General features: G+C 45.7%; 4 protein-coding genes and 1 long non-coding RNA gene across 9 annotated transcripts; 2 read left to right on the top strand and 3 right to left on the bottom strand.

The window, feature by feature from the left end:
- Positions 1 to 9,287: 9,287 nt before the first annotated feature.
- LOC138247371 (uncharacterized) lies at positions 9,288 to 44,998 on the top strand. Its single transcript, XM_069202030.1, has 2 exons — positions 9,288 to 9,420; positions 43,951 to 44,998. Exon 2 carries the CDS (start codon positions 43,985 to 43,987, stop codon positions 44,843 to 44,845), a length of 861 nt encoding a protein of 286 aa, XP_069058131.1. The 5' UTR covers positions 9,288 to 9,420; positions 43,951 to 43,984; the 3' UTR covers positions 44,846 to 44,998.
- Positions 44,999 to 66,102: 21,104 nt separating this feature from the next.
- On the bottom strand, positions 66,103 to 110,641 carry LOC138247370 (avidin-like). Its single transcript, XM_069202029.1, has 4 exons — positions 110,508 to 110,641; positions 97,804 to 98,014; positions 66,540 to 66,654; positions 66,103 to 66,233 (listed from the first exon to the last, which is right to left on the bottom strand). The coding sequence occupies exons 1-4, from the start codon at positions 110,568 to 110,570 to the stop codon at positions 66,161 to 66,163; spliced, it is 462 nt and encodes a 153-aa protein (XP_069058130.1). The 5' UTR covers positions 110,571 to 110,641; the 3' UTR covers positions 66,103 to 66,160.
- A 128,634-nt stretch (positions 110,642 to 239,275) lies between these two features.
- LLGL2 (LLGL scribble cell polarity complex component 2) lies at positions 239,276 to 864,100 on the bottom strand. 3 transcript variants are annotated; one of them, XM_069200160.1, is made up of 26 exons: positions 863,987 to 864,100; positions 769,525 to 769,633; positions 757,343 to 757,440; positions 734,516 to 734,597; positions 733,273 to 733,388; positions 731,807 to 731,965; positions 711,870 to 712,032; positions 711,080 to 711,212; positions 664,184 to 664,238; positions 662,806 to 662,960; positions 631,248 to 631,465; positions 629,830 to 629,897; positions 624,181 to 624,334; positions 623,977 to 624,081; positions 611,729 to 612,021; positions 586,043 to 586,184; positions 563,882 to 564,032; positions 518,950 to 519,066; positions 518,408 to 518,574; positions 465,813 to 466,077; positions 425,126 to 425,279; positions 375,769 to 375,815; positions 375,637 to 375,687; positions 324,956 to 324,998; positions 284,242 to 284,307; positions 239,276 to 239,950 (listed from the first exon to the last, which is right to left on the bottom strand). In XM_069200160.1, exons 2-26 carry the CDS (start codon positions 769,597 to 769,599, stop codon positions 239,947 to 239,949), a joined length of 3,081 nt encoding a protein of 1,026 aa, XP_069056261.1. In that variant the 5' UTR covers positions 769,600 to 769,633; positions 863,987 to 864,100; the 3' UTR covers positions 239,276 to 239,946. The 3 variants fall into 3 exon arrangements, with proteins under 3 accessions (XP_069056261.1, XP_069056259.1, XP_069056260.1); XM_069200158.1 differs by having other exon boundaries at positions 284,246 to 284,307; XM_069200159.1 differs by having other exon boundaries at positions 284,246 to 284,307; positions 863,739 to 864,062.
- Positions 547,687 to 578,153, top strand: LOC138246013 (uncharacterized). The gene is made up of 3 exons (XR_011194206.1): positions 547,687 to 547,802; positions 548,923 to 548,979; positions 577,941 to 578,153. It is a non-coding gene; the product is annotated as an uncharacterized lncRNA (long non-coding RNA).
- Positions 864,101 to 931,143: 67,043 nt separating the features above from the next.
- TSEN54 (tRNA splicing endonuclease subunit 54) lies at positions 931,144 to 1,133,800 on the bottom strand. 3 transcript variants are annotated; one of them, XM_069200156.1, is made up of 12 exons: positions 1,133,616 to 1,133,699; positions 1,132,115 to 1,132,225; positions 1,066,706 to 1,066,870; positions 1,066,552 to 1,066,615; positions 1,059,123 to 1,059,206; positions 1,058,462 to 1,058,560; positions 1,055,474 to 1,055,526; positions 985,668 to 985,766; positions 984,175 to 984,794; positions 959,817 to 959,877; positions 959,435 to 959,551; positions 931,492 to 934,540 (listed from the first exon to the last, which is right to left on the bottom strand). In XM_069200156.1, exons 2-12 carry the CDS (start codon positions 1,132,135 to 1,132,137, stop codon positions 934,390 to 934,392), a joined length of 1,536 nt encoding a protein of 511 aa, XP_069056257.1. In that variant the 5' UTR covers positions 1,132,138 to 1,132,225; positions 1,133,616 to 1,133,699; the 3' UTR covers positions 931,492 to 934,389. The 3 variants fall into 3 exon arrangements, with proteins under 3 accessions (XP_069056256.1, XP_069056257.1, XP_069056258.1); XM_069200155.1 differs by lacking the exons at positions 1,132,115 to 1,132,225; positions 1,133,616 to 1,133,699 and adding an exon at positions 1,091,332 to 1,091,530 and having other exon boundaries at positions 931,144 to 934,540; XM_069200157.1 differs by lacking the exon at positions 1,132,115 to 1,132,225 and having other exon boundaries at positions 1,133,616 to 1,133,800.
- Positions 1,133,801 to 1,153,433: the final 19,633 nt, after the last annotated feature.

The following is a 1,153,433-nucleotide window of genomic DNA, read 5'->3' as shown; positions in this document are numbered from 1 at the left end:
CTGATTTTCGCACTGCGGTTTTCAATTGCGGCACTTTTTTACTTAAATTGTTTGTCTCACCGCCTGCCCAATTTAAACTAGTACTCCCCGTTATTAGTGCGCTGCCCCTTTGCGCTCGGGTTTGTTTTACGCCATACTGTCCTCAACAGCATTATTGTGCGCGCCGGTTGACGGCCAATTCGCTCACTAAACACAAAGTCTTCCCTTTTCTCGGGATTACGCGTAGCTGACGACAAACCCCCCCCCCCTTTTTTTTAACGATTATTTCGCCTATTCTTTGGATACTGTTTAATATACTTTTCACAATCATGACGACTTTGCCACCATACTGGACCTCTCTTCATTTTAGTCTTCGTTATTTGCACGACCGTTCTTACAAGCTTTTTAGCGTGTTCTGCACACAGCAATTACCTCATGTGCAATTTTCCCTCTTTTTCTTGATAATAGCTCAATTTTCTTTTCCCTTTCCCTCATATCCAACACTTATTAGGTTCCGACCACAGGCTTACCAGGGTCTGCATTCATGTTCTCTCACTCAACCATATTCTCATTAGTTCCACTCTAAGAAGGTATGTATTTTTGCTCCTTTTTCTCTCTACTATCTCGTTACGTACTACGTATATACCTTTTCCCCAGACTTTCTGTTCCTCCTTTTTTTCTTCCTCTTTGTTTCAAATTTTTAGTTTTTGCTTTTTCTCTACTCTACTCTTGCTCACCTGATTACCGTTTTCTCCTTTCTCAGTCACCACTGACGTCCCTGAGCCCATTCAACTGATCACGCGGCTCCCCCATTACTTACCTTGGTTACGCACCTTCCTGGCCGGCTGGCCCAGGTATGAGCCACTCACGTGGTTCTTCCGTTTGACTTTTCAACCCCATTACTATATCTTTACTCTTCTACTTATCTGATCTCTTTGTCTCAGTCTTTCCCTTTACCTTACACTCGTTTCTCACTTATTCCAGTAACATAATGGTTTCTATCCACCTTATATTCTGTCCATATACCTTTGAACACATTATTTCTAGATTACATAACACGGTGATTCACACTTCTTCTCAAATCTTGCACTTCGGGTCCTTATCACTTATTATGTTTTCCAGACTTTCTAACCTCTCACCTATCCACCTTTCATTTTAATACCCACTTTGCCTCACACATAGCTCACTGGTCATTTTTACCATTTTTGGAGTCTCCTTCACGTGCTCTCCTACAAACACATTTTTGTGCCCATATACTTCTATATGCCGAAACTCTTGTTTTAATTATCATTTTGCAGCCTTGATAAAGTCACTGGTGTGACGAAACACGTGTTGGCTGTATCACGCTGATGACACAATGATTTCCAGTATCTACAAATAAAAGACACCCTCTACAAACAGTACTTGAGACTCCTTTCAACTTTGCTTCATAGCAACATAAGATAAGGGACACTCATCCCTGCCACACTATTGGACTATACTATCGGTGTGCTGTGGCCATTCTTGCCCAATTTTGTCTTCGGGTATCCCAATACCCTTTTTGGTGCCTACCGGGTAGTAAGGCACTGGGCCAGTTTGCACCTGATCTTGCGGTTACTTTGTTACTTGTGTAAAATTATTGTTTTACTGCCTAGATGTGCGGCGCCTTTCACCCTTACTACCCTATTGTGCTTTGCCTAAGGCGTCTCTTTTCTGTCTGGTTAGAATGTGTTAACAACAAATTACCGGGGAGGCAGCCCTTTCGTGCACAATATTCAAGCGAGAAGAAAGGGTCTTGCTGGGCATTCAATCGGAAGACATGTTCGCGCCCCGCTGGGTCTTGCAAATTCAGACACAACTGTTCCTTTTGCGGGCATCCCTCTCACCCAGAGTTTAAGTGCATCAAAAAGTCCAAAGAGAAGGGCAGAGATGGGAATAAGCCCAATAATTGAATCCCCTTTGCCATCCCCCATTAAGATTGACGCTCTGCTCCTGTGGTTACAGGCTTATCCTATGAAAGGGTCTTCAGAGTTACTAGCACATGGTTTTTCCTTTGGTTTTAGAATCCCAGCCACCAATGTACCTCCAGTTGACCATTGCAGGAATTCAGTATCAGCAGTTCGGAACCCTGGAGTGGTGGCAAGAAAGTTATCAAAAGAACGTACTTTGGGCAGATTGGCAGGCCCTTTCCCTTATCTGCCTTTAACCCCTTCAATGCAGGCGTCGGCCACTGGCCGACGCCCGCACTACCTTCCTGGTGCGGGTCACGACCAGTGGCCGACACCAGGGAGGGGGTTAATAAATCGAACCCGAGGATTTTTTAAAAAATTTTTTGCTCCCAGGCAGACACGGAAGCTCTTCCGTGTCTCCCCCCGACCCCCACCCGCCACTTTGTGACGTCAGCGCGCCACGAGGCGCGCTGATGTAACAAAGTTGATTTCCCCATCGGAGCAGGAAGCAGCCTTGCGGCCGCTTCCTGCTACGATGGGGAAAACGGCCTTCCTCACGTTCGGGAAGGCCTCGTAAGAAAGGGGAGAGTCTCCCCTTTCTTACGAGGCCTTCCTGAAAGTGTTTCCTGGCCGGGGCCAGGAAACACTTTCACGTTTCCAGGTTTCAGGAAGGCCTCGTAAGAAAGGGGAGAGTCTCCCCTTTCTTACGAGGCCTTCTGAAAGTGTTTCCTGGCCCCCGATCGCAGCACAGCGATCGGGGGCCAGGAAACACCACTAGATGCCAGGGATTTCACTTGGGGGGTCGGCCCCCTCAGGGCATATTTTTTTTTATAAAAAGGTAGGTGCCACCTGGGGGGGGCGCGATCAGCGGCAATTATTTTTTTTTTTTTAAATAAATAAAAAAAAAAAATGGACAGGGGGTCGCATGTGGGCAGGGCGACCCCCTGTGGGGGCAATATTTTTTTTAGTTGTTGTAGGGTTTCCCTGGGGGCCATTTTGGCCCCCAAGGAAACCATACAACAACTAAAAAAAATAGATCTATATATATAGATCTATATATATAGATATATCCATGTAGATATATCTATGTAAATGGATATATCTATATATATATATATAGATCTATCTATAGATATATCTATGTAGATAGATAGCTATATATAGAGATAGATCTATATATATATATATATATATATATATATAAATATATATCACTTTTGTCAATATGTGTGTGGTTTCCCTGGGGGCTGTGATCGGCCCCCAGGAAAACCAGACCCACATATAAAAGTGATATATATATATTTATATATATATATATATATATTTATATATAGATTTGCCACCAGTTGTCTTGCAGTTGCAGCTTGCGTCTTCAAAGCAATGCACATACTTCAACTGACGCTTTTCAACTGTAGCTTTTAGGCAGCAATAAAAAAGTCAAGTAAGTATTGTGATTATGTTTCTGCTACAAAAGGGTCAGACTTGTCTAGTGGCAGTTTTAGTGCCATAAAGAAGCGCAGAAGGTTTATATGCCTACTGCAAAGAGCAAATCTGTATTTTATGTAAATAGCTGAGTACATTAGTAAAGTCAGCCATAACCTGCGCTATAATACAAATGAAATGTATGTGCGGGGTGGAGGGCGGCTATGGAGAGATGAAGGGCACTTTTGCTGGGTGGTAATGAGGGAATCCGAGGAGGAGGGAGTGGGAGCACCAATAATGATTGTTGGACTGGGCGCAGGAGGTGCTAAAGACTGTGACGAATGGTATGTGACAAGGTGTTTTTTGAGTGTCTTGAAAGAACGTGCTGATTGAGGGAAGAAGCGCAGGTAAGGTGGCCTCTACTGTTGCACGTATCTCATACACACCATCGATTTTGTGACTGTCTACGAAGGCTAGTGTTTTAGAGCAACAGTTTAGCCAATAGCAGAGATGGCATCTTGATGGATGACTGCTGTCGGCACTTGGGTTATAGAGGACAGCTCTGACATAGGATCAGAGACTGAGACATCAGATACTGAGACTGCATCTGAGGGATAGGACAATGGCGCAGACTCTGGGAGTGATTTTTCAGTCGGAAGAGTCCCATTCGATAACTCCTCTTCCAGTACATTATGAGGGAGGTGATGAGGACAGTCCTGCTGTCCCTTCGCAAGCAGTCTGTGCAACTGGGTAATAGTGGGTTAGCCAAACCCAGAGAGCAGGTGAATGCGGCGGCAAGCAGAGAGAGAGAGAGAGTGCTCTCTTGTGAGCTCCCCAATTTAGTTCAGCCCCAAATTCCACCGCCCAAATCGTATTGTGGAGACATCAGAATTATCTATTGCAAAGCAAACTGGTTTTTGGTCCTGGGTTCGGCGGCCATATAGAGAAACACACTAAACCCAAACATTTCTGGAAACTAATCATTCGGGGGAGTCCACAGAGGTGTGACTTGTGTGGATTCCCCAAAGTTTTCTTACCCAGAATACCCTGCAAAGCTGAAATGTTGAATAAAAACTCTATTTGTCTCGCATTTCTGTCACACAAACTTCAGGAAAATGCTGGGATCCACAAAATTCCTACCACCCAGTGATTCCTCACCTGTCCTGATAAAAACACTACCCCACTTGAGTGCCTACACCTATTGCCTGCGTCAGGAATGGATCACCCCAGGGTCAACAGCTGCCTCATGTAAGGACCAACATTGACCGTTGTGTGATCTATTCCTGTCGCGGGCACCAGGCCTACCCACACAAGTGAGGTACCATTTTTATCAGGATACTTGGGGGGAATGCTGGGTGGAAGGAAATTTGTGGCTCCTCTCAGATTCCAGAACTTTCTGTCACCGAAATGAGAGGAAAAAGTGTTTTTTTGGCCAAATTTTTATGTTTGCAAAGGATTCTGGGTAACAGAACCTGGTCAGAGCCCCACAAGTCACCCCATCTTGGATTCCCCTGGGTTTCTAGTTTTCAAAAATGCGCTGGTTTGCTAGGTTTCCCCAGGTGCCGGCTGAGCTAGAGGCCAAAATCCACAGGTAGGCACTGTTTTCTATGAAAAAATTTGATGTGTCCACGTTGTGTTTTGGGACATTTCCTGTCGCGGGTGCTAGGCCTACCCACACAAGTGAGGCATCATTTTTATCGGGAGACTTGGGGGAACGCTGGGTGGAAGGAAATTTGTGGCTCCTCTTCGATTCCAGAACTTTCTGTCACCGAAATGTGAGGAAAATGTGTTTTTTTAGCCAAATTTTGAGGTTTGCAAAGAATTCTGGGTAACAGAACCTGGTCAGAGCCCCACAAGTCACCCCATCTTGGATTCCCCTAGGTCTCTAGTTTTCATAAATGAACAGGTTTGGTAGGTTTCCTTAGGTGCCGGCTGAGCTAGAGGCCAAAATCTACAGGTAGGCACTTTGCAAAAAACAGCTCTGTTTTCTGTCAAAAAATGGGATGTGTCCACGTTGTGTTTGGGGCATTTCATGTCGCGGGCGCTAGGCCTACCCACACAAGTGAGGTATCATTTTTATCGTGAGACTTGGGGGAATGCTGGGTGGAAGGAAATTTGTGGCTCTTCTCAGATTCCAGAACTTTCTGTCACTGAAATGTGAGGAAAACTTGTTTTTTTAGCCACATTTTGAGGTTTGCAAAGGATTCTGGGTAACAGAACCTGGTCAGAGCCCCACAAGTCACCCCATCTTGGATTCCCCTAGGTCTCTAGTTTTCAAAAATGCACAGGTTTGGTAGGTTTCCCTATGTGCCGGCTGAGCTAGAGGACAAAATCTACAGGTATGCACTTTGCAAAAAACAGCTCTGTTTTCTGTCAAAAAATGGGATGTGTCCACGTTGTGTTTTGGGGCATTTCCTGTCGCAGGCGCTAGGCCTACCCACACAAGTGAGGTGTCATTTTTATCGGGAGACTTGGGGGAATGCTGGGTGGAAGGAAATTTGTGGCTCCTCTCAGATTCCAGAACTTTCTGTCACTGAAATGTGAGGAAAATGTGTTTTTTTAGCCACGTTTTGAGGTTTGCAAAGGATTCTGGGTAACAGAACCTGGTCAGAGCCCCACAAGTCACCCCATCTTGGATTCCCCTAGGTCTCTAGTTTTCAAAAAGGCACAGGTTTGGTAGGTTTCCCTATGTGCCGGCTGAGCTAGAGGCCAAAATCTACAGGTAGGCACTTTGCAAAAAACAGCTCTGTTTTCTGTCAAAAAATGGGATGTGTCCACGTTGTGTTTTGGGGCATTTCCTGTCGCGGGCGCTAGGCCTACCCACACAAATGAGGTATCATTTTTATCGGGCGACTTGGGGGAACATAGGATAGCAAAACAAGTGTTATTGCCCCTTATCTTTCTCTACATTTTTTCCTTCCAAATATAAGAGAGTGTGTAAAAAAGACGTCTATTTGAGAAATGCCCTGCAATTCACATGCTAGTATGGGCACCCCAGAATTCAGAGATGTGCAAATAACCACTGCTCCTCAAAACCTTATCTTGAGCCCATTTTGGAAATGCAAAGGTTTTCTTGATACCTATTTTTCACTCTTCATATTTCAGCAAATGAATTGCTGCATACCCAGTATAGAATGAAAACCAACTGCAGGGTGCAGCTCATTTATTGGCTCTGGGTACCTAGGGTTCTTGATGAACCTACAAGCCCTTTATATCCCCGCAACCAGAAGAGTCCAGCAGATATAACGGTATATTACTTTAAAAAATCTGACATCGCAAGAAAAAGTTACAGAGTAAAACATAAAAAAAAATGGCTGTTGTTTTCAGCTCAATTTCAATATTATTTTTATTTCAGCTGTTATTTTCTGCAGGAAAACCTTGTAGGATCTACACAAATGACCCCTTGCTGAATTCAGAATTTTGTCTAGTTTTCAGAAATGTTTAGCTTTCCGGGATCCAGCATTGGTTTCACACCCATTCCTGTCACTAACTGGAAGGAGGCTGAAAGCACCAAAAATAGTTAAAATGGGGTATGTCCCGGTAAAATGACAAATTTGTCTTGAAAAATGTGGTTTTCTGATTCAAGTCGGCCCGTTCATGAAAGGTGGGAAGATGGTGATTTTAGCACCAGAAACCCTTTGTTGATGGCATTTTCAGGGGAAAAAAACCACAAGCCTTCTTCTGCAGCCCTTTTTTCCAATTTTTTTGGAAAAAACGAAATTTTCACTGTATTTTGGCTAATTTATTGGTCTCCTCCAGGGGAAACCATAAACTCTGGGTACCATTAGAATCCCTAAGATGTTGGAAAAAAAGGACGCAAATTTGGCGTGGATAGCTTATGGGGACAAAAAGTTATGAAGGCCTAAGCGCAAACCACCCCAAATAGCCAAAAAAGGGCTCAGCACTGTGGGGGGAAAAGGCCCAGCAGCTAAGAGGTTAAAAGGTTTTGTTTGTTCTCCTTTGGGGGTTGTGCCTAAGAAAGAACCTGGACAGTTCAAGCTAATTCATGATTTGTCTGCTCCTCGGGGAGCATCGGTGAATGAGGCTATCGATCCTCAGCTCCGCTCGGTCCGAGATGCGACTGTTGACCAGGCCTTGAAAAAATTGAGGGCCGACTCCCAACCCCCATAGAAATGACTCTTGTCTTAGCAAAGACAGGAGTCATGCCCCCTTGCCCAATGGCCATGCCCAGGGGACTTCTGTCCCCTGGGCATGGTAATTGGGCATAGTGGCATGTAGGGGGGCACAATTCAGGCCCCCCTATGCCACAAAAAATAATTTTAAAAAACACTTACCTGAACTTACCTTAATGTCCCTGGGATGGGTCCCTCCAGCCTTGGGTGTCCTCCTGGGGTGGGCATGGGTGACAGGGGGTGTCCCTGGGGGCACGGGAGGGCACCTCTGGGCTCCTTCCGAGCCCACAGGTCCCTTAACGCCTGCCTTTTACAGGCGCTAAAAAACGGCGCAAAAGCGGCCGTACGTCATTTTTTTTGACCCGCCCACTCCCGGGCGTGAATTTTGCCCAGGAGTGTAAATACGGCGCACATGCCGCGGAGTCAATTTTTTAGACGGGAACGCCTACCTTGCATATAATTAACGCAAAGTAGGTGTCCACGCTAAAAAATTATGCAAACTCCATGGACTTTGGCGCTAGACGCATCTAACGCCAAAGTATAAATATGGAGTTAGTTTTGCGTCGGAATTGCGTCAACAAAAACGACGCAATTCCGGCGCAAACTGAGTATAAATATGCCCCTAATTCTCTTATGTAATTGTGCCTGCGGCAGAGCTAGTCTCGTGTTTGCCATTCCTCTACCGCTTTTTGGTAGGTAAACTCGCAGCATTCGCAGTGTGACTCTTTGCGGAGGCTTGGAACTGTAGCCCATTAAGAAACAGTGAATATTTCTTCATCCAGCAAGTATGGCTGGGGCAGTCACCCAATGGTCAGAAGATACCCGCCCTACAGGTATTTCAGAGTCGAATGCTCGTCACATGACTGACTGCTCTAGAAAAAGCAGTCTTTCAGATCCGCAAGACTGACATCTCAGTAACACCCATTCTGCAGTGCTTAGTTTGTAAATTAGGAGGTGCCAGTGCTCAAAGCCCTTCTCTTAAACACGAGGCTGCTGTAATTAAATCTGCCAGCACGGAGTATTTAGGCAGCGTAATCCTGAAGCCATCTCGGGCCTCTTCAATCCATGTACGGCCACCCCTGCCCCTTCAGCTCATCCTGCAACATTCTACTTTATCCCTTTATGACGCTTTTTAGTTGTTCCTTCCTCCGTCTTTCACATATGTGTCTTTTGCTCGCAGCAAATGCTTGAGGCATAATAATAAGCCCCGGCCCTCACAAATAAGTGCCGTTGCTCCGCACCGGAAACAACAAGCACAGATTAAGCACTGCCATTCTGATTACCCCTGTCCCAGGCTTTCAGTCACCAGCCTGAACATGTGATATTTCACCTCAACCTACCCTCGTTTCTTTGTAGGCCGGCCTCTGATTGCACAATGCACATGGTATTAGTACCCCCAACTTTACTGATTACAGAGTAGTTGAGGGGAGAGGTAGGGGCTCTTGAATGTCTGGCATAAAGAATGGCGTGATCAGTGAAATGTCGAAATATATATATTATTTTTAATAAACCGCTTTTCACTTTAACAGACTGCCTTGAAATGTTGTCAGCTCGAGCCTAAAACAAGTGCGCAGTGCAGACCCCACCCACAATTTCGTTTTAATCTACCTCACCCGTCAGCAGGCAGTCCAGTGCCTACCTTAACTAATGGATCTAAGCCTGGGAGTCCATTGATAAACTAATCTCCCTCGCCCTGCCTTGAGCTCGCCTTTCCTCCAGATAAGGGGGAGGTCGCAAAAAACCATTGTCCGGCACAAGGACGGCCAATGGGGGGCTAATGGGACATCTTATGGTTCAAGCACCCTGGGGCCATGCCCAGGCTGATCACCGCAGAAGGCCTGCTACTATGAGGCGCAGTGCAGAGGAGCAGATACGGAGGCCGGACACGGGACAGCAGTTCCCTGGCGTAGGCGAGTTCGTGGCTCTCCACACCGTCCTGGGGGCAACAGCTCAGTCAGGTAAGGCCTGGTGTGAAAGTAGGGCCCGGCATCCTACAAAACCCGCGAAGCATCATCTTGTGAAGAAAAGAGTAACAAACAGCACCCATGGGTTCTACGGACGCTACAAGGTCTTCTTTTTGAGTGTTGGTGGGAAAGGGGGGTGGTTGGTAGTTCTTGCGAATTATGAAAGAAATTCGATGAATACTAAATTAAAGATAATTGTTTGTGGGGGGAAGGGGCACGATAAATACGACAGGCCTGGGCGAGAGTAACGACTTGCTCGTGATGCCTCAGTCCCCGGGGAGATCACGTGAGGAGTGTCATGACCTACCTCAGAGAACCGAACAATTACGGACACGCTTTTTAGCGATACATTGGGTGACGGCTGAGGTGGAGCATTAATATTTCAGGGGCTCTTTGTCCACTAATTGCCTGAAATCCAATGCGGGCAGGGAGGACAGGGACCCGTGCCTCGGGAAGGAAGGGTCCAGTAACAACTATCTGCACAAGGGAAGCGCCCTGAGCGGGTTATACCTGTTCACCCCCCCCCCCCCTCTCCTGAACCTCAACATCGTCTTCACGAACCTGCTGAAGCAGCCCTCGATCCGCACATTACCGGGTCCTGTCTCTGTTTTAAGCCTCTTCGACCAGTTGCTTCCCTCAGAGATGACCCCTCTTCCTCACGCTGCAACAGGCTGCCACCACCCAAGACCTCCCACTGACCCACACTGGAGGGAGCGTGTTCGTTACTCTGCAGAGGGCCATCGTCTAGCACGGTGCTCCTCCCCGCCCCGCTCTCTTCAGAACTAACTCTAGCCTTTTCCACGGGTCGGTTCAGACAGTACTTGGGCATGGCCAGCACCTCACTGGAGGAGTCTCTTGCAATTCCTCTCCGCGAAAGATGCAATCTCTCCCATACCGGAGAACTTGAGATGTGTAGGTGACGGACTGAATGTGCTTCAATTGACTATGCTGTAGCGACTCCCTACGCCCCCCCCCCCCCCCCCCCCCATCACATCCTACATTCCATACGTCTATATGGTGCTAAACTAGCGTAGGTGACTAGATTTAGCCTGGCAGCAACTTTGGGAACTTTCCATAAACACTACATAGAGAACGCTCCTAAGATTTAGAGAAAGCAATCAAGGCACTTGTCGCCATTATGTATATGTCCACAGTCTCCACATGCTATATTTAGAGTGTGTTGTGTCATACATGATCGGTAGCAGTGCGCGCTTAAGCACATTATAACCACGCTCGCGCGCACACACATACACCAAGTGCATTGGCACCAGTGCAATAACGTGGGCTGAGCGATAAGGATTCTACTGAGTAGCGTGCTACACTTTTGGGAAGCGCTTCGGCGCCTTGTCGAGGGTAGTAAGCTCTGCATAAGTACCAGTAACAATACAAGGGCGTAGGGAGAACAGTGGCAGCCATTAGGATGGGCACTGAATTATCAGACGGGAGGATGTGTCACACTGCAGCGGCCGTGCTTTAGATGTGTTGTTTTGTACGGGTGGTCGTTGGAGACACAACCAGAGTTTCTATGGCTGGTTTACACGAGTTTATTTTTGATGATGCAGTGATCTTGGTAAGTGTTGGGTCTTTAGTAGTGATCCTCAACGATTGTAAACCCCATAGAGGAATATACACCATTCTTCTAAAAACAGCATGCATGCAGCAGTGTTCTACAACAAAGCCCGTTTGTCATTATTGTACTGTACATGTCATATGTTCCACAGCTGCTCGCTCACATCTTCCCTCCCATGAGATGATAGTAGTGCCTGGCGCATTACACCAGAGCAAACTTTGACAAGGCCAGGTACAGAGAACATGTGTTATCTTCATTTTTCATTTACTAAGTACAGCATGGGCAGCAGCAGTAAAACTTCCCTAACGCAAAGAATAGTGCAATTACAGGTGGCACCCATAGCCGGACAAGGTGCCATTGCTCTCTCGCCCATAACAGGTACAATACGCACAGGCAGCAGCAGTACATGCTTCCTTGCACACACAACATGCACAGGAATCCAGTACAAGCTCCCCTCACATGCAAAGAAGCAATATAGCATAGAAAGTACAAGAAGGCCAGGACATAGACATGTTTTATGTCTGTTATGCAGCCGGCATCAGCGCTATACAAAACCTTGAACAAGCCCATTGGGAGAATTCTACAGGCCCTTATGCATAATTCTACATCATATGAGTAGAGGTCTACCAATCTAGGAGTAAACCTTGTCTGTCGTTTTCCTGACCATTGCAGCTAAAAGTATGCTTTCCAATGAAAAGGCAGGCGTAGGATGGATTTTCATCAACAAGAATAGGTCATTCCTAACACATTGTGGCATGTGAATGCTTAGGATCGCTCGACATAGGGCTCACGCATCTGGCATCATTTAGAGAAAGTCATGGTCCAGTTATGTAAATAAGATGTGGTCTCAAAGGACCCTGGCTTAAGGGAAATAAAGGCTGACCTGGGCAGAAAGCATATGATTGTTCCTCAAGTGTAAACTTTTAGGGCCTTCTAAGAGAGATCAAAAAATGACTAAAAGAGATGTAATGTAACTGCACTGCATGTCGGGGCGCTGGTGCTGACAGAAACATTGGGGAAAGTACGGAAGCGAGGGAACCGGAAAGGGAGGAGTCAAGGAAAACAGTGGCTAATTAGGAGCAGTGAAGGGTGGAGCTGACTGAGCTCTGGTATTTTGAAAGGCTAATGAAGTTAACTTTGACGCAATCCAGTGTCGTTCATCTTTGCTACAAGCACAACATTATAACTGGCTACAAGGTTAATGCGACTCCCTGCTAAAGCTTCAATGATTCATGCCAGAAAGCTTCTCGACAGAATCGTGACATCGGGAGTCCACCCAGCTCATGCCGAAGTAGACCAGCACAATGTGATATCGGGATCCCACCCCGCTCACATTATTGACATCCACTGTGATGCGCCATCAGGTACTCACCTTGGTTGAGCGTACTTACTGCAAGCCTGCTCACACCACTGAAGCAAGCACATGCAACTGCGGGAGCCCACTGAAGAGGACTAGTGCGATGCGCCATCGGGAGCCGCTCCCATGTTGGGCACATTACCTTCAAGACACAAACTTCCTGAAATGCACAGCACAATTGGCACCTGGGTAAGCTGGGCATTTTTGTTGCCATTTGCTCATCAAAATCTCCGGTGCTGACTGCCTGTACCACACAAGTTCCAGCAAGACTCTGGTTCCTCTCGGTGGACATCTTTAATCCAGGAGGCTCGCCCAATGAGTTTTGTCGAACTCGCGGTGATCATCTTAAAGTCAGGTGCCACTGTAAACTGATGTCTCTGCAAGCATTTGTGGCCACAAACACCGTAAACTCTTGCTCCATACCCAGAAACCAAGGAATATCTTCAAAATGATCACCTTATATTCTCAACACTACAAAACAACCGAGATAACATTCTCTATATTACACACCAAGGGTGGCTGCAATTGCTGTGCATACTGGCCGCGTGTCAGTGTGAAGGAGAATACTTTTATCTCTACTTTGCACATCTGCATGCACTCCTCAAGTGCCCATATTAGTTTAACATAATACTGGGCATACAAGGTTGCATCTGCTTCTCAATTCGTGAGGTGCACACCCACGCATTTGGCACTTAAGGAATACAACGGTGGCACTTGCTCCAGTCTAGTACATGTCGTCATCACTTGATTCAGTGCAAAACACCTTGCCAAGACCGGCTATGCTTGGTGAATTATTCTTAAGCCCTACAGAACTCTTGACTCATGTTTGACAGTGGCATGGGACCCCGCTGAAAAGAATGGCTCGATGACTTTGAAGTCTTCATTAAGGGGTCATAGGTCATTGACTCAAATCAACAACCCATTGCCCTGCACAATTTAATAGGTAAAGCTTTTTGACAAATCCTCAAAGAATTACTGACAGCTGCCATAACGTCCTATCAAGATGTGCGTGAGGCACTCAACAGGATGTTTCTCCACAAAAGAAACATTGGCTATAAAGGATACACTTTCAATCTAGCCTCCCAGGAAAATACAGCGAAGTACATCACATGTCTTAAACCCCTTGCGCGTTACTGTGCTTTTAACAACTTCACAACTGAGGATGCTCTCTGCATGCAAATCATAGAGGGGTTTCCAATCTGAGTCCCTACGTCAACATCTCCTTAAGGAAAGCTACTCTTTGGGGGAAATCAAAGTAATTACCAGAGTCAATGATCAAGCAGAAGAACATGCAATGAAAATGGAGGCAGGAAAGGTAGAAAAAACGAGAACAGGCATTTTAACTTCAAACTCGCCAGAGTCGCTGGATTGTCGCTGCAGTACTAAACACTGCAGAAACAGAAGAGAGCAATAGATGGAATGCTATCACTGGACAAAAATTATTTCCTGTAGGGTCATGTCCTGCCTTGGGTCAAAGATGTTGACATTGTGGAAAGGACAATCATTTTGAGAAAGTGTGTAGAACAGCTCAAAAGGATTTACAAAAAAATCTTTCAGGGAATCCAGGTCTCAACATCATGCGAAGGCAGTTTGGGACAGATGAGAACACTCCACCATCTCTTCATGATCAAGAATATGATTGGTTGTTATATATAGATCTCAACACTCTGTGTCTCGCAAGTCAATATCTTTCACTCCAAATCTCCCACAACAGTGACCAATATGTCTGCATGGTGGCTGACCCGCATAAACTAAAGAAATACCTGAGACTTCATATTCAAATGGGAAGCCACTTGGCAAAAATCTGTATTAGACAGTGGAGCATCACTCAACTACATCTCATCACAGAGTACAACAAAATGAATGCAAATTCCAGGTTGTTTAAAGCTGCTGTGCGGGTGTACACCTGGATGTTCAAAGAACCACTGCCCTGCGTGGAAAAATTTCGAACATCCCTCACATACAAGGACAGAACTGTGCAAGCTCAAATCATGTCTTTGGCAGACCTGAAGCAGCAGATTGTCTGCTCAGCTTATCCATTTCGGAACCCCTGAATTTAGTTGAAATATTATATTGGGTGGATGATGAACCAGACATTACAAGCAAGTTCCCAAAATTGTTCGTCGGACTCAAAAAAATGGCTCACTTTTAGGTTTGCGTACACATCGATGAACAAGTAATGTCTGTGGCTCAACAACACTGGAAAGTGTAATTTCACCTACAAAAGCCTGTGGAAGATGAATTACAGGACTTACTTGGGGCAGATATCATCAAGAGGTGGACTGGACCAACCCCTTGGGTGTCCCCATGGGTGGTAGTGCCCAAACGTGGATCAGATAGTAAGGTGCACCTATGTGTCGACAAGCGAGCACCACATACTGCAGTAAACGAGAAAGGCACCCTGGACCCAATATCAGTGACATGACCACGCTGCTAAAGGGGGTGAACATTTTCTCCAAATTAGACCTAAACAAGGGTTATCATCAGTTTGAATTCCACAAGAGTTCACATTACATTACTACATTCACAACTGATTGAGGACTCTTAAGATACAAATGTCTCAGTGTTGGAATTTCACTAGCAGCTGAAATCTTTCAAGAATCAGTGAGAAGAAACATTCAGCACATCCCTAACACACTTAACTACAATGACGACATCCTAGTGTTTGGTGCTACTATCAAGGACCACAACAAAGCACTGGATCAGGTGTACCAGGCACTTTTGGAAGCCAATTTGACTTTGTCTTTTAACAAAGACAAGTGTGAATTTCACAAACCCACGTTAAAATTCAACAGTCAAATTTTCTCAAGTTAAGGAATGAGGCCTGATCCTGAAAAGGTCACCACGCTAAATTACACGCCCTGCCGATGAGATGATGGCAATGTCCAGTCCTTCCTGGGAATGACTAGTTATTGTGCCTGGTATAGCAAGGATTATGCCACCATCAATTATCCTTTGCAGGAACTCACAAGCAAGGTCAAGTCTTCAAATTGTCTGCAAGATGTGATCAAGCGTTCAACAAACTCAAAGCTTCTGTAGGGTCAGCCATCAATCTAGTGTACTTTAAACCTCGCAGGAAGACAGAAATTACTGTGGATGCCAGTCCCATGGGACTTGGAGCTATTCTAACCCAGTATGACAAAGAATGTGGGCAACAACATAAAGGGCTTGATTTAAATATTGGCAGACGTGTTACTCCGTCACAACGGTGATGGATATTCCGTCCGCCGAAAACTAAATCCCATTATGTCTATCGTATTCAGATTTTGGCGGGCGGGCTATCCGTCACCATTGTGGCGGAGTAACCTGTCCTCCAATATTTAAATCAGACCCATAGTGGCCTCTGCTAGCCACAGCCTAACTGACACCAAAAGGGCATACTTGCAGCTAGAGAAGGAAAGCCTGGCGGTCGTCTGGGCCTGCAAGCACTTTCACATCTTCATCTATGGGAAACAATTCACACTCATTACAGATCATCAGGCTCTCACAACCATATTTGAAAACCCCCAAGCAAAAATGCAACCCAGGATTGAACGATGAGGAATTTGCATACACATACACATTTGTCCATAAACCAGGAAAAGCAGCAAATCCAGTTGACTACATGTTGAGGCATCCTCCAGGACAGTCTCTGGCTGAAGAACATATCCATTTCGTCATTGATCAGGCAAGACCGCTTGCTGTCTCACTGGAAGCTATCAGTGAGGCCACTGCAGAAGATGTCTTTTGTATCCCGGTTGTTTATGTAACTATGGTGATGGAATCTAGAAGGTTGGAAATAGATTGTTAGGATTTGAAGGAGGGCAGTTGCTGTCCTGGTGGCTACCCTGCTGGATGTATGTGCTTTACTGGAAATAAAACTGCTGATGAACTTACCTGGAGTGGAGACTCTTTGTATCAGGTGGCTACGAGCTTCGAACCACATTGTTTCCAGCAGGGTAGCGTCTTCGTCATTATACTATCCGGAGTGTCCAAGTGGGCGACAGCCTTTGTTTTCGCTCTGGAGTAGCGAGTGTGGGGCGGAGCTGTGATGAGGCTGGAGCAGCGTTCTTTGAGGGCTGAAAGCTGTTGCGGGCCTCTGAGGAGGCGACGAGAGACAGATTTGGGGCGGGAGTAGTGCACGCAACACATTTGCACATGGCGCATTGGAGCACGCGCTGGCGTGATTGTGGTTCCGTTGCCTGGACTACGTGTAACCACGACAACCAGGTCACACTTGCACGTGGCACATGGAGCACGCATTGATGTGAGCGTGGTTCTGTTGTTGGACTACACATATCCATGGCAACCACGCGTCACAGCTGTGCTATTGCCTGGATACTGTATCAACTTGGAGGTCAGCGTAAGGGTGCTGGTTTGTGTACTTTGACAATGTTTTTATCCACACTGTTGAGCATCAGGAATAGTGCAAATTACAGTGATTTGCACACTTTTATGGAGTTATTTGGAGTCATTGACGACAGCAGTGATTTGCACACCTGAGTGTAGATTACAGTGATTTGCACACTTTTTGGAACATATTGATTTGACAGTTGCGAACTACATTATCTTTCATATGACATTCATGCTTACACTGATTTTCACACTTAAGTGCAGATTACAGTGATTTGTATTTTTACTCAGGTTTCAAGGTTTTGCATATTTTTGCCATTTAGGAAAAGAAAGGAGAGTGCAACAAGAAGTCATTCTTCCAGTTCCATTTTTGTAATCTCCAGGTTTTCTTCCTGTAGAATAGGAACAATGGAAAGAGGGTTTTGAAGCATATTTGGATCCAATTGAAGGGGAAGTTTTCACACAGAAAAAATAATTGCTTTGTTGAAACATTCTTTAGGTATGGAGGGCAGGAAAATATTAAAACATTTACCAACTGTACCTGTGCTGGGAGAAGGTAATGAGATTGATGAGTATGAGGCAGCTATAAAAGCTTTAGATGCACGTTTTAAAAAGAAAAAGAATGTCATAATGGAACATCACAGATTTTATAGGAGGCTGCAGATGCCCAATGAATCCATTGAAAGTTTTGTCAGTGAACTGAGAGTATTAGCTTCGACTTGTGATTTTAAAGCGTTTGAAGAGGAAGTGATTCAAGACCAAGTGGTTGAAACATCGAATAATGTGAAAGTGCAAGAGAAGCTATTAACTATGGCGTTGGACAGAGCTGTAGAAGTAGCCAGCACTACTGAGTCTACGAAAAAGTTTATGGAGCAAATGAACATGAAGTGTGAGGTGCAAAGTGTACAATCACAACGCAGCATCAAACAGAGAGAGAAGAGTCGTACTGCACTCAGTGACAAGAGGAAGCCATTAGAATGTTATCGTTGTGGAAGTAGAAAGCATTTAGGAAATTCTCAGTTCTGTCCTGTGTTTGATAAATGGTGCAACAAATGCAAGAAAAAGGGGCATTTCATGAAAGTGTGTAAAGGAGAGTGGGTAAAAGATGTTAAGAATGTTAAATCAGTCAATGCGGTGGATTCTCATGCAGCAAATTTTGCAGAAAAAAACAGTGACAGTGACTCTAGTGATGAAAGTGTTGTACTTTTAGTGGAAGAAGAGTCAGCTTTCGAAGAAGATACAGCTGTAGTGACTCAAGCTTTGGCAAAGAAACCATTGTGTTCTGTTGAAATCAATGGGGTCGGCTACAGGATGATGGCAGATTCAGGTTCTTTGTTTACTCTGATCAACATTGATTAATGTAACAAATTACAGAGTGTTCATTTAAAGCAATCTAATGTGAAGCCAATAGCCTAAGGGGGGGAACCGATTGATGTGGTGGGTGAGTTTGATGCATCGCTGAATTTTAAGGGGAATCAAACTAAAACTACAGTCTATGTGGCACGCACAGGAGGAAACTCGTTGGGTTGGTTGGACCAAAAAAGGCTAGAAATTGTATTAGATCCGAATAGTGCGGAACAGGTAATGCTACGTAAGGAGGTAATAAGCTCAATTTCAACAGAAACTGGGAAAGGGCTGAAGTTTTTCAGAAGTATTCAACAACAAAGTGGGGAAAATAAAAGGGTTTACCCATCAAATACAATTGAAGGCCGGTACGGAGCCCATGGTTCACAAACCTAGGCATGTACCAATAGCCATGAGGGATGAGTTGACAAAGGAATTACAAAGGTTGTGTGATAATGAGGTAATTGAACCTATTGAATGTTCTTAATGGCTTTCTCCTATAGTTTTAGCAAAGAAATCCAATGGGGTTTAAGGATGTGCATTGATTTGAGAGACTTGAATGAAAGAATATGGAGTGATCGGCCTCCTTTACCTAATATTACAGAAATGTTGACAATGATTAAAGATGCTAGAGTTTTTGCGACTTTGGATTTATCATCAGCATACCATCAAGTTGTGTTGCATAAAAATTCACGGCATTTGACATCATTTATCACACCAAATGGGGCATATCGATTTAAACGTATGCCATTTGGCTTGGCTTCTGCTTCTTCAGTTTTTCAGAGAGTAATGGAAGCAATGTTTAAGGGTGTGGACGAAGTTAAATGTTTTCAAGATGACATTCTGATTTGCGGAGTAGACAAGAAGGAGCTAGATGAGACGTTAGGGGTTGTTTTGACAATTTTGAAAGAAAGAGGAGTCACTATGGAAATCAGCAAGTGCAAGTTTGGAGTGGAGAGTGTGGATTATTTGGGATACACTCCATCCGAGAAGGGGGGTGGAGCCTAAGGGGAGTTTAGTAAGGGCTATAAGTGAATTCCCAGCTCATTCGGACAAGGATCCACTAAGATCATTTTTGGAATGATGGAATTTTATGCACAATTTATTCCAAAGTGTGCTGAGAGAATGAAGGGAATGCAAGGGTTACTACAGAATAAGTCCAAATTTGAATGGACAAAGGATAAGGAGGAGAAATTCAATGAAATAAAACGTGAATTGGCTGCTACTATGCCGTTGAAACCGTTTGATACACGTGATCACAGTATTGTGGTGACACATGCTAGCCAGTATGGATTAGGAGCAGTTTTAATGCAGTCTAGGAATAGGAAGGATGGAGTGGTGGTGTTTGCTTCTCGTCCTCTGAGAGGAGCTGAAGGTACCTATTCGGTCATTGAGACGGAAGCTTTGGCATGTTGGTGGGGAGTAAATTATTTACGGATGTATTTGTGGGGAACGGAGTTCACTGTGAGGTCAGATCATAAGCTATTGGTCAATTTGTTTTAGACTAAGGGAGCTATCAGAGCGACGCCTAGGATTGCCAAGTGGCATTATAGACTGCAAGAATTTCAGTTCAGTTTGGAGTATATTGCTAGTGTTACAAATATTTTTGCAGATTGTCTATCGCGGCTTCTGGTGGATGCGGGGGAAGAAGAATATAGTAGTAATGACTTTCATGTGGTTGCGTGCACCATGTTGGATGAGAAAGGATGTATTAGTGAAGAAGAATGGAAAGAAGCAGTGAATCAGGATAAAGTGTTACAAGAATTGATTCGGAAGCTGTGTAGTGGATGGACTAAGGGTGAGGTGTGTGAAGAAATAAAAGTGTATAAAGAGATATTTCCGGAATTAAGCTGCTTTGATGGCATTGTGAGAAGAGCAAAGTTGTTGGTGGTGCCAAAAACTATGCGCAATAAGGTTTTGAGTTTGACACATGAGGGGCATGTGGGGATGAGCGCAATGAAAAGAAGAATGAGAGAAACATTTTGGTGGCCTGGTGTAGATAGACAAGTAGAACATTGGTTAAGGGAGTGTGTGGCATGTGCTTTAAGTGACAAGTTGCAAGTGACAGCACCTAGCCCAGTTGAGGCGGTAATCTTTCCAGAGAAACCCTGGCATAAATTGGGAATGGATATAATTGGTCCCGTGAAGGTGTTGGGGGATAATTACAGATTTGGTATAGTATTGGTCGATTATCATTCACGTTGGCCAGAGGTTAAATTAATCAGGATGTCAAGTACTAAAGAAGTGACTACATTTTTGAGGGAGTTATTCATGAGGGAAGGTGTTCCGTCTAAAATAGTTACCGACAATGGTGTGCAGTTTGTATCTCATGAATTTAAGGAATTCATGAAACACTGTTGTGTGAAGCACGTTATGACGTTCTTATATCATCCTAGGAGTAATGGTTTAGTGGAAAGATGTGATCGCATTGTGAAGGATAACAATGAATGGTTTAGAGTGGAAGAAAGAATTGGAGGGTTTAATATGGGCTTTACATACAACGCCCAATGCTGTTACAGAGGTGTCACTGTTTGCTCTACTCAAGGGTAGGGAAGTAGCAAACAAGTTAGTGCAACCATGGATGGACAATTTGGAGTCCTTGGAAAGCAAAAAAAAGAATGTGGCAAGGAGGCGTGAATGTGCACAAAGTAAATATGTGGATGTAAGGAAGAGAGTGGGAAAAGAGGTGAAGGTAGGAGATTGGGTTCGTATTAAATTGCCTGGGATAATTGTCAAAGGGAGTTCAAAATTTTCTGTTCCAAAAAAGGAGACACGTGTGAAGAGGTGTGTGGTCAAACTGGAGGATGGCAAGTGGTGGAATAAAGAAAGACTATCTATTCAAAAGAATGGGGGTATTATAGCAGTAACAGATTAAGGGGATTGTGGAGAGTGTGGAGTAGGAGTGGTATGCAGGAAGTCAAAAAGGGAGAAGAAGAAACCTGCATGGTTATAGGAGTACTTTGAGTAATCTTCTAGGTTCCATTGTTTCAAAATGCATTATTTTTGGTTATGTTTATTTATGTACAAGTTTCTTTAATTATGTTTTTTTTCATTTATATGTTGCACAGTTTTTTAGTCATAATACTTGTAGTGTGAGTAAAGAGTTTAAGTTAGCCATTGTGTCATTACTTTTCTGAAGAGGAAAGATGTGTTGTATCAAGGTTGTTTATGTAACTATGGGGATGGAATTTAGAAGGTTGGGGAATAGATTGTTAGGATTTGAAGGAGGGCAGTTGCTGTCCTGGTGGCTACCCTGCTGAATGTATGTGCTTTACTGGAAATAAAACTACTGATGAACTTACCTGGAGTGGAGACTCTTTGTATCAATGTCACTCTCTAAGATGTGGCACATCGCCTCCAAACTCGTTTAGACACTTGGAAGAACACCAGGGTGTCAAAATGAAAGACACCTAAGAACTGGCTTCCTTCTGGCATGTCACAGAAGAACTAACGATTACTGACAATGGCTTGTTAATCTGAGATAAAATGACTGTCATACCAAAAACACTGTGTCAAGGAGTGGTCAACCTCGCAAATGAGGGAAACTGGGGCATAGTGGTCTCGAAAAGTGCGCTACAGGAATGAGTCTAATTCCCCTCTCTTGACCTGACGGTTGAAGCCACACTCCAAGATTGCCATAAATGTCAGCTTGTTGGAGAAGAACCACCCTCACCATTACAAATGTCCCAACTGCTGGAAAGTGTATTGCAACATGTAGCAATTGACTTCTTTGGTCCTCTTCAGTCTGGCAAATACATCATCGTCATAATGGGTGAGCAGTGTTGTCTACTAAAGTGGCTATCATCATACCAGTGCTAGACAAAGTATTTGCAGCCTGTGGCATTCCCAAAATTGTCAACGGTCCTCCATTTAATGGAAATGAATTTGCTAAATTCGCCAAGCACCTTAACTTCAAACATAGGAAAATCACTCCCATGTGGCCTCAATCCAATGGGATAGTAGAGAGATTTATGGGCATGTTAAAAAAAAAACATGCAATCAGCCAAACTAAGAAAGCAAGATGTCCAGATGGCTCTGAATTAAGTGCTGCAAGCTTATCCGACCACACCTCATACCTCCACAGAAAAATGTCCGACCACCTTGATGTTGGGTCGCATTGTGAATATGAGAATCCCCACTTGGGAAAATCCAAAAGCCGTGCCCATCGGCCTCCTGTTCATGAAGAACTGGTGGGGTTAGACAGGAACAAGAAGACGAAAATGAAGGAATATGTGGATGCTCACCAGAAAGCAAGAATATCTACTGCTCAGGAAGGAGACAGTCAGACAAGAACAAAGGGAAAAGACAGACAGCCGGTACTATGAACATCCACTACAAGTGACTAACCTAAAAGGAACTATGGTCACAGCTGCCTCTGATGACAAGACAATAAGACAAAATATTCCTCACTTGAGAAATTGTGATTCTGAAACCAAAGAGTTGTTGGGGGTCTCGGAAAATGACACTCTCGAAGTGAGCCAGGAACCTGCCAGCAGTCATAAATAGCACGCCTCTCTGGCCTTGACAGAGATGATGGAGCCAAGCCTGTTACATCGGTCACAGCGAACATGTCGTAGGCCCACTCGTCTCATTGAAGAAATTTAAGACTTGCATCTTACCGAGAATATCCTCTGCAAGTGTGGGGCTATAATGTTGTAACTGCACTGTGTGTCAGGGCTGTAGGACCCTGGTATCGAGAGAAACTCTGGCGAAAGTAAAGTAGTGAGGGAACCAGAAGGGGAAAAGTCAGTGAAACAGTGAATAGTTAGGAGCAGTGAAGGTTGGAGTTGTCTGAGCTCCGGTATTTTGAAAGGCCAATAAAGTTAACTTCGATTACAATCCAGTGTCTGTCATCATTGCTACTTGCACGACATTACAAGAGCCAAGTAATACCACATTAAAAAGGCTGGCTGTTGGAGGTGATTACTAAGCATCGGAGACACCTCCATTGAAAGAAGGCAAGGGAGGCAAAATAAAGGGGTGATCTAAAAAGGGATGGCAGAGAGGCACACAATAGTAAAATAGTGCCACTATCCATTCACTTTTTGGAGCTAGTCATCACACAGGAAACCGTTTCTAAAATAATCAGAAACAGACAATCTAATGATTCAGAGGACTGCTTTTGACAGACATCAGACTTTGTGGGTGGTCATCCTGCATCACTTGTTAAACCACAAAATGTGTTTTTCACATTTAAATAGAGAAGGCATGGGCTTTCCTCGTAATGCTTGAAAAGCTTCAGACTTCAGCTGTATTTCACAAAATATGATCACAGAATTATTTACTTTCACTGACACATTTACATACTTTTTTTCTCTCTTGCTGTAGGGTAAAAATTCAAATATAAGAAGCGTAATTTAGATGTAGTAATACAGGCGTGAGAACTTTTTTTTTATATAAACGCATAACTGTCACCGCTTCGAGCATGAAAAATGCAGTTCAGCGTGGTCCCTGACAGAGGCCGAAGAGGGCGGGATTTTTTGGGAACGGAGGGGAGATGGGATGGTATGGATTTTGGAGCCCTCATGAGCTGATGACTGGTGTTAGGGGGGTTAGGCGTGCTCAACCCCAGCTTAACCTAAGACGAAGCTGGTGTAAAGGGTGGCGTGCAGGGCGTTGGGTGGGGCTATGGGGTGTCAGGTGTCCATTTTTTGCGGGGGGCGTGTAACTAGTAGGCAGAACTACTTCACAGTGCCCGACGGCCTCATACATTCATCTAGGATTGGGGGAGTTCGGCTGGGTAGTTGAAGTCCCTTATCAAGGAATTTGGAGTGGGGGGGGGGGCAGGAGTCCCGGTCAGAGTGTCACTGTATTCACTAGGATCAGTCAATCCTGTGAAAGTATTGTGTCCCAGTCCTGGACAATGGATGGAGCAACGACGTAAGCCCTCGGAAGGCCGTGACCTCAGCGCTCGCCCCACCGCACAGAGCCTGGAACCAGGCTTTGGCCATCGGGGGCACCCGCAGTATCTCCTTCGAAGCAATGGTCCTTTTGGCAATAAGGAGAGCGAGACCGAGGAAGCGCACTTGATCGTTTGACGAAGGGACCCGTATATATATTCCTCGGGCCATCGACTTCCAGCATCTCGTTCCTTCTATGTTTGCTACCCTCCACAGTTTGGCCAGTATATCGTCCCAGAAGGGGCCCAACCGGGGCAGTCCCACAATGTCTGTAGCATGTCAGCTGCAGAGGTACTGCATCTACTGCAGAAGCCTGGGGTGCCAGGTAATATCCATGCGATTCACCTTGTGGAGAGGTTATATAAGTTGAAGCCGGGTGTTTCGCGAGACTTTCCTAGGATATGCTATCACCTCGCCCCACTCGCTATCATGGGGGGGTCTGTTGAATTCTGTCTCACAAGTGTTCTTCAGGGGCCCCATCGTGGTGTGTGTCTGAGCCACTAGAGCGCTAGTGATCCTGTTGATCAGTCTGCGTCCACAGCCCAGAGTCTTAGTCTGCAGTGGTTGATAAGTGGTCAGCCCTCTATCATTGATGGCCCAGGTGTCTCTAAAGGCTCCTTTTAGGGAGGTGTTGAGGAGCAATTTCCCCTATGCAATCCATGTTGTTCCATCATGGATGGGAAAGTGTAGAGTTGACCATTTTGGAACAGATCTCCCAATGAGATAAACCCAGCCTGATCCCAGGCGTATAGTTCTTTATCTGAAGTGAGCCCCTGCCTTGACCGGTGACCCAGTAGCGCTATCGCAGATACACAGTAGAAATATCTTTCATGGCTTTCCAGGCTTTGGCGAGGCAGGCAAGGGCCACCCAAAGAAGGGGGTGACCGTGATTAGGACTGGTCACCAAAGCCGATAACAACAATAGTTCAGTGCGTGTGAGGAAGGGCCTGTTGTGCAGGTTTCCTCAAGGAAATGATCCACTAGCAGGTAAAGGAGCCATTGTACTTGCGCTACTATAGCATAATATTCAAAGTTGGGGGCCACAATGCCACTGTGGATCTGGGAGAGCAGTAATTTCGAGTGGGCCACTCTCCTCCGAGTTGTGCCAAATTACATCACGTAGGACCTTATGTAGTTCCCAAAAGAATTTCCGGGAAATATCGGTGTTAGACCTGAAAGCCTTAGGGTGGTCAACCCCAACTTTTTGCCTGCCTCCCTCCACTTTTTGACACTGTTTTTGCTGGTTTTAGGACTCTGCACACTTTACCACTGCTAACCAGTGCTAAAGTGCATATGCTTTCTCCCTTAAAACATGGTAACATTGGCTCATACCCATTTGGCATATTTAATTTACTTGTAAGCCCCTAGTAAAGTGCACTGCATGTGTCTAGGGCCTGTAAATTAAATGCTACTAGTGGGCCTGCAGCACTGATTGTGCCACTCACATAAGTAGCCCCTTAACCATGTCTCAGGCCTGCCATTGCAAGGCCTGGGTGTGCATTTTCACTGCCAATTCGACTTGGCATTTAAAAGTACTTGCCAAGCCTTAAACTCCCCTTTTTCTACATATAAGTCACCCCTAAGGGAGGCCCTAGGTAACCCACAGGGCAGGGTGCTATGTAGGTAAAGGGAGGACCTATACCTGGGTGTTTTATATGTCCTGGTAGTGAAAAACTCCTAAATACTTTCCCACTGCTTTGAGGCCTGCTCCTTTCATAGGCTAACATGAGGGCTACACTCATATACTGTTTGAGTGGTAGATTCTGATCAGAAAGGGGCAGACAGGTCATATTTAGTATGGCCAGAATGGTAATACAAAATCCTGCTTACTGGTGAGGTTGGATTTTATATTACTTTTATAGAAATGCCACTTTTAGAAAGTGAGCATTTCTCTGCACTTAAATCCTTCTGTGCCTTACAATCCACATCTGGGCTGGGTGACAGCTCCCTTGTGCATTTCACCCAAACAACCACAAACACAGGATGCTCAGTCACACCTGCACACATCTGCACACTGAATGGGTCTTCCTGGGCTGGAAGGGTGGAGGGCCTGACAATTACATTTCAAAGGACAGTGGCCTGCCCTCACAGGAAGAAAGGGCTGTACTGAAAAGTGACCTTGTGCACTTCAAAGCCACTTCTTGAAGTCTTCCCCACTTCAAATGCACTTTTGGGTATATAAGCTGGGTCTCTGACCCTACCCATTTTGACACTTCTGGACACTTCAAGATACTCCTTGGGACAAATACCCTGCCCCAGGACCTGCAACCTGCCAAGAGGAACTGCCTAGCTGCCCAAAGGACTCACCTGGACTGCTTTTATGAGAAGGACTGCTGCCTTGCTGTTGCCCTGCTGCCTTGCTGGCCTCTGGATCTGCTGAGAAGTGCTCTCCAAGGGCATTGATTGAACTTGCTTCCTGTTTCCTGAAGTCTCAGGGCCAAAAAGACTTAATCTCTGCAAATAACTCCTTCTGTGGTGGAAAATCGACGCACAGCCTGCCGGAAACGATGCACAGCCTGCTTAGCGGGGAAAGAACCGCCGCAACTCCGGATCAGAACAACGCAGGCCGGCTTCCCGAGTGGAGACCGACGCAGCGCCAGCGTTGCAACCGGAACTTCAACGCACTGACCACTGGATTGACGTATTGTTGAACCGGAGCGACGCTCCTTACTTTCTGTGTGAAAGCACCTGCTGTGCAACAAAAACTCTGACGCACCTCCCACCGGATCGACACAGCCCCTGTGACTTCATCCTGCGCACCCAGGATTTCTCTGCATCATCCTTGGGTGTCAAGAGACCCCGCAAAGAGGATTCAAGCCTGTGAGCCGGAATTCAACGCAAAGTCCTTGCCGTGTGGAAAAGAATTGACACATTGTCTGCGTGCGCCCGGAAATCTGAAGCACACCCTACGTTTTCCACACATCTCCTCCTCTGCGGTCTCCGTGCGTGTAATTTTGACACAAACAAGGTACTTTGTGCTTGCAAGAGACAATTGTTGGTTTTAAGAATTTAAGACTATGCTCATTGATATCAAAAGTGATATTTTCAACTTGAGATATTTAATCTTGCTTGTTTTTTCCCTTAAATTAATCACATAAATATCGTATATTTTTCTAAATCTGTGTGGTGTCTTTTTTGTGGTGTTTCCACTGTGTTATTCCATGATTTATTGCACAAGTACTTTACACATTGCCTTCTAAGGTAAGCCTGACTGCTCAGTGCCAAGCTACCAGAGGGTGGGCACAGGATAATTTGGATTGTGTGTGACTTACACTGACTAGAGTGAGGGTCCTTCCTTTGACAGGGGGTAACCTGACTGCCAACCAAAGACCCCATTTCTAACAATCGGCAATTGAGTGCCCAAGCTTTTTTTAATTTCATGAAAACAATTCCCATACTTTTTGTCAAAGAAGAATCGTTTCTGTAGGGTTGATAATGACCTTGTTTTGTCTCAGGTTGAAAGGAAAGAAGTGGGTCTCCTGCACTGTAAAGTTAGTTTAACTAGTTCTTATTAAAGATATGTGCATGGTATTTTATATACAGTTAAGCTGCTCTTTGTGAAGTTCAATATTACAGCTGCAGAGTATTTTATACTTTTTAATTATCTTCCTCCCCCCCCCACACTTACACAAACACTGACGCCACACGCATTGTGCTCTGGATCACAGTTTCCAAACTAATTTTATGCACTCTGACAACTGGAACTCCACAATATAGTGGTTGTCTCAAGAAGGATATAACACAGTTTTTGGAATGGAAATACAGAAGTGCATGTACTGACTATCCCATAGTATCTAATTGCTAATAAGAAGTGCTGGGGTACTCTTCCACTGCTGAGAAGTGCAGATACACCCCATCTCAGCTCAAAGCATGTTCTCATTACATGGAGTACCTGCCTATTTGAAGCACTGGAAATTAGGGATGCTTCGCCAGACTATTAGAAAGAAGCACTGCATTAGCCACATGATCTATTTGAGGTGTAGTGTCAGAGAGCACAAAAAGATCTTAAGACAGCTGATCATTTCACCAGGGAGGTGATTCGGCCTTGCAGAGTAGAGTGGACTGTCGTAATGTCATAGCATAAATTGAAGTAGATTGTTGTAGAGTAAAGTGGAGTACAGTGGCATACAGGAGTGTCAGAGTGGATTGAATTGGAGTGGCATAAAGTGTCAGTAGGAAAGTGCCCTTGTTGGCTTGGTTCCCTCACCACACTTTTTGCCTGATATTGATGTCAACTTTGACTGAAAGTGTGCAGGGATCTTGCTAACCAGTCCCCAGCACCAGTGTTCTTTCCCAAAATCTGTACCCTTGTTTCCACAATTGGCACACCCATGGGCCACAGTTAAGTCCCTTGCAGAGGTTACCCATGGAACCAAGGGCCCTGTGGCCAAGGAAGGTCCCCAAGGGCTGCAGCATGTATTATGCCACCCTGGGGGACCCCTCACTAAGCATATGCACACTGCCCTGGCAGCTTGTGTGTGCTGGTGGGGAGAAAAAGGCAAAGTCGACATGACACCCCTCTCAGGGTGCCATGCCCCCACAACCCACTGCCTGTGGCATAGGTAAGTCATCCCTCTAGCAGGCCTTACAACCCTAAGGCAGGGTGCACTATACCAAATGTGAAGACCATTCTTAGACATTGTAAGTGCAGTGTAGCCATATTGAGTATATGGTCTGGGAGTTTGTCATTACGAACTCCACAGCTCCATAATGGCTTCACTGAATACTGGGAAGTTTGGTATCAAACCTCTCAGCACAATAAACCCACACTGATGCCAGTGTGGGATTTATTAAAAAATTTACCCAGAGGGCATCTTAGAGATGCCCCTTGTATGGTAGCCAAACTGTTAGTGCAGGACTGACCAGTCTGTGGCAGCCTGCCACTTCCAGACAAATTTCAGACCACATAAGGCAGTGGTCTTCAAACTTTCTAATGCCGCGCCCCCCAGTTGAAAAATAAAAATCATTGGGCCCCCCTCAGAATTTTTCACTATTATTTTAGAAAGATGGCAGTGTTTAAATATGTCTAAACCTATTACATTACAGTTAAGTACTGTTACCGTTTTAAAATTGCAATAACATGCTTCTGCTTAAAACAAAGGCATGTTATCTGTATAATATTTCTTTTGGCCAGAGTTTGGCGCCCCCCCCAGGATCACTTGAGCCCCCCCCAAGGGGGGCCCGCCCCCCAGTTTGAAGACCTCTGACATAAGGTGAGAGCCTTTGTGCTCTCGGTGGCCAGAAACAAAGCCTGTCCTGGGTGGAAGTACTTCACACCTCCCCCCTGCAGGAACTGTAACACCTGGTGGTGAGCCTCCAAGGCTCAAGCCTCTGGTAACGGTGCCCCAGGGCACTCTAGCTAGTGGAGTTGCCCGCCCCTGGACAAAGCCCCACTTTTGACAGCAAGTCAGGCGGCAAAATTATGGAAAACGGAGGAGTGACCACCCCAGCTAGGACCACCCATAAGGTGTCCAGAGCTGAGGTGACCCCCTCCATGCAGAATCCTCTATCTTAGTTTGGAGGGCAGGGACCAATAGGGTTAGACTTGTGTCCCCCTCCCCAAAGGGAGGGGACACAGGAAGGGTGTAGCCACCCTCAGGGACAGTAGCCATTGGCTACTGCCTTCTGACCCCTGTAATGCCCCTAAATCCAGGATTTAAGGGCTTCCCTGAACCCAAGTCTTCAGATTCCTTGTGACCTAACAAGAAAGAAGGACTGCTAAGTTGACCCACAGCAGAGAAGAAGGAAGACGCAAACTGACTTTTCCCCAACCCTACCGGCCTGTCTCCTGCTTCAAAGAACCTGCAACAAGAAAGTGACGCATCCTGCGGGACCAGCGACCTCTGCCAAGCTCCAGAGGACTGTACTGCAACACAAAGAACCAAGAACCCCTGAGGACATCTCCTCTGACCAAGAAGAAACTACACCAAAGGACTCCAGAGCATCCCCAGAACCGCAAGTCCTGACTGCTTTCCACCCGATGCCCATGGCCCATGTCCAGGTGGCCCAACCTGCTAGAGAGGATCCCCAGGCGATTCCAAGCAAGTGCCCACCCTGGGTTGACCTCTCCTGCCCTCCACAACGACGCCTGCAGTGTGAATCCAGAGGACACCCCTGACTCCGAAAGCTCCGGATTAAGACATCTGATGCCTAAAGGTACACTGCATATGCAGCCCCATGCCTTGGAGAACCCGACCACCGGTGTAGCAATGTTCAGCAAGCAGCCCTCTTTCTTGTCCAGCCTGTGGTTTTCCCGAACCAACCCCGTGGACCCAGCCTGCAGCATCTAAGTGTCTCCTGGGGTTCCCTCCTAGGAAAGCAATGGGAGCCTAGTGCTCTGTTTGCACCCTTCATCCGGCCACCCCTGTGCCACTGAGGGTGTGTGTTTGGTGCCTACTTGTGCCCCCTCCCCACTGGTGCTCCTCAAAACCCCCCAGGTCTGCCCTCCAAAGATGTGGGTACTTACCTGCAAGCAGATCTGAAACCGAGTGCCCCCAGTTTCCATAGGAGCCCATGTTAAATTTGCCTCAGCTTTGACCTCTGCACCCCGCCGGCCCCGTGTTGCTGGTGGTGGGTGTTTGGGGTTAACTTAAACCCCAACCTGTAGACTTCCTAACATCCCGAGACTGGAACTGTAAGTCAAATACTTACTTGTAAATCTTACACATTTTTCTTCCCCCCAGGAACTGTTTCTGAAAATTGCAATATGTCAACTTTTAAAACAGATTATTGACATTTATTCTTAAACTGTGCAATTTACAGATTCAAAACCAAGTCATAATTATAAATGTACTTACCTGCAACTTGAATTTTGCGATTCTAGAAATAAATCTGAAAATATATTTTTGCTTTATAAAAACCATTGGTCTGGAGTGAAGTAATTGAGTGTGTGCTTTTTCTGTTGTCTGTGTGTGCACAACAAATGCTTTGCACTACCCTCTGGTAAGCCTAACTGCTCAACCACACTACCACAAAAGAAAGCATTAGTATTATTTACTTTAGCCTCTGGGGAACACTATACATCATTTGTATATAGTATATACAGAGCCAGCTTCCTACAGTGTCCTAGACTGCAATGGAGTAGAGTGTCAAAGGAGAGTGGCATATAGTGGAGTAAAGTAGAGGGTTGGAGAGTGGAGTCGTATAGAGTGGAGAATCATATTGTGTCGTAGAGTGGAGTATTGTAGAGTGGATTGGTGTAGAGTTGAGTAGAGTGGCATGGAGTGTTATAGAGTGTAGTGTCATAAAGTGCCATGGCGTAAAGTGCAGTAGAGTGTTGTAGAGTGGAAATGTGTGGAGTGGGGTAGAGTGGAGTGGCATAGAGTGGAGCAGAGTGCCAGAGTGGAGTGTCATGGAGTGGCAGAGTGGCGTGGAGTGGCGCACAGTAGAGTAGAGTGTCATAGACTGAGATGGAGTGCTATGTCATTGAGCAGAGTGTCGTACAGTGGAGTGGTGTAGCGTGAGTAGTGGCATGAAGTGGTGTTTAGTTTCGGAGCACCTAGTGGTGCAGACTGGAGTAGTGTCCTAGCGTTACGTAGAGTGTCATAGAGTGGAGTGTCGTAGGGTGGCACAGAGTGGAATATAGTGTTGTTGAGTAGAGTGGAGTGGAGTAGCACTTCAATGTCTCGTCAGGGGTAGTAAGCACTGCATAAATGCAATCATAGTATGATACAATATAGTGTCATAGAGTGAAGTGGTCTGTCGTGCAGTGAGTGGCATAGAGTGGAGTAAAGTAGAGTAGAGTAGCGTTGAATAGACTGTCATAGAGTGGAGTGTCGTAGAGTGGAGTGAAGTGGCATAGAATGGAGTGGCACGTGCTGTAGAGTGAAGTGGCACAGAGTGGAGTAATGTAGTGTGGAGTGGTGGAGAGTGTTGTACAGAGGTGTTATAGGGTGGAGTGGGCAAGAGTGAAGTTATGGTTTGTAAAGGACTGGAGTGGCATAGAGTGAAGTAGAGCAGTGTTTCGTAGAGTAGAGTGTCATCGAGTGTCGTGGAGTGTCACAGAGTAGAGTAAAATGACATGGAGTAGCATAGATTAGAGTGTCATAGAGTAGAGTGGAGTGATGTGTTATGGAGTAGAGTGTTGTGGAGTGGCATAGAATGGAGTAAAGTGTTGTGGAGTGGAATAGAGTTTCATAGAGTGAAGGAATGTCAGAGTAGAATGGCGTAGAATGGAGTAGAGTGTTGTGGAGTGGCGTAGAATAGAGAATAGTGGAGCAGAGTGGAGTAGAGTGTCTTTCAGTAGAATGGGGTATAGTGGAGTTGAGTGGAGTGTTGTAGAGTGGAGTGGTGTAGAGTGTGGTATGCATGGTTTAATAGCACACTGTCATTACATGCAACACATTTTCAATTGAAATTACCATTACATTTGCAGACATACAACTTTACTGAAAAAACTATACAGCGCACAATTGATAATGTGTTGAAATCACATCACCTAATGTATTAATTTGTTTTGAATGTATTAAAATACTTGTTTCCACCACACTTCAGGATTACGAAAAATGTGCTTCATTTGTGCTTTCTCAATTCCCAATTCCGATATATTCTGAAATATTTGTACAGGTGGTTAACTGGCATTTATATTTTGTTGTGTGCTACAAAAAAAAGAACATCCTACAGCCTTCCCCACACCCAGTACCCAGCAAGATTGTCACATAAATGCTCTCACTTTACAATCAGAGAAAGAAAAGTAAACCCCAACCCCCTTTAGAAGACAGAGCCTAACATTTGACCTCTGTGAATGCACAGCAAATGTGACAAGATAAAAAAAAAAATAAAGGCCCGTTTATTGCTCATTCACTTTTTTCCCCAAGAACATTTGTATTGTTTTTAAAGTAGTAGCTTATAAAACAGTTTCAAATAACATTCTGTACTGCCACACTAGAGAAATCTGATTCCTCCACCCCCCATGCCCCTCCACCCGATCCTACCTAATGGTACACAGCAGTCTCACTTCGGTACAGTTGGCCCACAAATCCTCCGTTAGTTTGCCAGCATCTCAGACTGGGGCCCTTTGTCCAGTTAAGAATGGGGCATCCCTCTGTGTTAACCATATGCTGTGTTATCTGAGTCTTGCCCTGTATCCCACCACCTCCCCCACTTTCTTTGTATTTATGTGTGTATCCCCGCCTCTTATACATGGCCTTCTCTCTTATTTTGCATTTGTCCACACCCACTATCCACTGTCGTAGCCGTGGGCAGAGATGTTGCCCAATATTTGGGCAGTTTCCCTCTTTGCAACTTTGTATCACAGATTATTTAACAGTTTGCTATAAGTTGTTGCCTTCAATTCTGTCCAAACGCCTAACAGTGCAAGTGTGTGTGTGTGGGGGGGGTGCTCTTAGATCTATTACGACCCGTGTCATTCAGAAGTCTGTGTGTCACGTCAATCCAAAACAAGGCAAATTTAGGACATTCATTCCCACAATATATTTATATAGAGGCTCCTCACTGTCCACAACCTCTAAGGCATAAGTCGTCTTGAGATCTACCGATTTTGTATTGAAGTGTTCAGGTATAGTAGATCCTATGCAGGATTTTATACTAGATAAGGCAAAAGCTAGCCTTTATAGTCCCTTTCAAGAAGAATTGTATGGCATTCCTCCTGTCATCATCAATCAACTTCCCCTCATTGTTGGGACTGTTTGCCCAATTAATTCATCATTAACATGGCATATGTAAGGGACATGGCTTTGGATGTCATATGCCCATGTAGGGGTCGGATTTCCAGGGAGGAATACTCCATTGTTTCTTTACCCCTGTGGGATTGTCGATCGTAGGGCGTGGTTTAGTTGCAAACATTTGAAAATATGCATTGGATATAGCACATATTCCATCTTCAAATATTCGAACGCCACCACTCCATTTGCAATCCACACATCATCTAACGTGGAGAGGTCAATTATGTCCCACTGTTTACAGCCTGGTAGTGCTGTCACCAGGCCTAGTCATGTCCTCCCCCACAGGGGGGTTATAAGAGTGAGTCTCTTTACCCCTCCCAATTAGCTATTTAATTTACTCCACGGGGATACCACCGTTGCACTGGCTTGGGGAGCAGTCATAGGTAGTTTTTTCCCAAAAGAGAGCAAATATCCCAGGTTTCTCTCTATCCACCTGGAATGCAGAATCATCTAGCGGGCAAATGCCCACTCACTCACAATCTGTGCCACCTCCAAGTGTTTGCGGACATCGGACAACACAATGCCACTCTCAAATACAGATCCCTGGTGAGTGGAGAGAGCTATACACTATGGGCCGTTTCCCAACAGCAGGGATCACAGCAATCTATTTAACTCTTGGAAAAAAGTGTCTGGGATCATGTATGGGCTGTTTTGTAAGGTGTAGGTAAATCTGGGGAGCGCAATCATTTTAAAGATTGCTGCCATTATCCCTTCTATGAATGGTGGCAATCACCAATGCTGTACCTCATTTTTGCAACCCCTTAAGAAGTGGGACCAGGTTATCTTCAGAATGCCTTAGTTCCTGTCTGGGTACTTTGGCCCATATTTATACTTTTTGACGCAAATCAGCGTTAGGGCAGATTTGCATAAAAAAGTTTACCTCCGGCTAACGCCATTTCAATGCGCCAGCCAAGTGCCTTATTTATGGAATGAGGGTAGCCGGCGCTGCGGCCTGGTTAGCGTCAAAATAAATGACAGTAACCGGGCAGCGGAGGCAAAGGGAAGACTGGGGGTTGTGCGCCAAAGAATGGTGCAAGTCAGGTTAGAGTCAAAAATATTGGCTCTAACCTGACTAGCACCATTTTGTGATGCACAACCCCCATGGAAATGACTCCTGTCTTAGCCAAGACAGGAGTCTTGCCCCCCTGCCCAATGGACATGCCCAGGGGACTTCTGTCCCCTGGGCATGTCCATTGGGCACAGTGACATGTACGGGGGCCTAAGTTAGGCCCCTCATGCCACTTAAAAAAAAAATTCTACTTACCCTCACTTACCGGCACTCATCATTGATGGGTTCCCCCATCCATGGGTGTCCTCCAGGGGTGGGCGAGGGTGGCAGGGGGTGTCCCTGGGTGCAGAGAAGGGCACCTGTGGACTGCTTCCATGGTCTCCCACCATGGAAATGAGCCCACAGGTCCCTTAACGTCTGCCCTGACCCAGGTGTTAAAAAACGGTGCAAATCCAGCTTGGTGCCATGTTTTAAGGCCCATCTCCTCCTGTGCGTCATTTTGATGCCGGAGGATAAATAAGGCGCACATGCCTTAGAGTAATTTTTTGCACGGGAACACCTACCTTGCATGTCAGTAGTGCAAGGTAGTTTTTCACGTACAAAAAAAGACTCAAACTCCATAACTTTGGCGCTAGACGGATCTAGCGCCAAAGTATAAATATGGAGTTAAGTTTGCACCGAATTTGCGTTAAAAAAATTACGCAAATCCGGCGCAAACACTATAAATATGGGCCTTAAAGTGATGTGAAGCCACATGCAGAGACAATGAAAGGACTCCCTCAATCCTCCAGGGCCAAATCAGCGATTTATCCTTATTAATTTCCAGGCCCGAGAAGTGCCCAAGGACTCGAAAGATGTCTGTAAGTTTTATCAGGGAAAACTTGGGTTCCGCAACATATAGTAAGATATCATATGTGTATAAGAATATCCGCTCTTCCATGACTCGCCCCATTTCCAGCCCTATACCTGAGAATCTACTCGGGTCCACTCAGAAAGTGCCTCTATCGCCAGGGCACAAAAAACTCCAGCGATAATGTTCACCCCTGACTTGTGCCTCTCTTTATGGGGAGTTCTTTAGATAGTATCTCATTTATTGGCCCTTGAATTAGTGTAGAGAAGTCAGATCCATATTTTGCTCAAAATGGCAAATAGGAAAGGTCACTCAATTGAATCAAAGGCTTGGTTTGCATCAAGCGATGCAATAGCTAGGGGAATTCCCAGTGTATCAGCCACTACAATATTGTTATAGAGACAGCATAGATTTAGTTTAGTAGATCGGTGAGGCATGAAACCATTCTGGTCTGGATGGACCAGCTCAGGGATCACATTTTTCAATCTCTTGGCTAATACTTTTGCTAATAGTTTTGTAAGTAGGAAGATTGGTATGTAAGAATCCCACCGTTGTGGGGGTTTCCTGGGTTTAAGGATAAGGGTAATCATCGCAGCGCAAAGATCTCTGGGGATCTCACCCCTACATTCTGGGGGTTTCCTGGGTTTAAGGATAAGGGTAATCATCGCAGCGCAAAGATCTCTGGGGATCTCACCCCTACAGGATGCCTCTGTGTATACATCATACAGCAGCGTTACAATCTTGTTGGTCAGTCTCTTAAAGAATTCCATTGGCAGCCTGTTCAGTCCTTACATTTTCCCTGACTGAAGATGCACGAATGCCAAGCATGTTTTTACTGTGGTCAAGGCTCCTTCCAGCCCCAGTATGTGCAATTTATGCAGGAGCCTTCTTGGGTAGCCTTGAGTAAAGTTCAATAGGTATTCCTATAAGGCCATAAAAGTCCCTCATCTAGTCAACTAGAACTTTTTCTGTCTTCTTACTGACCATAAGTAACCCGTCTAGGCCAACGATTTTCCCAATATGATGCCTGTCTCTGTCCCTGTTACTGAGCCAAACCAGGAGTTTCCTGGCTTTGTCTCCCACTTCAAATAATTGTCTTGGCCTACTAATGTATGTTAAGTGGACTTCACCCGTCACTAATGTTATATATTCCTCGTATAGTGTCTGACTGCGTTTGTATATAGCCTGCCACAAGTTCAAGGGGTTTCTATTTTAGTTCTCAACAGCTGTGGGATCTCTCTCTTTCTCACCTAGTTCACCTGCTATGATCAGCCCCGGTATGGTGGCCTTGTAGGCCTCTTATCTAGTTATTGCATCAGTTGCTTCATCAAGGCCCTCCAGCACTTTTTCATTTGTAAGTCACAGGTGGCTATTCTCCACTCCATTCTTCCTCGTTGCAAACATGCAGCTAGAGTAACATAGTGGTGAATGATCAGATACACCTTTAGCTATGAAGCTGGCCACAACAAACCTGTGCAGAGATGCCAATGGTGCAAAAAAGTGATCTATCCTATCTTAGAATACGAGTTGTGTGCCCCAGAGTAGAAGTAGTAATTTTTAAGTGTCTTATGTAGTGTCCGCTATACTATATTTATCCCTTAAGCCCATTGTAGTCGTGAAGCATCCCGGTTTCCCTATGTTCAGGCCATCCACATGACAGCAGAAGTTCTAACCATAATGGACCCATTATATTAAAGCCCCCTCCCTTTATCATTGCCAGGGGCAGCTGCAGCAGCAATTCACTCACTTGAGTCAGTGTTTCAGTCTGCAATCCCAGGGGTATCGGAACATTCACGAAGGCAATCATTTCCCCCTCCCATTTACCCAGGACTGCTGTGTGGCTTCTCATGTTATCGGGTATGATTTCCATCACATGCAGTGCAATTGATTTTTTGATCTTCCCTATTGCGACCCTTAGGAGCCAAAAGTGAACCTGGAGTGGCTAATCACTGTGTACCTCCTCATCCCCAGAAGACTACAGTTTAACCCTCTCAGGTGCATTTCCTTCAGAAACATGCCACTGCTGTGTAGCATGTGAGTGCTTTGTGTACCAATCCCAGTTTGATTTGGTTGCCAGTCCATTGACATTTCATTTCCGTGGTATCAATGAGAGTACCTTTTAGTCTTTATGGTCATCGGCGCTCATTACCATGATTTATCTGCCTTGAGTGGTGGGGTCTTTCTCTCTGATCTATGCTGACAGGTAACAATTCAAACTGAAAAAACTTCACTCCAATTCCCACTCACCCCACCTTACCATGTCGCAGCAATAGAAACCGGCCACCACCCCACTTCATGGTATGTCCGTCGCCCTAAATAATGAACAACTTTCTGGATTACCATTGAGAGTATTGGTAACAATAGTATATATATTCATCTGTCAAAGAGGGAGCTATGGTGTTGCTCACAAGCAGGATGCTAGTCGATGTCAGGCCATAAGCCTGGTAGACCCATCGAGGCAGGTCCGCATCTGCCCGGGGAGTTAGTCCGTGTAGTACAGTTTCCCAAGCAATCTCTTCCGATGTCATTGGCGTGGCCGTCAGCAGTACTGAGTTCAGCAGTACTGAGTTCTTCCCTTTGCTATCGTTGTTTGAGCCTATGTTCTGGGAGCTATCGGTTGCCATCCCTAAAGTTTCCCACTTGTTGGGGGACTTTCTGCCACAAGCGTGGCCCTTTCCAGTATCGCCTGGTCTTTTGTCTGTGCTGTGTGTGGACGTTGTCATATCTTGCAGCACTCTCTGCAATCCCACCTCCTCAGGAGCTGTGCCATCCTATCTTCATGTGTAAATTTCTATGTGCATCTCTCCAACCAACCCCAGATGTCTGAAGCAGCTTTAAAGAACTGTGTTTCTCCTCCATCTATGGCATGAAGAAGCGGCCATAATGGATCTCCAGCTTTTGCAGATGCTGCTTGACTTCCTGGAAGGCCTCTCGTTGGAGCTGTATGAGTGTTGTGTAGTCTGGATAGATGTTGATGGTTTCATCTTCTATTGTCCAGGGACCTTGCGACAGGAGTGCCTGTGGTATGGTATCTCTGCCCCAGAAATGTAGTAGTCTGGCTACCAAAGCTTGCAGGTGTGCTGGGGATCGGTGGTCTTCCTGGCATCCTGTGGGCATGTTACACTGTGAATCATTTTGATATTTTGTTTTCTAGGACCACTGTCGATAGCCACTCCTTTAAGAATAGTTCTGCGCTGGGGCCTTAAATCCTCTCCGTTAGTCCAGTAATCTGGATATTATTGCTGTGGGAGCAGCCCTCTGCATCTTCCACCCTGTCTGCCAGTGTGGCGAGTTTATTCTCTAGCACCTATATACGAGCAGTGGCGTCTGTCACCGTGGGTCTAAGCTGTACTCTGCATCCAAACTTTGTCTGTCAATTTTGTGTGATCAGCCCAGAGGAGGCTGACTTCCTGTTTCAATTGTAACTTCCAGGGCTATTTCAATATCTTTGGTTGCTGCTAGGATAGTGTCCATTTACGCCTCTAGGCTCTGATCCGCTACAGAGGGTGAGTGGGTCTTCTCCCACTGCACCATTTGATGGCATTCCCTTTCTGGAAGGGATTTGCCCCGTTTCAGTCAAACCATGGTCATTCCTTCACCACCCACCTTCACTGTGCCCTCCCTATTGTCCAGCTTCAGCAGGGCACCATAGTAAATCCGCCTTTCTAGAGGGACTGTATCACCCTACAACTTCACTGGAGTCCTATCAAGGGCTGCTTCTGGCTTGTATCTCCAGTCTTTGGGTGGGGAGATCGTCGTACCTGACGGTTTGGGTGTCTCACCCTAAAAGCCCCGGCCTCCTCGCCACTAGCTTTGCAGTCCTCCGGGGTTCAGCACTGACTTCCAAGATGGCAGACGCTGTACCTTTCTCTCCATGTGACCCACCACCAGCCTCAAAGCACCACATGGCTGCTGGAAGAGGGAGGTCGCTCTAGTTTTCTCCCCATTTGGGGAGGGAGGGGGATTCCCTGCCACCATGCCAGGTCTCGGCCCACACAGCTCTCCAGGGTTCACGGCACCTGTGCATGATGGCAGACGCAGTGCTTGTTGCCACCGATATGCTTGCGGTTCCAGGCTCTGACAGCCATATCTGCGGTCTTCTCAGCCAGCCTTCATTTCACCATGTCTCCCTCATCCCTGTCCCCCCACGCTATGGGTGTCTAGACCTCTGTGGGGAGGGGGGGATCAGGATATTGAACTTACAATGTTCAACACCAGAGCTTAGCACCCAAGTAGCCGTCTCCATGCCATGCTAGTCCACTCTCTCTCGCCATTTCCTTCTGAGCTCCAGCATGGTTATTTTGGGGGTGCTTCAGAACTTCCCACTTCCCTAGTTCCAGCACCTATGGCATGAAATCGAGGAAGAGGATTGTCTAAGGTATGCTAATATTGAAGAGTACTGAACAAAATAAACAAGCTCGTAGACAGAAAATTGTTCCTCACAGGCTTATGAGAATGATGATCAAAGTAGGACCAGTCAAGCAGAAAGATAGGAGGCAGGAAACCTCTTCAAAGAAATACTGCACATTGGGTGCCTCAAGAAAAAGAAAAAAAAAGTTCCCAGAAAGCAAGCACTCATAGAGGAATGCAAGGAGCCCATCAGGGAGGTGGTAAACAGGCTATGCTCCATGGGAGGGACAAAGACATGCTGCACAGCTTTAAAAAAAACAAAGCCAGCAAATATGAAGCAATCAAATGTGATTTACAAAAAACAAAGCCCATGGTAAGCAATGGGTAGAAAGCATTACCAGGGAAGCTGTCACAGGGGTATCGAATTTAATAAAATATCTACTTGTTGATGGGACAGGTTGCTTCATAAATCTACTTGTCCCTTTGGCGCCATGTAATGCAGAAGCAAATTATGGCAACAATCCCATTAAATATGTGCTCTGATAATAGCCCCGCTGATTATGCCAGGGTTAAGACTATAATAGGGTTTGAATACTAGCAATTTCCTTATTTTTCCACCTTTCTGCAGATCTACATACTGGGGATGGAGGTAGTGGTAAGCAATAGTTCCAGATTTGAAATGCCCTTTGGAGTCTGTGCAAACCTTGTAACTTGGATGTTTTAAGGGTTTTCACCAGCTCTTCGCTGATCATTTCCCATTCTGAGAAAGGTTGGAAATTTACTACAGACAAAGGTCAGAAGTAAATCTTCTTCCAAGGTTGGGAAAAAAGTGGTTGGAGGGAAAGTGAACTTGTAAACGCTCAATAGATTTTTCCGTGAGCATATCTACACATGCATATTTGCTCATGCTAAAACACAGTTAACAAATATTTTCTAGGAGTACGATTTCTGTAAATTCTTGTGAATTCGAATTCATGAAATATGTAAGTCTGCACTAAGTGAAAGACATATACCATGGGTGCACTTTTGTAAGAAGGAGGACCCTACTTAGGTCTGGCGTTTTTATTACAAATATGCATGTGTAGATTTACTCATGGGAAAATCTATTGAGCGTTTACAAGTTCACTTTCCCTTTTCATCCTTTTGTGTTGCTCATGTCAAATATAAAACCAGTACCCCAGTTGTTATTCTGCTCACCAATTCCTCCAATACTGCTGTTGGGTAAAGGTCTATCTACATTGCCGGTCTCCCTGCACATATAGGCCCATAATTATACTTTTAAAAAGTATAACACCTGCTTCCATCATTCCAGAGAGCCAGCTGGGCGCCCAATTTATGGAATCCCACAAGTCCGCACAAAGGGTGAGCTAGCGTCTGGGGAAAATGGCATTAGCCGGGTGGGGGTGGTGGTATGGGGGAAGGGGGTTTTGCACCAAAAAATTACGTTGGGCTGGTTAGAAGCAGAAAAAAATGCCTTTAACCAGCCTAGCATCATTTCCTGAAGAAAAACCATCCATACCACATGACTCCTGTCTTATAAAAGACAGAAGTCATGCCTACCACCCCAGTGGACAGAACAGGGGACAAGTGTCCCCTGGGCATGGCCATTGCCCAGTGCCATGTAGAGGGGCCTATTTCAGGGCCCCCAATGTCCCTTAAAAATGTTTTTAAAATACTTACCCTACTTACCTGGGATGGGGTTCCCCCATCCTCTTGTGTCCCTCTGGTGTGGGTGGGAGTGCTCCTGGGGCTTGGTGTGGGCACCTGTGGGCTCTTTATGGTGTAGGACCATGGAAATGGGTCCACAGGTCCCCTAACGCCTGCCCTGACCCAGGCGTTAAATAATGGCTCTAAGTAGGCTTAGCGCCATTATTCAGGCCCGCCTCCCCCCGTGCACCTTTTTTGCACGGGAGGATAAATAAGGTACTAGGGGCTTGGAGTCATTTTATGGATGGGAACGCCTACCTTGCGTCTCATTGACGCAAGGTGGTTTCACACATCCAAAAATTACTTTAACTCCAATATTTTGACGCTATTGGGGTCTAGCATCAAAATATAAATATGGAGTTAAGTTTGCGTTGAATTTGCGTAAAAAACGATGCTAATTCAGCGCAAGGTATAAATATGCCTTATAATGTATATAATACCATGCATTGGTCACAGACTCTAATTGACACATTCCTTTGCATGTATAAGTTCAACCTCAAAAGGCTCTAGTCCAGTGTACAGACTACTCACTGAGTGAAACGTCCACGGAGTAACTTGTCACAAAACAAAGCAAAACAATAAACTCAAATATAATTTATTTGTGATATACGAAAGAATTAAAGGGTGAAGCAACCCATTTCCGACTGTGATTGATAGCAACAGCCTTGAAGTAAAAGCATCAATGTTTCATTCTAATGTCTCCTGACTTCAAATTTGTAAAGCAAAACCGAGATCCACATCAGTATCCAAATACATGGTGGTAGTCGTTGCTCCATCAAATGTAATTACCTTTTCAGCTACCAACCTATTCCTTCATGATATGTTTGAAACTAAACAAAAATCAGTTTTTTACTAATGGCTTTTATGTCTTCTGGTGCAACAATCCCATCCATGAGCTGCGTTCGAGATAACGGAGACTTGGGGAGTATTTGAAACATCCATCCATATATTATGTCTAATTTTTCGACATCAAACCATAAACCAAGAGAGGATATAATTTGCTGACAATGCGTCTTAGGAGAAGTAGAAGCAGAGACACTTTCTTCTACACTGCCCTGCTCAGGACACCTCTTTCTCGCCGTTCTTCAAGGAAAGGGAAGTGTTATCTAGTAAAACGAAAAATGGGACACTATGCATCATTCTAATGAAGAATCACTGTAAGGAACAAAAAAATATATCTATACGTGTCACCAAGAGACAAGGACATTGAAAAATCCTGGAGGTAGCCGAGTCAAGGTGATAGAGGTGTAGAACACGTTCTGTGCGCCTCTATCCGGACCCGCCGAGGTGAAAAGACAGGGTGCTAAACAGAGACAGGTTGAGATCCAAGAGACCCCGCCCCCAGCGGGCCCTCCTACACTGACTAGAATGTGCCCAAAGCAAATACCGTCATGGTGGAGGCCCCAAAGCTTCCTTTCCCCAGGACAATACAGAGCTGCGCAATTGGAAACGATGCAACTGCAAGCCCCCTGATTTGAGGGGATGGCACTGGGAGAGTGCTTAATTTGTAAATAAAAACGTGCTAGCGCCCAAAGCACTCCTCTTGAACAGGCGACTGCTGCAATAAATGTGCGATCGCGGAATACTGAGATAGCGTAATCCTGAACCCATCTAGAATCTCTTCAATCTGTTTACAGCCATTCCCTGCCCTTTCAGTTCACTCTTGCAGCGTTCTGCTTTCTCCCATTGTGACGCTTTTTTGTTTTTCCCTTCCTCCGTCTTTCCCATTTGTGTCTTTTGCTCGCAGTAAAATAAGTGCCGGCCCTCAAAAATAAGTGCCCGTGCTCCTCGCCGGAAACAATAAGCACAAATTAAGCACTGCAGCTAGGACTAGAAATGTTGAGTTATCGGTGGGCGGCGTGCTTAAGTAAATTAAGAGCATAATGGGTCAGATTTAAACGGATGGGGCTCTAGGAGGTTCAGAGGCACGGTCAGCTCAAGAATTGGGCGGAACATTGTTAGTTTCATTGGTGAGGGAGTATTGTAAAGCAAGGAAGCCAAGTGTTAGTAGTGTTTGTGAGCTCTGAATAGCAAGTTGGAGCAGTGTTTTTTTTTTTTATGCACTACACGGGTATCCGTGGTTGATTACACTAACAACTTCATGTTTTCTTAGCTATAAATTAATGTGAGGCACTCGTTGGAGCCCCCAAATCACAGTCACTTGAGATCTAAGGGTGTACAGGCCACTCCTTTTGATCCCCCTTGCAAGGATGACTTCACAATGCCACATGTGAAGTCACTGGGGCCCTCACTTGCTGGGACCACATGCTATGGCAGCCCAATACCAGGAATCCCTTAAACTAAAACAGTATCAAGATTTCATGGCTGTGACATTTATAAAATACAGATATAGACTGATGAAATAGACCTTAAATGTGTTAAATCCATGTCTTAATAGAATTTTCTCTCATTTTTTCAATAGGAAGAGGCACACAGGTGTTGAAGCTGTGTTCCTGATGTGGGACGAGGCTAGGACCAGTGTGCGAGGACTGTGGAAACAGAGCTGCACTATTCAAGAGCGAGCTGGGCTCCAGACCCTTCTACAGCCTTTGAAAGGGCCATCAAATGTCAGGTCAGAAGAAGGGCCCAGAAGTCAGGAAGAGCCTCTTTGTAGAAGCCTCAGTGCTGCAAACCTGCAGCCTGGATCAATGGGTTGTGGGCGAAAGGAGAAGACCACCTGCCCACTAATGCCAGTGGGAAAGAGATCAGCAGAGCCACTTACACAAGGTACCCAGGGGTCCCAACTAGATGTCAGCAGGGTCCTTCGCCAAAGAGATCTGGGTGGCCAGGAGCATGAGGACATGCCCGTGGTTCACAATGTGCCAGAGTCTTTCATCCACATCTGCGCCACAGACCTACTCCTGGAAGCTCAACACCGGAAGAGGCCACGCCTGCTGCCTCCACACCAAAAAATGCATCTGGAGGTGCCTCATGGCACACCAAAGCCTCCATCAGCACTGTCAGAACAGCAGCAAAATAGGGCCCCTGAGTGCCAGATGCCTTTGGAATACAGACACCTGGTGGACACCATGTCCCTCATAAAGCCCACCGACATCTCACAGGTAGAGATGCTCTACCGCCAGTTCACACCCTGGCCACGTCAAGGCCTCCTGCCAACACGCAGCCAGGCCAGCGCTCCCACCTTCAGCACTTATGCCAGGGGGGGAGCAGTCAGTCAGCACCCGCTCAGAGTCTCATCAGAGTCCACGAGCAGACATTGTAGGACCCCAAAGAGTGCTCCAGAATCTCCACAGGGACACCTGCCACCCAAGAAACGATTCTCCCCCACACATCAAGGGCCTCAAGTCATCCTTTAATCCTCCCCCATTCCATCCTCTAGTTGCGTTTGTGGGAGACACTGGACTGTCATCGCCTCAGCAAAAGCGCCAGACTACATAAAAAAAAAAGTACACTCTATAACATAAATTTTAAAAAGCGTGTTAATAAAAGCAATTCATTTCATTTTGTAAGACAGCATTTATGTAAATTTTTTTGGGGGGAGGGGGTGGAGTGTTGTTGTGTGTTCTTACATTAGGCAGTGTCACAGAGACCAAGGGGGTCTCCCTTCCTCTTTAGGTCAGTCTGCCCTGAAACCTAAGAGTTCAGGTGCACCAGCCAGTGGTTGGCTGGCATATTATCAATTAGGGGGTACCCTAAGGATGGAGGGCTATGCCTGACTCCACCCTAGTTCTTCAAGTCGTTCAGAGGGGTGGTGTTGCGATGTTTATAAATGTCCATTATTATGCATTCGTCTACAAAAAAGGGGTTCTTTGCATACTTGTTTATAGTTGAGGAGGCTCACTGGCGCACTAGTGGCAGGAAAAATGGTCTGTGTAGTTGAAGGTGGGGGTTCAACAGGACAGGCGGTAGGTTAGGTTAGAGGGGCACAAAGTAATGGAAGGGCAGTCTTTGGTACAGGTTAGAGAGATGCACGCTCGGTCCAGAGGATCATTGCATTCTGTGGACTCGCTTTGATATGGGTGGGACCCGTTCCAGAGGTGAAGGGTTTGCACATAAACATTAGTTTCCTCTCCTTCCATACTTACTGTTGGTAAGGAAAAAATGGCTGTGTACAGTTGAACTCTAAGTGTAGTAACTGTGTAGCAAAATAAAAGCACCAAAAGCCCCCTTCTATCGAGTCTCACACTAAAGCCAGGAAAATGCACTTAATTCACAGACCTGGCTTTAAAAGCCCAATTTTCATGCATTTCACAATCACGTGTATTATTTAGTGTCTTCGGGGGTAGCATGTTAATAGGGTGCAAGGTTGGAAAGGTGTCTTTGTTTTGATCCTACATGGAAGTGCTTCCATGTCATGCATTATGCCACTGAGATGCAGTTACTGTGCTATCAGATGCAGCACTTAGCAGCGTGATGGGTGAAGTTTGAGAGGTAGGGGCACAGTTTATGGTTTTCAGTAAGCTGGCAGATTTGATGAGCTCCACAGGTCCCTTGATGATATTTCTTATGATTACAGTCCACTACACTTGTTACCGCTCTGAGGTTTGTCTATGGTCCTGATCAGGTATAGGCTGCTGGCATAGACAGTGGGGAGATCTGCAGGGCTGGGCTGTGTTACCATACACCCCTATATGAATGTCATTGTGAGATGCCAGGAAGCAGTCGTGCTATGTAGTGAGCTGGGACCGGCCAGGACAGAACCAGTGTTGCAGGGCCAGAGGTATGTGGTAGATCTCTACAGTCAGTCCAAGCCTATTCGAACGATGGGTGGTATGTTGTTGTGGACTGGTAGCCAGCCTCATCTATATGGCACAGCATGGGCAGTACATATAAAGAAAACGTGTCACACATGACGCACCTAAACCTCCCCTGTACGGCCAATACCCCCTGAGAAGGCCCACATACTCTGTACGTCCTGTTTCCTGTTTTCCTGCAAAAGGCTCCCCGTGTCTGTCCATAGAGAGGCCTTCCTGAATAGGCCAGAGCATAATAATGGCACCTAGAGCTTTAATCTTACTTCTCTCAGCCATCATATCCTACCTCTTTTTTATTTTATTTTATTTCGTTCATCCCCAATTTTTTTTCTTATTAGATATATATATGTAAAATTTCCCTTTCAACGGAAGGCCCTCCTCTAGGTACTTATAATCAAAGCAAACAACCCAAAGACCCCTGGTGTTGGTTGACTATCGAGTCTACGTTGACCCATTGGTGCTTTTCCTCTACAGTGGTGGCATGCATCACGTTAGCATCCATCCATTCCACTTCCAAAATTAAGGTATCTAAATTCCTTCTTATTTACTTTACCATTACCACCATTTATGTGCCGTACTAGCACCTTTTCCTGACCGCAAAAGGAGCTCACTCTTACTCGAGTCCCCATCCCTAGCAGACCCTTATCTCCTCAAACTAGCACAAACCAAGTCTCAGACCGTAAGCAGAGCTGCGTGTATGTAAGAATATAAGCATAAAACAATTGCATCTAGAATATTAACTACAAATGTTTTAAAGGTAAGGGTGTATTATATAGGAAAGTATAGATTTACTAGTCTTAACTCCTAAATTTCTTGAAGAGATGTATAGTGAAGGTATACGTAAGTATAGTAAAGCACACTATATATAAATAATTTCCCTTCATGAAATTTTAATAGTCAATATTCTTGATACGATATTTGAAACTAAATATTCTGGGAGTATACCAAGTTATCGGTTGTATATTATGGGAGAGCAAAGGAGGGCCTCTGAAGTTGCCAATCACAGCACAAGGAAGGGTGAAGGTTGCCTTTACAAATGTCTTCCATCAGAGCCTAACTCTGGCCTAAGGTAAGCCCAGTCTCCAAAATTGGATCCCACTCCTTCCCCCAAAGGCTGCTTTCAGCACGTGCACGGACCAACTCAAACTATTTTGTGCTCTACTGCTTTATCGCAGCATTTCAGCATTCTTAGCTTGTAAGAGCTCTGGTGCAGCCATGTTGGCACTATATAAAACACCTAGGAAAACCAGTATCACAGGCCTTTACTAAGTATTGTCTGGATTACATTTCGTTTCCTGCTTTAAGGACTCCACCCACTGAAATGCAAGATACTTTGATCCACTGCTCTACCTCTGTATTTACATGGCCACAAATGCATTCTTGACTAGTTATCCCCAAAACATGCCTGGGATTTCCCATTTCTTGCAACCCCCAGTTCAGCTCTATCTCACCTGTAATTAACCAAATAAGCCCTCTGGGTGAATGTTCCCAAATTAGCAAATAGTTTCAGTGAGAAAATCTGGGTTTACGCCTGGTGGTAATGGCACAGAGTCAGTGGCTTTTCTTAGAGAAATGCGAATAAAGATTCGAGCAGTTCCAAACTAACTATAAAAGCGAGATTCTAGTGCGTAAAACGGTCATACCAATTGTAGGAGGCTGGCCTGGTGTGTGGTAGAAACCTATGGTGTTTGCACCTTCTACAAGATTCAGGCAAACCCTATTAGTAAGTGTTAAAGTATCTACGAAGCCAAGGCTTTCTAGTGGTAGCAGTGGTCAGCAGCCAAGACATATCTAGGAGTGTAAATCACTAGCAATACCACAGTAGTCACACAGTAACTTATCACACATGAAAGGAACCACACAGTGTTGCAAAAATAAAGGTACCTTATTATAGTAACACTGAACTAGAATACTATAGGCAATCTCCCCTCTCTGGAGGTAAGTACACACAAAATACACAGGTATTAGGAATTAGCATAAAAACCATTAGCAATAGCAAGGGCCTTACGGGGAGCCAAACCATACACTAAAAAAGTCGAATGCGAGACTTAGTCCCCCACCAGAGGATATGGAGTAGTTAGGCAAGGGCTGGGAGAGTATGGAACCCCAGGAGGTGAGTATCTAGAAGACCCCCAGCGACCAGGAGAACAGAGGTAAGTTACCTGGTTATCCCATAGGCTAACATGGGGACTTGCAATTGGAACAATGCAAGAACAGGACCAGGCCAGTGGAACCAAACAGTGGATTCTGGATTCAGTAAACCTGTGGAAGAAGGGGACACAGTCCAGCCCATTGAGGAGTGTCCAGGCGGGGTAGGAGGCAATGCCCACCCTTCTGTGTATGAAGATCCAGGGCAACGTTGATGTATGAAGGCCTGCTGCAGAGAAACCCCTGAAGTTGCCTAGGAGCTGTCCCTCGCCGGTCGCCGGATTGCAGATGGGTCAGTGGTCAGGAAGACCACCAACAAGCACAAGCAAATGCAAGTTGGAGCTGAAGAAGATTTTCAGGGCAGGAGAGGACTAGCAAAGTCCTGGGGACACAACCCTTGGAGGGGAGTCTGGGCTGACCCTCAGAAGACTGGAGAACCAGCAGAAACAGTTAGAGCCCCCACGAGCAACCCACTGGCAGCAGGCACAGGAAGTTGCAGAGAGGCCCAGGCAGCACACCTGAAGAGGAGTCGCTGGAACAGCAGAGAGGATTCTGTCCTTGCAGAGGCAGAGTGCTGGGGGCCAGGGCTACTTGGAGCCTGAAGATCACTTAGAGGAGGAGTCAACAAGCCTTGGTTACTGCAACAGTCGCAGTGCACAGGGATTCCGTCTGGGAGGAAGAGACAAGCGCTCTCCATTTCCCAAGTTGGACAGAAGGCAAGAGGAACCAGGGGGCCCCTCAGAACTACCACCTGTGTTGGAGAATCTTTGCAGATCCAGAGGACAGTAGATCTCAGCAGCTGGACATTGTTGCCTTAGGTACCTGCAGATTCAAGGTAGTGACTCCTTCACTTCAAGGAAGATTCCTGCTTGCTTCTTTGGTGCAGCTGAAGTCTTACTGATCCCAGAAGATGCACAGCCATGGAAATGTTGCAAAGTGCTGACAGTAGCCACGGAAACAATGTTGCAGGGCAAGGTCATCTGTGTTGCAGTGTTGTTCAGTTCCTGTTAAGTACAGCAGCAGTTCCGGTGGCCAGGAGCAGAATGTCATTACAGGGGAGTCCTGGTGGAGTCTTACATGCCAAATTTGTGGATCCACACTCAAAGGAGTCCCTAAATAGCCCAAAAAGGCACTTGGGGCCAGATGTATTAAAAATCTGGATTGCGACTCGCAATTTGTGAGTCGCAATCCAGAATGTAGGATGGTGTCCCTGACATCATCTGCGACTTGCAAGGAGGTCGCAAAGGGCCACCTCGTTAATATTATTGAGGTGGGTCGCAATTTGCGACCCCCTTGCGAGTGGCGGCACTCACAGCGATGGTGGCCTGCTGGATACAGCAGACCACCATCTCTGTGACTGCTTTTAAATAAAGCAGGTTTTTTTTTTGTAATGCAGTCCGTTTTCCGTAAAGGAAAACTAGATGCATTACAAAACAAAAAAATTAAAAGTTTTCATTTCATTTTTTCAGAGCAGGCAGTGGTCCATAGGAAAAAATGTTTTTCAAGCCATTCCTTTTGCGAATGGGTTACCACCAGTGTGACACCGTTCACGGTCACAAAACAATACAGCATCGGGCTGCAACTCGCAATTAGGAAGGGGAACACATTTTCCTAATTGCGACTCGCAGTCCCGTTTTGCGAGTCGGTAACCAGGTTACCCGCTCGCAAAACGGGGATTGGGCATCGCGATGTGCATTTTGCACGTCGCAAACAGCGAAATTCGCTGTTTGGGACGTGCAAAATGTTTTGAACATCTGGCCCTTGATCACTTTGCAAGGTGACCACCTATCAGGGGTTGAGGGGTGGGTCATTGACATCACCTGCCTATCTTGACCACTCAGATGCTCCCAGGGGCCTCTGCCAATCTTGGTTTCAAGATAGCAGAATCAAGTGGCCAACTGTAAGAGCTCTGGGCACCACCCCAGGGGTGGTGCAGGACAGGGAAGTGGCCACTCCCCTTTCCTTTGTGTAGTTTCGCACCAGAGCAGAGACAGGGGGCCAATGGACTGGTGCAAACCATATTATGCAAGAAGTGCACAAAAAGTGCCCTTCAAAGCAAGCCAGTGGCGTAGGGAGTCTACCCCTCCCCAGCCCTGTAACACCTATTTCCAAGGAAGAGGAGGTTGCACCCCTCTCACAGGAAATCCTTTGTTCGGACTTCCCCTGCTTGAGCTGGTCATGCAGCAGTAGGGAAGAATCCTGTCTGACAGGCTGCAGCAGCGTGGGTTACTTTCAGACCCAGAAAGACTGGAAGGAGGAATACTGGGGGGTCCTCTAAGGAGCCCCTAGAGTGCATGGGACCATGCATGGGGTATGATTCTGACATGTTTAATACCAAGCATGCCTAGGTTCAGAGTTACCGTTATGTAGCAGAACCATAGGTGGTGACCTATGGCCAGTACATAGCTAAAATTGCTTCAGGCCTGCACAGTTTGCACAGGCTCCCATGGGTGGCATAATACATGCTGCAGCCCATGAACCAATACCCTGGGTACATAAGTACCATATACTAGGGACTTATAGGGGTATAACAGTATGCCAATTGTGTGGTGTACAAAGGTGCCAAGGCAACCAAATTTAGAAGAGAGAGCACAATCACTGGGGTCCTGATTAGCAGGATCCCAGTGAAAACAGTCTAAGCACACTGACAACAGGCAAAAGTGGGGGTAACCATGCCAAAAAGAGTGACTTTCCTGCACCAATTTAGAAGGAATAATTGAGAATTAAAACAAGAGAAAAATACAAAAAATTGGACAAGGCATTAGGGACAGCCAGGGCCATGAGACAAGCAGTGGCTACTGGGCCCACATGTCGGAGTTGAATCCATTTACTCCAGTTGTCTCGAGGCCATACCCGCTATGGATCCGGAGCAACTGGGCCAAGTACCCTATCAGCACTCAACTCAGGAATAGCATAGTCCACAGCTCCCTCAGGAGACAGTGGAAGATAGATACAGGGGGTGAACACAGGCTCATAACTTGCCATCTGCACAGCAGCAGCAATACATTATTGCCCAGCCACAAACTCACCATTATGAAAAACGTATTTTATTTTATTGTTGCAATACAACATTCACAAAAAACTTTCAGTCTCCTGAGGTCTGGGCACTAGTGTTTCGTAGGCAGTTTCCCATGTCCCACACCCTCCTCACTCTAACAATAGTATTTTTGTTCCCCCCATCTGCCAAAGATAACATCCAGAGTAAGCCTCACTAGCAGTCAGTGTCTCAAGAGTGCACTCCAACTCAATTGTAAAACCAGAAGCATGCCAAAGCACTAACAAGCAGGTTTCCCCATCCCCCATGGCCTCCAGGGCCCAAATTCAGTCTTATCTATGCCTGCAGGATCAAATGTCCAGAGTTCCTTAGCGCACCCCCCCTCTGGGGGCTCTGCAGCACCTGGTTCAGGCAAGTTCAATGCATGCAGCCCAGGCAGGCTGCACTCAACAAACCCAAAGGTCCTCACACATGGTCACACCTCTGGAGTAATTGGAGGCTTCTCCTTACAGGGCAAGTCATTGGGCCGTCCCATGTGGGGTGGAATATGATGTGAAGTTCCTGATGCAGATCCCTCATCCCAGTGTAGGTGCACAGTGGTTGTCACAAAGGCCTCACTCCTACAGTGGCATTTCAGGTCACTACAGTTCCAGGGCAACACTTCTTGGTAGTCCCGGGGCACCCCATCTAGTATACTAGGCCACTATAGCTCCACTGTAAACTGGCACCAACCCAATCGGCACATCAGCCACTCCTGGCATATAGGGTGCCAATCCTTCACTGTATACAAGCTCTGACCGAATCAGCATAGCACTGGTTACAGCTCCCATTCTGGTGGTCCCTCCTGGCATGGAGGGTTTGCAGAAACCTTACTGCACAAGGGCCCTAACTCAATCAGCACAGCAGCCCTTTCCAGGCATACAGGGGTAACAGCCTTTATCTTGCACACTGGCAACAACCTGATCAGTGCAGCAGCCATTTCCTCTCACTTTGTACAGGGAATTCATTCAATAGAATTCCCCAATGGCCCTTGCTCCCACCAACCCTCTCGTCTTTCTCGCAGGGCACACTGGTGTTCGCAAGGTGGTGGTAGTCCTTGATGCCCTGGGTGGTATCCCTCAAACAGCATGGAGGCTTGCAGGAACTGGTCCCAGTCCAGGTCACAGGCATAAATCTTGCAGAGCTTCTCTTGGCACTGCCAGACTGGTTTCTTGATAGAGGACAATTGTTGGGATCTCAAGCTCCCCTCCTTACATTCCTTTTCCATACACCATATGTGATTTAGGATCAGTCTTGGAAGTTTATGTTGGGGGCCTGTTAGTGCCCATTCCTCTGCCTTTTTCTTGAAAGCAGTCTGCCACAGGAGGAGCAACTCTAAAGCAGATGGCCCACCAACAGAGGTCATGGGCGTGACTAGATTTCACACCAGGAGGTCAGTCATAGTGACATGTATCTAAAGTTTAACCCAGAGCCTCAGCCCTGCTCTTTAGGAGGATTCTCTTATCAGCCCAATCCCCTTCTTCAGATGTGACCAGGCCCTTTCTTTGGGACCTCTCTGAATCAAGGACCACCATCTGAAGTGTACAGGGGCAGCCCGCCTCTACACTCAACAGTGTCCCACCCAGCTTGCAACAATGCACAAATCAGTCTGGGAATTTCCTCTGCCTCCTCTCCATGTTTCACCATGCAGCTCTGGGTCTCCTAAAATGGAAATCAGTTTACCATGTATTGTGCCATTCACAGGCACACACATACCCAGCACATACATTTAATTTACACACACTGCATAGCAGTGTATCCATTGTGTATTGTTCCACTTACAGGCACACATACACCCAACCAAATGAATTTAATATAAACATGCTGCGCAGTACTGCAATATCCCTGTATTGCACCCTTCCCAGGCACACATACACACAACACAGGTGCAGCACTTTACAACACCCCAACGTAGGCCAAAGGGTGAGCTGAGCACACAGCAGCAGGACTTTGAACAAGTGAGCCTGTACGCAACCCTGAAATGACAGGATAAAAAAAGCACTGTTCACTCCTAACAACAACACCGGATGCTGCTGCTGCTACCACTGCACTCATGCTACTTAACTCCTGGTAAAGTCAGTAGCCTTTCACCACTATGAAGGAAGCACTTGGAAGCCCCTCCCAGCCCAACAAGATCACAATCCGTAAGCCAGGTCTACATCATGGAACATGATCCCATTTTCCTACCAAGAACAAAAAAAACAACCCAAAAACAGCATTATGGATCCAGACAGCAGTATAGCTGGGCACTCAGGGCAGGGGTGTACATCTTACCATGCAAAGTACCTATGTCTCAAGATACCCTCCTTCCAGAGCAAACCATCCCAAACCAGGTTCTAGCCTGTCAAAGCTGGGTGATTACATCAGTAAAACCAGTGGGAAAGTCCATTAGCATTCCAGTGACTGAGTCCGGCTCCAGGATCCACTACGTCTAACCTTTGCACAGAAATAAACCATCTTAACTTGGGATTTTCTCCCTGCATAGCTAGCAACCATTTAGGTGGCTTATGATTCATTTGCACCACAGACTGTGTGCCAAACAAATAAGAGTAGAACTTGCACAAGGCCCAAACTATGGCAAAGCACACTTTCTCAATAGCCATGCACTTCTGCTCCGAGTATTAATCGCCACCTAAGAAAGGCTATTGAACTCCCTTTTACCTTGGTCCTTCAGTTGCACTAACACAGCTCTAACTCCTTTGTCAGAGGCATCAGTTGGCATAATGGTGTAGTACATAGTGCCTTCCTTACTTCCTCAAACACTTTGACACTCACTCCATATAACTTTCCTGGGCTGCTTGTTGGTGGTCAATGGGGAAACTATACTTCCCTAATTTGCTACAAAGGTCCTTTAATACCCAGCGAGTTCTAAAAAAAAAAGGCCCTCAGTTCAGTCTGGGTGGTAGGCACTTACTACTCCACAGACTGAATATTTGCATCCATGGGGCAAATATTCCTCTTTCCCAACTCATACCCAAAAGATAGACTAAAGACTGCCTCATCTGGATATCCTGTTGCCTTGGTCAGTTTTACCTAATGACCTGCCGAAATTATCCTGCAAGTAAGCCACGCAGAACTCTTCCACCCCTGCAAGAACATGGCACTGAACAGTAAAAGAAGCATTCTTCAGCCCAAAGGGTTGGAAGGGGCATCACATTGAACTGGCCCCTTTGGTGTAGAAATTGCGGTCTTCTTGGCATTTGGTGCTTAAGTGATCTGCCAATATGCACAGGTCAGATCCAAGGTGCTCAAGTACTTTGTAACACCTTACTGATCCACAAACTTATCTGCTCTTGGAATTGGATGGGCATCTGTTTTGGTTAACTCATTGAGGGCTTGGTAGTCCACATAGACCCTCGAGTCAATACACTTTAGGTACTAGAACTGCAGGACCAGACCACAGACTATGAGATCTCACAATGACCTCCATGTCCAACACTTTGGTAACTTCCACCTTAAAGCATCCCTGAAACCAGTCAGACTTTCTGTACATCCTACCCTTCACTAACAGACTGTCACCAGAGGGTCATGCACACAGACAGGTGTCGACCTTGGAGACTGGGGGAAGAGGTGGGCAAACAGTCTTAACAGCTCTACACATTGTATTTACTTGCCTAAATGTGCTTCAGGAAATCTGCTTGAACTCAAGTACTACAAAAAGTGACAGTGCAATTTTAAAAGAGCATTTACGTGACTTTTCTCTCTCTAATAGCAGAACTCTTGGATTTAAATTGTGTCATTCATGCCTGTGTTTTAGGTTTGAGGAATTTGCTTTTTGAAGGGTTTTTCACACACAGTGAAATCAAACCAAACTGTGCTACCCTAACTGTTTGAACCCAGAGTGGACATTAGTATTTCTTTGATTGTTTGTGTTCCTTTTAGTTTAACCCTATGCATGCAGGAAAGTTATATGTGATATAATTAATGCCCTTGTTTGTCTTTCTTGTGCATGATAAGTGCAACCACAGTTCTAATTGTAGTGTGTAACAGTGAATCTCTGTGAAACCAGACCCTGTGTCACAGTACTTATCGTTATGGTACTGAGTTTGGGTTTTTAGTTATGCAGTGTTAGTAATTGTGCCAACAGTTATCCAAGAAAAGTGCTGAAGCATCCCGGTGTTCTTCTACCGCTCCTGTGCCCATATCAGAACGAGAGATTCAGTTTCAAGGAAGTTGAGTGCACTAACTCTACTATCACTCTGTCAACAACAACCTGCCCCCCGAAGATACAGGGTGCCTGGCTGGACCGGCAAGACATGGCAGTGTTTTGTCTCTTTCTCTTCCACTCCCCCTTTCCTTTTGGGACACCTGCTGTGGTTTCTGTGTGCACCAGGAAGTGCCGAGAGGTGTTCCAGTAGGTCGGGTGCATACCATCGCCCCTGTAGACATCCTGCTTTTCAGGCAAGTGGCCCATCTCGACATAAATCCAAGCCACAACATACAGGGCTGCCTGGGCGATGGATTCCTCAATGGGTACTTTCAAAGTTTTAGCACAGGCTTTAACCAGCTGCTCAGGATGCTCCAGCTTTATTAGATTTAACTAGGGCCCTAGCAGGATTACAGAAGGAAATTATTTCCTTAAAGCAAGAGAATCTGGAGTTGCACACTGAACTACAGCGATATAAACCACAAGACCCCCCCTGGGGAGGAGTCAACTAAAACAAAGCTCCAGTACTACAGGGCCCTCGGTTTGACACATCTAATCATGTTCCTAGACCCAATTCAGGCCCAATGACTTCCACCACACAACCCATGCAGGTAATGGTCACAACACCAACCCCTGTACCCTTAGCTCCTCCAGAAAGGTTTTTTTGGAGCTAGAGCCAAGTTCAACATTTTTCTTAACCAGTGCCAGCTACAGTTTTTGTGTCGGGCAGCTGCATTCCCCAATGATGCTGCAAAGGTAGCTTTTATTAGCTCTTATTTGGGAGGCAATGTAGCTAATTGGTCTATTCTGCTGGTGGAGCGCAATGACCTTATACTGTATGATTTCAACCGGTTCAAGGAAGCCTTGCAGAAACTGTTTGCCAAACACCTCTTCGTGCAAGCCAGTGACAATGAGTTGCTGAATTTGCACCAGGGAAACAAGGATCTACTGTCCTATATCACCTCTTTCAATCGGTTGGTGGCAGAGACTGAGTGGCCTGAGGAGAAGAGGACCTCCCTCTTCTATCGTGGCCTTTGGGACGATCTCAAGGATGTTCTAGCCCAAATTGTGGAACCTCTCAGAGTTCATTGACCTGGTGGTAGGATTGGATCACCGCTTGAGTGAACGTAAGGGAGAAAAATTCTGGAGTGACACATGCTTAGTGGTGCTCAAAACTGAGAAAAAGGAGTCCACCATTCCCACTCATGATACACCGGAGCCCATGCAAACTGGCAGTGTGCGGGGTCCACTATCTAAGGAAGAGAAAGAACGTAGGAAAAAATTGAAACTGTGTTTATACTGCAGTAAGGCAGGGCATTTTGCTCGGGAATGTCCTAACAAGCCTACTGCTCCAAAGAAAGCCATCGGAGCGGTAACAGGGCCTGAATTCTCTCTTCCCGACCAGGCGAAAAACTAACTGGCTCGATAACTTCGGAGACCATTTTATCGAGCGCTTCTTTCAATTTGGTCTCACATCTTCTGGCTAATACCACCAGTCCAGTACCTCGACATCTAACTCTTATTGTGACATTAGTGTTATCCCCTCAGGTTCGTAAGGTCATTCCCATATTGGTTGACTTAGGTTTGGCTAAAACCCTAAATATTACGACTGTCAGAAAAGACGTGCGTGAACCAGTCAGAGCCATGGATGGCTCAGAATTGTCCTCCGGGCTTATCGTTTATCAAACAACACCCTTGTCCATGCTTTGTGCAAACAACCATACAGAACAAATTCAGTTTGACTGGATAGATACCCCAGTATTTGGAGCCATTTTGAGGATACCCTGGCTTCAGTTATACAATCCCAAAATTGACTGGGCAGCAAGGAAAGTGACATTAGACTCTAAACATTGCTGGCACTCTGGTTACCAAGACAAACCATTACTAGCAACACCCTTGCATTGTGGGTCCACACATAGTATGGCTATCAAGCCGGATGACAAACTCGCCATTCCTGCACCGTATAAAAACTTCCATGATGTCTTTAGTGAACAGAAGGCCACCCAGCTGCCGCCACATAGGTTGTACGATTGTTGTATAGGCCTGATTCCAGGGGCAATGCTACCATGTAGTAGGGTGTATGCTCTTTCTGAGCCTGAAAATAATACCTGAGAGACTACTTGGATGATCTATTGGCTAAGGGTTTAATTGGTCATTCAATGTCACCAGTGTCTTCGTTCTTTGTGCCCAAGAAGAATCGCGAGCTGCGCGCCTGTATAGATTATCGCACAGTGAACAAAGTGACCATTTAAAAAAAAAAAAAAAAAAAAACTGTATCCTCTTCCATTGATCCCGGTACTTTTAGATCAGGTACGTCAGTTGACCATTTGTACTAAGCTCTAACTCCGGGGTGCCTACCACTTGATCCAAGTGATGAAGGGGGATGAATGGAAGACTGCGTTCCGAACTAAATTCTGATTCAAGTACACAGTGATGCCCTTCGGGTTATGTAACGCTCCTTCAGCATTTCAATTCTTCATCAATGAAGTGCTGCAGGAGTTTCTGGATATCTGTGTAGTGGTATATATAGACGACATTTTGAGCTATTTGTCTTCCACTGAGGAACATATAGGGCATGTAAGAGCGGTTTTACAACAGCTTCGTGAGCATCATCTCTTCGCCAAGCTGGAAAAAGGTGTTTTTCACGCTACAACTGTAGAACTCCTGGGATACGTGATCATTCCCGATGGAATTTCCATGGATAGGTCCAAGGTACACACCATCCTGGATTGGGTAGCCCCCAAGATCCATCAAGGAAGTACAACAGCTTTTGGGCTCCGCAAATTTTTATCAGAGATTTATACCACACTTTTCTACCATGGTATCTCCCATAACTCGTCTCCTACGGAAGGGGGTTAAGTTCCTCTGGGAAGCAGAAGCTGAGAAAGCCTTCCAACATCTTAAAAACATTCACTGAAGCACCCATTCTCCAACATCCCAACCCGGCTCAGCCATTTTTTCGTGGAAGCAGACGCTTCCCAAATGGCAGTGGGTGGTGTCTTGTCCCAACGAGATCCTGTGTCTGGCCATTTCCATCCAGTACCTTACTTCGCAAAGAAATTGCTACCCGCAGAGCAAAATTACACAGTGGCGGAGCAGGAATTTCTAGCCATCAAGCTTGCCTTCCAGGAATGGCGTCACCACCTACTAGGAGCTAGACACATTGTAACTATTTACACAGATCACTGTAATTTACAGCTTTTTTAAGAGGCCAAGGCCCTGACACTTCATCAATTACGCTGGCTTCTATTCTTTAACGAGTTTGACTTCGTAACCACCTATAGGTCTGGTACTACACAACAAAAGGCAGACACATTGTCTAGGATGGGTTTCTCCTCTGTTGCGCTAGAACAGGTCAGAAGGATTATACCCACAGAAAAAAAAAAATCATGGCTGTGTGCACTTCCCAAGAGTTCCTTGATAAAATACAGGTAGCCCAACACAAGGTTCCCCGTTCAACTGATGTGTATGAAAAAGAGGGTTTACTATACCATGCAGATCAATTGTACATCCCTACCAAAGGATTACAGTGTTACATTGGGGACATGATTCTGTCATCGCAGGTCACCCGGGTGAGGAAAAAGAGGTTAGATCTCGGTCAAAGATGGTTTTGGTTGTCCAGACTTGTTCCACCTGTGTTCAGGCTAAAACCCCACATACTTCAGCCACAAGATTACTTCCCATGCCAATTCCGTGTGCCCCATGGCATCCCATAAGTATGGATTTTATTTCTGATCTCCCAGCTTCCAATGGACAGACTATCATATGTGTGGTTGTAGATTACCTAACTAAAATGCTCATTTTGGTCCATTAAAATGCCTCCCTACAGCTTCCAAGCTCTCCGATTTGTTTGTCCAACACATTGTATGGCTTCATGGGTTGCCCACCCCAATTGTTTCCAATCGTGGCCTCCAATTTATATCACAGTTTTGGCGTAGCTTCTGTTCCTCTGTCGGTATGGACGTCCACTTGTCCTCTGCATATCATCCACAAACGGGTGGGCAGACGGAAAGTGCCAACCAATCGCTGGAGCAAATCCTGAGATGTTACATTGACACATGGTCTACTGAGTGGGATAAGGCTTTACCTCTTGTTGAATTTGTATCTAATAACAGTGTCCACATGGCTACAGGAGTATCCGCATTTTACTGTTTGGTCTGCATTCAAGAATGCTACCTATAACTGGGTCCCAAACATCCACAAGAGTCCCATCAATACAGAAACACCATAAATAGTTACAGGAGATTCAAAAACCAGTACAACACCATTTAAAACTACCAAGCTCAAGTAAAAAAATAAAATTAAAAAAACAAGCAGACAAAAGAAGGAGACCTGCTCCCTCTTATCAGATAGGAGATCAGGCGTGGCTCATCAAAAAATCTCCATCTTGCAGGATCCAGAAAATTAAACCCCCAATTTTTAGGCCCCTTTCCTATTGCCAAAATCATCAATCCTGTGGTAGAACTGACACTGCCAGATTATTTCAAGGTACACCCCATGTTTCATGTGTCGTTACTCCGTCCCTATTCCCCTGATACCAGCGATGCCCCACCACCTCCCCCGGTAAAAGTACACGGGCAATGGGAATTTGAAGTGGCCAAAATTCTTGACTCCAGGTGCGTCCATGGTGTTCTACACTATTTATTGGCTTGGAAAGGCTATGGGCCTGAGGACAATTCCTGGGAACCCACGTCCACACTTAATGTGCCAAGTCTTCCACCAAAAAATAATAATACTCTCCTGCACCCTTCCAAGCCCCACCCTTTGAGAGGGTCCTTGGTGGGGAGGACTATCCGGAAACCCCCAAGGTGCCTCCTGTGTTATCTGTCAGCATTCCCAGGGATTAGGGTTAAATCGGATCTCTGTTCTTGGTTAAACCTTCATGTAAACAGTGTGCTGTGTTACACAATTGGTTTTACCAATGCTTGTTTGCTAATGTAGGCAGGTGTAGACATGGGCTTCTAATTGGTGTTGTGACTCATCCACATGTGGAAACTCAACTGCTTTCCTGACTGGCTATACATAGAGTGAAGCATGCCTCCCTGCTTGGCTTTGTTGTGTTTTGCTTCCTGATCTCAGCATCTGATTTGGCAGTCAAGCCCCTGCTGTCATCCTCGTATTCAGGACTTTTGAGGCAATTCTTTTCTTCGTTCCTGTACCAGCTGACATTAGGCATTCCAGAAAAGACTGCAGCTAAGTGACTAGTATTATCCCCGGAGTTTGTTCTTTGAGCGCCAAGCTTTCCAAGAACAGCTGGTGTATTTCAGACCTTGTATTTTGGCAGAGTGCTTATCTTGGAGACAAATGCATTTCTGAACATTCTAAATTATTATTGTAGTTACTTGCCTAAATGTGCTTCAGGAAATCTGCTTGAGCTCAAGTACTACAAAAAGTGATAGTGCAATTTTAAAAGAGCATTTACGTGACTTTTCTTTCTCGAATAGCATAACTCTTGGATTTAAATTGTGTCATTCATGCCTGTGTTTCAGGTTTGAGGAATTTGCTTCTTGAAGGGTTTTTCCTCAGACACAGAGACAGACACACAGAAATCAAACCAAACTGTGCCACCCTAACTGTTTGAACCCGGAGTGGACATTTGTATTTCTTGGTTTGTGTTCCTTTTAGTTTAACCCTATGAATGCAGGAAAGTTGTGATAATTAATGCCCTGGTTTGTCTTTCTTGTGCATGAAAAGTGCAACGCAGTTCCAATTGTAGTGCACAACAGTGAATCTCTGTGAAGGCAGCCCTAGTGTCACAGTACCTATTGTTATGGTACTCCGTTTGGGTTTTTATTTATGCAGTGTTAGTAATTGTGCCAACAGTTGTTATCCAAGAAAAGTGCTGGAGCATCCCGGTGTCCTACCGCACCCATATCAGAAAGATTCAGTTTCAAGGAATCTGAGTGCACCAACTCTATCACTGTCAACAATGACCTTCCCCCTGCCTTCCCCCCCCCCCCCCACCCCCCACCCCAAAGATACAGGGTGCCTGGCTGGACCAGCAAGACGTGGTAGTGTTTTGTCTCTCTCTTCCACTCACTCTTTCCTTTTGGGACACCTGCTGGGGTTTCTGTGTCCACCAGGAAGTACCACAAGGTGTTCCAGGAGGTCGGGGGGGGGGGGGGCGCATACCATCGCCCCTGCAGATGTGCTTTTCAGGTGAGTGGCCAGTCTCCACACTTACACAGCTTCCTTTGCCATAGCCATACCATGGCCATGACATTCACTCTGTAATCGCTGAAAGTAGGACTTCACCCTTTTCACATGAAACACCCTCTTGGGTTCCCTTGTGGCACCTATGCCCACAAACTAATTAGCCTCCGAAACCTTCTGAACCACCTTGTATGACCCACACCATTTCCCCCCCATAGCCCTGGGACAAAGGATTTAGCACCAACTCCTCCTGTCCTGCATGATACCTAGTCAGCATTGCTTTCTGGTCATAACATTCCTTCTTCGGCTCTTGGCTTGCCTGAAGGTTTTCCTTTACCCAACTCTTGTACTGCACCATCAACTTCCTGAGGCCAGTAACTGTCCATACTATACCGTTTGTTGAGACCGGGGTTTCTTCCCACCCTTCTGACCAAGACAAGTGGACACCACCTCAGGTGTCCATACAGATGCTCAGAGGGACTGACCCCCATAACCCCTTCTGCGGAATCTCTTGGTTGTCAAACAAACATGGCAGGAGAAGATCTCACTTCCTTCTGGAGGTTCTCTGGGAGAATTCAGGTCATGCTCTTCAGAGCTAAATTGTTCCAACAAACCATTGGTTTGTGGGTGATCTGCTGTGCAGTAGCAGTATGTCAAACCAGATTGCTCCCACATCTCTTATGTAAGAAGAGATGAAGTTGGTGCCCCAGTCAGAAATTACAGTCTTTGGAAATTGGACTAGAAAAATTCCCCAAGAGCTCTCACTACAGCTTGTGCAGTCCCATTCCTCGGAGGTACATCTTCAGGGTACCTGGTGGTATGATCCAGCACAACCAGGATATACTGGTTGCCTGACTAAAGGGGTGAGGGTTGAATGGATCAATGTCTACTCTAACCCACTCAGTGGAACACCTACAACTGGTAGAGGCACCAACTATGCCTTATTTCTCCCTCCGGTCTTACCACTCACCTGGCAACCAGGACAGCTACAGAGTCACACTGTCTCTGTGCATCTCTGTCCAATAGATCAGATGGTCCAACCCATACTGGGCTTTTCTAATCTCAGTTTCCTGCTAGAGCACTTCATGGCCCAGTAACAGCAGAAAATATCTATGCACTAATGGAACCACTAGCATATTGCTAATTCCTGGTTCAGGATTTAGTGGCTCCCTATGGGGTAGACCATCCTCCCAGCCAACCATGTTTCCCGACTACTCCTTTACCAGCCTCTTCTTGGCCTTTGTTCCCAAAACCCACAAGTGTAGACAGACTCCGGGTGAAAAAAGTTACAGTACTTTAGTCTAGACAGGACTAAGGCTACTGCATTCTATAGCCACAACAGTATGCAAAGAAATAGAAACTATTTTCCTTACCTTCCTGATAAGCCAGAAGCAAGTTGCTGCTGTATGATTCACCTGACTGCAGAAAGTTCAATGACCAGGGTAACCAAGGTTTTTGGCCTTCTCAACTGGAGTCAGAGGAGCACCTAGGGGGGGGATCTAGCCACCAGCTGCCACTCCAGTTTGAGGTTTGTGTGCCAAAAGCAGCACCTCTGTTTTTCCCCATTGAGCTTAAGGAAGTTATATTAGATCCAAGCAGCCGCAGCTGACATTCATTGGGAGAAATTATGTGCAGTATCACTCACATTCCTAGGAATAGATACAATTATTTTGGTATCATCTGCATATGATCTTTTCTCTAGCCTGAATGATGGCCACAAGGAGGGGACACATACAGATTTAAAAAGTGTTGGGCTCAAGGAGGAGCCTTGCGGCACCCAACAAGGTAGGAAAAAGACATCTGGGTGGAACTGGTTTAGCTGTACTTGAAGTACAGTAAGGAAGGAGGACAGCAAGACTGGCGGCTTTTCTGTAATATCAAACCTATGTTTGAGATGGTAACATAGGCCAGACAGGTCAAGAAGAACCAAAGCCACGCCTTGACCTTCATCTACTAGCCTTCTGATGTAGACAGTGGCAAACACAACCAGTTTAGATACCAGGATATTTACGGAACACAAACTGAATTCTGCAGCCACCCCTGCTCCTCCGCAACCCTCATCAGGTGGTAATTCCAATAGCTTACCCAGCAGTGGAAGTAGTGAAATCATAGGATAGATCACAAGGACTGTAAAAACTAAGTCAGGTTTCTTTAAAAAGAGGCCTAATAGCTACCTTCCAATATTGTAGAAAACAACCTTCCTTAACTTTGTTCATCAAGTTCATGGGAAGACCTGCTACAGTGCCCCGCCGGACCACATTAGTCCAGGGGTGAACCTGACTGAGTTGAGAATACATTGTTCCATTTTATCAATGTTAATTGGTGGTCATACAGCAAGTAACTTCATCTATGTCCACAACTCAAAGGCGCCAATAATTCCAGACGTTTAGTCCTATAAGGGCTAGGATTTTTTTTTTTTCCCCCCCCACACATTTAAGACTCCAATCCATCATAAATGTCAGTAATTTTACTCTGGAAAAAGGTAGTCTGTTAATCGCAGAAAACTTGCAAATCCTCTAATTCGCCAGCTGACGGCAGGGTAGAGTTGCTGCACCAGCTTAAAGAGCTCTCTATAGGATGCAGTAGCTTTTATCTTCTGAAAACAATACAGAAACTTCGCCTGATTAATAACTAGCTTAGATTCCCTTATTTGTCCTCTTAAATACCTGTTTTTGGCAATCTTCAAGGTTTTTTTTTCCCTCCAGATATGCTCTTGGGGCAGCAGGCCTCTAAGAGTTTTAAACAGTTCATTAAGCTAAGGCTATGGAGGGGGTAGACCTTCTCACTTTGGCTTCCCTGACAGGGGCAACCATATTAGCAGCCTCACCTAAACATGCTGCAAGTGACACTTCTCCCTGATCTACATCCTCCGAGAATTTAAGAGGCATACTTTCTAACATTTTGGTCAGAACTTTAAAAGATATTCTTCCAGTTTCTCCTCCCTAGTTTATTACTCGCTGGGTGACAGCTACTAGATAAAAAGGGTATACTAAAGTGAAAAACCTACGCGACATGAACAATATTCTAGGGGCATTAGACAATATTCCATCTAGCGTGTGACCATTCTCATGATGTGCAGCTTGTTCTGTGGTCAACATAGATCACTTTGTTCAAGCCATAAAGGCTTCTGGTACTAGCACCAAGCCTGGAGCAATCCAGCCATTGCCTAAGAAACCCAGCACCTTGCTTTACCCTTACCCCGACATTAGCAGAGGCAACCTTGCCAAAGAGTTCAACCTCAACCATGGTAAACGGATATTCTATGCCCTCTCCACTGGCTACTGAACCTGATCTTAATGGAAGTCTGCTGAGGGTTTGGACCCCTCATGTAATCTGCCTTAGATTTTTCCAGCTGACTTCCTTGGCTTCGGTCCTCTTGCATTAAGGCAGCAGTGTCAGAAAACCAGCCAGCCAGAAGATGAGATCAGCTGGGTACAAAAGTCAATTTTGGTTAGGAGGGTGCAGTCTAGGGAGAGTGCCAAGCGGAGTTAAATATGTTACTATAATACAGGGTAGAGAAGGAAGCCACGTTCAGACTTATTCAGAGAACGCTGCATTTAGGAGCCAGACAACAGTTGTAGAGCACAAATCTGATTGGGAGGCCCTTGGAACCAAAAACACATGAAAGCAATGTCAAAATAAAGACTAAACTGGAACCTCGCATCCCTCCACCAAAGCCACTGTGCCGAAACACACCACTTAGAAATCAAAGTAGCCTGTTGCTGTGATCAAGTACTGCTGAAATTCTTAAGACTCCTGATTTAAAGACTCCTCTCCAGAGGCTTTAGCCCAGGAGCCGACTCATTGGAAAGTTTGAGTGCTTCTTCAGAGCCATCTACTGCTACAGCTTATTGATGCGACAACTCATGTAATTGTAGGTTGGGGCTTGCCTGCAGGGACTGGTTTCTGGGCATCATGCTTATTAATACTTCGGTTCTGACCCGAGTGTCAGACTCCGGAGTATTATCTAGACTTTTCACATGCTTAAGGTATTGATACCTCTACATCAAAACATGAACCTCCTTTGGAATAGATGTGTGTAGCGCCTTATACCTCTACAATGGCATTGACCTAGTCATCCACACCCCCTGGGAAAGTAGTGCGTTGTGAAATCAGCCAAGGTACAGCAGAGGTGAATCAGTCCAAAGAATCGAGTTAATCATAGGCGGTAGTAGTTTGCTGCCAGAAGATCCTTAAATGAGACCCCTGGAGGTGATGGAGGGGACAGCCACGTGATTACATGAAGCAGTTAATACCTTTGTGGTGGCAGAAGCCTAGAACTGTAGATCAGGCATACGCCATACAATGCCGTGCATTGCAATTCCCATTTCAAAGCAGGCATGACTCTTCAGACCATGGCAAACTGACATTTATTAGCATTAATTTTATGTCGCCAAAAAAAAAAAAAAAAAAACAATTACATTTTCAAAAGGATTTATTGGTGTTCATCCAAATCGGAGTCACAGATCCAGCTTTTAGCTACGGGATGGAAGACGTCCTCTCCAACCCTGCAATTAAATAAAAAAAAATAAAAAAAAAGTAAGAGAATGTTTTGCAGAATGATGAGGGTGGTTTGAGCAGGTTGCCCAGCTTACACGTCCAACCCCACGAAGATAGAAGACAGGATGTGCACTGGAATTCTATGAATGTGTGGCTCAGAACCACCCCACCCCACCACCTTTTGTGCACATTGTGCAGAACGGACATGAGAAGCAAGGGGTGGTTTGGGGGCGGGGCGGCAGAATACAGGCAGACATAGCCTATGTGAGCCCAAGATGCAGACAGACGCACACAGAGGGAGGGTGGCATCTCACCGGGTGGACTTCCAGTGATCCTCTTCACTCATAGGGGACCTCAGGAGCCACATGGTCTTCAGAACTGGGGGGTCCGACTTGCAGAAGCACTGACCAGCCCAGGTAGTGACTGCACCTGAAAGCAAAAAGAAATCATGATCATAGGATGCATAACCAACAGCCCCTCTCAACCCACACAACTGCTGAAAGTGGCAAGATAAGCCCAAGCCACCTCCAAACTGCCCTCTACAGTTGTACAGAAAAGATACCTCTAAACTGCTGCCATGTTAGGCCTTGACCAAAATGCACCTTAGTTCGTTAGAGAGAGTTAGAGAGAAAAGGGCAGCAGAGAGAGAGAGAAAGAAAAGGGCAGCAGAGAGAGAGAAATAAAAGGGACAGGAAAAAGAAAAGGGGCAGCAGGGAGAGAGAAAGAAAAGGGGCAGCAGGAAGAGAGAAAGAAAAGGGGCAGCAGAAAAAAAAAAAAAAAAAAGAACAAAAAAAAAAATCTGCGCTGCACTGCTCCATCCATTTTGTCTTGCATTGCAGGTACAGGCTCCCGGCCTGCCCTGCTCTGAGCAGACTTAGAGCTGGTGCCTGCTCTCCCCAGCCCAGCAACACAGTGCCGGGCTGAGGCAGCACAGTGCAGATATGCATTTCGTCGGCCCAAGACGGGTGGCCAAACAAATGCGCACTGAGAGGGAGTGCAGTGCGCCCCTCCACCCCAGTCGTGCCTGTGGCCCCACCCCTTTTATAGTATTTAAAAAACCTCAGTTTATTGTTTACTGTAAAAGGGTTTTGCAGCTGCTGGCGGTGGAGGGAGGGTGCGACGCTCCACCACCATAGCGGAGGAGCCACCCTTGTGGACAAAAACACCCTTGAATAGCATTCTGAACAGGTTACGTATCACACTTGATGGCACCCAGATTGCAGGACCTTAGTGATGGTAAACGCACAGATTAAAGGAATGGGCAACTAGGTTCAATTTATAATACACTTAAAACCACCATGCTCAGTTTGTGGTCGATGTGCAGCTAAACTGTATGGCACAAGGGATGAAGTGTCACCTTCACTGTGGCAGTGGCTACCAGCTGAAGAATCTCCCTCCAAAAAGAACGTAGGACACGGCAAATTATTTTCTTACAGGTTCTGGGAAGATACCAAATGGTTCTCTCCTACAGAGGGCCTAGGCAGGACCGCCTTACCTTGTAGTATTTGCCCCCAACCTTCACATGAATCCTCTTCTCTGGGTTCTCAAAGTTCCTCCTACTCAGAGGCATAAGACCATCTTTACAGTTTCAACCAGACTTACCAAACCCTTCAAGGGGCTAGTAGGATGCTGCATTATCCTAGGGGCATATCGACCCATTCTATTCTCCACAGGGTTTCTGCGATTGTATTTTATTGCAACAGGCTTCCTCCTCGTCTCCCCAAACCCCTAAGGAATACGAGGCTATCAGAAGGTGGTTACTATTGTTTAACAAAACAAAATTAGATTAAGTGTCAAAGGTCAGAAGGCTCACCAACTTTACAAGAGTTCAGAAGCAGGACTAGAGTACACTCCATATGCAGGAAGCTGGAGTAGAGGCCATCTCCATTGTTCCACATCTTAGCCAGGACAAAAAGCTGGTATTCTGACCACACTTTAGGCCCGACACCAGAAGGAACATGCCTCTACATGGTGTTGCACATGGAAAAAAAAAAAAAAAAAGATGGGCTAGTGCCCTCGTCTTTTAAAAGCTCTCCACCCGTTTTTCAAATGAATCAACAAAATGTTTAGTATTGCAGTGTCAATGTAATGACTAATGGGCTCCTATAAGGAGGATAAATATTCGAACTAATGTTAACTGATGGACCTCACCACAAAGGTGGTGATATCATGGGGAAGGTTATTTAGGGCAGGGAGTAGGATTGTCCCACTTCAGGCAAGCTGGGTTCAAGCCAGTAGAAATATACCACCCAGAGGTGGCCTGGTGGTCATGGGTGTCGAGTCACCAAAGTCCCAGGGGCAGCAGAAGTGACACCATATAACCCAATGACTTTACAGAAAGAGGCTGCATATGACCTTTGACCCTGAGCAAGTAAACCAGACCTCTTCTAGGTTTCTTCCAGATTAAAAATAAAATAAATGGGGTGAAAGTGCATTTCAAACCACAAGTTTCACATATATTTGCTGAAGTCATAGGCACTGAAAGGGTACTCAATTTTTCAAATCTTTTCATGGCGTGCCAAACCCAAAGTTACCAAGGAGTTGACCCAGGTTTTTTTTTGGGGCAAAATGTGGTATTGGTGCCCAATAGGTCAAAAACTACCTCCAGTGTGCTAGCACCTGCATTGTGTGTGAGATATATATAAATAAATTCACACACTTGACAGTGTCAGAATTGAGTAATTTATGCCATTGATGTACCATAGATAACCTTTGTGTTAAAAATTACTTCAGCACGTCAGGACCAGTACTAGGGTCCTGGGTCCCAGACTCCTATATGCAAGGTTGTCCCCACCTTTATGCCAACAACTACCGACATTGTGCTATTAACAATATTTTGCCACTGGTGTCCACATGCCAAGAATTTCCTCAAAACATGCCAGTATTTTCCCCCACATGCACCCTATATGCCAATAATTAATAAGTATGCCAGCGCCAGTACTTTACCATTAGTGCCCTTTATGCCAAGAATTACCCCCAGTATGCCAGTACTTTGTCACAGGTGTCTCATGCCAAGAAGTGTTGCAAGTATGCCAGTACCAGTATTTTTTCCTTTGTCTCCAAGGCCATAATTACTTTCAGTATGTGAGGGACTATAGCAAGGCTCACATTCACTCACTCTGCCATACTCTTTCACACCTTACACTCATTCTTACTCACGTGCCATCAATGTTAATCTCACTCATTCATACTTCATGACACTCCAGCAAGGCATACTTCTGCTTTGTGGCAAGTTTGCATCAACTTGGCGCCAGTTAGTGTGGGATCAACTATCCAATGCAAATCAGTATGTGCCCTGGATAGTGTCCCAGAATAATGCAAAGTTGCACTATGCGCTGCTTGGTGTTACTTTTTGCCATAAGGGGGTGTTGCCTGGGCATTCTCACAATGCAGCCACCCATGGGCTTTGACATAAATCCCCATCTACAAATATTGGTAGGCAGGAATTGGTGCCAAAATTGTTCATCTCCAAGGCAGGTGTAAGGAGTAAAAATGTTTTAATTGTGCCTAGTTTTTCTAACTTTGCATGTGAGCTGCACTGTACAGCACATATACAAAGTGGGAAAAGCATAATAATTTTTGTACTGGATGGGGACCCCCTTCCAGAACAAAACCAGTGCTTCAAAGAATTCGCACCCTTGCACTATGGCAAGAGGGTGTGTACGTTGATACCAAAAGTGCACCAGCACACAGGGAGGGACAAAAATGCACCATATCTTAGATATGGCACCCCCCCCCCCCCCCCCCCCCAAAAGCAGCGCATCAACTTTGATGCAGGGCGGTGCTGCACCGAAGAATAGTAAACCTGGGCCTCAATTTCACATGATCTCGCGCACTACAAAATATTCTCTATTCGAATAGAAAGCAAAACATAAGTAATGGGGAGCCGCCCCCTTGTTTTTGGCACCGATTTCTCCGCCACTGAGGTGAAGGGTCGCAATGGCAGTGCCAGAGATTCAAGGGGCAAGCCAGGGGGACCCCAGCCCCAAATAAATGACATCCATAGTGGTGTTGTATTATTTTACATGTTCAGCATCCCCATTCATAATTATATTTCTAAGACACACAGTGCTTCAGTGGTGAGACCAAGGCTGCTGCAGTGCTGCCTACACCCCTACTTCCAGCTTCTACGGGTTGATTTATGCATGCTGTATTCTGCAACTGGATGATATAAGCGCTGCCGTCCTGCAATTCTGCCGCTTGAGGGGGAAGATACATGGTGAGGAGGAAGCTGGAAATCTACATATTGTGGGTGAAATCAACAATGAGCCCCTGTCTGAGCCTACTGTGGATAGAAACTGTGCCAAGGACTGCTGCCAGGGACATGGCCTGCACTTGGGGGTCTGGGGTCTGAAAACACTGACTGGGAAGCACTCTGCATACAGACCCCCCCCCCCCCCGTATTGAGATATAAACAGGCTGGAGCCTGACTCCATACACATCCTGCCCCCCTCCCCCACTCCACTACCCCAGCAGCTAAACTGCTTCTGAGCCACAGTCCAGGCACAAGTAAAGGCACTGAGGTGCAACGCAAACTCGCTGTGGGGTGGGTGCAGACAGCGGACTGTGTCCAGAGGCCCCGAGTGAGGCAGAAAGAAGGAGATCAAGAGGTGAGTGACTACTGATATACTTGTCACCCCCAGATAGCCAGTAGGCCAATAAATACACTGCCAGGAATGCTCTTTGTGGGGACACCCGAGCAGATATGGTGGAGACGAAGCAATCAGCAGCCACCCACAGTAACAAGATGGACAAATACCATCACCCAAACTGATCCTGGCAGTGGCAGGGCAGGAGTTGTACGGATGTAGCAGAGACCTCCCTCAGCACAATAATGACAGCCATCAGTGACCTAAAGAGCACAATTGACCCCAAAGCTGGATGCAGTGACTGTAGAGGTTACCACCTTAGGGCAGAAAAAAAAAAAAGTAACGAGGCCAGATCACATACATCTGCTACAATCCAAGTTCAAGAAACTGGAGGAACTGGTCCAACATGGCAGCCAGGCTGGACTACTAAGAAGGAAGGGCCTGCAGCAGCTTCAGGATGGTCGGGGTCAGAGGGGGCTAAAGCGCCCCGTGTTGACCTATTTCTTGAACATCTTCTACTCAATACCCTCCATCCCAAATGCCTATCTAAGTTCTTTTAAATTGAATAAGCCCATAGGGCACTTGTACCACCACCAAAACCAAGTCTCCCCGGCGACAATAAAAGCCACAATATTTAACTATCGAGACAGATGGCCATTCTGCAGGCAACCTACTCCCACAACGACCTGATGCTTGAACACCATCCGCTTCTTTCCAGATTTCACCCTACAGATACAGCACCAGCAACAGCTTTGAATTAGTCAGACCAGCACTACGCGCCAAAGAACTGAAAGACATGATGCTGTACCCAGGTAAGCTGCATGTTGTGGTGGAGGGCAAAACATGGCTCTTCCCTACTCCTGAAGAGACATAGGAATGGCTGGAGGGCTGGCACACTTCTGGCATTTGCATGCAAAAGAGGCAAAAAATGGTTGTCAACTAGAGTCACAACCAGAACACAGGGAGGAATGGGCAGTAGATTGGGCCCAGATTGAGCAAGAGTGATCGGATCCGTGGGGAAGATTGATGGTGCACAGCTAGACCACAAGGCTCGGAACCGTGAGACTATGGCAAGCAAATGGGACGTGACTGCAACCCAGAAAACCATCACTCTGGTGCTATGTGACCATTTATGGGAGCAGGATAACGTGACTCATGCAGGGGTTCCCCCAGCGTTCAATGAGTAAGAAAGACAATGACCATGCACCAAAAGGATGCAGCATCTAAGGTGTACTAGTTCAGTCTGTTCCGATGGTGCCAGCCAACCCTATTTAATACTAGGGCACAGTTAGCATGACAGGCACTCTGCAAGTTGGGGTGGTGTGCAGTTGAGCCTACAGAGCAGGGTGAGGGAGTGGAGATGGAAATTTCTCAGCACGCATGCACCTAAGGGCATCATAGACAGGGGGAAGGACAAGCTAGAGCAGGGGTGAAACAAATCATGTCTATCCTGTGTGTGTGTGTGTGTGTGTGTGTGTGTGTGTGTGTGGGGGGGGGGGGGGGGGGGGGGGGGGGGCGGGGGGTGGTAGCGGTAAGAAATGACACCTCTACTCACCAGATTATGAATGGTTGTTCCTGGGCAGTGAGAATCGACCACATGGTCACAGAACGTAAATGGCCTGGGAAGCAAAATCAAGTCCACACTAGTATTGCAATACCTGCACAGATTAGCCCATGACCTGGTATTGCTTCAAGAAACATCTCCATGGTAATTATTACTAGGCTCTCGACTGATTCAGTTACACACTAGTGGTGCACTCAGGATATACTACTGATACCCCGAGGTGCCGTTTTCCTCCTCAGGAAATCAGTACCATTTATCCTGCAACACATAGAGCCACATTGGGATCCCTCAGGGACATGCCATGTCAGGAACATGGGAACGCTTTATTCTAAGTATTTGATCAGTTTATATACTGCCGCGATTGCATACTACTACATTGCTGGACATTAGTGCTCTCATACTAGAGATGCCAACAGGGACTTTATAAAGGGAAGACACATGAATACTGATATGGAGCCACAGATGAGAATTAGTGGGGCTGTCACATGAGGGAAACGGAAGTGCTGCAGCCCTGTGGCAGCGCTGGGTCTGAGACATTTGGAGAGAACACAACCCACAGCAGAGAGTGCACATACTTCTTGGCCCCACATTTCTCCCACCTACACCATATTGTTATGCAGCAAATTCAGAGCGGCAATACTATGCAAGAGGCATTCTCCTCAGTCGAGGTCCTGCTGAATGGACCCGTCTGACTTTGTACTAGAAGACCTGACCCATGGTACCTCCAGGACAAGGGAATCAAGGGGAGGCTTAGGAAGGGCACAGAGACTTACTTTCAGGAAAATCAGGGGACAGTGGGATCTGCCTCCATGCTATAGGAGGTGTTCAAGGTTGTAGTGAGAAGACAGCCCCAGCCCCGATAGAGAGCAAGGGAGAAAGGAGGGGAAAAAAAACAAAAAAAACCAAAAAAAAAACCCCTGCCCCCCCCCCACACACACACCCCCCCCCCCCACACACACACACACACACCCCCCCCACACACACACCCCCCCCACACACACACACCCCCCCCACACACACCCCCCCCCACACACACACACCCCCCCCCCCACACACACACACACCCCCCCCCACACACACACACACCCCCCCCCCACACACACACACACCCCCCCCCCACACACACACACCCCCCCCCCCACACACACACACACCCCCCCCCCCCCCCACACACACACACCCCCCCCCCCCCCACACACACACACCCCCCCCCCCCCACACACACACCCCACACACCCCCCACACACACACACCCCACACACACACACACACGGATGAGACAATAAAGACATTGCAATTATGGAGGCCACAGTACGGACAGAGGACCACCGCGAGGATATTAGCTAACAGGGTTAGGAATGTAAAATCCCTCCCCAAATGGAGGGGCATAGGAAGGATGTAGCCACCCTCAGGGACAGTACCCATTGGCTACTGCCCTCAGTAATTCCCCTAAATCAAGAATTTAGAGCCACCCCTGTAACCTTGCTCTTCAGATTCCTGGCAACCTCAAAGGACTGAAGAGCTGCACCAGCACTGAAGACCAGTGGCAGCTCCTCCTCTATGGAGAAGGAGCGTCACACCACCACAACCATCCCCGCCCCCTAACCAGCAGCAACTGCTGCATATCATTTAACAATGAAAGGATAATAAATTAAGTTTATCCTCCTTGCATTGTTAAAGGGGCGAGGCATGGGGTGATGAGCAGTGAGGGGAGTGCACTGTGCACTCCCTTCAGCATGCATGTGTAATCAGCTGTCTCGGGCCGGCTAAACACACATGCTATGCTCTCCAGCCCGGCACTGTCCTGCCGGGCTGGAGAGAGCAGGCACAGGCTCCCAGTCTGCCTGGGAGAGCCCTTGCTGGGCACTCGCAGCCAATCCTAATGCTGATGTGTGCAGCATCCCGAGTGGCCGCAGGGTAGGCTGGGAGCCTATGCTGCCTGCTGCTGACAGAACCAGCGACTACATTTAAGTTTTTGTTTTTTTAATATTATTAATTTTCCTTAATTTCCACCCACCTTCCCCTCCCACTGTGTGCCACCCACCACTGGTAACCTCCACAAGCTGTAACTGGAGAAGACTCCAGATGACATCTGACTTGGCCCCAGCCCTACCGGCCTGTCTGCAGCTTCAAAACTCCTGCTACAAGGGGACGATTAGTCCTGCAGGACCAACGACCTTTACAAGCCCCCAGAGGACTGTGCCTACCCAAGGACCAAGATCTCCTTAAGACAGCGGACCTGTCCACAAAGAAGCCTCTAAGAAGGACTCCAGAACCACCTCAGATCTGTGAGCCCTGTCCACTCTGCACCAGAAACTCAGCCCATATCCAGGTGGCCCACTGGTCCAGAGTGTCACCAGGCGATTCCAACCTAGAGTCCACCCTGGGCTGACTCCTCCTGAACAACATGACAATGCCTGCAGCCTAAATCCAGAGGCCCCCCGCCTGCAACTAGATTTAGTAAAGATTTCCCAACACCTAAAGGTACCCCTGCAGCCCCCCGTCCCTGATGGGGGGGTGGGGGGGTAACGACACAGACAGTCCAGCAACATCCAGTGGGCTCTCTACTTACCTGTCCAGTTGTTGGTTCTCTTCAGCCAACTTCCTGCACCAAGCCTGCAGCATCTTCGTGACACCACCCCTTATTGAAGGATGAGGCACCTGACCCTGTGTGTGCACCCTGCACCCGGCTGACCCTGTGTGTGCACCCTGCACCCGGCTGACCCTGTGTGTGCACCCTGCACCCGGCTGACCCTGTGCTGCTGAGGATGTGTGTTTGCTGCCGACCTGTGCCCCCCCCCCCCCCAATGTTGCTCTGAATCCCTCTAGGTTTGTGCACTGAAATCACAGGTACTTACCAGCAAGCCATTTCTTTCTAAGCGCCCCCAGTCTCCATAGGATTCCATTGGGCACCCAACACCAATTTTGACCTCTGCAACCAGCCAGCCCAGTGTTGCACTCAATGTCTTCCTAAACTTTGCCCTGTGGACACCTTAACTCCTGACGGTTGGGATCGTAACTCAAGTACTTACCTGCAAATTGTTTTACTTTTCCTCCCCTCGGACTGCATTGCTTTCTATGAGAAATTGCACTGTACTTTTGAGATTGAAAAGTATTTACTTGTAAACTGTTTTACCTGTGAATTCTAAACAAAGTGCATTTGATACTTTAGTGATACATTCTTGAAACTGTACTTCCCTTCAAAGATACTTTTTGTTCTAGACCTAAAGTAACAAAGTATATTTTTTGATACATAAAACATTGTCTTGGAGTTAGTCATTGAGTGTGTGCCTCATTTGACTGTGTACAACAAATGCTTCGCACTACCCTCTGAGAAGCCTAACTGCTTAACCACAAAAAACAAAAACAAAGCACAAACAAAAACACAGCATTAGTATTATCTACTTTAGCCTCTGGAGATCCACAGGACCCTGTGCACACTATACCTTACTTTGGTATAGTACATTCAGAGCCAGCCTACTACAACATGGTTCTGGGATACAGAAGTAGCAAAACTGGGCCACACTTCACTACCTGCCTCTTGACCCCAATACATGGTTCCTGCACACCCACTAGTTGACAATGGGAAAGATTCCAACCCTTAAAGGGTAGAAAGAGCTCATACAAGGTATTTATCAATGGCCAGATTAAGTGCATCTAGGAGGCTCCACAACCTGTAAGCAGCTCTCTGGTTTGCAACCCAGTTTAATTTGGAGCTTTTGCTTGACTGAATTAATATTTAACTGACAAGTGCATTCCTGACAAACATGTATTTCAGATTTTACAAGCTAATATTTGGAACTAAATGGTTCAATTTCCAAATTTTATTTAAAGCAGTTATTTGAATGAAAAATGATGTTGATCAGGCTATTCATTACTAGATCTTTGTGCCAAGGGAGTTACAGCTGCTATGTATTACCCATGTAAAGGCATTCTAAAAGGGCAATACCTTTTTGAGATTACTGCTGGTAATTCTGCATATAGTGGCCACCAATGTAATCTTGTCTGAAATAACGATTGAGCTAGCTCAGGATGATTTTAATTGAACTCAATTAAATCTTATAGCAGAAAAGGTTGGAGACCCCCAATCTAGAACAAAGGGGATTTGGGGGACGAGTAAACATGAACTTCATGACTGTCAAGTTGACAGGCTGCATCCCACAGTGACCATCACAAAGGGAGGAGTTAAACCTTATGGTACACAAAATTCTCCTCCAGATTGGGGCTCTGGTTAGAAGACTGATCCAAAAATCCAGTAACTTCATTAACCCGGGAAATGAAAGGACTCAGCTGCCAAATAGAATTGGAAAGGGAATTGGCTAGAAAAGTCACTGTTGCACAAAAGAAACTTTATTAGGAGCCAACACATACAGTCCAACATCAGGACTATCAAGATTTGAACCTCACAAGTGCATAAGCAAGGTGTGATCACGTCTGTGTTGAGGCATATGTATGAAAGCATGTTGCTCATATGCTAGGATAACCTGAAGAAGAGACTATCAGGAAAATTGTAGGCTCTGAATTTTTTTTAAGTCTGGCTACAGCTAGCTTTAGCTGTGTTGCTAATGTGATGAGACAGTGCCACAGCATTTTATGGACTGTTACAGCGTCACCGACTTTACATTATAGCTTTTGTGATGTTGAAAATTAATTCCATACAGAGAGATGTGTCAGCAGCAGAGGCAGTTTGTGCAAAGGCCGCCCCCGCAGGGGGCATAAAGGGCTGGTGCCTTAACGCCTGCCTTGGCCCGGAAGGGACCGGTTTAACCGGTTGGGCTTAAAGCGCGTCACAGCGCGCCCCCACCCCAGGTACCAGCTTGGGGGGAGGGGGGGGGCATTATTCAAACCCCCCCCCAATCACGACGCGATGCCAACCCCAGGGGTGCAAGGTGAAGTGCCCTTAAGAAACCACCACCTCCTCTCCCCCCACAAACCAATCTTGTTACCATGGAGGAGGACCAGGTTGTTGAACAGCAGGACGATTTGGAATAAATGATTGTACACATGCGCACAGAAGCGCTGAAGCGCGGAAAGGACTGGCTGCGCACAAAAATGGGGGCCAGAGGTGAGGAACCTCGAGATCAGGAAGCCCCAGCAGCTGCAAAATCAACAGATGTGGCGCAGACAGAGCGGACCCCTCGCAGAAGGTACGCAAGCGGCAGAAGACCGAAGGAAAACCTGCAAGAAAAACGACCAAAAGGCCAAGGAGCCCAGTGCAGAGCACGGAGGAGACCACAGCGCCAAATCCGGGAGCCAGCATAGCAAGAGCGCCGGCAGAGGGTGAGCATATAAGCGCAATTATTAAAGAGTGCTTTAAATCGCTTGCGCCATTGCTAATGCGGACTAAGGGGGGGGGGGGGGTGCAGAAGAGAGCCCCCCGCAGACAGGCAGGCAAACATCCAGGCAGCAGCCAGGGAACACCATTCCACTGGGGACCCATCAGCAGCCTGGGGCGTGTGAACATCAGGAGCAGAGGCACCACGTAGCATGGGGAGCGCGCCTGAATCTTACGCAAGACCATCCCTGGGGGCCCCATCCATGACAACTAGGGCAGCAGGTCTGGCGACAGCCATCCCCCTGACGGTAAAGGAGCGCATTTGGATGAAAGAATTCATAGATATTTTCACACTATTAGAACTACAGCTAGAAGGCCTAGACCCGACCGTATGCAACAAAAAAAAAGATGACAGAAGGGAGAGGAAGAGAGCTAGGAAAGAGGAATTTTGAGAACTGGCTAGACGCTTTCAAAATCATGGCCTGTGTCAGTTGAGAAATTCCTGCGCAGCGCAGCTGACCTATGGTTGTACGAATCTAAAATACACGAAGCGCACCGCCAATTTTCAGGAGATGCCTGGCTAGAGTACGATAAGAGCTTTAGGCTGAAAATGCAGGCCCACCCAGAAATGGAGTGGAACCAGGAGGATGTCTCCAGCTACATACATAAAATGATGGTAGCTAGGGAAGCGAGCGCATGGGAAGGCAGAGGTGAACAGCCCTTTCGGAGCTGTCACAATAAAGGGAGGCATGACAAATTCAAAATGACAGACAAACCTTGGCACAGCAACAAAACCCAGGGGGACAAAGGGTCGAAAGCCATATGCTGGAAGTTTGAGTTAGACGAGTGCTCTTGGGGGCAGAGCTGCAAATTTAGACACTCTTGCTCTACATGCAGGGCGATCACCCGGCGTCCTCATGTAGGAAACAAGCACAAATCTGACAGAAAAGACAAAAAGAAAAAGCAATAGTTCTCCCCGCCCCACCGGGCCCAAAACGAACCAGCTGAAATGCAAACTAGCCAAGTCCCCAATCCATACACAAACCCTGAGAAAACTAGCAAACGAATATTACAAGAAAGAGGCAAGCTCATTAGTAAAAGGTTTGGAGGAAGGCTTCGTCATCCCAGTAAAAGGGGGCATAACAGGTGGCATCCCTAGAAATCTGAAGTCAGCTAGAGAACAACAGCAGGTTGTGTTACAAAAAAATTGAGAAAGAACTGAGGCTCGGACGCATAGAGGGTCCCCTCCAGCCCCCCCTACCCCCAGACTTAATCATATCACCACTGGGGGTGGTGCCCAAGAAGGAGCCTGGCCAATTTAGGCTAATACATCATCTATCTTTCCCGGAGGGCACGTCAGTTAATGACAGCATCCCAGAAGAAGCCTGCGCGGTGGGCTATGCCACCCTGGACGATGCAATCGACATAATTAAAACAGGCAAAGGCGCGCGGTTAGCAAAGGTGGACATTGAGTCGGCATTCAGATTACTTCCCGTACACCCAGACAGTTTCCACCTGATAGGTTTTCAACACGAAGGGCAGTTTTTCGTGGACAAAGCCATGCCCATGGGGTGCTCCATCGCATGCTCGTATTTCGAACAATTCAGTTCATTTTTGGAATGGGCCCTCCACAAGAGGCACCCGGCAGGAGGTAAAATGCATTATCTAGATGATTTCCTGTTCATAGGGGGAGCCAAGGACGGGTCTTGCGCCAGCCTATTACAATCCTTTCAGTCACTGGCAAGGGAATTGGGGGTCCCCTTAGCAGGCGACAAGACAGTGGGGCCCACCACATCATTGGTATTCCTAGGCATAGAGCTCGACACAGTAGCCGGAACCTCCAGCCTACCAGAGGAGAAAGTGACAGAATTGAGCAGACATTGACTCCCTGCTAAAGAAGCAGAAAGCGACCCTGGGGGAGCTACAGAGCATGGTGGGCAAACTCAACTTCGCAACCAGGGTGATCCCGGCTGGCAGAGTTTTCACCAGGCGACTCAGCAGACTGACAGCAGGGCTGCGGGTGAAACACCACCATGTGAGGCTAGGCAGGGGGGTCAAAAATGACCTCGTCATGTGGCATTCCTTTCTAGAAGACTTTAACGGTCAGCTCATCTGGAGAGAGGGCTGGATATCAGCCAGAGAGATGTCACTGTACACAGACGCCGCAGGGGGCTGTGGTTTTGGGGCCATCTTGGGTAAGGATTGGTGTGCAGGAAAATGGCCTCCCAGGTGGCACGAACTAAAGATCACCAGGAACATCACTTTTTGGAGCTATTTCCCATAGTAGTAGCCCTGACAATTTGGAAATCCTGCTTGCAGAACCTAAAAACGACATTATGGTCTGACAATCTAGGCATGGTAATGGCAATAAACAAAGGGTCCGCTTCCTGGCCCAACACACTGAGGCTTCTAAGGCGCCTGGTGTACATGCAGCTCAAAGGTAACCTGGACATAAGGGCCAGACACGTCCAGGGTATTAAGAACTCACAGGCGGATGCCCTTTCTCGTTTCCAGATGGACAAGTTCAGGAAGCTCGCCCCAGAAGCAAACACCAGTATGACCACTTTCCCACCAGGGCTGTGGGAGCTGGCAGAACAGACCTGTCCTTATTAGTCAACAGCGCTCTCACTCCTGAGACACAGCAGAGATACGCCAAATATGTCAAGTTATTCATGGATGTTGGGGGCCTAGAAACGTTAACCGACCCGACCGCAACTCGAGCGGCGGCAGAGCATTTCATCATGTGGTCATTCAAGCAAGGAAAAACGAAGTCCTGGGCTCAGGCTCACCTTGCGGGGGTGGCTTACCACACAAAGCTACATACAGGTGCAGATCCCACTGCATCACACTACATTAAAGCAGCAATGAAGGGCTGGAAGCGCCTTGAGGGGAGCAAACAAGACACCAGACATCCTAGCGACTAACAAATTGAGCCTCCTGATAGACCTACTGCAAGCTGTAGCAGAGAACCGGTATGAAGTCCTATTGTTCAGATCAGCATTCACCTTGTGCTTCTTTGGTGCCTTTAGAGTAGGCGAGCTGGTGGCATCAGCGAGAAGCTCAGGGGGCAATCATTGCTTGCAAGTAGGGGATTGCCATTTGGAGCCTGACAGGGTGCGCGTCACCCTGAGGCGATCCAAAACGGACCAGCTGGGCAGGGGAGCTGACATCATCCTGAATTGTATAGCCCAGACAAAATATTGCCCGGTTTGCAGCATGAAAGATTATTTAAGGATGCGCCCATCGGGACCAGGCCCTTTGTTCAAACACGCCAAAGACCTGAGCCGTTTTCAATTTACTGCGGTCATGCGAAAAACGCTCGAGAAGGGAGGGTTGCCTCCAGCAGCCTTTGGCTCTCATTCATTTCGCATTGGGGCAGCCACCACAGCCGCCAGCTGGGGCCTAGACACAAGCACAATACAAGGGGTTGGCAGATGGCAACCAAAAGCGTACAAGGGCTACATCCGCCCACACCTATCATGATGGTAATTTTTCATTACAGTAGCAGGTGCGCCCCCCAGACTCATCTGGGTGATGGGGCACTCATTCATATCCCACCTACAAGGCTGGATGAAGCAAGACAAGAAGTTAAACTTAGGACGAACCCCAGCAGATTCAATCAGATGGATGGGTTCGCCAGGCATGAAATGGGCACAGCTCCAGCCAACTCTGCATAAGACGCTAGAGTCCGGCCAGAAACACCCAGATATGCTAATTATCCACCTGGGGGGTAATGACCTGACATCCCTGGGAAGGAAAGTACTCCTTAACGATATCAGTGAGACCTTAAAGGATCTCACCAGGCTCCTAGACAACACCACCATCATCTGGTCCAAAATAATCCCTAGAATCAATTGGCAGGGAGCAACATCGGTCAAAGCAGTAGACAACTCCAGGAGAAAGCTCAACATAGTGGTCGCCAAACACCGCAAAATTAACGGGATGGAAAGTATCCGCCATGGGTTGATCCACCCCAGGCGTCCAGAACTGTATGGACCGGATGGCGTCCATTTATCACCAGTGGGGATGAAAATATTCCTGTCCAATCTAAAGACTGCAATGGAATAAAAAAATAAAAATAAAAAATAAAAAAATCGTGGGGGAGCTGCCAGGAGACGTAAGCCTCTCTGACAGCGTGGCAGAAAGGAAAAAGTTTTACCAAACACGTGCAAAAGACACACCCAGTAAGGGGGTGTGTCAACAAAGCCACACACCTGGGGATGCCTCACGGCAGGGTGTAAGATGGCCAAGCGTGGGGAGTAAGCAGAACATGGCACTCGCAGCCCAGACCCGCCAAATCGGATGGCAGGGCATAGGACACGCCAGGTAGCAAGTTGGGCCTAATACAAAGAACTTGAAGCTAAACCCTCAACAACATGGTAAAACAATAACTATTCGAGCGAGCCCCTCCAAATAAGGAAAGTTGGGACTGCCTAAACAGTAGAACAGCAAAAGAGGTGTGACAAACGGAGGCCAGGACTTGAGGGCCCACCAGTCACTCACTGCAATTGAAAAATAATTTTTAACGTAGATGTGTTAAAAAAAGATTAAGCTGAATGTGAAAGGCATGTTTACAAATGTTGATTGACCGTGATTTTCGTCTCATGCTCAAGACATGCTATCAGGGCAGTCACACGTTGTCCATGTTAATAAAGCGGCCAAGTAATATCCACTACTTCAGGCTTTGTCAAAATCTGTTGTGCATGTGAATACAGTATAACTAAACAGTCAATTACATGAGTATGTTAACCTGCAGTGTGCCATGTGCGGGAGTTATAGTCCTGTAGGCGCTTCCCACAAACGGCTTGCAATGTCACCAGTTTCTCTGCTAGTCCGATGTGTTGGCTTTTCGGAGAATTGTTTCAAACTGTACCCTACCATGTGTCACAGGAAAGATCGCAAATGATTAAATACCTAGTGACTAAAGAGACTCAAAGTAGTTAGGAACTTATTAAAACTTCGAGACCCCGCCGATGGCTGGAGATGGTCTGGAACCCACCTTCTGTGCTAAGTTTACATACTAAATCCATGCAAACCTTGACTCTGCAGTCCGTTGGCCCATCGCCGGCTACGAGGTGCTAGAGTCCCCTCCTCTGCAGAGGAACAGAAGTGTTCAGCGGAAGTTGGAACGTCCAGACCACAGGCAGTCGGTCACTAGGTGGTTGAGAGTTTGACAGAAGCCTATATTCGAGCCCATACCGTACAACAGTTCTTTCCATGTCTTTTTTCGTTTGAAGCTCCAAGAAGTGGGCGGAGATTTTTTTTTATTTTATAAAAATAAATAAAATAAAAAAAAATTCAATGTACACGCAGCACGGGAGTCTAACCGGGAGGTAATTTGTTGACTGGACTTCACTTTAGGAAGAGTCTCGGTAAAGTTACCCGCCGCTTGAATTACGTTTTGACGTTTCGTGCAGTCGCACAATAAAGGGTTCTGACGCCATTCGCCAAAGGAAGCTACTGGCTTGCTTAATAAATGTTTAAGTAGTGTTGATTTCACATATGCAGCAGACCGTGTGCCCGGGCGTAATTAGTGCAAGCTATTGTCCTTCGCACAGCGGGGACTTGCCCTTTTAGTAGGGCCTCCAATTACATCTTGCTGCAATATTTTCTGCAACCAACATTGAATCAGGCGCTGGCCTACGGCTGTGGCCGCGAGCTGTTGGCCTCGGGCTCAGCACTTCAACCAGGACTCTCCCAAAAAGACAGCCAATGGGCACATTCCCTATCCACTTCCGGGTTAATCACGAAGTGTCAAGCCAAGCAACTTTGGTCCTGGTCATATCTAACGTGCATACATGACACACGAAAATATGACCTGGTGCACGAACTGCAGGAAACACCGCAGGCTTTGCGGTCTACTGCGGATACCTTTAAAAGGGAAGACTCAAAGTTAAATACATGAGCTTTATTTAATCACTGCAAACGCAAAGCAACACATCTGTTCAGGATACGACTGCAGGGGCTGTATCTCACAAAGTGCTCAGATGCACAGTCCTGGTCTGTGCTGAGTGCGCTGAGTTAAGGGTGCCCAGGGCTGCATCAAACAGTTCCACTGGCTCAGAGCACAGCATGTGTACTTGGTAATAAAAGCACGCCAATAACTCAATTTCTTCAAGTAAATTGATTAACTTGAGATAGCAAAGCACGAAGTCAGAGGTAATCCCTTCATTGTTTCTGAATTGTGCCGTCTAAAGTTCTTGCATTGACTGAGAAAATTGAATTAAATGCGTACTTTAGATAGTTGAAAAGCATAACACAAGTGCTCAGCTCTGCACCAGTGTAACTTTCATAATATGCCCCCCCTCTCAAAAGGTATAGAAGGGGCTAGCTTCCTTAAGATCCTAAGTAATGAAGCACTGCATTTTTGCCAATCCACTATAGCAGGGCTGGACTGGGAATCCAAAGCAGCCCTGGCAAATTGTCAGACCAGGCCCCATTACGGTGCATAGCTATTGAGCCTGACAACTACAATGGGATTTTTGTATTTCATTTGTTTTATCGTGCCTCTTACCAGTATAGGGTGTTGGACCACTTTACATCACACACATACAAAGACAATGAATCATACATGTGTAAATCAGTGTGTAGAAAGTGTTGCACAAGGCAAAGGAGACTACAAGGTGTAGGATTCCCGTCAGCCATTTTTTTTTTTTAAACTGAGTGGTCTGGGGAAGCATACACTTAGGATACAGAATGTATCCATGGTTAGGGTTGACTTTACTAATAATTATATTTCTATCCAATCCAACCATTTTTGGCAAAAATAGGTTAATCAAAGACTGGGGGAAAAAGGCATTCCTTTGTAACCTGTACTATGCAGTTTGCATGCAGCTCTGATGGCATTTCATAGCTCACTGTGCTAGATTATTGTAACTTATGAACTGCACAGTAACAAAAGGATCGGACAAAACAGTATCCACTAAGCATTGCACATAAAATACGGTTCTGTGATCTGCATAGTACACGTTCTTTGCACTACCCTAGATGAGTCAAAACTGCCACTAAGCTCTCACCAGGAGGTACATTAATCTCCAGAGTTATCTTGCTACCGTTATTGTTGCCTGAAAACTGCTGGATATACAAGGAACTTTGCAGTGCTTTTAAAACTGCTGCAATGCAACAAAACTGCCCCCAGTAACAAAAGCAGCTCCCTCACTTTTCCAGCCTCTGGGGAGGGGGGAGGGGGGGGGGAAGGAGGATGAAGGGGGATCGCCCGATGCCCCGTACAGCCAGTCTGACCTTTCACTAGAGACAACAGGTGCAAAGAAAGATGGTCCACTTTCCCACACAGTTTCAAATCTGCATGGGCAAGTGCTTGCACCCCCACATTATGGCTTGTTCAATATTTGGGCACAATGCAAACACCCTGTGTCAGCCGGTCTTGAAGTCTGCATTGCTACCCATTTCCACCAGCCCTCCAAACAATTCCACCTTCCATTATGACTACACTTTTCCACTCTCCCTACCCCTCCGTACTAAAAAGTTATTACACAGCATCTCGTTTCTTCCCTCCATCCTACCCCCACAGATTTGTGTCAACATTTTCTGCAAATGCAGGTCTGCCCCTGATGTTTCTTGCTCCCGAAGAAGTCACCTTCAGTACACTATTTATAGTTAGGCAAGACCCTTGTGCCATTTCAGTTATATTCACCCTGGACAAACGCAGCGTCAAGTAACAAAAAAAAGCAAACCAAAAAAACTAAACTACCCAATGCCAGCTCACTCTTTAAAAGAAAGAAACAGTTTGCCAGAAAACTGTTCATGCCCTCATACACAATCAAATGGTGGCAATGCCCTACTCTATGGCTCCCCGGAATCCATACTAACACCCCTAAGGGAGATCCCGCACACTGCAGGAGGTAGCATCCAGAGCCTGAATAAATGTGATCAGATCCACCCACCCTGCTGGAACTCCATTGGTTTCCCCTTGCTTGCCAACAGCATCTTCAAAATTAGCTGCATCATTTACAGAGCCATCAAGCACACCCTCCTACCTTGCAGTCAAGCTCACCATTACTTGTGTTTCACAGCACGCCTGCAGCCAGGTAAGACTGCAGACTAAGAAGTTTAAAAAAAAAAAAAAATACATTTATGCCCCAAAAACTAACATGTCCGTATCCACAATGCTGCGCCAATTTAGGAAAGAATTGAAGACTCATTTTTAAAGAATACTACATCTCAATGCATTAATCATCCACAACCCAGCTTGCTCTCCTATTACTTGCCGACTTGTACAGTGGTCTACCTTTTGGCTAGATTAGAGTTGAAGGGGGTGCCAGAAAGACATGAAATGGCTTCACTTCGGAGGGGCTCGTCGCCAGAGGGCACCATTCTCCACAATCCTCAACTGTTAGTAGCAAAATGAAGCTTTTCACTAACCAAGTTGCAGCTGGGGGTTTTGTTTACAGAAAAGGCACTAAAGCTTTCAATCTGCCGTCCAAAATGTTATCACTTATGGACCAAGATTGCAGCTATTCCTTTCTGATGGAACCGGCTCTGTAGCTATCGCCAGTGAGTGCAACCCAGGGCCACGGTGTACCTCTTGCCTGAAGGGTAATATTCTCCGACAGGGGTTCTCAATGGTATACATTCTATAGTTCTAATGAGTGAACTCCCTGTATGCATTCAATGTTTATTATAACACAATATCAGACCCACACCCTCTACGATTAGGTAAAAACACAATCTACTTTTCAAAGTTAAAACAGAAACAAATAAAATATTTTGGCAGCTGTAGGATAAGGATACTTTACTATGATGGCATCAAAGCTCAGTAATGTCAACCTCAAAGACATCAAGTTCCCTTTCTTATGTAGATCAGGGTCCATCAAATTAGATGAGTTCACACGAGACTCCTGCATTTTCTCACCTTCCTTGCACAGTCTGATGAACACCCTCCACCCCCCTCCCTCCCTAAGCCCCCAATGGAGATCAGGGTTTTAAATGGCATGTCTCTAGATTTTATTTTTACCAAAAAGCTGACATTTCTATGCATCTAGCTCTAGCATTTCACAATTTCACTAGAGAGCAAGCCAACTAATGATGGGGTTGAAAACAACGCTGGTGGTTGAGTAATTTAGGTTTAATCCAAGCAGAACACAGCAATGGTACTCCTGAAACCAGTCAGCTCCTTAACTGAAACTGGAATCCGTGTGCACAAGTCATGGAACACAGAAGGTAGAACTATTCGGGGGCTTTATGACAAACAGGTTACAACACATTCACTCTACATTTTTGAAAAGACATTGGAAAGAAAACACCAGACAAGAAAACGAGATGCAGCATAACTGCAGAAAACACAATTGACTGACAGTCACATTCCGAAAATTCTGCAATAGGCCTCAATCTCAGGGTATGCCTTGGCAAACCCATCTACTTACCTTACATAACATTCTTACCTAGCCCCTTGCCTTCCACCACTGCTTCCATACCCAAAGTATTACGCCCACCTTGATTAATCACCTTACGCCTGCTCACATCACCCATCCTCACATCAGTCATGATCAGGGAACTGTCCTACACTATCAGAAAGCACACCTGCCGCTCTGGTACAGGGTCATACATGTCTAGTTCAATCATTGCCCATTCTGCAAGTCTACCTAATTTCCTTTCACCTTCTATACTCTGTAGGGGCCCTCAAATGTTGAAAAACTAGAAAGTGTCTGCCCAGTGGGACCCTGGCCCAACCGCTCATTGATCCATCTCTTCTATAGGGGCTTGCCTGATCTTTGCTCACCCTCACACCTCAATGCATTCTTTAACCTACACCAGGTCAGGTTTGGCACCTGGCTCTCTATCCCTCAGAAGAAAGAACTGCTGACCCGTAGGTGTTTTCAGAGGTCCTAAATGCCCACACCAGGTCTGCAACAGCACTTTTCACAGCCACTCTACTCTGGATACCAATTTCCAGAAGGCATCATATTGGCTCGCTCTACCATACCAGCTTCCCCTGGGGATTTATACAGTGTTCTTCATATGATTCACACTGTTGGACTCCAGAAAGTCTGTTGATGTGAGCTGAACCCAGTGGTCAGTCACTAAACACCATGGTAAACCTTTTCATTCAAATAGGTATCTTGAACCCTAATCATACTGCTTTAGTGATTTCCCTCATGAGCATAAGCCCTAGCCACTACTGAAAGTGCATCTACCAATACAGCAGTGTATTTCAAATGTTCATGCAATATACTGAACTGTCCGAGTCCCGGCACACCTTGTGACAAGTCTTATCTGGGCCATTAATAGTCTGGTCAGCAGCCCCTCCTACCGTCTGCATATTCTCACCTTCCTTGCATAGGCTGATGACCAGATTAGGAAGTGGGCTGGGGAGCGCAATGCAAGGCCACCAATACTTCTTATACATTAATTTATTTGTCAATGTTTGGCTTAAGTGGCTTTCATGTGCTAAACTTATCCTGGCACGCAGAAGCCAGTAAGGTGGGGTGGGGGAGAAAGAGGGGGACCTACCTACCTGCAATATCACAGCATCCTTATACAGACATTTCATTCAACCCTTTGGAAAAATTATCACATGAGGGAACTACACTTTTTTTTACAAAACCACTCTTAATCACCACATGTTTGTGTGGAAATAAGTCTTTCCCCATGCAGCTGCCAGCTTTCCTCTCTACAGCAAGTAGATCCTCAGATGTTTAGACAGCGAGAAGCAAGTCAACTTTATTCTTTTCTGCCAAAGGTCTGCATTAGTGCTCCAATGCAAATGGCACTCGCATTAACTATGACAAACATCTGACATAGATTTTGTATCCCCGCCTATCACACTGAAAATGCTTTCCCTTTCAACAGCCCCGCAAGATCCGGACAGCAAAGCCTGTAGAAGGCTAGCTTGGTGTGGAGGGTACCTATGGTACTTACACCTTTTACAAAGTCCAGTTATCCCTTATTAGTGTAGTCAGCATCTAGAAGCCAGGCTCTCTAGAGGTAGTTGTGGGTGAGCAGCCAAGGCTTATCTAGGAGACGTTCAAAGCTCATGCAATACCACTAGTCACAGTACTCGCACACAGGAAAGAAAACACTCAGTGTTACAAAAATAAAGGTACGTTATCTTGGAGACACAAATACCAAAAATACCATAGAGGCTATACTCCCGTAGGAGGTAATACACAAACTATATACACTAGTATGCAGAAATAGGCACAAAAACAGTTATAAAACAGTCCAACTAGTGAAAATCACAGTAGTTCGAATTGGTGGGGGTGGGAAGCACAAACCATGTAGTAAAGACAGTGGAATGCAAAAATCAGCCCCCCCCCCCCACTTAGGCAAGTGTAGTGTGTAGATAGGAGCTGAGAGTACTAGGAACACTTAAGATAAGTACCACAACCCACCCCAGCAACCAGGAAAACAGGGGTAAATCACAAAGTTTCCCAGAACACAGAAGAAAAGAACTATGCAAACACAGAAGAGACTGCAAGACACCAATAGTGGATTCCTGGACAAGAAGACATGTGGAAGAAGGGGACCAAGTCCAAGAAGCACAGAAGAGTCCAGGAAGAGCAGGAGCCCCTGCTAACCCAGATGAAGGCGCAAAAGGTGAACCACTGGTGAGAAAGACCCTACCCAAGGGAGGGGGGTAAGGGTGTCAGAGGGCCCTCAGCAACTCAGACCCCATGAAGACCAAGCAGCACACACACAGGAGTCCCACAGTACTGGGACTAGAAAGTTGCAGAAGAGGCCCACGCAGCACTACGACAGACTCCCACACTGCTGGAGAACCACTCAGGAAGCTGTGCATCGCAGGATAGTGCTGGGGGCTGGAGCTTCAAGATGCATGAAGATCTTCAAGGAAGGATGCCAACGAGCCTTTGCAACAGCAAAAGACCCGGCGCATGGGGAGGCAAGAAGGTTGGCATCTGGAAGAGGACCGTCAGGACCACTTCAGTCCACCACCTATGATGCAGGATCAACACAGCTCAGCAGGAGAGGGGAACCAAGCAGCCAGTCAGTCACAGTTGGTTCCTGCAGAAGCATGGGAGTGACTCCTTCACCCCAAGGGAGATTCCTACGCTCTTCTGATGCAAGCTGAAGATGAGCTGTCCTCAGAGGATGCACAACTGGGGAAAGGTTGCAGTTGCTAGACGGAGCTGGAGATACAATTAAGCAGGCGGCATCTTGCTTCTTTGTTGCAGCCTGTAAAGGCCTGAAGTCCAGATGCAGTTTCTTCGGTCAGACATCAAAGCGGAGGATGCAGAATATTCCTGCTGGAATCTTGCAATCTGAAGAACCACCAAAAGGAGACCCTAAATAGCCCTGAAAAGGGGGAGGGGCAGATTTGTCATCTAACCAGGTAAGCACGTATCAGAGGAGGGCTCAGACGTCACCTGATAGCACTGGCCACTCAGATGCGCCCAGAGTTCTCTGCCAACATTGAATCCAAGATGGCAAAATCCAGGGACCCTCTGGAGGAGCTCGGAGCATCACACCTGGAGTGGTGATGGACCGGGGAGTGGTCACTCCTTTCCTTTGTCCAGAGTCACGCCAGAGCAGGGACTGGGGTCTCTGAACCAGTGTAGACTGGTTTACTCAAGGAGGGCACCAAATGTGCTCTTCAAAGCCTTTCCAGTAGCTTGGGGAGGCTACCCCTCCCAAGCCTGTAACACTTCTTACCAAAGGGAGAGGGTGTAACACACCTTTCCCAAAGGAAATCCTTTGTTCTGCCTTCCTGGGCTCAAGTTGTTCAAGCAACAGGAGGGCAGAAACCTGCCTTTGAGGTGGCAGCAGCTCACGCCACCTGGAAACCCTCAGAAGGCTGTAATGGCAATACAGGTGGTCCTCTAAGGAGCCCCCAGAGTGCATGTAATCATACAACCAATGCTTGCCAAAGCATTGGGGTATGATTCTGACATGTTGGATACCAAACATGCCTATGTTCAGAGTTACAATTATGTAGCTGGGCATAGGTAGTGACCTATGACCAGTACACGCGTAAAGTGGCATACCACACTCATGAAGTCCAGGAAAATGAGCCTGGAGTTCATGAGGGCACCCTCTGCTGGTACAAGGGTGCCCTCACAGGTGCTTTGCACCCTGTCCTCTGGACTAGGACAGCCATAGTGCTGACTTAAGTGACCTGGTGTAGTGAAAAATGACAGTGAAAGGTGCTTGCACCTTTTCACGCAGACTACAATGGCAGTCCTGCTAAAGCCTTTGCATGGGCTCCCTCTAGGTGGCAAAATATATGCTGCAGCTCATAGGGATCCCCTGGAACCCTAATCCCCTGGGTACTTAGATACCATATACTAGGGACTTATAAGGGGGTGCCAGTGTGCCAATTGTGGGTGAAATACAGAGTTTTGGGAGAGCGCATAATCACTGGGTCCTGGTTAGCAGGATCCCAGTCAATTGTCAAGCACACTGACATCCGGCAGAAAAAGGGGGTAACCTGGCCAAGAAAGAGGGTACTTTCCTACAAAGCCCCTCACAAATTTGGCAGATTATTCAACTGAGCCCATCAAAGGTTAATTGTTCCTTGTTTTAGGACAGTTGCACCCCTTATGGCAGTCACTAAGTCGGTGGATTCACCCTGGCGGCTGAAATGGAGTATCCAAGTTATTCAACCACATAACAGCATTTTTATTTCCTTGAAGTCAAACTAGCACTTGAAAATTTGTTCCAACACTTGCCTTCATAGAATAGTGTGCTCTTCAATCATTTAAATAAATAAACTACCACAAACATCACAAACACCTGAAAAACACAACTCAGTCATTGCCCTCCAACACTTCAGTCATCATGCACTGAAACACTCACTGCAGAGGTAAGACCAAAGCGTAACTGAGTGGATTGATAAACACTTTTGGATGGAATTATTGAAGTAATTGCCTTAGACTTAAGGGGTACTTATCGAGTCAAGATGCACTCAGATTCTATTGTAGAGACTTACTTCCCACCATCCATCAACAAAATCAGTAAACAGTAGTAAAGGAAGTGGTCCATAATATTTCTGTTTAGGCAATTTAGGATGAGCCAGAACTGTCAACCCTTTGTTAGAACCAGTGACACCCACTGGACAGCCTAAATGGATTAAACATCTTCCTGACCATTTACTTCAGTATCTCCTTTACTTAGTCCGATGGCCACAGAATCCTGCTTGCTTTGTGCCGCTGAGTAATAATTTAATGCCCTTGATCACTGTGTCAAGGGCATCATCCCTAACCAATCTTTCTTGGAGAGCAAACTGCAAAGTTTTGATTATGGTTCTAACAATTTTAAAACCTATGGCAAACAACTAGGGAAACACTAAGTTAGTAACTTCCCACCCCCAGCAGCTTTAGACAATTATATATATATATATATATATATATATATATATATATATATATATCTCTATCGTGTGGTGGCTATCAACCAGTATGGACAAACACTGGGGGATCCACGCAAGTCACTTCCCTGGACTCCCTTGAGTGACTAGTTTTCAGAAATGTTTTGTAGGTTTCCCTATATGGCTGTTGAGCCCAGGACCAAAAACGCAGGTGCCCCCCGACCCGCCCAAAAAACAGCTAATTTTGTATTTGATCATTTTGATGTGTCCACGTTGTGTTTTGGGGCATTTCCTTTTGGGGGCACTAGGCCTACCCACACAAGTGAAGTACTATATATATATATATATTTTTTTTTTTAAAAATCAGAAGACTTGAAGGGGGGGGGGGGGGGGGGGGTTCGGGGACGCTGGGTGGAAGGAAATTTGTGACTCCTCTCAGATTCCAGAACTTTGTCACCGAAATGTGAGGAAAGTTTTTTTTGGACAAATTTGGAGGTTTGCAGAAGATTCTGGGTAACAGAACTTGGTGAGCGCCCCACAAGTCATCCCATCTTGGATTCCCCTAGGTGTCTAGTTTTAAAAAATGCACAGGTTTGGTAGGTTTCCGTAGGTGCCGGCTTTTAATCGGGAGACTTGGATGGGAACACAGAATAGCAGAACAAGTGTTATTGCCCCTTGTCTATCTCTACATTTTTTCTTTCCAAATGTAAGATAGTGTGAAAAAAAAACAAAAAAAAAAAACATCTATTAGAGAAAAGCCCTATAATTCACATGCTAGTATGGGGACCCTGGAATTCAGAGATGTGCAAATAACCACTGCTTCTCAACACCTTATCTTGTGCCCATTTTGGAAATAAAATAGGTATTAAGGCAACCTTTGTTTCACTCTTTATATTTCACCAAATGAATTGCTATATACAATGAAAACCCATTGCAAGGTCCAGCTCCTTTATTGATTCTGGGTACCTAGGGTTCTTGATGAGCCTACAAGCCCTATATAGTCTGCTGCAATTTTCACAAAAGGTGTTGATGGCGAATTGTGTTGGGCAGATCACCTGTGTCTAGTCTAATAGCCCCGACTGTGGTGCTTTGATGTTCATCATGGACGCGTCATGCCAACAGCCTGTCTTCAGCATGCTGCCTGGTCAGGTAGTGTTTGTAGTCATGTCTTTGTATGTTTTTCGGAGGTAGTCTAGGTTAATTGTGTAGCTACCTTTTTTCCTAGCGTGCGCAATTCGGACTCCAGGGAGGTCAATTACTGGTGTGACACACCAGACTCCGGTTGCTGAGAGGCAGTGGCCCCTCACCACTACTTTGGGCGGATCGCATTCTCTGGCACGAAGGATGTTGTGTTATTGTGGGCAATGGTTAGACAGGGTGCGGGACAAATATTCTGTTCTTACAACTATGTGAGCTAGGTGTACCGATCCTAAAACCATATCGAGCCCAGTATGTAAATTGTGGATTGGAGAATAAAAGGAGTATTCATGCTCTATGGGGTTTCCAAGCCCCCACAAATCAAGAGTCCTCTGTCAACCAAGAGCCAAACCCTTTTGCCGCTTTCCTACTTGGCGCTTCATGTAGTGGTGGGTGGGATCTATCCTTTTCTATTTCGGACACACAATTGAAGTGTAGCCATGTGCGTGTGACAACGCTTAGGATAACCATGGATCTGATAACACTTAGTGACATTGTAATGTGGCAGTGGTGTTACATAAGAATTGGATAGATGATATGACCATTTTGCATCCCATTAGCCCCCTGTGCCTGACCCACAGCCCCACATCACTGAGTTCCCCCTCCAGTACCCCAAGGCCCCCCCCACCCAGTTCTGCAAAGATAAACACTGCATAACTGGGGTGTTTGGCAAGAAGCTAGTTTGCCTACTGCCTAGAGGGTATTCACCACAAAGTAACAGAAACCCATATGGGGGTGGGGGGAGACTAGGAGGGGAGGTGGTTTAAACCTATCCATTCAAAGCTCTGGAGAGTGTGGTTTCGTGGAGGTATCTTACTTACCTCTTGGCTTTGGCCCATGGGATACAATACTGTACCATATCCAGTCCCCTTGTAGTTGAACTGTAGCTCCTGCTGATGTTGTGTTTTAGAGGAGTCAATAGGTCAGGAATGCTCTGCCTCAGTCCCCAATACTCTGGCAAGCCATACCATTATGCAGTGATTGAGTAAATTGTGCCTCAGATCAACTTGCGCCTCCTGGTACCCAGACCAGGGTGGACAGTGACTGTGGTTCAATCAGTAATTAGTGGGACAAAGGGCTCCTATTGTGTTTAAGGTCGCCAATTATAAAGATGAATTAGGGGCAGGAATTAATATAGTTCTCAGAGGTCATCGGCCATGCGTGGGGTAACCGTTGGCTCCCTTGTGGAATCTGCTGTGGAGCTACAGGAGTGCCCTGCCTCCTAGTCAGATTCTGATGGGTCTTTATCTTGTAGCACTGTAAAGGAGTTTGCAGTGTGTTGAGTGGTCTCTAGCAAGGCTTTAGCCTGGTCCTCTGCCACTTGCACCCTGGTTGCTTTTGCAACATTTGCGCCAGAGGAAGAAGTTCAGTCTTGGTGCATCGGATTCGGAGCTGTGATCAGGGACTGCTGGTCAGCCGAGCACGTTCTAGCTCTTGCAGATCTGTGAGTTTGCCTTCACTTAGTGCGGGGGAGGCGGGCTCCTGATTTCACCGTGCAAAACACACAGGCCTCCTGGAGATATGGAGATCAAGTGGGTTGAAGCTCCTGCAACAGCTCCAAAGCCTTTGTTTTACAGCACTTACTGTGAATGTTCAACAGTTAACAGCCATGCACAGTGCCAAGGCTGTTAACCATTGTGAAAGGAGGCTTAAGTCATGCCCTGGTTCTCCCTAGGCCCTGCTAAACTGCTTTTCCTGGTTCAGCTGTGCCAGGGAGACCCAGGAGCTGAGCAGAATTGCCCCCTGCCTTCTTCCAAGGCTCCAGGGACAGCTTTAGGGTAGTGGGGCAAGTGCAGCCGCACCTGGTGCTAAGTTCAGGTGGGGGTTGGGGTATTTAAACATAACTTACGGATTGAAAGGCACCTGCTGCACAGTTTGTGTCCAGCTGTTTTCAGGCAATATAAGTGTCAAGATAACTGCAGATTAATGTTCCTGGATAAAGTTTTGCCCAGTGGCAGTTTTGACTCTTCACAGCACTGTGGGTTACCATGCCGGCTGCAAAGAACATGTACCATGCAGATCACAGAACTATTTTATGTGGATAGCTCAGTTGGCTACTGCTTTTGTCCCAGATATCCTTTTGTTACTTGCAGTTCATAAATTACAATCCTAATACAGCACAGTGACCCATGAACTGTCAAAGAGCTGCATGCAAACTGCATGGTTACATTAGAATGTTATATTTCCCCCACCAGTTTTTCATTTCCTAATGTTGCTATAAAGGGTTTGTTTAGTTAGAAATACATTCTTATTAGTAAAGCCAGCCTCCAACCACTGGGTACAATTTAAATCTCGAGTTTGTGCTTCTCTAATCCAAACACTGCCTACAACAATGGATGACATGTGATTCCTACACGTTGTAATCCTCACTGATTTAGACTGCATCACACACGATTTGTTCTTTGTCTAGTGTGTGTGTTGTAAAGTGCTGCTACGCTACACTGGTATGAGTAGGGCTATAAAAAAAATGCCTGTAAGAGTGGCTGCAGAGATGAGGGGCACTGCTTGGAGGTAGTGAGGGAAATCTGTAGAGAAGGCAGTTCTGGGGATTAGGTGGGGTTTGGGTGAGGAAGAGAAAAAGGAGTGTCACACCGGGTGCCACCAGAGTTAGATAATTTTAATTGAGTTGTTGCTGAATATTTTTGTCAGAAGGGTATTCCTCTATTATCCACGATAACTGTTCAGTTTACTACATTTACCATAAAAAATGTAAAGGGATTGTGTTATTCAACACAAACTAAAATCATACCATCCACAGGCTAAAGGTATGGTAGAAAGAGTAATTCAACTTTTGACAGACTGCATACAATAGCCATTACCACAAAGGAAGATGTTACCAAAGCAATGAGATCTATGACTTAGCTCACAGGAACACACTACATTTTGTCACCAAAGAAACACCTTTTATATTTATTAGAGGTAGATAGTCCCACTCTGCATTATGTCCATCTTTGATACAAAAAGGTTAGCGAGCACCATTTTGGTAACAAATTAAGTAAGGATATCCAAAACAGAATCAACTTAATTCAGAACAAGTATAAAGTGTACCATGACAACTACATGAGAATTGCTGAAGTCAAAATCAGGCCAGGAGACAGTCAGAATTTTAATAACCCTAAAATACCAGATGAAAGGTTCTTCTAAGCTTTCCAATGTATCAAAGTCGGTTATGAATTCCAATGTATCAAAATCAGTAAACGTGCTGTTTGTATGAATGATACTAATGGTGGACTGTTAAGTACCCACCAACCAGTTGATCCATAGCATAGAAACTTAGTCTGAAAGTTTTGATTCCATGAATGATTTTAATCAAGATAAGGTGAGGAATTTGGGGGTGAGGGGAAATGGACACCACACCAAACATGTGCTAAAGGAAAGAATGTGAAAGGTTGTTCAAGGTGAAGAGTTCAGGCCCCAGGAAGACAGCAAAAATTTGTAGATTAGTGGTTGGCTTATTTTAGGCTAGCATGCTTACATTGTCACTTAAAGTTTCCAAGTCTCTATTAAACTTTATTTTGCGGTTCATCAACACTAAGCTTTCATTACTCTGGTTTTTACAAGTAAGCATTATGCTGTACCATAGATTGCTGGAATGTGCACCGCATGCTTTGGAACAATGGAAAGCGTTAGGCTACATCTTCACAAGTCATGTGCAGAATGTTAGTGGCAGTTTGTTTGCCCGTTGTTGACTGCTCCACTATGCCAAATACATTATCTTCATTACAGGTGGTGGGCGATCATTTCAAGAACCACGCAAAATACACAGCAAAATTTGCTACAGCTATTAAAGTCATGCATAAAAACAAGCTCCATCATAGAACTTTTACAGACTCAGGGTGTGATCCAGGATTCAATAATGGACATAAGGTATGAAATTCAATGTGCCAATAAAAGAATGGGATAGCAATGGAAATTGTGTCAAGAGTGACAAAGTTGTTTAATTCCTCCAGCATGCTATTTGTATATTGGACATTTACTAATGTAATAAGATCTGATGACCAAGCAGCGAACCCAGTATGTCAATCTGAAGGGGTGCCTACACCTTTAGCCAGCCCTGTGGAAGACTAGTGTACCGCTAAATATTTATAATGAATGAGTCATTGCAGGCCTCTTGTGGATTTACTTTGTTATAGCTTTAGCAAATGCTGGTACTACCCTACTATATACTTCAGTGCATAAGTTATGGAGCAATAACACACCAAGGTTCATGCCCAGTGGTAACTTGAAGGCACTAAAAGCCAGTGCCCACCATAGCAATGCAAGATTCTTTTATCTGCATTAGCCCAATCCCTGCTAGGTTTCCTCAACAAGCTCCTTTCACATCAATATGAGTACTAATGAGCACCTAGCAAGATCTCAATCTTGACATACAGCTTATTGAAATTACTTCATTTTCAACAGAATAGGACTAGTTTACCACAGTGTCACCCAACTCTCAGAGCCTCCCAAGTTAGCACAAGTCATTCAAAGGAAGTAATTAGACAAGTACTTAATGATTTACTGTAGTCCAAATAGACTAGGCTTGTTTGTTTAGGATGGACAACCCAGACTAAGTGCTTGTGTACCATGACTACCCCTTACGGTTAAAGGGGTTATGCACCTCAACACCCAATGTTGAAAGCATCCCACCATCAGAACCTCTTTAATTCCATTGTTTTTCCATACTCACCTTCCTTCCAGCAGGCAGAGAAGGCTACAGTTGGGTCTTCTCCAGTGTTACGGATTCCAGTCACTTTGCCCACCTTGCTTTTGCCTGCAGCCCCCTTGTGAAGCTCCACAGCTGTATGGAAGCACCCTTGAAGAGCGAGCCCATCCTCCGAGATCTGGAGGAGTGAGCCCAGACTGTTCCTCCATGAGCCAGTCACGTTACATTTTCTAGCCTGGGGAAGAAAAGCAGAATGTTCAACGATGTTCAATAAAGACTGTTCCACCCATGTATTAGCCTGATCTGCAGCAGCCAGTGCTGCCCTAATGCTGGCCCCTCAGCTCTGTCCAAGCTCCTAAACACCGGTTTGCAGCACACATCGTTCTTACTGTGGTGGATGCACAGCTTTGCAAATGCACCTCATTCTTTACCTGCTACAGTGCCACCTAACACAGTACAGGGATCCATGTTACTTGGCTAATGTAACTCGATCCTGACCTAGTGACCCAACAGAATACAGTATGGTGGACAAAGGATCCAAGAGCACAGAAATGGTCATGATATGTGCTGCCCTCTGCCCCCGAGAAAGTGCGCTAGGAGTAGGGCTTAGAGTTCCAGAAGTGGACAAAGGTCTATTTATTAAGACTCTCATTGGTCTTAGAATTAAGCCCCCTCCCTCCATGCGGGAGCCTACTATCTTAGTTCCTAGTAGAATTATAACAGTGCCGCTAGTAACACTCACTGAATGATTCAGATTACTGTTAAAGACCCAATCCAAGGCTTGCCTTGGAACACTACTGAAGCTAGACTTAACATTAGCTTTACAACCTGGCTCTCTCCAAGAACGCAATGCTCAGATCTTCCTATTAAGTTACTGCACTGTGGTAGTTGTAGGCTTGATGACAGTCACTGTGTCCAATGACCTCAAACAGGGATGTCAAACGTAATCTGGTAAAACTAGAACCCATGCCAGATTTAGGATGCGCTACATTTCCATAGAAGTACTGTAAAAACAAACCATTTACATAGTTATCTTTAAACGATGGCATTGATCCAACCATCCCTGGTCTAAACTTTGCGTGAGAATAAACTCACAAGTAAGTAGTATTCAGAGTATTTTTGGGGGGAATATAATGAGCAGGTTCATTGAACGGGATGGGAAAATTCAGTAGTTGATCGCCCCATTATACAATCCACCACTGAAGCTACAAGTGGTAGTGCACACACTGACTTTCTACAGGGGTCAGGTTACCATGTCTCCATGCCAGAGGCACCAATCTCCAGACCCTGGCTTTCCATTTACACATCCTAGTTTCAGCTCTCAGTGTAATGAATTCAGTTGACTTGAAGCAAGACCACAATCCCATAAAGTATTACTGGATTAAAGGAAAGCCAGGGATTGGAAATTGGCGACCAATGAGACGAGTCACCTGACAAACTTATACAGAATTATCCAGAGACTTACCCCTCACTTCAGTCACTTTGTTGTGCTGTACTTTGCATCAGTCGCAGCTTTGTCACTCATCGCTTGTTCTTATTCGATGTCATGCCTTCCTCTGGTTGCATTTATCCCTCTCCTAGAGTTTATCCTCTTTACCATCCTTTTGGGCATACTACTTATAGGTTTTCGCTGCTGATATTTAGGAACTGCTTTCTTTTAACACTTCATGAGACTGCAGGCCTTTTTAGCTGTGGTGCCCCCCACCCCCACCCACATACCTGCTCCCACACCGTGTTGCTCTCGCTCCCTTCAGGCCCCCTTGTTCCCCTCTCGTGGGCCGCTTCCCACATGTTCACACGCTCCATGTTGCCCACGCCCCACCCTGTCCAATGTTTCCATCTCCACAGCTTTCTTTTTAACAAATATATATATATATATATATATATCTCCCACCTACTCTTTCCTCAATGTCCCTCCGCACACCCAGACGCCCTTTCAAACTTTCAAAATAAGAAATGAATTTCCATTTTTATGGAAAGCACTGCAGCATCCATTTGCGGTTGTACTGCCCAGCTTTCAGCCAAGTACCTTTAATTTACCACCCCATGGAGTCTACCATCGTGAAACAGTAAATAAAAATGTAAACTGGTGCTCGCCGCGCCGGACAGGCATGAGCATGCACAGTGAAACATGCACACAACTACAAGATATCGCTGTAAACACTGATGCACACATTCACTTCCTCTAGCCATGAGCAAAAACCAGTCGCAGAGCCAATAGGTGTAAAAGGGAGAGACCTATTGCAAGCGCCTATTTTTTAGGTGCCAGCAACGGTGAATGTGTGAGCTGCTGAATACCAAGGCTGGCTAGTCTGGATTCTGATCTTGCCATTAGTGTCCTGTGGGGACGATTCAAAACCCTCCATGGGTCCAGAGCCTTCAACACAAGTCGGAAACCTACACTGTGTAGGTTTTCCAGCTCACCCTGTGTTAACGACGAGATACTGGGTCTTCGCTGGGTGATCTGGAAAGTTCCAATATTGTGTGATGCACGGTGGCACCGTGTGAAATAACAGGCCTGAACTTCCATCACCCTGATCATTTCCATCTCGCTCAGTTGCAGATTTTGATCTCCGTTTAGCTTTCCCTTGTCCCTTTTACATCCTCTCCCCACCCCCCCTGGAAGAGTCACCATCATTGGAAGTTAGGTACCGACTACAAGTTCAGATTGAAACCCAAGAACAGCAGCAATTTAATCTCCGGTCCACCCATTTCGCCCTTAAAGAGGGCTGCATTCAGTGAGGCAAGGATACTCTGCAGGTGCAGTGCAGGTTGAACCTATGCTTCATGGTAATGCAGAGTTTAATTCCCATTGGATATTTTTGCCCATCACCTGCTTGTAATCTCATGGCCTGAAATACAGGCCACTTCCGGAAAGAGGGTGGCTGTAGAAATTACACACAAGAGTAGAAACTGCTCAAAATGTGGTTATACTAGGGGTCCCTACTAGAGAATTGCTTCCCAAACTTGCATCATGCCAATGAACAGTGGTAAGATCGGAACGTTACAAAGTAATATAAATTTATGCTAATATTTGCAACAGTGCGAGAAGAAAAAAGGATGGAGTTTATACTGATAGCATGAGCTTATTTCGTGGATTTCTTCTGGTCAGCAAAGGGATCATGAAAGTCTTCATGATATGCTCAGATAGCAGCAAAACCACCTAATTGAAGAAGGAATGGTAAATGCATGAAAGGAATGAGCATGATTGTTCGGGTTAAATCAGAAATAGAATTTAAAAAAGCTTTGACTAACAAGAGTCAATGTGAGAAAAAGAGCAAGTAAGACATACTAGTGTCTAATGTCTTGCAGCAGGCATTAGATTAGATTGGTTTGCCCATCATAGTCAACCGAATAATTCACTATGACTTGATCTTCTTGGCAAGAAGCTGACATTCCAAGACTGTAAATACCAGTATTTAGTATTTTACATTTCAAGCACTGCCATTCCTGCTAACTGAACCATCTTTTCTTAACCCTTTAACTCCAGATTACAGAAGCGGTCTCTAACCTGATAATCCATCATCGGTTTTCTCCGTGCCTCCAACTTTTTCACCCACTTCAACTGTTGACAGTTTCCTCCCTCAAAGGGTCTCTATCAGGCCTCTCCAAGTACCTAATAAACAATGCGCCTTTACTTCTATCTCGCTGCTATCCCCCGATTTCACTCAGTAGCCCCCCCCTCCTACTCTTGTTTACTTGTACTTTCTCCACAACTATTGATCAGATGCCTCAAGCTAATTTCCCACAGTGATGTTGCATGGTCTGTTCAGAACTCAGGCACACGTTTACTGAAGCTTGCAATGGTGCCTCCACTAGAATTTAGCACTGTGAATACAGAACTTAAAAAGTTAATAGACGTTGGGAAAAGCGTTGTAGTTTCGAGGTTAAACACATCAACAAAAAGGTTTCTTCTGCATTCCTACCATCTAACTTTTCTCTTCCTTAGCTTTGTTTTCACTTTTCTTCTGCTTTTCTGAAGAGAAAGGTAGTCAAATAAGAAACTTTTTTTTTTTTTTTATTAGGTTCGAGTGGGATAGGGATCTGATGGTCAGGTCATAAGAGGCATGCATCGACCTATTCCTTGAATTGAGACTTCAAGGGTTGACGGAAAGAGGCCACGGTTTGAAATCTGTAGGTGTTGTCTTCATCTTGGAGCAAGGTGGATGGAGAGTCTCGCTCCTGAGGAGTTATTCCATTACCTTTGATTTTGAAACAAGTTGCTTCACAAATGGTGTGACAAAGCTTAATAATGGAAGCTTTGTAAGAAGGTGAAGCTGGTTTTCAGAACGCCATGAGGTACTTTGATGTTTCTTAGTATGTCATTCGGACAGAGAAAGCTGGTAGGAGTGGAGTCCCGTCACAGTGGATGTTAAATTTCTTCCACCAACATGGAAGCGCAGTAAATTTCGTTTCAATCTTCTGTAGAGTCTTAACCAAATTTTATGTGGTGAAAAGTAGGTCCACAGTCTGAGATTAGACTTTGGTGTTTAGTTGTTTTGTTTCCCCATCAATAGTGTTAATTAGGATTTGACAACTTGGGGCTACAGGATGGTTATTGTTGTAAAGGGCCCCTTTTTGGCTAGTCAGATGCTGTGTTTTTTGACCTGTTAATGTACTGAGGCCTACTAACAAGGCCTCAGAACCAATGCTCGTTCCCTTAAAATGGTATGTTGAATTGCATAGGCCAATTAACCAGCACTTTACCACCCTTGTAAGTCCCCAGTAAATGGTACCTATGGCAAGTTCAGTAAAGGGGGTACTAGGGTTGCATCACTGATCTGGTCACCCTGAGTACCCCCAAGTAAAAGACTGCAGAGCTGCCATATCAGCCTGCTACTCGAGTGAGACTGCCCACACCAGGTGCAGGCAGAGTCCCCGTTACTGCCCATAGACAGGTCAGTCACCCCTAAGGCAGGCTCCCTCTAGCCCAGGGAACAAGGTGCACCATGAGTGAGGACACATGTGCAGGAGCATATCTGCCCCCGTGCTGGGATTTAAACTGCAATGCTGGCCCGAGTAACTGGCGGTCCATTGGATAACATGGGCTGGCATCTGACCACTTCTCAAATGTCTAGCTCTGCAATGACCCAGCTAAATTCTGTCGTGTTTGGTATCAAACAATGGGCTTTTTAACCCTGAACATGACACCCATGTTTAGGATTAAAAAGCAAATGCCCAGGTGGCACCCTTAGAGGGTGCCCACCATGTTACCCAGTCCTATACTGTTTTGGCGGGTTCTCCCGAGCCACTGCCACCACAGAGAGAAGTGGGATCTCCTGCCGGTGGTGCTAGCACCTTGGCAGGATGTAAGACAAAGGGCCTGGGCAGGAAGGAGGTCACACCTCCTCCGTCCAAGGATGGCTAGTGAGAGTAGTATCAGGGCCCTGTGCCTCAAAGGCTTCAGGCAACTTTGATTTGCAAGTATTTGTCCCCTCAGTGGAGGGCAAAGGCTCCCTGCCTGGCAGGTGGGAAATTAGCTATGCAGGAGGCATGCACCTCCCTCAACCTAGCCACACCATTTGAGGGTGGGTTAGGAGGTCTGCACAAACAAGGAAGGGTATTGCCATCTTGGCAGACCTACATTAGTGGGTTGTGGGAAGAAAGTGACATACTTCCCCACATGAAATAGTGACTACAGGGGTAGACTAGCCGCAGGGACAGTAGTTCATTGGCCTTAATCCCTCAAATGCCCTCTAAACCAGGATTTAAGGAACTCCCCTGGCACCAGAACTTAGATCCTACCTGGAAATGAAGAGACGTCTGCACCAACAATAGGACCTGGGCCCCAGCCCAAAGAAGGGCACAGTAACCTCAGGGGACCAGTACTGGAACCAAGTGCCGAACATGTGCTGGAGGTGAAAACTCATTGAACTCCTGTGGACACAAACTCCAAGGAAGACTTCCTTGACTGGTGGCACCAGTCTCCTGCAAATTGCAGGGGTAAAGAAGTGCTGAGGACAAAGAACTGCGACCTGACGGCCTACGAGTGCCTGAGCACAAAGAAACTCTGTGTCCATTATCTAAGTAGTGGGATTGAGGCCCGTGCCAAGTTACAAGCCCCTATCCCCCCGCCAAACTACCTCCAGCTGCCAGAAAGCTTGTGGACCTCCACTCCCCTTGCAGCTACCAAGGCTTGTTTGTCTCCTACACAGAAACGGACAGCCACACAACATTCACGTACTCCAGGGAACTTTCCCACGGCACAGGGACAGATATCGCCAGCGACCCCCCCCCCCCCAGGTTTGCAGCCTGAAGGAAGTGACTTCAACTGGAGCAACAAAGCCACTTTGGCACGACCAGCCCCCAGTGATTGACAGCTAAGAGCTACCTCTGCACCCGGACGAGGTGGTGAAGATCCAAGCATTGAATCCTGGTCCTGCCCCCCTCACCCAACCCCGACCCCCTCCAAAGACCTCTACATCCGAAGGGTAGAGTGTGTTGCAAGGAGTGAAAAACAGCAGCCAGTGCGGATGGTTCATCACCATAGACAACCAAGTCACTTCTGCAGCAGACTCCCTGGGCAAGGTAACAAGTCTGACTGTTGAATCTTGGTCTAGGTCCCCACAGAACCTTAAATTCCCATGGGTTCGCTGGAACTCACCCTACAAGTGCACACTGCAAGTTTCAACATTAACTTCAATGGAAGCCCTTTAAATCTGCAAAGTACCATATTTTCCAAAGACTTAAAAATTCACTACTCCAGCTGTACAAAAGCTGAAAAGCTTGTTTGTGTCTAAATTAAGATTAAAATCAAATCAATTTTTCTGCATTGGTGTCAGATTTCTGTTGAGTCGTGTCATTTAATGATCGTCCATGTTGGTAATGTGACATGCTTTACACACGTTCCTCTAAGTAGCCTGACTGCTCTTTGCCACACTACCAGGACCGAACTAGGGTTTGCTGAGAGTGAATCTGAGGTCCACCACCAAGTATTGTTATGGTATTCCATGGTAAGACTACCTAGACATACCATATAATTCCTTTACCTTGCTACATTGGTGGCAGCTGCGGGATTCAAACCCACACCTCTGATAAGACTGGATTCTCAATCCAGCCCATCCTAAGGATCAATGATCTGAGGGCAATGTGCAAAGCTAGGGGCATCAGCTTTAGAGCTACTGCTGAGAGGAGAACTTGTAGAGGCCGTCACCTCTTTTGAAGAGGAAAGAAACAGAAGAGGCATCCTCCTCAGAACCAGACTCTGAAAGAGAGGATGAGGTCTTAGTCCAAGTAAGTGAAGGTGGAGAGGACCTGGACCTTCTGTCCTTCTCCAGACCTCCCTCTCCAGTAGGAAGTGTAAGTCACTCTAATAACCCCCCACAGATAGAAGGAGTAGGATCCTGGAGGACAACTTTCAGCAAATCTCCCTGGAGGAGAAGAGACTTGAAATTGAGGAAAGGAGACTAGCCTTAGAAGAGGGCTTGCTTGGGACTAGTTACCAGAGATTCTGGTAGCAAAGAGTAAGGAAAGTGAGGGTTATTGTAACCCTAAGGTCCTGAAAATGGATTGTTCCAGCATATAGTGCAGTTCATGACATTGACAAATGGTTCACAGCATTTGAGAGATGTTGCAGAATGAGGAAGGTTCGTCCACAGCACTGGGGCGCTCTACTTTGGGAGATATTCCCAGCTAAGGGCAGCGATAGAATTCTGACCAAACCTGAATAAGTAGCAGAATCTTATCCCTAAATGAAAGAGAACCTCATTGAAGGGTTTGGACTCACCACTGAGGAGTACAGAGTCACGTTTAGGGACATACAAAAAGGCCAAGACCAGACTTGGGTGGACTTTGTAGACTGCTTAGTCAAAGCACTAGAGGGATGGATAAAGGGCAATAAAGTGGACACTTATGAAGGGCTACATAATATTTTGATGAAAGAGCATATCTTGACTAATTGTTACACAGAGAGATTGTGACAGCATCTGGTACATTCTGAGTTGTCAGCTATCTTTACCAGCTCTCTGGGAGAAGACAAGTGGGTAACCCACACCAAGTCTCAAGGTGGAGGTGACTCCGAGAAAGGTGCACAAACTTCTCAGCAGGGAAAGGGAAAATAGCACCGACAAGGGTAAAGAGTCCTCACCAGGCCCTCAAAAGAACTCAGAGGGTGGGCTCAAAGACTCTTCCCAGACCAAAATAAAGGCATATCAAGGTAAGAATTGGGATACAAAGAAGGTTGGGACATACTTTGACTGTGGTCAGCCAGGGCATAAGAGGTGATTCAGTTTGCATCAAGAAGTCCCCCACTGAAGGGCAATCCAAGGGCATGGATAATGTTGGGTTGTGAGTAGCAGTGTGCTCTGGAGAGGCCAGAGATTGCACACTGAGGCTCATCTGGCTTCCCTGGGTGGGGTGGACATGAACCCTTGCCTGTCTTACCTTACAACTCGGAAACGTGTGAGCATGTGCCTCTCAGGGCAAAAATAAGGAACTGTAGCCTGAAACTATGTGTCAGCACCGTAAGGGACAGAGTAAGGACTGCTGAGCCAGTTTCTACTTCCACATAGGATCAGGAGAGAACTCTCCCAGAGTGAGGCCATGATTAGGGAAATGCAACTGAGAAAGCCTGGCAGAGCTATTCAGTGCAGGGGGACCCTCCAGGGAACAGCTTTGCAAGGAGCAATGAAGTTGCCCTACCCTTGAGAGCCTCGGGCAGCAAGCTGTCATGCAAGAACAAGGAGACACCAGTGGTACTCACCTAGTCTATTGGGAGGAAGGCCTACTGTTCACTGAGGCCAGGGACCCCATATCAGGGTTCCACCTTAAGTACCCCAAATAAAAGCCTGCAGAGCTGCTATGTCAGCCTGCACGAGCAACCTGCTGCTCGAGTGAGCCTCTGTCCACAACAGGTGCATGCAGAGTCCCTGTTACTGCCCATGGACAGGTCAGTCACCCCTAAGGCAGGCCCCCGCTAGCCTGGGGGCACTGTTCCATGAGGGAGGAGTAACCGGTACTCCATTGGATAACATGGGCTGGCATCTGTCCACTGCTCAGATGTCTAGCTCTGCAATGGCCCAGTCAAATTGTCGTGTTTGGTATCAAACACTGCTTTTTAACACAGAACATTATGTCCATGTTTAGGATTAAAAAACAGATGCCCAGGTGGCACCCTTAGAGAGTGCCCACCAAATTACCCAGTCCTGTACTTTTTGGTGTGCTCTCCTGAGCCACTGCCGCCACACACACACACGTTTGACCTCCTGCCGGTGGTGCTAGCACCTCGGCAGGATATAAAACAAAGGGCGTGGTTAGGAAGGAGATCACACCTTCTCCCTCCCAGGCTGGCTAGTGAAAAAAGCATCAGGGCGGTGAGCCTCAAAGGCTTCACCCACCTTTGATGTGCAAGTAGTTGTCCCCTCAGTGACTGACAAAGCCTTCCTGCAGGCAGGAAATTAGTTATGCAGGAGGCTTGCACCTCCCTCAAACTAGCCCCACCTTTGAGGTTTGGGCTAGGAGGTCTGTACGGCCAAGGAAGGTTTCTGCCATCTTAGCAGACCACTAGAATAGTGGGTTCTGGATAGAAAGGGATGTAGTCCCCATAGGAAGTAGTCACTGCAGGAGCAGACTAGCCGCAGGGCCAGTAGTCCTGCATTGGCCACCTTCCCTCACCCTTAAGTGCCCCCTAAACCAGGATTTAAGGGACTCCCCTGGCACCAGAACTTAGATATTACCTGGAAAAGGAGAGAAGCATGAAGAGACGTCTGCTCCAAATACAGGACCTGGACCCCAGTCCCAGAGCGAAGAGGACAGAGTGACCTACAGGGACTAGTACTGGAAGTGTGCTGGAGGTAAAAACTTTGGTTCAGACCATAAGGACCCCTGTGGACACCAAAACTAAGGAAGACTGGTGGTGCAAATTGCAGGAGTAAATAAGTGCTGAGAACGAAGAACCGACACCCGATGAGCTCAGAGTGCCTGAACCAAAAGAAACTAAGTGTCCAGCAGCTAAGGAGTTGGAGTGAGGCCCGTGTCAAGTTTCAAGCTTCTACTCCCCACCAAACAACCTCCAGCAAGCTTGTGGATCCACCTGACAGCTACCAAAGCTTGTTTGTCACCTGCATGGAATCCACTGGCCTCATGACGATCACCGACTCCAACGATCCCCCTGCCTTGGGTTTGCAGCCTGAAGGAAGTGACTTTGGGTGGGACAGAAAAGCAGCTTTGGCACTACCAGCCCTGTGATTGACAGCTAGGAGCTACCTCTGCACCTGGAGCCACCGGACGAGGTGGTGAAGATCCAAGCATCGAATCCTGGACCCGGCCCCCTCACAGACCTCCACATCTGAAGGGTGGAGGTGTGAGCCCACCCAAAATCCAGTTTTGCACAAAGTGCAAAACATACCAGCCACTGTAGACGGTTCAGCACCAAGGACAGCCAAGTCACCTCTGGAAACAGACTCTCCCCCCCACCCCACCTTGTTTCTGGAGGAAACGGGAAATAGAGTAAGCGACCGGCTGAGTTTTCACCACGATAACATGGAAATTCAGCCACTGGCTTCTTGCTGGGTATGGGGTTCCCTCCAGCTACTGGAAGACTTTCACTTCCTTCCAAACAAGACCCGAAGTTCCCAGTGGGAGTGAAGGGCACAACGAGTGCAGACAGGAACAAATGAACTATCAGTGCCACGGGCAAAAATATGCATTTTGCCTGACGAGCTTCTGACCCTCCCTCATAAGTGACATTTGTAACTTCTGGCCGAAATGTGGCACTTTATGCTGGCACATGCTGAAAGCGCAATAATGTGGCTGCGCCTCAGTTCTGTGCTTTTCAATAAAATACATTATACATCGATACAAATCCTTTAATTCGGATTATCACAGATACTTCACCGTACAGGACGGTGCATTATTATGGAAAAACTAAGACATTTATATAGTTTTGTAATGTCCTTAAAACACCTTATCTGGCTGTATTTCAATACTTTGGGTCTTATTTAGTTGGTGTGGCTCGACGCTTCCCCGGTCAACAGAGGGATGCCATTGGCTCCCCTGGAGAGGGAGCATCTGCTGTAGGTGGATATACCTGCCTGGCGGCAAACTGCTACGCAGCAATGGAGTTTGCACAGCACGTGCCTCGCTAGAAGTGAAAGCGCATTTTATCACAGACCACAAACTCTAAAAGCGGTAGTTTTTTTTCCTGAACAAGAAATAAGGAGACCCAATGCTCAGAAGCCTTTTCACTGTGAGTGAGGCCCATAAAAACATTTCCCCTGCCCAGGCCAGCCGGCAGAGGAGTGGCTGAAGCCTACCCTTAAAAGGAAAGCCTGACCATCACTGTGACGCAGCGGTCCTGGGGCACGCGACCCTCTGTCTACAGAGACCGTATGCGCCCCCGACTTCAACACAGAGCGGGAGAACCACGGGTTCCTCGACAGCCTTGTCTGTTCTGCAAAGTCCTAAATAAGAAAACCTTTAAGGCGCTGCAGTCCGCACATACCTTCACTTTTATTACCACCCTTGCTTCCCCACCCTCATTTAGAAAATAATGACTTCTGGTTTTATTTAGATCTTATATGAGAAGACTGTGCTTTACCCTAATTAGAAGCGTGAGTGCTGCACATTTTATCTAGCGCCTAAGGGTGAGACAGCAGTGTCTTCTGTGACTCAAACCGTGCCGACAAGCTGCACATAAAGGCCTGCAGAAGGTGCGGTACTGGTGCATATAGCCGCACCTATATATCCACGTAATGTTAACTACATTACTGAGAGAACAAACAGCCAATTGAATGCACGCTGCTGAAACATGCACGTTTCCGCATGTCACGCGCTTGAAGGCTGGCAAGGTAGACTCCACCTTTTAAGTGTACCCTTACATTGGATAATGGCAAAATGAGTTACAAAGAGCGCTTAGAAACTGCAGACGTATTATGAGGCACTACATAAAAAAAACGTATACAAAGGGCCATTTCAGCCATCCTAGCCCAATGGACGTTGTGGTTGCCCCCTTTGTATAGTCACGTTTCCAGCCCCGGCGTCTGAAACATTAAGTTTTGGGTTGCTTCCATTGAACTGATAGCTAAAGACAATGATTTTAATTAATAGATGTTGTCATGCAAACAGCCGCAGCATGGACACACCAACGTTTTGTATTTTTTTTTCCTCGAACTTTATGGCTCAACCCTGTTACAAAGCTAAGAAAAGAGATCTCGTTGAGTTCACTCATTGTTTAGGCGCTATTGATGGAGAAGTTCAGTTGGGGGGGGGGGGGGGGGTCCCTCTCTCAAGGTGTTGTATGAAAAGAAAAAAATAATATATATATTTATTTATGTATGAGTTTACTTCTTATTTCCAATTTCTAGAGCTCTCGGGGTTCCCAGGTCGACGCGTGACTAGCCCAGGTTTCGGTGTGGCATTTTAGGAATTGAAGTTTCAAGGATTATATTGTAACACCCAGGCCTACAAGTCCCAGAATGGACAATGAAACTCCGGACTGGATTGTTTCCTCAAGCTTGGACCTGGGAAACTCGAGAGCTCTGCATTTCTTTAAGAGCTATGACATCAACACGGCCATTGCCATCAAAATGGCAAAGGCTAGGGGTATGGAAGCTCCCTGTGAAATATTCCTCACCACTACGCCCCACACACCAAATACCCTCCAGTGCCAATAAAGCAGCTTCTTTGGAAAACATTATTCAAAGTTCTGTAACAAGCGACAAGCGACAATCGCCCTCCCCCCCCGCCCAAACCTCAGCCCTTGATGTTGCAAGGAAACGCAAGTCATTCACCTCAGATGTACACAGGATTAACTGGACCAGGAACACACTGAAGACCAACAACCGCGCCATCATTAAACGACAACACCCAGTAACCAGGCAGACTTTTATAGAGGCAACGCCGCTGATTGAGGAATTAGGCTTGAGCATTCTGATTGGTGAGTCTGCTTTGGAGCATCTAATCGACTAGTCAGCCTTCCCCTCCTTAAGACTTCACCTGGCCCTGTGCATCTGATTGGTGCATGCGGATTTGGTCGTTTAAAGTCCACTTGCCTCTGGGAATTTCACTGGTGAATCGGACCTCAGGCTTCTGATTAACGGAGTAAGCTCCATGCACGAGACGGGTGAGTTAGACATTAGTTGTTCGATTGGATAGATAAGCAGCCTTAACACTTCTCACTTGTGAGTTAAATCATAAGAATCCGATTTATTGGTCATGTTTGTTCCATAACTGCACAAGTGTTTCGGAATTCATGATTTGGTTGGCGAGGCAGGGCTAAATTTCCTGAATGGCTTCTTCAGGAAGCTGATTGGTGAAGCAGGCTGTGAGCACTTGATTGTGGCTAGATTCTGGCTATCTGATTGGTGCATTACATAGTGACCATGTGATTAATTCCTTTCAGGCCCCCATCCTTTTTGGTTGCTGAGTTAGACCCTAGCCTCCTGACTGATGAAAAATGCGTGAGACATTTGTTAAATGAGACAGGTGTTTTCTCAAGGTCCTTGGTTAAGCGCAGATTATTATGCAAGGTCTTTCTTTAAAAAGGAATGCTCACATTCCCTACCAGTAATCGTCATTAAATAGAGACCTGCTTTTCTTTGTCCCCCTTAGTGGTGACATCCCAAGCAGTGTGAAGCATAATGTAACACACAAATCAAGTTGTGTCGCAAAACACATACGTAATTTAGGGCCAGATGTCCGAACTTGAAGAATATGGATTTCCAAATTGCGTTTTTTTACTCACTATTTGCTAATTGCTATTTGTGTTTAATAAAATAAAAAGTATAACTTTCATGTTTTTAGGAGTAGTTAGTGACCAATAGTCACAAAGAGGAAGGTGACCCATATCGGTTGCAAAACGTTGTTACATACCACTATGATGTGGTATTTGGAAGAGACACCCTAAACGTGCCTCTTCCTAATAACAAACCGTACACCCAAATTGCAATTCTTGAGAATAACAGCTTGGTGCTTTTACATTTAAAAAAACATTTTTGCAGTTGCAAACTGCCTGATTCTGCAAATTGGGTCCTTCGAGACCTCAAAAATGCTTCCTACATCTGGCGCTAATTTGTAAATGAGTGAAAATGATAAAACATTGTGCATTTTATTGAGCTCAGAACAGCTGACCCAAATGCAACACCATTACTGAATACTTTCAGATTGTAGTGCTGGACAAAAGTATTGTGAGATGCCCAGGTCTCAGCTCAACACATATTAAGTATGGACATTTTCCAAGCAATTTCCCATGAAGCAGAGTTGCCTTGAGTGGAGTGCCCCAAAACAGGAGCTCAGAGAGGAACTCTCTCCAAAGCATTTGTCATTGAAATGGCTGTGTGAATCCATTGATTAAACGTCGCGAAAGAAGACCTTCCACCAAAGGTGACAAAAGGAGAATCCATATTACGTAAGCCTGCAGTACACTGGAAGTCAATTCTAACAGCTCTCACAAAATCCAAAGAATGTAAAGCACACTCATGAGCCTCTGAGGGAGGTGACTAATAAGGTAAGACCAGTGCTTAATTTGTAAAAGGGTGAGTGCTGGTTCCTAAGCGCTACGCAGAAACCAGCCACCAGTGCTAATAAATGTCACACACTTAACACTTAGGCTGCATAGTCTTAAATCCTCTTCATACACCTTTCACTCACCACCAGACTATCCCTGCCCCTTTATCTCACTTTTGCAGGTTCCTGCTTTCTCCCTTTGTTCCGGTTATTTTCTTCCTCCTCCTTCCTGCTTTGTGTGTTTCTCTCTCTTGGTTTTGGGAAATGTCTGATGTGAAAAAAGAGTGCCAGTCCCTAACAGTGAGTGACAGTGGTCCCCTTCAGCAACCATTGGCTCAAATTATGCACTGAGTAAAACAAATTCATGGTGAATATGAATATTAGAAGAAAACTTCTGAATGAAAATCAGAAGAGAGACGCCACACTAGGCCTTTTGGCCAGAGCAAAGAAAAGGTTCAGTAGACAAAGTGCCCAGACCTCATCCAATCTCCTAGCCAAGGTCATGGCTACTAGATATACCACCAATATAGAAAGGATTTTAAGTGAGACGTCACCCAAATGGTCCAAAAGTGGTAGCTAAAGAGTTCAGAACCAAAGGAAGTTTACAAGGCGGGATATGGAACCAAAACCTAGGTTTGACTAATTAAAAAATCCAAAGAAAAGAAGCAGCTAATTCGATCAAAGCTGATAGACTACACCAAGGGGAAGGAAAGCAAAAAAAGGAAGCTAAATGCAGGACGTGTAGCATGGTGATGTACTGCTGCAAGCAGTTGTGTAGGCATCTCAGGACCTGGTGCAGACACTTGGACTGGCTGAGCTGCAAAAAGCCCTGATGTAATACCACTGGTCGTCTGAAAAGAACCAGTTTCCAGGAAATGCAGTAACTCACTGTGCCGTGACAGCACCCCAGTGATGGGACACAACACTCTGAAAACAGGCCAGGTTGCTTTTATTTCAATTCAGAGTAGGACCATGACTGCCTTGTACATGGTTGATCTCTATCTAAAGTGGCACAGTGAACTAAAACATGATGGACTGGATTCCAGCCTACAGTAATTCTGAGTAGTTGGTGTTAATTCAAACATCCCACCCATCACTTGTTTGTATCATTCATTCAATGTGGTGCAGAATGAACCTTGACATAAGTAAGGATGGCATGGAAACATGTAGTGGGTTATGTGAGCTCTACGCTGTAGATATCGAGAGAGGCCTTCAGTACTATCTAGAAAAAACAAAAATAAGAAAGTCACTCTTTGCTAGCTCCACAGGTTTAGGTGCTTCTAAAAAATCCATAGACAGATGGGCAACATGATGCATTACGTCATAAAACTGGAAGGTCATCAGGCACCTTTTTTGTAGGCCTACTACCTATTCCACAACAGGAAAATCACTCAATGCTGCTCTTGAGGGGACATTTCCAATTATGAACGTTGTCTTACTGCACAATTCTGCCTCTACAAAAGATATGAGTGGGTTGGATTTTACATGTCTATTGTGCTGACTCCCATGAAACCTTGGTGCTTTGGACGCAGTCCTATATTCCAATATTAAGGAAGAATCTATGGTTAAGAAGGAACATTAAGGGCCAGATGTAGCAAAGGGATTTACCCATTCTGTGTCTATGGGAAAATGTGTTCTTACATATGGCCCTTAGTTACTTCTAATTCTAGGTCTCTATTGTGGGTAGTGCCGTCAGATTTATAAACAACAAATTTGCCTTGCAAGGGTGTGAAATTTATACTGTCCAGTGCCTTAGATACATTTGTGGGCAGGGGCAACATATCATCATGTCTGTTTTGTCTGCTGGACTAGTAAAAACGTTGGCACTTTCTTCCAAACGCTAATATAGCACAAATCCTTTGACTACTGGTTTACAGTGCCATGCGGCATGGCAATGTCAAGGAAGAACCCTGTATTGAAAAGGTAATATACATTGTATACATGTGTAAAGGAGTGCAAAATAATATTTTTACTTTTAGGGGAAGTGTGGTAAAAACAAAGTAAGCTCCACGCTCAACCTATATTTCACTATCATTCCAAATTACAAGTGTGAACATTTTGCAAAATGTGATCACATGTTTTTGTAGTTGCAGTTTTACATAGTTCAAGCTCAACTCAAAGGTATTGCAGCGCTTTAGATTAGCACAACGGCACATTTTTTTTTTTAGGGAGATTACCATTATTAAGGTTCCTGCAATACTCCTGTATTATACTACATTGAGTGCTTTTTGTAGGTCCAGGAGCAATTTCTCACCTCCCAATTTAGGCCCTAAAGAACAATTAATGTTCTTTCTATACTGAGAGATCTTTATTATTATTCCTAAACACTGAATATCTCAACCCATGTGTGTTTGTGATCTTGGAACAGTAATAGTGTCCATTTATGAAAACCTTCATTGTCTATGACACACAATATTCAATTTACATACTGATCCTTTTATAAAGGGATAATACAAGAACATATTTAAAGGAAAACATATTACAGATCAGGAATGGAGTAAAAATTAGAAAGCAAATACATTTGCAAAGGAGAAGGGGTCCTTAAGGGGCCCCTTCCCCTTTGAGAATGTAAAGAATATTACTTTTTAAGAGCAGGCAGTGGCCCCATGGACTACTGCCTACTGTTGAAAAATGAAACTTCAAGGTTTCTTTTTTTTCTTTTTAAATGCATCTCATTTTCCTTTAAGGAAAATGGGCTGCACTAAAATTGCTTTATTAAAAAGCAATCACAGACATGGTAGTTTGCCGACCTCAGCAGGCCCCCATCCCTGTGATGGCTACGATTCCTAATGGGTCACAAACTGCAACCTACCTCATTAATATTCATGAGGTAGGTGTTAGGCTCTACCTTTTCGCATAAGTGAAATCGGCATGATGAAGAGTCCCTGCTTCCCTGTGGGATAATGATCGGGCCTGACCTACTGGGACAAAGGAACGATAGCTGATAGACACCAGACTGACGCTTGCTTTCTTCTGAGCTTCCTTGTCTTTTCTCAGCCTCTTCAAGGTAAATGACAAGATTTAGAACTGTGTAATCTGTAACATGAATGACAAATGTAATACAATTGAGTCTTAGATTTACCTAAGATCCCTCCCTCCCTCTTGAAAAGTGTGATGCAGTACTCAGGTTCTGTTCACTGGATTTATAATCATAAAAATGTACAGTGTCAACTCCCCTAATAACAGATATGCACATAGGTATACACTTGTGAATATTGGTGTAGGATTGTTAGCATATACCTAAACATATTAGCAAAATGTGGAGAAACACTGATTCCATAGGTGTGCTAGTAATACTTAAACAAAATTAATCTCATTCAGAGCCCAGGAGAAAATAACATAAACAATGATTACTGATAAATGTTCCTTGAATGAACCTTAATGCTCAGGCTTCTTTAAATATTGTTCCAATATTTCCCAGTCCAATAATAGTTTTATTGTTTGGTCAGGGTTAAGTTTACCAACAATTTTCTCCCAATTCTGACCTTTTCCCTTTTGTATATTTTTAGGTAGTTGCAGAACCAAGAAAAATGTACCACACAGCAGTGTCAGCAATTTTCATTAGATAAGTATTAACAAATGTTCCAGGAGCGCTACAAGAGCGTTACCACCTCAAGAAGTATACAGCCTTTCCCAATGTGCTCCTTTTCTTGTTGTTTGCAGGGCGCGAAGAGTCCACAGCACGAAAAAAAGGAGCTGGGGAACACACCGTGACCAGGAGGTACCTGACACCAACACAGTCAGAAGTGAGGATGGCTGGGGCATCCAGGCGAGGCGCAGGACACGAAAGAACAAGAGTGCAAACCATGGAGACATGGACTGCTGAACAAGAAGGAGGGCCGGGGGGGACCGCCGAAGAATGAGGTCTCCCCCCCCCCCGGGAGGTTTGGGGAAGTGGTATAGCCCACAGGCACCGTTTGGGCGCTTTTGGGCTATAGGGGGAATTATAAATTCCAGCCATGTTAGGTGTCGCCACCATTTTGTCAATGCGACACCGTGGCCGGTAGTGTAGGGTGTTTTTGGCGTTCTTGTATGTGAGGCGAGTGTTAGGAGTTAGCGGAGGCAGCTTGGGCGAGGGGTGCAGATATTTGAGATACAGAATAGTTAGTGGTTCTTACTGAGGAGCTCGGTGGCTGTCGCGATGTCTGCTGATGATAAGGTGCAGGCAGTGCTCCAGCTGTTGTCGGATGCCGGCCGCCTTGATATCCTGAGGGATGGCGTGGTAGGCCCATTGAGTCCGGTGCAACGGGCCTCAAGCGGAGTGGCGGCGGCTGTCCTAGCCTGCTCTCCTCCGCGAGTGATCTCCACGAGGCAGCCGGTAAGTATGAGGGGTGGGGGAGTGGACGGGGAGGTGGCGGGGCGCGACTGATAAGGGGCGCAAGAGGGGCTTGCCGACCCGCAAGGACAGCCCCCTTGTAGCGGCGAAGACGCGCGGGGCTGGGCCGTGTCTAAGAGGGAGTGGCTCCGAGCCTATCAGCGCTCGGGGGACGGACAGCAGAAGTGCATTGGGCCCGGTCGCAGGCCATGCAGGGAGCGCACCGGGCCTATCAGCTGTTAAGCGGGCCATGGTACAGCACAGGAGGCGGGCCTTGCTGCAGCATCGGAAGGGAGCGGCACACGGGCGTCTGGGAGCCAGGGACTTTCTGACGGCATCGGAGGAGAATAAGTCAAGAGGGGCCCAGGGCCCCTGGCAGCGCAGGGCCCCAGCAGAACAGCCAGGTGAGGACCCACTGCCTAGTGGGCATAGCGGGTTGCAGGGAACTATGGGTAGGTTTCGAGATGAGGAGGAGGGGGGCCCCAGGGAGGGCAGAGGGCTCAGGCGAGGCACGGTCTCAGGAGGGGGTGTTTGGTTTGGATTGGAGCGAGGAGGAGGAGGGGAATGGGTGGGGGGGTTGAAGAGGACGGTATCGCTTTAAGGGTTCTCCTCCAGCCGCACTTACTCCAGGTTGGGGTATAGGGAGGGACCATAGGATGGAGGGACCTGCCCAGGTTTGGGAGAGGGTGGAGAGGAGGAATTTGAGGAAGCGGGGGGTAGGGGGTTAGGTGATTGGGAGTGCACTAGTGAGGATGGGGGAAATATGGACGTAGGCTTTACCGGCACTCCAGGCTTTTCCTGGCAGGATGGTGAGCGGTTGCGTCGGGACCTGGGTGGGTCTGGAGTGGCCCAAGGACCCCAGGAAGAAGTGATGGCGGGGCCCAGTGCGGCCGGTCAGACGACAAGGAGAGAGGTATCGGTGGGTGTGTCCACGGCTATGGTGGTTCCCGAGGTGATGCGAGGCGGAGTGGGTGTTGCGCCCTCCGTCGAGGCACACCGGCGGGAGCGACAACCTAGCACGGCACTTCAAGGATCTGCACATGGAGCAACGGGTGAGATGAAGGGGGGGCGCCTGCCTGGTGATTGGGTGACATGATGGCTGAGTTAGACTGTGATGAGGACAGTGAGGAGGAAGGGGAGCTCAGAGAGGATGTTGAGGATGACTGGTGGTGCGCCAGGGGGGTATCTAATCCTGTCCTTAAGTAGTTTCAGACTCCCGCGCAGGACAACAGGCAACAGGGGCAGGCTGGAGGAGGACACGGGAGCGGCCCCCGGTTTTGACGACAGGTAAGAAGTGCAGTGCTGTGCGCACTGGGGTAATTTCGGTGGCAGTGGAGGTGATGGTAGGTGCCACACAAGAACGGCTATATAACGGGGTTTACGTCACGGATGTGGGGGTTGGTACGGAAGTAGGGGAGGGAGGTTTGGGCAGTGTTGACAAGGCATCATCGCAGGAGGGTGGAGAGAAAAAAGGGGACATTGCGGCGGACTCAGGGACAGGAAAGATGACCTCGGGGCTGGACAAAGTAAAGAAATTACCGTATATGGGTAAAGCTAAACCTTTAGGGGGCTCACTTAATGTTGGCCACTAAAGAGAAAATATGGAAAGGGGAGTATGTGGAGATGCTTAAATTGTTGCATCAAGATATCAGGTCAAAAGAGGGGTCGAAGGAGGAAGAGTACGAGCTCGCTAAACGCCCGAAGGTGCCGGTTAATATAGAGAATTGTACGGCTGCATTTTTAATATACGCCAGCGTATACTGTGAGCGCTTTCCTGAAAGGGCAGTGCCGCTTTTAAAATATATGGACGTAATCAGAAAGGCATATTTGAATTACGGGGGTTAGGCCTGGGTGCAATTTGGTGAGGAGTTCCAGGCGAGATTGGCAGCGGATGAGGAAATAAAATGGGGTGAGATTGATGCGGATCTATGGCAGCACACTATGGGGCCAGCTAAATTCGGGAAGACCGTCTTCACGGCGAGTGGGTTGCCTATTACTTACCGGCCCTTTCCAGAGCGCCCCACTCAAGGTGGGGTGAACAATAATGGGACGGGAGCGTCGGGATCAGGGAGCGGTCTCGCCAAGACTGGGGCGTGCTGGGATTACAACAAGGGTTTGTGCACCCGGGAGTACTGTAAATTCGGCCACGAGTGCTCACGATGCGCATGACGACATGCACTTCTTCACTGTTATGCCCCTACAATACAAGGGGGCTCGGGATCAGGGCATGGGGAGCAGTCAGGGAGAGCCACCTCAGGGAGTCAGAATGCAGGACGCTATAAGAGCGGGCAGGGGCCGTTGGGAAAAAGCTCATACTCTGGTTAGGCTGGATAAGTTGGTCCCTTGGTTATCAGGTTACGATGACAGGCAGGCTGCGCAACTTTTGTTTAGTGGCTTTTCTGATGGGCTTTTCTTGGGCTATGAGTGCCCACGGGTGCGGCGTTGGGCGGACAATTTGAGATCTATTACGGGAAAGGAGGACAATGTGCAGCAGAAGTTAGACAAGGAGGTAGCTGAGGGACGTATGGAAGGTCCTTTCATGGATTGGCCAATAGAACATCTCATAGTATCACCTATTGGCGTAGTTCCCAAAAAAGAACCCAGTCAATTTAGACTCATTCATCATTTGTCTTGGCCGGAAGGGTCATCTGTTAATGATTTTATACCGGAGGAATTGACAAAGGTGTCATATGTGTCGGTGGATGTTGCTTTTGAATTGGTACAGACTTTTGGACAGGGGGCATTGATGGCCAAGACAGATATCAAGTCCGCCTTTCGGCTTTTGCCAGTGCATCCCAGTGACTTTCAGTTATTAGGCATTCAATTTCGAGGCCATTGGCATGTGGATAAAGCTCTCCCTATGGGCTGTCCCATATCATGCTCTTTATTTGAGTGTTTCAGTACCTTTTTGCAGTGGATTTTTTCAGCAGCCACAGGGCATGGAGCTGTAACACACTACTTGGATGATTTCTTTTTTGTGGCACCGCCGAGGTCAGACCATTGTGCGGTTGTCCTGAGGCAATTCCAAGACATTATGGGGGACTTGGGTGTGCCCTGGCTCCCGGAAAAACGGTTGGGCCCTGCACGGCCTTGACATTTCTAGGTATTGAATTGGATACTGACATGATAGTGGCACGTTTGCCCCAAGAAAAGAAGGAGGTCATGATGGGGACGCTTAAGGACCTTTTGAGGAGACATAAGGTGACAGTACAGGACATTCAGGTTCTACTGGGTCATCTTAATTTTGCGTGCCGAGTAGTGAGAGCAGGATGGACTTTTTGTAGGAGACTGGGGATGGCATTAGCAGAGCAACAGTTACCGCACCATCACGTGCGGCTCCGTGTGGGTATAAAAGCTGACTTGAGGAAGTGGGGTGTCTTTTTGGAACATTTCAAAGGGATTCCCCTGAGAACATGGCAGGTGGTCGACTGGGACGTGCAAATTTTCACGGATGCAGCTGGCAGGTCTGGGTTTGGAGTGTACCGGGACGGTAAGTATTGTGCCGAGACGTGGCTGGCGCCGTGGACCAAGGGCGGACGGAGCATTGCCTTTCTAGAGCTATTTCCCCTGATAGTTGCGGTATGCATCTGGGGACATTTATTGGAATACCACAAGGTATTGTTTAGAGTGGATAACTTAGCAGTTGTACAGGTAGTCAGTAGGCAATCCGCGAGGGAGGCGCAGGTGCTGCAGTTATTGCGAGTTTTTGTGCTTCATTGCTTGCGCCGCGATATTCACTTTACAGCCAGGCATGTGCCAGGAGTAAACAATGACATTGCGGATGCGTTGTCTCGTTCACAGTGGGAGGGATTCCATGGGCTGGTTGCAGGCGCAACCTTGTGCAGGACTCGGATGCCGGCGGCGTTGTGGTCCGTAGGAGAGAACAAATGCTATGACTGCTGTTGAACTCGTTGGCACCATCTACCCAGCAGGTGTATGTGCGGGCTTGGAGGGAATTTATACAGTCTGGGGCTTGTCACAGGGAGGATAAGCGGGATAGATTTGAGGATGTGGTACACTTTATCATGGAGTTGGTAGAGAGACGACAGTCAAGGATTACCATCTCCGGCACGTTAGCAGGCATCGCGTTCATCGGCAAATTGTTATGGGCGTACTCTCCATCTGCGGGGGAATTGGGTCAGTGTATTTTGGACGGTTTGTCAAAGGAAGACGGCAGAAGGGGATCGGGGAGGCAGCCGCTGACTTTGGCTGACTAATGACACTGGGAAGGTGGAAGTCGGACGCGTATAGACGTTATGTGAGGAAAGGGGGTTTTGGTTTGTCGAACTAGTAGAGTGACATGTCTTTTTCCTCTTACTACAGGTTCCGTACCGGGGCCGGAGGTGCAGTTCCTGTATATATGGGTCGTCGGACACTCCTTTATTAATTTGGCCTAGCGTCAAGCTCAGCGTACTGCAATTGTGGACAATTTAGGGATGGACCGGGACAGATATAGGGTGAGATGGTCAGGCAAAGAGGGGAATGAAGTGGCGACCATTTTTAGTGACGTTGAGAGATATGAAGGGACAGGGGTTTTGTCCAGACGTATTACTCATTCACTTAGGGGAGAATGACTTGGTGCAGCGGACTGGTTTAGATGTGCTTAAAGACATGAAGAAGGATTTACTGGAACTTAAACATCAGTGGCATAGCTGCCACTTAGTTTGGACAGTGTTTGTGCCTTGCAGAATTTGGAGAGGGGCTCGAAAGCCAGGGGCTATAAAGAAGGCGCAGAGGAAGATCAATAAGGAGATGAGGTTATTTTGCGGGCTGCAAGGTATCATGTGTCTGGAGCACAGCAACCTGCGATTTGAAAACCAGGAATTTTTTAGGGATGATGGTCTACACCTGTCCTTCATGGGCATGGAATTATACCTATTGCAAGTGAAGGAAACCTTAAAAGTTTTATTTCAAGAAGTTTAATGCAAGGCCAGGGAAGAGAAGGAGAATGGGGGGAGGGGGCAGGAAAAGGAAGATTTCCTTTTCTTGGTGGTGGGGATTTGGACAGTTCACAGGAATATGACAACAGGGAGAGATGGCAGAGCCGACAACATATTTTCAGGTGGAAAAGGGAGTGGACAACAGCAGGACAATTAGGACAGATAGTTGGACATTAGGAGACTATTAACGTGACTTTTGGACTATGAGAGAAAGCAGTACATTGGAAGTGTTAAAAGGACAAGGGGGTAAAAATGTGAGGGAGTGGGGAGAGAGAGAGAAAGTAGGAAAATTGATGTATAGTGAGGCTTTAGTTTTGTGAGGCAGAGGCCAAGGGTTTATAATGATTTGTGAGTGCACCGGTTTCCAATAAAGCACCCTTTTACACACAGTAAGGTCCTGTGAGGTGTCCTTCTTCCTCAAGACAGGATGCGGAACACAGGTAAGTGTAATGCCGGCAGGAAATTTCCAGAACAACGAGCAGTCGTTCAAGGTGCAACACACAGCTTTAAAGGCTACATGCTCCACCTTCTTGAAGGGGCTGCACAATCGGGACACTGCGCATGCAGCGTGCCCGGCAGTAGGTCGATTTGCGACCTACAGGGAATCCCTTTCTGAAACTCAATGAGTTTCATACATTAGGGATACCCATTTTCTAATTGCGATTCGGAGAAAATCGCAATTAGGTAATTGGTATTCCTAATTGTAACCGGGCGCCTCCGGACGCCGGTTCTTTGTCGGAGCGAACGACCGCCGGGGGATACCCCGGGGGCACCCGAGGGATTCCTGACGTGATGACGTCCAACGTCATCCGTCAGACAAAAACAGGAAGGACGGCCGACGGAGAAAAAGCGCCGCGCGACCGAGAGAGAGACGCCGACGTCAGGGAGAGCCGGAGAGACGAACGCCACGGACCGCCAAGAGAGAAGGGAAACCCCACCGTGGACGAGGAACAACGGACGGAGAGCGGAAACCCTTGGGCGCCTCCCGCCCCTGCCGAGACGAAGTCGGGAGATCCCCTACAAGCCGGCCGCGTCCCTGGAGGGGCGTGGCCAAGTCAGGTACGAGCGTACCGGGGCTGGGACTGGGGTTCTGGGTGGTTGGCTGGGTTTAAGGGGGCTAAGAAGGGAGGGCTGAGGTCGTGTAAAGAAGGGGAGCCAATTTGAACAGGACCACAGTTAACTGAAGAATAACCACACCAGGACCGTACCCAGACCAGTGAATAAAACTGTAAGGGGGTCACAGAAAGGGCACAACGAAAGGAAGTCACAAGAGAAAAGTAACCCCACATTCCTCCACCTCCACAGAACCCCCCCCTCTCACTCCTTACTAACCCCAATTAACCGTATATAAATAATTTTCCCCACTTACCTGTTCCTTTCTCCTTCTTTGTTTTGGGAAATCCTGGGCCATGAGAGCCGGGTGAACAAGACCTCTCCCTCCGAACCGGACCAGGCCGTCCCGGGAACACCAAGGAACCCTGAAAAGAAAAGGGATTTATATTAGTTTTGGACTTGGAATATAACAGTTTGGCGGAAAAGCTAGTGCTACAATCCCAAACGAACAAGAAAATAAACGTACTACACCCTTAAGTGCCGCGTCTGTCACCTTCTTCCAATATCCCCTCGACTCGGGATAAAGGACCCCGTCACAGTGGTGTCAGAAGTGGGATATTGGAATAGGCGACAGAGACTTCCCAACCATGGAGGAGAAGTGTACCATATCCGATATGATGCAACAGTTGGCCTCCGGACAAAGACACCTACAATTAGTGTGGGAAGAGCAACAAAAAGAGGCCAAATTGGAAAGAGAGGCACTACAAAATGCCCTTAAGAGTCAGGCCACCATAATGGCCAACAACCAGTTGGTTCATGAAACCGCCATTAAGAATCTCACAGATACCATCGCTGCTACCCGCGTACACCCGAATGTGCCCAGTTCGGTCTTACAACGATATCAAGAAGGTGAAGACCCCGATGCCTTTTTCACCAATTTTGAACGAGTTGCTACTTCCGCTACTTGGCCTCAGGAGCGATGGGGCCAGTATATCGCCCCCTTATTGACGGGGACTCTCCAAGCCGCCTATCAAGCGGTAAACCCCGGTGGAATAACCCCCTATAAGGATATTAAAAAGAGCATCTTAGAACGGGTGGGTTTTGATTCTGAACATTATCGCATCCGGTTTAGAAAAGCTAAGTGGGGGCCCAACGAAAATCCCCGGGCCCTATATTTTAGGATCAAAGATCTGGGTCTCAAATGGTTGGGTCCCATAGGGACAAATTGGGAAGACATTATTGAGATCGTGCTCTTAGAGCAATACCTGGACGCTCTGCCTCCGTCTACACGCAACTGGATCAAACAGCATCCAAACCCGGATACCAATACTACCATCGAGTTGGCCTGCGCCTTTCATCGCTCCCTTGAGTTCAAAGTAACCCCCCCCGATCAACACCTAGTCCCCTGCGTCTGGGTTCGGGAACATCCTCGACAGTGGGACGAAGAATCAATGAGGACATAGGGAAAACCCGGGGACTGGATAGGCCCTATATACAACAACCTCAGTGTTTCAGTTGCGGGGAATGGGGCCACATAGCTCGAGGTTGCCCCCTGAAAACCGAAAAACCGGAACCCATGGAAATAGGGGTCACTAGAGGAAGAGTCTTTTATACAGGGAGAAGAGACACCCCTTATAAAAAGAGACTGATTATCAATGGGAAAAGCACAGTGGCCCTCATCGATTCAGGGTGCAGCCAATCTGTGGTCAGGGCCGGGTTGTTCGACGCACATTACTACACTTCGGGACTCACGGTATCAATCTGTTGTATCCATGGAGAAACCAGAGAATATCCCCTAATCTGGACAACCCTCACCTGGGGAGGAAAAGAAATACCCATAAGAGTGGGTTTAGTAGAGCAACTGGTTGAAGAAGCTATTATAGAAACTGACTTTTCGGAATTCCCGCAACTCCTAGACAGCCTTAGACAGCTCGAAGAAACTAACAACTGGTGGAAGGACGCTCCTTTCTCCAATATGCCTCTATCACCTCCGAGGGTACGACCTAAACTCTCCCGGAAGGAGAAAAGAATAATTAAGAAAGCCTATACCCAAGACCACTCCAGCAGGCCCCGGGTAATTACAAAGGTCCTCGCCCTCACTGCTCTTCCCAGCTTCCGGACTTCTCAAAGAGAAGACCCCAGTTTAATTCATGCATGGAAAAGTGCACGGCCACGGAACCCCCAGGATAAGGGTCCCTCGTTCACCATAGTTAAGGACCTATTATACCGAGTCACTTACAAAGACCAAGACGAAAAGAAACAGTTGATAGTTCCAGAACCTTATAGACAACAAGTTCTACACTTAGCACACAGCCAGCCAGGGGGTGGACACTATGGGAGGGAGAAAACAGAGGAGTATTTGTTGAGGAAATTTTACTGGCCGGGGGTATTTTCCCAGATTAGGAAGTTCTGTCAACAATGTCCAAAATGCCAATTGATTGACCCAGGCTCACGGAGAAAGGCCCCTTTACAACCCCTCCCCATCATTGATGTCCCCTTCTCCAGAATAGGGATGGACCTCGTTGGCCCTCTTCTGCCCTCGTCGAGAGGCTATCGTTATACATTGGTATTAGTGGATTACGCCACGAGATACCCTGAGGCTATTCCCCTCTCTAGTATTAACACCAAGAGTGTTGCACACGCCATGATAGGGTTCTTTTCCCGAATTGGGTTTCCTCGAGAAATCCTAACGGACCAAGGTACCCAATTTATGTCCAACCTGATGACACAAATATGTCAGCTATTGGGGATTAAACAGTTACGGACGTCGGTCTATCATCCACAAACCGATGGTTTGGTGGAGAGATACAACCGTACCCTCAAAACACTACTAAAGAAAGCTATCTCGGAGACAGGTAAGGACTGGGATAGGAAACTCCCCTTAGTATTATACGCAATCAGGACACACGAACAAGCCTCTACGGGCCATAGTCCGTTTGAGCTGTTGTTTGGGCGACAACCACGGACCCTACTAGATATGGCCGCTGAGATGTGGGAAGAAGAAGACGGGGAAAAAAACATTCTAAAATACGCACGTGAGCTAAAAACCCACCTGCATACAGTATGGGAAAGCGTAAGGGAACACATGGAGAGGGCCCAAGACAAGCAGAAAAGGAATTATGATCGGAATACTCAATTGAAGTCCTTTTCCCTAGGAGATAAAGTGCTAGTTCTTCTTCCCAGTTCAGATAACAAATTGTTGGCCAAGTGGCAGGGACCCTACACCGTAACAGGACTAGTAACCCCCGTAACTTATAAAATTCAGCTTAACGATACTCCCCCTAGGTCACAGATCTTCCATGTTAACTTATTAAAAAGATGGGAAGAACCTCCGAACGACCCAAGGCACGGCTGCCTAATTAATACCGTTAAGGAACTAGAGATAGGGTGGTGCCCCACTGATCCCCCTGGCGAGAGGGAGGTTCCTATCATTAATACAGAGATCTCGATTCAACAAAATAGACAATTGAAGAATCTCTTTGATAAACACGTTCGGGTGTTCTCCTCGATACCCGGTAGGACACGATTGGTACATCATCAAATCCTCACACCACCTGGGAAGACCGTGCGACTAAAACCTTATTGTATCCCTGAAGCTAGGAAAACCCTCGTAGAAAACGAAATCGAGAAGATGTTAGATCTAGACATCATAGAACCTTCCCACAGCCCCTGGTGTTCGCCCGTGGTATTGGTGCCCAAACCTGATGGGTCTATACGTTTTTGTATTGACTTTAGACAGGTCAATTCCATATCACAATTTGACACATATCCCCTTCCAAGGATAGACGAGCTCTTAGAAAGATTGGGGAAAGCGAAATACATGTCTACCCTTGACTTGACCAAGGGATATTGGCAGATCCCGTTGGGTCCCGAAGACAAGGAAAAGACGGCTTTCGCTACTCCCTCCGGATTGTATCACTTTAAGGTTCTCCCTTTCGGGTTACATGGCGCCCCCGCCACCTTCCAACGTCTCATGGACACCATATTACGACCTCATACCAGATACGCGGCGGCCTATCTGGATGACATCGTTATTTTCAGTGAGACCTGGGAAGACCATGTGGCACACATAGACCACATCTTCTCGGCTTTAGGGAAGGCTGGACTGACAGCCAACCCCGCCAAGAGCCGACTGGCTTTTAGTGAGATCTCCTACCTGGGTTATCACATTGGCAACGGTATACTTCGACCCCAAAAGAATAAAATCGAAGCCATCCTACACACCAATGCTCCCACCACGAAGAAGGGAGTTCGTTCCTTTTTAGGTCTAGTGGGGTACTATCGAAGGTTCATTCCCCACTATTCCAGTTTGGCTGCCCCCCTAACCAATCTTTTAAGAAAAGGACAGCCCAACAACATCCCACAACTAGACCCGACTCAACTTCATAGTTATCATACCTTGCAAAGGTGTCTCACCACTCAACCGATATTGAAATGTCCTGAGTTTGACAAACCCTTTCATCTCCAAACGGATGCCTCCGATGTGGGGGTAGGGGCCGTTCTTTTTCAAAAGGATGAAGACGGAGTGAGCCATCCCGTCGTCTTTATTAGCCGTAAGCTATTTCCCAGGGAGCAAAGATACCCCATTATAGAGCGGGAATGTCTTGCCATTAAGTGGGCTATCGAAAGTCTCCAATACTATCTTTTGGGCAGACCTTTCCTACTGTATACGGACCATGCACCCCTTACGTGGCTCTCAAGATACAAGAATACCAACAATCGTATATTGAGATGGTTCATAGAACTCCAACCTTTCTCCTTCCAGGTTTGCCACCTCCCTGGTGACCTTATGGGTCAGGCTGACTATTTGTCCCGGTTTCCGGATCTGGTGGGGCTCGATCAGCCCCATTCATGTGAGGGGATGTGTAACCGGGCGCCTCCGGACGCCGGTTCTTTGTCGGAGCGAACGACCGCCGGGGGATACCCCGGGGGCACCCGAGGGATTCCTGACGTGATGACGTCCAACGTCATCCGTCAGACAAAAACAGGAAGGACGGCCGACGGAGAAAAAGCGCTGCGCGACCCAGAGAGAGACGCCGACGTCAGGGAGAGCCGGAGAGACGAACGCCACGGACCGCCAAGAGAGAAGGGAAACCCCACCGTGGACGAGGAACAACGGACGGAGAGCGGAAACCCTTGGGCGCCTCCCGCCCCTGCCGAGACAAAGTCGGGAGATCCCCTACAAGCCGGCCGCGTCCCTGGAGGGGCGTGGCCAAGTCAGGTACGAGCGTACCGGGGCTGGGACTGGGGTTCTGGGTGGTTGGCTGGGTTTAAGGGGGCTAAGAAGGGAGGGCTGAGGTCGTGTAAAGAAGGGGAGCCAATTTGAACAGGACCACAGTTAACTGAAGAATAACCACACCAGGACCGTACCCAGACCAGTGAATAAAACTGTAAGGGGGTCACAGAAAGGGCACAACGAAAGGAAGTCACAAGAGAAAAGTAACCCCACATTCCTCCACCTCCACAGAACCCCCCCCTCTCACTCCTTACTAACCCCAATTAACCGTATATAAATAATTTTCCCCACTTACCTGTTCCTTTCTCCTTCTTTGTTTTGGGAAATCCTGGGCCATGAGAGCCGGGTGAACAAGACCTCTCCCTCCGAACCGGACCAGGCCGTCCCGGGAACACCAAGGAACCCTGAAAAGAAAAGGGATTTATATTAGTTTTGGACTTGGAATATAAAAGTTTGGCGGAAAAGCTAGTGCTACAATCCCAAACGAACAAGAAAATAAACGTACTACACCCTTAAGTGCCGCGTCTGTCACCTTCTTCCAATATCCCCTCGACTCGGGATAAAGGACCCCGTCACACTAATGTTTGTACATCTGGCCCTTAATTTACTCCATCATGGAATTTTCACAAATATTCACAAACATTGAATGAAATAGCAAGTCAATTCCTTCAGACTAAAAGTGACCGGTGGTGTCCACAGAATGAAAATCCAGTGAATATGTCAGTAAAAAGCTGTAAAGTGCTGTACAGTTATAAGAGTGATAGCCAGAGAGAACAGTCTTGCAGTCAAGATCAAGAAACAATAAACCTACATTTGAATGAAACTGAGCTCAAGGTTAGAACTATTTTTACATAGTCTCTGCAAAATAACAACCGTTCCAGAGGTATTTTTGGTTAAATTTATCCAAGCTCTTGCCATCTGTAACAACAGCTTATACGTATAGTTAAATAACTACTGAAATAAGTTTTAATGTAAATGTGAATAAGGATGGCAGAAAATCTGATAACATGAGACAAAGAAGCTATATAAAAAGGATCTTTGCGCTTGATGGCAGATTTTGTGCTTAAAGCATGGTTGCTAGTATTTCCTTGTAAGAGAAAATGAAATTTGAGCTAAAGTATATATACTAAAGCCTACTGCCATATAATGAGAAATTACATGCATTTTATAAGGTACATCTCTGATGTTCCCAATTCCACAAATATTGTTGAGAGAACTGTATCATCCAATTCCGAAGCCTGATTCTCCAACCACACAAGACTTAGTGAATTTTCTTTGAGGAACTGACCTAGGACCTCCTTTCTGACTGAAATACCGGCTCTCTTAGAACCTTTTTTGGTGAATGGTTAAGTTACCATTTTGGGGAACTTCAATTTTCATTTTGAAGACAGTGTTAATAAAGATTCCATAGCTCTGAAAGAGACTCTAACCTGCATTGGGTTGCCACAGCTGGTCACAGTCTCTACCCACGCTGAAGGACATACATTAGAAAGTATTTTCTCCAATGACCCCAGGGTGTCATTCCAGCATGCACTTCGCCTAAGCTGGGCAGATCATGCATCAGTTCCTTTTACACTTATGTTGCCTTCTTCCCAGGGGAGGGACACTCTTTCCTACTGCAAGACATTGAGAAGGGACTGGAAGAAGTGAAAAGTGAACCTTTTGTTACTGCGTTAGGTAGCAGGCCCTCTGTTGCACAGGATGGCATGGATGAAGGGGTGGAGGATCTTTCAGCCTGGTTGGATGCGGTCACTGTGGAGAAAATTGCCTGCATCCCCCTGACTCGCAGATGGACTTAGTCTGCGGAGGTAGGCCTTTCGTTGCCAGGAACGTGCCTGGAGAAAAGACAATAAGGTGCAGGAAAGGTCTGCCTACAAGATAATGAGCAGAGAGTATAAGTTAACTCTGAAAAAAGAGAAAGCCATTTACTGTGCCCATAAAATCGAAACACAAAGTCTTCTAAAGAGCTCTTTAAATTAGTTAAGAAGTTGTCTACACCTCCAGCCACCCAGAAATTGAAGGCTCACAAAAACTTTGCATCTAGTTAGCCGAGTTCTTTCAATCTAAAATTGCCAACATTTATAGAGAACTAAAAGCGCCAAAACTACAAGATGAAAACCTCTGGTCTTTAAGCAGAGAGCTCCAGTTAGAATCTCCTGAGTCTTCTGAACCTAAGGAAACAACCACAATGTTGACCGCCTTTCCAACCTCAACCCAGAGATAGTTGAACAGCACCTTCTTATGACCAAATTGGGCTCCCCTTTTGAATCATGTGCACCTAAAGTTTTGCACTTGGTAGCCGGCCAGGTAGCACACTCATTTTCATTGATGATGAATAAAGCCATCTCTTCTGGGTGCTACCATCGGCTGTAGAAGGAAGCGGCAGTGAAGCCACTTCTTAAAAAGCTTGATCTGGATCCTAATGACCTCAAAAACTACCACCCGATCTCCCTACTCCCAGTCCCAGCTAAGATCCTGGAGAAACATCTCAAAAGCCACTTGATGGTGTCTATGGAAGAGCAGAGTTGGTTGGACGGATCACAGTTCGGGTTCCAGAAAAACCACAGAACGGAAACAGCATAGTGGATGCAGGGCAGGATGTGGTTCTGATCCTGCTGGATTTCTCCGCAGCCTTTGATACCATCTCCCCATCCCTGTTGATTGAAAGCCTATTGGAATTGGCATCACGGACATAGCCTTGAATCTACTGTCCTTCTTCGTTAAGGACAGATCCCTAAGGGTGGCAGTAAACCAATTCCAATCGGACCCATTCTCTCTGCCACTTGGGGCCCTACGCTTTTTAACCTTTACGTCTTCCTACTTGCCCGGATCATATTGTCCTATGGGCTTCAAACGGTTTCGTATGCCAACAACACCCAAACCATTGTGTTTTGGAGGATACAGCAGCTACCACAGATAATTTGAATTACTGTATGACAGCAGTTGCAGGGTGGGTGGAAAAAAATACCTGAAGCTCAATGGGGAAAAGATTGAGGTGTTGATGAAGGCAAACGCTGATAACACACACTAAATCGTCCTCACAGCAGCACTTTATGGCGATCAAACACTCTCTTCACATGTTCCTCCTGCATCACAGTAAAGGACAAGAGCTTTCCTCATGCACTTCATCTTTTTCATCACATTGGTACTACCTGACATACAAGCGCTCTACTCACGTGCTTCAGCTGCCATTGAGAGCCCCCTTCAAATCAATGATCACACTGCTTCTCTCACTGGGATACAAGAAGCATAGTGAAGTGAACAACTCCAGACTCCAATTGCCGCCAGCAGGGTGATACAGGTTGTTATGCTGAGTATATCACACTACAGTCAGGTGCCTGGTGGATTCCATCCCCGTTGCCAGAAAAAGTGCTGTTACTAACACTTCAACACTTTATTATTTTTTTTCTAGCTTAATGGCAGATACACAACCTGGGTCTATAAATCCAGACAACTCACAAATGCTGTTCACCAATTGTCACAGAATACCATGATGTCACCACCCAGGACCCATGCAGTGTCTTTTGTAGTAACTGAGATGAATCACAATAGAAATAAAATACGTTTATTGCTAAAACATGTGAGTCACTCGGTTGTGTTGAACGAAACATGCAGGACATCCTCCACATTCTGCTCCAAGTAATTTTTTCCCGTTTCATAACCCTCGTACCTAGAGAGTTCTAACTTAGAATCTTCAATCCACTTTGAACGCTGGACACACAAATAAACATAGGATACCAGTATAAATACAGTATTGCATATATTCTTTTTTCACAAAAAAAACATATATAACACAAGCCATAAAGAATAATAATAGCATTCATTGCCCCCCCAAAAAAGTAGAACTTACACAGCTGAGCAAAAGTTCTATCCAATTTTCATTGTCTGTATTATATTACACATCAGGTGTGTAACTATAGTTCTGGTACTTTTATGTATTCTGTAATCATCTTTGGATGAATCATCAGCAAACTGGTTAACATTTTTGTTTATATATCCCAGATCGACAGCTTTATTTTCACTATCAAATGATTGACGTGTACTTTTGTAACCCATTCCTTCAAAATACTAACTACCCCCATCATCATTCTCTGGCATTCTCTTTCCAACTTTAACTACCTTATCTAGATTCCACCAATAAAAATGGTTAACTTTAATGGCATTCCCACAAATAATTTTCACTCTGACTGGTTTGAATTTACTTTTTCCCATCTGTACATGCACAGACAGTTTTATGCAGACCAAGTCACCAATTTTGACTTGAATCAGAATGACACTTTGCCTTTTGTCATACAATATCTTTTGCTTATCTTGAAAGACTTCAACATTTTCTTTTATAATTTCCATCAATTGCTCGGCATTTGATTCACCTTTTTTTTCCATTTCAACATCCACGCAGGAAGGAACTTCGTATTAGGTTTTCTTCCCCTCAAAAGTTCAAATGGAGAGATTGTGGCGGTGGAGTGAGTTACAGTCCTATAAAACCATGTCATACTGCACACTGTTTTCATGACATCAACATTAGATTATTTTGCCCATCTGATACATTCCCCAACCGCTCTATTCATCCTCTCTACCAGCCCATTTGTTTGAGGGTGTTAAAGATGTTTTATCCCAGATTCTTGAAGGAAACTTTCCATTTCCTTACATACAAATTGTGTACCATTGTCAGAAACCATGTTTTCAGAAAAACCTTTCACTTGCAAATATTCCTCTAAGAAATGTTATAATGGTGTTGGCGTTAGGATCTCTGAACATCTTTAATTCTTGCCATTTCGAACGGTATCAATGAGAACCACTGTATCAATCTTGATCCACCTGGCAAAGAATCTTATGGCCCCATAATGTCTATGCCTAGTTTTACCCATGGACCACCAGGACATTTTATAGGCATTAGAGGAGGAATAGACACTTTCAGGCTTTTGTCTGCTGATTAACAAATTACACAACTGTCCAAAATGTCATCACCTTCAGTGTCCATTCGTGGCCACCAAAATGACCCGCAAATCCGTCTCCTAGTTAGAGATGCCCCCAAATGATCCTCATGAGCATTGGAAATAATGTTTCTTTTCAAAGTATTTGGAGGAATTAACTTATCTGATCTTAAAATCATAATATCCGCAACGGAGATCTCATCATTGACTTTACAATATGGTTGCACTAACGGTGACAGAACTTTCTCACTGGGCCAACCTCTTTTGACCAGGTCTATAATTTGCTGCATCACTTGATCTCCTGATATGGCTTGCCTCCAAGCCTTCTCCGAACACCTTAACCCAACTTAAGTTCAGGAATTTCGAGAGAAACAACCATGCAATCTTCAAAGTCCTCTAATAAATCAGCCAGTTTCACATCGCCTTCCTCTTTGTTTTTTACATGAAAAACAGGAAAGAAAATCTTCTCTACCATTCCCTCCACCCAGAATGTGTGTGATCTCAAAATTATATTGCATACGTTTAGAGGATAGCCTTAATATATGTGGAGAACAAACCTTGCTATCTCCACCACTCAAAATGTTCACCAAAGGTGTGTGATCTGTTTGCAATTTAAAATGCCTTCCCCACAAATAGGTGCAGAGTTTTCTCAATAGCCCAGCAACATGCAAGTAACTCTCTCTTGATCACAGAGTATTATAATTTTGCCCCCTTAAGCACCCTTGAAGCAAAGACCATAGTGAGTTCCTTGTTTCCATTAATTTGTGTAAGCGTAGCACCAAGACCCACCTGGCTGCCATCAACAATGATACAACAAGGAAACCTTGGGTTAAAGGTTTAAGCGCTTCACTTTGACTCCAATCCAAATTAATCAGCTGGAATGCCATATCACACTTGTCACACCAAACTAATTTTGTCCCTTTTTTTAGATCACCACTAATGGGTCTCACTTTCAAAGAAAATTGAAGGATAAAATGCAAATACAATTTGCACATTCCCAAAAATGATTTGATGCCTGCTTTGTCAGTGGGAGGCAGAGCTCCAACTATGGATTCAACTAAACCCTGTCTGGGACTCAGACCATCCTTAGAGATAACGTCCCAAATATTCCACCTACCAACAAAGAAATGTAATTTTTTCAGTTTTTTAACACTATTCCATGAATTTTAAAAAATGCACAACACATGTTCCAGAATAGTATTATGTTCTTCAACATTTTTAGCATATATTCACACATCTTCCTGGAAAGCCAGAACATCTTCAACATCCTTCAAGAAATTGTATATGACCCTCTGAGATACAGATGCCGCAAAGGTCAGTCCAACCGGCATCCTGCAATATTGGAAAATGCCAATATGGGAAATAAATGCCATCAAATGTGTGGAGGACTGCTGTAATTCTACTTGGTGGTACGTGCTAGAAAGGTCAAGTTTGGAAAAAATAGTGGCACCTGCAGTACATGCAAATAAATTGGAAATTTGGGGTAGCATATGGAAATCCACCCAAATTTGTTTGTTGAATGATCTGAGATCCACACAAACTCACAAGTGGCCATATCTTTTTCATGCCACAGCCAATGGAGAAAGCCAAAGAGAGGATTCAGCTGGGTCAATGATTCTGTTTTCACACAGACGTCTTAGTTATTTTTCAAGATCATTTCTAACACTGAAAGGGACACCCCTCAGTTTGTGTTTTATTGGAAAATATCCTTCCTTACTCTGATTTTGTGGTTGAATCCTTGAATTTGCCCTAGCTCTTCACCAAACATAGTAGGAAACCTTTTGGTCCAATCCCATTCCACATTCTCACAGTCAATCACCATAATTTGTTCTTTGGTCCCCGGTCTGAGGCTCATTCCAAACAATCCTTGATGGAACTAGCCTAGTATATTTAGACCTTTAACTGCCACATATATTTTCCCTTAATCCTCCTCCTTTCAAATTCCATAATCTCCTCAATATAACCTAACAACTCTATCCCTCATAAGAGACCGGAGAACGGTCAGGTAGAAGTAACGACCTGTCACCACACATTTTAGTGAAAAGAGAATGAGTGATCATAGTGATTCTGACTCCTGAATCAACCAGGAGTTTCAGTACTTTGCCCACCCCATATATATCAGTCACATGATCTACACACTTTGATGGATCACTCGATATAGGTTTTTTCTTTTGTCATCAATAGCTACGACTAAATCTTGCATTCCCAATCCATCGTCATCAGAGTCAGGATGAGAATCACCTACGCACGAAACTGACCTTTTATAGTTATTCCTCTTCAAACAAACTTTTGCAAAATGACCGTTTTTTCCACAAAAGTTACAGGTTACAGTTATGGCAGGACACCTACCACCCTTTATATGTGGAGGATTCCCACATTTAAAACAACATTTTTAATTCAACGGAAAAACAGTTTCAACTTTTATAATTTTTTAGGCATTACTCTTATTGGTACAATTCGTTTTCCATTGATATTTCAATACTTGTGCCTCTTTCACAATTTCGGTAGCCTTATCATCCAATTATTTAGGTGAAATTAGCGGTATCTCAATGCTTTTAGCTACTTTGATATTCTCATCAAGTGAGGGATTGCTTAAAGACAGAAGTTTTTGTCTAATTTGTTTGTCTTTACAATGACACACAAACTGACCCCTAATTAGCTGATCAGTGAAATTCTCAAATTGGCACTCTGCAATTAATCTGCGCAGTACAGAAATATATGTATCTACATCCTCTTCAGCCCCTTGTTTAGGTTTAAAACATTTGTGCCACAATACCATTAAATTAAGCTGCTTGTCTTTGGAAACTGATCCTGGTGAAAAACCTAAGGAATGTAATAAACATTTCTTCCTCTAAGCCCTAAACCTGGATGCTTCTATGGCAGCTAAGTAGGTCTCAAACGCATCAAACTACACCCCCCACTTAACTGGTGGGTCACCTGGTGCTTCTAAAAAAGAGGAAGGAGTAGTAATTGATTGCAATTTTAATAATTTTACACAAATGAGTACTGTGTTTGGAAAAAATCTATTAACACCAAACTGTATAAACCCCAGATGGACCACGCCTTGGAAACACTGTACCTTTTCACAATAAACACTTGAAATTAAAAAGGTACTGTAATAGTATTGCAAAAATCATGTACTAGCATTCAATGTAAAGAAGCAAATAACATATTTCAAATATTTCTCTTTATAAAGCCAATAAAGGTGATAGTCAATAAAGGTGTGCAAAGGTAATAGTCAATAAAGGTGTGCTTATCATTGATGTAAACAAAAAACACGATGTTATGGGACTCCTGTTTCGCTTGATATGTTGATATGGTGTGGGCATCACCAATGCGCAGCCAACCTGCCAACTCGTACGTAACCATGTGACTCACAATATTGGCTCCCCTCACATGGTCACCCAGTGAGGAGTCAATATCACAGGGTGGCAAGAAAAACAAGCTGAAAACTACTGTAACCACTGTGAACAATGGTTTTCAGGTCGTTTTAGAAGGTATAACTGCCGATGTAAACACACCCCAGGACATTTGCAGCAGCCTCAGCAAACTTTTTATTTTATTTTATTTTTTAAAGAGGGGGTTTGGGGTTGGGGTGGGGCAAAAGTGCTTCTGGCATGAGGCCAAGCCCCATCCACGACATCACCCCCTTCTCACACTGTGAGGTATCTGGTGAAGTTGGTGCAGTATCAATACTTCTCTGAACTGGGAAAACAATCCCAGCTATGTTCCACGCTATGTAATTGGCCGCTAAATGACTTCTTGCATAGATACTGGTTGATAAGCTACAGTACTGTGGAGCAAAACAACAACTTTTAAAGAAAAAACATTGTTTTACATAATGTAATACACTTGAATAAAGCAGGCGTGCTGTGAGTGAACAGACAAATTGGATCCAATATCAATAAGAGGTGTGCGTGCCACTGTATATACAGCCATGTATTGAGAAAATGTAAAAAGCTAAACTCCACTCCCTTTTGTAGTTGTTCAAAGTAGATCTCAAATTTACTATTAGTGACAAAACAACTTGTTTGTAGGAGCTGTGACCCACCACAAAAATATGCCGTATACCAAAAGGCTGGGACAGTAAAATTGCGAACAAGTTGTTTAAAATATGAGCAGTTTTAACACAGTTCCACACGATTGCGTACTTCTACCACATCATCATTTGACAGCCGCATATAGAAGTAAATTCCACACAAAGGCGCACATCAAAAGTACCTCTGCACCAGCAACTGCACTCACAAGCGGGACAGGAAATACTCTTGGGCCTCAAGTAAACAACAGGAGTGGATTTGATTTTGCAGAACACGAATGGGGAAAAATTGCAGTCATAAAAGTGCTCTCACACTTAAGATTGTAAAGCAGGTCGAAAAGAAGGTGTGCTGTGAGACAGTAGCAGATGGCCTCGACTGCAGTAGCTCAATTCGTCGCTAAATTCCTTTGTGGTAACCGAGACGAATCACAATCGAAATAAAGTAAGTTTATTTCTAAAACATTTGAGCCACTCAGTGTGTTGAATGAAACACGCAGGTCATCCTCCACATTCCTCTCCAAGTCTTTTTTTTTTCCGTTTAACAACCATTGTGTACCTACAGCATTCCAGCTTAGACTCTTCAATACGCTTTGAACACTGGACACATGAAACAAAGGACACCAGTATAAATATAGTATTAAATTATGGCAGATGTAAGATCCCACCAGTCCTCAAGATTCCACCAGTGCGGCATCCATTTTAGGACATTCCTCACCCCCTACTTCTCATCCCTGCTGCTCATCCATCATCCCTACTTCTCATCATCATACATCATCCCTACTTCTCATCCATCATCCCTGCTTCTCTTCCATCATCCCTACTCCTCATTCATAATATACCATCCCTACTTCTCATACATCATCCCTACTTCTCATCCATCATCCCTGCTTCTCATCCATCATCCCTACTTCTCACCCCTACTTCTCATCCATCATCCCTACTTCTCATCCATCATACATCATCCCTACTTCTCATCCATCATCTCTAGTTCTCTTCCATCATCCCTACTTCACATCTATGCGTCTCATCCCTGCTTCTGATCCATCATCCCTACTTCTCATCCATCATTCCTGCTTCTCTTCCATCATGCCTACTTCTCATCCCTCATTTCTGCTTCTCATCCCTACTTCTCTCCCATCATTCCTACTTCTCTTCCATCATCCCTGCTTCTCATACATCATCCCTACTTCTCATCCCTCATTTCTGCTACTCATCCCTACTTCTCATCCATTATCCCTGCTTCTCTTCCATCATCCCTGCTTCTCTTCCATCATCCCTGCTTCTCTTCCATCATCCCTACTTCTCATCCATCATCCCTACTTCTCATCCATCATCCCTGCTTCTCATCCATCATCCCTACTTCTCATCCATCATACCTAGTTCTCATCCATCATACATCATAACTAGTTCTCATCCATCATCTCTAGTTCTCTTCCATCATCCCTATTTCACATCTCTGCGTCTCATCCCTGCTTCTGATCCATCATCCCTACTTCTCATGTCTGCTTCTCATCCCTGCTTCTCATCCATCATCCCTAATTCTCATCCATCATTCCTGCTTCTCTTCCATCATCCCTACTTCTCATCCCTCATTTCTGCTTCTCATCCCTACTTCTCTTCCATCATTCCTACTTCTCACCCCTCATCCCTGCTTCTCATCCCTACTTCTCATACATCTTCCATCATTCCTACTTCTCATGCCTCAGCCATCATCCCTACTCCTCATGCATTATCCCTACTCCTCATTCCTCATCCCTCAGTCATACCAACACATTTTCAGTTTTGTGAAACACCTTCACACTGATTGGTTGGGAACAGCCAATCAGAGTTATGAGAGAGAGCTGGATTCTGTTTCACAGAAAAACAGCCTTCTCATTGTATCTGGGGGGTGAAGAGGGAGGGGAGGAAATACAACTGTGTGTTTGTTTCCAGTGAATTCAAGGCTGCACAATATTTCATTTTATTTAACTAAGTGTTTTTCTATTTACACAGGCCTCTGCAGAACCTGCTGGTTTGGGAAATACCAGGAACCCCAGCTTGGGCAATAAATCAGCTCTTGGAGAAAGGGTTATAGAGGTCATTCTCAGTTCAACCGAAAACCTTTCTAGTTTTAGTTTCATATGTAGAAAGAACATTTTTAAAATCAACTCTGGTGACAGTGTAATCCAACTAATGTATAATATAAGATTTATGAGAAGTAGGGATGAGAAGCAGGGATGAGGGGTGAGAAGTAGGAATGATGGAAGAGAAGTAGGGATGAGAAGCAGAAATGAGGGATGAGATGTAGGGATGATGGAAGAGAAGCAGGAATGATGGATGAGAAGTAGGGATGATGTATGATGGATGAGAAGTAGGGATGATGGAAGAGAAGCAGGGATGATGGATGAGAAGTAGGGATGATGTATGATGGATGAGAAGCAGGGAAGAAAGAAGAGAAGTAGGGATGATGGAAGAGGAGCAGGGATGATGGAGGAGAAGTAGGGATAATGTATGATGGATGAGAAGTAGGGATGATGGATGAGAAGTAGGGATGATGGATGAGAAGCAGGGATGATGTATGATGGATGAGAAGTAGGGATGATGGATGAGAAGGAGGGATGATGTATGATGGATGAGAAGTAGGGATGATGGATGAGAAGCAGAGATGAGAAGTAGGGATGATGGATCAGAAGCAAAGATGAGACGCAGAGATGAGAAGTAGGGATGATGGAAGAGAACTAGAGATGATGGATGAGAAGTAGGGATGAATGAGAAGTAGGGATGAGAAATAGGGATGATGGAAGAGAAGCAGGGATGATGGATGAGAAGTAGGGATGATGGATGAGAAGTAGAGATGATGTATGATGGAAGAGAAGCTGAGATGATGGATGAGAACTAGGAATGATGTATGATGGATGGGGAGTAGGGATGATGGCTGAAGCATGAGCAGTAGGAATTATGGAAGATGGATGAGAAGTAGGGATGAGAAGCAGGGATGAGAAGTAGGGATGATAGAAGAGAAGTGGGGATGATGGAAGAGAAGTACGGATGAGAAGCATGGATAAGGGATGAAGAGTATGGATGATGGAAGAGAAGCAGGGATGATGGGTGAGAAGCAGGGATGATAAGCAGGGATGACAGAAGAGAAGCAGGGATGATGGATGTGAAGTAAGGATGATGGATGAGAAGTAAGGATGATGGAAGAGAAGCAGGGATGATGTATAAGAAGTAGGGATGATGGATGAGAAGCAGGGATGATGGAAGAGAAGCAGGGATGATGGAAGAGAAGCAGGGATGATGTATGATGGATGAGAAGTAGGGATGATGAATGAGAAGCAGGGATGATGGATAAGAAGTAGGTATGATGTATGAGAAGTAGGGATGATGGAAGAGAAGCAGGGATGATGGATGAGAAGTAGCGATGATGTATTATGGATGAGAAGTAGGGATGATGTATTATGGATGAAATGCAGGGATGGTGGAGGAGAAGTAGGGATGTATGATGAATGAGAAGTGGGGATGATGGAAGAGAAGCAGGGATGAGATGCAGGGATGAGAAGTAGGGATGATGGAAGAGAAGCAGGGATGATGGATAAGAAGTAGGGATGATGGATGAGAAGTAGGGATGATGTATGATGGATGAGAAGTAGGGACGATGGAAGAGAAGCAGGGATGAGACGCAGGGATGAAAAGTAGGGATGATGAAAGAGAAGTAGGGATGATGGATGAGAAGTAGGGATGATGTATGATGGATGAGAAGTAGGGATGAGGAGTGAGGAATGAGGATGTATTATGGATGAGATGTAGGGATGATGGATGAGAAGCAGGGATGATGGATGAGAACTAGGGATGATTTTTGATGGATGAGAAGTAGGGATGAGGAGTGAGGAATGAGGATGTCCTAAAACGGATGCTGTACAACAGGCCTCATTCGGTAAGACCTCATTACAACAGTGAGTGGGAAGACGGGGAGGCTATAAAGAAAATATTTTTTATTATATTGTTTTTCTCCTTCTGGTAGCTGCATACAAAGTAATACACACACCTCAAACGGAAAGAAAAATGCAAGTTATACTAATCAAAGAGAAATTAACTCTTTTACGTTATGGAACCTCTGTTGGCTAATGCATTCACTTCAGGTGTCTGGGTGACCAGAGAATTGCAGAATTAAATCCTGATTGATGCAGTGAGTAATGGTGACTTGCATTTTTATAGTGCTACAAGGTCCCAGCCTCTGACAGAAAGCGCTCTAAATGGTATTATTTTAAAATTGTATTACACAGCATAAAGCAGTCTGCTGTAAAATAGAGTTTAAGCTAAAACTACCAGACACAGTATATTCTGAATTGGGTGAAGAATTGACTTTCATGGATTGATCTAAAAGTCTATGTTCCAGGGAATATCCAGGGTGCCTGAGGGGCCAGTTGAAGCTTCTGCTCTATATGGGCTTTTACCAGCCAGTTGTCCAGATACAGATACCCAAAGACGCCCTTTCATTTTAGAGTTGCTGCTACCATCAACATGCTCTTGGAGAACACCCGACATGCTGACTTGCGAGGCTATCTGGAATCTGAGAAATGTTCTCTTACCCTTGAATAGTGCAATGTAGAGTAGCATTATGTAGGTTTAGGGACTTGTGCTCTATGGTATAACGTTGCAGTCCTTATATAGCATGAAACGGCACTACGTTATCCTGTTACGTTTTACCATTATGCTCTGTGGAGTGGCTTGTGACTCACGATATCCTGTGCCACTAAGGCCTGTTGCTGGTGCACTGGTTGGTCCTGCTGATCCGATCATCACACAAATACATCCACCCAGTTGTATGATATGAGTCTATGGCCCTCATTACAACCCTGGCGGTCAAGACAGGCTGGCGGTGCAATCCATGGAATTACGTCCACGGCGGAAGAGCCGCAGTCACACCGCCGGTCCCGGCGGTTTACCACCACGTTGGTCCCGGCGGTTGTAATCCTCCAGGGCGGCGCTGCTTGCAGCGCTGCCCAGGGGATTACGAGTCCCCCTCCCGCCAGCCTTTTCATGGCGGTAGGAACCGCCATGAAAAGGCTGTCGGAAAGGGGAGCCGCGGGCCCCCTGCCACAGCCCCATGGAGCTTTTTGCTGTCTGCACAGCAGACAGTGAAAAGCGCGATGGGTGCAACTGCACCCGTCGCACCGCCGCAACACTGCTGGCTCCAGCGTGGATGTTGAAATGGCCACCGTGGAAGTGTGGCCGCGCAGCGGTTACAACTTCACCAAAGTTGTAATGAGGACCCATAACTGTAAAACAGTGACAATGTCAAGTTTGCGGGGAGGGAGCGATTGGGGTTGATCACTTATGTGCGAAATTGTATTATGATTACATTTGAATGTCCACGTGTGTGACATATTTGGGTACCTTCCCCATCTTTTATTATGTGTACTGTGCTTATCAATAACTCTTGTTTTCATTTTTCAGGGCCCTAGGATTGGTACATGTGCTGTGCTCTTTCTTGCCACACGGTGCCATGCGTCTATGTATGAAAACGCAATAAAGTTTGTGTTTAAAAAAGTAGGTTTATGGACCTAGCCTGGCAACTTGACCTCAACTGCCCCTAGCAGAGATTGATTTGCATGTGCTTGATGCCCGTCTACAATTATACAGATAAGCTAAAAACTACGGATTGGAATGAGGACGAGAGTAATTACCAGAAGCCGTAATTGTTTCATTCTATCCATCACTTTGTCATGTCTACGTGAGTCATTAGATCCCAGCCAGTCTCCTTGATGGAGGTGAGGAAAAGTTTAATTATTGGGTAGCATCCTGAATTATTACCTCTGTTGCATTTGTTGACCACCTCTAAGTGTAAAATGGGACAATAATGACCTTTTACTTTGCAAGAAAGTACCACACGATGATCCAGTATATTGCCACCTTCTGCGGTCTACACTACTCACACAAACCAGTCCAAATGTAGACGTTTTGACACCATGGGTGGAATGCACATTCTTGAAAATATTTAGGACCCAATTGTCTGTTGTCGGCCTATGCCACAAGGGTAAATGGTTGAAAATGCCACCCCATGCACCATAGCAGAACGTTAATAAGGGGTACTAGAGTGAGGGAATCATTGTTTTGAGGGTTGAACGGAATGCTGTTGGGAGCCTGTGCTTCTGTGGGCTTTCTGCCCACAGGTATTGACTTTCTAGACTCAACTGTTGCTCTTTGTGCTAAAGCTACAGTTGTCTCTTTCAAAAGAAAACAGGAGTGTGCTGTTCACTCCTCCTGTTTCCCTTAAACTGAATTTCGGAAATGTATTGCCTTTTTCAAAATCTACAGACCTGCCATTCGCATAGGTGCCAAAACTGGAAGAGCCTGGAGAGGCAGACTCTGAATCTTTTGATGGATTTAGGAGATAGAGAAGGCAGGTGACGTCATGAGGAGTGCCTCACAGATAGGCCATAAAGAACAAAAAAAAAGTGATAGATGGAATGCTTGAATTAATCTCAGTCACAATCACTCAAACCACATCCCATTCCTTCATTTTTCACCAACCATGCTTCCTCAGTGTGGACCCAGCCATATGCAAATCAGCCTTGACCCTGCTCCTCTTAGGAACAGTCTAGCCCTAACTGCCAGGCCAGGTCCTCCCTGAAGAATAAGTTGCTTACCTTCAGTAACAGCCTATCTGTAAGAGAATCTTTCTAGCTGCAGATTCCTTACCTTTTGAGTTATCTCCAGGTGTCAAAGTGGATCTGCAAATTCGGCTCAAGCAGTACCCCTGCACACCGATAGGTAGCATCGTTCGGCTCCACCTGGCATCGTAGGAGTTGTCTGCTCCGGAAGTAATGTGTGCAGTGGCTACATAGGCGCCACCACAGTGCGCTGATGTTAGTTTCTTTTTACAACTTTCCACACCAGGAGCGCAGAGGAAGAAGAATACTGACCACTGGTGTGGAAAACTAGGGCCCTGAAAGTGAAAACCCTTCCCCTAGAAATCAGTTCACAGAGCGGGGAGGATGGGTAGGTCGGTAAGGACTCTGCAGCTAGGTAGGGTCTCTACCAGATAAGGCGTTACCAAAGGGAAGTTAATTTTTCATCTCATAGAGACTTCTAGTTGCAGGTTCTTTACATTTTGAATAGATACCAAAGCAATACCTTCCCAGAGTTGGGTCTGCGGAGCAATTTTATATGAGGAAGTCCTGCGGGCCAACAGACCTGACTTTCCAGGCAGTAGTGTTTTGTAAACGAGTGCAAGGAAGCAAACGTTGCTGCCTAGCAGATATCCGGGACGAAACTCTGTGTGCTAATGCAGTGGTCGCAGCTTTAACTCTGGTGGAATGACCACACAAACCATCAGGTGGTTGCTTTTTGGCCAATGCGTAGCAGATCTGTACATAGAGCACAGTCCATTGGGAGATGGTCTGTTTCTGCACCGCCTGACCTTTCTCCGCTCTGACATACCCCACGATGAGTTAGTTGTCAACCTGGAACTCTTGTACGATCAAGGAAGAATGACAATGCCCTTTTTGGGAACAGACGGTGAAGCCGCTCCTCATCCTTGGAGAGATGTGGTGGAGTGTAAAAGTAGGCAAAGTGATGAATTGGCCGGCAGAAAAAGGGAGTGAAGTCTTTCGGTAGAAAAGAAGCTCTTGTACGAAGCACCAGTTGTTCAAGCACCAACAGATGTTCAGGTATGGAGGCTTGGATGACAAAGCCTGAAGCTCGCTGACCCTTCGGGCAGATATTATTGCCATGAGAAAGACCGTCTTGATGGTCAGGAGCTTGAGAGAATAATTGTGCAAAGGCTCAAAAGGTGCACATAGAAATAAAGTGAGGACAAGACTGAGGTCCCATTGAGGCATAACGAAAGGAGAAGGTGGGAACAGATGTTGAAAACCTTTCAAGAATCTATTTACAATAGGGGATTTGAAGAGGGATGGCTGGTCAGGCAACCGCAGAAAATCAGAAATAGCAAAAAAGATAGCCCTTGAGAGTGACAGAGCAGATCCTGCTGGGCAAGAGAAAAACAAAGAAAAGAACCTGAGAAGGGGGGCAGAAAGGGGATTGATCTGTCTTTCTGTACACCATGCCACAAACTTTCCACAGCGGCAGGCGTATACAGTCTATGTGGAGGAACACCTGGCTGCCAAGATTACATTTCAGACTTCGGGAGGAAGGTCAAACGCTGTCAACTGTCACTGCTCAATCTCCATGCAAGAAGAAGAGTTGACAGGTTCGGCTGAAGAACCATCCCCTGGTGCTGTGACAGAAGATTCTCCCTAAGGGGCAACCTAATCGAATAATTAATGGCCATGCTCAACAGCTCAGGATACCAAACTCTCCTTGCCCAGTATGGAGCCACAAAGATGACTTGAGCCCAGTCGTTCTTGATCTTCTTGAGAACTATGGGCAGGAGTGGTATGGGCAGAAAGGTGTACAAGAGGCCTGACCTCCATTCGAGGCGAAAAGCGTAACCAAGTGAGAGCTGCCTTGGAAACTCTAGCATGCATAAATGCTGACATTGCTCATTCTCATTGGTGGGATACAGATCTAACAAAGGCTAGCCCCACTGTTGAAAAAGACCTTGCACCAGCTCCAGGTGGAGACGCCATTCGTGATCTGCTAGGCAACTTTGGCTGAGTTTGTCCGCCCCGTCGTTCAGAGAGCCTGCCAGGTTTAGAACCACCGGGTATATACCCGATTTTCCAGCCATGTCCAGAGATGCAGGATCTCTTTACATAGAGCCCACAACCCCACCCGCCCTGTTTATTGCAACATCACATGGCGGTGGTGCTGTCCATGAACACTTGTATCAGCCTTAACTTGATGGAGGGTAGAAGGCTTTTAATGGCAGTCGGATCACACGTAGCTCCAACGGGCTGATGTGGAGTCCAGATTCTGCCAGAGACCAGATTCCTCTCATCTCTACCTCTCCCAGGTGGCTTCCCCAACCTAGGAGTGACACATTTGTCACCACTGTGAGATCTGGTTGGGGAGGAGAGAGGGGTTGCCCCTGACCCAATCGCGGTTTGTTAGAAACCACTGCAGAACCTTTGCAGTTCGACCATGTTGGAGAGATTCCCCTGATGCTGCTCCCACTGCAACTTCAGGTCCCACTGCAGAGCCATCATATGCCAGCTGGAATGTGTCACCAGCAGGAATCAAGAGACCATGACTCCCAGCAGCCCCAGAGTCACTTACACTGAAATCCAGGTTATATGCTGAAACGTTGGTATCATAGCGTAAATATCCTGGACTCGCCGTTCCAGAGGATACTCCCTCAACTGCAATGTGTCCAGAACAGCTTTGATGAAAGGGAGCATCTGAAAGGGAGTCAGGTGAGCCCTCTGCATGTTGATAGTGAACTCCAGCGAGTGCAGGAGGTCTGCATAGTCTGGAGGTGGGAGATGACTCACTGGGGCGACCCTGGCTTCTAACAGCCAATTGTTGAGATATGGGAAGACTGGCACCCCTGATCTCCGCAGATGAGCTGCAACCACTGCCATCATCTTAGTGAAAACCTGAGGGGTGCTGATAAGGGCAAAGAGGAGCACAGCAAATTGAAAGTGCTTGTTACCTACCGTGAACCGCAGGGAACGCTTGTGGACAGGCTGGACAAGGATGTGAAAGTATGCGTTATGCAAGTCCAACCTTACTATCCAGCCTCCTGGGTCCAGGGCAATTCGGACCCGAGTGAGCATGAGGATTTTTTATTTCTTCTTCTTGAGGAAGAAATTGAGATGGTGGAGGTTTAGGATAGGATGACGTCCTCATCATTTTGGGCACCAGGAAGTAGCGGGAATAGCAACCATAACCTACTTCTGCCCAATCTGTGGCTCCCTTGGCCAATATAGGCGTCGCTTCTAGGTGGAGAAGGGATAGGTGGTCCTCCATCAGCCTGTCATAAGAAGGTGGGGAGGGGAGGGAGTAGCTCCTTTGGACAAACTGCAAAACCCACCGGTCTTATAGACCATCAGTAGAGTAAGTGATGACAGATCCTTCACCCCACTGGGTGCTCATGACAGTAAGAGGGCAGACTATAAGGGTTTAGAGGCTGCTGCTGCTGGGGGGGGGGTGTGGACTGGCCCAACCTCTGGCTGCCCGACCCACTGGGTCTGTGGGTACTGCGTCCTCGGCCATGCAAAGACTGGGAAACTTGCACATCATGGCAGCGGCAAAGGAATAGGTGCGTCTGGAAGCCCCTTCCGTGGCCACAAAAGATGTGAAAGGTGGATTAGAGGTGACGAGGGGCCATGGAAAGGCCCAAGGACCGGCTGTAGCCCTGCAGTCCTTAAAGTGGATCAGCGCTCAATCTGCCTTGTCTCCAAAGAAATGGGAGCCATCAAAGGGCATGTCTGAAGGAAACTGGCTCAGTTTATAGTTTACATCTATGGAGTGGCACCCTTTACTGAGTCCAAGCAACCCTTAGTGATAGTGTTTAGGTGTCCAGATAGCAAAAGCTCTATAGGGGTAACTGTGATGAACAGCTAAAGCATATCCAGGGGGACTGTAAAGGACTTGCAATACCACAATAGTCAGTCAGTAACTGTTACACAAGAAAGAACCACAACAGGTGTTGCAGAAATCAAGTATTCTTTATTACAACGCTAAGGCTATATTAACAATAGTATATGTCCACTTGGAGATATATATACACAAAATATACACTTAGCAACAAGCAGCAAAAGCATAAAAATGTATGGAGCCCCGTTGGGGGCCAAACCATATACTAAGAAAGTGGTTCAAGAATGGAGGTGCTCAACCAAGGTAGGTGTGTTAAAATTCCAGGGGCTGGGGGAATAGGAAGTTACCAGAGGTAAGTTCTAGAAGCCTCACAGGCGCCTTGGTGCAGAGTTGTTATTGAGCCGCGTGTTCCATAGGCTAACACAAGACTGCTGCAGTTGGATTTTTATGGGTTCAGGACCCTTCCCAATAGACCCAGAGGGAACCAGTTGGCACCAAAAAGGTTGAAGAGTGTCCCCACCCATGGACACCCAGAAGAACAGAGTACAGACACCAGGGAGCCCAGGTGCATAAGGGTGAATTAAATGGACGCCTCTATTGTCCTGCTGCTGTTGAGACCCATCGACCAGGCCGGTGGAACCCATAGGTGAATTGGAACAATCCGAAAAAGAAGGGGATAGTGTCCAAACCACTCTGAGATTTCCAGGCTGTACAGGTAGGCAATGCTCACCCTCTTGGTTAGTGAAGTTCCTGCATGACAATGAAGGAAGAAGTCCAGCTGCAGAGTCCAGGGGGGATGCAGGAGATCCTTGAAGTCACCCACGAGCTGTCCCACTTCGGTCGCCAGATTGCAAGAGGGTCAGTGGCCAGCAGGACCACCAACAAGCCTTTACAAATGCAAATAGATGTTGGAAGGAAGATTGTAGGTTTTTGGGGACTCGCATTGTCCAGTGACTTAACCCTTGGAGGGGAGTCAGGGAAGGCCGTCAGCAGGAAGGAAAGCCACCACGAGTGACCCATTGGCATGAGGAAGACACAGAGAGGCCTCAGCAGCTCAACAGAACAGAAGTCCTAAGTTGCAAGAGCTGCAGAGTGGAAGCTGATCTTGGAGTCGCAGAGTGCTGGAGGCTGGGGCTTCTTAGAGCTTGAAGATATCTTGGAGGAAAAGCTAACAAGTCTTGGCAAGAGCAACAATCGCGGTACACAGCGGTTCCATTCCAGTGGCTTTAGCAAGGGTCCACTGTCTCCCAAGTTGGTCAGAAGACAAGTTGGATCTAGAAAGGAGCACAGAATTACCATCTGTGAGCAGAGCCTTTTCATTGTCAGTGGGACAGCATGATCCACCAGTCATTCTTCATCTTGAGGTGCCTGCAGATGCCATTCGTGACCTGCACCCCAAGGGAGATTCCTTCTTGCTTCTTGGACGCAGGCAGAGTCCTTGTGACCTTCAAGGATGCACAGCCACGGATGTTGCAGAAATCTTGCTGGAGCTGGAGAACCAATGTTGCATTGGGAGCGCTCCCAACTGGATACAGTCTTGTTTCAGTTCCAAAAGCAGACCAGCTGCGGTTCCGGAGCCCAGGAGCAGAAGATGTCTTCCAGAGAGTTCCTTGAAGAGCCTTGCTCAAGGAATCTGAGGACCCACCCTCGGGGGAGCCCTTAAGTAAACCTAAAAGGGGTTGGTCACTTTATGTAGTGACCCACCTATCAGGGGGGGTCAGGGGCGTCATCTACCTGGCCTAACCAGTCAGATGCTCCCAGGGGCCTCTGCCCACCTTGTTTCCAAGATGGCAGAATCAACCAACACCCTGGCAGAGCTCTGTGCACCTCCCTAGGGAAGGAGCTGGATAAGAGGTGGTCACTCCCCTGTCCTTTGTGTGAGTTCATGCCAGAGCGGGAACTGGAGTTTCCTGAACTGGTGCAAACTGGATTATGCAAGGAGGGCACCAAATGTGCCCTTCAAATGAGTCTGGTGGTACTCAGAGGCCACCCCACCCCAGCACAGAGACACCTATTTCAAATGGAGAGGTGTTCTCACCTCTCCCTTGCAGGAAATTCTTTGTTCTGCCTTCCTCTGCTTGAGCTAGGCTCATTAGGAGGAGGGCAGAACAGTGTCTGGGGTCGGCAGCAGCGTGGGCTGACAGCCAGGCCCCGTAAAGCTGCACAGGCAGAACAGCGGGATCCCTAAAGGAACACCCAGAGTACATGGGATCATGAAACTAGCACTGGAATTGGCGTGGTTGCATGATTCCAACATATTTGATACCAAACATGCCTAGGTTCGGAGAAGCCATTATGTAGTTGGAGCACTCGTATTGACCAGTGTCCACTACATACCTTAAGATGGCTTCCCCACACTTACAAAGCCCCACAAAATGGAGGCTGGGGTTTGTAGGGGTACCCAGCTCATGCAGTGGTACCCTCACACTTAGGGACATGCACCTTGCTCTTGGGCTGAAGGGCCTACCAGAGGGGTGTCTTACAGTGTCCAAGTGCAGTGACTGTGATATAAGGCAAACCTTATATCTGAAGTGAAAGGTGCATGCACCTTTCATGCAGGCTGCAATGGCAGGCCTGAAGACACAGTTTGCAAGGGCTCCCATTGGTGGCATAATACATGCCGGAGCCCATGGTAGACCCCTGGTGTACCAATGCCCTAGGTACCTAAGTACCATATACTGGGGACTTACATGGGTGCACCACTATGCCAATTGTGGGTGTAAAAGTTTACCAGCAACCTAATTTAGAGTAGAGAGCACAGACACTGGGATCCCAGTGTACTATAGACTAAACATACTGACACCAGGCAAAAAGTGGGGGTAACTATGTCAGAAAGATGCTATTTCCTACAATGTCCATAAGCAATGCTAGGACTGAATCGTGCAGGGGACCGATCTGGGTGCTTGCTTGCTTAGCTGCTCCGACGTGAGCGCTCCACCCCCATAATTCTATCTCTTCGGGGACCAACTGGCGATAGGATTTTAGGTCAAACTTGTGTGAATGCTCATTTACGGGAGCACCTTGAGGCCATCTACTCTTCTCCGCTGTGCAATGTGAGCTCTCTAACACAAGAGTACCTGGATGGCCTCCAGTTACCCAGACTCAGAGACGCTCAGGCGGCGGAGTTGGAGGCTGAATTGTCCCTGGAAGACCTTCAGGGAGCCCTAGGTGACATGGCCTCCAGGAAGGCGCCAGGTCCTGAAGGCCTCCCGGTCAAGTTTTATCATACTTACTCGCCCACGACACTGCTCCCAGACTTCTGGAAATACTTCAGGAGTCATGCAAAGTGGGCCTGTTGCCACAGCAGATGAGGGAGGCATTGATTGTGATGCTACCTAAAGCTGGGAGGGATCCTGCGGACCCGAGCTTATATAGGCCACTTTCTATGTTAAATGTGAATGTGAAACTCCTCGCCAAGGTCCTCACAATGTGATTGGGACGGGTGGTGACTTCATTAGTGGAGCAGGACCTGTGTGGGTTTATTCCTGGAAGAGGGACCCACATGAACCTGTGGAGACTATCACATGCACGAGACGCGTAGACTCTCTGACCATGCTGCACTGGTTGCCTTGGACATAGAAAAGGCTTTTGACACTCTGTCCTGGGAATACCTATGGGTTGTCCTGCATAGACTGGGCCTGGGACCTTCCTTCTTGTCATGGGTACATCTGCTCTACTCGTCCCAGCGGGCTTGGGTTCGCACTGGGGCTCTTGTGTCCGAGGCGTTTGCTATACAGCGGGGCACCTGACAAGGCTGCCCCTTATCTCCGCTACTGTTTTCTCTGGCCATGGAACCCCGAGCTATACAGTTGTGAAAACGCCTGCGGAATTGGGGCATACAGGTTGGGGCAACGACACACACTATATCACTACATGCTGATGATGCACTGGTGTATGTTACCGATCCAGAGAGCTCAGTCCCTCTCTTATTGCAGCTGATAGATGATTTCGGTAGGCTGTCGGGGCTCCGTATAAATCGACAGAAGACGGTATTGTTCCCTATGGTGGGTCTGTCATCCGTGGCTGTATCTGAGCTGCCACTGATGGATCTGGAGTGGGAGACGGAGTCGTTTCAGTATCTGGGTGTGCGGGTGACACACTCCCCTCACCTACAATATGCCTTAAATGTTGGTAGGGTGATAGATAGTCTCCGTGCCTCGGTCCACTTTTGGACCTCCCTTCCACTGTCAGTTGTGAGCAGAGTTGCGCTCCGCAAGATGATTCTTCTCCCGAGATGCCTATTCATGTTACAGAACTCTTTTTGTGAAATGCCAACCCCTCTTTTTAAGCAGCTTGATAAATTACTTCTGTCCCTGGTATGGGCGGGTAAGGGGCACAGAGTACGCATGGATGTGCTGAAGCTGGACCTGGTCGATGGTGGACTGGGCCTGCCCGATTTGTTCCTCTACTATGCGGCGTGCTGGCTGCAATATGCAGCTTTGTGGTGCGATGATGGCTCCAATTGGGAGAAAGCTGCTGGAAGGCTTTGTTTGCCTGTCGCGTTTACCGTGCTTGTTGATGGGTGGCTCTAGGTCACCACCGGGGACCCCCTTCCTAGTCGTGCAGGTTTCGTGAGTCTGGGAGCAGACCGTTGTGAGGGTGTTACATAGGGTGCTGTATGCGCGCTTACTTCCGATTTGGGTGCTGCACCCCTTCGCCTGTGTTGCAGAAACGCTAGACTTTGGAAAATGCTGAGATGGCGGCTGTAACAATGCTGGCGATCTTTACCAGAACAATGTGTTTATTACTCAGGAGGAGGCGCAGGCCCTCTTTGGCGTTGACCGGGACCAGTTTTTGCAATACGTGGGCCTCTCGCAGACGGCTCGTGAGGTTTGGACCTCTTTTCCTACAGAGCCGATTGCATCCCGCCTTGCAGCTACCCTTGTTGACCCTGTTGGTATCCGCATTCTCATCTCCCGGCTCTACAAGGCCCTAAAGCAGGACAGACAGATAAGCGTAGCAGGGGTTAGGGATAGTTGGGATGCTGTTCTGGATGGTCTGCTTACAGATGGTGAATGGTCTAGAACGTATTCCCTGGTACGGGATGCGATCAGCAATGCAAGATTTAAATTGATACACTTTTATTACGTCCACCGGGCTCACCTGACACCACACCGCCTACATAGGATATTCCCAGCACGCCCAGATAGATGTGCTCGCTATGGTGGGGCTTTTGCTAATTTAGACCATATGACATGGGTATGTAGTATGATTCAACCCTTTTGGACCCAAATAGTGAGAACACTGAAGGAAGTGTCGGTGATTGACGTCGGGGTGTCTAGGAAACACTGCCTTCTGGGTCTGATCCCTTGCCCTAAAAAAGGTTGTAAAATGACTTACAGATTTTCTCAGTTGGAACTCATCCTTGCCAAACGGCGCATTGCGATACAATGGACAAGCCCACCCCAACCTCCCCCCACATGACGCTTGGTTTGCTGATCTTGTTGAGTAGGCGACTGCGGAGGTGTGTCAGCTTTGTAGAGTGCGTATAGATGAGTTTGCTGAGCACGACCTGGAGAGATGAAGAGGTATGATTGATTCTCCATTAGAGAACTCTGATGAGTTAGCGGGGGACTCCTCGGAGAAGGCTTCTGTTTGTTGAGACTGGGTGATACCATTTATGACTGACATACTTTCGCATAGATTGTATGAATCCTCAGAGATATTTGGAGGTTGGGTCTGCCCTTGCCCCCCCACCCTCCTGCCCCCCTTCCTCCTTCTGCCACCCTCCTTCCCCCCCATTTCTCCACTGATGGGTTGTCGCTGGGGGGTGAATGCCCGTCCCTTCACCTTCCTGCATGGTAGCACCTGTATGAGATGCTCGGCGTTGTTGTGGGGCTGGATGGTTTCTCTGTGGTGTGTTTTCTAGGCGGAGTGGGTCTGGCCTAGATCTGTACATCCCCTTCTGACTTGAAAGTTCACACTACCTCAGCGACAGTATTGCACACTGGTTTGTCCCTGACGCGACGTCCAAGTTAAAGGGCATGTGGTGCTGGGTAAGATATAATTCTGTTGTCCAGGTGGTGCTTCTCTGGCTGCAATTGCTTTTGCAGGCACATCGATTAGTCTGATATATTGTCGTCTGCATGGGTATCACTTCAGGTACCACTACAGTTCTTGCTGGAGACGTGTTGCGGACATTATGATTGTCAATTTGGTCTGTAATGCTGTGATGCTGCTGTGTATCATATGAACAGTGCAGTTTCTGTGTTGTTATTATAAAAGCAATAAATAAAGTTAAAAAAAAGCAATGCTTGGACATCCTCAGAAAAGTCAACTGTCCTCAACCAGGCATAGCGCCGTAAGGACACTGTCAGCAAAACTGCTCTGCCCCGTGAGTCGGTGAAATCCAGTAGAACAAAGGAATCCTCCCCCGGACACGGAAAGGACTGACAGACGGATAGCTCTTTCTCGATTCAGTGGGTGGTGGTGCATGGCCGTTGTTAGTTTGTAGAGAAATGTGTCTAGTTAATTCAGATAACGAGCAAGACTCTTCCTTGCTAACTAGTTACGTGAACCGCAGTGGTCAGTGTTCAACTTCTTAGAGGGACAAGTGGCATTCAGCCACACAAGATTTAAATTCTAGTATTTGGCACCCCTTCTCCTGTTGATTCCATAGGACTTTGGACTTCTAAGCTGGGGCAAGCCCCCACCTCTTCAAATGTTGCCAGGAATCTGAGGCTGTTGCTTGATACAGCTTTATCTTTATCTTTTAAACCCCAAGTTCAGGCCATGGCTGCCACTTATTTAGGGCTTCTAAAACCATTGAAAACGTTCTTAAAATACCTTGCCACCTGGAAGTGAATTGTACATGCACTGATTGCTTCCATACTAGATTTCGCCAATGTTCTCTAGCTGGGAGTTTCTCAGGACCTGCTCACTCAACTTCAGCGTGTCCTGAATTCTGTAGCTCGGCTTGTACTGAAAATTCCAAAAAGACACTTTATTAGGCTAGGCCTAAAGCAACTTCATTAGATGTTGGTTAATTTCCAGAATTAAATTTAAAGCACTCTTGGTCACGACAGAGCATTTTATCAGAACAGCCCTATGTACATTGAAGTACTAGGCTAAAAAACAGTCTCTCTCTACACAGGCCCTTCGTTCAATAAACCATAATTTGCTGGATGTCCCTAAGGTATGAAAGCTAGATCTGGTGGCAGATTTTTTTATCTTCTACCCCCTAGTCTCTGGAATGCCTTACCACTGTATTTTCGAACTATCTCAAGTTATAGTTTGTTTAAGGATCAACTGAAAATCGTCTTGTTTCATGAACTGTAATTTCTGTCTTTACTTGCATCACCACCAGAACCCTTCTATTGAAGCAGCAGTTGCGTTTTATACATCTTTCTTCATTCTTATTCATCTGAATGTGAACTTCCCTGCAACAGCCAGCGAGAGTACAGCCAGGGCCTTCTCCTGAACCGTTGACAGCACCTACTCAAACGTATCCCACAGAGCGTGGGATTAGCGGCCTAAAAGGCATGCAGTGTTCACAGGCTGCAGTGCCAGTCAGGAGGAAACAAACTTCTTCCCTGAGATGTCCAGCCTCTTGGATTCCATATCCAGTCATGTGGTGGTGAATGAGTCAGGATTTACATGGGAAGTAGAGGCAAGGACCACCAAGCTCTCTGATGTAGGTGCTGTGTGAGGAAGTTGGGGTCCCCTGGGGTGAGGCAGTGGTGGCAGGCAATCATACTATTCACAGGGGCCCCTATGCTGGGCTTGGACCAGGTCCCAATCAGAGTATCAGTAAGGGCCTCCTTAAATGGGAAGAACAGTTCTAAGGGGTTTTCGTTGGCCAATGGACAAGGTGAAGTTGAAGACCTCTTTGACATCTTGCTCTTTTTCTTGCGTTGTGATTTACCAGAGTGACCTGACTTACAGTGTGACGAGGATCTTGGACTTTGGGACCGCTCCTGGGACCTTCCTCTTGACGAGGTAGTTGAACACTGCAGGGTCTCATGTCGAGCCGCCAGTAGCCTGAGGGCCTCAAGGCGTTCAGGTTCATGGTGTGGCCATCAGAGCAGGCCTTCGGATCGTGGTTGCGTTGAGGCACCAAAAGCATATAATATGTGAGTCCTTCACCGACATCAAGAGGTGGTGACAGGCGCCACAGGGCTAGAAGCCGCCCTTCTAAGGTGACATCCCTGACTACACCAGGAGAATATCTCAAAAATGTTTCAACACATTTTTTTTAAAAAAGTTTAGTTAAAAAGTGACTAAAGGATAGCAACACAGGACCGATATTGCCCTTATTATGGGCTCATCAGCCAGGTATATCTTGCTTCCAGTGGTATAGTGAGCATGTGACCCAAGTCTGGGCATACCCTTCACACTTACGGCATCAAAAACAAAGTGATGGATGGAATGCTTGATTTAATTTCAGCCACTGGCAATCGCTCAAGCTGCATCCCAATCCATCTTTTGGACCCTCAGTTTGGTCCCAGCCACATGCAAATCAGGCCAGGTTGTCCCTGAACCAGAATACAAGCAAACAAGGACCAGTTGGAGCAGGGTCAAGACTGATGAGGCATGGTGTGATAGATAACAACGGATTGGGAGGCGGCCCTGAGTAATTACTAGTGGCTGAGATTAATTCAAGCATTCCGCTCATCACCTTTTTGTATACTTTAGTGTGTTTCCCTAAGTGGGACAGGTATGCCCAGACTTGAGTCCCATGCACACTGTGTCACTGGAACCATGCTGTACCTAACTTATGAGCCCATAACTAGGTCAAAACCAATCCAGGGCTGCCTGTGTTCTGGTCCAGGAGGATCTGGCTTGGCTGTTTAGGCCAGAATGTTCTGACTGGAGCAGGGTCAAGACTGATTTGCATATAGCTGGGTCCAAACCGAGGTGACATGGATGGGATGCCGCCCAATCCACCACTGGTCCTAAGCATGATTGGCTGCCTTTTTTTACCACTTGCTGAGGGGACTTCTACTCAGCACCTTATCTGTACTGCATGACAGAAGTTATGCTGTCCAGGATTCTGGCTGTCAAATGCATACTGCCTAATTATGACCCCCCTCAGATCCAGCACAGTCAATCCTGTTTCCGTGCAGACATCATAAAAGCTCTTAGTGAATGGCCTATATCCAAGTGGCAGGCTACATTGGGATTTGATGATCTACTGCAAGATTTGTGGATTCTGGAGTATATAGAAGATACACCCAGGGTGTGGCCAGGTGCTTAGCTTTCCTCCCTGTTGATGAAATGTAACTTCTGCTTGGGCTGAGCTCTTCACCTGGGCTTCTGGCATGCCATTTGAAATTACCTTAAAGCCAGGCATCAAGAACATCTTCCCAGAGAATATTTGTTTGTGGCGCTCTTTGACATTTGTTTTCCAGCTTCACCTCAACCTCAAATACTTTCCTTTTATCCTTGGAATTATTCAACCCCTGATGGTGATAGTTAGGGACAGTTATATATTACTTGTTTGTATTGTTTGTATTGTGGGCCCATTACTGTTCCCTGCACCTAAATAGTGAGATACTGTCATGCCCTGAAAGTTGTGGAGTAACAACTGTTACTTGGGCCTCTGTTCTATTTCAGAATAATAACTCATTAAAAAAACTAAAGAAAAGTGCAAAGATAAAAAAGCGCTGACAGTTGCAATTAGTAGAAAATGTGTCTCTTAAGATATGGTGGTTTCAATGCATGGGTTGACAATGCGGTGCATGTGCCATGAATGATGTGCGTGCACCCTGAGTAATGTGGTGCTTTGAGCAGATGATATGCATGTACTGTGGGTGAAGTGAAGTGTAGCTAGTGAAGTGCCTGCCCATCATGTCTCATGTGGAGCTGAGAGAGAACAGGAATCAAGTAACCACGGGAGGGTTGCAATACAACCTCCCACAGGCAGACATCTGACACAAATTTTAGTGCAGTGAGCTGGAAAAGGTATACCTATTTACATCCATCACTAGAAACAAGATTCAAGGTAACTAGAAGGAATGATGTTTTTGCAAACTAGTGATGCTCTCTATAATCCTACTATTTCTTTCCTGTAACAAGAAGGTCAGATAGTGTCATTCCTTGTATTTCTTTAATTTGTATGTGCTCTTAATGACTGGCTCAGATGTTTGTCCCTTTGTCAAGCTGTACTGTAAATTGATTTTCGCCATGTGGCCTACCAGTACATTTCCTCCAGTTGCTCTGCACAGTCTTGTGCTGGCCTTTCTTTGTTGCTGGGGCATTTCATTGCTGTTTCATTGACTAGGGGTGTTGGGTTACAGTGGAATCAATAGCCGAGTCCTGCTTGCAAGCCCGCTGATTTGCTTGCCAGAGCCTAGGGATGTTGTGTAAATACCAGAGGGCCAGGGGCCGCTGGATTGAGAAGTCAGGAATGCAAGCGTCCAGTACAGGCTTTCTACCACCTGTTGCTCTGTTGGAAGAAGTCAGTGACCAAAATGTTACCTAAAACATTCTGATAATCTGACTCTGACATAGTTGAAAAGCATTGCTTTAAAGACAACAAGAAAGCAAGCCTTGCTTTCAATGTGCTAATTAGAACACATACCTTTTAAAAAATGAATATGCGCCTCCTCTTAACCTTTTTGACAATGCGCCCTACAGCTCCGTTTGGGTCCCACTATTTTGTCTCTCAGTCTCCGAGTCCCGAAAGAAACTTGCAAGCGCCACTAAACGCCAAGGTGGCCAGTTCATTTTCAAAGCAGTCTCTCCTAACGCACCAGAACTACAACTTAATCATGTTGTTCGAGTCGACCTGCGTGTGTCTCCTGAAGCAATCCAGATGCTGCTTCCTTGCTTTTTATGACATGGAAGCAGCAGCAGGATTGGCAGGAGCAGGCAAAGCCAGCGCTCCTCAGGAGACCAAGGAGTTACAGCTGCAACCCCCTCCGGCTCACTAACAATGCACTTAGGAAAAGCCTTCAGTGCGCATGTCAGGTTGGATGCAGAAAAGCACCCATCCAACCCGACAGACGCACTTTACTTAAAACCAAGGGGGTCATTACGACCCTGGCGGCCGGCGGTATGTTGGCAGTAACACCGCCAACAGGCTGGCGGTGTTCCACCAGCAATTATGACCGTGGCGGAATTGCCACGGCCATACTGCCGGCTCCTCAATTTTCCCACCAGGATTCCGCCTGGCGGTCATAATCCCCAGGGCAGCGGTGCAAGCACCGCTGCCCTGGGGATTATGAGTCCCCGACCGCCGGCCTGTCCATGGCGGTACACACCGCCATGGAAAGGCCGGCTGTAAGGGGACTTGGGGTGCCCCTGGGGGCCCCTGCACTGCCCATGCACTTGGCATGGGCAGTGCAGGGGCCCCGAGGCATAGCCCCGTTGCGCATTTCACTGCCCGAATTTCGGGCAGTGAAATGCGCGACGGGTGCTACTGCTGCACATCAGCATTGCCGCCGGCTCAATTACGAGCCGGCTGCAATGTTGATGTGACATTTCTGCTGGGCCAGCGGACGGTAACACTGTTACCGTCCGCTGGCCCAGCGGAAATGTCATAATAGGGAGACAGAAATACCGCCGGCAATGGCGGTATTCTGTCTCCCGCAGCCTCGGCGGTCTTTTGAAAAGACCGCCGAGGTCGTAATGACCCCCAAGTCTTTTGTGAAGCCCATCCATGTCTGCACTCCCTGCGCTCTCTCACTCATCCTGACTGACAATCACACCTGCCCTGACTGACAATCACACCTGCCCTGAAATGAAAATATCGTAGCCGCCCGGCTGGGAAAACAAAACAGCCTAAACTAAATCAATCTTAGATCAGTTTAGTAGTAGTAGAAATACTTTATTCGGTTGCTCATCAACAACCATAAAAGCACATAAAAATGGAATAATAAAGATAAACATTACTTATTTGACTTAAAATCGAAAATAATTTACATCAATTCATAACAATAGAAACACAAAAATATAATTTGTTATAAAACCTCGAGACATTTAAAGAGTTAAAAACATCAGTAAACTTAACTAAATCCTATTTCTGGCCTTCAGAACTGCGCATAGATAAACTGCGAGACCGTTGCACAATTTGAATGATGGAAGAGTTTGTAGGTATAAAAAGGCCGGGCGACACTGTCGTATTTGTAACGATTTTAAAAACGGTATTAAAAAATGTATTTCTCTGGTTAGTGTACAGTTTACAAAATAGGACTGTATGTATTGTACTTTGCTTTGAAACTGAATCACAAGGGCAGTTCTCCAATTCACTACTCCAATCATTCATTACAGGAAATCTAACTAATCAATGAAATGTCCATAATCTTAAGCGGTGAGAACAAAGCGATGCCCAGGGTTCAAAACATGTTGCAAATATGGTTCCTTGCCATCCGTCATCTGCATCAGTTGGTTCCTCATAACACTTGTTTTTTGTGCTTCTACAGCCCACTTTAAATCAGCCAGATGGGTGAGGCATTTCATTTTGAGTTCTTTCCTGGTCAGTGTTTCCATTATTTCTGGAGTAGCGTAATATTCTGGATAACCCAAGTCCATAAAACAGTTCCTCATATACTTCAACCAAGAGATTTGCAGTGAATAATATGAAGTTTGACAATCTTTTATGATCACCCTATTCAGACTTGCATGTTCTGAGGACCAGACTTTATGCCATAACAATACTGGTTGTATCCTTATTAAATCAGCAATATACGTAACCCCCAGTTCTGAATGGCACACAAATGATGAAGTAGATTTAGAAACATTCAAAACTGACTTTAAAAAATCGTTTTCTTCTGTCTGCAACACATTATACTCTCTATATCCCCATAGGCCTGCCTCATGCATTGCAACAGAAACATATTTGGCACAATAGATTGTCAGCATATCTTTTGGAGGAATCCTCCCTAATCTTTTAGATAAAATGTTTATGGCCGTATTAGTTTTGATAAATTGTAGTTTCCTAGAGTTAATGCATTGGGACTAAGTACCTTTATTATCAAACAGGATTCCTAGGTACGAGACTGTCGATGTAACATCTATTTTCTCTCCCTTTATTGTGATGAGGCAGTTTTTTGTAGAAATAAAGCCACACTTCACCACAAATGTTTTAGAGCGATTCACTCTAAGGCCTAGTTCTCCCATATAATTGACAAAAGTTGCCAAAAGACGTTGCAAAGCTAATGGGGTTCGTGCCATAAGAACGGCATCATCAGTGTACATAAGGGCTGGTATTGGTCGGTGTCCAATTTGTGGTAAATCCTTACATACATAAACTAACACTGACTCAAATTTATTTATTTATAGTGAGAAAAGGAAAGGCACGAATTCACAGCCTTGTCGTCCCCCCCTGATTTATAATAAATGAGCTGCTGCACTCCCCGTACACCCCAAACCGTACCTTTGATCTGCTTCCAGAGTATAGCTCCCTTATGAAGTGGACTATTGTTTCGTCTACCCCTAGTTGCAACAGGGTAGACCATAGTTTGCCGTGGATTACACAATCAAACGATGAGGTCAAATCTACGACAACCATATATGGGTTTCCTTTCTTAACCTTAGTATATTTGCCAATCAAAATGTCTAATTTTTAGCGCCTGTTCCACCATTCCATTCCTGCACGGAAGCCATGTTGCAAGTCTGTTAAGATGTTATTCGTTTCAGCCCACTCCTGTAGTATGTTCAAAATAATACGACCAACTATCTTTGCAAGAGTGTCAAGAAGATTGGTCTGTAACAGGCAGGATTATGAAGATCGCCTTTTGAAAATATTGGTACAATAATAGACTCTGCCCAGGCTGAGATAAAACCTGTGGAGCAACATGCTCTAAGAACCTGTGTCAATAGAGGACCCCAAAGAGCACTGTTGGACTTATATATGTCCACTGGGACTCCATCTGGACCTGGTCCTTTCCCACTCTTGCTTGCAATAATGGCTTCAATAACCTAATTTATACTAAACGGTGGAATAATAGTTGGTAAATCACCTCTATAGGCATCTAAATCTGAAGTTGTTATTTTTTAGCAGTATATTTCGGAGAAATAGGCTACCCATTCCTATTCCATAAAAGCTATTTCTAAGCTGGGAGATTCACATTCTCCCAGCAACGGGGAATTTACTACCTTCCAGAATATAACATTATTGTTTTGAACACTTGCTTCATACAGGGTATTCCAAGCCTCCTCTTTTATAAGTTTTTCCTATGTTTTACAGCCTTCTTATATTCCTGTCTATAGAGATCTTGCTCCTGCTTCTTTCAGGATTATGTAGGGCCTTCTTGAGGGTTTTATGAGCCCGTGTGCATTCAGAGTCGAACCAGCCCTTTTTTTCTGAGGAGCTGGCATTTTTGCGTTAACACTAAATCACTTTTTAATCCCACATGTGATTGCTGTAAAAGCCATAATACATTCTTGTGGGTTTATATTATCATTAAGGCAAATCTCAAAGTCATTAGCGTGATCACTAAGCAACTGTTTCATAAAGCCTATTGGTTCAATCTGGGACCAGCGTAGAAAATACCCATTTCTTGAGCCCATTTCTATATTACTAAGATTATCCACATTTCCCAAATACTGTTTTTTACCTGAAGGCAAAGCAAGATGTATACTTTGAGGATAGTGATCACTAAGTGCAATATCATGGATCTGATGATTAGATGCGCTATAAGAAAAATTATTAGATATTAAAATAAAATCTATTGTTGTGTTTGCAAGTCTGCCTTTAAAGGTAGGTTTAAATTGTGAATTACTGCAGTGAATTCTGTTTGTGAATGATAAATCAAACTTGAACATGGTATAGTTCAATATACTACAATAATAGTTATGGCTGACATGGATTTGGGCCTCATTAGCCTCTACATAGAGGCCACAAGCTTTCTTGTTCAAGTGTGTGCATAGGTGTGTATTAAAATCACCTCCCCATACAATCAAAGTCTCTCTCCCAGTGGAATTACACGCTAATCCCAAATCATCCTGCAGTTGTCTGATTATATTAGAGATTTTATCCAAAGGGGCGTTATTGTAAAAATGTATTTGAAATTTAGGTGCCAAGCCCCCCCCTTCAGTCTGACGTGTATGGAAGGAATAGCGGAAGTATGGAATATCCTATATCCATTTATATGTATGGGGTTTGTACACCAAGTCTCTTGGAGGCAAAAACAAGGAAATGATCTGATAAAGCAGAACCATTCAGTGTTATCGGTTTTACTACGGAGGCCTGCCACATTCCAAAACAGAAGGTCGAGGCCTGGTATTGTAGCCCCTGAATCATTTAGATCGGGGCGGCATGATCTGCCTCATTGCAAGGGCTGAGTAAGTGGGTAAATGAGTGAACAAAATCTCCTCCATCACACCCTCCAGGTCTGATGTTATACTGTTAATTGTTGGTTCCAGCAGGTACTTCCCCACTATTGCCTACCATACTATTATTATTTAGTGGATTAAATGGAGGTTCCTCGAAGGTAACCTCCCTACTACCGCCAGTCTGGTCATCCAGTAGTAAGTTCAAGTCTTCTAAAGGCGAAAGAGCTTGAAATGTATTACTAGTGGGGATAGCATTATTATGCTCTGTTCTCATCCATAGTGAGAGGGTCCCATCTCTAGGTTGATCCCAGCCTTTATCACCTTGACAAAAATAACCTAATGGGAGTAATGAGATAATGTCATTAGAGTCCCATCAAGGACTTATTTCTCGTATCATTCTTTCTACCAGTTTTGGAGATTTGAATTAATAATTTCTGGCTCCTACATACCCACTTAACTCTCCTATCTATTTTTATATCTTCGAATAATGTACCAATCATGCCAGGTTCCATTCAAGATCCTATCCAGTTTAAGGATTTGTTTCTTAACGCCGTCCATGTTTCACGGTTCTCGCCAGATATGGTGGGAACATTTGTAAGCACCACTACGTAGGGAGTTGCTGCAGGGGGTAGTTGTAAAGTATCACTAGGTAAAGGTGAGATATCCAAGGAAGGGTGGGATATATTACAGGTGTCACGGCCTCTTGTACTTGTCTGCACCATCATCATTTGGTGTGTACTATCAGTGTGACCTGCTTGTGTTACAGGGCTCTATGGGAAGCTGCTTAACTGAAGATGAAGTTTGCAACTCCATTACTGGATGTAGATTTAAATCGACTATACCATTTGGTTGAGGGGTTATAGAACTTAGATCAACCGGTCATGTCTTCACTAAATCAAGAATAGCCGCCATGTTACTTTTCACTTGGATTAAGTGATTTAGAAGAATATCAAGTGATGTTTAAAATGTGAGTTCTAAAGCTTTAATTGTATCTAATATGTTTACATGTGCTTTTACCGTAGTTTCAGTTATCTTCTGTGAGGGTTTCTTAGTGGCGATTTTAGTTTTCAACTGTCCAATCGGTTGAATACTTATAACATCCTTATTACAAGGTTCAGCTGTCGACGGGCTTTTAGAGCTCCCCCTTTCCAATACTCGAGGTTTCTGTATACGTTTGGGTGGTGAGGGGAGATCTTCAGCCTCTAATATGGACTCATTTAGATATTGAATACAGCCATTTTGGGCTTCATCCTGGTTCCTAATTTCTATTCCCTGCAACTGGTGTATGAAGTCAGGGTCTGAGATTAAGGGGTTATTATGGACGAGTAAGGCCTCTATAGGACTCCTTTGTAATAATAACCTTTCTTCTACATTTGTAATTTGCTTATCTGTAGCCCCCATTGCCCCTTAAATGTACTTTAATATTGATGTATGATCTTTAAAGGGGGTGTGTTTTTTGCATTTGATTGCTTCCTCTTACCCATATCTGGATTTTGAACCTGCGCTGGAATATCCAAAAATGCTTTTGCTAAACTTATTTCCATGCTAACTCTCTATTAGTGCACTGGGCCAAAAACCCAATAACATCAATATTAATCGTACTTAAATGCGTGTGTTAATAAAAACATTAATGTTACCTAATAAGAGAAACTGTAAAACTACACTTTCTAACATTAATGTTAGAGGGGTGGTCCAGCCCTCTGGGCCCGATCTTGGTCCGATCTTCGCCCGGGCGTGCTCGTGCGCGTCCTGCACAGTGGGTGAAAGATCCAGTGATAAGTGCCTCCGGGCGTGAAATGGCAGCAGGAGCGGCTTCCTGCCACTAAGGAAGTTGAGGAATGTAGTCAGCAGCCCCCAGGCCCCTCTCGAAGCGTCCCGCGCAACAGGTGAAAGATCAATTTAGTACTGGAGCAGAGGGGGCAACAAATGCAGGCTGCGACGCTCCAGCACCCTGATATGGCAGCCTTCCCTGGTATAAAAAAACACCATAAGAAACAGGTGCCCGTTAACCTTGATTTCAGTACTCCAAGATCAAGTACAACCATTTATACAAAACTGTGCTTATACACAGTGTGCCATTTTGTGAAACACTGAGAGGGAGACGATACAGTCTGTATGAGTACTATGTCATGGCTTTCAGGCTTGGTTACATTTTCGGAGGCATTCCAGTTGTTTTTATAAATGAAGTCCTTTAGGACTTTCTGGATGTATGTATGGTTGTCTTTTGTTAAAAATGGGGTCTCTGGTTGGTAGTCAGGTTGCGCTCTATCCAAGCAGGGACCCTTGCTCTAGTCAGGGTAAGGAAGATACACAGCTCAGATAACCTCTGTACACACCCTTGGTAGTTTGGCACAAACAGTCAGGCAATGTGTAAAGTATTTGTACAATCCCACAGAGTAACTCAGTGAAAACACCTCGAAAGCGATCTGCATCAGTTAAACAAAAATTGCCGATATTTATCAGAGTAAAACAAGACCAAAACAACAAAAATCCAACATACACAAGCAAAGTTATGAATTTTCAAAAGATTAAACTTCAATATAATGCTTAGAAACACAAATGCTTCAATTTTGTGTTATCACAGCATCATGAAGAGTCAGTCCCAACAATCAGATACCAATGGCGCTGGTTACAGAGTTGCACAGACCCCCACGTACAGTTCCTTTTGAAAGTGAGGAAACAAGCCGGTGCATGAAGTCAGGCAAGCAAGGCGTCGTGGGATCCGGTGCAGCGTCGGTTCCAGTGTTGCAGAGGCATCAGGGCGAAGCATCGGGCCCCTGCTGCGGAGAAGAGGCTGTGTCGGTTCCTTATGCTCCGGTGGGGTTGATGTCTGGTGGGTCAAGACGGGTGAGGTGACCTGACTGGGTTGCGGTCTTGCCACGGGGCTGCAGGCTCCGCGGCAGAGTCGCGGTGTCATGGACGTTGGTGCACAGCATTCGGGACTCACAAAGTCATAGGACGTCAGTGGGGCAGCGGCGGCATCAGACCTTCAGTGTGAGTCAGGGCCGGCGCACTCCAACATGGACCATGGCTTCAGTTGCAGGTGGCATCAGCAACAGCATCAGCCCAGGCATCAGTACACTTAGGCCCATATTTATACTTTTTTTGCATTGCATTTGCATCATTTTTTTATGCAAAAGCAGCACAAACTTACAACATATAATTGTATTTTCTAAGTTTGGGCTACTTTTGCATAAAAAAAGTGACGCAAAACCGGCTCAAAAAAATCGTAAATATGGGCCTTAGTTTTTCTTGGTTTTCAAGCAGCTTTCTCTTGCAAGGACCCATAAACTGGAATAGGCACCACCTGGCGAGTTAGGGTCTACTGCAAGGGAACCCAGAGGTAGGTGAAGTCCTTGCTGTCCCTGAGACTTCTTAACAGGAGGCAAGCTCAGCCCAAGCCCTTGGAGAAACTTCACAAGCAGGATTCACAGCAAAGTCCAGTCTTTGTCCTCTGTAAGGCAGAAGCAGCAACTGCAGGCCAACCCAGCAAAGCACACACAGCAAAGGGGCAGAACTCCTCCTCCAGCTCTTTAGCTCTTCTTGGCAGAGGTTCCTCTTGAACCAGAAGTGTTCTGAAAGTCTGGGGTTTTGGGTCCACTGTTTATACTCATTTCTGCCTTTGAAGTAGGCAAACTTCAAAGGTAAGTCTTTTTTGTTCACAAGATCCTGCCTTGCCCGGGCCTGGCCCCAGACACACACCAGGGGTTTTGAGACTGCATTGTGTGAGGACAGACACAGCCCTTTCAGGTGTAAGTGTCAGCTCCTCACTCCACACTGTAGCCCAGGAGACTCATTGGGATATGCAGTACACTCCTCAGCTCCCTTTGTATCACTGTCTAGAGGGAGTTCACAAACAGCCCAACTGTCAGTCTGACCCAGACGTGGATTCCACAGGCAGGCACAGGCACAGAATGGTTAAGCAAGAAAATTCCCACTTTCTGAAAGTAGCATTTTCAAACAGACAATCCAAAAACCAACTCTACCAAAAGGTATATTTTTAAATTGTGAGTTCAGAGACCCCAAACTCCATACACTATCTGCTCCCAATGGGAAACTGCACTTAAAAGATATTTAAAGGCTGTCCCTGTGTTAACCTATGGGAGAGATAGACCTTGCAATAGTGAAAATCGAATTTGGCAGTATCTCACTATCAGGACATGTGAAACACACCAGTACTTGTCCTACCTTTTAAATATACTGCACCCTTCCCATGGGGCTACCTAGGGCCTACCTTAGAGGTGACTTACATGTAGTAAAAGGGAAGGTTTCAGCCTGGAAAGTGGGTACACTTGCCTGGTCGAATTGGCAGTGCAAGACTGCACACACAGACATTCCAGGGGCAGGCCTGAGACATGTTTACAGGGCTACTCATGTGGGTGGCACAATCAGTGCTGCAGGCCCGCTAGTAACATTTGATTTCCAGGCCCTTGGCACTTATATTGCACTTTACTAGGAACTTACTAGTAAATCAAATATGGCAATATGGATACACCAATCACCAATCCAATTTATACAGACAGCATATGCACTTTAGCACTGGTTAGCAGTAATAAAGTGCCCAGAGTCTTAAAGCCAACAACAACTGGTCAGAAAAAATAGGAGGAAAGAGGCAAACATTTTGGGGATGACCCTACAACAAGGGCCAGGTCCAACATCTATATAGGCAATATTTTTATCTACTCCAATACTTAAGCTCCACAAGGGCTGTCCATCAATGTTTACTAAGCTTGAAAAAATTATATTTTTCAAACTATAAATGTTGAATTTCTAGGCTTCTCTATTACCCTAGCAGCAATACAAATGGACAAAAGAAAGGTCAAAGCCACATTCAACTAGCCTTCAACTTCTTGTGTCAAAGAATTTCAAAGCTTCCTAGGATTTACAATTTCCTACATGTGGTTTAGTGCTAACTCTTGTAATAGTGTTCTCCTTTAATCCGTCCCCCTGTGAAAAACAGATTTTTTTTCCAAGCACCCTGGAGCAGAAGCTGCCTTCCAAAGGTTAAAAGGTGGTTTTATCTTCACGCTCTTCCTCAGACCCTGCACTTCCCTATGTGGGTAAGGCTGATGCTTTTAAATTTACTATTTGAAGGAGTATTGTCCCAACGTGACCTTAAGAATGCGCAACTTCATTCTGTGGCATTTTTCTCCAAAAAGCTGTTCTGTCAAAACCAATGATACCATTGTGGGAAATTACCCATTAGCCGTCAACGCAGCATTCCAAGTATGGTGCCATCACCTCCTTGGGTCCACAATACCGTGACCATTTAATCAGACCACAAAAATCTGGAGTTTCACTTCTTAGAACGAGTATTGTCTCCTAGACAGTTGTGCTAGGTGTTTTTGTTCCTTGATCTTGGCGTCATAACAGTCAGGAACAAGAAACTGAAAAGCGGATGCTTTGTCTGGGCTTACGACCTCAGTTGATGAATCCACCCCCTTGACCATCCATCCTCCAGGAAAAAACTGTTATAGGCACAATAGACTCCAAAATATTCGGTAATGAAGTCTGCTCTGCTTCTGTTCTGTTAGATCCACCATTCAAAATAGTCTGTAGAACAAAGGGGCCTTGTATGTATTTACCCCAGGCTTGTGCTAGCAGGCATTTCCTCAACCCTATTTTGAACACCTGGCAGGAAATCAAGAAGAAACTAAAACTGAAATATCAGGGAGTGGGCGTCTGTCATATGTTCTTCTTCAAATCCCTCAGATCTACACACATGCGTAATCCATTACTGTCCTCCTTGTTTCCATCTCCTCAGTTACTCCTAATTTAACTAACCTTTTAGGTTCCAGCCTCAATCGTTCTCTCATTAAATTAATTACGTCTCTGAAATGAACTTGTTCTTCAAAAATATTTGAAGGTCATGATTCTTCAGCATACCTAACCTATACTCAGAGACTTCCAGAAACTATCTAAAACATCTTCTCCTTCTGTGGCCTGTAAAACCAACATCATATGTTCTGGGGGTACTGGGGATCCATGTTTATACCAAGATCTCCCTCACATCTCCAACCCAACAGGTTAAACCCCCCCCCCTCCCCTTTCAGCAACATAAACTTTATCCTCTGTGTTCCTATCCCTGAAAACAATTTGCATAAGTACTATACCATTTATGTTTATCTTCTTTTTCACCGCAGGCACCTGCATTAATATCCAATACCTCCAATTCCCTCTCTGTTACAAAAATCAGGCAAAAACCTGTCTGCGAACACCATCATACTATCCATATCTAATTACACCTGGCACTCCAATATGATAAAAACCCCTGTTCTTCACCCCTTCCACCCCCTTACAGAACTATAGTTTCCACTCTTCAGTTACATCCTGAACCATCTGAACCTCCTGCGCATGAGCATAATCCCCATGTTTGCATTCTCTGCATAACAACATGCACTATTTCACATGTGATGCCATACTTAAACCTCTTAAATGCCACTTTCCATAAAACACGTTTTCTTTATCACTTCTTTTCTTTTCTTCTAATGCACACACCCATTCTCAATCTGTGCCAGTCCTTGAGAATAACACGGTTTCAGAACTTTCAAAATACACTTGTGTGTATTACATTACCTTCCATGATCATAGGTGCTTCTTTCATGTAAAGATTTTTAGCTAACTGGTTTTCCTGTGTTTGATGCATCTCACAATTTGATCTCAATTTATGACTTAGTCATTTGCCAGTTCTAGACTAACCTCGGACGAACCTTGGAATTACCTCGCGATTCCCTAGTTTTTTATTCCTACAGAGGTCTTTCAAAACACTTAAGTCCAAATTTATGTGGGGACTAAAGTGTAATTCAAGCACCTTGATGGACATTTCATAAACATTGCTAGCATCACATTCACCATCCCCGTGAACTCAGGGATACTTTTATAGATACATCTTCCATCAATTCCCAAATAGTATAACCAGATATGGTTTCCGGAAGTGTGACAATGTTTCGGTTCCCATAGCAATTTGCTAACTGTCAAGAAGATTTTTCCACTACTGCCACAGGAGTGCAGGTTCCACCCCGGTATAACTAGGGGAAGTTATGCCATACTGGCTGCTGCGTTGACAGTTCACCCACATATGGGTAGTATAATAACCTTTTGAAAAATATACACCGATTATGTTGCCAACATAACACATTAACAAAATAAACCAACATAATCATCAAAAATAACATATTAACTAGTATAATACGGCTTCAGCAATTTCCAGTTGTCTCTAAGGTAAACCAAAATATTACTACAGTGTCACTTCAACAGCAATAAAAATGTTTTATTCCACCAGGGCATACTAAATTCTCAATCCATTCATTCACAGGCAATCCGAATTACTCACACCTGGGCCTCAGTTATGTATCAGTCTCATTGCCTCTGTTTGCAGCTGGGGGCACCCTTGACTTGCTGAGCCTGGCTACCCGAATAATGTGCTGAGGTAAATGCATTGAAGACAGAGTTGTAGTTTGAAACAAAAGTGCTGTCTTTCTGTGGAGGCAAAATAGCCTCTATTTAATGAGGAATGCATCCCTAGAATGTGGAACTCCAGCAGGTACCGGGAATGTTAGGGGGAGAAAGGAAACGATTGGTGAAAGAGTAAATTGGAGAAGACTAGCGAGGTGAGAAACTTTACTATAACTTCGTCTCATGAGCATGTCTTCCTTACACACTGGGGACGAGGAAGTTGCCTGCAGTGTGCCGACCCGAAACAATTCTTCCTGTACAGCAGGGCAGGAAGAATAACGGAAGAATCAGTGAGGAATCTTCATTTAATGTCTATTGTGCAGATCTGTCTCCATTGCGCCAGAGCTGTATTGTCGTTTTGGGAGCTGCAGTGTTTATTTAGTTTATTTTGCATGAAGTGTTGCAGACATGCACTCCGTTGCATGCTACTTAAACGGTGCCGTCCTGAGGAGAGCGCGCAATAGGCTGCTGCCATGCAATACATATGCTATACATATGCTGACGTAGTGCAACATGTATGCTGATGTGGTCACGTCAACATCAAGCTATTTTGGATCAAGCTTCCACAACGTCAACATGAGGCAATTTTAATGTTATGATTGATTCTACTGTGGGTTTTCCTTTTCATGAGAAAGTTTTCCTGAGAGAGGGAATACAAAAATCACTTTTAAGTGATAATGGCTCACAATACACAGTGGAAAAACTGGTGGAATTTTTGGTAAGGAATGGAGTGAACACTAAACATACATCGGTTAATTATCCGGAGGCAAATGGTATTGTTGAATGCTGCAACAGAGTATTGATTGGAAGTATTCAGGCAACCATTAATGCTGGAAAGGACTGTGGAAAGAACTACCCAAATTGATTTGGGCATACAGGATCACTCCAACTGTGAGAGGGCACAGCCCTTTTAACATTTTGAGGGGAAGGGAAGCTGTTACAAAAAACAACAGGGCTTGGACGAGTCAGGAGAAAATGGTCTCCAGAAGTTGTGGAAGCTAATATTATGGAAGCATGAAGACTCTATAAACACTAATATGACAAAAGACACAGTGTGAAAGATGTAACTCTGTAAAAGGGTGATTGGGAACGTGTGAAGCTACGAGTGAAACTTTAAAGGGATGTAGCAAATTCAATAAAGCTTTGCAAGTCAAAGATGTGTACTGAGCAACAGTAAAGTGTGGCATTTCAAGATACTGGCAAAATTTAACTGCCCGATGTCTTGGGACCCAATAGGGAGGAATATAGAGAGTGCACAAATTGGTTATGGGATGAAGAAGGCATTGCACCTGCTTCTAGTCGAAATGAGGATCTCACCAATGTGATGAGAGGGGACGGTACTTCTTACTGAACCAATTTAGAGGCAAGTTCAGTTGGTACGACATATATAAGCAGGAATGGACCTTCAAGTGAGGAAATTCCAAGTGAGGGATTCGATAAGGATACAGAGGAGGTGGCTTATTTGGCCCCTAAATCAAGAATCACTCAGTCAGGAAGGGTTATAAATCATCTAGGAAAACTCAAGGACTTTTGAATAAGATTAATTCACTGCAAGGACTTCCTTGTGGTGGAACTTAGTCTTGAAAGTAATATTTCTGTTGTAAACAGACTATTCTAATTATTGCATAGTTATAATTTGTTAGCTAATTTTGCTTACGTTATTTTTGTATGACAATGTCATTAATAGTCTTTGAGCACTATAGAGAGATTCTTGTTGTAAGAGGGGAAAAGTGTAGTGTAGGGGATCCATGGTTATGGAATGTGGAACTCCAGTATTTGTCTGGAATGTTGAGGGAGAAAAAGGAAACGGTTTGTGAAAGAGTCAGTTGGAGAAGACTACCAGGGTCAGAGGATGTATGCCTGCCCCTCTGAATAAACTTCACTATAACTATACCTCGAGAATGTGTGTTCCTTACAATACCAAAGTAATGTTATGTGTGTTTTATTGAATGCAATATTCACTCTTAGGGTATCTTGACATCACGAGAACCTCATCACAAGCAAGTCCCAGAAATAATAATCCTATAATGAAAAAAACACTATCCTACTAAGATAGCAGGTATCAACTACTGTAATTTCAGATCACTCAGATTTGTTTTTATTGCACACAGCCAAGTTTTTAAAAGTTTCCTAAATGTTAGCAAGTTATTTTCCAAATAAATCTTGGAGTAAAGGGACTTCCATTTTAAGGATGAAGCCACTTTTAGGAGTAATTTGAGAGGGAATATCCCTGTAAAAATTACAGCATAAAGGAGTGTCTCTGTTCATATAGTGCTTTGCATACAAGACCTTACCAGGCCTATTCACAATGGTTACTTACACATGTAACTTGCAAGTTACATGTGTTAGTGTATTCTTACACTTTTGAGTAACATTTATTACTTTTCATAAATCCAAGTGTAAACTTATTCAAAAGTCTAGATGCCCATGTTTCCACCCCTGAAACAGGTGGTGAAGGCAAATTTATGAGTATAGGTTACTACTGCCAAAAAGAAACAGTTGTAAGTCCAGTACCAAACATGGCCACTGTTGGTACTGTGACAGCAATATTATTAAAATAAATGATTTAAAAGAGCTAAAATATAAATACACTGTGAAGACTGTGCAGTCTTCCTATGGTAAAGTATGGGAAAAATAAAAATGGGAAAAATGTTTATTTAACTTAAAAAATAGTAAAAATATTAGGTTAAACATTAGTGTAAATTAATTGTGTATATGTATTTCAAACGTAAAACAAAATAAAACAAATTACAGCACTGTTAACTTAATTTTAATTAAATATCAAATTAGTATAAATTAAATATAAATATTTTCTTAAGTTAAAAATATATATATATATTTGTTAGCCATGTATTATTAATGATTAAAAGTGATGTATATCATTACAAGTAATTTAATTATATTGTAATACAAACTAAAGTTGCATTCATTTATAAATTCAGAAAAAGGTTGTTAAAACATTGTAAAAATAAATAGTGAATATGTTTTATGTTTAGATTTTTTAACAATACATTTAAAAATACGAGCTATTAAGTATTTTAAGTAATTTAACAATATTTCCTGTGTGTATTATTTTAAGTCCTTGCCTCCATTATTTTCTAAGGGAGGGGATATTGTATTACCAGTGGATGGCCATGTGTGGTGCTGGACTTACTCCAGCTCTGCACTTGAGTAATTTACTACTATTGTGGGTCTCTTTTTGGATGTAGTAACTTTAAAGTGCAGTTCATGAACAGCAATGGACTTACTCATTCGTGACTGTGTGCATGTCCCTCCCTAAACCCTTCTTCTTGTTACTCATCCCCAAACTCCTCCCATTTAGTAGTAAGTATGCCCCTTTTTCAGCCACGCCTCCAGTCCCACCCTCGTTTACTTCTAAGTAGTAAACATTTGTATGACGATGTCCCCTTAGGAAAGATAAGAGAGGGGGAGATTTACCCTTGTTGGTTTGTGAATACCATTTTGTAGTACTATTGTAGTAATTCATTTTGTGAATAGGCCCCAAAGATAAATTTGTTAATGAACATACAGACAATATAGTAATGATGAGGCAGGAGAAAGGTAATCATAACTTCTAAAGGCCAAAACAAGGCTCTCTGTTTCGTATTAGCTGTAGCTTTTGCATTGCATATTTGGAAACATCCAGCGTGTTTTACAGTAATTAATTTGAGCAGCGATTAATGCATGTATAATTTGCACATCATGCCAAAATGAGAAAATATGAAGAATTTGTTTCAGTATACACAAAAGACAAAACCATGGACTGACCTTGTTGTTAGTCTGGTTTGTCACAGTAGGTTTAGAATCAGATCACACACCAATATATTTTTTTATGCAGGAGCTGGCATTGGTTTATCCCCCATAGCTGCAGGCCAGAAAGAAAGTTCCCAGAAAGGGGTAAGTCTAAAAGATAAGAATTCTGACTCCAGTTGGTTGTAACACATTCAGTTTTCTACCACAGAAAGGCAGTAAAGTAGATTGGAGACACTAAGGTTTATTCTGCATGTGACTTTATAGTTGGGTGTCATCTGTGTAGTTGAAAAATGTAAAGCCAATAAATGTATTCAAGCATTGGCAATATCAAAATACCTGGCTTTAAAAGAATGCTGTATGGCAATGTGAAGCATTAGAAATAGACAGCATGGGAATGGATGTGTATTTGTATGTAAGCAAAGAACTGTAGAATAATATTGGTGTAGGTTAAAAGGTCAGGTGACAGTTGCACTGTCAAGCCAGACCTAAAGATCCATGTAGGTTAATGACTGTCCTTTTTTATCTGTGCTGCTGCTAGAGAAAAAAAAACAATAAATTATCTGGTTATTAAAGATACGTTAATAGTATTACAGTGTCTTGTGTCTGTTCCTGAAAGTTCCAGCTCAGGTGGCTCGATACACAAATGATCACAGCTGTGCGGAGGGTAAGTACTTTTTTGTGCACTCTGAATAAAGAAGGGAGGTGGCAGCAATGCAGTTTTAAAAAATATTGTCAGTTTACCACCAACTTAGACATTGTGGTCTGCTGACCCCAGCTGTCAGCTGTGATTTTTGCGATTCCCAATGGGTCATAAACTGAGACATACCTCATTAATATTCATAAGGTAGGTCTATTTGTAACCCACTAGAAACCGCAAAAAGTGTAAAACACACTTTAGTACATTTGTGCTTGCGATTACCAAATAGCGAATTGCAGAAATTCGCTATTTAGTAATTGCAACCACTGATATGGCCCCAAATTACTTTCCTTTGAAAACGCTTTTTCTGGTAAATACAGTTTCTACCTGCATATTCCTCACCTTTTGATAAACCATGGAACAGAAACTATTTAATAGCTCTCCCAACCTGATAGGGCGCCGGCTCTATCAAGGCTCTGCACGTGGCACCATCAGTGCTTAAGTTGTGCTTGTTGTTTCCAGTGCTGAGCACCAGCACTTATTTATGAGGGCCAGTACTTATTTTTCTCCCTCAAGCATTTACTGCAAGCAAAAGACACATATGGGAAAGATGGAGGAAGAGAAAAACGAAAAAGTGTCACAATGGGGGAAAGCAGAAAGATGCAAGAGTGAGCAGAAGGGGCAGGGAGTGGCTGTAAATGAATTTAAGAGGCCAAAGATGGCTTCAGGATTATGCTGCCTCAGTATTCTGTGTTTGCACATTTAATTGCAACATCTGCATGTTTAAGAGGAGGGCTTTGGGCACCAGCACGTTTTTATTTACAAATTAAGCACTGGGCACCATGTGACATCATTGGAACCATAAATCCCCCTCAGTTTCCAGGTATGTTTTTTACATGCCTTTGAGTCAAAAGGATGAAACTAACATCACAGTTGTAGGTGCAGTTTTTATTTAAATAATAGCCTTAAACATACATTTACTAAATATACATAAGCAGGTTCTTTTGGTATATAAAGTCATGCAACAGGAAGGAGGGTGGGTCAGTGAGGAATCCGCAGAGAGGTACTGTAAAAGTGTGAAAGAAGGTAAGTAACTTGTTTTTCTGATGGATACATCTCCTTGTGTTTTCCTCACCTTTTGAATAGACTCCCCAAGCAGCCCCTTATCTGGAGGTGGTGGCATGTCTGCTCTATACCAAAAAAGTCCTGAAAAACAGAATGAGCAAAGTGACAGTCCCTCCTCACTTCTGAATACAAACAATGTTTTGCAAGAGTATGAAAGAAGGCCCAAGTTGCTGCTTTAGAAATATCTGCTAGTTATGGCTGAGGTAGAAGATTTAGCCCTAGTAGAGGGAGCATAAACACCTTCAGGAAGCTCCTTGTGTGCCATGCCATAGCAGATTTTGACGCAGGTGATAATCTGTCTTGATAGAGTCCTATTGTGTAGTGCCCTTCCTTTCGTTTTCCCAATGCAGCCCACAAAGAGCTGGTCATCCAGTCTGAATTCATGTGTCCTATCCATGTAGAAACTGACAGCTCTTTTAAGGTCCAATTGATGAAGTCTTACCTCCTACTTGGCTGCAATGGGGATTCGGATAGAATGTGAAAAAGGTGATCAACTGACCCAAATTGAAGGGAGTGACACACTTTCGGTAGGAGGTCAGCCCTAGTTCTCGACACCAACCTGTCAGGAAAGAATGTGGTGAAGGGAGATACACTGAAGGCTTTCCGCTCCCTAACGTGCCCTACAGATATGATGGTGATAAGAAAATAAGTTTTAGATGTCAACAGCTGCAAAGTACAAATGTAAAGGGGTTCAAATGAGGAACACATCAGATATATAAGAACTAAATTAAGACGCCAGTGAGGCATAATGAAGGGAGTGGGAGGATATTTATTTGTAAACCTCTTAAAGAATCTCAAAACTATAGGAGATTTCCATAGGGAAGTTGATCTGGCAAACAGATAAAAATGAAAGATCTGATAAATAACCTTTAACTTTGGCAACTGTGCAACACTAATGAGCTAAAGAGAGGTCAAAACACAAAATATCCGATAAACTAGCCATTAAAAGATCTACTGAATTGTCATCACACTTAACAGACTTAGCCCGTCCATCAGCATAAACAGTTTTGGTGAACTGTCTTCTGGATGATAAAATAACATCCACCACTTCAGGGGGAAGTGAATAGGAACTCAGGTTGCCCTGTTCAGCCTCCAGGCATGTAGTGGAAGCTCTGGAGATATAGAACCATCAACTGCGAAAAGGAGGACTGCCCTGAGAGGTGAATGAGGTTTGCATACCCTTTGTGGGCAGTCTGGGGTAATCAAGATTACTCAGGCCTAGTCAAGGCAAATCTTCCTCAGCACCCGAGGAATTAAGGACATGGGATAAATGTGTAAAACAGCCTGAAACACCAGCTCAATTGAAATACATCCCCCAACGGACCCTGCATCGGATGCTGGAGGCTGCAGAACGACAGGCAATGCGTGTACTCTTGAGTGGCAAATAGGTCAGTCTGAGGAGTCCCCCACAGCTGGAAGATACTGAGACACTTCTCGTGATCAGCTAAATGACACTGACTGGGACTGCCTGCTCTACGTTGAGTACTCTGGCCATGAGATTGGCTACCACACAGATCGGATTATTAGGAGCCCAGGACCATAGTCGTCAAGCTTGTCTGCAAAGGAGAGACGAGCCAACTCCCTCTTGCATTTTGATCATGGTTGTCATTGTGGTCATGTTATCCGTCGAGACCTGGACTGACTGACTGCAAGGGGGAAGGGAGGAAGCCTTGCGAGCCAGACATATTGCCTGCAACTGTTCTTCTGGAGCCCAAAAGCCTCTGATGTCCAGGTTCTTCAGATCAGCTCCCCATCTTAGGGAGAAGGCATTCGTTATAACCTTGGTCACAGGAGGCGGAGGTGAAACAATTCCCCTTGAGAAAGGTTGTCAGTCATACTTCACCACAGTAGATCCATTCCACTCCACCTAAATGTCCTTTCCCCTGACCATCTTTGTTTCTTACAGGAAGTCAAATCTCTACTTTTAAAGGGTACAGTGGAGTTGGTTCTAGAGCAGGAATCGGGTCATGAATATTATTCACAATATTCCCTGAATCCCAAGGAGGACGGATGTTTATAGAGGAGCCAAAGATAGCCTGCAGAAAGGAAATTTAATTGGGGTGGAAAAGGTGGGGGGAAATTTTGAAAGGGTAGGACATACGCCTTTTCTACAAAACTTAACACCCAAAGGTCTGATGTTATGAACCTCCACTGAAGTAGACCTAAGGCACCCAACCCCCCACCAGCAAAACATGCTCTAAGATGGGAAAACAAGGCTGTTTTCCTGTGTTGTTAGCCAAGGGAGAAATGGATGTCAAGAGAAATGGAGGGAGGAGAATAGCCTACTATCTACCCTACCACACCCTCTGTAGCTCTTATAGAGGGGATTAATTGACTGTTGTTGTTGCAGACCATAGTCCACAAAATGAAAACTCTCTGGAGAAGCCCTTGTCTTTGACTGAAAGCCCCAGGAATGAGCTGTGGCTTAACTGTCTTTGAAACATTTCAAGGCACAATCAGCCTTAACTTCGAATAGATGAGAGCCATCAAAAGGCACATCCATAAGAGTGTTCTGCTTATCCTGTGAGAATACAGAACCCCTGAGCCATGCATGTATACAAACAGAAACTGAAGTGCCCATTGGCCGTGCTACAGAATCAGCCATATCCAATCTTGACTGTATACGCTGGTGGGCTGCAGCCTATCCATCACTGAGTAACTCTGAAAGCTGACTCTGCACTTACTCAGGCAACTTAGAAATAGCTGCCTGTGCTGTATCCAGAAGGGCATGAATGTATCTACCAAGTAAACATAAGAGCCATACTTTCAGGAGAGTAAATCTTCATGGACTGCTCTATTTTTCTTAGACTCCCTATCTGCAGGTGAGGTAGGAAATAAACATAGGTCAGCTCCGAAGAGCGTGATGCATGGACAACCAGACTTTCTGGTGTAGGATGAGATGATAAAAAGGTAGGATCACCAGGATCTGGTTTGTAACATCTGGCTGATGGCCTTGAAATGGCTCTGGCTGCCGTAGGGTTTTCCATACATGCACAATAGGCTTGGTCAATGCCTAATGGAAATGTAGGAAAGGCTCAAATGATGCTGAAGATCACCACAGTAAGTATATTAGACTTTAGCTCCTTAGTAGGGAGTGGAAGATCCAACATATCTTCGGCTTTTAGGATGACCAAATGATATGTGACTTCCAGAGGTGGAATACCTTTTGGAGACAGTAATTCCCACTCTGGGGATGTATCCAAACCACTAGCATATTTTAACCTTTCAAAGTTCAGGTCCACTGAAGGTGGATCAGCAGTATTTCCTTCTTCTTGGAAATGGTGATCACTAAAGAAATACTGTTCTTCCTCAACCAGTCTTGGAGCACACCTCCTGGACCTGTGTTTAGGTATTACAAAAAGGGATCCGGAGGAAGATAACCTGGAGAAGGTTGCAGTACCAATGTTGTCAGCACTGGAGTCTGTAACATCAGTAGCAGTGCCAGTCTTGTTGATAATGGCACCAGGGTCGAAGCATGAGATGTCGATGCAGGCATAGTTGCCTCCACAAAACCCGTGAGATAGGAATTAATAACAGAGATGGTGCCCTCCCCTGGGCAATGTTTTTGCATTTAGCAGAAACATTAATGCAATTGAAGAGGCTGAAAGGGCAGATGACCCTAATCTAGGTGTCGCAGCCTATCAGGCAAAAGCTGTTGAGTCACTGGTGGACATTGCAAGTACTGACAGGGTAGTTGAAGGGAAAGAAAGAGATGATAATACAGGCACTTAAAGTGCAACCAACAGCTTGGAGTTTGACAGCAAAATAGTGAATGTAGATGGGTGGTGGTCGGAATAATGTTTTTGTACATTACAGTGAAACTTATTTACTCTGCTGATTATCAATGAAGTCAGAACCTTTCAGCAAATACAGCAGAATCTAATAATGAGCATTATTTCATCCAGGACTAGTCCTGCCATGTCACTTCAGGCATTTAATCCCAAATACAGAACAAGTGGGACTACCCACCAAATGGTATCATTTCATCCCAGTTGTCAGAAAATAGGGACTTGTTTACTTTTTCTTGGATGTTGATTGAATGCATGTAAGTGGGATGTGTGTGTGATTCAAACTAATAATGAGACCACTAAATACAGCACCGGATGGTAGAACCCCTAAACTCTAGTGGGAATTCCAGGTCACAAGTGACAAATGTTTTCTGCTGGAGTATACACATATTTATTGATTCTGTTCATTAATTATTTCTACACATGAGGAAACCTTCGTCTCACTCCCCCTCTATTATCATTTCCTCATAGCACTGGCTTTTCAACATCTTTGTCAATCTAATGTGCACACATAAACAAGCATTGGCAGAGCCAACAGGTCTTGGCTATACGAGGCATTGACTTTTTCAATGTTTTTAGCCATGCATCCTCCGAGCAGAATGGCTGAAAGTTTAATTTTTAAAAAGTGCAATGACATGGCCATTGCTTCCCGCATCATAGTGCTTTTTTTAACAGTTGGTGGGAGGGCTTGTAACACAGGTGTGTGAAGAAAAAAGCTATAATTATGCATCCATAGTTATGGATTTACTGCATTTGCCACCTCATTTGCTACATAATTAGCAGATTTCACTACAAATGTTGTTTCTGTCTCAAATGGATGCAGATAATATGGTCATGTAATACCCTGCCTCATTGGAGAATCATCACCTTGAAGTGGTCGAAGGGCTTGCGTCTCTCAATGACTTGGAGAGCTTGGTTGGCTGGACTTTAGTGTCCTGGCAGGGTTGCTCAGGCCGGACAGATCAAAGAGCAGTGACCAGGCAAAGAATGATCCACTGGTCTTCCAAGTTGGGGATTGGGTACAAGGCTAACAACCTTGTCCTATAAAAAAGCATTTGTTACAGAAACAGCAGCAACAACCACAAAATCTTCTGAGCACAATGTACTTACAGAGTCTCTTCCGCAAGGAAACTACTAACAGGGCGGTGGAAGTTCTGAGTGCCAAGTCCAAGGCCAAAATCGGATTCTGGAACGTATGGACTATGTATGATACAGGAAAGCTGGCTCAAGTAACATCTGAGATAAGGCGCTCCAACCTACACATCGTGGGGTCAGTGAAAGTAGGTGGACCATATCTGGCAGAATAAAAACCACCACAGGAGGGATGGTACTGTACTTGGGAAGGGATGATGGCCAACAACTTGAAGGAGGAGTCATCATCCTTAGTAAGCAGGCAGAGAAATGCTGAATTAAGTAAACGCCAGTCAACACAAGATTCTTTACAGCCAGGGTAAAAGGTAGACACATTAACACCACCATTATCCAGTACATTGCTTCAACAATCGACACAAAGGAAAGAGTCAAGGATGTATTCTACCAACAGATGCTGACGTAAAGTCCCTAAGGTCCGACTCCATTGTGGTTAGGCCCTCCAGCCCATTTTGGACTACACTTCCTCCAAATTCTGTCATAGTTGCTGTAAACAATAATCCATCCTTATCATTTGTTGAACTGAGAAGAGGACAGAGAGTGTCAAGGCGGTCTGATAATGCTCTAGATATAACACCTGATGAGACACGCAGTTTGGAACAATTGTTCCTTTATCAATAAGTCAGTGCCATCAGGAAACATCCCTAGATAATTCATCCAAGAGGTGGATTTCAAATTGACATCTCCTTGTTTCTTATTTGCTTGAAGGTATGTCTAGGGTCCCTTCTCTGGTACCTATATATTCTATGCACCACATTCCTAAAATGATGTCAGAGGTTTTCACCCCAGACAAGTGGGCTTACATGGATAACCTTGTCAGCCAAGCAGAGGAGGCATCCAGTAGAGGATAACAAGGGAATGCCTTCAAGATCACGAAGATAGTCAGTGGTAAATCTCATGCAACATACAACACCCCTGTCGTGGTCAAGCAAGGCAGACTATTCACAACAGAGAAAGGCAGCATGCTGGGCTGAGCCCTACAAAGGAGTCTTGAACAGACCAGTACCAACAAGTGAAGCGGAATTCCAAGAAGCAGAGACAGACTTGGATGTAAATACTGCCCCACCATAGAAAGAAGAACTTGTTATTTCCATCTGATCTTTGAAGAACAGAAAAGCTCCTGGCCAAGACAACATGGATGCAGAAATGTTCAAGGCAGACCCTGAAACATCAGCCAAGATCCTCCAACCACTGCTTACATGGATGTGGGAGAGAATGTACCAGGTAACTGGAAGCAAAGCATAATTGCCAAGATTTCAAAGAGGGAAGTATTAACTAACTGTAACACCTAGGGTGGAATCACCCATCTGCCAATCACAAGTAAAATCCTGGCAAAAATCATTATACAGTGTATTTCAGTGACCAAGGACAACCAATTAAGATAAGAACAGGCTGGGTCCTCCAAGGGCAGAGGGGGTGCTAATCAGATGCTTGCCCTCTGAAACATCATAGAGCAGAAAGAACTATACATCAACGCAATTGATTTAGAGAAAGCCTTTGACTGTATCCTCCATGACAGCCTCTGGTGTATACTGAGAACCTATTGCATACAGTTCTCCTCATCAAGAGCTTCTGTGATAATTTTATCTTCAAGGTGGGAGATAGGGAGTATAGCTTCAAAGTCAAGACCAGTGTGAGACAGGGATGAGTGATGTCAGAATTGCTTTTCAACCTAGTCATCAACTGGGAGATTTAACACAGAGCTGAAGACCACGCAGAGGCATCAGATGGACCTTATTCTCAACACTGGATGTCCTTACCCTTGCTGATGACCTACCCCTGATCTCTCACACATACACCAGCATATGCAGGGAAAGACGCCTTTCCTCAATAGCACAGCAAGTGGGCCTGAAGATCAATATGAAAAAATCTGAAGTCATGCCACTCAGCATCCCAGACCCTTCACCAATCAACGTGGGTGGAGAGGACGTAGCCATGATTGAAGAGTTCAGCTACCTAGGCAGTAGTATTAGATGAGATGGAGTGGCAAGCAGTGACACCAGGAGCAGACTGAACAAGGCCAGGAATGCCTTCAGGATGCTGAACAATGTGTGGAGGTCATCTCAGCACAGCATGAACAACAAGCTGAGGCTTTACCAGAGCTGCATTCTGTCCACACTCTTGTATGGATCAGAGTGCTGAGGGATCACAAAGAGCGACATCACCAAACTGTCATCTTTACAAAACCAGTCACCTGAGAAGACTTTCGCTCATTTTCTATCTGCGAACCATTTCCAACCAGGAACTTATTATAAGACGCATGCAGGAAAGCACGGACACAATCATTAAGTGAAAAAGATGTAGATGGATAGGACGCACCATCAGAAGAGAACAAGACTCATTCACAAGACCAGCTCTCCACTGGATTCTAGAAGGCAAACAGAAGAACGTCAATCCAAGGAATACCTGGAGGCAAGCTGTGGAAATAGAAATGGAGACCCTGAACAACAGCTGGGGCCCTGTACAGAAACTTACCCACGACAGACAAGAGTGGAGGTCCTTCGATGCTGCCTTACGTGCAAGTCAGCAGAAGGACAGTAAGTAAGTAATCATTTAGATGACTTTGCTGCATAATTTGGCCCTCAATGCTCCATAATTCCAGGAGCCCTGATAATGACAAGGTTCTGCAGGATGGTTTGGGGATTGTCATTATGCTGGCAACCGTATAATATTTCCATATTTCACAGTTTCCTATGAAATATGGGTTTTTAAACTACTGCATTTTGTGCAATATATATATATATATATATATATTCACTGAAAAAGACCAAAGGTTACAGGGACGTTACAGTTAGGTGAAAGTTTTACCCACACAAAATCATAGAAATTCAGCAGTTATAGTTATACCTATGTTAAGAAACTTTAACTCATAGCCTAAAGTTACTTTCTGGCACGAGTCATATAGTTAGTTCAAATAAGTATAACTTTAACTGGTAAATTTCTATGGCTTTGTGTGGCTAAAACGTGCACATAACTAAAAAGTCTCAGTAACCTTTGTTTTTTCAGTGAATGTCTATATTTGTTTTTTTATCGTAAAGTAATATATGAAAACTGTACGTTAATGCAACCACCGCCATGCACGGTGGGGGTTGGTGCAGGGCCTGGCCTGTGGCCAACCCTCCCCCACAACCCTCACCTCCCACATGCACCCAATCCCACGCTGCGCACAGCCTTCGGACGTGCACAGCAGGGGTATGGTGTGTGATTTGTTTTCTTTCCTATTAGGCTTCGGATCCATGTCCCTAGATATACAAGTGTATATTTATTTGATAACTCCTATACTACTGAATAGATTTGCACTAAGTAACAAAAAGAGAACTTTCCGGACCAAGATTAGGCTTCCTGGCAAATTTGGTGTAGATTCATTCAGTAGTTCGAGCTGTAGTCTTGTTTATAAAATGCAAAATCCCCATAGACACTATATGGGGGAAAAGCCTTTTTGGACCCCCTCCCCTTTTTTCTTGGCCCTCGCTTGATGAATGACCCCAAAACCTTCCACACAGCTGCTAAAGTGAGGGGCAAACTAGTTTTGAAAAGCTCATGAAGATTCATCAAAGGGTGCCAAAGTTATTAGCAAAGCAAAAAAACGCTTCATCTAGGGTATAGAGAGAGAGAGAGAGACTCTGAACTGAGAGTGCCACCTGTGAAATAAGGAAAATATTTCATGTGTCTGTGAAATGTAAAAAACATTTGGCGGATCACTGTATAGTATCCATAATTAAAATTTCAATCCCAAACTACTCTGCAAAGCGTTACTGTTAGAAATGGGGGAGGGGGCAGGTCCAACAGTTACCATTATCCATTGCCTATCATCATTTGCACCCTGCAAAGAACAGCTTTAACAGCCTCTCCATTCGACATACAAAATGTGTTTTTAGCAAGTAATATTCTACATTCTTATCTAATGATTGAAGCCTTCCCTTTGCTAAGCTAACTGCCCCACAATAAACACGTCACATAAAAATGTAGAACAGGTAAAGTCAACCTAAATTTACAAAACGTAATTACGCTAGTGTAATTTGAATATTTTTTGTGAATTTTACATTACTTTTGTTATGCAAATTTCCCGAAAGCATGCCATTGGGCTACTCTGCATAATAATGCACCATTCACTGTAATAATTTACTCTAGATGGGCCATTAGCTGTAAACATTAACCACAAACGCTCAGAAACAACAGAACGTGAGCTGCTGTTGTTTGCTTTTTGCACTTTTTTTTAGAGAAAAAAATAATTTGCCATAAGGCTGCATTTTGTACTAAACTACAGATCTAAATGACGGATTAGCATTATGCATAACTTTGCAAAATTTGGCTGTAATTTGTCATAACTAAGCAAACACAAATTACATGAATTTGCATAAGCCTAGTACTAGTAAAACTATGAGAGTCTATGATATATTAAATTATATATGAAATGCACTAATAGAAGTTGTAATTTGAGAAATGTTTTGAAACCACAGGACTGCAAGAAATACTGAAAATCCCAAAATGATGATTTTTAAATTTGTGGTCGAGGGAGAGTCTAAAGTGGAGAAGTTAAATGGCTCCTCTGTGCACCCACTTGTTCGTGGAACTATCTTTGCCTGAGAGCGATGAGAACAGGGACACCTCCTCCGAGAGGGTGGAGAAGTGTTGACCCCGACAACAATGGCAGCTGAAAAACCTCTCAAAGAAAACAATAATAAACAGAGTTTATTATTGTTTTCTTTGAAAGGGGCGGGGCCACAGGGGTGACATGCACTGAGGGAGAGTGCACAGCACTCCCCCTCAGTGCGCATGTATGTTTGGCTGTCTGTCTTGGGCTGGCCAAACACACATGCGCACAGGGCTCTCTCCAGCCCAGCTACACGGTTGCTGGGCTGGAGAGAGCCTACACAGGCTCCCAGTTTGCCTGGGAGCGCCCTGCTTTGAGCAGCGTCAGGACTGGCCACAGGGCAGGCTGGGAGCCTGTGGCTGCACCAAGAAGACGGAGGAGCGGAGCGGCGCAACGGTGAAGAGGTAAGTGTTTATTTTTTTTCTTATTTCATTTCATTTTTATACCCCCTGCCCCCGTTCTGTGCCCCGCGAAACGCCACTGGCTGGGAATGCAAGACCGTACACTGTTAACACAAAGGAGACACACAGTGCTTCACAAAGCTCCATAATAAAAAAGCATTTGCAATGCAATGGGTCTCGAGTTAGAGCTATTAGCATTGTAAATTCCTAACTGGACTTTTCTTGCCACTTACATTTTGAAAAATGAAAAGTAAAACAGTTGACATAAGCAAGCCGAATTAAAGCGTCATGGCTGCAATGAGCGTGAAGGAGAGACACAAAAAGAAAAAGAGGTTCGCTCGCATTCAAACGTATCGGCAATCGTGCAATTATCCATGTAACGGGGCAGTCTACAAGACAGTAACAAAGGAAGGACAAATGTAAAGCATTTACCAATGATAACACAGGATTTCGAAAGGCAATTCCTCGAACGAGTGAAATATTATGAGCATCCGGTGGGAGTGGTTAAAAGTCAACAAGACTTATAACAGGTCAAAGCACTTGTGCGCTCGATCTAAAAAGGGGAGCCTCTTGCACCCTAATCACGAATTAAAACTGGTCTTCAGCAGTAGCTTAATGTTAAATGAGGGAGGGGGCTGCAAAATATGCAGAGGGGCACCCGAGCCTCCCATACCTCACAAATCCATTTGCCCTGGGCTGAATGAGGGCCCCTGAAACGTTTAGGCCCCCTTGTGTTACAGGGGCCAACACTTTACGCTTCTGGTCTTCATTTTTAGGTTCGCATTGTGTCCACGCTACCCTCTCTAGAAGTGTTTCTTTGGTACAGGTAATAGCCCTGTATTATATGTAGATCTTAAGTGTCTTGTTAGAGACCCTGTTAGATTTAATGTATTAGAATAAAACAAAAAACGTGCTTGGGATTTTTCAACACATCAAATGTTTCTCGGAATATCTGAGTTGAATGAATTAATCAATTTGTAAAAATAAATGGAGCAAAACATTTTCCTTGACCAGAGAGAATTCTGTTTTTGCTGCGCTCGGTTTACTTTTATAAACATAAGGATGTTTTTTTCATGCTGCAGACATGAGCTCTTCTCAGATCCATACATTTGAGAAAAAGGTGGCACCTCATTACTAGCAGTTTCATAGCTGAATACCGAAACCGAACCACCAAGAAGTAACCAGTTAACTTTTACAAAGCATCTACCAGCACTATGTCCACTACATGTACTGCTTTTTAATGCAACGTTTTATCCTTTAGGCCTTCAAAAACATTTAGTTGAAATCTACAAACTATGCAGCCGGTGGTGAGATGTGTGCCAAGTGCAGCAAGCCTAGGGCAAGCACTGCAGCTGCACAGTCACACAGTTCCAGTGACCGTGGTCATATCCCTTCCAGTCACAGAGATCCTGGCCGTAGTCAAACTGCACATGTTCAAAACTGCACGAATCAGGCATATTTCAGAAACATCTCCGAGTGAGGCCAAGAAAAATATCCAACATTGTTGTAGCCTTGTGGAAACCATTGACGTAAATGCAGAAAAGGTGTGAAACATCGCAACCTCTAGTTATTCTGCATTTAGGCCTTAATTCCATAAAGTGTAGTAATCCCAGTGGTCGAAGTCCATTAAAAAAAGTATGGGAACTGTGATGCTGCATGTAATGGGGGCAGGGGCAGTGAACGTGGGGGTGGAGTTAAATGTGTGGAAAATAAAATATTCTGGAAGGTTTTTTGGCCTTACATCTTCAGGTTGCTAAACATAAAATAATGCAGCTTAGATGAGAAACATAAAAACGTTACTCAGTGGCAAATATATTATAATACATTACGAAAGCTTTTTTAGTTATGGCCAAGTTGTGTCCCTCTGATCCCACCCAATTCCGCCTCCGGATAATCCAGGCCAGGAGAGAGTTATAGGGGGGCGAGGAGTAAGGGTCAAATTCAACTTTGCAGCAGAACTTGCTTGGAAGCAGTTCAGCAAACGCGGTGAGAAATCAGAGTGGCTGTGCTGCTTAGTAAGCTGGAACATGGTTTGACTAACACACAAATGACAGCCCATGTAAAATCATTTGATAAATGTTGCTTTCATGACACGTGGGAGGTAGAGGATATCGCCATAGACTGTTTACCACCCATCATGGCCATGTAATCAAGAAGCAGAAAAGAAAGTTAGGCCAAAGGATTACTTAGCAACCTTGGCCTGCAAAGTACAAGCCAATCTAGTCCTTGATAACAGCCTGCAAAGCATGACCTAGGAAAGAGACAGCACACCATGTGAAATCTACAATACCTACCTCCCCAGGGAGCTTGCAGGGAGAAGATTGTTCATCCATAACACTGAAAACAACCATAAGCCCTGGAGATAATAAGCCTGGCCAGGATAATGGCATCACATTAGTGTGTGGGGATTTCATCCACAGGCCTAGACAGTCGATAGGAGGACATTGCATGGGAACACCCAAAATCCAATATAAGGAGCAGAAAAAAATCCATCAAAGGGGCCCAATTCACACCAGTGATGACTGCAAACACGCAAAACACACACACAAAACACACACACAAAAACACACAAAAAATCACCCTGACTAGTTCAACGAAGAAGGCTAACACACACACATAGAGTCAAAAGTATGCCAGCACACAAGCACAGGAGAGAGGAAACAGGCCCTAAAAACCCTTAACCACAGTCCTATAAGACAGCGACTAGAAAGATATGACTCTTGCCCCTTTTATCGAAAAATGTCACAGCAGAAGTTCAAAGCCATCTGAGATGTGAAGGAGAGCAGGAGAAAGTCACGATCTTCCAGAACGTACAGAGCCAAATTACAGGAACCTTCACCAACACCAAGAACGATACTGCTGGCAAATACGAGCTCAGATCCCCTTGACTAGTTCAATAAAAGTTATACATTTAAATAAATAAATACATAAATAAAAAGGGCACTATTGGAAGCACTAAGAGGCTAACCCACAAGTATGAAGTGAGAAAGTCCTACAAGAAGATGATTTGGGGTAAATTGGGGGACAGTGATGAAAGCCATAAAGGATAAAGATGTCATATAGATGAATCTGCGAACTGGTGCCCGGGGGGAGAAAGGATCACACATCGTGCCTATATTTGAGTATAGGGGTGAGCCATTGGCTTAGCCACTTTTGACCCCTATATAGGAGCAATAGCCCAGATACTACCATGCCATTTAACAAATGCAGAGCACATTGCACAGTAGAAAGTTACTTTCTAGGAAGCCCCAAAGGAACAGGTATAAATGATTCAGAATCGAATTCCTGGGACCAAGGAGGTGGAGACGCAATCCTGAGCTACAAATAAAATAAGGCGCCAGAGTGCCTGCAAATGTCTACAAATCCTAGGTGCACTTATGGACACCAATAATGTATGCAGTTTATAACAGACGTTATGCCCGAAGCTAATGGAGATTGGCTATAGTTGTTCTGGTTCATAAGTAAGGTACCCATACACATCATGTCAACCAACATCCAATTTTACTGCACTATGAGGTGGGCACAGTTTGTGGGAAACTGCTTTTAGACCAACTCCAAACCTGGGCTGAAAGAGCTAACGTCCAGGCAGGAAGACAGAGCAGATTCAGAAAAGGGATGATGTACCTTAAGGTTGTACCATTAGTAGTTTGTAAGGTGTATTAAGTATATGCTGTACATGTGTGTGTCATATGCCATTTATTTTTACCTCACACTTAGGTTCCTTGCAACTGCGTTTCATGTTCTGCTCTATTGACTATGGGATATTCTTAACCAGTGTCCCCTGGGGCTGTTGGTGGAGAGCTGTCCTGGCGATGACCTCAGTATGTGGGCTACATCTGTGTCAAAATAATGGTCATCTTCAGGGCTATAAACCTTGTTCTCACCCTGACAACCATGAATTTGCATCTCAGCCTTCGGTCAGCCTGCTCCTTAAAGCTACTTTACTGGTTTTAAGCTTTCAATAGATGGGCATACTACAAGACTCTTTTTGACATGCAACAAGTTCATCTGGCTTTGAGTTCCACCGGTGCACGCATGCACTACAAAACATGACCCCCAAAACTGTTGGTCTGTTATAATATTTTGCACATAACATTTACCCCAAGAAAAGCGGGAACTCCTCCTCATATTTAAGAAGTTCAGCATCAGCTGTTGTAAAGATGCAAGAAATATTTGCTAGGTGACAGTTACAGAATGGCTACATACAAGGAACAAATCCAAATCTCATCAGTACTTACCTCGATAGCATCTTTAGCTTCTGAACTTGTTTTTATGCATTTCAAGTTTTTTTCATGTCAATTATGTTTTTCAGCCATTATTTTAACATTATTATTGCAGGTTTATTTAGTGCGGACATGGCCATTAGATTGATTTACATGAGCACAGTATTATATTAAACAAGGACAGATATTTTTTAAGGCCCAGGAAGATTGATTTGCTAAAAATCACAGGATGTTGAATCGACACGCTGTCTTGAACCTGGTTCCTCAGCCCCAAGGTCGTCAGCTTGTGTCATTAGGCCATATCTCATATATTAATCTCATTGACTTTGATATGGATCACGTTTTCAGAGCTTTGATATAACCGACCCCATGCCAATCGATAGGGGCTGCATATGTATACGAGTAAATAAGCTTATTTGTATTTAATAACAAGAAGTAGGAAGATACAGCTCGTACTTTGACTCCCGCAGTGCTTTGAGTTGGGAGCTACTGTCCGGTATCGAGGACCTGCATTTTTTTAATGTAAAAAAGAGAGTACCAGCAATTGTCAGCACAGCTGCAATACATTTAACTGAAGGGTACTGACACTTTTCGGGAGCAAACCGGTACTCTAAAGATTGAGTACCTGCACTTCTTTAATTCCATTTAAAGCACAGTAGCCCCCAACAGCCAAACCTCGCACACAGGTGCCACCAGGTATTAACCGGATGAGTTTGTGCGAGAAACAGTAACAGGTTTTTAGCTCGGAGGGAGTGGGTGGCATTGCCGCATTATTCCTCATTATTCCTCATTCCGTGGTACAAAACACGGAATGGTGAAGCGAAACTGCGTCTGCTAAAGCAGTAAAGGTACTTTCTGAGTTTCCACAATACCGAGGGACTCATAATTCAGTCTTTTAATTGTATGGCCAGATGACGACTGCGGTAATAACAGAGCGGCGTTAATTCCCCATCTATGAATGCGAACTTTAGTAGCCAGCCGGTTTTTCACACAACTCTATTTACGTAAGCAAAACAGAAGGAAAGTTAAAATAAGAAGAGGGTTCAGTTGTTGAGTGGGGAACTGAACCCAACCAACAGGGGATGTTTAAAACAGAGTGTAAACACAGTCACCTTCATCCAAGGGCTTCAGGCTCAGTCACGAAGTCCAGACCCTGTGGCGATGTGAACTTGTTCAGTCAAAACAATTCTTGACTAAAAGGGTATGAAAAACGAGTTAATTGTCATCTTTTGACAACAGCTGTAAAAAATAAAACTTTGCCATTTTGTTCGTCATGCTGCCCATGTTTTTTGCCAGTCACAAGCCTTCAGTTTGCGGGGCACTGGAAGTTAGAACAAAATAGTACCTCGATCACGTGAGGATGAGCAGCCGGGCACTAATTAAGTTGAAATCAATTACTGCTTGATCCCTGCTCCAAACAGGCATGAAAATGATGCCAGACATGCCTCCACTAATTACAAGGCTGTAAAGAGGAGTGCCACGCAAACCAACAAATGGCGAGTGACAGGCGGACTTCTAAGCCCTTTACTGAACATAAGAGTATCTCACATACAAGACCCATGCACTCGCAGGCTCAACCCTAATAAAGGGAATGGGTCTGTAATTATAAAGCACAGCATCTCCTGAGGACCCACGTGGATTACTTCCCTTCATCTGTAACACACCTTTCGTCGCCCGACCCTGCTCTGACTCCGCCTCTTGCATGCACTGCAAGAATGTGTATTACCGAGAACCTCTCGGCAATGTAATGTCCCAGTTTGCAGCATAAGTGCGCCTGCCTTTATGCACGTGGGTCTACCTGAACGGTATGTGTGATACTGAGAGGCGCCTAGAGGTGGTTCACTTTTTAATGGTAGTCTATGAAGCTCCTAAATAAATAGAGTTTTGCAAGACATGTCTGTATCAAAGTAACTATCCCATTAAAGTGAATATTTTAGGAGTGTTTACATGTTTTCGAATGAGCGTTAATTGTTACATGGACTCTTAACCGTAGTCTTATCACAGTTTACTTCAAAAACAGCACGTTAATGTGTTTTTATCAAACACAGAATGGACAAAGCTCAGATAGTTAAGAAATCACATACTAGTACACATTTAAGCTTCTTTCCACTTTGCCAGGAACAGAAAGGGCAAACTACAAATATGTAGTAACAATCATTGTCAAAGCCAACAAGTCTTGCCTATGCAAGAGCTATTGTCTATGTCAATTTATTGCACACCAGACTGGGTTGGATTGGGGTCACAATTAGGCCCAGGCAGCCAAAAAATGGCCCACATTCACAGATTGCAACCTTACGCAAAATGTTGTTTGGTTAGGATCATGGAGCTACTGTTGGTAAACATTTTCAGTAATAAAAGTATTTTAAAGCTGATAGGGCCGGTAACGTTTGTCAAGACTGGATACAAAATTATTCTACTGCAACAAATCTACATGTTTTCTGGTGATCATCTCCAGGGCTATAAATCTCGTACTCTCTCTGACAGCCATGAATTTGCATCTCAACCTTAGGTTACATAGCCTGTGCTCAGTCTTGGCTCCCTGAATGTAGTGTCTGCCACCAGTCTCTCAAGTTTGTGTTCATCCTTAAGGGACCTCACTTCCCATAGACCAGCAGGTCTCCAGAGGATCATACATACTCTTAGGTCTTGAGACTCCTATGCACCCTCAGGGACCACTGATCCCTGCTTGTACTAAATAAGCAGCAGGAGACCCTTATGGGTAGTGGGTGAAATATAAATGCTGGCACTCACTAACACTTTAAGGTTTTTATCAGTTAGTTTGCAAATAATGCAGTTACACTCAGAGCCCTTAACTTATTTCCACTGGTTAATCCAATTAGGCTCCTACTCACACTCTGATTTGTGAGGCTCCTTCCTACAGAGAATTCCTCAGAGGTTACTGCATTATCGGGCGCTCTTGGAATATTTCTCACTCTAAGGTCCCCTAATTGCCTTCTTCATCCTTAGGCATTTTACACTCACCCTGGGCTTTTTAGATATTCACAGTATTTGTAGAGTATTTAGAGAGGCCCTCCAGTGCTCAGAGACTGGTGAAAGGTACATTGTTATTTTTATTTTACGTACTGCTAGATTCACATGTAAGTTGCCACAAATGGAATGATTCTCTTGTGCAAAAGCAAAAAATCGTGTCACTTTCTTCAGTTTCTTGCAGTTTGATATAGCACAAACTTGGCCTAGAGGTGATAGAGCACTTCACATAAGCACCAGATAACATTACAAAAGGTCAGATTAATTTCTTTTTAAGCAGATTAAGTGATTTGCCCAGAGTCACAGGGCGTTTAGCTGACGCTCGGACTCGAACTTGGGGCCATATGTACGAACACATTTTCCCATAGACACAGAATGGGCAAAACTGCTTGCTACATCTGGCCCTTGGTTTCTTAGTTAAAAAGTCAGCTAAGACCCCAATCTCTCCATGTTGACTATAAGAGGTGATATCTGGCAGGCTAAGGAGAACAGCAAAGACTTGTTTGTCCCCCCCTTTCATGGAGGGGAGGGTGGCAAAAATAAACTGAGGAGTTCCATCCCTTCTTCTCACTAACCCCCCACCAATCATTCTCCAGTCCTCTCCCCTGCCCCATTACTCTGCAAAGCAAGTGCTAATAGATTTCCATTAGCAGCTATTTGAGGCCTCTTTTACACATAGAGGAAGCAGGAGGGGAGGAGGGAGATAGGCACAACAAACCTCATGCTGTGATAGCTCGAGCAGCCTATTGTTATTCTGCCTCTGTCAATTAGCCAGCTGGCCTGACTTCACATGCATCTGGTCAGGCTCAGTATATGTATGCAAAAGGCTGTAGCAACAGCCTTTCACATTGTGCACTTACGGGGCGTCAAAGACAGCCCAAGCAGGTTGGACTGCTTAATGGACCGAAAAGCTGGCCCACCAAGAGTGGCGTGTCAGAGTGTAGTAGAACATAGAGTGGAGTAGAGCTTTATAGAATGGAGTGCCATAGAGTCTTCTGGAGTAGACTGGCGTGTCAGAGTGGAGTAAAGCATAGCGTGTTGTAGAGTGGAGTGGAGTTGAGTGTCAGAGTGGCACATAGTGGAGGGATGTAGACTGGAGTAAAGCAGCATGGAGTGGAGTGGTGTAGAGTGCAGTAAAGTTTTGTAGTGTAGAGTGTTAAGGAGTGGTGTAGAGTGGAGTGGCCTGGAGTGGCACAGAGTGTATTAAAGTGGCATGGAGCGTTGTAGACTTGAGTGTATGAGTGGACTGGAGTGGAATGTCGTACAGTGGAGTGGTATAGAATGACGTAAAGTGGAGTAGAGTGTCATAGTGTAGAGTGTCATGGACTGTCGTAGAGTTGAGTGGAGTAGATGCATCTGCTACTATAATCTTTCTCAGAGTTTTCTTCTGAAAAGGAACCCACTTCAGGAGATTTTCCTATCTGCACCACCGTGCCAGTGATTTCGCGGCAGGTGTCTTTAGCTGGAGAGTGTCTTCCTCATTATCTGTTTTTTGGGACCATTCGTCTTCTAGACATGCTTTCAAGGATCTCATGAAAAGATGGGCATTTGAAACAAAGTAGATGCAGGATGCCATGAATCCTTGGAGGGAAGCAATTTGGTGATCTGACAGATCTTGGGTGTTTTTCACCAGGTGACAATCCTTTTGAATAGATGACACTCGTTAAAATAACACGCAGTTTTGTTCTGTTTTTAATTTGGCTCCTACAGATATTATACTTTGAACTAGTTGACTTTTTGAATTGTTCATATTGATTTGTAGTCCCAGTTTTTGTTTAAGGTTTACTGTAGTGAGACCCTCCTGGACCCACATTGGTTCTCGTTTTTAGCTTCATTTTATATTTTACTTGTTTTGGCTGCATTGTGCATTTACACACTTCTGCTTACATGATATTATTCTAGGAATATATTGTACGAGTTGCTTGTTTTAGTTAGCCTTTTCTCGACATACAATTAGTGCATTGCCTGTTCAGGAGACAGCTTCTAACATCTAGACATAGCATTGCATCGGAGCTGTGCTTCTAACACAGTGCGGTTTATTATATACATGGTGCACTGACCCAGAAGGGGCAGAGGAACACTCCGGCTGCGACTGTCCTGAGACGAATGCTGTATTTGACATGCAGCTCTGCTGGCACTAATCTTCCAGAAAGGAGTCCCATCCAAACTACCTGACCCCTGGTGCTGCTTCCAAGTATGGGGCTAAGGCTAAACCCTTAGGCCTTGCCAGGCAGAAGGGTACACCTGCTAAGCTCTCAGTATAATCTTAGGGTTAGGTACAAACCTCTAGAATTAATTTACCATGGTTAGATTGTTCATTGCCTTTACCATGATCATAACGCTGGTAGCTTTGCTTTGTTTCATCTGCCTAATTATTGCACCTCATTCTCCCTATGGAAGATTGCAACTGTTTCAATAAAAGTATTGAAAACATGTCTAGTATTTCTCTTGTGTTGCACATCAGCATGCACGAGTAATACTTCAAAAGGGTAAGATCTGATTCCACAACTTCCCTGAGGAGTCACTGTGCCATGTTTAGGTTGCCATAATCTCCTTCCACCCTAGTAGCCTTAGGGGTTCAGGTGAGGCACTGTGAGCTAGCCAGGAATTTGGCCAATAGCTCCTGATGGTTTGGACGGAATTAGTCCTCCACATTTTGAAGTTCTGTTGTCCTAATACGCACTCCTATTACCTTAGTAGGACCCATACAACATTACAGTCTCTTGGAAGTCGTCTTGCTTTCAGTTGAGTAAATGTATTTAAAAGCAAGTCTTCAAGCTAAGGGAAGACAATTATTTTTCTTCTCTGTAAACAAGCTGCAACTACTGTCATGTACTTGGAGAAGGTTTGTGGAACAGATTTTAGATCAAACGGAGGACAGTATTTTGGCAATGGTTTTCTCCCACTAAGACTCACAAACACTTTGGGCTGACAAGAGATTGCAATGCGGAAGTACTCGTCCTGCAGGTCTTTGGAGCGAAGACAATCTTCCTTTTTATATGAGGAAAATTTTGATGTAATGATAGCATTCTGATTTTTTCTTTGAGGACACATTTGTTCACCAACCTCAAGTCTAGGATAGGTCTGATTTGTTGAGCTTTGTTTTTGTTCAGAAAGGCAAAGAATCTTCAGTAAGCTCTCTCACCTTGTTGATGTTCTGGGACCTTTTCTATTGTGCGTTCTCATAGTAAGATACATGCTTCCTCCGTTAATAGCTACAGTTGGTGAGGTCCTGAAGGTTTTGGAAGGATATTAGGATGGCATGTATTGAAGCGTATTGAGCATTCTTTTGATACAATGTTAAAGACCCATTTGTCTGTCGTGATCAATTTCTACTCTTCCCGATGAGGCATCATTGCTCCTTCTACAGGAGTGGGTAACTGTAGGACGGGTGCTGCATTTTCATTGGCATTTTCTGGATTAATTTATTCCTCTGAAATGTATTGTTTTTGGAGGTATGGTTTTGGGTTTCTGATATGTTTTGTGGTATGACTCTCTTTAACCCCGTTTGTGGTAATGTTGGGATTGGTACAACCATCTCGGGGACTGAACACTCTGATGTAAGTAACGTCTTTCCCTGAGTCTGTTTTGTTGCTTAAAGAAATTCTTCTGTTCTTCCGAGCCGACAGCTTTAGATGGCTCTGCCTCATTTTTCATGCTCAGCATTTCTTGCTACGTAGGCCAAAAGGAATGGATCCAGAAAAGGGAAGATTTGCTATCTTCTGTTGCACATCTGGCTTTAAGGAAGACAGTTGCAGCCATTAGTTCCTTCCAATTGTGATCCCACAAAGGTATCCTCTAGTTACCAGCACTGCAGAGCCCACTGCTCTACTTATAACTTGGTATGAGAACAAGGAGCCTTCCTTTATCAATGTTCAATGTAATCTTGTTGCCAGTATTTGGGAAAATCTGATAGAAATAACTGCATGCCATTCCATATTTTGCGATAATATCTTCCAGATAGTGCAGATAAACTGACAGCATGGCAGGGTGTTTTCTCTGAACAGCTGTCATGATGACTGAATTATGTTTCAGGTCAGTCTTTAAGAATTCTGGGTCCCATTGTGCAGGCTTGTATTTTTTCATAAGGTGAGGTGTCGCTGCCTCTACGTAGCAGATGTTGAAAATTTCTCTTCCACTATTTAGAAACGCTATTTTGGCACAATAGCTAAGAGTGGTTTTGGTGCTGCTCTTGGTTGTAAAGTCTCAAGAATTATAGATACTGATGAAAGAGGGGACTCTATTTGAATGTCGAGTTTAGCAGCCCCTTTTACAAGTACTTTTAGAAATGTTAAAATGTTGTCCACAGCAGATGCTCTATTCAGAGACTGTGGCGGAGAGGTAGGTATATAAGTTGAGTGAGATACATCTGTATCAATGTCAGGGGATTAAGATCTGGTGTGGATCTCCTTCAGCTTCTAGCTGGAATGCTTGGAGGAGTTTTTGATTAGCTCCTTGGAGATTCTTGTGGAGGTTTCCATTTTCTTATGGTGACATGGATGTTGCTTTAGAAAATGTTCTTGCAGTGGAAAGTTGTAAAGGTGATAATGGACCTTCGACTGTGTTTTCTAATGCTATGGTTGGTTGAGGAAAGCAATAAAGTAGAGGAGTCATATCTGGAGTTGCATCCATTCTGGCAGTAATGACTGTCAAATAATGACCACTGCGGTGATCCCTCCCATAGACAGCCAATGTACCACACCAGCCACCAGCGTGGTACGAACACCGAACACGGCAGTAGCCACCTACAGGCAGGCGGAAGACAAGGATCCGCCCACCATATTATGACATAGCACACCACCACGATTTCCGGGGCTGTAGCAACGACACCAAAAGCCTGGCGGAAACACATCATATAAAAGGAGACACTCACCTCCAGGGACACACAGGAGTCAGCGCCCACCATGGAACCAGAACTGCAAGTCTTCCCAATGCTGTACCACGGCATGGCCGTCCTGCTGCACCAACACCGATGAAGACGATGACTGTGAGTACAGCTGCCTAGCACACAAGGGAGGGTGGGGGGGAGAGTGATACACACACGCACAACACACACCACACACCCAGAACCAGATGCACAGGAAAATAACAGTAACAGAACCCCGGAGTAATTAAACCCAGGACACATACACAGTTCCAACCACTGTATTCCAGTTGTATGAATATGTAAAATGCTAAAACATGCACAACCTAAGAAATAAATACATGCAGGCCCAAAGGCCAGTCCAAAGTCACAAATGTCCACAGGGCAAAGTCCAAGCCCCAACCTGGCTCCTGACAGCAACAGGACTCCACTGTTCTGGAGCATCATGTTGTAAATGGGCAGGCACCTCAGGGGGCAGGGGGTTGGGGAAGGGGGCACTCATTGGGAGTGGGGCTTCTTGCCCACAAGGTTGTAGAGGGGGCTTCCTGCCCACAAGGTTGTGGAGGGGGCTTCCTGCCCACAAGGTTGTGGAGGGGGCTTCCTGCCCACAAGGTTGTGGAGGGGGCTTCCTGCCCACAAGGTTGTGGAGGGGGCTGCCTGCCCACTGGTTCTGGAGGGGGCTGCCTGCCCATGGTTCTGGAGCGGGCTTCCTGCCCACTGGTTCTGGAGCGGGCTTCCTGCCCACTGGTTCTGGAGCGGGCTTCCTTCCCACAGGTGATTGATGGTGCTCCTTGGCCTCTGATTCGAGATGCTGCTCCATGGCCTCTTGTACCTGATGCTGCTCCTTGGCCTCTGTTTCGGGATGCTGTTCCAGAGCCTCTGGTTCCGAATGGGGCTCCTTGGGCACAGTTTTGAGTGGGTCCTCCTTGGCCATCGTTTTGAGTGCGGCCTCCACTAATTTGTGTGTCGCCTCCTTGACCAGGGATTTGGGTGTGGCCTCCTTGGCCTTGGAGTTTTGTGGGGCCTCCTTGGCCAGGGATTTTTGTGGGGCATCCTTGGCCTTGGATTTTGTTGGGGCATCCTTGGCCTTGGATTTTGTTGGGGCCTCCTTGTCCTGGGATTTGGGTGGGGCCTCCCTGGCCCTAGGTTTTGGAGGTGGCCCCATGGTCTTGCCAGTCTGTTTGAGAGGGGGCAGCACTTTAGCCCTCCGTTTTTGGGGGGAGGAGTGTCCTTGGTGTGGGGGGCCAGCATCGCACTCATGTGCCCCTTAGTGGAAGCTGGAGACTTTGGGGGTGGAGCTGTGTCAGACTGGGTGCTTGAGGTACTGGGCTGGAGTGGTGGGACCTTCCTCTTACGAGCAGGACGGGGGGGGGGGGAAGAGGTCAAGGCAGACAAGGACACGCTTCTTAGGGACAATTGGGTGGGATGTGGGAGGAGGGATGGAAGTGGAGGTAGAGGGAGTGGTTGTAGGAGGAGGAGGTGTGCTGGACTTGGGTGCAGGTGCGCATGGAGTGTGCGTGTGAGGTGGATAGCTGTTGGGGGTTTGAGTGCAAGCATGTGTGTGTCTCTGGAGGGGGCAGACAGGGTGGGGAGGACAAACAGGACGTGTGGATGGATGTTGTGGTGGTGTCTGCAAGTGAGGTGGGTGTGCTGCATGAGGAGGTGGTGGTGACTGCGCCTGTGATGTGTGGGGTGCATGTCTGCGGGTCTGCTGTTGTGGTGACTGTTGGCAAGGCTGTGCAGGTGGCAGGTTCTGGGATTGTTGATGCAGTGCATGCAGGTGTGAGTGAGGATGTGACTGTGAGGGAGGAAGAGGAGGGGGACACAGTGGAGGGAGTGGATGATGTGTGCGCATCTGTGTGTTGGCTGTGTGAGTGCTTGTGGACTGAAGTGTGCTGCCTGTGTTTGTCTGTGCGAGTCTTGTGAGTCTTGGGTGCATGCTTGTCAGAATGCTTGCATGGGATGGGTTGGTGGTGAGGAGACTGGGACTGGGTAGTGATACTTGGAGGGGGGACGGATGAAACAGGGACACTGGCTGCCCTCAGTGAAGAGGCCAGAGCCTAAAACGATCTCTGTAGGGCCGTCAAGCCACCGTGGATGCCCTCCAGGAAGGCATTGCATTACTTCATCTGGAATGCCTGCCACTGGATGGCATTCACTGTGGTTGACTGCCCTACAGAGATGGATCTCAGCAGGTCAATAGCCTCCTCACTAAGGGCAGTAGGGCTGGCTGGGCGTGAGGTGCCTGGGGCGAAGGAGATGCCCACCCTCCTGGGTGAGCAGGCACTGGCAACTCAGTGGGGGCTACTGGGAGGATGGTGCTGGTACGGAGGGTGGCGGTAGAACCTGTAGCTGGGTTGGTCCCAGAGGGGTCCACCACCAGAGGGCTCCCATTGGAGGACAAATCAGAGTCTGTGGTATCACCTCCTGTCCCCGCCGTGGTGCTCCCCTCACCCTCCATCCCACTGGTCCCCTGGGCGTCGGTGGACTCTGCCTCTTGGGTGGCCCTGCTCCTTCGCCAGATGATGTTAATGCACACATGGACAGAATGACAAAAGGAGAGGGAGAGAGAGAAAGAGAGCACAGGGTCAATCTCAGCACTAACAGCACAGATGGCAGACATCACTGTCACACACTGAGACTGAGACTGGGCAGTATGGACCACACTGGCATACCATTGGCTAAGTACCACAGCAGGTAGGAGCCAAACACTGCCAGCTACACACCAGCTGGGACCAGCTAAGCCCTGTCTGAGATGGGAAGCAACCTACCTACCTTTTCAATACATGCTTTCCACCCTATTAACCTGAGCTGGACCCATGCAGTGATGTCTGAACTGGCATATTGGGGCATCCACTGACTAGTACCCTGCACCGAAATCCTATGCCAGGCAACAGAGATGGTTGACAAACACACTGTACTCACCCCATTGTGGCGGCTGTGATGCCCTCAAGCGCCCATCCAGCTCTGGGTAGGCCAGTATGCATGCCATCAGGGGGGGGGTCAGGTTCTGACAGGAACCCCTGCCTCATTGGGAGGACATCCCAGGCTAGGCCTCTTCGGTCTTCCGGGCCCGGCATCTCGGGTCCTTCCACTGATTCCTGCAGTGGGTGCTCTGCCTGCTATAGACCCTCCGGGTCCGCACGCCCTTGGCAATGGCAAGCCACAACCCCTTCTTATGATGGGCGCTGACCTGCAGAGGAGACACAGAAGGTGGGACACCATGAACCGGACAATCCAGCCTACTATGGCCCACAAAAAGCATTATGCCCTCATCAGGCACACACGACCCAAACCCCTGCATTAGCGCTGCCAACAGCCATGCCCCCCACTTGACACACTGCCAGCACACACACATCTCCATGCAGTCATGTAACATGCAACATACCCATGGTGTACTCACCTGTTGGTCTGGAGGCCCATACAACTGCCCATACTGGGGTAGGACCCCATCCATAAGGCACTCCAACTCCTCCGAAGTGAAGGCTGGGGCCCATTCCCCTGTTGCACGAGCCATGGCAGGTTGCAGAAACAGGTCACAGCAGCACACGCAGTGGAGATGTCGTCCTGTGGAAAAGTCAGGAATCAAGTGAAGTGGTAGAAGGGAAATGGCGGTCACGTCTGCGGCAGTGAACACTGACACCGCTGGCGTTGATCATCATTGGTTCCCATTCTCCACAGAGGACCATGTTAGCCAATGAGAAATAGCACGACGGTGCAGACCCCTTCCTGCCATGACAAACGCCAGCGGAGTGAGGTCACTTCCACCTGTCCTTCAATATAGGACAGGCGGGTGCCACTTTATAATGCTGGTACAGATGTACAGATTGATAAGTGCATCATTGTAGTCGAATGTACTCACCTACACAATTCCAGTGCCCAACATACAAGCATGCTCTGTGTACACTGCTGTACTGTGTTGATGGTTCATGTTGTCACTCCTTTCTTACATTTGGGTCCCTTACGTACCAACCACTGTGGAGGAATAGGAGGAGGCACACACCCGTGTGCAGACCCCTTGTGGACCCGGCTGCACTGGAAGACCGGCACATCATACTCACCTATCGTCTGGACAGGGCCACAATCACAGAGCTGTATGAATAATTGGAGCCTGATCTGATACCTGCTATTCGTAGCACCACAGCTATTCCCCCTCTTGTGCAGGTACTCTCAGTGCTCCATTTCCTGGCAACTGGCTCCTTCCAGGTGACAGTGGGCTTGCCTGCAGGGATGTCACAGCCAATGTTCTCTATTGTGCTTGCAAGGGTTTTGTAAGCCTTGCTCAAACACATGTGCAGCTACATCTCATTCCCCCAGGTAGATGATTTACCCACTGTGAAGGCTGGAGTCTATGCAGTGGGACATATACCACAAGTTACTGGGGCCATCAAAGGAACCCATATTGCCTTAGTCCCCCCCCCCCCAGGGCCAATGAACAAGGGTACAGGAATCGGAAGAGTTTCCACTTAGTGTACATATGGTGTGCCTTGCTGACCAGAACATCTCCCACATCACTGCCAAGTATCCAGGGTCGGTGCATGATGCCTTTGTCCTGAGGAATAGCAGTGTCCCATAGCTGATGGTACAACTACATAGGCACAGCGTGTGGCTAATAGGTGAGCCTTAGTCCCCACCCAATGTATGTGAGTGTATGCCTTCAGGAGTTATAGCCCATGACATTGTGCAGGGCTAATGTGGGTCCCTTACTTCTTACAGTGATTCTGGCTACCCAAACCAGTCCTGGCTCATTACCCCTGTTAGGAATCCGAAAACAGGGGTTGAAAATAAGTACAATGATGCTCATGGGCGTACCAGGAGGATTGTAGAAAGGACCTTTGGGTTCCTGAAGGCTTGGTTCAGGTGCCTCCATCTGATAGGTGGATCCCGTTGCTACTCCCCAGAGAAGATCTGCAGAATCGTTGTTGTGTGCTGCATGGTGCACGATTTGGCCCTCAGATAGCATGTACCCTATCTGCAGGAGGAGGGGGGTGACAATCAGCTGTGGCAGCAGTAGACACTGAGGACAGTGAGGAGGAGGAGGATGTGGACAATAGGTCACATTTGATCCTGCAGTACTTCCAATAACACTCAGGTACAAAATGTTGAACTAAACATTTCTATATTTTAGTGTTGTACTGTGTGACTGCAGCATAATGCAAGTCATTCCCTTTGCATCCCACCTGACTGTCACCTATGCCTTCCCTTATTGCAGATGTTGGTGCTGTTCCAACAAGGTACTGCTGTGATGTTTACAGACTGCTGAGACACATTTGTTGGATGGATCAACATGTTACTGGACATTTACATAGGATCATGCAGTTCATTACAATTTAATACATTGTACATTACCTGTTGATAAAGCACTATTACTCAAGTTGTGTCCAAGGAAGTTTATTGAAAATTGGTATACAATGGGGAGTGCAATAGAGTGGGGTGATGGTTGGGAATAGTTCAGTGTAGTGGGCCAGTCTGTTTGTAGCACAGGTTCAGTGTCCAAGGGGCCATAGTAAGGGGAGCAATGGCAGTTCAAAGTGGACAAGGTGACACAGTGGAACACAAGGGAAACATTCAGCAGGGCCTCATTTCCTGGCAGTGGCCTTTGTCTTGGCAAGTGTATCTGGTGTCTGTCTGGGTCGCAGGAACCGTTTGTGGGTTGGTTCACCTTCTGCAGGGGGGAGGGGTGCTGGTGGCCTGTGGGTCCTGTGGCAGGGCCTCCTGTCCACTAGCGGCAGCAGATGTGGAGGGCAGGTCAGTAGACTGGCTAGTGGAAGGGGCCCGCCCGTGAGATGTGTAGTCCCTCATGATGTTGGCCATATCACCCAGCACCCCTGCAATGGAGACCATGGTGGTGTTCAGAGCCTGCAATTCTTTCTTGATCTCCTGGTGGTGTTCCTCCTGCAGCCGCTGGGTCTCCTGCATGATGGCTATCACCTGACCCATCTTGTCCTGGGACTGTTGGTAAGCCCCCAGGACATTAGTGAGTGCCTCCTGGGCAGTTGGTTCCCTGGGCCTGTCCTCCCTCTGGCGCACAGCTGTCCTCTGACTGTCCCTGGCCCCCTGTGCCTGTGTTCCCTGAACGGTGTGCCCACTGCCACTGACCCCAGGACCCTCATTGTCTTGCCTGTACAGGTGGGCACACCGCTGATTGACGTGTTGTGGTGGTGCACTGTGTGGGATGGAGTGGGGTGATGGGTGTCAGGATGAGGGGTGGGGGTATGGGGGGGGCTGATAGGTAGTAAATGTTGATTCACCAGCGTCCAGTCCTCCAGCAACTGCAGTGAGTCCCTCAGGATGCATTATTGTCAAGACTTGCTCCTCCCATGCTGTCAGCTGTGGGAGAGGAGGTGGGGGTCCCCCCCCAGTCCTCTGGAAAGCGAGCAGGTGCTTTGCTGCTATGGAACGCACCTTCCCCCGTAGGTCATTCCACCTCTTCCTGATGTCGTCCCTTGTTTGTGGATGCTGTCCCACTGCGTACACCCTGTCCACGATCCTCTGCATAGCTCCATCTTCCTGGCCATGGATATCTGCTGGATCTGTGCTCCAAACAGCTGTGTCTCAACCCTGACTATTTCCTCAACTATGACCCGCAACTCCTCATCAGTGAAATGGGGGTGCCTTTGTGGGGACATGGGTGTTGTGTGTTGTGCAGAGGGTGTTGAGTAATGTGGTGGTGTGTGGTGCGTGACCGATGAATGGGTGGTTGTGGTGTGTGTGTGTGAAGTTGTCTCTGTGATTTGCGTGGCTAGCTGTTGCAGTCTTTTCGTGTTAGCAAAGGTTTGTGGATAATGTGGGTGTGTGTTTTATAGTGCTGTTGGTGGGTGTGTGGGATGTACGTATTTGTGTCAGGTGTGGGTTTTTTATTCTGGCCAATGTTGTCTTGTTTTGTCTTTGTGTGGCCATATCCGCTGCAGCGGTGTTCACCGCCAAATGTTTACCGTCGTTGAATGTCCCCTGTGGTGATTAATGGGTCATTATTTGGACGGCGTTCTTTTGGTGGCATAACGGTATGGGTGGTAGTACTGACAGTTTATTACGTTTAGTGGGTATGGCGGATTTGTGGTTGTGGCGGTTTTCTGTCGGTTTTGTATGTAGGTGTCATAATGTGGCAGACAGCAGTCCGCCTCAACGGCAGTATGCTGGTGGCAGTCAGCACGGCGGTATTCGGTATTGACCGCCAAGGTCATAATGAGTGCCTTAGTTTCAGTATCAGTAGATGTGTTTTGCACCCTTGTTGGAAAAACGCCATAGCCAGGGATAAGTAGAAAAGTTATTTATTGAAGTTCTTTCCCTATAACTTAAGCTTAGCTATCCCTCAGCCAGTCAACCTCCAACAGACACCCTTGGAATGGTTGCTCACAGACTGGAACACAGCCACATTCCTAGTCTCAGATAAACTAACCATGAAAAAGCTTGTAACCTTATAACATATCCTCCTCATTTACAAACGCAAGACTGAGTGCAAAAAAAACTAACTAATACAGATATATAAACAAGTTACATGAGCATATTACAATACCCACACCAACCTATAAAAATAAAATAAGAAAATTCACATTTAAACGAACATAGTCTCCCAAATATACAGAAAGTCAGTGGTCTCTCCTACTTCTCATTCCCTCCACAGATTGGTTTGACTGATTAGATTTGAGAGTTTCCACCCTCACATCCCTTTTATCCTGGACAACTAAAACAATGTTCCCAGATGTTTGTGCGGATTGACATGATTCCTCATCTGACATCAGCATGAAAGCGCTGCTTCCATGCCTCATCTTGCTGACATCACATTGACCCCCTGTAAGGAAATGCCTCCTTGGCATGGTTACCCCCTAACTTTTTGCCTTTGCTGATGCTAAGTTTTGATTGAAAGTGTGCTGGGACCCTGCTAACCAGGCCCCAGCACCAGTGTTCTTTCCCTAAACTGTACCTTTGCTTCCACAATTGGCACAGCCCGGGCACTCAGATAAGTCCCTTGTAACTGGTACCCCTGGTAACAAAGGCCCTGATGCCACGGAAGGTCTCTAAGGGCTGCAGCATGTCTTATGCCACCCTGGGGACCCCTCACTCAGCACATGCACACTGCCTCACAGCTTGTGTGTGCTGGTGGGGAGAAAAAGACTAAGTCGACATGGCACTCCCCTCAGAGTGCCATGCCAACCTCACACTGCCTGTGGCAGGCCTTACAGCCCTAAGGCAGGGTGCACTATACCACAGGTGAGGGCATATGTGCAAGAGCACTATGCCCCTACAGTGTCTAAGCAAAACCTTAGACATTGTAAGTGCAGGGTAGCCATATGAGTATATGGTCTGGGCGTTTGTCAAACACAAACTCTACAGTTCCATAATGGCTACACTGAAATCTGGGAAGTTTGGTATCAAACTTCTCAGCACAATAAATGCACACTGCTGCCAGCTGATGCTTGCAGGGCCTTCAAAACCTTCTTCAGGTGGACCAGGTGATCCTGCCAGCTGGAGCTAAAGACAGCAATATCGTCAAGATAAGCTGCACTAAAGGACTCCAAGCCATCAAGGACTTGATTCACCAACCTTTGGAAGGTGGCAGGGGCATTCTTTAAACCAAAGGGCATCACAGTGAACTGATAGTGCCCATCAGGTGTGGAGAATGCTGTCTTTTCTTTTGCTCCTGGTGCCATTTTGATTTGCCAGTGCCCTGCTGTCAAGTCAAGGTACTTAAGTATTTGGCAGCACCTAGCTTATCGATCAATTCATCTGCCCTTGGAATGGGATGGGCATCTGTCTTGGTGACAGAATTAAGTCCTCTGTAGTCCACACAGAACCTCATCTCTCTCTTTCCATCTTTGGTGTGAGGTTTGGGGACTAAGACCACTGGGCTAGCCCAGGGGCTGTCAGAGTGCTCAATGACTCCCAATTCCAGCATCTTGTGGACTTCCACCTTGATGCTTTCCTTAACTTGGTCAGACTGTCTGAAAATTTTGTTTTTGACAGGCATGCTGTCTCCTGTGTCCACATCATGGGTACATAGGTGTGTCTGACCAGGGGTTAGGGAAAAGAGCTCAGCAAACTGTTGCAGGACCTTCCTACAGTCAGATTAATGTTGGCCAGAGAGGGTGTCTGAATAGATCACTCCGTCAACTGAGCCATCTTTTGGGTCTGTGGAGAGGAGATCAGGGAGAGGTTCACTCTCAGCTTCCTGGTCCTCATCTGTTACCATCAACAGATTCACATCTGCCCTGTCATGGAAGAGTTTGAGGCGGTTCACATGGATCACCCTTTTGGGGGTCCTGCTAGTGCCTAGGTCTACCAGGTAGGTGACCTGACTCTTCCTCTCTAGTACTGGGTAAGGGCCACTCCATCTGTCCTGAAGTGCCCTGGGAGCTACAGGCTCCAGAACCCAAACTTTCTGCCCTGGCTGAAACTCAACCATAGCAGCCTTTTGGTCATACCACATCTTCTGGAGTTGTTGGCTGGCCTCAAGGTTTTTACTTGCCTTTTCCATGTACTCTGCCATCCTTGAACGTAGGCCTAGTACATAGTCCACTATATCTTGTTTAGGCTCATGAAGAGGTCTCTCCCAGCCTTCTTTTACAAGAGATAGTGGTCCCCTTACAGGATGGCCAAACAGAAGTTCAAAGGAGGAAAACCCTACTCCCTTCTGAGGCATCTCTCTGTAGGCGAAAAGCAGACATGGCAAGAGGACATCCCATCTCCTTTTGAGTTTTTCAGGGAGCCCCATGATCATGCCTTTCAATGTCTTGTTAAATCTTTCTACAAGACCATTGGTTTGTGGATGGTATGGTGTGGTGAATTTGTAAGTCACCCCACACTCATTCCACATATGTTTCAGGTATGCTGACATGAAGTTGGTACCTCTGTCAGACACCACCTCCTTAGGAAATCCCACTCTGGTAAAAATACCAATGAGTGCTTTGGCTACTGCAGGGGCAGTAGTCGACCTAAGGGGAATTGCTTCAGGGTATCTAGTAGCATGATCCACTACCACTAGTATGTATTGGTTCCATGAGGCTGTGGGAGGTTCAAGTGGATCCACTATGTCCACACCCACTCTTTCAAAGGGGACCCCCAAAACTGGAAGTGGAATGAGGGGGGCCTTTGGGTGTCCACCTGTCTTACCACTGGCTTGACAGGTGGCACAGCAGACACAAAACTCCTTGACCTTCTGGGACATGTTGGGCCAATAGAAGTGGTTGACTAATCTCTCCCACGTCTTGGTCTGTCCCAAATGCCCAGCAAGAGGATTATCATGAGCTAAGGTCAGAATGAACTCCCTAAACTCCTGAGGCACTACCACTCTCCTAGTGGCACCAGGTTTGGGATCTCCTGCCTCAGTGTAAAGGAGTCCATCTTCCCAATAGACTCTATGTGTTCCTGTTATTTTTCCTTTGGACTCTTCAGCAGCTTGTTACCTAAGGCCTTCAAGAGAGGGACAGGTTTCTTGCCCCTTACACAACTGTTCCCTTGAGGGTCCCCCTGGGCCTAGGAGCTCAACCTGATAAGGTTCTAACTCCATGGGCTCGGTTCCCTCAGAGGGCAGAAATTCTTCCTGGGAAGAGAGGTTCTCTTTCTCTTGTTGTGTTGAAGCTGGTTCCCCAGTCTTCTTTGCTTTTCTCTCGGAGGGTTGGGCCCTTTTTCCAGGCTCCAACACCACCTTTTCACCCTGAGCCTTGAACTGTGCCCTTGTCTTGACACACACCAGTTCAGGGATACCCAGCATGGCTGCATGGGTTTTGAGTTCTACTTCAGCCCATGCTGAGGACTCCACGTCATTTCCAAGCAAACAGTCTACAGGGATATTTGAGGAGACCACCACCTGTTTCAGGCCATTGACCCCTCCCCACTCTAAAGTTACCATAGCCATGGGATGCACTTTAGTCTGATTGTCAGCGTTGGTGACTGGATACATTTGTCCAGCCAGGTATTGACCAGGGGAAACCAGTTTCTCTGTCACCATGGTGACACTGGCACCTGTATCCCTCAGGCCTTCTACACTTGTCCCATTAATTAAGAGTTGCTGCCTGTATTTTTGCATATTAGGGGGCCAGGCAGCCAGCGTGGCTAAATCCACCCCACCCTCAGAGACTAATGTAGCTTCAGTGTGAACCCTGATTTGCTCTGGGCACACTGTTGATCCCACTTGGAGACTGGCCATTCCAGTGTTAGCTGGAGTAGAGTTAGAAGTGGAACCTTTCTTGGGACAGGCCTTGTCTCCAGTTTGGTATCCTTGCTGATTACAGCTACGACACCAGGCCTTTTTGGGATCAACGTTTTTACCCTTGTACCCAAAATTGGATTGTGAAGAGGCTCTGGACCCACCCTCCTGAGCAGGTTTTTGGGGCCCTATAGAAGACTCTTTACTTTTTCCCTTGGATGTCTCAACACTCTTCCCGTGGGGAGTCTTTGTGACCCCTTCCTTTTGGTCACCCCCTGTGGAAGTCTTGGTCACCCTAGTCTTGACCCAATGGTTCCCAATTCTTGGGGAGAAATTGGTCCTAGGTCTACCAGATGCTGATGCAATTTATCATTGAAACAACTACTTAACAGGTGTTCTTTCACAAATAAATTGTACAGCCCATCATAATCATTTACACCACTGCCATGAATCCAACCATGCAGTGTTTTTACTGAGTAGTCTACAAAATCAATCCAGGTCTGGCTCGAGGATTTTTGAGCCCCCCTGAACCTAATTTTATACTCCTCAGTGGAGAATCCAAAGCCCTCAATCAGGGTAGCCTTCATGAGGTCATATGATTCTGCATCTTTTCCAGAGAGTGTGAGGAGTCTATCCCTACACTTTCCAGTGAACATTTCCCAAAGGAGAGCACCCTAGTGAGATCTGTTTACTTTTCTGGTTGCACAAGCCCTCTCAAAAGCTGTGAACCATTTGGTGATGTCATCACCATCTTCATATTTAGTTACAATCCCTTTACGGATTTTCAACATGTCGGGAGAATCTCTGACCCTATTTATGTTGCTGCCACCATTGATGGGACCTAGGCCCATCTCTTGTCTTTCCCTTTCTATGGCTAGGATCTGTCTTTCCAAAGCCAATCTTTTGACCATCCTGGCTAACTAGAGGTCATCTTCATTGAGGCTGCCCTCAATGCTTCCAGAGTTGCTGGACTCTCCTGTGAGAGAAGCAGCATCTCTGACTATCACTTTTGGAGACTGGGTTTGAGGGACCCTGTTCTCCCTAACTAGGAGTGGGGGTGGGAAATCCTCCACATCACTAGCTTCCCCCTCTGGGAAGGTATCCTCAGAGGGGTTGTTCTTAGCAAACTCTGCCAAAAGCTCCTGGAGCTGTACTTTGGTAGGGTTTGAACCAGTTTTAATCTTTTTGATTTTGCAGAGAGACCTTAACTCTGACATCCTAAGATGCAGGTAAGGGGTGAGGTTGAGTTCCATCACAATCTCTTCTGCAGCAGACATTATGTTTCTAAAAGTTGGAATACTTTTTAAGAATCTAAAACTATCTCTAGAACTTAATTCAAACTTTTACAAAACTTTTAAACTCTAAAAGAAATGCTAACAGGGACTAACACAAGGCCCTAGCAGGACTTTTAAAAATTTAGAAAAATAGCTCAAATTTCAAAAATCAGTTTCTAATGACAATTTTTGGAATTTAGTCGTGTGATCAGGTATTGGCTGAGTAGTCCAGCAAATGCAAAGTCTTGTACCCCACCGCTGATCCACCAATGTAGGAAGTTGGTTCTGTATGTACTATTTCAAAGTAAGAAATAGCATGCACAGAGTCCAAGGGTTCCCCTTAGAGGTAAGATAGTGGCAAAAAGAGATAATTCTAATGCTCTATTTTGTGGTAGTGTGGTCAAGAGGTAGGCTTATCGGAGGGTAGTGTTAGGCATTTGTTGTACACACACAGGCAATAAATGGGGAACACACACTCAAAGACAATTCCAGGCCAATAGGTTTTTATATAGAAAAATATATTTTCTTAGTTTATTTTAAGAACCACAGGTTCAAGATTTACAAACAATACTTTAAATGAAAGGTATTTCACTTAGGAACTTTGAATTAGCAAAATAGCATATACAGTTTTCACACAAATGTCAATAAGCTATTTTAAAACTGGACACGGTGCAATTTTCAACAGTTCCTGGGGGAGGTAAGTGTTTGTTAATTTTGCAGGTAAGTCAACCACCTACAGGGTTCAAAGTTGGGTCCAAGGTAGCCCACCGTTGGGGGTTCAGGGCAACCCCAAAGTTACCACACCAGCAGCTCAGGGCCGGTCAGGTGCAGAGGTCAAAGTGGTGCCCAAAACGCATAGGCTTCAATGGAGAAGGGGGTGCCCCGGTTCCAGTCTGCCAGCAGGTAAGTACCTGCGTCTTCAGAGGGCAGACCAGGGAGGTTTTGTAGGGCACCGGGGGGGACACAATTCAGCACAAAAAGTACGACCTCAGCGGCACGGGGGCGGCCGGGTGCAGTGTGCAAACAGGCGTCGGGTTTGCAATGTAGTTTAATGGGAGACCCAGGGGTCTCTTCAGCGATGCAGGCAGGCAAGGGGGGGGGGGGGGCGCTCCTCGGGGTAGCCACCACCCAGGCAAGGGAGAGGGCCACCTGGGGGTCGCTTCTGCACTGGAGGTCGGATCCTTCAGGTCCTGGGGGCTGTGGGTGCAGAGTCCTTACCAGGCATCGGGTTCTTTGAAGTAGGTAGTCGCGGTCAGGGGGAGCCTCAGGATTCCCTCTGCAGGCGTCGCTGTGGGGGGTCAGGGGGGTCAACTCTGGCTACTCACGGGCTCGCAGTCGCCAGGGAGTCCTCCCTGTAGTGTTGGTTCTCCACAAGTCGAGCCGGTGGCGTTGGGTGCAGAGTGCAAAGTCTCACGCTTCCGGCGGGAAACGTGTGTTCTTTCAAAGTTGCTTCTTTGTTGCAAAGATGTTTCTTCTTTGGAGCAGAGCCGCTGTCCTCGGGAGTTCTTGGTCCTTTTAGATGCAGGGCAGTCCTCTGAGGCTTCAGAGGTCGCTGGACCCTGTGGAATGCGTCGCTGTTGCAGTTCTCTTGAAGTGGGGAGACAGGCCGGTAGAGCTGGGGCCAAAGCAGTTGGTGTCTCAGTCTTCTCTGCAGGTTTTTCAGCTCAGCAGTCCTTCTTCGTCTTAGGTTGCAGGAATCTAGTTACCTAGGTTCTGGGAGCCCCTAAATACTCGATTTAGGGGTGTGTTTAGGTCTGGGGGTTAGTAGCCAATGGCTACTAGCCCTGAGGGTGGCTACATCCACTTTACGCCTCCTCCCAGAGGGGAGGGGGGCACATCCCTAATCCTATTGGGGGAATCCTCCACCTGCAAGATGGAGGATTTCTAAAAGTCAGAGTCACCTCAGCTCAGGACACCTTAGGGGCTGTCCTGACTGGCCAGTGACGACTCCTTGTTTTTCTCATTATCTCCTCTGGCCTTGACGCCAAAAGTGGGGCCGTGGCCGGAGGGGGCGGGCAACTCCACTAGCTGGAGTGCCCTGGGGTGCTGTAACAAAGGGGGTGAGCCTTTGAGGCTCACCGCCAGGTGTTACAGTTCCTGCAGGGGGAGGTGAGAAGCACCTCCACCCAGTACAGGCTTTGTTACTAGCCACAGAGTGACAAAGGCACTCTCCCCATGTGGCCAGCAACATGTCTGGTGTGTGGCAGGCTGCTAAAACTAGTCAGCCCACACTGGTAGTCCGGTATGGTTTCAGGGGGCATCTCTAAGATGCCCTCTGGGATGTATTTTACAACAAAATGTACACTGGCATCAGTGTGCATTTATTGTGCTGAGAAGTTGGATACCAAACTTCCCAGTTTTCAGTGTAGCCAGTATGGTGCTGTGGAGTTCGTGCATGACAGACTCCCAGACCATATACTCTTATGGCTACCCTGCACTTACAATGTCTAAGGTTTTGCTTAGACACTGTAGGGGCATAGTGCTCATGCACTTATGCCCTCACCTATGGTATAGTGCACCCTGCCTTAGGGCTGTAAGGCCTGCTAGAGGGGTGACTTATCTATACCTATAGGCAGTGTGAGGTTGGCATGGCACCCTGAGGGGAGTGCCATGTCGACTTAGTCATTTTCTCCCCACCAGCACACACAAGCTGGCAAGCAGTGTGTCTGTGCTGAGTGAGGGGTCTCCAGGGTGGCATAAGACATGCTGCAGCCCTTAGAGACCTTCCCTGGCATCAGGGCCCTTGATACCAGGGGTACCAGATACAAGGGACTTACCTGGATGCCAGGGTGTGCCAATTGTGGAAACAAAGGTACAGGTTAGGGAAAGAACACTGGTGCTGGGGCCTGGTTAGCAGGCCTCAGCACACTTTAAAATCATAACTTGACATCAGCAAAGGCAAAAAGTCAGGGGGTAACCATGCCAAGGAGGCATCTCCTTACAACTACCCTCTGATAAGCCTACTGCTCGACCACACTACCACAAAATAGAGCATTAGAATAATCTCTTTTTGCCACTATCTTACCTCTAAGGGGAACCCTTGGACTCTGTGCATCCTATTTCTTACTTTGAAATAGTACATACAGAGCCAACTTCCTTCAACATCTCTTTGTGGCATGTAGTTCTGCAGATTAACATGCTGTAAATTTATCGCCATCTTGGAGTGTTACAAGTTGTTTTTCTTCAAATAAGTCTTTTTTCGAGTCACGGGATCGAGTGATAGTGCGCATGGGCATCGACTCCTTTGTTAGATTGTTTTGCTGTAAGAGGGTGAAGTAAGGAGTGAAGAATTGTGCACGTAAAAATATAGATATAGAAAGTATAGAAGATGTCCATGCAATGCATATGTAAAATGTCACTTACCCAGTGTACATCTGTTCGTGGCATGTCCCGCTGCAGATTCACATTCTATGCATAGTCCTGCCATCTAGTGTTGGGCTCAGAGTGTTATAAGTTTTTTTTCTTCGAAGAAGTGTTTGAGTCACGAGATTGAGTGACTCCTCCTCTTCGGTTCAATTGCGCATGGGCATCGACTCCATTTTAGATTGTTTTCCCACAGAGGGTAAGGTAGGAGTGATAAGAGTATAAAGAAAAGAGATGTCCATGCAAATGGAATAAAGATATATTTACATATGTACAAATTAATGTTTTAACTTAAACGGCTACAGGCTCCCGGGAGGCGGGAGGGCGCATGTGAATCTGCAGCGGAACATGCCACGAACAGATGTACACTGGGTAAGTGACATTTTCCGTTCAATGGCATGTGTAGCTGCAGATACACATGCTATGCATAGATTACAAAGCAGTTTTGCCTCCCATAAGCGGTGGTCAGCCTGTAGGAGTTGAAGTTGTTTGAAATAGTGTTCTTAGTCCAGTCTGTCCTACTGTGGCCTGTTGTGTTGCTAACACATCTACACAGTAATGCTTGGTAAATGTACGTGGTGTTGACCAAGTGGCTGCTTTACAGATTTCTGTAATTTGTATATTTCCTAAAAAAAGCGATTGTTGCCCCTTTTTTCCTGGTGGAATGTGCTTTTGGTGTTACTAATAGCTGCCTTTTAGCTTTTAGGTAACATGTTTGGATGCATTTTATGGATAAAATCTGTTTATTGGGTTAAACATAGAAGCAAATAAATACAACACATCACAGCTTGACAGATAAAATATCCCGCCCCAGTAAAGAATCACCATAACGGCATGCCAAGGCCCTCCCAGGAATCCCTGAGCTCCGCCAAGAAGGACAGCGCTTATGGCCTCTTGCCTGCTATCCAATGAATAGTTGCCAGGCGGACAAAAATCTTTAAGCTGCGAAATCCATACATAACAATCCAAACATACAAATAACTAATAACACACCAACAGTGCTTCCCTTCCAGAGTCCATATCCTCCCTTCTTATCTCCAGTCCCCCACCCCGCCACTCTCATACAGCCCCGGTACTCCCGGAAATCTCTCCCAACAGGAGCCCTGTCCGATGTTTAAGTCAGCCCAAGAACTCTTAAATAAGTCGGACATGTCAGCTCTGCAAATTCTGTGGATAGGATCTGCAAGAACGGCCTCCACAACTTGCCCATCTCACCCACTCGCTGCTGAGAGGCCAGTGTAAGCTTTTCCATAGCCAAGATAAACCACAGCTTTTGCAACCATGACAGATGTGACGGAACCCTATCTGTGCCCCACAGTGCTAGGAGCAACTGCAGCGCCGCACTGAGAACTAGGGCCATCTGCCTCCCCTTCATCGATCGCAGGGGAAAGGTGAGGGCGTTGGGCAAGCCCAACAAGATATACGCTGGAAATCTAGGTATCTTAGTATGGAAGGCCATGTCGAGATCATCTATTATGCTCTCCCAGTATCGCTTAAGCTTGGGGCAATGCCAAAGTAAGTGCACAAGCGTACCCGTGCCACCACACCCCCTCCAACAGAGGCTCGACTTATTGAGGTCCCATGTGTGTATCCTTGCTGGGGTATAATACCAGTAGGAGGCCACCTTATAGGCCGTCTCCGTCCCTGCTACATTATAGGCCGTATGATGTATTCTATAAAATATACTATCCCACTCCTCATCCGCAAGTTCCCTCTCCAGCTCCCGCTCCCATCTCAGCTGCCCCTTGGACTTAGGCGGGCGCCCCTCCCCCTGCAAAAGCCGGTAAAGCTCTGAAATTACTTGTTTATCATTCTTCTTCAGCAGCAGCCACTTCTCAAACGGCGTAAGAGGCCTATCTATTAATACTCTATTAGCCGGCAACAGGGCCCAGTGCCGAATCTGATAGTACATCAGCTGATCCGCCTCTGTCAAACCATATGCCTCCCTCATCTGATCAAAGGACATCACCCCGTGCTCATCAAAGAGGCATCCTACCCTCTTGCACCCCCCCTCGTACCATCGTCTCAAACCGTCCACACAAAGCCCAGGTTTAAAGTCAGGATTCGCGCCTATGGGGGTCATCGGAGACGGAAAGGACGTGAGCCCTGACCTACAAGCCACTGCATCTCAAATGCGTAATGTTATGCCCGTGATCGGGGAAGAGTAGAGCCCCCCGACCCTGTGCCGACGCCAAAGCCAGGGCTCCTTCCATATATGGGAGCCTGCCACCATCTGATCCATGAAGCACCAATGTCTCTCCGTAAGTGGACGGCTCCACTCCAGCAAGAAACGCAACTGCGTCGCCTAAAAGTATCGCAAAAGGCAGGGAATCGCCAGCCCCCCTCCCCCTTAGGGCGATATAAAACCCGTCGTGGAAGACGCGCCGGCCGGCCCTCCCAAACAAATCTCAGAATCGCCGATTGCAGAGTTGCTATCGTCTGAGACGGCGGAGTCAAAGGAAGTGCCTGGAACACGTACAGTACACGCGGCAAGACTGCCATTTTCACCGCAGCCACCCTACCCAGCCAGGATAGTTTATGTCGCCCCCACGACTCCAGGTCTCGCTGCACATCACGAACTAACTTCGAGTAATTCAAACTCGCCATCTTTGCCGCAGTAGGCGCCAAGTCCACCCCCAGATAGGAAAGCCGTGAAGATGACCACAGAAAGGGGTGTCTAGCTCTCAAATCCTCCTCATGTTCCAAGCTTACAGACAAGCCAAGAACCTGGGACTTCTGCATATTCACCCGAAATCCAGAAGCCTGTCCAAACTCACCAAGTATCTCCATGAGCGCAGGCAGCGAAGTCGCGGGCTCTGCCACGGTAAGGATCACGTCATCCGCGTACAAGGTAATGAGATGTTGGTCCCCACCGAACTTCACACCAGAAACCCGAGGGCCATCCCGCAGACGCTGCGCCAGAGGTTCCATGTAGAGCGCAATCAATAGGGGGGAGAGCAGACAACCCTGCCGAGTACCCCGCCTGACAGGAAACGGCAAGGAAAGTGTACCATTAACCCGGACCGCCGCCCTAGGAGAACAATAGATACATCGGATCCAAGATCTAAAAACAGGGCCCAGTCTGAAAAGCTCCAGGACCCGGAAAAGATAAGGCCAATGAACCCTGTCGAAAGCCCTCTCCGCATCTATAGAGGAAAAGTGCCTCCCTGCGGGATCGATCTGTTTTGTCTAACAGATGTAGAAGCCGCTTCGTATTGTCACCGCATTGCCGGTGCGGGATAAAACCCGACTGGTCTGGATCGACGAGACCCGGCATATAAGGATTAAGCCGATGGGCAAGGATTCCGGTGAATAGTTTAGCGTCTATGTTCAGGAGCGAGATCGGCCTATATGAGGCGCACTCCTCCGGGTCCTTCCCCGGCTTATGAATAACAACAATGGTAGCGTCCGACATACTAGGCGTCAAGGTCCCCGAAGTCCGAAAGGAGTTGAAGAGCTGTACCAAGAGCGGCGCGAGTTCTACACAAAAGGTCTTATAAGAAAAAGTGCAGTGAAACCATCAGGACCAGGGGACTTCCCACCCTTAAGGCGAGTAATCGCTGATATGACCTCTTCCGATCTTATTGGTTGGTCCAGGAAAGACGCCTCCCTTTCCCCCAAAGGGGTGATAGCTATACCCTCCAGAAAAGAGTCCAGTGCCTCGCCATCCCGCTCATCGGCCGTGTATAGCCCCGATAAAACTTCGCTAACGCCTCTGCAATCTGATCACTCGTACACACCTCCCTTCTGGAAGGGGAACAAACCAATTTTATCATCGTCGCTGCGCTCGCAGCCGGTGCGCTAAAAGCTTCCCGCACCTATTGCTCCCAACGTAATATTTATGTCTGAGCCTCGCTGCCGCATATTCCGCCCTATCCCAGTCTAGCCGCTTCAACTGCTGTCTCACCTTCTCCAGTTCCCGCCAGATTTTAGGTGCACCGGTGGATTTATGGGAACGCTCCAATGCAGCAACCCTCTGCTCCAACTCTTCCCTTATCTCTCTCCTTGCCTTATTATCTTTAGAGGACAGCGCCATCACCTCGCCCCTCACCACCGCCTTCAGGGCCTCCCACACAGTCTCCAGACTAGTGCTCCCATCATCATTAAAACTGAGATAGTCCGTGATCGCACGCCGGATCGCCTCCACCCTTTGCCCCATTCTGAAGCAAGGAGTCCCTAAAATGCCAGCCTGGAGTACCCACCCGGCCCATATCCATGGAGAGTTCTACAGTAATGGGAGCATGGTCAGTCAAGGCTCAATCGAGGCCTCCCTCACCCGGGGAACAAACTCCTGCGAGGCCAGAAAAAAGTCAAGCCATGCGTACGTCTTGGTCGCCGCTAAATAAAAGGAGTAATCCCGGAGCGTGGGATGTGCCTTCCTCCATACATCCTCCAAGCCACATTCAGCCAGCCACTCCTGTAACAAACAGATATGGCTCCCAGACTTCTCAAGACCCGACAGGATCGGCAGCAGCTTGGTCGGGCTGTTGAGACCGCGGACATTCAAGCTTAGACACTTAACTGCCATACGTCACAGAAGAAGCACCACTCAGGCGGGGAGGAGCCCCACGGGGGGACCGGACCCCACACAGCGCCTCAGCCCCACGGAACCACAGGGCCGATCCGCCAATAACACTCATAAACCTGACTCCCAGGGAAGCACACCAACACACAACCATTGCGCACAACAGGTGCTCACAACAAAAAAGTCCTCTTGCACTCATCTCCAAAGAGGAAAAAGTCTCAACTGGGCCGTAAAACCCCCTCGAGTTCACCAACCAGGCCCATCCAACCCACCGCCCAGGCCCCTCTCAGACAGCCCATAGGCCTGCGAAAATGCGACCCGATGCTGACCAGCCGCCCTGGGGCGCCCCGCTCTTAAGTACTGGTCCCAGCTGCCACGTTGCTCACTGCCGACTGCCGTTCCGACAACCGCTCCGACGCGGTAGGCCGCTGCCGCTTCCTCCTTCTCTCCTTTCTCCTCCAGCACGGACGGTCCTCACCACCCGGGCCCAGCTTCGCACCCAGGTCCTGGCCACCCTCCACCAGGCCCAGGATCCGGTTCGCCTCCGATATTGACTTCACTTGGCAAAGCTGCGCCTCCCAGCGGAAGATAAGGCGGAACGGGTGACCCCAAGAGTATGACACATCATGTGCTCCCAAGTGTTCCGTAATGGGCTTAAATTCACGCCACCGCTGCAAAGTCCGTGCCGAGAGGTCCTGAAATAATTGAAGCTGGTGCCCTCTAAATTGGATCTGCGGCAGAACACGTGCCCGTTGCAATATACTGTCTTTGAGCCCGTAGTTATGGACACATGCCAGAATATCCGGCGGGCAATCCCCATCACCTCCAGCCCGGCCCACCCGATGCACTCTATCAAGCTTAATCTCTCAGGACTCCTCCAGGCCCAGAACTGAACGGAACAGGTCCACCACAAATTCTCCGATGTCCTCCTTCTCAGCCCCAGACGGCACCCCTCTAATGCGGATGTTATGCCTGCGTGACCGGTTCTCTAAGTCCTCCACCGCAAGCTGAAGGAGATCCTGTTGCTCCCGCAAGCTAATGCATTCTTGTTGGAGATCTGCCACCTCCTCCCCACGGGAGATCTCACCATCCTCAACCTGTGCCACTCGCTCGCCTAGGGAGGTGACCTCCGCTCGCAGCTCTTTTACCTCGTGAGAGATTTCCCTTCGTAGCTCTTGCAAATCACTCTGGAGCGAGTCGAACAGGGAGGTAAGGAAGCCCTTCGTAACCGGAGCCCCCTCATCCTCCTCCATCTCGCCCCTTGCCTCCGGAGACCTCGCAGCCGGCGGCCTCTCAGGAACCCCAGCCGGCACTGGGCGAGCCCCGGTAAGCATGTCTCTGACAGTCCAATCCCGCTTGGTTTTAGCGGCCGCCATCACTCCAGCTCTCCAACTGCACCGCACATCCAACATCAGACGGAGCCTCCTCACGTGTACGCCCAGGGGTTGCGCCTCCCGAGGCCCACCGATCTCACCAGCAGCCACTGACCTCTCCACTCACGGGCAGTGCACGTCACCTCTCCACCACTCCACGTGCCTCGTCTCCAACTAGGCCCACCGCGGGCCGCCTGCACCGCCGATCAGTGGTCACAGGGCCCCCACGTCTTCAAGGGCCACACCATGCCTGGGCCAGGCCGCCCAACAGCACACCGGCCCACTCGTCTCCCCGTCCAGGGGGCCCAAGCCTCAGCAGCTCTCAGGGCTCCGGCGCTTAGCTCCACACCGGGGCCACAGCGCAGCCTCCGCCGCACACCAGCAGCGCGGCACCCTCCTGGGTCGCCGCCGCACCACTGCTCGCGGCCGACAGGCCCAAGGCCCACCACGCGGCCCGAACCGCTGCAAGACGCGCCTGCCTGCTACAGGCGCCGGCACCAGTTGCTCGGCGCTGCCGCAGGTGTCCCGGGCTCCCTTGGGACACCCTGCAGTCCAAGGTGCCGGGCGCGATCGCAGGGCACCCCAGAAGCTCCCAAACTGGGGTCGCAAGGCGATATCGGAGGCCTAGGCGGCGGAGCACGGACCAACGCGTCCGCCGCCATCTTGGATGCATTTTACTATCCATCTAGCTAGTCCTTGCTTTGAGATGGGGTTACCAGTATGTGGTTTCCGGAATGCCACAAATAACTGTTTGGTTTTCCTAAATTATTTAGTTCTATCAATGTAATACATTATAGCTCTTTTAATGTCCAATGTATGCAGCGCTCTTTCTGCTACAGAGTCTGACTGTGGGAAAAAGACTGGGAGTTCCACTGTTTGTTTGATATGAAACGGTGAAATCACCTTTGGTAGAAATTTTGGGTTTGTTCGAAGTACCACTTTATGTTTGTGTACTTGTATGAACGGTTCTTGAATAGTGAAAGCTTGGATTTCACTAACTCTTCTTAATGAAGTAATTGCAACTAGGAATGCAACTTTCCATGTTAGGTATTGAATCTGACATGAATGCATAGGTTCAAATGGTGGACCCATGAGTCGTGTGAGTACAATATTGATATTCCACGAAGGCACTGGGGGTGTTCTTGGTGGTATGATGCGTTTTAGTCTTTCCATAAAGGCTTTGATAACGGGGACCTTAAATAGAGAGATGTGTTGTATATTTTGCAAATACGCTGAAATACCAGTGAGATGTATTTTGATGGACGAGAAGGCTAAATTTGCTTTTTGCAGATGAAGCAAGTAACCTACAATGTCTTGTATTGATACTGAATGCGGGGCAATCTGCTTAGATTGACAGTAAAACACGAACCCTTTCCATTTGTTAGCATAACACTGTCTGGTAGTGGGTTTTCTTGCTTGTTTAATTACTTCCATACATTCTTTTGGAAGATGTAGATATCCAAATTCTTAGACTTCAGGAGCCAAATCGCTAGATTGAGTATTTTGGGATCTGGATGCCTGATCAGTTGCTTGTTTTGCGTTAACAGATCTGGTCTGTTGGGGAGTTTGATGTGTGGTACCACTGACAGATCTAACAGTGTCACGTTGGTGCTATAAGTTTGAGTTTGTTTTGACGCAGTTTGTTGACTAAAAATGGAATGAGTGGGAGAGGGGGAAAAGCGTAAGCAAAATATCCCTGACCAGTTGATCCATAGAGCATTGCCCTTGGATAGAGGGTGTGGGAATCTGGATGCGAAGTTTCAGCATTTTGTGTTTTTGCTGGTGGCGAATAGGTCTATGTCTGGTGTTCCCCAGTGATGAAAGTATGTCTGAACCACTTGGGGATTAATTTCCCACTGGTGTGTTTGTTGATGATCTCGGCTGAGAACATCTACCAATCGGTTGTGTATCCCTGGAATGTATTGTGCTACCAGGTGAATGTTGTTGTGTATTGCCCAATGCCAAATCTTTTGTGCTAGAAGGGACAGTTGCGATGAGTGGGTCCCTCCTTGTTTGTTTAGGTAATACATTGTAGTCATGTTGTCTGTCTTGATAAGAATGTGTTTGTGAATGAGAAGAGGCTGAAAGGCTCTCAGTGCTAGGGATACGGCTAGCAATTCTAGGTGATTTGTGTGAAGTTGTTTGTGTTTGGTGTCCCATTGTCCTGGAATCTTATGATTGTTGAGGTGTGCTCCCCGCCCAATCATTGATGCATCTGTTCTAAGTATGGTCTGAGGCACAGGGTCTTGAAATGGCCGCCCTTTGTTTAGATTTGTGCAATTCCACCACTGAAGTGATATGCATGTTTGGTGGTCTATCAACACTAGATCTTGAAGTTGACCGTGCGCCTGCGGCCATTGTTTTGCAAGGCACTGTTGTAAAGGCTGCATGTTTAATCTTGCATTTGGGACAATGGCGATGCATGATGCCATCATGCCCAACAGTTTCATTACAAATGTGACTGTGTACTGTTGGTTTGATTGAATTTGTGCTAATACATTGTGGAATGCTTGCACTCTTTGTGGACTTGGGCTTGCAAGTGCTATTTGCGTATTTAGTGTGGCTCCTAAATACTGTTCAATTTGCACAAGTTGCAGGTGGGATTTTTGGTAGTTTATAGAGAACCCTAGAGTGTGTAGGGTTTGTATTACATAATGTGTATGGTTTTGACACTGTGTATGACTGTTGGATTTTATTAGCCAATCGTCCAGATATGGAAAGACATGAATGTGTTGCCTTCTTAGGTAGGCCACAACTACCGCCAGACATTTTGTAAATACTCTGGGAGCTGTTGTTATCCCGAAGGGTAACACTTTGAACTGGTAATGTTTTCCCTGTATTACAAACCTGAGATATTTTCTGTGCGCTGGATGGATGGGTATGTGAAAATACGCATCCTTGAGGTCTAATGTTGCCATGAAATCTTGCTGTTGTAGCAGTGGGACTACATCCTGTAGTGTTACCATGTGAAAGTTTTCTGATAGGATGTAAAGATTGAGAGTTCTGAGATCTAATATTGGTCTCAAGGTTCCATCTTTTTTGGGAATAAGGAAGTACAGGGAGTAAACCCCTGTTCCTATCTGATTTTGTGTTACAAGCTCTATGGCTTGTTTGAGTAATAGTGGTTGTACTTCTTCTTGCAACATGGAGATGTGCTGGGAGGAAAGTTTGTGTGGTTTTGGAGGTATATCTGGGGGAATTTGTGCCAATTCTATGCAATATCCATTGCGGATAATAGACAATACCCAGTTGTCTGTTGTAATGGGTATCCAATTGTTGTGGAACGTTTCCAGTCTTCCTCCCACAGGTGAGGTGTGATTTGGGAAGAGATGTAGAGAGTCCGTTTTGGATGTGAGGCTTGTTTTGTTGGCTGATATTTTCCCCTTCCTCTGGGGAATTGGCCTTTATAATTTCCTCTAAACCCACCTTGTTGGTATTGAGGCTGGTAAGATGATTTGGATTGTGAGGTGGATGCCTCAGGTGTTTGCACTCTAAAACCACCCCTGTATTGAGGTTTCTGAAATGAACCTCTGTATTGTGTGGTATACAGAGCACCCATGACTTTAGCGGTGTCTGAGTCTTTTTTCATCTTTTCAATGGCCGTATCAACTTCAGGGCCAAAAATCTGTTTTTGATTGAATGGCATATTAAGGACAGCCTGCTGAATTTCAGGCTTAAACCCTGACGACCGAAGCCACGCGTGTCTCCGAATAGTAACAGCAGTATTGATTGTCCTAGCTGCTGTCTCCTAAATCTAGGGCTGATCTAATTTGGTTGTTAGTAATAGCCTGCCCTTCCTCGACTATTTTCTGTGCCCTTTTTTGTTGGTCTTTGGGGAGATGCTGGATGATATCTTTCATCTCGTCCCAGTGGGCCCTATCATAACTAGCCAATAGCGCTTGGGAGTTGGCTACCCTCCATTGATTGGCTGCATGCGATGCTACTCTTTTGCCAGCAGCATCGAATTTCCTGTTCTCCTTTTCCGGTGGTGGTGCATCACCAGATGACTGAGAGTTGGCCCTTTTCCTAGCTGCACTTACAACTACAGAATCAGGAGGCAGTTGTTGAGTAATGAATGCTGGGTCAGAGGGAGGTGGTTTATATTTTTTCTCCACTCTGGAGTGATGATCCTGGCTTTGACTGGCTCTTGAAATATTTGATGTGCGTGCTTTAACATGCCTGGAAGCATGGGAAGGGACTGGTAGGTAATGTGTGTGGAGGATAATGTATGAAAAAGAAAATCATCCTCAAAGGGCTTGGTGTGCATGGCGACATTGTGGTATGATGCCGCCCTAGCAAGAACTTGAGTGTATCCAGTGCTATCTTCCGGTGGTGATGGTTTGGAAGGATAGCAGTCTGGGCTGTTATCCGGAATGGGATCTAGATCATAGAGATCCCACGGATCCACATTGTCCTGTTGTGAATCTACAGAATGTACAGGAGACTGTGTAGGAGTAGTAGGTGGAGAAACACGCAGGTGAGGAGAATGAGGAGGAGGCTGAGGAGGTAAAATTGTGGAGGTGGAGATCTTTGCTTAGGCCTTGGCACTTTAGCTGGTGGCTGATCAGTGTCCAATTGTTCTTGAAAGGCCAGCTTCTTCTTAGGCTTCAGAGGAGGTGCAGTTATGATCTTGCCAGTGTCTTTATGAATGTGAATTTTGGCCTGCCTTTTATCCATGTCCTTCATCTGTAGGAGTTCCTCCGAAAACTTATGGCTTTCTTTAAGTTGTTTCGAAAGTCCATGCTCCTCGGTGTAACTGGGTCTTTTTGGCTTTGAAGCCGGTTTTCTCGGGATCGAAAGGCCGGGAGTGGATGTTGGCCTTTGGCTCCAAAGCGATTTTCGAGGCTTCGACTCGAAGAGTCGGTGTTTGCCTGTTTCGGATCCAGTGCTTCGGCTTGAGTCCGAAGGCTTCAGTGGCGTGGCCTTTCTTGGTGCCGCAGTTGTTGCTTGGTCACCGGAGGCCTTTTTGCAGGTGGAGCCATGGCCTTCTGGCAGTGGTGTTCCCGAGGCCTTATGTTTGGGCTTGGATGGGACAGGGGCAGGCGTACTCACATGCTGTCCTGCCGTGACCGGTCTGTCCTCCCCGGTCTCCTGCTTGGAATCGGACCCTCGGACGGAGACTGCGGTGGTCATGATCTCCTCTTCGTCGAGACGTTCAGTGCTTTTCGACGCCATTTCCAACCTTCGTGCTCTTCTGTCTCGTACAGTCTTCTTCGAACGGAAGGATCTGCAGGCCTCACAAGTATCCTCTCGATGGTCTGGAGAGAGACAGAGATTACAGACGAGATGTTTGTCTGTATATGGAAACTTGGCGTGACACCGAGGACAGAAGCGAAATGGGATCCGGTCCATGAGGCTTCCACGCGGTCGGCCCGACCAGGCCTGAGTTGGACGCGGGTGCCCCCAAGGGCGAGTAAAGAAGTTGGATCCAACGGTACAGAAGTGTCGATGAAAGATGATACGCGGTACAATACCGAGGAATTAGAGAGTTTTTAGAACTTTTCTGACTCGAACTACCGGAGCGAAAAGAAACACATCCAAACCCGATGGCGGAAAGAAAACAATCTAACAGAGTCGATGCCCATGCGCAATGGAGCCAAAGAGGACTCACTCGATCCCATGACTCGAAAACACTTCTTCGAAGAAAAACAACTTGTAACACTCTGAGCCCAACACTAGATGGCAGGACTATGCATAGCATGTGTATCTGCAGCTACACATGCCATCGAACACATATTTACATGATTAAGTACTACAACGACTACAGGCTCCCGGGGAGGAGGGATGGCGCATGTGAATCTGCAACACTACATACTATGAACAGATGTACACTGGGTAAGTGACATTTTCTGTTCGAAGGCATGTGTAGCTGCAGCTACACATGCTGTGCATAGACTGAAAAGCAGTTCTCGTCCCAAGTAAGCGGCGGTTAGCCAGTAGGAGTTGAAGTAGTTTGAACTAATGCTTTTAGCACCGCTTGACTAACATTCGCTTGCTGTTGAGATAACACATCCACACAGCAGTGTTTAGTGAATGTGTGTGGTGTGGACCATGTGGCTGATTTGCATGTCTGCCATTGATCTATTCCCTAAGAATGCCATAGAGGCACCCTTTTTCCTAGTGGAATGTGCTTTTGGAGTTACTAATAGATGCCTTTTCGCCTTCAGACAGCAGGTTTGAATACACTTTACAATCCATCTAGCTAATCCTTGTTTTGAAATAGGATTACCTTTAGGAGGTTGTTGGAAAGCAACAAAAAGTTGTTTAGTTTTTCTAAAGTCTTTTGTTCTGTCTATGTAATACATTAGAGCTCTTTTGAGATCAAGAGCGCGGAAAGCTCTTTCAGCAGTAGAATCTGGCTGTGGGAAGAAGACTGGCAATTCAACTGACTGATTAATATGAAAGGATGAAACCACCTTAGGTAAAAAAAAAAAATAGGATTTTCCTAAGTACTACTTTGTGTTTGTGCACTTGGAAGAAAGGTTCTTCTAAAGTAAATGCTTGATTTTTCCTTACTGTTCTTAAGGAAGTAATTGCTACCAAGAAAGCAACCTTCCATGTGAGAAATTGAATAGCGCAAGAGTGTATGGGTTCAAATGGGGGACCCATGACTCTTGTGAGCACAATATTAAGATTCCATGCAGGAGCTGGTGGAACTCTATGTGGAATAATTCTTTTAATCCCTTCCATAAATGCTTTTATGACAGGAACTCTAAACAGAGAGGTATGTTGTCTGTTTTGTAGGTAGGCTGATATTGCGGTTAAATGAATTTTAATAGACGAATAGGGCAGATTTGCTTTTTGTAAATAAAGCAAATAACACACAACATCCTGTACTGATTTAAGTGGATCAATATATTTAGGTTGGCAATAATATACAGAACGTTTCCATTTATTTGCGCAGCACTGCCTTGTTGTCGGTTTATGTGCTTCTAATGGAAGCTGTAGATTTCCAAATTCTATGACCTCAAGAGCCAAAATGCCAAATTGAGCACACTGGGATTGGGATGCCTGATTTGACCCCTGTTTTGAGTTAACAGGTCTGGTCTGTTTGGAAGCTTGTGATGTGGTACTACTGACAGATCCAACAGTGTTGTGTACCAGTGTTGACGTGCCCATGTTAGAGCAATGAGTATCATACTGAGGGAAGTGTGATGCATCTTGTTGACCAGAAATGGAATTAACGGGACGGGGCAAAACTGTAAACAAATATCCTTAATCAGTTCATCCATAGAGAATTGCCCTTGAATTGAGGGTGTGGGTATCTGGATGCGAAGTTTTGGCATTTTGCGTTTTTGCTTGTTGCGAAAAGGTCTGTGTTTGGAGTTCCCCACATTTGAAAGTAATATTGAATTATTTGTGGGTGAATCTCCCATTCGTGTATTTGTTGCTGCGTCCTGCTTAGAAGGTCCGGTAGCTGGCTGTGTATTCCTGGGATGTATTCCGTTAGCAGGTGAATGTGATTGTGAATTACCCACTTCCATATTGTTTGTGCCAGAAGGGACAATTGGGGTGAGTGTGCCCCCCTGTTTTTTCAGATAATACATTGTTGTCATGTTGCCTGTCCTTATTAAGACTATTTTGTGTACGATCTATGGTTGAAATGCATTGATGGCTAAGAACACTGCTAGTAATTCCAAGTGGTTTATGTGGTAAGTTTGCTGTATTGAGTCCCATTCCCCTTATATTGTCAGATTGTTGAGATGAGCTCCCCAACCTGTCATTGAGGCATCTGTTGTGATTATGGTCTGTGGCACAGGGTCCTGAAATGGCTGCCCTTTTGCTAAGTTATTGTGATTCCACCACTGCAGAGATTTGTAAGTTTGCAGTCTAACAACACTAGATCCTGTAGCTGACCCTATGCTTGAGACCATTGTTGCGAGAGACACTGTTGCAGTGGTCTCATGTTTAGCCGTGCATTTGGCACTATTGCTATGCACGATGTAATAATTTCCGATAGTTTCATGACAAATCTTTCTGTGTATGTTTGATTGGCCTGCAATTGGGATATGAGGGAGTGAAACGCTGTTGTGGATTTGGGTAGACTAATGCTGACTGAGTATTCAGAATTGCTCCTAGATAAGGTTGAATTTGCGCTAGCTGAAGGTGAGATTTCTGGTAATTGATTGTGAACCCTAATTTGTGTACGATAGCTATTGTGTGTTATGTGTGTTGTTGGCAGTTTGGAATGGTGCTGGATTTTATTAACCAGTCGCCTAGATAAGGGAAGACATGTATGTGTTGCCTTCTGAGGTATGTTGCGACTACAGCTAAACATTTTGTGAACACTCTCAGTGCTGTTGTTACTCCAAAGGGTAGTACCTTGAATTGATATAAGGAAGTATAGGGAATATACTCCTGTTCCTTGCTCTGAGATGGGAACTATTTCTATTGCCTCCTTGAGTAGTAGAGATTGTACCTCTTGTTTTAGCAGAATAGTGTGTTCTGGAGAGAGTCTGTGAGTACGAGGTGGAATGTTTGGTGGAGCTCTAGGCAATAGCCACTGTGGATAACTTAGAGTACCCATTGATCTCTGGTGATTTTTTTGCCAGTGAGAATAGAATTGTTGCAGTCTTCCTCCCACAGGAGATGTATGGAATTGTGGATTGTTTGGGAAGTCACTGTTTTGTGGATGTGGAAGCACCCTTTGAGCTGGGAATTTACCTCTGGCCCTGAAATTTCCCCCCCTGTAAGAGCCTCTGAATGACCCCCTTGGGTAATACTGCTGGGCTTGCTTTGAATGGGAGGTGGAAGGCTCTGTAGTTTGGATTTTAAAACCTCCCCTAAATTGTGGTTTTCGAAAGGAATCCTGAAATGGTGCGGGATAAAGTGCTCCCATGGCTTTTGCTGTGTCAGAATCTTTTTTCAGTTTTTCTATGGTTGTGTCTATCTCTGGTCCAAAAAGCTGCTGTTTGTTAAACGGCATATTAAGGACTGCCTGCTGTATCTCTGGTTTGAAACCCGAGGACCTCAATCAGTCATCTAATAGTGATGCTGGTATTAATTCCTCTAGCTGCAGTGCCAGCTGCATCTAGAGCAGACCTAATTTGGTTATTTGTGATGGCCTGACCTTCTTCTAAAATTTGCTGCGCCCGCTTGTAATGTTCTTTGGGGAGGTACTGCAAGAATTCTTACATCTCATGCCAGTGTGCCCTGTCGTATCTTGCTAACAGGGCCTGGGAATTGGCAACATGCCATTGGTTGGCTGCTTGTGTTGCCACCCTTTTCCCCGCTGCATCAAATTTATGGCTTTCCTTGTGGGGGGGGGAGTGTCCCCAAAAGACTATTAGTGCGCTTCCTGGCTGCACTGACCACAACAGAATCTGGTGGTGTAGGAAAATGCCACTGTTGGCATGGTTTCCACCTAACTTTTTGCCTTTTGTTGATGCCAGCTTTGACTGAAAGTGTGCTGGGACCCTGCTAACCAGGCCCCAGCACCAGTTTTCTTTCCCTTAAACTGTACCTTTGTCTGCACAATTGGCACAGCGTTGGCACACAGATAAGTCCCTTGTTAAAGGTACCGCTGGTACAAAGGGCCCTGTGGCCAGGGAAGGTCTCTACATGCTGCAGCATGTACTGTATTACCCGGGGGACCCCTCACTCAGCACATGCACACTGCCTCACAACTTGTGTGTGCTGGTGAGCAGAAAAAGACTAAGTCGACATGGCACTCCCCTCAGAGTGCCATGCCCACAACCCACTGCCTGTGGCATAGGTAAGTCACCCCTTTAGCAGGCCTTACAGCCCTAAGGCAGGGTGCACTATACCACAGGTGAGGGCAAAGCTGCATGAGCACTATGCCCCTACAGTGTCTAAGTCAATTCTTAGACATTGTAAGTGCAGGGTAGCCATAACGAGTATATGGTCTGGGAGTTTGTCAAACACGAACTCCACAGTTCCATCATGGCTACACTGAATACTGGGAAGTTTGGTATCAAACTTCTCAGCACAATAAATCCACACTGATGCCAGTGTGAGATTTATTGAGAAATGCACTCAGAGGGCATCTTAGAGATGCCCCTGCATGCCAGCCCAACTGTTAGAGCTAGGCTGGCCGGTCTATGCCAGCCTGCCACTTCCAGACTAGTTTCTGGCCACATGGGGTGAGTGCCTTTGTGCACTCTGTGACCAGGAACAAAGCCTGTCCTGGGTGGAGGTGCTTCACACCTCCGCCTGCAGGAACTGTAACACTTGGCGGTGAGCCTCAAAGGCTCAAGCCTGGTGTTACAACGACCCAGGTCACTCCAGCTAGTGGAGATGCCCGCCCCCCGGACACAGCCCCCACTTTTGGCAGCAAGTCTGGAGGAGTTAATGAGAAAAACAAGGAGTCGTCATCCTCCAGCCCGGAGAGCCCCTAGGGTGTCCAGAGCTGAGGTGACCCTTTCCTCAGAAAATCCTCCATCTTGCTTTGGAGTGTTTAGCCCAATAAGATTAGGGATGTGCCCCCTCCCCGAAGGGAGGAGGCACAAGGAGGGTGTAGCCACCCTCAGGGACAGTAGCCACTGGCTACTGCCCTCCAGCCCTAAACACACCCCTAAATCTAGTATTTAGGGGCGACCCTGAACCCAGGAAATCAGGTTCCTGACGATCTACAAAGAAGGACTGCTGACCTGAAAACCCCGCAGAGAAGGAGACAACAACTGCTTTGGACCCAACCCTACTGGTCCTTCTCCAGATTCAAAGAACCTGTAACAGCGACGCATCCTGCGGGCCCAGCAACCTCTGCTGACTCAGAGGACTGCCCTGCAATGCCAAAGAACCAAGAAACTCACGTGGACAGCGGCTCTGTCCAAAGCAACAAGAAGAAACCATCTTTAAAGGGACTCTCACCTCACTCCTGAAGCATGAGTCCCCACCACTCTGCACCCGACGCCCCCGGCCCGTGTCCAGAGAAACCAACACCGCACAGAGGACCCCCAGGTGACTCCAACGATGTGTCCACCCTGAGTCGACCTCCCTGCACCCCCACAACGACACCTGCAAAGAGAATCCAGAGGATCCCCCTGACCACGAATGCCCGGTAACAAAGAACCCGACGCCTGGAAGAAGCATTGCACCCGCAGCCCCCAGGCCCGATAGGAATCAACTACCAGTGCAGGAGTGACCAGCAGGCAGCCCTCATCATTGCCCAGTCAGTGGCTGACCCGAGAAGCCCCCCTGTGCCCTGCCTGCATCGCCAGAATGACCCCCGGGTCCCTCCATTGATTCCAATACAAAACCTGACGCCTTGTTTGCATGCACACTGCACCCGGCCGCCCCAGTGCCGCTGGGGGTGTATTTCGTGTGCCTGTTTGGGACCCCCCCCCCCCAGTGCTCTACAAAACCCCCCTGGTCTGCCCCAGAGGACGTAGGTACTTACGTGCTAGCAGACTGGAACCGGAGCACCCCTAGTCTCCATAGGCGTCAATGTTATTTGGGCCCCTCTTTGACCTCTGCACCTGACCAGCCCTGTGTTGCTGGTTCTGGGTGTTTGGGGTTGATTTGAACCCACAATGGTGGGCTGCCTAAGCCCCGGAGACTGAACTTGTAAGTGCTTTACTTACCTGACAAAGTAACCTTTACTTACCTCCCGCAGGAACTGTTGAATTTTGCAGTGTCCACTTTTAAAATAGCTTATTGCCATTTTATGCTAAACAGTGTACATTACTGTTTTCATTCAAAGTTCTATATTTACCCATGCCAAGTACCTTACAATTTATATACTTACTTGAAATCTGAATCTTGTGGTTCTAAAATAAATCCTATTGGCCTGGAGTTAAGTCTTTAAGTGTGTGTTCCCATTTATTGCCTGTGTGTACAACAAATGCTTAAAACTACCCTCTGATAAGCCTAACTGCTCGACCACACTAACACAAATAGAGCATTAGTATTATCTAATATTGCCACTACCAACCTTTAAGGGGAACCCCTGGACTCTGTGCACACTATCTCTCACTTTGAGATAGTATATACAGAGCCAGCTTCCTACAGGTGGTAATTGCTGTGTGATGTAAATTGGGTCTGTTGGTACAGGCTTATATTTTTTGTCAATTCTTGGTGTTAGAACCCTAGCTTTAACTGGTTCTTTGAAAATATCGTCTGGATGTTTAAGCATACCAGGAAGCATTGGTAGACACTGGTATTGCTTATGAGTTGAGGACAGGGGATTGAAAAGAAAGTCCTCCTCTAAAGGTTCTGCATGCATTTGTACCTCATGGTATGCCGCTGCTCTGGATATAACTTGGTTGTATGCTGTACTATCTTTTGGTGGAGTTGGTCTGTTGGGATACAAATCCGGATCGTTCGATGGGATAGGATCTGAATCGTACATATCCCATGGATCTATGTTGCAACTAGAATCACCCCTTACATCTTCTTGTGAGTAAGTGTGAGAGTGTGATGGCGAAGGTGGTGGAGTCAAGAGGTTGTGATGAAAAGGAAAGTTGTGGTGAATGTGATGGAGAAAGCTCAAGAGTTTTCGGCTTTCGTTTTTGCTTGTATATTTTTGCTGGTGGTGGGTCAGTAGCCAGAATTTCGTGGAATGCTAACTTCCTTTTAGTCTGTTGCGGAGGAGAAGTAATCATTTTTCCAGTCTCTTTCTGGATTTGTATTCTCCTTTGTTTGCTGTCCATAACCTCCAAAATGGGTTCAATGTCTGATTCCTCCATTTGATGTTCTGAAGCATGTTTTGTGCTTTTTGAGGAATGTTTGGTAAATGTCTTGGGCACATGCCTCATTTGAGTCGAAAGCCCTCTCTCTTCTGTGTAAGATTTTTTTTTCGGCTCAGAAGTTGGACCGAGATGTTTCAGGTCCGAAGCTGTTAGCTGAGGTTTTGGCTCTGAAGCAGAGCGTACTTTTTTCGAATCCGATGATGTTGGTCGTCGACTCGGTTTGGAGGTGGATGCTTGTATCTTTCGGCTCGACCCTCACACCGAAACAGGCGTGGTAGCCTGTTGAGGGAATGCCCTGGCCTTTTTCGGCCCCGAACCCAAGAGTCAGTTGATGATTAATTTCTTCGGCTTAAAAGAAGTGGTGCACCCAGGGCCTTGCCTGATTTTTTAATTATTGGTGTTGGGGCAGGTGTACTCACGTACTGCGCTGCTGATATTGGCTGGCTGTTGTTCTCTGAATCCTGCTCAGAGTCGGAGTCTGGGATCGAAACTGATGTTTGTGCCTGCTCTTCGCCAAGGACGTTGGTGGTGGACTCAGTAAGTTTGGACGCCTTCTCCAACCTTCTTGCCTTTCGATCACGTAACGTTTTGTTTGATCGAAAAGACCGACACGCCTTACAGATTTTGTAGGAAGTTGGCTCTGTATGCACTATTTCAAAGTAAGGAATAGTATGCACAGAGTCCAAGGGTTCCCCTTAGAGGTAAGATAGTGGCAAAAAGAGATAATTCTAATGCTCTATTTTGTGGTAGTGTGGTCGAGCAGTAGGCTTATCAGAGGAGTAGTGTTAAGCATTTGTTGTACATACACAGGCAATAAATGAGGAACACACACTCAGAGACAATTCCAGGCCAATAGGTTTTTGTATTGAAAAATATATTTTCTTAGTTTATTTTAAGAACCACAGGTTCAAGATTTACAAGTAATACTTTAAATGAAAGGTGTTTCACTTAGGAACTTTAGGAAGTTTGAATTAGCAAAATAGCATATACAGTTTTCATACAAATGACATATAGCTATTTTAAAACTAGACAGTTCAATTTTCAACAGTTCCTGGGGGAGGTAAGTCTTTGTTAGTTTTTGCAGGTAAGTAAACCACCTACGGGGTTCAAGTTTGGGTCCAAGGTAGCCCACCGTTGGGGGTTCAGAGCAACCCCAAAGTTACCACACCAGCAGCTCAGGGCCGGTCAGGTGCAGAGGTCAAAGAGGTGCCCAAAACACATAGGCTTCAATGGAGAAGGGGGTGCCCCGGTTCCAGTCTGCCAGCAGGTAAGTACCCGCGTCTTCGGAGGGCAGACCAGGGGGGTTTTGTAGGGCACCGGGGGGGGGACACAAGTCCACACTAAAAGTACACCCTCAGCGGCACGGGTGCGGCCGGGTGCAGTGTGCAAACAAGCGTCGGGTTCGCAAAAGGAATCAATGGGAGACCAAGGGGTCTCTTCAGCGATGCAGGCAGGCAAGGGGGGGGCGCCTCGGGGTAGCCACCATCTGGGCAAGGGAGAGGGCCACCTGAGGGTCGCTCCTGCACTGGAGGTCGGATCCTTCAGGTCCTGGGGGCTGCGGATGCAGAGTCTTTACCAGGCGTCGGGTCTTTGAAGCAGGCAGTCGCAGTCAGGGGGAGCCTCGGGATTCCCTCTGCAGGCGTCGCTGTGGGGGCTCAGGGGGGTCAACTCTGGCTACTCACGGTCTCGTAGTCGCCGGGGAGTCCTCCCTGTGGTGTTTGTTCTCCACAAGTCGAGCCGGGGGCGTCGTGTGCAGAGTGCAAAGCCTCACGCTTCCGGCGGGAAACGTGTGTTGTTTCAAAGTTGCTTCTTTGTTGCAAAGTTGCAGTCTTTGGGGAACAGAGCCGCTGTCCTCAGGAGTTCTTGATCCTTCTAGATGCAGGGTAGTCCTCTGAGGCTTCAGAGGTTGCTGGACCCTGGGAACGCGTCGCTGGAGCAGTGTCTTTAGAAGGGGGGAGACAGGCCGGTAGAGCTGGGGCCAAAGCAGTTGGTGTCTCCGTCTTCTCTGCAGGTTTTTCAGTTCAGCAGTCCTCTTCTTCTTAGGTTGAAGGAATCTGAGTTCCTAGGTTCTGGGGAGCCCCTAAATACTGAATTTAGGGGTGTGTTTGGGTCTGGGGGGTTAGTAGCCAATGGCTACTAGCCCTGAGGGTGGCTACACCCTCTTTGTGCTTCCTCCCTGAGGGGAGGGGGCACATTCCTATCCCTATTGGGGGAATCCTCCATCTACAAGATGGAGGATTTCTAAAAGTCAGAGTCACCTCAGCTCAGGACACCTTAGGGGCTGTCCTGACTGGCCAGTGACTCCTCCTTGTTTTTCTCATTATCTCCTCCGGCCTTGCCGCCAAAAGTGGGGCCGTGGCCGGAGGGGGCGGGCAACTCCACTAGCTGGAGTGCCCTGGGGTGCTGTAACAAAGAGGGTGAGCCTTTGAGGCTCACCGCCAGGTGTTACAGTTCCTGCAGGGGGAGGTGAGAAGCACCTCCACCCAGTACAGGCTTTGTTACTAGCCACAGAGTGACAAAGGCACTCTCTCCATGTGGCCAGCAACATGTCTGGTGTGTGGCAGGCTGGCAAAAACTAGTCAGCCTACACGGATAGTCGGTTAAGGTTTCAGGGGGCACCTCTAAGGTGCCCTCTGGGGTGTATGTTACAATAAAATGCACACTGGCATCAGTGTGCATTTATTTTGCTGAGAAGTTTGATACCAAACTTCACAGTTTTCAGTGTAGCCATTATGGTACTGTGGAGTTCGTGCATGACAGACTCCCAGACCATATACTCTTATGGCTACCCTGCACTTACAATGTCTAAGATTTTGCTTAGACACTGTAGGGGCATAGTGCTCATGCACTTATGCCCTCACTTATGGTATAGTGCACCCTGCCTTAGGGCTGTAAGGCCTGCTAGAGGGGTGACTTATCAATACTTCATAGGCAGTGTGAGGTTGGCATGGCACCCTTAGGGGAGTGCCATGTCGACTTTGTCGTTTTATCCCCACTAGCACACACAAGCTGACAAGCAGTGTGTCTGTGCTGAGTGAGTGGTCCCCAGGGTGGCATAAGACATGCTGCAGCCCTTAGAGACCTTCCCTGGCATCAGGGCCCTTGGTACCAGGGGTACCAGTTACAAGGGACTTACCTGGATGCCAGGGTGTGCCAATTGTGGAAACAAAGGTACAGGTTAGGGAAAGAACACTGGTGCTGGGGCCTGGTTAGCAGGCCTCAGCACACTTTCAAATCATAACTTGGCATCAGCAAAGGCAAAAAGTCAGGGGGTAACCATGCCAAGGAGGCATTTCCTTACAGATTTCTTCTTGATGTTCTGGAGAAAGTCGGAGATTACACACCAAGTGCTGGTCTGTGTATGGAAACTTGGCGTGGCACCAACGACAGAATCGAAATGGAGTCCGATGCATCAGCCTATGACGCAGTAGGCCCGAACAGGCCCAAAGAGGACTTTTACTTGATCACAGCTGTACTATCGGATCGAGTGCAGAAGGAAACCGCGTTCAAAACAATACCGAAGGTATGAGAAAAGTTTGAAACATTTGAGAATTTCCGAATCGAAAATCCCGGAGTGGGAGGTAACACGTCTGAACCCGACGGCGACGAGTCGATGGCCATGCGCACTATCACCGAGAGGAGGAGTCACTCGATCCTGTGACAAAAAAAAAAAGACTTCTTCGAAGAAAAACAACTTGTAACACTCCAAGCCCAACACTAGATGGCGATATATGCACAGCATGTGTATCTGCAGCTACACGTGCCATCGAACATATACACCCCCCCACAAGCAATACGTGAACTGCATCCTGGACAAAAAGGGTCAGAAGGAGGGCTACAACATCCATGAAGAAGACGACGACGACGACTGTGGCACATGGCCAGACAAAAACCATGTGGCCCAGTGCTGAGCAGCAGTTCAGAAAAAAGCACAATAAGGGATAGATATCAGTGCACTATAAGGGCGACAGACTGTGCCCTTTGCATGGAAGAAAACAAATAAGGTTGTACATAACAAGGAAAGAAAGAGGGACACTTGGAATCGAAGATGTACCAAAAACCCTAAGGGGACCTAGAACATTAACTTGAAAGCAGAAACACCATTTCTCACTGCACTAGAAAGGGGATCCCTAAAACATAGCGTGTTTTCCCCCAAAAAATAGGGGGGGGGGACGAATGCACTGGTAGAGTCATCTTGTACAAGGAACTATATGGAACTACACCCAAAAGGAGCACCTAACAAGTGGCCAGAAGGGAATAGTTAAATATAGAAAGTATGGCTAAAAGTCTACACCAATTGCTCCGAAGAGCAGGGAACGGAAAATGACTTTCACATGAGGGAAAACCTCATAGAGAGCACAGTCTCTTAGGTGACGCACCCATTACCTGAGACAACAGAAAACCCCTGTTTAAGGGGTATCAGACCCACACAGGATCACAGAGAAATAATAGAACCTGTCCAAGACAGTGGAAAAAGAAATGCAACACCTGCAAGTGCGGGAACACCAGCTTGGGTGCCAGCCAGGGTATAGATAATAATAATAAAGCCAGCAGGAACACCACACCTGGTGTTATACTGGAAGAAAAGAAGCACTCTACCTCTAGAGGTGGAGAGAAAAGCAACAGGAGAATAAAAACTGCCCCATAACAGTGGAAGGTAACCAATACAGAGTGAGACCTCATACCACCAGGAGGCGTTAAGGCTGTACCACCATGAGCATCTCTAAACCGGTGTAAAGCCACGTCGGTATGCACACCAAACAAGGAAGTGCCATCAAAAGGCATGTCAAATAAAGTTGTCTGCACAGCCTCTGAAAATTTGAAGGGACGCAACCACATGAGCCGAAGCACAGACACTGAAGAGCGCATAACCCAACGGAATTCGTGGTATCCATACCACATCGGATACTAAGCTTGGCAGCATGCTGACCATCCTGTACTAAGGGAACAAGAAAATGTCAAGCCTTCTCATGGGTAGAAGGCAAAATGCGCTCCACTGAGTCCCACAAGACATAGGAAAAGTGAGCAAGGTAACAATAAATGTTGATAGAATGCTTTGGGGTTGGGAATCGACATCGGCCGACGTTGTGAGGGTGAGATATCGACGATGGAAGGTGCATTGATCCACTTTGGTGAGACTACCACCGAAGCGTTGAGCAGAGTCGATGGCACCACTACCACTGTTGTCAGCAAAGCAGAGCTCGATGCCAGCAGGGAAGAGTCAGGTGCAGGAGGTGGAAGCCGCAGAGAGCTGTGAACTGGTGCCCAAACTACTCCGGAGACAGAGTCAGGGGGCCTGGCGGGCACTGAGGGCAAACCCGCCAGAGAATATCCCGCCAGGGCATCCTCCACCTCCTTGGGGCCAGAAGACGCACCAGCGTAAGGGGTTAGGCCCAAAAATGGTATGCAGGGAAGAGTAATAGTTCCGCATTTGGACCAGAGTCACCACAGCGCCAGGAAAAACAGAAAGGTGCGGGCGGACTCTTCCTCAGAAGACCGTGAAGAGCCGCAAGGAGGCGGTGAAGTAGTTGGAAGGCGCGACTTCAACCGCGTATGATGCTTACCATGAGACAGAGACATATGTGAATGGCTCCTGGAGCATTCGCGCAGACGGACCTTGGATGGAAAAGACATCCAACTCCACAGGAATCCTTGACTGTGACAACTGCGCCGACAGGAGCTTCATCTGCTGCTCCGTCAACGCTTTCGGTTTGAGATGTTGACAGGCACGACAATCCTTGGAGTTATGGTGAAAGCCTAAACACCACATACAGACAGAATGGGGGTCAATGACTAACATTTGTCGAGCACAGGACCCACAAGGCTTAAAGCCAGAAGGCATAACACACTGTACCAACAGATGGAAAACTGTCGAAAAAAAGAAGAAACTGACGTCAGCGCGTCAGAGAAGGGATTATATGGACTCTGTGGCCATCATATCCAGTGGACGACGTCGATACAGAATTGCACAGCGCCCTCTACTGATGCGCAGAGGTACTTCTGAAAAGTTTTTCCGGATCTAGTCTGACGCCTGGGGAGAATTCTAAGGTAAGGAATCTGCGCATAGTTGTCTCTATCAGATGGACAAGCTTTCTGTTGTCGCTAGAGCTGGTGCCGCACCAATTCTGAGCCTATTTTATGGCATCTAATATGACACATAATGATGGAATGGGATTTAAGAAGACAGAAGAGAAGGACCATCAAGCTGTCTTTCAAGGACTCTTCTCAGCGCACTAGAAAGAGCTGGCACAGTGGCCCAAAAAGTGGCTGAGAACAGTTGGCATGTGAAAAACAAACAGGAAAAATGCACATACCTTCAAACAAGTTTCACAAAAATGAAAGAACCATTGCAAAATGTCCGTCTAAGGCTAAAACATCACCAGAAATGTAGTTTATAGGTAAAAATAGACTTCAAATGGCAGTAGAGCTTGGGAATTCTTCTTTGAGAACTAGAAAACAAATGAACTTTCTCAATGGCTCTGTACTGTGGGATGCAAAGGCTGTCAAGCCTTATGGAGTTGATAAAGCTGTCAGATCACTTAAGCACTGACAGCATCAGTGTGTGCGTAATACCAATATAGAGGCTATGTTTTCCCTTATTCTTTTGCTTTAACAAAGAGTAACAGCAGTAGAGTTTTCAGCCTAACGTACTGTTAGACTATTTGGGATATTTAGATTATTTTGTTTACATAAATAAAGAAGAAATGTTGTTTTCTTTCAATGTTTTGCTGTTTTATATGAAAAAATGCAATACTAAAAGTGATTAGGGAATCCAGCACATACGCAGACCTATTCTTCTGTTTATGGTACAAATGGGAATCACACTATAGAGAATTTTCAGTGCAAGTTACCTTTCTTTTCCCCTTGTGGAGACACACGGTTTACCCTTAAGCTGAAAGGGTAACTTCTTGCTAAGATAATAAATAGGGTTACACAGTGCATCCCAGAGCAAACGGTGTATTTTCTAAGAAAGCAGGGGCACACGTTGTACTCTGCATCTGAAGGAGGCAGTACTCTCGCTGAAAAAATAGCAGTACACAGTCTACTCACCCGAGAAGCTGGTTCTCTCGAATGAGCCAGCAGAGTACTGCCTACCATGAGTAAAAAAGCGCATGGGGATACACCCAGTTTATCCATAAGGAGCAGTTTCTCTCTGAGGTATTAAGGAAATTACACTGTACCGAGAGTTGAAAAGTAGCAGTTCCCCACTGAGCTGCAGTAACAAAAATAACCAATGAGGTTGCAGGTGCTAGATGCCATCTACCCTGAGACAATGTATTTTCCTTCACTGAGATTGCCGCTGCCACACTAGTATGCCCTGAGCTGTAGGAGCAGCAACCCTCACTGACATAGGTGCAAGAAGTCTACCATTAGCCAAAGGATCTGGAACATCACTGAGGAGCAGGCGATCTACACTGTCGACACGAAGCAGGAGCAGTCATCCTCACTGAGGTACCAAGTGGTACACAAAGTTGGCCCAGGAGCTGAAGGTGCAGTTTATATACCAGATGCGATGCATGCCTGCGCTGAACCCGCTGGTAAATTATTCCCCGCTCCCCACAGACTGGTACACCAGGAAGAGACCAGGAAAATATGAACCGTTAATTTATTAACAAAGAGCAAAGTAGTGTTGAACGCCATTTGGCCTTTCCTCCCGCTGACGGCAGTCTTACAAAAAATAGAGATTCTAGGCACACATGGAAACGCAGTGCAGGAAATGCACTGAACGGTTACAAACACAGAAAATAGATCTCCATCAAAAAGGACAGTTACAGCAGCCACCTGGATCTACAATCATCCCCAGAATATATATATATATTATTTCACTAAATTAAGATTCACTTTTTCTTTAAAAAAATACATTCTAAAAACGGGCTTCCTGTGAAAGAGAAACCCTAAAGGATTTTAAAAACCATTGTACAAAAAACACCTCCCACAAAAATCATTTTGTAGTCGTCAGTTGAGAGGTAAGTTGTTAAGATGTTGTGTCCCAGGGCAGCAAAGTGTACAACTAAAATTCCTCCTCCCCGGCTTTCCACATGCCCAACAACAATAAAACAAGAACTGTGCAAACGTAAAAGAAGAGGGAAGGCAATCCCACTCCCACCCTCCAGGGAGCGCCGGCCTCGGGCACGACGACGGGCGTATTGGTGCTCTGTGCAGAGTAGGTCTTCCTGGGTGGAGTGGGGTGGCCACTCTCCTGCCGATCGGACCTCAGTAGTGTTCTGGCACTGGACGGGAGGACGGTTCAGAAGTCACTCAGCTGCACGACAGACAAAAGAAAAAGAAAAAGATGCTTTATCAGTCTGAGTAGAGAATACAAAGAGCTCACCACCATATCCACCCAACAGCCTAGAACCGATGCACTTTGCAGTGTGGGGAGTAGAAGAAAATTAATTCAAAAAGTATTAGCCGACGGGATTTGCCAGCTCGGCTTCATATACCTGGTTGCCAGCCTCAACACTGCGTACTCTGCCTCTAAAACAAGCATCCTGGAAATATTTTACTGCTTAGTCTCCACCATTTCTGCGGTCAGAGAATGGGGGCACGTGAATGGTGTTACGAGAGGAATATTTGATGAATGTACCACAATTTCAATATACAATAAAAATTAATAATAACACTCCAGATATTCTCATATAGTCTCATAATGTGACCACTAAACTCTCCACTCTTGTCGAACAAGTTACTTACCTTCGATGCCTTATCTGGTAGAGACAATATTTATTTAGTGCAGATTCCTTACCTTTAAATTTACCCCAGGTGTCACACTGGATCTGGAGATTTTTCCAGTGCAGTACCCCTGCGTGCCGTTAGGTGGCGTTGATCGGATCTGCATCGGTCATCGTCCGTGCTGGATATGACGTTGCAGATCCTATATAGGTGCCATCCCAGCGCAATGACGTTAGTTTCTTTTCATGACTTTCCACGCCAGAAGTATAGAGCCATGAAGAACACTGACTACTGGTGCATCAAAACTAAGGCCCTGAAAGGGGAGTCCCTAGCCCCTAGAAATCAGTTCGTAGAGCAGGAAAGATGGGTGGGTTGGTAAGTAATCTGCAACTAGATATTCTTTCTACCAGATATGGTGTTACCGAAGCTAAGTAACTTGTTCATCTGATAGAGACTTCTCGGTGCAGATTTCTTACCTTTGAATAGATACCCAAGAAATACCATCTGGGTTGCATAATAGATGCTGTAGCCCATTGGGGACCAATAGTGTACCAAAGCCCTGGGTACCCAAGTACCATGTACTAGGGACCTACAGGGGGACATTAGTATGCTAATTGTGGAGTGTAAAAAATACTTACAAAGCAAATTTAGAGGAGAGAGAACCAACACAAGGGTCCTGGTTATCAGGATCCCAGTATCTCACAGTCCAAACACGCTGAACCATGCAAAATGTAGAGGGTAACAATGCCAGAAAGATCCTACTTTCCTGCACCAACCACAAAACACAAACAACTCCTCAGGGAGTTTGGCCTGTAGAGGGTCTGAATGATACACCCTACAACAGGCAATAAACATTTTGCAGCTTCCAGCACAGTTAAATTTCCTTTATGGGTGCCAGGCTGCAATAGCGACATCTACCACTTCAGATGACAAGTCGAAAGAATTCAGCTGAAGCCACTTAATTTCCACATGTGAAGGTATAGCCTGCAGAGACTCTGTGTAGGAGCCTCTCCTATTGCTGAGATAGGAAGTGGGTAGCAGGACCGAAGAGTAAATGCTTAGGCTCAAGATCTCTGGGCACCACTCTTTTGGACCGTCTGGGGCTATCAAGATGACATGGGCACAGTCTGCTTTGATTTACCTACGAACTCAACATAGAAGAGGCAGGAACGCGTATAGGAGACCTGTGTCTTGTCACAGATGGAAGTCATCTCCCAATGATCTTTTTAAAGAAAAATCCCCAGCACAGAGTTTTTAACAGTGCATGTTCCGGAGAGTGGCAAACAGATCTAGCCAGGTCTTACCTCTCTAATCAAAGATGTTCTGTGCCACCTCAGGAAGGAGATTCCCTGCTGATCCAGGTCGACAGCTCATCTGCTCTGGTATTCAAATATACCATTAGACAGTTGTCTAACAAAACAATTCTCTACTGGTTCAGCTACCCCAGACACATGGAGACTTATTGCACAGGATTCAGGACCCCACCCTGTCATACCTGTTGGAGTACCGCATGGCATTCATATTGCCCATTAGTACCTGTAGAAACCTTCCCTTGACAGATGGTAAGAGGCTTTCAGGGCCAGACGGATTGTCTGGAACTTTGGCTCTCCAGCAGAGACCAGAGGCCTCCAATCTCACCCTTCTTCGGATGGCCTCCCCAATCCAGTAATGACATATCCAGATGAGGAAGAGAGAGCAGCCTTCCACCTGTCAGGTTGGCACTAGTCTGCCACCACATGAGGCACTGAGACCCAGACAGAGTCAGAAAGGTAGCCACAGTCCTGGGCGCTTTAAACTTCTAGCTTCTATTTAAGGATCCACAAGTTTGATTTGGTGTATGGGACGAGGAGGATACATAAAGCCAGGAGCCCAAGAAGCCTCAGTAACATCCTCACTGAGACCCAGGACTAGGACCGAAACATCCAGCTAGCCTGCCACTTGCTGTGGCCTCCAGTTCCTGCTTGTTTCAGACTGGTCCATTGACACCGCTGCTACCCAGGTTTCCCTGTCTAGGTTTTTCCACTCATCATTCTCCCGGCCAACAAAAGTCCCACCCACCGCTGGGCCTACTTAATGCAGGCCGCAGCGTGACCATATCAGTAGGCACCTGGACACCTAGCCTGACACTTGCCTGCAGCCTCCAGTTCCAGCCTGATCCAGTGGCACTGCCGCTGCCTGGGTTTTCCCCCCCGGGAATTCCCACTTACAGTTCTTCCCGCCAACAGAAGCCCCACCCATCCCAGAACCTACTTAATGCAGACGGCTGTGTGACAGCAAAGCAGATGTGCCTCTGGTGTGTCATCAGTGTGCCAAAGGCAAGCCCGTTCACACCTGGACCGCACCCCAGCACACCCACCCTTAAACCCAGCCCCCCACCCACCCCTTCCTGAAAGATACATCATTGCCAAGGTCTACACTCTTGAACCTGGACGCAGCAACAAACACTGCCACTATGCCAACCCATGGTAGGATACCTCACCTGCACCCCACTGCCACTTCACCTGCCACAGCAGACAACAGCCCACTGACCAGCCCCACCCTGAACACATCACAGACACCATCTAAAACAAACACCAACTAGCATGCGCCCTTTCTTAACACACGGTCACTATGCAAAGACACCACCAAGTTTTGGGACCTCATCTCCACCCTCACACCCAACGTCCTCTTCCTCACTGAGACCTGGTTCAACCCTAATTCCGCGCCTGACATGGCCACCACAACACCTGAGGGATACAATATCACCCACTTGACCGCATCAACAAACCTGGTGAGGGATCGCCATTATACACAAAGAATCCATCCAATGCACTATCACAAATGACAACATCACACCAGCCATGGAACACCTCAACGTACCACTCACAACAGACAGCAAAACCGCCATCAGGGGCATTCTCACCTACCCTCCTCCGGGAACACGTCAAGCCTTTTGCAACATCCCCGCTGACTTCATCACAGTCCTTCCACAGACTCCAAAAACGACATTTTCCTTGGCAACCTCAACTTCCATCTCAGCAACCACAATGACAAACGCTATCAATCTCAACAGCATGCACAACATCAGAGTAGCCCAATTCATCGATGACCCCACGCACACTGCAGGCCAAATGCTCAACCCCATCTTCAACTCCAGTGACCACATCAGGTACAGCCTCACTACAGAGCTGACTTGGACTGACCATTCCATCGTCCACTTCAACGTCACCAGATCACAAACCTCAGCCCCCAGTCTGCTCAAATCCCCCTACCACAGATAGAGAAAAGTCTCAAAGGACAGATGGATGAACACCCTCAACACCACCCACCACATCTCCTCCAACAATCTAGACCAGAACATCAGAAACTTCAACAACTGGATCACCAACAGCATCGATTCTATGGGCAACAGCACCCACAAAAGGTCCACCAAGCAGGCTAGCTGGTACACTAATGGCCTCAGAACCGCTAAACAACACCGTAAACAACTGGAAAGGAAATAGCGCACCAGCAAGGACATGACCAACAAGACTGCCTTCAAGACAGCCCTCAACTTCTACCACAGACAGTTGAAAGAATTGAAGGAAAAGGCCTTAGCCTCACACATTGAATCAAGCTCGAATAACTGCAGAAAACTCTTCAGCATCGTCAAAGAATTCTCCAGCCCCACAGCTGCAACAAACAACAATACATCCTCACAGGAACTCTGCGACAACGCTGCAAACTTCTTCGACAACAAGACTGCCAACATCTACAGAAACTTCAAACCCCAGCTCAAGGCCACCAATTTCTTTAAGCAACACAATGACCCTGCTACCACCGCAGACATCAGACTAACCCAATGGAGCCAGCTCGCCCCACAGGACACCACCTTCATCATGAACTTTGTCAACTCGGGCGCCAAATGACCCACGCCCTCTACACATCTTCAACCTAGGTGAAGCCTGAATGAGCCACTTATTCCCCACCTTGTTTAATACCTCAACTGCCAAAGCCATTTTCCCAGAGGACTGGAAACATGCAAAAGTCAAAGCCCTACTAAAGAAACCATTGGCAGACCCCAGGGAACTCAACAACTACAGATTGATCTCTCTGCTTCCGTTCCCGGCCAAAGTATTAGAAAAAGCCATCAATCAACAACCCATCTCCTATCTGGAATAGAACCTCCTACTCGACTCCTCCCAATCCAGATTCTGCAGAAACCACAGAACAGAGACAGCCCTCCTCTACTCAGAAGAGCCTGTGGCTTTGATCCTCCTAGACCTTTCAGCAGCCTTCGATATGGTCTCCCACCACAAACATCACAAGGCTGCACAACGCAGACATCCATAGAGCTGCCTTCAGATGAACAACCTCTTTCCTCAAGAACGCATACAATTCACCCCCTTCCCCCCTTCATCTCCAAATCCAAGGAAATACTCTGTGGAATACACAAAGGCCTTTGACCAGCTACCCCTCTTCAACACCTATATGACCCTCTGACCAGCATTGCCCAAACCTATGGACTCAATCATATCCTATGCTGACGACACAAAACCAATCCTCTTCTTCTCTGAAGACATCACCAATACCAAGGCCAACGCCCACAACTGCCTGACACATCACCAACTGGATGAAGGACAACTAACCGAAGCTCAGCATGGACAAGACAGAGGTATTATTTTTTGGAAATAGCTCCCCATGGGATGCACCTTGGTGGCCTTTCGAACTCAGACCTACTCCTACCCTGACTGACCATGCTAGGAACCTAAGCATCATTCTAGACAACAAGCTACCCATGATGACAGGTCAACTCCATCTCCTCCTGCTTCACCATCCTCCGCATGCTTCTCAAGATATTCAAATGGCTACCCCAAAGCTCCAGACACACCATCATCCAGGCTGTCTTCTCCAGCTGACTGGACTAGAGCAACACTCTCTACACAAGGATCACAAGCTCACCTCCTCTGACAACTACAGACCACCAGAACGTTGCAGCCAGACTTGTCCTGGATCTCCCTACATGAACCCACATCACCCCCTACCTGAGGGAACTTCACTGGCTCCCTGTACAGAAAAGATGCCAGTTCAAGCTCCTGATCCATGCATACAAGGCTCTATACAACTGCTGACCCATCTATTTGAACCACCGCCAGAACTTCCATCAGCCTATCAGACACTTCAGCTCTGTGTCCCTTTCTCAAATCCCTACCCCGGCTTTTGACACAGCAGATGCGGAGGACACTCATTCTCCTACCTAGCAGCAAAGACATGGAATGAGCTACCCTTTCATCTATAGACCTCCCTATCTCTCCCAGAGTTCTGAAAAGTCCCTGAAGGCCTGGCTGTTCAGTTAATCAACTGGACCCTGCCAGTGCCTGGATACCCTTACGGGTGACAAGTAGTTTTCTACAAATTTACTCACTGATTGATTGGTCCAGATTATATCTTGACATCCCAGGCTCACTGCAGTGGTGGAAAGGCCTTGAATACTACCATGTTTAGGATATCCCCTCTGAATGGAATCCTTTGCCTAGGAAGGTGGTTCTGTGGCTTGTTGACAAAAACCAAATGAGATCATGAGCCCGGCCTCTGTCCAGAGGTATCTGATGAATGCAAAAAGCCTGTCTTCAGCAGCCAGTTGTTGAGGTACAGGAACACACGTATCCTTGAACTCCGAAGGAAAGCTGAGACCATCCTCATCACTTTCGTGAACAACAGAGGGACTGATGTAAGGCCAAAAGGATCACCACAAATTGAAAGTGTTTAGGCTCAGCTGTGAAATACAATTAGCAAAACTGTGGTACTTTAGGGCAGGTATATGAAAATACGCATCCTGCAAATCCAGGGCCACCATCAAGTCGCCTGACTGCAAAGCAGAGAGAACTTGGGCCATAGTAGTCTTTTAGAATTTTTCTTTTTCATAAAGACAGTCAATGGGCCCCTCCTCAGCCCAGTAGTTGCTCAACGATGCATCTGGCCAGAAGGAGATTGATGTTTTGCATCAAGACAGTGGTGGGGTCTACCAAAACCACTCTGGTGGGGAGGAAATAAAGGGTAGGAACAAATAAGACTGGGTGTAGCCCCTTTGAACCATTTGTAAAACCCATAGGTCTGATGTGATGGCTTTCCAGCTGGGGAGGAACTACAGTATCTTGACCCCATTGGCTGATCATGACCCTGAGAGGGAAAATCTAAGCAGCTTTGGAACAACTGCTGCAGTGGAGGAGAGACTAGCTGAAGAAAGATTTTCTTGCTAAAGTGAAATGTTTTGATTACCCGTCTGGGTGGTATGGGTTCTGAGAGGAGAGGAGGAGAGAGTTCAAAGGAATAGCTTTAGGACTGACCTGTGGACACCTGCACCACAAGGGCGTCAGGTGTGCAGTGTCAAACCATCAGGGTCGCCAGGGGCTGGTCTGTGCTGAATCACCACAGTTCTGCTATCTGGGGGCAGAGTATCGCTTAGACCAAGATGCCATTAAAGTGTCTGTATCAAGACAGTGGTGGGGTCTACCAAAACCACTCTGGTGGGGAGGAAATAAAGGGTAGGAACAAATAAGACAGGGTGTAGCCCCTTTGAACCATTTGTAAAACCCATAGGTCTGATGTGATGGCTTTCCAGCTGGGGAGGAACTACAGTATATTGACCCCATCAGCTGATCATGACCCTGAGAGGGAAAATCTAAGCAGCTTTGGAACAACTCCTGCAGTGGAGGAAGAGTTGAAGGATTACGGTCCCTGCTAGAGTGAACACCTTGGGCTGCCACGCCCTCAACTCGAAAAAGAATGAGTTTGCTGTTGCACTGGCTGGGAAGATTGACACTGCGGGCATGTAGACACCTGTAATATACCCTAAACATCCGAGGCTGCTGAAAGAAATGTGTGGTTGGGCACAATACCCCCAAGGGTCAAACTGGAGCACACCTATCTTTGAATCGCTGAGGTGCTGAGTTAGTTTTAGTTTATCTATAAACAGAATCAAGCCATCATAAAGCATGTTGATAAAGGACACTTGGATAGCTCCTGAAAACCTGACTGATCGCATACAGGCATAAGGTCAACAGTGGGGCCAACAGCGCATCATATGCAGTCAGTTGTGCCAAGGCATGCCTGCAGCAAATACTTTGCTGTGTCCTCTCGGTCTTGGATCATTTAGCCCAGGGAGTTCCAGAGGTCCTCTGGAACAGCAGCAAGATCTCAATGGCCATGTCCCATAAGGCACTGGTGTACCTGCCCAGGAGGCACACCGCATTAAAAAAGCATGACATCAGACTAGCTGAAGAAAGATTTTCTTGCTAAAGTGAAATGTTTTGATTACCCGTCTGGGTGGTATGGGTTCTGGGAGGAGAGGAGGAGAGAGTTCAAAGGAATAGCTTTAGGACTGACCTGTGGACACCTGCACCACAAGGGCGTCAGGTGTGCAGTGTCAAACCATCAGGGTCGCCAGGGGCTGGTCTGTGCTGAATCAACACAGTTCTGCTATCTGGGGGCAGAGTATCGCTTAGACCAAGATGCCATTAAAGTGTCTGTAAGAGCCTTGTTTAATGGTAACAGTGGCACCTATGAAGTTAGATCAGGTTAAAGACTTTCAGTCAATAAATTGGCTTTGGATTCCAGACTAGCCAATTGCAAGTCAAGCACTTCTGCTGTTCTTCAGATACCACAGAGAAAGAGGCACTTTATTTCATTTGGTGGACCAAGTGGTGAGTCCTACACTGTTTCTGGTGAGATATTTAACTCACTTGCATTTTGCAAGTCTAAGTACAGCCCGTCTTCAGAGTGATAAGTGCAGAGCAGATTGTCCACCTTCGCATAATCACCAGTGTTATGAGTGACATAAGGCATGCCCTGGAGTGCACTGGAATCGGAGCCAAAGAGAGCTCTTATCCTCTGATAGTATTGTCACCCAAGAAAAGGGCGAGCGTCTTTGACTGTTAAAGCACTGGCCTGGGCCAACATCTGTTCAGGGCCAGACACCGGCAAGCAATCAGGTCTGGTATGGATACTGGAAGAGTCAGCACCAGCACAGAACAAACTGGCAAAGACCGTAGGGCTGGAGAAGAAGCCTGGTTCAGCCCCAGTCCAATAACAAGAATAGGGCGTGGTAGCAATTAGCATGGGGGCTGGGGGACTGATTGAGGGAAGTCCAACAGGGAGTAACCGCGGCTCTGTGCGGTCTGAAGGTGCAACAGAAGACGTTAGCACCATCTAGAAAGTTTGCAGGACAGCCTCTGCTCTAGGGTTGACGGAAAGCTTTGAGCAGGGTTTCATGCAGGGCTCATCTTGTGACTTTGACTAAGAATGACCCTATGACTTTGAGCAGGACATGTGTTTCGAAAAGGACCACTTCTCATGCCCAGTGACAAACCTTAGCCTCTCACTCCCCAACTGCCATTGGGTGCTGAAGGCACACTTATTGACAATTTTGAGTCATGTCAGGAACCCAAGCACCGGAGGCAAATGCTTGTGGGTCTGTGACTGACATCTGTTAGCTGCAGTTGCGATATGGGTTGAATCCTGTTGATTTCAGAGGAGACATCATCCGTGGCACAGTGGTTTGTGAAGAATTTGAGTTTTCGTACAACAGACAAGTTAGGAGCAGAGCTCAGCATCCACATTGGAGGGTGTGGAAAGAAAGAAACTGACGTCAGCGTGCAGCAGTGGTGCTTATTTGTAGCTCTGCTCTGTTACTTCTTGGCTAGATTAAAGTTACTGTAGTGTAAATCTCCTGATCTAGTGTGTCGCCTGGGAAAATGTGTAATGAGAGGAATCTGCAGTTACAGGCATCCTTCAGAATAAAGAATAGTGGAGTTCTAATCTTATGATAATCTCTCAATTTAAAGCAAAACACTGACACATTGTGAATCTGGGACAAATGTTATAATAATTGATATATACAAGACAGGAGAAACAATGCTAAAAGCTGCAGATTCATCAGCCTGACAGAGTCTGAGAAAACGTTCACAAAAATTGTACTGGTAAATCTTTGAACTTTGCTAGAAGACCAGCTCACCCCCAGTGCAAAGGGGTTTCAGAGTCGGATTCTCAAATATTAACCATAGTCTTTGTCTTGCAAATGCTGGTTTTCAAGTTCTTGACAAAAAAGAAGATGCTCCTCTAGACTTTACTGCAAGTTTCAATCATGAAAAGAGAATTTGCCTATCTCAGTAAATGAGGAAAGAAGGCCTACAATAGCAACTGGTAAACGCAGTATGCATGATGTAGTCACTGAACAACTCAAGTAACAGGATCAACTAACCCACAAAGTCAAGTAGGACTGCCTTATAGTGCCCTTACACTATTCAGTCTCTACACCAATGATCTCCTGCAAGCTCTCCATTAAGTGATAGGTGTCATACTCATGAAACTGAGATCAATAAACAAACTGATGATCCTAATATAGGGTACTCAATGAGCATCATGCAAAAAAAAAAGTTATCTGTATACAGCAAACACCCATAAAGGCAGAGTTTTCCCCAACTGGCAACAATCTCCACTTTTTAACACTGACATTTGTCATTAGCAATATTCCTTTTAAGACAAAATGGTAATGTTTCCTCCCATCAATGAAATTTTTTTTTTACTGTTCTTGTCTCCTAGAATTGCCCTAGCAGGGCAGGGTCCTAGAGTACATACTGTCTTCAGGAACCGGGAAGGAAAGGAGAGGGCAGGCAGGTCTTCAGTCAGATCTCCCAGCTACTTTCTTAGTATCTCCTCCTTCAACCACCCTTCTCCGCTATCTCCTTTTTCCCTACTTGCCTGAAAGAACAGATTAAGTCATTCAGGTCTCCAGGCAGATAGCCCAGCTATGTTCCATTGGAGACCTGGAGTGTATGGTTCACACAGCCTAGCAACAGTAACCCTGCCACTGATCATCTGTTCGTGGCAGGTTCCGCTGCAGATTCACATGCTATGCATAGTCTGCCATCTAGTGTGGGGCTTGGAGTGTTACAAGTTGTTTTTCTTCGAAGAAGTGTTTACGAGTCATGGGATCGAGTGACTCCTCCTCTTCGGCTCCGATGGCATGGGCATCGACTCCATGTTAGATTGTTTTCCCGCAGAGGTAGGAGTGATAGAGTATAAAGAAAAGAGATGTCCATGCAAATGGAATATATATATATATATATATATATATATATATATATATATATATATATATATATATATATATATCAAACCAAGGCCCTTTCAGGGCAAAAGACTTTGACACTATCTAGCTCGGCGAGGATAGCACTATGTTAATCCTATGCTTAAAGACTTTGCTAGATAAGCAGACATTTGAGGTGAGCAAATCTAGAGTGTCGCTGGTGTTGCAGGGTGCTCCTTACTAGAGCAGCTCTCCACCTAAAATTGGGAACTTCCCAGAGTTCTCCTTTGTTTTTTGCATATATATGGAAAATGTCACTTGCCCAGCGTACATCTGTTCGTGGCATTAGTCGCTGCAGATTCACATGCTGTGCACATCCCGCCATCTGGTGTTGGGCTCGGAGTGTTACAAGTTGTTTTTCTTCGAAGAAGTCTTTTCGAGTCACGAGACCGAGGGTCTCCTCCCATTTCGACTCCATTGCGCATGGGCGTCGACTCCATCTTAGATTGTTTTCCCCGCAGAGGGTGAGGTAGGAGTTGTGTATGCTAGTAATAGTGCCCATGCAATGCAGTGAATGCGTATGTACATAATGAAGTTTCAAGTAATATATTTACAAATGTTTAAGATCTACTTCTAAACGGCTACAGGCTCCCGGGGAGGCGGGTGGGCGCATGTGAATCTGCAGCGACTAATGCCACGAACAGATGTACACTGGGTAAGTGACATTTTCCGTTCGATGGCACGTGTAGCTGCAGATACACATGCTGTGCATAGACTAATAAGCAGTTATCTCCCCAAAAAGCGGTGGTTCAGCCTGTAGGAGTTGAAGTAGTTTGAAATAATGTTCTTAGTACAGCTTGACCTACTGTTGCCTGTTGTGCAGTTAGGATAAGTTACTTACCTGTAAATCCTAGTTCTCTTCCAGGGGTATCCTCATCAAAGTCATAAACATTGAATATTCCCGCCCTTGTGCGGGGACCCCGGAGCATATATATAAAATACATACATATTATCATGTGTAAAACAGCAATGCAGGCTATAATCATAAATAGGCTAAAATGCTTTATTTCTATGCAAGTTTTTTTATTTTTTTATTTTTTTATATTATAAAATCACAATAGATCATAAATATCTACCTAAGCCCCCAAAAACTGGACTTAGGGAAGTAAACAGCAGTAAATAGCAGAGAAAAATAGAAAAAACTACATTGAAAAACAATGAAGCATTCTTAGCCAATAGGCTGCATGCAGGTTAACACAGGAGAACCATAAAAACTTTGGCACCATGCCTTTAAGACCCTGAGCACCTCCAGTATCCCACCATGCCTCAGGGGTGAAGGAAAGGTGACAGTTGGTTCACAGTTAGGTCAGTACTTTTTTACGGTGACAATCTGTGTAACTGATCAGAAAGATAATCTGTCCTGCACTTCCAGGAGACTTGAGTCCGGGGAGGAGGGTGGGTTGTTTATGACTTTGATGAGGATACCCCTGGAAGAGAACTAGGATTTACAGGTAAGTAACTTATCCTTCTCTTCCAGGGGATCCTCATCAATAGTCATAAACATTGAATAGATTAGCAAGCCCATCCCTAAACTCTGCGGACTGTCTGAAAGAAGTGCAGGAAAAGATATATATTCATGCAAATAGATTTCTAAGAGAGGCCTGCCCCACCTGGGCATCCACTCTTGCATCCGAGTCTAAACAGTAATGCTTAGTAAAGGTATGCACAGACTTCCATGTAGCAGCCTTACAAATCTCGGAAATTGGTACATTGTTAAGGAGGGCAGCAGTAGCCGCTTTTCCCCTTGTGGAATGCGCTTTTGGCCTAGCCAGTAATCTCTTATTAGCCAGTTGGTAAGAGTTAACAATACAAGACACAATCCATCTTGATATCGTTCGTTTAGACGCTGCCTCTCCTGTTCTTAAATGACCATAATTTAGAAACAAATGGTTAGAATGTCTAATCGGTTTTGTTTTGTCCAAATAGAATTTCAGCACTCTTTTCAAGTCTAAAGAGTGCAATGCTTTCTCAGCCGGAGTCTCCGGCTTGGGAAAGAAAGTCGGTAAAGATATAGTCTGATTGATATGGAATTCTGACACCACCTTCGGAAGGAAAGATGGGTGAGTTCGCAGAACCACTCTATTATCGTGAAAAACCGTGTACGGTTCTCTGCAAGACAGAGCCTGAATTTCGCTGACCCTCCTCGCTGAAGTAATGACCACCAAAAAAGCCGTCTTCCACGTAAGGTGCTGTAAAGAGGCCTTGTGGATAGGTTCAAAAGGAGGGCCCATAAGTTTTGACAGGACTACATTCAGTTCCCATGGAGGAGAAGGTCTCCGAATGGGAGGAAAAACCTTTTTCAAGCCTTCTAAAAAATCCTTGACTACAGGTATCGTAAAGAAGGATTCCTGAGAAGGCGACTTACGATACGCTGTAATTGCAGACAAATGAACCTTAATAGAAGATACCTGCAGACCAGACTTCGCCAGATGAAGTAAATAGGACAGTATGACGTCCTCCTGAGCTCGTATGGGATTTATACCTTGTTGAGAGCACCAGATGTAAAATCTCTTCCACTTAAAAGCGTAAGAACGCCGCGTGGAAGGTCGTTTTGACTCTTTCAAGATGCTCATGCACTCCTGTGAGAGCCCTAGGTGCCCATACTGTAGGAATTCAGGAGCCATGCTGTCAAGCTCAGAGAGGGAAGGTTGGGATGTAGGATTCTGCCTTCCATTCTGCTCAGGAGATCCGGTCTGCACGGCAACCTCCTGTGAGGTCTTTCCGATAAGTTGAGTAGGTCCGTGTACCAGAATTGGCGGGGCCATTGTGGCGCTATCAGAATCATTCTGGTTCTGGAGTTGTAAAATTTGTTGATTACTGCCGGTATGAGGGGAATCGGTGGAAAGGCGTAGAGAAATGTCCCTGACCAGTTGATCAACAGGGCATTCCCTTGAGATCCCGGACGGCAGAACCTGGATGCGAAGTCTGGGCATTTCTTGTTTGTTTCGTCTGCAAAGAGATCCAACTGGGGTCGACCCCATTGACCGAAGATGTCCTCGACGACTTCGTCGTGTAGCACCCAGTCGTGCGCGTCTTCCAGATGTCTGCTCAGGAAATCTGCCTCTACGTTTTGCTGACCTGGCAGGTGTACCGCTGTGATAGACATTCCCCTGGCCAGGAGCCAATGCCATATCGTTTGGGATTCTCGAGACAGAGGTAGTGATCTTGTTCCCCCCTGTTTGTTCAGGTAATACATTGTGGTTGTATTGTCTGTCTGAATTAGGATAGATTTCCCCTGAACCAATGGAGAGAAAGATTTGAGAGCCAGATGGACTGCTCTGAGTTCCAGTAGATTTATGTGATAGTTCTTTTCCTTGTCGGACCACAGACCCTGAGCTTGGAAGGAACCCAGATGAGCACCCCAACCCTGAAGAGACGCATCCGTTACCAGAGTGTCGACTGGAATTGTCTGGTGAAACGGAGAACCTATCGACAGGTGAGGTCTGTGCATCCACCATTGTAGTGATTGAAAAGCCACTGCTGGTAGTCGAACTCTGTCCTCCCAGTGACCAGTCTTTTGGCTCCAATTGTTCTCTAATGCCTCCTGAAGGGGCCTCATGCGTAGCCTGGCATTCGGGACAATGAAGATGCATGAAGCCATGGAGCCCAGAAGCGATGTCACCTGACGAGCTGTAGGTGCATCGGCTGTTAATAGTTGTTGACACTTCCTGTGGATTGATAAAAGTCGTTCCTCCGAAGGATACACTCTTTGGAGCTCTGTGTTTAGTATCGCTCCCAGGTAGTGGAGGTTTTGTGTTGGAATCAAGGTTGACTTGTCGTGGTTGATTTGAAGACCTAGAGACTCAAAAGTTCTTAGAACGATATCTCGATGTTTTCTCGCCTGATCCGGAGATGAGGCCTTCACTAGCCAGTCGTCCAGGTAGGGGTAGACGAATATTTTTTGTCTTCGAAGGTGTGCCGCTACCACTGCTACACATTTTGAAAAGACTCGGGGTGCAGACTTCAGGCCGAATGGAAGGACTCTGAATTGGTAGTGCTGTGACGCTATCTGGAAACGTAAAAATTTCCGATGTTTGGTTGCTATTGGGATGTGAAAATATGCATCCTGTAGGTCGATGGAGCACATCCAGTCTCCCTGATGCAGTTGCGGGACAATCTGGTGAAGGGCTAGCATCCTGAACTTTTGTTTTCTTATGTACTTGTTCAGGAGCCGTAAGTCCAGAATTGGCCTGAAGAGGCCCTGTTGACCTTTTTTCGCCACCAGAAAGTAACAGGAGTACACCCCTTTTCCTTTTTGTGCCGGAGGAACCTTTTCTACAGCTTTCTTTTGTAGGAGTGCGAGAACTTCCTTGCGTAGCAGGCTGAGATGAGAAGGAAAACACCTTGCTGGCGGCAAGTGTGGAGGAGGTTTTTTGAAAAGGAGAGAATAGCCATGTTCGACAATACTGAGCACCCATTTGTCTTTTGTGATGGAGTGCCACTCGCGAAGATGATGCGTAACACTTCCCCCCACCGGAGTGGTGCACAGTGCTGAGGGAAGCAATGCCTCATTGCTTTGATGGTGTCTTTGCTGTAGACTGTTGAGGTCTACTTGACCCTCGGTCTCTTGTGGGTCTACGTGCCTGAAACAGGGGACGTCCCTGTCGTTGTTGTGGCCTCTGAGACCAGTGAGGGGTTTGAACCCTCTGCTGGAATGGTCGTCTGTCATACGGCCTGTACCTCCGCCTGAAGTCTTTTTTACGTTCCAGGCCCACTGCCCTCATCGTGTCGACTTCCGTTTTCATTCGGGCCATCTCTTCATCCGCGTGGGTACCGAAGAACGAACTCCCGCTGAATGGGAGGTTCAAAATGCGCTGCTGTGCTTCCTGTTTCAGACCCGTGAGCCGTAGCCAGGAAGACCTCCTAGCGCAAATTCCGTGCGCATACCCATGCGCAGCCAAATCCGCCCCGTCCGCCGCCGCGCTGATGACCTGGTTAGATACTAGGCCCCCTTCCTGCAAGATTTCCTGGAAGTCCTGTCTATCTTCCCTGGGCAACTTTTCTGTAAATCTGTGGAGTGAGTCCCACAGAGAGCGGTCATATCTGCCCAGAAGTGCTGAGGCGCTGGAGACCTTCATAGCAGATGCCGCCGTACCGCACATCTTTCTCCCCAGAGAGTCTAGGTGTCTGCTCTCCTTATCCGGGGGGACTGTGGAAGATGATGCCACAGAGTGTGTTTTTCTGGCTGCGGCTAAGATCACAGAGTCCGGTGGCGGATCCTTCCGCAGGAATAAAGGATCTTGTTCCGGAGCTTTGTATTTCTTTTGAATCCTAGCCGGGGCAGACTTGAGAGTGGCTGGAGACAGAAAAGTGTCCATAGTCGGTTGCAGCAAACCCGGTACTAGTGGCAGCAGTTTTCTCGAGACTGATCTGTGTTGTAGGGTCTCAAAGATAACTGAGGATGAGGTGGCCGGCTCCGGTACCTCAATATTTAGCTTCTGCGCTCCCCTTAGAAGAACCTCATTAAAAGTGGTGATATCATCCACCGGGGAAATCCTAGCAGGTGGAGAATCTGTGAGTGTGGGGGAGTAGCGCCCAACAGACGATCCTGAAGAAGACCAAGAAGGTGATCTTCTGCGTGGTGTTCGTGACCTGGTTCTCCTTCGGGAACGGGACCTGCTCCGAGAGGCTGTAGCAGAGTGTGCAGGTCTTGTGGTCGGCTGACGAGAAGCAGAACGAGCCCGTCCTGCTCTAGCTGTAGGCGATGGCGTTCTCGGTAATGAGGCAGTAGGAGAATACATCCTAGAGTATTGTGAATCCGGGGATGCTGCCGGTCTATTCAGGCTCTCTAACCATCTGGGTGATAGAGTGATGGGAGAAACATGCCCCGATGCTCTGGAATGGGATGATGCACTCCTTATAGAGACCACCGGTGAGGGAGCTTTGTCCGCTGGCTCTACTGCCTGTGACACAGCTGAAGGTTGCGTCGACGTCGATTGCATCCTCGACGTCGAAGGTTGCGATGGCTGATCTGTTCTCGACGTCGAAGGTCTTGACGTCGGAGGTCTTGCCGTCGAGTGTCTTGACGCCGATCGCCTATCGCGGGACCTGGACCTACTCGCCGTCGTGTGTCTCGACGTTGAGTGGCGAGTGGTCGACGGCGGATGTTCATGCCGTCGAGGTGTTTTTGGTGTCGTGTCCTTCGACGCCAAGGGGGTCAAAAAAGACTTCCAAACTCAGACAAAAGATGTTATCTGTCGAGTAAATAGGAAAAACACTATTTTTAAGGATTTTTCTGAAGAAAAACTCAGAAAAACTGAGAGCTCAATGCTCCAGGATCCTCTCAGAAGAAGCCGGAAAAAAGAACTGACCTAACTGTGAACCAACTGTCACCTTTCCTTCACCCCTGAGGCATGGTGGGATACTGGAGGTGCTCAGGGTCTTAAAGGCACGGTGCCAAAGTTTTTATGGTTCTCCTGTGTTAACCTGCATGCAGCCTATTGGCTAAGAATGCTTCATTGTTTTTCAATGTAGTTTTTTCTATTTTTCTCTGCTATTTATTGCTGTTTACTTCCCTAAGTCCAGTTTTTGGGGGCTTAGGTAGATATTTATGATCTATTGTGATTTTATAATATAAAAAAAAAAAAAAAAAAAAAAACTTGCATAGAAATAAAGCATTTTAGCCTATTTATGATTATAGCCTGCATTGCTGTTTTACACATGATAATATGTATGTATTTTATATATATGCTCCGGGGTCCCCGCACAAGGGCGGGAATATTCAATGTTTATGACTATTGATGAGGATCCCCTGGAAGAGAAACACATCTACACAGTAGTGCTTGGTAAATGTATGAGGCGTAGACCATGTTGCTGCCTTACATATTTCGTTCATTGGAATATTTCCTAGAAAGGCCATGGTAGCACCTTTCTTTCTGGTCGAGTGTGCCTTTGGTATAATAGGCAGTTCTCTTTTAGCTTTAAGATAGCAGGTTTGAATGCACTTAACTATCCATCTAGCAATGCCTTGTTTTGAAATAGGATTTCCTGTATGAGGTTTTTGAAAGGCGATAAATAGTTGTTTTTGTCTTTCAAATTAGTTTTGTTCTGTCAATGTAGTACATTAGTGCTCTTTTGATGTCTAATGTATGTAGTGCTCTTTCAGCTACAGAATCTGGCTGTGGGAAGAACACTGGTAATTCTACCGTTTGATTCAAGTGGAACGGTGAGATTACTTTTGGTAAAAATTTGGGATTGGTCCGTAGAACAACTTTATTTTTGTGTATTTGAATAAATGGTTCTTGAATGGTAAATGCTTGAATCTCACTCACTCTTCTTAGAGATGTGATGGCAATTAGAAATGCAACTTTCCACGTTAAGTATTGCATTTCACAAGAGTGCATGGGCTCAAAAGGTGGACCCATGAGTCGTGTTAAGACAATGTTGAGGTTCCATGAAGGAACTGGTGGTGTTCTTGGTGGTATAATTCTCTTTAGGCCTTCCATAAACGCTTTTATGACTGGTATCCTAAATAATGAAGTTGAGTGCGTAATTTGCAGGTAAGCTGAAATTGGCGTAAGATGTATTTTAATGGAAGAGAAGAACGAGTTACTTACCTTCGGTAACGACTTTTCTGGTGGATACATTAGCTACCTGTGGATTCCTCACCTGATGAATACTCCCATGGCGCCAGCATTTGACGGAAATCTTCTTACTAGTCTCTGCACGTCGACGAGGACGTCACTTTAGCCCACGCGACGCCGTCTGACGTCATACAGGCAATAAGAAGTCCTCGCCGACGTGCCGATGACAGTACCAACATTTTTTACGTGCATGAGAATAATAATAATAACCCAATGCAATGAAAGAGCAAAGCAACATCTCTTAATATTGTAAATCACACAACATTGCAATAAAATAGCTATAGATTTAATATAACTTTTTTTTTTTTTTTTTTTTTAAACAAATAAATATATTTATACATACGAACCATGTATATACCCAATATATATATAGATTTATATATAAATATACACATATATACAAATATCATACATGCAAAATGTATTGCAACTTTGAATACCAAAAGGAGCACACTCAAGGATTGCTTGGAGAGACCAAAAAGGCAACGGGGAGGCGGGTGGGACCGTGAGGAATCCACAGGTAGCTAATGTATCCACCAGAAAAGTCGTTACCGAAGGTAAGTAACTCGTTCTTCTGATGGATACAACTACCTGTGGATTCCTCACCTGATGAATAGAGTCCCAAAGCAGTACCACGCCCGGCGGTGGGTGCCTAAATGGTCAAACCAAGAAATCCTGCAGCACTGACCGTGCAAAATGACCGTCCCTTCTGACCTCAGAGTCCAAACAGTAATGTTTCACAAAAGTGTGAAGGGACGACCAAGTTGCGGCCTTGCAGATGTCAACCACAGGAACACCCCTGGCCAAGGCCGAAGAGGCCGACTTAGCTCTGGTGGAGTGAGCTCTAATGCCCTCAGGCGGATCCTTCTTTGCCAAAGAGTAACAGATTTTAATGCAAAGAACAACCCACCTGGAGAGTGTTCTCTTGTGGACTGCCTTTCCTCTCCTCTTGCCCACGTATCCGACAAACAGCTGATCCTCCAGCCTGATATCCTTCATTCTGTCGATATAGAAGCTCAACGCCCTTTTTGGGTCCAGGCGATGTAGTCTTTCTTCCTCCTTTGAAGGATGAGGCGGAGGATAAAACGTGGACAAAGTGATTGTCTGAGCCAAATGGAAGGGTGAAACAACCTTCGGAAGGAAAGCAGCCTTGGTCCTCAACACCACCTTATCCCCATAAAACGTTATATAAGGGGGTTTAACCGATAAGGCCTGCAACTCACTCACTCTCCTTGCAGATGTTATAGCTACCAGGAATACTGTTTTAATAACCAAATACCTTAAGGGGCAAGAATGCATAGGCTCAAAAGGGGACCCCATAAGGAAAGTCAGGACCAAGGACAAATCCCATTGAGGCATAACGAATGGTTTTGGAGGATATTGATTCAGAAGACCTTTCAAGAATCTGAGAACAATAGGGGATTTAAATAACGATGGTTGGTCTGGAAGACAAATGAAGGCTGACAAGGCCGACAAATAACCCTTAATGGTAGCTACTGCACAACCTTTCTGCGCTAGAGACAGTGCAAAAGACAAAACATGTGACAGATGAGCATGTAAGGGATCCATCTGTCTCTCTCCACACCACATAACAAATTTAGACCACCTATTAGCGTAGATAGATTTAGTGGAGTGTCGCCTGGCCGCTAAGATAACATCCACTACATCAGGCGGGAGAGAGAAGGAACTCAGGTTGCCCCGTTCAATCTCCAAGCATGTAGGTGCAGACTCTGGAGGTTGGGGTGTAAAACCTGCCCCTGCGACTGCGAGAGGAGGTCTGCCCTGAGAGGGAGACGGAGCGGAGGGCACAGTGAGAGTTGGAGAAGGTCGGAGTACCATACCCTCCTTGGCCAATCCGGAGCTATTAAGATGACTTGGGCCCGGTCTTGGCGAATTTTCCTCAATACTCGAGGAATCAAGGGTATGGGGGGAAACGCGTAAAGCAACTGGTCGCACCAGGTTATCTGAAACGCGTCTCCCAACGCTCCCTGCATCGGATACTGGAGGCTGCAGAATAACGGGCAATGCGCGTTCTCCCGAGTGGCAAACAGATCTATCCGAGGAAACCCCCACATCTGGAAGATTAAACAGACTTGATCTGGATGGAGACGCCACTCGTGGTCTGCCGAGAATTGGCGACTGAGACTGTCCGCACGTACATTCAAGACCCCGGCCAGATGATTTGCCACCAAGCAAATCTGATGGTCCTTTGCCCAGGACCATAGCCGAAGAGCTTCTCTGCAGAGAAGGTACGACCCTACTCCTCCCTGTTTGTTTATGTACCACATCGTGGTAGTATTGTCCGTCAGGACCTGTACCGACTGACCACGAAGGGATGGGAGGAAGGCCTTGAGAGCCAAACGTACAGCCCGTAACTCCAACAGATTGATATGAAACACCTGTTCCTCTGGAGACCAAAGCCCTTTGATCTCCAGATCCCCCAGATGAGCTCCCCATCCTAGGGTGGAGGCATCCGTTATTACCGTGGCCACTGGTGGCGACTGCGCGAACGGCTTCCCCTGTGAAAGATTGTTGCCCGCAATCCACCACTTCAATTCCACAGCAGCATCTCTGGAGATCTTGACAGTACCTTCTAAATCTCCCTTGTGTTGAGACCACTGCCTTCGGAGGCACCACTGAAGAGCCCTCATGTGCCAGCGAGCATGCGTGACCAACAGAATGCAGGAGGCGAACAGACCGAGCAGACGAAGGACCTTGAGGACTGGAACTACCGCTCCATTTCGAAACATTGGAACCAATTCCTGAATATCTTGAATCCGCTGAGGCGGAGGAAAGGCTCGACTCAATGTTGTATCCAGTACTGCCCCTATGAACAGGAGGCGCTGAGAGGGCTCCAGGTGAGATTTGGGCACGTTCACCGAAAAGCCCAGGTCGAACAACAACTGGGTTGTTGACTGCAGATGATGCGACACAAGCTCCGGGGACTTGGCTTTGATCAACCAGTCGTCCAAGTAAGGGAATACTGCTATCCCCCTCCTTCTGAGCTCCGCCGCAACCACTGACATCACCTTTGTGAAGACTCGAGGTGCTGAAGTAAGACCAAACGGGAGGACCGCAAACTGATAATGCTGCGACCCTACCACAAACCGGAGATACTTCCTGTGCGACTTGAGTATCGGGATATGAAAGTAAGCATCCTGCAAGTCGACAGACACCATCCAATCTTCCTTGTTCAACGCCAAAAGCACCTGTGCTAGGGTCAGCATCTTGAACTTTTCCTGTTTGAGGAACCAATTCAAGATCCTCAGATCCAGGATTGGTCTCAACTGACCATCCTTTTTGGGAATCAGGAAGTATCTTGAGTAACAACCTCGACCCTTTTCCTGCTCTGGGACCAACTCTACCGCGCCCTTTGAAAGGAGGACTTGAACCTCCTGTTCTAGCAACAGGAGGTGTTCTTCTGAACAATAAGATGGGCGGGGCGGGATGAGGGGCGGGAACTCCCGAAAGGGAAGGGCGTAGCCTTTTCCCACAATGCCGAGAACCCAAGTGTCCGTTGTGATAGACTTCCACTTGTGGAGAAAACGCTGTAATCTTCCCCCTACAGGAGAGGAGTGAGTGGGAGACGGTGGAAGCCTAAGGCTGCTTCCCCTGCTGCACCCCTCCAGAGGACGAGGAAGAGGCAGAGTGCTGTTGAGAGGCTCCTCTGGTACGGACCCCACCCCTCCCCCTCCCTCTAAATGACCTATAGGGGAGGGAAGAGGCGGGTTGCTGGAACCTCCCCCGAAAGGAAGAGGAATAAGAGCCACGCCCAAATCCCCGAAACCTCCTGAAAACTCTAGAAGAGGCAGAGGAAGAAGGAGCTTGCAGTCCTAACGATTTGGCTGTGGCTCTGCTCTCCTTAAATCGTTCCAAGGCTGAATCTGCCTTGGCTCCAAACAGTCTGTCCCCATCAAACGGGAGGTCCAGCAGGGTCGACTGCACATCCGCAGAGAACCCTGAGTTTCGGAGCCAGGCCTGTCTTCTTGCCACCACAGCCGTGCCCATCGCCCTGGCCACCGAGTCGGTCGTGTCCAGCCCAGACTGGATAATCTGGGTCGCGGCAGCCTGGGCGTCCGAGACCACATCCAAAAGACCCTGGGGAAGCTCCGTGAATGAAGACGAAATATCATCCATCAGCGCATGGATGTACCTCCCCAGAATGCACGTGGCGTTGGTGGCCTTCAACGCCAAACTGCATGACGAAAATATTTTCTTGGACTGCGCATCCAGTTTCTTGGAGTCTCTGTCTCCAGGCACCGTCGGGAAGGAACCAGGCGCTGACTTTGAGGAACAGGAGGCTTGCACCACCAAGCTCTCCGGCGTAGGGTGTCTAGAGAGAAAGCCAGGGTCAGATGGTGCAGCTCGATACCTCCTGGCCACAGCCCTATGAACGGCCGAGGAAGACACCGGCTTCTTCCACACCTCCAACACCGGATCCAGCAAAGCCTCATTAAATGGCAAGAGAGGCTCAGCTGCAGCAGAGGCCGGATGCAATACCTCTGTCAGCAAATTCTGCTTTGCCTCTGCCACCGGCAAAGGCAGGTCCAAAAAGCTCGCTGCCTTCCTCACCACAGCATGAAAGGAAGCAGCCTCCTCCGTATATTCCCCTGGAGATGAAAGGTCCCACTCAGGGGAAGTGTCCAGCCCACTGGCTGTATCCAGACCATGCAGTCCGTCTCCAGAGTCCTCAATCTCTCCCTCCTCTAGGACTCGCTGGTACTCTTGCTCTTCTAAAAGACGGAGAGCACGCCTCCTCGAATGAAGTCTCTCCTCGATACGCGGAGTCGACATGGCCTCCGCCGACGTCGAAGAACGGCGCAGATCTCCAGAAGCATCTGACGCCGCGTCCGGCGCCACAGGCAGCTTCGGCGCCGAGGCAGGAGCCGATGGACCAACCGGAGTCACAGGGCAAAATCCTGACTTCGACGGAGGGGCAACCTCCGGGGCCGAAACATCCGAAGCCACCGGAGCGGCCACCGACGCCGGCACCGGCGCCGAGCCCACATTCCCAAAAGGGAGAAAGGGCATAAAGGGTGCCGGCCGAAGAGGCGCAGGATCACCCAACGAAAAGGCCAAGGGCCCCGAAGGACCAGCCGGAGCAGCTCCTGGAGCCATCTGCTGAAAGATGGTATACATCGCATTAAGAAACGCGGTACTATCGGCTCCAGGAGTGGGAAAAGCCGGATACTGGGGTGCCTGGATCGAGGGCGACCCCGACGCCGGCCTCGACGTCTGCGACGCCGGAGAAAACACAAGAGGCTGCACCACCTCAATCACTGACGCCTGACCAGGTGAAGTCGGTGACGCCGGAGAGGGCAACGGCGTCGATGGATGCGGCGTGACCGTGGGGCTGACCTCCCAAGTCCTCCGACGCCGAGCCGAAGGTGACCTCGAACGAGACTCCTTGCTGGAGTGGCGTCGTGAGTCTCTACGGCGCCGGGAGTCTCGATGACGCCGGTGAGACCTTGGCGAAGAAGACTTCTTATGATGTTTCTCCTTCTTCTTTGACTTTGCCATGAATAACTTGGCCTCGCGCTCTTTGAGGGCCTTCGGATTCATGTGTTGACATGAATCGCAAGTCGAGACGTCGTGGTCGGAGCTCAAACACCATAGACAGTCGGAGTGAGGATCTGTAACTGACATCTTGCCCCCACACTCTCGACAGGGCTTGAAACCCGACTTCCTCTGAGACATTGTTACCGCAGAGAAGACTACGCAGCAGACAATACACTGTAACCACGAAGGTAACAGTAACTCCCTCGAAGATAACCGTTTCGAATGCACGGAAAAAAGGGAACTGTCATCGGCACGTCGGCGAGGACTTCTTATTGCCTGTATGACGTCAGACGGCGTCGCGTGGGCTAAAGTGACGTCCTCGTCGACGTGCAGAGACTAGTAAGAAGATTTCCGTCAAATGCTGGCGCCATGGGAGTATTCATCAGGTGAGGAATCCACAGGTAGTTGTATCCATCAGAAAGCTAGTTTAGATTTCTGCAAATGTAGTAAGTATCCTATCTCTTTTGCAGATGCGTGTAAAGGTTGAATTTGATTATTATGGCAGTAATAAACAAATCTTTTCCACTTATTTGCATAACAGTGTCTAGTGGTAGGTTTTCTAGCCTGTTTTATGACCTCCATACATTCCTGTGTGAGGTCTAAGTGCCCGAATTCTAGGATTTCAGGAGCCAAATTGCTAGATTCAGCGATGCTGGATTTGGATGTCTGATCTGTTGTTTGTGTTGTGTTAACAGATCTGGTATGTTTGGCAGTTTGATATGAGGTACTACTGAAAGGTCTAGTAGTGTGTGTTGTGTACCAAGGTTGCCTTGCCCATGTTGGTGCTATTAGTATGAGTTTGAGTTTGTTTTGACTCAACTTGTTTACTAGATATGGAAGAAGTGGGAGAGGGGGAAAAGCGTAAGCAAATATCCCTGACCAGTTCATCCATAGTGCATTGCCCTGAGACTGATGTTGTGGGTACCTGGATGCGAAGTTTTGGCATTTTGAGTTTTCTTTTGTTGCAAATAGATCTATTTGTGGCGTTCCCCACATTTTGAAGTAAGTGTTCAGTATTTGGGGGTGAATTTCCCATTCGTGGATCTGTTGGTGATCCCGAGAGAGATTGTCTGCTAACTGATTCTGAATCCCTGGAATAAATTGTGCTATTAGGCGAATGTGGTTGTGAATCGCCCAATGCCATATTTTTTGTGTTAGGAGACACAACTGTGTTCCTCCCTGTTTGTTTAGGTAATACATTGTTGTCATGTTGTCTGTTTTGACAAGAGTGTATTTGTGGGTTATTATGGGTTGAAATGCTTTCAGAGCTAGAAACACCGCTAACAGTTCTAAGTGGTTTATATGAAACTGTTTTTGCTGAATGTCCCATTGTCCTTGGATGCTGTGCTGATTGAGGTGTGCTCCCCACCCTGTCATGGATGCATCTGTTGTTATTACGCATTGTGGCACTGGGTCTTGAAAAGGCCGCCCTTGGTTTAAATTTATACTGTTCCACCATTGAAGCAAGATGTATGTTTGGCGGTCTATCAACACCAGATCTAGAAGTTGACCCTGTGCTTGTGACCACTGTGATGCTAGGCACTGTTGTAAGGGCCGCATGTGCAACCTTGCGTTTGGGACAATGGCTATGCATGAGGACATCATGCCTAGGAGTTTCATGACTAATTTGACCTGTATCTTCTGGTTTGGATACATGGTTTGTATTACATTTTGGAATGTTTGGACTCTTTGTGGACTTGGAGTGGCAATCCCTTTTACTGTGTTGATTGTTGCTCCTAGGTATTGCTGTGTTTGACACGGCAGAAGGTGTGACTTTGAGTAATTGATTGAGAAACCTAGTTTGTGTAGGGTTTCTATGACGTAATTTGTGTGTTGTGAACACTGTTTTTGCGTTTTGGTTTTGATTAACCAATCGTCTAGGTACGGGAACACATGTATTTGCTGCCTTCTGATATGTGCAGCTACTACTGCTAGACATTTTGTAAAAACTCTTGGCGCAGTTGTTATTCCGAATGGCAACACTTTGAATTGGTAATGTATCCCTTGGAATACAAACCTTAGGTACTTCCTGTGTGAAGGATGTATTGGTATATGGAAATATGCATCCTTTAGATCCAATGTTGTCATTATAGTCTTGTTGTTTGAGCAGTGGGATTACTTCTTGTAATGTAACCATGTGAAAATGGTCTGATTTGATGTATGTATTTAATATTCTGAGATCTAGTATAGGTCTTAGAGTTTTGTCATTTTTGGGTATCAGAAAGTACAGTGAGTAATCTCCTGTGTTTAGTTCTTGTTTTGGTACTAATTCTATTGCTTCTTTTTGGAGCAATGCTTCAACTTCTAATCCTAGAAGATTTATATGTTGTTTCGACATACTGTGTGTTTTCGGTGGGACTGTTGGAGGGAATTCGCGAAATTCTATGCAATAACCATGCTGGATAATTGCTAGTACCCAAGTATCTGTTGTTATCTCCTTCCAATGTTTGTAAAATTGGCTTAATCTTCCCCCCACAGGTGTTATGTGATGGGGATGTGCGACTTGTGAGTCACTGCTTATTTTGAGGACTTTTGGGGCTTTGGAATTTTCCTCTACCTCTTTGGAATTGTCCCCCTCTATATTGCCCCCGAAAACTTCCCCGCTGATATTGGCTTTGGTAAGTGGGCCTTGTTTGTGATGTTGTGGTTTCTGTAGGTTGTCCTCGAAACCCTCCCCTAAAAGGTGTTTTGCGAAAGGTGCCTCTGCTCTGCGGGGAGTAGAGTGCGCCCCTGGCTTTTGCCGTATCAGTGTCCTTCTTGAGTTTCTCAATAGCAGTGTCGAATTCCGGCCCAAACAACTCCTGTTCATTAAATGGCATATTTAGCACGGCTTGTTGAATTTCTGGCTTGAAACCTGACGTGCGGAGCCATGCGTGCCTTCTTATTGTTATTGCAGTATTTACTGTCCTTGCAGCCGTATCTGCTGCATCCATTGAAGACCGTATCTGATTATTAGAGATACTTTGTCCTTCTTCCACCACTTGTTGTGCTCTTTTTTGGAACTCCTTGGGTAAGTGTTCTATCAAATGTTGTATCTCATCCCAGTGAGCTCTGTCATATCTTGCCAAAAGCGCTTGTGAATTGGCAATGCGCCATTGGTTTGCTGATTGTGCTGCAACCCTTTTGCCCGCAGCATCAAATTTGCGACTCTCTTTGTCTGGAGATGGTGCTTCTCCCGAGGTATGAGAGTTTGCTCTCTTACGAGCTGCCCGACAACTACTGAGTCTGGAGTTAACTGCGTTGTAATATAAACAGGATCTGTTGGCGGTGGCTTGTATTTTTTTTCCACTCTTGGAGTTATGGCTCGGCCTTTAACAGGATCTTGAAAGATTTGTTTTGAATGTTTTAGCATTCCTGGGAGCATAGGTAGTCTTTGGTACTGGCTATGAGTGGAGGTTAACGTGTTAAACAAGAAGTCATCCTCAATTGGTTCTGAATGCAAGGTGACGTTATGGAAAGCAGCTGCCCTTGCGATCACCTGTGTGTAAGATGTACTGTCCTCAGGAGGGGACAGTCTGGTAGGGTACGAGTCTGGGCTGTTGTCCGATACTGGAGCATCGTAAAGGTCCCATGCATCGGGATCATCTTGACTCATGGCAGTATGAGTCGGGGAGTGCATCAGTGGAGGAGTTGCTACTGGTGATGTGGGCACTGATGGTGGTGGAGAAGGTGGTGGAGTTGTTTTCTTTGCCACCTTTGCCTGTGGCTCCTTCTCCTTTTCGTGAAAGGCAAGTTTTCTTTTTATTTTAATTGGAGGAAGAGTGGTTATCTTCCCTGTGTCTTGATGAATGTGGAGCCTCCTTTGAGTATAGTCTGGCTCTACAGCTTGAAGTTCCTCTCCAAATCTATGTTTTTTCATTTGGGAGGCCAATCCTTGTTCCTCTGTATAGGAACCTGTTTTCGGCTCCGAGGCTGGATGTTTCGGAACCGAAACTTTTTCGGAGGTCATTTTAGGCTCCGAAGAAACCTGCGTAATTTTCGGCGTGGTGGTGTCTCGATGCCGAATTTTTTCGGTGCCGCTGTGACGGTGCCAAAATTTCTCAGAGCCCATGTCTCGGGTCCGAGATTGCTGTGTGGCGGTATCTCGACCGGAGTCGGATGACTTCGACACCAGCGTGCCCTTTTTCGGTGCCTTGGCTCGGTCACCGCTTGTTTGGGTTAAGCCATGGCCTATTGGCGGTGGCGTCCCCTGGGCTTTTGTTGACTTCTCGTGAGTCTTATGTTTCGACATCTTACTCACGGTTTTCGGCCTCGAGCTCTTCCGAGTCCGACACTTGGATAGAGAAAGTTTCCTCTTCCTCGAAACGCTCTTGTTCTGTCGGCGTCGACGCCATCTGCAGTCTTCTGGCTCTTCGGTCTCTTAACGTCTTTCTGGACCGAAACGCTCGACAGGCCTCACAAGTATCTTCCTTGTGCTCTGGGGACAAGCACAAGTTACAGACCAGATGCTGATCCGTATACGGATACTTGATATGGCATTTTGGACAGAAGCGGAATGGGGTCCGTTCCATCAGCCTTGAATTCACACGTGGCCGGGCCGACCAGGCCCCGACGGGGGATCGAAAAAACCCCGAAGGGCCACCGGAACTCTTCTAAATTCGGTGTCGATCTGTTGTAACTAACCCGATACCGAACGCAAACAATACCGACGTTTTTTTCCCGAGATTCTAACTAACTTTCCGACCCGAAACACAGAGCGAAAAGGAACACGTCCGAACCCGATGGCGGAAAAAAAACAATCTAAGATGGAGTCGACGCCCATGCGCAATGGAGTCGAAATGGGAGGAGTCCCTCGGTCTCGTGACTCGAAAAGACTTCTTCGAAGAAAAACAACTTGTAACACTCCAAGCCCAACACCAGATGGCGGGATGTGCACAGCATGTGTATCTGCAGCTACACATGCCATTGAACATATATATATGTATATATATATACACACACACATATGTACAAGTGAAAGTTGAACCTAAACGGCTACAGGCTCGCGGGGAGGGTACATGTGAATCTGCAGCGGAACATGCCACGAACAGATGTACACAGGGTAAGTGACATTTTCCGTTCGATGGCATGTGTAGCTGCAGATACACATGCTATGCATAGACAACAAAGCAGTTTTACCTCCCATAAAAGCGGTGGTTAGCCTGTAGGAGTGAAAGGTCTTTGAAATAATGTTCTTAGTACAGCTTGACCTACTGTGGCTTGCAGTTTTGCTAACACATCTACACAGTAATGCTTGGTAAATGTATGTGGTGTTGACCAAATAGCTGCTTTCCAAATTTCGGCCATTGGTATATTTCCTAAGTAAGCCATTGTAGCCCCTTTTTTCCGTGTGGAATGTACTTTAGGTGTAACTAAGAGCTGCCTTTTAGCTTTAAGGTAACATGGTTGGATGCATTTTACTATCCATCTTGCTAAACCTTGTTTTGAAATAGGGTTACCAGTATGTGGTTTTTGGAATGCCACAAATAACTGTTTCGTTTTCCTAAATGATTTTGTTCTATCTATGTAATACATTAAGGCTCTTAATATCTAATGTATGCAGGGCTCTTTCTGCTACAGAGTCTGGCTGTGGGAAAAAGACTGGTAGCTCCACTGTTTTATTGATATGAAACGGTGATATAACTTTTGGGAGAAGTTTAGGGTTAGTTCGAAGTACAATTTTATGTTTGTGTACTTTTATGAACGGTTCTTGAATTGTGAAAGCTTGGATTTCAATAACTCTTCTTAATGAAGTAATTGCGACTAGGAAGGCAACTTTCCGTGTTAGGTATTGAATCTGACATGAGTGCATAGGTTCAAATCGTGGACCCATAAGTCGTGTGAGCACTACATTTAGACTCCACGAAGGCACTGGAGGCGTTCTAGGTGGAATGATGCGTTTTAATCCTTCCATGAAGGCTTTGATAACAGGAACTCTAAATAATGAGCTGTGAATCAATCAATCAATCATAATATTTATAAAGCGCGCTACGTACTCGTTAGGGTTTCAAGGTGCTGGGGGGGGGGGGGGGGGGGGTACTGCTATTGGTTGAAGAGCCAGGTCTTGAGGAGTCTCCTGAAGGTGAGAAGGTCCTGGGTTTGGCGCAGGGGGGTTGGGAGGGAGTTCCAGGTCTTGGCGGCGAGGTAGGAGAAGGATCTGCCGCCGGAAGTCTTGCGTTGGAAGCGGGGAACGATGGCGAGGGAGAGGTTGGCAGAGCGGAGTTGGCGGGAGGGGACGTAAAAGTTAAGTCTGTTGTTCAGGTAGGCGGGTCCGGCGTTGTGGAGTGCCTTGTGAGCGTGGGTTAGTAGCTTAAAGTTGATCCTCTTGTCCACGGGGAGCCAGTGGAGGTCCTTCAGGTGGTGGGTGATGTGGCATCGGCGGGGTACGTCGAGGACCAGTCGGGCGGAGGCGTTTTGGATGCGTTGGAGTCGTTGGATGGATTTTGCTGGGATGCCTGTGTAGAGTGCGTTGCCGTAGTCAAGTCTGCTACTGACGAGGGCCTGGGTCGCCGTTTTTCTGGTTTCCGTTGGGATCCACTTGTAGATTCTACGGAGCATGCAGAGGGTGTTGTAGCAGGAGGAGGATACTGCGTTGACCTGTTTGGACATGGTGAGGGCGGAGTCGAGGACGAAGCCGAGGTTGCGTGCGTGGTTGGCTGGTGTTGGGGGGGGGTCCCAGCGCGGTGGGCCACCAGGAGTCGTCCCAGGCCGAGGGGGTGCGTCTGAGGATGAGGACCTCCGTCTTGTCGGAGTTCAATTTCAGGCGGCCATTTCTCATCCATTCGGCAATGGATTTCATTCCCTCATGGAGGTTGGCTTTGGCGGTATGTGGGTCTTTAGTGAGGGAGAAGATGAGCTGGGTGTCGTCGGCGTAGGAGAGAATGATGAGATTGTGCTGACGGGCCAGTTGTGCGAGGGGTACCATGTAGACGTTGAACAGAGTCAGGCTTAGCGAGGAGCCTTGGGGGACGCCGCAGATGAGGTTTGTGGCTTCGGAGCGGAAGGGTGAGAGTCGGACTCTCTGGGTTCTGCCGGTGAGGAATGAGGAGATCCAGTTGAGGGCTTTTTCTTGTATTCCGGCTTCGTGGAGGCGTGCTAGTAGGGTGCGGTGGCAGACCGTGTCGAAGGCAGCGGAAAGGTCCAGGAGGATGAGTGCAGATGTTTCGCCGTTGTCCATTTGTAGTCTGATGTCGTCTGTGGCGGCGAGGAGAGCAGTCTCGGTGCTGTGGTTGCGTCTGAAGCCGGACTGGGAGAGGTCCAGGATGGAGTTGTCCTCGAGGTAGTGGGTGAGCTGGGCGTTGACGATCTTCTCAATGACCTTCGCCAGGAAGGGGAGGAGGGAGATCGGGCGGAAGTTTTTGAGGTCGTTGGGGTCAGCCTTGGGTTTCTTGAGGAGGGCGTTGATATCGGCGTGCTTCCAGCTGTCCGGGAAAGTCGTGGTTTCGAAGGATAGGTTGATGATCTTTCGAAGTTGGGGGGCGATGGTGGAGTCGGCTTTGTTGTAGATGTGGTGTGGGCAAGGGTCTGAAGGGGATCCTGAGTGGATGGAGTTCATGGTCTTGCGAGTTTCGGTGTCGTCTACGTGGGTCCAGGTGGTGAGGCGGTAGGCGTAGGAGGAGTTGTCGGGGGTGGGGTCTGGCGGAGGTGTGGTGTTAAGGCTGTTGTGGATGACGGCGATCTTCTGATAGAAGAATGTGGACAGTGCGTCGCAGAGTTCCTGGGATGGTAGGACGTTGTTGACATTGGCGCTGGGGTTGGAGAGCTCCTTCACGATGCAGAAGAACTCCTTGCTGTCGTGTGCGTTGTTGTTTAGGCGTTCTGTGAAGTGGGAACATTTGGCGAGTCGGATTAGTTGGTGGTGCTTGCGGGTGGCTTCCTTGTGGGTTGTCAGGCTGTCAGGTGTGCGTTCGAGAAGCCATTTCTTCTTTAGTTTCTGGCAGGTGCGTTTGGAGGTGATGAGTTAGTCTGTGAACCAGGCTGCTTTTTTCTTTTCTTGGTTGACGGTGGGCCTCTTGAGTGGTGCGAGGGTCTTTGCACAGTCGAGGATCCACTATTGAAGGTTGCTGGCGGCAGTGTCCGGGTCGGTAGGGTCGGTAGGTGGGTTCTCGGCGAGGGTGCTGGTTAGTTGGTCTTCGGTGACTTTGCTCCAGCGGCGGTGAGGAGGTAGTGGGGTGCGGTGATGCTCGGTGTGTTTCTTGAATGTGAAGTGGACGCAGTGGTGGTCTGTCCAGTGGAGTTCGGTGGTGTGGCTGAAGGTGACGTGGATGCTTGCGGAGAAGACCGGATCGAGCGTGTGGCCGGCGATGTGGGTGGGTGTGTTGACCAGTTGTCTGAGTCCGAGGTTGGAGAGGTTGTCGGTCAGTGATGCGGTGTTGTCGTCGTTGTTCTCCAGGTGGAAATTGAGGTCTCCAAGGAGGATGTAGTCCGTAGAGGCGAGGGCGTGGGTGCCCGTGTCACTGAAGGGGGCTCGTGGTCCTGGTGGACGGTAGAGGAGAGTTCCTCTGAGGGTGGTGTTGGAGTCCGTGTGGATCCGGAAGTGAAGGTGTCCAGCTGTCTTGAGGGTGTCATCCGTGTGGGGGTGGATTTGTGGACGATGGCTATTCCTCCTCCGATTCCGTTGGTGCGATCTCTTCTGGTGATCTTGTAGCCGTCAGGGATGGCTATGGCGATGTCAGGGGCCGAGGAGTCGTTCCATCAAGTTTCGGTCAGGAAGGCTACGTCTGGGGCGGTGGTGTCGAGCAGGTCCCAGAGCTCAATGGCTTGCTTTCGTGCGGAGCGTGTGTTGAGGAGAATGCAGTGGAGGTAGTTGGTGTTGGTTGTTGCAGGCTTCCTTGTTCTGTTGCAGGTGCGGCAGGAGAAGGGTCCTTTGGTGTGGCCTGGAAGCAGGCTGTGGAGGAGCCGGGGTTGAGGGCGAGAAGTTCACTGGCCGAGTAGCGATGTCTGGTGGTGCAGGGGGCGTGCAGACCAGGGGGGGTGGCGCTGGGCGCGGTCCAGGCGCGGACGGGTGCAGACGGGCTTGCCTCTGGTGCGCCTCCGGCGCGCCCGCTGCGCGGAAGCGCAGCGCCAGCCATTAAGAAGGGAGGGGGAGGGAGGAGCAGCTGGGAGGCGGGAGTCGGGAGGGAGCGGCGAATGGGGGCGCGAGGTTGGCGTGGCAGCAGGGAGGCAGCAGCAGGGGAAAACGGCAAGGGAGGTGCTCCCAAGGGGAGAAAAAAGCGGAAAAAGGCACAAATGTGAAAAACAAGCACAAGGCAGAGAAAGGCAATCACAAAATACGGAATACAATCACAAATACGGTAAACGGCACAAGCACAAGCGGAGTACAGCGGCCAGGAAAAAGGCACAAATGGGGGCAAGAGCGCAAGGAGGCAGGCGCAGAAAAACAAAATGCACTTACAATACGGTAAACGGCACGATGCACAAGCAGAATAGAGCAATCAGAAAAGGGGCACAAAAGGGGGCAGGAGCGCAAGGCGGCAAGGTGCAGAAAAACAGAAAACACTCCCAGATACGGCGAAAGCGGCACAGTGCACACAGGTCTAGCGATGCTTACCAGAAGCCCACTAGACACCAGGGATGAGGCGCAGGAGGATGCCTGCGGGTGGAGGAGGGCCTCGAACACGCTAGCAACAGCGTGAGCGGGGGTCAGGGACACAAGACAGCAAGGTGGTGCTGTGGACGTGGGGGGCGAGCTCTAGACCAAAAACAGGTCAGAGGTCGCTCACCCTCGACGGGCAGCGCCAGCCATTAAGAAGGGAGGGAGGAGCAGCTGGGAGGCGGGAAGGAGCAGCGAATGGGGGCGGGGCCGCAGGGAGGCAGCGGCAAGGGGGAGCGCCCAAGGGGCGAAAAAAGCGGAAAAAGGCACAAATGTGAAAAACAAGCACAAGGCAGAGAAAGGCAATCACAAAATACGGAATACAATCACAAATACGGTAAACGGCACAAGCACAAGCGGAGTACAGCGGTCAGGAAAAAGGCACAAATGGGGGCAAGAGCGCAAGGAGGCAGGCGCAGAAAAACAAAAAAAATGCACTTATAATACGGTAAACGGCACGATGCACAAGCAGAATACAGCAAAAAAAAGGGGCACAAATGGGGGCAGGAGCGCAAGGCGGCAAGGCGCAGAAAACCAGAAAACACTCACAGATACGGCGAAAGCGGCACAGTGCACACGGGTCTAGCGACGCTTACCAGAAGCCCACTAGACACCAGGGATGAGGCGCAGGAGGATGCCTGCGGGTGGAGGAGGGCCTCGAACACGCTAGCAACAGCGTGGGCGGGGGTCAGGGACACGAGACAGCAAGGTGGTGCTGCGGACGTGGGGGGCGAGCTCTAGACCAAAAACAGGTCAGAGGTCGCTCTGTATTTTGCAAGTACGCAGAGATTGCAGTGAGATGTATTTTTATGGATGAAAAAGCTAAGTTTGCTTTTTGCAAATGAAGCAAATAATATACAATGACTTGTATTGATGCTGAAAGAGGGGTAATTTGTTTGGATTGACAGTAATACACAAATCTTTTTCCTTTGTTGGCATAGCACTGCCTAGTAGTGGGTTTTCTTACTTGTTTAATTACTTCCATACATTCAGTTGGTAGTTGTAGATACCCAAATTATATGACTTCAGGAGCCAAATTGCTAGATTGAGTATGTTGGGTTTTGTTTGCCTGATCTGTTGTTTGTTTCGTGTTAACAGATCTGGTCTGTTTGGGAGTTTGATATGTGGTACTACTGACAGGTCTAATAGTGTCGTGTACCAGGGTTGGCGTGCCCACGTTGGCACTATGAGTATGAGTTTTAGTTTGTTTTGACGTAGTTTGTTGACTAGAAATGGAATGAGCGGGAGAGGGGGAAAAGCATAAGCAAATATCCCTGACCAGTTCATCCATAGAGCATTGCCCTTGGATAGGGGAAGTGGGTATCTGGATTCGAAGTCTTGGCATTTTGCGTTTTCGCTGGTGGCGAATAGATCTAGGTCTGGTGTTCCCCAATGGTGAAAGTTTAGTTGACGCACTTGAGGGTGAATCTCCCACTTGTGTGTTTGTTGATTACCTCGGCTAAGAACATCTGCCAATTGGTTGTGTATCCCTGGAATGTATTGTGCTACCAGGTGAATCTTGTTGTGGATTGCCCATTGCCAAATTATTTGGGCTAGGAGGGAGAGTTGGGATGAATGGGTGCCTCCTTGTTTGTTTAGGTAATACATTGTTGTCATGTTGTCTTGTTTTGATAAGGATGTTCTTGTGAGTAAGAAGAGACTGAAAAGCTTTGAGTGCTAGGAATACAGCTAGCAATTCTAAGTGATTTATGTGTAACTGTTTGTGTTTGCCGTCCCATTGTCCCTGAATGTTGTGATTGTTGAGGTGCGCCCCCCAGCCAATCATTGATGCATCTGTTGTAAGTATGGTCTGAGGCACGGGGTCTTGAAATGGCCGCCCTTTGTTTAGGTTTGTGGAATTCCACCACTGAAGTGATATGCATGTTTGGCGGTCTATCAACACTAGATCGTGAAGTTGACCCTGTGCATGTGACCATTGCTGTGCGAGGCACTGTTGTAAAGGCCGCATGTTTAGTCTTGCATGTGGGACAATGGCGATACAGGATGCCATTGTGCCCAACAGTTTCATGACAAATTTGACAATGTGCTGGCTGTATTTGTGGCAATATATAATGAAATGCTTGTATTTTTTGTGGACTTGGGCTTGCAAGCGCTGCTTGCGTATTTAGTGTGGCTCCTAAATACTGTTGAATTTGCCCAGGTTGTAGGCGTGATTTTTAGTTGTTTATGGAGAACCCTAGGCTGTGTAGGGTTTGTATTACATAATGCGTATGGTTTTGACAATGTGTTGACTGTTGGATTTTATTAGCCAATCGTCGATATATGGGAAGACATGAATGTGTTGCCTTCTTAGGTAGGCTGCAACTACCACCAGGCATTTTGTGAATGCTCTGGGAGCTGTTGTTATTCCAAAGGGTAACACTTTGAACTGATGATGCTTTCCTTGAATCACAAACCTGAGATATTTTCTGTGCGCTGGATGGATTGGTATGTGAAAATACGCATCTTTGAGGTCTAATGTTGCCATGAAATTGTGCTGTTGAAGTAGTGGGACAACATCCTGTAGTGCTACCATGTGAAAATGTTCTGATAGGATGTAAAGATTGAGGGTTCTGAGATCTAATATTGGCCTTAAGGTTCGGTCTTTTTTGGGAATGAGGAAATACAGTGAGTAAACTCCTGTTCCTAGTTGATTTTGTGGCACTGGCTCTATTGCTTGTTTGAGTAATAGAGATTTTACTTCCTCTTGCAACAGGGCGATATATTGTGTGGAGAGGTTGTGTGGTTTTGGTAGAATATTTGGTGGAGTCTGTGCCAATTCTATGCAATAGCCATTGCGGATTATTTATAATACCCAGTTGTCTGTGGTGATGGGTAGCCAATTGTTGTGGAACCTTTGCAGTCTTCCCCCCACAGGTGAGGTGTGAATTGGGAAGGGATGGATCAAGTCACTGCTTTGGCTGTTGTGAGGCTTGTTTTGTTGACTGATAGTTTCCCCTCCCTCTGGGGTACTGGCCTCTGTAAGCGCTTTTGAATCCACCTCTTTGATATTGAGGTTGGTAGGCTGACTGTTTGTGAGGTGGATGCCTCAGGTGTTTGGGTTCTAAATCCACCTCTGTATTGGGTCTTACGAAAGGATCCCCTGTATTGTGTTGTATACAAAGCACCCATGGCTTTAGATGTGTCCGAATCTTTTTTCATTTTTAGGGTCGGGCCTGCGTTGCATGCGCTCGCGCATGCGTATCGCAGCGAGACTCTTTTGTATTTAGAAAAGGGCTCGGAGCCCTGTCAACTTCACGTCAGTGTTTTTTATTGGTTCGTGGGCTTCCCTAATAAAATCTGCTTGCTTTCATTAGTCGAAGGCACCCATATGTCATGCCTTTTCCGGTGGCAAGCCCTCCTCGAGCGCAGCGACCAAGTACTGAAAACATGCGAGGCTCGCTGTTTCCCATCGGACTCGTGGACTTTTTTTTCTCTAATTTACGAGTGCGATCTCGCTTGGCAGAAGTCGAGCGCTTTACATACTTGATTTCACTTTTTCGGGTTATGTACATAAATGCACTTTTGCCCGATAGGTGAAAAGTCGGGTTAAGAGTTTACAACGCGATCAGCTCTAACATGGGCAAACGTGAGACCTGTTGCATTGCAAATGCTTGTTTCAATAGCCGCGTCTACCTCCGGGCCAAAAAGCTATTTTTGTTTAAACAGCATATTGAGGACAGCCTGCTGTATTTCAGGCTTAAATCCTGAAGACCTAAGTCATGTGTGTCTTATAGTGACAGCAGTGTTGATTGTCCTAGCTGCTGTGTCTGTAGAGTCTAGGGCTATCCTGATCTGATTGTTTGTGACAGCTTGCCCTTCCTCAACTATTTGTTGCGCCCCTTTCTGTTGTTTTTTGGGGAGATGTTGTACTATGTCTTTCATCTCATCTGTAGGAAGTTGGCTCTGTATGTACTATTTCAAAGTAAGAAATAGCATGCACAGAGTCCAAGGGTTCCCCTTAGAGGTAAGATAGTGGCAAAAAGAGATAATTCTAATGCTCTATTTTGTGGTAGTGTGGTCGAGCAGTAGGCTTATCAGAGGGTAGTGTTAAGCATTTATTGTACACACACAGGCAATAAATGAGGAACACACACTCAAAGACAATTCCAGGCCAATAGGTTTTTATATAGAAAAATATATTTTCTTAGTTTATTTTAAGAACCACAGGTTCAAGATTTACAAACAATACTTGTGTCTGTGCTGGGTGATGGGTCCCCAGGGTGGCATAAGATATGCTGCAGCCCTTAGAGACCTTCCCTGGCATCAGGGCCCTTGGTACCAGGGGTACCAGTTACAAGGGACTTACCTGGATGCCAGGGTGTGCCAATTGTAGAAACAAAAGTACAGGTTAGGGAAAGAACACTGGTGCTGGGGCCTGGTTAGCAGGCCTCAGCACACTTTCAAATCATAACTTGGCATCAGCAAAGGCAAAAAGTCAGGGGGTAACCATGCCAAGGAGGCATTTCCTTACATCATCCCAGTGGGCTGCATCATATCTAGCCAACAATGCCTGGGAGTTGGCTATCCTCCACTGGTTGGCTGCCTGAGATGCCACCCTTTTGCCCGCAACATCAAACTTTCTGCTCTCCTTTTCTAGTGGGGGTGCATCCCCTGATGACTGCAAGTTTGCTATTTTTCTGTGTGCGCTTACCATTACAGAGTCCAGAGGCAATTGTTGGTGATAAAGGCAGGATCAGGGGGAGGTGGCTTATACTTCTTCCCCAAGCTAGGAGTAATTATTCTAGTCTTAACTGGCTCCTTGAATATTTGGTCTGCATGCTCTAACATGCCTGGGAGCATGTGAAGCGACTGATAGGTAGTATGTGTAGAGGAGAGTGTATTAAAAAGGAAGTCATCCTCTAACGGCTCAGTGTGCATGGTGACATTGTGATAGGATGCCGCCCTAGCTATGACCTGAGTGTAACATGTAACATCCTCTGGTGGTGATGGCTTAGAGGGATAGCAGTCTGGGTTGTTATCTGGAATGCGATCTGGATCATAAACATCCCATGGACCCACAGTGTCGTGCTGTGAATCAAATGAATGTACAGGAGACTGTACAGGTGTGGGACTATTAGGGGGAGAGATAAGCAAATGAGGAGAGTGAGGAGGAGACTGAGGAGGAGAAAACTGAGGAGGTGGAGGTTTCTCTTTGGTTTTTGACACTTTAGCTGGTGGCTGAGCAGTGTCCAATTCTTCTTGAAAGGCTAATTTCCTCTTAGGCTTTAGAAGAGGTGCTGTTATAATTCTGCCAGTGTCCTTGTGGATGTGAATCCTGGCTTGCCTTTTATCTATTGCCTCCATTTGTGAGTGTTACTCAGTTATTTTATGGCTTTCGACTCGAAGGATCAATGCTTGGTGGACTCGGAGACAGAGCCTTGGCTCGAGTCCGAAGGCTTGGATGGCATGGCCTTTTTCGGTGCCGAGGTTGTGGGTTGGTCACCGAAGGTCTTTTTACGGGTCGAGCCATGGCCTTCCGGCAGTGGCGTTCCCAAGGCCTTATTGTAAAGAAATGGCTCCCTGTTGCAGTTACCCCCCACTTTTTGCCTGATACTGATGCTGACTTGACTGAGAAGTGTGCTGGGACCCTGCTAACCAGGCCCCAGCACCAGTGTTCTTTCACCTAAAATGTACCATTGTCTCCACAATTGGCACAACCCTGGCACCCAGGTAAGTCCCTTGTAACTGGTACCCCTGGTACCAAGGGCCCTGATGCCAGGGAAGGTCTCTAAGGGCTGCAGCATGTCTTATGCCACCCTAGGGACCCCTCACTCAGCACAGACACACTGCTTGCCAGCTTATGTGTACTGGTGGGGAGAAAATGACTAAGTCGACATGACACTCCCCTCAGGGTGCCATGCCAACCTCACACTGCCCATGGCATAGATAAGTCACCCTTCTAGCAGGCCTTACAGCCCTAATGCAGGGTACACTATACCATAGGCGAGGGCATAGGTGCATGAGCACTATCCCCCTACAGTGTCTAAGCAAAACCTTAGACATTGTAAGTGCAGGGTAGCCATAAGAGTATATGGGCTGGGAGTCTGCCAAAAACGAACTCCACAGCTCCATAATGGCTACACTGAATACTGGGAAGTTTAGTATCAAACTTCTCAGAATAATAAACCCACACTGATGCCAGTGTTGGATTTATTAAAAAATGCACACAGAGGGCATCTTAGAGATGCCCCCTGTATTTTACCCAATTGTTCAGTGCAGGACTGACTGGTCTCTGCCAGCCTGCTGCTGAGAGACGAGTTTCTGACCCCATGCGGTGAGAGCCTTTGTGCTCTCTGAGGACAGAAACAAAGCCTGCTCTGGGTGGAGGTGCTTCACACCTCCCCCCTGCAGGAACTGTAACACCTAGCAGTGAGCTTCAAAGGCTCAAGCTTCGTGTTACAATGCCCCAGGGCACTCCAGCTAGTGGAGATGCCCACCTCCTGGACCCAGCCCCCACTTTTGGCGGCAAGTCCAGGAGAGATAATGAGAAAAACAAGGAGGAGTCACTGGCCAGTCAGGACACCCTCTAAGGTGTCCTGAGCTGAGGTGACTCTGACTTTTAGAAATCCTCCATCTTGTAGAAGGAGGATTCCCCCAATAGGGATAGGAATGTGACCCCCTCCCCTTGGGAGGAGGCACAAAGAGGGTGTTACCCACACTCAGGGCTAGTAGCCATTGGCTACTAACCCCCCAGACCTAAACACGCCCTTAAATTTAGTATTTAAGGGCTCCCCTGAACCTAAGAATTTAGATTCCTGCAACTACAAGAAGAAGAGGACTGCTGAGCTGAAAGACCCCTGCAGAAGAAGAAAAGAAGACACCAACTGCTTTGGCCCCAGTCCTACCGGCCTGTCTCCTGCCTTCTAAAGAACCCTGCTCCAGCGACGTTTTCCCCAGGACCAGCGACCTCTGAATCCTCAGAGGACTGCCCTGCTTCAAGAGAAACAAGAAACTCCTGAGGACAGCGGCCCTGTTCCAAAAAGACTGCAACTTTGTTTCAGAGGAGCAGATTTAAAGACCCCTGCAATCCCCGCAAGAAGCATGAGACTTGCAACACTGCACCCGGCGACCCAGACTCGACTGGTGGAGAAACACCACCTCAGGGAGGACCCTCCGGCGACTCCAAGACCGTGAGTAACCAAAGTTGTCCCCCCTGAGCCCCCACAGCGACGCCTGCAGAGGGAATCCCGAGGCTCCCCCTGACCGCGACTGCCTGACTCTAAAATCCCGACGGCTGGAAAAGACCCTGCACCCGCAGCCCCCAGCACCTGAAGGATCGGAACTTCAGTGCAGGAGTGACCCCCAGGAGGCCCTCTCCCTTGCCCAGGTGGTGGCTACCCTGAGGAGCCCCCCCCCCCTTGCCTGCCTGCACCGCTGAAGAGACCCCTTGGTCTCCCATTGATTTATATTGCGAACCCAACGCTTATTTGCACACTGCACCCAGCCGCCCCAGTGCCGCTGAGGGTGTACTTTTTGTGTGAGCTTGTGTCCCCCCCCGGTGCCCCACAAAACCCCCCTGGTCTGCCCCCCGAAGACGCGGGTACTTACCTGCTGGCAGACTGGAACCGGGGCACCCCCTTCTCTCCATTGAAGCCTATGCGTTTTGGGCACCACTTTGAACTCTGCACCTGACTGGCCCTGAGCTGCTGGTGTGGTGACTTTGGGGTTGCTCTGAACCCCCAACGGTGGGCTACCTTGGACCCCAATCTTAAACCCGTAGGTGGTTTACTTACCTGCAAGAACTAACAATACTTTACCTCCCCCAGGAACTGTGAAAATTGCACTAAGTGTCCACTTTTAAAACAGCTTATTGTGTTTTATGAAAAAAGTATATATGCTACTGTGATTATTCAAAGTTCCTAAAGTACGTACCTGCAATACCTTTCAAATGAGATATTACATGTAGAATTTGTACCTGTGGTTCTTAAAATAAACTAAGAAAATATATTTTTCTATAACAAAACCTATTGGCCTGGAATTGTCTCTGAGTGTGTGTTCCTCATTTATTGCCTGTGTGTATGTACAACAAATGCTTAACACTACTCTTTTGATAAGCCTACTGCTCGACCACACTACCACAAAATAGAGCATTAGTATTATCTCTTTTTGCCACTATCTTACCTCTAAGGGGAACCCTTGGACTCTGTGCATACTATTCCTTACTTTGAAATAGTGCATACAGAGCCAACTTCCTACACTTATGTTTGGGCTTGGCCGGGACAGAGGCAGGCGTACTCACGTGCTGTCCTGCCGTGACCAGTCTGTCCTCCTCGGACTCCTGCTCGGAGTCGGATCCTCGAAAGGAGACAGCGTGTGCATGATCTCCTCCTCTTCGACGTCCAGTGCTTTTGGATGCCATCTCGAGTCTCCGTGCTCTTCTGTCTCAGAGCGTTTTCTTTGAACGGAAGGATCTGCAGGCCTCGCAATTTTCTTACCGATGGTCTGGGGAAAGACAGAAGTTACAGACGAGATGATGGTCTGTGTAGGGAAATTTTGCGTGGCACTAAGGACAAAAGCGGAATGGGGTCCTGTCCATGAGGCTTCCACGCGGTCGGCCTGACCATGCCCGAGTTGAGCACGGGCCCAGCAAAGGGCAAGTAAAGATGTTTGACCCGACGGTACTGAAGAGTCGATAGAAGATGGTACGCGATCAAAACAATACCGATGAGAATTAGAGAGTTTTAAAAGTTTTTCAACTCGAACTATCGGAGCGAAAAGAAACACGCCCGAACCCGATGGCGGAAAGAAAACAATCTAACATGGAGTCGATGCCCACGCGCAATGGAGCCGAAGAGGAGTCACTCGATCCTGTGACTCGAAAACACTTCTTCGAAGAAAAATAACTTGTAACACTCAGCCCAACACTAGATGGCAGACTATGCATAGCATCTGTATCTGCAGCTACACATGCCATCGAACATACAGGGAGTGCAGAATTATTAGGCAAATTAGTATTTTGACCACATCATCCTCTTTATGCATGTTGTCTTACTCCAAGCTGTATAGGCTCGAAAGCCTACTACCAATTAAGCATATTAGGTGATGTGCATCTCTGTAATGAGAAGGGGTGTGGTCTAATGACATCAACACCCTATATCAGGTGTGCATAATTATTAGGCAACTTCCTTTCCTTTGGCAAAATGGGTCAAAAGAAGGACTTGACAGGCTCAGAAAAGTCAAAAATAGTGAGATATCTTGCAGAGGGATGCAGCACTCTTAAAATTGCAAAGCTTCTGAAGCGTGATCATCGAACAATCAAGCGTTTCATTCAAAATAGTCAACAGGGTCGCAAGAAGCGTGTGGAAAAACCAAGGCGCAAAATAACTGCCCATGAACTGAGAAAAGTCAAGCGTGCAGCTGCCACGATGCCACTTGCCACCAGTTTGGCCATATTTCAGAGCTGCAACATCACTGGAGTGCCCAAAAGCACAAGGTGTGCAATACTCAGAGACATGGCCAAGGTAAGAAAGGCTGAAAGACGACCACCACTGAACAAGACACACAAGCAGAAACGTCAAGACTGGGCCAAGAAATATCTCAAGACTGATTTTTCTAAGGTTTTATGGACTGATGAAATGAGAGTGAGTCTTGATGGGCCAGATGGATGGGCCCGTGGCTGGATTGGTAAAGGGCAGAGAGCTCCAGTCCGACTCAGACGCCAGCAAGGTGGAGGTGGAGTACTGGTTTGGGCTGGTATCATCAAAGATGAGCTTGTGGGGCCTTTTCGGGTTGAGGATGGAGTCAAGCTCAACTCCCAGTCCTACTGCCAGTTCCTGGAAGACACCTTCTTCAAGCAGTGGTACAGGAAGAAGTCTGCATCCTTCAAGAAAAACATGATTTTCATGCAGGACAATGCTCCATCACACGCGTCCAAGTACTCCACAGCGTGGCTGGCAAGAAAGGGTATAAAAGAAGGAAATCTAATGACATGGCCTCCTTGTTCACCTGATCTGAACCCCATTGAGAACCTGTGGTCCATCATCAAATGTGAGATTTACAAGGAGGGAAAACAGTACACCTCTCTGAACAGTGTCTGGGAGGCTGTGGTTGCTGCTGCACGCAATGTTGATGGTGAACAGATCAAAACACTGACAGAATCCATGGATGGCAGGCTTTTGAGTGTCCTTGCAAAGAAAGGTGGCTATATTGGTCACTGATTTGTTTTTGTTTTGTTTTTGAATGTCAGAAATGTATATTTGTGAATGTTGAGATGTTATATTGGTTTCACTGGTAATAATAAATAAGTGAAATGGGTATATATTTTTTTTTGTTAAGTTGCCTAATAATTATGCACAGTGATAGTCACCTGCACACACAGATATCCCCCTAACATAGCTAAAACTAAAAACAAACTAAAAACTACTTCCAAAAATATTCAGCTTTGATATTAATGAGTTTTTTGGGTTCATTGAGAACATGGTTGTTGTTCAATAATAAAATTAATCCTCAAAAATACAACTTGCCTAATAATTCTGCACTCCCTGTATATACATATATATATAATATACATATATATATATATATATAAATAAATACATTTTATATATTTTTTGACATATTCCATGAGGACAAGGCTGCTTGACAGCCGAAACACGTGAGTTGGTCATATTACTGGTGAATAAACAAGGCATTCACTGACATCCTGAGTGAGCATGTATTTTGAACATTTGTGTATTATATATAAAATATATTTTGCACCAAGACTAATTAAGTGATTTAGGGGAATTACGGAAACAAATGCATGGGCCTGTCATTTCTTCTGTAAAATGCTGATTTTTAAAACAGATTTTAAAGTGTCAAATTGATCACAAAACATACCTCAGTGACCTCCACACAATAAGGAAGGCTATACGCCTGACTCAGCTCTCTACCACAGTAACATGTGCCTATAAGAAACCTCACTTTTCTTCCTCATCCACCTATGCTCTCACCCACAGCAAATTCACATTATGTGCCAATGTGTACCGATCTCTGTGCCTCCTACTCCATTATCCACATTTAGCCTTGGTTCTCTGCTACACCAGAGACTACCCTCCACCACCCCGTACCCCATTCTTTACCAACCAGCTCCATTACTGAGTCGACTCCCTGCTAAGATCCTCCTGGAGTTTCGTTCTCCAAAGCTCCTGGAAAAGAAAAGGGAAGCTCTGTCACAGAATGGAAATGGACATTTCAATAAAATAGAATGTTAAACGATGAAATAAAAAAATAAAAATAATCAATCACAGAACATTCAGAGGAAGCTCTGTCACAGAATGGAAACAGACATTTCAATAAAATAGAATGTTAAACGATTAAATAAAAAAATAAAAAATCATCAATCACAGAACATCGCAGAACAAGAAAAAAATCGATTACAGAAAAAAAGCAAACCAAAAGGAAAGACTTTGACTATTCACCATAGTAAGTGCTGTACCATGGAATGTCCAGGCACTGGACACTACAAAGGTAGGTACATCCTAAAAAGTGATAGTTCCAAATGCCTCCAGGATCACCGAACCTCTCTCACCAAAGTGATAGTCATAGACGGCTCCAACGACTCACGCTGAGCTGGTCGACGCACGCGGATCCGAACGACGGGGTCCGACGGCGTCCGAGGGCGCGCGCGCAGGGTACTGCTCAGAAAAAACTCCGGATTCGAAGCTGACGCCAGGGAATTCTAAGGTAAGGAAGCTGCAGCTAGAAGTCTCTATCAGATACCAGGGATTTTGTTTACTTTGTGTAAACAAATAAGAGGAGCAGCCTATAATAATTAGGCCAAACAGCCTATAATAATTAGGCCAAACAGCCTATAATAATTAGGCCAAACTGCCCAAGAGGGGGCAGAAGCCACTAGACACCAGGGATTTTTTTTTTTACATTGGCATAAGGGGAGGGACCCCTTCGGCAAGGGTCGCTCCTCCAAGGGGGGGGGGGGGGGAGGGGGTCATTTTTTCTCCACCCAGGTGCAGATCGGCCTATATTAATTAGGCTGAACTACCCCCAGGGGGGACAGAAGCCATTAGACACCAGGGATGTTTTTTTGGTTTAAATTGATAAGGGGAGCAACCCATTTAGGCAAGGGTCGCTCCCCAGGGGGTAATTCTTTTGTTAGGCCATATGGACCTATATTCATTAGGCCAATCTGCCCCGAAGAGGGGCAGAAACCACCAGGCACCAGGGATTTATTTTTCTTTTTACAGATGGGGAGTGTCCCCTTAGGCAAGGGTCGCTCCCCTGGGGACCAAATTTATTTTAGGCCATTTCTTCCCCCACTTGGGGGCAGATCGGCCTATTTTTCTTATGGCAATCTGCCCCGAAGGGGGGCAGAAACCACTAGACACCAGGGATTTTTTTTTGCGCCAATTTCACACAAGGGGAGCAACCCCTTAGGAAAGGGTCACTCCACTGGTGGGGGGAGGGCGGAATTTATTTTAGGCCATTTCGCAGATCAGCCTATTTTTGTAAGTCCCATCTGCCCCGCCCCCCCATCCCCCCAAGGAGGGCAGAAAGCCCACCAGAGACCAGGGAAGAATTGTTTTAAAAAACAAAAAAAAAACAACAAAAAAAAGAGGGTGGGGGTATGGCCATACCCCCCACCCCAAATAAATGGGGATAAAGCTGTTCTGCCCACCAGCAGATGGGCTATTACCCCAGATCCACTCCCTGGGGGGCAGAAAGCCTACTAGATGCCAGGGAATTAAAAAAGAAAAAGGAATAGTGGGCTGGTGGCTACCAACCAGTACGGGCATGGTAACGCTCCCACCCCAACTGAAGGGGGTAACAGTCTTTCAGCTCTCCCCCCGCACACTAAAACATCTTATCCCACAGCAAGCAAAAGGACATTTGATTATTATGGGTTTTGGTTTTACATTTGGGCCATGAGAGCTTGTCTAACTCTCAAAATCGTCCCACTTGGAATGGCGAGGGCTGCAATTTTTGAACTTTGGGACGCTGCCATATAGAAAAATCTATGAGACCTAGACACATCTGAAAACTAAACATCTGGGTGAGTCCAGGGTGGTGTGCTTCACTTGCACCCCACACCATTTTCTTACCCAAAATGCCCTGCAAACCACTAACCTTGCTGGAAATCACACATTTTCCCCACATTTTTGTGATGGAACCTTCTGGAATCTGCAGGAATCCACAAAATTCCTACCACCCAGCATTGTTGCATCTATACCAATAAAAGTTCTGCCCTACTCGTCAGCCTAAAAACATTTTGTTTTTCAAACTGCCCTTTTGGACCCGCTTTGGCTCCCCCCTCATTGTCAACATGTTTTTGGTAGGTCACAGGCACTTGGCCCACCTACACAAGTGAGGTATCATTTTTACCGGGAGACTGAGGGGAACCCTAGGTGGTACGAAATTTGTGTCAGTGCAGTGATCCCATGCAGAAATGTGGGAAAAATGCAATTTTTTGCTAAATTTGAGGCTTGCTGAGGATTCTGGGTAAGAAAATACTAGGGGATCCACGCAAGTCACACTACCCTGGACTCCCTTGGGTGTCTAGTTTTCAGAAGTGTTTGGGTTTGGTAGGTTTCCCTATATGGCTGCTGAGCCCAGGACCAAAAACGCATGTGCCCGCCCACCCCCGCAAAAACAGGTACTTTTGTATTTGATAATTTTGATGTGTCCACATAGTGTTTTGGGGCATTTCCTGTCACTGGCATTAGGCCTACCAACAAAAGTGAGGTACCATTTTTATTGGGCGACCTGGGGGAAGTTTGTGGCTCCCCTTAGATTCCAGAACTTTGCGGCACCGAAATGTGAGGAAAAAGTGTATTTTTGTGCCAATTTCGGAGGTTTGCAGGGGGTTCTGGGTAACCCCACAAGTCACACCATCTTGGACTCCCCTTGGTGTCTAGTTTTAAAAAATGCACAGGTTTGGTAGGTTTGCCTAGGTGCAGCTGAGCTAGAGGCCAAAATCCACAGCTAGGCACTTTGCAAAAAACAGGTCTGTTTTCTTTCGGAAAATGTGATGTGTTCATGTTGTGTGTTGGGGCATTTCCTGTCGCGGGCACCAGGCCTACCCACACATGTGAGGTACCATTTTTATCGAGAGACTTGGGGGAACGCTGGGTAGGAAGAAATTTGTGGCTCCTCTCAGATTCCAGAACTTTCTAACACCGAAATCTGAGGACAAAGTGGGTTTTTTTGCCAAATTTTGAGGTTTGCAAAGGATTCTGGGTAACAGAACCTGGTGAGAGCCAAACAAGTCACCCCATCCTGGTGTCCCTAGGTGTCTAGTTTTAAAAAATGCACAGGGTTGTTAGGTTTCCCAATTTGCCAGCTGCAGTAGAGGCCAAAATTCATAGTTAGGCACTTTCCAAAAACCATTTCAGATTTCAATGTAAAAATGTGATGTGTCCATATTGTGTTTCCTGTCGCGGGCATTAGGGCTACCCACGCAAGTGAGTTATCATTTGTATCGGGAGACTTGAGGGAACACAGAATAGCAGAACAAGTTTTGCCCCCTGTCTTTCTCTACATTTTTTCCTTCCAAAGGTAAGACAGTGTGTAAAAAAGATGTCTATTTGAGAAATGCCCTGTAATTCACATGCTATTATGGGCACCCCAGGATTCAAAGATGTGCAAATAATCACTGCTTCTCAACACCTTATCTTGTGCCCATTTTGGAAATACAAAGGTTTCCTTGAGACCTATTTTTCACTCTTTATATTTCACCAAATGAATTGCTGTATACCCGGTATACAATGAAAACCCAATGCAAGGTGCAGCTCCTTTATTAGCTCTGGGTACCTAGGGTTCTTGATGATCCTACAAGCCCTATATATCCCTACATACAGAAGAGGCCAGCAGACGTAACGGTATATTACTTTTGAAAATCTGACATCGCAGGAAAAAGTTAGAGTAAAATGTGGTGAAAAAAATGGCTGTTTTTTTACCTCAATTTTAATATTTGTTTATTTCAGATGTAGGAAAACCTTGTAGGACCTACACAAATGACCCCTTGCTGAATTCAGAATGTTGTCTACTTTTCAGAAATGGTTAGCTGTCCGGGATCCAGCATTGGTTTCACACCCATTTCTGCCACTAACTGGAAGGAGGCTAAAATCACAAAAAATAGTAAAAATGGAGTATGTCCCTGAGAAATACCAAAATTGTGTTGAAAAATGTGGTTTTCTGATTCAAGTCTGCCTGTTCCTGAAAGCTGGGAAGATGGGGATTTTAGCACCACAAACACTTTGTTGATGCCATTTTCAGGGCAAAAAACACAAGCCTTCTTCTGCAGCCCTGTTTTTTTTTTTTAACGGAATTCTTGCTGTATATTGGCTAATTTCTTGGTCTCCTCCAGGGGAACCCACAAACTCTGGGTACCTCTAGAATCCCTAGGATGTTGGAAAAAAGGACACAAATGTGGTGTGGGTAGCATATGTGGACAAAAATTCAATGAGGGCCTAAGCGCAAACTGGCCCAAATAGCCAAAAAAAAAGGCCTGACACCTGAGGGGGAAAAGTCCTGGCAGCGAAGGGATTAATAATTTGTGAACACACTACAAAAGTAAACAGTAAGAAAAGAAAAATGTTACTTACTCTGTAAGCATCAGTTTGTGAAATGTTGTGATGTAGATTAATATACTGTGCATATTCCTGCCATCTAGTCTTAAATCCAGATGTGTGCAAGTTGTTTTTCTTCAAAAGTCTTTTGAGTCACGAGGTAAAGTGACTCCTGCTTCAGTGATAATGCGCATGGGCATCGACTCCATTGTTAGATTGTTTTTCCGCACAGTGGGTGAGGATGGTGTGTGAAGCAAAGTGGTCAGTAAAGAGATGTTCATGCGTAAGACAAAGAGAGACATAATAGGAGATTCTGAAATGGCCACATGCCTCCGGTGCATGTGAATCTATAGCACTACATGCCAAAAGCAGATGCTTAGAGGGTAATTAACATTTTCTGTTCAAGGCATGTGTGGCCATAGATACAAATGCTGTGGACACTTTGCAGTCCTCCCCAAAAGCGGTTGCTAGCCCGCGGGTCTCGCATTTGTTTGGAAAAGTGCATGTAATAGTGCCTGATCAACATTAGCTTGTTGGCGTGCTAGAACTTCCACACAATAGTGTTTAGTGAATGTATGTGGTATGGATAAGATAGCCGCTTTACATATGTCAGCTATTGGGATGTCCTCCAGGAAGGCCAAAGAAGCTCCCTTCTGTTGAGCAGTGTGCGCTCTAGATGGAGCAGGAAGAGCTTTTTCTTTTTAGCTTTAGCATAACATGTCTTAAGGCATTTAACTATCCAACTGGCAATGCCTGAATTGGATATAGTCTTTCGTGTATGAGGTTGAAAGAAAGCAACAAAAAGTTGCTGAGTCCTTCTAAACTTTTTTGTCCTATTAAAGTAGTACATGAGGGCTCTTTTGATATCTAAAATATGGAGAGCCTGTTACACAACAGAGTCTGGTTGTGGGAAAAAGACAGGTAGGTCAATTGATTGTTTGAGATGGAAATGAGACACTACTTTTGGGAAGAATTTGGGGTTGGTACTGTTCCTATGAGATTGGAAGAAGGGTTTTTCCAGGGTTAATGCTTGAAGCTCATTGACACACCTGAGTGGGGTAGGGATGGTATCAATTAAAAATGTCACCTCACAAGATAAATTGAAGGGGGCAAGTAAGTAAAGGCTCGAATGGAGGGCCCATGAGTCATGTGGTGGTACTAGTGATGGAATAACTCTCTGGAGACTTTCCATGAAGGCCTTAATTACTGGCATTTGGAAGTATTGCCTATTTTAAAGATAGGCCAGCTACTGCTGCAAGATGTATCCATATGGAGGTGAAGGCTAGGCAAAAAATTTGTAAGTGAAACGAGTAATAAAATGTGTTGTACTGTAGCTCGAAAAGGGTCAATCTGTTTGGAGTGACAACTTCAGACAAACCTCTTCCACTTGGTTACGTGGCATGCATAAGTGGCTGGCCTGCGGGCTTTCTTGAGAATGCTCATGCGCTTAGAGGGAAGATCAAGGTATCCAAATTCTAGACCTCAGGAGTCAAGTTGAGGGACCTGGCACCTGGGTGCCTGATTTCACTCTGGTTCTGCATGAGAAGGTCCAGCCTGTTGGGGCGCCTCTCGTGTGGGACCAAAGAGAGGTTGAGCAGAGTTGTGAACCATGGCTGGCGAGCCCATGTGGAATCTAAAAGGCGGAGCATGAGAGATGTTTGCTGAAGCCTCCAAACCACAAATGGAAGAAGAGGGAGAGGAGGAAAAACATGAGCAAATATCCTTGAACAATTCATCCATAGTGCATTCGTGCTGGACTGTGACTGTAGGAACCTAGAGGTGAAGTTTGGTCATTTGGCGCTGTCCACAGTTGTGAACAGATCTATTTGCGGGGAACCCCCATTCGCAAAAGTAACAGAAGAGGACTTCTGGATGGAGTTCCCACGTGTGGACTTGTTGGTGCATCCTCCTGAGGTCAGCAAAATCGCTGTCCCTCCCTGGAAGGTATTCCACTAACAGGTGAAAGTTGTAATGGAGACCCCATGCCAAATGGTTTGAGATAGCTGGGACAGTTTTAGAGAGTGTGTGTGCCCCTTCTGTATCTGAAGGTAGCACATGGCAGTCATATTGTCCATCCATGCAAAAACTACCTTGCATAGTAGGTGAGGCAGGAAGGCTTTCAACTCTAGGTGAACAGCTAGAAGCCTGAGGAAGTTGATATGGAGACCCAGGTATCTGGTCTCCCACAAGCCCTGTATGGTCAGAACCTGTAAGTGTGCACCCCACCCCATGAGTAGTGTGTCTGTTGTGACAATGGCCTGCATAACATGGTCGAGATAAGGCCAGCCCTGCAACAGGTTGTTGGTGTTCCACTGCCAAGAGTGATGACTGCAGAAACCGATCAACACTAGATCATTCCAATGACCTCTGTCTGAGAACACTGCTGCACTAGACATTCCTGGAACTGACACACCTGAAGCCTTACATGAGGCAGTATGGCTATGCAGGAGGCCATCATGTTTAGAAGACACTTGACCATCCTGACTGAGTTGCTGATCTGGCTGGAAAAAGGGTATCAGTGCTTGAAAAGACTGTATCCTTGTAGAATTGAGATAGGCTAAGCATACTTGTGTGTTTAGAATGGCTCCTAGATAAAGCTAGATCTGTAGGGGTTGGAGGTGGGATTTGGAGGTGTTGATGGTGAACCCTAAACAATGAAGCACATTTATTGTGATTTGTGTGTGGTTTTGGCACTGTTGATGATGGCAGCTTTGGTGATCCAAACATCCAGATATAGGAAGACATGGGCTGGAGGTGAGCGGCTACCACCTCTAGGCGCTTGGTAAGTACCAGTGGTGCAGTAGTGACCCCGAAGGGGAGTACAGTGAACTGGCAGTGCTTTCTGCTTGCCACAAAGCAGAGATATTGGCAATGTGCCAGGTGTATTAGAATGTGGAAATCGGCATGCTTTAAGTCTGGTGCAGCTATGAAGTCACCTAGCTGGAGAAGGGGGATAACATCCTGATGGGTTACCATAAGAAAGTGATGGAAAACAGCAACTACAACACGGTCTGAACCACGCAGGATTTTACAACAAATATACCTTTACCACATATGCCTTCACAACAAATTTTGTTGTAAAAGCATGAATTTTAAAGGCATATGCGTGGTACAGGTAAATTAAAGTATTTAGCAGCTAAGTAGTAAATGTTTATATGGAAAATGTCACTTACCCGGTGTACATCTGTTCGTGGCATGTAGTGCTGCAGATTCACATGTTGTGCATATGTCGCCATCTAGTGTTGGGCTTGGAGTGTTACAAGTTGTTTTTCTTCGAAGAAGTCTTTTTTTTTTTGAGTCACAGGATCGAGTGACTCCTCCTCTCCGTGGTAGTGTGCAAGGACATTGACTCTTTTGTTAGATTATTTTCCCGCAGAAAGGTTAAGTAAGGACTGAAGAATTGTGTAAATTGTGTATGTACATATATATATATATATATATATATATATATATATATATATATATATATATATATATATATATATATATATATAGTAAAGACGATGTCCATGCAATGTATATACATATTTACATGATTAAGTACTACTATGACTACGGACTTCCGGGGAGGAGGGAGGGCACATGTAAATCTGCAGCACTACATGCCACGAACAGATGTACACTGAGCAAGTGACATTTTATGTTTGATGGCATGTGTAGCTGCAGATACACATCCTGTGCATAGACTGAAAAGCAGTTCTCCTACCAAGTAAGCGGTGGTTAGCCTGTAGGAGTTGAAGTAGTTTGAAATAGTGTTTTTAGCACTGCTTGACCAACACTTGCTTGTTGTCAAGATAACACATCCACACAGTAGTGTTTAGTGAATGTGTGTGGTGTGGACCATGTGGCTGCTTTGCATATGTCCGCCATTGGTATATTTCATAAGAATGCCATTCAGGCAACTTTTTTCAAAGTGGAATGTGCTTTTGGAGTTACTAATAGATGCCTTTTCGCCTTCAGATAGCAGGTTTGAACACATTTTACAATCCATCTAGCTAATCCTTGTTATGAAATAGGATTACCTTTATGAGGTTGTTGGAAAGCAACAAAATGTTGTTTAGTTTTCCTAAAGTCTTTTGTTCTGCCTACGTAAAACATTGAAGCTCTTTTGAGATCAAGAGTGTGGGGAGCTCTTTCAGCAGTAGAATCAGGCTGTGGAAATAAGACTGGCAATTCAACTGACTGATTAATATGAAAAGGTGAAACCACTTTAGGTAAAACTTTTGGATTTATCCGAAGTACTACTTTGTGTCTGTGCACTTAGAAGAAGGGTTCTTCTAAAGAAAATGCTTGGTTTCAAATGGGGGACCCATAAGTCTTGTGAGCACAAGATTAAGATTCCATATTCTAACAGAGAGGTATGTTGTCTATTTTGTAGGTAGGCTGATATTGCTGTTAAGTGAATTTTAATAGACAAATAGGCAAGATTTGCTTTTTGTAAATAAGCAAATAGCACACAATATCCTGTACTGATGCTTTAAGTGGATCAATATTTTTAGGTTGGCAGTAATATACAAAACGTTTCCATTTATTAGCGTTGCACTGCCTGGTTGTAGGTGTATGTGCTTGTTTTAGAATGTCCATACATTTTAATGGAAGCTGTAGGTGTCCAAATTCTATGACCTAAGGAGCCAAATCGCCAAGTTGAGCACACTGGGTTTGGGATGCCTGATTTGACCTCTGTTCCGAGTTAATAGGTCTGGTCTGTTTGAAAGCTTGTGATGTAGTACTACTGACCAATTCAACAGTGTTGTGTACCAGTGTTGGCATGCCCACATGGGAGCTAGGAGTATCATAGTGAGGGAAGTGTGACGCATCTTGTTGACCAGAAATGGAATTAACGAGAGAGGCGGAAAAGCGTAAGCAAATATCCCTGACCAGTTGATCCATAGAGCATTGCCCTTGGATTGCGGGTGTAGGTATCTGGATGTAAAGTTTTGGCATTTTGCGTTTTCACTTGATGCGAAAAGGTCTACGTTTGGTGTTCCCCACATCTGAAAGCAATATTCAATCACTTGTAGGTGAGTCTCCCATTCGTGTATTTGTTGCTGTGTCCTGCTTAGAAGGTCCGATAGCTGGTTGTGTATTCCGGGGATGTATTCTGCTAACAGGTGAATGTGAATTACCCATTTCCATATTGTTTGTGCTAGAAGGGACAATTGGGATGAGTGTACCCCACCTCCCTGTTTTTTCAGATAATACATTGTTGTCATGTTGTCAGTCCTTATTAAGACTATTTTGTGTATGATCTGTGGTTGGAATGCTTCGATGGCTAAGAACACTGCAAGTAATTCCAAGTGGTTTGTGATAAGTCTGCTGGACTGAGTCCCATGCCCCCTGTATTGTTAGATTGTTGAGATGGGCTCCCCAACCTGTCACTGAGACATCTGTTGTGATTATGGTATGTGGCACAGGGTCCTGAATTGGTGCCCTTGTGATAGGTTGTTGTGGTTCCACTATTGCAGAGATTTGTAAGTTTGGCGATCTAACAGCACTAGATCTTGTAGTTTACCCTGTGCCTGAGACCATTGTTACGAGGGACACTGTTGCAGTGGTCTCATGCTTAGACATACATTTGGCACTATCATTATGCATGATTCCATCATTCCCAATAGCTTCATGACAAATCTTACTGTGCAAGTTTGATTGGGCAGTAATTGTGATATAAGGGAAAGAAACGCTTGTATCCGTTGTGGATTTAGGTAGGCTAATGCTGACTGAGTATTCAGAAATGCTTCAAGATAAGGTTGAATTTGAGCTGGCTGAAGGTGGGATTTCTGGTAATTGATTGTGAAACCTAATTTGTGTAGGGTATCTATTGTGTGTGTTGTTGGCAGTTAAGAATGGTGCTGGATTTTATTAATCAGTCGTTTAGATAAGGGAATACATGTATGTGTTGCTTTCTGAGGTATGCTGCCACTACAGCTAGACATTTTGCAAACACTGTTGGTGCTGCTGTTACCCCAAAGGTCAGTACCTTTAATTTATAGTGCTTGCCTGCTATTACGAACTTTAGATACTTGCATTGAGCTGGATGTATAGGAATGTGGAAGTAAGCTTCCTTTAGGTCTAACGCTGCGCTGTCATGTAGTATTGTTTTTGTAGCAAGGGAATGACATCCTGTAGAGTGACCATGTGAAAATGCTCTGACAGGATATACAGATTTAGAGGCCTAAGATCGAGATTGGGTTCGAGGGTGTCATCCTTTTTTGGTATAAGGAAAAAAACGGAATATACTCATGTTCCTTGCTGTGAGATGGGAACTATTTCTATTGCTTCCTTGAGTAGTAGAGATTGTACCTCTTGTTTTAGTAGAATAGTGTGTTCTCTAGAGAGTCTGTGAGAACGAATGTTTCGTGAAGTAGAGATGAGCTTTAGGCAATAACCATTGTGGATAATTGAGAGTACCCATATATCTGTAGTAATTTGTTGCCAGTGAGAATGGAATTGTTGCAGTCTTCCTCCCACAGGAGATTTATGGTGCTGGGGAATATTTGGGAAGTCATTGTTTTGTGGATGTTGAAGCACCCTTTGAGACTGGGAATTTATCTTTGGACCTGAAATATTGTCCTCTGTAAGAGCCTCTGAATGACCCCCTTGTGTAATACTGCTGGCCTTGCTTTGAATGGGAGGTGGAAGCCTCTGTAGTTTGGGTTTTAAATCCTCCCCTAAATTTTGGTTTTCGAAAGGAACCCCAAAATGGTGTGCTATAAAGAGCTCCCATGGCTTTTACTGTGTCAGAATCATTTTTTTTTAAAGTTTTTCTATGGTTGTATCCACCTCTGGTCCAAAAAGCTGTTGTTTATTAAATGGCATATTAAGGACCGCCTGCTATATCTCTGAAACCGGAGGACCTCAACCACACATGTCGCCTAATAGTAATGCTGGTATTAATTCCTCTAGCTGCAGTGTCAGCTGCATCTAGAGCAGACCTAATTTGATTATTTGTGATGGCTTGACCTTCCTCTACAATTTGCTACGCCCTTTTTTAGTGTTCTTTGGAGAGATATTGCAAAAATTCTTGCATCTCATCCCAATGTGCCCTGTCGTATCTTACTAACAGGGCCTGGGAATTGGCAATTCGCCATTGGTTAGCTGCTTGTGTTGCTATCCTTTTCCCCGCCGCATCAAATTTACAGCTTTCCTTTTCAGAGGGAGGGGTATCCCCAGAAGACTGACTATTGGCGTGCTTCTTGGCTGCACTGACCACAATAGAATCTGGTGGTAACTGCTGTGAGATGTAGATTGGGTCTGTTGGTGCTGTCTTATATTGTCAATCAATTCTTGGTGTTCGAACCCTAGCTTTAAATGGTTCTTTCAAAATATCGTCTGCATGTTTAAGCATACTAGGAAGCATTGGTAGGCACTAGTATTGCTTATGAGTTGAGGACAGGGTTTTATAAAGAAAGTCCTCCTCTAAATGTTCTGCATGCATTTGTACTCCATGGTATGCAGCTGCTCTAGAGATAACTTAGTAGTATGCTGTACTGTCCTCAGGTGGACATGGCCTGTTGGGATACAAATCCGGATCATTAGATGGGACTGGATCTGAATCGTACATATCCCATGAAACTATGGTGTAACTAGAATCACCCCTTTCTTCTTCTTGTGAGGAAGTATGAGAGTGTGATGGTAAAGGTGGTGGAGTCAGAGGTTGTGGTGAAAAGGAAAGTTGTGGTGAATGTGGTGGAGAAAGCTCAACAGGTTTTGGCTTTTCATTTTGTGTGTAGATTTTTGCCGGTGGTGGGGAAGTATCCAAAGTTTCCTGGAATGCCAAGTTCCTTTTAGTCTGTGGAGGTGGAGAAGTAATACTTTTTCCAGTCTCTTTCCGGATTTGAATTCTCCTTTGCTAACTGTCCATAACCTCCAGAATTGGTTGAATGTCTGATTCCGCCTTTTGATGTTCTAAAGCACGTTTTGTGCTTCTAGAGGAATGTTTGGTAAATGTCTTGGGCACATGCTTCATTCAAGTCGAAAGCCTGGTTTCTTCTGTGTAAGATGTTTTTTTTGGCTCAGAAGTTGGACTGGGATGTTTCGGGTTCAAAGCTGTTAGCCAAGGTTTTTGGATCCTATGGGGTTGGACGTCGACTCTGTTCGGAGGAGGCTTGCATTTTTCGTCTCAACACTGAAACAAGCATAGTAGACTGTTGAGGAGTGTCGTGCCCTATTTCGGCGCCAAACTTAAAGAGTCAGTCGACGATTCATTTTTTCCGTGTGGAACCATGGCTTAAAACTACAGATGCACCCAAGGCCTCCTTGCCTGATTTTTTAATTGTTGGTGTTGGGGAATGTGTACTCACGTACTGTGCTGCGTATATTGGCTGGCTGTCATCCTCTGAATCCTGCTCAGAGTTGGAGTCTGGGATCGAAATTGCAGTTTGTGCCTGTTCTTCACCAAGGACGTTGGTGGTGGGCTCTGAGAGTTTCAACGTCATTTCCAATCTTCTTGCCCTTCGATCGCGTAACGTTTTCTTCGATCGAAAAGACCGACGCGCCTCACAGCTTTCTTCTCGATGTTCTGGAGAAAGGGAGAGATTACACACCAAGTGCTGGTCGGTGTATGGAAACTTGGCGTGGCACCGAGGACAGAATTGGAATGTAGTCCGATCCATTAGCCTATGACGCAGTAGGCCCGAGCAGACCCTAATAGGGCGCAGGCACCCGAAAGGGCGTTTACTTGATCCCGACTGTACTATCGGATCAAGTGCAGAAGGAAACAGCGTTTGAAACAATACTGACGGTATGACAAAAAGTTTGAGAGATTAGAGAATGTCCGAACTGAAAATCCCAGAGCGAGAGGGAACACATCCGAACAAGACGGTGGAAACAAAGGAGTCGATGCCAATGCGCACCATCACCGAGAGGAGGAGTCACTCGATCCTGTGACTCAAAAAAAAAGACTTGTTTGAAGAAAAACAACTTGTAACACTCCGAGGCCAAACTAGATGGCGATATATGCACTGCATGTGTATCTGCAGCTACACATGCCATTGAATATCTATACACACACACATATGAGGGAAAGGTTGTTTTTAGGGTGGCAAAGGTATTAGGGTGGCTATGGATTTTGATTGGCAAGGACGGTTTTAGGGTGAGCATTGCGTGGAAAGGGTATTTTTAGGTTTTTGGGTGGGTATAGGTGTTTGGGTAGCAAGGGCATATTTTAGGTTTTAGGATGGGTATGGGTTCTTAGTTGCCAAGGGCATTTTTAGGGTTTAGGGTGGGTACAGGTTGTGGAGTGGCAAGGGTATTTTTAGGTTTCAGGGATGGTATGGGTTTTTTGGTGGCAAGTGCATATTTAGGTTTATGGGAGTATGGGCTTTTGGGTGGCAAGGGTATTTTTAGGTTTCGTTGTATGGTAAAGGAATATGCATGGTAAAGGTTTTTGATGTAAAACCATGCAGGGTAAAGATGCATGCGTTGAAATGACAGCATTGTAAGAGCATGTGTGGTAATGGCATGCGTGGTTCTGTCATGGAACCGTTCTGATGGGATATATTTGTTTAGAGGCCTGAGGTCCAGAATAGGCCTGAGAGACCCATCTTTTTTGGGTATGAGGAAGTATAGTAAGTACATTCTTGTACCCTGCTGATGGCAGGGGATGTGTTCTATACACCAATTAAGGAGTAGGGCTTTGACCTCCTCTTTGAGTAATGTTTGATAGTCTGAGTTTGTGAGGTAGAATAGTCGAAGGAATGGAAGTGAGCTCCAGAAAATAATCATGTTGGATAATATAATATGCAACACTCACTGGTCTGAGTTGACGGTTTGCCATGTGGGTAAGAAATCTTGTAGGTGTCACCGGACCAGTGCTGTGTGGTCGGGAGGAAGAAGAGGCAATTCAGGGTTTAGTGGCAGGTGTAGCTCCTTCTGCCCCTGTATGACCCACTGAACCCCAGGGAGAAAAGTGCTGGGATTGGGTGTGCTAATACGAGGTGGAGGTATCAGAAGAGGTGGTCTCTGAACCCCCACGGTAGGAGGGGAGGCAATAGGAGCTGCGGGGGGAGCTGGTGTTTGCAGTGCCCCCATTGCTTTTACCTTCTCAAAGTCCCTTTTTATTTTTTCTAATGTTTGGTCCACCTGGGAGCCAAAAAGGTGCTCTATATCAAACAGCATCTTCAGCAGATTCTGCTCAACCTCTGGCTTAAAGCCAGAGACACAAAGCCTTGCATGTCTTTGTTGGAAAACGCTCGTGTTTACCCCCTAGCAGCAGAGTCAGCTGAATCTAGGGTGCACCGAATGGATGTGTTTGAAATTAGCCTGCCCTCTGATACAATTTCCTGGCCCTATTTTCTGTGCTCCTCGGGGAGGTATTAGAGAAGGTCCTCCATCTCGTCCCAGGGGGTGTGGTCATACCTTGCATGGAGGTCCATAGAATTTGCAATACGCCATTGGTTGGCACTGCTACCCTTTTCCCTGCTGCATCCGTACATTTGCTCTCTTTATCTAGTGGCGGGGCTTCTCCACTGTCCTGGGAGTTAGTTTGTTTAAAGGCAGTGGTGGTGACTAGTGAGTATGGTGGAAGCTGATCCCGAATGTAAATAGGGTCAGATGGGCACCACCTTGGTGTGCGGTCGTCAGTTACTTTTTAATGACTTTACACGACAGGACAGCGGAGCAATGAAGTGCACTAACTGGTGTGCCCAGTCTAGGGCCCTGAAAGGGAGTATCCCTAAATCCTAGATAACTATCCACAAAGCGGGGAGGATGGCTGGGTTGGTAAGGAATCTAAGGTTAGATACTGTCTATACCAGATAAGACTTTCTGAAGCTAAGTAACTTGTTCATCTGATACAGACTTCTAGCTGAAGATTCCTTACTTCTGAATAGATATCCAAGCAATACCATCCCTAGTGGTGGGCTGCGGACAAGTTAGCTAAACTAGGAAGTCCTGCAGGAATGAATGCCCATCCCTGCGGACCTGACTGTCCAGGCAGTAATGTTTGGTTAACGTGTGCAGTGATCCCCACGTTGCTGGCTAGCAGATGTACAGGACTGGGACTCCACATGCTAACCCAGTGGTTTCTGCTCTTGTTGAAAGAGCCTGCAAGCCCTCAGAGAGTTGTTTCTTGGTCAATGCCTAGAAAACAACCCATCAGGAGATAGTTTGTTTCCGCATCGCCAAACCTTTCTTTGCAATAACATACCCCACGTACAGTTAGTCACCCACCTGGAACTCTTTTGTGCAGTTGAGATAGAACGACAATGCATTTTTTATTTGTCCAGACAGTGTAGTCGATCCTCTTCTTTGGAGGGATGTGGAGGAACGTAGAAAGTGGGCAAAGTGACAGATTGTCCCACATGAAGCTGTGTCACTGCTTTCAGGGGGAAAGATGCCTTAGTGCGAAACACCAGTTTGCCTGGGAACATAGTCAAGTATGGAGGCTTGGATGACAAAGCCTGCAGCTCATTCACCCTCCGGGCAGATGTTATTGCCAGGAAAAATGCTGTTTTGAGCGTGAGCAGCCAGAGGGTACAATTGTGTAGAGGCTTGAAAGGAGCACATATCAAAAGAGTAAGAACAAAACTAAGGTCCCAATGAGGTAAAATGAAAAGCGAAGGAGGGGAACATATGCACAAGACCTTGAAGGAATCTATTTACAATACGGGACTTAAATAAAGAGGGTTGGTAAGGAAGCCGAAAGTAGGCAGACAGAGCAGAAAGGTAACCCTTTAGAGTACCCAAAGCAGAGCCCTGCTGGGCAATGGTAAGAATAGAAAGGACATCAGATGAAGAACCAGAAAGTGGGGCCTATAAACTTCCCTGTACAATATATAACACATTTCTTCCATTGCCAGGAGTATACAGTCTTGGCTGCCAGAATGACATTACAGACTTCAGGAGGAAGGTCGGAAGCTGTCAACTGTCACCGCTCAATCTCCGTGCAAGAAGGCAGAGTTGACAGGTTCAGGTGGAGCACCCTCCCCTGCTGCTGCGGCAGAAGATCCTCCTGAAGGGGTAGCCTGATCGGAGAATCAATGCTCAAATGTAGAAGCTTGGAATACGGGACTCTCCATGCCCAATCCAGAGCCACTAGTTGTTCCTGATCTTCTTGAGAACTCTGGGCAGGAGTGGTATGGGCGGAAAGGCATACAGGAAGCCTGAGCTCCACTTGAGACAAAAAGCCTCTCAGAGTGATTCCCACCTTACAAACTACAGCTCGCAAAACTACTGACATTGCACGTTCCCTTTGGAGGGGAACAGGTATAACCAAAGCTCTCCCCACTGTTGAGAGAGACCTTGCTCCACCACTGGATGGAGATGCCACTCGCGATCGCTAGGTATTGACGTCTGAGTTTGTCTGCTCTGGCGTTCAGAGAACCTGCCAGGTGTTGAACCACCAGGGATTTGCCCTGCTGTTCCTCTTTGTTGCAGCACCACGATGGTGGTGTTGTCCGCGAGACCCTGCACTAGCCTTCCCTTGATGGAGGGTAGGAAGGTTTTCAATGCAGTCAGATCGCTCAGAGCTCCAGCAAGTTGATGTGGAGTCCAGATTCAGCCAGAAACAAGTCTTCTGATCTCCACCTCTCCCAGATAACCGACATCCCAGGAGTGAAGCATCTGTCACCACTGTGAGATCTAGTTGGGGAAGGGAGAAGAGTCTGCCTCTGACCCAGTTGCACTTTGTTAGCCATCACAGCAGGTCTTTTGCAGTTCCCTCCGATATCTGCAGCATGTCGGAGAGATTACCCTGATGGTGCGCCCACTGGAACTTCAGGCCCCATTACTACAAAGCCCGCATATACCATCTGGCATGTGTCACCAGCAAGCTGCAGGAGGCCATGAGGCCCAGCAGTCTCAGAGTCATTCTCACCGAAATCCAGAAAAGAGACTGAAACATTAGTATCATAGCCTGGATATCCTGGACTCGCTGCTTGGGAGGATATGCCCAAAATTGCACTGTCTAGAACAGCTCAGATGAAAGAGAGCATCTGAGAGGGAGTCAGGTTTGACTTTGGCAAGTTTATAATGAACCCCAGCAAATGCAGGCGGTCTGCTGAAGTCTAACGGTGGCAGGGCTCCTCTGCAAGCTTACTTGGCGACCTTGAGTGGGGAGGTTGAGTGATGCTTGCTTGCGCACACCCTAGGCGTCTTTTGTCCCATCGTCTCCACCCACCATGTGTCCTGTGTATAGATGTTTGTGGTTGGGGGCTTATGTGTGCACACTCTGCCTGTCTTTTGCTTCTCTCTTTCTTTGCTTTCTTCTGTTGTTAGCATTGGCTTCACAGTATTGTTCAAGGCCCTTCTCCTGGACTTTTGCGGGGACTGTACTTATCGAGAAGGCTGGCAGACTTTGCTGGCGCTGACAGTTTGTAACCGTGATGCCCTTATGCGGTGAGAATCTGGGCCTGCCAAATAGAATGGATTTGTGTTAGGAGAATAAAAAAATATTCACAAAAAAAAAGTGTGACAGTGGGAGACGACAGCCTGGGATGAGCCCGCCTTCAAAAGCTAGTCATCTAGATAGGGGAAGACTGGCACCCCTAATCTCCACAGATGAGCTGTGACCACTGCCATTACATTGGTGAACACCCAAGGGGCGCTGGTAAGGCCAAAGGGGGGCATGGTAATCTTAAAGTGCTCGTGACCTACCGTAATCCGCATGTAACATCTGAGGGCAGGCAGGATGGGAATATGAAAACATGTGCCCTACAAGTCCAAAGCTACAATCCAGTCTCAGTCTATGGCAGACAAGACCTGAGCCAAAGTGAGCATCCTGAATTTCTCCTTGTGGAAGAGATTGAGGGTTCACAGACCTAAGACAGGCCGAAGATCTTTGTTCTTTTCGGGTATCGGAAAGTAGCGGGGGAACAGCAACCACTGCCTACTTCTGACATCGGAATCCTCTCTATGGATCCCTTGGCCAAGAGAGCCGGGACTTCCTCGCTGAACAAGGACAAATCATTCTCCGTCAACCGATCATTAGTTGGAAGCATAGGGGTGAGGTGGATTGGAAGGGAAGGGGGTAGACCCTTGGTAGACACTCCGAATTATCTGTAAGCCCCCCTCCCCCCCAACCCCCCCTCCCACCTCCACTATTTGTCTTATGTTATGGACTGGCAGTGGTGGTGGTGATGGCAGATTCTGACACCGACTGGACATCCATGATCTTGTAGGGCAAGATTAGGAGGGTCTAGGGGATGTGGGGGTGGTGGTTGTAGCAGACCTCTAGCTACCTGACCTACGGGGGTCAGTATGAATCGTGCCCTCACCCACGCACAGCCTGGGAAGCTTGCACTTGACAGTGGCTGGAATAGGGTTGGCGCAGCTGCACGTCCCTTCCGTATTCACAATAGGGGCAAAAGGCAGACTTGGGGGACGCGTAGCAGCAGAGAGGCCCAAGGACTGCCCGTAGCCAGAGAGTCCTTAAACTGCTCCAGCACCAAATCTGCCTGGTTTTCAAAGAGATGATTGCCATCAAATGGCATGTCCATGAGGGAAGTCTGGGCATCCCCTGAAAAGCCAGAATTTCTCAGCCAGGCGTGGCACTTAAGTGCCACCATTGAGGAAACCGCTCTGCCCAGTGAGTATATAAACCACACTTAATGATGAACTTGGCTGCATCTCTTCCATCCTTGACCGCTTAGAAGAGAATGGGCCGGGCGTCCTCCAGGACTTGTGGCAGCACCCGTGTAACCGTATCCCACAAAGTGTGGGAATAGTGGCCCAATAAGCATGCAGTGTTCACTGACCACAATGCAAGGCTGATGAAAGAAAACATCAATCTTCCCAAGCTTAGGGATAGCCTCTTGAACACCCTTATGGGGATGCAGAAAGAATGTGCCATGGGAGGTTGAGGTTTGGACTGAAGGTTGGGTCCCGAGGTGCAGTGCGATGGCGGCAGGCAATTGTCCTGTTCACAGGAGCACCTGTGCTGGGCTTGTACCAGGTTCCCAGTAGGACAAAAATCAGTGCTTCATTAAAAGGGAGCAGGAGAAGGAGAAAGCTCCTGGTTGTAGCACTTCTGTCAGGATTTTCGTATTGAATGACAAAAATAGCTCAAGGTTCAGGACCTCAGCCACCCTCTTCACTACCATACCGTATGTTGCTGCGTCCTCTGTAGCCACAGTAGGGGGAGAAAGCATGCTGGCGTCTGTAGGGGTAACCAGTCCGCTGGCATCATACAGTTCCTTACACCAGTCCATGCTTTCCTGTCTTTCCAATTGGTATTCTAAAGGGTCCAGTGACACCTCCCATTCTTCCCCGAGGCCTAACCTTTCAAAATAGGGCTCAGTCACCCACCTAGGACACAAGGGTCTTGTTGGTGCTGGTATCGGTGCCAGTCAGCTCTGTTCTGGTTTTGTGTCGGCTTTGGCAATCCAAATGGGGCTGGTGACGCCGGGGGCTTTGGCAACGGGACCGTCATCGTGGAAGGTCATGGTGATACAACCAACGCTGTTCCGGATACGTCATCGGATCCATTGGGACCCATCGGAGCCCAGGCCGAAGCCGCTGGCGCGGAACCTGATGAGGCTCCCTCTGACCCTTCAGGGCCTGAAGGTGCTCTAGATGGGTTGGCCCGCTGAAATATGCAGCACTTGGCCTCATAAAAGTCTTTCACCTGAGCAAAGGTTGCTTTGGGAAAATCGGGGAGGCCCGAAGTCGAACCTGGCAATGGCTTCTCATAACCGTGCCTTTCTGTTCCTTCGCTGTGTCAGCCAATGGACGAGGAGAAGTCGAAGCATGCATCGACTTCTTGTGCTCCTTCTGCCTCTTTCCCAGATGACCTGATGATTTGGAGTGGGAAGAAGATGACTTCGGACTCCTGAAGTGGTCCTGCGACCTTCCACTCAATTGGGACCAAGATCTCCTAGAAGTCTTGTGACACAACGTCGCCTGCCAGGCCACTAGCAGCTTTAGAGACCGCTTCCTAAAAGCCTTTAGCGCCATGGCCCTACAGTCTGAGAATGACTTGGAGTCTTGGCCGTGCTTGAGACACCACAGACACACAAGGTGTGGGTCTGTTACCAACATGGCACGAAGACAGGTGCCACACAGTCTAAGCCCTGTCTTTCTTGAAGACATCCTCAACACCCCAGGAGGAGAATTCCTCAAAAATGAAGTTGACAAAATGTTGAAAAAAGTCGTTCATAAAATGACAGAGGGTTAGCTCTTCTCTGGATCGGCGCTAACTGGCACGGAAAGAAGTGAACTGATGTCAGCGCACCGAGGTGGCACCTATATAGGTGACCGCGACATCACTTCCGGTTCGGACACCACAAAGTGAAGCTGATCAACCCTACCTACCATCTCGCAGGGGTACTGCTCTAGGAAAACCTTCCAGCTCCAGTCTGACACCTGGAAAACCGAAAGATGAGGAATCTGCAGCTAGAAGTCTATCAGATGGAAAATGTTACAGACCCAGCAAGCATCTGACCGTGGCATTTCCCACATAGGTATCTATAGCCACATGGATTGAACATACAGTTCCAGACTTACAATATATAAAGTATAGTAAATGTCTGAGAGGAAAGTTTCTCAAAATAGTACTCTATTTATAGCGAGGGAATGAGGCAGGAGGCTGTGGCACAGATATTTAGGTAAACCTAAATGGTTAATGAGTTTCTTTTAAAGTAGGCTCTGTCTGAGAATCCTTCAAGCCTAGTACCCCTGACTGGAGGAATCAAAGTGTGTTGACTACCCTATTTGGAGCGCTTTATTGCTAGTTTCAAGGAGGAATGTACCATGTAATGCCTTAATAATAACTCCAGAGTTAAGAGACTGATATGGTACAGAGGCCAGACTTGATGAACAAGTTACTTATCTGGTAGAGACTATCTAGCTGCAAATTCCTTACTTTTGAATTCCCCGGTGTCAGCTTCCGAGACAGAATTTTTTGCTGAGCAATGCTCTGCGCGTGCCGTCAGGTGGGGTCCGGATCAGCGTGCGTCGTTTGGCTCCACGTGGCGTCGTCAGCGTCGCAGGAGCAGTCTGTGACTTCACCTATAAACGCACCATCCCTGAGCACATGCGTCAGCTCTTTTCATTCCGCACCGGTTATTTGCATGTCCGGGACAGAGCTACCATCTGCCTTTTTTGGCAGGTCTTTTTTTGACCCTTTTATCGAAGATTTTTCATCTGTGCCAGAATGTCATCAAGCCGTGTGGCGCCTGCCATTGTGTGTCGGTGATGGACCTCCAGCAGGTATGTTTCTATTGCCTCGACAGACAGAGACCACGACTCAAAGTCGTGCTCCGACTGCCGGTCCCGAAAGCTTTGAGAGAGCGGTCTCGGACTTGATATGAATTCTTTTGACATGAGGACTCAATAACCTAGACAGGGAAGACTTTTCTGAATTGAAGTCCGAAATCTTTCACACTGTCGAATGAGGCTGTGTGTTCCAATACTGATTTTCTATTATGGTCGCTGTGTGTGGGGGCTTCGCTCATCTTCACAGGACCTGACCTCACAAGGCCAGTATCTGGAGAAGTATCCAGGCTACAGGAATCTTGAAGTTCTCCACACTAGTTTTCCTCATCACATTGTGAGATACAATCATACCTTTCATTAATAAATGTCACTGTTCGAGTCAGTGAGGAAAGGAATCTGTAGAGCTAGGCCCTAGCGTGTAGTAAGGGCAAAGTGTTGGAATCAGAAGGACTGCCTTTTGGCTACACGTCGATGGGAGCCGGGCGTCGCCTTTGTTGAGGTTGTGGTGGATTCTTCTACGAGGTGCAAATCCTCCTCCAGCATGGTCACTGCAAAGGGATCCAGCGCAGTAGATAAGGCTGGAACTGAAGTTGCCCCCAGAGCCGAGGCTGAACCTGATGCAGATTCAAGGGTCACTGACGGAACTGAGTGCTGACCCAATGATGGAAATCCAACTGGAGCCCCTTGAGGAACCAGTATAGTCCCAAAAATGTGCAGCATGGGCTCTCTGAAGGCCTCTACTTGTTGTGACGTTGCCAATTGACCCAGGAACTCAGAGTGTGCTGGTACTATACTTTAAATCGCTCCGTGATGGCCATAACCAATTACTTTGCTGATAATGCTGGGACTGCTGCCGCCCCTCTGACTGAGTGAGATGCTTTTAGGGCAGTTATTAGGGGCCATCGCATTGCTGAAATAGTGGGAGGGAACCGCACATTAGTAGGTGATGCTGACAATAAGGAGCGCGTGTTGCGGGACCTTGAACAGCTGAGACCGGGAAATCCGGCACTTAAACACCCAATATTGGAGGCAAAGGAATAACTAACAGCATGAATTTATAAATTCTACTGCTGTGCTTACTAGGAGTACCTGACTTGTACCCCCACAGAGCATGACAAGGGAGGTACCCTATTAGAATAGCTCACTAATCTGAACACTCAGGGTTGCTTGATGTAAGAGGTCGGATTTGATACTGGGGAGCCTCTATATAGCCAGTTGCCATTAATGCTAGATTCCGGGATTACTACAATTCTCTTTATGCCCCATCACCCGGGATACAACCTCAGGCCCTTGAGGACTTTCTAGCCCCTGTGGTCCTCCTGGTGTTTGTGCACAAAGATGCGGATAAGCTGGGGGCGCCATCACTATTCAAGGAGTGAGGGTTAAATATACGGCACATGGTAAACTGCCTGGAGCTGACTGCCTACCATTGGAGGTTTGTCACATATAGGGACACTCTAGCACCATACCTAGTCGAACTCTACACTGCAAGCTAGTGACTCGGGCCACCTTCCAGTATCTACATGTGAGGCCCTGGTTATTCCAATTCTGAAACTGGGTTGCCCTCGAGCTGATGTCAGAGCTTACCGCCCTTTGTCCATGCTCAATGTGGACTAGAACATTCTTAGTAGAATATTAGCGACCCATCTCCTGCCTCACATTCCCACCTTGATTCATATTTACCAGGCGGGAGGGTCAACACAGCGCTCAATATTCGTAGGCTTTTCTCAATCATGAATGATGACGCAGTGGAAAAACGTACGGCAGCAGTCATGGCGATAGATAAAGAAAAAGCGTTGGGCAACCTGAGTTGGGACTTCCTATATCTGGTCATGGCACAGATGGGTTTGGACCCTCGGTTTATACAATGGACCAAACTCCTTTACTCGGGTGCCACAGTATGGGTCTGCACCAGTAGAGCAATATCTGACTCACACAAGGTGAGGGTTGGGACCAGGCAAGGGTGTCCGCCCCCGTTACCATTGTCTATTGCCTAGGAGCTGCTACCCTGCAGTCTGTGCACAGATATATATTATAGTGGGTGGGAGGTTCGAGGACACTCTCACTATGCGGAAATGTATCCTGATATGCTACTGTTCCTCCGAAACTTTGAGCTGGACTCACCAGGGGCAACAGAACTATTGGGGCGCGTTGGTACAGTACTGGGCCTGCACATTAATTGGCAGACATCCCATATATTTTAACTCTGTAGGGACACCACTTTACCCTTGAACCTATGCAGCCTGACCTGGAAAGCAGCCTGCTTTAAATATTTAAGAGTTAAAATATACCATAGCTACTGAGACCTTTTGGATGGTAATCCTGGGGAGGCTGTTGGAGCACTCTGATCCAGTGTAAACCTTTGGACGTTGTTACCATTCTCTGTCGCTGGTAGAATAGCAGTGGCTAAAATAGTGGTGCTCCTGATGCTGCTTAATTTTTTTTCCCACACTGCCCCTGCTTCTTCCTCGACAGCTGTTCTGGGACCTGGAATCCTTGCTACTGGACCTGATTTGGGGGACAGGCAGATGTAGAGTGGCAATGTCTAAATTGCAGCACCCTATAACAGAGGGAGGACTAGCAACGCCGGACATAGAAGCATATTATTTAGCAGCACAGCTGCAATGATTTCACCAATGGATGTACTGTAGGATGAACTCAGAAGAGGGAGCAGTTGGTTCGCTTCCTGACTTGAAGGACTAATCCCCAGTCCTCTTGGCTCGCCAGCGACTACTGCCTCTCAGGAACTCCGGGTGTTACAAAATAGTTGGCATTGCTGCCAACACAAACCCGCACTCGAGCACTAAATTGCCGGACCTGCTGCTGCGGTGGCTGAAGCTGGTGGCCCGTGAGGGAGCACTGGGAGGGATAGCAGAGTGGGACGCTTATGGGATAACAGGCTGGGAGACCTTTACCGGGGTGGAGAATTGCTCCTCTTTGAAGACTTGGCTGCAGAATAAGACATTCCTGATGGCCAATTCTTACTACGCCCGGCAACAGAAGCCACGATTAAGAACCATTGGGGAAATGTAAAATCCGAACTAGTGCTTTAATGCTGTCATCTGCTCTGTACTGCAATGGGTCACATTAAAAGGGGTCACATGCGGTATCGAGCCATACATACTAACATTCTTGCTACCCTAACAGAACTGAAGGTGAAATGGGAGACAGATTTTGAATTACAGCTTACTGATGCGGACTGGGAAAAGATCCTGGTGAACATACCTATCATATCTCATAACGCCAGGTTCAAATATTTTTTTTTTATTTCCTGCATATGGCTTACCTCACACGCAGTAAGATCAATAAGTTTTATGCAACAGCTGCAGCAACATGTCCTAGATGTGGGAAACCTGGAGCAGAAACGCTCCATATGGTGTGCGCCTGCACCTTCTTGGCAGGGTTTTGGGATGCAGTGATGGATTGTGTCAACAATGTTGCTCACCGGGCAATGCCATGCACACCTCTGGTTTGCCTCCTTGAAGGATACCCACACACAAATAAACGCAAAACCACTACTAGACTTACTGACCGGGTACTGATACTAGCGAAATGAGAGCCAACCATGCACCAGAAAGCTACTGTGGGACCAAGACTGATTAAATGGCAAGAAGAACTGGTTAAATGGGCAGGTCTTGGGGGTGCTGTGCTATTCTGGGAACTGAAAAGAGGGCGGGAACAACTGATGAAGCTACAGAATGGGAACACCTCTGGATATCCTAAATAGCACTAGTTCCCTTCTATCTGCGGAGGACTCAGGGAGTGAAATTGCCTGAGCATCCTCAAACGCAGAACGGGGCACCATGAGGGGATGTGGGAGCACACAAGGTGGTGTGCGTGGAGGGTTTGGTTATTGATAGCAGAGAAGGGCTTATACCTTGATGTAATATGCTGTGCACTTTGGCTTTGTAAGATGTTACAGTCAACCTATCTACTCTGTAGTAATGCAATGCATAAGGAATTGCACTGTGAAGTACGAAAACAAAAAATAACTTTGTTTAGAAAACAAAAATGTCCCTACCTTAGGAGTTCAGGGTCCAAGCCAACACATTTAGGGTAGGAATGCATGATGTAGGAGGCTGGCTCAGTATATGGTGTAACCCTATAGGTCCAGGCAACTCTAAGTAATATTGTAGGTGGTTCTAGATAACCAGAGGTCTCATAAGGGTAGCTGTTCAGAGCAGCTAAAGCTTATCCAAGATGGTGTAAAGCAGTTACAAATACCACACAGGCCTGTCAGTGATGTGCACACAGGAAAGAACCACACTAGAGTTAGAAAAAATAGTTATATATTTATTGTAACACACACACACACTAGAACTAACTTTGGTTTATCTCCTAACCGGAAATATGAACATACAAAAATACACTTAGCAACTGGTAAGTAAAGGCATAAAATAGCATGGGCCACATTACGAGGAGGGGGGCGGGGTGTGGATTGGTGTGGGGAGGGCGGTGCGAACCATATGCTAAAAAATGGAATATGAAAAACACTCCCAAACCCACACTACCACCCAAGGACCCTTAGGACTGGGGAAGTACTAAAACCCCAAAAGTAAGTAGGTGGGAGTCCCCAGTCGCCCGTGTGCAGAGTTGTAAACCAGGGTCAGTGTCCATAGAATAACATGGTGGAGTCATGGTTAGAGTTTTCAGGTTTTAGGACCCTTCTCAGAGGACTCCGAGGAACCCTGTTGGGACAAGTGAGGTTGGATAGTGCCCCCACCTGTGGATACCCAGAACAGTGGAGTACCTACACCAGGGAGCCACTGGGCATAGGGGTGAATTTGTGTCTGAACCTCCAGTTGAAGTCAATGGGACTTCGGTTATCCAGCTGTTGTCGTGACCCGTGGACAAGGTCAGTAGAACCGAGGCATGGATTCCTATAGAGGACGTCAGGAAAGAGGTGCCCAGGCGTTGCAGGACGGCAATGCCCACCCTTCTCGGGGATGCTTATCTGTAGGACGGTGGACGAAGGAGTGCAGCTCTGGAGTCCAGGCAATGCTGGAAGATCCCCTTGGCAAATCCAGGGAAGCGCTGCAAGGAGTTTGCAGTATTTGTTTTGGACCAGCAAAGGTCCAGGTGACACAACCTTGGCAGGCAAGTCAGGGCCAGCCCTCAACAAGCAGGAAAGCCAGCATAAATCGCAGGAGCTCCTAGCAGGACCCTCGCACAGCAGGCACAGGGAGTCACAGAGAGGCCTCAACAGCACAGCAAAGAGGGATGCCAAAGTTGCAGAGAGGATGTTGTTCTTAAAGCTGGAGAGTGCTGAACCTGCGAGGTCTTCAGACTGAAGAGCCAACAAGCCTTTGCAATAACAGACACGGTGCACAGGGGTTCCAGCTAAGCAGCTCCAGTGAGGGACCACAGACTTCCCAGTTGTAAGGAAGATAGGTCAGACCTCTGGAGAGCCACAGAACCACCACCTGTATTGTAGAGCCTCGAAAAGTCAGTGGGACAGCAGGATCCACAGCCGGTCATCGTTGTTTAGGTGCCTGCGGATGCAAGGGAGTGACTCCTTTACTCCAAGGAAGATCCCTTCTTGCTTTTCTAAGTGCAGGCAGAGTTCCTGTGACTCTTGAGGATGCACAGCTACGAGTTCTGCAGAACTTGGAAACACAATTGCAGTAGGAGCCCTCCTACTGGTTACACTCTTGCTCTTGGTTCCCGCGTCCAGCTTACAGAAGTGTCTTGCAGACGAATCTAGGGTCCTACCCTCAGGGGGCCCCTCAAGTAACCCAGGAAAGGGGTTGGACACTTACTGCAGTGACCCACATATCAGAGGGAGTCAGGGACATCACCCAAATGGACTAACCAGTCATATTTTCCCTGGGGGCCTCTGCTCATCTTATTTCCAAGATGGCAGAATCAAATGGCCATCTGGCAGAGCTCTGTGCACCTCCTAAGAGGAGGAGCTGGGCACGGGTGTGTGGTCACTCTCCTGTCCTTTGTGTGGTTTCGCGCCAGAGTGGGAACCGGGGAATCCTGCACTGGTGCAAACCGGCTTATGCAAGGACACCTTATGTGCCCTTCAAAGCAGTCTGGTGGTGCTCAGAGACATCCCCACCCCAGCCCAGTGACACCTATTTCTAAATAAGAGGTGGTCACACCTCTATCTTACAGGAAAGTTGTTGGTCTGCCTTCTCCTACCCGAGTTAGGCTCAGCAGCAGGAGGGCAGAATAGTGTCTGTGGTCGGCAGCAGCACGGTTTGGCATGCAGACCCTCCATGTCTGTACCGGCAGACTTTGGCGGACCCCCTTGGGAACCACAAGAGTATCTGGTATAATGCAAATAGCACTGTAATTGGTGTAGTTGCATGACGACTCCAACATGTTTGATATCAAACATGCCTATGTTTGGTGAAGCCATAATGTAATTGGAACAACTCAGGTTGACCAGTGTCCACTACATACCTTAAGATGCTTCCCCACACTTACAAAGCCCAGGAAATGGGGTCTGAGGTTTGTAGGGAAACCTCTGCTCATGCAGGGGTGCCCCAACACTTGGAACCAGGCACCCTGCCCTTGGGCTGAAGGGCCTACTTTAGGGGTGACTTACAGGGTCAGAGTGCAGTGACCATGATATAAGGTACACCTTATATCTGGAGTGAAAGGTGCATGCACCATTTCACACAGGCTGTAATGGCAGACAGGCCTGTAGTGTGTTTGCATGGGCCCCTATGGGTGGGCACAATACTGCAGCCCATGTGGGACACATGGTGTACCAATGCCCTGGGTACCTAAGTACCATATTCTAGGGACTTACATGGGTGCACCAGTATGCTAATTGTGGGGGGTAAAAGTTACCATACAATTAATTTAGGGGAGAGAACAATGCAACTGGGGTCCTAGTTAGCAGGATCCCAGTCTAAACATACTGACCAGGCAAAAAGTGGGGCAAATATTCCAGAAAGATGCTACTTTCCTACACATGGTTTGGCCCTTAAACGTGTGAAGGAGATCCAACCTATGCAGATGCCTTATATCAGTTAGCTTTGATAGGAAAAGATGGGTAAACGACCACTGACTTAACCACTCTGATGGTGTGCGGATCATCTTTGCTCAGGATTATGTTAGCTTAATGATCACTGATAGGAACACAGGTACTGAAGGAAATGTGTACAGAAAGCACTCTGACCAATTGGTCCTGGAGGTGAACTATGGGCATTTTTTTCCCAGCGTCTGTCAAAATATCTAGCTGGGGATACCCCTATGCTTTGAAGATGTCATGGAATACCTCTCTGTTTATACCACACTCATGACTCGTTTGAAAAATTCGAATTAGTCAACCTGCTTCTGCATTCTGAACACCTAGAGCATGCAATGCTGTTATCTGAAGGACTCTGGCCATCAGCCATTTTCAAACCATTTGTGCTTCGAAAGCTCTGGATCTTGTTCCTCTTTGCTTGTTCACATGAAACACTGTCTTTGTTTTCTCCTTCTGCCCAAACAAATAGTTTGTATTTATTGCTGGAAAAAAAGGCTTGGGAGACAAATGGACTGCTCTCAATTCCAGTAGGTTGATGTGGTACAATATTACTTTTTGAAATCATGTGCCTTGTATTTGGAAATGATCCATATGGGCTCCACAATCTATAAGAGATTCATCCAAAACATATTCAAATATCTTTGTGAAAAGGGACACATAGAAGATTCTCCATCTTGCACCACAACAGTAAAGACTGAACTGCAGCTGGAAGTAGAATGAGCTTGTGTTCCTAACTGACAAGGGTATGCACTGATCTTCCAGACACTGATGAAGAGGCTGCCAGTGGAGACGAGCACGATGCGCTAGGAAGATGCAGGCAGCAATGGATCCTAGTAAAGATGAGATCAGGTGTGCAGTGAGTTGTAATCTCAGAAGACTGTTTCCTTTCAGATGAATATTGATGATCTCTCCAAAGAAGGATGTACTTTTACCACTTGTGTGGCCAGCAGTGTTTCCAGCTAATAGACAGAATAAAGTTGATATTGCAGGAATGAGCAGCAAACACAGCTGTTTTAGAGTTGCAATAGTCTTCTTGAAATACAGCTTAACCTTTTGAGGCTTTTAGCAGTCAGCTGCCTAGGTAGGCACAGACTAATAGTCTTTGTCTTCTCAGTGTTCATACACTTAGAAAGGGTTCTTGATAATGATTTCTATAAAAATGGAAGGCCAATTACTGGGAATAGTTTTCCCGAAAGGGAAACCTCAGGAATTTCTGGTGGTCCTCCAATTCTGGTATATAAAAGTATGCATCCTTAAGGTCTACAATACAAATCCAATCCCCATGAAGGAGTGGAGTGTAAATTTGGTCGAGGGCTAACATCTAGAATTTCTCTTTTTATATTTGTATGCCAGTTTCAAGATAACAATGGACCTGTCTAGTCCTTTCTTTCAAGCTAGAAAGTAATGGGAATAAAGGCTGTTTCCCTTATGAGACTTAGGCAGGTATCCGTTCCATAGCTTGGTTCTACAGAAGGATGTTGGCTTCATGTTGAAGCTTGTCAAGTCCTCAATGGCAAAAAATGCTTTGGAGTAATGGAATAGAGAAGATTATGTGAATAAAGAGAAGAACAAGTTACTTATCATTTGTAAAACACTTTTTGATGGATACTCTATTTAACTGCAGATCCCCCACCCTTAGAATATCTTTAAGGCGTTAGGCTGGATCTGGATGTTTTAACAGCTAGGATGTGCTGAGTGGCTCCGCACTGGCCTCACTCTCCATGAGGTGATGGCAAGACATACAAGTGCAACCCCTGCTCGTTAACATCCATTTCATGTTCACCTCTTTCCATGCCCTCAAATGTTGAACACAAAACTATTTTCAATACCAGTGTTCAGATCTCTAATGTGGGGCATTTTTAGACAGAAAAAAGAAACCACTCCACAGAAAGGGCAAGTGGGTGTGCAGTGAGGAACCTACGGTTAGATACAGTGTCCACCTGAAACAGCAATACCGGAGTTAGGACTCTGCAGATTCCTCACATTTAGAATAGATACCAAAGCAGTACCTCCCAAAGTGCAGGGTTTGAGGAGCGGGTTCAGACCAAAAAGTCCTGCAGGACTGGAGGATTGAAATGTCCTTACTGTCAGACATGTGTGTTTAGACATTAGTAATTCATGAACATGTGCACTGACGCACACGTCACAGCCTGACAGATTTCAAGAACAGGAACTCCACTTGCCAAAGAAATGGGCACACTTGGCCATGGTGGAGTGAGTGCTCAGTCCTTCCAGCGACTGCCTCTTAGCAAATGCCTAGCAGATCTTAATGCAGAGGACTATCCACCTTGCCAAAGTCCTTTCTGCACTGCCTTACCTTTCTTTGTACCATAGAACCTGCAAAAACATGGTTACCCACCTGATGCTTTTTGATGCTATTTGTAGAACAGCTTGTGGCTCTTTTGTGGCCCAGCAGATGAAGTCTCTCTACCTCTTTCGATAGGTGAGAAGGAACAAAAGCAATTTGGAGGATGACAGACTGCCTAAAGTGAATAGGAGTTACAACTTTTGACAAAAAGGCTGCTCAGTTTGTAGAGAGGTGATGTAGAGCTACTGCACTGAGAGAATGGAGCTCACTCAGATGGCAGAAGCGCTGGAGGGTTGGAAAGAAACAGAAGGGCTTAGCCTTGCTAAACAATCCAGAGGACCCTCTGTCGGATTTGATGAATGTTATGTTATTTGCATTTGTAGAGTGTGACCTATCACCCAAAGGGTATCAAGGCACTGGAGTAAGTGTCTAGGTCATCGGCCAAGTGTTAGTTGAAAAGCCAGGTCTTCAGTTTCTTGTGGAATTCCAGAAGCGAGGAAGAGACCCTTTTGTGTAGAGTTCCAAATTTTGGCTATGATGAAGAGGAACGCTAAGCCTCCTGTTCTGCTTTGTGAATGTGAGGGGTGTCTGTGGGAGAGTGTGGAAGAGCATAGAAGTCAAGTGGGATGGTGAAAGTGGAGGCAGCAGTTGAGATAAGCCAGACCAATGCTGTGTGGTGCTTTCTATGCATGACTGAGGAGTTTAATTTGACTTGTTTATCAGCAGCTAGTGGAGTGCTCTAAGGTGTGGCGTGATGTGGGTGTGCCATGGGAGGATCAGGATCAGTCTAGCTGCAGTGTTCTGGATGGTCTGAGGGTGGTGAAGGAGGTGTTGGGGATACCTACAGTGTGTGTTGCCATTGTCTAGTCTACTGGGGACTAGGGTTTGAGTGATGGTATGCCTAGTGCTCATGGGGACCCATCTGAAGATTTTAGAGGATGTGTAGTATGTGGAAGTAGGAGGAGCTAACAAGTTCAACTGTGACACCATGTTGAGTTTACGGTCTAAGATGACAGCCAGGTTTTGTGCGTGGTTAGAGGGTGATGGTGCTGGACCAAGCTCTGATTGCCACCAGGTTGAGTCCCGGGGGAGTTCTTGTTTCCAAAGATCAGCACTTCTGTCTGGTCAGAGTTGAGTTTCAAGCAGCTGGGTTTCAGGAATTCTGTTATGCCGATCATGCATTTGGTGAAGTCAGATCAGGTCATGGGGGACTTGTCTGACATTTGGAGAATGAGCTGGGTGTCATTGGCATAGTAGATGATGGATATGCTGTGAGATCTTATGACTCTGGCAAGTGGCACCATGTAAATGTTGAACAGGGTGGGGCAGAGGGATTATTCTTGAGGGACGTCACAGATCAAGCTCTTAGGCTCTAATGTGTAGGGAGGTAGTCCGACTTGCTGTGTTCTCCCTGTGAGGAAGGAGCTTATCCATTCAAGGGTTGGACCTTGGATGCCTTTCCCTATAGTCTTTTGATGAGGCTGGAGTGTGACACAGTATTGAATACAGCTGAGAGGTCCAGCAGTAAGAAGGTGGCAGTTTCTCCTCAACCGAGTAGAGTGTGGATCTCATCTGTGGCGGTGATAGGTGATGTCTCCGTACTGTGGCTGATTTGATAGCCAGATTGGGAGTGGTCAAGAAAATTGTGAGAAGAACTGCCACCATGAGGGAAAATGTCAAATTCTGCAGTTTGAAGGCTGACGCCACAGGCGAGGAAGACTGGAAAGATTGGTGACCCTGGTAATTTGCACATTGTCTCCCAAGGCCTGAGGTGATTGCAATGTGGATGAAGGGGTGTGGTACGGTTAATTCACCAAACCTCTGAAGTAGTCTTGGTTGGTTGAAAACTGATGAAGAAACTGTCTGGCAGGGTTTGAAAGGCCCAAAGAGAGCACTCTGGCCCAGTTTTAACTGAAGTGCTTTTGGGTAGAATCAACTGTTTCGCCAAATACGTGGGATTTATCAAAAGGCACGTCCATGAGGAATGCATGTACATCTCCAAAGAAGCCTGTGGTTTTCATCCATGTATGGTGATGGAGCACGACACTAGTGCCAAATGTTTATCCTAAGCCATCAGTAGTATAGACCTGCATAAGTGACATACTTAGCTGCATACAGGCCATGCTGAGTAGTTTGACCCAAAGAGGCCCCAAATTCTGATAGCAAGAGCTCACTGACCACATCCCAGGCCAGTAGGCAACTGGCATTGGCCAACCTCAAGGCTAAGTTGTCCAAGAGAACAAGCACTTCCCAAATGATTCCATTTTTTCAACTCCATGTTGAGGGGGTTGTGGGAACAAATTAGGATTCAACTTGCTGGTGGAAGCTTGGACCACCAAATTCTCAGAAGCAGGATGTTGAGTAAGAAAATCAGGTTCACCAAGCACTGGTATTTGACACCTTGCGAACTACCTGTTCACTGGTGTAAAAGAACAAGGATTAGACCAGGTGCCCGTAAGAGTGTCAGTTAGAGGTTTACAGAATAGCAGAAAGGAGTCCGAATTAGTCGGCTCCTGACTAAGGAACACCAGTAAGCGTATTAGTTTTAGCTTCAACAGAAGGGACTTGTAAATCCAGGACCTAAGCAGCATATCTGATAACTCCCACCAAAGAAGCCCTTTCTTGGTGGCAGGGGATAAGAGTGGTTGGGATGTAAAAAAACTTGTGAACACTCAATATCTAAGACATGGATTTACAATGGACAGTAAACCAGCTCTCAATGTCATGTTTTCAATCAGAAAAGACACATTGAATGTAATTTTATTTACTTTTTACTAGACTAGGAGTACAGAACATATTCTTTGATCCAGCTATTGTCGAGCACATCACGTAAACTGTGTGCGAATTATAACAAGCAGAGTACTACAATTTCAGTCATTCTTCCAGTCACACCTTTATTCCCCTCCCTCCTCAGCATGAGAAAGATGACATCCTTTGACATATCAGGCTAACACACTTTGACCACGCCTGGACTACATTTTCCTCTGTGGATTCTTCCAGCCACCCTCCCTGATCCTATTCAAGAAAAAATTCCCAATGCCCTCCAGCGTGGGAGTAATAGGCACATGAGAGTCCCTTTTAAGAGATGCTAAAATACTGATCCCCACTGTCCTTTAAACAGGAGATTGGTACCCTCCATTTTGCTGAAAAGCTTCTCTATGACAAGAACGTTTCAGTTACTGGTACCACTGTTCAAACAAGGCAGGGCTCTTTATTTTCCAACTAAATGCAATAGCCAATTTGGCCTCCCCAGACACTGTAGTGCTGCATACCAATTTGCTATAGCAATACGTGTGTAGTTATCTGGGAGGAGTAAGCTCTTTTGATCAAATGGAACTGGGATACCAAGAGTGCTCTGAAAAGTATTTTGCTACACCTAGCAGAACGTTACAAGTATGGGGTTTTGCCAACATATATGAGGAGTATTTCCTATCATTTTGCATACCATCCAACAAGTTGTTGATGTGCTTGGGTGAATCCTATGTATTTTCATCAGAGTGTAATACTAATCATAAGTTGTATTGAACAAGTTACTTACTTTCGGTAACGCATTATCTGGTAGAGACTCCATGTAGCTGCAGATTCCTTACCTTTGATTGGACGATTAATGCTCATTTTCAGAAGCTCGGGATACCAAACTCTCCTTGTCCAATCCGGAGCCACTCTGATTACTTGGGCCAGGTCATTCTTGATCTTCTTGAAAACTCTGGGCAGAAGCGGTATGAATGGAAAGACGTACAGGAGGCCTGAATTCCACTCATGATAAAAAGCGTCGCTGAGTGACTGCTGCCTTGGAAACTCCAACACACAATATTGCTGTCATTACGCGTTCTCTGAGGAGGCGAACAGGTCTAACCAAGGCTCTCCCCACTGCTGAAAGAGTCCTTGCACCACCTCCATATGGGGATACCATTCGTTATCCGCTAGGCACCGACAGCTGAGTTTGTCCACCCTGGAGTTCAGAGAACCTGCCAGATGTTCTACTACCAGAGTTATGCCCTGCTGTTCCAGCCATGTGCAGAGACGCAGAGCCTCTTGACAAATGGTCCATGACCCCACACTGCCCTGCTTGTTGCAGGACCACATTGCGGTGGTGTTGTCCATGAACACCTGCACTATCTTCCCTTTCATAATAGGAAGAAATGCTTTCAATGCCAGTCTGATCGCCAGGAGCTCCAATAAGTTGATATGGAGTCCTGTTCTGCCAGAGACCAGAAGCCTCTGATCTCCGCCTCGCCCAGATGGCCTCCCCATCCAGGGAGTGAAACATCTGTCACTACTGTGATATCTGGTTGGGGAAGGGAGAGGAGTCTGGCTCTGTCCCAATCGCAGTTCACTAACCACCACTACAGGTCTTTTGCAGTTCCCTCCGAGATCTGAACTGTGTCAGTAAGGTTCCCCTGATGCTGCGCCCACTGGAACTTCAGGTCCCACTGCAGAGCCCTCATATGCCATCCGGCATGTTTTACTAATAGGATTCAGGAGGCCATGAGTCCCAACAGCCTCAAAGTCTGTCTCACCGAAATCCAGGATAGAGCCCAAAACATCGTTATCATAACCTGGACATCCTGAACTCGCTGCTCGGGAGGATAAGCCCGAAACTGCACTGTGTCCAGAATGGCTCTGATGAAAGGGAGCTTCTGAGAGGGGGTCAGGTGTGATTTTGGCACATTTATAGTGAACCCCTGCGAATGCAAGAGGTTCACCGTCATCTGAAGGTGGTTGGCAAGAGCCTGGGGTGTAGGAGCCTTCGAGAGCCAGTCGTCGATGTAGGGGAAGACTGAAACCCCTAACCTGCGCAGATGACCTGCTACCACTGCCATCACTTTGGTGAACACCTGAGGGGCACTGGTGAGACCAAAAGGAAGCACAGTAAATTGAAAGTGCTCATGGCCCACCTTAAACAGCAAATAGCACCTGTGGGCATGCAGGATGGGGATGTGAAAATAGGCAGCCTGCGAATCCAACGCTACCATCCAGTCTTCTTGGTCGAGGGCAGGCAAGACCTGAGCAAGAGTGAGCATCTTGAATTTCTCCTTTTTGAGGAAGAGATTGCCGTCCCTTAAATCCAAATTAGGGCAAAGACCCTTGCTCTTTTTAGGAATCAGAAACTAGCAGGAATAACAACCACTACCTACTTCTGACATCAGGACTCTTTCTATGCCCCCCTTGGCCAAGAGAGCTGTAACTTTCTTGTAGATCAAGATTAAATGATCCTCCATCAGCTGTTCATTTAATGGAGGCACAGAGGGAGGGAAAGACTGTAAGGGGAGGGAATAGCCCTTCTGTATAATCTGCAAGACCCATTTGTCCGATGTTATGGACAGCCAGTGAGGGAGATGAAATGTAATCCTCCCTCCAACTGGACGAGTGTGGAATTGCAGAATCATACTAGGAGGACTTGGGCGCTGTGGAAGGAGGGAGATGGGTGCTGGCAGACCTCTATCTAGCCCCTCTGGGTGTGAAGGTACCACAACCTCGTCCTTGCACTGGATGCTGTGAAGATGGAGGACGGTGGCTGACTTGTGGGTGGTGTGGTACCACCCCCCCCCCACCCCGCTTCCAAAGCCCTGAAATGGGTGAAAGGCAGACTGCTAGTGAGCAGGCACCGAGGGGCCCAAGGATCTGGCCGTAGCTTGAGAGTCCTAGAACTGCTCAAGCGCAGAGTCTGTCTTCTCTCCAAATATGCACGAGCCATCGAAGGGCATGTCCATAAGGTCTGCCTGGACATCCCTCGAAAAGTCAGATGTACGGAGCCAGGCGTGGCGTCGAAGGGCCACTGTCGATGAAATCGCCCTACTCAGCGAGTCGGTCTTGTCCAAACCACACTGTATCGTAAACTTGGCTGCATTTCTCCCATCTTTTACAGCTTGTGTGAGAGTGTTCCGCACGCCCTCTGGGACCCGGGGCAGCACATGTGTCACGCATCCCACAAAGTATGGGAAAAATGGCCCAATAGGCATGAAGTGTTTACGGACCTCAATGCCAGGCTGGAGAAAGAAAACATTTTCTTTCCAAGCTGATCCACCCTCTTGGATTCCCTATCCGGGGGAGTGGAAGGGAAGGCACCATGGGAAGTGGAGGCCTCGACTACCAACCTCTCCTTGGTGAGGGGTTGGGTGAGAAAACTAGGATCGTTTGGAGCTGGTCTATGGCAGTGGCTGATAATCCTATGAACAGGAGCCCCTGTACTAGGTTTGGACCAGGTCCCCAGGAAGACATCAGTGAGTGCTTCATAGAAGGGTAACATCGGCTCCGAAGTGGAAAACCCTGGCTGAAGGACCTCAGTCAGAAGGCTAGTCTGACTGGCATTGTAGGTAACTTTAGGTCCAAGATCTCAGCTGCCCTACGAACCACCATATAATATGATGCTCCCTCCTCCGTAGCCACAGTAGGCGGTGAGAGCATCTGAGAGAAGTATCCAGTCCACTGGCTTCCCCTAGTTCCTCATATCAGTCCATATGCTCTAATCCATACTCCAAAGGGTCATAGAACCCCTCCCATTCCTCCCCTGTATCTGGCTATTCCAAAAAAAAGGCTACAGTACTGATTTGGCACGTCAGAGCTGTTTAAGTTGGAATCAGCATTGTACGATGTCGTTCCAGCTCTGGATCATCTAGGATAAGGATGGGGCTCACTCCACCAGTGTGCGCCAGAAGAGGATATAGTGTTCCAAGAGCGGTCCCGTGACCTCCTCCTCGATCGGGACCGTGACTTCCTAGGAGTCGCACCAACCGACGTTGGCTGCCGGGCCGCCATGCGCTTCAGAGACCGCGCTCTCAAAGCTTTCGGGCTATGGCCTGGCAGTCGGAACACGACTTCAAGTCGTGGTCTCTGTCGAGGCACCAGAGACATGCCTGATGAGGGTCTGTCACCACACAGCTTGAACCCAGTCTTCCTCAATGTCATCCTGCACAGACTTCAAAAGACTCGACAAAAGGTCGGAAAAGACCTGCCAAAAAAGGCAGAGGGTAGCTCAAATCCAGACCGACGCTTAACCGGTGAGGAAGGAAAAAGAACTGACGTACGCGAGCCGGAGTGGTGCCTTTATAGGCGACCGTGACGTCACAGACGGCTCCAACTAAGCCACGCGGAGCCTAACGACGCAAGCGGATTCAAACGATGCCACCCAAAGGCATGCACAAGGAACTGCTTCGCAAAAAATACCTGATTCCAAGCTGACACCAGGAAAATCAAAGGTAAGGAATTTGCAGCTAGAAGTCTCTATCAGATATAGTGTATTTATCTTTGCTTCTGGCTAATAGAGCACTTCTCTATATCTCATTGGAGAAGCTCCCACTCTGCCTGTCTAATATGGGTATTCAGACTACTTGTCCCACTGTCCTCTGTATGCCTAAGTGTCTCTCCGAATTCCTCCCTCCAGTAGCTTGTAAATGTTACAAACTACCGCCTTTAAAGTGAGGGGTTTGTCTACTCTCTTCTCAAACATGGTTTTGCCTCTGACAGCAGCACCTTTTATCGGAGGTTGCAAAACCCAGTGACAGGGTTGTGCGTAATGTAGCCTCTATGTTCCCTTTAATATAAAGGTATGTTAATACTGATTGAAAAAACATATCTCACTCTGAAAAAGATCAGATATTGTCTGACAGTCACCCTTCTTCCAGTTCATAAATGTACCAGCCTTCAAGGTGGGAGTAAAGTTAGGATCCAAATGTACTGCTGTGTATGGGATGCAGAAGGTCGCAAGTTTAAGTGTCTCAGCTACTGTATCCCAAATAGAGTGCTATTTCTACCGGCATGGATAGAAACGCATTTTGTTGCCTATCCTCTTTCTGGAGTCATATGAAATCCATCTCCCAATTATGGTGTGGTCCATAAAGGCCCTTTTGGTACCCATTTCAGATTTAGACCATTCTTAATTAACCTAAACACGAGGCTCAGTGATACCTAACCATCCAGGAGAGCCATATCCCATACTATACTCTTGGGTGAATGTTTAATTGTGCCTATCCAGCCCATCAAAGGCAGCATTACATTCTGACACTTGAGGTAATTTTTAACCTCGAGAATCAGGTTGGGCTAATTGGCACATACAACTGGCCCTCACTAGTTGTAAGGGGTATCCTTAAGTACTTTACCGAAGCCCACCTGAAAGGGAATTTGTCCATGAGACATTGTACCTCTGGAGTTGGTAAAGTAAGAATCAAAACCTATGATAGTTGCAGCAATTCTAAACACCATAATGAATAGATGTTTAATGGTACTTAATTCAACAAGCACAGACAAATTCAAGGTCAATTTGGCGCTCCTGATTATCAAACATGTGGCCTACAGCTCATACCAGATGGCAGTAGAATATGTCTAACTTGCGGAACCATCTTGCTGGCTAGGTCTTCTTAAACTAAAAATGACGGGAAACAAAATCATGTATGATGTGACGCTCAATGGACATTTACAAATTAGATTGTAGTTTTTCAATAGCAAATATATTCTAAGTACAAACAAATCTCCTGGAAAAAAAGGTCAGTGCTCTAACACTGTCAACTTAACACTACAGAACATTTTAAAATGAAAGACAGATGCGAGCACAGCATTTTAAGGTACCTCCTAGGCTGAATGTTCCGTCCCAAAGGTGCTGAGACCCTGGGTGTTCGAGTATGAGTTGAATATATACTAAAAAAAATGTTTCTTTGTTTTTTAATACTGCTCAAAGTATGTTAGAATCCAAAGCCCAATATGTCACCAGAATAAATGATTTGTTTGATCCTCAAGTTTCATGTTCATGGCTGACACAAATACCTTTTTGGATATTATATTTTATATGTTCTGTTGTCTTCTTAAGAATTATAAATGTGGAGGTATGTGACCTATGCTCCAAAAACAATGTGCAGGGTGAAATCAAGGGCGTCTTAAAGCTAGTGATAAGAAGAGAAATTTGTAACAAAAAAGTAAAACAAAAGTCACAAAACAGTAAAACAGTCAGACTCAGGAAGCACAATGGAGTTGAAGCTCACTTTTCTCCATAAAAAGGAAAGGAAGCAATTTTCTCCATTTCCCCATACCCTCCATGAAGATTAAACACTATTTGATAGCTACATATAAATATTGATGTTATGATTTTCTACCAACTTTATAACATAGATCCCACAAAATAGGGGGAAGCCACCAAAGAGCAGTAAAATATTAATGAAACAGAAAAATAACTTCAAGACACTCAGTTGAGGGTTGAATGTGCATGCTTAGGATGGTCAGACAGTTGCAAGTACTACTATGATTGCAAACAGCATATAGGTTACTCCCCCTTTTTCAACCCCAGCCTCTTCAGTATACTGTTAGCACTTTATATATCTTGCAGACTTCCCCAACACACTACTCCCCACCCTCCCCATCACTTCTCCTCTCAAACTTACTATTACTCTACCTGTCGCTACCATATCTTCTTTCCCTCCACATAAGTACTTTTTCACCCCTTTTCCAGACCCTGTTTAATAAATGTTACTCTCTATTCTCCTCCCTCTAATTCCCTTAAATCACTGCTCTATCCCCAGTCCTTACCATCCTCTCTTTTTTCTCTCTACTGTCCCTTATGGCCAAACAACAGCCTCCCGCCTCTCAAAGTAATTCAAGGTCATAATATTTCTTCTCCATACACATTATTATATGTGGTGCCCCTCTCCCTACACATAATCCATTGTCTTCTGTGTCCCCTCTCTAACTTGACGTAATGTCTTTGTACACCCTTCTATCCTTGATTTACAACCTTAAGGCGACTTCACCCTTCATACTCTCCACGAAGCCGATATTCAGTTTCCACAATTCTGGAAAGTGTTCCTTTCTATAAGATGGTGAACAGTGCAGTTACTTACATTCTGTCACTTTCTAGGGTGCTCTGGATCTCTTTCAGAACTCCTAGGAAAGAGATCAAGACGAAATAAAATTAGCCAAGAAAGATACAGTGAGCTGTCTGACAAAAGGCTAGAACTAGTGACAATACTACTGACCTATTAAACTAGAAATGTTTCAGACACTGCTAGTGTATTAAGGAAGTTCTAGCCTCACTTGAGGTACAACCGACCTAATAAGAAGTAATATCCTATAACAAACACTGGCATCAATATGCTTACTACAGGTCTAGTAATGAAAGACAGAAGCCATTATCCACACTGATTGTCTGCTAACAAAACACATGTACCATCGCCGATAATGCTAGTGTAGTAGTAAATACCAAAGAGAGATGCCAGACCCAGTACATATACTGACAGACCATTGAGGAATGATAGCTCCAGAACATATACTGACAGGTCATAATTAAATACCAAAAAAGTTAGACGCTCTCAGCACATTCATAAAATACTAGCTGCAGTAGATAGGAACAAATTATTTACCTCTGGTAATGCTCTTTCTAGTACAGATGCCTCACCTTTTGAATGCTTCTCAGGGATCACACTGAATTCGGAAATATTTCACCAGTACCGTTGCACATCGGTAGGTGGCACTGTGAGGCTCTGCAATGACGCTGTTCTGCTCCAGAAATGGAAGTGCAAATAGAGACCAATCACAAAACGGGGAGGACCAGAGGGTCGGTGAGGAATCTTTGGCTAGACAATCTCGATCAAAAACAGTTACTGAAGGTAAGTAACTTGTTCTTCTGATAAGAGATGTCTATCCAGATACTCCTCACCATTTGAATGGAGATTATAAAATATTTTCTCTTTACATTTTTAATTTTAAAAAATTGCAACAAAAATATTCGGAGGTAGGTCAGTGGATAGACTCAAACTAGAAAGTGCTTCAGCACAGAACCGGCAAAGAGCCCTTCTCAATGAACTTGACTTTCTAGGCAATAGTGCTTCTAAACATAAGGAGGGAGAGCCATGTAGCCGCCTAGCAAATGTCTAGGACAGGTATCCCACCTGCCAACCAAGTGGGATCAGCTTTGGCCCTGGTACCATGTGCACACAGTTCTTCCAGGGGCTGCTTTTTAGCAAGTGGGTTGCAGATCTTAATGCAGAGCGCGATTCAGAGGGATAAGGTTCTCTTCTGCACAGTCTTCCCTTTCTTTGTGCTTCGGAGAACCCCAGAAGGAGCTGATCGTCCAACTAGTGGTCTTTGGTGTGTTCTTTGTAGAAGCTCAGTGTTCTCTTGGGCTACAAGCAGTGGACTCTCTCCTCCTTAGCCCAAGCCTGAGCATAGAATGCCGGCAGGGTGATGGTTTGACTGACGTGGAACTGTAGGAAACTGGACCTCCCTTCGCAAATGTTCCTCCACTTTTTGCCCCTAATGATCTGCTAGATGCTGTTTTTTTACTCTGACAGCGCATTGAAGCCTGCTAACCATGGTCCAGTGCCAGTGTTCTTTCCCCTAAAAAAGAAATACTCAATTGTAAAACAACAGGCCAGAACTTTAGCACCCCTCCAAGTCTCTAGAAAATCGCACCGCCTGGTACCTGCGGCATGGGTACTAAAGAGGGTCCCTAAGGGCAGCAGCATGTATTATGCCACCCTAAGGACCCCCATACAAATTAAATACAGATATGCCCCTGTGATATCTAGTTCTATTACTAGATAATGCAAGTCAACAGGGGAGCCATCTCACGGGATGTACTTGGCACTGGTCATTACGTGTTATTAAACTACATAACGGCTCACTGAAACCTATGGCGTATGGTATCAAACACCTCATCTTAATAAATCCATACTGATGCCAGTACTGCATTTATTATGACATGCACCCAGAGGGCACCTTAGAGGTGCCCCCTGAAACCTGCAAGTCCTCTAGTCTGCTGGCTGACTGGTAATGACCAACCTGCTACCACAGACATGTTTCTGACACCCTGGAGGTGACAGCCCACGTTTTCAGAGGCCAGAAACAATACCTGCTCCGGAGGAAGCAGTTATCATCACCTCCTCCAGCAGGATGGCTAGTAAATCTGCATACCAAGGCCAAGAACTTCAAAGTCCCTGCTGCCTTTGATATGCGACCCCGGCTTCCACCAGACCTGGTAGAAGCCATCACCTGCCCTGAGGACCAACTGACACCAGGACAGGTGAGAAATTAGCTATGCAAGTAGGCGTGTTGCACTACAAGACTAGTCACACCACTAAGGTCTCCACAAAATAAGGGTTCCACCATCTTGTTTTTGATGGAACTAGGAACTCTGAGACAGGGGTAAGTAGCCCATTAACTCCCCTAAACACCCCTAAATTGAATGGTGTCCCCTTGACACCGGAAACTTAGATTAGTCTGACTGAGGAAGAAGGAGGGCAAACAAGAGCCAACCAACGCAGGAACAGAGGACCAGCCTTGACTTTTGGGGCCAATCCCTGCCTACCAGCTGCTGTCTTGACAACCGCTCAGACCCAACTCGTCCTGCAGCTGTCTGTACATCTCTCAAAAGCCCCAGAGAGCTGCCAGCACTCCATAAACTAGCCCACATCTCCCTTGGAGTAGTGGAGTCACTTTCCTAGACCCTGCAGTCACCAACCACGATGTCTGGTCCACCAACTTGCTGACCACCAGGTCCACCAATGCAGCAGTCACCCAGGAGGAGGTCATCGTGCTTCAGGAGGACAGACCAGTCTCCCCACAGAGTTTGGAGATGCTAAGCCCACCAGGAGTGTGCCTGCACCAACACCCCAGGTACTGGAGCCATTGCATGCACGGAGGCTGGTTTGTGTCTGGCCCAGACACCACAGCCACAAAAAGACGACCGCACCCAACGGATGACGGAATCGACAAGGCTCCCCAGAAGTGTGGCACAACTGTCTGTTTTTCTTCCCCTCTGCAGGTCTACTCAATCACCACGAGTGCCTTCGACGCACAGGACCCACTTAACCCTCTGCACCTGAGCGCCCCAGGTTCAGGATCATCGACTGTGCTCCCCTGCTCCCAGGACCCTCATGAACTGAGCCACCCAGTTGGGAGCTCTGTAGCCTGTTTCTAGGTGGACACTCTTCGCCAACCGTGCAGTGCGTAAGACACCAGACTCAACCAGCATCTCAGTACTAGGACGACACAGGGCAGGTAAAACTGAGCTGCTAGTCTTTCTCGTGACCGTGCACCCCTAGCACCTAACGACCTAGAGGGGACCCCCAAGATCCTTCAGCAAATATCCCTATGTAGTTTATGTACTACACATTAAAAGGCATCACCATGTAAAAGAGGATTGATGTATTTACTTACTCCACTGTGAAGAATAACTCTGCAACAGTACTTAACTTGCTTTGAAGATTTTCTGGTTTCAAAACATAATATAAACGTATTTTACAATTTTCTAAAATTGGTTTCAAGTTCCTTCTTGAGTGTGTGCCACTTATTGCCTCTGTGTGTTCACCCACGCTACCACAAAAGGGACATTTGGGATTATTATTTTACCCCTTGAAACCAAAATAAAACTGCTAACACTGCACATTGTTTTTCATGGTTGCAATGTACTGAATCCAGCCACACAACTTCCAACTCCGTGCCAAGATGTAAAGATACCCCATGATTGTACACTAGTCACTGAAGAAACCACAAAGGGCAGAAGAGATCTTCTGGACACCCCTATGAAATAGAGAAATTTGGATTTATGGGTGGATGCATCAGGTTTTAAATTACCGGATGGGGCCACTACTGCCACATATGCTATTACACTTTGACAACTGCTGTAGAGATGTATAAAATACCAGAGAAATCTGCACAAATAGCTAAAATAACAGCCTTAACTAGGGAAAGTGAATTAAGTGCATGATTAAATGTAAATATGTATACAAATAGCCAGTACACCTTTGGAGTTGCCCACAACTTCGGGCTATAGTGAAAAGAAAGAGGTTTCCTTACATCCCAGGGAGAGAAAATAAAACATGATACTTTGACTGTCAAACTTTTGAATACACTGTCATTACCAAGAAAAGTGTTAAAAAAAAATTGTAGTGCGCATAAGAAAATTGCAGATGATATTGGTAAAAGAAATGCTTTCGCAGATGCTACTGCCAAGAACACAGCCCAACAGCCCACTACATTAATGTATATCTCATATCTCTTTAAGAATGTCCAAGGATATAACAATGCATGTCATGATTTAAAACAATTGCAGAATGAATCTACCATTACAGAAACGGAGAGATAGGACAGGAAGGGAAAGCTACTAGACGTAATCCAGAAGTATCCTGAAAGGAGGACAATGTTACCTAATTCCGCAGTTCCGCCCATGGCCAACACTATACATGGCCCAGCATACTTAGGAAGGGATGCCACATGCACAATATTCTCTAAATAACAGAACAACTGCATGGTTAGGAAAGCAGCTGAAAGGATTTGTAAAACATGTGTGACCTGTAGTCAACATAATGAAGGGAAAAGAACACTGACTCCCCGAGGACATTTTGCATGGCCCGAGGCATTGTTTGAACACTTGCAGCTTGATTTTATAGAAATGCCCCAACAAACAAGTATTGGTGTGCACTGGTGGTAGTCTGTATGTTTTCAGGCTGACGCAAAGCCTACGCGACCAAGAAGAATGATGCCCCAACAGTAGCCATGTATCTTTTAAAATAACTGCCTTTAAGCTTCGGCCTGCCCCATTTATTTTCTTCAGACAATGGTTCACATTTTTTAAAGAAAGTTATGGAACTGGTGGCCAAGGCATTGGCCATAAAACAATAATTTAATTGTATCTATAAACCAAAAGCAGCAGATGCTACTGAAGGAAATGTCATTTTAAAAACAAAAATTAGAAAGATGTGCATTGAAAGTACATTGACTTGGGCGGATGCTTTACCCCTCACTCTCATGAGAATGCGCAGCACCCTGACCACTATTGATCTAAGCCAAGCCCACTCAAAATTGTCACAGGAAGATTGATATGACTATGGGGGTGCCACGGTACACTGCCACACTGTATTTATCTGATGGCCTAATGAGAGACCATTGTATAAAGTTAATTGAAACAGGTGAAAAATGTGTTGTCTATACCTCAAGTCCTGTTGGTCACCAATACAGGATTAAAGTGCACCGGTTACAAGAACTCAACACATGCCTCCCATGTAAAATGGACACCATCAGCGACAAGTCTAAAACAGCCTAGTGAGTAAACAGATTAGCCACAAGCAGTGCATACTGATAACCCAAGGTACAATTTGTGACCAAGAGTGTCTTGTAAACCTAATCAACATTACCAAAGTACTGGGTTAGAGCCCCACATGTACTGGTGACCTCTGGGGACCTAGTGACAACGAAAATGATCTGCTACTATTTCCTGAGCATTCCGCTATCCATGGTGCAAAAAAATGTGTTCCTAAAGACTCATGAAAAATTCTTGGGAAAATGTGTTGTGTGTTACCCCACACGCATTCTACTGTGAACTGCCTATCCCAGTAACAACACACAACGGCCTCCATCACTAGCACCACCATCACACAATGGCCTCCTCTACCACACAATGGCCTCTTCCTCTACCTCCACCACCACATGATGGCCTCCACCATCAACTCCGCCAAATGATGGCCTCAACCTCCACCAACACAGAATGGCCTCTACCACCTCCACCACAACATGATGGCCTCCACCACCACATGATGGTCACCACACAATGGCTTCCACCACCACATGATGGCCTCCACCACCACATGATGGTCACCACACGATGGCCTCCACCACCGCCACTGCCACACGATGGCCACCACCTCCAATGGCCTCCACCACCACCATACGATGGCCTTCACCACCATCACCTTGACCCTCATACCATGGCCTCCAACCCCACATGATGGCCGCCACCACCACATAATGGCCACCACCACCACACAATGGCCACCACCACCACACAATGGCCTCCACCACCATCATCGCCACATGATGGCTACCACACAATGACCTTCACCACCATCACCCGCACACGATGGCCTCCGCCACCACACAATGGCCTCTACCAACAGCACCGCCACCTAATAGCCTCCACCACCACCACACAATGGCATCCGCCACACAATGGCCTCTACCACCACCATACAATGGCCTCCACCACCACAAGGTGGCCTCCACCACCACCACAAGATGGCCTCCACCACCACCACCACCACCACAAGATGGCCTCCACCACCACCACACGATGGCCTCCACCACCACCACACAAGGGCCTCCACCACCACCACACAAGGGCCTCCACCACCACCACACGATGGCCTCCACCACCACCACACGCTGGCCTCCACCACCACCACACGCTGGCCTCCACCACTACTACCACCACATGATGGCCACCACCACCACACGATGGCCTCCACCACTACTACCACCACATGATGGCCACCACCACCACACGATAGCCTCCACAAACTCTACATAGTGGCCTCCACCACCACATGATGGCTACCACCACATGACGGTCACCAACACTACATGATGGCTCCCACCACTGCCGCCACAAGATGGCCACCACCACCTCCATCACACTATGGCCACCACCACCTCCATCACACTACAGACATCAGCACCACCACACAATGGCCTCCATCACCACACAATGGCTGCCATTGCCTCAGCTACAACACAATGGCATCTACCACCACCATTGCCATATAATGGATTCCACCACATGATGGTCTCCACCACCAAACGATGTCCACCACACATTGGCCTTCACTACCACCATCACCACATGATGGCCTCCACCACCTCCACACAATGGCCTCCATTGCCACCTGATGGCCGCCGCCACTACATGATGGTCTCCACCACTGCCGCCACACAATGGCCGCCACCACTGCTGCCACACGAATGCCACCACCACCTCCATCACGCTATGGCCACCAGCACCACCACACAATGGCCTCCGCCACCACTCAACGGCCTCCATCGCCACACAATGTTTGCCATCACCTCAGCTACCACACAAATATCTCTGCCGCCAAACAATGGCCTCCACCACCACCAGGCTTAGAACACTGACAGATTTTGTGACAGGTTTACCGACTTGGAGGTGAGTAACTACTCAAATGGACACACCTTTGGGTATATACTGCCATCTATAATAATATGGGAGGGGTCAGAACTACATGCTGGAAAAAACCTAGAGAATACTTTGGGTGCAAGTTACAAATATTAGCAAAGGAAAACGTAAAGGCCTTAAAATATATCACTTGGGAATTAGAAAATATGAGTCTATTCTCAGAACAAAATAGGTATGATATCAACTTCATCTTAGCTTAGAAGAGTGGAGAATGTGCTATCACTGGAGAGCCCTATTTAGTAGGAATGAAGAGAACGGAAGGAAATATAACTTGCAGATATAACTGCCATTATGGATAATCTCAAAGATCTGGTGAATGGAAATTGGAATCCTAAATGGGGTAACAGGGGGGTGGCTTACCAAGGAGACAGTTAAAATAGGTGTGCTGATTGTAACTTTTTGAGTTCTTGTGAATTTGCTACCTGCATGTCTATCTATTTGTAAACCATGAGAAAGAGTAATGGTGTAGCTATCAGCACCAACAGGCCATAAGAACCAGAATTGGGAACTTGTATTGGAAGAAAGAGCAATGATGCAAACAGAGATATGAAATGATACTGATATTGAAAGAAACATGCAATTAGATGGAACAAATGTTGAACATCAGCTCAAAAGGGGGAAATGAGAAAGACTATTTTAGCTTGTTTTCTTTCTTATTTTGCTTCCATTATGCATTTTTATTTCATACATTTTAAATGTTGAGGCAAGTTTGAACATTGTGCTATGCTGTTGCATGCAAAGGGTATGGGTTTCTGAGAAATGCTTTGCATGCTAATTAGTTCTTGAGAAATGACTCATGTGTCTGAAAATATAGATGTTAGTCTTGCCCATGTGTTTGTTCCGCTAGACTTAGTACTGCACAAGGCCATCTTTTTTCAACCTGTATTCTTAGCAAATTGTTGTATGGGTTCTGGCAAATGCTCCACTCTCAGAGTAACTTGCCAGCTTATCGGAAAACTGAGCTAGTGTTGAATTCTTAGGAAAAGACTAATTATGTACTCACAGCCGGATCCAAATGGTGGTATCACTTGGCCCTATCTCCTGTAAACGGTCTTGAGCTTGCCACACAGATTCTGGTTTCAAAATAAGACATATACTTCAATCACAAGACTCTATATATAAGCTTGTGTGAAACATCAACTGTTAGAGTGCACTTGGAAACTGCCTGTTCCGAGTCCCTCAGCTTGAGGTAATAAACATCCACAACTGTACTTTGAACTTCAGTATGTTTTCTTTCTTTAGGAAATTAATTATTCTTTTACAAAACAAATGTTATAAGCCTTTTCATAAATCTTTTAACAGGACACTTGAACAAAGAGGGCCGATCCAGCTACCGCAAAAAAGCTGAAAGAGATGAAAGGTGCCCTTAAACTGTGCCCAGGGCAGCTTGGCCTGAATATGGTCTATCTGTCTAGAACTGCAACAAGCGAAAAATGTGTGCCATGTCTGGCTGCCAAGATGAAATCAACCACTACTGTCGCCACTTAATCTACATGCATGAAAGGTGGAGACTGTGAAGGCCTGGATGCATACCGTTGCCCTGTTGTTGCGACAGTAGGTCCTCTTAGAGGGGCAGCCTGATCGAAGGACAGACACTCAAGCCCAAGAGCTCTGGATACCATGGTCTCCAAGCCCAATACGGTGCCACTAGGATGACCTAGACCTTGTTGGTCCCGATCTTCCTGAGAACTCGGCCAGGAGTGGTGTAGGTGGAAAAGTATACACGAGTCTCAAGCTCCACTCGAGGCAGAATGCATCTCTGAACAAGAGACGCCTTGCAATCTCCAAAGTACAGAAGTGCCAACACTGAGTTCTCCGCAGTGCCAAACATATTGAATGAAAGTGCTCCCCATTCACAGAACACACCTTGTGCCAACTCTGGATGCAAATGCCACTTCTGATCCACTCATCCTGCTGAGGTCATCCGCCCTGGCATTCAATAATCCTGCCAGCTGGTTAACCACCAGAAAAATCTTGTGGAGGTTCAGCCACTTACCGAGGCACAAGGCTTCCTGGCACAGGCTCTGTGACTCCACCCTGACCTGTCTGTTGCAGTACCACATAGCAGTGGTGTTGTCCGTAAGCACCTGAATCAGACTCACCTTTATGGACAGTAGGAAGGAAGGCATTCAGCACAAAGCGGCGGGTCGTCAACTTCAAAAGGTGATATGGTGCCACTACTCTGCCGGAGATCAGAGACCTCTGATCTCTATCTCTCCCAGATGGCCGCCCAGTCCAGAAGAGTAGAGTCATCACCACCGTCAGGCCTGGGGAGAGAAGGTTGAGGGGTCTGCCACAGACCCAATCGTGGTCAAGCATCCACTAGTGCATTTGTAGTCTTCGACGACACCCGAACGTGGTCAGAGCGATCTCCTTGATGTTGGGCCCACTGAGACTTCAGACAGATCCACTACAGATCCTGGTGCCACCTGGCATGCGGGATGCAGGAGACAATCAGTCCCAGTAGCCTCAGTCAACTACACTGAAATCCAAGACAAAGGCTGAGAGACTGGGGTCATAGCCTCCATGTCCTGGATTCTCTTTTCCAGGGGAAGGGCATGAAAACGAACCGTGTACAGAATGGCTTTGATGAAGGAAAGCATCTGAGGAGTCAGGTGTGGCTTTGGCACGTTGATAGTGAAACCTGAAGATGACAGGTGGTTTGCTGGAGTCCGGGGTGATTGTCGACTGGGGCGAGCCCACCTTCAACTGCTAGTCGTAGTGGAAGAGGGACACCCCTGACTTCTGCAGATGTGCTGCTGCTGCCGCCATCACTTTAGTGAACACCTGAGGGGCACTAATGAGATGTAAGTGCAGCAGCACAAACGGAAAATGCTCCTGTCCCACCACGAAGCACTGGTAACATTGGTGGGCAAGCAGGACGGGTATATGGAAAAAGGTGTTGTGCAGGTCCAACACTGCCATCTAGGGCAGACAAGGCCTGGCCAATGTAAACATTCTGAATTATTCCTTCCAGAGCAAGGCGTTGAGAGAGCAGAAATCTAAAATAGGCCGGAGACATCTGTTCTTTTTTGGGACCAACAGGTAGTGGGAATAGCAACCACCTCCTACTCTGAAGCAGGCACCCTCTCAATAGCCCTTTTGGCAGAAGGGCCTGCACTTCCTGCCACAAAATGGAAAGATGGTCCTCCGTCAGTCATTGGGAAGACAGCTGAAGGCGCAGTGGTGTGGAAGGGGATGGCAAGCCGATCCAAACAATTTGCAGGACACAACTGTCTGATGTTATGGCCTGTCAACCCAGCAAGAACCATGAGTTCCTGCCTCCCAGTGGGCGGCCGTGCTCACTGGGAGGCAGGAACCCACGCAAAGGGGGTTTTCTGGGGGAGGGGATAGTGGGATTAGGGGATGGGAGGGGGCAAAGCACTGGGCGTCCCTGTTGAACGTGGCTGCGGGAGCAACAGGCATCAAGGACGAGACAGCAAACCTAGTGTGTGCCATGCTGGATTACGTACCTCAGCCAAAACCACAAAATCATGGGTGAGGCTGATGCGGCTACCAAGTCAGGAAAGATGAATCCAAGGAGCGAGACATATACATGCTCTCCTTGAAAACAGAGAGGGTCCCAATGAACACATATCCATGAGGGACATCTGGACAGCACTTGAAAAACTGGTGTACTGCACCCAGCCGGGATGGCAAAAGACAACACTGGTGCATATGGCCTGCCCAAAGAATCAGTGGTGTCCCAGGATTAAAAAATTGCAAAACGATCAGCATCCCAGCAATCCTGGATGGTCCGCAGTGGTGTGGAAGGGGATGGCAAGCCGATCCAAACAATTTGCAGGACACAACTGTCTGATGTTATGGCCTGTCGACCCAGCAAGAATCATGAGTTCCTGCCTCCCAGTGGGCGGCTGTGCTCACTGGGAGGCAGGAACTCACGCAAAGGGAGTTTTCTGGGGGAGGGGAGAGTGGGATTAGGGGTTGGGGGTTGGGAGGGGGCAAAGCACTGGGCGTCCTGTTGAACGTGGTTGCGGGAGCAACAGGCATCAAGGACGAGACAGCAAAGCTAGTGTGGGCCATGCTGGATTACCTACCTCAGCCAAAACCACAAAATCAGGGGTGAGGCTGATGCGGCTACCAAGTCAGGAAAGATTAATCCAAGGAGCGAGACATATACATGCTCTCCTTGAAAACAAGGAGGGTCCCAATGAACACATATCCATGAGGGACAACTGGACAGCACTTGAAAAACTGGTGTACTGCACCCAGCCGGGATGGCAAAAGACAACACTGGTGCATATGGCCTGCCCAAAGAATCAGTGGTGTCCCAGGATAAAAAAATTGCAAAATGATCAGCATCCCAGCAATCCTGGATGGCTAGAGCAAAGACAGGTGGGACACCTGGCTGAACTTGAACCACTGTGCCCCAAAGTGTGTAGGAATAGTGACCAGTGGACAGCTGGCAGTCACGGACCTGAGCAATAAGCTGGTAGATGAAAATACTTGTTTTCCAAAGGTTTCAACAAAATTAGACTCTCTGTCTAGGGGAGTAGTCGGACAAGTGTTGGGCTTGGTCTTACTTTTGGACCCATGCACCAACAAACTCTTCGGAGAGGGCTAAGATAGAAAACCAGGATCACCTGAAGCAGGGAGACAGCCTTGTACAATCTGGTGAATGACTGATGGGACAGAGCATGGTTTGGCCTTTGCCCCTAATAGGGTGTCTGTTGAAAAGGGAATGTATAGTGAGTTGTTGTTCATGTGAAGGCGGCAGAGCAAGTAGAGGAAGCAGTGCCTCAAATGCCATGGGGCGCTGTGTAAGGTAAGATCGGAGCGGTGCTCTTATCAGTTGGACAGGACTATTAGAAACTTTTCATCCGGCTTTAATGGATTCAGTGTCAGTGTTGAAGTCTCAGGAGCCAGCAGGGACTGTGGTGCCGGAGGTGGGGTCCAGACTGGGGCAGGAGGTGGGACGGACTCAGAGGATCGGGCTGGTGCAATGGGTGAACCCACCTGTGTTACTCCACATGGACGGCCTCTCTGCTCCTTGGAGCCCAAAGATGCGCCAGTGAGAGTCAGTAAGGAGCCAAAGGGCAGGAGTATGGCTGTGTAGAACTCTTCTATATGTTAGGGTGTGGCAGACAATGTTGTGCCAGTACCAGTTGTGGAATTGGCTCCGAATTCGTCAGACTCTGGGAGCGTAAGCTAAATCCATAGCACCATTCCCATGGCTTCTCAGGCAAATGTGAGCGGCTAGAAGACTGGCCTTGCGAGCAGAGAGCAGCTTCGGCGACTCCTGAAGCAGGCTTGGGACCAAATCATGGACTTACTGCGATTTGGAGCGGTCTTGATGATGAGCTTCCTTATGCTTAGCGATATATAGTATCACCTCCTGGTCTCAGATAGCCTTTGGATTCATCGAGTCAACCCCAAACACCACAGGCACGCCTGATGGGGATCTGTGACAGACATTTGTTTCCTACAGTTCCTACAGGGCGTGAAACCTGTTGTGTTAGATGAAAACATCCCTTGCACACTGTAGAATTTAGTAGAAAATAGTGAGGTGAAAAATCTCTTCAGAATCAACATGAACCTCTCCATCCATGTCAGGAGTTGCAGAAAGAAAGAAACTGACATTAGAGCACAGGAGTGGCACCTATATAGGCACCGCAAGTCATTTCTGAAGCGGAATGGCATCAGTATGAAGCTGCACGGCACCACCTTCCATAGGACAAAGGTACTGCTGAAGTTTCCAGATCCAGTCCGATGCCTAGAAATATTCTAAAGGTGAGTTAACTACAGCTAGAAGTTTCTATAAGAAAACGCTGTTTAATAGTTCACTGTGTATACCTAACAAAAAATCATTTTGAAGCTGGTCTCATATTTTATAGATTCAGGCAAGGCATTTGGCAGGAATCGTGCATCTTCATTTCAGGTATCCCAATTTGTCAATACAGCGCCTAATGCTAATTGCTCGAGGTCCTTGGTCTTGAAAGATTTGTTTATTCCAGACTATCCCCCTGGAGACCATATGTTAGGTGAAGAGCACAGGGAGGACAAATCAGAAGAGGCACCTTATCCTCACTGTCAAAAACTGCCTGCGCTTTGCAGCACTGGCAAAAGGCATAGAAGCATGGACCCTCTATTGAACAACATTTTAAGGTGCCATGTGCCGCAAATTGGGGACCACTGGTTTAGGAGATGCACTAAGAGAGGCAAATAAGACAAGGCTCTGTGTGCATTCTCAGGCATGAGGGTAGATGACCTGGGCATCAGATTAATATAAATTTTTTGAAGAACTGTTGAGGGTGTATTGCCTCTGCCCACTCCTGAATACCTATTACTTCACTGGGCACTACTTTCTTCTAGGTGTTTTGTCGCTGACCAAAAGTGCAACCTGCATTTCTTTGATAGAGTCTTCCAGTGCTGAAATGCGTTTTCTGATACTCTGTCCCTAACATTCCTAAGCTTCTGTCTTTACAAGGTCACATCTAATCTCAATTTTCCTACTTTCTTTTCCATAGTGGTGCGGGCAACTGGATAACCTGCTGGACAGCTTGCATGGACTCAAAGGGTTCTGTGCAGGAGCCCTCTTGTTCTTTGGGGTATTGCTTTGCTCAGACTGTGTTTGGGTTGTTCCATTCTGTTTAGTGAAGTTAGTCAAGCTTTCTATTATTGCGGAGAGGGGCAGATTTAGATTTGCCTGTGTTAACGTAAGGGATCTATGTTCAGAATTTGCAACGTTACGTACCTCGAGACAAGAACCAGTGTCTTAAATGGGTTGACTGACTGAACAAGACATGTGACCCATCACTCACTCTAAGCACTCTGCTGCATATACACAATGTTGCATCTCCTATTACTTATTCTTATTGAAGACACAACAGCTACATCAACTGTTAGCTGCCTTTACCCCAACACTTTCAAGTCCATAGATGGTCAGCCTGCTGAGGTTTCTGTGCCACAACTCTCGCACTGGGCAGTCTAGCTAAACGAAGGGTGGGGGGAATGGTGGCCTCAGAATTACCTCAGTCACTGACCTTCTGCAACTGACACTTGGCTGCACCTGTGGGCCAATGAAGCCCCAGTGGTGCTCATCTTAACCATTCGACTTCTCTTCTATTTCACCGTTGCACTGCCATAGGTTTAGAAGTACAAGCAGCCAGCTCAGACACCTCCCCCCAATCCACACCATTCAAGTGATAGCTGTGTCTAGAGGCTGGTTCCCTGTACTGTAGTCAGAGTCTCTTTGTCCAGATGACTGCCCCCTTCCATAGCCCCTGCATCCCCAATGGAGAGGTTGGTGGGAGGGTTAACTCTTTGTACTTGCATCCAACAGGTTTCTGCTGCCTGCAGGTATGCCTGCAACTCAGCCTCCTATACCCCAACAGAAGCAAGAGGGGGAAGAGGGCAGGTAGTGAAGGCACAAGCAGCCAGTCCAGATGTTAATCTTGCCCCCACCAGGCAAGGATATGATAAATTGTCAGGCACCATCTTTGTGGGTCAACTGCATCACTCTCATCGATTTTCCGCCCCTAACTTGGAGTCAAGTCTGTAATGATAAGTGTGGGCAGGAGTGGCATGCAAGTCGCTGCCAGATCTCTCTCAGCACAGGCCACCATTTTGTGACGCATGGCACCTTGCCACAAGACTTCATTCTCCAAGATGCTACGTTAGCACCCCAGTTTCAGAACCTCTCTCACTTAACTAAACCTTATCTTTCATTCTGTTGGCACCACCACCTTTCTCTCTGTTCTTTCTATACCTGGTACTAACTTTTATGTTTTCACGTTTTACCCTCCTTCTATTTCCTCTCCTCTACATTTTCCTGCTGAGACCTTCCCTCACAAAAGATTCCTTTTACAGTCTATTTTATTTTATCCTTTCTTCTACCCTTGGAGGCACTGCTGCCTCTCCTCCCTGATGCATTTTGTCTTTTTCCATTACCATCTCTTCCAGCTTTGAGCACTTCAAAGGGATGAGGCGGATAAGGAGAGAGCAGCACTTTTCCACTACTTTTGTTACTATAGATTAAAGCTTACTGCTGGAAAGTTTAAATATCATGGTGGAGGATGACGACAACATTCTTGTTAGAAGGCCAGATTTCAAAGGTTAAATGTGACTTATGAGCACCACCAGTGAATATGGCTTGAGGGATTCATTAGCCTTTTATCTGTTCATATCTTCTGACACTTCTACTATACCTTTAACTACAATACTATTCTTCCTATCTTTCAACCCCTCTTGCATTCTAGTTTTGTTTTAGAAAACTATTTCACTACGTCCTTACCTCTCTAAGCTTCTTTAGCTGGCGAGCTAACTTTCATTCTACCTCAACTCTAATTTTGCTCTATTTCAATATGGCCTCTGCTGCACTCAGTCCACTAAGACAGTTCTTCCTTCCGATATCAATTGTCTTCACCATGCACATCAAGCTTAATTATCTTGCACAAGATATATTTTCTACTACTGATATGTTTGATAATTTTATTCCTCCTCCTTTCTTCCATTGGAATAACCAGCAGTATTTTTTCAGGTCTTTCTATTATTCTGTCTGGCAGCTCTATTCAGTATCTTGGGGTTGCCATGACTGGGATTCACTTCTTCATATATTTATGGTTCCTGAAGCTCAGTCACCACCTCATTATTTTCTATCCAGATTACTCTTTTTGCTGGCACGTCTAAGCAGACAATGCTCAAATATTTGTCTCCTTCCTTTCCTGAGACAATGCCTTGTTCACCACTATTGTCAATTGTCTTTCCCTCGTGCAATCCTGGATGTCTTCTCATTCCTTTCACCACAACCCCACTAAAATAAAATCTTTTTCCCCAGCTTCCTCTTCTTATGCAAGGCGAGCTGTCTATTTAATTTCATTCACACTTCCTTCTTCTGTTCTCAAATCAAAATCTGGGTGAAATTTTATACTGTCTGTTCTGCTTTACTGCTCCCCCCAAACTTCTGCTGTCTTTAACAAATGTCAAATCCAGCTATATGTTACTCATTATTCCATTACTACTTTCATTGCCCCTCAGTTACATTTCTTTTCTTATTCTCCTTCCTGGTCGCTATGCTGGACTACTCTTTGGATTTTGTTGATATTAGCTCAGACCACTCTCTCCTGTGGCATAGTTCTCCATCTCATCTCTTTTTGTTTTCACGTTCCAGTTGAGTTTTCTCCTTCATTTTCTTTTTATTACTTCGAAAGGCATTCACTTCTTGCCACACCTTATGTATCCTTACCTTTTTTAGTTTCTATCCATAGCTGTAATTTCCAGTCTACCTTTCAAGTACAGTTTGTATCCCTTCATCCATCCAGTGCTCAGTCTCACATTCACTCCTTCTCTCTTCTCTTTCCTGAGCCCCAAGTGATAGAATTCAGCCCCCTTCCTCTGTTTGCTCGGCCACAACTTTACACTCCTTTCACTCTCTACTTAAGTTAAATATCCTGCCTATATATATATGGAAAAAGTCACTTACCCAGTGTACATCTGTTCGTGGCATTAGTCGCTGCAGATTCACATGCTGTGCACATCCCGCCATCTAGTGTTGGGCTCGGAGTGTTACAAGTTGTTTTTCTTCGAAGAAGTCTTTTCAAGTCACGAGACCGAGGGACTCCTCCCATTTCGACTCCATTGCGCATGGGCGTCGACTCCATCTTAGATTGTTTTCCCCGCAGAGGGTGAGGTAGGAGTTGTATATGCCCATGCAATGGAGTGAATACGTATGTACATAATGAAGTTTAAAGTAATATATTTACAAATTTACAAATGTTCAAGATCAACTTCTAAACGGCTACAGGCTCCCGGGGAGGCGGGTGGGCGCATGTGAATCTGCAGCGACTAATGCCACGAACAGATGTACACTGGGTAAGTGACATTTTCCGTTCGATGGCATGTGTAGCTGCAGATACACATGCTGTGCATAGACTAGTAAGCAGTTATCTCCCCAAAAGCGGTGGTTAGCCTGTAGGAGTTGAAGTTGTTTGAAATAATGTTCGTAGTACAGCTTGACCTACTGTGGCTTGTTGTGCAGTTAACACATCTACACAGTAGTGCTTGGTAAATGTATGAGGCGTAGACCATGTTGCTGCCTTACATATTTCGTTCATTGGAATATTTCCTAGAAAGGCCATGGTAGCACCTTTCTTTCTGGTTGAGTGTGCTTTGGTGTAATAGGCAGCTCTCTCTTTGCTTTAAGATAGCAGGTTTGAATACACTTAACTATCCATCTAGCAATGCCTTGTTTAGAAATTGGGATTCCCTGTATGAGGTTTTTGGAAAGCAATAAATAGTTGTTTTGTTTTTCGAATTAGTTTTGTTCTGTCAATGTAGTACATTAGCGCTCTTTTGATGTCTAATGTATGCAGTGCTCTTTCAGCTACAGAATCTGGCTGTGGGAAGAACACTGGTAATTCTACTGTTTGATTCAAGTGGAACGGTGAGATCACTTTTGGTAAAAATTTAGGATTTGTCCGTAGAACTACTTTATGCTTGTGTATTTGAATAAATGGTTCTTGTATGGTAAATGCTTGAATTTCACTCACTCTTCTTAGAGATGTGATGGCAATCAAAAATGCAACTTTCCATGTTAAGTATTGCATTTCACAAGAGTGCATGGGCTCAAAAGGTGGACCCATGAGTCGTGTTAAGACAATGTTGAGATTCCATGAAGGAACTGGTGGTGTTCTTGGTGGTATAATCCTCTTTAGGCCTTCCATAAATGCTTTTATGACTGGTATCCTAAATAATGAAGTTGAGTGCGTAATTTGCAGGTAAGCTGAAATTGCGGTAAGATGTATCTTTATTGAAGAGAAAGCTAGCTTTGACTTTTGCAATTGTAGTAAGTATCCTACTATATCTTTGGCAGATGCGTGTAAGGGTTGAATTTGATTATTATGGCAGTAATAAACAAATCTTTTCCACTTATTTGCATAGCAGTGTCTAGTGGTAGGTTTCCTAGCTTGTCTTATGACCTCCATACATTCTTGTGTGAGGTCTAAGTGTCCGAATTCTAGGATTTCAGGAGCCAAATTGCTATATTCAGCGATGCTGGATTTGGATGTCTGATCTGTTGTTTGTGTTGTGTTAACAGATCTGGTCTGTTTGGTAGTTTGACATGAGGTACTACTGAGAGGTCTAGTAGTGTTGTGTACCAAGGTTGTCTTGCCCATGTTTGTGCTATTAGTATGAGTTTGAGTTTGTTTTGACTCAATTTGTTTACTAGATATGGAAGGAGTGGGAGAGGGGGAAAAGCGTAAGCAAATATCCCGGACAAGCTCATCCATAACGCATTGCCCTGAGACTGATCTTGTGGGTACCTGGATGCGAAGTTTTGGCATTTTGAGTTTTCCTTTGTTGCAAATAGATCTATTTGTGGTGTTCCCCAATTCTGGAAGTAAGTGTTTAGTATTTGGGGGTGAATCTCCCATTCGTGGATCTGTTGGTGATCCCGAGAGAGATTGTCTGCTAACTGGTTCTGAATATCTGGAATAAATTGTGCTATTAGGCGAATGTGGTTGTGAATCGCCCAATGCCATATTTTCTGTGTTAGGAGACACAACTGTGTCGAGTGTGTCCCTCCCTGTTTGTTTAGGTAATACATTGTTGTCATGTTGTCTGTTTTGACAAGAATCTGTTTGTGGCTTATTATGGGTTGAAATGCTTTGAGCGCTAGAAATACAGCTAACAGTTCTAAGTGATTTATGTGAAACTGTTTTTGCTGTATGTCCCATTGTCCTTGGATGCTGTGTTGATTGAGGTGTGCTCCCCACCCTATCATGGAAGCATCTGTTGTTATTACGTATTGTGGCACTGGGTCTTGGAAAGGCTGCCCTTGGTTTAAATTTAAACTGTTCCACCATTGAAGCGAGATGTATGTTTGGCGGTCTATCAACACCAGATCTAGAAGCTGACCCTGTGCTTGTGACCATTGTGATGCTAGGCACTGTTGTAAGGGCCGCATGTGCAACCTTGCGTTTGGGACAATGGCTATGCATGAAGACATCATGCCTAGTAGTTTCATCAACAGTTTGACTTGTATCTTTTGTTTTGGATACATGGTCTGTATTACATTGTGAAATGTGTGAACTCTTTGTGGACTTGGAGTGGCAATCCCTTTTGCTGTGTTGATTGTCGCCCCTAAGTATTGCTGTGTTTGACACGGCAGAAGGTGTGACTTTGTGTAGTTGATTGAGAAACCTAGTTTGTGGAGGATTTCTATGACATATTTTGTGTGTTGTGAACACCGTCTTAGCGTGTTGGTTTTGATTAACCAATCGTCTAGGTACGGGAACACATGTATTTGCTGCCTTCTGATATGTGCAGCTACTACTGCTAGGCATTTTGTAAAAACTCTTGGTGCAGTTGTTATTCCGAATGGCAACACTTTGAATTGGTAATGTATCCCTTGGAATACAAACCTTAGGTACTTTCTGTGTGAAGGATGTATTGGTATATGGAAATATGCATCCTTTAGGTCTAGTGTTGTCATGTAGTCTTGTTGTTTGAGCAGTGGGATTACGTCTTGTAATGTAACCATGTGAAAGTGATCTGATTTGATGTAGGTATTTAATGTTCTGAGATCTAGTATAGGTCTCAGAGTCTTGTCTTTTTTGGGTATCAGAAAGTACAGGGAGTAAACTCCTGTGTTTATTTCTTGTTTTGGTACTAATTCTATTGCTTCTTTCTGTAGCAATGCCTGAACTTCTAGTCCTAGAAGATCTATATGTTGTTTTGACATATTGTGTGTTTTCGGTGGGATGTTTGGAGGGAATTTGAGAAATTCTATGCAATAACCATGCTGGATAATTGCTAAGACCCAAGTGTCTGTTGTTATTTCCTCCCAATGTTCGTAAAACTTGGTTAGTCTCCCCCCCACAGGTGTTATGTGTTGGGGATTTGTGACCTTGAAGTCACTGCTTTTTTCGGAGGGGTTTTGGGACTGGAATTTTCCTCTATTCCTTTGAAATTGTCCCCCTCTATATTGTCCCCGAAAACCTCCCCGCTGATACTGGCTCTGGTAAGTGGGCTTTGTTTGTGAGGTTGTAGCTTCTGTGGTTTGCCCTCGAAACCCCCCTCGAAATTGTGTCTTTCGAAATGTGCCTCTGCTTTGTGGGGAGTAGAGTGCGCCCATGGCTTTGGCCGTGTCAGTGGCTTTCTTAAGTTTTTCGATCGCAGTGTCCACCTCCGGCCCAAACAACTGCTGTCCGTTGAATGGCATATTCAGCACAGCTTGCTGTATCTCTGGTTTAAATCCTGATGTACGCAGCCATGCATGTCTCCTTATTGTTACTGCTGTGTTGACAGTTCTAGCAGCTGTGTCTGCAGCATCCATTGCTGACCGTATCTGATTATTGGAGATACTCTGTCCTTCTTCTACTACTTGCTGCGCTCTTTTTTGGAACTCCTTGGGTAAATGTTCAATAAAGTGTTGCATCTCATCCCAATGGGCTCTATCATATCTGGCTAACAAAGCTTGCGAATTTGCAATACGCCACTGGTTTGCTGCCTGTACAGCCACCCTTTTGCCTGCAGCATCGAATTTCCGACTTTCTTTATCTGGAGGTGGTGCATCTCCTGAAGTATGAGAGTTGGCTCTTTTGCGCGCTGCTCCCACTACAACAGAGTCTGGTGTTAGCTGTTGTGTAATGTACAGTGGATCTGTTGGTGGCGGTTTATATTTTTTATCTACTCTTGGAGTAATGGCTCTCCCTTTAACAGGCTCCTCAAACACTTGTTTGGAGTGTTTTAGCATTCCGGGTAGCATAGGAAGACTCTGATATTGGCTGTGTGTGGACGACAGTGTATTAAAAAGAAAGTCGTCTTCAATGGGCTCTGAATGAAGGCTGACATTATGAAACGCCGCTGCTCTTGACACCACCTGTGCGTAGCCTGTACTATCCTCTGGTGGCGATGGTCTAGCTGGATAGCATTCCGGACTATTATCGGACACCGGTGCGTCATAAAGGTCCCATGCGTCAGGGTCATCTTGACTCATTCCTGTATGAGTTGGGGATTGCATCATTGGTGGAGTGGCTACCGGTGATGGTTGCGGAGAGTGATGTGGGGATGGTGGCGGTGTTACTTGTTTAGCCACCTTTGCGTGTGGCTGTTTGTCCTTGTCTTGGAAGGCAAGCTTGCGTTTCATTTTGACTGGAGGAAGAGTGCTGATTTTCCCTGTATCTTTTTGAATAAAGAGCCGTCTTTGTGTGTGATCTGGCTCTATTGTCTCTAATTCCTGTCCAAATCTATGTGTCTTCATTTGTGTGGACAGTCCTTGTTCCTCAGTGTAGGAACTTGTTTTTGGTTCCGAGGCCGGCTGTTTCGGTACCGAAACCTTTTCGGCTGCTTTTTTCGGCTCCGACGAAACCTTCTTTACTTTCGGCGCCGTGCTCTCTCGGTGCCGACCCGTTTCGGTGGCGCTTTCTCAGTGCCGAATCTTCTCTGAGCCACTATCTCGGGCCCGAGATTGCTGTGTGCCGGTATCTCGACCGGAGTCGGATGACTTCGACACCAGCTCGCCCTTTTTCGGTGCCGATGAACGGTCACCTATTTTTCGGGTTAAGCCATGGCCTGTTGGCGGTGGCGTCCCCTGGGCTTTAGCGTTCTTCTCGTGAGTACTTTGTTTCGACGTCTTACTCGCGGTTTTCGGCGTTTCCTCAAGATCGATCTCCTCAGAGTCCGAATCCTGGGTGGAGAATGTTTCTTCCTCCTCCTCGAAACAGCCTTGTCCTGTCGGCGCCGACGCCATGTGTAGTCTTCTTGCTCTTCGGTCCCGGAGTGTCTTCCTGGACCGAAACGCTCGACAGGCCTCACAAGTATCCTCCTTGTGTTCTGGTGACAAACACAAGTTACAGACCAGATGTTGATCTGTATATAGATACTTGTTATGGCATTTTGGACAGAAGCAGAATGGGGTCCGTTCCATCAGCCTTGAAGAGACACGTGGCCGGGCCGACCAGGCCCTGACGGGGATCGAAAAAAAACCCGAAGGGCCCACCGGAGCTCTTCTTAATTCGGTGTCGATCTGTTGTAACTAACCCGATACCGAAAGCAAACAATACCGACGACTTTTCCGAGATTCTAACTAACTTTCCGACCCGAAACACGGAGCGAAAAGGAACACGTCCGAACCCGATGGCGGAAAAAAAACAATCTAAGATGGAGTCGACGCCCATGCGCAATGGAGTCGAAATGGGAGGAGTCCCTCGGTCTCGTGACTCGAAAAGACTTCTTCGAAGAAAAACAACTTGTAACACTCCGAGCCCAACACCAGATGGCGGGATGTGCACAGCATGTGTATCTGCAGCTACACATGCCATCGAACATATATATATATATATATGGAAAATGTCACTTACCCATTGTACATCTGTTCGTGGCATGTTCCGCTGCAGATTCACATGCTGTGCATTATACTTCTGTCTAAATAGTACATTAGAGCGCTTTTAATGTCTAATGTATGTAAAGCTCTTTCTGCCACAGAATCTGGCTGTGGGAAGAAGACTGGTAGTTCCACTGTTTGGTTTATATGAAAAGGCGAGACGATCTTTGGCAAAAAATTCGGGTTTGTTCTTAGTACCACTTTATGCTTGTGTACCTGTAAGAACGATTCTTCAATAGTGAAGGCTTGTATTTCGCTTACTCTTTGTAGAGGCGTAATTGCGACAAGGAAGGCAACCTTCCATGTTAAGAATTGCATTTGACAGGAGTGCGTGGGTTCAAATGGTGGGCCCATAAGTCATGTAAGCACTATGTTGAAATTCCAAGAGGGAACTGGAGGTATCCTGGGTGGAATGATGAGTTTTAAACCTTCCATGAAAGCTTTAATAACAGGAACTCTAAATAAAGTGCTGTGCTGTATATTTTGTAAATATGCTGAAATTGCAGTAAGATGTATTTTTATGGAAGAGAATGCTAAATTTGATTTTTGCAAATGAAGTAAATAGCATAAAGTATCTTGTATTGATGCAGTAAGAGGAGCAATCTGTTTAGATTGACAGTAATATACAAATATTTGCCATTTGTTAACATAGCATTGTTTAGTAGTGTTTTTTTGCTTGCTTAATAACCCCCATACATTCTGATGGGAGTTGTAAATATCCAAATTCTATGACCTCAGGAGCCAAATCGCTAGATTGACTGTTTTGGGATTTGGGTGCCTGATTTGTCCTTTGTTTTGTGTCAACAGATCTGGCCTGTCTGGGAGTTTGGAGTGTGGTACTACTGACAGGTCTAACAAGGATAAGTTACTTACTGTAAATCCTAGTTCTCTTCCAAGGGTATCCTCATCAAAGTCATAAACATTGAATATTCTCGCCCTCGTGCGGGGACCCCGGAGCATACATAAAATACACACATGTATAAGTATGAAATATGCACGAAAAGGAAAATGTCACTTACCCAGTGTACATCTGTTCGTGGCATTAGTCGCTGCAGATTCACATGCTGTGCACATCCCGCCATCTGGTGTTGGGCTCGGAGTGTTACAAGTTGTTTTTCTTCGAAGAAGTCTTTTCGAGTCACGAGACCGAGGGACTCCTCCCATTTCGGCTCCATTGCGCATGGGCGTCGACTCCATCTTAGATTGTTTTCCCCGTAGAGGGTGAGGTAGGAGTTGTGTATGCTAATAATAGTGCCCATGCAATGGAGTGAATACGTATGTACATAATGTAGTTTAAAGTAATATATTTACAAATTTACAAATGTTTAAGATCAACTTCTAAACGGCTACAGGCTCCCAGGGAGGCGGGTGGGCGCATGTGAATCTGCAGCGACTAATGCCACAACAGATGTACACTGGGTAAGTGACATTTTCCGTTCGATGGCATGTGTAGCTGCAGATACACATGCTGTGCATAGACTAGTAAGCAGTTATCTCCCCAAAAGCGGTGGTTCAGCCTGTAGGAGTTGAAGTTGTTTGAAACAATGTTCGTAGTACTGCTTGACCTACTGTGGCTTGTTGTGCCGTTAACACATCTACACAGTAGTGTTTGGTAAATGTATGAGGCATAGACCATGTAGCTGCCTTACATATTTCGGTCATTGGAATATTTCCTAGAAAGGCCATGGTAGCACCTTTCTTTCTAGTTGAGTGTGCCTTTGGTGTAATAGGCAGTTCTCTTTTTGCTATAAGATAGCAGGTTTGAATACACTTAACTATCCATCTAGCAATGCCTTGTTTCGAAATTGGATTTCCTGTATGAGGTTTTTGGAAAGCAATAAATAATTGTTTTGTTTTTCGAATTAGTTTTGTTCTGTCAATGTAGTACATTAACGCTCTTTTGATGTCTAATGTATGTAGTGCTCTTTCAGCTACAGAATCTGGCTGTGGAAAGAACACTGGTAATTCTACTGTTTGATTCAAGTGGAACGGTGATATAACTTTTGGTAAAAATTTAGGATTTGTCCGTAGAACTACTTTATGCTTGTGTATTTGAATAAATGGTTCTTGTATGGTAAATACTTGAATTTCACTCACTCTTCTTAGAGATGTGATGGCAATTAAAAATGCAACCTTCCATGTTAAGTATTGCATTTCACAAGAGTGCATGGGCTCAAAAGGTGGACCCATGAGTCGTGTTAAGACAATGTTGAGGTTCAATGAAGGAACTGGTGGTGTTCTTGGTGGTATAATTCTTTTTAGGCCTTCCATAAACGCTTTTATGACTGGTATCCTAAATAGTGAAGTTGAGTGTGTAATTTGCAGGTAAGCTGAAATTGCGGTAAGATGTATCTTTATGGAAGAGAAAGCTAGCTTTGACTTTTGCAAATGTAGTAAGTATCCTACGATGTCTTTGGCAGATGCGTGTAAGGGTTGAATTTGATTATTATGGCAGTAATAAACAAATCTTTTCCACTTATTTGCATAGCAATGTCTAGTGGTAGGTTTTCTAGCTTGTTTTATGACCTCCATACATTCCTGTGTAAGGTCTAAGTGTCTGAATTCTAGGACTTCAGGAGCCAAATTGCTAGATTCAGTGATGCTGGATTTGGATGTCTGATCTGTTGTTTGTGTTGTGTTAACATATCTAGTCTGTTTGGTAGTTTGACATGAGGCACTACTGAGCGGTCTAGTAGTGTTGTGTACCAAGGTTGTCTTGCCCATGTTGGCGCTATTAGTATGAGTCTGAGTTTCTTTTGACTCAATTTGTTTACCAGATATGGAAGGAGTGGGAGAGGGGGAAAAGCGTAAGCAAATATCCCTGACCAGCTCATCCATAACGCATTGCCCTGAGACTGATATTGTGGGTACCTGGATGCAAAGTTTCGGCATTTTGCGTTTTCCTTTGTTGCAAATAGATCTATTTGTGGTGTTCCCCAATTCTGGAAGTAAGTGTTTAGTATTTGGGGGTGAATCTCCCATTTGTGGATCTGTTGGTGATCCCGAGAGAGATTGTCTGCTAACTGATTCTAAATTCCTGGAATAAATTGTGCTATTAGGCGAATGTGGTTGTGAATCGCCCAATGCCATATTTTCTGTGCCAGGAGACACAACTGTGTTGAGTGTGTCCCTCCCTGTTTGTTTAGGTAATACATTGTTGTCATGTTGTCTGTTTTGACAAGAATGTGTTTGTGGCTTATTATGGGTTGAAATGCTTTCAGCGCTAGAAATACTGCCAATAGTTCTAAGTGATTTATGTGAAACTGTTTTTGCTGAGTGTCCCATTGTCCTTGGATGCTGTGTTGATTCAGGTGTGCTCCCCACCCTATCATGGAGGCATCTGTTGTTATAACATATTGTGGCACTGGGTCTTGGAAAGGCCGCCCTTGGTTTAAATTTATACTGTTCCACCATTGTAGAGAGGTGTATGTTTGGCGGTCTATCAACACCAGATCTAGAAGTTGACCCTGTGCTTGTGACCATTGTGATGCTAGGCACTGTTGTAAGGGCCGCATGTGCAACCTTGCGTTTGGGACAATGGCTATGCATGAGGACATCATGCCTAGTAGTTTCATCACCATTTTGACTTGTATCTTTTGTTTTGGATACATGGCCTGTATAACATTGTGAAATGCCTGAACCCATTGTGGGCTTGGAGTGGCAATCCCTTTTGCTGTGTTGATTGTCGCCCCTAAGTATTGCTGTGTTTGACACGGCAGAAGGTGTGACTTTGTGTAGTTGATTGAGAAACCTAGTTTGTGGAGGATTTCTATGACGTACTTTGTGTGCTGTGAACACCGTTCTAGCGTGTTGGTTTTGATTAACCAATCGTCTAGGTACGGGAACACATGTATTTGCTGCCTTCTGATATGTGCAGCTACTACTGCCAGGCATTTTGTAAAAACTCTTGGCGCAGTTGTTATTCCGAATGGCAACACCTTAAATTGGTAATGTACCCCTTGGAATACAAACCTTAGGTACTTTCTGTGTGAAGGATGTATCGGTATATGGAAATATGCATCCTTTAGGTCTAGTGTTGTCATGTAGTCTTGTTGTTTGAGCAGTGGGATTACGTCTTGTAATGTCACCATGTGAAAGTGATCTGATTTGATGTAGGTATTCAATGTTCTGAGATCTAGTATAGGTCTCAGACTTGTCTTTTTTGGGTCTGAGAAAGTACAGAGAGTAAACTCCTGTCCCTTTCTGTTGGTTTGGTACTAATTCTATTGCTTATTTCTGTAGCAATGCCTGAACTTCTAGTCCTAGAAGATCTATATGTTGTTTTGACATATTGTGTGTTTTCGGTGGGACGTTTGGAGGGAATTTGAGAAATTCTACGCAATAACCATGCTGGATAATTGCTAGGACCCAAGTGTCTGTTGTTATTTCCTCCCAATGTTTGTAAGACTTGGTTAGTCTCCCCCCCACAGGTGTTATGTGTTGGGGATTTGTGACTTGGAAGTCACTGTTTGTTTTGAGGAGTTTTGGGACTTTGGAACTTCCCTCTATTCTTTTGGAATTGTCCCCCTCTATATTGTCCCCGAAAACTTCCCCGCTGATACTGGCTCTGGTAAGTGGGTCTGGTTTGTGAGGTTGTAGGTTCTGTGCTTTGTCCTCGAAACCCCCCTCGAAACTGTGTCTTTCGAAATGTGCCTCTGCTCTGTGGGGAGTAGAGTGCACCCATGGCTTTGGCCGTGTCAGTGTCTTTCTTAAGTTTTTCGATCGCAGTGTCCACCTCCGGCCCAAACAACTGCTGTCCGTTGAATGGCATATTCAGCACAGCTTGCTGTATTTCTGGTTTAAATCCTGATGTGCGCAGCCATGCATGTCTCCTTATTGTTACTGCTGTGTTGACAGTTCTAGCAGCTGTGTCTGCAGCATCCATTGCTGACCGTATCTGATTGTTGGAGATACTCTGTCCTTCTTCTACTACTTGCTGCGCTCTCTTTTGGAACTCCTTGGGCAAATGTTCTATAAAGTGTTGCATTTCGTCCCAATGGGCCCTATCGTATCTGGCCAACAAAGCCTGTGAATTTGCAATACGCCACTGGTTTGTTGCCTGTGCCGCCACCCTTTTGCCTGCTGCGTCGAATTTTCGACTTTCTTTATCTGGAGGTGGTGCATCTCCTGAAGTATGTGAGTTCGCTCTCTTGCGCGCTGCCCCTACTACAACTGAGTCCGGTGTTAGCTGTTGTGTGATGTACACAGGGTCTGTTGGTGGCGGTTTATATTTTTTCTCCACTCTTGGAGTAATGGCCCTTCCTTTTACAGGCTCCTCAAACACTTGTTTGGTGTGTTTTAGCATTCCGGGTAGCATGGGAAGACTCTGATACTGGCTGTGTGTGGACGACAGTGTGTTAAAAAGAAAGTCGTCTTCAATGGGCTCTGCATGCTGGCTGACATGATGAAATGCCGCTGCTCTCGACACCACCTGTGCGTAGGCTGTACTATCCTCTGGTGGCGACGGTCTAGCTGGATAACATTTAGGACTATTATCTGACACTGGTGCGTCATAAAGGTCCCATGCGTCAGGGTCATCTTGACTCATTCCTGTATGAGTTGGGGATTGCATCATTGGTGGAGTGGCTACCGGTGATGGTTGCGGAGAGAGTTGTGGAGATGGTGGCGGGGTTACTTGTTTAGCCACCTTTGCCTGTGTCTGCCTGTCTTTTTCTTGGAAGGCAAGTTTGCGTTTCATTCTAATCGGAGGGAGAGTATTGATCTTCCCTGTTTCTTTTTGGATATGGAGCCTTCTTTGTGTGTAGCATGGCTCTATTGTCTCCAATTCCTGTCCAAATCTATGTGTCTTCATTTGTGTGGACAGTCCTTGTTTCTCAGTGTAGGAACTTGTTTTCGGTTCCGAGGCCGGATGTTTCGGTATCGAAACCTTTTCGGCTGCATTTTTCGGTTCCGACTAAACCTTCTTTACTTTCGGCGTCGTGGTCTCTCGGTGCCGACCCATTTTGGTGCCGCTGTCTCGGTGCCGAACCTGCTCGGAGCCACTATCTCGGGCCCGAGATTGCTGTGTGGCGGTATCTCGACCGGAGTCGGATGACTTCGACACCAGCGTGCCCTTTTTCGGTGCTGATGAACGTCACCTATTTTTCGGGTTAAGCCATGGTCTGTTGGCGGTGGCGTCCCATGGGCTTTAGTGGTCTTTTCGTGAGTTTTGTGTTTCGACGTCTTACTCACGGTTTTCGGCGTTTCCTCTGGATCGATCTCATCCGAGTCCGTTTCCTGGATGGAGAATGTTTCTTCATCCTCCTCGAAACGCCCTTGTCCTGTCGGCGCCGACGCCATTTGCAGTCTTCTTGCTCTTCGGTCTCTTAGGGCCTCATTCCGACCCGGACGGGCGGCGGACGCCACCCGCCGGGCGGAAACCGCCCAAACACCGCCCCGCGGTCAGAAGACCGCGGGGGCATTTCAACTTTCCCGCTGGGCCGGCGGGCGATCTGCAAAAGATCGCCGGCCGGCCCAGCGGGAAAGCGCCTTCCACGAGGATGCCGGCTCCGAATGGAGCCGGCGGAGTGGAAGGTGTGCGACGGGTGCTGTCCCGTCCCGTCGCGCTTTTCAGTGTCTGCTAAGCAGACACTGAAAAGCAATGTGGGGCCCTGTTAGGGGGCCCCTGCAGTGCCCATGCCATTGGCATGGGCACTGCAGGGGCCCCCAGGGGCCCCACGACACCCGTTCCCGCCAGCCAGGTTCTGGCGGTGTAAACCGCCAGAACCAGGCTGGCGGGAAGGGGGTCGGAATCCCCATGGCGGCGCAGCTTGCTGCGCCGCCATGGAGGATTCCCATGGGCAGCGGGAAACCGGCGGGAGACCGCTGGTTTCCCGTTTCTGACCGCGGCGTTACCGCCGCGGTCATAATGCCCATGAATGCACCGCCAGCCTGTTGGCGGTGCATTCGCTGCCCTCGGCCCTGGCGGATTCAATCCGCCAGGGTCAGAATGAGGGCCTTAGTGTCTTCCTGGACCGAAACGCTCAACAGGCTTCACAAGTATCTTCCTTGTGTTCTGGCAACAGACACAAGTTACAGACCAGATGTTGATCTGTATATGGATACTTGTTATGGCATTTTGGGCAGAAGCGGAATGGGGTCCGTTCCATCAGCCTTGAAGAGACACGTGGCCGGGCCGACCAGGCCCCGATGGGGGATCGAAAAAAAACCAAAGGGCCACCGGAGCTCTTCAAAAGTCGGTGTCGATCTGTTGTAACTAACCCGATACCGAACGCAAACAATACCGACGATTTTTCCGAGATTCTAACTAACTTTCCGACCCGAAACACGGAGCGAAAAGGAACACGTCCGAACCCGATGGCGGAAAAAAAACAATCTAAGATGGAGTCGACGCCCATGCGCAATGGAGCCGAAATGGGAGGAGTCCCTCGGTCTTGTGACTCGAAAAGACTTCTTAGAAGAAAACCAACTTGTAACACTCCGAGCCCAACACCAGATGGCGGGATGTGCACAGCATGTGCATCTGCAGCTACACATGCCATCGAACATATATATATAGCATTTTTAGTAGACAATTTTCATACCAAACTCATGTATACATGTGTACAACAGCAATGCAGACTATATTCATAAACAGGCTAAAATGCTTTATTTCTATGGAGTTTTTTTTTTTTCCTTTTTTTTTTTTTAAACAGTCCCTTTCAAAATTTCAAGAAGAGAAAAACTTTCCAAAGCCCCATAGCTGGGCCCAGGGAAAGAAGCAGTAGCAACATCAGTGAAAAAAGAGAAAAAACTACATTGAAAACAATGGAGCATTATTAGCCAATAGGCTGCATGCAGGTTAACACAGCAGAACCATAAAATTCTGGCACCATGCCTTTAAGACCCTGAGCACCTCCAGTATCCCACCATGCCTCAGGGGTGAAGGAGAGGTGACAGTTGGTTCACAGTTAGGTCAGTTCTTTTTACGTGACAACGTATCCAACAGATTAGAGACATGGTCTGTCCTGCACTTCTAGGAGACTTGCGTCTCGGGAGGAGGGTGGGTTGTTTATGACTTTGATGAGGATACCCCTGGAAGAGAACTAGGATTTACAGGTAAGTAACTTATCCTTCTCTTCCAGGGGATCCTCATCAATAGTCATAAACATTGAATAGATTAGCAAGCCCATCCCCTATCTCTGCGGACTGTCCAATAGACGTGCAGGAAAAGATATACACTATGCAAACAAATTTCTCAGAGACGCTTGCCCAACTTGAGCGTCCGCTCTCTGGCATCTGAGTCCAAACAGTAATGCCTAGTAAATGTATGTACAGACTTCCATGCAGCAGCCTTACAGATTTCAGAGATTGGAACATTATTAAGGGGGGCAGCAGTAGCCGCTTTTCCTCTTGTCGAATGAGCCTTAGGCCTAGCTAATAACTGTTTGTTAGCCAAATGATATGCAGTAACAATACATGAAACTATCCATCTAGATATTGTTTGTTTCGAGGCTGCATCGCCTGTTCTCATATGACCGTAATTTACAAATAGGTGGTGAGATCGTCTAATCAATTTGACCTTAGCCAAGTAAAATTTTAGCACTCTTTTCAAATCCAGAGAGTATAAAGCTTTCTCCGCCGGAGTATCTGGATTGGGGAAAAAAGTTGGTAGTGAAATAGTCTGATTAATGTGAAAATCTGAAGCCACCTTCGGTAAGAATGAAGGATGAGTTCGTAGAACCACTCTATTTTCATGGAAAACCGTGTACGGTTCCTTGGAGGACAAAGCCTGAATTTCACTGACCCTCCTTGCTGAAGTAATGGCTACGAGAAAAGCTGTCTTCCACGTAAGGTGTTGCAAAGAAGCTTTGTGGATAGGTTCGAAAGGAGGGCCCATGAGTCTAGATAATACTATGTTTAGTTCCCATGGAGGAGAGGGTTTCCGAATGGGTGGAAAAACCTTCTTCAAACCTTCTAAGAAATCCTTGACTACTGGTCTTGTTAAAAAGGATTCCTGAGAAGGTGAAATACGATAGGCTGTAATGGCAGATAAATGTACCTTAATAGATGACACTTGCAGACCCGATTTCGCCAGATGGAGCAGGTAAGACAGTATGATCTCCTCCTGAGCCAGTATAGGATTCTGACCTTGCTGACGACACCATATGTAGAACCTCTTCCACTTGAACGAGTAAGAACGCCGCATGGAAGGTCGTCTGGACTCCTTTAAGATGTTCATGCACTCCTGCGAGAGCCCTAGATGCCCATACTGCAGGAATTCAGGAGCCATGCCGTCAAGTTCAGAGAGGGAAGGTTGGGGTGAAGTATCCTGCCTCCCAGCCTGCAAAGGAGATCCGGTCTGCTCGGCAGCCCCCTGTGCAGTTGTTCTGATAGGTTGAGGCGATCGTGTACCAGAACTGATGAGGCCATTGCGGGGCTATGAGAATCATTCTGGTGCTGGATCTGTAGAGTTTGTTTATCACAGCTGGTATGAGGGGAATCGGTGGAAAAGCGTACAGAAATATCCCTGACCAGTCGATCAACAGGGCATTCCCTTGAGACCCCGGACGGTAGAACCTGGGCGTGAAGTCTGGGCATTTCTTGTTTACCTCGTCTGCGAAGAGATCTAACTGAGGCCGACCCCACTGAATGAAGATGTCTTCGACGACCTCGTCGTAAAGAACCCAATCGTGTGCATCCTCAAGGGTTCTGCTTAGGAAGTCCGCCTCCACGTTTTGCTGCCCTGGGAGGTGAATTGCTGTAAGAGACATTCCCCTCGCTAAGAGCCAATGCCAAATGGCCTGAGACTCCCAAGACAGGGGCAGGGATCTCCTTCCTCCTTGTTTGTCCAGATAATACATTGTTGTCGTATTGTCCGTTTGTACTAGGAGAGATTTCCCCTGAATCGATGAAGCAAAAGACTTGAGAGCCAGATGAACTGCTCTGAGCTCCAGCAGGTTGATGTGGTACGCTCTTTCTTTGCTGGACCACAGGCCCTGAGCTTGAAGGGAACCCAGATGAGCTCCCCAGCCCTGAAGAGACGCATCCGTTACCAGAGTGTCGGACGGGGTCGGCTGATGAAAAGGAACTCCTACTGACAGGTGATGTCTGTGCATCCACTATCGTAACGATTGTCGTGCTCCTATCTGAAGAAGCATTCTGTCCTCCCAGTGGCCTGTGTGCTGGTTCCAGTTGTTTTCCAGAGCCTCTTGAAGAGGCCTCATATGCAATCTGGCATTCGGGACAATGAAAATGCAAGAGGCCATGGAGCCCAACAGAGATGTCACCTGACGGGCCGTTAGGTGCGTGGGAACTCAGAAGGTCTTGACACTTCCTCCTTATTGATAAGTCGTTCCTCCGAAGGATACACTCTTTCGAGCTCTGTATTCAGTATTGCTTCCAGGTAGTGGAGGGTTTGTGTTGGGATGAGGGTGGACTTTTGGTAGTTGACTTGTAGACCTAGAGATCGGAAAACACTGAGCACAATGTCCAGATGGTTTTTCGCCTGCTCCGGAGATGAGGCTTTCAGTAGCCAGTCGTCTAGGTATGGATAAATTAAGATTTTCTGCTTCCTTATATGCGCCGCTACCGTTAATACACATTTGTAGAAAACGCGAGGGGCAGATTTTAGGCCGAAAGGAAGCACTTTGAACTGATAGTGTTGGGAGGCTATCAGAAATCGTAGGAATTTCCGATGTTTGGGAATGATCGGGATATGAAAATACGCATCTTGCATATCTATGGAGCACATCCTGTCTCCTCGATGCAGTTGAGGGAAGATCTGGTGGAGAGCCAGCATCCTGAACTTTTGCTTCTTTATGTACTTGTTCAGCAGCCTCAAGTCTAGAATCGGTCTGAAAACTCCTTCCCGTCCCTTCTTTGCTACTAGAAAATAGCAAGAGTACACCCCTTTCCCTCTGTGTGCGACTGGAACCTTTTCTATTGCTTTTTTCTGTAACAGAGCATGAGCCTCTTTGCGTAATAAGCTCATGTGAGCCGGACTGGATTTGGTTGGTGGCAAGTGAGGAGGAGGTTGCCGGAAAAGAAGAGAGTACCCATTCTCTACAATGTTCAGCACCCATTTGTCTTTTGTTATGCCACGCCACTCGTGAATGAACGCTGTGATACTTCCCCCAACCGGAGTGGTGCACGGTATTAAGGGAAGCAAATCCTCATTGTTTTGCAGGAGCATTGGGGGTAGACTGCTGAGGTCTGCTTGACCCTCGGTCTTTTGTGGCTTTACAAGACTGGAAGAGTGGACGCCCTTGTTTCTGTTGTGGCCTCTGGGACCAATGAGGGGTTTGAACCCTCTGTTGGAACGGGCGCCTGTCGTAAGGCCTATATCTTCGCCTGAAGTCTTTCCTTCTCTCGAGGTCCACTGCCCTCATGGTGTCCACCTCCGCCTTCATACAGGCCATCTCCTCATCTGTGTGGGTTCCAAATAGCAAGGTTCCGTTAAACGGAAGGTTTAGGATACGCTGCTGCGCTTCCTGCTTCAATCCTGTGAGTCTTAGCCAGGAAGACCTTCTCGCACACACCTCATGCACGTAACCATGTGCTGCTAAGTCTGCACCATCTGCTGCCGCACTGATGACCTGATTGGATACCAGACTTCCCTCCTGAAGGATCTCCTGAAAACCTGCCTGTCCTCTCTAGGCAGCTTTTCCGTAAAGCTGCTCAGTGAGTCCCAGAGTGACCGATCGTATCTGCCTAGGAGTGCGGAGGCGCTGAAGACCTTCATCATTGAAGCCGCCGTGCCACACATCTTCCTCCCCAGAGAGTCCAGGTGTCTACTCTCCTTGTCCGGTGGAACCGTGAAGGATGATGCCACTGAGTGTGTCTTCCGGGCTGCGGCCAATATGACTGAGTCTGGCGCTGGATCAGTCCTGAGAAACAAAGGATCTTGATCAGGTGTCTTGTATTTCTTTAAGATCCTAGCAGGAGCTGATCGGAGGTTGGCTGGTGCTAAAAAAGTGTCCATGGTTGGTTGTAGAAGCCCAGGCACCAGCGGTAACAATTTCTTTGAAACCGTCCTGTGTTGCAGGGTTTCAAAGATTACGGATGAGGAGGTTGAAGGCTCCGGGACCTCAATATTCAGCTTTTGTGCTCCCCTGAGAAGCACCTCATTAAAAGTTGTGATGTCATCCACCGGGTAAACTCTAGCTGGTGGAGAATCCGTTAGAGTCGGGGAGTACCCTCTTACTGAAGACCCCGACGATGTGGACCAAGAAGGAGACCTTCTGTGACGGCGTGATCTTGATCTGGATCTTCTCTGGGAGCGTGACCTGCTCAGAGATCTTGTTGCAGCGCGCCGAGGCCTAGTGGCAGACTGTTGAGATGCAGAACGAGCCCGTTCTGTCCGCGCTGTTGGCAATGGTGTCCTCGGGAGAGAAGCCGAAGGTGAGTACATTCTCAAGTATTGTGAGTCTGGAGAAGCAGTTGTTTTATTTAGACTCTCCAACCTCCTTGGCGATAGGTTGATGGACGAGATGTGCCCAGACGATGCGACTCTCGACCGCCCAGACGAACCACTCCTTATGGAGACCACTGGACTTGTTGGAGTGTTCTTATCAGCCGGCAGTAGCTGACGCTCTTCTCCTTGTGAGATAGGCAACACCTGTGTCGACGCCGAAAGATGCAACGACGTCGAAGGGAGTACCATGGACTGCTCTGGTCTCGACGTCGAGCGTCTTGACGGTGACCGGTGGTCCCTTGACCGCGACCTGCTCGACATTGTGTGCCTCGCAGTCGAGTGATGGGTCGCTGACGACGGATGTCTTTGCTCTCGCCGTTGAGGCGATCTTAACGTCGTCTTCCATGCCATCGAGGGATGCGAGGCCTTCGACGTCGAATGAGCACGGCGGTGCAGGCTCGACGTCGATCCGTGGGTTGCCATCGACGGATATCTGCCCTTATGATGGCTATGTACCTTCGACGTCGTATCCATTGACGTCGGTCGGGTCGCTGTTGACCGCGATCTATGACGATGTGACGTGGCAGCGATGACTTCACAATAAGAGAAGGCATTTTCCAGTCAGGAAAAAATCCCTTGACTCAGACAAAGGTGTGAAATGTCGAGTGAAGGTAGAAAAAACACTGTTTTAAATATTTTCCTGAGAAAAACTCAGAAAAACTGAGAGCTCAATGCTCCAGGATCCTCTCAGAAGAAGCCGGAAAAAAGAACTGACCTAACTGTGAACCAACTGTCACCTCTCCTTCACCCCTGAGGCATGGTGGGATGGTGGGATACTGGAGGTGCTCAGGGTCTTAAAGGCACGGTGGCAGAATTTTATGGTTCTGCTGTGTTAACCTGCATGCAGCCTATTGGCTAATAATGCTCCATTGTTTTCAATGTAGTTTTTTCTCTTTTTTCACTGATGTTGCTACTGCTTCTTTCCCTGGGCCCAGCTATGTGGCTTTGGAAAGTTTTTCTCTTCTTGACATTTTGAAAGGGACTGTTTAAAAAAAAAAAAAAACCTCCATAGAATTAAAGCATTTTAGCCTGTTTATTAATATAGTCTGCATTGCTGTTGTACACACGTATACATGAGTTTGGAATGAAAATTGTCTACTAAAAATGCTATATATATTTTTCGTGCATATTTCATACTTATACATGTGTGTATTTTATGTATGCTCAGGGGTCCCCGCACAAAGGGCGGGAATATTCAATGTTTATGACTATTGATGAGGATCCCCTGGAAGAGAATGTTGTGTACCACGGTTGTTGGGTCCACGTTGGTGCTATGAGTATAATATTGAGTGAGTTTTGACGCAACGTGTTGACTAGAAACGGAATGAGTGGGAGAGGGGGGAAAAGCGTAAGCAAATATCCCTGACCAATTGATCCATTGAGCATTTCCCTTGGATAGGGGATGTGGGTGTCTGGATGCGAAGTTTTGGCATTTTGGGTTTCGCTTGTGGCGAACAGATCTATTTTTGGTGTTCCCCATTGTTTAAAGTATTTCTGAAGTACTTGAGGGTGAATCTCCCATTCATGTGTTTGTTGGTGATTTCTGCTGAAAACATCTGCCAATTGGTTGTGTATCCCTGGAATGTATTGTGCTAACAGGTGAATTTGGTTGTGGATTGCCCATTTCCATTTTTTTGGGCTAGAAGGGAGAGTTGGGACGAATGTGTCCCTCCCTGTTTGTTTAGGTAATACATGGTTGTCATGTTGTCTGTTTTGATACGGACATTCTTCTTTGTGAGAAGAGGCTGGAAAGCTTTGAGTGCTAGGAAGACAGCTACACATAAATCACTTCGAGTTGTTAGCTGTTTGTGTTTGGCATCCCATTGTCCTTGAATGTTGTGATTTTTGAGGTGAGCTCCCCAACCAATCATTGATGCATCTGTTGTAATTATGGTCTGAGGCACAGGGTTTTGAAATGGCCGCCCTTTGTTTAGATTTGTGGAATTCCACAACTGAAGGGACATGCATGTTTGGCAGTCTATCAACACTAGATCTTGAAGTTGACCGTGTGCCTGTGACCATTGTTGTGCAAGGCACTGTTGTAAGGGCCGTATGTTTAGTCTTGCGTGTGGAACAATTGCAATACATAATGCCATCATCCCTAAAATCTTCATGACAAATCTGACAGTGTACCGTTGATTGGTCTGTATCTGTGTGATTATATTTTGGAATGCTTGTATTCTTTGCATATTTGGACATGCTAGCGCTTTTTGAGTATTTAGTATTGCACCCAGATACTGCTGTATTTGTGCAGGTTGTAGATGTGACTTTTGGTAATTTGAGAACCCTAGCGTGTGCAGGGTTTATATTACGTAATGCATATGGTTTTGACTCTGCGTATGACTGTTTGATTTTATTAGCCAATTGTCTAGATATGGAAAGACATGTATATGTTGTCTTCTTAGGTAGGCTGCGACTACCGCTAGACACTTTGTGAATACCCTTGGAGCTGTTGTTTTTCCAAAGGGTAACACTTTGAACTGATAGTGCTTTCCTTGAATGACAAACCTGAGATATTTTCTGTGCGCAGGATGGATGAGTATATGAAAATATGCATCCTTGAGGTCTAACGTTGCCATGAAATCGTTTTTTTGGAGTAGTGGGATAACATCTTGTACAGTTACCATGTGAAAATGTTCTGACAGGATGTAAAGATTGAGGGCTCTGAGATCTAATATTGGTCTGAGGGTGCCATCTTTTTTGGGAATGAGGAAATATAGCAAATAAACTCCTGTCCCTATTTGAGCTTGTGGTATAGATTCTATTGCTTGTTTGAGTAACAGAGATTGAACTTCTTCCTGTAACAGATTGGTGTGTTCTGTGGATAGTTTGTGTGACCTTGGTGGAATGTTTGGGGGAGTTTGTATCAATTCTAGGCAATAGCCATTGCGGATAATTGATAGTACCCAACTGTCTGTGGTAATGTTTTGCGTATTTGGACATGCTAGCGCTTTTTGAGTATTTAGTATTGCACCCAGATACTGTTGTATTTGTGCAGGTTGTAGATGTGACTTTTGGTAATTTATTGAGAACCCTAGCGTGTGCAGGGTTTATATTACGTAATGCGTATGGTTTTGACACTGCGTATGACTGTTTGATTTTATTAGCCAATTGTCTAGATATGGAAAGACATGTATATGTTGTCTTCTTAGGTAGGCTGCGACTACCGCTAGACACTTTGTGAATACCCTTGGAGCTGTTGTTTTTCCAAAGGGTAACACTTTGAACTGATAGTGCTTTCCTTTTTGGAATGGAAGGATCGACAGGCCTCACAATTTTCTTCCCTATGATCTGGGGAAAGGCAAAGATTACAGACGAGATGTTGGTCTGTACAAGGATATTTCGCGTGGCACTGAGGACAGAACCGGAATGGAGTCCGATCCATGAGGCTTCCACGCGGTCGGCCCGACTAGACCAGAGTTGGGCGTGCGCACCCCGAAGGGCGAGTTGAGTTGTCTTCTCCGACAGTACCGATGTGTCAATGGAAAATGTAAACCTGATCGATACAATACCGACGAAAATAAATCGTTTTCAAAATTTTCTGAATCTAACTTTCGGAGCGAAAGGAAACACGTTCGAACCCGACGGCGGAAAGAAAACAATCTAAGATGGAGTCGATGCCTATGCGCAATGGAACAGAAGAGGAAGAGTCACTCGATCTCGTTACTCGAAAACACTTCTTCGAAGAAAAACAATTTGTAACACTCCGAGCGCAACACTAGATGGCAGAAGTATAATGCACAGCATGTGTATCTGCAGCTACACATGCCACCGAACATATATATAAATATATATGGAAAATGTCACTTACCCAGTGTACATCTGTTCGTGGCATTAGTCGCTGCAGATTCACATGCCGTGCACATCCCGCCTTCTGGTGTTGGGCTTGGAGTGTTACAAGTTTTTTTTTATCGAAGAAGTCTTTTCGAGTCACGAGACCGAGGGACTCCTCCCATTTCGACTCCATTGCGCATGGGCGTTGACTCCATCTTAGATTGTTTTCCCCGCAGAGGGTGAGGTAGGAGTTGTGTATGCTAGTAATAGTGCCCATGCAATGGAGTGCAAGCGTATGTACATAATAAAGTTTCAAGTAATCTATTTACAAATGTACAAATGTTTAAGATCTACTTCTAAACGGCTACAGGCTCCCGGGGAGGCGGGTGGGCGCATGTGAATCTGCAGCGACTAATGCCACGAACAGATGTACACTGGGTTAGTGACATTTTCCGTTCAATGGCATGTGTAGCTGCAGATACACATGCTGTGCATAGACTAGTAAGCAGTTATCTCCCCAAAAGCGGTGGTTCAGCCTGTAGGAGTTGAAGTAGTTTGGAATAATGTTCTTAGTACAGCTTGACCTACTGTTGCTTGTTGTGCAGTTAGCACATCTACACAGTAGTGCTTGGTAAATGTATGAGGCGTAGACCATGTCGCTGCCTTACATATTTCATTCATTGGGATATTTCCTAGAAAGGCCATGGTAGCATCTTTCTTTCTGGTTGAGTGTGCCTTTGGTGTAATAGGCAGTTCTCTTTTTGCTTTAAGATAGCAGGTTTGAATGCACCTAACTATCCATCTAGCAATGCCTTGTTTTGAAATTGGATTTCCTGTATGAGGTTTTTGAAAGGCGATAAATAGTTGTTTTGTCTTTCGAATTAGTTTTGTTCTGTCAATGTAGTACATTAGTGCTCTTTTGATGTCTAATGTATGTAGTGCTCTTTCAGCTACAGAATCTGGCTGTGGGAAGAACACTGGTAATTCTACCGTTTGATTCAAGTGGAACGGTGAGATTACTTTTGGTAAAAAGTTGGGGTTTGTTCGTAGAACAACTTTATTTTTGTGTATTTGAATAAATGGTTCTTGAATGGTAAACGCTTGAATTTCACTCACTCTTCTTAGAGATGTGATGGCAATTAAAAATGCAACTTTCCACGTTAAGTATTGCATTTCACAAGAGTGCATGGGCTCAAAAGGTGGGCCCATGAGCCGTGTTAAGACAATGTTGAGGTTCCATGAAGGAACTGGTGGCGTTCTTGGTGGTATAATTCTCTTTAGGCCTTCCATAAACGCTTTTATGACTGGTATCCTAAATAATGAAGTTGAGTGCGTAATTTGCAGGTAAGCTGAAATTGCCGCAAGATGTATTTTTATGGAAGAGAAAGCTAGTTTTGCTTTTTGCAAATGTAGTAAGTATCCTACTATATCTTATGTAGATGCGTGTAATGGTTGAATTTGATTATTATGGCAGTAATAGACAAATCTTTTCCATTTGTTTGCACAGCAGTGTCTAGTGGTAGGTTTTCTAGCCTGTTTTAGGACCTCCATACATTCTTGTGTGAGGTCTAAGTGTCCGAATTCTAGGATTTCAGGAGCCAAATTGCTAGATTCAGCGATGCTGGATTTGGATGCCTGATCTGTTGTTTGTGTTGTGTTAACAGATCTGGTCTGTTTGGTAGTTTGACATGAGGTACTACTGACAGGTCTAGTAGTGTTGTGTACCAAGGTTGCCTTGCCCATGTTGGTGCTATTAGTATGAGTTTGAGTTTGTTTTGACTCAACTTGTTTACTAGATATGGAAGGAGTGGGAGAGGGGGAAAAGCGTAAGCAAATATCCCTGACCAGTTCATCCATAGCGCATTGCCCTGAGACTGATGTTGTGGGTACCTGGATGCGAAGTTTTGGCATTTTGAGTTTTCCTTGGTTGCAAATAGATCTATTTGTGGTGTTCCCCAAATTTGGAAGTAAGTGTTCAGTATTTGTGGGTGAATCTCCCATTCGTGGATCTGTTGGTGATCCCGTGAGAGATTGTCTGCTAACTGATTCTGAATTCCTGGAATAAATTGTGCTAGTAGGCGAATGTGGTTGTGAATCGCCCAATGCCATATTTTCAGTGTTAGGAGACACAACTGTGTTGAGTGTGTCCCTCCTTGTTTGTTTAGGTAGTACATTGTTGTCATGTTGTCTGTTTTGACAAGAATGTATTTGTGGGTTATCATGGGTTGAAATGCCTTCAGCGCTAGAAATACCGCTAACAGTTCTAGGTGATTTATGTGTAACTGTTTTTGCTGTATGTTCCATTGTCCTTGGATGCTGTGTTGATTGAGGTGTGCTCCCCACCCTGTCATGGAAGCATCTGTCGTTATCACGTATTGTGGCACTGGGTCTTGGAAAGGCCGCCCTTGGTTTAAATTTATACTGTTCCACCATTGAAGCGAGATGTATGTTTGGCGGTCTATCAACACCAGATCTAGAAGCTGACCCTGTGCTTGTGACCATTGTGATGCTAGGCACTGTTGTAAGGGCCGCATGTGTAACCTTGCATTTGGGACAATGGCTATGCATGAGGACATCATGCCTAGTAGTTTCAGTATTATTTTGACTTGTATTTTTTGTTTTGGATACAAGGTTTGTATTACATTGTGAAATGTTTGTACTCTTTGTGGACTTGGAGTAGCAATCCCTTTTGCTGTGTTGATTGTTGCTCATAAGTATTGCTGTGTTTGGCACGGCTGTAGGTGTGACTTTGCGTAGTTGATTGAGAAACCTAGTTTGTGTAGGGTTTCTATGACATATTTTGTGTGTTGTGAACATTGTTTTAGCGTATTGGTTTTGATTAACCAATCGTCTAGGTATGGGAACACATGTATTTGCTGCCTTCTGATATGTGCAGCTACTACTGCCAGGCATTTTGTAAAAACTCTTGGCGCAGTTGTTATTCCGAATGGCAACACTTTGAATTGGTAATGTATCCCTTGGAATACAACCTTAGGTACTTTCTGTGTGAAGGATGTATTGGTATATGGAAATATGCATCCTTTAGGTCTAGTGTTGTCATGTAGTCTTGTTGTTTGAGCAGTGGGATTACGTCTTGTAGAGTAACCATGTGAAAGTGGTCTGATTTGATGTAGGTATTTAATGTTCTGAGATCCAGTATCGGTCTCAGGCTCTTGTCTTTTTTGGGTATCAGGAAGTACAGTGAGTAAACTCCTGTGTTAAATTGTTCTTTTGGTACTAATTCTATTGCTTCTTTCTGTAGCAATGCCTGAACTTCTAGTCCTAGAAGATCTATATGTTGTTTTGATATATTGTGTGTTTTCGGTGGGACGTTTGGAGGGAATTTGAGAAATTCTATGCAATAACCATGCTGGATAATTGCTAAGACCCAAGTGTCTGTTGTTATTTCCTCCCAATGTGTGTAAAACTTGGTTAGTCTCCCCCCCACAGGTGTTATGTGTTGGGGATTTGTGACCTTGAAGTCACTGTTTGTTTTGAGGAGTTATGGGACTTTGGAACTTTCCTCTGTTTCTTTGAAACTGTCCTCCTCTATATTGTCCCCGAAAACTTCCCCGCTGATACTGGCTCTGGTAAGTGGGCTTTGTTTGTGAGGTTGTGGCTTCTGTGGTTTGCCCTCGAAACCCCCCTCGAAATTGTGTTTTTCGAAATGTGCCTCTGCTCTGCGGGGAGTAGAGCGCGCCCATGGCTTTGGCCGTGTCAGTGTCTTTTTTAAGTTTTTCAATTGCAGTGTCCACCTCCGGCCCAAACAACTGCTGTCCGTTGAATGGCATATTCAGCACAGCTTGCTGTATCTCTGGTTTAAATCCTGATGTACGCAGCCATGCATGCTTCCTTATCGTTACTGCTGTGTTGACAGTTCTAGCAGCTGTGTCTGCAGCATCCATTGCTGATCGAATTTGATTATTGGAGATATTTTGTCCCTCTTCGACCACTTGCTGCGCTCTTTTTTGAAACTCCTTTGGCAAGTGTTCAATAAGGTGTTGCATCTCGTCCCAATGGGCCCTATCATATCTGGCTAGAAAAGCTTGCGAATTTGCAATACGCCACTGGTTTGCTGCCTGTGCCGCCACCCTTTTGCCTGCCGCGTCGAATTTTCTACTCTCTTTATCTGGAGGTGGCGCGTCTCCTGAAGTATGAGAGTTGGCTCTTTTGCGCGCTGCCCCAACTACGACAGAGTCTGGTGATAGCTGTTGTGTGATGTACACTGGGTCTGTTGGTGGCGGTTTATATTTTTTATCTACTCTTGGAGTAATGGCTCTCCCTTTGACAGGCTCTTCAAACACTTGTTTGGAGTGTTTTAGCATTCCGGGCAACATTGGCAGACTTTGATATTGACTGTGCGTAGACGACAGTGTATTAAAAAGGAAGTCATCTTCAATAGGTTCTGAGTGAAGGCTGACATTGTGAAATGCTGCTGCCCTTGATACCACTTGAATGTAGCCTGTACTATCCTCAGGTGGCGAGGGTCTTGCTGGATAGCATTGAGGACTATTGTCTGACACTGGTGCGTCGTAAAGGTCCCATGTGTCAGGGTCATCTTGACTCATCCCCGTATGTGTTGGGGATTGCATCATTGGTGGAGTGGCTACCGGTGATAGTTGTGGAGAGTGATGTGGGGATGGTGGTGGTGTTATTTGTTTAGCCACTTTTGCTTGTGGCTGTTTGTCCTTGTCCTTGTCTTGGAAGGCAAGTTTTCGTTTCATTCTGATTGGGGGAAGAGTGCTGATCTTCCCTGTATCTTTTTGAATAAAGAGCCGCCTTGGCGTGTGATCTGGCTCTATTGTTTGTAATTCTTCTTCAAATCTGTGTGTCTTCATTTGAGAGGACAGTCCTTGTTCCTCTGAATAGGAACTAATTTTCGGTTCGGAGGCCGGGTGTTTCGGCTCCGAAACCTTTTCTGCTGCTTTTTTCGGCTCCGACAAAATCTTTTTGCTTTTCGGCGTTGTGCCCTCTCGGTGCCGACCAATTTCGGTGCCGCTGTCTCGGTGCCGAATCTTTTCGGAGCCACTCTCTCGGGCCCGAGATTGCTGCATGCCTGTATCTCGACCGGAGTCGGATGACTTCGACACCAGCTCGCCCTTTTTCGGTGCCGATGGACGGTCACCTACTTTTCGGGTTAAGCCATAGCCTGTTGGCGGTGGCGTCCCCTGGGCTTTGGCAGTCTTTTCGTGAGTTTTTTGTTTCGACGTCTTACTCACGGTTTTCGGCGTTTCTTCGGGATCGACCTCCTCCGAGTCCGAATCCTGGATGGAGAATGTTTCTTCCTCCTCCTCGAAACACCCTTGTCCTGTCGGCGCCGACGCCATTTGCAGTCTTCTTGCTCTTCGGTCCCTGAGTGTCTTCCTCGACCGAAACGCTCGACAGGCCTCACAAGTATCCTCCTTGTGTTCTGGTGACAAACACAAGTTCCAGACCAGGTGTTGATCTGTATATGGATACTTGCTATGGCATTTTGGACAGAAGCGGAATGGGGTCCGTTCCATCAGCCTTGAAGAGACACGTGGCCGGGCCGACCAGGCCCCGACGGGAATCGAAAACCCCGACGGGCCACCGGAGCTCTTCTCAATTCGGTGTCGATCTGTTGTAACTAACCCGATACCGAACGCAAACAATACTAATGATTTTTCGGCGATTCTAACTAACTTTCCGACCCGAAACACGGAGCGAAAAGGAACACGTCCGAACCCGATGGCAGAAAAAAACAATCTAAGATGGAGTCGACGCCCATGCGCAATGGAGTCGAAATGGGAGGAGTCCCTCGGTCTCGTGACTCGAAAAGACTTCTTAGAAGAAAAACAACTTGTAACACTCCGAGCCCAACACCAGATGGCGGGATGTGCACAGCATGTGTATCTGCAGCTACACATGCCATCGAACATATATATATATATATATATATCCAGAAAAATGGTGTATTTAAATCGCACACCAAGGGCTGCACATCATTCAATACCAGCTGGTAAAATACTCAAAAAACCACTTATCGATAAATTCATCGGCTGCTATTTATTGAAAAAAGATTAGATTGCAGGTAAATCACACCAGCAAAAGTTGGTACAAAAAGCACAAAAAAAAGATCGACAATGTGCCCACCATTCAAAAGACACACACGCTGTCCCAACCAAATGTCTACGCGTTTCGGCCGAAGCCTTCAACAGGACATTGGCAGACATTTTACACTCCACTATTTAAACCATATAGTCCTTCTTTGATGTTCATTGCATAGCTCAAGAGAAGTGCAAATGGAGCGGCCATTTTATAACGTCACAATTTTAACTTAAAAGTGAGAAACTCCTAATCCTGTGCATGTTTTGAAATAAACTATGAACTACAAATGTGACATTATATATTTCTCTCATATTATAATACATTATCACAAATATAGTCTGGTCACCTGTGAACACTAAAAAATTAATTAATTGTAATCACAGTCTACAATTCTTGAATCCAAAACAAATCCCATGTATGCTATTTTTTTCTCTCTTTCTCTTTTTCAATTTTCATTTTTCCTTTTACTCTTGATGTCCACATATTGCCCACTTATACCTAATAATTTTAATTTTGATTTTGATTTTAGTTTTAATTTTAAAAGCCTGATATATAAATGTAATTAATTAATAATATAAATATATAAATATATGTACTGCCAATTGATTGCAATACATCCACTTCATATACAGGCTATAAATAGATGACAAATGATGACAAATAAATAGAGTAAATTCAGTCAATTCTAAAAATACAAAATAAAATACAGGTAAAAGCGATTTCAACGTGGAATAAATAAATAAATGGATATTCATCATCATAATTCATTAAATTAGTCATAGTCCTATAAATTAATATATTCTAAAAGGAATCTGAAGAGATTAATTAATAGATCCATATCATAGGTCAAATTGTTATCGATTAGGAAATTGTAAATAAACCCCACAAATTCAGCAACAGGAGAATGTATATGTGCGCCGCTATCCTCCCCAAGGACCTATGCAACAGTATAGGAATAAAATAGATGAGTATAACACCCTAAAAGTGAATAAATTATTAATAAAAAATTATTACCAAAATACACTAAGTTTCAATCCGGCAACATGCTAATAATAATAATAATAACAATAATGATAAAATCAATCAGTAAGGATCCTAACAGAACACAATATTCTAAAAAAGTCATCAATTTCATTTCATGTTTTCTATTGGACAAAATCTATGTGTAAGAAAATGTAAAAAAATGTGTATATATCTGTATGGGAAAATCTAAAAACTTACAGATGTACATGAAGCTCTGCGTCCAAGTTGTGACCCCAAGGGTGTTCTGTACCTAAAAGTAAAATAGTTTTGGACTCCATTTGTCTCAAATGTGCAATTCTATTGCCTCCTCGGGGATGGGCCGCAATGGTTTTAACACCATAAAATGCTAGGGAACTACAGTTACCTTCATGTACATCCCAAAAGTGTTTAGCTAAAGGATAAGATGGATCATGATTCTTAATGGCTCTGAGATGTTGCAGGAACCTGACTTTCAGTTTATGAATGGTACTGCCCACATATTTTTTGCGACACCCACATTCAATGACATATACAACGTATTCAGTTTCGCATGTGATACGTTCAGTTATGTCACAAATTTTTCCTTCGAACGTGGTGTATGTCTGAGTATTCTGTGCATACAAACATGATTTACAATGTCCACATTTCCAAAAGCCCAAGCTTTTTTTAGCCAACCATGACATATTAGTTTTGGGACTCTGAAATAGGCTTCTGGTAAGATGGTTACCCAAAGATTGAGTTTTGCGATATGTGATACATGGATGTGGACCTATACTGTCCTTGATGGCAGAATCATGTCTCAAAACATGCCAATTTTTCTGTATGATATTATTTAAATGCGAATGTTGAGAATTAAACTCTAAGAACAGTCTAGGTGATGATACCTTATTGTGATCTTGATTATGAATATTATCAGGCTTGAAAAGCAATTTTTCTCGAGACATATTCAAGACCCTCAAGTGTGCATCTTTAAGGATCTTCAAAGGATATCCTCTCTCTAAAAATCTCTGTGTCATCGTCAGGAGTTCAGTCTTGAAGCAATCATCATTAGAACAGATTCTACGAGCCCGTAAAAATTGACTATATGGAATACTCCATTTCAAAGCTTTTGGATGACCACTATTGCCATGCAAGATTGAATTACAGGCTGTTGGTTTACGAAAAATGGTTGTCTGTAAGACATCTTTTTCAATAGAGATCTGGACATCAAGAAATTCTATAGTTTGTGCACTATATTTCAAGTCTAAGTGAATGTTCAGCTCATTGTTGTTAAAGATATCAACATATTGTTTGAGAGAAATCTCGTCACCATCCCTGATAAGAAAGAGATCATCAATAGATCTGACCCATAGTATCACTTGTTCCATGTATTTACCATTAGAGTCAAACCAAGCTATCTCCTTTTCCCACCAGCCCATGTAAAGGTTGGCGTACGTGGGAGCAAATGAAGCTCCCATTGCAGTCCCTTGTTTCTGCAAATAATGTTGATTGTCAAATAGAAAGGCGTTGTGGGTGAGGCAAAATCTTAACATGCTAATTAGCATGTTAGTATGTTGAAGAAATTCAATTTTACGAGTGCCCAAGAAGTGACAACATGCTTGAATGCCAAATTCATGCTTGATGGAAGTGTATAATGCAGTCACATCCATGGTTACCAATAGATAGTTGGGTTGCCATGGAACATTGTGAATCTTAGCAAGAAAGTCATTGGTGTCTCGAAGATAAGACGGCAATTCGGTGACAAAAGGACATAAGAAAAGGTCCAAGAAACGGGAGGTATTTTCTAATAGGGATGAGTTCATACTCACTATAGGTCGACCAGGAGGATGTTTTGTATTTTTATGAATCTTTGGTAGAAAGTAAATACAAGGGATTCTAGGAAACAAAACTTTGAGATAAAGATATTCATTTTGGTCAATTAGCCCTTTAGTGTGCCAGCTATCAAGCATCTCCCAGTAGATGGTTTGATATCCATTAGTGGGATTAGTAGTTAATTTTTGATAATGTTGTTTATTGGAAAGTTGATGATTAGCCTCCTTCATATAGCTATTAATATCCATAATAACAATATTCCCTCCTTTATCGGAGGGTTTGATGATAATTGTGTTATTGGATTTAAGCTCATTTAGATCTTTCCAATCTGAGGCTGAGAAATTCACTCTTTGGGCTTTTTTCATTTTAACCCTTTTCCAATCATTCCGAAACCGATCAACGTCATCAACTACCAATTCATAGAACAAATCAATCATATTACCAGTCGGTAATTGGGGATTAAATCTGCTGGAGGGCTTAAGCCTACTGGCAACGGTCTTATTAGTAACAAATCCCATATCAGTCAAAGTGTTATTGTCTTCACCTATATCATTGCTAACATCATCCAAACAACCCAACCTGCCAATTTCTACTAAATCAGGCGCTTCATTGACATGAAAACCAGATAAAGTGTCTACATTAATGTTGGAACAAGATGTAGTGGCCTGTGTTGTCTTGGAAAAATATTTCAACAGCCGCAACTTACGTGTATATTTATACAATTCTATTCTGGTGTCAACATAATCCCAATGATTATCAGGACAAAAACTTAATCCTAAATTTAGAATTCGCTCCTGATTAGAGGTGAGCTGTACTTTAGAGATATTTACAATGATATTGGAATTGTCAGATCGAAAGGTCCTCTCTAGTCTTGATATTTGTGATTTCTGCCTCTTCCCCCTCCGCGTCTTGAACCTCCTCGACTTCGTCCTCGACTTCTGTTTGATTGTGGCGTGATTGATCGTAGTAGTCTCATTTCCCCGTGAAAATCCAGTTTATTAGCAGAAGCTTCGTCAGCTGATGAGCTCAAATCCGAGCTGTCTTCTGCTGTATTAGTTGTTATATTGGGACTGTCCATCATCATAACTTTGTCTTGTGCTCTAAGTGTATTATATTTACGAGCAAATGTATAAATTCTACCTATTTCATAATCTTTCTTGTCTCTATTGAATTTAGAGGCCTTGCGGAGCTTGATTTCATCCTCTTTTTTAGTTATACGTTCTTCCATCTTCATTAACAATTGTTGTATTTCTGAGGAAGTACCCATTTTTTCTAGTTCTTTAGTAAGAAGTTCAATTTTATGGGTTTGTTCTTCCATACGACGTTTTGATTGAATAATCAAAGTGTCCATCAATTTAACTGAGCATTCAGATGTATGCGCTCTCCATTGTTCTAGAAGATCAGGATCTATATCACCCAGGGTAGGCAATATTAGAATTCTGAGACCTCGTGGCACACGACCATTTTGTATATATTTGGTCAATGAGGTCATTTCCCACCATTTTTTTAATTCTAAGATTCTTGCCTTTTCTAGTTCAGAAATAATGGTGGTTGCTGTGCGTGTAGATAAGTCCGAAGGCATTGAGGTTCCAGAAACATTATCAAATAGAGTGGTGGCAGCTTGTTCCCACAGGGCTTTCCGATTCGCCATGATGCATTAAACAATTCAAAAACTGATAAAATGAGTCCAAAAAATTGTACCAGGTTACCAGTGTGAAAATATGTGAAAAAACTGTCGTCTATTCAGAATCAGTCCCAATACAGAGTTCCAGATAGAAAAACGAAGAAGAAAGAAAAAATCAAACGCTTCATTCAAAAATTAGAATCCAAAACAAAAATAAATAGTTCAACCAAACTCAAATGCCGGACCGTTACTATAAGGACAGCGTGTGTGAAAAATTCAAAGAAACACAAAGCACGCCGATGTACGTTAGTGGTTCGTATTTCGCAGCGCTGGTTACACAGAAAAAATCTGTGCAATATGACATAGTTCAAATGAATGATTCGGATGTACGACTATACTAGTCTATCCGAGTCGAGCGTCGTAATACATCCAATGAATGAATCTCGGCTACCCCCGGCACCAATCCTCCTTACCTCCAAGGGGGAAAGATTTGCTACGATGGCAACAGCAATCTCTACGGGGGAGCTACAATGTATCCAAACGACGCGGTGCAGCGTGAAGAATCCTCCTTTGAAAGCAAGTCTTGTAACGTTGTATCACGCGCACTCCAAGCGGCGTGCTAGCCCTACCGCGAACCAGACATAACGCGGAACAAAAATATCCAGAAAAATGGTGTATTTATATGCAATCCTGATCAATGTTTACTTTTTTCTTAAATGCTTTTTTGTATTGTACTTTTATTTATTCAGCTTTTTGGAAAGGCCTCCATAAATTTGATGGTATGAATAAACACCTTTTGCTGGCTATGGCACTATGGGAATTCTGCTGTTATTAACAATGCTTTATGTATTCAGGGATCTCATCTGTCTAAGGGCAAAACAAATTCCTGGCATCAACTGGCAAATCGATTACTGTGCCCTGAAGCTCCCCAAGAAGGAATGATTTTGTTAGCTATGAGTGTCTAGAAATACAAACTAAGCCAATGATAACCCTAGCTTCTGTGCAAACAGGTTATTGATCTGTGGCTGTGGGAAAGCAGATTCTTTGCATTTCAAAGATTCAGAAGAGAACCTCGGGTGAAGGAAACCAAACAATTTGTCAATGCTGTTCCTGTTTAGAAGCTTATAGAGGGGACATAACTGGACAGTTTACTTGCCTATAAAGAGAAGTATTCTGGTAGTACTTCATACATTCGTTCTGCTCGAGCCTCTTTGCCAAAAAGAAGGCTGGAGAAGAAACCAGGCTGAGCCAGTATATTTTGCAAAACAATCAAAACCTACACTTATGATACAGAATGACATTTTGAGATTCCATCTGTAAAGTTGTAAAGCATTAGCAGTACAACAACTCTAGAACAGCCATCTATCATTTACAAATGGACCAAGGATACACAAATTAATGTATGAAGTGCCCTGGTATGACATGGTAATCAAACATTAGTTTCTTGCATGCATTCAGAAGATTCTTGTCTAAACAGACACTCTCATGCTCGGGAGAGGTCAAGGGTGTACTCACTTTCATCGTTCAGTAACGCGTGCTCCATCACTTTGCCTCTGGCTCTCCGTTCTGAAACGAAAACACACTTATAAGGCAACTGAACAGACTTGAAAGTCACAAGTCACAATGGGTTGCATGAGCTAAACTTACCCTCCTCATCCCCGGAGGCTGAATTCCTGGACCCTCTGTCTGAACTCCTGACAGAGAAGAGCACAAATAAAAGCAACATCAATACAGCTTAATTATTTATTTGTTGTATTAAGAAGCATAAAAAGCAAGTACATGTGCAGAAGAGAAAAATCATATCATAACACGTCAATAAGAATGTCCCTCAAAATGTAAATAAACAATTACTGGGAAAAGGGGGAGGGGCACAAAACACCCAGGAGGCTAAAGAAAAGAGCGGCTGGTGACTATCTGATAAAAGTGTAGACAGAACAGAAGAGGAATGTGTGTGTATTTGGGGAGGAGGAGTGAAAGGTGAGCAAAAGGCAACCAATGTGACAGTGAGGTTGGGAAATAGACTGCAAAGGTGGGCTGGACTCAATTTAAATGGGTGGAGGGTTCCTGAAGAGACTGAAAGACCTCAAGGGATGAATGTGGGCAAAGTAAGAGCTCCTGAAGACGGGTTACAGACTACCACTACAGAGTGAAAAATAAGTTACCTACCTGTGGGACAGGTTACTTACCTTTGGTAATGCTCTTTCTAGTGGATACTCCATTTAATCGTATACACCTCAACTGTGAATATTCCCCAGGCGTCAGTTTGGATCTGGAAAAACTCTGAAGCAGTACTCCTGTGTGTCAGTAGGTAGTGCAGTGCAGCTCTGCACTGACTTTGATATACTCCGAAAATGATGAACCAAGCCACAGAGAAGTATCACCCATGCACGTCTGTTTGTTTCTTTTGCAGGGTTGTCTGCACCCTCGGACACGGAGCCCAACAGCCGATTGGTATGACCATCCTACAGGTCTATAGTTTTGGGCCTTTTTCAGTGGAAAAAGTACATTCCACAAAACAAGGAGGTGAGAGGGAAGTGAGGAATCTGCAATTATATTATCCACCACAAAGAGTGTTATGTTACAGTAGGTAAATAACTTGTTCTTCTCCTTGATATTTTAACCACAGATTCTTCACCTTCTGAATAGACATCAAAGCTGTACCACCCAAGGTGGTGGGTGGATCTATGGAATGGTTTAGACTAAAAAGTCCTACAGGACCAAACAAGCAAAATGCCCATCCTTTCAGACCTGACAGTTATAGGAGGGTGGCTCAGTTATGGTGTACATCTACAGGTGAGGCACCCTGTACTAAGTCCAGGAAACCCTTAGTGATAGTGTAAAAGGTTGTAGATAACCAGAGCTCTCAAAGGGTAGCCGTGGAGAGCAGCTAAGGCTTATCCAGGAGGGTGTAAAGTGGTTTCAACCACCCCACAGGTCAGTCAGTGATGTGCACACAGGAAAGAACCACACCAGTGTTAAATAAATAATGTATTATTTATTAGAACACAAATACTAAACTAACTTTGGTATATCACCTAACCTGAGATATGAACATACAAAAATATACACAGAGAAAGGTAAGTAAAGCATAAAATAATGTGGACCTCTAAGGGGGGGCCAAGCCATAAACTAAAAAAATGGGATGCGAAGAATCACTACCAACCCAAACTACCACCCAAGGACCCTAAGGACTGCGGAAGCACTAAAACACCAAAGGTAAGTAGCTAGGAGTCCCCAGGTGCCCGTGTGCAGAGTTGTAACCCCAGGCCAGTGTCCATAGGATAACATGGGGAAGTCGCAGTTGGAGTTTGAGTTTTAGGATCCTTTCCTCTGTCCGTTAGGACAAGGGAGGTTCAAGAGTGCCCCCACCTGTAGATACCCAGAGTACCTACACCAGGGAGCCCAGGTGCATAGGGATTAAGTTGTGTCGGAACCTACAGTTGAAGTTAATGGGGACCTTGGTTCTCCAGCTGCTGTCGTGACCCGTGGATCAGGTTGGTGAAATCCAGGCATGGATTCCTGAAGAAGAGGACCTAAGTAAAGAGGGGACACAGTCCAGACCACTCAGGGGTGCCGTAACAGCACAGAAAAGAGGGATGCCCACATAGCAGGAGTTGCAGAGAGGATGACATTCTTGGAGCTGTGTAGTGCTGGAGGCTGGGGCTTTTTGGAGCTAGGAGGACTTTGGACTGAAGAGCCAACAAACCTTGGCAAAGACCAACAGGGGCTCCAGCCAGGGACCACAGACGTCTCAGTTGCAATGAAGACAGGTCAGATCTCTGGGGGGCCACAGAACCACCACCTGTGCTGTAGAGCCTTGGAGAGTCCGTGGGACAGCAGGATCCACAAACCAGTTGTCAACATTCAGGTGCCTGCGGATGCCGGGGAGGGACTACTTCACTCAAAGAGAGATTCCTTCTTGCTTTCCTAAGTACAGCAGAGTCCTTGTGACTCTGGAGGAACGCACAGCCAGAGATATTGCAGAGCCCGTGCAATGCACAAGGACAGATTTGCAGTAAGAGCCCTCCTACTAGGTGCTGTCTTGGGTGCCGGCGAAGTCCAACAGCGGTTCCAGTGTCCTGGTTGCAGAAGTGTCTTACAGAAGAGTCTTCAGACGAATCCAGAGACTAATCTAGGGTTCCACCCTCAGGGGAGCCCTTAAGTAATCCAGGAAGGGGGTTGGACACTTATTGCAGTGACCCACCTATCAGTGGGGTCCGGGACATCATCCAGCTGCACGAACCAGTCAGATGCTCCCAGGGGGCTTCTGCTCATCTAATTTCCAAGATGGCAGAATCAAGTGGCCACCTGGCAGAGCTCTGGGCACCTCCCTAGGGGAGGAGCTGGACAGGGGGTGGTTACTCCCTCGTCCTTTGTGTGGATTCACAACAGTGCTGGAGCGGGGGGGGGCTCCTGCACTGGAGTAAACCTGTTTACACAAGGAAGGTGTCAAATGTACCCTTCATAGACATTTGATGGTGCTCAGAGGCACCCCCACCCCAGGCCAGAGACACCCATTTCTAAAGGGGAGGTAAAAACACCTCTCCTCTACAGGAAATCCTTTGTTCTGCCTTCTGCTGCTCGAGTTAGGCTCAACAGCAGAGAGCAGAACAATGTCTGAGGTAGGCAGCAGCACGAGCTTGCATGCAGACCCTCCAATGCTGTACAGGCAGACATGAGGGATCCCCTAGGGAAACCCAGAGTACATGGTATCATGCAACTAGCAATGAAACCTTTGTAGTTGAAGGATTCCAACATGATCGATACCAAACAGGATTAGGTTTGGTGAAGCCATTATGTAGCTGGACATCTTGTGCTGACCAGTGTCCACTACATACCTTAAGATGGCTTCCCCACCCTTACAAAGCCCAGAAAATGGAGTCTGGAGTTTGTAGGGGCACCTCTGCGCATGCAAGGGTACCCTCACACTTCGGGACCCGCACCTTTCCCTTGGGCTGAAGGGCCTACCTTAGGGGTAACTTATAGGCTCAGAGTGCAGTGAGCGTGATATAAGGTAAACCTTGTATCTGGGGTGAAAGGTACATGCAGAATTTCACAAAGGCTGCAATAGCAGGCTTGTAGTCACAGTTTGCATGGGTTCCCAGGGGTGGCGCAATACATGCTGCATCTCACGGGGGACCCCTGGTGTACTAATGCCCTTAGTAGCTAAGTACCATATACTATTAACTTACATAAGTGCACCAGTATGCCAATTGGGAGGTGTAAAAGTTACTTTAGTGGAGAGAACACTGCCACTGGGGTCCTGGTTAGAAGGATCCCAGTGCATTTCAGTCTAAACATACTGACACCAGGCAAAAAAGTGGGGATAACTGAGTCAGAAAGGTGCCAAAATGGTCAAGACAGTAGCGCTTCATGAGCATGTGAAATGATGTTCACTTAGCAGTCTAAGAGATATACAAGGCAGGCACTCCACAGACCAATGCAGTAGGAGCAGCCTTATTCTGAGTGGAATGAGCCCGTAGCCCTTCAGGGGCTGCTCCTTAGGTAGTGCGAAGCAGATTTGTATGCAGAGCATTATTTACCTAGAGATGGCTCTTTTCTGCACTGCTTACCTTTCTTTGCCTCCAAGAAACCCGCAAAGAGCTGCTAATCCACTCAATGGTCTCTGGTGTGGTAAATGTAAAAACCAAGGACTGTTCTAGGGTCCAATCAATGCAGCAGCTCCTCCTCTTTCAAAGGATGAGGTGGGGCAATGAATGCTGGAAGTGTGATAGCTGCCAGAGATGGAAGGATGTTACTACTTTCAACAGTAATGTAGCTCGAGTTCTCAACATGTTTGTCAGGAAAAATGTGTGTGCAAGTGGGCTTGACAGAGTACTTGCAGCTCTATCGCATAACAAGCTGATGTTATCACCACCGGAAGTCAATTTTGAGGGTCAAGAGGCATAGTGGATAAATTGTCCCAAAAGGGGTCACATAAGAAAAGTCAGAACCAAATTCAAGTCCTACTGTGTTATCAGAGACACCCCCTGGTTTGGGCAGGAATGGACAAGTTACTCACCTTCGTTAATGTCTTATCTGGTAGAGACAATATCTAGTTTCAGATTCCTTACCGTAGATTTTCCCTAGGTGTCAGTCTAGATTTAGAGATTTTTCTCGAGCAGTACCCCTGCGCGCCGTTAGGGGTTGTTGATTGGCTTTGTGTCCGTCGTCGACGTCATCCACGCCGGAAATTATGTTGCAGATCCTATATAGGTGCCAAGCCGGTGCACTGATGTCAGTTTCTTTTCACGACTTTTCACGCCAGAAATGCAGAACCATGAAGAACACTGACCACTGGTGTGTCACAACTAGGGCCCGGAAAACCCTGTCTCTAGAAATCAGTTTGCAGAATGGGGAGTAAAGGTTGGTTGGTAAGGAACCCCCAACTGATTATTGTCTCTACCAGGTAAGGTGCTACCGAAGATAAGTAACTTGTCCATCTAATAGAGACATATAGTTGCAGATTTCTTACCTTCGAATGAATACCCAAGCAATACCATCCCCAGAGGTGGGTCTGCAAATTAATATCACACCAAAATGTCCTGCAGGACCAAATGGGTAAAGTGCCCATCCCTAAGGATGTGAATGTCCAGGCAGTAGTATTTGGTAAATTTGTGCAGAGAGCTATTGAGCACTGCTATTGATCCTCCGATCAGACTGGCCCTTCGGGAGAATCTTCTATCACAGCAGCCAGGGGAGGGTTCTCCAACCAAAGCTGTTTAGTCTCCTCCTTTTTGTGTGGAGCTTGAGCAGCGACAGTTGACAGCTTTCGACCTTCCGCCCCAAGTCTGTAATATAATCTTGGCATTCAGGCGTCCCTCCACCAAAACGGTATTAGCCTGTCATTGGAAGAAATTTGTGGTAGGGTACACACAGACAAGATAGTTGACCCCCTTTCTGCCCCTTCCTCTGACGTTCTTTTGTGTATACTTTTGTTGGTGCAGCAGGACTCTGCAATGGGCAGTCTAAAAGGTGTTTTGTCTCCAATCTCTGCTTTATTGGAATACTCATATGTTTCCTCCATCCCCTTTCATTATGCCCTAATGGGACTTGAATTTGGTTTTGACATTTCCGATTTGCCCTCCTTTTGAGCTTCTCCACAATTGACCTCTCAGACTTCTCGCCTCAAAAACAGCCTTCCTTGAGGCCATTATCTCTCCCCGCAGGGTAAGTGAGCTGCAGGCATTGTCATTTAAGCCGTCCTACCATTCCATCTATCCTGACAAAGTGGTGCTTCCCATAAGGGCTTCCTTTCTACCAAAACAGTTACACCCTTCCATGTTGGCCAGTCCATCACCTTGCCTACTTTTTGCATACCGCTGCATCCTTCTAAGGAAGAGGACAGACTCCAACACCTGGACCCAACATGTTGGCGTTCTACCTTAATCGTACCAAAGAGTTCCGGGTGGATGATCAGCTCTTCGTTGGTTACGTGGGTGCAAAGAAAGGTTGGGCAGTGTAAAAGAGAACCATGCCCAGATGAGTTGTACTCTGCATTAAAATGTGCTACGCTCTGGGTAAGAAGCAACCCCCTGAGGTTTTGCATGCTCATTCTACCAGAGCTAAAGCTGCAACAACTGCATTAGCATACGGAGTTCCAGTCCTGGACATCTGTCAGATGGCAATGTGGGCATTGGGATACCAGATCCTTTGTGACCAGCCCGGAGTCATAAGGATTACTTGGGACCAGTGTTCTTGATCTCTGAGAACTTTGGGCTGAAACAGTATGGCTGAAATGGCATACAGAAGGCCTGAGTTTCACTCGAGACCAAAAGCATTGCCAAGTGATTGCCACTTTGGAAACCTCAAAGCGTAATACTGATGACACTGAGCATTCTCTGCAGAGGTGAAAAGATCTAACCAAGGTTCCCCCCACTGCTGAAAGAGACCTTGCTCCATCTCCACCTGGAGACGCCATTTGTAACTGACTAACCATTTACGGCTGAGTTCAGCTGCTCTGAAGTTCAGAGAGCCTGTCAGATGTTGAACCACCAGGAAAATGCCCCCACCCTGCTTGTTGCGGTACCACATGGCAGTTGGGTTGTCGGTAAACACCTGCACTACCTTCCCCTTGAGAGAGGGAAAAAATGCTTTCAATGCTAGCCTGATCACCTGGAGTCCCGAGACCAGATGCCTCTGATCTCCGCCTTTTCTGATGGCTGGCCTTTTTCAGGAGTGAATGCATCTGTCACTACTGTGAGATCTGTTGGGAAACGGAGAGAGATCTGTTTCAGGGCCAATCACGGTTTGTTAACCACCACTACAGATCTCGTGCAGTTCCTGCCAACATCTGGACCCTGTCGGAGAGATTTCCTTGATGATGCGCCCACTGGAACTTCAGGGCCCACTGCAGAGCCTGCATATGCCATCTGGCATGTGTAATCAGCAGGAAGTCCAGCAGCCTCAGAGTCATTCTCATTGAAACCCAGAACAGAGGCTGAAACATTGGTATCATAGCCTGAATATTCTGGTCTCACAGCTTGGGATGATAAGTCCGAAACTGCCCTGTGTCCAGAACAGTCTGGTATGACTTCTGCATGTATATAGTGAACTCTAGTGAATGCAGGAGGTCTGCCATAGTCTGGCGGAGGGAGAGGACAGCCTGGGGTGAGCCAGCCTTCAACAGCCAGTAGTTGAGAAAGGGGAATATTGAAACCCCTGATCTGGGCAGATGAGCTACAACCACTGCCATCACCTTGGTGAACACCCGAGAGGCGCTTGTAAGGCCAAACAGAAGCATGGTGAACTGGAAGTGCTTGCGGCCTACCGTGAACAGCAAGTAACCTCTGTCGGCAGACACGAAGGGAATGAGGAAGTAAGCATCCTGCAAATCCAATGCTACGAGCCAGTCTCCTGGGTCCAGGGCAGATAGAACCTGACCCAGAGTGAGCATTCTGAACTTCTTTTTGAGGAAGAGATTGAACGACCGAAGGTCTAGGATAGGGTGGGGATAACAACCACGACCTACATTTGGCACAGGAACCCTCTCTATGGATCATTTGGCCAAGAGAGCCATAACCACCTTGCGGAGAACTGCCAATTGACCCCCAGTCATCTGATCATAGGTTGGTAGCATGGATGAAAGGGTAGTCTCTAAGGAGAAGGAGTAGCCCCGTTGGACTATCTGCAAAACCCACCTGTCTGACATGATGGACTGCTAGCAGAGCAGGTGATGGCGGATCCTGCCTTCGACTGGTTCCTGGTGGGGAAGAGTCAAACTAGAAAAGCTTGGCGACAACTGCAGAGTGGAGGAGGATGCGGACTGGCCAGACCACTGGTTACCTGTATGAAAGCATCTTTTTTGGCTTGGTTATCCCCACTTTTCGTCTGGTATCTGATGTAATTTCGACTGAAAGTGCACTGGGTTCCTGATTAACAGGTTACCAGTGCCAGATCTCTTTACCTTAAATCTGCACAGTTGCTTCCCCCAGTTGGCAAAAGCTTTAGTACCCTCTGCAAGTCGCTAGTAAATGGTACTCCTGGTACCTAGGGCACGGGGTACTAAACAGCTGCAGCACAAATTGTGCCACCCTAAGAGACTCCTCACCAAGCACATGGCAGGCTGCCTTGTCTTGGCGCAGACAAAAGTGAAAAATACAACATGGCCCATAACCTGTGTGCCACGCCCCTTAACACTGCATCAATATATGTAAGTCACCCCTCTGACAGGCCTTACAGCCCTAAGGCAGGGTGCATTATATTACATGAGAGGGCATACCTGCACAAGTAGATATGCTCCTGCTATGTCTTTGTCAATTATCCGACATAGTAAGTGACCAGGGAAGCCATTTCAAATACATGTGCTGGACACTGATCATTACAACTTCCCCAGGTACATGATGGCTTCACTGAAGATAAGGATGTTTGGTATCAAACATCTTGTATTGATAAACCCACACTGATGCCAGTGTTGGATTCACCAATACATGCAACCAGAGGGCACCTTAGAGGTGCCCCCTGAAAACCTACTAACTACTAGTGTGTTACCTGTCTGGTCCTGACCAGTTCAGCCACCTTGCCACGTTTCTGACCCCCTAAGGTGAAAGCCAGAGTCACGGAGTCCAGAGACAAAAGCTTGCACTTGGCGGGGGTGGTGACACCTCCACCAGGCAGGGTGGTAACTCCAGATTTGTAAGCTTCAAAGGCCTACCCGCCTTTGTAATGCGACCCAGGTCTCTCCAAATGGCAGAGACAACCAACCCTCCTGTCCTGACCCTACTTTTGGGGTCAAGACAAGCAGGAAAATTAGGCAGATTAAGGGGTGTGCTCACTTCATGCAAGTCCCACCCCTAAGGTGGACTTACTGAAGTGAACACCACTTTTTAAATTCCTCCATCTTGGTTTGGAAGGAATTAGACCACTAGGGCCAGGGTTATGCCTACTTCCCAAAGGAATTGTCATAGAAAGGGTTTAGTCACCTTAGAGGTGGGCAACCCATCTTCTTCTCAAGTGTGTCCAAACTCTTGGATTCCTTATCCGGGGGTGCAGAAGGGAACGCACCCTGGGAACTGGAGGCATGGGCTGTTGTGTTGGGAAACCTGGGTACCTCGGTGCAGGGCGACGGCGATGGGCAATAGTCCAGTTCACAGGAGCCCCTGTGCTGGGTTTGGACCAGGTACCCAGCAGAACATCAGTATGGGCTTAATTAAAGGTAAAAGGGGTTTAGAGGATGAAGCTCTGGACTGAAGCACCTTTGTCAGGAGGTTAGTCCCAACTGACACCAAAGATAGCTCGAGGCCCCGGGCCTCGGCTGCGCTCCACACCACTGAGTAGGACGCTCCCTCGTCCGTAGCCATGGTAGTGGGAGAAAGCATGCCAGTGTCTGGGGAAGTATCCAGACCACTGACTTCACCCAGGTCCATATGGCAGTCCATAGTGTCTTGGTGCTGGTATTTCAAAGGGTGCAGTGGCCCCTCCCATTCTTCACTGTACCCCAACCCAATCCGATATAGGAGGCAAGACCCCTGTCGGCGTCACGAATGTCAATCCGGCTCCCTGTCAAAGTCGGCAATGAGGATGAGGTTGAAGTTGATGCCCCCCCCGGGGGCACTGTCAGTGTCAGAACCAGCATTGGGGAAAGTCGAGGTGGTATGACCAATGCTGGTTCAGATCCAGGAACGGATTCATGGGTGCCCCCGGAGCTGAGGCCAAAGCTGCCGAAACCAAGGGGGCCCTTTCTGATCCTGCGGGGTACAAAGACACTCCAGCGGAGTTGGACTGCCCAAAAAAGGGGCGCATGGCACCATAAAACTCTCTGAGTTGGCCAGGGGTTGCTCCAGCTCCCAGAAGCTTGGGGAGGCACGGCGCCGACCCAGACGGAGGCTCCCCAGACAGAGGCCAAGAGTGACGATGCCCCTGCTCTCTTGTCTCGTCGGCTGAGAGAGGGTGAAGTACCGAAGAACAGTCGAACATCCTCGACGCACCAAGAGTGTAGACACTCAAATATCTTTGACAAAAAAAACTAAAAAGACCAGCCACAAAATGACTGAGGGGTTGCTCTTTCTTCAGATTGGTGCTGGCTGGCTCAGAAAGAAAACAATTGACACCAGTGTGCGAAGGTGGCGCTTATATAGGACCTGCAATGTAATTTCCAGCTTCAACACCGCAGGAGAGGTTTGACACCACATAACGGCATGTCTGGGTACTGCTCGAGAAAAATCTCCAGATCCAAACAGGCGCCTGGGAAACTTCTAAGGTAAGGATTCTGCAACTAGATGTCTCTTAGATATGTCACACGTGATTTGAACAAAAAAGGCTGATGAGGCAAAAGCAAATGAACCGAAAGAGCCGACAAGTAGCCTTTAACAGTGCCCAGTGCAAGTCCTCCCTTGGCCAATGATTAAACAAATGAAAAAACATCCAACAGTTTGGTTGGCTAGCCACACCAACCCACAAACTTGTCTCAGCACTTGACATACACAGACTTTGTGAAGGGGTGTCTAGCTACCAGGATAAGAAATGAGTTACTTATCTGTAAGCCCAGTTCTCCAACACTGGTATCGTTTATATATTCATATCTTTAAAACATTCCCGGTCAGCAAGCTGGGAATCCCTGGTACATTGAAATAGCAGTATACAGAGTAAAAATGTATACAACATACTGCATCTCAAGTAAAACGGTCATAGGCCATAGGCCTGCAACATAGACCTGCAACAACACAGCATCCTCAGTTACAAATCCACCTCATTTGAAAGAATCCAAACTTCAGCCATTGAGGAGGAAGCCCAAGAACTCCCATTCTCCCTAGAGGCCACTACTGGTCAGATTTCAAAGCACAAGTGTAAGAATGGAATACAATAAGACTCTGACCAAGGCAAGGAGAAGGGAGGGTAACGTGAATATATAAAAGATACCAATGTTGGAGAACTCGAGTTGCAAGTAACAAATTTCTTCTTCAACATTGGATCTTTTATATATTCACATGCTTCAGGATAGCAGGGAGTGCACATTATAAAGTGAAACAAAGCGGGAAACAGGCTCACTTTTAATGAAACAAGCTTCTCAGGGTAGCCTGTCCCATCGCTGTGTCAACTTCTGCATCCACATCTAGGCAGTACTGCTTTGTGAACATGTGCCTGCTCCTTCAGGTGGCTGCATGGCAGATGCTTTTTAAGGGCATCCCATCATGCTGTAGCTGAAGGCATGCCCCTGGTAGAATATGCCCTCACTCTTCCCTGGAGAGAGCACTTGGCTTTAGCATGACACAAATCAATACAGACTGAGAGCCAACAAGCTATCCCTTGTTTGGACAGGGTTTGAGCTTTTTGTAATTGAGAGCAATGACACAAAATGCTGTGGATATGGGCTTTGTTTTGTTTGTATAGAATTTGAGACATTTACGTATGCCCAAAGAATATAATGATCTTTCTGCTGGTGAGGATGGATTAGGAAGAAAGAATCTAAGAATGACAGGTTCATTCAAATGAAGTCAGTAGGCACCTTAGGAAAGAATTAAGGATTGGTTTTGAGTATCACTTTGTCCACAGCGAACTGGAGGCAAGGGTCTCCTATGGTGAATGCCTGAATCTCACGATTCTCCGAGCAGATGTCAGAGCCAGCAGTAGTGCTGTTTTCCATTAAACAAATGCTAAGTCTGCTCTATGCATCAGCTCAAAGGGAGGTAACATCAGCTGACTGAGGACTGCATTAAGCTCCCAGGCGGACCCTGACTGAAGAATATTTGAGCCACCTTTTGGCCAAACATAACAAATATGGCAGAATCTGAGAAGTGTTTAGTTTAAGCAGATGATGACCATTATTCCTACACCAGACACAGAAACTCTTCCACTTAGCATTTGAAGTCTTTTATGGTCACTGGAGCGTTTGCCTGCGCCAGGATCTGTTTACACTCTTGTGGGATATCCAGATGGCCAAATTCTAGGTGGTCAGGTACCATGCTGCCAAGTTCAGCGACTTGGGATCGCATTGAAGAATCTCTCCCTGATGTCTGGACAATATCCTGGGATGCACCTTCAAAGGAGTGGCTGGACAAGCCACCAAAATGCAGCAGCTCGCTGTACCAGTACTTTCATGGCCACATGGATATGAACATCCAGAAGGAATATCCCTTGGAGTGAAGGAGTCACTCCCCAGTACCCAAAGGCTCCTCGATGTCTACGACCGGCTTGTGGATCCTCCTGTCCCACAGACTCCTGAAGGCTCTGCAACACAGGTGGTGGTTCTGTGTTTCTACAGATGTCTGACTTGTCTCCTGCAACCCAGAGGACGGTGGTCCCTAGCTGGAGCCTAACAGATGGAACCCCTGTGCCCCGCGTCTGTTGTCATCACCAAGGCATGTTGGCTCTTCAGATCAAAGGCCTCCTAGCTCCAAGACGCCCCTACCTCAATCATCACACAGCTGCAAGACTGATGTGCTCTCTGCAACGCCTTGCAACGTTGGCATCTATCTCCGTTGTGCTGCTAAGGCCTCCTTGCGACTCCCTGTGCCTGCTGCCAGAGGGTCCTCCTGGGGTCTCCAACAATTCCTGCTCGCTCTTCTCTCTGTTCGGGGCTGGCCCTGACTTACCTGCAAAGGTTGACTCACTCAGACTTTGCTGGTCCCCATCACTGCAACTCTTTTTGCAACACTTCTCTTGCAATTGCCAAGGCCTATTGGTGGTCCTGCTGGCCACTGACCTCTCTGCAACTGACAACTGGCGTGGGACAGCTTGTGGACGATTCCTGGTATCACTCTGCATTGCCTGGATGCCGCAGCTGCATCTTCACGACAACCATCATCACAGAACAGTATCCACAAGAAGGGTGGGCATTGCCCTCCTGCACCGCCTGGGCATCTCAGGGTGGTCTGGACTCGGTCCCCTCTTTCTACACATGTTCCTTGTCCCAAATCCAAGCCTGGGTTCTACTGACCTGGCCCACAGGTCATTGTAGCAGCTGGACAGCCGAGGACCCCATTGACTTCAAAGTGAGGTTCCGACCAGACTTCACCCCTATGCTCCCGGGCTCCCTGGTGGAGGTACTCCACTTCTCTGGGTATCCACAGGTGTGGGCACTCTTGAACCTTCCTTGTTCCAACGGGTTTCATAAGGGTCCTCTGGGAAGAGCCGGTTCCAATCTTTTCTTAACTGTGACTTAACCAAAGTTATCCTATGGGCCACCACACACTAGGTAACACCTCTGCACATGGGCTCCTGGGGAATACCTGCTACTTACCTTTAGTGTTTTAGTACTTCCCCAGTCCTTGGGATAATTGTGTAACAGTCTTGGTTAGCTGTACCTTTACTTACATAGGGGCCCATGTTTATATACTTGTACCTACCAGCTCTGAAGTATATTTGTGTGAGCTTATCTATCTAGTTGAGAGTAATACCAAAGTTAGCTTAGTGCAACTGTGTGTGTGAATAAATATTTGGTGTTGTCCTTTCTTGTGTGTAAATCACTGACTGACTGTAGTTATTGCAATTGCTTTATACCCTCTCTGATAAGCCTTAGCTGCTCTCCATAGTAACCCATCTCAAGAGCTTTGGCTATTGGAAAGCCTCTAACACGATCACTAAGGGTTGCCTGGACTCAGTGCAAGGTGCCTCACCTATAGGTTCACACCATATATATCGAGCCAGCCTCCTACAGTCCTATGTTTTTTATTGACTGTGTGGTTCCCAACAATGATGTAGTTGAAGGTATGTTCATCGTCTTTGTCGACTGTATGGCCGCCGACGTCAATGGTATGGTCATCAATGGTATTGTCATCATCTCAAAGATATGGTTGTTGTCGAGGGTATGTTTGATGTTGACAAAATGCTTGTCCATGTCAGTTTCCTTGCTGTGAATGGCATGTTCGAGGGTGTTGTTGTCAATGGAATGCTCTACTTCCACTGTATCTTTGTGATTGACAATGGAGTCAAGGTATTTGACGTCAAAGGTCTCATTGTTGACGAGGTTTCCTTTGAAGACTTATTTTTTACCACAGTTGAGTCTCTGTAGCACTTTGACTCTGGTCAGCGGAGGAGATGGATCTAAGCACTGTACCAAGCAGATCATGTGCAGGCAACTGCAAAAGTCTCCTCTTGTGTGCTGCCTTCATGGAAGTGCTTGGGGTCACTTCTCAAAGATTCTTCCCCTGAACAGGGGGCATCTCCTGTTGAAGGAGGAAAAATATCTTTATTCATGACAAAGCTAACCTCCTTTTTCTGTCCTTAAGAGACTTAGTAGAGAAGGACTTACAGATCTTGCATTCTGCTGAATTATTCTTACGATGCAGACAATAAATACATTGAGAGTGTGGGTCATCAGTGTACATTTTCTTACAGCCACAAGATAAACAGGTTTTAAAAAGAGACCTCTTCTCATTGTCAGCCATGACAATACGAGACAGTTGTTTGTGAGATGGAAAGAAATTGTAAAAATCTTCCCTAAAAACAACTCAAAGTACAGTACTGCTAAAGGTAGGGCTGGTTCAAATTCAGGGCAAACCACAATGCGAACAATTTCAGGTTCACTGAATGGTTAGAACAGAGCTCTGACATGGGAGTCCCTCACACATGACGTGTGGTAGAAATCTGAGCTATGGTGGCCTCTAGGGGCAGTGGGAACACTTGAGCTTCCACCACAGGGGTGAAGTTTGGGTTCTTTCAAAAGAGGTGGATGCTGTGTTGCTGCAGGCCTATGGCCATATTTCATGATATACTGTATGTTATATATATATATTTTAGACTGTATACTGCTGTTTTAATGCACCAGAGATTCCCAGCCAGACGAAGGGAAATGATTCAAGCACGTGAATATATAAAAAATACCAGTATTGGAGAACATCAACAATCTGATGAGAGAGAACACGTGGAATCAACTGCCATCTTTCAATCTCCAGGCATGAAGGTGCAGATTGTGCAGTTGTGGGTGCAAGACCCTACCCTGCTGCTGTGATAGAAAAGACTCCTTAAGGGATAGTTTCACTGAAGGATAGATGCTCACGATTAAGAGTAATGGATACTAAATTATCCTAGCCCAATCTGGAACCCTTAAGATGACTTCGGCCTGGTTGTTTCTGATCTTCTTCAGAACTTGAGCAAGGAGAGACTGGGGTGGGAAGGCATACAGTAGTCCTGAGTTCCACTCTAGATGGAATGAATCTCTGAGAGAGAGCCTTCTTGAAAACTCCTGCATGCAAACGTTTTGACAAAGCGAGTCCTTGGTGGTGGCGAAGAGATTAGTCCAGAGTTCTCCCTTTTGCTGGAAGATGTCCTGCACCACTTCACAGTGTAACTGCCATTCATGACCCCTTAAGTGTCAGTGGCAGAGTTTGTCCGCCCTACCATTTCAAAATTCCACTGGGACGTTCATGACCTAAGAAATGCCTTGATAATTTGGCCATTTCCAGAGGCATAAAGCATCCTGAAACAGACCCAAAACCATATCCCGACTTTGCTTGTTGCAGTTCCACATGTCTATAGTGTTTTCTGTGAGAACCTCTACCAGCCTCTCTCTGATGGTCTGCAGGAAGGCCTTCCAAGTCAAGCAGATCACCCTCAACTCCAACAGATTGACATAGAGTCAGGTTTCGGCCAAAGGTGAGAATTCTCTGATCTCCACCTCTCCCAGATGGTGTCCGCCACCCAGCACCAATGCATCCGTCTTCACCGTCAGCTCTGGGTGGCTTAATAGGAAGGGTTTGCCACTGGCCCATTCATGGCCAAGTAGCTATCACTGCAGATATTTTGCAGTGTCCTGCATAACCTGGATGGAATCCAATATCTTTCCCTGGTGCTGCACCCATTGGGACTTCAGATCCCACTGGAGAGCTTGCATGTGCCAACTGCCATGATTGACCAGGAGGATGCAGGAGGTCAACCGTGCCAAAAGCCTCCGACTCATCCTCACTGAAATTCAGGACTAATGTTCCCTCTATTTATTTCCTCTGTGTACGGCAGTGTGAGGTCTCAGTGTTGCAGCCACGGCTATGTGCACAAAGAACCCAACCATGCATGCAAGTGCAGCAACAAATATCAGTGCAAATACCACTCCAAAAGTTTGCTAAAAAAGTGAAAAGACATTACGATCCCCAACTGAAAAGTAAACACAAGCAGAAAAGTTGTGATACAAATGAACACAGGCAGTCAAATGAATTTCTATTTGAGCACCCCGTCCAGGCCTTTGCAGGATTAAACGTGGCATGTTTCAAAATTGCAGAGACAAGCTTATCATGTGGGAACAGAAAGCAGACTGATCCTTCAAGATTGGTAGTCTTGTTTAATCCTATTATAAAATGTCAGGATTATTGTGCTTACATTGTCAAAAGGCATTAGACAGGGATCATAACAATGATGAACCCACCCAAACATAAGAATAAGTTTCAGCCACCTCGCCACTCTTTTAGTTGCAAAGTTGTACTGCTAAGGAAACTATTTCTTGCCCTTCTTTTCATCCTCTTCCATCCTCAGGGATGGACTTTGGTCCAAGCTTGATCGGAGGCTAGGATTTGCTGACTGATTGTAATCTGCTCCATTTTTTTCCTTCAATGATCTTTATGTTCATACTAAACCTCTAGTTACATATCATATGCGGAAACAGAAGACATTTAGTTCCAATACCAATAAACAAGATCATAACAATACATGGAACCCACCCCACCCCATCCCATACGTGTGCAATACTTGCCATTTTACAGTACTCAGAAATGTAAGCAGAATAGTATTGACAAACCTATTCTATTTTTTGGACAAGGACAGTAGTAGGTGACTGATTAGTAGGCTCTGCAGTGTGTGTCTATCGAAGGTCATCAATCATGGCTCTCCAAGACTGGATATCGTATTCTTGTTTAGCATCACTACGGACATGTTTCATGTGAACCTCCTCTGCCGTTGACCACTCCAGGAAGTTCCTGAGCCAATCTGCATATTCCCGGAGTTGTGTGGGTTTCTTTTTTTTGGGGGGGGGGGGGGGGGAAGGGGGGGGCAGGGGGGGGTGGCAGGGGGGATGGGTGTCGTATTAAGCCATTTTATGGCTATACAGCATTTTGCTCTTGTGATGCCCAGTAGGACAAATTTTCTGCTAAGGTTTTTACCTTTCGGGGGTGTTAGGAGTGGGAATCAGGCTCAATATCACTTGTAAAAATTTTCGTGGCACCCTCCACCCAGAGGCTCTATAGAGTATCGGCCGCCAATATGAGGAGAGAGTCGTACAATCCCAAACAATGTGTATGAAGTCTGCCACAGGGTTTTGACATGTGGGATTATATAACTTGCAGGGCTGTGGGCGATGGGTACGTTTGATGTATATAGTGTGAGCTTAAACCTAGCACTAGAGCTGGCTGTACGGAACCCCTTGTGGGTACTTAGCCAATCCATCTCTGACATTGGTTCTGGCAATATTCCCTCCCACTTAGTCCGGATGGGGAGGGGTTTCACCAGCAAGTCTTCCCACAACGGTGTATACATATGGGCTACCAAACTGCATCCCCCAGCCATCTCTAACAGCGTTGCAAGAGTGAAAGAGACAGGTGGGGCTTTGGGGAATGTGGGCCAGATTCCCCCCACTGTGACCGAGATTTTTTGATAGTGTAATAATTGACCTGTGCCCTAAAGGGCGGTTTCTACTGCATTAGGATACATAATAAAGCACCCCTCCGGGTATAAGTCCCCTAGAGTGGAACAACCTCCATCCCTCTATCGCTGGAGTGAAAGATTCTGCTATCTTGTGGAAGGTTTGTAGTATCCAGAGTGGCAGGACTGGCGAGTAGGGAGCTCATCATAGCACCCCCTTTACAGCTCCCTCCCATATTGTAGTCACTTGTCGAATTAGGTATGGGGGTCACAGGGGGAATCCGTGAACCCCTCATCAGTAGAGTCAGTAGAGCTCTAGCTACATGCGTGCCTCTCAGAAGGTTTTTTTTCCCCAAGAGTCCACTGTATCTAGCCAGGAAATGGCATGCTGTAAATGGGCTGCTAAATGACAAAGTTCAATGCAAGGGGCCTCAACACCCCCTTGTGACCATGGTCTCTGCAACGTGGATAAGCTCATTCGCCTGTACGCCCAGCAAGTTGACTAGTAGGCTATCGAGCGTTTTGAAACAATGGCATGGGATCATGAAGAAGGCTCCCTGGAGGACATACAGGCATCTAGGGAGGAGCAACATTTTTGCAATGGCTAGTTTTCCCATAAGGGAAAGAGGTAAGTTCTTCCAGAAGCGCATGGAGGCCCGAGGCTCTGGACCAGCCTCCCAATGTTAAGCTCCAGAAAGGCCTCCTCTGTGGGGAGCCAGACGGATTCCCAGATATCAGACATCTTGTAATTCCCAGGAGAACTCCACCGGGGGAAGAGTGTCAAGGGGGACTCCTGTCAAATAGCCCATAGGATGGAGTCGGGACTTAGAGGGGTTAACCCACTGCTCAGAGATTTCCTCCAAACTCCTGCATCACCTGCAGCAGTATGGGTACGAGCAGTATGGGTAATAGGTTGAGCGGTGAAGAAATATTAGGGTGTCATCTGCGTAAAAAGAGACCACGTGAGCTATATCTCCTACTGTGATGCCCTAGAGAGCCATTAGTTTACGCAGTCTTACTGACAGGGGCCCCATGGTGAGCGCAAACAGTAGCGGCAAAAGAGGGCAGCCCAGACTTGTACCCATGTACAGATTAAGCAGTCCATACACCTCCCCGCCGGACGGCACGCACGCTCGGGGGTTCGTATATAGGAGTTGGATCCACCATAGAAATCTGGGCCCCATCCCGACCTTTCTGAGAACCTGCCATAGATATGCCCAGTTCAGAGAGTCAAACGCTTGCTCAATAGCCAAGAGAGCCAGCACCAATTTGTCATTTCGAGTTTGTGAGGCATGATATACAAGGCCAAGTCGTCTCAGATTATGCAGTGTGCTCCTGCGGGGGATAAATCCCGACTGGTCCGAGATGTGGGAGAAGACAGGCCGCTAGAGTGTTGCTGAGTATCTTGACAACAATAATTTAACAGGGAAATGGGTCTATGTGCTGATGTCACAGTCGTGCCCTTACCAGGCTTGTGGATCATAACTCGGAGAGCCTCCCGGAGTGTAGGGGGAGAGTTCCCTCTTGGAGGGCTTCCTCGAAGACCTCCATAGTTTATCAGCCAGGACATCTATGTACCAGTGATAAAATCCCTGCAGGAAGCCCATCATTCCCTGGCATTTTGGCCATTTTCAATGTTCGCATGACTGCAGAAGGAAAATTTTACCAGTAGACATCTGTACGTGGCATGTAGTGCTGTAGATTCATATGCTGTGCATAAGCTCGCCATCTAGTTTTGGGTTCAGCGTAGTAAAACTTGTTTTTGTTCTAAGAGGGTTTTCGAGTCACGGGATCGAGTGACTCCTCCAATATTGCGCATGGGCATCGAGTCCTTTGTTAGATTGTTTGTCTGCAGGCGGGAGAGTGAAGTAGTGAAAAGAGTATAGTAGGATATAAAAGATGTCCAGGCAATGTGTATATATATATATATATATATATATATGGAAAATGTCACTTACCCAGTGTACATCTGTTCGTGGCATGAGACGCTGCAGATTCACATGCTTTGCACATCCCGCCATCTAGTGTTGGGCTCGGAGTGTTACAAGTTGTTTTTCTTCGAAGAAGTCTTTCGAGTCACGAGATTGAGGGACTCCTCCCCTTTCGGCTCCATTGCGCATGGGCGTCGACTCCATCTTAGATTGTTTTCCCCGCAGAGGGTGAGGTAGGAGTTGTGTATTATAGTAATAGTGCCCATGCAATGGAGTAAACATGTATGTACATAATGTAGTTTAAAGTGATATATTTACAAATTTACAAATGTTTACGATCAACTTCGAAACGGCTACAGGCTCCCGGGGAGGCGGGTGGGCGCATGTGAATCTGCAGCGTCTCATGCCACGAACAGATGTACACTGGGTAAGTGACATTTTCCGTTCGATGGCATGTGTAGCTGCAGATACACATGCTTTGCATAGACTAGTAAGCAGTTATCTCCCCAAACGCGGTGGTTCAGCCTGTAGGAGTTGAAGTTGTTTGAAACAAAATTCGTAGTACTGCTTGTCCTACTGTGGCTTGTTGTGCTGTTAACACATCCACGCAGTAGTGCTTGGTAAACGTATGAGGCTTAGACCATGTGGCTGCCTTACATATTTCAGTCATTGGAATGTTTCCTAGAAAGGCCATGGTAGCACCTTTCTTTCTAGTTGAGTGTGCCCTCGGTGTAATAGGCAGTTCTCTTTTTGCTTTGAGATAACAAGTTTGAATGCATTTAACTATCCATCTAGCAATGCCTTGTTATGAAATTGGATTACCTGTATGAGGTTTTTGGAAAGCAACAAATAATTGTTTTGTTTTCCGAATTTGTTTTGTTCTGTCAATATAGTACATTAACGCTCTTTTGATGTCTAATGTATGTAGTGCTCTCTCAGCTACAGAATCTGGCTGTGGGAAGAACACTGGTAGTTCTACTGTTTGATTCAAGTGGAACGGTGATATGACTTTTAGTAAAAAAAAATGGATTTGTCCGTAGAACTACTTTATGCTTGTGTATTTGAATAAATGGTTCTTGTATGGTAAATGCTTGGATTTCACGGACTCTTCTTAAAGATGTGATGGCAATTAGAAATGCAACTTTCCATGTTAAATATTGCATTTCACATGAGTGCATGGGTTCAAATGGTGGCCCCATGAGTCGTGTTAAGACAATGTTGAGGTTCCATGAAGGAACTGGTGGTGTTCTTGGTGGTATAATTCTTTTTAGGCCTTCCATAAAGGCTTTTATGACTGGTATCCTAAACAGTGAAGTTGAGTGGGTAATTTGCAGGTAAGCTGAAATTGCTGTAAGATGTATCTTAATGGATGAAAAAGCTAGTTTTGACTTTTGCAAATGTAGCAAATAGCTTACGATGTCTGTAGCAGATGCGTGTAAGGGTTGAATTTGATTATTATGGCAATAATAAACAAACCTTTTCCACTTATTTGCACAGCAATGTCTAGAGGTTGGTTTTCTAGCTTCTTTTAAGACTTCCATACATTCCTGTGTAAGTTTTAAGTGTCCGAACTCTGAGACTTCAGGAGCCAAATTGCTAGATTCAGCGATGCTGGATTGGGGTGTCTGATCTGTTGATTGTGTTGAGTTAACAGATCTGGTCTGTTTGGTAGTTTGATATGAGGCACTACTGAGAGGTCTAGTAGTGTTGTGTACCATGGTTGTCTTGCCCAAGTTGGTGCTATGAGTATGAGTTTGAGTTTGTTTTGACTCAACTTGTTTACTAGATATGGAAGGAGTGGGAGAGGGGGGAAAGCGTATGCAAATATCCCTGACCAACTCATCCATAACGCATTGCCCAGAGACTGATGTTGTGGGTACCTGGATGCGAAGTTTTGGTATTTTGCGTTTTCTTTTGTTGCAAACAGGTCTATTTGTGGTGTTCCCCAATTTTGGAAGTAAGTGTGTAGTACTTGGGGGTGAATCTCCCATTCGTGGATCTGTTGGTGATCCCGAGAGAGATTGTCTGCTAATTGATTCTGTATCCCTGGAATGAACTGTGCTATTAGGCGAATGTGGTTGTGTATCGCCCAATGCCATATTTTCTGTGTCAGGAGACACAACTGTGTTGAGTGTGTTCCTCCCTGTTTGTTTAGGTAATACATTGTTGTCATGTTGTCTGTTTTGACAAGAATGTGTTTGTGGCTTATTATTGGTTGAAATGCTTTTAACGCTAGAAATACTGCCAATAGTTCTAAGTGATTTATGTGAAACTGTTTTTGCCGAGAGTCCCATTGTCCCTGAATGCTGTGTTGATTGAGGTGTGCTCCCCACCCTATCATGGAGGCATCTGTAGTTATTACGTATTGAGGCACTGGGTCTTGAAAAGGCCGCCCTTGGTTTAAATTTATATTGTTCCACCATTGAAGCGAGGTGTATGTTTGGCGGTCTATCAACACTAGATCTAGAAGTTGACCCTGTGCCTGTGACCATTGTGATGCTAGGCACTGCTGTAAGGGCCGCATGTACAATCTGGCGTTTGGGACAATGGCTATGCATGAGGACATCATGCCTAGTAGTTTCATTACTATTTTGACTTGTATACTTTGGTTTGGATACATGACCTGTATTACATTGTGAAATGCTTGTACTCTTTGTGGACTTGGAGTGGCAATCGCTTTTACTGTGTCGATTGTTGCCCCTAAGTATTGCTGTATCTGACACGGCTGAAGGTGTGACTTTGTGTAGTTGATTGAGAAACCTAGTTTGTGTAGGGTTTTTATGACGTACTTTGTGTGTTGTAAACACCGTTCTAGTGTGTTGGTTTTGATTAACCAATTGTCTATGTACGGGTACACATGTATTTGCTGCCTTCTGATATGCGCAGCTACTACTGCCAGGCATTTTGTAAAAACTCTTGGCGCAGTTGTTATTCCGAATGGCAACACCTTGAATTGGTAATGTACCCCTTGGAATACAAATCATAGGTACTTTCTGTGTGAAGGATGTATCGGTATATGGAAATATGCATCCTTTAGGTCTAGTGTTGTCATGTAGTCTTGTTTGAGCAGTGGGATTACATCTTGTAATGTCACCATGTGAAAGTGGTCTGATTTGATGTAGGTATTTAATGTTCTGAGATCTAATATAGGTCTCAGTGTTTTGTCCTTTTTGGGTATGAGAAAGTACAGAGAGTAAACTCCTGTTCCTTTTTGTTGCATTTGTACTATTTCTATTGCTCCTTTTTGTAGCAATGCCTGGACCTCTAGTCCTAGAAGATCCATATGTTGTTTTGACATATTGTGTGTTTTCGGTGGAACGTTTGGAGGGAATCTGAGAAATTCTATGCAATAACCATGCTGGATAATTGCCAGTACCCAAGTGTCTGTTGTTATCTCCCACCAATGTTTGTAAAAATTGCTTAATCTCCCCCCCACAGGTGTTATGTGTTGGGGATTTGTGACTTGGAAGTCACTGCTTGTTTTGAGGAGCTTTGGGGCTTTGGAACTTCCCTCTATTTTTCTGGAATTGTCCCCCTCTATATTGTCCCCGAAAACTTCCCCGCTGATATTGACTTTGATAAGTGGGCCTTGTTTGTGAGGTTGTGGGTTCTGTAGCTTGTCCTCGAAACCCCCCTCTAAACTGTGTTCTGTGAAATGTGCCTCTGCTCTGTGGGGAGTAGAGTGCGCCCATGGCTTTGGCCGTATCAGTGTCTTTTTTAAGTTTTTCTATAGCAGTGTCCACCTCCGGCCCAAACAACTGCTGTCCATTAAAGGGCATATTCAGCACGGCTTGTTGTATTTCCGGCTTGAATCCTGATGTACGCAACCATGCGTGTCTCCTTATTGTTACTGCAGTATTTACTGTCTTTGCAGCTGTATCTGCTGCATCCATTGCTGACTGTATCTGATTATTTGAGATACTTTGTCCTTCCTCCACCACTTGTTGTGCCCTTTTCTGGAACTCTTTCGGTAAGTGTTCTATGAAATGCTGCATTTCGTCCCAATGAGCCCTATCATATCTTGGCAGAAGTGCTTGTGAGTTGGCAATGCGCCATTGGTTTGCTGCTTGTGCTGCAACCCTTTTTCCTGCAGCATCAAATTTGCGACTCTCCTTGTCTGGAGGTGGTGCTTCTCCCGAGGTGTGAGAGTTTGCTCTCTTGCGAGCTGCCCCTACTACCACAGAGTCTGGTGTTAATTGCTGCGTGATATACACAGGATCTGTAGGCGGTGGCTTGTACTTTTTCTCCACCCTTGGAGTTATGGCCCTGCCCTTCACAGGCTCCTGAAACACCTGTTTGGAGTGTTTTAGCATTCCCGGTAGCATAGGTAAGCTCTGGTATTGGCTATGAGTGGAGGATAGTGTATTAAACAAAAAGTCATCCTCAATCGGTTCTGCATGCAAGGTGACATTATGAAAAGCCGCTGCCCTTGAGACCACCTGCGTGTAGGATGTACTGTCCTCCGGTGGGGACGGTCTCGCTGGGTAACAGTCTGGGCTGTTATCCGATACTGGCGCATCATAAAGGTCCCATGCGTCGGGATCGTCTTGACTCATTGCAGTATGCGTTGGGGATTGCATCAGTGGTGGAGTGTCTACCGGTGATGTGTGCATTGATGGTGGTGGAGATGGTGGCGGAGTTGTCTGTCTTGCCACCTTTGCCTGTGGCTGCTTGTCCTTTTCCTGAAAGGAAAGTCTTCTTTTCATCTTAATTGGGGGAAGAGTGCTTATCTTCCCTGTGTCCTTTTGAATGTGGAGCCTCCTTTGAGTGTAGTCTGGCTCCATTGATTCTAGTTCTTGTCTGAACTTATGTCCTTGCATTTGGGAGGCCAATCCCTGTTCCTCTGTGTAGGAACCTGATTTTGGTTCCGAGGCTGGATGTTTCGGAATGGAAACCTTTTCTGTAGCCTTTTTCGGCTCCAACGACACTTTCTTTATTTTCGGTGTTGTGATCTCTTGGTGCCGACCCATTTCGGTGCCGCTGTCTCGGTGCCGAACTTGCTCGGAGCCGCCGTCTCGGGCTCGAGATTGCTGTGTGCCGGTATCTTGACCGGAGTCGGATGACTTCGACACAAGCGTGCCCTTTTTCGGTGCCGATGGTCAGTCACCTATTTTACGGGTTAAGCCATGGCCTGTTGGCGGTGGCGTCCCCTGGGCTTTTGTGGTCTTCTCGTGAGTTTTATGTTTCGACGTTTTACTCACGGTTTTAGGCGTTTCTTCGGGATCGAGCTCGTCCGAGTCCGACTCCTGGATGGAGAAGCTTTCCTCTTCCTCCTCCAAATGCCTTTGTCCTGTCAGCGCCGACGCCATTTGCACTCTTCTCGCTCTTCGGTCTCTTAATGTCTTCCTCGAGCGAAACGCTCGACAGGCTTTACACGTATCTTCTTTGTGTTCTGGAGACAAACACAAGTTACAGACCAGGTGCTGATCTGTATATGGATACTTGTTGTGACATTTTGGGCAGAAGCGGAATGGGGTCCGTTCCATCAGCCTTGAAGAGACACGTGGCCGGGCCGACCGACGGGGGATCGAAAAAACCCTGAAGGGCCACCGGAGCTCTTCAAAAATCGGTGTCGATCTGTAGTAACTAACCCGATACCGAACGCAAACAATACCGTCGAATTTTCCGAGATTCTAATTAACTTTCCGAACCGAAACACGGAGCGAAAAGGAACCCGTCCGAACCCGATGGCGGAAAAAAAACAATCTAAGATGGAGTCGACGCCCATGCGCAATGGAGCCGAAAGGGGACGAGTCCCTCGATCTCGTGACTCGAAAGACTTCTTCGAAGAAAAACAACTTGTAACACTCGGAGCCCAACACTAGATGGCGGGATGTGCAAAGCATGTGTATCTGCAGCTACACATGCCATCGAACATATATATATCTATATATATATATATATATCTATATGGAAAATGTCACTTACCCAGTGTACATCTGTTCGTGGCATTAGTCGCTGCAGATTCACATGCTGTGCACATCCCGCCATCTGGTGTTGGGCTCGGAGTGTTAAAAGTTGTTTTTCTTCGAAGAAGTCTTTTCGAGTCACGAGACCAAGGGACTTCTCCCATTTCGACTCCATTGCGCATGGGCGTCGACTCCATCTTAGATTGTTTTCCCCGCAGAGGGTGAGGTAGGAGTTGTGTATGCTAGTAATAGTGCCCATGCAATGGAGTGAATGCGTCTGTACATAATGAAGTTTAAAGTAATATATTTACAAATGTACAAATGTTTAAGATTTACTTCTGAACGGCTACAGGCTCCCGGGGAGGCGGGTGGGCGCATGTGAATCTGCAGCGACTAATGCCACGAACAGATGTACACTGGGTAAGTGACATTTTCCGTTCAATGGCATATGTAGCGGCAGATACACATGCTGTGCATAGACTAATAAGCAGTTATCTCCCCAAAAGCGGTGGTTCAGCCTGTAGGAGTTGAAGTAGTTTGAAATAATGTTCTTAGTACAGCTTTACCTACTGTTGCTTGTTGTGCAGTTAACACATCTACACAGTAGTGCTTGGTAAATGTATGAGGCGTAGACCATGTTGCTGCCTTACATATTTCGTTCATTGGAATATTTCCTAGAAAGGCCATGGTAGCACCTTTCTTTCTGGTTGAGTGTGCCTTTGGTGTAATAGGCAGTTCTCTTTTAGCTTTAAGATAGCATGTTTGAATGCACTTAACTATCCATCTAGCAATGCCTTGTTTTGAAATTGGATTTCCTGTATGAGGTTTTTGAAAGGCGATAAATAGTTGTTTTGTCTTTCGAATTAGTTTTGTTCTGTCAATGTAGTACATTAGTGCTCTTTTGATGTCTAATGTATGTAGTGCTCTTTCAGCTACAGAATCTGGCTGTGGGAAGAACACTGGTAATTTTACCGTCTGATTCAAGTGGAACGGTGAGATTACTTTTGGTAAAAATTTAGGATTGGTCCGTAGAACAACTTTATTTTTGTGTATTTGAATAAATGGTTCTTGAATGGTAAATGCTTGAATTTCACTCACTCTTCTTAGAGATGTGATGGCAATTAAAAATGCAACTTTCCACGTTAAGTATTGCATTTCACAAGAGTGCATGGGCTCAAAAGGTGGACCCATGAGTCGTGTTAAGACAATGTTGAGGTTCCATGAAGGAACCGGTGGTGTTCTTGGTGGTATAATTCTCTTTAGGCCTTCCATAAACGCTTTTATGACTGGTATCCTAAATAATGAAGTTGAGTGCGTAATTTGCAGGTAAGCTGAAATTGCCGTAAGATGTATTTTAATGGAAGAGAAAGCTAGTTTAGATTTCTGCAAATGTAGTAAGTATCCTACTATCTCTTTTGCAGATGCGTGTAAAGGTTGAATTTGATTATTATGGCAGTAATAAACAAATCTTTTCCACTTATTTGCATAACAGTGTCTAGTGGTAGGTTTTCTAGCCTGTTTTATGACATCCATACATTCCTGTGTGAGGTCTAAGTGCCCGAATTCTAGGATTTCAGGAGCCAAATTGCTAGATTCAGCGATGCTGGATTTGGATGTCTGATCTGTTGTTTGTGTTGTGTTAACAAATCTGGTCTGTTTGGCAGTTTGATATGAGGTACTACTGAAAGGTCTAGTAGTGTTGTGTACCAAGGTTGCCTTGCCCATGTTGGTGCTATTAGTATGAGTTTGAGTTTGTTTTGACTCAACTTGTTTACTAGATATGGAAGAAGTGGGAGAGGGGGAAAAGCGTACGCAAATATCCCTGACCAGTTCATCCATAGTGCATTGCCCTGAGACTGATGTTGTGGGTACCTGGATGCGAAGTTTTGGCATTTTGAGTTTTCTTTTGTTGCAAATAGATCTATTTGTGGCGTTCCCCACATTCTGAAGTAAGTGTTCAGTATTTGGGGGTGAATTTCCCATTCGTGGATCTGTTGGTGATCCCGAGAGAGATTGTCTGCTAACTGATTCTGAATCCCTGGAATAAATTGTACTATTAGGCGAATGTGGTTGTGAATCGCCCAATGCCATATTTTTTGTGTTAGGAGACACAACTGTGTCGAGTGTGTTCCTCCCTGTTTGTTTAGGTAATACATTGTTGTCATGTTGTCTGTTTTGACAAGAGTGTATTTGTGGGTTATTATGGGTTGAAATGCTTTCAGAGCTAGAAATACCGCTAACAGTTCTAAGTGGTTTATATGAAACTGTTTTTGCTGAATGTCCCATTGTCCTTGGATGCTGTGCTGATTGAGGTATGCTCCCCACCCTGTCATGGATGCATCTGTCGTTATTACGTATTGTGGCACTGGGTCTTGAAAAGGCCGCCCTTGGTTTAAATTTATACTGTTCCACCATTGAAGCGAGATGTATGTTTGGCGGTCTATCAACACCAGATCTAGAAGTTGACCCTGTGCCTGTGACCACTGTGATGCTAGGCACTGTTGTAAGGGCCGCATGTGCAACCTTGCGTTTGGGACAATGGCTATGCATGAGGACACCATGCCTAGGAGTTTCATTACTAATTTGACCTGTATCTTTTGGTTTGGATACATGGCTTGTATGACATTTTGGAATGTTTGGACTCTTTGTGGACTTGGAGTGGCAATTCCTTTTACTGTGTTGATTGTTGCTCCTAGGTATTGCTGTGTTTGACACGGCAGAAGGTGTGACTTTGAGTAATTGATTGAGAAACCTAGTTTGTGTAGGGTTTCTATGACGTAATTTGTGTGTTGTGAACACTGTTTTTGCGTGTTGGTTTTGATTAACCAATCGTCTAGGTACGGGAACACATGTATTTGCTGCCTTCTGATATGTGCAGCTACTACTGCTAGACATTTTGTAAAAACTCTTGGCGCAGTTGTTATTCCGAATGGCAACACTTTGAATTGGTAATGTATCCCTTGGAACACAAACCTTAGGTACTTCCTGTGTGAAGGATGTATTGGTATATGGAAATATGCATCCTTTAGATCCAGTGTTGTCATGTAGTCTTGTTGTTTGAGCAGTGGGATTACTTCTTGTAATGTAACCATGTGAAAATGGTCTGATTTGATGTATGTATTTAATATTCTGAGATCTTGTATAGGTCTTAGAGTTTTGTCATTTTTGGGTATCAGAAAGTACAGTGAGTAATCTCCTGTGTTTAGTTCTTGTTTTGGTACTAATTCTATTGCTTCTTTTTGGAGCAATGCTTGAACTTCTAATCCTAGAAGATTTATATGTTGTTTCGACATACTGTGTGTTTTCGGTGGGACTGTTGGAGGGAATTCGCGAAATTCTATGCAATAACCATGCTGGATAATTGCTAGTACCCAAGTATCTGTTGTTATCTCCTTCCAATGTTTGTAAAATTGGCTTAATCTTCCCCCCACAGGTGTTATGTGATGGGGACGTGCGACTTGTGAGTCACTGCTCATTTTGAGGACTTTTGGGGCTTTGGAATTTTCCTCTACTTCTTTGGAATTGTCCCCAAAAACTTCCCCGCTGATATTGGCTTTGGTAAGTGGGCCTTGTTTGTGATGTTGTGGTTTCTGTAGGTTGTCCTCGAAACCCTCCCCTAAAAGGTGTTTTGCGAAAGGTGCCTCTGCTCTGCGGGGAGTAGAGTGCGCCCATGGCTTTTGCCATATCAGTGTCTTTCCTGAGTTTCTCAATAGCAGTGTCGACTTCCGGCCCAAACAACTGCTGTTCATTAAATGGCATATTTAGCACGGCTTGTTGAATTTCCGGCTTGAAACCTGACGTGCGGAGCCATGCGTGCCTTCTTATTGTTATTACAGTATTTACTGTCCTTGCAGCCGTATCTGCTGCATCCATTGAAGACCGTATCTGATTATTAGAGATACTTTGTCCTTCTTCCACCACTTGTTGTGCTCTTTTTTGGAACTCCTTGGGTAAGTGTTCTATCAAATGTTGCATCTCATCCCAGTGAGCTCTGTCATATCTTGCCAAAAGCGCTTGTGAATTGGCAATGCACCATTGGTTTGCTGCTTGTGCTGCAACCCTTTTGCCCGCAGCATCAAATTTGCGACTCTCTTTGTCTGGAGGTGGTGCGTCTCCCGAGGTATGAGAGTTTGCTCTCTTACGAGCTGCCCCGACAACTACTGAGTCTGGAGTTAACTGCGTTGTAATATAAACAGGATCTGTTGGCGGTGGCTTGTACTTTTTCTCCACCCTTGGAGTTATGGCTCAGCCTTTAACAGGATCCTGAAAGATTTGTTTTGAATGTTTTAGCATTCCTGGGAGCCTAGGTAGTCTTTGGTACTGGCTATGAGTGGAGGTTAGCGTGTTAAACAAGAAGTCATCCTCAATTGGTTCTGAATGCAAGGTGACGTTATGGAAAGCAGCTGCCCTTGCGATCACCTGTGTGTAAGATGTACTGTCCTCAGGAGGGGACGGCCTGGTAGGGTACGAGACTGGGCTGTTGTCCGATACTGGAGCATCGTAAAGGTCCCATGCATCGGGATCATCTTGACTCATGGCAGTATGAGTCGGGGAGTGCATCAGTGGAGGAGTTGCTACTGGTGATGTGTGCACTGATGGTGGTGGAGAAGGTGGTGGAGTTGTTTTCTTTGCCACCTTTGCCTGTGGCTCCTTGTCCTTTTCGTGAAAGGCAAGTTTTCTTTTTGTTTTAATTGGAGGAAGAGTGGTTATCTTCCCTGTGTCTTGATGAATGTGGAGCCTCCTTTGAGTATAGTCTGGCTCTACAGCTTGAAGTTCCTCTCCAAATCTATGTTTTTTCATTTGTGAGGCTAATCCTTGTTCCTCTGTATAGGAACCTGTTCTCGGCTCCGAGGCTGGATGTTTCGGAACCAAAACTTTTTCGGAGGTCTTTTTAGGCTCCGAAGAAACCTTTGTAATTTTCGGCGTGGTGGTGTCTCGGTGCCGAATTTGTTCGGTGCCGCTGTCACGGTGCCGAAATTTCTCAGAGCCGATGTCTCGGGTCCGAGATTGCTGTGTGGCAGTATCTCGACCGGAGTCGGATGACTTCGACACCAGCGTGCCCTTTTTCGGTGCCTTGGCTCAGTCACCGTTTTTTTGGGTTAAGCCATGGCCTGTTGGCGGTGGCGTCCCCTGGGCTTTTGTTGACTTCTCGTGAGTCTTATGTTTCGACGTCTTACTCACGGTTTTCGGCGTTTCTTCGGCCTCGAGCTCTTCCGAGTCCGATTCATGGATAGAGAAAGCTTCCTCTTCTTCCTCGAAACGCTCTTGTTCTGTCGGCGTCGACTCCATCTGCAGTCTTCTGGCTTTTCGGTCTCTTAACGTCTTTCTGGACCGAAACGCTCGACAGGCCTCACAAGTATCTTCCTTGTGCTCTGGGGACAAGCACAAGTTACAGATCAGATGCTGATCCGTATACGGATACTTGTTATGGCATTTTGGACAGAAGCCGAATGGGGTCCGTTCCATCAGCCTTGAATTCACACGTGGCCGGGCCGACCAGGCCCCGACGGGGGATCGAAAAAACCCTGAAGGGCCACCGGAACTCTTCTAAATTCGGTGTCGATCTTTTGTAACTAACCCGATACCGAACGCAAACAATACCGACGTTTTTTCCGAGATTCTAACTAACTTTCCGACCCGAAACACGGAGCGAAAAGGAACACGTCCGAACCCGATGGCGGAAAAAAAACAATCTAAGATGGAGTCGACGCCCATGCGCAATGGAGTCGAAATGGGAGGAGTCCCTCGGTCTCGTGACTCGAAAAGACTTCTTCGAAGAAAAACAACTTGTAACACTCCGAGCCCAACACCAGATGGCGGGATGTGCACAGCATGTGTATCTGCAGCTACACATGCCATCGAACATATATATATATATATATATATATATATATATATAAATTAAGTTGCAATCTATACACACTTCCAGGGAGGAGGGAGGGCGCATGTGAATATACAGCACTACATGCCACGAACACATGTCTACTGGTAACATTTTCCATTCAATGGCATGTGTAGCTGTAGATACACATGCCTTGCACAGACTGTAAAGCAGTTCCTCCATAAAGCGGTGGCTAGTGTGTAGGAGTTGCAATTCTTTGAAAAAGTGTTTTAAGTATAGCTTGCCCAACATTTGCCTGTTGTCTGGCAAAGACGTCTATACAATAATGTTTAGTAAAGGTGTGGGGTGGAAACCATGTTGCTGCTTTACAAATGTATGCCCTAGGTATGTTACCTAGAAAGGTCATAGATGAACCTTTTTTTCCTAGTGGAATGTGCTCTAGGTGGTTCAGGTAATTGTCTCTTAGCTTTAGTATAGCAAGTTTGAATGCATTTAACTATCCATCTTGCTATAGTTGTTTTAGATACTGGGTCTCCTTTGTGTGGTAATGAGAAAGCCACAAAAAGTTGTATTGTATTCCTAAAATGTTTTGTCCTGTCTATATAGTACATAAGAGCAATCTTGACATTTAGAGTATGTAGAGCTCTTTCTGCCACTGATTCTGGTTTCGGGAAGAAAACTGGCTATTCTATTGTTTGAATAATATGAAGTTGTGAAATGACTTTTGGAAGAAATTTTGGATTTGTGCTTAATACAATATTTTCTTTATGAACCTGAAAGAAGGGTTCTTCTAAAGTAAGTGCCTGAAGTTCACTTACATGCCTGAGAGATGTGATAGCAATTAAGAATGCAACTTTCATGAAAGGCACTGTAATGGGCAGGTGTGTTGTGGCTCAAATGGTGGAGCCATGAGTCTTGTGAGTACAATGTTTAAGTTCCAGATGGAGCTGGAGGAATTCTTGGTGGAATTATTCTTTAGTCCTTCCATAAATGCTTTGATAACTGGAATTCTAAACAAGGAAATATGTTGTCTATTTTGCAGATATGCAGCTATCGCGGCTAAATGTAAACAAATAGATGTGTAGGCTAAATTTGTAATAAAAATGTCCTGTACTGTTAGTTGAAGAGGGTCAATGTCTTTTGTTTGAGAATAAAAAACAAAACGTTTCCATTTTGCTGCATAGCACTGTCTAGTGGTAGGTTTGCATGCTTGTTTTAGGATACCCATACATTCTTGAGGTAAATGTAGATATCCAAATTCTATGACTTCAGGTGCCATATCGCTAGGTTGAGTGATTTGGATGTCTTATCTGTCCCTGTTTTTGTGTCAGTAGATCTAGTCTGTTTGGAAGATTTTGATGAGGAACAACAGAGTTCCAGAAGAGGTGTGTACCATGGTTGACGTGCCCAAGTAGGGGCCACTAAGATCATGTTGAGGGAAGATTGTGTTATCTTCCGCACTAGAATGGTAAGAGTGGGAGAGGGGTAAAGCATAAGCAAATATCCCTGGCCAACTCATCCATAGAGCACTGCCCTTGGACTGAGGGTGTGGGCACCTGGAGGCAAAGTTTTGGCATTTTTTGTTTTTTTTTTGTTGCAAACAGATCTATTTGAGGTGTATTGTTAAAGGACTTGTGGGTGGAGTTCCCAATAGTGTGTTTGTTGATGCGTCCTGCTTAGCAGGTCTGCTAAATGGATGTCTGTGCCTGGCAAATATTGTGCCACTATGTGAATATGATGACGAATCACCCATTTCCACAGTGATTGTGCTCACTGGAACAGTAGTTGAAATTGTGCCCCCCCCCCCTGTTTCTGAGATAGTACATGGCAGTCATATTGTCTGTACGTATCAACACTGTTTTGTGTTGCAATTGTGGTAGGAATGCTTTAATTGCCAAGAATATTGCTTGCAGTTCGAGGTAATTGATATGAAGAGATCAGTTAGTGTTGTGCCACATACCCAGAACTGTTAGGTTGTGGAGACGAGCTCCCCCACCCATTGTTTGAGGCATCTGTTGTGAGAGTAATATGAGGACCAGGGTCTACAACGGGCTGCCCTTTTAAAAGGTTTGTGGTATTCCACCAATGTAGAGAGAGATAAGTTTGCCAGTCCAACAATACTAGATCTTCCATTTGACCCTGTGCCTGAGACCACTGACTAGAGACACCGTTGAAGAGGAGGCATATGAAGTCTGGAATGAGGCACTATGTCAATACAAGATTCCATCATTCCTAACAGTTTCATCACAGTTCTTACTGTGTAGGTTTGGTTCTGTTTTAATGTTGCAATTAATGTTTGAAAAGCTTAGATCCTGTTTTGTTGAGAAATGCTATTCGTAATTGTGTATTTAGGATAGCTCCTACGTATGTTTGTGTTTGCAGAGATTGATGGCGGGATTTGACATAGTTTATGGTGAATCCTAGAGAATGTAGGGGGCATATTGTAGTTTGAGTATGTTTTTGACACGGAGAGAATGAATTGGCTTTGAAGAGCCAATTGTCCAGATAAGGGAAAACATAAATTTGTTTTCTTCTGAGATATCCTGCCACCACTGTGAGGGATTTTGTGAATACTCTGGGAGCAGTTGTGACTCCGAAGGGTAACACTTTGAATTAGTAATGTTTTCCTGCTACAACAAATCTTAGGTTTTTCAGTGTGCAGGATGAATGGGAATGTGAAAGTAAGCGTCCTTTAAATCCAGGGCTGTCATGAAGTCTCCTATTTGTAATAGAGGAATAACATCCTGAAGAGTGACCATGTGAAAATGTTCTAATAGAATGTGGTGATTTAAGGGTCTGAAATCTAATATAGGTCGGAGAGACCCATCTTTTTGGGGAATTAGAAAATACAGGGAGTAAACTCATGTTCCTTGGTATTGTAATGGTACTGGTACTACAGCCCCTGTTAGAAGAAGGGAATTTACTTCCTCTTTGAGAAGAGTTAGATGACCTTGTGAGAGTTTGTGTGAATGAGGGGGTATATTTGGTGGAGTGGAAATGAGCTCCAGAAAATAACGATTTTGGATAATTTGAATTACCCATTGATCTGTAGTAATTTGAGTCCATTGGGGGTAAATGAGTTGTAATCTTCCCCCTACAAGAGTGATGTGGTTTAGTGTTGCATTTGTTGAGTCACTGTTTATAGACTGATGAGGAACCTCTAGATGAAGATGGTTTTCCTCTTCTTTATTAGTGTTTCCTCTATATGACCATCTGAAATAACCTCTGGTGTATTGAGAGGTGGGTTAGTTTGACTTGTGGTTTGTTCTAGGAATGATGACCTGAATCCTCTACTAAACCCTGCACAACGAAAATTACTTCTATGTGTGCAGACATGAAAAGCTCCCATGGCTCTGGCAGTTTGATTGTCCTTATTTAATTTTTCGAGTGTGGTATCAACTTGTGGACCAAATAAATGCTGCTTATCAAAGGGCATATTTAAAACTGCCTATTGTACTTCTTGTCTGAAGCCTGAACATCTAAGCCATGCATGACATCTTATGAGGACACTTGTATTAATACTACATGCTACTGTATCAGCAGCATCAAGTGCACATCTAATGGAGTTGCTGGATATTGTTTGTCCCTCATTTACAATCTCTATCCCTCTTTTACAATGTTTTTCTGGTAGGTAATGTAAAAGTTGCTCCATAGCATCCCAGTGAGTTTTGTCATATCTAGAAAGTAGAGCTTGAGCAGTGGCAATTCGCTAATGATTGGCTGCTTGAGCTGCTACTGTTTTCCCTGTGGCATCTAACTTTTTACTTTCTTTTTCATCGGGAGGAGGTGTGTCTCCTGTTGACTGGCTCTTATCTCTTTTCCTTGCAGTAGATGCCACAATAGAGTCTGGAGGAATTTGTGTTTTTATATATAGAGGGTCAGTGGGTGCAGCTTAATACTTTTTTATCAACTTTAGGAGTGATAATCCTTGCTCTAACAGGCTCTTTAAATATTTCTTCTGCATGTCTGATCATTCCTGGTAATATTGGAAGAAATTGGCTTTCTTTATGTGTTGCACCAAGGGTGTAAAATAAGAAATCTTCCTCTATGGAGTCAGTGTACATATTTACATTGTGATATGCTGCTACTCTTGCTATCACTTGTTGATGTGATGTAGAATCCTCAGGAGGTGAGGGTCTAGCTAGATAAAGATCCAGATCATTTGGTGAATGGAATCCGGATCGTACTCATCCCATGGGTCTTGCTCTTCCAATGTATCCCCTATATCTTGTGACCAACCAGGTGGTGAACTAGGTGTTGTGAACCCTAAATGAGTGGGAGATGTAGGTGGAGTATGCTGTGGAAAAGTAGGTAAAGGTGGAGAGGTAGAAGTATGAGAAGAAGTCTCTTCTTTAGCAGTCTTCTTCAGAGGTGCACAGAAATCAAGACTTTCTTCAAAAGTTAATTTCCTCTTTAAATGTGGCAGAGATGATGTTATAATTCCTTGCTGAATTTGAAGTCGGCGCTGTTTAGCATACATAACTTCCAAAACTGGTTCCACCTGTGGTGTAAGGGATGCTACAGAATGTCCAGAGTCACTGAGAGTCTTTCAAGTTGCCGTCGGACACCATATGTCCTCTGAAGGCAAAATCATCAAAGAACAGATTTCATTGCAACCCAGTCCATAGCCCGGCCGCCCAAGGTGCCCCAATTCTCCTGGAAATCGTGTGTTAATGTATCTGCAATACTGGCTGCAAAAAGGGGGTTCGCAAGCGCCTCTGCCTGGAGCCGCCAAAGCAGTTTCGCAGGTCTGCCAGTCATTTTCCCTAGTGTCATCAAAACTGGTGAGTGGTCTGACAGATACCTGGGTGGAAAAGAGATTCCGGAAATTAGGGGTGCCAAGGTATCAGCAACCAAGCAGTAATCTAACTGACTGTTGGTGCCTGTAGCTGGAGTGTAACAGGAAAATTGTGAAGTGTGTGTGTTCTGAACCCGTCAGTGAGATGGAGTGCACGTATTAGGTCAAGTAGTGCTACAGTCATTTGAGGATTGATGTGCTGTTGTGATGGCGAACAATCTAGGTTACCATCTAGGATACAGTTACAATCGCCGGCCAAGATAATGTCGGCTGCTAAAAATGGAGAGGCAGCCTGTGCCACACTGGGGAGAAAATCCACACAATCATTATTGGGGGCATAAATATTAATAGGGCAGATCTCACGGCCATCTAGGATGCCTTATAGAACTAGATGGCCTCCTTCTGAGTCTAGGATATGGTTGCAGTGGAGAAAGGGCACCCCCGGAGCCACCCAAACAATACTCCTCGGGCGAAACCACAGAAGGACATGGGTATATAACTGTCCCCTCCAGCACTTCCAAAGAGAAGGAATGCAACTACCCCAAATGTGGGTTTCTTGTAAAAATGCAATAGATATCCTATAATGTTTTAAATATGCATGGACCCACCAGCGTTTATCTAGTTGGGCAATACCGCAGACATTCTACGTCATAAATTTAGTAACAGTGTCTGCCATTCATAAGTAATGATACACCTCTCCGCCCACCAGGTATTAAAGCATACTGGGCCACATGTACGAAATTCAGGTTTTGCAACTCGCAAATTGCGAATCCCAAAACCTGATGTACGACAGTGTCAATGACACTGTTTGCGATTCCCAATGGGGTCGCAAATGACCTACCTCATGAATATTCATGAGTTAGGTCGCAATTTGCGACCCCATTAGGAATGGCCACCCTCACAGGGATGTTGGACTGCTGGAGACAGCAGACCAGCATGTCTGTGACTGCTTTTAAATAAAGCACTTTTTTTTAATTTATTAAAATGCAGCCCGTTTTCCTTAAAGGAAAACGAGATGCATTTAAAAATAAAAATAAAAAAAATAATAAAAAATCTTTTTTTCCAGAGCAGGCAGTGGTCCATCGGACCACTGCCTGCTCTGAAAAAACAGTTTAGCTGCCATTCACAAAGGGGAAGGGTCCCATGGGGACCCCTTTCCGTTTGTGAATGGGTTAGCACCAGTTTGAAACTAGTGCTAACTGCAATTGTTTTGCGACCACATTCACGGTCACAAAACAATCATATATACCATCTGGTTTCAGTATTAGGAAGGGATGCCCTTGTCACGCCCCTTCCTAATACCAAACCACAAAACCCAAACTGCGATTCGGTAACAAGTTACCGAATCGCAGTTTGGGCTTTGTACATAACAAATGGCATTTTTCAGCCAGATTTGCCGTTTGCGACTTGAAAAATGCTTTGTACATCTGGCCCACTGTCTTTTGTGTCCCAATGGGATAACATTTCTGAGGTAATGAATCTGTTTGTGGTGCACAAGAGTAAAATACAACATCCCAATTCAACAATCCCATTAATCTGTAGTGAACACCCAACTCCCTCCTCCCCATGGGCAACAGTGCCACATCCGCCCACCCAACATTGTGGGAATTGGAGGTTGGCAGCAGCCGCCCCATTACCCTAAACAGCAAAATGAAGTTAAGTTAAATTAGAAATAAGGCAACAGTGATGATAACAAATGCTCTGCTAGAGGTGTGGATACAAGAGGGTGCGACTTTCAGTGCAATCTAGCCCCCTTCACCGTATCGCACAGCTCTTTCGTAAAGCATCCCGTCAACTGAAAGCAGCAGTAGGATAGACTAACATTTTACAGTAATATCACCCATCTCAATCTACCCTACAAGTCCGGATTGAATGCTGGAATACCGGCTCAAAACAGCAAAAGGTTTCTGCGTTGGGACCGACCCCAACCATCCCAGGTACAGGAGCCCTGGTTACTATACCATAGGGATATAGTCATGAATCTGTGCCATACTCACTTCTCACAGGCCAATTTGTGCAGCTAGTCTTCACCTGTACTGTCACTAGCAGTGCCTGATGCACTGTATCCTTGCCAAAGAGGTTCCCACGAATCTGGGATCACATCTGTGGCTCTGAGTGTTCTATCTCGGCATAGCACAATCTTCCCAGACTGTCCGATGTCTGCTTGTTTTTCCCATTGTTTCCCTTTCTGTCAGAGGTGTGTGGATTGTTGCTGTGTTTCAGAAGATAGTCGACCCGCACCCGACCCGAGTTCTTCAGAAGAGTATCGAGCCAATAATTCGCCTCGGCAGGACTGAAGAACAGCACCGACCCTCAATGCTGGACCCTGAGTTTTACTGGGAAGAGGAGGCCATATTTCAAATTAAGAGCTTGCATTCTTTTCTTGACAACAGTGAACGTTTTTCTTTGTTCTTGCACACATTGAGTGTAATCTGGGAATATGGAGAAAGGTTTTCCCTGATATAGAGAAGGGTCCTGTATCCGGAAACACTGCAAGATAGCATCTCGATCCCGAAAGTTGATTAGGTGAGCAATAATAGGATGCTGGGGACTCCCAGCTTCAGCGGAGGGACCAAGAGCTCTATGGGCCCTCTCGATCGAGAAAAATTTAGACAGCCTTTTCGGCATTACGACTCTTGTAATCCGTCCCTCCCATAATAGTTTAGCAGATATGCCCTCCACTCTCAAACACCACAAAACAAAGGTTATTTCTTCTGCAACGGCCCTCGGAGTCCTCGATACGTTCATCTAAACGTGCTGTCATTTTTTGTAAATCTGAGACTTTAGTGCGTAGACAGCTGACCTCCGTCTTAAGGGCATCGATGTTCTGTTACATTGTGCCTAACTGGTCTGAAACCTTACGTAAGTCTGCTTCAAGCAAATGAACCTCCATTGGAACTGATTCGATATTGTAGATCAATTCAGCTTTGCATCCCTGGATCGCTGCCATAAAATACACCAGTGAGGGGATAGGATTCCCCATACTCTCTTCCGGTGCACCTGAGCTAGGGTCCCCTTCCATTTCCGCCTGAACAGGGGGTTGCACAGGGTGGGCATAATTAACAATATTGTTTGTTTGGATTGTCTTGGAGCCCTTGTCTTTAACCATGATGGCAGCAGAGCACCACAGTGGTGTTAAGCCAGATACAGCTGCACTCCAGGGCACCAGTACTGTAGGCACTTTATATGGACAGAGGTCCGAGGCGGGCGCGCCCCCACAACTATAGCGATACTGCTCAGCCACTCAGATCCACATATAGCTACTGTTTCTGGCAGTTAGTTAGGACTGATCACCTGAGAGGGTCTCACCTGCAGTTACATTCTGGCTACTTCTTTGGATATTGATTGTGGCCTGGGCCATTAGGTTGTCCATGCGTCTTATACCCGTCAATGGGCCCATGAGGCCCGCACTGAAGCAGATGCAAGCACGTTATTAGATAAATGGTCTCACTAGTCAGGCTTCACTGGTGCAGATATGCCCCTCAAGGGGACGCAGGTTCAGATTCAGAGGGATGGAAAGCATCTGTGGGGTAAGTTCATCTGGTGCAGGCTCTGAGGCTCCCCACCAGCTCCCACCTGCACAGGACAGGCAGGAGCAGGTCTCCAATGGCAAAGTAATCAGTGCCACAGATCCTCTGACTTGGGCCGTGGCAGATAGGAGAATCAAGTTCCCATGCAGGCCAGTCTGGGGAGCCGCTACCAGAGACCCCGCGTCTTCAATGCACAAGGCCGAAGCCCCAGAGGTTCCGGGCACTTCCTGGGGCACTCAGGCCTGGATGCGCCGTCTGCCGCAGGCCCCACCACCAGGCAGCAGCGCTCCACCCTCTCCACCTCCTCCAGACAAGGCTGCGTCCGGCAGGCCAACGCAGGCAACCGCCTCGTTAGCCCCACCACCACGTCCCTGGTCCCAGGGGCCCTCTAAGCAAGTACCATGTCGCTCACTTGGGGCATGTTGGTGGAGGGGCTCAGTCATTCGCCACAGTTCGTCAGGCCTCATGCTCCCAGTCGGAGCAGTCTCCCCAGTGGGGCCACCAACCGGGCTCAGGCCTCCCGGACTTAAGGGTCGCCACTCCAGACTGCAGGGGCCGCAATCCGTCGTAAATGGCTTCCCTCATTTAGTGCCTCCAATACAGGAGTGTTTGGTAGGGGTGGTTGGTGGAGGGGCCCAGTCATCCGCCCCACCACCACAGTTTGTCAGGCCTCAAACTCCCAATCTGAGCCATCGTCCCGGCGGGGCCACCAACTGGGCTCAGGCCTCCGGGCTGTCGGGTCGTCACTCAAGATTGCGGGGGCCACAATCCCTCGCAAATGGCTTCCCACATTTAGTGCCGCCAAAACAGGAGTGTTTGGGGGAAGCAGATGGCTAGGATAGAGTCAGGATACATTAGGATTATGAAAAATAGATGGGAGTTTATGGTGAAGCAAATATTCGGCCATCTTGGTTGGCCACGCCCCCCTAATCTGCTTCATTGATTAATGTCTCTGGCTTTTTGTACGCTGTCTATTCTAAACAGCAGCACAGCACATTATCAGAACACAGGTGTCACAAGGACCTTTTTTCTTTTTAACTTGATTTATGTTAGCATGGATTCTTATCTTGTGGGTAAGATTATTTTCTTCTGGCATGTGGTTAAGATCGATGTAAATCCACTTGTTCTTCACAGTTCCCCCCTGCCCCTCCCCCCCTCACCCCCAAACTCCTGATGATAATCCTGTGCATTCAGCTTTTGGGATCAAAACATCATAGACAAGTTGTACCTTAACTAATTTCAATACTTGTAAGTCGGTTCCTGTTATGAGTACTGGTACTATTTGGATTTGACACAAATCTTTGCATTACATTGTGTTATATGGTATTACCTGAGTTTTACTATCGATTATTGTAATACGCCTCAATCAATATTTATCACCTACCATTTGTAAGTCTAAACTTTCATACATATAATTATTGAACCAGAGACAATTTACTGTGTTTGGTTTTCACTATATCAGATATGCTGTAAGTTGCATACTTGATTTTATTCCCTGGTATGTATGTCCCCATTCCTACATTTTTCTAATGATTTGTTTATTGATAAATAATGTTTTACTTTGACAGCACACATAGACCTCATTGTATTTCTATGTGCAAACTGTTAATCATATTTTGTTGGTAAGGGACCTTCTTCCTTTTAATGGACTGGGAACCTAAAGCAGCCCTGGCAAATTTTGTCAGATCAGCCCCCATAGTGTGCATACCGAGTGAGCTGACCACTATAATGGGGCCAGAGCCGCCCCCCCCCAGGAAAATTTGTGGAAAAATAGCCAAAACGGCACATTCCAAAACACACTTTTGGTTATATACTCATATGTACTTGTTTATAAAGGATAGTAAAATATGCACTTACAGTGCATCAGGCTATGGCAAGCTTTATTGGGGTCCTTCAATGATTCCCTCACCATCAACCTCTATCAGTGTCTCTCATCTCTCCATAGCCCCTCTTTCACATGCCTTTCATTTGTTTTATAGCACCTCTCTTACCAGCGTAGTGTGTTGGAGCAACTTACATCACGCGCGCGCACACACACACACACAGACACTGAATCATATGTGTGTAAATCGGTGTACAGAAAATGTTATATACAACAACTGGTAGGCATGGTTTTTTTCAAGAGTGCTTAATTTGGGGAAGCATAAACTCAGGATTCTGAATGTAAAACAGTGATTAGGGTTGACTTTACTAATATCAATTCATTTCTACCCAAACAAACCCTTTTTAGCAAGATTAGCCTAATCAGAGACTGGGAAAAAAAACTTCCTAGTTCATAGCTCACTGTGCTAGATTATGATGGCAACTTATGGACTGCACAGTAGCAAAAGGAGCTCCGTGACAAAAGAAGTATCCCACTTCAGCTATGCACATACTGTCCTGTGATCTGCATAGTACATGTTCATTGCAGCAAGCATATTAATCCTCTGCGCTGAGTCAAAACTGCCACGAGACAAAACCCTGATCTCTCTCCAGCAGGTACATTATTCACCACAGTTTTTTTTTTTAAATTTAAATACCCCTTGGGAGACACGGAAGAGCTTCTGTGTCCCACCCGCCCCTTCGTGACGTCAGCGACCTGCAATGTGCGGTAATATCACAAACTGTTTTCCTCACAGGAGCAGGAAGCGAAGGTAGGGCCAATTCCTCCTCCGGTGGGGAAAACGGGTCCAAACAGGCCTTGCAATGTTCGGGAAGGCCTTCTTTGAAAGGGGAGATTCTCCCCTTTCAAACGAGGCCTTCCTGAAATGGTTTCTTGGTGCTGGATGGCAGCTTGGCTGCCATCCAGGGCCAGGAAACCCCACTAGACATCAGGGAATTCTCTTGGGGGGGAGGTGGAGGAGTTGGGGGGGGGGGGGGGGTTCGGCGATTGCGCACCCCCGGGGTTAAATATTGTTTTTTACAAATTAATACATTAAAAAAAAAAAAAACATGAAATTGACATGGGGGTCGCCCGTAAGCAGGGCTGACCCCCCTATGGGGACAATTTGTTTTAATAGTTGTATGGTTTCCCTGGGGGCCACTATGGCCCTCTTCCAGCGATTCTGAGGGAGGTGATAAGGACAGTCCTGCTGTCCCTTCGCAAGCACAGTCTGTGCAGCGGAACAATAGCGGGTTAGCTCAAACCAGAGAGCAGGTGCATGTGGCGGCAAGCACAGAAAAAGTGCTCTCTTGGGAGCTCCCCAATTTAGTTCAGCCCCAAATTCCACCGCCCAAATCGTATTGTGGAGACATTAAAACTATCTATCACAAAAAACCTGGTTTTGCAAGGCATGCACCTGCGTTTTTGGTCCCGGGCTCGGTAGCCATATAGGGAAATCTACCAAACCCAGTCATTTCTGGAAACTAGACCCCCACGGGAGTCCAGAGGTGTGGCTTGTGTGGATTCCCCAAAGTTTTCTTACTCAGAATACCCTGCAAAGGTGAAATGTTGAATAAAAACTATTTTTTTTGCATTTGGGATCCACAAAATTCCTACCACCCACTGTTTCCCCACCTGTCCTGATAAAAACGCTACCTCACTTGAGTGCCTGTATCTAGTGCCTGAGTCAGGAATAGATCACCCCAGGGTCAACAGTTGCCCTCATGTAAGGACTAGCACTGACCATTGTGTGACCCATTCCTGATACGGGCACTAGGCCTACCCACACAAGCGAGGTACCATTTTTATCAGGAGACTTGAGGGAATGCTGGGAGGAAGGAAATTAGTGTCTCCTCTCAGATTCCAGATCTTTCTGTCACCGAAATGTGAGAAACAAAAGTGTTTTTTTTGGCCAGATTTTGTGGTTTGCAAAGGATTCTGGGTAACAGAACCTGGTGAGAGAGCCACAAGTTACCCCATCCTAGGTGTCTACTTTTTAAAAATGCACAGTTTTGGTAGGTTTCCCTAGGTGGCGGCTGAGCTAGAGGCCAAAATCCACAGCTAGGCACTTTCCAAAAAACACGTCAGATTTCAATGTAAAAATATGATGCGTCCATGTTGCATTTCCTGTCGCGGGCACTAGGCCTACTCACACAAGTGAGGTACCATTTTTATCGGGAGACTTGAGGGAACACAGAATAGAAGAACAAGTATTATTGGCCCCTGTCTTTCTCTACATTTTTTCCTTCCAAATGTAAGACAGTGTGTAAAACAGAAGTCTATTGGAGAAATGCCCTGTAATTCACATGCTAGTATGGGGACCCCAGAATTCAGATGTGCAAATAACCATTGCTTCTCAACACCTTTATCTTGTGCCCATTTTTAAAATACAAAGGTTTCCATGATACCTATTTTTCACTTTCTATATTTCACCAAATGAATTACTGTATACCCGGTGTACAATGAAAACCCATTGCAAGGTGCAGCTCATTTATTGGCTCTGGGTACCTTCGGTTCTTGATGAACCTACAAGCCCTTTATATCCCTACCACCAGAAGAGTCCAGCAGACATAACGGTATATTGCTTTAAAAAATCTGCCATAGCTGAAAAATGGTATAGAAGAAAACGTGGCCAAAATGGCTTTTTTCCACCTCAATTTCAAAATATTTTTATTTTACCTGTTACTTTCTGTAGGAAAACCTTGACGGATCTACACAAATGACCCCTTGCTGAATTGAGAATTATGTCTACTTTTCAGGAATGTTTAGCTGTCCGAGATTCAGCATTTGTTTCACATCCAGTTCTGTCACTAACTGGAAGGAAGCTGAAAGCGCAAAAAATAGTAAAAATGGGGTATGTCCCAGTCAAATGACAAAATTGTGTTGAAAAATGTAGTTTTCTGATTCAAGTCTGCCTGTTCCTGAAAGCCGGGAATATGATTTTAGCACCAAAACCCAATTTTTCAACACAATTTTGGCATTTTACTGGGACATACCCTATTTTTACTCATTTCTGTGCTTTTCAGCCTCAGATATGTCTAGGTCTCGTAGATGTTTCTACATGGCAGCGAGTTTTGAGAGTTAGACAAGCTCTCATGGCCCAAATGTAAAACCAAAACCCAAAATAATTAAATGTCTTCTTGCGTGCTGTTGGGATAAGATCTTTTAGTGTGCAGGGGGGGGATCTGAAAGACTGTTACCCCCTTCAGTTGGGGGGGGGGGTGGCATAACCATGCCCAAACTGGTTGGCAGCCACCACCCCACTTTTTTTTTTTTTTTTATTCCCTGGCATTTAGTAGGCTTTCTGCCCCCCAGATGGAGAGGGAGTGGATTCGGGTATCTCCCCATCGGTGGGCAGAACAACTTTGTCCCTCTTTTTTGAAAAACATCCTTCCCTGGTGTCTGGTAGGCTTTCTGCCCCCCCTTGGGGGCAGATGGGCCTTACCAAAAATAGGCCGATCTACCCCCAAGGGGAGTAGAAATGGCCAACAGTAATGTGCCCCCATGGCGAGTGACCCCAAACAAAACACACACACCTATCCCCAAGTTGTTCCTGCCTCCCCCCCTCCCCCCCAACCCCCTTTGGGGGCAGATCGGCCTAATTAAAATAGGCCATCTGTCCCCAAGGTGGGCAGAAATGGCATAAACCCCCCCCCGCCCCAGGAAAGCGACCCATACCTAAGGTGTCGCTCCCCTTGCGTGAAATTGGCACAAAAAAAATCTCACCCTTTAATTAAAATAGGCAGATTTGCCCTTAAGGGGGTCAGAAATGGCCTAAAATAAATATGTCCCCCAGGGGAGCGACCCTTGTGTGTAACTGACATATAAAAAAAATCCCTGGTGTCTAGTGGTTTCTGCCTCCCTTGAGGGCAGATTGGCCTATTAAAAATAGGCCGATCTGCCCTCAAAGGGGGCAGAAATGGCCTAAAAACTATTTGCCCCTCCCAGGGGAGCGACCCATGCCTAAGGGGTCGCTCCCCGCGTGTAAACAATCAAAAACAATAAAAAATAAAATAAAAGATCCCTGGTGTCTAAAGGTTTCTGCCCCCTGTTATTGCCACAAGGAAGACAGCCTTCGGGCCAGCTAGGCATTGGTTCTAAAGGTGAACACGAGAAACGTTAAAACTAAGTTCAAGTCTCATTGGGGTATAGTGAAGGATGTAGGTTGAAACATTTGTTGCAAGCCTTTAAGGAATCTAGTCACAAGATCTGACTTAAATAGGGAAGGTTGATCCAGCAGCCATAGAAAAGCAGAAGAGGCAAGCAGATATTCTTTCCCTGTACCCAGAGCAAAGCCTAGCCGGTCTAGGGCTAAAACAAAGAGGAGGACTTCAAACAAAGGTACAGAGGGTCAAAGGATTCCGATGTGCACCACAACACAAACTTGTTCCATCTGCACAGTTGGTTTTGTTAGAAGAACGCCTGGCTTCCAGAATTACATCACATACTTTGGGAGGGAAATCAAACACCCTCAACTGTCACCGCTCAATCGCCATACATGAAGGTGGAGAGGGGACAGGTTGGGGTGCAGGAGCTTGCCATACTGCTGCGACAGAAGATCCACCCGAAGGGGTAGCCTTACTGGATGGAAGATGCTAATTAAAGGACTCAATTCAGTATCTGCTAGGCCTTGACAGCTGAGTTTGTCTCCTCTGACTTTCAGAGAGCCTGCCAGCTGTTGAACCACCAAGAATATGTCCTGACGCTTTAGCCATGTCCAGAGATGTGGAGCCTCTTGACTTAGGGTCCACAACCCCACACCACTCTGTTTGTTGCAATATCACATGGCAGTGGTGTTGTCTGGGAACACCTGAAATAGCCTTCCCTTGATGGAGGAAGAAAGGCTTTCCATGCAGGATGGATCTCTCTCAGTTCCAACAGACTGATGTGGAGCTGAGACTTCCTGAGATCAAAGTGCTCTGTTCTCCACCTCTCCAGGTGGCCGACCCAACCCGAAGTGACTCATCTGCCATTTCTGTGAGCTCCTGCTTGGGTAGAGAGAGAAGTCTGCCACTGACCCGATGGCAGTCCTTCATCCACCACTGCAGGTCTTTTGAAGTTCCCTCTGAAATCTGGACCAGGTTGAAGAGATTTCCCTGTTGTGCCAACTGGGTCTTCAAGTCCCACTGCAGAACACTCATGTGCCAACAGGAATGTTTTACCAACAGGATGAAGGAGGCGATGAGACCCAGCTGCCTCAGAGTCAGTCTCACCAAAATCTAGGATAGAGGCTGAAACATCAGAATCCTAGCCTGAATATCCTGGACTTGTGGTTCTGGAGGATAAGCCTGAAACTGCACTGTGTCCAGAAAAGCTCCAATGAAAGGAAGTGTTTGAGAAGGAGTCAGGTGTGACTTTGGCATGTTGATAGTGAACCCCAACAAATGTAGGAGGCTCGCCGTAGTCTGGAGGTAGGAAACAACTGCCTGGGGCGAGCTTGCCTTCATCAGTCAATCACTGCTGTACGGGAAGACTGAAAACCCTAACTTCCACAGATATGATGCAACCAGGCCATCATCTTGGTAAGCACCCCAGGGGCACTGGTAAGGCTGGAGTGGAGCACAGCAAACCGTGAACCGCAAGCAACGTCTGTGAGCAGGCAGGACAGGAATGTGAAAATAGTTGTCCTGCTTGTCCGATGCTACCATCCAGTCTCCCGGCTCAAGGGCAGATGAGAATTGAGCTAGGGTGAGCATCTTGAATTTTTCCTTTTTCAAGTAGATGCGAGGGCAACAGAAAGCAGTGGGAATAGCAACCACAACCTACTTCTGATGCTGGCACCCTCTCAGTGGCTCCTTGGGACAGAAGGGCCAGTGTTTCTTGTCACAAGATTGGAATATGCTCCTCTGTCAGATAATCAGGGGATAGAGGGAGTGGCGGCAGAGTTAGTTGACATAGGAGGGCATAATCCCGTTGGACAATCTGAAGCAACCATTTGTCTGATGTTATGTCCCTCTACTGGTGCAACTGGGAGCCCATGCTGGATTGAGGGCAAAGTAAAGGGGCTTTGACTGTGCGGCTAATGGGGGGACCAATCGTATCCCACACAGTATGGGAATAATGTTCTAAGAAGCATGCAGTGTTCACAGACACCAGTGCCAGGCTGGCGAAATAAAAAGTTCTCTTTCTGAAGGTGTCCAGCCTCTTGAATTCCCTATCCTCTGGAGCGGTAGGCAACACCCTGGAATTGATCGAAGAAGTAGAGGTCTGGACCACCATGCTCTCAGGAGTGGGGTGCTGGCAGAGTAAGGCTGGGTCCCTGGGAGAGGTGCAATTGCAGCAAGTGAGGGTCCTGTGCACAGGAATGTCTATACAGGGTTTGACCTATGCCCCAACCAGGACATCAGTGAGGGCTTCGTTGGAGGATAATAAGGGTTTTGATGGGGATGCCCCCAGTTGAAACACCTCTGTCAAAAAATTGTTTTGACTTGAACAATGGGCAGTTGTAGATTCAAGACCTCAGCCGCCATTATGACCAAACAAGCAAAGGAAGCCCATTCCTCTGTAGCCACTGTGGGAGGAGCGGGGAGGCCAGTATCTAGTGACGTATCCAGACCACTGGTGTCAGCCAGGTACCCACAGCAGTTGCCATTGGTCACTGACTCTCATAGGGGGTAAAAATAGGGTTTGGGATCCTCAGATTCCCTTCTTCTGTGTTCCTCAGTGAGTCCTTCAGTACAGTAGTGTTCTGTCTCCAATGCAGGACATGTGAGCCTGGTCAGCGCCGGAGCTGCTGTTGTGCGATGCCGGTCTGGCACCGTATCGGAGTCTGGAATCATGATGGGTTTGGCACCAAGAATAACACCCCTGGAACCTGCCGCTTGAGAGGTCCAGTGGCACAGAGCAAATACACCACCGGAGTTCAAGTCGAAGACTCTCCCAAACGCCTGGGACCTAAATGTGCTCCAGATGGGTTTCACCACCCAAAAATGAGGTCTTCGACTGAAGCTCATATGGCGGGTTCTCCCTCCACGCCAGTCAACCCCTCAAGATCTGTTCGCCCAATAAAATTCACAGAGTTGGGCGGGGATCGCTCTGGCTCGGGGTGGACCCTGTATCTGACACCGGCTGCACAGGAACCATTTGCGAGCAGGGTCTGGACTTGTGACATTATTTCCTTGTGTTGTCCAAAGAGTGGGAGTGACGCATGAAAGTCGAAGAACGCTTAAACATCTTGGACTTCTTTCTTGTGGGACTTACCAGAAGAAGTCCTGGAGCAGGAGAATTACTAACGTGAGCAAATCTGGAAGCGGTCCAGAGACCTCTCACACAAACTGGACCTGGCCAAAAGCTTTACAGCCCGCTCTCAGATGGCCCTCAGGTTCAAAGTTCTGCACACGACGCAGAGTTGTGGCACTTTTCAAGGGATCACAAGGAGACCAAGTGGGGGTCTGTCACAAACACCTGTCGACGACAGGCTCCACAAGGCTTAAATCTGGTGGGCTCTTTCAGAAACATTTTTGTTAAAAAAGCAAAATTGCACACCAGTCATGGACAAAAGGGTCAAAGCTAGTACTAAAAATTAACCCTGGGAGCTCAATCCGGATCAGTGCTGATGGTGCAGAAAACAAGAAACTGAGGTCGGCACACTGGGGTGGGGCCTATATAGGCACCGAGCAAGTCACTTCCACTGTAGATGATGCCAACTACAGTGCACAACAGGAACTGAGTCAGTCTAACGCCTGGGAATATTCTAAGGTAAGAAATCTGTGGCTGGAAGTCTCTATCAGATTAACATGTTATGTAAAAGCAAAGAGGTAAGAAATGCCCTGTTCTGTAAGGCAAAGTTTACACACAGTTTTAAGTTAATCACTTAAGTCTGAGAATAGTTTATGTAGCTTTCACATAAAATGAATCATAAAGGTGAATGGTGGCCATATCCTAGTAACTGGAATTTTGTACAATGAGATGTTTAGGCATTTTTATATTGGCTTGATAATATGACGGTGTTCTTTTTCAAAATTCATTCCTTAAAAACCTTTCTATGCTAAACTAAACATAAATGTAATGTCCAATGAATGATATTCAATTTACACACTGGAATGGCTTGGCTACCCTCCTATTGGCAGAAAAGGGATCTCTAAAGGCTTTGCTCCCCCATCACAGCACAGTGGGTCTCCTCCACACTCACCTAGATGCAGCTGAACTCCTTTCAGGGGTAGATCGACGCCGGGTGCGACGGTTACTGGTGGCTTCTGGCATTTCCACCAGACAGCGTGGCTCCACTAGCCACTTTGTGGAGAGAGAGAATCTTTCAAACTCCGAGGGCGAAATTAAATAAAAGCCTAACAAAATAAGAAAGAAAATGTAGAATGGCAATGAGGACAATGCACAGGCAACATAAGCTATAGAAAAGACTTAATTCTTCTTTTGAAGGCATAGTTTGTCAAAGCAGTCCCTGCAATAACTATATATATATATATATATATATATATATATATATATTCATATATTATACACACACATATATAATATATATAAACACACATATATATGTACACACGTATATATGTGTGTGTGTATATATATATATATATATACACATATATAAAAAATAAACACACACAAAGAAATGTTACTAAACCTAGTAGCATCTGTTTGTAACATGAAGTCCTATGTATTCACATGCTCTGCAAACTCCTGTCATCTAGTGTTGGACTCAGACATCTGCATGTTGTTTTTCTTCAGAGAAATCTTTTGATTCATCAAATGCAGTGTGACTCCTCCCTTTGTGGACAATGTATGTATGGGCTCTGACGCCATGTTAGATTGTTTTTCACACAACAACTGAGAGTATGTATGGAGCAGTGAGTGCACGCAGCATGGTGCACCCACCATGTAGTGTCCAACACATAAGAAAAAGGATCGCAACAAACACTGGGTTCTGGGGAAGAGGGTGGGTGCATGTAAGGCCACAACACGGTATGAACAGATATTTACAGGATAAGTAAAATTTTCTGTTTGTACCCTGTGTGGCTATAGGAACAAGTTACTTACCTTCGGTAGCGCTTTCACTGGTAGATACAGCATCTACCTGTGAATTCCTTACCTTTTGAATACTCCCAAAGCGCTAGCATTCAAAAGAAATGCTTTCTTTCTTACTCTCCAGGTCGACGAAGACGTCACAATAAAAAATGGTTCAGCACGCAACTCTAGCTGACGTCATCAAAGCTATAAGAAGTCCTCGCCGGCGTGCTGATGTCAGTTTCACCTACTTTTTTCCATGCCTTTACGGCAAAAGGGTTAACACCAACATCGCAAACACAGCAAGTGCAAACTCAACTCAATGATTTATATACATTTATACTTATAAACATACACTCTGTATATACCATTTGTAACATATATATCATATATTTATATACAAACACCTTCCTTCTTGGTACATCCAGACAGGCAACGGCGAGGCGGGTGGGTCAGTGAGGAATCTACAAGTAAATACTGTATCCACCAGAAAAAGCACTACCAAAGATAAGTAACTTGGTCTTCTGATGGATACATCTACCTGTGAATTCCTCAACCTTTAAATAGAGTCCCAAAGCAGTCCTGCACTCAGAGGTGGGTGCCCATGTGCCTATACAAAGATATCCAGTAGCACTTAACTGGCAAATTGTCCCTCCTCACTTCTGAGTCTAAGCAGTAATGTTCTGTGAAAGTGTCGAGGGAAGTCCAGGTTGCTGCCTTGCAAATGTCAACAACTGGTAAACCTCCAGCCAAAGCTGAAGTAGTAGACTTAGCTCTGGTCGAATGAGCTCTAATACCCTCAAGAGGTTCTTTGTTTGCCAATGCATAACATATTTTGATGCAAAGGATGACCCACCTTGACAACGTTCTTTTGTGGCCGGCTATGCCCTTCATCTTGCCTATGTAGCCAATGAAGAGCTGATCGTCTGTCCTAAAATCACTCATCCTGTCCATGTAGAAGCTCAAAGCTCTCTTTGGATACAGACGATGCAGCCCTTTCCTCCTCTTTAGAGGAATGGGGAGGAGTGTAAAAGGACGGATGGGTGATGGACTAGCCCAAATGAAAAGGAGTCACTACCTTTGGCAAGAAAGACGTCCTGGTTCTCAAAACCACCTTGTTGGTATTGAAAGTAGTAAATAGGGGTATTACATTCAGAGCTTGCAGCTCACTACCATGTCTATCCAACGTGATCGCTATGGAAAAAACTGTTTTTATTTTAAATGTAGGAAAGTCACTCTTTCTGGCATGGTTACCACCACTTTTTGCCTGTTATCAGTGTGGTTAGACTGTTTTCACTGGATCCTGCTAACCAGGATCCCACTGATTGTGCTCTCCTCTAAATTTGGTTGCCTTAGTACCCTCTACCCCAACAATTGGCATACTGGTGTACACCTGTAAGTCCCTAGTATATGGTACTTAGGTACCCAGGGCATTGGTACACCAGGGGTCATCCATGAGCTGCAGCATGTATTATGCCACCAATAGGAGCCCCCATGCACACTGTGTCTGCAGGTCTGCCATTTGCAGCCTGTGTGAAAAGATACATGCACCCTTTCACTGCATCGGGTCACTGTAAGTCCCCCCTTATGGTAGGCCCTTTCAGCCCAAATGGCAGGGTACAGGTTCCTGTGTGCGAGTGCATGAGCAGAGGTGCTCCTACAAACTCCAATTCATAATGCACTGGACTTCATAAGTGCGGGGAAGCCACTGCCTTTGGTCCAGCTACATAATGGTCAATCCAAACCTAGGCATGTTTGGTATCAAGCATGTCGGAATCATACTACAGTACTAATGTCAGTATTGGTGGCATGATTCCATGCACTCTGGGTGCTCCTTAGAGGACCCCCCAATATTGCTCCACCAGTCTACCAGCGTTTTCTAGCAGCCCATGCTGCTGTAGTCCTTCATACAGGTTTCTGCCCTCCTGCTGTTTGACCAGCTAACGCAGGGGAAGGCAGAACAAATGATTTCCTTTGAGAGAGGGGATGCAACACCATCTCTACTGGAAATAGGCGTTATTGGGCTGGGAAGAGGTAGCCTTCCCGCACCACCAGACTGCTTTGAAGTGCTAACTTGGTGCCCTCCTTGCATAACCTGGTTTGCACCAGTCCAAGGACCATGTTTATTAACATCTCAGGGGTGGCGCCCAGAGCTCCTCCAGGTGGCCACTTGATTCTGCCATCTCCGAATCAAGATGTGCGGAGGCCTCTGAAAGAACCTTGTTGGACAGGAAACTGATGTCAGCGATACCCTCTGATAGGTGGTCACTCGGCAGACTGACCAAGCTCTCTGTTAGGGCTATTTAGAGACTCCCTTGCGGGTGGGTCCCCTGATTCGGTATGCAAGACTCTACCAGGACTCCTCTGCATCAAACTCTTCTGCCCCACGGACTCCGGAACTGCTGCTGGACTTCTCAGGAACCTAACAAGCCTGCAAAAAGACTGTTTCCACAGTCCAGTCTAGGGATAATAAGAGCTTGGACAATAAGCTTTTTAGCTACAGGAGGAAGAATATGCAAAACCTTCCTCAAGAGTCTCAAGAGGCCAAAGCAAATACCAGATATATGCTTGGCATGGTGATCCACTGTAAGAGCTGGGTCCAACCATATCCCTAGGCTTTTGATATGTTCCCTTGGAGCCGGAAGCACTCCTCTGGAAACATCAATATCCAAAGTCTGGTTGGGGCCAGACTTATTACCCAGGATCATCAGCTGGGTTTTGTCGTTGTTTAATAGCATTCTGCTGTTCGTCATCCAACCTGCTACAGCTTGCAGGCAGGAGGATAGAGAGGACACGTCTTGCATAGAGTTGGAGTTGAACAAGACCACCAATTGCGTGTCATCAGCATAGGAGACTAGTGAAAACCCCAGGGATTCCACCAACTCTGCCAGGTGAGCCATGTATATATTAAAAAGTCTGAGTGATGAGCCTTGTGGTACCCCGCAGATGTTATAGAATTTGGCTGAGAGGTGGGATCTGTCTAAGACCTGAAAGGACCTATCTTTTAGAAAGGATAGAAGCCAAGCCAGGGCCGGCCCTTCTATTCCCAAATTTCTCATCCTCTGACCCAGCACCTCATGATCCATTGTGTCAAAAGCTGCGCTTAGATCTAAAAGTATGACCGCTGTGATCTTTCCTTGGTCCATGCTCTTCCTGGCTTCTTCCAGGACTGCAATGAGTGCAGTTTCCGTACTGTGCTGGGGTCTAAAACCTGTCTGGGTGGGGTGCAAGTAGTTATTCAATTCCGGAAAGGAGGACAACTGCTTGTTAATATGTTTATCTAGAATTTTTGCGGGGCTGGGTAAGAGGGAGATAGGTCTATAATTCTTTAAATCCGAGGCATCCAGCGTTGTTTTTTTTAGTAGGGGTTTCACTATGGTGTGCTGGGGACTTCACCCGTGGAGATGGACTTGTTCACCATATTTGTTATTGCCGGGACAATAACCATGGTGCCTTGTGCAAGTATTTGGGGGGGGGAGCTGGATCTACAGGAGAACCAGACTTGAGAGTAGTTAAATATGAGGAGACTTCCTCCAGAGAAATAGGGGTGAACTGTGAAAGGGTGGCCCTATCCTTAGTAGGAGGAGAGGCCTGTCCTTCTTGCCTGGGACTAGATTCGGGAAAATTGGAATAAATATCTACAAACTTTTGTTGGAAGAACCCCGCTAATTTGTTACTGTGCTCTACTGAGGCTAGCATGGGATTCTCCTCACAGGGTACCTGAATGATTTCTTTTAATATCTGAAATACTGCTTTAGGAGATCCAGCAGATCTCTCAATCCTTTCTGCGTAATAGGTTCTCTGTGCTAGTTTTATCTCCAGGTGATAAACTCTGAGCTCCTTTCTATAATCCTCCCTGTCCGCTGGTTCATAGGATTTTCTCCACCTTCTTTCTAATCTCTTACATTTTTTTTTCAAAAGGTAGAGGTGCGAGGAAAACCATGGGGAGCTGATGGTCTTATGTACCCCTGTTTTTACCTTACAGGGAAGCGTGAGATCCAGACTGTCACTAATCCAGTCATTACATTTCTCTGCCTCACAATTAGTTCCATTGAGGGAACTAGGTTTCCGAATCTCCAGTACCCTAATCCATTCTTTAGTGGAGAGCTTGTGCCAGTTCCTACCCCTCTGCCTAACCGGCTGTAGATGAGTTTCCTCAGCTTCATGGTAAGACTCAAAGGAACAGAGAAATGGTCTGTCCAAGGAAGGGGAAATGTGCATTTCAATGTAAGTGCTGTCAAATTACTGAACACCAAATCGATTGTGTGACCCCTTTCATGTGTGGGGCCCTTCACTAATTGTTCTAGCCCCAAAGCTACCAGTTCACCTAGGAGCTTTTTCGTAGCCGTCAGGTCCAAGATCTCGGCATGAATGTTAAAATCCCCTAATATGGTGAAATTCGGTCTCTTACAGATTAGGTCAACCATGAGATCAGGGAAGGAATTTAAGAAGTTTTCATATGGCCCCGGGGGGCGATACAGTAATGCTCCTGAAAGAGTGAAAAAAGAATCCAACACCAGAGAAAACATACCTTGCCCTTCTAAAAGCTGAAGAGGCTGGACGTCATCTTAAATGTATCTTTGTAAATTATAGCAGTACCCCTCACCCCCTCTAGAGGTAGGTCTGTCCACTCTAGCTATTAAATATCCTTGGGGTAGGGCTAAACTAATATCTGGACCTGAATCTTCGTGAAGCCAGGTTTCGGTGAGAAACAGTGCTGAAGGCGAGGTCTCACTTACAAAGAGATTTATGTCCAATTAATGACGTGCCATAGCGTGGCAGTTGATGAGAAAGAAAGAAAAATGCCTATTCAATACTGGTTGTGGCTTTACCTTAGTCTGGTGTTGGGCCCAGTGACAGGTGGGACATCTCCAATTACTGTCACCTAGGTCCAAGCTCCTTTCTGAGCAGGTAATCTGAGAGAAAGCAAATAGTCTCAAGAGTATGTAAGAGCCAAGGGAGTCAGCTCCAAAGTCATAGTTTGTCCAGGAGGACAGGCCCTAAGGCCCGGTCTGGCACGGACGGGCGCAGACGGGCTTGCCTTTGGCGTGCCAGCGGCGAGGCCACTGCGCACGTCTGCTGCGTTCTCGCCGCATCACGGCAGATATAGGTTTTGGGTAAGAAGTCTTAACGTGTAGACCGCTTCCTCCCAAGAAAAGGCGCCTCTAAGTGTGCTGACGCCGGAGAGTAAAAATGGCGGCCGACCTAAGTAGACACTCGGAAAACCGAGACAAGGGCAGAGGAGATAAAAAATAAGGTAAAAATGCCACCCACTCAGCTCACGGCCACTGAACACGGACTTGTGAACTCACACAATCATTCCACATAAAATATCCAATGTATCTTAAAACACTTTTAAAATGCGGCTAACAGATTCTAAATCATTAAAAAAAAAAACGGCTAAGATCAAGAGTTGCTAGAATGCTTAAACGCAGGAGACTCTCACCACCTGTGAGGCCTGAGTCCGCTGCGCGCTCGCCGCGTCGCGGCAGATATAGGTTTTGGGGAAGAAGTCTGAACGACTAGACCGCTTCCTCCCAAGAAAAGGCACCTCTAAGTGTGCTGACGCCGGAGAGTAAAAATGGCGGCCGACCTAAGTAGACACTCGGAAAACCGAGACAAGGGCAGAGGAGATAAAAAAATAAGGTAAAAATGCCACCCACTCAGCTCAAGCCCACTGAACATGGACCTGTGAACTCACACAATCATTCCACATAAAATATCCAATGTATCTTAAAACATTTTTAAAATGCGGCTAACAGATTCTAAATCTCTAAAAAAAAAGCCCAGGTAAGATCAAGAGTTGCTAGAGTGCTTAAAAATGCAGGAGACTCTCACCACCACCTGTGAGGCCCGAGTCCAGGATGTACTCTCCGCTGGAACTGCATTGATCCTCCAACACAGGTGGTGGTTCTCAGTGGTCCTCCTGGTCCTCTCTTCCTTCTGTCCAACTTGGGAGACAGAGATCCCTTGCCTCTCTCTGCAGGACAGAATCACAGTGCACCGCAATTCTTGCAGCATCCAAGGCATGATGACTCCTGCTCCGAGGGATCTTCAGGCTCCAAGTAGCCCCAGCCTCCAGCACTTCATCATTGCAAGGACAGCCTTCTCTCTGCTGCTCCAGTGACCTGGGACTCCTCTCCAGGTGTACTGACTGGACCTCACTGCAACTTACTGTGCCTGCTGCCAGTGAGTTGCCTGTGGGAGTTCCAGTTGCTTCTGCTTGCTCTCCTTACTGCTGAGGGTCAGCCTGAACTCCCATCCAAGGGTTGAGTCCCCTGGACCTTGCTGGTCCTCTTCAGCTCTGCACATCGTCTTCTGCTTGGATTTGCACTTGCCAAGGTTTGTTGGAGATCCTCCTGCCCGCTGACCTGTCTCCGACCCAGCGACCAGCGTGGGTCAACTTCTGCAATGACTTTAGGGACTCCTGGACCCCATGGCTGAACTTCATCTTCCACCGTTGACCCGGATCTTCTCCCACACAAGGGTGGGCAGTGGCTCCCGCCCCATCTGGACACTCCTGCTTGGACTGGACTTTGTCCCCTTCTTTTGCAGGTCCCCTTCATCTGTAATCCACCATTGGGTTCCACTGGACTGGTCTTGTTCTTGCAAACTTCCTTTTCCAAGACCCCTTGTTAGCTTATGGGAAGACCAGGTAAGTTATTGCTGCCCTCTCAGTTGCTGGGGATCATCTAGTTACTAACCTCTTAGGGGTCCAAATTCTCCCAGCTCCCTACTAACTACTCCACATCCTTGGGTGGGAGACCTAACTTTGCATTCCATTTTTTTAGTATATGCTTTGGCCCCACTAAGCCTAGATATTTTCTGCTATTTCTTACCAATGCCAGTTGCTTTCTATGCTAATTCCTAGTACTTACTGTGTATATATAGTGCATACTTATCTCCAGTTGGGGGTCTGCCTATAGTAATCTAGTTCAGCGTTACTGTAATGAAGAACCTTTATTTTTGCAACACTGTGTGGCTCCTTTCATGTGAGACAAGTTGCTGTGTGACTACTGTGGTATTGCAAGTGCTTTACACTCCTCCTCGATAAGTCTTGGCTGCTCATCACAGCTACCAAAGAGCCCTGGCTTCCTAGACACTGTTCACTAACTAATAAGGATTGCCTGGACCTGGTATAAGGTGTTAACCCCATAGGTGTCCACCACACACCTGGCCAGTCTTCTTACAGTAAGGAGCCTCAACGGGCATCTATGTAATGGCTTAAATGACGTACTCATCAAATTTAAATCCCACTGAGGCATAATAAACAGAGTGGGAGGAAACATATTAGTCAAACCTTTAAGAGACCTTAAAACTATAGGGGACTTAAACAGAGGGTTGACCAGGTAAACATATAAATGCTGACAGTGCAGACAGATAGCCCTCCACCGTTACAACTGCACTACCTTGTTGTGCCAAGTGAAGAGCACACTGCAAAACACTGGATAAGTGGGTCAACGTATCTGTCGTCACACTGTTTGACAAACTCGGCCCATCTACCAGCATAGGCAGTTTTGGTGGAGTGTTGCCTGGCCAATAAAATAACATCCACCACTTCAAGGGGAAGACAAAAGGGATTCAGGGGTTGCCCCATTCAATCTCCAGGCATGTAGGTGCAGGCTCTGGTGGTGGGGGTGTGGAACCTGCCCCTGCGACAGCGAGAGGGGGTCTGCCCTGTGAGAGAGACTGAGCATTGGGCACCGTGAGAGCTAAAGGAGGTCTGTGTACCACTCCCTTCTCGGCCAATCCGGAGCTATTAATATGACATGGGCCTAATTTTGGCGAATCTTCCTCAGATCTTGAGGAATCAAGGGTATGGGGGAAACAGGTAAAGCAGCTGGTTGCTCCAGCTGAAATGAAACGTGTCCCCAAAGGTTCCCTGCATTGGATACTGGAGGCTGCATAACAATGAAAGGCGTGTTCTTGAGAGTTGCAAAAAGGTCTATCTGAGGCATCCCCCACAACCTGAAGACGTGAAGAACCACCTCCGGATGAAGTCTCCACTCATGGTTGACTGAAAAGTGCGGGCTGAGACTGAATGAATGTGCGTTGAGAACTCCAGCCAAATGGTTTGCTACTATACAAATCCCATGGTCCTGGGCTAAGGACCAGAGTCCTAGAGCCTCTGCAGAGAAGATATGACCCTACTTCTCCCTGCTTGTTGATGTACCACATTGGGTTATTGTTGTTTGTCAAGACATGTATAGAGCAACCACAAATGGAATGGAGTGGAGAAAGGCCTTGCGAGCCAGACATATCGCCCGCAATTCCAACAGATTATTATGAGGCATCTCTTCTTCCGGAGACCAAAGACCCTTGATTGCCATATCCCCCAGATGTGATCACCACCCTAGAGTGGAAGCATCCGTAATGACTGTGGGCACCGGAGGTGGTAGGCAATACGACGTTCCTTATGTTAAGTTGCAGTTCACAGATCACCATTGAAGATCTGTCGCAGTGCTCCTGGAGACCCTTATTGACTCCTTGAGATCTCAGTTTTGTTGAAACCACTGCTTGCGGAGGCACCACTGAAGGGTCCTCATGTGCCAGAATGCATAGGTGACCAACAGAATGCAGGAAGCGAACAGACAGAGCAGAAATAAGACCTTCAGGACTGGAATGACTGCTCCATTCTGAAACACTGGAATCATAGCTCGAACGTCTTGAATCGTCTGTGGCGGTGGAAGGGCATGACTCTCTGTGGTGTCCAGTACCACCCCTATAAACAGGATGTGTTGAGAGAGCTCCAGGTGAGATCTGGGGACATTGATGGAAAACCCCAGGTTGAACAACAGGTGTTTTCTCAAATGCAAGTGATGCTGCACTAACTCTTGAGATCTGGATTTGAGCAACCAATCCTCCAGATAAGGGAATACTGGTATTCCCCACCTCCTGAGAGGTGCAGCTACCACTGCCACCACCTTTGTGAAGACTCGAGGTGCAGAAGTAAGACCAAATGGAAGGATTCGGTGACCTGAAGATATTTCCTGTGCGACTGGAGGATGGGAATGTGAAAATACACATCCTACAAGTCTATGGAAACCATCTAGTCTTCTTTGTCCAGCACAGGAAGCACCTCTGCTAGAGTCAGCATTTTCAATTTTTCCTGTTTGAGGAACCAATTCAAAATCCTCAGGTCTAGGATTGGCAGTAAATGACCATCCTTTATAGGGATCAGGAAATATGCTGAATAACAAGCCTGACCCCTTTCCTGCTCCAGACACCAACTCTACTGTGTCCTTTGAAAGCAGATTTTGTAACTTCAGCTGAAGCAGCAGCAGTTGCTCTTTTGAACAAAATCTTTGCTGGGGAGGGAAGGGAGGGGGAAATTCTCAGAAGAGAAGAGCATATCTATTTCCTACAATGCCTAACACCCAACTGTCCGTTCTTATGGCCTTCTACTCTTAAAGGAAATGAATCAATCCCCCCCCCAACCCACTGGTAACACATGCTCATGAAGGGTCGAAGAACTAGAATTGCTTTCCTGAAAGGTTAGCAGAGGAGGATGAACTAGAGGAGAAGGAAAGCTGGTGTACTGCACTAGGCTGTTTAGCTCTCCCACGACCTCTATAGGAACTGTAGAGAGGTTTGGCAGATTGCTGTTGTTGGAAGTGCTGCTTCGCACGAAAGGAGGAGCTCCGTCCAAACACCCTAAATCTACGCACAGGTCTGTAGGTCGTGGAGAGTATCTGAAGACCTAAGGACTTGGCAGTGGCCTTGCTCTCCTTAAATCGCTCTAAGGTCGAATCCACCATGGCCATAAACAACCTGGACCCACTGAAAGGAAGAGCCATTCACGTAGACTGCACATTGGGGGAGAAACCTAATCCTCTCTGCCATGCATGCCTTCTGTTGGCAATTGAAGTCCCCATGGTCCTGGCAATCAAATGCGCTGTATCCAGGCCTGATTGTATGACCTGTTTCACTGCCCTGACTGTCCCGCAATAGTTCCGCAAAATGACTGCACATCCTACGGCAGTTTGGGGATGATTTCTTTGGCCGAACCCATCAGCGTATGGATGTACCTGTCCAACAGGCAAGTGGCACTCACTGACTTCAAAACCATACTTCCTGATGAAAAGATCTTTTTTGCCAACTGTTCCATCCGCTTCTACTCCCTGTCAGCAGGAGTTGTGGTAAAGGAACCAGGTGCAGACCTCAAGGAATATAAAGCTTGTACCACTAGACGTTCAGGTGTTGGATGCTGGCTTGAAAGCTGAGGATGTCCTGGTGCTGCCCTATACCTCCTGGCAATAGATTTCAAAACCACAGGGGTGGAAACGGGCTTCTGCCACAGTTCAAAGACTAGCTCAGACAAAGCCTCATTGAATGCAGTAGGGGATCTGATGCCACAGAGGAAGAATGAAGAACCTCAGTTAAAATGTTTGAATTTAATAATGTAGTGGGCAGTGGTAAGTCTAGATCTTCTGCTGCCTTCCTAATTACCCCATGATATAAGGTAACCTCTGGAGGGGGTATGGCACTGGGGATAGCTCCCATTCAGGGGACATGTCCAGCCCACTCGCCACCTCAATGCCTTCAAACTCCTGAGAAGGCAGTAGAATCTCCCTTCTCTGAGGTCCTGATACTGCTCGTCCTCTAAAGACCTTCTTCAAGAGCCTCAAGACTTCCCTCTTGGATCTCAGCCTGGATTAAAGCTGCAGCCTTGAAAGAGAATGCGCCAGCATTGATGAAGCCTGTTGCGGCACCGGCAAAGCCAGAGCTGGCGCCAGGACCTTACTCTGGGTAGGGGTAAAATGACTCAACGCCGGACACAATCTATCGAACGTCAGAATTTACGCAGGTGGCACAGACTCCTGCGCATCCAATGATGATGGTGTTTTTCTCTGCGCCATTACAGGCCATGGATATGGAGCCATAGGCATGGAAGGCAGGAAAGGAGCCTGCCCATATGGCGCCGGGAAACCTCCCAGATAGAAGGCGAAGGGACCAGTGTGGCCAGCAGGTGCACCAAAGGGGGTCATTGCTCTATTAAAAATGCTAAACATAACATTTAGACTGGAAAGGCCAGGTATTCATCATCATCATCATCATAGAACTTTATTTTGGCCACAAGGGCCATAAAAGCACATAACAACGACGAAATAAATGCACAGTAAATATATAAAATATATACAGTACATATAAGAGAATAAAACCTAAGTGTTCTTCCAGAGCAATTTGATACATTATTACTAAAACCATCATGCAGATAAAACATTTTCTCCAAGAACCCAACTTGCCCCAAGGAACTGTGCAACAGCGATTACCAGAGTCGAATAAGTGTCTAATCTAAGCATTTGAAGGGCTGCATTGGATCTAAGAACTCCCAGCAATCTACAGACAGGGGCAAACCATTTCCTACAAGAGGCAGCATAGGCAGGGCACACAAATAAATCATGAGGGAGGTTTGCAAGCTGGATAGGTGATTGGCCCCTCAGGAGACAGGCGAAACTGGAAATACAATTTCCTTTCTCTAGGTACAGGGAATGTGTCCCAGAAAGACTTGTATTTGTAGATCTCTTTCAGATCAGAAAAGTCATATGACAGTGTAGAGTGAAGTGCTAGCCCCAGTTCCTCAGAGTCTACCATCTTCCAATACTGTTTTTTAGGTTGATTTTCAACGGGAAGGAGGCAATAGTTGGAGAGTCCCAGAGTTCAATAAGCCCAAGCGAATAAAGTAACTCTTTGATATGTCTGAGCCAGGGGATACTAACAGCGGTCAGTTTCTAAAATGACCTGCAGGACTGCAGTAAAAAAGGCAAGCTCTGGTGTAGTCCAGAGAATCCGCCCATACAAGAGGGGATGTAGGCGAGACTTGTAGCACATGTGCTTCATGCCTAGGTCCTTAAAAAGGGGAAACAGCGGAGTGCTTGATGGGAGAGACACAAGATTTATTAAAAAATTGTTTTCAGAAATTGATAGTTCTTGAACTTTGGTATAGCCCCAAAGTTTGGCCCTATAGAGAACCAAGCTCACAGTCTTAGCTTCGTAAATCTGGAGTGCAGGGCGTATTGGCTTAGTGTATGAAAGATTATTTTTTTTTATAAAAACCACAGTAGTTTGCTTTAGTTTTAACGCCTGCTTTGCAATACGTGGCTTCCGAGACATTTTCTCTGTTAATGTTAAGCCCAGGTAACTGAATGTGTTCACCTTTTTAAGTGGAGTACCTTCAAGCATAAACTTTCCTTCGAAGGATCTGTGAGGATTGAGCGTCATTAATCTAGTTTTGGAACCGTTGATTTCAAAACCCCGCACGGAAATAAATTCCCCAAAGCACGCAAGGAGTTTTCGTAATCCGCTTGGGGTTTTAGATATCAAAAGTGTTGCGTCTGCAAATAGTAGGACCGGAATTTTATGTGTGCCTAATGATGGTGTGTCAGCCTCCACTCTCAGTAAAGAGGAGACAATATCATTAATATATAAAGAAAACAAAGTGGGGTCAAGGACACACCCTTGGTATACTCCCCTTGACACCTAGATTCTGTCAGTGAGCTGCCCCTTGTCATCCAACCTAACACATAATAGTTGTCCTTGTGAAGCCGTATTAGTAATGCAAGACTATGCTCGGGGATTGCCATCAAAGAACTTCCCACTGCTTATTATGAGGCACTAGATCAAACACGGATTTCAAGTCCACAAAGGCAATATACAAATTCCCTTTGTTAATTAAAACTGTCTTCTAATATAAAAGCAGGAATCTGAAGGCTTGTTCAATAGTGGATATTTTCTTACGAAACCCAGCCTGTAGGACCAGGCGCCCTACTGCGCTTTAGATTACCCAATGAATATCCTATATCCACGTGGAACAATTGCATCAATTGGGGGGGGGGAATTGGGTTAATAGTTGAGCAAGAGACCTTATGCTCAGGAGCCGTGCTACGGTGATCAGAAGAGTACAATCTGCTGAAATAGTCTACCCAGTCCTTAGAAGCAATATTCATTGTAATATTCAATGCACTATTTTCAGGGCTGCGTGCCAACAGGGACCAGAATTCTCTACAATAACTCTCACATGAGGAGTCAATAAGTGCAGCCCACCACTTGTCGTCTTGCTCACGCTTGCCTTGGCAAACAGCTAATTTATAGAGCTTCCTAGCTACAACTACATCCTTAGATTTAATGGCCTGAATTAAACGCTAACTTAATGACCAACATTCTTTATTAAACCAGCGGTGTCTACCCTTGGTCCTCTTGCCACCAGAGACTATACCTCCTGTAAAATGGGCCGCAATGCCCTCAAAACATAAGGTGTGAGTTAAACTTGTTTGATAAAAGGGGATTGCGGATCCTGCCTCTAAACACCTAAGCAAGTTCTTCAAAACATCATTCGCAGCACTAATAATATCTGGTAGGGCCAGGACCTTATTCCAGTGCAGGTGACGTTTGTTATTAGTCAATCCAATTCCCTCGGGTGCTGTAGCTGGGGCATTAATCATAAACATATGGTTGCACAGAGCAGATGTATGAACTGAGAGTGGATTATGATCGCTCTCAGATCTCTCAATGACCATTATATCGACAAATAGGGGCCACAACCTTATGTCAACTAGACAATTATAAATTCTGCTAGTGTGGTTGACCTTGTTATAGGTATGGGAACCCTTTGTATCAGATTTGGTCCTGCCATTGAGTGCCCTGAGCCCCAATTCAACAGTCAAAGACTTTGCCTGAACAGCAACTTGCGACCACCTTTTGATGGGCAGAAAGTCCAAGGCGGAAATAGACCATGCCCGATCCTCCTCATGAGTAAACCCAAGGTCATCCCATTCAAGAGGTTCAAACATGACAATGAAATCACCTGTCACAATGATTTTATAATGCTGGGGACAATTCCGCTGAAAGGTTTCCAGGACACAAAGGGTTTCGGAATCCCGTCCCCCCCCACCGTTCTAACATAGATGTTAAAAATGATCACAACTGCATTTGCCCCGAATTACAGTTGAAGACCTAATTGCAATTGTATTTGTAATAGTATTTATATAGCGCTTACTAACACGGACGAGGCGTCGAAACGCTTTTCGGCGAGTAGCACGCTACTCCGGAACCCAACAAGAATTAGTGATGGATTAGTATCGGGAATTATGAGTACAGTTTTAGTATTATTATGAGTTCATTTGAGCCGCGGATATGAGAGTTTGTTAGTTAGATTGACTGGAGTAATGGAGGGGTGGAGGAGTAAAGAATCCGGAAGTGTTAATTGGGAGTATATGGTAATAGGATTTAGGCTTGGGATAAGAAAAGGAAGAGGGAAGAGTCCATGGGAGGGGTTAGGGAGATCATAGTAGCAGGGTGAGATAAATGAGGACGAATTTAGTTGGGTTGTTTGGGAGGTCATCGTAGTAAATTGAGGCTTGGTGAGTTAGATGTGGAAGCGGAGGGAAGAGCTTAGGCAGAGTTATTTAGGAGATGAAAGTAGTAGAATGGATTTGGGATGAGTCAGATTGGGAATGGAGGATAGATTGATAGAGACATGACATATGATGATGGGTAGATAAGTGTGATATAGGATGAGAGCAGGGATTCATACATATCTAGTATAACAACCCACCCAGGAGCCATGCAATGACCCACGAACATGCCAAGCACAGAACAACATACATATATATATATATATATATATACACACACACACACACACACACACACACACACACACACACACACATGAATACACACACATATGCACCATTGCCAATACTAGAATGGTTATATGTGTAACACTGAATCTGTTGTAGCCTATAGTTTGTTTGCTTGCTTTGATAGCTGAAAGATTTTTAAATGTTTTTTTTTTAGGCTCATAATGATGATTAGGCGGTATAACTGAGATAAATATCATATTGACCAGATGTATCAATCTTAAATAATTGCTATTTTGACAAATTATTTTGGACTAATGTGAACTACAACTCCCATAATGCTATAATATGAGCATAGTGTCTTCATTGCAATATTTAAGCTTCTTTTAGGGATTAAGCGCAAGCTCTAATAGCTTAGAATGGAACTTTTAAATATTTGCAATAAGGATACATAGTTTAAGTGGGTTTTGTTTAATTATCAGTTCAAATGGCATAAATTCGGAAGTATGAGCCTCTTACCGGAAGTGCCCGTGATCAAGGTCGGCAAGACCGAAACGCGTTGGGCGGGTAGCGTTTGTTTTGAAATTCGATGTGAAATGAGCCAATAAAAGATTATCAGCAATAAGAGACTTTGGAGTGCGGTCATTCCTGTTAGAATTTAAGGAATGGTTTTGGATTATTTACGGGTTGTTCCACCGTTAACCTGCACCGCCGCAAGAATGAAGAGCGCTAACACACACCAATGAGGGACAATCGTAGCGGCTTCTATATGCACACATATATGTACATACAATACATATTTAAAACCATGGGTAAATATACTTAGTTAAACAGGTTTAAAGAGTGTGTGTGTAGTTTATTGTTATGACATAGTAGTGATATATATTTTCTAAAGAACTATACATAACTAGAAATATACACAATCCGAAAAAATATTTATCAACACAGGCATATGCAGTCCATAGTTGTTTGAATATAGTGGTCATGAAGGAAAGAGACAACTTTTGAGTAGTTTTCTGAAGACAAGAAAGTTATCTGTGGCTCTTGTAGTTGGGGGTAATGAATTCCATAGTTTGGCTGCTTGAACGGAGAAGGATGTACCACCTATAGTCTTTTTCTTGTATGGTGGTGTTCTAAGGCGGGGTGCCAATCTTGAGCGGAGGTTTCTTTGTTGAAAGTGTTTGGTTATTTTGTTTCTGAGAAAAAGCGTTCCTGTTCCATGTATAGCTTGGTGGGTGATATAAAGCAGCTTGAAAGTGCAACTTCTGGCAACTGGTAACCAGTGTAGTGCTCTCAAGGCAGGGGAGATGTGGGCTTGTGGCTTTACATGCAATAGTAGCCCGGCTGTGGAGTTCTGAATATGTTGTAGTTTTTTCATAATAGATAGAGATGATCCATGGTAGAGGCCATTGGCATAATCCAGTTTGGATAGTACAAGCAAGATAGTAGCTTGCACCTTGTGTGGAAATCCGAGGTGGGGGAAGATGCGTCGTAGAGTCTTCAAGGTGATGAAGCTTGTTCGTGCTAATTTGTCCACTTGGGCATTCATAGTTAACTTGGAGTCCATGGTGATTCCAAGGTTTTTAACTTCCTTGGATAATTGAGGAGGTGGTCCGAGATCCTCAGGCCAGACGCACAGTGGGTCATAACTTTTCCAGTCACCACATATGAGTATTTCTGTTTTGGAGGTATTTAGTTTGAGATGGCTCCAGGTCATCCACTGATCAAAGGCTCTGAGGCAACTGAAGATTTGAGTTTTCAATGTTTTTGGAGCATTCTAATTTAAGTAGTATTTGTGTGTCATCTGCATAGTTGTAGCATGAGAGTTGAAAATCATTGATCAGTTCTGGTAATGATATCATGTAGATGTTGAAAAGCAAAGGCGAGATGATTGATCCTTGGGAGACCCCTGCTTTTGTGAGGAAGGGTTTGGACGAGAAGGGGGGCGAGTAGATGATATTAGATCTTTTTTGAAGATCGGAAGTAATCCAGTAGAGAGCAGTCCCTTGTATGCCGGCTTTGTGGAGTCTTTGAATTAGGGTGTCATGGTCAACCGTATCAAAAGGCAGCCGAGAGGTCCAAGGGAAGTAGTGCAGCAACACCATTGCGGTCGACTGTGTTTTTAAGATCATCCCAGATTGCTAAGAGTGCCGATTCAGTGCCTCTTCCTGGGTGGAATCCAGTTTGGAACTCTGAAAGTATAGAATTGTCTACAATGAATTGTGACATCTGGGCGAATGCTGCTCTTTCTATCAGTTTGCCCAGGAAAGGTCCATTTGTGATTGGGTTCTTGGGGGTCTAGGTTTGTTTTCTTTAATAACGGTCGTATGTATGCCTTTTTCAGGTCTACAGGAAAAGTTCCTGTAGTTAAAGAGTTGTTGATGACTCTTCTTACAGGTGTGGCAGCAGAAGTAGATAAAATAATTTTCTTGAAGATTTGTGGTGGACAACGGTCAGAAGGGCAACCTGAAGGTCTCCTTGCTTTGACCAAATCCATAAATTCACCTTGGGATATTTGTTTGAAGGACTGTAGAGGCTGGGTTGGTTTATTCTTAGAGAGTATTTTAGGAAAGGGGTTGGTGCTGATGGTTTTCTTCTGTTTTAAATAGGAGTTCAATGTGTCTGCCGTGGTTGTGTAATAAGTTGCCAGTTTGTTTGTGAAATCTTGAGTAGTGGGATGACTTCCTTCCATGCATGTAGGTTTTCAAAATTCCTTGAGAATTATATAAAATTCCTTGAGTTGTAGATTTAGCATTTTAAATTCTGTCTGAGTAGTACCTTTTTTTTTTGTTGCTTTTTTGATTGATGATTTGTATATTCTGTTAAGTTTGTGTAGGTGCAGTTTGTCTTGACTGTTGTTTGTTTTGAGCCAGGTCCGCCGCAACTTTCTGCTTTGTTGCTTTATCTTTTTAAGTTCTGTGTTTCTCCAAGGTTTTGGTTTTCTTTTGTCGTGTTTAGTTTTTCTGAGTGGTATTAGGATATCAAAAGCTTCCTGTAGCCACTCAAAGTTTTGGAACTGAATTAATTGTATCTAGATCTGTGTTGGCTGGTATTTGTGTTTCTAAGTCATCAAAATTGAGTTTGCTCCATGGTCGATAGGTGCATGTAAGTAAGTATTTGTGGGGTGTGTTGATTTGTGGAGTTTTATGTCAGAAAGTTATCAAATGGTGGTCTGACCGTGTGATTGGCATGATGCTATGAACGGTAACTAGTTCAGGCTTAGCAAAAATGACATCTAGGATTTGTCCAGCGATGTGTGTGGGATTGTGTACAATCTGATGTAGGTTCAAAACGAGTAGGCCAGTGGTGATAGCTTTTGGATGGGGCATATTGGGTTTGACAAAACCAAATGTTTAGATCCCCAAGAATGCATAGGTTGGAGTATAGTGTAATAAGGCTTGAGACTGTATCTAGAAAAGTGTCTGGGAATGTCGAGTTGTTAGGTGGAGGTCTGTAAAGGAGGAGAAAGTTACAGGAGGAAGTTGGAGTAGGGTGGCATCTGGTGAGGAGGGCTTCACAACCTTGTATGGAAATGTTGTCTGTTTTACTGCGGATTATTGCCTGTTTGAATATAATAGCTATTCCACCTCCTCTCTTGCCTATACGGTTTTGTGTGATGGTTTGATAGCCCGTAGGAAGGGCTTCGTGCAACACTGGGGCCATGTCATCTCCCAACCAAGATTCTGTTATGAATAGTAAGCCAGGTTGTGTGAGGTCGTAGATGTGGTGCTTGTTTTTTTAGAGTGATCGAGCATTTATGAGCTGGCAGTTTAGAAAAGGGGCGTTAGTGGTAGTGTTGTTTTGTTTAGGAGAAGGGTAAGCAGTACAATATGAGCTTGAAGCAGATGTGTTAGTTGTGATAACTGTGTGAGGCTCACAATAGTCTTGCTTTTCAATATAGTGTTCCTCTTCCAGGAGCTTAAGGAGGCATTTTGTTTGGTCTGTGTGTGTGGGTGGTGGACTTGGTGGCTGAGAGAGACATGAAGAGTGTACTGTTTTTTGTAGGGTAGTCTTATTATGTAATAGACAAGGGGATGTTTAGAGTGACGTTGTTTATTTTGTTTGCGTCTGTTTAGTGTGGGTGGAGTATGGGTTAGGGGTGGTGGAGGAGCATGTGGATCATGATGTAAGGCTCTAAATTGTGCAATGGAGGAGAAGTGAGTGAATGAAAGGTGCTGGGTTGGGGTGCTTGTGGTAGGTGTTTGTGAAGAGTGAGAAAGTAGGGGTAAAGATAGGACGGGACTTGTATTCTTTGTGTTGTCCTGAAGGTGGGAGTGGGTGTGACGATAAGTATAATGAAAGTTTGTGTTGATTTGATGTGCTGATGTGTGTGGTCTGGATTGTTTTTGTGGAATAGTGAGAGGGGATATTGATGTAGTTGTTTTTGGTGAGGGATTTGTATGTGAGTTAGTGCTGGTGAGTGGAATTATAGTGTTAGAGGGGGTATTGATGTGGTCAATAGGCTTTAGAGACACCAGGTGCTTGGGCCTGCAATATTGGACAAACCTTTTTCATACTGATGGTATAATTGGCACTTATACGCAGGCTAGTCGTCCACTCTTGCGGAAGATAAAGATAGCCAAACTCTAAAACCTCAAGTGCCAGATCACTGAGTTGAGCTTTCTGGGGTTCTGGTGTCTGATCTGGCATTGTGTCTGTGTGAGAAGGGCCGGCCTGTTCGAAAGCTTTTTGTGGAAGCTGACAGAAATCTCGCGGGGCGTTGGGTACCAAGGATTCCTGGCCTATGTGGGAGCCACGAGGATGAGTGTGAAGAATAAATGGAAGAGAAGGTGAAGTTAGCCATTTTGCATTTCAGGAGTGTTCTATTTATGGGGGCCCCAATGCTGGAAGTATGTGAGTAGGACTTGAAGGCGGAGTTCCCACTAATGCACTTATTGATGATTCCTACTGAGGAGGTCCACAAATTCCTTGTGTACTCCTGGATGGTATTCTGCCAGGGGGTTATGCGATACCCTGAAACAGGTTCCCAGGATCATTGTTTCTGGTCCAGGAAGGACCTGGCGTGGCAGTTCAGACTGGACTGCTCCCATGGGGAGCAGGGTTAAGACCGATTTGCGTAAGGCTGGGTCCAAACTGGGGTGGAATGGTGAGCAGCAAAAATGATGGATTAAACCCAGATCTATGACTGTGGGATGAATGTTTGATTTGTTCCACATTCCGTCCACAATCTATTTTTTTTGATCATGAAAGAAATCAGCACAAAAGTACTGGACATGTACTTATACTGGGAAAGACTTGAATGAAGATGTGCATATTGACTCAAAAGGTTAATTGACATTAAAATCAGAATGTATTGAAGATCTTCAGCAATGCTCAGTCAGGAAACAAGTATGACTTGTGGTTGTATAATTTGGGTTGCTACATTTCACTGCCAGTCAAACTGTTTAGTATGTTAAATAACTTTTTTGGTAGCTTGTATTTTACAGACCATCTTTTTGTTACTCTGTTTCTTTGAGTTTATTTCTTCCTCACACTGGATAACAAAAATATGTGCTTTCTCCAGGACTGATGGAGCATGTTAGCTTTTAAATGATGCAGACATGTGATTTGCATTGGTTCTAACCTTTAGTACTGCAGAAGCCTATTTAAACTCTGCATCAGAGCAGTATTAGGTGGGTGTTAGGAGGTCCCACAGGCAGACCTATGTTGATTGGAAAGACATCTCACCAGGAGTTGAACCTCCACCGGGTTGTCAACTCTCACTCAAGACGACATAAATCTGGGAATCCTGGGTGAACCCTTGGTGCAATGACCTAAAGAGAGACAAAGAGGTCACCTTAATGCACAAGAAACAGGACAGTGCCTGCCAGGAGGAACTGACCTGATGGCAGGAGGACCTACAGAAGGCTCAGCTTAGTGAATAATGTTGAGTGGAGGATATCTCAATGGACATACGAGCCACAATACTCTATCAACTCAGCTGGACACAACAAACTAGATCCTGCAGTTCTTTTTCAGAAGTGTGCTGGTATCATCTCCTTCCTAGATCTATAATGACCAGAAGGCAAGTTTGCTGCACACCCAACGCGGGGACCATTATGGCTGGCTGGAGAAGGTTGACTTAAGATCGGAACTGGCTCAATTATAATTCTGGTGCATAAGATTCTGGATGAATCATCATTTGAAGTTGTCAGCTTCCAGTTGGAAGTGGTGAAGCCACAAGTCTCAAACGATGCATGGTTCCTGTAGGTGTATGTGTCATGTTATTGTGGAATGTTGGAAACTCAACAGCTGATGCTTCTGCCAACTGAGTTATATATGTGTGGTGCCATGTTTGGACCATTACAAGATCTTGGTCATTAGGGGCCACATTTGTAGCACAAGTGCAAAATTGGTCAGTTATGATAAGCCCAGAGTCAGCGATTGCAGTCTCGGAAGCAATACATATAATAAATAAATATGACACTGAAACTATTATAGTGCTGTGACTACTGCCCACTAGAAGACATCACAAAATGGAGAAAATTGGAAATCATAGAACAGGAACTGATTGCCCTGTCATGTCACAGACTGCACAGTGGCCCTGAGCATTATATATATATATATATATATATGGAAAATGTCACTTACCCAGTGTACATCTGTTCGTGGCATTAGTCGCTGCAGATTCACATGCTGTGCACATCCCGCCATCTGGTGTTGGGCTCGGAGTGTTACAAGTTGTTTTTCTTCGAAGAAGTCTTTGAGTCACGAGACCGAGGGACTCCTCCCATTTCGACTCCATTGCTCCATCTTAGATTGTTTTCCCCGCAGAGGGTGAGGTAGGAGTTGTGTATGCTAGTAATAGTGCCCATGCAATGGAGTGAATGCGTCTGTACATAATGAAGTTTAAAGTAATATATTTACAAATGTACAAATGTTTAAGATCTACTTCTGAACGGCTACAGGCTCCCGGGGAGGCACATGTGAATCTGCAGCGACTAATGCCACGAACAGATGTACACTGGGTAAGTGACATTTTCCGTTCGATGGCATGTGTAGCTGCAGATACACATGCTGTGCATAGACTAATAAGCAGTTATCTCCCCAAAAGCGGTGGTTCAGCCTGTAGGAGTTGAAGTAGTTTGAAATAATGTTCTTAGTACAGCTTGACCTACTGTTGCTTGTTGTGCAGTTAACACATCTACACAGTAGTGCTTGGTAAATGTATGAGGCGTAGACCATGTTGCTGCCTTACATATTTCGTTCATTGGAATATTTCCTAGAAAGGCTATGGTAGCACCTTTCTTTCTGGTTGAGTGTGCCTTTGGTGTAATAGGCAGTTCTCTTTTAGCTTTACGATAGCATGTTTGAATGCACTTAACTATCCATCTAGCAATGCCTTGTTTTGAAATTGGATTTCCTGTATGAGGTTTTTGAAAGGCGATAAATAGTTGTTTTGTCTTTCGAATTAGTTTTGTTCTGTCAATGTAGTACATTAGTGCTCTTTTGATGTCTAATGTATGTAGTGCTCTTTCAGCTACAGAATCTGGCTGTGGGAAGAACACTGGTAATTCTACCGTTTGATTCAAGTGGAACAGTGAGATTACTTTTGGTAAAAATTTTGGATTGGTCCGTAGAACAACTTTATTTTTGTGTATTTGAATAAATGGTTCTTGAATGGTAAATGCTTGAATTTCACTCACTCTTCTTAGAGATGTGATGGCAATTAAAAATGCAACTTTCCATGTTAAGTATTGCATTTCACAAGAGTGCATGGGCTCAAAAGGTGGACCCATGAGTCGTGTTAAGACAATGTTGAGGTTCCATGAAGGAACCAGTGGTGTTCTTGGTGGTATAATTCTCTTTAGGCCTTCCGTAAACGCTTTTATGACTGGTATCCTAAATAATGAAGTTGAGTGCGTAATTTGCAGGTAAGCTGAAATTGCCGTAAGATGTATTTTAATGGAAGAGAAAGCTAGTTTAGATTTCTGCAAATGTAGTAAGTATCCTACTATCTCTTTTGCAGATGCGTGTGAAGGTTGAATTTGATTATTATGGCAGTAATAAACAAATCTTTTCCACTTATTTGCATAACAGTGTCTAGTGGTAGGTTTTCTAGCCTGTTTTATGACCTCCATACATTCCTGTGTGAGGTCTAAGTGCCCGAATTCTAGGATTTCAGGAGCCAAATTGCTAGATTCAGCGATGCTGGATTTGGATGTCTGATCTGTTGTTTGTGTTGTGTTAACAGATCTGGTCTGTTTGGCAGTTTGATATGAGGTACTACTGAAAGGTCTAGTAGTGTTGTGTACCAAGGTTGCCTTGCCCATGTTGGTGCTATTAGTATTAGTTTGAGTTTGTTTTGACTCAACTTGTTTACTAGATATGGAAGAAGTGGGAGAGGGGGAAAAGCGTACGCAAATATCCCTGACCAGTTCATCCATAGTGCATTGCCCTGAGACTGATGTTGTGGGTACCTGGATGCGAAGTTTTGGCATTTTGAGTTTTCTTTTGTTGCAAATAGATCTATTTGTGGCGTTCCCCACATTCTGAAGTAAGTGTTCAGTATTTGGGGGTGAATTTCCCATTCATGGATCTGTTGGTGATCCCGAGAGAGATTGTCTGCTAACTGATTCTGAATCCCTGGAATAAATTGTGCTATTAGGCGAATGTGGTTGTGAATCGCCCAATGCCATATTTTTTGTGTTACGAGACACAACTGTGTCGAGTGTGTTCCTCCCTGTTTGTTTAGGTAATACATTGTTGTCATGTTGTCTGTTTTGACAAGAGTGTATTTGTGGGTTATTATGAGTTGAAATGCTTTCAAAGCTAGAAATACCGCTAACAGTTCTAAGTGGTTTATATGAAACTGTTTTTGCTGAATGTCCCATTGTCCTTGGATGCTGTGCTGATTGAGGTGTGCTCCCCACCCTGTCATGGATGCATCTGTCGTTATTACGTATTGTGGCACTGGGTCTTGAAAAGGCCGCCCTTGGTTTACATTTATACTGTTCCACCATTGAGGCGAGATGTATGTTTGGCGGTCTATCAACACCAGATCTAGAAGTTGACCCTGTGCCTGTGACCACTGTGATGTTAGGCACTGTTGTAAGGGCCGCATGTGCAACCTTGCGTTTGGGACAATGGCTATGCATGAGGACATCATGCCTAGGAGTTTCATTACTAATTTGACCTGTATCTTTTGGTTTGGATACATGGCTTGTATGACATTTTAGAATGTTTGGACTCTTTGTGGACTTGGAGTGGCAATTCCTTTTACTGTGTTGATTGTTGCTCCTAGGTATTGCTGTGTTTGACACGGCAGAAGGTGTGACTTTGAGTAATTGATTGAGAAACCTAGTTTGTGTAGGGTTTCTATGACGTAATTTGTGTGTTGTGAACACTGTTTTTGCGTGTTGGTTTTGATTAACCAATCGTCTAGGTACGGGAACAAATGTATTTGCTGCCTTCTGATATGTGCAGCTACTACTGCTAGACATTTTGTAAAAACTCTTGGCGCAGTTGTTATTCCGAATGGCAACACTTTGAATTGGTAATGTATCCCTTGGAATACAAACCTTAGGTACTTCCTGTGTGAAGGATGTATTGGTATATGGAAATATGCATCCTTTAGATCCAGTGTTGTCATGTAGTCTTGTTGTTTGAGCAGTGGGATTACTTCTTGTAATGTAACCATGTGAAAATGGTCTGATTTGATGTATGTATTTAATATTCGGAGATCTAGTATAGGTCTTAGAGTTTTGTCTTTTTTGGGTATCAGAAAGTACAGTGAGTAAACTCCTGTGTTTAGTTCTTGTTTTGGTACTAATTCTATTGCTTCTTTTTGGAGCAATGCTTGAACTTCTAATCCTAGAAGATTTATATGTTGTTTCGACATACTGTGTGTTTTCGGTGGGACTGTTGGAGGGAATTCGCGAAATTCTATGCAATAACCATGCTGGATAATTGCTAGTACACAAGTATCTGTTGTTATCTCCTCCCAATGTTTGTAAAATTGGCTTAATCTTCCCCCCACAGGTGTTATGTGATGGGGATGTGTGACTTGTGAGTCACTGCTTATTTTGAGGACTTTTGGGGCTTTGGAATTTTCCTCTACTTCTTTGGAATTGTCCCCCTTTATATTGCCCCCGAAAACTTCCCCGCTGATATTGGCTTTGGTAAGTGGGCCTTGTTTGTGATGTTGTGGTTTCTGTAGGTTGTCCTCGAAACCCTCCCCTAAAAGGTGTTTTGCGAAAGGTGCCTCTGCTCTGCAGGGAGTAGAGTGCGCCCATGGCTTTTGCCGTATCAGTGTCTTTCTTGAGTTTCTCAATAGCAGTGTCGACTTCCGGCCCAAACAACTGCTGTTCATTAAATGGCATATTTAGCACGGCTTGTTGAATTTCCGGCTTGTAACCTGACGTGCGGAGCCATGCGTGCCTTCTTATTGTTATTGCAGTATTTACGGTCCTTGCAGCCATATCTGCTGCATCCATTGAAGACCGTATCTGATTATTAGAGATACTTTGTCCTTCTTCCACCACTTGTTGTGCTCTTTTTTGGAACTCCTTGGGTAAGTGTTCTATCAAATGTTGCATTTCGTCCCAATGAGCCCTATCATATCTTGGCAGAAGTGCTTGTGAGTTGGCAATGCGCCATTGGTTTGCTGCTTGTGCTGCAACCCTTTTGCCTGCAGCATCAATTTGCTACTCTCTTTGTCTGGAGGTGGTGCGTCTCCCGAGGTATGAGAGTTTGCTCTCTTACGAGCTGCCCCGACAACTACTGAGTCTGGAGTTAACTGCGTTGTAATATAAACAGGATCTGTTGGCGATGGCTTGTACTTTTTCTCCACCCTTGGAGTTATGGCTCGGCCTTTAACAGGATCCTGAAAGATTTGTTTTGAATGTTTTAGCATTCCTGGGAGCATAGGTTCTCGGCTCCGAGGCTGGATGTTTCGGAACCGAAACTTTTTCGGAGGTCTTTTTAGGCTCCGAAGAAACCTTTGTAATTTTCGGCGTGGTGGTGTCTCAGTGCCGAATTTGTTCGGTGCCGCTGTCACGGTGCCGAAATTTCTCAGAGCTGATGTCTCGGGTCCGAGATTGCTGTGTGGCGGTATCTCGACCGGAGTCGGATGACTTTGACACCAGCGTGCCCTTTTTCGGTGCCTTGGCTCGGTCACCGCTTTTTTGGGTTAAGCCATGGCCTGTTGGCGGTGGCATCCCCTGGGCTCTTGTTGACTTCTCGTGAGTCTTATGTTTCGACGTCTTACTCACGGTTTTCGGCGTTTCTTCGGCCTCGAGCTCTTCAGAGTCCGATTCGTGGATAGAGAAAGCTTCCTCTTCTTCCTCGAAACGCTCTTGTTCTGTCGGCGTCGACGCCATCTGCAGACTTCTGGCTCTTCGGTCTCTTAACGTCTTTCTGGACCGAAACGCTCGACAGGCCTCACAAGTATCTTCCTTGTGCTCTGGGGACAAGCACAAGTTACAGATCAGATGCTGATCCGTATACAGATACTTGTTATGGCATTTTGGACAGAAGCGGAATGGGGTCCATTCCATCAGCCTTGAATTCACACGTGGCCGGGCCGACCAGGCCCCGACGGGGGATCGAAAAAACCCCGAAGGGCCACCGGAACTCTTCTAAATTCGGTGTCGATCTGTTGTAACTAACCAGATACCGAACGCAAACAATACCGACGTTTTTTCCGAGATTCTAACTAACTTTCCGACCCGAAACACGGAGCGAAAAGGAACACGTCCGAACCCGATGGCGGAAAAAAAACAATCTAAGATGGAGTCGACGCCCATGCGCAATGGAGTCGAAATGGGAGGAGTCCCTCGGTCTCGTGACTCGAAAAGACTTCTTCTTAGAAAAACAACTTTTAACACTCCAAGCTCAACACCAGATGGCGGGATGTGCACAGCATGTGTATCTGCAGCTACACATGCCATCGAACATATATATATATATATGGAAAATGTCACTTACCCAGTGTGCATCTGTTGGTGGCATGTAGCGCTGCAGAGTAACATGCTGTGCATATTTCACCATCTAGTGTTGGGCTCGGAGTGTTACAAGTTCTTTTTCTTCAAAGAAGTATTTTCTCGAGTCACAGGATCAAGTGACTCCTCCTCTTCATGATAGTGCGCATGGGCATAGACTCCTTTGTTAGATTGTTCTCCAGCAGAAGGGTATAGGAAGGAGTGATAAAGTGAAAGAATGTAAACGTACAACTAAATGTAATAAGTAAATAAGATGTCCATGCAAATATAAATATATATATACATATATACAAATAAGTACTGCAACAACTACAAGATTCTGGGGAGGAGGGAGGGTGCATGTGAATCTGCAGCACTACATGCCACGAACAGATGTACACTGGGTAAGTGACATTTTCAGTTTGGTGGCATGTGTAGCTGAAGATATACATGCTGTGCGTAGACTAAAAAGCAGTCCTTCTCCCAATGAAGCGGTGGCTAGCCTATAAAGGTTGAAGTGGTTTGAAATAGTGTTTTTAGTACTGCTTGACCATCATTGGCCTGTTGCTTTGATAATACATCCACACAGTATTGTTTTGTGAATGTATGTGGCGTGGACCATGTGGCAGCTTTACATAGGTCTAGCATTAGTATGCTACCTAGAAAAGCCATGGAAGCATTTTTTTCCTAGTGGAAGGTGCTTCAGGTGTTATTAAAAGTTGACTTTTTGCTTTAATGAAACATGTTTCGATGCATTTTACAATCCATCTAGCTAATCCTTGTTTAGATAGGATTTCCTTTACGTGGTTGCTGAAAAGCAACAAAACGCTGTTTAGTTTTTCTAAACTCTTTTGTTCTATCAACATAGTACATTAGAGCTCTTTAAGGTCAAGAGTATGAAGAGCTCTTTCAGCAGTTGAGCCTGGCTGTGGGAAGAAGACCGGCAATTCCACTGTTTGGTTAATCTGAAAAGGAGAAGCTACTTTTGTCAAAAATTTTGGATTTGTCCTAAGTACTACTTTAGGTTTGTGTACTTGTAAAAACGGTTCCTCCAAAGTGAATGCTTGTATTTCACTAACTCTTTTTAATGAAGAAATTGCTACTAAGAAAGCAACTTTCCAAGTTAGAAATTGAATATCACATGAATGCATGGGCTCGAATGGTGGTCCCATTAATCTTGTTAATACAATATTCAGATTCCAAGAAGGAACTGGTGGAGTTCTTAGTGGAATAATACGCTTAAGTTCTTCCATAAAGGTTTTAATAACAGGAACTCTAAAGAGAGAAGTATGTAGTATAGTTTGTAAGTATGCTGATATAGCAGTAAGATGAATTTAAATAGAGGAAAAAGCTAAATTTGTTTTTTGTAAATGAAGCAGGTAGCATACAATATCTTGTATTGATGCTTTAAGTGGGTCTATATTTTTGAGCTGGCAGTAGTAAACAAAACGTTTCCACTTGTTAGCATAGCATTGCCTAGTTGTAGGTTTGCGTGCCTGTTTTAGAACTTCCATACATTCTAATGGAAGGTGTAAGTATCCAAACTCTATGACTTCAGGAGCCAAATCGCTAAGTTGAGAACACTGGGACTGGGATGTCTGATTTGACCTTTGTTCTGTGTTAACAAATCTGGTCTGTTTGGAAGTTTGCGATGAGGTACTACTGACAGATCTAGGAGTGTTGTGTACCAATGTTGCCATGCCCAAGTGGGGGCTATGAGTATCACGGTGAGAGAGGTGTGACGCAGTCTACAGACCAGAAATGGAATTAATGGGAGAGGGGGAAAGCGTAAGCAAATACCCCTGACCAGCTGATCCATAGAGCATTGCCCTTGGACAGAAAGTTTAGGTGTCTGGATGCGAAGTTTTGGCATTTTGTGTTTTCACTTGTTGCAAATAGGTCTATTTCTGGTGTTCCCCACATTTAAAAGTACTGTTGAAGTACCGGAGAGTGAATCACCCATTAGTGTATCTGTTGCTATGTCCTGCTTAGTAGGTCCGCTAGCTGATTGTGTATCCCTAGGATGTATTCCGCTAGCAAGTAAATGTGATTGTGAATTGCCCATTTCCAAATTGTTTGGGCTAGAAGGGACAGTTGAGATGAATGTGTTTCTCCTTGTTTCCTCAGATAATACATTGTTCTCATATTGTCTGTTTTTATCAAAACTGTTTTGAGCTTGAGAAGGGGTTGAAATGCTTTTAGGGCAAGAAACACAGCTAACAATTCTAAATGGTTTATGTGATAAGTTAACTATATTGAATTCCATTCCCCTTGTATGGTAAGGTTATAGAGGTGAGCTCCCCAACCTATCATTGATGCGTCTGTTGTTGTTTTGGTCTGAGGCACAGGGTCCTGAAATGACTGCCCTTTTATTAAATTGTTGTGATTCCACCATTGAAGAGATTTGTGCGTTTGGCGGTCTAACAACACGAGATCCTGCAATTGACCCTGTGCTTGAGACCATTGCTGTGAGAGGCACTGTTGTAGTGTTCTCATGTTTAATCTTGCATGCTGTACTATTGCGATGCATGATGCCATCATTCCCAATAGTTTCATGATAAACCTTACAGTGTAACGTTGATTGGGCTGCATCTGTGATATAAGATTTTGAAAAGCTTGTATTCTTTGTATATTTGGATAGGCTAAGGCTTTTTGGGTACTGAGAATAGCACCTAGGTAAGGTTGAACCTGAGCTGGCGGAAGATGAGATTTTTAGTAATTGATTGTGAACCCCAATGTGTGTAGGGTTTCTATTGTGTATTGAGTGTGTTCCTGGCATTGTATAATATTGATTGTTTTTTTTAGCCAGTCGTCTAGGTAAGGAAAGACATGTATGTGTTGACTTCTTAGTTAAGCTGCTACTACCTCTAGACATTTTGTGAAAACCCTTGGAGCTGTTGTTATGCCGAAGGGAAGAACCTTAATTGGTAGTGGTTTCCTGCTATTACAAATCTTAGGTATTTTCGATGAGCTGGATGTATCAGGATAAGAAAATAGGCATCTTTGAGATCTAATGCAGTCATGTAATCTTGTTTTTCAGCAGTGGAATGACATCCTACAGAGTTACCATGTGAAAATGTTCTGACAGGATATATAAATTTAGTGGTCTGAGATCCAGAATGGGTCTGAGAGTACCATCCTTTTTGCGTATGAGGAAATAATTGTGAATATACTACTGTTCCCTGATGAGATTTTGGAACCAATTCTATTGCTTCTTTTAGTAATAGCAATTGTACCTCTTGTTGTAACAGAACGTTGTGTTCGGGGGACAGCCTGTGATAGCGAGGGGGAATGTTTGGATGAACAGAAATGAGTTCTAGGCCGTAACCATTGCAGATAATTGAACGTACCCACTGGTCTGTCGTCATATTTTGCCATTGGGAATGGAACTGCTGCAGTCTGCCCCCCACAGGAGATGTGTGGGGCTGTGGTATACTGAGAAAGTCACTGTTTTGAGGGAGTGGTGACACTCTTTGAGGTTTGAAATTTGCCTCTGGCTCCGAAGTGTTGACCTCTGTAAGAGCCTCTAAATGCTCCTCTTTGGTATTGCTGCTGACCTTGTTTAGCTTGCGAGGTGGAAGCAGACTGGGGCTTTAAACCTCCTCTAAATTGCTGTTTTTTAGAAAGGAACCTCTAAAACGTGTAGTGTATAGAGCTCCCATAGCTTTTGCAGTTTGAGTCCTTCCTGAGCTTCTCAATAGTTGTGTCAACCTCAGGTCCAAATAGATGTTTTGTTTATCAAAGGGCATATTGAGCACTGCCTGTTGGATCTCTGGTTTGAACCCAGAAGATCTTAACCATGCCTGCCTACGGATGGTTGTGCTAGTGTTTATGCTTCTAGGTGCTGTATCGGCTGGGTCAAGAGCAGGTCTTATTTGGTTATTGCTAATTGCCTGACCATCTTCAACAATTTGTTGAGAACTTTTTTGATGTTCTTTTGGCAGGTATTGTACAAATTCCAGCTTTTCGTCCCAGTGTGCCCTGACATATCTCACTAGCAGGGCTTGTGAATTGGCAATGCGCCTTTAGTTAGCTGCTTGTGTAGCTACCCTCTTACCAGCGGCATCAAACTTTCTGCTTTCTTTGTCACGGGAGGGGTATCCCCTGAAGATTAGCTATTGGCCCTTTTTCTAGCAGCACTGACCTCAACAGAGTTTGGTGGTACCTGTTGTGTAATATACACCAGGTCTGTTGGTGCTGGTTTGTATTTTGTGTCTATTCTGGCCTTGACAGGTTCTTTAAATAGGTCGTCTACGTGTCTAAGCATAGCAGGCAACATCGGCAAGCACTGGTATTGTGAGTGGGTGGAGGACAATGTGTTGAAAAGAAAGGCTCAGCGTGCATTTGAACCCCATGGTATGCAGCTGCTCTTGAAATAACCTGTGTATAAACCGTGCTATCTTCTGGTGGCGAAGGTTTGGACGGATAGAGGTCTGGGTCATTCAGTGGTATGGGATCTGGATAATACAAGCCCCAGGGGTCAACTGTATCTCCATGCGAATATGTATGGGAATGTGTAGGTGAAGGCAATGGTGGTGGGGCAGTAGGTGATGGAGAGAAAGAAAGTTGTGGCGAATGTGGTGGAGAAATATGTAAAGGTAATGGTTTCTCCTTCTGTTTAAATATCTTTGCTGGTGGTGGAGCAGTGTCAAGAGTCTCTTGAAACGCCAGTTTTCGCTTGGTTTGCGGAGGAGGTGAAGCAATGATCTTCCCAGTCTCCTTTTGGATATGTATCCTCCTTTGTTTGGTGTCCCTGATTTCAAGGATTGGCTGAATATCTAAGTCTTCAGAAAGATATTCTGATGTTCTAGCTGTTTTAGAGGAATGATCATCAATTGTCTTTGAGCTGTGTTTTAACCGGCTCGAAAGGCCTTGTTCCTCTGTATAAAAAGATTTTTTTAGCTCCGAAGTGGATAACTTTTTCGGTCCCGAAGATACAGCCTGTGGTTTTGGCTCCGAAGCCAGATGTCTAATTTTCGACTCCGAAGAGTGTGGAAGTCGGCTCGACTCAGATGTGGAGCTTTTAATAGATTTGCTCGACTCCTGCATCGAAACAGGTGTGGCCTTTTTCGGCACCGAACCCGAAGGCGGTCACCGATGATTTTCTTTCAGGTAGAACCATGGCTCTCTGGCAGAGGTGCACCCAAGCCCTTAATAGGTCTCTTTGAAGTGGGCGTAGGGGCAACGGTACTCACATGCTGAGCTGCAGTGATCGGTTGGCTGTCTTCATTCGAATCTGCTTCGGAGTCGGTGTCCTGGATCGAAACAGCCATCTGGGCCTTCTTCTAAGGTGTCAGTGGACTCTGTATGCTTCAATGCCATTTCGAGTCTCCTAGCTCTCCAGTCACACAGTGTCTTTTTCAACAGGAACGACCAACAAGCTTCACAGCCTTCTTCTCAATGTTCGTGAGAGAGACATAGGTATATAACACATGTTGATCTGTGTAGGGGAATTTTGCATGGCATCGAGGACAGAATCGGAATCGAGTCCGATCCATCAGGCTCCGGCGTGGTAGGCCTGAACAGGCCTGAGTGGGGCGCAAGCGCCCAAAAGGGCGTTTTCTGGTTTCCGACGTTACTATCAGCTCGATTGCAGAGGGGAACCCGATCGAAACAATACCGACGGTAGAATAAAGTTATTATAAAGTTTCTGATTTGAAAGTCTCGGAGCGAGAGTAAACACGTCCGAACCTAGCAGCTGATAGTGCGCATGGGCATTGACTCCTTTGTTTGTTTTCTATCACAAAAGGAGGAGTCATTCGATTCCGTGACTCGAAAAAAGACTTCTTCGAAGAAAAACAACTTGTAACACTCCGAGCCCAACACTAGATGGCCGGACTTATGCAGCTACACATGCCATCGAACATATATATATTTTGAAGTACCCTTTCTGGAACAACTATACATTTATTACCATTTTTTGCCTCACTTATACCAATGTGATTCTAAGCATTACTGGATTAAATGTTACACCTTCAGAAACGGGTACACACAAAAAGAAAGCAGACAGCTCAAGCTGCCAGGTGTCTCCTAACAAGCTTTATTTATTGATTTATTTCCCCAAAAATTATGAGTGTTACCAACTGAAGGGAAATCTGTTTATTGGAATTCTACAACAATACAAACCAAAATAAAGCATAACAGGAACACAATGTCAATGATCATTGACATGTATATCAACAACTAATGTACATTATTACACAGTATGACTATATATGTAGAGTCTCCATGCATAGCAGGTGCTTTAGCTATCAGGGGATGTAACCCCGCTAATCTGCTTGCAACCTCCTATCTCCAAATAAGGTCATGATCATGCTGAATTGGTCTCTCCAATGACTTCATATATTTGCATGTTTGTTTCGATAACCTTTGGATTTATAAAGTGACTCTTCCGCAATAGAACAATAGTCCATCCCATGTAGCCACTGGCGGATGGCTGTGACCCCTCTAGATCCCCAGTGACTCGCTATGTCTAACTTTGCAGGCATGCACACAATATAGATCAATATCTTCTGTCCCCAGTTACCATCCCACCCCAGAAACACCCCCCAATATTGCATAATTGGGGTGTTGGTCTATGTGTATTCCAAACACGTATTCCAATATGTTAATTTCAGTACCCCTGTATCTATGGCATTTAGGGCCACCACCCCTTCCCATCTTCCACAGTCTGTAAGGGGTGTAACATATCTGGTAAAAGTATTTAAAATGAATAAGTCTCAACTGGGAAAGTATTACTAATTGTGTAGTTACTATCATGGCCTCAACTCAATCATCTTCTAGTTTTCCCAAGATCTGACTCCTGCTTCTTCCACAATTTCTGTAGGAGACTGGCTCAGTTTATACTGTACACCTATGGTGTGGCACCCTATACTGAGTCCAGGCAACCCTTAGTGATAGTTAATAGGTGTCCTGACAGCAGAAGCTCTCTAGGGGTAGCCGAGGTGAGTAGCGAAAGCTTATCCTGGAGGAATGCAAAGCACTTGTAATACCACAGTAGCTAGACAATAACTTAGTCACAAGAAAGAACCACGCAAGTGTTGGAAAAATAAAGGGTTCTTTATTACAGCAATACTACCAAACTACCATTGTTGTATCTCCCTTTGGAGACACTACATACAACTACATACATAAAATAACCAGCTGAAATAGCATAGAAATATACAGGGCCCTACAGGAGGGCCAAACCATATACTAAAAGTAGAATGTGAACGGGAGACTCCAGCCAAGGTAAGTGTAGTGGTTAACCAGGGGCTGGTGCCAGTTAGGAACACCAGAGGGAAGTACACTAAGTGACCCCAGCAACCAGGAGTAAGTCAGTTACCCACCCAGTTGTTTCATATGCTAACACAGAGTGCAGTGGTTGGAGTTTGTGAAATTCAGAACCCTTCCCAGTGGACCCCGAGGGAAACAGCAGGCAAGAGGATGGATGGAGAGTGCTCCTACCCCAGTATACCCAGAAGACACGAGTACCTACAGCAGGGGCTCAGATGTAGAGGGGAGAAGGGACTCTTTCTGAAGACTGTGGATGCCTCGAATTGTCCAGCTGCTGTCACGTCCCGTGGACGATTCTGGACGTGGAGGACCTGCAAAGGAAGGGGACCGAGACCAGCACCCAAAGAGGTGCCCAGTTGGTGCAGGTGAAAATGCTCACCCTCCTGAAGATTAAATTCCTGCAAGTTGGTGGAAGAAGAAGTACAGCTGCGGGGTCCAGGAGCTGTTGAACATCCCAGGAGTTGCCGACGAGCTGTCCCTCTATGCTCGCTAGATTGTAGGAGGGTCAGTGACCAGCCAGGACACCAAAAAGCACAGGCAAGTGCAAATAGGAGTTGCAGAAGGTTTTGCAAAGTTTGGTGACCAGCAAGATCTAGGGAACTCTACCCAGGAGGGGGAGTCAGAGCTGGCCCTCAGCACACAGGAAGGTCAACAGAAGTTGATGGACCCCCAAGAGTGACCCACAGGGGCCTGACAAAAGGAGGCCTTACCAGCCCAGCAAAACAGTCCCACGTTGCAGGACAGAAGCTGATTGTCGGTTTTCAGAGTGCTGGGGGCCAGGGCTTCTTGGAGGCAGAAGCTCTCTCGGAGGAACAACCAACAAGCCTTGGCAAATACAACAGTTGCAGTGCACAGGGGTGCACATCCAGTGGCAGGAGCAAGGGCCCACAGTCTCCCAACTTGGATAGAAGACAAGCAGGACCCAGAGGAGACTACATACTCACCACCTGTGAAGCAGGATCTTCGGAAGTCCAGGAAGAGCGGACCCCCACCAACTGGCTGACGATGCCTGAAAGTGCCTACAGTTGCAAGGGAGGGACTCCTTCACTCCAAGGGAGATTCCTTCGTGCTTGCTGGTGCAAACAGAGTCCTTGTGATCCTGGAGGATGCACAGCCTTTTGGATGTTTGCAGAATTCTTGCAGGATCCGGGGAAACAATGCTGCAGTGGGAGCCTTCCCACCAGAAGCAGACTTGTTTGGTTCCAGGCAAAGGCCAGCAGATGTTCCAGAGGCCAGGGGCAGAAGATGTCTTGCTAAGAGTTACTTGTAGAGTCTTGCGTGACAAATCTGAGACCCCACCTGCAAAGAGGCCCTCAAATAACTCTGAAATGGGGCTGGTCACTCTCTGCAGCGACCCACCTATCAGAGGGGGTCAGGGAGGTCTCCTACCAGGCCTAACCAACCAGATGCTCTCAGGGGCCTTTGCATATCTTATTTACAAGATGGCAGAATCAAGTGGCCACCTGGCAGAGCTCTGGACACCTCCCTAGGGAAGGAGCTGGAGAAGAGGGTGGTCACTCCCCTGTGCGTTTTGCAGTTTTGTGCCAGAACGAAACTGCACAAAGCACAGGGTTCCTGAACTGGTGCAAATCGGATTATGCAAGGAGGGCACCAATTGTGTCCCCTCAAAGCAGTCTGGTGGCGCTCAGAGGCCACACACCCCAGCCCTTAGACATCTAATGCACAGGGAGAGATGGTCACTCCTCTCCCTTGCAGGAAATCCTTTGTTCTGCTCCTCCCGCCTGAGTTTCGCTCATCAGCAGGAAGGCAGAACAGTGTCTGGGGTCAGCAGCAGCACGGCTGGCAGCTGTACCCTGTAAGTATGCACAGGCAGAACTGGGGGATCCCCCTAGGGAACCCCCACAGTACATGGTATCATGCAACTAATACTGGAATCTGTGTAATTGCATGATTCCAACATGTTTGATACCATACATGCCTAGGTTTCGAGTAGGTTTTGTAGTTGGACCACTTGTGTTAACCAATGTCCACTGCATACCTTAAGATGGCTTCCCAGCACTTACAGAGTCCAGGAATTGGCCTGGGGTCTGCAGAGGTGCCCGGCTCAGGCAGGGGTACCCTCACATGTAGAGACATGCACCCTTGGGCTGAAGGGCCAACCAGAGAGGTGACTTCTAATGTCTAAGTGCAGTGGTCAGGTGTGGCAGTGAAAGGGTGCATGCACCTTTCATGCAGGCTGCAATGGCAGGCCTGCAATCAGTTTGCATGGGCTCCCAGGAGTGACATAATACATACTGCAGCCCATGGGGCACCCTTGGAGTACCAATGCCCTGGGTACCTAGGTACCCACATGGGTGCACCAGTATGCCAATTGTGGATGTGAAAGGTAACCAACAACTAAATGTAGGGGCAAGAGCACTGTCACTGGGGGCCTGGTTAGCAGGATCCCAGTAAACAACAGTCCAAACACACTGACATCAGGCAAAACGTGGAGGTAACTATACCAGAATTATGGCACTTTCCTACAGTTTCTTTGAAGGATAACATCTGGTGCGCAGCCCAGAAGTTGCCCATCTTTGAGATTCCCAGCCTATACCAGCCCTTAAATCCCTGCAACCCAGATGTTTCCTTTAACAAGGACCACAACCATAGTGGTGTTTCTTTAGCAAATGTCTTATTCCACTTGTTGGAAATGAGGGTCTCTAGTTGGCAGAGGTTTGCACCTTGTCCACATAGGGGCCCTCAGTCTAGTCAAGGTAAGGGAGCCAGACAGCTAAAATAACCCCTGCTCACGCCCCTGGTAGCTTGGTTCAAACAGTCAGGCTTATCTCAGAGGCAACATGTAAAGTATTTGTACACACACAGTAACAGTGAAAACACCACACAAACACTCCACACCAGTTTAGAAAAATAGCTGATATTTATCAGAGTAAAACAAGCCCAAAACAAGAATCCAACATACACAAGTAAAGAAACAATTAAAAAAAAAAAAGAAAATCTTAGTATAGCGCTTAGAAACACAATAGCTCCAAGTGAGGCTATCAAGGCGTTTTGACAGAGTTTCTTCGAACAGTCCGACGCCACTTGTGAAGGACTGCAGGCAAGTCACGGAGTCGCACAGACCCCAGGTACAGTACCATGGAAAGAGATGAGGAAACAAAAACGCTGCACGGAGTCAGCGAGGTGAGGCTTCGCTGGAGCCGGTGCGGCATCAGTTCCTTACTGCTACCGGGGAGGTGAGGCGTTAGTTCCTTATTGCTGCACAGGGGAGGTGAGGCACTGGTTCCTTACGGTTGCAGGGGACGTGATGCAGCGTCAGTTCTTTACAACAAGGATGGGTCGATGAATCCAGCAGGTCAAGATGCAAGGCATCAACTTTGCGGTGTCAGGGTCACACCACGGGGCCACAGGTGCTGCGGCGGAGTCGTATCACAGATGGGACATCAAGGGTGTTGCAGCAGGATTGGGCATGTGTTGCGGTCACGGTCTTTCCACTCAGCAGGAATCAGACAGCAGTGCCAGTTCCAAAGTTGCTCTGAAGTTGATGTGCTTGGTTTCTTCTTGGTTGCACCAGAGCACACTTCCAAGGGCCCAGGAACTAGATTTGGCACCACCTGACAAGCCGGACTCTCAGCAGGAGAGCCCAGGTGCTGGCAGGTGAAGTCTTTGATGGCCCTGAGACTTCGTAACAGGAGACAAGCTCAGTTCAAGCCTTTGGAGAAACTTGGAAAGGGGGATGTAGATAGCCAAGTCAAGTCCTTTTACTCCAAGGACAGAAGCAGCAAGCAGCAGCCCAGCACAACAAAACAATAGGCAGAGTGGCAGTCCCTCCTACACCATCCAGTTCTTCTTCCTGACAAAATGTGTGCAGTCCAGAAGTGTTCGAACTATGTTGTGTCAGAGGTCCAGTACTTAGACCCATTTCTACCTTTGAAGTAGGCAAACTTCAAAAAGAAATCTTTGCAGCGCACAAGACCCCGTCTTCCCTGCCATGGCCCCAGACATACTCCAGGGGGTTGGAGACTGCTTTGTGTAGGATAGGCACAGCCCTATTTAGGTGTAAGTGTCAGTTCCTCCCACCACTCTAGCTCAGTAAGACCCATCAACTAACTTAGTAATGAGCCATCAGGATATGCAGGGCACACCTCAGCTCCCTTTGTATGACTGTCTAGAGTAAATGCACAAACTGCTTGTCATCCTGATCCAGAACTGTATTCCACAGACAGACCGAGGAACAGATTGGTATGTAAGAAAATGTCCACTTTCTAAAAATTCAAAAATCAACTTACCAAAAGATGTATTTTGAATTTGTGAGTTCAGAGACCCCAAACTCCATTTCTCTATAAGCTCCCAATGGGAAATTACACTTAAAAGATATTGCAAGGCAATACCCCACGTTACCCTATGGGAGAAATGGGCCTCGCTATAGTGAAAAACTGATTTAGTAGTATTTCAGTATCATAACATGTAAAAAAACACTAGTACAAGTCCTATCTTTTAAATACACTGCACCCCGCCCATGTGGCTGCCTTGGGCTGAACTTAGGGGTGATTTACATGCAGTAAAAGTAAAGTGGGTGCACGTGCAAGGTCAGCATGGCAGTTAAAAACTGCACACACAGGCACTGCAATGGCAGGCCTGAGACATCTTTACAGGGTTACTCATGTGGGTTGCACATTCAGTGCTGCAGGCCCACATGTGGCATTTCGTTTACAGGCCCCATGCACACATGGTGCACTATACTATGGACTTGCTAGTAAATCAAATATGTCAATCATGGATAAACCAATCACCAATACAATTTAAACAGGCAGCATATGCACTAGTTATCAGAGGTAGAGTGCACAGAGTGCTAAAGAATCATGCTCTATGCCAACATTATACTGTTAACATTGTTACAGAGTGCATCAGCATCAGCACCGAAATCTGGGCTCCATATAGCCAGGATCAAGGAGAAGCCCCCAAAATGACACTATTTCTAGTCACGTGGCAGGATCAACCACAGCACCAACACCTCCATCATATGGTGATTGTATGCATTGCTAGTGTGACACTCTCAGAGGAACCCCACACTGATACAACATTATTTACACATATCTGTAAGCTTGTAGTACCACTGAGGCTATTCTGTATGGGTATATTTAAAGAGCATAGAGCATCTGTGGTAAGGCCACCATTTTAGTTAATGCTATATGTCTCAACATGTTCAACAGTAGTGTTAACCAGCATGCCATGTGCCCCTAGCCTTCTATGTCACAGGTGCACTATTCCAACTCCAGCTGGTGTTGGAGTCCCTGGAAATGTACATGTTGAAGTACTTAAAGGGTCTCTTAATTCTTCTGATTGTAAGAACACTAGGGGTGATTGCGGAGGGATATCCACCAACAGGATACAGCTGATTTGTCCCAGTTCACGCGAAGGCCGTATACCTTGCCATAAATATTTTGAATCTGTATTAATCGAGTGAACAATGTGTCTGGCTGTTGAATAAATATTAAAAATATAATCTGTATATAGGGAAATATGGTACTGAATGCAGCCATCCCACTGCAAACCCCATACCTGCGCATCCCTCCTTATCCACTCAGCCAAACGCTCAATGGTAAGGGAAAAGAGAATCTTATATTTCCACACTCCATCGTAATTGAACTGGACTGTTGCCCATCTGGAACAATATAGCAGTTCTATGCATTTCCAGAAAAATGGCGCAAAAGAGCATATTACTTAACTTTGGTAACACTCTTTATGGTAGAGGCTCTACCTTGCAGCAGATTACTCACCTTATGAAAATTTACCAGGCACCAGGCTTGATCTGTTACTTTTTCAGCAGTACCTATGTGCGTTGATAGGTGGAGCCATGCGGCTCCGAAATGACACTGTTCTGCTCTGGAAATGATGTGTGGTGCCTATATAGGTACCGCTCCAGTACCCTGGCATTAGTTTCTTTTGAGACTCTCTGTACCCTTAGATGCAGAGCCCCAAAATCAAATTGGTGTGACCAGTTTCTTATGAGTTTCCACGTGTTATCAAGTGTTTATGCCTGTAGGTATAAAAGCACCCTTTAATCATAAGCTCAATTATCAGCCTGCTGCTTGTGTGATGATTTGGCTGTTACCTTGCCCATATCGGGTGAAAACACAGGAGGCGATGCCGCTGACATCTTCCTTTCGGATGCAGCCATAGCGCACCTGAGGCTTGAGGTGGGGCAACGAAACTATCTGAATGTCTCCCAGATTGGTCAGGATGGCTAGGTCATTCTCGCTGTAGTCATCGGTCTTGTGGCTCCCAAAACTGGCTACAGAAGCCTTACGCACCCGGGAGCCTTCCATGGCAGTCAGTTTCAGCTTCAACTTGGAGCTCACTTTAGGCAGCGTGAATACCTGCCAAAAGCAAGCAGAAAACATGAGAATCAATTTAACTTTGACAACAAGAACAATGTAGAAAACAAAAGTACATATGACCTGCCTATAACAATGGTTCTCCAGCATGACCAACCAACATGATTTATTTTGCTTGTTTGAAAAACCTCTGGTGTTGAAAAGGATCTTTGAACATTTTGTTTAGTCTATCAACTATTTAGGCACCCACTGAACACTACAATACTTAAGATATTAGCAACAAGTGCATTAAAGGTTGTCCTCCTGGCACAATTTTTGTTTACAAACTATTACCATGATGGCATAAACTTTATTCCAAAAAACAAGTTTTGGATGTTTGATGTGATACTACAAAGGGTATCCCAAGGGAAGCACAGTTGTTCTAAGGAAAAGAGAGAATCTCTTCTAGTCCAGCTTAAGATATTCTTTAGAGTCATACCTTGTATAAAATATATTTAATGGTAATGAGAAAGCACTAAGAATGAGTCTTCTTCTGGACAGGTTTCTGGGAACAGTACGCCTCACTTACAAATCCTCCTTTATCAGTGGTTATTATGGAATGTGCTTGCCTATGGACTCTTTATGTACTTTCCTAAGAACCACCACACAAGGCTCAGCCCTTTGACCTCATGGAGTCTTTGAATGTCTGTACATGAAGCTAGGGGCTAGTAGCCTACCTATACAAAGGTTCTAGAAATGCTGTGTGTGATTAATAAAGGGGCAAGGCCATGTAACGTCATAGTCCTCTTGCATGAATGTACCACAGCGGACATCTCTAAAAAATAACTCAGGTGGGCATGGGAAAAAACTGGGCTGGTCATTTGTCCCAATGACAATTCTCTGAATTTTACAATGAGAGCAGTCCAAATATAACAGAGGAGCTTGGCTAAACCCTGGCTGAAGTGAAAAGAGAAAGAACCGTTGTTCTGAGACATCAATGCCAAAAAACCCTGGTAGCCTAAGATGATCCTGGGCTGTTGTAATAGTTTGTGAACTGCAGAAGAAATAAAAATTAATTACCTGCAAACTGTGGTTCTCCAGTATTCTCCAGTATTGGATTCTCTTATAGATTGACAAGCTTGAATCATTCCTGGCCCGAGTCTCACAGTAATTTGTAATAAGCAATACAATGCTACAATGAGCTTTAAAAAGCTTAAAATAGCCACTTTGGTAACCTATTTAGATGTTTTAAAAAGAACTAAACTTCAGCCAATCAGGAGACTGACTAGTAAACACTACTCCCTTAGTATCATCATAACTCAGACTTCTTAGCGCAAGTGTGAATTTAGGTTATGTTTTAGGCGAGTCCGGATCGGGGAGAAGGATGAGTAGCATGTGAATCTATGAAATATAAAAAATACTGGTGAACCACAGTGTACAGTTAAGTAATTTGTTATCGCTCCAGTATTGGATCTGGCATAGATTCACATGCTTGAATCAGAATAACGAGCCGTAAATAAATACATATCTATTTTTCTATTTATCTATCAATCAAGAAATGTTTCTGTAAAGTAATACAGTTAGCTGATATAGCAAGCAGGTGAAATAATTAGGACATTCTACCTTACTGGAAGAAATATCAATGGCCTACTAGTCCTACAGATGCAACATTTACTGTTAAATCAAGACAATAGTGTCGAGTAAATGTGTGCTAGTTCTTCCATGTTGAATCCCTGCAGATATGCAACAAGGGCACTCCAACAAACAAGCAGTGGAAGTTACTATACTTCTTGTAAAGAGTGTCTTGAATTTCCCCCCATAGGGCCCTGAAGGGCCTATATCTGCGGCTAGATCCTGTCTCTACCAAATGATGCGTTACCGAAGGTAAATAACTTGTTCATCTGATAGAGACATCTAGCCACAGATTCCTTACTTTAGAATCAGATACCAAAGACATAGGGGGTTATTACAAATTTGGAGGAGGTGTTAATCCGTCCCAAAAGTGACGGATATACCACCAGCCGTATTACGAGTTCCATAGGATATAATGGACTCATAATACGGCTGGTGGTATATCCGTCACTTTACCGTCACTTTTGGGATGGATTAACACCTCCTCCAAAGTTGTAATAACCCCCATAGTATCCTGGAGGAGGGAATGTGAACCGAGACCTCCCAAAAAAGTCTCTAATTATCATAAAACTGGTTTAGAGCAAGAGAAAAAGACCAGAAAATCATAATAATTGAGGTGAGTAATAATATACTCTATGACATTAAAACCTGTGGAAGGAACCACAGGTAAATAAAACCTGAAAAACATGGGAATAAGCTAATCTATGTTAGTATGACAAATATGTGTCAGAAGCGATCCAACTATAATGAGAGTCTCTAACAAGAAGAAAACTGGACAAGTATAAGAGACATAGACATGCATTCATAAGAATATCTATGAGGAAACACATCCTCTTCACTAAAAGAACTGTGTAAAGGACCACAATAAAAAAATAAAAAATAAAAAAAAAATTATGAAAATGTTAAGAGCATGGAGATAGGTTCACCAGTGATCGAGACCATTAAAAATATGCCCTTCGAACAAAACTAGTCTGGAATAATTCAAAAAGACTGGGCATGCATATCCATGTAGGTGAGCCCTAACATGTTTCAAGACGGTAAACTTGTGAGAGGAACCACAGGATAAGGAGTCAAACATTCAAAAACATGTAATAAAGAAAACCCATGTTAATATGACCAATCGGTGTTAGAGGTGAACTAACAAACTAAATATAAAACTACTTTCTCCCTCAATGGGATCCGAACCCATGCATGAGCACCCCAAAAGTAATGTGGTAAGAACCACAGCAATTAAAGTCACATAGACAAAGAAACCATGGGTAAGAAACACTACCCATGACTATAGGACAGTATTGCCAAATGAGTTAGTGAAGATAAATCTATTTGTCCTTATATGTAGACCGAAACTGCATGGTCTACCCTGGTGAAACACATAGCAGCATAATATGCCATTTAGCAATACCCCTAACCAGACCTACACTATAAGACACATACAAATGTTCTTTAAAAAAAAAAAGTTGAAGACAACAATAGCAACCATTTGGCATGTAATGAAAATGTCACTTACCCAGTGTACATCTGTTCGTGGCATCAGTCGCTGAGATTCACATGGTATGCATGAGCTCGCCATCTGGTGTTGGGTCGGAGTGTTACAAGTTGTTTTTCTTCGAAGAAGTGTTTTCGAGTCACGGGACCGAGTGACTCCACCTTCTGTGCTCATTGCGCATGGGCGTCGACTCCATCTTCGATTGTTTTCCCCGCAGAGGGTGAGGTAGGAGTTGTACTATAGTAATAGTGCCCGCGCAATGAAAAATGTAAGTATGTACCTATTAAAGGATTAAGTAATATATATACAAATGTACAAAATTGAAGGTAACTTCTGAACTGCTACAGGCTTCCGGGGAGGTGGGTGGGTCCATGTGAATCTCAGCGACTGATGCCACGAACAGATGTACACTGGGTAAGTGACATTTTCAGTTCGATGGCATCTGTCGCTGTAGATACACATGGTATGCATAGACTAGTAAGCAGTTAGTTCCCCATAAGCGGTGGTTTAGCCTGTAGGAGTAGAAGTTGTCTGAAATAGAGTTCTTAATACAGCTTGACCTACTGTAGCTTGTTGTGCGGATAGCACATCTATACAGTAGTGTTTGGTGAATGTGTGAGGCGTAGACCAAGTGGCTGCCTTACATATTTCTTGCATTGGGATGTTTCCTAAAAAGGCCATTGAAGCACCTTTTTTCCTTGTTGAATGTGCCCTGGGAGTAATGGGCAGTTGTCTTTTTGCTTTAAGGTAGCAGATTTGGATGCATTTAACTATCCATCTGGCTATACCTTGTTTTGATATTGGGTTACCTGCATGAGGTTTTTGGAATGCAATAAATAGCTGTTTAGTTTTTCTGATGTTCTTCGTTCTGTCAATGTAGTACATTAATGCTCTTTTGACATCTAATGTATGTAGTGCTCTTTCAGCCACAGAATCTGGCTGTGGGAAGAATACTGGTAATTCTACCGTTTGATTTAGATGGAATGGAGAAATAACTTTTGGTAAAAATTTTGGATTAGGTCGTAGGACGACCTTATTTTTATGTATTTGTATAAAAGGCTCTTGTGTTGTGAACGCTTGAATTTCACTTACTCTTCTTAGAGATGTAATGGCGATGAGAAAGGCAACTTTCCAGGTGAGGAATTGTATTCCGCAAGAGTGCATGGGTTCGAAGGGTGGGCCCATGAGTCTTGTTAGAACCACGTTTAGGTTCCATGAAGGAACAGGTGGTGTTCTTGGTGGTATAATTCTTTTAAGCCCTTCTATGAATGCTTTGATAACTGGTATCCTATACAAGGAAGTTGAATATGTAGTTTGCAGGTATGCAGATATTGCTGCAAGGTGTATTTTAATAGAAGAGAAGGCTAGCTTTGCTTTTTGTAAATGGAGCAAGTAATCTACTATATGTTTTGGAGTTGCCTCTAGTGGTTGTATCTGATTATGATGGCAGTAACAAACAAATCTTTTCCACTTACTTGCGTAGCAGTGTCTAGTGGATGGCCTTCTGGCCTGCTTTATGACTTCCATACACTCTTGGCTAAGTTGTAAGTGTCCGAATTCTAGGATTTCAGGAGCCAGATTGCTAGATTCAGCGATGCTGGGTCCGGGTGTCTGATCTGTTGGTTGTGTTGCGTTAACAGATCTGGTTTGTTGGGCAGTTTGATGTGTGGTACTACAGACAGATCTAGCAGTGTTGTGTACCAGGGTTGTCTTGCCCACGTTGGTGCTATTAAAATGAGTTTGAGTTTGTTTTGACTCAATTTGTTTACTAGGTAAGGAAGGAGAGGGAGAGGAGGAAAAGCGTAAGCAAATATTCCTGACCAGTTCATCCATAGGGCATTGCCTTGGGATTGCTTGTGTGGGTATCTGGACGCGAAGTTTTGGCATTTTGCGTTCTCTTTTGTTGCAAATAAGTCTATTTGTGGTGTTCCCCAGAGTGTGAAGTAGGTGTTCAGAATTTGTGGGTGGATTTCCCATTCGTGGACTTGCTGGTGATCTCGAGAGAGATTGTCTGCCAGCTGATTCTGGATCCCCGGAATAAACTGTGCTATTAGACCAATTTGATGGTGGATTGCCCACTTCCATATTTTTTGAGCTAACAAGCTTAACTGCGTTGAATGTGTTCCTCCTTGTTTGTTTAGATAATACATCGTTGTCATGTTGTCTGTTTTGACAAGGATGTATTTGTGGGTTATGATTGGTTGGAAAGCTTTTAGTGCTTGAAAAACTGCTAATAATTCTAGATGATTTATATGCAGTTTTGTTTGATGTATGTTCCATTGTCCTCTTATGTTGTGTTGATTGAGATGTGCTCCCCACCCTGTCATGGAAGCATCTGTTGTTATTACGTACTGTGGCACTGGGTCTTGGAAAGGCCGCCCTATGTTTAAATTTATACTGTTCCACCATAGAAGCGATAGGTAAGTTTGGCGGTCTAGCAACACCAGATCTAGAAGGTGACCCTGTGCTTGAGACCACTGTGAGGCTAGGCACTGTTGTAAGGGCCTCATGTGCAGTCTTGCGTTTGGGACAATGGCTATGCATGAGGACATCATGCCTAGGAGCTGTAGTATTGTTCTTGCTTGTATTGTTTGGTTTGGAGACATGTGTTGAATGACCCTGTTGAAATTGTGGATCCTTTGTGGAGTTGGCGTTGCTACTCCTTTTGTCGTGTCTATTATGGCTCCTAGATATTGCTGTACTTTGCTTGGCAGAATGTTTGATTTTGCAAAGTTGACGGTGAACCCTAAATTGTAGAGGGTTTGTATGACTTGATTTGTGTGGTTTGAGCATTGTGTGAGCGAACTGGTTTTGATTAGCCAGTCGTCTAGATACGGGAACACATGTATTTGCTGCCTTCTGATGTGTGCAGCGACTACTGCTAGGCACTTTGTGAATACTCTTGGAGCGGTTGTTAAACCAAAAGGCAATACTTTGAATTGGTAATGTATTCCTTTGAATACAAACCTTAGATATTTCCTGTGTGATTGATGGATTGGTATATGGAAATATGCGTCCTTGAGGTCTAGGGTTGTCATGTAGTCGTGTTTTCTGAGCAATGGTAACACTTCTTGTAGTGTGACCATGTGAAAGTGGTCTGATTTGATGAATGTGTTTACTACCCTGAGGTCTAGAATTGGTCTCAGTGTTTCGTCCTTTTTTGGTATCAAGAAGTACAGTGAATAAACTCCTGTGTTTATTTGTGTGCTTGGTACTAATTCTATTGCATTTTTTTGCAGTAGTGCTTGAACTTCTATCTCTAGAAGTTGTGAATGGTATTTTGATAAATTTTGTGATTTTGGTGGTATGTCTGGAGGGAATTGCATGAATTCTATGCAATAACCATGTTGGATAATTGCTAGGACCCATGTATCTGTAGTTATTTTGTCCCATGCTTCGTAATATTGATGTATCCTCCCCCCCACTGGTGTTGTGTGGGAGGGGTGAGTGACGTGTGAGTCACTGCTTGTTGGTAGTGGTTTTGGGGCTTTGAAATCTTCCTCTATTCCTAGGAAATTGCCCCCCTCTATACTGGCCCCGAAAACCTCCTCTGTACTGTCCCTGGTAGGTGGGCGGTGCGGACTGTGAGGTGCTAGCTTGTGTGGCCTGACCCCGAAACCCTCCTCTAAAAGGTGTTTTGCGGAAGGTGTTATAAGATCCTCTGCTCTGCGGGGAGTAGAGTGCGCCCATGGCCTTGGCAGTGTCAGTGTCCTTCTTGAGCTTTTCTATAGCTGTGTCGACCTCCGGACCGAACAGAAGTTTCTCGTTTACTGGCATGTTAAGCACTGCCTGCTGAATTTCTGGCTTGAATCCAGACGTTCTGAGCCATGCGTGCCTACGGATGGTAACCGACGTATTAATGGTTCTTGCGGCCGTGTCTGCTGCATCCATGGAGGAGCGTATTTGATTGTTGGAAATGTTTTGACCCTCCTCAACAACCTGTTTTGCTCTTTTTTGCAGATCTTTTGGGAGATGTTCAATGAGATGCTGCATCTCATCCCAGTGGGCTCTGTCGTATCGCGCTAGCAGCGCTTGTGAATTTGCGATGCGCCACTGGTTTGCTGCTTGGACAGCAACCCTCTTCCCGGCTGCATCGAACTTCCTACTTTCTTTATCTGGGGGAGGTGCATCCCCAGAAGTGTGCGAGTTTGCCCGTTTTCTGGCAGCCCCTACCACCACAGAGTCTGGTGGCAGCTGAGAGGTGATGAAGACAGGGTCCGTAGGAGGCGCCTTATACTTTTTGTCCACCCTAGGCGTCACTGCCCTACTTTTAACTGGCTCCTTAAAAATGTCCTTTGCATGGCGTAGCATGCCTGGGAGCATCGGCAGGCTTTGGTAGGAGCTGTGGGTTGAGGAGAGGGTGTTAAATAAAAAATCATCCTCGACTTGTTCCGAGTGTAGTTCCACATTATGGAATAGAGCTGCTCTAGCCACCACTTGTGAGTAGGCTGTGCTGTCTTCCGGTGGTGATGGCCTAGTTGGGTATGTGTCTGGGCTGTTATCAGACACTGGTGCGTCGTACAAGTCCCACGCATCCTGATCTTGGTCGTCGTGGCTCATGGCGGTGTGAGCTGGCGAATGTGACGGGGTGTAAGTTGGCGAAGCCGGAGTTACAGGTGGAGGCGAGGGAGGAGGTGTTACCTTTTGTGTTGTTTGTTGCTGAGGAGTAAACTGAAGCGTTCTCTTTCGTTTGATAGGTGGAAGGGTACTGATCTTCCCAGTCCCCTGCTGAATAAAGATACGCTTTTGCGTGTGATCCACGTCAGTGGATTGCAGTTCTTGTTCAAATCTATGTTTCTTCATTTGAGAAGACATAGAATGCTCTTCGGTATAGGAGCCAGAAACAGGGTCTGATGTCGCTTTTTTCGGCTCCGAAAGCCCTGTCGATTGTTTTTTCGGCTCCGAGGTAACCTTCCTCTTTTTCTGTGCCGAAAATTCTTGGCCTCTATGGTCTTCGGCGCCACTGTCTCGGCGTCGATCGGTGTCGACACCGAACTCTCGGTGTCGATGCTTCTGTTTAGCACTCTCTCGGTCCCGAGGAGGCTGCGTGCCGGTGTCTCGACCGAAGTCGGACGATCTCGACACTGAATGGGCCTTTTTCGGTGCCGATTGTTGGTCACCGAGAATTTGGGTGGAGCCATGGCCGGTTGGCAGTGGCGTCCCCTGGGCCTTCTTTCCTTTTTTAGGGTTTGATCTCGACGTCTTACTCACAGTTCTTGTAGAGTGTAGCTCGTCGGAGTCTGAATCCTGGATGGAAAAGGATTCCTCCTGTTCTTCTTCTGTCTCGAACTGTCGACGCTCTTTTGGCGTGGACGCCATCTGCAGTCTTCTCGCTCGACGGTCGCGCAGAGTTTTTCGGGACCGGAACGCCCGACAGGCCTCGCAGGATTCTTCACTGTGCTCGGGTGACAGGCACAGATTACAGACCGAGTGCAGGTCCGTATAAGGATATTTGTTGTGGCATTCGGGGCAGAATCGAAACGGGGTCCGATCCATCGGCGTTGTCCTCCACGCGGTCGGGCCGACTAGGCCCCGACGGGGTGCCGAAATCTACCCCGAAGGGCACCGAAGCGCTTCGATGTTCAACGCGTCGTCGTATGTGTCTATCTGTAACCGGATCGCAACGATACCGTCGAGAATCTTCCGTCTTCAGCTATCTTTCCGTTCCGAAACTCGGAGCGACATGAACACGTCCGAACCCGATGGCGGAAAGAAAACAATCGAAGATGGAGTCGACGCCCATGCGCAATGAGCACAGAAGGTGGAGTCACTCGGTCCCGTGACTCGAAAACACTTCTTCGAAGAAAAACAACTTGTAACACTCCGACCCAACACCAGATGGCGAGCTCATGCATACCATGTGTATCTACAGCGACAGATGCCATCGAACATATACTTTTCTCCAGGAAAAGTTGCTAGAGATAATAAAGACATCTTCAAGCTACTCTCAATATATATATATCCCTATTGACATAGGAGTATAATAAACAACCGCCTAGGTAATAACCAACCAAATATTATATTTTTCAAAGAACCCCAAGAAACAGAGATCAAAGGAAAAATCATATTCAAAGACAAAACCTAGGAGGAGGAGAAGAGGAAATAGGAGGAAGAAGATACCAACTACAGGAACGTCAGAAGAAATAGTCCCAACAACAGAGAGCAATTATTTGATAGTAAACCTATCAAATTATGAGCTAACAATAGAGGAAAGGAATGTACTAAATAATGGTTTGTCCTTTTGTCCAGAAATACATTTTGACTACACAGAATTGAGAACCGATGTATACAAATTTGTTAGAAAACTAAATCTAAAATAATTTTTTGCGAATAAGGACATAAAAAATGACAATGAGGAACAGAGAAGAGTTAAGGGCACAAATATAAGTGTGACACAGATACAGGATTTAAAAACATGTTATGATCTGATGCATAACTTGGATGAAGAAGCATTCTTAGAAACTGAGATTTTTTAAATGCTGTAAGAACGGACCAACATCAATACAGTCCATTGAAAACACAATCAAAATTTTGTTCAATTTTAAGTCCTGGCAACAAAATTAACATTTTTCACAAATTAGTTGTACAAGATTTGGACAAATTGAAAAAGATACATCAAGAGAGAAGGAAGGAAAATCTAAATAAAAGTGAATAGAAAGCCCTTGAACCTCTAAAAATGATAACTATAATAGAAATAAAAACAGCTGACAAGGGAGGAAATATAGTCATTATGAATACACAAGACTATTAATTAGAAGCATACAAACAATTGAATGATACAAAAAACTATCAAAGACTGAAATAAAAATCCCATTAATGGGAGGCGTGGCCACAGGCGTCAAGACGGCGGTCGCACTCTAAGAGTGCTCTGGACCCCGCCGTCATCTGCCCGGAAGGCCAAGCCATACCGCACCCACAGCGACAATCCAAGAGACCCCCTGTGGGTCTGTGGATGCTGCGGGACCCGAGGCGGAAGAGCCGGAAGAAATCCGACATTGGGAAGTGCCCCGGAGAGGATTGGATCCAGTGGCGAGGGCGGAGCGCAGTCGGCTCGACTCGGAGCGGCCCAGCGGGGCAGGGTGCTGAGCTGCAACCGGGGCCCGGGACTGTCGGAGTCGGCCCCCCGTGAGGAGCTAAGGGCTGTGATCCGCCGTGACGCGCCCGGACCGGGGACTGGAGAGGCAGTGCCGAGCGCTTCCGGCTGCCAGCGGGTCGCGTCGGTGACTGGGCCCGGGGGAGCGGAGGACCGCTGGACCCGAGGTTGGGCCCCACGACTGGATCGAGCCCCCGGCGCTGGCTTGGGCCGCCGCCGGGGAAGACTTTGCGGGGCCGCGGACGAGGGAGGATCCCGGCCTCCCTGCCCTTGGGACTGGAGGTTGGTGAGTGGGCCTGCCGTGGGGGCCGCGGGCTGCTGCTGGGGCCTGAGCCCCCGCGAGCGACCCCTGAGCTGGGGGCCGGACCCGGATGGTGAGTGGCCGGTCCCCTTGAGACACTGAGGAGAGCCCGGCCCAACGGGGGAGAAACCTGGAAAAGGGAGGCCCGCCCGCACGGGTCATTTGAGGGTGAGGCCGGGGGCCCAGTGAATGAACTCCCTAACCCGTAGGGAGTGAATATTCAAAGAAGCTGTGTTGGGGCCGGGGTCCTGCTGAGACAAGCGTGAACCCTATTACATCTGCAGTGAGGGCAACGGGCAGGGGCCTCAACGCCGGCGCTGCGATCTAGCCGTCGCCGAGGCGAAGTGGGCCACGGACTGTGCGCGGAGGTGACACGTGCTGGGAGCAGACCGAGGCGGGGACCGTCTCTCCACCCGTCCTCCCTCTGCTGCGGAATCCCCAGTGCTCTTGTGAGACTTGTTCCTCGAATCGGAAGAGAGCCAGAGACAGAATGGGAAAAGACAGGGCCACCAGACAGCCCCCGGCCTCACAGCAGAAAATAGAACAATATACCGTCCCGGCTTCCCCCCATGGAGAAACCACGGCGCTATCAGGAACCTCCACACCAGACGGAGTAAACGCAATCCTAATGGCTATTCAGTCCTCACAGCTGGCAGTGGAGTCCAAGATAGGAGAGGTCCAGGTGGACATGGGCCTCATTAGGCAGGACCTCAGAAACGCAGTGGGCCGCATAACAGAGGTTGAAACTAGGGTCTCACAGAAGGAGGACGACCTTGCTGAGCTCAAAATCATAGTGGCCCAACTACAAACCCGAACTGGTGAACTCCATCGAAGAGCCGAAGAAGTGGAAAATCACTCCAGGAGGAACAACCTGCGCTTTGTGGGATTTCCGGAGGGAGTGGAAGAGAAAGCAGTCGAGTTCTTGGAGAGCTGGATCAAATCCTGGATGCCAGACCAGTCGCTGTTGCCGTGGTTCTCGATTGAAAGGGCGCACAGATAGCTGGCCACCCAGCCACCCCCCGGGGGCCCGCGCTGACCGATGATAGCTCGCTTTATTAACTTCAGAGACCGAAACAGAATTCTTGCAGAAGCCAGACACGCGGCTGAACTCCTATGGGACAATCACAAAATCCTGGTGTTCCCGGACTACACCTGCGAGGTACAGAACAGACGCCGGTCTTACGAGCGGGTCAAACTGAAGCTAAGAGCCATGCAGCTCTCCTACATGTTGTTGTTCCCTGCTCGCATGAAGGTCATCCTAAATAGGAAAGCCCACTTCTTCGACTCACCGGAGGAGGCATGGGCTTGGCTGACAGAGGAGGCGCCGAGGCCCGGCAGAGAGCCTAGGGAACGGACAGGGGCCTCGGCCGAGGACCGCTTGCTTCCCCGAAGGGAAAGGAAAAGAAGCTGAAGACGTGCCGGGACCGGAGGTCGAGGCGGAGCGGAACTTGTGGCCCAGATAAAAGGAGATCGAGAGGCCACACCGGAATCGAGCACAGAGGCAGAGACGGGAACCACGCCGGAAGGGAGAGACGCCAACCAAGGAACTAACGAGGGGGACCTGGGATAGTCCCAGGCGCTGGGCTGACGAAGCTGCTTGGCCGGAGCCGGACTGCGGAGCCCTGCTGATGGGGCACTTGATAGGGACACTCTGAGTATATACTGAATACTTGCTGTGAGACAAGGTTCTGAAGCCTGAAGGGGGCACTATCGCTAACCTTCTAAACAAACATTGCAAGAGATCCGTGTTTCAGGAGGGGTCCATCACTCCACACTAACGCCAGATTTAGTCAATGAAACTGGTTAGAATGGGTGTTAGGGCGACAGATGCTTCTTGGGTGGAAGTATGGGGTGGGGGGAGTTGGGAGGAATTATGTTCACACCGCAGTTACAAGTTAATGTATGCTTAGGTTTCCTAACCCACAAGGTTTCCTTTTTTTCCCTTTTCCTTTTTCTTTTCTTTCCTGTCTCACGTCGCGAAATACCTGGATGGGCGCCCCTGGGGTGCGGCCCAGTTTGCATACAATCTGCCCCGTTCACGCGCTGCACCCGATGATAAACATTTTGTCCTGGAATGTAAACGGCCTCCTGGACAAGATTAAAAGATCAGTGATATATAGTACCCTGCGCAGGCATGCTCCCGCTGCGATTATGTTACAAGAGACTCATCTTCTCGGGACCAGATGTCCCATGCTGGCCGGGGGGGGTGGGGGGGAGGTACGACAGAGTCCATCACGCGGGCTTCACTAGAGGCTCCAGGGGCTTGGCTATACTGCTTCACCGCTCACTGCCAATTACAATAACAGCCATGCACGCCGACCCACTGGGTAGATACATAGTGGTAGCTGGGCTGATACATGGGAGACCCATAAACCTAGTGAGTGTGTACGCCCCCCCTGGCGGGACTGGAGACCTTCCTGGCCTCCCTCAAACAGATCATAGCGGGCCTTCCCCAGGGTGCTACGTTAATAGGAGGGGACTTCAATGCAGTACTACACCCTGAGCTGGATGTATAAGGATGTATCAGGAAATAAAACGGCTGGCCGCTCGTCCAGAGCGTCGACACTCGGGGATTGGGCAGATAAGTCTCGGCTTGTGTGATATATGGAGAACCAGGCAATACACACACATATCAGCGGCACATGGGTCACACGCCAGAATAGACCTTCTATTCGCCCCAGCGCTAGACATAGGGGGTTATTCTAACTTTGGAGGAGTGTTAATCCGTCCCAAAAGTGACGGTAAAGTGACGGATATACCACCAGCCGTATTACGAGTTCCATAGGATATAATGGACTCGTAATACGGCTGGTGGTAAATCCGTCACTTTTCCGTCACTTTTGGGACGGATTAACACCTCCTCCAAAGTTAGAATAACCCCCATAGTTAATGTTACAGGAGTTGAGATCCTTCCACATGGAGTGTCCGACCACGCACCTATACAGGCGCGCCTGGGCAATGCCGACCCAACCAATAGACCAACTTGGAGGCTGAACGCCTGGTACCTACAAGAGGAGGATTACAGAGAGGCAGTGAGAACCTGATTGATGCAATACTTCAAGGACAATGTAGGCTCAGTGCAGTCGCCGGGCACGATCTGGGCAGCATGTAAGGCAACAATTAGAGGCCAAGCCAAACATCTCATCCGAGTGAGAGAACGTGCTCGTATCTCCCAAATAGCTGAGCTAGAATCGCGGACAACGCACCACGAACGCAGTCACCTGGCCTCTCCCTCGGCCCAGGGCCTTCGCCAGCTCCTGAATATGCGTGAAGAGGTCAAAGCCCTTACCCTAGAATCAGCCAAGCTTATGTGGAGGGCCTCCACCGCCCGAATATATGGATGGGGGGACAAACATGGGAAACTCCTGCACTGGCTGGCCACACGACCACTGGCCAACAGAATTATACCCGAGATCTCAGGTGGGTCCGGAGGTCTCTCTAAAACCCCTAGAGACATTGCACAAAGCTTCGCGGCTTATTACGCACACCTGTACAAAGAACACCCACAGGCCCAAGCGGAGAGGGTCTCCCCCACTCCTCAGTGAAATTACCCTTCCCAAGGTGTCACTCGCAGTTAAAGATGCACTCAATGAGCCACTAACCCTGAAGGAAGTGACTACCGCAATGGCTTCGGGTAAGACCCCCGGCCAAGACGGCTTACCAACAGAGTTATATAAAAGCTGCAGCGACGTAGTAGGGCAACACCTCCTTAACATGTATGAGGAGGCAGTGAGCAGGGGTCACTTTCCACTAGGTATTGACCAAGCCACAATTGCTGTGATCCCTAAAACCCAGCCACCATCGCGGAATTGTGCAGATTATCGTCCCATCTCCCTTTTAAATATCGAAGTTAAGATACTCTCTTCGATCCTTGCAGCAAGGCTAAAACCTGCCCTCTCATCACTGATCCACCCGGACCAGTGCAGGTTCATGCCAACCAGGAGCACCAGACACTGCATTAGACGCCTGCACCTGGCCTTGGCACACCGTGATGCCCTAGCCGACTCGTCAAAAGCTCTTCTCCTCCTTGATTTCGAGAAGGCGTTTGACACGGTGGATTGGTCATACCTACATCAGGTCCTGGAGGGCAACGGGATTGGCCCCAGATTTAGGAGACTCGTGAAACTTCTGTACTCACAGCCGACGGCCAGAGTACAAGTGAATGGAACCGTGTCGGACCCTTTTCACGTAGAGCGAGGCACACGCCAGGGTTGTCCCCTATCCCCACTCCTCTTCGCGCTAGTGATAGAACCGCTTGCCAAACTGCTCAGAGAGGACCCTCTGATTGAGGGATGGTCCTGGCCCTCTGGCTCAGAAGACGCGTGGCACTCTACGCAGACGATGTTCTCTTGTACATTGCGAACCCAGCCACGAGCGGCCCACGTATTCTACAGATACTTGATCTTTTCTCAGAAGCCTCTGGCCTCACACTGAACCACCGTAAGTCCCTACTTATCCCGTTGCACCCTGCGAGGGACTGCATTGATTGGCAGCAGACCATCCCCATTCGTCGAAACAGCTTTAAATATCTGGGAATCTCAGCCTCCCTTGTACCAGAGTTAGCGTGGGAACTCAATGTTGCACCACTCGTAACTAAAGCTAAAACCGACCTCCAGCGTTGGCAAACCATGCCCATTAATTTACTTGGGAAAGTCGCTCTCTTTAAAATGATGGTTCTCCCCAGATTTCTCTATCTACTGCAGAATTTCCCATTCCGAATCCCCAAAAAAAGGTTTAAAAACCTGGATTCAATGATCCGCCAATTTCTGTGGAGAGGTGCCCGCCCGCGACTGGCACTCGCTACCTGCCAACGTGGAATATGCGAGGGAGGTCTTGCGATGTCAAACTTATACTACTACCACCTTGCGACGCAACTTATCGTGTTGAACGACTGGGTTGGTGGGGGCTGGTCGGATCCGGCGTATAGACTGGAGCTGGGCACGCTGAAATACTCATGAGTATTTGACGCCCTCTATGGATGCCCAATTCCCAACTCCACCCCGGAGGTAACTAAGGTGACGCTCCTGGGATGGAAAGAAGCCCAGAGGATTACCGGTTGGTGGAAACGAATCACCGGACAGACCCCGTTGTGGCACGGTAATCTCCTGGCTGAGGTCAAGAAACTGCAGGGATTCCAGAAATGGGATGAAATCGGAATCTCCACACTTGGGGATGTCTGGGAGGGTTCACACATGAAGTCCTTTGAAGACATTCAGAGCGTCTTCTCCATGAACAAAACGCAGTTCTACAAGTACCTCCAGATCCATCATGCTCTAACGACACACATGCGGACCGACACGCCCATACCAGACCATTCCCCAATGGAGGCAAAGGTACTACTGAGACACCTGGGTAAGGGAGGAATCTCACAAATATATCGCTCACTGATTTCCAACACCCTTAGTCCACTGAACAGACTTAGCAACAAGTGGGAGGGGTGGGTGGGAAGAATTGAGGAGAGAAATTGGAACGAGGCCTTATCAGCACCTGGTACCCTGACTAAATCCTCCAGACTCAGTTTGGTGCAATCCTACTTTTTACACGTTGAATACATGACACCCAAGAGAATGTATGAGGCAGGCCTCCGCTCCACAACTGCCTGGCCAAGGTGCTCCCAGCCGGAAGCGGACTTCTATCACATGATAGGGTTATGCCCGATCATAGAGGACTACTGGAAAGCAGTTGCAGCACAGATCTCTGGGGCCCTACAGACTGATTTCATTCCCGAACCACTCCTGTTTCTACTGGGGGTGGCAGGAGACACAGACTTGGGAAGAATGAAGAGATCCTTTGTGGGAATAGCATGCCTGATTGTCATATATATATTATGACCAAATGGACGGCAGAGGGAGCTCCATCCCTAAATAAATGGAAACGGGGGATGGACTGGTGTGCACAACAGGAAAGAGTGGTGTATGAGGCCAGGGGGTGCCCAGGTAAATACGATAATATTTGGGGGGGGGGGTCGTGGGAGGCCTTAAGAGAAGACTAGATTACAAAAGATCCCAATTTATACTTGAAATGCCGATCCCACTTAAAGGCCCAAACCCTCGCTGACCTTGACCCTCTGTTCGATCACGTACTGGGTCCAGGGGAGCCCAACCCCACACAACTAAGAGGCATGGCTACCTTAAGGTAGGCCCGCGATCGAGACTGGTCCCTGGGCGTCAAAATGCCCCAAACATTTGCAACCCTCATCATGAAGCACCCGTGGACAGGAGACACACTTTTCCTTTTATTTAACTCTCACACCTTTTTTCTTTGTTTCGTTTCCTTGCATTGTTTCACCTCAACTCAAGCGATTCTACCAGATCCGAAATACGCTTCCTGCACATAGTAGGACGTTACGCAGTAATGTTTATCACTTGGTTGGAAAATGTTTATGTAAATCTTTATTTGCTGGAAAACAATAAAGCTTCTTTATAAAAAAAATAAAAATCCCATTAATGATCTCATAAAAAATTTGGGAGATATGTTAAAACAATGGCGAGATGAAACTCTGATTAATGAGTATGAGTATCAATACTTATGTAATAAATTCCCAGCTATACCAACAATTTATTTATTGCCTAAAATACATAAAACACTAAAAAATCCACCAGGAAGACCTATCATATCAAGCTGCGGTGAGCTATATGAGAATATGTCATCTTACATTGAATACTATTTGGTGCCCATGGTTCCAACACTAAGTTCCTATGTAAAGGACACGGGTGACTTTTTAAGAATGCTTACAGACATTGCATGGCAGGAGGAATATTTGTTGGTAATAGTAGATGTGGTATGTCCGTATATATCCATCAAGCATGAAGTGGGTCTCAAAGCTATGGAATATTTTTTTAGACAGCGTAATATTCAAGAATTACAACATTCAAAGATGTAACTAACAATGGTCGAGATGGGTCTCGCTAAAAATATTTTTATGTTTAATCATGAGTTATTTTTGCAAACACAAGGCACAGCTATGGGAGTTTCCTTTTCTCCAAGCTATGCCAACTACACCATGGGGTGGTGGGAGAGAGAAGTGGCTTGGAGAGAGAAAAACAACCAATGCATTGAAAAAATAAGACTCCGGCTGAGATTTATTGATGACTTGTTCATCATTTGGAAAGGAACGGATTTGGAATTTCAAGAATTTTTTTTATATTTAAATACCAATGAGATTGGTTTAAATTGTACATGCTAAACGCATAAAAGAGAAATACAATTTTTGGACATTAAGGTTTATGTCCAAAATCAAACTATGCATACAACCATGTATCAGAAACCTACCTCAACAAACAGCATCTTACATGGAAATAGTTTTCATCCACAAAGTTTACTTAAACGTATACCTTATGGGGAGTTCATAAGAGTCAGATGGAATTGCTCAGAAGACACTGAAATGTTAAAACAGTTTGAGGATGTGAAAAACAAATTCAAAATGAGAGGATATCCCGAACAACATATTAAAAGGGATATGGCAAAAGCATAAAAAACACGTAGAGAATAAACCTTCATAAAGGACAAAATAATATCAAGCCCAAAGAAGATTCAAGGAATAAGAATGATAATGACATATAATAAAGAACATAATGAAAGTTCGAAGATTTTAAAAAACATTGTAGTCTGCTACAAAATGATTCTGATATTGGACCTATGATAGGAACAGGACCAAACCTCACCTAGAGGAAAACACCATCCAAAGACCAACTTTTGAGAAGTCACTTTATTGGAGAAGTATCCCAAACATGGTTGAATAAAGATAGTGTTTGAAATGCAAGTTATGCCAAATTGGCGAAAATAGAAGAGAAGTAAAGGATACCATAGGGCACACCGTCAAGATGAATCAGAAAATAGCATGTGAAACAACTTATGTAGTATATGTATTAAAATGTGGATGTGGCATGAAATATGTAGGAAGTACAACCTGTAAATTAATAAAATGAATATTGGAACATATCAGAGCAGTGAACAATAAAGATCTGAGTTATGCAATGGTGAAACATCAAAATCAATGTCATGAAAACAACTGGCAGACTGCTATTTTGTAATAGCCCATGTCCCCCAAAATGAAAGAAGAGGCAATAGGACACTGAAGTTGCGTAGTTTGGAATCTAGGTATATAATCAAACTAAGAACTAAGATCCTGTTTGGCCTGAATGCCGAAGAACTGTTTGTATACTTATGAAGAAAGGAAATAGGTGAAAAAGAGAAAAGAAAAGAAAAAATAATCCTAAATTCTTTAATGACAAAACCATCTTAAACTTTACGTGAATTGATAGATGACAAAAAAAAGACTATGGGCTTTATATATTGCAGCCTATGAAAGAATCATTAATTTTAAACAACACTTTGGGTGATTGGGAGTAACACTGTTCCCTATTTCTGCAATTATTTTGTAAAAAACAAATTGCTAGAAAAAGTATAATTAGGAATTCCTCTCTCAAGTGAAGATGATTTAGAGATATTCTATCCTGAAATCCCTCTTCTCCCAGTAAACAAAGATATAAAGTGAGAATTGTATAATTGAAAAACTATGGATGTGAAGATATGATATCCAAGATATTAGGATGTGTATAGCTTTTCTGGGTATGGTTGGCAATTAGAATCGGCTTCAATATAGCTGCCTCTAAAGGTATTTGCCTTGAAATAGGAAAATGAATAATGTGATTAGAAATAGCAGAAAATGAAACTAATGTTTACATTTATGGTGAAAAATAGAACATATGAGCAAAGGTACATGCAAAGTGCTAAAAATGTAAGAAAAACACTATAAAACTACATGACCCAGAATGCTGTAGTAACGTATATACAAACATAAGACTAAATAAATTGTGGAGAAAAGGGACAATGGTTACCTGTGATCAAGACCTTTGTTGGTCGAAACGCGTCGGGTGGTGGAAGCACACACTTTTTTTCAAATAAATAACCTGATCAATGTACTTCCTGGAGTGCGATGTCCAATTTATATATATCTTTTTATGTATATATATATTTTTTTAACTGAATAAAACAGCAAGCATGAAAAAGGAGCATTGGTAGTGTGGCGGAAACCAAAGTGAGAACGGGACTGTTATAATAAGACTCATCTACAAATGAACTAGAAAAAGGGATAATTGACGCCAAACCAGAAAATTTACAGAATTTTAAAATAAAAGAATATGTCATATTTTTTATATTCTGTCTTATGACAACACTTCTACAAGTGTGAACCCAACCTACAAGAAGATTCAGGTAATGATGACAACTGTTGTACCTAGATGAGGTATTGTCATCTAACCTCATCATGCACAACAGATATAAGTATCTTCACAGAGAAGAAATAAATACCCCTGAAAAGGGTAAAACCCTTTTGAAACGAAGGAGGTCTTAAATGCAAACACAAAATTGCAAAACAACTCCTAAAAAGTCAAGAATATTAATTATTCTATACAAGAGACTGAACAAAATCCATAGAGAGATATGCCTCAACAGAGACCTATGATTAACTGACGTAAGTCAAGAAAAGAACAGAATAATGTGCAAAGAACATGTCAACATCACATAAACGACTTCACCAAAGTGTGGAAAATGCTCTTAATTGTGAAGGTCTTCTAATATAAAAACCTTTACGACCAAAACAAGGAACGTTTTAAAGTCCTCAAGATGATACTTTCTGGCTTCTAAAGTGTTTAATCTACCAAAAGCAGACAAAACTGAGACTACCATATCATAGGTAAAAGTAGAACACACTCCCCAATTAGTGTAGATCAACAGCTACCTTGTTTGAGAGTACAAGGAGTTAGTAAACAGACACCCTTAGTTCTGTAGAATCCTAATGAAGAAACCTCTTTGAACAATGATTAAACAGTATACTAACACTCCCAAGGAGCTGTTCTTATTACAAGTTCCCTATGAGGGATACACCTATAATTCCATAATCTCACAATTTAGAAAAAACAACTCTGCAGAGGATGTAATAGCCCACAAGTTAAGGAATCCCGACTGCGCACATATGTGAAAACGCACCGGCATTCAAGCAAATACTCCACTTAGAGTATTTTATATACCATGTAGGAAATAACTCTTAAGCACAAGCTCCTCTTCCAAGTGTAGTAAACAACATCACCTTTATATCAGGTGTATTAAAAAGTGATAACCCTCGAAGAGGCTGTCATTGACAGCTTGAAGGGGAAAGCCATCAAATAATGAAAGTAGCCTTGACGCATCAGGTGTGAAAAGCACCACTGGGCTCCAGGGCACTATACACCCCAATAACAATTTAAGGAAAAATAGCACCAGGTGAAAGCAGGAACACCCACCAGGTGCCACCATTAGGTGAAACAGACATAAAACTGACAAAGCCTTACAGCGCTGCCAAAGCATCCCTGAAATAAGAAAAGACAAATTTCCTCCTACCAGCCAGTACAGGAGTTATCAACTAGGCCAAAGGGTTGCGAGGAACCAAGTTAATTTGCTATTCCACCTTGTCACGAAAATGCCTTAAAGCTAAGTCTGTCAGTGCACCAAATAAATAGACTGGCTCTGAAAATCTGGGGGTACGCAACCAGGTACTGCGACGTAGCATAACTGAGGTAGCCATAGCTCAACCCAGTCAGTAGTATCCAAACCACAGCAAATGATTAGTTTAGCTGCTTGCTGGCTATCTTGAATGATAGGAGTAAGAGTGCTCCTGATATCTTCCAGTAGCCTAGGCAAGATGTTTGCCAAGGAGTCCCATGTTGAATGAGAGAACCGTCCAATAATACAAGATGTATTTACAAAGCGTAGAGCAGAACTTGTGGGAAAAAAAATATGCCTTCTGGAATCTCAAACAGATGGTACACGGGGGAAGAGACTCGATATCATGAGAAGCCGAAGCGGCCTGTACCATTGCATTTTTGATCAGTAAGATGTCTTAGGAGAGAAGCCAGATCACCAGGGGCAGGTCGGGGCCTGTGAGATATAGCCTGATCAACAGGGGCCCCTTTATCAGGCTTAGCCCAAGCCCCCAACAAAACGTCATGTAGGGCTTTGCTGTAAGGAAGCACTGGTTCAACCCCTGTTTAGCAACACAAACAGATGATGGACGGAGTGCTGAACAATGCAAACACACACCCCCAGTCACAGGTCTGGGTTTAATCCATTGTTCATTTGCTCACCATGCCACCCCAGTTTGGACCCAGCCATATGCAAATCAGTCTTGACCATGTTCCTCATGGGAACAGTCCAGCCCGAACTCCCATTGGGAGCACGGTTAAGACTGACTTGCATATAGATGGGTCCGAACTGGGGTGACGTGGCAAGCTAAATAACGATGGATTAAACCCAGATCGGTGACTGTGGTTGAGTTTTTGAAAAGTTTCAACACTCGGTCCAACATTTTATTTTGTGATATTGTCAACCCCTGTTTAACCTTGATGGAGGACATCAATTAGGGGATCCAAAGTTTATTCCACTGAAAGAAGTGTTAGATCTAAAACTACAGCAACTGTTCTCAGCATATCAGCAAGAGAGGAGCTCGCCTCTGTAGCAAATCAGGATGTGAGGGGGAGGGTGGAGAAGTAGGCTTAAGGTTGGGAAAGAATGAAAGCCACTCGCCGCAGCTAGTCAGCTGTTGATGAATATCCAACCCATCTACCACCTCTCTACCATATCCCTCAGAAGGAAAAACATGAGGGGACTCTCCTGAATGTGGAGGAAGATCAGGGATAACTAGCATGACTGGCGCTGTGAAGACGATTCTTCGACGCCGATTTCTACTTCAGACAGAAAGAGGGATTCGACTTCGATCAGCACAGCCAGTGGAGTCGCTAGAGTCAGCTGATCAAATAACAGCGCCGAAGGTGGAAACCCTAAAGGGCTGTGCACCTGTGCCTAACTGAAGCCGAGGACAAACCAGCCAGCGTGGACAAAGTCAAGGCAGTTTCCACCTCCTTGGGACCCACAGGCACTCGAGAGGAAAGTGATTCACCAAAGCCAGCGCAAAGGGAAACTTAATACTAGTTCACAGTCGCCGCAGCTCCTGGAAAGGGAGGGAGAGGTGGATAGACTGACTTCGACTCCTCAACCAAAAAATGGTGGGAGGCCGTATGCGGTGGTCACCAACTTCCATGAATTCGACCACTTGCATCGAGACTTACCTCTTAATGTCAACTGAGAATGGTGTCCATGAGAACGACTCCTTGAACGGGCCTGTGAACAGGCGTCAGTGCAAGAAGGAGACCTTGGTCAATGGGAAGTATGGGACGGCTCCGACATCTGCGGCGCCAGAAGCTTCATACGACGTTCCTGCAGAGCTTTTGGTTGAAGTTGACGACAGGAGTTGCATTCTTAGGCATCATGGTGCTCGCCTAGGGACCACATACAAATCAAGTGGGGGACCGTAGCTGTCGTTAGTCGTTCCACAGGACCCACAGGCTTTGAACTCCAAAGACATGGACAGGAAAAAGCATTCGGTTCCAACTATGAAAACGTCGAAGTAGGCCGAAAACGGCCTAACTGTTACCGGATCCGCATTGCAAGCGCAGAAAACAAGGAACTGATGTTGGTGCGTCAGCGAGGGGGGTTATATGGACGCTGCGGACGCCACATCCGGTGGACTACATCAATACAGATTAGCGAGATTCCCTTTTCCGACATGCAGACATGCTATAGGAAAAAAGTTTCCGGATCCATGCTTGCACCTGGGGAAGATTCTAAAGTAAAGAATCTGTGGCTAGATGTCTCAATCAGATAAAAGTACGCAAATATACCCTACCAATTCATCCGTAGTGCGTTGTCCATGGACTCTGGATGTGGGAACCTGGAGGTGAAGTTTGGGCATATTGAGTTTTTGGCAGAGACGAACAGGTCTACCTGTGGGGATTCCCAATGGTGGAAGTACAGCAGTAGAACCTCAGGGTGGACTATCCATTAATGTACTTGTTGAAGGGTCTGGTTGAGCAGGTCTTCTAAGTCGCTGTCCATCCTGGGAATGTACTGAATGAACAGATGTACCCTGTGATATACTGCTCTAAGCCAACTGCTCTGGGCTAAAGCAGACAATGGCATTGAATGCATGGCCCCAGTTTCTACAGGTAGAACATGGCAGTGATATTGTCTGTTTAGATTAAAACTACTTTCTACTGGATGAGGGGGAGGAACAACCCGAGGGTCAGGTGGATAGCTAACAGTTCTAGGTGATTGATGAGTATACCATGCTGGGCACGTGTCCACAGCCCTTGGATGGTGGGGTCCTGTAGATGTGCTCCCCATCCAATGAGTGAGGGGTCCATGGTTGATGGTTTCTTCCGAAACTGGGCCAGGAAAAGGCCATCCCTGCAACAGGTTGTTTGCATTCCACCATTGCAGACAGCAATAGGTATGGCCCTAGGTCAACACTAAATCCTCCCACTGAGCCTCTGCCTGAGACCACTGCACTGCTAGACATTTCTGTAAAAGACAAATGTGTAATAGGGCGTGAGGAACTATGGTGATGCAGGATGCCATCATGTCTAGTAAATGCATTTCAGTCCTTACCATCACCTGATTAGTTGGCTGAAAAAGGGGTAGCAGCATCTGAAATGCTTGCACCATTGCAAGGCTGGCATAAGCTTTCCCTACATGGGAGTTGAAATTTGCTCTGAGGAAGGGCTGCACTTTGGGGGGCTGGAAGTGGGATTTGGTTACACTGGCCGTGAAGCCTCAGTAGTAAAGAAGCTGCATGGTGGTCTACATATGCGCTAGGCATTGGTGCTGTGTAGCTCTCTTGATAAGTTAATTGTCCAGGTAAGGGAACACACAGATGTCTCTCTGTCTGAGGTGAGTATCTAGCATAGCTAGACAACTGGTAAACACCCCAGGGCTATGCTGACCCCAAAAGGAAGCAGTTTTACATGATAATGCTGAGCACTCACCATGAACCGTAGGTATCTTCAATGCGCAGGGTAGGCATCCTTGAGACAGAGTGCAGTCATGAGGTTGCCTAGCTGTAGAAAAGGGATGACATCCTTGAGTGTTAGCATGTGGAAGAGCTGCGACAGGATGTATTTGTTGAGAGGCCTGAGGTCAAGAAAGGGCCTGAGGGAGCCGTCCTTTTTGGGGATTAGTAAGTATAGGGAGTACACACCCCTTTGCTGCGGTAATTATGGCTCTATGGCCCCCTTGGCTAGAAGCATGTTCATCTCCTCATGGAGCGGATGCTGATGTTCCGGGGAAAGTCTGTGTTTGCAGGGAGGAATGTTTGGTTGTGTGTGTTCTAAACAGTACTCATTCTGTATCTATATATTGGCTACAATCCATTGGTCGGAAGTGGTTTCCATCCATCGATGGAGGAACCACTGTAACATTCCCTCCACAGGAGATGTATGGTCGAGAGTAAGGATAAGGGTTATTTTGGAGGGGCAGCCCTTTTGGGGGCTTATCCCTTTCCTCTGGCCCTGCCATTACTCCCTTTGTATTCTTCCCTGCAGTATCCCCATGAAAGACTCTGCTGCTGTTGTCCATGGGGAGTTGGTGGACGTCTCTGGTGTTGGGCACTTTGGCTACACCACAATACTGGAAGTGCCGAAAGGAGCGGCGGAAAGCTGGTGTTTGGGGGGCACCCATGGCTTTGGCTGTGTCTGTGTTCTTCTTCCTCTTTTCCAGCAGCTCACTGATTTGGGCCCAAAGAGATGCTTGCCAATGAAGGGCACATTCAGGAGATATTGTAGAATTTCTGGCTTAAAGATGGAGATGCACAAACATGCGTCGTGATGGAGAAGGAAACAGGCGTGCAAGCCGTGAGCCTGTGTCAACTAAGATGATCTTCCCTTCCTGCCTCTGTTTGTGATACTGTTCTGGTTGATGTTGGATGAGGTCCTCCCAACTGATCCCAGTGGGCCCGGTCATACCAGGAGAGAAGAACTATGGAATGGGTGGCAGACTGTGCCGCAACACGCTTGCCGCTGGCATCTATCTTTTCACTCTCCTCGTACCGGGAGGGGGCATTCCATCCTCCCTGGAAGTTTGCACTGCATGGTGTCTAGCCGTGTGTATGATTAAAGAATTGGGGGATGGGAGGGTACCTAGCCTCTGATGTAGGGTGGATTGGAGAGAGGGGACTTGAACTTTTTGTTCATTCGAGGCATGACTACTCACGTCTTCACTGGTTCTTTAAAGATGCCCCAGCTGGCTTAAGCATGCCATTTAGCATAAGGGGAAACTAAAGGGACTGTTGTGTGGAGGAGAGGGTAACCAGGAGGAAGTCGACTTCCTTGTGTTGCAGATTGTAAGGAAATGCCTCCTTGGCATGGTTACCCCCTGACTTTTTGCCTTTGCTGATCCTAAGTTATGATTTGAAAGTGTGCTGAGGCCTGCTACCCAGGCCCCAGCACCAGTGTTCTTTCCCTAACCTGTACTTTTGTTTCCACAATTGGCACGCCCTGGCATCCAGGTAAGTCCCTTGTAACTGGTACCCCTGGTACCAAGGGCCCTGATGCCAGGGAAGGTCTCTAAGGGCTGCAGCATGTCTTATGCCACCCTGGGGACCCCTCACTCAGCACAGACACACTGCTTGCCAGCTTGTGTGTGCTAGTGGGGATAAAAAGACTAAGTCGACATGGCACTCCCCTCAGGGTGCCATGCCAACCTCACACTGCCTACAGGTATAGATAAGTCACCCCTCTAGCAGGCCTTACAGCCCTAAGGCAGGGTGCACTATACCATAGGCGAGGGCATAAGTGCATGAGCACTATGCCTCTACAGTGTCTAAGCAAAACCTTACACATTGTAAGTGCAGGGTAGCCATAATAGTATATGGTCTGGGAGTCTGTCATGCACGAACTCCACAGCATGATAATGGCTACACTGAAAACTGTGAAGTTTGGTATCAAACTTCTCAGCACAACAAATGCACACTGATGCCAGTGTACATTTTATTGTAACATACACCCCAGAGGGCACCTTAGAGGTGCCCCCTGAAACCTTAACCGACTACCCGTGTAGGCTGACTGGTTTTAGCAGCCTGCCACACACCAAACATGTTGCTGGCCACATGGGGAGAGTGCCTTTGTCACTCTGTGGCTAGTAACAAAGCCTGTACTGGGTGGAGATGCTTATCACCTCCCCCTGCAGGAACTGTAACACCTGGTGGTGAGCCTCAAAGGCTCACCCCCTTTGTTACAGCACCCCAAGGCACTCCAGCTAGTGGAGTTGACCGCCCCCTCCGGCCACGGCCCCACTTTTGGCGGCAAGGCCGGAGGAGATAATGAGAAAAACAAGGAGGAATCACTGGCCAGTCAGGACAGCCCCTAAGGTGCCCTGAGCTGAAGTGACACTGACTTTTAGAAATCCTCCATCTTGCAGATGGAGGATTCCCCCAATAGGATTAGGGATGTGCCCCCCTCCCATCAGGGAGGAGGCACAAAGAGGGTGTAGCCACCCTCAGGGCTAGTAGCCATTGGCTACTAACCCCCCAGACCTAAACACACCCCTAAATCGAGTATTTAGGGGCTCCCAGAACCCAGCAAGATCGATTCCTGCAACCTAAGAGGAATGCTGAACTGAAAACCTGCAGAGAAGACGGAGACACCAACTGCTTTGGCCCCAGCTCTACCGGCCTGTCTCCCCACTTCTAAAGACACTGCTCCAGCGACGCGTTCCCAGGGTCCAGCAACCTCTGAAGCCTCAGAGGACTACCCTGCATCTAGAAGGACCAAGAACTCCCGAGGACAGCGGCTCTGTTCCACAAAGACTGCAACTTTGCAACAAAGAAGCAACTTTGAAACAACACATGTTTCTCGCCGGAAGCGTGAGACTTTGCACTCTGCACCCGACGCCCCCGGCTCGACTTGTGGAGAACAAACACCACAGGGAGGACTCCCCGGCGACTACGAGACCGTGAGTAGCCAGAGTTGACCCCCCTGAGCCCCCACAGTGACGCCTGCAGAGGGAATCTCGAGGCTCCCCCTGACCGCGACTGCCTGCTTCAAAGACCCGACACCTGGTAAAGACTCTGCATCCGCAGCCCCCAGGACCTGAAGGATCCGACCTCCAGTGCAGGAGCGACCCCCAGGTGGCCCTCTCCCTTGCCCAGGTGGTGGCTACTCCGAGGAGCCCCCCTTGCCTGCATCGCTGAAGAGACCCCTTGGTCTCCCATTGAATCCTATTGCGAACCCGACGCTTGTTTGCACACTGCACCCGGACGCCCCCGTGCCGCTGAGGGTGTACTTTCTGTGTGGACTTGTGTCTCCCCCGGTGCCCTACAAAACCCCCCTGGTCTGCCCTCCGAAGACACGGGTACTTACCTGCTGGCAGACTGGAACCGGGGAACCCCCTTCTCCATTGAAGCCTATGCGTTTTGGGCACCACTTTGACCTCTGCACCTGACTGGCCCTGAGCTGCTGGTGTGGTAACTTTGGGGTTGCCCTGAACCCCCAACGGTGGGCTACCCTGGACCCAACTTTGAACCCAGTAGGTGGTTTACTTACCTGCAAAACTAACAAACATTTACCTACCCCAGGAACTGTTGAAAATTGCACTGTCTAGTTTTAAAATAGCTATGTCATTTATGTGAAAACTGTATATGCTATTTTGCTAATTCAAAGTTCCTAAAGTTCCTAAGTGAAGTACCTTTCATTTAAAGTATTACTTGTAAATCTTGAACCTGTAGTTCTTAAAATAAACTAAGAAAAGATATCTTTCTATACAAAAACCTATTGGCCTGGAATTGTCTCTGAGTGTGTGTTCCTCATTTATTGCTTGTGTGTGTACAACAAATGCTTAACACTACCCTCTGATAAGCCTACTGCTCGACCACACTACCACAAAATAGAGCATTAGAATTATCTCTTTTTGCCACTATATTACCACTAAGGGGAACCCTTGGACTCTGTGCATACTATTCCTTACTTTGAAATAGTACATACAGAGCCAACTTCCTACACACATGAACTTCCACCTTATGTAAGGTAACCACTCTGTGTAAGACCTCGTTGTACACAGTAGTATTGTCCGTGGGCACAGAGGTGCACTTCAACTCACTAAATCACGGCTCCAAATGCCCTGGCCCCAAGTGTTTTGTGTCCATATGTTTCAGTTCCAAGGTTTTCGACTCCAAGTGTCTCAGCTCAGCCAGAGGCTGAGAGGGCATTTTTGCTTCCAGTGCTGAGGTAGCAGTTGATGTTGACAGAGGAGACTTAGAGGAGCACTTTGGCATCAAATGTGAGGAGAATACCAGGTCCGGCTCAGAATTTCAGTGCTGACCATGGCCATGAGGCAGTGGCAGACCAGAGGCCTCTGTTATGGCATGGGAACTCCAGCTTTGAGCACAGAAGCTCAAAGCTGGAGCCTCTCTGAGGTGGGTGGTACTCACTGTATCCTTCGGCAGTGGGCCCTGGTCCGGTGGGGCTCTTCTGCTTTGGCATCAGGTTCGGAGTCAACACTCTCCCAGGAGAATGCCTCCTTGTTCTCATCTCGGATTGTTAAAAGCTTACTGATCGCCACTTCTCACTGTGACCTCAATGAACTTTGTGAACCATCTTCTGAAACCTGTCCCAAACTCATAAAATCATCTATCCAAACTCTCTCAAACACAAATCTTTCAAAGGGGCCACACTGGATTTGATCATCACAGAAAAATACCTCATTTTCACTGTAGATTCAGTTGTAGTTGACTGGCTTTATCTACTCCAAACATCCTTTGAACTCTCCTTTTTCCACATCTAGGACTTGTGATCAACTCAAACAATGTAAAATCTGGATTAGAGATACTAGGAACATTAACTAAGATGCCATGGAAGCTTGCTTTAAAACCAAACTTCCCTACTCATTTGAATAACAGAACGTAAATACAGCAACTACTCACTGCCCTGGAAACTTGCTTAAAAGCCAAACTTCCCTACTCCTTAACAGGATGTAAATACTGGGACTACTCAATTAAGCAACCATTCCTTCTGGAGGCTGCTTCTTGGCCGGCGCATAGCAGATCCTAATGCAGAAGACTATCCATGTTGATAACGTCCTTTTTGCACTGCCTTGCTTTGTTCCCGAGAACACCACAAAAAGCTGATTCTCCACCTGATGATCTTTGGTGTGACTGATGTAAAAGTTCAATGTTCTCTTGGGGTCCAGCTGATGCAGTCTCTACTCTTTTGTCGCAAAAAAACTCCCTAGCCCTCAAAATTACTTTATCTGAGGAGAGAAGGTGATGTAAAGCGGCTGCACTGAGAGAACTTGGCGATCACTTACACAATGGAATATAGTCTCCAGGGTGAGGTTCTAAAGCGGTGCACTTGAGGAAAGTGATCAACAAACTGAGATCCCACTGTGGTATCACAAAGGGTTTGTGAGGAAATATCATTAAAAGGTAATGTGAACAGGGATGGTTGTCCAGCAAATGCAAAAAAAAAAAAAAAAGAAAAATCACAAAGGCCGACAACATTTAATGGTGTCCACTGAAAGTCCTTACTGGGCCAGGGATTAAAAACAAAAACAAAACTTTAAACATATGTATATATATATTTGCAGATAAGCAAAATGCCACTGTAAAAGGCACCAAACATGCACCCACTTTGATACAGACAGTCCCCTGCACCCAAATGTCTGACAACCAGTGAAAACTGCAAAAGCAAATAGACAACAGCATGGACCCACAGACAATTACCTCCTCTCTCAACAACTAGACATTTGACGGTTTAGCCTGTAATGGGCATGTACTGCAGAAGTCACCCCAGGCCTAGCACCTGCTGTAGACAGACTTTGTAGAGGGATGCCCGAGAGCAGGGAAAACAGCCACAACTCGGGAGGTAGACTGAATGCAGTTAACTGTGCTGCTCAATATCCATTAATGGAAGTGCAGACTGCACAGGTTCATGAAGAGGAGTCTGCACTGCTGCTGCAACACTGACCCCTGAAGTGACAGCTTGATCAAAGGACAGATGTTCATGCCCAGAAGTTCCGAGAACCACACAGTCCTGGCCCAATCCAGAGCCACTAGGGTGACTTGGGCTTGGTCTTTCCTTTTCTTCAGCACTCAGGGCAGGAGAAGCAGTGGCAGCAAGGCATACATTCTTCTCAAGGGTCAATGAAGAGAAGGTATTTGCATACACGATTAAGGTCAAATCAAGCTCAACCCTTGACCCATCCCCACTACATATTTGGGTCAGGGGACGCAACTGCTGCTCCCAACTTATGGAATTATTAAATCTCCCCCTCGATTTAGGGGTAGTTTCAAAGAAATTGAAGCATGCAGTGATTAGGTCCCTTTTGAAGAAACCCCATCTAGATCCTGCTAACTTGGGCAACTTTTGACCAATCTCTTTCCGGCTTGCTATGGGAAGCTGCTTGAGAAACATGTAAACCATCTAACTCTCTACAAACTTCCTTAAAGATAACCACTACCTTCACCTCACTCAAATGCACTTCAGTGCTCAACACAGTATGGAGTCAGCACTTCTAGTGGTGATGGAGAAACTTAAACACCAACTTGACCAGGGAGGTGTTGCCTCACTTATACTACTAGATTTAAGTACCGCCTTTGACACTGTAGACCACTAAATACTAATTGAGAGACTGAAGGAGGTTGGAGTGAAGATTAAGGCACTGGATTGTTTGATGTCTTTTATTAAGGAAAGAACCTTCCAAATTATAGAGGATTCCTGCTTATCAGACCCTCTGCCTGGTATGTGGAGGGAACCACAAGGCTCAGCTATCAGTCCCACACTTTTCATCATTTATTTGTGCCCTCTGGCAGACATCTTCTAGGAGTTTGGGTTATCTATAATATCCTACGCAGATGATACGCAACTTCTGGTCTTCCTCACTGACAGCCAGAAGCCAGATCCCATGCCTGGAAAAAGTGGCCAGCTGGATGCAACTGTTGCCTAAAATTAAATGGTGACAAAACGGAAGTAATGATTCTAGGGAACCATGCAGTTCAGTTTCGAAGGATTGGCTGGCCTGACTGCCTGGGGACTCCTCAGACCTCCAACGCTCCTGTCAAGAATTTGAGGATGTGGTTAGATAGAGCCATGGTCATGGATGCCCAAACGAAAAAGCTTGCTGCCACGTGTTTTGGATTATTAAGGGCCATTCATAAGATCTTAGATTTGATTTCAGAGGACTCCAGAAGAATTGTGATTCAATCTCTGGTGCTATCCCATCTGGACTACAGTAACTCCCTCTACCTCGGATCTCCAAAATATGTGACAAAAAACACGGCCACCAAAACTCTTCTTAACATTCTCAGACGTGAAACAGTGAAAGAAGCTACAAAAGCGTTACATGGGATTTAGGAAAGTGCCCTCCTCCTACGTTTTGCATGAGGTCTGATATCCACCTAACTCTCTGGTTTATGCCAGCCTGCCACAACCAGACAAGTTTTGGGAGTCTTGGGAGTCAGGAACAAAGCTTGCTCTGGGTGGAGGTGCTTCACACCTCCCCCCTGCAGGAACAGCAACACTTCAAAGTCTCCTGCCTTTTGTTATTCTGCCCCAGGGCACTCCAGCCAGTGGAGATGCCTGTCCTCCAGACGAACCTGACACTTTTGGAGGCAGGTTTGTGGGAAAATTAGTAAGCACAAGGAGGAGTGTCCACCCCAGCTGGGACCACCCCAGGGTTCCCAGAGGTGACGTGACCCCCTCCCACCCCCGAAAAATCCTCTATCTTGGTTTGGAGGGAGACGGCCAATAGGGTGAAGAATGTGCCCCCTCGCCAAAGGGAGTGGGAACAGCTAGGCTGTAGTCACCCTCAGGGTCAGTAGCCATTGACTACTACCCTCTGACCACGGTAGCACCCATACATCTAGTATTTAGAGGCACCCCTGTACCTTGCTCTTCAGATTGCTGGCGACCGAAAAGAAAAGGAAGGAAGGACTAAAGAGCAGCACCAGCAGTGAAGACTCCAGGCGACAACTGGCTTGGCCCCAGCCCTACGGGCCTGTCTGAGGCTTCGAGACTCCTGCTACAAAAAGACGGCTCATCCTGAAGGACCAGTGACCTCTACAAACCCCCAGAGGACTGCCTGCCTTCCGGATCCATGAGACTTGACGCCCACCGCCCGAGTCCAAGTGGCCCACTGGTCCAGAGAAAGTCGCCAGGCGATTGCGAACTGAAGACCACCATGGGTTGACCCCTCCTGACCAACAGGACAACGCCTGCAGCCTACATCCAGAGGCCCACCCCGACCATGACAGGTTCCAGTGAAGATTCCCCGACACCTACAAGTATTCCTGCACCCACAGCCCCCTAGTCTTGGGGAACCAAACCGAGGGTTCACTGACGTCCACTGGGATCTCTACTTACCTGCTGAGTCATTGGTCTGCTTCAGCCGACACCCTCGGCCAAGCCTGCAGCCTCTTTGTGAATCTGGAGTTCTTCACTGAAAAGCATTTGGCGTCTGACACCGTGTTGGTACCCTGCACCAGGCCACCCACACCGCTGAGGTTTTATGTTTGGTACTGACCTGTGGCCCCTCCGGTGCTGATCTAAACCCCCCAAGTCTGTGACCTGAAGTTGCAGGTACTTACCTGCAGTCTGTTTTCTTCTAAATGGCCGCAGCCTCCATTGGTTTTCACTGGGCACCCAACACCAACTTTAACCTCTGTACCTGGCCAGACCTGTTTTGTTGGTAGTGGACCCTTGGTGTCTTTCTGAACCTTGCCCTGTGGACACCCTAGCCCCCACAGACTGGAACCGTAAATCAAGTATTTAACTCTGGATTGTGTTGGTACTTTGCCTCCCCTAGGTCTGCATTGCCTTCAATGTTTTTTGCACTGTCTACTATGCCTATTTGTTACTGTAAAGTACTGCTTACATGAAAACTATCTGAACTGTGATTTACAAACAAAGTGCATTTGATACTTGAAAGTGATACGTTCTTGAAACTGTACCTACTTGCAACAAAGATCCTTTTGGTTCTAGAAATAAAATAACAAAGTATATTTTTTGATACATAAACATTGGGCTTGAGTTAGTCATTGAGTGTGTGTCTTATTTCTTGACTGTGTGTGCACTACAAATGCTTAGCAGTACCATCTTGTAGGAAACTGGCCCCTTGTTTGCAGTACCGAGCACCTTTTGACTGATACCTGATGCTAACATGACTGAGTGTGTGTGTTGGGATCCTGCTATCAGGCCCCAGCACATGTGTTCTTTCTCTTAAACTGTACCATTGTTTACACAATTGACACACCCCTGCTGCACAGTTAAGTCCCTTGTAAAACGGACCACTCAGGGGACCCCTCACCAAACACATGCACACTGCCATTGCAGCTTGTGCCTGTTGGTGGGGCGAAAAAGACAAAGTCAACATGGCTCCCCATGGGACCCCTCTCAGGAAGCCATGCCCACCAACCACTGTTTGTGGCATAGGTAACTCACCGCTCTAGCAGGCCTTACAGCCCTAAGACAGTGTGAACTATACCACAGGTGAGGGCACAGCTGCATGAGCAATATGCCCCTACGGTGTCCAAGTCCATTCTGAGACATTGTAAGTGCAGTATGGCCATATTGAGGGTATGGGCTGGGAGTTTGTCATTATGAGCTCCACAGCTCCATGATAGCACAATAAACCCACACTAATGGCAGTGTTGGATTTATTGAAAAATGCACCCAGAGGGCATCTTAAAGATGCCCCCTGTATTTTAACCTAACTTCTAGTGCAGGACTGACCAGTCTGTGCCAGCCTGCCACTTCCAGACAAGTTTCTGGGTACATGGTGCGAGAGCCTTTGTGCTTTCTGCAGTCAGAAACAAAGCCTGCACTGGGTGGAGATACTCCACACCTCCCCCCTGCAGAAATTGTAACACTTGGTGGTGAGCCTCAAAGGTTCAGGCCTCTCATTACAGAGTCCCAGGGCAGTCCAGCTAGTGGAGCCTGCCCCCCCCAGCACAAAGCCCCACTTTTGGTGGCAAGTCCAGTGAGAAAGTTAGGAAAAACAAGGAGGAGTGACCACTTCAGCTAGGACCACCCCTAAGGTATCCAGAGCTGAAGTGACCCCCTTCCTGCAGAATCCTCCATCTTGGTTTGGAGAACAGGAACCAATAGGGTTAGGTCTGTGCCACCCTCCCCAAAGGTGAGCCACTCTCAGGGACAGTAGCCATTGGCTACTGCCCTCTGACCCCTCTAACACCCTAAATCCAGGATTTAAGGGCTCCCCTGAATCCAGCTTGTTAGATTCCTAGTGACCACAAGAAGACGACAAGAAAAAAAAAAAAGGGCTGCTAAGCTGACCCCCAGCAAAGAAGACTGAAGATACCAACTGACTTGGCCCGGCCCCACAGGCCTGGCTCCAGCTTCTGAAGCCCTTTTATAAAAAGGCAACACATCCTGCAGGACCTGCTAAAAGCCTCAAGAGGACTGCCTGCACCCCAGAGGACTAATATCTCCCGAGGACAGTGGCCCTGTCCACAAAGAAGCTCCAGCAAAGGACTCAGGAACCGCCCGCATCCGCAAGTCCTGTCCTCTACGGAACGGACGCCCACGGCCAGTGTTCAGGTGGACCAATGGTCTACAGCAGGTCCCCAGGCAATTCCGCCTAGTATTCACCCTGGGTTGACCCCTCCTGACTAACACGACGCCGCCTGCAGACTAAACCCAGAGGACCTCCCTGCCCGTGAAGGATCCAGACGAAGTACCCTGCACCCACAGCCCCTTGACCTTGGGGAACCCAACATCTGGTGCAGCAACGTGCAGCAGGTGGCCCTCCTCTTCGTCCAGCCAGTGGTTTCCCTGAACCGACCTCCTGGAACCAGCCTGCAGCCTACTTGTGACCCCTGGGAACCCCCCTATTCAAAAGCACTGTGAGCCCGACGCCGAGTTTGCACCCTGCATCCGGCCACCCCTCTGAGGGTGTGTGTTTGGTGCTCATCTGTGGTTCTAGAAATAAAGTAACAAAATATATTTTTGCTATATAAAAACCATTGGCCTGAAGTTGGTCACTGAGTGTGCTTCCTATACTGCCTGTGTGTGTACAACAAAATGCTTTGCACTACCCTTTGATAAGCCTAACTGCAAATAAGAGATCATTAGTATTATCTACTTTAGTCTATGTTAAGCTTCTGGGGACCCCTGGACTTGGAGTCCATATATCACATTTTGATATAGTATATACAGAGCCAGCTTCCTACACATCTGATAAGTCTAACTGCTTGCCCACACTACCAGAAAAGAGAGCATTGGTATTAACTACTTTGACCTCTGTAAAGCCTGTGAGGATCCGCTGGACTCTGTACACAATATATCTTAGTTTGGTATAGTATATACAGAGCCAGCTTTCTACACTGGCTACCTCTAGAAGCCATAATTAAATGTAAACCCCTATGCCTAGCACATGGATCATTGAATGATAAGGGCCGTCTGAGGATCAGAGATCTTATTTACCACACTTTACAACCAGATCTCTGTGATCCTCTACAAGTTGTTTTCTGAACATTCCAGAGATTCAGAGAGCTAGATCGGGCGGAAGATCTTTTGTGTACCTAGTTTCCAAACTTTGGAATTCAATGTCCCTGGAGTAGTGGTTTCTGGATGAGGAACCAAGGGTCAGGAAATTAGCCAAAGCTTGGCTCTTCCCACAATTACCTCACTCTGCTCTGCTGTTTAACCTGCTCTCTCTCACCAAGCACTAGGAGGCCCCAAAGAAGCTGTGTGTTTTACAAATCTACTAACATAAGCATATAGGAGTTCGTGCCCCACTCTATCCAGAGGGTGTCTCACAGCACTAACCTTCGTGGAAACTCCAGCAAGCAAAAGTTTTGACACTGCACATTTTTCAACTGTGGCAAAAAGATCTAGCCAGGCTACTCACCATTGTTGGAAGATGTGCAGTGCATCCTTTGACCTTAACCACCATTCATGATCTCCCAGTCACTACTGGCTGAATTAATCTACCTAGACTTTCAAAGATCCCACCAGGAGTTTCACGATCAGGCAAATTCGCTGATGCTCCAGCCAGAGTGCCGCTTGGACTGTAGGAAGAATGACACTTTAGTGAACATACGGGGCAATGGTAAGGTCAAGGGCAGTACGACTAACTGAAAATGCTCCTGCTGCACCACCCTCAACTGCAAGTAGCGCATGTGGGCCTGCAGGGCAAGAACATAGAAATCGCAATCCTGCACACCTAATGCTACATCCAGTCTCCTGTATCCAGGGTAACTAGAACCTGGTCTAGCTTGACTTTGTCCTGTTTGTTTGTTTGAATTTGTCCATCTTCATAAAGAAATTGAGAGGTCGGAGATCTGAAATAGGATGAAAGGCCTCCACTTTTTTCTGCACTAGAACATCCAGTTCTATTTATGGCTCCTTCCACCAAGAGCCTGTACTTCCTGCCGCAAAAAGGACAAGTGTTCCTCCTAAAACTGTTCTCATGTGGATTAAAGATGTGGCTCCAACCGTCACTTTCAGATCGGAACGAGGTTGACGCGGAGCACACAGGGGCTATACTAAACAATCTTCCAAATCAATTCTCACAACTGAGGATATTCCAAAGGTGAGGAATCTGCAGTCAGAAGTATCCATCAGAAAGTACGTATCCTGTATGTCCAAGTCATGTAGCTCAAGAGCAGATAGAACCTGAGCCAAAGTGACTATCTTGTATTCGTCTTCCCAGAAGTAGGCAATCAGATGGCGGAGATGATCCTTTGGCCAGAGATAATAGCAGAGGTAACAGACAGTTCCTATTTCTGGGGATAAAACCCTCTCTATTTCTCCTCTGGCCAAACGAGCATGCACTTCTTGAAGCAAGCTGGATAGATGCTCTTCCGAAAAACAGTCTGATGTGGGCAGAAGATGTGGCTGGTCAAAAACGAATGGCAGGGCATAGTTTTGTTGAAAGATCTGGGGGACCGGCCTGTCAGATGTTTCTTCTTCAGCGTTTGGCCATCTCCTATCGTGCCCTGGGATCTGAGGTCAAACAATCTTGAGCTGCTTGTTGTACCCGGAATCAGGAGAGCTAGGAGCAGAGGTCGGTCTTTCATCTATCTTGCACCCAAGCTTTGGAACACTCTGCGTATAGCCCTTAGAATGGAGGGCAATCTCATGAATTTTAGAAAAAAATTAAAGACCTTTCTTTTAGCAAGTTTAACTCACTCACTTACTCCAACTAGTCCAAGTTATAAAATTGGAAAACAGGACAGGTTTTAAATGTCTGATCCTGACATGGGTAGTAGTGTGTCTCTAAGGGCAAATTAAAGCGGGACCTATTTAAGCTGGCTACTTCTTGAAGTGAGACCCAGGTTTAAATTTGCTTGCCTAGTCCACAAAAAGTATTCACTTTAGTCAATTATATTACCTTGTCAACACAATTAAATATTGTGGAGAACTGTGGCAGCTAAGAAGCACTAATTCACTATTATTGGAAATCTCAACATTTGGGGGGGGACCCTAAACCAGTTCTGCTGTGGATAGGCTTAACAATATGGAACTTTATTTCTGCAGAAATTCAGACAATGTTCTCCCTACCAGGATTTAAAAACACACAACTCAAAGTTTTCCTCATAAGCTCCTACCTAAAAAGACCAGATGGGTCAGTTATGTGGACTGATGCCTGCAATAAAGTGCAGTGTCCTGTGTGTTCTCATTCCCTGGATGTCTGAGTTGGTGTTTGGAATACTGAGAGGGAATAATGTAACAGAATGTCAGTGAGTGGTCTAGAGTGGAAGCTAGGGGGTTGAGACAGTTGGAGGAAGCAAGCAGTCATAACAGAACCCATTACTGTGGCTGTAACCTAATGGACTAAAATGTGAAAAAAAAGAATTTACTTCTTACCTGAACAGTTTCAAACTTTTTTATGAAGGTCCTGGCCATTAACTACAACATACAGTCTCCCAGTACATCAGAATGGAGCCATGGGGTTAGAATGACTTACTCAGGCCACAAGCTATTAGACCTTGGCTACTCCCAACGTCTTTCTTCCTCCACTTCACTGGATCTAAGTCATGATTTGCTTGTACATAGCTGGCTGGCTTGAAAGCATGCTTTTTAATACTCATATCGCAAATTGCTCCCAGTTCATTGGACTTGACCTGCCAGAGACTTTATGTGCTTTTATACTGCACACAAATGCTCTGAATCTGCACCTTTCTTCAGCTGCCTTCTGTACACGTGTTAAATAAAAGCACTCTCATCCTGTACGGCCTATTATGCGCTATATAAAAACATTAACTAAATAAAATGAAATGAATGACACGTTAAAAGAAATTTCCATCAAAAAAAGTGATGGTGGAAATGTGGATTAGGTCACTGATATGATCAGAACAACTTTATTTTCAAGATAAGATCCTTTTCCCTGTCAAACACAGACCCTTCCCGATAGTCCTGATGAAGCAAATGAGTTCTAGATGTTAGAAACACTGTAGGAGACCTAAAGACCCACCTTCTGTGCTGGCTACTTAGAAAAAAAACCTAGAAAAATCAAATTACTTGTGTGCTACAGCTATAAATAATCTTGTGCCTAAAAGGGTAAAAACTGGTACAAGCATAAGATGGTCCTCTGGAATACCATAACCTTTTAAATAAATGTAACAAGCAGTTTGATACTTAAGACCTCATTAGGAGTTAACCAGATTCTGATGGGGAGATACCATGGGGATAGAATGTACGTTAACGGCTGGTATCTCCACACCAAAGTTCGGCTAGTCTGTGAAATGGGTAATTGTTCGAACCCAGAGCTTCTGGATACTGGGCAGTTTTTCATGATTTTGGCACAAAATTTGTGAAAGAGTGCCAATGGGGGCTGGAGAGAATAGAGGAGAGGTGAAAGGCATGCTGGTGCCTGTTTGGAGGAGAACTACCAGTTCTATTGGTTCTCCCAGATAGCTGCAGTGGGTAGAGGCAGGAAATTATATTGTCTGCAGCCCCTGCACGGGCCGAATTGTGACAGGCCTGGTGTCTCAAGGCTCGGAATTATCAGACTTAGGATTTCAGACCAATTACTTCCGTGTCTGGACACAACTGGTATTAATTGTGACTTGAGGTACTTCTCCCAGAGTTACTGCTCTGAATAAGGTACTCCAACTAGTTATAACGACCTAAATGGTGCAAAAGGTTTTCTCCTTTTAGCTCTCAGAGAAAAGGTAAGATGAGGATCAGGAACTGAGTTTAAGAAAGCTATTAAGGTAAAAAAAGCCAATTCATGGAGTTCATGATTGCAGCAGCAATAATTAGAAAATATCTGATCTGATTTCAGCAGATAGCGGGGAAAAGAATGAACTTTGGGGTCTCAAGCTACATGTGGCATTCTAGATGAAGTAATAGCCAGTGAGTCTGCTGAAATAGGAGAGGGTATCAGAAAGATTGCAAAACCCAGTCCCCCCCTCAATGCTTTGTGTCTGTCCTTATTTTGGTAACCTGACTCTAATGCATCAGTCAACATGTAACAGAAAAAATTCTGTCTTTAATTTCCAAGAAGCAGGTCTTTAGGAAAATGAAGACATATTAAAAGACTGAATCCCAAGGATATGGACCATGATGATGAAATACCTGTTTGGTTTCTACAGGGAGACACCCCATTTTATTTTAATTCTACCATTAGGGGCTTTCCTTTCTAAAGAAAGGAAGGATCCCATCCACCAATAAGAATGCCATTGGTACTACACCTTCACAGAAACTTTGCCAGACTCTAAGGAAAACTTTAATTTTAGACCCACAGCAGGCATTCCCATATTTGGACATCACTGCAGCATTTGACATTGTAGAAGATAGTATTTTGCTCACCCGCCAACCTGAAATGGGCTGGGCAATCAACCTCCAACTTTCTTTGTTTCACTCATTCTATCAGAGCAGAGATTACAGTCCAACTGAGGAAGGACCACTATCGTCTATGTTCTTTCATATGAACATAAGACGCCTATTGACACTGATAAAGCAATGGGTGATACAGTATACATTTTATGCTTCCTGTACCATGCTGATTGGCTTCCACAGGAAAACCAATGACTATTATAAACTGCATGAATGTCTAGAGCAAAGTAGAATTGGATGACCTTCAGTTGGCGCCAACTGAATGTAATTAAGACTAAACATTTTTGGGGCAATGTCAAGATTGAGAGACCACAGAAGAATAGGCACTATCCCCAAACTGTACGGCAAGACACCCCAATCAACCAAGAAGTTAAGAATACAAGGTTAAACATCTAGGGACATACATGAATGCAGAGCCAACTATGAATCACTGGATAATAAAGTATTTAAGAGCATGTTTTCCATCAATCACAGTTGAAACGTGTTTTTTCATATTTCCCTATAAAGACCTGAGCTGTAGAGTTAAATCCCCTTTGGACTATGCAAACTGTTTATCAAGAAGTTGAACAAGGCACACTGTAATGGGACAACAGCTCTAGGTATCTGAAAAATGTAAAATATGCCAGAAGGGTAGAAACAAACCCAACTGTTTAGACTGGAGGATTGGATTTGCTTCAAAATCATCTGCTTTGTCCATTAGGTGCTATAAGGGATAGACCAAAATTATTAAGACACGATTTACATACTTCAAGCCACTTTGAATATTGCGATCTGCTGAAAAAAATAATATTTCCACAAGTAGATGGCAGGGTCAGAAAACTGAGCAAAGATGCTTTTCCACCTTGACCCCAAGGTTTTGGAATGCCTTCAATGACAAAATCAGACTGGAAAACCAATAGGCAAAATGTTGTACAATGGTTAAACTACTCCTTTTTAGGTTGAAGCCTACCACACAGACATCTTGGGGACATTCAGAAAGCTACCCTGGGAACGCATTCATACTGTTGCTTATCACTGGCTTTGTGGTTTGTAGTTCACATTTTCTGTTTTTCCATGTGCTGGGTTTATTTGTCTTTTGGATGTCCAGCGTCAGTTCATCCATCCCAAGGAACAAATCCTTCTCACATTACCTCTCCTTGTATTCTTCAATTAGTGTTCCTTCCTGTAAACACCTGTAAATTTTGTTCTCATCTTGACACATTGTGTATTCAAAGACAGAGGCCAAATGTTAGGCTCTGTCTTTAAAGGGAGCTTGGTGCTTACTTATGTTCTGACTTCAGAGGGAGAGGAGTTATGTGACAATTTTTCTGGATAGTTGGGTTAGGAGTGTTTTTCTATCACACAACAGCATTTAAACGAACAGTGCAAGCATTCAGAATATATCAGAATTATGAAAATACAAACGAAGCACATTTTTTGTAATTTTGAAGGGTATTGGAAACAAATATTTTAATATGATCAAAACAAACCAATACACTAGGTGATGCTATTTCCACACATTATCGGTTGTGCGCTGTATAATTTTATCAATAAAACTGTATGTCTGTGCAAATGTAATGGTCATTTAATTGACAATATGTTGTCTGTAACGGCAGTGTGCTACCTGTGAGAAAATAGCCTCTTTCTAGCATGGTTACCCCCATTTGTGGCCTGTTTGGCAGTGTGTTTTTACTGGGTCACTGGGATCCTGCTAGTCAGGACCCCAGTGCTCATAGGTTGTGGACTACTTGTCAGTCTGTTTCACTGTTTTTGTCAGTATGCTTAACTTTGTCACTGGAGTCCTGCTAACCAGAACTCTAGTGCTTATGCTCTCTCTGATTCCAAATGTGTACTTACATACTGGTAATCCAGTATTACACTCCAAATTGGTATACTGGACCACCCATATAAGTCACAAGTACATGGTACCTAGGTACCCAGGGCATTGGGATTCCAGGAGATCCTTATGGGCTGCAGAATTTCTTTTGCAACCCATAAGGAGCTCATACAAACACTTCTTCAGGACTGCCACTGCAGACTGGGTGAAATAGTGTAAGCACTATTTCGCTGACATTTTCACTGCACCAGGTCACTTATCAGTCACCTATATTCAGACCCTGAAGGTTAGGTGCATACTACCTGTGTGTGAGGGCACCCCTGCACTAGCAGAGGTGCGCCCATGTTGTCCAGGCCCATTTTACCGGACTTCATGAGTGCGGGGACCCCATTACAAGTGTGCATTACTTATAGGTCAACACATATATGTAGCTTCACAATGGTAACTCCAAATATGGCCATGTGAGTTGTCTAACAACTGGGAATTGTACCCCCATACTGATTATAGTATTGGGGGCCAATTCCATGCACCCTGGGGGCTCCACCATGGACCCCCGGGACTGCCATACCAATCTTCTGAGGTTTTCACTGCAGGCCCAGCTGCTGCCACCTCACAGACAGGCTTCTGCCCTCCTGGGGCTTGAGCAGCTCAATTTCAGGAAGGCAGAACAATGCATTTCCTTTAGGAGAGGAGTGTTACACCTTCTCTCTTTGGAAATAGGTGTTACAAGTATGGGCGGGGTATCCTCCCAGATCCTCTAGAAATGCTTTGAAGGGCACAGATGGTGCCCTCCTTGCATAATCCAGTCTACACCGGTACAGGGACCCCCAGTCCATGCTCTGGCACGAAACAAACTGGACAAAGGAAAGGGGAGTGACCACTCCCCAGTCCATCACCATCCCCGGGGTGGTACCCAGAGCTCCTCCAGAGTGTCACTGTGTTCTGCCATCTTGTTTTCAGGATAGTCAGGGAACTCTGGGAGCATCTGAGTGGCCAGTGCCAGCAGGTGACGTCAGAGACCCCTCCTGATAGGTCCATACCTGGTTAGGTAGCCAATCCCCCTCTGGGTGCTATTTAGGGTCTCTCCTCTGGGTGTTTCTTCAGATTCGGATTGCAAGACTCCAGCAGGAATCCTCTGCATCCTTTACTTCACCTTCTACCGACCGCCCAACCGCTGACTGCTCCAGGAACTCTACAAAACTGCAACAAAGAAGCAAAGACGACTTCTGCGGCCTTTTAACTTCAGCTCCTGCCAGCAACTGCAACAGTTTCCAGGTTGTGCATGCTCCGAGGACTGCCTGTCTTCATCCTGCACCAGAAGAACTGAAGGAATCTCCTGTGGAGTGACTGAGTCACTTCCCTGCTTCAGCAGCGACGACCGGTACACCGGGTCCCCTCTCCTGACGATGAGCTTGGATCCTTGAACACAGGTAGTGGACTAAAGTGACCCTGACTGTCCAAAGATCCAGCTGTCCAAATTTGGTGGAGGTAAGAGCTTGCCTCCCCGTGCTAGACAGTACTCCTGTGCACTGAGTTTTTTGCAACTCCTAGGGCTTCTGTGCACTTTTCCAAGAATTCCTTTGAGCACAGCCTAACCCAGGTCCCCTGCGTTCTATCCTGCGACGCTCCGCTCCCTGAGTTGTTCTACGGCAGCGTGGGATCCCTTTGTGTAGTGCTGTGATGACCGCCATTTGCAACTCCTTTGTCCCCGTGCTTTGGGACTCCTGTACATGCTGCCTGGTCTTCTGAGGGCTCTCTGAGTTCCTAAGAGCCCCCTCTGTTTTCCCCTTCTGAGCAGAGTCGACCTGGTCCTTCCTGGTCCCAGGCAGCACTATTTTCCACGAAACGTGAGTTTTGCATTTACCAAGGCTTGTTGGAGGAATCCAGCGACGCAAACCAGACTGCATTCATCCATCCGGCGTGGGACATCTTCTGCACCAACCAGAAACCCGCATCTATCTTCTTTAGTGCAATACTGACTTTGTCTTCTGTGGTTCTCCTTTTGCACCTTACGCCAGGTTAGCAGGGGCTCCTGTTCTCCCTGGACTCTTCAGTGCTTCTTGGACTTGGTCCCCTTCTTCCACAGGTCTTCAGGTCCAGGAATCCATCGTTGGTGTCTTGCAGTCTCTTCTATCACGACTTCTAGTGTGTTTTAGGAAACTTGCTGTGTTTTACTCCTGTATTCCTGGGCTCTGGGGTGGGGTATTTTACTTACCTTTGGTGTTTTCTTACACTCCCAGTGCCCCTCTACATACTACACTTGCCTAGGTGGGAAATTGAATTTTGCATTCCACTATTTTAGTATATGATTTGTGTTCCCCTTAGGCCCATTGCAACCTATGGTGATTTTCACTATTTGCACTATTTTCTGACTGTTTACTTACCTGTTTTTTGGTTACTAGTGTATATATTGTGTAATTTACTTACCTCCTAAGGGAGTATAGTCTCCAACATATTTTTGGCCTTGTGTCACTAAAATAAAGTACCTTTATTTTTGGCAACACTGAGTGAGGTCTTTCATGTGTGCGAGTACTGTGTGACTACAGTGGTATTACAAGAGCTTTGCATGTCTCCTAGTTCAGCCTTGGCTGCTCTGCTACAGCTACCTCTAGACAGCCTGGCTTCTAGACACTGACTAAATTTCACTAATAAGGGATAACTGTACCTGGTATAAGGTGTAATTACCTGTGGTACCCACTACAAACCAGGCCAGCCTCCTACACTACCACACCATGCATATGGCACTCCTCTCTCCTCTGCACCACTCCACGCCACCACACACTACTTTGCACCACTCCACTGCTCTCTATGCCACCTCCCTCTACTCTGCACCACTCAACTCTATGCCAATGCACTTTACACCACTACACTCTACACCACTCCACTCAGCACTGCACTCTACGCTACTGCAATCTATGCTACTCCACTCTACATCAAAGCACTCTACTCTGTACCACTCCACTTCACTGTATGCCACTCTAACCTACTCTGCACCAATGCACTCTACACCACAGCACTCCACCCTGCACCACTCCATGCCACTGCACTCTACAGGGAGTGCAGAATTATTAGGCAAATTAGTATTTTGACCACATCATCCTCTTTATGCATGTTGTCTTACTCCAAGCTGTATAGGCTCGAAAGCCTACTACCAATTAAGCATATTAGGTGATGTGCATCTCTGTAATGAGAAGGGGTGTGGTCTAATGACATCAACACCCTATATCAGGTGTGCATAATTATTAGGCAACTTCCTTTCCTTTGGCAAAATGGGTCAAAAGAAGGACTTGACAGGCTCAGAAAAGTCAAAAATAGTGAGATATCTTGCAGAGGGATGCAGCACTCTTAAAATTGCAAAGCTTCTGAAGCGTGATCATCGAACAATCAAGCGTTTCATTCAAAATAGTCAACAGGGTCGCAAGAAGCGTGTGGAAAAACCAAGGCGCAAAATAACTGCCCATGAACTGAGAAAAGTCAAGCGTGCAGCTGCCACGATGCCACTTGCCACCAGTTTGGCCATATTTCAGAAATGCAACATCACTGGAGTGCCCAAAAGCACAAGGTGTGCAATACTCAGAGACATGGCCAAGGTAAGAAAGGCTGAAAGACGACCACCACTGAACAAGACACACAAGCTGAAACGTCAAGACTGGGCCAAGAAATATCTCAAGACTGATTTTTCTAAGGTTTTATGAACTGATGAAATGAGAGTGAGTCTTGATGGGCCAGATGGATGGGCCCGTGGCTGGATTGGTAAAGGGCAGAGAGCTCCAGTCCGACTCAGACGCCAGCAAGGTGGAGGTGGAGTACTGGTTTGGGCTGGTATCATCAAAGATGAGCTTGTGGGGCCTTTTCGGGTTGAGGATGGGGTCAAGCTCAACTCCCAGTCCTACTGCCAGTTCCTGGAAGACACCTTCTTCAAGCAGTGGTACAGGAAGAAGTCTGCATCCTTCAAGAAAAACATGGTTTTCATGCAGGACAATGCTCCATCACACGCGTCCAAGAACTCCACAGCGTGGCTGGCAAGAAAGGGTATAAAAGAAGGAAATCTAATGACATGGCCTCCTTGTTCACCTGATCTGAACCCCATTGAGAACCTGTGGTCCATCATCAAATGTGAGATTTACAAGGAGGGAAAACAGTACACCTCTCTGAACAGTGTCTGGGAGGCTGTGGTTGCTGCTGCACGCAATGTTGATGGTGAACAGATCAAAACACTGACAGAATCCATGGATGGCAGGCTTTTGAGTGTCCTTGCAAAGAAAGGTGGCTATATTGGTCACTGATTTGTTTTTGTTTTGTTTTTGAATGTCAGAAATGTATATTTGTGAATGTTGAGATGTTATATTGGTTTCACTGGTAATTATAAATAATTGAAATGGGTATATATTTTTTTTTTGTTAAGTTGCCTAATAATTATGCACAGTAATAGTCACCTGCACACACAGATATCCCCCTAACATAGCTAAAACTAAAAACAAACTAAAAACTACTTCCAAAAATATTCAGCTTTGATATTAATGAGTTTTTTGGGTTCATTGAGAACATGGTTGTTGTTCAATAATAAAATTAATCCTCAAAAATACAACTTGCCTAATAATTCTGCACTCCCTGTATGCCATTCCACTCTGCACCAGCCTACGCCACTGTACTATCTGCCACTCTACTTGGCATGCCTACACTCCATACCACTGCACCCTACGCCGCTGCACTCTATGCCAATCTACCCTGCATCACTGCACTCTATGCACCACTCTAATCTACACCATTGCATGCTACAGTGCAGCACTGTACACCCCTGAATACTATACAACTGTACTATACACCACTGCACTCTGACACTATACTCTGCAACATTCTGTCAATGCGCTCCACACCAATCCACTCTAAGCAAATACACTCTGCCACTGCACTCTACTCTGCACCACTGTGCTCTACGCTGCCCCATTATACTCAACACTGCTGCAATCTACTTGACTCAAAAGCACTCTACTCAGCCACTGCACTCTATGCCACCCTACACCACTGTACTCTACACCACTCTACTCTGTAACACTGCACTCTACTCAGCACTACTAAATTATGTGCCAATGCACTCTATTCTGCATCATTCCACCCTACACCACTGCACTCTGCCGCACTCCATTCTACGCCACTGCACTTTACAGCACTATATTCTACACTGCACTCTACTCTGCACCATTGCAACCTATGGCACTGTACTCTACTATGCAAAACTCTAATCTACCCCAATGCATTCTACAATGTTACAATCTATGCCGCTGAATTCTATACTGCTGCCCTCGGCACCACTGCACTTTACGCCATTGCACTTTATGCCACTATACTCTGCAACACTCTACACAATGCACTCCACACCAATCCACTCTACTCTAAGCCACTCCACTGTACGCCACTCTATGTGACTCCACTCTATGCCTCTCCAATACACAACACTCTATGCCACTCCACTCTATTCCATTCTTCACCATTTAGTTCTACAACACTCCACACCACTAACTTTTAAGCATGCTGAACATCAGCCACACTGGCATAAAACGTAGATAAAACACATTGCCAAAGCAAATAGCTCTTGCATAGGTGAGACCTATTTGTTTTACCAATGCTTGTTTGTAATGCTTTTGTCTCGGTTGGTTTAATGAGACTGAAGGAAAGTCACTCTTTTTGGCATGGTCACCCCCACTTTTTGCGTGTTTATCAGTGTGCTTAGACTGTTTTCACTGGGATCCTGCTAACCAGGACCCCAGCGATGGTGCTCGCTCCTTTGGTTGCTATGGTACCCTTTACAATCCACAACTGCCATATCGGTCTACCCCTGTAAGACCCTAGTATATGGTACTTAGGGTCCCAGGACATTGGTACACCAGGGGTTCGAATTCAAACTGTGTCTGCAGGCCTGCCATTGCAGCCCAAGTGTAAAGGTGCATGCACCTTTTCACTCTCATCACTACATTAGGCCACTGTAAGTCACCCCTATGGTAGGCCCTTCCAGCCCAAAGGGCTGTGTGTTAGGGCACTCCTGCATGAGCAGAGGTGCCCCGGCGAACTCCAATTCCAATGCACTGGACTTCGTAAGTGCAGGGAAGCCTTTTTACCCATGTACTGATCACTACCTGTGGTCCAGCCACATAGTGGTAACTTCGAACCTTGCCATGTTTGGTACCAAACATGTCGAAATCATACCTCAATACTAATGCCAGTATTGGTGGCATAACTCAATGCACACTGGGGGTTCCTTAGAGGATCCCCCAGTATTGCTCCTACCAGTCTTTCAGGGTTTGCGAGCAGCCCACGCTGCTGCAGTCCCTCAGACATGGTTCTGCCATCCTGCTGCTTGACCAGCTCAAGCAGGAGAAAGCAGAACAAAGGATTTCCTGTGGGAAAGCGGATGCAACACCCTCTCCCTTGGAAATAGGTGTTACTGGGCTGGAGAGGGGTAGCGTTTGGTGCCCTCTTTGCATAATCTGGTTTGCACAAGTCCAAGGACCCCTGGTCGCTGCTCTGGCACAACACCACACAAAGAAAGGGGAGTGACCACTCCCCTGTTCATCACCACCCTACAGCTCCTCTTCTGCTCCTGGTCACCGGAACCGCTGCTGGACTTCAGAGGAACCAAACAAGCCTGCAATTCCCAAGACTACCTCAGCTTGCAACTTATTTCACCGGCTCCTTCCAGCAATTGCACCATTTCCACAGTTGTGCATCCTCTGGAGTCGGCAAGACTTCAGCTGTGCCAAAGAAGCATTTGGCACCCTCCTTGCATAAACCGGTATGAACAAGTCAAGGGATCCCCTGTCTCTGCTCTGGCGCAACATCACACAAAGAAACCACTCCCCTGTCCATCACCACTCTAGAGCTCCTCCAGGTGACCACTTGATTCTGCCATCTTGACAACAAGATAGGCAGAGGCCCCTGGGAGCATCCGGTTAGTCAGGATATGTGACTGATGTCAGTGACCCCCTCTGATAGGTGGTCACCCAGCAGAGTGACCAAGCCTCCTGGTAGGGCTATTTAGGGACTCCCTTGCAGATTTTCCCCAAGATTCGGTGTGCAAGACTCCACCAGGACTCCTCTGAATTGACCTCTTCTGCTCCTGGTCACCCGAACCATTGCTGGACTTCAGAGGAACCAAACAAGCCTGCAACTCTTGAGATGACCTCGCCTTGCAACTTGTTCCACCAGCTCCTTCCAGCAATTGCAACATTTCCATCGCTGTGCATCTTCTAGGGTGGGCAAGACTTTAGCTGCACCAAAAAAGAAAGAAGGAATCTCCTTTGGAGTGAAGAAGTCACTCCTCTGCATCGGCAGGCACCTAAAGCAACGACGTCTGGCTGTTATGATCGCTCTCCACAAGAACTGCATGGATCCTGCAACACAGGTGGAGGTGCTGAGTGGTCCTCTTCGTCCTCTCTGCCTTCTGTCACACTTGGGAGACGGTGAGCCCTTGCCTCTCCTTGTAGGACAGAACCCCTGTGCACCACGACTCTTGCAGCAACAAAGGCTTGTTGAATCCTGCTTTGAGGGATTTTCAGGCTCCAAGTAGCCTCGGCCTTCAGCACTTTATCCTTGCAAGGACAGTCTCTCCTCTGTTTCTCCAGCGATGTGGGACTCCTGTCCAGGTGTGCTGACTGGGCCTCACTGCAACTTACTGTGCCTGCTGCCAGTGGGTTGCCTGTGGGGGTTACGACTGCTTCCGTTGGCTCTCCCAACTGCTGAGGGTCAGTCGAACTCCCTTTGGAGGGCTGAGTCCCCTGGTCCTGGCTGGTAATCTACTCTGCAAATCCTCTTCTGCCCAGATTTGCTCTTGCCAAGGCTTGTTAGTGGTCCTCCTGACTACCGACCCATCTGTGTGGGACATCTGCTACATGACTTAAGGGACCTCTCTGAGACTCCTGGGCTCCACAGCTGATCTTCAACTTCCACTGTCGACCCGGATCTTCACCCACAGAAGGGATGGCAGCGGCTCCTAGCCCACCTGGACACTCCTGTGTGGACTCGGCTCTGTCTGCAGGTCCTCCTCTTCTGGAACCCACCTTTGGGTTCCACTGGACTGGTCCTGTTCTTGCAAAGTTCCTTTTTCAAGTCCACTTGTTAGTCTTTTGGATGACCATGTAACTTACCTTTGCTCTCCTGGTTGCTGAGGGTCATCTAGGTACTCACCTCTCGGGGTCCAGTGTTCTCCCAGCTCTCTTCGAACTATTCCACATCCTTGGAAGGGGCACCTAACTTGGCATTCCACTATTTTACTATACGGTTTGCCCCATAACACACCCTCATATGGGCCCTAGCTATTTTCTGCTATTTTTGCCAATGCTCGTTATTTCTCTATGCTAATTCCTAACACTTACCGTGTATTTTTAGTGTGTACTTACCTCCAGTTGGGGACAGCCTATAAATATTCTAGTACAGTGTTACTGTAATAAGGTACCTTTATTTTTGCAACATTATGTGGTTCCTTTCATGTGAGGTAAGTTACTGTGTGACTACTGTGATATTGCCCGTGCCTTTCACTCCTCCTAGATAAGTCTTGGCTGCTCCCCAGAGCTACCACTAAAGAGTCCTGGCTTCCTAGACACTGTTTAACTAAATAATCGGGGTGGCCTGGACCTGGTATAAGGTGCAAACACTATAGGTGTCCACCACACACCAGGCCAGCTTCCTACATAAATCACTATAATCCTGCCCCTTTTAACACCAGGATATTCCTAAGCAACATGGCACTTCAGTGTCAAGACGTTCTGCTTTTATTCAATCAATCAGAAGCTGAAGGTCTAATAGAGCCTGAAAAGACTATGGGGGTCATTACGACCCTGGCGGTCGGCAATAATATGGCGGTAAGTACTGCCAACAGCCTGGCGGTACTTACCGCCATATTATGACATTGGCTGGTTGGCTAAAGCCAACCCGCCCATGTCCCACTCCGACGGCCACAGCGGTAACAGCTGATGGGCTGAAGATATCTATGTCCAGCCCGGCGGCCGTCACTGTTCCACCTGCGGGATTATGACCCCGCCTACTGCCATGGTTTTTGTGGCTTTCTTAACACCACGTAAACAATGGCGATAGGCACTATCAGTGACAGGGAATTCCTTCCCTGTCACTGATAGGGGTCCCCCCGCCATTTAGCTTCCCCACCCCCTTTAGATTAGCACCACCCTTCACACACGCATTGACACACCCATTCCCACATGCATACATCCATTCACACACACACACATCCGCACACACTTTCATACATACACGCAGACAAGCATTCACATAACACAACATACACACACTCACACATCCATACATGCACACACGCATTCAACACGCAACACACACCAGCATCTACGCACACACAAACATTCACAACCCCCCGCAAACAAAAAACCCCATCCCCCTCCCCTGTCAGAGACCCGACTTACCTGTGTTCAGGGGGTCCTTCGGCAGCAGACGGGACGGGGCACTGCTGCCACCAGCAGCGATCGCCAGCAGAACACCGCCAGACCGTATTATGGGTCATAGTACGGCTGACGGCGGTCTACTGGTGTAGCGCTGCTGATGGCAGCAGCGCCACCTTACCACCACCCGCCGGCATGGCCACAGACAGATTTCTGCCATTCTTCTGGCGGAAATCCGGCTGTAGTCCTAATACGGCAGACGGCTGGTAGCTGCGGCAATGGTCTTTTGGCGGCCATCGCCGCAGCAGAAAAGACCGTTGCCGCAGCGGTACGCGGTTTTTACTGCCAATCTCAAAATGAGGGCTTATGTGCCTGGCCATGTCCGTTGTCTGTGACCTATCAAATGCATTGGAGGCTGCCGACGATTGTGTGGTTACTGGATATAGAGACTAAGCCCTAAAGCACACTCAAAGCGCACCTCTACTCATAGTCAAGGTTGGTTACCACCCCCTTACACCAAGTTAGATGTGTGTGTGTGTGACATGCACCTGATACTAGCTGTTTTTACTACATGAGCTCAGGACCTTTTTTTGCTCATCACCCATGGTTAGGAGGAGGACCGAAGACATGCAAGATGTGTTAATCTAATTCTTGTGCTGTTAAAGGATTAGAAATATTTGAAAGTGGTCAGATGTGTTCTCCTTGAAAGTGAGACTTATTTTTGTATCAAGGACATTAGAACAAACTAATTTTGGAGAACCTCACGATTCACATGAGCTGTTGGGGGCAAGAAAATATACTGCAGACAGACTGTCATTTCTATCTACTGTGTTAATGCTGCATCTGAAGATACCACAAAGTGTGACAGTTTTACAAACACCACCTTAACTGTCCAGGATTGCCATACACTAGGTGACTACTGCACTAGCTTGTACTCTGGCAATATTTTCAATCTGCTATCCATGTACCCTACAGTTCCGTTTCGTGAGCCACCTTACCTTCAGCTGCTCTTCAGAAATGACTAACACCTGGTGGCTGCCCTGCATATCTGGGCTCTTGGACAGATCATGTGCCACTTCCAGGGGCTCTGGAAGAGGCACGCTGTGTCCATCTAAAACGATAATCCCAACCACAGGCGCACGATGCATGAGCTGGATCTCCTTAGCTAAAGGCAGAAAGAAGTACTGTTAGACTAGAGTCCAAAAGAGATGTACATTCTATGAAGATTATAGGTCAAGAGTCTCAACATAATCTAAGTATGAACAGGGGAATATACAACAGGGTAAGAGTAAAATGACCCAGGGAATCTGAACAATAGACATGCAAAATTAACAGACTTAAGGAGCTAGAATGATGGCAGTATTTGGCCATGCAAAACCCAACGGTATTATGGAACAAAGCCTAAACTGGTCTATATATAGGCCATACAAAGCCTAATAAGAGAAGGGAACAATGTTTTGACAAGTTCAAAGTATTATCCATGCAAATTCCAACAGGGTTAGGTAAAAACACAAAATACAGAATGTGATCCAGTTATCACCTTGATTTGCAGACACTGCCTCGTCTGCCCTCCGCTCTGCTGGTGGGACCCGTAACGAAAAGGCATACACTGTGCCACCATTAGTACCTGCCCACAGCGAGGGACAGTGCCGAGAGCCTGCAGTGGGGAAACACAAAGTACATAAATCCTAATATAATATTAGCTTTCTTTTATACTGACTTCATATTGCACTTCTGCTGTTGGTGAGTGCTATGAATAACTGTTTTTTCTATAACCTAATGTAACGGAACTCAAGATGGAAGTTTAAGTAGGTCTTAAACTTCCATCTTGGTCATTCAAAATCACTATCTGCCACCCACAGTGATTGACATTTATCTTACTGAGCCATGCTGCTGGCATATACAGAAAGGCACAACTGGGAATTTGGATGCCAACAGCGCTGCCAGCAAACTGTGTTGATGTTAAAAGGAGATCATATGGAAATGCAAAGAGTCTGAAGAACAAGGAAGCAGAACAGTTCAACAAAGAGAAAAAATAGAGAGAGAAATGTTAATGAAGCTGAAGGTAGTAGGAGAAGAACAGAGGAAGCAACGAAGCATTGGTGTGCGTGTGTGTGTGTGTATATATATATATATATATATATATATATATATATATATATATATATATAAATAAATGTCATTGTGTCAACTTCAGCCTATGAGTCAAGATCTTGGCCCACCTGCTCTGCATTTTGCGTATTATTATATATGTTATATGTTATGATTTTAGGGAGTATATCACAGCATCCATGCCTTTATTCCCATCATATCAGTATCAAAGGACACTTTCTCATGCTCCCCATCCAAACAAAATCAGTGCCACTATCAGTTTTAAATATATTTTATACTGTAATGGCTGATAATAAAAGCCCCTAATTATAATAATTGTGATGTCTTGTTTGTGTGCTGATATGGGGAAAAGGTGAGGGGAACATATCTGTCTGTGGCAGGATGGTTTGCTGTCCCGAATATATATTTTTATTCACATAAACTATGGGAAAGAGACGGGTCCGATTTCTTTGCTCTGCACAGCAGACTACCTTTACTGCCTGGGGTCCAAGAGACATCTTGGGAATAAGACAGGAGATGTGTAAATAAATCTGTGTGCAAATGAGTATTTCATTTAGGAACTGCAGCATGAAAGATACAGGAGGTGACCATATAAAACCTGTACATGCAAGATGGACTTGCCCTGGTCTAAGGAAGAAGAGGAGGGGTAACATGGGAGGGAAGACGCCTGGCTAAAGGGCTAGAAGAGAAAAATGGGAGAGAAGGGGCCTGTGTTGGCTAATGAAAGTCATAAATATACGGCCACAGGCATGCATTTGATAGGTTTGCGTGCAGGAAATGAGAGACAAAGCAGCTTACCCTGCTGTCAGGTATAGGAAAGAAAGACTGCTGTGGGCAGGTAATAGAGGGTAATTAATTTGCATGCAAGGAAAAGAAACGCTTAGCTATATGAAAGGAATTGTGTAAAGCAGGCTAGCTGCAGGCTGAAACTGTAGTATCGTGGCTGTGGGCAAATATAGAAGGAAAGAGCCCAGACCACTTTAACTTTACACAGTTTAAAATTGTGGGTGTCCGTGTGGCATTATAAAAAGCAGATAATTACACCACATCCTATCTGAGGCTAAACTGTCGAAATTTTGTATGTGCTTAGGGCCCAACAAATTATAAACCTTACACAAAGCAAAATTCAGCATATCCCCAATGAGGAGGCCTGCAAAACTTGGAGAAAAAAACAAAACACAGAAAATGCAGCCAGACAGCAATGTAATGCGGATTGGCAACAGTACACTGCTCCTGTAAGAATCCAGCAGCTTCCTAATCCAGGCATGCTTTGTATCAAGAGTCGGTTCACAACATTACTTCTTACTGAAAGATTTAATGAAACGATATACAAGTGATAAGCACTCCTTCATGAACTGGATACCAGGATGGAAGGACGGTCATTTATGACTTCATTTAATATGGCTAGAATGTAGGCATTGGAACACAAGCAAGTTTTCTTTGTCTTTCGTAGGATCTTCAATGAAAAGCAGAATAGAAATGGATTGCATCTAAATGTAAAACGCAATCCATTAACAAAAAAATGTGCTTCAAAGCAGCTTGTCCTACTGCAGTATTTGCCCTGGCATTCAAGTCCAAACACTGTTTAGTAAACATATGGGCAGAACTGAAATTGGCAGCTTTACATATCCCTATTTAGCATAATGTTTCTCAACAATACCGTTATGGATGTTTTTCCCTTAGTCAAAAGTGCCCAAGTTGTCATGACAATGGTTTATTCTCTAGTTTGAGAAAGCGCCCTGGATCTAGCTGCACCCGTGTGTTCAAGTACTGCATTGTGCTTTTATATAGTCCATCTAAATTAGAACAGTTCAGTCATTTGGGGTGTGAGAAAAGCCTTTAGAGCTAGATATGCAGCACCAAACTTCAAGTAATTTCTATGATGGTGGGTCACATTTCCAATACATCTTGAACTTTCAGAATTCTGAAGAGTGTTCTGAAGCCCATCATACATGCATAGGTAAAGACTGGTTGGTTATGAAGATCCTTGTGAAACGAGGCCCCTTTCAACACATTTTCCTCTTTGCCCCACTAAGAAAGATAACGTTTTGCTTCTACTGTTAGATTTTATCTTCCGAACTGTCCTCATCTGCATATATGATTTTTCTAACCACTGCTACAAGGTTTCATATGTAATCTGGCATTGTAGACATTGAAAATGCAGGAGGCCATCAAATGCAGTAGGGATGGAACTTGAGCAGCTGTCAAGATTTGGTGACATTTCTGAAAAATAATGATACTCTCTTCACTGAAGGAATTATTTTTCCTTGGCTTGTATCCAGAGTCGCACCCAGATGAACAAGTTACTCACTTTTGGTAATGCCTTCTTTGGTAGACACTTCAGATTCCTCACCTTTTAAATGTTCCTCCAGGTGTCAGCCTGGATCCGGAAATTCTTCGGCAGTACCCCTCTTCGCCGTCACATGGCTCTGCAGCAACATCGTTCAGCTCTGGAAGAGTCGTACATCGACGTCACCCACATGCGTAGCCATCAGTTGTTTCCTGTGCTGTCTGCGCCTTTAGATGAAGAGCCAAATCCCAAACTGGCTTGGATCAGTAAGAGATTCTCTAAAGTTGGACCTTTTTTATGTAGAAGAGAACACAGTTCACAGAACAGGGAGGATGGGAGGGTTGGTGAAGAATCTGTGGTTAGTCTCCACAAAAAATTGCAATACCAAAGGTAAGCAACTTGTTTTTTCTGATAGAGACTTCTAACAGCAGATTCCTCAACATGTGAATAGATAACAAAGCAGTATCATTCAGCAGGTGGGTCAGTGAACTGGCTCAAACCAAAAAGTCCTGCAGGACCAAGCCAACAAAACACCCATCTCGACAGACCTGACTTTCTAAATAGAAATTCTTCATGAACATTTGGAGAGATGCCCACATAGCACACCACGTGCTAATGCAGTGGTAGCAGCCTTGGCTCTGATGGGATGAACATGTCCCTCTACAGAATACTTTTTAGCCAATGCACAGCAGGTTTTAATGCTGAGTTCATATCCAACGGAGCACAGTCCTCTCCTGCACTGCCTTGTCCTTCTTTGTTCTGGCAATTACAAAAACAAAAAGTGCTGATTGTCCACACTGTGTTCTCTAGCAGATCAATTAAGAGCTCTTTTCTGATTTAACTAATGGAGTCTCTCCTCTTTAGAGAGGTGAGAGGGAGCAAAGAATGTCGGTAGTGTGATGTTTTGCCTGATGTGAAAAGGAGTCACCACTTTGAGAAGGAAGGACGCTCAGGTTCTCAAAATCAGTTTCTGTGGGTAGCATACAGTGTATAGTGGGTTGGCAGAAATGACTTGCAACTTGCTCATATGCTTCACTGTTGTTATGGGGATGGGAAAAGTTGTCTTGTGGGTAAGGAGCCGTAGAGGACAGTTGTGCATATGTTCAAAGGAAGTACACATATGGAATGTAAGAACCAAATTTAGGGCATAATGAATGGAGAAGGAGGAAACTTATTGTTTGCTTTACAAAAAACCGCATCACAACAAGGTGATTGAAACAAAGGAGGCTGGTCCGACAACTTCAAAAAAGCTGAAGAAGCCAACAAGTACGCTTTAACTATGTCCAAGGAAAACCCTTGCTTGCTAGGGACAATGCGAAAAGCAATGACTCAGAAAGCTTGGCCTGAAGTGGTTCAAATCGGACGACCACACCAGGCCACAAACTTGTCCCAATAACAAGTGAACACATATTTAGTCAAAGGGATGCCTGGTTGCCCAGATAACATCAACAACTTCTAGAGAAAGGTCAAAGGCAGTCAACTACCACCACCAAAACTCCAAACATGGAGAAGCATGAGCTGGTTCTGGCCCTGCCTTACTGCTGACCCCCCCCACCCCCAAAAGGGGTAGACTAAAGAAAAGACAGATACATATGCCCAGGAATTCTGAAGGCCACACCCTCAATCTCCTTGCCCAATCTGGTGCCACTAGAAAGATTTGTGCCAGGTCAATCTTCACCTTCTTCAGAACTTGTGGCAGGAGAGGTATTGGCAGAAATTAATACAGGAGTCCTGAGGTCAACTCTAGGTGAAACGCATACCCGAGTTTGAGAAGCTTTGGAAACTCCAGATTGCAAAAATGCAGACATTGCTCGCTCTCCGCATTGGCAAAAAGATTGAGCCACAGTTCTTCCCATTCCTGGATGAGAACCTGCACCTTTTTTGGGTGTAACGACCACTTGTGATCCGCTAATCATCGATTCTGGTATTTAGAGAACCAGCCAGGTGATGCACTACCCAGAAAATAGCCTGGAGGAGCAAAGCCTGAAGCAGATTCCGTGATTCCCCGCCACCACTCTGCTTGTTGGAGTACCACATAGCAGTGGCACTGCCTGTGAGCACCAGTACCAAGTTCCCTTCAATGGATGGCAGAAAGCCTACAAAAGTTCAATCTACAACTCCAAAAGGTAGATGTGGAGTCTGGCCTCCGACGGAGATGGCATACCTCCAATATCGACCTCGTTCAAGTGGCCTCCCCAACCCAGAAGCGATGCACCGGTAACCCCTGTCAGCTCTTCATGGGGTAGGGCGAGGGAGTCTGTCACTGACTCAATAATGGTCCTGTTGCACCACTGCAGATCTTTTTTTGTCTCTCCGAAATCTGAACATGATATGGAGAGATCGCCCTGATGCTGTGCCCACTGGGGTTTCAAATCCCACTGCAGAGCGCCTGCATATGCTACCCGGCATGCTTCATGAGCAGGATGCAAGAGGCCATCAGTCCTAGCAGTTTCAGAGTCATCCCCACAGAAATCTAGGACAAAGACTGAAACTGCTACATCCCCATTACTTTTGTGAAAACCCAAAGGGCAAAGGTAAGGCCAAAGGGAAGCCCAGCTAACTGAAATAGCTCCTGGCCCATCATGAGCCATGAGTAACACACCTGTGGGCCTGCAGGAGGGGAGTGGGGAAATAAGCGTCCCGCAGGTCCAATGCTACCATTCAGTCTTCAGGGTAGAGGACAGACATGACTTGGGCCAAGGTAAGCATCTTAAATTTGTCCTTCCAGAGGAAAGCATTGAGAGGGCAAATATATAAAAAAAAGGGCAAAGGCCTGTGCACCAGAAAATAGGCAGAATAGTAACTATAACCTATTTCTGATTCCGGTAACCTTCCTATGGCCCTTGGAGCCAGCAGGGCCTGCACCTCCAGGTCAAAAGAGACAGATGGAGTCAGTCAGCTGTTTTCAGGATGGTGGAAGGTGGGGTGGGTGGCTAGAACTCAAAGGTATAGCCCCCTAGACAACTTACAGGACCCAATTGTCCAAAGAGACTGCTTGCCAACATTGCAGAAATTGTCAGAGCCTGCCTCCAACAGAGTGTCTGTGCATTAAGGACACTAATGCCAACTTTACTGGCGCAAGATATCCTAACCGTTAACCTGCCTGACACCAAGACCGAGCTTGACGCCGCTTGTTCGTATCACTAATACACGTACCCCTCTTGAGCAGAAAACAGTTTATCTACAACATTTTTGGTACAAACTCAGTTAACTGCACTTATGATGCTTGGGATAACTTCACTTTTGCATATCATGATGGGCATATCAAAACGATACTCAATCGGTTTAGACACCAGTTAGACCTGTAATCGTTAAGGTGGTCTTACTCCAGACTTTTTGCCTTTTACCTCCTGTTTCGTAGCTTTATCTTTTTTTTTTTCCTTAGGACTCTGAGCACTTTACCACTGCTAACCAATGCTAAAGTGTGTGTGCTTCTCCTCTAAATGTGGTAACATTGGTGTATCCACAATTGGCACATTTAATTTTCATGTAAGACCCTTCTATAGTGGTAGACCATATCCCCAGTGTTTGTAAATTAAATGTTACTAGTGGGTCTGCAGCACTGACTGTGCCACCCACTTAAGTAGTCCTGTAAACATGTCTCATTCCAAGAGTCGTTTTTCATTACTCTGAGGTCTGCTCCCCTCATAGGCCGGCATTGGGAGTTCCTTAAACTATTTTTAAGCTGTAATTCCTGATCAGAGAGGAGTAGCTGCATCATGTTTAGTATCAATGAAATGGTGATGATAAATCCTTTTCAGACGGATTTATTATTACTATTTCAGAAGTGCCATTTTTAGGAAGTGGGCATTTCTTTGTCCTCTCTGTCCTGTGTGCCTACAGCCTGTCTCCAATACACGTCTGGCCTAGGCTAGGTGACTTGTGCATTCCCTTCAGACCCCACAACACAGGATACTCAACTGTATCTGTATATTGATGAGTCTTTTTGGGGAGGAGGTTGGGAAGGGATCCCACTTACATTTCAAAGGGTAGTAGCCAGTGCCCACGCAAAGGAGCTGATTACCTACCACTGACAGTCTGGAGCTGAGGCTGAGCTGAAAGGGGGATCTGTGCACTTCACAGAAACCTTTTGAAGTCATCCCCCACACCAAAGACATTTTTGGCATAAGTACTGGGTCTCTGACACCCCCCCTTAAAGTCAATACACTCTAGACCTGGAAAAAAATACACTGGAGCAAAGGCTGCTGTGCTGAAGGACTGCCATCTTGCTGGGCTTGACTGTATCGAGGGACTGCTACTCTGCCTGAATGAGCTGCCCTGCTGCCTGCTGACTTCTGTCAAGTTGCAGGACCCAAGAACTAACTGCCAAAGTGTCTCCAGGGGCTTGCTGGGTTTCCCCATTTTCTCTGCGGTCTTAGGGACATGAAAGACCTCACAACTTCATCTCAGCGCTCCGTGTTGCTGGAGAATACCCGTTTTCTTACAAATCAATGAGCAAGTGTGGTGTCTGCTCGTAACTCCCTCACATTGCCCTACAAAAAGCAACTCCCTAGCACTTGTTCCTGAGGACAGCGCAGGGGGTCATCTCTGCACCCGCATCACTAACGGAAGTGATAGTGCCTGTTTTCCCTGGTTAAAAGTCCTTGCGCATCAGTGCTGCCTGACACAGATGCTGCTGAGAGCCCCAATCCAGGATTGATGCCCTCCTGGCTGTCCAGATACTCACAGTGAGTTGGGCATGCTCTTGCCAACCCAGACGGGATCAAGCAGTGGGTGCTGCATCTTTGCCGACGGAGCCACACCAGCGGCTGTATCCACCACAAGGTACTGCAAATGGGGAAGGGGACGTGCTGTTCTTCTGGCTGACCACACAATATTGCGGGTAGCTGCAAAGAAGGGTTTTGCAGCATTTTTGTCCCCGTATCGACTACATTGGGAAGTGAAGAGTCCTGTGCATGAACCCTGATACTGTTTCACTTAAAAGCAGAGGAATTACCGTAAAGATTCTAAAACGAGCCCCACCTAAAGCACTGCTTCAATATATTTGAAAATTGGTTATTTTATGATTCATTAAGGCACTTTAGGGACAAAAGAAGCCCTTGTACAAAGCACAACCTTGTCAGGGTGAACAGAGAGAAAAAGTGGCTTAGAAGAAAGAACCTGCAGCCCACTCACTCTGCAGGCAAAGATGATAGCGACAAGAAGGCTGTTTTCAGAGTTAGCAGGGGAAGTGGACAATTGTGAAGCAGCTCAATGAGAGCGCACACCAGGTATGTGAGAACTAAGTTCAAATACCACTGGGGCATTATGAACGGGGAAGGAGGAAAGCGATGGGTAAGAGCCTTAAGAAATTTTCCAACAATGGGAGATTTAAACAAGCAGGGTTGGTCAGGCAATCGGAGGAAAGTCGAGATGGCAGACAAATAGCCACTGAGGGTGCCCAGGGCGTAGCCTTGCTGGGCCAAAGAAAGAACAAACAGAAAAAAGAACAAACAGAAAAACCTCAGAAAGAAGGGCAGAGAAAGGGTAGACAGACTTGTCAATTCACCATACCAAACATCTGTGCCAACGACAGGCATATACCATTTTGGTGGAGGGGGGCCTAGATCCCAACATAACCTCATAGACCTCGGGCGGAATGTCAAAAGCTGTCAACTGCAGCCACTCAATCTCTACGCAAGAAGACGAAGACTGGACAGGTTCCGGTGGAGAACCATCCCCTGCTGCGACAGAAGATCCACCCAAAGGGGAAGTCTGAGCAGAGGATCGAAGCCCATGTTTAAGAGTTGAGGATACCAGATTCCTCTTGCCCAGTCCGGGGGCACAAGAATGACTTGGGCCCAGTCGTTCTTGATCTTCTTGAGAATTCTGGGCAGAAGTGGTAGTGCCAGAAAGGTGTAAAGGAGGTCTGAGTTCCACTCGACACGAAAAGCGTTGCCAAGAGAGTGCTGCCTTGGAAACTCTAAAGTGCAAAACAGCTGACATTTGCGCTCTCTGATGAGCCAACAGATCTAACCAAGGCTCTCCCCACTGCTGAAAGAGACCTTGTGTCACCTCTCAATGGAGATGCCATTCATGATTGGCCAGGCATCAGCGGCTGAGTTAGTCTGCTCTGACGTTCAGAGAGCCCGCTAGATGTTGAACCACCAGGGATATGCCCTGCTGTGCCAGCCATGTCCAGAGGCCGAGAACCTCCTGACAAGGAGTCCACAACCCCACTCTGCCCTCTATGTTGCAGTACCACATGTTGGTGGTGTTGTTCGTGAACACCTGCATCACTTGGCCTTTGAGAGAGGGAAGGAATACCTTCAATGCAAGTCGGAACGCCCTGAGTTCTGCCTCTCATGTGGCCACCTCATCCCAGGAGTGATGCATCTGTCACTACAGTGGGATTTGGTTGGGTAAGGGAGAAGGATTGGCCCTTGACCTAATCGCGGTTCAGAAGCCACCACTGCAGATCTTGCGCAGTACCCTCCAAGATCTGGACCATGTCAGAGATATTTCCCTGACGCTGCGCCCAATGGAACTTCAGGTCACACTGCTGAGTAGGCCAGCCAATACTTAAGGTATTGACTGAACTACTCAGCCATTACCTGATCACACGACTAAATTCCTAAATTGCCTTTAGTAACTGATTTCTTAATTTGGCAAATTTTTCAAAAATGTTTAAAAGTCCTTGTTTAAGTCTCCTTTAGCATTTCTTTTCTAGATTTATAAGTTACTCTAGTCACTAGCAAGATACAGGAGGCCATGAGACCCAGCAGCCTGAGAGTCAATCTCACCAAAATCCGGGACAGAGGCTCAAACATCAGTATCATAGCCTGAATATCCTGGACTCACCGCTTGGGTGGATAGGCCAAAACTGCATTGTGTCCTGAACAACTCTGATCAAAGCGAGCATCTGAGAGGGAGTCAGGTGTGAGTTTGGCATGTTTGTAGTGAACCCCAGTGAGTGTAGGAGGTTCGCCGTAGTCTAGAGGTGGGAGACAACAGACTGGGGCAAGCGCGCCTTCAACAGCCAGTAATCGAGGCTGGGGGAAGACTGAAACCCCTAACCTGCGCAGCTTATCTGCGACCACCGCTATCTCTCTGGTGAACACCCAAGGGACGCTGGTAAGGCCAAAGGGGAGCACGGTGAAGTGAAAATGCTTGTGACCTACCACAAACCTCAAGTAATGCCTGTGGGCAGGAATATGGAAATAAGCATCCTGTACATCCAACACTACCATCCAGTCTCCAGGGTGCAGGGCAGATAGGACCTGAGCCACAGTGAGCATTCTGAACTTCTCTTTCATGAGGAAGAGATTGAGGGAACGGAGGTCGAGGATAGGGCAGAGGCCATCATCCTTTCTGGGCACCAGAAAGTAGCAGAATATCAACCACAACCTACCTATGGCACAGGGACCCTCTTGATGGCTCAGTTGGCCAAGAGTTCAGTAACCTCCTCGCAGAGACGTGCCAGGTGATCCTCCGTCATTCAGTCGTAAGATGGTGGCATGGAGGGAGGGAAAGCCTCGAAGGGGAGGGAGGAGCCCCTTCGACTATTTGTAAAATACACCTGTCTGACATAATTGTGGTCCCGTAGGGCAGGTGATGGTGCATCCAGCTGCTGACTGGTCCCTGGTGGGGAAGCGCCAAATCAGGAAGGCTTGGAGGCTGCAGCAGAGGGGGGAGGAGGTGAACTGGCTAAACCACTGGCTCCCAGATCAACACGAACGCTGGATCCCACGTCCTCGGCGAAGTAGAGGCTGTGCAGCATGCCCTGCAATGTGGCTGGCTGGTAATGAATGTGGCTGGGCATCCCTTCCATAGCCACAAAAGGGGCAATAGCAGACTGAAAGAGGCGAGGGCCAACTGTGAGGCCAAGGGACCAATCCGTAGCCCGGGACACCTTAAAGTGCTCGAGTGCCAAGTCTGCTTTGTCCCCGAAGAGACGTGTGCCATTAAAGGGCATGTCCATCAGTGTGGATTGGACATCTCTGAAAAGCCAAATGTACGTATCCAGGCATGGTGTCTCATAGCCACCACCGATTAAACCAATCTGCCTAGAGAGTCGGACGTATCCACCACACATCTGATCTTTACTGCGTCTCTCCCATCAGCAACAGCTTGGGAGAGAATTACCCGGGCCTCCTCCGGGACCTGTGGCAGCAACTATGCAACCGTGTCCCATAAAGTATGGGTGTAGTAGCCCAAAAGGCATGTGGTGTTCATCGCCCGCAATGTCAGGCTGAAGGAAGAGAACAACTTCTTCTCAAGATGAATCAGCCTCTTTGATTTACTATCCGGGGAAGAGGAAGGCAATGCGCCTTGAGAGGTCGAGGCTTGGATGACCAAGCTCTCTGGGGTAGGGTGTGGGGTCAGGAAAGCCGGGTCGTTAGACGCAGACCTATGGCGGTGGACCACTATCCTATTAACAGGGGCCCCTATCCTGGGCTTGGACCATGTGCCCAGTAGAAAATCAGTGAGGGCTTTGTTAAAGGCCAAAAGTGGTTCAGATGTGAATGCCCCAGGTTGAAGCACCTCAGTCAGTAGGCTAGTCCTCATAGCCACCGAAGGCAGCTTGAGTCCCAAGACCTTGGCTGCTCTTCTCATCACCATTGAGTAAGAAGCTGCCTCCTCAGAAGCCACTGTGGGGGGAAAAAGCATACCAACGTCAGTTGAGGTATCTAACCCACTGGCTTTGCCCAGGTCCTGTGCCCAGTCCATAGGATATTCCAGCTGGTATTCTAATGGGTCCAGCGACCTCTATACACCCTTGCCGAATTCAGACCCATAAGAATAAAGGTCAAAATCCAATCTAGGGACCAAGGGCACTGCGATAGACAGAATCAGCGTCAAGTAATGTAGTTCCGGCTCTGTGTCGTAGTCCCCTTGGAACCGAGGCCGAAGCGGAATCCCAAGGGGATCCTGCCAACCCTGTGGAGCCCGAGTGCTCTCCAACAGGGCGGGCCAGCCCAAAAATGAGGCACATGGCCACATACAAATCTGAGTTGGGTAGGGGGTGGCTCCAGCACCCGGGAAGTCAGGGAGATGAAGAGCCGACTCAGTAGTAGACTCCAAGGACAGAAGCATAGAGCGACGACACTCCCTCGTCCAACCGATGGGGTGACGTCGAAGAGCGTTTGTGCTTCTTCGACTTCTTCTTACCTGAATGTCCTGAAGATTTAGAAAGGGACGAAGAAGAGTGGTGGTAGTGACTCTGAAAGTGGTCTTGGGACCTTCCTCTCAGAGATCGAGGCAGAGCCAGACGCTGGGCTGAGACCAGCTTCAGGGACCACTCCCTGGGGTTCATGGCCCAGCAGTCGAAACACGACTCCGTGTCATCATCTTGCTCCAAGCACAAGAAACACACCAGGTGCGGATCCGTCACTGTAATCATGAAGCGTTCAGGGAAGTTGCTCCTCCACTCCAAGGGAGATGCTGGCAAGGTTAGGAAGTGCTGGCAGCCCCTCAGGCTTTCAAGAAATGCATAGCTGCAGGACGAGTTGGGACAGGCTGGTTGTCGGGACAGAAGCAGGTAGGCAGGGTTCGGCATCAAAAGTCCAGACTGGTCCTCTGTTTCGGCATTGGCCGGCTGTAGGAAAGTGCCCCTTTTTGGTATAGTTACCACCCCCCCGCACCCACACACACACCTTTTGCCTGATACTGATGCGGACTTCAGAAACAGTGTGCTGGGATCCTGCTAACAAGGCAACAGCGTTCTTTCCCAAAAACTGTACCATTGTTCCCACAATTGGTACACCCCTGGCATACAGTTAAGTCCCTTGTAAAAGGTATCCATGGTACCAACGGCCCCGTGGCCAGGGAAGGTCCCCAAGGGTTGCAGTATGTATTATGTTACCCTTCTGGACCCCTCACCAAGCCCATGCACATTGCCATTACAGCGTGTGTGTGCTAGTGGGGAGAAAAAAGAAAGTCAACATGGCACCACTCTCAGGGTGCCATGCCCACAAACCAATGCCTGTGGCATATGTAAGTCAACCCTCTAGCAGGCCTTACAGCCCTAAGGCAGGGTGCACTATACCACAGGTGAGGGCATATCTGAATGAGCATTATGCCCCTACAGTGTCCAAGTCCATTCTTAGACATTTTAAGTGCAGTGTGACCATATAGAATACATGGGCTGGGAGTTTGTCAATACAAACTCCACAGCTACATGATGGCTCCACTGAAGTCAGGGAAGTTTGGTTCTCAGCACAATAAAACCCACACTGATGCCAGTGTTGGATTTATTGAAAAATACACCCAGAGGGCATCTTAGTGATGCCCTCTGTATTCTACCCAAACTTCTAGTGCAGGACTGACCAGTCTGTGCCAACCTACCACTTTCAGACAAGTTTCTGACCACAATGGGTGAGAGCCTTAGTGCTCTCTGTGGCCAGATGAATGCCTGCACTGGGTGGATGTGCTTCACACCTCGCCCCTGCAGGAACTTTAACAACTGGCGTTGAGACTCAAATGCTCAGGCTTCTTGTTACTGTGCCCCAGGGCACTCCAGCTAGGGGAGATGCCAGCACCTCTGGACAAAGCCCCACTTTTGACAAGTCAATGGAAAATGTGGGTAAACAAGGAGGAGTGACCACCAGTAAGGTGACCAGAGCTGAAGTGACCCCCTCCTTGCAAAATCCTTTATCTTGGTCTGGAGGACATGGACCAATAGAGTTATGTCTGTGTCCCCGTCCCCAAACAGAGTGGACACCGGAAGTCACCCTCAGGGACAGTAGCCATTGGCTACTGTCCTCTGACCCCTGTAATGCCCCTAAATCCAGGATTTAAGGGCTCCCCTGAACCTAGCTCGTCAGATTCCTGGCAACCTCAAGAAGAAAGAAGAAGGCCTGCTAAGCTGACCACCAGCAGAGAAGACTGAAGACATCAACTGACTTGGCCCAGCCCTACAGGCCTTCCTCTAGCTTCTGAAGCCCTGCTACAAGAAGACGACGCATCCTGCAGGTCCAGTGACCCCTTAAAAGTCTCAAGAAGACTGCCTGCACCCCAAAGGACAAAGATCTCCCGTGGACAGCAGCCCTGTCCAGAAAGAAACTCCAGCTAATTACTCCAGAACTGCCTTGGATCCATGAGTCCTGCCCACTCTGCTCCCGACGCCTACGGTCCGTGTGCAGGTGGCCCAACCGACTAGAGCCGGTCCTAGGCAATTCTGACCTAGTGCCCACCCTGGGTTTATGCCTCCTGCCCAACACAACGAGGACAGCAGCCTAAATAAGGAGAACCCTCCTGACCGTGAGAGAACTGAAGATTTCTGACACCCAAAGGTATCCCTGCACCCACAGCCCCCCGGCCTTAGAGAATCTGACCACCAGTCCATTGACATTCAGCAGGCGGCCTTTCTCCGTTTCCAGTCCATGGCTTTCCGGAACTGACCCTCTGAACCTAGCCTGCAGCATCTTTGTGATCCCAGGGGTCCTCCTATTGAAATGCATTGGGAGCCCGACGTGTTTGCGCACCCTGCACCCAGCCGCCCCTGTGCCGCTGAGGGTGTGTGTTTGGTGCCAACCTGTAGCCCCCCTGGTGCTCACCTAAACCCCCAGGTCTGCCCTCTGAGGACGCAGGTACTTACCTGCAAGCAGGCCTGACTTTGAGTGCACCCTGTCTCCATAGGACTCTATTTGAAATCCTGCATCATCTTTGACCTCTGCACCCGGATGGCCCCGTGTTGCTGGTGGTGGATGTTTGGGGTTAAACTGAACCCCACTGCACTTACTTCAAAACTGTACTAGCTTTTCTTCCCTCCAGAACTGTTTCTGAAAATTGCACTCTCAACTTTTAAAACAGATACTTGCTATTTTCTTGAAAACCATTTAACTTGCTAAATTGAAACAAAGTGGTGTTGATACATATGTTTGATATTTACAAATGTATTTACCTGCAAATTGAATCTTACGGTTCTAGAAATAAAGTAACAAAATATATTTTTGCTATATAAAAACAATTGGCCTGGAGTTAGTCATTGAGGGTGTGGTTCATTTATTGCCTGTTTGTATACAACAAATGCTTTGCACTACCCTTTGGTAAGTCTAACTGCACGACCACACTACCACAAAAGAGAACATTAGTATTATCTACTTAAGCCTCTGTTAAGCCTCTGGGGAACCCCTGGACTCCGTGAACACTATACCTCATTTTGATACAGTGTATGCAGAGCCATCTTCCTACATTTGTCAATCATCGTCGGGGTCTACGACTTTTCATTTTCTGGACTACTCAGCCAATACCTGATCACATGACTAAATTCCAAAATTGCCTTTAGTAACAGATTTTTGAATTTGGCAACATTTTCTACATGTTTTAAAAGTCCTGCTAAGGCCTTGTTTAAGTGTTCTTTAGCATTTCTTTTCTAGATTTAAAAGTTACTCTAGTTAGGAATAAGTAGTTGAAATACGTTTTAATTCCTAAAAGTAATCCCCAACTTTAGTAACATAGTAGGCATCTCTTAGTACGTGGTTGTGGAGCTCAACCTCAACCCTTACCTCCATCTAGGGATGGAAGAGTTAAGGTCCCTCTGCAGACTAAAAAAGATTAAAACGGGTCCAACCCAACCAAGGTCAAGCTCCAGGAGCTCTTGGCAGAGTATAAAAGGGACCACCCTGCTGAGGAGGGAGACCTCCCCTTAGGTAGGGAAGATATTAGACATGAGGAGGATGACACCCCCCCTGCCTCACCTAACTAGGGAGAACAGGGCCCCAGGTCCCATATCTCCAAGGATAGTGCTCAAAGGACCTGGATCTTCCACAGGGGGCATTGAGGGCAGCCTTAATGAAGAGGACCACCTTTTAGCAAGTATGGCCTAAAGATTAGCCTTGGATAGACAGCTCCTAGCTAGAGAGGGAGAGAGCAGAAATAGGCTTAGCACCCATTAAGGATGGCAGCAATCTAAATAAGGTCAGAGAGCATTCTGATGGCCTACAAATACCCAAAGGGAATGTCTCTAAATATGAAGAAGGTGATAACATCACCAAACGGTTCACAGCTTTTGAGAGAGCTTGTGCAACTAGAAAACAAAACAAATCTCACTGGAGAGCTCTCCTTTGAGAACTGTTTACTGGTGAGTGAAAGAATAGGCTCCTCACACTCACTGGTGCAGATGCTGAATCATATGACCACATGAAGGCTACCTTGATTGAGGGCTTTGGATTCACCACTGAGGAGTATAGAATTAGGTTCAGAGGGACTCACAAAACCTTGAGTCAGTCCTGGGTTGATTTTGTAGACTGCTCAGTGAAATCACTAGATGGTTGGATAACCGGCAGTGGAGTGTATGACTATGATGGGCTTTATTATTTGTTAATGAATGAACATCTTTAAGTAACTGCTTCAATGACAAGTTGCATCAATATCTGGTAGACCTAGGTCCAATTTCTCACGAAGAACTGGGAAAGAAGGCAGACCATTGGGTCAAGACTAAGGTGACCAAGACTTCCACTTGGGGTGACCAAATGAAAGGGGTTGCAAAGCCTCTCCAGGGGATGGCTGGTGAGAGAGCTAAGGATAAAAGTAAAGAGCCTTTTCAAGGGCCCCAAAGACCCGCACAGGAGCGGGGTCCGAGCCACTTCACAATCTTCACATGGGTAGAGGGGTAAAAACTTTGATCCCAAAAAGGCCTGGTGTTTTAACTGTAAACAGCATGGACACCAAACTGGAGACATGACCTGTCCCAGAAAGAATCCCCCTAGCACTGCTCCAGTTAGTACCAGTATAGCCAGTATACAGGTGAGATCATCAGTGTGCCCAGAGCAAATCAGGGTTCACACTGAAGATACTTTTGTCTCTGAGGGTGGGGTAGATTTTGCTGCTCTTGCTGTCTGCTCCCTAACATTCAAAAATAGAGACAGCAGCTCCTAATCAAAGGGATAAAAGTAGAAGCACTGAAGGATACAGGAGTGAGTGTCACCATGGTGACAGAAAAACTGTTTTCCCCAGGACAGTATTTGGATGGGCAAACGTATCCATTTACCAGTGCTGACAATATAACTAAGGTTCATCCCATGACTGGTGACCTTAGAATGGGGAGGGGGTTACTTGCCTGAAAAAGGTAGTGGTCTCTTCTGCAATCCCAGTGGAATGTTTGCTAGGGAATGGCCTGGAGTCCTCAGCTTGAGTGAGGAAGAACTCAAAACTGATGCAGCTATGCTGGGAATCCCTTAACTGGAGTGTGTGAAAACTAGAGCACAAAGTTGAGTACAGGGTGAAAAAGAAGTGCTGGAGCCTGGAATAATGGCCTAACCTTCCAAGAAAAAGGTCAGGATGACTAGGGGACCAGCTTCTGAGCAACAAAATAAACGAGACCTCTCTTCTCGGGAAGGAGTCTTACCCTCTGAGGGAACTGAGCCCATGGAGGTGGATCATTATCAGGTAGAGTTCTTAGGCTGAGGGGGACCCTCAAGGGAACAGCTGTGCCAGGGACAAAAGACTTGCCCCACTGTTGAAGGCCTGAGGAAGCAAGCAGCTGCACAGGAAAAGGGAGATGTCAGTGGTTCCCACTGGGTTTATTGGGAAGATGGACTCCTATACACTGAGGCCAGAGACCCCAAACCTGGTGCAACCAGGAGAGTCGTAGTGCCTCAGCAGTTTAGGGAATCTATCCTAACTTTGGCCCATGACATCCCCCTAGCTGGGCATCAGGGACAAACAAAACAAGGAATAGGCTTGACAGACATTTTTACTGGCCCAATATGTCTCAGAAGGTGAAGGGGTTTTGTAACTCCTGTGTCACCTGCCAAGCCAGTGGTACGGCAGGTGGCCACCCAAAGGCCCCCTCATTCCACTTCCTGTAGTGGGGGTTCCATTTGAAAGGGTTGGTGTGGACATTGTGGGTCCACCTGTGCCACCCGCAGCCTCAGGAAACCAATACATATTGATAGTACGGGATCATGCTACTAAGTATTGTGAAGCAAATCCCCTTAGGTCTACTACACCTCCTGCAGTAGCTAAGGTCCCGATTGGCATCTTTATCAGAGTGGGGTTTCTTAAGGAGGTGTAAACTTCAGGAGGAGTTTTCTGACCGAGGTAAAAACTTCATGTCAGCTTACCTAAAACACATGTGGAGTGAGTGTGCAGTGAGGTAGACATTTACTGCACCATACCATCCACAAACCAATGGACCTGTTGAAAGATTCAACAAGACATTGAAGGGCATGATCATGGGGCTCACTGAAAAACTCAAAAGGACATGGGATGACCTCTTGCCATGCTTGCTTTTCACCAGAGAGGGGCCTCAGAAGGGAGTAGGGTTTTCCTCACCTTTGAACTTCCGTTTGGCCACCCTGTTAGGGGACCACTTGCACTTGTGAAAGAAGGCTGGGAGAGACCCATCCATGAGCCTAAACAAGATGTGGTGGACTATGTACTTTACCTCCGCTCAAGGATGGCTGGGTACATGGAAAAGGCATCCAAAAACCATGAGGCCAGCCAACAGCTTCAGATGTTGTGGTATGACCAAAAGGCTGCACTGGTAGAATTTAAACCAAGGCAGAAGATATGGGTTCTAGAGCCTGTGGCTCACAGGGCACTCCAGAACAGATGGAGTGTCCCTTACCCTATCCTAGAAAAGAAGATTGAGTTCACCTACTTGGTAGACCTGCGCATTTACAGGACACCCAGAAGGGTGATCCATGTAACCGTCTAACCCTCTACTGTGACAGGGCAGATGTAACCATGCTGATGGTTACTGATGAGAAATAGGAAGCAGAGAGAACCTTTCCCTGACCCCCCCCCACATGACCCTAAAGATGGGTCAGTTGATGGAGTTGTCTATCCGGACACCTTCACTGCCCAAAAGCAGCTGACTGCAGGCAACGCCTGCAGCAGTTTGCTTGGCTCTTCTCTTTGACCCCCTGGACAGACCCACCTGTATACCCATGATATGGACCCATAGACAGTTTACCTGTCAAAACAAAAATCTACAGATAGTCTGACCAAGTCAAAGAGAGCATCAAAGTGGAAGTCCACAAGATGCTTTATTTAGGGGTTTCTGAACCCTCTGACAGTCCCTGGGCTAGCCCAGTGATCTTAGTCCCCAAACCTCATTCCAAGGATGGCAACAGAGAGATGATGTTTTGTGTAGATTACAGAGGTCTGAACTCTGTCACCATGACAGATGCTCACCCTACACCCAGAAGAGATGAGCTTATAGACCAATTGGATGCAGCTAAATTCCTCAGTACTTTTGAATTGACTGCAGGGTACTGGCAAATTAGAATGACACCTGCAGAAAAAGAAAATACAGCATTCTCTACACCTGATAGTCATTATCAGTTCACTGTTATGCCTTTTAGCTTAAAGAATGCCCCTGCCACCTTCCAAAGGTTGGTGAATCAAGTCCTTTCTGGTTCTGAGTCCTTTAGTGCAGCATATCTCAATGATATTGCTGTCTTTAACTCCTAATGGCAGGATAACCTGGTCCAACTGGAGACGGCTTTGTAGGTTCTGCAAACAATATGCCTCACTATTAAGGCATCAAAGTGCCAGACAGGGCAGGGCACTGTTATATACTTGGGTCACCTTGTCGGTGGAGACCAAGTGCAACCATTACAGCCCACGATGCAGACAATTCTGGACTGGGAAGATCCAACGACTCAGACTCAAGTCAGGGCATTCCTTGGCTTGACTGGTTCCTATAGGGGGTTTGTGAAGGGGTATGGATCCATTGTGACCATCCTCACAGAATTGACCTCAAAGAAAATACCCAAAGAAGTAAACTGGACTCTTGACTGTCAAAAGGCCTTTGACACCCTGAAGGAGGCAATCTCAACGCTCCAGATTATTCTAAGCAGTTCACTGTGCAGTCCTGTCCCAAACCAATGATGATGGCCATGATCAGCCTGTTGCTTTAATAAGCAGGCGGTTACTCCCCAGGGTGCAGCGTAGGAGTGCCATTGAGGAAAGCTTCTGCTGTGGTTTGGTCACTGAAAAAGCTGAGACCATACTATTTTGGCACTCACTTCACTGTTCAAACTGACCACAGATCTCTCACATGGCTGATGCAATTGAAAGGTGAGAACCCTAAACTTTTGAGGTGGTCCCTCTCCCTTCAAGGAATGGACTTTTCAGTGACTGCCCCTGCCAATGCAAATGGCCTCAAGAAGAAAGAAGGACTGCTAAGCTGACCTCCAGCAGAGAAGACTGAAGAAACCAACTAACTTGGCCCCAGCCCTACAGGTCTGTCTCCAGCTTCTGAAGCCCTGCTACAAGAAGGCAACGCATCGTGCAGGACCAGCGACCTCTTAAAATTCCCAAGAGGACTGCTTGCACCCCAGAAGACCAAGATCCCCGGTGGACAGCGGCCCTGTCCAGAAAGAAACTCCAGCAAGGGACTCCAGAACCACCCCACATCTGTGAGTCCTGCCCACTCTGCACCAGACGCCCATGGTTCGGGACCCGGTGGCCCAACCGACTAGAGCTGGTCCCCAGGCGATTCTGACCTAGTGTCCACCCGGAGTCGACCCTTCCTGTCCAACACGACAAGGCCTGCAGCCTAAATCCAGAGGACCCCACTGACCATGACAGAACTGGACAAAGATTCCCAATGCCCAAAGGTACACCCCTGCAGCTTCTGGCCTTGGGGAATCCAATCACCAATCCAGCGACATCCAGCAGGTGGCCCTCCTTGTCCAGCCTGTGGTTTTCCAGAACCGACCTCCTAAACCTAGCCTGCATCATCTATTGAAAGCACTGGGAGCCCAACTCTGTGTTTGCACCCTGCACCTGGCCGCCGCTGAAGGTGTGTTTGGTGCCGACCTGTGACCCCACCGGTGCTCACCTAAACTCCCAAGGTCTGCCCTCCAAAGACGCGGGTACTTACCTGCTACCAGGCCTGATTCCGAATGCCCCCCGTCTCCATAGGACTCTATTTTAAATCCTTTATTATCTTTGACCTCTGCACCTGGCCAGCCCCATGATGCTGTTGGTGGGTGTTTGGGGTTAACTTGAACCCCAACCTGTTAACATTCTAACCCCCGGAGACTGGAAGTGTAAGTCTTGTACTTACCTCAAAACTGTACTAACTATTCTCCTCCTTCCTCCCAACAGCCCTCCCCCAGAACAGTTTCTAAAAATTGCATAGTAAACTTTTAAAACAGAAATTGTATATTTTCTTGAAAACCATTTAACTTGCCAAATTGAAACAAAGTGGTGTTGACACATATGCTTGATACTTCCTTACTTCCAGACAAATCCGTTCTTCTAGTGGCAGGGAGCCACCTAAATATTCAATAAAAAAAGATGATGGAACCCTTCTTTCATGGATCACATCAGGCTGCCCACCCTAAGGGTGTGACTAGCCTGGCAGTGCAACACACCTACCTGCATAACTAATTTCCCACCTGTTCAGTTGTTAAATGGACCACAGGACAAGGGGTTGCCTCTCCCCGATCTGGGTGAAGCTGGAGTTGCATTTCAAAGACAACAGGGACTTCGAAGTTCCTACCCTTGGTATGCAGATTTATTAGCCCTCCTGCGTGAGGAGGTGATAACATCTTCCTCCAGAGTAGGCTTTGTTTCTGGCCTCTGAGAGCACAGGCTCTCACCTCTAGGGGGTCAGAAACACGTCTGTAGTGTCAGGCTGGTCGATACCATTCAGCCAACACACTAGAGGACTAGTAGACTTGTATTAGTCTGGGTTTGTTAAGACGAGGTGTTTGATATCAAACACTATAGGTTTCACTAAAACCATTATGTAGCTCGGTAAGTCGTAATACCAAATGCCCAGTACATACCTTAAGATAGCTTCCCTGTTCACTTCCATTATCTAGCATTTGAACTAGACATCATAGGGGCATATCTGCTCATTCAGATAGGCCCTCACATGTATTATAAAGCACCCTTCCTTAGGGCTCTTAAGGACTGCTGTAGGGGTGACTTACATACAATACATGCCGTGGCTTTGGCATGGCACACAATGAGTGTGCCATGTTGTGTTTTCACTTGTGGCTTGCACCATGACATACAGTCTGCGAAAGCAGGCTGTGTGCAATTTGTATGGGGTCCCTTAGGGTGGCACAATACATGCTACAGCCCCCAAGGATTCTCTTTAGTATCCATGCCCTAGGTACCAGAGGTACCATTTATGAAGGACTTACAAGGGTACTAAAGTCTTGGCAACTGTTCCCCAATTGAGTAGACTGTTGTTAGGGGGAAGAACACTGGCACTCAGAGTCGAAAACCAGCATCTAGCAGTTCAAATGGGGGCAAAAAGTGGGGGACAGCTGCAAAGAAGTCCAGTTCATACACTCATCTTGGCTTACGTCTTGTATGCCCATGATCTTGAAGTCTGGATGCTAGAAGTTGAACCTGCAGGACGCTTACTTTCATATTCCCATCCTGCAGTCTCTCAGGCATTACCTGCGGTTCACAGTGGGACCGAAGCATTTTCAGTCTCTGTGGTCCTGTTTGGCCTTACCAGTGCACTCCAGCTGTTCACGAAAGTGATGGCAGTGGTCTCAGCTCATCAGCAGAGGTTGGGAGTCCCGGTCTTCCCCTACCTCTAAGACTGGCTGCTAAAGACAGGCTCGTTCCCAGGTTCTTCTCATCCACTTCTAGACTACAGCAAACTTGTTCACATTGTTAGGGTTTACAGTAAATATGCCTAAGTCACACCTGGCTCCTTCACAGATGCTCTCTCATCAGAGACATTCTGGAAACTGTGCAGTTTCACTCAAATTCTTCAGGGCAGAGAGTCTGCTGGGGCCTCCTGTATCCTACCGGTAAGGCATGCTCAATGAGATCTCAGGTCCTAGTGGCAGCAATATCAAAAGGACCTCTCCCACATGTTCAGATTTCTGGGGAGACTGCACAGGACTTGCAGTGGTGGCTATGAGGCTGCGATTTGGTCAGGGGCAGACCCCTCTTCTTACTCCAGCCGGAGCAGACGGTTGGTGACAGATGCATCGCATCTGGGCTGTGGTGGCCATCTGGGAGAGGTGGATATCAGAGGACTCAGGTCTCCGGCAGAGGCTCACCTTGCATCTACCTACTGGAGTTACGAGTTGAAAGTCTTCCTGCCCTCCATTCAAGGAAGACTGGTTCAGGTATTCATAGATAACATTACTGATGTGACACTGCAGAAAGCAAGGGAGAGTGTGGACGAGGGTCCTATGCCTGGAGGCCCTACAACTGTGTGTGTGGCTGGAGCAACAGGGAATCTTCTGATGGTACAGCACTTGGCGGGATCTTTGAATGCCAGGGAGAATGAACTCAGCCACCATTGGCTAGTGGATCACAAATGGTGGTTGCATGCAGAGGTGTCGCAATGTCTTGTCTGTGAATTGGGAGAACTGGCTTTATCTGTTCACCACCACCTTGAAAACATGTCAGCGTTTTGGCTTCCAAAGTTTAGAGAGCAGCTCTGGCTCAAAGGCACACTCTGCATAAAGAAGAACTCATGACTCCTGTATGCCTTTCCTGCCCAGAATGCTGAAGAAGATCAAGAAAGTTGGGGTCCTAGTCATGATGGTGGCTCCAGATTGGTCAAGGAACATTTGGTATCCCAAACAACTGAGCATGAGTATCGGTCTTCCGATTATGCTGCCTCTTCAAGAGGACCTCCTGTCGCAACAGAATGGTATAGTTCTGCACCTGAGCCTCCACTCCCTCCACCTTCATTCTTGGATACTGAACACCAGCAGTTGAGCTCTCTTGGACTCCCTTCTGGAGTCATGGACATTATCTTGGTAGCCAGACAACCCACTACCAAATCTGTATAAGTCTACCAGTGGGACAAGTTTGTGCCTGGTGCATGACCAAACTGGACAGCCAAATTCAGTTCAAGTTGTCCGAGGTTTTATTGTTTTGCCTTTGGCCCAGCAAGGTCTTGCTGAAAGCGCAGTTCAGGTTTATCTGTAAGATAATTCAGCTTTTTTGCAATTACCAGATCAGCCTTCCTTGTTTAGGTCTCGAGTGGTGATGTGTTTTCTGCATGGGCTTCAACATTTGCCTCTTCCCTCGCCTTTGTCATACCCCAGAGGGACTTGAATTTAGTTTTTACTTGCCTTATGTATTTCCCATTTGAACCCAGGCACAGCTGTCCTCTGAGACTGCTTAACCTAAAAACGGTTTTCTTAGCGGCCATTTCATCAGATCAGACAATGAGTGAGCTTCATGCCCCCTCCATTACACCTCCTTATACTTCCTTTATACGGAAGATGGTTCACCGGACTTGTGCATCCTTCTTACGAAAGGTGGTGACGCATCTTACTGTTCTTCAAACTATCACCAAACCAACGTTCTTCGCTCCACATCATCACTCTAAGGAGGAGGAGTGTCTCCGATGCCTGGACCTCAAAAAGGTTCAGAGCTTCTATATTAATTGGACTGAATACCACAGAGTGGATGATTAGGTTATGTGGGGGTGACGAAAGGTAGAGCATTGTAGAAGAGGACCATCTCCCGCTAGATCGTGCTCTGCATTAAAATCGGCCACTCTTTGGCAAAGAAGTTGCCTCCTGAGGGCGTGTGGGCTCATTCGACCACAGCCAAGGCTGTAACTACTGCATTGGCATGCGGAGTGATTGTCCTAGACATTTGCCTGGCTGCGATGTGGGTGTTCCTCCATACATTCAATATGCACTACTGTCTGGGCAGCCAATTCTGGCATGACGGGCACTTTGATCATTTGGTCCTGCAGGACTTTTTGGCTTGAGCCAGTCCACAGACCCACCACCTGGAAAGTACGACAGTGGTATCTATTCAGAAGGTGAGGAATATGTGGCTAGAAGTCTTTCTCAGGAGAACAAGTTATTTGCCTTTGGGAACGTCTTTTCTGGTACAGACTAAAAAAAGAAAAGGTTCCACTTTAGGTACCCGCACACTGGGAAAGGCCAATCTGATTTTTGGCTCCACGACTGCAGGAGCGTATGCGTCACAAAAGTGCCTATATGGGCCAATGGATGAAGTCGTGTGGAGCAGATGGCACATCCTCCCAGTGCACAGTGTACTGTTTCAAAGATTTTCTGGATCCAGTCTGACTCTTGAGGCCCAGTGTGTGGTGGACACCTAATACGGGTTCCAGGCAATCCTCATTAGATAGTATTACATATAGTGTTACGGTATCTAGACAGCCAGGGCTCTCTAGGGTAGCTGTGGTGAGCAGCCAAGCCTTATCTAGAAGGCATGTGAAGCACTTGCAATACCATGGTGGTCACACACTAACTTACCACACATCAAAGGAACCACAGTGTTGCAAAAATAAAGATACTTTTTTTATAGGCACACCAAACTAGACTACCTCTATGGGTATGAACACACAGAATAGACACTAGTAAATACTCAGAATAAGCATAATTTAGCAAGGGCCCTACAGGAGGGGCCAAATCATATACTTAAAAAAAAATGAAATGCAAAAGGGTTTCCGCTACCAGAGTGTATGGAGTAGTTAGCCAAGGGCTGGGGAAGAGTGAAACCCCAAAGGGTAAGTACCTAGAAGATTCCCAACAGCCAGGTGCAGAGTGATAAGTTACCCGGCCGTCCCATAGGCTAACATGGAGATGTTGTGATTGGAGAAATGGAGACACAGGACCAGGCCGGCGGAACCCAAGGGTGGGTTCCGGGCGAGGGTGACCTGAAAAAGAAACACAGAGTCAGGTCCACGGAGTAGTGTCCAGGTGGGGCAGGGGGTAACGCCTCAGCCTTCTGAAGCTGAAGATCCGAGTCATCAGTGATGGATGGAGCCCAGCTGGGGGGTGGAGGGGTCCAGGAGCTGCAGAGGAGTCCCTAGAGTCACCTACAAACTGCCCCTCGATGGTTGCCGGTTTGTAGACGGGTCAGTGGTCACCAACAAGCACAGTCACATGCAAAGGAGCTGTTGGAGGTTTTGAAGAGCTGTTGGAAGGGTGTCTGGACTGACCATCAGGATGCAAAAGAGCCAGAAGAAGAAGTCCGAGCCGCCACAAACAATCCACTGGCAGCAGGCACAGTAAGTCGCAGTGAGGCCCAGTCAGCACACCTGAAGAGGAGTCCCACGTCTGTGGAGCTGCGGAGAGGGGACTATCCTAGCAGAATTAGAGTGCTGGGGCAGGGGCTACTTGGAGCCTGAAGATCCCTCGGAGCAGGCCTTAGTTGGCGCAACAGTTGCGGTGCACAGGGGTTCTTCCTATAAGCAAAGTCAAGGGCTCACCGTCTCCCATGTCGGACAGAAGGCAGAGAGGACCCAGGGGATCCTTCAGAACCACCACCTGTGTTGGAGAATCTTCGCAGATCCAAAGGACAGAAGATCCTACCAGCAGGACATCGTCAACGTGGGTGCCTGTGGATGCAGGGGAGTGACTCCATGGGAGATTCCTTCTTGCTTCTTGGTGCAGTCAAATTCTTGCCAATGACAGAGGATGCAGAGCCTTAAAGATGTTAGAAAATAATGGCAGGAGCCACAGAAACAATGTTGCCAAGAGAAGTCTGCAATCTTATCTGGTCCCTGTCTAGCCCAGCAGTGGTTCCAGAGGCCAGGGAGCTGAAGATGTCCTACAGAGAGTTCCTTGCAGTATCTTATAAGACGAATCTGGGGTCCCACCCTCAAAGGAATCCCTAAATAGCCCAAAAAGTGTGCTTGGTCACTCTCTGGGGTGACCACCTATCAGGAGGGGTCACTGATGTCAGCTATCTGGCCTACCAAGTCAGATGCTCCCAGAGGCCTCTGCACATCTTGGTTCCAAGATGGCAGAACTAACTGGACACCTAGAAGAGCTTTGGGCGCCACCCTATGGGTGAAGATGGACAGAGGAGTGGTCACTCCCCTTTCCTTTGTGTGTTTCGTGCCAGAGCAGGGACCAGAGGTCCCTGGACTGGTGCAAACCGGTTTATGCAAGCAGTCCGGTGGTGTGGGAAGCTACCCCTCCCCAGCACAGTAACACCTATTTCCAAAAGAGAAGAGGTTGCTTCCCTTTCCGACAGGAAATCCTTTGTTCTGCTGTGCCTTCCTCAAGATGGTCAAGTAGCAGGAGGCAGAATCGTGTCTGGAGGGCTGCAGCAGTGCGGGCTGCCTGCAGACCCTAAAAGGCTGGTAGGAGCACAACTGGGGAACCATCTAAGAAACTCGCCAAGGTGCATGGAATCATGCCACCAATATTGGAATCAGTATTGGGATATGATTCCGCCATGTTTGATATCAAACATGTCCAGGTTTGGAGTTACCATTATGTAGCTGAACCACAAGTAGTGACCAGTGGCGAGTATATAGATGAAATGGCTTACCCGCACTTATGAAGTCTAGGGAATTGGAATGGGAATTCACAGGGACACCTCTGCTCATGCAGGGGTGCCCACACACCCAGGGACCTGCACCCTGCCCTTTAGGCTAAAAGGGCCTACCATAGGGGTGACTAACAATGATCTGGTGTAGTGATCGGCAGTGAAAGGGTGCATGCACCTGTTCACACAGGCTGCAAATGGCAGGCCTGCAGACACAATTTGCAAGGACTCCCAAGGGTGGCATAATACATGCTGCATCCCATAGGGGACCTCTGGTGTACCAATGTCCTGGGTACCTAAGTACCATCTACCAGGAACTTACAGGGGTACACCAGTATGCTAATTGTGGGGTTTATTAAGTACAAAAACAACCAAATTTGAAGGAGAGAGCACAATCACTGGGGTCTTGATAAGCAGGAACCCAGTAAAAACAGTCTAAGCACACTGAAATCAGGCAAAAAGTGGGGGTAACCATGCCAAAAAGAAGGGACTTTCCAACATATGTGTCTTTATCGGAGTTAACGCCAAACACAGTATAGAAATGTATGGTGACATGCCCCTTGTACACTGGTAGGATAAGAATTTTTCTAAGAAAATTATTTTTTTTAAAGAAATACGGTCTCAAATAGATGAGATGAAGCTCCGGGGTGGGGGTCTGCAGGCACAAAAAGAAAAGAACTGACGGCAGCACGAATGAGTGGCGTCTACATATGACTTTCCACATCACTTTCGGAGTGGAACGATGTCACTGTGGAGATGCGTGATAACTCCTGCTGGCGTGCATTGGTACTGATGATTTTCTGGATCCCGTCTGATGTGTCAACCAGATGCACACCAGGGCTTTCTGGCCTTGGCACCTACAAGAATAGAAAAACTGTGGACAAAGAAAATGGAGGCATAATATGCCTTAGTGGTAAGTCAGAAGCTGCACTGGTCCAAAAGGAGGCTAAATTGAGTCCTCCAGTGAGTAATCAAGGCAGGACGAGGAACGGTATGAGTAGTTGTGCCAGAAATGTTGACAGAAACTAAAAGATGTAGAAAAGGTGATAAAAACAAGCTGTAAAGGTGTGGAAGTGTGGGATAGATTTTTCTATGGCGCTGGAGGTGGTGGTGTTTCAGGCTAAGGGCTGCCCCCTGAAACATCAAAAGATTTGGCAGAGATGGGCCGATTATCGCGGCTTGATCTTGGAGCTGGTCCATATACCTGAACTACTACTGGATACTGAGATTGGATACTATGGCCAGGGAGGACAGGGAGCCACTGAGTGATCTGGAACTACTATGGTATATGATATCTAATGCTGCATTGGGGTGGCAGGGAGGGAGCCAGGAGTTTTTGGTGCATTTGTTTGTATGTTATTGGGGTCTTATCCTTTAGAGTCCTCTACATATGCATGCCCCGTTTGTGTCTTTATTGCTCGTAAAAACCCTATAACATTTGTTATGAAAAACAAGCTGTGAACCAGAAAGGAGTAGTGCATAAAAAACGAGCGCTATAAAAAAAGAGAACACTTAGCTCGCCACAGAGAGAATGATCTTTTTATGGAAGTTACCACACATTTTTGAGGCTTTGGAGTTAGTGTGGCTGCATGTGTGCCCAGGATTCTATGTCAAGACCAGAGACGAGGATTATGCTGTGCCTTCCTTACGTTATCCACCAGCAGCCACTAAGGAACCACAATGGCCATAACAGCAAAATACTTCATTTCCCATGAGGCTTAGGGAAAGGAAGAAACAAAATCAACAACGGCCCATCCAGTCACGGTCCAGCATATTCCCTTCAGAACCCCTGTAGACCTTCTTTCCCCCATTTTTCTCTGCTGTTACAACAGTCGGCGGTTAAGTATTTTCCAATTTGCCTACTGTATTGACTTTGCCGTAGCTGCTGTATTTGTGTAAATGCCTTACTGCTATGCAGCAGTATGCGTAGCATGACTCCGTCGCTTACTCTGTGTAATTTTTTCCTCCCGTGTAGGGCAGCTGCAGGAACGCTCAGACGCTCCTTCGCGGCTGCAGCTCAGTTTCCTGGCGCTTGCTCAGGGATGGCGCATCTGTGAGGGGCACTCCGGCTCCTCTGCTGAACGGTCTTCCGACCGCGTGAAGGCACTGCGCTAATTAGCCTCACGCTCAGCGAGTCCTGTCTCCTGCTGTGGCCGGCATGCTCCGCTGTCATCCCAGCGAGAAGTTCGTCCGGCCATTATTTTCCCTGCGGGTGTACTCTGTTTTTGCCGCTTTTCCTTGGAGCTGCAGCCGGGAGCCAAAACGCACCTGTTGGGGTCCGTAATGACTTCCTCACCCCGCACAGCCCATATTAGCGGACGCCGTCCCGGGCGAGTTTCTCGATTCCCTTGTAGCTAGTGGGGTGTTTCTGGGTGTCCAGATCAAGATCTGAGTTTCCCTCACTACATATATCCATGGCCATAATATACCTGGGTTATACCCTCAACATGGAGGACAATGTAGCTTCCTATCTAAAGGAGGAAAGCAGAACTTACCGCCCCATAGATTACACATTTTGCGGAATAATGGATGCCACCATCCACAAAGCGGTATCGGTGCAGTAGTGCCTTACAGAAGAAACTCTTACGCATGGCGGCACCCTGCTAACAACCCCTCTCCATGAGGGAATCCCTACCTCTAGGGAAACCTACCCTACCACCCCTTGAGGGGAAAAGAAAACCTGCAGATAACCCTGGGGTTGATTTGGATGCCTTTGATAGACTATAAAGAGCTTATCACAGCCAATCTCAAGCTTGGCCCTGTATACCGAGGCAGCATCCTATGCCATGTGTCATTGGTTCTGGGAAATTAAATGACTCAGATCAAAGAGTCTGATGTACTTATTTTTATTTCTTCTTCAAAATCGTTAAGCTTGATATACTTACTGTATTTCTTCTTTAAAACAAAAGGATTACTAAAGACTTCTTTAGTTATTAATGTTTTGTTTCTTTCCTTTAGGACCTCTGGAACGACCCTGTTTCTTCCGTCGATGCCTTTGACAAAAAGAAACTCAAGGTAAGTTTCTGTGCTGGTTCTATTCCTTTTTTGGTGCTGTGGGTATGCTTCTGCTCAGTATGGATTCTTCTCAATTTTTAGGGTGGGGTTAATAGAAGAGTGCGAGTAAGAAAAGAATGGGAGAAGAGAAAAACAGGCATGCAAATAGCGAACACAGACAGAAAAAGTTCTCAGGGTATAGTAATTGTCTTTCTTTAAACCCACGTTCTTTTCCACATTCCACCCCATCCATACCTCTCGTCTTCCTCCCCGGTTTAGGAGTCTGGCACACACCCAGCTCAGCCACGCTCCTCCAGGAGAGTGGTGGGATATGAAGCTTTGTCAATGATAGGCGTCTTGGGACCTTTCCTCTGGGGATCCTCCTCTTTGGCTCTCTGGAGGTTTTCCACATCTCATCCAGGCTCTGCATATGTTTCCAACCTTCCAATTACTCTAGTCGACAACTCCTGCTCTTCTCCGTTTGTCCCTTGATCGTCCGAAACGCATCTTTCCTCCGTAATGTTTCGGGTTCCTTCTGTCTCCACTTATAACCCTGCCTTTTGTGTTTCATATCCACACAGTCCCACAAGTGTTTCTGCCCCATCCTGTCCTACCTGAGCTCTTATTTGTCAGCCCTGCAATATAATAAAGGTGTCATTTCCAGTCCCAGGGGAAATGAATTGATATGTTTAAGTCCCCGCTATCCTGACCACCCTGCCCTTCCTCTCCTCCAGATCCACTTGCAGACCACTACCCTAATTCTTCGAAGGAAGAAGGGGATCCTGACAGGCCTTGGCACTCCTACACCACTGCTGTCCCTAGTGAGAGCAATATCAAGGGGGGGGATGCAGTGCAGATCCTCAAGACGTCAGATCTGACCGATAGGACCCAAAGAACTCCTACATCTGCACTCAGTGGGCTTGAAACCTGCACCTAAAGTGGCCACCTACGTGGCTGGGGTCTTACGAAAACCAGTTGATAAAAAGGTTCGGGCGGAAATGCCCACGACCTTCCCTTGATGGCTAAGTAGCAACAAGGCCAGAAATTGACCCTCGGAAGGCCACCTTCTAAATAAGTACATCAGAGACCCTAAAAAAGGCAGAGACCACTGCAAGCGCTCATGCCAGGATACATTTCTGGATGTGGCCAGCGCCCTGTGCAAGATTTTGGAAATGGCTGAGGATGCCAAAGTGTCTGGCTCCGATTTCCCAGGAAGCCTTATCAGACTGGGCTCAGCAAGTTGTTATACTTTTGGGAGAAGCAAATTGCGCCATTTCCACTGAGTGTTGCTGCTCTCTTATAATTAGACCCCAAGTTGGGAGATCTGGTGACCTCAAAAGCCGGCCCCATCGCCAAAGGGAACCTTTTTGGGGACCCTTTTGTCACTGAGCTAGTGAAATCTGTAGCAACCTTTAACTCTCTCAAATCCAAGCATAGATCAAGAGAATTTTTAGCCCCTTTCCCTCCCCGCCACCCCCGTTCGGAGCTGGCCATGGCAGGGGGCATTTGGCTGGCTGCGCTTCATTACAAACCTCCCCTTAAGGTACCTCATGCCATGGACAATGGCAGGACTCCTCCTGATTCAGCTCCTTCTACCTTACCAGAGGCCAACCCCATCACCAGGGGTCCCGCAGAGCATCTAGGGGCAGGGGCTTTAATGCCTCTTATCAAGGTGAGTGAGCACACCCTGCAATAAGTACAATTAGGGGGCAGATTGAGAGAGTTTGTTTGCAGCTAGGAGGCACTTACTTTAGATGCATGAATCCTTCAATCTGTTCAAGGTTACCACATAGAGTTCTATGGTTCTCCTGGTCAGCCCCCCAAGACACACCCTCTCAGGCCACCCTTGTGGATTTGAAGGTGGATGACCTCCTCCTGGCGAAAGGCGTAATTGTTCCCACTCACATGCGTCCCACGGGATTCCCCAGAAACCTGTTCTTGGTCGACAAGAGGTACAAAGGCCAAGGCCTGTGATTACCCTTCAGGAATTCAATGACTAGCTTTTTTTGCCACTTCAAGATGGAGGAGATCCATTTTCTCCAGGACCTCTTGCAGATGATTGACTGGATGGTCCGCCTTGAACTGAAAGATGCTTATCTCACGGTCCTGATTTAACCTCCACATCACAGTTTTCTCCAGTTACTGTGGTGTCGTCAGAGGTCGAATTCACAATCCTCCCCTTTGGTTTCTCATTGGCTACATGGTGCTTCACAAAAATCTTGAAGCCTGTGATGGAACACTTTCAGGCCAGGTGTATCAGTCTCATTGTCTACCTTGACGACATCCCTCTGATGGGTCAATGTCCGTGAAAACTGACAGAACATCTGCAGATGATGGTAGACCTCCTGGAGTCTCTAGGCTTTGTCATCAACAAACACAAGTCAATACCATCAACAATCCACTCCCTAGTCTTCCTGGACTTCGTGGTGGATGCGGTCAACGCAACCCTCAGTTTTACCTCTCGAAAGCGGATGAAACACAAGTTCAGAAGGACATTGGACAATGTAGTAAACCTTACACATCACTGCGACACATCCTCCTCCATACAGGCTATATTCCAACGACCCTTGCAATTTCCAGGCTTTACAATGTCTGAAAGCCTTTCACCCCAGGAACAGTCTCACCTACACTTAGCAGGTTCCACTGTTGGAGGAGGTCAGGGAAGAACTGAGGTGGTGGATTTCGCACATGGAGGCCTGAAACGGCCAGGCCATCTTCGGATCTCAACCCGATCTAGTCGCTGATTCCAACGCCAGCGGCACTGGATGGGGAGCACGTTGTCAGGAGTTCTCATCTGGAGGAAAGTGCTCATTGGAGAAGAAGACGCTCCATATAAATTGCCTGGAGATTATGGCAGGGTCCTTCGCAATAAAATACTGGACCAAGGACCGGGATCCAATGCTGCATCCTTCTGAAAATGGACAATGTGGTGGCGTTCCGGTCTATCAGTCATCTCAGGGGGACGAGATCCAAAGCTCTCTCCGTCTTGGTCCAAACTTTTTGGCAATATTGCCTCGAGGATCAGATCTTGGTGATAGTGGAGCACCTCCACAGTCAGTCAGATCATGTAGCAGACTGGCAATCCCGCCATTGGTGAAACTTGAGTCTATGGAAATTGAATCCCCGGTGTAGGAGGCTGGCTCAGTATATGGTATATACCTATAGGTGAGGCACCCTGTACTGAGTCCAGGCAACCCTTAGTGATAGCGTAAGTGGTTCCAGATAACCAGAGCTCTCAAAGAGTAGCTGTGGAGAGCAGCTATGGCTTATCAGGGAGGGTGTAAAGCAATTGCAAATAACACATAGGTCAATCACAGATGTACACACAAGAATGAACCACACCAGTGTTAGAAAAATAATGTATGATTTATTACAACACAGGTACTAAACTAACTTTGGAATATCTCCTAAAAGGAGATTTCTACACACAAATATATATTCAGAAATACATAAGTAAAAGCATAAAATATCATGGGCCCCTATGGGGATGCCAAACCATATACAAAAAAAAAAGGGATGCAAAAGTCACAACTAACCAAGACTACCACCCAAGGACCTTAAGGTCTGGGGAAGCACTAAAACACCAAAGAGAAGTAGCTAGGATTCCCCAGGCGAGTTGTTACCCCGGGTCAGCTGTCTATAGGATAACATTGGGAAGTCACTGTAGAAAGCTGGCTCTGTAGGTACTATATCAAAATGAGATATAGTGTGCAGAGAGTCCAGGGGTTCCCCAAAGGCTTAACAGAGGCTAAGGTAGATAATACCAATGCTCTCTTTTGTGGTATGGTTGAGCAGTTAGGCTTATCAGAGAGTAGTGCAAACAAAGCATTTGTTGTATACACACAGTCATTTGAGTGTGTTTTGTTTATTGGCTAACTCCAGGCCAAGTGTCTTTATGTAGCAAAAATATATTTTGTTACTTTATTTCTAGAAATACAAGATTCAAGTTGCAGGTATGTACATTTCTAAGTAAGTATCCGACATATGTATCAATACCACATTGTTTCAGTTTGTCAAGTTAAATGGTTTTCAAGAAAATAGCAGATATATTTTTTTAAAGTCAACAGTGCAATTTTCAGAAACCGTTCTCAGTGGGGGGAGGAGGGGTTAGTACAGTTTTGAAATAAGTACAAGACTTACAGGTCCAGTGTCCAGGGGATAGAATGTCCACAGGTTGGGGCTCAAGTTAACCCCAAAAGCCCACAACCAGCAACACGGTGCCGGCCGGTTGCAGAGGTCAAAGTTGATGTAGATTTTAAAATGGGCTCCTATGGAGATTGGGGGCATTCGGAATCAGACCTGTTTGAAGGTAAGTACCCGTGTCTTCGGAGCGCAGAAGTGGGGGGTTTAAGTGATAACCAGCAGGGCCACAGGTCAGCACCAAATACACACCCTCAGCAGCACAGGGGTGGCCAGGTGCAGGGTGCAAAGACAGTGTTGGGCTCCCAATGTTTTTCAATAGGGGAACCCCCGGTGTCACAAAGATGCTACAGGCTAGGTTCAGGGGGTCGATTCCGGAAAACCACAGGCTGGACAAGGAGGAGGGCCACATGCTGAATGTTGCTGGACTGGTGGTTGGATCCCCCAAGGCCAGAGGGCTGTGGAGGCAGAGGTACCTTTGAGCCTCGGGTATCTTTGTATGGTTCTCTTGCAGTCTGGGGGGCCTCCGGATTTAGACTGCAGGCATCGTCATGTTGGACAGGAGGGGTCAACCCAGGTTGGACACTAGGTCAAAATTGCATGGGGTCCAGCTCTAGTCTGTTGCGCCACCTGGACATGGGCTGTGGGCATTGGGTGCAGAGTAGGCAGGACTAGCGGATCCGGGCGGTTCTGTTTCTTTCTGTTGTGGTGCCCTTCAAGGGAGATTCCTTCTTATTGTCCTAAGTGCAGGCAGAGTCCTTATGACTCTGGAGGATGCACTGCCACGGAAATTGCAGTCCTAGCTATGCACAGGGACGAAGTTTCAGTAGGAGCCCTCCTACTAGGTGCAGTCTTGTCTTGGTTCCCAGCAAAGTCTAGTAGTGATTCCAGTGTTCAGGTCACACAAGTTTCTTGCAGAAGAGTCTTCCAGTTGAATCTTGTAGAAGAATCTTCCAGACCACTCTTGTAGACGAATCTGGGGTCCCCCCCTCAGGGGAGCCCTTAAGTAACCCAGGAAGGGGGTTAGACAGCTTCTGCAGTGACCCACCTATCAGGGGAAGGTAAGGGAGGCTACTCATCTGGACTAACCAGTCAGATGCTCATCTTGTTTCTAAGCTGGCAGAATCAAGTGCCCACCTGGCAGAGCTCTGTGCATCTTCCTAGGGGAGGAGCTGGAATGTCACTCTCCTGTCCTTTGTGTGGTTCTGCACCAGAGCGGGAGCCAGTGGTTCCTGCACTGGAGTAAACTGGTTTATGCAAGGAGGACACAAAATGTGCCCTTCAAAGCAGTCTGGTGGCACTCAGGAGCACCCCCACCCTAGCATAGACACACCTATTTCTAAAGGAGAGGTGGTAACACCTCTCCTCTACTGGAAATTCTTTGTTTTGCCTTCCCCTGCCCGAGATAAGCTCAGCAGCAGGAGGGCGAAACAGTGTCTGGGGTCGGTGGCACCACTGGTGTGCACACAGATCCTGCAATACTGCACAGGCAAATTGAGTCTGGGGTTTGTAGTAGCATCGCTGCTAATGCAAGGCTGCCCTCACTCTTATAACCATGCACTCAGCCCTTGGGCTGAAGGGCCTACGTTAGGGGTGTCTTACAAGGTCACAGTGCATTGACCATGATATAAGGTGAACCTTGTATCTGGAGTGAAAGGTGTATGCACAATTACACCCAGGCTGCAAAGGCTGGCCTGTAATCACAGTTTGCATGGTCTCCCATGGGTGGCATAATACATGCTGCAGCCCATGAGGGACCAATGGTTTATCAATACCCCGGGTACCTAAGTACCATATACTAGTGACGTTCAGGGGCATACCAGTATGCCAATTGTGGGGAGTAAAAGTTGCTTACCAACTAAGTTTAGGGAAGAGAACACCAACACTGGGGTCTTGGTTAGCAGGATCCCAGCGTACTACAGTCAAAACACACTGAAATCAGGCACAAATTGAGGGTACTTATGTCAGAAAGATCCTACTTTCCTACACCGAGTGCTCTGAGGAATCCAGACTCTTTGGGATCTTTTCAGTGTGGACCTTTTCACCTCCTGCCTGGACCACCAGATGGCCAGATACTTCAGCTGGAGGCCGAGCCCCAATGCAGCAGTGACAAATGCATTCTTACAGAACTGGTGGAACGAGGAAGAACATGCGTTCTGCCCATTCACCATGACTCTCCACCAAAGTTCCACAACAGCAAGCAGACATGGTGGTGACTTCACCAAAATGGAGGTCTCAAGTATGGTTTCCAGTTCTGATGGAACTTTTCTGGGATTCTCCAGTCCATCTACCCCTATTTCCAATCCTCCTTAGGGACCCCCTGGACAACCCTCACAAGCTAGTGTTGGACGGTTTTCTGAATCTCATGGCGTGGAGGATTACAGGGAACGTTGGAAAGTCCCAGGGCTTTCAAGACAAGCTGCGGATTTGCTCTCCAAGGCATGGGCAGACAGAACCATCAAGTGGTACCGATCAGCTTGGACTGGATGGCTGGGTTGGTGCTGTCACCCACATCTGGGTCCTGTGAGGGCTGACATTCTCCATATCTTGAATTTTCTTGCCACTCCGGCAGAAGAGTTGGCCTAGAGGTCGATTAGTACTTTCCAGTCAGGGATTTCCACTGGTCATGTCCAGGTTGCTGATCATCCTGTGGGGCAGCATCCTTTGGTACGCAAACTCCTCTGGGGGATCTGGTAGCCCACTCCCTGGAACCTAGGTACTAAACTCTGTGGGATGTCAATGCATTTTTTATTTGTTCCCCTCTTGGCCTTCGAATAAGTATCCTCCCCGTAAACAAATGCCTGCAAAACTGGATACCTTGTTATGCCTCTGACCATGCAGAGGGGTTTCAGATGTCAGGCTCCTCAACATACCAGGTAGAGTATTCATCCATGATGGGGTTACCTCCCATATTTCAAGAAGAACTAAACGCAATTCTCAAGTGGTTTCATATCCTACCTTCCCGGAAGTTCCCAAGTTCTGTGTGGTGCGGGCCATTAAGATTTGTGAGTCCATGACCGAAGACATTTGCCCTTCAGGGGAAGGTCAACTCCTCATTGCCAATAAGGCTGTTTCTTCCCCCACCGCTGCTAGATGGGAAGATGGGTCATGCAGGAAGCAAGGTTGACACTTGCAGGTTTGGGGCAACCTCAGTGCGCAGGGCTATAGCCTCCAAAGCTTTTACACTGCAGCACGCCTGGAAGACATTTTTAATGAAGCAGTCTGGTCTTCTGGCTCCACCTATAAAAGGATTTATTTTAAACCAATCCCTAAGATTGTGTCACTGGTGGTGGAGAGGCTCTGAGCTAGTATAATCCTCGTTTCAGATCCCGACACAAAATGAAACATTTCCTAGATATCGTAAAAGAAGGTTTAATTTCTATTAAGGACACGGAAGCAAGGATTATCCCCACCCTAACCCGCCCAGTCTGGATAGCCTTGCTTGATTACCAGCTATGTTAGATGTAAGTAGAATCTCAGCTGTTTGTTACAATCGATTATGTTTTGTTTATGCTTGTGAAAGCTTGTATTTAAAGCAACCAAATGTTTCCCTTGTGCCAGATTGCAAGAATACAAAACAATGAATGTGTAGTTTGCATGGAGATGGGGTTGTACAGTGTACTTGTTCTAACCCCCCGTGGAGTTCACAAAATATTTATGGCACCCATTGTTATCCACTGGCCACAATAACCACCCACCAGGACGTGAAAGTGAAACACTAAACGTGCCATTTTGGACCCATTCATCAAGCTGATCTTTAGTTGCATTTATATATTTTGCCCTTTGTAAAACTTTGTAGGGGCAGGAATAGTGGGCGCATTCAAATCCTTAATTTTTGCTAAGCCTAAACAGCTTGTCTGCTGTACAGTTTCATGAAAAATATAATTTGAACAGGTATCAGGCATGCTCTAAACAAAGCTTCCTTTCCCCTTATTTGCCAATTTTTTGTTTCCCATACACTTTTTAAGTCAATCCACTTTAACCAATATTCGTAGCCTTCTGTAGCCAACCGGGAAACAAAGGAATCTGAATAAATGAATTTTGTATCTTTCAGCAATATGTGCACATTTTCCATTAATGGCAATTTGAAATGATATGACTCAGCATTTTTAACATTGTGCCCAGAAAAATCTGCACATTTTTCAGAATATGTTTTAGAACTTCCTTGTGGAAGAGTTGGACAATGTTCCCATTGTGTGTGATTAAAGATAGTTTTTGGGGTATTTGCTCTGTGAATGAAATGGTGTCCATAATAATTATAGCAAAACATTTCTCCATAATTTTCTTTGGATTGATAAACATCCTCCCTTTCAAATACAGTAAAATACTGCAACTCAGTCATCATAGAATCAATTGTTTTCACATCCCAGTCATCAGAAACAACTCTGGGTATTATTACATCATTCATAGAAAGTTTAAACAAGTATGGTATTTGAATGGCCTCCGTTGGGCTGTATATATCATATGTGACTTTATCCCAAACAATCCCATCAGGAATTGGTATAGCAGAAATGTTCACAAAGGACAAGTCTCTGCGGACTTAGTGAGAAGAAAAATGGAGTTTCAGGACCTCATCCACCAGTTCAACTGTTGATCGTTCAGGAAGGTAATAACCATGTATTAATAGAAAGAAAGTAACAACAAAGCCAATCCAAAGAAGGAAAGCTAATACAGTCAAGGAAAGCCATAGCTAGTTCCATGGGAAAATAAAATAATTTGTTTTAAGTCAATTTATCAGCTTATGTGTTCTTGGCAGTTCAAAATGAGTCAAAAAAGGTGTCAGTGATGTCAGCAATGTATCCAGAAGCAGTTCATGCAAAAAGTGGAGCCGTATTTGAAGAAGGACGACTGGTAGAAGTCTCTCACGGTGGTTCACAATAAATGACGCCAAAGTTTGTTTAGAAGTCGAGTCAAATCGATCAGCAATTTCTGTGTTGCTTGTTGAAATAGATGTTAGTGGAACTAATGCAAGATCACTTTCCACCCTCACAAGCTTGGAGAGGTGTCCGCGTTGCTGCTCATAACGTGTAGAGGGACATCCTGACCAGTAGTGAGAGGGATTCGGGTACTACTGGTTGTTCTTCTTGGTCTGCTGTGCAGGATTGGCCACATGGTGTAACTTGACATAATCGATGGAGACAAAACGGTTTTCTTTAAAACCAGGCAACGGTGGTAGAATAACAGTTCTGGTACTGTGTATCCCCAGTGCACGATAAGAAGGACATAACTCCTTTTTCACACCAACTTTTTCATGTACTAGATCCACAACCTTTGGAATCCAGCCTGTAGATGTTATTGGTACATCCTTAGTTCCTAAGGATGCAGCACTGCCAGAAGCGTTGTTACTGCAAGACATGGACATGTTCATTTATGTCAAAAGGAATTTCTGCAGCCCCCACGCCAGGACCATCAAGATCTGGAACATACATTTGAGTTCCAAACAGGCAGTCGTATGAAGTACGACCCCCAGGGAACTTCTAGGCAGATTATTAAGTGCTCTCTGGACTCCACACAGGTGATTAAGCCATCTATGGCCCGTACCTAGTACTCTGGCTGTTAAGGATTGCTTTAAATCTCAGTTTCATCACCCCACAACACTATTTCCCTTGGGATGAATTGGAGAAAAGTAATGGAGTTGGACCCTTAACGAACCCATGGTGTCCCTGAATGCCCTTGAGGCAAAAGCAGGGCCCTGTTCCAAGTGGAAAGCTGCAACTTCATTTATTCCGATAAAGACTTGCAAATCTTTAATAACAGGCCAAGCGTTGTGGCCACACCCATAGAAATGAGGAGCAGGAGCCCACAGCAACTAAGATGTATTTGTATGCACTGTCAGGAGTCAGGGGACCACAATGGTCCAACTACACACATTGTAATGGTTTGCTAGAAATTAGAAGGGGTGTCTGCGGTGGGCGTTTGATAGTGGAAACCTTAATTTGTTGGTAGATATCACAACAAAGGACATACTGCTTGGTCTGTTTGTAAAGACCTGGCCACCAATAACAAGCTTGCAGTAATTATATTGTAGTCGCCTCCCAGCATGGGCAGAACCAACTCCCTCATGCGCTGCTTTGATCAACTCTGGTCTTAGGCCTTTATTGGGAATTACTCAAACTCCCACGCCTAGTATTTTTACTTCTGTGTCCAGGAAGCCTCCCATCCGGTAGGAATATTTATTGGGATATCCTTTAGGTAAAGGTGTGCCTTCAGCCGAGGCTTGCCCAGCAGCCTGTATTTCATCGTCCGTTTAGTTCTAGAACGAGTTACTGCAGCAACAGAAGCTGTAGCTAGTGCTGATTTGGCTGCTTCATCAGCCAGTGTATTCCCAGCAACATATATTCCAACGCGCTGGTGTCCAAATGTATGTACAACATGGACATTTGGTAGTGTTTCCTTCAGATCTGCTATTTTCCCCCACAGAAGTCTGTGTTTGATGGTGTTACCTTTGGAATCTCTCTACCCATTCTGGTGCCAGTAATGCAGATATTCATTGAAGGACTGGACACAATAGTGGGAATCACAGACAATCGGCGTTAGCTGGTCAGGATCCATATGTTCCAGTGCCATCACCAGAGCTTTAAGCTCTGCTAGTTGTGCAGTGCACCCCCTAGGGTTTGCGTAAAGGTATGTTGTGTATAAAATGTACTACCCTCCATATAGCCGCTTACGACTGTACAAGGCGTGGAGTATTGATGATCCATGCCTATAGCAGCCGAGCTATCGGTGTACATGGCTCTTTGATATTGTTTAATAAGCAATGTATTTGCCGGAACTGGGTATTCTGGTTCATATTGCAAAAATTCTTGAGTTTGTAACTTTGGGTCAAAAATATAGTCAACATCAGTGGCTGTCAGAGACGTTGCCCATTGGATCCAACGTGGATTTAATGCTTTAGCGTTTGGAATGCTGGCTTTGGTAACAGCCTCTAGGGCTGGGATTGGAGATACCACGATAATGCGTTTCCCCTGGGCTAGTGGTCTTTCTTTTATGACAGCCATCTGAACAGCAGTGAGAATTTGCTGAGTGGGAGCAAAATGTTGTTCTGCTGTGGAGTACAAATGTGATTTGTATGCAATTGGGAATGTCTCATCCTCACTGAATGTTACATAGGTAAAAAAAAAAACGGCACCAGCAATTACTCTGATAACCAGATGTTTTTTATTGTCCCTTGTGTGTAGGTGTTGTGCTGCAAGCATCTCTTGTTGCAATGCTCTGAGAATGTGTGTGTGTTCGACTCTCCAGAATTTACTAGAAAAGTCTGGACGTATTAAGTCATGTAATGGTTTTATACGTGATGCGTGATCTGGAATGTGCGTTCTGCAAAAAATGTAGAAAACCCAATAGTGACTAGAGCTTTTTTTAATGGTATTTGGAGGTTGTAACTGTGCGCATTTTTCTAAGAATTGTGGTGCTAGGCTCTTTCCTTCACTTGATAATTCGTATGCCAGAAACAGGACATTAAGGAAGTCTATTTTTTGTTTTCTTGCAGTCTAATTTATAGCCGATTTCGGCAAATCCTACAACAATGCGGTCTACTTGTCTTAGATGTTGCAGTAATTCATCGTCTGTAAGGTAGATATCATCTACATAGAACAATGCTTCAGGGTCAATGTCGTGCGATATGGAACTTACACGAGCAGCGAACAGTCCTAGACTGTTCTTGTACCCCTGTGGTAAACAACTGAAGTTTTTTCTGGGAGCCTAGTGCGCTGAAACTTGATAGGTCTCTACTCTCAGGTGCTATATTTTGACAGAAGAAACCACTGGAGATGTCCAATGTTGTTTTGTATTTTTTGCGCACTATGTTATTCATAAGTGCCGTGCTATGAGAGTTTTGTATAAATAGTCATACACAGTGTGTGTGTATGACTATTTAAGTGTCTGTAATCTAACACTATTCTGTATGAATGGTCCGGTTTAGCTACAGGGAATAAAGGATTATTCATTGGTGAGACACAGGGTTCGATTACGCTCTGGTACTCTAGTTGTGTTAGGATTTCCTTCACGGGTTCTTTAGCATCATGTTTTATTGGGTACTGGGGTTGAGGTTGGGGTTGATTTTTAATTGAAATTACACGATGGGGGAATCTTTATCCCACCCTACGTGGCTACGATACAACGCGGGTGCCTGTGCCAATGCCCAATCAATGGCATAGGATTCTGCGAGCTCATCGGGAACAAGAGGCAAGAAAGAAGGTTTGATAATCAGTTCCCCATATGGGCAAGTATGGACAAATTTAGGTGGCCAATGCTTTTCGGCAAGTAAAATATCATAAATATTAACGCCCCTGTCCCAAAAGATTGCGTCTATTGTGCGTTTAATGTCTCCTAACTGTATTGTTACTTTGTACACCCTGTCAGGTGTGGAGACACACATGTCCGCAGTTTCAACTTGTAACAAGTCATCAGTTGCTTTCACTTCCAGATGCTCTAGAAGATTCTGGCAAACTATTGTGAGCTCTGTGGGGCTCTCTAGCAGAGCTTTTGCCCACGTCTTGTTCTTCAATAGAGCCCTCTTCTTGAGTGGCATGACAAATCGCAACTGCTGCCACTTTTTTCTTTTTAAATTGGGGTTTGTGTTGGGGAAGTTTCTCTTGGGGAAATACTGCTTCCAGTGCATTTATTTGCAGAAACTTCTGTAGAGTGTTGTGATTCCTGTCTCGGTTTCACATACTTAGCTCTTCGCTTTCACCGCCCACCTGTCACTGTGTTTTTCCGGTGAGTCCTGAAAGGAACGAGATTGGCGTGTGTCAGTATATTGATACCTGTCAGGAGTTTTTATATTATCTCTATTTCTGAGATAATATCTATTCTGAGGGGTCTCCGAATGCAGAGATTCTCCCTTTTCTTTTTCAGGTGTTTGTTGTTTTTTATCCCAGCGTTTTTTAGAACCCTCGGGTGCTTGCTTGGTAGAATCTTTATTTGATTTACCCTGAAACTGTGGTTTCATGAGTCTGGCCCCAAGACTATCTCGACCAATACTATAGTAAGTCTACGCAATAATCTTTGGCAGCTCACAATCTTGATTCTGTTCAGGAACATCCCGGAGCCGCATACGTACTGCTAGTTCAAATGCTTCCCTTTTAAGGTTACTCAATATAATGGAAGATACAGTGACAAAATTGCCCATAAGTTGCATCCCCAAGTCTTGGGCCGGGGCAGCCCCGTATTCATCTTGAATCTGTTTTAACAAAGTGTCGGTGTACAGAGTGCGGAAGTAGAGAGAATGGCAAATACCGTGCCCCAAGAATTGCAGTTATCTACTGTAGGAACCATCCCAAATGGCAAGGACATAGTTAATATTCTATGCTTATCCTGAGGTCCCGTATGGGGAAATACTGCTTCCAGTGCTTTTTTTGTTTGAGCTAACCAAAAAACAGAATCTCTTCCGTTTGCCAGGTACCTTACCCATGATCGAATGTACAGTCGCATGATTAATATCTGGCATTGTTGCATGTGGTTGCACGTAGGCAGCACATGCTGGGTTTGTATTTAATGTTTGCATTACAAACTGTACTAATAGTCTGTATATTGCCGTAAGCTCAGTATATAAGCTGCGGACCTCAGCTACCGTAAAGGTTGCTGCATAAGGGTGCGCTGTACATGTGGCCAATAGAGGCCAGGTAGGACCATCATTACTTAGAAGACCTAACCTAAAGTGTAGGACTGTATGTGGTAGGATGCCATCAAGACAGCTGTTGTGGTCTTGATAACACAGAGGTATTTCTAGTGAGACCGATACTCAGGAGGACCTGAAAATTAGTGCCTGACTAAACGTTGGCGGCGCCATGTAGCATAGGTTCTCATTATCCTAATGAGACTACTGGATTTGGGCGGCAGAATCACCTGTACTGCGGGGGACTGAGTCTGAACCCGCACCATGCGACACCTGTTGGCCTAATCCGGGTTTTGTTCCTGCTAACTAGTAGTGCTTCACCCCCACCCAAGAGCTGGGATGATTAGGCAACCGGGTGCATGACAAATGACTCCTCAGGGGAATCGTGGTCACTCAGATATCATCTGTTTCTCTCAGTTACATTAGTCTCACGTATGCAAGGACAATCATAGGCAGAGTAAAGTTCAACTGCATCTTAGATAATAAGGCATTTATTGCAATAACTAGGACGATGAAGCACAACAGATTAAAATTGTGACAAGGAAAGTAAAACACAAGAATAACGCTACCATATTATCACTAGAGTTTGGAAAGATAGTTCCTACCTAGGCTATGTGAGAGCACAGCATGTTAAGCTCTAATTTTGCCCTTCATGTTTCCCCTGGGAAGACATAATCCCTCATACCTGAGCAAGAGGCCGGCAGTCTACATAAGCAGCTGTACTGAAGAAATCAGCATACAGTCGTGGTCATCTGGCTGTAACCTCCCTCTAACGTACGGGGGTCAAAGGATTGTTTTTATAATAAAACATCTGATATTCCAAGAAAGGATCCCCACGTAAGAGTGTGTATGTTTCAGTGAACATTGGAGACAAAGCGTACCACTTTTGCCTGCAACCTATCTTACTGCAGCCTTGAGAAAAGCACAGAGTGAAATAAATGTCTTGCTTAAGAACATAGTGCTGACCTAGGCGAAGAACAACTAGATAGAGAAAATAAAACACATCCGCAAATGTGACTAATGTTAAAATAATATAACGAAGCTGAATAAAAACATATCTAGGGTAAAGCACACAGCGGCAGGCCTAATTTGCTAAAATAACACATATAAAACTATAGCTCATATGGCTACACAACAAACAAACATTGGCATTTATGATGTACTCACTGTCTCTCAGGTAGGTGTCGGCAAAGTACAATGTTCGCACAAATCCTGTGAAGGAATCTTCTGCTGAGCGTGCTTCAATTTTCCGCTGTACAGGAGCAAGTTCCATCTCTTGTAGTGCATCATGGTCAAACTTGGCATTAGCTTCTTGCACCTTCATTGAAAGAGTGGGAGGGAACAAGAGGAGATGAGGGATATGGTAGGAAAATAGTTCAGTAAAGAAGGAAGATGACGAGAGCATGGAATAAGTGAGGCGAGAGAAATACAGAGTGGAAAATATAGGAGGTATAAGGTGCAATGATGATGAGAGATGGATAACAACAGAGAACAAAATGAATAATACTCAGGGAAAGAAGTGTCTAAACTCTGCTGCTATAGTGTTAACTTTTAAACATCTATAAAATGCTTTTTAAATTTTACAAGCATGACTGGAGAAACCTTTTGGCATATCAAGAGTAAATGGAAGAGAATCCAAGTTTTAGCTCGCCTTTATTGATGTCAGTTCCCCTGGATACTGTGTACATATTCTACTGAAAGTACATGTGAGTCTCCTGCGAACACAGATAAATAAACTTCAGTCTTCACTTTTCAATTCGGGGAAAGCACAGAATCAGACTGACTTAATTTGCACCTCTTACTTAAGCTTATTTGCAACAAAAAGCTTCTCCTCCCACCTCAAGTGACTACGACCGATGCTATAATCGGTTCTTCCTCAGTTAAGCAACTGTTAGACAACTTATTCTCTTCGAATTTAGTACTAGAAACACCTACAAAGCTACAGTAACCACTTCTAACAGAACAATCTATGAATCTTGACAATCTGGGAAATTATTACACAGTTGATGGCCTTTAAATAGGTGTTATGTTTTGAATAACAAAATAATTTTCTTACAAATGCCATTCTGGCATTAGGCCCAGTCACAGCAGCAGGAGAGGGTTTTGATGATCTGCTTCCGCCTCAGATACAGGTGTATCCCAAAGATAATGCAGGACTTCTCAGCACTCCGATATTGGCAATCATTAACTGTTACTTGAGAAACATTTGTTTGGGCCTAAGGGAGGGACCTCAGCTCAAGGTATCAAATTAGATTACTTTACCTCCTCAACTCAGTCAGTAACCTTGTCAACATCCTTAGGGCTATAAGAAAAATGTTACTTAGCAGTTCTCCAGCTAAGGTATCTTTCATAGATTCACATGCTAGAATATTTCCATGTCATCAGGCTGAAAAACATCTTTACAATAATGCTTCTACTGCATCTACTAGGATTGAAGACTTTCATACACTATGTGTAGTTTACCCACTTCATTATGTGACCTGTACACTGGCCAATGAAATACAGAGACAGTGACTCTTATATTTTTCCTGAGACTTCAACTGCCAGATTTTCAAAACTCGCCATGTCTGAATCACAGGTAAGCTGCATTGTAGAGGTGGTGGATCGGTTGCAGATGAATCTATGAAAGACATCAAAGTTGGTAGAGGAAATTGTTTCTCACCCTGTAAGTATCAGTTTGTAGCTTGTGATACTGTAGCTTCACATTGCCCTGCATATTCCTGCCATCTAGTGTTGGGCTCAGACTTTTCCAAGTTGCTTTTCTTCAAAGAAGTCTTGCGAGTTACAAGATATGCTGTGACTCTTAGTGACCACGGCACAAGGGCATAGACTCCATCTAAGATTGTTTTTCAAACAGCAAGGTGAAAATATGTATGGAGAGTCAAATAAGCATAGCATAGTACACTATGCGTATTACAAACTTGTTAATAACAGAAGAGATCTGCAGTCAACAAAAGTGCCTGGAGAGGAAGCTGCTCACATATGAATCTACACGACTACACGCTACAAACAAATGCTTACAGAGTAACTAACATTTTCCCTTTGTAGCATGTGCATCTGTAAATACACAGTCTGCATAAAATATAAAGCAATGCCCTCATAAAGCGATGGCTAATCCATGTCTTGGACAGATGTCAGGAATACTCTGACATCATGACATTATGGAGATGTCAGTAACAAAATCCTTAAGACTGATTGACGGCAGGGCAGGATGTCCATATACCAGTGCTCGGTAAATGTGTGTGGGGTGGACCAGGTGGTTGTTTTGCAGATGTCAACTACTGGAATGTTACCCAACAAAGCTATGTTTGCCCCTTTTTCTTTTTTTACGGTTGGAGTGCTCCCTGAGTGGAACAGATACAACTATCTTAGGTTTGCTGTAGCAGGTTAGGATACACTTGGCTATACATCTTGCTATCTCAGCCTCAGAGATAGGATGGACTTTGTGAGGCTTCAGAAAGGTGACAAAGTGCTGCTCAGCCTTACGAAAAGGCTTGCTCCTGTTCAAGTGATAGATAGGAGCTCTTTTGATGTCTAAAATGTGTAAAATTTTATCCGCCACCAGTCTGACTGCTGGAAGAAGACTGTGATCTCTATAGTTTGGTAAATGTGGAATATCATCTTAGAGAAAAATGTAGGATTGGTTATAATAACTTCTCCATCTTTTATAAACCTGAATAAACAGTGAATGCTTGCAGTTCTCTAATGAGTCTGAGGACAGTAAAGAAGTTGCTGCATGCATTCAATACTTGTACACACATTTAGCCATACAAATATTCAAATCAAAATACTTTTAATGGATGTCTTGCCATTAGGATAATCATATTAATGACAAAGGTGTTATTCAGCCTCCAAAGAGAAAGTGCACCTTGTTAAAAGTGTAGAGAAAGAAACCACAGAATATAAAAAGTAAACAAAGTGTGCATAGGCTGTTTTTAAAAGACGTGCACAACCGCTATTCTATTTAGTTCTTCATGCTTAAATAGGTCCGCAATAAGATTCAATCCTCGTCATCACTGAGTTTGTGTTATTTTGTATTTATTTTTTTCCACAACGTTTCAACCTCTCTTGTAATATCAAGGTCTCACCATGACCAGATGTTCTAAAGGACAACTATATAAGATATGAACAGCTAGAAAAAATATCCTAGCAGTGATTGAGCTGCATGCGTATGGCAATAGGAGGAGGATTGGATGCTTGTGGCCACTTTCACACATCCATGGTCCAGGTTGTAACTTGTAAGGTGTTGTAATTACACCTGATTATTAGAGTATAAGGATAATAACCAAGGGGTAACGTGAGACTCACTTTTGTAATAAGTTTAGTGACACAAATGATGAATGGAAAATACAATTCTAATTACTGCCTGGTCTAGATAACCTAATGCAAATATGAAAAATGATCCGCAAGGTGATTCTGAGTATAAAGCAACGTAGGTATAATGCTTCAATAATCATAACTCACTGGAAAGTGTGGAAACTAGTGCCACCCAAGATGCAGTAGTCGCGAAGTTCACAAGACGTACGTTTGGCTCGTCCCACAACACAAAAATATCAGTGTTCAACAATAAGTGCCTCAACAATCTGAAGGGTTGCAAGCATGAAGAATTATAAATAAAACAAATTGCTACAAGGTGTGCTCACTAATAGCATGTCCATTGTATCTGATGTGGAATGGGAACCAACCGTGGGAACAATGCAACTGTCACTGTCCCAGGAAGCATGTATGCCAATTGCGGGCGCGTGATCCCAGAATAAAAATATGACTGCCTCCAAACACAAGGCTTGGTACGTGATATGCGTCCCAAGATGAGTACAGTTCTGCTGTCACTGTACCCAATTAAGGAGGTTCCATAAAGGAAATATAAAAGAATATTTCAACATTAAAAGACTACAGGGGGCCATTTGGTATTAGAAATTACACCAGTAAGTAAAAAAAAAAAAAAAAACAAGTGAGTGAATGAAGGTTGCTAGAGAGTGGAGCTGGGATAGTACCATAAACATATATCAAGGTTAATCACAATTGCAGAAGAAAAGCCCATGAAATCAACAGAAAGTACAACAATAGGAAGTTTGGGAGGAAAAGAAAATGTTACTTACCATGTAAACATATGTTCGTAACATGTAGTGCTGTAGATTCACATGCCTCTGTCTCAGCCTCGGGCGACTGTCTGCCCCTTGGGGGGCTCCTGCTTGGAAGGCGAGTGGTGTCAAGGGGGTAGGGAAGGAGAGACTGCATTCGCCACCAGGTGAGCAGTTGGGAGATATTCAATCTCCAGGTTGGAGCCAGAACTTGTGATGGGCGAGTAGGCCTTTTCTTCAGTGGTTCAGATGGATTTTCCCACTCAAGGTTCTCAGTACTTAAGAGGTGTTGGGTGTTGTCTCACCTTCTGTGCAACATATCCAAGCGCAGAGTCCGTCGGTCTTAAAGAGCCTATTATTTAGAACAGAAGGAGCAGCATGCTTCACAGGAAGGTTTGTTGTGTTCAGGCAAGAGGCAGAAGTTACAAACCCGATGGAGGTTGGCCCAGGGGTATTTAGAGTGACACCGAGGACAGCAGCGAATAGGTATATGTTCCATCACAGGCCAGACATGGTGATCATGAAACAAACATACCATGGAAGCCCTGAAGGGAGAGCCCTCTGGGAGAGGTGGTTGGGTCGGGGGTCAAAGTCAGGCTGATCCCCGCCACAAACAAAGCTACGCTTGTCAAGACTATGCGAGAAAAGCAGTCCACAATAGCAACCAATACCGACACAAGGGAGAGTTACTGAGCAGAACTTAAGAGATCACCTCAACAGCATCAATCTGGAGGTTGGCAACACATGTCTGAACCAGATGGCAGAAAGAAAACAATATAACAGTGGAGCAGATGCACATACGCATTACTAGTAAGCGGTGGAATTCCACTACCTTGTGACTCAAGAAGACTTCTTCAAAGAAAAACAACTTGCAAGCATCCAGGCCTAACACTAAACAGCAGGATTATGTACAGCATGTGTAGCTACATCAACACATGCTTTGAGCATAAAGTAACACAAGTATGGTTGAAACAGGAAATCTGGTCCAGCAGAAACACATTTTTTTAAGACAAAACGTTTCTTAAACAGTAGATTCAATAAACTACTTCTACATAATACAGATTAAATAATAAAAAATAAAAAAACATTAAAAATCTTGACATCGCCCAGGAAAAATTCATCAAGTGCATAGAAAATAAAAAAAATTACTGCTGACAATCTAGGTCAAAAAATATAAACATAAAACTTTGTTTTTTAAAAACCTGCATTGTAACACTAAAATATGTAGGCATTCTATAGCAATATGAACATAAGTGCAACATTTGTGAACCAGAATTACAGAATCCATCCAAATTTGAAAAGGCTTTTAATCCTTGCAGTTGCACATATAGGGGATGTAATCTCACCCTGAATTTTAAGATTGGACTGCACATTTGATGGCCTGGAAGGGTACAGGAATGTTTAATGATTCTCCCATGCCTCTCTCAAGTGAGTAGGTATGTTCTTTGCCATTAAATCAAGGCATCAAAACAGGTGATGGATGGAATGCTTGAATTAATCTCAGCCGCTAGCAAACACTCAGCCATTGTTTTTCGTTGCTTGTGTTCAGGTAGGGCCTGGCAGATCAGCTAAACTGTTTCCACTGGAGCAGGGTTGAGAGTGATTTCCATATGGCTTAGTCTAAACTGAGGTGAAATGGTGGGCAAAAGAACGATGGATTAGAATGTATTCCCTCTACCGCCTTTTATGTGTATGATAATAAATAATTTAAGTCACCTTTTCTGGAAGCCTCAAACCCCAAACCATCAGCACTTTAGTTATGAATTTAGGGCTGGTTCTGAGAAGCACTATGTCCTGGAAATAAGGTAAACATGCACCTTGCATGGCAAAAGCTTGAATTTCACTTTACACTTTTTGGCTGAAGTTATTGCTAATAGATAGTTTTCCATGAAAAATGCTGAATAGTTGATCTGTGCATTAGTTCAAATAGTTATTTTGTTAAGGCTGCAAAACAGTATACAGCTCTCACAACAGAGCTGGAGTCTTCACTACAGAAAAAGAACTAAACCACGTGCTTCATAAACTCTAATTCTTCTTGAGAACTATGAAGGTGTCATTGTCTTTCTCAAATATCTAGATTTTGTTGAAAGATGCACTTTGATTATTGGATATTCAAGGCCTGACTTAGCTAATAACAAATAAGATAAAAACTGATGGATGCCATTGACAATGGGTCCAGATTACTGGATTGAGCATAGTTATGAAGATGAGTCTATTTACATGCATACATCTAAAGAGTGGAAGAAACTCTCACTGTTGTACAAATGTCTCTACAGTTAACAGATTTTTGGGGCACTAAACTCTAAATCCTCAATAGTCAGGCTATCAGGTGGAGTGATTCTGGGACAAGGTAGAAAATCTGGCCTTGCCTCCAGGATATTCATTTTGGTTCTGTCTTGAACCGAAGCAGCCTGCTCACTGACCTCAGTTCCACAGGGCTGGATGCCAACACTGTTTTAGTAATGCTGGAGCTATCAAACAAGGTACTTACCTTCGGTAACGCATTATTTGGTAGGGACTCTAGCAGCAGATTCCTTACTTTAGAGTTTCCTGGCGTCAGATTGGAATCCGGAACTTTTGCTGAGCAATACCCTTGCGTGAGCCGTCGGGTGGTATTGTTTGGATCTGCGTTGTTGAAGATGTCTCTGACGCCAGAAGCGCAGAGCCATGAAAAGAACTAACAGTTTCTCTGTGCTAAAACTAAGGCCCTGAAAGGGACAATCCCTGACACTATTAGCTGTCCGCAGAGCGGGGAGGCATAGGTGGGTATAAGGAATCCGCAGCTAGACAGATTCTCTACCAGATAATGCGTTACCAAAGATAAATAACTTGTTCATCTGATAGAGACTTCTAGCTGCAGATTCCTTACCTTAGAATAGATACCAAAGCAATAACTTCCTGCCGGTGGGCTGCGGACAGATCTTCTGACAGTAGGTAGTTCTTTAGGGCCGAACAAGCAAAGTGCCCATCTCTACGGACCTGATTGTCCAGGTAGTGTCTAGGCAGTGTCTTGCGAACGTGTGCTAGGATGCTCACGTCGCTGCCCGACATATCGAGGACTGGTAGCAGCCTTGCTCCTAGTGGAATGAGCTCTCAAGACCTCAGGAGGCTGCTTCTTGACAAGTGCTTAGCAGATATTAATGCAGAGAACGACCCAGCGAGAAATGGTTTGCTTCTGCATTGCCAGATCTTTCTTTGCTCCCACGTACACCACAAAGAGTTGGTCATCCACCCGGAACTCTTTTGTGCAGTCAAGACAGAACAAAAACCCTCATTTTGGGTCGAGTAGGTAGAGTTGCTCCTCTTATTTTGAAGGATGCTGTGCAGCAAATAAAGTGGGCAGGGTGATGTTCCGATCCAGGTGACATGGGGTCACCACCTTAGGGAAGAAAGAGGCACGAGTTCTCAGTATCACTTTGTCTAAAAAAAAATGGTGAGATATGGCGGTTTAGATTAAAGAGCATGCATATCACTAACACTCTTAGCAGATTTTATTTTTTCTAAGAAGACTGTCTTGATGATAAGCAGCCGGGGGAGGGGGGCAATTATGCAATGGATCAAAGGGACCACACATAAGAAAAGTGAGAACCAGATTTAAGTCCCAATGAGGCATAACAAAGGGTGTAGGGGAAAACATATGTACAAGCCCTTTGAGAAATGTATGTACAATAGGTGATTTGAATAATGAAGGCTGATCAGGCAACCAAAGGAACGGCGATAAGGTGGAAAGATAGCCTTTGACAGTGCCCAAGGCAGAGCCCTGCTGGGCAAGGGATAAGGCAAAGAGAAGAATGTCAGAGAGAGAAGCAGAAAGAGGATCAATAGATCTTTCTGTACAATAATACACAAAACGTTTCCAATTGCAGGCTTCTACCGCCTTAGTGGAGGGACGCCTGGCTGCCAAAATAACTTTACAGACTTCGGGAGGAAGGTCAAAGGCTGTCAACTGTCACCGCTCAATCTCCATGCATGAAGGCGTAGAGTTCACAGGTTCGGGTGGAAAACCTTCCCCTGCTCCTGTGAAAGAAAATCTTCCCGAAGAGGCAGCCTGATCGGAGGATCGATGCTCATTTTCAGAAGCTCTGGATACCAGATCTTCGTGCCCAGTCCGGAGCACCAGGATTACTTGGGCCCGGTTGTTCTTGATCTTCTTGAGAACTCTGGGCAGAAGTGGTATGGGCAGAAAGCCATGCAGGAGGTCTGAGTTCCACTTGTGATGAAAAGCGTCACCGAGCAAGTTCCACCTTGGAAACTCCAATGCGTAACCCTGCTGACATTGCGCATTCTCTATGGAAGCAAACAGATCTAACTTAAGCTCTTTCCACTGGTGAAAAGAGTCCTTGTGCCTCTGGATGGAGACACCATTCGGGATTCGCTAGTCATCAACGGCTGAGTTAGTCTGCCCTGGCGTTTAGAAAACCTGCCAAGTGTTGAACTACCACGGTTATCCCCTGCTGCTCCAGCCTAATCCAGAGACGCAGGGTGTAGGAAAGTGCCCTTGTTGGCACTGTTTCCCCCACCTCCCCCAACACTTTCTGCCTGATTTTGACACCAATTTGACTGAGAGAGTGGTGGGATCCCGCTAACCAAGCCCCAGCACCAGTGTTCATTTCCAAAAACTGTCCCATTGTTTTCACAATTGGCACACCCCTACCACACACTTAAGTCACTTGTAAAAGGTACCCATGGAACCAAAGGCCTTGTGGCCAGGGAAGGTCCCCAAGGGCAGCAGTGGGTATTATGCCACACTGGGGGACCCCTCACCAAGCACTGCACCTCCCAGGGTGCCATGCCCACCAACCACTGCCTATGTAATAGGTAAGTCATCCCTCTATCAGGCCTTACAGCCCTAAAGCAGGGTGCATTATACCACAGACGAGGGCATATCCGCATGAGCAATATGCCCCTACAGTGTCTAAGTCCATTCTTAGACATTGTAAGTGCAGTGTGGTCATATTGAGTATATGGGCTGGGAGTTTGTCATTACGAACTCAACAGCTCCATAATGGCTTCACGGACTACTGAGAAGTTTGGTATCAAACTTCTCAGCACAATTAACCCACACCGATGCCAGTGTTGGATTTATTGCAAACTGCACCCAGGGGGCATCTTAGAGATGCTACCTGTATGTTAGCCAAACTGCTAGTACAGGACTGACCAGTCTGTGCCAGCCTGCCACTTTCAAACGAGTTTCTGACCACATGGGGCGAGTGCCTTTGTGCACTCTGTTTTCAGAAACAAAGCCTGTCCTGGGTGGAGGTGCTTCACACCTCCCCCTGCAGGAACTGTAACACCTGGCGGTGAGCCTCAAATGCTCTAGCCTCGGATTACAGTGCCCCAGGCCACTCAAGCTAGTGGAGATACCCCCACCCCCCACCACCCCCCAGACAAGGCCCCACTCTTGGCGGCAAGTCTGGGGGAAAAACTAGGGAAAACAGGGAGGAGTGACCACCCCAGCTAGGGCCACCCCTAAGGTGTCCAGAGCTGCAGAATCCTCCATCTTGGTTTGGGCAACAGGGACCAATAAGGATAGGAATCTGTCCCCCGTACTTACCTGCTGGATGACTGGATTCCGAGTCCCCTCTATCTCTATAGGAGCCCATGTTAACTTGGTTCCCCTTTGACCTCTGCACCCGACCGGCCCCGTGTTGCTGGGTGTTTGGGGTTAACTTGAACCCCCAACGAAGGACTACCTAAAACCCAAAGATAAGAACTGTATGTTGAATACTTAACTGTAAAACTGTACTATCTTTTCCTCCCCCAGGAACTGTTGAAAATTGAAGTCTACTGTTAAAATAGCCTTTTGCTATTTTAAAGAAAACTGTATACACTGTTGATTCCATTCAAAGTTTTGATTATATATAGGCCAAGTACCTTTCATTTTATGTACTTACCTGCAAACTGAATCTTGTGGTTCTAGAAATAAATTAACAAAACATATTTTTCTATATAAAATCCTATTGGTCTGGAGTTGTCATTGAGTGTGTGTTTCTTCTATTGTTTGTGTGTACAACAAATGCTTAACACTACCCTCTGATAAGCCTACCTGCTCAAACTACAACAAGTAGAGTATTAGTATTGTCTATTTTTGCCTCTGTCAAGCCTCTGGGGAATCCCTGGACTCTGTATACACTATGGGGTCATTACGACCCCGGCAGTCAGTGTAATTGTGGCGGTATTACCGCCAACAGGCCGCCACTATTATGACATTGGCGGTTTGGCCAAAGCCAAACCGCCAAGTTAACACACCGACCGCCACGGCGGTAATGAGGTTTCTGCACCGCCACGAAAACCATGGCAGTAGGCACTATCAGTGCAGGGAATTCCTTCCCTGGCACTTACAGGGGTCTCCCCCACCCTCACCCTCCCAACCCCGACATATACACACATACATGCACATACATACACACCCATACACACATACATTCCTACATTCACCCACGCACGCATACATTCATACACGCTCACAGCAACACTCACTAACATACATCCAGGCACACATGCAATCACCCGACACAATATGCATGTGTACACACACACACCCCCACACACCCCCACACACAAGACCCCTCCCTCTCCTGTGAGAGAACCCGATGGGTTCTCCGGCAGGAGACCGGATGTGGCGCTGCTGCCAGCAGCAGCATCCACCAGCAAAACACCGCCAGGCCGTATTATGGCTCATGATACGTTCTGCTGGCGTGGTGCTGCTGCTAGCGGTAATGGACCGCTGTTAGGTCCACAAGTGAAGATATATGAATTCAGGGAATGCCCGAAGAGACGTGAGCATATTTCATCCCATGGAGTCATGCCATCTGGACGCATGGTCTGGTGGGGCAACGTGGAAAGCACTGGAGTTTAGCTGGGTGCAGCTGATGCTTGAATCACCAAACTATAGGAAAGGATTTGCCAGTGAGGATTCGGATAGCGTGTGTACAGGGCACCAAGCTATCTGTCTGAATTGTCGTACATGAAAAGAGTGTTCCCCAGTCAGCTACTACTAGTTCCAGCTGTGGATGTTGACTTGGAGACTTCACTCCCCAATGGAAACTCAAGGTTCTATGCTGTATTAAAGACTAATGACATGAATCTAGGTAAAACCCCGGCATCTATGTGATAAAAAGAGAGGAAGCCGTAGGAAGCTGGCTCTGTATATACTATATCAAAATGAGCTATAGTGTGCACAGAGTCCATGGGTTCCCCAGAGACATGACAGAGGCTAAAGTAGATAATACTAATGCTCTATTTTGTAGTAGTGTGGGCGAGCAGTTAGGCTTATCAGAAGGTAGTGCAAAGCATTTGTTATACACACACAATGACAACTCCAGATCAATGGTTTTTATATAGCAAAAATATATTTTCTTAATTTATTTTTAGAACCACAAGATTCAAGTTGCAGGTAAGTACTTCAATAGATTTGTATTTCACACATATATCAACAGTACTTTGTTTAAAACTGATAAGTTATACAGTTTTTGAAATATTGGCAATAATCGGTTGTAAAAAATGGACGCTGCAATTTTCAGAACCAGTTCCTGGTGGGAAAAGAAAGTTGGATAATTTTACAGGTAAGTTCAACACTTACAGTTCCAGTCTCTGGAGGGTTAGGAAATCCACAGGTTGGGGTTCAAGTTAACTCCAACTTGAACTGGCCGGGGCTGGCCGGGTGCAGAGGTCAAAGTGTAGACAAAATTAACATGGGCTCCTATAGAGACTTGAGGCACTCGGTTTCAGATCTGCAGGCAGGTAAGTACCCCAGTCTTTGGAGGGCAGACCTGGGGGGTTTAGAGGAGCACTGGGGGCCACAAGTAGGCACCATACATACACCCTCAGTGGTGCTGGGGTGGCCGGGTGCAGGGTGCAAACAAGTGTCAGGTCTCCAATGATTCTCTATGAGGGGGTCCCGGGGGCCACTCAGAGGCTGCAGGCGAGGTCCAGTGGGTTGTCTCAGGCAAACCACAGGCTGGACAGGGAGGAGGGCAGTCAGATGAACACTGCTGAACTAGGTGTCGGTTTCTCCAAGGCCTAGGGGTTACGGGTGCAGTGGGTCTTTAGGCATCTCTATCCAGAGCTTAAGCGGTCAGGGGGGGGCCTCAGGATTCCCTATGCAGGCGTCACAGTGGAGGGGTGGAGAGGTCAACCCAGGGTGGGCATCTGCTCAGAACCGCCTGGGGATCCTCTCTAGCTGGTTGGCCCACCTGGACACGGGCCGTGGGCGTAGGCTGCAAAGTGATTAGGACTCATGCATTCAGAGTGAGGGGGGGAGTCCTCAGTCGTGGGTTTCTTCTTGGACAGGGCCGCTGTCCTCTGGACTTCTTGGTCCTTTTGGGAGCAGTGGAGTCCTCTGGAGCTTGGCAGAAGTTGCTGGTCCAGCTGGATGTGTCGCTATTTTCTTGCAGGTTCTTTGAAGAAGGAGACGGGCTGGTACGGCTGGGACCAAATCAGTTGTCTTCTTCCTTCTTCACTGCTGGGGTTTCAGCTTAGCAGTCCTTCTTCTTGTTAGGTCGCCAGGAATCTGACAACTTGGTTTCAGGGAGGCCCTTAAATCCTAGATTTAGGGGTGTTTTTAGGGGTCAGAGCTTTGGGTTGTGGTTGCGCTCCAGACCAGACATTGCCAGATAATAGGAACTGCAGGGCTTGAACTCAGTCTTCTTCAATGACATTACTGATGCACCAGGGTTTGAAACTTTGAGAAATCTTTGACAAAAAGTTTTTTTTTTTTTAAAAGGCCAGTCAAAAAATAGCTGAGGGGTAGCTCTCTTTGTATCGGCACTAGCTTGCATGTGTAGAAAAGAATTGACGTCTAGGAACCCAAATGTCATATTCAGCGCAGACGATACCTCGAATGCATGCGGAGCCTATCAACACCACCTAATGACACGCAGCGGTACTGCTCACAAAAATTATCCAGATCCAGTCGGACGCCTGGGTGTAATTCAAAGGTAAGGAATATGAAACTAGAAGTCTCTATCAGATACTACAGATGTCAACCTAGTAAAAATGGAGGGGTTGGTGCGTGAAAATATATTTGGATCCCTTGATGGCAAGTATTGTAAATATCTTGAACTTCTTGGCAGAACTGGTGTCATAAGTTTTGACATACAGATCCATAAACACCTTTCAGTCATGCATTTCCAAAGGGCAAAGTCCCATGGAGGGACACCCAGTGGGGAACCACTCCTTGATAAGGAAACTCTTGAGGGGTATCTGTCTTCCCTTCCCCCAGAACCCTGATATTTAGTACTATGGGACATCAACAAAATCCTAAATCTTAGCGAAGTAACAAGTATCTCGCTCACAAAGAACTAGCAGGGAAACTGGCAATGCTATTATGCCTAATTTCTTGCACAGGCGTCTTAGAAGTGAGAGACCTGCATTCACTAGGTAGGATTTTCACCCAGGAGGGGGTTACTTTTAATATCTCAAGACGAACAATGATTAACTCTAGGATGGTGTCAAATCCAGTTTTTCCTGATGTTTCTAAATTGGGTGTGGTAAGGTGTATTAAAGAATATGAATGTATGACACAGGATATTCACCCTCCTGGGGGAAGACAATTGTTGATTGAGCTAAGGAAGCCTCTACTAGCAGTGTCTTCTCCCACAATAGCCAGATGGGTTTTGCTGGATGCCAGTATTACCACAGATCTTTCAGGCACACTCGGCCAGAGGTGCTATGGCATCTAAGAGGTATTTGCTCTGGGTACCAGGCTAGAGGATATTCTTAATGCTGCTGACTGGTCCTCATATTTTACCTTTAAAAGGTTTTATTTCAAACCAGTTGCAGACATGGTGTCCGTGGTGGTAAGGAAGCTTTGAACCAGCTTAAACCTCGCCTCTGGTCCTGACACAGAATTAAAAAGTTCCTTTCAATCGTAATGGAAAGTTTAAAATCTATTAAGGACCCTAAGGTGAGGATACTCTTCCCTGCCAAAAGTAGGAACTGACAGCTAAACATTATCAGAGAATGCTTTTTCCATTGGGGTAGGTATTCCCTCTGTGGGTTAACACTGTTTTTGTTTGTACTGAGCATCTTTGATAATCTTGTTTGCAAAGTGTCTTGCAGGATTTTTGCAGGTATTGTTTATGTGATACTAAATGACTTAAAACAAAAAGGAAAATGTCAGTAAATCCTCTCTCTCTACTCAGGGAATGACAACTCCAAACAAGATGGAAGGATCATCTGGAGTAACTTCTATTGCACGAAGAAAGAGGGAGCATAACGGCAGACAGAGGAATTTGAGGCACAGCATGTGTTCTGAATGGCTGACATTTCTTTCACCATTTTCCAAGTGTTCATGGGAAAGGTAGTTTTCTTAAATGCTGTAAGGATGCTGGAGAAATAAAGTACTATACACTATACTACAGGATCTGTAAAGTGCATGGCAACTCGAAGGCATCCCAACGCTGATAAGGAGAGGATGCACCATACTAGATGAAGAGGGTGCCTAGGGGGCTAGATCTATCTGAATAGTAAGGTTTTAATAGCTTTTCTAAAGCATAACATTATCTATAGCTTTGGTGGTCAAGTGAAGAGTTCTAGAGCTAAGCTGCATTGAACCTAAATTCACAACTTCTAACTCTTTATTAGCAGGGACTGTTGCGAGATGATGGTTGGACAATCAAAGTGATCTATTACGTTTTGAAGGGGCAACCAACTGGCGTAGGACTGGCAGGAAGATACATAATGATTTGAATTCTATACTTTGGGCAGTGGGAAGCCAGTAAAAATCTCTTAGTCCCTGCCTGGCTGACAGACCTAGGAGTTCTAAGTAGCATGTGTGTGCCTGTATTTTATACAATTTTTAATTTCCAAATAAATCCTTTGGGGCACCCCAGTCTCATGATCTACTCGCCGCATACGGCTTCGGTCCACTGGGACTGAAGGATAACCTTGATTCTTATAGGTCCTGCTTTGACCAAGGTAAGGGCGGCTCTTTCAGGTAGCCACAGTGCTGGTGACAATGGTACATCTAAGGCAGTCCGTGCACTCCAGAAGGAGTCCCAGAGGAAAAACCCCATAGGGAAAAAACCTCTATGACAGGAACTCCTTGGAACAGAAGAAAAAACACAGGAAAAAATGTCAGACTTCCAAACAAGAAAAATAACTGGAAGGAAAATGGCACAAGCAGGGAAAAATGGCTGGAATCAGAAGAAAACAACCGGAGTGTGATCACCACCAATGTAACTGTTGCAGCGCAAGGAGATCAAGAATCCAAATCCTGAAATACCCCTAAACCGGAAATGACATGCAGGAAAAGCAAAGACACCATGTTGGACTGGGAAAGACTATAGAAGAAGATAGATGAGATGTCATTTTAGAAAGGGAACCGGACGCATGCAGGGAAGGATAAAAGAATGTGGCCCTAATAGGAAGAAAAAGAAGAAAGAAAAAGAAAGAGGAAAGGAGTCCAAAGAAAGGCCAGTCACCAGGTAAGTGAGGGGTGTCCACTCCCAAATCTGGGGGCGCACCGCGCCCCGAACTCGCCAAGGCTGAATGCCAATTTCTGGGCCTCAGGTGATGGCTAGCCTGAAAAAAGGGGCCACGGCCAGCCCCGCGGCCGGAAAGACGGACCGCGGCCACAACTGCGTCCCAAGTCTGCTTTCCTGCCCAGGCTGCGGTGGCCCACAGCACAACAGTAGGCCGTCCCCCGGAGCCCCGGATTTGTCTGGATTAAGACGGAAAAAATTACGGACTACAAAAGGAGCGTGAACCGAAGAGGCATCTTCCCAAGAACATTCTCTAAGAGGATAACCCTTCCAATGAATGAGATGTTAGAGACGGTTTCGGAATATTCGAGAATCACAGATTTCTTGAACCTCTTACTCGGGTACATCATCCACCAACAGAGGACGAGGATAGGTGAATTGTCTATGATAAGGATCAGGCCTATAAGGCTTCAGTTCTGAGACGTGGAATACAGGACGTATCTTCAAAGTTTGAGGCAAACGAAGACAAAAGGATACCGGACTGATTTTTTGAAGAATTAGGAAGGGTCCAAAACAGCGGGGTTTGAACTTGTTTTGTGACAGACGGAGGGGTGGAAGAAAGCCAGACTTTGTCTCTGACTTGATAAGATGGGGCATCACTTTTTCTCTTGTCAGCCATGCTTTTCATCTGTTGGTTAGTAAGTAAAAGATTGGAATGTATAATACGTTGAATTTTACATAGCCTCTGAGCAAATGAGGTGATTGCAGGAAGTGTTGGGGATTCTTTCGTAATAGTAGGAAAGGATTTGGGATGAAAACCACATGAGCAGAAAAAAGGAGTGACTTTTGAGGCACTATGTACTGTGTTGTTATATAAGAATTCAACAATGGGTAAATACATGGACCAATCACTCTGAGTAGTGTTACAAAAACAACGTAAATACTGTTTGAGTCCTTGGTTCAGGCACTCCGTTTGCCCATTTGTCTGTGGATGAAAACCAGATACGGCCACCTCAATGTGTAGGGTTACACATAAATATTTCCAAAAGCGTGAGATGTACTGAGGGCCACAGTTTGAAATAATGACTTGAGGGAGACCATGAAGATGAGAGATCTCTTATATAAAAATGTTACTTAATTCTTTTGCAGTGAGTAGTTTCTTTAGTGCAGTAAAATGAGCCATCTTAGTGAATGAATCTACGGTCACCATTATAAGTGCATTTACTGTTGAGGGAGGCAAGGAACACATGAAATCGGTTGATACTGTATGCCAAGGGGCTGGTGGAACAGGTAAAGGTTGAAGCAATCCTGCTGGCTTGGTACAGGCTATTTTAGTTTGAGCACAGATGGGACAAGAGGCTACATAACTCTTGGTGTCCTTCTTTAGTGTAGGCCATCAAAAGGAATGAAGGAGCAGTTCCTTTGTTGCTCTGATACCACGATGACCTGCTACAGGGGAGTCATGACACATTTGTTGTGCTTCCTTTGAATTGTCTTAGATGGATGGAACAATGTATCTTTATGGTAATAATACCCCTTAACCTTGTGTAAATTGGGACGTAGATCTTTCATTTCAAGTTCAGAGAGAGTTAAATACTCAGATCGTACTTTATCAAGAAAAGACTGTACTAGTCCAATAATTTTATGAGGTGTTGTGAAGGAGGATTGATACTCTCAGGATAGCGTTGTGACAAGGCATCTGCCAGAATATTTTGAGAACCCGGTATATATGTTATGTAGAAGTCCAATTGACTAAAGAAGAAAGCCCGACGGGCTTGGCGACTGTTCTGACATTGAAAGGTTCGTAAACACTGTAGATTTCGATGGTCTACTGGATCCAAAGCTGAATAATTACGCTCTGAATCAGATAACACATGGGACAGATAGAAAATCGGATGCTCTAATCCATCATCGTTTTGTCTTTGTAACAATGTGTCTCTTTCTGAAGCATCAGTGACTACTATAAATTGTTTGATGGTATCAGGATGCCGTAATGTAGAAGCGTGTGTGAAGGCACGTTTTAGGTTTTGAAATGCGATTTCAGCGACTTCCGTCCAGACAAAACCGTTCCGTAAATTCTCTTTTTTAAGAGTTTGTGTAATTTGGCTGGTTTGTTGAGCGAAATCTGCGATAAATTAGCAATAGAAATTGGCCAGTCCTTAAAAACACTGGGTTTCTTTGATAAAAGAGTGGGACAGCAGGTCTAGGATGGCATGAACCTTTTCTGGGTCCACTGAAATACCTATTTGATTAATATGATATCCTAAATATTTTACTTCAATTTTGTCAAATTCACATTTTTCAGGTTTACAGAAGAGTTGGTGTTGCCAGAGTCTATCTAGAACTTGCAGCACATGCATGGTGTGATGTTCTGGATGTCTAGAATATAATTAGGATGTCATCTCGGTATATAATTGTGGTTTGATTTTAAAGGTTGGGAAACCTGGAATCCATGAATTTCTGAAAAACAGAGGGAGCGTTGGTTAGACCAAATGGTATTACCCGATATTCGTAATGACTAAAAGGTGTGCGAAACACAGTTTTCCATTCATCACCTTCCTTTATTCTTAGAAGATGGTAGGCTCCCCTAAGATCTAACTTAGTAAATATTGGTGCTCCTCTGACTGCTTCCAAAATATCTCTTATATAAGAGGTAGCGGATACCGGTCCTTTATGGTAATTTTATTCAGTCCACGAAAGTCTATACAGGAGCAAAGATCCATCGTCTTTTTAGACAAAAAAAAAGAGGGAACCCCAGTGGGGGAAGAAGGAGCAATCAGGCCACTCTGTAAATTTTTTGTAGATATTCTTTGAGTATCTTTTTTTCTCGTTCAGTAAGAGTACATTCTACCAAAAGGTACAACAGTACCATGTTCCAAAGGAATGGCACAATCATATTCTCTATATGGAGGAAGTACTGGTTTCAGGGGTTTTTGAAGCACATCAGCATATTCCAGATAATGACTGGGTGCCCCTTGGATGGAGTTTATGGAATAACCTGCTTCTTGAGATGTTGACAGCATTTTCTTTGGTGACCAGTATGTCCCTGATGAATAGCAATGGTCTTGACAAAATTGGGAAGAGAGAGAACTGGTTCTGGTTTCCCAATTGATATAAGGATTATGCCGTGTAAACCAGGGTATTCCTAAAATGATTGTATGATTAGGTGAGGAAATCAGATCAAAAGAGGCATGTTTCTGATGCTTTCCAAAGCGTAGACATAAGATAGGAGTAGTATGGATGACAGGACCGGACGTTAGAAGAGATCCATCAACTATATGAACTTGTTCTGTAATGTCCTTAGATATTCGAGGAATCTTTTGTTCTATACCCCATGTCTCATCCAGATATATTCCACTGGCTCCACAGTCTAACAATGCCAATGCCCTTTCTTCTAGACAATCCGGTAACTGCAGTGTAACAGGTACAAGAAAAAAGGAATATTGCATCTTCTTTAGAACAACAAATAGAAAGTATCCCAGAGAATCCCGCCCCCTCCCTTCTCACAGAGAACAGGAACTGGCATTTGCCAGAGACTTCACAGGACATACTGAACAGGTACGAAGCAAAATGACCAGAAGCACCACAATAAAGAGACAATCCTTTTCTTCGTCTACTTTCACGCTCAATAGCAGTTAAGGGACCACGAGCTGTGTCTATATGCATAGGTTCCTCCTCAGCAGCTCCTCTCAATTCAGGTCAAGACTCTTGGGACTGAGGAATGATGATACGTGGGTTCCCCAAATGAGATGGTCTACGATTCTTCCTTCTTTCTCTTCTCCAACCTTTGTTCATTTAGACAGTACTCTATGGAGAGTGCTAAATCTATTAAGCCCTTTAAATCTTCCACTCTAGTTGAACATACTGGTTCATCCTTTTTTTCCTCTCGAAGACCTCTACGAAAGAGGGTTACAAGAGTAAGTTCTACCCAAGTAGTTTCTGCTGCCAACTATCTGAAATGTGTTCTATATCGTAGGACGTCCTGGGTGCCCTGCTGAACGTCACATAAAGCTTCTTCTGCAGAAGACTCATGTCCAGGACGTTCAAACATTTGCTTGAAGGCAGCAATAAAGGCTGAATAGTCAGACAACACAGAATCATTTGAGGCTACCAAAGGAGTTACCCAGGCTAAAGCAGGACCAGACAGGGCACTAATTAAGTATCCTACTTTGGTTTTATCTTGCACTAACTGTGAAGGTCGAAATGCGAAATAGACTGTCAGGGCATCAAGGAATTCAAGCAATTTGTTGGGATCCTCTGAAAAGCGTGGTGTGGTAGCAGAAACAGTGGGAACATCTGTTGTTCGGGAAACCAAGGCTTGTCGTAAAGCTGCATTTTCAGTTCGTAATTGTTGCAGTTCCTGCGCTTGTTGTTAGATGGTTTGGAGTAGCGACTGGTTTGTTCCTGCAGCAGCTGTCAGAGTGACAAGAACTGGTTCTCTTGGCGCTGCAATCTGTCACAATCTACTCGTCGCTTACGGCTTCGGTCTGCTTGGATTGAAGGATAACCTTGATTCTTGTAGGTCCTGCTCTAACCAAGGTAAGGGTGGACCTTTCTGGTAGCCACAGTGCTGCTGACAATGGTACGTCTAAGGCAGTCCGTGCCCTCCATAAGGAGTCCCGAGGAAAAACCCCAAAGGGAAAAAACCTCTATGACAGGAACTTCCTGGAACAAAAGAAAAAAAAAAAACAGGAAAAAATGCCAGACTTCCAAACAAGAAAAATAACTGAAAGGAAAATGGAACAAGCAGGGAAAAAAACGGCTGGAATCAGAGGAAAATAACTGGAGCGTGATCACCTCCAATGGAAGTGTTAAAGCACAAGCAGAACAAGAATCCAAATCCTTAAATACCCCTAAACAGGAAGTGACATACAGGAAAAGCAAAGACGCCATGTTGGATTGGGAAAGACTATAGAAGAAGATAGATGAGAATGCCATTTTAGAAAGGGAACCTGATGCATGCAGGGAAGGGGATAAGAAGAAAGGCGTGCTGGGATAAAAGAATATGGCCCCTAATAGGAAGAAAAAGAAGAAAAGAAAAAAGAAAGAGGAAAGGAGTCCAAAGAAAGGCCCGTCACCAGGTAAGTGAGGGGTGGGGGTGCCCACTCCCAAATCCAGGGGCGCACCGTGGCCCGAATTGGCCGAGGCCCAATGCCAATTTATGGGACTCGGGCGATGTTAGCCCAAAAAAAGGGCCTGCGGCGACCACCGTGGCCAGAAAGACGGACCACGGCCACAACAGCGTCCCGAGTTGGCTTTCCTGCCCGGGCAGCGGCGCAACACCAAGGTAAAGTGAGTTGCTGTAGAATATGAGAGCCTGAACCACCACCCATCTCAAGGGAGCATCCACAACAATCCAAAACAACTGGCTGAGATTTTAGTGGCCTGGGCTTCCACTGTCAAGGTTTCTTTGAGCCACATCCCCAGACTTTTTTTTAATGACAGTCTTAGGGGGAGGGCAGAGACCAGTGGGCCAGCACGGACCTTGTTGAACAAAGGGGTTGTTCCCCAGAATCATTACATCTGTTTTCACTCCATTGAGTTTGAGATAAGACTTATTCATCCAGATGACTACCTGCTCCAAACAAGGTACAAGGTTGGATGTTAGAGGATCGACATCTAGGGTGAGACAGAAAACCAGCTGGGTGTCATCCACATATGAAACTATAGCGATCCCAAAGGGAGCTATAATGTCTGCCAAAGGTTGCAAATATATATTAGAAAAGTGTGGGACTAAGTGAGGACCTTTGCTGGTCCCCAAAGGTTACAGACAAGTTTCCCTAAGTACAGTCTTTCTCAGGGACCTGAAAAGTTTGTTCCTCACTCTAATGTTTTCCATGTAACTCTGGACGTACCAACCCTATCTAAAAGTATAGAGTGGTTCATGGTATCAAAGGCCGAACTGAGCTCTAGGAGTACAATAGCCACAGTAACTCCCCGGTCCAGTCTCCTTTAAACTTCCTCCACCACTGCCAAGAGGGCAGTCTCTGTATTATTCCTAGGCTGGAAGCCTGTTTGCGTAGAATGCAGGACTGAATTAGCTTCCAGGAAATCTGGAAGATATCTGTTCACATATTTTTCTGCCACTTTGCTTAAGCCCGGGAGCAGGGAGATTGGGTGGAGGTTACCTAAACAAGCAGGTTCAAGGATAGGTTTCTTTAGGTCACCGCTGACCATCACATGTTTCCAGGATGGGGTAACCTTACCCGTCTCCAAGAAGAGGTTAGACATCTCTAATAAAATAGAGAATATGTTATCAGGTTCCAGAAAAAGAATTCTCAGAGGTGCCGGATCAAGGGGAGATCCAGATTTGATCCTCTAAAAAAGAGCACCTTGAATTCATCCAGAGCTAAGGGAGTAAATTGGGAGAGGATTCGTAAATATCGATCCCTACTATTATTTGACAAACTTTAATTAATATTCGCAGCGATCTCTTGAAATAATATATAGATGTCCAATTTTTTTTAGTTTAAGTAGGTGGCCAAAGCATTGTACCTGTCAGTCAAAGGTTCAGAAGCAGGGAAGTTAACAGCATCATTAATTCTAGTCTCAAAATAAGAGGCCCAAGCTCATCAAATTTCCATATGCTATAGCTTAACTTTTTCCAGATATGTTTTTTTATTTTCAGCACAATTCTTTCTCCATGCAATCTTGCAGTTTTTTTTTATTTAATTTTTTTTAGCAGGAGCGTAATCCGTGCCTCTGAGTTCTTAAAAAAGTGAACATTTCTGTTTCAGTTGCTAGGAAACTTTTCATTCTATTTGGAAACAGAGTTGGACATACTGCACAAGCTATGTCATTGTCTGAATAGTACATTTTACCTCCGCCATGTTGGCACCCCGGCGTTTGGACACCTGACTTCTCCGTATTCGCCGGAAAGACTGTCTCAGAGACTTCTTTAAAGATTTCACTCTAGATAGAGGTCCCTCAAGAGCCAGTTGATCACTTGGATGCAGTGTACATCTGCAAAGGAAGAGGACCATGGTCACCAAACATTTCAGTTGTGGCTGGATGTAAACAGCACCATTCCTTTTACCCTTAGTATGATAAGGGTATGCAAGCTAATCACCATCCATCTGTGAGCTATGTAGGGAAAAAAGCCAACAAGACCCAAATAATCTGACTACAAAAAGAAATCCCTGGATCCTTGGGACAAGCAACAAAGGCTTGCAGAGAAATGTAAGTTATGCATGTACAATTATTTCTTAACTGAGTTGTTGTTTCAAAATAAGTCCTTAAACGATCCAAACCAGGTTAGCTGAAGCAATGAGAATTTAAGCAACAGAAAATACACAAAACTTAAATAAACTGGATGTAAGGATCAATGGTTTTCGCAAAACACATTTTAATTACCAGTTAGTAAAGTGCAGCAGAATTAAAAAGTTCCTTTATCATGACAGTGGCAAGGCAGTAGCAGTAGCAGAGCAGCTGCTAAACATCCTCTAGGTTATGCTTGCCTTCAGCAGAATAATACAACAACAAAAAGGAGGACACTTAGGAGTGATTACCAATAATCAAGACTAGTTCTTCAGACCCAAGGCTAGGATTTCTAGCTTCACCAAGATTAATAACTTCTTTTGTTTTCTCCACGGAGCAGCACAAAGTAAACCCTTGAGCGCTCCATGTACCTGTTCCTCGAATACCACTAATTCCAGAATCAACCTGCTCACAGACAGGTGACATTATTAACTCGCGAGTCCCAGTGTGTATCTGTCCAATGCCTTATCTAGTTGTAGGTTTTTGCATAGAGGCTAGTGCCAAATATCTTTTGCTTTCTACGTTCAGAACAACATACTCATGGGGGTAATAATAAACCCTCTCTGACCGCAGAGATGGATTTATTAATAAATGCACACAGAGGATACCTTAGATGTGCCCCCCTGAAAACTTACCAGTTACTAATATGCTGACTGACTGGTCCTGACCAGTTCAGCCACCACAGATGCATTTCTGGTATTTCCCCCATGGGAGGGGGTGGGATTGGTGGAGGAAGGGGATGAACCAGTGCTCTCGAGGGATTGAGACAAAAGCCTGCAGTGGGTGGAGGTGTTACCAGCTCACCCAGGTAGGATGGACATTCCTGAGAAAGAAGCTTCAAAGACCTTGCCACCTTTGTAATGCGACCCAGGTCACTTCAAAAGACTGAGATGACCCCCCCCGTCCTGACCCCACTTTTGGCAGCAGCAGAGATGGGAAAATCAGTTAAATTACGAGAAGTGCCCACTTCATGCCAGTCCCACCACTAAGGTGGGAAAGCTAAAGTGGACACTACTTTTCAAATTCCTCCATCTTGCTTGGATGGAATTAGGCCATTAGGGTTATGCCCACTTCCCAGCAGATGTGGTCATAAGAAGGGTGTAGTCACCCTAAAGGTGTTCAGCCCATTGGCTACCCCCTGGCACTTCCTATTAACATCCATAAATAGAGTATTTAGGTGGCACCCTGAACCCTAGAACTCAGAGCCTGAACACCTACAAAGAAGAAGGACAAAGAAGAGTTGCCCATGCAGGAGAGGAAGAAGAAGAAACAGCTGACTGTGTACCAACCCTTCCGGCCTGCCTGCTGACCTCCCTGGACTCTGCACAAAAAGACTCATACTGCAGCTGCAGCTTCAAGAAACCCAGGAAGCCTGCCTGCCTTCTAAAGACTCTGACTCTCGTCAGCAGCAGACCTGCTCAGGAACAAATTATCCAACAAGGGCTTCTGCAGCCTGGAGACCCAACATCTGAAGTGACCTCTGCAACCGACGACCTCAACCCAGTGAGAAGCCCACCAATGGTGCCAACAGGGTTCCACAACTGTCCTGAGCCAAATTCTACCTGAGTGTCACCTCTCCTGGACGCATCCAAGTCGCCTGCAGCCTGATGGAAAGAGTAAATCTGACAGCTACAGCAACCACTGCACCCCTGGTGCCAACGACATCCCGAGCCCTTAAGAACTTGAGTTCACCCTGCGTCCACCCCTGCCCGACTCCCCCATAATTCCTGCAGCCCCAACATGCAGAACCCCCGCCCCACCTGCGAGTAATCTCGGATGGTGAAACCCGACGCCAAAGGACACCCCTGCATCTGTCGCCCCTGGGCTCAAGAGACAAGGACCAAGATGCACCTCAAGTCTTCGACCTACCTTATTCCTGACTGGCTTCCTATAGCCAGAGCCTGCATCCTTTCTTCGCGAGGACCAAACTCCCATAGGAGACCATTGGGCACCCCACACCTTACTGCGTCTCTGCACCCGGCCGCCCCATTGCAGCCCGGTGTGACCTGACCAGTGCCCAGTACTTACCTTAACTCCCCGAGACTGGCTTCGTAAGTCGTGTTAACCCAGCGTTCGTTGAACATTGTTTTTGCTCCACAGAATAACATGGATAGAACTCTAACAATTGCACTGCCTATTTTAAAAACTTCTAAGTATTTATGCTTAAAAGTCTACTTACCTGATTACAAAGTTCTTGGGTTAGAAACAACATATATAAAAAGAACTGTTATTTTTCTAAATTTGTCTCAGATTTATTCATTGTGTGTGTCATTTATTGCCTCTGTGAGTACAACAAATGCTTAGCACTACCCTCTGATAAGCCTAACTGCTCGCCCACACTACCACAAATAGAGCATTAGTCCCATCTACTTTTGCCTCTGCATTACCAATTGGGGATCCACTTGACTCTCTGCACAGTGCACTTCATTTTAGTGCACTATATAATGAGCCAGCTTCCTACTGCTACTTACCTGAGATGCCCTCACTTGAACCACCTCGGTGTCACACTTACCCCGTCCACTCTTGGACCACGTGCCAGTGCTCCTGAAATAATTTTTACCCCTAACTACCTTGCGGGCCTTCACTTAGCGATTAGCCCAAGAATGCTGTGTGACGCAGCCTTTAGAGACGGGGTCTGTGCTGCACTCACTACTTTGCCATCAATGTGAGATCTGTCTCCTCCTCGTTGACGCGGTGGGAGGCTTTTATAGTAGTCATCCAGGGTTATGCACTGCAAGGCAGGCATTCTTAAAGCAATCTGAGAGCAGCTAGCAAAAGTAGACGGAGACCGTAGAGCCATCGAACTGGACTACTTTGCCATTAAAAGTGCCTCTACTATGGCTAGAATCTGCAAAAAAACTCTTGGAATACAATGAAGGGGCCCTGATGCAATCTAACTATCTGAATCAGGAAGGAGCTGTGCCTCGCTAAGGCGAGGGGGACCATCCCGGGAAGGCCCTTGTTTATCTGCTCCACAGGCCACATGCCTCGGACTACGTAGTAGAATTATTTGGTGAACAGCATGAACAGCAGTCTACTCCTGTCAGCATAGTCTAGACTATGACCACCTTCTACACCAGACCCAACAGGTCTACCCTGGTGTCGTGTGGAAAGGACTTGACAGTCTGCTTTGACAGCATCCAGTAGCTCTGGCTTTACCAGGCCCACTGACTCTTCCTCAGCGCCCCCTTCACTGAGGAGGATGTGCTCCAGGTCATACAAAGCCTTCCTAGCTACAAAGCGCCACTTGGATGGTCAAACCATGTCCCTCTACAAGGAATGGGAAAGCCTTGTGATCACGCACCTCTAAGCGATGTATGAACACAATCTGTCAGGAGAGTTACTGTCATCTCTCCATGAAGTAGTAATTGTTACAATACTTAAACCTGACAAGCTGGCAAACCGGATGTGACTCGTATTAACCACTTTAACATGATTAACATGGACAATAAAATTTTCCCTATGTTATTGGCGAACTGCCTATCAATGCTGCCAGACATAATCCACCCAGATCAGTCGTGATTCGTAATGGGATGCTCTACAGTGCATAATCTACCCATAATGTTAGCCCTCATGCACTCTGTGGATCCCCCGCTGGCTCCGTTGGCCGCCCTTTTGGACACCACAAAGGCATTTGATTAACTGGAGTGGGCATTTCTATTTCCCTTCCTGGCCTGCCTCGGTCTCAGCCTGCGATTTGTGCACCTGATTTACCTTCTATTTACATCGCCGATGGCCAGATTGTAATTAAATGGAATGATTTCAGATCCGTTCCTAGTCACAAGCAATACCAGACGGGATGCCCTCTATCTCAACTCCTTTTCACAACCGCAATAGAGCTGTTGGCTGCCAGCCTGCGGCAACACCACACACACACTGGGTTGTGGCGTTGGGGGTATTAGCTTTACAGCTAGGATAATCCTAATATCCATGTACCCAGATGGCCCTAGATCCAGTCACTCCCAAGGTTCTTAGATTTGGTTGCTTCTCTGGTATCCACATAAACTGGGCCAAATCCATTCTACTACCCCTCACTGAGGGCACGCAGACATTACATTCAGAATACCCACTGTAATGGCCCTTGGAGCCGGTGGATATTTGGGCAGCTGAGACTGGCGTGCCAACTATAGTGGAGTCATGATGCAGCTTGAGAAGCGGATCCAGACTTGGAGTAGGATGCCGCTGTCCCTTACTGGCAGCAGTCTGATTACAAAAATGGATGCCTTACACAAATTCCTCTACCTGTTCTTCAATATCCCAATTCCACTCACTTGACAATTCCTCCAGGGCCTGCGCTCAAACTTGGTGTCCCTGGTCTGGGCTTGGAGACAGGCAAGGATTGCTTGGGAAAAGCTTACACTACCATTTCAGGTTGGCCTCAAGATACACCTGACATGTCACTCTACGCCCCTATGCACTCAGGCTCAGCTTCTCCACTTCTGGCTTTCTCCGTATGCGCTTCCATCCTCACACAGGAGTGGTGGCAGACCTGACAAGTCAGTTTCTGCTATGCACTGCGCTCTATTAGCCTTCCAGGCTGCCAAGAACAGAAATCAACACTGTGGAGTGAGTCAGAAGGGCTTGGAATGCCCTGTGCCACTGCGCCCACTCGCCACGCATCCATGCTCCTTCCATTCCTATTCCTGGAATGCCCCAGCTCCCAATGCTCTAAGACGACAGTGTGCATGCACACAGATGTAGCTTGCATATATTTGCCAACCTCTACCCAGATGGAAAATTTATACCCCCCTTCTCAGCGGCAGACCCCACTCCCATGTCGACTGCGTTGGACATGCTGTACCATCAGCTGCAAGCTACCTGCCGTGCAATGCACTCCAAGTTCCCAGCATCACTGCCCCTCCTCCACGCACTTGAACACCTGCTAATAAATGCCTTGTCCTGCAAATGGGTAACCCAACTGTACACAATAATGCAAGATGAGGCACCAGTGTGTACTCTGGCACCTCGTGCAGTCAGGGATCTTGACATTGAGCTCCCCCATTACAGATGCACAATGGCTATACTGCTGCCGTCAAACTGTGGCGGTGTCACTTAATTGTAGATTATGCCTTATCCATTTTAAATTCTTGCACAAGTTGTACCGCACCCCGCTCCAACTACTACGCATGGAACCGGTGGATAAAGTGCGCTGTTTAAGATGCTTGGCGTCAATGGTCTCATTCCTGAACCTTGCATGAGAATGTTTGCGGGTGGCGGGAAATTGGTCTGAGGGGTACTCCATTCTGTACCAGACTATAAGCCATCCACTCCCAAAAACCCTATTAGTTGGACTTTTGGGCTATGTCACGGATATCCCGTCTGGACTCAAGAGGCCACACAGCTATGCTTCTGCTTCTAGCAAAAAGATGTGTTGCTATGCACTGGGGCAGACAAACCATACTTAGGGCCGACATCTTGTTGCAAGATGGGGCCTATTGCAAAGAACACATATCCACATACTGGGATTTGCTCCCAACTAGTGGACATCTAGGAGCCACTACTTGCCTATCTCACAATTAGGGACACCCTGCACCCCCCCAACATGTGCTGGGGTATTCATCTAATATGGACCCTCTTGCGGGTTCAGGCGATGTGCTGGACATCCCACATGCCCCCTGAATGTCTGACACACCTCAAGAAGTGAGCATAACCTGCAAACTGTTACCATCTGCATTCAGACGCTCCCTGGGCGGAGTACCGCTGCATGACCTCCCCCATGATACACTCCTTTCTCTGTAGTCCTGGTTTTGAAGTGATACACTCTAGTTCTGGTATCAAGTCCTTGCTGTTGTAACTTTTGAGAAATTAAAACAGTTTTAAAACATTAAAAAAAACAGAAAGGACTATCACAAGCCTATTTATCTACATGCTTTACAGAAATGAGCTTCACATGTTAAAACACATGGTGATTGCCACTTTCCTTTTCTTCTTCACCAGAAGCGGAGTAGTCTCAGTGCTGTCCTCTCTGATGCAGACTGCCAGCTCATCTTTTTTGCAGCACAAGAGGTTAGAAAGCATCTTGCCTGACATAAGAAGCTGGCTCTCTATGTAGTGTGCTAAAATGAAGTACACTGAGCAGAAAGTCCAGTGGATCCCCAATTGGTTTTGCAGAGGCTAAAGTAGATAGGAAGAATGCTCTATTTTGTGGTAGTTTATAAATATATATATATATATATAAATATATGGAAAATGTCACTTACCCAGTGTATATCTGTTCGTGGCATGAGACGCTACAGATTCACATGCTGTGCACTGTTCCTGCCATCTAGTGTTGGGCTCTGAGTGTTACAAGTTGTTTTCTTCTAAGAAGTCTTTTCGAGTCACGGGACCGTGTGACTCCTCCCTTTCGGCTCCATTGCGCATAGGCGTCGACGCCATCTTAGATTGTTTTCCCCTCAAAGGGTGAGGTAGGAGTTGGTAAAGTGAGGATACTAGAGGTGCCCATGCAATTGAGTAGAAATGTATGTACATAGTGTGTAGTAAAAGAATATTTATTTACATATTTACAATTTTTATGCAACTAACAACGGCTACAGGCTCCCGGGGAGGTGGGAGGGCACATTTGAATCTGCAGCGTCTCATGCCACGAACAGATGTACACTGGGTAAGTGGCATTTTCCGTTCTATGGCATGTGTAGCTGCAGATACACATGCTGTGCATAGACTACAAAGCAGTAATCTCCCAAAAAGCGGTGGTCAGCCTGTAGGAGTTGAAGTTGTTTGAAATAATGTTCTTAATACAGCCTGTCCCACTGTGGCTTGTTGTGTTGCTAACACATCTACACAATAGTGTTTAGTAAATGTATGAGGCATAGACCAGGTGGCTGCCTTACAAATTTCTGTCATTGGTATATTACCAAGAAAAGCCATTGTGGCACCCTTTTTTCTAGTGGAGTGTGACCTCTGTGTAATGGGTAATTCTTTTTAGTCCTTCCATAAAGGCTTTAATAACTGGGATCTTAAAAAGCGATGCTGTATGTTTAATCTGCAGATAATGCAGTGAGATGGATTTTAATGGAAGAGAAAGCTAGATTAGACTTTTGTAAGTGTAGTAAATAACTTACAATGTTTTGTGTGGAGGCTTCTAGTGGTCTAATTTGATTAGCCCGACAGTAGCAAACAAATCTTTTCCATTTGTTTGCGTAACAATGTCTTGTTGTGTTTTTTTTTGCTTGTTTAGTGACCTCCATACACTCTTGTGAAAGGTTTAAATATCCGAATTCTAAGACTTCAGGAGCCAGATTGCTAGGTTGAGTGATGCTGGATTCGGGTGTCTGATCTGTTTGTGTTGTGTCAACAGATCTGGTCTGTTTGATGTGGGGTACTACTGATAAGTCCAACAGTGTTGTGTACCACGGTTGGCGAGCCCACATTGGTGCTGTAAGTATTAGTTTGAGTTTGTTTTGACTCCGTTTGTTGACCAGATAAGGAATGAGCGGGAGAGGGCGAAAAGCGTAAGCAAATATCCCTGACCAGCTGATCCATAGAGCATTGCCATTGGACTAAGGGTGTGGATACCTGGAAGCGAAGTTTTGGCATTTTGCGTTTTCTTTTGTTGCAAATAGATCTATGTTTGGTGTACCCCAGCGGTAGAAGTGATCCTGTAGGATCTGGGGATGTATTTCCCATTCGTGAGTTTGCTGTTGATCTTGCCTGAGATTGTCGGCTAACTGATTTTGAATGCCTGATATGTATTGTGATATCAGGCGAATGTTGTTGTGAATTGCCCAATGCCAAAGTCTTTGTGCTAAGAGACACAGCTGTGATGAGTGTGTGTCCCCCCTGTTTGTTTAAATAATACATTGTTGTCGTATTGTCTGTCTTGACAAGAATGTGTTTGTGGGCTATCAGTGGTTGAAACGCTTTTAATGCTAGAAATACCGCTAGCAGTTCCAAGTGATTTATGTGAAGTAGTTTTTGTTGATTGTCCCATTGACCTTGTATGCTGTGATTGTTGAGGTGTGCTCCCCACCCAACCATGGAAGCATCTGTTGTGATAATGGCGTGAGGCACTGGGTCTTGAAAAGGCCGCCCTTTGTTTAAATTTATAGGGTTCCACCATTGAAGCGAAGAGTGTGTTTGGCGGTCTACCAATATTAGATCTTGTAGTTGACCCTGTGCTTGCGTCCATTGTTTTGCAAGGCACTGTTGTAAGGGCCGCATGTGTAGTCTTGCGTTTGGGACAATAGCTATACATGAGGACATCATGCCTAGTAGTTTCATTACAAACCTTACCTTGTAGTGTTGGTTTGGTTGCATGCTTGATCTTACATTTTGGAACGATTTAACTCTTTGTGGACCTGGAGTGGCAATTGCTCTTTGTGTGTTGAGTGTTGCTCCCAAGTATTGTATTTGGGATGGTTGCAGATGTGATTTTTAGTAATTTATGGAAAACCCTAGTTTGTGAAGAGTTTCTATGACGTATTGCGTGTGAGATTGACATTGTTGTTGAGTGTTGGCTTTTATTAGCCAGTCGTCCAAACATGGGAATACCTGCATGTGTTGTCTCCTTATATGAGCTGCTACTACGGCTAGGCATTTTGTAAATACTCTACGGGCTGTTGTTATTCTGAACGGTAGCACTTTGAATTGATAATGTTTGTCTTGTATTACAAACCTTAGGTATTTTCTGTGAGATAGATGGATGGGTATGTGGAAATACGCATCCTTGAGATCCAGTGTTGTCATGTATTCCCCTTTTTTTTTAGTAAGGGAACTACGTCTTGAAGTGTTACCATGTGGAAACGATTTGATTTGATGAAGAGATTTAGTGTTCTGAGATCTAAGATAGGTCTTAATGTTTTGTCCTTTTTTGGGATAAGGAAAGTAAACCCCTGTTCCCTTTTGGTGATAGGGTACTAGCTCTATTGCTTGTTTTTGTAGCAGTGCTTGGACCTCTATATGTAATAGGTCTAAGTTTTGTGGAGACAATCTGTGCAGTCTTGGTGGAACATCTGGAGGGAATGATGTGAATTCTATGCAATAACCATGTTGGATAATTAATAGGACCCATGTGTCTGTGGTAATATGTGTCCAATTGTGGTAGTATTTGCTGAGTCTCCCCCCCCCCACTGGTGACAAGTGTTGGGGTGTTGTGAAATTGAAGCCACTGCTTGCTTGGGCTTGGTTTGGTGGGCTGGAATTTTCCTCTTCCTCTTGGGAATTGCCCTCTATAGGAACCCCGAACCTCCCCCCCTTTGGTATTGTGACTGATAGGTGGGTTTTGTTTGTGAGGTGGATGGTTCAGATGTTTGTTGGCGAAACCCCGCTCTAAATTGTGGTTTCCTAAAAGTGCCTCTGAATTGTGGGGAGTAGAGCTCGCCCATGGCTTTGGCCGTGTCTGTGTCTTTTTTCATTTTCTCGATCGCGGTATCGACTTCCGGCCCAAACAACTGATGTTGGTTAAACTGCATATTTAGTACCGCTTGTTGTATTTCTGGTTTGAATCCAGAACTTCTCAGCCATGCATGCCTTCGAATCGTTACAGCGGTGTTGACAGTCCGTGCTGCTGTATCTGCAGAGTCTAATGCAGACCTTACTTGATTGTTCGATATGGCCTGTCCCTCTTCAACTACTTGCTGGGCACGTTTTTGGTGTTCCTTGGGCAAGTGCTGGATGATGTCTTGCATCTCGTCCCAGTGTGCCCTGTCGTAGCGTGCAAGTAGGGCTTGCAAATTTGCAATTCGCCATTGATTGGCTGCTAGTGATGCCACTCGCTTGCCCGCTGCGTCGAATTTTCAACTTTGTCAGGTGGTGGAGCATCCCCTGACGATTGAGAGTTCGCCCTTTTCCTTGCTGCCCCTACAACCACCGAGTCCGGTGTGAGCTGTTGCGTTATAAACACTGGGTCTGTTGGAGGTGGTTTGTATTTCTTTTCGACCTTAGGCGTGATAGCTCTTCCCTTTACAGGCTCTTGGAAGACCTGTTGTGCATGCTTGAGCATGACTGGTAGCCTTGGCACCCTTTGATAGGATGCGTGGGTGGATGCCAGAGTGTTGAAAAGAAAGTCATCCTCCACTGGTTCAGAGTGCATCGTTACGTTGTGGAAGGTAGCTGCCCTATCTAGTACTTGCGTATATGCTGTACTGTCTTCTGGTGGTGACTGCTTGGTTGGATAACACTCTGGGCTGTTATCCGATATTGGTGGATCATATAAATCCCATGCATCAGCATCATCTTGGGTCACCCCAGTATGTGTGGGTGACTGCATTATTGGTGTTCCTACTAGTGACAAGTGTGGTGAGTGCAGTGGGGATGGTTGTGGTGAGACCTGTGGTGGTGGTGACTTGTCTCTAACCACTTTGGCCTTTGGTTGCATCTCTGTTTCTTGAAATGCAAGTTTTCTTTTAGATTTGAGTGGAGGTAAAGTCTGAATCTTGCCAGTATCCTTTTGGATATGTAAACTTTGTTGTCTTTGGTCAGGTTCCTCTATATCCAACTCTTGCTCAAATCTGTGCCTTTCCTTGAGTTGCATGGAAAGCCCTTGCTCCTCAGTGTATGAGGTTCATTTCGGCTCCGAGACCGCTTTTGCGGTACCAAAGTTCCTAATGTAATAGTTTTTTTTTTGGTTCCGAGGAGCTTTTACGGGGTTTGCTCGATTCGATCACTCGGGGTCGAAATTTTTTGGTGCCGGACTCTCGACTGGAGTCGGAAGTCTTCTGCAACTCTTTGGCCTTTTTCAGTGCCGATGTTATTTGGTCACCTACCCCTTTGTGGGTTGAGCCATGGCCTGCTGGCGGTGGCGTCCCCGTGGCCTTCAGTTTCTTGGTGTGACCCCGGCTTTGGGACGTGGCATTCTCGCGGTTTGTTGCACCGTCGAGGGTTGTTCACCTTCGGATTCATCTGAGTCCGTTTCTTGGATGGAGATTCTTTCCTCCTCTTCGACGTCAAGATCTTGTTTCGGCTTGACGCAATTTGTAGTCTTCTTGCGCGTCGATCTCTCAAGGTTTTCTTCGATCGAAATGCTCGGCAAGCTTCACAAGTATCCTCTCTGTGTTCGGGCGACAAACACAGGTTACAGACCCGGTGCTGGTCTGTATAAGGACAGAAACGGAAGTGGGTCCGGTCCATTAGTCTTGGACGAAGGGTGCGGTCGGGCCGACCAGGCCTCGATGAAGAGTGGAAGCCCCGAAGGGCCACCGAAGCGGTCTTGATGTCAGTGCCGATACACTAACACTAAACCGGTACCAAGCGAGAACAATACCGTCAAATTTTTCGATACTTAGCTAACTTTCCCGATTCGAAATACGGAGCGAAGAGGAACACGTCCGAACCCAATGGCGGAAAGAAAACAATCTAAGATGGAGTCGACGCCCATGCACAATGGAGCCGAAAGGGAGGAGTCACTCGGTCCTGTGACTCGAAAAGACACACTAGATGGCAGGAACAGTGCACAGCATGTGTATCTGCAGCGACACATGCCATAGAACATATATATATATATATATATATATATATATATATATATATAAAATATCACTTACACCCAGTGTACATCTGTTCAGGGCATGTGAAGCTGCAGATTCACATGCTATGCATAGCTCTCCGACATCTAGTGTTGGGCTCAGAGTGTTACAAGTTGTTTTTCTTCGAAGAAGTCTTTTCGGAGTCATGGGATTGAGTGACTCCTCCTCTCGGTTATAGTGCCCTTGGGCATCAACTCCATTGTTAGATTGTTTTCCCGCAAAGGGTGAAGGAAGGGGGGGGTAGAGTATAAGAATACAAAGAGATGTCCATGCAAGTGTAAATGTATATACATATGTACAAATGTTAAACAAACTACTACAGGCTTCCGGGGAGGAGGGAGAGTGCATGTGAATCTGCAGCACTACATGCCACGAACAGATGTACACTGGGTAAGTGGCATTTTCCGTTTGATAGCATGTAAAGCTGCAGATACACATGCTATGCATAGACTACAAAGCAGTTAGTGATTCCAATAAAAGCCATGGCTAGACTGTAGGAGTTGAAGTTGTTTGAAATAGTGTTCTTAAGACAGCTTGGCCTACAGTGGCTTGTTGCTGTGAAGAAAAAAAAACATCAACACAGTACTGTTTTGTAAATGTATGAGGAGTTAACCATGTGGCTGCTTTACATATATCAACCATTGGTATGTTTCCTAAAAATGCCATTGACGCACCTTTATTTCTTGTAGAATGTGCTCTAGGAGTGATCAAAAGTTGTCTTTTTGCTTTGATATAGCATGCTTGTATGCATCTAATAATCCATCTAGCTAAACCTTGTTTCGATATAAGATTGCCTTTATGTGGGTGTTGGAAAGCAACAAAAAGTTGCTTTGTTTTTCTAAAATCTTTGGTTCTGTTTATATAGTCCATAAGAGCTTTTTTGAGATCTAGGGTGTGAAGAGCTCTTTCTGCCACAGAGTCTGGCTGTGGAAAGAAGACTGGCAATTCCACTGTTTGGTTGATGTGAAAAGGAGATACTACTTTTGGTGGAAATTTTGGAGTTGTTCTAAGTACAACTTTATGTTTGTGCACTTGGAAGAAAGATTCTTCAAGAGTGAAGGCTTGTATTTCACTAACTCCTCTTAAAGAAGTAATAGCTACAAGGAAGGTGACCTTCCATGTTAAAAATTGAATTTGACGAGTGCATGGGTTTAAAAGGTGGTCCCATGAGTGTGGTAAGTACAATATTTAAATTCCACGATGGAACAGGTGGTGTTCTAGGTGGGATGATGCGTTTTAATCCTTCCATGAAGACTTTAATAACAGGAACTCTGAATACAGAAGTATGTTGAATATTCTGTAAGTATGCAGATATTGCAGTGAGATGTATCTTGATGGATGAGAAAGCCAAATGGGATTTTTGCAAATGAATTAAATAGCATACAATATCTTGTATGGATGCTGCAAGTGGATCAGTGTTTTTAGATTGACAGTAGTATACAAATCTTTTCCACTTGTTTGCGTAGCAGTGTCTAGTAGTAGGTTTACATGCTTGTTTAATTACTTCCATACATTCTGGTGTACGTTTTAGGTAACCAAATTCTATGACTTCAGGAGCCAAATCGCTAGATTGAGAGCATTGGGGTTTGGATGCCTGATTTGACCTTTGTTCTGTTTTAACAAATCTGGTCTGTTTGGGAGTTTGGAATGAGGTACTACAGACAGATCTAGGAGTGTTGTGTACCAATGCTGGCGTGCCCACGTTTGTGTTATTAGAATCATGGTGAGTGATGTTTGACGTATTTTGCTGACCAGAAAGGGAAGGAGTGGGAGAGGGGGAAAAAGCGTAAGCAAATATCCCTGACCAATTGATCCATAGAGCATTGCCCTTGGATAGAGGATGTGGGTGTCTGGATGCGAAGTTTAGGCATTTCGCGTTTTCGCTTGTTGCGAATAGATTTATCTCTGGCGTTCCCCACTTTTGAAAGTACTTTTGAAGTACTTGGGAGTGAATCTCCCATTCATGTGTTTGTTGGTGATTTCTGCTTAGGAGATCTGCCAGCTGATTGTCTATCCCTGGAATGTATTGTGCTAATAGATTAATGTGATTGTGAATTGCCCATTTCCATATTGTTTGGGCTAGTAGGGACAGTTGAGATGAGTGTGCCCCACCCTGTTTGTTGAGGTAATACATGGTTGTCTTGTTGTCTGTTTTTATGAGAACAGCCTTCTGTTTGAGAAGAGGTTGAAGCGCTTTTATGGCAAGAAATACAGCTAATAGTTCTAGGTGGTTTACGTGAAGCTGTTTCTGTTCAGCATCCCATTGCCCTTGGTCTGATTGTTGAGGTGAGCTCCCCAACTGATCATTGATGCGTCTGTTGTGATTACAGTCTGAGGCACAGGGTCTTGGAATGACCCCCCTTTGTTAGATTGCTGCGATTCCACCATTGAAGGGACATATGTATTTGGCGGTCCATCAACACTAGATCTTGAAGTTGACCGTGTGCCTGAGACCATTGTTGTGAGAGGCACTGTTGTAAGGGCCTCATGTTTAGTCTTGCGTGTGGAACTACGGCTATGCAGAATGCCATAATTCCTAGAAACTTCATGATCAATCTTACAGTATATTGTTGATTTGGCTGTATGTGTGGTATGAGATTTTAGAAAGCTTGTATCCTTTGTGTATTTGGATAAGCTAGGGCTTTTTGAGTATTTAGGGTAGCACCCAGGTAAGGTTGTACTTGTGCTGGATGAAGATGTGATAATTGAGAGTGAACCCTAGCGTATGCAAGGTTCTGATCACATATTGAGTGTGTTGTTGGCATTGTGTAAAAGTGCTTGATTTTATTAGCCAATCGTCTAGATATGGAAAGTCGTGGATGTGTTGTCTTCTTAAGTAGGCTGCTACTACTGCTAGACATTTTGTGAACACTCTTGGATTGCGGATAATTGAAAATACCCAATTGTCTGTGGTGATATTTTGCCAATGAGAGTGGAATAGCTGAAGTCTCCCCCCCCCCAGGAAAAGTGTGGAGAGGAAGGGTGGGAAGGAAGTCACTGCTTAGGTGGTGTAGTGGCTTGCTTTGAGGTTTGGAACTTGCATCTGTTCCTGACATATTGTCCTGTATAAGACCATTTAAACCCCCCCTCTTTGATATTGGGTTTGTTGTCCCTGCTTTGTCTGGAAGGTAGAGGCATCAGAGGACTGTGGCTTAAAGCCTCCTCTAAAATGGGGTCTGTGAAAGGAGACTATATATGGTGTGGTATATAAAGCCCCCATTGCTTTCGCAGTATCTGAGTCTTTCCTCAGTTTCTCAATAGTGGTGTACACTTCTGGGCTGAATAGATGTTTGTCAAAAGGCATATTAAGTATTGCCTGTTAAATTTCTGGTTTAAAACCAGAGGAGCGTAGCCATGCATGCCTTCTAATTGTAATGGTAGTATTGACACTCCTTGCGGCTGTATCAGCAGCATCGAGGGCAGACCTTATCTGGTTTTTGCTTATAGCCTGTCCCTCTTCCACAACCTGTTGTGCTCTCTTTTGATGCTCCTTTGAGAGGTGCTGTATAAAATCTTGCATCTCGTCCCAATGTGCCTTGTCATATCTGTCTAGAAGCGCCTGAGAATTGGCTATTCTCCATTGGTTAGCCGCTTGTGTGGTGACTCTTTTGGCAGCTGCGTCAAATTTCCTACTTTACTTATCAGGAGGAGGTGCGTCTCCTGGTGACTGGTTATTTGCTCTTTTCCTTGTCGCACTGACTACCAATGAGTCTGGAGGGACCTGATGTGTGATATAGTCTGGGTCCGTAGGGGCAGGCTTATATTTTTTGTCAATTCGAAGGGTGGTGACAATAGCTTTGACAGGCTCATTAAAAATTTGCTCAGCATGTTTAACCATTCCAGGCAACATCGGGACACACTGGTACCTGAAGTGAGTGGAAGACAGTGTGTTAAATAGAAAGTCTTCTTCCAGGGGTTCAGAATGCATAAGCACTCCATAAGCCGCTGCCCTAGAGATTACTTGAGTGTAGGCAGTGGTGTCTTCTGGAGGAGAAGGTTTAGATGGGTAGAGGTCTGGATCATTGTCCGGAATGGGATCAGGGTCATAGAGATCCCATGGATCTACTGTATCTCCATGTGAATATAATGAATGTGCTGGAGAAGGCAATGGTGGTGGACTATTGTGAGGTGAAAAAGAAAGCTGTGGAGAGTGGGGAGGAGAAGTAGGGAGAGGTGCTGGTTTCTCCTTTTGTTTCTGCACTTTTGCTGGTGGTTAAACAGAGTCTAACTCCTCTTGAAAATCCAGCTTTCTTTTAGTTTTTAAAGGACGTGCAGTGATGATTTATCCAGTCTCCTTATGTATATGGATTCTCGATTGTCCTTCATCCATAACCTCTAATATTGGCTCAATCTCAGTCTCTTCTTCAGAAGCTTTGTAATATGGGCTTTAAGATTTGCTTTAATTTTCTCTAAAGTCCCTGTTCCTCTGTATCAGGATTTTTTCGAGTTAGTTTGGATCTTTTTCGGTCCCGAAAAAGTAGTCAGTTGTTTCGGCTCTGAAACAGAGTGTCAAATTTTCGACTCCAAGGAATGAGGTCATTTAATGGAGTCTGAAGTGGAAGCTTTAACCGATTTACTGGACTCAGAGGGGGACAGAGGAGTGGCCTTTTTTGGCGCCGATCCCTAAGGTCGGTCGCCAACAGTCTTTTTTCGGGCCGAACCATGGCCTTCCGGCAGTGGTGTACCCAAGGCCTTAGGATGTTTTTTATGTAGGGGTGTAGGGGCAGACGTACTCACATGGTGGCCAGCTGTGATGGGTCTATCGTCTTCCGATTCTTGTTCGGAGTCAGTGTCTCGGATGAAGACTGCCATCTGTGTCTGCTCTTCCTCCAGTAGAGATGTTCGGTGCTTTTCGACGCCATTTCCAGTCTTCAGGCCCTGCGATCTCTCAAGGTCTTCTTTGATCGAAATGATCGACAGGCCTCGCAATCTTCCTCCCGATGGTCTGGAGAAAGGCTCAAATTACAAACCAGGTGTTGGTCTGTATAGGGGTACTTCGCGTGGCACAGAGGTCAGAATCGAAATGGAGTCTGATCCATCAGGCTTTCCACGCGGTAGGCCCAAACAGGCCCGAGTTGGGTGCGCGCGCCCCGAAGGGCAAAAGTGAAGGTTCCAACGGTACTACCGGTTTGATGCTAGATGGGAAACGCGATCTAAGCAATACTGATGAATAAGTAGCTTTTCTAAGGTTTTCCGATTCGAAATCTCGGAGCGAGAGGAAACACATTCGAACCCGAAAGGGGAAAGAAAACAATGTAACAATGGAGTTGATGCCCATGCGCACTGTAACCGAGAAGAGGTGTCACTCGATCCCGTGACTCCGAAAAGATTTCTTCGAAGAAAAACAACTTGTAACACTCCGAGCCCAACACTAGATGTCAGAAGAGCTATGCATAGCATGTATATCTGCAGCTACACATGCCATCAAAAATATATATGCTTCAAGCCCAAGAACTTTGTAATTAGGTAAGAAGACTTTTAATCATAAATACGTTGCAGGTTCAGAAAGCAATACTTAGTGCAGTTTTCTTTTAATGTTTTCCCATGGAGGAAAACAATGTTTAACAAACACAGGGTTAACAATGACTTACAAAGCCAATCTCAGGGAGTTAAGGTAAGTACGGGCACTGATCAGAACCACACCAACAGGTCACTCCGGTCAGCACTGGTGCAGCCAGGTGCAGAGGTGCCGTAAGGCGTCAGGTTACCAATGGTTTCCTAAGGGAGCTTGGCCCTCGTGAAGACAGGCTGTAGACTCTGGCTAGGAAGCCAGTCAGGGACAACAAGCAGGTAGGTACCAGATCCCCATTTGGTCCTCCTGTGCCCAGGGGCAAAGGATGCAGTGGTGTCTTTAGGTATCGGGTTTTCATGTCCGGGAACACTCGCAGTCAGGAGGGTCCTGTGTGTTAAGGCTGCAGGTGTCATCGGGGAGTCCGCCAGGGGAGGACCAAGGGAGGACTCAATCTCTTAGGAGCTGGGGACGTCGTTGGCATCAGTCACCCACCTCAGCAGGGGTCACGGGTGTAGGGGTTGCTGGAAATGTCAGATTTTCTCTCTGCACAAGACTGTGGGAGGGGGGGGCCTCTGTGCAGAGGCTGCCGGCATCTCAGGAGAGTCAAAGATGGTGAGACCACACTGGACTCTGTCTCTGGGCAGCTGGGGACCCACATGGGCACCGTTTGTTGGCTTCACCTCAGGTCATGGGCGTCAGGTGCAATGGTCACTTCTAGTGTCGGGTTTCCGGGGTCCAGCAGCTGCATAGTCTTTTCTTTGGAGTTTCTTCTTGCAGGGCATGTCCGTTGCCCACTGAAGACCTGAGTCTTTATTGAAGGCTGGAAAAGTTGGCTTTTGTGCATGATCCTTCATGGTCACCAGGAAGGCCTGTGGAGCTGGTTACAGAACAGATGCTTCTTCTTTTCCTCTTCTGCGGGTGCAACTCTTCTTGGTCCGAGTCTTCTTAGGTTGTCGAAATCTGAGTGATAGGGTTCAGGGGTGCCACACAGATGCTCAATTTAGGGGTGTTACAGGGAGTGCCAGGTGGTAGCCAATGGGCTGACCACCTTTAGGGTGACTACACCCTTCTTATGACCACTTCCACTGGAAAGTTGGCATAACCCTAACCCTAGTGGCCTAATTCCTTCCAAATCAGATTGAGGAATTTAAGAAGTAGTGTCCACTTCAGCCTGTCCACCTCAGGGGTGAAACTGGCATGAAGTGGACACACCACTTAATTCAACCTATTTTCCCCCTTGTGCTGCTGCCAAAAGGGGTCAGGACTGGGGGGTCGGTCATCTCCACCATCTGCAGAGACCTGGGTCTCATTACAAAGGTGTCTGGGCCTTTGAAGCTCCCGCCCTGGAATGTCCATCCTGCTTAGGGGAGGTGATAACACCCCTGCCCACTGCATGCTTTTGTCCCTGGCCCTCAAGAGCGCTGGTTCTCACCTTGGGTGGGAACGCCTCTGTGGTGGCTGAACTGGTCACGACCAGTCAGTCAACGCACTAGTAGCTGGTAGGTTTTCAGGAGGTACCTCTAATTTGCTCTCTGGGTGCAGTCACTAATAAATACCTCACGGGCATCAGTGAGGGTTTATTCATCCGAGATGTTTGATGCCAAACAGCCTTATATTCAGAGAAGCCATCGTGTAGCTGGGAAACTGGTAGTGACCAGTGTCCAGCACATGCATTTAAAATGGCTTCCCTGGTCACTTACTATGTCTGAGAATCCACAGAGACATAGCAGGGGCATATCTGCTTGTGCAGATATGCCTTGTAGTGACCAGTGTACAGCACATGCATTTAAAATGGCTTCCCTGGTCACTTACTATGTCTGAGAATCCACAGAGACATAGCAGGGGCATATCTGCTTGTGCAGATATGCCTTGTAGTGACCAGTGTCCAGCACATGCATTTAAAATGGCTTCCCTGGTCACTTACTATGTCTGAGAATCCACAAAGACATAGCAGGGGCATATCTGCTTGTTCAAGAAAATGCACCCTGCCTTATGGCTGTAAGGCCTGCTAGAGAGGTGACATACATAGATTGCATGCAGTGCTTAGGGGACATGGCACAGAGACTGTGTGCCATGTTGTGTTGCAATTTTGGGAGCACCTTGTCACGCAGCCTCCAATGGCAGTCTGCATAAGGTTGGTGCTGGGTCCCTCAGAGTGGCACAAAATGTGCTGCAGCTCTGAGGGGCCCTCTTCAGAACCCATGCCTTAGGTACCAGAGGTATCATTTACTAGGGACTTATAGGTAGCTGAAGGGCCTGGTGACTTGGGGATCAAGTGACCAGGTGTCTTACTTTGAGGAAGGGACACTGGCACTTGGGGCCTGTTTAGCAGAAACCCAGTGCACTTCAGTCAAAGATGCATCTAAAAACCAGACAGAAAGTGTGAGGAGGGGTACTGCAACCAGAATCCAGCTCCACCTGGATTCTGGTTGCAGTACCCCTGGTCTGCTCTCCTAGAATGCAGACTGCCTGCTCTTTTTACCCACCATCCGAAGATACAAAGCCCACTCCTCTCTCCCTTGGTACAAGTGCAGGATGCCTGCTTCTCTTCCTAATAGATGGAGTACAAGATTCCTGATTCTCCTTCTATTGGTCAAATGCAAACTACTTACTCGTCTATTACACTGTTTAAGGACAGACTGACTGCTCCTCTCTTCTACAAGCTGTGTGTAGGCTGTTGATTAACTATCATGCAGGCTTCCTACTCTTCTACTCCTAGGGTGCCTGCATGCCTTCTACTCCTTTCCACAATGCAGATTATAAATTGGCTGCCACTATCTCCTACTGATAGGATGCAGGCCTTCTGCCCAACGACCAAGTGCATGTCTTTTGCTATTCTACTAAGAGAAAGACTATAAGAAAAAGTTACTTACTTTCAGTAGAGCCTTATCTGGTATAGACCCCACTAGCCGCAGATTCCTTACCTTAGAATAATCCCCAGACATCAGACTGGATCCAAACGTTTTTGAGCAGTACCACTGTGCACCAGTAGGGGACGTCATTCAGCTCTGCATCGACAACACCGGAGGTGCTACACAAGCGAGTTGACGTCAGTTACTTTTGCAAATTTCCACGCCAGGGCATGGAGCCTTGGTGAGAACTGACTAGTATGAAAAAATAAGGCCCTGAGAAGTGTGTCCCTTACACTGCAATAGGCCAGCAGAGCAGGAGGATGGAATGGTCAATAAGGAATATGCAGCTACTCAGAGTCTCTACCATGTAATGCACTACAGAAGCTTGTTCATCTGATAGAGACTTCTAGCCTCAGACTCCTTACCTTGGAATAGCTACCTAAGAAATGCCTCACTGAAGGTAGGTCTGCGAAGCCAATTTTAAATCAGAACGTCCTGCAAGAACAAACAGGCAAAGTGTCCATCGCGACAGATCCGACTGTCCAGAAAGTACTGTTTGATAAACATGTGCAAAGATGCCCACATTGCTTCCTGATAGATATCCATGATTAGGCTCTGCGGGCTAATGCAGTGGTTGCAGCTTTAGCTCTGGTGGAATGAGCATGCAAACTTTCAGGGAGTTGCTTTTTGGCCAAGGTGTAGCAGATCCTAATGCAGAGCACTAGGTATATTGAGATGGTCTGTTTCTGCACAGACTTCCCTTTCTTAGTTCCTATGTAGCCCACGAAGAGTTGATCATCCAACCAGGACTGTTCTGTGCGATCAAGGTAGAACGAGAATGCTCTTTTTGGGTCCAGACGGTGGAGTCTCTTTTCTTTGGACGATGGAGGTGGGGCAAAGATGATAGCAGGGTGATGTTCTGACCTACACAGAAGGGATTCATAAGCTTCTGAAGGAAGGAGACACGTGTTCAGAGTCCCAGATTATCTGGGTAGAAGGTGGTGTAAGGAGGGTGTGCCAAGGATACTTGTAATTCGCTGACCCTCCTGGCCGATGTTATGGCCACTAGAAAGGCAGTTTGATGGTCAACAGCCTAAGGGGGCAATTGTGTGGATGCTTAAAGGATTCACACATCGAACAGATGAGAACAAGATTTAGATCCTAATTGGGCATGATGAATGAGGGTTTGGGAGGGGGGGGGGTACGTGCGGCAAATCTTCAAGAAATCTAGCCACAACAAGTGACTTAAATAAAGAACAATTATACAGAAACCACAAAAATGCCGAAATGGAAGACAAACAGAAGAACCTTAGAAAGAGGGTCCATGCTGTGAGAATCGCACCATGTTACAAACATATCCCAAAAGCAGGCGTATACTGATTTGGTAAAGGGACACTTGGTTGACAGAATAATATCACTGTTTTCAGAAGCAAGGTCGAAAACTGCCAACTGTTGCTGCTCAAACTCCACGCATGAAGGTGGAGGGGCTGGAAATCCTCCCAAAGAGGCAGCCTAATCAGACAATCAATGGTCATACTTAACATCTTGGGATACCAGATTCTAAGTGCTAAATCTGAAGCCACAAGAATAACTTGGGTCCAGTTGCTCATGATCTTCTTGAGAACTTTGGGCAAGAGGTGGTATGGGCATAAATGTCTACAGGAGGCTGGAGCTCCACCTGAGACCAAAAGCGTCTCAGAGCGAGAGTTACCTTAGAAACTCCAGTGGCAAACAGATCTAACCAAGTCTCTCCCCACTGTTGAAAGAGTCCTTGCACCACCTCGAGGTGGAAATGTCATTCACGATAAGGTAGGCAGCTGCAGCCGAGTTTGTCTGCCCTGGATTTCAGAGAGCCCGAAAGGTGTTGAACCACCAGAGAAATGTCCTGGTCTTCTAGCTAGGTCCAGACCCAATTGTGTATCGACTGCCACCACTACAGATCTTATCAGTTCCCTATGAGATCGGAACCATGTCAGAGAGATTCCCCTGATGCCTTGCCCACTAGGTTTTCAGGTTCTTCTGCAGAGACGCCTATGCCAACAGGCATGAATAACAAGCAGGATGCAGGAAGCCATGAGGCCCTACAGCCTCGGGGTCAGTCTCAACAAAATCCAGGATAGAGAATGAAACATAGGTCTAATAGCCTGAATACCCTGGACTCACCACACTGGATGATAGCCCAATACTGCAGGGTCTAGAACAGCTCTGATAAAAGGGAGCGTCTGAGAGGGAGTCAGGTGAAACTTTGGCAGGTTGATAGTGAACCTCAGTGAGTGCAGAAGATTCGCCATAGTTTGGTGGTGGGAGGCGACTGGGTGGGGCGAGCCTGCCTTCAAAAGCCAATCATAGTAGAGGGAAAGACCTCTGCAGATGAGCTGCAACCACTGTCCTCTCTTTCGTAAACATCCGAGAGCGCAGGTAAGGCCAAAGGGGAGCATGGCAAACAAAGTGCTCCTGGCTATCGTTGAACAGCAGGTAACGTCTGTGGGCAGGCAGGGCAGGGATGTAGAAATAAGTGTTCTGCAAGTTCACAGCTGCCATCCAGTCTCCTGGGTTCAGAGCAGAGAGAACTTACACAAGCAGCTTGAATTTGCTCTTGAGAATGATAATGCACAAGTCTATGATAAGACGAAGACCTCTGTCCTTCTTGGGTACCAGAAAGTAGCAGAACAACAACCACAACCTAATTCTGATGGCACCCTCTCTATGGCTCCCTTGGCCAAAAGAGCCAGGACTTCCTGACGGAGCAAGGAGAGGTGGTCCTCCATCAGCTGGTTGTATGTGGGTAGCATGTGTAATAGGGTAGTCACAAGGGGGAGAGAGTAACCCCTTTGGAGGATCTGCAAAACCAAACTGTTCAATGTGATTGTCCGCCAGTGGTACAGGTGATGCCCTACCCTGTCCACCACTGGATGCCCATGATGGTCAGAGGGCAAACTCCGAAGGGGCTTTGGAGGCTGCAGCTACCAAGGGGGAGACCGGTGGTGGTGGACTGGCATGACCTCTGGCTACCTGTCCCACGAGGTCTGTTGGACCTGCATTGTCAGCCACAAAAAGGTTGGGAAACCTATTGGTTGTGGTAGCTGAGAGGGTATGTACTTGGCTGGAGACCCCATCTGTGTCCATGAAAGGGTCGGAAAGTGGACTAGGGGTGACAAGGGGCCATAGACATGCCCAAGGACTTGGCCATAACTCTGCTGTCATTAAAAAGCTCCAGCGCAGAGTCAGTTTTCTCTCCAGAAATCCGAGAGCCATCAAAGGGAATGTCCATAAAGAAGGCTTGAACATACCTTGAAAAGTCAGTGGTTCTCAGCCAGGTGTGGCGCCACAAGGCCACCAACAAAGAAATCGCTCTGCCCAGTGAGTCAGTTGTCTCCAGCCCACATCATTGGTGAACTTTGCTGCTTCTCTCAAGTCTGCAATGGCCTGGGAGAGCAGGGCCTGGGCCTCCTCAGAGACCATAGGCAGCACTTGAGCAACCGAATCCCAGATCATATATGAATATTGGCCTGAAAGACAGGCGGTGAACACAGACTGCAGTGCTAGGTTGGTGGAAGAGAACATTCTCTTGCCAAAGGTGTTCAGCCTTTTGGATTCCCAATCCGGTGAAGTAGTAGGGAACCTGATGGATTGATTCTGGAAGGGGATGTTTGGACCACTGAGCTGTCCACGGTGGGATGCCGGATAAGAATACTGGGGTCCCCAGGAGCGGGACGATGTTGGCAGGCACTTGTTCTATGCACAAGCCCCTGTGAAGAGCCTGGACCAGGCCCAGAGTAGGATGCCAGTAAGGGTTTCATTAAATGGGAGTGAGGATTAAGAAGGAGCAACTCCTGGCTGAAGCACCTCAGTCAAGACGTTCTTCTTGACTGCCACTGTTACCAGCTGAAAGTCCAATACCTCAGCCTCCCTATGCACAACTATAGCAAAAGAGGCTCCCTCCTCCATAGCCACCGTAGGAGGAGAGACCAGGCCAGTGTCAGGTGAGAAGACTGACTGGCCTCCGCCAGTTGCTCATAACAATTGTCCTAATTCTCATCTAGGGGATGCTAGTATCCATAAGGGTCCACAAACCCCTCCCATATGTCTCCCTCTCCAGACAGGTGAAACATAAAAAGGCACTGGCTCCGATTCAGAAAGCATGGTCCCGGGTCAGTGCCGGACAAAGCCCATCTGGCTCCCTGCCAGCGTGAAAATGAGGATGGTGCCCCCGTGGGCATCGGAACTGGAGCAGGAGCTGAGGAAGTTCTTGGTCCTGCCAGTGGTTCCGCTCCAGATCCAACACAGAATCTATGGGGGCTGTATGGCGCTGAGGGCAAACCCAGGGGTCTCACCCCAAGACCGGTTTACCAAAATATGAGGTGTATAGCCTCATAAAATTCCTTAAGCTGGGCAGGGGTTGCTGCAGCTCCTGGAAAGTTAGGGAAGCCTGGAGCGGACCTGGACTCCAGTCCCGGTGAAGAGTGAGGCAGAAGACTTTGATGGGTGCAACAAAGTCAAAGACAGCTAGAACTTCTTGTACTTGTGAGACTTGCCTGACGACTTTGGGTGTGACAGCTATGGGCGAGTGCAGGCAGGACAGAGATCTTGAGCATAGCACAGTCTTTGGGTGGCGAGGAGCTTGGCGGAGCACTTCCTCAGTGCCTTCAGATGTGTGGCACTGCGGTCCTAGCAGGTCTTGGAGTAGTGGTGTCTCTCCTAGTACCATAAGCACACTAAGTAGGAGTATGTCACAAACACCTGCCTGTGACAGGCACCAATTGGTTTGAAACCAACCGGTTTCTTACTGGACATCTTGTCACACCAGTAGAGAAAATCTCTCCCAAAAAATGTCAACAATAAGTTGAGAAAAATATCAGTTAAAAAAACGACTCAGGGTAGCTCGGACTAGATTAGCGGTATCTGGTGTGGAAAAGAAAGAACTGACATCAGTGGACCAGGATAGCACTTAATAGGTACTGCGCATGTCTCTTCTGGCGCTCATGATGCTGAGCTGAACGCTGCCACTCATACTGCTCAAAAACATCTGGATCCAGTCTGCCGCCTGGGGATCATTCTAAGATGAGGAATCTGCGGCTAGAAGCCTCTATTAGATGCTGCCAGTTCCCCTTTTCTGTAGGCTGAGAAGAGGTAGACTGCTCCTCTCTTCTGCCAGTTCAGTGCATGTTACCTCTTCCTCTCTCCTGCAGGCCCTATACTGGGTCTTTCACTCTGGAGCAGGTGGAGTGAAGTATGTCTGCTCCTTGCTAGATTGTATACCTCATGCCACACCCCCTCATAAGCTGAGAGCATGCTGCACATTCCCCTGTCACACAAACTAAGAGCAGGTTCCCTGCTCCTTTCTCATTCAGAACAGGTATAAGAGCTCCACTTCTTCATTTTGCACACAGTTTTCCCCCCGATTTTCCTGACCTCACTTACTTCACAAAAACCTGGCGCTTCTGCTGGTGATCATACAGCCCAAAGCCATGGCTGGTCCCGAAGGCCACAAGCTTCCATTCTGAGTGCAAAGCTAGTGCAGTTACTACAGCAGGTGGCTGGCACTGCACCATGGCGAATGGCTGGAAACCAGGGGGAAAGCGCACAGACTCCTCACGGATCTTCAGCTTCTCGTGACCTTTCCACCGATATCCTTCTTGGTCCTGCAGAAGGTCAACCACTGTATGCTCCACTACATGCTGGGACTCATCGTCATTCAGCTCCATCACCAGAACCTGGAGAAAGGAAAAATTATTATTTATGAAGGGCTTTCTCAAGGATCTCATAGAAAAGATATAGTGAGAGAAAGATACAGGGATTGTGATTGTGATATCCTGCAGTTGAACCTATCTAGGTAAAGAACTAGTATTTCAGACTATTCCATGTTAACATAAAAGAAGGTTTAATCATTTGGGCATATGATTACTGACAGCCAATATCCTGCAAAGAAAAAAGTCACAGATTGAGACGGGATTTGTGAAAGGATTCTGTATCTGTATAGGGTGCAAAGTTTGTAACTGGGTCAAGAACAAATGTAAACAGATAAGTAACATCTATTGCAAAAAAGGTTTTGACCTTAGTAACATGATAAAACAGATAATTTCATACATGCTCTTACTTGTTCCTTTGAGTTGATGTATGTAATATATTGGGAACACCGTCAGTTTTATGGAAATAAATATTCTTGATCTTCTTCAGGCTATTGCTAATGTGGATGCCAATTATTCAGAAGCTCTAGAAATCGGTGAGAAGCTTTAGTGCTGAGGGTTCAAAGCTTCCAATCCAGTATTAAGAGTGCAAATGTCAACAAGGTAGGGATAGAGAACTCCATTTGATAAGGAGGAGTGCTTACATGTATTCCTAAGACACAGATTGTTAGGTACACTTGCTGTTTGTTATACTTGTATACAATAAACTACGGTGACGGGATGTATCCATTAGGGCATGAACTTATAGTCGGACATATTTGTGATGAAGCATCCATACGGTAACAAATGTTGTGAAACTTTGAATTACTTACATTGTGTTTTTAAAAAATATTTTTGTTTTCCTTTCTGTATTCTTTTGCTTTGGAGATAGACAAATTCCATGTAGTTTTTTTTTGGAATGTTTTCTTTAAGTTTTAATAATAAACATACATGAAATTTAACACAGTAGCCGTGCAACATCGTACAAATGTAATATGCATCTACGTAAAACCGTATGCAACAGAGTAGTCGAAGTTATAATCTTTGGAGGTATACAAAGTCCAATATTTCAGAGGCTCTGAGTAAAGGAATGCTGTTGTGTTGGATGAGTTATAGCAACCCATTACGATGGGTCAAAGTTTTGTATCAGATGCTGCAAACAAGTACAATTGTCGATAATGCAAATCTATAATTTAAAATAAAGAAAATCTTGTTTCTTCAGGTGGAACGCAGAATTTCGCACACTATTACCATGCATACCTTGTGTCATTAAAGGTGGGTAAAAGCCCACAGGCAGTCCTGAGCGGGGAAGGGGAATAAGAAAAGGTTGGGAGTGGCGAGGGATTAGCGGGCTATGCTGCAGACGGTTGTTGCCAGTGTGTTCATGTGGAAATGTGCAGGAACTAACTGGGTGGGGCTGGTCGGGCGGGCGAGTAGTGAAAAAGAGATATGAAATATTGCCGGTGCTTCTGTGGTGTCAGAGCCTTGGGGTTCCTAGGTAGCCAACAGAAAATAGACAGGTAGGGGGCCGGCATATGTCCTTTGGTCTGGAAGCTGGGGGATGGAGTGAGTGGTATTAGTGGTATTATAATATGCTAAGCTTTTAAACCAGGCCTGGGCCGTGGGTGTGCATCCTCTGCCCCAGTGCATTGCAATTTCATGTTTTGCCAAGAGGCGGGCTATGGCTGTGAAGTGTCTAACACTTTTTGGAAGGTCCTGTGTGGAGCCTAGTATTGCCAGGAGAGGGTGAGGATTGGGGGAAGGGGCTCTCATCTGAGCTAGTTGGGAAAAATTTCACTCTAGTAAAGAATAAGGGGTTGACATGTCCATGTCATATGAATAAAATCTGTTCGAGCGCTGTGGCATTTGGATGGTTTTGTGTGGTTGAACTTATGTTGGTTGACAAAGGCCCGTCTCAGAAATTTAAAATGAATGAGTTTATGGCAATGATTAGGCAGCACCAGTCGAGTTTGTCTCCGGACAAGCATTCAATATCTTATCTGTCAGGGGTCAACCCAAGTCCTTTTCCCATTGGTCATTAAGTTGCTCATCATGTGTAGGAAGCAAGGCCATACTGGTATAATACAGTCTTGACACCAATCAGGTGCTCTCACAGACACCAATCACTAGAGTTAAGGGGAGGAATTCATCCAGTGCAAGTGGGTATGTCGGAACAAGTGCTCGCAATGAACCGTGTATACAATGCATTATGAAGTTGTCCATGAGGGTGGCAGAGGTGCAGCGGGGGTTAGTGGAGTGCATAATGGCGTGGCCATCTAGGAGGATGCCCTCAAGAGTTTAGAGGTCACATTGCACCAGAGTGCACCTCACTAGGGCTTCACAGATAACACGGAACCACGGGTTGTCGGCCACTGGTATTGATGGGGAGTATAGGATGAATCCTCTTAGTTTAGATTGGAGTTTCTGCCACACCCAGCACGTTGTGGAAAGAGGTCGTATGTCTTGGGGATATAGCGGGATCCTCATGTGGAAGATGGAAGAAAGAGGTGTTGATGCAACAAAGTCCTTCTCAGATTTGGTGTAGGAAGTCTAGCATCTGGGTGAAACCGGTGGTTGGCATACTGACACTGTGCTGCCAGATAGTATAGAACTGGGTGTGGTACCTGGAATCTGCCTTTCTTGTAGGGGAGTATTAGTGTGTCCCAGCCTACCCGAGGACATTTGCCAGCCCAGATAAGCTAGAGGAGCAGGCCGGGTAATGTATTGAAAAATATACTGGTTAGTGGAATAGGCATGTTTAGGAAAAGATAGAGAAACTGAGGTAAGACCACCATTTTTTATAATCTCTATTTGTCCAGCCATCGACAAGGGCAAGCAAATCATCGATCATCTGAGCTGTTAAAGTTTGGATGGCAGAGCCATAATTCATCCTTGCCACCTTTTCCTTATCCAAATAAGACAATACCTAAATATTTATCGGCGCACCATTGCAGTAGATATTCGCACAGAAAAGGTACAGTGGCGTCCATAGGAGGGACAATTTCAGATTAGAGACCAATTGATTGGAGGGCCAGAATGGCACCCAAATTGAATCACCTATTAAAGCACGGGAGCTAGGTTATCTTGAGGGTGGTGTATGAACAGCAATATAGCATCTGTGCAGAGTGAGACAAGGAGAGGGCCTGTGCTAAACTGCAAGCCACAATGTATGTGGGGGCTTCTTGTAGGTGTCGGACCAAGGGGGTCCAAGGCTATTATAAAACTAGATAATGAGCATCCTTGTCTCGTGCCCTGCGCCACTCGGAATGGAGGGGATAGAGAGCTGTTGGCTGTAATACGCAATGTGGGGGTAGTGTATAAGAGCTTAATAGATGACAAAAAGCCAGATGGGATACCCAGTTTCCGCAGGGTAGCGTGGAGAAAAGACCATTATAAATAATCAAATGCCTTCTCTGCGTCCAATGAGGTGACAGCAGCTGGGGTGTTGGGGAGATCCTATTAAGAACAGAAAAAACAGTTTGTAGATTGAGGGAGGTGGAGTGGTGGGGTACAAACCCAGACTGGGCAGGGGAGATTATTTGTTCCATTAGGAGGGCAAGGGAGTGAGCACCTTAGCCAAGAGCTTATTGTCAAAATGTAGGAGAGATAAGGGTCTATAAGATCCATAGTGTCGCTGGTCTTTACCCGGTTTGAGGAGCAGGGTTATTAGGACTTCACGCAGAGATGGAGGTAGGATGTCGGTCTCGCGGGACTCAGCATACATGGCTAGTAGCTGTAGGGCGAGAAGGTGTTTGAAGTGCTTGTAAAGTTCACTGATGAATCTGTCCAGGCCAGGGGCCTTGGATCCCATTCTGAGCTTCAATAGCCTTTATGATATCCTCGCTCAAGACCGGTTTGCCTATGACCAGGCCATGAGCAGGGGGGAAGCCACACCATAGCTATCTCCTCCAGATATGTTGACAGAGCTTTCATGTCTCTGGAGAAGTGAGAGGTATATAGGTCTGTGTAATACTGAAAGAGAGTCTTCAGGATGGCCTCATTAGAAGTGACCATATGGCCACCAGCCTGGGATAATTCGGCAATGCAATCGGAGTTCCCTTGGGGTTGTAACAGGTTGGCCAAGGAGTGCCCCGGATGCTTGCTCTCTCCATAGTGGTGGGCCCTGCCATATTTACCCAAAAACAGGACCTCACAATCAGCTAGGTCACGGTATTCCTAGAGTAGCACAGTGCGCCTAAGGGTCTGGTGGGCGGTGTGTTTTTGTGCGTAAGCCAAGTCAATCTCAGCCAAGTCTTTCCCAATTCATGTCATCGATCTAAGCATGTCTCGCAGTACTCCTGAGTGTCTGAAGAAACAACTGCCTCTGATGTAGGCCTTAAATGCCTCCCAGAGGGTGTTTTGCATGGTAACTGAGCCCTCATTAAGCTGGTAGTAATCAACCACTGCCGAATGTAGTTCAGGGTGGAAGAGTGCATCTTGTAATGCCAGCGTGGGGAACGGCCATTGCTCCAAGGTGATCTTGATTGGAGCATGTAATGCAAGGAGGGTTGGGGCATGGTTTGAGAGGGTGCGAGCCAGGTGTCAGGCCTCTCTCAGGGACAGAGTGTCACGGACACCAACCAGTAATCAATACGTGACCACAGGGCAGAGTGATAGGTATATGCCAGCGTTGAATGGTCTTTTAAGCGCCAAGCATCTCTACGCTGGCAAGTTTCACAAATGCTGCACAGAACCCAGAGTGATTCTGGTTTGTCAGTTGGGGAAACTGCCGTGGGGGTCTAGGGCTGGGTCCATAAGTAAAATAAAGTTCCCTCGCATAAGCATGTGATTAACATCCATGCACTCAATCCGTGCATGTAATTCCTGGAAGAAGTCAGGCAAATCTATATTAGGTGTGTAAATGTTGGCTAATAGCCCCCTATGATCAGGATCAGGCGCTGTGCGTCTACAAAAGAGTCTGTGGGGTGGGAAAGTAGGCTCTTGTGAATCAAAGTGCATACTCATCTGGAGTATGTGGTTTAAAAGGAGTATTAGCGGTGAGGGCCGTATGTGGATGGAAATGTATGAGATCTGCTGGATGGGAGGTGTGTCTCTTGTAAAAAGGCTATTTGAGCACCATAGTGTGTTAGATAGTGCAATACTTGATTCTCTTTCCTCTGGTTATTAAGGCCTCTGATGTTCCAGGAAAAGTATGTGAGCTCTAGAGGTGTCAGCTCAGCAGGGCTTGGTGGTGCCATTGGGTAATATATTGAAATCAGCAGGGCATCGGAAGTGTGTGATGATAGCAAAAGTGAGCAGTGACAAAGAATCAACTATAATGAACAAATATAAACTGAACAAGCCCTATTCCTCCTTCCTCCACTCAAAACCAACTAAGGTCAGCCCGGTGAATCCCCAAGTACCAAATGCCCTCAACACAAAAATCAAAAACATATGACATAGCTGTGTATCACTGGGGTGTGGCAACGCCACAGGGAAAATCCCAGTCATGGTCAGATCTGCATTGGAGTGACAATATGATGGGTGAGAGTTAAAAAAAAAAAAAAAAAGAAGCAGCATCCAGTGTCTGAAGGTGCACAACAGGTACATTTTTCTTCCCTAAGATTCGAAGGGCCATGTTGTTTCTTCGCCTCTACATTGTAGAGCAAAAGGAACACAAGGGGGCAACACTGTCACTCTGCAGGGAAGATCCCATGCTGGCCCCTAAGTGAGTGATCGGGGCATCTGTCAGGACTAGTGTGCTGTGATGGGGTATGGTCGTTCGGATATTGTTGACATAGGTTTGCACCGCAGTCGAGGTGTTGAAATAGTGAGGCTTGCCATTCACATTCACCTGCAGGCACCCAGATACAATATGCCGTACCTTAGGCCCCTGTTGCCGCAGGGCCATTGAGGCGAGGTCAGCCTGCCTGCTATCTTATAGTGGTTGTCTGCAGCATATCTTGCCTCAAAGCAGCAGTCGTCTCATGGCACACCAGCTTCTGTGTTGGATCAATACCCCTGATGAAGGAGGATGTAAATTGGGGCCATTACATCAGATTTAGGGCAAACTCCGCTGAAGCTTCAATGCCATGTGGCCATCTTGTTTGCCGGCTAGGCCACATTCCCCCGAATTGTCCGTAACTCACATGTATCTATATCTTGATTAAGGTAAAATTTGAAAATATTGGGTAGAACACGGGTTAGCATAAAAGAAAAAATATCTAAGTGGAATCCAGGCTATGATTTAATTGTATCCTGTGTTCCAGAATGGGGTACTACAGTTGAGCAAAACAATGCCAATAGTTCTGGGTGATGAATGAACGTTTACGTCATTAGTGGGTTTAGGCACTCATTAAGTCAAACATCACTCATATTTGCACTCGTGCAGTACTTCCTCTATCCACTGGTTCATTCATAGATTCACCCACTGACACAACTACCGTAAAACACACACAAACTCAAAAAAATATGCAAGATCAATTAAAAAAATACAAGGAGACTAAAGAAAACATCTTGCAATATCGAAATTAAACATAGGAGCGGGTGCCAATCTTGTGGTATGTACATGGTCTATCACTGATTTAAAGTTGTGGCATTGTCGCCAGGTTTAGACCCAACAGGTTGCCGATCCTGGATTGGTAAAACACTGATCCGCCATGGTCAACAGTATTTCTTAATTGTAGACTTGTTTGGACGGATGGCCACAATGGAAGCAGCTCGATGAACATGAGCTAAGTGCCAAACAAGCAACCTGTTAGTACTGCGTGGGGAACTGTAGTATCCGCTTAAACAAAATGTAATATGAAAATAGAAGAATTAAAGAAATGAAAGGGGAACTATAAAAGGAGAAAAATTAAAACTAGAGAACTGGCTAACCAGCCCTGACGCTGAAGTGCACTTATTTTCAGGTATATGTGAATGTGATTAGAAAATACAGTCATGAATGATACCCACTTTGTTTCTGGAGTGGACCAGACAAGGTTGGTGAATGTCAAAGGGTGTGAGGTACCCTGTATCCAATCTACAACATAACTCTGAGCTGACATCAAGAAGTGCACCCTGGAGCTGTGATTACTTTATGGAATTAACTTATTTAGACAAGCGAATACCCTGCACGTTTTACCCATTGAGCCTTGATCACAAGTACTGGATGAACAACTGACTTTGCACTAAATAAACAACAGTAATAAACATAAAGGACGGTCAGCTGGACGTCAAGCCTATCAGTGCTGCACAATCAATACTGCATAGAATATGTAACCATTTCCAAAGTAATAATCCTACATATCAACAGATAACATGAGACATCACTAGACATAACCCTTTACAGTTCTATTCCTGTTTCCATATTAAGTTAGCAGTGGAATGCTCTGAACCTACAAAGTATACTCTGACATAATACCTTGTAAATGGGCTAACTCTTCTATAACCCAAGTCTGAACTTAAAATATTTAAAGAAAATATAGTGTCCGCACCCAAAATAAAACTAAACCCACTCATCAAATTTTTTTTAAATGAAGGAACGTGCCAAAACGCTCTGATATAGTTAACAATACTAACAATCCCCAACCAGTGAAGCAAAACAAAGAACTGATCTTACATATAGCTGTTGCAGCCTAGTGGGCTCTGACCTACCTGCTTCTTATTATGTTCTCTGTTCAGAAAGTTAAATTTATAGGGAGTGTAGGAAGCTGGCCTGGTGTGTGGTGGGCACCTATGGTATTATCACCTTATATCAGGTCCAGGTATCCCCTATTAGTGAGGTGTAGTCAGTGTCTAGAAGCCGGGCTCTCTAGAGGTAGCTGTGGATGAATACCACTGTAGTCACACAGCACTTACAGGAAAGAACCATGCAGTGTTACAAAAATAAAGGGACTATATTTTAGTGACATGAATACTAAAATACTATATAGGCAATACTCTATTAGTAGGGGAGTAAACACACTATTATATACACCATAGTTGTCATGAATGAGCATAGAAAACAGTGCAATAGCAAAAGACAATAGTGACCCTAGGGGGAGCTCAAACCATACGAGGGACCCCCACCCAGCTAAGTGGACTTTGTAGAGGGGAGCTGGAGGAACTAGGAACCTCTAAAGGTAAGTACCAGAGTGACCCCTAGCGACCAGGAGAGAAGAGGTAAGTACCTGGTTTTTCCCCAAGCTCACAGAGAAACTTTGCAAAAGGACTGTGCAAGACCCAAGCAGGACTGCAAGAAACAGAAGATGGATCCAGACAGAAGAGGACCTGCAAATGAAGGGGGCCAAGTCCAGATCCAGTTGGAGTGTCCGGTTGGGGCTGGAACCCCTACCCACCCTTCTAGAGTCGCTGGACCAGGTCGATGGTGAGGACCAAGAGTCGGCTATGCAGCACAGGATCAGAGGAAGAGTTCCAGAAGTGATGCAGTTGATGTCCCACGTTGGCAGAAGAGTTGCAGTCAGTCAGTGGTGTGGAAAAACCACCAACAAGCCTTGGGAAAGGCAAAAGTTGTAGCACAAGATTTGCAGAGCTGCCGGGGACCAGGAAAGTCAGAGGGGACTCAACCCACAGAGAGGAGTCCCAGGCGTGTCCCAAGCGTCCCCCAGGAGTCAGGAAAGCAAGAAGCCGTGGATGCAGCCCCCACAGACAACTCACAGGCAGCAGGTAGAAGAGTCGCAGTGAGGCCCACTCAGCACATCTAGAAAGGAGTCCCACGTAGCTGGAGCAGCAGGCAGGAGACCACGCGTTGCAGGGTAGAGTGCTGGAGGCCGGGGCTACACAGAGCCTCAAGATCCCTCAGAAGAAGGGCCAACAAGTCTTGGTAGCTGCAAGAGTCACAGTGCTTAGGGGTACTGTCCTGCAAGGAGAGGCAAAGACTCATCACCTCCAAAGTCTGACAGCTGGTAGAGGTGACCAAGGGGAACACTCAAGACCACCACCTGTGTTGCAGGATCCACAAGCAGACTTGCAGGAGAGAGGATCCACGCAGCCGGTCGTTGCAGTTGATGCCTGCGGATGCAGGGGAGTAACTCCTTCACTCCAAGGGAAATTCTTTCTTGCTTCTTGGTGCAGACTGAAGACTTGCCACCCTTAGAGGATGCACAGCCGGGGAAATGTTGCAGTTGCTGGAAGGAGCCAGAGAAACAATGTTGCAGGGCGAAGTTGTGGTTGGAGCTGCAGATTGTAGATTTTTGTGAAGTCCAGTTGTGGATCCAGTGGCCAGAACTCAAAGAAAATGTTGCAGAGGAGTCATGCTGGAATCTTGCACGTTGAATCTGAGGACCCACCCAAGAGGGAGAACCTAAATAGCCCTGGAAGGGGGATTGGTCACCTAGCAAGGTGACCACCTATCAGGAGGGGGCTGTGACGTGACCTGCCTGACCTGACCACTCAGAGGCTCCCAGAGGCTTCTGTCCACCTTGAATTCAAGATGGCAGAATCAAGGGGCCATCTGGAGGAGCTATGGGCACCACCTCTGGAGTGGTCATGGACAGGAGAGTGTTCACTCCCCTTTACATTGTCCTGTCTCGCACCTGAACAGGGACTGGAGGTCCACGAACAGGTGCAGACTGTTTTTTTTCAAGGCATACCAGTGGCTTGGGGAGGCTAACCCTCACAAGCCATAGCTGTTGACCTATTTCCAAAGGAAGAGGGTGTTACCCCCTCTCCCAAAGGAAATCCGTTGTTCTGCCTTCCTGGTCTTGGACTGGTCAAGCAGCAGGAGGGCAGAAACACGTCTGAGGGGTGGCAGCAGCATGGGCTGCCCAGGAAAACCCCAGAAAGCTGGTAGGAGCAATGCTGGGGGTCCTCTAAGGAGCCCTCAGAGTGCATGGAATCATACAACCAATACTGGCAACAGGCCCAGGTTTGGAGTTGCCATTATGTAGCTGGACATAAGTAGTGACCTATGCCGAGTACACATGTAAAAGGGCGTCCCCAGACTCACAAAGCCCAGGAAAATGGGGCTGAAGTTCATGGGGCCACCTCTGCTTATGCAGGGGTGCCCTCACACACACCTGCACCCTGCCCTCTGGGCTAGGAGGGCCTACCATAGGGGTGACTTATAGTGACCTGAAGTGAAAGGGTGCATGCACCTTTTCAAGCAGGCTGCAATTGCAGGCCTGCAGACACATTTTACGTGGGCTTCTATGGGTGGCATAATCCTGGGTTGGGCACCATATACTAGGGACTTATAAGACGGCACCAGTGTGCCAAATGTGGGGTGTGTGTGGTCCAAGCAACCAAGTTTAAAGGGAGAGAGCACAGTCACTGGAGTCCCAGTGCACAGTCAAACATACTGACAAGAGACAAAAAGTGGGGGGTAACCAAGCCAAAAAGTGGGGGTAACCATGCCAAAAAGAGGGCACTTTCCTAAAGGGAGGATGCCTGGTTAAACTTTAAAAGTTAAAACATTTCTCTTGCTCTCTCTTTAGTAGGTAGAGGAAAACAGAACAGTTAGATATTAGCAACGTGTAGCGGGTGGATTAGAGGGTGAAAAGACACACATTAGGCACCGATTTTAACATTTAAGGCTATAGTTTCTTTTTTCTAAGAACAGCATTAGGCCTCGCCTACTACAGACCTTCAGGTTTCACAAGAACTTGGAAATGAGGGAGAATACAGACATTACAGTACCTTTGACTCCCAAAAAACAGACTTGCCATATTACATTATGTACTTCATGCTGCTGACAGATTTTTCACTCAGACCATCATGCACTTTCATATTACTCATACTTTTGCATACCTACAATGTTGCATGAAGGAAGCATGATGTTCCATGCAAACAACATGTCTCATGTAGAGTCTTAAACTTTTAAACTCCATGATCTTTCTCCCAAAGGCTACCCCACACTATACACTGCAAAAGTAGAAAATCTCTTTATTACACATTTTAAAAGACTATGCTTCAAAGATCATTCTGCAGCAATGATACTAGTATTTGGAGCGTCCTGCCTCCTCAGATCAAGAATGCTGCTCCTGACAAATTTTTAAAGAACGTGCTCCTCAGAAAGGATTTGCACCTGGCTGCCTAATTTCATAAGTCCTGCACACATCTCACTTGCAGCTCTTTGCGCTACAACTCATGGGCTGGCCAAATCATCCGATTGCCTACGCTCTTTCCACAAACTTTCCCACTGTTCTTAATTTCTACTGTACATCTTCACTAGTATACCACCTTTCTGTCTATCTTATGTGTAGAGCCTATAGAATTCCTTTAACTACACATATGTACTAATTTATGTCTTTCTTAAGCCAGTGTCAGTGAATGCTTTTTTTCTGTTGTCAGATGCTTCACATCAGTACAGTTGGCATTTCAGCAATCAGTCAAAAACACTACAATTGTGCTTGGTACTTGCCTGGATTGTTCACCACAGTGTAACATGATGCTTTCACAATGACTGTGGGTCGAAATATTATTCTTCAGTGTCATTGTTTTCTAAACACATCCTTGTCTTTTTGATGTTCATGGATGTACAGTGCTTTCATACCAATCCCTCACACTGAAAATTTGACTACTTTATAACATTTTGTGTACTTAAATCATGTTTTACATACTACAGTTCTGTTGCTTCCACTTTGGATTGTACAGTGATGTGAAACATGGCTTTGCTGGAGCACCGTATGAAACATATAAATATATTAATAACTCGTCTTCCATTTACAGTTTATGCCTGCCACTATGCTCTTCAAACTCTTCAGACTGTCCAAGACCAGGAAGTGAATGGCATATTTCAGTTTAATCTTTGCAATCTCAGATCTTCTCCCTGCTACTCTAGGTCAAATCCCAATTCCTTCCTATTACTGCTCCTCAAGAACTAGAAGTATTAAGTTACGTTTCTGTAATCAAACCCATGTTGCACTTCTTAGGATATAACAAACTTATTTTCTGCAGTCTTCCCTAGCGCCTTGCTGTGCCTGATGAACATGTTACTTGCCTTCATCAATGCTCTTTCTGGTGGATACCTTTTCTAACCGCAAATTCTTCATCTTTAAAATGCTTCAGGCACCAGACTGGAATCTTTAGTTAAAAGTACCTATCAGACCCAAACCCTTTACTATTGTTCACTGCTCATACCTGTCCTGCTGTGCCAGCGATGGCTAGGTAGCCGCTGTATTTGCATAAATAAATCTTCTGGATTCCAAGTCGGGGATCATCGCTGTAGGGATCAAAGGATCCCACCTGTACGACAGAAAAATAGAAGCAAAACCAGAAGCATTAAAATACTGTAGGCCATCTCTCTTTATACTTTCGCCTTTCAAAGTTGGTGTAACTCCTCACCTTGCGCAAGGGGGGCCAATCCTCGCCATCCTGTTGGTTCAAGTTATCATTATGATCGGCATCTGTCAGGAACACATTCACGGTCTTCATCTTGTAAAGCAAGCGCAGGCAGACCCCAGAAGCATCCCAGAAGCGTACCGTTCCATCCTCATGCCTAGGGGAACAGTTACAGAATGTCAGAGTACTTATAATTAGTAGCTAAGATCCAGTATAACTAAGCATTGTGGATACCCGAGTTGGAGTTTATATGTTACAGTCTAATCCAGGTGTATACTTGGTAACTAGAAGCCTCGGAGTAAGCAAGCTTAGGAGAGGGGAGGGGTGAAAGGAGAGTAGGCTTACCCTAGGTGATATGAATGTTAGAGTTTGTGCACTGCATTTCATGCTTGTCATTCACAGCCCATCTTCAAGCCTTTCTGAATGGAAGGCATACTTGGATTCATGCAAAGGATAAGGGTGTTCAGTGTTACTTCACATGCTGTGATCAATTATGCCACCGCCTCAGGAAAGGGATTGTAATCTCTTTCCCTAAAAAAAATAGGAGCATGAATAAATCAAGTAGTCCAGTTAAATCAATATAACATTGATAGAAGTCCGTGCACAAAACCAGCCAAAATCTCAGTGGTTTGGGTGAACTGGCCGATAATTACCTATTCCTCAAGTTATTAATTTTTAGTGAACCTCAGGGTTCCACTTGTAAGCCCTGTTAACTTTATCCCCCTATAATTACTGGAACACCTCTATACTTAACTACAGGTGTGGGCTTAATGACATTTGGAGTGATCGAACTGGCTTGATGACCCATTTGAGAAGAAGGGATTGTACTTCTTGCTTGAGCAGAAGGTGTTCTTGAGTGAGCCTGTGAAAGTGAGGGGGAATGTTTGGAGGAGCGGTAATGAGCTCCAGACAGTAACCATGTTGGAGCTTCTCAAGGGTGGAGTCCACTTGCGGGTCCAAAACATGCTCCTTATCGAAGGGCATGTTTAGGACTGCTTGTTGCACTTCAGGTTTAAAGCCTGAGCCTCTAAGCCACGCATGTCTCCTTACAATGATATTAGTGTTGATGCCACATGCATCAGAGCCCGCAGCATCAAGGACACATCTAACAGAGTTGTTACTGATTGTCGGTCCTTCTGTGACAATCTGCTGTCCCCTTTTGCAGTGCTCATCTGGGAGATATTGGAGGAGCTTCTCCATCTCATCCCAGTGATGATCATATCTTGCACGTAGGGCTCGAACTTGGTGATGAGCCAGGGATCAGAAGCTTGCACAGCCATCATTTTACCTGTGGCATCTATCTTTTTACTCTCCTTGTCTTGGGAAGGACAGTCCCTTGTGGCATGACTACTGGTTCGCTTTTGTGTGGTAGTAGCCACCATGGAATCTGGCAGGACCTGGGAACATATGAATGGTGGATCAGAAGGAGCGGGTTTGTATGTTTCTTATCAACTCTAGGGGTGATAACCCTAGAGCAAACTTGTTCATTAAAGATTTCATCAGCCTGACGAAGCATGCTAGGGAGCATGGGGAGGAAGTGGATATGCTTATGTGTGGACATTAGGGTATCAAATAAAAAATCTTGCTCAAAGGGGTCCCTTAGAAGGTCGACAGTGTGAAAAGCATCTGCTCGGGCTAGGACCCGCTGGACGGTTGTTGCATCCTTTGGTGGTGAGGGTCATGCAGTGTATAGATCTGGGTCTGTGGATAACATGGGATCAGGGTCATATTTATCCCAAGAATCCGGGTCATGTTGTGCCCCACCTAAATCACCCCTGTGAATAGCGAAAAACCCTGTGGTGTGAAATCTCCCGCAGTAGGAAAGGCAGGTGAATGAGGAGGGGAAAGTGGGTGGAGGTAAAGCAGGTGGTGGTGAAGGTGGTGGTGGTGAAGGTGGAGGGGGAGGAGGAGGAGGAGGAGGAGGAGGAAGAGGCTTGTGTTTAATGATAGCCTTGTCGTTGGCCCTCTTTGGAGGAGGGGATGTGTCCAGGGCCTCCTGAAAAGTGAGTTTACGCTTGAAAGTAACGGGGAGAAGCAATGATGCGCCCTGTACCCTCCTGGATGTGGAGTCGGCACTGATGAGTGTCCATGGTCTCCAAAATAGGTTCCACAGGGGAAGGTGGGGCGAGGACTGTCCAGAGTCTTTCGGAGGTGGAGTCCTTGGATTCTGAGACCAAAGCTTTCGGTTGGTGCCCTTTTGTTGGTGACTAGGTGAGGGTGGAAGCTGGTGTCAAAGCTGAAGCTGTTGGTGCCGAGGTTCGGAGTGAACTGGCCATAATGTCTCGGACAGAAGAAAAGGAGGAGGTCAATACCAAAGACAGTGTCTTGGCCTTGGCAGGTTTTGGTGCCGAGACAGAGGGCGGGACATCCAGGCCTGGTTTTCGGAGCCAGCCGTGGCCTGGTGGTAGTGGCAGTCCGGTGATGTCAGTAGCAGGCTTTTTAGAAGTTTTGATGGGAGCAGGGGGGGCCACTGTACTTACAGGTTGCGCAGATGTCACCTCATATCTTTCAATGTCCGACTGAATGTCGGAGTCCTGGATGGAATAGCCTCCTCCTGTTCGAGTTCCTCCCTGAGGCTGCTCCTCCCCGAAGATGTACGGAGTGTCTTCTGGGGCCTTACTATCTCTAGTCAATGAGCGCTCTAGTCCTGAAGTGTCTTTTTCAACGGGAACGATCTGCAGGCGTTGCAGGAGGCTTCTTGATGGTCGAGGGAGAGGCACATGTTACACACCAGATGCTGGTCAGTGTGCAGGAATTTGTAGTGGTACTGAGGACAAAATCCAAACTGCGTTCATTCCAGCAGCACGGCAACGAGACCAGAAGACGCGGCAACCTTCTGTGCATAGGCCTGAAAGGCGCATATATCAGAAATTTTAAAATCAAGTGAAGGTTGCACTGAGGCATCAAAAATGGCTTTTGGACGGCACATGTTGTCAATTCCCATCACAATAGGTGATCTGAACAAGGACGGTTGGTCTATCAAACATAGAAAAGGGCCAACAAATAACCTTTTTCAGTACCCAGTGGAAGGCCTTGCTGGGCTTAATCAAAAACAAACAAAAGGATGCTTGACAAATTCAACTGTATGGGGTTAGTGCCAAAGCACCACACCAGGCTACAAATTTGTCCCAGCATTCAATAAAAATGGATTTTGTAGAGAGGCTTGTGGCAGCAAGTATTACATCTACCACATCAGGTGGTAGATCAAAAGCAGTTGCTTAAACTCCACGCATAGATGGGCAAGTTGATTAGATTTGGGAGGAGGTCGCTGCTGAGACAGAAGGCCTTCCAAAGTGAAATTCTGATCAAAGGACAGATGTTCATGTTCAGGAATTCCGGGTACCATTCTCTCCTGGTCCAATCCGGAGGCACCAAGATGACTTCAGCCCAGTCATTCTTGAGCTTTTTTAGAACTCAAGGCAGGAGAGGTAGTGGTGGGATGGTATGCAACAGTCCCATTCTTACTGCCAGTGGGAACACGTCTCCGAATGAGTGTTCTTGTAGAAACTCCAAATCGCAAAATTGATATTGCACTTTCTCAACAGAGGCAAAAACCTCTAGCCAGGTTTCACCCCACTTATGGAAGACATCCTTTTGCCACCTGGGGTTGTAGATGCCACTTTTGCTCTGCCAGACAACTTCTTACTAAGTTCATCCTCTCTCACACTCAGAGACCCTGCCAAGTGGTTGATGACCAGAAAGATGCCCTCAAGCTCTAGCCTACTTAAGAAGCTTATGGCACAGAACCCCACTTTGCTCTGCTTGTTACAGTACCACATGGCAGTGCTTTTGTACGTGAAGCTCTATACTAGCTCTTGATGGACAGAAGAAAGGCATCCAGGCCTGTAGCTCCAATATGGTGATGTGGAATTGTGTCTACTGGAGACACAAGAGACAAGAGCCACTTGATCTCCAACTCCACCATGTGCACACTCCCTCCTTCCCCAACCCAGGTCCATTACAACTGTCAGATAAGCATAAGGGAGGAAGGGTGGACTGCTACACTCACAAACTGTGATCAGTAGCCACCAGGCCAGATTTTGAGCTGCCTATTCTGAGAAATAGATAGTGTCAGCAAGGCATCCTTGATGCTGGGCCCACTGGGATTTGAGGTTCAACTGAGAGCTTGCATGTGGCAACTAGCATAGTTGGGAAGTATTATGCACAAGCTAAGAGGCAAAGAAGCCTCAGAGCGTCTCTCCTCTGGGTTCTGGATCAAACTAGAATCATAGCCAGAATATTCTGGATGTTTTTATGCGGAGGAAAAGAACTGAACTTCACCGTTTCCAGGATCACCTGAATGAAAGGAAGACTCTGGGAAGGAAATCGGGTGGAATTTTGGCTCATTTATGATGAAACCTGATGTTAAATGTTCAACCAAAGTCTGAAGGTGGTCCACGACTGACTTTAGTGAGCCCACCTTCAGCTGCCATTCATCAAGGTAAGGTAACACTGGAACTTCCAAACTCTGCCGATGTGCAGGAACCACCACCATCAATTTTGTGAACAATGAAAGGCGCTGCTGAGGATGAGTAGGAGCACGTCAAACTAAAAACGCTCCAGGCCCACCTTGACCTGTAGGTAGCACCTAGGGGACTGCAGGATTGGTACATATAAAATACGCATCTTACAAGTTTCAAGACACTATACAGTGTTCCTTGTTCACAGCAAATAGGAGCTAGGCCAAGGTGATCATTCTGAGTTTGTCTGCCCACAGGAAGGCAATCAGGATTCGATGGTCCAAGACAGGCCTGAAGCCCCTATCCTTTTTTCATGATGAGGAAATGGCTGGAATAACAACCCTGGAGCTGTGTCTGTGGCCCCAAAAAGACTGAACTGTCTGCTGCATCACCAGCAGGGAAGGCTGCCTCTGGCAATACGCAAAGCCTTTGAAAAAGCACCTGAACGTCAGGAACTGGTGCAGAAATTGTCTCCCAAAGAGAGTGCTGTAGTTTTGCTGTCTTCAAAACATTCCAAAGCAGAGTCTGCCTTCTCTCGAAGGCCTTGTCCAGTAGCGAAGCCTGTACATCACAGGAGAATCCTGTGGACCTGCCTTGGTATCCAAAATGGAACGGATGACATACTTGTCCATGTCCTGGCCATAAGGTAGCATCTGAGTCAAAGAGGCCTTAAGATTACAAAGTGGGGCAGTTGCATGAACGAACCCAGAGCTGGGACTGAGACCAAGCCCGCAACTTGGAGCAGATTTAGGTGACACTTAAATGCATCTCTGCTCCATCAGGTTTGGGTGTATGGATCCACAACAGAGCTGCCATATGCCACTCAGTAGCATGCAGGAGCACTGCTACAAAATTCTACAAATCCAGTCTGACACTTTTGGCATATTCTAAAGTGAGGCATCTGTAGTTAGAAGTATCCATCGGTGTGTTCTTTGGTTCTGACAGCCATAAATGTGTTTTTAATTTATGTGCTGTATGGAAAGGTTCCAACCCATAGCGTGAAGTCATTGTCCTACAAATTTTTTAAAGCAGTAACTGGAGATAGAAATAGGTGGTGAGAGCAAAGACACATTTGCATTTGTTTAAATGGCAGATCACTTAGCGAGACCACCTACATAGTTTTATGACCTAATGTACTCCGTCATGTCCAACTTCCTTCTCAACAGTTTATAAATTTCTTAGTCACACTTACCCTGTTAGCAGTAGGTCTCGCTGCGGCGGATCAGGACCCAAGACAATACCACCATCAATTGGCCATGGCTGAGAAAATAAAACAATCTCTCAGTGCATCAGCCAGCCTATGCAAACAGCAATAAAATGAAATGCTACATAAGTCAGACAAAATGCAAGCTACCCAAATAATGTCCCAAGAGCAAAGTAAGGGACCAGCACCCAGATGTTGTGGGATATTTCTTGCTCTCCTTGTAAAATGATTAGCTATAGATTTAAGGACTATGTATGAAGGCTCTTTTAGCCCAGCCTATGTACACTGCTGACAGTACTGCCCCTCCACCTGTTACGTCATTAAAATGCTATTTTAGATAAGTAGCTGCTACAGTAGGACTCTCCTACACTATGGAGAGCTGCTTCCCACCAGCACTCCACACCCCAATACAATGTTGAGGTTTTGGATAACAAGCTTTGTCCTGCACTGATAACCTACTCAAATAACATGCTGTGGTTGTGAGCCCTGTGTTTCAACCACCACTAATAATGTATGCCGTGATGTTCTGCAGTAGTGAACATTCTGCTTGTCCCTGCCGTGAGTAATACACTCTTATACTGCATAAAAGGGTGCTATAATTTGTCAATGTGCTGATGATCCCTGCCTATGCAGTTAATTGGGCTTTCATGCATGACCATCACCTCTGAACCATGCTGAAATAGTAAGTGTTCTTATTTTTTTACTCTATTTCTATTTTTTTGCCCTGCAAGGTTCTCAAACCACTGTAGAGTGTTTCAACTTTGCCGCCCACACCAGACTGGAGTAGTTGCAGAACCATTGTGCTCTCATTATCATACTTGAAAAAATTGAGTTTTGCTGCCTTTCGTGCCAGTAATTGGCACTCTGCTATGTCTTCAACTTACGGGAGAAGATGGCACCCTGCCCCATATCATAAAACTCCAAAACAAATGCATACCACCCTGAAATAGGCTATACTTGCCTGTACCATCTCAGGCTAAACTAGCGGGCGATCTGTTTGTACCCTTCACTCTTATCATGCTTTCTCTAATCTGCATACAACGATTTAGTACAAGGTGATCTCGTCCTCCTATTCTGTACACCATGCTGAAATAGTGAGTATTCTGCTTGCCACCCCACCCCAAATTATGTTGGTTAGTGCTCTGCCTACCATCATACCAACCCACACCATATCAACTAAAGAGTGGTCACAGTGCTTGCCCTATCGTTGCTATGCTAATATAGTAGATACTGTGGTTATCCAACTTTTCCTACACCTTGCTGTAGTAACAGGGCACCTTCCCTTGCTATACTGGACTAGTGCTCTGCTACCATCCCCCAGATTATGCTGCAGTAGTGGTGAGTGTTCTTTTTGCTCCCTCTCCCCCTCTCATACTTGAGTAACAAGTGGCCTGCTCCCACCATACCATGCTGGAGTACTGGGTGTTCTGCTTGGCCCCCGCACTTAAGGTCCGCTCCCAGAGTTTAAGTGGGATGTTGGAGATGTGATGTGAGCAAGTGATAGCAGAGCAATGGAGAGAAACGAGGTACGGAGACTGGATCACCGGCCAGCCGGCTGTCTTTAAGTCAATCACCACCAGTTCCTCTTCAGCCAACACTACAAGGGCAATGGGATCATCAAATTCTGCAGAAGGAAAAAGACCATGATAGATGAAGCCAAAGCTGTCTTGAAACGCAATACTGAATCTAAAGTCAGAGTTCAAGTTCCATACTAAGGTTTCATCATTAGGAGTTAAGAAGGGACCAAGGTCTAACATGGAAAATACAACTCATTAAGCATAACACACTTACTTTTTTGGTGTGCTTAAACAAAAAAGAAAAAAGTAGCACTTAAAAAGCAAGCAGTAGAAGTATGCAAGTAATGTGTCTATGCTCCAAGGAAACGGACAAGAGGCAAGAAAAAGACAGTAACAATTAAGACAACCAATGGTAAGCAATGGACTTGGGTCCAAGCCCACTCAAAGGTAACAAAACGTTGTGCAAGAGAGAGTGAATGCACTGTCTTAGGCAAGTCAAAAAACAAATGTGTGCACCTCCAGTTAAATAACTGTGCCTGTGTTAATAAGGTTGGGTCTCCACTGCATCAGTCACACCAACGCAGCACACCTCCAGTGGACTTACCTTGTGAATATTTCCAAGCATCAGACTGGATTGGGAAACCTTAAGCAGTGTTCGCAGGTAGTGCATGCTGCTCTGCACCATTTTGGTGCAGCACCGGAAATGACGAATGAAGCTGCATATAAACAATATCCATGCCCACTAACAGCAAGTTTATTTTTTTAATCAGGCCTGTAAACATCCTCACACACAGAGCTCATCAGCAAAATGGTATGGGCAGTGCACGGATCTCTAGATTGGGACCTTTTTAGATGGTAAAGACCCCATTTCACAGAAAGGGGAAGTGGGAGAGTTGAGAAGCATCTGCTATTATAGTATGTGATAGAAAGAGTATTACCAAAGGTAATTAACTTGTTCTTCTGATGGATACTTCTAACAGCAGTCTCCACACCTTGTGAATACAAAACAGTACCTCCAAGATGGTGAGTCTGTGGAATTGCTCAGACTAAAAAGTCCAGCAGGGCGAGCAGGCATAAGTCCATCTAGTTGGACCTGGTTGTCAAAGCAGTATTGCTTTCTGAATATGTGCACCGATGCCCACATCCCTGCCTAACATATCCAGGACAGTCAACTCGCGTGCCAATGAAGTAGTAGCAGCTTTAGCTCAAGTGGAATGAATTTGTAATCTTTCGAGAGGCTACTTAACTAGTGTGTATCAAATTTTTACATAGAGGACTATCCACTGACAGATGGTTCTTTTATACACTCCATTTCCTTTCTTCTGCCCCGAGAAGCTCACAAAGAGCTAGTCATCCCCTTGATGATGAGTGACAGCCTGATCGGAGGACAGGCGCACATGCCCAGAATTTCTGTGTGCCACACTCTCCTAGCTCAATCCGGAGGCACTAGGAATACTTGGATACAGTCACCCCTAATTTTCTTCAGAACTTAAGCCAGGAGACGCAGAGGCACAAAAGCATATCAGAGTCCAGAGCTCTTCTTTATGTGGAAGGTGCCCATGTGAGAAAAACTGCTTGTGCACTTCAATGCAAAACAGTGATGACATTGCGTGTTCTAAGCAGTGGCGAAGAATTCAAGCCAGGGTTCTTCCCAGCACTGGACAATGCTCTGTGCTATCTCAGGGTGTGCCTGGCTATGTGTGATCCTCTAAGCATTGATGGCTAAGTTTGTCCACCTTGACATTCAAGATCTCACCAGGAGGTTCATGCCCATAGTGAAGTCCTGACTACTCAGTCAATTCAACAGGCATGTACTCAATACAAACCTAGCTCTATTTGTTCCTGTACTACCTGGTGGTGAGGGTGTCAATGAGAACCTGCCCTTGATGGGTAGCCGGAAGGAGTCCTCTGACCCCACCTCTCCCAAATACGTTCTCCAGCACAGCAACAACATGTCAGTCAACACTGTCAGTTTTGGGTGGGGTAAGGAGAGGAGTCTGCCAATGGCCCAATCACAGTCGACCAGCCACTACAGTAGATCTTTTGCCATCTCCTCCAAAATCTGGATGGCATCAGTTAGGTTTCCCTGGTACAGGGCTCTGTGGGGCATTAGACACCACTGCAGAGTCTGTATGTGCCATCTTGAAAGTTCAGTCGGAAGGATACAAAAGGCCAGCAGTCCCAGCAACCTCAGAACCATCCTACCTGAGATTTAGGTCTGAAGCAGAAACATTGGGATCACAGCCCAAGTGTTCTTGGCTCTGTGCAGATAGGCACGATATTTCACTTCATCCAGGATATCCCAGATGAACATAAGAGTCTGGTGTGACTGACATGTTGATAGCGAATCCTAACGATGTTAAAAGGTTTGCAGTCGAATAAAAGTGGCCAACAGCCAGTCTTCAAGGTAGGGGAAGACTGGAACACTGAAACTCTAAAGGTGCATTGTGATAAACACTTTTGTGAACACACAAAGGGCACTGGGGAGGCAAAAAGGGATCATTGCAGCTGAAAGTGCTCCTAGCTTACTGTAAACTACAAAGAGCACCTTAGAGCGTAAACGATTGGGATATGGAAGTAAGGACCTGATTTAGACCCTGGCAGGGTATTACAATCTCCATAGCATATTATGTCATTGTAATACAGCGGCCGGGATATCCATCAAAACCTGGGCCAGCGTGAGTATCTTAAATGTATTCTTCCACACCACAGGAAGGTAATGAGGTCATCAAAATCTAAAATTGGCCTCTAACGTTTCTATGAAGAAGCCAGTGTAACACTTAGCTCCTGCTTCAGATACTGGAACCATCTCCAAGGCACCTTTAGTCAACAGGACCTACAATTCCTGCTGCAAAAGAGACATGTGGTCGTCCGCCATCCACCCTAATGGGGTGGAAAGTGTGGCATGGTAGAAAGAAAGGGGAGGGAGAAGCCTTGTTGGACAATTAGGAGGAACCATCTATCAGAGATTGTTTTGCCGTCCCTGAAGGAAATATCAGATCTTGCCTCCTAGAGGGTGACTGTGTGCCAGAAAGGACACACTAATATGGTTTTGAAGCTGTTGCTGGAGGGGCGGGGACTGAGTTGAGCGCTGTCCATGATATCCTAGATGTTGTCCTTGGGACTGGGAAGGGCTGTAAGGATTTCTTTGCTGGCAGTGGGATCTGGCATTGTTGACATGCCAAATCCCTGGTGTACCCACAAAATGGGCGAATTTGTTAGGAGAACTGACTGGAGGGCATAGAGGGACTCAATAAGCAACCTGTGGCACTGCTCTCATTGAATTGCTCTATAAGGCCGAATTGCTCTAGAAGGCCAATTTATACGTTGGCAGAGAGGAAACTCCATCACAAAAGCAGCGGAGTTCCCTCCCCACCAATACAGTAGTCCACCCACCCGATTTATAAGTAGCCAGACCACAGGTTTGGCTAGGGCAGTGACTATTAAGTCACCGTTGTAGCTAAACTTCTCAAACAGCCAAACGGAGTACAGGCCGTCGCAACTGCGGAAATATGTCCATCCGCCCAATCAGGATGGTGGGACATATATCCGTTTTTTTAACTGTCCACCACAGCAAGGCAAACCTTAGTGGGAAGGGACAGTAAAAAACAAAAGATTCTGCCGTCGCTATGGGAGATGTGTCTCATGGCAAGGGGGCATTATCTTTTTTATTTTCAAAAAGAGAATTCTGCTTCAGGATTTTCTTTTTCAAAATAAAAAATAAACCAGTTTCGTGCAAGGCTCCATCATCTTGACAGCCCTGTACCAAACTGCAAAAAAGCACCGTCAGGAAACGAGGTAACGGTGGTTCCTGGCAATGCTTTAGAAATTACTGACAGCTTGGCAGTCATTTCTAAATTCGGGGGCGGCATCTCCATCATGGCGACGGAGTACTTTAGTCCATCTCCCTGGCAGAGAACTGGGCCACCAGCGGAAATGTAAATCAGGCCCCAGGACTGAGTCTGCTTTCTCACCAAAAAGGTGAAAGCAATCAAATGGCATATTCATCAAGGGTGCATGGATATCCCCTGCAAAGCCTATCGACTTCATACAGGTGTGGAACCAAAGTGCAAGCCTCAAGTCGATTGGCCAACTCAAGAAATGGGTTGCGTCCAGTCAGGACCTGTTAATTTTTTATGCATCCCAGTTATCCTGAATAGATTGCGCTAAAGAAACCCCCCCCCCCCCACCGAGGTCATCTGAGACTGTAGGCAAGATCTGACTGACTAATCCCATACCGCATGGGTATAGTGACCAAAGAGGCAGCAGGCATTTACTGAACATAGGGATCTTCAGTCAGGAGCAGTCACAGAAAAGCATTAGGGTTGACCTTACTTGTGAAAGCCTTAACCACCAAACTCTCAGGCTTTGGATGCTGCATAAGAAAATCAGGGTAGTCTGGAGACAGCTTGAACCCTGAGGGCCCAAAAAGTTGTTTTTCCCAAATACCCAAGACCATATCTGTAAGGGCTTCATGAAATAGAAGAAGAGATTTGGTTAGTGCCTAGCCAAGCTGAAGGATCCTCAAACAGTATTTTTGGCCTTCTTAGTTAGGAGGTGCAGGTCAACGACCACTGCAGCCGTTTGGATCACTACTGAAAAACATGCACTCTCCTTCATGGCAGGACCAGGAGGGGAGATTAAATTGGTGTCTGGGGATGTGTCTAAACCTCTGACATCCTGAATGTCTTCCTACCAGTTTTCCTCATTATACTGTGGTGACAAATTTGCTCCTATCGCCAGTCTGGCTTTCGTCTGAGTCAAAAAGTTGGTGTTGTGTCTGGGCGCAATCAAGCAGTAAAGGCAACTAGTCAGAATTTGAAGGATTGTCAATGGGCTGTGTTCTGGAGGGTTTGGAGCACAGCTGAGGTCAAGACGTGCTCAGCTTGGAGCTGGAAACCACTATAGTTTGTGGATCCTCCTCTGGCGTATGCAACATGTCAAAGGAACCAGCGTGGATTGTGAAGCTGGAAGTGAAGTCAGCACCAAACCTCATGTGTGAATTGAAGTGTGACCGGAGGCCCACGTAGATCCTTGGGCCCAGATGGAACCAAAAGAGTGTTGAAAATGTGCAGCATGGCCTCTTTAAAGGCTTCGATTTGCTGTGTCAGCTCTGATGGACCTAGATAGTAGGGATAAATCAAGACGAGACTCAAAATCGGCTCCTAAGGAGCTTTGGAGCAAGAGTGGGTGGCACATTGAAGCCCTCCCTGCAGATTAAAAGGGGCAGGTAGGGCAGATTCCTACTTGGATTTCTAATGATTTTTCTTTGATTTATCTGAAGACTTCAATCATCATGCCTCAGGAAAGGGACCTTACTCTCGATTTAGTAATTTTGTGGTGTCTTGCAGCATACAGCTTCTCTTCATGATCTTATGTGGCCTTCAAGTTCAACTGGGCACAATCGTCACAGCCCCAGAAGTTGTGCTTCACCTTCACCTCCAAACACAAGAAGCTTTTTCTGCAGGAGTCCAACAGGGCACCTCAGTCAGCCCAACCCTGTTCAATGCATACATTGCATCTCTTGCCCATATCATTAGAACGCACAGCATTAACACTGTCTCCTACGCCAATGACACGCAGCTCATTCTTTCCCTCACCAACATGAACACCACCACCAGACCCAATTTCACCACCTGCTTGTCCAACATGGCCTACTGGATGGGAGAGAACTGCCTCAAACTCAACACTAACAAATTAGAAATCATAATCTTTGGTAGTAAGAGCTCCCCTCGGGATTCCGCCTGATGGTCACCCATCCCGTGGCCCACGTCCACCCCCACAGGACACGCCAAAAACCTCGCCATCAATCGTGATGACAAATTCTAGATGAACAAATGGGTCAATGCTGTGATCTCATTCTGCTGACGCATCCTTAGAATGCTTCACAAGATCTTCAAATGGCTCCCAACACACACAAGACATACGATCACCCAGTCCCTCATTATCAGCAGACTCGACTACAGCAACGCATTCTACGTCAGATTCTCCAACCAACTTGTGCAAAGACTCGAGACCATCTAAAACACAGCTACCAGACTCATCCTAGACATCCCCAGAAGCGCCAACATTACTACTTATCTAAATCAACTACACTGGCTACCCATCCAGAAATGTTGCAAATTAAAAATTTCTCAGCCACTACTAAAACCCCATCCACAACACAGGACCAGAGTACCTCAATGACAGACAAACTCTACCAACCCTAAAGGCAGCTACACTCCACCTCACTGTGCCCCACACAAATTTCCTGCATCGGTAGAAGGAAGAAAAAAGGGCAAGCTTTCTCCTTCATAGCCGCTAAAAGAACTGGAATTAACTTCCTCTACATGTCAGAACTGCCACTACACTCAACTTTCGCAAGAAACAAAAGACCTGGCTGTTCAACTAGGAGCACCGCCAGGGCTCCGCTCCTGCTTAGGCACCTGGATACTCTCACGTGATGAGCTGCGCTACACAAATCTACATAACATAACATAACATAACATAACCTAACCTAACCTAACCTGATTGGGATCTGCCACAGACATTTGATAGCGACATTCCCTACAAAGTCATTTTAAAATGGGACATTTTACTAGCATACTAGTAAAGATTTTCAGGAAAAGCAGGTGTTAGACCTGGCAGCCTTAAGGTGGTCACCCCTAACTTTTGCCTGCCTCCGTCCACTTTTTAGATACTGTTTTTGCTGGGTTTTAGACTGTGCACTTTACCACTGCTAACCAGAGCTAAAGTGCAACTGCTCTGTCCCTTTAAACATGGTAACATTGGATCCCCCCCCCCCAATTGGACTATTTAATTTACTTATAAGTCCCTAGTAGAGTGCACTATGTGTGCCCAAGGCCTGTAGATTAAATGCTACTAGTGGACCTAAAGCACTGATTGTGCCACCCACTTAAGTAGCCCCTTAACCTTGTCTCAGGCCTGCCATTGAAAGGCCTGTGTGTGCAGTTTCACTGCCAATTCGACTTGGCATTTAAAATTACTTGCCAAGCCTAAAACTCCCCTTTTTCTACATATAAGACACCCCTAAGGTATGCCCTAGGTAACCCACAGGGCAGGGTGGTGTGTAGGCAAAAGGCGGGACATGTACCTATGTAGTTTACATGTCCTGGTAGTGTAAAATTCCTAAATTCGCTTTTACACTGCTGTGAGGCCTGCTTCCTTCATAAGCTAACATTGGGGCTGCCCCCATACATTGCTTGAGTGGTAGCTGCTGATCTGAAAGGAGTAGGAAGGTCATATTTAGTATGGCCAGAATGGTGATACAAAATCCTGCTGACTGGTGAAGTTGGATTTAATATTACTATTTTAGAAATGCCACTTTTAGAAAGTGAGCATTTCTCTGCACTTAAATCTTTCTGTGCCTTACAATCCACATCTGGCTGGGTTTAGTTGAGAGCTTCTTGTGCATTCACTCAGACACACCCCAAACACAGGATACTCACTTGCATACATCTGCATTTTGAAAGGGTCTTCCTGGGCTGAGAGGGTGGAGGGCCTGCTCTCACACAAAGGACTGCCACACCACCTACTCGGACCCTGGCAGACAGGATTGAACGGAAAGAGGACCTGGAGCACTTCTAATCCACTCTTTGAAGTCTCCCCCACTTCAAAGGCACTTTTGGGTATATAAACAGGGCCTCTGTCCATACCAACTCTGGAGAAAAAACTTTTAACCAGAACACACATGCTGCCAAGAAGAACTGCCTGGCTGCCCAAAGGACTCACCTGACTGCTTTCTGTGAAGGACTACTGCCTTGCTGTTGCCCTGATGCCTTGCTACACTCTGGCTGAGGTGAAGAAGTGGTCTCCAAGGGCTTGGCTAGAGCTTGCTTTCTGTTCCCTGAAGTCTCAGGACCAAAAAGACTTCATCTCTTCAAGAAGGACTCCTTGTGCGGCCAAGTTCAACGAACAGCCTGCTAGAAACGACGCACAGCCTTCACCGCGGTGAAAATTTCACTGTATGCCGAACTGGAACAACGCAGCCCGTCTTTGCAACAAGAGGATCGACGCAGAGCGCCAGTGTAGCGACCGGAAATTCGATGCGTGGCCCACTGGATTGACACATAGCCGAGCTGGAACGACGTAGCCCTACTTCGAGAGGAATCGACGCAGCACCTGCCATGCGGTAGAAAATTCTCCTGTGACTTCATCTTGCCAGAGCAGGAAATCCACACAACGTCCCCGGGGCGTCTGAAAACCCTGCAACCTGAAGAGTATCCACGACCGAGCACCGGAAATCGACGCACAGCGGTCCCTGCGTGGAAACTAAACGATGTATCGCCATGCGCGGCCCGAGAAATCGACACACATCCCTTTGTTTCCACGCTTCTCCTCCTCTGTGGCCCTTTGCGGAGATTTTTCACGTGAACCAGGTACTTTGTGCTTGAAAGAGACTTTGGTTGCTTTTAAAAGACTTAAGACACTTTATATCACTTTTCAGTGATATCTCTACATTTACTTATTGCATCTTTGATCGTTTTGACCTGCATTTCCCAGATAAATATTATATATGTTTCTAAACACTGTGTGGGGTATTTTTGTGGTGCTATATGGTGGTATTGTATGACTCATTGCACAAATACTTTACACAGGGTGGGCACAGGATAATTTGGATTGTGTGTGACTTACCCAGATTAGAGTGAGGGTCCTTGCTTGGACCGGGGGTAATCTGACTGCCAACCGAAGACCCCATTTCTAAAAGCAGGTAACTATGTTTCCGGTTGATTCTTTATCTATATCCAGATCCCTCACTTGTAGAATAATCCCAGGCGTCAAATAGGATCTGGAAATCTCAAAGTTCTCACATCACTGGTAGGCAGCACTTGCTTCATACTGACGCAGGACGTGGCATCATGTGGCGTCTTAAGTTAAATACTGCCCACCCTTGTGCAATACTATCAGTTTCCATCCATTTCTTCCATGCATTTGAAGGGTGCAGATGTACGAACATTGACTCAGTACTGCAGCACACAATATATACACATCTGGGATCTTATCAACCTCCCCTATAACTATCAAAAGGGGAGGCGGACGGGTTGGTGGGAAATCTGCAGGCAGACAGGAGTATCTGCCAGAAGGACTATGTTACTTACCCTGTAAGTATCTGTTCATGGCATGGAGTGCTGTAGATCTTACTTACTCTGCATACTCTTGCCATCTAGTGTTGGGTCTGGAGTTGTTCAAGTTGTGTTTTTTTTTTTTTTTTTTTTTTTTTTTCGAAGAAATCTTTCAAGTCACAAGGTCAGGTGACTCCTCCTCTTGGTGATATTGTGCATGGGAATCAAATTCATTGTTAGACTGTTTTCCCACAGGCGGATGAGAAAAGAATGTAACATAAGAACTGTGATGACCATGCTAAATGCAAATGTGCAATTCAACGGGCACAATCACCCGGGGAGGACAGCGGGTGTGTGTGAATCTACCTCACTACATGCCACAAACAGATGCTTAGAGGGTAAGTAACATATTCCGTTAGATAGCAAATGTGACTGTAGATACACATGCTCTGCACAGACTGTAAAGCAGTCCCCTCTTAGAAGCGATAGCTAGCCTGTGGGTGCTGTCGTAGTTTGGAAAAGGGTAGGTATCACTGCCTGTCCTACACTGGCTTGTTGGCATGCTATGACACTCACACAATAGTATTTCCTGAAAGTGTGTGGTGTGGACCATACATCTGCCTTACAAGTGTCAACTATTGGAAAGTTTCCTAAAAAGGCCGTGGTTGATCCCTTTTTGCAATTGTCTTCTAGGAAAACGGGCAGAGGTCTTTTGGTCGTAAGGTAGCAGGTCTGAATACATTTGAATATCTGGCTATGCCTGATTTGGATATGGGGTTGCCTTTATGAGGGGGTCAAAAGGCGACAAAGAGTTGTTTAGATTTTCTGAAAGTTTTTGTTCTATCTATATAGAACAAGAGTGTTCTTTTGACATCTAGTGTATGAAGATCTCTTTCTGCAACAGAATCCGGTTGAGGGGAAAAAACTGGCAACTCAATAGATTGGTTGAAGTGAAATCGAGAGACTACCTTAGGTACAAATTTAGGGTTGGTGCTAAGAACCACTTTGTCTCTATGTATTTGGAAGAAGGATTCTTTTAAGGTTAAAGCCTGTAGCTCACTAACACACCTGAGTGAGGTAATAACAACTAGGAATGCCACTTTCCACAAAACAAATTGAAGGGGGCATGAGTGTAGAAGATCAAATGGGGGACCCAGGTGTCTAGTGAGAACGATGTTAAGGTTCCAGAAGGGTGCTGGGGGAATCCTTGATGGAATAACTCATTTGAGTCCTTCCATGAAGGCTTTGATAACTGGGATCTTAAAAAGTGAGAGATGCTGTATATTTTGGAGGTAGATATCCACTTCAACAAGGTGTAACCGTATGGAAGTGTAAGCTAAATTTGCCTTTTGTAAGTGAAGCAGGTACTAGACAATGTCGTGCAAGGTGGATTGACAACAGCAGACGTACCACTTCCATTTTCTGCATAACAGGCTCTAGTGGCTGGTCTGCGTGTTTCCTTGAGAATATCCATACATTCTGATGGTAAGTCAAGGTTGCCTAACTCTATGTCCTCAGGAGACAAATTGCTAGGTTGAGGGTTCCCGTGTCTGATTTGTCCTTTATTTTGAGCAAGAAGGTCCGTTCTGTTGAGAAGCTTCTCATGTGGAACAACAGAAATGTCTAAGAGTGTTGTGAACTAAGGCTGGAACACCCATATGGAAGCTACCTGGATCATTGTAAGCCTGAGCTTCCAAACCAGGGAGGGAAGAAGTGGGAGAGGCAGGAAAGCCTAAGCAAATATCCCGGACCAACTCATTCATAGTGCATTGCCCTTAGATAGGGGGTGTGGGTACCTGGAGGTGACGTTTAGGAGTTTGCCGTTTTCTGGTGTGACAAAAAGGGTGATCTGAAGGAACAAAACTTTTAGAAACATGGTAAGAGGATTATGGGTGGAGTTCCCATTTATGGACTTATTGCTGCATGCTGCTGAGCCGGTCTGCAAAGTTGTCTGTTTCCGGAAGGTATTCCGCCAAGAGGTGAACATTGTGGTGAAGAGGCCACATCTGTATGGCTTGATACAGGTGTGAGAGCTGTGAAGACTGCCCCCCCCTGTTTTGTAGGTAATACATAGCTTTACTGTTGTCCGACTAGACTAGGATAACCTTGTGAGACAGGTGAGGAAGGAATGCTTTCTGTGCTAGGTAGACCACCTGAAGCTCTAGGTAGTTGATGTGTAGAGACTGATGCCCATCATCCCAAAGACCTTGTACTGTTAGGTCTTGTAGGTGAGCACCCTGACCTGTCTGTGATGCACCCATGGTCAGAGTGTTGTGGGGAAACAGGGCCAACAAAAGACTGCCCTTTTAACAGTTTGTTGATGTTCCACAACTGCAGAGAACGGTGAGTGTGGTGGTCTATCAACCCTTCATCCACCAACTGACCCTGTGACTAAGACCACTAACTAGCAAGGCATTGTCGCATGAGACACGGTTGTAACCTTGCATAGGGAGCAATGCAGGATGCCATCATTCCTAGGAAGCACATAAACGTCCCCACTGTGAGATTCTGGTTTATTTGGAATTGGGGTAAGGCTGGCTGAAAGCTATGAATCCAAGCAGGATTTGGGTAACTGTGTGTTTAGGATTGATCCTAAGTAAGGTTAAACCCATAGAGTTTGGAGGTGAGACTTGGTGATGTTGACAGTAAACCCCAGTTCTGTGAAGAAGATCTATCGTCATCGGAGTGTGTCATTGACAATGTTGATGTGTACTGGCTTTGATAAGCCAATCATTTATGTAGGGGAATACGTGACCATTTTGTCTTTGCAGATGTGCTAAGACTGCCAGGCATTTTGTGAACACTCGAAGTGCAGTAGTCATCTCGAATGGAAGAACTTTTGACTGATAGTGTTTGCCTGCTATGAAAAACCTTAAGTATTTGAAGTGAGCAGGGTATATTGGTATGATAAAGCAAGCGTCCTTTAGGTCTAATGTTGCCATAAGGTCACCGCTAAAGAAGTGGAATGACGTCCTGTAAGGCGACCATATGGAAGTGTTCTGATCAAATGTACTTGTTTGGAGGTCCGAGATCTAACATTAGTCTTAGCGAACCATCCTTTTTAAGGATTAGAAAGTATAGAGAGTATACCCCTGAACCCTGTTGGTGAAGTGGGACAGGTTATATGGAAAAGGGTTTGGACTTCCTGCTTGAGTGGTGACTGATGTACCTGTGATAACCTGCGAGTGCGAGGTAGAATGATGGGCAGTGTGATAATGAGCTTCAGACAATAGCCATGTTGGATAATGGCTAGTACTCATTTTTTGTGGTGCCAGTGAAGTCTTCCCCTGACAGGTATTGTGTGGTCACAGTGGCAAGGGGGTTGGTTAGTCACTGATATGCAGTGGGTGTTTCCTCCACGCGCGGAGGGACCCTGGACTCTACCATTGTTATTTCCTCTTAAGGTGTTCTTTGTAGAAGGTTATATTTAGAACTGCCTACTGGACCTCCTGTTAAAATCCTGAGCACTGCAACCAGGCATGTCTCCTAAGAAGGATACTTGTGTTTATTCCTCTAGTTGCAGTATCTGCAGGGTTCAGGGCACAAAGAATGGAATTGTTGGTGATGGTCTGCCCCTCCATAACAATTTGATGGACTCTTTTTCTGTTCTTCTGGGAGGTACTGTAAAAGTTCCTCCATCTCGTCCCAGTGGGCTCTATCATAACAGCCTAATAGTGCATGAGAAATGCCTCTACCCCAATGGTTGGCTGCCTGGGCAGCAACCCTCTTCCCAGCTGCATCTATTCATTTACTTTCCTTTTCAGGGTTGGGGTGTCCATGGTAGTCTTACTGTTTGCCCTCTTATGTGCAGTGTTTGCAACAACTGAGTCAGATGGTACTTGACTCCGAATGAATAAGGGGTCTGATGGTGCCACTTTATTTCTTGTCCACCCTAGAGGTGATGACTAGTTCTGACAGGATCTTTGAAGATGTCCTCGACATGCCCCATCATACCAGGTATTTTGGGCAAAAACTGTGTGTCCCTGTGTGTAGAGGTTAGAGTGTTGAAAAGGAATGAAAATGTCACTTACCCAGTGTACATCTGTTCGTGGCATTGGTCGCTGCAGATTCACATGTTGTGCACAGTCCGCGGAGTGTTACAAGTTGTTTTTCTTCGAAGAAGTCTTTCGAGTCACGAGACCGAGGGACTCCTCCTCTTTGCTTCCATTGCGCATGGGCGTCGGCTCCATCTTAGATTGTTTTCCCCGCAGAGGGTGAGGTAGGAGCTGTGTGTGTTAGTAATAGTGCCCATGCAATGGAATGAATAAGTATGTACAAATTAAGGTTAAGTAATATATATATATACAAATGTACAAATGTTGAAGATAAATTCCAACGGCTACAGGCTCCCGGGGAGGCGGGTGGGCACATGTGAATCTGCAGCGACCAATGCCACGAACAGATGTACACTGGGTAAGTGACATTTTCAGTTCGATGGCATCTGTTGCCTCAGATACACATGTTGTGCATAGACTAGTAAGCAGTTATCTCCCCAAAAGCGGTGGCTCAGCCTGTAGGAGTGGAAGTAGTCTGAAACAAAGTTCTCAGTACGGCTTGACCTACTGTGGCTTGTTGTGCGGATAGCACGTCTACACAGTAGTGTTTAGTAAATGTGTGAGGCGTGGACCATGTGGCTGCCTTACATATTTCGTGCATTGGAATATTTCCTAGGAATGCCATGGTAGCGCCTTTTTTTCTGGTTGAGTGTGCCCTTGGTGTAATGGGCAGTTGTCTCTTTGCTTTAAGATAGCAGGTTTGGATGCACTTAACTATCCATCTGGCTATACCTTGTTTTGATATTGGGTTTCCTGTATGAGGTTTTTGAAATGCAATAAACAGTTGTTTTGTTTTCCTAACCTCCTTTGTTCTGTCGATGTAGTACATTAGTGCTCTTTTGACATCTAATGTATGTAGTGCCCTTTCAGCTACTGAGTCTGGCTGTGGGAAGAACACTGGTAACTCTACCGTTTGATTTAAGTGGAACGGTGAAATAACCTTTGGTAGGAATTTAGGATTGGTTCTTAGTACAACCTTATTTTTGTGTATTTGGATAAAAGGTTCTTGTATTGTAAACGCCTGAATTTCACTTACTCTTCTTAGAGATGTGATGGCAATGAGAAATGCAACTTTCCAGGTTAAGAATTGTATTTCGCAAGAATGCATGGGTTCAAAAGGTGGTCCCATGAGTCTTGTCAAGACGATGTTAAGGTTCCATGAAGGAACAGGTGGTGTTCTTGGTGGTATTATTCTTCTTAGGCCCTCCATAAATGCTTTAATGACGGGTATCCTAAACAGTGAAGTTGAATGGGTAATCTGCAGGTATGCAGATATTGCTGCAAGGTGTATTTTAATGGAAGAGAAGGCTAGATTTGACTTTTGTAAGTGTAGTAAGTATCCCACTACATCTTTTGGGGATGCGTGTAATGGATGAACTTGATTATTATGGCAGTAGCAAACAAACCTTTTCCATTTGCTTGCATAGCAGTGTCTAGTGGATGGTCTTCTAGCTTGTTTTATGACTTCCATACATTCTTGAGTGAGGTTTAAATGTCCGAATTCTAGGATTTCAGGAGCCAGATTGCTAGATTGAGCGATGCTGGGTTTGGATGCCTGATCTGCTGTTTGTGTTGTGTTAACAGATCTGGCCTGTTGGGTAACTTGACGTGTGGTACTACTGACAGGTCTAGTAGTGTTGTGTACCAAGGTTGTCTTGCCCATGTTGGTGCTATTAATATGAGTTTGAGTTTGTTTTGACTCAATTTGTTTACTAGATATGGAAGGAGAGGGAGAGGGGGAAAAGCGTATGCAAATTTCCCTGACCAGTTCATCCATAGGGCATTGCCTTGAGACTGTCTGTGTGGGTACCTGGATGCGAAGTTTTGGCATTTTGCGTTCTCTTTTGTTGCAAATAGGTCTATTTGCGGTGTACCCCAAAGTTTGAAGTAAGTGTTTAGGATTTGGGGGTGAATCTCCCATTCGTGGACCTGTTGGTGATCTCAAGAGAGATTGTCTGCTAGTTGATTTTGGATCCCTGGAATAAACTGTGCTATTAGGCGAATGTGGTTGTGAATTGCCCATTGCCATATCTTTTGTGCTAGGAGACATAGCTGTGTCGAGTGTGTTCCCCCTTGCTTGTTTAGGTAATACATTGTTGTCATGTTGTCGGTTTTGACAAGAACGTATTTGTGGGTTATGATGGGTTGAAATGCTTTTAGCGCCAGGAATACTGCTAGTAATTCGAGGTGATTTATATGCAGTTTTGTTTGATGTACGTCCCATTGTCCTTGGATGCTGTGGTGATCGAGGTGTGCTCCCCACCCTGTCATGGAAGCATCTGTTGTTATTACGTATTGTGGCACTGGGTCTTGGAACGGCCGCCCTTTGTTTAAATTTGTACTGTTCCACCATAGAAGCGAGATGTATGTTTGGCGGTCTATCAACACCAGATCTAGAAGGTGACCCTGTGCATGTGACCATTGTGATGCTAGGCACTGTTGTAAGGGCCTCATGTGCAGTCTTGCGTTTGGGACAATGGCTATGCATGAGGACATCATGCCTAGGAGTTTTAAAACCACTTTTGCCTGTATTTTTAGTGTTGGATACATGGCCTGTATGACCTTGTGAAAATTTTGAACCCTTTGTGGACTCGGAGTGGCTAATCCTTTTGTTGTGTTGATTATCGCTCCTAAGTAGTGCTGTATTTTGCACGGCACAATGAGGGAGAACCCGAGTTTGTAGAGGGTTTGTATGACATACTCTGTGTGTTGTGAACACTTTGTTAGCGAGTTGGTCTTGATTAGCCAATCGTCTAGATTCGGGAATACGTGTATTTGCTGCCTTCTGATGTGTGCGGCTACTACTGCTAGGCATTTGGTAAATACTCTTGGCGCGGTCATTATACCGAACGGTAAGACTTTGAATTGATAGTGTATTCCCTTGAATACAAACCTTAGGTATTTCCTGTGCGAAGGGTGTATCGGTAAGTGGAAATACGCGTCTTTGAGATCTAAGGTTGTCATGTAATCTTGTTGCTTTAGCAGTGGTAACACCTCCTGTAGCGTGACCATGTGAAAGTGGTCTGATTTGATGTAGGTGTTTAGTATTCTGAGACCTAAGATTGGCCTCAGTGTTTTGTCCTTTTTGGGTATTAGAAAGTACCATGAATAGACTCCTGTGTTTATTTCTGTACATGGTACCAGTTCTATTGCTTCTTTTTGCAGTAGTGCTTGAACTTCTATTTCTAGGAGGTCTAAATGCTGTTTTGACATTTTTTGTGTTTTTGGTGGGATATTTGGAGGGATCTGTAGAAATTCTATGCAATAACCATGTTGGATAATTGCTAAGACCCAAGTGTCTGTTGTTATATCCACCCACGATTGATAAAACTGACTTAGTCTTCCCCCCACTGGTGTTATGTGGAGGGGTTGAGTGACTTGTAAGTCACTGTTTGGTTGTTGGGGTTTTGGGGCTTTGAAATTTTCCCCGGTTTCTCAGGAATTGTCCCCCTCTGTACTGGCCCCGAAAACCTCCCCTTTGGTACTGTCCCTGGTAGGTAGACGGTGTTGATTGTGAGGTGCTGGCTTGTGTGGCCTGACCCCGAAACCCCCCTCTGAAGGTTGTTTTACGGAAGGTGCCGAAAGTGCCTCTGCTTTGCGGGGAGTAGAGCGCGCCCATGGCCTTGGCTGTGTCAGTGTCCTTTTTCAGCTTCTCAATCGCCGTGTCAACCTCTGGTCCGAACAATTGTTGTTCGTTGAACGGCATATTGAGTACTGCTTGCTGTATTTCTGGTTTAAAGCCAGACGTGCGTAACCATGCGTGCCTTCTGATGGTTACTGCAGTGTTTATTGTCCTTGCAGCTGTGTCCGCTGCATCCATAGAGGAGCGTATTTGGTTATTGGAGATGTTTTGTCCCTCCTCAACCACCTGTTTTGCCCACTTTTGAAATTCTTTGGGTAGATGCTCGATGAGATGCTGCATCTCGTCCCAATGGGCTCTGTCATAACGCGCTAGGAGCGCCTGAGAGTTTGCGATGCGCCACTGGCTTGCAGCTTGTACAGCGACTCTTTTCCCAGCTGCGTCGAATTTTCGGCTTTCCTTATCCGGGGGTGGTGCATCGCCCGATGTGTGTGAATTGGCTCTTTTGCAAGCTGCTCCTACCACGACTGAGTCTGGTGGCAGTTGAGAGGTGATAAAAGCAGGGTCTGTGGGAGGTGCTTTATATTTTTTCTCTACCCTCGGAGTGATCGCTCTACTCTTGACAGGGTCTTTGAAGATTTGCTTCGCATGCCTTAGCATTCCTGGAAGCATAGGCAGGCTTTGGTAGTTGCTATGGGTGGAGGAGAGGGTGTTAAAAAGGAAGTCATCCTCGACAGGTTCTGTGTGTAACGACACGTTGTGGAATTCTGCTGCCCTAGCTACCACCTGCGCATACGCTGTGCTGTCCTCAGGTGGTGAGGGCTTGGTAGGGTATGACTCTGGACTATTGTCTGACACTGGGGCGTCGTATAGGTCCCAAGCATCTTGGTCATCTTGGCTCATGGTGGTGTGAGCCGGTGAATGTGACGGAGTTTGTGCCGGTGATATCTGAGTTACAGGTGGAGGAGAGGGTGGCGGAGTTGCTTTCTTTGCCACCTTTGCTTGTGGTGTTAGTTGTTCAGTTTGGAACTCTAGTCTCCTTTTTCTCCTGATTGGTGGAAGAGTGCTAATCTTCCCTGTTCCACTCTGGATGAAGATCCTCTTTTGTGTATGGTCTACATCAGTAGTCTGTAACTCCTCTTCAAACCTGTGTTTACGCATTTGAGAGGACAATGATTGTTCCTCTGAATATGAGCCGGTAGTGGGTTCGGTTGCTGGTTGTTTTGGCACCGAAACTGTGTCTTTTTTTGTTTTCGGCTCCGAGGCGAATCTCTTCTTTTTCAGAGTCGAGCCTTCTCGGCGTCGATCATCCTCGGTGCCGCTGTCTCTGCGTCGAGCAGCGTCGGCTCCGCTTTCTCGGCGTCGATCTTTTTCGGCAACACTTTCTCGGTCCCGAGAATGTTGCGTGCCTGTGTCTCGACCCGAGTCGGACGTTCTGGGCACCAGTTCGGCCTTTTTCGGTGCCGATGGACGGTCACCTTTATGGGTTGAGCCATGGCCAGTTGGCAGTGGCGTCCCCTGGGCCTTGTCTGTTTTCTTGTGCTGTGTGCTTTTCGACGTCTTACTCACAGTTTCATCGACGTCGAATTCATCCGAGTCCGATTCATGGATGGAGAAGGCTTCCTCCTCTTCTCCTTGTTCCTCGAACTCTCGGTGTTCTGTCGGCGTGGACGCCATCTGTAATCTTCTGGCTCGACGGTCACGGAGCGTTTTTCGGGACCGGAACGCACGACAGGCCTCACAAGTTTCTTCTTTGTGCTCGGGTGACAGGCACAAGTTACAGACCAAATGTTGGTCCGTATATGGATATTTATTGTGGTATTTAGGACAGAATCGGAACGGGGTCCGTTCCATCGGTGTCGATGTTACACGCGGTCGGGCCGACCAGGCCCCGACGGGGGATCGAAATTACCCCGAAGGGCTACCGGAGCTCTTCACGATTCGGTGTGGATTCTAACTATCCCGATCCCGAGCGAAACAAAACCGGCGTAGTTTTTCGAAGTTTTGACTATCTTTCCGTCCCGAAACCCGGAGCAAAAAGGAACACGTCCGAACCTGAGGGCGGAAAAAAAAACAATCTAAGATGGAGCCGACGCCCATGCGCAATGGAAGCAAAGAGGAGGAGTCCCTCGGTCTCGTGACTCGAAAGACTTCTTCGAAGAAAAACAACTTGTAACACTCCGACCCAACACCAGATGGCGGACTGTGCACAACATGTGTATCTGCAGCAACAGATGCCATCGAACATACTATTCCAGGGATTCTTTGGGCAGCTCAGCATTATGGAAGGTTGCCGCCCTATCAATGACCTGTTGGAAGGAGGCTGCATTTTCACAAGGGGAGAGACAAGGTGGGTATAAATCTGGGTCGTTTGGCATGGTGGGATCAGTATCATATAAGTACCAAGGGTCAGGATCACCTGATGGCCGCCCTACCCCACCCTGGTGTCTGACTGGGGTGAACCCATGAGGGGAAGTATCCAGTGGGTCATGTGTAGGTGAGAATGGTGGAGGAGAATCAGGGGTGATGGAGGTGGTGTTGAAGGCGGTGTAGAGTACTCTTCTTCCTTGGAGGAAGGGGAAGGTTCAGTGCCTCCTCAAAAGTCAGCTTCCTCTCTGAAGGTAGAGAAGAGTAAGGGGTAGCAAGGAAGGGCTCGACATAGATGTAGAAGCCGAAGATGGTCTCAAGTCTTTTGGCTCTGAAGGTTTCAGTACTGAAAACGTCACCTTGGAAGGGCAAGGCTTTGTTGGCGCTGAGGGAGATGGAGTTGTCTGCCGGGTCAATGCCGAAACATGCCCTGGGTCCAAGGAGGTGGAGGTTGATGCTCAAAGCTTGGCCTTTGTTGTGATCTTCAGCCCTGGGCACGAGGGCAGGACGGCCGAACCAGTCTTTCCGAACTGACCATAGCAGTGGTGGTCTGGCAACCTTCAACAGTATGTGTCGGAAAGACACAGATTTCTTGGAGAGCTTGAGTTGTGGAGCTGGTGTCCCTGTACTCACGCGCTGGGCGGATGGAATATTCTGCATTTCCAAATTCACCTCTGCGTCGGAGCTGGAGCTACCTTCAATGGAGTAGGCCACCTCTTCCTCTGCGGTTGACTCCTCTTGTGCACCTTCCTCGTCAAAGAGGTCAGGAGTGTTGTCCAAGGACTTCTACGACATTTTGAGCCGATGAGCCCTGTGGTCCTAAAAGGTCTTCTTTGATCGGAATGACTTGCATGTGTCACAGTTGGTCTCTTTGGGGTCGGGTGAAAGACACAGATTGCCACAAGGTATTGAACAGAGTGCGAATATTTTGCGTGACAACGCGGGAAGAATCTGAAGGGTGTGCATTCCATCACAAGAAACACATTTTCGTTGGAACTGGTGACATGCGAAAAGGTAGGCCCGAACTGATGATTTTTTTGAGAAGCACAGAAGTGGAAAAGCACAATCAAAAACAATACATTTGAGTACAGTAAAGAACCGAAGACTCATACTGAATGGAGTAGAAACACAGAACAAAGGAACACACGTCCGAACCTGATGGCAGAGAGAAAACAATCGAACAATGAAGTCCATGCCCATGCGCAATATCACTGAGAGGAGGAGTCACTCGATTTTGTGACTTCTTTGAAGAAAAACAATTTGCACAACTCCGGACCCAACACTAGATGGCAAGAATATGCATAGCATGTCTATCTACAGCCATACATGCCATAAAACACATCGTTCCCACAGTTAAGTAACTTTTTAGTCTAATGGATACTTCTACCTGCAGATTCCTCCCCTGTAGAACAGGATTCCATCTAGGATGATGGTTGTTGGATCCTGCAAGATCAATCTGGAAAAATCTCTATGCACTTCGGAACCTAGGCAGTAATGTTTGCTGTATGTGTGCAGAGACGACCATGTAATTGCTTTGCATCTCTCTGTAACTGGAACTCCTCTTGTAAGCAAAGTAGTAGTGGCTTTGGCCCTGGTATAATGGGACCTGATCCCTTTTGGAGGTAGCGTCTTGGCCAGAGCATAGAAGATTTTAATGCAGAGAATGATCCACCAGAAAGGATCCTTATCTGCATTACTTGGCCTTTCTTGACACTATAATATCCCACTAAGAGCAGGTCATCTAGTTGTGTATCCTTCGGTCCAGATATTAGCTGCCTGCCCCGCTAGGACACAACCTGTGCCACTGCAACTCAGAATGGTGATCGACTGACTCAGATGGAAGGGATTAAACCAACTTAGACAGGAAAGCAGAAACTGGTACTCAATACCAACTTGTCAAGGTAAAAAGATATAAAAGGTGAGCGGGAACTAAGCCTGTAGCTCACTCACCCATCTGGCTGAAGTTATCACTACTAGAAATATTGTTTTCAAGGTCAACATCTTTAAGAGACAACTATACAGGGGCTCAAACGAAGCCCCCATCAGAAAAATTGAAATCAAATTGATGTCCCACTGGGGCACAAGCAAGGGGGTTGGTGGGTATAGATTTGTCAACTCCTTCAAAAAAAATGTATTACAATGGGAGATTTGAAGAGGGATGGTTGGCCTGGCAAACCGAGATATGCCAACAATTAGGTTAAATACCCACTTAGAGTCCCAGTCGCACAACCCCTCTGGGCAACGAAATGTAATTGCAGAACCTCTGGATAACTTGGCCTGCAAAGGGTTAATAATGCTGCCTGGGCACCATGCAACAAAAGTGCTCCATTTGCAAAGAGAAGTCGATTCCGTAGAGGGACAAAGTGCCAAAAGAATTACACCAAACATCTCCTATGGCAGCTGAGAGAAACTTTGATGTTCATGCTAAACCTCCAAACCTGTAGGTGGAAGCCTCAGAGATTATAATGCATCATTATTCCCCCCCCCCATCCCTCCCCCCCTTACCGACTGTGAAAGAAGGTCTGGTTTGCATGGCAACTTGACACGTGCCTCTGATCTCCAGATCCCCCCAAGGGAGCTTCCCAACCAGCGATAGAGGCATCTGTCACTATCGTAGCCACAGTCTCCCACCAAACCACTTCCACAACATCGCATGACTGCAGGTAGTTAATCACAGACTCTAGAGACACAGCCTTGATCCGCCAGTCATCCAGATATAAGAAAATCGAGATGCCTGATCATCTCAGGTGAGCCACAACCACCGCCATCACCTTGGTGAAGACTTGAGGCACGAATGTTAAGCCAAAGGGGAGTACTGTAAACTGGTAGTGCATAGAACCCATCATAAAGCACAAGTACTTCTAATGAGAAAGCAGGATTGGAATGTGGTAGGAAGCATCCTGCAGGTCAGGAGGAGAAGGTGTGCTGAAAGGATCCCCAGCCCTTACCCCACTTCCACCTTTGTAGTAACAAACCAATGGGTTTTGAGGCTGTTGAGTTTGTTGCTGAAGGGTTGTCTTTGCTGAAAGAAGAAGACACTTTAAAACCCCTGAAAGCAACAAAACTGCCTGTACTCTTTTTGGACCGACAGTTGTTGGAAACCAAGGGAGAGGGCTGTTGTTTTACTAGCCTTGAGCATTTCAAAGACGGCATCTGCGTTTATCCTGACAAGTCAGGTGCTGTTGAAGGGTAAGTCCAAGGGACTGGCCTGTATGCCACTACAGAAGCCCAAAGTTCTAAGCCAGGCATGGAGTCGGATGACAACGAAGGTGTCCATTGCTCTTCCCACCAAGTTTGCTGTATTAAGGGCTGACTTGATTATGTGCCTGGAAATATTTTGTACATCCTGCAACAATTATTGAAAATTGGCCTGCATTTCTTCTGGGCAAGCAATGCAATTAGATGTGCCATGTCGCTTAAGACAAGCTAATAAGCAATTAGCATTCAGTGACTTCAGGGCCATACTCCCAGCTGAGAAAATCTTCTTTCCCCAAGCCTCAAGTCTCTTGAATTCCCTATCCATGGAGAAATGTAGGGAACGGTCCATGTAACTGTACTGAAGAACACAATACTTGAATCACTTAGCTTTCAAGTGAAGGGTGCATTGAGAGATATGAGGGGTCACTAGGAGCAGAAAGGTAACGTCTAGCCACAAGCAGCAGAAAGGTAATGTCTAGCCACAAGGTGAGCGTCAACCAGCGCAGATGAGGGTTTTTCCTAAGCCGTTAGCACAGGCTCCACCGATGCCTTATTTAAAGGCAGTAGAGGTACTTGCATGGGGGTTTAGAATAGGAAAACCTTTGCAAAGACATTAGTCTTTGCACCTACTGAAGTAAGCTGCAGATCCAGGACTTCTTCCACTTTCTTGATCACTGTAAGAAGGGACATTGGGCCCAATTTATATCACAGCGGGCGGCCCACCGTTCCACCATGGGGGAAGGTGTAAATTATAGTCAGTTCATTCCTCTCCATCAAGCTGACCAACTTAGCTTGCATACCTTCAGCGAATGAATGCAGTACCTGGCACGTCAGGCCTCCCATGCTACTTTCGGATATTCAGTACTCTGCACGTCTGCTGACCCCCGCAGCAGGTGCAGTGACCTCTTTTGGTTGGACAGTGGGACAACCTTTTCCATGCTATTCTCCAGTACCTGAAAACAACCTTGTCCTTTCTCCCCAATTGGCAATCCATGTCACCTGACTGGGGAACTAGTGTCACAATACACAACGCAGCGCTCTTATAGGCTACACTTGTAGGGTCCTTAAGGCCTGAATCAGGTTGGGAGAACAGTACATCCTGCAGCGTGGAAAGTACATCATAGCAGCCTTTTCCTGAGGAATACCAACAGCTATGATGAGAATCCCAAACTCAGAAGAGACTTCTATTACAAAAGGAGTATGGCATGCAACACCAAGTGATCTATTAGGTTCACAGAAAAGGAGATAGATGTTGGGTCATGTCATTCCATCAGGGAGCAGCCCAGCTAGGATGTGGTGGGATGTACAGGCGAATCAGGACTCAAAACGTAACATCACCACCTTTTTAGGGTAGAGTGTGCAAGCGCTTTGGCCTGTTGTAATCCCTCTGTGGGCTTTTAACCTAGCCCACTACTGCTATTTGTTCTTTGTTGTCATCATCTTAAATACTTAATTTTTATTGGTGCATTTTGTGAAATGTTCCTCTTTTGTGTGCTGAGTTTCCTACCGTTGCCATTTCACGAAGTTAAGATTTGTGTTGGCCATCAAACTACGTCATGCTTTCTCCTGTTACAGCATGTGATGGCTCCTTCTCCGGTTTCAGATTGCCTTTCATCCCAGCCGCGATCCTCTCTAGGCACTCCTGCAGGGAGCCAATAACTCTCACAGTCACAGCGGCCGTGGTACTTTGAATTGACTTGCTTCTGTCAACTGTTACTTTTCATTTTCAATTTATGTGCAAGAAAAGTCCAGTTAGGAGTTTACAACACTAATAGCTCAAACTCGAGCAAACGGAGACCCATTGCATTGCAAATGCTTGTTAGGCAATGGGGATGTGGTCTTGAGTACTTTGGAGGAATGTGGTATGGAGGTGGAAAGACGGAGAGGTGGAAGGACAGTTAGAAATGTGCATGGGATCAGGATGCTAAACCTCACACTACCCTTTTCCAATACATAGTCGAGGAACACCTCAGGAGAAGCCCCAAATCCCTGTGCATCCCAGGAGTGACTACAGAAACCACAAAGCTAACTGGACTCAGTCAATCAATAAATCCTTTATTCCATTTTGGTTAAAATTCATAAAAGTACACATTGTAATCACATGCATCAAGTACATCATAAAAATCATTTAAAAAAATTAAACCAGTGATCCAGAACAAATCCATCAATACCAGAGCACTTGTATAATTAGGCCTGATTAGCAGTTACCTTAGTTAGCCAATGCCACCTAAGGAAAATATATAATAGATAAAAACACCCCATGAGCATCCAACACTAAAAACTATCAAGATTGAATCTATACCAATCTTAACATAGCACACTGACATATAGCCCACTGCATAAAGTTTGCCAGAGAGTTACATATTTTCGCTATGCATAGGCTTTGAAGAAATTCAAAGGCAGTCCTACACTGCCTTATCTTTGCCTGCTTCAAAAATGGTAAAATGTATGCTAACCTAAAAACAGTATAATATTTATAAAAAAGAATAAAGTGCATGGTACTTTGTACAGATATTCCATCACACAGACAGGCTGGTAGAGTAACATGAGAAATGCTCTTTTTAGCGGGTAGGCCACTAGAAAGTGGGTTGTATTAAGACGCAGTCTGACCAGCAGAAATCTATGTTGTGGGTTTTCATCCATAAGCGGTACAGCTCAATGTAGATACATGTTTTAATTTGAACAGGGGCTGTGACCTTCGCTAAACCAGACTTTTTTGCCAGTCTTTCCTCTGTGCACTTGTCTAAAAAAAAAGAAAAAACTGCAATAGTTGTTTCCAAAAGCTGGGGCTAACGGTGAAGGAATTCAAGAACAACTCGTCCAGGGCCAGCCACCTACAGGCCTTGAATATAAAGCCAAAATTGCACAATTTAATGTGGTCTCCTCCTTCGACCGGACCCTTGGCCATAAAAGAAGAGGCTGTAGTCTCACAAAATCACTTATGTACCCCTTGGCCAATTTCTGAATGACATACATAATTGCTGGTAGTTTTAGGTACAGCAAGCAGTTGTTTTAAAAAACCATTCCCCACTTTCCCCAGGTCCAGCTGGTCACAAATGCACCAGATGCCAGCACCATAAGTTGCCCGGGAGCAGCATTTGCTAGTTTGGTGCTAAACTTTCAGCAACTCTAACTGGTTTGCTACTTAATCTATTGGCAAATCACAACACTGATTCAGTGCTAATGTTGATGTCCAGGCCTCTTTAAGTTAACAGGACTCAATAGAACAGAAAGGGAATCTAAGAAGGTAGAGCTATTGTCCAAGCCTTAACACAGACCTTATGTTTACACACTTAAATTACTGTTCAAGCCTAACAATAAACAACAATAAACATTGTTCATGACCTTTTTCCATTTGTCATAGCCACTCTTACACCTACCACTGACAATAACAACCTACCTTAACCCATTCTCATCAGAGGTCGCCTCCGAAATCGGATGAGAAACACTTTCATTTATCTTCCGATCTGGGGGGTGGGGGAGATCGGAGAGGCATCAAAGGAAAGGAAAGGGTTTCCTTTCCTTTGATGTCTTTCTTAGCATTCCTGCAGCACGATCGCATTGCGATCGTGCTGCAGGAATACCCACTAGACACCATGGAGTTTTTAATTTTTTTATTTACATATGAGGGGAGCGACCCCTTAGGCAAGGGTCGCTCCCGAAGGGGGGCTTTTTTTTTTTTTAATGCCGATTCTGCCTCCCCGTTGGGGGTAGATCGGCCTATTTTAATTAGGACGATATGCTCCAAAGGAGAGGCAGAAACCACTAGACACCAGGTTTTTTATTCACACCAATTTCATGCACGTTGAGCGATCCCTTAGGCAAGGATTGACCCCCCCCCCCCAGGGGGCATTTTTTAAAGGCTTTTTCTGCCCCCTTGGTGGCAGATCGGCCTATTTTAATTAGCAGATCTGCCCCCAAGGAGGGGCAGAAACCACTAGGCATCAAAAAATTAAAAAATGTAAATGGGGAGCGACCCCTTAGGCAAGGGTCGCTCCCCTGGGGGCAATTTTATTTAAAGCCATTTCTGCCCACCTTGTGGGCAGATCGGCCTATTTTTATTAGGTCAATTTGCCCCAAAGATTTTTTTTTTTTTCTTTACTATTTTACGTAAAGGGGAGCAGCCCCTTGGTCAAGGGCCGTTTCCCATGGAGGCAAACTATTTTAGGTTATTTTTTTTGGGGGGGGGGGGGGGACATCCCCTTGGGGAAGGGTTGCTCCCCATGGCACATTACTGCTGGCCATTTCTGCCACCCCTCACCCCTATGGAGGCAGATCTGCCTATTTTTGTAATGCCCATCTCCCCCAAAGGGCAGAAAACCCACTAGACACCAGGGAAGATTAAAAAAAAAAAAAAAAAAAAAAGGAGGGTGGGGGTATGGCCATAACCCCCACGCCAAATAAATGGAATGGGGACAGAGTTGTTTGGGCATATGAAGCAATTACCCAAAAACATGTGGGGACCGGGGGGGGGGGGGGGGGGGGGGGGGGCAGAAAGCATACTAGATGCCAGGGAATTGAAAAAAAAAGTGGGGTGGGGTGGTGGCTACCAACCAGTATGGGCATGGTTATGACCCCACCCCAACTGAAGGGGAAACAGCCTTTTAGCTATCTCCTCTCCCCCCCCCCAAGCCCCCATGCACTAAGAGATCTTATTCCAACAGCATTTGGAGGACTTTTGGGTTTTGATTTTACATTTCGGCCATCAGAGCTCGGCTAACTCTCAAAATATTCCCACTTGGAATGGTGAGGGCAGCATTTTTTGGATGCTGCCATCTAGAAAAATCTATGGGACCTAGACACATCTGGATGAGTCCAGGGTGGTATGCTTTACATGCACCCTGCACCATTTTCCTACCCACAATGCCCTGAAAACCTCCAACTTTGCTTGAAATCACACATTTTCCCCACATTTTTTGTTGAACCCAGGATCAAAGACACAGGTGCCCCCTCACCAAAAAACAGGTAGTTTTGTAAATGATACTTTTGATGTGTCCACGTAGTATTTTGGGGCATTTCCTGTCGCGGGCACTAGGCCTACCCACACAAGTGAGGTACCAGTTTTATCGGGAGATGTGGGGGAAAGCTGGGTAGAAGGATGTTTGTTGCTCCCCTCAGATTCCAGAACTTTCTCATCACCGAAATATGAGGAAAAAGCGTTTTTGTTTGCCAAATGTTGAGGTTTGAAAAAGGATTCTGGGTAACAGAACCTGGTGAGAGCCCCACAAGCCACCAAATCCTGGATTGCCCTAGGTGTCTAGTTTTATAAAATTTGCAGGTTTGCTAGGTTTCCCTAAGTGCCGGCTGAGCATAGCCAAAATCCACAGCTACGCACTTTACAAAAAACACATCAGATTTCAATGTAAAATTGTGGTGTGTCCATGTTGCGTTTCCTGTCTTGGGCACTAGGCCTACCCACACAAGTGAGGTACCACTTTTATCTGGAGACTTGGGAGAACACAGACTAGAAGAACAAATGTTATTGCCACTTGTCTTTCTCTACATGTTTTCCTTCCAAATGTAAGCGTGTAAAAAAGACGTCTATTTGAGAAATGGCTTGTCATTCACATGCTAGTATGGGGACCCTGGAATTCAGAGATGTGCAAATAACCACTGCTTCTCAACACCTTATCTTGTGCCCATTTTGGAAATACAAAGGTTTCCTTGACACCTATTTTTCACTCTTTATATTTCACTAAATGAATTGCTGTATACCCGGTATACAATGAAAACCAATTGCAAGGTGCAGCTCATTTATTCTCGATGAACCTACAAGCACTACATATCTCCGCAACCATTATAGTCCAGCAGACATAACAGTGTATTGCTTTCAAAAATCTGCCATAGCTGGAAAAATTATGGAACAAAACGTGGACAGAAGTGGATTTTTTTCACCTCAATTTCAATATTTTTTATTTTAGCTGTTACTTTCTGTAGGAAACTCTTGAAGGATCTACACAAATACCACCTTGCTGAATTCAAAATTGTGTCTACTTTTCAGAAATGTTTAGCCATCTGGGATCCAGCATTGGTTTCACACCCATTTCTGTCACTAACTGGAAGGAGGCTGAAAGCACAAAAAAATAGTAAAAAAATGGAGTATGTCCCAGTAATATACCAAAATTATGTTGAAACATGGGGTTTTCGGATTCAAGTCTGCCTGTTCCTGAAAGCTGGGAAGATGGTGATTTTTAGCACCGCAAACCCTTTGTTGAAGCCATTTTCAGGGAAAAAGCCACATGCTTTCTTCTGCAGCACTTTTTCAACATTTTCTGAAAAAACAGGAAATTGTATCTGTATTTTGGCTAATTTCTTGGTCTCCTCCAGGGTAACCCACAAACTCTAGGTACCTTTAGAATCCCTAGAATGTTGGAAAAAAGGACACAAATTTGGCGTGGATAGCTTATGTGGACAAAACGTTATGAGGGCCTAAGTGCGAACTACCCCAAATAGCCAAAGAAAGGCTTGCCACCTGAGGGGGAAAAGGCCTGGCAGCGAAGGGGGTTAAACATTTCTCTAAAACTCTTCAGGATCATCACCAATGATCAGTCTGAAGAGATATCCAATAATGTGACGAGCACCCAACAAGAAACAAACAACTCTAAATTCATACCTGTGTGCCTAAACATCCTAGCACCAGCAGAACTACACAAATCCAAGCAAGGGATCAAAGCAATCCACAACTAGTTCAGTAGTTAACCTGGAACATATAAGAGCTATAAAGGGCGACTTTACCAAACACTTCAACAAATAAAACAAAGGAAATCTTCAACATTTATATTAAAATAAATCCAATCTTGATATCTTAAAATGCAATTCTGCATCAATATAACATTGTGAAAACCGAGTAGAATTTGTTGAATAAGTATTTACCAAATTAAGCAAGTCATTTACCAATATTCTTCATTTTTTTTCCTTTCTCTTACATTCACTATATGTATCTAGATATGTGGTATTTCTATAGTGCAGAGCTAGCCAAAGGCAGATAAACAGAGGATCCACTATAATACATCATCTCTGAATTCATACCTCTGAAGACCTCAGAGCTTATAAAACTGGACATCAAGTTAAGGAGTCTAAAGCACCCATTGTCCCTAGCTCAGCCACCTGGTTATTACAATCACAGAATGCACATAAAGAGGTGTGACACTACTGATGAGCAAAGTATTGCATATTTCAAGAACTAATTTTGTTTTCCTGGCTCACTTAGCTCATTTAATGTTGAGTGCATTCTTAACTGCTGAAGCAGTACTGGTACCACCCACAGAAATCAATCAATCAATGCTACTGACAGTAACTTTACTAAGTGCATATCCTTGCATAATTATATGGAGAACATGGCCTAAGGAACTTAAACAGATTAGTTATCAGCTTGAGGTAAGTTCATGGGAGGAAGAAGAAGCACATGCCACCCCTGGAGACGTATCATTAGGGCTAGTACCTACACACCCCTTAACATCCTTTGGTCTCTGCTTGTCACACCCCACATAAGCTCATGGAATAAAAAAAAAAAAAAACAAGCAGCTATTGTGGCTTTGACAGTGTTTATCCAGTTAAGATGATGTATGCTCCATGGTAGAGGATCACTGTCCAAAATAAGATCTACGTCCAAGGAGCTAATGGTGATTTGAGATGAAAGACTTAGTAGACACCAAGTACAAAAATGTGCTCCTCTTTGTCCACAGCTAATGATGCCAGATAGACAATGCTCAAATGTATTTTATTAATCCATTTCTCTTCAAATGCAGCAAAAATAAAAAACTACACGAGCTGCCCCTTACAGAGAGGTAGTCTTCAAACTCATCATTATGATAATGCCCTCAATTCATTGCCTCTGTTCTAGCTTGAGGTTCTACGAAGAACAGCCTTGAGCAGCTCTAAAATCTAATGCCTCAGACTGCTGATAATTGGACACATTTGATGGCAGAAAATGGATTTTGAAGAAGAGATTATATCACAAGTATCACAAGAGGTCTGGTTACACTCATCCCTTCTACTCAAAATCTATGGAGGTGGTTTTTGTACAGGATCCAACCACTAGATGAAAGGAGTATGGAAACGTGTAAATCTATAACAGATTTTTGTTGACAAATTTCTATTAACTCACATCAGACAATAGATCTTTGTATTCCTGTCATGAGAAGCTGAGTAGCACTTATTCCTCCATGCATCGATTTACTATGTACATCATTCCATGTCCTGTAACATATCCCTCTTTATAAGTCTACACCTAACAGAAGTGGTAAAGCTATGGGGGAAGGTCTGCAATTGTCTTCAAGAATTTAGGCATAATGCATCCTGCATTTCCCCACTGGAGACAAGTGACAAATACTATATTGTTTTGTGTGCTAAGAAAATAAAATATATGCATTTTGCATCTTTTGTAGATAAAACATACTAAGACAGTATATATACTCTGTCAAAACATTTTATACTGAGTAAACAATCCCTTTCTGATACAGAGAAATTAAGTTTCTGGTTAAAGGGTTTCACATGCTTTTCTTGACAACTGCCTCCAAAACCTACATTTGTTAGCCAAGGCAAAATTAAAATTGTCATAACTGTACCTTTTTGTGTCATTTTGAAATATTTGCAATGGAGGATGTGTCATTCCTACACATATTTGTTTAAAGTGTAAGTCTGTTTATGCAGCCTCAAAGTGGCTGAGTTCATCACTTACGCGTACACTATAAAATTAAGTTTGCTTTCTAACATTTCATTTCCTTAAGAGGGCACGCTGCTTGTAACCTCTCTCTACCTCCAAAAATTGCTCCACATCAAACCCATCTCCTGGTCTGATAATCACATGCCCTGTGGACCATGCCTCTGTTGTGCCTACTGGCAGTATATTGTTTTTGTTAAGGCAGTTCTTCATAATGTATCTGTTGAAACAACCTCCAAAGGCTGTCATTTTAAACCTGCTGCCATCATACTGCTTCTAGGTTGTAAAGCCTTTCCTTCCTAGACCCAAAAATAGCTATTGCATGGTGGAATCTTTCACTGTATCACCCTCTCCACCTGCCTGTTTTCTGCAGCAAGGTCATGTGAACTTACACACTTCAAACAGTGCTCTACGTAGTAATGTCAGGTTGTGTAATCACTATTCTTCCTGACCCCCCCTCCCCCACATTCACAGTGCTTCCAAGTCCTCTTCCTCTACGGGCAAACTCAGACCTGCAACATACCTGCCTCCAAGTCTGTATTGGAAATGACGAAGAAATCAATAACTCTGGAGGTGAAGTCAAAGGCTGTCTGCTGACTGCCATGGATGACAGAGATGCTGTGCCGGTCTCCATAGCTGGCCCGGGGCATTCCTCCCTGAAACACAATATATGGAGGCCTGGAAGAAACAGCAGTTAACAACTTAACTCTTCTCAACAGCTGAAGAAAATTTTTAAAATGTCAGTCATCAAAATCGTGCACACATGCACATACACACATGCTCTGCCCACGCACGTGTGTAGACTCACCTGCAGGCACATAGACATACACAAAAGTGTGCATTGACACAACAGAAAGACACAGAGAATATCACTGGGGATGGAGAAAAACTGCCAAATCCTCGACTGTGACCCCCACAACACCTACCTCATGATGATTTATACTGAAGGCCAATGACTAACTGGGCAGTGAGACTGAGAATTTGTCTAATCCTGCAGGTGATCTTTTCACAGAGGTCTGCAAATTAATGAGCACTGAAAATGTCCTTCTCCTAACAACAGGGCATCCCTCCTAGTACATAAAGCAACAAAATGTAATACACCTTTAGCTGATTAGAGCTCAACTGTCCTGCAGGCAGTTACGCCAGACAGAAAGCCAACCATCTAGAACAAACACTGCCAATACTTCACCAACTGTACTTAATAACAGAGGTAATAGGCCGCCACTTTTTGCACTTCAATAACTATTTAGGAAAAAACCTACCAAATGCATTTCAATTCCATTCCAAATGTTTAGCTTCTAAAGAGAACCATAGGCGTGGCAACTACTAATCATCCATTAAATCAATTCAAAATACTTTTTAAGGGGCCAGCCTGTGAAAGATGACACCACAGATCTTAATACCAAAGCAGATACCATGAAAGGAACATTCTGAAATGTTAATTCTTGGTGATGTTTACTGACGCAGGACCAAGTAAAGAGAACTAATTTGTATTTCTCTACACTGGGTGGTCACTTTTAATAAGTCTATTTACCATAGTGCTTGCGTGAATATTGTATTGCAACTAAAAAAAGAGAAAGTGGTGTACTTAGCAAATTGGAGCAGGCAGTCCGACTCAGAGCCACAGATAGGCCTACTAGTGCAGAGAACAAATTTAACATCCTTGCACCCTACAATAACCCTTGAAAATGTTATATGCTAAAATATGGCTAAGATTATTCTACAGTAAAAGATCATCACTAGCCTCTTCGCCCATAAACCTACAGGAATTAGGGACTGTGGGGTCAGTATATATCAGCTGACCAAGCATGTGCAACTTCCAAAGTACACACACACACACTGCTCTCAGCCTTCATACACAACCACCCAAAAGACAGAAGTGGACAATTTCCAACACCTACCCCTTCCTTGTGCTCTGCCAGCAGATTTTGGGGATGGCCTTGCATGGAAAAGGACCTACCAAGAGAAGATAGACATATTTACTGGTGGAAATGCACATATTTATCTTGGTGCAGTAAAACTAAAATAATATATTGAGAGAAACATACTAACAGTGCTTAAAAGTAAGCAAGTGCAGATGCCTACACTCTTGTATCATTTTACACCAGCGGAAGGCAAATAGGTAAGGCTACAATCTGCGTCTCCCTCCCCAGAAACAACTGCCCACACTTAATATTTGTTATAAAAAAAATCTCAGTCATCTCTCTGATTAGGTACCATAAACTTCCTGTAACCTCCAAGAGAATACATGAAAAATGTTAATAAAAAAGAACCAAAGAAGAAAAGTTCCCATCTTAGAATACTCACCATTGCTAGCTTCTGAAACAAAAGTGATAGCGTTTGTTTTGATGAAGGTTGGGTGTTCACACCCTCACTACTAGGTAAGACACAACACTACTGATCAAACCAGTTTCACTGGTTATAGAGTGCTGCACCTGAATATTAATTTCAACTAAGGCACACCCTGGGTAATGCTGGCAAGCGAGGGAAGGTCATTAAATCAGAAATAAGGGCCACGACATAGTCAGCCCAATAACGACCCTGATAACCCTACTGACCAGATGAAGCGTTTAAGTTTCACACTGAAAATAGAAGTGTCAGATTCTTCCTAGCATTTGGAAGCTTATCTACAATCTACATATTCCTGGTTTGTTGAACCTGTAGCACAGAAAAAAAACTCTGTTGTTCGAAACGGATTCACAAATACAACTAATACCAGCCAATATAAAATAGACTGAGGCGTTGATACATGCATGAAAGCACACAAAGAAATTAACAAGTCAAAATAATGTCTACACAATGCCATAAACATGGGGATAAAGTAGAGGTGAGATAGTACCAGACTCCCGTTTTGCTACTAAAATACATTCAGCGACCAATGACAGATCAACATTCCATCATTTGGGCTGTGTACATTAAGCACAGGGAACTGAACTTTATCTCAACTTTCACAGATTGTTATTTAAATGAGTGGCTGCCAAAGGCAATTGGGGCCCTTGTAAGAAAAATTTGATTCCTCATCATCCTTATTTGTGCAGTGTGCCACACTCTAAAATTGCTTTTCATGAAGTTACATTTCAGCTATCAAGGGGTAATATCTGGTAGACGGTGGCATCCCTTATAATTATTACAATATTCAGTATGGATTTCAGTACCTTTGTACATTGATGGGATCCGTTTTAGAAAATGAATCCAGTTTAGGATTCATAATTGCCAAGGACTGGAAAAGATCCAGGTTCAGAAGTGAAATCCAGGTTGGTCTTTGATAATGCCAGGATGCTTAATCTTTTCCAAGAATGAACACCAGGCAGCCTTATCCATGGTTATTTCCTGCATTGATGCTGACCACAGGATGGGAATGCTAAACTTCATATGTGAGAAGACACACTGTGCTTTGAGCTGGTTGCTGCTGTGCCTGCCCAATGCAGTGAGGAAAATAAACTGTAATTTCTTGTTTTTTATTACAGTTTAAACTAGATTTAGCCCCATCTCTCATGGCCTTTCCTGAGATAAGTGTTCTCTGGATGACATCCCAAAAGATCAACATACCATGTCTGCGACTCCCTGGCCTACCTGCCAATTCTTGGGATTTTGCCAGAACTCTAGGATGCAAACAATAATCTTTTGAGTGCCACAGATGAACTGCTCTACCTTCACAAAGTGGTGGACATGAACGGTTCACCCACCACTCTGCGGGAGAAAATCTTTTTGGTTTCTAAAAAAAATAACATTCAGAACATGAAGGGAAAACAGCTTCCCTTACACCCTGAACTGCTCTGTTTTTTGATTTCTGTGATGATCAGTGTGCACAGCAGCACCTCTCTGTTGATCGCTTTAGGCGTGAGATCACCAACCAGGGTTCCACCAACTAGAGCCAGGGACTCGTTGGGGGAGGCCCTTGACATGGGCAAGTGAACCCCACTTCAAAACAAAAGAAATAAACTGTGTTTCTGCACCCTTAGAGGAAAGTCCACTGGAAGCCAGGCAGTGAGAGGGAAGAGAGTGAGTGTGTGGAGGTGTGTACAAAATAAAGTGGCTGTGCATAAGGTTCGCACCTCCTATACAATACCTAAGTATATTGTAATAAGGAAAGCAATGTCCATATGTTACATAAAGTACTGTTGAGGATGAGTCCAGAGATGCAACATCCAACACGTGTTTCAGCAACAAGATTTTTTCAAGGCCCGAGACTAGGTATATCCCAATATCTCCATAGTTTCAAATGAAATCCGAACGGCTTATCACGGTCGTGTTTATTGGCTAAAGCATGTAATTGATTTATATGGATTTGACCATTCTATTTTTAAGATCTTTGTTCGCTCAGAAACTGGTGTACTCCATGTGAAATTATGGTGATATTGGGATAAACCTAGTCTCAGGCCTTGAAAAAGTCTTGTTCACGAAACACGTGTTGGCTGTTGTATCTCTGGACTCATGATGGCTGTTACCTCGGAGTTATTTTGATGAATAAAATCGGTACCTTATACTCATGTTGAATTGGAATTCTGACTGCTACAACAAGAAGGAATGGACTTTTTTGGTGTGCCTTGGTATAACAATATTGAGTGTGTGCAAGTATATTAATTGAAAAAAAAAAAAAAAACTTTTCAGGAAACAGAATTTAACAAACCTTAAAAATTCACTAAAAACAAAGGTTGCAGGGAGATTATAGTTTTCACACCAATAATTTTACTGCAGATGTCCCAGTGATATTATCAATGATGTCATAAAAGATGTCATGACTGATGTAATATGCGAAGGAATTAGCAGTGCATGGTGAGGGCACAAGTTATAGTCAATTAAGGCACAAATTAATTGTTTCTTGAGATTACTGTTGAATTTCTTGGTTTTATGTTGTAAAATCTCAACCTAACTATAACATTCCTATAACTTTTTTTCTTTTTTTTTTTCTTCAATTTGTAAGTTTTTTTTGTAATAATTTTTCCTAACTATAACATCCCTGTAACCTTTGTTTTTCTCATTAGCCATACTTATTCGTACTGGCGGTTGATCGCAGGGCCTGGCTTGTGGCCACCCCCAGCGCACTGACATCAGTCTCTCTTTGTGAATTTCCACACCAGAAGTCCGAAGCCACAAAGAATGCTGACATACTGGTGTCATATGCTAAGGCCCTCAGAAGGATGACCCTACTAAATCAATTTGCAGAGCAGGAACATGCCGCAGATTACTTACTTTAGAATACATACCCAAGCAATAGCTTTCCAAAGATGGGTCTGTGAAACGGATTAAAATAAGAAGTCCTGCAAGACCGAACAGGCAAAATGCATGTCTCCATGGACCTGGCCATCCACACAGTAATGTTTGGTGAATGTGTGCAAGGAAGCCCATGTTGGTGCCTGATAGATGTCCAGGAGCCTTGGCTATGGTAGAATGAGCACACAAGCACTGAGGGGATTACTTCTTTGCCAGTGCGCAGTAGAGCTTTATACAGAGTACAATCCATCGTGAGATGATCCTTTTCTACGGTTGGTCTGGTGACCCCAAAAAAAACAAAATGGTAGACCAGAAAAATAACCTTTGAAAGTGGCCAGAACAGAGCCCTGTTGGGTCAGAGAAAGAACAAACAATACTTGGGATAAGGGCACAGAAAGATGATCAATATCCTTGGATACACACCATGTCACAAACTTGTCCCAATGGCAAGCGTATACCATCTAGGCAGAGGGACACCTGGCTACCAGGCATACATCACAGTCTTCGGGACGAAGGTAGAAAGCTGTCAACTGTCACTGCTCAATCGCCAAGCACGAAGACAGAGAGCGCACAGGTTCAATTGCAAGACCCTGCCCTGCTGCTGCAAAAGAAGATTCTCCTGAAGAGGCAGCCTGAATGATGGACCGATGGTCATGCTCAGGAGCTTGGGATACCATACTCTCAGTGCCCAATCTGAAGCTACAAGAATGACTTAGGCCCGGATGTTTCTGATGTTCTTGAGAATTCTGGGCAGGAGTGGTATAGGCAGAAAGGTGTGCAGGAGGCCAGCGCTCCAATAAAGATGAAACAGGAGCCACCTTGGAGACTCCAGCACGCACTCTCAGCGGTGGAAAACCAATCTCACCAAGGCTCTCACCACTCTTGAAAGAGACCTTACACTACCTCCAGATGGAGAGGCTATTTGTGATCTATTAGGCATCGACTGCTGAGTTTGTCTGCACTGGATTTCAGAGAACCTGCCAGTTGTGCAACCACCAGGGAAAATACCCTGACCTTCCAGCCATGTCCCAAAATTGTACAGCCTCTTGACAAGCAGTTCCCGACCACACCACACCCAGTTTGTTGCAGTACCGCATGGCAGTGGTGTTGTCCATGAACACCTGTACCAGCCTTCCCTTGATCGAAGGAAGAAAGGCTTTCAATGCCAAACGGATCCTGTGGAGTTTCAACTGCTGAAGCCCGATCTCTGCCGGAGACCAGTGCGTTCTGATCCCCACTTTTCCCAGATGGCCGACTTAGCCCAGGAGGGTCACGTCTGTCAGATCTAATTGGGAAAGCGAAAGAGGTCTGCCCCTGACCCAATCATGGTTGTCAGCCACCAATGCAAGTCTTCTGCAGTTCCCTCCAAGATCTGGACCAGATTTGAGAGATTGCCCTGATGCTAAGCCCACTGAAACTTCTGGTCCCACTGCAGAGCCCTCAGATGGCAATGGGCATGAGTCACTAGAAGGATGTAGGAGGCCATAAAGCCCAACAGCCCCAGAGTCAGTTTCACTAAATGTCCAGGATAGAGACTAAAACATTGGTATCATAGCCTGATTATCCTGGACTTGCCATTCAGAAAAACAGGCCCTAAAGTGCTCTCTGTCCAAAACAACCCTGATGAAAGGGAGCATCTTAGAGTCAAGTGTGACTTCGTTATGTTGATAGTAAACCCCAGCAGATGCAGGCGGTCCGCCATAGTCTGGAGGAGGGAGATGACTGCCTGGGGCGAGCCCTCCTTCAACAGCCAGTCATCCAGGTAGGAGAAGACTGGAACCTCAACCTCTGCAGAGGTGTTGCAATCACCGCCAACACCTTGGAAAACACCTGAGGGGCACTGGGCAGGCCAAAGAGGACCATGGCAAACAAAGTCATCTTTGCCCACTGTGAACTGCTGACAGTGCCTGCAAGCAAGCAGGACTGGGATGTAGAAATCTTGCAAGTCTAATGCTCCAGGGTCCAGGGCAGACAGGGCCTGAGCTAAGGTGAGCTTTTTGAACTTCCTCAGGAATAAGATGAGAAGGCGCAGGTCTAGATTAGGACAGAGGCCTCCATCATTTCAGGGCACCAGAAAGTAGAGGAAATAGCAACCACAACTTACTTCTGATGTTGCCATCCTCTCTATGGCCCCTTTGGCCAAAAGGGTCGAAACTTCCTGGCAGAGCAAGGAGGGATGGTCCTCAGTCAGCTGGTGATAAGTGGGTGGCATGGCTGGGGGAATTTCCAGAAAGGAGATAGAGTAGCCCCGCTTACTATTTGTAAATCCCACTTGTCCAATGTTATGGACTGCCACTGGGGCAGATGATGACAGATCCTGCCTCCCATTGGGTGCCTGTGTTTTTTATGAGGGCAAAAAAGCTGAGAAGTTGCTGGCCTTGGTGGCTGTGCGGGAAGGGATGGGGTTGGTAGCCCCTACGGTATGTAGTGACGTTATGAGCAAAAACTGGACTGTGGTTGTTCTGGGCCCATGGATAGGCCCAATTACCTGGTTGCAGCTCTTCTGTCTTTAAAATACTCCAGCACCGAGTCACCTTCTCACCAAAGGAGGCAAGAGCTGTCAAAAGGTTAAGTCTATAAGCAGTGCTTGGACATCCCCTGAAATGTCATGGTTCTCAGTCAGAATGTGTTGCCACACACCCCAGGGGGCAGGTAGGGAAAAGCTTACTCCCACTCTGCCCCAAGGGTAGGGGGTGACCAGAAAGAAGAGATGGGTAGGAAACTCACCAGACAACAGTAAAAATATATATTAAAATTTTTCAAAAACTCGACAAGGCAGCCAGCACAGACATTGGCTGTGTCCCGACCACAGCAGTCTTTCTTTACCCAGAGAAAGCACAAAGCCCATTAGTCACCAGGGCCATTTTTTTTTAAACATAAAAGAAAGTGAGCTGTGGCGGCCAGCCCAGGCACTGGACATTGTCCCCACCCCATAACGGGAGGTTGGTGGGGTGGGAGTGTAAGTGGAGGGCAACAGGACAAAACCATACTGTATCCAGAATGGCTCAGATGAATGTAAGAGTTTGTGAAGGAGTTACAGGTGACCCTAGCAGGCATGTTCATAGTGCACTTCAAGCGTGTTGGGAAGTCTGCGCTGTCTGAAAATGGCTCAACAGTGCCTGGGGGCAAGCCCGCCATCAGCAGCCACTCATATGACTGGTAGGGCTGACCTCAGAAGGTGTACTACGACCACCACCATTATTTTTGTGATCGGTTAGGTACAGTTGTGAGGCCAAAATGGAGCACTGCGAACTGAATATACGCCAGGCCCACCGAATAATATAACAATGTGACAGATGGAATGCCTGAATTAATCTCAGTCACTGGTAATTACTGTTGCCATATCCCAGTCCATCATTATTTTGCACACCATACCACCTCAGTTTGGACCCATTCATATGCGAATCACTCTTGACCCTGCTCCAATGAGAAGAGTCCAGCCTGAACTGCCAAGCCAGGTTCCCCCTGAACTAGAACATAAGCAACCCAGGACTGGTTTCCCCTAGTTAGAGCTCGTGAGCCAGTATAGCTTAGTTCCAATGACACAGTAGGCATGGGATCCAATTCTGAGCATACCCATCTCACCCAGGATTACACACTACTGTATGCAAAAAAAATAGATAGATGGCCCACCGTGAGCAGCAGGTAGAGCCTGTGGGCCTGCAGGACGGGGATGGGGATGGGGATGTGGAAATAAGCATCCTGAAGGTTAAACGCGGCCCTTCCAGTCTCCAGAGACTAGAGCAGTAAGGACCTGAGTTTGAGGGGAGCATCCTGCATCTGTTCTTCTCCATGAAGGCGTTGAGAGGGTAAACATCTAGAATAGAACCTCCGTTTTTCTTCAGCACAAGGAAGTAGCGGGATTAACATCCCGTTTCTACTCCAGAGGCCAGAACCCTTGATTAAAAGAGCATGCACTTTCTGCCATAAGACAGACAGTTTGTCTTCCATCAGCATTCATGAAGGAAGCGGGTAGAAAGGAAATGAAGGACATAGCTCCAATGGGCAATTTGGAGGGCCCACTCGTCTGTCTCGACTGTCTGCCACCCATGGAGAAAATATTGGATTCTCCCTATAACAGGGTGGCTGTGTGCAGGTTAGCCACACTAAGGTAGTTTTGCACACTGGTGGGGCAAGAGACCGACCTGCATGGTGTCCATGCTGTTCTCATTGTCTAGGGGATCAGCGGCCTCTCCAATGAAAGCTCTGAAAAGCCAATTGGGTCAGAGGTGGAGTGTGATGCAGGTGAAATGGGAAGCCTCTACTGTAGACAAACAGAGGGCAAACTTGTGGAACCAGAAAGGTCCAAAGACTATGCCCATGCTGAGGTTCTGCCCTACTTGAAAAATTACAAAGCAGTCTCTGCTTTTTCACAAAAAGTCATGTACCGTCAAACAGCATATCCAATAAGCATGCCTGGACACACCCCTGTAGACCTCATCCATGCATGACATCGGACAGGGTCACTGATATTCATAGCTCATTACAAAATCAACTGTGTCCAATGCAAAGGTCGTCCAGAAAATCCAGTAAAATTTGTTAAACCCTGTCCCAAAGGGCATGGGGGTAGAGGCCAAGAATACAGCTGATATTTACAGACCTCCAAGCAAGGAAAAGATGCATTTTCCAAATTTGTATTTGTTTATTCTAAACCGCATTGTGCCAAAAGGCGTCAAAGCGCTGCTTGCAGAAACCAACAAGTAGTAAGAACATAAAACCCACATTATGAGAAAGAAATCAGCCACGTCTTAAGTTTCTTACGGAAGGTAATATGAGTGTTCAGTCCCGCTATGTGATATGGTATTGTGTTCCAGAGTTTGGCTGCCACTACGGATATACAGCGGCCGCCCCACCTGGACCTTCGAAACCTTGGCACAACAGCAGTTTTTCGACCAGAGGACCTTAACTGTCTATTTGGGCATTACCATTGAAAAGATGATCTCAGTCCCAATGATCCCTGCTGCTGCAAAAAATGCAGAGGGCTTTATACTAAATGCTTCTGGTTATGGAAACCAACGAAGGGCGTGCAGACCTGCAGTGACCAAGGGAAATTTAGGGATGTCCGATACCAGCCTAGCCACCAGGTTTTGAATTATCTGTAATTTCCTTGAAGATGATTTGTTTATGTTAAGGTATAGCGAACTGCAATAGTCAAGGAGAGAAGTAATCAATGTCATGACAACTGCTGTTCTAAATTCCAGAGGGGTGAACGGAATCATTTTTTTAAGGATCTGAATGATATAGAAACAGGAGCTGGTAATCGTATTCACCTTGTAGGCATGTTATCAAATATAATTCCTAAATTTGATGCCGGTTCTACTGGAGTAGGAAGGGGGCGCACATCTCCGGCCGGGACCTCAGTTTTGTCTGTATTCAACTTCAGACAATTATCCTTCATCCATACCCCAATATTTGTCATGCATTGTTTAGACCTCTCAGCTACAGCTGGTAGATCTTCAGAAGTAGATATCAAAATCTGAGTAACATCAGCATAGGACAATATTTGGACCAAAGCTGAGCAGATCAAGGTGGCAAGACGAGCAACATATATATTAAACAGTGTGGGACTGAGTGAGGACCCCTGTGGTACACCACAAGGGAGCTGAAACTGTGCAGATCTAACAGTATCACAGCTGATCGTCTGAGATCTACCTGATTAAAAGAATAGCTCAATAAAGGTCAGAGCCTTATCTCTAAATGCTTCTATTTGTTTCAGCTCATAACCGGGTGGACTGATAGGAAAAGCATCTGGATTCACCACAATACTCTCTGGCCTCGGGTGTTATGTGAGGTAGGCAGGCTCACCATATGCCTAAAAGAGTACCTGTAAGGGCTCCATTAAATGTATCAATGGCTCTGTGAGAGTACGAACATGCTGCAAGACTTCCAGTAGTATATTAAGTTCAACTTTAAGGCTTGATAGCTGCAAATCCCACACTTCAGCCTCGCTGTCGCATAACTACAGGGAACAAAGTACCTTCTGCTCCAGCATGATCCAGACGGGCAGAAACAAGACCAGTATTCAATGAGTTGTGCAGCCCAACGGCATCTTGAAGCTCTTCATACTAGTTTTCCTTGCTGTTTTGAGGATCCAACCCAATTACTCATAAATATGATTGTCCGAATTCATGGCAAAAAGATTGTGTACTGTTTGAGCCCTACCCTCCAGTAAGGGTAAAGTATTATGCTAAGGAGTTGCAGAGTGGATGTGTGCCAGTCAACTTTGGTCAGGTGGATTCAGTTAGGAATCAGAAAACCCTACGGGTTGTGCCTCTTCATCCGACATCGGCATCACTGTCAATGCAACTGGCATAGGAGATGGCGCTGGGACCAGAGTTTGTACCAAAGTCAGTGATGAACCAGATGCAGATCCAAGCGTTCACAGGTGGTGCTGAGGATGGACCAGTGGTGGAAGTCAGACTGGAGGAGACAGCAGATCACTGGGACTCGTTTCACGCCAGAGGGAACAGGTGAGGTGCAAATAATGTGCAGCATGCCCTCTCTGAAGGCCTTTACTTGATGCAACTATAACAGTGGACCTGGAAAGTTAGGGTGCGTTGGGACCAAACTCTGAATCAGCTCCAATGGAGATTCGGAGTAAGACCAGAAGACATGTCGATACCCTTGCACCCTCACTGGAGATCAAGAGTAGCAGGAAGGAGCCAGTTCCCACTTGGATTTTTTGTGCTTTTTGTTTTTTTACTAGCCCGAAGACTTCGACCGCAACAACGATCTGCTGTAGGAACACCTTTGACCGAGTTCAACCAGTCACTTCATGGATTCTTCTTGTGTCTGACATGACAGAGTTTGGCCTTACGGACTCCAATGGTCTTCGGATTTACATGGGTGTAGTCTCCACAAACCCTAGAGGCAAGACCCTATCCCAGGTGCTACAAACAGACTTTGTGTGGGTCTGTCACAAACATTTGCTAGTGATATTCCCTGTATGGTTTAAACCATGCTGTATTAGGACGAGGCATTTCCTTTGCACACTAGCAAAAATTAAAAGCCACTCCGGGCCGCAAAACCTGTTTGTCTGGGAAGAAGGTGGTGTAATCATGATGAAATGATAGAGCTTAAAGTACACTCATGCAACAAGCTCAGGTTAAAGCAATGAGGAAGACTGTTTTGCGAGTCAGAAGACGTAAAGGACCGTTGAGCATAGGCCAAGTGAGGTACATATAATTAATGGGAGAGCTGAATAAAGGTCCCCCAGTGACATCACAAAATGTTTTTGTGAACACAGATGAACTAGAACTTTTGGTTAGCCAAGCAAGCACAAAAAGGCCACAGAGGGTCAACAAATAGCCTTTAACAGTGCCCAAAGCAAATACTTGCTGGGCTAATGACAACACAAAAAGCAGAATATCTAACAACTTTGCTTGTAATTGGTCTGCATGATGGGAGCAACACCAGATTACAAACGTATCCCAGCATAAACCGATTTTGTAGATAGGTGCCTGAACACTAGAATGATATCCACAATTTCAGGGGGGAGGTCAGAAGCAGTTGCCACTCAATCTCCACGCATGGAGGTGTATATTGCACAGGCCTGGGTGCTGGATCCTACCCCGCTGCTGTGACAGAAGATCCTCAAGTGGCAGCCAGATCAAAAAACAGATTCTAATGCCCAGACTTTACTGACACCACACTCTCCTGTCCCAATCCGGAGTAACTAGGATGACTTGAGCCTGATTTTCTTCAGAACCCCAGTCAGGAGAGGCAAAGGTGGGAAGCTCCATTCTAAACAGAATACATCTCAGAGACAAAGACTTCTTGGGAACGGCATCGTAAAAGTGGTGACTTTATGCATTCTGACTGTGGCGGAGAGATAAGCTAGGGATTTCACACTTCTGGAAGACACCCCGCACCACCTGAGGTGTAACTGCAGTCGTGATCCGCTAGGCTTCGCCAGCAGAGTTCATCTTCGCTAGGAACCAAAGATTTCACCTGGTAGCTCACGACCAGTGAAATGTCTTGACAGTTCCGCCAGTTCCAGAGGAGCAGAGCCTCCTGACACAGGACTCCAACTCTGCTTGTTGTAATCCCATATGGCAGTAATATTGTCCATGCAAACTTGAACCAGCCTCCCTTTGGCCAGGAAGGCCTTCATCCCCAGGCTAATGGCCCGCAGCTACAGCGTGTTGATGTGCAGCTGTGTCTCCAGTGGAGACCAGAGTCCTCTGATCTCCACCTCTTCCTGGTGGCCTCCCTAATGCAGCAGTGATGAGTCTGGCACTGTCATTAGCTCTTGGTGGGGTAAAGATAGACGTTTGCCACCAGTCCAACTGAGGCTGAGCAGCCACTAATGCAGGCCATTTTTAGTCTCTTCTGAAACCTGGATAGAATCAAACACGTTCCCTCAGTGCTGAGCTCATTGAGACTTCAGACCCCTTTGCAAAGCCTGCATGTTCCATCCAGTGTAGTCCACCAGCAGAACGCAGGAGGCCAATTGGCCAGACGTCTCAAAGCCACTCTTGAGACCTAGGACTGAGGCTAAAACATCAGGATCTTCGCCTGAACATCCTAGACTCTTTGCATCACAGGGAAGGATCAAAACGGCACTGTATTCAGAACAGCTCAGATAACGGAGCCCATGCAAAGGAGTCAGATGTGACAATGGCACGTTGGTCAAGACTCAAAAGATGTAGGTCCATTGTCATCTGGGTGTGATTTATGACTGACAGTGTAGTGGGCATGCCTTCAACAGCCAGTTGTGGAGGTAGAGAAAGACTGATATACCTCAGAGTGTGTGCAGCAGCCACTGCCATCACTTTCCTGAACACCTGAGGAGCACTGATAAGGCCGAAGGGGAGCAAGGAAAACTGAAAATGTGCCTGGCCCACTTTGAACCAGAGGTAACGCCTGTGGGGCTGTATAAGTGCGACACGAAAACAGGCATCATGCAGGTCCAGTGCATCCATCCAATCTTCCAGATAGAAGGCAGATAGAACATGGGCCAACGTGAGCTCCTTGAATTTGTGGCTTTTGAGGATGAACTTGACAAGGCTAGGATTTAAATTAGGAGGAAGGCCTCAGTCTTTCTTCTGCACAAGCAATAACAGGAGTAACATCCTGTCCCTATTTCCAACGCCAGAACTCTCTCCATGGCTGCTTTATCCATAACAGCCTGGACTTCTTGCCACAGAATGAACAAATGTCCTCCAAAAGCCACTCTGATATGGGTGAGATGTGAAGAAGGTCAGACAAGAATGGCAGAGAGTATCCTTGTTGAATTACATGGAGCACCCATTTGCTGGATGTAATGCTCCATCACCCATCAAGGTAATAACTTACTCTGGCTCCAACAGTATGGCCAAGTGTCACTGGGGGAAAGCTAAAGCGAATATGAAGCTGAGGTGGGGGCAATGGACTGAGCAGCATGCCCTTAGGGTCCGGACGTTGTCAACTGGATCCCCAACCCCGCCTTGAAACAACTGGGGGAAAGAATGGGCCTGTTGTTGGGGTGGAGGGCCTTGGTTTTGTCTTTGTGACAAACTCCTACCAAACACTTGAAAGGGAAAGCTGATGGGAATGCATCCACAAAGATGCAGAAAGGCAGGGGGAGCGAACTCTGACCCAGCTCTCTTTGAAGCGATCCAGTGCCGAGCTGGCCTTGTGTCCGAAGATGTGTGTGCCATCAAATGGCATCCATTATTGACACTGGATGTCACCCGAAGAAACAGTGGATCTTATCCATGTGTGGCATCAAAACACCAAGCCGGCACCAACTGCCCTGCTTAAGCAGTCAGTAGTGTCCAGCCCAGAGCAGATGATATGTTTGGCTGTATCCTGGCCATCCTGAATCATCTGTGCTAAGTTAGAGCAAAACCATCAGGGTCTACTAGCAAGATTTTGCAGATCAGGTCCCACAGTGCATGTGAGTTTTGTTCAAGGAGGCAGCTGGCACTGACTACACGAAGGACCAGGAAGGCTGAGGAGAAGGACTATGTTACGTACCCTGTAAGCATCTGTTTGTGGGATGTAGTGCTGTAGATTTGCATGCTTTGCATACTCCTGCCATCTAGTGTTGGGTCTGGATGTATGCAAGTTGTTTTTCTTCAAAGAACTTTTTCGATTGACGAGTCTTAGTGATGCCTCCTCTCGGTGATAATGCCATTGGACATCGACTTAGATTGTTTTCCCGCAGGCAGGTGAGAATGGAGTGTAAAGTAAGTGTAAGTAAAGAGATGTCCATGCATATGAAAAAGGTAACAAACTGCAACAGTCACAGGTGTCCTGGAAGGAGGGTGGGCACGTGTGAATCCACAGCAAAACATGCCACAAACAAATGCTTACAGAGTAAGTAACATAATCCTTTCAAGGAATGAGTGGCTGTAGATACACATGCTTATCATAGACTGTAAAGCAGTGCCCCTCAAAAGTGGTGGCTAACCTGTGGGTGTTGCAGTTGTTTGAAAAAGTGTACGTAGTACTGCCTGCCCTAAATTAGCTTGGTGTGCTGGAACATCCACACAATAATGTTTAGTGAAGGTGTGTGGTGTAAACAATGTAGCTGAATTACATGTGTCAGCTAGTGGGATGTTGCATAGGAAGCCCACAGAAGCCCATATTTTTTGAGTAGTTGGTGCTCTATGGTGTGTAAGTAAAGGTATTTTGGCTTTAACGTAAAAATGTTCGGGTAGTGTGTGCTCTTAGCTTTAATGTAACATTTGAATACAATTAACTATCCATCTGGCAATGCAGGATTTGGATATAGGCTTTCCTTTATGATTTGGAAAAGAAACAAATAGTTGCTTTCGTTTTTTCAAAAAGTTGCGTTAAATCAATGTAGTACGCAAGGGCTCTTTTGACATATAATGTATGGACAGCCCTTTCCGCAACTGAGTCTGGTTGAGGACAAAATACTAGCAACTCATTTGCCTGATAAGCGGTGAAAGTGGAAGACAACCTTAGAAAGATATTTGGGGTTAGTACGAGAGACCACCCTGTGTCTGTGAAGGTGGAAACAGAGTTCTTTTAAAGTTAAGGCCTAAAGCTAACTAATACATTGAAGTGAGGTAATGGCAATTAAAAATGCCACCTTCTCAGAAAGAAATCAAAGGTGGCAATTATGTAGTGATTCGAATGAAGGACCCATCAGTCTTGTAAGAACAATGTTAAGATTCCAGGAAGGTACATGTGGAACCTGGGGTGGAATCACTCTTTTAAGTCCTTCCATGAAGGTTTTAACAATTGGTACTTTGAATAAAGGAGAGGTGTTGTTTATTCTGCGGATAGGTAGCTACTGCAGCAAGATTTAACTGTATGGGTGTGAATGTAAGCCCAAAGAGCTGTAAACACAGCAGGTTACAAACAATGTTTTGTACTGTGGAATTGAATAAATCAATTTGTTCAATTTGACAATAATAAACAAACCGTCTCCATTTAGTTGAGTAGCATGCTCTAGAGGTATGCCTACAAGCTTCTTTGAGAACGGTCATACATTCAAGTGAGAGATTGAGGTAGCCTAATTGTATGACCTTAGGAGCCGGATCACCAGGTTGAGAACCTTGGGATCTGGGTGCCTGATTTCTTCATGGTTTTGAGTAAGAAGGTCCAGCTTGATGGATAGTTTCTGGTGGGAACCAGAAAAGGAAAGCGAGAGAGGCAGAAATGCGTAAGCAAATAGCCCAGACCAATTCATCCATAAAGCATTGCCCTTAGATAGTGGGTGTGGGAACATGGAGGCAAAGTTTGGCCATTTGGCACTATCTGTGGTTGCAAACAGATCTATTTGAGGGAATCCCCACTTGTAGAAGTAAGGGAGGTGGACTTATGGGTGGAGTTCCCACTCATGGGCTTGTTGCTGCCTCCCGCTGAGGAGGTTAGTAAAACTGTTGTCTGCTCCGGGAAGGTGTTCCGCTAACAGAAAAATGCTGTGATAGAGTCCAGAGCCAGATGGTCTGGGATAGGCTTGGCAACTATGAAGTGTGTCCCCCATTCCCGTTTTCCTAGATAATATATGGTTGTTATATTGTCCAGGCTGGCTGGGATAACCCTACCAATCAGGTGAGTTAGGAATGCTTTCAATGCTAGGTGAACAGCTAGAAGCTCTAGGTAGATGATGCGGAGATTCTGGTGCTTTGAATCCCGGAAACCTTGTACTATGAAATCCTGTAAGTGCGCACCTCAGCCTGTAAGTGATGTGTCCGTTGACAGAGTGATATGGGCAACAGGGTCAAGGACAGGCCGCCCTTGTAACAGGTTGTGTTCCACCACTGCAAACAGAAATGAGTGCAGCTATCTATCAACAGTAGATCTTCCAAATGACCCAGAGGCTGAGACCACTGCTGCAATAGGCATTCCTGTAACAGACGCATGTGAAGTCATGCATGCAGTACTATGGCAATGCAAGAAACCATCATGTCTAGAAGCTGCATGACTGTTTTCACTGTAAGCTGTTAGTTAATTTGGGAAACAAAGATATCAACGTTTGAAAATGTAGGATTCTTGCAGTATTGGGATAGGCTAATCCTACTTGTGTGTTTAGAATAGTTCCTAGATACAGCTGAATGTGAGATTTGGTGATATTAATTGTGAAGTCTACGAGACGAGGCAGATCTATGGTAGCTTGAGTATGTTGCTGGCATTGATGAGTAGTACTGGCTTTGATAAGCCAGTTGTCCAGATAAGGGAATGTATGGACGATTTGTCTGTGCAGATGTGCTTTTACCACAGCTAGGCATTTGGTGAATACATGAGGTGCAATAGGGACCCAGAAAGGGAGGACTTTGAAATGATAGTGTTTGCCTGCTATCCCAAACCTCAAGTATTTGCACCTTTCTGGGTAAACTGGGGTGTGAAAACAGGCGTCCTTTAGACCTAGTGCTGTTAGAAAGTCACCTTGCTGGAGAAGTCGGATCACATCTTGGAAGATGACTATATGAAAGTGTTCGGACAAGATGTAGTGGTTTACGGGTGTTAGATCTATACCGGGCTGTAAAGATGCATCCTTTTTGGGGATGAACCCTGATTGAGGGATGGGTTCTATAGCTCCTTTGAGTGGAAGAGGCTGAACTATTGTTTGATCAGTGGGACGTTCTAGTGATAATCTGTGGGAGCGAGGTGGAAAGTTGGGAGGGATGGTATTGCGCTTCAGACAATAACCATGTTGGATAATGTCCAACGCCCACTGGTCTGATGTTATTGATCGCCACGTAGGTAGAAAATCCTGTAAGCAGCTCACAACAGGTGTTTTTATGGCCAGGGTGGAAGGAGAGGAAAGTCACTGTTTGCTGGTGGGTGTTCCACTGCTTGGGGAAGTACTCTTGCCTCTACCCTTGGCACTTTTGCCCTTGTATGAACCTCTAAAGTAACCTCTTGCAGAGGAGTGTTGGCTGTGACTATCTTGGTAAGAGGTGGTGGCATTAGAAGATGTGGTTTTTGAGCCTCTGCAAAAGTTGGAGCAGTGAAAGGAGGCACAGGAGTATAGATTTGAAGGACTTCCATTGATTTCACTGTCTCAGTATTTTGTAATCTTCTCTAGGGTCTGATAAACTTTAGGATCAAAGAGATGTTCCATGTCGAAGGATACATTAAGGAGATTCTGCTGTACCTCTGGTTTAAACCCAGAAATATGAAGCCATGCATGACATCTAAGCAAAATACTGGTGCTGATGCCTCAAGCTGCGGTATCAGCAGAATCTAGCACACAGCATATGGAGGTATTTGATATTAGCTTGCCTTCTGAGACAAGTTCTTGTCCTCTCTTTCTGTGTTCGTCTGGGAGATATTGGAGGAGGTCCTCCATTTCATCCCAGTAAGCACGATCATAACAAGCAAACAAACCCATTGTGTTGGCCGTATGCCAATGGTTGGCAGATTGTGTCAACCCTTTTATCAGTCGGTTTAATACGCTTGCTCTCCTTGTCCAGCAGCGGGAGCCTCTGCTAGCTTGTGAGTCAGCAGCTTCAAAGCAGCGGTAATTACTAACGAGTCTGGTGGTACTTGTCCTCTAATGTATATGGGATCTAATGGAGAGGCCTTATATTTTTTTTATCAAGTCTTTAAAAATGTCACATGCTTTTTAGTATGGGTAAATTCTGAGTGGCCCTATGGATAGATGAAAAGGACCCTAATACGAAATCCTCTTCTCCAGTTCCTTGTGGAGCTGTACATCATGAAAGGTAGCAGCACTACCTAGTAAGGATAAGTTACTTACCTGTAAATCCTAGTTCTCTTCCAGGGATATCCTCATCAAAGTCATAAACATTGAATATTCCCGCCCTTGTGCGGGGACCCCGGAGCATATATCAAATATACACATATTATACATGTGTAATAAATAATCATGCAGACTATCATGTTACAAACAGGCTAAAAATGCTTTATTTCTATGAAGTTTAAAAAAAAAAAAAAATGTTTTATATTAAATACTACAATAGAGCATAAATATGTGCCCAAGCTCCTAAAACTAGGATTAGTGAAGTGAGCAGTAGCAAACTCTAGAGAGAAAATAGAAAAAACTGCATTGAAAAACACTGAAGCATTCTTAGCCAATAGGCTGCATGCAGGTTAACACAGGAGAACCATAAAAACTTTGGCACCGTGCCTTTAAGACCCTGAGCACCTCCAGTATCCCACCATGCCTCAGGGGTGAAGGAAAGGTGACAGTTGGTTCACAGTTAGGTCAGTTCTTTTTAAGGTGACAATTTTCATAACTGATTCAAAACACAGTCTGTCCTGCACTTCTAGGAGACGTGCGTCCGGGGAGGAGGGTGGGTTGTTTATGACTTTGATGAGGATACCCCTGGAAGAGAACTAGGATTTACAGGTAAGTAACTTATCCTTCTCTTCCAGGGGATCCTCATCAATAGTCATAAACATTGAATAGATTAGCAAGCCCATCCCTAAACCCAGCGGACTGTCCGATAGAAGTGCAGGAATAGATAGGTATTACGCAAATAGATTTCTTAGAGAGGCCTGCCCCACTTGGGCATCCGCTCTTGCATCTGAGTCTAAACAATAATGTCTTGTAAACGTATGGACAGACTTCCATGTAGCAGCCTTACAAATCTCAGATATTGGAACATTGTTAAGGAGAGCAGCAGTAGCCGCTTTACCCCTTGTGGAATGCGCTTTAGGCCGCGCTAGCAATTGTCTATTGGCTAGCTGATAAGTATTAACAATGCAAGAAACTATCCATCTTGATATTGTACGTTTAGATGCTGCCTCTCCTGTCCTTAAATGACCATAGTTTACAAACAAACGGTTAGAGTGTCTAATCGACTTTGTCTTGTCCAGATAAAATTTTAGCACTCTTTTCAAGTCTAATGAGTGCAATGCTTTCTCTGCCGGAGTCTCCATTTGGGAAAGAACGTCGGTAAAGTAATGGTCTGATTAATATGGAATTCTGACACCACCTTCGGAAGGAAAGATGGGTGAGTTCGTAGAACCACTCTATTGTCATGAAAAACCGTGTACGGTTCTTTTGCCGACAAGGCCTGGATTTCACTGACCCTCCTCGCTGAAGTAATGGCCACTAGAAAAGCCGCCTTCCACGTAAGGTGTTGTAAAGAGGCCTTATGGATAGGCTCGAAAGGAGGGCCCATAAGTTTTGCCAGGACTATGTTCAGTTCCCACGGAGGAGAAGGCCTCCGAATTGGCGGAAAAACTTTCTTCAAACCTTCTAAGAAATCCTTGACTACAGGTTTTGTAAAGAAGGATTCCTGAGAAGGCGATTTGCGATAGGCAGTAATAGCAGACAAATGTACCTTAATAGTTGATACCTGCAGACCTGACTTCGCTAGATGAAGCAAATAGGATAGTATGACATCCTCCTGCGCCTGTATGGGATTATGACCTTGCTGACACCACCATATGTAGAATCTCTTCCACTTAAAAGCGTAGGAACGCCGCGTGGAAGGTCGTTTGGACTCTTTCAAGATGCTCATGCACTCCTGTGAGAGCCCTAGGTGCCCATACTGCAGGAATTCAGGAGCCATGCTGTTAAGCTCAGAGAGGGTAGGTTGGGATGTAGAATCCTGCCCTCCATTCTGCTCAGAAGATCCGGTCTGCACGGCAGCCTCCTGTGAGGTTCTTCCGACAGGTTGAGGAGATCCGTGTACCAGAATTGTCGGGGCCATTGCGGCGCTATAAGAATCATTCTGGTCCTGGATCTGTAAAGTTTGCTGATCACTGCCGGAATGAGGGGAATCGGCGGAAAAGCGTAAAGAAATATCCCTGACCAGTCGATCAACAGGGCATTCCCTCGAGATCCCGGACGGTAGAACCTGGATGCGAAGTCTGGGCATTTCTTGTTTACTTCGTCTGCGAAGAGGTCCAGTTGGGGCCGACCCCATTGCGCGAAGATGTATTCTGCGACTTCGCCGTGCAGGACCCAATCGTGAACATCCTCCAGGTGTCTGTTTAGAAAGTCTGCTTCCACGTTCTGCTGACCTGGCAGGTGAACTGCTGTAATTGACATTCCTCTGGCCAGGAGCCAATGCCATATCGCTTGGGACTCTCGCGATAGGGGTAGGGACCTCGTTCCCCCCGTTTGTTCAAGTAATACATCGTGGTTGTATTGTCCGTCTGTATCAAGAGAGTTTTCCCCTGAATTAGCGGTATGAAAGACTTGAGAGCGAGATGGACCGCTCTGAGTTCTAGCAGATTGATGTGGTACTGCTTTTCCTTGTCTGACCACAGACCCTGCGCTTGAAAAGGACCCAGATGAGCCCCCCATCCCTGAAGAGATGCATCCGTTACTAGGGTGTCGGATGGAAGCACCTGGTGAAACGGAGCACCCACTGACAGGTGAGGTCTGTGCATCCACCATCTCAATGACTGAAGTGCTACCTCCGGTAGCCGCACCGTGTCCTCCCAGCGACCTGTTCTTTGGCTCCAGTTGGTCTCCAATGCCTCTTGGAGGGGTCTCATGTGGAGTCTGGCATTTGGGACAATAAAAATGCACAATGCCATGGAGCCTAGTAGTGATGTCACCTGACGTGCCGTAGGTGCACTGGTTCTCAACAAGTCCTGGCACTTCTTGTTTATTGAGGATAGTCGTTCCTCCGAAGGATACACTTTTTGTATTTCTGTGTTTATGATAGCTCCTAGGTAGTGAAGATTCTGCGTTGGAGTCAATGTTGACTTCTGGTAATTGACCTGAAGACCTAGGGCTTCGCAAACTCTTAGTACAATGTCCCGATGGCTTCTCGCCTGCTCCGGAGAAGAAGCCTTTAGTAGCCAGTCGTCTAGGTATGGATATATGTATATCCTTTGTCTTCGGAGATGCGCCGCCACCACTGCCATACATTTCGAGAAAACTCTTGGGGCAGATTTCAGGCCAAAGGGTAGAACTCTGAACTGGTAATGCTGTAACGCTACTCGGAAGCGCAGGAATTTCCGATGCTTTGGAGCTATTGGGATGTGAAAGTACGCATCCTGCAGGTCGATGGAGCACATCCAGTCTCCCTGATGCAGTTGAGGGAAAATCTGGTGAAGCGCTAGCATTCTGAACCTCTGCTTCCTTATGTATTTGTTCAGCAGCCGCAGATCCAGAATTGGCCTGAAAACGCCCTCTCGACCCTTCTTTGCCACTAGAAAGTAACGGGAGTAGACCCCCTGTCCTCTTTGTGCAGGTGGAACCTTTTCTATGGCGTTCTTTCTCAGGAGGGCGAGAGCCTCCTTGCGTAGCAAGCTGAGGTGAGATGGATTGTCTCTGGTTGGTGGCAAGCGTGGTGGAGGCTGTTTGAAAAGAAGAGAATAGCCATGTTCGACAATATTGAGCACCCATTTGTCTCTTGTGATAAAGTGCCACTCGTGAAGATAAGCCGTAATACTTCCCCCCACCGGAGTGGTGTACAGTGTCGAGGGAAGCAAGATTTCATTGCTTGGTGGGTGCTTTCGGAGTGGACTGTTGAGGTCTGCTTGACCCTCGCTCCCTTGTGTTTCTTCGTTGAAAGAGAGATCGTCCCTGTCGCTGTTGTGACCTTTGCGACCAATGAGGGGTTTGAACCCTCTGCTGGAAAGGGCGCCTATCATACGGCCTGTACCTCCGCCTGAAATCTTTCTTTCTTTTGAGGCCCACCACCTTCAAGGTATCCACCTCGGTCTTCATGCGGGCCATCTCTTCGTCTGCATGGGCACCGAATAGAGAGCTCCCGGCAAATGGGAGATTCAGGATGCGTTGCTGTGCTTCCTGTTTCAAGCCAGTGAGCCTCAGCCAGGAAGATCTCCTCGCACAGATACCATGTGCATACCCATGAGCAGCCAAATCCGCCCCATCCGCTGCCGCGCTGATAACCTGGTTGGATACCAGGCATCCTTCTTGTAGTATCTCCTGGAAATCTTGCCTGTCTTCTCTGGGCAATTTTTCCGTAAATCTACTGAGGGAATCCCACAGAGAACGATCGTACCTGCCCAGGAGCGCAGACGCACTGGAGACCTTCATTGCTGAAGCCGCCGTCCCGCATATCTTTCTCCCTAGAGAGTCTAAATGCCTGCTCTCTTTATCCGGGGGTACCGTGGATGAAGAAGCCACCGAGTGGGTCTTTCGGGCGGCAGCTATGATCACCGAGTCCGGTGGCGGATCTTTTCTAAGGAATAAAGGGTCTTGTTCTGGAGCCTTGTATTTCTTGAGAATCCTAGCCGGTGCAGACTTAAGCGAGGCTGGGGCCAGAAAAGTGTCCATAGTTGGCTGCAGCAAGCCAGGCACCAGAGGCAGCAACTTTTTCAACGCTGATCTCTGTTGTAGAGTCTCAAAGAGAATCGATGAGGAGGTAGATGGTTCTGGAACCTCAATGTTGAGTTTCTGCGCTCCTCTTAGCAACACCTCGTTGAATGTGGTAATATCATCCACCGGTGAGACTCTAGCAGGTGGTGAATCTGTAAGGGTGGGTGAGTAACGCCCGACAGAAGAACCTGATGAAGACCAAGAGGGTGATCTTCTTCTTGACCGCGACCTGGATCTCCGTTGAAAGCGAGATCTGCTGCGAGACGCTGTAGCAGAGCGTCTAGGCCTCGCGGTCGGTTGGCGAGGAGCTGAACGAGCCCGTTCTGCCCTGGCTGTCGGTGATGGCGTTCTTGGCAGGGAGGCAGTAGGTGAATACATTCGTGAATACTGCGAATCTGGGGATGCGGCTGGTCTGTTGAGGCTCTCCAGCCATCTCGGAGATAGATTGATGGGCGAGACATGCCCAGATGATGCCGCTCTAGACCGAGAAGAGCCGCTCGGTATGGAGACCACTGGAGATGGTGCCTTGTCTGGCGTGGGGCGATGTTCTGCTCCCTGTGGGACATGTAAAACCTGCATCGACGTCGATGGCTGTTTCGACGTCGAGGGGCGCCCAGCCGTTTGTTCCTGTCTCGCCGTTGAGTGCCTCGACGTTGAATGTCTTGACGTCGAACGACGTTCCTTGGACCTCGACCTGCTCGCCGTCGTGTGCCTCGACGTGGAGCGATGGGAGGTTGACGGCGGATGTTTCTCGTGCCGTCGTGGTGATGACGACGCCGTGTGTCCTGATGTCGGGGGGCGCACAGCCTTTGGCGGCGACTGGGCACGCCGGCGATGGCTCGACGTCGATCGGCGGGCTGCCGTCGACGGAGACCTGCCCCTGCTCTGATGTCCCTTCGACGCCGTTCCCTTCGACGTCGGGTTTGTCGCCGTCGACGGCGATCTATGCCGGTGAGACGGTGGTAGCGACGACGTCGACGGTGAACAAACAGGTATTTTCCTACCTGTCGACGTCGACCGGGCCATTCTCTCCTGAGAATGGCCTTCTGGATGTCTGGGAAGTGAGGAGGACGATGTTCTTTTCCTCTCCTGAAGCCCATGAAGCCGGATCTTCTCTCTGTCTTTCAGAGTCCTCCTAGACATGTTCTTGCAGTACTTACAAGTGTCAGGGCAGTGACTCTGAGGCAGGCACACTATGCACAGAGAGTGGGGATCTGACTGGGCCTTCTTCTTCCCACAAGCAGGGCATTTGACAAAAAGAGAAGGCATTTTTCTGTCAGAAAAAACCTTCCTAGCTCAGACAAAGATGTTATTTGTCGAGTGAAAAATGAAAAACGCTTTTTTAAATAATTTTTCTGAGAAAAAACTCAGAAAAACTGAGAGCTCAATGCTCCAGGATCCTCTCAGAAGAAGCCGGAAAAAAGAACTGACCTAACTGTGAACCAACTGTCACCTTTCCTTCACCCCTGAGGCATGGTGGGATACTGGAGGTGCTCAGGGTCTTAAAGGCACGGTGCCAAAGTTTTTATGGTTCTCCTGTGTTAACCTGCATGCAGCCTATTGGCTAAGAATGCTTCAGTGTTTTTCAATGCAGTTTTTTCTATTTTCTCTCTAGAGTTTGCTACTGCTCACTTCACTAATCCTAGTTTTAGGAGCTTGGGCACATATTTATGCTCTATTGTAGTATTTAATATAAAAAAAAAATTAAAAAAACTTCATAGAAATAAAGCATTTTTAGCCTGTTTTTAACATGATAGTCTGCATGATTATTTATTACACATGTATAATATGTGTATATTTGATATATGCTCCGGGGTCCCCGCACAAGGGTGGGAATATTCAATGTTTATGACTATTGATGAGGATCCCCTGGAAGAGAACTCCTGTTACGCTGTTGAAGTGTCAGATTATAAATTTGGTTCAGTGTCCCCTGGGGGGTCAATGTCATAGGTGTCCCAGGGGTCGATGTGTTGTGGCGTCCCAAAGGTGTCATGTCCTGCACCATGCCCACCTCTATCAAATTGCGGGAACTCTGAGGTGAGATAGCTAGGGGATCTCTAACAGACTGTGGTGGAGGTGAGTCTGGTGGCGGAGGAAGTTGAGGTGGTGGTGGCAGAGGTGGCAAGAGGGTGGTGGAAGGGACAAAGAGTTAGTGGCTTTGTCCGATTTATTCCTTTGTTTTGCTAATGTTGATGAGTCAAGAGCCTCCTGGAAAGACGGATGTCTTTTTGATGGTGGAGGAATTGAAACCGAAGGCTTGGTAAGAATACGGCAGTATGAGGCTGGATATGAATCTGTTTCTCTCGAGCATCCAGCTTTTCTTGCAGTCTATGGAGGATAGGGTCCACTGGCTTACCAGAATCATGTTTCGGAGCTGGCTTTGAGGCTTTCTGAGCTGACCCATGTTTTTGTTTCAGTGCTGAAGTTCCACTCATGTGTCGAAATGGTGGGTACCAACAGACGGCTCGGCACCAAGGTGGCTGATGCCAAAACCTTTGGCTTAGGTTGGTGTTTTGGCGCAGAGCCTGAGGGTGGAGCATCCAAAGCAGTTTCTCAGTGCCGACCATGGCCAGAGGGCAGTGGTGGCCTAAGGGCCTCTTGATCAGAAGGAGACATGTGACTCTTAGAGCGTTCAACATGGTATTGAGCAACAGGGGGTATGGTACTCACAGACTGTTGAGCCGGTGTAATGTCCTGCAGCTCCAGGTTGACCTTGAGGTTGGATCCGGACTGCCCTCACCAGACCAGATGACTACAGAGAAAGAGGCATATTGTTTTGTTTAAGGGGCTGGAGGAAGGGGAACTCAAACCAGTGTCAGAGAAGGTGTCCATGTCACAGGCCTCTTGTAGGTTCATAAGAAGGTTATTATCATCATAGCGTGGGATGCACCATCCCAGTCATCTTCAGTGTCCTCACCAATACCATGCTCACTATGTTCTTAATCATAGCCCAAAAAGATTTCGGAGTGTTTGATGGAGATTCCTGGGTAAGATTTTAATCAGAATGAGGTTGGACCAACAATGTAAGAACATGTAGTAGCCGCAATTTAGGATTAAGTTGTGGAGCATTTTCGTAGGAGTTGGAGAAAACAATTGGGGCCTCCCCTGAGCTGGTTTGGCGAGGCAGGAACTGGTGTGGGCTTTGGTGCTAAGTTCAAAGTTGGAATGGGCATAGTTCCCAGAGTCTGGAAAGCCTCATAGTAGACGCATGAGGCACAGATGGCATCAAGGACAGATCTGCAATTGGTAATCTGACGGGAGGACTCCTTAGATCAGTGAGGCCCAAGGAATGCCAGAAAGTCAGAAAGGAGTTGAAAATACACAGCATGACTGAAGAAATCTTTTATCTGTTGGGGTGTCACCAACAATCCCAGAAAGGCTAAGTTACTTACCTGTAATCCTAGTTCTCTTCCAGGGGAATCCTTATCGAAGTCATAAGTCATAAGTACTGAATATTCATGCCCATGTGCAGGGACCCCGGAGCACATATTAAATATCATATATATATATATATATATATATATGGAAAATGTCACTTACCCAGTGTACATCTGTTCGTGGCATGAGACGCTGCAGATTCACATGCTTTGCACATCCTGCCATCTAGTGTTAGGCTCGGAGTGTTACAAGTTGTTTTACTTCGAAGAAGTCTTTTCGAGTCACGAGATCGAGGGACTCCTCCCCTTTCGGCTCCATTGCGCATGGGCATCGACTCCATCTTAGATTGTTTTCCCCGCAGAGGGTGAAGTAGAAGTTGTGTATTATAGTAATAGTGCCCATGCAATGGAGTAAATATGTATGTACATAATGTGGTCTAAAGTGATATATTTACAAAGTTACAAATGTTCAAGATCAACTTCGAAATGGCTACAGGCTCCCGGGGAGGCAGGTGGGCGCATGTGAATTTGCAGCGTCTCATGCCACGAACAGATGTACACTGGGTAAGTGACATTTTCCATTCGATTTCATGTGTAGCTGCAGATACACATGCTTTGCATAGACTAGTAAGCAGTTATCTCCCCAAAAGTGGTGGTTCAGCCTGTAGGAGTTGAAGTTGTTTGAAACAAAGTTCATAGTACTGCTTGGCCTACTGTGGCTTGTTGTGCTGTTAACACATCCTCGCAGTAGTGCTTGGTAAACATATGAGGCGTAGACCATGTGGCTGCCTTACATATTTCAGTCATTGGAATGTTTCCTAGAAAGGCCATAGTAGCACCTTTCTTTCTAGTTGAATGTGCCTTTGGTGTAATAGGAAGTTGTCTTTTTGCTTTGAGATAGCATGTTTGAATGCATTTAACTATCCATCTAGCAATGCCTTGTTTTGAAATTGGATTTCCTGCATGAGGTTTTTGGAAAGCAACAAATAATTGTTTTGTTTTCCGAATTTGTTTTGTTCTGTCAGTGTAGTACATTAACGCTCTTTTGATGTCTAAGGTATGTAGTGCTCTTTCTGCTACAGAATCTGGCTCTGGGAAGAACACTGGTAGTTCTACTGTTTGATTCAAGTGGAACGGTGATATGACTTTTGGTAAGAATTTAGGATTTGTTCTTAAAACTACTTTATGCTTGTGTATTTGAATAAATGGTTCTTGTATGGTAAATGCTTGTATCTCACTTACTCTTCTTAGAGATGTGATGGCAATTAGAAATGCAACTTTCCATGTTAAGTATTGCATTTCACATGAGTGAATGGGTTCAAAAGGTGGACCCATGAGTCATGTTAAGACAATGTTGAGGTTCCACGAAGGAACTGGTGGTGTCCTTGGTTGTAAAATTCTCTTTAGGCCTTCCATAAATGCTTTTATGACTGGTATCCTAAATAGTGAAGTTGAGTGCGTAATTTGCAGATAAGCTGAAATTGCGTTAAGATGTATCTTAATGGATGAAAAAGCTAGCTTTGACTTTTGCAAATGTAGTAAGTAGCTTACGATGTTTTTGGCAGATGCGTGTAAGGGTTGAATTTGATTATTATGGCAATAATAAACAAATCTTTTCCACTTATTTGCATAGCAATGCCTAGTGGTTGGTTTCCTAGCTTGCTTTATGACTTCCATACATTCTTGTGTAAGGTCTAAGTGTCCGAATTCTAAGTCTTCAGGAGCCAAATTGCTAGATTCAGCGATGCTGGATTTGGGTGTCTCCGTTTGTGTTGAGTTAACAGATCTGGTCTGTTTGGCAGTTTGACATGAGGCACTACTGAGAGGTCTAGTAGTGTTGTGTACCAAGGTTGTCTTGCCCAAGTTGGTGCTATTAGTATGAGTTTGAGTTTGTTTTGACTCAATTTGTTTACCAGATATGGAAGGAGTGGGAGAGGGGGAAAAGCGTATGCAAATATCCCTGACCAACTCATCCATAACGCATTGCCCTGAGATTGATCTTGTGGGTACCTGAATGCGAAGTTTTGGCATTTTGTGTTTTCTTTTGTTGCAAATAGGTCTATTTGTGGTGTTCCCCAACTTTGGAAGTAAGTGTTTAGTATTTGGGGGTGAATCTCCCATTTGTGGATTTGTTGGTGATCCCGAGAGAGATTGTCTGCTAACTGATTCTGAATCCCTGGAATAAACTGTGCTATTAGGCAAATGTGGTTGTGAATCGCCCAATGCCATATTCTCTGTGCCAGGAGACACAACTGTGCTGAGTGTGTTCCTCCCTGTTTGTTTAGGTAATACATCGTTGTCATGTTGTCTGTTTTGACAAGAATGTGTTTGTGGCTTATTATAGGTTGAAATGCCTTTAACGCTAGAAATACTGCCAGTAGTTCTAGGTGATTTATGTGAAACTGTCTTTGCTGATTGTCCCATTGTCCCTGGATGCTGTGTTGATTGAGGTGTGCCCCCCACCCTATCATGGAGGCATCTGTAGTTATTACGTATTGTGGCACTGGGTCTTGGAAAGGCCGCCCTTGGTTTAAATTTATATTGTTCCACCATTGAAGCGAGGTGTATGTTTGGCGGTCTATCAAAACTAGATCTAGAAGTTGACCCTGTGCCTGTGACCATTGTGATGCTAGGCACTGTTGTAAGGGCCGCATGTGCAACCTTGCGTTTGGGACAATGGCTATGCATGATGACATCACTATTTTGACTTGTATCTTTTGTTTTGGAGACATGGCCTGTATTACATTGTGAAATGCCTGTACCCTTTGTGGGCTTGGAGTGGCAATCCCTTTTGCTGTGTTGTTTGTGGCCCCTAAGTATTGCTGTGTTTGACACGGCTGAAGGTGTGATTTTGGGTAGTTGATTGAGAAACCTAGTTTGTGGAGGGTTTCTATGACATACTTTGTGTGTTGCGAACATCGTTCTTGTGTGTTGGTTTTGATTAACCAATCGTCTAGGTACGGGAGCACATGTATTTGTTGCCTTCTGATATGTGCGGCCACTACTGCCAGGTATTTTGTGAAAACTCTTGGCGCAGTTGTTATTCCGAATGGCAACACCTTGAATTGGTAATGTACTCCTTGGACTACAAACCGTAAGTACTTTCTGTGTGAAGGATGTATCGGTATATGGAAATATGCATCCTTTAGGTCTAGTGTTGTCATGTAGTCTTGTTGTTTGAGCAGTGGGATTACGTCCTGTAATGTCACCATGTGAGTGATCTGATTTGATGTATGTATTTAACGTTCTGAGATCTAATATAGGTCTTAGAGTCTTGTCCTTTTAGGGTATGAGAAAGTACAGAGAGTAAACTCCTGTTCCTTTCTGATGAATTGGTACTAATTCTATTGCTTCCTTTTGTAGCAACGCTTGGACCTCTAGTCCTAGAAGGTCCATGTGTTGTTTTGACATATTGTGTGTTTTCGGTGGGACGTTTGGAGGGAATTTGAGAAATTCTATACAATAACCATGCTGGATAATTGCTAGGACCCAAGTGTCTGTTGTTATTTCCTCCCAATGTTTGTAAAACTTGGTTAGTCTCCCCCCCCACAGGTGTTATGTGTTGGGGATTTGTGATGTGGAAGTCACTGCTTGTTTTGAGGAGTTTTGGGACTTTGGAACTTTCCTCTACTCTTTTGGAATTGTCCCCCTCTATATTGTCCCCGAAAACTTCCCCGCTGATATTAGCTCTGATAAGTGGGCCTTGTTTGTGAGGTTGTGGCTTCTGTAGTTTGTCCTCGAAACCCCCCTCTAAACTGTGTTTTGCGAAATGTGCCTCTGCTCTGTGGGGAGTAGAGTGCGCCCATGGCTTTGGCCGTATCAGTGTCCTTTTTACGTTTTTCGATAGCAGTGTCCTCTTCTGGCCCAAACAACTGCTGTCCGTTAAAAGGCATATTCAGGACGGCTTGTTGTATTTCCGGCTTGAATCCTGACGTATGCAGCCATGCGTGTCTCCTTATGGTTACTGCTGTATTTACTGTCCTAGCCGCCATATCTGCTGCATCCATTGCTGACCGTATCTGATTGTTTGAGATACTCTGTCCTTCTTCCACCACCTGTTGTGCCCTTTTCTGGAACTCCTTGGGTAAATGTTCAATGAAATGTTGCATTTTGTCCCAATGAGCCCTATCATATCTTGCCAGCAGTGCCTGTGAGTTGGCAATGCGCCATTGGTTGGCCGCCTGTGCTGCCACCCTTTTCCCCGCAGCGTCGAATTTGTGACTCTCCTTGTCTGGAGGTGGTGCGTCCCCTGAGGTGTGAGAGTTTGCTCTCTTGCGAGCTGCCCCTACTACCACAGAGTCTGGTGTTAATTGCTGCGTGATATATACCGGGTCTGTTGGTGGTGGCTTGTATTTTTTCTCCACCCTTGGAGTTATGGCCCTGCCCTTTACAGGCTCCTGAAACACTTGTTTTGAGTGTTTTAGCATTCCAGGTAGCATAGGGAGGCTTTGGTATTGGCTATGCGTGGAGGATAGTGTGTTAAACAAAAGGTCATCCTCAATAGGCTCTGCATGCAGGGTGACATGAAATGCCGCTGCTCTTGACACCACCTGCGTGTAGGCTGTACTGTCCTCAGGTGGTGACGGCCTCGCTGGATAAGTCTGGGCTGTTATCTGACACTGGCGCATCATAAAGATCCCATCCGTCGGGATCATCCTGACTCATTCCAGTATGAGTTGGGGATTGCATCAGTGGTGGAGTGGCTACCGGTGATGTGTGCGTTGAGCGTGGTGGAGATGGTGGCGCTGTTATTTGTCTTGCCACCTTTGCCTGTGGCTGCTTGTCTTTTTCTTGAAAGGCAAGTCTTCTTTTCATCCTAATTGGGGGAAGAGTACTTATCTTCCCTGTGTCCTTTTGGATGTGGAGCCTTCTCTGCGTGTAGTCCCGCTCCATTGACTCTAGTTCTTGTCCGAACTTATGTCCTTGCATTTGTGAGGACAGTCCCTGTTCTTCTGTATAGGAACCTGATTTCGGTTCCGAGGCCGGATGTTTCGGAATGGCAACTTTTTCGGCAGTCTTTTTCAGGTCCGACGATACTTTTTTTTATTTTTGGCGTACCGCTCTCTCGGTGCCGACCTGTTTCGGTGCCGCCCTCTCGGTGCCGAACTTGCTCGGACCCGCTGTCTCGGGTTCGAGTCTGCTGTGTGCCGGTATCTCGACCGGAGTCGGATGTCTTCGACACATGCGTGCCCTTTTTCGGTGCCGATGTTCGGTCACCTATTTTTCGGGTTAAGCCATGGCCTGCTGGCGGTGGCGTCCCCTGGGCTTTTGCGGTCTTCTCGTGAGTTTTATGTGTCGACGTCTTACTCACGGTTTTGGGCGTCTGTTCGGGATCGACCTCGTCCGAGTCAGACTCCTCGATGGAGAAGGTTTCTTCTTCCTCCTCCAAATGTCTTTGTCCTGGCGGCACCGACGCCATCTGCAGTCTTCTCGCTCTTCGGTCTCTTAATGTCTTCCTCGACCGAAACACTCGACAGGCTTCACAAGTCTCTTCTTTGTGTTCTGGAGACAAACACAAGTTACAGACCAGGTGCTGATCTGTATAAGGATACTTGTTGTGACATTTGGGGCAGAAGCGGAATGGGGTCCGTTCCATTAGCCTTGAAGAGACATGTGGTCGGGCCGACCAGGCCCCGACGGGGGGTCGAAAAACCCCAAAGGGCCACCGGAGCTATTCAAAAGTCAGTGTCGATCTGTTGTAACTAACCCGATACCGAACGCAAACAATACCGTTGAATTTTCCGAAATTCTAACTATCTTTCCGAACCGAAATGCGGAGCGAAAAGGAACATGTCCAAACCCGATGGCGGAAAGAAAACAATCTAAGATGGAGTCGACGCCCATGTGCAATGGAGCCGAAGGGGGAGGAGCATGGCGGGATGTGCAAAGCATGTGTATCTGCAGCTACACATGCTATCGAACATATACATACATATATATATATATATATATATATATATATATATATATGTGTATAGCCTATGTTAAAGGCTAAAAATGCCCAATTTGTATTGAGTATTGCCTTGATAAACCTCTTATCTGACTCCAGCGTTTCTGTAAATCAGAAAAAGAGCATACATTGCACACAAAAAAAAGAAAACAGTCTTGTTGGAGAGAAAACTGCAAGGGAATACAGGGGCATTGTTAGCCAGTAGGCTGCATTAAAAACAAAACAAGGTAATACTGAAACTGTGGCTCCGGGACCTCTTGTACCCCATCATGCCCCAGAGGTGACAGTTAGGTCAGTACTTTTTTACGGTGATATGAACAGCATAACACAGCCATTTATAAACTGCTGCATGCAAGATTCGTCCGGGAAGGTGGGCGAGTTGCTTATCACGGATGAGGATTCCCCTGGAAGTGAACTAGGATTACAGGTAAGTAACTTATCTTTCTCTTCCAGGGGATCCTCATTAATATTCACAAGCACTGAATAGAGTAGCAAGCCCGTCACACACATCTGGGGATCAAGTAGGAGCAAGCAGAAGCAACTATCATCATCATCTAAATAGGTTTCTTAAGGAGGCCTACCCTAGATAGTAATGCCTTGTAAAAGTATGCACCGATCTCCAAGTAGCAGATTTCAGAGATGGGAACATTTTTTTTCAGTAGTGCTGCTGTAGGAGGTAACTGTTTGTTGGCTAACTGCTAGGAGATCAAAATACAAGAAACTATCCATCAAGAAATGGTTTGTTTAGAGGAGGCTATGCTCGTCCTCATAGGGCCATAGCTCACAAACAGCGGGTCAGACTATCTGATGGCTTTGGTTGTGTCCAAATAAAATGTCTGCACTCTCTTAAGCTCAAGAGAATTTAACGCACTTTCTGCTGGTGTCGACAGATTACGAAAGAACGTAGGGTGTGATTAATGTGGAAATCAGACACTACCTTAGAAAGAAAATTTGGGTGAGTTCTCCTCGCTAACCTGTTATCCTGGAATACCGTGTAAGGTTCTTTGGCACAGAGAGACAGAATTTTGCTGACTCTGCATGCCGAAGTAATGGCAACAAGAAAAGCAGTTTTCCAGGTAAGGTGCTGTAAAGATGCCTTATGAATAGGTTTGAAAGGTGGAACCATAAGTTTCGCAAGTACCACATTCAACTTCCAGGGTGGAGAGGGGAAAACGCACAGATGGGAACACCTTTTTCAGTCCCTCTTAGAGATATCTAACTACAGGCATTTGGAAGAATGACATTTGAGTAGGTGATTTTGCTGAATGTAGGAGATAGGGTAAGATTACTTCCTCCTGCCCCAGAATTTGGTGGAATTGATTCTGAAGAACACACTACATGTAAAGCCTTTTCCACTTAAAAACATAAGAATGTCTGGATGATGGCCTTTTAGACTCCCTAAGAATGTGCATGAATTCCTGAGAAAGGTCTAAGTGTCCACACAGCAGGAATTCAGGAGCTATGCTGTCAAGCTCAGTGAGGGAAGGTTGGGGTGGAGAATCTTCCCTCCAAACTTGTAGAGAAGCTCTGATCTGCACAGCAGTCTCCTGTGTGGTCCTTCCGATAGGTGGTGGAGATCCGGGTATCACTTCTGTCAGGGCCATTCTGGGGCTATGAGGATCAATCTGGTCCTGGCTCTGTACAGTTTGTTGATGACTGATGGGATCAACAAAATGCGAGGAAAAGCATATAGAAATGTCCTGGGCCAGTCTATCAATAGAGCATTCCCCTTGGTTCCTGGTCGATAGAACCTGGATGCGAAGTCTGGACATCTTTTGTTCCATTCGTCTGCAAACAGGCCTATTTGCAGATGCCCCCACTCTCTGAAAATATCTCACACAGCGACATCGTGAAGAATCCAGTTGTGCGATTTGGCGAAGTTTCGGCTGAGAGAGTCTACTAGTGTGTTCTGGACTCCTGGGAGGTGAATCCCTGTGATTGACAACTTCCTGGCTAGTAGCCAGTTCCAAATGGCCTATGCTTCCTGAAACGGGACAAGATTGAGTGGCCCCTGCTTGTTTAGATTAGTGCATTGTGGCTGTGTTGTCCGTTTGGACCAAGAGAAAGCTGGTTTGAATTGATGGATAGACAGATTGCCTGCAGTTCCAGCATACTGATGTGGTATTGTTGCTCCTTGTCTGACCACAGGTCCTGTGTCTAACGGGGACCGGTTTGAGCACCCTATCCCTGGACGGATGCATCTGTTACAATTATTTATGCAAGAATGTCCTGGTGGAAAGGGACACCTACCTGGAGATTCCGGTGGTGAGACCACCATTGCAGTGAATGTTTTGCAGAGGGTGACAGGGTCAGCTTGTCGTCCCAGTGGTCTGAAAATTGATTCAACTGATCCTCCAGATTCTCTTGCAGTGGTCTTATGTGTAATCTGGCACTGGGACAATGGAAATACACAAGGCCATCAACCCCAGCATGGGGCACTACTTGTCTGGATGTGGAGAATGGAGGAGGAGGTTAGAACATTTTTGGGTTATTGAGTATAGTCTCTCCTCCAAAGGATACACTGTTGGGAGGTTTCTGTCTACGGTCACACCTAGATAGTGCAGCTTCTGGGTTGGAGTCTGAATCGATTTCACCACATTGATCTGGAGACAGATACTTCAGGGTCTTGAGACAGACGTAGTAGTGTTGTCTTGTTTGCATGTTTAAGTTGGGGAGGAGCTTTTCACCAGCAAGTCACTCAGGTATGGGTAGCCGAAAATGTTTCTCCTTCGTTAGGCTGCTGCTATTAATGCCATGCACTTCGAGAGGGTGCGAAGAGCTGACTTTTGTCTGAAAGGCAGCACTTTGTACTGGAAGTATTTGGATGCCATTGTGAAAGGTAGGAACCTCTGATGTTTCCTGGCTACTGGGATGTGGAAGCAGGCATCCTGTAAATCGATAGAACACATCCAGTCCCCCTGATGGAGCTGAGTATATATGGTGGAGAGCAAGAATCCTGAACTTCTCCTTGCATATGTATTTGTTTAGCAGATGTAAGTCTAGAAGGGTCTGAATTCCTCCTTTGGGCCTTCTTTCTTTACTAGACTAGAAAGTACTGTGAGTATACTCCTATTCTTCTTTGAGAGAATAGAACATCCTCTATTGCATCTTTGCATAGTAAGGTGGAGACTTTGTTTTGCAGCAGCTTCTGCTGGTGTTAAGAGGCTTTTGGCGCTGGAACAACCGGAGGAAGGGAATTGATGTGAAGTGAGTACCCATTCTCTACAATATTTAAGAGCCAGTTGTCGCTGGTGATTGTGCGCTACTCATTCAGATGAGTGGTGATATTTCACTACTCCCCCCACCACCACCACCACTAAAGTGGACATCAGCGACGGGGGAAGTGACAACTCATTGTTTGCCTGGTGTCTTGGAGGAAGCTGGTGGTTGACAATTAGCTCAATGTCCATGCAAAGATCTGCAAGGCTGGTACTGAGATCTGGCTTGTTGATGTTGCTGATGATGGGAAAACCACTGATGGGTTTGCACCCTCTGATGGTAGGGTCGCTTTTCATAAGGCCTGCACTTTCTGCGGACTTCTGTTCTTTAGTCCAACAGCTTAAGTGTGTCTAACTCGGTTTTCATCTTAGCCATTTTGTCATCCGTGTGTGACCCAAACAATGAGTTGCCAGCAAAAGGAAGGGTTAGGATGGCCTGCTGCACCTCTGGCTTTGTTGTGTAGCTATTTTAGCCGTGTTCTGAGCACGTTTTAGCTAACTAGGTCTGCAGCTGTGCACTTTAACCCGTTTACATTTTATTCAGCATTGCTTTATTTCTCTAGCAATAGCTTCATTTGCGGTGCTGTTTTATTTCTATCTATCTTATTGTTATGGCACCTAGGAAAGCATTGTGTTCTTAGTAGGACATATGTGCTTTCTTCAAGGATACAGTCAGATAGGGTTGCCGACAAACGTGGTATGCTGTATCTCCAGCATTCACAAAAAAGAGACACTCATACTTGGGGACCATTTCTCAGAATGTCAGCCATTTTATTATAAAACACCCCTTAGTCCCAAACACGTTAGAGTGAGATTCCATCCGGATGACCACAACTGTATGCTGATTGCAACAAGCTTCATTATAGCTACCTGCTTAGACGACCGAGCCCTGATCCAGATGGGGACGGTGTCTCTTTAGACTTCAGGCCCTTTCTTCAGGTATGAGGGATGATGTTCTCTCAGGGGGGAAACCCGAAGGGCAGATTAGGTTTAGTATGCTGTGCTCATACTTAGGGTAGGTGAGGGATTATAGATCCACTCCCGTTTAGACAGCATGGTAGGACTGTTCTTGTGTTTACATTTTTAGTCACATGCCTGCTCCTATTGTTTTTTATTATTCTCGTCATAGCTATGCATATGCTTTTATCTAAGATGCAGATATTTGAATAAATGCTTATTTAAATATATTCTGCCTCTGTTGTCTTTGCCTGAGTGAGATCTTAGTAACTGAGAAAACAGGATGCGATCTGATGTACCATGATTCCCTGGGGAGTCTTTCTTACCATGAGCCCGGTTGCCACAATCATCTCAGTCAGAGATAGGGTGCTGCTAGTTAGCCTGAAACCCCGGATTAGGCAGACAGGTGTCACCCGGTGTGGAATTGTACTCAGTACCAACAACCGAGGCGATCCTACTGCCCAAATACAGTAGCCTCATTACCCTAATGAGAACCTACGCGACAGCTTAAGACCTGTAAGACGAAGCTATGATGAACGTCTGACTGGCACATATACTCTATGAATATCCATGCACCACCATGGCAGCGCCATCTACCACCGCGCTAATTATTTGGTTAGCGACCAAACTAGCGACCTGTCTGTCTTCTCTGGGTAGTTTTTCTGCAAATCTGATCAGCGAGTTTCTAAGAGACCTACTGTATCACCCCAGTAATACAGCCACATTAGACACCTTCATAAACGAGGCCAAAGTGCCACACATTTTTCTGCCCAGGGAATCTATTTATTTACTTTCCTTGTCCAGCGGATGATGAAGCTGCAGTGGAGTGCATCTTCTTGATAGTGCTATAATGACCGAACCTGGTGGAGGGTCGGTTCTTAGAAATAAAGGATCTTGTTTCAGAACTCTCTATTTCTTTAGAATTGTTGTTGGAGCCACTCAAAGGGAGGCTGGAGTAAAACAAATGCCCATCACAGTTTCAAGAAGACCTGGGGCCGAAGGCAGCAATGTTCTTGAGGTAGACCTATGATGTAATGTCTTGAAAATTACCAATGGGGTTGCAGCGGGCACTGGAATATCAATGTTCAGCTTGTTAGCTCCTCTGACCTACACATTATTAAACGTATCCGTATAGAGTGTCCGCAAATGTTAGTGAGTAATCCTTCTTTGATGATCTTGTGGAAGTAGACCAAATAGGGGATCTACATGAGGGGTGGCGTGATCAAGACCTCTGAAATCTTTGGGCAGACTTAGCTCTGGCCCTACAACAAGATCTACTCCCCGTCCGCTACAGGGTTCTGAGCTGAGCCATCACAGTCAGTTTTGGAGAGGGTGTCCATGGGGAAGACCATGAATGAGAGTATGTTCTTAAGTACTGAGAATCCATACTCTGTGGGACATGCCAATCGCGACCACTTACTGGTGAATGTGGTACCTGTGGAGATTCTGACTGACAGAGAGGTCTTTGTCCTGCAGAAGAGTGTGGGGAAGCCCCTGAACATGCAGCTGAAAGTCATCTAGAAGAATGGTGTACCGTAGGCCTGTTCCTGGGCGAATGCTGCCTCGACATCAAGCGATGAGGAGCTGCTGTCGATGTTGGTCTTGTGGACGGTTCATGACGTTGGGGTGGTGAGAGCCTGATGATGAACGGACTCTCTATGCTGTTGGTGAAGACTGTCTAGTAGGCGTCTGCCTCGAAGTCGCTTAGCGCTTGATTGCAACTGGCAGAGAAGTGTATCTTAATGTCTAAGAGCGCCTGGTTGCCGTCAACAGAGATTGCCTCAGTGAGGTGTGGCTCGACGATGAGAGGTGATGAGACACCGTCGATGGAGTCTTGCCCGGCCTCAACTTAGACAGGTGAGGACCTGGCGCTGATGGAAACTTTTGTGTTGATGTAGAGTGACAATGAGAAGGACTGAACTTCCCTCGACGACAAGGGCTTTGACAGTATGCAAAAGAATAATGCTATCGATGGGGACCTTCTGAGTGAAGGCTCTCTCAACGTCGGTCGTCATTTGGAGGAAAAGGGTGCCTCGTGGTTGAGGGTAGATTTGATGTTGATCCCAAGGTCGACAGGGAACAAATAGGTATTTTCCTACCTCTGGATGTTGATCTTGTTCTCCTTTTGTCTTGCCTGTCAAGGGATTTGCCTCTGGGAAGAGCCTTTTGATGAGCAGTAATTTTCTTGGAGGAAGATGGAAGAGGTTCTCCTATTTCTCTCTCTTGAAGTCTGTGTAGACATATTTCCTCTCTATATTTAAAGTTCTTTTAGAGAGTTTTTGGTGATGGTGGCATGACTCAGGCAGATGAGTATCAGGTAGACATACTATGCATACTGAGTGGGGATAAGTCTGTGCCTTCTTTTTGCCACAGACAGGACACATGACGAAAAAAAAGGGGGGATTTTTTTTACCAGAATTTTTTTAAAATTACTGTCAGAAAATAATTGTTGACCACTCTAGATGGAAAAAGATGCTGAGTGAAGCAGAGAAAAAATATTTTTGGAAGCATTTTTTGACAGAAAGACAAAAACTTTAAGAACTCAGTGCTCCAGGATCCTCAGTGAAGGAGCCAGAAAAAAAAAAACTGACCTGGCATGATGGGATACAGGAGGTCCTGGAGGTCTTAAAGGCACTGTGCCAGTATTCTCTTGTTATGCTTTTAATACAGCCTATTGGGTAACAATGCCTTTGTATTCTGTTGCAGTTTTCTTTTCAATAAAGACTGTGGTTTGCAATGTATGCTCTCTTTTTCTGATTTACAGAAATGCTTGAGTCTAGTAGGAGGTTTATCAAAGGAAAACTCAACACATGGGGGGAAAGTTTCAGTGCTTATGACTATTGATGAGGATCCCCTGGAAGTGAACTCAGGTTACATCTGGGTCAGCTGTCCAAGCGGTTTCTCTGTAGGAGATCGGAACCGGGAACGGACAGCACTTTAATGTCTGCACAAATTTTCCAATTGAGACTGATGGGATGGCAAGAATCCCCATTCATCTTCTATTGTTTCTTCTCGGACCTTGAATTACCTGAGGATTCTAAAGGCGAGGAGTATCTTATACAGTAACAGCTTTGAGAGGAGGTGCAGGCCAGAGCCCTTGATCGAGAGCTGGTCTTACAAGCCTTTCTATGGTGTTTGGTGGCCGAATTTAGCTTTGTGCCCTCAAATCGCCTCGAGGTTCCTCCATCACAAAGCTAGGAGTCATATGATGACCCTAAGCACCAGAAATATATACCTTATGGGGGGTCTGTCATAGAATTCTGTTTGAGACAGTCCTTACAAGGCTTACACTTTTTAGTTTTTGGTGGGGAAATGTTCCTTGCACACACAAGAGATGAGGTAAAGGTTTTGGAGCAAGCTGTGGGGATCCGTGCCTCAAAGTGCATAAAGAAACTGACGTCAATGGGCAGGGGTGGTACTTGTATGCGACTCCGATGTCACTTCCAGGCAGGTCGAAGCCAATGTGGAGCCGTAAAACATAACCTGCTGGTGCGGGGAACCTACGCCAAGAAATACCTCCAGATCCACTCTGGCACCTTGAGGTATTCACAAGGAGAGGAATCTGCGTTTTGACGTGTCCATCAGAAGCAGACTGTTTCAGGGAGGCACGAAGGACTGTGGGGGCAGGTGCCATAGCCCTAAACCATTTATAACAGTTTGGATGGGGAGAGCAAGGATTGCCTAAATGTATTATTTATAACTGACATTAGCCGGTTCTGTGCCTTGGACTAGATGATCACGTCCACGGCTACAGTTCCCCTGTGCCCAAGGCGGGGATGGAAGGGGAAGACATTCCCCTTCCACCCCCGATCCCCCCCACCCCACCCCTGAGACGTTAGCACGCGAGCTCTGCTTCCAGCGCGATTGAAAGAGAAATGCAAAAGCAATCACTGGGGGAGGCCCGGAGGGGCTTCAAAGGGAAGGAAAAGTATTTCCTTCCCTTTGAAGTCTCTCCGAGGGTTTCAAAAGCCGGATTATTGCAATCTGGCTTTTGAAACCCCACTAGACACCAGGGATTTTTTTTTTTTTTTTTTACTGAAATTCATATAAGGGAGCGACCCCCTTGGGCAAGGGTCGCTCCCATGGGGGGCATATTTTCGGGAAGGCCTTTTCTGCCCCCCCCCTGGGGCATTATGTTTCATTTTATTTTTTTAGGTGGGGAGCGACCCCTTAGGCACGGGTCGCTCCCCTTGGGGGAAAAGTATATTTAGGCCATTTCTGCCCCCCTTCGGGGCAGATTGGCCTATTTTGATGAGGCCAATCTGCCCCCAAGGGGGGCAGAAACCACTAGACACCGGGGAGTTTTTTCTTTGCGTGAATTTCACGCAAGGGGAGCGACCCCTTAGGCAAGGGTCGTTCCCTGGGGTGCCAAATTTATTTTAGGCCATTTCTGCCCCCGGGGGGGGGGGGGGGGGGGGGGGGGCAGAAACCTCTAGGCGCCAGGGGAATTTTTTTGTTTGTTTTTTTAGAGATGGGGAGCGACCCATCAGACAAGGGTCGCTCCCCTGGGGGGCAAATTGTATTTAGGCCATTTCTGCCCCCCTTGGGGGCGGATTGGCCGATTTTAGGTCCGATAGGCACCGGGATTTGTTTTTTGGCGCCAATGTCACGCAGGGGGAGCGACCCCGTAGGCAAGGTCGCTCCCCCTCCCAAGGCAAGGGTCGCTCCCGGTGGGGAGGGCGGGGTGGGGGTTGGGGGGGCAAATTTATTTTAGGGCATTTCTGCCCCCCCCCCCCTGGGGCCGGCTGAGCTACAGGCCAAACTCCACAGGTAGGCACCTTGCAAAAAACACCTCTGTTTTCTGTGAAAAAATATGTTGTGTCCACGTTGTGTTTTGGGCCATTTCCTTTCGTGGGCGCTAGGCCTACCCACAGAAGTGAGGTACCATTTTTATCGAGACTTAGGGGAACGCTGGGTGGAAGGAAATTTGTGGCTCCTCTCAGATTCCAGAACTTTCTGTCACCGAAATGAGAGGAAAAAGTGTTTTTTGGGCCACATTTTGATGTTTGCAAAGGATTCTGGGTAACATAACCTGGTCAGAGCCCCGTAAGTCACCCCATCATGGATTCCCCTGGGTTTCTAGTTTTCAAAAATGCGCTGGTTTGCTAGGTTTCCCCAGGTGCCGGCTGAACTACAGGCCAAAATCCACAGGAAGGCACTGCTTTTTATAAAAAAATGTGATGTGTCCACGTTGTGTTTTGGGCCCTTTCCTTTCGTGGGCGCTAGTCCTACCCACACAGGTGAGGTATCATTTTTATCGGGAGACTTGGGGGAAAGCTAGGTGGAAGGAAATTTGTGGCTCCTCTCAGATTCCAGAACTTTCTGCCACAGAAATGTGAGGAACATGTGTTTTTTTTAGCCAAATTTTGAGGTTTGCAAAGGATTCTGGGTAACAGAACCTGGTCCGAGCCCCGCAAGTCACCCCATCTTGGATTCCCCTAGGTCTCTAGTTTTCGGAAATGCACAGGTTTGGTAGGTTTCCCTAGGTGCCGGCTGAGCTAGAGGCCAAAATCTACAGGTAGGCACTTCGCAAAAAACACCTCTGTTTTCTTCCAAAAATTTGGATGTGTCCACGTTGCGCTTTGGGGCGTTTCCTGTCGCGGGCGCTAAGGCCTACCCACACAAGTGAGGTATCATTTTTATCGGGAGACTTGGGGGAACGCTGGGTGGAAGGAAATTTGTGGCTCCTCTCAGATTCCAGAACTTTCTGCCACAGAAATGTGAGGAACATGTGTTTTTTTAGCCACATTTTGAGGTTTGCAAAGGATTCTGGGTAACAGAACCTGGTCCGAACCCAGCAAGTCACCCCATCTTGGATTCCCCTAGGTCTCTAGTTTTCAGAAATGCACAGGTTTGGTAGGTTTCCCTAGGTGCCGGCTGAGCTATAGGCCAAAATCTACAGGTAGGCACTTCGCAAAAAACACCTCTGTTTTCTTCCAAAAATTTGGATGTGTCCACGTTGCGCTTTGGGGTGTTTCCTGTCGCGGGCACTAGGCCTACCCACACAAGTGAGGTATAATTTTTATCGGGAGACTTGGGGGAACATAGATTAGCAAAACAAGTGTTATTGCCCCTTGTCTTTCTCTACATTTTTTCCTTCCAAATATAGGAGTGTGTGTAAAAAAAGACATCTATTTGAGAAATGCCCTGTAATTCACATGCTAGTATGGTCACCCCGGAATTCAGAGATGTGCAAATAACCACTGCTCCTCAACACCTTATCTTGTGCCCTTTTTGGAAATACAAAGGTTTTCTTGATAGCAATTTTTTACTCTTTATATTTCAGCAAATGAATTGCTGTATACCAGGTATAGAATGAAAACGCACTGCAGGGTGCAGCTCATTTATTGGCTCTGGGTACCTAGGGTTCTTGATGAACCTACAAGCCCTATATATCCCCGCAACCAGAGGAGTCCAGCATACGTAACGGTATATTGCTTTTGATAATCTGACATTGCAGGGAAAAGTTACAGAGTAAAATGTAGAGAAACATTTATGTTTTTTTCACCTCAATTTCAATATTTTTCTTTTTCAGTTGTTATTTTCTGTAGGAAACCCTTGTAGGATCTACACAAATGACCCCTTGCTGAATTCAGAATTTTGTCTACCTTTCAGAAATGTTTAGGTTTCTGGGATCCAGCATTGGTTTCATGCCCATTTCTGTCACTGACTGGAAGGAGGCTGAAAGCACCAAAAATTGCAAAAATGGGGTATGTCCCAGTAAAATGCCAAAATTGTGTTGAAAAATTGGGTTTTCTGATTCAAGTCTGCCTGTTCCTGAAAGCTGGGAAGCTGCTGAGTTTAGCACCGCAAACCCTTTGTTGATGCCATTTTCAGGGGAAAAACCACAAGCCTTCTTCTGCAACCACTTTTTCCAATTATTTGAAAAAAACGAAATTTTCCCTGTATTTTGGCCAATTTCTTGGCCTCCTTTAGGGGAACCCACAAAGTCTAGGTACCTCTAGAATCCCTAGGATGTTGGAAACAAAAGGACGCAAATTTGGCTTGGTTAGATTATGTGGACAAAAAGTTATGAGGGCCTAAGCGCGAACTGCCCCAAATAGGCAAAAAAAGGCCTGGCACAGGAGGGGGAAAAGGCCTGGCAGCGAAGGGGTTAACATAATTCTTAGTCCAGAGACTTCGCACACCCTACATTCTAAAAAAGAAAACAATACTGATTTCACAAGCCCGTTAAAGTTTTATGTAACACTGATGCCACTCCGTATAAAATAATGTCACTCAGTTCTATGAAAGCTAATAAAATGCACAGTCAACCATGCTGAGTTCCAAATCTGTCTTCTGAAGGTGAATCTCTGATATCAGCAGAATAAGCTCAGCCTTCAGATGCATCCTAATCAGAGTTGAGTCTTCTTTCCAAACTATCACCAATTGTGAACAAAGGACAAATGAGTTAAGCAGCTACTCCTAAGGCCTATATGCTACTTATAGGATCAGAGTAAATCAGGCAGTGCAGACTTGGTCTTTAATTCATGTTTAGGTGGATGAGACATGTACCGTTGAGAAAGGTAATAGAAACACCTATTAGTACCACTTTTATGGGATGGCACAATTACTCTTCAACCTCTCAATAAAAGGTTATTGTTTGCTTAGGTGTGCTCACAAGAAAAGTAAACAAAAGAATCTGCTTTCGTGTGGAATGCCAAGCAGAGTGAACATTTATATAAAGGTATCTGGTGTCATTCTCTTCAGTGCCGATATGTATGCTCTACGGAGTGTGTAGCTTTTTGTACAGTAAAAAACGGAGAGCATGAATTGTGTTTAAGAATTCAACAAATGCACATTATTCCACAACGAAAGATCATTGATGTGTCAATTGTAGCATTTTCAGAAGCAGAAAAGGTCAACATTGTATAATCTTTCTTTAAATCTCATGACCATGCCAGCATCAATCAATCAGAAATAACTTTATTGGCCGACGTTCAAGCCATAAAGCACAATTCATAAAATACAATAAAACATTTTTTAAATGAACATAAAAGTACAATATGCAGATATAAGAACACAAAACACCTTAGGAGGACCGACCCCCAGATTTAATAATTATTATGTGGCTTGTAACTAGTGCACATTTAGTGAAACTGATCACGCTATAACATGCCTGGGGGGATCCAGCATTTGCATCAGGGTGAGATCTATCCTGTCCTGCATGCAATTAGTAGCGAGGAGAACTGGATCAAAAAACATTTCCTGTCTGAAGAGTACAGGCTAGTTTTAATTCTGTCCTTTAAATAATTTGCACCAAGTTCCGGATGACAAGCAGTAGTAGAGAAGGACTGTGATACTGCCAGCAAATTACGCAATAATTTATTTTCAACTATCTGAAGGGAATCACCTTTTTTTGGAGCTCCACACTCCTGGTCCGTAGAACCCTATTACAACACATTTAGCATTAAAACCATAAAAAAGTTCCTTCACTGGTTTTTGCCCCAACAAACTTGCGAAATTCAGCATGGAATCAATCAATCTCTGGAAGTGAAGAGTGTGTAATCTAAATAAGAAGTTCAAACTCATCTTGGCATCTAACTCAATTCCCAAATAGCCAAAGTAAACAAATGTTACATATCTCAGTGCCACCTAGTTGGATTTTCATAGTTTTTGTTCTTTTACAACCCACAATCTGGTGTTAGGATTTTCTTACGTATCTGTGAAATGTTTAAACCCACCTAAGAGGGTTTGCAGCCCCATAGCTGTTCATGCAATCGGCACAGCATCGTCTGCATATAGCAGAACTTGAATTGACAGATCATTGATTTTGGGTATATCTTTCCCTACATGGTGAAGAAACTCCTCTAGACCAGAATATAAATTGCAAACAGCAGAGGGACCAACACACAACCTTGCTGCACACCCATCCTGGATCTAATTTCCGGAGAAAGTTCCTTGTCTATCCTGTATTGGATTTTCTCCCAAGTGTCCAATAGCATCATGTACAGCAAATTTATCAATGTCTTATCAAACCTTTGTTTGTCCATAATGATCCACAGAATAGGGTGGTTTACCATGTTAAGTGCGCTAGGGAAGTCCATAAACACCAGATGAACGGACCCCCTTACCTTGCACTGACATGTTCCCAAGATAAGCTGGATGTTAACTGATTGACAAAAAACCAACAGCTTTGGGGAACTCATATTGTGGCTTAGAAAGGAACTGCCTCTCCTCTAGCCAATACTTTAGTTTGGATGTAATAACCCTGCTCAAGATTTTACATGAGCAGCCCAGAAGGGAAACTGGTCAGTAACAACTAATCCCTTTTTTAAAAAAAATGGCACCACCACTGCCTCCTTCCACAATGGGCTTAAGTGACCTGGAACAGCAGCCCTAAAAACATTTGTTAAATGGGGTTCCCATCAAGTAAAATTGGATTTGAGCAGGTCTATAGGGACCCCATACGGGCCTGGCGCTTTCCTACATCAGTTCTGATTATATGCTGCTGCTACATCCTTGACCTGAATGTTCTAACCATGAGTGGACAGTGATGTTAGTACTGATGCTGGGTTTATTATATCCTGCGAAAAGGGGTTTATTCAGTCTTCCAAGAACTTAGGTGTCCCTTAAAATGGTTGCCTTCTCCAGATCCTCCCATGCTTCCCTTCTAATCTCAACTTTCCATTTCTCTAAAGCCTTCTTGTAGTCATTCCTAAAAAGCATAATTTCTCCCTGAGAGTAGGGCTTTTTCGCTAGAGGCAACGGGAGTCGCTAGTGAGCTAAGGTACAGGTATGGTTAAACCAGCCCTTCAGAGGTTTATTGCTCCTGACTTTATTAGTTAGCATCTTAAAAGAAATAGATGAACAAACATTGTCAAAAGCCTCCATAACTCTCATAGGTGGTTCTTCACAGGACATTATGACAAAAAAATATATTGATTTTCCTTAACAATTTCCTGCATAAATGTATCTTTGTCAGTGAATGCAAGTGTCTGCTTTTGTGTGGAATGATAAGCAGGGGACACATGTATACCAAGTTATCTGCTGTCACTCTGTTCAGTGCCGATACGTATGCTCTACGGAATGTGTAACTTTTTGTACAGTAAAAAAAAAATAACAATAATTAAAAAAAAAAAAGGCAGCATGAATGCTGTTGAATAATTCAACAAATGTGCACTATTCCACAACGAAAGAGTGACAAAAGTAGCATTCTCAGAGCACGAATGGTCAAACATTGTATAATCTTTCTTTGAATCTCATGACCATACCAACATCACCTGCAAATAGGAAGTAGGTTTTCAGTGGCTTTCACGTTATGAGTAATTCAGAAAGAGCTTGTCTCTTGAATCTTATGTAACACTATCTTAACGTTTTCAGATCAGGATGGTATTTCTTCAATTTGGGCACATATAAACACATCTAACAACAACCACGTACAAGTGTGCAGTTGTTTTAAATAAATAAGAAAAAAACACCAGTTGCCGTAACCTATTTTGCCGAAAAACTAAATAAACATAGATCAATACAGATAAAATGACTAAAAAAGAAATGAGTAAATACAGATGTAAAGGTGGTAAAAATACACGTCATATAACCAGAAGCCCTAATTATGAGCTGCAACTCAACTGTTGGCTTTTGGTACACAGTATTTTTAAACAACCAATAAACACTATATACTCCTATGTCAGAAGGGTCAGATGGATGAACAGTTTACTAGCTATGATAATCGGCTATCAAGGGTAAAAAAAAAAAAAAAAAGTTGCCACCTATTTTTAATTTTCCCTGCATATTTTCGGGGGTGGGAGCTTCAGCAGTTAAAGGGTTAAAGGACTTTCCTCTTCAAATTGTAATTTACTTTTTTCTTCAACACATTTCTTTTTACTATAGTCTTGCCTCTGGACCCTTAACTATTTTCTGCCTCAGTTGCTTTTTTGTGTCCATCAGAGCTGCAACATTAGTATACTCTTGATTTGCTCTACCTTTTAAAAACAGTTTGTGGTTATATTTTAATACCTCTTACATGCTACATTTAAATTTATCTCACTATTTCTAGTAAAAGTCCAAAAGAACTTCTGCCCTCCTTGTGTTTTTTAAAATTAAGTGTTGTACATCTTAGGAAAATTTAGACCAATCACTAGGTTTGTTACTCAAAAACAGGGAAACCTTGGATAATTTCATTTCTGGTTTTGTGAAGGGTTCATTACTGTCAATACTTCAAGATGGGACACTGCTGCTCTACAGATGACAACAGTCCAAGAAACTCCATACACATAGCACAGTGTCTATTAAGAAGAAAAGGTGCACGGTTTACACATTAAAGCCTTCAGCAACTGCTGATGGCTGGTATGAGCTGCAAATGAGTGCAGATTGTGTACCAGGAAGGTTCAAGCACATGACATTTAAGCATTTGAGAGAGGTTCATATACTATATATACTAAAATCCTTTGTACACTCACCATATGGCACTTTATTTTCCAGGGGCTCAGACTGTGTTGAATCTCCAGATACTGACCACTTGCTGTAACTCCCGTCATTATGACAGCTAATGATCTGTCGGCCATCCCGCTGCCAGAAAATGTTGTCCAGTTGCTTTGAAGAAAGAGACTCATTGAAAATTAGGCACAAGAAAAATAACTTTGCTCAACATTTATTAGATAAAGCAAAGATGAGCAAAACCAACATTACACCTGCCCAACAAGGAAGACAATTAAGTTCCCTTCTCAATTATTAGTACTTTCCCAGTTGGAATCCTCAAAAGCCAGAAAATGCTGCTCCATTCCGGCCTTCTCACAGGATGAAAATACCACAAGTCTGCACACTCAAAAAGTGGAAGCTGATAGCGAAATCTTCCCTCAACCTACGGAAATCCCTGTATTTTCGCACTCAGAGGTGCAAAAAACAAAACAAAACTAGATAAAATGGTATCCAACGGAACTACTCCAACTTTTCTCCAACTCAGAAAAAGTTGAAGATATGTCTTATTGAAGAAAACTGCATTACCATGCAGTAAAACTCCACTTTGGGTCTTAGAAACCAGCGACTCCTCCAATCACATGTTGACTACCTTTGCCCCCATCCAGCACTTCACAGACTTTCAGTTAGGTGGCCACTAGACCGATACAAACTACATACATGGTTACATTTTCACTCAGGAGCAAGCCCTGAGAAACTGCAAACACAATGAAATAATTTATCATACAGTGCAGCTAAAGTTTTACAATTCAATACAAATTTATTTTGCTGTACCTGAACACCAAGAAACTGCTGTATGATGCGGCTACTCGACAAGTCCCAAACAACCATTAGACCGCGACTGTATCCAATCAGGATCTGATCAGAATTCCTCGGATGCTCCTGAAGGCATTCCACTGACTCCAATGATCGTCTGTTGCGGTACTCATCTGGAAGACTGAGACAGAACACACAAGTTTGGACTGGGGTGGAAAGCACTGGACCAGTGGTTCCCAACCTTTTGACTTTTGTGGACTCCAACTTCATCAATACTGGAATCCGGGGACCCCACTGAATCATTACTGGAATCCGGGGACCCCGTCCTAAACACGGACGATGATTTGAAATGCAAAGCAATACACAAAGAACACAGGAACGGGCATTCGTCAAGCACATACACAAATGAGAACACATTATTTAATTTGCAAACAAAGATAAATAAACAACAACAAAAAATAATTTTAATAGAAAGGCTGGAGCTTTTCTTTAGTCAATTGAAGCCACACATCGTTCATACTCTATATTCTGTTTTATGAATATGCACTAGTCCTGCGAATCAGTCTGATGATACTATGTTTTTTAGCCTCCAATTTACATTTAGCCACTTTATTTATATACACTTTATTAATCTGGTACTATTGTTTAATTTTCTAAGCAGTCGAAGACCCCCTGAAGAGGCTTTGTGGACCACCACTGCATTAGACAAAGAATAAATAAACTCATCTGTATTTATCATTATAAAATACAACAAACGCAACATCAACTATTGGCTGGTGAAGCAAACAATGTCTACGTTTTACAAGAGTGAGGGCAATGACATAAGCAAGGTTGGTGTGTCATAGGTGATCTTCTACAGCTATCCAATCCCTGCTACAACTCTTAATTTCTTAACTAACAACGACCAGCAAGCCAGATATTTAACTGTGCAAGCACTCTGGGAAAGTGATTGTCACTGCAAGTGCAGATGTCCGGCCACATCACCATAACAAGTGATAATTCATGACACTTTGTAATGCTCAGTGCCTTCAGAATTATTTTTAAAACTGATAGTTTTGAAAAATGAATGTACAAACATTCATGCCTCCTCCCACTCATACAACAGAGCCAGTAGAGAACTAAAAGGCAAGTCATTTGTCACATGGAACCTCTGGATGGCCTGGGTTATTACACATGGACAACATCATTGTTTATTAAATTAAACACAAAGGAATGTTTTGTACAGTGTACATTTTGCTTACAAGTATTTAAAGGTGCTCTTACATGTCACAATAAAGAAAAAGGAGGCAAAATGAAATTAGACAATTTAATTGCCTAGGACTACACAGTTTGGTCAAGTGGCGAAGCCAGGATTGATAATGTTTTTTCTGGTTTCACGTTGTACAATTCTATTTCACTCCACTCAATAATCAAATTGCTACTTTTTTATGCTCGACTCTCTCAAGGTAACGACAGAAAGCAAAGAAGGCTTACTTGAATGGGTGGTAGAGGGACAGCGATTCACAGAAAGTATAACTCAGTACTGTCAAATCTATGACTTATTAGAGACTAGAGGGGACAGTATGGAATGCTACACTCAAAATAACTCCATGAGGTACTGTCCACACCATGTTTCGCTTGCCCTACAACCATGTAAACCCACCCCCCCCACAAAGCCCTACTCCCACCATGCTGGCATCAAAGGAGCTCTCGGGCACACCAGAGACCATACTTTCTGGCCCTTGGGAAAATGTTTCAGAGTGCCCATATTGTAGATGAATGGGAAAACGTTGCCTTCCAGATGCCACAGTTTCAAGCTTCTTGAATTTCTACAAAGCGCACATTACAGGATTGCAATTGGGGCCTCCTGCTACTTGGCACAGAGCATTTGACTATCAGACATTTAACAGAAATTCTAACAAATAGTACATTTTCGCTTCAATTTCCTGATTTACTATTTAGCTTCTTTGAGCTCAAACTAAATTTATTTAACTTATGCTGAATTGCTTGTTTTACATTCAAGAATGCGGTCTATTATGTGATACAATACAAAGCCTGAAAGGACATTGATGGATTCAACAGCAGCAGAGATGTTTAACTCTTGGCTTAGAGGGGAAAAAGTGTTTTCTGATTAGTAATAATCATGTCATGTATCCATCTGACTACTCCTTAAAGTGTTCTTTAAAAAGTATGCTTTACATAAACACCACCTTTCTCTGACCCCATATGCCACAAACACATTCTTCTGATGCCCCTAGCTGTTTTACAACTATTTGTTAATGCTGGTGCAAGACAGCTGTTTCTCCCTTATTTCAAGAGGTTTATCTCTACTGTTTCCCACTAGTGCGTTAAAAGCAACCAAAAAGGAGCACCCCTCTACATTTAAGTGTATTGAGTGTTAATATGTACTGGAGTGAGTTTAAATCCTAGTTCATGTATTAAATATACTTTAGGGAAGTGACATATTTAATACAAATCCAGTGATCTTCATTCTAGTTATGGCCCCGGAAAAACTTTAACTTGCATCTACCCATGCAAATACACTCAGGCTGGCTGGGTGCCATTCTCCAAAACATTCATTTACATTGGCACAACGAGGCAAAATGTTAAAAAAGATAAGCATGGCTCTCTGCAAAGCCAGGAACAGACATGTATTTAAAATGTATATACACTCATTGTCTTCCTCAGTTTATCAGCTCGGAAGGCTCGTATACCTTAGTGAGGTGAGATCCCACCAAAGGGCACCTAAACTCTCCATGATGGTAGTGTTGCTTCTCCACAAGTATCCGACATCTACTCTGGATCATGTTGCAGTAAACAGTGAAGCAACTGATAATGTGCATACAAGGGGATAATTTCCACCTAGTCCCTCTACTACAACTTAAGCTGGGAAGTACGAGGTGTCTGGTAATGTGTGAAGAACTATGTCCACAGATTGGAATCCAGGCAGCAAAACAAGCTCTTCCAGCAGCTTATTGTTAACTAGTTTGGTAGCCCGTAGTAGTGACATGCTGTTAGACATTCACTTACTGCCTACCATCAACTGCAGATTGGCATGAGGCAAGTCCTCCATCTTCAATGGAACAAATTCCGATCCATTGACACTCACTTAAAAAGTTAATGGCAACTTAGAGCCCTCTCATAGATTACATGGCTAGATTAGAATTCCTACGCTGCACCCCACCTTACCTATATGCCCTATAGCTTTTTGATTAACAGAGCACCACACCGTGGGCACCTTCTACGTTGGTGGTCCAGCTGCTACAAAAGAGAATGTCATTTGTCTGTCCCGATCATACTGGTGGAGTAGCCTCCCTCCTCTCCTCCACCCTACACACCCAAGCATCCTCTTTTTCTGTTTGAAGGGAATAGGTCGGGAAGGGATTGGCAAGGACTTTCTTGTTCTTCCTTGGTTTGGTATAGATCCTACTGCTTATGTTTCCTCTGAGGGAACACAGCATCTTTGCAGTATGCACCTGACGCTATACGTACAGGGTACATATGGGTTCACTCTCTTCATGAGTATCTGTCTCAGTATGTAAAGTATCAAGTGATGTTACACACTCCCATATACACTTATGATGCTTATGTTGCATCCTAACGCTACTTGTAACACTATTGTACCCCTTGTTAAAAATACAAATCAATGAACAGAATTGAGTAAATTATATTCACACCACATGTTCACTCAAAGGGGTTTTCTACCACAGTGGTTAGTGATGGAATGTTTTTGAGATTTCAACTGCTGTGCTAGGACACACAAACCTTTTGCCCGATTGTCCTTTTGACCTCGGCAGAACGCTCAGGCCAATCTAGGGCCTTCCTGTCTTCAATAGTATGTGCCAAATGAACAAGTTACTTACCTTCGGTAACGCTTTCTCTGGTGGATACAATAGCTGAAAATGGCCTTCCTTGAGAAAGGTTGCCGTCCACAGCCCACCATCGTAACGCTGCTGCAGCGTCTCTGGAGATCGTTATTGACTCCTCGAGATCACCTTTGTGCTGAAACCACTGACTGCGGAGGCACCATTGAAGAGCCCTCATGTGCCTACGTACATGAGTGACCAACAGAATGCAAGAAGTGAACAGACCGAGCAGGCGTAAGACCTTGAGGACTGGAACAACTGCTCCGTTTTGAAACATTGGAATCAACGCCTGAATGTCCTGAATCCGCTGAGGCAGAGGATAGGCCCGATTCAATGTTGTATCTAGTACTGCCCCTATGAACAGGAGGCATTGGAGAGGGCTCCGGGTGAGATTTGGGTACATTTATCGAAAAACCCAGACTGAACAACAACTGAGTTGTCATCTGCAAGTGACACAACACAAGCTCAGGAGACAAGGCTTTGATCAACCAATCATCCAGGTAAGGGAATACCGATATCTCCTTTCTTCTGAGACTTGCTGCCACCACTGCCATCACCTTCATGAAGACTTGAGGTGCTGAAGTAAGACCAAACGGAAGGACCGCAAAACTGGTAGTGTGGCGACCCCACCACAAACCAGAGATACTTCCTGTGCGACTTGAGTATAGGGATATGAAAGTAAGTGTCCTGCAAGTCGACAGACACCATCCAATCCTCTCTGTTCAATGCCAGAAGTACCTGTGCCAGAGTCAGCATCTTGAATTTTTCCTGTTTGAAGAACAAATTCAAAATCCTCAGGTCTAGAATGGGTCTCAAACAACTGTCCTTCTTGGGGATCAGGAAGTATCTTGAATAACAACCCTGACCCCTTTCCTGCTCTGAAACCAACTCCATCGCACCTTTTGACAATAGGATCTGAACCTCCTGCTGCAACAATAGGAGATGGTCTTCTGAGCAAAACGAGGGACGGGGAGGGATGGGAGGAGGAAACCCCTGAAAAGGGAGAGCATATCCTTTTCTCACAATGTTTAAAACCCATGAGCCCGATGTAACTAACTCCCAGTTGTGAGGAAAAAGACGCAATCTCCCCCCTACAAGAGAAGCATGGTTGATAAAGGGGAGAAAACTAGGGATGCTTCTCTTGCTGTTGTCCTCCAGAGGAAGAGGATGATGCATGCTGCTGGGTGGCCCCTCTTGTCCTAACCCTCCACCGCCCTCTAAAGGATCGATATGGGAGGCTGGTATGCTGCTGGACCGCGGACTGGGGTCTCCCACGGTAAACGGCTCCACGCCCAAACCTCCTGAACCTCCGAAAGGACCTGAAAGGGGTAACAGAAGAGGCTGGCAGACCCCAAGACTTCACTGTGGCCCGACTATCTTTAAAGTGTTCTAGGGTAGATTCCGCTTTATCACCAAACAGCTTTTCCCCATCAAAGGGAAAATCCAATAAAGTAGTATGTACATCCAAAGAAAACCCAGAGGACCTCAACCAAGCGTGCCTCCTGGTACTGATAGATGTACCCATTGCCCTGGCCACTGAGTCCGTGGAATCCAGACCAGACTGGATTATTTGTTTTGCCGCAGCCTGCGCATCAGATAGGAGTTCACCCAATGGTCTCTGTACATCCTGCGGCAGGTCAGGAACCATAGAAGTCACAGAGTCCATCAGGGCGTGGACGTATCTACCCAGCACACAGGTAGCATTCGCAGCCTTGAGAGCCATGCTGCAAGATGAAAGTCTTCTTAGCGGATTGCTCCATCCTTTTGGATTCCCTGTCTGATGGAATCACAGGGAAGGAGTCTGGACCAGACCGTGTAGAGCAAGAGGCCTGAACCACCAGACTCTCCGGGGTAGGATGTCTCGATAAAAACCCCGGATCACCAGAGGCCTCTTCGAGCTACAGATCTATTCACAGCAGGCGACGACACAGGCTTCCTCCAAAGCTCTAATATGGGCTCTCTAAGAGCATAGTTGAACGGAAGCAAAGGATCCGCAGAAGTCGAAGAAGGATGCAGGACCTCCATTAAAATGTTTGTCTTAACCTCTGCAGCAGGCAATGGAAGATCTAAAAAGTCCTTCGCCTTCCTAATTACTGTGTGAAAAGAGGCTGCCTCCTCCGTGAACTCCCTGGTGAAGACAAGACCCATTCCGGGGAAGTATCAAGCCCACTGGCCGAATCCAACCCTTGATACTCTCCCAAGGGCTCCACAATCTCCCCCTCCTCCAACAACTGCCTTTGGTACTCTTCCTCTTCTAAGAGTCTCAAGGCCTTTCTGCGTGACCTCAGTCTAGCCTCCAACCTCCACGTCGACACAGAATTGGCTGACGGTCGACTCCATCATTCGGATCCGGCGCCGGCACGGATCCCAATGGCGCTGAGGTCGCTTGCGGCTCCACCATCGGCGGTGGCTGACGGGGCAATGAAATCGGCACCATAGGCTTGGAAGGCAACGTCATGGGAACCACAGGGCCTAGGCGACGTCATTGGCGCCTTTCCGGCACACTTAGCCAGATATAATGGCATAAACGGCGCCGCCTTTTATAGAGCAGGGGAGCCCAACGAAAATGCCAAGGGACCAGCCGGTGCACCAGCAGGGGCCATCGCATTGAACATAGAGGACATGGCATTTAAAAATGCCGCCGGATCCGCTCCCGGAGCCGGGAAAGCAGGTTACCGCTGACCTCCCAGTTGCACCTGTGCTTGCTGAACATCGGACTCATGAGCAGCAGGTGAAAATCGAGGACTGTCCGGAGGTGCCACTACCTCGAAGACTGACGGCGCCGGAGAAGCCTCAAGGCTCTGAGGTTGTGGAGTCACCGTCAGACTCTCCTACCACATCGCACGACGCCAATGAGATGGAGACCTTGATCTTGATCGGCTCCGAGCCGAACGACGCCGAGAGTCATGACGACGCCGTTTCTTATGCTTCTTCTAAGAAGCATGGGAAGAGGATCTACGATGGCTCATGACCCTTCTTCGCCTTGGCCAAAAAGAGTTTGGCCTCTCTTTCCTTCAAAGCCTTTGGATTCATGCTTTGGCACGAAACACACTCCTCGACGTCATGCTCAGAACTCAGACACCAAAGACAATCGTCATGAGGGTCAGTAACTGATATGCGACCCCGTACTCTTGACATGGCTTTAAACCAGACTTCCTAGGAGGAGACATTGTTACCAAAAGTCAGATAGAAACTAGCAACAAGATGGATCTAACAGTAGTGAGAGCTAGAAGAAAACAGTTAGTGTCGAAGGCACGGAAAAAAGGGAACTGACGTCAGCACGCTGGAGAGGACCTCTTATTGGCACGGTGACGTCAGAGAGTCACGTGGAAGCGTGCAATTGTGACGTCCTCGATGTGTAGAGCTTGGAAGAAGATTTTCCGTCGGATGCTGGCGCAACGGTGAAGTCATAAGGTGAGGAAGGGGGTGGACCTAGCCTGCCGACAAGATGGCTGTCACTGTGTGAGGTTCTGCCGGACTTAGGGCTTTAAGTTTGCATTTCTCCTGACGTGGCGGCGCTGGGAGTGCCCCCCTGGACCGTGAGCCCTCCAGATTACAAGGGTGCTGTGGCCTGTCGCCGTTTTTTGGCTGCAGGTGAGCCTGTGTGAGAGCTGCGTGAGGCGGTCTCTCCCGGAGGCGGGCCTGTCTGTGGAGGCTCGTTTGGCCCCGTGGGCTGCCGCGCACTTTCGCAGGCACCCGGGAAAGGGCCTCGGAGTCCCGCCGGAGCGGGACGAGAGGTGAGTGCTGCCTGGGGGTGGACCTTTGGCGGTCTCTTCAGGCCACGGCCCCCTCACCCCCCCCCCGAGAGAGAGCGGTTACGCAGCCTGGGTGGTTGGGCCTGCCCCGCCCTGGGTGCGGTGCAGTTGGCGGCAGCGCTGTGCCTGCTTGGTGGAGTCTGGCAGGGGCCCCCTGGTTCAGCACTCTTATCAGGGTGCGGGGGCCCCTTTGAATCGAGGCTGAGGCTCTGTCCAGTGTGGCAGGAGACCGGGCCCCGGGATTAGACGGGCCTGCTCTGGGCCTTCTGGCGCCGGGCCTTGTTGGAAAGGCCAATAGTCAGTCGCCGGCCAGATCGGGCCGGGGGGGCGCAGCCTGCATTGCTTGGAGCTGCTTTGGCCCGTTTTGGGCCTTTTGAGGACTTTGGCCCCTATATTGGAATGCTGCCATTGCTGGTTGGGCTGCCGGAGGTGGCTGAGGACACGTTAGAGGAGATGGTGGTGTGAAGAAGATTCCGGCTTGCACTCGACGCTTCTGAGGTGGTCACTGATTGGCTTGGGGACCTCTGGTACTTACCTGTTTCTGGAAGAGCACTGCCCCCGGTTGGTGGGTGCCGCCTGGCTGGTGGGAGTTCTGCTGGGGGTCCCTGACTGAGCTCTGCACTGTCGGTTTGAATTGCCTGTTCATTGGAGCTGGGTGGTTCGTCTGTGGCTGGGCCCCTGGTGGAGAGCGCTATGGGCAAGGCGGAGCAGCGGCAGGCAAAGCTTTCTTTTGCTGGCGGTAGGCGGAAGGGGGGCTCCCCCGGGCCATAGACTGGAGAGGTGCAGATGGATGAAGGGGCCTCGGATGCTTCCGTTCGGTCCATGTTCTTGGACCTCAAGAGCAGTTTGGCGGGAATTGATGCCAAGCTGGACCATTTGACGGAGCAGATGGATCGAATCCGGGCCCGGGTGGACGAACATGATACCCGCTTTGAGCAACTTGAGTCGCGCACCTCGGAGATGGAAGACCAGAGACATGGTGAGAAAGAGTGCTTGCTGCAGATGGAACGGGTGCTGGGGGTTATCAGGAATAAAAATGAAGATTTGGAAGCGTGGTCCCGGCGCAATCATGTCAGGATGCCTGGTCTTCCTAAGTCCACGGACATGAGCAGAATGAAGGATTCCATGGAGAAGCTGCTTACTGACTTGTTCCCGGGCAAACTTTCTCGTATGCTGGTAGTGGAAAGGGCTCATCGATCGTTGGGACCTCAGCGCCCCCCCCCCCCAGGACCCCGCCGCGTCCTGTCATTTTCCGCATCTTAAACTATTGTGACCGTGATAGTGTGCTGCGACTGGCCCGGGAGCGTCACCCAGTGCTCTATGGGAACACAGAGTTACAATTTTTTCCTGATTATACTCTGACTGTGCAGGCGGCTCGTAAGGCGTTTTTGCTGATTAAGCGCTGTTTAATCCTGACTGCATTGAATGTGCGTGGCTTGAATGATCAGCGCAAGGTGCGGCTCATGCCTGCTTACCTTCAGCGTCATCATATAGATGTATGTATGCTCCAGGAGATGCATTTGGATGCTTCCATGGTACATCGGCTGAGGGCTGGGTGGATTGGTGAGTGTCATGGTGCGGGGTTCTCGCGATACGCCAGAGGAGTGGAGATCTTGTTACGTAAGGGGCTGCGGTGGCGAACTCATCGAGTGATAGTGGATCCAGATGGGCGCTATGTTTTGTTGAGTGGCACCCTGCTGGATTGGCCCTGTCGGCTGGTGTCGGTGTAAGGTCCGAACGTTGATGACCCTGGTTCTTTCTGTGAGGTGTGGCGTCTGATTGACACAATGCGAAGTCGGACTGTGATTTGGGGAGGCGATTTCAACGTTTTTTTGGATTCGGAGCAAGACCGGGAGAGTGCAACTAGGCCTCAACATTCTGCTGCTGCTGCTGCGGCGTTAAAGACTGCCATGAGTGATGGAGCCCTAACTGACCTATGGAGGGTGAAGCATGGGTATAAGAGAGAGGGCACGTGTGTTAACTATGTCCATAATAGCTGGTCTCGTTTAGACCGATGGCTGGGCACTCAGGATGTGGAGATGTGGACGCAATCGGTGGAGCATTTGGCTCGGACCCTCTCGGATCACTCCCCGGTCAAGTTGCAGCTTTCCATACCTGGGGCCCCAAGTACTGCATTTGCGTGGCGTCTGCCGCAGGGGGCACCTCGGGATGAGGTGTTTCGAGAAGAGATTTGTGAGGCCATCTTGCATTTCTTTGCTGAGAATCGCAGATCAGTTGATTCGGCGGGAACGCTTTGGGAGGCCTTCAAGGCGGTCATTCAGGGATAATGTCTTTCCAAGCAGTATGGAGTGCTTCGCGCATTACGTCAGGAGTTGGCTGAGCTGCAGTTGCAGATATCGGAGCTGGAAGCGAAATTTGGTGGCAGACTGGGCTGGTGAGACGGTGGCGGCTCTACGTGCGGCGATCTCTCGATATGAGGAGGCTGCTCACCGGGAAGTTTGTTTTTTGGGTAAATATGCCAGGGCCCGGCGCTATGGTGAGGGGGACAGAGCGGGTCGGACACTGGCGAATATGCTGCGTAAGCCTTGGGCGAGTGGTTACGTTACTGTAATAGATGGGCAGGGGGGTGAACGGGTGCTAGGTAAGGAGGGTGTCATGGCGGTCTTTACGAAATATTTTCTGGACTTATACTCTGCCCCCGCTGAGCAAAATCTTGATGCGGCGCAGGCTTATTTCTCAGAGATTAGTCTGCTTTGGTTTGATGAGGCTCATAGAGCTTACTTTGATGAACCCTTCTCGGTGGAAGAGATTAAGGCCGTTATTGGTGGGCTGCCTGGTGATAAGGCCCCGAGATTGGACGGCTTAACCCCTGCCTTTTATAAGGAGTATGTCAATATTCTGGCTCCGTATCTGCTGGAGGTATACGCCGAGGCTTTGGAGGCTGGGTCTCTTCCTGCATCCTTGAGGGAGGCGTTGATTGTTACGATCCTTAAGCCGGGTAAGGACCACAGCTGTGATTCGTATCGCCCGCTATCTATGATCAATGTGGACAATAAAATTCTGGCTAAGTTGTTAGCGCTGCGCTTACAGCCCCTGATGTCGTGCCTTGTGCTTCCGGACCAGTCTGGTTTCGTACCGGAGCGGTCAACGATGCATAATTTGCGTACCTTTTTTGCGGTGCTGGGTAGCCTTTCGGCAGACGACGAGGCTGCTGCTGTGTTTTTGGACGCGACTAAGGCGTTTGATTCCTTAGCCTGGCCATATTTATTTGCGCTGTTGGGCAGGGTGGGCATGAGTGCCCGATTTATCAAATTGATTTGCCTGTTGTATACGGATCCGGTTGCGAGGTTGAGGCTGAATGGCTTGGCTGGAAGATAGGCTCGAGGTGTGGCGTACGTTGCCGCTCTCGCCTATTGGGCTCATCGGCATTGCTAAGATGGTTGTGCTGCCCATGTTCCTGTATCTTTTTGTTAATCTTCCGTTGGTGCTCACTGTGAGTTTCCTTAGGAGGCTCATATCTGCTTTGGTGTGATTAGTGTGGGCAGCCTAGGATTGCCTGGGAGAAGCTGACGCTGCAGTTTGAAATGGGGGGCCTCGCTGCCCCAGACCTGGAGCTCTATTATTACTGTGCGTAGGCCCATTTCGTATATTTTTGGATTCGTCCTATAAGGTTTTTGCCTCATCTTGCACCTGAGAGCGATTCGGTGTGGCCGGATCGACTGACGAGAGTTCTTGGATGTATGTCTAGGACTCATGCTAGGGGGGGGGATACTGTGGCGTGCACTTTGGGGGCTTGGGCCGCTTTGGTGTGCCGGTCGGGGACGGGTGCGCCCTTTGCCCCCACGATGCCGGTGTTGGATGTGGCAGATGAGAGGATGTCTTGTGATGCTCACTGCGAGAGTTTCTTGCTGCCTTTGAGTTGTCATTGCTGGGGGACTGGTTTGTGAACGAGCGCCTGCTCTCGCCGGAGGAGGCGTTGCGGTCTGGAGCTGATAATGGGCTGCACAGGTTATATTTACTGCGTGTCTACGCGACGCTCCGTGTGCGGTTTCCTGGTCTCCCGGCCATGTCTGAGACCTGTCAGGCGCTAGAGTTGCTGTGGCGGGGGCAGTCGCCGCGAAGGCTTTTCACCAGATTATATGGGTACATGCAGGAGCAGCGGAAGGCGGTGGTTGTGGCTGCCAAGGCCAAATGGGAGCTGGATGTTGGGGAGGTGGTTACTGAGGAAATGTAGAGAAGCTGCTGTGTGCACATGCGAATGCTGTCGCCTAATTACAGACTGCGGCTCATACACTTTAAATTCCTTCACTGGTTATATTATACCCCTCGTGCCTTGTGTGATATGGGCCTGCGGGCTGATGCAAGCTGTGAACGCTGCCATGCGCTGGATGCTGATTTTCTGCATCTGGCGTGGAACTGTGCTGAGGTGCGTGCCTTTTGGTAAGAAGTGATGCATGCCATTGCTGGAATGACTGGCTTGGTTTTGTCTTTTTCTCCTATACCGGCGTTGCTTGGACAGCTGGATGGGGTGCCACTGGTATGGAGGCGTCTAGTGGGCATGTTGCTTTTACTGGTAAAGAGAAGAGTGGCGATGTGTTGGAGGCGGCGCAGGGCGCCATGAAGGGCTGACTGGCTGCGTGATGCTGTGTTTTGTCAGGAGCAACTGTCAATCTTTTGGGGAAGGCCCCAGCGGGCTCTCGCCCTAGAGATATCTGGGCACCTTTTCGCTCTTTCTTGGACTCTCATGGTTGAATTGTGAGGGCTTTGGCTCTATATGACAGGTCGCGCACTTGCATTGATTGGATCGGATGCTATTTCCTGCTAGTGCTGTATGTGCTGCTCGATGGTGGACCCTGCTGTTTGTGTCTGCTCCGCCGCCTTTACCTTTTTGTCGGTTGATGTTGGCTGTGTTTGTGCCCTGGAGAGCGCTGCGCGTGGTTTACCCTAGTGGTGTGCTTTTTGAGACTGTGTTCCTGGGTGGCTGGGAGGCTGCCGGGATCTGTTTATCTAGACATGTTGGGATCCTTGATTTATTGTATTTTACCTTTGGCGGTTCCTTGCGATATAATGTCTGCACTACTGTACTTCCTTTGTTCACTATCCAGCTCATGGGGCTGTTTTTGTTGTTGTATCGTAAATTTGTATAAATAAATAAAAAAATGAATTAAAAAAAGTCATAAGGTGAGGAATCCACAGGTAGTTGTAGCCATCAGAAGAGCAGGTAACCAAACAGGGTACTCTATGGACACCAATCATCAGGCAAACCCTCTACTGGTCTCAGGCAACAGCACAGGTACACCACACAAACAATATGGAAGACCAGAATTTCAATCACGGGGCATTGGCTCAGTATTGCAAAGGAACACCAGTCAAAACCTGACCTTCTCACAAAGGGTGCATGTAGAAAAGCTTGATACCCTACAGTTTTAGGCGGCTGACACCAATCTCCAGTCACCAACATAATCTTCTTTTAGCACAGTATGAGCATAACCCATTAGGAGTACAGTATTATTAGCTATACTGTTGAATGTCAAGCAAAATCATGGATCACCTCCTTTCGGGTGACAAAATGTCATGTTCACTTGGGGAAAAGAAGAAGCAGGGCTGAAACAAACAGAGCAAGTCTAAGTAAATATCTGAGGCACCTGAGTTGTGCAAATCCTACATGGTTTGTTGATTTGTTGCAGGGCAGGCAGTAGCTCTTCATGATTTGCCTTTGTCACCCCTTCCCCACAACCAGCCACCTCTGCTAAAGCTCCTGATAAGTCAATGTTGTGCTTAGGAAAAGTGGGTCCTTGTATCCCATTTCCAACATAACAGTCTCTCAGCATAAGCGGAGACGTGGCTGTAAAAATCTTTGCTATCATTATTTTGAACACAGCGTCATAGCCAGCGCCTGTGGCACCATAATTGTTATCATCAACACATCCAGTGGAGATGCTCTACAAAACGTCTGATCTCATAAGGATTATCCTAAGTGAAAAGTGTAAGATACCAATGCAACTGGTCAAAAGTCAGACAATTCCAGCACCCTATTCCCACTAGCTGTTACAGAGCAGAGGGGTCTGCTTCACCAACTAACTTTGTTACCTGAAAAAACATTTCCAGAACCTCTTAAAATTGGAGTGTTCAGACTGCCTTTGAAGATAACAGCAGACAGGTCAGCAGAACTATCAAACTCAAATCCACATAATGATCCAGAGAGGCAGTCACAGATTTCCATGAGGTAGGTCTCGAAGTCCAATATGGCTTTCCAATGACACAAATGGTGACATAATGACATTCTTAACTTCAGACAGGACCTGGTGTGGTTATGTTTTGGGGTCTGAAAATGGAAATCCCCATCACTCCCATGAAGGAATCAAGTCTACTCTGGGAAGGGCAAAGCTTGCACCTGTTGAAGGGTATGCTCAGTCCCTTTCAAATGAGTCGCAAGAATTAGTCTCTATGAATGCTAGCTGTAAAAGTTGTACAGAAAAATTTTAACAATAAAACCAATTAAGACAGGCTCACAAACACAACATATAGCTGTGGCTATGTGTAGGAGGCTGGCTCTTTCTACACTATACCAGAAATAGCTATACTGTGCAAAGAATCCAAGGGTTCCCTTACTAGTGGACAGAGGCATGCTCTAGTAATCCAAAGGTGCTCTCTTTAGGGGTTAGTGTGGTCGAGCAGCCTTAGGTTTATCAGAGAGGAGTGTTAGACATTTATCATAGGCACACAGTCAATTTACAAAAATAGCAAAATATGTTTAGGTACCAGAATCAATACGATCAGGTAGTTAGGTTTTGCAATAGAAATTATTATAGATTGGGAAAGTCGACACAGTGACATTTTCTGAAGCTGCAATATTATGCTATAGAGGAAAAACAACTATGGCAAACAGGTACTCAACAGTGATTTGCAGGGCCAACCTTCCAGTCTTAAGGTGAGTATGAGGCAGGGTCCTAGGCCACAGCAACAGGTCACCTTGGGTGGCACTGGGGCGGCCAGGTGCGGAGGCATAGTTCAGCATTGGGTACCCCATTAAAGTCAATGGGGATCATTCCGGTTAGAAAGGCACTGCAGGTCATTAGGGGTCCATTCGGGATGAACCAACCAGTGGGTTAAAATCTTGAGATGCTCAGGGACAGTACTCTTTCAGTCCTTTTCTCCTGGGGCCAGAACGACCAGTGCAGGGGTGTCTTATGGTGTTGGGTCTCTGTCACCAGAGCAATCGCAGTAAAGGGGGTCTGCAGAAAGAGGCTGCAGGTGTGGACTCAGGGCTGGGAGAGGTGAGCACACATTTGGTTCTCTTCTCCTCGGTCCTGGGTGGACAGGTGAAAGGATGTCCTGGGGACTGGCACAGGGGTGTCCTGAGGCATAAGATCTTCGTCTCTTGGTCACTCCCTGTAGAGGGGGCCATGCACAAAAAGACTGCAGGAATCATCTGGAAGGTCACAGTGCGGCGACCCAAGGTGGGCTTCATTTTTAAAGGGTCTGGTGACCATGCTAGCACAACTGGCTTACTTCGACTCAGACTAGAGGGGCACAGGTGCAGTGGTGCTGTCTGGTGTCACATTTTGGTGGTCCGGAGCCCTCTTCAGTGTTTCTTGGGTGCCTGAAAAGATGCAGGGAAGCAGCTCCGTAACCCAAACGGGAGTTCCTTTTGCTGGGGTGAAGGCTGGCAGCCTTCTTGGGCTTTTGGAAGTTTCAGCAGCTAGAGGATGAGGCGTCTTTCTCGCAACTGTCAAAGTCAGCAGGCAGGATTGGAGTCAGTCACCGGTCTTCAGTTCTTGCCTTTTGCATCTCTGGAGTGTCCTTCTTCTTCTTCAGGTCAGCAGGATCTGATTTCCTGGTGCCAGGATCTCTCCTGGATACTGAATTTAGGGGCATTTAGTGGAGTGTAGGGTAGTAGCCAATGGGCTATTTAACCCTGGAGTCACTACACCCCCATATAATCATGTCCTGTGGGAAACGAGCATAACCCTGTCCCAGAGTTCCTAAATCTGCCATCACCAAGATGGCAGGTTTCTAAATGTTGTGTCCACATTAGGTAGCTCACCTTAGAGGGGTGGACACACCTATTTGACTATTAGTTTTTCCAACTGTCCAGATAACAAATGGGACCTGGGGCAGGGGGGGGTTGGGATCTCCATTCTGAGGGAAGCTAGATCTGCATACCAAGGGCGGCAGGCGTCTTTGAAGCCCCCTGCATTGGAATGCAGATTTGCAAATCATCCTGTCGGGAGGGGTATGCTGACACCCCTGCGAAATCAGGCGTTGTTCCTATCTGCCTGAGAGCTAAGACTCTCACTCTCAGAAATCTGCTGTTGGTGCCAGGCCAGTTAAAACTAGGCAGCAAGCACACTGATAAATGGTAGGTGTTTCATGGGGCACCTCTAAGGTGCCCTCTGGGTGCATGTATTAATAAATCAATCACTGGCATCAGTGAGGGTTTAATAATAAGAGATGTTTCATACCAAACATCCCTATTTTCACTCAAAGCCATCATGTAGCTGGGGAACTCGTATTGATCAGTGTCCAACCCATGTACTTAAAATGGCTTCCCTGTTCACTCACTAGGTCTAAGAATCGACAAAGAAATAGCAGGGGCATAGCTCCTCTTGCACATAGGTTTCACATATATATATAATGCACCCATCGTAGGGCTGTAAGGCCTGCTGTAGGGGTGACTTGCATATACTGCCATGCAGCGTTAGGGGACATGACACACAGGCTGTGCCATGTTGTGTTTTCACTTTTAGCTGCACCAAGACACGCAGCCTGCACCAGCAGTCTGACTGTGCTAGGTGAGAGGTCCCGGAGGGTGACAAAATACAATGCTGTAGCCCATGGAGACCCTCTTTGGTACCCACACCGTAGGTACCAGGGTACCATTTACTAGGGGCTTACAGACGTGCCAAAGATGTTGCCAATTGGGGAACAATTGCACAGTTTTAGGGAAAGAGATCTGGCACTAGGGACCTGCACAGCAGGAACCCAGTGCACTTTCAGTCGAAATTAAATCAATTACCAGGCAAAAGTTAGAGGTGACCATGCTAAAAGGGGCACTTTCCTACATAATGGGAATCAATCACGTTCTATAGTGGACTACAATTATCTTTAGAGAAGGCCAATTATTTAGAAAAGGTCAAATTACTTACACCTACATATTCCTATCTTAGAAAATCATGGATTACTTGAGTCTCTACATCTGTGGTGCTGATGAAGGAACTTAGGCGAGAGGTGCTACAGCGATGTAAAAAATCATCCAAGCTAGTGTATGTGCAACATCTTTAAAGTTATAAGCTGCTATGCAAGAATATGAAAAATATTCAAGGATGAGCAGAGAAAACAGTATCCATCTGTATGTGCTTTCTATGATCTTTAACATTAATATTAAGACAAACATGCATGTAACACCAGGGGTGTGGAATTTATTAAAAAATCTACTTTTCCAGGGGACAGGTTGCTTCTCAAATCTACTTGTCCTGTAAAATGATCTACTTGTCCCTTTGGTGCCATGTAGTGTGGCGCCAAATTATGGCAGCAATCTCATTATGTAAGAGCTCTGATAATAACCTCTCTGATTATGCCAGGGCTACTACCATAGTAGGGCTTGAATACTTGCAGTTTCAATCCCTACTGTAGCAATTTCCTTATTTTGCCACCTTTCTGCAGATTTGCATACTGGGGCTGGAGGAAGCAGTAAGCAATAGTTCCAGGGCTGGAATGCCTTTGAGTCTGCAAGCCTACTAACCTGCATGTTTTAAAGATTTTCACCAGCTTCTCTCTAATATTTTCCCATAATAAGAAAGGTTGGACATTTACTCCTGACAATGGCAGAATTAGAACTTCTTCCAGGGTTGGGAAGAAAGTGGCTGGAGGGAAAATGAACTTGCAAATGCTCAACAGATTTTCACATGAGCAAATCTACACATGCGTATTACCCATGCTAAAATACAGTTCACAAATATTTTATAGGAATACGACATATACCATGGGTGCACTTTTGTGACTTTCTTTAAGAATCTGGGGCCACATGTAGGTAGGTTCAGATTTGCGACCCGCAAATTGTGAGTCAGAGCGAGTCGCAATTTGCGAGTCGCAAATCCGAATGTAGGATGGTGTCCCTGACACCATCCTACATTCGCAAGGGCTTCGCAAATGCCCACCTCATGAATAATCATGAGGTGGGTCGCAATTTGCGACCCCCTTGCGAACGGCGGCCCTCACAGGGATGGTGGCCTGCTGGAGACATCAGACAACCATGTCTGTGACTGCTTTTCAATAAAGCAGTTTTTTTTTTGTTTGTAATGCAGCCCGTTTTCCTTAAAGGAAAACTAGATGCATTACAAAAACGAAAAATGAAACGTTTTCGTTTCATTTTTTCAGAGCAGGCAGTGGTCCATAGGACCACTGCCTGCTCTGAAAAAATGTTTACAGTGACATTCACAATGGGGAAGGGGTCCCATGGGAACCCCTTCCCTTTTGCGAAAGTGTTAGCACCCATTTGAAATGGGTGCAAACTGCGATTGGTTTGTGCCCGCGTTCGCAGAACAATCCTACATTGCACTGCAAGTCGCAATTAGGAAGGGAACACCCCTTCCTAATTGCGAGTCGCAAACCCGTTTTGCGATTCGGTAACCAGGTTACCGAATCGCAAAACTGGGTTTGTGCATCACAATGTGCTTTTTGCACGTCGCACACAGCGAAAGTCGCTGTTTGCGACATGCAAAAAGCTACCTACATGTGGGTCTTGGTCCCTAATTAGGCCTGGTGTTAACAAAGACATTTTGTTTTGTATTAAACTTCTATTTCTCTCTCTTTTGGCTGGCTTTACTGTGAGTGATTGCATTCTGCTCTTCCACAAGGAGCATATTGGCACACAAAGTAGTTTTGTTCAGTGTCAGGAACTACAGTGGCAATCAGTGACGTAACAAAACTGGAGGGTGCCCCTTTGCAAAGAACATGGAGGAGCCCCCTATCCAGACTCACTCAGGGCAGGTGCTGTGCTGAAGGGGCCCCCTGGAGGGCGGCTGCGGGGCCTTTGTTATGCCACTGGTGGCAACGTGTGCTTTTAGAGTTCAAAAACGTTTTGGTTTTTTTTTGCCAGTGTTTGTTACAATGTTGAAGGCCTGGTAGCTCCCACAACAATAAAGTGTTACAAAAGCCATGTCAAAACAAGACACGCATTGATGAAACTAAAAGACTTATAAAAATATGTCAGATCAGTTGGCTTTGTCAGTGTTTGTTTATTTTCATGCTTCCCATAATCGTGTTGAAAATTGTTACACTGATTTTCCATTAGAAATATTTTTGGGAAATACTAGCATGCATCAAAAAATTTTACTAAATGACACTTCATTTGCATCTAATCAGAGAGCATTCTGGGAGCATTATACTTAGCCTCATAGCCTAAACTTTTCAAACATGTGTATACACGTTTTTTTTTTTTGTACTGGAACCAACGTCAGTAGTGAAGTGTGACCTTAAAACATTTATTTACAGCACTCACCCTAATAATGATAATAATGAAGGCTTTCAAATAATGAACCATAAATACAAGTTCGAACAGCATTATCTTTTGGAAACACATTACCTCAACTGCAGAGAGTTCCACTCTGTAAACGGGCAACCAAAGGGTTTGTGCTGCAGAGGGTTGGGCCTACTTGTCCCAAGGACAAAGTAAACATAAAAACTTGTTGCCCTTGACCCCAAACAAGATGTCCCGGGCGTCAGACAACATCAATTCTCATCTCTTGTGACTAACCTGAACATCTTTGATCATGTAACCCTCTCATGAAAGGGGGAGACGTTGGAGAGAACATGATGGGACAGAGTAGTGAATGGACTCTTCACAATTACTAATCATTGCTCATTCACACATAAGCTGCCTGAGAGTATGGAGTACCAGAATTCATATTACCCAAGGCATTGATATGGTTATTTAGGACATTGCCAAGTGTTACTCTTTGTAGGTATACTTCTGTCAGTAGCAGGGGTGCTTGGTATGGCGCATGGCAGATTTCTCCATCTCATATCTTGAAGGATTATGTCCATTGATCAGTGCACAAAAATCAGGTAACATCATCATTCAATACAATAAAAGTGCATCTAGTACTAATTGCTGAAAATCAGAGCTTTAGCAAAGCTCCCATCGCTCCTCTGTCATCTTTAGACACTGTTTTCCATTAAACACCTATGCAGGACTGGAGTGTAAACTTATTTTGAGTGCTTTTCCTTAACTTTTTTTGAACTACTGATTCCTATTCTTTTCCACAGTTTGCTTTAAGAACTGTGAACTACAAGTAGCATCTACCAAGGAGGAGTTAGGTAATTAAAAGAACAGCTTAATTCTAGAATACCACCAGAATAAAATGTTGCATGCTTTCTTGGGACCTCTTACCGCTGCTGTAATTTCTCTGGTGTGATTGTCCTTTCATCAAGCACACAGAAGGAAGGATGCGCCACCTGGTAAACACTGCCACTCTCAGTGCCCAGGCACAATAGCTCCCTGGAAGAATGTGCCAGAACAGCTGTGATCTGAGTAGCGCTCGGAGGAGTCCTGCAGAGATCAAAATAGCAAACTCATGAGCAACAGACTTACTCTTTGGAAATTCTGTGCATGTAAAGAAAGGGTCCAAAAAGATAGGCCGCTGGTTCAAATAAATGTTTTCCACAAATAATCCCCCGCCTTGCAATGTACGAAGACCCCATATATTACCCCTTACCAGAATCATGTATACTACAACAATTAACACAGAGCACCTTGTAAAAACAGTGGAGGCCCTGCCAAAAGGATATGGAACTACTGTAAAGGGGCGGAGAATGGTGACTCTAGAAAAGCTGTGGATATTAGTGGACCCTTGGCAATCACTTCTATGACAGTTGGAGTGCTCTCTTTTTGTCACAGGGAGCCATTTTAAAGACCGTGAAGTGATGGAGACAATAATATTCTACTTCATGTAACGGGTAATATCTTGAGCCACCACTGTGCCATGAGTGTGAAGAGACCTATACTGCTCTGTATAATATGTAACCTGTGTCGTTCCATTGGTATACATGTTCGGCTTTGTATAAGCAATGGCACGGATATATGTATATTTTCTGCACAAAGTACAGATTAACTTGTCTTTGCACAATCATATGTAGTCAGCCCTTTTAAGAGGGACAGAGGAATTGTAGGCATGTAAACACTGTAAAGGATAAAGGATGTGTGTTCTGTCCATTAACAGGCCACTCCTGAATGGAGGCATACCATTCACTAGATCACCTATATTTCTAAGTATTCTCATTTGTGGCACCTCCATTTTGACCTGCAGATACTAGCAAGTGCATATACACTAGAGCTGACCAAGCTGAAAAGTGCATGCCCTTTAGTATGCAAGTGTTTGTAAGGGAGGTTATGAACCAAATATGCATTAGTGGGGTAAATAGCTATATTGGGTAGTAAGGGTGAGAGATGGCCGCACTCAAAAGGATTCGTACATAAATGTTGTATAGTCTGATGAGCAGGAAATGGTGCACGTGATCATATGCCCTACTACCCTTAGGCAACAATAATGTGTAATAAAAATACACACATAGTATTATGCAAACAAAGATCACAGCACACAGTATGCAATGTAAGACAGATGAGAGTCAAATCAACATAGTCATTGAGGGATAGAAATGAATGAAACAATCGAGCACATCGGTGTTCATATCTTGTCTCCAAAGAAGAGTTCATTTATTCTGAACGAGCTGGTGTTCCATAGAACAGGGAACATTTTTTCCAAAGCAAAAAACATGCATTAGTGGGGATGCTCCTACTTCTTGAAGAATACAGCAATAAACGGAGAATGCATATAAAAGAAAGAGGCATTTTGTTACCCTGGGGGAGCTCGAAGAGTGAAGCGCTGCTCCTCGTGCAGCTCTGACACACCACTTTGCTGTTTCAGTGTCCACAGGTGAAGGCTATTATCATCCAGAAGCGTCACAAGCTGGCACTAACAAAGAAAGAAAATTAAATGAATGATCATTCAAAAACTCAATGGCACCAAGTAGGAAACCTCAGCTCTAGGTTTCCCTAGGCATAATTAAACTGGCAAGCATAGAAGATACACTATTGGATTCAGGATCTGACTAGCAAACTCTGAACACAATCCAGACTGAAAGGAATATAAGTGCAAAGATCAGGCCAAAAGTGAATCCTCAGCAAGGCAGTTGCACCAATGTTTTAAAAAAAGCCTGTTTACCAAGATGGTCGAGGGAGGCAAAGCAGCAAATGCTGGTGCATGGGAGAAATGAAAGACTACACAAACATTCAAGGGCATCATAAGGCTCCTTCATACTAGACAGACCATAAGTGTGACCATGCACAGAGGCAAAAACTCAACAACTCTGACCACTTGCATCAAGTTTGACCGTGTATAATGAGGAGGGTTCCTGGCAATGATGTTCTGTTTAGACTAACATGAGCACATAGCTAGGGAGTCCTCAATACTATCCATTCACAGTCGTGCATCAAGTAAGCCAGTGCCAAGTGAAGAGGGTTTCCACAGGAGTATCGATGTACAGCTGAGACCACCTGAATAGGCGGTGTTGCGTAAAGCAACCACCCCAAACTCCACTACCTTATCACCAAGAAAGCTTTATAACCTTTAGAGGAAGAATACAGGAAGGTAATTTGTTAGAATGGTAACTGGAAATTTGATCTTATAGACATGGGGTTGCTTAATAAAAAGCTAAGAGAGCAAGGATGATAGGTGGACACATTAAGTGAGAAGGGTATTGGTATTGTATGAGGTAATGGGTGGGATTGCAAAGGTAAGTGCTGACAGTAGGTTGGGCACGTGCTGAGGCTGGTAGGTGGGGGCACAATAATTGGACAGGGTAGATGAGATCAAAATACTTGCGGTTAGATGGGGCATGATAGGTAAGGTCAAGGAGATGATAGATGAGAAAGAATGTGGAGGCTCTAGACCTCGGTGGGGTAGATGAGCAATTGATGGATTTAAGGCTCTAGGTAGGGAAGGGAAATCACAACAGAGGAGCTAGGCGGGAATTAGCTGTGCCAAATTCACCCATGAAACTTGCTACCCAGCATGGTCTATACCTGAAGCCCCATTTTTACCTGATCCGGGATGAAGCAGATCTGCATCACAGCATTATTTTCCTCATGCAGGCCCATGAATTCCACCCCAGGAGTGCCATATCTGATATTGTGAGCTCAGGAAAGTATAGCAGAGACTGTGAGTAAAGAGTGCAAATACCAGCATGTTGCAGACTCCTCCTACTGGGATAATGGGTACAGAAAGCATACATATCACACACGTCCACGCATACACACAAGTACACAAGACAACACATACTAAAGAGAGAGGCACAGCATACATTAGGACAGCAGGTACGGTGCATCTTTATACAGCAGGTCCACAGAATGATGGAACAGTGGACACAGCACATACCAGGATAGCAGGCATAATTCAGAATGATGAATGTAGATTTAGTATGCACATCAACAGAAAGCAAACACAGATGGGGTGGGTATGCTATGCACATGCCTGGCCAGTACTTTACACATTTTAGGCCAGGAGCCAGGACCCAAAATTTAGGCCATTGGTACCACTTGGGGGGATGGATTCTAACATGATTATTTTGCAAGGTAAGGATACCTAGAGATGGAAAATGTGTGATAGCAAGTCATCACTCTTTGTCTTTTATCTGATATTACTGGATTAGCAACCATAGCCGACAAAATAATGGTTTTCATATTTTTTATAAATAGCATATAAATTCATCATAATATTTAGACAAATAAATCTAATTCCACCAGATTGGTTACATTCAATATAATTAAAAAATAATTGTGATAATAACAAAATAGTTCTTAAAGTAATAACCATAAAACTTCATTACATTCCTCACATACTGATATAGATTATATGCATAATTTTCACAGTTTCAATGTTCACCTATTTCATGCGCCTTCATTATGTCAGATACTATGGGCCTCATTACGAGTGAGGCGGTCTGAAACTCAATTTGTGACTTATCTAGGACTGCATGAGCAAGATCTGATCTGTTGTTACAAACCATTTCCCTTATCTTACCCAAAAAGGTGCTTCAGTGTTCAGTCGTCATAAAATATCTTTCCACAACCGCCTTGAGGTTGAACCTTGTTGTACCACCCAGAATCTGTGTGTCTTTGTTGACTATTACCTCTATCGCTTGGGCAAACAGAATTCATCCAAACAGATTAACATCAGACAGTTGAACAGAAAAGCATCCGTTGATGAAGTTGTTGTGTATCTCTGGATATTTCACTGCAAGTTTTGTCATTTCAGCATAGTATATAGGAAGGTATCCAGCGTAGTTTATACTGTCATACATAAACCACCACGTGATCATAGAGATCTGGCGGTAAGATTTAAACGTCAATGTCCTTCTCGAGCAGCACGCAGCAGAGCCATCAAGACACTTTCAACAATGTCCATGTATGACATCCAAAATGCAGAGAGATCTCCATTGTCATGACAAAGATGTTCCAGGAATACATCCCAAAGATGTTTTACTTCAGCAAAGGCAGCATTCTGCAAGAGGTCGTCTAATCCCTCTGGCATAGGTCTTTGCAAAGTCATTAACATCCTCAGTGAAGGAGTAGCCTACTTGAATGTTCTCTTCGTAATTCTTCTCCACTCAGGGGATAAATTCCAAACAAGCCATTCTCAACATAGCTTCAAACATGCCCTTGTGTACTCGAACTGCACAATTGTATATATGACCTTTTAGTACTGAGGATATTGATTCATCTGCTATCAGGTCTGCTTCAATGCAAAGGGTGCGAAGGCCAGCATCTTGAAAGCATTTTATAAGAATGGGCATAACATTGGGAATGGTGTGAAAGGTGCCCATTCGAAGAATTATTCTGTTGTACGTTACTTTAGGATTCCACACGATCTCAGTTGCTTTTGCATAGAGAGATTGATCCATGACCACTACAATTTTCGCCATATGCAGTGATTCTCTTATCAGCTATGTTTCAAAATTTCAGAAACAGCTGTCAGCTCAGTTGCAGAGGTATTAATGGTGAGCAAGTAGCCAATGGAATCCAGTGGTACACTAACTAGGCCTCTAGTACTGATGTTAAATCCTGTTCAACTTGTTATTATCTATGCGAGGTTCACTGCTTGTCTTGTAACAACCCAGATTATGTTCTTATTTTGTGCAAGCTTCAATTGGGCAACACATTCCGGCAAGACTTCGGTACTTGTCATCAATGGCTGAGGCCCAACTCATTCACCAGAAACATACATTAACAATTCTTCAGTATTTGTGATGGTCAATGTTCTTTGCTTTTATTTCTCAGTGCTGCTTGTGAGAGAAGCTTTTAAAGGTTGTGGTCATAACAACTTGGGCTGCACAGCTATACCGCTGACTCGATGAGTTGTACTCTTGTCAGTAAGAGCATCATCCAGCCTATCATTGTTATCCCATATGACGTTTAATGAAGACATGAGGCTGAATGTCGGCTGGAAGAACAATTTGCTCATTTGAGGTAGCAGCAAGTTTCTGAAGACACAAGGGGGTATCGTTTTCATCCAGTTGCGAGTACAAAATCCCATTACCAAGTCTGTTTAGACTGCAAATAATTTCAACATTGCCCGTCAGCGTTTTTAAGTTGCATGGGGGCAACTGCAGCTTGGGGGGTTTCTGCTGGCCATTTGTGACTACATATATAATTTTCTGACTGAATGATTGCATAAGTAAGGTGACCCTTTTGGGCAGCTTTGTATTTTCTGGATCTCTAGTCTGAAGTCCTAATAGTAACCGTTTAAGGTAATCAAGCACTGTAAATTATTCTTGATCAATGTCTGATGGATGATATGGCCATGGTGACATTAGCCATTTCACATGCACTCTATTTTAGCCTAGTCCTGTAGCTTGTGCCCTTTCACTACGAGGCATTTTTATTTTTCTATTATTTTAGCAATAGCTTTTTTATAGCGGAGATGTTTTTATTATTTTATCAGCTTGCCCTTTTGCAAAGACTTCTGCTATTCTTTTCTCTAACCAGCATTTTCATTTGGTGCTCTAGCCAAGGTTTATTGTGATAAGTTATGAATTATTGCCAGTACGAAGAGTTCATCAAGTCCCCAACTCTTATACACAGAAATGTATGCATTATCACGTCAGGGCAGTTATCTCAGAACACTAGATGTTTTATTAAAAAACTCCTCACTGCCCCCTACAAGATAGAGGGGAATTCCAACCAGTTGCCAAAGTTCACTCCACGTCGCCTTTGCAAATTTCTGCTGAGACCTGGCACAGTCTCTCCTTGTGGGAGAATTGGTGGTAGACCAACAGACCTCTTCTTTACCTAAAATTGCATGTAGGGGGCTCTCTAAGGGGACCTGTTGGGCAGATTAGAGCTTATACTGCCATTCTCTTGTACAGAATATTAGAAGTGCAGGTAGGGATTTTAGAACCATTGTTGTGACAGTATGGTAGGACTTTTCCTATGTTTCACTCTCCTTGGCATTGCCTTGCTTTTATTATGTTTTATCATCCTCATAATCGCAATACATGTCTTTTTACATAGAATGCAGTTGATTCAATAAACCCTATTGAACCTTGTTGTGCTTCTGTTTTGTCTTTGTATGTGTGAGACATATGTGACTGAGAGAAAGGGGTAAAATCTGTTACACCATGATTTCCCTGAAAAATCCAGATGACATGCTAAGGACTGCATGAATCACCTTTTACTCTTGGGTACTGGTGAGATGCTGCTAGTTGGCTGGAAGGTTTAATCTGACAGTTTGTCACACAGCGCAAGATCAGACTAAGTCCCCCGTATCCGGTGGTGCTGCTGCCCAAATCTAGCGGCCGCGATGGATGCCTGAAATGTAGGCTCCGTCCCGGGCCCACCAATAAATCCTAGTCGTCGCCCCTGGAAGCACTTTCCGAGGGCAGGCGCGGACTGCCTGAGCCCTAGGAGTGCTGGCTGGCGGTGTGGCGGAGAGGACTTGCGGCGAGGCGAGCGAGTCCCGGCTGCTCATGGGACGTGTGCGGCCTCTCTGGTAGCGGGATCCCGGACCTCGCGCCACGAGGCAGGCCGAGGGGCGGAGCCAGATGGTCGCAGCGCCCGGGCCGGTCGGGACCAGCGGACTGCAGCGGGGCGCGATGAGTGGACGGTGAGGGTTAGAGGGGTGGGTCGGCACAAGTCGAATGCCCCCCCCCCTCTATCTTTTCCCTCCCTCCTCATCCCCCTCATCGTCAATCGCCGCACGATGCTCCTGAAGGAGCCGGCCCATGAGAGCGGACCCACGGAGGCCCGTGCAAAATCAAACAAGAAGAAGAGAAACCTTGCCGCCTAGGGGATTGGGAAAGCAGCACCCATTGAAGACGCTGGGCAGTTGAATTTGGCGTCTCCTGGCATCTAGAACAAGCACACGTGGACCTTGATTGGGGGCGAGGTGTGGTGAAGGGGGGGTTCACCGGTGGAGAGGCTGATTAAATGGAGTGGGCCGCCTCCCTCCCCCATCTGCCCCCCCCTCCTTTTTTCTTTTTCTGAAGGGGCGAAACAGTGTCTGGCGTAATCCCATGGTGGCCCCACCAAGACGGGGGCAAAAACAAAAAACTAAAAAAAAAAAAAAAAAAAAGAGTCTGCGGAATGGAGGACTTTTTTCTTCCATACCCCTCATCCCTTGTTTGAAGAGGGGAGATTGCCGGAAACGCAAGTACTGAACCAGGGGCCCAGAGTTGAAGCGACGGGCTGCAGGATATAAACGGTGGGCCTTTATAGGTGCAGAACAGCGGGATTTGGTTTTTGTACTGGGACACTGCCCCCCTCAACGCCACGAACTAAATACACAAGTGAACAGACCAATGGTGATGTTGGCTTTCGAACTGGCCGCGGCTACTGCCTAGTGAGAACAGGGAGGGGAATGCACAGTTAAACAGGGGACCTGTTGAGGTAGGAAGCCCCTACAAATTGCAGAGGGCCCGCACAGGGAGTGCCTCCACGTCGGCCTGAAGGAACAGGCCTCCTAAGGAAATTAAGGTACACTACTCATATTGAAACGATAACCTAAATCAAGGCGGAGTGACACTGGAAGGTGGACATGGCAGGCAAATCCAAGACAGCCAAAGCTCAAGAGCGGTCAACGTCCGGGATAGTATCAGGTGAACAGCAAACAATGCCTAGTCTATTATTCCTGGAAAACACACTGCAAACCCATTCGTCTCAATTCGAGAAAATCCTACAAGCGATAATGGACACCAAATCCTCACTAGAAAATAGAATTGACACTGTGTCCCAAGACCTCAATCTGCTAAGGGTGGATCATCGCAATCTAACGGAAAGAGTTGGAACAGTGGAGGATACGCTAAGCGGGCTCAACCCATTAGTACTAGAGAACCAGAAACTAATAAGACGCTTGGATTCCGAGATTAAGGTCCTATGGCGACGGGCTGAGGAGGTGGAAGGCTGGTTCCCGGCGCAATAATGTCCGCTTTTTGGGGTTTCCCGAAAGATCGGAAGAACAAAACTCAGAATTATTTTTGGAACAATGGCTGATCAAAGACGTAATGCATGGTGCCCCATCAAAGTTTTTTTCTGTGGAAAGATCACACAGAGTCCCGGGGAGACAACCGGCTCCAGGGATGCAGCCTAGACCACTGATAGCAAGATTTGTAAATTATAGGGACAGAGACGCAATACTGCAACACTTCTACATCAAAGGTCCTATTCAATATGAGGGCTCATCTATTACTGCCTACCTGGACTTCACCCAAGATGTTCAGAGACAACGCAATTCCTATATGAAAATCAAACAACGACTTCGGGAGCATAGCATTAAGTATGCCCTGTTATTCCCTGCCAAATTGCGAGTGATCTCAGATGATAGAACACACATCTTCACCACTCCTGATGCGTAGACATGGCTGCATGCCAAAGGGCTGGCACAACCCCGGGAAGGCACAGGGGATAGTAGTGAGTGGATCACTTCACCAGCACGGAGGAGACCCAGGAAACGTTCTAAGTTACAACCCTCGGACCAACAAGCAGCGGCAGAGAGAGCAAAGGTACTGAAGGAGACGAACCTGCGCACACAAAACCCCTTCGGCGCACTGCGGACTAATGTAAATGAGCATACAGATTCGGACTCAGCCAGTTCCGATTCGACGATACTGGAGGCGCTAAGAGGTCCGAAGTTAACACCCAGATCAGCAGATGCATTGTGATGATAAGAGGAAGGAGTGGTAAAATGTTATTATCCTGCAACGGTCTCTGTGGCAAAACTATGGAACACTGGCACAGAGGGACCAGGCAGACCAAGTAGGACAAGGCCTAGTATTAGCTGGACAGCTCGCTCACTCTATACATTAGTAAGTTATAACCTTGAACTCATGGAGTGGGTGAAGCCAGGGCCCCGGGGGCGCCGACATACATAAATCTTTTTTGTTATAAGGGTCACCTCCTAATGTTATTATGCCTCCCCAGAAGGTATCCATATGGATACAGCTTTTCTTTATTAGAAGTGTGTCGTGTATTTTGCCTATAAAGATGGTGGCTAGAACTAAGCAAGTTCAGCATGGTTGTTGGGGATTAGCTGGGGTGGGTGGGAGTGTAGTTATCTATGTTTATTAGGTCTTTTCAAACAACAAGATATTCTGGCCCAGCTGTTAGTTCACACTGCAAGCAAGAAACTGAAAGAAATAGCTTGGGGCGGAGTGGTAGACCAGACCAGGGCACAAACACAAATACTCTACAACATATGGTGCAGATCTCAAAATACGTTATGTATGAATGCAATATAATTACGTGGAACGTACGGGGAATGGCGTCGCAGGGCAAAAGACACCGTATTCATGCCTGCCCTAAGCGTTAGGGGATACATATTGCCATACTACAAGAAACACACTTACTGGAGGCTGATCTGAAGGTGTTAAGTGGGCACTGGGGAGGACAGATCATGGGCACATCATACTCGGCCTATGCCAGGGGGGTATTGGTGTGGATAGCTCAGGGGGTACTGTATGTCCAGCACACACAGAATAGATCAAGGGGGCAGATATGTGGTAATAGAGGGGCAGCTAGATGGTAGACAACTTACGATAATAGGGATTTATGCCCCTAACAGTGCACTGCCTGAATTTTTGCGTACACTTACACCAGCCTTGTTAGTCAATCCCGAAGCATCAGCCGTGTGGGGAGGTGATTTTAATAGTACACCTGACATGGTGCTTGATCGATCAATCCTAACCCCGAGAGGGCTACCACACGGGAGTACTACTGGTCCATTATTGACATGGGCGGGAGACATGAGACTACACGATCTCTGGCGTATAAGTCACCCAATGCAACGAGAATACTCTTTCTATTCAGCACCCCACAAGGTACACACCAGGATAGACATTATGTGGGGATCCCCTGACATGTGTTGCCTGGCTAAGGACGCTGAATACCTGGCCAAAACACTATCTGATCACTCTCCGCTTAGGTCTAACGCTGCGATGGGGAAGGAGACGCTCCGCGATCCCCACCTGGCGCCTGCAGGGGGGAGGCCCTACTAGATCAGGCTTTTGGAGAGGAATTAAACACAACAATAAGACACTACTGGGAAATAAACAAGGGCTCCACAGATACAAGAGCGATGGAATGGGACGCACATAAAGTCTTGTCCGGGGACATTGTCTATCTGCCAGCTGCGGGGTGAGACGCTCGCTTCATGATGAGGTTGCCAAATTGGAAAAAGATGAGAAAGCTGGAAATTGCAGTGGTATGGAACGGGGCACCATACGAAGAACTAGGGAACATACGTACAAAATATAACGAGGCAGACTTAAGGCTTCGCCATCATGACTACAATTATTACTTAACGCGCCTACAAACAGAAGGAGACAGATCCGGGAGATTGCTGGCATGGCTACTTCATGAGGATCGCCAGCAAGCCCCTATAGGGACTATACCACTGACTGATGGAACTACGGCCACCAGTCAGGAAGCAATTAATAAAGCGTTTGGGGATTACTATACATGCTTATATAAGGGACAGGCAACGTGCACTACCCAACAATTGGAGACTGTTCTTGGAGGGCAGGCTTTAGCACAATTGTCACAAGCAGGTAGAGATACACTAGAGGCTCCTTTAACAATGTAAGAGCTGGAGGTGGCCATGGCACAGATTTCCAGGAATAAAGCGCTGGGAACAGATGGCTTGCCAATAGAATATTACACCACTTACTCAAAACACTTGAAATCACACTTGCTGGCGGTGTTTGAGGAGGCGTGGACCCGCAAATTACTCCCGCCCACACAACGGGAAGCATTGATGGTGGTTCTGCCCAAACAGGGTTGTGACCCTACAGATGTTAAGTCATACAGACCACTCTCGCTCCTAAACCTAGACTGCAAAATATTGGGCAAAATCCTGGCCAATAGGTTGGCTCCCATAATACACACCTTGGTACACGAAGACCAGAATGGCTTCATCCTAAAACGCAATACATTTCTGAATATTCGCAGGCTGCTGAGTATAATGGGGGGCACTCCGTCGGAGGCACACCATAATGTGGCAATATCATTGGACATCGAAAAAGCATTTGACACGCCGGGGTGGGACTACCTGTTTGTAACTATGCAGAGTATGGGGTTTGGCCCTAGTTACATACGCTGGGTGTAGACATTGTATGCCGAACTCAGGGCCAGAGTGAAGACAGGAGGCATTGTATCCAACAGCATCCCAATTGGAAGGGGTACCAGACAGGGGTGCCCATTATCTCCCTTATTGTTCGCCATCGCGATGGAACCATTGGCATCTACGCTACGGGCAGAGGGGGAGCAGTGGGGAGTGCTCAGAGAGGGAACCCGCCATATCCTCTCGCTATAACCGGACAATGCCCTGATATATATGAGCAGGGGGAGTGAAACCATGCCTTTGGTGATATCCCTATTGGAGGAGTATGGAAGGATATCGGGACTGATGGTGAACTGAGATAAGTCGTGTGTGTTCCCATTGACTGAATGGGCTACGGAGTATAGGGAGAATGTACCAGCGGGCGTTTGAAATGGTGCTTCGACATCTTCAAATACCTAGGAGTTCATATTTACTACAAGCCTGGTGACCTGAGGGACGGTAACTTGGGGCGCATGCTGAACTCTATGAAGGGGTCCTTGCGCTTCTGGTGCTCACTGCCACCGTCACCATTAGGTAGAGTGGCAATAGCAAACATGCTACTGCTTCCCAGACTTCTTTACTTTTTTGCGGCTTTGCCAATTGTAGTGCCTAAAAGCTTCTTCCGTGAATTAAACACAGTACTATTGGGACTTATATGAGTTGCTTTTGCCACCTTGCAGCGTCCATTAAACGAGGGAGGACTGGGCGCCCCAAACGTTGAACTGTACTTTGCTGCTGCACAATTGCAATGGATACTAAATTGGATACACAGACCCAAATCCACATGAATCAGGACACAGCTGCATGGCATGCCATTGATTACATGGCTGTCGAATACTTTAGCAAAAGGGACCTCCGGTAACCCATTAATGATAGCTGTGCACGTATGCTGGTCACGGTATATACAAAAGGGCTGATTGGGAATCCCATACTCCCCCCTTGTCCCAATAAGACAAATCCCAGGAAGGGGGAAAATAGCTGGTACGTATTCTACCACAGTTTGGGCAGAGGCGGGCATACTAACGGTAGGAGACTGCTTTGAGGAAGGAGTCATAATGTCCTTTGAATCCATAAAAGACCTCCCTGCGGTGGGGCCAGGACAATTCCTAGCATATTATTCTATATGCCACTTAATTAAGAAGGCAGGGTCATCAGGAGACCGGGAACCAGCTATCTCCCCTGCGCTGCACCATATGTTGTCATATGACAATCACACTAAAGTCATAACAAATTTATATGAAGTTTTAAACAGATTTCCCGAAAATGGATTAGAGAATGTTAGAATCCGATGGAATGCTGTTCTACCGAACCAGCTATCATCTGAAGAGTGGTCGCAGGACCTGTACCACACCCGTAGTGTGTCAAGAAATCCCAGATTTCGGTACACCCAATTTAATTACACACACCAGACATACCTCGTACCTGCGTGGCTGAAGCATATGTTTCCTGGGACGGACCCTCTTTGCCCTCGCTGCGGCTCCCCGTCAGCCCATTTCTATCATATGGTCTGGGAATGCGGTCCCTTGGGGTGGAATGGCGGGGAGTAGTGGCTGACATTTCAGAGATAAGAGACACTGTATTCACGCTAGATCCTGGCTCCTGTCTACTGGGAGTTAGGATCAGGGGAAAAAAAAGCACAGATATATTCACAGGTTTGCAGACCTGGCATTCATAGTGCACAAAAGGTTGATTGCTATGAACTGGAAAGCACCTAAAGCGCCAGATCTGAAAACATGGCACACCTTGACGCTGCACTGGGCACACACAGAGCACCAGGTACTACGTAAGTTATTAGACAAAGGTCAGACGCACACTGGGTGTGATGCCTGGGAAATGTTTGTCACCAAACTGGAGGTTAAAAATGATGAGAACCCACCATGAATCCTGGTAGCACCATGAGAAAGTAGACAGAGGATATCCCATACACAGTCCCGTACACCGGGAAATAGTCATATAGAATGCACCCATTGTGAATACACAAACGGACTGACACTGACTTAGAGGATAACAAGGGTGGTAAGAATAGAGTTAAGGAGGAAACACTGCTGGGCCCCTAAAAAAACAAGGAATCATATCATTGTTATAACTGAACCCAAAGGGGTACAGTACGGGCCATATGCGCTACACAAGTAAGCAACAAACATACAACTGGAGTATGCACTTTAACAGTTGCCATTGCATATCGCATCCCGACACACACACACGAAAGGTGTAATATAAACAACAGATTCCGTCAACTGCTAACTATAGATCTAGTTATAACTTGTGATTCAGCTGCGCACTGTAGAAGATGAATACTGTGGATTGTGATTGGACCTAAGTTGTTCACATTATAATTTGTCACAGATCAATTAAATTCTATTATGACAATGCTACAATTATTGTTAATCTGTGCAGTAAACAATAAAAAGATGTTAAAAAAACCTAGAACCTGCATACTGGTAACAACCCAACCAGTGCAGCAGCTGTCTCCTCTAATCTCCCTACAGCGATCCACTTCCCTGGATCCTCCCCAGACCTTGCTTCCTTCAGCGCTTTCCTCTTCCTCACAGGACTCACTGGTCTTGGCAAGCAGGCAGGCATTGGTGCTCCAGGTTCTGGGGGCAGGTGATCATGATGTCCCCCAATGATGTCCCCTCATCCAGCTAGACTGGCAGGCCTTGATCCCAGTACTGAACACAGGTAGAAGCCTTGCAGAGCTTCTCCTCCTCACACAGCCTGACTGGCTGTTTGAAAGTTTAAAAAAATTGGGGTCTTGAGCTATCCTTCTTATAGTCCAGTGGTTCCCAATCTTTTGACTTCCGTGGACCCCCACTGAATCATTACTGGAATCCGGGGACCCCTCACTGAGTCATTACTAATAATATTATTTCATTCTCTGAGCAGTCACGGAATCCCCCCCAAGTAGGCTTTGCGGACCCCCAGGGGACCTTGGACCACAGGTTGGGAACCACTGTTATAGTCCATTTCCAGACACAAAATGTGATTTAGGGTCTGAGTCTTTGAGGTTTGTGTTGGTGGTCTTTTCCGTTTGAAATGCCCTCTTCTCTGCTCTTCCCTTCCTCCAGAAAGCAGCCTGTCAAAACAGGAGCGACTCCAAATCTTGTAGCTCCTCAACACAGACCATGGGAGTGACTACAAGTTCACACCCTAATTTCAGCCACAACGGTGTGTGTATCGAAAAGATACCTCGGGCCCACAGCCCTACTCTTTATGATTCTCTTATCAGCCCCTTTCCAGTGTCCTCTCTCTGAATCAAAGAGCACCCTTTAAATTGTACTGGAGAGACTGGATCTTCCTCCTGCAATGTGTGTGCTCCACCCAGCTCAGAGGAATGCAGCAATTGACAAATCTGTCTGTGTTGGATACCCCTACCTTCTTATGCTCCTCCAGTCAGCCCAGTTCCCAAAATGGAACCCAGAATCTTCCATTTGGTGTAACAGTCACAGGCACACATACACTCTGCACTGCACTATATACTAAATTTAGGTCAAGGGTAAGTTAAGCACACAGTAGCAGAACTTTACATGAGTGAGCTGGTAGCTCTTATTCCAGGAACACAGATAACAAGGCTTGTTCACTGCTACTGATAATTACACATTATGAGTATGCTGCCACCACCACCCTAATGCTGCTTCACTCTTGGTAAAGGCAGTAGCCTTTCACCACTATAATCGTAGCGCGTTGGACACCCCTTCAGGTCGAACAAGACCGCAACCCATGAGGTAGGCCTATATCATGGCACACATGCATGAGCAGTGTTTGTCCATGACAACAAAAATCTGCACCAGGGATCCAGACATTATTGCAGCTGGGGCACTCAGGGCAAATGTACATGTCCGTCACAACGAGAAGCACTTTTCTGTCCCAACACTGACCCAGACCAAAAAGTCTTGAAGGGTGAATGAGCAAAATGTCCTTCCCTTTGGACCTGGCTGTCAAAGCAGTAATGGTTCATGAACAGAACCAGGGACACCAATAGCCAACAGCCTGACAGATGTCAAGATCAGGCACATCTTTTGCCAGCACATTGGTAGCAGACTTGGTGCTAATTAAATGAGCAGTCTGTCCTTCCAAAGTCTGCTTCTTGGCCAGTGCGAAGCAGTTCTTAATGCAGAGGTCTATCCACCTTGACAAAGCTCAAAGGGATTTGAATTTGGTTTTGACATTTTTGATATGCGCTCCTCTCCAAAATTGTCCTATAAGGATTCTCACTTTGAAAACAGTCTTCCTTGTGGCCATTACATCTGCCCACAGGAGTGAGCAACAGGCATTTTCATGTAAGATGTCCTATCTTTCCATCTATCCTGATAAAGTGCTGCTTCCCATTAGTGCTTCCTTTCTGCCAAAAGTAGTTATGCTCTTTCATGTAGGCCAATCCATCACCTTGCCTACTTTTTATGCACCCCCACATCGTCTAAGGAAGATGAGAGACTCCACCGCCTGGACCCAGAAAGAGCGCTGGCGTTTTACCTTGATCATAAACAAGAGTTCCAGACAGATGATCAACTTTTTGTCAGTTATATGGGTGCGAAGAAAGGTCAGGCAGTGTAAAGGTGTACTATATCCAGATGGGTCATACTCTGCAATAAGATCTGCTACACACTGGCCAAACAACCTGAGGGCTGGTATGCTCATTCTACTCGAGCTCCAACTGAGTTAGCACACGGAGTTCCAGGCCTTCATATCTGTCCGGCGACCATGTGGGCATCCTTGCACATGTTCAAACACTACTGCCTAGACAGTCAGGTCCGTAGGGATGGGTACTTTGCCTGTTCGGGTCTGCATGACTTTGTAGTACGATCCTGGTTCGTAGACCCACCTCTGCGGATGGTATTGCTTGGGTATCTTTTCAAAAGTAAGAAATCTGCAACTAGAAGTCTCTATCAGATGAACAAGTTACTTACCTTCGGTAGCACCTTATCTGGAAGAGACATAGGCCCTCATTATGAACATGGCGGTGGCGGGAAATCCCACCAGCCGGCATGGCGGCCCACACCGCCACATAATGAAGCCATGGAGGGCCGCCATAGGCGGCCCTTACTCACCGCCAGGCTGCCTCCGTCAGGTAGCCTGGCGCTGGACGGCATCATTATCCGACAGGGCAGCGCTGCTGACCCTCGGATAATGATCCCTTTGCCTCCAGCCTTTCCCTGGTGGGAAAGGCTGGCGGAAGTGGTGCACCAGGGCACCACTGGGGGCCCCTGCGCTGCCAACGCACTTGGCATGGGCAGTGCAGGGGCCCCTGTGCAGTGCCACATCGCGCAGGTCACTGCCTGATTTACGAGCAGTGATCTGCGCGACAGGTGCAGCTGCACCCGCCGCACAGAGACATTGATGGCCTGCTCCGGCCAGGCATTCCTCTGGGCCGGCAGGTGGAAACACTGTTTCCACCCGCCGGCCCAGAGGAATGTTCTTTATACAGCCAGCAGGGTTCCGGAGGAGCTGGCGGTCACTGGAAAGACCCCCAGCACGAACACGGCGGTGTAAACCGCCGTGTTCATACTGAGGGCCATAGTCTAGTTGCAGATTCCTTACCGACTCACCCATCCTCCCTGCTCTGCGAACTAATAACTAGGGACAGGAACTCCCCTTAAGGGCCTTTGTTTGGACGCACCAGTAGTCAATGTTCTTTATGTCTCTGCGTTTAAGGCATGGAAAGTCATGAAAAGAAACGGACGTCAGCACGACAGGGTGAAACCTATATAGGACTTGCGACATTATATGCGATGATCAACGCCACCTAATGACGCAAAGGGGTACTGCACAGAAAATTTTCTGGATCCAGTCTGATGCCTGGGGGAAATTCAAAGGTAAGGAATTTGCAAGTAGAAGTCTCTATCAGATCCACCAGACACCACTGGCTAAGCTTGTCCACCCTAGCATTTTAAGAAATGTGGTTCGGAATTAGGAAGATGTCTTGATGCTCTAGCCAACTCAAGAGAAGCAGCAGCTCTTAGGACAGGACTCAGTAACTCGCCCATCTTCCTTGCTGCTGCACCAGATGATAGTGGTGTTGTGTATGAGAACCTGGACTAGCCTTCCCTTGATGGACAGAAAGAAGGCCTTCAATGCCAGGCAAATGGCATGCAGCTCAAACATCCAGGCCAAGACAGATTTCTTCTACAGACCAAAGTGCTCTGATCTCCACCTCTCCCAGATGATCTCCCCAAATGCAGAAATGACGCATCCGCTACCATTGTCAGCTCTGGATGGGGAACAGATATGCCGTTGGTCACGTTGCTGGTGAGCGGCCACCTCTGCAGATCTTCTGAGACCTGTATTACGTCCTACAGATTTCCATGGCACTGCGCCCATTGAGGCTTCTTATACCCCACTGCAGAGCCTACATACAACAATTCTTGAAATGGACAAGCAGGATATATGAAGCCTCACAGCTGCTGTTCAAAGAGATTCAGGACTGAGGCTGGAACATCGGGATCATAGTCCAAATGTCCTAGCCCTGTTGCAGCAGAGGAAAGGCCCTGAACAGTTCCATGTTTAAGATAAATCCTATAAGGGGAAGTCTTTGCAAATAAGTGAGTTGTGCCTCTGGTTCATTGAATGAGAACCTCAATGATGTCAGAAGGTTCACTGCCATCTGCAGGTACAACTGACTGTAGCGAGTCTTCCTGCGACAGCTAGTAGTCTAGGCAGGGGAAAACGGTTATCCCTAAGCTCTGAAGATGTACAGCAATTACCACCATCACTTTTGTGAGCACCCAAGGAGGTTTGTAAAGGCTCCCTAAAGGCCTTGATCATAAACCTCCAACTTGAGAAAACAGTGACTTGATTCTACAGTGACTTGATTCTCTCTCATTGTAAAGACCTTGGTCTCCATCTGAATATTAATTATCCCTCTTATTAAGCTGGCCATTTACTAGATCCCATAAGGACACCATCCAATCCTATTTACTCTTCTTCAATTCCCCTACACTTTTAGACTGATGACTGCCAAACGCCTAACCACCTACAGGCTAAATATCCCTTCTATAATGACTCCTTTTCTAGGAAATTGCATAGCATTACTGACAATAACCTTGCTGCCTCTTTTTCCTCACCCCAACCTTACTTCACTGAAAGGAGCTATAATGAGTATATTAACAGGGTGCTTCCTATTGTGAATTGAATAGCACAACTAACTAAAAGCTAGCTGAAAGAAAAACACAAACATTGACCATGATTTTCAGAATCACTTATTAGACTTAAGCTGGAAGTGAGACAAGTAAAAGGTAATAGCATTTATATTATTCAAAATAAACTAGGATCATTATTAAGAACACACTATCAGTTTACTAAAAGGCAATCAATAATATACACAAACAATATTACTGTATGACTTCTGCCTGCAAATAACTCACAAAAACAGACCTTTACGATAATAATGAAGCTACGTCTAGTACTTTGATTATCACAGCAGCCATATAGCCACACAAAGCTTCTGCGATATAATTGTGTGCATTTTTAAAAAACATTTCCCAATATGCGAGATAATTATCTACAATATACCGGTTCCTCTGAACTGGTTGTTACCCAGCAATTGCAAGCCACTTAATTTGATAATCTTGACTCCGAGACCAATTCTCATTGCTCCTTGGAGAACGTCCTTATCCCACCTCCTTTTAAACTCCAAAGGTTCATAAGGAAATGAAAGGTTGTCTCGCCATGTGACTAAGACCTATGAAAATGCTCCAACAGAATGTACCTGAATGTAGTAGGCTTAGTCTTCAGATTCTCTCTCACTCTTACATCTTGTTCTGATCATGATGAACAAGTTACATACCTTTGGTAATGTATTATCTGCAGAATCCTTACCTTAGAATTTCCTGGTATCAGCTTGGAATCTGGAATTTGTGCTGAGCAGTACCCTGCGCGTGCATCGTCCAGATCCGTGTGGAGCTGACGGCATCACTGGAGCCGTCTGTGACGTCACAGTTACCTATAAAGGCACCACCCCCACGCGCATACGTCAGTTCTTTTTCCCACAAACTTCCACGCCAGTAGCGCAGAGCCATGGATAGAACGAACAGCTCATCTGTGCAAAAAAACTAGGGCCCTGAAAGGGACAATCCCTGACCCTGTTAGACATATCCGCAGAGTGGGGAGGCATGGGCGGGTGTAAGGATTCTGCAGCTAGTCTCTACCAGATAATGCATTAGCGAAGGTAAGTAACTTGTTCATCTGATAGAGACTTCTAGCTAGAGATTTCTTACCTCAGAATAGATACCCACGCCATAACCTCCTGGCGATAGGAGATAGTTCTTCTTACACTAGAGAGTTCTGTGGGACCGAACGGGCAAAGTGTCAGGCTCTCCGGACCTAATTGTCCAGGCAGTAGTGTTTTGCAAACGTGTGCAAGGATGTCCACATTGCTGCCTGACAGATATCTAGGACTTGAACAACCCGTGCTAGCACACTGGTAGCAGTTTTGCCCCTTGTAGAATGAGCCCTCAGGAGGCTGCTTCTTGGTCAGTGCATAGTAGATCTTAATGCAGAGAACGACCCAGTGCAAAATGGTTTGTTTCTGCACTGGCCGACCCTTCTTTGCTCCCACGTACCCCACAAAGAGTTAGTCATCCACCCAGAACTCTTTTGCGTGGTCAAGGTAGAACGACAACTCTCTTTTTGGGCCCAGTCAGTGGAGTCGCTCCTCTTCCTTACAGGGATGCAAGTGGAGCAAAGATGGGGGGCAGGATGATATTCTGACCCAGATGAAGTTGGATCACCACCTTGGGAAGGAAAGAGGCACGTGTTCTGAGATCCACCTTGTCTGTGAAGATGGTGAGATACGGTGGCTTAGATGAAAGAACTTGCATCTCACTCACCCTCCTGGCAGATATTATTGCCACTAGGAAGACTGCCTTGATGGTGAGCAGCCGGAGGGGACAGTTCTCTAAGGGCTCGAAAGGATCACACATGAGAAATGTGAGGAACAGATTTAAGTCCCATTGAGGCATAACAAAGGGCATAGAGGGAAACATATGTTCAAGCCATTTGGGAAATCTATGTACTGTAGGAGACTTGAAAAGTGAAGGCTGATCAGGTATCCGAAGGAACACCAATAGGACAAAAAGATAGCCTTTGAGAGTGCCCAAGGCAGAACCTTTCTGTGCAAGGGATAGTATGAAGAAAAGGATATCAGAAAGAGAAGCAGAAAATGGATCAATAGATCTTTTTCACAATAATATAGAAAGTGTTTCAACCGGCAAGCATTTACCGTTTTAGTGGCGGGACGCCTGGCTGCCAAAATAACTTTACAAACTTCGGGAGGAAGGTCAAAGGCCATCAACTGTCGTTAATCTCCACACATGGAAATGCAGAGTTGACAGGTTCAGGTGGAGAACCTTCCCCTTCTGTTATGACAGAAGATTTTTCTGAAGGGGCAGCCTGATCAGAGGATCAATGCTCATTTTCAGAAGTTCGGGATACCAGACTCTCCATGCCCAGTCCAGAGCCACTAGGATCACTTGGGCCCAGTCGTTCCTGATCTATTTCAGAACTCTGGGCAGACATGGTATGGGCGAAAAGGCATGCAGGAGCACTGAACTCCACTCACAACAAAAAGCGTTGCCAATCGATTGCCGCTTTGGAAACTCCAACATGCAGTACTGCTGACATTGCACGTTCTCTGCAGAGGCGAACAGATCTAACCACAGCTCTCCCTACTGCTGACAGAGTCCTTGTGCCATCTCCGGTTGGATACACCACTTCTGATCCGCTAGGCATTGACGGCTGACTTTGTCTTCCCTGGCGTTCACAGAATCTGCCAGGTGTTGAACCACCAGGGTTATGTCCTGCTGTTTCAGCCATGTTTAGAGACGCACAGCCTCTTGACAAAGGGTTCACGGCGCCATATCGCCTTGCTTGTTGCAGTACCCCCACATTGCAGCAGTTTTGTCCGTGAACACCTGCACTATCTTCCCTTTTATAACAGGAAGAAATGCTTTCATTGCCAGTCTGATCGCTCGGAGCTCCAGTAAATTGAGATGGAGTCCGGATTCCACCAGAGACCTCTGATCTCTACCTCTCCCAGATGGCCACCTCATTCCAGAAGTAACACATCTGTCACTACTGTGAGATCTGGCTGAGGAAGGGAGAGGAGTCTGCATCTGACCCAATGCAGTTCACTAACAACCACTGCAGGACTTTTGCTGTTCCTTCCAAGATCTAAACTGTCGGTGAGATTCCCCTGATGCTGTGCCCACTGGAACTTCAGGTCCCACTGCAGAGCCTAGATATCCCCTGAAAAGCCAGATGTACAAAGCCAGGTGTGAGATGAAGGGTCACCGTAGATGAAACTGCCCTATCCAGCGAGTCAGTTGTGTCCAAACCACACCTTGTTGTAAACTTTGCTGCATCTCTTCCATCTTTGACAGCTTGTGACAGAGTGTCCCGCATGCCCTCTGGGACCTGGGGCACCATCTGTGCCACTGTATTCCATAAAGTATGAGAAAAAAAATCCCATTAGGCATAAGGTGTTTACAGACCTCAATTCCAGGCTGGAGGAAGAAAACACTTTCTTCCCAAGATGATCCAGCCTCTTGGATTCACAATCCGGGCAGAGCAGAAGGGGAAGCACCATGGAAAGTGGAGGCCTGGACCACCAAGCTCTCCGGGATGGGGTGTTGGGTGAGGAAACTAGGATCATTTGGAACTGGGTGACGGCGGCGGCCAATTTTCCTATTTACAGGAGCCCCTGTGCTGGGTTTGGACCACGTCCCTAGCAGGACATCAATGAGGGCTTTGTTAAAGGTTAACATCGGTTACAATGTGGAAACCCCTGGCTGAAGCACCTAAGTCAGGAGGTTAGTCCTGACCGGCACCATAGGCAAATCCAGGTCCAAGACCTCAGCTGGCCTAAGCACCACCTTAGCATATGAAGCTCCCTCTTCCGTAGCCACAGTAGGAGGTGAGAGCATGCCAATATATTGAGAGGTGTCCAGTCCGCTGGCTTCTCCTAGTTCATCAAACCAGTCCATCTGCTCCAAACCATACTCTATAGGATCCTGAGACCCCTCCCATTCTTCACCTGTGCCTGGTTGATCATAGTAGGACTTAGGCAATGATCTGGCCCCTGTCAGCACTGTTGAAGTCGGAACCGGCATCAACGATGTCACTCAGGCTAATCAGGTACCAGAATGGGGCTTGCACCACCAGTGTGCGCCGGTGGCGCGAGGAGCGTAGACTTCGCGAACACCGCCAGAGAAGGCAGACTGTGTGCACTCGGCGTTGCTCCGGATCTGGTATTGGATCCAAGAGACCCCATTGGCGCTGAGGCCTAAGCTGCCGGCATGGACTCTGATTGCGTCCCTGCTGACCCCAACAGGGCCCGAAAGCAAGCCAGTGGGGGCAGCCCACTCAAATACAAGACACATGGCCTCATAAAAACTCCTTGAGTAGAGTGCGGGTCATTCCGGCTCCCAGAAAGGGGGGGAGGCCCGAAGTCGGCCCTGGCATCGGTTCCATGAAATCACCTCATTGGTCGACAGGCGGGCCGGAGTCCGCTTGAACTTCTTCTTGTGCCTCTTCTGAGTGCCTGGTGGACCTCAAGTGTGAAGAAGAGGACTTGGGGCTCCTAAAGCGGCCCGCGACCTCCTCCTCGATCGGGGCCATAACCTCCAAGTGACGTCGACTGCCGGGCCGCCATGAGCTTCAGAGATCACTCTCTCAAAGCTTTTGGGGACGTGGCCTGGCAGTCGGAACATGACTTCGAGTCATGTTCTCGGTCTAGGCACCAGAGATGTACCTGGTGGGGGTCTGACACTGGCATGGCGCGATGGCAGGCGCCACATGACTTGAACCATGTCTTCCTCCATGTCATCCTGCATAGACTTAAAAAAGGCAAAAAGGTCAGTAAAGGCCTGTCAAAAAAGACAGAGGGTAGTTTGATTCCAGATCTGCGCTTAACCGGCGGAAGGAAAAGAACTGACATACGTTCGCCAGAGTGGTGCCTTTATGGGCAACGTGACGTCATTGACTGCTCCAACAATACAGACGACGCCACGCGAATCCGAACGACACCACCCGACGGCCGCGCGCAGGGTACTGCTTAGCAAAAATTCTGGATTCCAAGCGGACGTCAGGAATTTCTAAGGTAAGGAATTTGCAGCTAGAAGTCTCTATCAGATTAACTGAATCATGGCATTTTTTTACTCCCCATGCTAAAGAAACCTAATCTTGAGCCACCAAATGTCAGAAACTAACGATCAATTACCTTACTTCTGACTTTACCAAAATTCTTGGAATTCATTATGGCTAAGAAAACTATAGGATTCCCAGATTGGCTTTAGATCAAATTACAGCAAAGAATACACTCTCTAGCAGTACTAGAAGACTTGAAAAGGGTAACAGATAAAAAATGTATGAGTGCCTTGATTTAGTTATATCTTTTGGCGATCTTTGATACTACGGACTCAGTATTTTAATTGCCACAGTGTCAAAGGACGCACCCTAAAATGGTTCAAGTCATTTCTCAATGGAAGATGCCAAAAAGTGCTGTTCAGCAACTTTGCTTCCTCAGCAGTCCTCATTTGCTCTGAACCCTCTTCTTTTTTACATCCATTTGCTCCAGCTGGCAACATTAAACAGGACATTTGGATTTTTTTTTTTTGCACTTAAACTGATGATGCTCAGCTGATTTTTCAACTCAATAATCCCATTTCCTAAATTGACAGTATTATAAATTCTCTTACTAATATCCAAAAAGGATGTATCAGGAATTGTTAGATATTAGTCTTAATAAAACTGAAGTTTTAATAGTTGTTAACAACACTCTAGGTTTTCATCTATTTGCCCTGACTCTCTTTGTCAGTTTCCCACTCACAAGACCACAGTAATCTCATTACCAGTAAAATTAGACAACCATCTGAAATTGATTGGAGATTTCGGGTGTAGCTCATGCCTATGACTTTTTTTCATATGAAACCCACTACTTTGAAACTCCTTCCAGAGGAAGGCAGATGGATTATAGTTATCTTGGGCTTTCCCAAGTATCAAATCCATAGGCTGCAAGTCATCCAGAACCAAGCCTGGAACCGTGATTACCCAAGCTCACCCCACTCATCAGCCAATTTTTGCGTTTTCCTGAAATTCTTCTTGCTACTCCACATTTCAAAAAGTCCTTGCAAGGAGGCAACTCTTTTGCTGCATTTGCTGCCTTTGGAACAATCTTCCTTCCTCACTTGTAGGAAAGGTCTGAAAGCCTACCATTTTTTTTTTACCTCATCAGGTCATGTCTTACTTCTTTGCTTAGCACTAAGGAACCCCAGGGTGGTTGTCGTGTTTTTAAGTGCAATTAGCATGACTCACCCTGTTACAGGATGCAGGTGCAAGCAAAGGTACAGAGGAAAAAGACAACCACCAAACTGGCACTAGTAGGGCAAAAGTGTACATGCACCCACAAGTAAAGCGCACAAAGCACAGGCAGATGTTTATCACCTGCATCTGCCTTTGCTTTCTGGTAATTCAGGCATAACTAACACTGGGCCATAAGACACATTCACAGAGGAAGAAAAAATACAAAGGCATGGGCATACACAGATTGAATACACACTCACAGAAAAACACACATATAAATCCATCAAAGGCATTAACACAGAATTTCACAAGTATGGATATACCTCCAGAAGATGCTACTCTTATACAACAGAGAAACAAGATAGGAATAGGTTACACTGATGCAGCATTCAAAAACGTGATGAGATAAAACAGAGGCTCCCAGCAACAAAGATAGAGAAGTTATTTTCAGTGGACAAATGGACAGAGGCACTGAAGGAAAATATATGATCAAGTACAGTGAGACATGTCCCATTAAACTTTAACTGCTACAGGCATAACCATGTTGGATTTAATGCACAGCAATTTAGGGGTTCCGATCTGGCATTCTGGAGCTGATGGATGACAACCAAATATATCACGTTTCCCCACCTCATGCCCCGGTTGGCCCAGGGACTACAATCAAACATATCACATGCTTACCCATCTCATGCATCGGTTGACCCCATTCTCTGTATCCCAAGAATTCTCTATCACACACAGAGAGGTAGGTGCTTTCTCCTGTAGTTAATGACTCTACTCTTCCCACCATGTCCCAATGTACTGCAAGTATCCAACAACCTGGCTTTAAGTATGGATCCAAGAGAGATTGTCAGCCAGACTGATGGCATTTCTATTCTAATAAAAGATAGCAATGTTGTTATTCAGAACTATTTTTCTCAGAACCCTCCCCCAAACCATTCCCCCATCCACATTCAATATAGGAAACACTGTAGAAAGGATACAGCTTGATGGCTCCTGAGCGAGTACCGATTGCCATAAGACGTAGAGAAGGGCTGAATCCCAAGGCGCTGGGTTGATGGGGAAACCCGTGCTCCACTGTCTGAAAGAAAAAATACATGAGAGAGTGAACCATGGAGAGAGCTAGGGTGAAAGGGGTCCCAAAAACCGAGCGATTAGAGTATCCATAATCAATAGCAGCAACTGAAAGATAGGGCTTTACGAAACACATGCATAGTTGTCTTCACTGTAGCTCTTCCACCAGCCTGTGACGAGCAGGGATGGCGAATAACGTGCACAGTAGTATGCCATCTATTCTTTACCAGAATGCCCCCTCCCAGGATGGGGAGAGTTGCTCTCAATCCAGGAAATCGAAGATATGTCTCCAGGGCGCAAAGGTCAGAGGAGCTACAGTGTTGTGCAATTCCTACTTTTGATAAGCACTACATTGCTGAGGAAATCCACATGGACCTTTCCTATGCTCCCCAGGTAGTGGCTGATGACCCCATGTTCTTGTTTAGGGCCCATTTCTACAAATTGACTGTGATGAAGCTAAGATGGAGGACCTTACTGACTTTTTCTTATTGTCTTTTTCTTATTGATCTAACACAGGAAGCTGTGCATCTGAGGGAGTGTTTTTGTATTTTCCTCTAAAGTAGCGCTGACATTTTGGACTCAAGCTTGCGCTTCTGCCTTTGAACACAGACTGCTCAGTGTTGAATCTTTCTCTTTGGAAAACAGAAAAGGAGTAGAATAAAAAAAAAAAGATGCTCCAAAGCCAATCGCAATCCTCTTTCGGAGTCGAGCTGGAGTCTAAACCTGTCCCAAACACTCTGCGCTTAGACCTGTGGGGTTCTTTGTCTTTCCATTTCCCTTCGACTGTTGAGAATCTCAACACCTAGTGTGCTTTTGAGGACATATAGTCTGAGAATTTGTATTCAATCCCACTGCAGTTCAGTAGTGTTACCTGCATTCACTTTTTACATTATGCTCCGTTCCGTCTCAGTCAACGACGTACTCCTTGCTCTCAGCTCGTCCCCATCAAGCTAACTTGGTTTCTTTGGGGTTTTCTTTATCACTCAATAGGCCCAGGTATTTAAGAGAGGGCTGCTTTTGGTGTGACTGCACCATGGCATACTGTGTTCACCTCTGCTTCTGACAACTGTGAGGGTCTTGGACAGAAACTCTGCACATACCTTACACTCCTCAAGTTTGTGGTCTTTGGGACAAACAGAGCTTACTGACCTTGTGGATGTCTTTCTGGGTGAACATACGGTGGCACTTCAAGCACAACCTTCTATCTTCTCAACAACTCTTCCCGGCCGCACATTGTCTGACTCATGTGGACAGAATTTCCAGGAAAATCCTGGATTTTTTTTTATTTCCCTTGCAGTTTTTTTCTTTCAAAGTTAACAATCAATCCGGTTTTTCTAGCCGTTTTCTTCATTGTTTTGGTGGGCACATATTTTTGGCTCCGCTGCAGCAGTCACAGAGCCTTGACATGGTTCAGCAGCAGAAAAGGGACTTCTTGAGGGTGTGGGTGTTACATTTGATGTCCCTGGGGGAAGAACACAGCACCAAATGATTGCTGAAGCCCCAAAGGAAAAGAAGAAAAAAGGAGGACTAAGAAAAAGACAATTCCAGACCCAACCACTAGATAGCGCAACAATGTACAGCATGCAAACCCAGAAAAGTTTCACATTACAAAACCTGGACGTAGTGCATTTTGGAAATTTGAAAGTAGCTGCCAGAAAAATCCTGGTTTAGGCTACCTGGCCTCTGGTCACACATCACCCTTCAGTTGTATGGAAAAACACCACAACCATATATTTGTATCATCTATACATCCTAAGGTTTCTGCATGCCAGATCTGTCTTATCTGCTTATGAGTTCAACGTGCCCACAGGCGATAAACTGAGTTTAGTATATTCTGCACATTTGAAAATTAGCTGCAAGCAAAATCGAGGCATACCACACCAGCCTTTTGTTCACAGATACCACCCCCTAGCTTACAGTAACAAAGGCTGACCAAATAACTTAAACATCTACATATCATAAGGTTTCTGTCGCTGGGTGCTAGACAGCACTTGCCCCTATTGGCTCGTTCGGATATCTTGCTGAAGAAGACATTTGTCAGATTTGACTTTTTCTTCCCACAAAACATTGTAGTTTCTTTTAATCTTTCTCACACACGCACATATCCGTCTTGAAGCTTGACTCAAATCTGTGATCCTCAAGGTCTTTTGAGTGAAGAGTTATCAAGCATGGATTGGTTATCTTTGGGTTTGAGCTACAATTGACAAATTAGACAAAAGAGAATGGTTTTGATTGGAGAAGATTCCATTGGGGAAGCCTGCAGTATTTCGGCATAGTTTTGGTCAGCTTGCAGGAGCCTACCAATCCTTTCGGGAAAACTAGAGACACTGAAGAATACACAGTGATGTGGGTAGCATACACATCAAACACAAAATGTGATGGAATTAACTGTTGCAAATAGTCTTATGATCGTTTTTTACCCACTGTGCCAATCCACACCGAGGCCCAACGTATCCAAATCAGTAGGGAAGCTGCTCCTTATGGGAGAAATACATCACAAACTGCAAGACGAAGAGCACTCCAATAAGAAACACAAACAACGCCAGACTAGTTTTGGACTTATCGGGGCTCATAACTAAAGGGGGGAGGGAATAGTCCTCCCACTTCAGCCATTGGCTAACTTTAGTGTGAGCAGCATCACTCTATATTTTCACATCCACAAACAAAGTAGTTCCCCTAAGTGCCAGGGACTAACACAGCAATGTGCGCTTTTAGAAACTTTTGTGTAATTGCCACATATCCACAGCTGCTTCAATTAACTAAAGATTTTGGACAGTGATTAGACTGGATTTCTCCTGGTTGATCAGGAAGAAAGACTACTTAAAAGCATCAAGAAACTTGGCTGGAGATCTTGCAGAGAGTTGGCTTTCAGGAAAAAATTATCCACATACGGGTAGATGTGGATGCACTAGCAAGGAATGTAAGCCGCCACCATTGTTTTGAAAACGGGTAAAGCTGGCCTGAATGGATTACCACAAATTAAAAGTGGAGGTCTTGTGTAACCCTTGCAGAGGATAACTTCAGTATGTGGAAACTGACGTTCTGCAGATTCAACCAGACTAGACATCTCAGGACTCAATGGCAGAAAGAAGGAAATTAAGTTGTACTTTTCCTTCTTCAGGACCTTGTCGAGAACTTTGAGATCTAGAAAGAACCTCCGATTTCTCAAAGTAAACAATCTTCTGCTTAGCTGGTCCAAGATCTTTAACTCCGTGACAGGAGAGACAGAGGGGTTGGTGGTGAATCTAAATGTAAAAGAGCAAGCCTACACCATTAAACTCTCTGAAGATGGTGGGAAGATAAATAAGGTGGACTGTAGGGGGCAAGCTGGAAAGATGTCTTCTGCAGGATGCACTCCTGGTAGGTTCTCTGCAGATGAGGTGGTCTGGGCCAACAGAGTACATGTGAACAGCAAAGTTCTCTACTGCTTTGTTTAACCTGTTGACTGAGGGCGTCAGCCACTAGCCAACGCCCGCACTACCTCCCTGGTGTGGGTCACGACCAGTGGCCGACACCAGGGAGGGAGTTAAAAAATCCTCAGGTGTGTCGCACCCGAGGATTTTTTTTTTCCCACTACCCAGGAGACACAGAAGCTTTTCCGTGTCTCCCCCGCCCCTTTGTGACATCAGCGCGCCGAGTTACATTGTTGTTTTCCCTATCGGAGCAGGAAGCGGCTGGAAAACGGCCCCAAACGGCCTTCCCCACGTTCTGGAAGCCTTGTATGAAAGGGGAGACTCTCCACTTTCATACAAGGCCTTCCTGTATGCGTTTCCTGGCCCTCGAGGGCCAGGAAACGCCACTAGACACAAGGGATTTCACTTGGCGGGGGTCGGCCCTTTGGAAAACTCCGCCCCGCCCCCCAACAACCGGGCATATTTTTTATTTTATTTTTATAACGATGTAGGTGGCCATTTTGGCCCCCAAGGAAATCATACAACTACTAAAAAAAATATATATATAGATATATACATCTATATATAGATATATCTATCTATGTAGATAGATATATCTATCTACATGGACTTATCTATAGATAGATCTATATATATGTGTGTGTGTGTGTGTATATATATATATACATACACACACACACATATATATATAGATCTATCTATAGATAAGTCCATGTAGATAGATATATCTATCTACATAGATAGATATATCTATATATAGATGGATGTGTATATATATATATATATATATATATATATATATATATATATATTGATCACTTTTTCCAATGCATGTGTGGTTTCCCTGAGGGTTGCGATCGACCCCCAGGAAAACCAGACCCACATATATATTTGCCACCAGTTGTCTTGTGGTTGCAGCTTGCATCTTCAAAGCAATGCACATACTTCATCTGACGCATTTCAACTGTAGCTTTTAGGCAGCAATAAAAAAAAGTCAATTAAGTCTTGTAATTATGTTTCTGCTACAAAAGGATCAGACTTTTGTCTTGTGGCAGTTTTAGTGCCATAAAGAAGCGCCGAAGGTTTATATGCCTACTGCAAAGAGCAAATCTGTATTTTATGTAAATAGTTGAGTACATTAGTAAAGTGAGCCATTTCCTGTGCTATAATACAAACGAAATGTATGTGCAGGATGGGTGGCGGCTATGGAGAGATGAAATGCACTTTTGCTGGATGGTAATGAGGGAATCCGAGGAGGAGGACATGTGAGTGGGAGCACCAATAATGATTGTTCGACTGGGCGCAGGAGGTGCTAAAAGACTGTGACAAATGGTATGTGACAAGGGTTTTTTTTTTAGTGTTTTGAAAGAACGTGCTGATTGAGGGACGAAGCGCTGGTAAGGTGGCCTCTACTGTTGCACGTATCACACACACACCAGCAATTTTGTGACTGTCTACATAGGCTAGTGTTTTATAGCAACAGTTTAGCTAATAGCAGAGATGGCATCTTGATGGATGACCGCAGCTGACGCCGTCACTTGTGTTATAGAGGACAGCTCTGACATAGGATCAGAGACTGAGACAGCAGATACTGAGACAGCATCTGAGGGATAGGACAATGGCGCAGACTCTAGGAGTGGTTCTTCAGTTGGAGAAGTCCCATTGTATAACACCTCTTCCAGTAAATTATGAGGGAGGCGATGAGGACAGTCCTGCTATCCCTTCACAAGCACAGTCTGTACAACGGGGCAAGCCCAACCCATAGAGCAGGTAAATGCAGCAGCAAGCAGAGAGAGAGAGAGTGCTCTCTTGGGAGCTCCCCAATTTAGTTCGGCCACAAATTCCACCGCCCAAATCGTATTATGGAGACATCAGAATTATCTATCACAAAACAAACTGGTTTTGTAAGGCAGGCACCTCTGTTTTTGGTCCTGGGTTCGGTGGCCATATAGGGAAATATACTAAACCAAAACATTTCTGGAAACTAGACATCCGGGGGAGTCCACAGAGGTGTGACTTTTGCGGATCCCCCAAAGTTTTCTTACCCAGAATACCCTGCAAAGCTGAAATGATTAATAAAAACTCATTTTTTCTCACATTTCTGTCACACAAACTACAGGAATATGCTGGGATCCACAAAATTCCTACCACCCAGTGATTCCTCACCTGTACTGATAAAAGCACTACCCCACTTGAGTGCCTATACCTAGGGCCTGCGTCAGGAATGGATCACCCCAGGGTCAACGGTTGCCTCATGTAAGGACCAACATTGACCGTTGTGTGATCTATTCCTGTCGCGGGCAGTAGGCCTACCCACACAAGTGAGGTACCATTTTTATCGGGAGACTTGAGGGAACACTGGGGGGAAGGAAATTTGTTGCTCCTCTCAGATTCCAGAACTTTCTGTCACCGTAATGCGAGGAAAAAGTGTTTTTTGGCCACATTTTGAGGTTTGCAAAAGATTCTGGGTAACAGAACCTGGTGAGAGCCCCACAAGTCAGCCCATCCTGGATTCCCCTAGGTGTCTAGTTTTCACAAATGCGCAGGTTTGGTAGGTTTCCCTAGGTGCCGGCTGAGCTAGAGGCCAAAATCTACAGCTAGGCACTTTGCAAAAAACACGTCAGATTTCAGTGTAAAACTGTGATATTGCCTTTCCTGTCCCGAGCATTAGGCCTACCCACGCAAGTGAGGTACCATTTGTATCGGGAGACTTAGGGGGAACACAGAACAGCACAACAAGTGTTCTTGCCCCTTGTCTTTCTCTACATTTTTCCCTTCCAAATGTAAGACAGTGTGTAAAAAAAGACATCTATTTGAGAAATGGCATGTAATGCACATGTTAGTATGGGCACCCCGGAATTCAGAGATGTGCAATAACCACTGCTAAAACGTGGAGAAAAATGGCTGGGTTTTTTTGCTCAATTTCAATATTTTTGATTTCAGCTTTTATTTTCTGTAGGAAAACCTTGTAGGATCTACACAAATGACCCCTTGCTGAATTCAGAATTTTGTCTACTTTTCAGAAATGCTTAGCTTTCCGGGATCCAGTATTCACACCCATTCCTGTCACTAACTGGAAGGAGGCTGAATCACCAAAAATAGTAAAAATTAAGTATATCCCAGTAAAATGCCAAAATTGTGTTGAAAAATGTGGTTTTCTGATTGAACTCTGCCTGTTCCTGAAAGCTGGGAAGATGGTGATTTTAGCACCGCAAACCCTTTGTTGGTGCCATTCAGAGAAAAAAAACACAAGCCTTCTTCGGCAGCCCTTTTTTCCCCCCATTTATTTTTTTTTTTTAAACGAAATTTTAGGTGTATGTTGGCTAATTTCTTAGTCTCCTCCAGGGGAACCCAGAAACTCTGGGTACCTTTAGAATCCCTAGGATGTTGGGGGGGGAAAAGGGATGCAAATTTGGCGTGGATAGCTTATGTGGACAAAAAGTTATGAAGGCCTAAGTGCGAATTACCCTAAACAGCTGAAAAAGGGCTCAGCACTGGGGGGGGGGGGGGGGGGGGGGGGGAGGCCCAGCAGCTAAGAGGTTAATTACAGTGGAAACTGAACTTTTTCCGTTGAGTCAGGCAGTCCCCTCCATGGCAGTACAATGGACTTCTGGGGACATGTCTAGGCAACTCAAGTCCTACAGATCGTACAGCCCCATTAACAGCTGTGATTTAGTATCCACAGGAGATACTAGTTTTGTGCAAGGCAGTATATGCTGAAGCAAGACAGTCTTCAGTAGAGGCAGAAGGACCGGCTTTGAAGGCAAAGCAGTCAAAGTGGGAGATGCTAGTGTAGCTCGGGGCCACAGTAACCATGCTGATCTGGAGTCGACAGAATCTGATGCACACGGCAATGTGATGACCAGAGCAGGAGTAATAGAGGGCCTTGACAAATATGGCTATGTGGCCTCTTGTGAACTGCTTGTAATGAAGAATGTTGAATATGTTGAGGCTACAGTACCAAAGGGGTTACGAAAAAGCAGCAGAGGAGGCGGAGAAGAGCAGATTCATTCTTCAGACATTTTCCTCTTCATTCACAGTGGAAATCTGTGTTAATTCTTATGCTTCTGAAAATGGCCTTGGGAGAGGAAGTGGGTCCTACTTCTGTAAGGGGATCTGATAAGCTTCATAGATGGCACCATTTAAGTTTGGCCTCTCTCTTAAGTGTGGTGTTTAGTTGCATGTGGGCACCAAGAGGACACTATGTCAGACTGTGTGAGGTTAAGAAACACCACAGACAATCCTTGTGATAATCTGTAATCGATAAAGGAGGTTACCAATTGAAGAAGTTACATACATTCGGTATTATCTGGTAGAGACTATCAAAATGTAGATTCCTGTGCGACTGCAAGATGAAACCAAACGATGCCACCTAGAGGCACGCAGGAGTGCTGCTCACAAAAAAAAAATCCGGATTCAGTCTGACGCCTAGGGATAATTTTAAGGTAAGGAATCTGCTGCTATCCGTCTATATCAGATATACAAGGTTTAAAACCCAAGAAGAAGACCTGCCCAACTCTCAAGCATAAAATGATGAGAGTTGAAAAACCATACCAGGTAAAAATCACAAGAGGCTTTGGATCCTGATTAAGGGAAGGCTTAGGAAAAAATGCACACAGATGTCACACCTACGCCAGAGTATTCCATACACATTTCTTCCAGCAGAGGTGTGCAATGCCACTCACAATGTCAATGGAAACAACCTAGTACCAGCGACTGAACATGGCTAAAAAAAAAAAGTCGGGATCCAGTAAGACACCTGGGAAAGTGTGTTATAAGGAATCTGCATGTGTCTATTAGAAGCATTTGTACTCTGATGTCCACAAGCCACTAACAGTTGTGGAAATGTAAAGGTATCATTGATACAGAGTATTTCCCTGAATAACCATCTATGCTAAACTATGAGCATGTGAAACCTCAAAGTCAGGGTAGGCATCAATCAAAGTTCATTTTCAGCCAGGTCTTTGTGTTGACGGTTTCAAAAGGACATTAAAAAAAAGACTAAAGTGCTGTCATTGCTGACTAACCTTTCAAAGTGAACACTACATTCACTTGATTTGCCCAGGATACTATCCATCAGCAAACTCTTAATTGCGGCACTGAGTGAACGATGCCCCAGTGGGTCAAAAAAGCTACATTTGACAATTTTTGCAATTCTTCATCATTGAGAAGTGAACGTTTCACGTGTTGCAACTTAAACTGGACAATACCTTTAATGCTGCCATTTTTAAATATAGGTTTTGAATGTTATGAGATGCATTTCACAACTAATTGGGCTTAAAACAAATAATGTGTCACAGAACTGTTTTCCAGCTCGAAATTGTAGCTAAGGGTGATGACGAGATAACTGAAATATGGACCAAGGGGGGGTTACGGTTAATTAAATTAGGATTCTGAAAATGTGAAAGAAATATGTCCATAGTAACTGACACGCTTACTTCTATTTCGGTCCGAACAAACATGACTGCATACATTTATAGTAGTGCATGGTATGAGGATAGCTTTGCACTGGAATTCCATTTTTGTCAGCTGATTTCTAATGGCTGCTGAATTTAGGGGCAAATGAAACCTTATTCTGAGTCATCAGCAGAGAGTAACTAAAAAAAAAAGCTCCCCACACCTGTTCAGTGTCGACAGCCCTCTCCGAGCCCTGCACTATCAGCGAGAGTACAACTCGAAAAACCTTAGCAACAAGCCCGGCAGCTTTCCCTGCCAGGTACCTGTCGGCTCGGCTTCGGGTGCCGGTCCGGACCTGCCCCGTGCTGGGAACAGGAAACAAACACAGCCTGCATACCAAAAAGGAAATAACGCCTTTCAGGTGAGCACAGCTCTTCAAACGGTGCGTGATTCAGGCAAAAGGCGCTATCTAGAAGCCATATACAAGATTATTGCCGAGAAATCGCAACAAAACTGAGCATCAGGCCCCTGTAGTGGGAACGAGCAAGAGGAGGTACGGGGTGGTAACAAGATATGCAAGTCTGGCGTCAGACTCTGGGAAGGTTTATTGAGAAACAGACTGCACATCACGTGATGCTGGTAACCCAGGCACGGCGCCAATGGGCGAAAGTATCCCAGGAGCACACAGCGTCTATGTGCCATTGAGAATGGGCAGAGCCCGCGAGAAAGGAGAGCGCTCAGGTTCCATCACAGAATGAAACTCACCGCCCCTAGAGAGCAACAGAAAGGGGGAAGTATAGCGTGGGGTGGAGAAGGAGGGATGGAGAGAGAGACAGATCACTAATCTGCTTTCTGTGCGCATCCCGTCCGGTCACCACCTGTGCTGATGTCTGTGGAGTCATGTTCTGCTGCTCAGGACGAAAAACTTAAACACAATGTCTCAGAATGGACAACCCTGTAAAGTAACAAGTTGAGTGAACTATGAACATAAAAAAATACCATAGAAGAGAGCTTCTTACCTGCTCAAAGCTTCCAGCTTACTGAAAATCTTACACTGCATGCCTAACTCTCACATTTTTCATCCATCACACTACTAGGCGCTGCGTCCCATAATACGATAACCACACCTTGGTGGCCCTCATGCAACACATGGAAACACTTCCTATGCTGGATCACAACAAAGACAACATACTGCCAAACCAACCACCTTGTATGGTAAAGCATGCTACCCACGGAGGCACGCTTCAGCGCCCAACAAAGGGTTAGTAAGTGCGATATTAATTTTGCAATGCAATACAACAACCAGCATCTTAATGTTAGTTTTCCATCAAAATAAACAAACACCTCTGTACACCTCCTCTGAAGCTCTTTCTCTCTGCTCTAAGTGGCCCACACTCTGGTACTTGAACCCGCCTCTGTATCCAGCAAGTTGGTCAAAGCTAGGAGGCCTCGTTTTGCTAACATGCACGTTTGGAGAACAGGTCCTTAGCTGAAGGACAGTGTTATTTCACTGCTAACATTTCGGTTTCTCAGGGAGAGGTGATCGAACGTGGCAAGATGCATTTTGTGGAAGGTATATGTATCTGTATTACAGGGAGTGAAGAATTATTAGGCAAATGAGTATTTTGACCACATCATCCTCTTTATGCATGTTGTCTTACTCCAAGCTGTATAGGCTCGAAAGCCTACTACCAATTAAGCATATTAGGTGATGTGCATCTCTGTAATGAGAAGGGGTGTGGTCTAATGACATCAACACCCTATATCAGGTGTGCATAATTATTAGGCAACTTCCTTTCCTTTGGCAAAATGGGTCAAAAGAAGGACTTGACAGGCTCAGAAAAGTCAAAAATAGTGAGATATCTTGCAGAGGGATGCAGCACTCTTAAAATTGCAAAGCTTCTGAAGCGTGATCATCGAACAATCAAGCGTTTCATTCAAAATAGTCAACAGGGTCGCAAGAAGCGTGTGGAAAAACCAAGGCGCAAAATAACTGCCCATGAACTGAGAAAAGTCAAGCGTGCAGCTGCCACGATGCCACTTGCCACCAGTTTGGCCATATTTCAGAGCTGCAACATCACTGGAGTGCCCAAAAGCACAAGGTGTGCAATACTCAGAGACATGGCCAAGGTAAGAAAGGCTGAAAGACGACCACCACTGAACAAGACACACAAGCTGAAACGTCAAGACTGGGCCAAGAAATATCTCAAGACTGATTTTTCTAAGGTTTTATGGACTGATGAAATGAGAGTGAGTCTTGATGGGCCAGATGGATGGGCCCGTGGCTGGATTGGTAAAGGGCAGAGAGCTCCAGTCCGACTCAGACGCCAGCAAGGTGGAGGTGGAGTACTGGTTTGGGCTGGTATCATCAAAGATGAGCTTGTGGGGCCTTTTCGGGTTGAGGATGGAGTCAAGCTCAACTCCCAGTCCTACTGCCAGTTCCTGGAAGACACCTTCTTCAAGCAGTGGTACAGGAAGAAGTCTGCATCCTTCAAGAAAAACATGGTTTTCATGCAGGACAATGCTCCATCACAGGCGTCCAAGTACTCCACAGCGTGGCTGGCAAGAAAGGGTATAAAAGAAGGAAATCTAATGACATGGCCTCCTTGTTCACCTGATCTGAACCCCATTGAGAACCTGTGGTCCATCATCAAATGTGAGATTTACAAGGAGGGAAAACAGTACACCTCTCTGAACAGTGTCTGGGAGGCTGTGGTTGCTGCTGCACGCAATGTTGATGGTGAACAGATCAAAACACTGACAGAATCCATGGATGGCAGGCTTTTGAGTGTTCCTTGCAAAGAAAGGTGGCTATATTGGTCACTGATTTGTTTTTGTTTTGTTTTTGAATGTCAGAAATGTATATTTGTGAATGTTGAGATGTTATATTGGTTTCACTGGTAATAATAAATAATTGAAATTGGTATATATTTTTTTTTGTTAAGTTGCCTAATAATTTGCACAGTAATAGTCACCTGCACACACAGATATCCCCCTAACATAGCTAAAACTAAAAACAAACTAAAAACTACTTCCAAAAATATTCAGCTTTGATATTAATGAGTTTTTTGGGTTCATTGAGAACATGGTTGTTGTTCAATAATAAAATTATTCCTCAAAAATACAACTTGCCTAATAATTCTGCACTCCCTGTATTGTCAGCCGGGGCACTGCAAGTACACTGACAATGTTTGTAACCTTCAGCATCCAAACGTGCATTCAGTTTTGGTGCAGAGCAACAGCTCGTCACCGAGGACAATGTATGCAGGTTCTCGGCTTACCTTGTTGAACTGGAAGAGGTCCCGCTTCAGACTCTCCCGCACTGGATCATGCCCGGGCCTCAGGAACCTGCGCATTTTGTCTTTCCCACTTAACCTTCTTCAACTGGATCTGGAGACAAAGCCAAGGAAGAGCTAAGTCAAGTGCTGGAGTAGGTACAGGGAAAATGCTCATTGGTTGTGTTACTCATTCATGTAATGGCCCACTGGTTTACGCGATAGACTCCTTACTCATCGCTACCCTGAAACCACCCTCCTCAAAGCTCCACTGGTCGATTCCCACTCCATTTCTTGTTTTATCAAAAGGCCTTACATAGTAGTCTCTAAATACGACACAGTTCACACCAATCAAAGGTAGATGTGCTTATAAAAGTCTTTTAAAAAATCATGTGAAATAAACTAATGATATTACAATATATTCTACATAGCTGCAGACGAACAGGATTTTTTTAGCTGCTTTGTTAAAGAGCTGAAAGGGGAGCTCACTCATTCTCAGCCAATCGGAGTCTGATCGCTCAATTTAATAAACTAGCTTTATAATTAGTCTGGTCCAAAATACTCTTTCATTGCAGAAAATTTGGAAAGAAGGATTTAAAAACTTGATGATGTAGGTCATAACAGTTTCCTCTGCCTCCATGTTATCGCTTGTTGCAGACTATTTTATAGCCAATATGGAGGAAGCTTATCTGCTAGGAAGCAGAAATCACATTACTGACTCACTCCATGGAGTGGAGACTGAAAGCATGGATCCTCTTCTAATTGGCGAGCTCTCATGAGTCCATTATTTACTGTTACCCACAGTTTTAGTACAGTAGAGTGTAACAAAGATGCACAGTAATAAATCCTGATTCTGCTATATCAACAGCTAGCAAAAGGATTCACAAGTCTGCTTCCAAGAACTTACATTATTACAACTGGGGTAAAAACGGCTGATGGCAGGTATTAAACAACCATTAATGTGCCCTAAATAATCATGACATAACTGATCACATTATGTAGAGAGAAGAATATGGACAAGCTGGCTGAGACAATTGCAAACCAAAATGTAGGGACCCCCAAAGCTTAACATTTCGTAAAGGATAGTAACAAGTATATTAGTGCAATTACAGTACAATACACATTACAACAGAACTGCAAGGAAGCTGAAATACCAGCCTTTTAAACTCTGAGATGCCCCGGGAGTAATGGAAGATTGGGGAATGAGCACCCAGAAAATAACAGGGACTAGGAAGGAAAAAAGTGCAATAATGCCAATTAGCTGACAAAAATGTACTCAATCGGACATCATCTGTGGGCCTTAAGGGAAACATGCATGGTGGTAAAACAATCTCTAACTCTCACTCACTGGAGCAACCCCTGGGGAGGGTAGCTGAAACTATCTGGCCATGCAGCAGCCATCTTTGCTGGTCGTCCTTACTGGGGTTGGGAGAAAAGTGTCTAGGCAAAGGGTGCACAGTTGTAGAGTACAGTGGACGACCTTTCATCTCCATCCCTTTCTACTCTATACTGCAGATGGACTGATGTTCTTCATTCAGGACAGAGGGCCTGTGACAGACACACATGGTCACTGGCGGTCTACGTTTTCTAAATACTTGTGAAGTTAGCTGCTCATAATAGAGACCACAGAAAGCTTTGAGAAAACGGTCCCTGGAATACTGTGTGGATAAAATAACTAAAGCCTGCATATGGTGGACTTCACACCCCCACAAGCTCAAGAGGCCATTAATACACCTTATGACCACCAGGAAGCGGGCCCGGAATGCCATTAATTTCAGCCACATGCTTACAAGTGCCCTCCTCTTGCCCTTCAGATTTAGAACTACTTTCACCTATATCCACTGTTATCGCCATTATCTTTAAGGTTACTATTACTGCTCTCCAATCCCAAGGAGGTCATTTATTCCGCCCCCTGCTTAACTTCACTCTGCTCTCTTGCAGGAAGATCGTAAATGTAATCGTTTCAGCCTCATATAGATCATTAGACAACCATTTTTAATTCTGAAGAGCCGTAAAGTCCTGGCCTTTCCACGAACCATGCTTTCAGCAACTTTAAGGCTATAAACCTTAAGCCTGGAGCTCCCTCTCTGGGTATCATGGGTGACACCGCTGCTCAGCACCAATCGATGAAGGCACTCTACTCGCAGACACGCACCTGGGGATCAAAACCAGTGACGCCTGTTCTGAAATTACATAGGAAAAGGTCATAGAAATGACGATGCATTTACTGCTCCCATGTCACAGGATTTCAATACGGCCGACTGCACGCAGAAACTTGAATCCGAGGAAAAATGAGCGCCACGTGACATTGCTTTAGACCGCCAAATAAAACCCTCGCGACCAGACGAGGAGCACACAACACTGTTCTTCCAGGGATGGCAGCGAGACCCTGCTCCTGATGAGAGCTAGGCTTCTGATGGAGGGAGGAGTGACGGAGGCTTGCACAGGTGGCGGTGGACAAAGCAGGTAAACACGCCAGCTAGGCACACTTGCACACGTACCCAAGACGGGGCTGCTTGGAGCGCAGATAGAGATGCGTTAATTGTTAACCAGCGTCGCTGGTGCCCCCCACCCACACTTCCGGCCAATTAGAGGCACTGAACAGCTGTGCCCCAAGACTGGCTGTGGCAGCGTGCAGGGCGTCCTGCCAACACCCAGCCGGGCCCGGGAGATTAGGCGACGCTCAGGTAGGCTGAAGGCTGTGCAGATCTGCAACAGCAGGCAGGGAGGGGCCAGGGCATCACAAGCAACATCAGGCGTACTTCCGTATTTTCACCTATATGATTTTACACTGTTTAACTCCGTTAGCCGAACAGTCAAGATTCGCGCTCTATTATGATATTGGAATAAAATACATAACCAGGAAAGGGTTTATATTAATTTAAATGATGCTGTCCATTCATCACGGGATCTTCCTGGTGTAATCCGCTGGGGCTTGTAGTTAGGTATCATGTATTTATACTTTCAGTCTTTAGATGGCATCATCTTTTCTCGTGTAAGTGTAATAAGTGTAAATAGCATATTTGTGTTGCCGTTTTTCTTTCTCTCCTCCCGTCCTGTTCTACCCCTTCCCCTCACCCACTGAAATGTTGAGTGAGGACAGATGCCAGCGACGTTTGACAGAGGTACTACGAGGTGGCTTGGAGAGACCGACACGATATAGGAAAATAAAGCTTTTCACCTCTTCTTAACATTTACTTCAGAGTGATTATGACATTACGTTCGGCGTTAGCAAGGGCACTTTGGTTTCACTAAAATTAAATGTATATATTTATATATAGGCCACTTCAGACAGCCATTGGCTAACTTCACTGTGAGTAATGGCATTCTGGCCTTTCACAATGAGCACATCCAAATACAAAACCGTTTCCTTCAGTGCCACCGACTACAATATAAATGTATGAGTTTTAAAAACATAAATAAATAAATACATAAGTAAATATTGCTTTCAGCACCATCCCTGGAAACTTCTCTTGCAATAAGGTTTTGTGTAAACCATTTCAAAACAAAACAAGCACTGACAAAGCTGAAAGGCTGGCAGCCAATGCCAGACCTATGAGCTTTGCAATGCTCGTCTATAATAAGAAAGGTTTGCAGTTATTTCTGAAAGTGAAGTACTTCGGGGGGGGGGGGGGGGGGGGGGGGGGGAGGGGGGACTCTCCTTCGCTATGCCCTAAATATAAACTAAAGCATAAAAGAGATGTCCACCTAATAATGACCCCACCCGACCCCAAGGGCTGCCAGGACCCAGCCACCATCATGGCTCCCAGTCACTGAAAAAAGCTACTCTTTAGTGACTTTTGTAATCTGAATCGTAGCTTCCCTTCTTTTACCATGATGGTGAATTTTGACCACCAAGGGATGTGACAAATTATTTTTGCAAAGTACAACATTATAAGAAAATGTAGCTCCCAGGACAGGCAAGGGTCGCCTGCCATGCCCATATCAAACATCCTGACATGCCCTCCAGCTTCTAGTACTGAAGATCTATTTTCTCTATGTATATTAAGGGTGCTGGTAAACAGAAAGTGGGGTTAACAACTAAGTCATCTGAATGTAAACCGATTAAGAACTAGGAGCGCAAGAATCACTAAGAAAACCTGCAGTGACTCACCCCCATTCCTCTTTCATCAGTTGATGAGATTATAAAGAATGGTAAAGTTAAATAGAGGAGGCAATGTCCAGATAAATACATGGGCTTATCCAAAAATATTTTTGAATATGGCTAGTCTGAACTTGCCTTACAGTGCTGAAGAGGAAAGTCAACACAATTGCTTACAGCAGGCATGTAAAGTAGTCTCTGTTTTTCTGGGGAATCCAGCTAATGGAAGTTACACTGGGAAGCAAGATACTGCACTCGCCATTAGGATCTTCTCTCATAATAGACTCAGAAGCTGATGTTTTAAAATCATACAGCACTCCATTATACTATTATTTTTAAGACTGCTTACTTGAAGGAAGTGACACTGTAGGTCCTCAACAATCCCTTAGAGAATCTACTTAAAAACGGAAGGCGCTCCTAGCTAAATATGTAGACTGAGGAACATTAACTAACTGTCCAAAAAGCAGCAGACGTGAACACATTCATAAATCAACTGAACCCCTACTATGGCTATGACTTCCGAATGGACTCAGAGTCTAGCTGACATTAATACTGTGACAACTATAGCGCCTCAGTTGTGATCCTCAGGCAGATAAGACTGATAGAATGTCATTAGCCCAGCTTGTCCTAAAACTACAGAAATGGGCAAAAGCCTTCCTTAGGCATTGCACACCTATCCTGCCAAGTGAAGCCAGCAGCGTCCGGATGGCAGACAGGTGTTATCAGAAATGAATTAGAACTTAGCCTATTGTATTGTACTGTATTATCATACAGTCCCGGGAGAGACTTGCATCAACTAACTGCCAAAAACGCAGTAGATGTGAACACTTTCATAAATCATCTGAACGCCCTACTATGGATATGCCTTCTAGTGGGACTCAGAGTTTAGCAGCTGAAGCTGACAGGGAACACCTTGCTCTAATGATGACACTTCCAACCAAAAACCAAAGTTACATTTTGTGTGATCTCTAGATCTGAATAATGAAAAGGTGTCTTGAAGGTGCATTTTTTTTTTTTTTTCAAAATAAGAGGTTGGGGCCAAAGTTGTTCTGCCCACCAGTGGGCAGATTGGGCAATTACCTCCGATCCACACCCCGGGGGGACAGAAAGTCTACTAGATGCCAGGGAATAAAAACAATAAAAGAAAATAGTGGGGTGGTGGCTACCAACCAGTATGGGCCTGGTTATGCCCCCACCCAAACTGAAGGGGCTAACAGTCATTCAGCTCTCCCCCGTACACTAAAACATCTTATCCCATGGCAAGCAAGAGGACATTTGATTATTTGGGGTTTTTGTTTTACATTTGGGCCATGAGAGCTTGGTAACTCTCAAAATAGTCCCAATTGGAATGGTGAGGGCTGCACTTTTTTTTTTTTTTACTTTGGGAAGCTGCCATGTAGAAAAATCCACAAGACCTAGACACATCTGAAAACTAAACATCTAGTTGATTCCAGGGTGGTGTGCTTCACATGCATCCCACACCATTTCATTACCCACAATGCCCTGCAAATCTGCAACTTTGCTGGAAAGCACACATTTTCCCCACATTTTTGTGATGGAACCTTCCGGAATCTGCAGGAATCCACAAAATTCCTACCACCCAGCATTGTCTCATCTATACTGATAAAATGTATGCGGCACTTGTCAGCCTAAAAATGTTTTTTTTTCAAACTGCCCTTTAGGACCCACTTTGGTTCCCCTCAATTTCGACGTGTTTTTGGCTCTTCCCTGTCACAAACACTTGGCCCACACACACAAGTGAGGTACCATTTTTATCAGGAGACTTGGGGGAACGCCGGGTGGATGGAAATTGGTGGCTCCTCTCGGATTCCAGAACTTTCTGTCACCAAAATGTGAGGAAAAAGTGTTTTTTTGGCCACATTTTGAGGTTTGCAAAGGATAACAGAACCTGGTGAGAGCCTGACAAGTCACCCCATCTTGGATTCCCCTAGATCTCTAGTTTTAAAAAATGCACAGGTTTAGTAGGTTTCCCTAGGTGGTGGCTGAGCTAGAGGCCAAAATCAACAGGTAGGCACTTTGCAAAAAACACCTGTTTTCTTTGAGAAAATGTTGTGTGTCCACTTTGTGTTTGGGGCATTTCCTGTTGCGGGCACCAGGCCTACCAACACAAGTGAGGTACCATTTTTTATCTGGAGACTTGGGGGAACGCTGGGTGGAAGGAAATTTGTGGCTCCTCTCAGATTCCAGAACTTTCTGTCACCGAAACGTGAGGAAAAAGTGTTTTTTTAGCCACATTTTGAGGTTTGCAAAGGATTTTGGGTAACAGAACCTGGTGAGAGCCCCACAAGTCACCCCATCTTGGATTCCCCTAGGTCTCTAGTTTTCAAAAATGTGCAGGTTTGGTAGGTTTCCCTAGGTGCCGGCTCTCAGGTAGGTACTTTGCAAAAAACACCTCTGTTTTCTTTGAGAAAATGGATGTCTCCACTTTGTGTTTTGGGGCATTTCCTGTCGCGGGCACTAGGCCTTCCCACACAAGTGAGGTACCATTTTTATCAGGAGACTTGGGGGACATAGAATGGCAAAACAAGTGTTATTGCCCCTTGTCTTTCTCTACATTGTTTCCTTCCAAATATAAGGCAGTGTGTAAAAAAAGACGTCTATTTGAGAAATGCCCTGTAATTCACATGCTAGTATGGGCACCCCAGAATTCGGAGATGTACAAATAACCACTGCTCCTCAACACCTTATCTTGTGCCCATTTTGGAAATACAAATGTTTTCTTGATACCTATTTTTGACTCTTTATATTTCAGCAAATTAATTGCTGTATACCCGGTATAGAATGAAAACCCACTGCAAGGTGCAGCTCATTTATTGGCTCTGGGTACCTAGGGTTCTTGATGAACCTACAAGCCCTATATATCCCTGCAACCAGAAGAGTCCAGCAGACGTAACAGTATATTGCTTTGAAAAATCTAATATTGCAGGAAAAAGTTACAGAGTAAAATATAGAGAAAAATTGCTGTTTTTTTCACCTCAATTTCAATATTTTTTTATTTCCGTTGTTATTTTCTGTAGGAAACCCTTGTAGGATCTACCCAATTGCTGAATTCAGAATGTTGTCTACTTTTCAGAAATGTTTAGGGGTCTGGGATCCAGCATTGGTTTCACACCCATTTCTGTCACTGACTGGAAGGAGGCTGAAAGCACAACAAATCGTAAAAATGGAGTATGTCCCAGTAAAATGCCAACATTGTGCTGAAAAATTGTGTTTTCTGATTCAAGTCTGCCTGTTCCTGAAAGCTGGGAAGCTGGTGATTTTAGCACTGCAAACCATATGTTGATGCCAATTTCAGGGGGAAAACCACAAGCCTTTTTCTGCAGCCCTGTTTTCCAATTTTATTTAAAAAAACGAAATGTTCACTGTAGTTTGGATAATTTCTTGGTCTCACTCAGGGGAACCCACAAAGTTTAGGTACCTCTAGAATCCCTAGGATGTTGGAAAAAAAGGACGCAAATTTGGCGTGGATAGCTTATGTGGACAAAAAGTTATGAGGGCCTAAGCGTGCCCTGCCCCAAATAGCCAAAAAAAAGGCCTGGCACCCGAGGGGGAAAAGGCCTGGCAGCGAAGGGGTTAAACCGTACAAAAGGTATTGCTACCTCCTCTGCCAGTATAAATATCCAGTGTGTCTCAAGAAAGGTGTCTGATCTTAGGAGTATGCAGCGAATGGTACAGTGAAGCTTATGTGAGAGACGACTGAATAAGGGACACATGTCTTTTAAGGACAGTCCTAGGATCACTAGTCTCAAAACTAGACCTGTCAGTGGGCGTTATCCAGCAGTTGTTTAGATTCTACGACTGGACACAGGTGAATACAGCTGCTGCCTCTACCACGAATTCTTCTAAGAATTACATGTTAACGCGGGAGGCAGGGGGAGGGTAAATGGAAAATATGGATTGTTTGATAAGGAGTTGGGATCTATCACTCTATATGTGATACATCAACCAGCACACATTCCCTATAATGTAACGAAAGTGAATACAGCTGTCTAGATTAAAATGAAAGGAGCGAGAGATAAGGAAGTTGCTCTACAAATCCCTCGAAACTAGCAGAAAAGCACTTCTAAATGCAAGACGGTATAGAGAGTTAAGGCTGGCAGCTGCATCTGTATGTGTCCTGTAGGGCGCCATGGTCAATCGTTTAGTTGATGGATTGATTATATTCAATTTGGTTAATAGCAACAGCTGTCTTGAAGAGGAGAGGAAACGTCAAATGGCAGCATTAGGCGATACATAAAACACACAAGGTCTTGATGTTATGATAACTTATCCCTATCGCCAAACTAAACTGTTGGTTTTTCAGAAATAATCTGAAGCCTAAGAGAAAGCTGCCTCAAGTAAGAAATTACCGAGGAGCCCACAAAGACCTGGATTAGATAAACGAAGGACACCTGCCGCCACACATTTGGGTACACTGACTCTTGTCAATTATCATATGATCACGCTTGGGCCTTTGACGTTTCGACTTCCGGCTCCCAAGCGACTATTCGCCCCCACCCTTGCACGTCTCTTCTCCCGGCTCTGCCTGTGCGCACGGTGCTTTACACCACCTGCTCCAGCCTTGTACTCTGACCTGGGAGGAGTCCAGCGCGCGCACATTGCCAAGGGCCAGGGAAGGGCTGAAAACAGGACGGCTGTAGTTAGGTAGGCTACCAGAGATTTGTGCGCAGAACTTCTCACGTGCGGAAAAGCCTCTGTCGCTCATCTAATCTACGCCAGTCTTTACTTGGTGTCGGCTGAAGGGCGGGTACCGTCACCACCGCTCCTTAAATAGACTGGAAGGAGGGCGCTTCTGCATCTCCAGCAAAACTTTGGAAGCATTTACCAAAGGGTTATCTGGCAGCTACCCAAAGGCAAGCGCAGCTTGTAATGCAGTAAGTGCTGTGCCTCTCAACCGCATCTTTTTAACGACCAAGAAGAACAGCTACCTGGTTGACAAGGGATATAAGGGATGCAGGGACAGAAGGTGCCCAGGATGTGTGAACATGGCACGGCCTCATACGCTACTTAACACTATTGTTTGTCCCTGTTCGACAGAATTCACCGCGTCGCTAGCAGTTCATATACCAAGCAAGATCTCATTACAACATTAATTACACACAGTAATATCAATAATAAAGGGGCCAATCTGATCCCCCACAGCGCCAAAACCTTTTAGTCCCTGCTCAGAGCCTAAAACTCTGCCATCTGAAACGAAAGTGATGCCTTTGAACATGCAAGATGTTTTACTGGAAGCTACTTTGAAAGGAGTTACTGCTGATTTTCTGCCTACGTCTGTTGAATCTACCAAATCTTTAGGAACCTTACTGGTCAGAAATTGTAATCTAAAAGCCATCATGCCTAAAGGGCAATTTTGCCAACTCAGATTACTTTGGAAAACTGCAACCCGTTCCTACACCGAATGACTTCGACTTGATTGGTCCCGAAACACCACTTCCGCAGTAAATGAAGATGGATGTTTCACTTTCTAACCAATTAAAAGCATACTTTGTACCCAGCCACTGTCAGCGGTATAACAAGGACAACAATAATGCTAAATGTGATGCCGCGCCAATACACTGAGTGACGCCTACTGGTACACAGTGTTTTCTAGTTTCCAAACCAAATGAGAAGGATGAAATTATACACTTTCCCAGCCATGAATCAAAACTGTAAGCTATAGGTTAAACACAATTTTCTGCAGCTAGCACTTTAACATTCGAGCTAATTTTGCAGCTGTTATTTCCTTCGTAATGGGCTTTCAAACACACGTGAAAAAGTTTTTCGCCTAAGAAGATCCAAGCTTACTGAACGCTAACCTTACCTTAACATCTAGAGACATAGGTTCACATCAGATGTCAGTAGGACCCAATAAGAAAGCGGTAGAAGGACAGAGGAAGACGTGCACAAAAAGCGTGGGCTCCTAGCTGCCAACCCATGCGCATAAATGTACACAGAACAGCATATCCTGGTGAAGGCATAAAACAACACAGCGTTGTGCAGAAATAGTAAATGTGGAAGACGACATCACAAGTCACAAAAAAATGCCTACCGTGACATCAGACATTCAGGCCTAAATTTTGGAACCGATTTTCTTGTGACAGTCCCCAGAATTCACAGTGCTTCGAAACGTTCGAATACATCCGTCGTTATCGAAAAAGAAAAAAAAAAAAGGAGCGAAAAAAACAAAAAAAAACAAAGGAGTACAACCACAAAACGTGTTTTGAGAGCTAGCACAACCACGTAAAGGAGCTGCTGCTGGAGACGTTCGAGCTCGGAGGAAACGGATGGTTGGGGCTGAGTCTGAAGCGGTTACATTGAGGGGCACATATAGGGCAGGCCTGCCTTTACCGGCGAAGTCTGCGCATGTGCCGCGCTTGCTGTACACGCAGCTCTGATGCAGTCGTCTGGTCTTCCTCGTATCTGCTCTAATGCTCTTTTGTCTTGTATAGCACAGCTCATGCTCCTCTAGATACAGGTTTGAGAGCACTGTACATACAGTCAAGGAGGGGAGTTACAATGGATCAGTAGCAAACAGGGGTACTGAGGTATAGTAGGGCCGAAGTATGCAAGCAAGACAGTTTCCAATACAAAAATGCATCAAAACGTGTAGTGGTGAGATTACGTCTCAATTCGTTAGGAAGTGCAACACTGAAATAGTGCCAAAGTAGAATATTAGGCCACAGCTTTCCGTTCGACAGGGACCAGAGTATTGAGAACAGATAGTGAAACATAACTGTTACCATCCTAACAGGTAAGTAAAAAGAAAAGACTTCAGCTATGCAACGCACTAAATACATGTACGTTATAATTACAAAGACCAACAACACATCTAAAACATTCAGTGGTCTGTATTTAATATGCCAATGCATGTAAACACAGGTGCTCAAGAATGCCATGTACATGCATAAAGCTGTTTATCGCATTAAGGCCTTAAGGCCTGCCATCGTTGGAAGGGGGGGAAAGGGAATAGCAAAAAAGGATTTCTTTCCGTACAGAATGAAAGTAGGAGATAAAACATGAATGTGAAAAATAGTGTAAGGAATAAATTTACTTTTCAGAGGTAAAATAATCCCTCGTGTATTACAGTGGAAGCACTTCCGGAAAGGTGGAATACAACAAAAAGCCAATAGTAGGCTGTGATAAAGTGATTTTCCTCCGGGTGGACCAAGGCTTACTGTGTATATGTGAAAGAATTGGTAGCAACACAGCAGCAGGCAGCTGGGCTGTCAAGCCAGACCTAAAGGGGCGAAGGAGTGTAGCATGTTAGGAGGGACTTGTGACAGTGTGTGAGAAAGGCTGGAGTGACTGCATCAGAAAGCAAAAAAATATGGTGACGAGAAGAGACACAGCATGGCTTGCAGCTCATTAAGTAGGAGATAGGCAATACAACTTTACAGACGGAGACAGATACTCTATGAGTTAAAGGGTTATGGGTTGAAAGGATGATAATAGGCGAGATATATCTAGAAGTAAGAGACCAGAGAAAAAAGTGAGCAGGATAAAGTACTTTTGTGGATGATAGCAACCATGCTCTACACTTTACCCAGACGATCGTGTCTGATGGTGGAGTAGTTGTGGAGGTGACAAGAATTCCTAGAGGGAACAGGGGGTTTGGTTTAGTCAAATCTGAGTTAGGAAGAGAATATCATGGTCCAGATCCTGCATAAGGACATCGATAACAGTGCAGTTAGAGGCTGTAGAGCTACAACTGAAGGAGGGTACAGCTTAGAGTACTAGGGTCAGGGAAAGTGCTCTTATGTGAGATATCAACCTTGCCAAGTTTGGAAGGACACGGCCTTCTATTGTTTTCCTGGGTACTGTTTCACAGGAATGATGTAGGTTTAAAGAAGGAGGAGTAGAGAAGGGAAGGTCAAAAAGGTGAGGGGAAGCAAAAGAGCCTTGCAGCCTCATGTGCACTGGCAGACATAGGCGCAGCCGAGGAGTTGTTAGTCTTCATGGGGAGAATAGAAGAGCATTAAGATGGAGTGAGCTTTCAAAAAAAGATTTTTTTATACCGAAGCCCATTTTGTCAACAAAATGTTCTGGGTTACTAGACAGATTAGGGAGAAAAAGGGGTTAAAACAGACGTTACCTGAAATGATTACCATTCGAGGAAACTTGCACTGGGCATGGGTCACAAAATAATTAGACGATGGGCGAGGGAGTGAACAACTGTAGAGCCGAGGTGTGGGGGTCGGATGGAATAGACAATGGAGAGAGGGAGAATGAAGGAGAAGAGCTGGAGGATTTGTTTCAGAGAGAAATTAAAGGGGGTAAACAGGAGGTGGAGAACTGCATAAATGGCAAGGCTGAGATAGGGAATGACTTTGCCATGGAAACAGAGAAGAGGATTCAGATATAAAAGAATAAGAACCATCTGTACGGTATGTAGATATCAGGTCAATATTAAACTGTTTGGGATGTCTGTGTAAAGTAATTTGAGGAAAGCTTTCGGTTAGGTTCAGCTGGAGACGATGCTAGCATCCATACTGCAAGGGGTAGATGAAGAAGAAGTTAAAATTTGGCATGCTTATAGAAGAAGGGACAGACGTAGGACAGAGCAATATTTTGCTGTTCACATAAAGTGTGAATAATCAATGTTGAACGTCTTCAGATTCCATCATTTTCCCATTGTTGCAGAGACTGACAAGTGCTTTATATTTCTGATTTTAGGAGCCTGAAACCACTTCTTTTCCAGCGTGGGTACTACAGTTCCTGCAGGTTTAGAAAACAGGACACCAGGGACTTTCTACCAAACAGTAGTGTAGTAATGGTAGAAGATGAGGTAAATTTTGAATTGTGCAGTGTACCGCTTTTAATGTTTATCTGCAACTTACCTGCGAGGACTAATGGATGGCTTTTAAGGTTTCTCTAGGGAGTCCAGGAGGGCGGAAAAAGAGGAAAATGTTACATCCTGTGTCTTTTGGTAAGAAGAATGTGGGTTATTAGTAAGAATTATCCAGGAAAGCAGCACAGGCCCATCACCCAAGAACTAGACTGCCAAGTGACTCTCCCATTCAAACTCCTACTCGCTCACACCCCTTCACTTTCCAGGCTGTCCTTTCACATTCCACCCTTGACGTTCTACTGTGCTATTCCAGAGTAACATTACACTCACATCTACAAGACACACACCACGGGTTATGAACAAGGGGAATATGTGCTTGTAAGTGCGGATGTTTACTTAGATTATAAGTCACTTAGTATAGAGGCCTCGGAAACAGGCGCGGATGGCTTATAAATGGTAAAGCAGGACTGAAATTTGGCCTTTTGGCCCTAAGCAAGCATCTGCAGTTGAGATTAATGCAAGTATTTCTTCATAGAACACCTGAAATTACAGTGGTGGAGAGTCACATGATCAATGTCCCTCTGGAAATCTTTGCTTAAAACGACAACAAATCTACATCATCTATTATGGTGACCACCAATAATACCAACACAAATAATTTTTAGTCATACTGCTCCTAAATGAGATACGTGGTAATTTCTCAAAATCAGATCTCAAACCAAATGCAGGAACAAACTTTTCACCCTAAAAAAGGCTGCTGAAGCTTCAAAGATAGTAGCTCCTGACTTCCATTCCAATATGGAATTGACAAACCTTTCTCTGTTGGCCAACCACCAACAACTTCATCTTGACCCTTCCCCACCTCTACCATGAACACCCTCTTCTGATACAACAACGCACCATAATCATTATCCACAAATGCCACCAAATAATTGTCACTCTCCATAGTCACTTTTTCTGCTTCACTGTCCGTAGGCTTTTCTAGACCTTCATCTTTTTGAGCATTCGTCACAAGGAATGTATTTAACCATGAAATGTAATTAAAATAACTTAATAGCTAGTCTACTAAAGAGATACTGGAACACCCCAAGTACACTCCATAAGAAAATCCACTAACTGCTTATGATCCTTACACAAACACATTTCTTTCCCCAAATGCATGGTTCAAACTTTTCCATCGCACACAGGTCATGTTTTTTATTTTATAACAGAACAGGACTGCTCAACTGACCATAAAGTGATGCAAAATCTAACTTCAACTCTTTACCATGGTCAGATTTAATTTTGATCACTGCTTCCATCCTAGAATTACTAGCACACACTATCACACAACAACATCACACAACAGCCTAAGTCATTGTCATAAGCCTGATGCTATGAAAGTCTAACCAGTTACCCACTCAAACCAACTGTGACACTGTTGTTCACCCAACTTTTCATCACAGTTCTCAAACTTTTCTTGCTAGCAAAATTTTCCCTAAATTTGTCAAACCTGCAAGAAACCACTCAATTAGGAGATGGAATGCTATCACTTCATCCAAACCAGTACGAATATTTACTCCCTCCTTCAACACTACAAGTCTCAAATACTCCGCTTTGGCAAAATGAACATTTGCCCGTCCTAAATGTTCCCTCTTTCACCCAAAATGGTTAGTCCTGCTACGTGTAATTCAACAACCTGTGTTACGGTTTTCCAAAACAATGTCATCCTCGATAGAGGGGAACATGACCCTCCACAGCTCAAAACAAATAAGACATTAAAAACTCTTGAGCATGTTAACTCAAAATTCATCAGACAAAATTGGGACCCTCCGTCCAACACCAAAAATGCCTTAAGATTCTGAGACTGACAGTGAAAAACACTCAGATGATATACTGAATGAAAACTTAGTTTAGAAAAACAGACATCCAATCCAGTATGGATAACAAATTATCACTATTGATAATGGGGTGGCTGGTCATCTATCTGGTACTGTTAAGACTCTAAAGCCCTCATTACAAGTTGCCAGGAACCTCCTTCTGGGAGGGATACCGCTCCGAGCATTTCAGAGTGCAAGTAGTTATTTCCGATTTCAGGAACTAAAACTTGTAATGCTGAGTGAGGAGTGGCTATACACGCTGGGATCGGAGACGCACCCAATTGGAAAACAGTGATCATGGCTTAAGTGTAAGCAAAAGTTCTCCTCTTCCTCCTGAATAATCTCTACAACTGAAAATCACACTGTACACGGCACCAGGTTAATACTACCAATGCACATTTTGTTTGGTAAAGCAAACTGAAAAGTTCAGCTCTTAAATTGAATGGTAAATTCCCCAAAATACTATAACAGTTCAACCTTTCATCATAATCAGGTTTAGATTCTTCTAATGTTCCCCATCATGTAAAAAAGACAGTGTCTCCACCATGCCCAACAACTTTATATCATGTTTTTAACAAACTTTCGCTCTTTTATAATTGAAAAACCCTGTACTTGAGTACATGGTTTTAGAACCAAATTAACTCACATTGGTGCTTCTAATTCTGATTATCCATTTTCTGGCTACATACACATTTACACTCACATCTTTATTGCCATAATCTAATTTGCCAACAAAACTATCCATCATATTGATTCTAGTACCAATATATCACCACAAACTGACATCGCTGGAAACTAGTCTGATCTTTCCAAATCTTCCAAAAAGTAGGCTCGAATAACACTGCAAACTGTAAGAATCCTTAGTATTGACCCATTACTCATCACCCGAGTGCAAATGTAATATCCTAACACTCTTCGTCAAAGCTATCTGCACCATGTAAAAACAAACTCAAAGCATTTCACCCTTCCTCCTTATAAATCCCTTTCTCATCACCTGTCACCACATTTACACTATTCTTTCTTCTACTCTTGCAAACGCATGCAATATGTCCTGCATGTCCACATCACTGACCTGCAACTTTTAAAACAGGACCATTTTTAGCATTTGTAAAATGAAACATGCTACCACACAAAACCTAGCACATCTTCTTGTATGCACCCATTTTCCACTGTCTTCTTCCACTCAGACTCTTCCCACTACCTTTACTCTGCACCAGCCTCCCAGAAGATCTCAACCTTTTCGTTTCCTAACAGAGTATTTCAATTTGGATTGTGCAATACTTTTTGGCTTATCAACGTCTTTCAAAAAAGGCATTTTATGCCAATAACTGCTACACTTTCTTGTTACAGCATCTCACAATTTGATCACTGAGTAGTAAAATATTTTCATTTCTAGGGTACTGATAACACAAGTGCTGCCTCACAGACATCCAGATTCTCTAAACGTTTGCCATCTTCCTAATAGTAATGTAAAGAAATGCCACTAAAACGAACTGCAATTGTAGGTAGGTATCTGAGCGTTTTCAAGCCTTCAACTCCCAACTGTTAAATTGATATGATTAAAATTCAGTTTAATATGCCTCATGACCCTCAAACAATTATAAAATGAAAATACATCATCATCAAAAGATATGACTTTGTAAAGCTGTTATGTAAAAATAGCACCAAAAAGCACTAAGTGCTTATGAAGGTCAATGGTTGTGGTAGATCACGACCTGGACTGCAATTTAAGGCTGACCACGGTAAAGACTGAGTTGGATACACTAAACAATTTCATCTTTTCAGTCCCAACCCACCACCGGAGTACACTTCTGAAGCCCCCAGGACCTTACTGGACAGGACGTCAGATGGAGGCCACCAGCAGGGTCCAGTCCACGTCCAGTTACCAGTGGTCAGAAACGTCCAGAAAAACACCTCTTACAGCTCGTCGTCTGCTTATAGCCACACAACAGGTCATTGAACTGACCGTTTGAGCCACTTCTTTTCCATAGGTACAGGAGGAAGCAGGTGCAGTCCTTCAGGGCTCCTCTTGGGACAGTCAGCTGGTTCAGTCCTCTTGATATTCCACAGGTTCAGAAAGTGTTCTGAAGTGGAGGCCTGGAGGTGCCACATTTATGACTGGCACCAGCTAGTGGTGGGGTGGCTTCTGGCACCCCTCCCTCTCCCTCCATCAATGGGATAACATTTCCCAGGGTAGGCTCGGGGTGGGGGGGTGGCTTGGGGGATGGAAGGTAGTGTGTGTGTGTTGTACTACAGTAAAACTAGTGACCCGCAACATCGAACAATTATACAGTTTGGAGCTGGTACTGCACCCAGACAGAGAAGTCTGGTAGAACAAAAGCAAGATACTTCAGCAACCAGCCACTGGATACACAAGGATTGTTTTGGCATCCTGTTTTTTCCCTTTCAAGTATATCCCAAATGTTATATGTGAACCCAGTAGGCTTGCTCAAGCAGGAGCCGACATTTTAGAAAGACTTGATACAGTAGTATAAAAAAGGATGCCCACAACCTCCCCCCCTGCGTATTCTACAGAGTTCAGAGGTGTCCTCACTGCCCGCTCAGGTCAGCCTATTGTTTGCTCCTGGGAGGAATTTCACGTCTATTCAAGGCTAATCACTGAATAGAGAAAGCTGGAGGAACATTACAAATCAGCCTCCAGGAAATTCAGGCAGGGAAAAGGAGATTCTCTAAAACTTACTATTCCTTAATATTTTTTTTTTAAACTTCACAATTGAATTGGATTTTTAATAATGATTAAACTATTTGTTTAATTATTTTTCTAACTGGCTTCAAGCCCGTGATACAGTATTAGTGTTTTATTATCCACTCTGGTTTTCTACAGAGGAGAGGAAGGCCAGTCACAGTGAAACTAGCCTTTTGAGCATTGTCACTGTAGGGGGCATGGTAATAGTTATTTTCTGTATGACCCACTTTTAAATACCATGCATCCTACCTTATGGGTTACACGGACTACACAACAGTGAATTATTAATATTTGAAAGGGGTTTTTCACATGACAAAAGGGGTTTATTTTCACAGGTCACAGTTCATGTTTTGCACTGTTACAGTCATTCTACAATGGGAAGCCAGAAGCCACATTTGCACTGCCACTATAGTAAATGTCTTCATAAGTGCTGCAGTTCAATAGTGGCATTTACATTCTAGGCTCTGGGTACATTTTGTAACATATACTAGTGATTTATAAGCAAGTTGAATATACCAATTAAGTGTATGCCAATTTGGTCATGTTAAAAAGGGGAGCACAGATGCTTTACCACTGGTTAGCAACGTTAGAGTGCACTCAGATCTAAGGCCAGCAAAAATACAGGGCCCAGCAAAAAGGGTTACCACACAGAAAAGGCAGATTTTCTATATAGCCATGTTGCCAAATCAATGGGTTTGCCCTTTCTTCAACATCACACCCAAGCACATCTTGAACAACAAACAATGCAGGATAGGATCTTGTGTAAATATCAATCAGATGAACATACTAGGGCCTTTGCTGGATAAATACAATAACTGACTGGATTTCTCACTACCCATAGCCATCAGGATAGCTATTTGGTTAGCACTAAAGGAATAAATATCAGACAAACGCCAGACTTCCTTTTCAATAACTGACACTGAACCACTGACACAGTTCTTGATCTTATATCACAAGAACAAACTGTCAAGTGCTTCTCTTTTTGGCTTCATGTGGCTTTTCCTGCTAAGATTATGCTTGCAGATGACAGCAAAGGACATTCAGTGATAGTTGATTGGATTCAAGTAAAACTTCAGCACCATAATTTCAGTATCAGTATTAAGAAAATTGAAACACAACTCAATATGAATTACCTCGAACATTGACTTTATTGTGATTTAAATCTCCCATTTTCATAATTTGGTCCCAAGTTAATCATAATTTAGTGTGGTTTAGAAATCCGCTGAAGTTTACCCATAAATAGCATGATAAATTGTTTTCTTTTTTTTCTTAAAGAACATTTATGGGTATCGATGAAAGGTCACCATACAGGCTACTAAACCTGTGTGAGTCACCTGTGGCACATTAACAGGCTAATCACAAAGGTAACTTACATGTGTAAGAAAGTCAGAGGTGCAAAGTTTACTCTTAAAGTTTTAAGAAACTTTACTACTTCTGGTTATTCATCATTTACGAGTCTAACGTTACTTAAAGAGCAAGTTACTTACCTTCGGTAACGCTTTTTCTGGTGGATACACTAGCTACCTGTGGATTCCTCATCTAATGAATTCTCCCTAATGCGCAGCATTCAACAGAAACTTCTTTCCAGCTCTGCACATCGGCGAGGACGTCACAATTGCCCAACTCCACGCGGCTCCGTCTGACGTCATTGTTGCAATAAGTGGTCCTCGCTGGCGTGCTGACATCAGTTTACACCATTTTTTACGTGCCTTTGAGGCGAATAGGTGAATACCGACATTCCATACTCATTTTGATTGTATCCATGAAAACTTTTATACAAAAAGGTGAACAATATCAATATATATATATATATATATACCAAAATGCATAGTCATAAATATCCACAAATACATACATATATATATTTATATATATATATACACACATACACCCACACACACACATATATATATATATATACACACACACACACACACACACACATCCTCTCATAAATAAGCAGCATACAAATATACATATATACACCCAAGGAAATCTCGGTATGACCAGACAGCCTACGTGGAGGCGGGTGGGACCATGAGGAATCCACAGGTAGCTAGTGTATCCACCAGAAAAAGTGTTACCGAAGGTAAGTAACTTGCTCTTCTGATGGATACAACTACCTGTGGATTCCTCACCTAATGAATAGAGTCCCAAAGCAGTACCGCCTCGGAGGTGGGTGTCTGACTGATCATACCAAGAAATCCCGCATGCACAGACCGCACAAAATGGCCCTCCCTCCTCACCTCCGGGTCCAAGCAATAATGCTTTACAAAGGTGTGGAGAGACGCCCAAGTCGCAGCCTTACAAATGTCTGCACCGGAACACCTCTAGCCAAGGCCGACGTGGCCGACTTAGCCCTGGTGGAATGGGCTCTTATACCATCAGGAGGAACTTTCTTTGCTAATGAATAACATATCTTAATGCAAAGAACGACCCACCTGGAGGGGTGTTAGTTGGTGAACGGCCTTCCCCTTCCTCTTCCCCATGTATCCGACAAAGAGTTGGTTGTCCAAGCAGAACTCTCTCGTCCTGTCTATGTAAAAACTCAAGGCCCTCCTTGGGTCCACTCGATGGAGCCTCTCCTCCTCCTTAGATGGATGTGGAGGAGGGTAGAATGACGAGAGAGTGAATGACTGCCCCAAATGAAAAGGAGTCACTACCTTCGGGAGGAAGGCCGCCCTGGTCCTCAGCACCACTTTGTCCGCATGAAAGGTCGTAAAATGGGGGTGAACACAAAGACCTTGAAGCTCACTTACACGCCTAGCAGACGTGATGGCTGTAAGAAAAACAGTCTTTAGGACTAAAAATCTCAAAGGGCAAGAATGTAGCAGCTCAAAAGGAGAACCCATCAAAAAGGTTCAAACCAGATTTAAACCCACTGGGGCATAAGAAACGGAGTGGGAGGAAACCTATTGGTAAGCACCTTCAAAAACCTCAAAACTAAAGGGGATTTGAACAAAGAGGGTTGATCAGGAAGGCATAAGAAGGCTGAGAGGGCCGAAAGATAGCCTTTGACAGTAGCAACAGCGCAGCCTTGCTGTGTCAAGGACAATGCAAACATCAATATATCTGACAAATGGGCACTTAAGGGATTAATTTGCCTCTCTCCACACCAAGCAACGAATTTAGCTCATCTGCTCACATAGACAGATTTGGTGGAGTGTCGCCTGGCCAATAAAGTAACATCCACCACATCCGGCAGGAGAGAAAAATAACTCAGATTGCCCCGTTCAATCTCCAGACATGAAGGTGCAGGCTCTGGAGGTGGGGGTGTAGAACCAGCCGCTGCGACTGCGAGAGGAGGTCTGCCCTGTAAGGGAGACGGAGCGGAGGGCACAGTGAGAGTTGGAGAAGGTCCATGTAACACACCCTTCTTGGCCAATCCGGAGCTATTAAGATGACTTGGGCCCGGTCTTGGCGAATCTTCTTCAGAACCCGAGGAATCAAACGTATGGGGGGGAAACGCGTAAAGCAACTGGCCATTCCAGGACATCTTAAACGCGTCCCCCAACGCTTCCTGCACCGGATACAGGAGGCTGCAGAACAATGGGCAGTGCGCGTTCACTCGAGTGGCAAATAAGTCTACCTGGGAAAATCCCTACATCCGAAAGATGTAAAGGATCAGATCTGGATGAAGACGCCACTCGTGATCGGCCGAGAGTAGCCGAGACTGAGACTGTCCGCACGCACATTTTGAACCCCGGCCAGATGGTTTGCTATTAAGCAAATCCGATGGTCCCATGCCCAGGACCAGAGCCGCACAGCCTCTCTGCAGAGAAGGTACGACGCTACTCCTCCCTGCTTGTTGATGTACCACATCGCGGTCGTGTTGTCAGTCAAGACTTGAACTGACTGACCGCAAAGGGAAGGGAGGAAGGCTTTGAGAGCCGAACGTATCACCCGCAATTCCAGCAGATTGATATGAAACATCTGCTTCACTGGAGACCAACAATCTTTGATCTCCAGGTCGCTCAAGTGAGCTCCATACCCCAGAGTGGAAGCATCCGTTATCACTGTGGCCACAGGAGGTGGTAGTGAAAAAGGCCTTCCTTGAGAAAGATTGCTGCCCACAGACCACCATCATAGATCCGCTGCAGTGTCTCTGGAGATCTTTATCGACTCAGTGAGATCTCCTCTGTGCTGAAACCACTGCCTGCGGAGGCACCACTGAAGAGCCCTCATGTGCCAGCGTGCATGAGTGACCAACAGAATGCAAGAAGCAAACAGAAGGACCTTGAGGACTGGAACAACCGCTCCCTCTCGAAACATTGGAATCAACGCCTGAATGTCCTGAATCCGTTGTGGCGGAGGAAAGGCTCGATTCAATGTTGTGTCCAGTACTGTCCCTATGAGGCGTTGAGAGGGCTCCAGGTGAGACTTGGGCACGTTTATCGAAAAGCCCAGACTGAACAACAACTGGGTTATCATCTGCAGGTGATGCAGCACAAGCTCCGGAAACTTGGCCTTGATCAACCAATCGTCCAGGTAAGGGAATACTGCTATTCCCTTCCTCCTGAGATTTGCTGCAACCACCGCCATCACCTTCGTGAAGACTCGAGACACGGAAGTAATACCAAAAGGAAGGACCGCAAACGGGTAGTGTTGCGACCCCACCACAAACTGGAGATACGTCCTGTGTGACTTGAGAATGGGAATATGGAAATAAGCATCCTGCAAGTTAACACACACCATCCAATCCTCCTTGTTCAATGCCACAAGTACCTGTGCTAGAGTCAACATTTTGAATTTCTCCTGTTTGAGCAACCAATTCAAAATCCTCAGGTCCAGGATAGCTCTCAAACCTCCATCCTTTTTGGGGATCTGAAAATACCTTGAGTAACATTCCCGACCCCTCTCCTGCTCGGGAACTAACTCCACTGCACCTTTTGACAAAAGGGATAGAACCTCCTGTTCTAACAACAGGAGATGGTCTTCTGAACAAAAGGAAAGGCGGGGAGGGAAGGGAGGAGGAATCTCCTGAAAGGGAAGGGCATAGCCTTTCCTCACCACACTGATGACCCAGGAGTCCGATGTGATCGACTCCCACATGGGACGAAAAAGAGCCAACCTTCCCCCTACTGGAGATACATGGGACGCAATGGTTGGAGGACTAGGGTTGCTTCCCCGTTGCACCCCCACTGAGGAAGAGGCAGGGTGCTGCTGTTGGGTGGCCCCTCTAGTGCAGACTCTACCCCGCCCCCTAAAAGATCTGTAAGGAAGACTTGAGGGCTGCTGGCCTGTCTGCTGCGATCTTCCACGAAAGGACGCCCCTCGTCCAAACACCCTAAGACGTCTAAACGCTCTAAAAGGGGTCGAAACAGCTTGCAGGCCTAAGGACTTCGCCGTCGCCCTACACTCTTTAAAGCGCTCCAATGCAGAGTCAGCCTTAGTGCCAAATAACTTATCGCCATCAAAGGGCAAGTCTAACAGAGTGGCTTGGACATCCGACGAGAACTCAGACGTATGTAACCAAGCATGACGTCCCATGGCTCTAGCAACCAAGTCCGTGGTGTCCAGTCCTGGTTGTATGACCTGCGTTGCCGCAGCCTGGGCATCCATAAGGAGTCCTTGCAAGTCTTGGGGCATATCAGGCAACGCCGCTTTAGCTGCATCCATAACTGCATGAATGTATGTACCCAGGATACACGTGGTATTTGCTGACTTAAGCGCTATGCTGCAGGACGAGAAAACCTTCTTTGCAGACTGCTCCATCCTTTTGGACTCCCTGTCGGATGACACACCAGGGAAGGAGCCAGGAGCAGACCGCAATGAACAAGACGCCTGTTCCACCAGACTCTCCAGAGACTGGTGTTTCGAAAGGAACTCAGGGTCCCCTGGAGCTGATCTATACCTTCTGGCCACCGACTTGTTCACCGCTGATGAAGAAACAGGCTTTTTCCAAACCTCGATGCTGGGATCCATAAGAGCTTCATTAAAAGGCAGCAATGGATCCGCAACAGCAGTGGCAGGATGTAGCACCTCAATCAGGATATTCGTCTTGACCTGGGCAACAGGAAGCAGGAGTTCTAAGAAATCAGCAGCCTTTCTTATGACAGAATGAAACGAGGATGCCTCCTCGGTACACTCCCCTGGTGAGGCTTAATCCCATTCAGGGGAAGTATCCAGCCCACTGGCAGTGTCTAACCCCTGAAAGTCACCCAGGGGCTCCACAATCTCCCCTTCCTCAAGGAGCTGTCTCTGGTACTCTCTTTCCTCCAGGAATCTCAGGGCCTTCCTTCGGGAATGCAACTTTGCCTCCAGCCCCGGCGTAGACAAAGAGTTGGCTGACGTTGAATAGCGGTGTCGAGAAGGTGTCACCACTCGATCTCCGGACCCATCTGACGCCGGAGATGGATCCATCGGCGCCGTGGACAGCTGATCTCCACTCATCGACGCCATCCGACCTCGGGACGCCTCCATCTGGATAGACAACGGCGTCGAAGGTCTTTCCACCGACGTCGACTAGTGTCGCCTACCGGACAGAATGGCATGAACGGCGTCGGTCTATAAGAAGCCAGAGCGCCTAAATTAAATGCCAAGGGACCAGTAGGGCCAGCTGGCGCACCACCTCCCGGCGCCATGCTCTGAAACATGGCAAATATGGCATTAAGGAATGCCGCTGGATCTGATCCCGGAGTAGGGAAGACAGGATACTCCTGTGGAGCCGGACCCGGACCCTGGACATCCGGATGCGCAGGAGAAGAGCGAGGACTCCGAGGCTCCACCACCTCAAAGACCGACAGCGCCGAAGAAGTCTGCGGAGTCGAAGGCTGAGGAGTCACCGTCGGACTGACCTCCCATGACTTATGGCGCCGAGCAGATGGAGACCTCGACCTGGAACAGCTCCCTCTGGAACGACGCCGGGAATCATGATGGTGCCGCTTACTATGACTCTTCGCCGACTTCCCCGAGGAAGATCTATGGTGACTCCTTTTCTCCTTTTTAGCCTTTGCTAAAAACAACTTAGCTTCATGCTCCTTCAGAGCCTTGGGATTCATTTTCTGGCACGAACCACACCCCTGAACGTCGTGGTCCGAGCTCAGACACCATAGACAGTCATTATGCGGGTCAGTGACTGATATACGACCTCCGCATTCTCTGCAAAGGCTTGAACCCCGACTTCTTCGGAGCAGACATTCCGAAAACACAAAGGGGGTCATTCTGACCCCGGCGGTCTCTGACCGCCGGGGCCAGGGTCGGCGGGAGCACCGCCGACAGACCGGCGGTGCCCCGCAGGGCATTCTGACCGCGGCGGTTCAGCCGCGGTCAGATGCGGGAAACCGGCGGTCTCCCGCCGGTTTCCCGCTGCCCTGCAGAATCCTCCATGGCGGCTGACACCCCCTCCCGCCATCCTGTTCCTGGCGGGTCTCCCGCCAGGAACAGGATGGCGGTAGGGGGTGCCGCGGGGCCCCTGGGGGCCCCTGCAGTGCCCATACCCATGGCATGGGCACTGCAGGGGCCCCCGTAAGAGGGCCCCACAAAGTATTTCAGTGTCTGCTACGCAGACACTGAAATACGCGACGGGTGCCACTGCACCCGTCGCACCTTCCCACTACGCCGGCTCCATTTGGAGCCGGCGTCCTCGTGGGAAGGTTGATTTGCCCTGGGCTGGCGGGCGGCCTTTTGGAGGCCGCCCGCCAGCCCAGGGCAAATCCCCAAATACCCTCAGCGGTCTTTCGACCGCGAAGCGGTATTTTGGTGGGGGAACTTCGGCGGGCGGCCTCCGCCGCTCGCCGAGATTAGAATCACCCCCAAAGTATCCCTTTCAACAGCAATCGACACAAGAGCTGGAGAAATAACCGTTATCGAAGGCACGGAAAAAAGGGAACTGACGTCAGCACGCCGGCGAGGACCTCTTATTGCCACAATGATGTCAGACGGAGCCGCATGGAGTCGGGCAATTGTGACATCCTCGCCGACGTGCAGAGCTGGAAAGAAGTTTCCGTTGAATGCTGCGCATTATGGAGAATTCATTAGGTGAGGAATCCACAGGTAGTTGTATCCATCAGAAAGTGTAGACTTACATGTCGCCACTCCCTGAAAAATTTACAAGTGCAAGTTATTACTGCTAAAAACAGCAGTAGTAAGTCCAGCATCACACATCGCCAACTACTTAAGCTGCAGCTCCCTCCCACAGAAAATAACGGAGGCAGGGACCTAGGGAACCTTATAGGAAATAATGCTAAATAATTTATTCAAATGTTATATTTTACCTACTGGAAGTTGCCAGTAGGTAGTTATAGTTAGGACCATTTTTTCCATAGACAGAGTGTTTGTTTTGCCAATAACTTTGGCGCTGCATGATGAATCTTCGCAAAACTTTCAAAACCTACACTTTAGTCGGTTCAGCTCCTGTGTTATAGGTTCTGAATTTACTTGCACAAAACCTTAGAAATTCAGCAGTTATAGAGTTATTCCAAGTAACTATAACTCACGGCCTAAGTTAACTATAATTAGCGCCCTCGCCATGCACTGCTAATTACCCCAGATATTACAGCGCTCATAGCAACTTTTATAACATCAATACAAATATCAATTAAACATTAACAGTTAAATTACTGAATAAAAAACTGTGCATGGTGAGGGTGCGAGTTATAGGGTTTGTGCGAGTAAATTCAGAACCTAACTATAACGTCCCTGCAACCTTTGTTTTTATTCAGTGAATAATTATATATATATATATATATATATATATATATATATATATATATATATACATATACACACATATATATATAGAAAGATAGACAGATAGATATAGATATATCATTCACAGTTACTCACATCCGCTAAAGGCTGCTGCTCCCTAATGAGGTGGCATGCATTAATCGGGAGCGAATCCAATTACAATCCAAAACTGTCAATCCAAACAACTCACATATGCTCAGGGCTGGGTTCAACAACTGTAATGCAAAAGTGCAACCAGCAAGATGCAATGTGTTTTGGCCACAATAGCCTTGATCACGCGTCAAGATAGTGAAATCACACACCGTAATAAATGCAAACCAGCATGGTTATAGAGGATGAACAAAACATGTTCAAAAGGATACATTATTACACTACTGTGGTAGCCATCTTGTAATATATACATCAAAGTTGATAAACATTGCATATCTTGGAATGAAAAAGAATTAAATGTCTTGTGAATGCACTCATTCAATAAATCTGTGGAGATCATATACAATAATAACTGAAAGATATCTCTAAATTCACATTATCAGTTGATATACTACAACATTCCTGGTCACTATATCTAGACTGCCCTGATATGTATAACATCTTGTTTAATTCATAAACTGCATATCGCTGTGACAAAACTCTTTCACACCCCAGAGGTTAAGTGACCTAATGATCAAAAGGAACTGACATATTGGCCAATGAGGTTATCAATGAAGCCCAAGAAGACACATTTTCAGAACAAACGGGCACATTCAGCATAATCCAAATGGGTATCAATTAAGCCCAAGTGGACAACAACATACGATTTAATATAAATTACCCAACAAACACCATTGTACAATAAGGTTCACACAACTAGGCATCACAGTTAACAGTATCCTTTTACAAGGTCTCATTCTGAAAATAGTGATAATGTGCCTCAACACTGAATATAACAAAAAGTGAAAGTGCCATCAAACCCTACGTAAGTTATTCACTGAGAAGAGTAGGGTAGGGTAGGGTGCCCACACCTGGACAGCCTCTCCACACCAAAGTGTGCCCAGTGTAGAGAGTCCCTTCCTCTCCTCCTACAATAGAAAAAATAAATAAAGATACCGCTAAAATCATAACTTAACAATTTAGTCTTGCTGAGCTTAAATGAGAGGGTAGCCATTGCCAGCTATGAAGAGTTTAAAACAAACTTTTTTAATCTGGCCTCTCTCTATCCTGTATCATGGCAAAAGAGTAAATGTCCCCAGGCCTCACCCACAAACTCTACTGATAACCTTCGATCCCACCAATTTCTCAAAACAGTGTCATGATACAAGTCTTTGGAAGTTCTCTATTTAAGCACGTATTGCAGGATGTTTTGGAGACTGGACTAACTGGATCAGTCACAGTACCAGCAGGACCTTTAGACATTGCACCAATTGGTGATATTTCTAGAAGTGAAGACGCAAATTAAACTCCAACTTCGGGTCTATGAAATATTCAAGGAAACCCAGAGGTTATCAATTTTCAGGATGCCTCTGAGAGATCTGCCCTATTTGACAAGTTGAGTAACTTTATAAAGCATGACAGGCCTGGTGTATTCCAAACAAGAGAGTTTACCCCAAAAATCAGCATATCAAATGCTCACCAAAAGTTCAAGAAACAGTTAAACAATTGCCCCTCTGTTGTGAACTTCAATGAAGGACACTTCAAAGCAAATGTTTGGCACACTGTACTTGTGCCTCACCACAATCCGTCCTGCTTGCTTGATCAATCCACTTCTATGTTCAATCCCCAAAGTGTTGTAGTATGATTCAAGAAAAAAATATTTGCTTCACAGCCAAAGAGGCATATCAATCTGCACAAGAGAGGGCTGCTGTTATCTTACTATGCGTTCAAAAGGGATAATAAAAAGGCAACCTGAAATTCAGAGGATTTTTCAATACTGCACTGCATAACGTTCCAGTGCTTGGATCGTCCTCAGAGATTCAGTAACTGGACCAGGGTCTTCATGGTTACCAGGAGGTAAAGTCGGCATGGTTACCACCTGGACAAGCAAAAGATCTACTTAAAACTCGCTCCGGACCAATCAGTTATACACACATCTCAAAAGCTTTGAAAGATAACCGATCCATGTTTGCTCATCAATTTGCAGGTTAGAAATTTGCACAATATTAGAAAAGCTAGAATCAATAATGAACTAGAAGGCATGTAAATTGTTTTGTTTTACTGCAACCTCCATCTTCTCGCACAGTTTCTTAGAACTCTTTTTATCTTTTTACTAATCATCCTTTTTTAATCTCATATCATTCTTATGTGAAGTTAATGCATCTCTCGTATATATTGGCTCCATGTATGAGGTAGAACAATCCTCAAACTAACATTTTACAATAGACAGGTTAAGTTTATTCAATATGTCAATGATCACAGTATCTCTTGAACACCACACAGGATTTTAGCCTGCAAATATAGGTGACAAGATTTTAAGCACTTGTCTCCTTGGTTCCAGTAAGTCGTTTAACTCCATTTCTGGAAAGCAGGCATTCCAGTCACCACCCACAATCATACACATAGTGGTGAATCGCATCTTCATCCCTTGCAACTCAATTTTAATATCTTCTAGTGTCACTGTGGAGATTTTATTATTCTTATGAAACAGAGGTAAATATTTACTACCCCAAAATCTTTTCTTCTCTCAGCTTCTACAGTAAAGGATCATACTGAAGCCCTGTTTCTTCTTCTTACTGAAATTTTGTTAAACAAAAATGTTACAAAAGCCTCAATAAGAATTGCACCCCACTGATCAGACGAGCACTTGTCCCTTTCCCTGCAACACAAACAAATGGCACATAACCAAAAAAGAATTGTAACAAAATTACCAACAGCCTCTGAATATTATATATCAAATGTTAAAGATAAGTCATAGTCAGGAAAACTTTACTACAAACATTAGTAATTCTAAAGTTATAGTTAAAACTTAAATTTCTAATTTATGCACCACATTCAATTTACTACAAGTGGCACACCTCAGTATATAGGCCCTCATTCCAACCCTGGCGGTCTATGACCGCCAGGGTGGAGGGACACGGAAGCACCGCCAACAGGCTGGCGGTGCTTCAGTGCCCATTCTGACCGCGGCGGTAAAGCCGCGGTCAGAAAAGGGGATCCGGCGGTTTCCTGCCGGATTACCCCTGGCTGGGCTGAATCTCCATGGCGGCGCTGCTTGAAGCGCCGCCATGGAGATTCTGACCCCCTTCCCGCCATCCTGTTTCTGGCGGTTTTTACCGCCAGGAACAGGATGGCGGGAACGGGTGTCGTGGGGCCCCTGGGGGCCCCTGCACTGCCCATGCCACTGGCATGGGCAGTGCAGGGGCCCCCTAACAGGGCCCCAGAAAGATTTTCACTGTCTGCTTAGCAGACAGTGAAAATCGCGACGGGTGCAACTGCACCTGTCGCACCCCTGCAACACCGCCGGCTCCATTCGGAGCCGGCTTCAATGTTGCAGGGCCTTTCCCGCTGGGCCGGTGGGCGCTCCTTTGGCGGGCGCCCGCCGAGCGGGAAAGCCAGAATGGCCTCCGCGGTCTTTTGACCGCGGAGCGGCCCAGTGGCGGTTCCCGTTTGGCTGGCGGCAACCGCTGCCAGCCAAAGTCAGAATGACCGCCATAGTCTTGTCACCTCACTTGCCGCATTATATTAAATAGAACTCACCACTTTTCCATGCACTGGTTATCCCCTTGCATAGCAGATGACTTATAGCAGGTGAAATTATAGCATTCATAACAGCACATATGACATTTGAAATGACTATTTCTGAGAACACACTGCATGGTAAAGTGGCAATTTATAGTTGATGTAGTATGGCAAATAAGGTGACAAGACTGTGTACTGAAGGTGGTAAATAAATTAGAAACGTAAGTTATTACTTTACTATATTAGAGTTTAACATGGGTGTGTATAGAAAGAATAAATTACGTTTTCCTAACTGGAACTTATCTTTAAGCTTTGTTTTTTTCATTGAATTAAACTTTTTTTTTTTTTTAATATAACAATGTGTTTCAAAATCGTAGTGTAGTGTCAGAGTATACCGAAGGACAGTGTTGTGTGGTCTAGTGTCACAGAATCTAGTGTTGTAGAGTGGAATAGAGCAGAGTGGAGTGGTACTGCATATAGTGGAGTAAAGTGTTATACAGTGGAGTGGTATGGTGTATAGTGGTGTGGAGAATCATAGTATGAGGTGGAGTGTAGTAAAGTGGCTGGTGTGTCATACAATACAGTGGAGTGTTGACTGCAATGTTGGGGAGTCAAGTGTCACAGAATGGCGTGTCATGAAGTAGAGCGTCATAAAGAACAGTGTTGCAAAGAACAATGAAGAGAGTTGTACAATTCAGTGGCACAGAGTGAAGTACAGATCACTGAAGTGTTGTACAGTTCAGTGTTGAGGAGTGTCGTCCAGTAGAGTGGCAGAGAGTATTGTACAGTGTAGTGCAGTGTACTATTGTATAGTGGTGTGTCGTACACTAGTACTGTGTCATACAGTGCAGGTGAGTGTTGTAGAGTGGAGTGGCATGTTATATAGCAGACTGGTGGGTCAGAGGTGTGGAGAGGCTTGTGCTATAGTGATATGCAGGGGAGTAGAGTGGATGGATACAGAGTGGAGTACAGTGTCATATAGTGACATAGAGTGTAGTTGAGTCTTGTAGTGTGGAGTTGTACTGAGTAAAGTAGGGTGTCCTACAGTGGACGGGCAAAGAGTGGAGTGTTGAACAGTGATGTAGAGTGGGCTAAAGCACAGTACAGTGGAAAAGAGTGGAGTTCAGTGGAGTCTCAGACAGAATAGAGTAAACTGTAATGCAGTAGAGTGTTGTGTTATGTTGTACAGTAGAGGTGTGTGGCATGGCGTAGAGTGGTTTACAGCATCATACACTGTAATAAACTATTATGGAGTGGAGTGCTGTGTGCTACAGTGGAGTGGAGTGGCGAGTCACAGAGTGTTGGAAAGTGTTGTACAGTGGAGTGGCAAAGAGTGAGTAGAGAGTTGTAGAGTGAAGAAGCATAGAGTACAGTGTGGTAGAGTGTAGTGGTATGGAGTTTTGGAGAATCAAGTGTCAGTTCATTAAAGTCGAGTATTGGAGAAGAGTAGAGAGGAGTAGTGTGTCAGACTACAGTGGAGTAAAGTGGGGTGAAGTGGCACAGAGGTAGTTCTGTAGGGTGTCAGAGTGGAGTGGAGCGCGTTGAGTAGAGTACTGTACAATGGTTTAGAGTTGAACAATGTTTTACAGTGAAGTGTAGGGAAATAGTGCAGTACAGTGGCACAGACTGTAGCAGAGTGTTACAGAGTTCACATTTATAGAGAAGAGTGTTGTAGTGTTGTGAGGTGTACACTGGAGTGGCATACAGTGGGAAAAGCTATTGTACAGTAGAGTTAAGTGGAATGGAGTGGTGCAGCATAGAGTGGATTAAAGTGTCAAAGTAGAATGATACCTCATATAATACAATGCTGTAGACTGGAGTACTTTGTAGTGGCACAATGTAAAGGGTTATAAAATGGGATGGCATGTCCTAGAGTGGAGTGGTATGCAGAGAGTAGTGTGTTATAGAAGAGAGTGAAGTAAACTCTTGTGGTATGGCGTAGAGGGAGTTATGTTGAGTGTTGTAAAGTACAATATGGTAGACCGGCATAGAGTTGACTACATTGTTCTATAGTGACAGACTGGAGCACAGTTTTGTACAGGGGAGTAGTATAGAGTGGAGTGAGTAGAGTTTAGTAGAGTGGAGGGGTATAGAGATGTCGTACAGTGGAGCAGAGGTTTTGTAGAGTGTAGTAGAGTTAAGTGCCATGCACTAGAGTGGCACAGAGCGCAGTGTCATACAGTATTGTGTCCCAGGGTGTCGTATCAAGGCGTAGAATAGCACAAAGTACAGTGGAGTGGTACACAAGAGAGTGGCATACCCTGTAATACTGTATAGTCGAGTTGCGTACAGCGGAGTGGCATACAGTGGAATAGCTTTAAGTGGAGTGGTGTGGCAGCCAATGGAATAGCGTACAGCGGAGTGGCGTAAACTGTAGTGGCATAGAGTGGAGTACCGTGTAGTTAAGTTGCATATAATGGAATAGCGTAGAGTGTATTGGCATACAGTGGAATAGCTCGAGTGGAGTAACATACAGGGAAGTAGAGTATAGGGGAACAATATAGAGTGGAGTGGCATATAGAAGAGTGTCCTTGACTTGAGTGATGTACAGTGGAGTGAGGTACAGTTGAACAGCATACAGTGGAGTGGGGTACAGTGGACTAGCATACAATGGAGTGCCATACGATGGAATAGCGTAGGGTTGACCAGAGTGCAGTGGCATAGTAAACATTTGAGTGCTTACAGTGCAGTGGCACAGAGTGGCGTAGTGTAGAGCGGCATACAGTGTAGTGGCAATTACTAGAGTGGCATACAGTAGAGTGGGGTGGAGTGAAATAGCAAAGTGGAGTGAAGTAGAATGGAGTTGTACACAGTGGAATAACATAATACACTAGCAGGGTTGAGTAGTGTACAGTGGGCTGGCGTAGACTGGAGTAGTGTAGAGTGGAACAACAGAGTGAAGTGTAGTACAGTAGTGTGGCACAGAATGGAGTAGCATGGAGAGATGTACAGTGGAGTTGCCAAGACTGGAGTGCCATGCAGTGTGGTGGGTTAAAGTGGAATAGTATATAGTGGAGTGTCGTAGAATGTAGTTGTATACAGTGGAATAGTACACAATGGAATGGGGATAGCACAATGGCGTAGAGTGGAGGGGTTACAGTGGAATGGTGTAAAGTGGTGTAGCTTAAAGAGAATAACATACAGTGAAGTGGTGTATAGTGGAGTGGCCTAGACTGGAATGTATACAGTGAAGTGTCATAGAGTGGCGTATCATACAGTGCAGTAGCATATGATGGAACAGTGTAGAGTGGAGTGGCGAAGAGTGGAGTGTGACAGACTGGCCTAGTTTGGAGTAGAGTGGAGTGCCGTGCACTGGAGCACCATAAAGTGGAGTGGTGAATAATGGAGTGGCGTAGACTGGAATTGTATACAGTGGAATAGCGCACAGTGTATAAGTGTACATTAGAGTGGCACACAAAGGAGTAGTGTGGAGTGGTGTAGAGTGTATTAGCATACAGTGGAGCGGCATATAGTGGAATACAGTGGGGTAGAGTGAAAAAGCATACAGTGGATTGGCGTACGGTGCAGCTGCATATAGTGGAATGGCAAAGTGGAGGATAGTGGAACAGAACAGAGTGGAGTTTGGTAGAATGGAGTGGCATATAGTGAAGTGGCGTACACTAGAAAGGCATACAATGGAATAACGTGGAGTGTTGTGGCATAGAATGGAGTGGCATTCAGTGGAATAGCGTAGAGTGGAGTTCACACACTGTAGCAGTGTCTTAGACTGGAGTAGCATACAGCGGAGTGACGTACAAATGTATATTAAATTTGTCACAAATGTACAATATGGTCTGCAGATTAACACAAAACAGTTTTGTTTTTCTACAGATTTACCAAGCAACATAGGGCCAAGTACGGTGGCTTTGTGTTGCTCTGAAAATGTGACTTAAGTATTACGTTGCCCATGTGAGACTATGCGTTACGCAAGGGTAAAACAAAACAATAATTAATCTGGTCCTTAGCTATTTATTGTGCCACAGTATAGCGCTGTATGTTTGCAGCATACCATGGTACAAACCAATGTTTAGACTCCAGCGAGAACAAGGAAATTCAATGCCTTAGCACAGGGTCTTCATCAGGACAGTAAAGTTCTCGCACAACCTATACAGAAATTTTCAGCAGTTAACACTGCGCCAAGTGTGAACATTTCATTAACATAAGCAATGTTCCCTAAAAACATTTTAGACGTACCTAGAGATTTAATCAATAGACCCTTAACTGAGTGTCAAACAAAATTTCCTATGGTAGACACAAAGGATGGATGGATCATATCCTAGATGGTAAAAAAAAAAATCAAAATAGCTCTGCAAATACAAATGACACTATATCCAAAAATAATTCTACTAGGCCATCATCCTCAGTGACCCAGTGTTAAACAAAAAAAAAATCACACACCCAGAAAAATCAAGGGTATAACATAAATCAATGTTCAACCCTTCACAATATAGGCTTAGCAGGCCTGTAACAGCAAAAATATATAGCTACTGTAAGCAGGCCATTCCCTAGATGGATGTACACAAAGGTCGAAATGAAACATGACAGCAGCGCGCAACACTTACCTCTTGTGTTCTGGGTTAGAGCCCCTATTACAGGTAAATAGTATGTTTCATTATTAGTCCCTACCTATTACTACTGTATTAAAGTGTTAATAGGTAGGGCAATTAATTTATATTTTTCTATATATTTTCAAAAAGGTTTAAGGAGTACCATGTTACCACCTAGGAAGGACCAAATGTACCTTTTTATTTTAATTGTTTTTAGGTTGTGCTGTAATTTCACAGTATTTTTGCGGTACTCCACACACTTTAATACAATATGTATAAAAATTAAAAATACACTATATTTGTGAAATGTGGTTTAGTACAGTGTTTTTTTTTTTTACATATACATTATTTATTTATTTGTAAGTATTGTGGTATCTCCTTGTTAGTAGCGCGGTACTATGAATTTGTTAAAAATATATAGACCTATACATAATTTTTCCCTACCTATTACCACGTTAATTAAGTGGTAAGAGGTAGGGGAAGAGTATAAAATCTGGTACTTACCTATACCTAAGCCCCTAACCTAGAACACAGGGAAAGTGGCCTTAAAAAATGGCTGCCATTAAATTTTATAAAGGAGGTCATTAGCCAATCACATAATGCCTTGTCACCCTACGTACTTCCTAGCTACACCACATAATCTACATTCCTAACAAATTTCATTTTAATCCATTCAACTGTTTTCGCAGTTCAAGTACAAAGTCTATGGAAATTGCACTGGTGCCAAAACGTGTTTTGGGAAACCCCTTTTTTCTTTCCTTGACAAATTTCTGCAAAACTTTGTATTGTCCACCAATGTAGAAAAAAGAATATGTCTCCAAAGATCCATGGAGATTTGTCAAACCAGCACAAAGTTCTTAGCTACCAAAAACCTGAGGAATTCCTATTGCTGGGAAGCCTAACTATAACTACAGAGTGGCTAATGCCACTCTGTAATATCCTCAACTTTATCCTCCATTTGATATAAGGCAAAAAAACACACTGGAAGGTTAACAGAAAGGCAGAACCAGGTGAAAGTATTACAGCAAAGACAAAAATTGAAATTACTCAAAGACAGAGGTGCACAGACGAAACTCAAGGCCACATTTGACCCAAATTCCTTTTCAATGTGTGCGCATTCACAGTGTACATATGCATAGAGCACCACACCGATTTACGCCCAAGATGGTGACATCTCATATCAAGTTTTGGAACTTGTTGCTGCTCATCAACACCAGGGACAAAACCAGTCCAGATCAACAAGAAAACACACTGTTAGTACTACTCTTTGTTTTGCCAAAGTCAAGGTGTATAGCAAACTGATCTTCTTTGCAGATGCCCTTGCAGATGCACCCCTCCTTTTGCCCCCATCTGAACAGCTAAATACTGTTTTTTGACCTGAAAGTGTACGGAGGTCTGTTAACCATACCCCAGTACCAGTGCTTTTTCCCTTAATTTGTAGTGACATTTTGCAAACCCAATTGGCAAGGACCTTATCACCCACCATGGTAAATGGTACCAGCAGTACCTAGGGCAGGGATGTTAAAGGGGTCACCATGTCAGCCTGCACAAGCAGCTTATCTGCTCGAGTACGACTCTGTCCACACCAAGTGCAGGCAGAGTCCTTTCACTTCCCACAGCATAGGTCAGTCACCCATACAGCAGGCCATAGGATACCATAGGCTGGCACTCAGGCAGCCCCCAGATGTCCAGCTCCACGATGGCCTGGGCAGATTTCCCCATATTTGGTATCAAACACCGTGCTCTTTAACCATGAACATGACTCTTGGGCCAAGGATTAGTCAACATGTACCATGGTAGTGTCCTTAATAGGATGCCCACCAAGATACCAGCTTTCCCCTGCCTTGGTGGGCTCTCCGGAGACATTTGCCACCAAGACAAGACTCTGCCCTCCTACTGGTCATGCTAACACTTCCCACAGGATGGAGACAAGGAACCTGGGCAGGAAGGAGGCCACAGCTCTTCCCACTCAGGAAGGCTAGTGTTTACAGTAATCAAGGTGGTGAGCCTCAAAGGCTTCCCCCCCCTTGATGTGTAATCTCTTGTCCCCTACTCAAGGAAAAAGCCCTTCCTGGCCTGACCAAGCTGGCAGGCGGGGAAATTAGCTATCCAGGAAGTGTACACCTCACCCTCTCAAGACTAGCTATACCTTTAGGTTAGGCTAGGGGGTCTGTACAGCCTTAAGGAAGGCTCTGCCGTGCCGGCAAATCTAAGAAATAGCGAGTTCTGGGTAAAAAAGTGACATACTCCCACAGGAAGTGGTCACTTCAGGGGTGGCTAGCCGCAAGGACCAAAATCCCATTGGCCACTGTCCCACACACCCTTAGCACCCTCTAAACCAGGCTTTAAGAGGCTCCCTGGCACCAAAACCTCAGTTCTGATTTTGAATCCAAGAAGAGGCACAAAGAAGCTGCAGAAGAACCATGGTGTTGTGCCCCAGAAGTGCAACCCGTTGGGCCTCTCTTGAGTGAGCCCAAAGAAAGTCAGTGACCTGCACCCCTGGAGTGGTAGTGAGGGTCTCACCAAGTTTGAGTCGCTACCCCCTTACTGATGATCTTCAGCCAACAAAGTAATCGTGGACTACATTTGCCACTGCCAAGGCTTGTCTGTCGCCAGCCCAGTAATCAATGGCTTCCAGGACATCACTGACTAATAATAATAATAATAATCCCCATAATAATGACCGATGTTGGCAGCAACCCCACTCCTGAGAATTTTCATCCTGAAGGAGGCGGATTTAAGAGGAGCAGCAAAGCATCTTTGGCATGACCAATCCCTGTGACTGACAGCTGCAAGGCCACCTCTACACCCAGAGCCACCGGACATGGTGGGAAAGCTCCAGCTGTGGAATCCGGGTCCTGGGACCCCGAAGGCCTCTACTTTCCATGGGTAGCATGTGAGTCCACCCCGAAGTGTGCTTTTGTCAAGTGAATTTTGACAGCACCCACGGATCCTATCAGCACCAAGGAGAGCCAGAGCACCTCTGCAGCCGACTCCCTGGAAAAGGCAACAAGAAACTGACTGTTGAGACTTGGTCTAGGAGCCCGCAAGACCTTAACTCTAAGTGGGTTCCCCGGAGCTCTCCCTACAAGGGACAATGCACACTGTGGTTATACCCATTGACTTCAATGGGAGTCGTTTGACCATTAAAATTACTTCGGTAACGCGTTAATTGGTAGAGACAAAGACTAGCCAAAGATTCCTTACTTTAGAATTCTCCCCAGGCACCAGACTGGATCTGGGATTTTTTTTTCAGCAGTACCTCTGCGCGTTGGTAGAGGGTGCCGTGCGTCTCCGTATTGTCGTCGTCCACCGGACAGGACGTTGACGGAATCCATATAATACCTCCTCCGAAGCGCTGTCGTCAGTTTCTTCTGTGACTAAAATCCATGGAACAATGCGGAGCCACCACAGAAACTGACAATGGAACAGCGTGCCAACAAGAGAGATAGCTGTAAAACTGAATAACAGCTACTAAATCGAAATGCATGGTAGGAAAATTAGAAGAAAGGGATACTGAGGTAAGATAAAATAGTTTGCAGAACGGGGAGGATGGGTGTGTTGGTAAGGAATCTGCGGCTAGTCTATGTCTCTAAAAGATAAGGCGTTACCGAAGGTAAGTAACTTGTTCCTCTGATAGAGACAACTAGCCACAGATTTCTTATCTTAGAATTTGATACCAAAGCAATATCAACCCAGGAGGGGAGTCTACAAATATATCCTACTCAAGTCTCACATATATGCAACCAGTCTAACTGACCGCAGAGATCAATCACGAGAGAAACAAAGGTGAGAAAGAACATTTATCTCAGCAGAAGAGCAGTGGAAAGGCCCACAGAACATGTTAAGAAGACATGGAACGCCACTGGGAGCAGAGTATATGGCAATGAAAAATGAATCGGTCGGTAGACAACACAATAGGAAAATAAACATGTATAGCCCTAAGGTAGGAGAGCTGTACCGATGAAGAGCTGAGTACAAAGGTGCGAGACCACCGCAACAGTCACTGAGATAATTGGGATTGAACACCTAACAAGGGGGATCCACAAAGGACATAAAAAGCGGAGGAGCGACGCACGCATGCTGCCTCAACCAGGATGCGTAGGCAAAACCAGCAACAAGCAGAAAACTCAACACTGATAGGAAGAGTAAATAGAAAAATAGTGCATACCTCCAGGAACACAAAAGGAGAACCTGTAGAGAGGTGTAACAGAACTGTAATACCCATAGAAAAGGCCGACAGGGGACAAAAAAGGCCTGCCATATGCATGACATGCGATGGAGAAATAAGAGATCTGAACAGATATATGGCGAAACACCCACACATATAGATGTAATGGCATGGATGTGTTTGTGAGGGCTGAGCAAACAGCAACACAGTATCAAAATAAAAAAGGGGAGAGAAAAAAAACAACAAAAAAAACACACCCCTCAAAGAAAAAAAAAAGCAGACCAAGTAGAAAAAACAATGCTAGTGGACCAAAAACTAAAAGAGGCTGGTAGAACAACCTGCTGGTAGGAAACAACAGAAACCTTGCAGTATATGAAGAAAGGTTAACACCAGGCAGACAATCGCCACAGGAGAAGGCGCCAACCATACAACGGCCAAGATAATGTCAATGATAAGTGAAGCAGACAGAAAAAAGTCGCTGAAAGAAAGGACCCAAGAAAAAAAGGGCAGAGTCCTGGAGCGACAAAACCTGCATAAAAGAAAGCAGTCCAATAAGTTGACCGAATAATAAAATCTTGAAGTGTAAGGTATAGTTGACGTCGACTCCCAGAAGGGGATTCGAACACTGGATCTGCAGGAGTCTGAAAGGCCAAATGTAAGTATCTATACCAGTGGGCTACAGCTCTAAGCGACAAAACAAAATGTGGTTAAAGAGGATTAAATGTCCCACAGAAGGAAGAGACATGACAACCATTGTGAAGCCGTCATAGAAAGAATTACGCAAGTGCTAGGACTCAAATCCTACACATTAAATGCCAAAACACAGCAGTCAAAAGATGACCAACGTTACACATAAGGGGAAAGAATCACAAGAAGGGAGAAACTCTAAAGGGGTAGAGACGGAAACAGCTAACCTGGGAGGGCAAGGCTATCATTTTTTAATAAAGACAGGATCCCATATGCAGATGGATGAAGCCCTGAACCTACACAGAGCAGGTCAGGGGTAAGAAAAAAGTAGGCATGCCGACACTGTGGAAAAACGGAAGCAGCACTTTAAAAACTAAAAGGTTAAAGGACGTTCTAGTTAGGCTCACATTTTAAATGTGCCAAACCATAGAAATTCACCAGTATAGTTGGAGCTATCCCAAGTACCTATAACTCGCGCCGCCACCATGGACAGTTTTTTCGTCAATAATTTTACTGCATATATTAGAATGATATCATCAATGATGTTATCAAAGATGTCATGAGTGCTGTAATTTGTGGGGTAATTAGCAGTGCGTGATGATGACGTATTAGTTACCTTAGGGCACGAGTTATAATTACTAGAGATAACTATAACTACAACTGGTGAAAATCTATGGTTTGGTACGTTTAAAATGTGAGCCTAACTATAAAGTCCCTTTAACATTTGTTTGTTTAAGTGAATTTCTATGTTTTTTTAATTCTATTTCCTAACTAGAACGTCCCTGTAAACTTTGTTTTTTCAGTGAAATATTATTATTTTTTAAATCATATAGTCATTTCCATTAGTACGCATTAATTCAACCACCACCAAGACGGCCTTCAGCTGGGCGCAGCGGCGATTGGCCACAGGGCCTGGCCTGCAACCCCCTATAAGCACTCAACCTTGCACTATGCACAGCCTTCACCCGTGAGTGGCAGGGGTTGCCCTCAAGGTCTGGCCTGCAGCCAGACCCTGCGGCCAACCCCCCTAACCACCCACTCCACACTGCGCATAGCCCTCTGGCCGCGTGCAGCGGGAGTTGACCGCAGCCTGTCTCTCTGGGTGTGAGAATAGGTGTAAGAGGGTGTATCTCGAGATGAGAGCAGTAGTGAGAGTCTCTGTTTGGGTGTGAGAGTGCATGAATGAGTATCTTGGAGAGGAGGTATGGCCCCCTGCTTTAATATTGCTTAAAGCCCCGGGGAGGTGGTGGTCCCCGGGGCTGTCGGGGAGGTCGACAATGATCCATGGGGAGGGGGTCCTTGGGGTGCGAGGAGGGGCCATGTGGCCCAATGCACATATTTACTGCATCGCCCCAGGGAGGTGGCAGTCTCGAGGCTGCGGAGGGCGCCAGGAGCCCCCCCATTAGAAATAAACAATGTCTCTGGAACTTGGCCCACCTGGGGCTTAAAAATATGGAGCAATTTGTTTTTGATTTTTTTAATTTACGGCAGATTCGCAGATCTTCTGCGACTCCTGCCATTAATTAGAGAAAAAAAAGCATTTAGCCTTTTTTTTGCGGGGGATCTGGGCGGGGTCCCTCTGGGACCACACCTCCATAGCCCCTGCCCCCTTTTGTTAATTTTTTTACATTTTTGGTGAGACTTGGCTGAAGCAGAGTCGCAACATGGCTTCATTAAAGAAGTGTTGTCAGCCAATCAGATCTCAGCACGAGATCGGGAGGGATCGCAAATTCTTCGCGTCTCTATATATGCAAATTCAATTTCCTTTAATTTATCTAAAACTACCAAATGGATTTACACCACATAACAAAAAGGTCTCTTTCTGGACCAAGGGCAACCTTTCTGCCAAATTTGGTTTAATTTCGTCCAGTGGTTTTGGAGCTATCGCTGATCAAAAACCTTATGGAAAAATGAATGGGGAAAACGTGTTTTGGGACCCCCCCCACTCTTTTTCTCAGCCCCCACTTGACGGATCACCTCGAAACTTTCCAGACAGCAACTAAAGTTACGTCCGTTGTTTTTTTACATTTTTTTTGGAAGATTCATCAAATGGCACCAAAGTTATTAGCAAAACAAAAACGCTTTATCTATAGGAGCTAGTTTCTAAAATATAACCATCTAGTGGCGGCCACTAAGAAGTGAAATGCATCCAGAATTGATCAGAAGGAGGACTACGATATCCATGAAGAAGAAAAAGACGACTGTGGCGCATGGCTAAACAAAAAGCATGTGGGCCAGCGCAAAAACAGGATATAGCAGTTCACAAGAAAAGCATAATACAGAATTGAAACCAGTGCACTATAAGGGCGAGAGAATGTGCCGCCTGCCTGTAGGAAAACAAGTAAGGTCGTACATAATAAAGAGAAAGAGGGGCGTTTCGAATCGAAGATGTACCAAAAAACCCTGGGGTTCTAGAACATGGATTTAAAAGCAGAAACACTGCTTCCTACTGCACCAGTGGGAAAGGACATCCCTAAAAACATAGGTTGCCACCCCCGAAAAATGGGGGGGAAACAAATGTACCGGTAGAGTCCTTACTTATAGAGGGAACTTCTAAAACAACTACTCCCAAAAGAAGCACCTAACAAGTTCCCAGTAGGGAACAGTTAAATGTAGAAGTATGGCTAAAAGCCTACACCAATTGCTTCCAAGAGCGGGGAGCTGAAAATGACTCTCACAAGAGGAAGAAGCCAGTAGAAAGCACAATCTCTTAAGCAACATATCCATTAGCAGACACAACAGAAACCCCCCTTTAAGAGGTATCAGACCCAAACAGGGTCACAAAGAAATAATGGAACCTGTCCACAACAGTGAAAAAGAAACGCAACACCTGCAAACGCAGAAACACCTCCTTGGGTGCTAGTCAGTGTGAACATAATAAGAAAAAGCACCTGCAGCGAGCAGAAACACCACACCGTGTATCGTACTGGAAGAAAATAGAGATGGAAATAAAAGCATCAGGGAAATAAAAACCTCCCATGAACAATGGAAGGAAACCATTACAGAGTGAGACCCTGTACCACCAGGAGGCATTAAGACTGTGTACCACAATAAGCATCTCTAAATCGGTGTAAAGCAGAGTCGGCATGTGAACCAAAAAGTGTGGTGCCATCAAAAGGCTTGTCAAGTAAAGTTGCCTGCACAGTCTACAAAAAATTGGAGGACCACAACAATGCAGCCGACGTAGATCCACTGAAAAGGCCATAACCCTTCCAACAGAATCAGTGGTATCCATACCACATCCTACTAAGCTTGGCAGCTTGCTGACCATCCCGTACTAAGGGAACCAGAATATTCTGAGCCTCCTCAGGGAGAGACGGCAAAATGCGCTCCACCGAGTCCCACAAGACATGGGAGAAGTGAGCAAGGACACAAGATGTGTTGATAGAATGCAGGGCAGAGCTAGATGAAGCAAAGATACGCTTACCAAAAATGTTAAGCTGCCAGGCCTCTCACTTTGGAGGGACATGAATAAGACTTTGTGCAGCTAAAGCAACTTGCACTACAAATCTCAGAGTAGTCGGATGCCGATGGAGGCAAGATGGATCCTCGGGGGCTGGTCTATGTGAAATGGAACGTTCCACAGGAGAGCCAGATTCCAGTTGGGACCAAACCCCCAAGAGGATATCATAAAGAGTCTCACAATAAGCAAGGACAGGCTCTACAGAAGACTGGTCAGGATGTAGGACATCAAGTTAAAGGTTTATTGACAACTGAACAGTAAGAAGTTGTAAATTCAACACTTCTGAAACATGCTTTAAAATATCTGCTAGAGCAGAACTTGCCTCTGTAGTCAACCCAGGGGGGGGGGGGGGGGTTGGAAGGAGGACAGGGAAGAGTCCAGGCCACTAGTGTTGCCCAATTCAAATAACCAATCCGATTGTGTATTTGGAATAGTGTTGGAAAGGTAAGGTCGATAATCCAAACCATGCTCCTCTGATTGGGGAGCTGGAGGATGGGCTCCAGAAGAAGACATAGGGCAAAAATATGAAATAGCCAACTCCATCGTTGCTGCTCCTGGCGTCTGGAATCGACGTGGACTGATGCTGTGAAGGTGAGACTTCGACGTCGGAAGGTGTGTCGGTCGACTTCGGTGAGACTACCTTCAAAGTCTACAGCACCACCACCTCCGGTAAAGAAGAACTCGATGCCGACAATGGAGCCAGCAGGGAAGAACCAGGCATGGGAGGTGGAAGCTGTAGAAGGCTTTGCACCGGCACCGAAACGACTCAGAAGACGGAGTCAGGGAGCTCAACTGGCACCGGGGTGAACCCACCGATTAAAATCCCGTCAGAGCACCCTCCACCTCCTTGGGGCGCAAAGGCACACAGGAATATGCAATAGTCCCGCATCTGGGCCAGAATCACGGCAGCACCATGATAAACAGGAACGGGCAAAGCTGACTCCTGCACGGGCTCTTCCGCAGAAGAACGAGAAGAGCCACGTGGTGACAGTGAAGTCAGACGATGGTGCGACTTTGACAGTGACAACGCTTACCTTGAGACGTTGATGGAGCCACATGCGAACGGCTCCTGGAGTGTTTGCACGGACAGACCCTGGACGGAGAAGGACTCAGATGCCAATAGTAGTCCTAGGAAGACTGCGACAACCGGGAGCTTTAGCTGCCACTCACTCAACACTTTTGGCTTCAGATATTTACAGGCCATCGCAATCCTTGGAGTTGTGGTGGGCATCTAAGCACCACATACAGACAGAATGGGGGTCCGTGACAGACATTTGTTGAGCACTGGACCCACAAGGCTTAAAGCCAGAAGGCATATTCACTGTTCCAACCAACAGAAAACCATCAAAAAAGGAGGTAAAAAAAATAGCCAGAGTAACTGCTTCTCCGGATCTGCGTTGCAGCGTGGAAATGAAAAAACGGACATCAGCGCATCCGAGAAGGAAATATATGGACTCCCTCAACGTCATATGCGGTGGATGATGTCGATACGGAGTCGCATGGCGCCCTCTACTGACATGCAGAGGTACTGCTGAAAAGTTTTTCACAGATCCAGTCTGGCGCCTGGGGAGAATTCTAAGGTAAGGAATCTGCGGCTATCAGTTTGTTTTGGTGTCTAAATTAAAATAAAAATCAGATTTATTCTTCTAACTTGGTGTTGGATTTCTTTCAAGTAGTGTAGTTTACTTATCATCCACTTGGGTGTTGTGAAATGCTTTACACATGTTCCTCTAAATAGCCTGACTGCTCTTTGCCACTCTACCAGGACTAAGCCAAGGCTTACTAGCGTGAGCCAGAGGTCCACTTCTGGATAACATGTTAGTATTACATGGTAAGACTCCCCAGTCGTACCACATAATACTACCACCTTGCTACAAGGTGTGCCTGCACAAAGCATACAACAACACCCACAGCCTTCTGACTTCATATAAAGGCACTTGGCAGCCTCAATATAGCGAAAGATGCAGAGATTTTCAGCCAGACAAGTTTTTGACAGGTGATGTGATGGTCAAGCTACTAGTCGCCAAAAGAATAACCACACAGACATTTGTAGCTAAGAGCTAGTATTTATTGTTTACTCATCGGTGCAGCCATCAGCCTACAGTAACAATTTAATTTACCACCATCAAGCATCTACATGGCAGCATAAGAAGATGAGCATGGGACAACATAAAATCAGATCACAAGTGGACACACAAATATGGAGGAAAATATTTTCATATCCTGGCAGTTGAGAAGAAATCGCAGGGAATCACTGTGGACTTTACCATTTGCCTGGACCAGTATGTTAATGCTCTTTTTTAGGTCTCGCCCACCAGACAGTGCAAACTGTCATTTGCAAAAAAGACCTATTGCCAGCTTATGGTGGGCTTACAGCCCACCCAACTGCTTACTAGTTATTGCCTGTATTGTCAACTCTCATTTACTTCCTTCTTATTCATTAGCTTGTATGAGCTTTCCTTCCTCTTTGTGTGTTTGTTCCAAACCCTCGAGCATGGCCTCAATACTGGTGTCCTTCCACTGCTTACTTTTCAGGCACTACTTTTTCCTGCTGGCTAAGCACTCCGTGATAATGCATGTTTTCCAGCTGTCTCCTTAATGTACTTCTTTCCCTGCCTCTGCTGTGTTCCGTGTACTACTCAGCCACCCATTTCGGTGATGCGCTTGCCCTCTTGTGCTTCACCCACATTGCCTTCTCTCCCATGGACTTCTACCCCAGCTCCAAGCAGCCTACTCTCAGTCATTTGTTTCCCCCCAGCCGTACCCTCAGTGTTGCTTCCACCCTCCATGTAACCTCCACCCCCCACCTGCTTCAAGGCACTGTTACAAAGGTTCTTGAAAAAGAAATCCATAAGACAGCGAGTGCTTCTTGCATAAATAAGTTCATTCCAGCCCACAACCAAAGCACCTTGCTCCTCGACCAGTCAGAGGGAACTGACATAACCAATACACCAACAACGGCAGAAAAGTCCTGCTCTCTTAAAATAACAAGTTTACAGAACACTACGCGTGCACTAGATAACATAATATGTAATGTAAACGCCAAGTCAGAATCCTACATTGACTAAACAGGCTCGAGAGGAGTGTGCACTAAAAGTGGTTCGCTCATGAAATTAAACACTAACTACTTACTGGTACAACAGAAACCTACAAAAAGACACAGTCATACATGTAATAGTTTTTTTTTTTTAGCAAAGCTTTTAGCCATGCTGCACAGGGGATGCTAAATAGCATCACTAAAAACCACTGGCAAAGCCAATAGGTCCCAAAGTCGAGACCTATTGGCTTTGCCATGCTTGTTTCAAATTTCCTTCCTTAAATACCTAGTGAAAGTTCACAGGAACCCGTACCAGCAATTTAATATTGATGAATTCTAACTGTTTCTCATGCTAAAGTACTAGTAAACGTCATCACCAACATCATTTAGTTCTAGACTGTGCTCTTCAAAATCTATATTTCGTTGTTATAAACTGTTATTTTGCAGCAACAGGATTTGCCCTCTTGAATACTGAATAGACTGGAGTGGTTGTCTAAAAGATGGCATCTGCAATCAGAACCATATGGCATGTATATGAATAAATTATCACATCTCTCAAGGTCCCACCGTCTAGATTTGGATCCAGTTAAAGTATGTGTGTGACATTTCCTGAGGCCATAATATTAAAAACCATACATCACTTTTTTGTCCTCTGTGCATTTGCACTAGAATGTATTATGACACTAGGATTCCCGACAGATTTGTTCATGCATTAACATCTCACTGCCAACTGTAGCGGCAGTATTAGTCCTCCGTTTTACTATAGCACATGCTACTGGCTAATCCCTATCATAAAAACAACAATCCAGTTATTAGAGGAACTCAAGACCGAGATACACACCACAGAAAGCTATTTAAAATCCTATCAATCAACCGCTAGTCTAAAGAATAGAGAAGTTGAATAGAAGGATGAGTGATTTTGAAACAACAGTCAAACGCTGAAGAATGCTACGAGCAGATTCTCACATGAACGTGTTAACCCGTATATAAAAGAGGACTATGTATGCACCAGGAGGAACTTGGGTCTGAACACAGACAGTGATTCAGCGGACACTAGATCTAACAGTTCCGACTCAAGCTCAGGCAACAGTGAGAATCAGTGGGGAGGAGGAGGTAACAGGAAGGGGACATGGTTTGCATACGGGCCAGGGAGAGGATGGGGCCCTTATAATGGCCCACCAATTAATGCATCCAGCACCAAACTACTATGGTCTATCACCACTCCCTCAGATGCACCCATCCCAGCCTCAACAATGGGATCTACCAAGTGGCCCATTTACAACGTACCAACAAAATCAGCAACTGTCTTTTTTTATGGGCAGGAGAGGGCCGCACAAGGGGCAGAATGAAGAGGAAGAATCAGGGCCAATGGGCCCCCACACAGGAACAAAGAGATGACAATCAGGAGCATGACAAAGGAGGTACAACCAGGCTCGAGGTACCAGCCAGCCTAGTTGGCAACCACACTAAGACATTTTCAGATCCACAAATGAGGGTGGTGGAGAAAGGGCTGGGTTTCGTACCAACGGCAACCCTTGACAAATTCAAACTTCATTGTGAAATCAACAAATACATTAGGAAAATTAAACTCATGGTCTTTTTCAAAGTAAAACCACAAAAGGATGAGACATGGGGTGACACAGGACTCAGGGTAAAATCCACCTCTACACCACTCTCTACTGCTGCCTCGGTAGAAGTACTTTCCTTTGAAAAGACAGTATTAAGGGACATAGGCAAGATTGACCCTAGACCTATTAAAACCTTCCATAATACCAACAAGGAGGATAAATCAGCCGTTAAAGAACCGACCAATGACAATAGCATAGTTATTAAGCCAACAGACGAGGGGAGAGCCATTGTTATTCAAGCAACAGAGGCATGTCACACAGAATGTCTCTGGCTCCTGATGGACAAAAGGAATTATGAATGTTTACAAGTTGATCCCACTGATTTCCTGGCGAATGAATGGACTTGTTGGTTCACATGTGCCCTCGGAAAACAACACGGGATACGAGACAGAGACAGGGGACAATGCCCTCGGCAGTCGGCCATTACCTGTGTGGGAATGTAATGTGAGTTACCCAACAAAGGAGACCAAATCTGTAACATTCAATAATAACACCAAATGGGAGCCAAGAAAACTGACGAACTGCAATACCCAGAGGGTAGTTTACCTGATCACCTGTCCCTGCTACCTACATTATGTAGAAATGACCACCTGTAAGGTCAAAATGATAATAGGGGAACATTGCAGTAATCTCGGGTGTGGTCATGCAATAAATAACCAAATTGTCAGTTCATTACATGGGAAAAAAAAGACACAGTTTCAGACTATCACTGGGTGGTCCTGGAGGACATTAACGACACAGCCGGTTGTAAAGCACAACTCTTCAAGAGAACTGCATTGGGTGTTTAGGCTCAATACCCATTATGAGGGCCTCAACGATAATATTCCCTCTGGCGATTTGCAGACCGGACATTTTCCAGATTTCCACCTGTTCTTTTGTGGGCTTAATGATTTTTTGGAAGCCCTCTGTTTCCATGAAAATATTTTTTCAAAATATTTTTGCTACATTTTGTGTAGGTTTTACAATGTCTTAACCACTTTTGGTCTATCATAAGTGAAAGCATGGTATAAATGACTATACATAATATGGACCATACGATGAGCCCTGCTTCACGTTATACTTTCAAGTGTCTAATACCAATGGTTGTCTCACTTTAGATCTATTTTTCTATATGTAGACCGTTAAGCTTTTGCAACATGTGCTGAACGGGCCACGCCATAGAGGTCCCATTTCAATCAGCACTTTGTTTTCCCAATAACGCTGCACAGTAGTGCATGCGTAAAATCAGGAAGTAGTTCCATGTCAGCTGCCATTCTGTATCGGAGTGAGCGGTTTATTTATGTCTGCCAGTGTTTTTTCTTTAATGAGCGCGACCACTGACCATTACTTCCGATTTTTTATATCAGCTTATTTTCAGACTACAGGCTCACCTTACCATCGGCAGGCTTACAAAGTAATAAAAATGTTGCTTTATTTATGTATGTCTATGTAGTGTAAATGTTTGTGGTTGTGTTTCAGTGTTTTACCTTACACGGAACACAATTTTACTAAACGTGCCCACCTCAACAAGCAATTAATTCTAGCCCTCATGGCCTTTCACTTAGAGGTTTTTCTTAATTACCACAAGTTAGGAGTGGGCGCTTTGCCATACAAAATCAGTATATGCATTCTGTTATTTTGTTTTCTGCAGAATCTGGCGAGCTCACCCTTTTATTATGCATTGCAGGTTATCAAGCAGTGATATCAAGTAGGTGCTGTCTTATCAGCATGCAGAGCACATGTAGTAATTTTGCATCAGCAGTTCTTTGGGAGTGGAATCAGAGCATTAGATCTTTGGTCCTGAAGAAAAGCCATGGGGATTGGCTTGAATGATGTAGACCCATAAATGGGAAGGGACATTATTACCCATACCTTCTACTCTCTTTCCCAATTTTCAATCATGCCACCCAGGGACTAGATTACAGCATTACTTACCTTCCAGAAGGTATCTTTAACCATTCATCACACAGAAATAATCTCCTCCTGCTCCTATTCATTTCCTCACATAGAGCATTCCTCTCAGTGCTCCCATGTAATTAGCAGGTTGTAGCACGCCCGTTCCGTAGTGGAATGGGAGGGACCCTTTTATGAAGCATGCCACCAAGGGGCAACCCTGGTAGGTGATGGTTATACATAAAATAAAGCCTTATGCTTTTTCTCCAACCTGCAGAGGATTAGCCCAATGTAGAACGGACTGGCTCCTTTTTTGAAGGTATATACAACTAGGAGGACCAATCCCCCAGGGATATTCTTTCTGTCTCCCTTTTTCTCTTGAAATTACATTTCCTGATGCCATAGTGTTAAAAACTCTATATCCCTTCTTTGTCCTCTGTGTATTTCTACTTCAGAATGCATTATGACACTTGGATTACCGACAGATTCGCTCATGCATTAACATCTCACTTCTAGCTGTAGCAGTATTAGCCCTCCTTTTCCCAAAGTGCTTATTTTCCTGCTCAGTAGGATACTGAATGCACGCCAGAGGGAAATGTGAGCCTAGCATAAGGCTTGCATATACATAGCCAAGGGCAAAACTTTAAGCGAACATCGATCAATTATATTACCTCATTTGTGATTCCAGTCGAATTCCACTTAACAAACCTACTTTATTAAAGTGGTTAGCTATACATGTCCCAAGCTAAAAGAGATCCCGGGTGACCAGTGGTGTATATCGACACACCTACTACATAAGTAGGCTGGGCCCGACAAATAATCGCCTACTACAAGAGCCTTTAGGATGGATCAATTAAGGTTATGTCCTTGATCATTTCATCTGTGTTCTATTTCCCTTAGCGGCCACGTTAAGTGCTGGAAATTATTTAATTGCTATGTGCCTGTAATTGGCCATTCAATTACACCACTTACTTACTGAGTGGTCATGCCCCAGGGCAAAACTATTCAATGAACTATGATACAGAGACTACACCACATCAAACTCTAACTAGAGCAGAGGTCTTCAAACTGGGGGGCGGGCGCCCCTAGAGGGGCCTCAAGTGATCCCAGGGGGGGGGCGCCAGACTCTGGCCAAAAGAAACATTATACAGATAACAGGCCTTTGTTTAAGCAGAAGCATGTTATTGCATTTTTAAAAAGGCAATAGTACTTAACTGTAATGTTTAAATAAGTCTAGAAATATTTAAACATTGCCATCTTTATAAAATAATTGTGAAATATTCTGAGGGGGGGGGCCATGATTTTTATTTCCAACTGGGGGGATGCAGCATTAAAAAGTTTGGAGACCACTGAACTAGAGCAATCATGTAATGTAGTTAAGGGAGAAGGATAATGTGCTCTGTAATCTGATACAATACATAATTTATACATATGATCACTATGGGTTTTAAAAATATAACATTTAACACTTGAAACAAGCTTCACAGTATTATGGGCATTTGAGGGTGCTTTCGACACTCCAAGATTATGTCTGGCCAGCATCCTCTTAAGAGCTTCCTCATACACAGAATTGGACGAATATTTTACAAAATTTTACCTATTCCATGTTATGCCTACATTTTTATGTCACCTCTTCACAAAATGCAGACAAAAGCGTCTTGTCACTCCTCTAACCATCCCACCACACTTCTACAGACCTTGAAAGCTGCATTCCCAACCACAGACACCGAATTTTAGATAGAGCTACACCTCATCTCCCTACGTTTGGATGGCTACTGCAGTCCAAACCTGGTCAGTAAGCGTAAGATGGATGGTCAGGCAAAATACACAAACCCTGGCAATGCCAACAGGTCCGGCTTTAAAGGATTTGTACAGTAATGTGAAGCATTACAAGTACAAAGCATGGGAAGGAACATGTATTTGTGTGGAAGCAAAACACTGTAGAATAATATTGGTGTAGGATAAAAGGACAAGTAACAGTTGCACTGACAAGCTAGACCTAAACATCCATGTAAGATAAGAACTGCCCTCTTCCTATCTGTGTTGCTGCAAGAGAAAACACCGTAAATTTCTAGTTATCGAAAACACTTTAATAGCATTACAGTGTCGTACATGTGCCCCTGAAAGTTCAATCTCAGAGAGCTGGATAAATAAATTATCACAGTTGTGAGGAGGGCAAGCACGTTTTGGTGGAAGCACACAATGCCTGCCCCAATCAAAACATGTACTCGTGGCTCCCAACAAGTGGGAAGGGCCAAAGCCTTTCTCCAGTGATGCTCACATAATTGTCTGCCAACAGCTGGCACACTTCAGTTGTATACGATCAATCATGCAGTAAACAGGACTGCTAATGCATAGTCATGAATAACAAATTTGTTAACAGGGCATTTGCCACCACGGTTCTGCAAATTCATAATCCTTTGAAAAACTACTGTAAATCAACAACACTAAATTTGTCAAAAATGACGAACAGTAGTGCCAGTATGAAAGAGATTATATATATATATATATATATATGATAAATATAAAATACAAAAACTCTACTAGAAAAAAATAACATTTGAGGCGAGCACGTTTAGAACTTATGCTGCAAAAATAAGAAACGTTTTGTAGCTTTTCTAGCGAGGCATGGATGGCACTGTGCTAACCCAATGCCCAAAGACCCTGCTAGAAAAACAGACATTTGACGTGTTAGTGGGTTTAGAGTGCCAGTGGTGTTGGACAGGGCACCATTTAAAGGAGCTGCCCTCCATCTAAAACTTGTGGACTACCTAAGAATCACCACTTTTTTGCATATAAACAAAAAATAACTGATAAAAACAAAGGTTAAAATGGTTAACTTTGTTATAACATTTTAACAGAGGTTTAAAAACCTCAGAAATGTAAGAAAAAACAACAGTTAGTGTAGCTATGGTTATGAATTAAAACTGAAAAACAACTGAAATTTGCTTGTTATGGTTAGGACCACAATTAATAATTTGCGTAACAGCCATGCAAACCATAACTTGCACACCAAATCCAATACTCAGGTTCCAAGACTTTACTTAGGGAATCCCCTCTTAACAGTCAAGATGCCTCTTCAATGAGATTTTATTTTACTTTAACCCCTTGCATATTCAGTTTTGATTAAATACCTTGTCATAAAACAAATACAACTGAAATAATGTCATGACAAACAAAATATGGAAATGCACAGAGCGCTAGTTATCACCATTGTTGGAAAGAGGGTAACATGACCCACTCATGGTTTTCGCTCGTGAGTCATGGTCCACTTACCCCACCCAACAATGGGAATAAATAGCGTATTAAGCTCTGCACATCTCTGTATATATTATATGAGCACTGAACCTCTAAGAAGGACGTTTGTCGCTTTAGAGATTTAATATTACATAGACATTGCAATCAATATCACATAGACAATCTCTGCAGATTCTGAGGCCTGAGGGCAAAGATAACCGATAGCTCATGTCCAGGGGAACACAAACAGATAAATGAGCAGAGGGAGAGTCAAATAAACCATTCTGTATATCCGAATCCACCTAAAATATCATATTGGTGTAGCCCTGGCATTATATATTGGCGCAACAGTGAAACATGCAAACTAGACCCCGTAACATGTTAAGCACTCACCAAGAGTGATCGTAGGATAGCACTGTGAAAAACAGTGACTGGAGCACATATTTAGGACTTGGCTTTACAGAACCTGATCTTGTTCCCTCAAGAGAAATTACAAATGTAGAATGGAACGCAACAAATATTTACAAGGAGAGCTACTTCGTAACAAGAGCACCCACCTGGTATTCACTGACAACATCTCCCTTCAGTGGGTCTGTCTCTAACAGCTACTGGGCGCCCATCCCATAGTTTGAAAATGTCTTCACAGAGTTCACTATCACCCCATTAAACTAATCCCCCTTTAAAAACTTTTCTTCACAGCCACAACTCAACGTGGAAGCCATTCAACTTCCAAGAGCTTCTTCTCTTCATTGCCAGTTCTTCCTGATGGGGTAATTCAAAGTGTCAAATATGTCCCAATTGGGCGGTTCGTGGCCCTGGAAGGAATTTAATTGCTGTAAGAACATAGTTCCATAACTACAGCAGTTCCCTTCCTATAAAAAAAAAATTCATTTTCCATAGACCATGTCCCTTACAATAGAAGCCAGTTGCTTTTTTAAGGACATATTTCCAGGCTCCAAGTGCGCTCAGCCCCAGGACAACAATCCCTCTCACCTGATAACAAACAAGTCTCCCCCAAGCTGGAATCTTGTCACTGAAGTAATTCATGTTGTAAAGACATCCTTTCCAATGATTTTGAAACAGAATTGACTTTCAAAAGGGAGGGAAAGTGCTGGGACTCTGTGGAATGTCGTTTTGGTTAACATTATTGACCTTTCCTTTCGAAAAACATACCACGAGCACATTCCTAAAGAGTAACATGCTCATATAGCAATATGTGTTGACATTTGTCAGCCAGTGTGTCTGCAAGCAGCTACTAATTACAGCACACTGGAACAGACATGAGGGGGCAGCAAGGCGAGTCAATGGAATTGTTGTATGTGAGTATCCATGCCCAGAATGTTCGGCTACAGTCTCCTACACGTTAGGTAAGGAGTGAGTTTGTAAAACAAGAATGCCTTTTGTGAGCTTGGACGTGCCAGGGCCTGCAATCAACGAAATTAATCACCTCGGCTTGGTGTGTCCACTGCAACATCAGGCAACCGCGTCACACACAGTGAAACTAGGAGTATCAGCTTCAAGCAGCCAACATGTGTCCTGTCTACTTAATCACAGGAAAACTACCGTAAAGGGGCGTACCTCTTACATACTGGGATCTGTGGGTGTGGCAGACGTGGAAGGGGAGGGTCAGGTGAAGGTGGTGGGGATGAATACAGGTTAAAATGAAAAGCGCGAATCAAAAGCAGATGCCGGTCGGAGAGATACGAGTGTGACATGATAGATTTAGGAAGGAGAAGGTGCAGGCTGGTCTGAAGAGGGTTGCTCATGGTGAGGCGTGAAACTGTGGGCGACAGACGAGGACAGGGCGACGGGGGGTCCGAACAGGTGAAGACGGGGGGGGGGGGGGGCGTACAAAGAGGTGAAGGCCTCGGTGTTGCTGGGGCAGCCGATGACAAGTTCTGGACAGTAGAAAACGGTAAGGGAAAACGGGTGTGAGGGCATGGGTTACAGCAGTGGTTCCCAACCTTTTGGCTTCTGTTGACTCCCACTCTATCAATACTGGAGCCTTGGGACCCCCACTGACTCATTATTAGAATTCTGTGATCCCCCTCCCCCCCCCCACTGAGTCATTACTGAAAGCTGGGGACCTAATCTGTTAATATTATATAATTTTCTAAGCAGTCACGGACCCCTTGAGGAGGCTTGGTGGACCGCAAGGGTCCCTGGACCACAGGTTGGGAACCAGTGCGTTAGTGCATGGGTACTTGCAACATTTCCCCAGGGGGCACAAACTATGGTCTGTGGTGTGCCCCAGGGCAGCACTAATGGCAGGAGGGTGGGAATGGGGCTTTGTGGGGGGAGGAGGAGGGGGGATGAGAGCAAATCACATACATGGTGTGGTCAGTGACTCGTGGAATTATTTTGAAGGTTTCTTTTCATACTGCCCTCTAAATTAAACTCCTAGTCTATGAAAGTCATACAAGAAGAAAAGAAGCTCTTGGAACTTGATTGAATTCCACATTGAATTGTGGCTGTGAAGAGACGTTTTTTAAACAGGGATTGTTTTAATAGGGTGACAGTGAAGTCAGAAGAAATTCTCACACTAGGGGATGGGTGCCCAGTAGCTGTTAGAGATTGGTCCACTGCAAAGAGGTGCTCTTACCAGATGGGTGCTCTTATTGCAGAACTAGCTCTCCTTATTATATTGTAAATTGAATTGCTATCCCCCTATATCTTCCCGTTTATTTAGTAAACAGCAGCCCAGTGCAGTGACTCAGCTGGGGGCCACATGTGAATGTCAGAAGGGCCAAATGCGCCCCCAGGCCATACTTTGAGTACCATAGCGTTAGAGCAACAGTATGAAGGAGCCAGTTGTAAAAAAAAAAAAAAAGGCAAGCACAGGATGAGAAAAAGACGAGTGCAGAGGGAAGGGTGCAAATAGGACAGGAAGGGAAACAGGTATGGCAAGTAAGAGGTCCTAATGGGACTGGCTGGAGACTTCAATGGGACAGGACAAGCAACTGTGTTTGGGACAGTCAAGGTCTTGGGTTGGGAGAGCAGGGTCCTCATCCAAATCAAGATACTGTTTTCATGGTGTTAAGCAGCATGAAAAAAAAAGTCTTGATTGGCTGGAGTGGGTCGCCTCCACGCTCCAAAAGGCACTGTGCCTGATCTCCAACCCAGCTGTCCAAGACAGCTGACTGGGGAGGTTTGAATTGCGCATGTTGGCTTGGGTGTACCAAGGAAGCCGGCCAAATCAACATGCGCACTTCATACTTAAGAGGCCACTCCTCACTGCTGCCACTGATTGGCAGCAGTGAGGCACTGGCCCCGTCCTGCCCTCACGCTCAGTTTGCTGGCAGAAAGTGTAAAAAATAGTTTTATTAGCATTTTATTTTTAACGCTTTCTGCACAGCAGTGTGGGGGGTGGGCGATGCTCCTCTACTCACACGGAGGAACCGTTGCTGAATGTATTATAAGAAAAAAACATTTTAAGGACACTGCAAGACACCAAAGTAGCCTTATAATATACAGTGGGTAGATGTATATTATAACCACTCCTTTCGGCAAAAGAATGTTGTGGTAATCCATCCGTTTGTATGATGGACACAAATTAACTTAAAGCCATGCTCAATCACTCTAAGTACATTGACAGTGTAAATTGGTGGCAACACTTTGCCCATTTAGGGTGACACGAGGCATAGGACAATTTATCACAGGTGACAATTTCTTAAGATTGGGATAATAATCTGTAATATACACTCTGCTGGCCCATTACCAACCTCCCTGATGTGTTCTGCACATCCGACGGAGTTCACAGACGCGAAAAAAGATTTTACAGGTTAACATTATGTAATACCATCTAATATTGCTACAGTGTAGCTAACATGGCACAATGAATGGGAACTAGTAATTCTCTGATGAGAAGCTTCCAAAAGAGACATTATTGATAGTGCAAGGAATGAAAGTGGCAGAAAAAAGAGCAAGAAATAGCAAGAGGGATCTTGCGAGGTTAGACATAAAAGGGAGATAGCAAGAAAGTGAGAGTATATGAGTAAGACTGACAGTTTTACTCAGGATTATGAAATTGTGCAACAGCATCTAAAACAAAACATTAGGGTAGGTGATTGAGAGAGAATACGCAAGTGAAAAAACTAAAGTGAATATTAGGTTTTGGGATTTAGTGTCTCCATGTTTATTTAAATGTGAGAGACTCTCAGAGATTGTGCCTGCATATAACGGGGGTGAGGTCAATTTTTTCAACTTCACCTAAGGGCGCGTCACGCAAGATTATACTTGATATGCCTCTAAACTAGGTCTCTTTCTAGATTAATGCCAACAAGGCAAAATGTTTTTTTTAAACATGCAGAAATACATTTCAGTGGAAGTTCGCACGCCATCTCTGAAAATAAATTCTAGTACTTTTTGCACAGCAATTCAAAGATTCAGTTACCTCATGTATTTGAGCAGTTAAAAACTTTACCTGAAAGAGTGGAGGACCAATGCTGGTGGCTGACGACGCGCAGCTCCACCTACCTGGAGCTCTTGGAACCCGGCACGCTGTGGGAGAGGGGAACACGCGGGAAGCCTTGGAGGAAGTATAGCACAAGCTGCGCCCCTTTTTCATTGTGGGTGCTATAGGTAGAGTGGCTGGAGACAGCTGAGTTTTTTTTTTAGTTTTTTATAGACAGCCCGCACACCTGACGAGTTCCTTAGGGCATTGAGGGACACCCGCTGCTGACTCCCCTAAGGTGGTTGTTTTGCACTGTGAACTTTTCCCTGCTCTACTTGCGGTTGGGCCCCCGGCCTGTGATGCGGGCTGACCGCCTACTGCCCCCCTCCTTCACAAGACCGGTGCTGGGGTGGGGGGCATGGGGAGGATGGGCATGCTGAGAGCACCCACTTTTATCAGCAGACCCTGGTGACTGGTGCTCGGGCCTATGAGGTCCGGTTGGTGCCCGGGTCAGCTCAGGGCCTGCTGAATGAGGCAAACCAGACCATCATCTTGATGGCCCTCCACCCTTCCAGCGGAAACAATGTGACAATGCCTGTGACCAGCTGGAGCCAGGGTTCAGCCCCCACCTGAGGAGCCCACCTCCTGAGGTTACATTGGAGGTGCTGATGTCCACTGGCTGGCCTTGGACCAATTGCCAAAACTGTGGACGCTGCCTTGCAGAGACAGATGTAGTGCTGGTGAAATGGGCTCCCCCTTGTGTCCTTGTCTACGGGGCCGTCAGCTGGCCTTGGGGGCCTTCTGCGGCAGGTCCCTGGAGGCACCAAGACAACATGACCTATTTTGAAGCTGATGGGACTGAGCGGCTGCCTGCCGTGACACCTCCCTCCCACCCAATTGCCCCAAGGGATCCTCTGGCAGTACCGCTGCAGCTGACTCCTGTTTGACCCACAGTTGCACCCCACATTTAAGAGGTACCCCCTGGGGCTCCAGGCCGAGGGGGACCTGTTGGCTGTCCTGATTGTCAGACAGGAGAGCTCTGGAGAGGCTTGGGGCCCTGGCCTACTGTCTGTCCCTACTACCACTCCACTGTTAAACCAATCCAGAACCCTTGGCACATCTTTGATCCCCTTGGTGATTGGCCACTCAACCGGCATATTGGCAAAATGGTCTCCTTTGGCCTACGGGTCCAATGACGCTCCTTCAAGATTTACAATCTCCGTGGTCGGGATGCCTTTGCCTCGTCAACTTGGCTGCTCGTGCTGCCACATAGCGTGGTTAGCAGGCCAACCCTTGGGCCCGACACAAACACTTAGCGACGCAGCCCAGACCCTGTGCGAGGCCTCTCGTTCCTCCAACGCTCAAATACGCATGGAACAGTTCACAACTGGATTGAATCCCGGCCCAGCCGGGGACCCTGGGGCGGGTAAAGTACACCCACATTCAGAGAACTCACCACAATCCTCCAGGCAATACTATACTCGCAGGCAGCAGTAGAATCAAAGAATGGTGAGGTCCGAGTGGACGTGGCACTACTGCACTAAGATCTTTTCAATGCCACGGCTCGAATCTCCGAAGCCGAAACAAGGCTGTCCACTGTAGAGGATGAGGTGAAGACTCTTAAATCCCAGGTGTCAACTCTTTACGCAAACCTCTGAACTCCACCGCCAAGCAGAGGATGTCATCCCCGAAAACACTGAGCCACAGTCCATGGTGGACTTCCTTGAAGAATGGATCAAGACCTGGATGCCCTCCACTCGTCTCTCATCCTGGTTCGCACTTGAACAGGAACATCAGGCCCTGACCCCTAGGCTGCTACCAGGATCTCCACCTAGACCAGTAATAGCCCAATTTCTCAATTTTCGTGATAAGAGATGCTGTCCTTCAGGAGGCCTGATCTCATGCGGACCACTGCTGCAGCAATGCCAAAGTTCTCCTTTTACCGGATTACACCAGAGAGGTTCAACAAATGTCGTTCACATTTAGATGTCAAACAGAAACTTAAAGCAATGGGGATACAATATCATCTCCTATTCCCTGCCAGGCTCTGGGTCATCCACGCAACAAGTCCCATTTTTTTTATACACCGGCGGTAGCCTGGACATGGCTCAAAGAGAAACATCCGCTCAATACGCCGTGGCAAAAATCTCCACATCAAGCCGGCCCAGCTGTCGAGGACCACCATGGGCCCAAACCCCAGTGGAAACGAACCCGTTCACAGAGACAGAAACATACTCAATGATCAGCTTCTCTTTCACCGTCGCACCCGCGACTGATCTCAACCTCTGGCAGCTACTGGACGGGTGGGAGGGGAGGAGGGAGAACATGCCTGGCCCCGCTCGGGGGACTGATCCGGACGGGGCCTTGCTTGGTCAGCTGGAGAGGCAAAGCAACACAGACCTCTCCCGGAGTCCCACTCTATGACACTCTTTTCATGTCCAGGCCCAAGAACCAGATGAGATGCAAAACTGAATATACTTACAATGCTCTGATAGCATCCTACTTTATGGAGGGGTCCACCATGATCCATTCTCTTTTGTCTTATGTTCCTTGGATTACATTTCCTTTATGAGGGTGACAGATGCGTCTGGGGGAGGAGTATGGGGAGGGAAGGGAGTTGAGGGGTTAGGTGGTTATACAGATTCCGAGTTAACAATATTCTGGATGTGGATATAGGCTTACTTTTTACTGATTTTTTTTGCAGGTACTGGCACTGGCCCCCATTAGGATACACATGACACATTTTTCACTACAGCATTTCCAGCTCTCACCAACTTGACACTGGACAGGGGACCCTCAGTGCGGGGTGTGTAGGGGGATTTTCCTTCTGACATACTGACCTATACTTGCCAATTCTTATGGTAGCATCTATACATACCCTGTCCTGAAATGTTAACAGGCTCTTTGACAGAATAAAGCGCACAGCAGTACCGACGTTTGCTCAATGATACCACTCAGACATTCTCTTACTTCAAGAGACCTATCCTTTGGGTGACTGTTGCCCCTTTCTTGCGCACAAAGGATACGACCGGGTTTATCGCGCAGGCTTTGCACAAGGATCTAGAGGGGTGTCTATACTCCTACGTCGCTCCTTCCCTCTGACAGTCAGCAGAGTGGTAAAAGATTAACAAGGTATATTCTTGGCTCTTAATGGCAAGCTTGAGGGGTGCACACTTAACTTATTGAGCATCTATGCTCCCCCAGCAGCCTTTCAGGCCTTTCTGGGAGATCTTTCCAAAATTATACTGGATCTTCCGCAAGGTATGACATTGACAGGGGGTTACCTCAATGCGGTCCGAGACCCTGAATCAGAAACATCTGACACCCCACTCCCCCCCATACCAAAGCTTGTCACCTATCTGACTGTCTTACCTCCCTGCGGCTTTGTGATGTGTGGCAGACTTGGCATCCAATGCTTCAGCAGTTCAAATATACTTCAGCAGCACACCACACATAGTCCTGCATAGATGATCTCTTTATACCCATCCTGGTCTGCTGTGAAACAACCCATATAGAGATCCTACCATGGGGCATTTCCGATCATGCTCCTCTTTTCCTTTGTGTCGACTTCCGTGGGGCAGGTATGCGGCCTATGTGGCGGCTAAAAGCGTGGTACCTGCAAGACAACGCCTGCACCCAGTTTTTGCATGTGAAATACCAGGAATAATTTGCCATTAACAAAGGCTCTGTCTCTTCGGCGGGCACCCTCTGGGCAGCCAGCAAAGCGGTGATGCGGGACCATGCTAAAAGGTAAGAAAGATCCCAGGAGCAAGCCTGATTGGAGCATGTTACTCAGCTTGAGGTTCAGCCTCTCCGCCTCGAAGACACTCTGGCACTCAGTCCAGGGAAAGCAGTTTCCCATCTGCTCTCAGTGATAAGGGAGGAAATATGCCTTCAATCCATGGGGGCGGCCAAACACTTACGGTGGGCCTCTAAGGCGCAAATATACAGCTGGGGAGACAAAAAGGGGAGGCTACTTTACTAGCTGACTTCACATCAATAAGCCTACAGAATTATCCAAGAGATTATCAGTGCGGATAGTGCAAGGCTGACCAAGCTCTTTGCAGTGGCTGGGGCCTTTGCCCACTACAACCAAACACTTTACGTGTTCTCTTTGACAGTCAAGCACACTTACTCCGCTCAATTTCTCGAAGATGTGCATCTCCCCGACTGTCCCCTACAGAGTTCTAGGTACTGGATGAACCAATCACACTAGAGGAAGTAGCGTCAGCTATCTCCGCCATGGCCGCCAGGAAGACTTCTGGCCCGGACGGCTTCCCGACCAAATACTATGTGACTTTTCAGAAGACGCTGACCCTCTATGGAGAGGCTGACTGCTTGGGCACCTTGCCGTCCGAAATGGATATGGTCACCATAGTGGTTATCCCTAAAACTCACCCGCTTCTTTGTCATGCTCCGACTAATGCCCAATAACTCTTATTAACTGAGATGTGTGCAACGATCTTGGCTGCCCGGCTCAAAAGGGTGCTTCATACCTTAATACATACCGACCAGTGCGGGTTTATGCCAAATGGTGGAGCGCTGCACTGTGTTTGCCGCCTCCATATGGCCCTAGCCCATCACCTGCCTTCCGAGCTAGCGTTGCTGTTCATCGATTTCGAGAAAGCATTCGACAGTGGACTGGGGCTATCTGCTGCTGGAGTTATGACCGGCAGGAATGGGGCCGCACTTCTGCAGGCTGGTCTATGCTCTATACCAACGGTACTCAAAGTACGGCCCGCGGGCCGCCAGCGGCCCCACGGACCTAGCTTGGCGGCCCGCGAGACGCACACCAAACGCCATATCATAATGGCAGCAGTATGTAAACATAGAAGAGGGCCGCGGGAGCATGCTCCCGCGGCCCTCCTCTATGTTTACATACGGCGGCCATTGTTTATGGCGTTGCCCTGACGATCCTGGAAGCCAAAGCCCCATAAAAGTCAGCGCTTGCAGCTAACTTTTATGGGGCTTTGGTCGTCTGCTTCCTGTCACCGGCTCCACGTCTGCTGCCCGCCTGCCTGCCTGCTGTTCCACATTTGTGGCATCTTTACAGTGCTTTGAGTCAGGTAAGGCTCTTTGGTTATTTATTTATTTGTTTTTAATGTAGTGTGTGTTACTGGGGTAGGCGTGAGAGCAGATTGCGCTGTGTGTGTGCGCTGTGTGTGTGTGTTACTGGGGTAGGGGTGAGAGCAGATGGCGATGTGTGTGTGCGCGCTGTGTGTGTTACTGGGGTAGGGGTGAGAGCAGATGGCGCTGTGTGTGTGTGCGCTGTGTGTGTTACTGGGGTAGGGGTGAGAGCAGATGGCGCTGTGTGTGTGCGCTGTGTGTGTGCGCTGTGTGTGTGTGTGTTACTGGGGTGGGGTGAGAGCAGATGGCGCTGTGTGCAGATGGCGCAGTGTGTGTTACTGGGGTAGGGGTGAGAGCAGATGGCGCTGTGTGTGTTACTGGGGTAGGGGTGAGAGCAGATGGCGCTGTGTGTGTGTGCGCGCTGTGTGTGTTACTGGGGTAGGGGTGAGAGCAGATGGCGCTGTGTGTGTGCGCGCTGTGTGTGTTACTGGGGTAGGGGTGAGAGCAGATGGCGCTGTGTGTGCGCGCTGTGTGTGTTACTGGGGTAGGGGTGAGAGCAGATGGCGCTGTGTGTGTGCGCGCTGTGTGTGTTACTGGGGTAGGGGTGAGAGCAGATGGCGCTGTGTGTGTGCGCGCTGTGTGTGTTACTGGGGTAGGGGTGAGAGCAGATGGCGCTGTATGTGTGCGCGCTGTGTGTGTTACTGGGGTAGGGGTGAGAGCAGATGGCGCTGTATGTGTGCGCGCTGTGTGTGTTACTGGGGTAGGGGTGAGAGCAGATGGCGCTGTGTGTGTGCGCGCTGTGTGTGTTACTGGGGTAGGGGTGAGAGCAGATGGCGATGTTTTGAAAAAGGGGGTGGGGTGGTTGTTCCCCCTCTAAGCCCCGCCCCCCGCTGTCACTTCAGTGCGGCCCTCGGCCGCAAACCATACTGCAATTTTGGCCCCCGAGAAAAAGTTTGTGAGTACCCATGCTCTATACAGATCAATGACACTGTCACATTCATTCACCATTTGCTGAGGTACCTGTCAGGGATACCCTCTGACCCCCCTTCTCTTTGCTTTGGCGATTGAGCCACTAGTGCAAGTGATTAGGCAAGATTCTCTCCTTTGCGGATGGAGATGGGACATGGGGCATGAAGATCACATAGCCCTTTATGCAGACAATGTCCTCCTCTATCTGGCAAACCAGGCTACCAATGGCCCCAGATGTCTTCATCTCCTCCACTGTTTCGAAGCCACTTCTGGCTTCCGTATGAACCCATCTAAGTTGATCTGCTTTGATTGGCAAGAGGAAGTGCCTATTTGTTGTTTAAGATTTAAATATCTGGGTGTCTCTCCTTCCTGATTTTACCTGGTCTTTGAATCTAAAGCCACTGACAAAGAAAGCTAATGCTGACCTGGTGGTGGCAGGCCCTCCCCCTAAATGTCTTGGGCCGTATAGGTTTATATAAAATGATGGTTCTACCGAGATTTTTGTACATGTTTCAGAATATCCCAATCCTTTTCCCGCACACCTGGTTCTTGACCATGGACAGAGCAGCGGCACGGGGCTCAGCACCTCATCGCGATCCGATACTGCCAACATTGCTCATAAGGCAGAGGATTAGGCATGCCCAACCTTTATTACCTGGACTCCCAACTCCTTGTAAAACATGATTGGTTCAACAGGGGGTGGTCAGACCCGGCCTACCAGCTTGAACTTACCCAACTTTCCTTTCCCTGAATTTTAGATCTGCTCTATGGCTCCTCGCTCTCTAATGACATGGCTTTGGTGATGAGGGTGGTCTGTCTGGAAAGCGGCCGTAAGACACACATGATGGGCTCACACACTTACACAGCATATGCCCCTTTGGCATGGCTCATGGTTACACCAAGTACTCACATTGCATGGGTTTGACAAATGGGACTTGGTGGGTATATTCCATCTTGGAGAGGAGTAGACTGGATCGCACATGCAGTCCTTTCAGGATCTCCATACAGATTATCACCTCTCACACACCCAGTTCTACAAATATCTTCAGCTCTATCATGCCCTCCACACACACACCTCCCACATGCAGATTCACTCCTGGAATACAGTCTGCTTGAAGCTAAGCTACTTATGAGGGCATTGGGGAAAGAAGGGTCATCCCAAATCCATAGAAAGCTGATAATTAATGCCCCTGGAGATCTGGCCCACAATAGAGGCCAATGGGAACAATGGGTAGGCCCCATCGATTACGCTGACTGGCACGATGCCTTGATGGCTCTCGAGACCATCACTATGTCCTCTCACTTATGACTAATACAAACGTACTACCTATATGGAGGCTATCTCTCATCGGCCAGGTTACACCATGCAGGGCTCCTCCCAGATCCTGCATGTCCTAGATGTGCAAGAACCCCTGCTGCCACCCTCTCGAAATGGCGTCAGAAATTGGACTGGTATGCGAGACAGGAATAGGTGGTGTATGAGGCCCGGGCCCCCCCCCCGTACCCATGGGCAACTGTGGGGGAAATGGAGGGAGAAATGCCTTGAACACTTTGGCGCCCTGAGTTCAGTGAAATACATAATTTGTTGTTATCTCATTGATATTTACTGGTGGCGTGTGTATTACGCTTGCTCAACTGTACTGTTGCATTGTTCCCTTGGGGTGTCTGTGCCACTGAGGCCCTTTTCAATAAAAAAACTCATTAAAATTTACCCCCAAAAAAAGAAGTTTAACTGTCACCCATAATCAATTTCTAGCATTTATATTGGACAACCAATGTATCTGCATTATTGCAGTTGCACAGGTACTATGTACTTTCAGTAAAGTACAAAAGAATACCATAGGAGGAAGATACAATTTAAAGTAATTGTAGTGACTGCTCTTTAGGATTCCATTTGCATAGGATTTCGTTTTACAGGCACCCTAGAGCTCGATTTTTAACCTTCTAGTCTGGGTGATTATTAGCAGTGGTAAAAAATTCATCAAAATGGTCAACGGTCTGGCTTTTGGTCCATAAACAGAAAGCATTTTACTCAAGCTGAGCAACGCACAACCAAACACCCAGCTAAAAAAAAAAAGGATACACCACCTTCGGAACACCCATCAATACATATAAGACGCAAAAATGTTTTTACAAGATTACGGTCCCTTTATTTTCACACGAACCGTCAAGACCTACTTCCAAACTAAATATTGAACAAACTCTCTGCTCTATTCACAAGAACAATATCAACAAACCACAATCAAAGGATGATATTCCCAGCTCTGCACCATACGATGCAATACAATTCTGTAATAACGGAAGTAAAAATCTCTTCAAATTCCAACAAAATAGCAATTATCCCGGTAAACTACGTTTTGTGTCAACAGCTATGTGGGGCTTGCTATGTTATTTTTGAAGAACCCTGGAGCTCGATTTTTACCGTACTATTCTTACCATGATTTTTGATGTGCCAATAATGCATCAAAATAATCCGTTATTAAACTAAATATCAGTTTTGGTCTGATGTAATGCAGTCAATGAAAAAGGCATACTTTATGCCTTACTATACAGTTTGGAAAAAATTATCAGAACCCATCCAATTAAATTGACTATACAATTAAAAACACATTCCGATCCGCTTCTGCTGTAATTTCTCACTTGCGCCATACTTCATATTATGTTCAAAACCTTGTGTGTCTAGCAACTGTGGCAAAGTCTTTAAGGTGCTTGGGCTACGTGATTATTTCCGAGTCATTCTTTTTGGGAGGCAGGTGCATGTGATGAGTCATCTTAAAAACAGGATGGCTCCCGCTCAGCTCACAGAGGCAGCTGGTTTCAGAAATCATGACTATTACTGGAAGTTACTTTCAGCTTCTGCCACACACATCCCTTATTTAAACCCCTCCGTTGTGATGGAAACAGGACGAAGTTGAACAATTTATGCATGTAATAAATCCAGAATCAGTAAAGCGCGGCAAATCACCTGTGAGGGTCTCAAAGCACTGAATTGCGGGCATGGGGAGATTAAGTGATTTCCCCAGAATCACAGGATGTTGAGCTGTCGTCGAGACTCTAACCTAGTTAACCCAGCTCGAAAGTCTGCAGCTCAGGCCGTTACGTCACATCCTCTCCCCGTGTTCACAATGCTTACCTGCAAGAGTATGGCGGACATAAAAGAAAACAGCCAAAAAAGCAAAAGCACTTTATGGTTTGGGCAGAAATCTGTGTGTAAGATTGTATGTGTTATCTTTCATTAAAGGATCTCCACGAACCTCGGTGTATATGTTTTTAGCGTCTAGTTATATTTTATGCGTTTCACGAAAAGTGGTCATGGTATATTGTTCCGTCGCCACTCACAATCCTCAAGCAAGATTGCTTCTAATGCTTTACATCACGGGAACAGTGCACGTTTTCTGGCCTCTGCCAGCGCGTAACTCCGTCTCTATTGTGCTGCCCAATATCAGAAAAAGAAAAGACCGGGAATCCTTTCATTTTTCTTTATAAGTTTTCCATACTTGCCAACACTCCTTCGGGCACTTGTCCATTGCCTCTGTTGCAAGTCTACCGTCTACACATTCAACTATGCTATCCTACCACAATTCATTAGACCAAAGACCTTGCACCACTCTGTAAACCTACAGATAAAAAAAACAAAAAACAAAGACAGAATCAAATGTGACTCCTACAAGAGCAAAGCTTAATGCCTTTTCAAAAGTTGCCTCAGGTGACTATTACACACCTTTATAAAAGAGAAGGCACAGACTTGACATGTTTTAAATCGTAACCACGTTACTATTGAACACTGCTGTTATACTTAATCACAGATCCCGTATTTTCATCTTTAAATCATATTTTGTATTTGGGGGGGGGGAAAAAAAAAAAGTAAAAGGGGAAGAAGATGGGTCCCAGACAGACTCATGGAAAATGGAAGTCCAGAGCGTTGACTGTAGATCTATTTGACTGTAGATCTATTTGACTGCCCCCACTTGCATGATGTGATAAGTGTTCCAGAGCTTGAATTTAGTCACTGCTGGTAGCAGGTGCTTTGAGCACGTTGGGTTGGATATTACTGAATCAGCACCACGAGGTCTGAATGAGGTGGTGGTCAAGGTGACCACTGACAATGACACAGATAATCTGAGATTGTGGTGTCAGCTCACACTCTCACCAAGGCCTGGGTACATTACAAGAGGTATAAGTTGTTACATCTAATCATGAAAGGTAGAGTAGGTGATAAAGATGACAGGATGGAATATTTCTTGACAGCCTTATGATGGCGGTGGCATAGCAGACTAAGGTTCTACAGCCCTGGGAAGCACCAGAAAGGGGCAGACAAGCAGATGGTTGTGAAGGATCTAAGAGGAATCCCAGTAGGAAGATGAAGACACATCGCAAATTCCTGTGAACAGGGTTCCTAGGGACATGATGTAAGCAGCTCTCCCAAAAGGCAGTGACATCTCAACAGCTCAACACACAATTATCCTAACCACCTCAGACCACAACAGTTTCCCCTCAGGCCTCAGACACCACACTCCTGCTTTTTTTAGTAGAGTGGAAAAACAAAGAAAGTCAGGCCTCCAAGAGAATGGAATATTTCATTAGGGCTAAATCCCACTTCTCAGGTGCAAAAGTTTGTGACAATTATAAGGTAAGCATTATGAGGAGTTACAGAGCCCGAAGGTCTTACTTAAAGCACTGCATAAGAAGATACTGACTAGACAATGCACAACAGAGTGAGTAAAGAGAAAGTAAACAAAAAAGGAACTAGACGAGGCAAGAAGTTCACCAAGATAAATTTTTCATCCTTTTATTGAGAAAGTGAAACGTTATGGTGAGTTTCATATAGTGTGGTCCTCCAAAAAGCAAATTGGAACAATGGACGTCTTCACAGTGGATCTGCAGATGGACTTCCATCCGTTGATGGAGGACTTTTTTCCTGTACAGGGGTCCCCAACCAAAGGGGAGGATGTCAGGCTGCCAAAAAGGTGTATTGAGTACTTTTAAGATCAAACACAGAAGACTGCAGAGTGATGGTTGTAATCATGGCAACTTTAGGAGACCCATCGAGACACCGTTCTCACAGAGCCTACTGATGGACCAGAAATTCTGGTCTTAGGCTTAGGTAGCAGGTCTGAGACAATGATAAAAAGAAGTAAAACCCAAGACTGCAGGACATTATGTACAAACTCCCAAATTCAATTAACTTTCACTGTGTGGCAACAGGATGAATAAAGAATAAAGTATAGGGGCAACATATTTAAGCCCAAAAATGTTGACCAGCCCAGAGAATTTTTAAGAGAATAACCAAGCTGAGGATTCATGCTTCACCCCATCCCCAGCTGCATCTTAGTAAAAGGGATGGATATAGAGACCCAGGCAACACGTTGTGGACATAAAATAAAATGCTCAGTGGACAGCAGCATCCACGGACATCAAAGGGCCTCTTCGAGAAGGGACTGTGTTTCTTCATTAACTTTAGTGCTTAATGATAAAAGTATGCACCCCTACATCTGCAACAGTATTTGTTCCTGAAGGTTTCGTGTTTTTCCCCTCAAAATAGGAGTTGATATTACTAAACAGAGTTACAAATTAAAAAAAAAAAAAAAAAAAAACTAGTTGTTATTTCACATAATTGTGTATTTGTCTGCACTTTGAATGTCCAGCGGGCTATATTTTAATTTTGGAATAAGCTTCTCCCATAGGAATGTCAGTGCTTTGTCCTAGGAAATTCAAAAGTTGTTCCATCAACAGATAGCAAATTGTCCTCAGAAGGCGTGGGTGCTACACTTAAGGAACATAGTAATGAAACATCTTTGACATACAATCAGAAGGGCATTATTTTTTAACCTAGTTATAATTAACTTTTTATCTTTTATCACCAATGTGGCAAATGCAACATAAGCCTCACAACTGTACCATTCTTATTTGTAGAGCAGACAAGTACACCATCTGTGGTACTGCAGCACTGTTACCTTCACAGATGGTTAGGCATGGTTGTGCTCGCATCGAGATGAAAAGGGTAAGGGAACTGTGTGTATTCTTTCTATAAAACATTAGTTGTTGCGCTTGAGTCAGAAAAGTGGTCCGATCGTGCCACAACAAACTTGTCACTGCAGACAAATCCGCTAGAAGACCACACGTTTTATTAGATAAGCGCAGGCGCACACATCATATCTTTAGTATCAAAAATAAATTGCAAGGTTTGCGATATAGTTTGGTAAAGAACATCCCAATTTAATGATCTACAATTCCTCTCAATTCAATTTTCGTGAAATACATCTATTTCATTCATGCACTTTTATGTTTGCCCATAAATCTTATAATAGATACATTTTCAGATTTCTTTTCCGTTGTCACACTCTGCTCTCAGGTCCCCTTATTTGGACAGCTTCTGAAGGTTTTCAACGACTGCTGCATAAGCCTCACATGCTGTGTGTGTAAGCAATGCCTCGCGTGTGTGAAGGGAAATTCCACTGTTCGTGCCTAAACTATGCTTGGTCTGGCTGGGAGGGAAGCTTGCATAGCTTCTGCCCATGTTTAATCCATTTACAATCACGTACAAAATCTGATGGTGCTCTAGCCATACCTTTCCTGATGCACACTGTATCTGATGTGGGGACACTACTGCTGTTACCTATTTGGAGGGTTGGGTGAAAAGAGCGTGTGGGGAGAGTTTAGTGCTATATGTGTGCAGAACATTGTATCCATTGCTAGTTGTGTTGTAACTCTCCCATCTGTAAGGTGCAGATGTACCACTAATGGCGTTGTACCAGTTCCATGTGCGAGGGAAACATGTATTGCTTCTTGCTAGATAGCACTTGTGAAAGTGGAATTGGAGATACTTTTGAAGGCCTTCTCACCATAGAAACGTCCAAATCATTGTCATTAATGGTACCAATAAGTGGGTCTCTCTCACTTCTGAGACTGAGTGATCAAGTCTGAGATCACTGTTTTGAACTGGGGTTCGGCTGATGGGACAGAATGTACATGACGGGTATATTCCGCACACACACACTGCAATTAAAATGAACCAGACCAGCAGAGCCCTATTTTTCTTTGAATCTGCCTTAGTTGCTCAGCTGAGCATTTAAAGCATGTGCTTTGGACTTTGTACTCAAGCTGCAATCATGAAGCCAACCACAGTATTTACAATCTACTTTCAGCAAACAATAACCTTGCTCCTGTAAATTGAGAGGGTCTCCAAATTATCCTTAGCCTAATCATTCTTGGGAGAAATTATCTTAACTATTATTTAGTGGTAACATTCATTATTCCGAGCCCGAAGGTTTCCCTTCACAGCCCTTAATAAATGAATTCAGGGACATGCAGAACTGACTGCCCGCATAATAATACGAAACAATTCTCCTCTAAGTCTAGACCGATAATCGACTTATTTTGTATTTTTCCAATGCTGGAGAGCTGGAGTTACAAGTTAATAATTTATTTCTGCTGCTGTCTCACTCGCCCTCAAGGACCTCAAGTGAGAATGGTTGGCAATAGTACTCGTAGTAATTAACATCACCAGTAATTGTCGCAATGTCACTTCATCTGCCTTTGCCATAGCAGTTCGTACTAAAGAAGGATACGGAAAACAACTGAAACAACCGACAAGACAACATCAAGAAGTGCAGCAACACTCAAATACATCTATATTAAGGTGTCTGAATAACATGAGATTGTAAAACATGATCAAACAAAGGATACTCCAAGTCCAGTGGTATGCTGAAACTGAAATGCGATAGCACAAATGAACAGAGATCTTCCTTCTAGTCTAAACATTAAAAAAAAAACAATAAATAAATAAATAATCCGCCCTCCGATGTCCTACCTGCATGAATGACATCCTCTAATATTAGCATGTAATCTGCCACTGCAATGTGACAATTATCTGAATTTCCTCTTCTTGAGCTCACCTTGCCACTTGCTAACTCCACTTTTTTAGGATTACTCACCTTTTATTAACCATCACACAGACTCAGCCTGTCATCCGGGGTATAGAAATCACCGCCCAATGCGGTGGTTGGAATCTACTGTTACAGTAAATCAGATAAGTAGGATACCCAGGTACAAGTCTCACTATTTTAGTCAAAAGGAACAACAAAATACATATTCCTCCAGAGTCAGCCTTGTTGCACTAGTTCAACACAACCAGGAGATTTTGAGGGGGGTGAGGGGAAGAGTTCACACTAACATCTGCAAGGTAACATGGAATATTGTTCATGCCACTGGAGAAACTTCGCAAAATATTCAGTGAATGCCCACAACATTCTATGTCAAGACCGAAGGCTTCAAATTATGCTTAAACTTTCTTCATTTATTTGGCTCAGCAGCCTAACCACATTATACACAACCATAACAACACGAGGGACTTCAAATCTCACGAGTCCAAGCAATTTGAAAGTCCACCAGTCAGGTACCTCAGGCACCCCCATAAACCTTTCTCAAGGAACAGCACTTCCTCTTCTCTAATGAACAGCCAGATAAGCGCTTTCCTTCAGAACATTTTATGGTGTGCTTTAATTAGGGATGTGAAACACTTTTATGCCGGTTTAATGCACATTGTGTTCCTATATTTTTAAGTTTCACCTGCACGCAAGCTAACGAAATCTTTTGTTGGTTTAAAAAAAAAAAAAAAAAAACCTTAAAAGGGGCTTGGTTCCAGCCCCTCACTTGCCTGACCTCACCACTAGCTTACTCCAACGTCGCTCTGATTTACCTGCTTTATATTAGTCAGCAGGTCGTCATCACGTCATTTCCTGCTGTTGTCTTCTTTGCCAAGCTTAGCGAGTTGCCTGTGGACCTTGTACTCCTTCCGTTCACTTCCTATTGGACACTGGCCAGTGTCCACCCCGCTGGCTGTGACGCTGAATGTATTTCTTTTTACTTCTTGCCTGCAGTCTTTTTTTTCTTCACTGCCATTTCCTTCTTCACTGCCATCTTCTGTGTCTTCTTTCTTCGTTGCTGTCCATCTTCTATTTTCTTTCTGCATAAAAGTCTTCTGTCTTCGCTGTCTTCTCTTGTCTGAACTCTTCTCACGTCTTCAGTCTTCCCTCTTTTTCTCTCTTCTGCCATCTTCTGTCTTCCTCTGTGTTCTGCCGTCTTCTGTCTTCCGCTGTGTTACGCCGTCTTCTTCTGTCTTTCCGGCATGCCTATACGTTTCGCCCTGGTCTTTTTTTACCTATGTAACTGGCTTACTAATATCGAAAAAATGTATAATGTTGGTTTTAATTTAACAGAACAAACATTGTTATAACATTTTCAAATATTTGTAAGCCAGTTACACAGAAAAAAAAGACAAAGGCGAAACCTATTGGCTTTGCCAATGCTTGTTTTTTACTGTTTCCCTTTCAGACGTTGAGGTTTTCCTCTTGGGCAGCCTCGACGAGGGGCTGACTTTGCTTCCTGTGTCCAGCTTAGACGCAGCTTGTGAGTAGGCAGGGATTCTCAGCGGGGTTCTCTCTGGAGATTTCACCAACTGCAGTACCAGGTGAAGGCTCAGTTCCATACCTCGGCAGGTCACGGTGCATGGTTGTGCTGAGTCGCAGACTCCTCTTGCACGATTACAGCAGCATGCAACTAAAAGGCATTGGAAATGCTCGTGCTACGTTCAAATCTCGATTTCCCCCTGGAAATGGTTGGGAATCAGATTGGCCCCAAGGCCACACAGGTTCTCCTGGGCATTTGGTGTTGCAGGACTCCACACTAGCACATACAGTCTCCCAGTAGGGGTTATTCTTAGCTATTCAGCCAGCCTAATCCCACTGTGTACACAGAGCAGGTAATTACCTTTACCTAGGAGGCCTTATTTCCCCTTGCCAAGCAGAATGTCTATGGATTTTGGCTTAAATAGCCATTTTTACCTTTCCAGTATAAACACTACCAGGTGGGCCCTTATCAGCAATGGCAGGTGCCAGGGAGGGGAGTCCCACAGGAACCCAAACTGCAGAGGGTTATGTCTCTTGCACTTGAGCAGACAGATTCTACTGATGGCTGCTAAGAGTAGCATGGAACCACTGATGGGGGAAGTTATAGTTCCCTGGAGACCATTAGAACCCCTGGAGGCTCTGAAGTCAAATGGCGCAGGTAAAGATAAACCTGGACTTACACCTATTGATTATCAAGGGCTCACGCTTGATGGAGGAAGAGATGGCAGGGAAGATTTAGGTGACCCGGACCAGCATGACGACTGACACCGAGCCTGGTCACAGCTGACCCTGGAGACCAGAAGGCAGTCTCAAGCATCCCAGGTTGGATAGTCATAATAATGGCATAGCTTCTGGGGGTCAGTGACACAGAAGGCATGTTAGACATGGACGATATTTACCACCTGCATTCGGCAGACTGGGTCCGAGGACCTAGACTGGCCCAGTATGTGGACAATCCAATCAGGAAGCCCTTAGATAGAGAAGACAGAGGTCCCCTCAGGGCGGAATGTTCACGTCCATGCCTGGACGGAAAAGTTGCTTTAGCACCAGAAATTGACACCAAAATGGTCACATTCATGACTAAATTTGTTAAGGACCATAAAAAGGGCACTGACCACTCCTAGAAGGCCTGCCAGGATATAGTACTGGACATTCTGGGCCTCTTGACTAACATGCTTAATACAGTATACAAACATTACAAAACAAACAGGTTTCCAAACTGTGCTTATTTGTTGTCATTTCCCCTTTTTGACATCCTCCAACAGTTCTACTGAATAATTTAGTTTTTTTCAAATTTATTATACAAGTAATATTCTCATCGGAACAAATTGTTTCACTGATATTCTCACCAACCTGTGGCAGTAGCCACAGAGGCGGTTTTGTTGGAGCTCTTAATGTCTCAAACGGGGCATCGGGTAAGAAGTAACTTTTTTAGCCCACCAAAAGTGGGATGTCATCTGTGACTGTTTCGTCACACTTGGAGAGAGGTGACAGGGAGTGGATGGGTCTTGCAAGCCATTTCTGGTTTCTGGATTGAATTCTATGGGACACCCACTCAGGTCAGAAAACCTCGCCCCATTCATCATTCCGCTGCAGACTAATTTACCAAGAGTTAAGTTCCCTCAAACAAAAGGAGCAATCGTTCCAGCGGTCTTATATCCGTAAGGTTTCCCCAGCAATTTGTTCTTGGTTGAAAAGAAAGAAAGGTATGCAGCCAGTGATAAATTAACTGGAGTTAAAAAAAAAAATGTTGTCTACCATCATTTCAAGATGGAGGGCCTCCATCTTCTGAGGAAAATTCTTAAACCAAACGACTGGATAGTGCTTCTGTTTCTCAAGAATGCATACTTTACCATCTGATTTTCTCCCACTCCCCGGGTTCCCACAGTTTATCTGGGACATTCAGGTTTATGAACAGGTGGCGCTGCCGTCCTAGCTCTCCTGCGCTTCTTGGTGTTTCACCAAAGTCATGACATCAGTGGAGGAACTTCTATGTTCCAGGGGCATCAGGCAGATCACTTTTTTAGACGATATTCTGATACTACATCAGGATCTGTCAGCCCTCCTCAAACATCTGGAGTAGCCCCAGCCTCTCCTCCAATCACTGGGTTTCATTATCAATGAATAGAAGTCTGGGTTTTCCTTTTCACAATGTGTTTTCTGGGCTTTGTCAGATTCAGTCCAACAGGCTCTGAATCTCCCTCACAAAAAAAACTGTTGCTGACAAGGAAGGAACTAAGGCGCACGATAACAAAGGATTTTGTCTTCGTTATCCCACTTGGATAGTCGGACAACTAGAGTCCTCTATCTAGGCAATCTTTCTGGGCCTGTAACATTACAGGGCACTTCAGTGGCTGAAAGCAGCTTACCTACAGAAAGGACTGTCTTTTTCCGCCCGAGTCCCGTTATCGGCAGAGGCCAAATCGGAAATGCAGTGGTGGCCCAACCACGTGATGGCCTGCAACAGCAGAGGCATTTCTGGGTCAGGTGCAGACGTGGTCTTCTCACGGGATGCCAGCCTCCTAGTTTGGGGTGCTCATTGCGTTGAGGTCACAACCGGTGGTCCGTGGTCGAAACAGGGATGAGGGTTGCATCAACTCCTTAGAATTCCTTGTAGGTTTGATCGCAGTGCAATCTCTCACAATATACAAGGCGCTGTGCTCCATCCTGGACAAGGTGGTCAAATCTGTCTGCAGTTCAATACATTAACCACCTCAGCGCAACGAGGTTGATGGTTCTAGCAGGGTTTGCAAAGGATTTATGGCACTTTTGTCTAGACACCTGAACTACAGTCAGAGCAGAGTAGATCACCAGAAAACAAAACCATTTTGCGGACTGGAACTCCAGGCAATTGAAGGACTTCAGTGCTTGGAAGTTGGTTTCAGCAATATTCAAAGTGATCACAGACAGGTGGGGCACATTCAACATAAACCTCTTTTTGTCTCTCTTGGATCTTCAGCTCCCTCGGTTTTTCAGCTGGAGGCTGCCCTCCTAGCTCTGGTGACGGATTCCTTCATGCAGGACTGGAGTCAGATTCAGAGCTTTTCGTTTACCCCACTTCCATGAACACCAGGTTACAGTGCAGGTCAGGCATCCTTGATATTTGAAACTCTCATCTGGAGATCTTTAGCATGGTTTCCAGCTCTCCTGGAAATTAGTATGGATTCTCCAATCCGACTTCCCCAAAGTCAGTCCATTCTGACAGATGCCCAAGGCAACTTAAACTTTCCGGTGCTGGTCGGGTTGCTCAGTCTCATGGCCTGGATGATTTTCAGATACGCTAGGGCATTTCAAAATATGCTTCTGACCTTATCGGGAGGTTATGGGCAGATTCCATTTTCAAAACGTATGACTCTGCCTGGCACAGATGGACCAGTTGGTGCTTGGGAGGGAAATTGGATACCATGGAGGTTTATTTAGTGCACTTGCCAAACGTTTTCATCCGAACTAGCAAAAAGTGGTTTGGTGGGTCATACAGTTAATACAATCAGGTCTGCAATCTCTGCTGATCACAAACCATGGCACGGCGTTCTGATGAGGGAACATCCCTTGGTGTATAAGTTGTTGAGAGGAGAGGGGCTCTCTAATACCCCGCAGTGTCCACACTCTCAATTATGGGATGCCAAGTTGGTATTACACCTATTGGAATTCTGGCAAGATAATGCATATGTATCCCGAAAGGAACGTACAGGTAAACTGGTGATGCTTTTATGTTTGATCTCCAGCAAACAAGTCTCTAATGGAGGGCGCTGGATGTAACAGTTAGGATTTTTACACTAGAGGGTGTTACTTTTACGGTGTCACAGAGAACCAAGATCAGCATTCGGACGGTTCACTATGCATCTTGGAAGTCAAGACTATCCGTCTGACCCCCAAGAGACACAGGCATAAGGGTGGGAAGGATGACTCCAATCTCCTGCTGAGTGGGATAATCTTTGCCTCCTTGTCCTTAAAAGAACTAAAACTTTTCTTCACACGTGCTAGGAAAAGTTTTATTGTGCTCTCATCACCCAAGTTGGACCTTGAGTTGTTGACCCTTATTTTTGCTGTACGAAAAACAAGAAAGCAGGTGTGTGGGCTAGGTTGCAAAGGAGGCGGACAAGTAGCTCTGGCACCTATGGCCCAGTAGATGGCACAATCCTACCAATCTCCGTGCCCCTTCAGGTGATATTGGGACAGTAGAGGTGACCTACGGTGGTGACTCCTCTCGCACAGGCAGCAGGTGGTTGGAGGCAGCACTGGAGAGGGACTGGGGCGGTTGGGTGGCACCTGAGGACAGACACCAATGAAGATGGTAGCTGTTGGATGATCAGAGTGTGGAGCTAGATGGCCAGAGCAGGATTGGGGCTGCATTGACAGAGGCCGGCTTCCTCGTGCAGTTCACAGACGGGAGGAGAGAGAAGACTGATGATGTGAGGGGGCACTTGTGACAAAGGTGCAGTGCCGGTGAACTCCCAGAGAAGAGGTGGCCCTGGGTCGACTTGTGAGTAACATCCAGAGACACCAGATCCTTGTGGTTTCGAGAGGAGGGGCCTGGCCCCCTAGACACATTATACACATGCCTGTGAAGATGGTGTGGCCCCGAGGAGAGATGTGTGCCCGTGAACATTTGGGCTGATTTGTGCCCCTTAAGGTGAAATAGGATTGTGGGGTAATGCAAAGACATCTACACATAGAGAAAGTCTGTGAAAGTGGTCTGGTGGCCTATGACAATATTGAGGTGCCCCTGTTACTGCCAGTGAGTGACAAGAAAGGAACAAGCAGATCTGCATCCCCAGTGCAGATGTGGGATGATGTAGTGCTGATTGAATAAGAATGAAGAACAGAATTTTGAAGGCGGGCCTGCAGCCTGGGAAGCCACTAATGACCCGATTTGAATAAAACCCTAATTGACGTGGTTGAGTAATTGGAGGGCCCCTAAGAAAGACATTTAAGCCCAAAAACCTATATTGAGGCCGAGATCCAACCAAGAGAACCAAGAGATCACAGTATCGACAGTGATTAAAGTAAGATTACCCCAGGACAGAATCACTGGCAGTCAGAAGACTTCCTGACAGATGAACAAAATTCAGCAATAGTGCTCTGACAACTATGTGGGCCCAGATTGAAATCCTTGACTGAGTTATGGCATGGTTTGCCCCAAGAATGCTAAACCACAGCAGAACAAAACTTTGTGAACCAAATGGATGTTAAAATAGGTCAGTAACACAAGAACACAGACATACATTTGAAAACCCAAACAGATAAGAGTCTTGCAGCTATACATGACACCAGGGCAGCATTAGAACTTAAAATCAATGCAGTGGCTATGGAAAGTGGTGTGCTCGGATTACATCATAAGATACTGTTGAAAAGGGTGGCAGAATCAGAATGGACATTGGTACAGGTGAGACCCACGGTGTTGGAAGTCTACACCCAAATAAGGCACTACAAAAAGTCATTGTCTGGACAGAAGAACTGAATGATGCAGAGGGACGATTCAACTCAACATGTGTGTTTGGTTGAAGTGCAACAGCAATCACAGTGCCAAAGCGTGGAACTCTTTGTAGAGGAGTTTCTTCTTCTGACGTTTTAGGAAGAAAAGCTTTGAAATTTAAAGGTGGAGTATGCTCAGAGTCTCTGCCAGACTCCCAGCTCCAGGGACGTCACAATCTATAGTGGCAAGACTGCCCAATTTTGGAAATAATACAATACTGCAAGTGCTGCAAGTCAGTGGCCCTTGGCAAACAGAAGGGGGCTCAGTGGGGCTCAGCAATGAAGAAACACTTGCAGCAACTAAACTTGAAATATGCTTTATTTCCCCAATTGAAGCTCAGGATATTTCACACACACCACATCAACGAAACTGCTGGAATTGTATGGCTATTCAATACCTACAGACTACAAACGCAACCATACCTCAGACTGACAGAAACAGAATCTTCAACGCATAACCATGCAAGGGCAGCCTCCACAAACGATCATTCAGGATCAGAAAAGGTGAAAGCGGTGGCAGAAATATATTGACTTCAATCTCTAGCTACAGCCAATAGATTGGCAGCCCTCTACAAGAAACTCAATGGGGCCTGGTGAAGATGCTGCTGGCCCTGGCGAGGATACAGAACAGCCTACCCTGCCAGTGGTCACAGCAATGACTTCAGATATCGTCTGATGTGTTAAAAAGATGCGAGAGTTGGTGGTTTGCTGGTTAGGGTGGAAGCAGGGGATGTGGATCGTGAGATGCAATTTATATCGATCTGGGGGGGCCGCAGCTGTAAGGAAATGCCTCCTTGGCTTGGTTACCCCCTGACGTTTTGCCTTTTGCTGATGCCAAGTTATGATTGAAAGTGTGCTGGGACCCTGCTAACCAGGCCCCAGCACCAGTGTTCTTTCCCTATACTGTACCTTTGCTTCCAAAATTGACACAGCCCTGGCACTCAGATAAGTCCCTTGTAAATGGTACCCATGGTACCAAGGGCCCTGATGCCAGGGAAGGTCTCTAAGGGCTGCAGCATGTCTTATGCCACTCTGGGGACCCCTCAATCAGCATATGCACACTGCCACACAGCTTGTGTGTGATGGTGGGGAGAAAATGACTAAGTCGACATGGCACTCCCCTCAGAGTGCCATGCCAACCTCACACTGCCTGTGGCAGGCCTTACAGCCCTAAGGCAGGGTGCACTATACCACAGGTGAGGGCATATGTGCCTGAGCACTATGCCCCTACAGTGTCTAAGCAACCCTTAGACATTGTGAGTGCAGGGTAGCCATAAGAGTACATGGTCTGGGAGTTTGTCAAACACGAACTCCACAGTTCCATAATGGCTACACTGGAATCTGTGAAGTTTGGTATCAAACTTCTCAGCACAATAAATGCACACTAATGCCAGTGTGGAATTTATTGTAAAATGCACCCAGAGGGCATCTTAGAGATGCCCCCTGAATACCAATCAGACTTCTAGTGTTGGGCTGACCAGTTTCTGCCAGCCTGCCACAACCAGAGGATTTGTTGGCCACATGGGGAGAGTGGGAGAGTGCATTTGTCACTCTGTGGCCAGGAACAAAGCTTATACTGGGTGGAGGTGCTTCTCACCTCCCCCTGCAGGAACTGTAACACCTGGCGGTGAGCCTCAAAGGCTCACCCCTTTTTTTACAGCGCCACAGGGCATCCCAGCTAGTGGAGATGCCCACCCCTCCAGCCACTGCCCCCACTTCTGGCAGCAAGGCTGGACGAGGTAGTGAGAAAAACAAGGAGTCACCCACCAGTCAGGACAGCCCCTAAGGTGTCCTGAGCCGAAGTGACCCCTGCCTTTAGAAATCCTACATCTTAAGTTTGGAGGATTCCCCCAATAGGATTAGGGATGTGCCCCCTCCCCTCAGGGAGGAGGCACAAAGAGGGTGTAGCCACCCTCCAGGACAGTAGCCATTGGCTACTGCCCTCGCAGACCTAAACACACCCCTAAATTTAGTATTTAGGGGCACCCAAGAAACCAGGAAATCAGATTCCTAAAACCTGAACTAAGAAGCAGGACTGCCTGCAGAGACAACGGAAGACAACAACTGCTTTGGCCCCAGCCCTGCCGGCCTGTCTCCTGACTCGAAAAACTGGAACTGCAAGGCATCCAACAGGGACCAACGACCTCTGAAGCATCAGAGGACTGCCCTGAACCCCAGGACTAAGAAACTTCTGTGAGCAGCGGCTCTGCTCAACAAGCAGCAACAAATTTGCAACTTTTCTGCAACTTTCAAAGACCTCACTCTTCCCCCGGGAAGCGTGAGACTCCCCCGCTCGAGATCCAGGGAACCAACACCACAGGGAGGACTCCCAGGTGATTGCGACCCCGTGAGTAGCCCGAGACGACCCCCCTGGGCCCCTACAGCGACGCCTGCAGAGAGAATCAACAGGCTCCCCCTGACCGCGACTGCCTGTAATAAGGGACCCGACGTCTGGACCAAACACTGCACCCGCAGCCCCCAGGACCAGAAGGAACCGAACCTCAGTGCAGGAGTGACCCTCAGGAGACCTCTGCCTAGCCCAGGTGGTGGGTGGCCCGAGAAGCCCCCGGGACCCCCGGGTCCCTCCATTGTTTCCCATACAAAACCTGACACCTGCTTTGCACACTGCACCCGGCCGCCCCTGTGCTGCTGAGGGTGTGTTTTGTGTGCCTACTTGTGCCCCCCTAGTGCTCTACAAAACCCTCCTGGTCTGCCCCTAGAGGACGCGGGTACTTGCCTGCTGGTAGACTGGAACCTGAGCACCCCTGTTCTCCATAGGCGCCTATGTGTTTTGGGCACCTCTTTGACCTCTGCACCTGACCGGCCCTGAGCTGCTGGTGTGGTAACTTTGGGGTTGCCTTGAACATCCAACGGTGGGCTGCCTATGCCCAGGAACTGAGACTAGTAAGTGTCTTACTTACCTCACAACCTAACCAATACTTACCTCCCCCAGGAACTGTTGATTTTTGCACTGTCTACTTTTAAAATAGCTTATTGCCATTTTAACAAAAACTGTATATGGTATTGCTCTAATTCAAAGTTCCTAACTTACCTGTGTGGAGTACCTTGCCTTTTATGTATTTACTTCAAATCTTGAACTTGTGGTTCTAAAAATAAATTAAGAAAAGATTGGTTTCTATATAAAAAAAAACTATTGGCCTGGAGTTAAGTATTTAAGTGTGTCCCCTCATTTATTGCCTGTGTGTGTACAACAAATGCTTTACACTACCTTCTGATAAGCCTACTGCTCGACCACACTACCACAAAATAGAGCATTAGAATGATCTAATTTTGCCACCATCTTACCTCTAAGGGGAACCCGTGGACTCTGTGCACACTATCTCTTACTTTGAGATAGTATTAACAGAGCCAACTTCCTACAGCAGCCTACTGGTAATATCACAGTGACAGTATCTTTTATTGTTTATTGATTCCAATGGTTATCATGGGAGGACAACAGACACTCCAAGTGGTGGGAGAGCAGGTAGTTGTAGATTTGCTGCACATGGTGGTAAGGGTGGGGGGGGGGGTGTATTTTGTTGTGGGGGTGACAGCTGAGACTTAGACATAGGTATCTAGAAACGTTCACCCGGTGCAGTCGAGATGGGGCTCCAATGGCAGCCACAATATGGTAGGAGGCATAAACCATAATGAGACAGGTGGCTTGATCCTCGAGATATTAACCTGGAATGTTAACGGATTGGAAATTTCACTTAAAAGAGAGTGATGATTAAATAATTAGTAGGGCTTCTGTTGCAGGAAACACATAACAGGGAACAATTGATGCTTCCTGGATCGGGGTAGATATAAAATGCCGGTACATGCAGGGTTTTCAGCAGGTTCTTAGAAGTTGGAATTTTGGTCCATATATTCCTTCCTTTCTAGGGTATCAATATATGGGTGGATTCGGCCGAATGCCCAGCGGAAGTAAGTGGGTGGTAGAATGGTAAGAACCTGGTGGTGGCGTCCAGGTACTTTCTTCCAGGCTTGCAGCTGAACAGGCTAAAAAAAACTGGGGAAAAAGCCTCTTAGGCCCTTTTGAGAGCGGAAGGTGATTTCAACCTAACACTGCAGGGAGATATGGAGAAAATGACTATGCCTGGACAGCAGCCCAGGGGGGATACTTGCCTGCACACACTTACAGAGACAGTGGGGTTGGTGGATCTTTGAAGGGCCACACACCAAGGGCTATGGCAATACTTCTACGTCTCTAACTTCATGAGGTCTGTGTTGGGATTGGACAATCTCTTGCTGCTACAGAGACTAAGAAGAAGCTACAAGTATATGAGATATCTGCAGAGAGACATCTTGGCTTATTCTCCCCTGGTTATTGGTTTACAGACACTAGTTGTTCAGACTCATTAAGGCAGGACCCATGGACATGATGGACTGGACTTTGAGAAGGACTATCCTAGAGGTGACACATTTCTATTTCATTTTCAATACTGGGATGGTGAACTCTTGGATAGACTTGGAGGAGGCATACAAAAGTATATTAAGAGGCCATCTGATGGACAGACCCGGCGTACCGACTGGAGCTCCAAACAATGGGTTACCCACGGATTTTGGACACCCTCTATGGAGGTCCGCTCTCTCGAGACGTCCTGGATGTGACCAGGGTGGTTCTACAGGGATGGCGGACGACTCAAAAGTCGACGGGGTGGTGGGGACGACTTACCCAACAGACCCCACTGTGGCATGGGAGGCAATTGGTGGAGGTGGCGGGCCTGGAGGGGTTTCAGAACTGGGACAACATAGGCATCTCCACACTAGGCGATGTCTGGAACGGGTCACACATACGGTCCTTTGAAGATCTCCAGAAAAACTTTTCATTAAACAAGACATAGTTCCACAGATACCTCCAGCTCCGACATGCCTTATCAGTACACATCCGAGAGGGAGAAAACATACCTGAATGCAGCCTCATGGAGGCCAAGGCATTGATGGGGAGCCTAGGTAGGGGAGGTGTTTCCCAGATATATCGCACCCTGGTCTCCGGCACCTCGGGCTCCCTGGGGGTACTTCGTCAGAGATGGGAGGGGTGGGTGGGCCCCATGGAAGAGATGGAATGGGGTGAGGCGCTAATGGCCCCACGGGCCCTGGCGATCGCCTCCCGTTTCAGACTGATACAAGCTTACTTTTTGCACACAGCATACCTCACACCCCACAAACTACACAGAGCGGGCCTCCGCCCCAACGCGGAGTGCCCCCGCTGCAGAAACCTTACAGCTGACTTCTTCCACATGGTGTGGACCTGCCCGGCCATGGTAGCCTATTGGGGAGCGGTCCTGTGGGAGATTTCTGAGGTGTTGCAGGAGAATATAGAGAGAGAGCCTCTACCCCTCCTCCTTGGGATCATAGGTGACATCGACCTAAGGAGACCAGATCGAATTTTCCTTGGGGTGGCGTGCTTAGTGGCTAAGAGGGATATAGTGGCAAACTGGAAGGCCAAGAATGCCCCATCAATGGCTAAATGGAGACAGGGAGTGGATTGGTGTGCGCAGAGTGAAAAACTTGTATATGAGGCTAGAGGATGTCCGAATAAATATAATAGGATATGGGGGAAATGGGAGGCCGCACTAGGCTCCTGAATACTATGTTATCTCTATTATTAGTGCTATCTGGGATCACAGGTTCGACCATTGTTGGATGCCCGTCGGCATCGTGTTATTACGTTTGTATCATGGTTTTTCTTTCTTTTGCAAAAATCAATAAAAAATTCTTTATAAAAAAAAAAAGAGGCCATCTGATTACACACATTATGGATAACAAGACAGAATGCGAAAGGGAATGTTGGGAGCTGGTAAGGTGTTTGGTGCAGATAATGGATACGATTATGGCCCCAGATCAATTAGGATTTATACCCTAAAGATCAAAGAGGCATAATTTCAGGTGGTTATTTAGCATGTAGAGAGACCGTGAGGCAGCTGGCAGTATTGCTAGCATTGGATACTGAAAAAGCATTTGATTCACTATAATAGCCCTATCTGATAGCAATCCTCAAGAAAATGGGCTTTGGTCCTCCTTCCTGGTATGGCTGATGCTACTGTGTAATCAGTCAACAGCCCGATTTAAGGTTAATTGTACCATGTAGAAGGAATTTAGGTTAAGCGGGGGGACATGGCAAGATTGTTCGCTATTGCCCCGCTATTTGCAGTGCCCTTGGAGCTGCTAGTGGCCTGAATACAAGGTAGCACCCTGTTCGTGGTCTGTGATGGCACCTGGATTGGTAGGACTTCTCTCTATGCAGGCGATATCCTGATATATTTAGCAGATTCAAAACAGTTGATGCTAAGGATCCTAGAAATCCTTACTATATTTGAATCACATACAAGGGTCCATATAAATTGCTCCAAACCAATAGCATATCCGCTGACAGATTTGAGACCTAGGGCTGAATGGGAGTGACCCTAAGGATGGGAAAACATGAGAAATGGGGAGTTTCATGTAACTGTGGATTTAGGCGACCACTGATCTAGTGTTGTTTCATAGACAAAATCTAGACAGAATACTTGAAGAATATAAGAGTGATGTAGGACATTGCAGCCGGCTGCCTCTGCGGTTACTGAGAAGGGTGGCCCTTTACAAAACGATCTTTCTGCCCAAATGTGTTTATATTTTCCAAAATACTCCTTTTTGAGGTCACTGGATTGTTTTTTCGAATGGTAGATGTAGCGATCAGATTGTTATTGTGGGGTGAAGGGACACACAGGATACTCCTGGCCATACTGACTAGGAAGTTCTCTGATGGGGTATTGCCCTTCCGAACCTACAACTTTATAAGTGGGCAACCCAACTATTGGTTGTTAATGAATGGGGATTTTCTGCTCAACAGAAGCCCTCATTCCTGGAAGATAGAAGAGTGATGGACCAAAAAGGATACGTTAGTCAGTTATATAGTAGAGGTCGGCTTATTGGGTGCCAAACTTCAACAGCTAAAGTGGATAGGACAACACAGGAATTGGGATGGAAGAATAAGTTGACACAAGAGATACCTTAGTGGGAGGGAGATGCCCTGAATGACCAGCCACAGGTGGAGGGCCACCTGAAATGGGACTTATTGGGTATATCCAAAGTGGGTGACATATGGAACGAAAATGGGAGAATACTCAACCCTAATTACAGGGAAAGTTTGAACTAATGAGGAATCAGTACTTGAGTAAGTGACCTATATCCTTCAATGTGACAAATACCAGCTGCAGAATATGGCAGAAGGCAGACAACTAGAAAACCGAATCTTAGGCGCACCCCTGAATAAACCAGCAATCTCGCTGATTTATACTATAATATTCAATACCAGTTTGCCTCTGTTGACCATGCAAGCCAGGAAGAAAAACCCATGGACACTAGAAGACGACAATTGGGGTGACATGTAGATACCCCTGAGAGGTAGCCATAAGAGTTGGGTTTCAGCTGGCCCAATTAAAATTACTATACAAGGCCAGGACTATAATTTTCAAGATGGGGAGGACATAAAATGATGCATGTCTGAGGTGTTGCAAACAGAAAGATATGCAACTTAATACCATTTGGAGTTGTGTATGGGCATAAGGATACTGTATGTGAAAAGAAGACTATATTTTGCTCTTGAGGACTCCTTAGAATTTACCCATTTAGTTACTTCCTTTGCTAATGTGGCTTCAACGGCGGCAAGGTAAGACCTAATTAGTTATGAAGGGGGAAGGGGGCGTACCAGTCTTGACTTTGGAAATGTGGAAGTCCAATATGGACTTGTATGCAAGCAGAGGAACTCATATATAAGGCGTGAAGATAACCCCCAAAATTTGCTCACGTATGGGCCCCCTGGAAAAGTGTAATAAGGGAGCTGGAGCAGGAACAAGGAATGAAGCTACGGTGCCCGGTCGTGGTATAGATTTGGAAGGATGTGTGTACAAGGCCATAAGTCATACTTGGGATGTTGAATATAAGTAATAAGAATGGGAGGGGGAATAGGGGAGCTGGGTCAGGGTTTCCATACACTATATTGACATGGATGATGGCCTGATCTGTAAGCCAAATAGGTTTCTATAAGTGATTGTGTTTCGATTAAATATTTTTAAAAACAAAAAGGTGGTATGCTCTTCTCGAAACAGCTGTGTACAGCACCTCATAGGCCAAGATAAAAGTGGGTTGGTACTGCACTCAGTGCTTGCAAATGTTTTGTAGCCCTTTTTGAAAACAAAACTACACTTTTATGTTTACTCCAATACCACTAACCTGGGAGAGTAAAGCACTGATGTGTGTGCATCCTACTAGATTAATGACACATTAGTTTTTTCCCCGGTGACTGCCGTAACATACTGCGAGTCCTAGGAATTCCTCCTAATTGTACAAAAATTAACTCAAACACAAAATAACCAATGGGATTCCATATTTAATCATTTAAGAGGGCTTCGTAGTCACACCTTTAGTGACAGATCAAAGCAAATTAAAAGCATGAGCCTTGAACATGCTTGTAACTTGAGATCAAATTAATTCTGCCCTTTGTTCTTTTTGATGTGGATTATTCCATTAGATTGATAGAACCCCACATGGATTCTCATTGAGTCGTTGCAAGTACCCAGCCAACACTGCCATTTTCTGCTTATCTTTGGATAAGACTATTTTATTCAGATGAGTTTTGCCTACATATTCACAGAATTGTCAAATGACTGCTGGTAGTATAGAACCGCACATTGCTAGGAAAGGCCTGTTCGCAGTTTGACAAAACTCACCAGTATCCCATCAAAATCACTTGCCTATGGCTTATGTACACAAGTATAGCCGCCTACAGCCTGCAAACTACTCCTTCATGACCTTTTACTGATGGAATTCCAGCCCATTAATTTAATGCTTCCTTAGAATTCCAAATAAACACCCACTTTCAGTTATGAATCTTATAACTGCAGTATTCAGAAATATTATACAAATGATTGCTGGAAAATTTTAAAAGGAAAAAAAAAAAAAAAAAACTTCAAAACTGCCATTAGCAATAGAGACAAGTTGGCACTGCATGTCTGGGTTACTACGGTCATCTTTGTTTTGGTTGGAAAGTTCTGAATGATTAAAGTATGGGAAAGGAGGAGAAATGCTAGTCTAGCATGGTCAGCCTGTACCTTGCACTTAATGTGTTGGGTGCAGCTTGATCCAATAACATACATTTATGTGGTAGAAAATACTACTCCTAAATACTTAAATGACTGCACTACTACATTGCGCCATGGTTAAAACGGAGCTCACAAGTATAGTTTCCAACATAGTGGCTAATGGGAACTACAGCTGAACAGAAAGCGGGTTTTGCTAGTCCAAAGACATTTTCGATCTATGGAATAACCAGAAAGAACACATAATTATCCATTGGATCTGTAGGAAAACACCCTTTTGGCATGGTTAGTCCCCCACTTTTTGCCTGGTACCTGAGGTAATTTCGACTGTTAGTGCACTGGGGCTGTGCTAACCAGGTCCCCAGTGCCAGAGCTCTTTCCCAAAACTGCACAGTTGGCACACTCTTTAGCACCCACTGTAGGTAGCATAGTAAAAGGTACCCCTGGTTCCTAGGGCCTGGGGTACTAAGGAAGGTCCCTGAGGACTGCAGCACCAGTTGTGCCAACCCCAGGGACCCCTCACCAAACCCATACAGTGTTGCTATTGCAGGCTGCATGCACTTGAGCAGGTAAAATTGAAAACACTCCCTGTCACACACCCCTGTGTGCCAGGTCCCCCATACCACTACATTTGCCCGGTGTAAGTCACCCCTGGGTGAGAGTGCATCAGGACACATGTGAGGGCATATATGCATGAGCAGATATGCCCCTGCTATGTCTCTGTCTATTCTTAGACATAGTAGGTAAAAAAAAGTGAAGCCATCTTAAATACACATATTGGACACAGGTCACTACGAGTTTCCCAGCTACATGATGGCTTCTCTGAACCCAGAGATGCTTGGTATGAAACATCTCAGATTAATAAATCCTTACTGATTCCAGTGAGGTATTTATTAATGACTGCACCCTGAGGGCACCTGAGAGCTACTAGTGTGTTGACTGACTGGTCCTGACCATTTCAGCCACCTTAGACACGTTTCTGGCATCATAAAGTGAGAGCTGGCGCCCTCGAAGGCCAGAGACAAAAGCCTGGTCTGGGCTGGCATGTTAGCATCTCAGGCAGGATAGCCATTCCAGAGTGGGAAGCTTCAAAAGGCATGGCCGGCTTTGAAATGCGACCCAGTTCTCTTCAAATGGAGGAGATGACTGACCCCCCACACCGCCCTGACCCCACTTTTGGTGGCAGAACAGGAGGGAAAATTACACAGATTAGGAGGTGTGCCTAATTCATGTCAGTCCCGCCCCTAAGAAGGACGAGCTGAAGTGGACACCACTTTTTAAATTCCTCCATCTTTGTTTGGAAGGAACTAGGGCCCTAGGGTTAAGGTTATGCCCACTTCCCAGCGGAAGTGGTCATAGAAAGTGTGTAGTTACCCTAAAGTTTGTCAGCCCATTGGCTACCACCTGTCCCTCCCTGTAACACCCCTAAATTGCATATTTAAGTGGCCAACTGAACCCTAGAACTCAAACACTGATGACCTACGAAGAAAAGGACACAGAGGAGTTGCACCAGCAGAAGAGGAAAAAAAAGAAGCAGCTGACCTGGTACCAAACTCACCGACCTACTTGCTGACCTCGATGGACTTTGCCCAAAAAGACGGCTCGTCCTGCCGGCCTTCAATAAAGACTCAAAACTGTGAGGAGTGGATCTGCTCTGCAACAAAGACTCAAGAAAGACTCTACAGCCTCCAGAACAGACCGACACCCATGATGACCACTGCACTCGACATCCTCGACTCGAGGTGTAGCCATCCAACGGTTCCAGCAAGGTTACCCAGCTGTCCAGAGTCAGAGTCCATTGTGGTCTCACCAATCGTGGACTCCCTCAAGTCGCCTGCAGAATTGCACGCAGGCTCCCTCTCTCGCAGGTTTGTGGTGAGAGAAAATTTGACATCTCCAGCAACCACTGCACCCGTAGTCACTGGTGCCAACGACGTCCCTCAGCTTCCCTGAGCTCAAGTCCACCCTGGTCTCACTCCTGCTGGACTTCCCGACGACACCTGCAGCCGCCACACACCGGAACCCTGTGCAAATGCTCCCGGACGGAGAAACACAATGCCTAAGGACACTTCTGCATCTGTCACCCAAACACCACACGTCTACAACAAACCTGTTTGTTGTCCCCGACTGGCTCCCTAGCCAGAGCCTGCAGCCTGTTTTCATGAGGACTGTTTCCCATTGAAAACCATTGGGCACCCAACACCTTACTGCACCTCTGCACCCGGCCGCCCCAGTGCTGCCTGGAGTAACCTGATGGTGTGGTTCAGAGCAGTGCCCAGTACTTACCTTAACTCTCCGAGATTGGCCTCGTAAGTCATTAACTGTGTGTTTGTGAACATTGTTTTCCTCCATAGGTTAACATTGAAGAACTCTGAAATTGCATGGTCTCTATTTTTTAAACTAAAAAATATTTATGCTTGAAAACGTACTCACCTTATGACGAAGTTCTTGGGTTCAATGTATACATAAGCAAAAGTATTATTTTTCTAAATTGGTCTTGTATTTATTATTTGAGTGTGTGTCTTGTTTACTGCCTCAGTGAGTACAACAAATGCATTGCACTACCCTCTGATAAGCCTAACTGCTTGTCTACACTACCACAAAATAGAGCATTATTCCTATCTACTTTTGCCTCTGCAACCCAACTGGGGTTCCAGTGGAGTCACTGCATGGTGTACTTCTTTTTAGTGCGCCATACAAAGAGCCGGCTTCCTACAGGATCTTATTTCATAAAATGATAAAACCCTAGTGGAATTGGTGTGGATTACAATAAAAGCCTCACATGAGGTTGGTTGGTCACAGGAGTGACATGACTGAATGGGTCTGGTCACAGCATTACTAAAGGACCTTCCTACCACTCTGTGGGCATCAATCCATATGTCAGGATAAGTACCAGATCATCAGCCAACCACCACAAAAAGTCATTTAGTGGTCAGGCAATCAGACCACCTATTACACAAAAAAGGTGTGGTAGTGAAGTTCAAAGTTTTCTTTCTCAGTCCTGGTGTGTGCATGTAGTCTACAAATGTCAGACCTTAAAGTTCCTATCATAAGGCACAGAGCTTCCTGTGAGTGGACACAGCTGATTGTGTCCTCTACTGTTCAAGGCTCTCTGCACTCCAGTATACTATCAATGAAAGCTTGTTTCCATTCACCAAGTTACAAGGAAAGTGAGGTTTAGATTTGTTTCTGCAACCTCTGTTCAGAGTTTGGAGAGCTATACAGCTGGGCAAACAAATATGTACCTGCAGACTTGAACAGGCCAATATTTTTACAATTCAGATACTGCCCCGATTGGGTTGACCTGGATGATGTAGCATGGCAGAGGTAGCCTGGATTCGGTCAAACTGCCATTTGCATAAAGAAGTTCCCTCCTAGAATCAGGCTCAGGAGACCAGACAGACCCTCTGTAGGGTCGGTCGGTCCACTCCTTCCCTCTCTCAGAGGGCAAGGACACCCCTAGGCAGTCAGACAGACTCTTGGCAAATCCAGCAGAAAGTGTAGACTTCCAGCTGATTGGCAATCATGCAATTATCCATGTAACAGGGTCGATGGCCAAGGCAGTAACAAAACTGCCCCAAGGAGAGACAAATTTAAAGCATTTACCGATAAGAAAGGATTTTTGAAAGGCGAGCCCATTAACGAGTGGTAGCGGTGGGCATGCGATGGATGTGGTTAAAAGCCCACAGGTAGATTACAACAAATCAGAGCATGTGCGCGCTCAACCTAAAAATAGAGAAGAAAAGAAGTGAAAGGGGACCGAGAAAATGGAAAACAAAAGGACCGGTCCACCAGCCCTGGACAGATGGGCTCCTTTTCAGGAAGATGTGCATGTGATGAGACAAATGTTGTCACTTACAGGGCAAGTGAGCCAGTGACTGAAGTGGACAGATTCACAGTCCCACACTGTATGCTGTCATGGATGGAAGCAGAATGTAAATAACACTCATACAAACCAATGGCAGAAGACCGCTAACCCAAAACCCTTCATTGTATGTGTATATATATTTACATGTATGAATGTATTCATGCATTTACATTGTTTTCATTACAGAATCTCAGCATACTATTAAATCTGTCAGGCCTTCATTATAGCAAGAATTATTACAGTGCAAGGCCACCCTATAGGGTTTTAAAGGCAGTAATCAACATCAAAATCCTTGCCTAAAAATGTCATCTGTAAAATGACACGTCACAGCGTACATGCCTACAGGCTTTAGCACAGTGAAATGACAATCCACTCTAAAAAAATCTATTGCCATTAACACATGATTTTCACAATATGTTAGGCCTCCAGATTATCAAAACTTTTCACAATATTATGGGTTCTGGCATAACTATTAATAAAGATCCACTAAGGCCTATAAACGTCACTACAGGTTTAACACCAAAGGCAGCACAGGCCTACATAGGTGCATATAACCTGATAACAATCATGTGTACAATTATAACATTACGGATCCACAAAATTATAGTTGACAAAACTATATGCAGCCCCTCAATCAAGGGCATAACAAGGATTATCATAGTGAAAATTTCGGTAATGGCCTGAAACACAGTATGATAACAATCCTCTTAAAATCCTAAAGACTTTATTTAACAAATGCCTTTCTCAATACTCAAGCCAGGCCTAAAGGATTTATCACAAATCTTCACCAAAACAGGGGTGTGGAATTTAATAAAATATCTACTTGTCCATGGGACAGGTTGTTTTTTTAAATCTACTTGTCCTGTGAAAAAGTGGACTTGTCCCTTTAGTGGCAAGTAATGCAGCAACAAATTATGACAGCAATATCATTATGCAAGAGCTCTGATAGCCTCTCTGATTATGCCAGGGCTACTACTATAGTAGGGTTTGAATACTTGCAATTTCAAACCCTACTATAGCAATTTCCTTATTTTGCCACCTTTCCGCAGATCTACATACTGGAGCTGGAGGAAGCAGCAGGCAATAGTTCCAGGGCTGGAATGCCTTTGAGTCTGCAAACCTACTAACTTGCAAGTTTTAGGGTTTTTAACAGGTCTTCTCTAATCTTTCCCCATAATGAGAAAGGTTGGAAATTTACTCCTGATAATGGCAGAAGTAGAAGTTCTTCCAGGGTTGGGAAAAAAGAGGTGGGAATGAAAGTGAACTTGTAAACACTGAATAGATTTTCATATGGGCAAATCTACACATGCATATTTGTTCGTGCTAAAATGCAGTTCACAAATATTTTCTAGGAGTAGGATTTCCTGGTCTTCTTCTGTACGTTCTTGTGAATTTATGAAAGCCACTGACTTAAAGACATATACCATTTGGTACACTTTTGTGACTTTCTTTAAGAATTGGGTCCCTAATTAGGTCTGGCATTAACAAAGACATTTTGTTTCTGTTAAACTTCTATTCCTCTATCTATCCGCTGGCTTTAATGTGAGTGATCGCATTCTGTTCTTCCACAAGTAGCATAATGGCACCCAAAGTAGTTTTGTTCAGTGCCAGGAATTACTGTGGCAATCAGTGGCATAACAAAACTGGAGGGGGCTTCCATGCAGAGAACATGGAGTCCCCTCACCCACCTCCAGACTCAGGGCAGGTCCTGTTCTGAGGGGGAACCCTGGACGGGGACTGCGGGGCCTTTGTTACACCACTGGTGGCAATGTGTGTTTTTTGAGACCAAAAACATTTTTTTCTTTTTGAAAGTGTTTGCTACAATGGTGAGGGCATGGCAGCTCCCACAAAAATAAAGTGGTACAAAATCCATGTCAAAACAAGGCACGCATTGACGAAAACAACTCACAAAAATTGTCGGATCAGTTGGTTTTGCCAGTGCTTGATTATTTTCATGCTTCCCATAATCTTGTTGAAATTGGTTACACTGATTCTCCACTAGGAATATTTTGGGGCAAACATCAGCAAGTATCAACCCATTTTACTAAATGACACTTCAAAGTAATAGCACCAGAAAATGTCATAATAGCAAAACATTTTTTTTCCTACTTGCATTTTTTTCTGAACATTTTATTTTGAAAGCAAAGAATCATCACTCTTGCTTACAAGCTTCTGCACACATTTGCATCTAACCAAAGAGCATTCTGGGAGCATTATAATTAGCCTCATATTGTTAAACTTCTCAAACGTGTGTACACATTTTCTTAACTGGAACCACTGTCAATATTGCAGTGTGACCTTAAAACGTTTACAGTGCTCACCCTAATAATTAAGGCTTTTCATTAATGAACCATAAATACAAGTTTGAACCGCATTAACATATGGACACACATTAGCTCAACTGCAGATAGTTCCCTTCTCTATAAACTGGCAGCCAGAGGGTTGGTGCTGCAGGGGATTGGGCCTACTTGTCGCAAGGACAAAATAAACATGACAACTTGTTGCCCTCAACCCCAAACAATATGTCCTGGGAGTCAGGCAATAGGAAATCCACATCCCTGTCAGTCATATGGCATCAGACATAACTTGTCATCATTTAACCAATCTGCCCTATGGCTTTTATCAATGACTAGCCATCATAACCAATTCAGACCTACTGTAGTGTGCGTATATTGTCCCACAAGGCAAACATCAGGCATGCAGTCATAAGATCATAAATGTGCACAAAATGACAGTTGACAAAACAAAATACTATTTCTCATAAGGATTATCACACTGCAAACCTTATTTCCCCAAGGTCTGCCAGAGGTGCTAACCAATAAAACAACAAACCACTATTGCCTATTATGATAACGTGTGAGTCCAAGTAACAAAAGACTTCACCGTAAGCTTTAACACAGAAGTAAAAGTCCACCTTTAAATGCATATTTACTTTAACATATCCTTTTCACAACGAATACATCAAGCCTCCTATCTTTAGCTATTTTTTGTAATACACAAATCAGGCCCATAGCATTGACTGTTGGCCTGTTGCCATAACCTGCACAGTTCTGCTGGTTGAGCATAAGCTTTCAAACAATCAAAAAGTGCAATACAAGCATTTTTAATTAAAGCAAACAAATAATGCCCAGTCGAATGTTAAACTCTGGAAGCATGTGGCGAGGCTCAGCACCTCCCCCTGTAGTATTTATGCAAACTATTTTTCTGTTGATCACATATAGTAACAAATACGCTGTCAGACTTAAAAAAAGAACTGTTGTCCGTCCACCTGTTATATTTTCCCCCGTCCTTTATCAATGGCAAGGTGGCTGGCATTCATATCAACTGTCCTATGGCTTATCTTCAATAAACTTTCCTTTCACCCACTGTACACATACCTCACCTGTCCAAAGTATCATCCGGTCACCTTTGACTGACCTGTACACCATGACTCTCCTACAAATAGTACGTTGTACGTCTCTCTTGGGAATTGCCTTTCCATCTCCAAACTCTGGATGGATGGCTGTCCTACTTACCTCTGGGCATCATCTGAAAATTATGTGGTGTGGAAAGAGTCTCCTTCAGCCTACTCATCCAAAAATAGCGAATCCAGCTTCTCCTGGGAACGATCTTCTACCCAGCTCCTGCGAATGGTTTCTCCCTTCCCTTTCTCGTGTGAAGGTCTGTTCGCCCCCTTTAAAAGTATTCGCCCTTCCCCCTGAACGCTCTCTGTCGCTACCCCTTTATACTGTCAAATAGCACTTCCAGGCACCCCTTCGCTTACCGCGCCCACGGCTCCTCGTTCCCGGGGGCACCCTGTCTCCTTTTCCTTGGGCTCTCCTGGGCCACGGCTCCTTCCCGATTCCTCATCCACCGGCGGCAGCTCGCTCAATATTCATGAGGGGGAGGGGCCAGGGTGTCCATTCAACAGCGCAAGGGAGGAGTCGTGACGACCACGGAATGAGAGACGACACAGACGAAGGGTATATTTGCTTCTTAAAAGTGCTGGTAGCCTATCCAGTCTGGTAATGTCCCCGTTCTCTGCTTAGTTTTGAAACTTCCGCAAACAAAGGGTACGCACGTTGAGACAGACTATTCGTGTTTTCTGTTTTTGTAACTTTAACTGTGAACCAGCCAAAGCAGTTTCTGGTCGTAAACCATCTGTTGATTCTGAATACAAAAGCTTCAGAACGACCTGTTCCACATTTAAATGAGGCGTGGTTTTAGCAACGTCCCTATGTAAAGCTGTGTTTTTTAGCGCAAACTCACGCTTTTAATCAAAGCTACGAACTCAAAAATGCACCGTACACTGCCTTGAAAAGATAGACCTGACCAGCATTATCAAACAAATTGTAGGAAGCGACCCTAATTGTACGTTAAAACATTTACGTGCAATACCGCCAAACGAGATCTGGCTACAAATAAAGGATAGGGCTAGAATATGGAGGAAAAAAAATATGAATTACACTGCCTACGCCGAAATCTGATGGCAGATGCGAAGGTATATAAGTTAGGAAGGTAACTGGTGCCAAAGGTGTGATGAGATTTTACGCGTGTCCTAAAGCGCACACGAAGCACATTTTAGCAAAGGATGGCACATTGAACAGCACCAACATCCTGACTTTCGACCTGATCCAAAATGGCTGCCACGCTTGACGTGAACTTTCAAAAGTCAACGATGTTTCGGCCACGCGCTTCGGTGTACTGAAAGGGTAGCGTCTCCCTCCAAGCTGGCCAATAAACAAGCGAGGGCGTGGTAGACGCCAATCTGTACGTCATGAATATGTATGAGCTGCTAGGCAGTTCGTCCGCCTGTGAAGCATCTGCACCTTGCGAGTGGGTTGAACACCTGACCGACCGCACCCAGTGTCCCTCCGCACAGGTTACTGAAAAATAGTTTCGGTCAAAGAAAAGTGAACTGGGATGTCACATAGCTCTACCTTGCAGGAACAAAGGCAGAAATAATCAATTTTACCTTAAGTCATACAAGGCCAAAAGACGATGTGGTGCGCTTCTGGCCAACAATAACTCCTCTGTTTATACCTGACATTCGTGTTTTCATATATGCCACAATTTCAAAACTGGAATGTCGGAAAATCGGAGTAATGCATTTTTCCCAGTTACATATATTGAAACTTATGCAATGTCAGGCGAAAAAATAAGTCATTTTGGCTATAAAAAAAAATTAGGAGTCTCCGACCTGAATTGGCAAGTATGCATGTTGCACAGCAGGACTGCTCCCAAACACAGACTGTGGCATGTTCACTTTGCAAAAACAAAAGGACTACACAGACTAATTTAAACCACACCCCTCATCAACACAGAAACACAACGAGGCACTAAGAGACTAAGGGCCAGATGTACCAAGAAGGCCTTTTGCGATTAGGTAATAGCGATTTCTTAAAAATCGCAAATGCTATTACCGAATCGCAAATTGCGATACCGGCCCCATTCGCACCTATGGGCCTGTAGGCCCATATTTGCAAATTTTTTGAATTTCCAAAATTGTGATTTCTTAACTGGAAATCGCAATTTTGGAAATGCAAAACCCCAGGATGCTGCTGCACCCCAAAACGTTTTTTAAGACATGTAAGGTGCACACATGCCAAAAGGGCATGTTTGCTTTACATGTACATTTTGAAAATGCATTTTTAAAATTTGCACATGGTTACCACCAAGTTCAACTTGGTGATAAATAGCGATTCCTTAATGCCCAATTCGCATTAAGGAATTGCTTCTTACATGTGCTTAGAAATCACAAATAAGGAATCCTTATTTGCGATTTCTTATTTAGAGGGTCGCAATTTTAAGGAATCGCTATTTTAGCGATTCCTTAAAATTGCTTTCAGAATGCCTTTAATACATTCTGAAATGGCTTTTTGCATTCCCAAATGGGCATTCGCACCGTTTGCGAATGCAAAAAGCTTTCATACACCTGGCCCTTAATTAAATACAAATGTTAAACCCAGTATACTGTGTGGTCCCGATATTGCTTTTTGACCAGTTGCTAACTAGTCAAGTGGCCGTACCCGGCATCGGGTTTCCCGGGAGAATGGAAAGAGGGTGGGAAGGAGCGCTTTTGTTACTGGGGACAGTTTTGTAGCAGTGCAGCAGTTGAAAGCACTGCAGAGTACCTTGCATATGAGGGGGTAGTAAGGGTAAAGGTAACCGCACTCCTAGGAAAGTAAACACAACTTGTCAAGTTATTGTACAGTAGAAAGTGGTGCAGGGGAACTGAATGCCCTACCACCCATGGGCATAAATCAAGTGTAAAACTTTTACACAAGTAATGATAAGCAAAAATAGACCACCGCACACAAACAACACTAGTATGACACAAGTCTTTAACATTGAGTAATGTCTAGTTTCTGTCGGATAGATGAGAAAAACATGTACGTCTGTGTTCACATCATTTCTTGAAATATGATGTCTTTATTGTAAATGGTGTTACATCCAGTGAACAAAGAACATCACTGCAAACACAACCAACACGTGTTTCTTCACGCTGGTGACTTTTTCAAGGCTCTTTGGGCGAGGTGATAACGCGGCAAAGTCAATAAATCAATCATAAAGTAATGTAAGTCTTTGCGTCTGAAAGTATGCTATCCAAAATCAATAATTCAGGCTGGAAAGAACGTCCAAGGTAAATGCAGGGTAGCCAATATGGTGGACCATGATAAGTCCAAGATCAAAATCGTAGTCCAGACAAGTGTCTGTAGCCCCGAGTGCTGTGGTCGTCCGACAAACAGTCCATATCCAACAGTTTTCAGACACCAATAAAAGTACAAAGATAAGTAGTGATTACTGCACCTGCTGGAGACAGATCGGAGATTTGACTAATGGCAGTTTTGACTCATAAGATAGCGTATAGGGTTCATATGCCTGCTGCAAAGAATGTGTACTATGGAGATCACAGAACAGTATTTTATGTGCAGTGCTCAGAGGGATACTGCTTTTGTCATAGAGATCATTTTGTTAATGTGCAGTTCGTGTATTACAATCTTAATCTAGTCAAGTAATCTATGAACTGCCATCAGTGACCTGTATGCAAACTGCACTGTAGAGGTTTGAAGGTTATGTTTTTTTCCCCCGTCTTTCATTACCCTAATTTTGCTAAAACAAATTTGTTTAGGTAGGAATAAGTTATTAGTAAATTTAACCCTAACCACTGTTACATTCTGAACCCTGAGTTTATGCTTCCCCATGACAAACACCCTTAAAAAAAATCCTACTAGTATGGATAACTTGTGAATCCTACACCTCGTAGTCCTTTTTGTCTTATCCAACATTTTCTAACCACTGATTTACGCAGGTATGATCCATCGTCGCTGTATGTGTGGGATTTAAAGTGTTTCAACACCCTACGCTGGTAAGAGAGGCACTATAAAACAAATAGAATACATGTGACAGAGGGGCTGTGGAGAGATGAGAGGCAGTGTTAGAGGGTGATGCTGAGGGAGTCATTGAAGAGCCCTATGCTTTAAATGCAAGTACAATTGAATATATAATGAAAAATGTGTTGTAGAATGCACAATTTTTGCCATTTTGTTCCACAAAATTTTGATTGAGGGGGTGCCACAAGCCTAAATTTAGTGATCAGGTTTGCTCGCTATGCACCCTATGGGGGTTTGTCTGACAAAATGTGCCAGGGCTGCTTTGGGTTCCCAGTCCAGCCATGTAACAAGTTCTCCTTTGATACACAAAAACGCCTGTAGGAAGCTGGCCTGATGTGTGGTGGGTACCTAAGGTACTTACACCTTATACCAGGTCCAGGTATCCCCTCTTAGTGAAGTGTAGGCAGTGCTTAGAGGCTAGGCTCTCTAGAGGTAGCTGTGGGTGAGCAACCAAGGCTTATCTAGAAAAAATGCAAAGCTCATGAGATACCACTGTAGTCACACAGCACTTATACACATGAAAGAGAACCCTCAGTTGTACACAAATAAAGATATTTTATTTTTGGAACACAATACCACAAAATACTAGAAGGGCAAGTCTCCAATAGGAGGTAAGTAATACACTAAATACATACACTAGCATTCAGAAATAGGCATAGAAAATGTTAGAAAATAGTACAAATAGCAATAACCAACAGTGACCCTAGGGGCAGCCCAAACCATATACTAAAAAAATGGAACGCGAACACAGCACTCCCACCTACGTAAGTGGAATGTGTAGCGGGGAGGTAGGAGTACTAGAAAACCAAAGAGGTAAGTAACACAGAGCCCTTCAGCGACCAGGAAAGCATGAGTAAATCACCATAATTTCCCAAACCACCCAAAAGGAAGGAAAAGAAGAAAAGAAGATACTCAGACAAGACTGCAAGTAACCAGCAGTGGATTCTTGAAGAGGAAGACCTGTGGAGAGAGGGGACCAGGTCCAAAAGTCACAATGGAGTCCAGGAGGAGTAGGAGCTTCTACCCACCCAGCTGTACTTGCAGGAGTTGGTCAACGGTGAGGAAGAACAGGTCAGCATTGCAGCCCTGGAGCCAGAGAACAGTTTCTGGTGGATACAGAAGATGTCCCATGCTGGAGTGAAAACTGCAGATGGGTGTCAGTGCAGGAATTCCACCAACAAGCCATGGCAAAGGCAAACTCGCAGAAAGTGCAAAAGTGATGCTGCCAGGGACCAGCAAGGCCCACGAGGACTCAGCCCAGGAGGGAAGTCAGTGGGAACCCTCAGTGGCGCAGAGAGTCCACAGGAGCAGGGGTTGCACCCACAGGAGTTCCACAGGACGGGGACCTAGAAGTTGCAGAAGGAACCCACGTAGCACTAGAGAAAAGGATCCCATGCCGCAGGAGAACGACGCAGAGGGCTGAGCATCGCAGGAAGTAGTGCTGGGGACTGGAGCTATATGTCACCTGAAGATCCCTTGGAGGAGATGCAAACACGCCTTGACAGCTGCAAGGGACGTGGTGCACAGGGTACTGTCCTGCGTGGGAAGTCAAGGGCATATCTCCACCAAAGTTGGACAGCTGGCAGAGAGGACCAAGAGAACTACTCCAGACTACCACCCGTGATGCAGGATCCCTGCAGTTCATGATAAGAGGAGATCCACGCAGCCGGTTGTCATTGCAGCAGGTGACTCCTTCACTCCAAGGGAGATTCCTTCTTCTTTTTGTGCTGGCTGAAGATTTTCTGTCTTCTGAGGATGCACAGCTGGGGAAATGTTGCAAAGCTGACAGGAGCTGCAGAAACAAAGTTGCAGAATAGTCTTCTTCATGGATTGCAGTGTTGTCGGTTCCTGGAATGTCCAGTCGCAGTTCCAGTGGCCCGAAGTTGAAGTGGAGGTTGCAGAGGAATCCTGCTGGAGTCTTGCAAGCCGAATCTGAGGACCCGCCCAAGAGACAGACCCTAAATAGCCCTGAAAGGGAGATTGGTCACCTAGCCAGGTAAGCACCTATCATGAGGGGGCTATGACGTCACCTGCTTGGCCTGACCATGCAGATGCACCCAGAGTTCCTTGCCAACCTTGAAAACAAGATGGCTGAACCCAGGGATCCTCTGGAGGAGCTCTGAGCACTACCCCTGGGGTGGTGTGCACCGGAGAGTTTTCACTCCCCTTTCCATTGTCCAGTTTTGCACCAGAGAAGGGACTGGGGGTTGGGGGGGGGGGGGTTCCCTGAACTGGTGTGGACTGGTTTATGCATGGAGGGCACCAAATGTGTCCTTCACATTACACCAGTGGCTTGGGGAGGCTACCCCTCCCAAGCCAGTCACACCTATTTCCAAAGGGAGAGGGTGTTACCTCCCTTTCCCAAAGGAAATCCTTTGTTCTGCCTTCCTAGGCTTGATCAGATCAAGCAGCAGGAGGGCATACACCTGTCTGAGGGGCGGCAGCAGCTTGGGCTGCCCGGAAAACCCTGTACTGCTGGTGGTAGCAATGCTGGGGTCCTTTAAGGAGCCCCTGGAGTGCATGGAACCATACATCCAATACTTGCAGCAGTATTGGGGTATGATTCTGACATGTTTGATACCGAACATGCCCAGGTTCAGAGTTACCATTATGTAGCTAGACATAGGTAGTGACCTATGTCTAGTACACACGTAAAATGGCATCCCCACACTCACCAAGTCCAGGAAAATGGAGCTAGAGTTTGTAGGGTACCTCTGCTAGTGCATAGGGGTGCTTATGGTGACCTGGGGCAATGACCTGTAGTGAAAATGAGTGCATGCACCCGTTACACACAGACTGCAATGGCAGGCCTGCAGAACCCTTTGCATGGGCTCCCTAGGGGTGGCAGAATAACTACCAGGATCCCCTGGTTCCCCAGTGCCCTGGTTACATAGGTACCATATACTAGGGACTTACATGGAGGGACCAGTATGCAAACTGTGGGAAGAAAAAGGTACAGTTACCAAGTTAGAAGGGAGAGAGCATAATCACTTGAGTCCTGGTTGGCAGGATCCCAGTAAACACAGTGAAACACATTGACAACAGGCATAGAATGGGGGTAACCATGCCAATAAATAGGGCACTTTCCTACACAACCCCCCCCAAAAGAAGAACAAAAAGATTAACCTTGCCCAGATGAATCTTCATTGTCTAAGTGGAAATATCTGGAGAGTCCATCTGCATTGGAGTGGTTACCCCCAGGTCTATTGTCCACTGTATAGTCCATGCCCTGTAGGGATTCGGACCACCTTAACAATTTGGGGATTTCTCCTTTCATCTGTTTGAGCCATAGAAGTGGTTTGTGGTCTGTTGAACAATGAAGTGAGAGCCAAACAGGTATGGCCTTAGCTTCTTCAAGGCCCAGACCACAGCAAAGGCCTCCTCTTCTTTAGCTGACCAACGCCTCTCTCAGAGGGTCATCCTTCTGCTTATGAAAGCAACTGGTTGGTCCTGGCCTTCAGTGTTAAGTTGTGAAAAAACTGCACCAACCCCTACCTCTGAAGCATCGGTCTGAACTATGAACGTCTTGGAGTAGTCAGGGTTTTTTAACACAGGTGCAGAGCTCATTGTCTGTATGAGGTCCCTAAAAGCTCTTTGGCAGCTAGCTGTCCATAAAACATTTTTGGTCATTCTTTTAGATGTGAGGTCATTAAGAGGGGCTACAGTGGAGCCATAATCCTAATGAACCTCCTCTATTACCCAGTGAGGCCTAAGAAGGCTCTTTCCTGGGTCTGTGTAGTAGGGGGAGTCCAATCTAAAATAGTTTAGATCTTCCCCTGTAGTGGTCGAATCTGGCCACCACCTACCAGGTGGCCCAGACACACAACTTTCTCCTGCCCTATCTGGCACTTAGAGGCTTTACTAGTGAGGCCTGATTTTTGCAGAGCCTCCAAAACATCCCAGAGGTGGACCAGGTGGTCATCCTAGGTGGAGCTAAAGACAGCTATGTCATGGAGATAGGCTGCACTATAGGTTTCCAAACCTTGGAGGACTGTATTCACAGGCCTCTGAAAAGTGGCAGGTGCTTCCTTCAAACAAAAGGGCATCACTGTGAAGTGAGCGTGCCCTCCAATGGTTGAGAATGCAGTTTTTGTTTTAGCATCCCTTGATAACTTGATCTGCCAATAGCCTGCAGTCAGATCAAAGGTGCTAAGATACTTGGCAGATGCTAGTGTATCTATGAGCTCATCTGCCCTAGGAATAGGGTAAGCATCAGTTTTTGTGACGGTGTTGAACCCTCTGTAATCAAGACAGAATGTCATCTCCCTTTTACCATTTTGGGAGAGAGCACCCCTGGCCTAGCCCAAGGGCTATCAGAGTGCTCAATGACTCCTAGGTCTAGCATCTTTTGCACGTCTGCTTTGATGCAGTCTCTGACATGGTCAGGTTGCTTGTAAAATTTACTTTTGATAGGCAAACTGTCCCTTATATCAGTGGCAAGTTCACACCTTGTTGTTGACCAGGTGGCAGAGAAAATAGTTCTGAAAACTGCCCTAGGAGGTTCCTGCAGTCCGCTTTCTGAAACTTTGAAAGACAGTCTGCTAAGACAACCCCATCCACTGAGCCATCAGCTGCAGTGGTGGAGAAGAGGTCAGGGAGAGGGTCACTCTCTTCTTCCTGTTCCTCATCAGTGGCCATGATCAGGGTCATATCAGCCCTGGGGCTTAAGGTGGTTCACGGAAAGCACCCTGAGGGGGCTTATGGGGTTGCCAAGGTCCACTTAGTATGTGACCTCACCCTTTTTCTCCACTATAGTGTGGGGACCACTCCACTTGTATTGAAGTGCCCTGGGAGCTACAGGCTCCAGGACCTACACTTTCTGCTGTGGCTGATATACAGTTAGGACAGCCTTCTGGTCATGCCACTGCTTCTGCAGTTCATGGCTGGCCTGAAGGTTTTAGTGTCCTTTTTCATGTACTCCGCCATTCTGGATCTGAGACCAAGTACATAATCTACAATGTCTTGTTTGGGGGCTTGAGAGGTTGTTCCCAGCCTTATCTTACAAGAGTAAGTGGACCCCTAACTGGGTGTCCAAACAGAAGCTCAAAGGGGCTGTAGCCCACTCCCTTCTGAGGAACCTCCCTGTAGGCAAAAAAGGAGACATGGCAGTAGGACATCCCTTCTCCTTCTGAGTTTTTTGGAGAGTCCCATGATCATGCCCTTGAGAGTTTTATTGAACCTGTCTACCAAACCATTGATTTTGGGTGGTGAACTTATAAGTTACACCACATTCCTTGCACATGGCCTTTAGATATGCAGACATAACGTTTGTACCTTTGTCTGATACCACCTCTTTTTGGGAAGCCCACCTTGGAGAAGATCCCTAGGAGGGCTTTTGCCTCTGGATACCTGGTGGCATGGTCCACCACCACCAGTACAAATCTGTTTCCAGAGGCAGTGGGTGGGTCTGGGGCACCAACAATATCCACCCCAACCCTCTCAAAGGGAACCCCAACCACTGGTAGTGGGATTAAGAGGGCCTTTGGGGGGCCACCTGTCTTGCCACTGGCTTAACAGGTGACACAGGAGTGACAAAACACCTTTGTATTTTCAGACATATGGGGCCAGTGAAAGCGTGGGACAAGTCTGTCCCAAGTCTTGCTTTGCCCCAGGGGATCTGCCAGGGGTATGTCATGGGCTAGGGTCAACAAAAATTCTCTTTACTTCAGAGGTACTACCAATCTCCTGGTGGCACCATGGTTGGGTTCCCTTGGCTCTGAGTATAAGAGGTTGTCTTCACAATACACCTTGTGGGTGCCACTAACATCCCCTGCTTCCTTAAGGTTAGCTTGTTGTCTTAACCCTCCCAGTGTGGGACAGGTTTTCTGTGCCATACTGAATTCTTCCCTGGCAGGCCCCCTTGTACGTAAGAGTTCAGCTTTGTCACCTTTCAACTCTTCAGGTGTAGGTTCTGTCAGGGGAGTGGATTCTTCCTTTTCAAAGGGGGAATCATCACTGGAGGGTGGGATAGGGGCAACCTTTCACCCTTTCTACCCTTCGCTTTGGGAGCCTCTTAGGCCATTATTTCAGGCTCCAAGTTTCCTTTTTCTTTTTGCTTTTTGGTCTGTGCCCTGGTCAAAGCAAAAATATGCTGCATGGGCTTCCAACTCCATTTCAGCCCAAGATGATGTCTCCAAGTCATTTCCCAATAGACACTATACAGATAGGTCTGTAGACACTACAACTATCTTTGGTCCAGTAACCCACCCCCCCAGCTGAAATTACCAACTGCCATGGGGTGGCACACAGTGTTGTTGTTCGCGCCAGTCACTTGGTACTGATGACCAAGTAGGTGTTGCTCAGGGGACACCAGTTTTTCAGTCACCATAGTGACACTGGCACCTGTGTCCCTGTAGGCTTCTTCCTGAACACCTCATATCAAGGGCAGCTGCCTGTACTTACCCATGTTAAGGGGATAAGCAGCAAGGGTGGCGAGATCAATGCCCCCATCTAAGACTAAAACAATCTCAGTAGTCTCCCTAACTAAGCCAGCCCCATCCACACTTCTTAAAGTGAGCTCAGTTACACCCTTGGATTGGCTATTGTTACCTGACCCACTACTACTGCTGTTACTAGGGGCACTAGTGGTAGAGGTGGGGGTTGTAGTGGTAGGTGGCTTGGTGTGTTGCCTAGAGCAGGAGCTGTCTCCTGGCCTATGGCCTTTGTTTCTACAGACATAGCACCAAGGTTTCTTGTTATGGGAAGAGGAGGAAGAGGTTTTGGACCCACCCCCCAGTGGAATTTGTGGACCTGGTGAAGACTCTTTAGATTTGTTTTTGTTCCCACCCCTGTCCTGATAATAACCTACGTCCTTTTTCTTGTCTTTGTCACCCCCTGTGTGAGCTTTTCTGCTCACCCTTGTTCTGACCCATTTGTCTGCCTTCTTTCCCAATTCTTGGGGAGAGGTCAGATCTGAGTCTACCAAGTGCTGGTGCAACAAATCAAACACACATTTGTTAAGTATATGCTCTCTCCGAATAAAATTGTATAAGGCCTCATAATCAGTAACCTTGCTACCATGTAACCAGCCTTCCAAAACCTTCACAGAGCAATCCACAAAATCAACCCAATCCTTGGAGGACTCTTTTTGTGGTCTCCCTGAACCTTTTCTTGTATTGTTCAGTGGCAAGACCAAACCATCTAACAAAGCAGACTTCAAAACTGTGTAATTATCAGCACCCTCCTCCCTGACAGTGAGGAGTCTATCCCTCCCTTTGCCAGAGAAGGAGAGCCAAAGGATAGCAGCCCACTGTCTCTGGGGCACCCTCTGTACTTTACAGGCTCTCTCCAGAGCAGAGAGCCACTTGTGAATGTCATCCCCCACCTTGTAGGGGAGTGGGACAACTTTGCTAAGGTTTCTGGAATCAAAACAGTCCTCCCTGGCCTTAGGCTTTGTGAAACCAAAGTTGCTGCTGCCACCATGGTGTACTAACCCTAACCCCTGCCTTTCTCTCTCTCTACTGCCAAGGCCTCTCTATCTAGGGCTAGCTGTTGCAGCCTCAGTTTCCTGAGCCCCCTGTCTAAGGGGTCTTCTTCTGGGGTTCAGCAGCATGTCCCCACATATACTGAGGTAACATGAGAGTGGCCAGAGGAGGATCTCTCCTTAGTTTTACTAACCCTCTGGACTAGTCCTCTGGGTACAAAGGGGGGGGGCTATTAACATGACTTCCCCTCACACTACCTGGTCTGCTTCCAGCTGTACTATGGGGTTTACTAGGGACCCTGTGATCCTCTGAGGGACCCTCCTGACCTTCTTCAATGTCCAGATCGTCTCAGTCTAACACTGGGCGGGCTAGAGTCTACATCCTCCTTCCCTCTCCTCCTGGCCACTAGCATGGTCCTGGTCATCCTGGAGGAGAAGGCCTAGGATCAGGCTCTTGTTAGGGTTCCTCCCTGTCTTCAGGTACCTATATTTGCACTTCTCCCTCAACCTCTTAAAGGTGAGGCTCTCATAAGGAGAGTCCATAGCCTGAGAGGTGCTCTGTCCTGAAGATATGTTTGTGTTAGAGTGGTGTAGGGTGTGCCTAACCTCCCTAGCCTCTAGTCTCCCTTAGAGAAGTTTGGAGCAAGGGCCATGCCTAGACCCCTCTCTTACTCAAACCCAAGAGACTGTTTCCTGAAACTAGGTATAAATGCAGATCCCTAGCTAGTAAGTGGTCTTTTCTATGGAAAGTACCAAGTGACAGAGAGTGTTAAGCCAATTGCCAGTGCTTATCCCACCACTGCACCACCAATGTAGGACACTGGCCTGGTATGTAGTGGGTACCCAAGGTACTTGCACCTTATACCAGGTCCAGGTATCCCCTCTTAGCGAAGTGTAGGCAGTGTCTAGAAGCCAGGCTCTCCAGAGGTAGCAGTGGATGAGCACCCTAAGCTTATATAGGAGATATGCAAAGCTCATGCAATGCCACTGTAGTCACACAAAACTTACACACATGAAAGAAAACACTAAATTGTACACAAATAAAGGTACTTTTTTTTGGAACACAATACCACACAATACTAGAAGGGCAACCCTCCAATAGAAGGTAAGTAATACACTAAATGTTTACACTAGCAATCAGAAGTAGGCATAGAAAACATTAGAAAACAGTGCAAATAGCAAGGTAAGTAGAATGTGTAGAGGGGAGCCGGGAGTACTAGAAAACCACAGAGATAAGTAACACAGTACCCCCCTAGCGACCAGGAAAGCAGGAGTAAATCACTGGAATTTCCCCAAACCACCCAAAAGGAAGGAAAAGAAGGTACCCAGACAAAACTGCAAGAAACCAGTGGTGCATTCCTGAAGAAGGAGACCTGTGGAGAGAGGGGACCAAGTCCAAAAGTTACAGTGGAGTTCAGGAGGTGTAGGAGCTACTATCCACCAAGCAGTACTTGCAGGAGCTGGTCAACGGTGAGGAAGAACAGGTCAGTACTGCAGCACTGGAGCCGAAGAAGAGTTCCTGATGGATGCAGAAGATGTCCCAACCTGAAGTGAAGTTTGCAGGCAGGTGTCGGTTCAGGAATTCCACCAACAAGCCTTGGCAATGGCAAACTCGCATTTTAGTGGAAAAGTGGTGCTGCCGGGGACCAGCAAGGCCCAGGAGGACTCAGCCCAGGAGGGGGAGTCAGAGTGGACCCTCAGCGTTGCAGAGAGTCCACAGGAGCAGAGGCAGCTCCCACAGGAGTAACACAGGACATGTACACAGAAGTCACAGAAGTAGCCCAATGCAGCACTACAGATAAAGATCCCACGCCACAGGAGAACCACGCAGAGGGCTGAGTGTTGCAGGAAGGAGTGCTGGGGACTGGAGGTACACGTTGCCTGAAGATCCCTTGGAGGAGATGCAAACAAGCCTTGGCAGCTGCAAGGGACGTGGTGCACAGGGGTACTGTCCTGTGTGGAAGTCACAGAAGTAGCCCAATGCAGCACTACAGATAAAGATCCCACGCCACAGGAGAACCACGCAGAGGGCTGAGTGTTGCAGGAAGGAGTGCTGGGGACTGGAGGTACACGTTGCCTGAAGATCCCTTGGAGGAGATGCAAACAAGCCTTGGCAGCTGCAAGGGACGTGGTGCACGGGGGTACTGTCCTGTGTGGAAGGCAAGGACTTACCTCCACCAAGGTTGGATAGCTGGTAGAGAGGACCAATGGGACCACTTCAGACCACCACCCATGATGCAGGATCCACGCAGCTCAGGATGAGAGGAGTTCCACATAGCCATTCGTCATTGCAGTTTGTGCCGGCAGATACAGGGAAGTGACTCCTTCACTCCAAGGGAGATTCCTTCTCGTGCAGACTGATGACTTGCCATCCTCAGAGGGGAAATGTTGCAGAAGCTGAAAAGAGCTGTGGAAACAATAGTGCAAGCAGAGTCTTTGTCATTAATGCAGATTGTCGGTGTAACCGGGCGCCTCCGGACGCCGGTTCTTTGTCGGAGCGAAAGACCGCCGGGGGATACCCCGGGGGCACCCGAGGGATTTCTGACGTGATGACGTCCAACGTCATCCGTCAGACAAAAACAGGAAGGACGACCGACGGAGGAGAAGCACCGCGCGACCCAGAGAGAGACGCCGACGTCAGGGAGAGCCGGAGAGACGAACGCCACGGACCGCCAAGAGAGAAGGGAAACCCCGCCGTGGACGAGGAACAACGGACGGAGAGCGGAAACCCTTGGGTGCCTCCTGCCCCTGCCGAGACGAAGTCGGGAGATCCCCTACAAGCCGGCCGCGTCCCTGGAGGGGCGTGGCCAAGTCAGGTACGAGCGTACCGGGGCTGGGACTGGGGTTCTGGGTGGTTGGCTGGTTTTAAGGGGGCTAAGAAGGGAGGGCTGAGGTCGTGTAGAGAAGGGGAACCAATTTGAACAGGACCACAGTTAACTGAAGAAGAATCACACCAGGACCGTACCCAGACCAGTGAATAAAACTGTAAGGGGGTCACAAAAAGGGCACAACGAAAGGAAGTCACAAGAGAAAAGTAACCCCGCATTCCTCCACCTCCACAGAATCCCCCCCCCCCTTTCACTCCTTACTAACCCCAATTAATCGTATATAGATAGTTTTCCCCACTTACCTGTTCCTTTCTCCTTCTTTGTTTTGGGAAATCTTGGGACCATGAGAGCCGGGTGAACAAGACCTCTCCCTCCGAACCGGACCAGGCCGTCCCGGGAATACCAAGGAACCCTGAAAAGAAAAGGGATTTATATTAGTTTTGGACTTGGAATATAACAGTTTGGCGGAAAAGCTAGTGCTACAATCCCAACGAACAAGAAAATAAACGTACTACACCCTTAAGTGCCGCGTCTGTCACCTTCTTCCAATATCCCCTCGACTCGGGATAAAAGACCCCGTCACAGTGGTGTCAGAAGTGGGATTATTGGATTAGGCGACAGAGACTTCCCAACCATGGAGGAGAAGTGTACCATATCCGATATGATGCAACAGTTGGCCTCCGGACAAAGACACCTACAATTAGTGTGGGAAGAGCAACAAAAAGAGGCCAAATTGGAAAGAGAGGCACTACAAAATGCCCTTAAGAGTCAGGCCACCATAATGGCCAACAACCAGTTGGTTCATGAAACCGCCATTAAGAATCTCACAGATACCATTGCTGCTACCCGCGTACACCCGAATGTGCCCAGTTCGGTCTTACAACGATATCAAGAAGGTGAAGACCCCGATGCCTTTTTCACCAATTTTGAATGAGTTGCTACTTCCGCTACTTGGCCTCAGGAGCGATGGGGCCAATATATCGCCCCCTTATTGACGGGGACTCTCCAAGCCGCCTATCAAGCGGTAAACCCCGGTGGAATAACCCCCTATAAGGATATTAAAAAGAGCATCTTAGAACGGGTGGGTTTTGATTCTGAACATTATCGCGTCCGGTTTAGAAAAGCTAAGTGGGGACCCAACGAAAATCCCCGGGCCCTATATTTTAGGATCAAAGATCTGGGTCTCAAATGGTTGGGTCCCATAGGGACAAATCGGGAAGACATTATTGAGATCGTGCTCTTAGAGCAATACCTAGACGCTCTGCCTCCGTCTACACGCAACTGGATCAAACAACATCCAAACCCGGATACCAATACTACCATCGAGTTGGCCTGCGCCTTTCATCGCTCCCTTGAGTTCAAAGTAACCCCCCCGATCAACACCTAGTCCCCTGCGTCTGGGTTCGGGAACATCCTCGACAGTGGGACGAAGAATCAATGAGGACATAGGGAAAACCCGGGGACTGGATAGGCCCTATATACAACAACCTCAGTGTTTCAGTTGCCGGGAATGGGGCCACATAGCTCGAGGTTGCCCCCTGAAAACAGAAAAACCGGAACCCATGGAAATAGGGGTCACTAGGGGAAGAGTCTTTTATACAGGGAGAAGAGACACCCCTTATAAAAAGAGACTGATTATCAATGGGAAAAGCACAGTGGCCCTCATCGATTCAGGGTGCAGCCAATCTGTGGTCAGGGCCGGGTTGTTCGAGGCACATTACTACCCTTCGGGACTCACGGTATCAATCTGTTGTATCCATGGAGAAACCAGAGAATATCCCCTAATCTGGACAACCCTCACCTGGGGAGGAAAAGAAATACCCATAAGAGTGGGTTTAGTAGAGCAACTGGTTGAAGAAGCTATTATAGGAACTGACTTTTCGGAATTCCCGCAACTCCTAGACAGCCTTAGACAGCTCGAAGAAACTAACAACTGGTGGAAGGACGCTCCTTTCTCCAATATGCCTCTATCACCTCCGAGGGTACGACCTAAACTCTCCCGGAAGGAGAAAAGAATAATTAAGAAAGCCTATACTCAAGACCACTCCAGCAGGCCCCGGGTAATTACAAAGGTCCTCGCCCTCACTGCTCTTCCCAGCTTCCGGACTTCTCAAAGAGAAGACCCCAGTTTAATTCATGCATGGAAAAGTGCACGGCCACGGAACCCCCAGGATAAGGGTCCCTCGTTCACCATAGTTAAGGACCTATTATACCGAGTCACTTACAAAGACCAAGACGAAAAGAAACAGTTGATAGTTCCAGAACCTTATAGACAACAAGTTCTACACTTAGCACACAGCCAGCCAGGGGGTGGACACTATGGGAGGGAGAAAACAGAGGAGTATTTGTTGAGGAAATTTTACTGGCCAGGGGTATTTTCCCAGATTAGGAAGTTCTGTCAACAATGTCCAAAATGCCAATTGATTGACCCAGGCTCACGGAGAAAGGCCCCTTTACAACCCCTCCCCATCATTGATGTCCCCTTCTCCAGAATAGGGATGGACCTCATTGGCCCTCTTCTGCCCTCGTCGAGAGGCTACCGTTATATATTGGTATTAGTGGATTACGCCACGAGATACCCTGCGGCTATTCCCCTCTCTAGTATTAACACCAAGAGTGTTGCACACGCCATGATAGGGTTCTTTTCCCGAATTGGGTTTCCTCGAGAAATCCTAACGGACCAAGGTACCCAATTTATGTCCAACCTGATGACACAAATATGTCAGCTATTGGGGATTAAACAGTTAAGGACGTCGGTCTATCATCCACAAACCGATGGTTTGGTGGAGAGATACAACCGTACCCTCAAAACACTACTAAAGAAAGCTATCTCGGAGACAGGTAAGGACTGGGATAGGAAACTCCCCTTAGTATTATACGCAATCAGGACACACGAACAAGCCTCTACGGGCCATAGTCCGTTTGAGCTGTTGTTTGGGCGACAACCACGGACCCTACTAGATATGGCCGCTGAGATGTGGGAAGAAGAAGACGGGGAAAAAAACATTCTAAAATACGCCCGTGAGTTAAAAACCCACCTGCATACAGTATGGGAAAGCGTAAGGGAACACATGGAGAGGGCCCAAGACAAGCAGAAAAGGAATTATGATCGGAATACCCAATTGAGGTCCTTTTCCCTAGGAGATAAAGTGCTAGTTCTCCTTCCCAGTTCAGACAACAAATTGTTGGCCAAGTGGCAGGGACCCTACACCGTAACAGGACTAGTAACCCCCGTGACTTATAAAATTCAGCTTAACGATACTCCCCCGAGGTCACAGATCTTCCATGTTAACTTATTAAAAAGATGGGAAGAACCTCCGAACGACCCAAGACATGGCTGCCTAGTTAATACCGTTAAGGAACTAGAGATAGGGTGGTGCCCCACTGATCCCCCTGGCGAGAGGGAGGTTACTATCATTAATACAGAGATCTCGATTCAGCAAAATAGACAATTGAAGAATCTCTTCGACAAACACGTTCGGGTGTTCTCCTCGATACCCGGTAGGACACGAGTGGTACATCATCAAATCCTCACACCACCTGGGAAGACCGTACGACTAAAACCTTATCGTATCCCTGAAGCTAGGGAAACCCTCGTAGAAAACGAAATCGAAAAGATGTTAGATCTAGACATCATAGAACCTTCCCACAGCCCCTGGTGTTCGCCCGTGGTATTGGTGCCCAAACCTGATGGGTCTATACGTTTTTGTATTGACTTTAGACAGGTCAATTCCATATCACAGTTTGACACATATCCCCTTCCAAGGATAGACGAGCTCTTAGAAAGATTGGGGAAAGCGAAATACATGTCTACCCTTGACTTGACCAAGGGATATTGGCAGATCCCGTTGGGTCCCGAAGACAAGGAAAAGACGGCTTTCGCTACTCCCTCCGGATTGTATCACTTTAAGGTTCTCCCTTTCGGGTTACATGGCGCCCCCGCCACCTTCCAACGTCTCATTGACACCATATTACGACCTCATACCAGATACGCGGCGGCCTATCTGGATGACATCGTTATTTTCAGTGAGACCTGGGAAGACCATGTGGTCCACATAGACCACATCTTCTCGGCTTTAGGGAAGGCTGGACTGACAGCCAACCCCGCCAAGAGCCGACTGGCTTTTAGTGAGATCTCCTACCTCGGTTATCACATTGGCAACGGTATACTTCGACCCCAAAAGAATAAAATCGAAGCCATCCTACACACCAATGCTCCCACCACGAAGAAGGGAGTTCGTTCCTTTTTAGGTCTAGTGGGGTACTATCGAAGGTTCATTCCCCACTATTCCAGTTTGGCTGCCCCCCTAACCAATCTTTTAAGAAAAGGACAGCCCAACAACATCCCACAACTAGACCCGACTCAACTTCATAGTTATCATACCTTGCAAAGGTGTCTCACCACTCAACCGATATTGAAATGTCCTGAGTTTGACAAACCCTTTCATCTCCAAACGGATGCCTCCGATGTGGGGGTAGGGGCCGTTCTTTTTCAAAAGGATGAAGACGGAGTGAGCCATCCCGTCGTCTTTATTAGCCGTAAACTATTTCCCAGGGAGCAAAGATACCCCATTATAGAGCGGGAATGTCTTGCCATTAAGTGGGCTATTGAAAGCCTCCAATACTATCTTTTGGGCAGACCTTTCCTACTGTATACGGACCATGCACCCCTTACGTGGCTCTCAAGATACAAGAATACCAACAATCGTATATTGAGATGGTTCATAGAACTCCAACCTTTCTCCTTCCAGGTTTGCCACCTCCCTGGTGACCTTATGGGTCAGGCTGACTATTTGTCCCGGTTTCCGGATCTGGTGGGGCTCGATCAGCCCCATTCATGTGAGGGGATGTGTAACCGGGCGCCTCCGGACGCCGGTTCTTTGTCGGAGCGAACGACCGCCGGGGGATACCCCGGGGGCACCCGAGGGATTTCTGACGTGATGACGTCCAACGTCATCCGTCAGACAAAAACAGGAAGGACGACCGACGGAGGAGAAGCACCGCGCGACCCAGAGAGAGACGCCGACGTCAGGGAGAGCCGGAGAGACGAACGCCACGGACCGCCAAGAGAGAAGGGAAACCCCGCCGTGGACGAGGAACAACGGACGGAGAGCGGAAACCCTTGGGCGCCTCCCGCCCCTGCCGAGACGAAGTCGGGAGATCCCCTACAAGCCGGCCGCGTCCCTGGAGGGGCGTGGCCAAGTCAGGTACGAGCGTACCGGGGCTGGGACTGGGGTTCTGGGTGGTTGGCTGGGTTTAAGGGGGCTAAGAAGGGAGGGCTGAGGTCGTGTAGGGAAGGGGAACCAATTTGAACAGGACCACAGTTAACTGAAGAAGAATCACACCAGGACCGTACCCAGACCAGTGAATAAAACTGTAAGGGGGTCACAAAAAGGGCACAACGAAAGGAAGTCACAAGAGAAAAGTAACCCCGCATTCCTCCACCTCCACAGAATCCCCCCCCCCTTTCACTCCTTACTAACCCCAATTAATCGTATATAGATAGTTTTCCCCACTTACCTGTTCCTTTCTCCTTCTTTGTTTTGGGAAATCCTGGGACCATGAGAGCCGGGTGAACAAGACCTCTCCCTCCGAACCGGACCAGGCCGTCCCGGGAACACCAAGGAACCCTGAAAAGAAAAGGGATTTATATTAGTTTTGGACTTGGAATATAACAGTTTGGCGGAAAAGCTAGTGCTACAATCCCAACGAACAAGAAAATAAACGTACTACACCCTTAAGTGCCGCGTCTGTCACCTTCTTCCAATATCCCCTCGACTCGGGATAAAAGACCCCGTCACAGTCGGTTCCTGGAGGGTCCAGTCGCAGTTCCGGTGGCCAAAAGATGAAGTAAATGGTGTAGAGGAGTCCTGCTGGAATCTTGCAAGCCAAATAAGAGGACCCACCCAAAAGGGAGACCCTAAGTAGCCCTTGAAGGGGGATTGGTCACCTAGTCAGGTGACCACCTATCAGGAGGGGGCTCCAATGTCACTTGCCTGACCTGGCCACTCAGATCCTCCCAGAGGTCTCTGCCCACGTTGGATTCAAGGTGGCAGAATCAAAGGGCCATCTGGAGGAGCCCTGGGCATCACCCCTGGGGTGGGAGTGGGGGCTCTCCTTTCCATTGTCCAGTTTCGCACCAAAGGAAATCCTTTGTTCTGCCTTCCTGGGCTTGAATTTATCAAGCAGCAGAAGGGCAGATCCCTGTCTGAGGCTTGGCAGCAGCTTGGGCTACCCAGAAAACCCCAGAAAGCTGGCAGGAGCAATGCTGGGGGTCCTCGAAGTAGCCCCAAGAGTGCATGGAATCATACTTCCAATACTGGCAACCATATTGGGGTGTGATTCCGACATGTTTGATACCAAACATGCCTAGGGTTGGAGTTACCATTGTGTTGCTGGACATGGGTAGTGACCTATGTCCAGTACACGTGTAAAATGTCGTCCCCCACTCACAAAGTCCATGGAAATGGAGCTGGAGTTCATGGGGGCACCTCTGCTCATGCAGGGTGTTCTCTAGTACAGGTACTTGCACCTTGCCCTCTGGGCCTACCATAGGGGTGACTTACAGTGGCCTGGTGCAGTGACCTGTAGTGAAAAGGGTGCATGCACACTTTCACGCAGGCTGGAATGGCAGGCCTGCAGATACACCTTGCATGGGCTCCCCATGGGTGGCATCATACATGCTGCAGCCCATTAGGAGCCCCTGGTGTCCCAATGCCCTGGGTACTTGGGTACCATATACTAGGGACTTACAAGGGGGCACCAGTATGCCAAATGTGGGGTGTGTGTGGTCCAAGCAACCAAACCTAAAGGGAGAGAGCACAGTCACTGGGGTCCTGGTTAGCAGGATCCCAGTGAACACAGTCAAACACACTGAAATTAGCATATTTGATTTACCAGTAAGTCCCTAGTATAGTGCACCAGGTGTGCCCAGGGCCTGTAAATCAAATGTCAGTAGTGGGCCTGCAGCACTGATTGTGCCACCCAGATGAGTAGCTCTGTAACTATGTCTCAGACCTGTCTCTGCAGGGTCTGTGTGGATAGTTTTAAACTGCCATTTCGACCTGGCAAGGCCCAAACCTTCCCTTTTAGTAATGCAAGGCACCCCTAAGGTACGCCCAAGATAGCCCAATGGGCACGGTGAGGTGTATTTAAAAGGTAGAACATGTACTGGTGTGTTTTATATGTCCTGGTAGTTAAATCCTGCTAAATTAATTTTTCACAATTGCAAGACCTATCTCTCTCATAAAGTAACATGGTGATTGCCTTGAAATATGTGTAATTTCCTATTGGGAATAGCTAGCTATGTAGAGTTTGGGGTCTCTGAACTCACAATTTAAAAATATAACTTTTGGTGAAGTTGGTTTTTGAATTGTAAGTTTGAAAATGCAACTTTTGGAAAGTGGGCATTTTCTTGTGTCACCACTCTCTGCCTCTGCCTATCTGTGGAATACGCATCTAGGTGAGGATGAAAGTTGTTCTGTTTGTGCATTCACTCTAGGTAGTCACACAAAGGGAGGTGAGGTGTGCCCTACATATCGTCACACAAAGGGAGGTGAGGTGTGCCCTACATATCCTTATGGCACATCACCATGCTGATGGGTTCCTGAGCTAGAGTGATGGGAAGGGCTGACACTTGCACCTGAATAGGGCTGTGCCTGTCGTCACACAAAGCAGTCTCTAACCCCCCAGAGTGTGTCTGGGGCCAGGGCAGGGAAAGGTAGGGTCTTGTGTACTACAAAGACTTCCATTTGAAGTTTGCCTAATTCAAAGACAGAAATGGGTATAAGTACTGGACCTCTGACACCACAGAGTTAGAACACCTCTGGACTGAGGACATTCTGCAAGGAAGAAAAGCTAGATGCCATAGGAAGGACTTCCATTCTGCCTGTTGCTCTATTGTGCTAGCCTGCTGCTTCTGTCCTGGGAGTGAAAGGACTGGACTTTGCTTTCCACATCAAGGTTCTCCCAGGGTTTGAACTGAGCTTGCCTCCTGTAAGGAAGACTCAGGGACATCAAATACTTTATCTGCCATTGCCTGGACTCTTCTGCTGAGAGTCCTGAATTGCCAAGTGGTGCCAACTTCAGTCCCTGGCCCTTGGAAGTGTAAGCTGGTGACCTGAAGGAGAAATTTCCATGCATCGATGCACTGCAGCAGAAAAATTGACATGCCATGGCATAAAAATCGACGCAGCGCCTGTCCTCCAGATGGAGAATTGCTGCAGTGCCCTTCTTGTGGCTGCAGAATCGACGCAGCACCTGCTTCACTGCGGCTCCATCAACACAGCACACCTGGATTTTTCACCCATTTTCTTTCCGGGGCGTCAATTTCTCATCGACCCCACAACGCAGTAAGGAACTGAGGCTGGGTGTCCAGAAATCAATGCATCGCTTTTCCTACAAGGAAAGAAACACATCACCTCCCCTGCACAGTGCTTTGCTTTTTGGCACCTCACATCCCCTGAGGCCTGCATAGTCTTTGTTTTTGATGCATCCAAAGTACGCTGTGATAAAAAGATACAATCATTGATTTCTATGGATAAAGACTCATTTCAACTTTTAAAAAGTGATATCCCTGCTTGTGTATGTTGGATTCTTGTCCTTTTGGTCTTGTTTTACCCAGATAAGTATTGACTATCATTTTAAACTGGTGTGGAGTACTTTTGGGGTGTTTTCACTGTGTTACTCTCACTCTCTCTTTCTCTGTATACAAATACTTTACACATTGCCTCTGAAATAAGCCTAACTGCTCATGCCAAGCTACCAGGGGGTGAGCAGGGGTTATCTTAGCTGTGTGGCTCCCTTACCCTGACTAAAGTGAGGGTCCCTACTTGGACAGGGTGCAAACCACTGCAAGCTAGAGACCCCATTTTTTAAAAATTTCAAAATGACTTTTATTGATTTTAGAACATAACAGTAATAGTACATAACTTAAAATAACTAAAAAGCAACCAGTACAAGAAAAATACAAGTTTCACTTGTCACATAGATTTAGTGTTTTGATATGAACAGTACAGATGTCGATCCAAGTATAGTATTGAAGAGGGTGAATAGTTTGGGTTTGATCTATAAAGAAAGAAAAGAGGAGGTATGGAAACAAATGAAGTAGTCTATCATGTTGCTGATTATTTCATATCCTACCTAGCGGGGTGAGTGAGAGACATCCATGTCAGTTTTTGGTAGGTGGGTTAAGGATTGAAGCTTATGGCTGTTTTTTGGAAGCGTAGTAGTTATCTAAAGTTTCCCACATGAATCTATGTTGTGGCTTCCAGGGGGTATGTTGGAGGGTGACATCATCAGCACCCTTAATGTGAGATACCCAATTTAGCCAGGTATGGAATGAAGCCTTATGTGTGTGCTTCCAGTTAGCGGTGATTGTTTTAACTGCTGTTATTAATAAGAGATCAAGTAGGAGGCAATCAGAGCAGCTCTTAATATTAGGGTCTAGGAGGCCTTTAATTAAGTATGAAAATTCTTTCTTGGGGTGTATGTTAAAAAGCTTTGAGATGAAGTCGAAAACGTCATCCCAGGTGTTTACTGATTTGCAGTGGAAAATTAAATGGGTTTTCTTTATTGCAGTTCCAGCAAGAGGGGCTTTCTAGAATCTTCAGAGTAGGTAAGCATGAGGGTGTCCGGTAGGCTTTGTGTAATAGCCAAAATTTGGTTTGGGAAAGTACTGGTGTTTATTTGTGTGTGGTGACTGATTTCCATATTGTCTTCCAGTCTGTGTCAGGTATGGGTTTAGAGGAGTGGGTGTCCCAATACTCTGTTATTTTGTAGTTTAGTTTTGTTGATTTAGGTTGTAGGAAGTGGTAAAGCAGGGCTCACAAAATCTACTTGACCACTCACTATGGTGAGTCATTTTTTTATGAGGTTGAGCTATGTTTAGGACCTACTCGCTCCTTCTGGTGAGTTGACAAAGAACAGATGTTCTGTTCAGTCAGAAAGTGAAAAAGATGCCTTTAAATCATGTTCTTATTACATTTGATTTGTGTTCAGGGACAGGGGTCAAAAGTCACAGTTTTTTTCTATTCTGATTGCAGAGTTCCATGATTGTCTAAGGTGACCTGTTTGACCTGCTGTAAAAACAGTGAAATAAAAGCATAGGTGGGTTTTTTCTAACACACAACATTTAAATAACTAAGTCAACTGTACAAATATTTCAAAATACATGTCAGTAGGTGTCAAAGACCATTTTTTGTTCTCAAGTATGATGAAAAATATTTTAATAGAATGAAAACAAATAAGAACACTTTACTTGGCGATGTGCAAATGATAAATATGTTTTCTGAAACCCAGTTTTCAAAGATTATTAATATACTATGTAGTTTTATCACTAAAGTTACAAGTTACCGGGAAGGCTTTTGGACATTTCATGGAAATTTACTATCTGTGATTGACAGTGTGCTACGACATCATGCTTTCATAAAATATTTTTTGAAAGTGAGCGTTTAAACATAAACTGGGAAATACTTCTGCCCTGAAGGCAACGCTATTATTAAACTAAGGCAAGTCACGGATCATGGATACCCTACATGTGGGCTAGATTCTTATTATACATGGAGCAAATGTTTAGGGCCAGATTTACAATGTTTTGGCGCAAGGAAGGGCCACAAGCCTTCTTGCTGTGCTGCCCTGCATCAAAAGAAAAGGGAGGAATGCACTGTATCTATGAGATACAACACATTCCTGTCTTTTTCCCTTGCGTTGGTGAAAAAACTGCTGCCGTGCACCAACGCAGGCACTCCTGCACCATGGTGCAAGAGTGCCTGCATTGCAGGGATGATTGTTTTTGTGCACAAAAACAACCCAAAGAGGAGTTTTCCTCTTTCTATGTGTGCTGCAAAACTCAGCATACATATAAGGAGGAAAGAATGGGGAGAAATAATGATATTTCTCCCTGCTGCATCACTTCTATGCCACCCCTGGAGTTGCATAATGTTTTGACACATTCCCAGGTTTACAAAACCTCGTAAATCTGGGACTGCGTCAAAATCCATAGGTGCTGCGTGGAAACACCCACATAACACAAACACCCACATAACATAACAGTTATGGAAAGCTTCACTGACACCAAGTAAGGCAACGCAGCGACTTGAGCTGCATTGTCTTACTCCAAATCTACAAGGCCATGTGAAGCCACGCAAAGTGGCTTTGTGCAGCCTTGTAGGTATGAGTTAGCAGCCTGCGCCACCAATGTGTCAAAAAAGTGATGCATCAGGAGTGCAGGCCACTTGTAAATCTGGGCCTTAATCTATTTAACTAAACAAAATAATCTTTTGCACAAGCAGAAATGCTGAACTCACATATTTGAAGGTGCACTCATATGTAAGAATAAAGAAAAAGGCGACTCTGTAAAATGTAATATTTGCCTAGGACCATACAATTTGAGACCCATTTATGGGTCAAATACATTATAGTTAGATTGAGTAGATTATTCAAGTTACTCGACCTGCAATGTTTTTTCGAGGCCTGTATAGTACTTGGATACTTGGTAACCTACTGAGTCAAACTCGTAGATGAGTGACGTAAGAAATACCTCTTTGTAGTGGTGGTTAGATTTGGTAATGGTCATCTTAATTTCTAAGAAGTTGTAGAATTCTTGATTTTCAAAATGGTATTGTGGTACTATAAATTCGAGAATGTTACGGGAGATGTTTTGGAGCCTAGTTGTTGTGGGGAAAAGATACCTTTATAGATCCATAACTCCCAATAGAAGGTACGTCTTTCATATGTGATATTCAGATTGTGCCAGACAGAGGCTAGGTTAGAAAGTTTCATTCAAGAAGGTATTTTTTTCTCAATAGTTAGTAGGGCATCCTTGGTGTTGTTAAATATGTATTTGGAGGTGGTGAGGTATTTGTCATTGATGGTAACCAGGGTTATGCTATTTAAGTTGTTCAACATGGCTCTCTCGTCTTCTTGCCAAGTGGGAGTATATTGATCAGGTGTGAGGAACCAGTATGATCCTTATTTGGCTAGAAAAGCTGTCTGGTAGTCCTTAATGTTGGCGAGATTAACTCCACCTAATGTGTTGGGTTTTAAATTATATTCTTGATTTTTTACCCTGCCAGATAAAATGTTTGATTAGTTTATCAAGATTGCGATGAAAATCATCATAGAGTAGTAGTTGTAGCATATTGATTAGGTAGTTTATTATTGGGGTGATCATCATTTCTTTCTCATTGTGTTTAATGGTGTCTATCAAGTCAGGTACGAACTCAATGCCTAGGTACCTGATGGAATGGGGTTGCCAAGACAGACCTGAGTCTCCTAATATGTCCTTGGATCCTTAGGAATTGAGGGATCTAACTTCCCACTTGTCTCTGTTAAGTTTGTAGCCAGAAACCTCTGACTATATTGCTCAATGGTCTCCATAAGAGCAGAGATAAAGGACTCAGATTTTTCAGTGAGAATTAGTATATGGTCCGCATATCCGGACAGTTTCATAATTTTTCCTTGTAAGTTAACTCCTGCTATAACTGGGTGTTTTTTATGGCTGTGAGTAATAGCTCAAGGGCCAGCAAAAAGAGGGATGGGGAGAGTGGACAACCCTGTCTGGTACCTTTACCGAACCTGAATGGTTGGGAAAGGGATCCATTGGTATAAATGCGAGTGCCTGGGTTACTGTCAAGGGCATAACCATTTTTAAATATATATTCCTTAAGGTAAATTTTTTAAGGGATTGTTCGAGAAAGGTCCACAATGCTCTCTCGAATGCATTCTCAGTGTCTAGCACTATCACTACAGACATCAAGGAAGATGTCTTTGCTTTATCCAGGAAATGACACAAAAGTCAGGTATTGTCATTGGACATGCGTTTTTTAAAGAACCCTACTTGTGTGTTGCTTATTAATTTTGGTAAAAAGGGTTTAAGACATTTGGCTAGCATTTTGGCGTATATTTTACAATCCAGATGTATTAATGAGATGGGTCTGTAGTTTTTATCGAGTTTCTTTGGGAATCATTACAATGTTGGCCTGTGCTGTGGTACAACTAATGGAGCCAGATGTTGCACAGTATTTAAAAAGATCTAACAAGGTCTTTTAGAGTGACTGAGCAAATGTTTTGTAAAATTTGGCTGTATAGCCGTCTGGGCCAGCGGCTTTGTTTTCTTTAAGGGAATTAATTGCATCAGCAATTTCCGTTAAGGTGATCGGTTTGGATAGAGAATTTTGTCTTTTTCGGATAAACAAGGTAGTTGTAATTTGTTTAAATAATCGATACCTTGATCAGGAGTGCACGTTTGTTCATCAGTGTACAGTTATTCGTAAAACTGCCTGAAAATGTCTAGGATAAGTTAGGAGTTAGTATGAGTTACGTTTTTATCATCTTGGATTGCGGTTATCCTTTTTTGTTTTTTTTTATGTTTGAGATATAAGGCTAACATTTTGTGGGCTTTGTCAGCTTCACATAGTTTAAGGCCTTTAAATTTGTTAATCCAAACAGTACCCTTTTCACTTACAATTTTGTTGCATTCTTATTTTTTATATGTGAGTTTGGAGAGAGTATTTCTATCTAGATTTTTGATGTGTGATGTCTCAAGTTGTTTAATTTCCTCTTCAAGTTGCAGTAGAAACTTATAATTTTTTTGTTGATTTTAGCTTTCATGTCTATGAGTGTTCCTCTTAGTACCGCTTTGAGAGCTTCACAAAGTGTATGTATGTTTATGTTAGGTGAAGAGTTATCAGTGATGTAATTTGACATAGTATCTTTGATTTTAATTATGTTGTCTGGATTGGTCAAAACGTCATTATTGAAATGCAAGATTTTAGTGGAGTCCTTGGGGTCTGTACCGGCTATCACTGTATTTATACAAGAGCGGTCAGAGAGTAGCCTCAGTGAAATATTTGTCTGATCTATCAAATGTGCATAGACACCGGAAATGAGTATGTAGTCAATTCTTGTGTATGAGTTATGTGGAGTAGAGTAGAAGGTATATTCTCTTGAGTCAGGGTGTTGCAGGCGCCAAGTGTCTTTGAGACTGTATTTAGAGCATATGTTTTTAAGGTTCTATGTGATTTGGGTTGGTGGTACTTACAAGTGGATTTGAGGTCTAGGGTTGTATCAAGCGGGAGGTTGAAGTCATTGCCTATAAAGACAAGTTTGTTGGGAGGCAAACAACCTATGTTATCTGATCGTTTGGTCCAAAAGGGCTTTATCTTTATTAGGGCTGTATACATTAATTACATGAAATACTGAATCCCCTCTGCATAGGGTAGTGATGATCCATCTGCCTTCCTCGTCTACATAGCAAGTTTTGAGTGTAATGTTAGAGAGTTTGGAGATTAAAGTGATAACTCTGTTTTTTTTTCTGTAGTGCAGGGTAGCAGTAAGCATCACTGATCCAATTACGTTTTAGAAAAGTAGCTGTTGTCTGTAATTTTAGTTTATTGAAGGAGGATGATGTCTCTATTTTACTTCTTTTAACAGGGTGGTTTAACCGTTTTACATTCATAGAAACAATGTTAAGGTTTTGTGTTGTGATCGGATCGGGCATTGCATTGGAGTAAATGATATTGAGATTGAGTGCTGAGTAGATGTATTTGAGGTGTCAGATATATGGTTTGAAGAGTGTTTATGTTGTGTAACATGGGTCCCATATTTGTTGATAAATCTGACAGGATGTAGGTTCCACCATTAGGGTTAAGTGCTTGTGTGCGTTTCACATGGGGTATAGATATCAAAGATGGTGGTGTCCCTCCCACCTTCCTCCCACCAACTATCGAACTCAGAGGAAGTGACCACGAAGAGCATCTGCCCTACAGTGGGGAACACTGGATTGTGCCAGAACTTGTAGAACATTACATTAGTTGAGTAGAGCACATGAACTCAGTGAACTAAGTAGATTCTGTGGTACTAGAGAAGCTTACCGGTTGTCATTGGTTAAGTGCTTTATAACTGTTTAGGTTATTTAACATAAAATACAAAAAGAACACCCCTGTGGCCTGACTAGCTTAAGTTGAGGAGGTTTGTTGTCTACCAGAGGTGATTTGAGATCAAATCGCAAAAACTATGATGTCAAAGAGTAACAAGAGATAATCAAATTGAGGTTGTGATAAGAAAGGCAACAGATTCATCTGTTGAGATAACAGGACAATAAAGACTAAACAGATGAAAATATTGTGTCTTGGTGTCATGGTGACGGGAGCAGTGTATAAGGTATAAAGATCCCATAACTTGTGCTGACAGCAATACCCGAACCAGACTGTGCTTATGAGGGGATCCATCGAGTAGAGTCAATAGTCATTTATGAAACAGGAGATGGAAAGTATGCTTATCTAACTTATCCAAGATATATTCAAGGATAGCTTGTGTGTATAAGACAGGAATGTAGACAATTTTAAAGTGGAGACAAGTCACTCATGATTTTCTTTTGTTGGATGCCGATCTGGAAGTTTCCATTTCTTGTTCCGCACTCTCGTCCAGGAGGTTCAACAGGTCTTCAGGTTCTTCAAAGATATGGAACTTGCCTTTTATCAGGATTTTGAATCTTGCAGGTCCTGCAAAGGAAAACTGAAGATTCATTTTTCTCTGTCTGTCATGTAAGGCCAAGAATCTTTTCCAGGTTTCCACTGTTGATTTGGCGCAATCTTGCGAGATGTGAATTTTGTGTCCATTCCAGGTGATGTGATTGTTCTTGAGCATGTAGTAAGATAGTATATATAGTTTCAGTATGTTGAAAGCGTATAGGCCTACAGGCGATCAGTCTTTTTATTTGATGGCTTGAAAGTTGGGACTCTGTGAGCTCTTTCAAGTTCAAACTCTTTGGTGAATTTACCACCAGTGGTTTGTGGAAGCCAGCACTCAAGGAAGGTAATGCAGGAATTAGCGGCCTCCTCTGACCCCTTGGGGATACCAAAGATTCTTAGGTTCCCCGTTCTGTTTCGATCTTAGAGTTTGGCAATATCTCTTTTCATAAGTCTCGTAGATAGGTGGGGTGATTGTAGAACTTTTGTTGTTTGGTGTATAGAATCTTCTACAGAACTGATCCTTTGCTCTGCATCTGTTATCTTGATGTTCAAGATATTCTTTGTCATCTTGGTTGTTTAAACAGATGAAAATATTGTGTCTTGGTGTCATGGTGACGGGAGCAGTGTATAAGGTATAAAGATCCCATAACTTGTGCTGACAGCAATACCCGAACCAGACTGTGCTTATGAGGGGATCCATCGAGTAGAGTCAATAGTCATTTATGAAACAGGAGATGGAAAGTATGCTTATCTAACTTATCCAAGATATATTCAAGGATAGCTTGTGTGTATAAGACAGGAATGTAGACAATTTTAAAGTGGAGACAAGTCACTCATGATTTTCTTTTGTTGGATGCCGATCTGGAAGTTTCCATTTCTTGTTCCGCACTCTCGTCCAGGAGGTTCAACATGTCTTCAGGTTCTTCAAAGATATGGAACTTGCCTTTTATCAGGATTTTGAATCTTGCAGGTCCTGCAAAGGAAAACTGAAGATTCATTTTTCTCTGTCTGTCATGTAAGGCCAAGAATCTTTTCCAGGTTTCCACTGTTGATTTGGCGCAATCTTGCGAGATGTGAATTTTGTGTCTATTCCAGGTGATGTGATTGTTCTTGAGCATGTAGTAAGATAGTATATATAGTTTCAGTATGTTGAAAGCGTAGAGGCCTACAGGCGATCAGTCTTTTTATTTGATGGCTTGAAAGTTGGGACTCTGTGAGCTCTTTCAAGTTCAAACTCTTTGGTGAATTTACCACCAGTGGTTTGTGGAAGCCAGCACTCAAGGAAGGTAATGCAGGAATTAGCGGCCTCTTCTGACCCCTTGGGGATACCAAAGATTCTTAGGTTCCCCGTTCTGTTTCGATCTTAGAGTTTGGCAATATCTCTTTTCATAAGTCTCGTAGATAGGTGGGGTGATTGTAGAACTTTTGTTGTTTGGTGTATAGAATCTTCTACAGAACTGATCCTTTGCTCTGCATCTGTTATCTTGATGTTCAAGATATTCTTTGTCATCTTGGTTGTTTGTTGGGCAGTTGTAGGTGTGATTCTTAACCGCAGGGTTTCATTGGTGAAGAGTTTATAAAGCAGTACTATAAGTTCGTGGCTGATTGGGAGCAACTTATATCACTCAAGATGTGATATGAGTAGGTTGTCAAGTAACTGAGAGAGTCAATCCGACAAACCAGTGGGATGAGTGATGATGAGTTAGCACAGACTGCAGCGTTCATTGAGCTTGTTGAACTATTGGACTGTTGAAATACTGTATTGAGCGCTGTATTGGGATTTCTATTGTTATTTGCTGTAACTTGCTGTGACTTCCTGTGTTGTACCTATCTGGCAATTGTGTAAAAGCAAAATTAAATTAAACATAAAAACGTGAACCATTGTCCAAGCATTCAGCAATTGCATGTAGAATCTTTTTCTAAGGATACTTTCTGCAACACAATTACATTCCTAAAATGACCACTTGAGATGAAACGTGAGGTTTTTCGTCTCCTGTTTTCTAATTATAAAGGCAGGTGCTGTGCAGGGACAGCCTTATCTCACCTTTGTGCAATCACAAATCATCAAATCGTTGAACCTGAGAGAAATAATTGGTTATTTCGTGAATAGAATTCCTCACAGAACGTTTGACTGTAAAATAATGCTTTTAGCTAAGGTAAAAGTAACGTATTTGAAAATGCATAGCTTTTTACACCACAAATGTGACCTTTAGGGAGGCAAGGTTGTTATGTATGACATGGAATTTGCCCCAAATAGGGGCCTTGAAACTGAGATAAGGGGCAAGCAAACACTCCCTTGAGTTGTCACTGTCATAAATTACTTTACTGATAAGCTTGTTTTTCTTTGAAAATGTAATTATTTTTCTGTCAATTATATGTCTTGCAGATGCTGGCAAATGATGAAATAGTGCTTGTAATGCAAACCAATAAGTGTTGAAACCTATAAAAGGTTTCTCCCAACTTGATAAGCTTGAAGTGCCTCGCAGTGCGTCACTGTGTGTGTGTCTTCCACCATGGGCTAAAGCAAATAAACTTTTGCTTCGATTTATCACCATGACTGTATATTGACTGTAGTAGGAGGCTGGCCTGGTGTATGGTGGGTACCTATTGTACTTACACCTTATACCAGGTCCAGGTATCCCTTATTAGTGTAGTGTAGGCAGTGTCTAGAAGCCAGGCTCTTTAGAAGTAGCTGTGGATGAGCAGCCAAGGCTTATCTAGGAGACATTTGAAACTCATGAAGTAGTAATCCCCTGTAGTCACACAGTACTTACACACTTGAAAGAAAACACCCATTGTTACAAAAATAAAGTTACTTTATTTTGGTGACACAAATACCAAAAATACCTTAGAGGCTATACTCCCTTAGGAGGTAAGTAATACACAAATTACATACACTAGTATGCCGAAATAGCCATTAAAAAACAGTGAGAAAACAGTGCAATATAGTGAAATCACCACAGAGAACAATGACCTGAGGGGGAGCACAAAAGATATACTAAAAAATGGAATTCGAGAGTCAGTCCCCCACCTAGGTATGTGGAGTGTATAGAGGGGAGCTGGGAGTACTAGGAAAACCCAAAGGTAAGTACCACAATACCCCCCAGAGACCAGGAAAGCAGTAGTAAATCATTGTAAATTCCCCAGAACACCCCCTTTTTTTCCACATACATTTTACTGTATTTTTGATAACCATAATAACAGCACTCCAAAATCATAGATAGCCCACTTATATAAGATATCAATGTTGTAGTAGTGCCTCAGTTTAGAGTCCATGATGATACATCAAATCCATGCATTCATATTAAAAATGCATTTATTGATGGCAGTTTGACTTAAGGATCTGTGAAAATCATGTTCAGTATTGAAATCTTGAAGATATGGAAGAAAACAGCCGACACATGTTTCGCCCTCTGATGGTAGGTTCACCTGGGTCTTTTTCAAGGCTGCAAATAATAAATAGTGGTTGAATCAAATAGTGAATCAATCAAGATGATGACGATGAGTGCAAAGTGAAGGGACTGACATAGAATAGCCCATTACTTCAGTGATAGAAGAGAAGAAGAAAAAAGGAAAAAGAAAAGACAATAGTCCCGCATTCCTTACCCAACAACAGCAAAATAACCTGTAGATGGATGTCCATAAAGAAAAGAAAGATACATGCTCATAGAATTGTGACGATTTAAAAAAAGTGAGACTGGTGCTAGCAAAGAGAAATTAGTGGTTTCAATCCCATTAGTATTTGTGTATTGATGGGAGATGATCAAAGGTATGTAGTGATCATTAAGGTGAAAAGGTATCATACCTAAAATGTGTTCATAATAAAGAATCCATTCTTAGATTATTGTGGTAGATCTGAATAAAACATTAAGTCATAAGTACATATTCTCCTCATTATTAATTGTTAACAAGTATAATACAATCTTATAATAAGATTTTTTTTTTCATACAAGTAATCAAATATTGCAGGAGTTATGTAATTTTCCCTGTTGAAACACATATAAAGACATAGAAGATGTTACAATCTATCTAAATCCTATATAAAAAAAATCAACAAATCAAAGAGAGGCTAGATTTAATCAGGTCAATTTAAACATCTATGTAGAAGTCTCATTATTGAATTCACGGGGTGAGCAAAATTAATATTATATTATGAGTCAATCAGATCCTACATCAGGAGCCTCAAGAGGAGGCTTATTGTGTCAGGTCGATTCAGATAGCTTCGTGAAAAACACATTTGTTTGTACATTCTCGAGATGACATTTCATGGGTCGATAGGAGGATGCTGGGGCTGGTACATAATTTGCTGAATGCTTAAGAGTGGAATATGCAAAGCATCGAACAGGTAAAGTGTATGTAATATTGTGGCGACTGTTCATATTTTGTGAACGAGCGTATAGCGATATACTAGAGGGAAATAATGTATTAGGTCATATGGATATCACAAGTACCATTATAGATAAGTTATTGAATATCCAAAAAGAAACACTCACCAATGTTGTGTATAAACAGAGTCTCTGGATTAATCCTGTGAAAACTAGTACGTGTCCTAGTCAGGCACCATATTGAATGAAAAGGTTTCAAAAAGTCCTTGTCCTATTTTTATTAAACAGTGGGGGAAAAAGTCCTACCACTATTTCAATGGCCCAAGTGGGGTCGGAAAGAGTGTGTGAGTACTGCATCGGCCATCTTGAATTAATCATATTTATCTATGGATTTATCCCCAAAACATTGTGTATGACCTCGTATTGTATGAGGACTACAAATTAGTTATTATGCTGGTGTGTATTATATCAGCCAGAGCTAAGTGTTCATATTAAAAAAAAATATTATTAATGAAGTAACATCGATCGTTTTTGTTTATTTATGAATTGATCTTGAAGGACTGATCCTGAATACTTTTTATTTAATGTCAACAAAGATGAAGAATCCGAACAGAGTCTAAAATCATGTCAAATAATTAGGATATAGTCTCATGGATCCCTAAGACATAAGGATTATGAATAGTTAAACTAGAAGAAACAATAAGTGATTTTCCATAGCCAAGTGGATCATGATATTTAACTAATCTTTTGGCATACTGTAGTGACTGAAAACGGTGTTATTAGAGCATAGGGTATTGCCCCGGTGAACTCCTTTAATTATGTCACACTAATGAATAATGTTAGGCCATAATTTATGGTTATGTATAAAAGAACATATGTAACATCCTATAAGTGAACAGTGTTTATGCTGGAAAGCTTTTAGGCTACTCAGAGAAAATGGATGTAGAACCGTTAAGATATGGCTATCATCACTAATTTGTACTAGTAAAGATCATCAGTGAAGCCAATTGTGCCATTCTGGATCCTTGTTTAGGCCTTGCCGGACAGTATCAAAGTGAATGATAAGTTTACTTTCATTTTGTCGCAGCTTGAGTTCAAGGTTGCCTCCCCGTGGATGTTGTCTGAGTTTAATTAAGCCACATAAAGTAAAGGAACGTGTATGTGGATGACATTTCACAAAGTGTTGAACTAGAGGGAATTTAAAGTCATCCTTCTGTATGTTACGATAATGTTCCTGAATACGTTTTTTAAGTACTGTAGTAGTACTGCCTATATAAACCATATAATTTAAGGGCAGATGATAAGGTACACTGTATTAGTACTCTCACATTTGATAAAAATCACGTATCTTGAATTGTTGAGCATTGATTGAGATACATTTGGAATTAGTCAGTCCAAGTTTACAGATAGAACAGTTTGTACAGGTATAAAAGCCAGATGGGGATCTCGTGTAGCATTTAGTGGGGGTTGTTTCTTGATAAAAGGAAGAGCATAGTTTATCACGAAGATTCAGAGCTCTTTTAAAGCCCATCTGTGGAACAAGAGGAATATGTTAAGTGATGGAGGGATTTTATCGAGTAAGTACCAATGTTTGTGAAGTATTTTTCAAATGTATTTATGTCCATTGTGAAAGCCTGTAATAAAGCGAATGGGGATAGTCTGAATTGTAGTTTTGTTTTTGTTAAGGATTGTTGTACGGTCTATTTTGGCAAATTGTTCCTTAGTATTTTTCAAACTAGAGGGTGTATATCCCCTTATAGAAGGTCGCTCAATTTCTACAATTGAGTCTAGCCCGTCTAAATTCTCCCGCAGGTATATTGTGAATTTTGCTGTGTGGATGAAAGCTTGATGCATGTAAGATGGAATTGGCTGCTGTTTTTTTTCAATGAAAGCGGGTATGTAGTGTGTTTTGATCATCAAGGTGAGGTCCAAATATTCAAGTGTTGTTTTAGAGAATTGATAGGTCACTTTAATGTTCCATTTATTAGATGTAAGAGAATCAAGAAAACGCTGAAGAAGAGACGCTTGGCCCTGCCAGATGAGAAAGATATCATCCATGTAGCGACCCCAGAAAATGATGTGTTATGAGAAATGTTTCAGGTCTTAGTTTCAAAGCCAGTAACGTTCTACTGCACCCATCAGGATGCAGGCATACAGTGGTGCGAAGTGAGCTCCCATCGCCGTACCGTGTAGTTGGAGAAAATATTCTCCTTTGAAAAGGAAAAAGTTGTTTTGGAGCCAAAAGGACAGCATATCATTGATCATTTAATTTCTTTCAAATAGATGTACTGATCGTGTTGATAGACACCTCCGAACAGCCTCAATCCCATCTTGATGTTTAATAGATGTGTACAGACTGACCACATCTATAGTTGCAAGTATGTAGTGAGGTTGTCAGTCAATATTTTGAAGTTTCTGTAGTATATCTTTGGTTTCTTTGATGAACGAAGGTAGATTCTTCATAAAAGGTTGTAGCTCAGAATCTATGATGATACCAAAGTTGGAGCAAATAGAATTAATGCCTGAAATGGTGCCCCCGGGTGGGTGCCCCCTTTGTGACTTTTAGGTAAAACATATAGAGTAGGAGTAGTTGGGTGTTCAATGAATAGGAAGTTCCTCTCTTCTGGGGTAAAAACTTATTTCGAGCACCAGTAGACCAACAATTCCTTGAGTCTGGTCTGTACCTCCTTTGTAGGATTGCTTGGGAGTCTTTTATAACAGGCTGTATCAATGATTTGTCGGTAGGCTTCTTGAAGATTGTCACTTTTATTTAGAAGGACGATGTTGCCTCCCTTGTCTGCTTCTTTTATGAGGATAGTATTATCTTTTTGTAGTTCTCAAATTGCCTTTCATTGTTTGGAGTTGGTATTGAGAGGAAGATATTTTTGTTTTTTGACATATTTACGATATTCTTGGTCAAGGTCCTCCATCATAGCTGTAAAAAACTAATCAATAGAATTGCCTGAGGATAATATAGGTGTAAAGGTTGATTTAATTGATAAGTTGGATTGTTTATGTAATAATGTGTCAATATTGAGTTCATTAGCTATTTCAGAAAGTGATTGTTGTTGCTCCTCAGTTCTTGAGAGATTACTTAATAGTTGTATAGTCTCCAAGTCCTGGACTGTAAAATCACTCGACATATGTTGGTGAAAAGATGAATTTTTTCTTAATTCTAATATAGAGAAGTAAGATTTAAGTTTTAATTTGTGTATAAATTTAAACAAGTCTATTTCAGATTGTACTAGGTCCCACCGGAGAGTAGGGCAAAATGAAAGGCCCTTGGCAAGGATATCAATTTGAGGTGTAGATAAAGTTCTATCGGAAAGGTTGACAATCATTTCCTTGTTTCTGGCTTCTTGCTGCGGGCTCGTGTCTGTATACCTAGTATATTTGGCTCTTATGTTGTGGAACCTGGTGGTTTTGTACGACTGTCTTGTGCCGTTCCCAGGTGATGTCTTCTGACCTCTTCGTAAAACTTTACTGTTGGTCTATTTGGTTGTCTTTTTTCAGTTTCTTCCCATGATTCTATCTCAGATGTAGGTAGTTCTGTGGTCGAATTTGATGAATTTATAATGTCATATTTCTTACCAAAGGTGTAGACTCTGCCGAGTTGGTAGTCAGTAAGGTCTTGTCTGAATTTCCTGTGTTTTCTTTGAATAATGTCCTCTTCATATTGATCAATGATATTATTGAAGATGCCGTAATTTTGAATGTGATGTCACCCTATTTAGCCTCATCAATTTGTTTATTGAGTGTATCCACTTCATTCCGATATTTTTCATATTCTTGTGCTATGTCAATTAGTTGTCGTATCATGTTGTTAGACGCTGTCTGCAAATTTGCTTCCCACTGTTGAAGTCTTTCTTGAGATGTGGTCTCAATAGAGAAAAAAAAATCAAAATTCTTACGCCTTGTGGTATAATATTGTGTTCAAGGTATTTTTTAAGTGAAGCAGCCTCCCACCATTTTGATGCCTCTTTTTTAACAGCTCGTTCCAATGGTTGAAAAGTGCTTTTAGCAGAAAATAAATTTGTAGTGTAGATCGATTCAAGCCAGTACCAAATGTATTAAATACTTGATCAAGTCTGCTGCTCCTTTGTTTGCGTCTAGTTTGGTAATTCGCCATATTTATTCAGACAATTATAACTAGATGATTTACCGTATACCAGGCGTAATGGGACGGAGACCTTATGTAGTTTAAATAACAGGGTTGAAAAGATCCATTTCTCTCGTCCTCGAAAATGCCCAGTTCTCAGCCAATTAAGTCAGTTGTCAATAGGGGTATGGACCAGTTTGCCATAATAACAGTACAGTAGTCCATAGTGATCTAATGTCATATGCAGTGCTCATAGCAAATACAAAGTTATGTATATCATACTCCATGAGCTCCTTTTTATCCTGGTGACAAACTGTCTGAAACTCCCACCCCCTCCCGCTAACCTCCCCAACAAGCAAGAGCGGTTCCCGGTCTCTTATAATTCTCTTTATTATCACTCTAGCAAATACCAGCACTTCTTCGGCGGTGTCTTGTAGGGGATCTAGGTCAATCACGGCTAGCCTGTGTTTTATAGTTCGTACTAGGTTATTTCATGTTGTCTTGTATGTGAATTATACTACAAACTTATGTAGCTTTAAGAGTATATGTCTGTGTCTCCCAGTGTCCGCGATCTAAATTCTTCTAAGAGCATATCCCACTCCAAGGAAATACAGGTTTTGCATAACCTCCAATATTCCTCTCTGCACAGTGCCTTGCTCTCAGTATAGTCCCATTCCATCACTTCCAAATTCCACTGTGCTCTCTGGAGGGGGGGGGGGGAACAGGTGACTTCCAGCGGTGTGTGATACCCATTGCGCCATTATGAGAGCCAAGTCAGCAATACGCATGGACACTCCAGTCTTTCGTGCTCTAGAGTATAAACTTAGGATACAAGTATCGGGTGTCGTCCAGCAATCATGTTTTGTTACCCCCTTGAGTATTTGTGCTATTTTCACCCAATATGTGTGTAACCGTGTGCAACTCCAAAGCCTGTGTAATAAATTTGCGTCCATTTGTTGGCAGCGGGACAACTCGCTCCTGTGTACCTGGGTATATTTTGTTGATATTATGTGGGGTAAGGTTTGCCCTGTGAAGTATAGAGAATTGTATAAATTTAAATCTGGCGTTTCTGGATATAAATTTAGGGGTTGTTAGCAGTCTCTTCCGTTCTGCGACCTTTAATATACGGTTGAGATCTGTGTCCCATCTTTGATGGGGTGTTTGTAATGATATTCCTAAGTGTGCTCTTAGGCCTCTATACAGCTATCGAATTAGGTGTGTACCTTGACCTACTGTATGCAAGGCACCGAGGAACTCAAATGTCGTAGGTTCAATACCATCAGGTGCCTAGTGTTGGCGGACATACTGAATTAAGCCTGCATGGACCAAGAACAGTGTGTCTGGTAAGCCATGTGTCTGTACAAAGTCCAAATGGGGCATCAGTGCTCTATCCGCGAATAGCTTGGAAACAGTCATAGTCTCTGATTGCTCCCAAGGCTGTAACCTCTGTGAGGATAAAGTTCTCATTGCCAGTGGAATCCCTCTTAATGGTATATGAAGAGCGTAAGGAATTGAAGTCTGTGTTTATTTTAGGGACATCTGCCAGTATGCCATGGCTACTCGCAACAGAATGGGGACCCTGCTCGGTATGGCTGTATTAGGGAATAACAGTTTATGTAATTGCCCATTTTGTATCTGTGCAGGTGTATAGCCTGTTTCGTGTAAATTGTAGCCTGCCAGCCAATACACTAACCACTACAATTGCGCTGCTATACAATGCACTTTGTGGTGTGGAGCGCTCATTCCCCCTTCCATCACCAGCAGCTGCAATTTTTTCAAACTTATTCTGTGACACCCGGACCCCCATACCGACCCAATCAATAAAGTATTCAAGGCGGTAAACACTGTGGACAGAACTACCACTGGTAGATTAGCAAAATAATAGAATAATCTCGGGAGGAGGACCATTTTTGCCAGTCTACCTGACTCCTCAAGGGGCAATGTAATCCAAAAGGCTGTTTGTGTCTTAATGGAATGAATCGCCCCTTGCAATTTACCATCTAAGGGATCTTGTAGCTCTCTCTCTCTATATTTATATACATTGATGCCCAAATAGCGAAACATCTTGGATCCGGTCGTCTCCTAGCGTTAGTGTCTACCTTTCCAAGAGAGGCTGAAATGCAAAAAGAACATGATTTTGCAGCATTTATTTTCCGATCCGAGAGTCTGCCGAAGGCAATCAGCATCTGCATAGAGACAAATAGCCTGCACTTTGCCTCTAAACTGGATGCCCTAGTCCGGTGCGCTCTGTTGCAGTAATTGTGCTAGGGGTTCAATTGCCATTACATATAACAAGGGCGACAAAGGAGAGCCCTGACACATGCCCCGGGAGATGTTATACAGTTCTGAGATGCATTTCCCTGTTTTTGCCCTTGCCGTAGGTAGCGAGTATAGTAGTTGCACCCGTTCTATGTAGGAGTTCGGCACCCCGTAGTGGGTTAAGTATGGATAACAGGATCTCCCTCTCAGCATGTCAAAGGCATGGTGTATATCTAAGGATAGGTGTGGGTGTTTTTTACGCAAACTATGCATGACATGGAATAAGGAGAGTATTTTGAGCGAAGTGTTATGGTTTGGTACAAATCCGTTTTGATCTGTATCCAGTATTTTTGGTAGGTGTGGAAGAATTCACTTTCTAGGACTTTGCTTAAAATTTTGTATTCTGTATTCAGAAGAGACAGAGTTCTGTACGAGGACAACTTCAGTGGTGGTTTATTTGGTTTCAGTAAAGATGTAACCACAGCTTGCCACGTTGTTGGGGACAATTGTCCTACCTGTAGAGAGCGAATATATAATTTCAACAGCTGTGGAGCTAGCTTGTCTATATAGATATTGTAAAATTCAATGGGCAATCCATCGGATCCTGGCGTCTTATCACGTGACATATCTCCTACTGCACCCTTGATTTCTTCCACTGTAAGGTCAGCTTCCATCTACTCACGAACATGTGGGTTTATTTGTTGTAGGCGAGCCTTAATTCAGGTATTCTATCAGGAGTGTGTCAGGAGGGGATGTGGGGGCTGTGTAAAGATCAACATAAAAGTCTTGAAACACCGTATTTATACCCAGTTGCGTGCTTACCACTCCTTGCATTTTGGAGTGAATGGAGAGAATTGGGGTTGGGGAGGAGTGGGGCGTATTGATCGCACCAGTAGTGCACTGGATTTGTCCGCTTCCATGTGCGTCCTTTGGATATATGCCTTGTAATCTATTAATCATAAGAAGTCTAGGTGCTCCGCATGTGCCATCCTAGTCTGCTGTAACGTCACCGGATCTGCCTCCCCCTTGGCATCCGCCTGCTCAGCACAAGCCATTGATGTTTTTACTTCTTTCAGGGCTCTCATTATTTTGTTACGCGCACCTACGAACTTGCCAATAGATGCCCCCCGAATCACCACTTTAAAAGCTTCCCACTCATGTATTAACGAGGTGGCCATTCCTGTAATTTCTAATCCAAATAGCAGCGCCTCCTGAGTATGACGTATTAAAAAACTGTCCCCTCCATCTCTTCTGTAAGCGAAGCACCTCTGATGCAAGCACATGTGTTTCTTGGAGGAATACTATCTGCGCCTGTCTTCTATGTAATTAGGCCTGTACTCTATGCCTCTTATGTAATGTGCCTAGGCCCCTGACATTCCAGGTCAGGATTGTATAAGAAGCCATTTCTGTCTGTGCCCTGTCGTGTGTGGCGATGTGATGTTGTAAAACAAATTATACAATAGTATTTGCTGTTATATTGTGACAAGGAAACCTGCTACTTGCTGTAAACTTTGAAAAACTAAATACTCGGTCAGCACCATGCAGTCATTCACCCAAACTTTTTAGGGAACAAAAAACATATGTACCACAAACCACGAGTGCCTACGCTTGTGTTTGGGACAGAAGCCATTATATATAGTTACCATTTATTTGCTGCGGAGAGCAACTTAGACCCGGCCTGATCCATCTTATATATATGCTGTGCTGAAGTGTGTTTTGGTAAATATACAAATATAATATATGAACAATGATCTACCCGCTGTGCATTGCCCTCTGCCCCAGCAGAGCCTCTTTTCAAGAGGTATGAGAGCCACTCCCGTTTTTAGTAAATCTGAGCAGTTTGGTCAAATAGGTATATGCAACTAAAGATCGTGTACCAACTGTGGAGTCACAGAAAAAAACAAGGCCATGCTTCCCCCTGAGTCAGAGTCAGAGCCACCTCCGGTGATGTATCCACACTGTCCTGAGCCACACCATCGCACAGCTGCGAAGCCGACCGAAGTGCCTTCAGGCAGCCCAGCAGAGCCTGCCGCGAGGAGGACAGAAGTCCGCCAGCCCTCTCGGGAGGTCTAGCTGGTCGGGGCCGCAATCAACGTCGCCTCCTCTATGGTCTCTGGCACTCCCAGGCCTCTCCAGTGGGTTTGTTGAAGTCAGGGAAGGTGGTATCAAGCCAGGCACGCACCATGTCTGGTGGGTCAAAAAATATTACTTTCTTGTCATGCTGAATGTGTAATAAGTAACTCCAAAAGCTCTCAAATCACTCTTGATGGCTTGGAAAGTGGCTTATCCTCTTTGTACTGCCGTTGTATAATTGGGAAATAATGAGATTTTTGCATTGTTGAACTGAATTGGCGCCTTTACTCGGGTGGCTCCGAGCAGCGCATCCCAGTTACGAAAATGTAAAACTTTTGCAACAATGGGTCGTGGCAGGGCGCCCGGAGCAGGTTTTTCCGTTGGTACTCGGTGGGCTCTTTCCACTACAAATATATGTGAGAGTCCTTTTGTGGCTATCACCATCCGGAGCCAGTTCTCAATGTACTGTGTTGGCGCTTGCCTTTCCGTTCCCTCCGGGAGCCCCAGGATGCGGACATTGTTCCGATGGGCATGGCCTTCAGCGTCCTCAGCCCTCTCCCGCAGGAACTCCAACTGTTGTGTTATCTTTTTGATCTGTGTCCTGGGACGCGTTGGCCAGCTCCAAGATGGCAAGTTTGACCTTGTTGCTTTTGACTCCGTCTACTAACATACAGTGTTCATCTTTAATGAAGGATACTTCTGTGGTAAGAGCTTCTATTTTCTGTTCAATGGCCAGTTCCAGAATCTCCAGAAGAATCAGGTCAAATTTGTCCTGGGGTGGCTCCTGTGCTGTGTGGGGGGGAGAGGGGTACAGGACAGGGAAATCTGAGTCATGGAATCACCAGAAATCGACGAACAGGAGGGCTCCCGGGAACTCTTGACATCAGGTTTCGCTTTAGACTTCCCCATCCCGCTACTGCCCAGATGGTATATGCTATATATTGGTTATAAGTGTCACCTCCAACAGTGGGCGCCGGTCACTACCTGCAGAAGACTGGTGGAATTGAGAAACCGGTGTGTAATTTCCTACTCGCCATAGGTGTTAACCACCGCACTAGTTCATGCGATTTCACAGGAAGTATCCGCTTCACCACTTGCGTCGTATTCTCTTCAGATATAATTACCAGCAGGGAGTATAGTGTTTGCCCTCAGCACATTTTCCTCTACCATCACACCACTCTGCATCTATCTCTGAGGAATACTGTCCAGATCGTTAGCGCCACCCTGCCTACCATGCTCTGAACTGCATGGGCCTTGGTGCTAAAACGATCAGGGAGCCTTAAATATTAAACTTCTTCTGCACCTGTGCCCTGTTCCCCTTAGCCGACAAAGCCGCTGGTCCCTTATCCCCAGTGGGCCCAAGCATGCCTCTCTTAGATATGATTAAATCCACAGGGCAGCTTTGCGGTTCACAGCCAGGGGCCTCACATGTCTCGTCAGAGGCGAGGAGCGGGCACTGGACTCCTCTGATAGTCCGCCTGCTCCCACTCACCTCCAATCCTCTAAAGGGGTGCTAGGCCCTGGCCCAATCCTGCAAGGGGTCCATCAGCAGCAGGCACCGCAGCAACCTAGAGTCCAGTACTCCGGTGGCCATATCTGCCCAGTCTGTGGCTGAGGGGCCTCCAGGCCGGCCCCAGCACCAAGGCAACCTTGCCACAGCAGGTGGGGGGGTGAGGAGCGTGTTCCGGGACCCAAGAAGGTCAGTGGCCCTCCCACTCACCCTCTTCCCGCCACGGGTCTGATGTTGCAGACGGTACCTTCACCCCCTACGCAACCAGGAGGCACCACTGATTACTCCGTGGCCTCTAGCTCTGGCAGTCCCCCTTACACAGAGGTGAGGAGCAGACCGGCGGCCACCACAAATCGAACGGCCCGTCCGCTCCCACTCACCTCCGCTCAATCATTAGGCTCCAGTCTCCCCCAGCATCAATCGCGTATGATCGGTTCACCACGGCTTATCGTAGGCAGCAGGGCAGTCGGACTCAGCAGCGAAGGGCCGCCCAATGCTATTTTTGCAGCATTCTCGGATCGATTTCTTCAGTTTATACGAACGGCATTTTACTGGCGCTGTAGGATTATTGCAGATTAACTGCGGCTGGTCCAGGAGCCCCTCTGCTACACATCCGCCATCTTGGGAAGATAGCCACACACCCCCACCAGAACACCCACTTAGGAGAGAAGAAGAAGAATGCAAAACCCAGAAGAGACTGCTAAACACCAACAATGGATTCTTGGAAAAGAAGACCTGTGGAAAAAGGGGACAAGTCCAAGAAGCATAGCAGAGTGCAGGAAGGGCAGGAGTCCCTACCCACTAGACTGAGGTTTGTAGGAAAGTGCCACTGTTGGCATGATTACCCCCCCCACTTTTTGCCTAGTGTTGATGCCAACTTTGATTGAAAGTGTGCTGGGACCTGTTAACCAGGCCCCAGCACCAGTGTTCTTTCCCTAAAACTGTACCTTTGTTTCCACAATTGGCACAGCCCTGGCACACTGTTAAGTCCCTTATACCAAGGGCACTGTGGCCAGGGAATGTCTCTACGGGCTGCAGCATGTATTATGCCACCCTAGGGGACCCTTCACTGAGCACATGCACATTGCCTTGCAGCTTGTGTGTGCTGGTGGGGAGAAAAAGACTAAGTCGACATGGCACTGTTGCGTAGGCTCTCATTATTCTAATGAGACTACTGGATTTTGAGCAGCAAGATCGTCCACGGTGTGGGAGACTGAGTCTGACCCACTGTGGGTGACACCTGTCACTCTAAATCAGGGTTTTGCTCCGGCTAACTACCAGTGCCTTGTCTCTCCTGAAAGGTAGAGATGATCGGGCAGCCGAGCGCATGACATATCATACTTCTAAGGGAAGTCGTGGTCACTCAGGTCGCATCCGGTTCTCTCATTCGCAATTCGGTCTCATATATAAATGACAATGAAAGCAGTATAGGTTTTAAAGACTGGTTTACTAAAACGACTGCATTTTAGATAGCAAAGCGTGAGCTGCAATAACCAGAACAACACAACATGACAATGTTAAAATGGTGACGATGAGAGTGAAGCATAAGAATAACACTATCATATTGCCACTAGAATCGATGGACTATTTTCCATCTGAACCATAATTTGAGCACAGCATGTTAAGCTCTAATCCTGCCTTTCAGGTTCACCCGGGAGGACATCGACCCTCATACCTGAGCAAAGGCCTGTAGTCTGCGTTAGCATCTGCAGCGAAGCATTCAGCAATCAGCATACAGTTGTGGCTCCCTGGCTGGAATCTCCCGCTTGACGTGTAATGGGACTAGGAAGTGTTTTTATAATAACACAGCTAATGTTCTAAGAAAATGTCCCTACATACGGATGTTTATTTTCTACGAATGTTGGAGACTAAACTTCTACCACGTTCACTGGCAATGTACCAAACTGTAGCCTTGACTGAAGCACAAAGTGATCAAGAATGTCTTGTTTGAGAACACAGTGCTGGGCTAAGCAAAACAGTTAGATAGAAGAAATTAAAACAAGACCGTAAAACTGGTTATTGTAAAAATAACAATGCGAAGCCGAATAAAATATATCTAGATCAAAGTGCACAGTAGCCTAGTGTATTAAACTAACGTGCATGGAGATATAACTAAAATGGCTACACAACAGCACCCCTCTCAGGGTGCCATGCCCACAAACCACTGCCTGTGGCATGGGTAAGTCACCCCTCTAGCAGGCCTTACAGCCCTAAGGGAGAGTGCACTATATCACAGGTGAGGGCATAGCTGCATGAGCAATATGCCTCTGCAGTGTCTAAGTCTATTCTTAGACATTTTAAGTGCAGTGTCGCTATATTGAGTATATGGTCTGGGAGTTTGTCATCATAAACTCCACAGCACCATAATGGCTTCACTTAATATTGGGAAGTTTGGTATCAAACTTCTCAATACAATAAACCCCACATTGATGCCAGTGTGGGATTCATTGACAAATGCACACAGAGGGCATCTTAGAGATGCCCCCTGTATGTTAGCTCAACTGCTAGTGTAGGACTGACCGGTCTGTGCCAGCCTGCCATTTTCAGACAAGTTTCTGACCACATGGGGTGAGGGCCTTTGTGCACTATGTGGTCAGAAACAAAGCCTGTCCTGTGTAGAGGTGCTTCACACCTCCCCCAGCAGTAACTGTAACATCTGATGGTGAGCATCAAAGGCTCAAGCCTCGGGTTACAGTGCCCAAGGGCACTCCAGCTAGTGGAGATACCCGACCCCACGGAAAAAGCCCCACTTTTGGCAGCAAGTCCGGTGGGAAAATTAGGGAAAACAGGGAGGAGTGACCACCCCAGCCAGGACCACCGCTAAGGTGCCCAGAGCTGGGGTGACCCCGTCTCTGCAGAATCCTCCGTCTTGGTTTGGAGGACATGGACCAATAGGGATAGGAATGTGCCCCCCTCCCCAAAGGGAGTGGGCACAAGACGGGTGTAGCCACCCTCAGGGACAGTAGCCATTGGCTACCGCCCTATGATTCCAAAAATGCCCCTAAATCTAGGATCCCTGAACCTTGCTCACCAGATTCCTGGTGACCTACAAGAAGAAGGACTGCTAAGCTAAAACCCCCAACAGAGAAGAAGGAAGACGACAACTGCTTTGGCCCCAGCCCTACCGGCCTGTCTCCTGCTTCAAAGAACCTGCACAAAGACCAGCGACGCATCCAGCGGGCCCAGCGACCTCTGCCAATTCCAGAGGACTGCTCTGCACCTAAAAGGACCTAGAACTCCTGAGGACAGCGGCTCTGTCTGAGGAAACCTACAACCAAGGACTCACACCTCACTCCGGATGCGCAAGTCTTGACTCCTGTGCACTCAACGCCCACGGGCCATGTACACCCAGCAAGAGAGAGTCCCCAGACGCACCCTGGGTTGACCTCTCCACCACTCCACGACAACGCCTGCAGAGGGAATCCCGAGGACCCCCCCCTGACCGTGAGGTCCATACGAAGATATCCGACTCCTAAAGAACACACTGCAGCCGCAGCCCCCAGGCCTTGGTGAAGCCGACCCCCAGTGCCTCATCTTTCAGCAGGTGGCCATCCTCCCTGTCATACCAGTGGTGTGCCCGAGACTCCCCCCGGACCTCGTCTGCAGCCCCTGAGTGACAGCCGGGGTCTCCTCATAGACCAACATTGGAAACCAGACGTCCTGTTTGCACACTGCACACGGCTGCCCCTGTGCCGCTGAGGGTGTGTGTTTGGTGCCTACTTGTGACCCCTTCGGTGCTCTTCAAATCCCCCCTGGTCTGCCCTTCGAGTCGCGGGTACTTACCTGCTGGCTGACTGGATTCCGAGTACCCCCTGCCTCCATAGGAGCCCACGTTAATTTTGTTCAACTTTGACCTCTGCACCTGGCCGGCCCGTGTTGCTGGTGGTGGGTGTTTGGGGTTAACTTGAACCCCAACTGGTGGACTTCCTAAAACCCAGAGACTGAGACTGTAAGTGTTGCGCTTACCTGTAAACAGCTCTAACTTTTCTTCCTCCCAGGAACTGTTTGAAAATTGTACTGTCCATTTTTAAAATAGCTTTTTGCCAATAATTCAAAAACTGTATTACTTACCCAATTCAAACAAAGTACTGTTGATACCTGTGTGAAATACGAAACATTTAAGGTACTTACCTGCAACTTGAATCTTGTGGTTCTAAAAATGAAGAAAATATATTTTTGCTGTATAAAAAACATTGGTCTGAAGTTAAGTCTTTGAGTGTGCGCTTCTTCTATTGTCTGTGTGTATACAACATATGCTTTGCACTACCCTCTGATAAGCCTAACCGCTAGACCACACTACCACAAAATAGAGCATTAGTATTATCTACTTTGGCCTCTGTTAAGCCTCTGGGGAACCCTTGGACTCTGTGCAAACTATATCTCACTTTGATATAGTATATACAGGTGCAAGAGATGAGTCGACGTTGATGAAGGAGAGTCAGCACTGCACCCTAGAAGACTGAGTCGAGTTCCTGGAAGATGCAGGTGATGTCCCACACAGGAAGAATGATTGCAGTCAGGTTTGCGTCTTCGGATTCCACCAACAAGCCTTGGCACACACAAAAGAAAATTAGTGTAACTTTAGGTCTCTAGTATTGGAATCTTTCATAGATTCACATGCTTGAATCATTCCCTGTCGTCGAGACGGGAGTCCCTGGTTCCTTTAATTAAGTAGTACTAACAGGTTTAAACCTAAAGGCCCTTAGTCCTCTCAGTTTCGCACTCTATCAGAGTCATTTTAAGAAAAAGGACCAAACTTAAGTGCCCACCAATCAGGTGACACCACCCTCTAGAACCTTCCTGAGAGAAGCTCCAGTTCCTCAGATTTTCTAAGCACAAGTGCATAGAGGATATAATAGAGATAAGACAGGTGAAGGTGAGCATCTCCGGGGAGGTGGGCGGGTGTAGCATATGAATCTATGAAAGATTCCACTACTGGAGAACTAAAGTTACAGTAAGTAGCTCATTTTCTTACTCCGGTATTAGAACGTTCATAGATTCATATGCTTGAATCTAAGTAGTAAGCAGTATTGATGCACATTGTATAACACGTATCTCTGTTCCACACATACATTCATCGCATGTCTAAATAAACATATACATAAGTTCTAAACATGAGATATTAGACTTTTATGAGAATTTACCATGCATTTCCAATCCCTTTTTTTAAATATTTAGGCAATGTGCATATCTGAACTTAAGATGGTGGGATGAGAGATATAGCTCACCTTTACTGGAAAAGATTTCTGAGGACTGCCTGGCCCACAGCTACTTCTCCTTGAGACAATGCATCCAAGCAGTAATGTCTGGTTAATGTATGGCAGCTTTTCCAAGTTGCTGCCCTACAAATGTCTTGGAGCGGTACACCTGCAAACAGTGCTGCTGAAGAGGATACTGCACGCATTGAATGTACACGAACAGAGGTTTGCAGTGGCTTGCCCGCTGCTTGATGGCAAAACCGGATTGCTGAAGAAATCCATCTTGCAATGCTCTGTTTGGATAGCGGTTGACCCCGTCTGGGTGAGCTGAAAGCCACAAATAGTTGGCTGGTTTTGTGAAATGCTTTTGTCCAGTCCAGATAGAATTTGATACATCTTTTAAAGTCTAAAGAGTGTAGAGCCTTCTCCGCTGGACTTGTAGGGTTTGGAAAGAATGTCTTCAATACTAAGGTCTCATTTAAATGGAAGTCCAAGGGGACTTTTGTATGAAGCACGGGTTTGTGCGTAAAATTAATCTAGCTTGTTTAATCTGTAAAAAGGGATCTTGTATAGACAGTGCTTGTAACGCACTGACTCACCTGGCTAATGTTAGAGCAATAAGGAGAGCTACTTTCCAGGAAAGGAATTTCGTAAAAGCTCTATGGATTGGTTCAAATGGTTGCTTCATGAGTTGCGTAAGAACAATGTTTAGATTCCAGGAGGGAGGAGGAGGTCTGAAGGGTGGAAAAATTCGGAAAAGCCCTTATAGAAATCGTTTAATTAAGCTGGAGGACCATAACGAAGGTGAAGCATCTGACCGTCTATAAGACGCAATCGCCGTCAGGTGAACCCTTATGGCAAGACCTGAGTGCTCCAAATATAGCAAATAAGGCAATATTTGTTCGGGAGATGCGGAAATAGAATCAATCTGTTGTTGTTGTTGGCACCACAAACAAAATCTCTTCCATTTGCATGAATAAGTTTTGTTGGCGCTAATTGCTCTGGCTTTTACCAGTATATCTCTGCACTCCTGCTACATGTTTAGGCGTGCGAACTCAAGATGCTCAGGAGCCATACTGACAACTGCATTGATTGAGGATTCGGATGCAAAACTTGCCCGTTGTTTATTGTTAGCAGATGCGGAGATATCCTCAGTGGAATGCGAGGCTTCATTGACAGGAGAAGCAACTCCGTGAGCCAATGCTGGTGAGGCCAGTATGGGGCTATTAGTATCAGCGTGCATGGTTACCTCTTCATTTTGGTTAGGACTCTCGGGATCAAGGGAATGGGCTGAAGAGCGTAGGCAAAGATTCCTGACCATGCTATGGAAAATGCATTCCCCTATGATCCCCGTTGGTGATGCCAGCTTGCGTAGTATTGGCATTTGGAATTTGACTGGCTGGCGAAGAGATCGAGGTTGGGTGATCCCCACAGGGAAAATATGTGTTTGACCGTGGACTGGTCCAGTTCCCATTCGTGACAGACTGACTTTAGTCTGCTGAGCGAGTCTGCTATCTTGTTCTAAATGCCTGGAAGGTGAACTGCTGTTAGGAGTATTCCGTGCTGTTCAGCCCAGTTCCATATCTACTGAGCTTCCTTGGAGAGAGGAAGGGATCTTGTGCCTCCCTGTTTGTTAGTGTAATGCATCATAGTGGTATTGTTTGTTCTCATCACCACCTCTGAATTGGCTATCTTTGGGAGGAAAGTCTGCAAGGCTAGGCGGACTCTAGCAGATTGATGTGCATTGTTTGAAACAATGGTGGCCATTTGCCACTTATCTGCAGGTCCTGCAAAACCGCTCCCCAACCCACTAGTGTGGCATCTGTGGTTATTATCCACAGGGCTGGGCGATGAAGAAAAGAGAGGCAGATGGAAAGATGATGTTTTTGAGACCACCATACCAGAGCCTTGGTGATGGCCGGAGTGATCTTGATGTGATCTCCGAAGCTTCCTGAGACCTGGAGCCATTGCAGACTGGGCTGTTCTGGGAGGGGACGCATTTTGAGTCTGCAAAAAGGAACTAGAGGTATGCATGAAGACATAATCCCCAATAATGATTTGTAAAGGCGTACTTAAATGGATTCTTTTCTTTGCACTGACTTCGCCAGAGATAGCAGTTTTTGTTGGTTTTCTACAGTGGGGCAGGCAATGCTGAATTGAGTGTCCAGGTTTTCCCCTAGAAAAGTTATTGTGCGTGATGGTTGTGACTTGGATTTCTCCCAGTTTATAGGTAGACATAAGCTATTGAGTAAGGCAAATCACTTTCCTGTTGACCTGCGTGCTGCTGAGAAGGTGTCTGCTTCTATTAGCCAGTCGTCTAAGTATGGGAATACTTCATGTTTTCTTCTCCTGTGAAAGGCTGAAACAGGAGCTAGGCACTTTGTGAATATCCTGGGAGCTGATTTTAGACCGAATGGAAGAACTCAAAATTGAAAATGGCTTCTGGCTACCATTAACCTTAGGTACTGTCTGTGGGCTGTGTGGATTGGGAGGTGGAAATATGCATCCTTCAGGTCTAGGGTAGACATAAATGCACTGATTTATACTTTTTGACGCAAACTTGCACTAAAGCAGGTTTGCGTCAAAAAGTATACCGCCAGCTACCGCCATTCCTAGATGCCAGCCGGGCATCATATTTAAGGAATGATGCTAGCCGGCGCTAAGTCCCGGTTAGCGTCAAAATAAATGAAGCTAACCCGGTAGGGGAGGCGTAGGGAAGACTGAAGGTTGTGCGTGAAAGAATGGCGCTAGTCAGGTTAGCGTAAAAAAAATGACTCTAACCTGACTAGCGTCATGTTTTGACACACAACCCCCATGGACTCTTAGCAGAGACAGGAGTCATGCCCCCCTGCCCAATGGCCATGCCCAGGGGACTTATGCCCCCTGGGCTTGGCCATTGGGAACAGTGCCATGTAGGGGGGCCCAAGTTAGGCCCCCCCTATGGCAATTAAAAAAAAAAAAAAAAAATGACCTGGACTTACCTGGGATGGGTCCCCCTATCCTTAGGTGTCCTCCAGGTGTGGGTGGGTGAGGGTGTCCCTGGGTGCTGGGAAGGGCACCTGTGGACTGCTTCCATGGTCTCTGACCATGGAAATGAGCCCACAGGTCCCCTAATGCCTGCCCTGACCCAGGCATTAAATAATGGCACTAAACAGGCATAGCGCCATTACTTAAGGCCCTCCTCCTCCCATGTGTGATTTTTGCATGGAAGGATAAATAAGGCGTTAAGGCCTTAGAGTAATTTTTTGCCCGGGAACGCCTACCTTGCATCTCATTGATGCAAGGTAGTTTTCCGCAAGCAAAAAATTACGCTAACTCCATAACTTTGAAGCTAGAAATTGTCATAGAAGGATTTTTTTTTATCTTCTCTGCGCTGCTTGTGTTACCGCCGAATTAGGGTGAGGGTGACCAGTCAAGCATGATGGGGCGTCCTCAGGTGCTTTATACTTTTTATCTAGGCGTGGAAGCACTGCAGTGACTGTCGCTGGGTTTTGCATGACTTTCAAACCTTCCTCCCATTTGTAACTGACTACTGGCATGGAGCGTACTGATTTTTTGATTGGCTCCTTAAAGTCATATAGAAAGCAATCAGTTTCCTTGGATGGCATGGGAAGTGCAAAATGTTTAGTAGCCCTTTCCATAAGATTGTGGAATCCCCTGATGCCCTCTGGAGGCAAATCTACCTTTGAAGGTGAAGGAGAAGGTGCAGCTGGAATAATATATTCGTCCCACTCCAAATGGTTGCGAAGGAGCTCACCTTCCTCTTGTTCTCCTTCCGATATGTCAGCCTCTTGTGGGAGGGTCATATCAGGTGTGGCCACATTCATCAGCGATAGAGTGGTCGGCCTCTGACGCGGGATGGCTACCCGCGAAACGAGATGGTGGTGGCTGTGGTTGCACCTTTTCTGTAGCAGGAAAACACCTACTACAGTCATCTAGCATCGCTCGCAAGTCAGATATTAAAGTATTCGTCATATAAAAACCCTCTTGATATGCTTGATCATCTGCGTAGTATTGTGGATCATAAGCTTTGCCATACTCATCATCGTCGTCCTGGTACTTTACATTCAACTGTGAGAGACTGTGCGCTGTTCCAAATGGACCTTCATCAGATTTGTCGTCACCCTTCAAGAGATGGACTGGTATTAAAGGGGATATCTTACTAGGAGACGTATGCTCTGGTGTAATTTTTGTAGTTTTGTGTAGCTTTTCCCTCATCAACAGTGTCGTAGACGCCTTCGTCTATGGTGTGACAGAAGCGCTCGTCGATGTTGGCTTCGATGTTGCAGATTTTGAGGATATCTTAACCATCGACGGTTTCGTGGTGGACGCTACCGTCGATGGGGTCATTGTCAATGAAGACGGTAATGTGGAAACCATGGTTACCGTCGTAGACAATGACGACGTAAAGGTCTTCGTCGATGATGTTGTCAACGTTGTCCTCATCGATGGTTGGTGACTAGTCGTTGTCAGAGGTTGACAGTATTAATACAGAATTAGTTGTGAGGAGTATAGCTTTCTGGGTATCCCAAAATTTGAGAAGAGCAGAGCTCTGAAGAGACTCCCAGACACGACGTGTGGTAGAACCAATCTGAGGAACTGAAGCTTCTCTCAGGAAGGTTCTAGAGGGTGGTGTCACCTGATTGGTGGGCCATTACGTTTGGTCCTTTTTCTTAAAATGTCTCTGATAGAGTGCTAAACTGAGAAGCCTAAGGACCTTTAGTTTTAAATCTATGTTAGTACTACTTAATTAAAGATACCGGGGACTCAAGTCCCAATGACGGGGAATGATTCAAGCATGTGAATCTATGAAAGTTCCACTACTGGAATAACTTGTGGTTAGCGGAAAGTGGTGCTGCCGGGAACCAGGAAGGACCAGGTGGACTCTACCTAGGAGGAGGATTCCAAGGGGGCTCTCACTGACACAGAGAGTCACAAAAGCACCGGCAGCACCCACAGGAGTCCCACAGGACAGGGACACAGAATTTGAAGAAGGAGCCCATGCAGCACTACGAAAGGAGTCTCACACCACAGGAGAACCACTCAGGAAGCTGTGCATCGCAGGATGCCGTGCTGGGGGCTGGAGCTTCAAGATGCCTGAAGATCCCTTGGAGAGGATGCCACAAGCCTTGGCAGCTGTATATGACGAAGTGCATGGGGGTACTGTCCTGCTTGGGAAGGCAAGGGCTTACCTCCACCCAAGTTGGACAGTTGGAAGAGAGGACCATCGGAACCACTTCAGTCCACCACCCGTGTTGCCGGATCCACACAGCTCAGCAGGAGAGGGGAGCCACGCAGCCAGTCGACGTTGCAGTTGGTGCCTGCAGATGTAGGGGAGTGACTCCTTCACCCCAAGGGTGATTCCTTCTTTCTTGTGCAGGCTAAAGACGGGCTGTCCTCAGAGGATTCACAACTGGGGAAATGCTGCAGTTGCTGGAAGGAGCCGTGGATACAATGTTGCAGGCAAAGTCTTGCTTCTTTGTTGCAGCTTGCCAGGTCCTGGAGCATCCAGATGCAGTTTCTTCAGTCAGAAGTCGAAGTGGAGGTTGCAGAGGAATCCTGCTGGAGTCTTGCAAGCCAAATCTGAGGAACCACCCAAAAGAGAAACGCTAACTAGTCCTGAAAGGGGGATTGGTCACCTAGCTGGGTGACCACCTAACAGGAGGGGGCTCGGATGTCACTTGCTTGCACTGGCCACTCAGATGCTCCCAGAGTTCCCTGCCAACCTTGAATCCAAGATGGCAAAAACCAGGGACCCTCTGGAGGAGCTCTGAGCACCACCCCTGGGGTGGTGATGGACAAGGGAGTAGTCCCTCCCCTTTCCTTTGTCCAGTTTCATGCCAGAGCAGGGACTGGGGGTCCCTGAACCGGCGTAGACTGGTTTGTGCAAGAAGGGCACCAAATGTGCCGTTCAAAGCATAGCCAGAGGCTTGGGGAGGCTACCCCTCCCAAGCCTGTAACACATATTTCCAAAGGGAGAATGTGTAACACCCCTCTCCCAAAGGAAATCCTTTGTTCTGCCTTCCTGGGCTTGAGCTGCTAGAGCAACAGGAGGGCAGAAACCGGTCTGTAAGGTGGCAGCAGCTTGTGCTGCCAGGAAAACCTCAGAAGGTTGTTATGGCAATACTGGGGGTCCTCTAAGGAGCCCCCAGAGTGCATGGAATCATACAAATGCATTGAGGTATGATTCCAACATGTTTGATACCAAACATGCCTATGTTCGGGGTTACCAATATGTATCTGAACATAGGTATTAACCTATGTCCAGTACACCTGTAAAATAGCGCTCTGCCCTCACGAAGTCCGGGAAAATAGGCCTGTAGTTTGTGGGGGCACCTCTGCTAGTGCAGGTGTGCCCTCACACACAGGTACTTTGCACTCTGCCCTCTGGGCTAGAAGGCCTGCCATCGGGGTGACTTTTAAGTGACTTGGTGCAGTGAAAAGTGGCAGTGAAAGGTTGCTTGCACCTTTTCACACAGTCTGCAATGTCAGTCCTGCAGAACCGTTTGCTTGGGCTCCATATGGGTGGCAAAATATATGCTGCTGCCCATAGGGATCCCCTGAAGCCCCAATGCCCTGGGTACCTAGGAACCATATACTAGGGGCTTATAATGGGGGCATCAGTGTGCCAATTGTGGGATGAAATACAGAGTTTCAGGAGAGCATAGTCACTGGAGTCCTGGTTAGCAGGATCCCAGTGAACACAAACACACTGACATCAGGCAAAAAATGGGGGTAACCATACCAAAAAGAGGGTATTTTCCTACAACTTCCCGACATATTTGGCTTGGACAATGGGCAGGCCTCTAGCGGAGAGTTTAGACTTGTTATTCCTCCAGTATTTGGTGTATTGATCTTACATTGGGATCATATGGCAAATGGCAATTGAGATAAGTTGAGAACAAATGTCAGTCTTAGGTCTGGAGGCGGTGTCGGTCAGTCACCATTCTGAGCCAGGCACTGCTGTAGGTGTTTCAAGGTGATTAGAGACATAGGCCCTCATAATGAACATGGCGGTCTGGCCCACCATGCCGGCAGTGGCGGTAATTGCCGCCAACGGCATGGCGGTCCAGACCGCCATATTACTAAAGTGGCTGAACCGCCACGGATAAAACGCCGCCACTGCCAGGCTCCCGCCACCAAGCAGCCTGGCGGTGGCGGCATTTCAGATCCAACAGGGCAGCGCATCCGGATAATAGGTCATATTCCACCAGCCTTAAACCGCCAGGGAAAAGCTGGAGCAATGAGTGACTCGGGCCCCTCCTGGAGGCCTCTGCACTACCCATGCACTTGGCATGGGCACTGCAGGGGCCCTCATGCACAGCCCCGTTGCGTATTTCATTGCCTGAATTACGGGCAATGAAATGCACAACGGGTACTGCTGCACCTGCCACATTGGCGTCCATGTTCAGGCCCTGTTTCCAGCTGGGCTTGCGGGCAGAAAAACTGTTTACGCCTGCCGGCCCAGCTGGATGTTCTTTATGTGGTCGGCAGGGGGTTCTTCGCGCTGGCGGTCTTATAACCTTGGGTAACAGAAGTCATGCAGCTCGCATAATCAATCACACAATTTGCAGAAGTTTAAGTCAGACTGCACCTTTGGTGCAGTCACCATTTTGTGGGTGCTGAGGTGTTTCAGAGCGAGAGGAGAAGGTTCAGAACAAGATTTTCGAATTGCCTTCTGAACAATCTTTGGTTAACTCAGGGTATCATTATGGCATTACAGTGCTTTCAGATGCAGGGGGTGCTTTTGTTTTGATGTGGGGTGGGCACGGTGGTTCAGGGGTCTCGATAACAATTTTGTAGTCTGTATCTTTTGGCCGCCATTTTAGGGTCAGGCAGTGCCAACATGCAGTTGGGTCAGGATGAAACGTCATTCACTAACATCATAGAATTGCTCATTAGGTGTGGCAGACAACACCTTCAGTTTTGTTGGTGCAGGGGCGTCTGGGAGGCAATTCCTTATTGAGCTTCTTGCGGGATACCAAGGGCGATATGCGGTATGGCAGCCACCATTTTCTAACTGCGGTGATAAAGCTGAATATTCAACCTCCAGTTTAAGGTCACAAGGAGGTTATCGGCGCATGTAAAAGTTCAATCCTTTGTCTGTTCACTTTCCAATGCCTAAAACTTCTCTGGGGCCGTTGAGAACATGTCCCGATGATGACGAAATTGCTGCATTTCGTTCCCCGCCAAGAGGAGAGACGGCGCTAGGCAGCCATGCGCTCCCATAGCCAAGCCACACACCACCCCCCATCTCCAACCCCGCTTTTATTTTATTCTTTAATCTAGGGATGGTGATTAAATAGATTCACATCTTCGGGATCGATTTCTAACAGTGAGGCACCGCTGGCTCACAGGGCTTGTAAATATGCCCCTTGATGCAACACTTCTAGCAGTCATTCACATCACAGGTGGACGTTTCTCAGCATCAAACTGAAGAGAAGGCCCCAAAGGGGTGTAGCCATGCACAAGATTAGATGTCTTGGTCATGGAACCAGACAGGGTGCCCCAATGGATAGAGACAAAAAGAAAATGCAACAATTATTTACACCAAAGAGTGTAGAGGATCCAAACAGGTCCGGTGACAACACGTAGACCACAGTGAAAACACATCTCAACCTAACGGCGGAAAAAAAAACAATCCAACAATGGAGCCGATGCGCATTACAAGGAATAGATGGAGCCACTACACCTCATAACCAGAGTATGCAAAGCATGTGTATCTACAGCTACCCATGCCATAAACATTTATTGTTTTTATTATTAACTCTTATAAAGTGCACCAGCAAGGGGAGTACAAGGCCTGGGATCTGTCCTGGTTCTTTTCTAGGCTTTCCAGAGGTCAGGGTCCCCTACCACCTTTGAAGACAGGGACACATATCATCCAGGACCAGCCTTTGTTTCCTAGTTGCAGAGCCATGGGCAGCAGAGGGTGATTAGTGTGGCAATGCCAACATGGCAGGCATGGCCATGCAGCAACATTGAGGTGGAAAACGAAGACCTCCAGTTTCAGGGGTATGGCTTGGTTGTTGATGCCAACTCCAGTCAAAGCTGCTGAGTTAGCAGGATGCAGAAGTATGCTCCCAAGGGTGGCAGGGGAGTAGCGCTGGGTGTGGCCTCCATGCCTGTTGTGAACCAGTAAAGTGAGGCTGAGGCCTGGCGGCTCACTCCTACGACATATCCCTGGTCGGGACTGGATCCTGAACCAGGAGTGAAGCAAGTCGACCCCCCCACTGATGCTGCTGAGTTTGTGGGGTGGAAGTATGCACTCCCCAGGCTGGTAGCGGAGCAGGATTGAGCCCAGCGTAAGGTGGTAATGAGTGGTTGAGGACTGGCAGTCTGCCTCTGATGGTGGATGATCCTTGATCAGCGTAGAAGCAGGCCCTGGTGAGTGCCCACAGTGGCAGTTGGCGGCATGGGACTGGGTCACGAAGCAGAGATCCCTAAAGTGTAATCCGACCCAACCTCCAAGGGTTTGGCAGGTCAGACTGGACCAAGGCTTTCGGGAAGGCCTGGCGGATGACAGAAGGTGCGTAGGTTAGAAAACATTACTACTGTGGCACTGGCCTCTTTGCTGGGTTCACAGAAAATTGGTCTGATCGTAATCCTGTGCAGAGTTTAACGCAGAGGTTTCCACCCCGAGGTGCTGGGGCAATAGGAGAACATGAACCATAGACCATTTAATGACTGAGTCCTAAAACCCTGTATAGTTCACTTGCCAGCACCATTATATCCTATCTATGATACACCTGCATGGTTGAAATAGGAGACTAACTGAACTCACATCTAGTTCGTTATTGGGGGGGCAGATGCTTCTGGAGTAGAAGTGTGGATGGAGGGTAATTGGTTAATTGTTTGCTTGGTTCTGAAGTAGCACAAGGTTGCACACTGCTTGTTTTCTTAGGCATACCATCTTTCACAAGATGACATTCACTATCCCCCAGCTTCCCACAACCGTGCCTCAGATGCCCTATATAGCAATATCGGCCACTGTACGATCACTGCGCTTAACACCTTGCAGGTATGCTTTTATACTAATGACATGACTCGCAGCAAACGAGGAACTGTCCTAGGATTTGCAAGACGTCATGCACTAGCTGTCTTGATGCTGTAAAAGACCCACCTTATGGGCACTAAGGGGCCATTTCTTGCTCGATATGGTTGTGACAGAACATACCACACCGGAAATGCCTAGGGGACCAGCAAAGTGGCGACCCCCTTCCATATGGAGTTATCCCTTGCTGTCTCCCGCATGAACCTGGATACTGTTTGGAGACTATGTCAGAACTGAAGGATCTCTTAAGGGTCACCATTATAACCTATTAAGTGTCTATGTTCTGCTGTACTTGCCATGTCCAATTCTGAGGTACTTAAGGGGTGTTGCAGCTGCCTCAGGGAATCACCATTATTGGAGAGTCCTAAATGACATCATGACCCCTGAAGTAGACTCTACTGGGCCCAAAGAGCCAGGAGGCTGGAAGTGAGGAGGGCTGAGGGGCTGGTTTGACACACTGGGCTCTGCAGTAGCTGGCGGGCATAGAACCCATCAAACGGTTTATGCTCCAACTTCTGTAGCACACAAGATGATGTGTTCATGTTTAATACTCCTACCTCTGCAGCACACAATACAATGTCTTGCATTGATGTTTTCTGCTCCCTGCCAATGAGCTCATCCACACAACTGGCTCACACATCCCATGCCGAGGGTATATCAGAATACACCTTTATGTTGCACTTCAGCTCCCACGGAGAGGGCCCCTGTCCTATCTGGCAACTCAATTCCTGGCACCTAGTAGACAAGCAATTTGGGAGCTGAAGACCTATCTTGATCTACATAAGGGACCAGTGGAGTCGCCTGGCACACTTTGGACAGATGGGAAGGCTACCCAACAGAGGATTGCCAGGTCATACCTGGGAGGTAAGCAGGTCGAGAAGTACCGTCAGGTTACTGAGTTCGAGACTAGTATTAAGGACCTACAATAGAAAATAAGAGGCAACAGACTGGACAGGTATGACATCTGGATAGAGAAAGGACCTCCCTTGGACAACTCTCCGTCAATGCTGGATGGCTCTAACAAGACTAGTATACAAATGGGGGACAAAGAGACAGTCAGCAGGGGCATCTGGAAAAGTTGGGATCAGCTGCTTCAGAATATGTTTAAGGCTACAATAGCTTAGCATATCTAGCATAGGGGAGGATATCGTAGCTATGAATTTCTGCAGTAGGATGAAATCGTGATTGGAAAATACGTCCCCCATTTATCAGAGCTGTATGCACGCAGTACCGGTAGCAGCGCGGAATTGCAGTCAATATGGCCACATAGATAATGGGCCAGAAACCGAAGTCTGTTTTCACTGAGCTCCGCCAGCCGAGTCTGCGCCCAGCCTGAAAACTCCACCATATATACCTTCCTGTCTGGGTGGAGTGATCTGCAGTAGAGTTTAACCTGGATTGGGGCTGGTCGATCAAGCCACAATCCAAATCCATATGTGGTGCCCATGGGATGTTATGAATCCAATGATGAGCAGCCTGGGCTAACAAACAGTAAAGCTCAAAATTCAGTGCTCTAAACCCTCCCTTTCCATAGAGCTTCTATAATTTAGACCAACTGACCTTGGCTGCTTTTCAGCCCAGGCCAGAGTTAGCCTGAGTCAGCACAATTGGTGGGGAAAAAAACTCTGTGGGGGGATAGGGAAGTTCTGAAATAAATACTGTAGTTTCGGCAGTACTACTAGTTTTATCAGGGCAATCCCGACAGCGACCAATAAAGGCATTTTTATTCACTCCTGAATCGAGTCAGTAATACCAGAAATACTGGTTCCACAGTTTGCTGCACGGTAGTATCCATATCCCTATGGTACATAGTACCTAAGCATCTGACTGACTCTGTCATTCAGCAGAATAAGAATTTAAGCTGCAGTCCTTGGTGGCAGCCGTGAGGGGGACTAACAATGACTTGTTACAGCTGATTTTGAGTCCTGACCATCACCCATATGCAATTATATCTTGAGTGACTGGGTGTAAGTTAAAGGCAGAGTATAGTGAGGAGAACATTATCCGCGTATATTGACAATAGAACATCCCGTCTGCCAAATGGGAGGCAGGCCAGTGGCTCCATGACAATGGCAGAGAGGAGGGGGCGACAGGGCACAAGTCCCATCCATCTGTCAATAGTAAATGGCAATGCAAGCAAGCCATTTTCCAGTATGCATGCCCTCTAGGAATTATAGAGGATTTTAAACCATTGTAAAAATACCCCGCCCACACCCTTCCTCTCCAGTACCGTAAACATAAATCTCCATTCAATTGAGCTGAACACCTTTTCAGCATCTAAAGAAGCTACCATCACCTCAAGTTTGGGATTTAATTGGTGTATAAGTGTAAAGAGGGTGAGCAAGTTGACTACTGTGGAGTCGCCAGGTATAAACCCCAACTCGTCCGGCCGGACAAGGGCAGGCATCAGCAGCAAAAGCCTATTGGCCAGAAGTTTAGTGAGTATTTTTGCATCCACTTTAATAAGGAACAAAGGTAGACTCTACATTTATCTGGAGAGTTGCCCGGTTTTAAGAGATTGATAACAACTGCCTGAGCCACTGAGTTTGGAGGCAGCTCATCTGGAAGGCTTCCTTGTCGACAGAATAGGATTGAGGCCAGATCATCGGAATACGCTTTGTAGAATTTGACAGGAGTCTGCCACTCCCGGGAGCACTGCCATTCTTTAATTGGGCAATAACCCCTTTAAGCTCCTCCTCCGTGATCTGCTGGCATAACCTCTCTTGTTGGATAGAGGAATAGTCATGCCAGACAGGCATCATCCAGAAACCCATGCATGTCATGTATGCAATCTACAGTCCAAGAGCTGCATAAGTGTTTGTAGAAGGTGGTGAAACAGTCCAGTATGTTTCTTGAGCTATGAGATACTCGCCCACCTTCATTGGAGAGTGCTATAATGTGTCTCACAGCACAATTTGGCCGTAGCAGTGATGCAAGAGTATGCTCTGGGTGGTTTCCCTCTCCATATATATGGACTGATTTATATTTGCCACTGAAATGGATCACCCTTTCAGATGCTTCTTTGTATCCCCGAATTTTAATTTGTAGAGGTTCTAATATGCCCCCCAGTTCATATTGCTCCTCTAGTGATATAATATCTCCCTCCAGCATTGATGCCTCACTCCTGAGGGACTTTAGAAATCCATTGCTTTTGTCAATGTAGCCCCGGATCACCACCTAATAGTCTCCCATAAGGTAGTAGCTATGTCAACAGAGCCCTTATCTGTGAAGTAGATTCTAGTAGCCTGGTGGATGCCTTCCCTAAACATCCCATCCAGCAAGTCCTTCGGACATAGGTGCCACAGTCTGATAGTATGGGCCTCAACAGAGAGCACTAGTTCCAGAACAAATGTGGAATGATATGATAGTGTACGCAGCATGCGTGAGCTGGAGTGTGTCCACCCCAGGTTATCTTTCATACCAAACCAGGCATCCAGCCTGAAGGAGGAGTCATGTACGGAAGAATGGAGTGTAGGCCCGGACCTGACTTGAGGGTACAGCGCTCTTGGCCATGTTGGTCCCTGCCTGTTTATGTGTGCGAGCCAAACCCTTGGTACAATCAAGAGATGGGTTTAAAACTGTGTTCCAGTCCCCTCCACATAACATATCTTGTGCATCCATATGTTGGATACACGCTATGTTTAAGAAAAATCCAGACTATCTGTGTTTGGGGTGTATGAATTAACCTGGTACAGAGCCAAACAGGCCCTGGACCAAGAGGTAGAACCCCCCCTCCAGGATTGGAGAGTGTGTAGAGACGGCAGAAATTAGTTGATCTGTGAATTAATATAGCCACCCCTCTGGAATATGTTGAGTAAAAGGCAAAATACTGATGGTCCCCTCAGGCCTTAGCTAGGAGTGGAGTCAATCCAGGAGCCAAATGCTTTTCTTGGAGAAAGGCCACGTTGACCTTATGGCGAGTCAAGTATGCAAAAATCTGGCAGGGCTTTTGTGGGTTGCCGAGATCCCTAATGTTCCAGGTAACACATTTTAGGGCCATGTACGGGACTGTGTGACAGGGCCTGTGCAAATCAGGGGTTCCATCTCAGAGGACTGTACAGGGTAAGCGGTCGGTCATAATTGGGTCATACCTTATGTCAGACGGTCCAGCATGATGAGAACCAGTAACATTCCCCAGCCCCCCACACTGGGGTCTCAATCACCCCTGGAATGCTCTCCAAATCCTTCCTCGAGGACAACATTTGTAAATACAGAAACAATTTAAACAACGTAGAGCAATGACATCTATTGGCACTTACCCTAGAAGGGCCAGAGAACCTAACACTAAATAGTTGAACCCTGTCCTCAGAGAGTTCTAGATCGGCCCAGCGACTGATGGTGTAAAAGGATATAGTGCAGTGGGCACCCAGCTCACATAGGGTCAAGATCGGGAGTTCTCGTCCTGTACATGAAGCGCACACTGCAGCCAGTGCACTTAAAAGTGACAGCACATATTGTATAATCTCTACAGATCATTCTATATCACTCAGGCACTGCTCTTGTTGGCTTGAACTGCCTAGAAGGGGCTGCAGGTAGCTATACTTTGCTTGTTGAGTAGCGAGGCTGCTTTCATGGGTTCTGTGAAGACCAATGTTTTACCTTTAAGTGAAAACTGAGGGTGCGCTGAGTATAACATGACGTACAGTATGTCCAATTTCTGCAGCTTCTTCTTGACTGGAGCAAATTTGCAGTGCGCTTCTTGCATGCGTATAGTAAGTGTAGGAAAAACAATGTCATGCCCTTGTAAGTAAGAGAATGCTTCTCTCTCGCAAGGCGTGGGATGGTATCCCAGTTCCTGTAGTTTAACTGTTTTGCAATGATGGGCTGTGGAGAAGCGCCCGGGACTGGTCTGGGGCCAGCGCATGGTGCATTCTCTCCACCACAAACATGCAGGAGAGGAAGTCTGATCCAAGTAAGTCCCTGAGTAGTTTCTCTATTGAATTATCCTTTCTACCCATCACCGTGGTCTCAGAAAATCCCAGGATTGCAATATTATTTCTGTGGGAGCGCACTTCTAAGTCTTGGATGTATGATTTTATCTTTTCCATCTCTGTTGTCATCTCTTTTAGAAGAGAGTTGCTCTAAGCCATATCTTCCTCTACATCTGATATTCGGTGCGCCGCCTGATCAATGCACACCTGCTGGTGATTCAGGTGCTCTTTCATATCATCCAAAAGGTGGGTGAGTCAATTTTTGAGTAGATGGTGGAGAGGCTAGCTTTCATCCCCCGCAGCAGAGAAACAACCACATGGGAGGCCGAAGACCTACTTCTGCTGCGCTTTGTTGCATGCATGGTGGCTTATTGCATCTAATGGGCGTTTTTGGCTTTTTCAGGTCTCAAAAGTAAGTCAGGGTTTTCTTTTGGGATCTCCATGATGGAAGAGGCATATTGTGCTGCAGTTTGAGTAGAGCTTCAGAGTAGCCACAACTCTCCTGACAGTCCAGCTGCCTGACGGCAGCTGTTCCTAGGGGGCCAGGGCACCATAAGGTATGGCTTGACAATTTGTGGCAGGATACCATCTCAAAGTGTATTGTTGGGCCTGCAGCTCATCACACGGCACCTTTTACTGCATGCTCTAACGAATCCTAGGGCTGCTCCATGAAAACCTTATCCCTTGAGCCCTGCTGGTGATCACAAGAGTAGCACTGCTTGCTTAGAGATCTACCCTGCAAAGGACTAGAAGATTACAGTTGAAACGCATTTCTGGAGGGCAGGTGGTTGAGACAGTCGGCGACCTTTGAGAGCTTTGGCAGTTGGGACACTGGCATATCAAAAGTGGGTGATATTTGGCAAGGAGTGCAAATGCGGTCCTGCCATGATCCACAACATGAATTACCCAAATCTGCTTTATTGTTACTTGCAAATGCGCTGTGCTCTCATGCTCCACCAGGAATCTCTTAAAGGAGTACCCAAATGCATATTATTCAAAGCGACCATCCTCATCAGCCCCATAGGGAAAGGGGGGGGGGGGGGGGGGGGGCACCTACATAGGACTTATTTCACACCCCTGAAGTTGTGGAGGGCAAGTCAGATACCTGAACCCACGTTTCAGCTGCCGAAAGGGGAATGGTGATTCTTTTCATTATGGTGTAGGGATGTCCTATTATTACATCGTATTGGCAGAGGATCTTTGACACCCTCTTGAGGGTTCTTGGGGTTGTGCTACAAACCTCTCCCCGTGTTTTGGGAGGAGGCTGTGGTGACTATACTGCAGTTGGAACCCGAACAATGCTTGCTTAAAGAGACACTGACAAACACTAGAACTCAGTGGTATACCCACCCCTGGTCAAATGGAGGGCAGGAATAGATAGGTCAAGAAGAGCAGCTATATGTATCCAAGGGTTGTCTTCAGAAATACAAGAATGTTTGGGGGAAGTGGTGGGCGTATTATGGTTAAGGATTGCTGAAGCAGATGGCTAAATTAGAAATTATTAATGTGTGTATTTTTAATAATATATTTTGTAGAAAATAACGTAGAGGAAAATAATGTGCACGTTTGAAAATGTGACCTCGAAGAATGGCCACCAGTGTTCACAAAATGTACTAATTTAGGATTAATATGTATGAAATACTGAAAATGTATTAGATTAATGTAGTAATATGTCATACTGAGAGTAATAAATTATGCATTAGCTTATTAATTGTCTGCCTTAACTTAGCGAGTGTCTTGGACTAGTTTTGCCAGGCCTCATGCAGAAGCTGTATTTCTTAGCGTTTAATGGAAAATGGTGACAGACTGAACTAACTGTGAAAAGCTCATCGTTAAATAAAATGCTTAGCAGAAGCTTACCATGAGAACCGACTAGCAGGAGACAGTCCTTAAAAGTGTAACAATCATGTGTAAGAAGTACTTTCCCAGGACGCGAACAATGAAGACACTGACTGGAGAAGAAGATGCAACAAAATTGATTCCTGACGAGCTGGATGATGAGAACATCATAAAGCGGACCAATCAACGACGTGTGGAGTGTGAAATATTAGAATTCATAGATATGGTATATGAAAATCATTGGACAGAGTATTAACATACGATTAATTGACCAATTGGAAATTGGGGGTTAGTTTGGGTGACTTTGAAATAACAACGTGACAGAGGGGAACTCCGAGAGATTAGACCTTATTCTGATTTGTGATGCAATATTTGTGAGAAGAAGAGACTCGAGAGTCTGTCATTGGGCTTATTCTCTCTGACTGAGAGCCTGATGTGTTGCTGATCAATTGACGACCTGAGGACGAAGACCGATTCTGATTGCTGAACCATAACGTGGATAGGTAGATATGACAATATAACTGAAATGTACTTTTGTGCCTTTTCTTTTTAGGTACCAACTGCGCTGTCTTATTAGTTTTATTTAGTTAGATGTTTTCTAAATTCATGTTCTAAATTGTTTTGTATGAAGCCCCACATGCTGATGCTAATCCGGGTTAGATGGGTTTTCTAATTGCCGACTGACAGAATTACAGAGACAAATGTTTGAGGACTGTTTTGCTGAACTTTATGGACAGCGTTGAAATGCTGAAGCCGACTTTATTATTAATCTGCACTAATGCTCTAGAATGTATTGTGATACAAGCCTTAATTAGATTGTGTTTCTGGCGTCTTTTGAATAATTAATACTGCCTTCATAGGCATTCTGAATTGAGATGAGTTTAATCTACATGATTCAGTATTGTAAACATAAGGGAAATAAAATAACTAAACTTTTACTTACGGTGTGGTTATTCATGGCTGAAAAGTCATGTGTGAGAATTACTGACTTCATGGATTATTGAATATTGATTTGACTAATAATTATTGATTATTGTGTATTGATTGTTGTTTCCTATACTGGAGCTATGGTAAAATCATCTTAAACGAGTCAAACGGTTGCTCAACCTATACGCGTCCCCTTGTAAGTATAGTTATTAAAGGCATGACGCGTTAACAGGATGATGCATAATTGAACTTTCGCCATGTGTTGGTCGATGTGGAAGTGCTCCTATTGTGATGGCAGTGTCTATTGATTTATCAGACTTAAAAACAAAAAAATCTGGCGATTTAAAAAAATGCACCAGCATACCACATACAGCAGGGTCCATTCCATGTGAAGATCGAGTGAGCTAGAGGAAATGTTTTCATGACACAGTGACAATGACTTCATATTAGCTAATATAATAGGTCTGCATCAGTAACTATTTTGCGGTTATGCGAAAAACTAATGAAAACAACACGGACAAGAGAAAAATGTTTTAGGTTATGATATTAAAATATATAAAAATTATTTTTTATAGCGTTTAAAAAAAAGTGTTTTAAAAGAAGGGATCTCCCAAATCAATGGCAATCTTTAATCTATGAACTGAAATAAGAAATCCATGATGTAGAGATGTTACGACATGGAATTACCTTTTCCTTTCTTTCTTCTGCACATCAACTTTCCTCTAATTAATTTTGTTTTATACTTCAGAACTGTCAAACTGAATTTCCCATTTGAAACACAAAACAATGCTATTAAACAAACACGACGCTGTTCTAAAAACGTCATCCTGGTTTGAAGCCCACCGAAGGGAAACTGGCCAGGACATACTCAATGGCCACCATTTCTGGGAGTAATTAAAACATCACATACCAACTCCTTCAACCCTTACCAAGGAAAACCAGTTCACAGTCAAAAGGACATCAGACAGGTTTTACTGATCTGTTTTTCCCCCCAAAAATATAAAATATTTGGAAAGACCATATTAAATGTTACAAATCATTTTTAAAAGAGGTTGTCTTTGAATACAAGTGAATAATTCACACGCGCACCACCACACACTCAGGGAGGAAAAATCAGGTGCCAAAAACGCACGCATTTAGAGGCCCTCAGTCAGACAAGACCCCATCTTACATGCCTCCTTTATCAAATATGACATACTTCAGTGAGTACAAATATTCATCTGTAAGTTGACAGGCACATTTACATAAGTGCAAACTGTTATCCTGATACATTTGGGCTCCTGATGGACTTTCTTTCCAAGACTGTTGCGCTGGTTGAAGGATAACCAACTTCACTAAAACCTCTCAAAATCAGGCCATGTTCGGCTCCAAAAAACAAGGTCTCCAAGCAATAATTTTGAATGCGGGTCCCGGCCCGCATTTAATTGTGTAGTAAACAACAGAAATCCAGTATAGGGTAGAAGATCTTTAAGTATGGATGTGGCAAAGTGCTCACACACTCAAGTTTGGTTAACGTTCGTAGTGAACACAACCTGCCAATCTACTAGCACTTTATGATGGTCACAACTTAAGAATGCAGAACACTACTAAAATGGCAGGTATACCCAGCTAAATCTATTTCTGCACTCTGCAACACCTCATGCTTATGCACAGCAATGTTCATCGCACTGTGTTCGAAGCACATCTTTGAAACTCGCACCCCTCACCCACCACCTTTCATATAGGCCAAACTACATTCAAAACCATATCAACAGTGGGCTTAGAACCAAATACAAATCACACTGCTTCCTCCGTGGTATGAAGTACTATATAAATGCGAAAACACAATATATCTTTAAAAATCCGAGCTCCTGTCCCAGTGGAGCCTTGGGTTTGATGGCAACTGCATCTCTACCTTGTACTGCTGTCTGTATGTGAACCTGTATAGCGTCTACGTCATGACACAGGGTGTGCTCTACACAAATACAAAAAATTTAAACGATGCAGAAGAGATCTGCCTGATGAAGGGGAAACCCTGGAGGATGGAGAATGCACAGAACCAAGACGCTGCACGGTGGGGTTGAGGCACAAAGTAGCAGCAGGAAAAGTGGACACTAGATAGCGATTAAGTCACATGAAGTAAAGGACCTTAAGGGCTGCCATGCGATTGACGGTAGACACAGGGTGCTTAGCTGGCAGCAGGATAACTGAATAAGCACCCATGGCATAGGTAAGTAGTAGTGAGCAGAGTACATCTTTCGCTCCCCTGCCTAGTAAGCAGTAAGGAGGTGGTGCAGGTTCAGAGTATATGTTTTAAGGTGTTCGAGGGGAGAACACTTCAGGTAAGTCCACTAAATGAAATGTTGCACATCAACAGTAGGTTGCTTGAAGTTTAGGGTTCTGTGGTAAAATGATGCTGCCTTTTAGCTGGAATGGCATGGTATCTCGTTGGGGCAGAACTCACAATATCCAGGTCTCCTTGTTGGAAGAGGTTACTCAAACACTTTCCACAAGCTTCTAACCTCCCTACTTAATCATTTACACCTATCTCACAATGCTGTAATTAGACTGGTAAAGTGGGATCACTTATTACCTCAAGGAAATCTCTTAACTGGATCTTATTTCCTGCAAGAAATACAATTAAGACGAAATATCGCTTAATTGTATTTAGGAGATTAGGTCTCTCACCTACAAGCTGAAACTATGCGGTAAAACTCAACACACTCCTGTTTGCACATCTGCTAATAAGAGACTATCCGAAATACCTACATTCAGATATCTCACAATGTGGCTTTAGCGAGCAGCCACACATGCTATGAAATAAATGTTGTTTATAGCAAGAATGGGAGTGGTCATTTGGAAAATTCTTTAAAAAAAAAAAACTGTTCGATAAGACCACTCTACTCCACTCTACTTTAATATTCAGTGGTTAATATTCCCCTCACTGCATAGTTACTTGCACCTCACAATTGTGAGATATGTAACACGCTTTTAAAATCTACTCATCCGTTCACTCGCTCTTATTTTACGAAAGTTAGGGTTCACAAATCCCTTCCAGATAAGTTGGGGACAGAGGGGCTACATCCAACCTCTCCAGGGAGGTTAGTGGTCCCAGGCAACCCATCAAGATCATGGACTGGAGACAGCCGGATGGAGACCATGTTTGTGTGCTGAACCTTTTTGCCCCCAAGAAGGGACTATAAAATACGTAACAAAACTTTGGGGACAGAACCCCAAAGTGTACTGTTTTTCACACAGATAGTTGTGGTCTGGCATAGTTGGATGCATGCCCGCACCTATCCCGTCAAGCAGCACTACTCTCTAACCACTACAGAGAAAGTTAAGGACCTTAGTATCTTAGGGAGTCCAGGGACACACATTCTATGGAGGAATGAGAAGTACGTGCATATCCCAAGGAGACTAACGGTCAAAAACACCGAGATAAACTGCTAGTCTCAAGCACATCCAAGGGTGATCAGGGTTCAAGAACATTCCAAACTCAGAAACTCCCTACCTGAGTTTAGCAAGTGCTCGCGCACACAGACACACGCACCCTAGCGACCACAGGAACACGTACTCACACATGTCACAGGGAAGACAAAAGTCATACATTTCCTTTCTTACACACATTCAAGGTATGTTGGTAGCCTTAATCATATACATACAGATACATATGTACGTTACAAAGACGTCAGGCCTAACAGACCTTAAAGTAGGTTAGAGGGTGTACACACTTATTACAAGGAGACAAGACCGCAAACAGGCTCAAACTAGAGTTGTCAGTGGACAGACATGCACATGTGCACACGCACACCAAGACTTCAGTAGGAATATGCATGTGCAAGCACACCCACACCACAAACACGGCACTATGTTTAGGGGTATACATCAACTGGGAGATTAAAGTCTTTGAAGGAGTAAAAAGCGATGTCTCCACTGTCCACAAGTGCAAAGACGACAGGCACATCCCCACTCCGCCGACAGAGCTGTTTCAGTGCCCGCAGATCTGGAACCTCTTCATCAAACCTGCAAAGGAGAAAAGGCGACCATTAGTGAAGAAGAGACAAAAAATAATAATCTGTGTGCTGTTGAGCACAAGCAAGGTATGAGCTCAGACTAATCTGTGCCCAGGATAAACCACAGCACAATTTAATACAACAAACACTTATGCTGTAAGCACTGAAATTGCCAGCAGGGCGAGATCAATGCAAGTTAGTAGGAGTACAACTTAGGGCCTCAATACTGGAATATCAAGAGGTGCTGAAGGACGGGAATACTTGGGGTACGCAGTGGATATTGGCAGCTAAACCATAGATAAGTGTCTGAAAGTGACGAGAAATTAGCGTACTCCAAATATGGTTTCTGCTCCCACCTGTATTACTTAATTCATTTTAATCCACTATAAAGAAAGATCAGAATAACGAAGAGAACTGGCAAGCAGCTAGCATCGCACTGAATTACTCTTTGTTTTGGCTGCCACTTCCAACTTGACCTACTTGCTCCTGTTTTACAAATATTTGGTGCCACAGTAATCACATATCAGATTAACTGAGAAAAATAATGCTGACAAAGTAAATGTTTTTATTACAGTCTACTGGTGATGTCAAATGATGGGCAACACTTTTACTGTGGCATATTTTTAGGTCCCGGCTACAGTGGTTGCGCTGTCTTTTCGAGACATACTGTATACATTTTGTGGGTTTCAGCCCGCTCATAGGCTTCTCATTTGCTAGCTCCATCATCACTCATGTTCTTCCTACCCATTTGTCCATGGCATGCATTTGTCATGGCTCTTGCTGTGTTTAGCCACCCGAAAGCTCTGACTAAGTACTATATCCATCCACTGGTCACTATTTTAGCATATGTTTCAGGGACTGCTTTTTCATTTTTTGAAAATCAAACAACACAATTGGTCCTGTTTTCACTCCCTCCAAGCTCCGCACTCTTTCTGCAAGCAGGCCTGTAAATCTTGATCTCATCTTATCACATTTGTTGTGCATTTAAAGACTGAGATCAAATGTCAGACGCGGTTTTCTTGAGGGTGGGTGGTTACTTAATATTGTGGTGTTTGTTTAGTTTGAGATCATTTGGTTCTATCTAACTATTCCTAAAGATCCCTAAACAATCATTTAACCAAAATGCAATGTTTAACCTAAACATTAAACATCTATTGGTCTATTTCCCATGCCTGTTTAGAAAGACATTTTAAAAATATTTCAACACTCGTGTTTTACAGGCATTTCATAGTGGCTGTTATTCAATCTTGCTCGCAGGGTTTGCCGCCGTCACTTTCTGCCTGATAACATCACATTCCAAGATGAGTATAGCACAATGTTCTCAGCCATACTCGTTTCTTTTTCGAGAGCTCAGTAGCTCCCCAGGCACTGGCCTCAGCCCCCACTGCGGCGTGTTTCCTAATGCATTCACAATAAATGGCTATTGGAGCTGTGCTAATCACATACATTTACATTCCCACCACAAATTCCAGTAGAAACTGCACACTTCTTCTTGTCTTGTTACTAAAACTTCTCTCCTCCTCTTGTTGCTAAGGTACTGCAGTGCTTGTCGCTTTCTGTAAAGCCTAATTTGCTGTGCATTTAAAGGCGGAGAGTTTTTTGTCTAGCACAGCAACATTTAAATGAACTGTGGGAACCATCCCCGCCATGGACAGCAAATACATGGCATGAGACAATATATAAACCATTCCATGCAACTGCATTCCACTCCATGCAACTGAACTCCACGCAACTGCCCTCCACTCAACGCCACTCCAGTCTACACACCACTCCACGCAACGGCACTTCACTCAATACCACGCCACTCCACTACACTATGCAATGCCAGTCCACACAATGCCACACCACTTTACTCTACGCAATGCCACTCCACACAACACCAATCCATTCTACGCAACACACTCCACTCTATGCCTTGCCAATCCAAGCAACTGCACTCTATGCCATGCCATACCACACATCGCCACTCCACGTAACACCACACCACTCTACGCAACAACACTCCACTCAGCTATATGCAACACTACTGTGCTCTACACAGTGCAACTGCACTCCACACAATGCCACGCAAAGCTACTCTACTTTACGCAATGCCACTCCAAGAAGCGACCATCCGCTCTACGCAACACAACTGCACTCCACTGTACGCCACGCTATGAAATGTCATTCCACTCTACGCAACGCAGCTCCACCCAAATGAACTTCACTCCACACAACTGAACTCCACTCAATGCCACTCTACGCAACACCATTTATCTTTACTCTATGCAACGCAACACCACGCTATGTATTGCCACTCCACACACCCGTCACCCCATGCAACTGCACTCCATTCTACACCACTCCACACAACATCACTCTATGCAACACCTCTCCACGCAATGCCACACCGCACATACTACACAATCCCACTCCACATCACTCTATGCAAGGTCACTCCATTCTATGTAATGCCACTGCGCTCCACACAATGCTACTCCACGTCACGTCCTGGCATGCAAAGCCACTCCACTCTACGCAACTCCACGTAACACTCAGCACTATGCAACGTGACTCTGCTCTACGCAATGCCACTTTGCTTGTCGCAACGCAACTCCACACAATTGCACTTCACTTTACGCCACTCCACGCAACGCAGTGCCATTTCACTACATTCAATGCCACTCCATGCAACACCACTCTACACAATGCCACTTCACGCAACTCCACTCGAAGCATGGCAAAAACACATTGGCAGAGCTGATAGGTCTTTGATAGGCCTACTGGCTTTGCCACACAACACACACATTAGAACAAAGGCACAAATGACACATCCACAACCTCACAAACATATGGCTAAAAAACATTTGCATTGACAAAGCCAAAACTCGGAGCTCAGCAGCTGCCAAGACCTATTGGCTCTGCCAATGCTTGTGAGCCGTGCATGCTTTCTCCCACACAGCCCCATATTTTTGTGTTCCACACCTATTATTCATATGAGTACGCAGTACTTCTGATCGTATGCATTTTTCCTCACAGAACAATGCCGTTTCTGGTTACTGCAGGCGATATTGAGGTATTAGGTTCCTTTTGACTAATCAGCAGAATGTAGGGTTTGCCTTCGGTTTAACTAATACACATGTTGTAAATGCACTTTTTGTCTAAGGTTTTAGGGGTGATGTGGAAGAGGGTGTGGGGGGGGGGCTGCCTTCCAAATCCCTGTTTTGAAGGGTTCTGCTTGTTTGATGAATCCTAGCTGTTTACAGACCCAAAATGGATGAAATGGTACTGCTGATGCAAAGGGGATACAAACATCTAACACTATTTTTGCAGCTTGTGACTACTCTAGACTTGCATTCCCTACATTACCGCACCATCTAGTCTTTGGGCATGCTAGGGGCAACTACAACAGGCAAGGTTACAATGACATACCTGATAAGCGCATGAGCCAACAAGGACAGAGGTAAATACTACACTAATTCTGGTGAGCCGTACTTCTCATAATATGGCTTTCAAGCAAACCTGGATTACATTAAAAACATGTAAAGTGATTTCAACCCATCAGATTATGTAGCGTGCTTCATCGCAGGGGTCCCATATACACTAAAAAGAAGAACTCCCTGAACCCAGGGAGACCATTCATCACTACAACATTTTCTTAATGAATAAGGCAATCCAATGATGAAGCATATTACCAATAGCGATGTAGTAAAGCTAATTAGGACCGGGGGCCGGTGTTGCTTGCTCCCCAAAGTAATCCCACTCAATGAGGCCTACACTGTGAAAAATCAGGTAATAACATTTTACTGGAAAGTGCCTCAGCGAGCCATGGCACCTACATATCTAGATCTTTGTCGCCCTTCTTTGTGAAGGAGGTGGCCACTAGTAAACTTAACCCCTCAAGCCTTATAACTACCAACAGTAATCTAGAAGCCGTCCAAATTATTAGGTTCCAGTGAAGGCGGCTAAATTACTGGACTCCTTCCTGAGCAGTTCAGTACTAATGGTCAAAGTGGATGACACAACACAAACTGTAACGCAAACAGCCATCTAAAGTGAAAGCATCAGAGTGCCACTAACATAGTAGTCTCATTAAAATGGAAGAGGTGAACTTAGCTATGATGGACACCCGTTTCCCCTCGCTCAGCATCAAACTCATTATCATCGGTCCCCTTAACAGTAATTTAAGTACCCCCCTGATTGCAACCCCAAGAAATACCCGAAACCCCTTCAACCCAACCAGTAATGAGAACCATGTGTAGGTCCCTAGACACAACAGCTGGGGCCATGAGGTCCCAGGCAGCCAAACTGGATGCTCAAATGATGGTCGTGCAAGAAACATCGACTGTGGTAGCGCTCTCATCGAAAAAAGAAAGGAGGTGATGGAGCGTACAGTTAGGGAATCATTGAACAAGCTCCCTGCTCCTAATGATCCCTGCAACTGCTCTGCAATCTTAGAGAAGATAGAAAACATTCCGGAAGTTATACAGTCCATACAGAGTGCAAGAGTGGCCTTTTATTAGAAAACTAGAACCACCATGAACTAGTGCCGCACATAATCACAAACAAGCGGTGTGCAGCAGTAACAACCTTAACCCTAACTATGAACTCGGGCAGCTGGAGGCACTCTCAGTAGAGGAAGTTTCCACCATAAACAGGGAATTTGCCCAGAAGCGCGTGAACTCCCCCAAAACACAAGACAACAAAGTCACAGAGGCTGTAAAAACGAGATCCACAAAATGACACTCCACATGAAAGCACCCACCTCACATAAATAAGGGGTCAAATTGGGTACTTGTCTACTAGTAGCTCCAGAAGACAAAAGATCTGCAAGCCTAATTTTCAGTCTACTTGTGACATGTGCAAAGATCCCCAAAAGGCCGAAGAGAACCTAGGAAGACTTTATGGGCAGCCCTATGTGGAAAACTAGTATATTAAGTTGAACAAACCAGCAGCCTATCAATACAGCCCCAAACAGAAGTAACCGCAGACTTAAGCACTATATAGATTGAGGCAAAACAGACAGATAAGTCTGAAAAGTCGATACGAACTGTAACGCAAAAATGGGTCCTTCCCATGTTCATCATCCCACACTACTGGATATTCAAGTTCCAGTACTCAAACCCAGGCTAATTTTACTAACATATCCTCCAAAATGTGCAAGAACATAAATTAACACACTCCCAATCTACCAATACAAGACTCCTACACCCAACATTGTGGAGGGTGGGAATGGCAAAACCACCAGATCCTCCTATAACCATTAGAAATAACTTAGAACACTACTGATTGGATTTACAAGAGTGGGGCATTGAGCAAACACACAAGTGATCTGAATCCCATAACAGAGAAATGGAACAACTTGTTGGCACAAACCCTACCTACTCCTAATGCTGGCAAAGACAATATAGGTTAGCACACAGGAAATGAATTTGCTTTAGCAGAAAACAAAATGGTTACATACCAGCAGAAGTAGTTTTGCAACTTGAAGAGCTTCTGGATTCACATGATGTGCATTATCTAGTGGTTGGGTGCAGAATACTGTCTTTTGTCCTTCTTTTATGACTTTTTTTTTTTTTAACGTCATCTATTTGGCTACAGGTCCTATATATTGACGACGAAAGACGCAGCTCCTAAAGTCCTCTGTACATGGTAGCCATCTTTAGATTCTTTTTTTCTTTCCCTTCCTCCCCTTGTTGCAAAGTCTCTTCCTGGGGAGGTGGGCGGGTCTCATGTGAATCAAGAAACTCTTAAAGCTGCAAACTACTCCTACTGCTAACCATTTATTTTTGCAGTGGGAATCCTTTCTGGATTCACATGCTGTTCATTGACATTTTAGCGTGTTTTTGCGATCCTAGGGAGGTTAGACTATGCTAAGCCTGTGTGCAAAAAGGTGTTTTAGAACTCTCTGTCCCCCCTGAGCTTTTTTGGCCTGAATGGTCATGCATTAATGCTTAGTTAATGTGCGTGTATATGACCCAAGTGGCTGCCTTCCACATGTCCTCGATGGAGACATTGGTGATGAACGTGAGTTGTCGAATGAGCTCCAGACCTTTCTTCTAGTACAACTACCGCTGCTGCATGGCATCTCTGTACTGTTTGTACTGTCCATTTTGCTATGGTTGTTTTGCTTACTGGCATCCCCTTGGAGAAGTGGTGGAAGACAAAGCATTGATTACTCTTTCCAATTGTTCTTGTTTCCTGGATGGCATACATCACTGCTCTTCAGATGTCTAGAATGTGTAAAGCTCTTTATGGTCAGGATTTTCACTTTTGGAAGAAAGTAGGTAGGTGTGTGCTTTGACTAACGTGAACGGCTGAAGCCACTTTTGTAGCAAATCAGGGTTTATTAGCATATCGCTACCTTGTCCTTGTGAATTTGGAGGTACGGTTTTTGCACTGAGTGTCTGCAATTCACTGACCCAGCACAGTGAGGAGATGGCCACTAAGAAGGCAATTTTTTGCGTTCGAAATTGGAGTTCCATGCTCTGTACTGGTTCAAAGGGAGGTTGCATGAACGGTGTGAGTGTAATGTTATGATTCAATGCAAGTGTTGGAGCTGATCTTGGTGGTGCTATTCCTTTTGCCTCTTCTAGGAATCTTTTGATGACCAGGGTTGGAAAGAAACTTCTGCCTATCACTTCCCTGGAGTGCGATACAGTGGCTACTATGTGTAGCTTGAGTGAGGCATATGATAATCCTTCATCGAGTAGATGGGTGAGGTATTCTAACACAGTTGCATCGTCTGTCCAGTTGCGATCAGGTGCCACTGTGATGTACCATAGTTTCTTAGTAGTTCTTGTGGCATTGGCAGAATCACCCTTGTGCCCTACGCCAGTTCTACTACATCTGAGTTCCAGGTCTGCCTTGCCCACTGCGGACAGATTATGATTAGTTTCATTGTTTATTTGTACTTCTCAATTACTAGTGGTATCAGAGGAATAGATGGAAAGGAGTATGCAAATATCCCTGACCAATCAATCAACAGGGCAGTCCCCTGCGCAAGCTTGTTTGGGAATCTGGCTGCAAAGTTTTGGCAATATGTGTTTTCCTGTGTTACAAAGATGTCTATTTTTGGTGCTCCCCACTTCTCAAATATCATGTCTGCCACTTCCTGCTTTAGCTCCCACTCGTATACGACGCTTGCCTGCCTCTGTGTTACATATTCCTGGAAAATGTACAGTGACTAGAGTGATGTCTCTGAATTGCCCATGTCTATATTACCTGTGCTAGAGTGGACAGTTCATGGGATCCTGTCCCTCGTTTGTTGAGGTACAACATGGTTGTTCGTTGTCTGTTTGCACCAGCACGGTCTTCCCCATGGTTTGTGTCTGGAAAGCATCAGTGCAAGAAAGACTGTTTTGAGTTTCATTTTGTGCTTCACCCAATTCTGTGGGCTTCATACAGCCCTGATCTTCAAACCCTTCAAGTGGGCTCCCCAGCTAGAATGTGAGGCATCAGTTGTTACTGTGACTGAGGGAGCTGGGTTCTAAAAACATCTGTGATTTTGGACGACTCCACCATTGTATTTTACTGTGTACTTTGTCTGTTGTAACCAAAAGATCCTTGCAACTCCCCATCGTTTGTGACCAAGTGTCTCCGTAGCCATTCTTGAATTGGTCTCATGTGAAGCCTTAAGTTTGGGATGAAGGGAATGCATGAAGACATCATGCCTAACAGTTTTCTCACTGTCCTCACTGTCAGAGCTTGTCCCTTTTGGTAAAGGCAAACCTGATCCGTCAGTGACGTTCCTCTTCTGAGTGGCAAAGCCCCTCGATTGTTTGGAGTCTAGTCGTGCACCTAGAAAAATCTTGTCCTTTTGTGGTGTTGATGCTGACATTTTTGATACATGAAGAACCCTAAATTATGTAGGGTTTGAATTGTGATCCCTGTGCTCTCCAGGCATTTCTCAAATGATCCTTCTTTTATTAGCCTGTCAGCCAGATAAGGCTACACGTGTAATACCTTCCTCCTTAGGAGTGCCGCCATGGTGGCTAGGCATTTTGTGAATACCCTTAGTGCTGATTTTATACCAAATGGCAGGTCTTTCAACTGGTAGTGTATTTGTTCGGCTACGAGCCTCAGGAACTGATGGTGTTTTTGGTTCATGGGGATGTGAAGGTATGCATCTTGGAGATCTATCGTTGCCATGTATTCTCCTTTCTTCAAGTGTGGTATGATCGCTTGGAAAGCGGACATCTTGAATTTCTGTGTCTTGATGTACCCGTTTAAGGCCCGGAGGTTTAGGGTGGGTTTTAGGATTTTGTCCGGTTTTGGTACCGGGAAACAGAGTAAACATTCTGTCCTCCCTCCACTGCTGGGACTCATTCTATTGCCTGTTTTTGCAATATGCCGTCAACGTCTTCTTTGAGGCATCTTTGTTCTTTGGGGTTGATTAATTTTTTCCTTGGTTTGATATTTGGAAGATGTTTAACAGTTCAATACAATATCCATGACAAATAATGTTTAAGATACATTTGTTGGAGGCGATGGAATTCCAGTGATGGAAGAATCCTACGATATGTCTCTCAGTGTTGTTTCATGTGGGTGGATTCTAAGTGCAGATTCACCTGCTTTGAGGGTCCTGTCCCTCATGGGGCTGTTCCTCTACCCCTTGCTCTTCCTCAAAAGGGCTGTCGCTGCATGCCCTAGTACTGCCATAGTGGTGTGGTCCCCTGCGTTGGGGGATGGGTGTTGGTGGGTCTTCTTATTGCTTGTGGCGTACCCCTGAAACCTCCTAAGAACTGTAGTGGTCCCACCACCTTTGCTGGCTTGTTATCTTTCTTCATGCCTTGCAGGGCCTCATCAACTGAAGTTCCAAATAGTGTGTCCCCGGTGAACAGCATGTTGATAATTGTCACTTGCACACCAAGTTTAAACCCAAGCACCCTCAACCATGCGTATCCTCTTAGGGTAATGTCCATTCCGAGCGGTCTGCTGGCAGTGTCGGCTACATCCTGGGCCTACATCAAGCAAGTGTTCACAATATTCTTGCAACTAGAATGGCCTTTTTTTCCACCTTCTTATACTGTTCTGACAGATGTAGCATCAGGCCTTCGATTTCATCCCATCGCTGGTGACAATATCTTTTAAGAAGTACATAGGAATTGGCTATGCGCCCTTGTGTTGCCGCCGAGCTCTATATCGTTCTTCACACCATCTCCAAGGGATTGCTTTCTATGTCTGGTGGAGGGCCCACAGTTTCCATTACGTTGGCTTTCCTTTGGCCTGTGGTGACTATGATGGAATCTTTTTGGACTGTGGTCCTGGTGTAAGCTGGGTCCTAGGTGAACTGTTTATATTTTTTCTCAACCCTGGGGGGTTACCACTTTGGCTGTTGGTGGCTCCCTTAATGCTTCCCTCCCTTGATAAATGATGCTTGTTAGCAGGGGAAAATACAGATTCTTCCTTTCTCTTAGTATTAGCATTTCCAGCGAAAATTAGGATTCACCTTGATCTTCTTTTAACTTGACCCCATATGTTTTTGCTGCTCTCTTGATGACAGCAGTGTAGTCAGCCATGTCTGGCTGGGATGGTCTTCAGGGGTATCTATCAATACCTTCTTCTGGGAGTCTTTCAATGTCTTGCCAGTCTTCATCCATTGAGCATTTGACACTGAACATTTTGGTGTTGTATTGTTCTTCGTCGTCCTCTGTATAGGCGGATATTTCTTCCTCTAGTTCCTCCACTGGTTCAGGGGTTTGTGGTTGGTCCAAGTATGTCAGGTCTGGCTCTGGTTTTGTTTGATTTTCCCCCCAAGTAGGGATTCTGTATCCTTTCAGAACCGCTCTGAATTCTTGCAAAGCAGTGCCTTCATCTCAGGCTTGAGTCCTCTTTTTTTCTCCCAGCGTCAAGAGTCTCTTGTTTGACATTAACGGCCATTTTCTGCTTTTTAGACGTTGAGGTCTCCAGTTGTTGAAGCACTTCTCTTGTGTGCTCACAATCACCTTTCGGCATTGAGGGCTTGCAGTTATCAGTGGCCTTTTGCTTGAATCGTTAGGCTGTTTTTCTTTTCTTTTTCCCTCGATTTGCCAATGTTTCCGCGTTGGGGTGGGCTTAGAGTGATTCAAATCCATTGTCTTTGTTTCGGCATCTTGAGCTTGTGTCTTCCTTGTGTTTGCCTTTGCCGCATCTTCGTTCTTTCTAGGTCCTCCTTGATGTCGGACGACTCACCTTGTGCCCACTCTGTGCACTTCGGGGCCTCCTCATCATTAGAGTGTTGCTTTACATGATCTGCCCTTTGAGACTGCACCATGGTGTGGTGTGCCCATCTCTGCTTTGGTCTTGACTTGAGGGTCTTTGGCTGAAATTCGGCACAGGCTCTGCATACCTCTGCTCACTGGTCTCTCGGCAGGCAGAAACTCCAGACATCGTGACTGTCCTCCTTTGTGATCTTGTAGTGGCACTTCGAGCAGATAGGGAAAGGGGTGTGTTCCATACTCACTTACATTCTATGGCCTACATAGTTTGTGTCCCATGTGTGTTCTCCTGTGGAAAAAACACCATCTGGTCTTTATTGGTGTCTTCCCTCAGTGTTGAATGCCACAGTTTTTCTTCTCTTTCTCTGTGTCTTATTTTTTATGCTTTCTCTAGTGAGAAAAAACCCTTCCTTTCGGCCCGGAAATCATGTCTATACATTTGGATCGAGAGGCGGAAAAAAATAATCTGTAAAATGGGTACCATGTACAGGGGATTCTAGGAGCTGCGTCAGACGTTATCAAGGTAGGACCAATGGCCAAATAGTTGACGTCGTTATTAATATAAAATAAAAAAAAGAAGGACAAAAGGCAGCATTCCAGACCCCATCACTACAAGGCGGGATAATGCATAGAATTAGAAATGATTCATGCTTCAAAACATAGAATTCTAGGAGCTGAGGCAATCTAACTTTATACTATTCGGTCCACAACTCCAGTCGAGGGAGAACCCCAAAACAAACTGAATAGGGAAAATATTCTCAAATTGATCAAATCACTACCAGGACTGGAACTTGTCACATCAAACGATCTAACATGGGTGAGATGGATGGATTAACAACCTTGATATCCACGAATCTTCCAGCCAGAATTGAATCTAATCCAAGAATCAATGGTAATATCTTAAGTTAATCTTAACAAACAATTTCTTCTTGCTAGACAACTTTAATGTCCCTCTCCTGCCCCCCTCCCCCAAGGGAAATGTAAAGATGCATTTTTAAATGAAAATGATTTGTATATAACAGCGGCTAGACAAGAGAATCGTGGAAACGAGTTGAAAGCCAACATGTCTCTCTAACTGCAAAACTATGCCTACCCTGGCCACAAACCAGTTCAGCCTGGTATCCGAAATTTAGGGCCAGATGTATCATGCATTTTTGCAACCACAAAAATGCATTTTGGTATGTATGAATTCCAATTTGTGATTTGGTAACTTGTTACTGAATTGCAATTTGGAATTGCGACGACATACCGATTTGGTATTAGGAAGGGGAGTGCCAAAGGCGTCCCTTCCTAATACCGAATCGCAGCAGTATGTAGGAATGTGTTGTGACCAAAATGCAGTAGCAAACATTCTCATTTTACCATCTACTTCAAGTAGGTGGTAACCCATTCGCAAATGGCAAGAGGACCCAAGGGACCCCTTCCCCTTTGTGAATGGTAGCAGAAACATTTTTTAAGAGCAGACTCTTAAAAACAAAAACAAAACTTTTCATTTTTCTTTTTTTAAACACATCCCGTTTTCCTTCAAGGAAAAAAGCAATCAAGACATGGTGGTCTGCTGAGCCCAGCAGGCCACCATCCCTGTGATTTTAGAGTTTCCTAATGGATCACAAATTGCGACCAACCTCATGAATATTATTGAGGCAGGTCGCCTTGCGACCATTAGGAAACGCAAAATGAAACTCCATGAGTTTCATACATTAGAATAGCGAATACCTAATTGCGATTTGCAGGCTGCAAACCAAAAGAATTTAGCCTACATGTGCCACAGACAAGGGCAATTAAATTATGAGGAGAAGCCAGTCTGGAAGCATAAATATAAAGAGCTTTCAAAAATGTAAGCAGAGTTAGGCAGAGAAGTTGTTACCATAAGCTCCGAAAATTATAGGAACAAGAGACCTTAATTTAATTCATCCTCGAAAATGCTAGAGTAGTTCGATGATGGATGCTTGTACTGCAAGAAGTAATTACTGATTGCCTTAAGAACTTGGCGCAGTCTTATGAGGGGAGATACTTCAACATACAAGCCAAGTTTGTGAGCAGCTAATTAGATTAAAAAATGTAAATTAAAAACAAAGCATAGGGGACACAGCTGGCAATTGAGGACAAAACCTCGAACAATTCTGGGACCTAAGTATATTAAGTTGTGAAGATGCAAAAACGAAATTGGAGACAGGAATTAACTTGGCAGAGCGGACACATTATTTCTCCTAAATGTGTCAAGAAAAACAAAACCACAAATTACTAAGGAAAGGCAGTCTGGAGAAAATGATAAATAACGATAACTCCACGCCACAACAAGATCCCAGGCAAAGTTCTGGCCTAAGATTTGATTTCTGAGGTCCAGTATGTCTTTAACCCAGAATCAATGGGGCTGAAGGAAGCAGTAAGCAATAGTTACAGGACTGTAATGCCTTTGAGCCTGTGCAAACCTACTAAAATGCATGTTTTAAGGATTTTCAGTACCTCTTCTCTAATCTGTTCCCATACAGAGAAAGCTTGGACATTTACTTCTGACACGGACAGAAGTAGAAGTTCTTCCAGGTTTGGGAAAAAAGTGGTTGGAGGGAAAGGGAACTGGTCCCTTAGAGCTCAATATATATTTCTACATGAGAAAGTCTACAAATCCATATTTGCTGGTGCTAAAATACGGTTCACAAATGTGCTCTAGGAGTACGATTTCCTAGTCTACTTCTGTAAATTCTTGTGAATTCATGAAAGCCACAAAGGCATATACCATGGGTGCACTTTCGTGACTTTCTTTAAGAAATGGGCCCCCAATTAGGTCTGGCATTAACCAAGACATTTTGTTTTTTTACAATTTTTATTTCTCTCACTAGCCATCCATCGGTTGGCTTTACTGTGATAGCATTCTTCTCTTGCACACAAAGTAGTTTTGCTCAGTGGCAGGAACTACTGCGGAAATTAGTTCTTTTTGAGACCCCCCTTTTTGTTTTGTTTTGCTTTTTGCCAATATTTATTAAGACGGTGAAGGCCTGGCAGCTCCCACAACTATAAAGTGTTATAAAAGCCATGTCAAAACAAGACCCACATTTACAAAAGCAAAAGACTGATCACAGATGTGGGATCGGTTGGCTTTGCCGATGCTTGTTTAATTTCACGTTTCCCATAATTTTACTGAAAATGGTTACACTGATTTTCCATTATTAATATTGTTTGGTAATACTATGATGCATCAACAGTTTACTAAACGATGCCTCAAAGAAATAGTACCTACAATTTCACAGTAAAAAGTTTTTATTTTACTACTTGCCTTTTTTTTCTGAACATTTCATTTTGAAAGCAAAGAATCTTCAATCTTGCTCACAAGCTTCTGTAAACATTTACATCTAACCAGAGAGCATTGTGGGAACATTATACATAGCCTCATATTGTTAAACTTTCCAAATGTGTGTTCACACATTCTTTTTCTGGAACCACTGTCAGTAGTGCAGTGTGACCCAATAACGTTTAGATTGCTCACCCTAATAATAAAGGCTTTGCATTAATGAACCTCAAATACAAGGTTGAACAGCAATAACATATGGACACAAATCTTATCTTAACTGCAGATCATTACCTCACCTGTTAACTGGCAGCCAAAGAGTTTGTGCTGCAGGGGGTTGGGCCTACTTGTCTTAAGGACTAAGTAAGCATGAAAACATGTTGTCCTTGACCCCAAACAATATGTTCTGGGTGTCTATGGGGATCCCACATCCATGTGTAAATACTCTTGAGACCATTCAGAGGAAGTGTGCCAAGGGCTCTTCTTGTTCTGAGCCGTAGCAAAGATATCCATGAATAAAATCTCAGTCCTGAAAAGATCATCCGTCACTTCCAAAGTGTAGCTCACACTTGTGGTCCTTCAGTGAGGGACGACATCCACTGTCACTTTAAGAAAGCCTACTAGGTAAGACATTATTGGAAAGATTCCCTATCTCTGAGCTCAGTTCCACTGGCAAAGCAGTTCCCATCATAGCATCCAAAGCGTCACACTTGTCTGTTAAGATAATGGATGCTAGTGGTGGTGTCTGACAGAAACTGGATCTTATTCCATGAGATTGGTGGACTGCTCAGCCTAGTGCGGAAACGTCTCTGGCCACAGTAACTTGAGCCTGCAAAGAGCGGAATTAGCAACCCCTTAGAAAGTTGGAGGGTCTATCCACCAGTGCAGATCCTGAAGCACCCGCTGGTAAGTCTACACCTTAGATGAGGACACAACCTGATTCAGGGACAGCGTCTTGAACTTGTCCTGTCAAATTAAAAGGATCAGAAGGCATGCCTCAGGTCTCTTTATTTCTTGTAGAATACCTTGTCGTTCTGTTTTGGAGGCATCACTTCTATGGCTTTTTTACCCCACAAAGCAGAACTTCCACCTCCAATGGATTGGGATGCGGTCCTGAGTGACTGCCAGTGGCAGAGATAAATTCAATCATTCCATCCATCTATCTATCTATCCATCACCTCATTGTTTTTGTGAGCATCCACATCTGTTATACAGTCCCTACTAAGATAATAGAAATGCATATTAGGACAACAAAATTTCAGAATGTGGGGACTAAGTCTGTCCACACCTTCAGAACCTATCAGCCCAGTTCCTGGCTAGCTCACAGTGCTTCATCAGAACCACTCACCTTACCGGTGTGGAAGGTGATTATGGCAACCTGAACATTACACTCTGACCCCCAAGGGAATCGTAAGAATAGATCTTACCCTTTCGTTGTCTTACTTATGCATGCCCAGGGAAGATACAAAACAAATACAAGATACGTTTTCAATACATTTATTGAAAAAATCATAGTCTTGCATAGAGTAAATGGGCTGCAATAATTAGGCAGATGATGCAAAGCAATGTTATCAGCATTACGAACATGGCAAAGAGAATAAATTCAACCATGCAAATGATTTCTGTGGATTCCTACTGATCACTAACCCTTTACGCAAAGTGAATGTACCTTCTTTTGCCCGATCTATTAGGCCCCATACCTGAAGAACTGAAACAGGAATCTGCCTGTAGTGTAGATGGCAATCCTTTCTGCAAACTGGAAGATCAGCGCCAGCAGCGCTACATGTTAAACACAGCATTCGTCCCAAGATAGTCACGGCTGGAGTGCCCCTCTGCCCCTTCTGGGTCAGTGCATCATTTATATAATAAAGCCATACTATGTTAGAGACACAGCTCTGATGCAATGATAAGTCTAGATGTTAGAAGCTGTCTTCGAACAGGAAACACAAGCACTAGGACATCTTGTACTGTATTCCTAGCCTTGAACAGAACGTACAGATTACAAGTTGAGAAAGGCTAACTCAATCTAGCATTTCGTGCAATATGTTCTCAGAATAACTTCATGCACGCCTAAGCATGTATAATGTCACTGCTAAAAGCGATGTGAGCTAAAACGTGTAAAGTGTAAAATATTTTTCGAAAATTGCTAAAATGGGGAACAAACCTAGGCCCAAAAGGGTCTCACTACACCTTCAGCTTACTCTGAAGGAAGTGGGGGTGATCTTGTGCTTGCCATCCACAAAATGTTACCCCATCCCTCCCATCCCCCTCTCCCCCTCCCACAGCACCACAAGGTGATTACGTGAGGGGGTGGCCCGGTTAGAGTGGTTTGGAGGAGACAGAGCCCACAAAAAGTCAGAGGGGACAAGATTTGTGGCTTCTAAGACCGCATCCTAGGCCCACCTCTGCCCCCAAAATGAGCAATACATTTGTTGCAGTGTTCGGAAGGAATGAGACTGCTGCCACTGTAGGGACTGCAAAGACTTGGAATAAACAAAGAACTTCCAATACTGTGGGTCAAACTGCCCCACATGGGAGGTCAGGCCTAAGGCACAAGCTGGAGCCCTCCAGTTCTTCCAATGTTCCAACGATGAAGCAACTTTCATCCCGAAAAGTCACTCACCATCAAAGAACACTGAAAATCCCCAAGGTGTGTGACATCCATATCCTTTATGTCCTCCCATCGATCACTGCAGTCTGATAGTTTAGATGTCCCCTTCTATGCAGAACCCAAAAATCCTGTCTATGACTCTAGGGCACACATTTTAAGCCTCTGGCATTTTACTCTTCATACAGCAAATGCCACCTAGGCATGTATGCCCACACATTATGGAAACTGGCAAAACGTACAGTAGACAGCATGCCAGAACGTATTAAGAAGCCATTCTCTGTCCTGGGGAGTGATGGGCTAGCTGCAGCAAAACAGATACTAAATCTGTTTTTGAATGCACAAACATTGCCCGATATAAGGGCATGAAATGGTTTTAACTGAGATGAGAGAGACTGAGAAATTGTGGTGAGAATGGGGCATGAATGAGTGAAATATATGAGTGGATCAAACGTTATGGTTTTATGTAAGTGGGTGGGGGGCTTTGAATAAATGTTTTTGATTATTATTTTATCAGCTTCAAATTATGTTGTATAATATAAATGATTCTTTCTCTTGAGAGAAAAGCAATTGTTGAAATAAAAAATGAGTTTGGATAATTTTTGGTTTCTGTACTAAAATATTTTTGTGGCTCAACATTTTTTTCGTTTTGATGCAATTTACTAGGGACTTATGAGCAATTTATATAATCTGTGGGGGGAGGTGGAGTGTAGTTTGTTCTGAAATGTTATTTTCTGTGTTCTTCCCACGAGGGAGCAGCAGATCCAGTTGAGGGCAGAGCCTGGGATGCCAGACTCATCAAGTCATTTGATCACGGTGGAGTGGGCGACCATGTCAAAAGCATCTGAAAGGTCGAGCAGGATGAGGGCCTCTGTTTTTTTTTTAGGTCAAGAAGCATTCTGATGTCATCTATGGCTACAATGAGTGCAGTTTCTGTGCTGTGGTTTGGTCTCAACCTGGATTGAAAGGTGTCCAGAAGTTGGTGTTTATCAAGGTGGTCGGTGCATTGTCTGTGTATGGCCTTCTCCTTGAACTTTGCTGGAAAAGGTAGCAGGGAGATCGGTCTACAGTTTGCTAGTTGAGTAGGGTCTGCCTAAGTTAGCATAAACAGAGCGCTTACTGCATCCAGTTTACAGATATCTGGAAAGGTTGTGGCGGAGATGGAGGTGTGGGTGAGTGCTGCACTGATAGTGCGGGCGACCATGTTGCGGATGTGGTAGAGGCATGAGTTTACAGGTGATATGAAGTGGATGATTCTTATGGTGCTTGTTGTTTCTTCCACAGTGATGGACTTCCAGGCGAACAGGGTGTTTCCGATGTGGTGGGTTAGTAGGCTGGCAGTGAGGGTCCAGTTGAGGGTCGAAGTTGTTGAAGATGGTTTGTAATTTGTCACTGACAGTCTTATAGTCTGTCACACAGGTCCTCCAAGGGGGTGATGTTTGAAGAGAAGGAGGGTGAGATGAGGTCATTGACAATCGTAAAAAATCTTGTTGCTGTTGGTGCTGTTCTCTACGCTTTCTCCTAGGACCCTCTTTTAGGACAGCTCTGAAGTTGTCCTTGTCGGTCTCTTTTCAGCTAGTTCTCCATTTCCTATCTAATTATTTGCAGTGCTGTTTGGAAGTTCTGCGTTCCTCTGAGTATCAGTAGGCCGGATTTCTGGCTCTTTTGTGGTGTTTGTGCTTGACAGGTGCCAGGGAGCTTGTGCAATTGAATAACCAATTGTTGAATCGGTCTGTTTTGACATTTATTTCTCCAGTGGGGATGGGTTAAGTCTGCCCAGGGCGTGAGCACAGTCTGCTTCTGAGCTGCTGTTTCAGGTGTGGCTAGTTTGGCTGGTGTTTGTGGATGTCTTGAGGCTGCAACTGAATATCTGGAAGTGGATGATGTAGTGGTCAATCCAAGTGAGGGGTGTTGTGGCGGTAAAGTTGCAGGGCGTGTCCGGCGGCACGGGTGAGTTCGGTTATGTGCCGAGTCTAAGGCTGCTGAGGCTCTCGATTGCTGTGGCTCTCTGGTCTTCCAGATGGAACTTGAGGTCTTCTAGGAGGACGTAAGCATCAGAGTCCAAGGTGAGGGGGGTGAAGAAGTCTGTGATGTCTTGAGTGAACCTACTTCTCAGCATCACATCATTCGATCTCTTACCCTGATTGTTTCCCACCCAGAAAGTACCTTGCATACTGGATGTCCACACCTTGGCTCAGGGATTATCTGACCATAACCAGCCAGAACTTGGTCTGAAACACAACAGTGAGGTATCTCGTGGTGTTTAGCTTATTAGCTAGTGGTTGGAGTCTTGTCTTAACATCACAAGGACAAAACAGGGCCCTAAATGAAATTGAATGCTGATACTGCCCAATTCAACTACATGCTTTGGAAGGCCTTTATGGCCAATATTTGAAGGAGAGAGATGACTATACTTGAGGTCAAATTAGATAACTAGAAAAAGATTGTGCATCCAAATGAGAAGACGATTTCAGGAACAGTGAGTCATTGGCAACTGGTGAAGATATAGAGTGTCGTGTGGCTGGACTCGCACAGTAGGATTTTGGAGCAAAACTGGAAGATTACTATACTATCGGGTCTCAAGAGACAACCCCACTAGGTTGGTTGCTGAGCTGAGTACAGATTCTGAGGAGAGGATCACTTGCCCGATGTCTATTTTTAATACTGTGGTGCAATACTATATGGGTGACTACATGCTATGCGAACTCCAAAGGTACCTGCAGCATGGGCAGAATTACAGTCCGATATCTTGACAACCCAAAGCAAGCAGATTCAGACTACACTCTGACAGCGGAGATGCTAGTGGAGGCACAGACAACAATAAAAGGTGAAAAGACAATGTAAATCAAACTAAATGGCCTCCCAACTGAGTTCACTTAGTGTTTATCAATCCAACAATATGATAAACATTGGGACCCTCCTGGATGATTTTCCCATGCCAACCACTGTAGTTGTGCCGAAACCTGGTGCAGAAACCAGGTCACCCACTGGATAAGTGTGGAATTTACCACACAATTTACCTTGCTAACATTGAAGCAAAGGTCTTTCATTAAGCCCTTGCAAACTGCCTCCTGAAGGCAATCCCAACATTGATCCATCCAGGCCACAACAGTTTGATTATGCTGCTGACAGCAACCAGACAATGTGCAAAGCTACATCCTGCACTATTGCACAAGCAACCGACTGGATGGATCCGCCCGCTAAAATATACTGGTCCAATTTGAGAAGACGTTTGATTCCTTGAACTGAGGCTAAGTTTTCTGCGGAACTGGAGAACAGACATATGTCAAAATCCTCTACACTAACCCAATGGCATGATATATTTAAATTAGGTATCATCTACCCTCTTACCAAATGTGGCACGTAACAAGGGTGTCCGAAGGGCCCATTTCATTTGGACTCGCCACTGAGCCACTAGTAACTTAGATCATAAAAAACTTGGGCATGGATAGCCAAGCTCAATTGGCAATAAATAACTAGCGAAATTATGTGTCTCTGGAAAAATATGTCACCAAGGAGCATCAGTGGGATTGGGAACTTGATATGGCACCCCTATTAATCTCCCTACATGACAACCTCCTCTAATGGAACTCACTCCGGAACTCTGTTGTGGGTAGAGTGTCCCTTTTAAAGATGGTCCCCCTACCACACATATTATATGTCCTGCAAAATCACCCCTTTGAAATCTCCCTGGTTTCTTCTACAATTTCTGTAAATATACCAGCCTTCCTCTTGACATGTAAGCTGCCCAAAGTGGCATACAATAAAGGAGTTCAATGCTGGTATAATGGAGAGCTCCCCATTGTGTATTCACGTCTTTTTTCATGGGTCACTCAGATGGCGTGCCCTCTTTACTTTAAATCTTTAATTTGATATACATTTACACTGAATCTACCACTAGTTTGGATTACCTTTAAAGAAGGACTATGCCAGTCCTAAATCGGATGTTTTTTTATTTTTATAGAAATACATCATTTAAAATATACGTATATGATTTTTGGGTAGTTTTTAGCGGTGGATAGTATTTTGGTATTATTTAGGAGTAGTAAGGCATTTTTAGGATTCAGGTATGAGTAGTGTTTGAGGATCATAAGGAGTTTTTGGGCTTCAATGGCCGGTAGAATATATGGGTAGTAAGGGATTTTTAGTGTTCAACGTTGGGTAGTTGCTGGACTTGGCCTTTTCTGCAGAGTCATACCTAAACGTATTGCCTTCGTCCTCCTGTTTTCTGAACCTGTTTTGTTGGCTTTTAGGATTCTGCCCACTTTATCACTGTTAACCAGTGCTAAAGTGCTTGTGCTTGTGCTTTTGGCTTAAAACATAACAAAATTGGCTTACACCCAATTGGCACATTTAATTTACTGAGAAGTCCATAGTGAATTGGTACATGTATCCCAAGCCTGCAAATGAAATGCTTTTGGTGGGCCTGCAGCACTTATTGTGCCACCCACATACGTAGCCTTTTAAACATTTCTTGCAGATTTAAACTACCATTTTAATCTGGCAACATAAACCTTTTGTCAGGACCAAACCTTCTTCTGTAATACCCCTAGGGTAGGCCTTAAACAGCCGATAAGGTAGGGTGCAGTTTATTTTTAAAAATAAATTGGACATGCACTTTTAACTTTTACGTCTCCCTGCAGTGAAAATCCCTTAAATTTGTTTTTCATTGCTCCTAGTCCTGCCTCTCCCGTAGGGTAACACTGGGTTACATTATTACATTTGATAAGTGCAAACTTTCAAATGGGAGCAGGTACAAATGCTGAGTTTGATGTATAAATAATTGTAATTAAAAGCCTTTTTGAAGGTAAAGTCAGATTTTAAGTCACAATTCTGAAAATACCACTTTTTTTGAAACTTGGCATTTTCTTGTCTTAACTATTTGGTGCCTGTAGCTTATATCCTGGGTCAAGTGACTAGGTGTAGCTGTCAGTTAGTCGTTGTGTACTGCTCCCTAACAGCGAGAAAACCCATTATGCCAACACCTATTCCTCCTTTGTCTCTGACTTCATGAGGGGAGGAACTGTCACCAATCACACTTGCACAGCACAAAGGCTCTAGGTCGAGGACAGGAAAGCAGGGCATTCCAAGCACCTCGGGGGAGGTGGGATGGGCAGTGTTAACCTCCAGAACCTTCACCTATTTCAAAGAGGGCACCAGGTATAAATAATGGACCCACAGGCTCAAATCTTCAGTACACTTCTGGACCTGTGGAAGGCTCAGAAAGACTACTATGCTGCTTTGCATGAAGGACCGCTACTATGTTGCCATGCTGTCCTGCTGCCAGAATGAGGACTGCACCTGCATATTGAACCCAGGAGCACGAGAGTGACTAGTTGGCTGGCCTCCTGCGAAAGGAGGAACTGCGGACAAACCCTCTAAACCTACGGAAAGGCCTGTAAGTTGAGGAAAGAGACTTGGCGATAGCCTTACTCTCCTTAACCCTCTCTAAACAATCTGGATCCATGATATGGAAGATCCATTAGAGTGGAGTGTACATCATGGGAGAACCCCGACCCTCTAAGCCATGCAAGTCTTCTGTTTGCAATTGAAGTCCCCATGGCTCTGGCAACAGAGTCTACAGTATCCAGGCCCAATTGAATAACCTGTTTTTACTGCTGCCATACTTCCTGACAAAAAAATATTTTTTGCCGACTGCTCCAGGAGTTGTGGGGAAGAAACCAGGTGGAGCTTTGGATGAATATGAAGCCTGCACAACCAGACTTTCAGGTGTTGAATGCTGACTCAGAAACTGAGGGTCACCTGGTGCAGCTCTATACCTCCTGGCAATAGACTTGGAAACTGGAGGAGTAGAAACAGGCTTCTGCCACAGATCCAAGGCTGTCTCTGACAAAGCCTCATTAAATGGCAGGAGAGGTTCTGATACTGCAGAAGAAGAGTGAAGCACTTCAGTCTGAATGTTCGATTTTAGTTCTGTAGTGGGCAAGTACTGCTGCTCCTCCAAGAGCCTCAAGGCTTCCCTCATCAACCTTAACCTAGAGTCAACCCCCGGAGTCGACAGTAAACGCACCGATATCGAGGAAGCCTATTGCGGCACCGGTGAAGCTGGGACCGGCACTGGTAGTCTGCTTCTGGCAGATGTAGATTGATCCAACGACAGACAAGATCTGTCCGACTTCAGTATTGGCGCCGATAACCCTGAAGGAGATGGTACCTTTCTTGGTGCCATCCCTGACTGTTGATAGGGAGTCGTAAGCAAAAAAGACATGAAGGGAGCCTGCTTATACCGCACCAGGATGCCTCTAAGGTTAAAGGCCAAAGGACCTGTGGGGCCAGCAGGTGCACCAAAGGGGGGCATCACGCTATTTAAAATGCTGTATCTAGCATTTAAGAAGTTGGATGGGTCATCCCCGAGGTCGGAAATATCGGATACTCCTGCTCCTGTTGTGGAAGCTGGGCCAGACCTGACATCTGTTCTTCCATCTCCTGAGATGATGGAGTTACAGGAGAAAACTGAGCTGCTGGACTCAATGGCGACGCCAAGATTTCCACCAAAGAAGGTGCAGGTGACATCTCTGGCAAATTCAGTTGAGGAGGCGATAGAGTGGGACTCACTTCCAACATCGATGAGACTATGAAGCTGGAGACAAAGACCGAGGGCTGGTATCTCGGGATGAGTGACGCCGTGAGCTGTGGCACTGCTGCTTCTTGTGCAACCTCGAAGACCTGTGGGACAATGACTCCTCTCAAGGCCTGGATCTTTGACGGCTCTGCTTCTCTGTTTTTTTTTTTTAATCTTTTGCTAGGAAAAACTTTGCCTATCCTTACTTAAGTGCCTTCGGGTTCATACTTTGGCATGAAGAACATCCACTGACGTCATTGTCAGAACCTAGGCACCAGAGAGTGTTTTAGTGAGGGTCAGTAAATGACATGTGACCCCCCCCTCCCCCAAACACAAAGCCCAACTCCTTTGGCAGAGACATTGTTGCATGAAGAAAAAACTTAACAAAGAAGCTCTTCGATGCAGTATAACCAGCTGGAGAAGTAGCAAAACTGTTAGTGTCGAAGGTGTGGAAAAAATGAAACGGACATCAGCATGCCCGCAAGGACTTGAAATGGCTCTGAGGACATCAGACTGAGTCACATACGGAGCCGTTCCATTGTGATGTTGATGTGGAGCACTAGAAAGAAAACATTGCTGACGCAATGAGAGTATTCAAAAGGTGAATCCAGACGTAGATGTATTCCTCAGAAAGATTTGCGTAAGTGAAGCTTGCCTGGGAGGTAAATGTGGACACATTGGAACAGAGTGATTGGCTTGAGGCAAAGATAGCAGCTAAGGAACTTACAATTTCTGCCTAGTTCCATGTAATTAAATTCAGATACCTACACAGAACAGCCTTTGTGTTAGAAAGCCTCTGGAAAATAAGAAAATGCCGTTCCTGAACTACCTGAGATGCCAAACTCAGATTGGGGACTTTGTTTAATGTGATATTCGGTTGTGAGGCGATCCATTACCACTTGATATCAATTGCCTGTACAGCATCTGCACTGTTCCTTTCACCCATTAAATTGTTTCTCAGGTAGACCCTGATGGGAATCATGGAGGAGATGGGATTTCCACGCAGTACCCATGTAGTTACTTGTATAAAGTAAGGTATTGCCAAGTACTAGTGGTCGACCTCTGACCACCCTTTCATGAATGGTTACAAGGGAATGGTGCTCAAAACCACGTAACAGAACTTATTCTGTTTTACATTTTTTTTTTTTTTTTTTTAAATATTCCTTAATATAATTTATTCTGCATTACAGGGTTTAGTCTGAGGAAGATGATTAACATCCAACTGTTGACATCCAATCATTAAGAGTTGTGTGGCATCTTTTCAGTACGCATGTGTGCATTAAAAGAAGAATATATTGTATACATTTGATTATCATCAGCATATTAAAATAATCACAATACCTGCTTCCTCCGCCAGGATGAAGTGGTTCTACATTCAGTTTGAACAGTCTGGGTGGTATTGACCCTTAAAGAATTTCCACATTTGACTGTGATATAGTTTGAGGAGGTACTACCCACATATTAATGGTTAGGAAGGAGGTAAACCAACTAAAAACCTAACTTTTAAAGCACATTCAGATTTGTAGCATTCGATGATCAATGGTGTCGAAGGCTACTGCTAAATCAAGAAGGACAAGATGGTAAGAGTTAGCTTAGTCCAGCATTTCATTGAAATGAAGTATTTTGTTCGTAGCAGTTTCAGTACTGAAGTTGTTGTGAAAGCCTGATTGTAGGATGGTACTGTATTGTCATTATAAATGTGTAAAGGACATTGGTCAGGTAGAAGTCTAAGTGAGCTACTCATGTAAGAGGGGTTGTGCCAAGTCTGCAGATGGTACATTGGTTGAGGTCAGACTGAAATACTATACCAAGGGCAGCATGTAATCTATTTGTAAGAGTATCAGTTTAGATGTGTTAGCTCAAATGTGCGTACAAAATTGAGCTGCAAGTCAAGACTGACTTGCAGTGACAGGTGAGTGGGGGTCCCAGTACTGAAACAAGAGGAGGTGAAAGCCAGAATGGTTGTACTCTGACGGAGGCCAGATAAGGACGTTGAGAACAAACAGGCATTATGCTGGTCAAAGTTGAGACCTGTAGGCAGAAATGAGCAGAAATATTATATTGTTGCCTTTGCTTGAATGGGTGACCCCAGAGGCAGATGATGGAATTGTTACTGCCTCTGTGTATGCATGATTTTGCAAACCTGCACAAGGTGAGAGTTTCCAGTAAAGGAGGACTAAGGCACTTCTATTCACGCGCCAGACATCTCAACTTACAAAAAAGGAGAAATTACATTGAAGCTCTTTTACCTACGAACACACATCCTGGCATAAGGTTTACCAGGACTGGATTTCTTAAATTCTGCTACAGCATCTGCTTGGTAGACATCAAAATCTATCTTGATCTCCTCAGCTTCATTTTGAATCCTGCAAAGCAAAGAGAAAACACATTTTAAGCAGATGGCTGCAGTGTAGACATGCTGCAAGAGCTTCGGACAGCAGTAGCTTCTCTAGTCCAGGATTGGAGCACCAGAGATTAGTCTAATACAGCTCCTGGAACATATGGAACCCTACTCACACCAGTTCTGCAGCCTCCGCTAAATCAATTCAGGCCAAATAATGCACTGTAGCAGTAAAGGCCCCAAAGAGGATAAGCAGAATGCTTGCTTTTGACCCTGCCCAAAACACTCACTCTGCTGTTCCATCCAGGATATGGGAAGTGTGCAGAATGCCGATCTGCTCCAGAAGGGAAACTGAAAAATAAACAGAAAAGGTTTCATGAAGAAGAATGCCTAAATTATACACTGTAATGTGCAAAACGTGGAACATTGTCAAGTTTTAACCTCAGTTCTTCACCATGGTATTCCCTTTGATATTCATAAAATGTTGAACATCTCCACATTGGGTGTGAGATCCTGTAAGTAGTGTATGTCCCACGTTGAAACAGCATGTGAATGCACATCAAGACTGAAGTTGCAACTCAATAAGATATCATGCCCTGATCATAGGGCTCTAGCTGCATTGAATAACATCCACTCACAGGACTCATCCAAGACAGTAAATCTTCTATCATAAGACCTTCTTGACAGAGAATATTCAAATCAAATGTTCAAGACAGTTGCAGGCTCACACAAATCAACAGTCCATCAAAATCAGGATACCTAGTTGGCAAAGCTGAGCTTCATTCACAACATGCAGATGAAATACCTTTGCTTAACTGCAGGAGGTGCTCAGCACACCACTAGTATAAATGTATGACAATCGACAGAGCATGTATATAATCAAAGGATTCATTCTATGCTGTCTCAGTCATAGAATTTGTTCAACACTATTTCCCTAATTGCAAGAATAATTTAACACATACTTAAGCTAGTCTAAGAGTTCAATGGATGCAGTATTGTTCTTATCACATGGCTTGCTCAACAGATCATTAATTTGATCTCAGATTAACACATTCCACAATCATAGTAGTCTCTCAAAACCACATAATTCCAATAGCACATCTAGGCCAAACCAGACCTGCGCCAGTCTAAGGACTGAATTGCAGTAGATATTCACCATTAATAAGACTTATCTGCATTAGCATATTCCCAATCATTCCAATCACTCAAGAGAATGTATTCCTTCAACTCTCAGCACTGAGTTAATTGACATAGTCCCAATAAGAAAGTGTTTTCTAGCTAGCATGAAGGAACGTTTCAATTCTATGAAGGACACAGCATGACGCTTAACTTTCTTTCCTGCACATCACAGAAGTCATAAATAGCAAACTATCACCAAAGAATAAGCTCTTCTGTAACACTGTTTCTGGTAAGGACTATCTAGATTACAATTTCTTGCCTTTTGACTAATACCCAGTGGATGGACTCAAACCAGAAAGTCCTCCAGGACCGAGCGGGCAAAACCTCTTGGTGAACCTGACTATCCAGACAATACTGCTTCCTGAATGTATGGAGGGACGCCCACATAGCCGCCTGGAAAATGTCTAGGCAAGTGCCAATGCAGTGGTAGCAGCTTTGGCCCTCCCAGAATGCCATAAGCGAGTCGATTCAAAGCACCACGGCCACCATGGGCGAGAAGGAGAGACAAAAGGAAAAAGATGTTTGCTTGCAGTCAAACATATCAGCAATAGTGCAATTATCCATGTAACAGGATCGATTTCCAAGGCGGTAACAAAACTGCCCAAGGAGGGAGAAACGTAAAGCATTTACCAATGATAACAAAGGATTTTTGAAAGGCAAACCCATGAACGAGTGATAGTGATGGGTGTGCTGTGGGTGTGGTTAAAAGCCCACAGAGAGACCAACATGTCAGGAAAGCAGCCCTTGCGCTCTTTTATGCTCAACCTAAAAAGTGATAGAAGGAATGCTTTACTTAATCGCAGCCACTGGTAATTACATGGGCCACATCCCACCCTTGGGAGCATGGCTAGCGGCTGATGCGGTGAGAAGTGTCTTCGCCGGCTCCCACCAGGTGATCCCCCATCCACGGCTATTCTGTGAATCTAGTGGCCCCACTGCTGTTCCAATGACTCTAGGATATCACCACTAGATAGTCACTGCCATCTGAGGCTTTCCGGCCTCTGAGAAGAGAGCAGCGGAGCTGTTTTCAGCGGGCAGGAGCAGAGTGCTGGTGAAGACTCAAGATGATGGCGCTTGGGACAGATGGCCGTGTATTGCCCTAGGGACACGCCTGCCTTAATAAGGGTCTTGCCAGATGGAGTGGTGAGTTGGGCGATGCGGATCCTGAGACTTGGACGGCCGAGGCGAGAGCAGGGGAGCAGTTTGGGTGGTTGGGAGCGGAGTGCTGTTGAAGGCCCAAGATGGCGGCTCCATTGTCACTCCAGGGACATGTCTGCCTTAGTTATGGCACTCATTAACTGGGAGACGAGTCGGTGCTCTTGGGAGATGCAGGCCCTGGGACCCTGATGATTAAGGTGCCACCAGCGGCCCTGCACTGTAGCAGAGCGTAAAACTGGGAGTGGCTCACGCGCATATCCATGCGACAACCCGGGGGCCTCATGGGGAGACACACCCACCCACAGTGCAGGCCCCAGAGCAAAAAGACTGGCAATTCTGCAGAATGATAGAGCGGCAGAGCTTTAAAACGATGGAGTGCATAGCTGCTCTCTGTGATGGGGAAAGGGGGCTGCAACCCACCGATTGGAATCTGCAACTGGAGGGAAGGAGGGCAAATCGAGCACTGCACAGAGGAGTGCCTTTCTGCTGGAAGCGGGGCAAAACTTGCCAATCTCACAGACACCAGCACGCCCCTCCCTCCTCCCCTCCGCCCCCCCCCCCCCACACACACAGGCAGCCAAGCTAGGAAAAGCACATAAGTAGCAGAGGAGGGCCAGTGCTGCCAGAAGGGACACACACAGGGGGGACAGACAGGCAGCTGAGTAGCAGGAGCGTGATTGAGGAGAGGAGCCAGAAACTGGAGGAGCAGGTGGGCAGTGGGGGCTGAAAGGGGGTGGGGGGTGGCAGCTCCCTCCTCCATGAAACTGTAGTTGTACTCACTGAAGAAGATGGACGCTAGAGCCCAACTGCTACTCCTCAGGGTTCAAGATGCAGCATAAATGAGTACTGCTGGGTCCAAGGGACATCGTAGAAAGGGCCCTATCTGATTGGCCCAAACTGTTGCACTGACCCTCTTGTATCGTCGTGTAACTAAAGACGAGGGCAGACGGAGACAGCGCTGCTGCTGGAAGTAGCGGAGGGAAGCCCTCAGAGAGTACATCAATGAAATAGTTCTGTAGGATGGAGGCCCCCCCCCAAGCTAGTGATTGCTGAACACTAAAGACCTGACTGCTCCCGAACTTTCACAGGTCTCAAGCTGCTTATCCACCCAGGGGCTGCCAGCGGGCCAGGAGAGGATGGCCCTCCGAACCAGTAGACAGAACCTCAGGGCTATCCAGTGTCACCAATGGGGAAGGCGAAGAAGAAAGGTGAACTAGATGCAAGCGCTCTGGCCCAGAGGGAGGGTGCTGTGGACATGCTGGCAACACCTGCAAGTCAGCCGGCCTCGGGACTCACCGTTCCAGGATATCCTTCAAGCTTTCAAGCTACCATAGAGGTACTAGAAACAAAAATAGGTACACCAGGAGCGGATCTAAGCCTCCTGAAGGATGATCACAGAAAGCTGACTTAGAGCATTATTACAACAGAGCACGCATTAGTTAGCCTCCACCCAGATGTCGCTGCAATCGACGATAGAATGGCTGCAATGGAACATAAGGGACGTGCAGACTAGCAGATAGTGAAAATAGATCACAAAGAAATAACAATTGAATAATTGGTCTCCCTGAGTGAGCGGAAGGAGGAACGCCTTGGCCTACTTTGAGAGCTGGCTGCGGGAGGAGGTGGCCCCGGAGGGCCTCTCCCCCTTCTAAGCATTGGAGCAAGCACACAGGGTCCCTACCAGGCCGCCACTTCCGGGGGCACCACCACATCCCCTGATGGATACAGTTCATTACCAGGGCCGCAACCATATACTGACGTGTGGCAGAACCAAAGGCGATATCCACAAACACAACCACAAAATCATGATCTTTCCAGACTTTACTAAAGCCACTCAAAAACGGCACGCGACTTTTGTAGATGCTGGAGAAAAAGAAAAAAAAAAGACTTCGACAACTGGTCCTGCAATACGCCATGCTGTTTCCGGTTCGATTCCGAGTGGTGATCCCAGAAGGGACACAATTCTTCCCCACACTCCAAGAAGTGTAGAACTGTCTGGACATGCAGGCGCAAACCGGGCCTAATAGGGAGCCCCTCTGGAGGAGCTAGACTGCAAGAGAGAAGGAAGAAGGGGTGCAAAAAAGACCCTGAAGGCCATATACCATTGGGCGCAGCAGCCCATAGAAATCAGGTAGGAGCAAGGGAGAGGGGAGCACACCTGCTTCGCTTTGACGAGAAAATGCAAGAGACTCTGCCACTTTCGGTAATGATTATTTGTCCGGACTGGCGGAGGATAAGCTCCCCAGGGTCACACCACGCACAGCAGATGATCTGTTTTAGAAAGGAAAAACTAGATGAAGAAAAGCCTGCTTAATGCTGTAATAGAGGGCGTGGACTCTTGTGCCTAATATACTATGGGCAGCGATAACTTTACCCTGACTGAACAAAGGAGGGGGCCTGGCATAACGATGGGGCTGCATACATAAAGATATATGTGCACTTTCCATCAATGCTGATGGTGGGTGGGGGAGGACTGACGGGACCTGCCTTGTTGGCCGCTGACCCTCCCGATTAAACACAAAGATGGTATTCCCACTACTATTTGCTTGAGACATGGCTGTTTGGATGAGGGGAGGATGTCCTGCTTGTCTTGGGGTTTGGGAGTTTAAGAGGTTATTGTTACTCACTATCATGTTGGAGCTACCCAGGTGTACTTGGAGGCTGCTCTGAACTGACATCAAGTGAAAAGTGGCAGGATCCGGAGAAGTGTTCTCCCCTGCTAGAGAGAAATGCACGTCACTATCACATCACAGCACCATGGCATCTCCCATGACATTTAAAATTATCACTTGGTACATCTGAGGGATGCATTCTATGACCAAGAGGGACAAAGTTCACTCATACCTACAGTGCAGGTTGATACAGATCGCCCTCCTTCAAGAACTGCGAAAGAAGGTTTGGCTCTACAGCGCAGGTGGAGGGGGACAGGTTTATTACACAACATATTCAGCCTACGCATGTGGGGCATTAATCTTGATTCCGGGTGGGAGTCACCTTTCAGCATATTGGCCATGTGGTTGATCCAGCCAGCCGTTATGTGATTGTAATGGAGAGGCTTGATGGCCACAATATTGTCCTGAGTGGCATATATGGCCCCAATGTGGATCAGACAAAGTTTTTTGTGGAACTATTTCAGAAACTAGTCCTACATTTAACAAGGTCGATCCTCTTGGGCGGGCTCTAACTGCGTAACAGACTTAGGGGGTCATTCCAACCCTGGCGGTCAATGACCGCCGGGTTGGAGGACCGCGGGAGCACCACCGACAGGCCGGCGGTGCTCCCAAGGGCATTCCGACCGCGGCGGTAAAGCCGCGGTCGGACCGGCAACACTGGCGGTCTCCCGCCAGTGTACCGCCGCCCTTTGGAATCCTCCAAGGCGGCGCAGCTAGCTGCGCCGCCGAGGGGATTCCGACCCCCCCTACCGCCATCCAGTTCCCGGCGGTCCGCCCGCCGGGAACCGGATGGCGGTAGGGGGGGTCGCGGGGCCCCTGGGGGCCCCTGCAGTGCCCATGCCACTGGCATGGGCACTGCAGGGGCCCCCGTAAGAGGGCCCCTACAAGTATTTCACTGTCTGCTTGGCAGACAGTGAAATACGCGACGGGTGCAACAGCACCCGTCGCACCTTCCCACTCCGCCGGCTCGATTACGAGCCGGCATCCTCGTGGGAAGGGAGTTTTTCCCTGGGCTGGCGGGCGGTCTTTTGGCGACCGCCCGCCAGCCCAGGGAAAAACTTAGAATACCCTCCGCGGTCTTTCGACCGCGGAGCGGTATTTCGGAGGGGGGAACTCTGGCGGGCGGCCTCCGCCGCCCGTCAGGGTCAGAATGACCCCCTTAGACTTGGACTGCTCTCATCCTACCCTCTGGGATGCACTGGCCACGGTCGTGGCTCAGGGCATTCACGAGCTGGAATAGGGGCTGGTCGACTCTTGAGGACTACAGCACACGCAAGTCTGCAAGTACTCCTTTTTCACAACCCTCCATGATTTCTATGTGTGATTGGACGCCCTTCTTTGTACACCGGATGTCCATACACTGCCTCACACCAACAAATATCCATTCCACACAATCTCCGATCATAATCCCCTCCTGATGAGATTAAAGTGGGAGAGGCGGCACCCCAGGATACCGACATGGAGACTGCACCCGGAGTCCTTGGAGGACCATCTTGAGGGACACAACTGAGAATGGTATTACTCAGTATTCTGAGAACAATACGAGGACTGCGAACTCCCCTTTGTCAGAAAGGGATGCATTTAAGGTAGTGCTCAGAGAGAGGTGCATCTCAGAGATGGTGAGAATCCGAGAAGCCCTGCTGCGGGAGACTTTAGCTGCTGAGGAAGCACTAAGGACATGTGAGAGGCAACAAACGGGCCACCCGGAATTGTATGCGGATATTCTTGATCGAAAGAAGAGGTGGCTGAAAAAGTTGAAAGACTGTGTTGCTTTGACTACCACAACTATATGGTGTGGGCTCATGTTGAGCGAAACCGCACTAGTCCCCTCCTAGCGTGGCTCGTGAACCCAGCCAAAAGAGGGTCGGTAATTATGGAATTGATAACAGATGATGACCGCAAGGTGTTCTGCCAGGAAGACATTAAAAATGACTGCCCAACTGTACAGCAGAAGTGCAGAACTCCCTGCGGAGTAGATAGCAGCATTTCTGGCCTCCCTGCACCTTGGGACACTTCCTCAAAAAAAAATTTGCAGAAGCCCTTGGAGTAGTAATTACCATACAGGGGGTTAGAGCTGCCATAAAATCCATGGCCCAGAACAAAACACTTGGGACTGACGATCTGCCCGCTGAGTTTTATGTCACATATGTGGAGGCGTTGCTACCAAAATTCTTAGATATGTATAACAACACTATAACTACAGGGTTCCTCCCACAGTCCACCCCTGAAGCTATGATCATACCCTTATTAAAGCCTGGGAAAGAACCACATGATAAACAAGCACACCGGCCATTATCAATGTTAAATATGGACTACAAAATATTGAGCAGAATCCTGGCCATACATCTCCTACCTCATTTGCCCAACCTTATACACAAGGATCAGGCAGACTCATAATATCCACCGATTATGCACTATACTGGGAGCCAGTTCCTATGACAGAACGAGGGAGATGATATTAGCGGTGGACATGGAGAAAGCCTTTTGGTAGTCTGCAGTGGAACTTCCTATATAATGTAATGGAACTGATGGGGTTGGGACGGGACTTCGTGTCCTGAACCTGGCTGCTCTACATGGCCACGATGGCTTGAGTCCACACTGGGCGATCACTCTCTGAGAGTTACAGAGTGGAGAGGAGAACCAGACAGGGTTGCCCATTCTCCCCTTTGTTATTCGCCCTAGCTATGGAGCCCTTACCGTTCAATGCCCAAACAGGGGTCATGTATTGCAGCCTTGAGGCAGGGGGACCAAATGCATTATATTGAGCTATGCATGGATACACAAATGACCTACTCCTTTTCCTCTGCAATGACCAGGATGATCTGAGGGGCACCCACCACATGCTGGACTGCTATGGGTCCCTATCTGGAATCAGGGTTAACTGGTGCAAATCTTGCCTGTTTCCTGTGCAAGTCCCCAGACACCCCCCGGAGGACTTAGGGACCCTGATATGGAAACCCAGCTCCTTTCAATATTTAGGGGTACACGTATACCATGACTCAGTGGGCCTACTGGAAGGAAATGTAGGCAGGGCTATTAGGGTCCTCAGAACCAGCAGCTCATTTTGGGAGATGTTGCCGCTTTTGGTAGCAGGCAGAGTGGCACTGTTAAAAATGGTGGCTCTGCCATGACTACTGTACTTTTTCACGATGTTCCCGCTCTGGATTACTGGCTCCTATTTTCCTGATATAGACAAGATGCAATGCCCAACGACGACTGAGGGGAGTCTGGCGTTCCCTGACTGAGACTTATTACTTAGTAGCTAAGATGCAATAGCTCACGTAATGGATAGCAAGTAGACTCACACTAGGGCGGGATATACCTCTCTTTACCTCAGGGATGACCAGGATGGCCAGGGCGCTGCTTAGACTCCTTGCCCCTGGTGCTGATGACACTGCTGAGTTTCATGTAATGCAGCATTGCTGGGCCCAAAGCCTCCGCAAGGCGCGTATTCGGTCCTCATCCTCCTCAGATTATACTGATAAGTTTTCTTTGGGAACTACCCCACAGTGGGACCTGGGGTGGGTTGGAAACTTGGGGGGAGCGACCACAGTAGGAGAACTTTTGAGGACAGAGCACTCCCATTTGAGGAGTTTCATCTTTTATATGGCCTACCCTGGGGTATCACCCGGGCGGCCACCTGCCTCTATAGACTGCTACGAGAAGATGTCATGGTCCCCCTGACTAAGCTGAAAGTCAGATGGGAGACAGACTTAGACATGGCCATAGGAGACCAGGATTGGGAAGATCTCTTATATAACACAACAAAAGCGACTAGGAATGCCAGGTTTACGCTTATTAACCTTTATGTCCTACACAGGGCATACCTCACTCCTCGAAAAATAAATAGGTACTACCCAAATGCCAAAAGATGCCAAAAGATCAAGGTATGGAGAGGCAGCAGTGGAGTTTTACCACATATTTTGAGGATGTCCGGAGCTAGCCACCTACAGATATACTGAGTACTATCATAAAACGGGAAGCTACATGCACAGCTAAGTACTGCCTCCTAAGCTGGTTTCCACACACAGTTAATAATAAGGTTACTAGTCGTTTTCAAGACCTGGCCTTTGCCCTCGGCAAGAGGGAGATGGCTCGAAACTTGAAGAACCCAAGAGGCCCCAGCACGAGTGCATGGAGAAGAGAATTGAACAAATGGCGAGCTAGGAGGCAGAGGTGCTGATTCGAGAAGTAAAGAGGGGGAGGAGCTCCATCGAGGTGGCTCGAGCTTGGGAAACACTAGTGGACTCCTTGAGGTATCCCGGAGGATCAGTCACTTGATGATACCCAAGATATCCCCCTCAATGACACTACTATTCCCGTTGCAGGGGGTTCACCTCTTGAAATCTAATACTTGATATACGGTGAGACTTCCTTTCAGTAGTCTACAACTAGGATCACTGACGTCAGAGTAGATCTACCACAAGACACACCATGGGGGGGGAGGGGGTTTCTGGGGAATGTGAGTTGTATGCTTGAGCAGGTCCGACAGGCAATATCTCTGTTTAAAATGACTAGCTAGCTGCATGACTTACCAAAGCTACTGAACTTGGGCTACTGAGGGCCCTGAAGAAGGAAGACTCATGTTACACATATCAATACTACTACTGCAAACAGCATGCAGAATCCAGACTGAAATGTGTGTTGGAGTTGGATGCTTAAAAATGTTTTTTTGTTTAAAAATACTTGCAATGTAAAAAAAAAATATTATGCCACCTCAGTTTGGACCCAGCTATCTGCAAATCAGTCTTGCCCCTGCTCAAATGGGAACAGTCCAGCATGAACTGCCAAGCCAGGTCTTCCCTGAATCGGAACACAAGCAACCGAAGACTGGGTTAACCCTTGTTGTGGGCTCATCAGCAGGTTATAGCTTGGTTCCAGTGAGACAAAGTGCATGGGACCCAAATCTGGGCATACCTGTTACACTTAGGGCACACATCAAAGCAAACAAAAAAGTGATGGATAGAATACTTGAATTAATCTCAGATACTGGTAATTACTCTGGACCACATCCCAATCCATTGTTATTTTGCACATCATGCTTTCTCAGTTTGGACTCAACTATATGAAAATCCGACTTGACCCTTAACCACTGGAACAGTCCAGCCCACAGCTAGTTACTCCCATGGCCTGTGATGTGAGACTAGCAATATCAGAGTCTCTCTGACTGTGACAGACTGTCTTTCAGGGAGAGAAGAAGGGTGTACTTCAAAAGAAGGAGAACCCCAACCTAAAACTTCAAAGGCCCAGACCTTAAATCACACTCCGTGTCTGGAAATAAGACCATAAAAAGGGGAGGTAGAGACATCAAAATTGTCATCTGCAAGTAGCCAGAAGGGCTGTGTGGGGAGGGAAAGCTATCCAAGACTTCTGCCTGTGGCTAAGACAGGGGCCAAAGCCTGCTACTCTCTCTGTTGGGTGAGGGGATATCAACAAGGGAAACCAATACCACTTGCTGTGGTGTCTGGAGCATCAGCACATGCTTCCTTGTCAAGACCATTGTGCCCTGTGAGGAAGAGGAGAGCGTTAGAGAGAGTAAGGTCCAGTGGGGAATCTATTGAGAGGACTCCCAGTGCAAGGTGTGTGGAAACTGCTGCTGCACTAACTGGGTTGTTACTCATGTGCACGACTGAGTCAGCAATCCCTGTATGCCAGGAGAGGGCTGCTCTGAAAAAGATTAACATGGGGTAAGGGTTGAAGCATGCCTGGTAATGTTGCAGCGACCCTGTATGCCAGGAGGTAAAAACTGCCATGTGATAAGGGCCAAAGGCTTGTATGGCAGCTGAGGGCAACCCAGTATGTCGGTAATACTTGTGCTATTTCGATCAGGCAGGAACCTGTAGTTTGAGAGCAGTGATAACCTATAGGTCACTGTGAGCAACAAGGTCTGCGACTGGTCTGACTGTCAAGCAAGTGAGAATGCAGTGACAGCTTCATCACCCAAGTTGGGGATCGAGGACCCAATAGCGTGCACGTGTGTGCATATATATTTTTTTAATTTAGTATAAAATATAACTTTCTTTTTGGGGGGAGAGGAACCCTCAAACCGCCCCTCCCAATTTTTTTTTTTACTTACTGCTAACCTGCCTTTACCACTATCCACTCCTAAATTTACCCTTACCTAGAATTACCACTAAACACCCCTAAACCTTAAAATTACCCTTGCCCCCCTTTACCACTACCCAGCCCTAAACTATGAATTTAGCCTTACCGTTCTTTGATATATATATATTTTCAATGGAAAAAAACAAATGTTACAAGGACGTTATATTTAGGTTTTGAATTGGCATGCACAGAACCATAGAACTTCAGCTGTTATAGAGTTATTTCAAGTAACTATAACTCAGGCACTCGCCATGCACAGTTTTCTCATCAATAATTTTATTGCAAATGTTGCAGTGATTATATCAATGATGGTATAGAATATGTGGGGTAATTAGCTGTGCATGGCGAGGGCGTGAGTTATAGTTACCTTAGGGCTTGAGTTATAGTTACACAGCCATGCACTGCAAGCCCACTCCTCCTCAGTACCCTGGATGGGTTCTGAGGTATAATTTCTGTGAAATGAACATCTGTGCCAGAACGCATCAGGACCAGCTTACTTATCCAAGAAGAGGCCACAGTTTTGTGCAAAATGTCTACCCAGGGGGGACGGAGCCAAGATGGCGCTGAGACGGATGCTCCTTGAGAGAGCACCGTACCGGCCTCTATTGAACTCCGGTCCGGGGCTGACAGAAATGCCTCCGGGTTGACTGGCCGGGGTGAGCCGCTGATTGTGGCTTGCGGAAGGGCCACAGGAGCAAAGGAGTGTTCCTGGGCGCCGCTAGGCCTGAGCAGATTCCCGGCCTCTGGCGCCCTCAGAGTCTGCCACGGCAGAGGAAATGATCTGGCCGGTCTGGTGGAGGCCTACAAACTGCAGGCAGCTTGGCTTGTGGAGGCAGCAGCCAAGAGTGTTCAGATAGAACTGAACCACCGGCAGGCAAAGGAAGATGCTTGGAATCTGAGCTCGGGGGAGCTGGTGTGAGCTTCTGAGGTACACTGTCATGACGTGGTGGTGAAACTTGAGGACGCTGAGAGCTGGGCTGGGGTCCCCCAGCTCAGAGGGATCGTGGGGGCCCTCTAACCCCTCTCTACCTCCCTGCCCCCAACTTTGCTGACTGGTCCCGAGGGTGGGTGCTGGAGGCTGCCTGGAGTCAACAGTGCTCTACACGAAGAGGGAGTGGAGCACGAATGATAAGGCCCCGGTTTTGCTGGTGGGATCGTGCCGGGGGAGGGAGGAAGGCTGAGGGGCTCGCTTAAGTAGAGGTGGTAACAGACCAGGGTCTTCAAAAAAAGATATCGTGTGGTGGCTGGAAGACGCGGAAAATCAGGCCCAAAGGAACAATCTGCGATTTGTAGGATTTGCCCAAGGAATCAAAGGGACAAACATGAACTGGTTTCTAGACACATGGCTCCGGAGAGATCTTCCGCCTAAGAAATTCTCTCCTTGTTTTGTGACTGAACGGGCCCATAGGTCCGTGGAGGGTAGGCCCCCTCCAGGGGCCCCCATAGAGCAGTGATTGCCTTCTTTCTAAACTTTAAGGACTGAGACACGATCCTGACAGAGGTATGCAAAATGGGGGAAATCCGGTATGAAAACTCCAAGATCCTAGTTTTTCTGAACTATACCAGAGAAGTTCAGAGACAGCGTTGCACCTTTGACTCTGTGAAAGCCAAGCACCGCAGTCTTCAGCTGAAGTATATGATCCTTTTTCCGGCTAAACTGAAGGTCCTGTTCCAGGGAAAAGCGTTCTTCTTTCAGTCCCCGGAGGAGGTCTGGATGTGGATGGAGGAGCGTCCCCAGCTCTCTGTTAGGGGGAGTCGGGAGGCTGACAATGGGCCCAGGGACAACGGGGGAGCAAGACCAAAGTAGTGGTCTCTCCCCAGGCGCACGAGCCAGAGAAGACAGAGTCTTGATAGTTGAGGGGGGGGGAGGAGGGTGTGGGTGGTAAGCTACAGACCTCTAGACTTCTGCTGAGTTGGTGTATGGGGGTTGGCACTCGCCGGGGCCGGTGGGGAGGGTGGTGGGATGGTGTTCTGTTCAGGGGGGCTCAGTTGTATTTTTGTTCATGGTTCACAAAGTTAACCCACAGCCAATAGGTCTATCCATTGTAAAGCTGGTTCCCAGGCTTCCCCTTCCTGTTCCTGGGTGCCTTGGATGAAGGGGAGCTCCTCCACTTTTGCCATTTCTTCCTTTTCACTCAAAATGACCCTTATGGGTGATGGAACAGGGCCTCCTTTGGTGGACACGCACGGCCTCAGGGTTCTATCTTGAAATGTGAATGGACTGGGTGATAAGGTCAAGCGCGGCTTGGTGTCCCAGTATATAAAGAGGCTGCGACCGGATGCCATACTCTTACAAGAGACGCACCTCAGGGGCACGAAGTGCACGTTTCTAGGCAGAGGGCCTTATGTCACGCTAGCACCTGCAGGCTTTACCTCTGGTTCCAGAGTGGTGGCAATCTTGATTTGTAGGTCCCCCCCTCTTCCGCATCACACTACAATGGATAGACCCAGATGGTAGATATGTGGGAGTGAAGGGGTACTGGGGGTGGAGAGAGGTCTTGTTGATGAGCCCGTATGCCCCACCCAGGCTCCAGGCCCCCCTGTTGGAGACACTGGGGAAGATCTTGCTAGAGGTTGATTCCCAGCTTCATGTCCTGGGAGAGACTTCAATGATGTGATTGTGTCGGACATAGACCGATCTGGGATGCTGGGACCGTCTTGCCCCTCTACCCTACTTCACGGGTTTGCTACAGCTTTGGGGTTGTCCGACCTGTGAGACATGCCCATCCCACTGACAGAAAATACTACTTCTCTGGGGCCCATGAGGTCTTTTCTAGATTGGATTATATCTTTACCCCCGCAGGAGAGGTGAGAACTATACATCAGGCGGAATACCTGGTGAAAGGTTTGTCTGACCGCTCCCCTCTGGTGGTGCATATAGAGAGTCAGGGGTTGGGGTTAGGTCAGGGTGGAGGTTGGGGGCCTGGGACCTACAGGTTCAAAAGGTGGCACATGGGCTCCGGGTGGACACTGAACTATATTTCCAAGAAAATGTGGGGTCTGTCGGGTCTGTAGTGGTGATATGGGAGGCATACAAGGCGGTGGTTTAGGATTGTGCCAGAATTTAGTAGCCCAGAAGCAAAGAAAGGTGAGGGAAACCTTGAGTAAGTTGGAACAACAGCTGCTGGCACTTGAGGAGGCCTTGGGACAGGAGCCATCCCTCCCAGCACTCCGCCAACTGCAGTTAGCGACGCCCGAGTATCGGTTAACTGCAGAGAGAGTTGTTAAAAGTCAGTTGCGTGCTACCCAGCATAGGGTCTATGAGGCGGGGAACAGGACTGGGAAACTCCTTGCTTGGTTTGGGAGAAGGGAAGACTGAAATGAGGTGGAAACAGGAAATAGTGACTCCGGAGGGGGTAAGAGTGTCCTCAGATAAAGACATTGTGGAGACCTTTGCCTGCTATTATAGTGACTTATACAAGTCAAGGCCACTGGAAGACGCTTGTCGGATTGCGGGATATTTGCAGAATATAGTTGTTCCTGTCCTGGATGCAAAGACCCAAGCAGATTTAGAAGGGGATATCACCTCTGAAGAGGTTACAGCTGCTTTGACACGACTTCACCCGAGCAAAGTCCCTGGACCCAACGGGTTCACCGCTGAACTATTTAAGAGCCTACGCAATATCCTAGCTCCCCATCTTCTAAATATGTTCCTGGAGGCCCGAGAGCTAGGAGTTCTCCCCCATGATTTGAGAAGGTCGGAGATAGTTGTTACTCAAAAGGAAGGGAGGCCCAAATTGTCTTTTACACCCTACAGACCAATCTCCTTAATGTAGAGGTGAAGGTTCTGGCCACGGTTCTAGCAACCCACCTTCATGGCGTTATTACCCCCCCCCAGTTCACAAGGACCAATCTGGCTTTTTGCCAGGATGCTCTACAAGGCACAATCTGAGGCGAGCGCACAACTGGCTAAATACCATACTGAACCACCCAGAGCCACACATATTTTTGGCCCCTGATGCTGAGAAAGCATTTGACACGGTACACTGGCCATTCTTGGAAGCCATACTGGAGTGATTCGGATTTGGCCCTCGATATAGGGAATGGGGGAGGCTGCTTTACTGTAATCCAGTAGCGCCAGAGAGAGTGAATGGAATCCTTTCCTCTGAATTCCCCATTGCAAAGAGTACTAGACTGTGATGTCCCCTGTCCCCGTTGTTGCTTGCTCTCACTATAGAGTCCTTAGCGTGTAGGATCCTTACACATCACAGGCTGCATGGCTTCAAGTTGAGCGAGGAGGAGGAGATTGATGAGGAGCGCATTTCACTGTATGCAGATGACATACTCATATGTTACGCGGCCCGAGATATCCCTACCGCTACTCTTCCACTTGTTTGAGGAATATGGGAGATACTCAGGGTATCAAACTAATAAGGACAAATCAATACCATATGCCCTGCAGAGAGACGTAGCGATTCATTCTCTTCCAGTTTACCTGAAAAGCTCAATTGAGGGATTCAAATTCCTCGGTATTTACATGACACATAGGGCAAACCTCTGTCAGACTAATAATTTGCGGAGGGTGATGAGAAAATGCCGAGCTGACCTGGAGCGCTGGAAAAGTCTCCTTCTCACGTTGATGGGGCGGTTGGCCATGTTTAAAATGATCCCTCTTACGAACCTCCTCTATGTTGTGTAAAACACATATTTCCAGATCCCTCTGGGATGCTTCACAATTCTAGAACAAGACATGCAGCTCTTGTGGGAGGGGAAACACCAGAGAATAGTCTTCAAAATGCTACAGAGCAATCAATATCTGGGGGCTTGTCTCTCCCAGACCTGGAGGGTCGGCATCACATGTGATTAACATAAATGACTGGGGACCATCCCACCTTCCACTTAGAGATTGCAGTGGGAAAGGAAATCCTGTATACACTACCTATATGGAGGAGGGGGGGGGGGGGGGGGAAACATCTTCTGCCAGCCACTCAAGTGTCCCTCAGGGCATGGACTAGGGCTACCATGGTACTGGGATGGCACCACCGTCCCATGAGGGAGACCCCTTCTGGGAGGGATGATGGCTACTGGAAATTGGTAGGTTGACAGGTTTTGAGAGCTGGGACCGCATTGGTATCTCCAAGGTGGGAGACATGATGGAAGGGGGTGACATCAGGCCTTTTGCATCTCTCCAGGCCTAGTATGAGCTTAGCAAGACACAATTACTCCGATATGTGTGCCTGCAACATGCATGGAAAGCAGAGGGCCTCCCGGGAGAGGGAATACCTGACTACACCCCACCAGAAGGTAGACTATTGATGGAAGGCCTAGACACAAAAGTGACATCTATGACGTATAAGACTATCAATAATAACATGCCAAACTCACTTCTAAAACTGCGTAGGCGGGCGAAATAGAGGACACAGACTGAGAGGCAGCGCTGACATTTCCAAAAAGTGGCTATCCGGTCGAGACTCGGATTAATCAAATTTAAAATCCTTTACAGGATATATTATGATAGACAACATTTACATATGATGGGAAGGGCGCAGCAACCAAATGGTCTTAGATGTCATGGGAATATTGGAACCTTCCTAAATACACTTTGGGGCTGCCATGTGATCCAGGAGTTTAGGACCAGGATTGTGAGGGAGTGTGGGGTGGTGGTTTTGGAGCAGATCCCTCTTGATCTCAAATTTATTCTATTGGGAATTCCCAACAACGTTGATCTGCCCTGAAGGAAGCTTTTATTTTGCGGCCTCGAGCTGGTGGTGGACAAGAGGGATATTGCCCGCCTCTGGGGCTCTGAGATGTGTCCCATTCTGGATGTGTGGAGAAGGGGAATGGATGGGTTTATGATGGGAGAGAAGGTGACCTTCACGAATAGAGGCTGCTTGTGGAAGCTCGGGGGGGGGGGGGGGGGGAAGACATGTGTGGGACTGGATGACATATTACTCCTTGGATGTATAAACGCCCGCCGAGTATTGAGCCGTTGGGCCACATTGAGGGCTATATGCTACCAAATACTGAATGGCCTCTAGATTATGATGTGGATAGGTAAGGAATGGGACTGATGATTGTTTGGATCAATTTGGGGCTCATGTGTCTGGGGGTGGTTGGGTCGGAGGAGGGAATTGTTTGTTATTTCTTTCTATTTCTGATGCCTTGACGACATACCACCATGTAAAGCTTATTTGGATATGCTATGCACCTGTTGAAAACCAAATAAAAAGATTAAGAAAAAAAAAGTCTACCCAATCGGAGTACTTTCTGGTGGCTAATTAGAAAGTGTTACCTCATTGGGTAAATGTAAAGTACATATTGCACACTACAGCTGCGTAAAGGACCCTGAGGTAATGTCTCCAGTGACCTTGTGTTTGTAATTTTGGCAAAGTGATTGTTCCTCAGGCGTATGCATACTGATAACATGAATCCTGTTGTGAAGATGACAAGACTACAAACAGTTGAATCTCCACCAAACAAGGGTACTTCCTCCTAATTAAATGTAGCAACTGCTTCTTTGTTTGGAGGAGATGTGCTCATACTCCTCTGCTTCAAGAACGCGCCTGTACAATCGGCAGGAAACATGCTCCGGGGGCTTTTTAGTAAGCTGTCTATCATCCAGGTAAAAGTCAGTAAGAGGTTGCAAACCACTAATATCTATGCAGTGGGGCCAAGGTCCTACAGCATTGCTCCCGCACACAGTGAGCATCTAAAAATGCTGCTCCCTGCGTGCAGGAGTAATCCTTTCATCTGTTTTCAGAAAACAGATGAAAAGTCCCCTTCCAGCAGGGGAGAGCAGTTTTCCTGCTCCTGTCAGCCGACTTACAGTTTACTCTCGCTAGGTGGAAGCTGTCAAAGTTCCCACCAAGCGAAAGCAAACTGCTATCACCCGAGGGTGGGCACCTCAGGAAATTTGCTCAAATAGGGGAGCTGGCAACAGGAAGGTGGTGGTCCCCGGGGATGTATATTGCCCAGGAGTGGAGAGCAGCCCCCTACCCCTTTATTTCTATTGGGGGCCCTAGGTGGGTGGTGGTACCCCGGTCCCTATAGAGTGAAGGGGGGTGGGGGGTGTCTGGGGGGTACCCCTTCAATGCATTAAGTATGCCCTGGGGAGGGGGTGGTTTCCAGGGCTATTCCGGGGGATAGGAGGGGGTCCACACGCCCCCCTCCATTTTTTCCAGAGAAGCCTAAGGAAGGTGGTGGTACCCGCGGCTCCAAACATGCTCCACCCTCCCCCCCTTTTTTTATACGAAGCATAACCCCGGGGACTCCTAAAAAAAAAATAAAAAAAAATAAAAGCTCTGTAAACCACCCCCCACGCAGATCCACAGTTGTTTCCACTGAAGAAAAAAAAATGCTTTTTGCCCTGGTGGGGTCCGATGTGTCGGATTCCCAAAACGTCTGCCAACACTTCCTGGTTTAAAAGTTGGCAGCCAATAAGATTTCAGCACCAGGACTGTCTGATTTGTCAAACGACACCAAAGTTATCGCCAAAACAAAAAACTTTTTTCCTGTGGAAACTAGGTCCTAACTATAACTACTTACTGGTGACTGTAAAATGTACATATGTTACCACCCATGATTTTACTTGCGCTAAAGGCGTCCTAGGTGGTTTCGATCATTCCCTTTAGTACAGGAAAAAACTGGATTGAACCCTCTGTCCTGGATAATGTCTTAACCAGTAAGTCATCGTTCTGTGGTGTCACATGCATGTCTACCTTATGTTAGGAAGCCGCATGCAGAATAACACTGTGGTATGATGCTATGGTGTGTGGACATGATCAAAGTCTGGGTCTCCCAGAGGTTCTACATCATAGTCCTTCCATGGGTCATCTGTGGGATGTGGACAGAAAGGGACTTCGAAGTTAGGGTTGTCCATGTCTGAAGGGACTGCAATGACCCCTTAGGAGAACCTAGGGGAGGTGAAGGTGGAGGTAGTGTAGGTGGAAGAAAAGGCAGAATTGATCTAGGAGGAGTTGGGGGGCTTGTAGCCTTATTTATGAGCATTTTAATGGGCACAGGATACAGAAGGGCATCGGGGTGTGGAGTTTCCTTGGAGGCAAGCCTCCTCTCCTTAGACAAAGTCTGTCCGGTGGTAGCAGAGATCTTGTTGGTGCAGGGTTGGATCATGAGCCGCCTTTGCCTTTGGTCGAGCTCTTGCTGAAGCTTCTCAAGAGCAGGCCTCTTGGAATGTTCGGAGCTGGTCGTGGACAGAGATGCCGAACCAGGTGCTGGTTTCAACGTCACTGGGGAGAAGGCACTAGTGGAGTCTTCAGCTTTGACAAGTGCTTGGGCATCTTGGTGCTCGGATGCCTCTTTGGTCTTCAGGAACAATGGGGGTTGAGACTCTTGGCTGGATCCAGTCTCAACCGAATGGAGCCAAAGTGTGGCAGCAAACCTGGAGGCTGCAGTAGTTTATACATATGGTTCAATGCCAGACGCCTTTGGGGCCAGTGCTTGGTCTCTGCATGCGGCCATTTGTGTGTCTTGAGAACATGCATTTTGACTGTACTCCAGCCTCTCGGCTTGGACTTGGTATGAGGAATGGTGTTGACTGAGGTGGAAGGACTGCTTTTGTCTGCTTTTTTTTCACTGCTCCTTCAGCTCAGAAGAGCCGGACCAGATAAACTCTGGGCTGGGCTGAAATGCCTGAGACTCCTTGTTCTCCTCCTCGCCGCCAAGTGGGTCCACTTCACTGATGTCTGGCATATGCTTAGACAATCAGAGAATCTTGGTGTGAGCCCAGCATCTGTCTCTCCATTAATGAAGAATCTTCTTGCACCTGATGTACAAACAGAAGGTGCTACGGGTGGTTTGAATTGGGGTTAGGCAGTTATTACAGACTCTGTGGAGGTCTACACAGGGATATTTTACATGGCATTGAGGGCATTTCTTGAAGGGTGTCCGTTAGATGCCGGTCTCCCGGGGGAGTGGAGAGAAAAGTTAAACACCGGAGCAACGAATGTTCAATGTTGAATGCATCGAGTCCTGGAGCAATGTTAATAAACTTCAGACCCCGATGGCGGAGATAAACAATTTAACGACGGAGTGGGTGCTCAAATGTATAACTAAGGGAGGAGTCACACCACATGACTTTTAAGACTTCTTAAAAAAAAAAAAAAAAAAAAAAAAAAAAAAAAACTTGCTAACGTCTAAGCTCAACACCAGCTTGAAGGAGTATACACAGCATGTGTATCAAAAGCCTCACATGCTACAAACATAATCTATGCTCTACTAGATACTGAATTTGTTAGCCCCAGGTAGCAGTCCTGAAAAAATCAGTGTCTCTGGTAGCCACTGACACAACTGAAGTAGAGGACAGAAGAAATAAGATTTAGTTCAAGTCCCGTACTGAGCGACAACCTCCAACTGAAAACAACTGAAAAAGGAAAGTTAAACCTTATAGCAAAAGGCACTTCTATCCGAACACCTGTAGGCTTTTGGTGTTTAAGATCTATAAACATCTACTTGAACAGCAGAACTTTCCAAAGAAAAGCTCATCATCCACAGAATATGAAATTGAGAGCTGGAGGACTATCTTACTAGTACTGAGGTAGTAGATCCCATCACAGCGGAAAACAAGTAAAAAGAGCAAAAAACACTGCCACTGTGCCCAAAAACCCAAAACTGGTTGAGACATTGAGGAGCCACTAAAATCATATGGTACCTTTTGGATATACCTTTCTTCTGCAGATCCTAGATGTAGCAAGGTGGCAGAATTATATGGTATGACTGGGGAGTCTTACCATGTAATACAAACACTTTACCCTGAAGCGGACCTCAGGTTCACACTAGTAAACCTTAGCTCAGTCCTGGTACAGTGACAAAGAGCAGTCAGACTACTTAGAAGAACATGTGGGAAGCAAACAACAACATGGATGTTAAGTAAATGACACGACTTGAAAGAAATCGGACACCAATTTAGTAACAATAAAGCATATTTTTATCTTACTCACAACTGAAGTTATGAATTTTTAAAGCGTTGAAAAATAGAGTACTTTTAATGGCCAAACAACCCCCATTGAAGTAAATGGGGAAAACCTTAGTGTGCACTTGGTCACTTTTAGGGTAAGCTCTGGGGAGCTCACTTAGAGTTAAAGTCCTGTGAGTTACTAGACCAAGACTCAACAGTCAGCTCCTAGGTACCTTGCCCAGGGAGTCCAGGTGCAGAGGTGCTTTTGTTATTCTTGGTGCTGACGGGATCCACAGGTGCTGTCAAAATGCAGCACCAGGCCAATGCACACTTCAGGGTGGACTCACGCTCTACCCTTGGGAAGTAGAGGCCTTTGGGTTCCCAGGACCTGGACTCACCAGCTGGAACTTTGCCACCACGTCCGCCGGCTCAGCGTGTAGAGGTGGCCTTGCAGCTGTCAATCACAGAAACTGGTCGTGCCAAAGATGCTTCTCTGCTCCTCTCGAAGACGCCTCCTTCAAGATGCAGATTCTCAGGAGTGGGGGTCATTGCTGATGTTGGTCACTATGCTGAGGAACTGCACTGGAGTCGGTGATATTTGAGAACCTGTTGGTTACCGGGCTGGCGACAAACAAGCCGTGGCAGCAGCAAAAGTAGTCCAGGGTTACTTTGTCAGCTGGAGGTAATCCGGAAGGGGATAGCAGTTTATAACTTGGTGAGAGCCTTACTACCACTCCTGGGGTGCAGGTCACAGTCTTTCTTTAGGCTCACTCACGAGGGGCCGGACGGGTTGCACTTATGGGGACGCAGCATGATGTTACTTCTGCAGGTGACTGGTGCCAAGTCAGGGGAGTCTGCTTTAGGTTTCTGGCATCCACTGGAGTCCCTCTTGCTGGGAGCAATGAGTTCTCACCACAGGCACACGTCGAACACACAGTTCTAGTATATGGTCTCCTCAGGGATCTTAAGTGTCCTCTCTTTGCCATGCAGTGGAGTCCAAAGTCCTGTTATTGGGGATGGTGTCTTCTTGATTTCAAAGTCAGAACTGAGGTTCTGGTGCCAGGAAAGCCCCTTAAATCCTGGTTTGGAGACGATAAGGATGTGGCGGTCGGTGACCAACGGGCTACTGCTCCCTGCGGCCAGCCCGCCCCTGAAGTGACATTTTCCTGTGGGAGTACTTCAAGTTTCTACCCAGAACCCACTATTTCTAGGGTTTTCGAACATGTCAGAACCCTTTTCTGGGTCTACAGACCCTCTAGCCCACCATAAAGGTGTGGCTAGTCTTTGAGGGGTTAGGCCTCCCGAACAGCTAATTTTCACAGTTGCCAGTGTGGTCTGGGCGGCTGGAAAAGCTTTGTCCTTGAGCGGGGGACAAAAGATTCCACATAAAGGGCAGGTAAGCCTTTGAGGTTCGCCGCCTTAATTACTGCAAACACTAGCCTTCCTGGGAGGGAAGAGGTGTCACCTCCTTCCTGCCCAGATCCTTTGTCGTCATCCAGGGGGAAGTGTTAGCACATCCAGCAAGAGGGCAGACTCTTTTCCTGGCAACAAATGGCAAGGGGAGCCCACCAAGGCAGGGGGAAAGCTGGTATCTTGGTAGGCATCCATCAGGGTACATGCTAGTTAATCCTGGGCACGGGAATCGTGCTCAGTGTTAAAAAGCACAGTGGTTGATATCTAACATGCGGGGAATTAGCCAGGCCATCATGGACCTGGAGATCTATGGACTGCCAGGGTGCCAGTCCATGTAATCCTATGGACAGCTGGTCATTTACAGTATCATTAGGCTTAAAATGCTGCCACAGGGCCATATGTGCTTGTGCATATGTGTCCACACTAATAACACAGTGCACCCTGCCTCCTGGGCTATAGGAGGCTTGCCTTAGGGGTGACTGACCTGTGCTAAGGCAGTGAATTGACTCAGCCTGCATGTGGTGTAGGCAGAGTCGAACTCGGGCAGGCAAGCTGCTCGTGCAGGTTGGCATGGAGCTCTGCAGGTTTACTTTTACTTGGGTCGGACAGGGTGGTTCAATCAGTGCTGCAGCCCTGGTGACCCCTTTATCATCTTTGACCTGGGTACCACTGGTACCATTTACCAGGGCTTACAGGGGTGGTAAAGTCCTTGCCAATTGGATTGGTAATCATCTCAATACAATTTTAAGGGAAACAATGATGGTACTGAGGTCTGGTTAGGAGGCCTCAGTACACTTACAGATCAAAAGCAACAGCATCAAGCAGCAAAATGTAGGGGATGACCAGCCAAAAAGGGGACTTTACAACACTAGAGAACCAAGGAGTGAGAGGGAAAATACACCTCTCCCACCACTGCAGGAGTTAGCATACCAAAGGGTGCCCTTAACTGTATCTATTCAGGATGAGTAGAGATGCATCCTCCTGTTGGTCTCCGGTGCAAATGCATCCACCAGTTGTATCCCCCAATATCAAAAGTAAGCGAGCCACACAAACCAGTGGAGGTCTTAGTATTGAAGAAAATAAGTTATACAAGCTTTTGCCCTATGCATGCAGGTTCTAGGCTCTCATGCAGGAGATGCATACCAAAGTATTTTTCCTTAAAAGTCTTTCCTATAGGTCCACCACCATGAGGATCAGCTAAGATGAGGGTGGGCCATCTTGCTTGTTAGCCCCGTCTCCAGAACAATTAGATTTTATCAGTGATTTACAAATTTTCCAGTGGCAGGCTGATGAGGACTTTCTGCACAATTTCAGGTACTGATAGACTTAAAAGCCACTTAAGAGTGCCATCTATTCAAAATATGCGGCTTCAGCACTTCAGAGCATACTATGGTAGGGTCAGCCTGCATGGACAACAAAAGGAAAATTCAATTGTAGAGTCGCCAGAGCAACTCAGGATAAACTATCAGAGAGGATGGAGGGAGGGGACCTTGTCCTCGCCAGACTGAAAAAACATTGTTTTGTGAAGTCCTGCATTAAACAGAGCCCAAAACACCGTACTATTTCATAATGTGAATATTTCGAGGTGGGCAAAAAATTCACACATGGGAAATTAGGGTGTCAGTGGCAATGTCATCAAAGCATGTGTCGGGTATAGTGGTATTCATGTATGAGATGCACAGAAGTAAACAGAATAACAAAAAGCACAGTATAACAGAAAGGAAAAACTAAAGACTTAGGTAAAAACATATCAGACTACTACTATTTTATGAGAATGGACTGGACAAGAATGCTGGCTAATACACATGTTGAGAGGGCTCCTTTTTCAATCTTAGGCAAACCACACTTTCATCCGCTGATCAGCTGTACACATAGATAGCCCAAAATACTAAAGTACTCTAGAGTTGATTCTGCCACAAGCAAATCAAAGAGTAACATGTGATTATGCCAAACTCGCTTACAATGCAGAGTATGCCCAGCCATAGCACTTACACAACATTCATACAAATAACTCACTTAAGAAGACACAAGAGCCTTCCAATGTTTAGTCTAACTCACCTATGAGCTCATGCCCTTAAACAATAGAAAAACACCCAAGCTATTATCCTCTAATCATCGGACATATGCCCTTGTTTAAAAAGCATGACCCTTGAAGGATCACTGAGCAACATGCAAAGGTCCCCAAACTAATTTAATATTCCCTCCAAAGCAGATCAAGAAATCAGAATTCACTGGAAAGGCAAGTTAAAATCCCTTCAGTGTAATTACCTGTTGATGTAGTCTGGTTGGGTTGTATCAGCGGTGTAACTGCTTGATTCCAAAGGTGGGGTGGCCGCTGTCTGGCTCCCTGCTGCGCCCTCCTTCTCAGAAGATCCTTGTATTCCCTCCAGCTACGACACTGTTTCACTTCCATGTCTGCATTGATGCTGTTCTTATAGCGGCTCTCCCACTCCAGCTGTTCCTGCTCTCTCCTGGATATCCTCTCTCTAGTTTGGTTTAGTCTACTGCGCCAAGAAGACATGTCCAATTCCCGCCCAATTATGTTTTCTGGCAGGAGAACCACATCAGGCGGAGGAAGGTGGTTATGCAAGCAGTCAGAGGCAAGATTGGGAAACATAATTTCTATAAAATCCCATCTGGATCTGCAGTTGAAGTTTCGACTCTCGGTGGAGGGTTCAGAAATGGGACAGGGACCATCATCTGAAATACACCTATTCGCTGTATTAGTGAGGTTTTGGATTGGTGATGTGCTATGGCTAGGCCAATGTTCATTAACGCTGCCTACGGCTGGCATTATTTGGTTGACAAGTGCACTTTCAGATGTCTTCTCTTTGGCCCTCTCTCCACAAGGCACATTTTCATCGGTTTTTCCTCTTTTGTCTTGAGATCTGCAACAATACCTTTTTCACTCTCAAACACTTATGAAGCAGATACAAATTACAGAAATAGGCACAGAAAGCTGTCAATGAAATACTTGGCTATGGGTACACAACTCTTCTCTTTTCTCAGCATACAATAAAACATGACTGTGGTAAGAAATGTTCTAGGCTTGTCATCTCAAGAGAAGGTTGGGGCTATACCCTTTCTCAATGTCTGCATTAGAAGTTCTATACTGTTTCTTTCTCACTCCACCCATAGGCAGCAAGAAATATATGCATTTATTATTATTGTCTTTGAAGTTACAAGTGGTTTGTAGCCAACCCTCCACCTCAAATTCAAAGAGAAGAAGCATTGTACCATGGGTTCGATGCGGCAGAACAAATGATTTGGCAGTGCAACCGACATTGTGATCCGGACGCTTGATCACTGACACAGGACCTTTAGAAAAGGCTCATTTCACCTTTCAATCCAATGAAAGATTTTGGAGATGCGATGTGTAGGATCAGTGCTTCGGAAATAAGCCTTGTGTTTACTTTCTAAGGCACATGTGCAAAAGGCAGGTTTTGATAAGTGCACAGGACGGGGAGAAAGAGGGAGCCTTTTTTGTCTCATAAACATCAACGCTACAGGTACACACAGAAGATTATGCACTGCCTTCTGATAATCAACTACCACCTAGTTCTAGCTATGAGAACTTGTACCCATGGTGTAAGGAGGAGCTGAGTGGGATGGACACGCACACACAGACAAACACAAACAAACACCATTCCTGTAGCATCACTCTAGTTTTGTGGTCCTGGAGTAGTGAGAAGGGTACATGATCATCTCTGTTTTCTAGAAGATTAAATTTCTCCTCAAGTATCCACTGTAGAATGTCACACCTGGGGCTGGGACTGCGTTTCCTTTTGCGGCGGTTTCCACTGGACTTGCGGTGGGTGCCCTCCATATTCATTTGTCTCTCATAGGAAGAAAGGACAGTGCTGCAAACATTGGGACAATAAGGCAGGAATTACATGGATGAAAGGAGACAATTACAAAAATACAAAGCACCAAAATCAGACAAAGACAGTGTGACAATATCATGAGAAAGCAGGGCGACAGTATCATGCAGATCAAAATAGACAAATGCAAGGTATCAATTTAAGGCCAACAAAATCATGTTTATACAGCCATAGCAGTCGTAAAATACCTCAGCAGAAGTTACAGTGATAATTTAAGGCAAACAAAGTAACAAAACACCACAAAGGGAAAATAAAGGGACATTTATTTCTTTGCACTTGAAACACTGGGGAATCTTGAAGCTACTTGGATGCACTGAGCATGAAAGGAGCACAGAGCTATTGCCAGTGCCAACATCTAGGTTTAGCCACACAAGCTCATGACAAAAGGCCAGGAAACAGCCAGGACAAGAGCTATTCCTCCGCGTTCTCACTATAAAACAGCTCCATCTTGGAGGCATCCATTTACACAGGGGTCATGCATACTCGGTTATTGTCTGTCTTGTTCTTTGTACATTATAATTAGTGGCTTTTTTCTTCTTCAGCAACTCCAATTCTCACATGCATGAACGTAAAGGACTGCAGGACAATATTGTCAGCAGACATTTGTAGGACAAGAAGCTATGAAGCAAGAGGTTGAAGTTAACATGCAGGAAGTTGTCACCTACGCAAATAGTAGCAGTCTCTGGAACTGCGCTGTGGACTCAGTCAAGATTATCAGTCTTATAGGAAGGCAGTGGTCTTTATTTGCTTGTTAACTCAATACCAAATCCCTTCTCAAATGACCTTGCCTTTAAAAGGTCATTGGACTAAACTAGCTGTTGTACGCAATTACACCAATAAGGTATTAATGATGTACATCATTGGTGTTGAGCGTTTCACTACTGGGAAGCCTTTACTACTGTAGGACACTGGCTCAGTATATGGTGTGCACCTATAGGTGAGGCACCCTGTACTGAGTCCAGGCAACCCTTAGTTATCATGTTAGTGGCTACAACTAACCAAAGCTCTAATTGGGTAGCTGTGGAGAGCAGCTAAGGCTTACAGGAGAGGGTGCAAAGCAATTTCAAATACCAGTGAATCAGTGAAGTTAACACAAGAAAGAACCACACTAGTGTTAGAAATATAATGTATTGTTTATTGAAACACAGACACTAAACTAACTTTGGTGTATCTCCTAACTGGAGATATATACACACAAAAATATACTTAGAAACAGGTAAGTCAAAGCATAAAATAGCATGAGCCCCAATGGAGGGGCCAAACCATTTACTAAAAAAATGGGATGAGAAAATCACAACTAACCAAGACTAACACCCAAGGATCTTCAGGGCCTGGGAAGTACTAAAACACCAGAGGTAAGTAACTAGGTTTCCCCAGGCGTCCAGGTGCAGAGACATTACCCCAGGTTATGTTTTCATAGGATAACATGGGGAAGTCGCAGTTAGAGTCTTCGTGTTTCAGGACCCTTCCCAGAGGACCCCAAGGAAAACCACTGGGAAAATGAAGTTTGGAGAGTGCTCCCACCCATGGATACCCAGAGAAGTGGAGTACCTACACCAGGGAGCCCAGGTGCATAAGGGTGAAGTTGTGTTGGAACCTCCCATTGAAGTGAATATGGACCTCGGCTGTCCAGCTGTTACAGTGACCCGTGAACCAGTTCAGTGGAACCCAGGCATGGATTCCAGACAAGGACTACCTGGGGAGAGAGGGGACACAATCCATGCCACCCTGAGTTGCCTGGGGGTGCAGGATGGTAATGCCCATCCTTCTCGTGGATACTTCACTGTAGGACCGAGGTCTTGAAGATGCTGCTTGCAGATGCAGATGGATTTCAGGAGTCATCCACAAGCTGTCCCACATCCGTTGTTGAATTGCAGAAGGGTCAGTGGCCAACAGAACCAGCAGCAAGCCTTGGAAAATGCAAAAGGCATGTTGCAAGAAGAGTAGTAAAAGTGGGGACTCAACTTTACAGGTATGTCAGAGCCAGCCCTCAGCAAGGAGAACCATTAGAAATCAATGGGGACCCCCAGGAGGACCCTCTGGCAGAAGACACAGGGAGTAGCGAGGAGGCCTCAGCAGCACAAAGATGGATGCCCATGTTGCAAGGAGGATGTCTGTCTTAGAGCTGTGCGATTCTTGAGGCTGGGGTTTCTTGGAGCTAGGAGGTCTTCGGAAAGCCAACAAGCCTTGGCAATGACAAACAGATGCGGTGCATAGGTGTTCCAATTAAGCCGCTCCAACGAGGGACCACAATCTTCACAGTTGCAAAGAAAACAGGTCAGACTTCTGGAGAGCCACAGAACTGTCATCTGTGTTGCAGAGCCTTGAAGGGTCTGTGGGACAGCAGGATCCACAAACTAGTCGTCTATGTTGAGGTGCCTGCGGGATGCAGGGGAGTGACGTCTTCACTCCAAGGGAGATTTCTTCATGCTGTCGTAAATGCAGGCAAAGTCCTTGTGACTCTCAAGGATGCCTGTCCACAGAAGTTGCAGAGTCCCTACAATCCTCAGGGACAAAGTTGCAGTAGGAGCCTTCCTACCAGTTGCAGTCTTGTCTTGGTTCCTGGTGAAGTCCAGCAGCAAAATCCAGTGTCCGGGTCGCAAAAGTGTCTTGAAGAAGAATCTTGCAGACAAATTTAGGGTTCCACCCTCAGGGGTGCCCTTAAGTAATTCAGGAAGGGGGTTGGACAACTTCTGCAGTTACCCACTTATCAGGGGGTCAGGGGCGCTACTCTGCTCAAATGCTCCCAGGGGGCCTCTGCTCATCTTATTTCCAGGATTGCAGAATCAAGTGGCTACCTGGCAGAGGTCTGGGCAACTCCATAGGGGAGGAGCTGGACAGGAGGGTTTTCTCTCCCCTGTCCTTTGTGTGGTTTTGTGCCAGAGCAGGAGTTGGGTGCTCCAGCAGTGGAGTAAATCAGTTTATGCAAGGAGGGCACCAAATGTGCCTTTCAAAGCAGTATGGTGGTGATTGGGAGCACCCCACCCTAGCCCAGAGACACCTATTTCTAAAGGAGAGGTGGTAACATCTCTTCTCTACAGGGAATCCTTTGTTCTTCCTTCCCCTGCTGAAGTTAAGCTCAGCAGCAGGAGGGCAGAACAGTGTCTGAGTCCGCAGCAGCACAGGCTTGCACGCAGACCCTGCAAGGCTGCACAGGTAGACATAGGGGGTCCTCTATGGAACCCCCAAAGTACAAGGTATCATGCAATTAACATTGGAACCGGTGTAGTTGCATGATTCCAACATGTTTGATACCAAACATGATTTGGATCAGTGAAGCCATTATGTAGTTGGACATCTCGTGTCCAGTACATACCTTAAAATGGCTTCCGGCACTTAAAAGATAAAAACTTATATCTGGGGTGTAAGGTGCATGCATTATTTCACACAGGCAGTAATGGCAGGCCTGCAGTTAGTTTGCATGGGCTCCCATAAGTGGCATAATGCATGCTGCAGCCAATGGGGCCCCCTTATGTACCAATGCCCTGGGTACTTGAGTAACATATACTAGGGACTTACAGGGGTACACCGGTATGCCAGTTGTGGGGTCTAAGAAGTACTTACGAACCAAATTTAGGGGTGAGAACACAGACACTGGGTTCTTAGTTAGCAGGAGCCCAATGTATTACAGTCAAAACACACTGACACCACTCAAAAAGTGGGGCAACCATATCAGAAAGATCCTACTTTCCTACAACAAATTAAGTGGTCTTAAGAGATTCAAGCGATCTTGAGAGGTGAAAAATTGTTGATATTTATTTAATGAAAACATTTTGGTGCGTTCCAAATGGTAATGGTGGGATGATGGCTGGTGTTAAGGTATCATAATGATTTCCATGATCTTGTTGATTTCCCCCCCTAAATAAGCTGTTGACCATATTAGTCTTTTCTGAGAAGTGTTGTCAGTGCAGTGCTTTATCTGTGAATCTGGTGTGTGGCAAACTCTGTGCTTGATGGTTCCCATTTGATAACTCATAGCCGGCTTGTGACTAGATCAGTTCTTAGTCTTCTGGAAGGCTGTTGGCTTTTTTCTACTCACTGGGGCTGGTTGGGAGCATTTCCGACCTGGGGCCATGCAATCCAAAGAAAGCAGCTCTAATGAATCTGTTGCTTCAACTTCAATTGACTTATTATGTTTGTTGGCCAACTGGAGATTTTCGGGTGGGGTTAGCCTTTACAGATTCTTTGGTTTGATGCGTCAGAGAAGGCCTTGTTTAATGTGCAAATACACTACAGTGAGTACTTTTAAGACAGATGTCATGTATTTACACTTCATAAAACACTATCTGGCTGCCCGATAATGCACTTGTCGCATTCGGTTAATTACTTCATACAGAGGCTGGAGTAATTTGTGTTACACTGGATGCCAGTCGAGTCCATCATAATGTTGGAGTTAAACATCTATTGATGCCTACAAGTTTGATTTTATTAGCACCTCTATAAAAATTCACAGCAAGACTGCGTCTACCTCATTCAACTCTACAACACTTTGATGGTGGCGAAAGAAAATGGGAAAGATGAAAGTTATTTCCCAGTTGAAGACCTGCCACAGAAAAGTTTCTATTGTAGAATTTTCTCTGGAATAATTTTTCTAATTGAGAGAACCACTGCCATATTTTCCTCCCATCTTTTGAGTGCTGCAAAATCTTGGGTCCTTCAACAGAAGATTCAGGGGGTCATTCCAATATTGGCGGGCGGCAGGCGCCGCCCGCCAAGCGGTAAACGCCAATTGGCCGCTCCGCGGTCAAAAGACAGCGGAGGCCATTCAGACTTTCCCGCTGGGCTGGCGGGCGCCCGCCAAGGGAAGGCCGCCGGCCCAGCGGGAAAGGCCCTGCAATACAGAAGCCGGCTCCGAATGGAGCCGGCGGTGTTGCAGGGGTGCGACGGGTGCAGTTGCACACGTCGTGATTTTCACTGTCTGCTATGCAGACAGTGAAAATCATGCTGGGGCCCTGTTAGGGGGACCCTGCACTGTCCATGCCAGTGGCATGGGCAGTGCAGGGGCCCCACGATACCCGTTCCCACCATCCTGTTTCTGGCAGTGAAAACCGCCAGAAACAGGCTGGCGGGAAGGGGGTCGGAATCCCCATGGCGGCGCTGCTTGCAGCGCCGCCATGGAGGATTCTCCCAGCCGGGGCTAATCCGGCGGGAAACCGCCGGACCCGGCTGGGCGACCGCGGCTGTCGGAATTCCACATGAAGCACCGTCAGCCTGTTGGCAGTGCTTCCGTGGACAGCCACCCTGGCGGTCTATGACCGCCAGGGTTGGTATGAGGCCCTCAATCTGTATTACTGAAGGTATTGGTAGAAAAGGGTCAAATCAAAGAACAATTCAAGATTGGCCTTAGATTTGTTATATTTTTTATTACAGACTAAAAAAGGTTGGATGAGGTCAATGTAAAGGAGATATAAAGGTGATGTTGCTGACACACTGAAACGCTAAAGATTAAAAAGCACTTTCTAAAAGAGGGAACAAAACACATTCCTGAAAAATAGTCTTTTTGTGCGGTCCTTCTAGATGTAGCCAACACAAGTGAGATAATCAAAGCCAGCAGTCTTGAAAAAGGAAAGAGTTGCAGAGGCATGCATGTGTTATGGTAATCTCTAATAAATCTGCACATTCAAGTATCTGTATTTTAAAAGGATAACACTCAAAACTAATGGAAGGCTACAAATTAGTCTAGCTGGAAATGGTGCTGGTGTATAGAAAATAGAAAAAGTATGATAAAATGTGTGCTTCAGTCATATTTTATTTAAGCAGGAAAAAAAATCAGCGTATGAATGTGTCTGTGTGCTTGCATGGAGAACTTGGCATTGTATAACCTTTCAGTGGCAGATTGGTGGAACTCGCTGTGTTGAGCATTTCACGCTATGGGGAATAAACATACTAAACATATTGGGCATGAGAAACAAAAACACACAAAAAAAGAAAAAATGAAATAATGCATATGGGCTGGTAGGTCAGCAGTGTGATTTGGTTTGTGTGGGGGATGTGGAGATGTGAGTAACAAACAAGTTACTTAACTTTGGTAACGCATTATTTGGTAGGGGCTATACCTAGCTGCAGATTCCATACCTTTGGATTTCCCAGGCGTCAGACTGGATCTGGAAACTCTTGCTTCAGCAATACCCCTGCACGTGCCATTGGGTGGCTCCGTTCAGTTCTGCATAGTGTCATCGACGTCGGATGTGACGTCGCAGTCACCTAGAAGGAAGCCACTCAGGTGTCTACGCGCAGAGCCATGAAATGAACTGACAAATGAGTGTCAAATCTAGGGCCCTGAAAGGGATCATCCTGACCCTAATAAATGAGTCTGCAGAGCGAGGAGCCATGGGTGGGTGTAAGGAATCTGTAGCTATAGTCTCTAACGGATAATGCATTACAGAAGGTAAGTAACTTGTTAATCTGAAAGAGATTTCTAGCTGCAGATTCCTTACCTTTGAATAGATACCCTAGCCATATCCTCCTAGCGGTGGGCGGCGGACACATTTTCTATACTATGAAGTCCTGAAGGACTGAGCGGGTGAAATACCCATCTCTGTGGACCTGTCTGTCTAGGCAGTAGTGTTTTGCAAATGTGTGCAGTGATACCCACGTTTGCTGTCTGACAAATATCTGGGACTGGAACACTGCATGCTAATGCCATAGTCACAGATTTGCCCCTGGGGGAATGGGCCCTTAAGCCCTCGGGAGGCTGCTTCTTGGCCAGTGCGTGGCAGATCTTTATACAGAGAACAACCCCGTGCGAAATAGTTTGTTTCTCTACTGCCCGACCTTTCTGTGTTCCAACATATCCCACAAAGAGTTGGTCGTCCACCTGGAACTCTTTTGTGTGGTCAAGGCAGAACAACAGCGCTCTTCTTGAGTCCAGCCGGTGGGATGCAGGGGAGCAAAGAAGGTGGGCAGGGTGACAGTCTGTCCCAAACAATATGGGGTCACCACCTTTGGGAGAAAAGATGCAATCCAAAGAAGCACCACTTTATCAGAAAACACTGTGAGATATGGAGGCTTGGATGTCAAGGCCTGCAGCTCACTCACCCTCCGAGCAGATGTTATGGCCACAAGAAAGGCTGTTTTGATGGTGAGCAGCTTGAGAGCACAGTAGTGAATTGGCTCAAACAGCGCACACATCAAAAATGTAAGAACCAAGTTCAGGTCCCAATGAGGCATAATGGAGGGCGAAGGGGGAAAAATATGCACAAGCCTTTTAAAAAACCTATCTACAATAGGGGACTTTACAATAGGGTTGATCAGACAGCCACAGAAAAGACAGATAGCCCTTAAGAGTGCCCAGAGCAGAGCCCTGCTGTTCAAGGGACAGAATCAAAAGAGCAATATCAGGTAGAGAATCAAAAAGAGGATCTAAAGGCTTCTCCGTACAATATTTTTCAAATCTTTGCCAATAGCATACGTATACAGTCTTTGTGGAGGAACACTAAAATTACATTACAGACTTCGGGAGGAAGGTTGAAGGCCATCAACTGTCGCCACTTGAAGGCGCATAGTTGACAGATTCAAGTTAAGAACCCTCCCCTGCTGCTGTAACAGAAGATTCTGCAGAAGGGGCAGCTTGATCGGAGGATCAATGCTCATTTTTAGAAGCTCAGGATACCAGACTCTCTGTGCGCAGTCCAGAGCCACAAGGATACTTGGGCCCAGTCATTCTCTATCTCTTGAGAACTCTGGGCAGAAGTGGTATGGGTGGAAAGACATACAGAAGGCCTGACCTCCACTTGCAACGAAAAGCTTTGGCAAGCGATTGCTGCCTTGGAAGCTCCAACGTGCAATACTGCGGACATTGCACGTTCTCTTCGGAGGCAAACATATCAAACCAAGGCTCTCCCCACTGCTGAAAGAGTCCTTGTGCCACCTCCGAATTGAGACACCACTTGTGATCCGCTAGGCATCAACAGCTAAGTTTGTCTGCCCTGGCGTTCAGAGAAGCTGCCAGGTGTTGAACCACCAGGGTTATGCGCCCTGCTGTTCCAGCAATATCTAGAGATGCAGGGCCTCTTGACAAAGGGTCCACAACCCCACCCCGCCTTGCTTGTTGCAGTACCACATGGAAGTGGTGTTGTCTGTGCACACTGCACTAACTTCCCCTTGACAGAGGGAAGAAATTCTTTCAGTGCTAGCTGGATCGCCCAGAGCTCCAGCAGACTGATGTGGAGTCCAGATGCCACCAGAGACCAGAGTCCTCTCATCTTCACCTCTCCCAGATGGCTGTCCCATCCCAGAAGGGCCCATCTGTCACTACTGAGGCCTGGTTGGGGAAAGGAGAGGAGTCTGCCCTTAACCCAATCACGGTTCGTAATCCACCACTGCAGGTCTTTTGCAGTTCCCTCCAAGAACAGAACCATGTTGGAGAGATTTCCCCGACGCTGCCCTCACTGAAACTTCAGGTCTCCCTGCAGGGCTGCGATGAAGGAGCATCTGAGAGGGAGTCATGTGTGACTTCAGCACGTTTATAGTGAAATCAAGAGAATGCAGGAGGTGTCCCGTACTCTGGAAGTGGGAGAAAACAGTCTGAGGCAAAGCTGCCTTCAACAGCCAGTTGTCGAGGTAGGGGGAAGACTGAAACCCCTAACCTGCACAGATGAGCTGCGACCACTGCCATCTCCTTAGTGAACACCGGAGGGGAGCTGGTGAGACCAAAAGGGTGCACCGCAAACTGAAAGTGGTCATGGCCTACTTTGAAATGCAGGTCATGCCTGTGAGCAGGCAGGATGGGAATGTGAAAATACGCATCCTGTAAGTCCAACGCTACCAACCAGTCTTCTTGGTCTAGTGCAGACAAGACCTGGCCATCGTGAGCATCCTGAACTTCTCCATTTTGAAGAAGAGATTGACGGTTAGTAGATCTAGAATAGGGAGAAGACCCTTGTTTTTTTGGGGAATCAGAAAGTAGCTGGATTAACAACCACTGCCGATATTGGGATCCTTTCTATAGATCCCTTTGCCAAGAGAGCTGTAACTTCCTCTTGGAGCAGAGACAAATGATCCTCCGCCAGCCGTTCGAATGTTGGCGATTTATTGGGGAGTGATGGGGGGCGTGGGGTGGGGTTCGGGAGGGGGACTTTGAAGGACTGAAAAGACTGGGCTTAGCCCTTCAGAATGATCTGCAGAACCCAAGCGTCCAATGCAATGGAGGAGATGATGTTGAATTCTCCCTCCAAATGGTCAAGCATGGTCTTGCAGAATCAAACTAGGAGGGCTTGGAGGCTGCAGCTGCCAGGAGTTGGGTAGTAGAAGACTTCTGAAATCCAAACCCTTTAGGTCTGAAGACACCACACCCACGTCCTCGCATAGCTCAGGTGGGGGGGGGGGGGAAGCTTACGCAGGATGGTGGCTAGCAATATGGGTGACGCGGTGGTATGCCCCTTACGTGGCCACGAATGGGTAAAGGAGGACAAGGGGTCGCCGAGTGGCCCAAGAGAGCTTAAAGCGTCTGCCTTCTTGCCAAACAAGCAAGTCCCATCGAAGGGCATGTCCATAAGGTTTGCCTGAATATCCCCTGAAAAGCCAGATGTTCTCAGTCCGGTATGGCGCCACAAGGCCACCGTCGACGAAACCGGTCTGCCCAGTGTGTCAGTCATATTCAGGCCACACCCAAAGGTGAACTTTGCCACATCTCTCCTGTCTTTCATTGCTTTGGAGTGAATGGCCCCGGCCGCCTTCTGGACCTGTGGCAGCACTTGTGCAATAGTATCCCATAAAGTGTGCAAGAAATGGCCCAATAAGCATGATGTGTTCACCGACCTCAATGCCAAGATGGTGGAAGAAAACGTCTTCTTCCCAAGCTAGTCCAGTCTCTTAGATTCCCAGTCCGGGGGAGCCGAAGGGAGCGCGCCCTGGAAAGTGGAGGCTTGGACTACCAAGCTCTCAGGGGTGGAGTGTTGGCTGACGGAACTAGGGTCGCCGGATGCAGGGCGATGGCTGAAGGCAATCGTCCTATTTACATGAACCGCTGTGCTGGGCTTGGACCAAGTTCCCGGCAGGATGTCAATAAGTACCTCATTAAAGGGCAGGAGCGGTTCGGAAGTAGAAGCCCAAGGCTGCAGCACTTCACTCAAGAGGTTAGTCTTGACAGCCAAAGAGGGCAGTTCAAGAACATCCGCCGCCCACTATCTACCATTGCATAAGAAGCTCCTTCTTCTATAGCTGCAGGGGTGGGAGAGCAGGCCAGTATCTGGAAAGGTGTCCAGTCCACTGGCCTCTCCTAGTCCTCATACCATCCCATAGATCTCTCTAACTGGTGTTCTAAAGGGTCCAGTGACCCCTCCCAATCTTCTTCCATGCATGGCTGTTGGAAATAATGCTCCAGCAACGACGTTGGTGTTGAGCGATGCTATTATGGCTCGTCTGGAATCTGAATGGGGCTCATACCGACAGCCGGCACCAGGAACATGTGCATTCTAACTGGTGCTGGAAATGGTTGCATGGGTATGACCGGCGCCGATCTGGATCCATGAAATCCCATCACATGAAGCCACCAGCGCAGAACCTGATGGGGCCTCCTCCTACACCGCGGGCCAAAAGGTGCTCCGGACGGGTCAGCCGGCTCTAAATATGCTGTGCGTGGCCTCATAAAAGTCTTATCTGAGTGGTGGTCGCTCCGGCTTCCAGAAATGGAGGGAGGCACGAATTTGGACCTGGCATCAATTCTTCAGAACCATGCCTGGAACGCTGATGTTCCAAATTTGTTGCGCTGGCCGGCAGATGAGGCAAAGTCAAAGTCTGCTTAGACTTCCTCTTTTTATGCCTCTTTCCTTGAGTGGGAAGAAGATGACTTGGGGCTCCTGGAGCAGTCCCGTGACCTTCCCCTCGGCCGGCACCATGATCTTCTATGAGTCCCGCCAAATGGCGTTGACTGCTGGCCCGCAAGCAGCTTCACGGACTGCTCCCTCAAAGCCTTTGGTGCCATGGCATGGCAGTCTGAACACAACTTGGAGTTGTGGTCACGCTCGAGACACCACAGGCAGACAAGGAGAGGGATTGTAACCGACATGGCACGGTGACAGCTACCACATGGCTTGAATCCTACATTTGTAGATGTCATCGTCAAAAATACTTGACAAAATGTTTAAAAAAAAAAAAAAAAAAAGCCTGTCAAAAAATGACAGTGGGGTAGCTCTCTCCGGATCTGCGCTAAGCGGCCTGGAAAGAAAATAACTGATGTCCGCGTGCCTGGTTGGCATCTAAATAGGTGACAGCATTGTCACATCCAGTGCCAATGATGCCACGCGGAACCGAAAGGAGCCACCCGACAGCGTGAGCAGGGGTATTGCTCAAGCAAAAGTTATCAGATCCAGTCTGACACCTGGAAAACTCAAAGGTAAGGAATCTGCAGCTAGATGTTTTTATCAGATAGGTTGAGTACTAGTAAAAGGAGAGTGAGTTTGTAGGAAAGTACCCTCTTTCTTGCCATGGTTACCCCCATTTTCTGCCTGTTGTCAGTGTGTTTGACTGTATTCACTGGGATCCTGCTAACCAGGACCCCAGTGATTATGCTCTCTCCCTTCTAACCTGGTAACTTGGTTACTTACACCCCACATTTGGCATATTGGTGCCCCCATGTGAGTCCCTAGTATATGGTTCCTAGGAATCCAGGGCATTGAGGTACCAGGGGATCCCCCATGGGCTGCAGCATGTATTATGCCACCCATGGGGAGCCCATGCAAAGTGTATCTACAGGCCTGCCATTGCAGCCTGCGTGAAATGGTGCATGCACCCTTTTCACTACAGGTCACTGCACCAGGTCACTTTAAGTCACTCCTATGGCACGCCTTCCTAACCCAGAGGACAGGGTGCAAGTACCTGTGTGTGAGGGAACCCCTGCACTAGCAGTGGTGCCCCCACGAACTCCAGTTCCATTTTCCTGGACTTCATGAGTGCAGGGACGACATTTTATGTGTGTACTGGACATAGGTCACTACCTATGTCTAGCTAAATAATGGTAACTCCGAACTTAGGTATGTTTGGTATCAAACATGTTGGAATCCTACCCCAATACTGTTGCCTGTGTTGAAAGTATGATTCCATGCACTCTGCTCCTACCAGCATTGCTCCTACCAGCCTTCTGGGGTTTTCCAGGCAGCCCAAGCTGCTGCCACCCCTCAGACAGGTTTCTGCCCTCCTGCTGCTTGAGCAGCTCCAGCCCAGGAAGGCAGAACAAACAATTTCCTTTGGGGGTAGGGGGTAACACCTTCTTCCCTTTGGAAATAGGTGTTACATGGCTTGGGAGGGGTAGCCTTCCCAAGCCACTGGTATGTTTTGATGGGCACATTTGGGGCCCTCTGTGCATAAACCAGTCTACACTGGTTGAGGGACCTCCAATTCCTGCTCTGGCACAAAACTGGACAATGCAAAGGTGAGTGGCCACTCCCCTGTCCATCACCACCCCAGGGGTGGTGCTCAGAGCTCCTCCAGGGGGTCGCTGGGTTTTGCATCTTGAATCCATGGTTGGCAGGGACCTCTGGGACCATCTGAGTACCCTGGTCAGGCAGGTAATGTCGGAGCCCCCTCCTGACAGGTGGTCACCTGGCTAGGTGGCCAATCCCCTTTCAGGGCTATTTAGGGTCTCTCTCTTGGGTGGGTCCTCAGATTCGGCTTGCAAGATTCCGGCTGGACTCCTCTGCACTATTTTGACCTCTAGCCACTGGAACTGTGACTGGAGGCTCCAGGAACCGACAATCTGCATCCACGACGAAGACTCTGCTTCCAACATTGTTTCCACTGGTCCTTACAGCTTCTGCAACATTTCCCTGGCTGTGCATCCTCTGAGGGCGGCAGGTCTTCAGTCTGCATGAGAAGGAAGAAGGAATCTCCCTTGGAGTGAAGGAGTCATTCCACTGCATCTGCAGGCACCAACTACGACGACCAGCTTCATGGATTTCCACTCATCCTGAGCTGCGTGGATCCTACATCACTGGTGGTGGTCTGGAGCGGTCCCCTTGGTCCTCTCTGCTAGCTGTCCAACTTTGGTGAAGGTAAGCCTTTGCCTTCCCACGTAGGATAGTACCCCCATGCAATGCGTCTCTTGCAGCTACCAAGGCTTGTTTGCATCTCCTCCAAGGTATCTTCAGGCTCAGTGTATCCCTAGCCCCCAGCAATCCTTCCTGCAACGCACAACCCCCTGCGTGCTTCTCCTGCCACGTGGAAGCCTTCTACAGTTGTGCTGCGTGGGCTTCTCTGCGACTCATGGTTCTTTGTCCAGTGGGTCTCCTGTGGGAGCTGCCTCTTCTTTTTTGGACTCCCTGCCTTGCTGAGGGTCCCCCTAGGACTCCCCCTATGGGTTGAGTCCTCCTAGACCTTGGTGGTCCCTGGCAGCTCCACTTTGTGCTTCACTGCGACTTCTGCTTTTGCCAAGGCTTGTAGGTGGCTTTTCCATGCTACTGACCGACTGCAATCTTCTATTGTGGTTCTAAAAATTCTGGACCCATGTAATTTACTTTGCCACAGCAGTACGATTTTAGTATCAAAAGACCGATAATGACTAGTACACTAAGCATGAGCATTTTCGCTCAATTCCAGCAGCGTTTTCACCTCGAAATCGCCATTTTCGTCCTGCACTCGTGGCTCCCATTTTATACACTGCAGCCATTTTTAAAAGTTGCCCTCACATAGGCTTATAATACAGTCAGATTTGATTCCAAGGACACGTACACCTTGATTGACTTTTCTCTGACCTGGGCAAGCTGGAACCATTGCCTCAGACCAAACCTGTTTGGTCAGTCCCTCTCCCAGTGGCCGAATCAGATAGCATCAAGGCACACCATGCCATAAAACCCTTATTATCGCTCACACACCCTGCCTAATCTTGCTCACACCTGCACCTGCTCTTTTCTTCTTACTTTACGAGGGGGAGGTGCCCGTTTTTATTGGTGGTCCACACTTATCTGATGTAAAATACTAGGCCTTGCTGGGTAATTTATTATGGGTTGGATGACATGAAATATGAGGTTTCATCATGACACTGTTTTTTCCTTTGTAGTGAAAACATGTGAATGACCAACCAAAATGTCAAGAATGTTTGCGCCTGAAGCTTAAAAAACTGTATATAAGGAAACCTGATTTTGCATTGACACACAGTCTCCTGAGAACATACAAACCGTGCTGTTGTACTTCTAGGACGCTTGTTACTTGGTTGCAGCCAATAAATTCGATCTTTGACTTCACCTAGAAGACTCTGAGTTTCTGTGGTCTGAATCAGGAAAGTACCCGAGGTCTTTGGGTGTACCCTGGCACCGCTGAGTTACCGGATCAGTACCGGTTCTGAAAAACCCAGTACCTCAGTTGGCGCCCAACGTGGGGCGATACCAGCGGTACCGGTCCAAGCCTGAGGTCCGTGAGGAGCTTCGTGTGAAAATTCTGGAGGAAGGCCGCCACTTCATCGACCCCTGCATGTCGAAGTGGTCCGAAAGTCTTTGCTGCGAGGTTCCCCGCTTCCCGACTGCTACGAAGGACTGCTGCACTGGCTATCGCCCTGATTTGGACCCTTGATGTTTGGTAGAGCGAAACGATAAGATGAGTCTTCTGGTGACGTCATCGATATTTTCAGTTAAGTATCAGTGGAGCGTCTCCCAGTCCTTAGTTGGACACTTGGTTTGGTCCTTAGTTGGACATTTGGTTTGGTATCCCTTTGGGATCACTTTGATTTGGAACTTGCAAGTACCAAAGCCGAAGGACTCATGTATTCACGAGACTATCGTAAACGATAATCCTTTGAAGTTTGAAGCTAGACTAGTGAGCGAAGATGCCTGGTCTTAGCAGACTTGAAAATTTGTTTTGTCTTGGTTGTAAAAGGGACTCCCGGTTGGAGGACTCATGTCCGGTTCCTCCGATTGGAACTCCAACCTATGAACTATATGTGAAGCACGGAGTAGGCCCCATCACATATAATGAAGTATGGATCCGTTACACCAGAAAAGATGGTGTTTTAAAATGGCCCCAAAATGGTAGCTTTGACACAGAAATCTTAGAGAACCTCGAAGTTAGACTTTTTAAGAAGAAAGCCCGGCCGGCAATGTTTGATTCTTTCCGCTTATGGCGTAAGGAAGCCAAGCAAAAGGAAATTAAATTAGCTAAGAAAAATAAGAGAGAAAAAGGTATTTCGATTATGCAAGCTGCTATACAGTTTAAAGATAACGAAGTAGAACAGTTGAATGAGCAGTTGCATAGGCGACATAAAATGACAGTAGATAAATGCTATCCAGTTTTGCCGCCTCTTCAGCAAGATGCAGCAAAAGACTCTGAAAAAGATCCCCTAATGTCGCATTTGCTAAGTTCGCCACCACCCTATGCGCAGAATGCAACGACACCTCCGCAACCTCTAGTTGCACAACCAGTGGTTGCATTGCCTCCTGCTCCTCCCCAGCACCCACCAGCTATTCTTCAGTTGTTTCCTATTCCTCCTGTGCAGCCTCCTCAAGGGCCACCGGCTTTGACATCTGCTCTGCCTTTACTACCTACAACTTTGACTACTATGGCGACTACCACTCCTGGTATTGTTTCTGACACTGCTTCTGTCTCTGCCTTGTCTCATTCTGTTTTTCCTCCTGTTCATTTGTCAACCTCTCCCTCTATCCGTCAGAGAATGACAAACACTGTGACTAGTCTTTTATCCCCTCTCTTTGGGTCATTAGCTACGACCCCAGTTTCAGAGCGTAAACAATTGCGTAGCCAATTGCCTGATGGTATGGAGAAAGAGACACTGAATTATTTGGCGCATAAATGGGTTACTGAACCAGCGAGATATGAACTAGAGTCTGTTATGGATGTCTTCCATCAGTGGGAAGAACCGAAACAGAGATACGTTTTTGAAAAAATTTGTACTTTTCTTTCTGAGGATTTAGAGGAAAATGGTTTGGAGCCCAATCCGCCTAAGTTGTGTCGTGTACGGTTCGATTTTGCGACAGGTTTGATTGTGGGTTCAGATGTCGAGAAAGCAGTTGCAATGTTATTGTCGTTTAGGACTGAAGGTGTTTCCAGGTTATTGTTTAAATATGATTCTTCTGCTAAAAAGAAAGGGAAACAGTACCCCATGAGAGAAGTTCCCCCACAGTGGAGGGAAGGGGACCCAAATGCTAATCCACCTGTCCTGCCTCATTTCCAGCGTGTATGGGTACACGTTCCATGGAAGCGAGCTGAAGTTTTAGCCCTTAAGCAGACATTGCCTGATCCCCGTAAGAATCCTACAGGGTATTACAAGGAATTGTCACAGACTGCGGGGTCTTGCATTATGAATTTAGCTGACATAGACATGTTGTTTGGGAATGTTGTTCCACAGCCTTTATGGGGAAAGATTCGCCATACAGACCATGCTCAAGAGTTAGGTGACACATGGGCTAATATTGCTGCTGCAGATGCCCGACAAATTGGTGGTGCTAAACCTGAGCCTTTAGTGACAGAGCTTCCTGGTAGGATTATTGATTACATGAAAACTATAATGCCTGCGATGCGTGTAAACTGGGATAAATTGTCTGCATGTAAGCAAAAGAAAGAAGAAACGGTATCAGATTTCTTCACCAGGTTTGAAGAAACGTTTGTGGACCACAGTGGTCAAGATATGAGCACGGAAGGTGGTCAACGTTTGTTCGTCGATAAATTTGTGCATAATCTGCTTCCTGAGTTGTGTAAAAAGTTAAAAGACTCAGAAAGTTCTTGGGCAGTTTCCTCTTCAGCACAGATATTGGCTACTGCACAGTACTACGAAAATAGAGATAAAGATGAGAGAGATAGAGTAGAGAAGAAAACAAAAGAATTGAAAACGAAGGTTCTGTTACAACAAGCGTACCCGCCACGTGGTGGTCAGAATAGTGGTGCACAGAACAACTATCAGAATAACTATCAGCCCCAACCGTTTCAGAGAAACTCGCAAAGAGCAGAGTATGCTCAACCACGTATCCCAGTAGGTCCCAATCAGTGTTCATATTGCAAGGAAGAGGGTCATTTCAAGTATAGTTGCCCTGCTTTGCTACAGCGCGCAAATGGTACTTCCGGTTTAAGAGGTCGAGGTGTTCCACAAGCACCTAGAGGAAGAGGACGTGGATATGTTCCCCAGAACGTGCGCCCATTCCTCCCTCAAAACTCAATGAACAGATTTGATCAACAGGTTAATGCATCTGGTAGGACGGCTCAGTACTATACTGATGATTACTATACAGAGGATGAGCATTTGGACAGTAATGATTGCTAGGACAGCCATAGACAAAGAAAGGGAGTTGTTTCAGTTCCAGTAGATCAGAGTGGGCCTTATGTTAAGGTGATTGCATCAGGTGTGTCAGAACCTTTTCTGTTGGATACTGGTGCTACCAAGAGTTCTATTATGCACTCAAAACTCCCTGGCGCACCTTTGTCTGGCGAAACAAATGTATCAGTAGGGTTTTCCGGCGCCCCAGTTAGAAATCCGATTTCTAACCCTATATCTCTTTCTGTTGGACCTTGTAAATTTGAAACACCCCTTATTTTGACGACAGGTTGTGGCGAGAACTTGTTAGGATTAGATCTGTTAAAGAGATTGTATGCGACATTGTATTGCTCTCCTTCTGGAGTGCAACTCACATTGGGTAAGAAAGTGGTTTCACCAATGTATTTGTCAAAGGACAGATTTCCACAGAATTTTCGTCTCTTCCTAATACTCTTTGGGCTACTGGACCTAATGATGTAGGTCTTTTGGAAATTCAGCCATATGTGATAACATTAAAAGCCAATGTTAAAATGCCACGTATTCCCCAATACAAGATCTCTAGTGAAGGGGAAAAAGCGTTGTTGGCAATTATTCGTGATCTGATTGAGAAGGATGTAATTGAAGAGACAAGAGGCAACGTTTGCAATAGTCCTGTTTTGCCTGTCTTGAAGCATACTGACCCTACTCAGCCACCTGTTTATAGGTTTGTAATTGATCTTAGAGAGGTGAACAAAATAGTTGTGCCACAGTTTCCAGTCGTCCCCGATATCACTGCATTGTTGACAATGATTCCAGCTTCAGCCACGTGGTTTTCAGTAATAGACCTGAAAAATGCTTTCTTCAGCATCCCTATTGCAGAAGAGAGCAGGGACATTTTTGGCTTCAATTTGGGAGGACGAAGCTTCAGATTTCCTCAAGGCTATTGTGAAAGTCCATCTATCTATAGTCAGGCTTTGAAAGCACAACTTGACACTCTTATGTTACCTGATGGCGCCACTCTCATTCAATACGTCGATGATTTGCTAGTTGCCGCAGATACTAAGGAGATCTGCAAAGAAGCAACATTGTCATTATTGCGTCATTTGTCTGATTTACACCACAAAGTGTCCCTTTCAAAGTTACAGTATTGTCAAAAAGAAGTGACCTATTTAGGTCATCTCTTTTCGAAGGAGGGAAGGCAACTGACCCCAGAGAGAATCAGGGCTGTTGCAGCAATGAGTGTTCCAAGAACACAAAGAGAAGTGCGTGCTTTCTTGGGTATTACATCATATTGCAGACAATGGATACCTAATTTTTCGTTAATAGCCAAACCCTTGGTGGCATTAACTTGTAAAGATATACCAAATCCCGTCCCATGGTCTGAAGATTGTCAGAAAAGTTTTGTCGAATTACGTGATGCATTATGTTCAGCTCCTGTGTTGGGTACCCCCAACTACAGCAAGCCTTTTACATTGTATATCCATGAGAAAGAAGGTTGTGCGTTAGCAGTTTTGACACAACAGTTTGGAGACAGGGAGCGTCCATGCGCCTATTTCTCCTCAACCTTAGACCCAGTAGCTAAGGCACTACCGAGCTGCTTAAGAGCGGCAGCTGCTGTTTCTATCCGACAGTCTGCTGGTTTAGTGATGAATAACACATTAATCGTAATGGTTCCACATGCAGTGGACACGTTGTTAAACAGAACCAAGACACAGCATTTAACTAGTGCTCGATTGTCAGGTTACGAGTTGACATTGTTAGCAAGCCATGTACATATAAAAAGATGCACTACACTTAACCCAGCTACGTTATTGCCAATTGTGACGGAGTTAGATACTTCTGAACAACAGGATTGTCTCCATAGGACAGAAGAAGAAACGAAAGGGAGAATAGACCTTCTGGACACTCCCATTGCAAAGAGTGATGGTACTTTGTGGGTGGATGGTTCATGCTTTAAGCTCCCGAATGGTGACACGACTGCGGCGTATGCTGTGACAACTTTGTGTACGATTGTTGAAGCTGCACGTATCCCACATAATTCAGCCCAAGCAGCTGAGTTAATAGCCCTAACAAGAGCATGTACAGTATCAAAAGGAATGAAAGTGACTATCTATACCGATAGCCAATATGAGTTTGGTGTGGCCCATAGTTTTGGGCGTTTGTGGAAGGAACGTGGGTTCCTGACCTCGCATGGAACTAAAATACAGCATGGTCAGTTGGTAAATGAGCTCCTTGATTCACTTACTTTACCGTTGCAAGTTGCGATTGTGAAGTGTAGCGCACATAAAAAGGTGACTGATGATGTTGGTCGTGGGAATGCATTTGCTGACGAGGTCGCAAAAGAAACGGCAAGGAATGTGATGAGCCGAATGTATGTCGCGGGCCCTGCAAGATGGATTGGTGATGTTGGAATGTGTGAAGACACGATAGAAAGCGTGAAATCGATTCAAGCTGAAGCCACAGAGAGAGAATTGAGTGTGTGGAGAGAAAGTACGGGTAAATTGGATGCGAATGGTTGTTGGGTCGAGTTGTCAGAACATCAAAGATGGTTGCTACCCGATGTGTATGTGCTTGCAGTAGTTACAATGGCTCATGGAATGGCTCACATCAGTGTGAAAGGGATTTGTAAGTTGTTGGCCCCAGTATGGCAAAATGCAGGAATTCCCAAGTGCGCAAAAAATGTGGTTAAAAATTGCATGGTATGCCTGAAACACAACCCTTGTAGAGGAACCCCAACTCCAGCTGGTCATTTTGCACCTCCTACGTATCCGTTTGAGGTTTTGCAGCTAGATTTCATCCACATGGAGAGGTGCAACAACTTAAAATACGTACTCGTTGTTGTTTGTGCCTTTTCAAGATGGGTGGAAGCCTATCCCCTAAAAGACAATACTGCGCTATCCACAGCCAAAGCCCTTGTGAAAGAGTTCTTCCCTAGATTCGGAATGCCGAGAATGATCTGGAGTGACAATGGAAGTGAATTTGTGGGTCAAGTGATGAAGAAAGTATGCGAAGGGCTAGGCATAAACCAAAAGTTTCACGCTGCAAATCACCCCCAATCAGCTGGATTAGTGGAGTGCTATAATGGCACTCTAAAGCTAAAATTGGCCAAGATACAAGCGAGCTCTGGTCTCAAATGGCCTGACGCTCTACCCTTAGCACTCCTATCAACCAGAATGACTGTGCATTCACGAGTGAAACTTAGTCCTTATGAAATAGTCTTCGCCCGCCCGGCCAATATATGGGGAGTGCCTAGGCCCAAGAAGTTTAGCGAGATAGTCAAGCAAAACAGGATGCTCTATCTGTATGAATTGACGGCTAAATTGCGTGTCTTACATCAACAGGTCCACGACACCCTGCCTCCGGTCTCTGAATCTCCAGGTCATCCCATTGAGCCTGGATCCTGGGTTTTAATAAAGAACTTTCAGCGAACCAAAAACGAGCAGCCCAGGTGGACCGGACCGCACCTCGTTCTTCTCTCCACAAGATCAGCTGTTCGAGTAGAAGGGAAGAAACACTGGATCCATGGGACCCATTGCAAAAGGGTACCCCTACCTCTGCCATATGACCGGTGGGTCCAGGAAGGTGTCGCCGACTCAGAGACTGAAACCGTGCCACGTTTTCTGCCTTTCAGCGATGCACGAATAAAAGGAACACTCACTGAGAAAGAAAGTGATGACATTTTACAATCAGCAGTATCACCGTCAGTTTGATTGGACACTACAGAACCTGAACTCCTTTTTCAGGACCACACGATACCTGGGACTAACCGTTATAATCTACGACCAAGAATAAAGGACAAATAAAACAGTTTACTTTTCTTCCCTTTAGCAAAGTTCTCCAATATGGAAAATTATTTTTGAATGACTTTTTGCTTTTTTTGTGTTTTTTGAACCTCCATCCGGGTTCAGCTGTAGGATCGTGGCTGAAAAGACTTAGGGGGGTAGCCTGTGGACACAAGGTCTACAGGTCTGGTTTGTTCTAGGGCAGCCTGGAACATTCAGAACACTCCTAAGTGAAGTAAACCAACCGCCACGAACAGCAACGGTTAGAGGATGGAATCCTTCCAAAATGGAGAACATGTTGAAAGACTGAGTTTCAAGAAGAGAATATGTGAAACGATAACCAGGAAACGTTTTTTGCTGCTGTGCATTTTTATATTATTTAGTATACTTATGTTTTTTATAGGATATATTTTATTCTGTTTTAACGTGATATTGGCACCCACTACCTCGTCTACACCTCCTCCTTCCACTGTTTCCCCACATTCTTTTCAACTCCTCCCTAAACATGAATCTGCTAGGAGACTAGAGTTCATTAATAACTCCTTCATCCAGCTTTTGCACCAACACCAATTAGTGATAAATACAACTAACTGTTGGGTGTGTGGCCTTATGCCTCACACAGCAGATAAAGGTATCCCTTATCTGATCCTGCCTTTCAGCCACAATGGTTCCGTGTGGGCATTCAGAACGATATTCATCTATGCACACTACCCCCTACGTTTTGCGGAAGACAACCCTAAGAAAAATGCTTTAGTTAAAGGTATCATAGACATGATGAAGGACAATATCTTCTACGAGACTATCCCCAGAGATGAGACAATGGCATATATAGGATGGAACATGACCGGATATGAAGCCACAATGAGTGAGAAACAGCAAGCTAAGATATCTTCCCTGATTTGGGTTGTACCCCATCAGGGTCACCTGTGTCTGCAAGGTACTGGCAAGAATCCCAGAGCTCAGCTAGGGGAAAGCGTCTGCACTGAGACATATGTCTTCGCATCTCAGACCTCCCCTCCGCTCTTGGCAGCTAAGGGTACCTATTTCATCTGCCATGATAGAGCCTTTACATGGTTGCCCCCTGACTTTTCGGGCACATGCTTCGTTTCGTTCCTGTTGCCCCCTACCTACACAGCAGCGGCAGATTACCACAAGACAAGGATAGTTAGAGGCGTCTTCAGTGAAGAAGACACTGCAGGACAAGAATTTGGGGACTTCGTAAAGGGTTTTCTGCCGTTCTGGGGACAAATAAGTAACAGCAGGAGCATAAGGCAATTGATAAGAGTGGTTGAATCCACCGTGGCTGAAACCGCTGGTGCCCTTGGTAACTTGACTGCTGAGCTCCAGTCGGATCGTCTTATGACCCTTCAGAACAGGGTTGCATTAGATGTCATACTTGAAGACCGGGGTGGAGTATGTACATTGATCCAATCGAGTTGCTGTGTTTTTGTCCCAGATAACACTCCAACAGCATACCAGGCCATCTCCAAACTGCATAGAATTTCCGAATCTATTCATTTAGATAAAGGAGATTGGTCATTAATGGGATGGTTCTGGGAACTGATATCAGCATGGGGATGGAAGATTCTGATGGTCATTGGGATGATCTTGGCCATTCTTTTCCTGTTCTGTCTATGTGGTTTCTGTGTTACATCCTGCATAAGGAAACCTGCACCAAGAGACGAGCTAAATACTAGGATGATGTTACAGCAACATCTCAACGACTTTAGAAACATAGACCTGGACTCAGATTAGCATGAGAATAGGTTTATTGCCTATGTAAGGGCAAAAGGAGGGTTTGTGGTTCTAAAAATTCTGGACCCATGTAATTTACTTTGCCACAGCAGTACGATTTTAGTATCAAAAGACCGATAATGACTAGTACACTAAGCATGAGCATTTTCGCTCAATTCCAGCAGCGTTTTCACCTCGAAATCGCCATTTTCGTCCTGCACTCGTGGCTCCCATTTTATACATGGCAGCCATTTTTAAAAGTTGCCCTCACATAGGCTTATAATACAGTCAGATTTGATTCCAAGGACACGTACACCTTGATTGACTTTTCTCTGACCTGGGAAAGCTGGAACCATTGCCTCAGGCCAAACCTGTTTGGTCAGTCCCTCTCCCAGTGGCCGAATCAGATAGCATCAAGGCACACCATGCCATAAAACCCTTATTATCGCTCACACACCCTGCCTAATCTTGCTCACACCTGCACCTGCTCTTTTCTTCTTCTTACTTTACGAGGGGGAGGTGCCCATTTTTATTGGGGGTCCACACTTATCTGATGTAAAATACTAGGCCTTGCCGGGTAATTTATTATGGGTTGGATGACATGAAATATGAGGTTTCATCATGACACAGTTTTTTCCTTTGTAGTGAAAACATGTGAATGACCAACCAAAATGTCAAGAATGTTTGCCTGAAGCTTAAAAAACTGTATATAAGGAAACCTGATTTTGCTTTGACACACAGTCTCCTGAGAACATACAAACCGTGCTGTTGTACTTCTAGGACGCTTGTTACTTGGTTGCAGCCAATAAATTCGATCTTTGACTTCACCTAGAAGACTCTGAGTTTCTGTGGTCTGAATCAGGAAAGTACCCGAGGTCTTTGGGTTTACCCTGGCACCGCTGGGTTACAGGATCAGTACCGGTTTTGAAAAACCCAGTACCTCACTATCCGGCGTGGGACGTCAACTGCATCCTCCAGGAACTCTTCACCTGCTCTAGGACTGCATTCCTGACCATCTTCGTCCTACCGTCGACCAACTCCTGCAACCACGGCTGGGTGGGTAGTAACTCCTACTCCCCCCGACTCTTCTGTGACTTCTGGACTTGGTCCTCTTCTTCCACAGGTCTTCCTCTTCAGGAATCCACTGCTAGTTTCTTGCAGTCTTGTCTGGGTGTTGCATTTTCTTTTTTTCCTTCCTTTTAGGCGGTTTGGGGAAAATTCAGTAACTTACTCTTTTCTTCTTGGGCGCTAGGGGGCACTGTGGTACTTACATTTGGGGTTTCCTAGTTCCCCCAGCTCCCCTCTACACATTCCACTTACCTAGGTGAGGGTTCTGCATTTGCATTCCATTTTTTTAGTACATGGTTTTGGCTCCCCTAGGGTCACAACTGTATTTGCATTTGCACTGTTTTCTATCACTTTTTATTTCTATTATTGATTACTAGTGTACATATCTAGTGTGTTAATTACCTCCTATTGGAGGGTTGCTTCTCTAATAATTTTTGGTAATTGTGTCACTAAAATAAAGAACCTTTATGTCTGTAACACTGAGTGTTTTCTTTCATGTATGTAAGTGCTGTGTGACTACAGTGGTATTGCATGGGCTTTGCATGACTCCTAAGTAAGCCTTGGTGGCTCACCCACAGCTACCTCTAGACAGCCTGGCTTCTAGACCCTGCCTACACTACACTAATAGGGAATACTTGGACCTGGTGTAAGCTGTAAGTACCTCAGGTACCCACCACACACCAGGCCAGAGTACACATCTCAGGCCATGTATTCTTCCTATGAGAACCTGACTTTCTAAGAATTGAGAGAGATGTGTGCTGAGAGAAAACTGAAGGCAGGGTGGAGAAAGTGAGGAACACACTGATCAACGCCAGGAGAAGATTCCCTAGACAGGGAGGTCAGGCAGCTGAGACTAGAGGAGGCGAAGCTGAGGCTGCAGCAACTAGCGCTAGACAGAGAGGAGAGAGAGAAGAGAAAGGAGAGAAGAGAGAGATGACAGATAGAGATGAGAGAGGAGAGGAGAGAGAGGAGAGGATGGAGAGGAGAGAGAAAGAAGAGACAGGGGAGAGAGAGAGGGGAGATGAGAGAGAGAGAGAAAGAGAGGAGAGAGGAGAGAGGAAAGAGAGAGAGGTTGTTCCCCCTTACAAGGTGGGGGATGACATACACAAGCGGTTCACTGCACTGGAGATGGCCTGTAAAGTACAAAGGATCCCTCAGAGACAGTGGGCTGCTATCATGTGGCTCTCCTTCTCTGACAAGGGGAGAGATAGACTTCTCACAGTCAGAGAGGAAGATACTGACAACTTTGCTTTTTTGAAATCTGCACCCTTAGATGGGTTTGGTCTCACCACTGAACAATATAGGATCAAGTTCAGGGAGACCAGAAAAGAGTCCTCCCAAGACTGTGTAGGCTTTGTGGACTGTTCTGTTAAAACTTTGGAAGCTGGTTACATGGCAGCAAATTGAGCGACTATCAAGGCTTATACAACCTTATCTTGAGAGAGCATATTTTGAACAACTGGGTGTCTGATTTGTTGCACCAATACTTGGTAGACTCAGATCTAAACTCTCCCCAAGAATTGGGAAAGAAGGCAGACAAATGGGTCAGAACTAGGGTGAATGGAAAAGCTCATACAGGGCGTGACAACAAGAAAAAGGAAGCAGGTAAGTCTCAGGACAAGGGTAAGGACAAAGATAAAAACAAGGAGTCTTCATCAGGCCACAAAACTCTTCTGGAGGTGGTCTAAAACCTCTTCCTTTTCCTCTTCCTCCCATGTTAAAAAGCCTTGGTGCTACGTATGTAAAAACAAAGGCCACGGGCCAGGAAACAGCTCCTGCCCGAAGAATGGCACCAAGCCACCCACCACTACAACCCCCACTTCTACTTCTAGTGCCCCTAGTAACAGCAGTAGTAGTGGGTCTGGTAGCAAAAACAAATCCAAGAGTATAGCTGGGCTTACTTTAGGAAGTGTAGTGGGGGCCGGTTTAGTTAGAGACAACAGAGGCTGTTTTAGTCTATGATGGAAGCATTTATCTTGCCACCCATGCTGCCTGTCCCCTTAGTATGGCTAAGTACAGGCAGCAGCCCTTGATAAATGGTGTTCAGGCAGAGACCTACAGGGACACAGGTGCCAGTGTCCGTATGGTGACTGAAAAACTGGTGTCCCCTGAGCAACACCTCCTTGGTCATCAGTAGCAAGTGACTGATGCTCATAACAACACTGTGTGCTACCCCCATGGCATTTGTTGATTTCATGTTGAGGGGCGTGGGGATTACTGGTCCAAAGAAAGTTGTTGTGTCCACAGACCTACCTGTAGAGTGTCTACTGGAGAACGACTCATAGACTTCAGCTTGGGCTGACGTGGAGTTGGAGGCCCATGCAGCAATGCTGGGCATCCCAGGGCATATTTTTGCCCTGACCAGAGCACAGGCCAAGAGGAAAAAAGATCAAGGGAACTAGGAGCCTGGAACAATGGCCCAAGAACTTCCAAAACACAAGGGTAGAAAGGGCAAAAAGGTGCCCCCTAACCCACCCTCCAGTGAAGATTCCCCCTTTGAGGAGAAATCTACTCCGCTGGCGGAACCTACACCTGAGGAGCTGAAAGCTGATACAGCTGAGCTCTTAGGTGCAGGGGGGCCTGCCAAAGAGGAATTCAGTATGGCTCAGAAGACTTGTCCCACACTGAAGGGCATGAAGCAGCAAGCTGTCCTTCAAGAATCAGGGGATGTCAGTGGCACCCATAAGGTGTACTGTGAAGACATCATCTTATATTCAGAACCAAAGGAACCCAAGCCTGGTGCCACCAGGAGATTGGTAGTATGTCTGCAATACACAGAATTTTTGTTGACCCTTGCACGATATTCCCCTGGCAGATCAATTGAGGCAAAGCAAGACTTGGGACAGACTTGTCTCTGACTTTCACTGGCCCCACATGTCAGAAGATACTAAGGAGTTCTGTCGCTCCTGTGTCACCTGTCAAGCCATTGGCAAGAGGGGTGGCACCCGAAAGGCTCCCTTAATCCACTTCCAGTGGTTAGGGTTCCCTTTGAGAGGGTTGGGGTGGATAAAGTTGCCCCCCTAGACCCACTCACAGCCTCTGGGAACAGATTTATTCTGGTGGTGGTGGACCACATCACCAGGTACCCAGAAGCTGCTCTTTTAAGGACCACTACAGCTCCTGCAGTGGCAAAATAAATCCCTCTAGGGAATTTTTTCAAGAGTGGGCTTTCCTAAAAAGGTGGTATCAAACAGAGGTACCAACTTCATGTCTGCATACCTAAAGGCTATGTGGAAGGAATGTGGTGTTACTTACAAGTTCACCACCCCCAAGCCAATGGTTTGGTAGAGAGATTTAACAAAACTCTCAAAGGCATGATCATGGGACTCTCCTAAAAACTCAGGAGGAGATGGGATGTTCTACTTCCATGCCCCCTTTCCGCCTACAGGGAGGTCCCTCAGAAGGGAGTGGGCTACAGCCCCTTTGAACTTCTTTTTTAGGCACCTTGTTAGGGGTCCTCTTGCTCCTGTAAGGGAGGGATGGGAGCAAAATTTCAGGCCCCCTAAACAAAACATAGTGGACTATGTGCTTGGCCTCAGATCCAGGATAGCAGAGTACATGAAAAAGGCCACTAAAACCCTTCAGGCCAGCCACGAACTGCAGAAACAGTGGCATGACCAGAAAGCTGTCCTGACAGTTTACTATCCAGGGCAGAAGGTGTAGGTCCTGGAGCCTGTGGCTCCCAGGGCACCCCAAGACAAGTGGAGTGGTCCCCACACAATAGTGGAAAAGAATGGTGAGGTCACCTACTTGGAACCACCTGAACCCCTACTATGACAGGGCTGACATGACCATTCTCATGGCCACTGATGAGGGACAGAAGGAAGAGAGTGACCCTCTCCCTCACCTCTTCTACAACACTGCAGCTGATTGCTCAGTTGATGGGGTAGTCCTTGCTGGCTACCTTTCTGAGTCTCAGAAAGAAGACTGCAGGAATCTCCTGGGTTAGTTCTCATAACTGTTCTCTCTAACACCTGGTCAGACAACATGGTGTGAGCACACCACTGATACAGGGCACAGTTTGCCCATAAAAGCAAAATCTATAGACAACCTGACCATGTTAGAGACTGCATCAAAGCAGAAGTGCAAAAGGTGCTGGACCTAGAAGTCATTGAGCACTCCGACAGCCCCTGGGCTAGCCCAGTGGTGTTGGTCCCAAAACCTCACTCAGAATGGGAAAAGAGAAATGAGGTTTAGGGTTGACTATAGAGATGCTCATCCTATCCCTAGGGCAGATGAGCTAATAGATACACTGGCATCTGCCAAGTATCTAAGCACATTTGATTTGACTGCAGGCTATAGGTAGATCAAATCATCAGATGATCCTAAATACAGCATGTTCGACCATTGGAGGGCATTATCACTTTAAAGTGATGCTCTTTGGTCTGGAAAATGCACCTGCCACATTTGAGAAGCTGGTGAATACAGTCCTCCAAGGATTGGAAGCCTATAGTGCAGCTTACCTAGATGGTATAGCTGTCTTCAGCTCTACCTGGGAGGATCACCTGGTCCACCCGTGGAATGTTTTGGAGGCCCTGCAGAAAGCAGGCCTCACTATCAAGGCCTGTAAGTGCTAAATAGGCCAGGGGAAGCTTGTACATTTGGGCCACCTGATAGGTGGAGGCCATATTCTACCACTGCAGGGGGAAATCCAAATCATCTTGGATTTGCCCCCCACCCCACTTCACAAACTCAGGTGTGAGCCTTTTGAGGCCCCACTGGTTACTACAGGAGGTTTTATTAAGAACTATGGCTCCACTGAAGCCCCCTTAATGACCTCACCTCAAACAGAATGCCCAAGGAAGACTTAGACAGCTAGCTGTCAAAAAGCTTTTTAGGATCTTAAACAGGTCATGTGCTCTGCACCTATTCTAAGAAACCCTGACTACTCCAAGCAGTTCAAAGTTCAGACAGATGCTTCTGAGGTAGGGGTTGGGGCAATGTCTCAACGTAAGGCTGAGGGCCAGGACCAACCTGTAGCTTTTATAAGCAGAAGGTTGAACCCCAGGGAAACGCTTTGGTCAGCCATAGAAAAGGGGGGCCTTTGCTGTTGTCTGGGCCTTGAAGAAGCTGAGGCCATACTTGTTTGGCACTCACTTCCTAGTTCACAAAGACCATAAGCGTCTTCTTTTGCTCAAACAGATGAAAGGTGAAAATCCCAAACTGGTAAGGTGGTCCATATCCCTACAGGGAATGGACTATACAGTGGCACATAGACCTGGCAGTAACCACTCCAATGCAGTTGGACTCTCCAGATATTTCCCCTTAGACAATGAAGACTCAACTGGACAAGGCTAGCCTTATCGTCCTTCATTTGGAGGGCGGGTGGGGGGTTTTGTAGGAAAGTACTCTCTTTCTTGGCATGGTTACTCCCATTTTCTTCCTGTTGTCAGTGTGTTTTACTGTGTCCACTGGGATCCTGCTAACCAGGACCCCAGTGATTATGCGCTCTCCCTTCTAACTTGGTAGCCTGGTTACTAACACCCCACATTTAGCATACTGGTGCCCCCATGTAAGTCTTTAGTATATGGTACCCAGGGCATTCAGGTAACAGGGGATCCCCATTGGCTGCAGCATGTATTATGCCACCCATGGGGAGCCCATGCAAAGTGTATCTGCAGGCCTGCAATTGCAGCCTGCGTGAAACGGTGCATGCACCCTTTTCACTACAGGTCACTGCACCAGATCACTTTAAGTCACCCCTATGGCAGGCCCTCCTAGCCCAGAGGGAAGGGTGCAAGTACCTGTGTGTGAGGGAACCCATGCCCTAGCAGTGATGCCCCCACAAACTCCAGTTCCATGTTCCTGGACTTTGTGAGTGAGGGGCGTCATTTTATGCATGTGCTGGACATAGATCATTACCTATGTCCAGCTCCATAATGGAAACTCCTAACCTAGGCATGTTTGGTATCAAACACGCCAGAACCATACCCCAATAGCGTTGCCAGAATTGGAAGTATGATTCCATGCACTCTGGGGGCTCCTATGAGGACCCCCAGCATTGCTGCTACCAGCCTTCTGCGTTTTTTGGGCAGTCCAAGCTCCTACCATCTCCCCAGACAGGTATCTGCCCTCCTGCTGTTTGAGCAGCTGAAGCCCAGGAAGGCAGAGCAAAAGATTTCCTTTGGGAGGGGGTCCTTTGGGAGAGGGGGTAACACCCTCTCCTTTTGGATATAGGTGTTACATGGCTGGGACGGGTAGCCTTCCCAAGCCACTGGTATGCTTTGAAGGGCACATTTGGTGCCCCCGTGCATAAACAAGTCTACACCGGTTCAGGGACGTCCAGTCCCTCCTCTGGCGCGAAACTTGACAATGGAAAGGGGAGTGACCACTCCCCTCTCCATCACCACCCCAGGGGTGGTGTTCAGAGCTCCTTCAGAGGGTCCCTGGGTTCTGCCATTATTAATCAAGAATCATCATGTGTATATCCCCTGCCAAGTAGGTGCTATCTTTGGCATGACTTATGGTTTCTGCAGGCAGGCAGTAATCAGTTGAAAGTCAATATCTTCTAGACCCAATAATGAAGTAAATTCATTGAATGTAGGGATACTAGTGTAAATTAAAGGGTCGGGCCAAGCAAAGGGAAAAAGCAGCTTAGCAGTCTGATGACCAGATGAAGGCCTGTACAAATAACCCAAAGGCAGAATGGCTATATGTTTATTTGGAAAGTTCCTGAGGGTGTGTTGGTATTGTGCAGGATCAGATGCCCGCTGATTTAGGATTCCTACTGTTAATTACCACACAGTTCCTACTGGAGTGCTTGGGTTGAGGATCAATCCACTCATTTCTCCAGACTATTAAAATATCTGCCTTGCAGAAAATGGCATTAATAGTTAGCCAGTGACAGATCTCATTTTTAAAAATCAATGTGGGTTTCGGTCTTGCCAATAGGCAAAAGTGGGACCTTAACTAAAACTGCTACATAAGTCATGTGGGATGTAAAGATGAGGGCAATAAACAGCATCCTCTTGCATATCCAGATCACCAGGACCTATCCCAGTTGCCAACCTCCCAGGTTTTATATACCCATGACGTAGATTACTATTGTCAGTAGGCGGAACCCTACCATCATGTATGGTGGAGGCAATAAAGTCACCAGATGGAGCAACCAATGGCATGCTGTCAGACAGACCAATGCATACCGGCCATGAGTGGTTCTATTGATTAAAGATCATGATCATCCTCCTCCAGGTCCCCGACCCTAGGAGATTTTTGCGACTGAGTGTCACAAATAGTACATTTCATAATTTCACTCTCCAAGCTTGCTATTTTCTCCACTAATGGGGCAACAAAGGCCTCAATCAAAGTCTTAAACGTCTCAAGCAGAGGAACCCAGATAGAATTTAAAATATCCCCACTGGGTGGCACAACTGTCATTTTCAAACTGCAAACGCCCATGATTTTATCTTTAGATGGGTTCTGAGCAATTTCTCCCTTTGCTACGACAAGGACCCTTGTTATTTTGCTTCCTCTTGACAGATGGACCCTACTCGCTGGCAGGGAATGTAGCCACATTAATACCTTCCCTCACCAAGGTCACTGCTATCCTAGAATCTTCTGCAGTCATCTGGACAACATCTGTATGGCTTATTGAGGCACCAATGTTTAATACATCATCAGCATTTAAAAGAGGTACAGTAGGTGGTGGAATGATTGAAAGGGCACCCTGCTCCACAGACAGTCGACTCTCAGCCCAATCAATTTATTTTGCAATAACCTCAACTGCTCTGACCAATGTGGAGTTTGTGAAAGCTACTGATGCTTTAGCCGTCCCCACTTCCCTGTAGCTTCCGCTTCCCCAAGGGCATGATGTATACAGCAGACAGCTAATTAGTAACTGATGGGAGCCAAATGATGCAGCAAGACAAATGATCGTTAAGAATAGTTCCAGACAGAGGAGCAGTGCATAGAGCAAATTACGTAACAATAGATCGCGACTCTTACAGCAGTACCTTTTGGGTGCAGCGAATGCTGCCCACAAGCCTTGGTAGAACTTAATCCTCTGGCCAACAGGGGTGTCCCAGCCAAGTCTCCTCCAGGCCAAGACAGGTGTAGACAGGCCCGCTCTTAGCCCGGCCTTCGCCTGGGCACGTCCTGGGAGTGACCCGCGCAGAGGGGAATCAACAACACGCTATAAAGCGCTCTAGGGCACTCCTCCTTCTGCAGTGTGGCTTTGTGGACTCTGAAGCCCCCTGACAGTACAGCAAAGCTTATCAGGTGACACCCCCAGGTACATAAGCAATGTCTCTTGTAAAGCTACGCTTCTTCACCCACACCCCTTTGAGAAACCCCCTACTATCTTTTCATCATACTTAAAGCACTGATGACGTATCAGTGCAAGATATCTACTGGAACTTTTTCTTTGTAAAAATCTGTTTGCAATCCCTTTTCGTGCCCGATTTTAATCTTCCTTTAAGATGTCCCCAGGATATTAGGACAAGGTCAACTTCCAAGGGGCTAGAAGGCATTCGGGACTCAACCTATGGGTTACCCTAGGGGTTTCCCTCTCTCACCCGTGAGTGAAGTTGCCTCAAGTGAACGTGGCAACAAGTAGCATCAAACATGAGAACTTCAAGAGCTATTAATCCTTGTGAGGCCAGCCCCAACCAGAGGCATGGGTGGAGGCTGCCCCACATACCGAAACACACCCAGATAGTTGACAGCCCATACGGTGGTCTGGAGATATGATCCAGTTTTTGCCTTTCTCCCCAGATCTGCACTCTGTACAGCTACCCTAGCCCAAAGTGGTTGAAAGTTAGGCTCTTCCTACAGCTCGTTTACAGTGGATAAGAGAAACCTACTGTTCACCTGTCAAGTAAGTCCATGTAGAAGATCACCCTGAAGCAGAAGTAGCTGCCTTTTGCTACTCCTTCCCAGTTTACTTCAGAAGTGTCTCTCGACTAAATCACCCACCTAAATCACCAATCCGAGTAGAATTTTCCGCTCTGCCTGTCACCTAAGACACCAACAGGAAACATGCACAGAAGGCGCACGCATCCTACAGAGGCAACCGGATTTGTCTGATGCCTATGTTGCAAAGTGGGTTCTGCCCATTTAGTCCTTCTGGATGTTTCGCTTTAGACTACTCGATTTTTTTTTTACTTTTACTATGAGCAAGTCTCACTTAGTAAATGGACAGAGTGCTAACTGCCAGTGTCTGCCACTGAGATAATGTCAATGCTGTACAGTTAGGCTAAGAGGCTTTGGGGTGCCAATACATGAGCAAAGGCGTGTGCGAGATTATAGTCTTGCCCACCCTCGTATCTGTGCACAGGTAGCCTGTCGCAGAGAGAGCCCATTAAGGATTGAAGGACCTGGGGTAGACCTTATAATGTGAGTGGGCATTAATAGTGTGGGTCTGCAGTGCTTACTGAAGATTTGTGGTGCTTAAACTGTATTACACATTCATGGCAAAATCTGCACTAAAGTACGGTTTTATGCTACTTAGGCATACACGGTCCTGTGAGGTATTAATGTAGGGGTAAACGTGTCCTGAGTGTAAATTTACAGTGCCAATCATCATATCTACACTCTTTATAGCACTTTAAGAATTGCTATATTTTCCTTGCTTAGCTAATAATGAAAATGTCACTTACCCAGTGTACATCTGTTCGTGGCATCAGTCGCAGTAGATTCGCATGTTTTGCAATAGCTCGCCATCTGGTGTTGGGCCGGAGTGTTACAAGTTGTTTTTCTTCGAAGAAGTCTTTCGAGTCATGGGACCGAGTGACTCCTCCTTTTGTCTCCATTGCGCATGGGCGTCGACTCCATCTTCGATTGTTTTTCCCCGCAGAGGGTGAGGTAGGAGTTGAATTGTAGTAATAGTGCCCATGCAATGGAGTGACTAAGTATGCACCTATTTAAGGTTGAGATGATACATATATAAAGAATTGAAGGTAACTTCCAAACTGCTACAGGCTCCCGGGGAGGCGGGTGGGCACATGCGAATCTACTGCGACTGATGCCACGAACAGATGTACACTGGGTAAGTGACATTTTCAGTTCGATGGCATCTGTCGCTGTAGATATGCATGTTTTGCATAGACTAGTAAGCAGTTATCTCCCCAAAAGTGGTGGATCAGCCTGTAGGAGTGGAAGTAGTCTGAAATAATGTTCTTAATACGGCTTGACCTACTGTGGCTTGTTGTGCGGATAACACGTCTACACAGTAGTGCTTGGTGAATGTGTGAGGCGTAGACCATGTGGCTGCCTTACATATTTCTTGCATTGGGATGTTTCCTAGAAAGGCCATGGTAGCACCTTTCTTTCTGGTTGAGTGTGCCCTTGGTGTAATGGGCAGCTGTCGTTTAGCTTTAAGGTAGCAGATTTGGATGCATTTAACTATCCATCTGGCTATACCTTGTTTTGATATTGGGTTTCCTGCATGAGGTTTTTGAAATGCAATAAATAGTTGTTTAGTCTTTCTGATGTTTTTTGTTCTGTCAATGTAATACATCAATGCTCTTTTGACATCTAATGTATGTAGTGCCCTTTCAGCTACGGTATCTGGCTGTGGAAAGAACACTGGAAGTTCCACTGTTTGATTTAGATGGAACGGTGAAATAACCTTTGGCAAAAATTTAGGATTGGTCCTTAGGACGACCTTATTCTTGTGTAGTTGTATAAAAGGTTCCTGTATTGTAAACGCCTGAATCTCGCTTACTCTTCTTAGGGAAGTAATGGCGATGAGAAATGCCACCTTCCAGGTTAGGAACTGTATGTCGCAGGAGTGCATGGGTTCAAAAGGTGGGCCCATAAGTCTAGTTAGGACAACATTTAGGTTCCATGAAGGAACAGGTGGTGTTCTTGGTGGTATAATTCTCCTAAGGCCCTCCATGAATGCTTTAATGACTGGTATCTTATATAGGGAAGTTGAATAGATAGTCTGCAGGTATGCAGATATTGCTGCAAGGTGTATTTTAATGGAAGAGAAAGCCAGGTTAGATTTTTGTAAGTGAAGCAAGTAACCCACTACATGTTCTGGAGTTGTGTGTAATGGTTGTATTTGATTAATATGGCAGTAGCAAACAAACCTCTTCCATTTACTTGCATAGCAGTGCCTGGTGGATGGCCTTCTGGCTTGTTTTATGACTTCCATACATTCTTGGGTAAGTTGTAAGTGCCCGAATTCTAGGATTTCAGGAGCCAGATTGCTAGATTCAGCGATGCTGGATCTGGGTGTCTGATCTTTTGGTTGTGCTGTGTCAACAGATCTGGCCTGTTGGGCAATTTGATGCAGGGTACTACTGATAGGTCTAGCAGCGTTGTGTACCAGGGTTGCCTTGCCCAAGTTGGTGCTATCAATATGAGTTTGAGTTTGCTTTGACTGAGTTTGTTTACCAGGTAAGGAAGGAGAGGGAGAGGAGGAAAAGCGTAAGCAAATATCCCTGACCAGTTTATCCATAGGGCATTGCCTTGGGATTGTTCGTGTGGGTATCTGGATGCGAAGTTTTGGCATTTTGCGTTCTCCCTTGTCGCAAACAAGTCTATCTGAGGTGTTCCCCAGAGTTTGAAATAAGTGTTCAGAATTTGGGGGTGAATTTCCCATTCGTGGACCTGTTGGTGATCTCGAGAGAGATTGTCTGCGAGTTGATTTTGGATCCCTGGTATAAATTGTGCTATTAGGCGAATTTGGTTGTGAATTGCCCAACGCCAAATCTTTTGTGCTAGCAGGCTTAACTGCGTGGAGTGCGTCCCCCCCTGCTTGTTTAGATAATACATTGTTGTCATGTTGTCTGTTTTGACGAGAATGTATTTGTGAACTATTATTGGTTGGAAAGCTTTTAGTGCTTGAAAAACTGCTAGCAGTTCTAGGTGATTTATATGCAGTTTTGTTTGATGTACGTTCCATTGTCCTTGTATGCTGTGTTGATCGAGGTGTGCTCCCCACCCTGTCATGGAAGCATCTGTTGTTATTACGTATTGTGGCACTGGGTCTTGGAAAGGCCGCCCTTTGTTTAAATTTATGTTGTTCCACCATAGAAGCGAGAGGTAAGTTTGGCGGTCTATTAACACCAGATCTAGAAGGTGACCCTGTGCTTGTGACCATTGTGATGCTAGGCACTGTTGTAAGGGCCTCATGTGCAGTCTTGCGTTTGGGACAATGGCTATGCATGAAGACATCATGCCTAGGAGTTGTAGTACCATCTTTGCGTGTATCCTTTGTGTTGGATACATGCGTTGTATGATGGTGTTGAAATTTCGAATTCTTTGTGGACTTGGAGTGGCTACTCCTTTTGATGTGTCTATTATGGCTCCCAGGTATTGTTGTACCTTGCGCGGCAGAATTTTGGATTTTGTGAAATTGACGGTGAACCCTAGTTTGAAGAGGGTTTGTATGATATGATTTGTGTGATTTGAGCACTGTATTAACGAATGGGCCTTGATTAGCCAGTCGTCTAGATATGGGAACACATGTATTTGCTGCCTTCTTATGTGTGCAGCGACTACCGCTAGGCATTTGGTAAAGACTCTTGGTGCGGTTGTTAATCCGAAAGGCAGTACCTTGAATTGGTAATGTATTCCTTTGAATACAAACCTTAGGTATTTCCTGTGCGATGGGTGTATTGGTATATGGAAATAAGCATCCTTGAGGTCTAAAGTTGCCATGTAGTCGTGTAGTTTTAGCAATGGCAATACTTCTTGTAGTGTGACCATGTGAAAGTGGTCTGATTTGATGAAAGTGTTCACTACTCTGAGGTCTAGGATTGGTCTCAGCGTTTTGTCCTTCTTTGGTATCAGAAAGTACAGTGAGTAAACTCCTGTTTATTTGTGTGTTTGGCACTAATTCGATTGCATTCTTTTGCAATAGTGCCTGCACTTCTATCTCCAGGAGATTGGAATGGTGTGTTGTCAAATTTTGTGCTTTTGGTGGTAAGTTTGCAGGGAATTGTAGAAATTCTATGCAATAACCATGTTGGATAATTGCTAGAACCCAAGTGTCTGTAGTGATTTCCTCCCATGCTTTGTAATAATGACTTATTCTTCCCCCCACTGGTGTTGTGTGGAGGGGGTGAGTGACATGTGAGTCACTGTTTAGTAGTAGGGGTTTTGGGGCTCTGAAATCTTCCTCTATTTCTAGGGAATTGCCCTCCTCTATATTGTCCCCGAAAACCTCCTCTATACTGTCCCTGGTAACTGGACGGTGTTGCTTGTGAGGTGCTGGCTTGTGTGCTCTGACCCCGAAACCCCCCTCGAAAGGGCGTTTTACGGAATGTGCTGTAATTCCCTCTGCTCTGCGGGGAGTAGAGTGCGCCCATGGCTTTGGCAGTGTCCGTATCTTTTTTGAGTTTCTCAATCGCTGTGTCCACTTCTGGACCGAACAGTTCTTTTTCATTAAAAGGCATATTGAGAACTGCTTGTTGAATCTCTGGTTTAAATCCAGACGTTCGGAGCCATGCATGCCTTCTGATAGTTACAGATGTATTAATTGTCCGTGCAGCTGTATCTGCAGCGTCCATGGAGGAGCGGATCTGGTTGTTGGAAATGGTCTGTCCCTCCTCAACCACTTGTTTTGCCCTATTTTGTAAGTCCTTGGGCAGATGTTCAATGAGATGTTGCATCTCGTCCCAGTGGGCTCTGTCATAGCGCGCAAGTAGTGCCTGGGAGTTCGCGATGCGCCACTGGTTTGCAGCTTGTGCTGCGACTCTTTTACCAGCTGCATCGAACTTGCGGCTTTCTTTATCTGGGGGTGGTGCATCTCCAGATGTGTGAGAGTTGGCCCTTTTCCTAGCTGCTCCTACAACGACAGAGTCTGGTGGCAGCTGTGTAGTGATGAAAACCGGGTCTGTAGGAGGCGCCTTATACTTTTTTTCCACCCTTGGTGTGATTGCCCTACTTTTGACCGGCTCCTTAAAGATTTATTTCGCGTGCCGGAGCATACCAGGGAGCATAGGCAGGCTTTGGTATGAGCTGTGGGTGGAGGAGAGTGTGTTGAATAAAAAATAATCCTCGACCTGTTCTGAGTGGAGGCTTACGTTGTGAAATTGTGCTGCTCTAGCCACCACTTGAGAATACGCGGTGCTGTCTTCTGGTGGAGATGGCTTCGTAGGGTATGCCTCCAGACTGTTATCTGACACTGGGGCGTCGTATAGGTCCCATGCGTCTTGATCTTGGTCACCCTGGCTTATGGTGGTGTGAGCTGGGGAGTGTGATGGAGTTCGTGCTGGTGAGACGTTAATCACGGGCGGAGGAGAGGGTGGTGGGGTAACTCTTTTCACCACTTTTGGTTGTGGTGTCTGTTCAGTCTGGAACTCCAACCTTCTCTTTCTCCTAATGGGGGGAAGGGTGCTTATTTTTCCTGTCCCCTGCCGTATGAAGATACGCTTTTGCGTATGTTCCACATCAGTTGCTTGTAGCTCTTCCTCAAACCTATGCTTTTGCATTTGGGAGGTTAGCGAGTGCTCTTCTGTATAAGAGCCTGAAGCTGGGTCGCTTGCAGTTTGTTTCGGCATCGAAACCCTGTCTGCGTGTTTTTTCGGCTCCGAGGTGACTTTTTTCTTTTTCGGGGCCGAAACCTCTCGGCGTCGATCTTCTTCGGTGCCGCTGTCTCGGCGTCGAGCCGTGTCCACACCGGCATCTCGGTGTCGAGGCTTGTCTCCAGCACTTTCTCGGTCCCGAGAAGGCTGCGTGCCGGTGTCTCGACCGGAGTCGGACGACCTCGGCACTGTTTGGGCCTTTTTCGGTGCCGACGGTCGGTCACCGAATTTATGGGTGGAGCCATGGCCGGATGGCAGTGGCGTCCCCTGGGCCTTGTAAATCTTTCTCTGTGTGGTTTTCGACGTCTTACTCACGGTTTGTGTATCGTCGAATCCTTCGGAGTCCGATTCTTGGATCGAGAAGGTACCTTCCTCTTCCTGCTCCTCGAACTCTCGGTGGGCTGTCGGCGCGGACGCCATCTGAAGTCTTCTGGCTCGACGGTCTCGGAGTGTCTTTCGGGACCGGAACGCACGACAGGCCTCACAGGTGTCTTCACTGTGCTCAGGTGACAGGCACAGGTTACAGACCAAGTGTTGGTCTGTATTGGGGTATTTATTGTGGCATTTGGGGCAGAAATGGAACGGGGTCCGTTCCATCGGCGTTCTTCAGCACGCGGTCGGGCCGACCAGGCCCCGACGGGGGATCGAAAAACTACCCCGAAGGGCACCGGAGCTCTTCGATGCGGTGTGGAATCTAAGTACGCCGATCCCAAACGCAACAATACCGACGAAAATCTTCCGAAATTAGCTAATTTTCCGTTCCGAAACTCGGAGCGACAGGCACACGTCCGAACCCGATGGCGGGAAAAAAAACAATAGAAGATGGAGTCGACGCCCATGCGCAATGGAGACAAAAGGAGGAGTCACTCGGTCCTGTGACTCGAAAGACTTCTTCGAAGAAAAACAACTTGTAACACTCCGGCCCAACACCAGATGGCGAGCTATTGCAAAACATGCGTATCTACAGCGACAGATGCCATCGAACTCAGATTTCAGGCCTTTGTCCCCTTACTAGGCCAAGTTAATTACTCTGCTCTCAGGCAGGAGGATCAAAGGCCTCCCCACACAACGCCATTAACAGTGCTTGACCCAGTTCCTGGGAGGAGGAAATCTGCATCTGGTAATTAAGTCGTTACACTGCACCTGAACCAGGACAAACCAGGCCAACAGAAACAAAGTCGGCGAGCCAAACCCCTACAGCCAAACACAAGAGGGTTTTACCTTGGAAGTTTTCGTTGGGAAGGGCTCAGGCAGCTGTGCCAGCTCAAGGAAGAGAGAAGGCTAGCAGGGAGGTTCTTTCCACAGACAACTTCAAGTCACCATATTGGAATGTCCTAGAATGCTCTACAAGAGGGTTGGGACAGGAGTGGAGTGATGATGTGACACCCTAAGATTGGCAAGTGATGCATGGCTTCTAGAACTTTCCAACCTAACTTAAAAAACCCTACACAAGGAAAAGACTGACAAGAAGACGCTGGACATGGGAGTGATGGCAGAGGAAGAAAACCCAGCTGGACAGATAAGCCACCTGATGCCCTTGCAAGGGTAGACTGAATTGCTTTACCTCTAGCTGGCCCCCAGGACTTGGATGGGTCTCTAATGGTTCCAGTGGCACTGGTCCCCCTTAAACTCCGCTGATAAACTGTTAGGAAAACTACCTGCTTGGGGACCCTGTAGAGATCCCTGGGACGTCTGTGGCAGTAATGCAGCTGGTTGACCCTCATCAGGTAAGTTGCCCCTGACTTTACTAACAACAGGGTGCCCTGCAAGATGGCCAAAGTCATGGGGCCTGAGGTGTGCAGGAAGGAGGGAATTCTGCTCGTTGGCTGTGGAGGGTCTGCATGGAACGTCAGAAGGTTGGAAAGAGCACTAGAAGTGAGGCAGAGAACAAGTCTGGTGCAGGAAGCCAAACAAAGCTTCCAAAAACAAGGCCCCTTTAGAAGTGAGGAGGCCTTATAAAATGCTACTACTGGCTGGGGCTGTCCGCTGGGAGTATAATGAGCACACATTATCTCTTCCCCCGTAGGGCTGATTTTGATTAATGTGATTTAAAGCTCTTGATTTAAAGCTCGGTCATAGAGGGGACCGGGCAGAGAATGAAGCACATGGGACTTTGACAATTTTTCCTGAAATTCCCAAGGGGAAGGATAAGCCCCCAGGGGTTGCTGCAACAATCATAATTTATTTGACCAGGGAGGGGGCATGAGTGGGACACCCATTTCACATTCACTCTTGGCCCTGGGGACACCATCCCCCAGGGTGCAGCACATTCAACATTGTCCCGTGGGACCCCATCACCCCTTGGTACCAAAGGCAAGTAGGCTGCCGGGGCAGACTTGAGCCCCAGGAGTGCAACTGGTGCTCTCTCTCCCCAATCCATCCTCCACTTCCCACCCTGTGCCCCTGTCTAGGGTTGAGGGATACATCTGTCAGCAGTTCTCTTCTGCATGGAAAGCAGGCTGGAGAAGAAAAAAAGCCACCTGCCTCACTGGCTTCCTCGAGGCAGTGTAGTGGTGAAGGGAACGACAGAGGACCCCTAGCCCCACCAGCCTCCAACTAAATGGCAGCACCTGGATGCCCAGCGGGCATAGGAAATCAGTTTGCAAAAAGGAAAAGTAGTGCAAGCCTACCAAAAAAAGCATGTCTATAAAGGTTGAAACTACTAACCTGATGTGAACCTCATGGGGCAGAGGACTGACCCATATGCCCCAACAAGTGGAAAGTATTTGATTTTCATTTTTCTCCTTTGTAGTGTCCTTTGAGGCTCACCGCCAGGTGTTACAGCTCCTGCCTGGGGGAGGTGATAGCATCTCCACCCAGTGCAGGCTTTGTTACTGGCCACAGAGTGACAAAGGCACTCTCCCCATGTGGCCAGCAACATGTCTCGAGTGTGGCAGGCTGCTAAAACCAGTCAGTCTACACGGGTAGTTGGTTAAGGTTTCAGGGGGCACCTCTAAGGTGCCCTCTGGGGTGTATTTCACAATAAAATGTACACTGGCATCAGTGTGCATTTATTGTGCTGAGAAGTTTGATACCAAACTTCCCAGTTTTCAGTGTAGCCATTATGGTACTGTGGAGTTCGTGTTTGACAGACTCCCAGACCATATACTCTTATGGCTACCCTGCACTTACAATGTCTAAGGTTTTGCTTAGACACTGTAGGGGCACAGTGCTCATGCACTGGTGCCCTCACCTATGGTATAGTGCACCCTGCCTTAGGGCTGTAAGGCCTACTAGAGGGGTGACTTATCTATACTGCATAGGCAGTGTGAGGTTGGCATGGCACCCTAAGGGGAGTGCCATGTCGACTTATTTGTTTTGTCCTCACCAGCACACACAAGCTGGCAAGCAGTGTGTCTGTGCTGAGTGAGGGGTCCCCAGGGTGGCATAAGATATGCTGCAGCCCTTAGAGACCTTCCCTGGCATCAGGGCCCTTGGCACCAGGGGTACCAGTTACAAGGGACTTACCTGGATGCCAGGGTGTGCCAATTGTGTAAAACAAAAGTACAGGTTAGGGAAAGAACACTGGTGCTGGGGCCTGGTTAGCAGGCCTCAGCACACTTTCAAATCAAAACATAGCATCAGCAAAGGCAAAAAGTCAGGGGGTAACCATGCCAATGAGGCATTTCCTTACACAACCCCCCACACCCCCCCCCCACCAAACGAAAGAGGATGAGACTAACCTTTCCCAAGAGAGTCTTCATTTTCTAAGTGGAAGAACCTGGAAAGGCCATCTGCATTGGCATGGGCCGTCCCAGGTCTGTGTTCCACTATAAAGTCCATTCCCTGTAGGGAGATGGACCACCTCAACAGTTTTGGATTTTCACCTTTCATTTGCATCAGCCATCTGAGAGGTCTGTGGTCAGTTTGAACTACAAAGTGAGCACCAAAGAGGTATGGTCTCAGCTTCTTCAGGGACCAAACCACAGCAAAGGCCTCCCTCTCAATGGCACTCCAACGCTGCTCCCTGGGGAGTAACCTCCTGCTAATGAAAGCAACAGGCTGGTGAAGGCCATCATCATTTGTTTGGGACAAAACTGCCCCTATCCCATGTTCAGAGGCATCTGTCTGCACAATGAACTGCTTGGAGTAATCTGGAGCTTTTAGAACTGGTGCTGTGCACATTGCTTGTTTCAGGGTGTCAAAGGCCTGTTGGCATTCTACAGTCCAGTTTACCTTCTTGGGCATTTTCTTGGAGGCGAGTTCTGTGAGGGCTGTCACTATGGATCCATATCCCTTCACAAACCTCCTATAGTACCCAGTCAAGCCAAGGAATGCCCTGACTTGAGTCTGGGTTTTTGGAGCTGCCCAGTCCAGAATAGTCTGGATCTTAGGCTGGAGCGGCTGAACTTGGCCTCCACCTACAAGGTGTCCCAAGTAAACCACAGTTCCCTGCCCTATCTGGCATTTGGATGCCTTGATAGAGAGGCCTGCTGATTGGAGAGCCTTCAAAACCTTCTTCAGGTGGACCAGGTGATCCTGCCAGCTGGAGCTAAAGACAGCAATATCATCAAGATAAGCTGCACTAAAGGACTCCAAACAGCAAGGACTTGATTCACCAACCTTTGGAAGGTGGCAGGGGCATTCTTTAAACCAAAGGGCATAACAGTAAACTGATAATGCCCATCAGGTGTGGAGAATGCTGTCTTTTCTTTTGTTCCAGGTGCCATTTTGATTTGCCAGTACCCTGCTGTTAAGTCAAAGGTACTTAAGAATTTGGCAGCACCTAATTTGTCTATCAGTTCATCAGCTCTAGGAATGGGATGGGCATCTGTCTTGGTGACAGAATTAAGTCCTCTGTAGTCCACACAAAACCTCATCTCTCTCTTTCCATCTTTGGTGTGAGGTTTGGGGACTAAGACCACTGGGCTAGCCCAGGGGCTGTCAGAGTGCTCAATTACTCCCAACTCCAGCATCTTGTGGACTTCCACCTTGATGCTTTCCTTAACTTGGTCAGACTGTCTGAAAATTTTGTTTTTGACAGGCATGCTGTCTCCTGTGTCCACATCATGGGTACACAGGTGTGTCTGACCAGGGGTTAGGGAAAAGAGCTCAGCAAACTGTTGCAGGACCTTCCTACAATCAGATTGCTGTTGGTCAGAGAGGGTGTCTGAATAGATCACTCCATCAACTGAGCCATCCTTAGGGTTTGATGAGAGAAGATCAGGGAGAGGTTCACTCTCAGCTTCCTGATCCTCATCTGTTACCATCAACAGATTCACATCAGCCCTGTCATGGAAGAGCTTAAGGCGGTTCACATGGATCACCATCTTGGGGCTCCTGCTAGTGCCCAGGTCCACCAGGTAGGTGACCTGACTCTTCTTCTCTAGCACTGGGTAAGGGCCACTCCATCTGTCCGGGAGTGCCCTGGGAGCCACAGGCTCCAGAACCCAGACTTTCTGCCCTGGTTGAAATTCAACCAGTGCAGCCTTTTGGTCATACCAAAACTTCTGGAGCTGTTGGCTGGCCTCAAGGTTTTTACTTGCCTTTTCCATGTACTCTGCCATCCTTGAGCGAAGGCCAAGTACATAGTCCACTATGTCTTGTTTAGGCTCATGAAGAGGTCTCTCCCAGCCTTCTTTTACAAGAGCTAGTGGTCCCCTTACAGGGTGGCCAAACAGAAGTTCAAAGGGTGAGAACCCTACTCCCTTCTGAGGCACCTCTCTTTAAGCAAAAAACAGCCATGGCAAGAGGACATCCCATCTCCTTTTGAGTTTTTCTGGGAGCCCCATGATCATGCCTTTTAATGTCTTGTTGAATCTCTCAACAAGGCCATTAATTTGTGGATGATAGGGTGTAGTGAATTTATAAGTCACTCCACACTCATTCCAGATGTGTTTCAGGTATGCTGACATGAAGTTGGTACCTCTGTCAGACACCACCTCCTTAGGGAAGCCCACTCTGGTAAAGATACCAATGAGGGCCTTGGCTACTGCAGGGGCAGTAGTCGACCTAAGGGGAATAGCTTCAGGATACCTAGTAGCATGATCCACTACTACTACTAGTATGTACATATTTCCTGTGGCTGTGGGAGGTTCAAGTGGACCCACTATGTCCACACCCACTCTTTCAAAGGGGACCCCCACCACTGGAAGTGGAATGAGGGGGGCCTTTGGATGTCCACCTGTCTTACCACTGGCTTGACAGGTGGTACAGGAGACACAAAACTCCTTAACTTTCTGGGACATGTTGGGCCAGTAGAAGTGGTTGACTAGTCTCTCCCACGTCTTGGTTTGTCCCAAATGCCCAGCAAGGGGAATATCATGGGCTAAGGTCAGTATGAACTCTCTGAACGCCTGAGGCACTACCACTCTCCTAGTGGCACCAGGTTTGGGATCTCTTGCCTCAGTGTACAGGAGCCCATCTTCCCAATAGACCCTATGTGTTCCAGTTTTCTTGCCATTGGACTCTTCAGCAGCTTGCTGCCTAAGGCCTTCAAGAGAGGGACAGGTTTCTTGCCCCTTACACAGCTGCTCCCTTGAGGGTCCCCCTGGGCCTAAAAGCTCAACCTGATAAGGTTCTAACTCCATAGGCTCAGTTCCCTCAGAGGGCAGAACTTCTTCCTGGTAAGAGAGGTTCTCTTTTTGTTGTTGTGTTGCAGCTGGTTTCCCAGCTGGCTTTCCTTTTCTCTTGGTAGGCTGGGCCCTTTTTCCAGGCTCCAGCTCTACTTTTTCACCCTGAGCCTTGCACTGTGCCCTTGTCTTGACACACACCAGTTCAGGGATACCCAGCATGGCTGAATGGGTTTTCAGTTCTACCTCAGCCCATGCTGAGGACTCCAGGTCATTTCCAAGCAAACAGTCTACTGGGATATTTGAGGAGACCACCACCTGTTTCAGGCCATTGACCCCTCCCCACTCTAAAGTTACCATAGCCATGGGATGTACTTTAGTCTGATTGTCAGCGTTGGTGACTGGATAAGTTTGTCCAGCCAGGTATTGACCAGGGGAAACCAGTTTCTCTGTCACCATAGTGACACTGGCACCTGTATCCCTCAGGCCTTCTACACTTGTCCCATTAATTAAGAGCTGCTGCCTGTATTTTTGCATGTTAGGAGGCCAGGCAGCCAGTGTGGCTAAATCCACCCCACCCTCAGAGACTAATGTAGCTTCAGTGTGACACCTGATTTGCTCTGGGCACACTGTTGATCCCACTTGGAGACTAGCCATTCCAGTGTTAGCTGGAGGGGAGTTAGAAGTGGTAGTTTTCTTGGGACAGGCCTTGTCTCCAGTTTGTTGCCAGGCTGATTACAGCTACGACACCAGGCCTTTTTGGGATCAAAGTTTTTACCCTTGTACCCAAAACTGTTTTGTGAAGAGGCTCTGGGCCCACCCTCCTGTGCAGGTTTTTGGGGGCCTTAAGAAGACTCTTTACTATTTTTGTTTTTGGATGTCTCAACACTCTTCCCCTGGGGAGGCTTTGTGACCCCTTTCTTTTGGTCACCCCCTGTGGAAGTCTTGGTCACCCTAGTCTTGACCCAATGGTCCGCCTTCTTTCCCAATTCTTGGGGAGAAATTGGTCCTAGGTCTACCAGATGCTGATGCAGTTTATCATTTGAACAATTACTTAACAGGTGTTCTTTCACAAATAAATTGTACAGGCCATCATAATTATTTACACCACTGCCTTGAATCCAACCATCCAGTGTTTTCACTGAGTAGTCTACAAAATCAACCCAGGTCTGGCTCGAGGATTTTTGAGCCCCCTGAATCTAATCCTATACTCCTCAGTGGAGAATCCAAAGCCCTCAATCAGGGTACCCTTCATGAGGTCATAAGATTCTGCATCTTTTCCAGAGAGTGTGAGGAGTCTATCCCTACACTTTCCAGTGAACATTTCCCAAAGGAGAGCACCCCAGTGAGATTTGTTCACTTTTCTGGTTACACAAGCCCTCTCAAAAGCTGTGAACCATTTGGTGATGTCATCACCATCTTCATAATTAGTTACAATCCCTTTAGGGATTTTCAACATGTCAGGAGAATCTCTGACCCTAGTTATGTTGCTGCCACCATTGATGGGTCCTAGGCCCATCTCTTGTCTTTCCCTTTCTATGGCTAGGATCTGTCTTTCCAAAGCCAATCTTTTGGCCATCCTGGCTAACTGGATGTCCTCTTCACTGGGATTATCCTCAGTGATTTCAGAGAGGTTGGTCCCTCCTGTGAGGGAACCAGCATCTCTGACTATTATGTTTGGAGACAGGGCTTGAGAGGCCCTGTTCTCCTTAGTTAGGACTGGTAGGTGGGAATTTTCCTCCAAGTCACTATCTTCATCCTCTGTGTTGCCATCCTCAGAGGGGTTGGCCTTTTCAAACTCTGCCAAAAGCTCCTGGAGCTGTAGTTTGGAAGGTCTGGGGCCCATTGTTATTTTCTTTATTTTACAGAGTGACCTTAGCTCCCTCATCTTAAGATGGAGGTAAGGGGTGATGTCGAGTTCCATCACATTCACATCTGTATAGACATTATGCTTCTAAAAGTTGGAATGCTTTTTAAGAATCTAAAACTAGTTCTAGGTTCTAATTCAAACTTTCACAAAACTTTTAAACTCTAAAAGAAATGCTAACAGGGACTAACACAAGGCCCTAGCAGGACTTTTAAGAATTTAGAAAAATAGCTCAAATTGCAAAAATCAATTTCTAATGACAATTTTTGGAATTTGTCGTGTGATCAGGTATTGGCTGAGTAGTCCAGCAAATGCAAAGTCTTGTACCCCACTGCTGATCCACCAATGTAGGAAGTTGGCTCTGTATGCACTATTTCAAAGTAAGGAATAGTATGCACAGAGTCCAAGGGTTCCCCTTAGAGGTAAGATAGTGGCAAAAAGAGATAATACTAATGCTCTATTTTGTGGTGGTGTGGTCGAGCAGTAGGCTTATCAAAAGGAGTAGTGTTAAGCATTTGTTGTACATACACACAGGCAATAAATGAGGAACACACACACAGAGACAATTCCAGGCCAATAGGTTTTGTTATAGAAAAATATATTTTCTTAGTTTATTTTAAGAACCACAGGTTCAAATTCTACATGTAATATCTCATTTGAAAGGTATTGCAGGTAAGTACTTAAGGAACTTTGAATAATCACAATAGCATATATACTTTTTACACAAAACACATATAGCTATTTCAAAAGTGGACACAGTGCAATTTTCAACAGTTCCTGGGGGAGGTAAAGTAATGAAAATGTCACTTACCCAGTGTACATCTGTTCGTGGCATCAGTCGCTGAAGATTCACATGTTGTGCATAGCCCGCCATCTGGTGTTGGGTCGGAGTGTTACAAGTTGTTTTTCTTCGAAGAAGTCTTTCGAGTCACGGGACCGAGTGACTCCTCCTTTTGTCTCCATTGCGCATGGGCGTCGACTCCATCTTCGATTGTTTTCCCCGCAGAGGGTGAGGTAGGAGTTGTGTTGTAGTAATAGTGCCCATGCAATGGAGTGACTAAGTATGTACCTATTTAAGGTTTAAATAATATATTTACAAATGTACAAAGCTTAAGCTAACTTCCGAACTGCTACAGGCTCCCGGGGAGGCGGGTGGGCACATGTGAATCTTCAGCGACTGATGCCACAAACAGATGTACACTGGGTAAGTGACATTTTCAGTTCGATGGCATCTGTCGCTGTAGATACACATGTTGTGCATAGACTAGTAAGCAGTTATCTCCCCAAAAGCGGTGGCTCAGCCTGTAGGAGTGGAAGTAGTTTGAAATAAGGTTCTTAACACGGCTTGACCTACTGTGGCTTGTTGTGCGGATAGCACGTCTACACAGTAGTGCTTGGTGAACGTGTGAGGCGTAGACCATGTGGCTGCCTTACATATTTCGTGCATTGGAATATTTCCTAGAAAGGCCATGGTGGCACCTTTCTTTCTGGTTGAGTGTGCCCTTGGTGTAATGGGCAGCTGTCGTTTTGCTTTAAGGTAGCAGATTTGGATGCACTTAACTATCCATCTGGCTATACCTTGTTTTGATATTGGGTTTCCTGCATGAGGTTTTTGGAATGCAATAAATAGCTGTTTAGTTTTTCTGATGTTCTTTGTTCTGTCAATGTAGTACAATAATGCTCTTTTGACATCTAATGTATGTAGTGCCCTCTCAGCTACAAAATCTGGCTGTGGGAAGAATACTGGTAGTTCTACCGTTTGATTTAGGTGGAAAGGTGAAATAACCTTCGGTAAAAATTTAGGATTAGTCCTTAGGACTACCTTATTTTTGTGTAGTTGGATAAAAGGTTCTTGTATTGTAAACGCTTGAATTTCTCTTACTCTTCGTAGAGATGTGATGGCGATGAGAAATGCAACTTTCCAGGTTAGGAACTGTATATCGCAAGAGTGCATGGGTTCAAAAGGTGGGCCCATGAGTCTTGTTAAGACAACATTGAGGTTCCATGAAGGAACGGGTGGTGTTCTTGGTGGTATAATTCTTTTAAGGCCTTCCATAAATGCTTTAATGACTGGTATCCTATATAGTGAAGTGGAATAGGTAATCTGCAGGTATGCAGATATTGCCGCAAGGTGTATTTTAATGGAAGAGAAAGCTAGGTTAGATTTTTGTAAGTGTAGTAAGTAACCCACTACATCCTTTGGAGATGCGTGTAATGGTTGGATTTGATTATGATGGCAGTAGCAAACAAACCTCTTCCATTTGCTTGCATAGCAGTGCCTAGTGGATGGCCTTCTGGCTTGCTTTATGACTTCCATACATTCTTGGGTAAGTTCTAAGTGTCCGAATTTTACGATTTCAGGAGCCAGATTGCTAGATTCAGCGATGCTGGATCTGGATGCCTGATCTGTTGGTTGTGTTGTGTTAACAGATCTGGCCTGTTGGGCAATTTGATGTGGGGTACTACTGATAGGTCTAGCAGTGTTGTGTACCAGGGTTGCCTTGCCCAAGTTGGTGCTATCAATATGAGTTTGAGTTTGTTTTGACTCAATTTGTTTACTAGATAAGGAAGGAGAGGGAGAGGGGGAAAAGCGTATGCAAATATCCCGGACCAGTTCATCCATAGGGCATTGCCTTGGGACTGCCTGTGTGGGTATCTGGATGCGAAGTTTTGGCATTTTGCGTTCTCTCTTGTTGCAAACAAGTCTATTTGAGGTGTTCCCCAGAGTCTGAAGTAAGTGTTTAGAATTTGGGGGTGAATTTCCCATTCGTGGACCTGTTGGTGATCTCGAGAGAGATTGTCTGCAAGTTGATTCTGGATCCCTGGAATAAACTGTGCTATTAGGCGAATGTGGTTGTGAATTGCCCATCGCCATATCTTCTGTGCTAGAAGGCTCAACTGCGTTGAGTGTGTCCCCCCCCTGTTTGTTTAGATAATACATTGTTGTCATATTGTCTGTTTTGACAAGAATGTATTTGTGAACTATTATTGGTTGGAAAGCTTTTAGTGCTTGAAAAACTGCTAGCAGTTCTAGGTGATTTATATGCAGTTTTGTTTGATGTACGTTCCATTGTCCTTGTATGCTGTGTTGATCGAGGTGTGCTCCCCACCCCGTCATGGAAGCATCTGTTGTTATTACGTATTGTGGCACTGGGTCTTGGAAAGGCCGCCCTTTGTTTAAATTTATACTGTTCCACCATAGAAGCGAGAGATATGTTTGGCGGTCTATCAACACCAGATCTAGAAGGTGACCCTGTGCTTGTGACCATTGTGATGCTAGGCACTGTTGTAAGGGCCTCATGTGCAGTCTTGCGTTCGGGACAATGGCTATGCATGAGGACATCATGCCTAGGAGTTGTAATATCATTTTTGCTTGTAATTTTTGTGTTGGATACATGCGTCGTATGATATTGTTGAAATTTTGAATTCTTTGTAGACTTGGAGTGGCTAGTTCTTTTGTTGTGTCTATTATAGCTCCTAGGTATTGTTGTACTTTGCACAGCAGAATGTGTGATTTTGCAAAGTTGACGGTGAAACCAAGTTTGTAGAGGTTTTGTATGACCTGATTTGTGTGGTGTGAGCACCTTGTCAGTGAGTTGGTCTTGATTAGCCAGTCGTCTAGATACGGGAATACGTGTATTTGCTGCCTTCTGATGTGTGCAGCCACTACTGCTAGACATTTTGTAAAGACTCTTGGTGCGGTTGTTAAACCAAACGGCAATACTTTGAATTGGTAATGTATTCCTTTGAATACGAACCTTAGGTATTTCCTGTGCGATTGATGTATTGGTATATGGAAATACGCGTCTTTGAGGTCTAAGGTTGTCATGTAGTTATAGCAATGGTAACACTTCTTGTAGCGTGACCATGTGAAAGTGTTCTGATTTGATGTAGGTGTTTAGTATTCTGAGGTCTAGGATTGGTCTCAGTGTTTTGTCCTTTTTTGGTATTAAGAAGTACAGTGAATAAACTCCTGTGTTTATTTGTGTCTTTGGTACTAGTTCGATTGCATTCTTTTGCAATAATGCTTGGACTTCTATTTCCAGAAGGTCTGAATGTTGTTTTGATAAATTCTGTGCTTTTGGTGGTATGTTTGGAGGGATTTGTAGAAATTCTATGCAATAACCATGTTGGATAATTGCTAAGACCCAAGTGTCTGTAGTTATTTCCTCCCATGCTTGGTAATAATGACCTATTCTTCCCCCCACTGGTGTTGTGTGGAGGGGATGAGTGACATGTGAGTCACTGCTTGGTTGTAGGGGTTTTGGGGCTTTGACATTTTCCCCTATTCCTAGGGAATTGTCCTCCTCTGTATTGGCCCCGAAAGCCTCCCCTGTACTGTCCCTGGTAGCTGGACGGTGTTGCCTGTGAGGTGCTGGCTTGTGTGGCCTGACTCCAAAACCCCCCTCTAAAGGTTGTCTTGCGGAAGGTGCTGTAAGTGCCTCTGCTCTGCGGGGAGTAGAGTGCGCCCATGGCTTTAGCAGTGTCAATGTCCTTTTTCAGTTTCTCAATTGCCGTGTCCACCTCTGGTCCGAACAGTTGTTTCTCATTGAATGGCATATTGAGCACTGCCTGCTGTATCTCTGGTTTAAAACCAGACGTTCGTAGCCATGCGTGCCTTCTTATAGTCACAGATGTGTTAATTGTTCTTGCAGCTGTGTCCGCTGCGTCCATAGAGGAGCGTATCTGATTATTAGATATGTTCTGTCCTTCCTCAACCACCTGCTTCGCCCTCTTTTGTAGTTCCTTGGGTAGATGCTCAATGAGGTGTTGCATCTCGTCCCAATGGGCTCTGTCATAGCGCGCAAGTAGTGCTTGAGAGTTAGCGATGCGCCACTGGTTTGCAGCCTGTACTGCGACTCTCTTTCCGGCTGCATCGAACTTGCGGCACTCTTTATCTGGGGGTGGTGCATCCCCAGATGTGTGGGAGTTGGCTCTCTTGCGAGCTGCTCCTACTACGACGGAATCTGGTGGCAGCTGTGTGGTGATGAAAACAGGGTCTGTGGGAGGTGCTTTATATTTCTTTTCCACCCTTGGTGTTATTGCCCTACTCTTGACCGGCTCCTTGAAGATTTCCTTTGCGTGCCGAAGCATTCCTGGGAGCATAGGCAGGCTTTGGTAGGAGCTGTGGGTGGAGGAGAGGGTGTTGAATAAGAAGTCATCCTCGACTGGTTCCGAGTGGAGGTTTACGTTGTGGAACTCTGCCGCTCTAGCCACCACTTGTGAATATGCTGTGCTGTCTTCTGGTGGTGAGGGCTTTGTGGGATACGCCTCTGGACTGTTGTCCGACACTGGGGCGTCGTATAAGTCCCAAGCGTCTTGGTCCTGGTCACCTTGGCTCACGGTGGTGTGAGCCGGGGAATGTGATGGAGTTTGTGCTGGTGAAACGTTAGTTACAGGTGGAGGAGAGGGTGGCGGAGTTACCTTTTTCACCGTTTTTGTTTGTGGTGCTTGGTCTGTTTGAAACTCCAGTCTCCTTTTTCTCCTAATAGGGGGAAGGGTGCTTATTTTCCCTGTTCCTTCCTGTATGAAAATACGTTTCTGCGTATGGTCCACTTCGGTGGATTGCAACTCTTCCTCAAATCTATGCTTTCGCATCTGAGAGGACAGTGATTGCTCCTCTGAATAGGAACCGGTAACTGGGTCGGTTGCGGATCGTTTCAGCACCGAAACCCTGTCCGTATTCTTTTTCGGCTCCGAGGTGACTTTTTTCTTTTTTGGAGTCGAAACCTCTCGGCGTCGATCTTCCTCGGTGCCACTGTCTCGGCGTCGAGCCGTTTCGGCACCGCTATCTCGGTGTCGATCTTTTTCAGCAGCACTTTCTCAGTCCCGAGAAGGCTGCGTGCCGGTGTCTCGACCGGAGTCGGACAATCTCAGCACTGTTTCGGCCTTTTTCGGTGCCGATGGTCGGTCACCGAATTTATGGGTAGAGCCATGGCCTGGTGGCAGTGGCGTCCCCTGGGCCTTGTCACTTTTCTTGTGTGTTGTCTTCGACGTCTTACTCACAGTTCTTTGATCGTCGAATTCCTCGGAGTCCGATTCGTGGATCGAGAAGGTTTCTTCTTCCTCTTGTTCCTCGAACTCTCGGTGTGCTGTCGGCGTGGACGCCATCTGAAGTCTTCTGGCTCGACGGTCACGGAGTGTCTTTCGGGACCGGAACGCACGACAGGCCTCGCAAGTCTCTTCACTGTGCTCAGGCGACAGGCACAGGTTGCAGACCAAATGTTGGTCTGAATACGGGTATTTGTTGTGGCATTTGGGACAGAAACTAAACGGGGTCCGTTCCATCTGCGTTGTTTTACACGCGGTCGGGCCGACCAGGCCCCGACGGGGGATCGAAAGCTACCCCGAAGGGCACCGGAGCTCTTCAAACTTCGATGCGGTGTCGATTCTATCTAAGCCGATCCCGAACGCAACAATACCGACGTAATCTTCCGATAGTTAGCTAACTTTCCGTTCCGAAACTCGGAGCAACAGGAACACGTCCGAACCCGATGGCGGAAAGAAAACAATCGAAGATGGAGTCGACGCCCATGCGCAATGGAGACAAAAGGAGGAGTCACTCGGTCCCGTGACTCGAAAGACTTCTTCGAAGAAAAACAACTTGTAACACTATTACCCAACACCAGATGGCGGGCTATGCACAACATGTGTATCTTCAGCGACAGATGCCATTGAACTGTTAGTTCTTGCAGGTAAGTAAACCACCTACGGGGTTCAAATTGGGGTCCAAAGTAGCCCACCGTTGGGGGTTCAGAGCAACCCCAAAGTCACCACACCAGCAGCTCAGGGCCGGTCAGGTGCAGAGTTCAAAGTGGTACCCAAAACACATAGGCTTCAATGGAGAAGGGGGTGCCCCGGTTCGAGTCTGCCAGCAGGTAAGTACCTGCGTCTTCGGAGGGCAGACCAGGGGGGTTTTGTAGGGCACCGGGGGGGGGGGGAGGCACAAGCTCACACAAAAAGTACACCCTCAGCGGCACTGGGGCGGCCGGGTGCAGTGTGGAAACACGTGTCTGGTTTTCAATAGGTTTCAATAAGAGACCAAGGGGTCTCTTCAGCGATGCAGGCAGGCAAGGGGGGGGGCTCCTCGGGGTAGCCACCACCTGGGCAAGGGAGCGGGCCTCCTGGGGGTCACTCCTGCACTGAAGTTCCGATCCTTCAGGTCCTGGGGGCTGCGGGTGCAGGGTATTTTCCAGGCGTCGGGATTTCAGAGTCAGGCAGTCGCGGTCAGGGGGAGCCTCGGGATTCCCTCTGCAGGCGTCGCTGAGGGGGCTCAGGGGGGACAACTTTGGTTACTCACGGTCTCGGAGTCGCCGGAGGGTCCTCCCTGAGGTGTTGGTTCTCCACCAGTCGAGTTGGGGTCGCCGGGTGCAGTGTTGCAAGTCTCACGCTTCTTGCGGGGATTGCAGGGGTCTTTAAATCTGCTCCTCTGGATACAAAGTTGCAGTCTTTGTTGAACAGAGCCGCTGTTCTCAGGAGTTTCTTGGTCTCTTGGAAGCAGGGCAGTCCTCTGAGGATTCAGAGGTCGCTGGTCCCAGGGAAAGCGTCGCTGGAGCAGGTTTCTTCTGAAGGAGGGAGACAGGCCGGTAGGGCTGTGGCCAAAGCAGTTGGTGTCTTCTTCTCTGCAGGGTTTTTTCAGCTCAGAAGTCCTCTTCTTCTGTAAGTTGCAGGAATCTAAATTCTTAGGTTCAGGGGAGCCCTTAAATACTAAATTTAAGGGCGTGTTTAGGTCTGGGGGGTTAGTAGCCAATGGCTACTAGCCCTGAGGGTGGGTACACCCTCTTTGTGCCTCCTCCCAAGGGGAGGGGGTCACATTCCTATCCCTATTGGGGGAATCCTCCATCTGCAAGATGAGGATTTCTAAAAGTTAGAGTCACTTCAGCTCACGGCACCTTAGGGGCTGTCCTGACTGGCCAGTGACTCCTCCTTGTTTTTCTCATTAATTCCTCCGGCCTTGCCACCAAAAGTGGGGCCGTGGCCGGAGGGGGTGGGCAACTCCACTAGCTGGAGTGCCCTGTGGTGCTGGAACAAAGGGGGTGAGCCTTTGAGGCTCACCGCCAGGTGTTACAGCTCCTGCCTGGGGGAGGTGATAGCATCTCCACCCAGTGCAGGCTTTGTTACTGGCCACAGAGTAACAAAGGCACTCTCCCCATGTGGCCAGCAACATGTCTCGAGTGTGGCAGGCTGCTAAAACCAGTCAGCCTACACCGGTAGTTGGTTAAGGTTTCAGGGGGCACCTCTAAGGTGCCCTCTGGGGTGTATTTCACAATAAAATGTACACTGGCATCAGTGTGCATTTATTGTGCTGAGAAGTTTGATACCAAACTTCCCAGTTTTCAGTGTAGCCATTATGGTGCTGTGGAGTTCGTGTTTGACAGACTCCCAGACCATATACTCTTATGGCTACCCTGCACTTACAATGTCTAAGGTTTTGCTTAGACACTGTAGGGGCACAGTGCTCATGCACTGGTGCCCTCACCTATGGTATAGTGCACCCTGCCTTAGGGCTGTAAGGCCTGCTAGAGGGGTGACTTATCTATACTGCATAGGCAGTGTGAGGTTGGCATGGCACCCTGAGGGGAGTGCCATGTCGACTTACTCGTTTTGTCCTCACCAGCACACACAAGCTGGCAAGCAGTGTGTCTGTGCTGAGTGGGGAGTCCCCAGGGTGGCATAAGATATGCTGCAGCCCTTAGAGACCTTCCCTGGCATCAGGGCCCTTGGCTCCAGGGGTACCAGTTACAAGGGACTTACCTGGATGCCAGGTTGTGCCAATTGTGTAAAACAAAAGTACAGGTTAGGGAAAGAACACTGGTGCTGGGGCCTGGTTAGCAGGCCTCAGCACACTTTCAAATCAAAACATAGCATCAGCAAAGGCAAAAAGTCAGGGGGTAACCATGCCAAGGAGGCATTTCCTTACACTGAGTCTCCCCCTCTTGCGGCCTCCTCCATGTTGTCCTCATCATCGCTCAGGTGTTGGAGTGATTCCTGTTTATGGGACAAGGTGTGGTGTTCCAGTCTTTGCCTGCATCGTGCCTTTAAAGTCTTTGGTAAAAATTCCACGCAGGCCTTGCAATCTTCGCCTTTGTGGTCCTCGGGTAGGCAGAAGTTGCAGACCTTGTGGGGGTCCCTTTTCGCCACTTGTGGTGGCACTTTGGGTAAAACTTAAAAGGGTTATTTTCCATTGACCTTACTTTCCTGATCTGCTTTCCTTCTCGACGGGTGGGGGATCCAATCCCCTCCTTCAATTGTTCAGAGTAGTTTTATGGCTTCTTTGCTGTGTCCCCCGGAGGCACATGCTCGGTTCCCTGGCTGCTTCCCCCAGTGGGGAGCAGAGAGGTCTCCCTTCTTCTCTTGTTGTCTCCTTCAACGTTCTTTGTTGAAGAAAAACTTTACAACCATTTTTAAAAAAATGTTTTAGATTCTTTGAAGCTCCTCTGTCATGCTTCCACACCCAACAGCAGAAAAAAGGAATCTGAAGAAGGAAGCCACGCACAGGAACTTCCAGGGCACCCTCTGATATCTCACAAAGGACAGACTAAGCACCAAATAGTGGTTGACGATGCCCCTGAAAAAAAGACTAGAATAGAAGACCGCTTACTGGACCTAACCACTAGATGGCGGAATAATACACAGAATGTGAATCCAGAAAAGGATTCATGCTGCAAAACCACATTTAGAGGAGAGAGCACAATCACTGGGGTACTGGTTAGCAGGATCCCAGTGAGAACAGTCTAAGCACACTGATAACAAGCAAAAAGTGGGGGTAACCATGCCAAAAAGAGTGACTTTCCTACAGTTGTCGTCTGGAGTCTTCACTGCTGGGGTCGGCTCCTCAGTCCTCTTTCTTCTTCTTTAGGTCGCCAGGAATCTGAGAAGCAAGGTTCAGGGGTGCCCCTCAATACTAGATTTAGGGATGTTACAGGAGCCAGAGGTCAGAAGCCAATGGCTACTGTCCCTGCGGGTGGCCACACCCTTCCTGTGTCCACTGCCTTTGGAGAGTGGGGGCATATTCCTATCCCTATTGATCACCCTCCTTGAAAACAAGATGGGGGTCACTTCAGCTCTGGACACCCTAGGGGTGGTCCCAGCTGACGTGGTCACTCCTCCTTGTTTTTCCAAATTTTCCCACACACCAGCTGCGAAAAGTGGTGCTTGGTCTGGGGGGTCAGGCATCTCCACTAGCTGGAGTGCCCTGGGGCACTGTAACAGGAGGCCTAAGCCTTTGAGGCTCAAAGCCAAGTGTTGCAATTCCTGGTTGGGGGGGGGGGGGGGGGAAGAGGAGGTGTGAAGCACCTCATCCAAGAGCAGGCTTTGTTCCTGACCCGAGAGAGCACAAAGGCTCTCACCCCATGGGGTCAGAAATGTGTCTGGTAATGGTAGGTTGGCACAGACAGGTCAGCCCAACACTAGAGGGTTGGGTAAAATATAGGGGGCATCTCCAAGATGCCTTCTGTGTACATCTTGCAATAAATCCAACAATGTCATCCGTGTGGGTTTATTGTGCTGAGAATTCTGACACCAAACTTCCCAGTCTTCAGTGATGCCATCATGGAGCTGTGGAGTTCGTAATGACAAACTCACATCCCATGAACTTAATATGGCCAGACTGCACTTACAATGTCTAAGAATGGACTTAGACACTCTAGTGGCATATTGCTCAAGCAGCTATTCCCTCATCAGTGGTATACTGCACCCTGCCCTAGGGCTGTAAAGTCTGCTTGAGGGGTGACTTACCTATGCCACAGGCAGTGGTTTGTGGGCATGGCACTCTGGGATGGATGCCAGGTCGGCTTTACCTTTTCCTCCCCACGCATGCAATCTACAGTGGCAGTGTGCATGCGTTTGGTGAGGTGTTCCACTGGTACCTTTTACAAGATACTTAGGTGTGGGCCAATTGTGGAAACAATGGTGCAGTTTAGGAAAAGAACACTGGTGCTGGGCCTGGTTAGCAGGATCCCCGCACACAATCAGTCAAGTTAGCATCAACATCGGGCAAAAAGTGGGGGATAACCATGCCAAAAGGGGCACTTTCCTACAGTTCGCCTTTCTTCGGGATGGGCTGCAAAGTCACTTGAGAGAATAAATATTATGCAGCCTATAGGAACATGCTACAACGGCTCATTTCTTCATATACTGGATCTACGATCTACTTCGACGGCTGGGGTTTCATATCAACCACAGCAAGTCAACAACTACCTCTGTTCAGTCTTTGCACTATTTGGGGGCCTACATCAACACTATTCTAGCAAGAGTATGTCCTATGGAGGAGAGACTACTGTCCATCCATCTGAATTGTCACTCTCTCATGAAAGCTTCTCATCCCACGGAGAGGGTAGTGTCATTTCTCCTCGGCTCAATGGCCTCCTGTATATTCCTGACTCTGAATGCCCGTCTCCACATGTGCCCTCTCCACGAATGTCTCGAGGACCAGAGGGGCCAACTAACAGGCAACTGGGAGAACAGGATGAAATTATCCCTTCATGCAAAACGGTCCCTGAAATGGTGGTGCTCTCCAGCCAACCTACTTCAAGGCATGCCATTTTATCAACAGGTCCCCTCTCAGACCCAAAAGGGGCCAAGAAATGAATATACGTGTATAACGTAACGCTAGTAGGACAGTGTAGCCCCATATACTGTCATTATGTAAGATTAAAACAAAGTCTGTACCTTTCGGAACCCATGGACCACCAGTATTCCATCATGCTCAGCAGGTGACAGTTGCTTCAGCACTTTTTGATGCAATGCAGGAGTGATAGGTAGGTCCCCCAACTATTTCTGTCATTTCCACCAGGGAGGCGGGAGGGTTGCTTATGACTTCAATGGAGATTCTCCTAAGAGAGAACAGGGATTACAGGTAAGAAACCATCCCTTCTCTCTTAGGGGATCTCCACTGATAGTCATAAGCAACCCCGAATAGAGTAGCAAGCCCATCCCCACCAAGAGCAGTGGCAAAGACTAAGGAATGACTAAACCAGCCATTTAAGCAAATACATTTCTGAGGGATGCCTGTCCTACTTGAGCATCTATCCTTGCATCTGAATCTAAGCAGTAGTGCTTTGTGAAGTGTGAACAGATCTACATGTAGCTGCCGTGCATATTTCAGCTACAAGAACATTACTCATTAACGCAGAAGTAGCTGCTTTGCTTCTAGTAGAATGTGCCTTTGGTCTAGCTCATAAGGTTTTGTTGGCTTTTTGATAGCATAACAGGATGCAGGCCACTAGCCATCGTGAGACTGATTGGTTGGAAGTGGCTAAAACTGTATGGACCAGGCCATAATTGATGAACAATTGGTCCGATCTGTGTATGTCACATGTTTTATCTAGATAAACTTCAAGGCACCTCCTTACACCTGGAGAATGAAAAGTTATTTCATCCAGGGTTGAAGGATGCTGAAAGAATGTTGGTAATTTAATTGTTTGACTGACATGGAAATCCGAAATAACTGTCGGAAGGAATTTCGGGTGGGTCCTCATGACAACTGTTACGAGTGAAAGACTGTGAATGGATCATGAGAACATATTGCTATGATCTGGCAAACTCGAAGTGCTGATGTGACTGCTATGAGGAAAGTGGTTTTTCATGACAGATGTTGCAGGGGTGACTTGAAAATGGGTTCAAAAGGGTCTTGCATGAGTTGTGAAGAGGACTATGTTGAGCTCCCAAGGAGGGAAAGCATGCCTAATGGGAGTGAAAACCGCCTTCAACCCATCTAGAAAATATTTGATTACGGGTGTAGGAAGCTGGCTCTCTGTGTGGTGTACTTCTTATTAAGGCACCATATAGAGAGTCAACTGGATCCCCAATTGGTTTGCAGAGGTAAATGTAGATAGGACTAATGCTTTATTTATTTTGTGGTAGTGTGGGCGCGCAGAGGGTAATGCTAAGCATTTGTTGTACTCACAGAGGCCATAAATGAGAGCCGCACTCAAAGAATAAAGACCAAATTAGGAAAATAGCACTTCTTTTGATATATTTATAACCCAAGAACTTCGTAATCAGTTCTTCCATGTTAACCTATGGAGGAAAACAATGTTCAGCAAACACAGGGTTTACAACAACGTACAAAGGCCAATCTCAGGGAGTTAAGGTAAGTACTGGGCACTGATCAGAACCACACCAGCATGTCACTCTGGGCAGCACTGGGGCAGCCGGGTGCAAGGGTGCACTAAGGCGTCCGGTGCCCAATGGTTTTCTATGGAAGTTTGGTCCTTGTGAAGACAGGCTGCAGACTCTGGCTAGGAAGCCAGTTGGGGACAACAAGCACGTAGGTAGTAGATTAGGGGTGCTCGGGATGTAGGGATTCTATGATGCCCTTAAGTATGTTGGGCTCTGCGGATTGGCGGGAAGATAATACATGAGCGAGATGCTGCTGGCAGTGGGAGAAAAGAGGTCATGGTGTGAGGTGGGGTAGTTGAGTCAATGGCACCCTCAGGAGAGAGGCTGGGATCGAAGCCTCAGCAGTGGATTAAACTTAACTGAGATGCTCTAAGCTGAACCTGCCCTCTCAGACCTACTGAACTACTGCCTTGTGCCCTAAAATAGTACACAGCTGTCTTTTTTTGAACTTCTGTGATATCAGTGCTAAAGGGACTAGGGCAGGAATCTGGAGTTTTAGGCTGACTTGGACTAGACTCCTGTTCTTCTGGGTGACTTGTTTGGGGAACATGATTCATTTTCCAGGCAAAAAAAAGACATTTTTCAACATTGACTGATCACACATCCCGGCACCTTTCCAAGAGGTACACAGCACAAATGGATCTAGGAGCTGTGCTCTTCCAGCTCTAGCTGTGGCTGTTGAAAGATGTGCAGGGCCCAGACCAGACAAATGCCATGTATAACGATAATTCCCCATTAAGATTGAAACAGTTACTCAATTTTAAATAAAAAACTTTGAATATATGATTTTTTCAAAAACAAAATATATAATCTATGAATTCACACATCAATTGAGGGGGCACTATTAAACCCTTTACATACTATTTATATTTTTTATTTACAAAAAAAAAAAAAGAAAAAGCACCAACTAACTTAATGAGAATGAGGTAAGTACAAATCTTTAAAAAGCAGCACTATCAAACACTGAGCTCATGGTTTATATGGTATGCCTCCACGATGAACAAGATACTATTTCCATAGCACCTGTGGTGGCGCACGTGTGACAATCTTTTTTGCGACCACCCGCCCCAATGACCTTCTTCATGGAGTTGCTCACTACTACCCTCTAACAGTGTCCTTCATCTCTCAAATGCTCCTCTCTCACACACCCTTATTTGCTGTATAGCACTACTCATACCAGTGTAGTGTTAGAGCACTTTACGTCTCTCACGCACACACACATTATAAGTAGACAATGAATAATACATGTGTAAATCAATCTATAGGAAATGTTACAGAAGACAACGAGGATTAAAAGGTGTGGGAATCACATGTCATCCATACTAGCAGGCGGGATATTTTAAGTGTGTTTGGTCTGCAGAAGTACAAGCTCAGAATTTAAAACGTACCACAGTGGTGGGGACTGGCCCCAGTACTTGGGATTAGTTTTATTAATAATACTAATTCCACCCAAAACCCTTTTCAGCAACATTAGGATAACGAAAAACTTGGGGGGAAAAAACAAAGTTCTAAACTATACCATGCAGTTTGCAAGCAGCTTTGATAATTCATAGGTCACTGTGCTATTTTAGGATTGTAACTTATGAATTGCAAGTGACAAAAGAATCTCTGTGACAAATTCAGTAACTCACTGAGCTATCCATATAAATACAGTTCTGTTTGTATGGTGCACATTCTTTGCAGCAGGCATAATAACCTTTGCGCTACCTTAGATGAGTCAAAACTGCCAATAAACAAAACTATGATCTCTCTACAGCAACTACATTAATCACCAGAGTTATCTTGACATACCATGGCCTGAAAACTGTTACACACAACCAACCTAAAACTAGCCCTGCTTCATAGGCATTTTGACCTCACGTATTTGAAGTATCTCGGATACGATAATGAATGAAAAAGAGGCTCGGTATTAAAAAAAAAAAAGTATTTGGCAAGTCTTTAAGCAAAATAATCAGGTTCATCTTGTTTATTTCACACTGCCCCGGATCAGCCTCCTGAAATGCTCCATTCTTGAATTAAAGGAAGGAGCAGCCTCTGTCTTTGGTGCGTGTCCTTGACGTCCTGCAGCACAGCCTGCCACACACAAAAGAGGCTTTTTCATACGAGCCACACGTCGGCGAAATGTCTTTTTATTATTATCCCTTTTGGTCCTGGAAGTGGCCAGGGCGCTGCCAGAGAAAGTCCAGGTGCATGGAAAGGCAAGGCTGCATGCAGCTCAAAGGGAACATAGGTCCACACAAAACAAATAAGTTACTTACCTGTAACTGTGGTTCTCCAGTATAGGTATCTTTCATTGATTCATATGCTTGAATCATTCCCGTTGTCAAAGTGGGAGTCCCACAGTAAATAGAAAGCTGTAGATTACATTTTTAACATTGTAAATCAATGGAAAAATACATTTGCTTTAACAGCTTATCAGCTCCATTATAAAAGACCCAAAGTCCAGCCAATCCGGCGAGACCACCCTTTAGAACCCTCAGCACATAGGCTTCAGTCTCAGATTTTCTAGCACAAGTGAAGTACAAAGGAAGGAAAACATGAGGTGAGCCTCTATGGGGAGGAGGGTGTGTTGCATGTGAATCTATGAAAGATACCAATACTGGAGAACCACAGTTAAGTAACTTATTTTCTTCTCCAGTATTGGGGTATCTTTCATAGATTCACATGCTTGAATCAGAAAAATTAGCAGTAAACAATATATATCTCTATACATACACACACACACATCTGTATACACAAATATTAGAGGATGGAGGGTAAAGAAATTGACTCACCTTATGCAAATAAATTACGCAAAATGGCTTGTCCTACCGCTGCGTCCATTCTGCCTGCAGCATCTAGGCAGTAATGGTGAGTAAAGTTGTGGCTGCCAGTCCACGTTGCCGCTCTGCAAATCTGTTGTAGAGGCACTCCTGTGAAGAGACGTGTGGAGGTAGATACAGCTCTGGTGGAATGAGCCTTGACGTTGGCTGTTAGTGGCTTCCCCGCTAGCTGGTGACAAAATTGTATAGTGGTGGCTATCCACCGGGATATAGACTGTTCGGTCACAAGGTACCCCTTTTTGAGTTGACCATAGCCTACAAACAATTGATCAGCTTTACGAAAGCTGCTAGTTCTTTGTATGTAGAATTTTAGACATCTTGTGATATCCAAGGAACGAAGAGCTCTTTCTGCTGAAGTTTGGGGGTTTGGCAAGAAAGTCTTTAATATTACTGGTTCATTCAGATGAAAGTTCGAGGGGGCTTTAGGAATTAATTTTGGATTAGTTCTAAGGATGACCATGTCCGGTTTAAGTTGAAGAAAAGGTTGAGAGATTGTGAAAGCTTGAATGTCACTGATCCTCTTTGCAGAGATAAGCGCTAGAAGAAGCTTGAATGTCACTGACCCTCTTTGCAGAGATAAGCGCTAGAAGAAGCGCTGTCTTCCAGGATATATATTTCAATTCTGCTTTCCGAATAGGTTCAAAAGGTTGTTTCATCATTTGTGAAAGTACAATATTGAGGTGCCAGGAAGGAGAAGGGAGTTTAGTTAGAGGAAACAATCTGAAAAATCCCTTTAGGAATTGCTTTACTATTCTGGAGGACCATAAAGATGGTAAAGCAGCAGTATGGCGGAATCGAGAAATGGCTGCCAGGTGAACCTTGATGGATGAGTGATAGAGACCTGATTTTGCCAATTGAAGAAGATACGGAAGTATCTGTTCTGGAGAAGAAGTTCGAGGGTGGATACTGAAAGCTTTATACCATATACAGAATCATTTCCATTTGAGTTTGTATGTCTTATTAGTAGACTGGGCTCTGGCATTGGCGAACACTTAGACAGTCTGGTGGAATATCTAGGTCAGCAAATTCATAGAATTCAGGAGCTAGGCCAATAATCAAAGAGAAGTTGGGTTGGGATGACGGACATGGCACGGAGTCATCGTTAGCAAGTCCGGTATTGGCTTCAATTGAATTTGAGGTTGTTCCTAGAGCAGCAGGAGCTCCGTGAACCAAAATTGGCGAGGCTATCTGGGAACGATCAGTAATAGTCGGCAAGGTTCCCTCTTAATTTTCTGTAAAATTCTCTGGATTAGCGGAAGCAGGGGAAAAGCGTGAGCATAGATTCCGGACCATTTGATCAAAAACGCATTCCCCCCCTCGACCCTCTTTGCGGTTGCAAGCTTGCGTAGTATTGTTTTTTTTTGTTTTCTTTTGTCGCAAACAGGTCCTCACTGGGTTTGCCCCAGCAAAGAAAGAGGATAGAGAGTTGCCTGGTTGAGCTCCCACTCGTGGCAGGTCGTTGAGATTCTGCTTAACGAGTCTGCCAATGTGTTGGATATTCTTGGGACGTGGTCTGCTCAGAGTTATGTGACGTTGAAGTGCCCAATTTCATATCTCCTGTGCTTAGAGAGACAGCACCAGCGATTTTGTGACTCCCTACTTGTTGAGGTAATGCATACTTGTGTTGTCGGTTCGGATCAAAACCAATGAGCCTTTGATCCTGGTGAGGAAGGCTTTGAGCACCAGGAACACAGCTTTCAATTTCAACAGGTTGATGTGGAGCTTTGCTTCCTGGGTGTTCCATTTCCCTCTCACTGTCAGGTCTTGGGGGTGCACGCCCCATCCCTCCAGAGACGCGTCTGTGGTCAGAACACGCTCTGGTCTTTGATTTAAAAAAAAAAAAAAAGAGACTTCAGAGATGTTTGGGGGGGGGGGGGGGGGGGGGGGGGGGGTCTTCCTCCACCATTCCATGGCTTGTTTAATTGGTGGAGTTATTTGGACAATATCGTCGAAGGATCAGCTTATTTGCTTCCACTGACTGTCTAGCTGTTGCTGAAAGTTTCTCATGTGGAGATGTCAGTTTGGTATTAACGGAATGCACAAGGAGAGCATCCCCAGAAAAGATTTGCAAATCTGGACAGAAGTGGATTTTCTTTTGCTGAGGCAGAGCGCTAGACTTTGAATCCTCTTCTGCCAGTCCAGAGAGGCGAAAGCTTTCACTTGTTCTGTATCTAATACGGCTCCTAGAAAGGTAATGTTGTTTGATGGCATTAGGTGTGATTTTTTTGGTAGTTGACTGAGAGGCCTAATCTTTGAAAGAGGGAGAGGCATGTTGTTGTGTCTCTGGCTGCCCTGGACGCTATTCGAACTTTTATTAGCCAATCGTCCAAGTATGGAAACACTTGAATTCCCATTTGTCTGAGGTGGGTTGTCACAGGAGCTAAGACCTTGGTGAAAACTTGAGGAGCCGATCTCAGGCCGAAAGGTAACACTATGAATTGGTAGTGGGTGCCTGCAACTCTGAAGCGTAAGAATTTCCTGTGACCGGGGTGGATCGGGATATGGAAATAGGCACCTTGGAGGTCCAAGGCCGTCATGAAATCCCCATGGTTAAGTAATCGTAACACATCTTGTAGAGTATTCATCCGAAATGACTTTTTTCAGGAATTTGTTTACACATCGAAGGACTAAGATAGGTCGGCAGTCTCCTGTCTTTTTCTGGATGAGGAAGAAGCAAGAGTAGAATCCGGTTCCCCTCTGAGTCTTTGGTACAATTTCTATTGTTCCCTTGTCCATCATACAACACAATAGGACCCATACGTTTGATTGCTACAATTCTTAAGGGCAAGAAGGAAGATCCTCCAGAATCCACTCCTGTCAACGGTGAGAAATGGGCTGTTGATGAAGCTGTTGTTGACAGTCTCGTCGACAGTACGCTTGTCGATAATGTGCTTGTTCTTGTAGTTGTCGAAGGGGTTTTCGTCAACGGGGTTTAGCCTGTGGCTCACCAGTGAACGTTGACAGAGCCGTCGACAGTGTGTGCGTTAACTAGTGTGTATCAAATTTTTACATAGAGGACTATCCACTGACAGATGGTTCTTTTATACACTCCATTTCCTTTCTTCTGCCCCGAGAAGCTCACAAAGAGCTAGTCATCCCCTTGATGATGAGTGACAGCCTGATCGGAGGACAGGCGCACATGCCCAGAATTTCTGTGTGCCACACTCTCCTAGCTCAATCCGGAGGCACTAGGAATACTTGGATACAGTCACCCCTAATTTTCTTCAGAACTTAAGCCAGGAGACGCAGAGGCACAAAAGCATATCAGAGTCCAGAGCTCTTCTTTATGTGGAAGGTGCCCATGTGAGAAAAACTGCTTGTGCACTTCAATGCAAAACAGTGATGACATTGCGTGTTCTAAGCAGTGGCGAAGAATTCAAGCCGTCGACGACGATAACTTCTTTCATATATTTATAGCCTGGGTAGATAAGGAAGTGCCATACTTCAAGCTCACCAATGATATTGTCGTAGATGACAATGTTACTATCATGGGCAACTATGGAGCTGTGAAAGTCGCCGTCACTGTGGTAATAGATGATGCAAAACTTTCCTCGACAGCGTGCTCGTCGCTGACGAGACTGAGCTTCTTGACGTCGACGGTGGCAAAGAGCTAGATGGCTTCTTAAGTTTCATTGAAGTGGCAGCTGGGGTGGAAGGGTCAGAATTAATTTTTTCACCATGTTTCTTTGAAGTAGAAAGAAGTTCTTCAGTTTTTTCCTTCATAGAGTGCACATTTTTAGCTGCCTTACTTATTTTTGGAGAAAGATTCTCAACACATCTTTTCCTTGATCTCACAGAGGCGTTGCTGTCATCATCAGAGAGGGTTTCTCTGGTTTTATGTTTTTTAAGCCAAAGCAGGGGGCTGGCTTCTCTGTCCCTCAAGGTCTTGCTAGGAAAGGTTCTACAAATTATACAGTCTTTCACCTTGTGCTCTGGGAGAAGAAAGTAAATGCAGTCCTTGTGAGGGTCCTCACAGTGAAACCTTAGCTTACCACAGGTGTTGCAGGGTCAAAACAAACCTTTCTTTGCTGTAGACATGGTATAGAAATCAGAGTTGTCGATGTAGAACAATATTTGGAAACATTTCCTGTGAGGAAAAGTAAACTTAGCAGAGCTCAGGGAGACTCCCTTACACACGACGAGCAGTAGAAAATCTAAGAGACTGGAGCCTCTGTGCTGAGGGTTCTAAAGGGTGGTCTCTTCTGATTGACTGGACTTTGGGTCTTTTACAATGGAGCGGATAAGCTGTTATAGTGAACGTATTTTTCCATTGATTTCAATGTTATAAATGTAATCTACTGCTTTCTATATACCGTGGGACTTCCACTTCAATGACTGGAAATTATTCAAGCATGTGAATCTATGAAAGATACCCCAATACTGGAGAACATAATTTCTTTCCTTCCATCCAGAGAATGATGTTTGGGAACTAAAACCACTGGGCTGGTCCAGGAGCTTTCAGAGTGCTCAATTACTCCAAATTCCAGCACATTGCTGACCTCAGCTTTGATGCTCTCCTTGACATGATCAGACTGTCTATAGATTTTGTTTTTGACAGACAGGCTATCCCACGTCCAAATCATGTGTACACCAGGTAGTCTGGCCAGGGGTCAAGGAGAAGAGCTCAGCATACTGATGAGACTTGCTTACAGTCTGCTGTTGGTCAGAGAGGGTCTCTGAAAAGACCACTCCATCTACTGAACCAGCTTTTGGATGGCTGGAGAGATCACGGAGAGGTTCACTTTCAGCTCCCTGTCCCTCATCAGTAATTATGGTCATTTCAGCTCTGTCATGATAGGGTTTAAGGCAGTTTACGAGGATATCCTTTTTGGGGTTCCTGCAAGAGCCTAAGGGGGTTATTCTAACTTTGGAGGAGTGTTAATCCGTCCCAAAAGTGACGGTAAAGTGACGGATATACCACCAGCCGTATTACGAGTTCCATAGGATATAATGGACTCATAATACGGCTGGTGGTAAATCCGTCACTTTTCCGTCACTTTTGGGACGGATTAACACCTCCTCCAAAGTTAGAATAACCCCCTAAGTCTTCCCTTTTTCTCTCTAGGACAGGGTAGGATCCACTCCACTTTTCTAGGAGAGTCTTAGGAGCCACAGGCTCTAAAACCCATACCTTCTGCCCTGGTTGGAACTTCACCGGTGCAGCCTTTTGGTCATAGCAGAGCTTCTGGAGATCTTGGCTGGCCTCAAGGTTTTTAAATGTTTTTTCCATTTACTCAGCGATTCTGGAGCAAAGGCCAAGTACATTGTCCCCAATATCCTTTTTAGGTTCTCCGAGAGGTCTCTTCCATCCCTCCTTCACAAGAGAAAGTGATCCCCTTACAGGATGCCCAAACATAAGTTGGTCATAGTGTGGGCACAGCCAGCCTTTTCCTGGATCCTAGGAAACTAGTGGTTAATACAAATGATGGGTACTGTACTTTACCACTGGTGTCTTAAAAGAACAATGTTTTGCATTCCAACTGGATAACCAATATACTCCCTTTAGGTATGTGAAAGTTTGGTAGCTAAAACGGAATTCTAGAAATTATTCTAAAAGAAATAGGTCTTAATTAACAGATACCCTTGACATGGTAATCAAGATTATGTTATAGAGAACAACTACTGATGGTCTCAGAATGTTCTGTGCCTGATATACTACCCCAAATATAGTTTTTATTATATCAGAGCACACATTAGGAGTAAAGAGGAAATGTGACATTTTAGAGTCCAGCTTATCACTTCATTTTTTTTTTTTAAATAAATCATTTTGAGAAGCTCAACCTTCCCATTAAGGTTACTATTTTGATTTTCGATTTATTTTTTTAGAACTAAATCAAATATTTCATAGTTTGTGTATTTCTTTGATTAATACTTGTTTCTGTATTTTTGTGTATTGTTTTGAGGTTCAAAGAGTAGAAATGACTTGGGTTGAAAGGCCTGTCTTGCAGTAATGATTCAGTGGAGGGCCACAGAAGTCAAAACGTTAAGAACATTTGAATAACATCTTATAGAAGATGTGGGCCTCTAAGACAATGTTTGGGTGTATTTCATAAGTTTCAGGTTTAATGCAATGTTTGTTTTGTCTAGGCAGTAAATTAGGCTGTGGTTGTAGACAGGGATATACAAAGTATCAATGTGCATACATTATGCCTGCCTTCTGCCCTAGTTTCTCTTAAGCTTTGGATACAAGGGGGAACAACTTATTGGGTTTAAACCAGAGCACCTGAAGCACTGCATAATCATAAAATGAGAAGCTAGTGCTCAGGGGCCTGTGCTGACTTCAGAGCACTACTGAATGTAGTCAGAACAAGATGGTGGTGTGCAGTTGCTTTGGACATCTCAGACTGGACCACTGTGTAAACAGAACATAACATGCTGGTGAACAGGAGCCTGCAGTTACCTCAGATCAGGCCAGACAACAATCAGAGAGTAAGAGAAGGTCTTGCTGGAGCTTGTGATGTACCGAGTATGACCTTATGTAATTTGAACATAGGACTGAAGTGCACAAGAACCTGCGGTCAGCTCACAGCGGGCCTCAATGTGATAAGAGCATGGTAGTGCGATCTGTAGGGACAGGAAGAAATCTCAGGTCTGGCCTTAATGCTATAAGAACAAGATCTGATGGTGTGCAGGGCTCTATGGTAATGTCAGTACAGATGGTGGTAAACTGGATCTGGTCCATACCGCAGTGCAGGCCATGGTGTAATTGCAAGATGATACAGTAATGCCTATGGTTCAAAGTGAAGCCAGTGATAGATTAGCTTTGCAGTTCTACCACAGACACATTAGGTCTCTCTGGAGCAGGCCTTTGCTGAAAGTAATACAAGGTCATGTTTTTTCCACTAATCATGTTTGGAAGTCAATTCAGTTCCTGTCTCAGATTAGTGACTCTTCCCCGATGTGTAAGGATGTATGTTTGCGACGGTCAGGATCAATGGAAATAGCTGGTACATAAAAGATTCAAACCAATCGCTGAGCCTACAACCAGCTCCTTAAGGTGGACCACAATTCTTTGCAGTGGCAGTCACCTTACGTACAACAAACTGACGTTATAGCAACATTAGGGTGCACTGGAAAATAAATCAGTAGAGAGGCGGAAGGAATTGGGGGAGCGAAGAATGATGAAGCAAATTACCTGGGATCAAATCTCATCAGGATGTAACCGAGCCTCTTCAAATGACTGAACACCTAGAATCAGAATTCATACACTTAGCAAAGGCAACACACCCTGTGAGACAAGCACACTAGGCTAAATTGCACTGACGAATTAAACAATGACTTTAGTTACTACAAAGAGGATGATAGGGGGGAGGTGACCGGTGCTAAAATTGCCTTCCCTAACGTTGCAGTGAGATGGATGCCTTACTTTCAGATTACCACCCCCCCCTTTTAATTTCAACTATATTCCCCATCTATTTGTAGTGGTGTGTACATTCATTGATATATTGGCCATAATGTGTCTGTAGTTTTTCAAGTACCACTGAAGAGAACTTCATAAATCTTTGGGTCAAGAAGGAGGAACTACAGGAGACTAACTGCATATCATGTCTTCCTAATTTGGAGAACGTACCAGTTTTGTGTAACTTGCATCAATCTGTAAGAGAATGACAGTTCCTCTTACACTGGCAATGTATGCTTCAAGGAGATCAAAAAGCTTCTTGCACTCTAATGAAACCAGCCTGTTTTTTGGAAAAGCGCTGTGGAGGCTGCAGAAGCACAAAAGTTTGACTTTTTTTCAAATTCTCAGTTTACTGCGAAGTCATTTTCCTTTGGACCACTGCCTGGTTCTGAAAACTAACTGTTTGGGAGGGTTACAAATATTATTGAATTTGAGGTTCATGGATCAAGGCACTCAAAGAGTATGCCATTACTATACCTGAATTGCACTTTTTAGCACCTCACCTCCTAATAACTAGAAACCAAAGATTTTCCAAAAAGAGATGTGTGCACCCATGCATATCTACGTACACTGCCTTTCGTGGCTTTGGCCTATGGGTAAATCAGATTTGTGGGATATGTCCATAATTGGAAGTTATTCAAAATATGGCGCTTTACATTTTTCTACTACTTCCTACATGATAGATTTTGCACATTGCTCAAAACGTTCCTAGTTCTTGACACAGCATATCACCATTACTATTGCTGTATTAATCTGGTGAAGCCAAACAGGAATTCCGATATGGCCGTTTACCTAACCTTCCCAGGCTCGTATTTAGAAGTAGTACCATCTGAATATATTTTTTTAGCTTCTAAAGAAAAGCATGTCCAGGTGATGCTAAGAAAAGAGGGACCTAAACAGGCAAATGGGCTGCATTTGTGATATGCTTAGCCAAGTCATTTAAATAATTTGGCTGCTCCATTGCTTTCTCTGGACAGGCTGGCAACGAAATTACAAAGGTCCTTGTAAGCCAAAGTAGAGTAGTGGGCAAAAAAGGAAATGGGGAAGTGGCATTAATGGTGTGTAGCTATAGGCTAAAAGCTACAGGTATTAGCTTGTTTATATTAGTTCAAAATACAGGTGGAACTGAACATAAGTTAGAGAAGAGGATGAAGGACCGGCTTTCTCAGGTATAGTGAAAAATTGTGACAAACTCCTCATCCAAAAGGATATTTATCTCCATTCTCTAGGAAGAACAAAGGTCAGATGCAGTTCAGATTAACTAATCGCTCTAAGAGCTCTTCTATTAATTTATCATCTGAAGAAATGTAGGACTAACTTCAGTACTCAAATTGAAAAGGTGTCTTGTATAGTCTCTGCTATAATGAAGGCATCTGCAAACTTGGGGGAGGGGGTGAAATTTAACCTGGAGGATATACCGAATTCAATAATGGATTGTAAAATTATGAAATTTAGGTTGCTGATCAGTAGTCCTGGCCAAGGTTTTACTGGATAGAGATTGTAAATCGTCTTTCTAAAGCTCATAATGATTATATCAGGTTTTGAATGTCGGAAAAGGAGAAACAAATGGTGCAAATTGTATTTAAAAATTAATTTCGGTTTTAGGATTTTTTTGTAGACTAGAGAATTAGTTGAATGAGATAATACAGTTACATGTTTCCCTTAAAAGCGACGTTGATTTTTTCACAAAGAAAATAATAATACGGTTATTGGGCTGCACTTTTCAACAAGAAACTCTTACTTCGCTCTTATTAATCAATGTAACATTTTTCACTGGCTGATTAAAAAAAATGTCATATTGAGTGAAACGCAGGGAAGGAACTTAATATGCAAATGTGCAGCAGCAGTTTATCAGCAGTGGCAAAAAAACGGAACTGCTTGAAATACTGCTAGAATAATGAACATTTGCTGCTCACAGTATCAGAGTACAATAAATATTTCAAGAAGCATGCAAGTGTCTGGGAGTATAGATTAGGGGAAACACGCCCTAGGGTGACACAAAGTGCAACAAATGCAGAAATCAATTTCAGTTCACAACCACTACATGTTTAGGAGGCACAAAGAGGTTTCCGGAGGAAGGATTAACAAATCTCTTGAAATACTATTTATATGACGTACGTATTACTGCTACTTTCAACTAGTTTATTTTGTGAGGTACACACAGTGATGCTGCTTCCAAAGTCCTTTTTAATGAACAGGTGCTGCATTATCACCATGATTAACTTTCACAATCTCAATAAAAACGTGCTGTGATATAACATGAAAGCCGAAGTTACTTAGTCAATTTCATGCCTTAAACTGGATCCTGTGTGGTCAAGGAATTCCAGACGCTTGGATTTCGGTGAAAATATTCCAGATGCCTGGGTTTGCGCAAAGGTGGAACTAGACCATCAGTTCCATCTCCCACCTAATCAATAAGGGGAGATGAAGGAACTTAAACAAGCATAAGACTTCAGCCTGTCCATGTAGAGATAAAGGGTCTTATTTTACAAGGTTCACTGACTGTTTCTGGGCCTGAATAATGCCAGTAGTGAGTGGGCCTTACAGGAAGATCTTTTTCTTTAAGTCTTGCAGCATCATCAAGGAAAGGTGCAGTATTCGAGGAAGCTAACCATCGTTATTCTACACAAGCCATTACGAAACTCAAATAAAAGGGCCGTAGAGATTAGCCAGTTTAAAAAATGCCTGTTCATGCAAAAAAACATCCCAAACTGTGGTGTCTACCTGGTACTGCAGGAGGGAGGTGGATTTGCTGGGCAGCAGTCTCTCATAGGCTTCTTGGATAGACATGGGCAGGCTTCGGTAGAAGAGCTGAATTGAGCCCTAGGACGAGAAAAGTATAGGCAGGTACAGTCAGCTGTAAAAAGAGAGAAGCTAAAACGATACAGGTGATGGTGCTTAAGTGAAGAACGCGATGTACACTATTCAAGAGGAGAACAGCATTAGTAATATATGTTACTGCATGAAGCAATGGAAGGTATGCAAGACTATTCTATCGGAGACGGTAAGGATGTTAAAGTTGGTTGAGGCTCACCTAAAGGATCGGACAAATAACAAGCATGAGGCACATATCCAAATTGGAAGTTACAGGCTAGGCCATTGGTATTCCCTTTTGGATTTCATCACTAATGACTAACATCACATCACACCGAGACAACAATTTTCAAAGGTGACAGTACAATGAGTGAGCAGGATGTAGTGATCAAATAAAAGAGAACGAACAAGGAGAGCTGTTTAACACTAATAAACATTGATAAATGTTGTGAGATTAGCCTGAATTACTGTTATCAAACTGCAACTGCATTTGGACGTTTTGGCTTGTCATGACAGTCTTCCTCTCATTGCCACCCTGAACAGCCAGCCACACATTTCTGTCCATACTCACACACTCGAGCAAGTAGATGGCCTCTTCTGTCTGCAGACACTGCTTCCCTCGCCTGGTGAATCCCATGGTGTGCCAAAATTTCCCCTGCATGCAAATGGCAGTGTCAAAGCCAGGCAGAGGCAAAACAGTCAACAATTAGAAAGGCTCCCCTCCAGACTACAAATTTGCCCCTCAGTGCGTTCACGGCAACTTCAAACTGGCCTTCAATCACTTGGACAGAGAAAATATTTAATGAAACAGTTATTTTTTCCTATAAAACTGTTTCTTCTGTATAATAATAATAATTGTTTTCCATGCTATACACATTTTCAATTTCTTTTACAATTTTTCTGAACTCATCATGGTTTTATTTGTAATAATTCATAGCTGCGCTAAAAGGAAAGCTTTTCAAATATTCTGCTCCCCTTCCGGTATGACCACCAATCACTAAAAAAACAAAAAGGTAAGCAGTGAATTTGAGAAGGGCACTGGAGACCTACTGTTGCAGGCATGTAGCTTTCCTCTCGAGCACTGGGTCGTTTTCACTTTCAGAATTTTAAAATGGGACACCAAGCAGCATATAAGTAGGGGATAGTAACTCTGAAGAGCCATTTCAAATGGAAAACAGTATTAAGCTGTGATAGTTTCAAATCGTACAGCTAAAGGTATATGCAGCTTCTCTCAAGAGTGTCATCAGATGGAGGTATCCTAAGAGAGCAGCTACTACAGCCTTAATCTTATGGAATAAGCTCTGGATCGACTTGGTAAACAACATTATCTTCCATTGAGTAAATGGGATGCTTGACACAATAAACCGCAAAACTGCAAAAACGAAGGAAATTACTTAACAGTGCATTACAAAGTCAAGGCAGCTTTGAAGGACCAATGTCCTCTTTCAAAGCCAGTACCCTCGTCAACAGAGAATATATGCGTTCTCAGTTTGAATACTGCTAGGATATACATGCAATTTTAGGACCTGGGAAAGGCTTGAAACTGCCTCACACCAGGACACAAAGGCTAGACAGGTCCCAACACAACCCCCTGTTCTGTATTTCTGTTACCTAAATGAGAGTTTGGTCTGGGTTACTTGCCCTCACTCTTATTTTGTAATCGTCAGAAGACTGTTCCTGGAAGACCTAAGCAAACTTTGCAGTACAGCATATACTTACATACCTGCTGTGAGAGCATATGTAAAGGAAAACATCATCCTAAAGCTGGAACTGCTACTGCAGCACATCAGAACAAACGACCACATAAAATGGATCAGGTTAGGAGAGAAGAGTTTAAGCTAGCCATGAATGCAGAAGCTATACAAATATAGCCTTATAGCTCACTGCCGAGGGTTACAGTGGTTGTTAAAGGACTGAACCAGAGTTATAGGTCCAAGCCACAGGCTAACAACTGGAGAAGCCCGAGGCAGAAGTGTGATAAGGGTATTAGACCATTCACTAATGGTAGAATGTTCTAAATTTAAAAGAAAGAAACAAAGACAAACATAGGAACGTTGAAGTAGAAGGCTCATACTAGCTATTATAACCCAGAGCTACTCCAATCTGTTAAATGGAGCTCTCAACATTCCACTGTTTTAATATAGCTTTATAGCCCACCATAGCGGGCTATACCATCTATTGAAGGCCTGCTTCGGCTCGGGCCTGTAACAAGGTAGTGGACCTTTAATGTCCAGTATACCCCAGCTACAGTAGGCATAAAGATATTTTAGAATATTCTACCCCATGAGGGCAGAATGTTCTAATTACTAAAACAAAGGTCTCTCAGAGCCTGAGGGGGTTGAAATCCCCCTTCGGCTCCAAAGCCTTTGTTTTACAACTCTTGCTGTGAATATTCTACACCTAACAGTGCACAAAGGGATACGGCTGTTAGCTGCTGAACATTCACAGCAAGAGCTGTTAAAAGGGGCTTAAATCAGCTATTGGTTCTCCCTGGCTTGGTTGAACTGCTTTTTGTAGTTCAGCCAAGCCAGGGAGATCCAAAGCTGAGTAGCATTCACCCCCCCCTCCATCTGAAGTCCTAGTACAACTGAGCTACAGGGGTAGGGAAGGATGAAGACTGTTTGTCCAATTCTGCACGTCCTTTATCTTTTGCTATCCTCTGCCTAAATAAAATATTTGAGATGCAGGGGAAAGAGAAAGGCAGATGCTGCATGCTAGGACACTGAAATGTTGAGAGCAGAGGGCCTATACCAGTTCACAAAGGCAACTGTTGCCCCACTGTCTTCAATGGCGCTCTCAACGTTCCAATGTTCTAATATCCATAATATCCCCAATGTTTAAATGAGTTCAGAACCTATCAGCAAGTTTCAGGGTTTAAGATCAACCTCAACAAATAGAGGGGACTTAACCTCTCACTCACTTAGATGGAATGAAATAGATAGAACCCTCAGCCTCTTCAGAACCAAAGAGTTCCACTCCTGGCCCTCCACAAAGTGAAGGGTTCAGAACTAGAGAGAGTTGCAAAAATAAGTCACTCTCCTTAAAAGGGGGCATCGCCACCCTCAAAAGTTCCATACTATTCAAAATACTCTACACTTTCCAAGCATTACCGATACACATGCAGAGGGAATACCTGCTAGGGCTACAACAGTTATGCTTTGACTTTTCTGGCAAGTCAAAAGAGCTAGAACAGGGAGAGCAAAATGCTTGTATTGACTTAGACACAGGGACATCGGTGCCAGATTCAGCAAAATACTATTATGCTCGCATTTACACTATCTCATCGAATGAACAAGAAGTGAAACGGACAAAGATTGGTGCATGACAGACTGTACATGAGGTGGTGGACTGCAACGGCAGGTCCCATGGACACCGCTAAACCATTCAACCACAAAGAAACCACACCCTATATATCGGCTCAATAACGAAAGCAATATTGATGGCCTGGGATATTCAAGGCTGAGAATAGACAAGGAATGAAATATGAGCTTAGAAGAAATTGGGAAATGTTGAAAGTGTCACATTATAAAACATAAAAAGCACTTTCTTATTTTTGTGACCAAGAACTCATTTGCAAATAAAGTTTAACTTTTTGTCACTAAATCATTAAATTGCCATTCAAGATGATTTCTTCATTTTTTTAAAAATGTTCTTTGAAATCTTACTTAGGACAAATCCAATCTTTGTAAACATTTAGAACGAGACCTCTCTGATTTTATAGTGGCTTTGTAAACCATGAATTCTTGGATAAACGAAAGCTATCTTGAGCTCAGCCTGTCTAAACCGAAACCCTCTGTAATGCTATCTGTATTTAACCACTGACTCTATCTTGACCACTGACTCCATTTTGTGCATAGCTTAGCTTCAGATGCTGTCACATTGGTGGTACAGGTAGTTTTCCACAAAGCTTGTTTTCTACACTGAACGCATTTTTGCTTCTTCTCATCAGCACCGGATTGCACCATGCAGGAACATATAATGGGGACAGTAGATGTGATAAGACAGTCTCGGCTTGGAATTGTTTACAATGTTTTCATTATGGAAAAGCACTGCTGCTCTGTCTCTGGAATGCGCATCAGGGCAGGGCCCGTTCTGTAGTGTGTTTTCGATGCAGACAGAGTACAGCCAGCCCTTGAACTTTATAACTTACGTGAAGGGAGGGGGAGGTTGTCAGAACCTTCCTGTTGGGTTTGTTTGAGGTATATAAGGTGGGGAAGCTTGGCGCGGAGGCATAAGGAACTCATTTTGGGGTTGGACACACTGTCCAGAGCAAAGTCCCATCGGGGAAGCTTCTCCTGTCTCAGCTGTCCAGGGTTACACAGCTTGACGTTGGCACCAGGATGACGCTGTTGGTTTGGATCCCCATGGTGATGCATGTTTATTCTTAATTATCTAGCTCGGCTGTGCACATATATATATATATATATATATATACACACTTCTTTATGTATTCTAGCATTTACATGTGTTTAACTGCATTCATGTTAAATGCTCATGTTATATTTTTGTGTGCTTTCATTTGAAATCTGGAAAGTATCTTAATAAATTCATTACTTAAACTAGGAGTGCTGCATTCCTCAACATCGTTTTCCTCTTAGTTTGAAGCAAAGCAGAACACCCTCCCATCACAATATATCTCTCTCCTTTAGATATTTAGGTTTTAGCTAAAATTCCAGGGCCTGGCTGGCCAAGCTAGTCTAAGTAGTCAAATCTGGGGAAATATTTCTTATATTTAAACATCTAAATTCAGCTATTACCACATCATGCCGTCACCAACAAGTGATGTATTGCTTCTTTCTCTATGAACTTATGGTCTAAAACACACTGACTCAATCTTGTCTCGATTTTAGTAATGCAGCGTATCCAGGGTTGGCTAAAAGAAGCAGAATCTGGCTGCTGTGGACACAGAATTCAGATGCAAGACCTTATTCAGTTTAAAGAAAGATGTTAAAGTAGCCGAAAATGAGCATCAGGAGAGCAACCTTTTGGAGGTCCTCTGTGTTATGGACACAATGCTTTATGGATGCTTGTAGTTCAAAACTGTTGCTGAGAAATGTTTTAAGTACATATTGCTGCAGCATTTAAGGCCTAACGTCCGACTGCTGTTCGGAAATCTTAGGACTAAACACGGACGATGGAAAGACAGATCATTCAGAGTACAGGGAGCCATCACTTGGAACAGCTTCTTGGACCTTCGATCTGAAACAATTAATTAGGAGAAATGTTAAATCCTAGTTATTTTCCATCTAGATATGCCGGCTGGCTGATTTTTTTTTTCCATTCATAGTGCCAAGATACTCGTTGAATGTGAACACTGGCCTTTATAAATGTTCCTTAAATAAATAATAAGTCATCTGCATATATTAGATAGAGAATTTCTCATAATAGGGAAAAGGAACGAGACAGTGATAGATAATCAAAAAGGTCCGATAACCCCAACGATAACATTAAGGGCACCAATAAACAACTGTCTGCTTTAGGCTGTTGGGCACTACTATTCATGCAGAGTATAAGGTATGATTATTACACAATACAAACACCCAATAGTCTTTATGTAATTCGTCCAAACACGTAGTCAACAGCAATGATCAGTTATCAGATAAAAGTGCTGAAGAACATGCAATCAATAAACACTGATCCTTGTGCATGAAGGTTCAGTATAAACATTTGTAGTAATATGAAAATTAAAGTCACCAAGTACACTAAACATACATTTAGTAGGTTCCCAAACAATTCTACCTGACACAAAACCGAATTAAAAGTTTTATCATTCAAGTATTCTGAAGGGATATAAACATTAACTATGCTAAATGCCACTACGTTGGTTATTAAGAAATTTAACATTTTACCACAAGCAGCCCCGCTCTGCAGCATATATTTTATCCCCTGAACATACATAGGAAGCATCAACAAATGATGACATACCTCCCTTACTCTGATGGAAGAAATACCCTTGACAGGTTACATTACAGTCTTACTCCAATGCAACAGCACTGGTGTTTCATAGTCACTAATATTTCACAGTAGCATTTTGTGCAATCCTACGTAAGTCAAAAAGTAGCAACCATCACCGCTGAATTCCAAAGCACCAATTTGAATGGTCAACTGGGTTTGGTGCATAGTCTGAGATTGGGATGACAATGCAAACGATAACAATCCCTAGTTACTGCTTTCCCAAGAGTAAGGAACTGTAACGTCTTGCTGTTGCACTGTTACAGACGGACCACGTTCAGATATGAGGTGATGAGAAATCTTGCAGTCCATTACTACACTTTTCAGTTAATCATGCTTGAATGGTGGACACATATGAACCAGTCTCTTACGGCTCAGTTATAATTATTAATCACAAACTTATGAGTAGTACATCAATGAACTCAGGCAAAATGACCTCAAAGCCTATGGAAAATAACTAATCAGCATTACTGTAAAAGAGGTCACAGTAGTGAATTATTTTAAAGATCTTCAACGATGTGGCTCTAGTAAAGTCTTCAATTTCCAAATGGAAGAGTTTTACCAGGGAAACATAAAAGATATTTAAAACTCTCAGTGCTGGAATTTGTGCATATCATTCTAAAACCTTGCTACGATTTAAATAAACTTGACTATTCTGGGAGGGTTAGCAATTTCTAACTTGGAGGGGTCCTGTGTCGCATTAGTAAAGTAATGCACTGAATAACTAACAAAGAAGTAATTTTGTTCCCTGCCACACTGAAGGTCACAGAGGACACACGATATTAAGAGAAGTCTAGGATGCCAAATCATTTGCATATTCTCAGAGGAAACTGAGCCCAGCGATGGCAGAGTCCAGGTCTGAAGGCCAGCTCAGAATATAAAATGGTTTTATATGACCTTTGGTTTATTTTGTAGAGTGTCAACATGATAATCCAGTTTAGTGCAGGCATAAGGGGCAAGTCATGACCGGATATAGAACCTAGATGCTTTAATATCGACTTTGTCACCAGTAACTTTGTATTAGGTTCTATTAACCCACATCACAGGATATGCAAGCGCCACTGACTTTTCTCTAACTAATTAGGTTCACCACAGCTCACAGTGATTAAAATGTGGCCTCTGAGGATAACAAGGAAGTTGTTTGTTTTAAGCATAGCACACAATATTTAGTACAGCAGCTAAGTTGTTAAAGTGTATCCAACTAGTCCTCAATGACTGCAATTACACAAGTTTGTCAGGGAATCCAAACACAATAACCTCACAATGCCACTGGAACCCATGTATTTAGTGAGAGGTCATTGTGAAAACCCAGGCTGTTTGTGACCTTTAACGACTGGATTTGGTACCAGCATTTATCTCTAGGACTGCTATAAAACAGGACTATCAAATTTTATAAGGACAGAGACAATACTTTTAAGACAGAAACTGTATTTAACTGGACAGCAACAACACTTCTTAGCAGGAATGTAGTCCTTTGCCAGGATAGAAATTACAACTCTAGCAACCATCCCAGCTTTGATGGAGCAGCACTGATATTTTGCAGCACAGATGCGACCAAGTGCTCTAACTTGTAAGTCTTGTGGGCTTTTAACCACGGCCACCTCACACCCATCACTATCACTTATTTGTGGGCTTGCCTTTCAAAAAATCCTTTGTTATCATTGGTAAACGCTTTACGTTTGTCCCTTCTTGGGGCGGTTTGGTTACCACCTTGGACACCGACCCGGTTACATTGATAATTGCACCTTTGACTGCGAGCAAATGTCTTTTTCCTTTTGTGTCTCTCCTTCATGCTCATCGCGGCCATGGCGCTTTGAATCGGCTCACTTATGTCAACAATTTTACTTTACATTTTCAATTTATGGGGCAAGAAAAGTCCAGTTATGAATTTACAAAATTAACAGCGCTACCTCGAGCGAACACGAGACCCATTGCATTGCAAATGCTTGTTATTCAGTCTGAAAGTACAGGCACTTCTCCCTCAGCACCGCTTCAGCTGGGTGGCCAGTACTTGCACTCTACTCAAGCCGAGCCTTTGCCAGACTTACTGCAGGAGACTTCAGCTCCACAAATCCTCTACGTGGCCGCCACTGAGCTTTCACCAAACTTCCGCTGCAAAAAAGAAAGAGAGTTTCTGAATGACAATAAGCTTAATGTAACAGGCCACCCCCCCCCAACGCATATAACAGAGAATGAGCTTACAGACGTTCCACCCGCTCTTCAGACAGAAGCAGCCACTGTTCCTCGCGGCACTGACGTAATTTTTCAGTCTGTGCTTCAGTGTGATCATTGATGAAGTCCTTCTGCCCATGTGAGCGCTGGGGCAGGCTGTGCTCCCGGGTCCGCGCTCCAAAAAGTTCTGCTGCCCTGGGGAGGGGACCCAGAAAAAAGATTATATGAAGAATACTGGCTAACGGTTCAACAGCACACACCAAAAACGTAACTGTCACTTTGTGGCTGATAACACGTATTACTTAGGTGGGTAGAAGTTCGGTAAAACAAGAAGTTTATTGGGCTCTGTGGACATAAATATGTACAAATGCTGTTTTACTCTAAGCATGCTACATCATATTTACATCCATCAGACAAATATGGGCTATCTTCCCCAGATGGTCCCCAAAGAGGGATAACTTCAGAGCACTACTTAAAGAACAGTCTCAGCATAGGGGTGGACTAGCACACAGGCAAGAAAAGAACAAAAACAAAAAACAAAAAAAACAAAAAAAACAAAAAACACACAGGACCCCGATTCAGAAACGTTGTATAGAACATAATAAGCCATGTAATATTTTTGCCAATTTATAAACATCCATTAATGCGTGCATGCATTCATCGTGGACAAGACGCAAGTTAGCCCAAAAATGTATGTAAATCTGCAAAAAGGCAAGTTTTGCCAATGGGTGATAATACTAATTCTGCGTCATTAACTTTCCCAAGGACAAGAGGTCATAAGGAAATTGTTACTTACCCTGTAAGCATCTGTTTGTAGCACATACTGTGATAGATTAATGAGCTATGCACGCTTCTGTCATCTAGTGTTGGTCTCGACATTGGCAAGATGTTTTCCTTCAAGCAGGGGCTTTGGAGTCACAGGATACACTGTGGCTCTACCCTTAGTAGGCAGTGTGCACAGACATGGATTCCATGGTAGACTGTTTTACTGCACAGTGGGTAAATCTAAGTATGGGGTAGTGAGTGAACGCAGTATGGTGCACCCACATATAATGAAAGGAAGTTAATTAATAAGTAAGATATCTGCAAGTAAAGACACGCTTTCAGAGAGGAAGGTGGATGCATGTGAATCTACAACACAATATACTATAAAAAGATGCTTACAGGGTAACATTTTTCATTTGTAGCAAACGGTAGCTACTGTATGATGCAGACATCTGAAACAAAGTTTTTAGGACAGTTTGTCCAATAGTCGTCTGTTGGTGGACTAAGCTATTTACATATTGGTGCTTGTTGAAAGTGTGTAGGGTTGCTCAATTGGCTGCTTTATTTATGTCAGCTAACAGGATATTAGCAAGGAAGGCTATGGTTGTTGCATTCTTGTGTTTAGAATGCAACCATGGTTTACAGGGAGGGCTTGTTTGGCTTTATGGCAGCATTTTTGGACGTCCTTGACTATCCACCTGGAAATAATGGTCTTAGAAATATGCTGGCTTTTCTGGGGTTTGGCAAAGGCTACTAACAATTATTCTGCTTTGCCTACAGGCCTGGTCCTATTGATGTAATAAAAGATAGTTTGACATCGAGGGTGTGCAAGGCTCTCTTTGTTACAGAGTCTGGTTAAGGAAAGAAGGCTGGGGGCTCTATAGTTTGGCTGAGGTGGAAAGGGGAAACCATTTTGCTGCCTAGCATGCTCGTGTGGTAGGCTTGCGGGACTCAAGTAAAATGTCCATGCACTCTTGTGGAAGGTGCAGGTAGGCAAACTTTAGGACTTCAGGTGCCAGACTAGTAGACTGAGCTGTCTGGGTTTCTGATTTGACCACTGTTATGTGTGGAAACGTGAGGCTTGTTGGTGAGCTTCTGCTGGGGACTGATTTGACATCAAGGAGTCTGCCTGTCATGGGGCTTCAAGGATCAGAATTTAGAGTGTCTGTTGCATCATCCGCATCACTTACGCAAGGCATGGGAGAGGCGGAAAAGCATACGCAAGGATCCCTGACCAGCTGATTCACTGACAGTGGGAGTAGGGAACCCGGAGGTAAAGTCTAGGCATTTTGCATTTTCGGACTGGAGGGAAAGGGTTGGTTGTGTGTGTGTGTGTGTGGGGAGGGGGGGGGGGGGGAGGGAGCTTGTGGGGTGCCTCAGAGCAGGAAAGTACTGGAGTAGGACTTGCAGGTGGAGTTCCCACTCCTGGACTCGTTTATATATGTGGCTGAGCAGGTCTGCCAAGTCACTTTCCACCCTTGGAAGGTACTCTGCCAGCAGGCATTTGAGGTGGTAGAGTACCTATTGCCTTGTTTTTGGAGATAATACATGGTGGTCCTGTTGTCTATTTTGATGAGGATTACTTTGCCTCAAATGACTGGGAGGAAAGACCAGAGAGTGAGGAGTACAAAAAGGAACTCAAGTTAGTTCATGTGCTGCCCTGATGGTGAAGGGCCTAGAGGCCATATTTACAAAAAGTAGGAATTGAGATTTCCTAATTGTGATTCTTACAGAATCACAATTCCTATTGTAAAAAAAATGTACATCTATTAAATTACGATTCCTGGTGGGTCGCAAATCGACCTTCCTCGTGAATATTGAGATAGGTTACAAATTGCAGACCATAAGACTTGCTAGCCGTTACATGGATGGTGGTCTGTTGGGGTCAGCAGACCACCGTGACTATGACTGCTTTTTGATAAAGCATTTTCTTATTTAATGCAGCCCTTTGTCCTTTATGCAAAACGGGATGCCTTCATAAAAAATAAAAAAATTAAAAAAATCACGTTTATTTATTATTTTTTTTAAGTAGGTAGTTATCCTTGGGACCACAGTCTGCTCTTAAAAATATTTTGTTGACATTCTCCAAGGGGATGAGGCCCCTTTCTATTTGTGAATGGTTACCACTACCTTTTACTAGTCTGTAAAAAATGAATGTTTTGCAACCATAATTCGGTCGGAAAACAATAATACATACCACTGCGATTCCATAATTGGAAAGCACATCCTAAACACACCCTTCCAAATACCAAATTGCGATTCTTTTACAAGTTATCGAATTGCAATTTACCATTTGTGCTTAAAAAATGCTTTATGCAGTTGCAAAGGGCAGATTCTGCAATTTGGGATGTTTGCGAACTCAAAAAAAGGTTTGTACATATGGCCCCGGATCCTCTGTATGGTCGTATGGTTGAGGTGTGCCCCAAAGCTGGAGATGAGAAGTCATCTGTGGTGATGGTGACTTGCGGAGTGGAGTCTAGCAAAACCTACCTTGCAATAAGTTGTTGCTGTTCTACCACTGCAGAGAGTGATAGATGTTGGCCTTTACCAACACTAGATCTTCCAATCGCCTCTCCGCTTGTAACCATTGAGCATTCTTAGAGCGGATGCATGTGGAACCAGGTGTGGGGTACTATGGAGATACAGTAGGCAGTCATGCCTGGCAGATGCATTAAAGTTCTGACTGTGACCTGATGCTTGGGATAAAAAATAAAATGAAAAAAAGGTAAAAGCTATTGCATTCCAACACCCTCTGTTAACTGGGGTAGGTTTTGCATGTGACCGTGTTGAGTAGACACAAGAGAAGGCTGCATTTGGAGGTGTTGCAGGTGGGAATTGGTGGCATTTATGGTGCATGTTAGGCTATGTAGCAGGGAGATGATAGCCTAGGTATGTGCTAGGCATTGGTGCTTGCTAGCGCTGTGGATAAGCTGTGGATCAGCCAAGATAAAACCTGGGTGCCTCCATCTTTAAGAAGACAGCCACCACCGCCAGGCACTATATGAAAACCCTTGGGGCAGTGGTGACCCTGAAAAAAAGTACTTTGCATGAGTATGGATGGCCACTTACCTAAATGCATAAATGGAAGTGGGGGCGGGATGGGTATGTGAAATTAAGGCAACATTCAGGTCAGTGCTGCCATGTAATCGCCTTGTTGAAATAGCGAGATGACATCCTGTAGACTTGACATGTGAAAATGATCTGAGAAGATGTAGCAATTGAGGTGCATGAGGTTCAGGATTGCCTGTGAGCCATCCTTCATGGCGATGAGGAAATAAAGAGTCAACTCCCTTACACTGGTGCTGAGGGGGCACGTGTTCTATGGCTGATTTTTGAAGGAGCGCTTGAACCTCTTCCTCAAGAAGGTTCGGATGTTCTTTGCTGAGAGTGAGGGAGCAGGGGAGGGTGTTGGGAGAGCTTGTGAGAAGTTCTAGGTAGTAGCTCCTAGTGAGAGAGGAAATTCTGCAGTTGCCCTCCCAACAGGTGATGTGTGATCGAGGAGAGGTGAGGGCAAGTCAATACTTGGAGATGGATGTCCCCTTACCAGAACTGCTTCTAACTCTGGATTTGCTATTGGTTCCCCTATAGGCAACCCTTGTGACTGCTCTGCTGCCTGCTGGTGGAAAGGCTGTCTCTGATACTAAGGGGTAGTTCTGGGGTGGTGGCCTAGGAGCCTCCTCCGTGCAGCAGCCTTCTCTGATGCAGAGGGGGGCCTGTTCTCCGAAGATGTTGGGCGAGTCAACTGGAGAGTGCTGGTGCATTTTCTAGTGCGTTCAAAGTCTTTTTTGTCTGTCTTCTTTAACTGAAAGTCTAGGCAAGTTTTGCATGCAGCAGCATTGGTTTGGTGGGAGGGGGAGGTGGTAGGTGTGTGCATTCTTAGCAAAGAAGTCAAAGATGAGGGGGCACTTAGCCCTAAAGAGGGCCCAGGATCCTTGTGGTCTAGAGTCAATCTAGGGGCATCGGTCTTCGAAGTGTGTTGTGAAGACAAGTGCAGACAACAAAAGGTTTCCCTGGTTAGAAATGTCAAATCAAACCATGCAGGCCTGAAAGAAAACTTGGAACACTTCATATCTCAGAGCCCCATTGGTATACATCAGAACCTGAGGGTAATAAAAAAAAAAAATAATAACAATCTAACCTGTCGATACACATGAGCATTGCCTACTAAGGGTGGAGTCAGAGCATCCTGTGACCCTAAAGCAGTGGTCTTCAAACTTTTTAAAGCCACGCCCCTCCACTGGAACCAAAAAAAAGAAAAAAAAACCAAAAACATTGCCCTCCCCCCCCCCCCACATTTTTCACGAGTACTCCATTAAATTGGCAATGTTTAAATTCTTCTAGACTTATTCAAACATTGCAGTTAAGTTCTGTTACTGTTTTAAAAATGCAATCAAATAATACTATCTGATCGGGCAGGCCTTAATAACAACATGTTAAAGTATTCACAGTGTGATTATTAGAAGTGGGGATGGAGGTTTTGAAGAGAATTTGGAGGCCCTTCCCTTTTGACACATACTCCCAGCTTGGAAATAAATGACAAACATGTTAGTGATGGCCCATTACAGAGCAGTTTACTGCTGCTCATTTTTTCACCTTACAACAAAGCAGTTATTAGCATAGTGCTTCTTTTGGCCAGAGCCAGGCGACAACCCCACACCCCCACCTCCTCTCCTCAAACCAAGGGGGGCCCACCCCAATTTATAGAGCTTTGCTCTAAAGCCTATCAACACAAACACATGCAGCAAACAACAAGTTACAGGGCTTTTATTCAATGGATCTGCACAATTAACAAGGCTTCCATAATAATGATGCTTCATGCATATGATTGTTGTTAATTTGACAACTTATGACAATCATTTTACAAGTTCACGTACACAAGTCCTTTTGTCACCATTATGTTCCAGTGCTATATCACAGAGGATATGCAAAGGTAATTTGATCCATTTCAATAAGATCATAATATCCCTAAAGCAAGTTTCACCAAAGTTGGGTCTCTCCTACACCAGCTTCAATTTTGGTCCACTAACAGTGATTATAATGTGGTAAATGGGAAAGGAGGTAGGTAGAACGTTAGGGTGGAATGTGGACTGTAGAAGGAGAATGTGTGGTCACAGGATGGGGGATGCTGGGAGCTAGGAGTTGCTCCTGGTTGCTGCCAGCTCCGCTCCTGATGTATGCATCACAACAAGAGTTTACTACTTACCGGAATGTGGCCTTCTTTCCGACAATGGAGACGAGAATGGGATGGAGCGGCGATAATGGCAAATGTCAGGAAACAGGTGCATAGTCAGTGTTCAGAGGGCCTGCTGTTGGTTTGATGCCTGTTCTAGCTAAGCCTGATAGCGGCTGGAGACTACGGTGGACATTAGAGGTAACGCCTTGGTTACTGCTTAGTGGAACTACATGCGGTTGCATTTCCTTGAGGTGGCTGCGTGAGTGTGGATAGTGCATCATCCAGCCACCGCAGCAACAAGTAGCCATTATGGAGGAGTTGCCATATGTCATCTGGCCGCAAAGTCACTGAGCAGCTATTTTGGAAGTAGTGCAGTGGTTGTGGCACTAGTTGTTCTGCGCTTCCTTTTGGGTGTGAATTTGCGTTAGAAGTCCGCTGTGTCATCCTGCTGCCATATTGGGTGCTGTGGTGACACCATAAGTAACTGTGCAGTTGTGCCGTAGAGTGTGGATTGTGTTATTTCAGATCGTAGCCATTTTCTGATTAAGGCTCTGCAACTAACTGTTGGTCTCTCCACTAGTAGTTTTATTGATGTCATCAGATCGTGAAGTTTTGTTGACCTTACTGAAAAACTGCCACACTAAGAACGGTGACTGGCACAACTTCCAAGCAACCATGAAGTTGTTACAGTGAGTGGAACACTTCTCAAATATTGAATCATACTGGATAGATATTGAATAATAATAAGTAATAGTGACTGGCACAACAATTATTTACTGTGCCATACCAGAACAGCGTCACATTGAAGAACGGTGATTGGCACACCATTTATTTAAAAAGGCCATAAATAATACTGTGCCACATTGGAAGACGGTGATTAGGACATTTTTTAATTACTGTGCTACGTTGATTTGTGAGCATTTAGTGTGGGTATTGTTACACTTATAAAACTGAGTTCTGTGCAATTTTTCTTTTTAATAGTAACTTATATTTGGATTCTATAAATACATATATTTACACGTCTACTATAGAGAAGTTCGTGACACCCCTCTTATTATTGTTGAAGTTACTCTGGCGAGCATCCAACCTCCGCCCTTCTTTTTAGCACAGCCAATACAATGGGATTTATGATTGGATTTATTTGAATCTTATGTGGACGCGTTGGAGGAGGATGAATGTTCGCCTAAAAAGCATTTGTTTTTACTAACATAGATTGGGTGCTATTGACCTGAGAGAATTTAAGAATTTACCCCCCAGTACAGAATGCAAACACTTTGGATGTGTATCAACATACAATTAGGCATTTGCAGGATAGATTTGGTAGGAAACAAAATGTGGTCATGGAACAGTTTCAATTTTACTCAAGGGCACAAAAAAGAAGATGAAACAATTGAAGTAACGTGATTTTGAACACATGACGTATGATCAGGTGTTAAGAGACCAATTGCTTGTGAAAAACAAATCTAAGAAAATTCAAGAGAAATTGTGGTCATGTGAGGGAGTGTCTTTGAAGGCAGCTGTGGATGTTGCTAGAAGTATAGAGGTGCATGAAAAATGCATTCAGACTGTAAGGAATGAGAACGCGAATGGAAGTACTATGTGTTAAGTGGTTGGAGGGAAGTATAATAAAAATAAAAGGGAAGGATAATAAAAATAAAGGGAGAATGTTGGAAAGTCAAAGTAATGATGTGTGCAATCCAGGGAATTCAGGCAAGCAATTGCTATGTTTTAGACGTGGTTCACGTATCCATTTACCTATGCCTAAAAGTTGTACAGCTTTAAACAAAGTATGCAGTACATGTAGTAAAAAGGGTCATTTCAGTAGCGTATGTAAGAGCAGGAGTATGCATATGAAGGTAAATCTAGTGGCGGAAGATGCTGAAGTTTATAGGGTGTTGTGTGGAGGGTGCAAAGTGATCAAGAGATTGAAGTTAAAGTGAGCATGAATCTACCCTACTGTAATATTAGCATTGATGGTGTTCATGTTGAAACAATAGTGGATTTGTGTGCGTGGTATACTATAATGAATAAAAACATGTTCAATAAGTTGTGGCCTGGGAGAGAGCTATGTCCCCCAGATGCTAATCCGGATAGTTACTCTGGCTATAGAATTCCCATGCAGGGATTTATATGGGCAGTCCTGGAGACTGGCTCTAGGAAGTGTCATGGCAAGGTTTATGTGGCTAATAAAAGGGCTATGATTTTGGGCTGGCCCCATATAAAGGAATTGGTCCATGTACTAATCTGCCTGTTTATTTTGTGCATGATGTTATACATGTTGATAAAAAAAAAAAATTCAGAATGCTAATGCTAGTGTGTTCAAAGAGTCTTTAGGAAAAATGAAGGGGTTCAGGCATAGGATTGTATTATGTGAAAATGCAGTACCAGTGAGACAAAAAATAAGGATTATACCATTGACATATAGAGGAAAATTGAAAGGAATATTGTGTGACATGTGAGAAAGGTATTATAGAACCTGTGGAAAGTGTGGACTGGATTTCACCAGTGGTAATTTCACTCAAGTCCAACTGAGATTTAAGACTCTGCGTTGATTTGTGGTGCTTAAACAAGGCCATTTGGGAAGATACGTTTCCTTTACCAAATTTGCAAGAATTGATGTCATCTAATGGTGGATGCACTAGCCAAGTCTATTGTTGAGAAGACAGAGGCATATCAGTAAATCAAACTAGTTTGGATTCTTCATCATTGCACAGCATTCATAACACCGGAAGGAATGTTTCAATACAAAAGGATGCCATTCGGCCTGGCAAATGCATCCGCCGTTTTCCAAAGTGAAATTAGCAAGATTTTGATGGGAATAAGAAGTGCTAAAGTATTGTAAGATTACATTTTAATTTTTGGTAAAAAAACTAGTCAGAACATGATGGTGCATTGGTACAAGTTTTGGTGGCTCCTAAGAAAAATGGGTTGACAGTGAAGGAGGAGAAATATATTTTTGGGTAACAAGTGGAATACTTGGGTCACGTAATTTCAAAAGAAGGAATTCGCCCTAAAATTGGTCACATCGAAGTGATTATGAACACGCCTGAACCAGGAAAAAAGGAACAATGTATGTCCTTTTTAGAACATATGTAGGAATTCTACTCACGGTTAGTAGAGAATTATGCTTCTCAGGTTGAAAAGTTACAAGTTTTACTAAAGAAGAAAGCTAAATTTTGCTTGTCACAAGAACAGGTGAAGAAATACATTTTCCAAGCACCTTGTTTAAAATTATTTGTAATGGATGCAGTATGTTTAGTATCAGTTCATACTCGCAGTTATGGGAACGGTGCGGTTTAGGCGCAGAAGAATAAGTACAAGAAACTACTTGCAGCAACGTGGGCAGTGGAACGGTTCCGGTTGTAAGTGTGGGGTAGGAAATTTAAAATTCTGACTGATCACAAACCCTCAGTTCATATTTTGAAACTGGGAGGAGGTAGAAATCTGACTCCCATGTTGGCAAGATTAGCATCAAAGTTAGATGTTTCATTATGAGATTGAATATGTGCTGGGGAAGAACAATGGTGTTGCAGATGGGCATCAAGATTACCATGTGATAATGCAAGTGAATGGGTGACAAATGGAAATGAATGTGGAGTAGCTTTTACTTACAAAGATGTTGCCGAGATCCAGGGTAATTGTCACAAGTTGTCAGAAAAAGTATGGATAAATGAAATGGAAAAAAATGCTACACTACAAAATGCTATGCAGTACATTTCAATTGGTTGGCCAAGAGAAGGACAATTACGAAGGGAATGTGGTACATTTTGGAAACTTAAGGATGAGCTTACAAAGTGTAATGGAGTGGTATTGAGATGAGACAGGATTGTACCACCGTGTGGAGTATGAGATATTATCATCAAACTGGGTCATGAAGGGCATGTATGTCTAGTACTAGAAAAAACAAATCAAGGAAAACTGTTGGTGGCCAGGAATGGACTGCTGGCTCAAAAATTGTAGAGATTGTAGTGGGAGTGATAAAGTGGCTAAACACTTAACTTTGCCATTAACCAAAGTAGAAGTACTTGAAGGACCGTGGCTTAGGTTGGCCATGGATTTCATGTGACTATTTTCTACTTTACCTTCCAAAGATAATTATACTGTTGTACTAATTGACCACTATTCCAAGGGGTCAAAAGTGCATATGGTGAGTAGTGTATCTACGGACGTGGTCACAGAATTTATGGAGGATGTTTTTTCATGAGAAGGTATTCGGAAATATTAGTATCAGATAATGGTGTGCAACTCACGTCTGAGAAAATTAACTTGTTTCTAAAGAATTTAGGAATCAAGCATGTTAGAGCTTCTCTTTATCATCCAGAAGGGAATGGTCAAGTTGAGCAGCTTAATAGAGTTATTAAAGAAGCCATTCAATTGGCCTTAAAGTCTGGGTTGCCAAGGAAGAAATCTCTTCAGGAGAAAGTATTGTCGTACAGAGTCACACCTCATTCAGTAACTGGCAGAGTGCTTTTTGAGTTATTGAGAGTAAGAAAACCTTCTACTAAGTTGGTTCTGTGGTGGTTAAAGAATCATGATAAGGGAATGTTTGAAGAGAAGGAAGATCCTGAAAGGAGAAAGAGAGTGAAATCAACACAGGACCAGACTGTGCATGCACAGAATGTTTGAAAAAGGTTGCTATCTGTAAAAATTGGACAGTGTGCAAGAGTAAATAAACTAGGTTTTGTAGAAAAGGGAGCACCAGGCTGATAAGAGCCTTTAAAAATAATTAAAGTTTTAGGAAGTGCTGTGAAACTTGAAGATCGGAGGGTGTGAAATGTATTTGTTATTAGTGCTGAAAGAGATGGAAGTCTTTCTGATTTAGAGAAAAGTAATGGTTACGTGTTGGGTGATGGTATGGTGGTTGGGTCAAGTAGTCAAGGTGGAAGTTGTGATGGAAGTGTGCTGGGTGCAAGCGGTGAAGGAAGGGAAGGAAATGTGCGAGGTAATCCAGATTCAAGGGATGGTGAAAGAAGTGTGTGGAGTAGTGTAAGAAACTTCCTGGACATTTGAAGGGTTATCTGTTAGATGAATTCATTTGTTTGATAATCCCTGGATTTGCTTATAATTCTGGAAGCATCTTGAGATTTATCGTTCTTATTGTTATTGTAATGGGTGTACCCACTCTTGATTATCAAATTGTTCATATTATTTGTTGGGGGGGAGGGTGTATGGTAGATGTGAAAGGAGGTAGGTAGAATGTTGGGGTGGAAATGTAGGAGAATGCCTGGTAGTGGGTTGGAGGACGGTGGGAGTTAGGCGTTGCTCCTGGTTGCTGTCAGCTCCTCTCCTGATGCATGTATCACGAATAAAAGAAGAGTTTACTACTTACTGGAACATGGTCTTCTTTCCGACATACATTCAATAGAGCATTCCTCCAAAGCTCAAACATGGAAAAGACATATCCAATGGGAAAACAATAACATCTTTCCAACCAGAAATCACCCCACTGATCACAAGGCTTACTAATGCATCTTGTAAGGTCTTAAAAACATACCTTTATAATCTCCTTGTTTAAAATGTTTGCTGTAGACCCTGACACCTTTGCAAAATTGAGACCAATCTCCAGGTTTTCTTTTATTGGAACGTTCCTTGAAACAGAGGTGACATCTCAACTCTAAGCTCATCTAAACTCAACAACCTCCTATGCTACTTTAACTCTGGTTTATGCCCTAAACTGGTAAGAAATCTACCATAACGGTTAGAAGGGAAGAACTGTGCACTGCTAAGAGATTAAGGCCGCACCAGTGCAGCGATGCTCAATCTTTCTAAGGTTTTTAACACAGTAGAAAACACCATCCTCCTGCACCAGCTTGAATCATACTGTCAATTATTACTCTAGTGGCTCTGATCCTTACTACCAACCCATACACAAAAAATGCTATTCCCTTCAATTAAAGTTCTGAGTGGCACACCACCAGATTCTACCCTTTTCACGGCATTTAAAGTGTACCTAGCTTCCCATAAGCCACAACTGGTAGGCCAACAGTATACAGATGTACATGAGAATAGCGGAAGAACAGAATAGCACACAGACATTAAATGGATGCCTCCTCCATATATAATAATGGATGGAGTTCAGATGCCTTTGGTTTTATGGCAAAAATCAGCTGAAGTCATGTTGATTGAATCTGGAAACCACAAAAGCATGTCACTTTATTGCCCCCCCCCACCCCCGCCCCCCCACCTCCTCCCCTGTAGCCACCTTTCCCCAATCAGATTGCATAGAATATTTATCTTCTCATCCACGTCATCTTTTATCCCACATGTTAAAAATCTAGAATAGGATATATTTTACCACCTTTGTCGCCTTTAAGAGTTTCATCCTGTACTCATCCCACACCATCACATTGCTTTCATCACTGCACTACATTATTCTTGATTGACTAACGGCAAAAATATTAGTCTTTCCACCAAAGCTTTGGAAAGACTACAAGGGGCGAAAAACTATAAAGCACATCTCACTCTCAGTCTAAAACAGAGCAGGCAACTTCTTGTCATTTCTTCACTGGCTGCCAAAGAAAACAGAGGATTGGTTTCCAAACCCTGTGCACTAAACACAAAGCACTGCATGGCTGTGACTTAGCCTACATCTCAAAGATGTTGCACCCATACTTCCCACAAGACGCCCAGTCGGCCATCTAGAACCAGGCCTCGAAAAATGATAAAAATGTAACTAGACCTTACTAAACGTTTGCTCCATGTAAAATAAGAATCTAGCTCAAATAAAGTGTATGTATGACTCCTGACTGGCCTCTTAGTTCACTAATAAGATTGCCATCAGGACAGGGACAGGAATGTTTTTCGGGTCATGTTTAAAAACTCACTTTTAATAAATATTTTACTAAAGCCTGATGTGGTGGTGCACCATCATTTACAAACAAAACATCATTAATGAAATGGCCACAAACTTTCCCACTAACATGCGGTTTTACTGATAAAACTATACTGTATATAAGAATGTGGAGATTGTGATGTACACAAGTATTTTTGCTGAAACCCAAAGTAAAAAGTACTAATTTGTTTTCATTGTTATAAAATCTTGTTTTTGCCACACAGAATTACAAAAAACGTGCTTTCATAACTAATGAAATCTATTTTGAATTTTTTGTATAGTTCACATATTAGCTATTTAAGTGTGTTAGAAAAAAAAATGACATCCTACAGATTTTAATTTCACTCTCTTTGTAAAGCATTGGTGTCAAGACAGTTCACTTTACAAAATCCTCTAACTTTGCAGTCAGAAAGAAAAAAATTGTAAGAATACTAACTTTAGACCTCTATCTATGGACGCAGAGCAAATATGACAAAATAAAACAAGACTTAAATGGATCTTTATTTCTCATTCACTTTCTGAGTGAGCAGAACACCTGTTTTGCCTGCTTGCCAGAATGGGCCAAGTAGGCCATTAAAATAGCTTGCCCTGATAAAATCTGTTTGCCATAGCGAGTGGGCGAGTAGATTTCTTAAGGCCTAACAGAACTGTTCCCTGGTTCTCCCAACAAGACATAAATGGCTTTGTAGAAGATACCTTCACATCCAATGCACCACCTCAAAGAACTACTTCTCATAGTCTCTGTATCTTCAAGTCTGATTTCAGGAAATACTTCAAAGAACTTAAGACAGTCCTCATCTAGCAAGCATATTGTTCAGACTTTGCCTATTTATCTCACCAAAGTTGGTGAGACTCTCCACAAAACCATTCCAACCCCCAACCCATCAAAATATGCTGATGCAGCCCTCATTCCAGTTCAAGCTTTTCTCTGACTTTTTATAGAACCCCTATTCATGTACAGTCACATACATCCCTTTGGGTGCTCACTCAATCAAATCCCTACAACTGCTGTCAATCACATCAGACTAAACCCAGACAGACTGCGAGTAGCATTTACTGGCTGACCCAAAGGCTTGCAGCCATGTAAACATGTGGCTTGGTTCCCAATCAAACCTACACTCATGCAAGTTGGTAAGAAGACCCTACATGTTAATGTTGGCAGGTAGCTGTTTCTAAAAAAAAAAAAAAAAAAAAAAAAAAATCCAACAAAGAATCCTCAATATCTTTCCCTTTGCAATCTGTGCCCTCTAAGCCTCAGTCCTGTACAAACTGCGCCCTTTACCTTTGTGAACCAATCCTGACCCCCTAGCATTAAATACCCAACAGGGACATCCCTCTGCATGCTATGCCCTTTAGAGGACAATACACACACTGTGCCCTGCAGCAGGAGCACACACCTCATGTACCATTCCACAGGATCCTATTGACAGATATCCTGCCTTAAGGCTGTCCCCTCTGACTGCACCAACCATTTTGCAGACTGTGCCTTATAGAGCATTGCCTCCTCGCTGGCTGCTGAACGATCATAAAAAGAATGTGCCCTTCCAGCAAAAGATTCAGAGTTGGTTACAGTTTTATACTGGAAATGTATATGTGTATTAATTCTTGCCAGCCTGACTGGATGGCAGGCGCAGTAACCGTTGGCTTCAACGAAGACTGTACCTTTTCCCTGCAATCACTAATCCTGTGCCAGTATCACCACAAGATCATTTCTCTTCCAGTCCCTCTCCCCCATGCCTCTGAGAGATGAGGGCCAAAGCCCAGACCCTCAGATCCACCCTTTGGCCATACTCTGCACAAGTAACAATGGTTCCGTCGGATTTGGTTACACAAAATCTATTTTTAATAATACTCTAGGAGGATACCCGAGAATCCTCGCAAATGTGATTAATCACTTCAACATGATTTTTTCAAGCAAAATAAATTAAATCAACACATGCATTTATCATAGTGATTCGTCCCCCTGAGTGAATCGTTTGTTGTTTATGATAGTTAGCATCACAATATAATCCAACCTCACCCAAGCAACACAAGGTGCTCTGTGTAGTGTACACAATTATATACATAGCAGTCTGTGGGCATGAAAACGAGTGAACATGGGGGCAGAAAATTTCCCAGGTAGTACTTTGACAAGCAAGATAGTGTGTGAAACATTGTGATGCGACTGTGCTCACGCTTCAGCACGGTACTGTCCAAGTCTGCGTTGATAATTCAAAGCATGAGCATTATCGTGTCCTCAGAACGGTATTTTAACTCCTACTCCACAACGGTGTCGAGAGTAATGGGAATTTTTTGGGTGCCCCTTCTGTTGCACGGGGCAATTCAATGTGCTTTTCTACAAAGAATGAGCATTCCTACAGCCACCATAATTTAGGGTGTCTCCATGCCTCGTCCTGATGAAGTCCAGGCTAGATGAATTTAACTAACACATAAATGTGGGTCGAAATGTCGACAAACATTTTATATGCCTCTTCCTTTATTCATATTGCATTCATTTGGATGTGTGAAACCAGGCTTTGTCACTTCTTTTCATGTATGTATTCGTATAGGCTAATGAAACTGCACTTCACACAAGCACTGTCCTGTTTTGCAATACTTATGGAACACCTATTTCTTGGATTATGTCGGTTTACATTGTGATATTAACTATTCGTCCAACAGGGAAAATCACTACTGTGGATGTCTGCGTTAATTTAATTTATTTCAGTTGAAGCAATCGAGTTGAAGTGATTTATCACATTTGGGAGGATTCTTGGTAACCTCCTAGAGTATTTCAGAAATTAGAATTTGTGTAACCAACTTCGACAGAACAATTATTACTGGTGCCCTTCAGAAGCTCAGGTTCGTAGGACTATCTGGTCACCTCGTAGGTTATTACTTTGATAGTAGTCCTCAGACTTTTTCCGGAAAGGTGTATTCAAATGGAGACAAAAACCTGCGGCTACTTCCCAGCTGGAAAAGTGCAGGTGCCGTCAGTCACATCAGTCTCCCGTCATAAATGCTGCTAGCAGCATTTCGTGCCCGACACAAAAGGATTGCAGACATGTAAACATGTGGCCTGGTCCCAGGTCACACCTACTTTCATGCCAGTAGGTAGGAGGTTGAATATTACTGCTGGCAGTTTGCTATTTCTAGACACCTGCTTTCGTAATGGTGTAAATAAACATTTTCCTTAAAAAACAAAAAGTCCAACAGTAGAGATTCCAATAGCTTCCCTAAAAGACCGTGTCTGCTTCACGCTAACCGCCTTAAGGATGCGCCCACCCAGATACACCATTCTCCCATAGTCCGGCCCTTAGCGGGCTAAACCGGCCATTAAAGGCCCACTCAAGTGTTAAAGGCCCGAGCCGAAGATGAGGGTCTTTAACAAGGGAACGGCCTTTAACGCCCTAATAGCCCAGCTACGGAGGACTATAAGGCTATAAGAACATTCTGCCACTAGATAGCAGAATTTTCTAATAAATAAAACAAAGCCCTCAAGTAGCCCGAGTGGATTAAAATCCCCTTGGGCTCCTAGAAATCCCCTTGGGCTGCTGTGAGGCCTTAGCTCATAGCAACAGCTGTGACCAACATTGACACATGGAGCTCGGGGCTTCTACAGGCCATTAGAATCATGGGTCACTCCATTGTTTTCAACGGAGCTCCCAACATTCCAATGTGCTAATATACATTTGAAGACTGGACAATGCAATTAATTTCAAAGCCAAATGTCTGCTCATGCCACCTCTCCTCACACACCGTCCCCTCTGCCACTTCTACTCACAAGTCACCGGTAAGCTTGGAAAATGGTTTGGCATAAAACTTACACAGGATTCCAGTAAGTAAGTTAAGCTTATTTTAAGAGAATTTGGGAGTCTCCCACAAGAGTTTGAAAAAATTGCATCAAACAGTGTATTTGCCAGTCCAATTTGCACGTTTGTAATATGCCACTGGCTCTGAAAGAGCACTCAAGCAATATATCAATATTTTCATTGTGTGCCAAGGAAGCCTGGCCATCCCCAAGAGTTGGACCAATATTTTTTTCTTCAGAATGTGCCACAACTTCACCTGGAATGTTCGGGAATAAAATCTAGCATGCATGGGCATGCATTTTCTGATGGGAGTGCCCATTATGCCAGATGTGGTTCCCTTACGCTAAGAACAACATACAATGTGCTAGCACCAGAATGTTGCCATGGAAGTCCTTGTATGTCACAAATTTTATTACAAGACGGGAGGCTCATATTATGCCTAACTTTTCTTACTTTATTAAATAGCACCCAAGAACTACAAATCCCAGAAACCCTGGGGAAAGAAAACCTACAAAACAACATCACAACGGGGCTGACCAATCCCATGACGAGCCCCCTCATAACAATCTTGACTGAGAGCACCAAGTCCTCTTTTCTTGCTGCTCGCAGTCAAGATAAGTACGCTGCTCGCCGTTTTCTTTACATTTTAACTAGTTTATTGTTATCATTCATATGTATGTTTTTAGTGTTTACGTATTTTGCACTATGTTTTATCGTGCTTTCGTCTGTTTTTAATGCGCGTCATTGCGCGCTCACCTTCACAATGCGCGCACATGCGGCCTCATTAGAATGTTCTTTAACGTTCATTTATATTTTCCCGGAGGTATTCTTACCTCGTTTATTCCTCGCTCCTCCGTGACTAGTAAAGAGTGGTACGGAGCGGACTGGTGTCGCCTGGCTGCTTCCTTCCTTTCTACTGCTTATTTATCGGTGAGGGCTTTCCTGTTTGCCCTTCGTTTCTCTGGGTTCTTCCCAGAATACGCCCCTAACCGGCCCCTCTCCTTTAGACTCTCCCTTCGCTCGTTCAAGCTGCATTTAACCCTTTAGGTCAGGGTTTTTGCTTGTTTAACAGGTTTTTTCCCTGTTTATTGTTATTTTAAACCTCTTATTTCCATTTTTTCACATTCTAGGCTGAATGTATGTCTGCGGGATGAACAGACACAGTCCATGAAGGACAATTTAAAATCCTTCAAGGATTCTGTCCAACATGCAGTTTCTGTATCCATGTTAGATATTTAAAAAAAAAAAAAAAAAAAATCTTAGAAGCCTCTATATCCAGAATGCTGAAAAACCACAAGGAAAATCCTCCTAAGAGAGGCACGAAACGTGCGGCACCCCGATATGTGCCTCCCAAAGGTGTTTCTATCAAATTTGGGCCCCCCCTTCCCAAGAGGCCAATTCTTCGGGGCTCCCTTCCTCCCCCCTTAACATTTTACATATTAGAGGCACGGACAGTAATGGGGATGATGCCTTGCAAGACTCCATGAATGACGATCTCTATGACTATGGGCCTTTGGAGAAAAGGCGTAGAGTTTTTCCTACTGTGAGTTCCCCTCATTTAGTGTCTGATGATCTGGTGGATCATGATGGTGAACCCATGTTCGACCCTACGTCGATTCACCATCCAAATTCGTCGGAATGGTTTCCTTCCAATCATGTTTCGGACTGTGTCTCCTTTTATTTGAGGCATGCGCTTGATAAAGCGTCTAGAAACAAGTTGAAGTCTGAAAGTCCTAGACCTTCCTTTCCCTGTAAGGTGGCTGATACCCCCTCTATTGATCCCAATATGTTATTGTTTTTTACTAAATTTGGGAACGATCCCAAGAAAGGTGTTGATCGAGCCTGGTTGAATTGCTAGGACAGACTTCTGGACCTAGCTGGAACTCTGACTAGGATTTTTGACTTGGCCGAGGAGGCAAAAATGGAGGGCACTAAGGTGGATCCTGAGGTACTTTCAAATTGGGCTCAAAGAGCGATATGCATCTTAGGCAATGCCAACGCCTACATTTCCCAGGAACGGCGCAAAAGTCTTCTGCTCAGAATTGATCCCAAACTTAGTTCTTTGGCATCCAAAGAGGAAGGACCCAATGCGGATGGCCTTCTCTTTGGTGATTTCCTTATAAAGGAAATGAGCAGATGTGTCTCCGCATTTGCTTCTTTGGACAAGGCACATTCGTCAATGAAAAGGATTTTTTCCCCAACATGTTTTTGGAAGGGCCGGCAAAGGAAGGGGTCGATTTGCCGGCCGTTATTCTTCAAGAGGGCAATCCCTCGGCAGAGGCTACTCCATCCAAAGCAACCAACAAGACTTCTACCAGGGGTACAAGCCCCAATTCTAATCCCGCTGGTTCCGCCGAAGCCGTAACAGGGGATACAGATCCAAAGGAGACCAGCTTGCAGGTAAGAACTTCCAGTTATGGCCCTCCTCCAGTAGGAACGCAGACTGGGCTTGTGTTTAAACGCTTGGCTTTCCATAACCTCAGATCCTTGGGTGATCCAGACAGTTCAAGGCTATAGCACAGAGTTGTACAAGGTACCGGGTACCGTGTCAGTCTCATCTGCCTTGTCCTCTCCTCCCCCCCCCCCAGACCAATTTTGTCTGGTTCACGACGAAGTACAATCCTTACTAACAAAAAAGGCCATCAAAGAAGTCGTTTACGACCCCTCCGGGTTTCTCAGTACCATTTTTCTAGTTCAGAAGAAGAACAAAAAGCATTGTTTGGTTATAAATCTGAAAGATTTAAAAAAAAAATTAGTATACCAGCATTTCAAGATGGAGACTATTCTCCATCTCAGAGATCGCCTTCTTCACAACGATTGGTTGGTCCGGATAGATCTTCAAGACGCCTATCTTTTGGTGCCTGTTTATCCCTCCTTCAGAAAGATTCTACAGTTCCAGTGGGAGAATTCTTTCTTTCAGTTCAAAACTCTTCCCTTCAGCCTTTCATCAGCCCCTGGTGTTTCACCAAGATCCTCAAGCCAGTAGTGGCCTTCCTCAGGGGATAATGCTTATCATCTATCTCAATGACTTCCAGATCATGGCACAGGGCAAATCTTCCCTTATAGATCAATTAAATCTTTGTCAGGCTCTCCTGTCACAACTGGGGTTTCTCATAAATCTCCAAAAGTCCATCCTAATCCCTTCCCAACGTCTCGAGTTCCTTGGTTTCATAGTCAACACTGTGGAGTCAGAAATCAACTTCCTCAACACAAGGTGTCTTTGATAAAGGAGATTTGTCACGCCTTATCTCTCCCTTGCTGTTCCCTCAGATCCATAGCACGTCTGGTAGGCCTTCTTTCTTCCTCCATTCAAGCCATCTTTCCTAGTCTTCTTCATTACAGGGCTCTTCAGAAGTTGAAAATCCGTCATCTTCGCAAAGGCCTGGCCTACTCAGATCTGGTTATTCTAGATTCAGAGTCCAGGGAAGAGCTCTCATGGTGGATAAGTCATTTAGACGCCTGGTACGGGAGAACAATTTTTCTGCCTCCCCAGATCTTGTCTTAGATTCAGATCCAAGACTGACAAGTTGGGGTGCAAGATGTGGTCTACTCTTGACTGGGGGTCCATGGTCTGTTCAGGAGTCCTCACTGCACATCAACTGTTTAGAGATGCTTGCAGGTTCCTTTGCCATCCAGTCCTTTACAAGAGACAGGGTAAAGTGTTCAATTCTTCTGAGAATGAACAATCTGTCTGCAGTTAGGTACATAAGCCGGTTAGGCGGAACGAGATCCAAACCTTTGGCCCTTCTGCCCAAGAGTCTGTGGGAGTTTGGTCTCCACAGAAATATTTCGGTCAAGGCAGAATACCTCCCAGGGAAGCTGAACGTAGTGGCAGATTGGTTTTCCAGACATACCCATGACTCAAGCGATTGGCATCTTCACCTTTCCATATTCAAGCTCAGTTCTTCACTCTTCGGAGCTATGTCTAAAGACCTCTTCACTTCAAGGATCAACTCTTAACTTCCTGCCTTCTTCCGTTGGAGACCAGATCCGTTAGCTTTAGCCACGGATGCTTTCCGACAAGTATGGCCTCCCTCTCTCCTCAACGCCTTTCCTCCCTTCCTGTTTATTGCTCAAGTTCTAGCGCAGGCCCGCATACAACATTCTTCCATAGTTCTTATCACTCCATTATAGCAATCTCAGCCTTCGTATCCGACCCTCTTGGAACTTTCCTCAGACCTTCCAGTATTGATACCTCCGTTTCCCGAACTTCTCCTGGACGCTCAGGGTCAACCCCACAATCTCATCCTAGATGGTTCACTTCATCTCATAGCGTGGAGAATTCGGGGCTTCCTGGAGAACCCCAGCTATTTCGGAGGAGGCTGTTCAGTTCATTCAACAATCCTGGGCTCCGGGTACTTCAAGAGTCTACCGCTCCGCTTGGTCAGTGTGGTGTAGCTGGTGTGTAGACAGGAATTCCGATGCCGTTTCAGCAGATGTTACCTTTGTGGTAAATTTTTGGGCTTCCCTAGCTTCTCAAGGTAAAGCATAGCGTACAGGGAATACTTATCGATCTGCAATCTCTTCAGAGCATATCAGGGTGGATGGAAGACTGGTAGGGGAACACCCGTTGATTTGTCGACTTTTAAAGGGAGTACGTTTTGCTAAACCTCCTGCCCCAAAGTACAATGTCATGTGGGATGTTAACTCTGTTCTTCAACTACTTCTCTCACGGCCGGATAATGCTGAATTATCCTTGAAACATTTGTCTGCTAAATTGACTATGCTCCTGTGTTTAGTCTCTATCAAACATGTTTCAGATGTTAAAGCTTTGGACGTTTCCTCGTTTCATTGTTCTACTTTAGGTGTTTATTTCCAAGTGTTTAGATGTACCAAAACTAATTTGTCTTCCGTCCCTTGTCCATTTTTTCCTTCACAACCTAAATTGTGTGTAGGTAATTGTTTGAAAACGTACGTTTCTCGAACTACAGATATCAGGGTTCCCTCTTCGTCTCAATTGCTTATTTCCTTTCAAAGCCTCACAAACCTGTCTCAACTCCCACCTTGGCTCGTTGGATGAAATGACTAATGTCCTTGGCTTGGGTTCCTACCCTCTCTTATGGTGCTTATTCAGTGAGAGGAGCTACGGCTTCTCTGGCCTTTTGGGCAGGGGCTAGTTTACAGGATATTCTCAGATCTGCAGACTGATCAAACGTTAGTACGTCTAGAGCCTTTTATTGTAAGCATGTTGATCATCCACTGGACACTGTTATTTCATTGCTTTAAACAAGCATAATATGAGCCTCCGGTCTTGTAATAAAACTGAGATTTTCCTAGCCTTTGTGTCAGAAAGGCTAGATTTTATTAAAGACATGGAGGCGAGTATTATCCCACCACATTTCTTCAACCCTCCCTGTTATTTTCCACAATGGCCACGTCTTCAACCAATACCACCACTTCCGGTTGATCTGCTTCCAGTTTCTCCTGGCCTGGAAACTTTGTGTGGAAGTTCTCACTCTCCAGTTTGTTCCTCTCAGTTCTTCATGGATCTCTGCAAGGACTTTTTCTCGGCTATCATGACTTTTTATGTGGTTTCTCTCAGATTCTACTTTGGATTGACTTTCACAAGAAAAGAGGACTTGGTGCTCTCAGCCAAGATTGTTATGAGGGGGCTTGTTATGGGATTGGTCAGCCCAATTTTGATGATGTTTTTTAGTTTTTTTCCCAGGGTTTCTGGGATTTGTAGTTCTTGGCTGCTATTTAATAAAGTAAGAAAAGTTAGGCATAATACTCGCCTCTGTGTATTTAATAAAATCTAGCTTGTCTGACACCAAGGCTAGGAAAATCTCAATTACCTTTGTTATGCAACGACCAGCAGTTTGCCCTGGGTGTCTCCAGATCTTGAGTACCCCCTGTCTTATGCCAAGAATTACATGTAATATGCCAGCATCAGTACTTTGCCGTGGGTCCATCCCGCTTGTGCCAAGAATTTCCTCCGGTGAAATGGCAGATATTGCATTTAACGTGTAGATGTTTGTATTCCGGTGAAATGGGAAAACATTCACACTGCTTTAGAACAATGGAGCTTGCTAAAAATGTAACTGCCCAACAAAATGAGAGGCTGTGTGGGGTGTTGGTCATTCTACAGTGACGCTGACCAACAGGAATAGCAAATGAACACATGTGAATTGAGAAATGAAAAGAAGGCCTCCTTGCAGGTGCCTCTGTTCCCATGAAGACCCCGGGAGTAGGTGTACTCTTTTACCAGCTACTCAGCTGAAATACTGCTGTTGCTCGGGCCCCATTGCCTCACAGTAGTTGGCGCCAACCAACACCTTAGAGACTGTCTTCTAGGAGAACTTCCTTCTTAATGACTGTGCCTTTCGAGAACCCAAAACACGTCACTGTGTCCTTAAAAAAATTAAAAGAAAATTACAAAAAAAAAAAAAAAAACATTCTTTACTCATCCCTCCCTTTTACTTTATGCTCCAGTACCCACTTCATTTAGACTGTTGGCGTGGACCATTATCTATTGACTCAGACGCATCTAAAAGGTGTCACACTCAATGGGTCGTTTTCATTCTCCAAACTTACGAGAATGGTCTCACCCATAAAACAATGTTATCCCACAAACAAAATATTAAATGCGCATTTACTTAATTAGACTCGCAATTCAAACCAGTCAGCCCTACAAAGTGCTTTAATTGGAATAAAAAATGGCTCTAAAGAGGGTGTTACCAATAGCTAGGGTTTTGGAGGCATGGTCTTTGTAATCAAGAGCTTGGCATATGTAAACGAGAATTCTGCATAATATGCAACATGTTATGTGACTAGCATCGGAGTGTCTTTCCGTGATTTTCTGTGAGTCCGATTTCACACGAAACGAACACATAACATCTAAAACAAGACAGACCTACTGGTTTTGTTAATGGGTGTTACCAGTATTATACAAATGAATAAGAGCAATGATATTGTGAATAATTAGAATTGAAACTGGTTCAATTGTGCAAATATGAGACTATGAATTAAACAGAGCTAATTTCTGTGGAATGGGAAGAGTGGTCCCGAGTATCTCATTCACTTCTGTTACTCCCTTCCAACTATATTTCTCTGCAATCACCCAGTTCGTTACACATCAACGTAATTTTTTACTCATATCTTTTATAAATACTCCATCTGCACATCTCGCGTGTCAACTCATTTTCACTCGGTTCTTCTGCATTACCTGTATTTCCTTGCACTACATTTCTCTCACTACTTTATCTTCTCTCCCTCTTTCGCTTGGCCCTGTTGATATTTCACCAGTTGTGTATACCCCTATCACTTTTACATGTGAAGTGGTATGTGCAATTTCCGCGTATATGATCAGTGGTCTGCAGAGGAGATACGGAATGGATGGGCATGTGGTCTAAACACTTTTATGACCCACTGCCATGCACTGTGAGGAACTCACGCTGCCCTCTGCTTCAACTCCACAGCTCTCAATCCTGTCCCGTCATACACAAAACTACAACCTGCACACCCAGACACCTGGACTGACTCAAGTCACAATGTTCAATATACAAGAGGCATATGTTGCAGGACAAAGTATAGGCATACAATATCTAATCAAATTTGTTTTAGGGAATACAAGATGAGGAGGTGAAACACGAAATGTTATGCCAACAGGAACTGCATCGCTGACATGGATGCGATAATGCCGATTTTACACTGTCTTAAGAAACAAATTATCAGGTTTTTCTCGCATTTAAAGACGGAGACATAAATACAGCGCCCTTTAGATATCGGTTTCAACGTTAGTTTTATTACTACCGGGTATGAGAGCGGAGGTCCCGCCCATTTAAAGCTCTGATTTCACTCTCCTTGTGGGTTCCATCGGTTCGAAGTACAGGTTCCCGAGAAGGTCTGCCGACTCGTACTGTGCTCCGGTACCAAAATGACAAACTACACCACAGATTGTCTCATTGGGACCCACGTCATCACAACATCGCCATAGACTCGAGTGAATTTTGAATGTAGTACTGTTAGTGGTCTCAGAATCATACCGTAACGGTACCATTCTCGTTTATAAGGGCTTCATGGCGTTCACCACATTACACAGTGCTGCTGTTAGATTCCACCACATACCAGACTGTGCTCACCACAAAAGACCCACCTCATCAGTCCTTTTGCACTACTTCGGTCCATGTCGGCGGGAGTATGGGGCGACCCCATGACTACCTTTAACGAGAAAGGAGGACGAGACAAAACAAGCGGCGCTTCCACAGTGTAATTCTATGTTGAAATTGAAACGAAGGTAAAGCATGGGCACTACAGCGCTTGCAACCAATCGAGAAGAAGGAAATATGTGCTATGAGGTAGAGGAAGCGTAACAACCTTGGATTGGTTGGCGAACTCTCATATTGCGATTGGTTAATGGAGTTCATTGACTCCCCTGCCTCAGAGATTGTTTCGTAGTTTGGGATTGGTTGGAAACGCTTGCTAATTTGTCAATTGGCTAGTGTGGGTTTGTCAAAGAACTCGTCTCCTGACGTTTCCACCTTCGTTTATAACTGCTAGTGTGGCTGTTATCAGTACGTTGGTTTTATTCGGTCTGCCTCCTCCCTCCAAAAGATTCTGGAGAATACCAGCGACCAACGGGAACGAGATGAGTGAGACGGCTGTGTCAGACTGCGTCCTGCAGCAGCGTTTGTGTGACCAATAGCTCTTTTGCTTGTAACTAATTCACGAAAACGCAATTTCGTCCGGAGTACCACTGGTCTGCATGTGAGTCGTGTGTTGCAGTACAAGCCACGTCACCACGCCGTCCTGTGTTTGCTGGTGCCCCTACTACAACAGTGTACAGGGTACGCTCCGCCCAAGGTCCACGAGGCTGGGCTCCCACTCACAGTTTGCACCTACTGCTTAGCGAGGAAAGCACCGGGCTGCCGCTCTGCGCTCACCTAAGCTTGGTTTGCGTATTCGCGAGTTATGACGACTCGAAGCAGAAGATACTGGAACTAATTTTCGGGAGTCATGTGATTTTTTGACTGATCTGTGTTTGACTTTTTCCATGCTTGCAGTGGTCATTATTAAACTGAAAAAAAGGTTTGGCGGGTTTCGGTTACTAAATTAGTATACTGACTTTGACTCTATATCCGATAAGTCGCACTTGTTTTATTGGATGTGTGCAGGAAGGTATTGCAGTATAGTCAATACAGTAGCCACGTCAATGTAAGCGACAAGCGCATTGTGTATATGGCGACTAGGTAGGTAAATGAGAAATCTCCTAGCTAATGTGAAGGAAAGTTTCAATTCTATTAAGAACACGGAGGCGAGGATTACGCAGATCTTTCTTTAATTTTTATTTAACAGCAAGTTCAAAGTTCATAAGAAAAAACACAATAAACTACAAGTCTCATGAGGCTGTTCCCATAGGAACCAATGTCCAATCAGCCGTCGTTCCGACCAAGTGTATGTATGTCCCTGTCAACGTCATTCTCCCTCGACTTCACTGCGGAAGGACGTAAAACAATCCAAAACATTGTTACGTATAACATAAGCAGTTCTATAAACATGCATATATATATACCACCTCAGTACAAGCTCCAAAAGACCTCCGGGTGGGAAACACATATCCAGTGTAGCGTGGGATAATCCTCGCCTCTGTCATCAATAGAATTGAGACTTTCCTTCATGTTAGCTAGGAAATTTCTCATTCTATGTCAGGACCGGAGGCGAGGATTATGCAAGTTTAAAGCTTACTCACCACCAAAGAGGCTGATTCGTGTATAGGTTTAAAATATAACCTTTTAAAGGTAGACTCTGAAGACCAATCTGACGCATTCATAAAGTCTTCCAATCAGCCACCCACTTGGATGGCTTTGGAGGCCTTGGCACCCCGAGCGGAATGTGCCCAGAAAATCCGTATATTGATACCTGCTTCCACCAAGATCCATCTGATCCACCTGGCTATCGAAGGGGAGGAAACCACCTTAAAAGGTTTCTTCAACAAAATTAACAGTTGACCTTCTCCAGGAGGCCGAAGCTCAGCTGTCACCTCCTCGTTACCCCTTTAGCATCTTACCACGCATAATTTAGGGGGGTGAGGAAAAGCAGGATAAGATACCGACCTTGTATTACTTTTGGTCCTCCTAGAAACAGTGAAACTTACTCCTTCCGGGGAGAACACTCTATCCGAAACATCCAGGGCTCTAACATCCGACACCCTTTTGCACGATATAAGACACAATAACATAGCCAGCTTAGCTGACAGGTCCTTTCTTGAAAGATATTGATTGTCCTGCCACGAGAATAACAGACAAAGAACCAGATTAAGGTCCCATAACTTCGAATACCTGGTTCTGGAGGTTTGGAAAGTCTGATACCTTTAAGAAGTTTGCTTACCCAAGGGTGTTCCCCGACTGGGTGGTTATCGAGAGGGGGATGGCCGGCTGAGATGGCAGATCGAAAGGAGTTTACAGTACAATAAGACAAGCCAGCCCCCGCCAGCTCCGCAAGGAAATTTAGGATATCTGTAATTTGGGCCCCGTGGGACTGGCATGCCTGTCCAAACACCAGCGAGCCCACCTATTCCATGCGGACCTGTACCGCTTACCTGTCCCTGGCGCCCAGGCCTGTGCAATGAATTTCTTAGCATCCTGTGAAAGCTGGCAGTCCTGCCAGCAAGTCTGGAAATCTTCCAGGCCACCAGAGGTAGATGGCCTTGAAGGACCAGGGGATGGAAGTGTCTCACAGAGTTCCGGAGAATTGAGGGAGAGTCCGGGAGATGGATTGGAAAATCGCACGAGAGCTCCAGAATTGACGGGAACCACGCCTGGGATCTCCACAGAGGGGTTATTAGAACCACCGTCGCTTCCTGACGACGTACCTGGGCTGATACTCTCTAGATCAGAAGGGAGGGGGGAAACGCGTACCCCTGATGTGGTCCCCGGGCCTGCAGGAACGCATCTACCGCTGCTGCCCCCGGATCCGGGCGCCAGCTGAAATACAGTGGTAGTTGGGTGTTCCATCTTTACGCAAAGAGATCCACTGAACAAGGACCCAACGTCCCATGATTGCCTGAAAAAATCACCTGATCCAGCTGCCAATCTCTGGAGTCTGTCAGAAATCTGGAATTCCAGTCTGCCAGAGTGTTCTGAGAACCTGGAAGATACTCCGCTGTGACAGAGATCTGATGTTGGAGGCAGAAGTGCCAAAAATCCTTCGCCAGCTCCGCCAGGGCTTTTGACCGTGTGCCCTCTAAGCGATTTATATATTGCCCTGCTGACACATTGTCCATTCGAAGAACAACAACACAGGAGACCCTGTCCCGAGTCAAGGACCTGATCGCAAAGGAACCCGCGAGGAGTTCCAAACAATTGATGTGCATATTGAGCTCCCGAGGGGTCGACCGTCCCCCGAACGAGACGTCCCCGCATCGGGCTCCCCATCCCTGACGACTGGCGTCCGACTCTATGACAAGATTTGGAGAGGCTCTGAAAATGGCCCTGCCATTCCATGGCTCCATGTGGTCTAGCCACCATTGCAACTCTGTTCTCGCCTCCTGGGAGAGAGAGAGACGAGTTTGGAATACGTTAAGCCGCGTCGAAGGTGATGGGCCTTGAGGTGCTGGAGAGCTCTGTAGTGAAGGGCGCCTGAAAATGGCCTTAATAGATGAGGAGAGCAGACCTACCACTCTGGCTTATTGCCGTAGTGAGATCCTGGCGCGCCTCAGAACCTTCCTTAACTCCTTGATCTTGGAATTCTTTGGGCTTGGGAGACTGAGAGATGCCGATTAAAAATCTATGAGAAATCCCAGAAAAATCATCGACTGCGAAGGCAGAAGCTTTGATTTCTGTTGGTTGATCACAAACCCCAACTCCTGCAGGAGTACAATAGTCGTGCTCTCATTGGATATAAGTTGGGACCTGGATTGATCCATCAGAAGGAGATCGTCCAGGTAAATTATGAGGTGGATCCCTCGAGAGCGAAGGAATTCCATGACTGGCTTGAGAAGTTTGGTAAAGCACCATGGTGCCGACGACAGTCTGAAGGGGAGAGGTGAAATCGAACACCTGACCTCTCCACAGAAATTGCAGAAACCTGCAATGAGGGGGAAAATCGGAACTGTCAGGTAAGCGTCCAAACAGACCATCCAATCTCCCCGTAACAGGAGATCCCGGAGCATGTGAATACTGTCCATTTTGAAGTGACTGTAGATCACCCAATCGTTGAATTTCTTTTCTACAAGGAAAAGATTGCTCACAAAACCCCTGGAATGGAGGATAGAGTTGCATATGGCTCCTTTCCGAAGAAGCTCTTGGACCTCCAGGTCTATTAAAGCGGAATCTGCTGTAAAAAAAACGAATGGTGTTTGAAGACTCTCCTGGATCGGAGTTCCCTAAAATTCGATGTGAAAACCAGACACCGTCTGCAACACCCAAGCATCAGAGGTTATGAGCGCCCATTTGTGCCTGAAAAAACGTAACCTCCCTCCAATTTGTTTGAGGGGAAGAAGGGGCAATCCTTACCAGAAGGACCTCCTGGGGCTTGGCTCCTCCCCGGGCGATTCTGCTTGCTCTGCCTTTCCCACTGCCCCTGTTGGGGAAGAAGGCTCCTTGGCAACCGTCTCGCCATCCGTTGTTTCTGTAGGAGGCAGGGCCTTGTTGATACTGGCGGCCGGAGGAGTGAACCCTGCCTCGTCCAGCCGCTCCAAAAACCTTGCCCGGAAATATCTTCTTGATAGAAGACTGCGCCATGTCGAGTGCAGAAAAAGTGGCGACAAATTTACCTAGCTCCTTGACAAAAGGATCACCAAATAAATTGTCCTGGGCGACTGCCCCAGCCTCCGAGGTAGACAGCTCCCCCAACTTGGGGTCTATTTTAACAAGCAAAGACCGGCACCTCTCGGCTGAAAGGGTGCAATTAGCGTTGCCCAGGAGACAAACTGCCCTCTGGGCCCACCCAGCTACAACATCCGTCGGTAGGGGGGGGTATTAGACTGCTTGGTACGTTCCGCCAGTTGGATGATCTGTGTCAGGGGACCTAACACATCAAGGAGTTTGTCCTGGCACGCCCTCCAGGACCGGTCAGTACCCTTCTTGGGGTCCTTAGTGTACTTCGCAAAGAAGGTACACATCTTTGGATCGATATCTGGCGTAGCTGCTACTTTATCAGGCAAGGTAGGGCGCGGGCATTTGGCCTTCAAGCGAGCCTGTACCTCCTTGACTAGAGGCTGCCGAATTATACTGGCTACGTACTCGGCTACCTTCTGTCCCGGCCGTCACTCCGATGAACGAGGGTGATAAATCCCCTCAGGTTCAAACATATCAGAATCCGAGTCCTCCTGCTCCTCTGGATCTGGCAGAGAGGTGCCAGGGGCGGCCGGAGTCATGATCCACCACAGAGGAGGAGTCCCCATCTGAGTCCCCCGTGAGGCATTTAGGTGACCCCGCGTCAGGGACCAGTATTTGGTGAAGCTTTTCACCAGTTACGCCGGGTAGCGAACCCTCCCGGAAGGGTATGCGCTTATGCGCGCGCACTCTTACTGAAGACATTGGCCCAACGTCTTCAAGGTGCCCCGCATCGCGATTGCACGATTTCTTGGGAGCTGGTAATTCAGAGATCCTACTCTTAGCCCGGTCACCCCAAACATGCCCGACCCTTTAGACACCTGGTCCGCAAGCTGCGCCACACTCTCCTTGATAGGTGCCAGAGCCTGGGCGATAGCCTGGGAGAGCAACGTATCTACCCCAAGAGGTAGCACACGGTGAGAAGGGCCTTCACCTGGGGACATGTTGGGGTAAGGATCATGGTCCTGCATGGACTGCATCATGGGACACAGGGGAAAGCTGGATAGAGGAAAACACCCTAAAAAAATAATGAGAGTACCTCCCCCCCCACACACATTTGTGTCACCAACAGCCAGAAATGGGCAAGCTAAAGCTTGTAGAAAAACGCGCCCGTAGGGTCGCGTCGAAATGAGGCCAAAATCGATCTTCCCGCTCAGGGTGTAAAACAACCGCTAAATGCAGTGTAAAGTGGGGGGGTTGGAGGGGTTAATAAGAGCCTAGGCTCAGAATACCCCTATCGCGCGGAAAATCCAGCGCCAGAAAAAGTGCACCGATTCTGAAGCCGAGCTCCCTCTAGCGGGTACGACGCATCACCGCATGTTGAAACTGCGCTCGGGCGAAAAGCCTGCTGGGCTCGCTGTAACGCGTCCCTAGCAACGCTCGTTGACCTAACAATAAACACTGGGAAAAGCAAACTTGCACAAACTTCAAATACAGTCAAAAATAGAAGGAAATAGTAACACAAGCACTCAGAGGCAGTAAAGGGCACTTAACTGACACTGACAGCAGTGAAGAAAGAGGGGGAATGACGTTGACGGGGACATATACACTTGGTCGAAACAACGGCTGATTGGACATTAGTTGCTATGGGAATAGCCTCATGGGACTTGTAGTTTATTCAGTTTTATCTTATGGACTTTGAACGTGCTGTTAAATAAAAAGTGAAGAAAGATCTGCATAATCCTCGCCTCCGGTCCTGACATAGAATTGTACTGTGTACATTTTTTTGTTTATTACAATAAAAGCGAATACAAGTCTAAATTGCGGAATGAAAAGTGATCTGTCTGGTGCATTCTTTACGACCTCCGATAAATATGATTAAAAAGTAAAAAACAGCTCTAGAAAAACATACTTATATAAGTACAATATTTAAAAGTCTCATACAGTATCGGTATAGCGATGTAACTGAAATCCTCTGCCGTTTTAAGTCTGTGGTAGGCTATATCCAAGGGGCTATATCCAAGAATTCCATCAGTTTCCCGACAGGGCCATTAGATTGTAGCGTGAAATACGCCCTTCTTGCTTCTTTTATTGTTTGTAACACCACACCCTGAAAGTTGATAGCACGTACTTGCTTCGAATATCGCTCAAACCAGGACAGAGTCATAAAATGTGATCTAGAGTTTAATCAGAATTATTACACAGTATGTAAGAGGAGCAAGTTTGGCTGATAATCCCAGAACACCCAAACGGCTTCAGGGGAATTCAGAGAATGTGAAACCTTAAACATTTTTAGGGTCGAGCCTGTGAGGGCATGCAATAGCGCGTGCATCTCGCATGCAAGACACTGGTGTGTTCAGTGAAGGGCTTGAAAGCCCGTCTGCCGCTCACCATTTGCTGGTTTGTGTGGCACTCTTCTTTGCAGGGTCGTAATTGGTCAAGGAATGTCTGGTATCATTGAGGTTCCTCTGTGTGGAGCAGGGATCGAGCACTAATTAATTTCAAATTTATTGGTGCCTGTCCGCTGCTCCCGATGTCATTGAGGTACTATTTTGTTCATTTTAACTTCCAGTGCCCCCCAAACAGAAGGCTTGTTATCAGCAAGCTATGTTAGGGAAAGGTTTACGTTCATGACACCATGACACACATTTCTCTTGCCTATGTTTGTATTTGTTTTTTACTAGTGCAGGGTGATGCTAAATTTACCAATGCTGTACAACATGTTTTTACACATGCCCGCCCCTCTCTTTAATAGGCGGCTGGAATGGTTAATTGCACTTCCCTCACCCTTTATGATGTAATTGCCCATTTTGGTGCAAGATAGAATGCAGATTTCAGATGGAAGTATGTCATCGCATTCCTAGAGTCCAGCAGCCGAACGGAAACATGTGAGGGCAGAGGAGCTGCTTGTGCTGATTCCGCACGGATAAAATATGTTCTAGCATTTGCGCTAAGAATTTTTCGGTTCTATTTAGGACACAGAGGAGAGAATTATGCTTCTCTTTCTTCACTTTTAATTACTTCAGCAGCTAATCAGAAGATCAAAACACAAAAAACTACAAATCCCATGAAGTAACATATCATGTGACAACCATAGAGAGCAGCTCCTGTATAATGCACACAACAAAGTATAAACTCCTCTTTCTTTGCACAAGTAAGAACAGGAACAACTTCACAAGTGGATCAACAAGACCATAAACCTTGAGAGTCGCAGAACTTAATCCTCAGAAGAATCCCAATGGGACAGTCCACCCTGGAAGAAACGAAGATGTCTGAAGAGACTAAACACCGAATCCAAGCCAAGGGAAAAAAAAACTCCTTCCAAAACGCCAAAGGATTATTTATCGTTATTTCCTGTAAGGAGGAAGACAAAGGCCAAGCCATAAAACTGAACTAGAACTACTAAAACAGTAGAAGTAACAGGGAGGGGAAAAGCACAATAATCAAACATCAAATACAATAATAATACAGGATAAACAGTTATAGTAGCATGAACAGATCAATAAGTGCAGGTGGGATAATCATCGCCTCCCTGTCCTTAATAGAATTGAAAAATGTTCTATTGTATGTCAGGACCGGAGGCTGCTATTATGCTTATTTAAAGCTGCCCCACAACAACAGAAGCAATGTCAACAATAGGTTTACAATAAAATGATTTAAACGTAGATTCTGACAAACAGTCGGCTGCACTTAAAATGTCTTCCAACCTAGAACCCAAGGCAAAAGATTTAGAAGCCATGGCCCCGCTAGTCGAATGGGCACCAAACTTCGAAATGTCAATGGCAGACTCACTCAAGATCCGTCAAACCCATCTTGCCAAAGTAGCTGATGATACTGGGTAATAAGGCTTAACAAGTGAAATTAACAACTGTCCTCCCATATCAGAACGACATTCTGCTGTACTTACCTAATAAGCCTTCAAACACTGCACCACACACAACTTAGGGTTGTCCACAAAACAAGGGTATGACACCGATTTGGAATTGCATTTAGTGTGGTGAAAAATGGAAAAGGTCACACCTTCAGGGGAAAAAACCCTACCTGCCAAATCTAAGGCTCTTACGTCAGAAACCCGTTTGCAAGATATTAAACACAAAAGCATAGTCAGATTAGCAGAAAGCTGTTTTCCAGAAAGAAACCTATTAGCTGACCAGGATTCCAAGAATCTCAACATTACATTGACATCCCAAAGGGTAGAATATCGCAGACAAGGGGGATTAGACAACCTGATGCCCTTCAGAAGCATACAAACAATGGGTGACTCCCCGATGGGGTTGCCATCCACCAGTAAATGCCTCGCTTATAAAGCTGAACGATAATTAATTATTGACCGACCTGTAGGCTACGCCAGATGACGCCAGGGAAGACAAGTTCAAGACCAGACTGCAATCCGCTGAAGAGGGATCAGCGTTCTGTGTACTGCACTAAGAACACCATTGTTTCCAAGCAAAAGCATATCTCTTATGGATGCTGGAAGACCAGACCTTGAAATGAAATTGCTAGACTCCTGTGAAAGCCCTGTGAGACTCCATCTGTCCCTGAAAGTCAGCACGCTACCAGCGAGAGTTGCTCCAATAAGATCAGAGGATGGGGAAGGCCCATCGGATCTAGAAGGAGGTTCCACCAGTGCGGAATCAACCCTGGATGAGCACAGCTCAAATCCAGAGCCACCAGGAACCATGCCTGGGCTCTCCATAGAGAAGTAACCAGAACGAGATCTGCCTGCTGAGGACGGACTTGTGCCAAAACTCTCCGGCTCATAAAAAAAAAAGGGGAACGGCATAACCCCGATTCGGTGACCAATCCTGCAGTAATTAATTGGTCGCTAGAGCTCCTGGGTCTGGCCTCCAACTGAAAAACCTATTTAGATGTTGATTGAGGTGGGAGGCAAAGAGATCTATTGAGTGGGGGCCCTACAGAGACTGGAGAGCTAAAAAAACCTTTGGATGAAGTCTCCAATCGCTGCAGTCCCGAAGATGGCATGATTGCTAATCTACCACAGAATTGTTCCACCTTGGCAGATACTCCGCCACCACCGAGATCTGTTGTTGAAGACAAAAAATCCCAAAGTCCCAGGCAATCTCCACCAGAATGTGGGACTTTGCCCCGCCCAAATTGTTTACATATCTCACTGCTGAGATATTGCCCGTCCAAAGAAGAATACACAATCCGTCTTGATCGGAGATAGATTCCTGATCGCAAACAAGCCTGCAAAGAGCTCCAAACAATTGATGTGAAGGTCCAACTCCGCTTTGGACAAACGACCCCCTGTGTACACTGGGCTGCATCGAGCCCCCAAAGGCTGGTATCAGACTCTATGACAATTTCTGGAGAGGACCCAAAGATTTCCCTGCCATTCTGGGCCTCCATATGGTCCAGCCACCAATGCATCTCTGTCTGAGCCTCCCCCGAGAGGGTAACCTGGTCCACATAATTAAGGCCCTTCTGAAGATGAGAAACCTCCAAACGCTGCAGAGCCCTGTAGGGAAGGGGACCTGGGAAGATAGCATGAATTGTGGAAGATAGCAGGCCCACCATGCGGGCAGTCGCCCTCAGTGATAGTCTGTCTGGACCACAGTAACCTCAATTCCCTCTTGATTTCATGAATCTTTTGAGGAGGAAGCACCAACTGAGCTAGGGAGGAGTCCGCCCAAAAACCCAGGACATCCATTTGTTGGGACGGTATTAAGACTTACTTCTGAGCATTGACACTAAAACCTAGATCCTGAAGGAGAGAAATGGACCACTCCATATGGGAGAGGGCAAGGCAGGGGCATTGAGCCATGATGAGGGTGTTGTCAAGGTAAATTATCAGACAAACACCCCTTTCTCTGAGATATTCCGTTACTGGCCTCATATCCTTTGTGAAGCACCAAGGTGCTGACGACAGGCCGAATGGAAGGACTTTGTGCTCATAACAACGCCCCTCCCAAAGGAACTGGAGAAACCAACGATAGGGAGTAAAAATTGGGATGGTCTAGTAGGCATCCTTTGAGCCTAAATGGACCATCCAGTCCTGTTCTTGAAGGATGTCTTTCAACAAGTGAATGCCCTCCATTTTGAAGTGGCGATAAACAAGCCATCCACTGAATTCTTTGAGGTTTAGAACAAGGCGAGAGCCCCCTCCCTTCTTGTCTGCCAAAAAGATCAGTCTGAGAAAACCCATTGGATGAGGATAACTTTAGACAATGACGCCTTTTTTTCAAGAGTTCTGCAATTTCTGCAGAAATAAAATTGCAATCTCGAAGGGAGAAATACATCGTTTGGGGAGGGGTTAGTTGGAAGGGAGAATTGTAAAATTCCAGTTTGTAACTCTGGATGGTCTCTAGAAACCAAGATTCTTGAGTGATCTTGCACCATGCCTGTAGAAATAAATTTTGAGCTGGAAATTAAGCTCACCTGTAGATTCTACATCCTGGGAATAGGTCTGGTTCCCTCTGAATCTCCCTCTTCGGAACCTGGAGCGACCAGCTCTAGGACGAGAAGAGTACAAGGTGTACAAGGAAGAGCGGGAGTTCTGGGAACTCCCTTTTCCCTGCTGATAGTAACCTTGGTGAGAGCCCTGGTTGTAGAAGCAGCCAAAGGCTCATCCTCTGTAGCATCCGGCCCCTCGAAAAAGTGGACGCAGCACGTTTTTGATAGAATCCTGGTCTTTGTCCAGATTGGCGTAAGTAGCCGCAAACTTAGACAGCTCCTGGAGCAAAGTACCAAAAAGTAAACCTTGGACTAAGGGTTCCAATTCAGATGAACCGAGGTCCGCCAGGTTGGGGTCCATCTTTATAAATATATGGAGCGACGTTCGCTCAAAATGGCACAATTAGCATTCCCCAGGAGGGCCCATTGAGCCCAACCCACAAGTACATCCGGGTTAATGAAAGTCCCCAATTCTTTAGCTTGGAACCCCAATTCCAGGATCTTAGTTAAGGGTCCAACCACAGCCAGGAGTTTGTCCTGGCAACCTCACCACGTACGGTCAACACCCTTTTTGGGATCCTTTAAAAACTTCTTTAGGTACGTGACCAGTGTAGATTCAGGTTCTGGGGTCTCCGTCAACCTGGAGGCAAAATCCGGTCTGGGACATTCGGATCAGAGTCTAGAGCAAACCTCTTTCTCGAACCCATGATGAATATGGGACTCTACATAGTCCGCCACTTTGGCAGAATAGATTTAAGGTGGATTATGTCCTCCAGCTCAAAGGTAGTACCTTTGGAGGATTAATGGATTCTTCAGGGTGATGCGTCTTCTAACGCTTTCGGGGAGGATCGTCCCCTTGGTCCGAGATATGGGCGGAAGAGGAGGACTCCGATTCCTCACGTGCTTTGGACCTCAGGTGGGAGCAGAGGTGTTATGGTCATGCTCCTTCGCCAAAGACCTGATAAGGCTGTCAAAATCAGATAAATGGGTATTTCTATCCACCTTGGGGGCTTGAGAACTGTGAGACAGGAAGGTTTCCTCGCTACCCCGAGTCCCCGAGGAGGGCATCCAGCCCTGTTGCTCGGTAAAGCCAGTTAGATGATGTTTAATAGGCCTAATAGCCTGGGCCAAGGCTTGATTTACTGTGTGACACACACCGGCATCCAAGACATAGACAAGGTCCTGTTCAAAAGATCCAGCAGGATCATCAACATAATATTAATCACCCATCTTTTCATTATGTGCAGCCAAGCTGACAAAAAAGACAGTTTGAAACTCCAAAGAAGCAGTCAAAAGAGGTGATACAGATCAAAAAGGGCAGGCAAACTAATAATCCCTGCAAGTCAGGGTTAATATCATATAAAATTAAGTTTGGATGTGGAGGAAGCCCTTCCCACAGAACAAACAGGCAAAGCCTACTTCTAAAATTATTGCAACTCCAAGGCTAGTTCACATGGGGCGTAAAACTGGGAGCACAAGCTCTAATCGAGGCAGAGAGGTGAAATACACATGTCTCAGCATGTTCACAGCCAACAGTTCACATTAGCGCATGCACGCTCAGCCTCAGAGCTAGAAATAGCCAAAAGTAATGAAAACTGAAAGAGGACTGTGTGGCCTAGCCACGCGTCCTCGCTCCCCTGCTCCCACTACACCTGAACTGACGTGGCCCAGAGGGCCACGCAAGGGAGGTAAAATATGCACCCAAATTTGACTGGATAACATATGCGTCACTGCAGTAAGAGTGGCATGCAATACAGAATTTCTCACACGAAAAAATGAATAAATCAAGCCTATGTCACAGATTGAGTGACATAAATATCTAATCACAACTAGAAATATTGGAGAGTTATTAAAACATACAATGTATACATGGAATATAATACAGAGGAATAGTGAGTACTTAACTAGCTGCGAAGCAGCAAAGAAAGAGGAGTTGATACTTTGTTGTATGCGTTATATAGGTGGTGCTCTCTATGGTTGTCACATGATATGTTGCTTAATGGGATTTGTTAGTTTTTTGTATTTTGAGCTTCTGATTGGCTGCTGAAGTAATTAAAAAAAAAGAGAAAGAGAAGCATAATTGGAGCCTCCGGTCCTATCATAGAATCCCAAGCAGCTGCAGTGTTTGTATCCATAGCTTAAAAACTCTAAAATGAGAAAGCAATTCATCAGTAACTGCAGATAACATACCATGTTTCCATAGCAGCCCTTGCAAAAGGTATGCGTCACAGGGTGGGGGATGGCCTATGACTTGCATAATTATTCTTGCCACTCAGATGATTTGTTGCGTTCCACCTTAAGCAAGCACCAAAAAGTTAACAACATTAAACTTTGCTGAAGTGATAAATAATCTTCCTTTTTCTGGTTTCGCTCATGTGGTACAGAGCACTAGTGCACTGTTGCCCCATGAAGGGGCTGTACAAACTTATCATTTGTTTACCTTAGTAGGTCTTTTGAAGCCAATGGAAGTTGATTGCTGACTACTGATTTTGTTGTCTTTCTACATCAGTATTTGCTTTCCTCCAGAAAGTGTGGCTCATTTATGAGTTTAAATTGAAATAGACCAGATCTAGAGGCATGTCCAGTAACACTTTGGATGCAAATTTCTTTTACAAATTTAAGACCAATCCAGTGTAATCTAGGTTTGGATGGCTCGCATTGGATTCATGTTCATACACATGTAATGTTGTGCCATAATACTTTCAGTACTGTGTTGTTGACAGACATCCTAATGTCTCTCCTAGCTATCTCCTAGCAGTGATGATCAAGGCTGCCTCCATTCCCAGGGTGTATTCTGGTAAACGATGCGAGTCATGTGCAAGTTACCATGCCACGCTGCAACTGTTACATTATATTTCAATTTCTGCTGAGGCTACTGGGTAGCTTCAATAGCCAGTGCCTTGCTTACAATTAATGGAATAATGATATAGCTAAGGATAATGCACGTTTTTCAAAAGTGGATATTCCGGGCAAATCTAGACAGTTTTCAGCTGCTTTCCTCTCAATGAAACCGCGTGGTTTTGAAGTATAAGAACTGCTTGTGATTTAAAAAAAATAAAAAAGTGGCTTCCCATTCGCAGCTGAAGATCTCACACATGGCCGTTTCTATACACTTTAGTGAATATTTTAAGTTTGTCAAATGAATTCTAAAGCCCCGCTTGTTCAAGCTGCGCTGTTGAAGACCTTTTCTACAGTGCTTCTGCCCGCCACTGCTTTTATGTGAACAACATTCCAAGTTAGTGCTTACATTACAGCCTACTCAATGTACTGGGGACTGTGATATGAACTGTAGACTGTTACTCGAAGGCCGTTGAACTGATGAATGGGCTGTTGGGGAGCTTTTTATTAATGCTTTGAAACATCAACTCTGCCTCAGTTGGATTTCTGGCGGTAGACTAAAACACTTGAGTATGGAATGATTACTTGTGTTGATATCACAAGGGTTTCTAGCTCTTTTATTGTTTTCATTTATGTCTAAAACCTCTCTACAATATTAAAAAAATATTTTAATAATTGCATATCCCATATCTTGTAAGCTTCACACTCCTAGTAAAAGCAGCACAATATATGTGAGCTCACGTAGCTTACAAGATGGGTGCCAGCCAGTAACTTGCATAGCATTAATTTCGCAATTTGTTTGTCGTATCTCACTTTGAGCAGGTGCTAAAGAAAAGCTATTTTTAAAAAAGTTTTCAAAAGTGTAGATGAATCTTCCTTTATTTCGCGGTTTTGCTTACATGGTACAGACAGCCATTGGACTGCTTACCCCATGAATGGACCACACTGGTAAATATACCAAGAATGAGTTTTTCTTATTTGATAGTGATAGCATGGATATTCGAGCCACTGTTATGGTTTTTAAATGACCTCTTTAAAATTGTTCTGTAGCCCTGTCACTGAAGACAGTGGATATCCACAAAGCACACCATTTCTAAAGGAAACTTGTTACAGATGAGTAGTTGATTTACTCGTGTTTCTGGTGGAATGGCAATTCACAAGTGCTCCAGTGTTCTTAAAACGGATTTACAAAACCTAGTGATGTCTTTCAACTGCCTAAAGGTCCTTTTACGACATAATCATCTTCAGTGAAGAAATAAAAAGAAAAAAATGTGAGTGAACAGTAAATGGGTATAACCAATTTATGAGGACGGGTTCCTGTCTCATCCTGGGCTTCAATGCTGTGATCTGCTCTTCCCACTCTTTTCTCTATGTAGGTGCAGGGTGAGCACGTCGTGACTGGAGCGGGTTTGCTTGTTTCAGTTGTTTTGGTTTACCCAGCCTTGACTTGCTGCATCATGTCTTATGTAGTAGCATAACGTAACACAATATAACAACACACCATAGCGTAACACAACATAGCATAGCATAACCCAACACAAGACAACATAGCGTATCAGAGCATAACACAACATAAGGAAACATAGCCCATCATAACATAGCATAATACAACATAGCCTAGCAGAACACAACATAAGGCAACATAGCATAGCATAACCTAACACAACACTGCATAGCATAACACAACATAGCATAACAACACAAGACAACATACCCTATCAGCATAACACAACATGACAACATATCATAGCATAACACAGCATAGCATAACACAACATAACCCACCCTTAATTCCACTCCACCCCACATACATCCAGTCCATTCCAAACTAAAGCACATGGGTAAAAAACATTGTAATTTACAACACCAATAGCTCTAACTGTAGCAAATGCGAGACCCATTGCATTGCAAATGCTTGTTGTTTCATTGCTGTCTCCAAGATGGACTCAATGTAGTGCTGCCTAGACGAGAGATATCATTCTAAAAAATACTGTATGTGTTTACAAATTGATACCCTAATCAAGTCATTTATTCAGAGTGACGCCAGGACTCCCTTTCTAATGGTGTTTTCATCACTTAATTTCAATATGCTCTGTAGGTGCTCAATCGATGTAAAGTTATGTTCGTTTAACGAGGCAGCAGTTTCATTCCCTGAAAGAAAAGTAATAGGCGAAGGCATACTTATCAGTTCTTGATAAATAAGACCCCTCATCCAGTCATTGCTTGAGCTGACACATTCGCAGACATAAATTATGTTTTTGAGACAAGTGGACACGTTTAATGGAAGGGAGGTTCAATTCTAGAAGGAGCACAGCACGAGGGGTTGAAGGTCGGAGATTAAATAATGATGATACATTTTGTATAAAGATGATTTCTAGTTTGTCATCTTGTTTCGCCTTAAGTACTAGCGCAGTAGAGGACAAGACTGGAATGAATACATTTGGTGTTTAAAGCTGTAATTTTTGGGCTAGGTGCCCTGCCCCCATATAGTTGAGCAAACCTTTTCAAGACGTTGGTTACCATAAAGGATTTGGACTTTAATTATGCCAAATATTGCAAGGAGGACAGTTTAGAATCCAGCGTAAAGCCTAGTTAATCAGTTATCTGCTTTTTCGACAAGTTCCTGGCCAAGATTCCAGTGAAATTTCCTTGTTCCCTTTCTGATGAAAGAATCTTTGTGTGATGTTGACAGACAGACCATTTGACTGGTTGAAATTGTGCAGTGCAGAAAGCTATCTCTGCAGACCTGTTGGAGTTAAAGAGCAGAAGTAAAGGTCATCAGCATATGCTACGTAACTAATAAAGCAATCTCCCAGTCTCGGAGGAAGAAATAATGTGTGTGGATGTAACAACCTGTGTCTGAGACGTACAGAGAAACAAGCATTGGCAGAGCCAATAGGTTTCGCCTACCCAAGACCTATAGGCTTTGCCAATATTTTTTAGCCATGTTGTTCAGCAGCGTGGAGTAGAGTGGCATGATGTAGAATGGTGTGGAGTCCCATAGAGTAGAGTGGCGTAGAGCAGTGTAGTTTAGAGTAGAGTGGACTGGCATAGTAGAGTGGATTGGTAGAGTTGAGTGGGGTGGGGTAGACTAAAGTAGTGTAGAGTGGCACTGTGTGAAGTGGTGTGGCCTAGAGTGACAGAGCGGTGTAGAATTGGGTGGCTTGGCATAGAGTGGGGTAGAGCGGCATTGTGTGAAGTGGCAGAGCGCAGTGGCGTAGAGTAGTGCAGAGTAGCGTAGAGTGGGGTACAGTGCACTGGGATAGAGTGCAGTGGGGTAGAATGGTGCAGAGTAGAGCAGCATGGTGTAGTGTGAGGTGGCTTAGAGAGGTGTGCAGTGGCATAGAGTGGTGCAGAATGCAGTAGCTTAGAGTAAAGTGGCATAGAGTGCAGTGACATAGACCAGAGTGGAGCACAGAGGCGTTGAGTACATAGGCCTGGAGTAGAGTGCTGTAGCGAAAAGTGCAGTGGTATTGAGTGCAGTGGTACAGAGCTGAATGTTGTAGAGTACAGTGGCTTAAAATGCAATGGTATGGAGTGGTGTATAGTGGCATAGAGAGCAGTGGCTTAGAGTGGTGTAGAGTGCAGTGGTGTAGTGTGTCATAGAGTGCTGTGACATAAAATAAAATTGCTTAGGGTGGTGCAGAGTAGAGTGCAGTGGCGTACATTGCAGTGGTGCAGAGTGGAGTAGAGTGCCATAAAGTGCAGTGGTGCAGAGTAGAGCGGCGTAGAGTAGAGAGCAGTGGTGTAGAGCAGAGTGCAATGGCATAGAAAGAGGTGGTGGAGAGTAAAGGATAGGGTGTTTGAGGGAATAGAAGGTACATGGGCAGGGATATGGGAGATGGACTAAAAACACAAGCACTCATATGGAGTGCTTGAATGCAAAGAAAAAAGTATCTCCAAAAACATAGCAGTGGAAGGACACAGGTACTTGGTCCATGCTTCAGAGGAGGACACAACATCCGCGTGCCGTGACAAATAAGAGCGAAGCAAATGAGAGTGAAGCTGATGCTAACAAATGGTAAGCTATGGGCACACTGTAAGCCCACTGTATGTAAACAAAATGTCTTGCAGAGACAGTGCATGTGCTCGCTAGGTGCAACCTAAAGAAAGAGTTCCCAGAAAAGAGAGTACATTTGAAAGAATAGAAGCCAAGCAGAAAGGTGGTAAATGGGTTATGCGCCATTGGAGGGGCAAAGTCAAGATGGACGAGATAAAACAAATAAAGCCAGTGAACAGAAAGCCAGCAAATGCGAATGACAAAGCCAATGCTAAGCACAGGGCGTAATGCATGCCTAGGTAAAAGTTTGTAATGTTCACAATATGTCTTTGCAACCAGATAGCACTGGTAAGCTTCGACCTAAAAAGGGCTGACTGAAAATCACGATTGGGATGTGGTGCTAGGAATTATATATGTGTTACATTTACAAGCAACAAGACAACGTTTTGCAAACTCAAATGATCATGTGAACTGGGTATTTGCAGGTGGTAAATACACCAAAAATGGATTTACTTCCTCAGATTTTCACTACTATCCACTTCTGATACATACAAATTCTGAACTGATGTCACTGCTACTCCATCCCCTAAATTTAACGAGGCTGTGTGGGCTGCACGTGGAACCCAACTTGAGTGCAGCACACACCTCAAACTGAGAGGCTAGGGTGACCACCTGGCACTGAGGCAAATTCTGGACAGGCCTGTAAAATATTCAGGAAAAAAGGTCAAAATTCAGGACAAAAATTCAGGACAAAAATTCAGGACAAAGGGTCAAAATTCAAGAACAAACGTCAGTTTTACAGACACACCCAAGCCATGCCTCACTATGTTGTCAGTGCATTTATTTACTCTTTTTTTTAACATAGCACTATTTATTCACTGTGGTCTTTTTGTGATTACCTCCTGGTATGCCACATTAAGGTGTCACATTACATCCTTGTTCAGTAGTAAATTAATGCCCTTCAGCACTGTGTCAAGCCCATCACCCCTAGCCAAATCTACCCAATCTTTCTTGAAGAGAAAGAAACTGCAACATTTTGATTATGTTTCTGAACATTTTAAAACCCCTGGCAAACAGTTTGGGAAACATTAAGGTAATTAACCTTATACAAGTTTAAACAAATTGAACAAAAATATCTGGCTCACCCCAACCGCCCATGGACTTTCAACCTAAAAATAATTTATGAGGCAGGGCAGATGGTGTGGGCGACAGTCTCACACCTAATGTCAGGATGTGAGGTACCCACAACTTGTCTGTAGTCTCACAGCACTAGAGTGTTTGTCTGGGACTCTACATTTATCTCAGAAATGGGAGCCCAGACTACCAATCAAAGATAATAAAAGAGGAGGATGAAATTGAGATCAAATGGGAGATCCACGGCAAGTGATTCAAAGCGTTGTTGCTAAGAACAGGGTAAATAAGGAAGAGAAGAACAAGGTTGGACAGTTCCTAAAATCAGACAAGATGGGTCAACCAAGACTATCAGAAGGTATTGGGTACCTGGCGATTTGTCTCTGCACACAGGAGAGAAACAGAAGAGGCACTGTCAAGTGGTTGAACAAGCAAAACCCATCCACCTTGGCAAACTCTTCTGGTGCAATGGTCTGCTGTTCGTGCTTGTGAAGGTTGAGCAGGGGCCAGACCCCTTGCAAGGTTGTACAAGGCAATTGCCCGCTTTGTCCATGTCTTTAAATGGTTTTTGAAATTGAGCAAAAGCCAAACTAGTGATCTGGGTTATCCCTTAGTCTCAAGTACATATAGAATCTTCAAAATATTTGGGATTTAAATTGCACAAACAAAAAGTAAAAATGTTAAAATGTAATCAGTGTTTCTTTAACATATGGCACTGTTTCCCCTTTATATACAATTAGATCTCAGATTAAACTGGGAACCAGTTACCTTTTGATACCTAGTGATTAATATCTACCAGTCTCCCACTGATTTGCAGGATGGAAATCTCAGCAAAGCATCACGGTCCCTCCAAAGCCAGTTTGCTTTTTGGTCCTCTCTTCTGCTTTCTGTAGTGGGCCACGTGGCACTAGTGAAGATGATGTGCTACCCCAATGATAGTATTATTTTGCAAACCTTCTCCTGCCCGTCCTTCATTCCTTCTTCAGACATGCCGCAATTCTGATTTGGTCGTTGCAGCGCCATTAGGTAGCTCTTTCCACTGTAAAGCTCCCTGTGACTGCAGGTGGATTAGGTCTTCTGGACTTAGAAAGCTATTATTCAGCTGCACCAGTCCAATGGGTGGCTCGCTGGCTTTCTGTCCTCCTCCCTGCATGAGATAGGGTTTATCAGTAAAGACTTTTAAGGAAGGCTTAATGCATTGCTCATTGTTTCCTACTGACCATTCTACGGAACACCATCCGGAGTTATCACTCACAGCTTTCTCTTGCCTTGCTAGAACCTGTAAGCTCACTGATACGAAGAAACCCTGTGCTCCAACTCCATCAGTGGCATGCTGCAGGTGTCTTAAAATTGGGGAATTTGTTTCTGGACAGCGACCTACTAAATTTCCAAACCCTGGTGGCAGACTACCATCTTCACCCTGGTCAACTCCTTACTTACAACCACCTTAAATAATCATTAAATGCACTATTTCATGTCTGCCACCTAGCACTAACCCTACAAGAGGTGTGCTAGAAGCTATACACCAACTGGTGGCAAACTGATAGAATGGGTGTACAGACCTTTCCTGCAACATGGAAACCACTCCAAGTCTTCTCGTCATACTACCTGGACGATTGATGTGGCCAAATCTCTGCAAGATAAGAACTGGACTAAAATACTGGACTTTCCCCACAAAGTATCCCACGGCTGTCACTTTAAGTACATTCATAGAGCTTACTTGGGAATGAATTCTGCCCGTTGCTTGCCATTGGCCTTGTGGTTTGTAACTCACATTTCAGTTTGCTGGCTTTATTTGTTTTAGGCTATGCAGCTTGAGTTCGTCCCTTCCCTTGCCCAAACCTTATTTACAGTATCCTTCCGAGTGCTCCCTTTCCGTACACAGGCCTGTAAATCTTGTTCTTATCTCATCACATTTGCTGTGCATTCAAAGAACAAAGTCAAATGTCAGGCTCTGTCTTCGGTGGGAACGTATTGTTTTCTTTCTCTGTCTTCAAAGTGAGAGGATTTATGCAACAATCTTGCTGGATACTGGGGTTAGGAAGTAGTTTTTTTCAATCCCATGACAACATTTAAATAAACTTCAGAATATATCAGAATTAGGAGTACAAATGAAGCACATTTTGTTAATTCTGAACTGTGCTGGAAACAACTACCTTTATATGGTTAAAAAAATAATTGCATTAGGTGATGCAATTTCCACACATCATCGTCTGTGCACAGTATAGTTTGATTTGAAAAACTGTATGTCTGTCCAAATGTAATGGTCATTTCAATCTATGTCACTCTTGACACTGCACCACTCTGCATTACTGCACTCTCTGCCACTCTATTGTATGCCACTCTACCCCACTGCACTCTATGCTACTCTACCCCATGCCACTGCACTCTGCGCCAATGCACTCTAATCAACTGCACTGTACGCCACTGCCCTCTACTCTGTACCACTGTACTCTACGCCACTGCTCTCTGTGCCACTCTACTCCACTCTACATCACTGCACTGACACTCTACTCTGCAACATCACACTCTCTGCACTCTACTGTACACCAATCTACTCTGTACTACTGCATTTTATGCCACTGCGCTCTATGCCACTCTACTCTGCATCATTCCACTCTACACAACTGCACTCTACAGCACTATACTCTACACTACTCCACTCTACGCCAATGCACTCTCAGCAATGCGAGTCTACTCTGCACTCTATGCCACTGCTCCACTCTACACTACTGCGCTCTCTGCCACTCTGTTGTATGCCACTCCATTCCACTGCACTCTACGCCACTCTACTCTGCCCAACGCCAGTCCATGCCACTGCACTCTAAACCACTGCATTCTGCGCCAATATACTCTAAACAACTGCACTGTACTCTGCACCACTACGCCACTGCTCCTATGCCACTCTACTCCACACCACTATGCCACTAACTTATAGCCATGAACAGCAGCCACTCTGGTGTATAACGTGGCTAAAACACATTGGCAAAGCCAATAACTCTTGCTTAGACGAGACCTATTGGCTTTGCCAATGTTTGTTAGTACTATGAGGTACCTAGGTCCCTCAAAAAAATTTGAATGTGTAAGTCCTTATTTTAAACATGCATTTGACGCCTCGTCAGGGATGGTAAGCGCTATATAAATACAATTACATCATAATATAGGCTGCTACAAAATGTGCAAATACATTTCGGTTAAATAAAAAAAGTGTTTCTCAAATATAGATTTGAATAAAATGCAGTTTATACCTAGTACTAACAGTTTTTATAACACTCTATTAAAACCACACACTCCACAGCTCACCTTGGAACACCATTACAGTACCTCTCTAAAAGATAATATCTTTGCCATCAGAAAGCTTCAAGTGACTCGTTTGATTAAAGTCAATGCAGGTTTTCAAGCCCCTTTGCATTTGCAGATTTACCAGTTACCCACATTTGCATTTCTTTAGGGAGGGAGACCCCCTGGCAAGAAGTCCTTTTCTTATCTGCCTGCCCCTCCCTCCCTCAGAGCACACAAGACTCCCTGCCCTTCAGTCCACTTGGGGAAAATTATCTGCCCGTAATTTCGCCCTGCCGTCCGTTGTCCTTTTGGTGAAAGGCTAAAATTATGGACAAATGCTGTTCATTAAGCCTTTCATCACGGACAACGGACATCAGGCTGAAATTACGGGCAGTCCGTGAAATTTACGGACGGGTGGTCACCCTATTAGAGGCAGGAGCAAAGTACAACAATAAAACAACTTTGAACAAAGCCAAAACAAATACTCACTAAAGAGACAGAATAAATCAAAGATCCTCGTTAGAGGCTGAAGACCACTCTGCAGTCAGATGAATATGTGCTGCAGCTGGCAACCCTCCCCCCCCCTCGGATAAATAAAGAGAAGACCAACATATACCCCAAAGCCAGCAAAGGATACTGGAACTGAATCAAAGGAATACCGGAACCCCACCTTCAAATACATCACTTTGATCATAAAAGAGGAACTACAGTTTAAAACCCTAGATTAGTTTTCTTTAGGTGGCCGCTTCATAGGAAGGTGACTGTTTCTACTTGCTGTTAGGAAATATTCGAGGCAAAGGGAGGCATGAGGAGAACATGTTCAGTAATACTAAACTATACTTTCGTCTTTGCTTGAAGCAAATTCCCATCACATTATGCCACTATAGTTTTAAGTGATGTCAACATGCCAAGTACTGAATCTATAAAAAAATAAAATAGAATCTTCATCTCATGAATGGGCTCAGCATTGTAGCCATTGAAAATGAAGTTAATCCACTGGTTAAGCGTATACACTTTTGCACTTCTCTTTCACTTCCAAAATGGCCACGTAATATGGTTGAGGATAGTAAGGGGCAGAGTAACCACTCCGTGTCTTCCTTCTAACAATATTAGTCTTCTAAAGCATCACAAAGAAAAAGTCGAATCTAAAAGGCTAATAAATACGCATTATGAATATATTTATGAAAACAATTTCAACACAAATCTTAAATTTTTATGGCTGTGCCTGGAAGAAAGCAGTTGTAATAATGCAAGGGCACCACTGCTTAGTAAAGAACATGTTCCGCTGTTCCATATTTGTGCGTAGCTGCTATCCCAGATAATGCACGTGGGTGTTTAAGTGGTTTTATTTTATTTTAAATGTCAAGGCATTTGGTAAATAGTAGCAGGTGTGCATCTGCTTATGAATGAGATGCAATGTGAAGCATATATGAACATAGTTGTGAAAATGAACTTAAAGCAACTCTACAATATCAGACGCATTGTCATTTAAGTGTTACAAAGTTTATGACTGTTGACAGCTTGCAGATGCACGCATATTGAGTGCTGATTGTAAATGGAATGAAAGAGTACTTGCAAAGTAAGTAGCTAGTGGAAGGACACTGGCCAGTAGCCACTGGCCACTGACCGAAAGCTGTAGTTGGTCCAGGCTTCACACAGGGGCATGGGTGGCAAAGCTGACCAGGAAGTAAAAGCAGACAACGTGCTGGCCAATCAGAAGCACATAAATTACAGAGACCTTGAAATAAACCAGTGGTAAGTTCAGGTAAGTAAGGGGTGGGTTCTAAGCCCCTTTTAATTTTTTTTATTTAAAAAAGACTTCGCAAGCACTGTGCAGGCAAAACTTAAAATGTAAAGGAGCTAGGATTTCGACCTTCAGCCAGGTTGTAGGGTGAAGCAACATGATCAAATGTAGCAGTGCAATGGCGATGCCAAAAGCCGAAAGTTTAGACCATAGTAAGTTTCTGTTTACAGGGATGTGGAATTCCTATCACCCGACGCCCGGAACATATTGTTTGGGGTCAAGGGCAACATGTTTTCATGTTTATTCTGTCCTTGGGACAAATACGCCCAACTCCCTGCAGCACAAATCCTTTGGCTGCCAGTTTACAGAGAAGGGAACTGTTGAGGTACTATGTGTGTCCATATGTTAATGCTGCCCGAACTTGTATTTATGGTTCGTTAATGAAAAGCCTTTATTATTAGGGTGAGCACTGTAAATAAACATTTCAACAAGATTATGGGAAGCATGAAAATAACAAAGCACTGGCAAAACCAACCGATCTGACATTTTTTGTGTGTCTTTTGGTTTTGTCAATGAGTGTCTTGTTTTGACATGGCATTTGTAACATGTTATTGTTGTGGGAGCTGGCAAAAAGAAAAATAACGTTTTTGATCTCAAAAAGCACACATTGCCACCAGTGGCATAACAAAGGCCCCGCAGCACCCCACCAGGGGGACCCCTCAGCACAGCACCTGCACTGAGTGAGTCTGGGGGAGGGCTGCATGTTCTTTGTGGGGGGGGGGCGCTCCAGTTTTATTACGTCACTGATTGCCACAGTAGTTCCTGGCACTGAGTAAAACTACTTTTTGTCCCACTATGATCCTTGTGGAAGAGCAGAATGCGATCATTCACAGTAGCCAATAGAGAGAGAAATAGAAGTTTAATAAAAAACAAAATATCTTTGTTAATACCAGACGTAATTAGGGACCCAATTCTTAAAGAAAGTCACATAAGTGCATCCATGGTATATGTTTTTGAATTAGTGGTTTTCATGAATTCACAAGAGCTTACAGAAGTAGACCAGGAAATTGTACTCCTAGAAAATATTTGTGTACTGTATTTTAGCACAAATAAATATGCATGTGTAGATTTGCTCATATGAAAATCTATTGAGTGTTTACAAGTTCACTTTCCCTCCAACCACTTTTTTCCTAACCCTGGAAGAACTTCTATGTCTGCCATTGTCAGGAGTAAATTTCCAACCTTTCTCATTATGGGAAAAGATTAGAGAAGAACAGGTTAAAATCCTTAAAACATGCAAGTTAATAGTTTTGCATACTCAAAGACATTCCAGTCCTGGAACTATTATTTACTGATTCGTCCAGATTCCTCCAGCCCCAGTATGTAGATCTGCAGAAAGGTGGTAAAAAAAGACATTTCTATATTAGGGATTGAAATTGTGAGTATTCAAGCCCTACTACAGTAGTAGCCCTGGCATAATCATAGAGGCTATCATCAGAGCTCTTACATAATGAGATTGCTATCATAATTTGTTGCCGCACTACATGGGTCCAAGGGGACAAGTAGATTTAAGAAGCAACCTGTCCCATGGGCAAGCAGATATTTTATTAAATTCCACACCCATGTGTTTACCTTGTTGAATGCAGCGAAGTATCTACAGAGCAAATATTTAGAAATCGATATCAATGCTGGTTAGGATGGACATATGCCTGCCGGTTGAGTTGGTGCAGCTGATAGACTACAGCAGCTCTGAATAAAGGCACAGGGCCTCCTCCAACAGAATCCTCAGAGAAAGGAAGGGTGCCAAATGGTTGGTTCTTTCAGACAGCCTGGTGCATTGCTGCCCGTTCGAGTCAGGTTTTAATGGATCCATGCTTGAGTTGGTTAAGTAAAGAAGAAATAAAGGCTGGTGTTCACAGCACCATTGCTCAATCCTGGGATCCTGAGAACTGACCCCTTTATTTTTTTAGGACAAAATCAAAGGAACAGGAGGAAGAGGCAAGGAATTGCCCACTCCGTAATTTATGACATTAGCTATATCAGAGGCAGTGTCAAGAGATTGGTTGGCAAAGGGATAAGCTTGATGAAGAAGCTGATTCTGCCTTTGCCCGCAAAACAACTGGATGCCCCTGTTCTTCTCACCCATCTCCCTGACCTTGTTTAGAGAGTAAGGAAGGTACTATGGGCATAGGGCTAATGGACTGGGATGCCGCCCAAGTGATTGCCAGTGGCTGAGATTAATTCAAGCATTCCATCCCTCACCTTGTTGTTTTTGCATCTGATACCCTAAGTGTGATGGGTATGCCCAGACGTGGATCCCATGCTCACTGTGCTACTGGAATCAAGCTATACCTGTCTGATCAGCTCCTAATAAAGACAAAAGTGGTCATGGGTTGCTGGTATTCTGGTTCAGGAATGACCTAGCCTGGAAGTTCAGGCTGAATTGTTCCCATGAGGAGCAGGGTCAAGGCTGATTTGCATATGGCTGGGTCCAAACTGAGGGAGCATGGTGGGTGGAAAATGATGGATTGGGATGTGGCTGAGCAATCGCCAATGGCTGAGATTAATTTAATCATTCCATCCATAACTTTGTTTTTTGATGTCACAAGCAGTGTTTGGCACAAATCCCCAGCCCTCCTAGGGCCAGCCCCTTTTCTCACACAGTAAAAGATATGTAGAGTTTTGCAGGGCTGATGCTTGAAGTCTTGTAGAGCCTCTATTCCAAGGTGCAGACAAAGCAGCAAGTTCAAAGCAACCTCCATAGAATATGGAATACGTAAAAAGATGCACAACAGTACATGGTGGTTAATGGAACACAAAATGTATGCAACTGAACATGGCTATCATTCCAAGCAAAGAATAGAGTATATAGAAAGGCCTGCATGAAGCGATGTGTAGGTACTACGCCCCCTTATAAAACTGAACATACAAATATGAAACTTTAAAATATAAAAAAACAAGCAAATGTGGATTGCACTCTAAATACAAAAAAATCTATTGACTTTAAGTACAAAGTGCCCCATAGTGTAGTCTCTTAATTTTACAGGGTTGCCTTACTAACTGGTTGTTCTGAATTTTTTTTTCCCTTAATAGAACTATTTATTCCTGAGACTTCCAAGGCAACATTTTGGGAATAATCAGAATCCTTAAAGTACTAACATCTGCAATGTGCCACGCTTTCCACCAATATCATTGCATTTAGAACTGATAAGCTTAAAATCGGGGTTATCAATCTCCTCACAATCCAAACCTCCCCTTAATCTAGCCAAAGGTGACACACTCCATCACATACCATTATTTAACAAAGCTGAAGTGCTTCCCAAATACATAATTCTGAATGTTTTTTTAATTCCCCTCCTTACCATTATCAGATTTACTCGCTCTTACTAAATCTCCCACACATAAACCCTGGTTCTTACAATTCCTGATACTAAAAACTTTCCTTTTTTATGTTGTATATTTTTTCTTACCTTTTTGTACATCTCTTCTAAATGTAATCATTCCAACAACTCAGTAAGCCAATCCATGATTTACGTTTGTGTGAGGTTTATTTCCCTTAAGCATTTCAAATAGAATAAAACAAGTGGGACATCGTGGCGTATTGTGATGATATGCCAAATTAAATTGGATAAGTTTTGCTTCACATTCAACCTAGCCTTAAGAGAAAGTCGAACACCCTCTACTGCATCTCCACTAAATTTCTCCACCAATCCATTCATGTTTGAAGATTACAATACTGTGTGTTTGTGTTTAATGCTGCTTTGTCTAAAAATCTAAATTAGTATATGAGAGGTGAATTGTACCCTGTTGTCCAATACAGTAGAGGCAGGGAGACTCTTTCTTCAGAAACACTCAACTAATAAATCTATAACTGACTCAGCATTAGGTCTGCTTAACCACTTAAGCTCAAACCACTTTTAGAAGTAGACTATGATAATAAATGCACACAAATAGTCAAAGGTGGAATGAAACAGACATTCTTGTGGATCAAACTATTACCTATACACAGTCTGTCTATCACCTTCCAGAGCTCCTTGAATACCCCAAAACATAACATTTTTCCTTCACCACTGTGGGTGAATGCATTCCATCATTGAATTCAACAAAGCATCCCTCTGTGAAGGTGTTAGCCAAGCTACCTCACTATTGAGCTGACAAATGCCACTTAAATAATCATATATTGATGCTGAGTCATACTCCTTCATCTCCCTTAGAACGTTCTCAGAGGATTCTAATAAGGATAATTTTTAGAAACAATCCACTCTCACATTTGTGCTACCTGCAGTATACTACACCTAAATACGTGTGTAACTTCGCTAAAATTATTATCAAATGTGAAGATGCTCTACCTGTGCTATCACAGTTCAACAAGGAAATTAACAATATGTGATTTGTTTCTATAGAAAATAACCTAAGAAAGATTCCAGAGGCAGTATGATTTGTAGAAACAGTTTATTCCTGGAAAAACAGCTCTTGGGCAGCCACACACAGTCAGAAAATTGCAGCAACTGACTGCCTAAGAGCAGAATCTGTTTGTAAACACACAACAGGGGTAGAACATGTGCTGCAGAAGAGAAAAGGAAAACATGGAAACAGAGTGTAAACAAAAACACATAGGAAAATAAACTCTTATTAAATGGAAATTGGAGGGAGGGTTTAGAGTCAATTACGCATAAACAGTAGAAAACTGCATGGAGATAATGGCTGAACGATACCTTGTAAAGGAAACCTAAGTTTTAAACAAGCTAAATATTACAGTACATCTCCTCTACCTGAAACAGAAGCCAGGGAGAGTGACCTATAGTAATGGAAGTAACAGTCCTGCAAACTTTGGAATTCTCCTTTTTCTTGTGGGTGTAATGTTTTCTTCAAACCTCGCCTATGGATTTCGGTGGAGCCTGAGTATTATCCTTATGAACTTGTTCTTCTTGTGTGCATTGCTCACATTTATATTCATCCACTTAATCCTCCAATGGCACTGTTGTAGAATTCAAAGAAGATGCATAAGTAGGAGTGACGTTTTCTAATAAGGTTTGGTTTAATGCTGTCAAATGAAAATAAGATTAAGATTCTCAATCCTGTTTTTTTCTTAACAAGCAGGAATTAATGTAATTATATGACAGATTATCATCACCGGTGGTATCAATGTTTACTCTAACAAGCTTGTTTAAACACCGTTTTGCTTGCGGAGGGGGACATGGCGGGTTGCATAGCGGTCGTAACTTGCTAGACGCACTTCCCGCCGTGCCGGGGGGCGTGGCACGCGTAAGCGGCAGTGTGCACGCGTGTGCCGCTCGGCTGCACGCTCGGCTTCTCGAACTCCTTGAAACTCGGAAACCCGGCAAATCCAGGCTCCGGGCGAGGTACTCGGCGGGAGGCTCCGGCCCTGGGGCTGAGCCGCGCTGGAGCTCCGCCGGGTAAGAAAAGGCTCAGCGAGGATTCCCCTTCGGGGGAATCCGGGCAGAGTTAGCACTGGCAAGGCCCCCGGGAAGGAGTCCCGGGAGCCTGATAGCGCGATTACGCGCCTTTCTTCATCCTCATCGACAAAAGGAGGAAAGACAAGTAAGGTGGTGGGGGCTGTGGGGGCCAGGGGCACTGCCAAACTCAGTATTAGTAAAGCTCCTGGGAAAGTGTCCCGGGAATTTGACAGCGTGGTAACACGTCCTTTTTTATCTCTGAATACAGGAAGAATAAGTAAGGCGGTGGGTGTTTTGGGGGTCAGAGATAGTGTAGATAAAAGCCCGTCCCCACCCTTGCCTTCCGTTAACACCTTGCAGGGGGGGGGGCTGAGTTTGAAAGAGGAAAAAAGAGATAAGGAGGTTACCGACAGACAGGATAAGATCAAAGGCAAAACTTCTGACCTATCGAATTGTTTACTCAAAATTAAGAAAAAAGGAAGTGAGGGAAGACCAGGGAAAAAAAACAATAATAATAAACTTGCGCCCTCATTAAGAGCTTATTTTAAGACTACGCCAGAAGACATTGTGTTGGTACCCGGCCAAGGTAAAATGGATACTTATATGCCTAAGTATACCAGAAATAATGCAGACTCCGGTGAGGGGGGTATGAATGATCCTCCCCCTTTGACTAACAATTCGGCTCAACAGGTGGATAAACAAGCCGGTTTTTAGGTTTTATTGAGGCAAGATGGTAATTTACAGGAGGTAGGAGTTGTGGTAGAAACACCCACCAGCCCCCCCTTTCTCAAACCCTAGCCCCCGACCCAAGACATAGCCAGTCCATGGAGGAGATGATTCTCGCCATTTCGGAGGACATAAAAAAAGGCTTTGCTAGCTTGGAGAGCAATCAAGGAGAGATCAGAGAGGCCTGTGAGGTACTGGAAAGAAAATTTGATAACTTAGTGGAGAGGATTCAGTCATTGGAAGAGACGGTAGGCGGGATGAAGGAAGAGTTAAACAACCAGAAGGAGGAGATTCGAGACTTAAGTGAAAAGGAACAAGGATTACAAGTAAAAATTGAACAGTTGGAGAACTATTCGCGTAGAAACAACATAAAGCTGTTAAAAGTCCCGGAAGGAGCAGATGGAGCAAATCTGAAGTCATATGTGGTTTCTCTTATTAAATCTGTGTGTGAATTGGAAGAGAGTCGATAAGAGATTGAAAAAGATATTCAGAGAGTCCATCGTGACCCTTTTACGAAGCGGCCAAACAGCACTAGACCGAGGAAAATCTTGGTTAATTTTCTAACTTATCATTTAAAGGAAAACATTTTGAGTAGTGCATTGAAACAGAAATCATTAAAAGTTGAAAATGTGACATTCGAGATTAGGTCCGATTTATCTAAGATTACAATGGACAGGCAGTGGGAATTGGGGAAAAGGTTGGATGAATTTAAAAAGTTAGGAATTACGGCACAGTTGAAGTTCCCAGCATTTTTGCGAGTAATGTATAATAATAAAATGTATAATATAAGAGAGACAGTCAGGGCGGATGAGCTGTTAGAACTTTAAAAAAAGGAACAGACCGATCATGTAAAATAAGTTTTTTCAAAATCTTTAAAAAAAGCTCCCAGGTAGGCGGGGTGCTCTAAAACAAGGCCCAAGTTGGCTGATATAGTGGGGGGGTCCCCTATGGGAGGGTGTTGGGAGGGGGGCTACTAATTAGGGGGTTTCTTTTTTCCCTTTTGGGTTTTTTGATCTTGAGTTTTGTGTAGAAATAATTCCTCATTCACCGAGGCAGAGGGAAGGCGGGTCACTTTGGAATGGCTAGATTAAATAAAGGTCAGGGGTTGGAGGAATCTACGATCAAATTACTCTCCTGGAATATTAATGGTCTAAGGACGAAAGCAAGACGGAATAAAATCTTACAATACTTAAAAGATTCTCTGGCACAGATTTTTATCTTTCAGGAAACTCATTTGGCTGCAGAAGAGTGTAAGGAGTTATTTAAGGCTCAAAAGTGGGTACAAATGTGTTTCTGCACCACCAACAATTTTCACACAAGGGAAGTAGTTATTTTGGTTAAACAGGGATTACAAGCTAGATTGGAGATTTTAGAAACAAGGGCAGATCATGCTGGTCGTTGGGTCATAGTAAGAATTCACATTGGTGAGGTAAGGTTGGTATTGATTGGATTCTATGCCCCGAATTGCGATGATATCGAACCTCTTAAAAGGGTTTTTTCTCGGCTAATCGATTTTTCAGATGCAGTTATCATGACAGGGGATTTTAATGTGGTGCTCGATAATGGATTAGATAGAACAGATAGTTGTCGATCTTTAGGCACGCCAAAATCACAACATTATTTAAGGAGAATGATGAAGGACTATGGCCTGTGCGATATTTGGTGGAAGAGGGAAGGGGGGGCTAGAGTTTTTTCATTCTTTAACAAGAAATATAGTCATGCTTCACGTATTGATTATTTTTTAGTGGATGATAGGTTGTTGGAAAATGTTGACAGGATTGAATATTTACCCCCGCATTTATCAGACCATGCAGCGGTAATGCTGCATTTGACGCTCCCACAGAGAAGAGTTTTTAAGAGGTGGACATTGCAGCGCGCATTATTGTTGGAAGAGGATGTTTTTTGGTGCAACTACGTAGAGAGACTGAAATTTATTTCAAGGTCAACATAGGTTCAGCATCGTTATCAACGGTTTGGGACTCCTTTAAGGCTGTAATACGAGGGGAAATTAGGAGTATCGCATGTTATAAACACAAAATAGTCAGAGATGAAATGTTAGTAAAATGCGAGAAATTGGTTGGTGAAGGAGAAGGGGCCCAGGAGGAAGCAGGAAGAACAGAAATGGTTGAGTTAAGAACACGAATAGCAAACATTTTATAGGCACGTATGGTCAGGAAATGGGAGGCTAGCAAATTAAAACATTTTGAATATGGGGAAAGCTCAGGGAAATGACTTGCCTGGAAAGCTAAAACAGATCAAGTTAGGAGTCATATTAAGGAAATAGTGGTTGAAGATACAGGTGTTAAATTATTTCGTACGGAAGACATTGAACGAGGGTTTCAAGATTTTTTCACATTCTTGTACACGGAGCAGGCAGAGGTGCGAGAAGAAATGGTGGAGAATTGGTTAGCTCAGGATGTATTACCAGAAATTTCGCAGCAGAATCAGGAATTTCTTAATGGCCCTATTACGGTGGAGGAAGTGCGAGCAGCCTTAGCTAAGGGTACGGAAGGGAAAGCCCCGGGTCCGGATGGCATCTCGGTGGAGTTGTATAAAGCACTAGGTGAGGTAATTGTCCCGTTCTTGGCTGAGTTATTTGGTAGGGTCTTTTTTAATGAGATAAGTATGCCGGCTTCGTGGAATGAAGCAGTCATTACATTGATACCGAAACCCGGGAAAAATCCAGCTTATTGCTCTTCTTATAGACCTATTTTATTATTGAACAAGGATTACAAGCTGTTTACTAAAATAGTGGCGGACAGGTTAAATAAGGTAGTAGACAGCTTAATCCACCCCGACCAGAAGGGCTTCTCGAAGGGGAGGTATTTGCATGAGTTGACATATGAATTATTAGGAGCCATAGATATGGCAGTAGCATTGGAATCCCCCTTGGGGATTATTACGGTTGATGCTGCAAAAGCTTTTGACCAGGTAAACTGGGTCTACTTGAAATTTCTGCTAAAAAAAGCTAAACTGGGAAATAACCTCTGTGGGGTAGTGAATCAGATATATGGGGCTCCTATAGCTAGAATATTAGTGAATGGGAACCTTACAGGGCCGATAGCTATAGCCAGGGGCACTAGCCAGGGATGTCTGCTATCCCCTGCACTATTCAACTTATACATGGAACCATTTGCGAGGAAAATTCGGCGGAATACGATGATCACTCCTTTTAGCTGTCAGGGCTGGGAAAGAAAGCTCGCTTTGTATGCTGACAACCTTTTGTTATATACAGATAATTTAGACACTGCATTTCCCGAGATCCTTAAACTGGCGAGGAGTTCGGGAGGGTGTCTGGTTATCAAGTGAATGTAGAAAAAACGGAGATCATGGTTTGGAATATGGAATATAAATCTGCTTATCGTAAAAAAGAAATTAGATATTTGGGAATTTTGATACCTCAAGATATTAATCAGTTAGCGGAGAGGAACCAGGAAAAACTGTTGGCAGAATGTAAGAGTTTATTACAAGGTTGGATGCATCTTCCCTTGACGATAATAGGTCGAGTAAATCTGGTAAAAATGGCTATTCTCCCGAAATGGAACTTTTTGTTTTCTACTTCCCCACTTCCAATGCAGAAAATATATATAGAAAAAATGCAGCGCCTCATAAGCAATTTTATTTGGAGATCTAAGGGTGTTAGAATCTCTCAGAAGAAGTTACGTCGGCGTAAGGTTCAGGGCGGTTTGGCATTGCCTGAGTTGCAATATTATGCATGGGCCTTTCTTTTGAAAAATTTTAGACTCTTGTCTCTTGCGTCAGACTCCACGACAACAGGTTTAATGTTTAAGATAATGGCTTCTAGAATTAACGGTGCTTCATCCAATTTTATGTTTAAATTTGGGGACCCTAAATATTTCAAAAAGATAAGGTTGAAAATTATGCGAGGGTTGGCAGAAAGTTGGTATCATATCAGGCAATCTGCGAAACTTACTTATTATAACATTGACGCACCTATTTGGGACTCCCCGGGAACCCCGGAATGTTTTCGAGATGTTCTGGCATTACCGATAAGACAAGCGGGATTCGAATATTGGGGAGATTTGTTTTCGGAAGGGATTCTTCTCTCTTGGGAGGAATTGCAGTTAAAGACGGGTGGTTCTTTGTCCAGATGGAAATTTTTACAAATAAGAAAATGGGCTCAGGGTATTAAGGAAGGTGTTGGTATGTCTAATCCATTGAGTGAGATCACCCCGAGCCCACTAGGAGGTCCTCACGGAGTGTCTACGTGGTATTGGGGGATCCTGGAAGGGGTGGATGGCGAGTTCGTATTACCTAGCGATTTGTGGAGGAAATCTTTTCCAGAAGAGGCAGCTAAAAGGTGGTGGGAAGAGTCATTAAAAATGCTTTTTGGTATTGTAAAACCAGCCACTCTTAGGAAAAATAATTATTTTACAATACATAGAGTGTATATTTCCCCTGAGAAACTATCTAAAATTAAAGGAGGGCAGGAGGTGAGATGTCCAAAATGTGGTTTATTGCAAGCAACTGATATTCACATGTTTTGGGAATGTCCTGATATTAGACTCTTTTGGGAAGGGGTATGCAAAACAATCTCAGGTATATTGAATCGGAGAATTGAACCCTCTCTCCAGTTAATAATTTTTGGGCAAGTTCAAGATCAGCAGGGGTGGTCAGGTCGGGACATTATTGCAGATAAAAAGTTTGTATTCTATGCAATACTGCTGGGGAGGCGAGAAATTTGCAGAAAATGGACTTTAAAGACCCCTCCAAACTACTCAGAATGGCTTAGGGATGTTTTTTGTACAGCAGAATTGGATCAAAAGATAGAGGGAAAGGAAAGGACGCGGGGGAATTTTTGGGTATCATTAATGAACTGGAAATCAGGAGATTGATGTATAGATGTTTGTGTAATTAATGTTGGAATGGAATTGCATTTGTGACATCTGTCCAATGATTTTACACCCTGCTCTGAAATCCTCATAGAATTGGGACAGTCTGAGGATTGTTTGAGAGTAATAAGCAACCCCTGGCCGAGAAAAACTTCCTGCGTTCCGGTTGAAAAGAAAAGGAGGTTTGCATATGGACTAGGGTGAATGAGGACAAAAAAACAAACAAAAAAAACAAAAGCTTGTTTAAACACCACCATGAGCTATTATTGAGCTTGGCAGAAGTCTTACAAACCTGCACAACTTTAATAACTCTTGGAATTTTCTGATAAACCTCTCTTATTGTTGAATGGTAATTTTGCTTTTGACTCTATCACCTCTTTTCAATTTGCAATCGACATTTGAGCTGTTAAGAGAGAAAACCTTCCCTCCTTTTTTCAATGTTGATCCTAGTGTTGCAATAGAGAGACTTTAAATCTATTCTTCATTACATTTTGGTATCAATCGTGTGCAGTGCATTTTACCCTTTAATAATTGAAAAGGTGGCACTCCAGTAACAGAATGTGGGGTACAGTGGCAAGTCTAGAGCTTTCCAGACACAAATTTTTGAACATCACATTTGTTGGCGACAGCAATTTGAACTGCTTAACAATAACTCTATTAAATCTCTCTGGAAGACCATTCTTGTGTGGTGAGTATAAAGCAGTTTTCCCACGTTGAATAGACCTGCCTTTAACAAACCTTTGCAATTTGTCAGAAGTGAATTGTAAACCATTAGCTCTGGTGATGCTTTCTGGAAGACCTTCTTTGTGAAAACAATCCTCCAAGAAGTCAGTGACAACTTCAATGTTGAATAAATCTGATTTCTGCCCATTTTGAGAAATAATCTATTAAGAGCAAAGCACATATTTTTGTAGATGACCTTGTGTCAGCTTCTGCCAGGGTCTCTTAGGAAACTCTGAGTATCCAGACTCAACATTTGCTACTCTCAAACTCTTGTCAGAATTTGCATAGCCATAGGATCTCCTAACATAATCACTTATTTGCTGGTATATATGAGGCCACCAAAATATTCTGTGTCTTATTTTAGTTAACAATTCTCCTAAGTGACCAGCGTGGGCGATTGAAAAGTACCCAAATGCACATTGTGTGAAGCAATTACACATCCATCATTATAAATTACATCATCACTCACAGATAAGCTTTCCTTAACTTTCCAACACACTTGTAGGTCACTAGACAACATATTTTCTCTTGGCAAGCTCAGGCAACTAAATTGCTTGTTTTTTTTTTACCTGCAACTAGAAGTCCTTTTCTTTTGCCTCAAACCATTGTTCTTAAGTGAACCTGAAATTGCATAATCCTAATACATCATTTACAGAGACAACAACACATTATTTCCCTACTTCACACTTATTTTTATTGTAGGTTACCTTGTTTGGCAATATAAACAAACAATCATCCACTAAATGAAATGACCGAGAAATGAAGTTGATGTCAAAACTATATCCATACAGTTTTGAAAGATTTCTAACCAGGTGTTAGGGTGCTTTACATGTGCCATGACGTACAAGCTGGGAAAGTAACAGGTTGCGGTGTGTTTTATTTGTCCCAGATGTAGGCTCTAAAATGTTCGATGGCACACAAGCATGCTAGACCTCTTTCAAGATGCAAAAGCAACAGTACTATCACATCCCTCAATTCTTTGCATCAGCACGGCCCCTAAACCGCAAGCCATGGCATCAAAAGATATTATGCACAATGCAGAGTAATGAAATGGGGATAATGGAGGGGACTCGGGTATGGATTTTTTTTAACAATGCATAAGCTTTCTGATGTTCCTTTTGCCAATACAATTTTTCCCATTGTTTAATAGATATATTTGAAAATGTATCCACACAGTATAAATAAAACATGCATAATCTCAAAAATGAGTGAAGGTGATCTTTGTCAATAGGAAGTCCTGTATTATGAATGACTTCTTATAAGTTGTGTGGTGGGTGAATACCGTTTTAAGTAATGACATGCCCCAAATACTCAACCTCATTGGTAAGAAACTTGCACTTTTCTAGCTGTAGAGTCATTCCCCTTTATTGTAACGTATTAAGAACATGAAATATTCTATTGTTGTGCATCTCAGTGGTGCTAGCAAAGATAAGTACATCATCTAGGAAGGTTAGTACGCCTTCCATATCTGCAAATAAAATATACAATAACTTTTGAAAGACAGAAGCTGCAGATGTGATAGCGAATGGTATCCTAATGTAGCGAAAAGCCCTTCAGGTGTGATGGAGGTTTTTAATTTTCTGCAGCTATCTTCCAATTCAACCTGATGCTAGGCCTTCAAAAGATCCAGAGTGGTAACCAATTGGCACCATTTAACAATGCTACAGCTCTTGAGGTTTTGGTAGGGGATGACAATGAACCTTGAATTGCTTGTTGAGGGAACTAAGGTCAGTAATCTCAGGGAGCAAGATTTTTATTGGGTACCAAAACTATTGAAGATGCCCATTCTGAATATTTAACTAGGTCTATGACCCCCTCTGATAGAGGATCCTTGTGCAAGGTACTAAGTTCATTTCTAGCACTGAGTGGTACATCCCTTAACTTGTGTTTACTTGGAATACTGTTTGGTTTCATTCAAATTTGTGTGGAAAAAAACACTCTCTCTAGTTCCTTTCTGAAAACTACTTTATTTTGCACAATAATGCTATCCATAGATTTTGTTATCATGCTGTAGATGAGTAATTCTGCTGATGGATCCCAAACCATTCTTAAATTACCTTGATATCTCCAGACCAAAATGTGGTGCCTTTCTTTTGCCTCATAAACCTTTCCAAGATGAGGCGGTTCTGAAAAGTAATAGTTGCAACAAAATAACTCAAAATATGAATTGCATTTTTCCATAACCAAACGCCATTGGCTTCCAGTTGTCTTTCCTTTTTATTTCTTGTTAAAGAACTCTTCAAAATTACAGTGAAAGGACATCCAGAATCTAGAGTACATCTATAGTGATTCCATCCACCATGCTCTTGCAATTCACCAAATTCAATAGACTGCTGTCAATAGTGCATTTTTCTCCACTTTCCACAGAACATACTTGTTGCTGATTAACTGTTAGAATCACACTGTCTGTAGCTGAACCATTATCATTGTCAATCTCCGGGTCAAAATGTATACTTCAATACCTGCATACACCTGAGAAGTGACCAGACTCACCACACATGAAGCATTTGGTCTGCAATGCAGGACATACTGTTTTTTTTCCAAAATGTGTTTTGCCACCACATCTTATGCACTTCCCTTTAGACCAGCGGTTCCCAATCTGTGTGCCACGGTAACCCAGTGCGCCGTTAACACTAGCCAGGGACGCCCAAACAGATGAGACATGCAGCACCTATGATCTAAGCTTCTACCCTACAAAGGTATCGTACTACTGAAATGTGTAATCTCTCTGACTGTGTGTGAGAACTTTTATATTCATTACTCTAAGTTTTATTTTTAGTTGTCTTTTTTCTTTTATGTGTGAAGCAACGTTATAATTGCTTTCCTCTTCGGGAAATCCAATAAAATTATTTGAACTGGAAAAAAATAATACAAAAAAAGAGGAACAATGCCTCTAGATGGCGCTTCTGTACTGAAATAACATACAGCCTTTAATCTGTTGAAAATGTAATCTGGGGAAAGGACTGGGGCCCTCATTATGAGTTTAGCGGTCTTTTCAGAAGACCGCCATGGCGGTGGGCGCCAAAAGACAGCCAGCGTTGGTGGTATCACGACAGCCGTATTAAGAGTCAGAAACTGAAGACCGCCCAAAAACAGCCACAAATCTGACACCGCCAGGCTGAACGACGGCAGGAGAGAGGCGGTCCCACCACCCACACCGCCAAACCAACAACATCCCGCCCTCCAAATTACGACCCACAAATCAGCACAGTGGTCTTTGCACGGCGGTAAGCCATTGGCGGTCTGAACTGCTGCAGTCAAAAATTCAACTCCACCAGAACACAACACCACATTGGACAGTACGAATACCCCAACCCTGACACAAATACGCACACCTGATCACTGCACTTAAAAATACCCCCCCACACATACCCACAACCCCTTGCATCCTGAATTTTTCACAGAGAAAGAGAAGAATGCCCAAATAGAAGACACTGCACCTGGATACCATAGGCACCACCACACCTAACACGCAGCACATACTACACAACTGCACCCCTGCACACAACAAACACGTCACCACTGCACCCAACCACCACATACTACAAGCACACAGAACCACACAATCCCACCTCACCAAACAGCAGCCCCGCACCCCTGCACATTACACACCCCACCACCCACAACACATCCACCAATGTCACAACAAACACCCACGATTCACAGATGAGGAGTTGACGGTTATGGTAGACAAAATTGTCACAGGGGAGCCACAACTGTTTGGGTCACAGGTGCAGCATACATCCAGAGCCAGGAAAACAGAGTTATGGCAGAGGATCGTTGACAGGGTGAACTCAGTGGGAAACAATCCACGCACAATGGAGGACATCAGAAAGAGGTGGAATGACCTACGGGGGAAGGTCCGGTCCATGGCTACAAGACACCAGATATCCATCATCAAGACTGGCTGTGGACCCCCACCTCCTCTCCCAGAGTTATCATTGTGGGAGGAGAAGGTCCTGGCCATCCTACAGCCAGAGGGCTTGACTGGAATTCCAGGAGGACTGGACTCTGGTATGTGAACAACACTCCCCGGGCACCATGTACTCCTGCACAGCATGTACCCCCACCACCCTTACGCCCCCTCACATCACCCTTACATGCACCAAGCCACCCTTAAACCAAAACCCTCCCTTGCCACACCTCCCCACTACCACTAATCCCACACAGGCCCACCAAGTGCACGGATATCTCCTACTGTGGCAAGTGCTACAACTACCACAAGGCAACACTCCCCACCCTTGTATAACTGCTACTTCTACTCTACATTAGGACACCTACACGTATAACCATGTCATCACCTTCTCCTACAGGATACTTGAACTCCTCACATGGCAATGACAGCACTGATGACCACAACCTTCTATACTACAAGCATACCACAGCACTATCCATGAGCCTTGAAACATTGCCAGTGGACAAGCAGCTGTCATTGCCATCACTGGAAAGCTTGTCAAGGCTATAAGTGCAAACAACCATGTGAACAACAAGTACATTTCAACAATGTAACACACTTCCTCTCCATCCAGAGGTATACTTACTACTGCCACCCAGCAGAGGATGTCAAAGACAGACAGTCAGCCCCTGGAAGTAGGCCCAATTGAGGACCACAACTCTGGATTACTGGAAAGGGATGCCTCACCTGACCCATCTGGGATGACTGGTCAGTCCACCACCACCAGCCTCACCCTGCCCACATCTGAGTCCCCCACCTCTATGAATACTATAGCACAGGAAACCCCTCCTCCCCAAACCTGTGCGTCAAGGACATATCAATCTATAGTGTGCCCCACAGTACAGGGACCTGAGTCGACCCACACCATCCAAGACAATGAAGGTCCGGGTGTCAGTGGGAGTGGGCACACTGCCAGGGTCACAGGCACAGGGGGGCAAGGGACAGTGGAAGGGCAACTCTGGGTCAAGGGATGAGGCACAGTTCCAAAAGAAATCTGTCTATCTAGATTTCTCCCTAGTGTAGGAGAGATCCAGAATAGTCTCTGTGGGTAATCTATATCAGGAACAAGAACCCTCACTCACCAAATGGTGACATGTTTCATCATCGGGCTTTGCTCCTCGTCAGACTGGCGCTGAAATATCAGACAGGCCCCTCATGGGGGCTTTTTACCGGAGATCTTTTGCAGAATGTTGCTGTAAGTGAAAACAGGTAAGTGGGATTGGTGAGAAGAACTGTTTAAAATTCACTAGTAGGACCCTATAGTAAAGTAATTTATTAAAGATGTAGGCCTCTGTCAAGATTTAAAATAGATTTGGTCAGGGGAAGTGAGAATAATGTCTGTCTTACCCTGTTCACAATGTAATGTATAATGTCAGAGAACCTTGTAGTCTAGGGATCAAGTATGTATGTGGCAGAGTTGGACATCCCTACACTGCCCTAATTATAGAAGGTCAACATGTTTCTCGCTAAAATAAATCCATACAGATCTTGGTACGATTCGTCAGGACCTCAAAAAAAGTTATAAAATCATATCTAATCCTAACAGTTATGGTAAACTACTGTATGTTAACTTTGTGGTACAGGAAACTGGAAGAAGATTAATGAAAAAAAGGGGGGAAAGTTCATTATGAACACCGTCATCTTTTGATACCAAGTGCCCAATGAACCCGCCAGTGCCAAGCAAAAACACTCATGAAAATCCCTAGTAGTGCTATGGTGATATGTGAATAAACACTTATAAATTAAAAATTAAAAACAGCTCAGGTTCTTCCCTCCCAAGATTCAAAGATGGGCCCCATTGGGGAAAGCGGAGAGGCTATGTGTCCTGCCAATGTATTATTCGGCACATCTAGAGGAGAAGGAAGAATCAGTAGGGTACACAAAAAGAATCAGTAGTTACTGCATGTCTTTAGTTAATCCCATAATATAGTATGTAGGAATTGAATGTCAGGTAAGCATGGTGTATCCTGAAAACGGCCCCCCAATGTGGCATAAAGTCTCATCCTGTGTTTCCCCTAACACGTATTGTGGAGAGGAAAAAAGGGGGGAGAGTTAACAATCAGACTTCGTTACACCATCTATTCTATATGTGTGATAAATATCAGCAGGTTACTAGGCCCTTATTATCAAGAGTACATGGTAAACATAAGAAATGTCAATAAAATAGATCCACGTTAATTAAAGTCGATGCCACTGAAGTCGTTAAATGAGTCCTCCTATATGAATTCAATGACAGCTCCCACCAAGGTATACCCTCATAACTCGTGAGACAAATTCATCATGCCATAAATTATACGATCTTTTATGTAATATATGACAGCTCCCACCAAGTTGCACATGTAACGAAAATGCGTAAAAACACAGATTAATGCTAGTCGTCAGGATCATAAATCAACCCTCAATGATGGTAATCCCAAACTAAAGAAGCCCAAGTGCAGTGGTAAAGTAGGGCTCCAATTGCTAATGCTAGTGGAAATGGTACATATGTGTCCCATAACATCCAAAACATTGAGACAAAGGTACATATTGCATGTATGCAATTCTCGAGTGTAAAAAAACTTCCCTGAATCGGGAAGAACTTACTTGGGTATCGGACAAGGCTTCAAGAGCACCTACCCCTGCTCCGCGTATCTGGTACTAACGTTGGTGCGCGGAGTCTCGTATTTAAAGGAATGTAGCTGCACATCAGGAGATCATAACAAAGAAACGGGTCTGGCATTCCTTGGTGGTGTCGGAGGGCGCCATCATGGGATTACTGTAAGTACAATGCTTCTAATTCTGCGGCAGAAGTGATGCAAATCACAAGGCCAAAAAATAAAAAACGTACTTCTGTTCTTTATCAGTGGTAGTCGCCGCCATCTTTGAAAGGGAAATAGAGGTGAATATGCACAATGAAAGTGTAACACTCCATGCTCTCTGGAATGGAATTCACTACTTAAATTCTCAATACTCTGTTCAGTGTTCCTTATAACTAGTAATCAGAAACATAGGTCTGTCCTAAGGACAGATTAAGGCGAATGGAGGCGTGATGGTCAAAGTAATAGCCTTTATTAAACAGTAAAATCAGAGACTGAGACTGTTGTTATACATATATTAGCCTACCCCAAAACCTATGGTTAAATTCACGAACGTAAATAATATATATTCAGGTGTATGGATCATGATGTTGTGGGAATGTCATATAGAGGAAATCCTCTGCATGTTTGACCACACACCATAGTAAACCAGAATAAGTAAGGAATGGCAAGTATATGTACATTCATATTAGTTCAGACGAGGGAACATCATCATTGAGGCCCCTAATATGGGTTCTTAATCTATGCACCCACTGTTGTTCTTTCTCAAAAGGTTTGCTGGTGCATTCTCTGTTGTCTGTAATGCTTTCTAGAATTACCCATTTCATATCATCAGGAGTATGTTTATGTTCAATAAAATGCATGTTAGTCTAGTTGAAGCTTGTTGACATCTTATTGTACTCCTGTGTTCATTTATTCGTGTTTTACCATCCTAGTAGTCATTCCTATATACGCCGGAGATTGCAAGGACCTATAATCATATAGATGCAGTTCTTAGTGCAACAGTTTGTATGTTTAATCAACTGCCAGTTGCAAGTTTCCCCTAGATCCAATTCCACTGTGTTCATGGATAGGGGACAGGTATAGCAATATTCACGTGGATGCTGTCCTTTCACCTTCAGCCATGGTTGTCATACAGTGGTGTCCATGGTCCTTTTCAGTCTACGTCTAGTATGGACAATCAAGTCCCTAATATTCTCTGCCCTCTTGAAAGCAAATGGAGGATTATCTAGAGACTCCCCTGTGCTAGTCAGTATAGGCCATTTCTTATTGATTACCTTTTTAACCTGGTTGCATAGAGGTGTGAACTAAGTCGCACAGGTAAGTCTAGTCTGTTGTTCTCTTATTGAATCAGTCAATAAAATCTCTCTCGGTATATTGCAGGCTCTTTTCTTGGCTTGCTCAATAACCCGAGGAGGATAGTGTTGATCTTCTAATTTATGGCAGAATGTGCATGGAAATCAGCAATGTCACTACAATTACGCCTCAATCTCAGTAATTCATCAAAAGGTAAATTAGTCCTCAGAGATTTGGGTTGGTGACTGTCAATGAATAACAAGCTGTTTCTGTCCGTCTGTTTGTGAAAGATGGAAGACTGTAAAATTCCTTCTTTCAATATAATCCTTAGATCCAAAAATGCTACTTCCTTGTCAGAAATATTAGAGCTGAAATGTAGATGTTGGTCTAAAGTATTGAGCCAATTTACAAATCTGTTCGCCTCATCCATAACCGCCATCCATATGATCAGGATGTCATCTATATACCTCCTCCATAGTCGAATGTTAGAAAAGAAGGGTTGTATTAATTCCAAAATGTGGTGTTTTTCAAAGGTGTACATGAAGAGACAGGCTAGACTGGGAGCAAAGGTACTACCTACGGAAGTCCCTTGTATGTGATGGTATGTCATCTTCAAATTGGAAGAAGCTTCTTCTGGTATATTAGTGTATAGTGTCTCCACATCCAGGCAAATTAACATATCTGTGGTACCACTCTCATTAATATGGTCTAGTAATACCAGAGCATCTTTAGTGTCCTTGAGAAAGGTGGATGTCTGTTGGACATTAGGTTGGAGAAAAACAAATCACACAATTTGGATAAGGGTTCTAGTAGGAACTTCTACTGTGAAATCATTTGTCAATGGTCTTCAGTACATCATGAGTCCTTTATCAACCTATCCTATATTTTGTGTGCAATGTATTATCCAGGACATTTAAAAAACAATGTGTCAAACGATTCAGATTGGTAAGTATATGTGGGTAGTTGGTAGTTTTTACCATTGTGGAACGACTGATGACAGACTGCAGCATGTGAAAACTAGTCATTTTGTTGGAATTAGGAGGTAAAAGCCTGAGGTTATTTCTTCATGACCAATACTTGGGGACAATGTATCTTGCCATGCCAGAGGTGGAGGAGATTACCTGTTGGTATGTGTACTCGATAGGTAGGTATTTACCCTTTCCTCCCTTTCTTCCTCTCCCACCCTCTCTCTCTGTCCTCTTCTATCCTTGTGTGCATCAGCATCATCAGGCAAAGAAGAATGGGCATCGGCGAGTGGGGAAGCTGCAGCCTACAGGAACCAGGAGCCAGAGTCCACCAACGCCGAAGGGACCAATGGGACAGAGGGCGAGGGGAGCACCACGGGGGAGACTGGTACAGCTACATCATCTTGGGATTCCTCCTCCGATGGAAACTCCCTGGCGGCGGTGGACCCATCTGGGTCCATCCCAGCACCATTCTTGTCTGCCATCCTCCTTACCAGATCCACCCCCAGTAACTCCCCATCCAGTTGCCGATGCCTACTCACCCAGGAGGGTGGGCATCTCCTTCACCGCAAGCACCTCTGCCCCAGTCAGCCCTGCTGCCCTCAGTGAGGAGGCTATTGACCCCCTGAGGTCCATCTCTTGTGAGGCAGTCAACCATCATGAATGCCATCCAGGGACTGGCATCCCAGATGCAACAAAGTATTGCCTACCTGGAAGGCATTCACTGTGCCTTGGCTGGCCTGCGGAGATCGTTTCAGGCTCTGGCCTCCTCTTTGACAGCAGCAAGTGTCCCTTCATCTTCCATCCCCCCTCCAGCTACCTGTGCCCCCTTCCAAGCCCAAGCTACCCACCACTGCCATCGCGCCTGACGTGCCTGCCTGCCCCATTGATGCCCGTGCTATGTGGAGGTAAATTTGTAGTCAGGAGTCAAGTTGGGACATGTTACTGTGCCTAATGTACCTGGGGCACTTAAGACATTTGCTGGACTGGCCAGTAGGCCTCACTTTGTACATAGATTTTAATATTTATTTATTCATCTGGCCTCAAAGATGTGGATGTAAAGCTTGAGAAATCGTCCTCGATTTACTTCAACATGGTTGTGTTATATCTGCATACTTTGATGTGTGTGTTCTATGTGTATGGGATGTATCTGTGTTGCTGCATGCGCTGGGTTAATGATGTGCCTTGTGCTTGTTGTGATGTGTTGTTATGGTTGTGTGTGGCATTATTTGGTGGTGGTGTGTGCGTCTGTGTTTATAGTGATGCATCTGTGATGTCCTTTGTATGTTGATCGGACATGGTGTGTCATCCGAGGCCTTGTTTGGATGTCTGTACTATTTATATGATTGTGTGTTGTTGCTACGTATAGCTGCCAGTATGTGTTGTCGGTTGGAGTTGCTCGATGTGCCTTTCTGACAATGCGTTTGTGTTGTTGTCGTTGTGTGATTGTGGGGTGTTGTGTATGGATGTGTTTGACAGTGGCGGGTGTGTGCAGGGTGCTGTATGAAAGGCACCAGTCTGTTGGCCATGGTGTGTGTTGATAAGGGTGTTTGTTTGCATGTGTGTGCGGCCGTCGCTGTCCATGCAGGGTGTGTGTGTTGTGTGTGTGGGTTTGTAATACTGCCCTTTCCTCCACTGTGTGCTAGGCAGGGGTACTTAAAGTTGTCTTTGTCATCATCGCTGGTCCTGGATGTGTATGGCGAGATACAGCTGTGGGAAGACTTCCAGTTTGGGTTCTATGGCGGCTGCAGACGCGTCTGTGTACCTGGAGGTGAGTGTCTTCTTTTATACTGACTGTTTCCACCAGGCTTTTCATGGCGGTTAGACCACCCCGGAAATCCTGGTGATCTGCTGACTGGTAATATGGTGGGCAGTGACTTGGTCCCCTCTGGCCTGGAGATAGCTACCACCGTTGGCGGCGGTCTGACCGCACTGGCAGTACTGGCGGAACCTTGGCTGTGTTGCGGTGGGATTACCGCCATGGTCATAATATGGCAGCCTACTCCGCCGGGCCCACAGTGTTGCGACCGCCTCCTCTACCGCGGTGGTCCAGTGACCGCCAAACTCGTAATGAGCACCTGAGTCTGTACATGATGAAAAAAACATGACTGAGGTTAACTAACCAAAAGAAACCATTAGGCCAAGTGAGCAGTGGACCAGCAAAGCTCTGCATTAGAGAAACCGACATGATGCAGATCTGCGTTTACTGACGCCTGACTTTTATGAATGAAGGTTTCAGCCTTAGACTTTTGCTCAAAACATACAATAATAAATATAATGTTATAATAAATATTATGATAAAATATACAACTTTAAAAAAATCATCATATGTGAGATTATCTGCACTGTATTCTGAGCTGCACTGTCCAGCAGTCTCGCATTGAGATGTGGGGAGTCTTGGGCTGTACCAGCAAATGAGCAGTAAGTGAGTGTAGAGTGGCATTGGCAGAGCTGCACTTGAATGACAGGAGAAGACAGGAGAAGCTCTGGCCCCAGTTTGCAAGATCATTCTATACATATTGAAATTTGTAAATATCAAATCAATGTTTGTTCCATCTAGACTGGTGTGAATTATTGACAAACTGGATATAAAACAGGAAAATTATTAATATCTATGAAGCACTAAAATTAGAAGCTACATGTTTCAAGTGTTCTCTTCAAGAGCAAAGGGGTGAATGGTCTCTAATTGTAAAACACTTATCTAAGGGAATAGCCAGAAAATTAAAATACCCCCCACTTGAAACATACCTTAGAAGAAGGCTGTGCTGCACCTTTAGTCTAGTTGGAATTAGAAAATGTTTCATTTTATATTTGCTACAAATGGGTATTGCAGGATGAAAGGGAGTGCTTATAGTGAGATTGTGATTCCTTCTGTTCCTGGATCACAGATGTACTGCATTTATAAGATTTTGTTATGAATTACCCCACCAAATGGCAGATGACACCCCTGAATTAGGCCTTATGAAGTATTGTGCCCTACTGACTTGGAGCAAAGAAGAGCACACTCTCAGTGCTAGCTACGAAGGATTTAAGCACTATGTTCACTTTGAAATCAAAACTGCATCACTACTTTATCTACTAGTGCGCCTTCTACAGGACTTGGTTTACCACAAGCATGTTTTAACTCCCACTGGATAGCTTGAATGTTACAGTGCCTGCTGCAGAGTTGTACCCTGCTAGCAGCATATTCTCAGGAAAGTATACCATTAAGATAGCTCAAAGGCTTGGATTGGTGTAGAGATCTTAAATTAATTTGCAGATTATACGTCTGAATCCTCATAAGGTCACTCACCATTCTGCTGTTGTAAGACTGTCAAAAGCATTATATTTACTCATGGTAATACCAATAGGAATAGGCACCTCTGAAACATGTAACACACCCCCTTCCCTCTCTCTAAGTGCCAACAATAGAAAAAAGCATCTTCTCCTCCAGCATGCTAGAGGCAATTTTTTAAAAACAAAAAATAGTTTTAAGAAATTCCATGTGCAGACCCCAGTACTGAAGAGTATTGTTTCTGACTTAACCAATTATGTTTATTAAACAACTGTTATATTTTTATTTTGTTACATCCATGGCTATAAACCTTTGTTGGCTTTATCCTAATTAATTGAATTAACCGAAGATGGAGAGGTAAATCCTGTCTATTCCATGGCACTCCCCTCAACCTCCGGGCCACTACGTCCCTCCGTGTTGGATGTATCTTGACTGGAGGTGCCATGGCCAGCTGCTTCCCCATTGGTCTCTGCCTTGTCTCCTCTGCCTGGCTGCGATGAGGCTGAAATTACAAAGACAAATAGGGTCAGTCCATCTGTCTGATCACACTTGAACGCCAGCTGTGATCAACAAACAGGACCATAATGTACAATAGGTCCCAACCACAAGCTCCACCAAATTGGCAACAACATTTTCAACACCAATGCATGCATGCTAAATGAACTATAAACAGTTGCCCAAGGAAAATCAGAATCACAGACATCTCAAATTGCATGAGTATAGTTGTCCAATCACAAAACCCATGGATCAAGTAGGATACTTTGTCGCCCTGAATGGCATGGCTCTTGTTGTATCCCTCAGTAACCTGTAGTCATCAAATAGTATGGAAATGCCAATTTCATTCTCACACATACCAAACAAGGTGCATCCAGCAAAACTTCATAGCTCCAAAACCACATCATGATGCATTGATGGACAAATAACCCAGCCATGTTGCAGCAAGAAGCACAGTAGCTAGAAGAAGGTGACATGGAAACATCCATGTCACATTGTCAAAACTTCACAATGGAAACTACTAAACATGACCATTGCCTAAATCCTTTCATGGAAGTTCATGGAAGGGGAGACCCCTACTGCAAAATGTCTGGTAGACTTGTTTACAAATATCCATAGCACAATGAATCTGCTAGCCCCAGGGAAATCACCTATCCTGATTGGTACTGCTGCGAACATACTTCTAACATTGCATGAGTAAAAGCAAATAGTCCATTTAATGTTGTAGCGGCTCCAGGAATCTCCATTTCCTGTAGAAGGCCTGAATATGTTGCCCAATGGGAAGGTACGTCACTGTCCCTTTTTGTCATGCAAACACAGATTCCCTTAGATGAATGAGTGTACACACTCACATGATTCCAAAATTCCTTCAACTCACTCCCTGATGCATGTCAACAGTCAAGTAATGAACCTTAACCAAATGGCATGTGAAAAGCACTTGCAAATATGATTCCACAGCGATGTAATGGAAATGCACAATGTGATTAATTTCTGTAGTCCTACCTTGCATGTCCTCATTGCTTTTGGAATTGTACATGATAAATGTTATGGCGTGACGGGTTAGGGTATGTGTTAGTCACCAATCAATGGTGACACACTCCTGTCTGGGGCACCATATAAACTGTATACTCCTCAGATATGTCTGAATCCAAACACAGATTGGCATGTACACACATGTGATGAAATCAGACATCATCACATGAAGACAGGTAGACCTTGTAGGATACAGCAATGTACATGATATGACCAAAGTGAAAGGGACACCTGCTAACATGTGGGCCTAAGGAATGAGGGCAACAGTGTCTGTACCAAAATCAGGTCACTGGGCATTCCATACTTGCCAAGGGAAAGTACTGCTCTGTAACTCCACCCAAAGGACAATGTATACTAGGTCACATGTATGATGGCCAACGTCATAGTGAAGACATTATTGGGGCACCAGCACCCTTGACACTCTGAAGGCAAGTGGCCTGTGGGGGACAGATGCCAGCATGTAGGAAAGTACCATCTTGCCTGGCATGTTACCCCCATTTTTCACTGTATATATGTTGTTTTAGTTGTATGTGTCACTGGGACCCTGGTAACCCAGGGCCCCAGTGCTCATAAGTGTGCCTGAATGTGTTACCTGTGTAGTGACTAACTGTCTCACTGAGGCTCTGCTAATCAGAACCTCAGTGGTTATGCTCTCTCATTTCTTTCCAAATTGTCACTAACAGGCTAGTGACCATTTTTACTAATTTACATTGGCTTACTGGAACACCCTTATAATTCCCTAGTATATGGTACTGAGGTACCCAGGGTATTGGGGTTCCAGGAGATCCCTATGGGCTGCAGCATTTCTTTTGCCACCCATAGGGAGCTCTGACAATTCTTACACAGGCCTGCCACTGCAGCCTGAGTGAAATAACGTCCACGTTATTTCACAGCCATTTTACACTGCACTTAAGTAACTTATAAGTCACCTATATGTCTAACCTTTACCTGGTAAAGGTTAGGTGCAAAGTTACTTAGTGTGAGGGCACCCTGGCACTAGCCAAGGTGCCCCCACATTGTTCAGAGCCAATTCCCTGAACTTTGTGAGTGCGGGGACACCATTACACGCGTGCACTACATATAGGTCACTACCTATATGTAGCTTCACAATGGTAACTCCGAATATGGCCATGTAACATGTCTATGATCATGGAATTGCCCCCTCTATGCCATCCTGGCATAGTTGGCACAATCCCATGATCCCAGTGGTCTGTAGCACAGACCCTGGTACTGCCAAACTGCCCTTTCTGGGGTTTCACTGCAGCTGCTGCTGCTGCCAACCCCTCAGACAGGCATCTGCCCTCCTGGGGTCCAGCCAGGCCTGGCCCAGGATGGCAGAACAAAGAACTTCCTCTGAGAGAGGGTGTGACACCCTCTCCCTTTGGAAAATGGTGTGAAGGCAGGGGAGGAGTAGCCTCCCCCAGCCTCTGGAAATGCTTTGTTGGGCACAGATGTGCCCAATTCTGCATAAGCCAGTCTACACCGGTTCAGGGGACCCCTTAGCCCTGCTCTGGCGCGAAACTGGACAAAGGAAAGGGGAGTGACCACTCCCCTGACCTGCACCTCCCCTGGGAGGTGTCCAGAGCTCCTCCAGTGTGCTCCAGACCTCTGCCATCTTGGAAATAGAGGTGCTGCTGGCACACTGGACTGCTCTGAGTGGCCAGTGCCACCAGGTGACGTCAGAGACTCCTTCTGATAGGCTCCTGCAGGTGTTAGTAGCCTATCCTCTCTCCTAAGTAGCCAAACCCTCTTTTCTGGCTATTTAGGGTCTCTGTCTCTGGGGAAACTTTAGATAACGAGTTCCTCTGCATCTCTCTCTTCACCTTCTGCCAAGGAATCGACTGCTGACCGCGCTGGAAGCCTGCAAACCTGCAACATAGTAGCAAAGATGACTACTGCAACTCTGTAACGCTGATCCTGCCGCCTTCTCGACTGTTTTCCTGCTTGTGCATGCTGTGGGGGTAGTCTGCCTCCTCTCTGCACCAGAAGCTCCGAAGAAATCTCCCGTGGGTCGACGGAATCTTCCCCCTGCAACCGCAGGCACCTAAAAGCTGCATTACCGGTCCCTTGGGTCTCCTCTCAGCACGACGAGCGAGGTCCCTCGAATCCAGCGACTCTGTCCAAGTGACCCCCACAGTCCAGTGACTCTTCAGTCCAAGTTTGGTGGAGGTAAGTCCTTGCCTCACCTCGCTGGGCTGCATTGCTGGGAACCGCGACTTTTGCAGCTACTCCGGCCCCTGTGCACTTCCGGCGGAAATCCTTTGTGCACAGCCAAGCCTGGGTCCACGGCACTCTAACCTGCATTGCACGACTTTCTAAGTTGGTCTCCGGCGACGTGGGACTGCTTTGTGCGACTTCGGGTGAGCACCGTTTCACGCATCCTCGTAGTGCCTGTTTCTGGCACTTCTCCGGGTGCTACCTGCTTCAGAGAGGGCTCCTTGTCTTGCTCGATGTCCCCTCTCTCTGCTGGTCCAATTTGCGACCTCCTGGTCCCTCCTGGGCCTCAGCAGTGTCCAAAAACGCTAACCGCACGATTTGCAGCTAGCAAGGCTTGTTGGCGTTCTTTCGGCGGGAAAATACTTCTGCACGACTCTCCACGGCGAGAGGGATCCGTCCACCAAAGGGGAAGTCTCTAGCCCTTTTCGTTCCTGCAGAAACCTCAGCTTCTTCTGTCCAGTAGAAGCTTCTTTGCACCCGCAGCTGGCATTTCCTGGGCATTTGCCCATCTCCGACTTGCTTGTGACTTTTGGACTTGGTCCCCTTGTTCCACAGGTACCCTAGATTGGAAATCCACAGTTGTTGCATTGTTGGTTTGTGTCTTTCCTGCATTATTCCTCTAACACGACTTCTTTGTCCTTAGGGGAACTTTAGTGCACTTTGCACTCACTTTTCAGGGTCTTGGGGAGGGTTATTTTTCTAACTCTCACTATTTTCTAATAGTCCCAGCGACCCTCTACAAGGTCACATAGGTTTGGGGTCCATTCGTGGTTCGCATTCCACTTTTGGAGTATATGGTTTGTGTTGCCCCTATCCCTATGTTTCCCCATTGCATCCTATTGTAACTATACATTGTTTGCACTGTTTTCTAAGACTATACTGCATATTTTTGCTATTGTGTATATATATCTTGTGTATATTTCCTATCCTCTCACTGAGAATACACTCTAAGATACTTTGGCATATTGTCATAAAAATAAAGTACCTTTATTTTTAGTATAACTGTGTATTGTGTTTTCTTATGATATTGTGCATATGACACTAAGTGGTACTGTAGTAGCTTCACACGTCTCCTAGTTCAGCCTAAGCTGCTCTGCTAAGCTACCATTATCTATCAGCCTAAGCTGCTAGACACCCTATACACTAATAAGGGATAACTGGGCCTGGTGCAAGGTGCAAGTACCCCTTGGTACTCACTACAAGCCAGTCCAGCCTCCTACATTGGTTGTGCAGCGGTGGGATTAGTGCTTTGAGACTACTTACCACTCTTGTCATTGTACTTTTCATAAGAGAAAAATATACAAAACAAGGTCAGTGTATATACACATAGCCAAAAAGTTTTGCATTTCCTCTTTTCACTCTTTTCTAAGTGCTGAAAAGTACTTCTAACTTTCTAAAAAGTTCTAAAAAGTTTAAAAAGTTTTTTTCTCTGTCTTTCTAAAAGCTCTGACAAACTTTTTATCTTTTACTATCACTTTAACTCTCTCTAAAAATGTCTGGCACAGGCCAAAATGTTGATCTGTCCAAACTTGCATATGATCACCTTAGCTGGAAAGGAGCAAGGAGTCTCTGCATAGAGAGAGGTTTGAGTGTAGGGAAGAATCCTTCCTTAGAACTGTTAATTAACATGCTTAGAGTACAGGATAAGGCCATAAGTGCCCCATCTGTTGAAAAAGTAGCCAATGGCTCTCAATCTGATCCAGGGACTCCCCCAGGAAAAGATTCAGGAAAGAAACTTCCTAGCCTGCCCATTACTAGACAGTCTAGCATAGTTGGTAATGATGATGAGCCACACCATATAAATAGTGTTGTCTCACATCATAGCAAAAGCATTTATTCTCACCATACTGGTAGTGATGTTTCTGTTAGCCAAGCTGTTAGGGTGGCTTCTGTAAGGGACAGGTCTCCTTCTGTCCATTCTCACCATACTTCTGTTTCAAGGCATGTCCCTCCCACCCACCCTGATGACAGATTGTTAGAAAGGGAGCTCAATAGATTGAGAGTGGAACAAACCAGACTGAAGCTCAAGAAGCAACAGCTGGATTTGGATAGACAGACTTTAGAAGTAGAGAAGGAGAGACAGAAACTGGGTTTAGAAACCCATGGTGGCAGCAGCAGTATTCCCCATAGTCATCCTGCAAAAGAGCATGATTCCAGGAATCTGCACAAGATAGTTCCCCCTTACAAGGAGGGGGATGACATTAACAAGTGGTTTGCTGCACTTGAGAGGGCCTGTGTTGTACAGGATGTCCCTCAAAGGCAGTGGGCTGCTATCTTATGGCTATCATTTAGTGGAAAAGGTAGGGATAGGCTCCTTACTGTGAAAGAAAATGATGCTAATAATTTCCAAGTTCTTAAGAATGCACTCCTGGATGGTTATGGCTTAACCACTGAACAATACAGGATAAAGTTCAGAGACACCAAAAAGGAGTCTTCACAAGACTGGGTTGATTTCATTGACCATTCAGTGAAGGCCTTGGAGGGGTGGTTACATGGCAGTAAAGTTACTGATTATGACAGCCTGTATAACTTGATCCTGAGAGAGCATATTCTTAATAATTGTGTGTCTGATTTGTTGCACCAGTACTTGGTGGACTCTGATCTGACCTCTCCCCAAGAATTGGGAAAGAAGGCAGACAAATGGGTCAGAACAAGGGTGAACAGAAAAGTTCATACAGGGGGTGACAACGATGGCAACAAAAAGAAGGATGGTAAGTCTTCTGACAAGGGTGGGGACAAATCTAAAAATGAGTCTTCATCAGGCCCACAAAAACACTCTGGTGGGGGTGGTGGGCCCAAATCCTCTTTTAATCAGAACAAGGAAAAGAAACCATGGTGCTATTTATGTAAAATAAAAGGCCATTGGACAACAGATCCCAGTTGTCCAAAGAAAGGCACCAAGCCTCCTACCACTACAACCCCTACTGCTACACCTAGTGTCCCTACTAATAGCAGTGGTGGTGGGAGCAAACCTACTAATAGCCAATCCAAGGGAGTAGCTGGGCTCACTATTGGTAACTTAGTTGGGGTTGGCCTTGTTAGGGAGGCCACAGAGGCTGTGTTAGTCTCTGAGGGGGCTATTGATTTAGCCACCTTAGTTGCTTGTCCCCTTAATATGGATAAGTACAAGCAGCTACCCCTAATAAATGGTGTTGAGGTTCAGGCCTACAGGGACACTGGTGCCAGTGTGACTATGGTCATAGAGAAACTGGTCCACCCTGAACAACACCTACTTGGTCACCAGTACCAAGTAACTGATGCTCACAACAACACACTTAGCCACCCCATGGCTGTTGTAAATCTCAACTGGGGGGGGGGTTACTGGTCCAAAGAAAGTTGTGGTAGCTTCAGATTTACCTGTAGACTGTCTATTAGGGAATGATTTGGAGACATCAGCTTGGTCAGATGTGGAGTTGGAGGCCCATGCAGCAATGCTGGGCATCCCAGGGCATATTTTTGCTTTAACAAGGGCTCAGGCCAAAAAGCAAAAAGGACAGGGAAGCTTGGATCCTGGAACAATGGACCAAGTGCTCCCTAAAGCTAGGGCTAGTAGAAGCAAACCACTTCCTACTATCCCTCCCTCTACAGTGGATTCTACTTCTGAGGAAGAAGAATTCCCTCCCTGTGCAGAACCTACACCAGAGGAGCTGGAAGCAGACACTGCTGAGCATTTGGGTGAAGGGGGGCCTGCCAGAGAGGAGCTGAGTGTGGCACAGCAAACCTGTCCCACATTAGAGGGTCTCAGACAGCAAGCTGTCAAACAGGCTAATGGGGATGTCAGCGACTCTCACAGAGTTTACTGGGAGGACAACCTCTTGTGCACTGAGCATAGGGATCCTAAACCTGGAGCTGCCAGGAGATTAGTGATTCCTCAGGAGTACAGAAAGTTCCTCCTAACCCTGGCACATGACATTCCCCTAGCTGGACACCTGGGTCAAATGAAAACTTGGGACAGATTGGTTCCATTGTTTCATTGGCCTAGGATGTCTGAGGACACAAAGGAATTTTGTAAGTCCTGTGAAACCTGTCAAGCCAGTGGCAAGACAGGTGGCACCCCAAAGGCACCCCTTATTCCACTGCCTGTGGTTGGGGTTCCCTTTGAAAGGGTAGGGGTTGACATAGTTGGCCCCCTTGACCCTCCTACTGCTTCAGGCAATAGATTTATCTTGGTGGTAGTGGACCATGCCACAAGATATCCTGAAGCTATTCCTTTAAGGACCACTACAGCACCTGCAGTGGCAAAGGCCCTCCTGGGAATATTTTCCAGGGTGGGCTTCCCAAAGGAAGTGGTATCAGACAGGGGAAGCAATTTCATGTCTGCATACTTAAAGGCCATGTGGAAGGAGTGTGGTGTAACTTACAAGTTCACAACACCCTATCATCCACAAACAAATGGACTGGTGGAGAGATTTAATAAAACTCTCAAAGGCATGATTATGGGTCTCCCTGAAAAACTCCTCAGGAGATGGGATATCCTTCTACCATGCCTCCTTTTTGCCTACAGGGAGGTACCCCAGAAAGGAGTGGGCTTCAGCCCCTTTGAACTTCTTTTTGGACACCCTGTTAGGGGTCCACTCACACTTGTAAAGGAGGGTTGGGAACAACCTTTAAAAGCTCCTAAGCAGGATATTGTGGATTATGTACTTGGCCTCAGATCAAGGATGGCTGAGTACATGAAAAAGGCCAGCAAAAACCTTCAGGCCAGCCAAGAGCTCCAGAAGCAATGGCATGATCAGAAGGCTGTTTTGGTTCAGTACCAATCAGGGCAGAAAGTGTGGGTCTTGGAGCCTGTGGCCCCAAGAGCACTCCAAGATAAATGGAGTGGACCCCACACAATTGTTGAAAAGAAGGGAGAAGTCACCTATTTAGTTGACTTAGGCACTGCCAGGAGTCCCCTTAGGGTGCTCCATGTCAACCGCCTGAAACCCTACTATGACAGGGCTGATCTCACCCTGCTCATGGCAACAGATGAGGGACAGGAAGAAGACAGTGATCCTCTACCTGATCTCTTCTCTTCCACAGAACAAGATACTCTGGTGGAAGGTGTAGTTTTGGCTGATTGTCTTACTTACTTTTGGACTTGGTCCCCTTGTTCCACAGGTACCCTAGATTGGAAATCCACAGTTGTTGCATTGTTGGTTTGTGTCTTTCCTGCATTATTCCTCTAACACGACTTCTTTGTCCTTAGGGGAACTTTAGTGCACTTTGCACTCACTTTTCAGGGTCTTGGGGAGGGTTATTTTTCTAACTCTCACTATTTTCTAATAGTCCCAGCGACCCTCTACAAGGTCACATAGGTTTGGGGTCCATTCGTGGTTCGCATTCCACTTTTGGAGTATATGGTTTGTGTTGCCCCTATCCCTATGTTTCCCCATTGCATCCTATTGTAACTATACATTGTTTGCACTGTTTTCTAAGACTATACTGCATATTTTTGCTATTGTGTATATATATCTTGTGTATATTTCCTATCCTCTCACTGAGGGTACACTCTAAGATACTTTGGCATATTGTCATAAAAATAAAGTACCTTTATTTTTAGTATAACTGTGTATTGTGTTTTCTTATGATATTGTGCATATGACACTAAGTGGTACTGTAGTAGCTTCACACGTCTCCTAGTTCAGCCTAAGCTGCTCTGCTAAGCTACCATTATCTATCAGCCTAAGCTGCTAGACACCCTATACACTAATAAGGGATAACTGGGCCTGGTGCAAGGTGCAAGTACCCCTTGGTACTCACTACAAGCCAGTCCAGCCTCCTACACAGCATACTCACATGAGCAGACACATGATTGAGTACAGTGATCTATGAACTCATGTTGTTGATGTTGTGGCTAACGCACTGAAGACAGATGGACTGTTGTGAAAAATGACAACCACAACACCAAACAACATGAACTGATTGATCACTGTACTCAGTCATGCATCTGCCCAGGAGAGTACATTGGCTGTGGACTGTAATCTGTTGTGTCACTGGGACACTTGTCAAGGCACAGCCGCAGGCAGCATCTTCCATACCTACGCAATCAATAACTCAGCTTGTGTGTCACACATTGGCCATCTCCGGGGGAGATGGCACACTCGAACGCATCAACCTGGCAATGTAACAGCTAGGGATATGGGTAGCACTCACCCCCTCATAGCTGCTGTGTTTCCCTCAAACACCCATCAAGCTCCGGGTAATCCACTGCCAGGATTGTGGGTAATCAGGGGGATCAGGCTCACACGTGCACTCTTCCATGTTGGGAGGACACCCCCAACTGGACCTCTGCAATCTTCTAGGACCAGCATCTCAGGTTTTCCCACCTCTTGTGACAGTGGGTGCTCCGCTGGCAATGGAACACAGGGTCCACACCTTCTGGGCGATGACTCGCCAAGTCCCTTGCGTCTGGAGGGCATTGACCTGTATGGGTGCAAAAGACAAATGAAGAGGTCACAAATCTGTTTTTCTGAATAGATGTCTGTGACACACACATTTTACAAACACCAACCACAACCATTTTGTATTTGTCAACAGACCACAAGTGTAAAGCTTACATGGTCACAGGCATAGGGATATAAATACACCCTTTTAGAGGCATCTGCAGACTACAACCCTGCTCCTGGTCTACACTGACCGAGCTAGCCCACTGGCATCAGGTAGCCCAGGCACAAGCCACCTGTACTGTGATGTGAGCCGCAGTGAAACACAACACACCATTGTGTCCTTCTGCAGTCAAACTCAGTGCCCATGACTGGACAGACACATTTACATCCAGACACTTTGACTCAATGCATACAGTCCCAACAGGAATAACCATAGTACACACCACCCATTAACAATTAAGTGACAAGGAAGGTCTGGCATGGGTGTCGCAGAAAGCCTCTTCCTTGTGCATGTGTGGACGTAAGGGATACCCAATGGAATAACAATAGCACTCCCAAGTACGTTTGTGTGGTATGGACTGGTATCCCTGAACACACATTTTACCTTATGTTTTACACATTCGGCCTCCTGAAGGGCAGGTTTCGGTGCCTCCATCTAACAGGTGGTTCCCTGTGCTACTCACCCAAGAAGGTGTGCCAGATCATCGTGGCATGTTGCAGTACCTTGCCTTACGTCGCCAGGTGCCTTCTCTGCAGGAGGATGAGGCTGGAGATGGGCGTGTGGCAGCGGTGGAGCCTGTGGACAGTGACGAAGCGGAGGCAGAGGATGAGGAAGTGGACAATAGAACATCAATCATATGACAGTACTTCCAGTGACACACAGGTAAGACACTGTAACTTCACCTTCCATTGACAGTTTTGTATTGCACATTGCACATGGCAGGCTGATATTCCCACTAATATGGCCACTTACTCTACCCTTTGGCATGTCTATTTACAGATATCTGTGCCCCACTCTGGCTCCTGGAGTGTTGACTGCAGCAAACTACAGGTCATATCTATGTATACATTACTGTACAGTTGAATTGCAATGTTTACAGATTGTTAAACAAATACATAGTTCAATCAATTGACATACTCAATACTTGTATTTTTTACAAGGGTGTTTATTTATGTGCTAATAAGTGGATGGGGTATTGCTATAGGCCGGGGTGGTGGTAGAGGAGAGTCCAGGGAAAAGTTCCAGTCTATTTGTATCACAGGTGCACTGTCCAAGGGAGCATAGGAAGTGGAACAATGGCAGTTCAAGGTGGACAGGGTGACATAGTGGGACACAAGGGTGACATTCAGGAGAGTCTTATTTCCTAGGGGGGGGGTCTTGGCAATGTTCTCTGCTGGCTTCTGCCTGGATCGCAGGGACCGTTTGCGTTGTGGTTCTCCTTCTGCAGGGGGAGGGGTGCTGATGGCCTGTTGTTCCTGTGGCGGGGCCGCCTGTCCAGTAGCATCAGCGGAGGTGGAGGGCTGTTCATCGGTGTGGCTAGTGTCAGGGGCCCGGTAGTGTGCCACTGCCTCCCTCATGGTGTTGGCCATGTCTGCCAGCACCCCTGCAATGGTGACCAGGGTGGTGGGGATGTCCCTCAGGTCCTCCCTGATTCCTAGGAACTGTCCCTCCTGCAGCCGCTGGGTCTCTTGCAACTTGGCTAGTATCTGGCCCATCGTCTCCTGGGAATGGTGGTATGCTCCCAGGATGTCGCACAGCAGTCCTCCCAGCTTCCCTGTTGTCCTGTGCCTCTGTCCCCTGAACTGTGTGCCCACTGCTACTGACCCCAGGTCCCTGATCGTCCTGTGTTTGTGGGCTTGCCTGGGGTCCCTGTAGTGGTGGACACACTGCTGATTGACGTGTCCTGGGGACAGAGGTATGGGCCCGCTGTGTGGGTGCTGTGGTGGTGTTTTCTGAGGGGGAGGCTCTGTCGTGGTATGGGACTGTGCCCGGGTAACCAACTGTCCGGAGGTCCCTGATGGGCCAGGTTGGTCATCCTGATCCAGGTGTGCAGAGCTGCTGTCATCACTGTGGGCCTCTTCTGGGTAGGGGGCTGGATGTTGCTGGCACCTTCTCTCCGGTGACGTTGTATGGGGGTCCCTTAGGGATGTAAATGCAGTGTTATTGTTTCTGCGTGTGACATCTTGTGCATGGGTGTGTTGCCCTGTATGGTTGTGATTGCCCTGGCAGCTTAGGCTTGTGTGAGTGGTGAATTGGTTGGATAAGTGATTGTGTCAAGTGTGCATGCTTTGGTGATGGGTGTCCATGAAGGTCTCTGATGGGTGTCCATGCATTGGTGTTGCATGCAGGGCTTGGTGTAGGAGGGGTGGGTTATGATGATGGGGTGTATGTGAGGTGGTGGAGTAATGGGGGTGAGGGTAGGGGTGGGGGTTTGTGATGGCATGCAGGCAGGGGGGTGATAGTAATGGAGATTTGACTTGCCAGACTCCAGTCCTCCTGCTACTCCTGCCAGGCCCTCGGGATGCAGTATTGCCAAGACTTGCTCCTCCCATGTTATTAGTTGTGGGGGTCCACCCCAGTCCCCTGTACTGCTATCTGGTGTCCTGCTACCATGGAGCGTACCTTCCCCCGTAGGTCATTCCACCTCTTCCTGATGTCATCCCTTGTTCTGGGGTGCTGTCCCACGGCATTGACCCTGTCCACGATCCTCCGCCATAGCTCCATCTTCCTGGCAATTGATGTCTGCTGCACCTGTGCTCCAAATATCTGTGGCTCTACCCGGATGATTTCCTCCACCATGACCTTTAGCTCCTCCTCTGAGAACCTGGGGTGTCTTTGTGGTGCCATGGGTGTAGTGTGAGTGGTGTGTGTAAGGGTGTGTGGGGTGATGTGTTGGGGTGTGTGCTGTGAGGTGCGTGGATGGTATGTGGGTGATCGTGTTTTGTGGTTCTGTGGGGGCTCTTGGTGTGTCTCTCCCTCAATTATCAATTTTCTTGAGTTGTAAAGGGTTGTGGGTAATGTGTGTGTGTGTTTTATAGTGGTGTGGGTTTGGTGTGTGTATGTGTGTCAGGTGTTTGTAGTTTGAATTGTCCAATGCAGTGTTGTTTTGTTAGTGTGTGTGTATTTTGAGTGCGGCGGTATGTACGCCAGTGGTTTACTGTGGTTGAATGTCCGCTGTGGTGATTCGTGGGTCATAATGCTGTGGGCGTAGTTCTGTTGGTGTAACGGTGTGGGTTTTGCTACCACCATTTTATCATTGACCTTTGGTCTGGCGGACTTGTGTGTGTGTCTGTAGAGTGACGGATTGCTATGTGTGTGTCATGATATGGGTAGCGGTAAATTGTGGCGGTATGTTGGCAGCAGTCGGCATGGCAGTAAGCAGGACTTAGCGCCAATGTCATAATGAGGGCCATAGTCAGACAATTAAAGAGACATTGTACGTTCACGCACACATCCAAATAGCAGCTCTGCGTCCTGCAGTATGAAGGCCAGTTGCTAACTTCTAGAGTCATTCACATATGTATGCAACTGGTTAGACAAGATAGTTTCCCATCCAGAGAAGTAGTACTTTATAAATCAGTTAGGCCTATTACTGCCGACCCTGAGTTTGTACTTTTAAACCTTGCCTTGACTGGGCAGTAGAAACCTTGTTTCAGAGGTTTAAAATTACCTCTTACTGCACAAACGTCACTCCTCACCTAGGCTGTAGGTAGGCTATGAGCCATGGTGCTTAGTGATTAAAAAGTGAGATTTGTGCTTGAGACATTCACTGACTTAGGTCTGCAGTGGGTCACCCATATATCCAATTATATATGGAGACTCCTTCTCATAGTGCAAGTCATGTACCTATGTATAAATGGATAGAAGCACTGAGATGCAGTCAGACACTTAAAGAGGCTTCCATACACTCATGCATACATTCAAACAGTAGCTGTGCATCCTGCAATATGAAAACTAGTAGCAAACTGATACAGTCATTCACATATGTATGCAAGTGCTGAGACAACCTAGTATCCCATCCAGAAAAGTAGTGCTTTGAACATGAGTCACACCTACTACTTCTGAGTCTGAGTGTGTAGTTTTAAACATAAGCTTGACTTGGCAGTAGAAACCTGCTTGACATCTTACTACAGGAATGTCACCCCTCACCTAGGATGTAGGTAGGCCATGAACCATG

Source organism: Pleurodeles waltl, chromosome 7 (assembly GCF_031143425.1).
Source record: "Pleurodeles waltl isolate 20211129_DDA chromosome 7, aPleWal1.hap1.20221129, whole genome shotgun sequence".
Classification (NCBI taxonomy): domain Eukaryota; kingdom Metazoa; phylum Chordata; class Amphibia; order Caudata; family Salamandridae; genus Pleurodeles; species Pleurodeles waltl.
Note: the sequence above shows the minus strand (reverse complement) of the source record. Positions and strands in the feature narration are given on the sequence as shown.

Excerpts from the sequence above, each read along its gene's own strand:
- LOC138247370 (XM_069202029.1), bottom strand. The coding sequence starts at position 110,570 with ATGATGGCGCGGTTGTTGGTCTTCAGTGTGTTCCTGGTCCAGTTAATC. Across the intron at positions 98,015-110,507 it reads TAATCCTGTGTACATCTGAG|GCTAGAAAATGTAACGTGAC; the intron begins GTGAATGACTTG and ends TTTCTTCCCCAG. Across the intron at positions 66,655-97,803 it reads CTCTGCCTGCTGGAAGGAAG|GTGCAGTCACTACCTGGGCT; the intron begins GTGAGTATGGAA and ends TTTTGCTTTCAG.
- LLGL2 (XM_069200160.1), bottom strand. The coding sequence starts at position 769,599 with ATGCGCAGGTTCCTGAGGCCCGGGCATGATCCAGTGCGGGAGAGTCTG. Across the intron at positions 757,441-769,524 it reads ACCTCTTCCAGTTCAACAAG|ACAGTGGAGCACGGGTTTCC; the intron begins GTAAGCCGAGAA and ends TTTTTCTTTCAG. Across the intron at positions 612,022-623,976 it reads TCGCTGGCACAGCAGGACAG|GTTCTGGTGATGGAGCTGAA; the intron begins GTATGAGCAGTG and ends TCCTTTCTCCAG.
- TSEN54 (XM_069200155.1), bottom strand. The coding sequence starts at position 1,091,390 with ATGGGGTCGCCCCATACTCCCGCCGACATGGACCGAAGTAGTGCAAAA. Across the intron at positions 1,059,207-1,066,551 it reads TGGAGCTGAAGTCTCCTGCA|GGGAAATTTTGGCACACCAT; the intron begins GTAAGTCTGGCA and ends ATTTGCATGCAG. Across the intron at positions 934,541-959,434 it reads GCCAGGATGTGTGTTCGTAG|GTTTGATGAAGAGGTTCCAG; the intron begins GTAAAAGAGCTT and ends TCTCCTTTGCAG.
- LOC138247371 (XM_069202030.1), top strand. The coding sequence starts at position 43,985 with ATGTGGGACGAGGCTAGGACCAGTGTGCGAGGACTGTGGAAACAGAGC.